At 35.6% G+C, this 1,153,433-nt stretch overlaps 1 protein-coding gene and 1 pseudogene across 5 annotated transcripts; both read left to right on the top strand.

Moving 5' to 3' along the window:
• Nucleotides 1-277,678: 277,678 nt before the first annotated feature.
• Nucleotides 277,679-910,757, top strand: GRIK2 (glutamate ionotropic receptor kainate type subunit 2). Of its 5 annotated transcripts, XM_036871505.1 has the most exons (18): nucleotides 277,684-278,131; nucleotides 283,284-283,690; nucleotides 524,986-525,153; nucleotides 528,911-529,168; nucleotides 575,232-575,413; nucleotides 582,423-582,476; nucleotides 585,353-585,526; nucleotides 678,805-678,948; nucleotides 681,933-682,040; nucleotides 699,558-699,671; nucleotides 736,338-736,544; nucleotides 773,440-773,663; nucleotides 804,078-804,196; nucleotides 807,859-808,076; nucleotides 876,245-876,470; nucleotides 895,263-895,513; nucleotides 904,976-905,062; nucleotides 909,046-909,112. In XM_036871505.1, exons 2-17 carry the CDS (start codon nucleotides 283,576-283,578, stop codon nucleotides 905,021-905,023), a joined length of 2,610 nt encoding a protein of 869 aa, XP_036727400.1. In that variant the 5' UTR covers nucleotides 277,684-278,131; nucleotides 283,284-283,575; the 3' UTR covers nucleotides 905,024-905,062; nucleotides 909,046-909,112. The 5 variants fall into 5 exon arrangements, with proteins under 5 accessions (XP_036727401.1, XP_036727400.1, XP_036727399.1 ...); XM_036871504.1 differs by lacking the exon at nucleotides 904,976-905,062 and having other exon boundaries at nucleotides 773,440-773,554; nucleotides 804,008-804,196; nucleotides 909,046-910,757; XM_036871501.1 differs by lacking the exon at nucleotides 904,976-905,062 and having other exon boundaries at nucleotides 277,685-278,131; nucleotides 909,046-910,757.
• A 118,952-nt stretch (nucleotides 910,758-1,029,709) lies between these two features.
• On the top strand, nucleotides 1,029,710-1,031,938 carry LOC118905335 (annotated as a pseudogene).
• Nucleotides 1,031,939-1,153,433: the final 121,495 nt, after the last annotated feature.

The following is a 1,153,433-nucleotide window of genomic DNA, read 5'->3' as shown; positions in this document are numbered from 1 at the left end:
CTTTCAAAACTCACTTTAATCATTTAAACTGCCTCCATGCAATCCTTCTGTGGCTTTTTACCCAGCCCAGTCCCTATTCATTCATGTGTTCTGTAAACATTTATTGAGAGCCCATGACCTACCAGAAAATGAATAAAGCCCTGGGAACTCAAAGATGAATTAGATACAGTTCTGCCCCCTCAGAGTCTAATGGTTGAATTAGACATGTAAGCAGATAATTACAAGACCATTTTTCCAAGATCATGAACAAGGGAACAGAGACGTAAAAGAAAGAATGTGGAGTAGTGAAATAAGAGATCAACTCTATCCGAAAAAGTACTCTAAAGAACTTGAAATGGATCTTGAAGGGTGAATAGGACTTTTCTAAGCACAAAGGGGTATGAAGTGCATGCCAGGCAGAGAAAACCAGACTCCTGTGTAAAATGTGGAGGAGTTGGACCTGCTTGAAGAACAGAGTTTAAGCTTAGCTAGAGGATGTGCCGTGAGACAGGGAAGAGTGGGAGATTGAGACTGAAAATGTAGGATGTGCCACTGTATGAGGTATGGGGGTTGAGGAGAGAGGATTATCCTCTAAGATTACCTTTATTACTCCATCATTTCATCTCCCAAAAATTTCCATTAAAACTACATCTCAGAAACTGTGGAGAAAGGAATACAATTAACATTAAAGAAATTAAAGACATTCCCTTAACTCTTCTATAGGTATCTGATAAATCTTAGAGTTTCAGAGAGTCAGTGGGTTAGAGGAGGGATCTTTGAGTAGGACTATTTCTCCATAAATCATACTATTCAGTCTACTTTTCTCAGATGCTTAAGTTATAAAATGGAGATAATAAAACACATCTCACCAGGCTATCGTAAGGATCAAATGGGAATATATGTGAAAGTCTTTAGTGACTGGCAAAGTGCTATCCAGTAATGGTATTTTATTTAAAGTGGCTCTGGATTTCAACCTTCTATTTCTTGCTATAAAACTTAATTTTTTCCTTTCTGTAACTGAGCCTTTTTCAGGGTTTTTTTTTTTTTTTTTTTTTCTTCCTGGAAAAGTTGTCATGGGTGCTCTGCAAACAGACTCTGAGACTGAGTATACTGGGAGAAAGCTGGTTTATGGGGAAACTCTCTGGAGATACCCCTGTAAGAAAGTGAGGAAGGCCCTATAGGCTTGCTCTCAGTTGAGGCAACAGGACAAACCCTGATCCCTGCATCAGGAGTCAATGGCTGGGAGCCACCTCTGGGTGAGGCAGTTCCCAGCCAAGGACATTCCAAGCAAGCAGGCAGCTATGCACCAACAGTGACGACCCCAGCATCCAGGGCATGGGTGCCTCTGATCTGAAGAGGGCATCTAGTCAGAGCACCATAGCACCCGCCTACTTTCTCTTCCTCCATCTGGTTCCAGTATGAAGTCTGAGCTGTGAGCTGCCCTTGCCTGTGAAAATATAGGGCTCCCAGCTGGAGGACGTTCGGGGTAGCCCTCACTGGAAAATCAGGGAGACTCTAATCTTGAGGGTCCTTTGTGTTATACATTCAGGGGTTCCCGGAGAGATTTTCAATGTCAAGTTGCCTGCTCACTACACACTTTTTATCTTTGTTTTATTTACCTGAGTCCCCCAATACTGGTTTCGATTGGGGAAAACTTTTTTTCCACATTTATGTGTCCTCATTGTCATGTATACCTAATGGTGACTTAAATTTATGTACTATTTTTTACATGAGAAAAGCAGCTTTTAAAGCAATAAGTGTAGCATAATGCAAAATTTTAAAAGATATATGTATATGAACATATATATTCACAGAAGAAAAGCTAGAAAGTTACACACTGAAAAACAGTAATAATTACTCCTGTATGGTAAAATTATTAGTAATTTGAAATTTTTAAAGTTTTAAATAAAGTTTGCATTTCTTATTTTATTTGACAAACTTTTTTATAATCATAAATAAGCACAAGAAAAGTTTTTGAAAAATGATATAGTACCTTAACAGTATACAAAATGTTTTCACATACATTATTACATGGAATACGTACATCTAACTTCTTACCATGTCAGATGATAGAAGGTCATATGGGATTATTTTACAGATGTGAAAACTGATTATTCATAAAAGTTCATATACACATTCACACCACTATTATGTTGTTAAAATCTGTCCTTTAACGTGGGTCTTATGAGTCCAAAGCCAGTGCCTTTACCAGAAGGACCATGTCCTTCTTCCCTCCAAGTATCATGCATCACAGTAATTACCATGCTTATTATTTTAACAATTAACTACATTTTAAAATAGATGTACAGTCTTCTTGGTTTGTTTCACAGGTAACATGACTGTCTTCTCCCTACTTAAAAATTTAAAGGAAAAAGACCTATGCTTACAACAGTCAGCAGAAAATTATTCAGGCAGGAATGTTCATTAAGTTCAACTGACTCTTTTTTCCAGTAACTTGCTCAGATTTAAGCCTTCAGGGAAGTATAAAGTTAAGCTTTTCCAAGAACTGTAAGGTATATTTCATACCTCACCTATTAGAATATTTTGAATATTACATCTTGCCCATAATGTAGCAATATTAAAGAACTTAAGAATCTCTATTTTTAACATTTTATGTATAAATTTTATATTGCTTCAATATGTCTTATACTTGTAATTTTATACTAAAATGATATTTTATATTAAAGTAGTTATGTACATTAGACTCTAGCAATATATGAGAAATTTGGTTAATCAACTTGGTTAGTTTTCCTTTAAGTTCTGTGCTTGAGGAAATATTTCTCAATTAAAACTAAGGTAGTTCATCCAGAACAATATAAAATAATAGGATTTCTATAAAATAATTTGAGGGCATAGTTTATAATATACTGAATGATTGTTTTACTAAGAGTTCAAGTATTGGTGATAACGTAGTAGCTCACTGAACACAAAAGAACTAGATCTTTCTTTATCTTTGAACATAGGTGGGCATGAACAATTCTCTGTGGTCATAAACAGAAAAATATCTATGTACTAAATATAATTAGGACCTTCAAGAGGAGACCATGAGTTCTCTGGGCATTTTGAGGCTTTTAGAGGAGAAGCTGGCCAAAGAGGTGTTAGCAGTGTTGTAGCAATAAGAGGTTTTGAGGTGATAGCAGAAAGTGAGCAGTCTTTAAGGAGACATAGCACTAAAATATGTGGAATGTCAGGGAAATAATTCCAGGTAAGGGAACAGTGTAACCAAAGACACAAATGTGAAATTGAACTCTGACTTCTTTGGTTGGCAAGGACACTGATCTCATAAGTGAAGGCAGTTCAAGGTGGGAAATAAGATTAGATAAATGAGATAAGACCAAATCAGAGAGAACTTGAACACCAAACAGAAGAGATAAGATTTAGAATGTGATGAAATATTAAAAAGTGCTTGAGCAGACAAGTGTTGTAATGATTGGTACCATCTATACCACATGATTGGTCCAGTAGTAAAACTAGCTAGGTTTCAAAAATTGAAATTAGAGGATTAGGATTATGCTGGTGGTGTCAAAAATTAAGAAGGGATGTGTATGAGATTACAAAAATTCAATAAAAAATTTTCACTGACCATATATAGGATATAAATATCCATTTATAATATACATTTAAATTTACTTCAAACCTCTTTTTAAACGTCTATAAAACACAAAGAATTTAGACCCAGAAGGACTGGAACTTTAGTGGTTGTATATTATAGAGATGAGGAAACTGAGTCTTTAGAGAAGAGATCTGGTTGGTCCAGGGCTATGCAGATGTAGTGGTAAGACCCTGGATTTGGTGTCAGCAGGCCTGAGTTCAACCTCGAGCTTTAATTCTCACTGTCTTTGTGACCTCGGGCAAGTCTTTTAATCTCTAAGAAGTTAGATTTTGTCTTCTGAAACAAGCCTATGTGAGACCTCACATGCCTAATGTGAAAATTAAGCTGCTTTGCTGAAGTTCTACACAGCTATAACGTATGAACTAGAATTCATAGGATGAACAGGCAGGTTGAGCTAAAATTCCGGTTTCCAGCCATTTTGGACAGTGCATAAATCCTTTTTGTCTGCATTGCCTTTTGCTCATGAATGCTCAGTTTGTTCTCTGAAATCTGACACATGACTATGACATATTCTTCAAGGGGAAGAGATCTAATAAAAACCATCCCTCTAGGTCCAGCATTCTGACAGGCCTCAATCACAATTTTTGGAAATCTTTTCAGAAGTTCAAATATCTATTTGGGTCTGAGATAAAAGTTTTGATGCTCTCTCTATGTCTCACTCTTCCAAATCTGACCTATTATCATGTAAAGTTTACTTGGAGATTTTATATTTTATTGCACCAAAATTAAAACTTCCTTATAATTTCAATGGCCCTAAAAATTTCCTTTTTCTATTCTCTCCAGAATAGCAAATATATACTAAATAGAAAGGAGCTAAGAGATAGGAAACTTTGTGGCTTTGAAAATGCATGTTTATTGTCCTAAAGTAATATATTCCAGGTGGGAAATAATGGTGACGATCATGTGCATCTGGTTTGATCAGAGAAGTGACTGCTGCCTGGGCTGGAGATACCAAAATGTCACCAACAAGAAATAAAATTGGTCCCATAGCCTAAGAGAAAGCTGAGGAGGCAGGTGACTCCAGGTATGGGTCTTATAAAGATGCTGAGGAAAGGAGTAATGCAGGCCATTCTGCTTGATATCTTGTATGACATAGGTTAGTGCTCTTACATCCTTTTGGCTAAAGTTACATGCTTTATAACAGGCACTTTCAGTAGCCACATTTTTATCGTATCCCCTGTTACTTCTAGATATTTTATCTTTTGGCGCTTATTGAAAATAGGATCTTTACTTTATACTTTTTGACTGGTTATTTTTTTATAGTAAAAAAATAATTTTTTTCTTATTTACTTTGTAACTAATCTCACTTAATTCTCTTATTAATTACAAAGTTTTAAAATTGATTTTTCAGAAGATTTTTAAGTAATCATATTGTCCTGTATTCTAATATACATAACTCATTATTTCATTTTTTTTTCTTATAAAGGGACATTTCTTATTTCATTCATGGAAGTTTGCAAAAATAAAAAAGATGATTATGGTGGTACTTGTAGGCATGCTACTTTTGTTCCTGTCTTCAGTGAGAATGTTACCACTGTTTCACACTTGTAGGATATTGGCTATTAGTTGATCACATATCTTTTTAAATAGCCTTTAATTCTATCAAATAACATTCTAGCAGCTGTTAAGATGATGATATAATTTTTCTTCTTTGACCTATAAGTATTTCATTAATTACGTCAAAATAATTCTGTTAATATAATTATATTAATAGGTTCTCTTATGTTGAACCATCCTTACTTTACTGAACTTGGACAGACTTGAACGCCATTACTAGAACACCATTCTCTTCTCGCTTGCTTCCTACTTTTTTTTCCTCTCCCTCTCAGTTTCTTTTGCTCATTTCTTCTCTCTAATCTCTTAATGTTCAAGTGCTACAAATAAATCTTTCATTTATTGCTTTCTACCCTTGAAATTATTGAGTCTCATAGCTTTAAATACTAGCTATATGCTGAAGACTTATAAATTTATATCTCTGGTTTAGACTCTTTCTCAAGCTCCAAACGGGTTTATCCAGCTGCCTACTTGATGTCTCCTCTTGGATGTCTAAATTCCTCTTACATACAATATGTTCAGAACATTTTTTGATCTTGCTCCTTCAAACTTCCCCAACTTACAGCCTTCCAATTGCACTTGATAGCGGCTTCATCTTTCCAAGTATTGAGGATAAAAACCATGGAGTCACTGTCACCTGCTCTCTCTCCAATACATCAGCAATTCCTGATGGCTGTATTTTCAAAATATATCCAGACTCTAACTGCTTCTTACCACCTTCCCAGGTACCACACTGGTCTAAGCTACCCACTTGCCTGGAATATACAATAATCTCCTGTTTTCCCTGATCCCGTCCTTTCCCACTATCGTCTACTTTCAATACAACAGCCAGAGTGATTCTTTTACAACATAGATCATCTATGTTATTGCTCTGCTCAAATCCCCCAAGTCTCCCCATTTTACTCAGGGTAAAAGCTAAAGCCTTTATAAGGCAGCCCTATAGGATCTGGCCCTGTTACTTCTCTGACCCCAGTCTCCTACTCCTCCCATACCTTGCTCTCCTCCAACCCCACTGGCCTCTGTTGTTCTTTGAACCTGCCAGACATAATCTGGCCTTTAGGGCCTTTGCTCTGGCTGTATCCATTACCTAGAATGCTATTCCTAACAGTATCCACGAGACTAACTCCCAGGGGTTCTTCCTGTTTTTGTTCGAATGCTATCAACTCATTGGAGGTCTATTCCTGACCTTATTTAAAATTGCAGCTCACCTCCTGTTCTCATCACCCCGATCCCCTTACCCTACTCTAATTTTTCTTTCCCTGTCTCACTTGTCACTAACTTACTGTGTAATTTAATGATGCCAGTTTAGTCCCCTGCTATAAAGTAATTTCCATGAGGCAGAGATCTTTGTTTTAAACGATGAGATATCCCAAGTACTGAGAATTATGATTTGTGCTATAGATACTTAATAAGCATATGTTGAATGGATTAATGGATGCATTGAATCCCATCTAATTATGTCAGATACTTCCTTTGATTCATTACAGGATATGATTTTCTAAAATTTTGCTTAGGATTTTTGCATTTATGTTAGTGAGATTGTTATTTTAATATTCTTTTGGGGGTGATATATTACTCTGGCTCTAGTATCAGGATTTTGATAGCTTTTTAAAAACAATCAACAAGTTTTCAAGATTTTTCTACACTGGAGGAGTTAAAATAGCATAGAGAATGATCTGTGTTTTGAAGAAAGAATTCTTTTTTTTTTAAACATCTTTATTGGAGTGTAATTGCTTTACAATGGTGTGTTAGTTTCTGCTTTATAACAAAGTGAATCAGCTACACATATACATATGTCCCCATATCTCCTCCCTCCCGCATCTCCCTCCCTCCCACCCTCCCCATCCCACCCCTCTAGGTGGTCACAAAGCACTGAGCTGATCTCCCTGTGCTATGCGGCTGCTTCCCACTAGCTATCTATTTTACATTTGGTAGTGTATATATGTCAGTGCTACTCTCTCACTTTGTCCCAGCTTACCCTTCCCCCTCCCCATATCCTCAAGTCCATTCTCTAGTAGGTCTTCATCTTTATTCCTGTCTTGCCCCTAGGTTCTTCATGACCATTTTTTTTTTTTTAGATTCCATATATATGTGTTAGCATATGGTATTTGTTTTTCTCTTTCTGACTTACTTTACTCTGTATGACAGTCTCTAGGTCCATCCACCTCAGTACAAATAACTCAGTTTCGTTCCTTTTTATGACTGAGTAATATTCCATTGTATATATGTGCCACATCTTCTTTATCTATTCATCTGTTGATGGACACTTTGGTTGCTTCCATGTCCTGGCTGTTGTAAATAGAGCTGCAATGAACATTTTGGTACATGACTCTTTTTGAATTATGGTTTTCTCAGGATATATGCCCAGTAGTGGGATTGCTGGGTCATATGGTCATTCCTTAAAAAACTGAAGAAAGAATTCTGCCATAAAACTGAGCTTGGCTTCTCTTTGGGCAGCTTGTTCAATTTCTTTCATCTTTCTTCCCTAGAAAATTCTTTCATCAATAATTCTAATTTCAATATTAGCATAGTATTTGCTCATAATTTAAAAATCCCTGTTTCTGAAGTTAAATCTCCCTTCTCATTCCTCATGTCATATATTTGTATTATTGTTTTTGATAAACTCATAGCTTATTTCCCCAGGTGCTCATTGGGTTTCCAAAGTATAAAGAAGGTTGGTTATACTCCTGGTTTCTTTTGAATATAATTCATTTCAATGTCTGAATGTACCATTTTCCCAACTGAAAGTGTTGCAACAACCAAAAAGTAAGTTTGATGTGTAAAATGTTTTATATCATAAATGAAAAATAAAAGCTTGTATTAATTTTTAGCATTGGGAGGGACTCTAGAAATTATCTTGGCCAATGACCTAAGCCTCATTTTTTTGTGTGTATGTGAGGAAACCAAGGCTCTGAGTAACTGATTTGCCCAATAGCACACCTATTTGTTGCAGTTAACGTAAAAAAGAGGATATTTTCATTTGTTTGTAAAAGTCATAATTGTTTTTTAAATGTTTTTTTAAATTAAGCATTCATCAAAATGTTATATAGATAAAATGATGAAGATGTGAAATGTAGCATTTTAACAGATGGTTCTTCTTGACATAGTGTTTTAGAAAAGTAACATGATGACATTCTGCATTTGCTAGAGCAGACAGACATTTTGCAAATGTTAAGGCAGCTTATATTTAAAAAGACTGAAGAACTGGGCCTGGGAATTCTGACCTCAGCCAAAGCTTCCTAGTTTAACTCCTCAAATCAGTGTTCTTCGTCACTGCTGGGGACATTTGACAATGTCTGCAGACATTTTTGGTTGGTACAGCTGGGTGAAGGGAGGTGGTGGTTGCTATTGGCAACCTAGTGTGTAGAGTCCAGGGGTGCTGCTAAACATGCTACAGTGCACTGGACAGTCCCCCACAACAAAGAATTATCTGCCCCCAATTATCAGTAATGCCAAGGTTGAGAAAACCTGACTATGAGGATGACTCTGACATTGATTGTGCCAGTCCTGTATTTATAGGTGCTTGTAATCACTTCAAAATGAAGTGATTACATTGCATTTTTTAATGCAGACATATCCCCAAGGTGTGTTCTATGAAACATAGGTCCTATCAGATATTCCCATGAGAAAATGGTCAATTATGCTTGGGAAACAATGCATATTATATTGCCCTCTTAAAGTTCCACAGCGAAAACCAGCGTATTAAAGGCTCTGATATGTCCTGCAGTGAAAATCCCCTTAACTTTGCTTAACTCAGAATATTCTACCTTTATTATACCATGCAATGTTTTGACATAGACTCTATAAACATTCCTGAGAAGAGGTTTCAAGAAATGCAATCACTATGCTTTCCAGTTCTCAGAGTTCTTTCTCATTTGATCTCATTGGAGTCTTATCAATCATTCTATAAGATATAATTCAAAAATAACCTCAGCATTTCCCCCCAAATAATCTTCCTATCCTAACTTATTCTTCCTCCTTCATTTCCTAAAGCAGGAAAGATTTTATGTCAATCGAGATGAATTTATTATTTTTCTTACTACAAAATAGACTATTCTTTTAGAAAATATATAAAATGCAAAGAAGTAAAACAAAAAACTTCCTATAACTCCTCCATCGTTAACATGTCCTTATATTTTCAGTTGTTTTCTTGTCAATATATTTAAAAATAAAATAACAATGTAAATGCTTTTTATAAACTTACAATATCTTTAACATTCTAGCATTTTCATTTAATACTATTATTACTATATCATGATAACAACAGAAAATGAATATTCAAGTATCAATTGGATATTTCATTACATGGAATGTGCTGCTTTATTTAAGGAGTCCTCTATTAATGGGAAACTATTTTCTTTTTTTGGCTAATTTTCAGAATACTCTAATGAACAGCTTTATATATACGTATCTTTTCACATATTCTTAATTGTTTCTTTAGGAAAGTTGCTAGAGGTAGAATTATTGTATCAATAGCTAGAGAAAGGAATAAGGTCAAGAGTGTGGTGATAGTGGTGATGGATGTATATTTTAAGGCTTTAGTGGTGAAAAGCTGCCTTTTAGAAAGGCTGTACAACTTTTTTTTTTTTTTGTACAACTTTAACGTTCCCAATAATAGTTTATAAGAGTGACATCGGGTCTTTTATTTTGTTTTGGTAAGAAAACTTAATAAGAGATCTATCCTCTTAGTAGGCTTTTAAGTGCATAATACATGATTATATTCTATTCTTCTATTGCTTGGATTTGTTTCTTTGTTTTCATTCCCCTGCTGTTAGGCTCCCATTTTGGCTTCCTGGTTATCATACTGTTTTGCTCACCTCCATGTCTTTGCTCCTGTGGGCTCAGTTTAAATTCTTGTTTCTCTAAAAAGCCTTCTTATGCCAATTAGCACCAGATTCCATATTTCAAAGCTTGACATGGCCTAATGTTTTGTTTAATTGCATCACATTGTACATGCATGTCTTAGGTATTTGACCAGCTTATTAGCACTAGCAGAGCCCAGATCCAAATACTCAGTATGTCTCAGCAGACAGAGCCTTTGTTCTTGAGCTGCACACAGTTTATAGAGAAAACAGAGAAAAGGCAGACTATGAAAAGCACTATGACAACAGTAAATAGGGTACTATAGGAATACAGACTGGGATTTGATGCCAGGGAAGGCTTCCTGGAGGAGAGGTCCTCAAAGGGGGTTTTGAAGGATGAATAGGAGTTCTGAGTAATGTGAAGACATAGGAAAGTCTGTGTGTTGTGAGCATATATGTACATTTATATGTGTATAGCATGTCGGGGAAAGATGAGAAAGAGTATGAAATGTACATAGAGGAGTAGCAAGAAATGAACTGAAGAGATTAGGAGAAAGAAGAAAAAGCCTGAAGGGCTGTACGGGTGCTGCTAAGACATTTGGGCTTCATCCTGATGATACTTGGAGTGTGGAGGGTGGACTGACTGAGGCAAGGATGCTGGGAAGCCATGTTTATAGTTCTCTGCAAGCCCACAGTACCAAGTGAGGGACTGGTCCCAAACCTCTGTGTGTGTGTGTCTTTCTGATTTGTTAAGATTCCTGGACTTGTCATTTAATTTTCTTGGTCCCTAGCATCTTAATTAATTAGATGATTATGTTCACAATTATAATACAGGACTTAAAATAATGGGAATGGGAATGGAGCATATTGTTTTGTGAAAATTGTCTGAAGTGATAGGGAAGTTATAGTTTTCCCCTCCTGTTTGTCCTGAGTACATTTAAGATGCATGTGTGTCCTGCTACTTCTACCTCAAGCTCATTTAATGAGGTTGTGATATGTAGGGCTGCTTTATTGAATCATTTGAGTTGCCTTTGAAGACTTTTTACTTGATTATGCACAGGAGAGAGATAAATAGAGTTAGATAGACAAGAAAGACCTCTCTCAGAGAAATCATATTTTTGTCAGGAAATGAAAATCATTTTTATTCTACTGAGAAAAAAGGAAGTTTTGTTTATGATATGATTTAACATTTAGAAATTTAATTATAGTTTTTAATACAAAGCTTTGGATTCTGAAAACATCATAGGAATAACAGTAGACACCACTGAATTATCTTTCTTGCATAGGGATTTCTATTCAATTTAAGAACTCATTGTTGGGCTTCCCTGGTGGCCCAGTGGATAAGAATCTGCCTGCCAGTGCAGGGGACACGGGTTGGATACCTGGTCCGGGAAGATCCCACATGCCTCGGAGCAACTAAGCCCATGTGCCACAACTAATGGGCCTGCGCTCTAGAGCCCGCAAGCCACAACTACTGAGCCTGCATGCCACAACTACTGAAGCCCACGTGCCTAGAGCCCGTGCTGTGCAATAAGAGAAGCCACCACAATGAGAAGCCTGCGCACCACAACGAAGAGTAGCCCCCGCTCGCCGCACCTAGAGAAAGCCCACACGCAGCAGTGAAGACCCAACACAGCCAAAAATAAACAAAATAAAAATTAAAGTAAAAAAAACCTCATTGTTTAACAATGAGGCTTAAAATCACATTTATTTGCTACCTTACTCATGTTTCAGCCAAATAAAAGACTCTGCTATTTTATAGTGGTAGCTTGTTTTTTGTGCAGAGTTTAGATGCTGATAGTAATTTTTCACACTTTGCCGGCTACCTTTACCTAGTTAGAATAATTTACTACACTGACAAAGAATGCTCAGTAACTGGAATCTCTCAGGAGAAAAAAATTCTTTAAATTCAAATTGCTGTATTATAATTATAAGCAAATTGTATTAGCTTTCTTCAAAGAACTTTATTAAAAGCCTTAAGCAGCCTTGTCATCCCCATGAGGTGTTTGCTTCTCACTTTATGGGTGGAGAAACTGAAGGTAAATGATTGCTCAGTCAAAGGAAATGGTTATGTGCGACCTGGTATTGAGAAGAGGTATTATTTCTTAGAAAGGCTTCTAGGGCTTGACTCAGACCATTGGTCCAGACCTACCCCACCTTTCTGCAGAAAATTGCCGTTGGCCCAGATGTACTATAGGGGCAATCAGGTGAGTTTCAAAGGATCTCTTCCTTGATCAATCTCAAGACTCTTTCAAGCACTTGATATCCCGATAAAATCTAAATGATAGGTCACCCAGTGTGTTTGGGAAAGAGATTGTGAAGCATTTCCCATTTGTCATATAAATATTTAAGGAGACACAGATGTCATCTCAAGGTTAGTTATAGGTACTTGTATACTTATAAACCAGGGATTGGTATCTGATGTATCATTTAAGACACTCAACGATTTACGTTCTCCTAAAGAACTAAGGAACCACTAAGGTTGTTCATTGGCAGAAATATGCTTTCTGCCTATAAATAGGCACATTAATATACTGTTAAACTTTAATAGAAGATATTTTCTGTTTTATCAATTTATTTTGGATTTTGTAGCAGTTTATTTACGTTGTATTCTTTCCCACCCCTCAAGGACTCATGCAGAAAACTGTTTCTTTTTTTCTGAATATTTTGGAAATGTTGTATATGGAGAAAAATGAACCATTTAACACTTCAGTTGCATTAATAATCATTACCAGCAGAGTCTAACCTGGCAACTCTGACAGTAACAGTCTACAGCAAGAATCTATGTCTCGGATGAAATATGCAAGTCTACCCCTCATACCCCTTAATGATCCTTGCATGACTAATACACAGTGACATTTAAGGAGCACTCATCTAAAACTGCTCATATTCATTTTGCAAATATTCATCTGTGGCATATTCATCAGCAAGAAATGAAGCTGAAAAATCATTAACCCCTTCTTCATCGGTGTTATAAGATTTGGCTTTCTGATCACATTCTGCTAACATGACCAATGCAATACTATAGAGTAGATTAAGGTGTTTAAAACATAATCACGGACATTATTAGAGATACAGCCTGTAAAATGATGAGAAGCTTTAGGGAGGCCTATAAAATAGGGATCCCAGAGTATAAACCAGTACAATGGGAAGTAGCCTGAAGAGGACATGTAGGAAAATGATTAGAATAATAAAGTGATGTAGGTACTGAGATGAAAGGAGTCTATTCAGCTGATTGGGTTGCTCTGTGATACAGTTTATCACAAAATGATTGAAAATGTCTAATGTTTGTATAAGTTAGTATGTCAGCCCTGGGCCTCAGTCATGAGAGTCTTCAACTTGTCTTAAGATAGCATATTTGGTAAGATTTTGTGAGTGACGTTGTTCCATTTGACTTCATTATAAAATTTCCAAGTGTGTGTATTAAGCAGAGTTTGTCATATCTTTTCCTTTTTTTTTTTTTAATAATGAATAAGTATTTATTTAACAAGTTATAACAGTTTTACCACTCTTGGGATCCTCAGAAGTCCAAAGCTCTTGCATCAACTCCTTAAACTGGTGTCCCCTGCTCATATCTTTTGTCCATTATTTTTTCTGATTGCCTGTCTTTCCTTTATTTTTTTAAATAGATCTTTATTGGAGTATAATTGCTTTACAATACTGTGTTAGTTTCTGTTATACACCAAAGTGAATCAACCATATGCATACATATGTCCCCATATCCCCTCCCTCCCATCCTCCCTATCCTGCCCCTCTAGGTCATCGCAAAGCACTGAGCTGATCTCCGTTCATCTGTTGATAGATATCTGGGTTGGTTCCGTGTCCTGGCTATTGTAAATAGTGCTGCAATGAACATTGTGGTACATGTATCTTTTTGAATTATGGTTTTCTCAGGGTATATGCCCAGTAGTGGGATTGCTGGGTCATATGGCAGTTCTATTTTTAGTTGTTTTTTTTTTTAAAGATTTTATTTATTTATTTATTTATTTATTTATTTATTTATTTATGGCTGTGTTGGGTCTTCGTTTCTGTGTGAGGGCTTTCTCTAGTTGCGGCAAGTGGAGGCCACTCTTCATCGCGGTGCGTGGGCCTCTCACTATTGTGGCCTCTCTTGTTGCGGAGCACAGGCTCCAGACGCGCAGGCTCAGCAATTGTGGCTCACAGGCCTAGTCGCTCCGCAGCATGTGGGATCTTCCCAGACCAGGGCTCGAACCCGTGTCCCCTGCATTGGCAGGCAGATTCTTAACCACTGTGCCACCAGGGAAGCCCTATTTTTAGTTTTTTAAGTAACTTCCATACTGTTTTCCATAGTGGCTGTATCAATTTACATTCCCACCAGCAGTGCAGGAGGGTTCCCTTTTCACCACACCCTTTCCAGCATTTATTGTTTGTAGATTTTTTGATAATGGCCATTCTGACTGGTGTGAGGTGATACCTCATTGTAGTTTTGATTTGCATTTCTCTAATAATTAGTGATGTTGAGCATCTTTTCATGTGCCTCTTGGCCATCCGTATGTCTTCCTTGGTGAAATGTCTATTTAGGTCTTCTGCCCATTTATTAATTGGATTTTCTTTTTGATATTGAGCTCCATGAGCTGTTTGTATATTTTCTAGATTAATCCTTTGTCCGTTTATTCCTTTGCAAATATTTTCTCCCATTCTGAGGGTTGTCTTTTCGTCTTGTTTATGGTTTCCTTTGCTGTGCAAAAGCTTTGAAGTTTCATTAGGTCCCATTTGTTTATTTTTGTTTTTATTTCCATTACTCTAGGAGGTGGATCAAAAAAGATCTTGCTGTGATTTATGTCAAAGAGTGTTCTGCCTATGTTTTCCTCTAAGAGTTTTATAGTGCCTGGTCTTACATTTAGGTCTCGAATCCATTTTGAGTTTATTTTTGTGTATGATGTTAGGGAGTGTTCTAATTTCATTCTTTTACATGTAGCTGTCCAGTTTTCCCAGCACCACTTATTGAAGAGACTGTCTTTTCTCCATTGTATATCCTTGCCTCCTTTGTCATAGATTAGTTGACCATAGGTGCATGGGTTTATCTCTGGGCTTTCTATCTTGTTCCATTAATCTATACTTCTATTTTTGTGCCAATACCATATTGTCTTGATTACTGTAGCTTTGTAGTATAGTCTGAAGTCAGAGAGTCTGATTCCTTCAGCTCTGCTTTCTTCCCTCAAGACTGCTATGGCTATTCGGGGTCTTTTGTGTCTCCATTCAAATTTTAAGATTTCTTGTTCTAGTTCTGTAAAAAATGCCATTGGTAATTTGATAGGGATTGCATTGAATCTGTAGATTGCTTTGAGTAGTATAGTCATTTTCACAATATTGATTCTTCCAATCCAAGAACATGGTATATCTCTCTATCTGTTGGTATCATCTTTAATTTCTTTCATCAGTGTCTTATAGTTTTCTGCATACAGGTCTTTTGTGTCCCCAGGTAGGTTTATTCCTAGGTATTTTATTCTTTTTGTTGCAATGGTAAATGGGAGTGTTTCCATAATTTCTCATTCAGATTTTTCATCATTAGTATATACGAATGCAAGAGATTTCTGTGCATTAATTTTGTATCCTGCAACTTTACCAAATTCATTGATTAGCTTTAGTAGTTTTCTGATAGCATCTTTAGGATTCTCTATGTATAGTATCATGTCATCTGCAAACAGTGACAGTTTTACTTCTTCTTTTCCAATTTGTATTCCTTTTATTTCTTTTTCTTCTCTGATTGCCGTGGCTAGGACTTCCAAAACTATGTTGAATAATAGTGGTGAGAGTGGACATCCTTGTCTCGTTCCTGATCTTAGAGGAAATGCTTTCAGTTTTTCACCATTGAGAATGATGTTTGCTGTGGGTTTGTCATATATGGCCTTTATTATGTTGAGGTAGGTTCCCTCTATGCCCACTTTCTGGAGAGTTTTTATCATAAATGGGTGTTGAATTTTGTCAAAAGCTTTTTCTGCATCTATTGAGATGATCATATGGTTTTTATTCTTCAATTTGTTAATATGGTGTATCACATTGATTGATTTGTGTATATTGAAGAATCCTTACATCCCTGGGATAAATCCCACTTGATCATGGTGTATGATCCTTTTAATGTGTTGTTGGATTCTGTTTGCTAGTATTTTGTTGAGGATTTTTGCATCTATATTCATCAGTGATATTGGTCTGTAATTTTCTTTTTTTGTGACATCTTTGTCTGGTTTTGATATCAGGGTGATGGTGGCCTCATAGAATGAGTTTGGGAGTGTTCCTTCCTCCACAACTTTTTGTAAGAGTTTGAGAAGGATGGGTGTTAGCTCTTCTGTAAATGTTTGATAGAATTCACCTGTGAAGCCATCTGGTCCTGGACTTTTGTTCGTTGGAAGATTTTTAATCACAGTTTCAATTTCATTACTTGTGATTGGTCTGTTCATATTTTCTATTTCTTCCTGGTTCAGTCTTGGAAGGTTATACCTTTCTAAGAATTTGTCGATTTCTTCCAGGTTGTCCATTTTGTTGGCATAGAGGTCCTTGTAGTAGTCTCTTAGGATGCTTTGTATTTCTGTGGTGTCTGTTGTATCTTCTACTTTTTCATTTCTAAATTTATTGATTTGAGTCCTGTCCCTCTTTTTCTTGATGAGTCTGGCTAATGGCTTATCAATTTTGTTTATCTTCTCAAAGAACCAGCTTTTAGTTTTATTGATCTTTGCTATTGTTTTCTTTGTTTCTATTTCATTTATTTCTGCTCTGATGTTTATGATTTCTTTCCTTCTGCTAACTTTGCGTTTTGTTTGTTCTTCTTTCTCTAGTTCCTTTAGGTGTAAGGTTAGATTGTTTCTTGAAGTAGGCTTGTATAGCTATAAACTTCCCTCTTAGAACTGCTTTTGCTGCATCCCATAGGTTTTGGATCATCATGTTTTCATTGTCATTTGTCTCTAGGTATTTTCTGATTTCCTCTTTGATTTCTTCAGTGATCTTTTGGTTATTTAGTAACATATTGTTTAGCCTCCATGTGTTTGGGTTTTTTACGTTTTTTTCCCTGTAATTCATTTCTAATCTCATAGCGTTGTGGTCAGAAAAGATGCTTCATATGATTTCAATTTTCTTAAACTTACTGAGGCTTGATTTGTGACCCAAGATGTGATCTATCCTGGAGAATGTTCCGTGCGCACTTGAGAAGAAAGTATAACCTGCTGTTTTTGGATGGAATGTCTTATAAATATCAATTAAATCTATCTGTTCTATTGTGTCATTTAAAGCTTCTGTTTCCTTATTTATTTTCATTTTGGATGATCTGTCCATTGGTGTAAGTGAGGTGTTAAAGTCCCCCACTATTATTGTGTTACTGTCTATTTCCTCTTTTATAGGTGTTAGCACTTGCCTTATGTATTGAGGTGATCCTATGTTGGGTGCATATATATTTATAATTGTTATATCTTCTCCATGGCTTCATCTCTTGATCATTATGGAGTGTCCTTCCTTGTCTTTGGTAACATTCTTTATTTTAAAGTCTATTTTATATGATATGAGTATTGCTACTCCAGCTTTCTTTTGATTTCCATTTGCATGGAGTATCTTCTCCATCCCCTCACTTTCAATCTGTACGTGTCCCTAGGTCTGAAGTGGGTCTCTTGTAGACAGCATATATATGGGTCGTGTTTTTGTATCCATTCAGTGAGCCTGTGTCTTTTGGTTGGAGCATTTCATCCATTCACGTTTAAGGTAATTATCAATATGTGTGTTCCTATGACCATTTTCTCAATTGTTTTGGGTTTGTTTTTGTAGGTCCTTTTCTTCTCTTGTGTGTCCCACTTAGAGAAGTTCCTTTAGCATTTTGTTGTAGAGCTGGTTTGGGGGTGCTGAATTCTCTTAGCTTTTGCTTGTCTGTAAATGTTTTAATATCTCCGTCGAATCTGAATGAGATCCTTGCTCTGTAGAATAATCTTGGTTGTAGGTTCTTCCCTTTCATCACTTTAAATATATCATGCCACTCCCTTCTGGCTTGTAGAGTTTCTGCTGAGAAATCAGCTGTTAACCTTATGGGAGTTCCCTTGTATGTTATTTGTCATTTTTCCTTTGCTGCTTTCAATAATTTTTCTTTGTCTTTAATTTTTGCCAATTTGAATACTCTGTGTCTTGGCGTGTTTCTCCTTGGGTTTATCCTGTATGGGACACTCTGTGCTTCCTGGACTTGGGTGGCTATTTCCCTTCCTATATTAGGGAAGTTTTCGACTATAATCTCTTCAAATATTTTCTCAGATCCTTTTTCTCTCTCTTCTCCTTCTGGGACCCCTATAATGTGAATGTTGTTGTGTTTAATGTTGTCCCAGAGGTCTCTTAGGCTGTCTTCATTTCTCTTCATTATTTTTTCTTTATTCTGTTCCACAGCAGTGAATTCCACCATTTTGTCTTTCAGGTCTCTTATCTGTTCTTCTGCCTCAGTTATTCTGCTATTGATTCCTTCTAGTGTAGTTTTCACTTCAGTTATTGTATTGTTCATCTCTGTTTGTTCTTTAATTCTTCTAGGTCTTTGTTAAACATTTCTTGCATCTTCTCGATCTTTGCCTCCATTCTTTTTCCGAGGTCCTGGATCATCTTCACTATCATTATTCTGAATTCTTTTTCTGGAAGGTTGCCTATCTCCACTTCATTTAGTGGTTTTTCTGGGGTTTTATCTTGTTATTTCATCTGGTTCATAGCCCTCTGCCTTTTCATCTTGTCTATCTTTCTGTGAGTATGGTTTTTGTTCCACAGGCTTCAGGATTGTAGTTCTACTTGCTTCTGATATCTGCCCTCTGTTTAGCACTTTATATAATTTAGATAATGTTATCTACACTACATATACCGTGGGATTTTATTCCATTAATTTACTTAATCCTTGCCTCATTCCAAGTGAGATTTTGAACTGTCTTTTTACTAATGTACTCTGCTAGTGCTGGAGGGTCTCCTGCAGAGCCGGGAGGTGGCCGTGGCTCACCGCGGGGACAAGGACACTGGGAACAGAAGTTCTGGGAAGTACTCCTTGGTGAGAACCCCCCCGGAGTCTGCCATTAGCCCCACTGAAGAGCCTCTGCTTTTAAATGTAATTAAGTCCCATTTGTTTATTTTTGTTTTTATTTCCGTTACTCTAGGAGGTTGGTCAAAAAAGATCTTGCTGTGGTTTATGTGAAAGAGTGTTTTTCCTATGTTTTCCTGTAAGAGTTTTATAGTGTCTGGTCTTACATTTAGGTCTTTTATCCATTTGTAGTTTATTTTTGTGTATGGTTTAGGTGGTGTTCTAATTTCATTCTTTTACAGGTAGCTGTCCAGTTTTCCCAACACAACTTATTGAAGAGGCTATCTTTTCTCCATTGTATCTTCTTGCCTCCTTTATTGTAAATTAGGTGACCATATGTGCATGGGTTTATCGCTGGGCATTCTATCCTGCACCATTGATCTATTTTTCTGTTTTTGTGCCAGTACCATACTGTCTTGATTACTGTAGCTTTGTGGTATAGTTTGAAGTCGGGGAGCCTGATTCCTCCAACTCCATTTTTCTTTCTCAAGATTGCTTTGGCTATTCAGGGTCTTTTGTGTTTCCATGCGCATTGTAAAATTTTTTGTTCTAATTCTCTGAGGAATGCCATTGGTAGTTTGATAGGGATTGCACTGAATCTATAGATTGCTTTAGGTAGTATAGTCATTTTCACAATATTGATTCTTCCAATCCAAGAACATGATATATTCCTCCATCTGTTTATGTCATCTTTGATTTCTTTCATCAGTGTTGTATAGTTTTCTTTTATAGTTTTCTGAGTACAAGTCTTTAGGCTCCTTAGGCAGGTTTGTTCCTCGGTATTTTTTTCTTTTTGTTGTGATGGTAAATAGGATTGTTTCCTTAATTTCTCTTTCTGATTTTTTGTTGTTGGTGTATAGGAATGCCATAGATTTCTGTGCATTAATTTTGTATCCTGCAACCTTACCAAATTCATTGATTAGTTCTAGTAGTTTTCTGGTGGCATCTTTAGGATTTTCTATGTATAGCATCATGTCGTCTTCAAACAGAGACAGCTTTACGTCTTATTTTCCAATTTGTGTTCCTTTTATTTCTTCTTCTTCTCTGATTGCCATGGCTAGGACTTCCAAAACTATGTTGAATAAGAGTGGTGAGAGTGGAAATCCTTGTCTTGTTCCTGATCTTAGTGAAAATGCTTTCAGTTTTTCCACCATTGAGTATGATGCTTGCTGTGGGTTTGTCATATACGGGCTTTATTATGTTGAGGTAGGTTCCCTCTATGCCCCTTTTCTGGAGAGTTTTTATCATAAATGGGTGTTGAATTTTGTCAAAAGCTTTTTCTGCATCTATTGAGATGATCATATGGTTTTTATTCCTTAATTTTATTCCTTATGGGTTTTATTCATATGGTGAATATTCCTTAACATATTCCTTAATATGTTAATGTGGTGTATCACATTGATTGATTTGCATATATTGAAGAATCCTTGCATTCCTGGGATAAATCCCACTTGATCATGGTGTGTGTTTTAATGTGTTGTTGGATTCTGTTTGCTAGTATTTTGTACAGGAATTTTACATCTAAGTTCATCAGTGATATTGGTCTATAATTTTCTTTTTTTGTGATATCTTTTTCTGGTTTACGTATCAGGGTGATGGTGGCTTCGTAGAATGAATTTCGGAGTGTTTCTCCCTCAGCAATTTTTTGGAAGAGTTTGAGAAGGATGGGTGTTAACTCTTCTCTAAATTTTTGATAGAATTCACCTATGAAGCCATCTTGTCCTGAACTTTTGTTTTTGGAAATTTTTAATTACGGTTTCAATTTCATTACTTGTGATAGATCTGTTTATATTTTCTAATTCTTCCTGGTTCAGTCTTGGAACATTTTCCGTTTCCAAGAATTTGTCCATTACTTTGTGGTTGTCCATTTTATTGGCATAGAGTTGTTTGTAGTAGTCTCTTATAATCCTTTGTATTTCTGCAGTGTCAGTTGTGGTTTCTCCTTTTTCAGTTCTAATTTTATTCATTTGCATCCTCTCCCTTTTTTTTCTTGATGAGTCTGGCTAAGGGTTTATCAATTTTGTTTATCTTCTCAAAGAACCAGATTTTAGTTTTATTGGTCTTTGCTATTGTTTCCTTCATTTCTTTTTCATTTATTTCTGCTCTGATCTTTATGATTTCTTTCCTCTACTCACTTTGGGTTTTCTTTGTTCTTCTTCCTGTAGTTGTTTTAAGTGTAGGGTTAGATTGTTTATTTGAGATTTTTCTTGTTTCTTGAGGTGAGGTTGAATTGCTATAAACTTCCCTTTTAGAACTGCTTTTGCTGCATCCCATAGGTTTTGGGTCATTGCGTTTTCGTTGTCATTTGTTTCTGTGTTTTTTAAAATTTCTTCTTTGATTTCTTCAGTGATCTCTTTGTTATTTAGTATTGCACTGTTTAGCCTCCAGGTATTTGTGGGTTTTTTTACAGTTTTTTTCTTGTAATTGATTTTCAATTTCATAGTGTTGTGGTCAGAAATGATGCTTGATACGATTTCAGTTTTCTTAAATTTTCTGAGGCTTGATTTGTGACCCAAGATGTGATCTAACCTGGAGAAAGTTCTGTATGCACTTGAGAAGAAAGTGTATTCTGCCACTTTTGGGTGGAATGTTCCATAAATATCAATTAAATCTATCTTGTCTATTGTGTCACTTAAAGCTTTTGTTTCCTTATTTATTTTCTGTTTGGATGATCTATCCATTGGTGTAAATGGGGTGTTAAAGTCCCCCACTATTATTGTTTACTGTCGATTACCCCTTTTATGGCTCTTAGCATTTTCCTTATGTATTGAGGTGCTCCTATGTTGGGTGCATAAACATTTATAATTGTTATATCTTCTTCTTGGATTGATCCTTTGATCATTATGTAGTGTCTCTCCTTATCTCTTGTAACAGTCTTTATTTTAAAGTCTATTTTATCTGATACAAGTATTGCTAATCCAGCTTTCTTTTGATTTCCATTTGCATGGAATATCTTCTCCATCCCCTCACTTTCAGTCTGTATGTGTCCCTAGGTATGAAGTGGGTCTCTTTTAGACAGCATATATGTGGGTCTTGTTTTTGTATCCATTCAGCCAGTCTGTGTCTTTTGGTTGGAGCATTTAATCCATTTACATTCAAGGTTATTATTGGTATGTATGTTCCTATTACCATTTTGTTAATTGTTTTGGGTTTGTTATTGTAGGTCTTTTCTTTCTCTTACATTTCCTGCCTAGAGAAGTTTCTTTAGCATTTGTTGTAAAGCTAGTTTGGTGGTGCTGAATTCTCTTAGCTTTTGCTTGTCTGAAAAATTTTTGATTTCTCCGTTGAATCTGAATGAGATCCTTGCTGCATAGAGTAATCTTGGCTGTAGGTTTTTCCCTTTCATCACTTTAAGTATATCCTGCCACTCCCTTCTGACCTGCACAGTTTCTGCTGAAAAATCAGCTGATAATCTTATGGGGATTCCTTTTTATGTTATTTTTTGTTTTTCCCTTGCTGCTTTTGATATTTTTTCTTTGAATTTAATTTTTGTTAGTTTGATTTTTATGTATCTTTGTGTGTTTTTCCTAGGGTTTATCCTGTATGGGACTCTTTGTGCTTCCTGGACTTGGGTGGCTATTTCCTTTCCCATGTTAAGGAATTTTTCCACTATAATCTCTTCAAATATTTTCTCAGACCCCTTCCTTTTCTCTTCTTCTTCTGGGACCCTTATAATTCGAATGTTGGTGCATTTAGTGTTGTCCCAGAGTTCTCTGAGATTGTCTTCAATTCTTTTCATTCTTTTTTCTTTATTCTGCTCCTCGGCAGTTATTTCTACCCTTTTGTCTTCCAGCTCTCTTTTTTGTTCTTCTGCCTCAGTTGTTCTGTTATTGATTCTTCTAGTGTATTTTTCATTTCAGTTATTGTGTTGTTCATCTCTGCTTGTTTGTTCTTTTGTTCTTCTAGATCTTTGTTAAACATTTATTGTGTTTTCTCACTCCGTGCCTCCATTCTATTGCCGAGATTCTGGATCATCTTTACTATCATTACTCTGAATTCTTTTTCAGGTAGATTGCCAATTTCCTCTTCATTTATTTGGTCTTGTAGGTTTTTCCTTGCTCCTTCATCTGTGACATATTTTTTGCTGTCTCATTTTTTTTTTTTTTTTGAGTGGGGTTGTGTTCCTGTCTTACTGGTTGTTTGGCCTGAGGCTTCCTACACTGGAGTTTGTAGGCTCTTGGGTAGAGCTGGGTCTTGGTGCTGAGATGAGGACCTCCGTGAGGACTCACTCTGATGAATAATCCCTGGAGTCTGAGGTTCTCTGTTAGTCCAGTGGTTTGGACTCAGAGCTCCCACTGCAGGAGCTTCAGCCCGACCCCCGGCTCATGAACCAAGATCCTGCCACATGGGGTGGCAAAAAAAAAAAAAAAAACAATAACAAAGTAAAAAATAAAACTAGAGTAGGAAACTAACAGATATGTTAGAACGAATATAAAAAAAGAAATATAGATGAATCAACAACCAGAAAGTACAACAGTACCACAGTAGTGAAAAAGAGGAGGAGGGAAAAGAAGAAAATAAAAAAAGTGGGGGAGAATCCTTGGCTGTGGAGGGTGGGGTCTAAGCAAGGGCAAGGTTTGGGTGGTGGGTGGGGCCTATGCTCAGGACCCACAGGGCTGGAAAAGGCCCTGGGGGCTGTGGGGGGTGGGGCTTAGGCTCAAGGAACAGAAGGGGCCCAGGCGTGCCCCCCACCCCTGTCTCAGAGGGCAGGGACCTCCCCTGGGAGCCTAGCAGGCTTCCTGGGCTTGAGTGGGTGGGGCAAATGCCCTCATCTCCTCTCCTGCTCCTCTGGTCTGGAGGGCCCCTCCCGCCTGCCTCTCCTTTTCTCCCCTGGCCTCCTTCCTATGCTCACAGGACCAATGTGGCAGGGGGTGGGCGGGGGGCCCTTGGAGGGCAGGGGACTGGCCTAGGAGCTCAACAGCCTCCCTGGGCCTGAGTGGGCAGGGCAGATACCCTCCACTCCACTCCTCTCCTGCTCCTCCCTGAGGGCCCCTCCCGCCTGCCTCTCCTGGTCTCCCCGGCCTCAGGGGTGCCGATCCTGTCTGGCGTCCACTTCTCCTCCCCTCTCAGTCCCCCCACATCTTACCGGCTCACTTGTGGGTCCTCCTGTCTCCTTGGGCATCAGGGCCCCCCACCAGTGGCTGGCAGGTGCCCTAGACATTGTCTTTTCCTCTCATATCTTTCTTTCTCTCCCATGCATGTGATCTCATTTTATATATGTAATATTTTTATCTACCTACCTGATTCTGTTTTTAACTTCCCATCCTGAACTCCAGGGCTGCAGAGAGAAGAGTAGGGAAGTAGGTACTCAATAAGGTACCTTGGTTGTCTTCACCTCTAGGTGAAGGAATTTCCAGCATTTCTGTCAGGTGTGACCAGCCTCCTTTTGATGGGAAGGAAGCTCATTACTTTTCAAAACATCCCACTGACTTTTTTTTGTCAATTAATTGTTGCAACATTTTCCTACATATTAGTTTAATTCTGTAATTTCTAGTTCCTGGTTCTTAGTGGATTTAGAGACCTATTCAAACACTCTTTCGTGTCAAGTTTCCACTCAGTGTACATCTCAATTTTTGAATTGTAGTATAGTTTTAGCATGTTTACCTCCTACACTTGTCCTTGATTTTCTTAATTCCAGTGATTTGCCCTGTGCCTGGGAAGGTTTAGGAAATCAACAAGTATTTGCTAAGCAGATCAGTGAATATCCTTTCTTTGTTTGATCCTGATTGTTTCTACTGGTAGCCTCTCACCTCCAGGTGGGTGTGGATTGAACTCAGCTACTGCATGTACCTGTGACCTGCCCAAACTGTACTCTGGACTGGAAACATTTCCGCAGTCTGGTTTCCAGTGGCTTGCTCTGTTGCATTTAGAGTGTGGTAGAATCTGCAGAGGAAGCTTAAATGCCAGCTCGCCAGCAATACCACCTTTTAGCCCCAGCTTTGGGGGCTGTTTGAGTTTGATGTTCTACACACACATATTCATGACCGTTTGCCATGATAAAGAAAGATGATGGAATGTTGAAGGGTGTTTTCATTCTTCACCATATATTTTTGGGTTTATGTGTGTGTTTTAAAATTATGGATCTTCAAACATCCATTCTTGTATTCTCTTTTAAGAGACACTCTATTTGTTAATCACTAGGCCCATACCAAAGCATATGAAATAGTGGTTTGTATTCTTACTACTTTTTTGCAGACATTGAGACAGTAAATAACAATGTGTCCTTCTTGTAGAATGTCATACTTAGAAGATGTTATGATCAGCAGTTGCGCTCAAAGAAGCAAGAGTCACGACAGACTAGAGGACAGGGCACATAACAAAGACAAGCTGAGTTACTAAAAATCTCTGTATACCCCGTTTTTATGATTAAAACAAAACAAAGACAGGTGGATGAGAATAAGTGAAAGCAAGAGAGAATCAGCACATGTGCTGCATGAGAAAATGTAGAAGATTTAGTTGAAATCTTAAGTAAAGTTTTGCAGTTGAGGAGAGAAGACGTGGGAACAGATTTAAAAGGAAATTAAAGTGCAATTGTTAAAATCAAGAATTTAGTGCCATGAATAGAGATGGAGAGATGCAGCTGGGAGGGGGGAAAAAGAGTGAGGAGGAAGTAAAATTAGTCACAGATGTGAGTACTTAGGGAATTCAATACTTGTTGATTTGCTGTTTGGAATGATGATAGATCCATAGGTTGAGCAATCAGTGTTAGGGTTCAGAGTTATGGAGGAAAGAAGGAGATAGGGAGAAAGCTCGCTCTGGATCAGTGGTTCTCAATCTTGGCTGCACATTGGGATAACATGGGGAGTTATGAAAAGTACTGATGGTGTGTGGCTAGTGAGCTGAGTTTCAAAAGCTCTCCTGCTGATTCTACTGTGTGGCCAAGATTGAAAACCACTGCTCTAGATTTAGAGAATGCTAAGATAATATCTTAGGAAAACAGATGAAGAATATTAGTTAGAATTTAGCACCTTGTCAGGACCCAGAAGGTACTTGAGAGAGGAAAGTGAGAACGTGCAGTGAAGGAAATAGAAGACTAGAATTAGAAGCCACTTAGACTTGGACCATAGCATTTTTACAAAGAAAAGATAAGAAGAAAAAAGAGTGAAAATTAAGGGAAGTAGAATGTGGAGCTGAAAGCAGAATCATCATTGAAACTTAGGTAAGGTTCATTTAATTATTCATTTAACAACTATTTACTGGTACCTACTATACATACCCCAGGCACTGAGCTTGCTATTATAGATACAGCAGTAAATAATAAAGTCAGAGTTGCTGATTTCATCCAGCTAAAATTTTAGTGAAGGAAAGCGGGGGTGGTGGTGCAGATTGGGGAAGCCCTCTCCAGGAGAAGAATCTGGGCCTATCAAAGAACATTCTCCAGCCCCAGGTGGGATTTCACAATTACCATGGAATATTGACTATTTTGTCTCTTATTCCCATTCTTTTGCTCTTTGTATGGGAGTGTTTATTGCAGTTATCCTGTTTGTTCCACTATTGTGTTCAGGGAATGTATAGGGAAGATAGTTCATTTTTAAATTTTTTTGTGTTGTAGAGCCTATTATACATCACCAGGAGATGCTGAACATTGAGCTTGATACCACAGCCAGATGCAATGTTGGGTAGCTTCCGTAGCATGGCAGGTAGATACGGGGCCTGTGGGAAGGATGATGAATGGAATATTTGAATACTAGAGGGGCAGCCTCTAGTAGTCATGAGTGCCAAATGACAAATATTTCTAGTTCTTCTCCTTTCTTGGTCACTCACATTTCATGATTGATTGTTGCTACAGCATTGCCTAACTTACCTTGACTAATTCTGGAGGCTTTTCCAGAGACCTCGTGAGAGATAATGGTGGCCATGAATAGGGTAATGGCAGAAAAAAGTGGAGGAAGTGCTCTAACTCAAAGGTATACCCCGAGGATGAAAGCATACAAGCACAGCTGTTAATACTTGGATGTGGGGAGGGAAGGAAAGGAAGAATCAAGAATGATGGGTTGTGTAACATTGCTGTTTATTGAGATCAGGAAGAATGAAGGAGGGAGGATGTTGAGAGGATAAATGTTTAGCTTTGGACATGTTAAGACTGAGATGTATGTGAAATATCCAAGTAAAGATATTAAATGGCAGCTGGATATGTGAGCCTGGGGTTCACAGTAAAGATTCATGCTGGAGACGTAAGTTTCTAGGAGATACACACATGAATATTATTTTCAGTCAGAATGCATAAGATCCCATAAAGTGAGAAGGAAAGTTGGGCCAAGACTAAGCATGGAGAATCGCCAACACTTATAGATTTCATCTGGGGGAGAAGGAGCCTCAAAAGGAGACTGACAAGGAGTGACCAGGGAAGTAGAAGAAAATGCAGAGAGTGTAGGGCCTTTGCTCAGCGGAAGGATGGAGGTATCAACTCTGATGAATGCTCCTGAGAGCTTTGGGAAAGAGAAGTGTTCACCAGGATGGTGGGGGCAGAAACCAGACTGAAGTGGGTTGAAGAGCGAATGGGAGGTGAGAAAGTGGAGGCAGCACACGTAATGCTTCTTTTGAGGAATTTAGCTATGAAGGAGGTAGCAGAATATTTTGGGACTGAGAGAGTGTTGGTTTTTTTTTTGTTTTTTTTTTTAGATCCACGATACTGCAACATATTTGTATAAAGATAGAACTGCTTTCATACAGAGGGGAATTGCTAACGTAGAACAGGGAGGAATTGACTAAAGCAGTGACGTCCACCAGTGAGAAGGTGAGACAGAAGGTGGGAACCTGATCACACAAGGAGGGACCAGGCTTTGATAGGAGGAGGGAAGAAGGAAAAATGGGTGCAGAAGCTGAGAAGATGAAGCAGATCATTGACTTTCTTATTTTCAAGGAGTCATGAGGTGAGGCCTCTATACTAAGGAAGAAGTATGTATAAAATAGTTCATGGTGAGTTAGAAGTAATACTACTGCAGAGAAACATAGGAGGATTGTCAGGCATTAGTGGGCATACACCTAAGGTTTGTGGTCATGAATTTAAAGTGAAACTGGTCAGCTGGGTTGAGTAATTTTTCTTCAGGAATGTTCAGCTGCTTAACCTTAAGCATAGATAAGCCATCTTATCCATCATTTTAATGGAGGGAGAAAGGAGTAAGGGAATTGAGAGCATTTGCAAGGCAGGGAATAAAATATTGGACCTTGAGTATATGGGCTGGATAGGAGGACAGTGAATCCAAGGGGGGACTGATGGAAGGTGAAGTCAGTGGTGACACTGAAAATGATGGTAAGTGTGCGGTCCAGGGAAGACTGTGAGCCAGGAGTTAAATTCGTCAACAAATGATTGAGCAGGGCTTTGGCAGATGCTTGCAACCAGTGTGGGGATAGAGTGATATATCCCGTTAGCAGGAGCTCAAAGGAACAGGGATTTTTGTAAGAGGGAGGAAGAGATCGGTGAGGCGAAGCAAGAGTGGCCGGGTGGGAATGCAGGGTGAGATAAACAAACAAAAGAGCTTTTGCTCAAAAGGGGTTCAGAGCAGGTGGTCTCCAAACAGAGCTCTTTAACAAGAGGTGAAGGAGTGTTCCAAGAAGAGGCTGGGGATGAGGGGGCTTGCTGATTCCAGGGACCACAGTGGGAGGGTTTGGGATGAGGAGGGGGAAACAGGTGGGAGACTGGATCAGCTTAGGGACTTTGTGGTATCGGAAAGTGCATAACAATGTAGAATTGGGGAGAGAATTCAGTGACAATGTCTTGTGAGTAGATTCTTTTTCTATAGTCATCTATTGTATCTGCATTCTGGTTTCACGTTTGCTCTCGACATTATTTTTCTGACACTAATTTGCCATCTGTTTCTGTTACGTCCTCCCGTTTGCTACAGGAAGAGCGGGAGTTTGCTGTGATATATTGGCATTTCTTCCCCACACTAGATGTCACTGTTGCTTGCCTCCTAATTTCAGCCCTTCCATAGCTTATTCAATGTGACGGTCAGGGTGGCAGTGATCACTCCGGGGCCACCCTGTACCTTACCCATACAAACACACACACAAGATTTAATGAGACTCTCTGGTGCTTATAAAACTGCTGAGGTGTTAAATAGCTTAGGGTTAAACAGAGCTTCTTCTGTATGTATTCTACGAGGCTTATTATTGAGTTTTTTTTCTGAATTTAGGAATTAAAAGACTAAGCGAGAAATCAGACTGGAATTCTTTACAGAAAACACATCTACTTCCTCCTGTGAAAATATGGCATTTTACACTTAAATTCAAACTTGGTTAATGAGTTTCCTCCTCACCCTCTGTTGTGGGGAGCTGGAAGCCTGCCGTAAAATTGCCCTCAGGTACCTCTGATACCTTGATGTGTGGTAAGGAAATGTCCTGACCTGAACTTGGGTGTGGTGTTACCACATGAGGGTGTCTGTTTATGGTCTGGTCTGAGGGACAGCACTGGATGGTAGTTCCTTCATCCAGAAAGGAGCACAGAAGACCCTGTTGGCAATGGAAAGTCCAGGCTGTTATCTGGGAAACTGGCAGGGGCTATAAACACTTGTAAGCCTCTTTTATTAGCTGAACCAGAAGTTGCTGGCAGCTGTGGAGCCATTTTCTTTCTTTCTTCCTGGCAGAATCCTATTTAAGAAATGAGAGGAAAGAGGAGTGAGGGGTAGATGGGAGAGACCATTATTTTGGGGGATTTCAAAAGCAGACCAAACATTCATTCCTTCATTCAGCCAGTCAGGGAGCCAATATTTACTGCCTAACTTCCATGTGTCAAATATGGCTTAAGGCACTGGGGACACACTACAAAGCTGACTTGGTTCCTGCTTGCATGGAGCTTAATTCCATTGGTACCTGGGAGAGAGAGAAGTAAGCATGCCAGATTGTTTCAGAAAACAGCTTTGCAGAAAATAAAGCAGAGTGATGGGACTGAGAGTCCTTGGGTGGCTGTGACAGCTAAGCTGAGACCTGACTGATAGGATATAACTAGGAAATGATCTGGGGGGAAGAAGGTGTTTGTGCTGCAGGAAAGCTGGCCCCGAGGTCCCATGTCGGGAAGTCCGTGGCTTGTTCAGGGAAGGGAATGGAGGCTGGATGGGCCAGCACGCAGTGGGCAAGGGCAGAGGGTTTCAGATGAGGACAGAGAGGTGGAGGTTGAAGTACAGACTACGGGTCAGCTTGTGGGGACATATCTGGGATTTAGATTTGATTCTAAGTGTAGAGGTGGATGACTGAATGTTTGGTGAGGAGCTGTGAGCTGATGCAGTAAAGGTCGTTCAGGAGGTTGACTAGAGACCTGTTGGGGGCTGAGTAGGGAGGGGGGCATCAGTTCGGAGGCAGAAGGGCAGCTGCCGGAGGACATGGCAGTGGGTCAGGCCAGGGTGGTGAGGGTAAAGATTTGGCGTCAGTCCTTTAGCAATGGGCAGCTTTGGACCACCGACCCTACTTTCAAGTCGGTAACTTGAGGATTCAGGATGCTTTTTTCATCAGTCGATTCTAGGTCTGAGGTGAGGAATAGGGGGAGGAGTGAGAAGGGCAGCTATGGAGGAGGAAACAGAGGAGGAACTTGTCTGGAAGAAACCAGGGAGAATTCAGTGGTGTTTCTCCAATAGCTTCTCTCCTGTCTAAATCATTAGGGTGTTTCATCCTAGAGCGAACTTCCTGATATTGTTCTCGAGAGAGGTGAGGTTTTGTGTTTTGTTTTTCCTTTCGTTCAACGTGACAGAGGCCAGAAAATGACAATGCTGGCAGCACCACACCCACCGGCAGACTCCAGGTGCTGTAGCCTAGGGAGAGGATTGGGTCTTTTGATGAAATCCCTGAGACACCAGCGGGGAGAGAGCTAGTTGGAGCTGTGTTAACCTTCCCAACATAAATTCCTACAAAGCTACGTGTGGGGATATAAGAGAGGCTGGTGGTGGTGGTGGTGGTGTTTCTTCCGGGGTGGGGCACCCACACACATAAGTGGGGACACATGTCTCATCGGATAATGGACTTGCTGGCATATAGGCCTCCGTCATTTATAAACTCTTATGTGTTAGTGCTGTGCTCCCAGATTCTGGGATTAATTCTCATGTTAGCCCTGTGAACTCAATGGTATCAGTACACACATTGTATAGAGGAGGAAGATGTGATGTAGAATGGTTAAAATCACACGGCTAGTAAGTGGCAAATTGGAATTGGAACCCAGATCCCTGGTCTTAGTAATTATACTATGCTGCCTCCCAAAGTCTTCTGCTGGTTACATATTTCTAAAGTGACATTTTTATTGATACAGAGTTGGACATTGTAAATTTTTCTGTTTATTCTTTATAAAGAAAGCTTTTTAGGAGCTAAAAGTATGTTTCTATTATTTTTAGTAACCAATCCTTTGTTATACTTATTATATGATATATAGTAACATGACCACAATATTAATCTTGAATAATTCCGACTAATCTATCTCTGAAATGATATTTTAAATGGGTGATACTTAGAATTATGTGGCTTTTTATTGTACAAATAGTCACATGAAAGACTGGGTATATTCTCCTCAAGTGTTCTTTTTATACATAGAACAAAACTTATTGGAGCACCGCTGACAACACTTAACAATAAGTAAACCGTCCGTGCATCAGTTAGGGTTCTTTGTTGCAAGCATCGGAAGCTGCTTCTCTTTAACTTCAGCGGAGAGAGATTTGCTGGCAGGGTATCAGGAAGCTCACTTGTTTGCTGAGAAGCCTAGAGACCCTGTAAACTGGCAGGGATGCAGGCAGTTTCAAGCAGGAGGAATCACAGCCAAGGTCATCTTGCAGAAATAGCCTGGTAAGGACATCCCCCACTGAACTCTGCTGCTACCACACCTCCCCTGGTCACCACCCTAGACGCTGGATGCTGCTGCTGGCACTGGGAGACGCCTCTTGGAATGAATTGTAACCTGTCGCTGCTTCTTTCTTTCACTTGCTCACAATTCAAAGTGACAGGCAGGATCATCACATTGGCCAAGGCTGGGTCACCTGTCCTACCTGTCTATTGCAGAGAGAGGTAGCATTTGATCTATTAGGATTTTCAGAGAGAGATGAAGCTTTGCCTTTCATGGAAAGGAAAAGGAAAGGAAACCCCTTTCCCCTTTCAGGTAGGAAGGGGTTTCAGATGCTGGACAGTTACAGGAATGGCACATGTCTATTAAACTATAAAAGTAACATAGTTTTAGGCATTAAGGGCTCCCATAGAATTTTTCAGGTCTCTTGAAAAGGCAACGTAGTTCTGAAAAGAAACTACTTTCCTATATAGTATAGACTTCAATTATCTCAAAATAGCGACTGATCTGGGAGGGGTCACTTGCATACAGATGATCTTGCCAGCCATTTGGTTTTGTGTTGAGAATTCCAGTATGACATTCGGCAGTTATTGGAACAAAGACTGAGTCTGCGTCTTCCTTCCATTTATTTCATTTATCTCTGATAGGCTTTGTGGAACAGTTGTCTCTAATCAAAGACATCAGAAAGCCTTTTACACGTTCCTTCTGGAGATGTCTAATTTTCAGTGTTATTGGAGTAATCAGTTGGCATTTTTTTTTTAATTGAGCTCATTCAAAAGCAACTCCTCCCCACAAAGGAACGTTATGTTTTTGAATTTTATTATTTTGCTCAGAGATTAAGCATTTGTATCACCATAATCTGAAACGTACCCTGCCAACCTATTAGTACCACAATAAAATTGATGTGGCAAAGTTTTAATTCATACAGTAATTTTTGTGTTTACCCCCCTAGCTTTAAAAGCAAAGAGACCAGAGGACATGCAAAAGGCCACATGAAATCTTCAATGTAGCACGTTTACTGTCATTATGCTGCATTTTTATCCTCATGTGATAGAAGCTAGTCAAATTGGATCTGTTAAAAATGAATTAAATGGTATTATTAAAAATATAGACAAAATAAAATTAACATTGCTAAATGTTATGGAAAGTGCAACTGTCAGCACAAGGCATCATAGGATTAAAAAACAAAACAAACAAACAAACAACTACTTAAAGCAACCAAGCATTAGTCTTGTCCTAACAGGGATACTCAGTATAATCTAGACACAGTGAGACTGAATTCACAAATCATTTATGCCCCACTCGATTGCAGAATACATGAAACTTAGGCGATAGTAAGAAAAATGGATTCATACTATACAAGATCCCACAGTCCTCTTTCTTTCAACTCATACATACAAGCCTAAATTCATTTTTGTAGTTTCTAAGTATGCTGTACCAGAGAATGCAAAGAGTCGACCTCAAATAGACCTTCTTTGAAAAAGGATCAAAGTATAGTACAAATTAGAGAAGAAAAATCCTGTATACAGGATTACTGTATACAAAGAGTAAAATATTCAAGCCAAGAAATTCTTACCTATGGATATTTCAGAAAAAAAAAATGTTTTCATTGGAAAGAAAGTAAAAGAGAGTTTAAAATAAAGATTTTACTCTTTCTGCACACACGAATTAGTTATTGGTTCTTGGCATTATATTAGCTCTCCTATTTTATTTCTCAAATGCCAGTCACTGTGCTAAGCATTTTGTATACCTTACCCAATTTGATCTCTCAATAGCCCCATGAGGTAAGTATCATTAGCTCCATTTTATAGTTAAGAAAACTGAGGCTTTAAGAAGCTAAACTCCTTTGAGAATAAGCAACTTAGCATTTGGACCCTGCCTCGGCTTCAGTGTTTACGCTCTTTAACCCCATGTGCTCTACTGCCCTTGAGTATTCTCCTTCCTTTAATGCTCATGGACTACTCAAAGCCATGCTAAGTCTTACTCTATGCTACTTGAGGGCAGGAATAACATTCTAAATTTTCAGACACCCTGCTCACCTAAGACAGTGCTTGAGAGGCTCTCAGAAAAGAGTTTAAATGATAAAGTTATTGATTTTTCCAGCCTTGCAATAAACTCCCAGTAATAATCATTAGAATCTTGAAGTTCAGACTTTCATGATATTAGAATTGGAGCTCAGTGTTGAACTTAGCCCATATAGGCAACCTCAGCAAGGAGAGGGTTCAGGTTTTGGTGGGCTCTTAAAATCATGACTATGGAAAAAGTCCTGATGAGGTCATACTTGAGATCTTTCCTTGTAGGAAAAAAAAAGAGTGTTCCATCAGAGGTGCTGTATTGCTTTCTAAAATGTTAAACAAAAAACATTGGATCCGATGGGGATCCACACATAACCAAAATTCCATGTCATTGAGAGGTGTCAGTAGAATGGGGCAAAAGAAGTGATGCGTACTTTCCTATATTTTCCTAATATGCTTCACCCTTGACCTAGATGCGGTTAGTCTTTCTTCTCTAGTTTGGATCCCATACTTCCACTTCAATATTGGAATGAGTTCCTTCATTTCTTTTAACTTGTGTAAAACTTTAAATACTCAGAATTGATAAAGAAAAGCCCACACGCCCACCATCCAGCTCTCTGACTTGTTTGTTTAAAAAAATCCCTGCAAAAATCAGTTTACAGAAAAACATTATTAATTAATTCTTCTACTACAAAATATTCTTCATGAGAACAGGATATTTTTATAGGGATGTTATAAGTCTCTCATGAAATCTGAGAAACAAACACATAGAACAAATAGATTATATTTGATATATTTAATTATGTACCTAGGCGATTAGGGAGGCCTGAGGTTGTTTCAGGGACTCTTTTACTGTGTTATACTGTCTTTCCGACACCATGGGATTGTTTGAGGGCATTCTGTTATGTCATATTACATTATTAAATTAAATGTTTGAAAGTGTTTTGAGGAGATGAGGTAACCTTGCCAAGAAAGAAAGGGAAGGAGTATATAAAAGCTCAGCACTTAGAGCAGATATCTGTATTCAAAGATGAATGTGAACAATCATATTCACTGTCTTCCTGTTTCAAATACTTTACCTGGTATGAGGTATCGGCATTACATATCAGTGCCATCAGTTGAAGTTTAATTTTAGTGGAGATAAAGCTTGCTTGAGGAAAATTTTCTTGTTTATATTAAGATTGTTAGGTTTATTCTTTTACTGTATCAGCAGATTAAATATTGTCTCTCATGTTGCAGGACTACTTTTGCTGATAATTAGAGGAAGGGGAATGTATATGTCATTTTACAAGGGATCACCTTGGTGCCACTTTTCAAAAAATATGTAACATGTATTATGCACGCATGTGCTACAGCACAGGAATATAATGATGAAAGCAACTTTATCACTGCCCTAGAGTACTGCATGAAATGAGGCTGTCAGAAAATTTCAGTTTAATAGGGAGTTTGTTGATGATATACCCAAGGTACTGTCAGAATGGTGAGGTGGGACCTGTGTCCATCCTGAGGATTAAGAAAATCTTCCTGTACATATGAAATTTGAGGGATCATAAGGGCAAAGTTTCTTATAAACAAAGATGATTATTATGAAAACATGGCATTTTACCTCATTCTGTGTAAATAAGGATGGATATTTTATTTGTTGTACTTACCCATTCTTTGTTCACATTTCCAATAACACACAATACCCAGGGAAAATAGAGTTAGCCTCTTGGCAACAGAAACACAAACTACTAGTGACTCCTAGTTATGTTCAATTCTCAGGACTAGCACAAATATCTCTGTGTTTTAGGGTATAAGGCAGGGATAGGAAAAGAGAGAAGTTTTTTATTTTTATTGTTTTCCCCAAACTGACTTTGAAAATACTTATCAAAGAGGGAAGCCAGCAGAATGTGGGGTACAGGAGGGACACTGGGCAAAACATTTCTGACATTTCTGCCCATCACCATTCAGTTTTTGTTTTTTTAGTTCAATCACTATAGGGCTTCCAGAGTATTTCTTAGAATCTCAGCTTCCTCTTAATGCATTATTTTCTGTACTATTCTTATCTCATCTGAGGGAACTTAAAACTTTAAATCCATCAATCTGTGTCTGAAAGTTGCTGAAATGTGCTTGTTAAATGGCCTAATTCTAGCAAGAAAAATAAATCCAGGTAACCCTGTATGTGCTCCCCTTTTCTACTTCCATTATGTTCGACTGTAGTCTTTTGTCAATGGTCACATGTTTTAAAATCCATTCCTCTCACCAGCCTTTTAAAATGTCTTTCTTTCTCCCTTTCTTTCTCTCCCCCTTTCCTCCCTTCCTCCCTCCCCCCGCTTCCTTCCTTCCTCCCTTCCTTCCTCCCTTCCTTCCTCCCTTCCTCCCTTCCTTTCTTTCTTTCTTCACTTTTTATACACTTACTGTGTGTCAGATATTGTACAAGGTTTTAAGGATTTGATGGTAAATAAGCAGATGTGGTCCCCACCACATTAGACTTCCATTTTGGTGGGGCAGATACTCAATTTAACAGGTAATGACAATGTGAGGTAAAGAGTGTGATAGTAGATACATATCAGAAGAACATGGTCTAGTATGGAAATAGAGACTGATGGGAAAAGTCACAGAAGAGTTCCCCAAAAGAAGGGTGTATTAAATTCGGACATGAAAGGTAAATAAGATGTTTAGACATTAGTCAGGAAATTTTCCAACCTTTAATCAGTTAGTGGATTTGAGCACCGATCTTCATGGACTGCTCACATTACAATAAAAGAGGCAAGCAGACATTATATATCTCTTTTTTTTTTAATTAATTAATTAATTTATTTATTTATTTGTGGCTGTGTTGGGTCTTCGTTTCTGTGCAAGGGCTTTCTCTAGTTGCGGTGAGCGGGGGCCACTCTTCATCGCGGTGCGCGGGCCTCTCACTATCGCGGCCTCTCTTGTTGCGGAGCACAAGCTCCAGACGTGCAGGCTCAGTAGTTGTGGCTCATGGGCCTAGTTGCTCCGTGGCATGTGGGATCTTCCCAGACCAGGGCTCGAACCCATGTCCCCTGCATTGGCAGGCAGATTCTCAACCACTGCGCCACCAGGGAGGCCCATATATATCTCCTGATTGAAGAGTACAACACAACCTATGATGTAGTCTTGGGGAAAAAAAAAAAAAAACGTAGTTCGGATTAAGTCTCTAAATCCAATTATCAAGTTATAGCAAATATGGAAGCCAGAGGAACATGTTAAATGACACAACAAAGATGCAATCAGAATTATCCAGGATATGGGGCACTCTACAGGGCATCCAATCCATTTTCTTCAATTAATAAACTGCAGAGGATGGAAGAGGAATCTGAGATTAAAGGAGGCTTCAGAGCTATATCAATTAACCACAATGTAGTAACTTATGTGGCTCTTGAGTCACATAAAGAAATTACAAGTATAAATAATTTTATGTATATGGAATGTATGAGGCAGTTGGATGTTTGAACTCTCCTGGATAGTTGAAGGTTTTAATTAATTTTTTAAAATATGAAAATAGTAATGTAGTTATGGTAAAAAAAGTCCTTACAATTTAGAGATACATATTGAAGATTTCACAGATTTTACGAATGCAATGACATGATGTCAAAATAATGTAGGAAAGCATAAGTGGATAGAAGTATGGATGGAACAAGATTGGCATGAGTTAATATTTGAGGCTGAGAGATAGGAAATAGGGCTTTATTAAACTACTTTGTCTACTTTTGTGTATTTTTTACAATTTCCCATAAAAGTTGAATAAAAAGATAAAAGGCTAAATAAAAAATAAAAACTCCAAGGTTTAAAAATTAGCCATGTGAAGAGGGAAGTATTTCTGGTAGAGAAGACAATATGCGTAGATGTCCATCTAGAAGTAGGGGAGAATGCCATCTTCAAGGGATTGAAATAAATTCCATATGGATAGAGAGAGGAAGAACACAAGGGGCAAAGCTAGAGGTGTCAGTTTGCAAAGGAAATCTTGAAAGCCACATTAAAAATTTGGACTTTATCCTTAGGGCAATAATAAGGCATTGAAAGATCCTAAGCAGGAGTAACCTGATTACTAGGAAACGGTACAGCCTTGAAAATGAGTTTGAAGAAGCCAAGAGAGATACTCTGAGACTAGTTAGCAGAGGGTTGCAGTAGTGCAGGAAGGTGAGAGGGAGGGCAGATGGCGTTGAGAGATATTAGGGAAGTAAACAGGACGGATGTGGGAGAAAAGGGACATCTGACGATTTCCTAGGTTTCAGGCTCGGACGGATGGGTGGATAGAGGGGACTTACTGAAATCAGGAACATCAGATGAAGAGTGAACCTGGAGGAAAATACGATGAGCTCTCTGGAAAGACTAAGTTTGAGGTACCTGTAGGTCTGTTACTGAATTAGATGCAAGGCCCCCCTCTTGGGGTTCTAGCTGAACCGAAGCCCCCCAGCTCAGCCAGGGAGTTCTTTCCTGCTCAGGTTTGCACTGCCATTAACAAAACTGAGTTTGGTGCGAGCAAGACAGACTTTTATTCAATGGCCAGAGAATGGAGAAGGGGAACTCATGCTCTAAAGTCACCTTCCCCCTGAAGGGAGGGGAGTAAGGGAACTTAAGGGTTAGGAGGCAGACAGGTCAGCCAGCTCTAGGGAAGGGGTGGAGATTCCCCAGGCAGCAGAGGGGCCGCTGGGGCATGCGCAGTCTTCCACGCTCCTTTGCACAAGGTGCAAATTGTGCCTAACAGCACAAGCACCCGCTTTGGGCAGAGATCTTTTTTTTTTTTCTCTAGAAAGGGGCTCATTTACTTTTTTTTTTTTTTTTTTTGAAGTACAAAAGTAAACATTTACTTAAAACCAGAAAAGAAAGCACAAAGTTACACAATTTAAGAAGATGACAGAGGGCTTCCCTGGTGGTGCAGTGGTTGAGAATCTGCCTGCCAATGCAGGGGACATGGGTTAGATCCCTGGTCCGGGAAGATCCCACATGCCGCAGAGCAACTAAGCCCGTGCACCACAAATACTGAGCCTGTGCTCTAGAGCCCGTGAGCCACAACTACTGAGCATGCATGTGACAGCTACTGAAGGCCGCGCACTTAGAGCCCATTCTCCACAATGAAAGAAGCGACCGCAATGAGAAGCCTGCGCACTGCAACGAAGAGTAGCCCCCGCTTGCCACAACTAGAGAAAGCCCATGTGCAGCAACGAAGACCCAACACAGCCAAAAATAAATAAATAAAATAAATAAATTTAAAAAAAAGAGGATGACAGAAACCATAAACCTCACAAAATTAAGAAAGAGAAATATATCTCATTAAGCACAAACTAAATGTATCACCACCTCAAATTTCCTTTATTTTTTTTACTTAGATCTTCCATACACTTGTGTATTTGCTACTGAAAATTGAAATAGCGTATTAAAAATTTTATTATAATTCAAACTTTTGAAAACCAGAGAATGTAGTCAATATGTCCTGTTATAATTATGCTCTGCCAAACTACCCAGTGTTTTCTTTATATTCCTTCCGCACAAGTCAATTTGCTTCAAATTCTTTACTTTTTTCTTTAGATTCTTTTCCCATATAGGCCATTACAGAGTACTGAGTAGAGTTCCCTGTGCTATACAACAGGTTCTTATTAGGTATCTATTTTATATATAGTCGTGTGTATATGTCAATCCCAATCTCCCAGTTTATCCCTTCGGGGCTCATTCGCCTTTTTTATTTAAACATCTTTATTGGAGTATAATTGCTTTACATTGCTGTGTTACTTGCTGCTGTACAACAAAGTGAATCAGCTATACGTATACATATATCCCCATATCCCATCCCTCTTGCGTCTCCCTCCCATCCTCCCTATCCCACCCCTTTAGGTGGTCACAAAGCACCGAGCTGATCTCCCTGTGCTATGCGGCTGCTTCCCACTAGCTATCTATTTTACATTTGGTCGTGTATATATGTCAGTGCCACTTGCTCACTTCGTCCCAGCTTACCCTTCCCCCTCCCCGTGTCCTCGATTCCATTCTCTACGTCTGTGTCTTTATTCCTGTCCTGCCCCTAGGTTATTCAGAACCTTTTTTTTTTTTTTAGATTTCATATATATGTGTTAGCATATGGTATTTGTTTTTCTCTTTCTGACTTACTTCACTCTGTATGACAGACTCTAGGTCCATCCACCTAACTACAGATAACTCAATTTCATTTCTTTTTATGGCTGAGTAATATTCCATTGTATATATGTGCCACATCTTCTTTATCCACTCATCTGGCGATGGACACTTAGGTTGCTTCCATGTCCTGGCTATTGTAAATAGAGCTACAGTGAACATTGTGCTACATGACTCTTTTTGAATTATGGTTTTCTCAGGGTATATGCCCACTAGTGGGATTGCTGGGTTATATGGTAGTTCTATTTTTAGTTATTTAAGGAACCTCCATACTGTTCTTCATAGTGGCTGTATCAAGTTACATTCCCACCAACAGTGCAAGAGGGTTCCCTTTTCTCCACACCTTCTCCAGCATTTATCGTTTGTAGATTTTTTGATGATGGCCATTCTGACCAGTGTGAGGTGATACCTCATTGTGGTTTTGGTTTGCATTTCTCTAATGATTAGTGATGTTGAGCATCCTTTCATGTGTTTGCTGGCAACCTTCTTTGGAGAAATGTCTATTTAGGTTTTCTGCCTATTTTTGGATTGGATTGTTTGTTTTTTTGATATTGAGCTGCATTAGCTGCTTGTATATTTTTGAGATTAATCCTTTGTCAGTTGCTTCGTTTGCAAATATTTTCTCCCATTCTGAGGTTGTCTTTTCATCTTGTTTATGTTTCCTTTGCTGTGCAAAAGCTTTTAAGTTTCATTAGTTCCCATTTATTTATTTTTGTTTTTATTTCCATTTCTCTAGGAGGTGGGTCAAAAGGGATCTTGCTGTGATTTATGTCATAGAGTGTTCTCCGTATGTTTTCCTCTAAGAGTTTTATAGTGTCTGGCCTTACATTTAGGTCTTTAGTCCATTTTGAGTTTATTTTTGAGTATGATGTTTGGGAGTGTTCTAATTTCATTCTTTTACATGTAGCTGTCCAGTTTTCCAGGGACCACTTATTGAAGAGGCTGTCTTTTCTCCATTGTATATTCATACCTCCTTTATCAAAGATAAGGTGACCATATGTGTGTGGGTTAATCTCTGAGCTTTCTATCCTGTTAAATTGATCTATATTTCTGTTTTTGTGCTAGTACCATACTGTCTCGATTACTGTAGCTTTATAGTATAGTCTGAGGTCCGGCAGCCTGACTTCTCCAGCTCCGCTTTTCTTTCTCAAGATTGCTTTGGCTATTCGGGGTCTTTTCTGTTTCCATACAAATTGTGAAATTTTTTGTTCTATGTCTGTGAAAAATGCCATTTGTAGTTTGTTAGGGATTGCATTGAATCTGTAGATTGCTTTAAGTAGTAGAGTCATTTTCACAATGTTGATTCTTCCAATCCAAGAACATGGTATCTCTCTCCATCTATTTGTATCATCTTTCATTTCTTTCATCAGTGTCTTATAGTTTTCTGCATACAGGTCTTTTGTCTCCTTAGGCAGGTTTATTCCTAGGTATTTTATTCTTTCTGTTGCAATGGTAAATGAGAGTGTTTCCTTAATTTCTTTTTCAGATTTTTCATCATTAGTGTATAGGAATGCAAGAGATTTCTGTGCATTAATTTTGTATTCTGCTACTTTACCAAATTCATTGATTAGCTCTAGTAGTTTCCTGGTAGCATCTTTAGGATTCTGTATATATAGTATCATGTCATCTGCAAACAGTGACAGCTTTACTTCTTCTTTTCCAATTTGGATTCCTTTTATTTCTTTCTCATCTCTGATTGCTGTGGCTAAAACTTCCAAAACTATGTTGAATAATAGTGGTGAGAGTGGGCAACCTTGTCTTGTTTCTGATCTTAGTGGAAATGGTTTCACTTTTACACCATTGAGAACAATGTTGGCTGTGGGTTTGTCATATATGGCCTTTATTATGTTGAATTAAGTTCCCTCTGTTCCTACTTTCTGGAGAGTTTTTATCATGAATGAGTGTTGAATTTTGTTGAAAGCTTTTTCTGCATCTATTGAGATTATCATGTGTTTTGTTTTATTTATTTATTTATTTATTTATTTATTTATTTATGGCTGTGTTGGGTCTTCGTTTCTGTGTGAGGGCTTTCTCTAGTTGCGGCAAGTGGGGGCCACTCTTCATCGCGGTGCGCGGGTCTGTCACTATCGCGGCCTTTCTTGTTGCGGAGCACAGACTCCAGACGCGCAGGCTCAGCAATTGTGGCTCACGGGCCTAGTCACTCCGCGGCATGTGGGATCTTCCCAGACCAGGGCTCGAACCCGTGTCCCCTGCATTGGCAGGCAGACTCTCAACCACTGCGCCACCAGGGAAGCCCTATCATGTGGTTTTATCGTTCAATTTGTTAATATGGTGAATCACATTGATTGATTTGCATATACTGAAGAATCCTTGCATTCCTGGGATAAACCCCACTTGATCATGGCGTATGATCATTTTAATGTGCTATTGGATTCTGTTTGCTAGTATTTTGTTGAGGATTTTTGCAACTATGTTTATCAGTGACAGTGGCCTATAGTTTTCTTTTTTTGTGACATCTTTGTCTGGTTTTGGTATCAGGGTGATGGCGGCCTCGTAGAATGAGTTTGGGTGTCTTTCTCCCTCTGCTATATTTTGGAAGAGTTTGAGAAGGATAGGTGTTAGCTTTTCTCTAAACGTATGATAGAATTTGCCTGTGAATCCATCTGGTCCTGGGCTTTTGTTTGTTGGAAGATTATTAATCACAGTTGCAATTTCAGTGCTTTTGATTGGTCTGTTTACATTTTCTTTTTCTTCCTGGTTCAGTCTCAGAAGGTTGTGCTTTTCTAAGAATTTGTCCATTTCTTCCAGGTTGTCCATTGTATTGGCATAGAGTTGCTTGTAGTAATCTCTCATGATTCTTTGTATTTTTGAAGTGTCAGTTGTTACTTCTTCTTTTTCATTTCTAATTCTATTGATTTGAGCCTCCTCCCATTTTTTCTTGATGAGTCTGGCTAATGGTTTATCAATTTTGTTTATCTTCTCAAAGAACCAGCTTTTAATTTTATTTATTTATCATTTCCTTCATTTCTTTTTCATTTATTTCTGATTTAATCTTTATGATTTCTTTCCTTCTGCTAACTGTGGGTTTTTTTTGTTGTTGTTCTTCTTCTTTCTCTAATTGCTTTAGCTGTAAGTTTAGGTTGTTTATTTGAGATTTTTTTTGTTTCTTGAAGTAGGATTGTATTGCTGTAAACTTCCCTCTTAGAACTGCTTTTGCTGCATCCCATAGGTTTTGTACCATCATATTTTCATTGTCATTTGTTTCTAGGTATCTTTTTATTTCCTCTTTGATTTCTTCAGTGATTTCTTGGTTATTTAGTAGCATATTGTTTAGCCTCCATGTGTTTGTATTTTTTACAGTTTTTTTCCTGTAATTGATATCTAGTCTCAAAGTGTTGTGGTTGGAAAAGATACTTGATACGATTTCAATTTTCTTAAATTTACCTAGGCTAGATTTGTGACCCAAGATATGATCTATCCTGGAAAATGTCCATGAGCACTTCAGAAGAAAGTGTATTCTGTTGTTTTTGGATGGAATATCCTATAAATATCAATTAAGTCCATCTTGTTTAATGTGTTATTTAAAGCTTGTGTTCCCTTATTTATTTTCACTTTGGTTGATCTGTCCATTGGTGAAAGTGGGATGTTAAAGTCCCCCACTATTATTGTGTTACTGTCGATTTCCCCTTTTATGGCTCTTAGCATTTTCCTTATGTATTGAGGTGCTCCTATGTTGGGTGCATAAATATTTACCATTGTCATATCTTCTTCTTGGATGGATCCCTTGATCATTATGTAGTGTCCTTCTTTGTCTCTTGTAATGGTCTTTATTTCAAAGTCTGTTTTGTCTGATAAGAGAATTGCTACTCCAGCTTTCTTTTGATTTCCATTTGCATGTAATATGTTTACCCCTCCCCTCACTTTCAGTCTGTATGTGTCCCTAGGTCTGAAGTGGGTTTCTTGTAGACAGCATATATACGGGTCTTGCTTTTGTATCCATTGAGCCAGTCTGTGTCTTTTGGTTGAAGCATTTAATACATTTACATTGAAGGTAATTATCGATATGGATGTTCCTATTACTATTTTCTTAATTGTTTTGAGTTTATTTTTGTAGGTCTTTTCCTTCTCTTGTGTTTCCTGCCTAGAGAAGTTCGTTTAGCATTTGTTGTAAAGCTGGTTTGGTGGTGCTGAATTCTCTTAGCTTTTGCTTGTCTGTAAAGGTTTTAATTTCTCTGTCAAATCTGAATGAGATCCTTGCTGGGTAGAGTAATCTTGGTTGTAGGCTTTTCCCTTTCATCACTTTAAATATGTCCTGCCACTCCCTTCTGGCTTGCAGAGTTTTTGCTGAAAGATCAGCTGTTAATCTTATGGGGATTGCCTTGTATATTATTTGTTGCTTTTCCCTTGCTGCTTTTAATATTTTTTCTTTGTATTTAATTTTGGTAGTTTGATTAATATGTGTTTTGGCATGTTTCTCCTTGGATTTATCCTGTATGGGACTCTCTGCGCTTCCTGGACTTAATTGACTATTTCCTTTCCCATATTAGGGAAGTTTTCAACTATAATCTTTTAAAATATTTTCTCAGTCCCTTTCTTTTTCTGTTCTTCTTCTGGGACCACTATAATTCGAATGTTGCTGCGTTTAATGTTGTCCCAGAGGTCTCTGAGACTGTCCTCAATTCCTTTCATACTTTTCTCTTTATTCTGCTCTGCGGTAGTTATTTCCACTATTTTATCTCTCAGGTCACTTATCTGTTCTTCTGCCTCAGTTATTCTGCTATTGATTCCTCGTAGAGAATTTTAAATTTCATTTATTGTGGTATTTATCATTGTTTATTTGCTCTTTAGTTCTTCTAGGTCCTTGTTAAATGTTTCTTGTATTTTCTCCATTCTATTTTCGAGAGTTATGGATCATCTTTACTATCATTACTCTGAATTCTTTTTCAGGTAGACTGTGTATTTCCTCTTCATTTGTTTGGTCTGGTGGGTTCTTACCTTGCTCCTTTATCTGCTGTGTATTTCTGTGTCTTCTCATTTTGCTTAAATTACTGTGTTTGGAGTCTCCTTTTTGCAGGCTACAGGTTCGTTGTTCCTGTTGTTTTTGGTGTCTGCCCTCGGTTAGTGAGGCTGGTTCAGTGGGTTGTGTAGGCTTCCTGGTGGAAGGGACTGGTGGCTGTGTTCTGGTGGTGAGGCTGGATCTTGTCTTTCTGGTGGGCAGGACCATGTCAGATGGTGTGTTTTGGGGTGTCTGTGAACTGAGTATGGGCAGGCTCTCTGCTAATGGGTGGGGTTGTGTTCCTGTCTTGCTAGTTGTTTGGCATGGGGTGTCCAGCAGTGTAGCTTGCTGGTCGTTGAGTGGAGCTGGGTCTTAACGTTGAGATGGGATCTCTGGGAGAGCTCTCACTGATTGATATTACCTGGGGCCAGGAGGTCTCTGGTGGACCAATGTCCTGAACTCAGCTCTCCCACCTCAGAGGCTCAGGCCTGACACCTAGCCGGAGTACCACCACCCTGTCAGCCACACGGCTCAGAAGAAAAGGGAGAAAAAAATGAAAGAAAGAAAAATAAAATAAAATAAGATAAAATAAAATAAAATAATAATGTTAAAATAATTTTTTTTTATATTATTAAAATAAAAAAATTAAAAAGTAATAAAAAAAAGAAGAGGGCAATCAAACCAGTACATATCTACCAATGAGAACAAGTGCTAAAAAGTAAACCTAGATAACCATGTAAATCAGAAACTAGTCAGTCTCATACAGCAAACCCCAAGTCTACAGTTGCTCCCAAAGTCCACCGCCTCAATTTTGGGATGATTTGTTGTCTATTCAGGTATTCCACAGATGCAGGGTTACATCAAGTTGATTGTGGAGATTTAATCTGCTGCTCCTGAGCCTGCTGGGAGAGATTTCCCTTTCTCTTCTTTGTTCACACAGCTCCTGGGGTTCAGCTTTGGTTCTGGCCCCACCTCTGCGTGTAGGTCGCCTTCTGGTGTCTGTTCTTCGCCCAGACAGGAGGAGGTTAAAGGAGCGGCTGATAAGGGGGCTCTGGCTCACTCAGTCTGGGGGGATGGAGGGGTACGGAATGCAGGGCAAGCCTGCGGCAGCAGAAGCCAGCATGACATTGCAACAGCCTGAGGCGCACTGTGTGTTCTCCCGGGGAAGCTGTCCTTGGATCACAGGACCCTGGCAATGGCGGGCTGTACAGGCTCCCGGAAGGGGAGGTATGGATAGTGACCTGTGCTTGCACTGAGGATTCTTGGTGGCTGCAACACCAGCAACATTAGCATTTCATGCCCGTCTCCGGTGTTTGTGCTGATAGCCACGGCTCGGGGTGGAGATCTTAGCATGGTAATGAAGCAAAGATAGCTCTCAGATACATCCAGGTTTCACCTGTGCAGGCTCTTTCCTGTGGTCAAGTTGGAGCTGGTTCCAGGGAGGTTGACCACTGTACATCTCTCAAAGTACAGCTGCAAAGCATCTCTGCCAAACACCAGCTTCTTTTGAAACAAAAACAGAAAAATCAGGACAGGTGTCCTTTAGCTCTCAGGGTTTGGTGTGGAAATAGACCTAAATCAAGGCAAGGAAAGGGGAGACTTTTAGCCTGCTTCCCCCACTATTGTGGATCTACCCAGTTCAGTCTGGTTTTGCTGAGGGCCTTTGTGGCGTCCTGTTGATAAAACACAACTACTGTAGCCTGTTATGGTTAAAAACCGTTTCTGTGCTGGGAAAATCATCAGATCTGGGGACCTGGGACCTGGGCTGCAAAGCATGGGTGACAAGTCATTTTAGAGTAGTTGTGTATGGGTTCCAAACTCAGGAGAGAGGTCTGGGTTAGGGGTAGAGATTTGGGAATTATCAGTGACAAGTTTGAGATTAAATCATCCAAGGAGAATATGTATAATAAAAAAAAGAAAACAGAGAAAAGAACCTTAGGAATGCCAGTATTTTGTGAATGAGTAAAGGAAAAGGAGCCTATAAAAGTAGAAAGAAAGGTCTTAAAATTAGGAGGAAGATCAGGCCAATGTGATACATGGAGACCAAGGACTAGGAGTGTTTCAAGGTAGAATGTGCTTAGGGGAATGGAATTCCTGAGAGGGCTAAGTAAGGTATGACCTGAAAGTTGTCAATTGTGTTTAAGAAAGTTCCCTTTTATTCTCACTTTGTAAGTAGGCGTTAAAAAAGCCATTAGTGGGTATTAAATTATCTAATGCTTTTTTCTGCCTGTATTGACACAACAACAAAAACAACAATATTAGTAATAACTAATGCTTATATAAAGCTTGCTATGTGCCAGGCATTGTATATTAGTGCTCTGTATATTAACGCATTGTATCAGAGTCCTGGTGGGAAGCACATTGTGGGTAGTTGAAAACACTTTAATGAAGGGACTGTTTTTGATGGTCTTGTTAAGATTAAAGGGAACAAACAGTAGATGGTGAAACACTCTGGGGCTAACAAAGTGGGAAGCTGTTACCCCCTCTAAGCCTTAAAGTGCAGGAAAAACAGTGGTTACTAGAACCTAGTGAGGAAAACCACTAAACAGGACTGATGTTCTTAGGTTTAGGGATGCAGCTATTATGAAATTGTGGCCTGGAGTGGAGGAGGCACATGATTACTACCGTTTTCTTTTCCTCTGAGCAACCAGTCTCCTGCTGGTGCTTGAAACCCACAGAGAGCAAGAATGCCTGGTAGTTGTAGTCCGTACAGGCCAGCCTGCTGAGACACAGATCAGGGTGAGGAAGACAGGAGGATAGATCTGAAGGACCAAATGTAAAATATCTAGCATACCCATTTGATCTTCACAGCAATCCTGACTAAGTGCTATTGTTTTTACTAGTTTGTAGATGAGGAAACAGACACTGAGGCACAGAGAGGTTAAGTCGCTTGCTCAAAGTCACACAGACCGTAAGTACTGAAGCCAGTTGCATGCTTACCTCATTAATTGTTATACTTTCTTCTTTACTAATATATGTTTAAGGTTGCAAATACTATTTCAGATGCATTCTACCCAATTGAATATACAGTATTTCCACTATTTTCAGCTGAAAATATTTATTTATTTTTCTTATGACTTCTTTTTCGTCCCCTTGATTATTTAGAAGGACATGTCAATTTTCAAATGCGAATATTTATTTTTTGTTACTGAGTTCTTTTAAATTTGTTTGGAATGGAAAATGTAATGGTTATAATCCCAGCCCTTTGAAATTTATTGAGACTAGCACTATAAACACTTTTTTGGTGAATTTTGTCATTGTTCTCTGTGAGCTTGAAAGTAATATGTATTCTGCAATTGCTGAATCTAGTTATTTATATATGTTTATGTATATAAAGCTTGTCAATTACATAAATTGAAATTTTCAGTATCTTTACTAGACTTACTTAGACTTGTCTGCTTAGATTAATTTTTTCTGTAATTCTCTAATTCTCTTGATTTTTGCTATTTATATTTAAAGACAATGCCACTATTTATCAGGATTTTTATATATTTTAAATATTTAAAATTTTATAATTATATATTTTAATACATTTAATATATTTTCTGGATTTTTATGTATTTCTGAATCTTTTACTGTTAAGTAGTGACTTTTTTATCTTTAATAACTATTTTTTGCCTTAAAATCTATTTTGTCTCATACTGAGAGTGACACCACTTTCTTTTGGTTAGTGTTTGATTTGTATATCTTTTTCCATCATTTTTCTTTCAGTGTGTCTGAATTCTGTAAGTTTTTTTTGTATCTTAGATGTATCTTTTGTAAAGAGAGTTTAAAAAGAAATCCATGATAGGAATCCAAGGAATTAGTCATAATATTTGTCTTAAGTGGAACATTTTTTTTCATTTATATTTATTGTAATTATTAAAGTATTTGAATTTATTTCTACAACCATATTTTGTGCTTTTTGATTACCATGCTTCTTCTGTACTTCTTTTTTCTGTTCTTGCCTTCTCTTGGATTAGTTGATTATTTTTAGATGATAGCTACAGTATCTATTCAATACAATATTAATCTTTATTCATTACAGATTCAAATACATTAAATTAATTAAAGATTCAAACACTAAAGACCTTTTAGAGCCCATTGAAACCAAGTTTTATTCTGTTCAAGATTCAGAGCCAGGTAATAAATCTTTGTATGATTTATCAATTTCACTGATTACTGGAATGCTGCAGTATTTTCCCCAATATTCTATTCTTTATTACATTCCAAGCCTTATAATACCATATGCAGTTACTGCCAATCTTGGGTCTCTTTGGGCTAAACTGGCCTTTTTAGAAGGAGTCCTCACTCTGACAAGAGGTGCCATTTCCAGATATGTGGATTCAGCATAGCTGACTGGAACAGGCAGCCCAGCAGGAGCAGCAGCAAACCGTAAAATCCACAATTTTAAAGTGTCAGGATAAGTATTTCATGGACGCATCCTGTTACTCTAAAATCAGATCAACTGGGAACATACTCTCCAGCCAAATTTTGACAGGTGCAGCTACTGCCACGGCTCTGCTGTTCTTTCTCTAATCTGCCCATCTGCTCCCAGGATTCCTCTGTTTCTCTTAGAAATATTCCCTCTTCTGCTTTCTTTAGCCTCAAATTCTGCACTTTGTTGTTTAAGACAAGGGCCACACAAACAAGTCAAAACAGACAGGAACAGAGCTATTATTATGTAATTAGAGCAGTAAAGGCAGCCAGTCTGAATAACTCCATCTTGCAAACTGGTTTTCTTGTCTGTATTAGTCTAATTTACCCAATATTCTCTGAATTTGGGGGGATTTTGCTGCCTGTACATAAGCAAATAAGATAACTAATTAAGCTGTTAGTAATGGATAAAAATGTTTAAATGAATTCATTCATCTAGAAGTTTTCATGAGCATCATTTAAGTACTAAACACTATTTTTCCTTCATAGTAGTTAACAAAAACACGTATTTTGTGCTCTCCAGAGTTTATTAAAAGCAGTATTTATTAGAGACATCTTTATAATTATTAACCTTTGGCATGAATTATTGGGTTAAATTTTTAGTAAGAATCAGAAGAAAAAATTGTCACATGGCTGGTTATGATGTGTCCCTTGTAGGCTGTACTAGAGATAGCTTATAGGCTGCACAAAAACAGGGGATGGGCTAAATCTGGCCCATAGGCCAGAATTTGCTAAACTTTGCCTTAGAACAATCATAGAAAAGATTTATTATCCTCATTTTTCAGAAGGAATGGACCAAGAGAACTTAAGTCAAAGTAGCAGAGCTTTAAATATATTTCTAGAACTTTTTCTCTTATTTCACAAAAGCCTATGTGACTCTCCCTTTCTCGGTTGTACAGGTTTCTAGGAGGGACGGGGACAAAAACCACAATGTTGTGTGGAAAACTAGGGGAGGTGGGGACTCCTAAGATAAATGACATCTATATATCATTAAAATCCTGTGTCTGTAAAAGCCTATCCTCTCTGGAGTTGGGGACTCATGTGGCTAGTACCTCCCTACCTTCCTGAAAGCAGTTCTAGCTAGGCTGATTCCATCCTAATCTCAAGAGTAACAACGAAATGGTTTGAGTGTCTCCCACACCCTTTTCTGTTGTTAGTCAAACACCTTTGGGTTCTTAGATTCTTCACATTCTTTCTAATATCCTGGGAAACCCCTACTCAAGGAGAAATATCATTATACTAAATTGTTAATGAGTGAGGAGTCTAGAGATGTTCCCCTTCCCAAGGATTTGCATTTTTTTCTCTTTTTAAATAATTAATTAATTAATTAATTAATTAATTAATTAATTAATTAATTAGGCTGCGTTGGGTCTTTGTTGCAGCACCCTGGCTTTCTCTAGTTGCAGCGAGTGGGGGCTACTCTTCGTTGCGGTGCGCGGGCTTCTTTTTTTTTTTTTAACATCTTTATTGAAGTATAATTGCCTTACAATGGTGTGTTAGCTTCTGCTTTATAACAAAGTGAATCAGTTATACATATACAATATGTTCCCATTTCTCTTCCCTCTTGCATCTCCCTCCCTCCCACCCTCCCCATCCCACCCCTCTAGGTGGTCACAAAGCACCAAGCTGATCTCCCTGTGCTATGCGGCTGCTTCCCACTAGCTATCTATTTTACATTTGGTAGTGTATATATGTCCATGACACTCTCTTACCCTGTCACATCTCACCCCACCCCCTCCCCATATCCTCAAGTCCATTCTCTAGTAGGTCTGTGTCTTTATTCCCGTCTTGCCACTAGGTTCTTCATGGCCTTTTTTTTTTTTTCCTTAGATTCCGTATATATGTGTTAGCATACTGTATTTGTTTTTCTCTTTCTGACTTACTTCACTCTGTATGACAGACTCTAACTCCATCCACCTCATTACAAATACCTCCATTTCATTTCTTTTTATGGCTGAGTAATATTCCATTGTATATATGTGCCACATCTTCTTTATCCATTCATCTGTCGATGGACATTTAGGTTGCTTCCATGTCCTGGCTATTGTAAATAGAGCTGCAATGAACATTTTGGTACATGACTCTTTTTGACCTATGGTTTTCTCAGGGTATATGCCCAGTAGTGGGATTGCTGGGTCGTATGGTAGTTCTATTTGTAGTTTTTTAAGGAACCTCCATACTGTTCTCCATAGTGGCTGTATCAATTTCCATTCCCACCAACAGTGCAAGAGTGTTCCCTTTTCTCCACACCCTCTCCAGCATTTATTGTTTCTAGATTTTTTGATGATGGCCATTCTGACCGGTGTGAGATGATATCTCATTGTAGTTTTGATTTGCATTTCTCTAATGATTAATGATGTTGAGCATTCTTTCATGTGTCTGTAGGCCATCTGTATATCTTCTTTGGAGAAATGTCTATTTAGGTCTTCTGCCCATTTTTGGATTGGGTTGTTTGTTTTTTTGATATTGAGCTGCATGAGCTGCTTGTAAATTTTGGAGATTAATCCTTTGTCAGTTGCTTCATTTGCAAATATTTTCTCCCAGTCTGAGGGTTGTCTTTTCATCTTGTTTATGGTTTCCTTTGCTGTGCAAAAGCTTTTAAGTTTCATTAGTTCCCATTTATTTATTTTTGTTTTTATTTCCGTTTCTGTAGGAGGTGGGTCAGAAAGGATCTTGCTGTGATTTATGTCACAGAGTCTTCTTGTATGTCTTCCTCTAAGTGTTTTATAGTGTCTGGCCTTATATTTAGGTCTTTAATCCATTTCGAGTTTATTTTTGTATACGGTGTTAGGGAACGTTCTAATTTCATTCTTTTACATGTAGCTGTCCAGTTTTCCCAGCACCACTTATTGAAGAGGCTGTCTTTTCTCCATTGTATATTCTTGCCTCCTTTATCAAAGATACGGTGATCATATGTGCATGGGTTTATCTCTGGGCTTTCTATACTGTTCTATTAATCTATATTTCTGTTTTTGTGCCGGTACCATACTATCTTGATTACTGTAGCTTTGTAGTATAGTCTGAAGTCAGGGAGCCTGATTCCTCCAGCTCCATTTTTCTTTCTCAAGATTGCTTTGACTGTTCGGGATCTTTTGTGTTTCCATACAAATTGTGAAATTTTTTGTTCTATTTCTGTGAAAAACACCATTTGTAGTTTGATTGGGATTGCACTGAATCTGTAGATTGCTTTGGGTAGTATAGTCATTTTCACAATGTTGATTTTTCCAATCCAAGAACATGGTATCGCTCTCCATATGTTTGTATCATCTTTCATTTCTTTCATCAGTGTCTTATAGTTTTCTGCATACAGGTCTTTTGTCTCCTTAGGTAGGTTTATTCCTAGGTATTTTATTCTTTTTGTTGCAGTGGTAAATGGGAGTGTTTCCTTAATTTCTCTTTCAGATTTTTCATTGTTATTGTATAGGAATGCAAGTGATTTGTGTGCATTAATTTTGTATCCTGCTACTTTACCAAATTCATTGATTACCTCAAGTAGTTTTCTAGTAGCATCTTTAGGAATTCTATGTATAGTATCATGTCATCTGCAAACAGCTTTACTTCTTCTTTTCTGATATCGATTCCATTTATTTCTTTTTCTTCTCTGATTGCTGTGGCTAAAACTTCCAAAATTATGTTGAATAATAGTGGTGAGAGTGGGCAACCTTGTCTTGTTCCTGATCTTAGAGGAAATGGTTTCAGTTTTTCACCATTGAGAACGATGTTGGCTGTGGGTTTGTCATATATGGCCTTTATTATGTTGAGGTAAGTTCCCTCTATGCCTACTTTCTGGAGGGTTTTTATGATAAATGGATGTTCAATTTTGTTGAAAGCTTTTTCTGCATCTATTGAGATTATCATATGGTTTTTCTCCTTCGATCTGTTAATATGGTTTATCATATTGATTGATTTGCATATATTGAACAATCCTTGCATTCCTAAACGCCACTTGATCATGGTGTATGATCCTTTTAATGTGCTGCTGGATTCTGTTTGCTAGTATTTTGTTGAGGATTTTTGCATCTGTGTTCATCAGTGACATTGGCCTGTAGTTTTCTTTTTTTGTGACATCTTTGTCTGGTTTTGATGTCAGGGTGATGGTGGCCTTGTAGAATGAACTGAGGAGTGTTCCTCCCTCTGCTATATTTTGGAAGAGTTTGAGAAGGATAGGGGTTAGCTCTTCTCTAAATGTTTGATAAAATTCGCCTCTGAATCCATCTGGTCCTAGGCTTTTGTTTGTTGGAAGATTTTTAATCACAGTCTCAATTTCAGTGCTTGTGATTGGTCTGTTCATATTTTCTATTTCTTCCTGGTTCAGTGTCGGAAGGTTGTGTTTTTCCAAGAATTTGTCCATTTCTTCCAGGTTATCCATTTTATTGGCATAGAATTGCTTGTAGTAATCTCTCATGATCCTATGTATTTCTGCAGTGTCAGTTGTTACTTCTCCTTTTTCATTTCTAATTCTGTTGATTTGAATCTTCTCCTTTTTTTCTTGATGAGTCTGGCTAATGGGTTATCAATTTTGTTTATCTTCTCAAAGAACCAGGTTTTAGTTTTATTGATCTTTGCTATTGTTTCCTTCATTTCTTTTTCATTTGTTTCCAATCTGATCTTTATGATTTCTTTACACCTGCTAACTTTGGGGGTTTTTTGTTCTTCTTTCTGTAATTGCTTTAGGTGTAAGTTTAGGTTGTTTATTTGAGATGTTTCTTGAGGTGAGATTGTATTGCTCTAAACTTCCCTCTTAGAACTGCTTTTGCTGCATCCCATAGGTTTTGGTTTGTCGTGTTTTCATTGTCATTTGTTTCTAGGTACTTTTTGATTTCCTCTTTGATTTCTTCAGTGACCTCTTGGTTATTTAGTAGTGTATTGTTTAACCTCCATTTATTTGTATTTTTTACAGATTTTTTCCTATGATTGATATCTAATCTCATACCGTTGTGGTTGGAAAAGATACTTGATACTATTTCAGTTTTCTTAAATTTACCAAGGCTTAATTTGTGACCCAAGATATTATCTATCCTGGAGAATGTTCCATGAGCACTTGAGAAGAAAGTGTATTCTGCCGTTTTTGGATGGAATGTCCTATAAATATCGATTAAGTCCATCTAGTTTAATGTCATTTAAAGCTTGTGTTTCCTTATTTTCATTTTGGATGATCTGTCCTTTGGTGAAAGTGGGGTGTTAAAGTCCCCTACTATGATTGTATTACTGTCGATTTCCCCTTTTATGGGTGTTAGCATTTGCCTTATGTATTGTGGTGCTCAATGATTTGCATTTGCATGGAATATCTATTGCCATTCCCTCACTTTCAGTCTGTATGTGTCCCTAGGTCTGAAGTGGGTCTCTTATAGACAGCATATATACGGGTCTTGTTTTTGTATCCATTCAGCCAGTCTATGTCTTTTGGTGGGAGCCTTTAATCCATTTACATTGAAGGTAATTATCGATATGTATGTTCCTATTACCATTTTCTTAATTGTTTTGGGTTTGTTATTGTAGGCCTTTTCCTTCTCTTGTGTTTCCTGCCTAGAGAAGTTCCTTTAACATTTGTTGTAAAGCTGGTTTGGTGGTGCTGAATTCTCTTAGCTTTTGCTTGTCTGTAAAGGTTTTAATATCTCCATCGAATCTGAATGAGATCCTTGCTGTGTAGAGTAATCTTGGTTGTAGGTTTTTCCGTTTCATCTCTTTAAATATGTCCTGCCACTCCCTTCTGGCTTGCAGAGTTTTTGCTGAAAGATCAGCTGTTAACCTTCCCTTGTATGTTATTTGTTGTTTTTCCCTTGCTGCTTTTAATATTTTTTCTTTGTATTTAATTTTTGATAGTTTGATTAATATGTGTCTTGGTGTGTTTCTCCTTGGTTTTATCCTGTATGGGATTCTCTGCACTTCCTGGACTTGATTATCTATTTTCTTTCCCATATCAGGGAAATTTTCAACCATAATCTCTTCAAATATTTTCTCAGTCCCTTTCTTTTTCTCTTCTTCTTCTGGGACCCCTATAATTCAAATGTTGGTTTGTTTAATGTTGTCCCAGAGGTCTCTGAGACTGTCCTCAATTCCTTTTCATTCTTGTTTCTTTATTCTGCTCTGCGGTAGTTATTTCCACTATTTTATCTTCCAGGTCACTTATCCATTCTTCTGCCTCAGTTATTCTGCTATTGTTTCCTTCTAGAGAATTTTTAATTTCATTTATTGTGGTGTTCATCATTGTTTGTTTGCTCTTTACTTCTCAGTCCTTGTTAAACATTTCTTGTATTTTCTCCATTCTGTTTCCAAGATTTTGGATCATTTTTACTGTCATTACTCTGAATTCTTTTCCAGGTAGACTGCCTATATCCTCTTCATTGTTTGGTATTGTGGGTTTTGACCTTGTTCCTTCATCTGCTGTGTGCTTCTGTGTCTTCTCATTTTGCTTAACTTACTGTGTTTGGGGTCTCCTTTTCACAGGCTGCAGGTTTGTAGTTCCCGATGTTTTTGGTGTTTGCCTCCAGTGGGTAAGGTTGTTTCAGTGAGTTGTGTAGGCTTCCTGGTGGAGGGGACTGGTGCCTGTGTTCTGGTGGATGAGGCTGGATCTTGTCTTTCTGGTGGGCAGGACCGCAGCCGGTGGTGTGTTGTGGGGTGTCTGTGACCTTATTATGATTTTAGGCAGCCTCTCTGCTAATGGGTGGGGTTGTATTCCTGTCTTGCTAGTTGTTTGGCATAGGTTGTCCAGCACTGTAGCTTGCTGGTGGTTGAGTGGAGCTGGGTCTTAGCGTTGAGTTGGAGATCTCTGGGAGAGCTTTTGCTGTTTGATATTACATGAAGCTGGGAGGTCTCTGTTGGACCGATGTCCTGAATTCGGCTTTCCCCACTCAGAGGCACAGGACTGACTCCTGGCTGGAGCACGAAGAACATGTCAGCCTCGTGGCTCAGAAGAAAAGGGAGAAAAAAAGAAAGAAAGAAAGAAAAAAATAAAATAAGGTTATTAAAATAAAAAATAAAAAAAATACTAGGAAAAAATTATAAAGTAATAAAAAAAAAGAAAAAAAGAAAGGACAGACAGAAACCTAGGACAAATGGTAAAAACAAAGCTATATAGACAAAATCACACAAAGAAGCATACACATACACACTCACAAAAAGAAAAAGGAAAAAAAATTATATATCTATATATAAGAAAAACAAAGGAAGAGAGTAACCAAATCAATAAACAAATCTATCAATGATGATATACTCTAGACACTAAACTAAGATACACATAAGACCAGAAACAAATTAGATGCAGAAAGCAAACCCCAAGTCTACAGTTGCTCCCAAAGTCTGCTCCCTCAATTTTGGGATTATTCATTGTCTATTCAGATATTCCAGAGATGCTGGGTACATCAAATTCATTGTGGAGATTTAATCCACTGCTCCTGAAGCTGCTGGAAGAGATTTCCCTTTCTCTTCTTTGTTTGCACAGCTCCTGGGGTTCAGCTTTGGATTTGGCCCTGCCTCTGCATGTAGGTCACCTGAGGGCATCTGTTCCCCACCCAGACAGGATGGGGTTAAAGGAGCAGCTGATTAGGGGGCTCTGACTCACTCAATCTTGAAGGAGAGAGGGGTACGGAATGTGGGGTGAGCCTGCGGCGGCAGAGGGCAGCGTGATGTTGCAGCAGCCTGAGGTGCACCGTGTGTTCTTCCAGGGAGGTTGTCCCTGGATCACTGGACCCTGGCATTGGCGGGCTGCACAGGCTCCCGGGAGGGGCGGTGTGGAGAGTGACCTGTGCTTGCACACAGGCTTCTTGTTGTCTGCAGCAGCAGCCTTAACATTTCATGCCCGTCTCTGGTGTCTGCGCTGATAGCCGCGGCTTGCGCCCATCTCTGGAGCTCGTTTAGGCGGTGCTCTAAATCCCCTCTCCTCGTGCACCCCGAAACAATGGTCTTTCGCCTCTGAGGCAGCTGCAGACTTTTTCCCGGACTCCCTCCCGGCTAGCTATGGCGCACTAGCCCCCTTCAGGCTGTGTTCACGTAGCCAGCCCCAGTCCTCTCCCTGGATCTGACTTCCGAAGCCCAAGCCTCACCTCCCAGCCCCCATCCGCCCCAGCCTGTGAACAGACAAGCCTCTCGGGCTGGTGAATGCTGGTCGGCACCAGTCTTCTGTGCGGGAATCTCTCCACTTTGCACTCTGCACCCCTGTTGCTGCGCTCTCCTCCGTGGCTCCAAAGCTTCCCCCCGCCACCCCCTATCTCCGCCAGTGAGGGGCCTTCCTAGTGTGTGGAAACTTTTCCTCCTTTACAGCTCCCTCCCAGAGGTGCAGGTCCCGTCCCTATTCTTTTGTCTCTGTTTTTTCTTTTTTCTTTTGCCCTACCCAGGTATGTGGGGAGTTTCTTGTATTTTGGGAAGTCTGAGGTCTTCTGCCAGCATTCAGTAGGTGTTCTGTAGGAGTTGTTCCACATGGAGATGTATTTCTGATGTATTTGTGGGGAGCAAGGTGATCTCCACGTCTTACTCCTCTGCCATCTTGAAGGTCTCCCTTGGAATCTCTTATTGTTTTATCACTAGAAGAAGGAGGTAGGGCCTAAATACTTGTATATATAAATGTTTCAATGAAATAATAGTTTGTATTTTAGTATGCATCATATTTGCTAGGTAGTATTATACCACAGTGCAATAAACTTGTATTTGTGAAGTATTCATAAACTCAATAAAAATACAGCCAAAAGACAGCAGTATCAATGATTCCCACATTGTAGAGAAATATGACCCGGACATTTTATAAGATTTTATTTTTCAGTGTCAAGAACAGAGGTCACGGATGAAAGTATGCTGACAGGAGACAGTGTGTATGTGTGTTTGTGTGTGCTTACACATGTGTAGAAAAATGGCAGTGTATCAGTTGTCTACTGTTCGTAACAGACTACCCCCAAAATCTAGTGGATTAAAGTAACAATCACTTATATACTAATGATTCTTTAATTTTGGCTAGGTTCAGCTAGCGTTTCTTCTGCTGATCTTGCTTGGAGTCACTCCTGTATCTGTGGTCATCAGGGGGTTCAGTTGTGGCTGGAGGGTCCATAGTACATCCCTTGCATGTCTGGGGCTCTTGCCTCAGGTTGCTTGGTTCTCCTCCATGTAGTTTCTCCAGCAGGATAGTTTGGTGGGAGTATTCCAAAAGAACATGTGCCAGTGTTCTAGTACTTATTAAGTCTCTGCCTCTGTTGTATTTGCTGTGTTTTACTGGCCAAAGCAAGGCATATGGCCATACTGAGAGTCAGTGTGGGAGCAGACTACACAAAGATGTGGCCACCAGGAGGGGTGATTCATTGGGGGTTTTATGGTAGTGATAAGATCTCCCTCCAAAATGTTATGTTGAAAAGTTGATGATTCTTACTATTGCAGAACAAATGATCTATAATGTATGTTTCACAACTTTATAAAATATATAGATGATATATGTAGATGATTTCAAGTATTACTCTGTTTAATGTTCTGTGCTATGGCATTCTAAACAATTAAAATTGTTTTCCTAAGATGTCATGACCTTGCAAGAGGGTAGAGGACATGTAGTGGAGCTGCATTACAGTTTGATAGTGTACTATGAATGCTCTACAGTGCTTGGGAGAATTTTGGTCAAAAACATGAGCCTTAATTGCCAACTCTGCCATTTGCTGAATATCAGACAAACTCTAAACCTCTCTGTCTGAATTTCGTTAGCTATAGTAGTTGATAGTAAGAGTTTGAAGGACATTTACATACTTCTCCCAGTGACTGGCACATATTAAACCGTGAAAAATATATCTATTATTATTATTTAATAGTAGTAGAGAAAATTTTCACTGTGTATTCTTCCCAGATTCTTCAATGACTCATCATCCAACTTCTTTACTAATTTAGAAATAATGAAATTATTGTTATATATGTTCCATGTCGGTGCCACCACCACAAAAGACAATAAGCAGTTTATTTCCAGTTGGCTTCCTTTCCAACTGGATCTGCTGGCTTGCACAAACCTCATCTCCTAAGATTTCTCTCCTGAAATGAACTTGGGGATCATAAAAATTTTGTAGATATTTGTGTACCCCTATCTCTTACCATCCTGCCTTTTATAAAGCCCAAGATGACAGAGTAGTGGAAATCTGAGAATTTGGATTCAGGGAGAGCTGTGTGGAAATCCCACTACTGTCACTTACAGCTATATGACTCAAGTTTCAGTTTTTCATCTGTAAAATGGGAATAGTAATATAGCATTAGCAGGGTTGTAAGAATTCGAAAAGATAATATTTTTAAAATGGCCAGTACAGAACTGGGCTAAATAAATGGTTGCCTTTGCAATTAATTTAAATGTGCTTTTGCAGGATTATGTAGATTCATTATCTAGTCACAGTCTAAAAAATGAGCCTTATGACACCTTGGTGTATAAGAATATTTCGGCTGCCAAAGCTATCACTGTAAGTTTTAATCAAAGATTCCAGATAACTGTGATTACTTTGCATTTCTGTGTCAAGATTGCCTCAGGACATATCCAAGAACAAATAGCCTACTGTCGGGTAGAAATATGGAAACAGACTTCGGAACGCTCGCATGCAGCTAGCTCACCATGACTGTTTCTCAGACACTTCAAAACTACTCCAAAAAACATAAAAGACAGAAGGAGATACCAGGGAATATTTATGGAAAATAATCAAGAGAAGATAAATTAGCTTTAGAAGTGTTCTATAATAATTTTCAACTGATATGCCTTTTCAAATGAATGTAATAGTTTTAGAATTTTGAGGAAAACTGTACAAAGCAAAACAAATATCTCAGCAAATTAAACAAAACCCCATTTCTTCCCCTGTCCTAAAGACTTGACCTGATTATGTTCAGCCTATTTTAAAGTGACATAAACTCTTTATAGCCTTCAGGTTACTATTTAATAAACTGTACATCTTCACTGCAATTAATAGAATCCTAGAAGACTGACAGCATTAAAGATTTTTCTAAAAGCATCAGGATTGTGGAGGGCCATGGTATAGTGGGGGTGAAAGATATAATATCTACCTTACCAACCAACTTCAGGTTTCCTGGTTCCCTTTGGTCCAAAGTGACTGACCTGGGAGCTGGAGAATGCAGCCTGTGGAGGTCAGCACCTCTTAGATACAGAGCTGAGCAAAGGAAGAGCTCAGAAGGAATCTGAGGGCAAATAGGTGAGCCAAAAACTGGCACAGGAAGCCCAATCCAGAGGGGCTTATATTCTACCACAAGAAGAAATATGATCAACGGTAAACATATTAAGTAAATTATTACATATCATGTTAGAAGATGATGAGTGCCAACAGGGAGAAAAAAAAAGAGAGCAAGCCAAGAGGGATTGAAATTGCCAGATGGGAAGAAGAGATTAGGTTGCAGAGTTAGACAGGAGTTCAGGGCATGTTTCATTGAGAAGGTGAGCAAAGACTGGAAAGAGGTGAGGAAGTCAACCACATAGTCATCCGGGGATGGAGTGTTCCAGGTCAAAGAAGCAGTAGGGATGGAGTGTTCCAGGTCGAAGAAGCAGTAAGTGCAAAAAAGCCCTAAGGTGGAGTGTGTTGGGCAAGGTCAGGGACAAGCAGGGAGGCCAGTGTGGCTGAAGCAGTGAGTGAGGGGGAGGATGGTAGAAGAAAGGTTCAGAGGGCCAACTGGAGCTGTGTCACATAGAGGTTTACAGGCCATTATGAGGATTTTTGGATGGATCTACTCTGTGTGAAATGGAGAGCCTTGGCAAGGTTTTGAAGAAAGGGACATTGCATGACTTAGGTTTTTACAAGATCCGTCTGGCTGCTGAACCAGGAATAGTCTATAGGATGGAGGTGGAGGAGGCAAGGGTAGCAGCCCAGAAACCTGTTAGGAGGCTTTTTCAATAATCCTGGTGGGAGATGATGGTGGCTCAGTCCACAGTGGGAACAGTGTTGGAACCTGAGATGGTCAGAAGTGTTTTACCCTGAGTATCTTTTGAATGTAGAGCTAACAGGATTTCCTAATGGAAGCTAACAAGGACTTTTTGGCATGTTTATTTTTGTCTAGTCCACCAGTGATTCCAAGTTTCTAATGATCAGATGAGCAATCAGTTAAAATCCTTCCCAGCTGCTCAAGGCAGCACACTGAATCATGCACTGATGCATTTGACCTTCCAGGCACGCTGGGACTGAGGCAGAAGGGGCAAGGAGGGGTGGGATTTGAACATGGACTCCTCTTGTAAGGAGCTAAGGAGGAACAGCCTCACAGACAGTGAGGGGCTGGTAGCTGACAAGGGAGGCTCATGGAGGTGAGAATGAAAGGTTGGGGTTCAGGATGCTTTGTGTCCCCTGAAGCCTTTTATTTACCCCTATCCCTGTTTATAGGGTCTTACTCTTTTCTTCATCAATACTGTAACTTTTACCTAAAAGGAACCTGAAGAGGCTCTAAACTTCAGTGGACATAATTCAACAAGTTACTCACCCAAACCTTAAGTGAGGTTTCTGGCCACCTTAGCCCTGAAGTTTCGAGACTTAAGAAATTCTTTATTCTCTTCAGAGGCAGTCTCTAGTTATCAGTTTGTTTCTTAAGCCAAATATTTAGTTAGGTATAAAACTTGTCATTCTCTTTAATCTGTTCAGTGCCACTGGGAGAGGTGTCACCAGCAGGTCTTGACGTTCACAATTCTTTCTCGCCATGTGGCCTTCCATATCTTGCCCTCACTGCTGCAGCCTCCTCCAGGGGACACTTTTTTGTTTGTCAAGTTTTCTAGTTACAAGCAACAAAACCAAATCTGACTATTTTAGCTGCAGACGAATTTATTGGAAGATAGCTCATAGGATTGATGGAAACACTGACGGATTAAGCTTAGGAATGGCAATCAGTAAGGCACTTGCAACAGGCAGTGCAGCCGAGGTCATGCCCCAGAGTAGCCTCTTTGGGTCCTGCTGGAGGCTTCCAGCCTCTGCTTGCTGACTGGAGCTGGCCTAGCTCTGATCTGAGATTCCACATTAGATTTCAGTCACTGAGCATGTGCATCACACCTGCAAGGTTTCCATTCCCCAGTGGAAACACCAGTTGGCTGACCTTAGATTATATACCTTCCCTTTGTCCGAGGGCGAGGAGAGGAAGTTCCTGGGAATCAGAATGGGAGACTTCACTCACAAGGTACAATGAGGGATTTTCCTCCAGAAGAAAGTATTTGGATGCTGAGTAGCAAAACATAACAATGAAATGAAATAATGCAACTGGAAACATTTAAAAGAAAATACATTTGCATAGAAAAGTGTAATGACTGCATATGCCTTGCATTTGCACTAACGGACTCACACCATGCTCTATCCTGATACTTTTCTATTTACAATGTTATTACTGTTGACTTGGAAATTTTCTCCTTTCTTAAAAATAAACTTTTAAGAGTTCTTCACTGTTTATCGTCTCTTCCCCTCTTCTTGCTCAACTTTTATTTCTTCCAGTGCATAAGCATCCCTTTTTTTCTTTTCCTTTCTTTTTTTGCTTCTTTTCTTTTTGAATTTATATTCTGGTTCTCCCTACTTATTTTATCAAAAATATCTTGCATATATCTTGTTTTCCTTTCTTATCCTATTACAAGAAATGCACTAATTAGCACCTAAGGGAAGTCATGTAGTTCTGTTTATTTTCAATCCTCCTTCACCATTAACTCCCTCTCCATCCCCTGACCTTGACCATTATCTCTTTCAGTGTTTTCTACCATTTCCCAGGTATCCAGGGGTTCCATGTATTCCAAAGAGATAGCAATCGACCTCAGAAAGGCAGTGCAGTACAGGGGCTAAGGGTGTGTCCTCTGGAATCAAACTGCTGGTATCAGTTGTATCATATAATAGTAATGATACCTACTTTATTGGGTTGTTAAGAAGTTTAAATGAGTTATTACTTGTTATGTATCTAGAACAGTGCCTGTAACACAGCAAGCACAGTGTGGGTGTGAAGCTACTATTATTATTACTGTTTTCTGTATCAAAGTGTACCTGTTCCTTGTCCCGTTATTCCAAAGCCCTCTTCTCTGATTTCTAAAATATTAAGATGATGCCATTATCATAATGTGGTCATGGATTTAAATGGTTTACAGTGTGATCTCAGTCAAGGCAACATATCTCTATTTTGACAGGAGGCTTATAGAACTATGAATGTCTTAACCAAAAGAGGTGTTAATGTTTTTTTTGGCATGCCAGTGAAGGTGCCCACTAAGGAAATGGGCCTTTAAGCCTTTTGATAGTCTTTGTAAGTAACACAGTAATGTTTAGTTTCCTTTATAATTAGATCTTTTAAACTGTCAGGTATCTCTCCAAACCCAGACTGCAACATTTTATTTTGAAAATTTTCAAACACACAACTAAGTTGAATGAATTTTACAGTGAATGCCTCTATTTCTACTGTAGATTCCTGGAATCTACATTGCCATTTTTTCCCCCTATTTTGTGCATCATTAGATTTAGTTGTAGTAGGGAAGCAACATAGAAAGTGTAAAGAATATGAGCTTTACATTCAGAGGCCTGTATTTAAATCCCTTTTCTTGGCTTAGAGCTATATTCCTATGGTTGATTTCTTAAACTCTTTGAGTTTAGTTTCTTTAGCTATAAAATGTGAACACTAATACTTACTTTAAAGTGTTGCTGTGAAAATCAAATGACATAGCTTAGGTGCATAATAAGCACTAAATAAACGTTAATTCTTTTACTTTTTTGTATTTTTTACATTGTTTATTTATTGTAGTCATTTAAAAAATAATTACACTCCAGTTCATTGGCCTTTCTTTAGTGTTTTCCATCTTTCAAATCCGTGAAAGAAATTGGACAACTGATTTAAACAAACATGTTGGAAACTAGCTATTGTGGTAACTTATTATGGGTTAATCCTTTTTGATTATATACTTTCATGACCTTTGGGTATTCTGTTTAGCTTTTTGGGGCCTTCTCTGTCATCTCAAGTGAGATTTTATTATTTAAACCTCTCTATTTTATTTTCTTGGCATGCAATTGGCATTTATTTCTTTGCTTCAATATTTGAAACACATTGCCTCTGTTAATTTTTATTTTTGGTATATCCCTTATCTTTATGACCTTTTCCAAATATTTTAATTTTGCTTAAATTTTTTTCCTCATTTCTGTATGTGTCATCTGGGCTTATCAGTACCTGTATGCTTATTTTTTCTCCAATTCCCACTGCTCATTTTTGCCCCATCCATTCTTCTTTGCACTATTTCTTGATCTTATTCATGAATTCTGCAATCAGGAAGCACTTAAGTTATTTTCTGCCTAGCTCCTTTTTCTATTTGGAAAGAGGCAGGCATTTCTTCCATCAATCAAGCTGCTCCTCATGCATTTTTATATGTTATTCTTATTGGTTTTGTAGCATTGTGGTACTATTCCTTTTCCAGCTCCTTCCAAGTTTTCAAGCCACATTATTGAAAGATGTTTTTATCAGTGAATGTGATTCAATTTTTCATTTGTTATTATACAGTTTTTATATGCTCCTGCATTTATCCTATCTAGTCTTTACCTTACCTGATCTACTGAATTCTCATTTTTCTTTACACAGAACATTTCAGAAACAAACAATTGAACTCAAAAATCATTTGAATTCATTATTAGTAGGTTATTATTTTCAATTTAACTTTTAATAATAAATTCCTTTAAAAGGTGGCTTACTGTTTGATAAATTCTAATGGCTATGGTAGTTTATATTTCCATTTCTCATTTATATTTCACAAATATTTTAATTGTACTGGTGATAGATATTTGGCCTGTAGTTGTCAACCAAATAAGTATAGTTAACATTCCAATTATTTGGCACCCTTAACTATAAGAGACAGCTATGAGTCCAAAAGTAAATAATACAACCCCAAATTTGAGAAATGCAAAAAATATCCCAGAAGATGTAAAGATGAAAAGGTACTATGTTCAGCAAAGCCCTCTAACCCCAGTGCTCTGTTCTTTCCTGACTCTTCACTTTGAAAACCTGGTGGGATTTCTGAAGGTAAATCCCACCATGGTTGGGAGCCCTCCTTCTAAGACTGTGATTCTGCGAAGTTTCTTACTTTCATGCTAATCCACACTCAACTTCCAGTAATTAGTCAAAATTACCCTTAAGTGCTCCAACTTTTTTGTGGCTTCTACTCTTAGGTTAAAAGATCTTGCTGTGATTCTCTGGATTCACTTCTCTCTCCAGGTTTCAGGTGTGGCAGTTTGCCCTGCAACCTCAGTTCTCTGTTGGGTCCAAGAAAATTCATTGATTTTCAGTTGTTCAGTATTTTTCTTGTTGTGAGGATGGGAGTGATGACTTCCAAGCTCTTTGCATGTTGGAGCTGAAACCGGACATCCAGGATTGTTTTTCAACAAATGGTGCTGGAACAATTAGACATCTATATGAAACAAAAAAGGATCTTGATTCATACCTTGCTTGCTTCCATTTAAAAAATTAACTGAAAATGTATCATAGACCTCAATGTAAAACCTAAAACTATAAAACTTCTAGAAATAAACATGGGAGAAAATCTTTGTGATTTCAGGTCAAGCAGTTTTCTTAGAAGTGACACCAAAAGCATGACCCATAAAAGAAAAATTTGATAAATTTGATTTCGTCAAGATTAGAAACTTCTGTTCTCCATAAGGCACAGTTAAGAAAAATCAAAAGACAAGTCAGCAAATGAGTAAAAATATTTCAAATACATACACCTTTTATAAAGAACTGGTATCCAGAATATAGAAAGAACTCTCACAATGCAATCACAAAAAATTGAAAAAAAAAAAAAACTGATTTAAAAGTGAGTAAAAGATTTGAATATACACTTTACCAAGAAGGCAGGTGGATGGCAAATAAGCATTTGTAAGAAAATTCAAATTAAACCAACGAGATACCACTACACACTTGTTAGAATGCTTAAAATACAAAAACAAAACTGCTAGTACCAAGTACTAGCAAGGATGTGGAGCACCTGGAACTCTTATGTATTGCTGATGGGAATAGAAAATAGTATAGCTACTGTGGAAAACAGTTCACCAGTTTCTTATGAAGTTAAACATATGCTTACCATAAGGTCTGGCATTACCACTCTTAGGTAATTTATTTAGGAGAAATAAAAAAAAAATTGTACACTAGTGTGTATAGCAGCTTTATTTGTAATAGCTCCTAAACTGGTAATAACCAAAATGTCTAGCACCTGATAAATGGATATATCAACTGTGGTGCATCCATAAAATAGAATACTACTCAGCCATGAAATGAAATGGACTACTGATACATGCAATGACATGGATGAATCTCAAAAATATTAATGTGTTGGGTGAAAGAAGCCAGTTTCAAATGGTTATATACTGAATTATTCCATTTGTATGGCATTCTGGAAAAAGCAAAAGAATGGGAAAGATAATAGATCAGTAGTTGTCAGATAATGGGAGTAGAAGGAGTGTCTTAGTTTTGGGGGCTGCCATAACAAAAATGCCATAGACTAGGTTGCTTAAAAATAATAGAAATTTATTTTTCATAATTCTAGAGGCTGGGAAGTTCAAGATCAAGGTGCTGGCAGTGTCTGGTGAGGACCCATTTCCTGGTTTATAAATGGCAATCTTTTTTCTGCATTCTCACATGGTGGTAGTGGCTGGGGAGTTCTCTGGGTTCTCTTTCATAAGGGCACTAATTCCATTAATGAAAAATATACCCTCAGTACCTAAGACCTCCCAAATACCCCACCTCCTAATCCCATCATATTGGGTATTACATTTCAACATGAATTTTGGGAGGATAAAAACATTCAATCTATAGCAGGAAGGACTTAACTACAAAGAGACACAAGGGAGTTTTACGGAGTGATGGACCTGTTTCGTTTGTTGGTTTGGTGAGGTTTACACAATTCTATGCAGTTATCAGAACTCACAGAACTGCTTATAGAACTGAATACTAAAAAGTATGAATTTTGTTATAATTGTAAATTGTGCATCAGTAAATATGACTGAAAAAAAGGAGTCAATAAACAATCTATAAAATTAAAGGCAAGAGTTGCAAAAAAATTTAGTATAAAATACACATCATATCCTACTTTTCATCTTCATTTTCTAAGTATTGTCCTTAGGGCCAAACATTTGATATATGTAATTCATGCGGCTTTTTTCCTCCCTTTTGTAATGCCACCAACCTTCATATTTGAAGAGATAATATTTACTAAAGGACTGTTCATACAGTAGCATATAAAGCTCTTTGTATATTAATAAGATTTCCAGTAAATATGTTTTAATGGATATCATCTGCTATAGTCTACTCTATGGGAACAATAATGATGGCTCCACATGGTTCTCAAGGTTTATAATTTCAAATTAACCGTGAAATTAGACATGCTTTATTCTGTATGTCCACTGTCTATCACTTTGAGAATACACATCCATTTATTTTGCTTCTACTGTTTTATTCATGAGGCATAATTTTAGTGGTTCACATGTGGAATCTTTTAATCACAATTGTTATACAGGGATATGGAAAGGCACTGTGGAAGCTGATTGGGCTTTTTATTTTGTTCTTCAACTCTAAAAGTTGGCGATCCAATGCTGAATCTTTCTCAAGGAAAAAAAAAGTACATGTGCCTATAGAATAGTTAAGGATTAAAGCAACTTGGATTTTCCTTTTTCTATGATTTTAGGGTATTTCAAGACTTGTACAAAGCTGTATCTCCCGTAATACTCTAATCCAGCAATTCAGTTTCATTTTAAGTGATTTGGTCTTTGAACAATTCTTCATCCATAGGTTTCGATTTAAAGTGGAGACTAATTATCCTTATAATGAACTTAACCAGTTCTCATGACCTTCCTACCATGGGAGTGAGACTGGCAGTAAACAACCTATAGGAATTACTTAATCTAATAGAGTATTTACAGCCCTGTTGCATTAGTTTCTAATACCACAAATTGAGTGTTATAAATAAAAGAAATTTATTGTCTCACAGTTCTGGAGGTTAGAAATCCAAGATAAAGGTGTTGGCAAGGTCACACTCCCCTCTGAAGGCTCCAAGGAAGGATCCAGGAGAGGTACCAGACCTGTCTCCTAGCTTCTGGTAGTAGCCATGGTTTGGGGCAGCAAAACTCTAATCATCACATGGTGTTCTCCCTGTGTGCATGTCTGTATGCAGATTTCCTCTTTTTATAAGTATACTAGTCATGCTGGATTAGGGACCCACCCTAATGCAGTATGATCTCATCTTATCTAGTTATGTCTCCAATGGCCCTATTTCCAAATAAGGGCACATTCTAAGGAACTGGGGGTTGGGACCTCAGCATATGAATTCTGTGGGGGAGACACAATTCAACCTATACACTTGTATTCATACTCGATGTCGGAGACAGACGTTTTAGTGAAGGCTGGCCAGCTCTTCTGACATAGGATTTCCATAGCATGGCTGCAGACTATTGTAAAAACTAAGGAAAGAACATTAGAAGTAGACGACTCCACTGATTTGATCTGATGTCACTTGAGTTGAGCTGATTTTTCATTGAAGTATAGTTAACATGCAATATTATGTTAGTTTCAGGTGTACCACCTAGTGATTAGACATGTAAATATATTATGAAATGATCACCATGATAAATCTAGTAACCATATGTCACTATACAAAATTATTACAGTATTATTGACTATATTTCCTATGCTGTGTATTACATCGCCACGACTTCCTTGTTTTATAACTGGAAGTTTGTATCTCTCAATCCCCTTCACCAGTTTCACCTAACTCCCCATCCATCTCCCCTTTGTTTATTCTTTGTATCTGTGAGTCTGTTTCTGTTTTGTTTGTTTGTTCATTTGTTTTGTTTTTTAGATTCTACGTGTAAGAGAGATCATATGCTATTTGTCTTTCTCTGTTTTATTTCACTTAGCATAATACCCTCTAGGTTCATCCCTGTTGTCACAAATGGCAAGATTTCATTCTTTTTTATGGCTCTTCATTTTTTCTCTCTTTCTATCTCACATCTTTATCCATTCGTCTATCGATGGACACAGTTTGCTTCCATATTGTGGCGATTTTAAATAATGCTGTAGTGAACATAGGAGTTCATATATCTTTTCAAATGAGTGTTTTTGTTTTCTTTGGGCAAATGCTTAGAAGACCACTTCATTGATTTTAGTGTTAAGAGGAGGCCTTCAAACTTTTTTTGTCATATCTGCTTAACAAATAAGAAACTCTGATTTTGTCATTAGTGATATTGTATTCCTATTTCTGTTTCTCTTTGAATTAAGCTGTTCTTGAAGCAATTACAGAGACAGATCAGATCTTTATGACAGAAGATTAGTAGCTAATGCTTGTGTTTCAATTTTTCCTTTGTTCCAATAAAATGATGAAAAAGATTAACTTATACCTTTAGAAGATTATTCTGTACTATAACAGTTTGCTTTGTCCAAAATTCATTCCATGAAGTTATTATTATTAGCTTCTGGTCATTAAATCTTTTCTCCTCTCTTGTTTTCACAGCATGTTGTAGCTTTGGTCCTTGACTACAAAGGTTTGATAAGAAAATGTATAGGAAAGGAAATGTAGGAAAGCTCACACGCTAGATATAAAATGTCAACTAAGCTTCTACTGCCCCTGCTTTGGTTGGCATTTTTCAGTCAGTGTGCTGGGTGTTATTTCACTGCTTTTATTTTACTTTATTTATTCTCTCTTATTTGTCTACTAAAATTTAATAGACATTTTCTCTTTTTAAAATTCTCTTTTCATAGACTATTTAGAAACGCTCCTGTTGCTCTAGTCATTTTATTTTACTCAGAATAATTAGTTAAAAAATATTTCCTCCATGTTCCCACTGTGTACATTGATACTATCTATCTGCGCATATTTTCTTTCTTTTGCTCCTTTCAGACTTTTTGAACTTTTAAGGTGAAACTGAACTCTACTTTTGGTGACAATGTAACTATAATGACAGGAATGATTACTTTCTCTGTTAGATCAAAACTGAGGGCTTAGGTAAGTTATTTTAAGACTAGGCACAAATAGGATCCTTCACTGTTTTAGGTCTGGTCCTCAGGCAGCCAGAAAGTCACTAAAGATCATTCAACTGATACAGAATTCTCTCTGGGGAGTCATTGCTCCTGACATTCATTCAGGTCCTTCAGGATGTCCACCCTGCAAAGGGAAGCTGAGTAGTGCTTCTGTGTAAAACTGGTCCCCTTGAGGATTCTGTTTTTAAACAAAGGCCAGAACAGGTCTTTAGTTTCCTAGAGGACAAGAACCATGCAATTTTTAATTTGATGTGGCACCTAGCCCACTGTACTGTGAGCATTCTCTAAGGACCAGATCAAACAATTAACCACTGCTTCTTGAATTCACACTCTTCTGGATCATTTGACTCCTCATTCACATAGACTCAGTAGAAATGGACTGTGAGGTTCTTTATTTAAGATCCTCACTCGCTTCTGTGTCTTGGTTTAAAGAAAAACAGAAACCACTAAGGGTTAATGAAGACTTCCTCTAGTCATGAAGAAGAATCCCCCCCCTCCCTACTCTTGACAGGATGTCAAAGAGGCGCATGGAAAAGTAGAACAGGTTTCAAATCCTGCTCTTGAGAACACAGTGGCTCCATGGAGATGCTTCAGGATGGTGAAATAGCAAAGTACTCTCCACCTAACAGTTAAAATTTTAATTGCCCAAGGAATTTTTCATTTTGTATAATGATATATATTATATCAAATATATTAAATGACACATATTATAAATATTTATCATGTATCATTTTAGAATAGAATGATATATCTAAATGATATTCTATTCTATTCTATCATAATAGAATTCTGTTTCAATACTATTTAAAAAATTAAGTGCTAAGAATGTTTATATCATATATGTGCCTTAATATTTTGGTTATTATAACAAAAAGTAATAGAGGTGAGGAAAAAAAGAGCCTTCTCCTAGACTTTTTTTTAAAAAGGAAAGAGTTGAACTCTATTCCTTCCCAACCAGATTGTGAGCTCCCTGAAGCATTTCTTTGTAATTTTTGTTACTTTTTTTTTTCTTTAGTATTTGCTAATTCCCCATGGCTAGCACGTTGTAGGCACTCCACAAATTTGTATTCGATGAGTAACTGAATGAATTGGTGAATGTGCCAATAAACAGAAAAGCTAACCATCTTAGCTCTAAGATCCTCTAATACTCTGTTTTGTTATGCTCAACCCGCCACCGACAACCTGACTTTGGACAAGATGGCTAACGTGAAAATGAAAGAGCTGTACTAGAGTTGGGCTGAGTGCAGCTTTCTCCTGTCTTGTTGGAAATTTGGAAGTGCTATTCTCACTCTGCCCTGATTCTGAGCAGCAATGAACTAGTATACATGGGGTAGCAAATAGGCCAGCAAATATTACCCTTTCATCTTGAGCCATAAAAGTTGGCATTTTTTTGATTTTTGACATTTAAGTCAGTCTTCGTGACAGCAGTCTCCCCCTGGCTTCCTACATGACATGTGGGACAAAATCCAATCCAATCCCATATGATTCCTTACTGCATGCAAATGCAATAATAGAATTGGTGAGGAAATTCCTCTGTTTTTTACTATACATAGATACAAAACTACAAATAGAGAGATAAAGAATGACACAATTATATAACTGCCAAAGAGGTATGTGTTGTATCAAGAACCAGAACCGGCATATTTTTCATAATTTTTGGCTAGTAGCTCATATGTATATCAAAATATGCATGTAACATATGATAATATCATGAAAAGTTTAACCTTCCATTTCAATTAACAGTTATTTATTTAACAGAGCACTATGTATACATCAAATATAAAAAAGGGGTCAAGATGCAGGCTTTGTCTTTAAGAAACCCCGTAATTCAATAGTGGAGCTAAGATAGAACACAAATAATTATAATTAAGAACAAATAAGGAAAGTACAAATAATTCATGTGGAATTGAAGAGCAGAAACTAGTTCATGTACTTGAAATTCCTGAAAAGGATGACATTTAGGATGGACATGAAGGGATAAGATTTGGTGGGGAGCAAAGGGATTGGAGAAAGAAGAGCATGAGCAGATCTGTGCCAGTGGGGAAGTGGTCTATGTTTTGAAATAGTGAATATTTGAATATTCACGATTTTGGAGTAGTTGAATGCATCTGGATATAAGGTATACTTGGAGAAGTGGTAGGAAATGAAGTTAGAAAGACAGGGTGGCCTTATTGCAGAAGGACCTAAATATTAAGTGAAATACCCAGACTTCATTTAATTGGAAATGTGGAGCCACTGAAAGGGTTTGAGGAAAAGAAGAGTAGGTTTGATGCTATGGTACAAGAAATATGGTCTGGCAGATAGGAGGGGAGAGAGAGATAAGAGGGGAGAAGCTGAGTTGTGCATTATTGCAATACTCTAGCTCCTGGATTATTGAGAGGGTTTGGAGAGTTAGTAAGAATGTAAGAAGTGTTACATGGAGTCCAGTTAGGAAACCAATGGCACATTCAATTTGGGTCATTGGAGGAGAGTTTAATAAAAGTACTATTTTCAAAGGTGTGATAGGTTGGCTTGGGGGAAACCGTAAGGGATAGATAATGCAGTTCTTTGGGACTCGTTAGAGCAGGGACCATCACCATTGCTGGGTCTGAAGTGGTGTGGGACAGAAGCGTTATCAGAACCCAGGAAAGAATTGTGCGGAGCAGAAAGCCTGTAGTAGAAAGAGGCAGCTGGTCCAGAGCAACTTCAGGGTAAATATCCTGAGCTTCTTCTCTCCACTTCCACTTTCTTGTGAGGTCTCCCCCACTGACCAAGCACAACTTGAAGCCAGAGGTCAAGAGGGCTGTTAAGGTCTTCCATTTGGGTCAGCCTCCAGGGCACACAGCAGGACGGACAGTGATCTGGAGGGCAGAGGAAAGCTATCCTGAGTAGCTAGAGATGAATGCAGGGCACTTTAGCTGAGATGCCAAGCAGAGAGTTGAAGATGCAGATTTGGAGCAGCACAGTGGGAATGTTGGGCTCAGGGGGAAGAGGTTTGAACTGCTGAAGTTATGAGAGTGGATGAGATCACGGGGAAGGAGAATATCCAGGAAGAAGGAATAAACTCACAGGATAGAACTTTCAGGGAAAGCTATATTTAGAAGCTGAGAATGAAGAGGAGACAACTAAGAAGGTAGGAGGAGTGGAAGGAAACAAAACCAGGTGCAAAGAATGATGGAGATCAAGGAAAGAGCAGGCATCAGGGAAGAGAAAGAGCAGAAAGGAAGCCTGAGGCAGAAAACTTTTTTTTTTTTTAATATCTTTATTGGAGTATAATTGCTTTACAATGGTGTGTTAGTTTCTGCTTTATAACAAAGTGAATCAGTTATACATATACATATGTTCCCATATCTCTTCCCTCTTGCGTCTCCCTCCCACCCTCCCTATCCCACCCCTCTAGCTGGTCACAAAGCACCTAGCTGATCTCCCTGTGCTATGCAGCTGCTTCCCACTAGCTATCTGTTTTACACTACCAAACAGAAAACGTTTTAAAGAAAGGTCGTGCAGAGACACTGTCACCGGCTCTTTGCCAATTTAGGGTAAACAGTTGGCTTTATCCATGCTGATGAGATCTCCCATTATGGTTGTGTTTTGGATTTGGGGAGATAGGAAAGAGAATAACAATGACGGTGGTTACAGTGAAGGAGTTGAAGCCAAAAATGAATAATCATATCCTCACTTCTCCATTTCATTCTGTTTTCTTCGTAGTCCTCCCGCTTCTCCTCTTCCTTCTCTTCTCCCTCTTTTGCATGTCTTGAGCATCTATAATATACCAGACACTTCACCCACTCAGAGCATTCCCATTTCAAAGCAGTGGAGTCTGGTAGATATCCGCATCACCCATGAAAGAAAGTTTCAAAGAGCTCATGAATCTCTTGCCCATGATCATGCATTTAGTAATGATTAGACTCATTTTCAAAACCACAACCCTCAGACTCCAAAGCTGTGTACTCTTTTCAGAGTACCAATCACTGTGTTTGACACGTAGGAGTTATTCATCAGCTGGTTGAAGAAAGGATGAATGAAGTGTGGCATAGAATACTGCATAAGAGAGACAGGCAACCTGGGTTCTGGTGCTAGCTATGCTGTTAAATACAGTGTAACTTCTCTGTTAAAAAAAAAAACAAACTTGCTTTTAACTGTTCTGAAAATACTCATGTCATGAAAACACTTTCCTTAGAGAAAGCTGCTATATAAATATTAGATGAATTATGACTATTTTCTATAATGCGAATATTAGAGTCAGATTAAATATCTTCTCTGTAAGGGCCTTAGAGTAAAATATCTTTTTTTTTTTTTTTTTTAAGTTTTTGGCCACACCCCACGGCATGTGGGATCTTAGTTTCCCAACCAGGTATTGAACCCACGCCTCCTGCATTGGAAGGCAGAGTCTTAACCACTGGACTGCCGGGGAAGTCCCAGAATAAAATATCTTTATCACGTCATTGTTGCTGATTTTGCCCCAAGGAAATGGATGACATAATTCTAGATGCTTTGTCATGTGCCATGTTCATTTTTCAGTTTACAGTATATAAATTGAGATATTGCCAATTACTCACAATGTGATCATAGTAAATTGTTGTGAAATCAGTGGCATCTAAGAGTTCAGGCCAAAAGATAAGGCCGGATCCTGTGCAAATAAGGAATGATGGGAGCCCTCTGACCAAGGCCCTTCCTCAGAGGAAAAATGAAAGCACCCACTGTTCTTCCTCTTTGCTGAAAAATCAGAACTGAGCAATCTGGTCTGCTCTTGAAATGTTTGCCTTAAATAGGAAGTGTCCATATTTTTTTTAGCATCCCCGCCAACACAAGTAACACTTAGCCTTCCATTCATGAACTTTTGCCATATTGTCAAGAGAACACGTCTGTCTACCATGTAACATTTAGTAATGATTTTGTGACTTTTTTTGTATCAAATGCATTGAAATGAAAGAAATTATTGGATAAATAACTTGATCATCTTTTAAAACTTGCAATTCAGCCAGTACATAAATTTTCTCATTCTTTTTCTCCATTACTGTTTCTCTTTAGCAATCCCTTCAGTTCTATGTAGTTCTACATAGTGCTGTCCTTAGACTACTTGGGACATATTGTAGATAACGAACATCCACTTGCACTTGTGAAGTAGAAAAGTGACACATTTTTATTATCCTCACAGCACAATCAGAAAATAACACCCAGAAATGTTAATTAATTTATTTAACATTGAGATAAATGTGGAATTAGGGGGGGACAAAGAATGACCCAGTATCCAAGTAGCAAGTCCAGTGCTCTAGAATTCACCAATTCGTCTGACTATGTTCAGAGCACTCTACTCTTTCATTACAGAAATAGAATATTCTCCACACCCACTTCTGGACATACCAATCCATGGGTTAAAACTGATGTGGCTGTGGAGTTGAAAGGTCTGAGGTTTTCTAGATCTCTAATCTTATTTTTGTGTTCATTTACAGATACATTCACAGTTAGATTTTTAATTTCCTACTGTTTCTTCTATTGCAGATCTCATACTAACTTCAAAAAAAGCTTCTTCAGGGGAAGAATGAAGTCATTCTTACATATTGCTAAAAATGAAAAACTCGGTATTACTTTAGAACTTTTCATCTATGATGAATTTTGAGGGAAGTGTTAGGAGTCAAGTGAGAGCAAATTTTTCAAGCAAATAACGTTCATATATGATTGAAGAATGAAAATGCAAAGAAAGTCCGAATGATTATGACAAATTTAATGCAGAATTAAAATTTCAAGGAAAGAAGAAAATGATGTCTTCTTTGAAGTAGTAGGCCCTAAATTCATTTCATGACAAAGGAATGCATTAATTCGATCAAAGATGTTAATGTAAAAGGTTTTAGAATATAAAAATTGAAGTTATTTTCTCCTGACCTCATAGTCTTCTCAGTTATCTACATGGATAACTTTTGTAAGCAACCAGATTATTTATTCAGCAAAAATAATTTTTAAAGGGTTTGTGTTGGCATATTTTGTTTTTAGTGAGAATCTACAATTATTTAATGTAGTACCCAGCACAGGCATGGTGGAACTGGATAGCTGGGATCCAGACAAAAGGAGAATCAAATCCTGAAAATGGAAAAATTAACTGTAAGGTGAGCATAGTGATATCACTGTTATTTCTGGGTAAGTCAATATTAATATATCAAGCTCATAATCATACACATGAATTAAAAAGTGGATGATTTCTCTCAACTATCATGCATCATTTGGAAATAATGACAATTATCTGTTTGTTTGAAGCTGTTAATCGATATATTAAGAAACAATTAAGTGCCTTCTATGCCCAGTCAATGCGTTAGGCACTGAGATTCAATTCATACTACTAGCCCTCGTGCGCTAGCAATCTGTGGATCTTTGTGGAAAAGATTCAGTACAGTGTAAGTTTTGACTGAAAAGAGAGTTGAATTGCAAAAGAAACAGGGAATAAAAACTTAGAGATATTTGGAATTTTACCTGAAAAGTTCTTACTTTTCTTTTTGGAATAATTTGGAGATAATTACATTTGATTTGGCGTTGGAAGAATCTACCCTCTACACATGCTTCTTCTGTGTGGTTTCTTCAATAGCAACGCTTGCCTCTTCTACCTCAGGATCAAGGGGAGGGATGAGAGTGAACACACTGCGAAAGCATTTTCCGCCTAGACTGTTAGCATTCCATTCTAGAGCCAGTGAGCAGACCTAAAGCACATCTGTTATTGCTGAGGTTTATATTTGTGGATGGGGTTAAGAAGGTGAGAGAAGAAAAAATATCACTGAGGTTTGGAACTCTAAGAGTCTTAAAATTCTTCTAATTTGATTTCTAATTTTACAGCAAAGGGCAACATGTTTCTGGTCAGAGTTAATTAAATGGAGGTGGAACCAGAGTGTTGGTCTCAGGAATGGGAATTCAGTGTCTGTTCTGGGACCACACTTCTCTTCACAATGATTGGCAGAGGCAGTGTTGAGGGAAGAGAAGCTTTAAATAGGTAGGGTCATGGAGCCCAGAGCTGCTTTTATCCTTCCATGGGATTTATTTTTTCTTTCTGCATCTTCATCTCTGAAAGACAAAGTCCTTTTTAAAACTTCTAAATTAAAAAGAAAATTTAAATTGAGATATAATTGGCATACAACATTAGCTTCATGTGTACAACATGGTAATTGGATATTTGTATGTATTGCAAAATGATTACCATTCATCACCATGTATAATTGCAATTTTTTTTCTTGTGATGGGAACTTTTAAGATTTACTCTGTAACGAACTTTCAGATACATAATACAGTATTATTAACTCTAGTCACCATGCTGTACATTACATCCCCATGACTTATTTATCTTATAACTGCAAGTTGGTACCCTTTGACCCTCTTCACCCATTTCGCCCAGCCTCCAACCCCCACTGCCAGCAACTACCAATCTGTTCTGTGTATCTATGAACTTGACTTTTTTGTTTGTTTGTTTGTTTAGATTCCACATATAAATGAGATCATATGGTATTTGTCTTTCTGTGTCTGACTTATTTCTCTTAGCATAACGCCCTCAGGTTTTGTCCGTGTTGTCGCAAATAGTAAGATTCCCTTCTTTTCCTATGACTGAATAATATTCCATTATATTTAATCACATCTTCTTTCTGCATTCATCCATCAATGGACAGTTAGATTGCTTACATATCCTGGTTATTTTAAATAATGCTGCAGTGAACATGGGGGGTGCATATATCTTTTCGAGTCACTGTTCTCATTTTCTTTGGATAAATACTCAGAAGTGGAATTACTGTATCACCTGATAGTTCTATTTTTAGTTTTTCAAGGAACCTCCATACTGTTCTCCATAGTGGCTGCACCAATTCACATTCCTACCAGCAGTGCACAAGTGTTCCCTTTTCTTCACATGCTCACCAACACTTTATTTCTTGTCTTTTTGATAACAGCCATTCTAACAGGTGTGAGATGATACATCACTGTGCTTTTAATTTGCATTTCCCTGGTGACTAGTTATGATGAGCCTCTTTTCATGTACCTGTTGGCCCTCTGTATGTCTTCTTTGGAAAAATGTTTATTCAGATCCTCGCCCATTTTTTATTGGATTGTTTGGGTTTTTTTACTAATGAGTTTTATACTCTTATATACTTTGGATATTAATCGCATATCAGATATATGATTTGCAAATGTTTTCTTTCATTCAGTAGGTGGCCTTTTCATTTTGTTTATGGTTTCCAACTGTGCAAAGCATTCTTTTGAAGTGTAGTAGAACAGACACTGCCCTGGCAGGAGCGACAGTCATAGATTAGTTACTAGTTACTTATAGAACCTCAGGCTAATTTCTTTGGGCTTCAGTTTGCCAAATCTGTAAAATAAGAGCTTGAATCAGAATATTTCTAACATCCTATTTCACTTAAAAGTGCCATATTGGGTTCTATTTTCATCTGGAGTCAGTGATATTGGGCATATTAAAAACATCATTGTCTCATGCCTAAAAATGAAACAACAACACAGTCTGGGAGGGCCTTGATTAGATTCAGGAGGTCTCCTGGTCTTGGTAAAGAAGAATGTTGTTTAAACATGTGAAGAAAGTTAACAGATGCTGCTAGCCTAGGATTCTGAGCATTTACGTACGTAACTGCTCCTGAGAAAAGTAAAAAATATCCTTTCATTAAGCTTCCTGGGATAGCATGAATGTCTAAGTTACTTTCTTAGAATAAAGCTTCCACAGATAACAAAAATTTCTCTGTTTTTTGTTGACACTGAACCATTCTCTGACAGTATTACCTGTCTGCATGTTTTATCTCCTCTATCAGAAGTGTAAACTCCTGAAAGCCAAGATAGAATCAAACACAAATTTGTATTCTCTACATCGAATGCATTCTCTACTGCCTTCCATATAATATGTGCTCAATAAATGCTATTGAATGAATGATGGTAGGATAAGTGAATAGGTGTTGAGATATAGCTTGAAGGAAGAACTGTGTAAGGTAATAAGGACAACCACAAATTGATATGCATTGGCTCAGTCTGTCTACTGCTAAGATCAGCATTTTAAATCAGATTTTGGAAATTTGGAAAAGGTGAGGGGCTTCCCTGGTGGCGCAGTGGTTGAGAGTCTGCCTGCCAATGCGGGGGACACGGGTTCGAGCCCTGGTCTGGGAGGATCCCACATGCCGCGGAGCAGCTGGGCCCGTGAGCCACAACTACTGAGCCTGAGCGTCTGGAGCCTGTGCTCAGCAACAAGAGAGGCCGCGATAGTGAGAGGCCCGCGCACCGCGATGAAGAGTGGCCCCCACTCGCCGCAACTGGAGAAAGCCCTCACACAGAAACGAAGACCCAACACAGCCAAAAATAAAAATAATAAATAAATAATAAATTAAAAAATTAAAAAAAAAAAAAAAGAAAAACTAAGAATTTCAATTGCCATCAGGAGCCCCTGAATGGAATTAACAAGAAACAGATAAAAACTATAGATTATAATTATATTCTATTAAAAGGATCTCTAGCAGACATTTCCTGAAGTTACCATCAAAAGGGAAGGAAATGGCTAAAAGTGTAATTTTCTCCTGTATCATTTTTTGCCACTTTAGTGATTAGAAGAAATTAAGCAAGTAAACAAAGAAAATTAGCTACTGGGTCAATGAAAACCAACTTCTTTCCTCAAAGGAGTGGTAATGTAGATAGATTTTCTCCCTTTCTAATTATGAAATAATCTTTACTGAGCATCTTACTAGAATAATTCACATACTTGCACAAGTCAAAAATTCACTGAATATTTGTGTAGCACAAGGCAGTGATTGGGTGTTCCAGTCCCGTCTCCAAAGAGTTTGCAGTCTAGAGCTTGCACATGATAAATAGCTCTAACGAATGGTAGAAAATGACAGTTTTGATTCAAGAGGTACAGGAAAGGAAGGATGGGAATTCAGAAGCAAGAGAGATTATTTCTAGTTGGAAGAAATCAAAAAGACCTTCTTGGAGGAATTAGAGTTTTGCTAAATTCAGAAAATCACAAAGATTTGAGTATGTGGAGATGGTAGAGGCATTAGTAAAATATTCTAGGTGTAGGAAACAGTGTGAAAAAAAAAGGATCCCATGTGTGGCAAAAAAGTTACAGAATGTGTCAGATCACACACAGTTCATTTTAACTAGAACACAGGGCATGTGAAGATTAGTGGGGAAATAAGATTCGAAAGTTTGGCTGGAGGCCAAAAGGAATTTGGATTTATTCTGTGGGCAACAGAAAACTACTCAAGATTCTTGAGCTGGGAATGAAATGATCAGGGCTATGCTTCTGGAAGATTAATCTGGCAGTGAATTGTAATACGTGCTAAAGGGGGAAGAGACTGGGAGGCGGGAAGTCTAGTTAAGGAGTATTGCAGTAGCCTATGAAAGTGATAATGCAGGTCTGATTTTGCAGAGGCAGTAGGAATGGAAAGAAGTGGATGAATAAATTATGCTGTGCTTTCATTCAATTAATATGAACTGGATACCCTGGACTCTGCTAGGTTCTGAAATAATCCTGGTGAGCAAAAGAGGAATGGTCTTTGCCTTCATAAGGTATATGATATAGTAGTGGGCAAAAAACTATTCAAATAATTGCATAATTATGTAATTGCAGACACAGGGCTGTGAAGGGAATAAACTTGGTGCTAGAAGAGCATGGAGTAGGAGATCTGACCCAAGCTTGTGACGCAGGGAAAGGTTCCCTGAGGAAGTAATGTTAGATATGAAATCAGAATGGGTAAGAATGACATGTAAAAGATGGGGAGGGGGATGGAAGAGTATTCTAGGCAGAAGGACCAGCTTATTCAAAAGCTCGAGGTAAAAGAGAAACTGGTGTTACATTCAGTCAACTGCGCGGAGACACATGAAGTTGAAGCAGAGGAATAGAGAGAGAGCAGTATGAAAGGAGAGCGAGGCCACGAAATGAGGCCAGATCATTCAAGGTCTCAGAGGTCAGATTAAGCCTTTGTGCTTTAGCCCAAAAACAAAGGATTTAAAAACAGCAGAGAGACATTTGGTTATAACTTAAGGTGAATACTCTGACAGATACATGGAGAATGATCTTGTGCTGGGCAAAATGGACCTGGGGAAACCGATTAAGAGGCTATGACACTAGTCTGGGTGTGAGGTGATAGTTTGAGCCAAGTTGGTTTCAGGGGAGAAGAGAGAAGTAAATTATGTAAGACGGATTAATAAACCGTGTGTGAGGTTAGAGAAAGGGAGTTATTTTTGTTGTCGTTGTTGGTTTATGAAGCCATTCAAACCATTGGGGGAAAACTGTGACTTTGGATTTGAGAAAACAACTTAAACATCCCTTGAGATATCTAAGTGGAGAAATCTAGTAGGCAGCTGGTTATTCAGGCCTAGAGCTGGAAGTAATTTGGGAATCATCGGATGGATTATGACATGAGTTAGGGGAAATCCCCAAGGAGATCAATAGATACATCCTCTACAGGGAGAGGCGCTAAGCCTGGCTCTTGAAAATATCCACATTTAGTGGCTAGCGTGGGGAGAGGGAGCCAGTGAGTTAAGACAGAGAAGGCAGGGCCAGAGATTTTTGAAGGAAAATTAAGTGAGGGGTGTCGTGGAAGCCAAGGAAAGAGAATGTTTCTAAAAGGGAGTAACCCACCGTGACAAGCACTGTTTAGTGTCAGGTAAAAGGAGCCCTGAAAATATCCAGTGAATTTAGTTACTCAGATACCATTGCTGACCTTGGAGGGAGGCTCTTCAGGGGTGTGATTGGGCCACAACAGAGCACAATCAGATTACAGAGGTTTGAGGAAAAAGGAAATTGGGCAGTGAATATAGAAAATCCTTGGGAGAAGTTTGAGTGTGAAGGAGATGAGGTAGGCTGAGAGTTAGAAAGAGAAGTAGAATGGAGAGATTTTTTTTAAAAAATAGTTACTTCCTTTAGAAAATAATTTGTGTCATTTTGTGAAAAATGTTAAATATTTGATACTGTCTAAACATAAAATAAAAAAGTAAAATTTTGTAAAAGCCAACTAAGAAAATAGTCTATTCACGAGAGGTAATTTAGTTAGTATAATTGAAGGTTAAATTTTACGCAGGACTCCCTGGAAGCCTAGGCAAATAGGGAAAGACTGTCTGACATATATACTTCATTATCTGATAGCGATAATAAAAACAGCTAATATTAATGAGTGATTTCAATCACACGTGTAGTATCTCATTTAGTCCTCATTAAAGCCCATGAAGTAGTTACTACTATAACATTAATTTTCCACATGCAGACACCTGAGCTAAAGAGGGTACATCTAAACTTCTTCATTCAGAGAAGAAGACATTCCTTTTGGTACTAAACTAAGAAGAATTGGTCACATGGGGTCTCCTGTAGGGGGCAGTGAACAACTTGCTGGAACATGTCTATATGCTTTAAGCAGTTATAGTAGCCATTAATTTTTTGACACTAATGAATGTCGAGGTGGATTGGAACCTTTAACACCTACTTCCTGGTTCATGCCTGCTGCATGTAATAATAACAGCTGCAACTCCCCTTTGTCCCGCTAAGGAAATTTGTCCAGGTTCTGCTTCCTGCTCTCAATCTTTAAAGCCCTCACTTATCTGCCTTGTAGGATTTTCATTCTTGTTTCCTATAAATACTTCCCCCCTGCTGAGCTTCTTAGAATTGTTTACTTTCTGAGATAGTCAGAATGAGGCTTTGTTGTTGTTGTAGTTTTCTTTTGAATTACAATAATAATATCTGTTTATTATATAAAATTTGGAGAATTCAGAAAATTATAAAGAAGAATGCAAGGATCACTTGTAATCCCTCTACCCCTGCGTAACCATTGGTAGCATTAAACATCCTTACTGTTTTTGTTCTTTGGATTTACATATATTTAGCAAATATCATTTGATTTAGGCTCTGTGCTAGATACTTTGTACCAATATTTATACAGGTGAAATAATACTATAACGTTTTGTAAAATGCCTTTTTTACTTAAATATTTTGAATAATTTCCCATGGCATTGAATATTTCTCTTAGAAATAGCTTAATCGTATTTCATCAAAAGGATGAATAAGGATTGTATATAAACTTCTATATAAACTAGAAGTTTATATTGTATATAAACTTCTGTGCATAAATTGATTGTTTCCCCTAGGAAAATTTCTAGAAGGTAAATTGCTGTGTGAAAAGAAATTTTAAAATTTAATCTGCTTATTTGGGAAAAATTGGCTTTTCTCCAGGGTACTGTGTCTTATTTTTTTTTTTTTTTCTTAAAACCATTTTGTTGAGGTATGGTTGACATAGAAAACGTTGTACATATTTAATGTTTAATACTTGATGAGTTCGGAGATAAATATACACCCATGAAACTATCACTATCAAGGCCATAAACTTATCCATCACTTCTAAAAATTAGCTCCTGCCCCTGTTATTTATTTTAAAAATATTTTTTTCTTTTGTGGTAAGATCACCTAGCATAATATTTACCTTCTTAGCAAAATTTTAAGTATACAATACAATATTGTTAACTATAGGCCATATGTTGTCCAGAGCTTATTCATTATGTGTTACTGAAACTTTGTAGGGGGTATCATGTCTTAGATTAAATGTGAATGTATATAGTAAATAATATAGTGCTTGTACTTAGTAGTTGCTCAATAAATGATGACTATTATCATTCAAGATAAGCCAACCGCAATTTGACACTGAGCTTCATTTATAGGGAATATTAGTATGAAATTGGAATTGTTTTTAAATTAACCATTTTACTATCTAATTTTCTTACACAATGTCTATGTTTCTTCATGGTTTTCCCTTATAATAATGATGATGATGATGGAAAACACTTTTTAGGGTTTTGAAATGTAGCAAGTACTGAATGAAGCATTTTATGTGCAACATGTCACTAATCTTTACATGCACAGGCACTGTTATTATACCCATTTCACAGATAAGGAAGTTGAAACTGGAAGGGGTTATGTGATATGCCCAAAGTTACATAGATTGCAAGTGGCAGAGCCAGGCTTCAAAGCAGACACTCTAATGCCAGAGTCTGCACATTTCACCACTGCTCTATGAGAGAGACGGCAAATAATGTGAATGTATTACCAGAACCTGGGATTCTCTTTCTTGTTACTAAAAACCTAATGCTGACCTCAGAGTTAGGCAGTAGCAGTTTATCTGTCGCATGTCAGGCAATAATTTTTCTGTATGTTTTCTTCTCTCTCTTTTTTTTTTTTTTTTTGGTCATTTTTTTAAATCATTTAAGGTTTCTCAGAATTTGCAATTGTATTTTAATAGGAGCTAGCATTTTAATTCAAACTTGTCTAAGTCTAAAGATGGCATTTTCAACCTTAGAAAGCTGGTGGGGTCAGGAAATTTGTGGGGCGAGGAAGCCTTTCTGAAAGGACACAAGGTAGACAGCCACACCCAGTGCCTACTCAGAACGCCAGCCCTTAACCTTGGTTTCTTAATTTCTCTCTCTCTTCTTCCCTCCTTCCCTCCTTCCCTGACTTCTTTCCTCAGCTATTTCTTGAGAGCAATTTAGGGAAAGTGTCTTTAGGAAAGCAATAAAAATGAATGCACCAATGCTTTTGGAAGCAAGCAAAGTGATTGAGAAGTGATGTTTATGTTCATTACTTTCCTTTTTTTCAAACTTATGGCTTTTGGCTTCAGAACCTTTGGTCCACAGGTAGAGCATTACGCTAGACTGGTTCAAATGAGGAATAATGGAGACAGACAACAACAGTGGGAGGGCAGGGGTGAAGCAGCTATAGATATTCGGAACCTTCACTGTGTCTTTGTTTTAACCATCTGTGTGGCTCAGTGTCAACGATCCTTAATGGAAGGATCTCTTTGAACTAAAGGAAAATGTTTAAGAAAATGATGGATGTACAAGATTTTCTCCCTCCCATCGGCTGTGAAACTGATAAAGCTTTTGCCTTGATTGTTCTTTCAAGGAGAGAAAAGTATTTGTAAAAGTGGAAGTTATTCAAAGACATCACCTTTTTGATTTTCTCATTTCCTTCTCCAGGTGGGGGGAGGATAATTTTGTGAGGCTGGGAGACATGCTAATAAATACATAATAGTTGGAATATATATGCAGTGGCCCTGATAATGTCTAGAAACAGCCAAGGACCATTCAAACCATGTTTTGACTTCTACCTTAACCAACCTCCCAACCAAGTGGACCAGCCAAGGAACTTCACTGGACAGAGGGGGCAAGTTGACAGTTTTTAAATGTTATCAGTAAAAGTTTTCTACTAAAACTTTTAGACAAATTACTCAGTTACTCTACAGTTATTAGCTTAGGCTCAGCAATATCATAAATGTCACGATTTAAGACCACTCCAGAGTTTACCTGGTATACCTTAAAGATTCACGGGTCCTTGCCTATATTTTGAGACCATGGATCTTACCAACTGAGCTAAATTGCTCAGACATGTCACTGATTTTTAGTGAAGGAAGGTAGTTGTTAAAGAGATTGAGAATTAAATTCTTGCTTCTGTTTTTTCCAAGGCTGCTCTGTTCTACTTTCAGCTCCCTTTTTACATTAGTTTATACAGTATAATAGGAAGAACTGAGGTATAAGTAAGACTTGATTCCTTCCTTCAGCTCCATAACAGATGGACCAGAAGGAAAGAAAGTTCTTTCAGTTTCAACTCTATAGTGTCTATAGTCCCATTTTGAAAACTGGGTTCACTTTTGAACAATTTAAATCAAAAGAAGGAGAGAAGTGATAGGCATCTCTGAAACGTGGATAGAAAAATTTGCTTTTTTGGCCTGTACAAGTGATCTGCCAGTTTAGTTTCCAGGCAACTTCTAAAGTCCGCCTCCTCCACACACGTTCCCCTCCCAAACCTCTAATTCTAGCTGCACTACAGAAGCACTCCAGCCTTTATCTCACTATCCCGGTGGTGTTGGGACTGATGGTTACACAAAATTGTGAGGTCAAATATGAAACTGAGATTAAAGAAATCTTTTCAATTCTCTGATACGGCTTTGTTGAGTGAAACTTGAAAAATTTGTGAGGAATTCTGAAGATGGATGGGGGAAGCAAAGCTTCTAGAACAAAGTATTTGTATGCCAAAAAAAAAAAAAAAAAAAACCACCAACAGTGCAAACAAAAAAGAATGCAAAATGGTATAGTGGCACAGATCTTCCAAGTTCATTTGGGCTGTTTGGGCCTCTTCTGATGTTTACACAGAATCTTGACCCTTGAATGCGTCCATGCATGTCCTGGTCTGGACACATGGAAACATGTTTCTAAATTCTTGACAAGCAAAGGCAGGGGAAGGGAGCCATCTGGCGTGGGAGGTGCATGCTGGTTAACTCTATCCGAAGCAGGTGGCTGAGCTGCAGGAGGTTTCCAGGCTGAGAAGTAGAGAAAGGGCAGACTTCCTTGGTAGGATGGACACTGAGACATCAAAGTAAGAGAAAGGCACCTACAGACCTCGGAGAAAGAAGTTCAGAAGGAGACACTGCTCCTTTTGCTCTATTTTCGCATTGGCTAGCATTCAATTCCATTCCGCAAGCATTTACTGAGTGCCACCACATATAAGACACTGTGCCTTTTGGGAAATAAATAAGAACTGTCATGGAAGAGAAGGAAGAGAACAATTGTTTAGGGAAGAAACAATTCTACTGGGCATGATGCCTCATAACTCCCTAAGTGCCTGTGAGACCGTAACAGGCACTGAGCAGAATCATTCTGAAGCAGGATTCCTTCTCCTTCAGGAGGTAGCAGTGTAAATACGCAATTCAAATAAAACTAAAGCCTGGGTTTGTTTTAGAAAGAGATATTCATTTATCTTAAAAACATATGTATTCTTTCAGGTGTGAATTCTGTGTCTCTCACATATACAGTTCTCCTTCTCAAATACAATTTATTTTAACCATTTAAAAATTTGTTACTCTAAGTTTCTGAAAGGTTGGAACAAAGTGAAAGATGGGTATTGAAAGGGTTACAGTAATAAGCACAGAACAAATATAAAAAATTATATATACACTACCAAATGTAAATAGCTAGCTAGTGGGAAGCAGCCGCATAGCACAGGGAGATCAGCTCAGTGCTTTGGGACCCCTTAGAGGGGTGGGATAGGGAGGGTGGGAGGGAGACGCAAGGGGGAGGGGATATGGGAATATATGTATACGTATCGCTGATTCACTTTGTTATACAGCAGAAACTAACACACCATTGTAAGGCACTTACACTCCAATAAAGATGTTAAAAAAAACCAGAACAAATATAAAAAATTAGAAATTTATATATTATTTTATATATTTATATTTTAATAAAATGAATAATAAGCATATTTATATTAGAATAAATATAATGTTTATAATAAAATTATAATTGAAATGATCAATCCCTTCATTGAATAAATTAAAAAGTCAAAGTTCAGAGAAATTGGATGACTTGCCCTAGGTCATACAACCCATTAGAGGTAAAATTGGGAAAGAAATCAATTCACTTTTTAATCTAGAAGTTATAAAAATGATAATACATTACTTCTTGAATGTGAGAAAACGAAGTACATTTTACTGGAACATGTAGATGAGCTTCATCTCTCACCTTCTTTTCTTTAGTATTGTCTGGGAAACTCACTAAGGCTCAACCAATTCCTTTCTTGCCTTGCGTTGTTGCCCTTCTGCAATGTATGTGCTTCTAGTAAATTAAGCTTTATTTTTGGAAATATGTGCAGCTTTTAGTCAAGAGTCATTTGATGAAGCTTTAGCATTTTTTTCTTTATTCTTTCACGTTCTACTAACAGATTAAACTTTTTGATTATTTTCTAAATTAGCTGTCTATTCACAGTTAAGCTTTCTGGAATTGCATTTTGACGGAGGTTGGATCTTTGCACAACATTCTGCCAAAATTTAGCATGATGCCTTAGCCTCAAATCACTAAATTCCTCGGCTACCCCATACAGTGAGTTGTATTGTCATGGGAAGTGCCGCTTCAAAGAAAATCAGAAAGAACCAGAGCATTCTTGAGTATTTTTCCCGGTTATGTGGCATAACTTCCTCTGTTTAAATCTAGAAGTCTGTAGTGTAGAATCTTCAAAAAAATTTACTTTGGTAATTTGTGTGTGGTGAGCTGGGGGGAAATATTAGAAGGAATATTTTTGATATAGTGGAAAGAATGTTAACTCTTGGTTTTGAGGATGAGTATAAAATATGTATTTTTTCTTGTAATAGAGTTTTTAGCAGGAAAAAAATGACAGAAAAGCTAAGGAGATGGAATCAATGTTTCAGGACAGATTTAATTAGTTATAACAGAAAAGATCTGTTCTTATTTGTATTTTATTTATAACTTGTTCTTAAAAAGACACATTACATGAACAATACTTTCTGGTGATGCATTGGGTAACTGTAATGAAATCATGACACTATTCTCCTGATATGCTATAAATAGTCAGTAGGGCCCTGGTGAAATAACGTAGTTTATTTCTGCTGCTTAACCCTTCATGCGCTTCTGCTCTGTACATTGTACCTTTGATTTGAGTCTACCAACCACAGGTTAGAATTCTTTATACATAGGTGCTTTGATACTAGACTTAAGGTTTTGCAAACAATTCTTTAAAATATCCTTTATGCCCCTTTAATAGCTAACATTTATTGAATGCCTGTTGTATTCAAGGGACCATGCTAAGGACCTTAAAGAATAATAACACTTATAATCCTCCCAACAACCTTGAAGACTGCTACTTTTATCTCCGTTTTACAGATAAGAAACCTAACACTCACAGAGATGAAGTTAATTGCCAAGGTCACCCAAACAGTAAGTGGGACAATTGAGACCTGAGTCTGGTTCTGTCACATTCAGAGGGTATGTTGTCCATCACTGTGCTCTGGTGCCTCAATGCAGATTCAGATGGTTCTGCTCCTTCACTAGTAAATAGAGAGCTAGCATGCTCTTTGAGATTGGTCTCTGTCGTCAATGGGCCCATAAAAATGAGTGTTGAGTAGTGAAATGAAGAAAAGATAAAATCCACCTAGGCAATAGAAAAGACCTTGAGATCATCTAGTGACTTGCTAAAAGGCCAGCAACGTTAGCACCACCTGGAGGCTTGTTAGAAATGTGGACTCTCTGCCTCCCTACCCACCCAGCCTCTCAATTAGGATCTAACGTTGGCTTTCACATACTTGGACCAAAGAACTTTATAGACTCTGAAAGAGGGTCTGTCAGGGCTGTAGAGAGCCTGAAGTGTTCATTCTGCCCTCTTCAATCAGAGAAGCTCAGGTCTGACTTTTTTCCCCTTTCTGTCAAGCTTCTGTCAAATCTGAGACTCCATTATTTCATTTGAACAATAAATTTTGCTGCTTTAAAAAAAAGGTTAAAAGTCATCGATCTATATGTGACCGTGAAGTTTATACACGAGGAAACTGAAGTTCAATTAATGACTTGCCCCAAACAAATTATTGGCAGATCCAGGACTGGAACCCAGAACCCAGAACCCAGCTGTCCTGCCTTTTGACTAAATGTGTTTGAGCAGTATGTTATACAGGGATGGGGAATGGTTTTAGAATCAAAAGATCAAGGTTCTACTCATGGCTCTGTCTACAGTCAGCAGGATGATCTGGAGTAAACAATGTGATTTCTCTATGACTTAGTTTCTGTGGCTGTAAAAAGGAGAGTATGGTATTTATAATCTTTACGTTCCTTTCAGGCCTTTATATTTGATGTAAATATTGTCACCCAATTCCTTAAAATGTCTTATGTTTAAAAAAGTTTAAAAATAATATGAAAATAATGCGATGGTAAAAAGAAATCAAGTAGTACACAAGGGTCTAAAGAAAAATTAAGAGTCTCCTTTCTCCCCTGTTCCCACCACTGGTCTGTGTCACACAAGCAAGCATTAATGGTTTCTGTTTTTCACTTCTTCCAGTGATTACCACTTAAACAATATACTTGTGGCTTGATTTCTAGTTTCACTACCAGAAAATATTGACTCCCTTTATAAAAGATGGAGAATCTATTACATTAATGTCTTATTTTTAGTTTTTCCAGTGGTTACCTTTATGGCTTTAAATAGCATACTCTTCATGTATTCATTTACCTACTTTAGAACATACCTTTTAATATTTTCCATCTCTCCTGTTAAGAACTTTATAATGACTATTAATAACTATACTTTGTAAGTTGATTCTAAAAATTAAAACAAATTAATTTATGGCAATATTATGGTATAAATATTGTTTATACAGGTAGCAGACAGACCCTAGGATGGCCATCATGTTTATGCCCTGTGGCTTTATTCCACACTGTAGACATTTAGCATTTTTAAACTTTTTATTATGGAAATTTTCAAAGATACACAAAAGTAGAGAATATTGTTTAATGAACTCTCATGTACCTACCACCAGCCTCAATAATTTCCATCATTTTGCCAATCTTATTTCAACTGTTATCTACTCTTTTTTTTTTTTTTTGCTCAAGTATTTGAAAACAAATCCCATGTCATTTCACTTAACATGAATCTCTAACCGAAAAAAAAATATTTTAATATAAGAGCCACCTCATTATAATACCTAATTAATTACCATTCCTTAATATCATTTAATACCCAGTACATATTCAAATTTGCTTAATTATCTCAAAAATATCTTTTTAGAGTTATTTTGTTGGAATCAGGAGCAAAATAAGATCCACCTATTGCATTTGGTTATTATGTCTCTTTGTAAGTTTTATTCTGTGAAAGTGACCCTAACATTTTAAATCTCACTAATTTGTACTGGAGAACATCCCATGTTCTGTATTTGTCTAGTTGATTATTTGGTGTATCATTTAACTGGTTCTTCTGTTTATATGTTTCCTATAAACTGATTGTCAGATTGAGGAGCTTTATTAGTTAGAGGTTCTACTTTTTTGCAAGAATATTTTATAGGTAGAGGTGAATATTTCCTAATGTATCACCTCCATATCAGCAAGCACATAATGTCCAATCATCCCATCACTAGTATCCCACCGTATTTGGAAAGGCTTCATTGAAGAGGTTGAATTTGAATAGAGTCTTGAAAGACTAAGATAATTAGTTTCTAATGCTCTAAATCACCACTCTCTCTAAAGAGAATGGTGATTTCCAGTTGGAGGGAAGAGCTAGCACAGAGGCATAGAATCATCACACATGGGCATGATGTGAAAACTAGCAAGTCTTGTTTTTATTTTTATCTCAGATTTAGAACTGATAATGCCCTTCAATTTTAAGATTGAATTTTAAACTCAATTTCATTCACCATTACTTTTAGGGTAATTACTTTTGAGACTGGGACATTCTATACTCTTGCTAAACATAGGTTTTTCTACTTAAGTCACTCTTAACAATCAAATTTTGTCTTTTCTGCCTTAATGGAGAAGGTTTACTATTTTTATCTTGAGAGATATTTTCTGGCCTGTGGTATGGAGGTCAACTCTGAAAAGAGACCTTCTAGTTTAATATTATGGTCTGATCATGTAGTGGCACATAAATAAAGCTCTTAGCAATGGAATTTGCTAAATATTGCTGAATTAAATCTCAGGCTTTCCGTTATGAAGTAATTGCCTCTAGGGCTCAAGAAGATATTTTATTGAATGTAGAACACTGTAGAATTCATCAGGTACATCCTGAGATGATGTTATATCTATTTTATTGAATTAGTGAAATTGACACTTGGTTAACAGGAAACAATAGGACCTATAGGAAATCTAATTACTGGCAGTGATAGGAGAGGCTGTCATTCAATGGATGCTTAGAGTTTAGTCCTATTGATCACTTACACTTTGGAAGACTGAGGACTGAGGGTAGGAGGTCAGTCCATTTTATGGAGAGGAGGTAAGTAGTTTCCTGTGAGAAGGGTTTCTTCCCTGGAATATCTCCTCTTAATTTTGTTGCTGATGACTGAGATTTGACCATTAGTAAACAATTGTCCATCACTAGAATGAAGCTACTCTAATAAGCTTTTCCATAATAAGCTTTACCAGCATTAGCAACTTAGTATGTATTAGTTTTAGTGGGAGAGTCTGTCCTTGAGAGGATAAGTAGATGTCAATAGAATACTGAGACACAGATGGTCAAAATGGAGCAAAAGGGAACTTCCAGGGGAGATGAGGCTCAAGAGTAGAATCTGACCAAAGGAGTTGTGCTGTGAGGTCATTGCTTGGGTTGAAGTGAGGTCTGCTAATCCTTGAACAACAGTAAATCAGGATGGGTGTGGTCACAGGTGGGTGTGTTTATTTTTGTGGCTACAATATTTAGTTGACAAAGCTGATAAAAGGTGAGCGTTGAAAGGATGAGCTTCATATTATCTATTTGACTGATTATTTGTCATGCTGAGAAAGTCTATAGTTAAACATAATTTATTAGTGCATATAATAACGCATGATTTGTATGGTACATTCCATTGTAGATCAAAATATTGTACAAATTCTTTCTGCAATTTGGGGACAAACCTGATGAAAACTACCCCCTGGGGTGGTATATGGGTCCGAGAGTTCTAGTTTGGGTAGAAACAAAAGTGCTTTGTTTATGGGATCATTTGCCAAAATGGAGAGATGGAGCCATAACAAGAAAATAGCCGAGGTCAGAAAACTAGGATTGACAGGATTGTGTGTCAGACCAAGGTGTCAGCTAGTTCGTGAGAGTCACCCAAGGAGGACGTGGGTCTGGATGCCCCCGTATGTGCTGAGTGGCCTGTGCTCCTGGGACAGGCACACTTGCTATAAGGAGACATCATGGGGAGTGTCCAGTAGTATAAGCAGTGCTTTTTCATGTTAGTATTCAGGAGAATCACACACTGGTATGTTAAATAATAAGCAATGTGAATGTCACCTAGAAAAAACAAATTCACAATGTCATTTAAACACTCAGTTTAAAGTGTAGCTGTGCTTTAAGTAATGACTTACCCTGTGCTCTGTTTTGAATTGGTGTTTGGGGACATAAAACCTCCCAGACAAATAGCCATGGAATACATTTGGCGGTTGATGAGGAGGAGTTATATCTACAGATTGGGATTTGAGCCAATATTTTTCTTAATTATAAACATAAAATGTGACTAGAATATATTCTCAAGCCATTCCACAATCAAATGGGTGCCATGAATTTGTGAGCTTCACGAGTAAGTAAGGTAAATGTGATTCTGAATATGCACGTCTTTGATATAGAAGTAAAACTGAGCTGCCCGTAGAGCAAATAGGCAAAGAAGATGAGACCATGGTTGAGATATGGATGCTCTAGCCTCTAATAGCACCATTTAAGAAGATACTGTAATAGTTCAAGAAGGAATTTTAGGTTTCAGCAGTGATTAAAATATAAAAAAAATATGAAATACCTTCAACCTCTTTGCACAAAATGGCTTCTGTTTAGGAATCTCATAAAACTTGAATGGTGGAGACAGTAGCTAAAAGATAAGGGGTTTCTCAGGCTGTATGTTTCTCTGCTCCTTTGTGTGTGGTAGTCACTGACAGATAATATCTTCCATGGGCTAACTTCCTGTGTGTCTGTATCCTGCTTGGTTGTGCTTCCCTCTTCCTAAAGAGCTGCATGGTCATTTATTCATTCAGTAAACATCTATCGCCCACCTTCTCTGTGTCACATACTGTGTGCTGGCCGGGGATAAAGATATGAAGAAGACACAGACCTTGTTCTCCAGGAGCTCACACTCTAGGAGGCTAGTTTATAGTACATTTCTTAGAAGGGCCACTGCTTGATGTTGCCTATTTCAGATAAAAATAGAAAATAAGCTATTCCTTCTCTCTCTTTTTCTCTCCTATCTCCCTGTGATGCCAACCTTCAATCAGCAATAGTTATATGTTTCCAAGCTTCTATCACAGGCTATTTCTATTTTTATGCTGGCCAAGGCAACCACCCTACTCGGTTCATCCCTTCTCTCTTCCTTTTCCCTCCTAATCATTAGCTCCTAAAGGTAAAGTTTTCTTTACTGAAGCGAGTAGACCACTGATTTCAAAGTTGCTTCTTTCTTCCTACCCTTTCAAACACATTTTTTAATATAATGAATACATTTTAGTTAAAAAGCATGATTTTCTAAGTGCTTTTTTTTTATCATCCCTATTCACCAGTTGTATAGATCAGGGGTACCTAATTTTCTGAAAAAGATATGTGAGATGTGTAAGCTGTGATTCAAGCAAAGGAGTCACCATCACATTTAGAAGAGTTTTATAAATTTCTCCTATGGCCGCCTCATTTAAATGAAGGCTGCATTGGCAGAAGGGAAATTCATGTTCTCAGGGATTTGGTGACTTTCTCAAAGGCAAGTGTGTCAGAAACTGAAAAGGAAGCATACGCCATAATCCACACAACTTTCCACAGAGGAAAACAAGATGGATGTGTAGCTACTTCCCTGAAACGGTAGACATCTGCTCACTCAGTCTTAGGTCTATTATTTGTTGTTGGTAAGACATCACCACCCCTGTGCTGAGATTTCAATTGATATTCTCTGAGTGGTGTTACGTTGGAACCTGCTTAATGAAAGCTTTAAGGTTCTTTAGCTTTCACTGTATCTCAGGGAAAACAACTTTAAAATATCCAATAGAAAATTTATTTTTAAAGGAGAGGGAGCCTAATATTTTCCTTCTTTGAGAGCCTGTACTGTTGTGAATTCTTCATTTACTCTGTTTGGTTGTAATGACCTATGACAAGCTGCCACTGTTTGAATGCCCTGTCCTCAAGTTGGACTATCTACAGTAACCCCCTTTAGGACCTAGTACAGCCTCTCTGGATCCTTTGAACATTTTATTTATGAAAATGTAATTCATCTCCAGTGTATCACTATTGTTGAGCTTAATTAGTACATATATATGAAAGCTTCAATTGAATCAACTGATTCAATGGAAACAAACAAAACCTCCTTACTTCCTGTAAGTTAGGTATGCATAATCTGATATCCTTTCAGTCTTCCCTGCTAATGCAGTAATTCTCTTCTTTTGATGGTGTGACCTTTTCTTTACTCAGTAATCTAGAGGTGATGGAACAGTATTTTAAGAACTATCACTTCTTTTTATATTGTATCCTCCAAAAAATGTGTGTCTTACACGTCCACTTTAGATAGAGAAGGAATTGGTAAAATATTAATCCTTCTATTCTTATATATACTCATGCTCTGCAATTTTAAGAACATTCCTCCCTTTTAAAACTTTGACTTAATTGAGAAAAAGATTTTAAATCTGTACTATAAAAGCTTTGTTGAAGTGTGGAAATATTTCAAGCTTAAACAATATACTTTCAAATTAAAGCTTATGAAAAGCTTGGTGGAGTAAAATAACTAGAAGAAAAAGACTTTCAAGTATACTTAGACAGTTTTAGTGGAATGCATATCTGAGAATTATAAAAGAACCCAGACTAGTAGAGCAACATTAACATTTTTTATTTTATTGCAGGTACAAATTAGGACCACTCATGTATGGAAATACAGTCCTTAGGTGGTGAAACAGCACACACATGTGTTTCAATTTGTGGAGTACCTTTCCTGGAGGAGTGACTCAAAATATTTAGTCTTAGCTAGGGATCTCCAGAAAATAGAGCCTGAGGCAAAACTTTTTGTGGTGGTATCTTATTGGGAAGTGTAATCCCAGGTGTCAGTAATGAGGGGAAATGCAAGGAGAGGCAGGGGAGGAGAATCAGTCCATGTGAGGTGGTTCATTACCAAGCTTGCATGACTTGATGAAAAACCACAGCTACTTGTGGATGAGGTGAGCTGTGGAGCCCACTGCACTTCAGAACAGTCTCACAGAGGGAGGAAGGGAGAAGGATCTGTCAGCATCTTCTCATCGTCCTCTCCTATACTTCCGTGTTTTGCCGCTTGAAAGATGGATCCTACATCCCATGGCATGGCACTTCATCTGAGTATGGGAGAGTGGGAGGAGCCAAAATCTTGGGTTGGGCTTGGGGCCTGGAGCTGTGGCAGCTCCTGCCCCAGTGGGTGTAATAGAGGCTGACATAGCCCAGCCCAGCACAGGGCGGGTGGTGGTGGCGGAACCAGCCATATGACCTTGGACACTTTTTTTTTCTGCAAATCTTTTTTGGCTTCAGAGTCCTTACCTAAAATGAGGGGTACAAATCTTATGAGCTGTCACTAAAATCATATTATGTTGGCAAGGCATGCCCTCTTTAGGCTCATTACTGCCTTCAGGCCCGTTTCTGCAAATTGAAGGAACTGATACAAGGCGGAGAAGGCACTTGGTGGTGAGTGCAGACTGGGGCGTACAGGCAGAAAGTTGGAAACATATTAAAGCAGATACAGATAAAATTTAAAAAACAATTTTTTTGGAATGAATGAATTAAAATTCATGGAATGAATATGATTAAAATAAACACTGCTACATGAAGCTGATAAATATGGACATATACAAGGAACAAGAGTTGAAAGCAACAAGAAACTAGGCTCAATGCAAGGTCTTTTCAATACCACTCATTCTCACTGTCTTTCAGTTAGGTGCTAGAGGCATTAATTCTGAAACTACTTCTCTTATGAGCTGAAGTGTTCGGGGGTCATCTGCAGCGGGCACCTCTGCCATTGTTTGGCAGCTGAGTGCGTTGGCCTAGAATCCCTGCAGCCTTTCTCCCTGAACTGCCGCCTCATTATGAAGGAAGCTGTCACTTCAACCCTCAGGTTCTGTTCTTTGAAACAGCCCCTGATGGGACATCATAGGTTTGGCCCATTGCTCATTACATATTGAGGGGAGTCTTCAAACTACCTTTTAGCTTCTCATTATCATTTAGTATTTCCTACTTCCAAGTGAAGTCAGGCTAGAAAGATGGAGAAAAATTATGCAGGGACTCTCTCATCTCTTGCTATTGCTGAAACTCCTTGGATTCATCTTCCAAGGAAGGAGAGTCACAGGAATGATAAAATAACTGGGCTAAAGTTGTTATAGACATTCTTTCCTCACTTTGATTTCACTGTTTAGGCTTCTAGGTTTTCTAGATTCTTAGTGAAATAGATACTTTAGCATTAAACCAGACTATTGCTTCTTCTAAACTCTGAATTTGTTTGATTTTTAGTATTTTATACCCATTCTTACAACTCTCAGCTCCTTTGGTTTCTTTCCAGTGATCCACTGAATTTTTTTTTTAAAGCAAGCATATTTTTAAAGTTTGTTCTGCTTCCCTGATTGTTCCTTTTTCGTTAAAGCTTGTTTTTGGCTTACAGGTACAAATTCCTCTGAGGATAATAATTATATATATATACATACATATATATATTTATAAAATTATATATATATAATTATATATATAATTATAAAAAAATATATATATAATTATATATAAATAATTATATAATATATGTATCTTATTTTACTGAAATGTCCCTCTTTCTAACAGGGCCTTTGATTCTTTTTGGATCCTGTGATGTGTTGCCCAGATCCCCCTCAAGGAAGAGCTTATTACCCTAATTGTGAGAGTGTTGTCAGCAGGCAGCCTTTCAGCTGTCAGGCCCTGTGATGTTCAACTTTTAAATTATAGTGAGTTTAATTTCACTGATCTGTACTTATGGTAAATAATGGATCCTAAAACCTCCTAAGTTATAAAATCACCTCCTTTGTGATTTTATAATTTTGTTTGCAGTGGATTTCCAGAATGCTAGTACGGCTATGTCTACTACTACCAGCTAACATTTATTAGTCACTTAGTTGCTAGAAGCTGTTCAGAGAACTTCATATGCTTCAACTAATTTAATCTACACAATCACTCTACCAGGTAGGTGTTATCAGCAACTCCAGTTTTGTGGATGAGGATACTAGGGCTTAGATAGATTGCAAAATCTGCTCAAAATCACAGGGTCATACATAGTGAGGCTGGGAATCCATCCTAGGACATCTGACTCTGAGCACATATTTTTAGCCATTTCACATTCTGCCTCTTGATACTTAAAGACAGAATTATTTTCCAATGAAAAGTGTTGTTTTGTTTTTTTTTTTGTGGGAGGAAGGTTGTGTACTATTTTGTTTTATCTATGATTGTGATTTGTTTCATTAATATGAAAAATAAGAACTAATTAAACTAGACATAGAAAACATAGCTACATAATTATGGGAATACCCAGACAATCTGCTATATTCACAAGAGATAAGTGCTAGAAATAATGTATTTAAAATTTTACTTTTATCTGTATATAGCTGTGAAGTTACTCTGTGTGTGTGTGTGTGTGTGTGTGTGTGTGTGTGTATGTGTGTTTTAAAGACTAGAAGTACCAAATTTTTACTATCTATGGCTGGCTTAAAGAAAAAAAAAAAGCTATATATATGGAATCAGTCTTGTTAAAACAAACAAAAATAACACTGTAAGCAATTTTAAGTACTTTATATTTTTAAAGTGCTAGATTCAAATCTGAAACTGATATAACATTTTTATTAAAAATGTCTTGATGCTTTGTTTTTCATGGTCAAGTGGATGACTGAATTTTCAAGATTTATTTTCTTGTGAGATTCTTGCTATTTAAGGAAAACATTTTTTTTTAATTTAAAGAATGTTTGCAATAGAAGAGATTCTGATTGCTTTGTCCCTCTGTGTCCTTTTCTAAACATAATTTTGAATAGCAGATGGTTAGATTCAGACAACATAGGATTTAGTCCATTTCTTTGTCATTACTCATAGCTTGAAATTTAGAAAACTTGAATTCAGGGAAGGAAGGAAGATAATCAGTTTATAGTAAATTTGATCTCACATTTCCCCCTCCATGTGAATAGGATTAACCATATCTTTATAGTGTTGAGATGCATTTTACATCTATTCTAGGCATATGAAATGTTTTGGATCAGGTTGTTGGCCTGCCCTCAAATTATCACGTACTTTCCAAGCTGCTTTGACTTCAGAGGAGCTCAAGGAGCTCTCGTTTTTGAAAATGGAAATGAGGCAATGGTTTAAAATATTTAAAATTTCTTCTGGTTCTGTCAGTCAATAATACTTATTTCAAAACCACTCTCGTCAAAGAGATTTTCTTGGTAGCATAAAGTATTAAAGGGGGAAAGTAGAACTGTTACTTTCATTTAATGTTGCTGTGATGTATACATGTATGGAGATCTGCTATTATCCAACATTTTCAGAATGGATTAGAGACAAAGTCAACATCATCTTTTATGACATCTATAAAATCTCACCTCTTCTCTGAATCCTTTTTCCAGTTAAGAAACAGAAGTGATACATTCATTCTGTTTTTAAATTGAGATATGACATATAACATTGTATAAGTTTAGAGTGTACAAAGTATTGATTTGATACATTTATACATTGCAATCTGATTACCACCAAAGCATTAGCTAACACCTCTATCACATCACATAGTTTTCATTTCTTTTTGGGTGGGGAGAACAATTAAGAACTATGCTCTTAGCAGTGTGAAGGATACAGTACAGTTGGCTGTAATCACTACACTGTGCATTAGATATCCAGAACTAATTTGTTAGTTGTAAGTTTGTACCCTTAAACAAGATCTCCCCAATCCCCTTTTCTCCCAGCCCCTGGTAATCACCATTCTATCTCTGTTTCTATAAGTTCAGCTTTTTTAGATTCCACATGTAAGTAATATCATACAGCATTTGTCTTTCTTTGTCTGGATTATCTCACTTAGCATAATGCCCTCAAGGCCCATCCATATTGTTGCAAGTGGCAGGATTTCCTTCTTTCTCGTGGCTGAATAATATTCCATATTTCCTTCTTTCTCGTGGCATAGAGAGAAGTTGAGCTGTGATGGAGGCCTAATGAGAGCCTCAGCCAATGATAAGGGGAGCTCTGGACTGGAGTGGCCCTTCAGAGTTGTCCCAGGTTAGGCCAGGTCAAGCCCTCATGAGATGTGGGAAATCCTGGGAAGGGACGTGGCCTTGTGGAATGGGGCTCTCTACAACTGATGTGGCTGACAGCAGAAGACTCTCACAGTTAGGGTAACAAGCTCTTCCTGTATGGGCATGTGTGCAGCACACCACAGTATCCACCATCAAGACTCAAAAACTCTGTTAGAAAGGGAGACATTTCAGTTAAATAAGAAATACATATAAAAAAATCTAATTATTAACCTCAGAAGAATTGTGCCCATAAATCAAGAATAAACCTTAATGAAAAAGAAATAGAGAAAAAGAAAGAACTTAAAATTATGTTTCCTTAAATAAACACCATTCAGTGGATGACTGAGAAATAAAATAGACTTGTGTGAGTACCAAGCTTGTTATTTGGAAGATAAAGTTGAGAACACAGAGCTAGGCAATAAAAAGTTTAAAAAAATGAGGAAAACTAAAATACATGTATGAATATTTTAAGAGATGCAATATTCTTCTAATGTGAAGTTGAAAAATAGGAAATAAAGGGGTAATTCCCTGGCAGTGGTTAGGATTCTGCGCTTCACTGCAGGGGGCATGGGTTCGATCCCTGGTTGGGGAACTAGGATCCTGCATGCCATGAGGTGCAGCCAAAAAAAAAAAAAGAAAGTCGAGAGAGGCGAGGATACTAATGAGCCATTAAATAGAAAAAGCAAAATGCCAACGCAGGTCTGAAGAAATAGTCTTTAAATGGAAAGGGTCTGCCAAATGCCAAGTGTGTTTAATAAAAAGAAAAATAAAAACGGAACAAAACCCCCAAACCACACCTAGATACAATTTGGTGAAATTTAAGACCCATAGGACAAAGAAAATTCTAAAGCCTTTTGGAGAGAAAAAGCGAAAAAACAGGTCACTTCAAAGGGATGAGAACTACGCTGGCATCAATGGATATCAGAAGATCATGGAACAATTTCTTCAAATTTTTGAGGGTTTTAATCCCAGAATTTTATATCCAGCTAAGTTATCAGAAAAATAAAAAAATTGGACACAATAGTACTTGGAACATTTACTGTTCATACACTCTATGTGTAAAATATCATTCTCAGGGAGTAAGTATTTCAGTAAAATGACCAGAACAATAAAATGAATAAAGAAAGATGGAACAGGATACAATAAGTAAAGGTAGGTGATTATATCTAAGAAAAGTGATGAAATTCAGGAAAAAATTAAAAGAGAATTCAGAAGAACTAGATGCATGGTTGCTTTTCTTTTAAGGGGAAGAGAATTATAATTATTTCACTTTAGGCCCAGTCTCACTACTTACTATTATCATAAATAGTGGGAAGGTAATGAATAATGCCTCACAATGGTGAATCAAGAATTTGAGGCTTCAGTGTACTGTTTAAACGTAAAAGAGAAACCATTAGAAGAACTACATATAATAACATAGTGAAACAAAGTGAAGAGGTGGCAGGAGTGATAAAATATAGTATAAATTTATCTTTAATAAGAAGTATCAACAGATACTATTTATATTTATAAACTATGAAAAAAGGAGTTCAATTATATTATTTAGAGTTGTAATGGCAGTCCCCCCAAAAACCAAAAAACAGACAATATAAAGTGGTTACCATTGAGACCTAGAAGTCAAGGAGAAGTGTAAGGGAGATGTTACTTATTTTATATTCTTTTGTGTGGTTATTATTTTTTCTATCATATGCAGAAATTATATACATTATATAAAAGCTAGTCTAAAAACAAATATATGGATAGTGATTTAGCTAAATAGATTGTAGTATTTATATATATTTGAATAGTATACAACAATTGGTTTACAAATATATATGAAGGCAGTAACAAAACAACTGCAGGTCTAAAACCCACAGTGTAAAACATTATATTAAGTGGATTTAATGTAAAGATGTGGACACTGACAAAGGTAGATTTTCAAAATACTTATGTTTATTACAGAATTATTTAACACAACAAAAATATTATTCAACATAAAATTATCTAATTTATATAAATTTAACCTCTTTTCCCAAAAAGGGGGAGGCAGTATGGGCAGAAGGCCACAGTTCCTTTCTTATGTCAGTTTCCCTGGAAATCAGACTCTGGAACAGAGATTTACATGCAAGTGATGTATTGGGAGTGCTTTTGGGAAAAACACCTGTGAGGGAGAGAGGGAATATGTACTGGGCAGGGGGAGAAGCTGAATTACCATGCAGTTGCAACGCTCAGTGGACCCCATGGGGGTCTCTGGGGCTGGTATGGACTCTCAGAGTTGTCCTGACTTGAGGCAAGGATATTGGGCTTTTGTACCCCACACTGCTCAGTCATTGGATATAGGTTGCCTCTGGGGAGGGCATAAGCTTGGGTGAGGCGACTCTCTTTGGTTGAGGGCAATGCTTACTTATAGTGGGACTCAGCTGTGAACCGTTGTTGGTGAACACTCCTGGAAGCTGGAGGAATAAGTGCGTCAGTCCTAAATGGGGGATCTGGATGGGATACCAAAGTGTCCCCTCCAGTACCCCAACCTCTATGTGGTTTCTGTGCTGGTCCCTCAGTCCCCTTGTAGTGTCTCTCCTAGGTGGCTGCCTAGATTATCACTGTAAGATCCTGCTCTAGGATGTCTGGTCCGAGCAGGGTCCAGACCTATGTCTAGTCTCAACTTCCAGTCTCAGGAGACTGGAAGGGCAACACGTAGTCCTACAAGTGTAATGAGTGGTGAATTCTCAGGGTTTTATGCTTAACAAACCCTAATATGTTGGGTCTAGATGTGAATAGTGAACATTAGACTCTGCTACAATCTACAAATTATGACCACAAAGATACTGATGTCCAACATATATCTGAAGTTTCAATAAATTTTTTCATGAAATGGGAGAGTGGAAAGAAAGTGGTGATTATAGTAGACATGGTGAGAATCAGATCCTTCATAAACATTTTGAATTTTTATTTTATAGCTTTTCTACTGAATTCAGTATAAGATGGAGAAAAGATGTCAATAAATGTTTGCATTTCTCTTGCAAGTAATTAATAAGAACCGTGATTTATTGTGTGTAGAATATTCTATTGCATACATGCATAATAATTAAAGACCATTAGGTCGGGAAGGACTTGCACAGATCACTGGGTGCTACCTTCTTATTGCAGACCTCTTTTCTTAAGCCAGTGATCCAGAGAGAGGGCCATATGACTCACTCACTGTCACAGAGTGACCTACTGTTTGAGGCAGGAATTAAAGTTATGAAAGCTGCCATCACAGCTGGTCCAAATTTGTGTTTAAGTCTTAATATTTATATCAGATCTCTATGTGATTTAAGGAAAGTCACTTGCTCTTCCGGATCTCAATTGCTTATAAAATTAAAGTTGTATGAATTAGATAATCATCAGTTATCTAATTATGAATTTGGTTGGTCCAAGGAGTGATCCTTTCCTTCATGTATAGTATGTGATACCATATTTCAGCAGTTCTAAGACTCCTATTTTTTCACAATTAACATCTTTGAAATGAAGATGTGGCATACAGTTGACAGTGTATCATAGTTTAATGTCCATTATCAGTTTTTCAAATGGTATATAAAATAATTATGTGCCATATACTTTATAGTGCCTTACTATGAATGAAATGAAATACAATATAATAGAAGCAGCCATTCAGAGTCACGCAAAATTAGTAGCAAAGTATTGGCTTATGTGTGGTGATACCTGAATTCCCGATCTTTTGCCAGGTTGTCCTGTATTGTTTAGCTTCTTTAGACCTTAATTTCTTGAAAATTAAGCACTTTGGCACTTTATCTCTAATGTTCCTTCTATTACAAACATTCTGTCATTTTAGAGGATGATGATGATGATGACATTTGACACTATGACTGAAGAAAGGAATGATACACCAGGAAGTTGACACATACAAAACCAGCAAACCATTATTACCTGATTCTATTTTTGAATCTACTCTATTTCAGAAATGATAGGAGATATGTTTTGTTAAAGGCCTATATATTCATGTTTGGTTAAAGGCCTATATACTCATGCTACCAAAGAGGAATGATTTCAACATGTACCATGACTCATGGATGGCATTCCAAAAAAGTGTGGTTACCTAAGTTTAGTAAAAATAAAATGTCACTGAATGCTATTTTACATCCTGTAAAGTTAAGTGCATACATCAGATCAATTATATATTGAATATTATGAAAGACTAGTTTAAATTTCAAACCTCTCTTCTTAAATGTATTTTTAGCTTTCATTATTCCATGCTTTCAAATCCTGTGTGTTAATGTAATTTTGGTTAGATTCTTGATTACTCTTTAGAACTATATCTGGGTTTAGGATTTAAAAACAATAACTTTAATATTCCCAAGGAAACTGCTGAAAGATGCGGTGTATATATAGGATTGGGACGATCTTTTTTCCTTCGTCTACCACTTGTCATCAATCTTGTGTGAGCAGTAAGTGAGAATGGAAGCTGTCATCCAGCCCTCAGTGTTTGTTTCAGAGCGTTCAGGCAAGCACATTTCCATTCACTTTTCTTAAGCACTGAGCTTCTTTCTGTCCTTTCTTGATAACCAGAACTTGACTTTATCTGCACCTGTCACTCCAGCCAGTACACAGATTTGCTCACTACGCTTGTCTTCCATATCATTTAAAAGACTTATCTATGATTGCGGCTTGCTTTCAGAAATACTTTCTTCTGGTCATAGCTCTATATCTTCTCATGCATAAAAATATGTAGACGTGAAGGCCCTATGGCAACAGAAAGAGTTCCTATAAAATGCTGAGGATACAGTCTAGTGTTAATGCACCAACTCAAGGTAATAGAGGTAAAGCTAAAATTTCAAGACTACCTTTATGCCCTTGAACCCAGGAACTGAGAAGAGTCTATGTAATGCATGTGCAGCAATAATTTGTACAGATTATGAAAAATGTGCCTTCTGAGTTTTTCATCCTAATGATAAATGTGATCCAATAAAACCATTAAAATGACTTAAATGCAGCTGAATGTCATTTGTTGCTTGCCATAGTATTCTAAGAAAAAATAGTCATTATGAGCTCTTAAAAAGGTCTTAATTGCTTTATAATCTATGACAGCTCTAGGTAACTGGCAATAGTCATTTAGCTTTTGTGGAAATTATGAACTATGAAGGTCTAAATGTCACGTCTGTATGAGGGTATAAAAAGTGTTTTTTAATTTTTTCTCCTTTTTTAAAAAAATTATGTTTTTATAATTATCTAGAAAAATCCAAAGATGTCAGAAGTTGAAACAGCCTAATGACTTGTTTCAGCCAGTATGGTGTCTTGTTCTATGACCTAATTTAGGACATTTTAGGTCAGTTATCATTGACCAAATAGATGGAAGTGGTCTTGGCTCTGTTATCTTCTGGGTCAAAAATAGTTTTTATTAAGGAGAAAAGACCCCAGTCTACAAATGTGCCACTTGTAATTAAAATTTTTATATATTCAAGTTGCAGAATATAGTATTTCATAGGTTAGAAAGAGAACAGTAATATAAAATCATGGAAAATATTATGCAGAACAAGTAAATAGAACATCATATCATTAGATGTGTATAATTCAACTCTATAGTGAATAAAAAAGCAGGTTGATTTTCTTTATCATTCATCTGTGCACTGATTCAGCAAATATTTATTGAATTTCTATTATGCTTAAGATGTTAGAATGTATCTTTTGGATGTTTGTAGTAATAATCATTTAGTTTTTGTTTTTTAACTGGGTTACCATTTATAAAATTATACACGGCACCTGGTATTTTCCTAAGAAGTTTCCCCTCAGATGAATAGGGGTAGAGCAGACTAAGGTTTTATCTGAGTCTCGTTATTTCAGTGAGTGATGAGCAGCAAGCAGCTGACAGAAGGAAGGCACCTGTCTTTAAGCGACTCTCAGTGAGGACAAGACCAGAGGAGAAATGTGATACTTAACTCAGATTAGGAGAGAAGACACCACAGCAGTTTTTCAAATAGAGTTGGGTCAAAAGAAAGTAGCTGACACTGTAAGGACATATATGGCCCTGGAGCCTTGAATTATTATATATTTCAAAGTAAGCTTTTATCTTAGATTTATAGATCTGTTGATCTTAGGTCTCCAACACTGTTAATTTTGTCAAGCAAATAAAATTGTAGTCACCATTATGTTTAGAGGTTTTGCAGTTATAAATCTTGCTCCAAACTGCAAATAAATCCAAATAAGAACATCAGGAGTGTGTGTGTTGGGGTTCAGAGGAGACCACACGTTCCATGTATGCTATCAGAAAAAAAAAAAGAACTGTTGCTGTCATCAACTTAAAACTGACTCTTTATATTATGAAATATAAGTCATGTTCTAATATACAGGCTGGTAAAAAGCATATTTCTCCAAGAGAAAAATAAAAACAAAGGAACCACAAGTGCTTTGGCATCCCTCAACTGATGATAGGCTTTAGTCGTGACAGTCGAACCCAGCAGTTATCAGTCCTGCTTATTTGCTCATGTCGACGCTTGCCATTTGCTCTGCATTTCTTGGTACTCACATTTCTTCCTTTCCTTCAGTTATATAATATTTTATCATGGACTACTGAGTTCTATGTCTTGGAAGGTATTATTTCAAGTATTTGAAATTGATGTCATTAATGCCTGGACCATGGTCTGACATGTTGTAAGCATTCAGACGTTTGTTGACTCAGTGGATCAAGTCATGTTTGTTGATTCAATTCTCTTTCTTTCTCTCTAGCAAACTCCCAGGGACCCTGCCTGCCTCTCCTAAAGCCTCATACCATTAATTCTCCCTTTTCCCTCTCAATTTCTGCTCCATCACTATATCCCCCTCCCCCTTCTACTTCAGAATTCTCTGCAGAGATAGTCCAGCAAGTCATCAATGTTCCACAGATGGGTAACATTGATTTAGGCTCCATACAATTGCACATGTATGCTACCCTGCCCTTTGTTTTATTCAGCGTAGGGCTCTACCGTTTTTCACTTCAAGTAGTTGTGCAAACTGTTGTTTCAATAATGAATTTCATTTTGTCTATTTTCAAGAAAAACTTTTTTTTTCTTGATTATTGAGGTTACAGGCAAATGAAATATTACCTGAGTTTGGATTCTTGGATTAAATACAAGCTTTGTTAAATTCAAATGTAATTATTGAAATTTACTTTTTGCCCTAATACTAAGATCGAGGATACATATGAAAACTATTTAAATATTTCACTTAACTTCTTGGTTTGCTATGCATATTTTTTAAAATAAATTTTATTCATTTATTTGTTTGTTTGTTTATTTATTTTAAAAACACCACCAATTTATTTTTTCCCCTGCTTCTGTGGGTTGGCTGGGAAATTCCTCAGCTGGTTTATCTGCCCTTCCTTTTTTTTTTTAACATCTTTTTTGGAGTATAATTGCTTCAAAATGTTGTGTTAGTTTCGCTGTATAACAAAGTGATTCAACTATATGTATAAATATATCCCCATATCCCTTCCCTCTTGCATCTTCCTCCCACCTTCCCTATCCCACCCCTCTAGGTGGTCACAAAGCACCGAACTGATCTCCCTTTGCTATGCAGCTGCTTCCCACTAGCTATCTGTTTTACATTTGTTAGTGTATATATGTCAGTGCTACTCTCTCGCTTCATCTCAGCTTACCCTTCCCCCTCCCCGTGTCCTCAAGTCCATTCTCTACTTCTGCATCTTTATTCCTGTCCTGCCCCTAGGTTCATCAGAACCATTTTTTTTTTCTTTTAGATTCCATATATACATGTTAACATACGGTATTTGTTTTTCTCTTTCTGACTTAACTTCACTCTGTATGACAGACTCTAGGTCCATCCACCTCACTACAAATAACTCAGTTTCATTTCCTTTTATGGCTCAGTAATATTCAATAGTATATATGTGCCACATCTTCTTTATCCATTCGTCTGGTCGATGGACACCTAGGTTGCTTCCATGTCCTGGCTCTTGTAAATAGTGCTGCAGTGAACATTGTGGTACATGACTCTTTTTGAACTATGGTTTTCTCAGGGTATATGCCCACTAGTGGGATTGCTGGGTTGTATGGTAATTCTATTTTTAGTTTTTTAAGGAACCTCAGTACTGTTCTCCATAGTGGCTATATCAATTTACATTCCCACCAACAGTACAAGAGGGTTCCCTTTTCTTCACACCCTCTCCAGCATTTATTGTTTGTAGATTTTTTGATGATGGCCATTCTGACCAGTGTGAGGTGATACCTCATTGTGGTTTTGATTTGCATTTCTCTAATGATTAGTGATGTTGAGAATCCTTTGATGTGTTTGTTGGCAATCTGTATATCTTCTTTGGAGGAATGTCTATTAAGGTCTTCCCATTTTTGGATTGAGTTGTGTTTTTTTTTATATTGAGCTGCATGAGGTGCTTGTATATTTTGGAAATTAATCCTTTGTCACTTTCTTCATTTGCAAAATTTTTCTCCGATTCTAAGGCTTGTCTTTTGTCTTGTTTATGGTTTCCTTTGCTGTGCAAAAGATTTTAAGTTTCATTAGATCCCATTTGTTTATTTTTGTTTTTATTTCCATTTCTCTAGGAGGTGGGTCAAAAAGGATCTTGCTGAGATTGATGTCATAGAGCATTCTGCCTATGTCTTCCTCTGAGAGTTTTATAGGGTCTGGCCTTACGTTTAGGTCTTTAATCCTCTTGGAGTTTGTTTTTGTATACGGTGTTAGGGAGCGTTCTAATTTCATTCTTTCACATGTAGCTGTCAGTTTTCCCAGCACCACTTATTGAAGAGGCTGTCTTTTCTCCATTGTATATTCTTGCCTCCTTTATCAAAAATAAGGTGACCATATGTGTGTGGGTTAATCTCTGGTCTTTCTATCCTGTTCCATTGATCTATATTTCTATTTTTGTGCCAGTACCATACTGTCTTGATTACTGTAGCTTTGTAGTATAGTCGGAAGTCAGAGAACCTGATTCCTCCAGCTCCATTTTTCTTTCTCAAGATTGCTTTGGCTATTTGGGGTCTTTTGCGTTTCCATACAAATTGTGAAATTTTTTGTTCTACTTCTGTGAAAAATGCCATTGGTAGTTTGATAGGGATTGCATTAAATCTGTAGATTGCTTTGGGTAGTATAGTCATTTTCACAATGTTGATTCTTCCAATCCAAGAACATGGTGTCTCTCTCCGTTTGTATCATCTTTCATTTCTTTCATCACTGTCTTATAATTTTCTACATACAGGTCTTTTGTCTCCTTAGGTAGGTTTATTCCTAGGTATTTCATTCTTTTTGTTGCAATGGTAAATGGGAAAGTTTCCTTAATTTCTCTTTCACATTTTTCATCATTAGTGTATAGGAATGCAAGAGATTTCTGTGCATTAATTTTGCATCCTGCTACTTTACCAAAATCATTGATTAGCTCTAGTAGTTTTCTGGTAGCATCTTTAGGATTCTCTATGTACAGCATCATGTCATCTGCAAGCAGTGACAGCTTTACTTCTTTTCCGATTTGGATGCCTTTTATTTCTTTTTCTTCTCTGATTGCTGTGGCTAAAACTTCCAAAACTATGTTGAATAATAGTGGTGAGAGTGGGCAACCTTGTCTTGTTCCTGATCTTAGTGGAAATGGTTTCAGTTTTTCACCATTGAGAAGGATGCTGGCTGTGGGTTTGTCATATATGGCCTTTATTATGTTGAGGTAGGTTGCCTCTATGCCCACTTTCTGCAGAGTTTTTATTATAAATGGGTGTTGAATTTTCTTGAAAGCTTTTTCTGCATATATTGAGATTATCATATGGTTTTTATCCTTCAATTTCTTAATATGGTGTATCACATTGATCGATGTACATGTGTTGAAGAATCCTTGCATTCCTGGGATAATCCCACTTGATCATGGTGTGTGATCCTTTTTAATGTGCTGTTGGATTCTGTTTGCTAGTATTTTGTTGAGGATTTTTGCAACTATGTTCATCAGTGATATTGGCCTTTAGTTTTCTTTCTTTGTGAAATCTTTGTCTGGTTTTGGTATCAGGGTGATGGTGGCCTCGTAGAATGAGTTTGAGAGTGTTCCTCCCTCTGCAATATTTTGGAAGAATTTGAGAAGGATTGGGGTTAGCTCTTCTCTAAATGTTTGATAGAATTCACCTGTGAAGGCATCTGGTCCTGGGCTTTTGTTTGTTGGAAGATTTTTAATCACAGTCTCAATTTCAGTGCTTGTGATTGGTCTGTTTACATTTTCTATTTCTTCCTGGTTCAGTCTCAGAAGGTTGTTCTTTTCTAAGAATGTATCCATTTCTTCCAGGTTGTCTACTTTATTGGTGTATACTTGCTTGTAGTAATCTCTCATGATCCTTTGTATTTCTGCAGTGTCAGTTGTTACTTCTCCTTTTTCATTTCTAATTCTATTGATTTGAGTCTTCTCCCTTTTTTTCTTGATGAATCTGGCTAATGGTTTATCAATTTTCTTTATCTTCTCAAAAAACCAGCTTTTATCTTTATTGATCTTTGCTATCATTTCCTTCATTTCTTTTTCATTTATTTCTGGTCTGATCTTTATGATTTCTTTCCTTCTGCTAACTATGGGGTTTTTTTTTGTTGCTGTTGTTCTTCTTTCTCTAATTGCTTTAGGTGTAAGGTTAGGTTGTTTTTTTGAGATTTTTCTTGTTTCTTGAGGTAGGATTGTATTGCTATAGACTTCCCTCTTAAAAGTATTTTTGTTTCATCCCATAGGTTTTGGGTCATCGTGTTTTCATTGTCATTTGTTTCTAGGTACTTTTTTATTTCCTCTTTGATTTCTTCAGTGATCTCGTGGTTATTTAGTAGCATGTTGTTTATCCTCCATGTGTTTGTATTTTTACAGTTTTTTTCCTTTAATTGATATCTAGTGTCATAGCATTTTGGTCGGAAAAGATACTTGATATGTTTTCAGTTTTCTTAAATTTACCAAGGCTTGATTTGTGACCCAAGATGTGATCTATCCTGGAGAATGTTCCATGAATACTTGAGAGGACAGTGTACTCTGTTGTTTTTGGATGGAATGTCCTATAAATATCAATTAAGTCCATCTTGTTTAATGTGTCATTTAAAGCTTGTGTTTCCTTATTTATTTTCATTTTGAATGATCTGTTCTTTGGTGTAAGTGGTGTGTTAAAGTCCCCTACTATTATGGTGTTACTGTCGATTTCCCCTTTTATAGCTCTTAGCATTTGCCTTATGTAGTGAGGTGTTCTATGTTGGGTGCATAAATATTTACAATTGTTATATTTTCTTCTTGGATTGATCCCTTGATCATTATGTAGTGTCCTTCTTTGTCTCTCATAACAGTCTTTATTTTAAAGTCTGTTTTGTCTGATATCAGAATTGCTACTCCAGCTTTCTTTTGATTTGCATTTGCATGGAATATCTTTTTCCATCCCCTCACTTTCAGTCTGTATGTGTCCCTAGGTCTGAAGTGGGTGTCTTGTAGACAGCATATATATGGGTCTTGTTTTTGTATCCATTCAGTCAGTCCATGTCTTTTGGTTGGAGCATTTAATCCATTTACATTTAAGGTAATTATCGATACGTATGTTCCTATTACCATTTTCTTAATTGTTTTGGGTTTGTTTTTGTAGGTCTTTTCCTTCTCTTGTGTTTGCTGCCTAGAGAAGTTTGTTTAGCATTTGTTGTAAAGCTGGTTTGGTGGTGCTGAATTCTCTTAGCTTTTGCTTGTCTGTAAAGATTTTAATTTCTCTGTCAAATCTGAATGAGATCCTTGCTGGATAGAGTAATTTTGTTTGTAGGTTTTTCCCTTTCATCACTTTAAATATGTCCTGCCACTCCCTTCTGGCTTGCAGAGTTTCTGCTGAAAGATCAGCTTACATGGGGATTCCCTTGTATGTTATTTGTTGCTTTTCCCTTGCTGCTTTTAATATTTTTTCTTTCTATTTAATTTTTCATAGTTTGATTAATATGTGTCTTGGTTTGTTTCTCCTTGGATTTATCCTGTATGGGACTCACTGCGCTTCCTGGACTTGATTATCTATTTCCTTTCCCATATTAGGGAAATTTTCAACCATAATCTCTTCAAATATTTTCTCAGTCCCTTTCTTTTTCTGTTCTTCTTTTGGAACCCCTATAATTCAAATGTTGGTGCCTTTTATGTTGTCCAGAAGTCTCTGAGACTGTCCTCAATTCTTTTCATTCCTTTTTCTTTACTCTGCTCTGTGGGAGTTATTCCACTATTTTATCTTCCTGGTCACTTATCCGTTCTTCTGCCTCAGTTATTCTGTTATTGATTCCTTCTAGAGAACTTTAAATTTCATTTATTGTGTTGTTCATCATTGTTTGTTTGCTCTTTAGTTCTTCTAGGTCCTTGTTAAACGTTTCTTGTATTTTCTCCATTCTATTTCCAAGATTTTGGATCATCTCTACTATCATTACTCTGAATTCTTTTTCAGGTAGACTACCTATTTCCTCTTCATTTGTTTGGTCTGGTGGGTTTTTACCTTGCTCCTTCATTAGCTGATATATTTCTGTCTTCTCATTTTGTTTAACTTACTGTGTTTGGGGTCTCCTTTTCGCAGGCTGCAGGTTCGTAGTTCCTGTTGTTTTTGGTGTCTGCCCCCATTGGGTGAGGTTGGTTCAGTGGCTTGTGTAGGTTTCCTGGTGGAGGGTACTGGTACCTGTGTTCTGGTGGATGAGGCTGGATCTTGTCTTTCTGGTGGGCAGGGTCACGTCCAGTGGTGTGTTTTGGGGTGTCTGTGAACTTAGTGTGATTTTAGGGAGCCTCTCTGCTAATGGTTGGGGTTGTGTTCCTTTCTTGCTAGTTGTTTGGCATGGGGTGCCTAGCACTGGAGCTTGCTGGCTGTTGGGTGGAGCTGAGTCTAAGCAGTGAGACAGAGATCTCTGGGAGAGCTCTTGCCAATTGATATTATGTGGGGCCAGGCAGTCTGTGGTGGTCCAATGTCCTGATCTCGGCTCTCCCATCTCAGAGGCTCAGGCCTGACACCAGGCTGGAGCACCAAAACCCTGTCAGCCACACGGCTCAGAAGAAAAGGGTGGAGAAAAGAAAGAAAAAAATAAATAAGTGAAAAAATAAAAATTTTAAAAATTATTAAAATAAAAAAATAAAAATTTTTAAAAAAGGGAGCAACCAAACCAATAAACAAATCCACCAATGATAACAAGCGCTAAAAACTGTACTAAGATAAACATAAAAATCAGAAACTAGTCAGTCGCATACAGCAAACCCCAAGTCTACAGTTGCTCCCAAAGTCCACCACCTCAATTTTGGGATGATTCGTTGTCTATTCAGGTATTCCACAGATGTAGAGTACCTCAAGTTGATTGTGGAGATTTAATCCACTGCTCCTGAGGCTGCACGGAGAAATTTCCCTTTCTCTTCTTTGTTTCCACAGGTTCTGGTGTTCAGCTTTGGTTTTGACCCCATGTCTGCATATAGGTCACCCTCAGGCATCTGTTCCCACCCAGACTGGACAGGGTTAAAGCGGCGGATGATTCGGGGGCTCTTGTTCATTCAGGCTTCGGGGAGGGAGGGGTATGGTAGTTACAACTGGAATGCGGGAAGAGCCTGTGGCAGCCGAGGCTGGCGTGACATTGCAGTAGCCTGAGGCATGCTGTGTTTTCCCAGGGAAGTTGTCCCTGGATCAAAGGACCCTAGCAGTAGTGGCGGACTGCACAGGCTCTCGGGAGCGGAGATGTGGCTAGTGACCTGTGCTTGCACACAGGCTTCTTGGTGGCAGTAGCAGCAGCAGCCTTAGCGTTTCATGCCCGTCTCTGGGGTCCGAGCTGATAACCGCGGCTCATGCCTGTCTCTGGAGCTCGTTTAGGCAGTGCTCTGAATCCCCTCTCCTCGCACACCCTGAAACAGTGGTCTCTTGTCTCTTAGGCAGGTCCAGAATTTTGCCCCGACTCCCTCCCAGCTAGCTGTGGTGCACTAGCCCCCTTTAGGCTGTGTTCACGCAGCCAACCCCAGTCCTCTCCCTGGGATCTGACCGAAGCCTGAGCCTCAGCTCCCAGACCCCACCCACCCCAGTGGGTGAGCAGACAAGGCTTTCAGGCTGGTGAGTGCTGGTCGGCACCGATCGGGAATCTCTCTGCTTTGCCCTCTGCTTCCCTGTTGCTGTGCTCTCCTCCGTGGCTCTGAAGCTTCCCGCCCGTCACACCCTGTCTCCACCAGTGAAGGGGCTTCCTAGTGTATGGAAACTTTTCCTCCTTCACAGCTCCCTCTCAGAGGTGCAGGTCCTGTCCCTATTCTTTTGTCTCTGTTTTTTCTTTTGCCCTACCCAGGTACGTGGGGATCTTCTTGCCTTTTGGGAAGTCTGAGGTCTTCTGCCAGCGTTCAGTAGGTATTCTGCAGGAGTTGTTCCACATGTAGATGTATTTTTGATGTATTTGTGGGGAGGAAGGTGATCTCCATGTCTTACTCCTCTGCCATCTTGTAGGTCCCTTCTATTTATGTATTTATTTATTTTTTTGGCTGTGTTGGGTGTTTGTTGCTGCACATGGGCTTTCTCTAGTTGTGGCGAGCGGGGTCTACTCTTCGTTGTGGCACGCAGGCTTCTCATTGCCGTGGCTTCTCTTATTGTGGAGCACAGGCTCTAGGCGTGCGGGCTTCAGTAGTTGTGGCACGTGGGCTCAGTAGTTGTGGCTCACAGGTCTAGAGCGCAGGCTTAGTAGTTGTGGCACATGGGCTTAGTCGCTCTGCGGCATGTGGGATCTTCCCAGACCGGGGCTCGAACCCGTGTCCCCTGTTTTGGCAGGCAGATTCTTAAGTACTGCGCCACCAGGGAAGTCCCATGCTATGCGTATTATCTAACGTAATAGTAGAAAAAATAAGACTTCTACTCCTATGCATGTTTCACTTCTGTATTAATAAGATATCTTATTTTTACATGTTCTGCCAGAGCAAAAACAAAAATACAAATAAGAACATTTTCATAGAGCCAGTATTCTAAGCATAGAATTCATTATGATATCACCAGACCTTTCTCTGGACTCTTCATAACTCATGAGTGGGAGAGCTAAGAATCTCAAAGAGAGTTACTTTTTGCTAGTTTATTTAGGAAAAACATGCTATTGGGTAATTTAAAAATACATAACAATTCATTTAAAAATATGGAATACATACAAGGTAGGATCCAAGTGCCTCATAATACAAGACATGTTACAAAGTGGCCTACATGCTAGAAAAACATACATGAAGTAAACAAGGACAAAGAATGAAGAGAAGAAGGCTCATAAGTTTCTTACTTTTCTCCCCCACCCCCGACCCTGCCCTCATCTGCCAGCAGGCAGGGTGTATCCTAAGAAAGAAAGCTGTGAAACATGAGCTCCACAGCTGCCTACACGGCCATCAGTTAGAGATTCATTTGTTTAAGGAGTACGATACTTCTGGAAAATTACTACCTGGAAGATTTACTTTTTCCAGTTTGTAAACCAAAGGTCCCCACTTCAAGCTTTGCAGAACCCAGATAGAGTATGATTAAAGCTTTAAGCTAAATGAAGTAACTGGGGAGGAATTCCTGACATTAACATTGTCAAGAATCTGTCTTAATTTTGGGCTTTAGCTCTTGCTTGCATGTTCCTCAACTCAACAGGTAGAATTTGATGATGTGAGATCCCAAGTTTTAGTTTATTCCTTTTCATAAAACAGAAGCTCTTTTAATCCCCCCCAAATTATAGACGATTAACTTAATGAACATTCTGTCCGACATGTGTGCCACTCTTTGGCTTATAAATTACAAGCCTGAATTTATAGGTCAATATTCCATGCCAGACACAAAGAGGTGGTAGTGGTGGGTTGTAAATTCCTATGATATTTCAGTTCTGTATGAGTGAGATAGCTATATTCCTGCCCTCGAAGCTTTCAGTCTAGCAGGAATATTACATATTAAATATATCTTTATATCAGTGTTTAATTACAACCATGATATAAAGATTATGGACCCATTTACTGACCAGTTATTCTATCTAAACTGTTTAAAGCTACTTGCACTGATCACTTCAGAGAGATGAGATGGACTTATACCAAGGTTTATGTATACTTGTAAGGGATTTCATTCGTCTGTTCACCACTTTTAACATGGCAGTACTCATCGTACATTTCAGAAGTATGAACTCACTAATGCTCTACATCTGTCAGAACTCTGGTTGAGAGAAACTGTATTTAAGAGGGATTGAGTTAAAAAATATTCTCTTTATCCCCCTTTAGATACTCTGTCCTAGATGAAATCAATACAATAGGTTGCTGCCTGTGTGGGCTGCATTTTATTTCTCACCTTCCCCTGTGGAGTTTGTATTGATTTGCACTTCGACACAATGCCATTAACTTATGTTGAAGGATGTTGCAGTAAACAGCCTGATGAAATGCATTGCTATGCATACTGTAAGGGTGTTGTCTATTTCTTTTATACCTTGTTCTGTAGGAAAGCCTAGGGAGATTTTCCTTCAGGGTTTACAGACAAGTATTTGTGCTTCTTCTTAGCAACTAGGTTGTCTTTATTTCATTATCTATGTGAATTAAACAACTACAACTACTTTCTGTCTTCTCATTTGATGCTAGAAATTTAAAGTTTATGGCTTATGTCCAGCAAATATATAGTATTTCAAGGCATGCATTAAAACAAACACTGCTCTCCTTTTGTTTGTTTTTTCCTTACTTTGTTTCTCCCATCTAAAATTTACCTTATCTTGCTGTTTGATACATATCTTAGTAAGCCATCTTAAACTATTTACATAAGAAAGAGGGGTATAAAAAATAAATCTGATGAATAGCTAAGCAATCGGCTTAGTAGCGTTTATTGTAAAATAATTCCATTCTACACTAATCCATGATGTCTACTTTATCATATATTTAATACTTTACATATACTAAGCTCTGTTCTGGGGAGTTCATTTTGTTTTGTTCATTCGCAATACCATATTGACTCAGAAATTCTACTGCTTGAAATTCATCCTAGGAAAAAAGGATAAGCACAAAGATTTAACTATAAAAATATCCATTGTGTCATTTTTTATAATAGTAAAAATTGAGAAACAACCTAAATATCTAGATATAAAGGGTAAACTGAGCAAACTGAAGTGTAGTACTGTAATGGAATACTTGCAAGCAAGATAACATTATAGTTTATTTATTGACATGTTCACAATTTATTAAATGGAATAAAGCAAAGAGTATGTACATATGATCATATTTATGTAAATATGTATTTAACTGAAATACTCTCCTTAACTGTTTAGGGAGCCAATAATGGTTTTTCAATAAATAGTTCCCAACATTTACTACATGACCATGGAGCACCTTCCTACAAAGACTAGTAAAATGTTTTTCTCACTTTGGGCTCCTTCCTCATTGATATTTCCAAGAATACCTAGGGCTGTTTTCTCAAGTCGAAAGGACCCATCCTACTTTTCCTAGCCATGTTGCAAGAGCTAGAATTGAGAAGCTCTTCCTTGAGGGTGAAGGACTGTACAATAGCACTGAATGCTGGTTGCTTTACTAGGTTTCCAACAAGGCAGATGTTGCCTGTGTGATTTGTCAGCATGAAATGATATGGTTAGGGTCAAGCCTGCTCTTTCACTGCCCCCTCTTCTGGCTCACATTCCTGCCCAGCCCAATGATCCTTGGGGTGTGAGGGAGAAAAATTCTTTGTTCAGTGTTCTTTTCTTCAGCCAGAAATACCAACAGGAAGGTTGGCTGTGCTCACAAACTCATGATTCTTTTAACGTTCACTCATAACCCTGTTTCCAAGGCAAGTATACGGTAGCTGGGTCCAGAGAGTTTTACAAGTTGTCACAAACCAACCCTAGAATCAGCTCAGCACTCTTGTCCAGGTCTTAGTTCCTGTCTCTCAGGAAAAATCGTATTTCTTCAAGTGGAAACCACCACTATCTTACCCACGCACATACTTAGAAAAAGATGTGGAGTGGTATATATCAAAATGACATTGTATGATTTCAATCTTAACTTTGCTTATCTATGTATTTTAATTTTTCTACACAATCATACATTACTAAATAAAATCTCCCAGTACATCTAAATCCATTTGCTTCTTAAAATTTAAAAATCTTTTTATTGTAGAAACTTTCAAATATACACAAAAATTGAGAACATAGTACTGTATAAGGAACTGCAATGTATTCATCACCTGGAGACAAAAATCATCATTTATTTTCATCATTTTTTATCACTACTACCCCCAACATTTTATTTTGCTGAGACATTTTAAAAGCAAATTCAAGATATCATGTCATTTTACCTATAAGTACTTTCATATTCATTTGTAACCACAAAGCCATTTTTAACATACTCATTCTGTCATTATCATGCCTTATTGTAATTCCTTAATGTCATCTGATACCCAGTCTATATTCAAATTTTCTTGTTTCTTGAAGATGAATCCTTACAGTTGGTTTATTCAAATCAGGAATCAACTGTGTTTCACATATTGTATTCGTATTTTATGTCTCTTAAGTTCCTTTCATGCTGTAATAGTCTCCTCCCCCACTCTTTTTATTTGCCATTGATTTGTTAGAAACTAGATCATTTGTCGTTTAGTATGTCCGACATTTTGGAATTTGGTTGATTGCTTCCTTCTTGACTTGTTTAGCTTAAAAAAATTTTTTTTACTCCATGTATTTCCAATAAACTGGTGGTTAGAATATAAATGTTCACTTACATTTAGGTTCTTTTTAAGGCAAAAATAATTCATAGTCAGTAATTCATTGTTACTGCATTTTATTATGAGACGATACTGTCTAACTGTTGGTAATGCTAAGACTGATCATTGGGTTTGTTTTACCTCTTTATGCATATATTTAGGTTTTATCACAGTAGTTCGTGCACATGATTTAAATATAAAATTGCAGAAAGGCTTATATGGCTCTACCCTCCCTGACTTCTGCTCTATCCTCCACTATTCCCAGTTCCAAATTTCCATTTTTAATTCGTCTGGCCCTCCAAATAATATGCTTTTACTTTTCTTTCTTGATTTATCAACTTTAGACATAATCTATTCTAGCAGGAGTTCAATAGACAAGACCTTAACTCATTCATACCACCTCTCCATCTTATGCCTCCTCTCTTCCTAATATAGTTATATTATTATTTTCAGTTCATCTGTTTTTTTACATTTGTTACTATAAAAAATTCAGTTTCACTCAGTTTTTTTTTTCTCTATCAATTTTAGACAGAATTACTAACTCTCTGCATTTAAAGATGAAGCTACTACCTTACCTATTCTTTCCTCTATCTCTCCTTTACTCAAGGTTCCTTCCTCTTGCACCTTCCTCTTCTGATAGGGAGAAATGACATTTTTCTTGGAATCAGTTAAAATTTGCTTTAGAAAGAAAGCTCTGTGTTCCCAGTCAGTTGTAAAATATCACTATTAAGGCTGTGGAACAGGGTAAAGATGGCAGAGGGAGAGCTGTCCCAGGCATCCTCTTGGACTGAAGTGTCCCCTCAGAGGAATGGCCAACATCAAGTCTTGGCCTCATTCTCAGCCTAAAGTTCTTTCTTAAGGGATGAAAGAATCTTGTGTTGCACTTAGACTTGGCAGAAGAGTGGGGAACTTGGTCACAGTTACATTTAGTTATTTATTTATTCATTAATTCATTCAAACATTGCTGTGGATTCAGCAGCAGTCCATTCAGGAATTTGCTGCTAGTTAGCTATTCTGGGGGCTTGCTTAAAGTTTAATGGAAAAAATAATAGTAACTGATAAAAAAGAAGAATGGAAAGAAATGTCCATTTCACCTTACAGAAGTAGAGAATATCTTCCTAACTGTACTGAAATTCATGATGCCATGAAACTTAAATGTATTTCACTCCTTAAATGTATGAAGAATCTATAACAATATATAGAATGTAACACATGATAGTTAAAATCTTTAGCAATTAAAATTATCCTCTCCCATAAGTAAAAGATAAATAACAACAAGAAAATAAATGAGTACAGAAGATCAGATTAGAAGTTACATGATAGAAGAAATGCAACAGTCCTAAAAATCTAAAATTCAGATATTTGTAGATACATGAAAAAATAATTTTTTTTTTAGATTGGAATGGGATTTATTGGTACATATATGAATATTTTTAAATGTAATTTCTTATATTTTAAAGGAGACCAAATTACTCAGTTTTCTCTTTGGGCCATTTTATTAGGAATTCAACTTGACAAAGACTTGAAGACATTTGCTTTAAATCCATTGCTTTCCTGGCTCCTGTCCTTTACAACCTCAGAGTCTTAAACCTTCAAGGTATAGTTTTCAGAAACTATTAAATCCTTTTATCTTCTAATATTTAACAATTCCCTCTTCTTTCACTCACAAAGCATCCCCAAACTCAGCAAGCATAAAGTAACAACAGTGGGACAGCTAATCTCTGCTTCATGGTGTCAGGGCCTCAGCTGAAAGACTGGAAGGATGGGGTTTGAAATCATCAGAAGACATCTTCATTCACATCTGGCAGTTGATGGTGTAGCATGGCTGGGACCTCAACTGGGCTGTGGGCTGGCATTTACGTGTGGGCTTTCCATATGGTTTTTTATGTGGGGTCAGTTTGGGCTTCCACACAGGGATGGCAGCTGGATTCTAAGAGCAAGTACTTTAAGAGGACCAGGTAGAAGCTATATCACATTTTATGACCTAACCTCAGAGGTCATATAGTGTCTCTTCTGCTGTAATTACAAGGGGAGGAACTACTGACCCTACCTCTTTTTTTTTTGTTTTTGTTGTTTTTTTTTAATTAAAAAAATTTTTAATTAATTTTTATTGGAGTATAGTTGCTTTACAACATCGTGTTAGCTTCTACTGCACAGAAAAAGGAATCAGCCATACATATACATTTATCCCCTCCTTTTTGGATTTCCCTCCCATTTAGGACACCACAGTGCATTAAGTCTATAGAGTTCTGTGTGCTATACAGTATGTTCCCTTCAGTTTTCTATTTTATACATAGTATCAATAGTGAATATGTGTCAATCCCAATCTCCCAATTCTTCCCACCCCACCCTTTTCTCCCTTGGTATCCGTACATTTGTTCTCTATGTCTGTGTCTCTATTTCTGCTTTGCAAGTAAGGTCATCTATACCATTTTTCTAGATTCTACATATATGTGTTAATATATGATATTTGTTTTTCTCTTTCTGACTTACTTCACTCTGTATGCCACTCTCTAGGTCCATCCACACCTCTACAAATGACCCAGTTTTGTTCCTTTTTATGGCTGAGTAATATTCCATTGTATATATGTACCACATCTTCTTTATCCATTCCTCTGTTGATGGACATTGAAGTTGCTTCCATGTCCTAGTGCTGCTATGAACATTGGGGTGCATGTGTCTTTGAATTATGGTTTTCTTGTGTGTATGCCCAGTAAAAATGATGTTTTTAAACCATCACAAAATTGAATTATAGGAAAGATTAAAATCTGCCTAGAAATATGAGAAAATGGCATTCTTTTGTAATGCTAATTAGATCAGCAAATAATCATTGTAATAAAAATGCACCTAAATACGACCTAGCAACCTTACCTTGGGAAAGCTGGCAAGTAGAAATAATTTATTGGTATACCTGTATTTTTATATAAGAATATATATTTTGCTTCCCTATGTGTTGGATAAAAGAAACCTCAAATAATAACAATATTAGCAAGAAGAATGTCCATTAAAAAGGAAAAGATAATCAAGAAGAGGAAAGTACATTTCTGAATGCTGTCATTCCACACAGAATGTTCTCATTTAGAGCTTCCCCTCCTCAGTGAATTACTACACATTTCCTGAACTAATAGTGTTGGAGGAGGTCATCGAGAGGATATGACTGCCAGTTCACTGGTGAGCTGGACCCAGACAATACGAGGCTCCTCACCCTTTTCCTTGGAATGTAACTTCTGCCCCCCTTTCCCACAGTGGGAGCCATTTTCAGGGACGTAGCCTTGAGATAGCAATGTGATGTTGAGACCATCTGGACTGAATACATGACTGAATCCCATTAAGGGCTCTGTATAAACTTTTTTAGATTCCTAAGGGCTGGTGCGGAGATGAACTCACCTTGTGGCTGCCCAAGAGAAGCCTCCTAAGTAAGTTCCCTTGCTTATTAAACCCGCCACCTACCAATCTGGTGTGCTCTGCCTCTTTCCTTGGTCTCTCCTTGCCCTTGGTATTTTGGGGGCCGGTTTCAGATTTCAGTAGGAAAAATCCCAAGTTTGCACACCAAAAAATGGTAATAATTAAACTGTGTTCTCATTTGTCTTGTAGGTTTACATTGATATTTTCTCTGGAAGCTCAGAAAAAAAAAGAGATAGTTAAGCACATTCCACAGCAGAAACTGAAGAGTGACTATTCCTTAGATGATATTAAATATGTTGGTGCAGGCAACTGAAAATGCTATTTTGGCTTGGAATGTGAGTACGTTAGGAGTGTGTTGAATTTTGTTGGTCATCACAACCTGGCTGTGCTTGGGAAAAGATACCCATTTCAGTTAGAACTGGCCTGATTGTATCTGGCTAAGAAATATACATATATATTATAAAGAATATATTCCTTAGAAATGTACGTATATAAACATATATATACATATGTTATATATATGTTTATATACATATACTTTGTAGCCAAACATGTATATATATGTGTATTCCTTATATTCATTTATATATATGTATAGTCCATGGCCAAATGCAATCAGGCTTATGTATGTATTTTTTTCTGGCTAGTACGTAAGAGTGACCATTGCATTGTCAGCATTTTAATTGCCTTCTATTTTTCCCTTCCTTTATCTCAATGTTCTTTAATGTTTACCATGGTAGACATTTTATTAGTTTATACACATATTAAAAAAAATTAAGTTCTGACTTCCTCTAACTCCCATTTCCCAACTTACCCTTCTCAACTTTCCTATACAGAGTAACCATGAAAGATTCAAGAATACTGAGATAAAGTCTGGAGGGAAAAGCAAGGCCTGATGTGGTTACAATATTGAGAGTGAATCAGCACAGCAGTGTTTGAATTCTAACGAGGAAAGTCTCGGCTAATGCTCATCTATTTGCCAATATACAGAATGGAATTGTAAAAAAATGTTCCTTTCTCTATTATGGTCGATTGCATTTATCAAATCACCAATTTGTGGGTAGACTGTGATTAAAATAGCTGTTCTTTCGATTTTTAGCATTTATCACAATTTGCAAGAATATACTTATATATCTTTTCACAGGTGTAAAACTCTCTTGCTGAACAGTGAAGTCCATGAAGGCAGGGTCTAAGTCTGTTTTGTTCATCCATGAATCTATAACACATGGCATATAAGGGTGTTTTGTAAATATTGACTATTGAATGAATAAACAAATGAGAGGAAATACTACTAGTAATTGTAGGTGAAGATTAGTGTCTGTCACCAGCTTCTTTTTTTTTTTTTTTTTTAGAAATTTCATGTAATGTCTGAAACATTTATATTAACATATTTCCATACAAATAACCCAATGAAAGTTTAGTATTAGTTGTTTTGTTTGTTTTTTTATACTGCAGGTTCTTATTAGGCATCAGTTTTATACACATCAGTGTATACATGTCAATCCCAATTGCCCAATTCAGCACACCACCATCCCCACCTCACCGCAGTTTTCCCCCCTTGGTGTCCATATGACCATTCTCTACATTTGTGTCTCAACTTCTGCCCTGCAAACTGGCTCATCTGTACCATTTTTCTAGGTTCCGCATACATGCATTAATATATGATATTTGTTTTTCTCTTTCTGACTTACTTCACTCTGTATGACAGTCTCTAGATCCATCCATGTCTCAACAAATGACTCAATTTCGTTCCTTTTTATGGCTGAGTAATATTCCATTGTATATATGTACCACAATCTTCTTTATCCATTCGTCTGTTGATGGGCATTTAGGTTGCTTCCATGACCTGGCTATTGTAAATAGTGCTGCAATGAACATTCGGGTGCATGTGTCTTTTTGAATTACGGTTTTCTCTGGGTATATGCCCAGTAGTGGGATTGCTGGGTCATATGGTAATTCTATTTTAGTTTTTTAAGGAACCTCCATACTGTTCTCCATAGTGGCTGTATCAATTTACATTCCCACCAACAGTGCAAGAGGGTTCCCTTTTCTCCACACCCTCTCCAGCATTTGTTGTTTGTAGATTTTCTGATGATGCCCATTCTAACAGGAGTGAGGTGATACCTCATTGTAGTTTTGATTTGCATTTCTCTAATAATTAGTGATGTTGAGCATCTTTTCATGTGCTTCGTGGCCATCTGTATGTCTTCTTTGGAGAAATGTCTATTTAGGTCTTCTGCCCATTTTTGGATTGGGGTGTTTGTTTCTTTGATATTGAGCTGAATGAGCTGTTTATATATTTTGGAGATTAATCCTTTGTCCGTTGATTCATTTGCAAATATTTTCTCCCATTCTGAGGGTTGTCTTTTCGTCTTGTTTATGGTTTCCTTTGCTGTGCAAAAGCTTTGAAGTTTCATTAGGTCCCATTTGTTTATTTTTGTTTTTATTTCCATTACTCTAGGAGGTGGATCAAAAAAGATCTTGCTGTGATTTATGTCAAAGAGTGTTCTTCCTATGTTTTCCTCTAAGAGTTTTATAGTGTCCAGTCTTATATTTAGGTCTCTAATCCATTTTGAGTTTATTTTTGTGTATGGTGTTAGGGAGTATTCTAATTTCATTCTTTTACATGTAGCTGTCCAGTTTTCCCAGCACCACTTATTGAAGAGACTGTCTTTTCTCCATTGTATATCTTTGCCTCCTTTGTCATAGATTAGTTGACCATAGGTGCGTGGGTTAATCTCTGGGCTTTCTATCTTGTTCCATTGATCTATGTTTCTGTTTTTGTGCCAGTACCATACTGTCTTGATTACTGTAGCTTTGTAGTATAGTCTGAAGTCAGGGAGTCTGATTCCTCCAGCTCCATTTTTTTGCCTCAAGACTGCTTTGGCTATTCGGGGTCTTTTGTGTCTCCATACAAATTTTAAGATGATTTGTTCTAGCTCTGTAAAAAATGCCATTGGTAATTTGATAGGGATTGCATTGAATCTGTAGATTGCTTTGGGTAGTATACTCATTTTCACAATGTTGATTCTTCCAATCCAAGAACATGGTATATCTCTCCATCTGTTGGTATCATCTTTAATTTCTTTCATCAGTGTCTTATAGTTTTCTGCATACAGGTCTTTCGTCTCCCTAGGTAGGTTTATTCCTAGGTATTTTATTCTTTTTGTTGCAATGGTAAATGGGAGTGTTTCCATAATTTCTCTTTCAGATTTGTCATCATTAGTGTATAGGAATGCAAGAGATTTCTGTGCATTAATTTTGTATCCTGCAACTTTACCATATTCATTAATCAGCTCTAGCAGTTTTCTGGTGGCAGTTTTAGGATTCTCTATGTATAGTATCATGTCATCCGCAAACAGTGACAGTTTTACTTCTTCTTTTCCAATTTGTATTCCTTTTATTTCTTTTTCTTCTCTGATTGCCGTGGCTAGGACTTCCAGAACTATGTTGAATAATAGTGGTGAGAGTGGACATCCTTGTCTCGTTCCTGATCTTAGAGGAAATGCTTTCAGTTTTTCACCATTGAGAATGATGTTTGCTGTGGGTTTGTCATATATGGCCTTTATTATGTTGAGGTAGGTTCCCTCTATGCCCACTTTCTGGAGAGTTTTTATCAGAAATGGGTGTTGAATTTTGTCAAAAGCTTTTTCTGCATCTATTGAGATGATCATATGGTTTTTATTCTTCAATTTGTTAATATGGTGTATCACATTGATTGATTTGCGTATATTGAAGAATCCTTGCATCCCTGGGATAAATCCCACTTGATCGTGGTGTATGATCCTTTTAATGTGTTGCTGGATTCTGTTTGCTAGTATTTTGTTGAGGATTTTTGCATCTATATTCATCAGTGATATTGGTCTGTAATTTTCTTTTTTTGTAGTGTCTTTGTCTGGTTTTGGTATCAGGGTGATGGTGGCCTCATAGAATGAGTTTGGGAGTGTTCCTTCCTCTGCAACTTTTTGGAAGAGTTTGAGAAGGATGGGTGTTAGCTCTTCTCTAAATGTTTGATAGAATTCACCTGTGAAGCCATCTGGTCCTGGACTTTTGTTTGTTGGAAGATTTTTAATCACAGTTTCAATTTCATTACTTGTGATTGGTCTGTTCATATTTTCTGTTTCTTCCTGATTCAGTCTGGGAAGGTTATACCTTTCTAAGAATTTGTCCATTTCTTCCAGGTTGTCCATTTTATTGGCATAAAGTTGCTTGTAGTAGTCTCTTAGGATGCTTTGTATTTCTGCGGTGTCTGTTGTAACTTCTCCTTTTTCATTTCTGATTTTATTGATTTGAGTCCTCTCCCTCTTTTTCTTGATGAGTCTGGCTAATGGCTTATCAATTTTGTTTATCTTCTCAAAGAACCAACTTTTAGTTTTATTGATCTTTGCTATTGTTTTCTTTGTTTCTATTTCATTTATTTCTGCTCTGATCTTTATGATTTCTTTCCTTCTGCTAACTTTGGGTTTTGTTTGTTCTTCTTTCTCTAGTTTCTTTAGGTGTAAGGTTAGATTGTTTACTTGAGATTTTTCTTGTTTCTTTAGGTAGGCTTGTATAGCTATAAACTTCCCTCTTAGAACCGCTTTTGCTGCATCCCATAGGTTTTGGGTCGTCGTGTTTTCATTGTCATTTGTCTCTAGGTATTTTTTGATTTCCTCTTTGATTTCTTCAGTGATCTCTTGGTTATTTAGTAACGTATTGTTTAGCCTCCATGTGTTTGTCCTTTTTACGTTTTTTTCCCTGTAATTCATTTCTAATCTCATAGCGTTGTGGTCAGAAAAGATGCTTGATATGATTTCAATTTTCTTAAATTTACTGAGGCTTGATTTGTGACCCAAGATGTGATCTATCCTGGAGAATGTTCCGTGCGCACTTGAGAAGAACGTGTAATCTGCTGTTTTTGGATGGAATGTCCTATATATATCAATTAAATCTATCTGGTCTATTGTGTCATTTAAAGCTTCTGTTTCCTTATTTATTTTCATTTTGGATGATCTGTCCATTGGTGTAAGTGAGGTGTTAAAGTCCCCCACTATTATTGTGTTACTGTCGATTTCCTCTTTTATAGCTGTTAGCAGTTGCCTTATGTATTGAGGTGCTCCTATGTTGGGTGCATATATATTTATAATTGTTATATCTTCTTCTTGGATTGATCCCTGGATCATTATGTAGTGTCCTTCCTTGTCTCTTGTAACATTCTTTATTTTAAAGTCTATTTTATCTGATATGAGTATAGCTACTCCAGCTTTCTTTTGATTTCCATTTGCATGGAATATCTTTTTCCATCCCCTCACTTTCAGTCTATATGTGTCCCTAGGTCTAAAGTGGGTCTCTTGTAGACAGCATATATATGGGTCTTGTTTTTGTATCCATTCAGCCAGTCTATGTCCTTTGGTTGGGGCATTTAATCCATTCACGTTTAAGGTAATTATCGATATGTATGTTCCTATGACCATTTTCTTAATTGTTGTGGGTTTGTTTTTGTAGGTCCTTTTCTTCTCTTGTGTTTCCCACTTAGAGAAGTTCCTTTAGCATTTGTTGTAGAGCTGGTTTGGTGGTGCTGAATTCTCTTAGCTTTTGCTTGTCTGCAAAGCTTTTGATTTCTCCATCAAATCTAAATGAGATCCTTGCCGGGTAGAGTAATCTTGGTTGTAGGTTCTTCCCTTTCATCACTTTAAGTATATCATGCCACTCCCTTCTGGCTTGCAGAGTTTCTGCTGAGAAATCAGCTGTTAACCTTATGGGAGTTCCCTTGTATGTTATTTGTCGTTTTTCCCTTGCTGCTTTCAATAATTTTTCTTTGTCTTTAATTTTTGCCACTTTGATTACTATGTGTCTCGGCGTGTTTCTCCTTGGGTTTATTCTGTATGGGACTCTCTGCGCTTCCTGGACTTGGGTGGCTATTTCCTTTCCCATGTTAGGGAAGTTTTCGACTATAATCTCTTCAAATATTTTCTCTGGTCCTTTCTCTCTCTCTTCTCCTTCTGGGACCCCTATAATGCGAATGTTGTTGCGTTTAATGTTGTCCCAGAGGTCTCTTAGGCTGTCTTCATTTCTTTTCATTCTTTTTTCTTTAGTCTGTTCTGCAGCAGTGAATTCCACCATTCTGTCTTCCAGGTCACTTATCCGTTCTTCTGCCTCAGTTATTCTGCTATTGATTCCTTCTAGTGTAGTTTTCATTTCAGTTATTGTATTGGTGATCTCTGTTTGTTTGTTCTTTAATTCTTCTAGGTCTTTGTTAATCATTTCTTGCATCTTCTCAATCTTTGCCTCCATTCTTATTCCGAGGTCCTGGATCATCTTCACTATCATTATTCTGAATTCTTTTTCTGGAAGGTTGCCTATCTCCACTTCATTTAGTTGTTTTTCTGGGGTTTTTTCTTGTTCCTTCATTTGGTACGTAGCCCTCTGCCTTTTCATCTTCTCTATCTTTCTGTAACTGTGGTTTTTGGTCCGTCACCAGCTTCTTAAATTGAATTCTCAACTTATTCTTCCTGCTTTGATTGCAGAGAAACAGACTGGTAGTTATCAGAGATCAATGCCCTGCTAAACTTTCTGATAGCTTACTAGTAGGAAGAACTAGTAGTGGGTTCTTGTAGCTTAAAGAGAAGTAGAGAAAGGGAAGTAAAAGAAATCTGGGGCAGGTAATTGAAATTGCTTTAAACAAAAAACTATTATATACAAAAGATTATGTTAAAAATAGGAAGTTTTTCTGTTTTTAATATGTCTAGGAAATAGTAAAGCAACTATATGATTTCAAAAAATTGTAAAAGTATGGTGTTGATTATACCAAAGATGTGAAGTTTAATAGTAATAATTATTTTAATGTTTCTCAAGACATGATTGCAAGATATGAATGTACCATAGGGCTTGAGAATCAATATTGAGCACACATTTACTTAAAAGTTAAATTTATCATTTAAAAAATGGAAGTAATGACCTTGAGCATAGTATGATTTTTGCTGGTTTTAAGATACCATAAAGCCTCATTAATTCAGATTCTATTTAATTTGGAATTTGTGATCATTTGCCAAGGCTGACATTTCCATTTGTGTTATCTTGAAGAGAATTTTAACTGACTAGGTGAATAGCTTAAAGAAGATGGTGGTGTTTAATCTTTATGAAAGAGACAACATAATTTTAGAAGACTCTAGAACATTGTTTATATGCAAATGCATGCTATTATTTATGAATTGATTTGTGTCTATTTATTAAAGCAAGCCTAGAATAATTTGTTTTTACAAATACAGCTTTAGTTACTCTAGCATACATATAATAATTCCAGCTAATTATTAAAGACAGTAAACTGAAGCTGCTTATTATTCATTTACCTATTAAACAAGTATTTATTGGGCGTAATCATGTGCAAGGCCATTTGAAGGGTGCAGAGACAGACATAATCCCTCCTCTTGTGGAGTTTATGGTCTAGTGCTATGTTTTTAAAACTTGTTTGATTGAATAGCTCTAATAGAAAAATATTTGAGAAGGAACAATTAACATATGTATATTTATTTATAAATTGCATGCATGTACTATTTCACTAATATACTAAGTGCATAAAATAACTCAAGAATAAATTTTGATGGGATGAGATTAAAAGAAACATAAATATCAGTTTTAATAATAGAACCTCAGGTGCATCGCTTGTGTCACCTGCTACCCATGTGGGAAATTCTGCCTAGTAGGTGAGATAGACATTGAATCAATAGAAAGAAAAATGTTTGTATACTTATAACGAATTCTGCGAAGAAAAATATAATGTTATGGGAAGAGAAAAAAAGGGAGATCTAAGTTACACAGGGAGATCGGAAAGACTATTCTGAGGAAGTGGCATTTGAGCAGAGGTCTGAATTAATCAGGTCAAGTACAGTGGGCAAAGCATTCCAGGATGAGAGTAACACAAGCTCAGATTTCTTGTAGTAGGAAAGAGTTTAGTGCATTTGAGGAGCTGAAAGAAGCCAGTTCAGCTGGAGTGCAAGGACTGAGAGGGTCTGTGGCAAATAAATGAGGTTAAAGATACTGGAGGACCTATAATAAGAAATTCGGATATTTTTCTCAGTTCACGGACAAAATTTTGAAGGGTTTTAGGCAGGGGATTGTCATAATCTGATTTACGTTTTAGAAATAGATGTTGGGGTGATTTCTTCTTGAGAAACTGAGTGGTTGGTGCCACATTTATTGAGATGGTGAAGAGTGGGGGAGGAATGTCCTCGGGGAGTATAGTTCTACTTTGCACATGAGATGTTATATTCATTAGACTAATGCTGGCTGTCATAACAGCTAAACCCCAAATTTCACTGGCTTAGAAACATAGAAGGTTGGTTTCCTGGTGGCTTTTGTCTGTCCTGTGATTCAAGAATTCAGGCTTTTCTTTTCCACTTAGAGGAGAACCTTTAACATTTCTTTTTGGGTAGGTTTAGTATTGATGAACTCTTTTAGATCTTCCTTGTCTGAGAAGTTCTTTATCTCTTCAGTTTTAAATAATAATCTTGCTGGGTGGTATACCCCAAGTTCTTTTCCTTTAAGCACTTTAAATTTATTAAAGTGCTTCAAGTTTCTGACCTGCAAAGTTTCTGCAGAAAAAATCAGCTGATAGCCTTATGGAGGGTTCCCTTGTATGTGACTCTTTGTTTTTCTCTTGCTGCCTTTAGAATTCTCTATCTTTAACTTTTGCTACTTTAATTATGACATGTCTTGGTATGGGTATGTTTGGGTTCCTCTTGCTTGGGACCCTCTGTGCTTCTTATACTTAGATATCTGTTTCTTTCTTCTGATTCAGAAAGTTTTCAGACATAACTTTCATCAAATACATTTTCTACCCCTTTCTCTTTGTCTTCTCCTTCTGGGACCCCTATAATGCAGAGGTTCCTTAAACTGTTATTATTTTTTTAATTTGTTTTTCTTTTTGCTGTTCTGATTCAGTGATTTCCATCATTCTGTCTTCCAGATCACTTATGCATTCTTCTGTATCATCTAGTCTGCTGTTAATTCCTTCTAGTGTGTTTTTCGTTTCAGTCATTTTATTCATCAGCTCTGACTGGTTCTTTTGTATATTTTCTAGTTCCTTGTTACAATTCTCACTGTGTTCATCTCTTCTTTCCCCTAATTCGGTTAGCACTCTTATTACTAATACTTTGAACTCTTATCTGGCAAGTTATTTATTTCTGTTTCATTAGTTTTTTTTCAGGAGTTTTCTTTTGTTCTTTCAGTTGAAACAAATTCCTCTGTCTTCTTATTTTGCTTAACTTTCTCTGTCTTTATGAAATCAGTTACCTATTTCAGTCTTGAAGGGATGTCCTTGTATGGGAGTGTCCCTAAACAGTCTGCGTGTGCCCAATGTCTTTGGTGGCAGAGCCGGATCTGTTGTGAGCATGAGTCACATCTTTCCCCAGAGTGTGCTGTCAGCTATCACCTTGGTAGGAGGTGGGGCTGGAGATGGAGGAGCTAGAACCAGAGCAAGTTGTGACCCAGGGCTTCTCCTCTGCTCAGTGGTCAACACTACCCTATTGGGGGTGGAGTCGGGTCCCAGGTTGCTGGAACAGAAGCCCTGAGGGTCGGGTCCAACTTGGCTCTGTTCCCTCTAAGTGTGTGCTCTTCCCCCTCCCAGCTCCAGAACCCTCACCCCAGAGGGGAGCAGTGCTGGAGCAAGAAGGCCTGCTGCAGTGGGGCTTGGTGTTAGTCTGGGAGTAAGCTGTGCTGGTTTTGGCTGCAGTCAGAGTCCAGGTCTGCTTCTGATGGACTGCCTCTACCATCACCAGTAAGGACTGCCCTACTTCCACCCCCATTCACATGCTATTTCTGGGCTGGACTGGCTCCCATCCTTCTCAGTTGAGCATTCCCCTCACCCATGGCAGCCCTAGTGTAGAGCTGCGTTGTAGAACAAGGGGCGGGGGGCAGAGTGAGCACGTGACTCAGGCTGGGGTGTGCACCAGAGCAGGAATGGGAAACTGGCCGAAGTCCCATGCAGTTTCAGTCTGTTCTGTACACCTTGTTTCAGGAGTAAGCAAGCATCTGTGTGCTCTTCGGGAGTGGAGCCTAGGTTTCTTACAGCCCTCTTGCTGGTCTCACTTGTTTTCTAACCAGCCTAAGGGGACTTGTCTTCCCTGTGTTGGACCCCAAGGCTGGGGTGCTCAGTATGTGGCTCAAACTGCTCATTCCCCAGGGAGGATCTCCACCTGTGTATTCTCCCCTTTCCTCTAAGTCCCCTCCCAGGGGCACAGGTCCTGACCTGATCTCTCCTCTTCCCTACTTACCCAATTCCGTGTGGATCTTTCAACAGTCTTGGTTGTACAAGAGTCTTTCTACCAGTCTCTGGTTAGTTTTCAGTGAGAATTGCTCCACATGTAGATGTATTTTTCATGTGTTCGTGGAGAGAGGTAAGTTCTGTGCCCTCCTACACCATCATCTTGGTCTGAATCCTAGTTTATATGTTTTTGAATTCATATTTGTTATCACAATTTGTCAAAGTGAACATACTTTTCTATATACTATGAAATATAGTTTTTAACTATTATATTAACCATCTTTTAAAGGTTTATGTTTTAAAAAGTACCCTAGTGGGAGAGACCTTCAAGATGGCAGAGGAGTAAGGCATGGAGATAACCTTCCTCCCCACAAATACATCAGAAATACATCTACATCATACAGAGTGAAGTAAGTCAGAAAGAGAAAAACAAATACAGTATGCTAACACATATATATGGAATCTAAGGGGAAAAAAAAAAAAAAAGGTCATGAAGAACCTAGTGGCAAGAGGGAATAAAGACACAGACCTACTAGAGAATGGACTTGAGGATATGGGGAGGGGGAAGGGTAAGCTGTGACAAAGTGAGAGAGTGGCATGGGCATATATACACTACCAAACGTAAAAATAGATAGCTAGTGGGAAGCAACCGCATAGCACAGGGAGATCAGCTCGGTGCTTTGTGACCACCTAGAGGGGTGGGATAGGGAGCTTGGGAGGGAGGGAGATGCAAGAGGGAAGAGATATGGGGACATATGTATATGTATAACTGATTCACTTTGTTATAAAGCAGAAACTAACACACCATTGTGGAGCAATTATACTCCAATAAAGATGTTAAAAAAAAAAAAAAAAAAAAGAAATACATCTACATGTGGAACAACTCCTACAGAACACCTACCAAATGCCTGCAGAAGACCTCAGACTTCCCAAAAGCCATGTGGCTGACAGGGTCTTGGTGCTCCGGCCGGGTGTCAGGCCTGTGCCTCTGAGGTGGGAGAGCCAAGTTCAGGACACTGGTCCACCAGAGACCTCCCAGCTCCACATAATATCAAACGGCGAAAGCTCTCCCAGAAATCTTCATCTCAATGCTAAGACCCAGCTCCACTCAACCACCAGCAAACTACAGTGCTGGACACCCCATGCCAAACAACTAGCAAGACAGGAACACAATGGCACCCATTAGCAGAGAGGCTGCCTAAAATCATACTAAGTTCACAGACACCCCAAAACACACCACTGGACATGGCCCTGCCCACCAGAAAGACCAGATCCAGCCTCATCCACCAGAAAACAGGCACCTGTCCCCTCCACCAGGAAGCCTACACAACCCACTGAACCAACCTTAGCCACTGGAGGCAGAAACCAAAAACAACAGGAACTACGAACATGCAGCCTGTGAAAAGGAGACCCCAAACACAGTAAGTTAATCAAAATGAGAACACAGAGAAACACACAGCAGTTGAAGGAACAAGGTAAAAACCCACCAGACCAAACAAATGAAGAGGAAATAGGCAGTCTACCTGAAAAAGAATTCAGAGTAATGATAGTAAAGATGATCCAAAATCTTGGAAATAGAGTGGAGAAAATACAAGAAACATTTAACAAGGACCTAGAAGAACTAAAGAGCAAACAAACAATGATGAACAACACAATAAATGATATTAAAAATTCTCTAGAAGGAATCAATAACAGAATAACTGAGGCAGAAGAACGGGTAAGTGACCTGGAAGATAAAATAGTGGAAATAACTCCTGCAGAGCAGAATAAAGAAACAAGAATGAAAAGAATTGAGGACAGTCTCAGAGACCTCTGGGACAACATTAAAGGCACCAACATTCGAATTATAGGGGTCCCAAAAGAAGAAGAGGAAAAGAAAGGGTCTGAGAAAATATTTGAAGAGATTATAGTTGAAAACTTCCCTAATATGGGAAAGGAAATAGTCAGTCAAGTCCAGGAAGTGCAGAGAGTCCCATACAGGATAAATCCAAGGAGAAACATGCCAAGACACATATTAATCAAACTATGAAAAATTAAATAGAAAGAAAAAACATTAAAAGCAGCAAGGGAAAAACAACAAATAACATACAAGGGAATCCCCATAAGGTTAACAGCTGATCTTTCAGCAGAAACTCTGCAAGCCAGGAGAGAGTGGCAGGACATATTTAAAGTGATGAAAGGGAAAAAGCTACAACCAAGATTACTCTACCCAGCAAGGATCTCATTCAGATTTGACAGAGAAATGAAAACCTTTACAGACAAGCGAAAGCTAAGAGAATTCAGCACCACCAAACCAGCTTTACAACAAATGCTAAAGGAACTTCTCTAGGCAGGAACACAACAGAAGGAAAAGACCTAAAATAACAAACCCAAAACAATTAAGGAAATGGTAATAGGAACATACTTATCGATAATTACCTTAAATGTAAATGGATTAAATGCTCCAACCAAAAGAGATAGCAAAGATCAATAAAACTAAAAGCTGGTTCTCTGAGAAGGTAAACAAAATTGATAAACCATTAGCCAGACTCATAAGAAAAAAAGGGAGAAGACACAAATCAGTAGAATTAGAAATGAAAAAGGGGAAGTAACAACTGACACTGCAGAAATACAAAGGATCATGAGAGATTACTACAAGCAACTATATGCCAATAAAATGGACAACCTGGAACAAATGGACACATACTTAGAAAAGAACAACCTTCTGAGACTGAACCAGGAAGAAATAGAAAATATGAACAGACCAATCATAAGCACTGCAGTTGAGACTGTGATTAAGAATCTTCCAACAAACAGAAGCCCAGGACCAGATGGCTTCACAGGTGAATTCTATCAAACATTTAGAGAAGAGCTAACCCCAATCCTTCTCAAATTCTTCCAAAATATAGCAGAGGGAGGAACACTCCCAAACTCATTCTACGAGGCCACCATCACCCTGATACCAAAACCAGACAAAGATGTCACAAAGAAAGAAAACTACAGGCCAATATCACTGATGAACATAGATGCAAAAATCCTCAACAAAATACTAGCAAACAGAATCCAACATCATGTTAAAAGGATCATACAGCATGATGAAGTGGGGTTTATCCCAGGAATGCAAGGATTTTTCAATACGCAAGTCAATCAATGTGATAAACCATATTAACACATTGAAGGAGAAAAACCATACGGTCATCTCAATAGATGCAGAAAAAGCTTTTGACAAAATTCAACATCCGTTTATGATAAAAACCCTCCAGAAAGTAGGCGTAGAGGGAACTTACCTCAACATAATATAGGCCATATATGACAAACCCACAGCCAACTCGTTCTCAATGGTGAAAACTGAAACCATTTCTTCTAAGATCAGGAACAAGACAAGGTTACCCACTCTCACTACTGTTATTCAACATAATTTTGGAAGTTTTAGCCACAGCAATCAGAGAAGAAAAAGAAATAAAAGGAATCCGAATCAGAAAAAAGGAAGTAAAGCTGTCACTGTTTGCAGATGACATGATACTATACATAGAGAATCCTAAAGACGCTACCAGAAAACTACTTGAGCTAATCAATGAATTTGGTGAAGTAGCAGGATACAAAATTAATGCACAGAAATCTCTTGCATTCCTATACACTAATGATGAAAACTCTGAAAGAGAAATTAAGGAAACACTCTCATTTACCATTGCAACAAAAAGAATAAAATACCTAGGAATAAACCTACCTAAGGAGACAAAAGACCTGTATGCAGAAAACTATAAGACACTGATGAAAGAAATGAAAGATGATACAAACAGATGAAGAGAGATACCATGTTCTTGGATTGGAAGAATCAACATTGTGAAAATGACTATACTACCCAAAGCAATCTACAGATTCAATGCAATCCCGATCAAACTACAAATGGCGTTTTTCACAGAAGTAGAAAAAAAGATTTCACAATTTGTATGGAAACACAAAAGACCCCAAATAGCCAAAGCAATCTTGAGAAAGAAAAACGGAGCTGGAGCAATCAGGCTCCCTGACTTCAGACTATACTACAAAGCTACAGTTATCAAGACACTATGGTACTGGCACAAAAACAGAAATATAGATCAATGGAACAGGAGAGAAAGCCCAGAGATAAACCCACACATATATGGTCACCTTATTTTTTATAAAGGAGGCAAGAATATACAGTGGAGAAAAAACAGCCTCTTCAATAAGTGGTGCTGGGAAAACTGGACAGCTAAATGTAAAAGAATGAAAGTAGAACACTCCCTAACACCATACACAAAAATAATCTCCAAGTGAATTAAAGACCTAAATATAAGGCCAGACACTATAAAACTCTTAGAGGAAAACATAGGCAGAATACTCTATGACATAAATCACAGCAAGATCCTTTTTGACCCACCTCCTAGAGAAATGGAAGTAAAAACAAACATAAACAAATGGGACCTAATGAAACTTAAAATCTTTTGCACAGCAAAGGAAACCATAAACAAGATGAAAAGACAACCCTCAGAATGGGAGAAAATATTTGCAAATGAAGCAACTGACAAAGGACTAATCTCCAAAATTTACAAGCAGCTCAGTATCAAAAAAACAAACAACCCAATCGAAAAATGGGCAGAAGACCTAAATAGACATTTCTCCAAAGAAGATATACAGATTGCCAACAAACACATGAAAGGATGGTCAACATCACTAATCATTAGAGAAATGCAAATCAAACCCACAGTGAGGTATCATCTCACACCAGTTAGAATGGGCATCATCAAAAATAAATAAATAATAAATGCTGGAGAGGGTGTGGAGAAAAAGGAACCCTCTTGCACTGTTGGTGGGAATGTAAATTGATACAGCCACTATGGAGAACAGTATGAGGTTCCTTAAAAAACTAAAAATAGAATTACAATACAACCCAGCAATCCCACTCCTGGGCATATACCCTGAGAAAACCATAATTCAAAAAGAGTCATGTACCACAATGTTCATTGCAGCACTATTTACAATAGCCAGGACATGGAAGCAACCTAAGTGTCCATCGACAGATGAATGGATAAAGAAGATGTGGCACATATATACAATAGAATACTACTCAGCCATAAAAAGAAATGAATTGAGTTATTTGTAGTGAGGTGGATGGACCGAGAGTCTGTCATACAGAGTCAGAAAGAGAAAAATAAATACCATATGCTAACACATATATATGAATCTAAAAAAAAAAAAAAGGATATGAAGAACCTAAGGGCAGGACAGAAATAAAGACGCAGAAGTAGAGAATGGACTTGAAGATACTGGGAGGGGGAAGGGTAAGCTGGGACGAAGTGAGAGAGTGGCATGGACTTATATATACTACTAAATGTAAAATAGATAGCTAGTGTGAAGCAGCTGCATAGCACAGGGAGATCAGCTCGGTGCTTTGTGACCCCCTAGAGGGATGGGATAGGGAGGGTGGGAGGGAGACGAAAGAGGGAGGGGATATGGGGATATATGTATACGTATTGCTGATTCACTCTGTTATACAGCAGAAACGAACACACCAGTGTAAAACAATTATACACCAATAAAAATGTTTAAAAAAAAAAAGTACCTTAGCATTCATTGTAGAGCATAGGCATTAAATTTTAGATTTCATTTTAAAATTAATGAAATTTAAAATTTTAATATTGCAATAATCACCTTGACTTTAGTTATCAATTTCTACCCAAGTTTATGGGATTGTTTTGGGTGCTGAAAAATAAACACAAAGGAAATGTAATCCATAGAGGCATAAGAGATGAATAAAAGTAAATAGATCTTTAATTAAACCATCAATTTAATTGAATTTGGTAGAATACCAATACTTTAATTTGTTAAAATATAGATCATACTGAGATAAATTTAGAGCAGAGGTTAGTAAACTCCAGCCTGTGGGTCAAATTCAGTCTGACACCTGTTTGTACAATTCACAAGCTAAGAATAATTTTTACCTTTAAAAATAGCTCAAAAAATTTATAAGAAGAATACTTTTGACATAAAAATTTTATGAAACTCCAATTTCAGTCTTAATAAATAAAGGTTTATTGGAACACAGGTGCTTCATTCAGTTATGTACACTCCGTGGCTGCTTTTATGCTACGTTGACAGTTAATAGTTGTGACAGAGACAGGCAAAGCCTAAAATATTTACTATCTAGCTCTTCAAAGAAAAAAAATTGCCAACCCTTGATTCAGAGTACAGAAGGGAAGACAGTTGCTATTTAAGATGATCTTTGTAATACACTGAAAACAGAAAAAACACAGAGAAAAGCATTCAATAAATATTAGTTCCTTTCCCATCCTTTTCTCCATTCTTTTTCATGTCTTTTTGTATAGTCATTTGAGGAGAATTCAGAATATTCAGAGCACGTTCTTACTGTTGAACTCAGATACATTTACTTATTAGGTTTACTTATTAAGATAGTTTTATATATTTGAATTTGCATTAGAACCACATTTTTTTGTTAAACATCTTAAGTATACATTAATTGAAGTATTCTAAGACAGTTGTTGTAAATTTATAAAATGATTGTCGTAAGCATTTAATAGCAGTATTACATAAAGGTGACATCTTTAGTTCACAGAATTTCCTTTGCATTAAAATTTTCTATCTTTGAAAAGCCAGGTGTTTGAAGCAAATAGGGAAAATCAACTTTGTCTTGAATCTGTTTAATATTTCGAATTGTGGTATGGTGATCAGGTTAGTTGAATATCTTGTCAGTAATGCAAATTAAGTCTAAATAAAATTGCTAAACAAGAAAGCATAATAGAATAAATATATGAAATAATAGTCTTCCAGTTACTGTAAAGCAGAGACTCTGTCTTTTAACTCTTTTGTATTCTCTTTTGAACAGAACAAAACTGTTTCAGTTTGTATAATGTAACTGGCAGTCAGTTTGAAATTTTTAAGTTGAATTGAGCATCCGTTTTTGACAAAATGTTTGATCTAGTTTTCCATTTTGGCACAATTTATTCCAATTTTTACATATTTAAATTTCATAGAAAATTATGTTACTATCAACTGTAAGACCAGGGGCTTGGAATTCTGATTCTCATCATTACCTTGTAATTAAAAATAATTCCTGTCCTGGCAATCATGTAACTTTTTTCTCTTCTTAAACATTTCATTTTTTCCTTTTTGCATATATCCTGGTTTTTGGGAATTGAACTCATCATTAGATACCTTGAGATGCACATTTCTTTTAAGGTAGTTTGAAAGATAATATCTAAAATATCATCCAAGTGTGAAGGTGTAAAGGAAACAAACTTCTCTGCGTTAGTGCACTGTAATGGAAAAAATAAACTCCTCTCCCCCCAGTATTGCCAAAAATATTATTTCCTCTAGAACACCAGTTTTAAATACTGCATGGGAATACCTCTATGCTGATAGAAGACAAGCGTAACTCATCAAGAAATTAAGAATAAAACTTATTGCATATATAAAATATATATATTATAAATATATACATATGTGCATATGAATATATATATACATATATACATATGTACCAGCTTTTATGCCACAGGTGGTAAGATACATAAAGTCAATCTGCTTTACAATATTATATAAATTTTTCCTGAGTGTGGGGATGAGAATATGGTATAGCTGTCTCTAAGGATGATGAGAAGGAAAACATTTCTTTGTTTGCAGAAAGAGTACTACTAGAGGGGATGTGGTCAAGAGACAGACCTTTAATCATGTCTTGGGTCCTCCATGTGAACAAAAGAGAACATTAATCTTGAATATTGGTATAGTTGTAAGTCCTGATTTGTCCAGCCTGAAGCCTTGAGACAGGCATTTGTTGTCATTAATGAATTTTTTCTTTTCATGTTTGCCCTTTGTGAAAAGATGTAAGGGATCTCATCATGTCTTTTTACCGAGTGTGACTTTGACCATTATTTTTCTTATTACTTTGAGGTTTGAGACAGATCTAACTAGATTTCTCAGATGCAGCTAAGATTTTGTGCTAAGTCGTTTGTTACTGGCACTGGGTGAGAAGAGATACTAGATATTCCTTAGTTATGAGAGAATAACTGAACAGCCTCAGGAATGTGCAGATTTTACAGTGGTCTCATAAAAGTTAATGTTGATATTTATTTATAACAATATATATATATTTTAGTTAAGGCAATTACAATTAACCATAATAACAAATGACAAAAGAAAGACAAAGAAAATTTCTGCAAATGGAAACTGTCTCTCTTTAAAAATAGCAGTATTTTTCAAAGATTGAACTGATTACCGAATCTGACAGTTGGCACTCTCATTCTTCTTAGAGAACTTCTTCTGTCTCCCTGAGATTATTCTCACTCATGAACGTTCATATTTGGACCAACTAGGTCAGATCTGTTCTTTCTCTTAAAAATAACTTCTTGGTACAAAAATGCTCTCTCTGCACCATTAAACTTTCTTTCTTATTCTTTATAGTCTCAGCCTAGTACCTTTTCTTTCCTAGTCAACTTTTCTTTCTACAAGACTGGCTCTTGCATTTCACAATATAGCCTCATGTTCCTAAGGCCATGCCATCATTTTTCCCTATAAAGTCCGCAAAAATTAATACAGCTTAACAGAAACTGGATTTTCACAAAAATGAATATGTACTTACTGAGTATAAAATAGTTTTAGTTGATCCTCATAGAAAGAAAATACCATTGATATATTTAAAGCAATTTAATAAGTTTTGAAATAATATTTTAAAATCTACTTTAATGATTACTCTTATTAATTTTTGAAATCAAGGGTATCATTCAGTGATCATATTTTCTAAGATAAACCAGTAAACGACCTTCTCCTCCATCAACTGCCCAAATATTTAATTACAGACTTTATTTTAAAAAATTAGGGCTTCCCTGGTGGTGCAGTGGTTGAGAATCTGCCTGCCAATGCAGGGGACACGGGTTCGAGCCCTGGTCTGGGAAGATCCCACATGCCACGGAGCAACTGGGCGCATGAGCCACAATTACTGAGCCTGCGCGTCTGGAGCCTGTGCCCCGCAACGGGAGGGGCCGCGATAGCGAGAGGCCCGTGCACCGCGATGAAGAGTGGCCCGCGCTTGCCGCAACTAGAGAAAGCCCTCGCACGAAACAAAGACCCAACACAGCTAAATAAATAAATAAATAAATAAAGTAGCTATTAATTAAAAAAAAAAAAAAAGTGGTAACTCTTGGGAAGAAACAGAGAAAGATCGCTTTAAAAAAAGTATTCTTAGTTTCTTTTTTATGTTTTATTAAGAGCAACAATCCTTTTGAAAATGGAAATCTTTATTTTCTGTTTTTCATTTGTAAGTTAAGATGGCTTTTCTTTTTAGTTGCCTCATTTTTATATCTTAGATTTAAAGTCACATATTAACCACAGGTGGCTAAGTATGAGATATAATCTAAAAGAAAACTCCAGGTTCTCATTTTCTGGAGGCTGGAGTATGATATTTATTTCTTTTGTAGCTTCTATCAAAAAACTGAATATTTATAGCTTACATTTCTATACTACTTCAAAAGCAAGTTCCCATAGAAATCCTTTGAGATATATTATTATTTGGTCCAATTTATAGATGAGGAGACAGATTCAGGCACTTTGCAGATAATGTCAGTGCCCCACCCATATCCCTTTGGCATTTCTCATTTCTGTGCATGCCAGATTGCTTTCAAATTGACAATAAATGTGACCTTTTGCCTTTCCAGCAACCGCAATCAGAGGGGCCCACAAAGTGTCTGATTTATCATAATGGAATTCCACATGGCATTCCTTGGATCAAGGGAAGCACTCACAGGGTTAGAGGTTCAACAATGAACATATGACCTAGGGACCCATTCTGCCATTATATGCATCACCCAGAAACTGCTGGCCTGATGGAATGCTGTGTAATTTAGTTCTTAAAGGCATGGTTATGAAGCCAGCTGGGGATGAAGCTTTGAGGAGGTGAGGTGCTGCTTTCAAGAGGTATTATATACTTGAATTACTTGCCATCTTATGGCTCTGTGTCCCTGATGATAGAAAAGGAACCAAGGGATGGAAGTCAGAGTGGCTCATCTTAACATCAGTTTGATTGGGGGAATTTATGATTCCTCCTTCCACAACTTTAAACTCTGCTGGATTAGAGGTCTTGGGTCCCAGAATGGGAAGTAAGTCTTTTGCCAACAGACATGATAAGTGTTCCATTAAATCTTAGCTAGGACTATCATCTAGTAATTTCATGCTTCTCATAGTAGTAGACAAGCAGGCAAAGAAAGATGTTACCATACTGGCAGGATAACTGACCCTGATTATCAAGAGGAGATAGAGTTGCTGGTACCTAATGGGGAAAGGAAAGAGCCTGTCTGGAGCCCAGGGGATTCAGTGAGGTGCCTCTTGGTGCTTCCATGCCTGATAACTTTGAATGTGCACTGCAGCAGCCGCTTCTGACAAGGGTACAAGAACCAGGACCCAGACCCCTCAGGGATGAGAGGCTCGGGTACCTTAACAGGCAAGCAACCGAGAGAAGCTGAAGCGCTGGTTGAGGAGGAAGAAAAAGCTAGCATGAGTGATAAAGAAAGGACATAGTGCATATCAATTACGGTCTCATAATCAGCTGAAGCAGTGAGGACTGTAGCTTATTCCACTAACATTCCTAAGGTAATTTTACAAAAGAAATTGTGAACTGGTGACAGGATGGAATGACCTTCATGAGGTATGAGTGAATCTGAGTGGTGCAAGGGGAGGAATGTAGCAAGACACTACAAGTGTCCTACTCATAGCCCCTTTTCAGTTATTGTGTTATTCATCTCTGTTTGTTTGTTCTTTAATTCTTCTAGGTCTTTGTTAAACATTTCTTGCATCTTCTCGATCTTTGCCTCCATTCTTTTTCCGAGATCCTGGATCATCTTCACTATCATTATCCTGAATTCTTTTTCTGGAAGGTTGCCTATCTCCACTTCATTTAGTTGTTTTTCTGGGGTTTTATCTTGTTCCTTCATCTGGTACATAGCCCTCTGCCTTTTCATCTTGTCTATCTTTCTGTGAATGTGGTTTCTTTTCAACAGGCTGCAGGATTGCAGTTCTTCTTGCTTGTGCTGTCTGCCCTCTGGTGGATGAGGCTATCTAAGAGGCTTGATGGGAGGGACTACTCATAGCCCCTTGATATTTACTATTTCCATGTACCCTGTAAAATCTTCCAACTGATAGGATTTGTGACTCTTTGAGTGCTTATTCTGATCAACAGATCCTTCTCTGTCTGTTCTAAGGGCAGACTAGAATTAATACCTCCTCCCCTCACAAAAAAACTCCTCAACCAATGTCTGATAGAAATTGCTATTTGAATATCCCGTCTCCTTCATCCTGGAGGGGGATAACTTCTAGGGTATCTCCTATACAGTCTCTCAGAGTTCCTAGCAGGATTAAGTTCCAGTTGCTCACAATGGGGCATAATACATCTGTTACTGACTTCTTGCCTTTTTCTGTCTCACTTCGCTACTCAATAACTCATGTTTCTTGGAGTCATCGTCCATGTCATGTCAGCTAATTGTACTTAAATATTTATATTAGGGTCTGCTTCTGGAGAACCCAAACAAAGACAGCAAGTGACTTGTTAAGTGTCATTCAGCCAGTGATAGTGCAGAGTTCACTTCTAGGTCTTCTAACTCTTAGACTAATGTTCTTTTCACTACTGTATTCCAGAAGTGTTCTGTATACACTAGATCTATATATTGCTTAATTCTAGACCTTTATGTAGAAAGGGTACATTAAATACATCATAGAGGTAGGAGTATAGTCAGAAAATATCTCTGTAAGCTTTTCTGTACAGGAGATAGTCAAGTAATATGGATTTGAACTTTGTAGAAAGAAAATATAATAAGCTACTCACCATATTCATAGTTTTTCTCACTCCTGTGCCCACTTTAAATGAGGGAGAATTCTATTCTTCACGGATGGGTCAGTTCATGGGCTCTCCTTTGTTGTATAGAGTTTGGCTGATGTGCTGATTCTTGTGAGAGAAGCAGATTCACTATACCTCTTTCCTCTGTGCTTTGGAATGTTCGATAAGTGGAGATCTTGGGTTTCTGGGGAAGACATGGTGGATGAAGTGATGGCATGAGTATGAAGGAAGGAAATGGGAAAGTAGTGTCTAGACCAAGGGAGCTACATTCATGAGCTAAAGAAGGAGTGATTTTTAGCCATTAACATAAGAGAGAAAATATGGAAAGAGAGAAAATATGGGTTGAGTTTTTGTGAGGATCTCTGCCTATGTGGAAAGTATTGAGAGTGGCAGTGATGGCTAGAAAGGATTTTAAAGATCTTTTACTGTGCCTTTTGGGCTCTCTTAAGGGATGAATGCAGATTTGAAATAATTTTTATTTACTTTTGTTTGTTTGACTATGTTTCTTTGATTGTGACACCCTGCCAGACTAGATCACAGCAGACCCCTATAATTTCCAGGTTAGAAGTAATTACAAATACTAGAACAAATACAGTTCAAATAGCTTTCCTATCAAATTTAGTTTGTGGACCCTCTTTTACCTGTATGAGAAGCTTGTATTTCTGATGAGGCAGCATGACTGTCTCTGGGATGAGGGGTAAAGGAAGAGCAAAGAGTGAGGAAAGCAAACCACGTTAAATTTACAGGAAATATTAGGAGTAAAGGGCCCAGGACTCCTAAAACAATTTTCACTGCTTCCAATTTTCAATCTGCAGCTAAAAGCTCAGGTGGTTCAGGTGTTGGAGGAGTCAGGGGAAAGCAACAGGTGAGCATTTGTTCAGGCTACTGTGGTCCTTGTGGAAGAGGAAAGCCACAGTGGGTGCCCACCAGGTGATGCTTGCCTGTGACGAGCTCTCAGCGGTGGTCCTCAGCTCAAGCCAAGCCCGTGTCAGTGTCTAGGTGCCCTGCAAATGGGGACTTTCAAAGAGAGGAGTGATAGTGAGAAGATGAGTTAGTGTGGAAAAGAGAAACAAAAGAAGGGAGAGGAAAAGGAAAGCAAACTCACCTTGTTGGCTTAGATGTTTTTTTAAAATAAGGGCTAGTTTGGGGAGGAGCTTGAGAGTAAGCTTGAAAGATGTTGTTCAGGCTCTAAGAGGATGCTGCTGGTGGTACCTTCGAGGGAAGAATCACAGTGAAGGCTTGCCACAGGGGGCTGAGAAGAGTTGTTTAACCAGGGAACGCTGATTAGAAACTCAGTTGGATTGAACACAAGAGACATGTTTGAGATAATTAAAATCCTTGTTAATAGTGAATTTTCTGTAAGCTTCATATTGGTGGGGAAAATAAATGGATCAGACTTTGGAGGATACATGAGGGAAGAGAGGCCAGGACTTCAGAATGATTTTAGTGATTCCTCTGAATAAACCAAGAATAATGAAGATCACTCAATAAAGTAAAGATCAGAAAAGGTGTGGCTAAGAGACACTGTGACTTTGATAGAGGTAAAAATATAGAAGCTATAACAAGTGGAAATATAGAATAGGAAAGAAATAGAATTGAAAAATACAGTCAGAATGGCAGTAGGGCAAGAGAGAAATTCAAAGGATGTCTTGAGTCAACTAACACACATGTATTTCACAAAATTACAGTGAGGACATACTATAGAGTAGGGTAGCATTGGAATTCTGATTGGCAGAGAAAGATTTAAAGGAATAGCTGAGGGGAATAAAGTCATCTGGGAGGTGGAGGACAAGAGAAAAATTATTGTTTGGTAGAAGCTAGAAAAATAAAGATGACAATGAGAGAAACCAAAGTTAAGATTTTAGTTCTCTTAAAATATTTGAAAGACCAGAGCAGAGACTCTGTCTTTGCAGGGAAAGCCAACCACTGAGGTAAATATAAACAGAGGATTCACAGAGGATGGCCATCTTTCCGTCATTACCTCATTGCCTCATCTGTCCTATGCTAGGCTTCAGAAAGGTGGCATAGAGCTAAGCAAACAAGCAAATAAAAAAATTAGCAACTCCCTGCTCCCCAAAGTGAAGAAACTAATAGGAGAATTAGAAGGTAACTCGAATTGCAAGAGATATTTCCTAGATCCCACAATAAAAACTGAGTCAATATTAAATTATACATTTATGTGCCAGTAATTTATTACTTTAGAGCATGAAGGAATTACATAGCAGTGTCCCAAATGACTTTTTTTGGGCTGTATGAGAGGTGGGGATGTGGGGATACAAGAGGAATAAATGAGAATTATTTTAAGTTCTAACTTCACACATGAAGATATATTTTCTACCAAATCTCATTTATTGCTACAGCATATTGAAAACACGATGATTTTGAGCCTTCAGAAAAAGTTGCAGATTTAACATATTCAGATTAGAAAGACAGAACTGTTGCATTTTAGAGTCATTTTGGATTAACACATTCAAAGCATAGATTTATTTCTAATTTAATTTTTAAACTATTACCATTATGCTTTCCTACTAGTCAATACTTAGAGACCTTCCAAAAAAGGAATATCATATCCATTTGGTCCATGTGTTCTTTGTACTTGTAATCGCATTTCTTCTTTACTCCAGTTCTTCTTCTAATGGAGTAAGTGTACATCGTATGCCTCTCCTATCCATTAAAATTCCTTCTTGAAAAGACAGAGCTGAAGATTGGGGAAACTCCTTGCCATGTAAATATATCAGCATTATGATTTAATCCCCCTTCACTCCAAGTTCTCTGCACAGGTAACATGAAAGCATGATGATGGCTTAACTGGGCATTGTGGCATCTGAGGCAAAGAAAAACGGATATTTTGAGATATATTTCATAGTTGGAAATAATAGGCAGGACTTAACTAGATTAAATTGGGGGAGGGGAGGAAAGAGGAGTCAAGGGTAAGGCTATGTGTTTAGCTTGAATAACAGGAAAGGTGATGGTGCCATTTACTGAGATGGGAAGGATTGGAAGAACTGAGGGGGTTATATTAAGAGATTGATTTAGAACATGTCAAGTAGATGCCTATTGGATATCTAGGTAGAAATACAAGATATATAAGAGAGGAGCTTGGTGATAGAGTTAAGATTTTGGAAGTCAATTGAAAAGCAGCAATTCTATTTAGGGAGCTGGAGGAGATTACAGATGGAGAAACTAAATTCAGAAAGATTAAGATCCAACCTCTCAGGACTGAGCCCCAAGGTTCTCCAATATTTAGCTGTTGGAAAAGAGGATGATCCAGCAAAGGAGATAGAGGGTAGAATAAAAGGAAAGCCAAGATTGTGTGGCAACATGGAAGTGGAGGGGAAAATATTTTAAGAGAAAGTGAGTGCTCCGTGAATGCTGTTAAGAGGCCAAGGCAGAGAAGACCAGAGAGATGGGCTTGGATTTGACCAGATGATGGTTTCTTGGTTACCATAGAAAGAAAAGTTCTGATTCAATCGTGAAGGAAGACAGAGTGATTGAAGAATGAATGGAAGTTGAGGAAATGAAGGGGAGAGCAGATTTTTGAGAAGTTTTGCTGTGAAGGGGGATCAGAGGTGGAGTGTCAGCTACAGGAGGATTTAGGACTGAGGGAGAAGGTTTCCTTTTTAAGGAGAGTATATCCTAGAACATGTCAAGGGCAGACGGGAATGGCATGGTTGAGATGGAATCAGTAATGCAGGAGAGAAAGAGGCGACCATGGAGTAAAAGCCTCCGAGAAGGTGAATGGAAGCAGGATCTGGAGCACAAGTGGAGGGTGGGCAAGTCATGGCTTCCACTATAACGGAGGAGAAGGCAAAGAATAAGGGTAAGGATGCAGTTAGAGTCATTGATTTTGTGGTGAGAAGACAAAGGAGTTCCTGTTGGGGCAAAGAAGAAGGAATCTGCATGTGACAAAATCTGGAAGAGGTTCCAAGCAGGGCCAAGGCAAATGTTATCACCTTGACTACACTGGCCAAGTGAGGTGCCAGTTCCTCAGGGAAGAGGGGGTGTTCTGGAACTGACGTTTACACCTTAGAATAAACTTTACGTAGTTTCCTTATGGAGAGTTGATTTAGTCATTGCCAACAAATCCTTTTATTATTGCCAGAAAATCTTTAAATAAAGAACTCTTCTAAGTGTTATTAAAAATAGATCCAGGGATCTGAAGGACCCCATCTTTCCACTGGAGTCACATTTCTGGTGCCTGGTGTGGAGGACAAAGGAAGTTGACTTGCCTTAAGGAGCTGAGTTACATTTTATATGTGAAATAATATTAAAATAATGAGAAGGAGGAGAAGGAGAACAGCTTAAGACCTACTATGTACTGGCGCTGTGTGGAACACTATATATACATCGTTATCCTATTTAATTCTCATAACAGATATTATGGGATATTACTTTCTTTTCACATTTGAGGAAACTATGGCTTAGAGAGAGAAGTGTATAGCTAGGGTTTGAACTTAGACCAGTATGATTCCAGAAGCAGCAAAATGTGTGTGTGTGTGTGTGTATGTGTGTGTATGTGCACATGTGTTCACAAACTGAGCAGCTTCACAAATGTTGCCAGGTTTGAGACTTACAGAGCAGAATGTTTACAGCTTTTACAGTCTGATTTCTCTAGAGTTCAGACCCAAAACAGGAAGAAGTAGACAACAAATAAAGTAGGAGTTCAAGTAAAAAGGAACCAAAAAAGTAATATATTGCAGAATTTAGAACTGGAAACTGGGAGAAAAAGTTTGATTCTATTTTTGTCCAAGAAATAGATCGACTGCAACAGGGAAATAGATAGATAGGTATAGATATAGCCTATAGACATAGATATAGTTACTGATTCTTAGAACTACAGAATTTCCAGCACTAGCATAACTTCACAGAGTGTCCCAATCAGCTTTCTCATTTACAGTGAGGAAAGTGAGGCCCACAGAGGGGCAGTGCTTTGCCTAGAGTCAAAGAGAGAGTTAATATGCCAGGATTAACCCCAGATCTCTTGCCTCTCCAATGCCTTCCCATTGTATCATGGGGCCTCTTGTATGCATAGATGGAAAAAAGTGAGAGTGTAAATTAAAACATAAATAGTTAAAAGAAAGAATATAGTTAAGAGATGGTGAAAAGGCAAAAAAAAAAACCCCAAAGACAAACAAGAGAGTAGGTGCAACTTACATATACTAAAACATATTCAAGCAAAGACTTGAATAGATGAGTGTAACAAAGAAGAGGGGAAGAATTGAAAGTATTTTGTAAAATAAGTTCAGAGATCACTAAGAAAACAGAATTAGGGAAAGAATGCCACATAGCACATGGAAGTCCAAGAAGTGATGAAGAAACAAAAGCTTTTGCAGAAAAGTTACAGATGTTATGGTGGGTCAGAGATGTGGTGCTGAATTCTAGATGTTTGAAAATGTTCTCATCCAACTCAGACAGAAGTCTTCAATGATGTATGGAAAATGTCAGATGACTACAATATTAAAATAAGGGGGTACTAATGTTAGTGAAAAAAGAGACTGGCAAGAGAGAGGACCTTGATGTTGGTAAATGTAGTTTTTGAGTTGTCTTTTTTTTTTTTTTTTCCTAGTAATCCTGCTGCAAATGTTCTCATGAATAGTTTATTGGATGACACATGCAGCACAGTGGTATACGATAAATCAGAAGGAAATGATCAGTCAACTTGAAATTGCAAAATATGCTATTTGAGGAAGGTAGGGAGAATACTTTCCATTAGAGAGACTGTGTTTTTCTCCTTAGGACCGTGCTGAGATACGTGAGGACACTACATTCAAATGAACCTAGGTTTCCCACTCTCAGTAGAGGTGGGAAAAGATCAAATGACAGGTGGAGTGAGGCAAAGTATCTTTATTTTGTGGGTAGCCCTATGTTCCTCCTCATAAGGAGACGTGTCAAATTTATACCAAGGTAAGACTACAATTGGAGGCTTCAGAATGAAAAAGAGTTATATGGGCTTTACTTGTCAGATGATACTGTCTGGGCGAGAACACATGGCAAATTGTAGCAATGGGGATAGCATTAAAGATGAAAATTCGCAGAGGAGTACACAACAAATCTTTAAAAAGTACTTTCACTGTTCTTTGTAAGCCTTACAAACTTATGATTCTCTGTAACAGCATAGGTTTTGTAGTTGTAATATGGTGCGATAAAACATTGAACTATTGGTTTATGGCATGTATAATCAGGTTTTTTTAATTTGGAAAAAACTTGAAAAGTACACCATTAATGGCAAGACACTTTATAATATGCAAAATATTTCTAGTAAAATGTGCTAATTAAAAAAATCATAAAACTTGATTGATAAGCTTGAAGCTAGACGTGGTACGTTCAAAGATTAAGTTTCTAAGCAAAGTAAATAAAACAAGGAAAATAAAAACATAAATAGGGTATACTTATTTTTTATATCATGGGTTATGTTAAGAGAGTTGTTGAAAGGTGTTATTTTAATTTTGTTGCATTTTCTATCATTTCAATAACAATTCTTTTGTTAGAGAATCAATGCTTGTGTTTTGTTCTGTTAAAGTACAGTCTAATTAAAATTGTCATTCCTACATTCCAAGAACATTTAAATTTTAATCCTGGAATTGTATAGGGACTCATAATTTTAATACTCTAGTTCCTAGGTAACCATGTTTCCCTCATATTGCTATCCTGGTTAAAATACACACACACACACACACACACACACACACACACACTCACACACACACACGCACCTCTCTTGGATTTTAATTATGAATCCTAGGATATTCCAAGAGGAATATTTTTAAAATATCATCCGTAGTGCCATATTCTAGAACACTTTTTATTCTTTGCTTTTAATTAAATTCTCACAAGATAAATGGATTGCTAGGGATACTCGGCACTTATTCTTACTTCCTTTTATACTATTCCCTGTTTTGTAAGCCCAGAATTCTGGGAACTAAATTCCCCAGAATCTCTTGCTGGTATGACTCCAGTTTTCGTCAGTGAGAGGCATTTGATGAAATTTGAAAGTTGTAAGGAAAGTAGAGAATATTGTTCTTTTTCTGGTAGTGATAAATAAATGTGTTGGCTTCAGCACAAGTGACTTTTGAAAAAACCTTTTAATTGGAGTAGAACATGTACCCTGTAAAGTGCATTAATACTAAATTTATAGCTTGATGAATATTTATGTATGTATTTATCTATGTAATCAACACCCTGTTAAAGACACAGAATATTTTCAGCACCCAAGAATACTCCTTCCTGTTACATGTCAATCAATCTCACCCTCCAACCACAGAGGTAACCACTCTTCTGACTTCTAACACCTTAGATCATCTCTGCTTATTTTTGAAATTCATATAAATTGATGCACACAGTATGTGCTCTCCCCACCCTCAGATTTATTGAAATATAATTGACAAACAGAATTATAATATATTTAAAGTGTATAATGTGATGATTTGATATATGCATACATTGTCATACATCACCTCACATATTTACCTTTTTTTTTTTTTTTTGGTGAAAACACTTAAATTCTACTTTCTTAGGAAATTTAAATTATACAATACGGTATTATCAACTGTAGTCACCATGTTATACATTAGATCCTCAGACCTTATTCATTTCATAGCTAAAAGTTTGTAACCTTTTACCAACCTCTCCCAATTATCCCACCCTGCCAGCCCCTGACAACCACTTTTCTACTCTGTTTCTGTGAGTTCAATTTTTTTTTTTTATAGCTACTTTATTTATTTATTTATTATTTATTTTTGGCTGTGTTGGGTCTTCGGTTCGTGCGAGGGCTTTCTCTAGTTGGGGCAAGCGGGGGCCACTCTTCATCACGGTGCGCGGGCCTCTCACTATCGCGGCCCCTCCCGTTGCGGGGCACAGGCTCCAGACGCGCAGGCTCAGTAGTTGTGGCTCACGGGCCCAGCTGCTCCGTGGCATGTGGGATCTTCCCAGACCAGGGCTCGAACCCGTGTCCCCTGCATTAACAGGCAGATTCTCAACCACTGCGCCACCAGGGAAGCCCAATTTTTTTTTTTTTTTTTTTTAGATTGTACATGTTAGGGAAATCATGTACTATTTTTCTTTTTCTTTCTCTGACTTATTTTACTTAGCATAATTCCCTCCATGTTCATCCATGTTGTTGTAAATGGCAGGATTTCCTTCTTTTTTAAGACTAAGTGATAGTCCATAGTGTGTGTGTGTGTGTGTGTATCACATTTTCTTTATCCATCCATCCGTCAACAGACACTTAGGTTGTTTACATACCTAATGTTTGGCTATTGTGAATAGTGCTGCAATGAACATGGGAGTACAGATATCTCTTCAAGATCCTGGTTTCATTTCCTTTGGATAAATACCCAGAACTGGGATTGCTGGATCATATGGTAGTTCTGTTTTAAATTTCTTGAGGAACTTTCTATACTGTTTTCTATAATGGCTATACCAGTTTACATTTCCACTAACAGTATACAAGAATTCCCTTTTCTCTACATCCTCACCAGCACTTGTTATTTCTTATCTTTTTGATAATAGACATTCTAAGAGGTGTGAGGTGATAGCTCATTGTGGTTTAGATTTGCATTTCCCCAATGGTTTGTGACATTGAGCACTCTTCATGTACCTGTTGGCCATTTGTATGTCTTTGAAAAAATGTCTGTTCAGCTTCTTTTACTCATTTTTAGATTGGGTTATTTATTTTTTGGCTAATGAGTCATATAAGTTCTTTGGAGATTTCGACATTAATCCCTTATCAGATATGAGGTTTGCAAATATTTTCTCCCAGTCTATAAGTTACCTTTAGGTAAACATGACCAGTGGAACTGGTTTTTAGCAGTTTCTGACCCTAGCACTAGATTTCCTAAAATCTAGTTGTACACTTGAGATATAGAAGGAAACTTCTCTGAGCTTTATTTTTCTTCCTTCCAACATATTTGTAAGTATAGAATTCTCTTTATTCAATCTCATTCTGCTTGAAATACCTAAAATGATTTCTGTTTGGTAACAGAAATAGTTCCAGGATATAGATATAAATATATAGATATAAACTGTCAAAGATATAAATCTGGGATTATTTATCTCACCTAGAGATTCCAGATAAAATACACAGTGCCCAGTTAAATTTGAATTTCAGATAAACAACAAATAATATTTTAGTATAAGCACGTCCAATGCAATCTTTGTATTTTTATTTGCTAAACCCTAATAGACCTATTTAGGATAAAAGCAGTGATGATTTATCATCAGTAGATACTGCTAGCTTATGGGATGCAGAGGAAATGCAGTCACTTTATTTCTACCTGGTGGTTCCTGGGAGTGAAGCATATATGAAGGCAAGGCCTTGGGAGACCAGGTAGGGTTTTAGTGGTTATGTCAAATCTCAATTTTTAATGTAATTGGTATAATTTTGAACGATTAAGAATTCACCCCAGAGGATAAGATAAAAAAGACACTTTATATCAGTTAAAACTTCCTTTGTTTCTATTGACAGTAAATCCAACCTAAAACAACTTCCTCAGAGATTAAGTTTATTCACACACTGAACTACAAAGTGCTGGGGCAGATCTCACCTTAGGCCCAGCTAGATCCACTGTGCTACACAGACCTGATAATTTCCGGTCTCTACTTGTCTTTTGTTTGTTTAGTTTTGTTTAATTTTAAAACAGTTTATTAATATAAAATTGACATACCATAAAATGCACATATCAAAAATGTACAATCTGATATATTTTGACTCATGCAAATACCCAGTAAATATATCTATCATCCCCCAAAGTTTCCTTTTGCTCCTTTGTAATCCTGCCCCTCCCCTTCTATTCCCAGACAACTCCTTTCCTGCTTTCTGTCACTATAGATTAGTTTTCACTGAAAAGGAATTGGACAGTGTGTATTGTCTAGTTCCTTTTACTCAGCATGATTATTTTGAAATTCATCCATACTGTTGTGTGTATCAATTCTTTTTTATTGCTGTAAGTAATCTAATGTATGGATACACCATAGTTTGTTTATCCATTTACTTACTGATGGACACTTGGGCGTTACCAGTTTTGGACTATTGCAAAAAAAAAATGCTACTATGAGCGTTCATGCACAAGCTTTTGTATGGACATGTGCTTTCATTTCTCTTAGGTAAATGCTTATTAGTGAAATAGCTGGATCATGGGATAGGTATCCTTTTAACTTCTTAATAAACTGCCAAGTTGTTTTCCAAAGTGGTTGTACCAATCTACATTTTCACCAGCAGTGTACTTATCATACTTGGTGTGGTGTTTCTAGTTTTAGTCACTCTAATAGATATGCAGTAGCATCTCATTTTCATTTGAGTTTTTATTTTCATAATGCTTAATGATGATCATATTTTCATATACTTACCTGCCATTGATATATTTTCTTTGGTAAAAATCTCTGTTCAAATTTTTGACCCATTTTTTTAAAAAATTGGGTTGTCTGCTTTCTTATTATTGGGTTTTGAGAGGTCTTTATATATTATAGATAAAAGTCCTTTATCAGATATAGGTTTTTAAATATTTTCTCTTGGTCTGTGATTTGTTTTTACATTCTCATTTCAGTGTCTCTCAAGGAACAGAAGTTTTTAATTTTGAGGCAGTCAAGTTTAACAATTTTTCTTTTCTGGATCATGCTTTTGTTGTTGTATCTAAGAAGTCTCTGCCTAATCTAAGAAAAATACTCTCTTATGTTTTATTCTAGAGTTTTATGGTTTAATGTATTACAGTGAGGCCTATGATCCATTTTTTTTTTGACCCATTGATCCTAAAACACCAATTTTAGGCCATCAAATAGATTATTTATTTATTTATTTAAAAAAATTTTGGCCATACCCCATGGCATATGGGACCTTAGTTCCCTGACCAGGGATGGAACCTGTGCCCCCTGCATTGGAAAGCAGAGTCTTAACCACTGGACCACCAGGGAAGTCCCCTATGATCCATTTTAAGCTAACTTATGTATACAGTGCAAGGTATAGATCAAAGTTCAATTTTTTTTCATATGGATATCGAATTGTTCCAGCACCATTTGTAGAAATCATTATAATTGTTTAATGACTTGTCTTTAAATGTTTATCCAGAATTAGCTGTTTATATATGTGTGGGTCTATTATAGCATTCTTTTCTGTTCTATTCATCTATTTCTCTATCTATACACTGAATCACACTGCCTTGGTTATTACAGCTTTAAAGTCAGTCTTGAAATTAGGTAGTATTAGTTCTCCAACTTTTCATTATCAAAGTTGTTTTGCTTATTATAAGTCCTTGTGTATTTCTATGTGATTTTAAAATTAGGTTGTCGATTTCTAAAGCAAAGCATACAAGGATTTAAATTGGGATGGCATCAAATCTACATGTCAATTTGCAGAAAATTGCTGTCTTAGCAATACTGGGTTTTATGATTCATCAACACAGTTTGTCATTCTATTTATTTTGGTGATCTTTGACTTCTCATAGCAGTGTGTTTTAGTTTTCAGCGTGTAAACCATGCACATCTTTTGTTAGATTCATCCCTAATTATTTCACATTTTTGATTCTACAGTATTGCTTTCCAATTTTAAAGTTTTTTCCAAAATGTGTCTCTTTAGTTAAACTATTAAAATAGCTATGTTTATTATTTTGAGTAAAATGTATGCTCCAGAAAGAAGCTCATAGATTTTCTGAGGGAAGAAACAGTAACTTTCTTGTATCTTCCAATTTCAATTTTTGATTGTTCACTGCTAGTGTACAATATATTTTTCATATCTATTTTGTATCTTCCAACCTAATAAACTCACTTATTAGTTCTTTTTTTTTTTCTAGACTCTATAGAATTTTTTTACATGGATGATAATGTCATCTGTGAATAAAGGTAGTTTTACTTCTTTTTTTCAAATACAAATACCATTTCTTTCTTTTTCTTGAGAGAGCAGATATTAAGGAGAAAGCATTTAGTTTTTCACCAGTAAGTATGATGCTACATGTAGGATTATTTGTAGACACTCTTTATCAATATTGAGGAAGTTCCCTTCTATTCCTAGTTTATTGAAGGATTTTAAAAAATGTTGAATGGCGGTTGAATTTTGTTAAATGATTTTTCTGTGTTAATAGGAATGATGATTATGTGATTTTTTTCTTTTAGTTTTCTATTATAATGGATTATATTTACTGATTTTCAGTTGTTAAACAAACTTTGCATTCTGGTTTACACGCCACTTGATTAAAATGTATTATCCCTTTTTTTATGTTATTGAGTTTTGTTTGCTAAAATTTTGTTAATAATTTTGCATCTATATTCAGGAGAGGTATTGGTCTCTAGTTGTAATTTTGTGTAATGCTTTGTTTTGCTTTTAGGTCAATGTTGGCTTTATAGAATGAATTGGAAAGTATTCCCTTTGGTTTTCTGAAAACAATCACCAGTGAGGTCACTTGAAATTGGAATTTTCTTTGTAAGAATGTTTTTAACTACAAATTCAATTTTTCTAATAGATTTAGGGATATTCAGGTCCTATTACAGGGCTATGGTAGTTTGTGCCTTTCAAAGAATTGGTCCAATTTTATCAAAATTGTCAAATTTATTAACATAAAATTATTTATAATGTCCCCTTATTATCCTCTTAATATCATAGAATATGTAGTGATGCACATCTCTCATTATTAATATTGGTAACTTGTGGCCTTTTTAATTGATCGTTATGGCTAGGGACTTGATTAAATGTATTGATCTTCTTAAAGAACTAGCTCTTTGTTTTATTGGTTTTTCTCTATTATTTTTCTATTTTTCATTTCATTGATTTTTTTTTGCTTTAATCTTTATTATATCTTTTCTTCTGCTTACTTTAGGTTGAGCTTACTCTGCTTTCTTAGTTTTATAAGACAGACCTGAGATTTATTTGAACCTTTTCACCTATTCTAATAAAGGCACCTTGTTCTGTAAATTTCTTAACCTAGTACTGCTTTATCTTCATCCCACAAATTTTATATATTTTCATTTTCATTCACTTCAACTATTTATAATTTTCCTTTTGATTTCTTCTTGACCCATGGTTACTTGGATGCATTATTTACTTTTTAAAAATTGGTGGTATTTTACAGAGATACTTTTGTTATTGATTTCTAATTTATTTCCATAGTGATGCTCTTTTTAGAGAAGTTTAATTGTGATGTGACTTTCTGTAGTTTTCTTTGTCTCTTATGTACTTGGACTTTGTAGATATTCTGGATGTGTGGGTTTATACATTTAATAAATTTTGGGAATTTTTTATCCAGTATTTTCTCAGCGAATTTTCTGCCCTTTCTCCTCTCTCTTTACCTTTGGACAATTGAATTATACAGATATTAGGTCACTTGAAATTGTAGCACAGGTCACTAATTCTCTCTTCATTTGTTTTTCAGTCTTTTTATCATTATTTTTTTCATTTTGGATAGTTTGCATTGCTATTTCTTCTAATTTTTCTTTGCAAAATTTAGTCTGCTGTTACTCTCATCCAGTGCATTTTTTCATGTCATATGTTGTAGTTTTTACCTCTAGAATTTAATTTGTAATTTTTTAAAATTAATTAATTAATTTATTTATTTTGGCTGTGTTGGGTCTTCGTTTCTGTGCGAGGGCTTTTTCTAGTTGCGGCAAGCGGGGGCCACTCTTCATCGCGGTGCGCAGGCCTCTCACTATCGCGGCCTCTCTTGTTGGGAGCACAGGCTCCAGACGCGCAGGCTCAATAGTTGTGGCTTACGGGCCTAGTTGCTCCGCGACATGTGGGATCTTCCCAGACCAGGGCTCGAACCCGTGTCCCCTGCATTGGCAGGCAGATTCTCAACCACTGCGCCACCAGGGAAACCCTAATTTGTAATTTTTATGTCTTCTATGTCTCTATTTGAAAAGCTAAATCTCTCTGTAGCTTCTTATCATACGGAATAGAGGTTTTTTTTAATTAATTAATTTATTTTTCGGCTGTGTTGGGTCTTGGTTGCTGCACGTGAGCTTTCTGTAGTTGCGGCAAGTGGGGGCATCACGGTGCACGGGCTTCTTATTGCAGTGGCTTCTCTTGTTGTGGAGCATGGGCTCTAGGTGCATGGGGTCTAGAGCACAGGCTCAGTAGTTGCTGCGCACAGGCTTACTTGCTCCGTGGCTTGTGGGATCTTTCCAGACCAGGGATCGAACCTGTGTCCCCTGCATTGGAGGGTGGATTATTAACCACTGCACCACCAAGAAAGTCCCTGGAATAGAGTTTTAATAACTCTGTTAATGTTCTTGTCTGTTAATTCTAACATCCATGTCAGTTATGGGTTGATTTTGGTAGATTTTGTTTTCTTGTTTTTTCCCATACTTTTGCATATCTAGTAAGTTTTTATTGCATGCCAGACCTTGTAATGTTATCTATACTGAATATTTTTGTATTATTATAAATATTCTTGAGCTTTGTTTGAGAATGTAGTTAAGTTACTTGAGAACAGTTTGATTTTTTTGGTTTGCTTTTAAGATTTGTTATGTGAGGTCAAACATTGCTCTAATGAGGCAATACCCTTCAAGTAACTCTACCAAATATCCCCTGAATTACGAAGTATTCCAACTTGACTTGTGGGAACATTCATTTTTTCTGGCCCTGTCTGAGGTACTTTATTGTTTTCAGATGATTCGTTCTCTAGACTCAGGTAATTAGCGTGCATGATCTGATCAGTACTTAGCATGCATGATCTGATCAGTACTTCGAATAGTTGAGGGAAACCCTTTTCAGAACTCTGGGGTTCTTTTTCTTTGTAGCTCTCTCATATCTGATACTCTGTCTTGAGAACTCTATCTGCTCTGGTCTCCATGAACTCTCAGCTCTGTCTCTTCCGTTATCAACTCTTCCAGGCTCTGCCTGTGTTCCCCTTCCTAGATCACAGCCTGGAAATGTTGTCAAGACAGTGGTTTGGAGCAATAGTAAGGCTTAATTACTTCCTTTGTTTCCTGTCTTTTAGGCATCACTGTCTTTCATTGCCTGCTACCTGTTTTTAATGGTTTCAATTTTTTCACATTCAGTATCTATATTTTCATGTTGGCCATAATTGGAATTCCTGGTCAGTTCTATGATTGCTCTTTAACAAAATATAGATTTAATCCATTTAAGGAGGTTTGGGGTTTCTGATATCAGAGCCTGAATACTTAATCTTTAAGTGGATATATTAAAGAATCATCTATTAATGTTTTAACAGCTGGTCATTTAGAACATGCTAGGTGATGAGTTTGTGTCACAAATCAATATAGTCTTTTTAAGGTTATGTGGTAAGTTTCTGAGTAGCTGCTACTCAGCTCAGTTGACACTGTGGTGAGATAAGGTGAATAAGGAAAGTTTGTAAAAATATCTTGAAAAATAAAATCACGTTATGTAGCCATCTAAAATAAACCAGAAAAAAATGCTAATTGTTTTAGCAACTATCATTCTAAGTCATTATTTTTGTAAATTTAGTCAGAAAGAGTCCTATAATTAAAAACTCTTTTATAGCTTTGAAAAGAGTTTTAGGTAGTTTTAAAATTTAAGTAGAGGCAAATCAACACCATCCATTAAGATGAGAAATAAATAATAAAATCATATAGATTGCATTGATGTAGTCCATAGGATGAAAAGGATTATTCAATTTAAGTTGATGAGCTACTATATCATTTTCTTCAAAGAACTAACATTTTAGAAAAATAATAGAGGACAAATGGAAAGCTTAAGCGTATCTGAAATGATGCACTGATGCATGCAAAAAAAAAGTAATTCAAATTTTATATAATTATACTGGCAGTTAGGGGTGGTTTGTGAGGAGGAGTAGGCCAGGCGTAAATTAAATGCATCCAGAGAGGTGACTCCAGCTAGCACTTCCTAGTTAGGCATTGCATTATTCTGAAGGGTAGGCAGATATACCTTTACTTATGTCACAGAATTTTGATTTAAAGAACTCTTAGTTCACGACTTTTGAAAGTTTTTAAATGAATTTTATACTTTAAACAGCTGCAGTTAGGAGACAGAAAGGATTCTAATATAAGCTGCTTGATTCCTTGTTACTCATTCATGATAAAAAAAAAGTGAAAGATATATTGAATAACATTTTTTAATTATGTTTTAATGGTGATCCTACTTTTAAAGAAACTCTAGAAAATGTAGAAAAGATCATTGAAAAATAAATAATATATGCTTTGATGACAATGCTGTTATCTTACTTAGGATATGTTTACCTACTCATAAATCATTTAGAAATACAAATAAAGGGGGAAGAAATGTGTACTTTCACCTCATTTGCTCTGTTGACAAGAGGCAGTGTGAAATCCACTCGTCAACAAGGGATAGGTCACCTTATTTAAATTAATTTAAGGCGAGATAAATTTTTGAAATCTTTACTAACAATGGCAATACATTTGCATATTCCTGGTCTTTAGTATAAAATAAATCATGAAAGTCTTTATTTTACAGAATTGTAAAAATATATCTTGAAAAGTTAAATAATTGAAAAAGTGACGTAAAAGTTTACTATAGACTAATGATGAAGGCAAGGCTTCTTATTATTTTCAGTATTTTCTTAGTATTTTCTCTGTACTGGGAATATTTTATTAATAAAAGGGTATTTTGTTTATGATCTTGAACAGAGAGCATTTATTATATTGAACCAGATAATTAATTTATCTCAGTTGAATTATTATGAAACTATAACTGTTAACAAAATGACTCAGAAGCAAAACAAACCAAAAAAGGAAAACAAAAAGACCTACAACTTTTTAATTGAATGACTAAAGAAAGTTTTCTCTACTGACTTTCTCATAATTCTCATAATAAGCATATAACAGGTGCAATTTTTGGTTTGGTTTTGTTTTGTTCTATTTTTCTCCTCTTAGCCATCCCATCTGCCCTGATTACCTCCTGGGGAGGCATTTCTACCTGACTCTCAGCCCATGCAGTGTGGCGCTGTTGAGTGCACCCTGGTCCTAGGATTGACAGGGATTCAATCCCTGTTCTAAACACAACACAGCATCTCCCAAGCCACAATGATTGCTTCGGGATTGTTACCTGATTAATGCCAAGCCACTCAAGTTCAATCAGGACCATATTGGGTATCCTTACTTCCGTGACAGGGAATGGATTTAAGGCTATGAAAAGACCCATTCAAAATTATTAGAGGAAATAGTACCTAATGCTCACTACAGGACTAGGAATAGACCTACAAGCCAGACTAGAAAATCTTAGAATTCACAGAGAAGTGGATAGAGTACACAGAAGTCTTGACTCAATAGAGGGAAATAATTAGCTTTAAAGTAAATATGACTCTAGCTCTTCCTTACAAATCTTAAAAAGCAAGACCTGAAAGAATCAAACTGTTGCCCAGCAACTTAACTGCATCAAGGAAAAACCTTAATAATATTTTTATGAATACAAAAATATCCTGTACCCAACAAGGTATGATATCCAATTACAAATTACCAGGCATGCAAAGAAGCAGGAAAACACAACCCATAATGAGAAAAAATTAACAATAGAAACTGATTCAGAAATGACACAGATGTTAGAATTAGCAGACAAGGACACCGAACAATTATAACTGTAGACCTTATCTTCAAAAATTTAAGTAGAAACATGAAGATATTTTTTAAAAGACCCAAATTAAATTTCTGGAGATGAAAACTACAGTGTCTGAGATGAAAAATACACTGTATATGTTTAAAACACTGAGAAAAAAATACACAGATTAGACACTAAAGAAGATAAGATGAATGAATTTGAAGACTTCACAATAGAAACTATACAAAATGAAACCAAGGAAAAGATCGGAAACAGTGAAAGGTTATCAGTGAGCTATGGCATCTACATAAAAGTAACTAAAAAGTCACACAAATGTAACTAGTCAAAAAGGAGCATGTTCATCAAGGTTACAGAATATGCAACTGATATACAAACATCAATTGTGTTTCTATATACTAGCAACAAAGTTGAAATTGGAAAACAATATAATAGCATCAAAATACAAAATACTTAGAGATAAATCTAATAAGAGTTGTACAGTCTGTACACTGAAAACTAAAGGCACTGATGAGAGAAATTAAAGACCTAAAAAATGTAGAGATATAGTGTGTTGATGGGTCAGAAGACACAATATTGTTAAGATGCCAGTTCTCCACAAATTGGTGTATAGATCCAATGCAGTCCCAGTCAAAATACCAGCAAGTTCTTTTAAATGACAAGCTAATTCTAAAATTCATATGGAATTACAAAGGACCTAGAATAAGCAAAACAAGTTTGACAGAAAAAGTCAAAGTTAAAGGGCTAACACTAATTTCAAGCCTGTTGTAAAGCCACAGTTATCAAGATGATGTGGCATTTGAATAAAGATAGACAACTAGATTAATGGAAGAGAAGAGAGAGCTGAAAAATAGACCCACACATGTTGGACAATTTATATTTAACAAAGATGCAATGGAGAAAGAAATGGTGCTAGAATAACTGAGTATCCATTTGCAAAGAAAAAAGCACCTTGGATCCACATGTTATACCATATATAAAAATGAACTTACAATTGATCATATTCTTAAATTTAAAATGTAAATATATAAAACTTCTAGAATAAAGTATAGTAGAAAATCGTAATCTTGGGTTTGGCAAAGATTTTTTAAACAGGGCACAAAAATCATGAACTATAAAAGAAAGTTACTAAGTTGGACTCTAAATTAAAATGTTTTACTCTTCAAAAGACACTGTTATGAACATGAAGTCAAGCCCTTTCATGAGAAACTATTTGCCAAACACATATCTGACAAAGGACTTGTATCCTAGAATATGTACCTAAATCTTTCAACTCAGTAATGAGACAAACCACCCAATTAAAATGAAAAAATTTGAACAGGGCCAACAATTTGAACAGAAACATCACCAAAGAAGATTTACAGATAGCAAATAAGCACATGAAAAGGTACTCCATATTATTCATAATTAGGGAAATGCAAATTAAAACCACAGTGAGATGAAACTGTTTACTAGAATGGTTACTGTAAAAAAAGATCAACAATATCAAGTGTTAGAGAGAATGAGAAGAAATGGGAGTCCTCATATATTGCTTGTGAAAATGTAAAGTGGTACATCCAATTTATAAAACAGTTGGGAAGGTTCTTTAAAAGTTTAATATACACCTACCTTATGATCTAGCTATTTCACTCCTAGCTATTTATCCAAGAAAAATGAAAGCATATGTCAGTTAAGTTTTTGTATCTTTATTCATTTATCCTGACAGGAAGCACAAAGTTGCTGGGTCAGAGAACAAAGCAATTATTTATTCACAGAGCATCTTAGTGCCATTTCTTCATGCCTCAATAATCCACGACTGACACAGTGAGGGCCTAATGGTCCTGTGCGTGGGTAGGGATTTTCACCACGGGAGAGGAATTCCAAAATTATGAATTTTATATAGAGCAGCTGGCAAATATGTCCCTTTTTCCCTTCCAGAGAGAGAGAGAGAGAGCAAGGTTTGAATGTAAGCAAAGCCTCTCTGGGGAGGGGAGAGAAAGTCTCTAGGGTCATTATCCTCTGAAATGTAAATAAATAATGTCTTTAGGGAGAGATAAGACTTCACATCTCTCTGGTTGTCTCTGTCCTTAAGGATACTAGTCAGTTATATCTTAACACAAATGCCAGTGTTCTTTGCTCAGAAAGCTCTGACCCATACAGAAAAGTGGAAATGTCCATTGAACATTGTTTCCCAACAATGTCCGTATACAACTTGTAGATGAATGCTCATAGCCCCAAACTGGACACAGTACAAGTGTCCAGCAACAGATCAATGAGCAAACAATTGTGGTACACCCACACAATGGAATACCACTCAATAATAAAAAAGCTATGAACTGTTGAAATATACAACCACATGGATGAATCTCAAAAAAAAAATTGTGCTGAATAAAAAACGCCAGACCAAAAAAAAAATCATACTGGATGATTTCATTTATATATAAGTCTAGAAAATGCAAATTAATTTATAGTAATGAAAAGCAGATCAGTGGAGGCATGGGGAGACAGACTGGGATGGGTAGGAGGGAAGGATTATAAAAGGATATGAGGTGGGGCTTCCCTGGTGGCACAGTGGTTGAGAATCTGCCTGCCAATGCAGGGGACACGGGTTCGAGCCCTGGTCTGGGAGGATCCCACATGCCGTGGAGCAACTAGGCCCGTGAGCCACAACTACTGAGCCTGCGTGTCTGGAGCCTGTGCTCCGCAACAAGAGAGGCCGCGATAATGAGAGGCCCGCGCACCGCGATGAAGAGTGGCCCCAATTGCCGCAACTAGAGAAAGCCCTCACACAGAAACGAAGACCCAACACAGCCATAAATAAATAAACAAACAAACAAACAAACAAACCCAAAGTTAAAAAAAAAAGGATACGAGGTAACTTTTGTGTGTATATATTCATTATTTTGATTGTAGTGATGGTTTCATGGGTTTATCCATGTGTCAAAACCTATCAAACCATACACTTTAAATATGTGCAGTTTATTTTATTACTGTGATACAGCTGCTTGAAAAAATTAGAAAATTAGAAAAATCAGCCCCTCTAGGAATTATTTCTTTGAATTTCTGGTCTATGATTATATAGGGAGAGAAAAAAACAGAAATAGTTTCTCCTACTGTCAGGGAGATTATAAAGGCCACAGTGGTCAAGTGCCTCAGGATCACACTTAACCTGGGGGCTGTAGCTAGACTTAGGTGATCTCAGTCTGGGGACTGATGGAACCAGAGGAAATTCTTCAATCCATGTGTGAGGCTGCTCCAGTGCTAAAATAACATCTATGGTGTGTGATAAAGCTATGGAAAAGCGGCTATATTGGTAGATTTATGAGACGACAACTGATTTTCAAAATGCAGTGGATAGCATTGTTGTGAGGCTGAAATGCCGAAAGCCAAAGAAATTTATGGTCATATTACTCAGGGTCAGGAAAATATTAAATCCTTCTTGGCTAGTTCTGGCTGGCTCACACCTTTCAAAAGGTGATATGGTGTGAAAAATGTTAAACCTGAAGGTGAGGCAAGTTCTGCAGATCAAGATGCTGCCAAAGAATTCAAAAATACCTGTGAAGTGTTACACAGAGAAAGGGTTATGTGGAAGAACAGGTTTTCAGTACAGATGAGACTGGCTTGTTTAACAAGTACATTGGAAAATGAACCTGTATAATGGCAAGGGGTGTTTTGGTTGATGAAGATTTTGTGGCCAGAGGCTCATAGGAGCCTAACCTTGTATTTCTCCCTGGAGCAATAGTTCAGCGTTGGTAGCAACCTTATAGAACATAACTACTGCAAATAGCGAGAATCAGCTGTATGTATTTAATCACCTTTGTGATTTTGTCTCCTACCAAATGGAATTTCTTCGCTATTTTATGTCAGTGAGTAATCCTTTTTATAACTATTAGATATTTATTTCCCTAAACAAACTTTTGTACAACTCTGGTCTGTTCCATGTGTGAACAATCAGAAATAATGGACACTTTCAGACTCTATGCATGAAAAATTAAAATATGTAGACTATAGGTAAAGATTTAAAAATTTCCTCTCTATGGCCACATCACAATCCAACTGGAAAATTTTCTAGTAAACGCATGAGCCTGGCTTGGGTAGGGGGCTGGTCTTTGTAGATGTTTTATTATTTTTAGAGGCATAGAACTCTATCATATACCTAGGGGTGGAAGAACCACAACACTTAACACTACTGTTAGAGGCTTCCTGCATTAGAGTAAGAGTTACATGTGTAGGATGTGAAGGACATGATTTAGCAGAACTTATAATAAGGTGATTAGGTTTACTATACTTTTATTTAAAGACTTTATGAGTAAATGAGTGTTATTATTCTTGAGGTAAATTGTTATGGTTGTTTCACTTCCTTTTCTTATATTTAACACGAATTTTCTATAATCTTGTCTCGTACAGCCATTATGTAAACAATCTATATCATAGAAAGACACAGAGGTTATTAAACAGGTAAATAAGATCACATGGTATATTAAGATGGTGAGAAACTCCATTTCAATTTTTCAAACTTAGTATTAACCATCTGCCAAGATATAGCTGCAGAACTAGCCATATGTTTAAATCATTTCTCTTATTCAGTGTACACAGTTTAAAAAAAGTCTTTAGCTGCTATTCTCCAAAAACACTGTGGAATGAATCTCAAGATATTTTCTTATTAGCACAGGACAATTATTTTGAAGGAGTTTAGTTACAGTGATTAATAAGGAAATAACTCCCTGTATTACATTGAATACTTTTCAAGTGATGGCTTTATATCTGCTTTTAGCTTTTAATTATTCAACAAATTTAGTAAAATTAGAAACTTTACATATATAATGTATGTAAAACTGAAGCATACTATTTTCTTTTTCTAAAAGTTTCTTCTAATTATATATTTGGCAAGTACAGGGTTTTTCATATTGAACTTGGTAAAGACTGTTAAATTGACTGTTTGTACTTTATATGGAAACTTTTATTAGTCTATTGCCAAGAGCATAATGTTTGATTTATTGGCTTCTAGTTTTGCTAACTTCTGATATAATTATCATTTATAACTACGAAGAAAAATAATTAAATTTTTTTCATTTGAGCACACCCCCGTTCATAGCAGCATTATTCACAATAGCCAGAAGGTGGAAGCAACCCAAGTGTCCATCAACAGAGGAATGGATAAACAAAATGTGGCATGTTCATACAATAGAATACTATTCAGCCTTAAAAAGGAAGGACTTTCTGACACATATTGCAACATGGATGAACCTTGAGGACATTATGCTAAGTGAAACAGGCAGTCCCCAAAAGACAAATACTGTCTGGTTCCATGTATATGAGGTGTCTAGAATAGTCAAACTCATAGAAACAAAGTAGAATGGTGGTTATCAGGGGCTGGGGAGAGGGAAAAATGGGGAATTGTTTAATGGGTATAGAGTTTCAGTTTTGCAAGATGAAAAAGTTCTAAAGATTAGAGACTGAAACTACACATGTGGCAGTAGTAGATGTTATAGTATAGGGAAACAAGGACAGGACGTTGATCTGATTTCCTCATAAACTTGCTGAAAACTTCTGGTTGATCAGTCGTTGAACCTCAGTTTCTTCAGGTGTTTAAGGAGTAGTTTGGACTGGACAATTCTATTTTTTTTTTTTTTTTAAATATTCCAGTGTTTACTTCTGTTTTGATCTTTTTTTTTTTAATTAATTATTTATTTATTTATTTTTGGCTGTGTTGGGTCTTCGTTTCTGTGCGAGGGCTTTCTCTAGTTGCGGCGAGCGGGGGCCACTCTTCATCGCGGTGCGCGGGCCTGTCACTATCGCGGCCTCTCTTGTTGCGGAGCACGGGCTCCACACGCGCAGGCTCAGTAGTTGTGGCTCACGGGCCCAGTTGCTCCGCGGCATGTGGGATCTTCCCAGACCAGGGCTCGAACCGGTGTCCCCTGCATTGGCAGGCAGATTCTCAACCACTGCGCCACCAGGGAAGCCCTGGACTGGACAATTCTTGAGGCACCTTCTGCCTTTAACATTCTGTGATTTTGATCCGCTGCCCATGCATAGCACAGGAGAAACACGGCTCAGTAGCAGTTCATTTGAAAAAGTGACATGACTTCCGAAAATGCAAATATAAACTTAGATTAATTAATAAAAGCATAGCCCATTAGCAAATGGAGACCTGTTAAGAAGAGAGGGATCTGAGTGGAGAAGGGCCTTGGGTTCCATGGTGGATGTAAATGAATTGAAGTAAGGAACTGGATGAGAGAAGACTAAAGAGGCATGATGACTCTCAATAAATATTTTAAATGCTAGCCCTTGGAGGAAGGACTCATTATCATCTTTGAGTACCACTGGGCAGAGCTAAAAGCCAGGAATTAAGTTCCAGAGAGGCAAGTGCTAGGAAGTATCTAAGATTAAAGAGGCGAAAGCATAGGGAATATAGCCAATAATATTGCAGTAACTTTGTATGGTGACAGATGTAACTAGACTTATTGTTGTGATCATTTTGTAATGTATGAAAATATCAAATCACTATGTTGTACACCTGAAACTAATATAATATTGTAAGTCAATTATACTTTAATTAAACAAAAAACTAAATAGGTAAAGGCTGGATAATATGCGTGACGGAGTTCCACATGCAGATTCTATGACTTACATTTGTCTGGAGAATGTCCCTGCAGTAAGTTCCCTGGCTACCTCCTTCTAGATCTTTCCTTCTGGTTTCACTAAGCTCTTCCTCTTTCTTACTGTTTCTCTTGTTTCAGAGTAAGCTTGCTGTCTATCCTTAGATTTTTTTTAAAAATTTAAAATTAAGGTATAATATATACACAGTGAAATGCACAGATCTTTTTTTTTTTAATTTTTATTTATGTATTTATTTTTGGCTGCGTTGGGTCTTTGTTGCTGCATGTGGGCTTTCTCTAGCTGTGGTGAGCGGGGGCTACTCTTCGTTGCAGGGTGCGGGCTGCTCATTCCGGTGGCTTCTCTTGTTGCGGAGCACGGGCTCTAGGCATGCAGGCTTCAGTAGTTGTGGCATGCGGGCTCAGTAGTTGTGGCTTGCAGGCTCTAGAGCAGAGACTCAGTAGTTGTGGTGCATGGGCTTAGTTGCTCCGCGGCATGTGGGATCTTCCCCGACCAGGGCTCAAACCCATGTCCCCTGCATTGGCAGGCAGATTCTCAACCACTGCGCCACCAGGGAAGCCCTGAAATGCACAGATCTTAAACATATAGTTTGATGAATTTTGAAAGATATTTAACCTCCATTTAACCCACACCCTACTCAAAATATAAAACATTTTTAACACTTCAGGAAATTCCCTTGGATTGCCTTTCATTCAATCCTTTCCCCAAGAGATAAATACTGTTCTGACTTTTATCCATGGATTATTTTCTATTCTTAATATAAAGGGAATTACATGATATGCACTCTTTTCTGCCTGACTTCATTTACACAGTGTAGTTTTTTAGGGATCCATATTGTATAAATAGTTTGTTCTTTTTATTGCTGAGTAATATTCCATTTTATGGCTATAGTACATTTAGTTTATCCATTCTCCTAACAGTGAGTATTTGGGCTGTTTTCCACTTTTTGGCCATTTAAAGTAAAACTGTTATGAACATTTTTTAAACGAGTCTCTGTATGGACTTATGTTTTCATGTCTCCTCAGTAAATATCAAGGCATGGAATTACTGGGTCATAGTATAGGTGCATGTTTAACTTTATAAGAAACTGCCTAAGAGTTTTCCAAAGTTGTAGTATTTTACAATTCCACCAGCAATGTAGGACAGTTCCAGTTGCTCCACATCCTTACTAAAATTTTGTGCTGTTAGTATTTTCAATTTTATCTATTTTAGTAGGTGTGAAATGGTATTTCATTGTGATATACCGTTAGCTTTCACTAAATGAAACTATGTTTTTTGTGAATTTTGAAAATTCTCAGGCAGAGTTTTGACCTCTGCTAACTACAATTGCATTATGTTTTGTAAGACCTTGATGGGCTGCAATTACCAGTAAGTTTGACACATAGCAAGAACAGAGAGCACAATTTAATCATAGGAGGGGGTTTGGAGAGAGCCAGGATAAATACAATGGTTTTTGTTTCAATGGATCTGTAAAGCCTGTGATATTCATTGCAGTATCGTGAGGTGTGTCAGTTTCTGTATATGTGTGTCTGTGTATGTCTTTGTGTGTGTGTTTGTGACTTTTACTAGAGAGTGAGCCATGAAAGTCTAAAAGTGACCCATGATCTTCAGGAAAAAATAGTTAAGTAGGTAATTGATGCTTGGGAATATTGTTTCCAATTTTTTCTACATATACTTTTAATGTTGGATGAGCAATTTATTAATATTTGTAAGAAGTTAAATAACTATAATTTATATTTGTTGTATGTTTCATCTTCTTCTCTTCTCATTTCTCTAGCTCCCTGCGGAACTAAGTAAAAACACTGACCCTGCTCAGCATCACATAATGTGCTACAAAGCTTGAGCTTTGCTCAGCTGCTTTAATGTGTTAGAACATAGGGCCTTGCTTTAAGGGGAGTTTCATCAACTTTTAGAAAGCTTACTGTTCATGTTTGTCTAATCCCAGAAGAGTTGAACGGTCTCAGAATTTTCACTCTCCATGAAGAAATAAAAGATGGAAAAGACCCATTTGGCAGCCTGGTCCTGTGCCAATGAAGGATCTCAATAGCCCTGGAGATAATTTTCACTTTAACTTTGCAATATTAAATTACTAAACTTGAACTGCTTGCCTTAGGAGACCATTTTAGAGAACAAATAACTGCTTGGGCTTATCCCAGTTCTATATTTAAATTATAATATAAAGCGTTACTAAAAGCTAGATCAATCCTGATCAACGTCAGTAGATTATCTTAGATTGTCTTTGCCAACTATGTGTTACTGATCCTCTTACTCTTCAAATTTTCATTTCAAAAACAGTGAACGTCATCCCTCTCTGTAAGAGGAATCCACAAGTATTTACAGTAAAAGAAAAGCTTCTTAACCTTTTAAATTTGGGTTTGAGAGTCTTCCTTGAGTTGCCTGTAAATTGGTGGCAAAATCTGTACTTGAGCGCAAAACAGGCCACAACAGTCTTGATTTTATTGCAGTAAATCAGCAGGAACCTAGCGTTGCTATCTACAGTGGATACAACATTCTCTGTATTGCCACCTAAACTTTGATCTTTTCTTCTTGGAACTGGTTTGGTGTGAGACACAAGGATTGCAGAGCCACTTTAGTTCTTATTTTATATAATTAGCATTGACCACCATCTTCTTTTTTTGGCCACTACCTTTCTGAAATCTCCTGCTTACCGTCATGTCTGCAGTCACGTGACCAAAATGGTTTGCTGTAGATCTGAGAACAAAATCCCAGATTTATATAGGCTCTCAGATTTGTGTGGATGTGAATCTTACTGTGTCACTTTTCCTTGTGCATTACAAGATTTATATTATTGCCTTTTCTTTGTCTTGCTTTCTCTTAGATTCTCAGCAGTCTAGTTTCTGGTCCATTAAAATCACATCCTTATTACCAATTCCAAGTGTATAATCTCATTACTTATCCTTCTGGAGTTCATCATTGCCTTTGCTTCTTTTTCCTCCTTGAAATCACACCTCAGGATCCAGAGGAATAGTTTTTTCCTCCATTCTTGTTCTTTTATTTTAGATGGATCTTTTGACCTTTGTCTAAGGGTTTTTTGCTTTAACTTATCCCAGTTACCATCATTCTCTGGGAGATTGTTTTCTTAAGACTGCTACCAATTGCTCTATATTTCCCTCTTTTTATTGGGGTAATTTGTGTTGGAAGAAAGCATGTAATTATAAAAGGTGTGTCTTAGGTATGACTGGTGAACCTGGCACACAGCCTTGTAAAGTTAGAAATCCAATCTCATCTGTACTCCAAAGTGATAAGATGCTGGCATGTTCAATCATGCAAACAGACCTCACAAAAGATCAGTATAAAAACAAGAATGTAGCTTATTAATTTAAAATGAGAAATATAGCTAATAGAAAAATCAGGTATTTCTCTTGGCATGACTTGCCCCCGTCTCTCTATAGACCAGCTACTTGGGATTAGTGATGGTATAATTAGAGTGAGGGGTATTAGTTAAATGGACTTGATGTGTAATAGCAACCATCTTTAGGAGCTTATGGTGTCCAGCTATATAACAGAAATACTCCATCCGGGTCAGGTCTATGATTGTGCCTGCCTGGAAAGGTATCTTCTCTCCTTTAAGTGTTTGTATTACCATTGTGGATGTTTACCTCTGTGACAATCTTTTTTTGTGCTCTTATAGCTGCACAATCTTTTTTTTTGAATGACGTTTTCTTAGCTCAGTTATATCAATAATGTTGATTAGGTTATGGTCAGTTCTTGCTGGCCAAAGACCATGTCTTTATATCTACTGTATTTGCTTTCTTAGTTTAATTATTGGAGGAAAATCCCAACTGCCCTTATTTTCCTCTGTGTTCTTTCATGACTTTGATAACCATCCATTTGATTACATACGGATTTGTATTTTTTAAAATGCAGGTCGTGCGATATCCAGAGTATTATTTTGATATTTTCTCTGAAAATAATATGGCAAAACAATATGCGTGCTTCTAATTCCTCTCCTATCTACTTCTAAGCACCTGGCAAATATCCTTTCCTATTATATTCTAACATATTTCTTTCTGGAGGCATATGTATACTCTGTACATTGGGTAAAATAATGTACGTAAGGAAAACTGTAGGTTGAAACAGGAATTTGAAGCTTCAGCATTTGTAGTAATTTATGAGGCATGGCAGGCCCTGTATTAGAAGCAGAAGTGAGCATGTTATCGTATTTGTCTCGGGATTCAAAGCATCTTAGACGAGGCAGATATACAGCTGTGCTATAGGGAGGGCAGGGGCTTCTGAGAAGTCATATTTGAGCTCTGCAAAAAGCGAGTAGGATTTTCCTGGTCAGGCTGAAGGAGCACACTGCTCATGTGTTTGGGGAAGTTGAGTTTGGCTGTAAGTGGAATACAGAGTAAGAGGTGAAGGTGATGAGGGCAGAGAGATCAACAGGTGATTCTGAAGATCTTCTCTATGCTGATGAGGGATCTTGACCTCTTCCTATAGGCAAATTGAAACAATTGCAAATACAGAGCTAGAACTTGAGAGAGAGACAGAGCTGGAGACATGGATTTGGGAGAGATCATAGATCACTGAAGCTGACTCCAATCAGAGACAGCCAGTAGATAAAGAAGAGAAATTAAGAGGTTCAGGAGGGCAAGAATCCATCCCTTCGTGTGGTCATGGATTCTTGTTTGGGAATGAATTGAGAGACCAAAGGATATCTCATGGATATTAGGGAATATCTATGCAAAGCAGATTTTCTGGAAATCCCTGAAAGTGTCCTATTGAAAGGTGATTCTTCCAGGCAAGTGAGAACAACCAATAAAGGGTCTCTCCACCTCCCATCCCACAACCCCTGGGTCGTGTTTGGACTACAGCCTTGCAAACATAAGTCAAGTGTAATGACTTTAGTTGTAAAAATTGTCACAATAGTTATTCATTTATCATACCCTGAAGCCTCTGACACTCATTTCTTTTTATGATTTCTAAACTTTGTCATTTATTTTTGAATTCCATGCCTTGTGTTTCTTAATCTCTTTAGTCAAGTAATAAACTTTCTTGTCCATCAACTTTATGTCTTCTAACTCCTTTGCTTCTTTCTTTTGACACCACGTTGAAAATGATCCTCACCCTTTACAGTTTTCACATGTCCATCTGTTGCTCTTTGCAACAGAGTCCTTTCCTGGTTTCAGAGCACTCTTTCAGTGTCCTTCTGTACATCTTTATATATGCTCTGTCCTTTCCCTTGCCTCCATTCAAGTAACCATCCCCTCCTTTTTCTTACTTCATCTAGTAAAGCCTTGTCTAATATTTTTCCCCACTATCCCTTTTCTTAAATAATTTACTGGTCTCTGTTACTCTCTTGTTAAGTTTAAAGCTTGCTTTGAAAGAAGGCCTTCCTTAATTTATCTCATAGCACACCTTCATCAACCTTAGATACTACTTCTGAGAAAGGAACTGTCATGTTTGGACAGTTGTCCATTTTGGGATGTACGCTTCTTGAAGGAATGGACTGTTCTTTCATACTCGTATATCTTTCTCATATTTTTGAATTTTTAAAATCTGTCATCTATCATGAATAGAATTCTAATTGAAAAAGATTTGAAACCAATGTTTCTAGAATTTATAGGTCCTGGTACTACACCATGTGTGCACATATATTTATCATGTGGATAGGGTTCATAATTTTAGCTAATTCTTAAAGGTCTCCAGGATGAAAATAAACATGCTTACTTAAGACTATAAGGGTAAATCCAAAAATGGGCAGAAGACCTAAATAGACATTTCTCCAAAGAAGGTATACAGATTGCCAACAGACACATGAAAGAATGCTCAACATCATTAATCATTAGAGAAATGCAAATCAAAACTACAATGAGATATCATCTCACACTGGTCAGAATGGCCATCATCAAAAAATCTAGAAACACTAAATGCTGGAGAGGGTGTGGAGAAAAGGGAACACTCTCGCACTGTTGGTGGGAATGTAAATTGATACAGCCACTATGGAGAACAGTATGGAGGTTCCTTAAAAAACTAAAAATAGAACTACCATACGACCCAGCAATCCCACTACTGGGCATATACCCTGAGAAAACCATAATTCAAAAAGAGTCATGTACCACAATGTTCATTGCAGCTCTATTTACAATAGCCAGGACATGGAAGCAACCTAAGTGTCCATCATTGGATGAATGGATAAAGAAGATGTGGCACATATATACAATGGAATATTACTCAGCCATAAAAACAAATGAAATGGAGGTATTTGTAGTGAGATGGATGGAGTTAGAGTCTGTCATACAGAGTGAAGTAAGTCAGAAAGAGAAAAACAAATACAGTATGCTAACACATATATATGGATTCTAAGGGGGAAAAAAAAAAAAAGGTCATGAAGAACCTAGTGGCAAGACGGGAATAAAGACACAGACCTACTAGAGAATGGACTTGAGGATATGGGGCGGGGGAGGGGTAAGATGTGACAGGGTGAGAGAGTGGCATGGACATATATACACTACCAAATGTAAAATAGATAGCTAGTGGGAAGCAGCCGCATAGCACAGGGAGATCAGCTCGGTGCTTTGTGACCACCTAGAGGGGTGGGATAGGGAGGGTGGGAGGGAGGGAGACGCAAGAGGGAAGAGATATGGGAACATATGTATATGTATAACTGATTCACTTTGTTATAAAGCAGAAACTAACACACCATTGTAAAGCAATTATACTCCAATAAAGCTGTTTAAAAAAAAAAAAAAAAGACTATAAGGGTAAAGATCTTACCTTCAACTTTTGCAAGGAATAAGTTCAATTAGATTTTTATATGAACTTAAAATAGTTGTGTAGGGCTTCCCTGGTGGCGCAGTGGTTGAGAATCTGCCTGCCAATGCAGGGGACACGGGTTCGAGTCCTGGTCTGGGAAGATCCCACATGCCGCAGAGCAACTAGGCCCGTGAGCCACAATTACTGAGCCTGCGCGTCTGGAGCCTGTGCTCCGCAACAAGAGAGGCCGCGATAGTGAGAGGCCTGCGCACCGCGATGAAGAGTGGCCCCCACTTGCCGCAACTAGAGAAAGCCCTCGCGCAGAAACGAAGACCCAACACAGCCAAAAATAAATAAATAAATAAATAATTTAAAAAAATAGTTGAGTATAATTGATCTCACTACTTTTCTTTTTTACCCTGTCTGGTTGGTATTAATATTACATTTTATTAACTTACAGATCATTTTCAACAAGATTTTATATTTATGTACTGTCTTCCCACAAAATTATCTATTTTATAATGATTCTGAATGTAGCTTTACTTCAATTTGTTCTTTGAAAAAAACTTATTTTTTTCAAAGAACAAAATCAGAAACAGGAAAACGGGAGCTTCTGGCAGCCTAGCAGCAAAGTGTGTAATTTTCTAGCCATTCAGCTGCCACCTGCCCTGCCACCAGAGATTCAGTCTAATTATACTCGCTGATCTGAGCCAGCCACTGAAAGAGACATGATGTATGTGAAAGGGGAGGTTCTTTGAAGAGTTAAAGCAATCTTTCTTTAAAAGCTTGCTCTGTTTTTGCCTTGATGTGTGCTTTAACTGCTTCTTCCTGACCACAGTGTAAACCCAGATTCCATACAAGTAGGTGACAGAGCGGAAGCTGAAGGTACTAACATTAATCACAAGGAAGTTTAATTTTTCTAGCCTTCAGTTCCACCAAGTGACAGGGTGATTTTTACTTTTCTCTTCTAGAATCCTAATGTGCTGAATGATATTTAGGGTTCACACTCTCCTCAAAGTATCCAGATGTCAATCTGACAAATGACTGTGTTTTCTATAAGATGCCAGGGATTGATTGGATCGTGGACACATCTGGCTTGTTTTCTTTTTTCCAGCAAAGGGGAAGGTTTGGTAAGTTCTCACCTGCCCCGGGGTCAAGGTTCTGGTTGACCCTTTGGAATCAAGTAGTGATTCTCCATTTCTAAATGTGTCAAAGGCTCCCATGGCGATCAACTTATCTGACATTGATATAGATACTGCATGTTTATCTTAGTGGCTTTTCACTCAGTATTTTAATTCGTATAACTAGAATATAGGGGGAGTGATGTTACATGTATTTAGATTAAATGCATATTTGTTGGGTAATCACTTATGACTTTTGAAGCTCTATTTTATTCAGAATCTAAGTAAATTTAATTTATAATAGTGCCTCTTAAGATGCGTAGAATAGGCCTTTTTAGTAAAACCATAGTATAGACAAGTTCATATCTTAGTTTAATGTCCAAGTTTCTTTTGGGACAAGTGATGGTGTTATTGCTTTATAAAATAATGCTAACTTTGTCATCCTTTGGATTAAGTTTTAAAGCTTCCTTATTTTAGGAAAATTTGATTTACTAGCTAAGTGTCTAATTTTCCTGGAACTTTTAAGTTTAAGGCTCAAATTGTTCCAGTCTAGAGACTTCAGTCAAAACTCACTACTGCTCCTTGTTTCTGCCTCTTTTCATTTTGCTGACTTTAATGTATCATCTTTTTCCTCAAAGTATTTCTCACCTCCTCCCTATGCACTATTTTCCTAAATTACTTTGACTGTATAAATATGACTTGTTATACTTCTTATAAGAGTATTTTAATAGTAAAATCAGTGGATGTGGTAGGCAGTGCTGGATGGTGTATTAGTTTTCTAATGCTGTGTAACAAATTACCACAAACTTAGTGGCTTTGACACAATACCCATTTATTAGCTCAGAATTCCATAGGTTAGACGTCCAGCTCAGCATGGCTGTGCTCAGGGTCTCACAGGCTGAAATCAAGACATCAGCTGAACTGAGTTCTTGCCTGGAGGGGCTGGGGGAAAATATCTTCCTCCAAGCTCATTCTTCTTGGCAGAATTCAGTTCCTTGAGGTGATAGTCAGAGGTCCCCATGTCCCTGCCTGCTGTCAGCTGGGGGCACTCTAAGCTCCTGAGGTTGCTACCTTCCTTGCCTTGTGACCTTCCCCATCACCCAGCCAGGAAAGGTGCCTTGAGCTCTCCTTGGCTTCTTGGCATATTTAAGGGCCATGTGATTAGCTTAAAACCACCCAGATAATCTCCCTTTGTTAAAGACAACTGATTCAGGTCCTTAATTACATCTGCAAAAATCCCTTCATTGCAGTACTTATATTAGAGTTTGATTGTGTAACTGAGAGAAGGTGTGTGTACAACAGAGGTTGAGAATTTGGAGGGACATCTTAGAATTCTGCCTGCCACAGATGGCTAACCTATCTGTCACTCCTAATTCCTTTTTCCCATACCATATGCATTATAGAAGCTGGAAAGCCACTGGTTTTCCAGGCTCCCTTTCAGGTAGGATAACTATTTTACCTGGCCAATGAACCATTAAGAGGGAATTCACTGGAAAGCAGCTAGAAACCTTTGCTTTCCTGATAAAATAAACAGGTATTCCCAGAGCTTTTCCTTCCTGTATGGAATATAGGAATGATTCTTTGAGCTGCATTGGCCACATGGTGACCATGAGGTGACAAACATGTATAACAAGCTATCTGGGTACAAGTATGCACATGTTTCTCTTGACCATCAATTAATGATGTTCTTGTTTGATAAAACAATGCTAAGGTGGTGGAGAAAAAATATCAACAGTCCTTGAGGGCATTGTTGAGCTACTGTGTCAGGCTTAGATCTTTACACTTCCAGACTTCTTAATTTTGAGCGACAATTAATTCTGTTTACTGACAAAGCTGCTATTATTTGTGCTCAAAACACTCCTAACGATAAAAGGCAACAGGGTAAATTAATATTTATGAGTAGTTACTAAGTACCAGCCGTGGTGCTAGATGTTTTATACATTATTTCACTAATATTCACAGCAATTCTGTTAGAAAGGAATTCGTATTATCCTTGTCCAGAGTTCTACTGTCACAGAGATAGCATGTGCTGGAGTACAATTTCAAGACAAATCTGCCCGGCTCCAAGTGCCCATATTTATTTCACTAAATCATGCTGCATCTCTTAAAGGTTTAGTTCTATTCCTGACGGCTTCTTAATCCTGTTCCTTCTTAATGCTTCATCATAATAATTTTGGTATTTTGCATGCTTATAGGTACATGACAGTAGTATAAGTATTTAGAAACTCTATGCTATGGACTGAATTGTGTCCCCCTCAAATGCATATATCGAAGCCCTAACCCCCAATGTGATGGCATTTGGAGGTGAGACCTTTGGGAGATAATTAGGTTTAGATGAGGTTATGAGGGTAGGGTCCTCATGATGGGATTAGTATCCTTATAAGAAGAGACACCAGAGTCCCCACCCGCTCCCGCCATGTGAGGACACCAGGAGAAGGTGACTGTCTGCGAGCCAGAATGCAAACTCTCACTCACACCGCACCACGCTGGCGCACTGATCTCAACTTCCAGCCTCCATAACTGTGAGAAAGGCATTTCTATTGTTTAACTCACCCAGTCTATGGTATTTTGTTATGGCAGCCTGAGCAGACTAAGACGGGTGATAACCTGCCAGGTCCCACTTCTCCTGAATCAACATCCCCAAAGCCCACCCTCGACTTTGGATGTAGTAGATGTTGACTGTACTCTTCAATCCTTGCAAACTATCAGGCCTTTTTATCTTTGCTCCATAACCAGATGAATTTAAACCTTTCACTAGGGGCAGAAGACATTGCTGAAGGCAAGAAAAAGTATTTAGATTATCTATCTTTCCAGAAAATTTATGTCTGCCTGGGGACTATTTTTTCAAGTTAGTCCCAGTGGGCTAGAGGTCTCTAGCCACTGTGGGCATTTTAAATGGGTGTAACTCACTTCTGTAAGTTGATCTCTGCCCCTTAGACCACTCTATTATTCATGTTTCTTCTAAAGGAAAATCTCTGGGGTCATGAAACTTCAATCTAAATCTTGAACTCATCATAGCTCTGTCATCCTTGCAATATATCCTCAGAAGACACCAAGCAATGTGTATATACATTACCACTAGCTAGAGCATTGAACTCCAACCCCTATCTTATCTTTTACTCCAGTGAAGCTGGTCTAAATCACAAGTGAGCCTCAAGAACATTTTTACCTTCATTCTATAATGGGCCAGACTAAAAGCAGAAAAAGGCTTTCTCCTTCCACTAGATACGTATATGGTTTTGCCCTTAGTTTCCACTCAAAAAACAGGGAGAGAAAATTGGGAAAGAAGAAAAGGGGAACTTCATCTCACATTGGTGGAAGTGCCCCATTTGTGTCTCCTGCCTTTAACACCACTCTGGTCCCATAAGGCTTCCTTATTAAAAGGTATTATTATTCCACCCTCCTCCTTAACTTCCTCAACTCGTCTTAAATGGGAGTGAATGGGGAGAGCTCTGTGGAGAAAAATGGAAACAGGTCCCTCCAAAAGAGTGGTTCTATTCAAGTTCAATGTATAATTCCACTTACTAAAAGCTGTACCTGCATAGAATCTGGCCTCATGGTCTCCTTAGAACTACATTTTGTTCATCTTTTCAAGAGGAGAAGTTCAGACGTAGAAGTGAGGAGTAAAGAAAAATTTGAGCTCCCACTTCTGCAGTGATTTTCAAAGTCTTTAGCCACATACACTTTATTCTAATAAAGCCTTACCTGGAATCCCATTTTTACAACTCTAATAAATTCAGAGATTCTCTGGTTGAACAAAGGAGTAGGAGGTAGCCTAGGTAGTGGAGCACTGTTGGAAATAACTGACTTAGAGGTTAGAAGATGTGACCAATATCTCCTGGTCCAGGCCCATACTCCTAACATGTAGGTAGAAAATAGGTCATGGGGATGGAGAGAAGACTGGGCCTGAACTTTGGCAAGTCCACAGCTATCTTTTGTCTTATTCACTTTGATAGAATTGGCGTGTACCATGTATAGGCAGAGGCTAAGTCCTGTTGAACTGGTGCATGAAACCTTTTTCCGCTGCATAAAATGTCTTCATTCAAGAGGTTTATGGTTTCTAGACAGCACTCCTGACCTGCTCCAGTCAACGCAGGAGAAAAAAGATAGGTGCAAGATACTCCAATTAGGCTCCAGCATCTCCTTCGTCTGTCCCCTTACACATACTATAAGGAGAACCAAACTCAAGTCATTTTTTAAGAATCAGAATTTCAGAAAGCCTGACTGTGAGTTTCTTAGGGTCACAGAGCTTTCCTGGTGCCCAGGGCAGAGGATGGAGAGACCAGTGTTATCTGCTCAGTCCACTTCCAGGTTTCTTTTACAACCTCTGATGATCTGTTGATTTTCTTGCTATCAGGTCTGTTTCTGCACATGAGTAATTGGGGGCAGAGGCTGACCCTGCTGTTGTATAGGAGTAATTGATGACAGTAAATTTATCCCTTTGTGTTGCTCAGGTATAGAGAGTTCTTTATTTCACACTACATCATAAATTACCCACCTACAGCCAGGTTCTGAAATTGTCTTTCCCAACTTCAGTTAAAGTTCACAGAGTTTGATGTGTGGATTTAGTATAGGATTAATTCCAGAGCCATCACCTTAGACCTTCTTACACATGGGTATTTCATGTATGGCATTTCCTATTAAGATAGAATCTGATTAGAACATAGATGTTTCTCCAGAGAAACATTGGAGAAGCAATGTTTGGTTGCAGAAGCAATCCTCAAATACATGTCTCAATTACCACTAAGCCCCCTCCTTACAAAGCCCTATTGATGTGGACTGTTTTTGCTTTGTTCTTTTGATTATTATTTATTTAACTTTGATTTTCATGCCACTTTATATTTAACCAGTCATATGTAAAAATATTACATTAAAGGAACCATGTGAAAATGTACCAAAAATAAAAGGACAAGCCCACATTTAGAGTTGTGAATTAGAAGAAAGAATACATAGATTGGAACTAGTAGACACTTGAAACAAAACCCTATCCCATGGTTCCCTCTTCCAAGGCCAGGATTCATAATTCCTAGGAACCTAGCCTAGTTTTGACCACCCTCAGCTCAGTTTTCCAGTGTTGCCCTTACCACTGCTGCTATTGACACTAGGTATAATCCCTGTCTCTGCTTAGATAATTGGTGTCCCAGTTATTTCTTTGCTCGTCATTCTGTTGTTTTTGTGGATACGCTGAAAAGAAGAAACAGTTTAGTCCCAAATCTATAATCACAAACATGCTTGTCTCATGTAGAATTTAGGTATTTAAATGTCTGTGTATATGCCAGGTATAGGAACCAAAATGAAAAATTAGAATCTTGGAAGTTACCTGAGAAATGTTCCTTTCAATTTGAAATGCTCTGACTCTGATGGGAATGTTGAAGTCCTCAAAACAGAAAATAAATTCACTAGTAAGTTGGAATTTCCAATTTATGTGTGGACAATCTAATTTTATGTACTAAAGAGGTTATAAATTTCTTTAGAATGTTCTGTGACATTCAGTAGTCAGTGACAGAGAGCAGTAGACATGAGTAATGGGCAAGGAAAGCATGATTGCCAGGAAGTAACCAAAATAGACAGTAAAGGAAATGGCCATGTTGCAAGGACTTAGGGGCTCGTAGGGAGAGATCTGCGGAACCCTCGTGGGTCAGCAAGGTCTTTACGACCCCGGATGGAAAGGGAGAGTTGAAATAAGATTTATTCTAGATTTCAAGTCCTCTGTGGCATGAGGGAAAGAAGGAGTGAGAAGGAAGCCAAAAGAAAAACTATGAGGTAATTACATACATACCTTAGTGGAATAATTGCTAGAAATGCAAAGGGGTTGCCTGTGTGTAGCAAGGTGATGCAGCATTGGGCTTACACTTTAAATAAAACATCTCTGGATACTATCTCTGTGCCCTTTATTTTCCAAAAGTCCTTCAACAAGTAGCTTAGCCATTGTAACTATCAGTTTCTTTACCTGTAAAACAGAGGTAAAAATGGTACCTATCTAATAGGGTTATTTAAAGATTAAGTGTTAATGAATATAAAGTGCTTGACAGTATCTGGCCCATGTAAATGTTCTATATATGTGAATTGATATTTATTAATAATTATTATTCTAATTCTAATTATTCTAATTCAGTCCCACATCAAACTTTGGGATCAATCCTATAACAAGGGCTGCCGGGACCCTCTGTCAATAGTCTCAAGTTCAGCATCAGTCTTACTGCAGGTTCTGCTTGAATTACTTTGTCCATTCATGCATTTATTCATTCAACAGATGTTTATTGACTCTCTGCTCTTGAGGGAATTCTATTCTAGTAGAGAATATTATGATAAACAAGAAATATATTAACAGGCCAGATAATTTTGGAGAATGATAAGGACTATGAAGAAAAATCAAGTGAAGGAACCAAAGGTGGGTGGAGTTGCGGAGACTGCTGGGAAGTATGGTCAGGGAAGGCGTTTCTCAGCAGACGGCATTTGAACAGAGACCTGCATGAGGAGATGGAGACACCACGGGAAGATATTTTAGGAAAAAATTCCAAGTAGAGGAAATGGTAGAAATAAAAGCAGAGAGATGAGAAAGACTTTGGTATATTTGAGTTTCAGAGCTTCAGAATCAATACCGGAGTACCTAGACCACAGGGAACAAGGATGCTTCTGGGATGAGAAGGGGCTGGTGAGGCTGGGAGGGCAGATCACCAAGGCCCTGAAAGCTGGGCTGAGGGGTTTGGATGGTTTTATCCAACTGCCTAATTAAGTTGCTGCTTGATCATCTCAAAAGCCACTCAAACTGGGTATTATCTTTAGACAAGCGTTTAACAATATTTTTGGAGGGTGAAAACTGGAATACCAGTGTTGTTTTAATATATGGCCTCCATTATTTTAGTGCTTTCAATAACCTACCATATAAGAAGGTAGCAAATTTAGGAACATTAAGTTTTTCAGGATCCCTGTTGATCTCTCCTAAGGGGCCCAATGCCTCAGCCACCTTCCTCTGAACCATCAACACCTTTCTCCTGGGCCATAGGAGCTGTCTGCCACTGCCTCTGTTGATTTATCAGATATACAGAAGATCATCTGGGGTTTTCACTCAAGCTACAGGCATAGACCTGAGTTAACTCCTAATGCCAGAAGGATTTCTGTTGTTAACAATATACTTGCATTCAGTTTCAGACTTTCCACTGACCTCCCCAAAGTGAATTTAACCTATATATTCTGATCCCAAGGATCCAAAACCAAAAAAAAATTATCCTGAAGGAACACTTACGTGCTCTAGTAAAGATGTATAATGATGAAAAAAAACATTATTCTGTAGACCAGAAGAGCCCAAATGTGAACCTAAAATGAGGTCAGTCACTGCATTCACTTTGTATCCAGAGGCCTGGTGACCCGTCCTTTAGAAGTCCTATTCACTGAGATGCAGGATCCACTCTTGGGCCTTCCTAAGGTCCAGTAGTACTTTCTCATCAAAATTTATGAATCCAGCTTCAAGTTATTCTCATTAGACATCCAGGATTAGACTTACCCCTTAAATCTGAGAAGCCTGCCTCTAAGCCAAAGACATCATTCCTTCTCATTCAACACAGATTTACTTGGTACGTACTATGTGCTGTCATACACAGATGTGTTAGATGTTCAAGTAATAGCACTTAACGTTATAGCCCAGACCTGGTCGTGTCCGTGGTAAAGTAAGTGCGGAAGTTCCAAAGATCCGGAGAGTTGACAGCGCTGTGAGTGCACAGAGCAGCATGTTAACACAGACAGTGTGTCTATGCTGGGAGCTGGGTGAGGAGTAGAATTTAGCCACACGTGAGGCGTTGTATTGGGAAGGAGCTGAAATTGAGGGCAGGTTGTATAATTCTGTGGTGATGACAACATAAATCTCTCTGTTTATTATTTGAGGAATTACATTATTTTTAAAAGAAAATTATTTAGATAAAACAATTTACGAAGTGATTGAGAGGCAACTTCTTTGTCTCCTGTAAAGCTACCCTCAAGATCTCAAAAGGCTTATGGTAGATTGTATTCCTGGCCCCAAATGTTCATTACTCCCTGTATCCGTGGCTTTTGCTGTGTGACACTGCCGTCCCTCCCGCTAAAGGTAGAGTGAACTCTCACCTTGACTTTCTGCTTACCCTGTGACTTACTTGACCCAATGAGCTGTTAGCAGATATGCAAGCGAAAGCTTGAAATGGACTCGCATGACTGAGTTTGCCTTCTTGCACTTTTGCTATCCCCATGAGAAGAACCTCCCCTGGGTAGATGCTGCCTATTCAGCATGGTCCCAGAATGAACATACACAGAGCTGCCCTGATCCAACCTGTAATGAGAAAATAAGCCTAGACCCATGGAAAACTTGAAGCGGAGCTGACCAGTTTAGCCAGAGCAGATGAGTAAGCCCCTAGCCGAACCACAAATACTTGAGTAAGAGTAAAGATTGCTGTTTTAAGCCAATGAATTTTGAGCATCATGTGGTAATAACTGACTAATGCAGAGCACGACTACTAAAAAGCTCGCACCAGTGATAGCCCTGCATTTCTGTGTTAGGATTCCTGACTTACTCTTTTTTCTGTCTGGAACTACATTTGCTGGTTTGTATCCTGGTTTCCCAATACTTGTGGCTGAACACACCCTATCCCCAGTAAAAATAGCTTCTTTACCTTTTATGATTGTCCTTTGCCTGGACGACAGCATGACTGCATAGGCCCCTAGGTCATTGATTAATCCTGTGCCCTCATGCTATTCACATGTCCTCTTTATGACCTCTCCTACCTATGGATTTGGACTGACCTTCAACTTCCATCTCTGTTTAATTTTTCCTAGAGGAAATGATTTGATATCTTTCTCTCAAGTTATGCATTAGAGGTTGTGCTCGTATACTTATAAAAAGAAGCAGTTAGGACCCAGATATATACAGAGGGAAAACCATGTGAACACAGGGAGAAGACAGTCATCTAAAAGCCCAGGAGAGAGACCTTAGAAGAAATCAACCCTGCTAATATCTTGATCTCTGACTTCTAGCCTCTAGAACTGTGAGAATATAAATTTTTGTTGTTTAAACTACCCAGTCTGTGGTACTTTGTTATGGCAGCTCTAGCAAACCAATACACTGAAAAAGGTGATAAACTAGGATGAGGGCATTTTTTGAAAAAGTACTCAAAGCACTATGAAAACACAGAGGAGGTATTTTTAGGAGTTGGGGGAAAGAAGGAAGAAGAGAAATCTATAGAAATGGTAATATTTTGAATTTTAAATGATGAATAAGATGGTATTAAGTAGCAAATATTTCAGGTAGAGTGAAAAACATGCAAATACAGGAAGATATGATGAATCATGGAATATTTAGGTAAATGCAAATTGTTTGGTAAAGCTGGAAATGTAAGGAGATAAGCAAAAATAACTACCACAGACATCTTATGCAGATAGTTCATACTTAAAGAGAGCATGCACTCTTTCCCTAGAACATATAAATTATCTACCATATAAAATAATTTTTGTAACAAAGAGTGATTTCTTCACCTTCTATTTCAATTGGACCCCTAGTGTCAAATTGGGTGAACTTTAAAATAGCTTGGCAGCTTGATTCCAATATCTAGCTGCAAAGCTTTTGGAGGAAGATTGATATTCCTGAATTTCTATCAATGTATTCTTACCACCACATAATCATTGTACCAAATGTTCTTCCGTTTTATAGGCTATCTAACTAGTTCCCAAAGATAAAGCTCTGAATTAGTTACAGAGGTTGTAAAATCAGAAAACTTGGGTACTATTTACCATCAAACTGAGCCGGAGTAATTTTTTTTTTTTTTTTTTTTTTTTTAGAAGGGCTGGGAACCATGATTGTTTGGGGTTGTACTGATGCGGGTGAAAAGAGTGGCTGAAGCATTGAGCCTGTAGAAGAAGGAAGATGAATGAATTTCTGTTATTGGGCTTCTCTCCAAGTTGGCAAATACAAAATCAAACAGCTATGTGCCAGATGTGCACGGCTGCTGTTGGGCCATCTGCAGCTTACTTTTGTGCCATATGCCACTTTTACATTTGGTTGACTAGGGTATCAGAGGCAAAATTCACAATGCAATTGTTTTTGCATTATTCTTGTAAATTTAATCAGAAAAAAAAAAAAAAAGAACTGATATCCAGCTAGGCTAGGGAGTGAGCATAGCATAGTTGGTACAGAGATAAGTACTGCTAGGATTGCTTCAGGGTCTTAACTCAAAAGCCAGAAGCACCCTTTGACTACACTTTGAGAAAACAAATGACAAAGAGGTGCTGTGATCCTGACTCTTTGGTGACCTTGTTAACTCTGAGTCCTCTTTAAGGCCATTTTTTACTTTTTCTTTTTTTTCCTCTAATTTGTTCCACTTTACATTTTCCCTTGTCTATGGATAGCAACCCTACTACATACACCAAATAAAAACCTAGCCAGTTATTTCCTCTTTATTGAAAATGGGCTGTAGTTGTGGTTTTATATTTCTGAGTTGTTGTCCTACCTGGCACAGTAGTACAACATTAGCAAAAAAAAGATTGCTTTGCAATTTGAATTCCATAGGTAATATAACAATACCACTGACAGGGTATAAGCAAGGAAAATGGATTATGATATGCTTATATTTCATACCCAGAAAATAATTTCTTGTTTTTTTCCCAGGCTTTTACAAGACTGTCAGCCATTCGTGACCATATATTAATATGTTTACTTTTTGCCAGCTTGGAATCTAGTTGAGACTGAACTCCAGTCAACACTTTTCTGAATCAAAGCCTACAGTCTTAATTAAGCTAACAAATGACTACACTTCTTAACTGAAGTGGTCATGACACTCCACTATTTCCAACAGCTGGTATTCTTATTTCAGATATAGCATGTATATACACTGTGACAGTATATAAACCAACAGCATGCCTAAAATCAAGGAGGCCTGTTCTTTTTTAAAATTTTGTGAATATTGTATTATTATGTTGAAGTATGCATGGAAAAAGTAAACCTCGGAGGCCCCAAAGATATATGAATAGCTGACATAAGGGAAAGAAAGTCAGAGGAAGTAGCATGGAAACTATACTAAATCTATATTGTTTAATTAGAGCTAATTTAATGTTTTAGCTCTATTTTAGGGATTTTTTTTTTTTCTCTACGTGTTTTTTGTTGTTTTTTTTTTTTATTTTTGGCTGTGTTGGGTCTTCGTTTCTGTGTGAGGGCTTTCTCTAGTTGTGGCAAGCGGGGGCCACTCTTCATCGCGGTGCATGGGCCTCTCACTGTCGCGGCCTCTCTTGTTGCGGAGCACAGGCTCCAGACGCGCAGGCTCAGTAGTTGTGGCTCACGGGCCTAGTTGCTCCGCGGCATGTGGGATCTTCCCAGACCAGGGCTCGAACCCGTGTCCCCTGCATTGGCAGGCAGGTTCTCAGCCACTGCGCCACCGGGGAAGCCCCCTCTATGTGTTTTAATAAGTGTTCTTGGTGACCAAACTGATTACAGTTTGTAATGTTTAGCATATTCATATCACTCTAAATTGCCACTGATGTTAGATTATGTTTTAAACTTTAAAATGATCATGAAGAGACACTTTCAGATGTTTTGGCATTTGAACTTTGGGTTGAGAGCTATTCTGTGATATCCTGATGGACTGGTTCTGTTAGAAAAATTGCAGGCTTTTATAGACCATGAGCCTAAACTAGGATGGTGATGGGTTTCTTTGTGAGCGACTAAGTTCACATTCCTCATCTGAAAAATTAGCAGGCTGGAGCAATTTATACCTAAGGTCCAATTCAGCTCTTAGAGTGTGTGATTATCACTTGTAATATTTGGTTTTCCATCCCATGGCTATCTTCACTAACATGGAAAATTGAGGACAGATTATACATAAAGGTCAGCAGCATCCATGGAGAATTGAGAGGAATATGAGGGAACATTACTGAGGCTTGAATATATTCCAGGAAGTGGGCTAGATGCTCTTCACATATTGTCTCTATAATCCCCTCAGCATACATATTAGAGTTCATTATTAGATTAAACCACATGAAATTGCCCTCTTTATAGATCAAAAACTGTTGAATGTCAGCAATTCCATATGGACCATCCTAAATGTTATTCTCTCTATTTTACAGATCAAAACACTGAGGCCTAGAGAAGATAAATAACTTGCCCAGCTGCACAGCTAGTAAGTGGCCAACCTGGAATTTAAACCCAATCCACATTTTAAAATATTATATAAAACATTGCTTCTAAAAGCTAGATAAATGTAGTTTATTATCAGCTATTTCTATTTGCACGTAAATAATACCCTAAAACCTTTTCAACTTGTATTTTTAATGGGTTAAATGTGCCCCACCACATAATTTTTCTTGCTAGAAAGCCCCCTACTTTTTCTATTCTAATATGCTGTATTAACTTTTGACAAGGAACTGTGGAAATACAGCTACTGTATCTCAAATGCCCACAGTTAGCACATTAATAAGGTAGAGTTTAACTTTGTATATAAGGTGGCAAAATAAGTACCAATTCTTTCAATTTGTTTGTTTTAGTCTTAAGCTTAAATTTGGCCTATGGTCCTTTATTAGAGATTTTGTGTTTGTATGTGAGGGAGGGTATCATTCTGTTTTTGGAAACATGCATTTTTTTCCTTATGACTAGTTTCCTGTATTTTTTTTTTTTTAATTTTAGAAAGAACACTTAAGATCTACCCTCTTAACAAACTTTTAAGTACATAGTACAGTGTTGTTAACCACAGGCGCAGTGTTTTATAGCAGATCTCTAGAACCGATTCATCCCGTATAATCGAAACTTTATACCCATTGAACAGCAATTCTCTAGTTTCTTACACATGTTTTTTGTTGTTGTTTGTGCATATTTAGTGTGACTTATCTATGATTAGCAGATGTTGGGTTCAGTGTCACGGGGTGGGCAAAGCAGGCAGACTCTATATGGCTAAAAATATGCTCATTGGGGCTGTATTTAAAGCCAATGCATGTGTCAGAATTTGAGTTTGGCAGGCTTTCGCATAACAGTCCTAGCCTGCTGTGAGGAAGTAAACAACAAAGAAGCCAATGTACACAGGCCATCTTTGGCCCATTTATATAACAGTGTGTTACCCAGGTATGTAGCTGTAGGGAAAGAAAGCATGGCACAGCAGCCACTGATGAAATAGCAGTTGTTCTTCAGTGATCACTGTGCTGCCAGCACACAAAGGAAAAAGGACACCTCTCAGAAGTCAGGGACTGTCCTTTTAGTCGTAGTTTCTTTTCTGTTCTCTTGTGATCCTATGAGATGTGGTCGGTGCCCTTATTTATTCAGCACCAGGTATGTGCCATGCATAGTGCTGTGGACTTGCATATCCAGAACTGTTCTTGGTACATAACAGGTGCTCAGCAAATATTTTTTGAATAAATAAATTATCCTTAATATTCACAACAATATTAGAAGGTAGTTATTGTCATACTTGTTTCACACATTAGGGGCCCACCTTCCTAAGGCAATTTGAGATACAGCAGCTGTATTTCTACAGTTCTTTGTCAAAAGTTAATATATAGCATATTAGAATAGAAAAAGCAGAGGCTTTCTAGCAAGAAAAATTGCCTGGTGGGGCACATTTATCCCATTAGAAAGATAATTTGAAAAGGCTTTTAGGGTCTTATTTACATGCAGATAGAAATAGGTAACAACAAAGTATGTTTATCTAGTTTATAAAAGCAGTGCTTTATATAGTGTTTAAAGTGTGGACTGGTTTAAATTCTAGGTCGGATAAGTTCAGTGCCTCTCTGCTGTGGACAGGAGAGCACTGACACAGAAAGCATGTGGTAGGAAGATGATGTCCCCCTTAAGCTGATGGCAAAAAAGAGGACTGAAGCCTCACATACACAGTCAGCTATGCTCCAAACATAGCTTCGGGTCTCTGTCCTCACTTCCTCTCATATTCAAGCAGGCAACACTGTGTTGGGGGAAAAGTCAAACTACATTTTGGAGTCAGACCTGAATTTAAATCTTGATTTGTCACACGGTATAAATAACCTATTGTGTCTTCAGTATGAGAACCTGTAAAATGGGACCAATAATACACATCTCACAGTGTAGTTTTGAGAATAAAATTTAAAAATGTCACTAGAGCATCTAGCAGATGATCCGGCTCGTAGTTAAATGCTCAACAAATGTTAGTTTCCATCCCTACTTTTTGAGGCTACGTTTTCTACGTCAAGGCTTCCCCTGATGTTCATTTTACTATGATTTTGCCAGTATAGAAATATTCAGAGTGGAGGTAGTTGAATAAAGTGGTTTGCTTCTCCCTAGCCTCCTGTTCTTTTCCCAGGCATAGTCCTAGAAATGGGTTTAACTTTAACATTTCCTCAGAAGCCATAATGTCCAGCAATAAGATGAATTAGGATGCTTGGCTATTCTTCTCATTGAAAAACACAATAGAAGCTGGGAAAAAAAAAAAAAAAAAACTGGCATGGAAGAAGAGAGGTCCATGCACATGTAGGGACCTAGAAAGTCCCACTCTTTCTTCATGTGACATAAGCAGGTTGTTTTGGGGGTGAGTGAGAAGCTTGGCACAAGTTGAGGTGCTTCCTCCCAATGGAAATATGCTGCCTTTGAGAAGGTGTCACCAGGTAGAGTTCATGGCTCCAGAAGAATATACACCAGACATCTTTATCCTCTGTTAGAAAGTACTTGTAATACGATTCATATTAATATTTATTTATTCATTTGGAGAAATGTTTTGCTCTTTGTTTTTATATTTCTGGATGCTACATTTATTTTTTTTCTCTTTGAAAATTCTAATGACCATCTGCAGCACTGAGAACTAGAGAAGTTATTATGACAGCTATATTTCAGATTCAGTGAAGATTACTGGTAAAGTGCATGCATTCGCTTTTAAAAATTTGGGGCAGATTCTAACACCTATATACTAGCTTTTAAAACAAAATGTGTCCCTCTTAAATGCTGGACGTTTCTCAAACAAAGGCAAGAATATGAAATCTGTTCAGCATGTTTCTTTGAGAATATTTTTCAGGAAATAAAACCTTAACTTCACTTGATTAACTTTGGTTGGAACAAAACCATGTTTTTTTCTCCAGTAGTTAGCTCTCTTCACTGTTGTACAGCCACTAACACCAATGACCAACTCATTCGTCTGGAAACTTTTTTCTTCCCTGATCTGAGTTCTCTATCCTAGTATGACTGTTTTTCTATTCTCTAATTCTTTTTCCCCTGTTTTCTTTGTTCCTTTTTCCTCCTCCAAAAGTGTATCTTCGTGTCTTTAATCCTATTCTCTCCTTTCTATATTCTCTGTTGCTTAGTGAGCTCACATATTCACATGACTTCAATACCTTATCCCTAAGTACATGATTTTCAAATATCACTCTCAAATAACAACCACGCTTTCTATTTCTAGTCCACATTTCCAATTCTTTGACAGCACCCCAGAAGTTCCAGTGGCACCCTAATGAAATCATTCCCATTTTTTGATACTGGCATTAAGAAATAAAACCAAAAATCTTAGCTCCATGTTTGAGTCCTTCTTTTCCCACTCTACTTTTAGTAATTCAGTTATATTCTGCCAAAACTTTTAATCTCTTCTTCCTTTTCATTACAATCATTATATAATATTTCATCAATTCTGACATCTGTATTTGTTCAAGTGTTAACATCTCTGAAACTAGAATGTGTCCTACAACTAATGGTGTATTAGGACTTTTGTAGTTTAATTAGCAGTGCTTTCTGTTATTTCAGAATAGTACATAAAATAATGATGTATCTTATAACCGACTTGATGTCCCACTTTTTGTAAACTCCTATTCACCACTCTCTTGAATTTTGGTAATTGTTTTCTCAAACTCCAATTATTCTTTTCATCACCAGAATATTCTTCTTAAAGTTTAATTCTGATCAATCGCTCTCTGGGTCAAGAACTTTTATTTATCCCCATTAGTAATTATACTATCCACATTCTGTATTTTGGCAATCAAGACCCTCTTGATGTCTTATCTCCCACATCTCTCCTAATAATTTGCCATTCCATATACAAACTGGAGTAGTTGTCAAGTATACGCTGTAATTTCTTACCTCTGTTCCTTTGCTGAAGGCAGTGTTATGCTTCAAATGGTGCATTCTTCCTCCCATCTGTTGATAGCCTACCTGTGAATAAAAGAAGTTTAAATGTCACTAACTCCATGAAGCCTTACTGATTTGCCCAAACACTGTGGTTTCTCCCTCACATGATACTATTATTCCTATCTAATAAAGGAGGAAGTTAAGAAATTAATAAGAGCCGAAGTCCAGAATCTATTTCCTTTTAGAATCTGCTCTACAAAATCTCACCGCAAACCAAGCACCTCATATAAAATCCATCACTCACATACAGTCTCACCACCAATATAAAAAAATCAGCTTTCACTTTTCAAAATAGCAATTTCATTGATGTATAATTTATGTGAAAAAAGATCCATTATAAGTGCAGCATTCCATGAGTTTTGACATAGCCATCACCACAATCAAGATGTAGAAAATTTCCATCATCTCAAAAGGTTTCCTTATGCCCCTTTCCTGTCAGTCCTCACCTCCCACCCTGGCCCCTAGCAACCACTATAATTTCTGTCACTATACACTGAATTTCCTGTGTTCAGACTTTCATATAAATGGAATCATATAGTATTCTTTTATATCTGGCTTTTTTGCTCAGGATACTGCTTTTGGGGATTCAGTTCTGTTGTTGCATATATCAGTAGCTTGTTTCTTTTTCTTGCTGAGTCCATTGTAGGGATATACCACAATATGCTTACCCATTCACCTATTGATGGACATTTAGTTTATTCCCATATTTTGGCTATTACAAATAAAGCTGCATAAATATTCTTGAACAAGATTTTTTATGAACATGTGTTTAATTTCTCTTGGGTAAATATCTAGAGATGGAATTTTTGTGTTTTATGGCATGTTTAATTTTATGAGAAACTTCTCAATCTTTTCTAAAGTAGTGTATCATTGTGCATTCCCAGTAACTCTATATGAGTTCCTCTTCAACACTTGATAGCACCATTCTTTTGAATTTTGGCCGTCCTGGTGGATATGTACTGGATTTCATTATAGCTTTATTTTTCATTTCCTTGATGATTAATGATGTTGAGCATCTTTACTGTGCTTATTGGCTATTTATTTACCGTCTATCAGGTTGTTTTCTTATCAAGTTGTAAAGACAACACTTATTGGGCTGGCCAACAAAGTTCCTTCAGTTTTTAAGTAAAAATAAAAAACACAGTTTTTCATTTTCACCAAGAAATTTATTGAACAATGCATTCACCGTTTTGTTTCAGTACCTTCTGCCATTTTTCAGGCAACTTCATAATTCCATCTTCCCAAAACTTTTTATCTTTTTGAGCGAAGAACTGTTCCAGATGTCTTCCAGGGAATTGAAATTTTTTCCATTAAGAGAATTTTGTAAAGACCTAAATAAATGGAAATCTGAAGGTGCAACGTCTGGTGAATTTGGCGGATGAATCAGAACTTCCCAGCCAAGCTGTAACAGTTTTTGCCTGGTCATCAAAGAAACATAAGGTATTGAGTTATCTTCATGGAAGATTATGCATTTTCTGTTGACTAATTCTGGACGCTTTTTGTCGAGTGCCGCTTTCAGTTGGTCTACTTGGTAGCAGTACTTGTTGGAATTAATCGTTTGGTTTTCTGGAAGGAGCTCATAATAGAGGACTCCCTTCCAATCTCACCATATACGCAACATCACCTTCTTTGGATGAAGACCAGCCTTTGGTGTGGTTGGTGGTGGTTCATTTCACTAGCCCCACGATCTATTCTGTTCCACATTATTGTACAGTATCCACTTTTCATCACTGTCACAATTTGTTTAAAAAATGGAACGTTTTCGTTACCTTTAAGTTAGAGAATCACATGCGGAAGTATGGTCAAGAAGGTTTTTTTCGCTTAACTTATGTGGAACCCGAATATCAAAGCAATTAACATAACCAAGCTGGTGCAAATGATTTTCAGCACTTGATTTGGATATTTTGAGTATGTCGGCTATCTCCCGCGTGGTATAATGTTGATTGTTCTCAATTAATGTCTCGATTTGATCGCTGTCAACTTCAACTGGTCTACCTGACCGTGGAGCATCGTCCAGCAAAAAATCTCCAGCATGAAACTTCGCAAACCACTTTTGACACGTTGGTTCAGTCACAGCACCTTCTCCATACACTGCACAAATCTTTTTTTGTGTTTCAGTTGCATTTTTACCTTTCTTGAAATAATAAAGCATAATATGCCAAAAATGTGGCTTTTTTTCTTCCATCTTCAATATTAAAATGGCTACACAAAAATTCACCAATTTTGATTTTTTTTTAAATGCACAATGATATGACAGCTGTCACAATACAGTCTAACAAAATTGTTTCAAATGAAGTTAAAGACAACTAAGGGCTACTAGAGCCATCGTATGGAAAAAGCCGAACGAACTTTTTGGCCACCGCAATATTGTCTTTACTCACCGCTGAGAATATTTCTGATACCACATGTGTGGATTTTCCCCCACACTGACCAATTCTCTGACACCTGCTTAGTAGCCTAACATTTCAACTCAATTCTGACACTAATCAGAGTTAGTGAATACCCCACAGTTTAAGGGCTCAATCTCACAAGACTGCTCCCCACTTCAGATGCCAATCACAAGCAGTGGGTCCCAGGTTACCTGCATCTTCTGTCTGGCTTGGCTACAAATCAGAGGTTCCCATGATCATCTTCTTAGGTTTGATAATTTGCTAGAGTGGCTCATAGAACCCAGGTAAAGAGTTTACTTACTATTGCCAATTTATTACAAAGGATACAAATGAACAGCCAGATGAAGAGATACATAGGACGATGTCTGGATGGGTCCTGAATGCAGGAGCTTCTGTCTTTGTGGAGTTGGGGTGTGCCACCCTCCTGGCACATGGGTGTGTTCACCAACTCTGTACTTTTGGGATTTTTAATGCAGGCTTCATCATATAGGCATGATCAATAATTAACTCAATTTCCAACCCCTCTCCCGTCTCCAGAGAAAGGGGTGCAGAGATGAAAGTTCCAAGCTTCTAATCATGGCTTGGTCTTTCTAAAGCCCCCATCCAGGAGCCCACCAAGAGTCACCTCATTAGAACAAAAGTTGTCTCTATAACCTAGAAATTTCAAGGGATTTAGAAGCTCTGTGTCAGAAAACTGGGATCAAAAATCAAATATTAGCAGGAACAGGAGGCAGAGACCAATATATAATATATATTTCTTATTATTTCACAAGTTGTAAGAGTTACTAATATATGAGTACAAGTCTTTGGTCATATATATATAATATATATATTTAATAATGTCTTTTGAAAAGCAAAAGTTGTAAATTTCTATATGATCCAGTTATCAGTTTTTCTTTTGTGACCTAAGAAATATTTTCCCATCCCAAGAGAACAAAGATTTTTTTCTTCTAGAATTTTTTAAAACATAGTTTTTTACATTTATAGCTATTTTAGTTAATTTTCATGTGTGTTGTGAGGTAAGATTGAGGTTTATATTTTTCTATATGGTAATCCAGTTTTCCATTACTATTTGTTAAAAAGTATCCATTCCCCTATTAGATTACCTTGACCCCTTTATTCCAAATGATTTGGTGTTACATTAATGAATCTATTTCTGTACTCTCTTCTGTTATTCTGTATGTTTGTTCTTATGCCAATACCACACTGTCTTAATTACTCTACTTTTAAAATAAGCCCTCAACTTTGGACTTATAGTCCCCTAACCTCTCTGTGTGTAGACCTGCCACTCTCCAGTCCATTCCCTTCTTGATTACCAGAGTTAACTTTGAACAGGATGTTCGTCTGGCTTTTGTAGATCCCTTCTTTACAGTGTAGTTTTAGAATCAGCTTGTCAATCTCTACAAGAAAGCTTTCTGAAGTTCTAATTGAGATTATGTTGAATATATAGACTGAGTAGAAATACGAGTAGAAATTACATCTTAACAATATTATGCCTTTCTGATCCATGAATATGGCATAGCTTTACATCAATTTAGATCATTTGTTTTTGTCAATAATGGTTTACAGTTTATAGTGTACAGATCTGGCATGTATTTTGATTAAATTTACCCCTAATTATTTCATGTTTAAATATAATGAAAATAGTAATAATTAAAATTTCAAGTTCTAGTTTTTCATTGTCAGCATATACAACTGCAATTGATTTTTTATAGTCCCCTTGTATCCTGTGGACTTGCTAATTTGCTTATGAATTATAATGTTGGTAGTTTTTAGTAGATCCTTAGGATTTTCAATGTACATAATCTGGATTATGTTGTCTTAGAGTAAGAATGGTTTTTTTTACATATTTTTACCTTTCTCCATGCCTTTTGTTCCTTTTCTTTTTTTTTTATTTTTGCCTTATTGCACTGGCTATAATCTCCTTTGCAATGTGGAATAAAAGTGGTATGAGCAAGCATTCCCTTCTTGTTTTAAATATTAGGGAAAAAATTTAATTTTTAATCATTGAAGATGTAGCTGAAGGCTTTTTGTGGACATCATTTATTAGATTAAAGAAGCTCATTTCTATTACTAATTTATAAGTGGATGTCAAATTTTGTTAAATGCTTTTTTTTTTTTTTTTAACATCTATTGAGATAATCGTGCGGTTTTTCTCCTTTGTTAATATGTTGAATTACATTGGCTGATTTTCAAATCTTGAACTAACCTTGCATTCCTGGGGGAAAATGTAGTTGGTCATGGTGTAGTAACCTTTTTAGAGATTGTTGGATTTGTCTTGATAATGTTTTGCTGAGGGCTTTTATGTCTATATTCATAAGAGATTCTTGTAATATCTGTGTCTTACCTTGGTATCAAGGCAGACCTAGCTTTATAAAATAAATTGGCAAGTGTTTCCATATCTTCTATTTCCTGAAAGAGTTTATGTAGTTTTTGTATTATTTCTTTCTTTAATGATTGATAGAATTCATATTAAAGCCATTGGGCCTGGGATTTTCTTTATTGTACCTGTAAATTGAAATGCTTTAATAGGTATATGGCTACTCAGAATTTCTGTTTTTTCTTGGATCACTTTGGATAATTTTTTGTCTTTCAAGTAGTTTGTCTGCTTGATTAAGTTGGCAAATCTATTGGCATAAATATAGTCCTAATATCTGTTTATTATTCTTTTATTATTTCTAGGACCTGTTGTGATGGCCCCCCTTCCATATCCAGTAGAGGTAACCTTGTTCTCTCTGTCTCTTCCTCTCTCTCTCTTAGATGTCTCTCAGTATGTCTCATATACCTAGAGTTCCTCAATTTTATTGTTTTTTAAAAAACAGCTTTCGATTTTATGATTTTCCCATTTATTCATTCCTTTTATTTTACTGAATACAAGATTCAAATTATAAAAATACAATGTGATGCAGACAGGATTTCATTGGTAGCAGGAGATTTAAATTTATTTCTCAGAAAAGTGTCAATTAAAAAGATGAAAAATAAGTAGAGGCATAGAAGAACCAAATAACAATAATTTATGTCTAATTGAGTATAAATAAATAAATATCAAACTCTTCAAAGAAACAGAGCATATAGCTTCTTTTAAAGCCTCCTAGTATATTAAAAATATGTATTATGCATGTCAAAAACTAAATACCTTTCTAAAAGTAGAAAGAATAAAGGCAACATTTTCTGTTCAATAAAACTAGAAAATAGGGGCTTCTCTGGTGCCGCAGTGGCTAAGAATCCGCCCGCCAATGCAGGGGACATGGGTTTGAGCCCTGGCCCAGGAAGATCCCACATGCCTCGGAGCAACTAAGCCCGTGCACCACAACTACTGAGCCTGTGAGCCACAACTACTGAAGCCCATGCACCTAGAGCCCGTGCTCTGCAACAAAAGAAGCCACCGCAATGAGAAGCCCACGCACCGCAACGAAGAGTAGCCCATGCTCACCACTACTGGAGAAAGCCCGGGTGTAGCAATGAAGACCCAACACAGCCAATAAAGAAATAAAGAAATAATAAATTCTTTAAAAAAATAAAAATCCTATCACTGGAAAATTTAAAACTCATTTAGAAAACCCTTGTGATTGAAGGAACTCCCAATCAAAAATTCAGAATATCTAGAAAATTATTCAATATAATAATTATATCATTATCTAATAGAACCATTTGTATCCAGCTAAAATAGTACGTAGAGAAAATACATACACTTAAGAACCATATAATCAAAAGATTAAGGATAAAAATAAAGCATCCAACTCAAGAAGTTATAAAAACAAGAGGGCTTCCCTGGTGGCGCAGTGGTTGAGAATCTGCCTGCCAATTCGGGGGACACGGGTTCGAGCCCTGGTCTGGGAAGATCCCACATGCCGTGGAGCAACTAGGCCCGTGAGCCACAATTGCTGAGCCTGCGCGTCTGGAGCCTGTGCTCCGCAACAAGAGAGGCCGCGATAGTGAGAGGCCCGCGCACAGCGATGAGGAGTGGCCCCCACTTGCCGCAACTGGAGAAAGCCCTCGCACAGAAACGAAGACCCAACACAGCCATAAATAAATAAATAAATAAATAAATAAATAAATAAATAAATAAATAATTACCAAAAAAAAAAGAAGGAATGCTATCTTTAAAAAAAAAAAAAAACAAGAAAAAATTGGTTAAATGAGAACAGAAGAAAGGAATTGACAATGAAAAAAGACAGAAGACTTAAAATCAGAAAACAAAAAGTGCCATAGCTAAACAAAAACTCAAGAGCTGTTTTAGTAAAAGCGGCAATATCAATAGCATTAATAAGAAGACAATAAAATAATTATTATCAATAACTTATCCAAATACTACGTGAGAATAGAGAAATATCCAGGACTTTGGTGGAAATTAGAGTCATAAGAGACTATAATGAGTCAGAGACTCTATTTGAAAACATAAATGGAGGAAAATATAAATATAATTTATAAGTATAAATTATTGAAAATGAATTTAGAAAGATAGAAATTCTAAACAAACCAATTACCATAGTAGAAAGAGAGAAAGTTATTAAAGAACATCATGACAAAATGCACCAGGGCAAGATAAAACAGAGGTGAATTCTATTGGATCATTAAATAAAGATAATTTTAAATGCTACAAACTCTTCCTCAGCCTAAAGGAAGAGTTGTAATTGAAGGTTCAGTCACAAAGCAAGTTTACTCTTGTCTGCTACCGTCCTCTGAAATTTGCTTAATAAGCCTGCTTTTTCTTTTCTAATCTCTGTCCATGGAGCAGTCCCATGACTTTTCTGGTCACACTGAAATAATAAAATATTGCATTAATTTAGCAATTAGAATGCCCATGCTTAAGTAAAATGGATACTCTGATTTTCTTGTATTCCTCTCTCCTCAAGGAAGAGATAACTGCTGATAGACACTTGTAAGCAATGAGGAGGAGGAGGCTGGTGTCTTTCTACTGTAGCTAGTTGTAGGCTACTAATTTTTTGCAAGTTCTTCTGAGTGTTCTGTCTTACCACGCATTTAGGTAGTTACTATCTCTCACTTTTGGGCCTTGACCAAAGTTTCTATTGTTATATTGTGACATAGGAATGATTCAATAAAATTCACTAAATGAATAATTCCAGTGAAAGAAATTATATGATTATTTATAAAGATAATAAAAATGCAGTTGAAAAAAATCAATATTTATTTAATTTTTTAAAATAAAGTAGGATTGGATAGATGATTTCTTAACTTGATAAAATAAATCTATCTCAGCTTCCAAACCAGTGAAATAATTAACATGTCCATTAGTGTAGTGGTAACCACTCTTACCACTATTATTTAACTTAGTCTGAAGGTTTCAAGCTCAACAATTAGACAAGAGAAAGAAATGAGAGATATAAAACTGGAAAGCAAAAGATAAAATAATTCCTTTTCTCAATAGATGATATATCATACCTGAAAAATCCAAAGAATCAAAATAATTTCCAAACAGTAAGAAAACCAGTAATATCGCTGAGGGCTGTTTTTGTATAAAAATAATAACCAAAATTAATAAGATTTTTATGTAGTTACATAAACACCAATTTGAAAATATAATTGAGAAAAAGATTCAGTTACAGAAAAAACATAATATTTAGTAACAAACTTATAAGAAATATGAAAGACATATATAAAGAAAGCTCTAATATATTAATAAGATACCAAAATTATAACTGAAAAAAGAAAAGGCATTTTCTATTCTTGAGTGGGAAGACATAAAATCATAAGAGTATTGTTTTCTCTAACTTAATCTGAAAATTTACTTAATTTCAATAAAATAGTAATAATTATCTTTTTAGAACGCATAATATGATTCTGAACTTTATGTGAAAAAAAGAGTAGTAATGGATTGGCTATGTTACACATAATGGAATAGTATAAATACCACAGAATTTAAAACAGTTGGCAAGGCAAATACATAAGTAAGACTAAATAGAGTCCAGAAAAAGATACAATTTATTAATAAATGATTTTAGCATATGATCAAAATCACATTTTATTCTGATGGTGAACAGATGAATTATTCAACAAATTAGGCTGGAGCACCTAAGTGGATAACTAAAACAAATTCAAAGATTTAAATATAAAAAGTGAAAGCAGAAATATACTGGAAGAAACATGAAAGACTTTTAAAAAAATCTTGGAAAGAGACAGTTTGTTAGAGATAATATAAAACATTTAAGCTATAAAAGAAAGGATATATAACTTTGCATAAAATAAAAGAAATATGAGAAGATTAAATGAATAAAAATAAATGCAATTGGCAAAGGATGGATTTTCTGAGTACATATAGTTTTCCTAAAAAATAAATTTCAGAAAAAGTAAATGTGAGACAAGACCATGAAGAAACAGTATATAGAAGGGGAAATGCGAATTACTCTTAAACATATAAAAAGGGCCTAAATTTCACACACAATAAAAGAAAAGAAAATTGAAACTATAAGGAGAAAATGTTCATGTGTAAGATTGGCAAAGATTTTTGAAAAAAATGATACAGTGTAGGTGAGCGTGCAGGGAAATGAGCACTTACAGTTATTGGTAGAAATGTAAATTGTGACAATTCTGTGGAGGGCAATTTGTAATATCTATCAAAATGAAAAAAATACACATATGCTTTCACCACCGATATTGCCTCTAGAAATTCATCCTCAAGCTATACTCACATGGGTCAAAATAATCTATGCCTAAGGATATTAACTTCAGTGATCTTTATAGCTGCAAAAGGGTGGATGTAAGCTAATTTTCTGATAATAAGGTACTACTTATTTTAATTATGGTATATCCATGTAGCCATTAAAAAGGATGAGGAAGTTTTATGTATATTGATATAGAATGAGCTCTAGGATAAATTACTATTATATGATCATGTAATATTATTATGACATATTAGCAACCTATTGAACCATGCACATAATGCCACATTATTCATGGTGAATGGGAGATGACTTTTTTCTGTATGCCCTTTTGTACCTTTTGAATTTTGTAGCATTTGAATATTCAATGCTCACAATGACTGTTTAAGACCATAATACCCATTCTACAGATAAGGCAACTGAGGCTCGGAAAGGCTAATTAATGTGCCCAATATCATAGGATTAGTAACCCGTTTGCCACCTGGAAACCAGGTCTGTCTAACTTCAAAGCCAATCATAACCAAGGTTTGGCCAAGTTCAACTGAGCATCACATTTAACTAAGTTTAAATAGTTGTTAACCATTTCTCCACCTCAGTGAGCTATATAGCACAGCTTCTTCTTTTTAAATACCAACTTTGATATAAATTAGCTAACTTTATTACTATAGTTTGTGATTTTATGTACATGAAATCTTGTTCTCCTGAAAGATCCAATTAAGATTACATGAAAGTTTACAACAGTCCTGTTGTGTAGATGGTTCAATATTCCGACAACAAACTAGATAAACATTTTGCCAATCACTAATTAAAAAGCTGGCTCTAAGTACAATAATCTGGAGTCAGTTTGCATTCACATTTCTATTAAAGGCTAATGAATGCACAGCTAAACTAATTTAGTCAAATTGTTTCTTCATTGTGTTCAAAGTTAAAACTAACAATTCAGCTTTAGCCCTGAGTCTTTTAAATTATTTTTTCCTCCCCTATTGAGTAAAAGTCTAATTAAAAGCTTTTAGTCTTTCACATTGTGCAGGCTGCTAAGTGATATTGTTTAGTCTGCAGGGATTCAATTATTACTTGGCTTAAAAATACACATTTCCACAAGGATTTGTTTAACCCACTTTGCCTGGAAGGTTTTGTCCTCTAAAATTTAATCTGATAACAAGATTATTAAATTGTGAAACAAAAGAAAAATTATCTTTGGTGTGAGATTTTATTTGTATTTGGTGTGTAATTTTAACTCAGCTCTTAAGATTTACTGACTATTTGCTGTAAGGTTCAAGTCAGGTGGAGTGGAGGTATAAAAAGTATCCAAAATACTGTGTAGTAGGTGTGAGTTTAACTCTGCATATTCACGAACAGGACTAGTTATATAATTTGCAGGGCCTAGTACATGAAATGAAAATGTGGGGTCCCTTGATCAAAAACCAGAAATTTCAATATGGCAACAACAGAGCTCTAAACCAAGCACAAGGCCTTTCTGACCATGGGTCCTTGTGCGTGCCCGTGAAGCCAGCCCTGTTCTCAAGTGCAGAGTGTAGAAATCTCACATTATGTTATTATTACTTTTAAGATGAAAATGATTCCCCCAATCCCATTCTACTAGATGACAGACAAGCCCACATTCTCGAGCACCCCAGCTTAAAGGTCAGAGGCCTCATAGACACTGAAGGCTCCTGGTCTCTAGTCTGCACTGGTTGCCACTGAAATGTTTCTGGTCCAAGCCCACTGTTCTGTTTCTGTTGCCGAAGATACCTGACTGGCCTGGGAACTTGGTGCCTAGCATTCAACCTTTCTAGCTACACCAAATTTGTAATCCAAATCAATACATTTGAGAGTGAACGGGGGCCCTACTGACTTAACAGACCTATAAGGGGCCTGTCCAGGCGAACGGTACTGTGTAGTCACCCTCATACCGCCATTTACTCCTGAAGTCCAGCCACGTCTCCAGGCACCAGGAGGGACAGGGTTGGGACTTCCACCCTTAGATGAACCTGTATACCTCCAGCTTCTCCATGGGCTGGGGGAAACTCTCCTCTCTGCCACCTGATGTGTAAAACCCAGCATACAGAGGACAATCAAGTCAAATTAATCTGAACTGCCTATTATTTTCTTCCATTCTCCTAATAAAGTAGTCAGAGATAGTTTCTCACTTGGGTCTTTCTAGCTATTTAACTTCCCAGCAGGACAGTTGGGCTGTAGGTAGCCAGAAATTTTAAATACGGTAAAACCAACCAACCAGCCAACCAACCAAACAAACAAAAACCCCTAGTATTATTGAAGAATGGAAGTTTTAATTTCTTAATAACAAATGTATAAACTTAAAAACAAACTAAAAATGTGAAAATATTTTTGTAGAAAATGTTTCTTAAAAACCTAACCATTTCCCTGTTTTCTAAAAGCATGTATACTGTATATAATAGATTTGTCCTTTGGTTGGGTCATTATATGAATTAGAATAGAGCTGTTAGAAACATATGCTTTGGAGCTTGACCATCTGGATAGGAATCCTAGCTTAGCTGTAAGACCTTGGACGAGTTACTTAAATTCTCTGTGTCTCAGTTTCGTCATCTGTAAAATGGGGATACTAACAGTTCCCATGTCATAGTACTATGGTGAGCATTACCTCATAATGTATATATAAGGTAGTTTGAACAGCACAAGTCAATAAATATGAATAGCTAGAATTAATGTATTATACTTGATAAAATAACTCAGAGGCATTTGTGCCTCCAATAAATGATCCCATCCTGCAGTCGTAAGTCTGCTTTAAAATAAAAATAATGTGTCAGTGTTTCAAATATCAGACACCAGTTATTACTATCCTTAAAAAATGTGTACATCATAGCAGCATGTTGCTTCTTTGCTGCATAACTCTTCTAGTTGTTTTCTAATCAGGTGTGCCCGATTTTCTTAGAGTTGTGCCCAAAGTAATAATAGGTAAGTTCAGAGTAAAACTGAGGGGCTATCCTAAGAGTAGAGTAGATAAATTTTATTAGGTGGCCTTTTCAGACCTTGATTTGAGTTGATTAAAATGTTTTGCTTTTTTGCTTCTCTCCAGATGCTTGATCATACTCTCAATAATTGAGATGGTTAATTAATGGGCCACTAGTTAAGTAAGCATTATAATATCTCACAGTTTTGTTATGAAGATGAAATAATATATTGTATATGAAAATTTTTTGTAGACACCATAGTGATACATACATTCAGGGTTTTATTATTGCTGATTTACATGCTAATATTATTAGATGTAGAACTCAAGGAAATATTAAACTTATATGTAATATTCAATGCAATCACTATCAAAATTCCAATGGCATTTTTTTCACGGAAATAGAGAAAAATCCTAAGTTTTATATAGACCCTCAAAAGACCCTGCATAGCCAATGCAGTCTTAAGAAAGAAGAGCAAAGCTGGAGGCATCACACGTCCTGATTTCAAACTATATTACAAAGATGTAGTAATCAAAACAGTAATGGTATTGGCACAAAAATAGACATACAGATCAATTGAACAGAATAGAGAGCCCAGAAATAAACCCATCAGAATAAGCTCAGTTAATTTTTGACAAAGGAGCCAAGAATATACAATGAGGAAAGGATGGTCTCTTCAAAAAATAGTGTTGGGAAAAGTGGACAGTGACACACAGAAGAATGAAACTGGACCACTCATGCACCATGCACAAATTAACTCAAAATGGATTAAAGACTCAAAATAAGACCTGAAACCGTAAAATGTCTAAAAGAAAGCATAGGAAGTAAGTAACTTGACACCCATCCTGGCAATGATTTTCTGCATTTGACACAAAAAGCAAAGACAACAAACAAAAATAACTTCAACTTCTTTCCCTTTACTCATTCCATTTCCCTAGTATCCTTGATCTGGGCTTTCTTTTTCTTAAACTCTTCAATTTTTCTCAAAAATCCAAATTGTATGAAGAAAGCCAGAATTTTTTAAGTTATAATGTGCATACAGTTTACAATCTTATTCAACCACAGGTTACATTAGCATAATGGATCTATGAAGACCTTGTCACCCTTTTACACTCAGATAGTTGCAGAAAACTCACTTCCCCAGCCTGAGAGAAGCCCCTCTCCGCTGGAGTTGGCAGGTCCTCAGACAACAACTTATACAACCTTGATTTCAACATCAAGTCTTAATCACTCATGTTTCTCATTTAAAGCTTGTAATGATAGTAATTAGGTAAATGACTTTATTGTGTTTCCCACTCATTGCCAATGTTGCCATAACCAACTTTTCCCAGAAAAAGAGAAACAGAGAATCCTGCAATTTACCCTTAAGGGAATTTTTACACAACCTTAATTTCAGTTTCAGTGAGATGAAACATTCAGATGGAAACCTTTAGGGAGTAGTTAATGGCCGAAATGAATTCCCCTTATTACCCCCACTAAGTTGTCAACTTGCTAGCATAAGACTATCTCAATAACAGTTAAATTAAAAGTGTAATTTAATGAGATGTCAGTACAGAAGAACAAACTGGTGAAACTTTCTATTTAAACTCAATTTTCAATAGTCTGTTAAGTTCTTAAGTCTTCGGAGAGCTATCATTTTGCTGAAAAAAGATCATATTCATGATTGTCTAGTTTTCATTTGTATCACTTCAGTCCCTTAAAAAGAATTTTGTCTTAAACAGTCACTTTCTGTTTTCACAGAAAGCCTAGCTTTCTCTGGATTTTTCATAATTGCCTTTTCAAAGTGCATCCCACCCCCACAGGAAGTCATGACACTATTCTGAGATACTTTAAAGTCCATAGTAATGATGTCAGAGGGAAGGACTTCATGAATACAAGAATATTTTTCCAGAGAGGCACTCCCCAACTATCTTCTCTCTCTCTTTCTCTTATTAGTTTGAAATCTGGAAGGATCTAGAAAAGTTCTGTCAGCTCACCGAGGGGCCAATGAAACTAATAAAGTTGTTTAAAGCTCTGGTCCCAGCCAGAGGCAGAGCTGAAACTAGAATTTAGACCTCTACCACTCTTTTTGTTACCAGGTCCAGGCTCGCCGTGTGACAGGCCAATAAATAGAGAGATGAGGTGTTGGGGCAATCAATAAACAGCAACTTTATTCGGAAAGCCAGCAGACTGAAAAGATGGTGGACTAGTGTCCCAAAGAACCACCTTACCTGAGTTAGAATTCAAGCTTCTCTTATACTAAAAGGGAGAGAGGTGTGGCAGGTTGCTGCAAACTTCTTGGTGCTGGAATCCTTTGTTCTTGCATCTGTCGGTGTAGGTCTGATCATAATGGTCCTGTAAATCTGCAACAGAACAATTGTTATTTTCTGTTCTGCAACTTTTTATCTTTATATGAATGGAAAAGTGTTGTATCTTTAAAGGTCAGAGCCTTGAGAATGGGCTATCATGTATATTTCAAGCTCTAGGCAACATTCTTTTACAGAGGTGCAAAGCCAGCATGACTAAGCACAGGCAACAGAGCACAAAGGTTAGAGCACAAAGCTAAGGGAATAGATCCAATATGGAGTCAGGTTTGTTCTTTTCTGTTACATTTTTATTAAACCACCTGTAAGATAACCATGAATTTTTGCTTTTCTCATTGTTCTTTCTCTATGCTTTTGTTCTTTTCTTCTTGAATCAAGACTGATAATTTCTTATTTCATTTACATTTATATTGCTTTATTCTCTTCATGTTTTTCTCTTTCAAGACTTTTTGGATCTTCCATTTCAAAATATCTGTTGAATGAATGAATGAATTGAATGAATTAATACCCAAGAGCAGGATAGCAGTGGTAGTGCAGTGTCTAGGAGTATGTATATAATCCTCTCTTCACTGGTATCTTCTTGCATGGTGCTCAGTTTTACATTATGAGAGGGGTATAAACTCTGAGTGTTTCTTAGCATTTCTTTTATTAAACTAAAAGCTTTTTTCAAGTCGGGCAAAATCAAAATTTGCTCCTGTAACAAATTACCATAAAATTAGTGGCTTAAAACAAATTTATTATCTCATGGTGTGTAAGCCAGATGTCTGAGTGGGTTCAGCTTAGTCCTCTACTCTGGGTCTCACAAAGCTGAAATCAAGGTGTCAGCAGCCTGAGCTCTTATCCAGAGGCTCTGGGAGAGAATCTGCTTTCAGACTTCTTCAAGTTGTTGGCAGAATTCATGTCCGTGCAACACTGGGACTGAGGTCCCCATTTCCTTGCTGAATTTCAGCTGGAGCTTCCCTTACCCCCTTAAGGCTGCCTGCATTCCTTGTCACTCTATCTTCGAGCCAGCGTGTTGAGTCCTTGTCATACTTTGAATCTCTCTGACTTTGCTGCTGCATCTCTTCTGCCTCAGCCACAGAAAATTTTGTCTTTAAGGGCTCATGTGATTAGATTGAGGCCAGCGAGATAATACAGGATAATCTACCTATTTTAAATTCTGTAACCTTAATTATATCTAAATCCTTTTTACCATACAAGGTAACATTTCCCCATGTTCCAGGGATCAGGATGTGGACATCTTTGGGGGACATTCTGCCTACCACCACAGCCCCCAAATCTGAATCCTCATAAGGAATACTCATCAATCACTTTTAATTCCCATGTCATTGGGAATAATTAGCAAACCTCTGAAAGCATGGAATTTAAAAAAATATTTTCAATAATCTAGAATATTTATTGAAAACAGTATAAATGTGTTTTTAAAATTTGCATATGTTAAGCTTCACTCTTTGTGTGTAAAGTTCTATTGGTTTTGATAAATGCATAATGTCAAATATCCACCATTATGGTATCATGCAGAATACAAGCTTCACCTTTGTGCTTCACCTATTTATCCCTGCCCCCATCCCCCTGAACCACTAGTAACCACTAATCTTTTTACTATCTCTGTAGTTTTGCCTTTTCCAAAATGACATATAGTTGGAATCATATAGTTTGTAGACTTTTCACTTAGCAATATGCACTCAAGTTTTCTCCTCATCTTTTAATTGCTTGATAGTTCATTTCTTTTTATTGCTGAATAATATTCCATTGTATAACTGTACCATAGTTTGTTTATACATTTACCTATTTAAAGACATCTTGGTTGCTTCCAGGTTTTGGTGATTATGAATACAGATGCTATAAACATTCATGTACAGGTTTTTTTTTGTAAACGTAAGTTTTCAACTCATAGTGTAAATACCTAGGAGCATGATTGCTGGATTGTATGATAAGACTATGTTTAACTTTGTAAGAAACTGCCAAGCTGTCCTCCAAAGTGGTTGTACCAGTTTGTATTCCCACCAGCAGTAAATGGGAGTTTCTGTTTCTCCATGTCCTTACTAGGATTTGGTATTGTCAATTTTTGATCTTATCCATTCTAATAGATGTGTAGCGATATCTCGTTGTTTTAATTTGCATTTCCCTGATGACAAATGATGTTGGTCACCTTTTCATATGTTTATTTTCATCTGAATATCTTCTATGTTGAGGTGTCTATTCAAACCTTTTAGCATTTTCAATTAGGTTGTTTGTTTTCTTATCGCTGAGTTTTAAGAGTTCTTTGTATATTTTGAGTAGAAGTCCTTTATCAGATAATGTGTTTTGCAAATATTTTCCCCTAGTTTGTGGCTTGTCTTTTCATTCTCTTAACAATGTCTTTTGCAGAGCAGAAGCTTTTAATTTTAATAATGTCTGACATCAATTTTTCTTTCAATGGATCCTACTTTTGGCACTGTATCTGCAAACTTATCACTGAACCCAAGGTCACCTAGATTTCTCCTATGTTTTTCTCTAGATGTTTTATAGTTTTAACTTGGCACTTAGGACTATGATCTATTTTCAGTTAATTTATGTGAAAGGTGTAAGGGCTATGTCTAGTATCTTTTTTGTATATAGGTATCCAGTTGTTCCAGCACCATTTATTGAAAAGACTATCCTTTCTCCATTGAATTTCCTTTGCTCCTTTGTCAGAGATTAGTTGGCTATAATTGTGTGGGTCTGTTCCTGGAATCTCTATTCTGTTCCACTTTTCAAGATGTCTTTTTTTTTTTTCCCACCAATACACCAATACCACACTGTCTCAAATATTGTAGCTTTATAGTATGTTTTGAAGTCCAGTAATGTCAATTCTCCAACTGTGTTCTTCTTTAGATTTGTATTGCCTATTCTGTGTTTCTTGCCTTTCCATATAAACTTTATAATCACTTTAGCAATCTTGACAAAATCACTTACTGGGATTTTGACTAGATTGCATTAAATCTATGGATCAAGTTGGAAAGAATGTCATCTTAACAGTACTAAGTCTTATAACCCATACACACAGAATATATCTCCATTTATTCAAACCATCTTCAGTTTCATCAGTGTTTTGTAGTTTTGTGCATATAGACCCTGTACATTTTTTTTTTAATTTATACATACATAGTTAATCTTTCTGATGCTAATGCAAATGATATTCTTTTAAATTTCAGATTTCAATTATTCATTACTGGTATAAATGAAAGCAGTTGACATTTATGCATTTACCTTGTATTCTGTGACCTTACTAGAATTACTTTTTTTTTTTTTTAAAAGAACTGTTTATAAACACTGTACTCTAGTTGTTAAATGTATTCTTTTTTTTTTAAAATTAATTTATTTATTTATTTTTGGCTGTGTTGGGTCTTCGTTTCTGTGCGAGGGCTTTCTCTAGTTGTGGCGAGCGGGGACCACTCTTCATCGCGGTGCGTGGGCCTCTCACTGTCGCGGCCTCTCTTGATGCAGAGCGCAAGCTCCAGACGCGCGGGCTCAGTAATTGTGGCTCACGGGCCCAGTTGCTCTGCGGCATGTGGGATCTTCCCAGACCAGGGCTCGAACCCGTGTTCCCTACATTGGCAGGCAGATTCTCAACCACTGCGCTACCAGGGAAGCCCCTAGAATTACTTATTAATTTCAGGATATTTTTATTGATTCTTTAGAATTTTGTACATAGACAGTCATGTCATTTGTGAACAAAGATAGTTTTATTTTTTCTCAATCCTTATACCTTTTATTTCTTTTTCTTATCTTATTTCACTGTCTAAGACTTCTAATATGATAGCAAATAAGAGTGGTGTGAGGGATTTCTTTGTTTTTTTCCCTAATCTTGGAGTAAAACCATCCAGTTTCTCACAATTGAGTATGATGTTAGCTTTAGTTTTTGGTTTTGGTTTTTGTTTTTATTTTTTAGATGTTCTCTATCAAGTTGAAGAAATTTCCCTCCATTCTTAGCTTGCTCATAAAATCATAAATAGGTGTTGGATTTTGTCAAATGCTTTTTCTACATCAATTGGTATACCATGCAATTTTTCCTCTTTAGCCTGTTGATATGGTAGATAACACTAGTTGATTTTTAAATGTTGAGCCAGCCTTGCAAATCTGGAATAAATCCCACTTGGTTGTGGTTGTAATTCTCTTTATACTTTATAGGATTAGATTTGCTATCATATCATTGAGGATTTTTGTATCTTTGTTCATAAGAGATATTTGGCTATACTTATCCTTTCATGTAATGTTTTTGGTTTTGGTTTTGCAATAATACATTTTCATTGTAGCAAAATATGCATATCATAATATTTATCACATTTATCAAATATGCATATCATAATATTTATCACATTTATCACATTATCACATAATATTTATCACATGTACATGTCATTGGAATTAAATACATTCATAATGTTGTGTGACCATCACCACTATCTATAAAAATTTTCACCATCCCCAACAAAATCCCTGTACATACTGAACAATAGCCCTCCCCTATCCTCCTCTCCCCAGCACCTGGCAACCTCTATTCTACTTTCTGTCTCTATAAATTTGCCTGTTATAGGTACCTTATCTATGTACTCTGTCATTTTACATACAATATTTGTTCTGTTTCTGGCTAATTTTTCTATGCATAATGTTTTCAAAGTCCATCCATGTTATAGCATATATCAAAATTTCCTTTTTTATGGACAAATAATATTTCATTATTCAGTAGTTCATTGCATATTATATGTGTGTATATATATATATATATATATACATTTTGTTTATTCATTATATGTTGATATACACTTGAGTTGTTTGCACATTTTGACTACTGTGAATAATGCTACTATGAATATTGGTGTACAAATATTTGTTTAAGACCCCAATTTCAATTCTTTTAGATATCTATCTAGGTGTAGAATTACTAAGTCATATGGTAGTTCTATATTTAACTTTTTTCAAAAAACCACTGTTTTGGATAGAAAGCCCATAAATAAACCCATGTACCTATGGTCAATTAATCTATGACAAAGGAGTCAAGACTATATAATGGAGGAAAGAGAGTCTCTTCAATAAATTGTACTGGGAAAACTGGACAGCTACATGTAAAAGAATGAAATTAGAACATTCTATAACACCATACATAAAAATAAACTCAAAATGGATTAAAGACTTAAATGTAAGACCAGATACTATAAAACTTTTAGAAGAAAACATAGGCAGAACACTATTTGACATAAATCGCAGCAATATCTTTTCCAAGCCATCTCCTAGAGTAATGAAAATAAAAACAAAAATAAACAAATGAGGCCTAATTAAACTCAAAAGCTTTTGCACAACAAAGGAAACCATAAATGAAATGAAAAGATAACGCACAGAAAATATTTGCAAACGATGTGACAGATGAGGGATAAGTCTCCAAAATTTACAAACAGCTCATGCAGCTCAATATCAAAAAAACCCAAAAAACAATCAACCCAATCCAAAAATGGGCAGAAGACCTAAATAGACATTTCTCCAAAGAAGACATACAGATGGCCAAGGGGCACATGAAAGGATGCTCAACATAGCTAATTATTAGAGAAATGCAAATCAAAACTACCATGAGGTATCATTTCACACCAGTGAGAATGGCCATCATCAAAAAGTCTCCAAAAAATAAATGCTGGAGAGGGTGTGGAGAAAAGAGAACCCTCCTACACTGTTGGTGGGAATGTAAATTGGTACAGCTACTATGGAGAACAGTATGGAAGCTCCTTAAGAAACTAAAAATAGAGCTACCAAATGATCCAACCATCCGTCTCCTGGGCATATATCTGGAGAGAAACATGGTTCAAATGCACCCCAGTGTTCATTGCAGTGCTGTTTACAGTAGCCAAGACAAGGAAGCCACCTAAATGTCCATCAACAGATGAATGGATAAAGAAGATGTGGTACATATATACAATGGAATACTACTCAGCCATTAAAAAGAATGAAATAATGCTATTTGCAGCAACATGGATGGACCTGGAGATTATCATACTAAGTGAAGTAAGTCAGACAGAGAAAGACAAATATCATATAATATCGCTTATATGCAGAATCTAAAAAAAAAATAATACAAATGAACTTATTTAAAAAAGAGAAATGTACTCACAGGCTTAGAGAATGAAGTTATGGTTACCAGGCAGGAAAGATTAGGGGGAGGGATAGACTGGGAGTTTGGGATTGACATGTACACATTGCTGTATTTAAAATAGATAACCAACAAGGACCTACTGTATAGCACAGGGAACGCTGCTCAATATTCTGTAATAGCCTAAATGGGAAAAGAATTTGACAAAGAATAGATACATGTATATGTATGACTGAATCAGTTGCCTGTACACCTGAAACTAACACAACATTGTTAATCAACTATACTCCAATATAAAATAGAAATTTAAAAAAATTTCCAAAGTAAAATAAAAATTTAAAAATTAAAAAAACAGTGTTTTTGACAGAGGCTGGACAGTTTTACATTCCCACCAGCAATGCACAAGGGTTCCAGTTTTTCCACATTCTCACCAACACTTGTTATTTCATGTTTGTTCAATTATAGCTATCCTAGTAGATGTGAAATTGTATCTCATTGTACTTTTGGTTTGTATTTCCCTAATAACTAATGATGTTATCTTTTCATGTGCTTATTGGCCATTTGTATATCTTCTTGGGAGAAATGTCTATTCAAATCCTTTGCCCATTTTTTTTTAATTTTTAAATTTAATTTTATTTATTTTTTTATACACCAGGTTCTTATCAGTCATCAATTTTATACACATCAGTGTATACATGTCAATCCCAGTCGCCCAATTCATCACACCACCACCCCCACCACCCCGCCACTTTCCCCCCTTGGTGTCCATACGTTTGTTCTCTACATCTGTGTCTCAATTTCTGCCCTGCAAACCGGTTCATCTGTACCATTTTTCTAGGTTCCACATATATGTGTTAATGTATGATATTGTTTTTTCTCTTTCTTACTTCACTCTGTATGACAGTCTCTAGATCCATCCACGTCTCAACAAATGACTCAATTTCATTCCTTTTTATGGCTGAGTAATAGTCCATTGTATATATGTACCACATCTTCTTTATCCATTCATCTGTTGATGGGCATTTAGGTTGCTTCCATGACCTGGCTATTGTAAATAGTGCTGCAATGAACATTGGGGTGCATGTATCTTTTTGAATTATAATTTTCTCAGGGTATATGCCCAGTAGTGGGATTGTTGGGTCATATGGTAGTTCTATTTTTAGTTTTTTAAGGAACCTCCATACTGTTCTCCATAGTGGCTGTATCTATTTACATTTCCGCCAAGAGTGCAAGAGGGTTCCCTTTTCTCCACACCCTCTCCAGCATTTGTTGTTTGTAAATTTTCTGATGATGCCCATTCTAACTGGTGTGAGGTGATACCTCATTGTAGTTTTGATTTGCATTTCTCTAATAATTAGTGATGTTGAGCAGCTTTTCATGGTCTTCTTGGCCATCTGTATATCTTCTTTGGAGAAACGTCTATTTAGGTCTTCTGCCCATTTTTGGATTGGGGTGTTTGTTTTTTTACTACTGAGCTGCATGAGATGTTTATATATTTTGGAGATTAATCCTTTGTCCGTTGATTCGTTTGCAAATATTTTCTCCCATTCTGAGGGTTGTCTTTTCGTCTTGTTTATGGTTTCCTTTGCTGTGCAAAAGCTTTGAAGTTTCATTAGGTCCCATTTGTTTATTTTTGTTTTTATTTCCATTACTCTAGGAGGTGAATCAAAAAAGATCTTGCTGTAATTTATGTCAAAGTGTGTTCTTCCTATGTTTTCCTCTAAGAGTTTTATAGTATCTGGTCTTACATTTAGGTCTCTAATCCATTTTGAGTTTATTTTTGTGTATGGTGTTAGGGAGTGTTCTAATGTCATTCTTTTACATGTAGCTGTCCAGTTTTCCCAGCACCACTTATTGAAGAGACTGTCTTTTCTCCATTATATATCCTTGCGTCCTTTGTCATAGATTAGTTGACCATAGGTGCGTGGGTTTACCTCTGGGCTTTCTATCTTGTTCCATTGATCTATGTTTCTGTTTTTGGGCCAGTACCATATTGTCTTGATTACTGTAGCTTTATAGTAGTCTGAAGTCAGGGAGTCTGATTCCTCCTGCTCCGTTTTTTTCCCTCAAGACTGCTTTGGCTATTCAGGGTCTTTTGTGTCTCCATACAAATTTTAAGATTTTTTGTTCTAGTTCCGTAAAAAATGCCATTGGCAATTTGATAGGCATTGCATTGAATGTGTAGATTGCTTTGGGTAGTATAGTCATTTTCACAATATTGATTCTTCCAATCCAAGAACATGGTATATCTCTCCATCTGTGGGTATCGTCTTTAATTTCTTTCATCAGTGTCTTATAGTTTTCTGCATACAGGTCTTTTGTCTCCCTAGGTAGGTTTATTCCTAGGTATTTTATTCTTTTTGTTGCATTGGTAAATGGGAGTGTTTCCTAAATTTCTCTTTCAGATTTTTACTCATTAGTGTATAGGAATGCAAGAGATTTCTGTGCATTAATTTTGTATCCTGCAACTTTACCACATTCATTGATTAGCTCTAGTAGCTTTCTGGTGGCATCTTTAGGATTCTCTATGTATATTATCATGTCATCTGAAAACAGTGACAGTTTAACTTCTTTTCCAATTTGTATTCCTTTTATTTCTTTTTCTTCTCTGATTGCTGTGGCTAGGACTTCCAAAACTATGTTGAATAATAGTGGTGAGAGTGGACATCCTTGTCTTGTTCCTGATCTTAGAGGAAATGCTTTCCGTTTTTCACCATTGAGAATGATTTTGCTGTGGGTTTGTCGTATTTGGCCTTTATTATTTTGAGTTAGGTTCCCTCTATGCCCACTTTATGGGGAGTTTTTATCATAAATGGGTGTTGAATTTTGTCAAAAGCTTTTTCTGCATCTATTGAGATGATCATATGGTTTTTATTCTTCAATTTGTTAATGTGGTGTATCACGTTGATTGATTTGCATATACTGAAGAATCCTTGCATCCCTGGGATAAATCCCACTTGATCATGGTGTATGATCCTTTTAATGTGTTGTTGGATTCTGTTTGCTAGTATTTTGTTGAGGATTTTTGCGTCTATATTCATCAGTGATATTGGTCTGTAATTTTCTTTGTTTGTGATATCTTTGTCTGGTTTTGGTATCAGGGTGATGGTGGCCTCATAGAATGAGTTTGGGATTGTTCCTTCCTCTGCAGTTTTTTGGAAGAGTTTGAGAAGGATGGGTGTTAGCTCTTCTGTAAATGTTTGATAGAGTTCACCTGTGAAGCCCTCTAGTCCTGGACTTTTGCTTATTGGAAGATCTTTAATCACAGTCTCAATTTCAGTGTTTGTGATTGGTCTGTTCATATTTTCTATTTCTTCCTGGTTCAGTGTTGGAAGGTTATACCTTTCTAAGAATGTGTCCATTTCTTCCAGGTTGTCCATTTTATTGGCATAGAGTTGCTTGTAGTAGTCTCTTAGGATGCTTTGTATTTCTGTGGTGTCTGTTGTAACTTCTCCTTTTTCATTTCTAATTTTATTATTTGAGTCCTTTCCCTCTTTTTCTTGATGAGTCTGGCTTTATCAATTTTGTTTATCTTCTCAAAGAACCAGCTTTTAGTTTTATTGATCTTTGCTATTGTTTTCTTTGTTTCTATTTAATTTATTTCTGCTCTGATCTTTATGATTTCTTTCCTTCCGCTAACTTTGGGTTTTGTTTGTTCTTCTTTCTTTGGTTCCTTTAGGTGTAAGGTTCGGTTGTTTATTTGAGATTTTTCTTGTTTCTTGAGGTAGGATTGTATAGCTATAAACTTCTCTCTTGGAACTGCTTTTGCTACATCCCATAGGTTTTGGATCATCGTGTTTTCATTGTCATTTGTCTTTAGGTATTTTTTGTTTTCCTCTTTGATTTCTTCAGTAATCTCTTGGTTATTTAGTAACATATTGTTTAGCCTCCATGTGTTTGTGTTTTTTGTTTTTTTTCCCTGTAATTCATTTCTAATCTCATAGCGTTGTGGTCAGAAAAGATGCTTGATATGATTTCAATTTTCTTAATTTTACTGAGGCTTGATTTGTGGCCCAAGATGTGATCTATCCTGGAGAATATTCCGTGCACACTTGAGAAGAAAGTGTAATCTGCCTTTTTTGGACGGAATGTCCTATAAATATCAATTAAATCTATCTGGTCTATTGTGTCATTTGAAGCTTCTGTTTCCTTATTTATTTTCATTTTGGGTGATCTGTCCATTGGTGTAAGTGAGGTGTTAAAGTTCCCCACTATTATTGTGTTACTGTTGATTTCCTCTTTTATAGCTGTTAGCACTTGCCTTATGTATTGAGGTGCTCCTATGTTGGGTGCATATATATTTATAATTGTGATATCTTCTTCTTGGATTGATCCCTTGATCATTATGTAGTGTCCTTCCTTGTCTCTTGTAACGTTCTTTATTTTAATGTCTATTTTATCTGATATGAGTATTGCTACTCCAGCTTTCTTTTGATTTCCATTTGCATGGAATATCTTTTTCCATCCCCTCACTTTCAGTCTGAATATGTCCCTAGGTCTGAAATGGGTGTCTTGTAGACAGCATATATATGGGTCTTGTTTTTGTATCCATTCAGCAAGTCTCTGTCTTTTGGTTGGAGCATTTAATCCATTCACGTTTAAGGTAATTATCGATATGTGTGTTCCTATGACCATTTTCTTAATTGTTTTGGGTTTGTTTTTGTAGGTCCTTTTCTTCTCTTGTGTTTCCCACTTAGAGAAATTCCTTTAGCATTTGTTGTAGAGCTGGTTGGGTGGTGCTGAATTCTCTTAGTTTTTGCTTGTCTGTAAAGCTTTTGATTTCTCCATCGAATCTGAATGAGATCCTTGCCAGGTAGAGTAATCTTGGTTGTAGGTTCTTCCCTTTCATCACTTTAAGTATATCATGCCACTCCATTCTGGCTTGTAGAGTTTCTGCTGAGAAATCAGCTGTTAACCTTATGGGAGTTCCCTTGTATGTTATTTGTCTTTTTTTCCCTTGCTGCTTTTAATAATTTTTCTTTGTCTTTAATTTTTGCCAATTTGATTACTATGTGTCTCAGCGTGTTTCTCCTTGGGTTTATCCTGTATGGGACTCTCTATGCTTCCTGGACTTGGGTGGCTATTTCCTTTCCCATGTTAGGGAAATTTTCGACTATAATCTCTTCAAATATTTTCTCGGGTCCTTTCTCTCTCTCTTCTCCTTCTGGGACCCCTATAATGCGAATGTTATTGCATTTAATGTTGTCCCAGAGGTCTCTTAGGTTGTCTTCATTTCTTTTCATTCTTTTTTCTGTTCTGCAGCAGTGAATTCCACCATTCTGTCTTCCAGGTCACTTATCCGTTCTTCTGCCTCAGTTATTCTGCTATTGATTCCTTCTAGTGTAGTTTTCATTTTAGTCATTGTATTGTTCATCTCTGTTTGTTTGTTCTTTAATTCTTCTAGGTCTTTGTGAAATATTTCTTGCATCTTCTTGATCTTTGCCTCCATTCTTTTTCCGAGGTCCTGGATCATCTTCACTATCATTATTCTGAATTCTTTTTCTGGAAGGTTGCCTATCTCCACTTCATTTAGTTGTTTTTCTGGGGTTTTATCTTGTTCCTTCATCTGGTACATAGTCCTCTGCCTTTTCATTTTGTCTGTCTTTCTGTGAATGTGGTTTTTGTTCCACAGGCTGCAGGATTGTAGTTCTTCTTGCTTGTGCTGTCTGCTCTCTGGTGGATGAGGCTCTCTAAGAGGCTTATGTAAGTTTCCTGATGGGAGGGACTGGTGGTGGATAGATCTGACTGTTGCTCTGGTGGGCAGAGCTCAGTAAATCTTTAATCCACTTGTCTGCTGGTGGGTGGGGCTGGGTTCCCTGCCTGTTGGTTTTTTGGCCTGAGGCAACCCAATACTGGAGCCTACCTGGGCTCTTTGTTGGGGCTAATGGTGGACTCTGGCAGGGCTCACGCCAAGGAGTACTTCCCAGAACTTCTGCTGCCAGTGTCCTTGTCCCTACGGTGAGCCACAGCTACCCCCTGCCTCTGCAGGAGACCCCCCAACACTAGCAAGTATTTCTGGTTCAGTCTCCCCTGTGGTCACTGTTCCTTCCCCTGGGTCCCGATGCACACACTACTTTGTGTGTGTCCTCCAAGAGTGGAGTCTCTGCTTCCCCCAGTTCTGTCAAAGTCCTGCAATCAAATCCCAGTATCCTTCAAAGTCTGATTCTCTAGGAATTCCTCCTCCTGTTGCCGGACCCCCAGGTTGGGAAGCCTGACGTGGGGCTCAGAACCTTCACTCCAGCAGCTGGACTTCTGTGGTATAAGTGTTCTCCAGTCTGTGAGTCACCCACCCAGCAGTTGCGGGATTTGATTTTACTGTGATTGCGCCCCTCCTACCATCTCATTGTGGCTTCTCCTTTGTCTTTGGATGTGGGGTATCTTTTTTGGTGAGTTCCAGTGTCTTCCTGTTGATTATTGTCCAGCAGCTAGTAGTGATTCTGGTGTTCTCGCAAGATGGTTTGAGAGCACGTCCTTCGACTCCACCATCTTGGTTCCAATCCCCTTTACCCATTTTTAAATTGAGTTCTTTGTTCTTTTGTTGTTGAGTTTTAGGAGTTGTTTACATTCCAGATATCAATGTCTTATCAGATACAATTTACAATTTACACAGTTTTATTTGTATGTATTTTTTACAAATATGACTTACAAATATTTTCTCCCATTCAGTAAGTTGTCTTTCACTTTCCTGGTAGTACCCTTTGACATATAAAAATTCTTAATTTTGAACAGATTCAGTTTATCTGTATTTTCTGTTGCATGCCTGTGCTTTTGGTGTTATATTCTTAAAGTCATTGGCAAATACAACATCATGAAGATTTTCTCCAATGTTATAAGAATTTTATAGTTTTAGCTCTTAAGTACAGGTCTTTGATGCAGTTTGAGTTAATTCTTGTAAATGGTGTAAATTAAGGGTCCGATTTCCTTCTTTTGCATGCAGATATCAAGTTATCCCAGAACCATTTTTTGAAAAGATTGTCCTTTCCTCATTGAATGCTCTTGGTACCCTTGTCAAAATCAGTTAACCATATATATAAGGGTTTCTTTCTGGGCTCCCTGTTCAATTCTATATTGGTCTATATGTCTGTCCTCATGCCAGTACCATACTCTCTTGATTGTAATTAAGGCTCAAAATTGAGAAATGTGAGTCTTCTGACTTTATTCTTTATCCTTGTCTTGTTCTGATTTTAGGGGAATGCTTTTCAGTCTTTTACCACTGAGTATTATGTAAACTGTGGGTTTTTCATAAATACACTTTATCATGTTGAGAAGTCTTCCTTCTATTTGTAGATTTCTGAAAGTTTTTATTGTGAAAAGATGTTGGATTTTGTCATATGTCTTCTCTGTATCAAATGAGATGATTATGTGTTTTTCCCCACTTCATTCTATCAATGTGTAGTATTACATAGATTGACTTTCGTGTGTTAAAACACCTTTTTATTTCTGGGTTAAGTCCCACTTGGTCATGGTGAATAATTCTTTTAATATGCTATTGGATTTGATTTACTAATGTTTTGTTGAGGAGATTCGTATTTATATTTTTAAGAGATATTGGTCTGAAATTTTCTTGTAATGCCTATCTGATTTTGTATCGGAGTAGTGCTAACTAGCTTCGTGGAATGAATTAGGAAGTTTTCCCTTCCTTTTCAAATTTGGAAGAGTTTTAGAAGGATTTATGATAATTCTTCTTTAAACATTTAATAGAATTTATTGGTCAAACTCTCTGGTCCAGAACTTTTATTTTTTGGGTAGATTTTGATTGCTGATTCAATCTCTTTACTTGTTATAAAGATGTTGAAATTTTTCATTTCTCCTTCAGTCAGTTTAGGTAATTTTGTGTTTCAAGGAATTTTTCATTTTCTTCTAGGTTATCTAACTGGTTGATGTACAGTTATTCATAGTATTATCCTATAATCCTTTTTATCTCTGTAAGGTTGGTAGTAATATCCCCACTTTTATTTCTGATTTCAGTTATTTGTATCTTCTCTCTTTTGTTCTCTGTTAGTCTACCTAAAAGTTTGTCAATTTTATTGATAAACTTTTGGTTTCATTGATTTTTCTTTATTATTTTCCTATTTTCTATTTCATTTATCTCTGCTCTTATCTTTAGTATGTCCTTCCTTTTACTAGTTTTGCATTTAGTTTGCTAATTTTTTTTCTAGTTCCTTAAGGTGTAAAGTTAGGTTATATATTTGAGATGTTTCTTCTTTTTTAATGTAAGCATTTACAGCTGTAAATTTCCCTCTGAGTACTGCTTTTTCTGAATCACATAAGTTTTGGTATATTGTGTTTTTCGGTTTCATTTGCTTCTTAGTATTTTCTAACTTTCCTTTTTTTTCCCTTTTTCTCTTTGGCCCTTTGGTTGTTTAAGAGTGCATTGTTTGAGTCTTCATTTTTGTGAATTTTCCTGTTTTCCTTCAGTTATTGATTTCTAACTTCATTCCATTTGTGGTCCAAAAAGATACTTTATCTGACTTAAATCTTTTTAAATTTATTAAGACTTGTTTTGTGGCCTAGCCTATGTTCTATCCTGGAGAGTGTGCCATGTGCACTTGAGAAGAATGTATATTCTGCTGTATTTGGGTGGAGTCTTCTGTATGTGTCTGCTAGACCTAGTTGTTTTTGGTTGGTTTGTTTGTTTTTTCTGTTGTTCATGTCCTCTATTTCTTTACTTCTGCCTGACTGATCTATTCATTATTGAAGGTGTGTTTGCATAAATATTTTTCTTAAAAGCTTTCCAGGTGATTCTTATGTGTAACCAGGTTTTAGAACAGCAAAAGCATATAAATGATTTGAAAGTGTAGTTAGGGGCAAATCCTTCTTATGAAGCAGTAATTGTTGAGTGTTTTATGTCATTTGCTTTTGCCCAGAATATGGTGTTTTCTTGCTTAGATTTAGGAGTTAGTGATTGATGTATTTATACAGAAGTACAATCCATTAGGATCAATTTTTTAGTGGGTAATATCTTACTAGTATCTATTAAATAGGCAATTGGATTAAATGATGTATTTTTTCTTAGAGAAATAGATTCATGAGTACAAAGACAATGATTGTATATTCATTACTAGAGTCAGGCAATTGGAGCTGGAAGCTTCTGTGATATATTAAAACTGCTTCAGCATAAGGAGAATGTAGTTTTGCTTGTTGGTCTTCTAAAGAGATAGTATTGTTTAGCTTGTTTATCATCCCTTTATGGTCTCTTACATTTGGACTTGTTCCTCTTATTTTCTACTAAGCCTGACTCTCAGGCCATTGGCTCCACTGTATAAATTAATATTAATATTTTCCATATTTTATAACCTTATGATGTCATGAGAAAGTATGATATTCAAAATCTATAAGATTCATGTTAAATCCTCTTTCTGTACCTTACCTGCCATGCAAACTTGGTAAGTCACTTAGCTCTCAGTTTACATCTTAGAAACCTAAAATTTTCTTCATGTTAAAAATGAAAGAGTAGGTGATTTAGCTGTCAAAGACTAAGTTCTTACTTCCAAAGATGAAACTAAAGATATGTGTGTTAATATATAGATTAATTAATGGATTGTTTTCCCAAAAAGACAATTTAAATTTATTGTTAGATCTCATTAGCCCAGGAGAGATCTCTAAAATTGATATGAAATATCTACAACTGGTTTCATGGGCTGTCTGACTCATGAAAGAAACCTTTGCATTCTAAACATATATAACTATCTCTCTGAATTCGATTTCTAACTCTTCCTTTCATGGCTTAATTTCCCAATCAATAGGGAATGTTTAATTGTGTTTATAAATATTCAATGCAGCTTATTAAAACTGCAATACGTATTGAAAAAGGTGAAAACACTGCAAATTTTCAATCTAGGAAATATGACAAACAAGGTAAAAAAAGTTCATGTATAAGTGAGGAAATGTAATAAAATGTCAATATTCAATTTTTCTCCATTGTTTAGCTCTTTTTTAAAAATTTATTATTTTTATAAATTTATTTAATTTATTTATTTTTGGCTGCTTTGGGTCTTCATTGCTGCACACGGGCTTTTTCTAGTTGCAATGAGCAGGGGCTACTCTTCCTTGCGGTGTGCAGGCTTCTCCTTGTGGTGGCTTTTCTTGTTGCGGAGCACTGGCTCTAGGCGCGTGGGCTTCAGTAGTTGTGGCTTGTGGGCTCTAGAGCTCAGGCTCAGTAGTTGTGGCACAAGGGTTTAGTTGTTCCGTGGCATGTGGGATCTTCCCGAACCAGGGCCTCGAACCGTGTCCCCTGCACTGGCAGGCAGATTCTTAACCACTGTACCAGCATGGAAGCCCCATTGTTCAGCTCTTAATTTTAGAAAATATTTAATAAAATTTTTATTTACTTTTATAATTTACAAATCAGTCACCTAAAAGATGAAGTAGTTTATTTTTTTCTTAAGTAAACACTAGTTTGAAAAATTAAAAGGATAACTTTTTAGTTAATTTTACATTCTATTTGTGTGTCTTAAGTCTGGGATTTTTTTTTTTTTTAATGTAATGAACAATCAGCTATGGTCAGACATATTTAAATATAACTGAGGGCTAGAAGAGAGTATATTCTGGAGTGGGAACAGAATGTACATTTCATGGTGGACCCTGGGCCCTAGGGGTTCAAGGGAGAGGGACATGAGTGGTATTCAGTGAAAGGTTGGAACAGATCTAATTATTGACAAGAATTAGAAAATAACTATCACAGTAAAGCCTGAGGACAAAGAATAATAGTCCAAAATGAATCTGTGCTGGGACAAAGAGCCAGAGGTATAGGCAGGATTAGGGATAGTTTCTGAAGTTAGAATGCAATGAATGTAGTAGGATTGAAAACGTTGATAGACCTATCAAATCATAGGAAATGTTGATAATCCAAGATTACAAAGATTTACACCTAAGTTTTCTAAGAGTTTTATACTTCAGGCTCTTACCTTTAGATATCTGATCTATTTTGAGGGTTTTTGTTTCTTTGTTTTGTTTTTTTGAGAGAGTTGATTTTTAATATTTTCTTTAAAAAATATAAAGGAAATTTATTAACTCTTTAGGTCAATAAAACTCAGGGAAAGGAGGCTATTTTAAGTTAACTTTTGTATATGGTATGGGGTAGGGGGTCAAAAGTCCTTTTTTAATATGTTTAATATCCAGTTATCCCACCACCATTTGTTGAAAAGACCATTATTTCCCTATTGAATGGTAATGGCAGTTGTCAAAAATCAATTGACCATAACAACGAAAGATCAGAAAAAGAAATTAAGAAAACAATCCCATTTACTATCACATCAAAAAGCATACAGTACCTAGGGAAAAACCTATGTAAGGAGGCAAAAGACCTGTATTCCAAAAACTATAAGATGCTGATGAAAGAAACTGAAGACAACACAAACAGTTGGAAAGATACACCATGTTCTTGGATTGGAAGAATCAATATTGTTAAAATGACTATACTACCCAAGGTAATCTGTAGATTCAGTGCAATCCCTATCAAATTACAAATGGCATTTTTCACAGAACTAGAACAAAAAATTGTAAAATTTGTATAGAAACACAGAAGAACCCAAATGGCCAAAGCAATCTTGAGAAAGAAAAATGGAGCTGGAGGAATCAGGCTCCCTGCCTTCAGACTATACTACCAAGCTACAGTAATCAAAACAGTATAGTACTGGCACAAAAACAGACATATAGATCAACGGAACAGGATAGAAGGCCCAGAAATAAACCTATGCACTTAAGGTCAATTAATCTGTGATAAAGGAGGCAAGAATATTCAATGGAGAAAAGACAGCCTCTTCAGTAAGTGGTGCTGGGAAAACTGGACAGCCACACGTAAAAGAATGAAAGAATGAAACATTCTCTAATACCATATACAAAAATAAACTCAAAATACATTAAAGTTGATAGCTTTTTTCCTTATCTTATCTACTTTATTTATTTATTTAACATCTTTATTGAAGTATAATTGCTTTACATTGTTGTGTTAGTTGCTGCTATATAACAAAGTGAATCAGCTATACGTATACATGTATCCCCATATCCCCTCCCTCTTGTGTCTGCCTCCCACCCTCCCTATCCCACCCCTCTAGATGGTCACAAAGCACCGAGCTGGGATGAAGTTGATAGATTTTTAATGACTGATTGAATGGTTAGTTTTACTCATGTTTCTCGTTCATTTTGATTCATTTTTGTTAAGTTATTTTTTCAGAAAACTGTTTATTTTGTTCAGAGTTTCACATTTATTAGCATAAAGTCATTAATAGTATTCTTTTATTTTTAATTTTTTTACTTTCTCTATAGTTATGACTTTTATCATTGTTAATATTGTTTTTTCTTGATAAATCTTATGTCAACTTCTTTAGACTTTTCAAAAAACATATTTTAGATTCATTGATTCTTTCTATTTTATCTTTATTTTCTATTTTATAATGTTTAGCATCATATTTATTTTATTCTTTACATATGGTTTGAATTTAGTCTACTGTTGTTTTTCTAACTTCATAATTACAACACTTAACTCAGTAATTTTTATTCTACCTTTTTTTCTCTAAGCAGTTAAGACAATAAGTCATCCTTTAAGGAATGTTCTGCCTGCATACCATAGTTTTGCTATGGTGTAAGTCTATTATCATTCTTTTCCAAGAATTGTCTAATTTCCATTACAATTTTTATTTTTTTGCTCATAAACTATTTAAGTGTTGCTACTTTTTTATTTCCAGTATCTTTCTCCACCGGGTACTTGCTATTCACTTATTCCTTCAAGTTTATTCCTCTTGGACAGTTTCTCCTCCCTACAGAGTTAGATGTCCTAACTCTTCTGCCCCCATCAGTCTCCCAATCATCTTTGTGGTTTTTCCAGTTTAAACAGTTTTGCACAGGTGTAAAGACTTGTGTTCATGTACAAACACTTTCCTATCTTCTGCTCTGCCTCAGTGCTTGACTTTCCCTCCTCACTCTCTATTTGGTTGCTATTTTCTAACTTTTCTGCCCTTATTCTGCATATTTTCCTGTGGGCTACTTTAAATCCCAGCCCCACTCTTCTTTCTTATATACATAGGAACAGTCCTAGGATTTCTTTCCAATGGATAAGAAGTTGGCTTGCAGAGGTCAACTATTACCAACTTTCCAGGAATTTTCCACTTCTGTGGATTTCTCTTCTAGCACCTCGCCCCACCTTAACTCTGGCCTCATAGTGTTATTTATTCCATCCTGTGGAGTGAGAAGCAGTGGTGGCTCTCTTTACTTTTTCTTTGTCTTAGCTGAATACTGAACACTGATCCCAGTTCTCTTGACCCCTTTTCCCATCTTCAAAGTATGTATTTAAGGGCAACTGAGGTATATTTTTGTCAAGTACTAAAAAAGTCATGTACTAGATTCATTGTGTCTTCTGTTCACAGGTACGTTTCCCTGTCATTTTTAACAGAATTCAGTGATATCTCTCTATTTGAGTCATCTTAGAAAAAATAAAAGGCTAGTATCTTAATTCCTTCATTCCAGCAAGCTCAAGTCATCCTGTTGCAAAAAAGGCTTTTAAAGTTTCACTCCTGATTAGATACCATATGCTGAGAAATAACTCTCTCAGAGTAAGGTCTTCCTTTAGTTAAATACCAATTTATTGGGTTTTCCTCCAGAATTCCTCACCAACAGAGGAGGTATTGATCTGTCACCTGCCATATGTTTATGGTTACCCAAGCCACTGCCTTGGCAAGAGAGCTGAGGCCAATTCTGAGTTATAATTCCTTCAGGGCTGTATTCTCCCCCAAATTCTACTGACCCCTCACCCCCAGAGAATATTTTTAATGGCCTGTAAGCAAAGCAGCTGAAAAGCGCACCTGCATATTTTTTGTTGAGATCTAGCGTGAGATAAAGCAGTGAAATTTATAGTCAGCTGGTATGGTCACCCACTATTGCCACTTGATATATAGAATTTGGCTCAGGTATGTAAATTGTGAGTAGATTATGGCCATCCACATGCATGTTCCTTGTTAGTGATGACTACTTTTAACACCAGAGGTCCTAATTTGTATGCAGAACACAGGCTTTCATTTTCAGTCAGATGGGCTCACAAAAGATTTTGGCCTTTAGTCCTATTTTTTGTCTTGGTATAGCTCAATCTCTAAACTCTCAAAGCTAGGACCTGGGTGTATAAGGAAATTGTAGAGTATGGTCAGCAGAAGCTACAGCAAGGCTCACACTGGGTTATATACCAGGTCCTGACAGTCTGTTCTCAGTGTCTACCCAGAGCTCTAAGAAAATGTGGAAACCTGGAGGTGAATTGGGCTGGGAATCAAATCACATCGTTGGTTTCTCTTGATTTTCTTGACTTTCCCCAACTGTTCATTAATAAAATAGAATTAAATAATTGAGCAGTTTAATAGTCTGGAAACAGTTTTTCACAAAACTATAGTAAGGTCTAAGCCCCAATAATTTTTATTTCTTTATAATTGGTAGAGCATTGCCAACTGGTATTAGCTGGTAACTGTCCTGCATGGGGGCTCACTCTGAGCTTGAACACTCTGTGCCCAAAGTATTTGAGAAAAGTTGGGAAGAAATGAGAACTGGTAATTCCAAAACTGTCCTCCCCACACTGCTCAGTAGCTTAAGAAGTGGTTTACTCATGTTTCTTCCAAGTCCTGTAGAAAATAGTTACTTCATCTAATTAAAGTAATGCTTCTGGATAATTGGTATCCCTAATTACCTTTTGTGTTAATCAACAAAAAGTGGCAGTTGACCCTGAAATACCTAGGACTTAAGTTTCAAATTTATAGAATCCCACGGAGCATAGGACAGAAGTTCTTTGTTATCATAAACCATGGGTATTTTTCTAAAGATTTTGGAGTGGAAGGAAGAGAGAGAGAAATGCCTTTGAAGAAAATGGGTAGGGAGAAAGATTGTGTGTGTGTGTGTGTGTGTGTGTGAGAGAGAGAGAGAGAGGTGTTGGATTCCAGGAGACTGGAGGAAAGGACAAAAGCAGGAAAGTCTCAAGATTAGGTGATTCTCACTCCCTAAGAGTGGCCCACAGAGGGGGCAAAAGCCTCAGAAGCCTGCATAGTGTTTTCTGAGTCCTCTGGACCCTACGCCCAGGGACTCACTGCTTCAACAAACATTCCTGTGCTCCACACATGGCTCATGAGAAGCAAAGCTGCCAGTTCTGAATGGCCTGCACGCCCTGGGACAAAGGGTTTCAGTGATGAGCCCAGAGTAGTCACTGAAGAGGGCTATGGGGAGCCCTGATGTTATGTAGGTTCCTGGAAGCTCTGCATATCTCGGGGGGTTGTGGGTGCAAGAGAAGAATAGAGAGATTCATCAAAATGTAGTTGATTTAAAGAAAAAAAGAGAAATGCCTCAGCTTTTGCTTACTTGAGATTTTCATCAAGATTCATATTTGCTAAAGAATGGTAAAATTTATACTAGGAATGATCACAGAAACTGCTTACACTGGTGCCTTTATAAATTAGGCCAATTCCTGAAATTTATGGGTATTCCTCAACTTCCTGGTGTTTTAGTTAGCTCTGAACATCATTGATGACATAAATAAGTCTTTCTTTTGTCAGTTACATTCAAGTTTCATTAAAATATCTCCATCTTCAACCACCATTTTGGGGATCAAGTTGGCAATATTTATTAAATTTGGAAATGAAAATGAACAAACCATACTCGTGAACCAATAATTCTGCTCTAAGCCTATACTTCAGAGAAACACTTGAATGTATGCAGAGGAGACAGATACAAGTATGCTCGTTGCAACACTGTTTCCCCACCAGAAAGCTGGGGAAATATTTAATGTCCATTAATAGCAGAATGAATACATAAATTGTGGTATATTTATAAAATGACATCCATAGCAATTCAAATGAATGAATTAGATCCATACGCACCAATATGGACAGATCTCAAAAGTATAATACTGAGTGGAAAAGGCAAGTTACATAGTGTTACCATTTATTTAAACTTTTAGAATGCATAATACAATACTAACATTGCTTATGGATTATTGAGCATATAAGAAGTATTAAAAATGAAAAACTCAGGTGAATCTATATATATATATAGATATATATATGGGGACTACACTGTATCAGAAATGCTTTGTTAAATTTTTAAAAAATGTGGCAAATAACACAAAATGTCAACATTTGTTATTTATTTATTATTTCTGGATGGTACATTAGTGTTTGTTACAATATTTTTTGCCCTTTATTTTAGAAGTTTATATAATTTAAAAAATTATCCCCCCTTCCCCCTAACCTACAGCAAGTCAATACAATCTAATATCCTGTATTAGATATTTTATTGAGCATTTTCTATTTTAAAGTCTCGTTTGCTAAACATGCACGTAGACAACTAACACAAGCTGCAGTCACCTAATGCTTTAGCAGAAAGGACAGGCTCTATGCTCTGTGTGTAGAGGGAGGGGAGGGCCAAAGTCAGGATAGGTGGAATTTCACTGAGCATTTGGAAAGGCTGCTCAGAGGTGGGGCCATTTGTGTTGGGCTTTATTGAAATCCCATTCATTCTTCAGGTGGAGCATTCTAGGGAACAGAGATATGAAAACTGCACAGTGCCCTCAGAGAACAATAAGACATCTGGCATCCCTTGAGAGAAGAATTCTCACAGAAATGGCTGGGAAATGAGGCTGAAAGCATGGCTGGAATCAGGTCTTGAGAGAGCCATCACTCTAGGGGGTTTACACACTATTGTAAAAGTATTGGGAAGCCACAGAGTTTCTTAAGGAGGTGAATGATGTGATTTAGCCTATATTTGGGAGAAATAACTGAAAAAGTTATTAAAATAAAATACAACTTGAGAGTGACAGACCAGTCAGAAGGACAAGGTTAGAGATGAAGGACTATGTCTACCCTACAGGGTAGTTCCAACCTACAAGGACTGTAGGTTAGAGATGAGAAGGGCCGAACCAGGGGGGCATTTGTAAAATGATCACAAGGGAACAAGGCCAAAGGGAGACCTGTGGGTGGATCATCTAAGGCTTGGAGCTGAGGGAGAGGAGCCAGCAAAAGCAACTGTGTACAAGCCACTGGAGGGGTGAGAAGGAATGAAGAAACGAGCTTGATATCAGTGGAGGAGAGGATTTCTAGGAGAGGAGTTAATGTCAACTGTTCCATGACTTTCAGATAGATGAGGTTTCAGCTGATGATCTCCCAGAGATCAGCTCCAGTCCAGTGATGAGAGAGGAAGGCAGGCTACAGACTATGACAGAGTGAGACATTGCTCATCACAGACGTATAATGGTAAAGAGAAGGAGAAACTCGGAGTAGTGGCTTTAGAAGAAAGAAAATTGATTCATAATTGTATCTGGTTTATTTTCAGATCCATTACATAATATCTGCCTTTCAGATATATAACATACAGAGCACCAGAATTATAATAAGATGGGTTATTTGGGAGCTTTTAATAAAGGGAGGCATAGCAGAGTCCTGACTCTTAGCAAAGGCAAAAGACTTACAAAATATCTCGTTGTGAATTATGCTATTCATTTCATTTATCATTTGTATGCAATACTGAACTGAAAGAAGCTTTCATAAGCAATTCTATAAGAGTGAAGTTCAGGGGTTTATAGAAAAAAAAAAAACAGAGTTTTTAGACAAGAGTATCATTTTTTTATTCCTTGCTGAATGAGGTTTCCACAGCTTGAGGAAAGGGAGTCATGTTTTGGTTAACTCTTTTGGGAAGACAAAAAGGGGTGTTAATGAGAATTCTTTGCATCTCTAAAAACTTTATAACATGTAATACTAATAAAGAGAAGGCAGGCAGTCCAGGGAAAGCACTGAGTAAATTGCAGGTTGTGGAGGGGTGCTTGGGGAGTTTTGAGATGGCCCGAAATAGAACTGTTTCTCAAACTTTCTAGGCAGCCCAGGTGCCACCCAATCCAGGACTAGGTTTTCTCTGTGCACAGCTGGCTGTGGGTGGAACAGGTGTACCCGCTCAAACTGTGAATTGAAAACCAGTTTCTTTGAGATTGCCTTAGTTAGAAAGTATTCCCTTCCTCGATTCACCCACCAGTCAGGCGCAGGCACTGGATGTTTTCCGTGTCTGGAACCACTGAGGACAGTGAAGGTCCTCTCCATTCCTTTCCACCTGATCCAGCCCCATAGTTACAATATTTTGCACTTCATTAAACATGTTCGTTTCACCCTGGCAGCGGGAATTCTATCTCTGTTTTACAGAGGGATGACACAGGCTCAAAGGGGTTGCATGAAATTATCCTGACTGTCAAGAGGTGACAGGGAAGCTCAGCCCATAGGGGAGATTTTGCCCTTTATTCTTTCAATTTGGGAGAGTGTCAGTGGGACTTATTTACTCCTTCATATACCTCCCCTTTTAGTCCTTCTACCCAGGAAAGAAGAACTTGATATTCTGGTCAATGTTTGGTGTGCTCCTTGGTCCTTATACGAATGGTAAGGTCTCTGTGGTCCAGGGGCAGAAACAAGCGGTCCACTTTCCTCTTTGACACCTGGGTTCTTAGGAGGTGGGTCTCTTCTCACTTTGTCTCTTGTCATACATACATCTGGGCAAGTGGGGCAGGCCAGTCATTCCCATCCCCCTACTGCAAAGGCTGTGTGAGGTGGTTAAAGGTGAGTTCTGGAGCTTATAACACCCTGGGTTCAAATCCCAAACCTGCCCTTATTCTTCTACAGTTTCTCTACTCATGGTTGTGTAGAAAAATCCAGAAAAGAGCCACCACACAGCACAGTGGTCTTCATAGTGGCTCTGCTCCCTGGAGTGTGCAAGGACATTCATCAGAGCAGAGAAAAAAGTAATTAGAGCTTCTCTTTACTACTTTTCAAATAAAAAGTATAACTTTTCTAATAATCCGTATATGAGTTCACACTGGATCCCACACCCTTGACATCTCAGCCAGTAACCCAGGCCCTTGAGGCATCCTGAAGGAAAAATGGAAGTTTCTCAACATGGAGGTGTTGACAGGGCTGCCCTCACTCATTTGATTTTACTATATCGTGACAAAAGTGTAGTTTATTTGCCATATATTGCCACCAAGGTGATTATTTTCATAAAAGCAAGACCTGAAAATATTATAATTTTTAAATACTTTGCAGTGAGAGGTGGAATGACTTTGAAAATCTGTTCCACACAGAGGTTTGCCATTTATCTTGTGGCAAAATATTTAAAACAGTTGTTGAAGTGTAGAAGTTCTACATTTTTATTTTATGAAAAGATAAATATTTTAAATTTGCTAAATATTTTTGTGAGGGAAATGGCTCTCAACAGTATGCTGTCTAGTTGATATAAAAAAAAAATCCCGGGCTTCCCTGGTGGCGCAGTGGTTGAGAATCTGCCTGCCAATGCAGAGGACACGGGTTCGAGCCCTGGTCTGGGAAGATCCCACGTGCTGCGGAGCAGCTGGGCCCGTGAGCCACAATTGCTGAGCCTGCACGTCTGGAGCCTGTGCTCCGCAACAAGAGAGGCCGCGATAGTGAGAGGCCCGCGCACCGCGATGAAGAGTGGCCCCCGATTGCCACAACTAGAGGAAGCCCTCGCACAGAAACGAAGACCCAACACAGCTATAAAGAAAGAAAGAAAGAAAGAAAGAAAGAAAGAAAGAAAGAAAGAAAGAAAGAAAGAAAGAAAGGAAGAAAGAAATCCCACCAAATCTGTCCCTTTCGAAGGTAAAGATGACATTTAAACAATAAGTGAGAAAGTAAATGCTACTTAAAAAAGATCTCACTACAGTGAGAGTCCTTCAGAAATGAATATTTGCAGATATTTCCACCGCTGTGTGATTTTATTGCTGAAAATAATGTGTCACCTATAAAAACTCTTGTATTTACAAAGTCTATGTACTTACAAAACGGGGAAACTGAATTCCCTAACCTGTTTTAAAAATCTTCCAAATGAAGTTATTCAGTGAATTTTGAACTGCTTTGTTTTTTAAAAGATAAGGAAAGGGGCTTCCCTGGTGGCGCAGTGGTTGAGAATCTGCCTGCCAATTCAGGGAACACGGGTTCGAGCCCTGGTCTGGGAAGATCCCACATGCCGCGGAGCAACTAGGCCCGTGAGCCATAATTACTGAGCCTGCGCGTCTGGAGCCTGTGCTCCGCAACAAGATAGGCCGCAATAGTGAGAGGCCCGCGCACCGCGATGAAGAGTGGCCCCCACTTGCCGCAACTAGAGAAAGCCCTTGCACAGAAACGAAGACCCAACACAGCCATAAATAAATAAATAAACAAATACTTAAAAAAAAAAAAGATAAGGAAAAATGCCTTCCAATTTGTGTGTAAGAACATCTGATTAAATCAGGGAAGATGGACATTTTGCTCTGAATTTTGGCAAAAAATTTTTATATACTTGGTAGATGGCAATGAGTTTTGTGATTTTGTCAACACAGCTAGTGATACACTTCTGTTTCAAACTATATATTTTTGAGCTATCTTTTCAACTCTGATAGCAAATAAAATCAAGGATTCAGGTAAACTGGACTTAAAAAACCAGACCTTCAAATAAATGAATCACAAAGTTTAAGCCAATTAAAAAAATGATCAAACGTCTTTTGCCACACTTATTATAAGGAGCAAAATATGTTTGTTCCATTAATTAAAAAGAATATTTATAATTATTTTTTATTTAATCTTTATGTCATCCTTTTAAATTTGTTCTGTATTAAGAAGATGTAGATCTACACATATTCAGAGTACATGCTCAGAACCGCTTTACCATTGGGCATACCTAACCAGAAACTTGCTCTGTTCTCCTAAGAAAAGATGCAGTCAGGCTCTGGTGGTGGGAGGGATGCATTCCTGGAAGTGGGAACTCAAATCAGATCCTCTCTCTACAGGGTTACTATAGTGCAGCTCTGCTGAGTCTTGTTCCCGGAAGCTCACATTAGTAATCACTCTTCTCTTCAGATCCCCAACATCCTGATGCACCTCCAACCATACTTTCTTCCAGCTACTGTTGGTGCATTTGTTGGTGTGTCCTCCCCAGTTGCAATAATTACATGGTGCCCTTAGTAAGTGAGGCTTCCTCCAATCCCTGAATGCATGTTGATTTTCGCTACCTGTTTCTTTGACCTTTCTCTTGAAGATTCCTCAAGCTGTTCTAAAACTTGCATCACAAGTTCTAGTTTGATAATCCTCCCTTGTGTCTACACAGCATTTCCAGCACTGTTGCTGACACACAGGTTAACTGCCTTATTCAATCACAATTGCTTGCCAGAAAAACCAAAACGAAAGACAGGAACAGGGATAACAGCAGAGAAATAATGTCGGTCGTAGAACTCACTCAATTTGGGTTAAGCTGTAGAAAACTCACTGGAAGACCTGTAGCTCAAGAGAGCACAGAACAACCTGTTACTCTAATTCTTGATAACTATAAAAACTCTCTTTATTAACATGAATTCAAAACTAGAAAAGTCAGTGGAACTGGTTCAGCCTGCCACTGAATTGCACTCTTCATACAGAATCCTTTGATGAAGCTCTATTTCCTGTCCACTCAGAACAGGGGACAAACCTTCCCATAATCAGTAGGAAAACTCTGGATGTAGACATCTCAGTTAAACTGTAGGTTTCTCTAGGGTGTAGATCATAACTCAGATCACAGTTTTTTTTTTTTTAATCCATCCCCTACATTCACAGTTCAAGGCCAGATGGACAGTAGAGCTTCAAGAGATACTTGCTAAACTGTGGATTGAAGTTGACTGGTGAAATGGAGCAATGAAGCTTGTAATGCAAAATTGCAAATATTGACTGCCAAATAATTTAATGTTATTTTTGGTTCTGAATATGACTGTATCTGACACTTCTGTAATATATACATTTCAAGAGCACATATTAAATTATTCTGTGAAAACATAATTCAGAGGGAGTTGAAAAACAACAACTTCAGTTTCTTACCCCAGTGCTTTTAAGTCTTTAACCTCTCTCTTTCCCTCTCAGTGCTGAGGTTGGATTTCTAAAGTTGATGTACTTTGAGCAAAACTCTCCAAATTCTGCCTCAGTTTCCTGATTTCTCTGGGAGGAAAGTCATTTAAGTCTGTTCCTCCTCTTTGCTCCCCATTGCTCCCACTCTCCTTTCCAGTAAAGCTGAGCTACTTGGAGGGCTACTGAAAGAATGCTTTTCTTCCCTCCAGGCTCCTGCTGAAAAGCATAAACAAGTACATAAACACTGAAAAAGTCAACAGTGGTTATTAAATAGAGACTCCAAAGTTTTAATGTTGCAGCTCCCCTGAGAATTTAGTTAAGAAAAGACCTGATAAATAGAAGCTCTGGACCAACATTTTTTTCTTGGCTGCCCCTGGTTACCTTTTGGATTCAAGCAGTAGGTTGAGAGGATTGATTCATAGAAATCCAAATAACTAAACTGACTAACTCTTGTAGAAGTTCCCAAGGCCCTAGTGCATTTTCTTATACTAATGTAAACCCAACTTAAAAATATGTATACAGCTTGGTGCTCTTTATTGCTTATTCTCCCATTTTAAAAAGTGGGAAGGGCTTCCCTGGTGGCGCAGTGGTTGAGAATCTGCCTGCCAATGCAGGGAACACGGGTTCGAGCCCTGGTCTGGGAAGATCCCGCATGCCGCGGAGCAGCTGGGCCCGTGAGCCACAATTACTGAGCCTGCGCGTCTGGAGCCTGTGCTCCACAACAAGAAAGGCCGCGATAATGAGAGGCCCACGCACTGCGATGAAGAGTGGCCCCCGCTTGCCGCAACTAGAGAAAGCCCACGCACAGAAACGAAGACCCAACACAGCCAAAAATAAATAAATAAATAAATTAATTAATAAAATAACCTTAAAAAAAAAAAAGTGGGAAGCTTGTCTTCCCTCCCAGCTCTGTCTTTCCCCCGTAAAGCACCAGATTGAAGGAATGATAGAGATAGCACCTGGCTCCTTTATTACATTCCCTTTATTGTGAAATATTAATGTTTCTCAAATATTATTTATGTTAAAGAGTATTATTTTCTCGACCAGTTTTTCCCAATTATTTTCCATTTCTATAGCTAATCTTGGATTTCATTTAAAGAGAGGTGAGAAATTGGCATAGTTTTAGTTAGTATTCTAAACATGTCAATGCAAGTGAGGTTCAGAGGACCAAAGCATTTATTATGCTTCTTGGGTGGGGAGTTGGTGCTAACGGATTTCAGGTGCTTACGGGAAGAAGGCTACTTCAGGCGTGCACACACAGGCCAGGCACTGTGAGTCAGTGATGCCAAAATGCACTGCAAAGATTTGATAACATTTTCATTAAAAGCAACAGAAAGAAAGCATGAAAAATATGATATACGGAGTAAGCCTCTTTTTTTTTTTTTCTCTTCATAAAAGGCTACCAAACTTGGAATATGTTCATGGTGCAGACTCCAGTCAACTTGACATAAATTACGAGACAACATTAGTTAGGTTCATTTTAACTCTCATCTGAAAATATATTTCTCGTCCTTTATTTTGGCTTCTCTCTATCTCCCGTTTCTCTCTCTGTGAAGTACCATGTTTTCTATGGTTTCTTTGCAAAAACTGATCTGAACATTCTACTAGAAGAACATAAAGTGAGAGTTCATAATAATAAATTTTTTTAAAATTAGTACTCAATTTAAGAGAGTTCAGGGATAATTTCTGAGGAAAGCAAAATCTTTGGAAATTAGGAGAAGAATTTTTGTTTGGCTTAATTAAGATAGGTGTGTTTATGGTTCATTCACGTAGTGGTAAAAAGAGTGACATTAGTTAGTCTTCGTTTGTTCCGTGTGTGTGCGCGCGTGCGTTATGAGGCATTACTCTGCCAACCATCCTAAATCTTTAGCTTATTTGGTCCTCCATAGTCTAAGGGCTACACCATAGGTGTGTGCTCATTTAGATGTGTTTATCTAATTAGCAATAGGAACTTCCAGATAGATTTTTTCAGTCCTTGAGTATTGAATATTACATTTGTTTGTCTGCTTTACTCAAAATGCATACAATATCTAGTAGCAACATATTGAGGTTTTTTCAAAGCTACAATTATATATCTCTAGTGAAGCAAGGATCAGAAGACCTTCTTCACACAAGTCTCAACAAACTGCTGCCCTTATACCAATTGCTCTCTTTCTTGCACTTGCAGAATCACAGCTGGGTCTCCTTATGAAAAGAGAGCACGTAATAATTGCACTAAATATGCATTAAATTACTTTGCAAAATGATAGCGGCATCCATTAGAAATCCTGTGTTTGAGGAGTTTAATCAGCTATTTAAATTTTCATCAGAATGCAAGTCAACATGCTAGTTCTTGGCCAAAGGCATTCTATTTACCACATAAATATTTTTTGATTAAGAAAAGCACAGGCCCCTACACTTTTCTATGGTTTCAGAGGCACACGAGCATATCTCAGGAGCAATCAATAAAACCATGAAATTTTTAAAAATCAAACTTGAATTTTGATACGTTGTTTAGTTGGCAACTACATTTCCTATGAATAATATGCCACTTCACAGTGATTTAATATTAATATTCCTCAGGAAATCAGGTTTAGGAGAGTGGAATTAGAGGACGTAGAAAAATGCTAGTAATTGTATATTAGAATAACAAAGCTAATAAATGTGAAGCAACCTATTTACTGATTATATCATGAGGTTTTATCTTAGTTTCTTCTGTGTTAAATCTGTGTCCACCAGAGCACTTATAGCAAAATGAAAAGGACTGGAGTATTGGAGGTTATAGTATTATATTTTCTCATTTCTTTTCACACCTACCTGATCTGAGGTACATTCAGGGTATGGATCTGTATTGATTATCTTCAGAAAACAGAAAAGGTACATTTTCCATCTGCTGGGCTCCAGGGAAGGTACCAAGGGGAAGGTGACTTCTTGTCCCTGTCACAGCAAGAGCTTCATCTATGGAGCCCTGGGTATCACACAAGCGCTGGGAGGAGGAACGAGAGGCAGGGAGGGTGGGAGGGATAGAAAGGAACTGAAATCACCCTGAACTTGGCTAGGATTGGCTGGTTCCTAGATAGCTGAATAAAATTTTTTACACTTTTCCCTAAAATAATTTATTATTCTGAGGTGAGAGGCAGAAATGGTGATTCTTTATAGAAAATATAAATGGGACTTCCCAGTGAAAAAAGAGAAAAAGCACCATATTTGGATATTATGGTTTTGCTCTTTGAATGGGAGTTTGTAATATAGGGGATGTTTAAATTCTCAGTTATGATTACACTTCTAATATCTAGCAATTACTCTGACAGGTATAAAATGACAAGGCTAAAAAAGGCAGCAGAAAATCATTTAGGTGAATCTTTCCTTTTGTAAGAGATAGTTTAAACTGTAAATGTGCATCCTCATAAAAGTCATGTGATATTCTGTCTATTTTATTGTATCCACCAGAATTTAAGTCCAATGATGAAAGGGATTTTTCTATTTTGTCACCTTCCTTATTCCTATAACGTAGGATGGTGTCTGGAACATCATAGACACACAATGTTTATTGAATGAGAGGATGAATGAATGAATGAATATATGTGAGCTTAGGAGACTAATGGAATGAAATGAGGGCAAGTGGCATTTTAAACCAGGAAGCAGCGTGCATTTGCAGGGGCTTCCCCTGAGTAGAGCAAAGCTGCTGAGTTCAATTAGTAGGGCCACTGTTGCTAAGTGAGAGATTTGAGTGAAGACGATAGTACTTATTCAGTTTATGTACCGTTATGTGATACTCTCTCTTCTTTGAAGATGTCACTACCAAGAAGAATGCATATCTATATAATTGAAAGGGGTTTTAAAAAAGTATTGGCAGCCAGCATATATTTCCATTATTCCTGCATAAAGTCTTGCCCTTGTTTTCTACATGAAAATCTTTACAGGGATTGGCTAGCAAACTGCCTTTAACACCATGTCACTCAGAGCCTTGGCTCCAAAAGTTTGTGATGTTAGTCAACTCACCATTGCTGACCAGGGCATGTGACCCCAGGCAAATGATTTTGCTTCACTGGGCCTCAAATTCTTCATCTAAGGAGGGCAAGTTAGGGTGTTCTGGGAGAGCCCCAAGGTTCCTTCCAGCATAATAGCCTGTGAATTTACATTCTAAAATCTACCTTGACTGCTGCTTGCAGCCTACATTATACAACTATGTAACACTTCAGTACATTTTACAAGTGTGTCTCCTGTTCCCCTTTGCCCTTAGTAACTTACCATTGTCACACATCTGCCCCTTCCCAGTTGGGGAAATGAGGTGAGTGAAGCTTCCATGTCCACAAGCGGTACTCCGGGCACACATACGTCAGTCACTGAGGCCAACTGGTGAGACAACTTAACTATGGGGCTGGTGACTCTGTCTTTTCATTTAGTATCAATAGGACTCATAAGTAAGTCATGACAGTACTCAAGAAGTTGCAAATAAGGTATCTCTAAGTTCATATCTCGAAGCTACATGGAACACAGATTACTCCTTTTCCTGCTGTGTGTGTGTGTGTGTGTGTGTGCATGTGCGTGTGTGCTTGTTGAATGAATGTGAGTATATGAGGTGCCACCAGCACCAAAGAAAAGAAGATATGGTCCTGAGATAGAAAACCATCAATTCTTTCAGACACTCTTACAAGCAAAATGAGAGCAAGGTTTTTCAGAACCACAATAGTACCAATTAGTTCACAAAGCATCTCACTAGTTGGATGGGAAAAGATTAACTCAGAAATCTAGTCTGTTCTCTGGGGCAATGAAAAGTTTTGTCTATTCACAGTATCTTTAATCCTGCTCTCCGCTTCTATATACTTCAGGATAATGGCTCTGCTACCAAAATCTTTCCTGATTTTGAGCCTCATTTCCTTTTTCTTCTTTCCATTCATTTCATCTTAATCATACACTTTTAAAGCCTCTTAAAATTTTCCCTTTTCAATGTGTTTAATCACTTTTTCTATGTGTTTGAAAGATGATTATAAAAATTCTACTCATTTAAATAATTTTAAGTTAATCATACTGCACCCTTTCTCTCTCTCCTCCTCCCTCTCTCATAATATTGAGAACTGTGAGATTCTCTTGGCAATGACTTAAAGTTTATCTGGTTAATCTGAACAGCTGTGTTTCTGATATTTGGAAGCTCACTGGAGCAATATCCAGTTTTCAAGGTAAATACATTTACCCCTTTCCCTCAAAGTTGTTGAACATTTTGAATTTCCAAAGGCAATGTATTTGCCAATTCTCCCCATCCTGTCTTATAAACTCACCATCATCTGCAAACTATTATCAATACCCAGTGTGCCAGCCTCCTGGGAAATAAAGGGCAAAGAGATTTAAAACATTGTCTCGGACTTCAGAGGAAAGGGAGTTCATAAACATGAATATATTTTAAAAACTATACACTGGTAGCATATTCTAAATGTTGAATAAATGAGGGAAATAATAATTACTACAGGAGTTCAGAAGTCAAGGCTAGGGCAGGTGGAAAGCTCCATAGGGAAGGAGGGCAATGGTCTTTTAGGCTTCAACCTCATAGCTTGAGACCCAGTTGTTGCAAAAGGGATCCATGTACCACTGAAGGATCCACAGATGAACTTCAGAAATGACAGGGGTCTTCTGAAATTGCATGGCAATTTTTATTTCTATGTCCTTATTTTTTGGTGGGGAGTCAACTCTTCAGTGGGCTAAGGAAAACTTTTCTCCGGTTTATGGCTGAGGCTCCCAACTCCCAGTGTAGGATGACTCCTGCCCGAGGCCTTAGGCCACTCGGGTTCTTAGGGTATTTGCCTCCACTCTGGCCTCAGTACCCCACCTGTTATCTGAGTTCCTGTTTTGTGAATCTGGAAGTAAATTCTTATGCCTCAAGTCCCCAATAATAAAGCTTCCACAGGGCTTCTGTGGATGAGTCCCTCCCTACCTGCCACCCCATCCCTGCCCTAGACCTCCAGGAGAGTGAATTTCCTGTTGTTAAACCACCTTCCCAGAGCTGGTTTTCCAATATCTGTTCCCAGATTTTCAAATGCTGGCTACTTGTCTTCCCGCTCTTTTGCTGTCGCCAAACACCCGGCTTGAATGGATGTCTTGAATTTCAGGTAAGGTCTAGAACCTTTGACTAGTCATATTTTGGTCCTATCTGTTCTTTCCCCTTGATTAACTCATCTCCAAATTTCATATCTTCCTTTGGACCCACGATCTCACATTCTAAGTTACTAATGTCCTCAATCCCTGCCATTGTTGTCCAACCTTTCAGGACTCAGCACTGTCTAACCCTAGACAGGAATTATATGTAATCTTGAGGGTTTTTGTTTTGTTTTTGTTTTGTTTTGTTCAAAACTTGAACAAAGTCTTAAAATTAATATAAGACCTAATGCAAATTGAGGTGGGTAATAGGGGGTTATTGAGAAATGGAAAACATACTAGTAAGAGGTAGGGGAAGTAATTTAAGGAAAATTAGAGAGGTAATCCTAGAGCAAGTTTAGGGAGGTCGAAGCAGTTATGTGAAATAATAAATGTCCGTTTTATATAGTGGTTTTGATTGGAATAAAGAGTTGATACTTTTGTTTATAATATCCTCTGAAATGAGCTTCTAGAATTTAAAAAATTGGCAAAATCTTTTGGAGATCCTTAGGAATATTGTTTCCTCAGAGTCAATATTTAAAGCTTTTATTGAGTTTCTATTTGTAGGCGATTCAAAATTAGGTATAACTTTTATGCAAGTACAATCCTCGTAATGCTTAGCATAGAATTGATTCTTGCACTGTTTTCACCATCATGTTATAATGTTTTGGAAGCACCATGTAGAGATTGAATGCCAAGATTCCAAACTAAATCTTGTTTCTTGAAGTAATACACATTGCTAATAACCTGTAATTGTCATACCGGTAATTTTCTACAATGCCGTAAAGCATTATCACAAAGAACCCATTTTATTTGGCAGTTTTATATTTCTAAATGTATTTTATTATTTAAAATATGAATATTTCAATTTCAAACTACTGTGCCATGTGATGTTCTCCTTTTATAAAATAATTATTAACAGCACAAGCCCTAACTTTTAAGTTAGGGTGGGTTTAGCTTGTAATTTTTAAAGCACTTTTATGACTAGAAGCCATTTTTCAGTGATAATTAAAATTATATTAAGTGAATCGTATAAAATGTAACACCATAAACTGTTATGGTGGTGCTAATCTGATAAATCTCAAAAGCAATGAATGTCATTAACACTTTAAACACATGGAAAACAATCATAAAGGAAGATGCAGAAGCAAACATAATGGTAGTCCTTAAAGTTTGAAATGATTAGCAGTAATGTTGATTTATAAGTTGAGTATTTTCTTAGATTCTTGCAAGGGGATTAGAGGTTTCAAATTATGTTGCCTTTTCTTATTAGAAGAGGAAGAATACCAAAATCATTTCATTAAAATATTTGCCTTTGAAGAAAAATGAAGCTATGAATTGATAAACTGAGCATTTACCTGCAAGTAGAGAAGGGAAGAAAAATTGTGAGGGAAACACAGTAGGTCTTCAAAAAATGCATTTTTAAATTTTGTGAGCCTCCAACTCATGCTTCAGACTTTCTCTAAGCTTCCCTAGGAATTCCATTACAGGTCTAGCTTGGATAGTATACCCCAAGGAACCCATGAAGTGTGAGGGCAACACTGAAGTCCTCAATTCTCCTCTGAGGCCCCAATTCTCCTTTGAAGAGGAAGAATTAAGCCACCAAGGTTAGTGTAGCAGCATAGCTCAGAACCACATAAGGGTATCCTAAAACAGTCCGTTTCTCCCTAGGGTCAGTAACAAGGTTCAGCCTCAAAGGAGATCATATCTTTAACATGTTCATGTTCATCAGATTGTGTCTGAGAAAGCCTTGGATATGCAGGCTACAGGGCTTTCTACACAAAATAATAATTTTTCTTCTAAAATCAAAATGTGAGATCATTTTTATGCCCTCACCCTCTCAAACGTAACATTAAAAAGGAATCAGCTGGGCTTCCCTGGTGGCGCAGTGGTTGAGAGTCTGCCTGCCAATGCAGGGGACACGGGTTCGAGCCCTGGTCTGGGAAGATCCCACATGCCGCGGAGCAACTAGGCCCGTGAGCCACAACTACTGAGCCTGCGCGTCTGGAGCCTGTGCTCCGCAACAAGAGAGGCCGCGACAGTGAGAGGCCCGCGCACCGCGATGAAGAGTGGCCCCCGCTCGCTGCAGCTAGAGAAAGCCCTCGCACAGAAACAAAGACCCAACACAGCCATAAATAAATAAATAAATAAATAAATTTTTTAAAAAAGTGCCTCCTCAAATGGAGTTCAGTTTTAGGAGATGTGGATGTTGAAGCAATTTTGTGGCAGAAAATTGGGTGAGACTTGGGAGAGAAAAGGAGCCCCAGGGGAGGTGCAGGGGAGAAATCATGAGGGGAGGATAGTTCTGTTGCTTCTCCTCAATATCACAGTATCGTGCCCCAGGTTCTGAATAAGAAGAAAAAAATGGTAACCCTTAGAAACGTACTAGAATTATCCACAGATTTATGAAAGATACATCATCATTCTGGGACAGTCTGCTTGAGTTGTCATTTTAAAAAAACAAAAACATAGACTGGGTGGCTTAAGCAACAGAACTTTATTTCTCACAGTTTTGGAGGCTGGGAAGTCCAATATCAAGGTGCTGGTTTGATTCCTGGTGAAGGCTTTCTTCCTGGCTTGTAGATGGCCATCTTCTTGCTGTGTCCTCACGTGACAAGTGGAGAGAGATTGAGAGAGAAAGAATCTCAACTTGGGGGGACACAATTCATTCGGTAGCGGACGGTAATTTTTCCTTTTTTTTCTTTTTTTCCTTTTTGTTCATATATTTATTTCTTGGTTAAAGCAGAAGTTAAAAACAGAGATTGATTAGTCCATCACTTGTGGAAGCACCTAACACCACACTGTAGGAAGTGAATTTTTTTCATCTCTCTAACATAGAGATAGATAAAACAATGGTAGCCAGCCCTGCATGGTAGAGGGTTTTGCAGTGTTGCCTTAAGACAGGTATAGGAAGATGAGGCAAATAGCCTTAAGCCTTCTCTGTTAGGTAGGAAGCAGGTAAAATATGCTGTGATTGGTTAGGTTCATGGGTGAAGCTAATCCTGAATAACTTTGTCTCCTGGTCTTTTGGCATGTTCCAGGGGAGGGTTTAGGCCTTGATAAGATCTACTCCTCTGTAATACATTGAAAAACTTACAAGACTGCCCACAATTTTGTTGTTGCTGTTTTTTTCCCCTTCATCTCAATATGTCCAGTATACAAATTCTTTTGGTTTTCTTGGATTTCTGGAAGCAGAGCTCAACAATGTAGGTCATAAGAGCAGAAAGACATTGAACTTTTTATGAGGGTCCAGGCTCCTCTTCAGTATACTTTATAAGCTGCTACAAAACAAAGACAATTATAAGTTTCTCAATAAGACAGTGGGACAGAATATCCTGAAATAACTCCAGCAAGGAAGGTAAAGAAAATGGAAATTAATTGTAGAGTGTTAGTTATTATTCATTGAAAGATATACAGTGTGTTCTTGCCATTCTGTTTAATCCACTATATTAATTTTGGTTAATGTAAAAATATTTATAGGACTTTCACAGGTCCCCTCATGTCATCAATTTCCTAAACCCATTTCCACATAGTCTTAAATTCCTCAGTAGTAAATTTTTTCACGCAGAGTATTTCAAGAACACAGTGGGAGTTGGGGAAAGACTACTGTTTTATTCCTGGAGTGTTGCTTTTAAAGTTAGAAGAGGTCCATACTCTGACTTCCTTTCCTGATAATGGGGAAGTATTTGAAGTAATCTACCCAACCTCTTTCATATCATCCACTCTTATTTCCAAAGGGTGGATAGTCACATATGGATTTGGGGAAGAGGTTTCTTTGGATCACGGTATTGACTGATTTTTCAGGAACATGGCATTCAGTCAGTTGAACTAATGCCCCATACAACACCATCCACTTGAGTCAGCATAGATCAGATGATGATATTAAAAACTATGTTCTTCAGTATTACCTGATGTTTTCTTTTGGAGGAGTGACACAGCTCGTTGGGTCTGGTCTTTTCCACATAATACACTACACAGTAGCAGTTTAGAAAAATAGAATACACACTCCATGCTACTTCCTTATTCATAATTGTCAAGAACTATGTAGGAGGAGTAAATGGCTTTGTGCCTTCATGTTCTTTCTTAATTCCATCCACCAACCACTCTTACACCCATCCAGATGTGACGAGGAGTTGCTAATTGAATGGGTAAATTCTTAAACCATAGCCCTAATGAGCAGGGGCAAAATATATAAAAAGTTGTTTAACTCAGCTTTATTTACCCTTGCCGAATTCAGCTTTGGATAGGAAATAATAAGCCCAGTTTTGCCTTGAGGTATAATCTGACCATTAACAATAATAAATAAGGAGCACTTCAACTCAGGTACCAGAGAAGCAACAAGCTACCATTCTTTTTGAGAATGTAGAGCAAAAAGCAGTAATCTTATTGGCATCGGCCCAACTTGGAAAGAGATGGTACTTTGATTTTCATTTTCTTTTATTTCTTTGCATTTAAATTCATGTGTTAGCCTAAAATTCTAAGTGTGACTATGAAGTAGAGCTCCTTGCCAACTCTTGCAGGAAATTTACCCCGAGCAAGAAATAAGCTTCTATGGTTTTTAACCACTGAGAGTTAGGATTTCTAGTTATCATGCTGTAATATACTTCTATCCTGACTAATACAGCCTTCTGTGCTGTATATATACCTCTCCTCGCTATTCAGTTTTCCCTTCACACTGCCCTGTATGTCTCTTAGTTTTATCTTCAGTTATGGGATTAGTCATACTCTCAAAGTCTTTCCCTTTAACTATTAGCAGACGATTTGAGGACTGATTTCCAGTCATCTGGATTTCACTCAGGAATGAGGAGAGTTGTGTCTCTCAGCACTGTCGCAAGGTGACCTAGTTTAGTGCCTTTAGTTTTAACATAAAAGCCAGGTCTTGGTCTCTTTGTATTCAAGCTGAGAGAGCAGGAAGGCACTAGTAAGTGCTTCCTCAACCCTTTATTCTCAACACTGAATTCACATTAGACTTGCCTGGCAAGCTTAAAAAAAATAGCAATGCCCAGCCCTCACCCAAGACCAATTCATGGGGTAGGAGGGGTGGGCAGGCATGGGAATTTAAAAGGCTGGTGCTTCTAAGTGCAGCTAGAGCTGAGAACCCTCTTTTGGGAAGAAAAGGAAGGCATTTATTATCCTGTAAACTGTCAAGGAAAAACCCCTCTAGTTTTTCTATTCTGAGAAACACTGCCTAGACTTTATAATTAATGAATAACATATCTTATATTGTGGTATTCTGGCAGGTGAAAATGACCCATGCCATTTGAACATCACTTTTATAATATTATTTATTATATTATTTACTTACTTGTTTTCTTGGTTAACATCTATTTCCCAGACCAGACTGTAAGTTCTGTGAAATCAAGGACTTCTCTATCCTATTTCCTTTGTAGAAAATATTGTCTTGTTTCTCCAGAGCTGGGAGCAGTGATCAGCACATAGTTGGTACTCAATAAATACCTGTTGAATAACTGAAGTATCACTGGAAACAAAAGTAAGAGTGGGGCTTCCCTGGTGGCGCAGTGGTTGAGAGTCTGCCTGCCAGTGCAGGGGACACAGGTTCGAGCCCTGGTTTGGGAAGATCCCACATACCGCGGAGCAACTGGGCCTGTAAGCCACAATTACTGAACCTGCGCATCTGGAGCCTGTGCTCCGCAACAAGAGAGGCCGCGATAGTGAGAGGCCCGCGCACCGCGATGAAGCGTGGCCCCCACTTGCCGCAACTAGAGAAAGCCCTCGCACAGAAACGAAGACCCAACACAGCTATAAATATAAATTAATTAATTAATTAATTTTTTTAAAAAAAGTAAGAGTGAATAGCAATTGTGAGGAAAACTTTATGGAAATATGACCAAGGGTTATATAATAAAACAATACATAGTAAAACATAAATACTATAATAAAAAAAGGTGGTCAAAAAACATGAACAGATAATTTACAGAAGAAATACAAAACTTAACTATGAGAAGACAAAGTTTAATCTCACTGTAAGCAAACACATTCAAATTAACATATTAGTTTTACACAGTTTTTATCTATCAAATTGACAAAGATTACGTAAAGGTAATATTCAATGCTGAATAGGGTGCAGTTTGATAAGGGCCCTCACACCCCAAATTAGGACAGCCCTTTGGGAAAGCAATTGGGAGCTATGTATAGAGAGCCCTGAGGATGATAAGTTCTGTTGACCAAGAAATCTCATTCATAGAATATATCCTGAGGAAATAAACAGCAATAATTTAGTCCAATATTTGTATACAAGAGCATTTATCCTAGCGTTTTTCAAATAGTAGATTGGAAACAGTCTGTTTCTTAAATAGGGGCATTTAACTATATCACAATATATCCTCATATGAAAGACTGTAATAAAATCGTTGAAAATATTAATGATGATAGGAGAAAAGGCTCCCATTATATTAAGGGAAATGGTTATAATAAAATGCCAGGCATCTTGCTTTTAAATATGTAAATTTGTAAAGCGTTGCTGGGTGGTTAGTTTGATTTGTAATTATTTTTTATAGTTTGTTGCTTTGTATTTTCAAAACTGTGTATCTGATTATACCTTGTATAACCTGACCATTAACAATAACAGTTTATGTAAAGTACGTTCCATACGTGAATCACTACTCTAAGCACTTTCCTTGTAAACCTATGAAGTAAGTATGATTATTTTCCCCATTTACAAGTGGGGACATGTAGGCAAGAAGTGATTAGGCAATTTGCCCAAGGTCACCCAACTCATAAGCTTAAGAGCTCATACTCCTACACTATTAGAAAAGTCAACATAGGAAATAGTTTTTGGTTCTGAGGAAGTATGTGTTAGATACCACACTGGACAGAGCCCACCCAAAGTCTGGAAAAATTAGAGTTCTGTGGCAGTAGAGGGCTTTTAAGATCAAGTCTGATCTTCTGCTTTTTTGATGAATAAAAATTTACATTTGCTTTCTCTAAAAAGCATTTTGTATATTATCCTGCTTCAAAAGAGAAGCCTGGAGAGCTGATGTGATCAGTGACCCTGTCAGGGCAAGGAGACTCAATTCATTCCTTCTGACCACTTTCCCCTGCCACTGCTAACCACCGGCCATCAGCTTCCCTGACAACCTGTTATGGCTGAGGCTGCTTCTTCTATCCCAGGGAAGACACCTTGGGAAATAGCCTATGCATTCTTCAATGAAGCCTAAACCAAGAGCACTGGTGTGACTCCCTAACTCTGACTGCTCAGAACAAGAATACGGAAGAGCAACCTCAGTTCATGGAGTGTATGTTTCTGCTGGAGGTGAGAGATCTCCCCTTTGCTAGCATGCCCAGGGGAAGGCAGAGGACTCTGCTGTTATCTCTTTTATCTATCCACATTTCTTCTGTGAGGAGCATCAGAGAAAACTTTGGTAGAAGAGAAGGGGGCTGGGGAGAATTAAATCATACTTCTCAGGGGCGGGGGAATGGGCAGACTAGAGTTGCTCATCACTCTGTATCACTCTGCTCATACAGAGATTGTATGAAGTGTCATGTAGCATTTTTACATCTGGTCTTCCAGAGATTGTCACTCAAGGATTTTGCCAAGCAGCAGGGTAGATGTCCAAATCCACTCTTAAACCATCACCTCAGTCCTGCCCTTTGTCCTAACTCTCAGTGCAAATAAATGACTGTATAAGTCTAAACTTAAAATGTGATGGTGCTAAGATTTGCTGGCTTTAGGTATTTATGAAATTTCTATTTAGGTATCATTTTGTTCTTCCTTCCTTAAACAAAATTGTTTTTGATATTTTAATTTAAAAACATATCACAAGGAGATTCTCCCAAGGTGGTGGTGAGATTTTCTTCATAGTAGCTTCAGTTAATAAAGCATTTTAGGATAATGAAGGGTGAAAATCACAGTATAAATGTAAAAATTCTTATATTAATGAAGCATAACATATTACTGGACCCTTCATGGAATTTTCCATTGCCAAATCAAGGCTTGCTATTCTGCACCTGAGCACCACAATCCCTAGAGTTCCATGGCATGTTGGCATGTTTTAATAATAAGAGAAATGTCCCATTTTGTTTTATAAAACCTATTTTCCCTTTCTGATGGTCTTTTTTTTCTTACTAGCTTTTAGTATGGCCTCAAAGATTCATACTTTCAAATATAAATTCCCTTAAGACATATCTTTTTCAGTCATGTGGGTTGAAGCAGGGTAGGGGGTTGCTATTATCTGAGAAATAGATTAGTATGTCTTGCCAGAAAATCATCATTGGAAGATGTGTAATGAGATATTTCATGGGTTTATGATCCAAACCATGACATCTACAGCACAGACTTCATGATATTTTGAGACTATATATATATATATATATATATACACACACACATACATGCATATACATCATATAGGCAATCCTTGTCTTTTCTGATCTCAGTCGTGGGCTGACATGTTGAGCAATATATATTGGAGACCCTGTTAGGAAAGGCGATGATTCCCTACTGCCTTCATTTATCCTTCTCTCAGAATTAATTTCTCCCTACTGTGTTCTCTCAGCAGACTTTGTGTGTGGCCCTCTGTCTTCTTTTTTTTGGTAATTGCCTAGAACTTTCTTATTCATAAAATCATTTCCATACCTGACACATTGTTGGGGCTCAGATGGATTGGGTGAATGAATTTGATTGCATTGATCGGATCAATCCATTAAAGCCAAGTTGTTATTTCAGTTTATTTTATGAATGAAAAGTAGTGATTTTGGCTTATTCTATGATTTTTATCAGTTCAGGGAAAAAGTATTTGAATAAATTTTAAATATTAAATTCAGATTTACTATTAAGTGTAAATGTACCTATTAAAAATTTTAAAAGAATCTCAGACCACAAATGTAAAAACTAAAGATTTAAGAAATAAAAGCAGTAAAAACACCCCACATTTTTGACAAAGAGCCATAAAGCAGGAGGTTATAGTAAAAAAAAGAAACAAAGAAAAACTGAAAACATTAAAAAAAAAAAACCCAGACATAAAACCAAACCTCTCTCCTCCTGCACAATTCATTTCTTTTTTTTTTTTAAATTTTTAAAAATAATTTCTGTTTGGCTCACAATTCAATTCTTAGATCAAAGAAAATATCAAAACATAAAGAAAATATCAAAACAAAACAATTGTAGAATTTCTAGGAAATAAAGATACTACATTATAAATCATAAGCTCTAGGATATGGCTAAGAATGTATTCAGAGGAAAATACCAAGCATTAAACATTTAACTTACTAAACACAAAACAATAAAAATGAATCCCTTAAATGTCAAACTCAAAAAATTAGGAAAATAAAAATATACTCAAAGAATACAGAGAAAAATAATTGTTAAAATAAAAATATCAATTAACAAATTAGAAAAAAAGGAAAGCAGTGGCATGGATAAATCAAAGAGCTGTCTTCATGAAAAAATCCTGCTGAAAAAGCTAAGCTACTAGATACCTCAACGAAGGAAAAAAAAGGGAAAGCAAAGCATAAATAGGAATGAAAAAAAGCAATATTCTATTAACTGAGGGGAAATACTTCAAATGTTAAGAGATTTCTTTGCACCTTTCCATATTAATGAATTAGGGAAAAGTCCTGGATAAAATAGGTGTTTTTTAAAAATATAAATGATCAAAATTGATCTGAAAAGAAAAGACAATTAAATGAGCAAGTAAGAATGAGATCAATTGGGAGATTTTAAAAAATCTATACCGATTCCTAGCTATCAACAAATAAACCAGCAAAGCAAAGGAAATCAGTAAAAAATTCTTCAGATGCAGAGTGGCTCAGGAGGCCCTACATGACATGAGTCCTCCCATTTCCTGATCCTCTTACTCTAGCTGACACCTCTCCCACCACACTGGCTTCCTTGCTGCTGCTTTGTCTTTCTGAAACACTCTCACCCTGAAATATCTGTACAATTTATACAAAACAAAGATGCATTTCATATCACGGGATTAAAATGAATTATTTAATAAATGATAATAGAATAATTATCCTTTTGGGAGGTCGGGTTAATAGTCCCTATCTCACTCCTTATGCTAAATACATTTCATGTGGATAAAAACTTAAATGTAAAAATTTAAACCATAAAAGAAATAAAAGAAAACATAGGTGCAGAATTGATATTGTTTGTACATACTAGTATAGGCATACCAGTTACATGGAATATATAGCATTATCTCTTATCTATCTATCATCCATCTATCTCTACCATTTTAGTGCATAAATCTAAACTCAAGTTGGGATAGTGCTAAATATTTTGAGGCTACTCTCCCACCTATTTATGTTGTATATATTTGTATATAAGGAAGATCTTCCTAAGCATGGCTATATATATATATATCTCACGACCAAACTAGAAAATAAACAACTTAAATAATCCACAAAGAAATAAACCACATTAACTACCCAGTAACTTTAACAATAATTAAAATGCAAATTAAAATTAGATATTTATCACCTAAAATATTTTCAAGTATTAAAAATATTAATACTTAATGTTGGCAAATGTGAAGTGAAATATGTTCTCGTTCATACTGGTGAAAGAGTCAATTGATACCATCTTTTTCTAGAGAAATTTGGCTATTATATATACCCTTTGACCCAGAAATTCCATTTCTAGAAAACTCATCTTACAGAAACACACAAGAAAGATCTAAATGCAGGAGTGTTCACTTGTGGGACTTCCCTGGTGGCGCAGTGGTTAAGAATCCGCCTGCCAATGCAGGGGACACGGGTTCGAGCCCTGGTCCGGGAAGATCCCACATGCTGCAGAGCAACTAAGCCCGTGCACCACAGCTACTGAGCCCACATTCCACAACTACTGAGCCAGTGAGCCACAACTAGCCCACGTGCCTGGAGCCCGTGCTCTGCAACAAGAGAAGCCACTGCAATGAGAAGCTCGTGCACCGCAACAAGGAGTAACCTCCACTCGCCGCAACTGGAGAAAGCCCGCGTGCAGCAACGAAGATGCAAAACCATAAATAAATAAATTAATTAATTAAAAATATATATATATTAAAAAAAAAGAGTGTTCACTTGTAAGAAGGGGAAAAAAAGGGAAAACTTACATATCAGTCTGGTATTAAATAAATATTGATATTTTATAGTATTGTTATAAAATAGTAGGTGCTGTTTTACAAAATGAGATTTATCCACTTGTAATGACATGGGAAGGTTTACAAGATATGTTGTCAGGCCAAAAAGGACACAATATAGTACATAATATAGTGTGTACACAATATATTTGGTATGATTACATTTTTGTAAAAATATACATACATGGCTGTCTGTCTGAACACACAACACACACATTTTAGTATATGCGGAGTAAAAGAAATTAGGAAGCATGTTCATTACCTGTTAATAGTTATAAATTTTGAGGCTTGGGTATTTTCAATTTCTATCTCACATATTTCGTTAACGTTTGCATTTTTTAACAAGGAGAATGAATTTTCTTAAAGCACCAAACAGAGTTTTAAGAAGATTAAAAGGAAGCAGTAAGTGTAAAGACATTCCTGAAACTTATTTTAGGTGTCATCTAACAGTGATCCAGGACTACAAGTCAGGCTAAAGAATATATACAGTATCTCTAAACATAGTTTCTGGGAAATAAAAAATGATGGATTATTTCTGGGTAATAGATCACAAAATGTGCAATGTGATCTCTCTTATATGAGTTCTGAAATATATTGTCTCAAAGGAGATGAACTCCAAGCAGTGTTTTACTTATTAACTTCTGTCAGTGGATATGCTAAAAAAAAAAAGTGACTCTTTCTAATCTTTGTGATTTTCTTTATTTTATCTTTTGAAATATTTTATTTCTACTAATGTTTGAGAAATGTTCTCAAAGTAAATTGAGCATGAGGAGTTAAAAAAAGGATTTAGTAATACGTCTTTTTGAAATGCTAATCCTTGGAACATTTTTAAAATTTCCAGCTCACATCAGTCTCCTGGTTACGCTGAATAAATTGGAACATTTGCACTTAGCCAGTTAACTTCCTTGAGGAGGAAGCTTAGCAAGGAGCTTTTTTCTTTAAGTATACCCAAGTGACTTCATGCATTCTAAAAGATCCTGCAATTCAACGTGATTAAAAGCAACATCGTATACTAAAATCTTATTTCTGAAAATAACAGCATGCAATTACTGGAGAAAATACTAACTTTGAGACCAAGACAAGTCTGGACCATATGAAAAAAGTCAAATTGCAGAACTTCTCTCCTGCATGCCTTTGTCTTCCAGAGAAAAGAATAACAGACTCTCTCCAGGAGTAGAGCTGGGAATACAATATATTTATTCAACATTCAACAAAGACTTTAGTACCCATCATGTGCTCAACAGTATTCTAGATGCTAGAGATATAATAGTGAGCAAAACAGACAAAAATACCCTCTTGGAGTTTACACTCTTGGAAATAAAACCACACCAATACCAATTCCTAAAATCTAAGTTAATTTTAGACAAGTGGGCAGGGGCTAAGTTTGTCTTGTTTTGCTTAGAAATATTCTCCTATTAAAGGTACAGATTAATAAACCTGGAGTTGAGTGAACTTTGAACTACTCTGAAATTAGTTTCTTAAATGTTTTAGAAATAAAACATTAATAATTTATGAACTTAAGTATAATATACAAGAAATGAACTTAATGACTAAAAGTAGACTCAATATGGGGTTAATTGATATTTTAGTTTTGTTGAATATATTTGAAAATAATTATAAAATTCATGCCTTTAAAATACCCTATATTATTAGCGTATTATACATATAATATTATATATATCTAATAAATATTAGAACTGCTACTCCTCAAATTTTATTGAAGTATTGAGTTTTTAAATTAAGTTTGGAATTTGGAATTCAAAGGTGTTTTGAATAAAGGAATATTTATTTTCTAACATGTCCTTTTTGGTCAATATTCTTCAAATTACTTTATGTAAATATAACTAAATTTCTCAGGCTTTTATGCAGGGGTGGTTAGGGTTTTTTTTTTTTTGTAATCAGATTAACACAAGTTAATAGAATACTAAGCTAATAAAGAATAAAATCTATTCTGCTGAACTTTAGAACAAAACAGTTTAATTGGGACATTTTCTTACCGTTTATTTAACAGCCTCAATTAGACTTAACTCTTTCTAAAATAGATTCATGTCTTTAAGACACTGAACAATCTAGATGTTTTTCTTTCTTTTCCTTTTTTTTTCCACCAGACGAATTGCTAATGATTATTTGTTGATGGTTGTCTGTAAGTTCAAAGTACTTGACATATATAGACTGGGAAGCATTAAATATTTTAGCTGCACATTTAAGACTTCAAATCATACTACATTTAAATCTGTTTATACTAAATGCATTCTGAATTTCCTAATGTGCACCAAGAGAAAAAGCTTGCTAAAAATGAATCTGCTTTCCAGGTTTTACAAAAATTGTTTAATCATTCACCTTCAACTATCTCTACAAAATTTGCCTTTCACTTTTGGAGAAAATGTTTATTTGCATGTCTAAAGATTGTTTTTTTCTTTGCTAGGTGAGGGTGCAATTCAAACCACCATTGCAGTCTGTGACTCTGTCAATTTTTTTTTTTCCCTTCAGGATCTTTGTTCAAGATGAATCACACAGTTCTTATTGGCAACGCCAATTTTGTTGATTTGTCCTAGTTGTTTTCCAGTGGTGTACTGGTTTGCTGCACTTTAAAAGGGGGCTGGGCTTATTTAGAGGATTTGTCTATCCTATGTCAAAAGAGCAGATAAGTGAGCAGCATTAAACACTGCTTTGATGCCAGAATGGTTTCAAGTCAAGTGTATCTTGTTTTATGATGTGATATATGTATATATTATCTGCATCATCACCCATAAAGGGTAACAGAGCATAGAGGAGGTGTTTCAGGATCAAGCGAAGAGTAGAATGTGATTTTTTCACCCCCAAAGAATATGTGGAACAAGGTTTATCACTGCAGGTAAGTGAACTGTGTGAGAAATAGATGAGATATTTCATGTATCTGACAAGCGGTTTGTCTGCAGATAGCCTAACAGAATTAAAATCACCTGTAAGGAAAAGCAAGGCACATTCTATTGAATTATAAGTAGTGTTTTTGAATATATATGTATTTTATATATATATATATATATGTATATAAAGGTACTGTAAGTATGCTGATTATTAGCTGGTGATAAAAATCTACTTCTGCCATTAAATCACAAACTCTAACACTTTGATCTTGTTATGGACTGTATGTTTGTTCCCCCAAAATTCATATGTCAAAGCGCTAACCCCCAATGTAATGCTGTTAGGAGGTGGGGCCCTTGGGAGGTAATTAGGTTTAGATGAGGTCACGAGGGTGGGGAGTCCTCATGATGTGATTAGTGCCCTTATAAGAAGAGACCCAGAGTGCACTCTCTCTCAACCTCTCTCCCTCCCTGTCCCTGTCCCTCTGTCTACAGCAAGAAGGCACCAGTCTGCAAGAAGACAGTTTTCTTTTCCATCTGCTACTTTGGGCATGTAGATACAAGCTTACTGGAAACTACTTTGTTCAGTATCAAAATTACCTCTTCATCACATACATATTTATTGATTATTATGACGCTATTGCTTTGGAACCTTTTCTTACTAATATGGCATAGAAATAGGATGTTTATGATAGCAAATGTGCTAACTAGTTGCACTTTAAGAGTTTTTTGTGGAATTTTTTTTTTTTTGTCCTTTAGGTAATTTTTCTATGGTGGAAAATTTTCACTGGCTGTTAACTTATCACTATTAATACTTTTAAACAATTATTATGGCTTACATTGTGCAGAAAAATAATATTCTGCTCCAATATTATAGTGCAGTTTGAAAATCATTGTACTGTCTTTCTTCAGTGTTTTCTTTCTTTGGTGTTTTAATAGATCATGGTCTTAAATTTTAATTGTGAGGCAGCATGATATGTTCTGAACAGCAGTAGACTCGAAGAGGTGGTCTCCAACCTTAGCACTACTACCACCTACTGTGTGACCTTAGATAAGACACTCTCCCTCTCTGGAACCCAGTTTCTGCATAAAGACTTGGACTCTCATCTCCGACACTTTGCTATATCAAAGCCTATGTGAGGTGTTTTGAGATTAATTTGTTTCTAATGGTACATAAAGTGCCAAATTTGCCAAGGATTGACATTTTTTTTTAATCAAATACAATACAAAGAGAAAGTCTTGTTCATTTCAAACCCTCATTTTTTTTTTTAAAGTATTGTTTATTTATTTATTTATGGCTGTGTTGGGTCTTCGTTTCTGTGCAAGGGCTTTCTCTAGTTGTGGCAAGCGGGGGCCACTCTTCATCGCAGTGCGCGGGCCTCTCACTATCGCGGCCTCTCTTGTTGCGGAGCACAGGCTCCAGACGCGCAGGCTCAGTAATTGTGGCTCATGGGCCCAGCTGCTCCGCGGCACGTGGGATCCTCCCAGACCAGGGCTCGAACTCGTGTCCCCTGCATTGGCAGGCAGACTCTCAACCACTGCGCCACCAGGGAAGCCCCGGATTGACATTTTATTTTAGGGTAGCTATCCCTAGAATAATATCATTCACAATAATTTTCATTCCTGTATGCTAATTTTGAGTAGGAGGGAAAAAGGATAGATGTGTAGCTTATGTGCCAGGAATAAACTTGGGAATATTTGTGAGAATTATCTTATTTGTGGATTCAGAAAAAGAGGTTGAGAACTTCAGGGCCTAATTCAGGTGGTCACCAAAGCTCTCTACACCATAACATTCCATGATCCCATTATTCCACTAGAGATGTTCCACAGTCTTCACTCAGGAACCAAATGGATACAAATATTCTTGGGTTACTTTATCTACCACTGAGAGTTATCACTTTATTTCATTTTATTAATTCAAAAGCAATTTAAGTATTACATGTTTGGAATAATTTGTTCTATTTACAACAGCAATATCTCCACTTATTTGTAACCACAATTTTAAGCAAGCACAAATTCAAATCTCAAAATTAAATATATATATATATATATATATATATATATATATATATTCTAAGTGTGAACAGTGATAAAAATTGCTGAAAAGAGTCACAGATACAAAGATAAAAAGGCAATAGGAAATGCAATGTAATTATGTATCAAACTGAAGAAAGGAACACTCTTACTGGATGTTAAATGTAATGACTTAAGTCTTAGCAAGGCTAAAGAAGACAGAGACAGAGAAAAATAGGGACAGCAGAAAAAGATGATACTGGAAGTACCTTTGGGTATTAAAATGGTAGTGGGACAACTTGCTGACATGTGATCAGTGGTGAGAGTGTCCCCAGATAACAATGAGGAGAGACAGAGAAATACCCATTCAAACACTACAATATTCTGAGGACACTTAGTGTAAGGGCAAGTTAGGTTCTGCATGACTCAGTAACCCTCTAGGGATTCTTAGTGCCAATTTAAGACTAAAGCTCACCAGTTAGAACAGCACAGCATTCTGGAATTATACAGTGTTGGGGAAAGCAATCTTTCATACTTCAAAGAGCAGAAAATAGCAATATATTGCTGCATAGTTCAGTTTGTCAGTTGTTCATAAATTTTTGATTCATCAAGAAAATTTAAAAATATTTTGAGAAACTTCTATTTTATAAAGTAGAGAGCTAAGTATATTTTTAAAAGCCTTTATTGACAAAAAGAACACTTTTTGTGGAGTCTGAAGATTCTGATATTGTGTCTTCCACTTACAAGATAAGTTTCTTTGAAAGTCATTTAACTTCTTTGAGCTTTCATTTTTTTCTCTCTGTTCAGTGAAAATACTTGTTTTACAAACCTTGCAGAGTGAAGGAGGAGAGGGTTCAAATCTAATTGAATAATGCATGCTCTTTGAGTAACTGAAATGTATAAAGTATATTTGTAAGATTATGTTATTAAAAAATTTTAAGGTTTGAAACTATAGTTTAAAAGATGGGCAATCCTCCCTTTTTCCAAAGTTTCTCATGCCTGGTAAATAAAGCATGACTGCAGAATAAATCAGTTACTATTGATTTCAGGGACCAGAATTCTTCAGAGGAAAAAGGAACCAAGTAAGTAAACAACAGTGGGATGACTTTATTTACATATTGGGAATGGAATTTGACTTGTGTTGTGATTAGTTAAACTTGATGAAATTTCTGTTTTATACATATCACAAGGTAGCTTTGAAGTGAATGCAATTATTCAGCCTCCTAAAAGCATACAGAAGTCTAATTGATGCTCTGTGATATTAGCTTTAAGCACGATTTTATAAAAGATCAAATTTGCATTTAATGGGAACTTAACACTGACACATACTTGTCAAAAATATGAAGGACTTAGCATTTTCGTACATACAGTTTCTGTTTAACAGAAGCGCTCCTAAGTGGGAGCCCAGGAGACCGTCAGCCAGGTTTGGCAACACTTGGCTCCGTAAGGTGGCTCTGTCAGTTTCAACACACTGTGATTCTATCTCCAGTAACATAAAAACATAGCTATTGCACATCTTTATGTGTACCTTTTTTACCTAACCCAAAGGGTTGGAGTTTCATAAATACGGTGAATTTCTTATCAGCTTTGTCAGTGCTAAGCAGTGGGCTGGGGTAAGATAATAAATCTCTGAATAAATTGGTTATTGTAGATGAACAGCATGATACATGAGGAAATAGTGACTATTCATGTTTTCTTGCGGAATGAGATTTGTATCAAAATAAAGAACTTCTACACCAAAGTCATGTTCGTTTAAAAAATGAAAGGGTATTATGCTTTTGTGATTGGAGGCAGAATGGGGTGAATTTGGGTCATATCTTGCAGGCTTTCCAAACTAGAAAATTTTTGACGGAACGGCAGACCAGAAGATTTGCAAATTCATTTGGAAAGGGATGGGGACAATGAAGAGTTATTTCTTTCCAGTTTTTCATTATAGGATTTGCTGCAAAGCAGAAATAGGGAAAAGCGGGGTAGAAAACTTCTGTATTTGGATACTTTCCACTATAGTTTTAAAAATATATTCTTTGCTACTGAAAGACAGCTTTCACTGTTTTACTGATGGGAACGAAGCCTTTTTCAAAAGGTAGAACAGCAGGTGAATGGCATTAGGGCATGTGATTTCATGAAATTTGCTGCCGGCCTTACTAGTTTGCAAGGTGGTGATGGAAATGGAGTAGAACCTGTCTGCTTGCACGGGGAGCTCTTCCGCCTACTTCACCGACAGGAGATTCATTTGAGTTAGTAAATTCTAATTTGGGGAAGGACGTTTGGGCTCACTGTTCATTCATCGTTTCCCGTAAACTGCCTTAGGATCTGTTTCAGTGATTGGAGATTTTGATGGGAGCCCAGTGGATAGAACAGAAAAAGGGGTAAAGGAGACTGTGCCTCTGGAGACACGTGGCTCAGACATGTGTTCCCAGATCTTGTCTCCATTTTAAAAACTCTATGTCTACTGTATATGATAGGCTTTTACTTGGTTTCTCGATTATAAAAACCTAGGGTAAAGCCCTATGATTTCTCAGCTATAGTTGCCAAATTTTCCTACTTTGGTAAAACACTCCTGCTAGGTAGTGATAGCCTGGTCCAGAGTGTCACGAGATAGTGACTCTGATTAGGTGATGTCAGCAGACTTTGAAGCCATTGGAATGCTCAGGAGACCAGCTTCTCGAGCTCTTTTAGATTGGAAGGTGAGCTAATTTTCAAATAGTGGTGGGGATAATAGTTATGGTTCAAAGGAATGAAGAAGGTGGAAAGGGGTGAGTTATGTGCTGGGGTAACTGTAACAAGAAAGCATCACGGGGGTGGAATCTGCAAGCCCGTGTCCCTGGCTTTCAGTTGGCAAAGTCCTCTGTAGAGTTAGTGTACAGTGACTTGTCGTCGGGATATTTGGTGTTTCCTCGGGCCGGGATGGCTGTGGAGCTGAAGTGGAGCAGAGCCTGGGCCAGATGTGGGGCTCATCCCTGAAAGGGGGCAAGGAAGGAGGTTGTGGGGAGAACCTGAGAAAGCTTCCGAGATAAGCACAATGGCAACTCAAATCCACATCAGGCTGGCCGGCCTGGTAGTCTTGTGCCCAATGAGACAGGAATGAAGTGAGAACTTGGAGTTTATGTCAACCAAAACACAAAAGATCTACATTTTAAATTATTCTCCTATGTCTAAGCTTTTGCATTTTTATTTGTCATGCTTTCTTCCATTTTTCCTCAGAAAATTTATTTAGAAAAGCTGAAACTCTGCTGTCAAAGTAGTCGCATGGAAGGAACGTACTCCACACTTTTCAATCTAGCAACATAGGAGAATGAAACTGAAAGAGGACCTGGGACAGAGCCCATGGTGGTCTAATACACCCAGAAGTTTCTTTGAAGTCCCACGTCCTATCTTAAAATCCTTATAAAATTGGCATTATGTTATATAAAATAGCCATGCATGCTTATTTTAATATAAAATAATGTGTCAAATTGCTTACTAGTTATAATTAAACATAGCACCACATACTTCTGGCTAAATGGGCTATAGTTCTAGAAGTATGGGGTAAAATTCCATCTCTCATCCTTGCTGGTCTTGTGACCTTAGTCAAGTTAGTTACCGGCTCTGAATCTATGTCCTGAATAAAAAAGTCAGAGTAAGGACTTCTCTGAAGTTTGCTCTAAGTATTAAATGAGAGAATGTGTGTAGCACTTAGTAGGCCCTCGATACATGGCCCTAGTACAAGTAGTCATTCTAATGAACTGTAGCACTGGGGAGGACTGGTTGCCTCTAGAACAGGATATCTTGGGAAGACAGAATGCAAGCTGATGCAGGGCTGGGGGAACGTGGCAGCCATTTCACTGTGGGGACACTTTAGTAACATGAGATCCCCAGATTAGGCTAACCCTAGGGGTCAAGATCATTTCTAACTTCTGCCTTTGCCCCTGAATGTTATTTTTCCCACTCTTCCTTCTCTGCTAGGGTGTCCTCAGATTTCCTTCTTTTAATGCCTATGGGAATGTCGAGATTCGCCTCTAATTGAAATTGAAATAGAACTTTTTAGCTTCTATTATTGTTCTTCGCATCCTCAGCATCACATCCAAAAGGAATTTTCAGAGCTTCATTTTCTTACTGCAACTAGCAGAAGCAGAGGGAGTGATCTTATTACTTTGTACATACAGGTTGCTTCACGGAGGCAGGACCGTGAGCCCACACCTCCACGCTCAGCCCCTGACCATAGAGCCAGGAAGGGCTGGGGAAACCTTTATCACTGACCCTTCACTAAGCTTCCGTGTGCAATTGCCTGGGTCACGTCACCAGATTCTGATCATCGTTCCTCGAGGGAAGAGCAAAAAAACCCCCACTAGGGCAACTTGTGAATGTAGACTGACGATGAGGCTGAGTTACTCTGGAAGTAAGAGTCAGAATAAGTGGGAAATGGCTATGATGAGTGTGGAATTATTCAGCAAATACAAGAATAGAAAAGCCGGAGGGCAACTCTTCTTTGAAGTGATTCTAATGACAGGGTTTTAAAAACAAATAAAGCATCATATGTATCCATATTTCCTCTATTTTCCTTTGCATTGTCACCTAACAGAGAAGGGCCGAGGGGACTTGTGGGTACACTCACCACCTTAGTTACTTTTATATTCTTAAAGATTTTTCACATCTTTTATACTGAAGAATAGGTATTCATTCAGAGTAACATAGTACCTGTTCCCAAAGCAAGTTGGATTGTAGATATCTAAATACGTTTTCTTGCCTTCAGCAGTGATTGAAGAGTTTGGTCAAGATCTGCCACATACGAATTTAATTTAATTTATTCATTTATGAAATGTTAGGTTGATTTATAAGAGCTGCTCTGGGCTTTTAACACAGTTTGTTTACAATAAGGAAGGAGTTACCTAACTCTGAACATACTGTACTTGGCAATTAGAAGTTGCCATGGTAGGAGAAAACCACAGCCCACCTGCCACAGCAACACAAAACCAGCCAGAAACAGTAGGGGAAATGTAGGGACGAAGGTGGGGTTTGTTTTTATTATAAAAGAAAAAAAAAACAAAACTCCTCAGGAATCTTAACAAAGGAAGGGAATATTTCACACTCAGAGAATAGACACCAGGATACAAAATTACAAGTGTTTTGACTCCATTCCTGTTCCCATTTCCTCCAAGAGCAGAGATGGGAAGGAGACAGCTGAAGCAAACAGGCAATTCTGTAAAACAAAGACTTAGAAACCCTACAAATATGATTAAAATCGAAACTTGTTTTGCTTTAAATAAAACTTTTTTTTAATCTATCAAAAGGCCTGCTTTAGTGACATGCTAGTCCCACCAGAAAATAACCCCAATAACATGCTCAAGTTGACCAGCCAACTCATATTTCCAAACCCCTGTGTGTACATGTGTGTCTTTTAAACCAAAGCTCTGGGGCTCAGGTGACTGCTACTGCTAGCGCGGGCTTCCACCTGTGTGGGCAGGGCACAGAGAAGCCCTGAAGCGGTAGTGAGGGAATAACAGCCCCAAACAGCCAACTTGTCAAGCACCGCCTCTCCCAGCCCCTCCCCACACTCAAAAGGAGATCCTTATTTCTAACCAGTTCTCTCATCTCAAATTTGGCTCCCCGTGACCAGAATGTTTTTTTCTCCCTGAGGAAAAACACACATTTATTTGCACACCCATATATATAATTTTTTTGTTTTTACATTTAAATATAAAAACACTACTTTGCTTTGTGTTATAAATGGGGGGCCAAACAACAAGAACTTTTTCTTTTAAGGTAGAGCTATCCATCCATTTATGCTGAGCTTGTCAGGGCATTTAGCCCCAGGCAACGGAAGCACCACACCAGGAGATCTAGGGCGTTTCCCTACCTAATTTCCCACCCTTCTACACTTTCAATAGAAAGTCCGTTATAACCTTATAAGTAATGGAACTTCCCTCCAAGAAGGGAAATCCTAACCTAACCACGGAATTGAACCCCCTAAACCCAACTCAGCCACCACTCAGTCCTCCCCCTCCCTTCACAAAAACTATGCTCTCTGTCTGGATAGCGATGCGTATTGGACAAACACACCTGATTAAATGGAAGCAGTGGTTGTTTCCCCACCTCCTGCCCCATGTAGATTAGTCTTCAGGAACATTCATTCAGCAGAAGTGGGACCTGAAAGATATCACCTGTTTTTTGTTTTGTTTTTTTTTTTAATTTATTTATTTATTTTTGGCTGTGTTGGGTCTTCGTTTCTGTTCGAGGGCTTTCTCCAGTTGCGGCAAGTGGGGGCCACTCTTCATCGCGGTGCGCGGGCCTCTCACTATCGCGGCCTCTCTTGTTGCGGAGCACAGGCTCCAGACGCGCAGGCTCAATAATTGTGGCTCACGGTCCTAGTTGCTCCGTGGCATGTGGGATCTTCCCAAACCAGGGCTCGAACCCGTGCCCCCTGCATTGGCAGGCGGATTCTCAACCACTGCACCACCAGGGAAGCCCCATATCACCTGTTTTTGTTGGCTAAGGCTGCCATAACAAAATACCATAGACTGGGTGACTTTAACGAAGATTTATTTTCTCACTATTTTGGATGCTGGAAATCTGAGATCACTGTGCTAGTATGGTTGGGTTCTGGTGAAAGCTCTCTTCCTGGCTTTCAAATGGCCACCTTCTCACTGTGTTCTCACATGAGAGAGAGAGAGAGAGAGAGGGAGATAGTTTTTATCTATTAACCCAATACTCCTAATTAGTCTCTCCTCCCTTCCCTCTCCCCTTTGGTAACCACAAGTTTGTATTCTATATCTCTGAGTCTGTTTTTATTTTACATATACGTTCATTTGTATTAGTTTTTAGATTGTACATATAAGTGATATCATACAGAATTTGTCTTTCTCTGTTTGATTTATTTCACTAAGCATAATATTTTCTAGGTCCATCCATGTTGCTGCAAATGGCAGAATTTCATTCTCTTTTATGGCTTAGTAGTATTCCATTGTATATATACATATATATATAAATATATAAATATATAAAAAAAAAAATATATATATATATATATACAACATATTTTTTTATCCATTCATCTGTTGATGGGCACTTAGGTTGCTTCTGTGTCCTGGCTATTGTGAATTGTGCTGCTATGAACGTTGGGATGCATGTATCTTTTCTAATTAGTGGTTTTGTTTTCTCTAGATATATACCCAGGAGTGGAATTGCCAGATCATGTGGTAATTCTATTTTTAGTTTTTTGAAGAACTTCCATACCATTTTCCATAGTGGCTGCACCAATTTACATACCCATCAACAGTGTACAAGGGTTCCCTTTTCTCTACAGCCTTGCCAACATATGTAGACTTTTCAATTATGGCCATTATGACAGATGTGAGGTAATATCTCATTGTTGATTCGATTTGCATTTCTCTAATAGTTAGTGATGTTCAACATCTTTTCATGTGCCTGGTAGCCATCTGTATGTCTTCTTTGGAAAAATGTCTGTTCAGGTCTTCTGCCCATTATTTGATTAAGTTGTTTGTTTTTTTTCAGTATGGACTTGTATGAGCTGTTTACATATTTTGGATGTTAACCCCTGGTCAATCATATTTTTTGCAAATATTTTCTCCCAAACCATAGGTTGTCTTTTCATCTTGTTGATGTTTTCCTTTGCTGTGCAAAAGGTTTTAAGTTTAATTAGGTCCCATTTGTTTATTTTTGCTTTTATTTCTTTTGCCTTAGGAGACAGATCAAAAAAAAAAATATTGCTACAATTTGTGTCAAAGAATGTTGTGCCTATGTTTTCTTTCTTTCTTTCTTTCTTTCTTTCTTTCTTTCTTTCTTCCTTCCTTCCTTCCTTCCTTCCTTCCTTCCTTCCTTCCTTCCTTCCTTCCTTCCTTCCTTCCTTCCTTTCTTTCTTTCTTTCTTTCTTTCTTTCTTTCTTTCTTTCTTTCTTTCTTTCTTTCTTTCTTTCTTTCTTTATATTTATTTTTGGCTGTGTTAGGTCCTTGTTGCTGTGCGAGGGCTTTCTCCAGTTGCGGCAAGCGGGGACCACTCTTCATCGCGGTGCGCGGGCCTCTCACTATCGCGGCCTCTCTTGTTGCGGAGCACAGGCTCCAGACGCACAGGCTCAGTATTTGTGGCTCACGGGCCTAGTTGCTCCGCATGCCTATGTTCTTTTCTAGGAGTTTTATGGTTTCAGTTCTTAATACATTTAGATCTTTAATCCATTTGATAAACAAAACAGCTTTATTGAAATATTCACATATCATAAAGCTCACCCTTTTAAGGCATACAATTCAGTGTTTTTTTCAGTATATTCACAAAATTGTGCCTCAATCACCGCTATCTAATCCTAGAACATTTACATCACCCCCAAAAGAAACCCAGTACCGATTAGCAGTCACTCCCCATCTTCCTTCCCCCAGTCCCTGGCAACCACTAATTCCCTTTCAGTCTCTATGGATTTGCCTATTCTGGACATTTCATACAAAGGGTCAATAAACATGTGACCTTTTGTGACTGGCTTCTTTCACTTAGCATAGCGTTCTCATGGTTCCTCTGTGCTGTAGTATGTATCAGAAGTTCATTCCTTTCTATGTCTGAATAATATTTTAATGTGTAGCTCTACCACATTTCTTTATCCATTCATCAGTTGATGAACATTTGGGTTGTTTCTGCTTTTTGGCTATTATGAATAAGACTGCTATGAACACTTCTGTACAAGTTTTTGTGTGAAGACGTTTTTAATTCTCTTGTGATATATATTTAGGAGTAAAATTTTTGGGTCATATGGTATCTCTGGATTTAATCTTTGAGGAATTCTCAAACTGTTTCTTAAAGCAGCTGCATGATTTTACATTTACAACAGTAATATACGAAGGCTCCAGTTTTTCCACATCCTCAGCAACACATATAGTATCTGACTTTTTGATTTTAGCCATCATGGTAGGTGTGAACTGGTATCTCATTGCGGTTTTGGTTTACATTTCCCAAATGACTAATGTTTAGCATCTTTTCATGCTTACTGGCTATTTGTATATTTTCTTTGGACAAATGTCTCTTCAAATCATTTGCCCATTTTTAATTGTGTTATTTGTCATTTTGTTGTTGTGTTGTAAGGTTTTTTTTTTTTTAATGTCTTGGATATAAGTCCCTTATCAAATATATGGCTTACACATGTTTTCTCCCATTCTCTGAGTGGTCTTTTCACTTTCTCAATGGTGTCTTTTTTTATTTTTTCCTTCCAGTTTTATTGCGATATAATCGACAGAGAGCTCTGTATAAGTTTAAGGTATACAGCACGATGAGTTGACTTATATACCTCATGAAATGATGACCACAATAAGTTTAGTGAACCTCCATCATCTCATATAGATGCATAATTAAAGAAATAGAAAAAAAGACTTTTTCCTTGTGATGAGAACCCTTAGGATTTACTCTCTTAACAGCTGTCATATAGAACATACAGCCGTGTTCATTCTATTTATCACGTTGTACATGACATCCCTAGTGCTTACTTATCTTATAACTGGGATTTTGTCCCTTTTGACCACCTTCATCCAGTTCCCTCTCCCTTTACCCCCTACCTCACAAATCCAGTCTCTTTTTCTGTGAGTTTGTTTGTTTGTTTCTGAAGTATAATTGACCTACAACACTCCGTTAGTTCCTGGTACACAGCACAGTGATTTTTTTATATACGTTTCAAAAAAATCACCACTCCTCCACGTCTTTTCATAGATAGTTCATTTCTTTTTTGTGCTAAAGAGGGTACCATCTTTAATTTTCTGGATTCCTACCCTTGACTTCAAGTCTCTCTGTGCCTAGATATAGCCCCAAGTGTTCTCTCTTTAAGTGTGTGTCTCCATCTCTTCTGCTGAGATCTTTTTTTTTTTTTTAAACATCTTTATTGGAGTATAATTGCTTTACAATGGTGTGTTAGTTTCTGCTTTATAGCAAAGTGAATCACCTATACATATACATATCCCCATATCTCTTCCCTCTTGCATCTCACTCTCCCCCTCCCTATCCCACCCCTCTAGGTGGTCACAAAGCATCGAGCTGGAGCTGATCTCCCTGTGCTATGCGGCTGCTTCCCACTAGCTATCTCTTTTACATTTGGTAGTGTATATATGTCCATGCCACTCTCTCACTTTGTCCCAGCTTACCCTTCCCCCCACCCCGTGCCCTCAAGTCCATTCTCTACATCTGCATCTTTACTGAGATCTTGATCCTCAGAACTTGAGTTCTGTCAGCTCTCCTCCTTTTACTCATTCATCTTTCATTTTTTAAATTAATTTTTATTGGAGACTAGTTGCTTTACAATGTTGTATTAGTTTCTGCTGTACAGCAAAGTGAATCAGCTATACGTGTACATATATCTACTCTTTTTTAGATTTCCTTCCCATTTAGGTCACCACAGATCATTGAGTAGGGTTCCCTGTGCTAAATAGTAGGTTCTCATTAGTTATCTGTTTTATACATAGTAGTGTATATATGTCAATCCCAGTCTCCCAATTCATCCCATCCCTCCCTTCCCCCCTTGGTAACCATAAGTTTGTTCTCTACATCTGTGACTCTATTTCTGCTTTGCCAATAAGTTCATCTGTACCATTTTCATCTCTCATCTTAGATCCATGTTTCTTTCTGCTGCATAACTTGGTATCTCATTGACAACTGTCCTTGTGTAAGTCCCTGGCTTCTGCTAAACCCACAAGTTTGCTTGGCCTTCCCTTGTGTGAAGTCTTATCCTTGCCAGGGCCCTGGTATGGCAGTTGACAGGCAGGGAACAGTAGTAATGCTATAGGAATGTTTATGCATTTGCTCTTGGCAAAACTCAAGCCTTTTCTAAGCAACAAACTGGAATCTTGGTCCTGGGGAGAGAAATCTACAATGGCCATGTGACTCCAATAAAAAACTCACACACAGACACATAGACACATACCAAAAACACTAATATAATAGTTAAGATAAGTTATTAAAATATTTTTTCTTATTTTCATTTCAAAATGGGATTAATATTAGAAATTTTTGAAACTTATCAACACTGCTGTTCTTTATAAAGCAAATGATTTGCATGCAAAATGTATTACTTTCCCTTCTCCCTCTCCCCATCCCATCCTGGAAGTTAAATAGGTAGAAAATCCAAACACAGTGAAGAAGAATGTTGGTAGCTTCATGGGTGCTTGTATTGTAGCAAGTTAGGGATATTTCTGAGGGCCAAGGCTTGACTCAATATCACTAATATGATCCAGGCCTATTTGGTTCAGTTCTTTTATTACCATCTATAACTGCATTTTTTTTCTCACAGAGAAATAAAATGGTATGATGCAGAAAGAACTCCGTTAAAAGCATTGGAACATTAACCTTTCTTGGTTTCTCTGTACTGATATAAATGACATAATTGCATATTGTGTTTGAATCCACGTGGGAAGTCTGAAGGGATGTTGTGAGAATTCATCTGCAGGTTGTTCAAGCTCTATGAGAATATGAAAAAGGCACTATATTGGGAAAACTCTGCAACAATAACTAAATGCATTGTTGTTTTACTCTAACAGATGCAAATATGATGGAGGGGGAGCTGGTTTTCTCAAGCCAGCCTTGAGAAAACACAGTGATGGGTCAGGCAGATGAGATGGCTGTAACCATTGGTATCTAAAGCATCCTCTTTGCACACTCTTTGATGAGAGTGGAGACAATGCCAGGATTTTATGAATGTATGTCATAATTACATTCAACTATACTCACAATGACCTGTTCTTGACCCGTATCAGAACAATTTGGTAGTTGTCTCTTTTCCAATGGACTCATTTTGTTTCTCTTTAAGTGTATGGCCAAATTCATTGTTACAGAACTACAGATGATTTAATTTAACATGAAATGAATAAAAAATGGAGGTACTCCCACCTTGATTGCTGTCAGCATTTTAATAGTGGAAGAAGTATCTTTTTATGCCTAGTATGAACAAGATCTGAGGGACAAAAGGCTTAGAATGCAGGGCTGAGGAAGCATCATGCTGTCTGTCCCCAGGGAGAAAAGAAATCTGTCCTCATTTTGAAATAGCTTTTGACTATGGCTCAGAAACACTCAATGGGCAGCTTTAGAAATTGTAGTACCTTCTTCGACAGAGAGAAAAATTACTGTATGTCTGTGTACTCTTAAGGGAGATAGAGAAGGTTAAGGAGTAAATGCAGAAATTATTATGTAATTGTAACAAGTTCCCACACTATGAAGTATTCTTGTTCCTTAAATTAGGAAACACTATGCATTCTTCTGTAAATATAACTTTAAATTTTTCTGGGAAACTTCAGATTTCAATTATTTTGTTTTATATTCAGATCATGTGTTCCAATTCTACATTAAGGGATATATAGATGTATATAAATTAATCAACATGTTAAATATACAAGAGGACTTTCATCACAGTCTTAGAATTTTTTTCTTCAGTCTTTAAAAATAACTCTATCCAAAATGGTAGTTCTCATTTTGCAGTAGAAGTGAGCTGGGGGCACACATCTCCTGTTTTCTATCAATTACATCTTTCTTTCCCACACTCGAAGGTCTAATCTTAGATTTCCCTCACCTTTCTATTGCAGGCAATAGAAAGTGTCAAGCTTAAAATCAGTTTTGAACTTGAAGAGTTTACATAGGGTCAACGGAGTTGAAAGTTAGGATTCCTTTCTGTTTAAAGGGTATGTCAACCAGGAAAAAAAAAATCAACAATTGTTTTTTGTTTTCTGTATGAAGCAGTCTAAGAAAACTGACATATAAACAAGACATTTCAACAATATGCTGAGATAAAGCCCTGAAAATTAGTTTACTTTCAAAATGTTGAGAGTTGTCCTTCTGGAATAAAACCACATTTATAGAAAATAGGGAAACACTATTTTGAAGATCGACTGATAGTACTGATGTGAAACCAAGCATGTTATCAAAGTATACACTCAGCCAGGGGAAGGCCTCCTATCGACCTAATACGTTTCATTTAAAAAATGGTGTTTGTTTGTTATTAAAGCCATTCCTAGGGAGTAGAGTGAAAAGAGTCTGAACTTTAGAAGTAAGCAGAACTATGCTCAGCAATCACGGCTAGACTGAGGATCTGAAGACCCCTCAACGTCAGTCTCCATACCTCCCTTGAAGGATTGTTTTTGGAAGATTTAGTGAGATAAATATGCAAAACACCTAATAGACTGTCTCCATGTAATTTATTCAACAAAGATCTGTTCCTTTTTCAATCCTAAAAGGAGTATAAGGACCAAGAAAAAAGTAACACTATAATTTCACAATCAGATTTTATAGGAGAAAGTTGAATATGGATCACCTGCCAGAGCCTTAAACAGTGACAAATGAGTAATCTTGGGAAAGAGGAGAAATAATCAGAATATAAAGGATGTTCCAATAATTTTGTCTTAGCGACAGCAAAGGGGCCAATGTACTGCTGGTGTATGCACTAAAAGCCGTAGCCCTTCTAGGTACAATCAGATGGAATTGCTATCTTCTGGAATTGTCCAATCACTAGCAAAACAGAGGCTTACTTATAAAACTTAGCCATCTGCAGTGATCATGCCTTGTATCTAATTATCAAACTCTATCTCTGAAAAAAAAAGCAGTTGTAAAGTTTGGGGAAATAATTTTGTAATATTTTAACTAGTAATTATGCATGGACACAAAAATATGTGATATATACTATATAATGTGGTGCTTTACATGTTAGAAAGTACAAAACCTTTGTAATTAAATTAGTTACATTTTGCATAATACTTGTGGGATAATAAGACATCATCAGTAAATGTTAACTTGATTACATGTACAGAGACTCTCTTTGCAAAGAAGGCCACATTCACTGGTTCTAGGTAGACATGAATTTTGGGGAGACACTATTCAACTCAGTATATCTCAGTTCTATGATTTTCTCTAGAAATGTTTATTAGTTGGGTCCAAATATTGAGTGAGTTTTGATCAGGGCGATATTTATAAAAAATTATTAGGGTACCACTTCCTGTACACATTAACTTTAGCCAAGGATTATTAAATTAGTTTTTTTAGTGATTTTTGCTAAATGAACAAAATTTGTCTCTTTTTATAGAATTATTTGTCTTCAAGTTAGATTGTGAGTTTTGCATGTTTCTGATGACTTGGAATGAAAGATCAAAGCAAAGAACTATATATTTTTTGCAGCTCAGCTTTTAATTTCAGAAATGTTTCATCATCTGGATAATGGTAAAACTCTGGAGGGCTGGGTACTACTCCCATTCCACCAGTGACTATAATGTGATCCTGGGTCTGTCAAGAAACTATCACTTTTTAAACATTTCAGCACCTCATAGATTTCAAAATAAATTCCTGCTCCAGAGTTTACAAATGAGAAAACAGAAGCATACAGGAATTAACTGAATTACCAAAGACATTATAATTAAGTAGAGGTTCAGTTGGTGGAACTCGTAGTGCAGTGTTGTTTTTGCTATGCATACAATTGTTCTAAACCTTTTGCTCCTTATTTATAAAGTGAGGAGAATATAACCCATGACTCTCTTTAGTGGTTGTTATAAGTGGTTGTTATAAGTGGTTGTTATAAGTTATAAGTATGAGGAGAAATAAATAAAAAATATTTGCAAATCCCAGATTCTCCTCTCTTTTGGCTTAGACCGTTTTCAATTATTCTGGCTACTGACATTTGGATCTTGATTCCTAAGTCCCTTATTATAGTGAAATAAATAAAGTGAAGTGCATATAAACATGAAACCTATGTCTTACTTTAAAATTAGTAAATATTGGAAAATATTATAGAACTTACTACATTTCTTGTGTTTTATCCCCCCAAATAGCAATTTCTAATGATCAGATATCATCAGAGGTGTTTCCCTATCACGACTTTGTTTCTTCTATTTTCCTAATTATATATGTACCTAGTATTGTAGAAATAACTCTAAAGTTAGCGATTTGTCAGCCTAGAAGAGCAAACAGAATATCAGGGACAGTGTGTTTGAGCACATTTCCAGTTTGTAAACAAGTCTTGGTTGGATAGCTCTGTTTGTGAAGAGGAAATGTGGTCAACAGACCCTTAGTCCCTGCAGTGCACAGAGAAGGCTAAATCCGCTTCTGATTCTTACATGATCAACTGCATAAAATATTGATGTAGCTAAGTGATGCATTGCTGTTCATCTCTTTGTACTCAAATTTCACGTGTGTTTACAAAGGGACACTGTGGAAGCAGATCGAAACATTACATATTAAAAGTTTGTGGGGACAAGAGATTGCAAAATAAAAGTTTATTTTCCAATTCGCACACTTTCCCTTTGTGTACAGAGCCTGGGCCTATATTTTCATGCTAGCCTACTGACTGGTCATTTTCTTTTCATTTTAAGCTTAATTTACAGAATTAAAAACCATAATTGAATTCTATCACCTCTGCTGCGTGCTCTCCAACAGTGCACGTCCAAACAAGCCCATGGCAGCCCTAATCCAGCAGCCCGTGTGATCCTTTGGTCCGAAGGTATGTGAAAGGTAGGAGGTCAGCAGTATCCATATCCTTAATGAATGTCAGCCCTTGAAGCTGGGCTCACCTGCAATAAGAGATTCAAAACTACTAATTAGCATCACTACATTAAAGTAGAGGAGGAAAAACCTATTGGCACCCTGGTCAGTCCCTCTATAACAGCTTTCTGCAGCATGGATAACCTCTCCAGGCAGGGTCCATTAAGGAAACAGTCTTAATTCTGTATCTGACAACTGCTTTTATGATATACTGAATCAATCAGAATGTTTCAGTGCTGAATGAAAATTAAATATAGAGCCCTATTCAACATTCTGAACCAGTTTACAAAGTTTGCTTGAATCCTATGACATATTCAGGTGAACTCTATCCTATCATTGGAACAACCCATGAACACAATGTTCTTGGAGGGTGCTGGACAGCTATACAGTCCGAAAGTTAGTATAATAGTTGGCAGGTATAGATTCTCATATAGAAGGAACAACTAGGAAGGTATTATGTATTATTGTTACGGAAGAGTGGTTATTACCAGAAGTGTTTTTATCTTTAGTTCTCACTTATTGCAAGAATTACGCTCTTGGCAAAGGATATCCTTTAGTTTCTGTTGAGAACACCCTTAAGGGATCAGATCAAGTTCTGGGGGTTTCCTTGGACTCCAACAAAGGCTCTCTAATGGAAGCGCCCTCTGCTTGCTTTTAAGCTGGCTTCCCCTCTGAGAGGCCACTGCTTCTGATTTCTGGCTCCAGACAAATCCTTTTCTCAAGGGGTTTCTGAGGGAGCAAATCTGCTCAACCCGAGTTGCTCCATATTCTCCTGCCCTCCATATTCCCAGCCTGAACTGTTGGGCTTTATCCCTCACAGTTAATAACAACATCTGAAACCCTCAGGATAAGAGACAAGGAGCTGGGGCACATACTGCTTTATTCCGCCTGCCTCCTTTGATGTGCCAGCAAGAACAATAAACTACAAAGTTTTGAATCCCAGTTTTGCCTTCACTAGCTGTGTGTCCATAAGCGAGTTACATACCTCTCTATGTTTTAGTTTTATCGTCCTTAAAATAGTAATTATACATTTGAGAAGACTATTCAAAGAGTCATATGTGATATTTTATATGAAAGTGTTCTAGAATAGAGTAGGACTTATATAAATAACAGTTTTCTTCCCCTGAAACCTTGCATTAAGCTTCCAAGAAAGAGTAGAGACTAAGGGTAGGTGGGGAATGGTCCTGAGGATATGTCTTTGGCAGTTCCTTCATGATCTGACAAGTTAGATCCTGTGCTTTGAGGAAACATGTCCCTGTGTGCCTTATCTCACCCAGAGTGGGAACCCCTCTCTACGTGTCTATACACCTAAAGATCTTCATTGCCTTTGTATGGTTTCTTCCCTCCTTTGTGCAGGTGGGACGGGGAGCCTAATAAATATTTTCTAGTACAACGCCTCTCTAAAAGATGCCACTTGTGTGCAATACACTCCTACTTTTATATCAGTGCTTTCTACAAAAGGAGGAGCAGGAATATCATGGTCTTGCTAATAGGAGTTACCATGTGTCTTTAGAAATATCTTACAAAGTATTGGACTTCCCTGATGGCGCAGTGGTTAAGAATCCTCCTGCCAATGCAGGGGACACGGGTTCGAGCCCTGGTCCAGGAAGATCCCACATGTCGCAGAGCAACTAAGCCCGTGCACCACAACTACTGAGCTGGCACTCTAGAGCCCGCGAGCCGCAACCACTGAAGCCTGCGCGCCTAGAGCTCCTCAACAAGAGAAGCTACCGCAATGAGAAGCCCGTGCACCACAACAAAGAGTAGCCCCCGCTTGTCACAACTAGAGGAAGCCCGTGCACAGCAACGAAGACCCAACGCAGCCAAAAATAAATAAATAAATAAATAAATAAATAAAAAGAAATATCTTACAAAGTATATTGCCTACATTTTTCCTCGTTGTTTTTTTCCCTAAAACACAATAGGCATTTAACAAATACTTGCTAAAAAATAAATAAATTAGCTAAGGGTTGAAGAAGGACTTGGACATTTAGAGATTGGTGAGGGAAAGGGGCTATAGTAGTGAGGAGGAGGAGGAGGCGAGACAGTACGAGGTAACCTCAAGAATCTAAAACTTATATTAGTAGGAAGGGTGAGGGAGAATCTTTGGAACGCTCATACATTTGTAAGTCATTCAAGTAGAATACTTGAGAAGTACTATGGTTTTGGTATTATTTCAGGAGTTCAGGCAAAAGTGAAATGACTGAGTAAGTTTTGATGCTGAGAAAGTTGGAATGCATTAAATGTGGAAGATGCTAAATGAAAACAGGTTTACACATGAAACAGTGAACTGATTTTATAAAAGCAAATGATTTAGTCATTTCAGGTGACCTGGAGGTCTCATGGACTTGTTGAGTCTGGATACGGTCTTATCCAGGATAAAGAGGATCAGTCGTATGTCCTAGGTGCCCGGTGAGATGGAGAAAGTGCACTGGAGGAGGTACTTAGATCTTTCTGCCACCCCTTCCTCCCTGGGGGATGGAGGGACATCTCCTCTAGGAAAAATAGCAGGCAAAAGCCTTGAGGGTTCTGAGGTCCAGCAATCATGACCTTCTCTGACCCACACTTCCACAGGCAGAAGTAAAAACAGGGTCCAAGAACGACCCCGCCCAGCCACCCCACACATAATAGAACCCGGCACCACCGTATGCCTTGAAGACCCTTAGGCTTAACCCCAACTTGCCTTTTCTCCCTATTTATCGTAGTCCTCACAAGAAGCCTGGGGTCTTCCAGGTCATCCTGTATCACTTCTCATCTCCAGATTGCTATGTACATCTCCAAATCCAAAACCTTTCCACTGTTCCCCTTGGAGCTTTTAGTCTGGACACCAGGTATCCAGTCCTGGAACTGTCCTTAACCCACAGTGGGACTCTGAGTAAATTTTTTTGTTTAGATTTCATCATCTGTAAAATGATATTGTTGGACTAGGTTGGTGGTTCTTAGCCTGGGGTTGAGGGACTCATCAGCCCACAGTGAGCTTCAGGTGCTACATGCATCTCCTATTTTTGTGTGCAAAATTTTCAGGCGGTGTGCATATGTGTACGTTTTTTTTTTTTCCTCATAGACATATCTGTGACCCTGAAATGGAGAAGTCCTTGAAGTTACTTATAGTCCTAACTTCATATGATTCTAAGTTTTGAAAGTGGATGGCAGGATACACGCTGATGTTGGTCTGCACGGCTAGAATGCAGTCTCAGTTCTGCCACAACCTGAGTAAGTCACTCCTCTTTTCTCACTTTGGTTTATATCGCTTGTAAAATGAAGGCATTGGACCAGGTTATCCACAATAGTATTTTCCGATTGAAGGAATACAGGTAATTCAAACAAACCAGACCAACAGTAAGAAACAAAACCTGGTAGTAAGGAAGCTTGGGAATTCACACTGGTCCCTGCTGGGTCCTTAGGAGTCAGAATCCCAGACATGCTAATGTTCTAAGAGCACTCTGAGAGGGAAGATGGAGAGGTGGTTCCTGCATACGATTCTAGAGGAGGGACTCAGTGACCTTCTCAAATATGGGAGATCAGGTCTTAAGGATGACTGGGAATGGAGAAGAAAAAGATTCACCGCCTCCTCCAAAGAGACTTGGGATCTGACTCCTCGTAAATCCTGAAATAAATTATGGAAAAGATCTTACAGTGTTGGAGAATTTTTTTTGAAGGTTTAAATGGGTGTGTATAGACTAAAGCTCCCTTGTTAGTCTGCTTTTCTCATTAGGGTCCAGATAACATTTTATTTAGAAAATGAATTTGTCAACAACATGCATAATTTTGATTTGTTCCACTTTCCTCCCAGCTCTCTCCTCCTGCACCTCATGCTCTTGCTAGCGCCCATTATTTCTCTCTTTATAAGTGTGTCTTGTTTGCTCTGGGAAAGAAATTCACGACTAGGTTGGAAAAGAAGTTTATGACGAGGTTCTAAGAACACACACATAGCACTTCGAGGAAGTTGTCTGAAGCGTCTCCTTCCCCAGATACAATGTGGTCGTGGGGACAACAGGGTGGAAGGTGGGAGATGGAGCCAGTAATCCCTTCATTCTTTCATTCAGCACCTACTACATGCCAAACTCTATGCTGATCACAAAGTCAAATGAGACACACTCTCAGAGTCACACCAAAACAAAGCTGGATGCCTTCACCCAGGGATTTGCACTGGAATCTACTCTGTGTCCAGTGTTTTGCTCCTCCCTCCCTGGAAGTGGGGAGGCCAGTTGTATGATGACAAGGAAAGTGTCTTTGGCCAGTAGACAAGTTGTCTTCATTACTCCTCTGGGGGAATGGGATTGAATGGGGTGTTTTTCTGGGCCTGGCCCAAACTTGGCTGTGCCTGGAGGGCCCATTAGGCTGCAGGTCACAGCAGCTGGATCCCAGGCGCCCAGAGCCGGTCACGCGTCTGGGCTGCCCGCTCCACGAGGTACAATGGAGTCATTGACTATTTATTTACTCCGTACAATAAGGCCGCTGTTGACTTAATTACGGGAGCCTCCCTGCCACCCCAGGGATCTTTAAATGACTAGCGGACTCTACACTGCCACTAACTCTTCTCTCCTTAACCTCTTTAAAACCCGAGTCTCCCCTACCTGGTCCGGCGCAATAGGCATGTAGGGAGCAAGAGAGCCAGAAGTTGGTGACCCAGAGGGTAGACTGGTGGTTTTGCTTGAGAGCCGGGTAGGGTTTGTCAGGACTGAGTTTCTGCGAGTTTCAGGGCTGGGCTGAGTCAGGCGCTAGCCCCAGGGAGTGGAGGGCGGCAATACTGCGTCAGGCGCGGAGGAGGGCTTAACTCTACCAGGCCTGCAGGGAAGAAGCAACAAAAGGACAAACGCTTGTCTCCAGCCCAGACGACCAGTCCCTGGGGAAGCTGAGTGTCTCTACTTCCGCGGCCTTGGGAATTAGAAACTACAGTGTCCCCAGGGATGAGGGCAGCTCGAGGACTCAGGAGAGCCACGGGATCTCACCTGGCCCCTTCCTTACACAGCCCGGTTGAAAATTGTTTCCCGGCCGAGCGCGCCCGGCCTGTTCCCGCTCAGCCTCACTTAAACCTCCCAGCGAATCGCTGCTCGCCAACTTCCTCTGGGGGCAACTTGCAAAGTCTCTGCTCTAGATAATAGTGTAGGGCCGAGGATAAAATAGCAACGGTATTGAATAGATGTTGACTTTTCCGACCCAGAGGAGCGGAGATCGGGGATTGTTTGCAGAAGCTAATCGTTTCTACTGAGAAGCACGGGGAGCCGGGTGTGCTCGCCTCCGGCGGCCCCTCCCTGGAAGCCGGGTTGCGGCAAGACTAGGGAACTTAGGCGCCCTTCCCCAACTCGGGCCTATTTAAGAAGTCTTCTAGACTATAGAATGTAGACCAGCGGCCGCCAGGCCTGGAATGCCCCCCAGGCTTCTTTCTCCAACCTTTGAGTCTGCGACCAACCTGTTAGGTGCCCACCAGATCTCAAACCCAACTCCTTTCTGCAATTCATTTGGGAGGTCAGGGACCTGGGAAGAAAGGAGGCGTCGGCCATTAAGGCGCCAGGCTGGCACAGAGACTGTCCGCCGACCCTCCCGCCCCCAGCCCCCTACACTCGGGAGTGTCCCTTTCTGTTTTTAGAAACGAAGGCAGGGAGAGGGGCGCCGTGACTTCAGACGTCTCAGGGGGTACAGGCAGCAAGGGGGAAGCGCATTGGTAGGGTGCACTTGAGGTAGAGGTGGGGGTGAGGCGCAGGTCAAGTTCTTTCCCGTAGACTTCAAAGGGAAATGGCAGTAGTTGGACTAAAAGGGCCACTTTGGAGACTACCAGCTGCTCCTCAAATCCTGGCAGCTGAGAAGTTTCGTTGCCATGGTTTCGGAGAGGTATGAAAGCCACCACTCAGAACCAAACGCGCTCGGGCTACTTATACGTGTTGCCAACCACCCAGGGCCAGGCAAATTCCTTGGCGATTTGCATCACTCCCTAACCAAGCATCACATTCCCAGCCTCCCCATCTCAGAGTAGGCAGGGCTGTACGCTGGGGATGAAGTCCAGGCCGGGGAGTTCATAACGTGCAGGTCTGTGTGGGCGCCCAGAATTTTCGCACTTTCGCTCCTGCGGTCCAGGGGCGAGCGCTGCGCCCTGGTGGCCGCGGCGTCCCAGAGCGTGCCCGGACCGCGGGGAAAAGAGCGCGGCGCCTTTAAAGCAAGAGGCGAGGAACCCCCGCCAGGAGGCGTGTCTGTCTCCGCCGCCGCCTCAGCCGCCGCCGCCGCCGCCGCTGCCGCCGCCGCCGCTGCTTCACGGTCTCCGTCTCAGCTGCCGCCGTCACTTGCGCTCGGCGCCCGCGGCTGCGCTGCTCCGTCCGGGAGCCGGAGACTTCCAGCTCGACCTCCTCCGGCTGCTCCTCCCCGAGGACCACCCCTCCCCCTCTCCGCCCACCTCACCCCCTGCGAAAGGTAAGGGCTCCCCTCGGGTGGGCTCCGCTCCGGGCTGCCTCCTGAGGTGTCTGTTCCCACGAGGACAGGAGGGACCCGGTGTGGGCGAGGGGCATTTTCCGCCTGGAGAGGGAGAAGGCGAACAGCGGCGCGGCGGAGCCGGTGCGCTCGGGGCACCCGCTGGACCAGTTCACTGCGAGCGGCTTTGTCCCGCTCGCTTCAGCCAATTCCCCTGCAGGCGCTCGCGTTCTCCCCATAAAATAATTTAATAAGGGGACGGGTCAGGAAGTAGCCTCAGCTACTGGGACTCACGCGAGGCTAAGAGAGACATATGGCAAGAAGCTGTGTGTCTGCCTGCGGGTCTGACAAACTCCCCAGCCTTGCTTCCATCCTCCCATTCTTCCATTAACCATGCTCCCTAGTTCCATGCTGAGGAAGTACAGACATTCATTTTATCCGGTGCCAGTGTTGAGAGCGTCTGAAAAAACTCGGAGGGCGTCCCATTAGGGCGAGGGGAGAAGTGTCACCAGGGTGGATCACAAACGTCAAGAACTTTTAATGACTCTCATCCTCCGGTATTTTTACCTTCAAGGAGTTCTTTACTAAACAAGGGGACCTAGCTGAGCCTTCTTAGAAAATGATTTCCCGTTTAGGGACTAAGGGATGTTAGACAACTTACTACTACTGCTATCCTTTTGGTAACGCACAGATTACCTTCTATCATTTCTTCATCTTCATGCTGTAAGTATTATGTCATCAGAAATTACCTTATGGATTAATGATTATTTTAACTTCACGAGATGATTGATTCATTTGAATCTTAGTTTGTAGTTTAGTTGCTGGAAGATAGGCACTGAAATTTCAATCTTGATTTGTCTAAGTTCATTACCTTGTAACTTTTAATAGAAACCATTCCTGTAATCACCAAGGCAGCTTCCAATGGCCCTAGGAACTTATTAATTAAACAAACAAAACGAAACACACTGAGGAAGGTGTTAGAGAAATAAGTGATGCTAGAAGTCTTACCTGTTTGTTTTCTTCTATTCAAACCCATTTAAGATTGCACAGCTCTGAAATTAAAAAAAAATAAAAATAAAAAAAGATTCCAGGTCATGTAAATCTATTCTGATTCAATTTCTTAATTAAGATACACTTCTTTTCGCATCTAAGAATTAATTAAAACTCTAAATGTCATTAATCATCAGTGCAGCAGAATGTTGGTGGAACAGCTGAAATGTGTTCAGAATCACAAGGGATTGCATAGCATAGCATTCATAGTTAGGAAGGGTGAAGTGCAAATACGCAACAGTGTGGTTTTAACTGATATGAGCTCTGACATTATTCTCTGGCACCTCTAATGCCATGGATGAACAGGCTGTTTATTTTAGCTTAGCTGCAATACAACAGGCCACATGTGTGGAAGAATAGGTCAGGTGTTACTATAAGATGAGATTTCTCAAATGTCACACAACAGCAGGACTTCAGTGACAAGTCAAGTGGAATTCTTAAAAAGAATTCCATGTGAAAAACTTAAATATAGATATAACATGGAAGAACCTTTGAAATTCAAGTTGTCCTGGGATATGTAATTGCTGTTTCTTGCAAAAGGTATAGGCATTGTCTATTGAAACATTGTGCTGTAAGGATTATTACACATTTGTACATGCCCCAGCAGGTGGCAGCTAACTAGAATAAGATTCATTTTCACTGGGAGGATAGAAAACTAAAATTGCTTCTCAAGTAATGGTGCCCAAGAATAAGAGGTCATTAGTGTCAGTAAATATAAAAATAGAGTGCAAGATGAAGCTAATGGCTTTTTGCTGTTGTTGTTGGAACAAGCTCTGCATGAACATGAAATGCATTTTGTTCTTTGCTAATTTATCATAGGCTTGATATCTCTTCATGTCAGCCTTCTATGTGGTTTTATTGTTGGTTTTTTTTTGAGGCTTACTTATAGACAAAGCTCCTGTGTGTGCATGCATATGTGTGTGCATTTGCAGTTTGTCATCTCTGCTTTGACCTTGGAACCTACAGAGCTTTGGCTTCTAGAAATAAAGGTTGCCATATGGTTAAAATGAGAAAAAAAGCAAATGAAACCATGGAATAAGGTGTGTAAATCTCATTATTGCTAAATATATACGATTGTCTGACATCAAACAGTGGGTTTGTTTGTTTTTTCCTTTGAGAAAGGAGCAAATGACAAATTTAAAAATGAGTTAAATCTGGTCAGTGAATACTATATAATGACTCTATCAATCCTTCGTATTGCCCCAGAACTATGATGTATGGTACCAGTATTGTGGAGAAACTTGTAATAACTTCACAATTGCCTTACTATAAGGCATCTTCTACACCACCAAATCATTTTGTTCAAGTATTGGGGAGGTAGTTTTAGGGTTTTTGTTGTTGTTTTTGCCCTGGGAGTAAGTGAAGTTTAATGAGAAAGAATGAGAATTAATCTGATAACCCTTGTAACAGATGGAAATCTGGAGGTGGAGAATTCTAAAGCAATAACTAATTGTACACTTTAGAAATGTCTTTAGCCAGTGAACATTGACAGCATTATTCAGTATTCTGAATTTTGGTGGTCTTTCAGGCAATTTTCTGTACTGAGAAACAAGAAGTTTAGTGCTCATAAGGGAACTCACAGTTAATGTAAATGGCTTTTGTAGTAGTATGCCCTGGAAAGGGATGGCTATTAGCACATCCTGGGTATGCTAAGCAATCCAAGTTAAGTCACACTGAAATATACACACAACACAGTTGACAAAATAGTCCTTCTGACAATGTGAACAATGCAATAATTCAAACTCCCAGGGTCTGTACAGCAGAAATATGCACATTGTCACTTCAAATGGCACATTACCCATTCAATGTACTACTTTCAAGGTACTGCTCCAGAATAAATTGACGTCTGGAGCGCTGTCCGCGGTACTGAAGAAAGGTCGTCTCCTGTCTTGCAGAAGTTCAGTTGGACAGGTGGAGTTGCTGTCTGTGGTGTTGAAGCCTTTTGGATTAGCTGATGGATGTAAATGAGCCTAATTTAGCATATGTGCAAAATTGGTTCTTTGGGGACCAATTAATAGTAAGAAAAATTTGTGATAGACTTTTTACTGCTTAATTTACTGTGTAAGAACTTCATGAAATTAGAAGCTTGATCTTTCACTTTTCAACTAGACACTCAATAAATAATCCCACAAAAACTAAATAGTTTAGAATGCTAGTTTTAAGTAGAAAAGCTACAACTGTAATGTCAGATGCCATTATGTTAACAGAATACATGAACAAGGAGTTATGGTACATTTTGTTTTCTCAAGTTCCGTTAAATGCCAACCAGACTTCAAAACTGCAGTATTTTGATTAGTCACAACAGAGCATGCTATTTTCTGGTAGTAGATATCAATTATATTGACAGATGAAAAAATAAGAATATTTATTGTTGCCCTGGCAGTCATTATTATCTCTGCAAGGATCAAAAAGGAAAGGAACAAATAGAATGGAATAAATGAGACAGCAAATACAAGACAGGACATGTTGGGCTGTACATGCTTTACAAGAGGTATTTTAAACATGGACTGAAGGAGTCGCTAGATACCCTTGGTTTTAGCACAAGGTGTTCCTTTTAAAGTGCTCAAATAGTCAGATTATTTGATTGAATTGCCTGCTACATTGCAGAACTAGCCATTCATGATGCTTATTTTTGACACTGCAGTTATGCCTCCATCTTAAAGAAAAAAATCAATGCCCACTTGATGCCTTTGCAAAATGTAGGTTTATTTTCAAATCAGCATTTTATAATATCTTAAGAAAAAATAGATTTAAAATAGATTTTAAAAATTTTGCTATCTGGAAGTAATAGTACTCATATCGCTCCTTACTTAAAATTTAGATATTCTTTAAATATGATATGATCTTATAATTTTTTCATAAGGGTTAACCTATGCCCTGCTAGTTGGTTATGAAAAAGATTAATTTTAAGATACACGTCCAGCAATTTGCGTTTTGTGCTTCCTGATCACTTAAAAATATTAATATATAGTATTATATTTATCACTATCCATCTTAGTTTCACTTACTAATGTAAAATATTAGGACTGGGTATTTTAATCTATATGCATGGAGGACAGCATATTACCTGTTTCAATAATAAAATATATTTTTATGTTAAAAGAGAATATATTTCTGTACTTTTTTTCTTGAATAAATTGCTACTTGTGAAACCAAGACAGTCACTGTCTGGGGACTCTGAATATTCTGATCAGAAGACTAGAAAATAATAAGGTATTTTTAGACAAAACTGTGCCACTCAATGTTGCTCAAGCTATGATTCCATATTTTACCCCTTCAAGAAACAGATATTCAGAAAACCAAAGTGAGAAGAAATTTGGGCATAAATTATTGAAGCCTTTGGAGTTTGCTGCACCCATTCAAATAGCATTGTCTTTTAATATATGCACAATTACTTTAGATAAGGTAAAAATGGGTGGGAAATATGATTCCCTCCTTTTAATTCAACATTTTCCCCCCTAAAAGGCCACTTGCAGAAATCTGTTTTTATTGCTGGGTAGTAATCAAGGAATATCCCACTTAAGTTTTTAAAGACTATCTTCACCTCTCCAATTGCACTTCAATCTATATTAATTCCTGGGCAGAATTTTAAAAAGTATAAAAGACCTCTTTCAGCCTAAAAAACAGTTACATTTGCAGTAAATTCCTCCGTGTTAGACCACTTCCTTTTTTACAACTCCTAGGCAAAGTGACTTTGTCTTAGCTTGTCATTTATTAAAATTCATCAGTTGATGTAGGAAGTCCGCTTGCATACATCAGTCACTACCTTAGTAAAGACTCTTACTGGAAATAAAAGCACTTTTTTTCCCACGCAAATAAATCCGACTTCTTCCTTGCAGCTCAAGGTGGGCGACCAGATCGGTTGCATAATAGATGTTGGGAAGCTCACTGGCAGGAAGCCTTAAGAGGCAAGCAGCTATCTCAATTTTTCTCACTTAATCTTGGCTTCACGTCAGAAGCTGTGCAGCAGTGCAGTAGAATAGGGCCTGGCAAAACCTTTGAGAGCAAAGCGCCTTTTGTGCTGGAACTGTGGCTCGCTACCGACGCTTCGGCGGTTTCCAAGGCTGGGCTTCCTATTGATTTTCCTCCTCCTTTGCTTCCCCAGGCTCGCGCGGCCGGACGTTGGGAGTGTGCGTGCTGGATTTCTCCCGGATGCTTCCCGACTAACATGGATGTCCCACCATCCCTTGCAGTGGAAGGTTGCTCCTTGGCGCAGTGAGGGAAGAACATGCAGCGATTGCTAATGGGTTTGGGAAGCGGAGACTCCTTCCTCTCTCTGTGACCATGCCGTGATCGTGTCTGCGGCCACCACTCGACGCATCCTCATTCCTACCCGAACCGGGAGCCTAACGCTAGATCGGGGAAGTGGGTGCCGCGCGTGTGGACACAGAAACACCATGAAGATTATTTCCCCGATTCTAAGTAATCCAGTCTTCAGGCGCACCATTAAACTCCTGCTCTGCTTACTGTGGATTGGATATTCTCAAGGAACCACGCATGTATTAAGATTTGGTAAGATTCCCCATCCCTGTCCATCGCCTGGTATCCGGCTCAGAGGCAGCCGGATGTAAACAGGCGTGTTCGCTCCTCTAGGCGGGTGGGCTCGGTGCATTTGGACCTGTTCACTGCTCCGTCGCTTCCCAGGGTTTGAAAGGACCCACTGTGCTTTTCATTTCTTTTCTCCCCACCCCACCCCTTTACTGGAAAAAAAAAAAAATCAGCCGCGGGAGGATGAAGTGAGTGTCAGTGTGTGGTCGTGGCGGCTGCGTTACGTCCCCATGGTAGCCAGTCTCAGAGACGGTAATGACGCTGGGGGTACGGCCACCGCCGCCGCTCCCTCCTGTCGCCCCGGGAGCCTCCCGGGCTCGGCCCGCTGCTCCTTCCCCAAGAACGTGCGCGCTGGGGCTACACGCCTCTCAGATGGCCCCGCTGATGAGTTAATATCTGGTAACTCTTCGGCAAGTTGGCGTCTGTCCGCTTCCGCCTGGGACCTGGGCAGGTCCGCAAGTGAAAGGCGCTAACCGTTTTGATTTGTCATCAGAGAGCCTTTTCGGTTCATTCTACCGGTTTTTTCAATCCCTGGTCCCCTTATGGGTACGCGGAGCTTTTAAAGATATTGTTGTAAGGTTGAAGGGTCTGCTTAACAAGGGGAGGCTGCTGTTGGAGAGAAATAGCGTCGTGAGGGAGAGTTTTTGTTTGTTTTAAACTTGTGAGCCCTCCTCTCACAGGTTTCTCACTGCGCGTCCTGGACTAATAATACATGATGACCAGTGGTGACTGGGGCGGAGGGAGTCTGTGTATGGGAGTCTGAGTCTGCGTCTTTATTTCACTTGTAGCATGATAAAAAAGCCGAGGTGGCAGTTCTATATGAGGGGAACCCATTGCTTTCCTAAGGAATCAGGTTTCCTTGGGGCTCGAAGGAAAAGCTAAACGTGAGACTCCGGTGGAAACGCTGGTCAGATTTGCTTGGAGGAAATGAAGCGTGGGCAAAGCTCAGCCGCTTTCGATGGCCAATGGAGTTTCAGTAGGAGAACTAGTCAGGGAAAGTTCCCTTAAGTAGATAAGAGCCAGAGAGGAGAAAGCCAGCAGGGTAAACGCTCCCACTGTGGGCGCCTCCTTTGACAGTTCGAGTGGATTTAGACCAAAGAGTGCAGGAAACCGTATAATCCTGAGTATATGTCTTTGAGATAAAAGCAGATACATTAAGTCACTCAGTCAAATTTAAATCGAAGAGTGATTGCCTGCACTTCCTATTATGTCAGCAGTATCTTCTCTCTTGCCTTTTTCCCATATGCTTTTTCTATAATAAAATTCATCTTCTCTCAGGCTTTGTGGAACCAGGGTAGGAATGCTTTCACATACTGAAAAAGGGAACCCTACCTTCCCTCCCCCACCAACACATAGACACACCTGGAGTCCAGAAGACTGGTAAGGACAAGAAAAGACAATGAGTTATAACTGGATTCCTGCTGTAGTAGTTTTCCTGCTTTCTTCATGCCTTTAGATGGTACTTAAGCACGTTGCTCTTAGCAACAAGCATCCACAGGAATGCTTGTTTCTTTGAGATTAAACAGGTCCCTGTATCGCTGGAAATGTGTGTGTGTGTTCAGCTGTTCTGCTTCAAGCATGGTAAGTGCTACAGTTTGGTAGTTTTGCCCAATATTTTGAGTAGTACAACCTACTTATTTGGAATACTGAGGTGTCTTCTGAAGTGTGTTTGTGAATTAGTGTGTCTTAATGTGTTTGAGGACTGGGTGGGGAAAAAAAAGAAGTCTGGGAGCCGGAAGACTGCCACCAATACTCTAAAGATTTAATTATTGCTGCTCTGGTCTTGCAGCATAATATGTGCTGAATCATTAGATTGTTACATTCGCTGATCATTTCATATCTTCATATTAAAAATCTTGGCGACTGTAGCAGAGTGTGTAGCAGCTTTCCAAAAGAGCTGACACACACACAAAAATACATTTTCCTAGACCACTGCTTACTAAGAATGTCTGTAAGAAATAGGGGAGTAGGCAGACACCTTCCCACCTGTGCCTTGCTACCTTAAACCAGCAGCCCAGTTTCTAGATAACTTGTTATTTTCTCCATTAACTTCAAACATCTTCCACGTGGAGATTCATTTTCTCTGATTTCTGACCTGAGCTGTGGTGAAGGACTGTATACATGATCATCTTTGGAACATTTACCTATTGGGGATGTTTTGATGCAATGGCAGGAGTTTTATTTTCTTCTGGGAAGAACATGTTTTGAGTGGGGTGGAGATGGGTTGCGCGCGTATGAGCCACTCTTGAGAAAGGTTATTTTCAACTTCAGCTGAAAAGGCGAACCAGTGCCTCCTCCCTGGCCCAGTGCCTTGGACGGGAAGGGGTTGGAATCGTTGGTGCAGCAGCCGCCCCTGGGGTGCGGGCGAGACCCGCCGCCTCTACTGAGGAGGTGGCGTCCAGCCCCTTCCCCCCCGACCCCGGTGTGGTTGGCCTCTGCCAGCCGCCGGGCGCCTCTGCGGCGGCGCTATGGCAACCGCGGGGCCCCGCGCGGCGGCCGCCCCATCCGCAAGCCCTCTTCCCGTAGGTGGTGGCAAACCACCTTCACGGGCTCTCTGCTGGCCTTCCCCCCGCTCCCGCTAGGGCTGTGACTTGACTCTGCGTCCTCCTACCGACGAGTGTGGATCGGGGAGCAGCCTAGGGTGCTGACACTTGCCGAGTCCCTCGCCACCCCCGCCCATCTTCCGAGTGCTCAATCTTTTTCTCCCTTTCTCCTCTCTCTCTCTCTCTCTCACACACACACACACACACGCGCGCGCGCGCGCGCGCGGACAAATGCACTCTAGAGAAGCAAGTCCAACACTCTGGCACAATGACTCCTCTCTGGCCTCCAGGAAAACTTCCTGCAGTCGCATCCGCGAGCGCCGGTGCCCTGGCGCCCCCTCCCACCCTGCCTGGCCTCGGGGCTGCCCACTAGGGCCTGCTACTCCGAAGCCGCTCTGCAAACACCTCCTAGAGAAAGTCTTCCCGAGCGCCGACCCCAGGGAGCTTTCCCGAAGCTTGCAGGCAGCCTGGGGAGATGGGGGAGCGACCTGAGGGTCAGCCAAGGGTCAGCTCCTCGCCCGCGGGCGGGCGGCGCCGCGCCGTGGGTGGGTCGTGGCAGTTTCCCCGCCTTTGATCTTGGCTTGGCCCAGCTTGGCTTCTCCAGGGCGACCACCCAGCGGGCGCGTTGTCGGGGGACACGGTGGATCTTGGACACTTAGAGGGTCAGTTTCCCCGCTCCAGGTCAGGTCAGAAGTCCTGGGGCCGGCATTTTCAGGCGCGGAGCCTGCGACGCCCCCCGCGGGGCCTCTCGCGTGCGCTCCCGCCCGGCAGCCTGCGGCGCCGCGCAATGCAAATGAGGCACCTTTGTTTCCCCGCAGCTGCGGCCCGGCCCTGCTAGCGGCTGGACGGGCGAAGGCGCGAGCCCCAGTTCCAAGGTCTCCCAGCACCACAGTGGCTCCGAGGTACTTGAACGTTTCTTTTGCTACTTTAGCCACCCTTCTCTTCTCGCTCGACCTCTGCTCCTGGGAAAGCGTGGGAAGGGGTAGAAGCCAGCTCCGGGCGGGGCTCCACGCAGGGCTAGCAGTCCGTCTCGGAGTTTGGGGGTTGGGCGGCTTTGGCATCTTCTTTAAGAAATCACTTCCCAAGCCACCACTTGTTTACAATCTTCGAGGTCGGGTTTTCCAAATTCCTTATCTGGAATGGCAGTTAGAATGCCAAGAGCGAAGACAGGAACCCAAACTTTCTCCCAAACTCGTGGGCAGCCTCTCCAAGACAGTCCTTTCAGAGGAGCTGAGATCGTGGTAGGCCACTCATTCCCTTCAGATGTTTCGACCTAGCTTTTCTCTTCGGCGTTCCAGTAGGACGGCTTTTCTAAAAGGCTTCCCAGGCGAGGTCTACCCCCAGACGCGCTCGGACCTCCTTGGCACTGTGCGCTGGCCCCATGGCACAGCGCTTAGCCACCTCCCTGCGCACAAGCCAAAGGTGAAGGCAGCCAGCTCAGGGACAGCCCAGATTATAAAACCCACAGAGTGAGAGGGGACGCAAAGTGTGCCTATGGAAATCCCCCTATTTGTTGGCTATCCCATGTGCTCCCAGATAGAATCATTAGTAGCAGATGTGCTACAATACCGAGGAGTGTGAATGAATTGGCTGGGCTTAGAAGCCGCCACTCTCTACAAGATCTTTGGAAGAGATTTTTCTTCCTTTAGGAGGTGAGGTGGGCGGGAGGGGGGGTGGGGAGTGGCGTTACAGCTGGAAGCTGGAAAACTGGCTCTTGGGAGGTGGGGATGCGGGAGTAATAGCGGCTACTGTCTGAAACAGATAAAGCCCGAACACCTGCTCAGCAGAGCTCTGGAAAGCAGGGGAGGGAAATCTTTCCAAGAATCGCCAACACAACGGCCACGCTAAAAAAAAAAAAAAAAAAAAAGAAACGTAAAGAAAAAGAATCTGATCTGTTTTTTCACGTAAGTTCTCACTTATTCTTAAAGCTTCAAAGAATAACTCTGATGTGATCCATCAACGGAGGCACACTCGTTTCAGAAAATGACTTAAAAATGATCTTTTCGTCCTCTAGAAATAGCACCTCTTCTCCACCAAGACACATGGGACTCAACATGTTTTCTGGCTTTGTGAGGTTGTCTTTAAGAAGTGAACAAGGGTTTATATGTCAGTAGACATTTCTTCAGATAGACACCTTTTGCTTTTTAGCTTAATTCAAGTGATCACTGCAGTGTGTTCAGTCCTGAATTCTCAAATGACACTGTTTCAACATTTACTCAGCCCTGGAAAGTTAATGTGAATTGCTCCCACACAAAGGAGGAACATAACATAGACCAAACACAGGATGTATCATTGGTTATCAGAGCCTTTTCAAGTCTATTCACCATTAAATAAAGGGTTGCCTATGATAATGATGACATAATCTTTGATTTTCTTTTAATTATCTAAATTTCTGATAAATGTCTTGCTCTTTTGTGGTAGAAATTCAAGTGAGAGGGATTTATTTTCTCTTTCTGTTCTTAGGATTTTACTGTGTTATTGTAGCTCCAATTCCATTGATTCCCTGGAAATTGTTGATGTCCATTTTTACACATCAGAGTAGAAAGTAGTTCAGTGTCTTTCAACTGTAATAGCCTTAAGGCTTTAATCTACTGCATCCGTAATACCTGGGGTTTGCAGGAGATCCTAAAATTTTCCTCTGTAGGATGGTCTAAAGTATTGAAATGGAATTGTTGATTGTTTTGCATTTGGGTGGTGAAGCTTTATCTTCCGTGGACTTTCAATTTGTAATCCAGTTATCAAGGTACTAGAAGTGCTTCCAATGAATGTTAAACCCTAAATCTTAGCATGAAAGGTAAGGTCAAAAGCCCCTGAAAGAGAAGGAAGTAGGCGCACATCATCATTATTGATTGGTCTAGATTAAACACTGAAGAGGAAGATTTCAATCTGATAACGTCATAGGGCTTCCTGTTTTTCTTTGCTGCTTCTGCTGACAATTTTGTAAGGTAATTAAATTGGCTGATTGAAGTCACGGTGGTCATGCCGCGATAAAGAGCATTTGGATTTAATGGAATTTAAAACAACAGAGCACTGAACACAACTCTTACCGAACAAGAATTTTAATGGCCCATTCCGGGTGCTGACTAAATAGAACGCCCTTAACAGGTTTAATCGAAAGGGCAAGGCAGATTAGCACTATATAGTCTTTATGGTTGAAGATTGGGGAATTAAAATTATCCCTTTAAAAGACTCATTAATGCATTATCAAGATTTAATGTAGGTTAAATAAGCTTTCTTTAGACCTTCACCATATACTGTGAACCTAGGTTGAGGACCAAGTTTCAAAAAGGAAATATTTTTAAGAGCTCACTTCATAAATGGGATTATATATGTTTCTTATTTCAAAAACAATAGACATGTAAAATTTTTTGAGAGGATCCAGGGTATTGAGGGTAAATGTTGATGATGAATCGTTTCTTTTCAATAACTGAAAAGAACAAATTTTACTTTTCTTTAAAAGTTTTGTTTTTGGCAATTTTTTCATATAAGCAATGCTTATCTGTACTAGAGAAACCGCAAAAATAATTTCAAAAAATGTTCTTCTACAGTTTCAGTAGAGTCATAGGTATCTGACTTAGGTTTTATGTTGTCTTTTTAATCCCGCCCTTGTTTTTCCTTAATGAAACTTATCCATTCAGGTTACCATACTTTAGTGCATTCAGGTTCCTTCTGCCCCTGGAAAAAGGGCAATTCTTCGCTTCTCATTGAGAACACATTTAGTGTTCTCATTTTCACATGGTGAAAGTCAAGCTTCAGTCTCTTACGAGATTGTTCCTTCCAACTGCTTCTTGCCTTGTGAAATTGTCCTCTCAAAGTTGTCTGTTCCTTTGATTATTCTTAAAAAAAACCCAAACCCAAGTTTTTATATAAAAATCTCCCCAATTTTGATTGTACATAATTTAAAAAATTGTTTAAAAAAATTCCAAGTTGACCAAATCGAAAGCACTCAGCTGGTTAGGAGGTAGCCTCAAAGTCACCAGTTTTCACCCTCCTGCCCACCCCACGTCCCCACTCCTCATTGATCCCTGAACAAGTAGGCTTATTTGTCTCTTGCCTCACACCATTAGGGCCAAACATTTTATACTGTTGTATTTTCAAAGTGACAATTAGCTTATCGGATAAAACTAATATGGTAAAACTGAATAGGAGGTTAGAGAAGACCCTTAAGATCTTTCTGCAGAATTTTTTATTTTCCATTTTATTTTTATATTTCAGCTTTGAGGCTCTTTTTCATTTACCACAGCATTCAAATATAGCATTTTCCTATTGATTGACTTGAATCCTTCATTTCCTTAATTAAAAACTAAACATTCTTTTAATAGAGACAGGTCACTGGACAGCAGGGCTATGTGTAAAGATCTGAAAGGGTCTGGGGACGTTGTGGTTTTCAGATGTTTTTCCCACGGACACATGTAATTCTATCAGTCTTTCTTTTTGGTTTAGCATTTGCCCTCTTCCGGGGCCTTGGTTTAAGACAAGTATATTCTGAAAGGGAGAGCACATAGTCCCTAGACTGTAAAGTTAGGATAAGTTTATTAGATCAATCGATTCTGTCTGTGATAGAGATGCTCAGATACAAAAGAGAATTCCAGGTACTAAGGGAGTGCTGAGTGATTAACACTGATGTGAAGGGGAGGCTGAAAAAAGAGGGAAGCCAAATGCTGTTTGATACACAGTCTTTTCTAGCTCTACTGCCAGACATTTCAATGCGTTGTAAATTGATCTTTTTGCTTGTATTAGTCCAAGTCTTTGAGCATATGTGATGATTTGAAATCAGATGTCAATGATATTCTTACATTGACATATCTCCTCCCAATCAAAAGGATCTTTAAATGCTTTTCACACCCTTTTAAATCAACAAGGTACTTTTCCATCATTGAAGGAAAGCAAGTGTTTGAAAGGTGTTGCCTCTAATTCCCACTTCTGTCTCCAGCTCTGCCTCACTCTGAGTCCTTGACCTATCACAATGGGAATATTGCTCAGCTAAAATGATCAAATAAGCAATGCAAATATCAAAGAAATGTTCTGCTTCGTTATCATCGTAGGCATTTGGTTTATTTTATGTTGTCTTTTTAATCCCGCTCATCTTTTTACCAACGAAAGCCTCCGTATTGTTTATTATACCTTTTAGTGCATTCAGGCCCCTCCTTGCCCAGAAGAAATGAAATGAAAACTCTTTCAAGATGAAGGAAAACTATCAAATCACGTAATATGTGAGCCAAAGGGGCCTTGAGAGATCAAGTCTGGTATCCTAGGTTTAGATATGAGTTGCCAAGAGCAGTTAAATCTCTTTTTCTGGTCACAGCTAGTTAGTGTCAGATTTTAGACCAAAACATGAATATCCTGACTGCTGGTCGAGTGATGTTTTTCAGTGAATTATGCTATTTTTCCAGGGTAGCCTCTGATTCTCTGTGCTTTGCATCAATTTTAGGAAGAGTCACTGGTTCTGGTAGCTTCCCCTAGACATTTGCCTCCTTTGTTTCTTCCACCTTTTCTTTCATAGAACATTATTCCATAGGTTATCCCTTTTCTTTGTTTCCTTTGTCTGTAGCTCCTTCCGTCTCCCTCTCCCATGCCTGCCAGCGTATTCTTCTCCCTGTGTCCAAAACTTTGACCACATCCATTTATTCAGCAAATAGTAATTGAATACATATTGTGTGCCAGGCAAATACAGTTCTAAGACCCAGATTCTGACCTCAAGGAGTTTGTAATCCAATTGAAGAGAAAAGACGTATACATATTAAAGTACAAATTGAGTGGTGCAGAAAATATATACAATGTTGTTTAAAGGAGATTATTGTGGGTTTGCATTTTTATAGGCGAGATTAGACTCCAGCTAGGACCTGTAAAAAAATAAAATAAAATGTGTGATAGGGAAGAAGACAGGGAAATATATCATTGGCAGAAGACTCAGAACCAGAAAAGGAATTTAGGCAGAAGTTAAGAAGGTGAGCTTTGGGATAGGGAATGGACCGGCCCTATCAGAGGATAGTTAAGGCCTTGCTTTTTCAGAGCTTTAATATTTAGGTTATAGGGTTTCTTCTCCTGTTTGTCCCCCCCTAGAAAGCAATTGAAAGTGAAAGGATGGGCTTGACTTGGGCTGCAACAAGCAGTCAAGTGGTTTCTCAGTCTGCTGCTTACATTCTATGAAGAATAAGTGGATCTCTTTTCTCTGTGTTATTGAAATGGAAGCAAAGGACCCACCCTTGTCCTTGGTCATTGAAACCTTTAAGAAGTTCTTGGTCTGGAATCACGGATACTTCTTTTTTTCAGATTTTTAAAAACACTTTTTTTTTTTAGAGAAGTTTTAGATTCACAGCAAAATTTGAGCAGAATGTATAGAGACTTCCCATAGACCCCTGCACCTAAACAGACAGCAGCCTCCCCGACTATCAAGTGGTATATTTGTTACAATTGGTAAACCTACATTGACACATCAGTATCACTCAAAGTCCATAGTTTACACTGGGATCCACTCTGGGTGTACATTCCATGGGTTTTGCAAATGGATGATGGCATGTATGTACCATACAGAGTATCATACAGAGTTTCACTGTCCTAAAAATCCTTTGTGCTCTACTTCCCCCTCCTTATCTCCCCGCCCCCCCCACCCCCGCCACCCCACAACCACAGATCTTTCCACTCTCTCCACAGTTTTGCCTTTTCCAGAATGTTATATAGGTGGAATCATACAGTGTATAGTCTTTATAAGTCGGCTTCTTTAGCTTAGTAATAGGTATTTAAGGTTTCTCTGTGTTCCTCCATGACTTCATGGCTCATTTCTTTTTACCACTAAGTAATATGGAATCACGGATACTTCTTAAGTGAAATTCTTAAATGAAATAAAAGAATATCTTTTTAACACATGGCCAGATCAAATGATTAAGCAAGGAAAAGTTTTCAGTTAATCTAAAGGAGAATGCATTGGAAGACTATTTAAAAGTACCCTTAGCTTCCTTAAGGGATTATAGTATATTGCTCCTAAGGCATCCTCAATGTTTTTTGTCTAATTCCAAGAGAGTTCCATTACCTGAAACTATATATATATATATATATATATATATATATATATATACACATATATATGTATGTATATATATATATAATTGTATCATTTTATATAATATATAATACAATTATTTCAAATCAGAATTTAAAATTAAATTAAAATTAAAAACAATTTTAGTAGAATGAATTCATTGTAGTGATATTTTCTAATTCTGCGTGAACTCAGGACCCCAGACCTGTATGAGCTAGGAATTTTACTCTTGACTTTGTCATCTAGTGGCTGTAAATTAGGAAAAATAATTAAATCTCATTAGGTCTTGATGTCTATTTCTGTATACTAGGTATTACTTGTTATCTAATTTCCAAGGATAATGTTGGAATTAATAGGAAAATGCATAGAACTCTGGACTTATTGGTAGAAAAGGACTTTGGGGATTGAAGGTGTAGTTGTTCATCTACTGTGTATGTGTAGAGCAAGGTCAAATTTGTTATCACTTGTGTATATTTCATTCAACTTCTTAAAATGTGCATAAACATTTGCAATAGTCTGTCTTTTCTAAACTGTTCTTGAATAGACTTCCTTGGATTGCACCTGAAGCGATTATGAACATGTTGAAAAGGATTATTGACTAATAGAACAAACTTTCTTCTGAGTTGGTAGTTTGACAGAAGAGCAAGTCCATAGTTTCCTTTTCTTCTCTGTATATCAGGAATTTAATTGGCATTATCAAATATCCACAATATAAGTAAGAAACATATCACAACTAAAAGCCAAAATAATAAGCAAAGAAATCATGCTAAGTTTGGTGGTTTAAGATTTTTCACTTTTTCACAATGGCATAGTCTTTCTAATTTATGCTTAAAAACATTTTCTGAAAAGCTGTGCCTGATTTTATATATACTTAATTCTTCATCCATCTGCCTGTTATGAACTTTTAGCTATTATTTAAGTCTCACAAACACTCAGATTTACTACAGTTGTTTGGGATAGAAAAGGGGGACTTTTCTCTGGTGACGTTGGCATCTTCATCAAGGAGCTGTCCTAGGCAGTCTTTCCGGGACTTACTCTTTAAGGCTCGACAGACTCTGGTGTCACTCATACAGCACTCACCTCACCATTCTTCCTTAAGGCCCCTCTGAATTACTTTTGGCTCTTTTTTTGTAAGCTCTAACCCAGTGTTGGGGAAGCAGCATAGAGGTGAGTAGAGAGAGATGAAGAACCCCCTCAACCCCACACCAGTGGTGCCACATTAGAGCATCCAGCAGACCATTTGAAAAGTGTATTCAACTTATAATACATTTTTATATTTGGAAAAATTTTTTAAAGTTCTTAAAACTTCGGAATATGAAGTTTATTGGGAAAATTTCCTGGATGTTGAGGATAATGAGATTTTGGAGCACTGATTTCTAACTTTCAGGAATTGGATGAAGGAGAGGCAGTCTCAAATTTTTATGATAATCCAAAGGATGAATGGCCTAAATGCAGGTTGAAAAATACTCCCCTGTCTTAAGTCTGGTTTGGGGTTTCTGGAAGCAGTTCTGCATCATAGCAGAACTGATGTTGGAGTATGTGAAGTTGCCATTGAGTTCCTGCTTCCAGTGGGTGAAGGACAGGGCAGTATTCCATTCTGTCATCTTTCCCTGAGGATTCTGGGTTGATCCCTCAAGAAGCCTTCCTGGAGATTGGGGGTGATGTTTCAATGACTCATCGTCAGCTTGTTCTCTAAGATGCATTTCTCTTCCTTTTACTGTTCCATACATCAACTATCCTTTTAAAAATCTAGATTGTTTTGTCTCCTCCAAAACGTCTATTTTCGATAGGGATTCTGTAGAATAAATTCAAGCATTGGCAAGAAAGTTTGATCAGACCAATGGTTCCCAAACCTTGTTTCACATCAGAATGGAAAGAGCTTTAAATAATTTAAATTCCTGATTCCCAAACCTGGAGATTCTGTGGTTTAAAATGTTTCATTTTTCACAACTGCATAGTTCCACAACTGCATAGTTGTAGTGCCTTCACTTTTTTAGAAAACTCTTAAGAAATGCACTTAAAAGAAACAAAACAAAACTCCCAGGCAGGTTGAAAATCAATCACTGAGCTAGTTAATCCTAAGGAGTTTTTGACCTTAAAATTATAATTCCTCTGCGTGGGTGCATCAACTTTCTGGACTGGCAATTGATAATCATGGCTAGGCTGTGTAAAACAATGAGTAAATTTTGTAGATAAGGGTTGTGGCTTGGATATTTTATCATCCCTCTCAGAACACACACAGTGTTGGGCTCTCAGCATACCACTGATGTGCTTACTGATCCTTTACAACCTAAGCATTTAGAATATTTACACTCATATAACCGACCCCACCGCCCAAGGGAATCTTAAGCAGGTGTTGTTTTACAAATAATGTCAAAGATGATGAATAGTTGTGGGACCTTTCCCTCTCAACCTCCTACTAGAGTCGCCCCTAACAGATCATCTTAAAATGTTGTTTTCCCAAAATCTATCAAAAAAAAAAAAAAAAAACCAGCAGACATCTGCTCTAGTTAAGAAGACCCCAACTCAGTTGCCTTGAATACGTGTGAATGGCCCAGAATCTGGGCTGAAAATAGAGTCCAGCCTAGGTGTTCATTAGAAACCCCTTGGACTAAACCGTGTCCACCCCTCCCCCAGCCCATTGCTGTGACTATACTATCTGGGTCATTGTTAGGTCATGGTGCCAAGGGTTGAAATCTGAACACTACTTTTGGAATGAAACCAGAATGCTCGTATATTTGTTTCAGGTGGACATTGTCAATAATTATATACGCTGCTTTAGTACTAAAACTGATAATATCTTTATCTGTCCAAATTATTGGTAACTAAGAGTTTTCCATATTTATTGCCAATTAGGTAAAACATCAGTTAATTAAGTATATTCCTATAATTTAACTTGCCATCTGGGAGACTTTATACAAAATTATGTATAGGAGACACCTTATTGATGGTTCCATTAACAGTGGCACAATTATAGATTGGTTAGAGATTCCTTTTTTTTTTTTTTTAATTTTATTTATTTTATTTTTGGCTGCGTTGGGTCTTTGTTGCTGCACATGGGCTTTCTCTAGTTGCGGCGAGCAGGGGCCAATCTTCATTGTGGTGCACGGGCGTCTCATTGCGGTGGCTTCTCTTGTTGAGCACGGGCTCTAGGCACACAGGCTTCAGTAGTTGTGGCTCGCAGGCTCTAGAGTGCAGGCTCAGTAGTTGTGGCGCACGGGCTTCCTTGCTCCGCGGCATGTGGGATCTTCCCGGACCAGGGCTCGAACCCATGTCCTCTGCTTTAGTAGGTGGATTCTTAACCACTGCGCCACCAGGGAAGTCCTAGAGATTCTAAAGTATTGAAATCATCATAATTACATGCTAATGATAATTTTAAGATAAATATTGAAGAAGCTCATTGAGTTAACTTTACTATTCCTCAGAATTTTTCTTATTGGGACTCAACTATGTTTACTAATATGTGTTTAAATATTGTTAGTTATTTTAATGAAAATAGTTCAAAGGGGATTTAATGATTGAGAGCATGGAAATATGTACTTTCAAAAAATTGTATCTGGTGGTGTGCAGTTCTCTGGAAGACATATTATGAAAAATCCTTTTTTATGGCATGAATTTCACAGTAAGCTTTTTTTTTAATTGTTATCTGAATTTTATTTAAGTATAATTGATTTACAGTGTTGTGTTAGTTTCAGGTGTACAGCAAAGTGATTCAGTTATACGTTTGTATATGTATCTATTCTTTTTCAGATTATTTTCTATTATAGGTTATTATAAGATATTGAATACTGTTCCCTGTGCTATACAGTAGGTCCTTGTTGTTTATCTATTTTATATATATTAGTGTGTATTTGTTAAACCTAAACTTCTAATTTATTCCTCCCCTGATTCCTCTTTGGTAACCATAAGTTTGTTTTCTATGTCTGTGTATCTATTTCTGTTTTGTAAATAAATATCATATGATATTACTTACATGTGGAATCTAAAAAAAATGATATAAATGAAATTATTTATAAAACAGAGATAGACTCACAGTAGGTTTTAATCCTGTATATTCATCCAGTGATAAGTTAGAATTATTATGCCTTTAACCTTCCCATTTGTTTAGGATAAATTTAAATATATGCATAGGATATGAAAAAATGTACACAGTAGATAATGTTATTAACACATTTACATTTATTCAAGGATACTCATTTATTGGCTTTAGGTCGGAGTCTCTGACTTTACTAAACTTGACAGCCACAAGGCAGTGGTAATGGAAGTGAATTGCTCAAAGTTCTTTGAATTTTATACATCTTTTATTGCCTAGCAGGTGGCCAGACTACATCAGCATTTTTAATATAAACAAGGATAGACTCTTAGCTAAGATTTCAAAGTAGCATATTTTCTAAGTGAACTGTGGAGAGAATTTTAATGCTCAAATTTGTTTATTGTTCTCCTGTGCTGCATATGTTATAAGGGAACTAAATGAATATAAAAAGATCACTACGTATTAATAAGGAAAAGCCGTATTTAGTATAAGTAATCTCTCTCCCTCTCTCTTTTGGTGCTATTCTTCAAGAAAGGGAGATAAAACTAAATTTGTTTACCAGAAAATAAAGTAATGCTTTATACTGTGGTTGTAGGGAGGATGCCAAAAGCCTCCTATCAACTCTTTCAATTTTGCTTCCATTTTTGATTTAAATTTCCATTTAATTCAACAAATATTTATTCAGCACTGGTATCTGATCCAGTTCTTTGATTATTGACATAATACAATAATTGTAAAGCAAGACATAACTAAAATTTCAGTAAATATGAAAATTTCCCCAAAATATGGTTATTATAAAATACATTATATAGAGGTTCCTAATGATACTGTTTTTTTTTCTGATAGGCAGTAAGATGTATATTTTTCAGTTCTATACTATAGGCTCTGTTTCAATATTTTATTTCAATACGTTGATAGAATTGAAGAATCCACCATATTGAAATTCACTTTTAGTTTGATATAACTTATCAAAATATATATATACTTGGAGATGATTTTTCTCTAATATCTAGAGTTTGTACTTTAATATATACCTTGTAATATGTTGCTTCTTTGTAATATATACCTTAGTATTTAGGTCTATTTGTACAAGCAACCAATAATCCAGTGTGTTATTTGTTCATTCATTTAACAAATGTTTAACTGCTTACCTTATGCCAGACACTGTATTGGGCTCTAGGACACTAAAGAAGTTGAAAGTAAAAAGAACTGGTCTCTGCATCCAGGATCTCATAATCTACAGGTATAGGTAACCACAGAAAAGAAAATTGCAAAACAGTGTGACAAGTGCACACAGTAGTAACATGTAAATAATTATTCTAACATGAAGAGAGGCATCTAGCCGCATCTGCATGGAAAGGTTTCTAAAGCCTGCTGTTTGCATCTTTCTCTGAGACTTGTGATCTACTGAGGCCTTTACTCAGACATTCCATTCTTTTTTTTTTTTTTTTTAATTTTATTTATTTATTTTTGTTTGCATCGGGTCTTAGTTGTGGCATGCGGGATCTTTCGTTGTGGCGTGTGTGCTTCTCTCTAGTTGTGGCGTGCGAGCTTAGTTGCCCTGCGGCATGTGGGATCTTAGTTCCCCGACCAGGGATGGAACCAGTGTCCCCTGCATTGGAAGGCAGATTCCCAGCCACTGGACCACCAGGGAAGTCCCGACATTCCATTCTTGTTATTAGATTAGTTATTAGAATGGCTGTGCTGTCTGTGTTCCTTCTCTCCACGGCTCTAACTCCAGAAGTCTTCAGCTGGGCTGGGCCTGTTGTCTCAAATCATAGTGATGCCGTTAATATATTTCACATACACACACACATATATTTATATACAAATATTCATGAACACTTGCACACATGTGTGTGTACATAAATGTGTATGTGTGTATGTGTGTATATATATATAGAGAGAGAGAGAGAGCGCGCGAGAGAAAGAGAGAGAGAACTAGTCTAAATTATTTTAAGTATTTAAGTACCGTATTAGTTAGGATGTAGATTCAGTAACATATCACAAAAACATCACCCCACCTTCCAGAAAAACAAAACAAAACAAGATAGATGTGTACTTCTGTCTCACATACAAGTCAGGGATGGTGTGGTGGATCTGTAGCCTTCTGGGGTCCATGCCGCTTCCAGCTCTCTCTTCTGGCGTCTATATCTGGCATCTGATGTGGACTTTCTCATGGTCTAAAGTGGAGCTCTAGGGATCTCATGCACCTTCCCAACAGCAGGATGGACACCTCCTGGATGTTGCACACACCGTTTTACTTCATATCCTATTGACAGGAACTTAGGCACATGGCTACGCCTGGGCAAACAGGAGGCTGGGAATTGAAGCCCTATTACAGGAAATGTGCCCAGTTGAAAATCTCAGGGTCTATTTCTGTAGAAGGCATAGAGAATGAATATTGAAGGACCACTGGTAGTCTCTGCCACAGGCATCCAATTAAACATTTTAGAAAGGAGCTCAGCTCTTTAGAGTTTTTAACTTTATGTGTGTGTGTGGTTATGAAGTAATGCACTGTAGTACTGATACATTTGGGAAAATATGGAAAAGTGTAAAAGTGAAAATAAAACCTCTTATAATTGTGCCATTTAACTAAAACCACTGTTATCATTTTGTTTGTATTTGCTAGCCTTTTAAAATTAAAACAAAATATTTTGATTGATTATAAAAGTAATATAGTAGGGACTTCCCTGGTGGCGCAGTGGTTAAGAATCTGCCTGACAGTCCAGGGGACACGAGTTTGATCCCTGGTCCGGGAAGATCCCGCATGCCGCAGAGCAACTAAGCCCATGCGCCACAACTACTAAGCCTGTGCTCTAGAGCCCGTGAGCCACAACTACTGAAGCCCACACGCCTAGAGCCCGTGCTCGGCAACAAGAGAAGCCACCGCAATGAGAAGCACGTGCACCACAACGAAGAGTTGCCCCCGCTCGCCGCAACTACAGAAAGCCAGCGCGCAGCAAGGAAGACCAAACGCAGCCAAAAATAAACAAATAAATTTAAAAAAAAGTAATACGGTTATTGTAGAAAATGGAAAATATATAAAAAATTATTTAAAAATCACCCATTGTTTCACCATAAATGTCATTTTGAGATTTATCCTTGACTCGTACTATACATGTTTTGTTAATTTATTTTCACTTAACACTTTATTGTGAACATTTTTCTGTTTTCAAGTATTTTTGTGTAACGGTTTTCTTTTTTTTAAAAATTAATTAATTAATTAATTAATTTATGACTGTGTTGGGTCTTCGTTTCTGTGCAAGGGCTTTCTCTAGTTGCGGCAAGTGGGGACCACTCTTCATCGCGGTGCGCGGGCCTCTCACTATCGCGGCCTCTCTTGTTGCGGAGCACAGGCTCCAGACGTGCAGGCTCAGCAATTGTGGCTCACGGGCCTAGTTGCTCCGCGGCATGTGGGATCTTCCCAGACCAGGGCTCGAACCCGTGTCCCCTGCATTGGCAGGCAGATTCTCAACCACTGCGCCACCAGGGAAGCCCTGTGTAACGGTTTTTTAAGTGTCTTAACTTTCCACTATATAGATGTTTGTTAATTATCAACCAGTTCTTCTATTATAAGGTCATGAGCTTGGGTTTTGGATTCACATATATCTGAATTTGAACCTGGCTCTGCTGCTTTTGAGCTATATGATTGGAACATGCTGCTGAATCTTCCTAAGTTTTAGTTTCCTTACTTATAAAATGGGGATGATAATATTATTCACCTTATAAAGTTATTCTTGGGATTAAAAGAGATAACATATAGTGCTTAGTGAAGGGCCTGGCATATAAGAACCTAAATGTTAATATAATCAATCAATTGGTCAATCATTTAATTAGTTTTGCAACACAAAGTATTGATTTCTGTAATTGGTTCAGGCTCATTTAGATCAGATGCGTCTACATATTATGTTATTCTCAGAAGGATGATTGGACACCCTCCACACCCCAGAAGTCCTATGTGGTTTTTTTCAGGCCAGTGGGGTGCCCTTCAGGAACATGAGGGGCCAGACGATCAACCAGGACCCAATAGGCCTTTAGGCAGGTGACAAATAGTGGGGTATTTCTCTACAATGGCAGGCCTGACCCCCCCCTGCCTACTTCTGAAGATGAGGATGGCTCTTCAGCGCTGGTGATGAGGTTGGGCAGGGGAGGAACTGCTGCAGTTTCATAGCAGTCCTCTCTTTGCTTTCTGATTTGCTAAGCAAATTCCAGGTGTTTTACTTGCTAATCACATTATCATCCCTGATGCTTAGTTATTTTCTGTAGGGAAATAGAGTTGTTTGGGGCTTCCAGGAAATTAAATTGAACTTCAAAGCCACTTCCACATAACAACATTTTGAAATGGGTAATTCCTCAGGGTTTGTTGCTAGGTTTACCCAATTTTTTCTTTAAAGGGCATATTTTTCAATAGTAGATTTATTTTTTTCTATGTATTTAAGATCATATTTTTAAAAACTGGATATGTTAAGGCTTCATAAATTCCTAGTAAAATGGTATAAAAACGTGTGGCTGGAGGCTTTGAGATAGACTAATGCTGTGATCTACAGAGTGGGAAATTGGAGGTGATTCTCCTGGGATCTATATTTGAGAGGAGCCTACATCACTGGAAGGAGATCCCAATTGGCCTGCTCAGAGAGAAGGAAGTGGGTTCAATGTTAGTACAGCAAAAATCTGAGAATAACTTATCTGTGTACGAAGGTAAATTTCCACGTGGCTGGTGGGCACTCTCCCCCATCCTCTAATACAGTCTGTGTAACCTCAGCACAAATGTTTGCAGTCCCATTTTAAGAAGACAGAGATTCTAGAGATTCGAAGTCTTGCCTCTCTGTGCCTTCCTAAGTATTCCTTCCCTAGTAACCCTGATGTGCTCTTTTTAATCTTTTAGGTTGCCCTTACATTCAATATTTTCTGATCCGCCTGCACACGGATATAGCCATGGTGGAATCTTAAATCTTGATCACTCTACCTCCCCCTAAAAGGATGGAGGTGCAGAATTCTCATTTGAAAATTGCCATGCGTCAGCCTTTGAGAGTTTACAAGTTATGCGCACCACAGCCCACTGCTAATAACCTACTATTGCCAGGAGCCCAATTCCAGACTGAGCTGGAAAAGACATGGACAATGTGGTCAGAAAGATCTGGATTCCAGGGCCAATTCCACACCTTACAAAGCTGTGCGACCTGAGGCAAATGACTCAACCTTTGAGCCTCATTTTTCTTATTTAAAAAATAAGGATAATAACACCTCACTTCTATGGTTGTTGTGGGGCTTAAATGAGATAAAGTCCTTGCATTTAGGGAGCATCCAAAAACGTCCCTTCCCTTTCTGTCATCCTGATAATCTGAGTGTGGACGAACTGTTGAACAATAGGTTAGCTGTCTATCCTACAAGAGCCTGTCTGTCAAACGCAGAGTCCTCTGTGTTTATTGACTACTAGCTTCGGCTTCTGTGCAGCTGAGATACAAATTCAGCCCTAGGCTTTTATCCACAGATCTGAGAGGAGGAAGGCAGGCGCCTGTAATTACAGCAGCAGTGATGGGTTGCATTTGAATTGCATAGTGTGTTAAGGCTTTTCTCAGCTGCTTGGCTTGGGTATTGCTATAGTGATTCTGGGAGTAACAGACAGTATTTCAGCAAGTATTTGTCTCTCTATTATCCATCCTAACATCATCCTAGAATCTCCACAGACACGCAAGAGCTCTTTTGTTGCTCTCTGGCAGCAGATAAAAGAGCCTATTTTTATGAAGTGGTCCATGCAGAGTTTAACAACCCTTTTGTGGACTGGTACCAGACTACATATGGAGGGGTGGGGTGAAAATACTTTTTCCACTGAAGTTTGTAAAATTTTGTATTCAAGTTTCCATGAATCAAAATACTACCCTACAAAAGTCTGAGACTAAGTGTTGCAAATGCTTGTCTCTTGTGCTTCATTTCTTTTCTTGTTGTTTCATTTCACACTGCTTGGCCAAAAAGGCAGCTGTCCATGTGGTCTTTCCAAGGCAGCATGATGGGGTGGTTGAGGCTTTCTGTGAGGGTGCTGGTTGGGCAGGTGAGGAAAGGTTGGAGAGGAGACGCCTTTGTTCCCTCTGCTAATCCCCTCTCATCAATCACCGTTTGTTCCTCTTTTCTTAAATTATTATAATGGAAATGTCAATGTCCTCAACATCAATTGAATGAGAAATAGCTACTCTAAACAGCATCTGCAAAATGACAGCCATGAGATCTAGAAGAGAACGAGCCCCCAAACCCAGGTTATTATCCATTTCCTCTCATTTATTTGAGAGCTCCAGTAGCAGGGTCACCCTGACATGCCAAGGAGATTTCAAATCTTTACTGGAAAGTCTTGAATGTGCTATTTTTAATGTGGTCATGTCTACATGATTTCCCTAGCCTTTAAGAGCAGAGATGTCTGAGTTAGCTGCACCCAAGATAGGAAAGAAGAAAGCCTCTCATACAACTTACATTGTTTTCCCTCTTGCTTACCTTTCTCTGACTCATTCCTTCCCTGTGACAGCTCCAATGCCTTGTCTTTTTTCATCTTCCTCAGCCTAGGCAGCAAGCTGGTTTTACTCACTTCTTTTACTAGGTTCTATCATGTGATCTATTCTTCACAGGGGTGTAGGATCTTTTCCCATCACCCTCCCACCTTTGCAGGACCCACTTCCATTTCCTTTTACTCATAATCATCCTATTTTCAGTGTATCTCTTTCACTCTTTGTGTAACTAGTGGCTTTGTTAAATTACCAAAATCTCATACGGGCCTGTGCAATGGGGCTGGGTGGTGGTGGAGGTATTTGGGCTCACTGGTAATATTGAAGGATGGCTGAGGTCCTGAGATAATTAGAGATTGTACAGCTACAATGACCACATTTTAGAAACTCTAAATCAACACACAGGTATGACACGTACAGGTGGACTTATAGGGACAGTGGGATAGTGTGGTTGAAACTTGGACTGTCTTATTGCATGTTGCACAAGTATACTTGTTTAATGGTTTGCATTTTGTATGCATTTGCATACACAATATTTATTTAATTCCTATAATAAGCCTAAAAAGTAGGTGCTCTTAATCTCCTTTCACAGATGAGGAAACAGGCTGAGAAAAGTTAAATAACTTTTCCCAAATGTTCCAGATATTGAGGAGTTTGAAGCTGGGTTAGACTCTGATAGTAAGTCTTCTGATCCTTTCATTTCAATAAATTTTGGTAGAATTTAGTTGAATTTTGCTGCTCTATGATTGCGATGTGGGATTCTCCAAGCCCACTGTTGAACCTAGAGCAGGCATTGCATGCCATAACAAGAATATTTTCCTCAGCATGAAGAACCATTGCTCTTCTGAAATAACCCTCAAGCAGCCTTTCCCAATTCTGGATTACTTCTTACAGAGAGAAAATGCATAGAAGAACATGAGTTATTCTAATTTCTAGAGTGTGGCCCAATGTTAAGATGATAATAATAATAATGGTGAAATTAATAATGATGATGGTTACTCTTTATTGAATATCTGCCACAGGCCAGATACAATGCAGGTATTTTTCATATGTTATCTCATTCAATCCTCACTGCAAGTCCATCACCCCCCATTTTAGAGACAAGAAAACTGAGGTTCTAAGAAGATAAGTGAGTTATCTGGGGCATTACACCTAGTGTCAGAGTGAGAATTTAAATGCAGGTCTCTCTGGCTCCAGAGCCCATGCTCTCTAACCTGCCGTATGCGTTTATGCTGGCTTCTGGAATAAGCTCAAGAAAGAATATAAATGCCTACATTATATTTATCTATCTATTCATATCTACTAACTCATAAACATGCTAAACTAAATCATGTGAAATTGTTAATATTTGGCCATTTTTGGACCAACAAAAATGATAATTTCATAGGTTTAATGCAGTGTTTCTGAAAATGTGGTCTCTGGACCACCAGCAGCATTACCACCTGGGAACTTATTAGAAATGCAAATTCTCAGATCCCACCCCAGATCTATTGCATCAGAAACTGAGGATGAGGCTTAGCAACCTGTGGTTTAACAAGACCTCCAGTGGTTTTCAAATTTACCCAGGCAAATTTGAAAACCACTGGTTAACCTAATATATTTATTGAGTGGTTACTTTGTGTCAGGTGCTGTGTTTTAGCCACTGGGTTTACAGCATGAACAGAAATGGACATTGTTCCTGCCCTTAAAGAGTTTATACCTTACTGGAAAGGACAGAGTTTTCACAAATATTGAGTTATTCTTTTTAGTGATATTTATATTTTTATTAGATTTTCTAAATCTCTGCCAAAAGACAGGAGTCTTCAGAGGAAAAATTAGAATGGAAAAAGGGTTATCTTCCCATCACAGGGGTGGGTAAGACCAAGCGAAACAAACACAGATCCAGGGACGAGTGTGTGGGAATGGGGCGGGTGGGGGGGGGCAGTGCTCAGTGCTCAGTGCCATCGAATCCAGACATCTTGGGCCCCTTCTCTGCCCCTCCCCTCACCCTGCCTCTAGGGGTGGCTCTCTTGCATTTTGAGACCTTACTGGCAGTGGGAGGAGCGCAAAAATCCACTTTTCAGCATGAGACAACTAGGAATGTTCAAGGTAGGACTTGGTCAGCCTTCAGCCAGCTGGTTCATCCAGCTACTGATCTGCTGCTACCTCTTGCTCTGAGGAGTGTCATTCTGTGGGCAGATGGCAAGGTGTGCTTTTTTCCAGAACTGTGTCGTTTCAGTGAGCTGTGCAGCATGACATAAAGGATGGCTCTGCCCTTAGCAGCCTAGAGGTGGGTCTATCAAATAGTCACCCAGAGGGAAGAGGAGGAGGCAGGGTCAGTGGGTAGGAAGAGCAGTGACTGGGACCTTCCCATTGTTCGGGGGGTGGGAGGGGGAGCTCCTTAATCTGTGTTCATTAACTCTTTGTCTCTCAAAGGGAGACATTCCCAATAGTCTTCCATTTACCAAAGCATGAGTCCTGAGAGTTTAAAGAACATTACCTTGCTTAGTACTATTTGAAGTTATTATCATCCTGGGTTCATTTTCTTAATTCTTTACTAGCCAACTTTTAATAAATAGCAGTTAAGTACAAGTAATGCAGCTTGAATAAATCCCTGCTCTTTTTGAAAGCATCCTTAGGCCATTTGTGCCACCAGGTTCCCAAAGAAAAGGGAGTAAATATTAGCTGAATGTTCTTTAAAAAAAAAACAAACAGAATTTTAAAGCAATTTCAAATAAATGAGCATTGACTCTCACTTGGATTCCCTTCATTCCATTGGTAATAACTTAGAAAATAAATTAACAGAAAATTTAATGATGGGATTAGAACCTGAAGGTATGCAGGGAGAGGGAGGATGCTTTGTGACAATTTATGTTTTAAGTACCAATGGCACTTTTTATGACATTAAAAAAGTTGCTCCTATTATTAATACTTAATTTGAATTAAATTCCCAAACGTAATTCCAGCCTTGTTATAGAAGAAATAATTCACATACACAAATAACAACAGTTGTGTGCTTAGAAAGGCAGGCTGAATACAAATCCTGCATTAGGAATGGCAGTCGCATCTCTGAGAATATCAGAAGAGTGCTCAGATAATCAGCACAGGTTCTTACCCAATTGATTAAATTATATTTTCTCTGCTTTTACTGGGGAGGGGGGTGGATTCTAAAGATTATGAAATCAGTGCAAGCTGCTCTTGAATTGTATTTTTTGCTTGAAATCAGGATCCAGTTTCTTCTTATCACCTGAAAGACAAATCATATTTTTCTCCTGGAGTCGTCAGAAATTCCCAGAGTATGTTCAAGTATTACATGAATAATTCATTTTACTCACTACACATTACAGCACTTAACAAGGGCTGTGGCCAGAATCCCCTCCTCAGGGAAGCTAATTTGGAGCATCATTATGGCTCTGATTTCTCAATGTTTAGCACTTTTATGTCCTACCTGATGAAGTCTTCCTTTCTTTTTCAGTCCTTTTAGGGAAACAATTCAAGTTTAAAATTTCATCGAGTACATTCTTGGAAGGAAATAATCCCAGCCTTTCATATTTACTCCACCCCTACTCCTTAGTAAAAAGCCAAAAGAAAAAGAAAAAAAAAAAAAAAAAAAGACGCTTTTGAATATAAACTCAATATAGTGCCCACAAATATTTCTTTACCATTAAAAATCAAATGACATGATTTTAATGTCATGTGTGTATTCCTCCCTGAATTTTTCAACATTAGAACATGACCAGGAAAACCAATTGTGTGACTATATGTGGACACCTCTTAGAACTCAGTATAGAGTCTTTTTTATATTTTCCTTGAATTTTTTTCTTATGGCTCTTATGGGAATTCATATGAACTTTCATGTTGCCATAATACCTCAGTGCTCTCTTGGTTTTAATTTATTACCACATGGGATGTGTCCTACCAGAGAGCAGATGGGCTTGTATACTATTACACGTGCTAAATATAAGAAGTTTGAAGGCAGTGCTGACTACCCAGTTGACTCCACCGATGAACTTCAGTCTTCATGCCTTACTCTCTTTCTCTCAGTCCACAGCCCCACAAGACAAACCCTTGGCCAAATTGAACACTTAGATACTTCAGGTGGGAACTAGGGAAATCCCCAATGACTCTATATGGAACACAACTGAGTATCTTTTCCAGACTGATTTAGTTTTGAATATCTAGAGGAAATCCCATTTTACTCACATGGGTTGGCTAGATAAGCTTGTTCTTAGGTATACTTTTAAAAAGCCCTATGGGGTATCCCTAAAAAAGAAGAAAAAAATGAGCTTCTTCATTTTTAAGGGCACTTGGCCAATATGCGTATGAAAAGATGTTCAAGTTTACTAGCAGTCAGGGAAAGGCAAATTGAAAATAAGCAGTATATCACTTCACACTCGTTGGCCTGGCAGAAAAAGAATAGAGCTTTTGCATATATTGCTGGCTAGGATGTGGGGGAAAGGGTACTTTCATACATACATTGCTGGTGGAAATCTGAAGCATTATAGCCTTTTTGGAAAGCAACCTGGCAGTATCTATTAAAATTAAATATATACACACAAGCAATATACTCGTAAGAACCTATCCCACATGAATAAATACACTATGTGTAAAGACATAAGTAAGTGGTTCTTTATTTCAGTGTTGTTGTGGCAAAGAAAGGAAATACAGTAAAGTTCTATTAAGAGAATCATTGAGATTGGTTCAAGATGGTGGAATAGAAGGACCTGCGCTCACTCCCTCTTGTGAGAGCACTGGAATCACAGCTAACTGCTGAACAGTCATCAACAGGAAGACACTGGAACTCACCAAAAAAGATACCCTACATCCAAAGACAAAGGAGAAGCTACAATGAGACAGTGGGGAGGGGCGCAATCACAATAAAATCAAATTCCATAACCGCTGGGTGAGTGACTCACAAACTGGAGAACACTTATACCACAGAAGTCCACCCACTGGAGTGAAGGTTCTGAGCCCCACGTCAGGCTTCCCAACCTGGGGGTCCGGCAATAGGAGGAGGAATTCCCGGAGAATCAGACTTCGAAGGCTAGCGGGATTTGATTGCAGGACTTTGACAGGCCTGGGGGAAACAGAGACTCCACTCTTGGAGGGCACACACAAAGTAGTGTGTGCATCAGGACACAGGGGGAAGGAGCAGTGACCCCATAGGAGACTGAACCAGACCTACCTGCTAGTGTTGGACGGTCTCCTGCAGAGGTGGGGGGGGGGTGTCTGTGGCTCACCACGGGGACAAGGACACTGGCAGCAGAGGTTCTGGGAAGCGTTCCTTGGCATGAGCCCTCCTGGAATCCACCATTAGCCCACCAAATTCCTGGGTAACCTCCAGTGCTGGTTTGCCTCAGCCCAAACAACCAACAGGGAGGGAACTCAGCCTCACCTATCAGCAGACAAGCGGATTAAAGTTTTACTGAGTTCTGCGCAGCAGAGCAACACCCAGCTCTACCCACCACCGGTCCCTCCCTTCAGGAAGCTTGCACAAGCCTCTTAGATAGTCTCATCCACCAGAGGGCAGCCAGCAAGAGCGAGAATAATTGCTACAATCCTGCAGCCTGTGCAACGAAGACCACATTCACAAAAAGATAGACAAAATGAAAAGGCAGAGGACTATGTACCAGATGAAGGAACAAGATAAAACCCCAGAAAAACAACTAAATGAAGTGGAGATAGGCAACCTTCCAGAAAAAGAATTCAGAATAATGATAGTGAAGATGATCCAGGACCTCAGAAAAAGAATGGAGGCAAAGATCGAGAAGATGCAAGAAATGTTTCACAAAGACCTAGAAGAATTAAAGAACAAACAAACGGAGATGAACAATACAATAATTGAAATGAAAACTACACTAGAAGGAATCAATAGCAGAATAACTGAGGCAGAAGAACGGATAAGTGGCCTGGAAGACAGAATGGTGGAATTCACTGCCGTGGAACAGAATAAAGAAAAAAGGATGAAAAGAAATGAAGACAGCTTAAGAGACCTCTGGGACAACATTAAACACACCAACATTCACATTATAGGGGCTCCAGAAGGAGAAGACAGCAAGAAAGGACCCGAGAAAATATTTGAAGAGATTATAGTTGAAAACTTCCCTAACATGGGAAAGGAAATAGCCACCCAAGTCCAGGAAGTGCAGAGAGTCCCAGGCAGGATAAACCCAAGGAGAAACATGCCAAGACAAATAGTAATCAAACTAACAAAAATTAAAGACAAAGAAAAATTATTAAAAGCAACAAGGGAAAAATGACAAATAACATACAAGGGACCTCCCATAAGGTTAACAGCTGATTTCTCAGTAGAAACTCTACAAGCCAAAAGGGAGTGGCACGATATATTTAAAGTGATGAAAGGGAAGAACCTACAACCAAGATTACTCTACCTGGCAAGGATCTCATTCAGATTTGATGGAGAAATCAAAAGCTTTACAGACAAGCAAAAGCTAAGAGAATTCAGCACCACCAAACCAGCTCTACAACAAATGCTAAAGGAACTTCTCTAGGTGGGAAACACAAGAGAAGAAAATGACCTACAGAAACAAACCCAAAACAATTAAGAAAATGGTAATAGGAACATACATATTGATAATTACCTTAAATGTGAATGGATTAAATGCTCCAACCAAAAGACACAGGCTTCCTGAATGGATACAAAAACAAGACCCATATATATGCTGTCTACAAGACACCCACTTCAGACCTAGGGACACATACAGACTGAAAGTGAGGGGATGGAAAAAGATATTCCATGCAAATGGAAATCAAAAGAAAGCTGGAGTAGCAAAACTCATATCAGATAAAATAGACTTTAAAATAAAGAATGTTACAAGAGGCAAGGAAGGACACTACATAATGATCAAGGGATCAATCCAAGAAGAAGATATAACAATTATAAATATATATGCACCCAACGTAGGAGCACCTCAATATGTAAGGCAAATGCTAACAGCTATAAAAGAGGAAATCGACAGTAACACAATAATAGTGGGGGACTTTAACACCTCACTTACACCAGTGGACAGATCATTGAGACAGAAAATTAATAAGGAAACAGAAGCTTTAAATGACACAATAGACCAGATAGATTTAATTGATATTTATAAGACATTCCATCCAAAAACAGCAGATCACACTTTTTTCTCAAGTGCACATGGAACATTCTCCAGGATAGATCACATCTTGGGTCACAAATCAAGCCTCAGTAAATTTAAGAAAATTGAAATCATATCGAGCATCTTTTCCAACCACAACGCTATAAGATTAGAAATAAATTACAGGGAAAAAAATGTAAAAAACACAAACACATGGAGGCTAAACAATACACTACTAAATAACCAAGAGATCACTGAAGAAATCAAAGAGGAAATCAAAAAATACCTAGAGACAAATGATAATGAAAACACGATGATCCAAAACCTATTAGATGCAGCAAAAGCAGTTCTAAGAGGGAAGTTTATAGCAATACAATCCTACCTCAAGAAACAATCTAACCTTACACCTAAAGGAACTAGAGAAAGAAGAACAAACAAAACCCAAAGTTAGTAGAAGGAAAGAAATCATAAAGATCAGAGCAGAAATAAATGAAATAGAGACAAAGAAAACTGGTTCTTTGAGAAGATAAACAAAATTGATAAACCTTTAGCCAGACTCATCAAGAAAAAAAGAAAGAGGACTCAAATCAATAAAATTACAAATGAAAAAGGAGAAGTAACAATGGACACTGCAGAAATACAAAGCATCATAAGAGACAAGCAACTCTATGCCAATAAAATGGACAACATGGAAGAAATGGACAAATTCTTGGAAAAGTACAACCTTCAAAGATTGAACCAGGAAGAATTAGAAAATATAAACAGACCAATCACAGGTAATTAAATTGAAACTGTGATTAAAAATCTTCCAACAAACAAAAGTCCAGGATCAGATGGCTTCACAGGTGAATTCTATCAAACATTTAGAGAAGAGTTAACACCTGTCCTTCTCAAACTCTTCCAAAAAATTGCACATGGAGGAACACTCCCAAACTCATTCTACGAGGCCACCATCACACTGATACCAAAACCAGACAAAGATATCACAAACAAAGAAAATTACAGACCAGTGTCACTGATGAACATAGACGCAAAAATCCTCAACAAAATACTAGCACACAGAATCCAACAACACATTAAAAGGATCATACACCATGATCAAGTGGGATTTATCCCAGGGATGCAAGGATTCTTCAATATACGCAAATCAATCAGTGTGATACACCAGATTAACAAATTGAAGAATAAAAACCATATGATCATCTCAATAGATGCAGAAAAAGCTTTTGACAAAATTCAACACCCATTTATGATAAAAACTCCCCATAAAGTGAGCATAGAGGGAACCTACCTCAACATAATAAAGGCAAAATACGATAAACGCACAGCAAACCTCATTCTCAATGGAGAAAAACTGAAAGCATTTCCTCTAAGATCAGGAACAAGACAAGGATGTCCACTCTCGCCACTATTATTCAACATAGTTTTGGAAGTCCTAACCACAGCAATCAGAGAAGAGAAAGAAATAAAAGGAATACAGATTGGCAAAGAAGAAGTAAAATTGTCACTGTTTGCAGATGACATGATACTATACATCGAGAATCCTAAAGATGCCACCAGAAAACTACTAGAGCTAATCAATGAACTTGGTAAAGCTGCAGGATACAAAATTAATGCACAGAAATCTCTTGCATTCCTATACACTAACAGTGAAAGATCAGAAAGAGAAATTAAGGAAACAATACCATTCACCATTGCAACAAAAAGAATAAAATACCTAGGAATAAACCTACCTAAGGAGGTAAAAGACCTGTACTCAGAAAACTCTAAGGCACTGATGAAAGAAATCAAAGATGACACAAACAGATATATCATGTTCTTGGACTGGAGAAACAATATTGTGAAAATGGCTATATTACCCAAAGCAATCTACAGATTCAATGCAATCCCTATCAAATTACCAGTGGCATTTTTTTACAGAACTAGAACAAAAAATCTTAACATTTGTATGGAGACACAAAAGACCCCAAATAGCCAAAGCAATCTTGAGGGAAAAAAACGGAGCTGGAGGAATCAGACTCTCTGACTTCAGACTATACTACAAAGCTACAGTAATGAAGACAATATGGTACTGGCACAAAAAGAGAAATATAGATCAGTGGAACAGGATTGAAAGCCCAGAGATAAACCTGTGCTCCTGTGGTCAACTAATCTATGACAAAGGAGGCAAGGATATACAATGGAGAAAAGGCAGTCTCTTCAGTAAGTGGTGCTGGGAATACTGGACAGCTGCATGTAAAAGATGAAATTAGAATACTGCCTAACAACATACACAAAAATAAACTCAAAATGGATTAGAGACCTAAATGTAAGGCCAGACACTATCAAACTCTTAGAGGAAAACATAGGCAGAACACTCTTTGACATAAATCACAGCAAGATCTTTTTGACCCACCTCCTAGAGTAAGGGAAATAAAAACAAAAATAAACAAATGGGACCTCATGAAACTTAATTTTGCACCGCAAAGGAAACTATAAACAAGAGAAAAAGACAACCCTGAGAATGGGAGAAAATATTTGCCACCGAATCAACGGACAAAGGATTAACCTCCAAAATATATAAACAGCTCATGCAGCTCAATACCAAAAAAACAAGCAACCCAATCCAAAAATGGGCAGAAGACCTAAATAGACATTTCTCCAAAGAAGACATGCAGATGGCCAAGAGTCACATGAAAAGATGCTCTACATCACTAATTATTAGAGAAATGCAAATCAAAACTACAATGAGGTATCACCTCACACCAGTTAGAATGGGCATCATCCCAAGATCTACAAACAACAAATGCTGGAGAGGGTATGGAGAAAAGGGAACCCTCTTGCACTGTTGGTGGGAATGTAAATAGATACAGCCACTATGGAGAACAGTATGGAGGTTCCTTAAAGAACTAAAAATAGAACTACCATATGACCCAGCAATCCCACTACTGGGCATATACCCTGAGAAAATCGTAATTCAAAACGCTACATGCACCCCAATGTTCATTGCAGCACTATTTACAATAGCCAGGTCATGGAAGCAACCTAAGTGCCCATCAACAGATGAATGGATAAAGAAGATGTGGTACATATATACAATGGAATATTACTCAGCCATAGAACGGAACAAAATTGGGTCATTTGTAGAGATGTGGATGGACCTAGAGACTGCCATACAGTGTGAAGTAAGTCAGAAAGAAAAAAACAAATATCGTATATTAACGCATATATGTGGAATCTAGAAAAATTGTACAGATGAACCAGTTTGCAAGGCAAAAACAGAGACACAGATGTAGAGAACAAATGTATGGACACCAAGGGGAGAAAGCCGGGTGGGGGTGGTGGTGGTGTGATGAATTGGGAGATTGGGATTGACATATATACACTAATGTGTATAAAGTAGATAACTAGTAAGAACCTGCTTTATAAAAAAATAAATAAAATTTTAAAAAAAAGAATCATTGAATAAATTATATATTCATGCCATGTAACATTTTATCTATACTAAGAAGAGTAAATTGGGACTATACCAGATGACTTAGAGGGTTTTCCAAAGATATTATTGAATGAGAAAACAATAAGTATAGTATATATACATAATATTTTCCTCCTTTTTTTTGTAAAGCTGACAAAAATCCATGTGTAAATATATGTGCACATGTTATATCTGTGTGTGTGTTCTGAATGAGTCTATGTGTGTATGTGTGCCCATGCATTTTTAGGTATAGCTCTGTATGAAATTATATGCATGCAGAGAAGGACTGTTGATTTGTTAACACAAATGCCTGGAGGAGAAAAGGCATGGATATATGTGGGAAATATGGATGTGAATGGGAAGACCAAAGGGAGGAATCAGACAGAAAAGGAAAAGGGGGGAAAAACGGAGGAAGCAACATGAGGATACTTATGTATCTATGTAAAGTTATGTGTCATTACATATGTAGTGAAAAAATAAAAATGGAGAAATGAAAATATTTCCAGTTACCACCTAGTATGGAAGTATCTCAATATTTTAACAACTTCCATATTCAAACTGAGGCATATGGACAGAATGTCAGCCCTGGCCAGGTGTCTACCTCTTGACTCTGCTTCCTCTTGTTCATTGAGCTTTTGTTGAAATTCCTGCGTATTCAGGAAGACCTAGATGACATGCCACCTTCACTCTTATTGCTCTACCTTTCTGAAATCCCATTGCCCTCCTAAATAGCTCTATTTTGGAAGTTACACATTTGTCTGCCTTTTTTATGGTTATTTTGTACATGAACACATATAATTATGTATGATTTTCTAAGTAGCTTGAAAACCTGCTTGAAGGTAGAGACCATAAGCTTTTCATCTCTGATTCCATACCCTGGTGCTCTTATCCTAGTAGGCAGCCTGACAATATTTGCTGAATGAATAACTTTGAACCAGCACTATTCAATTTTTTTTTTTTTTCTGGAAAAGAATGTAAATATCTAAGCTTTCTAGTACTTTTGCACATTGATTGCAAATAAATGACCGGGTTTGTGTTATGGTAGTATTTTCTATCTGTGAATTCTGTGAGGAAATACAAATTTGAAATATTTTGTAAAATTAAATGATTCATTTAAGTGAATTGATCAGTCTGTTAGTGGGTTATTTGTCTTTAGTCTGTCAGTCAGTCAATTTGTCTATCATTCATTTATTCATTCATTCAGTGAATGCCAACAGTTCGTAACTAAAAGATATTGGCAGTCTTTAAATTGTTGTAAAATTTCTGGGGTAATCTAATGGGTCACAGAGGCAAAATATAGTATTTTTTACCCTTAGGGTTATCTACTTAAGAAGTGGTTTTGGAGACACCTTTTGCTCAATACATTCTGCTATGATCCATTTTTCTTTAATTAGCTCATTAGGAATTAATACTTCTGTTGGAAGTAATAGTCTGCATTTGATCATCCATAAACAAAAATGTCAGTGATTTTCTTTCATGTGAACCCAACCAACACACAATGATAATTTCTGAACATGAATCACTGATGTTAAAAAAAAAAAAAAAAAGGGTTCTCTTGAGCCTGATTACCTTGTTGTTAACTCTGTTGGCTAGTTATGCCCTGAGAATTCTTTAGTACAGCTTTCACTTGTTAACATGCAGCGTTTTAATGTTTCCCTGCATTGCGAAGTGAGGAAAATGCATTTCACTGATGGTAGCTATTTTTACAGCATTAAATGAGAAGAGCAAAACTGAGAATGCCTTTTGTCAGTCAGTTGTCAACACAAAAGAAAAAGCTTAAAGCTTGGGTCACTACAAAAAATTAACATTTGGAAAATAATTTTTTAAATCTTGGTAGGATGAGAGTATCACTTTTTACTATTTCTTGATTTTTAAAAGCCTATGGTGGCTTTGAAAAAATACAAGAAGGTATATTGAAATTGAAAGAGCTTCCTTGTAGTTACATAAGGAAATTATTAACATGATCAAGCAATTTGAAAACTTCCACTTTTATAAAAAACGAAGCAGGAATGAAAATCCATGGGTTAGTTTTTTTACGAAAAGCAAATATAATGAGAATCCATAAAACCATAGAGTTTAAAAACAGAGTGTAATGTTGAAACCATTACATCCAATACCATCATTTCCTCCCATAAGGAATGTGAGTGTTAGTCACCGACCAGTGTTAGTCTGCATTTGACTATGTCTCCCAGCTCTTCCACTGCATCACAAACTCATTCTCTCAAATTTACTTTACGATTCTTCTTTCTCCTCTCAAATTCTTCGGTTTCTTATTAGAGTTTGCTACATTGAAATTCTAAGATAAAGCCTTATGAAAAATCAAATGACTTATTTACCAAAAATTAAACATATATATATTTGCACCTCACCCCACATCTAAAATACTAATTTTGTGTGTGTGTTGTCATTTCACTGTAAGTTCTCTTGGGAGCAGTAAAAGTCTTGGTGATCTTGTTGTCCCCAACAGCATCCAGTGGGAGTGACACATGTGAACAGGATCAGATCTTTTTTAGTCAAAATGCTTTAAAAATAGTTATATGCCTGTTATTTCTAATACAAGAACCTTGCTTTTGTAAGTGGCATGTTAAGAAGACAGCAGTACTGCAGATGAAAGAGAGAATTCACATAGGACCAGGAAAAATTATACCCTTGTCACTCCAAAATATTTCATTAACACTTAACTAAAGAGAGACGTAGTGCCCACCCTAACTATGTATGCGCTGTCCTTCTTACCTTGTATTTTGAGCAGGGCAGTTCACAGCTGCGAGTCAGAATGGTGGCATAAGGACCTTAGAGCTCTGATAATAGACCAAGAATTACGTTGGCAGAGAAATGAAGAGCATTTACTACTGAGAGTCTAAAAAGAAAGTGCTAAGTAGATAATTAACATCTTTCCTCTCAGTGGCAACCTGGAAAAATTCTTGGTCAGGAGCCATAAAAAGGTCTCAGGTCTATAAGAAGGGAGAAAATGGGCTTCCCTGGTGGCGCAGTGGTTGAGAATCTGCCTGCTAATTCAGGGGACACGGGTTCGAGCCCTGGTCTGGGAAGATCCCACATGCCGCGGAGCAACTAGGCCCGTGAGCCACAATTGCTGAGCCTGCGCGTCTGGAGCCTGTGCTCCGCAACAAGAGAGGCCACGATAGTGAGAGGCCCGTGCACCGCGATGAAGAGGGGCCCCCGCTTGCCGCAACTAGAGAAAGCCCTCGCACAGAAACGAAGACCCAACACAGCCAAAAATAAATAAATAAAGAAATTAAAAAAAAAAAAAAAAAAGAAGGGAGAAAAAGATAACAGACTTCCTCAAGGAAAGGAGGGTTGTATCTTATGTGTGTGTACTTGGAGTGTTTGTGTATGTGTGGAGGAGAGTGTTTGACCTAAACAAACTTAACTTGTGTTATTATTTACCAGAGTCGAAGTTGCCTGTAACATCAGTTTGGCCATTTGAAAAATGAGAATACATGTCATTGCTTTGTTACTGGGCCTGCCATGGATACATTATAATTATTGATTGAATATTCTTTGTAAAGAGGAGAGATTTCCAACACTCAATTAGGTTAAGGGGCATAAGGTTTCCTGCACATGACAGCACTGCCTGTTTAGTGTATCCCATGCACATTGTCTTCAGATGTGGACAGTTGGTACTAGGAGTCCTGTAAACGTGCCATATTCATATTCCCAACAAAATATAACGCCTTATTAAAAAGCAGGATCTCCAGGGACTTCCCTGGTGGCACAGTGCTTAAGAATCCGCCTGCCAATGCAGGGGACATGGGTTCCAGCCCTGGTCCGGGAAGATCCCACATGCCGTGCAGCAACTAAGCCCATGTGCCGCAACTACTGAGCCTGCACTCTAGAGCCCACGAGTCACAACTACTGAGCACGTGTGTCAGAACTACTGAAGCCCATGTGCCTAGAACCCATGCTCCGAAACAAGAGGAGCCACTGCAGTGAGAAGCCCGGGCACCGCAACGAATAGTGGCCCCTGCTGACCGAAACTAGAGATATCCTGCGCTCAGCAGAGAAGACCCAATGCAGCCAAAAATAAATAAATCAGTTAATTAAAATAAAAAAAGCAGGATCTTCATTCACTTCTACTTTCCACATACAGGAAGCTAACAATCCATTGTGAGCAATTGTTAAAGAAATTAAAACTCTTCTGCACAATTAAGAATCTTGTGTCTATGTAATTTTTGTTTTTCTCATTAGATCTTGTCCTGCTTCTCTCCAGACACCCCATGTGCTCTCATATTTCTCCCCACTTCCTCAGAGCCTCCTTCTGGGGCTTCCTACCCGTGATTGAATCAGGCCTATCTTCCAGCATTTTATTATATTTTAGATTTTTCTCTTCTGCTTCCCCTAAGAAGAGTTGCTTTATGAAGCATTCATTCAGCTAATATTTACCAGGATCCTGCTCTATTCCTGGCTCTGTCCTAGGTGCTTACTAGAAAAATAAGTTCCTCATTCTCATGGAGTTTATATTCTACTGTCCTAATCTCTTGGATCTTTCTTTAATTATTCTGATAAACTAATTTGTACTGTGGTATCAGTTTCAGACATTGGACTAAGTGATATTTCCTACCCAGATAACACTCAACAACAATCCACTCTGTAAACATTTATTCAACACCTAATATGGTGTAGGAATACAAAGATGAAAAAGGTTCGGTTCCATATTCTGGTCTTCTAGGAGAGGAGTTTGGTACCTATGTATTGAGGGTGACATTTAAAAATAATTGTGCACTTTTGCCTTTTTGGGAACAAATTCATCCTGGTCTATCAAAACATCCATCTGCTTGGGGTGATAGGAGGGTGCGATGATGAGAATTTGTTAAGAAAAACCATGAAAATATTCAGTTTCTGTCACTCAAGAGTAGCATGAGAGAGTGCAGTAATAATTATACAAACTGGGCTGTTTTCTTGAGAAGAGATCTAAATATCTTTTTCTTCCCATTTGGCAAATCAACAAAAGGAGGGTAGAACCTTCTCCACTATTAAGTCTTTATAGAGCCAGAGAAGAAGAATATGTGAAACAGAGAAAGAAAAAAAGACACCCCCTTTCCAGCCTCTATGATTTTAAGGAGGTGGAAGAGGAGGAGAGAGAAACCTGGACGGCACAATGAGCCAGAGGTTGAGGTTTGAGGCACAGACACTGAGTTGAGAGCTGAGGGTCTTTCCTGGCAGGACAAGGTGACCTGAGAGAGGCTGGGGAGGGCTTTGGGGCTGGCGGAATCCCAAGTGATCTTTTCTGTAAATTGGAGACAATAATAACTACCCTGGGGGCTGTTGTATGGGTCACATGAAAAAGGTATGTGAGGTGTCCAGTAAAGTACCTGGCATCTAGAAAAACTTGGGAAGTACACGTTGTTTCCATTTCTTTCCGGTTTGCCTTCTGGCAAGATTGAATAATCAATCTAACTTCTCGAGGTTTGAAAAGACTAGAAGAATACAGACTGTCCTGGTTTGCTGTTTTTCTGGCCGTGTGACCCTGAGCAATTTGCTTACCCTCTTTAGCTTCCATTTCCTCATCTATAAAATGAGGATAATGTTAACAACTACTTTGTAGGATGGTTATGTGGATTAAAAGAGACAACGTATAAAATGGGCTTAGCCCAGTGACTTGCATGTGGTGAGGGTGCAATAAATGTTTATTACGCCTGAGAATAGAGATTTATACTTTTGTTTCTTCTATGTTTCTATGTGTCTAAAACTTAGCTTCAATTTTTTCTTCATCAAAAGTTACCTATCTCAGGTACTTTTTTTTTCTTATTGTTTTAACTCTGTTTTCTGTGTGCTGAAGAACAAGATATACAGCTTTCTATTTAGAATTCCACAACAGAGCAGGTGGTCCACGGGGATGAGAACTTTTTCACTCAGAATCTAGAGGTGAGCGGTGTGATTAAAAGAGAAAGCTCTACATTCATTTATCCTCTATTGCCTATGTTTGCAGTCACCTAATTAATGATCACCAGTTGCCTATGCAAATTACTCCCAGGAGTAGTTTAAGGAACACTTTATGAGTCTTGCAGGCCAGGAATAGATCTTAAAATAGTGACTAGAGATTAGAAGTCCCTCTTTACTATGTTAGAAGAAACAGCGCGTGACCAGTCACAGCAACATGGTGGCCCTACATTTTACTGTGGCCCACTGATCCAGGGGTATATATGTGCTTTATAGATCACCCTTCAATATGGAATAACAGTTGGCTGTGGGGTTTTTTAGACAATGGCAAGCAAACAGTACAAAGTGGGGCTTCCATGCTTGCTTCCTATTCCTGTGGGTGAGATGGCCCACTGGCTGCAGAATTCTAGAGGCTTCAGCAAAAGCTCCAACTAGAGGTCAGGAAGAGAGGATGCAGTAGAATACATGTCCTGGGATCATTTGTGAGGGAATGCCTATAATCAAGCCTAAGGGGAGACATGGCCCTGGTCACCTCCCTAGAAATGGATTCTCAGAAAAGTTTTCTTCTTCTCAGGCAAACTCAGAATACTAGAATATCAGAGCTTGAAGGGATTTTGAATATCAGCAGACATCTAGTTCAAACTTTAAAGTACCTTGTAGGTGGCTGATTCTGTGAACAGAAGAGCTAACATGTAGACTTTTTTTTTTCACTAATTTGATCTTTTTTTTTTTTATGAGAAGAGACAAGAAAAAGCTGAGTCATTTATATATTTTTCTTTCTGAGAAGTTTGTGAATCTTGGGTAAAATTTTATAGCTCTATTGAATTTAACTTAATGGTTTGAACATCACCTTCTGGACATGGAGATTTAAAATGTATTCTTTTCCTACCACTTTTTGAAATGAGATAAAGCCTTTCATAGGTGAAGGGGGATTTTCCTAACCTCTCTGTGATTATCTAATATATCACATACTTGATCCCTTGTGGAGGGCTGCCCTTTTTTCTCGAGGGTCTGTCAGACATGTCAGTGAAGGCACCATGGCAAATGGGGTACATCTTTCCCCAGCTGGTCACCATGATCACTGAAGGGAAAACAAAAACCACAGGGCAGAGACAATATCTTGCTTATCTCTATGCAACTACGCTGTGAGGACCCTGCGTACTTGGCAAATCTATTTTAGCTCCTGAGGAGAGATCTGAGGAGAAAAGAAAATTCTGTCCATAGAGATCTAGGTTGTTCAAACTGAGCTTGCATTTTCAAATAAAAAAATAGATCACATAGTCCCAGCTCCCAGAGTTAAAATTGTTTCTTCTTTTTTATCAGTGCCATTTTTTTTCTTTTTCTTTTTTTTTTTTTTTTTTGCTGTATAACAGTTTCTAGATCAGATTGTTGAGTGCTTTCATCCAGAAGCATGAAAGTACTTTTCTATTCTTTTTCTCTTTTAATATACCGTGACTCAGCAGCGGTAATGCTGTCTTGTGCTTAAGTCCCCAGTAGCTGTTGTGAGCCATGGGACCACTCAGCTTTGTCTGATGCTGGCACTTCCTGCTGTTCAGAGCAGGGATCATTTCCTTCAGGACTCAGTCTCCACCTATCCTGCTTGAACTGTGCCAAGAATTAGACAATTTCCAATTAACTACTTTATGAAGACACACAAGTGATTTTTAGTGATTTTTATTTATTTTTTGCAACAGAAGAGGGTTTAAAACCGATACCTTAAAGCAGGATGTAGCTATGGCCTGGCCACTCCTACCCCAACTAAGCCACTCTCCTAGTTTTCTCCTTGTGTTCTGGAAACCATTTCTCTCCCACTGTGCTGGGACACCTCTAGGCCTCTCTTTTTACCTTCTCCTTTTTCCACTGCCTCTATACCAATGGCTCAAACAATTTCCTTTACATGCATGATTTCTAAATCTGTCTCTAGTCCTGTCCTCTTTTCATGGCATCAAAATTTCCTCTGGCACATCGAGTCGTGTGCCCAAACAGCATTCATTTTCTTTTTCCCAGAATCCGTGTCCTTTATTAATGCCACTGACATTCACCAGTTACTTGGACTCAGAATATTGGATTTGTCTTTGATTTTTTCCTATCCCTACTCTCAAGGCTAAACATTTTCCAAGCCTTGAAGACTCTTCATTCTCAGGGTTTCCTGGATCTGGTTTATTCTTACATCCATAGTTAGATACTCATCATTTTTGCTCACATGGATGATTAGAGTGGGCTCCCAATTTGTCTATTGCCATTCTTATTTTATTTCATATAGAGATATTAAAATGTGCACTTGATTTTTTTAAAAATTAGGATCTATTGTTTATCCTTTTCAAAATTCAACTTAAGGGTCGCTATAAGTGTGATCTTGCCTAGTTCATTTCAAATAAGATTTGTTAATAGATTCTACCCAGAATTCTTCAGGAGTAAAACTTTTGAACAAGTTGATGTATTTATATAATACTTAAACATTTATATGGCTACATTTTGCTAATTATGTATTAGTTTTTATGAGATAAATTTTTTCAAGCTGTGTTTTTGAAGGCTCTTGTATGTTATATTCCTACAGTATGTTTTTTGAGTATCTTAGAATATTCTACAAAACAGAAAGCTTGACTGAAATGATGATGGCTTTTTTCCTGTACTGAACTCTTAATGACATTGATACTTTTTTTTTTTTTTCCAGCTGCAAGGCTATGTACGGAGACATTTAGCATTTGCCTTGTGAGAAAAATGTTCTGTGGCAAAGATTGAATAGAGGGGGGGTTTGTGGTGAATAATTAGGTTTTTTCCATATTTAGATCCTATGATTTATGTCACCCTTGCTCTTACTGGAGCAAGATTTTTATGTGGGAGCAAGTACTAGTCTGGATAAAGAATATGTAATTTGGGGAATTGGTATCTTCTGCAAATTTTCAGATTCTTCTTGGTTCACCATGTATAATCTTTTCCTAGAACTAAATAACCCAATTTAAGATCTTGTAGTTTTTCTTGTTCCTTAATAATTAGGGGCTTTTGGTGGGGTAAAAATCAATAATAATTTAAAGTAAAACAGTCCCAGATGATTTAAAATTATATTGTAAATTTCTTCTAAATTAAGATTAGAAATGGACTATCTTGTAGTTTTAAAGTAGAGATTTTTCATATAGTTTATAATTGTGTAATATAGTACATGTAATTGTATAAATACTTTCAGATTTAACTACCTGTATGGACATATATATTGTATTTTGTAAACAAAATGAAAAAAAAACAAAACTCAGTGTCCTTACTGTAGCCAATAGTTAGCAAAGAAATCCCCTAAACTTACCAAGGACTGAAGGAGAGACATACAACTCCTGTCACTTGATGCTATCAATAGTAAGGAGTCAACAGACCACATTACTGGCTTATTTCCATTCTCAGAAAAATCTTCAGTTTGTTTCCATTCCCACATAAGGAAAGGCATTCGCAAAAATGTCCATTCGCCTTCCTTCATGAGGCCTATTTACTTAACGGAAATCTTAGCAAATATGTTCTTTTGCCTTTTATTGATAATGCTCTAGCTACATAATAGAACTATAATGTGGTGAGCATCTAATGTACTTCACAACTGCCAAAAACAGTGCCAATTAGAACAAAAAGGACTGTTCCATTTCCATTTATTTCAAAGCCCCCTTTTATATGCCTTGTTGCTATACAGTAAATATTGTGATTAAAAATTTCTTACTCCATTTCTCTGTTATTTCTGTTAGTATGCCTTTAGGAAATTGTAATTTAATAGGACATTTCTTAGGAACAAGAGAGTGCTATAAATAAATGGGTATGTGTTCTTAACATATGAGAGAATGGGGAAAGCACAGGACAGTGATTTCTTTACAGTACATACAGTAGAACACTAATCATTTTCCCAAAGTGGCCATACTGTCCGCCTTGCCATCTGAGTAGCTTTGGCCAACTAATATAATCTCTCTGAGCCTCAAATTCTTACCTGTAAAATAGGGAGAGATAATTTATAGGAATACTGTAGTGAGTAGAATAAACAATAGAAGTAAAGAAGCTAGCAAGATGCCTGAAACTTCCCCCTTTATCTCCTTTCCAGCTCACCTCCACACTCCATCCTTCTTCCCTAAATAACTTATGTTTTCAATGTGAGAGACAAAAACATACTGAAAAGGAAATACAATACAAAGCAGTGGGCAGAGAACATACAATGTAGTGGGGAAAAAGCTCGTCATGAAACCCCATAAACTCTAGTAGTTCTTTCTGATTTTGCCACAAACAGCTGTAAGACCTTGGTTTGATCACTAAGTCTTTCCATGTCTCCATTTATGCATCAGATGAAGGTTTACCTGGGTATTCTTTGATTAAGTGCCAAATTTGTTATAGAGGCAGTAAGGTTTATTGTAATTCTAATAAAGTTAGTGGTCCTCGCGGATTGAAGTAAGTGATTAGCAAGTTATCATGGAAGAAGGGGGATGTGAAGTGAGCTTTAGAGGTTGATTACAGTTTGGTTAGTTCAAGGGAAGGCACTCATTTGTTGTTGTTTTGATCTTAGCCAACTGAAAGGTTTTGATTTTTCACGGAATGACATAATTGATCAGAACAATTTGTTCTGAAGTGACACTGGCCGTTAATTTAATTGCTTTAGTCCTTCAGATGAGTTTTATTTGAGAGATTTAAAATTACAAAGGCTAATGTATCCTGTGAATAGGTACGTTATTGCACTTACAAATAAATGTTTGTGAGGAACTCCTGAATGGAACATAGATCTTTCCATTACAGGGTCCTCTGGAAAAACCAAAATAATGCAGCCCGCATTGTGAGATCACCATCAACAAACATGTGATCAACATCTTTTTTTGTCCCTGGCACACTCTTACAATGAGTCCATATTTGTAATTTATAGATGTATGACATCATTACTTTCCAGTAAATATAAAGTAACATTTAGAGGTGACATGTCATGTGTTATTAGTGTTTTTCTCAGTAAACTGATAGAATAAATTAGGCTTTACAACAAAGTCACAAATAAGGGGACTTTGGGAGTTGTCACCATACAGATAGAAATTGAATCCCTGGGAATAGATTCGATGGCCTAAAGAGGACACATCTATGTTTACAAGGCGGTATACACTTCAGTAGCTCTATTGATTTTTGTGATAACAATAACAATGACTATTGAGGTTGTTGATAAGCGTACACAATTAATGAGGTTTAGCATATTTTAAGTCATCCTGGTTTCATTTACCTTGAGTCTGAATTTTATCTCAGAACTTCTAAGCCTGGGATGTAAAATAGGCCATTTATATGTTAAACAATTGCTTAGTTGCTTTCAGCATACAGTGGAGCTTGGTAACCACTTCGCCAGTTGCAGTGAGCATGTTTACTTCCTGAAAGTGGGTCCCATTGGGTTCACATATGTTTATATCATATGGATTATTCCTACTGTTCATTGTTCCATGGAACCCATCTCAGAGATAAGCTTACTTATATTTGTCTGTAGTTCGGCCACCAATCCCTTGCCTAGTTAATTTTGTTCTAGAAAACAGGGATGGTTTCACTGGACACCCATAGATCAAAGTAACAACTTCATGCAGAAAGAACATCTTGAGACTTCTAGCCTTGGAAGGAAGCCATAGTTCTGGCAGCCGCTTAATTCTTCATAGGCTCCATTATACATATATGTCATTTAATCCTCACAACAACCCTATAAGAAAATTATCCCCAATCTCAAATTTTAGATCAAGAAACTAAATTTTAAAGCGAGATTACTTAAATTCATGCAAATAGGCATTTGAATCCAGGATTTTCTGATTTCCAAACACATGGGCTTTTTCCATTATACTCTACTACTCTAATAAATATTTCTCTTCTTTTCAACTTCCTTTGTTAAAGTCATCATTATACAGGTGAATATGTATATTGAACATTTATTTAAAAATGGAAATGCAATGTACAGTACTTGAAATAACAAAAACAAGAAACAATCTCTGAGATGTAGGTATTATAGGTCGTTATCTGTTATGAGATTATGTTAAGAGGAACATTTAGTTTAAAATTTTGAGTTAAATGGGTATACCTAGTTACCTTGACTTAAATACAATTTGTAAAGAAAAGCAACGTTCTGCCTTAGATAGAGTCCTGAGTAAAGAAGATACTTGAAAAGATTCCTGAGAGGGAATATTCATTTTGTTCATGACAATTAGTGAGACTCTGGGATTAAAAACTACAATTATGGCAATAACGGTGTTATTGAAAAATAAACATTTCAATGAGATTATGAAAACGCTAGGGAATGAACAAATGTTAGTAGATGCCAGTGGAAAAAATAACTTCCAAGAAATACATATATATAAAATCTCCCATACACAGCTGCAGAAAAAATATCAAATAAAGATGACCTTTTCATGGAAAAGTCCTTGAAAAAGACTTTACTAAAACAACAGGAAATAATCAAGGTGAAATTAGATACAGAGAAATTCAACAGAATTAGGTACAAAGCACAGCATGGACCAAATCTTATTTGACAGGGGCCAATTGATGTCAACAAAAACTGGAGGGAAATACTAGATTTTATGAAGAACTGAACAAAGTTGCAATTTAGCTCAGTGCATTAAATTAATCAGTAATTAAAATAATCCTGCTGAGGCACTTGACTCTCTATTTCTTTACCCAGTGGTTTGGAGCCACAAGAGCCCTAGGACAAATGCTTGCAAAGTCAGTCTGGTTAATCAGCCAATTCTAAGACCAGTCAACTTTGAAGGAAAATCATTTGAGGAAGATTATTATGCCCAGTTGGAAGTAACTGGACTGAAGAACTGGAAGCCGTATATCTTTCTGCCTGTGTAATAAAACCTGAACCCATGCAGGCTGTCCAACGACTATATTTCCTAGCTCTTTTCAGTTTAAGAAATTAAAATTCATGATCAGGTTCCAACTGGGGGCCCCTCTCTACCGTAGGACATATTGACACATTTACCCATATTTGTGTTTGAAGGCCTAGAGCAGCTCAAAGCCCTTTTCATAGATTTACAATGTATTACTTCCTCCTGTTGTCTGCCCTGGAAACTCCACCCCGGCCCCCGCTCCCAAATCTGCAAGGAACTTTAAAACCCAGGCCTCATCAGACTCAGACCTAAAGACTCACCCGCTTTGCCAGGTTCCACAAGAAATGCTGTGGTTTGGTGTGGTTTGGTTTCTTTGTTTGGTTTTGTTTTCAATTTTTTGGAAGATTCACAGCGGGGAGAATGTTAGACTGTAGGACTTGTAGCTCTCTTCCATTTTGCAGACCTTAATACCTTTAGATGTTCTCTAAGCTCAACCCTTTCCAAAAACCAGTATCCCCACATATCACTTCTCACTGAGTGATACTTTCTGTGTAGTCTAGTGTCTGTCTCCTGCCTCTAGTGGATTCCTGCTTTAGAGGGGATTGGCCCTGCCCAACCAGTCTGCACCTCCTGGAAGTCTGGTCAATCAGATTCCATTTCAGTACCATAAGATTAGGAAAAAATAAAGCGGTCACAGTTTCCTGTATTTCTAGAAGGTCTCCAGGTTATTTTTCTAGTGAGAGAACGGGATCTTTTTTGGTTCGTTTGTCAATTAGTTTGTTTCTGTTCCGTTTTAACACTGGAAATGCCTGTGCCACCCAGAACGTGGTGTTACCCACTTAAGGAGGTGACCTACCCTCCTGCAACAGTGGATGGCCAATAATTCTGCCTGGATTGGCTTTAAAGCCTGGGAAAAGCTTAATGAAGTAAGAAGTCTCTGTGGCCTCATTTTGTTGCTGAAACTACGGAGTACAAGAAAACGACTTGGGAAACTTCTTGTCGTGAAAGGATGTCAATACTTGTGTTTTAGGAGATGCAAGAAAAGAATGAGCAGAGCAGAGTTTTTCTAATTCTTGGGAGAGGGGTAACTTCAAGGGATAAGAGTGGGTGAGGATAATTTTAAAGAGGGAAGAAACTTTGGCTGAGATTCCAAGGTCTGCTAGATGGCAGGAAAGGATATAGCATGGAGCCTGGCTTTAGCCACAGATATGTCCTGAAGCTTGATAGTTGTTTGACATGCTGCCAGATTTCTTGAAAGACATACCAGAAACTTATGTTTTCTATATGCTACCATTGGGTTTAGAAGGAAGTGTAAGACAAAAAGAGTGATGAGAGGACAGATTAATGGAGAACCCTTTGAACCTAAACCTGGGGTTGGCAAACTTTTTCTGTAAAGGGCCAGATAGTAAATATTTTCAACTTTTTAGGACATAAGGTTTTTGTAGCAACTACTCAACTCTACCTTTGTACCATGAAAGCAGCCAATACATAAATGAATAGGCACAGCCGAGTTTCAATAAAACTATTTGCAAAAGCAAGTAGTGGACAGATTTGGCCTGAGAGTGATAGTTTTCACCCCCTGTGTAGACTGTTTGCCCGGATTTCTGTGATTAAGTATATTTACCATGCCTGGTGTTAGCAAGTCATGAGTGAACTAGCAAAGAAACGACACATGAGATTTTTCCAGTTTTACTGTTTTTCTTATAATGTTTATAAAAGAATTAGACATGAATGCTTTCGATTCTACTACTACCTCTCTTTGCATTATACTATTTCATTTTCGTCACTCTTCAGTGTAATGGAATGCATCACAGAGTGTTCAGTTTGAGATTGGCTATTCCCATTTATAAATATCTAAAATAGGAAAGGGGTCTTCAATAAAAGGTACAGATGTACGTACTTAAGGAACAAGGGGAGCCAATAACATCCTATGTGGAGTTTAAAAAGTGAGTAACAGCAGTATTGCTTTTTTTTCCCAAGAATCAAACAGCTTACTTAAGAGAAAATAAAAGGAGGAAAATGTGTCTAAAAATTTTGGAGAACAACTATCTCAAAAACTAAGTTGAATTCCCATTTACATAGAGGAATACTATCATATAGAAAAGCACTAAAAATATCCAGTGATTGATGGAAAAAGCAAAATATATTAAATATCAAAACAAATTATGTGGTTGTATTGTGATTATTCCTCAAAACAAATGAGTGGATACATGTTCCTGAGTTTTAATCATAGAATTTAATTTTGTTCAGCCTTATCTCCTGAGGCAACAATAAGCTAAAATGGGCAAGTAAATTTTGGATGCAAGGAAAGTTTTTTGAAAATCACTTTAAAAATGGTTATTGTTTATTATATACCAATGAAAATTATTTCTGAAACTTTTAATAGGATGAATCTTTTGAATATGTGCGTATACTTGGAAAACTCCAAACTAAAGCCAGGTAATAGTTTTCTCTCTTTCTTGATTACTTACTCTAAAAATATGATTACTACCTGAAGCCATTTGTACTACAGTGTAATTTTCAGTATCTCAGTTTGAAAATGTTTTCATTTTTAAATTACTTTATTTGCATCTCAAGGGAGAACATATCCTATATTCTGAGATAAGGTCTAGATGGAAGTTTTACTTGTTTTTATTCATTTAGAAATATTGTAGGTTTCTATTAAGTAATATATGCAATTTAGTCAAAATATTTCATCTCTAATGAAACCCTGGCAATTTGACCATATGATTTAAAAAATACTACAGGGTATTTATAAAATGTATTAAGGTTTCTTTTTTATTTATTTATTTATTTATTTATTTATTTATTTTTGGCTGTGTTGGGTCTTCGTTTCTGTGCGAGGGCTTTCTCCAGTTGCGGCAAGCGGGGGCCACTCTTCATCGCGGTGCGCGGGCCTCTCACTATCGCGGCCTCTCTTGTTGCGGAGCACAGGCTCCAGATGCGCAGGCTCAGTAGTTGTGGCTCACGGGCCTAGTTGCTCCACGGCATGTGGGATCTTCCCAGACCAGGGCTCGAACCCGCGTCCCCTGCATTGGCAGGCAGATTCTCAACCACTGCGCCACCAGGGAAGCCCTAAGGTTTCTGAATTACAAAAGAAAACATTGTTTTATATTAGCTTCTGATGACTTTTGGTGGTAAAGGTGGTAATGATCCAAATTTACGAAATCCCTTCAATTTACATGTGAAGTTTATCTTAATTGCATTTTGTTATTGGAACCACAAAATTTGCTCACTAAATAAGAATTTCCAATTTGGAAATTGCAGTCCTTCTTTCTTGTTGAAAATCTGTACATTTTCAGATTTTAAAAAAAGGTACAAACTTGACCCACATGTTTGATGGTACTAAAGTCTTCATTAACTACTTTCAGTCTACTCACCACTCCCTGTGTTATTGCTGAACCATAAGCATTGCCCCTTGTGGATGAAGCTTCTCTGTTTTACTTCCATATCCTCTTGTCTTCTCACTCTGCAATCAGCCCTCAGGATCCCTTCACCCCATCTGCTATTTATCAGTTGCCTCGACTTTTCTACCTGCGTGTCTCATTCGGTTGGGAACAAACTAATCCTCAGACTTGAACTTCTCAGACATTTCTTCCTTCTCCTTTTTAAATTGCCCCAAATGTGACAACATCCCTGGGATTCCTTCCAGTGCAGCCTACTTCTCCATCAGTTCCCTAAAAATCTGAGAACTGAGAAGCAGGCTCAGCATAATCCTTGATCTCTACTGTTTTGCTCTCCTCTTCCTCGGTAACGTAAGGATTTGGTTTAGTCTTCCTCAATGGCTTTCCCTTGCCATTTTCCTTGGAGATGGTACTCACGTTGATGACCCTTGACTAACCTGGTATTTCATTGTTTTCACCTCCTAAAACCTAGTAGCATTTGTCTCTATTCCGTTTCAGCCGGTTTGAACTGCCTTTCATTGTGATTACGTTTTCTATCATTGCTTGAAAGTATCATTTTTAAGATCTCTAACTTGGAACATACTTTCTGTGAACACTACATCTTATCCCATCCTCTTTTCCATTCTCCATTCCCCCTTGTGCCCCCATAATGAACTTCTTATTTATCTCCTCCCCCAAGTCCTTCTGTCCTTCTCATATGCCCTCTACATCTTATTCATTCTGGTTCATCTGCTTAAATGTTCAGCTTGTACTCCAGGGACAGCCATTTCAAAAGGGCACTTGCTTCCACTTTAGAATCCATTGTTTCTTTGATCTTTTACCAATTTTCTTTCATCTTTCCATAGCCCTAGTTATTCTCCTGTGTCTGTTTCCTCTTTTGTAATGGGCCAAAAAATTTAGTTGATGTGGGCTGTGGAACCAAATGAGTGCTGACTGACTAACTCTACAACAGATTCTTGCAATTTTATGGCAGTTGGGTCATAGCCACTTTTCCCATCTCTAGCTGAATCATTCACTAATGTAGCTGTGATAAACCTCTCCAGGGTTCAGGGCTTGCAGGATTTTTCCTGTCATGGCGCACATAGAAACTATCGCTATGTAATTTTTTGCCTCTGAATGAGGCCGAAATATTTTCCTTCTTTAAATTACTGGACATTGTAAAGACTTACTGAGATAATATGTATAAACTGTTTTACATTTGTAAGATCTTAGTATTATTGTCATTCCATGGTCACATCTCATGCTTTACCACCTCATCTGTGTCATTTATCCTCATCTCTGGCTGTAATCTCCTTCTCCAAATTTCAAGACTTAAACACTAGTCTCTTCTTTGTGACCTCTTCCCACTTAGCACTCAGCTTGTTTCTGTTGGCTTTGCTGAGTAAATCTTTCTCTCTGATGATCTGGCCTACAAGATTCTATCGTGTTGGTATCCTTTGTAGTAGTTAACCCAGTGATCTGTATCTAGTTAGGCAGAATGCATTTTTGCTGAACCAAATTCAAATGAATGATAAACTTTGCCAATTTAGAAGCATGCTCTTCATAGCACAAGGTTGTGGGTTTATGAGCTATTCATGGGACTTTTGAAATTTTCATCCTTTTTATCTATACAGTTCATTATTATACTTCATTACAAAGAATAAAATCCTTTTTACATAGAGTAAAATCATACAGTGTTATTATAAACAGATATAAAGTGGCATCGATGCCTATCATCTTCATTGGTATTATCTTTTTTTTTTTAATGGATATTTACGTCACTCTTTTTTTTTTATGGATATTTCCGTCACTTTTTTTTTTTTGAGAAAGTCTTTTTTATTTATTTATTTATTTATTTATTTATTTGTGGCTGTGTTGGGTCTTCGTTTCTGTGCGAGGGCTTTCTCTAGTTGTGGCAAGTGGGGGCCACTCTTCATCGCGGTGCGCGGGCCTCTCACTATCGCGGCCTCTCTTGTTGCGGAGCACAGGCTCCAGATGCGCAGGCTCAGTAATTGTGGCTCACGGGCCCAGCTGCTCCGCGGCATGTGGGATCTTCCCAGACCAGGGCTCGAACCCGTGTCCCCTGCATTGGCAGGCAGATTCCCAACCACTGCACCACCAGGGACCCTTATCTTTCTTTTGTACACTAAGAATCTTATGGTTTTAGTAGCATAAGATGGTCTGTCTTGTAAAGGAGCTTAATCACATCAGGTAATCAAGCTTTTGGTAGCAAGACATATTTCTGAATAAACACTGGGAGAGGAAAACAGGGATAGATCACTTTTATCATTACCTCTTTGGAAGAATAACTTCATTTAAACTAACCGTATATTTTCAAAATTGTCCTTAAAAGTCCTGAACCTTGAAGGACAACTGGATTAAATGTCAAAACAATTTTAAAAACAATCTACACATATGACTGTATTAGTAGTTTTGTAGGGGAATTTTTGGAAATGCCACCTATGCCTTACTAGAATCACTTCAGTCACCTTGTCTCTTTGCTCTTAACTATGACACATTGAACACGGAAAAGACTTTATATGTATGCCACAGTGGTTCTCTACTTTTATTCTTTCCTCAACACAACTGAGTGATCTAACACATTTCCTGCAATAAGAGTAGCTTCCTTACTGATGTTTTTTTTTTTTTTTTTAATTTATTTATTTACTTTTGGGTCTTCGTTGCTGAAGAGTAGCTTCTTGAAGCAGTGATTTCTCATTGCTGTAGGAGAGGGCCAAAGGAGAATCAGAATCTTAGAGACCTGGAGGGAAATTCTTTGAAAAAGCCCTCTGGGTTTATAAATATGTTCTCCAAGGAAGTTGTGCCCCTTACACAAATTTCCAATGGAAGACTATAAGTTATAAATTTGATCTCTTCCTAGTTAAATATATTTGAACCAATCTGACCCAGTAATTCTTGGAGAGTCCAATTTTTTGCTCTTTAGATAACATCTGTTTCAAAACAGAGGTTTACCAAGAGCTCTGTATTTACTTTCTTGATATTCTTGGAACAATGGGTCTCTCAGGAGTTTTGATTAGTAATAGTTTAAATAGATAATTTGGGATCTGTAGTCATATATCTTACTTGTTTAGGTTCATTATTGGGTACCTAACGTATTCGGATCTTTTTTTAACATATGTAGTAAGTAAGTTTTACAGATTTCTAGAAATCTATCGATTGCATGTCAAAATTAGAAGAAACTTGCCTGCTATGTAGTTCAGTTCTGATATCTTCTCTATAATACCTTTCACAGATAGATTTTCATTTAAGTCCATCTTGTACACATCTATGGGTGGGACATTACTTATTTTAGAGCCCATTCTTTATTGGCAATTCATATTGTTAGAAAATCCTTCCCTAAATCCTCAAATTGACATTTGGCCAAATAAGACTAATCCCAATAGCATGTGAACAGCTGTTTAAATATAATTTCTCTTTAATTACTTAAGATTTTTTAATTAAACCATTTGATAGAATAGTTCCCAGACCTCTTGTCATCCTCTCTTTTTCCTTTGAATATTTTGTCAATGTCCCAATTAAAAAATGTGTTCTTAGAAGTGAACCCAATAGTCTGGCACAAAGTATAGTGTGACCATGATGTGAGCATGACTTTATATACTATACTTCAGGCTTGAATTATTTTAGGAAGCCAGATCAAGCATTGGCTCATTGAATTTGAGGTCAACTAGAGGCATGGCTTAGATTTAGCCTACCAGATATGGAATATGCTGTGGTTATTTTGTTTTACATAGGTCGTCCTCAAATTCCTTAACAAGAGTTTGGACATTGATCTCTTTATTTCCAAAATTTGTATTTTATATTTTATGATAAGTTATTTATCAGATATATTTTTGATCTTAACTATTAAATTTTCCATATATCTCAGCACCAAAATAAATTGATAACTATATTTTGCACGAACATCTAAGACTCAGAGCTGAAGCACTATTTAGTGATTTATGAGAAAGGAGCTAAATATCAACCACATTTAGTTAATCAAAACTGCATGAACCAATCCTTTTCCCAAAAGTGTACTAAGCCAGAAGTTAGTAGGCAGTAATCTTGGGGGAATAAGTTCATTTTCTGGGCCTCAGTTTCTTTATCTCTGTAATCACATGGCTGGGCACAAAATTTATACATTAAAGAAACACTTCCAAAACATATTTACTTTATTAAGCCTGAGTTTTCTGGTTTATGAGCCATTTGAAGTGTGTGAAGGGAAGGGGAAGAAGCAGGTTCTACAGACAGCTACAGAAAGATTGGCAGGAAGTCACAGAAATAGCCTGAGAAAAGGGAGCAGACATAATTCGCCCCCTTCCCCAAAACATACAATTGTGCACTCATTTAAAAAACAGACATAAGACTCAATAGCTTGGGCTTCAGCTAGCAGTGGAAGGCTAGAAAGCTGTTTATAATCTGAGGAGACCCTGAGGCCATCCCTGTCTTATAGTATGGTCCACCCTCTCAGGTTCCTCCTGAGTGCTCCAAATAAGCAGAAAAGGTGAGCTAGGGTCAATAGGTTACCAAGATGCAATGCACAGTGGAAACTACACTGTGAAAATATTTCCATCCAAATGCTTACATTTTATTTATTATTTTAAAGTTGCATTTTCTAAGAATTGAAGTTTACTTAAGCTTCTTAAAGCTTTGGACGTCTTAAATATATAGCTTTCTTATTTATGGAGATAATCAACCCTGATTATTTTTCTCTCTTTCCCTCTGTCTCTCTAACATATACACACACCCCAAAGGCAAAAGCAAGAAACCAACAAAAAAACTGGATTTGAAATTGTTTGATTTTCACTTATACTTAATTCCCCAAATAGCTGACAAATGGGTACATATTTGCTTACATAAAGAATACCAAAAATTTTAACCAATTTTCCATTACTTATTTATGTTAGACTGAACCATGTGTAATTACTAATATTTGGCCATTTTTGACATATAAAAAGGCATTTCATAAGGTTCAAATGAAATAGAGAAATGAGTGATTTTTAGGACAACTGATAAAATTATATATTAGATTATGTTTCTTATAGTCAAGGAGAAAAAAATCAAAGTACTAGTGATTTATCCAGTGAATACTTAGTGAGCACCTACTGTGTGCCATATACTATTCTAGTTATTGAGACTACAATAGAAAACAGCTCAGATATGTTTTGATCCCCTGCTCTCATAGAATTTACTTTCTAGTGGTAAAAACAAAATAATTGAAATGTAATATAATGTCAAATTTGGATAAGTAACTGCATATCATATACATGACATTGACAATCAGGGTTCAACTGACTGAACCTGGAAGATATATCTCCTAGACTAGGGTAGTTTGCTGACACATTAATATTTTTTTTACTGTAGTAGAAATAAATATTATTCTTGATATGCAAAGAATCAAAATTATTTGCTGAGAAAGATAACATTTTTATATTAATGATGTTAATCATAATTCATACAACATCAGCAGTTAGAGAAATTATATATATAAAATGCCAATTTAAATGATTCAATTGGAAATTAACACATGAACTGCAGTGTTTTTTATTCTTTTGTAGAATTGACAGGGCTAATGGTGGAGTGGGGAGAAAACTGAGTCTAAAGAAATTGTGGGTTCTTGTTCTGAGATTATTCAACCAGAGTGGCCACTTCAACTGCAATGTCTCAAAGTCCTCATCAGAAAAATGGTAGTTTGACTAAATGATTTAAAGTCCTTTCCAGTTCTAAAATATACAGTCCTTACTCAGGTACGTGATATAAGAGAGAAAAAGACTGAAACAGTAGGTCAGTTTATATAAATAAAAGATTATGAATATTGTCTGTTTTCATTATTAACTTCTCAATTATTATTTGTGGTTCATGCGTTAATATAGTAACAGCCTCATAATTCCCATATGAGAGAAGTAATTAATTAAAAAAAAAGTCTTTGTAAAGTTCTTGGCAAAAAAATACCTAAGATTTGACAACAATAATAGCAATGATAATAGCAATAAATGTATTGAAATATTTGTATCTTAATAGAATATTTTAATACAAATTTACTTATTTGAATTACCTAAATGGCTTTCTTATAATAACTTTTTAAAAATAAAAGTAAACATTAAAATTTGTCTAGGAAATAAAAGAAATAAGTATTCTATCATCCATGCTCACATAGTTTTGGCAATTAAACATTTGATTTATGCTAAATCAACATAACTGAACATAAAATCAAAACCGATCTTAGTTTTAGAAAAAAATTAATATGTAAGAAAAGTTGCATCATTCATTTGGTGAGAAAAAGGGAAGCTTGCTTATTAAATAATTGTTCATGGGACATTTGAATGCCTGGTAAAAGATAAGCAAGCAGAGAAAATATTTGAAAGAAATATATCAAATATCATTATGTGTAGTGTTCTTGTAAGTTTATAAAGAAAATCTTTAAATAGTAATTAGAAAAATTGACAAAGGACATGAAGAATGTGAATTCCCATACCAAGAAATACAAATTCTCTTAATAAGAAACAAAAATGACATTGATTTACTATAATATTTTAAATCTCATTAGTAAGCAAATAAATGCCAATAACAAAAACAAAATATAGTTATTTAACTAACAAAGTGGTAATGAGTGTATTCCTTGTTTGTAAGAGTATAAAATGATGTTTACCTTTTGTTTAATGTTACTCTATATTTTTTAATGTTTTTTATAATTGAAATCAACACAAAACATAATTTAGTTCTAGGCATCCTGGAAGCCAGGGCAATATGAAACACTTAGCAGTAATATAATAATCTGATAAATGAAGACATCTTTTTTTGTATATACGTATGTGTATAAAGGGTGTTTATAAGAAATAGTAACAACAGGATGGACAATAGCCTTAACAATGGCTTTATTGGGAACACTTTTGGTAATTTCTAGATTTTTCCCTTTAATAATTCAAGGACTTAATATTAAAAAGCAATGTGGTTGGGATTTTGTGAGAGCAATATTAATTATCTGACAATATCAATTTTTGGTGGCTGGCCCGGCCCTTTGACATGCCAACTATCTCAGCAGCACTTTTGACAAAGATGAGATAATTATCAGTTTAGGGGTAGATCTTCTGGTGAGTGCGTGGAATATAGATATTCTGATATTGAAGGAAGATCAATTTGCTTGGGTTTTAGATTTGAGGGGGTTTTAATTGTGTTATGATTATGAAAAGTTTGACATATTCTGTCTAGTCCTATATTATGAATTTGTATTCAGCCATACACAGATGTATTTCCTAACAAAATGGTGAAAATTTACTTAACAATTTTGAAATTATGTACTGAATGTGTGTTTGTGTGTATGTATATGATCTATATATAATATATTCAAAATTTCTTAATTTTACTTCAATGCTTATGCCAAAAAAAGGTTTATTACATATGCAAATATTTTGTCAACATATCTCACATTTGAATATTTTGAGGTCCTTCGGTAGCTGAATTTCTGTTGTTTTACTTGGATGTTTGGCACACCAACAATGCCAAAGTGAGGACATTTAAGAAATTATGCTATTGATTAACAATCATTATAACTTAGATTTAGGATAAATTGTTTTAATCAATATTTTTAGAATGAATCAAAATATCTAATAAAATTTCTGCAAATACAATTAATCATGAAAATAACAGCTTTTTTAGTTGAATTATTTAAACTGAGAGGCTTTTAAAGTATTTTTGTTTGAAAATTTATATTGTTTAGTGTCAGTGGTGGAACAATGTATATATTGTATTCGTTAATCAAATAATTCTTTCCAGATATTTCAGTTGCCTTTTTTAAATATTTCAAAATTTAAAAAAGAACTATCTGATAGGAAGATTGTGAACATGATTTTCTTGAAGCACAGGGGCTAATAATACAAAGATAAAACTTTGGAAAAAAGTTGAAAAATGGGAACATTTTCCAATTTGGAAAAATGATGAGGAAAATTATGATTATCATGACTTTCACTCTTTGTTTTTGTTTTTTTTTTTAGATTTTATTTATTATTTATTTATTTTTGGCTGCGTTGGATCTTAGTTGTGGCACGCAGGGTCTTCCGTTGAGGCGCGTGGGCTCTTCATTGTGGTGTGCGGGCTTCTCTCTAGTTGTGGCGTGTGGGTTTTCTCTTCTCTAGTTGTGGTGCGCAGCCTCCAGGGTGCGTGGGCTCTGTAGTTTGCAGCACGCAGGCTCTCTACTTGAGGTACGTGAGCTCAGTAGTTGTGGTGTGCGGGCTTAGTTGCCCCGTGGCATGTGGGATCTTAGTTCCCTGACCAGGGGTTGAACCCACATCCCCTGCATTGTAGTAAGGCAGACTCTTTACCACTGGACCACCAGGAAAGTCCCAACTTTCACTCTTTGTTCTTTATAAATTGCTCTGGTAAATTTGCTGTTCAGTACATTGACTAATAGGCTGCAAAATATTACTGAGTCTATTGAAAGCCATTCTGGAACTCAGGTAAGGTATGTAATGACTTGGAGAGTATATAGTTCATGGCCTTCTAATGCAGAAAATAAGAGAAATCTGGGAAATCACAAGTCGTTCAGATGGCATGAAATTTTGCAGCTCTAGTAGCAACAGATTTAGAGAGTGAATATAAAAAAAAGACAAGAGGCATTATGGAGTCTTTGTTTAAATGAATTCACAGTAAGTTTGGGAATTAACCTTATTAAGATATGGTAATATGTTATTGTAACATTTCTTCTTTGTTGCTGTTATTAACTCCATGAAGTTTAAAAAGTGGCAGATTGAAAGCCAATGAATATGCCAGAGATCTGTGGGTCTCAAGACCACATCAAGGATGTGATTCTGGGTCAGTGTAATTTCAGGAACAGCTTCAGAGCTTCTGATCCAGACTGTAGCTGGCTTAAGATGTGATGTCTACAAGAGAAAACACTATTTTGCTAGTAAGTAAATGGCGTCTATGTGTGTGGCAGTAACTACTCAGGCTTTTCATTGTTGCCTACATAATTTAGGTCAACCCTTTTATTATGCTATTTACTGTACTTTATATATGGTGTTGTTAAAAATACAAGAAAAAAAAAGAAATGAAATGAAAGAAAAAAGAAAAATGTAAAATAATGAAGAAAGGGAGCAAGGGAAAAAGTGAGGGAAGAAGAGAGGGAGGATGAAATGGAATAGAGTAGAGAACAGAGAAAAGGCTAGTAAGAGATTTATCTTTGTGTATAGCTCTACCACTTATTACTGGTGTGATGTTTGGTGAAACATTCAACATCACTGGGCTGCAGTGTCCTCAGTGTAAAAAGAGAGGATATACTACTTGATAATCTTTAAAGTGGCTTTCAGACCTTTTGGTTTTGATACCATGACAATGTCTGTCTCCTTTCCCACTCCATTTTTTTGTGTGTTCTATACTTCAGACAGATTTCACTACTTCTTACCAGTCTCTAAATCATTCTAAACCATCTCCCTTTGTAGATTAATCATTGCACATTTTTTTCACACCCCTTGTCCTACAGAAATTCTACTTAACCTTCATTGTTGATCTCAATCGTCATTCCCATTGCTTCCTTGATTCCTGATGCAGGAAAATTCTCCTCTGTCTGCATTACTATAGTACTTCCTGGTTTATAGTTCTCTCATAGCTCTTAATATATTTTAATCATCCATTATTATTTGTGTAGTAATATATCTGAAGGCAGGGGTCAAATGAGTTTCACTCCTATATCTTTGATAGCTACTAGTAGCTCTTGATTATATTAGGCAGTCAATAAATTAGTTGAATGGAATTGAATTAATTATGGCATTTCTTTTGAGATATTTGTTTCGGTTGTCTTATGGAAGTTAGCCATACCAAAGCTCCCTTTCTTGAAGATAGCATGGAGTGGCAGGAAAAAAGTACAGAATAAAATCTGGATTTGCACTCCATGTTTGAACTTAATTATTGTGTGACCCTGGATAAATTATTGATTTTTCTGAGACCACATTATTCAACTCTGATGATGAGTGCTACCTACCTCAGGATTTTTTTTTAAAAAGAAAGGTGAGGGACTTCCCTGGTGGTGCCGTGGTTAAGAATCTGCCTGCCAATGCTGGGGACACAGGTTCAAGCCCTGGTCCCGGAAGATCCCACATGCCTCGGAGCAACTAAGCCCGTGTGCCACAACTACTGAGCCCGCGTGCCACAACTACTGAAGACCTCGTGCCTAGACCCCATGCTCTGCAACAAGAGAAGCCACAGCAATGAGAAGCCTGCGCACCACAACAAAGAGTAGCCCCCGCTCGCCACAACTAGAGAAAGCCCGTGCGCAGCACCGAAGACCCAACGCAGCCAAAAATAAATAAATTAATTAATTAATTTTTAAAAAAAGAAAAGAAAGGTGAAATAATATATTTAATGTGACTGGCCAGAGGATGTACCCTCCAAACGTCAGTTTTCTTTTTATTGCTCTTTTAGTAAATATTAGAAATTTTATTTTGCACTGCTTATTTTGTTTTATGTTAGTTTAACCTTCCTATGGAGGCACTCTTGATATCCAACTTACCTATTAAAGTATAACAAGTATTCACTAATATTCAAACTAATATCCAATACTTTATCTCAATAGTCTTCTATGAATTATAGCTTGAAATAATATTTTTATTAATTTTAAATCATTATGTATATAGAAATAAATACCCTCCTATTAATCAATTCATAAAATATGGAGGACATGTTTCTTGTGAAAGTGACACAAAGGATAAAATGGTATTTTGAAAAATATACATAGAAACAGAGCATATGGATATGCAAGTGTAGCATACAGATTTCCATATGTTAAAACACTTTCTTCAAGAAACATGGCTATAGTATTGATAATCAGTGTGGTATGATGCCCTGATTTAATTAAAGATTAGAGGCATTCATTTAGCAGTAGTAAAAAGCCTTACTAATGTTTTAAGTATGACTTACTCTTTAAGTAGTGGTTCTTAAGCCTGGCCAAATATTAGAACCACCTGGGGAACTTTCAAAAACTTCTAATGCCTGAGGGCTCACCCAAAGGCATTGTTATTTAATTGATTTGGGATTGCAGTGCAAACCCGAGTTTTGGGGTTTTTTTTTTTTTAAGTTCTCCAATGTGTGGTCGGGGTTGAGAACTATTGCTCTCAAAGTATCAAATAAGACATTGCTTTTAAGTTCCTCCAAAACAGCTTTACTCTATGATTTTTTTTCTTAAAAAGGTGGCATAGTATGAAAGATATGTTTGCTCAACACCTAAGTTGAGTCACCTAAGCATCAAAAATTGAAGTGCCTTCAAGCAGAAACTAAATAATGCAAACTGTTTTTTTATTGGAAAGCAAGTTAGGATTCCATTTCAATGTGCTTCTTTATTGCTTTCCTATTTCTGAAAAACAGTATTACAGTCCCATTGTAAACCAAAATGGGCTGAAGAAGGGTGGTGAAACATTAAGAATACTGTCTGAGTGTGGTTGGTAGAAATATCTCACCACTTAATAGTCCCAGCTTCAACAAAGGATCACACTTCAAATCATATGATTAACGGTAATAAAAGAAAATGACAGTTTTATTTTTGCAGTAAGTTTGCATTTTTTGATTACTATAAAATTGCGGTTTTCTCTAACATAACAGTGCTAAAAAAACTTTCTGTTTAGGGTATTGCTTGTGAAATGATGTACCGACTTTCTACATATTAAAGTTTTCAAAATGGATTTCCCTCTCTACATTTCAGTGACCTCCAATAGATAACGTTATTATTCAACCGTGACCTCCTATTAAGATCAGAATAAAAAATAGCGGCTTTAGACTTTTTTATCCTTTTTGTTTGTTTGTTTTTGGTCCCTTCTCAGTAACTCCTTTTTTGTATTCATCTCAATTTAAAAAGATTGAGATTTATCCATCCCTGGCAATTTCCAGCTAGAAGAAACAAATTAAGAAAAAAATTAATTGACTTTATTTGCTTTAATGCTGCCAACCCATATTATCTGCTTTCTTAAATGAGTTTGGAATTGCCAGCTTTGAGGGTATTACACTGCATTTTCGGTTGCTGCCAGCGTATCCTGAGCAAATATATTTAAATCAAAGCTAAGCTTCTTAAATATTCATGTTATGCTCTTATTATGGTTTAGAGAAATGTGAAATTAATATTTGCAAACCTGTTACATGGCCAAAAAAATGTATTTGAACTGTCAGAAATGTGCTTTAAATTGATAATGTTAACTTCATTTAATAAGGAAAGGTTTCCACAGTCTTATTAGTGATGACGCATTCAAAATGTCTAATTTGTTTGTGATTTTCCAGTCACTAGAGCAATACAAATGTAATCTTTTTCATCAGAAATACATATTGGGAATGCTCCCCAGAAGGTTATGTTATTAAATGTGTAGACCCTTCCAGTGCATGTGCTCTATGTCTATACTTTGATTTTATAAGCACCCCTTTAGCACATATATGTTAAATTTTATTGCATTAAATTCCCTTCTTGCTTCATTGACATGTTCCTTCAAAAATATACAATTTAGAAATTTTCTATAAAACATCAACTTACTTCCCAGTAACAGGCTTTGAGGAGTCCCAACTGTTTGAACAAAGCATAAGACATCAAAAGGGAAATTATCAAGAAATTCTAAACACCAAATAATCGTTACTTGAAACAATAAAGGAAGCAAAGTAGGAGAAGCTGAACTCACCTTTGTATGAGCGGCAAAACTGAGTTATTCCTACTGCAGACAGACACAAGCAGGTGTATTTCATTCCTGTCTCCTCCCGCTTCCCCTTCTCCTCCTTCATCTTCTTAGATTGGTAGCATTACCAACTGCAGATTTAAAGGATCTGATTTTATATAAAACAGGTTTGTTCCTTTGACTTGCCTTCAAGACAAAGAAACACTACAGAGTTTTAAAAATTCCAGAATACTGAAAGCTATTTGTTTATAATCATGGATTTTATTGACAGTGGAATAATCTATGATATATGGGATGGAACATGTTTAAAGCATTCTGTGAGATCCTAATACAAATTCATGAGATACCAGTGAGGATTGCCAGTGTCCAACCTGTAGCCCTCACATGAGTATGGCCAAGCATGCCAGCTCTTCCCAGCAGGGGAGACCGGGAAAGCTAGTGCAGCTGTCCCAGACAAGCCACTGGTGCTGTATTATGCCTTCTGTTTAAATGTTCACATTTCAACATAGGAGACTAAACGGTTACGGCTGTGGGCCCAGCCATGAAACTGCTTAGTAATGTGCCCTATACTGAGCTCTTTTTAGAATTTCGAAAACTAAACCCTTGGAGGGTGCAATTCAACCATTAGCTTTTACTGAATTCCACTCTGTATGTTGTAGTGCTAGAAAAGTTCCAGTACATTTCTCTGTGGAGGAACCACTGGTATTTATATTTGCTTCCCTGAGCTCTACTGGGCAGAGCTTGAGAGGATTATAAGAGCATCAGTTTTAATGCTCCGCAAAGAGGATGAATTTAAATTTTTTAAAATTGAGGTATAGTTGACGTACAAATATTATATAAGTTTTCAGGTGTACAACATAGTGATTCACAATTTTTAAAGGTTATATTCCATTTATAATTATTATAAAATATTGGCTATATTCCGTGTTGCACTATATATCTTTGTAGCTTATTTATTTTATACATAATAGTTTGTACCTCTTAATCCCCTACCCTTAAGTTGGCCCTCCCCCTTCCCTTTTCCTACTGACAATCACTAGTTTGTTCTCTGTGTCTGTGAGTCTTTTCTGTTATATTCACTAGTTAGTTTTATTTTGTAGATTTCACAAATAAGTGCTATCATACAGTATTTGTCTTTCTCTGTCTGACTTATTAACCCTCCAAGTCCATCCATGTTGTTGGAAATGGCAAAATCTCATTCTTTTTTATGGCTAAGTAGTATTCCACTGTATGTATGCATGTGTGTGTGTGTGTGTGTGTGTGTGTATATTTACACACACATATATACCACATCTTCTTTATCCATTCATCTGTTGAGGGACACTTAGGTTGCTTCCATATCTTGACAATTGTAAATAATGCTGCTATGAACATTGGTGTGCACGTATATTTTTGAATTAGTGTTTTTGTTTTTTTCGGATAAATACTTGGGAGTGGAATTTGCTGGGTTTTATGGTAGTTTTATTTTTAGTTTTTTGAGAAACCTCCATACTATGTCTCAAAAAAACAGTGGCTGCACCAATTTACATTCCCTCCAACAGTGTACGAGTGTTCCCTTTTTTCACATCCTCACCAACATTTGTTATTTGTGGTCTTTTTGATGACAGCTAAGGAGGAATTTAGTATTATTGGTATAAATTTGGTGGGGTCTGAACATTTTTAGACATTGATTATGAACATTTGTATAATTCTTCATTTGATAAGAGCTACATTTCTTTGACATTCAGTGTTAGCTCTACCTTAGGATTCAAAATCAGATCAACAATGCCCAATCATCAGAACTATTTTCAACCTTTTAAATTAAAAAGTATGTTTTCAAGGTATGAACTCATACCCCATTTGTGAAATAGAGTGAACAATTTCTCTGTTCTTAAAATAATATGGTGACATTGCTAACTAAGTCAGAATGAAAGTACTCTGTACTAAATGGATAGTGTTTTATGTAAAACATAATAATCAGTTTAAGGTAACCTAAAGGAAATTTTGGTTTTAATAATATACTAATAATTTAGTATACTTTTCTAATTAAACATTTTCATTATAGAAACGGTATCACAGAAAGTTTGGAAAATAGAAACAAGAAAAAAAATCCTCACTTATAGCTTTACCCCCTAACATAATTATTAGCAATTTAGTTTATTTTCTTCTAATTCTTTCATGCATTTATTTTTTCATAAACAATTTTGTATTTGGCTTTTTCACATAAGATTAAATTATATACATTTTCCCATGTTACTACAAGATCTTTAAAGCCATTAGGGTTTTGTTTTTGTTTTTATTTCTTAGGTTAAAAATATTGTAGTTATCTTTAATTTATGGTCAGTTCCATATGATTAGAAGTCCAGGATTCACTCCAAGATTAAGATTTAGCTCTAACTGTGGAACCTCTTTTTCTTCATAAAAAAAAGAATGAGGAAGGTATCTGGGCAGAAGCTAACAGAAAGCTAATAAATGAAGGGGGAGAAGCCCAAGATACACCAGTCTATCAGTGAGCAGGTACCAGTGATAACTGGCATTGATATTTTAATATTAAAAATTATTTCTGCAAATTGAAGTTACTGAATTCACTGGATGCTCAAGGATGTCTGAGTAATTAAATGGCTTGTTTTATGCTTAGTTATACTCTCTTAGACTTTCCATAGACTCAAACTGTGGAGATTCTTTTCTTACAAACACTTCAAGTTATGCTGAGGATCCTGGAATTTCTTCAGACATACCTGAGCATTCACTAACTTTTATATGCAATAAATGTATTATTTTTAATAATGTTGTTTCTTTAATGTTTATTTTTTTCATATAATTCTGAATTTTAATTGCTGTTTGAAATAATTTCATAAGACTATTTTATTAATGTCTTCCATACTTTATTTAGGGATGATAGGCATAGAGCTATTATTTTGGGGAGTTGTGTATGGGCTGCAAGGGATTGGTGAGGTTGTAGCAGGCTTGGGTAAGGAAAGGGAGCAGAGACTTTTTCTGGCAAAGTGGGTTCATTGCTTGTTTTTGCTCTCTGTGTTTTATATGTCTAAAAAGAAGAAAAAGCAAAAGGTAGATAATGTGTCTGGAAAGGCTGGTTGTATTGGTTCCAATGATTTTAGCAATATGTTGTATTTTATACGCTGAGCCCCCTTTTTCCAAACAATATTCCATAATTCAAGATGTGCTTCTGGCATGACTGGAATGGGATGAGGGCAAAATTCTCAGGAGATTGGGGTTGAGAGTGGGAAGTCATTTTTTTAAAACTTCTTTTTTTTTTTAAACTTATTTTCTAATTGCCTCAATTCTCTGCTGAATTGTTCCTGTCTCCCTGCTTCTAGCACGCCATGGGCCAGTCTACATTATTATAACAGTGTTATAGGTACCATGTCATAAAATAATTAGACCTAGGTTAAATTTATACTTCCCAAGTTAATTTCAATAGAATATGGACATTTTGTGGAATGCTTATAAATTGAGATTGAGGGCTCAATAATTTTTCTGAATTCTTGTTTAGTGGTCCATCTACCTGGATAATACAGGTAGATAATGGTTTGATTTGAACATCTTCATATAAACATGTTAAGCCCACATTAATCTTGTGGTCCCATGTAAATATATTAAGGGTTTAGAAGGAAAGAAAATAATGCTCTTTATGACTTGATAGGATAATTTGTTTTATGTCTGTGTGTGATCTGCTTATACTATAGTACTTTGGGTGGTGGATGTGATTCATCAGAATCAGAATTACAGCTCCATAAGCACAGGGTCTGCTCGATATATAATTGAATTAAAAAGCTGGTAGTTTGTCCTGAGAAGTGAAGACTTTAGAGAAGTGAAACTCTAAAGCTAGGGTACAAGAAAACTGGAAGTTAAATGTTGATTTTTCTAGGAACCAGATGTCAGATTTTAGGGAGATCATGTAACACTTTTGGGTTTCTGTAAATTGAGTTTGACTAGACTGTCTTGAAAGTCCATTCTGGATCTGAAATGATCTTTAAATGTAAGCTTGCCCTAGTACCTGAAATTTCAACTACTGCAGTAATTTCTATGGTTTAAGGTACTATCTCCACGAAGCTTTTATTAACATGTAATATATTATTGTGAAAGTAATCCATTATCCCAGTAAGACCTACTAACACATTAGCTCAGTTTATCAGATGAGCTGCCATTCATCGGAGATGTCCCAAAGGGGTATTGGTGTGGGGCCTGACACAGAACAGGCCCTTAAGAAACACTCCCATTATTTGAAAGAGGAGATAATTTGGCATGTTTGATTCATGAACTTGATCTGGAATACAAGATAATTCTATAATAGAGCAGGTCTTGGGGGCTCTAGATACCTTTAGCTTGTTGGGCAATGGCAGGAATAGTGGCGTATTTTTAAAAAGGAAAAGAGGGTTGCTGAAAGGTGCATGCACGTTTGAGGAAACACTAAAGGAAAACTTCATTAGCATCATAACGTTTGTTTGTATATAGCCTGAATTGATAGGAAAGGATATTACGAATGCCTAGGATCAGAGCTGCTTTAGTAGAATCCAGAATTAGATACTGAAATATTTTCAATTTGAGATAGAATGTTGTTCTTGGAAAAATTTATGGTCAAACTTGCTTAGGCTGAATGTTATTTGTCCAGGACGCTACTCAGTGGCGGGACTGTGTGGGGAGGGGAGGTATGGGATCCTTTAGTTAGAGCTGTTCAGAAAATCAAATTCCAAAAAGCAGAGTGGTTAAGTTAAGTCAAATAACCAGTAATTATCTGAAATAAACATTGCCTGTATCTACCGTGCCTAGAACAGTATTTGGTACATAATAATTGCTCAAAATTTTTGTTGAGAGATTGCAAATAATAATTCAACTTCAAATGTGTATTTGGTATGTGCATGTGTGCATCTGTGTGTGAATACAACCTTAATTCGGAAAAAAAAAATAGAGGTTAAAGAAGAATGTAAGCTACTTACTATAGTTCTTATTTCATAAATCTTGGGTTCTTGCATTATTAATACTTTTTATTTTCAGTTATGTATACTTTTATATCTAAATCTTAAAAGTTTTTCATTTTTTCAGGTTTTTAAATCAGACAAGAAAAAATATGAGTTTCATAGATAAAATATAACAAAACAAACAAAATGCTAGAGAACAAATTCAGAGTTTAGATGATTATTTCTTGATTATTTGGGGGATACCCAAAGCATAGTGAAGTTAATCACATCATTGAAGCAAGCTATGATAAAAATGTGGCATTTGATTTAGCTGAATTGTTGGACTAACTGCCAAACAATTCTAAAGGGAACACTCTGGTGTTTGTGTATGTATGTATGCTTAGGAGAAGCTAAGTACGTGAGTGAGTAAAATGACATGCTTATTAAGCTGCATATATGTAACTGCCAGTAATTAAGCCATTGTATAGCTTATGAGCAAATTCTGAGTGTATATCTGTTTTTTTCCTTGTGTACATAATTTTAATATCAGCATCAATATTATAAGCTAGGTAATTGTAACAGGGGTATGGGAAACTTGGTGAGGCATAAGCATATGTTAATCAATTTGTATCTCTTGAAGTCACTTATTGATCACAAACAAATTCTTGATATCTTTAATGCATATTTAATGGAGAAATTGCTTTTAGAAATTCTGGCAGGATGGTAATATAACTTAACAGTATGGCACTTAACACCCCTGATATTTTTTATATATAAATATAATATTTATATGTTTATATTATATAAATCTGTGTATAATCTCTGTATAATCTTTATTAGCTAAGATAGTCTACCCATATTTTACTCTTACAGGATATTTAAATTTTTTCACAGCCAATCCTGTCTTTTTTTTTTTTTCCACATCTTTATTGGAGTATAAATGCTTCACAATGTTGTGTTAGTTTCTGCTGTACAACAAGCTGAATCAGCTATATGTATACATATATCCCCATATCCTCTCCCTTTTGAGCCTCCCTCCCACCCTCCCTATCCCACACCTCTAGGTGGTCACAAAGCACCGAGCTGATCCCCTGTGCTATGCAGCAGCTTCCCACTAGTCATCCATTTTACATTTGGTAGTGTATATACGTCAGTGCTACTCTCCCACTTCATCCCAGCTTCCCCTTCTCCCACTGTGCCCTCAAGTCCGTTCTCTACATCTGCATCTTTATTCCTGCCCTGCAACTAGGTTCATCAGTACCGCTTTTTAAAATTCCACATATATGCGTTAGCATACGATATTTGTTTTTCTCTTTCTGACTTACTTCACTCTGTATGACACATTCTCGGTCCATCCACCTCACTACAAATAACTCAGTTTCGTTCCTTTTTATGGCTGAGTAATATTCCATTGTATATATGTGCCACATCTTCTTTATCCATTCATCTGTTGATGGACATTTAGGTTGCTTCCACATCCTGGCTATTGTAAATAGTGCTGTAATGAACATTGTGGTACATGACTCTTTTTGAATTATGGTTTTCTCTGGGTATATGCCCAGTAGTGGGATTGCTGGGTCATACAGTAGTTCTACTTTTAGTTTTCTAAGGAACCTCCATACTGTTCTCCATAGTGGCTGTATCAATTTACATTCCCACCAACAGTGCAGGAGGGTTCCCTTTTCTCCACACCCTCTCCAGCATTTATTGTTTGTAGATTTTTTGATGATGGCCATTCTGACCGGTGTGAGGTAATACCTCATTGTGGTCTTGATTTGCATTTCTCTAATGATTAGTGATGTTGAGCATCTTTTCACGCATTTGTTGGACATCTGTATGTCTTCTTTGGAGAAATGTCTATTTAGGTCTTCCACCCATTTTTGGATTGGGTTGTTTGTTTTTGTGATATTGAGCTGCATGAGCTGCTTGTATATTTTGGAGATTAATCCTTTGTCAGTTGCTTTGTTTGCAAATATTTCCTCCCATTCTGAGGGTTGTCTTTTGGTCTTGTTTATGGTTTCCTTTGCTGTGCAAAAGCTTTTAAGTTTCATTAGGTCCTATTTGTTTATTTTTGTTTATATTTCCCTTACTCTAGGAGGTGGGTCAAAAAATATCTTGCTGTGATTTATGTCATAGAGTGTCCTGCCTATGTTTTCCTCGAAGAGTTTGATAGTGTCTGGCCTTACATTTAGGTCTTTAATCCATTTTGAGTTTATTTTTGTGCATGGTGTTAGGGAGTGATCTAATTTCATTCTTTTACATGTAGCTGTCCAGTTTTCCCAGCACCACTTATTGAAGAGGCTGTCTTTTCTCCATTGTATATTCTGCCTCCTTTGTCAAAGATAAGGTGACCATATGTGCATGGGTTTATCTCTGGGCTTTCTATCTTGTTCCATTGACCTATATTTCTGTTTTTGTGCCAGTACCATACTGTCTTGATTACTGTAGCTTTGTAGTATAGTCTGAAGTCAGGGAGCCTGAGTCTTTTTTTTTTTTTTTAATACTTTATTTATTTGATTCTTGATTACTGTAGCTTTGTCGTATATTCTGAAGTCAGGGAGCCTGATTCCTCCAGCTCCATTTTTCTTTCTCAAGATTGCTTTGGCTCTTCGGGATCCTTTGTGTTTCCATACAAATTGTAAAATTTCTTGTTCTAGTTCTGTGAAAAATGCCATTGGTAATTTGACAAGGATTACATTGAACCCGTAGATCGCTTTGGGTAGTATAGTCATTTTCACAATAGTGATTCTTCCAATCCAGGAGCATGGTATATCTCTCCATCTATTTATGTTATCTTTGATTTCTTTCATCAGTATTTTATAGTTTTCTGGGTACAGGTCTTTTGCCTCCTTAGGTAGGTTTATTCCTAGGTATTTTACTTTTTTTTGTTGTGATGGTAAATGGGATTGTTTCCTTAATTTCTCTTTCTGATCTTTTGTTGTTAGTGTATAGGAATGCAAGAGATTTCTGGGCATTAATTTTGTATCCTGAAACTTTACCAAATTCACTGATTACCTCTAATAGTTTTCTGGTGGCATCTTTAGGATTTTCGACGTATAGTATCATGTCATGGGCAAGCAGTGATAGTTTTACTTCTTTTCCAATTTGTATTCCTTTTGTTACTTTTTCTTCTCTGATTGGTGTGGCTTCCAATCCTATGTTGAATAATAGTGGTGAGAGTGGACATCCTTGTCTTGTTCCTGATCTTAGAGGAAATGCTTTCCGTTCTTCACCGTTGAGAATGATGTTTGCTGTGGGTTTGTCATATATGGCTTTTATTATGTTGAGGTAGGTTCCCTCTATGCCCACTTTCTGGAGAGTTTTTATCATAAATGGGTGTTGAATTTTGTCAAAAGCTTTTTCTGTATCTATTGAGATGATCATATGGTTTTTATTCTTCAATTTGTTAATATGGTGTATCACATTGATTGTTTGGCATATATTGAAGAATTCTTGCATCCCTGCCCTGGGATAAATCCCACTTGATCATGGTGTATGATCCTTTTAATGTGTTGTTGGATTCTGTTTGCTAGTATTTTGTTGAGGATTTTTGCGTCTATGTTCATCAGTGATATTGGTCTGTAATTTTCTTTGTTTGTGATATCTTTGTCTGGTTTTGATATCAGGGTGATGGTGGCCTCGTAGAACAAGTTTGGGAGTGTTCTTCCCTCTGCAGTTTTTGGAAGAGTTTGAGAAAGATAGGTGTTAACTCTTCTCTAAATGTTTGATAGAATTCACCTGTGAAGCCATCTGGTCCTGGACTTTTGTTTGTTGGAAGATTTTTAATTACAGTTTCGATTTCATTACCCGTGATTGGTCTGTTTATATCTTCTAATTCTTCCTGGTTCAGTCTTGGAAGTTTGTACTTTTCCAAGAATTTGTCCATTTCTTCCAGGTTGTCCATTTTATTGGCATATAGGTGCTTGTAGTAGTCTCTTATGATGTTTTGTATTTCTGCAGTGTCAGTTGTAATCTCTCTTTCTTCATTTCTAATTTTATTGATTTGAGTCCTCTCCCTTTTTTTCCTGATGAGTCTGGCTAAAGGTTTATCAATTTTGTTTATCTTCTCAAAGAACCAGCTTTTAGTTGTATTGATCTTTGCTATTGTTTTATTTGTTTCTATTTCACTTATTTCTGCTCTTATCTTTATGATTTCTTTCTTTCTACTTATTTTGGGTTTTCTTTGTTCTTCTTTTTCTATTTGCTTTAGGTATAAGGTTAGATTATTATTTGAAATTTTTCTTGTTTCTTGAAGTGAGCTTGAATTCCTATGAACTTCTCTCTTAGAAATGCTTTTGCTACATCCCATAGGTTTTGGATTGTCGTGTTTTCATTGTCATTTGTTTCTAGGTAATTTTTGATATCCTCTTTGATTTCTTCAGGGATCTCTTGGTTGTTTAGCAGCACACTGTTTAGCCTCCATGTATTTTTGTTTTATACTTTTCTTTTCCTGTAGTTTATTTCTAATCTCATAACATTGTCATCAGAAAAGATGCTTGATATGGTTTCAATTTTTAAAAATTTTCCAAGGTTAATTTGTGACCCAAATGTGATCTATTCTGGAGAACATTCCGTGTGCACTTGAGAAGAAAGTATTCTTCCGCTTTTGCGTGGAATGTCCTAAAAATATCAATTAAGTCTGTCTGGTCTATTGTGTCATTTAAAGCTCATGTTTCCTTATTTATTTTCTGTCTGGATGATTTGTCTATTGGTGTAAATGGGTGTTAAAGTCCCCTACTATTATTGTGTTACTGTCGATTTCTCCTTTTATGGCTGTTAGTATTTGCCTTATGTATTGAGGTGCTCCTATGTTGGGTGCATAAATATTTATAATTGTTATATCTTCTTCTTGGATTGATTCCTGATCATTATGTAGTGTCCTTCCTTATCTCTTGTAACAGTCTTTATTTTAAAGTCTCTTTATCTGATGTGGGTTTTGCATCTCCAGCTTTCTTGTGATTTCCATTTGCATGGAATATCTTTTTCCATCCCCTCACTTTCTTTTTTTAAAAAAATTTAATTATTTATTTATTTAATTTTGGCTGCACTGGGTCTTTGTTGATGCGTGCAGGCTTTCTCTAGCTGGAGCGAGTGGGGGCTACTCTTCGTTGTGGTGTGTGGGCTTCTCATTGTGGTGTCTTGTTGCAGAGCACAGGCTCTAGGCACGTGGGTTTCAGTAGTTGTTGCACACAGGCTCAGTAGTTGTGGTGCACGGGTCTAGTTGCTCCGTGGCATGTGGGATCTTCCAGGACATCCCCTCACTTTCAATCTGTATGTGTCCCTAGGTCTGAAGTGGGTTTCTTGTAGATAGCATATATAAGGGTCTTGTTTTTGTATCCATTCAGCCAGTCTGTGTCTTTTGGTTGGAGCTTTTAATCCATTTACATTCAAGGTGATTATCAATATGTATGTTCCTATTACCATTTTCTTAATTGACTTAGATTTGTTTTTGTGGGTCTTTTTCGTCTCTTGTTTCCTGCTTAGAGAAGTTCCTTCAGCATTTGTTGTAAAGCTGGTTTGGTGGTGCTGAATTCTCATAGCTTTTGCTTGTCTGTAAAGCTTTTGATTTCTCCATTGAATCTGAATGAGATCCTTGCTGGGTAGAGTAATATTGCTTGTAGGTTTCCCCCTTTCATTACTTTAAATATGTCCTGCCACTCCCTTCTGGTTTGCAGAGTTTCTGCTGAAAGATCAGCTGTTAACCTTATGGGGATGCCCTTGTATATTATTTGTTGCTTTTCCCTTGCTACTTTTAACATTTTTTCTTTGTATTTAATTTTTGATAGTTTGATTAATTAATAAGTGTCTTGGCGTGTTTCTCTTTGGGTTTTTCCTGTATGGGACTCTCTGCGCTTCCTGGACTTGATTAACCATTTCCTTTCCCATGTTAGGGAAGTTTTTGACTATAATCTCTTCAAATATTTTCTCAGGCCCTTTCTTTTTCTCTTCTTCTTCTGGGACCCCAATAATTCGAATGTTGGTGTGTTTAATGTTGTCCCAGAGGTCTCTGAGACTGTCCTCAATTCTTTTCATTCGTTTTTCTTTATTCTGCTCCCTTTCAGTTATTTCTAACATTTTATCTTCCAGGTCACTTATCTGTTCTTCTGCCTCAGTTATTCTGCTATTGATTCCTTCTAGAGTATTTTTAATTGCAGTTATTGTGTTGTGCATCACTGTTTGTTTGCTCTTTAGTTCTTCTAGATCCTTGTTAAATGTTTCTTGTATTTTCTCCATTCTGTTTCTGAGATTTTGGGTCATATTTACTATCATTACTCTGAATTCTTTTTCAGGTAGGTTGACTATTTCATCTTCATTTATTTGGTCTTGTAGGTTTTTACCTTGCTCCCTTGTCTGTAACATATTTTTTTGTCATTTCAGTTTTTTTTCTTTTTTTGATGGTGGGACTGTATTCCTGTCTTGCTGGTTGTTTGGCCTGAGGCATCCAGCACTGGATTTTGCAGGCAGTTGGATAGAGCCGGGTCTTGGGCTGAGATGAGGACCCCCGGGAGGCCTCACTCCGATTAATATTCCCAGGGGTCTGAGGTTCTCTGTTAGTCCAGCGGTTTGGACTCAGAGCCCCCACCACAGGAGCTCGGGCCCAACCTCCGGCCTGGGAACCAAGATCCCACAAGCCACGTGGCACAGCAAAAAAAAAAAAAAAAAAGAAAAAAAGGAGTAGTACAATAACAAAGAATAAAAAACAAAATAAAATTAGAAAGATAAAAAATATATTAGGAAAAATAAAAATATAAATGAATCAACAAAAACGAATCAACAAGGTAAAACAGAACCCCAATCTAAAAGAGGAAAAAAAAAAGCCTTGGCTTATGGGGGTGGAGTTTAGGTGGGGGGTGGAACTTAGGCAGGGGCGGGGTTTAGGGTAGGGCGAGACCTAGGCGGGTGGAGGGGTGACGTTTGAGCGTGGGGTGGGGGCCTAGGCTCAGGACCCACACAGCGGAAAAGGCGCTGGGGTCGGGGTCTAGGCAGTGACGTTCAAGCGTGGGGCGGGGCCTCTGCTTAGGACCTTCATGGAAGGGGAGAGGCAGCAGGTGGAAAGGAGGGCCTCTGGAGTGTGGGGTCCGGAGCTTGGAGGTGGGGCCCTGAGTGAGGATGTGTGGGTGGAGTTTAGGCCCAGCACTTTGGAGGGGGTCTCCGAGTATAGAGGTGGGGCCCTGGGTGGGGTTGTAGGCACGGGGCTTGGGTTCTGCACGGCAGGAGGGAGGCTCGGAGGGCAGAGGATTAGGCCCGGGAGCCCAACAGGCTCCCAGGTGCCTACGTGGACAGGGAAAACACTGGCCCCGTTCCCTTACTTCGCACCCCTCCCCCACTGTCTCCCCCAGGGTCTCCCCCACCTGGTTGGACCCCTAACTGTGGGTGGGTCCCACTGGGTGTAGGAACTCCTCCCCACCCCCAGCAGCCCCTCAGGGGTGCCAGTCCCGGAGGTCTGGCCTTTACTTTTGCTCCCTTCCCTTCCTCCGACTCCCTCAGGACCCGCGTGGCTGGAGGGGGCCTCGGTGGGCAGAGGGTCAGGCCTAGGATCTCAGCAGGTTCCTGGGGGTCCAAGTGGGCAGGGGAAACTTGGCCACACTCCCTTTTGATCCTCTGCCCTCCCAGTGGTCCCCCAATTTCCCGCTTCGGGCGTGGAATCCCTTCCCCTCCCCCAGTCGCCCCTCAGGGACGCCAGTCCCATCCCACCTCCACTTCTCCTCCCCCTTCAGTCTCCCCATGTCCCATATCCTACCTGGTCGCTGGGGCTTCCTCCCATCCGTAGGTGTCCATGGTCCCCCACCAGTGCCTGGTAGGTGCCCTAGTTGTGCTGCCAATCCTATCTTAATTAACATTTTGCCTTTCAACTTCTAGAAATAAATGTCCATCTTGGTCTCTGAACATAGCCAAGTTTTAGTTGGTTACTTGCTAAATGCTCCAGTGGGTTCTTTCGTCCCTTTTATCGAATTAGGGATTTCAACTACATTAATATTTAAGGTTTTAGTGCTTCACAAAAGGTTATTCCTTTGCATGTTTTTTTCCATACAACGAAGTTGACCTGGAATTAGAAAATTATAATTTCCTTTGCTTGGTTAAACAGCAACTCCTGAGATGTCACAGAATCCTGTGGCAACTATTCTGAATGAAAGCAAAGGTGAAGAGCATCCAATGTGAGAGCAGAATGCTTTACAGTAAGTTTAAAATCATTAAACCTTTGTATAATACCTTTATTTAAATGATGAAAATATAGTTAGACTTCGAAATTATTTTATTTTGAAAGGCAAAATGCAAAAGCACTTAAACCATCATTTTAAAGAGTCTTTTGTGAAAAATAAGTATTCCATAAAAACACACTGTGTATGTTTTTAAAACATTAAAATATAGATTTGTGTTACTTAAATACACAGGAATATTATTGAAATGATCAGATTAAATTATTTTATTTTTGTTCTATATTCTATAATTTTTTTCCTTTCTGGGAGGAGATATAATTTTCTTAAAGAAACTTTCCAGAAAATTCTTAACATTAACACTATATATTGTTCATATTGTTATTATGCAACTGACTTATCCCATCACAACATGTGAAAAGCTGTGAACCAACCTCTTTTTAGCCAGGTTTGTTAGATACTTCCTTGATAGGACTATTCATTCATTTAATTCAGTGTTCCTGATATTTTTCACATTTTAATACACATAGAAAATGATCAGATTACCTATGGCTGAGTGGGGTAGACAGAAGGATGAGGATGCTGGTAGGTGAAGGTTGCTGGCCCAGGACTTGGGCCACCTTTGCCTCCCTCGGGGCATCCCCCAACCTGTGCACAGTTGAGCGGCTGTGATGTAGGTGACGCTCTCTGAGTGCTGATGGGCCTGGATTCTAGGCAGCGCGGACAGAGAGCCCCATCAGGGCCAGGACCTTCTCTGTATTCTGTGCCTACCACACAGGTGTTCACTTGGTAAAACCTGGCCCGCTTCTGCTCTGTAACTGGGCTGAGCCTTTAAGCAAAAAGTGGGGGGCCTTTGCCAGTTCCCAGTGAGAACGCCTCGTGAAGAGCTAGAGTATGGTTGACATTGGTTTAAAATATTAAACTGGATCATTTTTGCGATTACGAACCCCAGTTTTCACAAAGTACAAAAATACGAAAGTACAACGTGTCAAAATTGTCATTTTTTTCAAAGTTGGAGGCCTAATAATAGGAAAAACAAAACCTTCCTTGTCTGCTGGCTTCTGCTTCTGTGCTATTCTCGGGTAGGGGCTAAGGCACCCGCGCTACACCTTCTTTGCAGGAATGGATTTTTTCTTCACCAGAAGCGCAACTGTCAGCACACATGTAATGAAAACTATCCATGCATGATTTCTAGCCCAATTTGGCAGACTCCAAGGGTCCTTTGAAAGGCAGCTGACATTTCTGATGATTACCTAAATTGAACCTTTTAATGTTGTCATTTTAAAGCATGTGAGACTCAGTCCAAAGAGGAAAAAGAGTAATAGCTGTTACTTACTTACTTGTAATGTCATATATATTACATTATATATTATAATTTCTGTTGATGTGGAAGAAACCATTTAGTCTTCCATTTAGAAGGCACAAATACCTTTGCTGTGCAGCTTAAGAAAATCCATTATGATATGCTTGTATCGAAATAACTTTCCCGATCTTTGTCAGTAGTATATTCACATTATAGTTCTATTCACAAAGAGACTAAACACTTTTTTAGAAGGCATAGCTTATTTGGACTTTAATAGTGATCATTATTCCTACAGGTGGATCTTAACTATGCAAAAAATAAACTTTATAGGAAATTTCAGATTAATAGTTTTTCAACTATATTGGACCATTTCTGGTGGCCAATGAGCAAGTCCCAAAATACAGAGGCTCCCTGCAGGGTGTCCTCAATGCCTGCCTCATTTTCTCACACTTTAAGGGGTGTTCTGCTTTGAAGCATGGAGATTGCATACTGCTTGCTCTTACCCTCACCTGCCATCCTCCACGTTCTGCCCCTACTATTTCTCCTGCCACTTCCTTCTCTCCCAGTTTTCTAGATGTGCCGTGACAATTTCGAAACCATAGTTAAAATATCGCCTCCTCTTTGAAGCCTTGCCTAGCTTCTCTCCAGCTTTATATCCCCAAAGCAGAGTGTCACTGTGCTCTCCCTGGGGCCTTTTAGGTCTGTTTATACATGGACACATGTTCAAAGGAGAAGAGACATTCTTCCAGAGTAACCATTTTATAGGCCTAAGAGCCAGTATAGAACATTCTGATAGAACTAATGTAGAGAATAGGTGTTATTCCTCAACTTGAAGTTTGTTTCTTCTTGAGTAGAAGAATAGATCCTAAAATAAACTTATTATATTAGTAATGTAACACCAGTTTAAAATCTAATTTGTAGCAACAAGCATTCCTAACACTGACAGGAACTGTTGCAAATAAACTAGAATAGTCCTTTGCAGTTTGGATTACTTTTTTGATGTAGTAAGAATGATACAGTGCATCAACGCTTTGGCCCAGTTCATCTAGAGAGAGAGGTATTTACAACCCCATCCTGGAGAAATTAGCATTTAATCTTTGAACAGCAGCGGGTTATCTCCATGTAGAGAATCTTTGATTGTCACTATGCAATTCCTTCATTTTCTCTGAAGGACACCTGGAAGAATTAAATATGGGTTCTCCAAGATCAGATTTAGTGTCCTTAGGAGCCTGAGGGAAAAGCACAAGGATATTCCCGACAAGTCAGGTTTTTTTTTTTTTTTTTAACTTTGATGAGAAGTCATCTGTCTTTTTTATTTTGGTGTTACAACAAATTGACACCTTGTAATGAAGTTTATGTCGGTAATCATTTTATGATGAGAGTTAGAGGTGACATATAACTTATTTTTAACAGTAGTACTTTTAGTACTGGTGTGTGTGTGCCCACTGTGTGTGGATTACTGTAGACATATAACAGGATGATATGACATAGAAATATAACAGGATAACACAATGTGGAGATGAAGTGATAGCTCTTTTAATATACTTTAAAGCAGAAGAGTTAGCTCATTTCCCAGTTCATAAATCCTGGAGATGAAGGCATGTGGACACATACATATTGTCTCTGGGTGCTTATATCGGTTTTCTGTTGCTGACATAACACATTATCTTACAATTCTGTAGGTCAGAAGTCCACTATGGGTCTCACCAAAAATTAAGGTGTCAACAGGGCCGAATTTCTTTTCAAGGCTCTAGGGGAGAATCCTTTTCCTGCTTATCCCAGTTGTTGTCACCTTTCTGTTCCTTGGGGTTGTAGGAATGATATCCTGCGTACTTGCTGGCTATCAGCTGATAGCTGTTCCCAGGTTCTAGGTGCCACCACATTCCTTGTCTCATAGCCTCCTTCCTCCATCTTCAAAGCCAATAATGGCTGATCAAGTCTTCATATTGTGTTTTTCTGACACAGCCATGAGAAGTTCTCAACTTTTAAGGATCTGTGTCATTAGACTGGGCCCACCAGGAGGATCATGATAATCTTCCACATCACCTGGTCCACACTCTTAATCACATCTACAAAGTTCCTTTTGCCATGAAACATAACATATTCACAGGTTCAAGGGTTAAAGACACAGACATCTTTGGGAGGCTCTTTTTCTAACTATCACAATGCTGAAGAAAATGATCTTAATAGTTGTCAGTTGCCAAAAACCTTTTAGCATTAGAATACCAGTTTGGGTTAAGTTGGGCTAAAGAAAAGGACTGAGTAAAAACTTAGTTTTGTAAGTACTAAAGCCCAAGTCTTTTGAACTTCTAATACTTTTTCTACAGAACCAACATATTAGAGTGTTATATTCCCTGACATTTTAGCTATTCTCAAGATGTGTGAGGCTGAAAATTGCTTCCCAAGTCTGTGTGGTTTTGAATCTCAGTTCTGACTTACTAGCTGTGTGATCATGGGAAATCATGTAACCTTTCTGTGCCTAACTTCACTTAGATAAAATAGAGATACTAATAGTATCTATTTTGGGATGTTTAACGTTAATATGTTAATATATTATTCAGCTAGAATTATTAGTACCTAGCACTGTATAGGAGTTATGTATAATTACCGTAGAACCATATATTGCTACCAAGTAACCCTAAAGCCCTTTATTTAATGTTTTTTTTTTTTTTCCTAATATAACAGTATCTGAAACTGGATCCAAATAGTTTTTTTTTTTTTTTTAATTGATGGCTGGTTGGAGAAAATCATGAGAAATTGTTGTTTTAAAGTTGACAGCATATTTTCTGTTTCTCAGGAGAAGGTTGAATTCACCTAAAAGGGCAGAATGTCCCTTTGTTTTTTGAAAAAAAATGTCACTTGGCTTTTTCTTTTGGCAAAAGTAACGTCAAAATGCTGTTCTAAAATACAGATCTTCAAGATATTGAGCAACAAAATTTCTTTGCTTTACAGTATAATTTTTCTTTTTTTAAATTGTAGGTACAGGTACAGGTGCATATTAGAAATTATCTTTCCTGTTAGGAAATAAAAAAAGGTTGTCTCTTCTGGGACTCTGGGTGACTAGAAAGCCAGAATTTGGGAAAAGAAAGCCATGGTGAAGGGCTTGTGGCTGGGATGGGGGTAGGACAGGCATGGGGAATGGAGAGCCAGTTTGTGCGTCATCGTGGCAGGCTGGGACTAAGGAGATGGCTGGAGTCTTAGCCTGTAGACCTTGAGGACCTTCATATCTATAGTCCAATTTTAATCTTTGTTTATGATTTGAAATTTCCCAAAGACTCATTTTACACCCTGGTCTGCTTTTTATCTGTGCTTTGGGGAGTTAAAGTCAGGCCCACCCATGCCAGTGTTTTTAAGGAATTTGTTAAGAGCAAGTTAGCTGGTATAGCCCAAGTGCAGGCAGAATGGAGAAATGAGAGGTTGTGTGCTGAAGAGCAGGGCAGGGGATTGGACTGGGCTTCTGCCCAAGGGGACAGTTAACATTCAGCCTTGATTGCATATATCCCACTGGGATTCCCACAGCTATGGGGGGCATGGTTAGTGAAAGGTGGGGATGGGCTGGGAGGACTGCTAAGTGGGTCTTACAGGGAAGAAGACTTCTAGCAACTTGGAACACCTGTGTTACCTAGGGAAAGGAGTCTCTTATATAAGCAAGAGTTTATAATGTTGAAGGTTATTGTGTTAAAAAAGCAAAGACCTTCCTTTTTCGTGATCCATTAAAACACCATAGATTAGCAGTTAGGCATTTTAAATATTGCAGACATTTATCTTTTTGGTAAACTGTCTATCGAAATGTTCTGTCTGAAATTTGAATGAAGTACAGCATTATGACAAATCATCATTTCAGATACTATTAAAATAATCTAGTAACTTAAATCAGGACATTTTAAAGGCAGTGTTTTAAAGACAAAGTCTCCACAGTCTGTAAGAAACCACATAAAATGTATGAATTAAAAACAAAAAAGAAACCATAATCTATTCCTGAATATCTTTGGGTAGCATTTGTTGATCATGATATTACTTGCTAAGTGCCTTCTTATGATTGTGATGGTTACTACTATTTTTTTAAAGAAATTTGTGATGAAAAAAGTCATTTGGTTTTCCTAATTAAGAGTTATAGAGTGTCTTGATGCCAGACATAATGTTTGGAATGGGATTGAAATTGGAAGAATATAAATTGTGTTTCATGTTCTACATTGCTTGTCTGTACATCAAATGAGAAAACTCAGTTTCCACTGGGAATATGCTACCTGGTCTTTTGGAGTAGTTCTTAAAATCAATTTTGAGAGAATGGTTTAAAATGCCATATCCCTTTCTCAGAGAACCACTTCACATACACATGAGATAAGAAGGTTCTTTTCTTGCAGGCACCTCCAGGAATGTGCCTCCATTCAAGAACAACTCCAGGGTCCTAACCTCCACCATATGGAGAGAGTCAGGTCATGGGCACAAGGCAAAGAGACTCCAACATATCTAGAGAACAGTATTTCCTAAGGCTGGTTCTGAGGAGCACTAGTCCCACTGACTATGGTTGTGTTAATCCAAAAAAGGGTTCACCTGGAATACTGGATTAGATTATGTTATAGACTTTTCCTTGCTGTAAGAATTCTCAGTTCCTTCAAAGCATTAATGTGTAGAGCACATCTCTCAGAGAAGGTAAGATATAAGGTATACAAGGTTTCACAAAAGTACTTGATTATATCACCCCCTCTTTTTTGTGGGGGTATTTATATTTTATTACTGGGAACCCACTTAGGTGGGGTGTCTGTGGATAGGATTAGCAAAGGAGTGCACATGGAACAGAGCATCAGCACAGGTTTGGAAGCTGGCCAGGAAGACAACGGGCAGAAAGCAGACTAGCAGGAAGATGAGGTACCCTACACAAGATCAGGTCAGCCTAAAGAGAAGGTCAATGTCCTTAGTAATGATAGGGTTCAGTAAGTGATGTACAGTAAAGGGGATGGATGCATAAAGCAGGGTGAAGAAAACTTGATTAATGAAGCAACTTACTACTCCAGATTTCAGACATTTTTTTGTGTTTTTTCTTGGGCAGGAGATAATCTCAGTGGAACAGATATAAACCTTGCCTATAGTTAAAGGCAATTGCATTGAACTGTGTTAAAATTTTTACCACACTTTTTTATGAAAAGACTTTTTGGTGGATTCTTCAAGGTAGAACAACATATGCCTTTTAAGGGGCTTACACCTGGCAGAGTTGGAGTACATAGGGTATAGATCAATAGTTCTTTGTAAGCCAATCTTGATAACAGGACTCCTAAATTCTTTCTCCACTGTTTCATTACCTGCAGCAGTTTAATTGTCCTGAAATGCAAAATGGCCAAGGAGGTGATATCTGAAAGCAACGGATCTTGGCTTTCCTTGGGGAACTTATTATAAAAGCATATTCTCAGACTCCAGATTTAGAGAGTCTGACCTAGTAGGTCTGCAGTAGGATCCAGGGCTCTCCATTTTTGATGAGCTACCTGTATGATTCTGAGGTAGGAGGCCCAGGGACCACTCAGACCACCACCGAGGAAACTGTCCTGAAACCTTTGTGATAATAAAAATATCCCTCCTCTATCTGAGGAATATCAAGCAGGATACTTGGGTTATTTAGATCGAAGAAATTCAGATATATTAAGATTGCAGTCAGGTCAAGTATTTAGCAGCATTTCACAGAAAGAAAATTATCCTCAATTTGGAGAATAAAATTAGATTAATTAAAGTCTTATGGAGATTGAGTGCTGTTTTGACTAGAGGGAGCGATGTCTAAAAGCATGAGGTAAGATCATCTTCCCAAGTGAGCTCAAAAACAAGAACAGCAAGAACAACTATAAATCAAAGACAGGTTTTATTTAATTCTTGGCCTCTAGTCAATGTTTTTGTCATTGACACTTTAGGCTGTTATGGTTCACACTTATTCGGTTGTTTCCAAAATATTTGCTTCTGTCATTGCCAGTGTTCTTAATTTGTCAAATTATGTCTTTCTGGGCCATGGTTTCATCACCTTGAAAACTCTTCAAACTTCATCTATCCATTGAAATTAAACTGACCTATTATTGAATTTATTCTGTTTACCTCAGAGAAGCACAGTTGTACTTTATAAATGTATAAGATTTAATACAGTATTCATTAATATGCTTCTATTTTATTAATTTAATTTTGCATAAAAAGGAAAACAACTAGTATGAAAGTTGTGCTGTATTTTTATAACTTGCTTAATATCAGCACGCTATTATTGTTAGTAGCATTTCAACGAGTTGAACAGCGCTAAAAATGACCAAAACTCACTAGGGAGTTCCTTGCGTGCTGCAGCTTGTAGCGTCCAGTTACTTCACAATTAGTAGTCAGTTGCTGTATAAATAAAACCATTTAGAGTTAGTGGAAACATCTTTGTTGGTTATTTTGAAATATTAGTATTTTAAAAATAAAATCTGCCTCATTGCCTCAACTAGTCATGATACATATTATCATCTTTCATTCGTCCATTTTCCAAAAGATAAATAACTCATTATGTCAACCTTTATGGAGAGCAAAGGAGGCATCAACTATTTCAGGCAACTGCAAAAGCTCTGGTGTACTCTGAAAGAGTGAATGTGCTTTCAGGATGTTTAGAAGAAAACCCTTGCAGATGATGAAGGTAGAAATCTAGAAATGTTCTCTGTTGGCTACTTGCTGTTGACTGTGGAATTGGAAACATTTACTTCTTGACCGATTAGAATTTAAAGGATGGATGAAATTTAAAGGTGTTCATCTATTGCTTTCAAATAACTTATAAAAATAATTTCCTTTCTTTTGAGATCTGATTGAAGCACCTGCCAATATACATACATACTAGTTGTGTCAGATGATGCAAGAAAATGAAATGTCTGTTCATTCATTTCTGATTTGGCAAGTTGCATATCACAAGATGTATTTTATACCCTTTTCCAGCAATAGAAATATGCTTTTATTGTATAATTTAAAGCCATCTTTTATTGTAAAATTTTAAACAAATTGGAAATGTGTTAAAATTGAATTGTTTCTGGACCAGAGAAAACACTATGAATGGGGAATACATATAAATAATTGAAAAGTGTATAAGAGAAGAAGCCAAGAATTCATTTGCATTTTTGAATAAAGCCAGACTTTCATTTAATTATACAGTAGTGGGCTTTAAACATATATCTTTAGTCAAGTCTGTAAAACTGCCAGATGCTAAAGTAACATAGATAGGCCAATTATAGATTGTGTTTTATTAACATAATCAAAGATTTTATAAAAGATAAAAAGCTTTCAAGGTTTGGATCAGAGACAAGGTTTTCAGTGCCTCTGTATAGCCTGGTAAAAATGCACAATGATTCAAATGTCGAGTAGGGCAAGCTAGAGTCTTTCATCCGTATTTTTACTAGTTGACAAAATCAGGGCTCCAGCTCCTATTACCTAATATTGCCCTTACCCGGTGTAGTGGAAAAAAAGAGGGGGAAAAATTCCTGGTAGGACACCGCTAGGGAAAGATTTTTACCCTGAATGATAACATTTTAAAAATGTCTATCTACTCTATTCCTGCCTTTTTGTATCATTCAAGTTCAGCAACATAGTAAGATATAAATGTATAAACCTCATGCTATACATTAGTTTACATACTGAATATACATATGGCACCTCCTATAGTGAAAAGTAATCTAGATTCTTATTTCATATATGGGCCCCCAGTAAGTGCTGCTCCCATAATCCTTTCTCATCTTTTTCCCTAGATTCCTTCCATTAGTTCAGTTTCAATTTCTATTCCTCTACTAAAGCTTAACTTTATATGGAGACATTCAGTTTTAAAATTTCTGTTTATATTGGAGGACTAGATCAAATGCAACTCTAAGTTCTAATTCCAGATCACTTTTTATAGTCTTTTTTTACTCCATACCTTTATATAGTATGCTTTACTTGGACCAAAAATTTCAGTTACTATCCATGTGAACTACAATGGAAATTCTAGGCAGATCTCTATTTAGTAATAAAAAAAATGTTGAAAATGTTCTAGACAAAAAACTTCTAAATGGTGGGTGGATGGCTACCTCCTGTGGTTTTTAGTTTGCTTTGGAAACAGGTATGAAGCCCCTTTCCTTTTTGAAACAGGTACTAGGATGTATTCCTCTGTACAACTGCCCTTACTGGTTCCTGATGTAATGTAACAGGAAATGGAGAAGGTAGAGACCTTTTGCAGGTAGAATCAAGGAGATCTCCTTGAACCATAATAATCCAACAAGCGGCAGAATTAGATAATATGCTCTTCCAAATTCCATTAAGAGAAGAAACCTTCATATGTTATAAGGTGCCGTATCATAATAACCCCATCTTTTCTCACTTGCTACTTCCCTCTACCTCTCCCCCCAGCACAAATCATTTGCATTCGTTTTGTTGAACAACAGTGAATGCAGACCCATGGGGTGAGTGAGGAGTGAGTATCCAGAGGACTGCTCCAGTTACATTGCTGCCATTGGAAAGCAATAATTGGAAATATTTAAATAAAGTTTGGATAGTCCTGTTTCAGAAATGTTGAAAGGAAGATCTTACATGAGTGAGAAGTTTACTATATGTTCTTTGGTCATCCACCAACTAGAATATTCTGTGGTTGTAATCCCATACCAGAGAAAATAAGAAGGTTAAGTCAAGACTACTGGAACTTATGATTTCAGATTTGTTGATCACTGTCCTACACTATTTTAACACATGGGATACTATTTATCATTTTTATAAGATTGAAACAATGTGCAAATGAAAAAAAGGGAGAATTGTTACTGGAATGCAAGACAGGGCAACTATCTTCCTCACACTCCTTAATGCAAGACTCAACCCAGTCAAAGGAAATTATTTAAAATAGATATCATTTCTTTTTCTTTTCTTTCTAGAAGATGTAAATTCACGAGGCCCATTTAGGTTAATAGACTGTCCAAATAGAATTTCTGTTATTACCGATAAAGAACTGACTTGATTGATAAGTACAAAAACAGTGAGGTTACACATTTGTAAAGGCAGGTTCATTTAACTCTCTGACTTCAGTAGACGGTGGGATATGAAACCGAAAATGGTCTTGTTTTAACCATTCAGTATTGAGTGTTCCCTTTCCGTCCTTTAATGATACCTTGAATAGATTCCATGACTTTCCAGTCACTTTAATTCTTTAGAGTCAGTCCACTGTAATGCTCACTTCCACTTCATCCTGTACCATCTTCCCGCTGCACACTTGAGAAGGGGTGCGTGGTGTCTTGGAGTAGCACAGGTTCTGAGGGTATAGTTTGCTTCTAGACACTTCCTCTCTTCAAGGCCTGGCTCCTCCAGGATGTGGAGGATTGAGAGGCAAAACGATGAACACTCTCCTTTTCTGTCACTGCGGTCCTAGTTCTTTCCATTGATGGTCAGTGATTCTGGGCTAAATCTACCTGATGCTCATGCCCTCTGTGTGGCTGATACACATACACGTTCTTCAGGGGCTCCGTGGGGCCCTCCCACTGGACAGGCCCTTGGCGAGGGAGGCTTGACTTCTTCCAGTCTCCCACATTAGATCTGCCTCAGACAGTTGAGCAGCTTGCTTCTAGGGTGTCCTTACTGGTGGATCGCTCTCTTGGGTAGAGTATCAGCAAAATGACTTGAATGTGGCTCTTTTCTCCTGACCTGAGGGACACTCCTACATCCCTTCAGGGCAGCGGGTGGAGTGTGAGATGCTTTACCTGCCATAGCCCCTCTCTCTTCGCTCTGCCATCTCTTTGCATGTCTCTTTTCTTTGCTCAGTTACGTATGGGGACAATCAGGAAGTTTGTTGTCCAAGCAGATTTCTAAGTGAGGAGCAAAATGCCAGTCTTTCTTCTTGGAGGAGGCTTCTATTTTTAGGTGTCATTCTCTTTAAAACAGCCCTCACACATACACAAGCACTTGCTTTGGAAGGAGAATTCTCTTTTTTCTCATGCTGATTATGAAAATCTCCTCTTTCTTCCTAAGTGCTCTTATGGATCCTGGGGATGGGGGAAGGGTAGGGGAATGGTCTCTTTTGGAAAGGTGGGCTCAAGACCTGCAGGAGGGTCATTATCTTCAGACTCAGTGAGTCTTTGTCCTCAGTCTGTGAGCTTAGTCACAGATTTCTGAGAAACAGGAGATTCCCTATTCACTACACTTCTGCACATTGACACTAGACTGTACAAGGAAAATAGGAAGAAAGCAACCTAACAAATTCTTAGCTAACTTTTTTTTATAGGACAATAGCCAATATTCAACATGTTTTGTCTATCAGATATTTTACACATGTGAACACATTTAGTGGCCTGCATGATCTACAGCACAACCATGACGTTATCAACACCAGTATACTTTTGGGAAGAAATTATTAATTTGACTACAGTAACTCAAATATAAATGCTACCTTTTGATGTATTCTTTTTATATCATTATGCAAAGTGATAGCTATGGCTGTGTCTGTCCCATATTTTTTACTTTCTTCTATTAATGTACAACCAGCATGCTGTGTTTGCAGGTGCATTGGAAAGAGGCCTGGACTTGACATCAGAAAACCAGAGTTCAAATCTAGCCTCTTCTGGGTAACTGCATTGCTGTGTGACTTTGGGCAACTCCCTTACCTTCTTTGGACTTTAATATTTAGTATCCTTATGTAGAACACTTTGTTAGATTACTTAATATCTCATTTTATGCGTAGTACTAATCATAATTATTTAGAAAACACTATTAAGTTAATGTGCTTGCTCAGTGTTTGCCTAGTGTCACATGATTTTACTGATAATTTCATAATGATTTGGTGTCTGTAACTTTGACACAATCCTGTTAAAATAGACCTTTAGATGTTTTCAGCTAAATTACTGCCATACAACAACTTAGATACAGAGTGTTAAACATATCTTACGGCTGAACACCCATCATAAAAATGACTTTAAACATTATAAAGAGTTGTTTACATGAAAATGAGATGCTTTGATTTTTGTTTAGGATCTATCTCTTTTTTAAATTAAATTTGGCATTGAGGTTTCAGTCTTGCAGTTATTATTTGAGAAGTGTGATATATTTCTTTAAAATATTTAGTTTCCTAATTCATTAACTGGGTGGTTTAAAGATCATTAGACCTTTAAGCTTGCTAATGTAACTCAAGCATAAGCATATCTGCAGGTTTTTTTGTTTTTTTTTTTTTAATTGAAGTCTAGTTGACTTACACAATATTAGTTTCAGGTGTACAACATAGTGATTCTATATTTTTATAGATTATACTCCATATAAAGTTATTATAAAACATTGGCTATATTCCCTGTGCTGTACATAAACATCTTTGTAACCTCTTTATTTTGTACCTAGTAGTTTTTACCTCTTAATCCCCTTCACCTTTTGGCCCTCCCCCAATCCCTGTCCCCTCTGGTAACCACTAGTTTGTTATCTGTATCTGTGAGTCTTTTTCTAGTTTTGTTATATTTGTTCATTTGTTTTATTTAGGTTTGTATTAATTTGAAAGAAAGTCTTTCCACTTAGTATGCTTCTCTTTCATTAATAATGCAAGTTTAGTTTATTACGTATTTATATGAGTAGAAAAGAGGCCAATATTTTAAGCATATAAGATGAGCTGTATGTCCCATATAAGTTATGGTCTCTATACAAATTTTTTCTTCAATAAAGGATGTTTTCCTGTTGTCATACCACATTTGAAATATAGTTTTTCTCTCAAGATACTTAGATGCTGGATTTATAGTGTTAAGCATATTTATTGTTATTTATCCTAGATTTAGTCACAGCATTTGTTTGCCATAGAGCAATGTGTCTTCATCAGTTATCTTTTTTTTTTAATGGTATGTTTGTGATTGACGGTATCTGGATTTTTCATTAAGGCTCTTCTTTAGGAATAGCTTTCCTTTTGGGAATTGCAGCACCAAAAGATTGCCCTTTCAAAGACATTCTTTCCTTTGTGCCTTATTTTTTGTTTAAATTTGTTTTCGCTATAGAGATATAATACTGTTTAGAAACAGTGATACTGAAGATTACCTTTTGTTCTGGTATTTTTCAAAATATCCAGAGTTATTTATTTTGACTTTAATATTCAGTATAGAGTCCTAAGAGACACATCATAGATTTTCCATACTGAATACATGCATTTAAAATGAATGCATCCATAACATGTTTACAGAAATACAAAGGTACTGTTTTTTTTGTTTTGTTTTGTTTTTTTCTTTTAAAATCAGGAAAGCCTCCCATGGCTTGACAGATAAAATGTACAGCCTAAAGACTATTCAAAATTCATGAAGTTTGTGCAGACCAAATTTTATTTTAAGTGTATGAATAAGAAACAATTTCCATTTTAGGTTCTTTTTGAGCAGGCACAATACATAATTACAATTAGCTGATTGGCAGCTATTCCTTCTAGTGATCTAAAATCATTATGCAGTTTGTTGCACTGTCCGCTTTCAAAGTTCTTTGATTGCTAATTTTAAAGAATGACATTCATTTCAGGATGAGAAATGTTACATATTCAGAATTGGAAAGCAACGAATCGTATTCATTTTTAATTTTTTAGTTTAATAGAAACTTCAGAATAGATGTGAGGAGGGAAGAAAAAGAGATTTAATAACTAAAATTGAAACTGTCTCTAATTGATCATGTCTTGTGTTTATTCAGCCCATTTTAAGGAAGTTCTCTCATTTCTGCATGATTTTTTACAATACATTTTTTTCTTTTATTTCTGAGACTTCAGCCCTACAGTAAAAAAGTGCTTTTTTTTTTTGAGTTTCAGGCAGACAAAAATAACAGTAATTAAAAAAAAACTCCTTGTGTTTAATTCAGAATCTGATATACTACATCGGAAAGGTGGATTAAATAATTTATTTCGGCTTTGAGGTTTCATTCGCTCACTGCTTCTTTTAGAATTTTAGGAATTTTAAGGCTTCTAGTACAAGTGGCACCCCAGTTTTTCTCTGTCTTCCTATTTCCCTACACACGACATGGATTTGGTAAACAATTAGAATGCTTCTTTGTTATTGAACAACATAGATAGCAGTTATGGAAAACATTTAGTTGGACTTAAATTACAGTGCTAATCGTTGGTCTGCTACAGTGCTTTAGTTGGTCTGGCACTATTTATTAGAAAACAATTTTCTTTCAGCAAACAAAGCAGGAATTAGAACTGAACTAAAAATTTTCAATGACTAGCTCTGATAGACTACTTCACGCCTTTGAGACAGCTTGTATTTTTGTTTCAGAACCAAATAACAACTAAATCAATTGGTTCTATTACTAGTTATGGGTTATTGCCCATCTTTCCAACCTACTGGATGCCCTTAGGTTCGTAACACATTTTATTTGTCTGCTTTGTCATAAAGTAAAGCACTTATATTCATAGCTTTGAGGAATAGATGTGGTGATAGATCACTAAATGGGAAGCACAAAAAAGGCGTAGCAGATGTTGCTTTTCTCATGTTGTCTTGTTTTACATATCAGAAATTAAACTCGTATAAAATTTTGTAGGAATATTGGGCCATGCATACTCCTACTGTTAGATAGCTGAAACAAAACAAAACAACCAAACAAACCTTGCTGCCCAGTTCTTTTTAACTTATCAGCTGCATGGCTAATAGTCTAGTTCTTTTAATGCCTCCTCTCCCGGACATAGTCCTACTAGTGAATCCTGGATGGGGTGTTTGCAGAGAAGGTAGTTGCAGAGTGGGTTGGGGTGAGGGGGTATGAAAAAGAAGCAAAACTCTATTTGCTGGGCCAATGCGACCCCCAAAAGAGCTGTGATTATTTGGGATTGAATCCAGTGTTACTACTGGACTGTTCATTTAAAATAATCTAATTGACTGAATACATAATAAAAAAATCTTGAGATTAAGACCTTTAAAATTTATTTACAATTAGAAAGGAAATGTTCTAATCACTTGGAAATGAAGCTTTCAAAATGCAAGGGCTTTGTTTATTAAGCCATGCAGAGTATTAAATGGGATGCTTGTTTGAGGAGGGCCACAATAGCCAGAATATGGGGAAAACCTTTAGCACATATTTCTTACGTAGTGTCAGTCTTATTTATTTTTAATATAATAAATGTCCTAAAGATTTATCTGGTCAATTAAAATATTTGACTTATTATGAGAACTTCAGACTTGAATATTGTGCTTTGCATTTTGCTGTGGATTTTTCTAATAATATACTATGAAGGCCTTATGGCTTTAAAAATCTTATTTCTATGATAATCATATTCTAAGACCCTTACCCTCTATTTCATATTCCTGCTAAGCTTTTACATGTATCACTGTTAATCTAAGTCAGTGAAATAAATTCAGATTCCACAGGAGCAAGATAGAAGAGTGGCATGTTTTCTTCATTTTGTGCTTTCATTCCCCAAATTGCACTGTGCAAGTTGGATATTAGGTAACTTTTATAGGTAATGCAATTATTTGATTATGTATGATAGATACCGTTTAAAAGAAAGCTCACATAATACTGTGTATCACAATATCTACAGTTATAAATTTTGGGGAAATCTACAATGTAAATCTTGATAACAGTGATTTCTTTCCTACTCTTGCAGCTGACAGATTTCTCTTCTTCCCATAGTCCTATGCAAGCAAACACTTCAGTGCTTCATTACATGGATCATTTGTGCTTCCTAGATAACCAGAAGATGTTAACACTTGTGTTGATCAATTATAGACTTCCCATGAGGCCTTAGAAAAAGAATTCTTGAAAGACATTCTTATCTGCTTTGCCTGACTCTCTCTGTTGACTGATAACACATCTAAAGGCTAATATGTGTTAGAAGCTGACACGCATTTAGGGAAGGTGTATTGTGCCCTAGGGAGCTGATGTTTTCCTTCACTGACTAGAATTTTATCATCCTCTTGTGTCTAGTGAATTTAGAAAAGTCAACTTGGTGGGCAAACACATAACTGAATTTGTTTTTTTTTTTAACATCACAAATATTGTATTTGTTTGAGTCCATCAAAATGATATGTTAAAATTGCTTGTGAAATGTGTTAGAGAGAATGTAGTTAAAAGGAATTATTTTGGCTAAGACAAAAAAAGTTGTATACTCTAAACTTTAGTCACTTTAAAAGTTGGATTACATTTAAGAAATTTATAAATTATAAACAGCTATTTTATCACTTTAGTGTCTTTGTCTTTGATGAGAACTTTTGTTTCTGTTTTTGGTTTGTTTTGCCTTGTTTCTGTTAGATTTTGTGTTGCACTTTTTGAAGAGTTCAGGGCATGCTACAATTCTTCTGTCTTTCTATAAGCAAAAGGAAGGAAAGAGTTGCATAAAGTATTCAGTAATCTTCTATTGATGTATGGCACTATTCGGTAGATATGAAATGTTTTACTGACAAAATTTATACAGCCTTGGAATTTAAATCTAAAAACGGCAATGTTTCTGTGGATGAGTGGAATGTAAGAGGAAGACATATGAGAATGAAACTCATTAATACTTATACAAATTGACCAAAATTTTTAAATCTGTGCAGATTAAGAGTAGAAGAGTAGTTGAATCTTAGAGGAGCATATAAAGGGTAGATACTTTTAGATGTAGAGTGAAACACATAGAAAGGAGTTATGAAACTACTATATGTGATCAACCTAATCTGGGAAATTTTGTGGAAGGACAAAATAGATACAAGCATGTCATAAAATGAAATATTTCAATTTTCTTTGTTTTAAGACATTGAAAAATATTAAGAAGGTTTTGCCATCTTTTTCTTTCATTCAGCAAATATACAACTAACCCCAGGAATACCTAAAGATTAATTTAGAACGTAACTGCAGTGGATTCAGCTATTATGTGTTCCCTAGTGCAGTCAGATTGAAGTATTAGAGAATAAGTAGCTATCTATATAATTATATTATCTTCATCCATCTTCCATTTGAAATATTCTGCCGTTACAGAATGATTTGTTTCTCTCCCCACCAATCTTTTGTTATTTTTACTTTTATTTTCATTCATTTTGGGTGTGATAAGAAGTAGAGAAATGCAAATATTCTCAGAAGAGGTAGTCAGCTCTTTAAGGAGGGTTAACTGCTCGGAACGTTTCCACTGGACAACTACCTGAGAACAAGTTGGTAGATGGCATATTGTAGTAATTAAGGGAAAAGGCTCTGGAGTCCACTAAGACTTGATTTGCATCCTAATTGTATAATCTTAGTTTTTAAATCTTTAATGTGAATGATTATAGTAGCTACCTTGTAGGACTGTTGGGAGGATTGCCAGAGATAAGACATAAAAAGAGTCTGGCACATGGAAAGAGTTCACTAAATCTTACTTACATGGTAATTATACTTTGGTAGAGGAAAGAAGAGGTGAAATTTTAGAGTGGTGGTTCTTAAAATACTCCTTGAGTTTCTCATGAGAATATTTAATGTTTTAACGTTTATTTTGATGATCTATAAAAATAATCATCTGTCTTACCTGGTTAAGCACTGAGATGACCAGATGTTAAGCATATAGTATCTCATTCACACTATTTTCAAACCAAGTGATGTCAAGCCAAGGCTCTATGAATAAGTTTTACAATGGTTCCAGGAAGACAGAGTGGTGAGATCTTAGATCTTCACCCAAGGTGTAGTAGTGTAGTCAACCTAGAAGAAACTATACCATATTCAAATATCAAGCAATTTATCATAGCACAGCAGCAAACTGTGATTAATTCAAATTTACTAATTGTAGAGGTTTTACAAATTTTTTTGTAAAAAATTTTAACTCCCTATGGACCAAAAGTATACTAAGATTCTATCTAGTTTATATTTGTGTATGTTTAAGTAACCTTGTAAAATAAGTTAAGACTAGGAGTCTGTGAAAATATATGTTCTTTAAAGGAAGCGCATACAGTTTTTAAGTTCGAGACACACCTTGAGAGCTTGGAACACACACTTGGGGAGGCAGTCTATGGTGGTATGTATGCCCAGAGCAGTGATTAATATCAGTCATCCCTGGACTCTGGGTTATTAAAAAAGGGGAGAGTAGGTGGGTATTAGGGAAAGAAGTGGCAAGAGCATTGTAAGGATGATGAGGGGTACTGAAAGGTGACTGTTTCCTATTTCAGAATCCACCCACAGCTGGCCCTTCTTCAGAGCTTAGCCCACCAAACAATTCATCAGATTATGTTTCTCATCCATTATGATCTCCCTTCCTCTGTAGCTGTTCTTTGACTGGGTGGCTAATGATGAAACATGGTACTCAGGGCAGGATTCAAGCATGTTGGCTACTTCTCAGTCCATTCTATTGGCAGGATGTGGACCTCAACCATATGGTGAGGCAGGGCATTTACCCTCATTCTAGAGGTTTATTCATATTGGCCTGCTGCAAGAAATTAGCACTGTTCACACTTGTTTAGTCTTAATAAAAATCTTTTTAGCTGAAGCACAGGGATAAGGTCACCGTCTGCCACATAGAAATGCCAATATTAAATGAGCAACAGGGGAAAGGTGTCTTTCATTCTTAGGGACTTTTAGAAAGAACTTTAAATAGATTAAGCACAAATTGATTCCCCTCTTTACCAGTTTGGACCATAATTTACATTTTATATTGTCAATTGCATTATAATAGCTGTAAAATCTATCAGTGTTTTCATGGTTGCCGTTTCTAAAAATAGCACTACAGGTAGCTTTAAAAAATATGAATGTCTTTAAAATCAAATATCTACCGTCTGTGCCAGACACTGCTTGAAACTTAAGCTGAGATGGCTGAGTGAGCATCTTTGATTTTTTTTTAATCATAGGGTTTGGGTAGATTATGGACTATGAACTATCCTTACTAAAAAGAACATTTTAAATGGGGCTGTATAACATGGATGGGATTTTATGATTAACAAATTCATTGAAAATTAGGAAAAGTTAATGAAAGCAGTCTTTTAACCCAAACTTTTACGAGTGGGTTTTTTTTGAGTCCTTAAAAATTATTAGCTGCTCAAAAATCTGATTCTATCACCAGAATTTAATTGTGAGAAGATAGCTAAAATATTTAAATGACACTTTTTTTTATATCTTTGTATCCTGTGTATTATAGTGAATGTTTACTTTTATTTGTTCAGTATGTTCTATAAACAAAGTGCGATTAATGATGACTGGATGAATAATTAAAAATGGTTTTAAATAAAATGTTGAGTTTTTTAAAAAAAATTACATTATATGCAAAGGAATGAACTTTTTTCTTTCTTTTTAAATTTGTGTTTTTATAATATCTGCTTTAAAAGGTAGTGTTCAAAATTGGAGGCTGGGTCCAATATTAATGAGTGTAACCCATTTTGCCTCATTCCACCAGCTTTACCTTGTTTGGTCATATTTAGCCTTTTGTATGTTACTTGAAGCATATACCCTCAATTTGCAAACATATATGGGCATTTTTATTGAAATAGATTATACTGTCCATAGCTACAAAATCAGCAGACTTTTTCAGTTTAAGAAAAAAATGAGATACGACAGAGCATGTGAATAACAAACAAACAAACAAACAATCAAACAAAAAGAATGTGTAATCATGAATAAGAAAGTTGATAGTAACTTCTACTCATTTTACTTTGGTTTTAAAAAATTTGATCTTACACCCTTACACAAATTATAGAGAGAATGTCTAGACAGATCCAAGCTCTCATTCCTATTGTTATGGTCACTAATCTCATTTCTTTGACCTTATTTTTTCTGTAACCTTTACCTCTTAGCAGTCTGTACCACTTATTCTAATTTTATTAGCAATGATCATGAGGATATCTACTTCAAAGGTGCTGTAAGCGGTATTTGTTGGACGGTTATATCATTTAAGTATTCCCTTTTCAGTGATGGAGAATTTTTTCTTTGTATTTTAAAATTGATATGACTTTGGCATAGTTGAAAAATTAGCCAGGTAAGTCATTTATCATCATGGCTATTTACCATATGTGTGTACAGAGGTCTGCATTCAGATTAGAAGACAAAAAGTTTGGGTTCTACAAAACAATGATTTTATTTTAAAAATTAGTTGAAAAAAATAATGCTAGTATTTTTGAGTTTTCTAAAAGCTTTTACTGATAAAATTATTATTATTTCTAATTTCAACATATGGTATCTTTGGCTAACTTTGACTCTTTTCTTGCCTGTTAGAACAATAACTAAGTTATTAATATTAATATGTAAGTTCCCTATTTAATGAAATAGGTTATGAAATTGATTTGTACACACCAAATGTCAAATATCAGCACTTAAATGTCTTTTTAATCTTTACCTTTAGGCACTGAAAAATGTTTCACTTTGTGAATGAAACTCAAACATTTTTCATTTCGAATGTTTTTTGATCTTTGGGTTATTCTTTGTGGGCAGTACCTTTAATTGCATATCCTAAAGTTTTTATTTCAAAATATTGCAATTTTGAGAGGCAAAGTCATACAGCATTCAATAAGGAGAAAGGTGGGACTTGCCAAATCTCTTATAAAGCCACACAGGTATCATCAGAGAATCCTTCCAGACCATGCCCCAGGCAGGTCCAATCCCCTCCACATGGTTTCTGCAGATTTATAAAGGTGTGTGGTGGGTGCGGAAAAGGTTGTATGCTCAAGGTCATCCCATAGAAGGATTTCTGCTCATTCTAGGAAGGTTCTGTTCTACAAAGCACCAACCCACAGGGGAAACAAGCCTCTTCATCAGTGTCCACAAAACATTCATTTAAACCAGTTATTCCCAATAGCATTAAACTTAGATGATTTGAGGACAGCAAGACAAGGAGCGTCTATATCACATCAATACAAATGACTTTACGTTGGAACCTTGCTATTAGTGTATCTCTCAGGAATTTTATTTGGCCCAAACTTCATAGCATTCCACTGGGCTCCCCTTTCCTCTTCCCTCTTGTCATCCTATCTAATGTCCTCTTTCTCTTTTGCCAGGAGGAAAACAAATCTCATTTTCATACTATAAAGGAAATCTCATTTTCCTACACTTTACAAAGCCCCATTATTGCTTTGTTTGCTTTGGCTTTCACCTCTGCAAAAGTATTGTTTTCTATAGCTTGATAAGGCATTTTTCCAGACAAAGAAAGTTTCATCTCTATTGGAAATTCTTGTGCCAACTGTTAAGGTAGCCCCTTATTTATTTATTTTTTACTTTGTTACTAAGAGATGGTTTAAAAAAACTGGGATTTGTGCTAAGTGCTCTGTCCAGTGGTCCCTACTTTTGCTTCTCACTCAGTCATGTTGTTATTCTTTAAAATATTAACCTTTTAAAAAGTAGAAGTGTTCTGTAATTACAGATAATGATAATAACATATGGAATCAATTTCTTTGAGTTACAAGTGGCCAAGATTAACCTAAAAAGTGTTTCTGAAACATTTTACCACATAGAAGTACTTGGTTTGGGGGTTTAATAGGTGAATGAGTACAGATATATGTCTTTGATTATCATGTACACCAGTGAAGCCAAAGTACTAATATTTTTATTCCCCTCAGTAAGTTAAACTTTCTTTCTTAGATTCCCTCATGTAACAAACATTATTGAGCACTCTTTGTACTATTATCAGGCCTGTGCATGGCACTGGAAAAATAAAATGAGTCCTGTTGTCCCTTCTCAATGGATTTCCCAACTTTATCAACAGGAGAGACAGGGATGGCCAGTGATAATTCTCTGATTGAAATATGCTGCCCTGAATAAAATGGGGGTTCAAAAGATGGAGCTCTTAACTGTCTGGGCACTCCAGGTTCCCCAAAGCAGGTGATGTCAGCTGGATATTAAAGGATGTGTTATTGTAAATGGGACAAATGGAAAGACATTTTCATGCAGCGAAATCACTGTGAGCAAAGGTCTGAGGGTAGGACACAGCCCCGCAGCATCAGGGCCTATCAGGTCATTCAGTTTGCTTAAAGAGGAAAGTATGTATGAGGCCAGAGCAGAGGATCAGGTTACAGAGACAGGAGGGAATGAGATCAGGAAAGGCTTTATGATTTAAACTAAGGACCGTGAATGACAGCACAAAACTTATGGAGAATCTTGGAAGGGTTTTGAGCAAAGGAATGGCATCAGATTTGTATTTTAGGAAGATCACTCTGGAAGCAATGGACTCGTTGAGATATGTGTGTGGTGTGGGAGTGGCATTAGTGGGAGGTTAGGTAGGTAGAGATCATTAGAGTAATCTAGATGAAAAATAAGAAGGCTGCACTAAAGTAGTTGGAGTGGGAATGGAGAAGAAGTAGTGAATGGGGTGGTTGATTCAATATGAATTAGGGACCAAGTGGAAAGCGATAAATGATGGGAAAGCAGGACTTTAAAATTACTCCTTCATTACCTACGACTTGTATAAAGCTGTTTTTAATGTTCATGAGAGGATGTTTTTGTTGTTTTGACAAATTGTACAATCTAAACCAAGAATTTTGTATTTGGTAGTTTTAATAAGCAATTATTTGCATCCAATGTGTAATTTTATATATATTAGCAGTGTGATATAAAGAGGAAAACTAGGTTTACAAATGTGTCACAGTAGTTCTTATATTATTCTTTCTTTATTACGTATTTTTCAAAAGCAGTCGTCATGATTTTTAAATTTCAATTTATTTTTTTCATAGATCTTAAAATGTTGCAGAGTTCACAGTAGGCATTCAATTTTTTTTTTAACATCTTTGTTGGAGTATAATTGCTTTACATTGCTGTGTTACTTGCTGCTGTATAACAAAGTGAATCAGCTATACATATACATATATCCCCATATCCCCTCCCTCTTGCATTTCCCTCCCACCCTCCCTATCCCACCCCTCTAGGTGGTCACAAAGCACCGAGCTGATCTCTCTGTGCTATGTGGCTGCTTCCCACTAGCTATCTATTTTGCATTTGGTAGTGTGTATATGTCCATGCCACTCTCTCACTTTGTCCCAGCTTACCCTTCCCCCTCCCTCTGTCCTCAAGTCCATTCTCTAGTAGGTCTGCATCTTTATTCCTGTCCTGTCCCTAGGTTCTTCATAACCACTTTTTTTTTTTTTTTTTAGATTCCATATATATGTGTTAGCATTCGGTATTTGTTTTTCTCTTTCTGACTTACTTCACTCTGTATGACAGACTCTAGGTCCATCCACCTCACTACAAATAACACAATTTCGTTTCTCTTTATGGCTGAGTAATATTCCATTGTATATATGTGACTTACAGGTAGGAACAATATCATGTAACTTACCCATAGTAGCCCCTCTGTTGTTTTGTATCATTCATTTGTTCACTCACAAATATTTATTAATACTATATGCTAATTATATTATATGGTGCTCTATGGTGCTCTAGGGAATACAGCACTAAATTTTAAAAAAGACAAAAATCTTTGCTTTTGTGGAGCTCATCTTCTGGTAGGAAATTAGGGAGATTTTTTTTTTTCAGAATTATATAGGAAAAGACACATTAACACTGAATAAATGTTATCATTTTATTTCATTAGTCAGTAGGCAAAACGCTATTCATTAAGAGGAAAGTCTGGTTTGTATCTTTTAATTACCAAGGAATGTGCAACCACTCTCTAAACTCCCTAAAATTAAAAAATAGCAGCTCTAATCCTTTTGATTTTTGACTAAAATGGATGTCAACTATAAAGGTATACGTTTTCATCTTTTCTCTTCTTTCTATTTAGACTGTATTTGAAAGCTGAATATAAGGAAGCTCAAAATAGATGAGTCTTAAAATATTTTAGGCATCATTAGTGCTTCTAGTAATATTTTTATAATATCTTGTATTCTTCTTATAAATAATCATCCAGCCCTGTATTTAGCCAAAGTATTCTGACTTAACTGTTATTGACAAATGTAAAACATGCTTATGAAAAGCTTAAGAGTCTTCTCCAATAGTAGAAGTATAACTTCTACAGTCTATGGCCCACAGAATTAATGTAATCTCTTGACAGGCCATGTGGGTAGAGCATGTGAAAGAGGTCATGGATTGTGATGTTTAGAAAGCTTTGGATTTCATTCTATGGGAAAATATCTTTATCAATAGAAGAAAACAGTGCCTATTATTATAATATGCACACTTGTTAAAGGTTTTTACACAAGTGGTAGAGGTGAATTTGGCATGAGGTTAATCTGAGATATTGCTGAGAGAATTATTATTTTATCTTTAAGTGCTTGTTCCAGTTAATATATTTATTGATGGATGGATGTCTTATTAGTTTCGGGGGAACCTGAATTCTAATTTTGTTTTTACCATATGTGACTTAGAAGCCCCCCTTTCCTCTCTGGGCTTGTATTTCCTCATCCAAAATAAAATGATCAGACCAAATGATGTCTAAATTCTTTGAAGTAGGTTCTTACATTCACACTTAAACAAACTTTTTTTTGGTAACCCTTCTGCTTAATTTTCAAAATGATTTTCTCAATATTGCATTCCTGATAATAGGTGGGTTTACCTTTTCTCTTCCACAAGGGATGGATTTATATGTATAAAAAATATGTAAATATAATTATTGAATTTTCCTTTATAATGCTGAGAGTTAGGAGAAAAACTAACTGGCAGGCTATAGGAAAGAGAAGCTAACTAGTATTTCAAGAGGTGATTACTTTTTAGAAAACTAAAATCAATTCTGCTTAACACAAATTTGTCTAAAATGATGATAATGTTGAATATCTATATTCTAATTAGGATTCTAAGACTGTTACTGTTTTGAACAGTATGACCACTAGATATACTTTCAAACATAAACCTACTTATAGAATATTCCCACTTAGCTGTGGTTCCGAGTATTTGCAAAATGTCATAAATACTCAGAGAAGAGTGTGCCCTATTTACATAAGGAGGTGATACACGATTAACTTTTATTTCAGGAGTAAAAATTCCTTTGACAGTTAGCCCAGACACACACTATTTTCCATTAAGTGACTGTCTAGAGAACCATGAAAAGTGGACATGGGACACTTTATGTTCCATGGGAATTCTCCAAGAAGAGCCAAGGAAGTACCTGGAGGTCAGTTTATTATTCTGCGGTGGAAACATATTCATTTGAAACACAGGTGAAGTTCAATTGGCATTTTTATTTCCCCAATACTGATTTATTTATTTTTTCCTTGAGAATATATATTTTTAATATGGTGGTGTATTGACGCGCTTCTATAGAAGCTGAATTTGTGAAATCACCATCTTGCCTATTATGGTAACATAGTGTTTGATTGTCTTGGTAAACTTACTAAGTTATTCTCTTTTCTAATTAAATTGTTGAGGTCCAAGAAATCTTCTCAGGGGCTATTCAAATGACTGGCTACGTTTCTCCAGGCATGTGGCACTCTTCCATTGAATTCTCATTTTCTTAGTATGTGGTATGATTTTAGAAGACTCCAGATAAACCCAACTACCCATCAGTACTTCTCTGACGGTGTTATGGACTATGAAATCCCATCATTAGGAATTTTGTTCTCTAAATGAAGGTGCTACTGGAAATATATCTTGTCAGTTTGGAAAATATAGTATTTTTTCCTCTGAAAGAGAAAGATCCAGATTCAGTGTTATAATATAGTTATTAGGGAAAGAAAAATGTTAAAATGGTGGTGATATTCTTAAATGACTATAGCTGTTATCTGAATATAAATATGATTTAATCTGATTGATAGTATGCTCAGCAACATGCTAGTGCCATGAAGAGGTATGGAGCCACAATAGCAGCATGGTCTTTATTTACAAGGAAATTTTGCTCTGCATGGAAGGATAAAACATGGATGTTTACACAGATAACTAACAAAGTAAGCATTAAATAGTAATGTGTTTAGAACTCACCACATGCTATGAGCTGTGCTAAACATCTTTCATGGGTCATCTCATTAAGTAACCAAGAGTCCTGTGAAGTGGAACTACTGACAACTCCAGTTTGCAGATGAGAAAACAGAGACATAGAAAGCTTAAGGAACATCTCCAAAGTCATGGAGCCCACACATATCGGTGAGAGTAAAACTCCAGGAGGTCTGACTACAATCTGTGCTCTTAACCTCCCCATGAACCTGAACCCATGAAGGAGTATGGTGCAGACAAGAATTGTTATAGAAGTTCAGAGGAAGCAGCGATGGTTAAGGAAGGCATCGCAGAGGAAAGAGAATTCAGCTGTGCTCAGAAATGTGTCTTATATTAGTCAGCCTGGGCTGCCATAACAAAATACCATTTATTGAGTGACTTAAACAACAGGCATTTATTTCTCACAGTTCTGGAGTCTGGGAAGGCCAAGATCAAGGTGCTGGCAGGTTTGGTCCCTGGTGAAAGCCCTCTTCCTAGCTTGTAGACAGCTACCTTTTCACAGGGAAGGGGAGAGACAGACAGCGCAGGGCTCTTCCTCTTCTTATGAGGGCAACAATCTCATCATGGGGGTCTACCCTTATAAGCTCATCTAAATCCTAGTTACCTTCCAAGGCCCCATCTAATATATCCAAAGAGCATCATATTGGGGATTAGGGCTTCAACATATGAATTTTAGCATTCAGTTTGTCTTGAATAGAGGCATTACTGTAAGATAAAGGTTGATAAAGGAGAATCATGGTCACATTGATTTTAACAGTTTATTTATAAGGCCACTAGGTGTCCTTCTCTTTACGGATATTTGGCCTGCCTCCAGTGTAACTTTTTCACCAAGGAAAATAGTAAAACTACAGCACAGCAGCCTTAGGAAAGTGATGGCAATGACAAAAACAACAAAAATAAGAACATCCTTATCTTAATATAGGCACTGTGCTAAGTGCTTCGCATAAAACGTTTTTTGAACCTTCATTTCCATTTCTAGTAATAGGATGAACTGGCTGATGGAAAAAAATATCAGCCACGTATTCATACACCCCAAACACACATCTTAAAAAGCAAAAGCAAAAACTTGATCTTGTGAAAAAATAAGAGAAATCTTCAGAGATCAGAAGGAGTGAGAAAGTTGGCATCCAGAGAGGTCTGCCACTTCTTGGTGACCCTCTAACTTCAATTAGCCACATATGTGAAGGTCAGGGGGACAGAACTTGGGCTCTAGCAAGGTGGAGTTGGATGGGAAATGTCCCCCCAAACCTGTGGCCCCTAAGTGGCTACTTTCTCACTAAGTTTAGGGAAAAAAGGCAAAAAAAAAAAAAACCCCTGTCTGTCCAAATAGAGAAGTATGTCTGTTTGTCATTCTAAACCTTGTTTCTAGATGAGGGAAGAAAGAAAAGTTTCACACTCATTTGGGGCTGGGATTTACACTGCCGTCTGGGTGGCCTGAAAATCATCAATTCAAAAATATAGCTAAGCAGAGCGCAGACAGCAGAAGCAAGAAGAACTACAGTCCTGCAGCCTGTGGAACAAAAACCACATTCACAGAAAGATAGACAAGATGAAAAGGCAGAGGGCTATGTACCAGATGAAGGAACAAGATAAAAACCCCAGAAAAACAACTAAATGAAGTGGAGATAGGCAACCTTCCAGAAAAAGAATTCAGAATAATGATAGTGAAGATGATCCAGGACCTCAGAAAAAGAATGGAGGCAAAGATCGAGAGGATGCAAGAAATGTTTCACAAAGACCTAGAAGAATTAAAGAACAAACAAACGGAGATGAACAATACAATAATTGAAATGAAAACTACACTAGAAGGAATCAGTAGCAGAATAACTGAGGCAGAAGAATGGATAAGTGGCCTGGAAGACAGAATGGTGGAATTCACTGCCGTGGAACAGAATAAAGAAAAAAGAATGAAAAGAAATGAAGACAGCTTAAGAGACCTCTGGGACAACATTAAACACACCAACATTCACATTATAGGGGCTCCAGAAGGAGAAGACAGCAAGAAAGGACCCGAGAAAATATTTGAAGAGATTATAGTTGAAAACTTCCCTAACATGGGAAAGGAAATAGCCACCCAAGTCCAGGAAGCGCAGAGAGTCCCAGGCAGGATAAACCCAAGGAGAAACATGCCAAGACAAATAGTAATCAAACTAACAAAAATTAAAGACAAAGAAAAATTATTAAAAGCAACAAGGGAAAAATGACAAATAACATACAAGGGAACTCCCATAAGGTTAACAGCTGATTTCTCAGTAGAAACTCTACAAGCCAGAAGGGAGTGACATGATATACTTAAAGTGATGAAAGGGAAGAACCTACAACCAGGATTACTCTACCTGGCAAGGATCTCATTCAGATTCGATGCAGAAATCAAAAGCTTTACAGACAAGCAAAACCTAAGAGAATTCAGCACCACCAAACCAGCTCTACAACAAATGCTAAAGGAACTTCTCTAAGTGGGAAACACAAGAGAAGAAAAGGACCTACAAAAACAAACCCAAAACAATTAAGAAAATGGTCATAGGAACATACATATCGATAATTACCTTAAACGTGAATGGATTAAATGCTCCAACCAAAAGATACAGGCTTGCTGAATGGATACAAAAACAAGACCCATATAAATGCTGTCTACAAGAGACCCACTTCAGACCTAGGGACACATACAGACTGAAAGTGAGGGGATGGAAAAAGATATTCCATGCAAATGGAAATCAAAAGAAAGCTGGAGTAGCTATACTCATATCAGATAAAATAGACTTTAAAATAAAGACTGTTACAAGAGACAAGGAAGGACACTACATAATGATCAAGGGATCAATCCAAGAAGAAGATGTAACAATTCTAAATATATATGCACCCAACATAGGAGCACCTCAATACATAAGGCAAGTGCTAACAGCTATAAAAGAGGAAATTGACAGTAACGCAATAATAGTGGGGGACTTTAACACCTCACTTACACCGATGGACAGATCATCCAAAATGAAAATAAATAAGGAAACAGAAGCTTTAAATGACACAATAGAACAGATAGATTTAATTGATATTTATAGGACATTCCACCCAAAAACAGCAGAGTACACTTTCTTCTCAAGTGTGCATGGAACATTCTCCAGGATAGATCACATCTTGGGTCACAAATCAAGCCTCAGTAAGTTTAAGAAAATTGAAATCATATCAAGCATCTTTTCTGACCACAACGCTATGAGATTAGAAATGAATTACAGGGAAAAAAATGTAAAAAACACAAACACATGGAGGCTAAACAATACGTTACTAAATAACCAAGAGATCACTGAAGAAATCAAAGAGGAAATCAAAAAATACCTAGAGACAAATGACAGTGAAAACATGACGATCCAAAACCTATGGGATGCAGTAAAAGCAGTTCTAAGAGGGAAGTTTATAGCTATACAAGCCTACCTTAAGAAACAAGAAAAATCTCAAATAAACAATCTAACCTTACACCTAAAAGAACTAGAGAAAGAAGAACAAACAAAACCCAAAGTTAGCAGAAGGAAAGAAATCATAAAGATGAGAGCAGAAATAAATGAAATAGAAACAAAGAAAACAATAGCAAAGATTAATAAAACTAAAAGCTGGTTCTTTGAGAAGATAAAGAAAATTGATAAACCATTAGCCAGACTCATCAAGAAAAAGAGGGAGAGGACTCAAATCAATAAAATTAGAAATGAGGGCTTCCCTGGTGGCACAGTGGTTGAGAATCTGCCTGCTAATGCAGGGGACACGGGTTCGAGCCCTGGTCTGGGAAGATCCCACATGCCGCGGAGCAACTAGGCCCGTGAGCCACAACTACTGAGCCTGCGCGTCTGGAGCGTGTGCTCCCAAGAGAGGCCGCGATAGTGAGAGGCTCACGCACCGCGATGAAGAGTGGCCCCCACTTGCCACAACTAGAGAAAGCCCTCGCACAGAAACGAAGACCCAACACAGCCAAAAATAAATAAATAAATAAATTAATTAAAAAAAACAAAACAAAACACTTTAAAAAAAATAAAATTAGAAATGAAAAAGGAGAAGTTACAACAGACACCGCAGAAATACAAAGCATACTAAGCGACTACTACAAGCAACTCTATGCCAATAAACTGGACAGCCTTGAAGAAATGGACAAATTCTTAGAAAGGTATAACCTTTCAAGACTGAACCAGGAAGAAACAGAAAATATGAACAGACCAATCACAAGTAATGAAATTGAAACTGTGATTAAAAATCTTCCAACAAACAAAAGTCCAGGACCAGATGGCTTCACAGGTGAATTCTATCAAACATTTAGAGAAGAGCTAACACCCATCCTTCTCAAACTCTTCCAACAAATTACAGAGGAAAGAACACTCCCAAACTCATTCTATGAGACCACCATCACCCTGATACCAAAACCAGACAAAGATACTACAAAAAAAGAAAAATTAAAGACCAATATCACTTTTGAATATAGATGCAAAAATCCTCAACAAAATACTAGCACACAGAATCCAACAACACATTAAAAGGATCATACACCATGATCACGTGGGATTTATCCCAGGGATGCAAGGATTCTTCAATATATGCAAATCAATCAGTGTGATACACCATATTAACAAATTGAAGAATAAAAACCATATGATCATCTCAATAGATGCAGAAAAAGCTTTTGACAAAATTCAACACCCATTTATGATAAAACCTCTCCAGAAAGTGGGCATAGAGGGAACCTACCTCAACATAATAAAGGCCATATACAACAAACCCACAGCAAACGTCATTCTCAATGGTGAAAAACTGAAAGCATTTCCTCCAAGATCAGGAACAAGACAAGGATGTCCACTCTCACCACTGTTTTTCAACATGGTTTTGGAAGTCCTAGCCACGTCAATCAGAGAAGAAAAAGAAATGAAAGGAATACAAATTGTAAAAGAAGAAGTTAAACTGTCACTGTTTGCAGATGACATGATACTATACATAGAGAATCCTAAAAATGCCACCAGAAGACTGCTAGAGCTAATCAATGAATTTGGTAAAGTTGCAGGATACAAAATTAATGCATGGAAATCTCTTTAATTCCTATACACTAACAACGAAAGATCAGAAAGAGAAATTATGGAAACACTCCCATTTACCATTGCAACAACAACAACAAAATACCTAGGAATAAACCTACATAGGGAGACAAAAGATCTGTATGCAGAAAACTATAAGACACTGATGAAAGAAATTAAAGATGATACCAACAGATGGAGAGATATACCATGTTCTTGGATTGGAAGAATAAATACTGTGATAATGACTATACTACTCAAAGCAATCTGCAGATTCAATGCAATCCCTATCAAATTGCCAATGGCATTTTTTGCGGAACTAGAACAAAAAATCTTAAAATTTGTATGGAGACACGAAAGACCCCGAATAGCCAAAGCAGTCTTGAGGGAAAAAAACGGAGCTGGAGGAAGCAGACTCCCTGACTTCAGACTATACTACAAAGCTACAGTAATCAAGACAATATGGTACTGGCACAAAAACAGAAACATAGATCAATGGAACAAGATAGAAAGCCCAGAGGTAAACCCATGCACCTATGGTCAACTAATCTATGACAAAGGAGGCAAGGATATACAATGGAGAAAAGACAGTCTCTTCAATAAGTGGTGCTGGGAAAACTGGACAGCTACATGTAAAGGAATGAAATTAGAACACTCCTTAACACCATACACAAAAATAACTAAAATGGATTCGAGACCTAAATGTAAGACCGGACACTATAAAACTCTTAGAGGAAAACATAGGGAGAACACTCTTTGACATAAATCACAGCAAGATCTTTTTTGATCCACCTCCTAGAGTAATGGAAATAAAAACAAAAATAAACAGATGGGACCTAATGAAACTTCAAATCTTTTGCACAGCAAAGGAAACCATAAACCAGACAAAAAGACAACCCTCAGAATGGGAGAAAATATTTGCAAACAAATCAACGGACAAAGGATTAATCTCCAAAATATATAAACAGCTCATGCAGCTCAATATTGAGGAAATAAACAACCCAATCCAAAAATGGGCAGAAGACCTAAATAGACGTTTCTCCAAAGAATACATACAGATGGCCAAGAAGCACATGAAAAGCTCCTCAATATCACTAATTATTAGAGAAATGCAAATCAAAACTACAATGAGGTATCACCTCACACCAGTTAGAATGGGCATCATCAGATAATCTACAAACAACAAATGCTGGAGAGGGTGTGGAGAAAAGGGAACCCTCTTGCACTGTTGGTGGGAATGTAAATTGACACAGCCACTATGGAGATCAGTATGGAGGTTCCTTAAAAAACTAAAAATAGAATTACCATATGATCCAGCAATCCCACTACTGTGCATATACCCAGAGAAAACCATAATTCTAAAAGACACATGCACCCCAATGTTCATTGCAGCACTATTTACAATAGTCAGGTCCTGGAAGCAACCTAAATGCTCATCGACAGATGAATGGATAAAGAAGAAGTGGTACATATATACAATGGAATATTACTCAGCCATAAAAAGGAAAGAAATTGAGTCATCTGTCGAGACGTGGATGGATCTAGAGACTGTCATACAGAGTGAAGTAAGTCAGAAAGAGAAAAACAAATATTGTATATTAACGCATGTGTGTGGAACCTAGAAAAATGGTACAGATGAGCCGGTTTGCAGCGCAGAAGTTGAGACACAGATGTAGAGAACAAACGTATGGACACCAAGGGGGGAAAACCGCGGAGGGGTTGGGATGGTCATGTGCTGAATTGGGAGATTGGGATTGACATGTATACACTGATGTGTATAAAATTGATGACCAGAAAGAACCTGCTGTATAAAAAAAATATATATATATATATATATATATATATATATATATATATATATATAGCTAAGTTGTCCTGGGTTGGTCCCCAGGCACATGGCAGAAGCAGACACAAACCTGCTCTGGAGGAATGTAGCTTAATTTTTAAAATGATTACAAAATGTGTTAATTATGAAAAAATTCAAACTTACAAATATTGAAAGAGTAGTACAATGAATACTCATATATCCACCACTTAGATTCAACAGTTGTCAGCATTTTGCCAAATTTGGTTTATATCTGTTTTTTTTCCTCTCTGTTTCTAGTTTTCCATTTTCTGTCTCATTGTTGAAACATTTGAATGTAAGTTGCAGATATTATAATGCCTTACCCATTACAAACATTTTACATTTACATTATAAACATTTTAGCATACATCCCCCCAAAACACTTACTTAATACCACACTACTATCTTCATCACTTCTAGGATAATAATAGTTCCTTAATATTATCTCATGCCTAGTGTATATTTGAATTTCCATGAATGATGCTAAATCGTCTTTATCATTGTTCTTTTCCTAGGGTTCTATCATAGTTCACACACATATTATACACATATATTGTATATATATAATATATGCATGGGTTAATTGAAAGTAAGTTCTAAATGCATATTAGGTAAAGTTTAAACTTCTTTTGGAAAAAAATTATTTCTATTATGTATTTCATATTACATTTCTTTAGGAGGTACAAGAAGTTAAGATACTGCTCTTAGTGAGGCTAAGGTTGATCTCTTGGTTAAGGTGGTGATTACCAGATCTCCTTGTAAATGTACTTATTTTTTTTTCTTTGCCATTAGCAAATTATCCTTAGGGTGATACTTTGCTCCAGGTTGAATACCTTGATTACAAATGACTTTTCACCTATTAGTGTCAGCATTCTAACATGATACTAGCTGAATCAATTACTTTCTTTTTTTTTTTTAATTAATTTTGTAAGTGAAATAGGGAGCATTTTCTTTTTTCAAATTTTATTTATTTATTTATTTTATTTATGGCTGTGTTGGGTCTTCGTTTCTGTGCGAGGGCTTTCTCTAGTTGTGGCAAGCAGGGGCCACTCTTCATCGCGGTGCGCGGGCCTCTCACTACCGTGGCCTCTCTTGTTGCGGAGCACAGGCTCCAGACGCGCAGGCTCAGTAATTGCGGCTCACGGGCCCAGTTGCTCCGCGGCATGTGGGATCTTCCCAGACCAGGGCTCGAACCCGTGTGCCCTGCATTGGCAGGCAGATTCTCAACCACTGCGCCACCAGGGAAGCCGTGACTCAATTACTTTGAGAGTTGATATTCTCTAGCTGATATTTAACATTTATTCACTGATGTTCTTCTGTAATGCTGACTTTTCCTTTATCAACTGGGAATGAACTACCATTCCTGCTAAAATGTAATGATTTTTTTTTCTCTTCAATTGCCGATTCTTAGAGAAATGTATTGCCATAACCATCACCTCCAATAAGGACAAATAAATAAATCTCTCCTCCTCCCTTTTTTTTTTTCTCTCTGGAGCATCACTATGGACTTATTTTTAAAAATTTATTCCATGAGCTATAATAAATTACAGTTATTGTTCGTTTGAAGGCCACATTGTCCTAAGCTTTCTCTTCTGTCTTGTTGACATGACCTCATTTGTTTTTGAGAGTTTCCTCTCTGTATAGCACAAGATGTCCTAGGCTATACTTGCACTTTCCCTGCAGACCTGGAATTAGGCATTTCTCCAGGAAGCCCAGAGTAATGTCCTTTAAAGACAGACAATTCTTTTCGATAACTTTACCAGTAACATGGACTCACAATAGAAAAAAAATGACAAAATATATGATGAGATAAGTATAACTGGAGACAGCAGAGAAAATGAATTCTAGAATCAGACTTTCAAATAATATGAATATTATGAATATCATATTCAGAGAAACAAATATGTTTACTATATTAATAGAAATAAAAGAGGGGATTGATGGTTTAGCAAAGGAACAAGAAAAATAAGACTATCAAAAATAACCTGATAGGGGCTTCCCTGGTGGTGCAGTGGTTGAGAATCTGCCTGCCAATGCAGGGGACACGGGTTCGAGCCCTGGTCTGGGAAGATCCCACATGCCGCGGAGCGACTAGGCCCGTGAGCCACAATTCCTGAGCCTGCGTGTCTGGAGCCTGTGCTCCGCAACAAGAGAGGCCGCGATAGTGAGAGGCCTGCGCACCGTGATGAAGAGTGGCCCCCACTTGCCGGAACTAGAGAAAGCCCTCGCACAGAAACAAAGACCCAACACAGCCATAAAAAAAAACAAAACAAAAAAAAAAAAACCAATAACCTGACAGATTTGAAAAAGAATTAAATAGAACTTCTTGGAATAAAAACATATGTATTTGTATTTAGAAGTACAATAGATAGTTTCAATAGTAGATTAGACACAGGTAAGAGAATTAGTGAACTAAATTATCTGCAGAATTATGCAGAATACAGTACAGGTGTTAAAGAAGGAGAAAAGTTTCAGATATAGAAGATTGAGTAAAAAGGCATAATATACATTTCATCAGGCTGCTTGAAGATGAGATTAGAGAAAATAGAAGAAAGGCAATAGTCAAAGACATAATGGGTAAGAAGTTTCTGGAAATATTCAAGACATGAATCTTTACATTCAGGAAATCCAAAAAAAGAGAAGTTCATACCTAGACACATTGTAGTGAAACTTCACAATACCAAGGACAAACAGAAAAATCTTAGGAGCAACCGGACAGAAAATACAGATTATCTACAAAGGAACAAAATTCAACTGACAGCTAACTTCTGAATAGAAACAACGGAAACCAGAAGTTAGTGAAATGATATCATCGGTTTCTAAGAGACAGTAACTCTCAACATAGAATCATATACCTTGTAACATTACTTTTCAAAACCATGGGCAAAACAAAAATATTCTCAGGCCACAAAAACTGAGAAATATCTACTGACCTATATTTAATCATCACCAAATGAAATTTTAATGAATATAATTTAGGAAAAAGGAAAAAGAACCTAGAAGTGAGGTCAGGGATGCAGAAAGGAATTATCAGAGAAAATGATCAACATATGTGTAAATGTAAACAATCATGGGTTGCATAAAATAGTAATGAAGTCTAATTTGTAAAGCTATAAACAAGGACTAAAATACTAGGCAAAAGTAGCATATAGATCTGAGGAATAGTGACTGAAATTAAAGCATCTATTATCTTTGTATTCTTTTGATTAAAATTACATTATGTTGATTATTATGCTGTAATTTCTAAGGTAATCATGAAAATAATAGAAACAAGTATACAGGGAAAAATGGACAGAGTGGATCTACAGGGACAGCAGACATCCCGCTAAGGAGCTTGAGGAGATTTCAGTCCTTGCCTGTGCAAGAACATATTCTTTAAAAGTATGTATATTAGAAGCTCTGAGGTTTAGAAACTTTATCTTATGCCTTATAAATATATATATATACCTTATAAATATATATATACACATACATAAAAAATAAAATTATCTGTAATTTCTTTATTTAGAGATTGTCAATATTCTGATTTACCCTCTTCAGGCCTTTTGCTATTTTATCTATTATATAACTTACAATATATAAACATATTAATCTATTTTTATATGCTATATGTTATATAATCTATTATGTAGATATCTACCACCTACACATCTACCTACCTACATACCTTTTATCTAAATTCCCATTGATTGTATAATTCAGCCTTTAAGATGCAGTTAATATTGGATTGGTTTCCGTGCCTTATGCAAAGTTCATTGACTTCTCCAAGGTGTTTGAATCTTAGACACATATGCATCTCTGATGATTTTCTTATGACAAATATCTTAATATGGAATTATTTAATAAAAGTTTAGGAATGTTTTTAAGGCTTCTGTTTCACATTGCCAGTTTACTATGAATGTTGTAACAGTTCATATCTCAAACAGAGTATATGGGAATATACATTTCACTTACGAACACTGGGTGCTGTTATACAAAAACATATTTTTTTTCACATCATATTTTTCTTTTTTTAAATAATTAATTAATTAATTTTTAATTTTGGCCGTGTTAGGTCTTCGTTTCTGTGCGAGGGCTTTCTGTAGTTGGCGGCAAGCGGGGGCTACTCTTTATCGCGGTGCGCGGGCCTCTCACTATCGCGACCCCTCTTGTTGTGGAGCACAGGCTCCAGACGCGCAGGCTCTGTAGTTGTGGTTCATGGGCCTAGTTGCTCCGTGGCATGTGGGATCTTCCCAGACCAGAGCTCGAACCCGTGTCCCCTGCATTGGCAGGCAGATTCTCAACCACTGCGCCACCAGGGAAGCCCCATATCATATTTTTCTAAGTAAATATTTTTACTGATTTATTTTCTCTCCTAAATTATATACTGACTTAGAGGGAAAACAGGCTGAGAAAGGAAAAAATGTTTGTTGGTATTTTGTATATCTGGACTTTTCTAAGGGGAAAAATAAAATAATTAAATGTCTGCATAGCCAAAAATATTCAACCTGAAAATAAAGCCTTTTTTTGGAGCAGTGTTGTGACAGTGCCTATGATTTACTTTGGAAGTGTGCCCATAACTCCCATTAGTAGTAATGAAAGTTAATGACATGCCTTATGGGATCAGACAATGGTCTTTAATATTTGTAGCTACTTGCTGGGGTAGAAGCTATTCTGTATTGTCAGTGGGTGACAGTTTGTAATTACAAATTGCACAAACACTATACACGGTATGTATTTTGCCAACAAGGATTCACTTGGCATCTAAAAAAATGCTTCTTTTCAGTGCCTAAGAAAAACAAAATCTGTGCCTTTTAAAGTAACACAGTTTGGAGAATAACTAAACACATTAAATATAATTTATCAGTTTTATATTTAATGAAGAAGTGTGTGTTTTCAGATTTTTTTTTTTAAGTTTTAAGTAATCACTTACTAACATTATTCCCCAAATAATGAGTTAGAGTGCACTTTCAATTTTAAAAAAAGTCTGTACTTATCCTGAGCTTGAAGGTCACTTACATTTTGGGCCAATATATGTATATATAGTTCCCTCAGTTTAGCTAATAACATAAGGATTTAAAGAGAGTTTGCTCAAATAAACCTTTGAAATAACTTCAATCTTGGCTTAGGAAATAACTTTGTTACTTGATGGCCCCTGGTTTTATGTTTGGTAAAAGGGATTAAGTAGGGTAAAATGTTTTTAAAGTAAAAAACACAATTTTCAAGAGGCTAGATGGATCTAATTCACTCTCTTCTGCCCTTCTCACTCACTGATTCAGCCACTCCTGGCTTCTCAAACATACCAAATTCCTTTTCACTTCAAGGCTTTCATATGTGCTGCTTTCTTCTTAGTGTGTTTTCTTTTATTCACTCTCCTTTTTATTCTCCAATAATTTACTTGTTTGAGTGAGCCAGTTTAAGAAAGCTACCCCTCCTGTTCTTTCTCCTCATACCCCTCTTTTTCTTCTTCCTTCATAGACGTTACCACAACTTGGGATTCTGTATTCATCTTTCCATTTGCTTATTCAGTCTGTGCCTCCTGCATTAGACGATAAGCTCCACAGTGTCAGAAATCATGTCTAACTTTTTAACTGTTTTCAATGCTTGCCATAGTGCCAGCCACCTAGCAAATGCTCAATAAATACTTTGTTGACTTAATGTAAAATGAATGATCAAACGAATGAATCAGAAATATGTCAATTTGGGGGGTTGATTCTATTCACTTTTTATTGAGCTTTGTTGAAATATGACGTTTTACACCTTTGGGTTTCACATTTTAAAATGGGGTAATAACATTTTTGTTCCACCAGATGGGAGTATGAAGTTGAAAAGAATGCTGAACCTATTATTGCTTATTCTTTTTTACGTACCTAATATCATAAAATTTCATACTTAGTAGTAAAGATTTATTCTTTATCTAAAAGTTCCATATGTTCACATTCATACCATATTTAAAGTTAACTTCATATTCTCCATTTTAAAAACGTTATAAAATTTTACTTTAAAATTAGAAATAGAAATTTATGGCTAAAATGTTCTAAGTTACACTAATTGAATGTTCCAATTTAAATGTTAAATGTTAGTTATTTTTATAAGCTCATTTTTATTAATAAACACTGTTAAAACACTGTAAAGATGGGATGTGTTTACAAAAGACTTTGATATGTGATGATAAGGTTTGCTTTAGAAAAAGTTGGTAGTATTTGAAATAGCAATACTATTTTCTTTCACTTACCAAATGCAAACATCTTGCTCAATTTAAAGTAAAATATTCCATTTTCTTTAGTAAACTTTACGCTTTTTATTGATATGTTAGTACGTTTTATAGCTGTCATAATATAAAGGCTCTATTTGTTTTAGAACATTCAATTAATTTTGTAGCAAATAAAGCTTAGGATTGTATTGGTTTATAAAAGTGGCAATGATATTTAAGTACATTTTAACATACTTTGATTTCGTGATTCCTTTAAGTTTCCTCCTTTATTTTTATGTTTTCCTCTTTTATTTCTTTCTGGAGAAAATTGGTGAATTTCACATAAATGTATTGTTTATTTGCAATATTTGATAATTCTTATATATGCCACTAAAATCTGTTGTTTTCAAATTGGACTATTTTCTTGATGCTTACACGTTTACAGCCATAGTATAAGGCATATACTCTATATTAAGATCCATTAGGGTGGGAACTGTGTTGCAAAGACTAAGACAGTGCTTGGCACTTACTTTGTGCTCAGCGAATATTTATTTCCTTCCTTAATTAATTGATGAAGGGACAAAGTGAACTGATATTTCCTTTAAGTAGCAGGGAAGGATCAGATTGAGTATTCTAGGTTTTCATGAACCCTGTGAAGTGAAATAATTTTAACTAGGAACTAATCTATAATATGTAATGGTAGATTCTGGATTAAAGACCTTAAAGAAATTCTATCCTCTATCAAACTGTCAATATTGATTATATGCATAGAAAGAGTTGTGGTTTTTTTCAAGAAAGCCAATTATCATTGCATATTGAATTTTAAAAAATCGAATAAGTCCAGGGATTCTAAATTCTCAACTAAGTGTAGGTCTGTCACTATAATGATAAATTGGAATTTATGATTCAAAGATATATGGGATTTACATAGGGATAATTTTTTTTCTTAATCTTTATTTGTATTGCTTAGATTTGGAGTGATCTGAGTTTTCTAGGCAACTTCATTGTTTTTATATAGAACTAAATTTGTTGGAACAGACAACTGACTAACTTTTAGGTTAAGGCAACTTTGCAAAAACTACTTTTGGTGAATGGTTTTCAACCTGATCATGATGAATTTTAAGATATTGATGGATTTTCCTCTGCATAATTCTGAATGAATTTAAATGGATAAACTAGATGTTAGAAAAAATACAAATTTTTTTTTCATAATAATATTCTTATCCTACATGATTGATGGGAAGAAAGTAAATACAAAAACACATCTCTGAAACACTAAAATATATTTTTGAAAACCGTTGTCCCTCAAAGACTTTTATTCATATTTCTTGGCATTCATGTTATTGGTTATTTATGTTATTGATTCATTCTGCATATTTTAGTAATGTAGTACAGTTTTTAGTATCCAAAACCAGGGTTTGGGTCCTGATTCAACTCTGTGACTGAGTCAGTTTGAATATGTTTGTAAATTGAGTACAACAGTATCTACTTTCAGGGTTTTAATGTAGAATGAAACAAGGTATGTCATGTTTAGATCACTGCCTGGTGAGGTACTTGCTTGATAAATGCTAGTTATTGCTATCAATACTTTACAAGCTCTGACAACTTTTCTAGCTTGTTCTTTTATCAAAGAAATGGAGATTGTTGTATATCTTGAGATAAGTATGAAGTTGAGTTGCCTTTTCAATATTAATAACAGGAATGTTTTCTTAGCTTAAGGACCAATTCTCTTGACACTCATATAAGTACAGATTTAAAGGTAAACAAAACTTCCAGAAAAGATTCAGAATCATAAAAAGCATCTTGAATAAAAGAAGGGTCTGGGAAAAATCTCAAGCACTTCAATCTGTATTTCAGCATTAATATGTGATTCTATGTAAATATATTTGGAAGTGGATTTTTAAAAAAAAATTCCATTAAATAGGGAGGACTACTTTTCTAGACATCTGTTTTTAAATAATTTTCAAAACTGACTAGGGAACCTGAGAATTGAAGGCAGTTTCATTTTTTTATAGACATGCCATTAATTAAAACTTCAGAGATCAGTTAATATTATACATATAAGGTTTGAAATCATTATAGTAAGCAATGATTTTTATCAAATTACTTATACCAGTTATCTTGCTTGTAATTTTAGATTGCATGTTTACTGCACAGATACTTCAGTGGCAACATATGTCACATTTGTCTACTCAATGATCACACTTCATTGTGTCTAGACATATTCTGATGGGCTTTACATTCAAATTGACAAGTGAGGCATTTACCAGTCAGTATGTCCTATAGGTTCTATATCTGGCTTACTCAACTGTACTTTTTTAAAAGCAGCAACGTCTGTAGAAAGAACTAGATTAACCTCATTTGAAACCTGGCTCTAATGCTTACTAGCAGTGTGACCTTGGGAAAGTTCCTTAGCATCTCTGAATTTTAGTTTCCTCATCTATAATATTGTGATAATAATTAATACAACAATGATCTTGTTGCAAAAATTAATGAAATTGATATAGGAAAATAGTCACTCTCATACACTATTGGCGACAATATTCATTATTAGAACATATCTGTAGGGCAATTTGACATTACCTATTAAACATTAAAAGGTACAGTCCCTTTGACCCAGTAATACCATTTCTTGGAATATATTCTACAGAAATGCATTGGTACAAATAGACTTAGGTACAAGGATGTTTATTAGAACGTTATTTATAATCTAACTTTGGAAATACTTAAATATCCATTATTAGGGAAAAGTTAAATGAATCATGATAGAGTCATGCACCAAAGAAGGTACTGAGATGAAAAGAACTCTGGAATACAAAAAATAAAAAATATATCACAGGTTGTGAAAAGTATAATATTATTTTTGTAAAAATATGTGTATAAAAATAATATATAATTATATATCTATATTAATTAATGCAATATGTTATTCCTTCATACTATTATAATTACTTTGACGATCACTAAAATGATGTTTATACAATTATTAATAGTGGTTCCTTTCACGAGGAGAGTGCTAGGATATCTGAGTGTTGGAGGCTGCTGAATACATTCATATGTAATGTGTGTATTGAAACACTAAAGATAAAACAGGTAATTACAAAAAGACTTTTTTTTAAATGATGTAATTCCTTCTTTTTACTATTTTAAATCCCCTTGCCATCATTCTAGTTCAGGATTTTCATTATTTCACTAGAGATTCTTACTCAAAGTGGGACAGACAGAATACTCTATAGCGTGTAAATAAGTTCTGTGTAGGACTTGAAGTCTTTTTCAAGCTATGTTTGCCATCTCCCTCCCTTTCAGCTGGGGATGGCTGCTCTAGTGAGGCATAACTCACAGGTGGGGCTTGTGTGCTGTAGGTGATACTACTCACAGATAGGGGGTAAAGATGGCTAAGAAAACTAAAACCCAACGTCCAAGCGGAAGGCGTAGGAAAAAGCCCATAAAGAAGAAGGAGTACACAAAGGATAGGGAAAAGTCTGGAGATGGTAGCATTATTGGAATCTGGGAAAGACCAAATTTTAAGAACGAAAGGAGTGGTCAACCATGTCAAAATCTGTAGGGAAGTCAGATCCATTAGGTACTGAAATGTTTCAAGTATAGAGTGATAATTGTCAACTCTGGTGAGAAAAATTTCAGTGGAGGTTGGGGTGTCGGGGGAAAGTTAGGATCCAGTCCAAAGTAAATTGATGAGTAGGAGGTGAGAACACAGGTATTAGAGACTACTCTTTTTCAAGACATCTGGCTGTGAATGGGAGGGAGGAGGGAGGAATAAAAGGGAAGAGGCTCTTTGATGTACTCAATTTTACCAATTTTTGAAGGGTAATATAAGTAATCATTTTTGGTAGACATTCCAACTTCAAATGATTAACTGGAAATCAAATCAGTTCTATTGCTTAGGTATGTATTTTGTAACTAGCTTTTCTTGGAAGGTGACCAAAGAAGTTATATTGTTCTAATTTTGACATTTTTCTTGACACTTTGCTGAGATTTTTGATGGTCAAAGGGAGCGTTTAGTAACTTATAAATTTCCCAGTTTAAATTTATTGCATTCATGTTTCATGATGTAAGTTTTGGAGTGTTCCTCTCCTCTCTTTCCATGACTTAAACAAAACTCCCTATGTGCTTTGACACTCTCCTCAGTGTTTAATTCGTAAAATTTTGGCTTTGCTTATGGCTTGCTTTCTGTCAAACTCTATGCCTTTTCCCATCCCAGAGTACTAGGCTAGAAGTAGAAGCAGGCAAGATGGTACAGCAGGAGGATGTGGGAGGAGGAAGGAAGGAGAAGATAGGCTTACCTAGAAATGCTGTGTGGAGAATATCTGGAAGCCATGAAGAAAGCAACGTGTAACATCATGGTTTAACCCAGACTTCCATAAATTTTTAAAAAATTGAGAACCAGATATGTCTAAATACTATTCTCTGTATTTTATAGATGAACAAACTAGGGATGTGTGTATATAAATATATATATATATATTTATATATGTATGTAAATATATATATATTTACTATATACATATATATATATAGTAAAATGGGTAATACATTCTAGATTTCTTATTTATCTTTGGTCCCACTCAAGTTATTGCATTGATCCATGGAACAACCCAGATATTGCATAGTATTTTATACACTTCCCTGAGACATAGATAAAATACATTTAAAATGTTGTGCTTAGCAAAGGGATCATTTGTTTTGCATAAATATTTCACTCAGTTATAAGGATATGAATCATGTACCAGGTGAATGAATTACATTTCGATGTTTTTGTGTATGTGTGTGATTTAAGACATAACTGTAGAAAATCTGGAAAGACATGACTGTAGAAAAGTAAGAAAAATCCATTATACCATAACTGAGATTTTATCACTATAAAAATTTTTAGTAATTTTTTCTTTCAGACTCTTTTTTTTTTCATTTGAAATGCCTTTAAACTAAAAGGATATTTTCTTTTTGTGTTGGTCATACACAGGACAAGAACAACGATATTAATTATACTAGTTTGGTATTTGTACCCTGGGCCAGTAGTTGAAAGTCTGGATTTAGCAATTGAATCTTTAGTTAAACAGATATTATATAAAATCCTCTGTTTTGTTGTATGTTGCTTTCACTGTAAATTATTTTAAATCCTTAGTGGAGTTTAGGAGGTTATGCCTGAAAAAATAAGATAAAATCGTATTCTAGCAAGCAGTTGCCTATTAGTTTCATAGCCCAGGATACCCCTTGTGTAAACTGTATATTTCCCACATACCCTCAGAAATTTGCATGAAAAAAATGTGTCCCATGCAATCATGGTGAGTTGCAGAGAGGAACGAGAAATGATTAGTTTTTGCAATTCAAATGTCATACTTGTTAAGTCAGTATTTTTTGAAATAGGTACACTAGGTGGAGATATATATATATATATATTTGTTGTTGTTGTTCTTGTTTGTTTGTTTTAGGGAACAACCTCATTTGATAAAGTGCAGCTCTAAATACTATGTTTATTTAGTCTCTGGTGGATTTGATGTCTTAGATTGCTGAGGATTGCATTGTTTTTATTACCCATATTCTGTTAGCATACATTTTCATGTTTTATTATCTTTACGAGTTTTCCATTCTGCTTTCATGTCTTCTAGTACCTGGCACATTTTATGGCAAGAGAAGTTCATTTGTTGCTGCCTTTGAAAATGTTGCTTAAACTGATGTCCTTTTCCAATGATTTATGGAGGTTTTTCTACATTAATCAGCTGGCTATAGTCTGGTACTTCCTTATAGAAAAGTGAAGAGTGTTTTCATACCTTGGCTCAGCCTGCTGACCCTCTCTCTCCTTCAACACTTCCATTCTCTGTGACTTCTGAAGTTATTAGCATTAACAGTAAACTGAAAATGTGATTGGCCTTATTGTACCAGACATGGAAAACCGAAATAATAACAATACCATTCATATTACATAGACATTTCCTTACTGAATCCATGTGAGTTCCCTCAGTTTGTTGATCTAACTTCACAAAGTCCCAAGTGGATTAGTAGCTAATGTAAATACTAATTTAAAGTGAGAAGAAGTAGGGGAGGGAAGGATAGTCAACTTTCACTTCTTTCTAAGATAAGACCCTAAAGAAGATTAGACTTATACGGACTCTTGTACAGACAACTACTTGAAAAACTTAAAAAACAGAAGACTTTATTTTTTGTCTGAAAAGTAGAGCAAAAGGAGTGGCAATCTCTAATCACTCTCTTGATAAAAGTTTTTTTTAAAAAAAAACCTAAAATATATTAAAAATGAAATTTAAAAAGTCACCTAAAGGTTTTAAATTAGGGTAGAATATGTTATTAGGAATAGCTTAACAAATTGCCAATTAATAATCAAAATACAAACCTTTTTTGAGTACTCACTATGTGCCAGGTATTCTTATAGTGCTTTGTGTAAATTAATTTAATGCTCATTTTTGTTCAAGGAAACATGTATTTATACTACAATTATTCTCATTCTTCAGGTGAGGAGGATAATGTGTACTGGGATTCATTACCTTCTCGCTAGTCAGTCACACAGCCATGAAGTGGCAAAGCTGGGGTCCAAGCCTGGGCAGCTGGTCCCAGGGCCCACAGGCTGAATTCCCCCCTGGGCTGCTCTTTAGTTAGGAACATTCTTTCTGGGAATTAGGACTTGCTTCAGAGAGTGGGATTTTTTTTTTTTTTTTTCCCAATTGAAAGAAGTTGGCCTAAATGTTTTCTTTTTTAAAAAAATCATATTTTCATATGAAAATTCGAAATCCATATTCTTCTCATTGCCTTAGTCCTTCAGTGTAACATAGAAGTATAGAGAATATGTACTGTATGTCTGAATGATTCCAAACATATTTATTTAAAGTGGTGTTAACAAGAGTTCAAATATAAATATTTCTAAATATGTGATTTTAGGACTGAAATTTTCAACTTTCACTTTTGTATTTAGCTTTATGTATACTAGATGAATATATACTTTAGAAAGATTCAGAGTTCCATGAAAATGCAATTAAAACCATAATTTACAGATGTCTTCATTTTCATTTTTTGATTGGATAGACTAGTGATTGATAAACCTCAATAGAGCTTTTCTTTCTAATTTTGAAAGCAGCTACGATATTCTTAGCTCCTGATATATTTTGAATGACTAATAGTTTCATACATTCTAAGATCTCAAAGTGTACACCTATGTGTATATTTTGTAAGAGCTGTGAATGGGGTAAAGATATGAGGAATATTTTTCAGAAATGAATCTGATATGAAGTACATTTTAGGTTTTTGTACCAAATAAACCGTTTTACTAATTCAAGATTTACCTAAATAAGGTTGGAATGATTAATCAATGAAAATCCTCTGTCCTTGGTATCATTAAAATGATATTCACTTGAATTATTCAGACTACTCTATGTGGAAAGTAGGACAGACAACCATGCAACTTTCCACAAACCTTGGAAGCAGTTAGGACCACTGTATTCCCACGAACTCTTTTGTATATCTAATTAAACATGACTGTTAGGGTCAGATGTTTTATTTTTTATGGGCTTTGAGAATTTGATTTGACTATTTCGGAATCTTGAAATCATACACTGACTCCTGAAAACTCATTCAGAAAGTCACATTCTTTACATGTATAATTACTTAGTTTGGAAAATATGTTCTTTAAAACCACACATAATAGGTGCTTTAATTAGCGCACTTTGTTTTAATACATTGTGCTGCTCCAAGGAGCAGAAGATGCTCTTGATTAATTGGTTTTAGAGATATAACTTATAGCCTTAGAGACGTATCTATCTGTTGCTTGTGTGCTTAAACAGACCAATGATATTATTCTATTCATATATTAGAAATATTTCCTACTAAAAGTTTCATCAGAATTTTCTTATCAGGGTTAACACCAAGTTTCTTTTGAAATGTCAAAGATTCAGAACTTAGGTTTAAAAAAATATTTTAAAGCTAAAAAAGATGAAGATGTATATTTACACAATGGAATATTATTCACTGGACATAAATATGAATGGATTGCAGCCAAAATAAAGATGAATAATAGAATTATTGGACATTATATGGAATGAAAAATACAAGTTGTAGAGGACTTAGTCCCATTTTTACAATGCTCAAATAACATCAAAACTAAGCTATGTATTATTTAGTAATACACAAATAGGTGGTGAAATGATATTCAAAAAGGAGGCAAGAAAAATGATAAATACAAAAATCAGGACAATGCCCCCAGTGGGAAGGCAGAGTTGGGTTTGGGGGGAAGGTAATAACATCCTAGGGTTTAACTTAATGGTGGGACCACAAAAGTTAGTGTTATAATCATGGTTTGTAACTTACGTAAACATATATTATTTTGGAACCATCAAATACTACATAATAGAAAAACCTAGAAGACAGTAGTTAATTTTCTGCCTGTTCAACATTGTATTTGCCTTTGAAGAAACTAGTGAAGTGGGAAATTTAGGCAATTAAGTAGTTGTTATGTCAGTATGAGATCAAATCATAGGCTTACTGAAATTTTTTTTTTTCAGGTAGGGCATCTTGTCTTAAACCTTCATAGTTTGTTCCACTTTTTAATCTTCATTTCAAAGGGAAGATCACTTCTGAACAATTTAAAGCACATAAGAGAAAACTAAATTTAACAAATATTTATTGAGTTCTCACATTACCTGTCAGATGACATTGGATACTGCTGAAGTTCCAGAGTAAGTAAGATGCATTTCTGCTCTTCAGGACCTTGAAGTTCAGTAGGGACATGAGACTGGGTGCATCTGACTATAATTCCAATTAGTAAAAATTCTGAGAACACAACGTGTTAGGTAAATTTAAATAAAGGGAGTCCTTGAGAATACTTCATCTCTTAAGAAAATGTGAATAAAGCAAAGCTTTATATCAGAGCTTGTGTAGAAAAACATGAGAATTTAATTTTGTCTACTCTTTTTGCTTTATTTCATAACCTTATATATTCTTCATCCTTAGGAATTTCTTTTTTTAAGTTATTAAAGAGTTAAAAAGGTTATTAAAACTTAATAAGTTTTGAGTTAGTAAAGGCAGCTGTCTCGTTTCCATGAAATACTGAGATATAGCTATTCCAAAGGTATGTTTATATCAGAGACTGTTGGCCTGGATGGCATTATAATTTATTTTTATTTAATAAGTCCTTTCCCTTATTATAAGGGAAATAGAGGAAAAAAGGAAATTTACTAAGTCCAGGAATCAGTTTGGTATGCTGAAAATAGCATCAAGATTTAGAGAGACATTGTTTGAATTCCATCTTTGACATTTTCTGTCTATGTGACTTAAGGTAAATTATTTAACTTCCCCAAGCCTCAATTTCTTCACCAGCAAAATGGAGTTGATAATACCTCCCGGTCAGAGCTGTGAGGATTAAATTTTATGATGTATACAAAGCACCTAACCAACCTGACCACACTGGCTGTTATTTGTTTATAACCACTGTAATGCCGGATAAGATTAAGGCCCTTTAAAGATAAGGCCTTCAGTGTATGCAAATTGGATTTTTTAAAACACTGAACCATTAATTCCCTAGTTCTGGAACACTGTATGCCCTGAGTGACTGAATTCATAAATGAATTAACCATTAAAGTTGAAAGTCAAGGATGTTTGAAGACTACTTTCTAATTTAGCTACCAGCAAATATCTTTTTAAACAAAAATGTGCAGTTATCTTTCGCCCTGAACTGAAAGCTTAGGAAGAAGTTATGGAGAAGCTCAGACTACCTTGTCTCTCCAGCCTGGGATGGAATGGGGCACAGAAGGTAAATGATCCCAGTAGAGGGTGAAGAATCTGGGAGACTTTCCATCTGCTTCTGAATTAGATATTAACCTTGGCTTCGTTATTTAGTTTGAAGTCCTGCCTGTAAATTCCGAAACATCAAGGGTATTTATAATCAAACAGAAAGCAACACATTCATTCCAAATGATATTTGAATTATTTGCAATTTGGCATTTTCTGCTTTTGCTTTGCCCTCTTAGAATGAATCATTGGAGTTGACCGTAGAAATGTCACTACTGTGTGCACAGCACAGTGCAAAAAATGTAGTTTATATTTCAATCTCTTTCTCCTGTCTATTCTGTTCAACCAACTTTCCAAAAAAGAACCATTCATGAAGTATTTTAAATTTGCAATGCTTTGCTACTTGTTTAGAAATACTTGCGAATTTCTTCCAAATCTGTATTTATATAATTATAATTAACCAGCTAAATTTTCTCTCATAGTATTTTTATTAATTTAGAAATATACATTTAATTCCTATTAAATAAATGACTATCTCAGTTTTTAAAGAGGTATAGGTAAACTTATTTCAATGATATTTAAATGTCTTTTTGTTTATACCTTTTTAAATAAAATCAGTACCCATGACCTAGTAATTAGAAGCATATAAGGCAATTCTGAGTCTTTGTAAGCAAAGGTTTGGAAGGTTTTGATTCTATCAAACATCTCTACAAGCCGTTTGGCTCTTTTGAGGTGGGAGAGGGATGGTGAGAGGAAACGATATTTAAAATAAATTTAGCTTTCAAAAACTTTTTTTTCACAAGTTAAATAATAGTTTATAATTCTAATTACACATTAGTTTGTGACAATGGTTTGCTTCTTTAACAGCAAAATATTTCAGAGGTACTCAGGCAGACCTGAGAATTTTAATCCTAGGTTATTTGGAAAGTAAACATATAAATATTTTAAAGGAACATTGATGATAGACAAACTTTGATTTCTGTTAAAGAAAGTGATTCTGCAATTATCTGGAACTTAGCCAAATGTGCAACAGATATATCTCCTGAGGAGTGGCTTAAATCTTTGCTTTTTGAACCTGCTTTCTAGGAGCAAGGAAGACTCAGCCCACCACTAAGTGGTAGAACATACAAGTTTGGAGTTATTTTTCTGTTTTCTGCCATACCTTAGCTGAATTTTAGAAATTGTATTACATTTCATCTCATTGTAAAGGAAACATGATTAGCTGTGGAACTGCTGTATTGACGTACGTGATTCCTTTGGGTTTCAAAGATTGCATCTTTAATCCTATGATATCTTCTGTAGATTACCTATCTTGGCCTGGAGAAAATGGCATTTAGATGTCACCAAGCAATTCATAATCTATGGACTTGTACACATGTATAGAAAAAAATGTATGTTGAAAATGAACTTTCAACATATTTATCAAGCCATTGGTTGCAGTAATATAACACATGATAATATTATTTCATACATGAAGAAACTTGGTACATATATCTAGGCCTCTTGTAGTTAAAAGGCAGGAATATTTAATTCAACTCTAGATTCCAAATAAAATCATGATAGTAAAGTTACTTGGGAATACAATTAATATTAGTTTCATAAGCTACTAACTTACTACTCAGAGTGTGTTCCATGAACCAGCAGCATTGCTATTTCCTTGCAGGTTGTTAGAAATTCAGCTTCTCCGGTTCCAACCCAGACTTACTGAATCAGAACCTGCATTTTAACAAGGTCCCCAGCTAATTCATGTGTACAAAGAAGTTTGAGAAGCACTGGTTTTATAGAAACTTAGTAGTCTTGTGGCACAAAATTGTTACCAAAGAAATGTGAAGATTGTGTAAATGTTGAAAGTATAATTAATATCCACATTAAAATATCTATATTTATAAGTTGTATTGTTTAAAACTGGACAATTACTTAAGATGGGCTATGCACAAGCTTTTTAAACTGATAGAGTGTGCAATAAAAGAAAGTATTAGTTAATTCAAGGTTGAATACTGGTAAAATTTGAAAAGACAGACTGTAAACTATATGAAAATCAATAATAATTGATTTAATAGTCATTCAGTAATAATTCCAGATATGAAAACTAAAACTGTATAGCATGGTACCTATTTGTATTGTCTATTTTAGCTAAAATTGAAAGGTAAAACTATATCTAACCTACTGATGAAGTAATGCGAAAAGAAATGGAAATTGCTTGTTGCAGCAATTGAAATTATGTCTCATTTCATCTAATTACATATTTAGGGAAATGAGAATAATGGATTAGCTGTATATGGAACAAGCAGCAATTGTGCATATAAATAAAAAATGAACATGGCTAACACTCATGACATGTTAGCCTTTCTGTGCTTTATACAACCCCTGGCATGACAGAGAGCTTTTTCTCAGGTTTAACAGAAATAGTCCTGTCGAGGATTCTGCCCTGGAAGGAGAAAAGGAGGCATATTGTGAAAGGCTGCACCAGGGTGGGTGTGATGGTGCTATTCTCAGGCTTCAGGTGGTGGGAATGTAGCTGCAGCAGTTCCAGTCCCATCATCCTCTCAAGCTGCCTTTGTTCCCAGCAAAAGTGTCCCTGTGTCCTATTGGCTCACAATCTTTTGGTTTGGTTAGGAAAGGTCATGGTCTGAGAGATGGGGAGGAGTAGATCTTTAAACAACCACAATAAAATAGGGCTTTGGTCACCGAAAAAGGTATAAGGCATTCCAGGCAGGCAATGAACACAAAATATCCAGTAGAGTAGGACTCATAAAAATAAAATTATTGATTAAAAGATGAGATATCCTGCTTTTTATAATGCAAATCATGTGGTGACCTCATCAAATCAGCTAATATACTAAGTGGAAACATTACAGGAAACTTGTAGGAATTTTTATAAACATCCAGTTACCTGGGCTTTAGAAAAGTTGCTCTGGCACCAGAGTAACTTATGGGGCTGAGAATACTGATTATGATTACCTTGCAACAATGGGAGTACTTTAAGAATTTATATATCATCAAAAGCCCTCTATACAAGTAAGATATCATTAGAGTTTAAATTGTAGTGAGTCTCATACATCTGTGCAATATAATGGGGACAGTACTAGATAAAGATTTATTACATGACCTGGCTTCTTGACCTTTAACTAGCAAGTTACTTAGTTTCTGCTCCCTTATTTGTTAAGTAAAACTTTGGGGAAGATCTTTAAGATCCCTTCCAATTCTGTAAAACTTATGATAAAATTGTTTGAAGCAGCACAAATAAAGTTAATATCAAGTACAGTAAAATTCCCTTTATATAGAGAAATATAAATGCAATCATTATTTAATGTTTATTTAAAATGTAGATGTATAGCATAGCTCAATGTATTAAGCATTTTTGACTCCCAAGAAGTTTACAAAATATATACACTTTCTAATAATTGAAACTTATCATTAGAAAGACATAAATCTAAAAAAAACCCAGATTATTATCTCAAGTTTTCTCTGCTAGGAAATTAGCAAAATGCAATTAGAAAATGGCGGTACTCATTTCTAAGACTATTTTTCCTAATAGTTATGTGGTGAAATAACTTTGAGATATTTTAAAGTAATCTTACTTATGATTGGCATATACACTGGTTTAAAATGATTAGTTTAAAAATGTACTGAATTTTTAATGAAACCACCTCTGATCAAATATTGGATTAGTAGCATAATTCTTGACATTTTGGGCAAAAATAGAACAGAGAAGTGTAAACACTAATTATTGGTTGAATAGTAAAGTGGAACTGGGTAACTACCCAAGGAAAGCAGTCTATAAAAAGTCAGGCCCTAAAAGTGTCATTTGCTAAAGCCATGGTTCCTAAAATTATTTTTGTTGAATACATTTATTTGTAAAAAATACACATATACATATATGCATACATAAAATATCTTTAGGATATAATTCTATTTATTAATGAGTAATATATACATGTCCTATATTATGTACATTATAAAATATGCGAGGTAGAAATTTAAAAGGATAATGATGAAATAACTGATATTTTAAAAAGAATTTATTACTTTCATTCATGATATACACATTTTTTGTTATGACTAAAATATAGAAATGGAATAATGCTAACATTTTTGTGAAGCAGTGCAGTAGAATATGAATCATTATTTTTAGAAAATTAACTTTGAAGTGCAGGGATTGAAAGTCTAGTTCTAAAGTTTGGTTTATTGGTTTTAATGGCTATCATAACTGAAAAATGATTCCTCATAAAGATATATAGATCCAAATGAAGAAAGAAAATTGTTGGCCAAAAATTATACCAAGGTTTTTTTTATTGAAATCCAGTTGATGAATTTCTATCTCAATTGAAGTCAATAAGTTGTTCTTATAAACTAATTACAAGGTGTTAGATTTATATATTCTTAACAACCTGGTTTAAAATCCTGTGAAACATTTCATACAATGAAGATATTTCTAAACACCTACTTTTACTACGTTCTCTTCATAGTAATAACTTTTTCAATAAACAACTGTTTTTTCATTTGGCCATAATATAATCAGCAAACATCTGCCTGGCACAGATGACATTTATGGTCACCCCCATCTCAAAACAAAGTATTATAAATATTCACTGTGTTTTAAAAGTCTTGTTTTCAAATAATTAATTGCTTTGACAACATCCTGTCACACTTGGAAAACTTCTGGCTTCAAATTCCTTGTCATAATATTTTGCCTGTGATTAATGTAAACAATGACTTTATGTGTGCTGCTATTGCTGTATCCTAGCTTTGCTTTTTTTTTTTTTTTTTGGAATTCTAGTCAGACTTACACCCTGTCATTTGTTAAACAGTCTTTCCATAGAATATTATTTTTCAAGGAGCTCATCTAATGTTAAGATTATAAATTCTCTAATGCAACTTTCTTTTAGTGGTTAATAATAGAAAGTAGAACATGTATTTTATTGAAACAATCTATCTAATACCCCAATCTGAGACATGTTAGAGACACTTATGTTTGAGTCTGCTGTGTAGCAATCCTACCACTTAAAAAGGAATGAAAGTGGTGACAATGGAATAGAGGTCTTTTTCAGTGGAACAAGATCACGATGGTAAATTATACCTCTAACAAGGATACACAGTATAGAAACGTGTAAAGCAATGATCACATTGCTTTTTCAGTGGTTTTTTTTTTTTTTTTTTTTTTGAGAATAAAGTAAGACAGCTCTTTTGGGTAGATTCACAGAAACATGGAAATTTTGAAATGACATATATAATTTTTGAAGACATCTTGAAATTTTAGTTCCTGAAAAAGATGAAACAGGAAATGTTTTCTTAATAGTACACTGATCCCTTATAGTTTAAGTAACCTGAAAGGAGGCTGTCTATATTTTATATGCTGTTCATTTACATGCATATAGCTATAATTAAATATAGACTTTCTTAGATTCAGTTAGAAATTTGGCTGCCTTCCCAGCAAAAGGCAAGTATATGAAACTGAATTTCCTCATCTGTTTAAACAAGTTGGCCTTCTCAACCCTTAAAATATGTATGTATATATTTCAATGATAGCACATCTTTTTACTATATTTGATAAATTCACACTCAGAAAAACAATCTGTGTTTTGACTCTGGTAATTAATAATATGTAGTCTTGTGTTCCAAGCTAGACTTCTTTTATGCAACAAATGGGCCAAATTCTCAGGTCACTATATAAGCAATGGTCAATTGCTTCTTTTTCTGGAGTACATATTCTGTCCCCTGCCCTTTCTTATTTTTTTAAAAAATTAATTAATTAACTTATTTATTTTTGGCAGCGTTGCGTCTTCATTGCTGCACGCGGGCTTTCTCTAGTTTCGGCGAGCGGGGGCTACTCTTCGTTGCGGTGCGCGGGCTTCTCATTGCGGTGGCTTCTCTTGTTGTGGAGCACGGCTCAAGGCACGTGGGCTTCAGTAGTTGTGGCTCACGGGCTCAGTAGTTGTGGCTCGTGAGCTCTAGAGCGCAGGCTCAGTAGTTGTGGCACACGGGCTTAGTTGCTCCGCAGCATGTGGGATCTTCCTGGACCAGGAATCGAACCCGTGTTCCCTGAATTGGCAGGCAAATTCTTAACCACTGCACCACCAGGGAAATCCCATGCCCTTTCTTACTGAATAAGTTGTTAAGGTACTTACTTTCATCATTTTTACTTTTCATTTAACAAATCTGAATATTTTACAGGACATGTTATAATAGTAATGCGAGGCTTTGTGGAGGATATGAAACTATGGAGAAGAGCCAGCATGTTGTAGAGAAAGGAGAGCAGGTTTAAAACCAGACTCTAAGTTGAAACCTGAATTTCTCACTTGGTAGCTGTGAAACTTTAGGAAAGTTGCTTACCTTGTTTAAGTCTCAGTTTGCACATCTAAGAAGGGAAGTTAGGTGTTAAAAGAACTAAATTATAGGATATGAAAAGGGGTCCTCACAGGAGATAATCAAGAAATTGTGTGTGTATCTTACTGTTATAAATTCAATGAAAATTTGAGCCAATTTTTTTTCTCTTACTAAAATATTAAATATGGTATTTATCTTCCTTTACCTTTAAGTCCAAGCATTCCAGAAAAGGTTTCCAACTGTAGATATATTGTACTTTAAAACAGGCAGCATGATGTGCTTTAGTCAAGAAACAGTCAAGTGGGCAAATACAGTTTGACTTTTAAACCTCTGCTTTAATTACTGAAAATGTGTTGCTTTCTAAGCAGATGTCGAGTCATATTTATTAGCTTCTTCTGAAGTATTGTATGTTACTGGCTGTGATTTTACTCAGTGCCTTTTTGTTTCTCAAGCGATATTTGGCTACTTAATAAAGAATCTCATTAACAGGCTAAAGATACCTTAAAAGATATGTGTAGCAGAGAGCAAGTTTCGGTTCCAGTAGTCATAGCGCATGTTAACTATTTTTTCTTGCACAGTTCTCACAGTTAGGAATTGACTCCTTGTGTCTGTTATCTCCAATACAATTATGTGATTATTTTAAACTGCAACCTTTTCAACCTAAAGCTAATCTTTAGCCATAAAAAAATAAATGTTTATTTCTTACAAAAAGAGCCATTATGAATGTTTTTTAGACCCCAAGTGTTTTGAGTTATTAAGATTGCAAGATAAAGTGTTTATTGGAGTGTGTCTTGTTGTTAAGATAAACATGTTGGCAATAAAGTTTTCAAAAAGTACTATAGCAAGTGTTCGTTTAATTGTAGTTAGAGAAAACCGTCACTGTTAATGTATTGCAGCATTTAATGACACTTCTGAGTGTGATAAAAGCAAAAAGCACTTTCATTAGCTAAAAAGATGGAAGTGGGTTTGGGTCCTACTTACTATTTAGGAGCATTACTTTCTCATGTACTCTGAACTTTTAGCATGTATAATTTTGTTTTTGTTAAATATGTTGTCAGCTAACCAGCAAAGATTTATTGCACACCTTTTCTGCAGTGTATGTTATGGTAGTTATGCAGAGCACAAAGACTGTAAGACAAGGTAAGTAGCTTCCCATCACGTTGGAGAGGTAATAAATTCTCTGCATGAAACAGATAGCAATAGTGGCTGATATATGAGTAAGTGATGAACAGCATTTCCCAAAGAATTCTATGAAATGCTATTTCCTTGAAATGCTTTGAGGAAAATATTCTATTGCCAAACGTGTTTGGGAAATGTGACCCAATATATATCTCTTTTAGAGATTTACAGTACACTCTAGCATATTAAAGAGTCTGAGAAGGCCTGCAATAAAGAAGCCAGCAAAAATTATTTGGATAAGCAATTTTCCAAGCTTATTTGACCATGTCCCGGGTATCTCCTATAGGAGCCTACTTTAGAAAATGCTCCTTGATTTAGAGTCTAATTAATCCAACAGAGCATCCCCTTAAAGCATGGGAAAGCTTACTTTCTATGATGAAATGCTGATGTAAAAACAGTCATATTAAAAAATACATTATTGAGGGCAGTGGAAATTGTTACAACTTTTTGGGAGGTAAGTTTGGCAAAACATGCAAAAATATAAAATATAAATGCCCTTTGGCCTTAGGAATCATACTTCTAGACATTTACCTATGTTTGAAAGCTTTTAATGGCTAAGCCTTACTTCTGAACTAAGGATAATCTCATCAGCATGCCATTCAATATCCTCCACAACATTTCCCAGCACACCTTGGGATATACCAGCATACACAAGATGTGCTGCCGAGATGAAAAGTAGAGACAGATTTATGGAGGCTGGAAAGGTTGGAAGAAGTTTCATGGAGCAGGTGGGACTTAAATCAGCCTCAGTGGATGGGCAATATTTTAATAGAAGAGACATCATTCTACAGTTGATACTCAAGATTCCAAGTCCAAAATGAGCAGTTGGCACATTGTGAAGTTAATTAAAGACTTTTTTGGGGCATGGGGATGGGTGCTAATGGCACTATTATATGCAGCATTTGAAGAACTTTATTACATTTTACTTAGTCCACAAAACCATTACATGCAATGAGTGTTATTATTTTCCTTTTTTATGTACATAAAGAGACTGAGATTTCATATAATCTTCCTTGGGTTACACTGCTAATGAATGTTAGAGATTCATAACCCCATCTCTTAGCCTGCATTTTGGCCACTTCCTTGTATTGGTATAGAAAGGTAATCTAATTAAGCCCCAGAATACAAAGTACCTTCTCTATCTCATTCTTAAGGGAAAGTATGATTTCTTTTCTGTCATACTACTACCCACATTCTTTGACTGAGTTATCGATGGGATATAAAATAATAGAAAGCATTATGAATCACCCCTATTGCTTGAGTTACGATTGTAGATATGCATAAAAAAGTATCAAACTGTGTAAATTTTGAACTTCTTTTGGTTCACAGTGGAACCAGTCAAGTTGCTTATCTGAGCCTTTATTTGACTCTCTCTTAAGGAATTTTATAAATTTCTATTTCTGTAGGGTACATCTGGAACAGTTTTGATGACTTGCCTGTGTTTTTCTTTTAGTACAATCAGCTAGAATTGAAATTGAAGTTTGGTTTATGACACAGGCTAATCTATGTATTCTCTACCGCAGAATATGTGAGAAAGATATCTATCTGAAAACAATGACCGGAATATATAAATTGCCTCAAAAATCACAGGGAGCCTATGAGGATTCCAAAGTTTTTCTGACTTTTTCTTTTTAGTCCAGTGTTATTAATAAACTGTTAATAATGAGGATCATGTTTAGAAAACTAAAATAATATTTGAAGTTATTATTTTCTACATTATTATAAATGGAAGAAAAATATTTTTCATCCCATAGAATTCTAAATAAGTATCAATATTTTTCATGCTTTTTCTTAATTTTCATAATTTATGAAAATTTTCATAATTTATTATCCAAGGGATTTTTTCTCTAACATTAAACACTTTCTTTAGTGTTTGTATATTGTTTCATACATCAAACTAATACATGAGTTGTTTGATAGAGCTCATAAGCACCAGAAGTAATAGGTACAGAGGATGGAGTAGCAATTAATAAACAGCTATTATATGTTTAATATTATAGGTATTGAATAACCAAATAAGGACAGGAAGAAAAAGGTACTTAGGGAAGAGAATACAATCAAAACACTGGTTATTTTATGCTTCTGAGGTTCTCAGATCTCACTGGATGTAGTAAAAATGCCAGGGACTTCATTTTTCTGGTGTCCAATTTCATTTGGCATTTTGTTTACAACTCCTTTCTGAGAAAATGTATTTGATAGTAAGCAATCTAAATAAGAATTTTTAAAATGCAAGCAGGGACTTCCTGGTGGTCCAGTGGTTAAGGCTGGGTGCTTCCAATGCAGGGGGCATGGGTTCGATCCCTGGTCAGGGAACTAAGATCCCATATGCCATGTGGCCTGGGCAAAAAAATTAAAAATAAAAAAAAAATTTAAAAAAAGAATGAAAAAAAATTGCAAACAACCAAGTGATCACATAGACTAAGAGTAAAACACAACCTCCCAGCTAGTCTCAATGTACATACTGTGCAATGAGAAATGACATTTTTACAGTACCACTAGCAGAGCAGTGTCTTGAGGTCTTAAAAAAACCCTCAATTTTGTTTACGATTGTTTTCATGGAAAATATATTCAATTATATTAAAAGTTTTCATAACTACTAATTTATATATTCATGACGTACCATGCATTGCTATACCATGTTTTGCAACAAAGAAATTCAATCTCTAGAAAAGAAATTTTTTTTTCCATAGTTAAAAATAAAGTTTATTAAATAAAAGAAGCAAAATTGCAATATTTGACCATGCTAGTTTTTTATTACTCAGATAATTATACATAACGGTTTTTCAGAAAAATAAGATTTCTAGAATAGAAGATTTACACCCAATTCCTATAATTAGTTTCTCTAAAGAAATGAAAGCATAAAAATTACTATTTCAAAGATAAATGTTCAATTTCTAGTAACTAGAGTTGCCACATCTATTCTGGCTGAGAAAAGGAAACTATTGTATAGACTAAACTTCATCTAGTTTTAGTAGACTTTGTTTTTTAATAGCAGGTCAGTTTACTGGGATTTATTAAAAATAAAATTATCAAGACAAATCATTAATTTTATTAGCAAATGAACACTTATAAGATTTTTTTCCTGTGTGTTTTCAAAAGCATTATTTTATGGAACCATTAAAAGCATCTTCATGCAAACTTCTGTGGGTTTTTTTGGTTGTTTATTGTTTCTGTTCTCAAATCTTTTACTGCATTAATTGGCAGAACAAAACTATTTTCCATAATGATTGAAGTTTTTAATCTTCAATTTTTCAAGTTGAAGTTTGATTAAGTTAAATAATTGGTTAAAAATTAGCAATGTATTGATTAGAAATTGAGTAGACTTGTTTTAAGATAAGATTAAGTGAAATAAAATAACAAGGTACTTTTAATTTAAAGCAGTTAAACAGTGGATAAATGTCTAGTTTTCTTAATACTAAATTAGAGTTATTCTGAAATAAGTTGTGATGTGAGGTAAAGTAACTACTCCCTCTTTTTTTCTGGATTATGCATTTTGGAGAGATGATAGGAAATAACCAAATAAAAGGAGCTCAACTTTATTTTAATCCACATATAAAAAAAGAAAGTTTGACATTTAAAGTAAGACAGAGTATTTTTTATATTTAATGAGATTTCAGTGATCATGTTGGGCATTTGTTTTTATGAGTATTCTGAAGGTATTATGGAGAAAGTGTCTCCTTAGAAGTTCTATCACTGTAGATTAGATATGTACCTCACATGTCCTTAGAAGCTATCAGAATTTTAGGGCTAAAAAGACCAGTTTGAACAAACTCCCTAGAAACTAATTACTTAGGGTCTTTTGCAGCAATTTAAACCATGAAGTTAATTTTACTCAGTTTCTTAAAAGCAACTGTCATCTTTGATGCCAGGGCTTTGTCCCAGCTCATTTTTCTGCTTGACAGACCAGATCCTCTCCCCTTTCCTGCCCCTTTCATTTACCTAGTTACTGTTCATCCTTTAGGTAGATTTGTATTAGTCTGGATCAGCTAGATTATGATGCATTAAAAAAGAAAGACCAAATCTCAGTGGCTTAGCATAACAAACATTTATTTCTCACTCACAAAAGCCTGTTGTCGATGGAGGTGGCTGTCATGGGCTGTCATGTCCTTCATGTGATCTCTTTGTCTTCCAGTTGCTTCCATCCTGTTGTACCTCCATCTTAACACATGATTCTGCAATAGGAAGACTACAGGGAAAGAAAGCATGAAAAATTAGGCAATGCCTTTTAAGTACTTCTTTCTGGAAGTGTTAATTTGCCCACATATCCAGGAAGGAGAATGCTGGTAGACATTAGTAATATCTACCAGACACAGCTTAAATAAAACATTTGTGTATCTTTTCTTGACCACTGCCCTCTCCCCTGATCTTCTCCAGAAGCTCTCTTAACATTTTGTTTTTTATTTTTCATAGTCATTATCATAATGAATTGTTTCATTGTCTGTCTTTTCCCATCTAGACTGTAAGCTCTGTGACTTCTGGAACTACATCTATTTTTGCTAACAGTTTTATTCACAATAACTGGCATATGATAAGCAGCTACATATATATGTTGTTGAATAAATGAACTAATGGTTTTCCATGACCTGCAGTCTTCCAGTTAGAGTGCTAAGTGATTAAGTTGGATCTGTGTTAATTTCTTTTGACTCTCCCATGGTTTCATGTATGATGGTGTGTACATAGTATGCAATCAGCTAATTATTTCTTAATGGATGAATCAAGTATTTATTTAGTAAATATTATGTTCCTAACACTATTCGAAGAAATCTAAGGAAAGGATATTTCAGTGCAAGTAGGAGGAAACGGTTGCTCTTGGCAGCCAGATAATTTTTCTTTAAGGTATTTCTTCCCTACCCAATTAACAAAACACTTTTTGTAGATCTACTATGATAAGACTATACTAGGAGCTTGCTGGAAGGAAATGGGAGAAGGGGATTCAAAGATGAATGAGGCAAGATCTCTGTCCTGAAAGAGTTGACCACTGATTGGGGATAAGATATAAATACAGTCAGGACTGTTGCAAAAAGCAGTATAGCTTAAGGGATAAGAGATAAGACTATGATTCATAGATCAACTCTCAACAACATCTTCAAGTTAGAGTTATCAGGGAGGGTTTTATGGAGGAAGTAGCATTAAATCTGAGCCTTAAATGCTTGGGCATGTTGAGGAGGGTGGAAGGCCATGCCAACAAAGGAGAAAATACAGAGGCCCTCTATTATATACTCATTGATTAAATTGTCGTGATAAACATGGGTGATGCCCATCAATATTCTATTCTTTTCTTCTTGCTGTAAAAACAGAAGACAATGTTTCTTAATTCTTTTAATGTTAGGTGGAGCCACAGGCTAATTCCAGAGCTTTGGTAATAATTCCCCTTTTACTTTTTAAATGTCTGATAGCTTTAAAGGACCAATTCCTGAACTTCAGAGAAGAGCAAGCTGTTGAAATCATTCATACATTTTAATTCTCTGGTTTTAATTTCCTTATGCTTTAGGATGAGTCAGGCTTCCCTGTTTTCCTATACCCACTTGATACAAAATGTGTATTGTGAATTTCAAACATGACGTGGGTGAGCAACTTTATGAAAATAATGTGCGTGTGTAATTACACGCTGTCAATTCTGTTATATGAGGGAGGATTATCAAGTTCACATGTTAATCAGGTACATAGTTTCCCATTTTCTTTTCCTGAGTATTAGTGCTGTTTTAAGGACTATATTATGTGGTGAATAAAAAGAGAGGAAAGCAAATACCACTAGTGCGGTAGAAACTGTGACATAGTGAAGGGTATAATAAGGTACAACGAGAGGCATTGAGATCGTGGAACTTAGTGTGCATGAGCCAGAAGATGAAGCTGGGATGATGGCTAGAAAAGCAGCAGGGTAGAAGTGATTCTCTAGATGTATGCACAGACCAACTATTCTATCTTGGACCTTCTCTGCCCAGTCTCTGCACATGGCTCACTTCCTGTTATCCCCCACAATTACCCTTGATTTTAGTTCAGAAAAGAGAGCTTTTCTCACTGTGATTTTTATTCTTAGTAGGGTAATGATTTGCTTCAGTTTTCACTTTTATAACATAATTCATGATTTAATAACTTTATATACTTTTAAAAACTGATACTTATTGACAGGGTTTTTTTTTTTTTTTTAAACATCTTTATTGAAGTATAATTGCCTTACAATGGTGTGTTAGCTTCTGCTTTATAACAAAGTGAATCAGTTATACATATACAATATGTTCCCATTTCTCTTCCCTCTTGCATCTCCCTCCCTCCCACCCTCCCCATCCCACCCCTCTAGGTGGTCACAAAGCACCGAGCTGATCTTCCGGTGCTATTATTGACAGGGTTTTTAAAAAAATTGAAAATTAAGTGGTAGCATGGTTATAATTTCTAATAATCACGGTAGATATATAAAACTGTACACAATTGCTTATTGTTAAATGTTAGACCAAAAAGAAAATAAGCATAAGTCAGTGTGTTTCAACTGATTTGCTGAGACACTTGTTGGATAATCCAAAGACATGAAGGTAGCTGCTCTATTACATTCTCTCACCTTACATATAGAGGATTAAATAATGGCTGATATATTAATTAGTACTGATTTTCTAATTCCAGATGTGTAGCTGGAGAAAGTAATTTTCTTCTACAGATCTTTCTCAACTTACGATGGGGTTTTGTCCAAATAAACGCATCGTTAAGTTGAAAGTATCGTGATTTGAAATGCATTTAATACACTTAACCTACCCAACATCATAGCTTAGCCACACCTACCTTAAAAGTATGTTATTAACCTACAGTTGGGCAGAATCATCTAACACAAAACCTATTTTATAAAAAAATGTTGAATATCCTATGTAATTTATTGAATACTGTACCTAACATGAAAAGCAGAATGATTGTGTGGGTATAGAATGTAAGTGGATCGGTTGTGTACCCTCATGATTGCATGGCTGACCGGGAGCTGTGGTTCCCTGCTACTGCCCAGCATCACGAGAGAGCATCATACTGTATGTCACTAGCCCGAGAAAAGATCAAAATTCAAAACTTTAAGTATGGTTCCGTCTGATTGTGAATTGCCTTGGCAACATTGTGAAATTGAAAAATCAATAAGTTGAACCAACATAAATTGAGAACTGTCTGTGGGTGGGTGGGCTTCATACAGGGGACGAAGACTCAGCACTTAATGCTGCCTACAGCCTCTCATGGCACCCAGAAAGGACGATCCCTGAGCAGAGAGGTAGGTAAGGGTTACAATTTCTCATCCCGACACACAGAGTTTAGCACAAGTTAATGGCTTAGAGGGAGTAAATGCAGTGACCCTCCTCAGGCCATGGGCTCTGTAGAAAGCTGTGTCCTTTCCTGGGGTTCAGAGAAGGCAGCTTCTCTTAGCAAGTTCCAGTGGGTACACACCAGTGTCACAGATCTGACCTGTGTCCCATCGCCTCAGGCTATCCCAAAGTAAAGGCTTTCAGGTTCTCTTTCTATTGGGTTCACGAAAGTGTGGCCTCTACTCTTTTAGAGTGGACAGATCAAAGACATCGGGTATCCAGCACATCAAGGATGGCACGGCGGCCTAAGTGTGTCCCCTACCCCCTAACCCCAAGCAAAAAACGATCTGCTCAGCCGTTTAGAAAAGTTAACTATAAACCAGTCACACACTTAGACACAGAGTACTGCAATCCAAATCAAAACTGCTGTATTATGATCAAACTCAATCAACTAATTTTAGATTAGAGGCCTGTAGACAATAAACGAAAGGAAGTCTCCTTACAAAATGGTATCTGCTTAAGAATCCTCTAAAGCTCAGCAAAAGAGAATGGTTTCAGGGACCTTTTATCAAGGCAGATATATTATGGTGACAATAGCGTCGGAACTAAAATTTGGAATGAAAATTGACTAAAAAGTTCATTTTCAACTAAAAAGTCAACTTTCAGTTACCAGAAGGGGTGTTTTCTCAGAACACGTCAACCACTTTTTGATTTTGTGATTTTGATGAAGGCCAGTCTTGCCTGTTAGTTTGCATCGCTTTGTGGATAATGTCAAGCTGTGCACAGAGGTATTCCTGGTGCTCTTCAGATCTCATTAGGAACAGATGCCAGCAGTGGCCACATCTATGAGTTCATTTAAGGACGTGATGGCTCATATTTTAAAGGCACAGTCCAGATGCACAGTTCAGTAACATTCTGTAGAAAATAATAGGCAAAGAGGTGCTCTTTCCTTACCCACCCACTCTCTTCCAAGGAAAATTTAGCAAGTGGCGACTGGTGGGTAATTATGTGTTTAAACCTTCCCTCTAGAACAAAACTGTATATTAGAGTCCTTTAAGTAGTTAATTCTTCCAAAGAGCAGTTTTTTTTTTTAAATTTATTTATTTATTTACGGCTGTGTTGGGTCTTCGTTTCTGTGCAAGGGCTTTCTCTAGTTGTGGCAAGTGGGGGCCACTCTTCATCGCGGTGCGCGGGCCTCTCACTATCGCGGCCTCTCTTGTTGCGGAGCACAGGCTCCAGACGCGCAGGCTCAGTAATTGTGGCTCACGGGCCTAGCTGCTCCGTGGCATGTGGGATCTTCCCAGACCAGGGCTCGAACCCGTGTCCCCTGCATTGGCAGGCAGACTCTCAACCACTGCGCCACCAGGGAAGCCCCCAAAGAGCAGTTTTAATTGACAGTGTCTTCCAACAAAGCGTGGAGAGGTGGCGTGGAGTTGGTAGGTATGTGGGCTATGGCATCAGACTGCCGATTTGGTTTCCCAGCTCTTCCACTCAGTGTGATGGGTCACTCTGCACAATTTCCTGAACCTACCTTTACCTCAGTTTCTTCAGCTGTAAAATGTGAATAATCATAGAGTTCTTGCAATGAAGATTAAATGAGCTAACGCATATAGAGTGCTTAGGAAGGTGCCTGGCACTCAGGTCGCACCTAGTAAATATTAACTATGATACTATTACCTAATTATATTTGAAACCTATGGGGCCATAGATGTTGGAATTAAGAATATTTTAGACTTTAGAAGTTACCTATACCTGTATTATGGAATACCCACTTTAGGTTCTGGGACAGCAGCTTTTAATCAAACACTTTGATGTGTCTGCAGCAGAATCTGTACAATATTCGTATGACATGGGATGAATAAAAATTGTAAAGAGCCTCAGGTCAGTTCAAGTTTGGTTTTGCTATGAAACAAGTTACCAAGAAAACTTTTTTTTTTTGTTAGAGATTTTTTTAGATTTTTAAATTTCAGATAAGGAATTGTGGATCTCTATTATATTTTCTTATGTCCCTAAGCGAAAACAGACCCAACAACAGGATGGCAAGCATCCTTGAAAAGACAGGAGCAGACCCATTTTCTGTGGTACTTAAGGTACTGCTGATTCAGGCCTCACTGTGGGGTAAGGCTGGCTTATATGAGGGCCCTAATATTCAGTTTGGCCTGAACAGATATCACACATGGAATGAAAATGTGTGATATTTTCCACTAAAATCTCTCTGCTTGATTTTCAAAAAACATGTTCTTACAATCTGGTCTTGCTTCACTACTTCAGAGATTTTCCTCTATAAAAGACAGGGCTGCTTCCAGCTGGATCTCATGTCCACAGAAGCATCTGGTTTTGCTCAACCCATTTTCTTCCAGAAAGCTACAGGGCTCTACTGATGCCCAGAAGCAGGGGCTCACCCCCAAGGTTCCATGCCTACATCCAGGTCCCACATTGTTCCGTCTCACTTGCTATAGGCAAAGGTAATGCCTACGTATGGTCGTGTGGACATTGAGGTTTACTTGAAAATTTGATTTGAAGTTCTAGATAAGAAAATGTCAAACATCTACCTAATGCTGGTATGTCCAGAAACCATAACTCATTTTGTTTCTTTCCTCCATTATGTACATTTACTATATGATGGTGTTACTAATTCATGGCATTCTTTTGGTTATGAAATTTAAGGTAAGATAAGGAAAGGGCTTTATATAGTACTCAACTAGCACTGAGAACAGTTAATTTGCTAAACATGAGGTTGGGTGATGCTATGGCTTAGTCTATGAATATCTTCTCTTAAGGGCAAAATCTATGCCTTTCATTTGGTCTGATTAATGGTCCAGATGGAGTGTTAAGCTGGATTTCTTTCTCATCAGCAAAAAGCTGGAGTGCCTAGGGGCCCCATACTTATAGACATTGAACTTGCATTATCATTCATTTATCTTTTTTCTCTATAAATTTCAAAATTATCTTGGGGTTCACTGATGATGGCAAAACTCAAAATACAGTTCACACAATTCAATTTATGTGTCTCCTTCTGTTTTTTAGCTTCTTGCAAAAGAACACCATCAGCGAATTAACTTTGTAGAATTTCACTTGACATTTAGAAAAATGATGTCTAAATGAAGGTATTTCCATCCAATAATTCCATTATAGTCTCCAAGACTCACCACTCATTAATTGATTTTCTAATTGCTTTATGAGAAATTGTTATTTGATAGGTTTTTCTCGTTTTTCTTTCTAAAGTCATTGACAGTCGCTAATTTGCTTACTAGATAATTTAAGTTACATAATTTATCTGAGCATTTACAAATAATTTCAACATGCTGAATTCTGAATTGCCCTTGTGATATAGTGTTCTCTGTTGATCTATTTTTGATATTCATTAATTCAACCATTTATTCAACAAACAAGTTTTGAATGTTTATGATGAGCAAGGCATTGATCCAAGTACTGTGAAATCTATAAAAAGAGTTGTTGTCCTAAAGGAGCTTATATTCTATTAGGGGTAGAAGACTAAGATAATTAGAATTCAAGGTCGAAAGTGATAAATGCAGAGGACTGGGCAAAGGCCTGTGGGAATTCAGAAGGATGGAGATCATTTCTGGGTGGGGATTTTAAAAATGGTTTAATGGAGGAAATTGCATTATGTGGCATATCAAAGGATAAATACAATTCATTTTTCATTAAAAATCAATTAAAATATTACCTTTTTTTGTCCATCAAGAGAAGACTGACTAAGAAATAATGATACACTTCTAAAATTAGACTGATGTTAAAAATAATCAACGACCAGTACAATGTGTACACTGACAGTTCAGAATAGATGTCTGACTTTTTAGAATGGACAGCTGCCATCCTATGTGCAATACTGGCTGAATATGAACCTTATCTACAATGGAATATATAATAATTAAAATAATGGTGCAAATTTACATTTCTTAACATGGAAAGATGCCTGCAACATGTTGTTGCATAAAATAGGCAAGTCAAACAGTAACATGTATAGTGTGAACTATTGGTATAAAATTATATACATATGTTGATATCTGGAGAATTGTCTGAAAAGATGTTCAACAAAAGTTGACTAGCATTTCAAATGACTTTTACCTACTCTTTGTATTTTTCTATTTTCTTTGAATCATTTACAGTGACTATGAGTCAATTTTACAAAAGAAATCAAGTAATTTAAAAACCATTATGTCAAAAGTCATTACGAACACTATTTTAACCATTAGTGATAAATTAGTGAAGAACATGGCAATTAGAAGGAAATTATGGCTATGTTTGTATATTCATGAATCCAACTTGGTGGGAGCAGAGAAAGGATGAAAAGATGGTGAAGAAAAGAGGTGACATCAAGTCAGAAAACTAATTGTTGGAAAATCCTGGAAAGCCTTAAAAATACAAATTTGACTTTATGTGATTGGCACATGTAGAGAGGGGAAATTGTGATTTTTGAGCTGAGTAATGAACACTAAAACTTCTTCATTTAGAAGTTGTTCTGAAAACAATCTTTAGAAGGGATTTTTGGGGACCGAGACTGGAATTAGGAGGAATACTTAAGAGGTTAATGCAGCAACCTACAAGGGAGGCAAGGAGGACATGGGATTTGACAGGGGCAGTAGAGATGCAAGAGAAACATAGGTACTAGAATTTTTTTGGAGAGAGGATGAACAGAACTTACACAATGTCAAGGTCAGGAAAGCAAAGGAGAAGGAGTCACTGACTAAGACTGGTGGTGTTAGTCTAAAGAGAGAGTATTTTAAAAACTACAGGTTTATGAGAAAAGTTCAGAGAAATTAGAGAATGTTAGATCTGGAAGTCACCCTTTATTTCTTCTCTCTAATTGGATGTAGGAAAATGAAAGGGAGGTTAAGTGACTCTCAGCAAAAGTTTTACAGTTAAAGGTTGAGTTGAGATACATTGAGTTTGAAGTGCCATAGGATATTGAATTGGGATATATGATAAACCCATTAGAAATATGTTTTGAGAGCTCCATCAAGCACCATCTTTCCCTTTAGTAAAAATTAATGACTCCTCTGTGGTCCCATAGAATTATGCATAGGTATAACGTTTACTAAATTATATTTTATTTATTCATATTATTGGTTTCTATTGATATGTATATCTTGGGAAGGAAGGGATCATGCCTTATTCATTTTAAAAGTATGTATACAGAGCTTGATCCAGTGCCAGTACTGTAGGCACTCAAAACTGTTTAGCTGAATAAATAAGAAAGGTAGCAAGGAACATATAGACTTAAGAGTCTTCCTAGAAGTTGTAATAGAACCTATGGGGTGAAAGTCCTCAAGAGAGACCATATAATTATAGAAGAGCTCCCTTTGGTTGAGCTCACCCACCCACATGGGTATAGGTATACTACTTATTTACTGGAGACTTCCAAATATATATTTATAGCTCTCATCTCTTTCCTGCACTAGAGATAAGCCAAACTGCATTCTGAATAATCCCCTTAAATCAAGAATTCCAACACTGAATGAATCATACCTCTCCCTATTCAGTCTGTTTCTCCTTCCTAAGTCTTGTTTTGGTTGATTGCACTACAATGCAATATATCAGAAATCTGGGAGTTGGGATTTCCTCATGCCCGCAAAACTAATTCTTCTTCTATTAAATGTACTTCCTGAACATCTCATAACTGTATACTTCCCTCTGCCCTCACATTCTCCTGCTGCTTCTCATTGATTCCAGTTCTCATAATTGATCAACTGGAACACTGCAATAACCCACCAACTTGTCTTCCTCACCTCCAGTTTTACCTGTGTCCTAAGCCCCCACGATTAGAGAACAGAATTATCTTTATAAAACACAAATATAATTTTATTTATTTCTTTAAAAATGCAGCAATGGTTCTAAATTGCTCAGATTACACATCACACACCTCTGTGTGGCAGGGTGTCTGCTATGTTTTGGTCTATCTCTCTAATTTCATTACTAACTTTTACTCACCTCTCCAACTGTACTAACCTAGTCACAGCTCAAACACTCCATGCAATTTTGTACCTTGTTAATTCCTCTCTTTGGAATGCCCTCTCTCCTACTCTGCAGAATTTCTGTTCCTCTTTAAGAGCAAGCTCAATTACCATCTCATCTGAGTAAGCGTTCTCTGACCTCTCCTGATAGAATTGACCATAGTCTTATGCCCTGAATGTACCTTATGCCATGAGTAGTTTCTCTCATACATTATTGCATTTACATGCCTATAAAAGAGGAGTTTCTACTGTGAATTCCAGGAGAGTAGAGACTATCTTAGTCATCTTTTAGTCAGGCACCAGGTGCAGTGCCTGGCAGATATTGAACATCTAATAAATATTTATCAACTTCTGCATAGGAGGATGCTGATGACCGAGAAGAGATTATTTTTTAATTAGGTTCTTATTTGTGACCTTAATATAATACTTTTAGGAGAAAGGTAAGGATAGGGACAGATTTCAGAAGTTTAAGGAATTATAGAGTGAAGAATCAGATTCAGTGAATGTAGTTTAAAAAATAATAGGATGGAATCTCAAAGGCATATCAGAGTCCCAAGTCCCAAGAGATTTTGGATGGGAAGATATAAAAGAGAGTATGGGCTGTTGGAAAGAAACCAATGCAATGAGTTTTTAGAATATAGTTCTATATGAGGAAGAATATGGTTCTATATGAGGAAGAAAGGATGAAGGTGAAGAGGGAGAGGACTTTGTCTTTTTTTTTTTTTTTTTTTTCCATGCCTCAGGACATGCAGGAATGCAGGATCTTAGTTCCCCATACCAGGGATGGAATCCATGCCCCCTGCAGTGAAAGTGTGGAGTCATAACCACTGGACCGCCGTGGAAGTCCCGGACTTTGTCTTATATCTTTGTATGTTTAATGTTTTTCACATTAGATTATTCAATGTATTTACATAGAATTGTAAGAAAGAAATAAGGGTGAATATGAGGAAAACAAGGAAGCATGGAAAAGACATAAGGAAGAGATGTTAAGAGTGGATAAGTTGAATAAATTAATATTTAAGACAAAATGAACAATTAGGTCCAGCTTATCTCAAACCTTTCCATGAAATTGTCCACATAGGTCTTTCCTCATCCTTGTCTTTTAGCCCACTTACCATCTATAACCACATTGGGAAACTAATTTATTAATTTGAGGCCAGATTACAGAAGGCTTTAAGTGCCATGGTAGGCACTTCAGCTTTGGTCTGTAATGCAAGGTGGAGCTCTGCCTATTCCCTGAGTGTCCTTTTGGAAGTGGTACTTGAGTTGGATTAAGTTTACCTGGCTACAAGAGGTGAGAAAATCTCCAAGAGGAACAATTAAGAAGCTAATACAAGTATCTAAGCAGAAATTACAGTGTAGGGACTAATTTATCGGTAAGAACAAAAAGAAGCATTGATGTGAAGTTTATCAGAGGAAAAATAGAAATGAAGATTAGTTAGCTTGGAGGCTAGACAGGAGCCATAAGTCAAGTCTGGGAAAAGGAGAGAATGGTACCTTTTGTACCTTGTTATACCCCCTCTTTTGAATGTCCCTTATTCTACTCTGAAGGGTAGCATAGTGCATATGAAAGGATTTTTAGTCTCAAAACTGTTCAGAGAAGGGAAGCCTGTTTGAAGATTTTAAATGGTCTTCTTAAATAGCTGAGATGCCATGCGATGCTATCACACCTTGCCTTCGGACAGTGCTGTTAGGCCATTCATGCGTTCATATAGGGACTGTAGAGACAATGTGAATTGTGCTCTGGTTTTGAGTGTGAGTGCCTAGCTATAGGAGTTCAGTGATTTTACTACACGACAGCTGTTGAACCACTTATTTTCATCATGAAGGAAAATAAACATCTGCCCTCATATTTAATCACAATCCATGACTCTTCAGTTGTTTCTGTCATTGGAACTTATTGATCATAGTTTAATAGCATTTCTGTATTTATTTTGCATTTGTCCTTTCTTAGTTAGGAAGTTCTGATTTTTAATATCATAGATCCTCGTTCTTTTCATACCTTCTTAACTCACTGACATTAAGAGAAAAGAATTTACAGATTCAAGAGCAATCCTCATGAAAACACTGCATGCAGATCAAGAAAATACATTTTTCCTGATTATCTAAAAAAACTGATGGTGGTTAGCTAATCAGAAGCAGAAGCTGTGATATAAATCAAGGTTTAACTTTTTTTTTCAAATATAATTTACACAATTTAACAGTATTTCTAGTCTTTGGAAAATAATCTGCATTGAAAGGCAGGTCCTCACAACTTTGTGTCTCCTGCTATTAATGTAAGATTTGTTTGATATTGGTTGATTAAACACTGATGTTCTAGGACACTACTGAATGCTTTCAATTTCTGCTTTAATACAGAACTCTTCAGGCAGTTTGTGGTATTCACATATTTGAGAAAGGAATCACTTTTAAGATATGCTGTTTCTAGATATACTGTTTCGTTTTCTTACCCACAAAATATTAACTCTACATGCCGTTACTAAGATGAGTGGTTTTGAAGTCGGCTCAGATGATCTAAACCATATGTAAAAGGCATCTGTATTTTATTCTGGTTTTACTTTTAAGTAAGATGCCCACCCAATACAATCTGTGGAAATCCTTGTGAACATTGACACAGATGGATGACTATATACAAAATTCCACTTAATGGTTTTAGTTATAAGAGCTATTCTTAATAACATTTGAGGGAGACAGCCTCTCTGTTTATAATTCCTTTGAAGCATATTATCCTACAAACCCTGAAAAATGGTAACTTAATTCTTTGAGCTACTAAGTCATTCTAAAAGCTCTGAAAACAAAACAAAACTTGCCAATTAAAGCATTACCGACAAAATTTTAGTAATTCTCTCTCAGGAAGAATAAAAGATCGCCATCTGATTTTTTTTTTTCAAGGCTTTTGATTTTTCTTTCCTTTTTTCCCCTTACTCTAAACCAGCAGATTTATAAGGCATGTACTTGAACAGCAAAACCATTTGCCATTTGGTAGAATTGGCTGACATTTCATTTTTTCTGGGCAGATTGCAGATTAGTTTGACATTATTTTCCTGGGTTCTGAGCTATATCATTAGCATATTGCTTATGACTAAAAGCAAAGTAGTTTCATTTTGTGGCATAATAGCCCACTTTTTCTACAAGTACCAAAAATTATGATTTCTCTGAAAATAACTAGGTATTGCTCCAGTGTTATAAAAGAAAAAAAAAAACAAACAAACCAGAATTCTATAAATGTAACAGAATGTATCACTAAAATGGTGTGTCAGAGGAGAACGAAAACCTCCATAAAAGCATGATGTGTTTACTGTTGATATCGCTAAATCTTGGCTAGAAATGAGAAACATTCATGAAATATTGGGCTTAAACTGAGATTACATCAGTATGGTAGCAATATCATACTTGTCAACTAACGGAATATAACTGCCTTGTTGTACTACATGAAAATGAAAATTCACTTTTTGATCTAAGGCATAATTCTTTTCCTGTTCGTGTTGGATAGCTTTTTGTTTTTAATGTAAAGAAAATAAGAGCCAGGCAACTGTACCACAAGATGGCTTTGTTTGGGGAACCAAGGGAATAACAAACTGCTGATCATTTTTTAATTAAAGTAGAGATCAAATAATTACCAATGCTCTTATTTCAGTTTTCAGTATATTTGCTCACATTCCATCTTTCCTCCACTGAATTAGCTCTAATATATAAAATAAATAGGGCCACATTGTATAATTGTTGGGTTCTTTTCTACGTAAAAAGCAATTGTAGTATTATAGTGGCACATGACATGGATGAGCTACATTGAACAATTGACTTCCTATGATTTTTTCCCTTTTTTTCATAATGCATTTTTTCATAATGCTGACATATTTTATGAAGACAGAATATCTCGTTGCTGTAAAATGCTGCTTTTACTGACAGTAAGCACCTAAGTGAAGTATTGTGCAAATGTTTTGGTCATACACACTTTAGTATTTAAGCAAAACATCAAACCAATTAGTAAGCCATGCTTCAGCGATAAAGTATATAGTCTGCTAGCAGGTTTTAATACATTTTTTTGCCCTAGTTACGTTCATGGATTTAATTCTTCCTAGTTGCATGGCAGTGGATAGAAAGTCTTGAGGGACAAACTATAATTTCATGGTCATCTAAGATAATTGTTATACTAATTGACTATTCCATTTCCCATTTGTTTCATTGACATTTTGAAAGGGTGAAAGAGATTGTTTTTCATGAACTGGTTTTTAACCTCCCCCCACTATTTTTGGTACTGAGGGGTGTTCAGGAATGATGTACATTGCTTCAACATACTATATTCGTGTTGTGCATCAAAGGTGACCTGGTTTTTGCAATATCTTAGATAAAATGCTATTATTCCAGGAAAAAAATGTATTCAATTTTCAGGAATGATTTTAGGCATATCAGGCACATCTCCTTTTCGTTCTAGCATGCCCATCTTCTTCTAATTCACTCTATATGTTAGGTTTTATCTAAGGGAACTCTGTGCATTCAATTTTCTCCAGGTACAGAATGCAGCAGGGTTGGAGTGGGATAAGAAACACACAAACGAATAAGAAAAAACCTTAGAAAAGACATTTATAGAAATTACATTCCTTTGATTCTAATCATCTTTTTTATTATTAGGTTTATTCTGATTTATATTATGCTTTAAGACATAACATGATTTTACTCTGGCTTCAGAATTGCCTTTAATGTTTTTGGATAGATATTTATCAACCTCTTTGGGCTATAATCAGATTATTATTATTATGAATATCAAAATTTTCCTTCCCTGAAAAGTTGTTCATACACATGCATCTAGAGTCTTCCAATGGGTAAGAATTCTTAATTAAAAAGCCAAATTTATTCTAGTTTTAATCAATGTCACATTGCTACAATCTAAATGAGCTTAACGTTATCGAATTTTATCTTCCTAATGGGGAGTAAAAAGATAAAAATTCTAAATATATGGCTTTTGAAATGAGTGGTATGCTGTTGGTTTGTTGTGGAAGTGGATCAAAATACATGGAGGCATGCTAGCTCTTTTAGGTCCCTAGAGTTTTATTTGGTGTATTATTCTGATAGAACTTGAAACCATATCCAAGTAGGCCATGGAAGTCAAAGTACTACTGAAACTGATCCACTTATTCCCATGGAGCACTTTTGGCTCTCCATGTTTGACCGCTTGCTACTTGTAATTCAGATTAAATATGCACCATTCTTTTCAACAAGAACTAAAAAGGAATTTATATTTTATTTCCATTTTGAGGAGAAATAAACAGAGATAATTTTATTTTGCTTAATGAATATTGGTTCCAGCCAGAGTGAGCCCATTGCTATTTCCTCAAAAGCCAGCAGATAAAAACTCATCAGCATTCTAATGAATTGTTTTTATGTCACAAAATGAGAGTGGTTGTGTTTTTTGGTGGTTTTGGTTTTGTTTTTTGTTTCTGTTTTTTTAAGCACATCAGGGAGACAGTATTTCAGGGAGTGACAGAGGCAGAAAGCAATGCCTTTTTAGTCATTTCTTTATCTGTGTTCCAGTATTTGTGGCCAGATGGCCCTCTGTGCCACAGAGAGAGGGTGAACATCTTGGCAAGGTAGAATGTCTTGAGAGGATATCAAATTGTCCTATAAATGTATTAAAAAAAATTTACTAGTTCTCTAGTTTGCTACTTAATTGAAGAAACGTGCCTAGGGTCATTCACTGACCTCCACAAATCATCAGTGATGCAGCTGGAGAGGGAACCGAAGACTCGTGTTTTCAAGCACACTGTATTACATATGCCACTGCCATTGAACAAAACATTTCATCAGTGCTAGAGGGAATACCTTACTGTGAGCAGTCATTTTAAGCACATGCCTGTCACACTAAGATTTTCCTAAAACCATCTGCATAGTATTGTTTGCTTAAAATTTTCTGGAATATAATAGAGATGAAATTTCAGTTTTACACTGACTGCAATGGAAACGACAATAAAGGGAACTACTTATTACCATAGAAACAAGAAAGTATGCACAATGTCAACAACATTTGAAACGAACAAGACTCTTGATAACAGCACATTATAACCTAGCATCCTTTGCTTACAGAATAATTTTGGTTTTATGATTTTACTAAAATGCATACTGGTGGCTTATATTTGCAGAACTAGGATTCTCTCAAGAAGCTGTGATGCTCAACTAGGTTATTCAGAATATATTCTATATTCAGAACATAGAATCAAGTAATCTAAACTTAGTGATGGCAACTGGACTCCAAGGTGTACAGATAGATTGGAGAGTAAAAATTACACTGATCTGTGTTTTTATTGTGACATTGTATATTATTTGACAATGCTAGAGACTATGTTATCTCCCTAGCCTAATTTTTCATATAATTAAAATTATCATTTTAAGCATTTGTAATATTTTAAAGTTTTCACCACTCATAATAGAAAATGTTGTGATAGGTAATATATTCTTACTTGACTTTTTATACATAATACATTAAGCACATTTAACATTTTGCTTAGTCTGGGCTAGTAATTAAGGCTATCGATTATAGTATTTCGCTGTGACCCATAGATACCTTCGGTACATTTTGTTTAATAGCCCTGCTTGTGTTTACTCTAAATAACTCTAATCTGCCATAGTGCATCCTTCCTATCAACTGTAACTTCACTGCTGCCCGTGGTCCTTCTTCATATTCTTCATTTACTTACTATTTCCTATCTATGTGAATCCGTTAGAAATGTCTGCAGAACAAAAACAAATAGGCTCTGAGTAAACGTATAAGACTTTTCCTATGATTAAAATGTGGGTGCCTTGATGAATGTTTTATAAAATTTATTTCTGCTGCCCAAACATCTCTTTTATCAACTTCTAATTCCAGGCAAATTTCACATGATTGAGACTGCTGGATGGCTAACTTAATATTAAGTAGAGTTATTATATTTTGAAAGTATTAGATACAATATTGTACAAATGAAAAATTTGACATATAGAAAAAAAGAGAGAGTTTCAGGGTTCATCTAGCAAGTCAATTAAATAATATTGAGTCATTCAACAAATAATCATTACTTAGAGACAGAGATTGAACTGTCACTCCATACTATTGGTTAGATAATGATTAACACAGACTCTTGAAATTAAAAATGAGAGTTTTTGAAGGGCAATTCACTTGTGTTCTAGAAAGTAAATCTAACATTTTACTTTTATTTACTTTTTTGCAGAGATATACCATACCAAATTGTAATACCAGCCTTATAGCAGAAATATGTAAATGTTTGGTGAAATAGGCTCTATAAAGAAAATACATCCCTCATGGGCACATATTGTAAATACAACTTACTGTAAATTTTACTCCAAATTCCAGAACATGAATGAAACTATTATGAAAAAAGGAAGATAGGAAATAATCTGATTACTTGAAGGCTTTTATATAAAAAATTTTAAATAACTGAAGCAGGAAATTGAAATTTTGTAGTAACTACAATTTATCATCTCAGATTAATTACCATAGGGTTTAAGTTTAATTTGGGGGTCTTGGCAACAAAGTCATTTGCTTATTAGAAGGGGTATTAATAAGTTACAATCTCCATTTCTTTGTTTAGGTTTTTAGTGGGCATCCTCTTATTATTATTATTATTATTTTTTTGCTAATATGAGATCTCCCAAATAAAATAAGGATTTATCTCACACTTTGCCTTCTAGATGGATGAGTCATAAAGAGACCTGCTTTTCAATGTCCTAAGTCATGTCTGCACATGAAAGATAGTAATTTCTTAGCTGTAGGTTTTTTCTCACATCTTAAAACAGCAGAAATTCTTAGAGCTTTGAATTTTCAAAAAGTGACAGCAACTTTATTTAGAAAATAGTAGTTAATTCCCATGCCTCAGTTTCCTTGCAGTAAAATGACAGAATTTTAGCTTACATGATCTCTAAAGCTCCTGCCAACTCTAAGATGTATTGAATCATATTAAAGATTGGAGGATGAGTGTGCATCCATTGATATTTGGCCTTTGGATCTGGTCTACCTGCCAAGAAATATTTATTTTCTTGGCAGCTTGTCATGAAAGGTGAGAGATTCTTGGCATTTTTTCACCTGATCTTTTAATATTCATTCAAGCGTGGCTATTTGTCTGTGGTCAAAGTTGTGGTCTGCAAAGATGTACATCCTTTTTAAACTCCATTTTCTAGGATTTTGAGTCTGTTCTGACAATTTGTATTGGAACATGTAAGAAGACCAGGTGATAGTGCAAGTGGCAAATTAAGTTCGGAGCTTTGCAGGAAACGGCAGAGTATAATGTTCGTTGAAAAATTATGATGAAAATTTATGAGAAGGCAAATTTTAGTTAAATGCCAGGCCTTTCTGATGACAGGAATCATCTAAAAAGGAAACTAACTGCCATGTGTAGTGTGAGTTCCCTATCAATGGGTGTATTCAAAGAGCAACTGTATGGTTATATGATGGAGATTCTCAAAACCAGTGAGTGGGAGACTAGATGACCTTGTCTTAAAGTTCTTAATTTTAACTTAAAATTAAATTTAAGTTTCTGTGAGTCCAAAATAAAATATAATTATACTGATCTGGGAATTTTGCTTGAGTAAGGATTCCATGAAGAATTAGACTCAGAACATCTGTCTTTCTCAGCTAATGCACTGGGTAAGTTGTCCTGATACTCTACAGTGATACATTAGAGTCATTAATAAGCCAGGTTTTCGACACAGATCTGACTAGCATAAGCAGGAAAAAGAGATTCTTTGGAAGGATATCTTTAGTTTGCAGAATTGAATAAGCAATTTAAATCAAGCCTTGAGCAAAGATGGAAACCATAGTAGCCCTGCATCTCCACAGCAGAATTTGTGGACTAAGAGTTGATGACTCAGTTTCAAAACTCTTCTATTCCTGTGTCTATGCTCGGTATTCAAATTTCCAAACAAAACTGATGGACCTAAATTAAGTAATAACACTCTTGTGGTCAATGGAGGGAGTGGGAAAGGAGATTGGTAGGTGAGGAGACCCTGGGTACTGTGACTGCTAGCCCCACCAGAACTAAGGTCTAGTAAGAATATTGATTAAAGTGATATTTTGAGACAGGGATGGGTTAGGAGTTGCTCAAAGGAGGGGATAAGATCTTACTAAAAGAATTTCTTCTTTCTGTGTCTTCCCAGTGGCATCTAAGCTTCTTGAAGTCAAGGATTATGTCTTGCTCACTGTTAAATCCCCAGCCTCTACTCCCAGTCGTTAGAGCATAGGATTTTGTGTAGTAAATATTTGTTAAACAAATGAATGAATAAATAACTAAATGAATTTAAGTGATGTAGTTTAGTGCTGGTCCACTCTCAGTAGATGAAAAGAATACAGTTTAGCAAACTATTGCCCCAGAGACCCTCAGAGGCTATTATCATACATGTTGACCACTAGATAGTGAAGGAAGTTCAAGCTTCATTTGTTTTCTTCCCTTTTGCCTTTTATTTCTTCTCCCCCCTCCCTCCCTCCCTCCCTCCCTCCATCCATCCCTTCCTTCCTTCCTTTTTTCTTTCCTACCTTCCTCCCTCCCTTCCCTTTTTTCTTGCTTTCTTCTATGTCTTCATTATATATTTACAGATCATAAAGACAGTGATTTGTCTTTATTAACAAAATATAATTATACACAAGGATATCTGAAAGATAGCTATTCTGTTGGTATTCTCTTAATAGTTGAACACAGCAGATGGACTGTAAGAGTCGTTGCCAAAAAGTCTTGGATTCTAAGGTGTTTTTAGTGTTTCCTGTGTTTCTAAGGAAACTGTAATAATCAAGTCTCTCATCTGATTTTTTTTAAGCTTTGATGAAATCCAGTTCAAAAGTAGACCTAATCATAGTTTATAATGAGCTTTGGGAGATTTTTCTTGTAAATTTGAAGGAAAAAAAGACAGAATCATAAGAGAATTTCAAATGCTATTAACAAGGCTGGAGTTGTTGTTGAAATCAGAAAATAACTGTCTTAAAAATAAATTGCATATTTATCATGTTCATTATATCCATGTTTGAATAACTATTGCTGGCAACTCAGAGTTCTTTGCATTTTACAGGCACATAAATGCTTCCATATCAGTAACAAACATACCTAAAGAATGGTCACCGTAGCAAGAAGATTCTGTTTGATGCACAGAATCTAGAAGAAGCAGTAGCATCGTCCTTTAAAACACATTTCTTTCTGTCAGCAAATGTACATGAAAGATAATAGCTTATACTATTTCAAGTACTATGCATAAATTCAAAGTGTTTACAAGTCAGCAATTTTTAGACCCTACTTACCCATAGCTGTTTGTGATCATGAGGCATTTGAAGCTTCTTTAATAGTTATATTGTTACGTAATAACTGTAGGAGTATAAATTACCTTAAAGCTCAAACAGAAAATTAACTAAACTATGAAACATTAACATCTTCACATAAAATGAAAATCCAGTGATATCAAGAATGCTACATTAATAACTATGCTCCTGGGGCTTCCCTGGTGGCGCAGTGGTTGAGAATCTACCTGCCAATGCAGGGGACACGGGTTCAAGCCCTGGTCTGGGAAGATCCCACATGCCGTGGAGCAACTAGGCCCGTGAGCCACAACTACTGAGCCTGCGCGTCTGGAGCCTGTGCTCCGCAACAAGAGAGACCACAATAGTGAGAGGCCCGCGCACCACGATGAAGAGTGGCCCCCGCTCGCTGCAACTAGAGAAAGCCCTTGCACAGAAACGAAGACCCAACACAGCCAAAAATAAGTAAATAAATTAATTAATTAAAAAAAAAAGCATTAACCTGACATTTATTTATTAAAAAAAATAATAATAACTATGCTCCTGTTTTACTTTTAGAATATCATCAGTGGCTATTTGATTCACAGGCTGTCATATGTTTAGGTGACTACTGATTTATTCCAAACCCATTGTTATCAGGAAGGGTAAGAAAATATAAATAATCATTGGGATGATATCTTCCATTAATGAAGAACTACCTATGTGTTAAGCCACACAAGAAAAAAAAATATATTTTATGGAGAATTAGATTGTCTTCTGACTATGCTTATGGAATATATGCTTAGGAATAGGTAAGCTCAAAGCCATTTGAAAAACAGGCAGGCAAAAAAAAAAAAAAAGACAAACTCCAAAACTGATAGATTTTCCGCTCAACTGGAATAGATCAATTTTGTATAGCTCATGGAAGAACATCCAATGCAGGCAAAAATCAACATGACTCCATCAGGAACACTTCTTGGTGGATTAATCTAATTTCCTTCTGTGCCAGAGTGACAGACTTAGTAGATCCATCTGAAGTCAAAGTCTCAGTATAACTTGATATAGTGAGGCTTTTCTTCTGTTCTGAACTATTCCCAGTTAACAGCCTGGAAAACCTAAACTTTTCTACCAATACGCAAAAGCTTGGCAATAGTTTTGGCCATACTAATAAACCCTAGTTTTGACATATCAAATAAACCCTATCAGAATGATCACCTAATATGTCTATACATGATCTCAATAACACCACCACCAAAACAATAAAGAATAACTGACATTTATTCAGCCCTTATTATGTGCCAGGTGTTATTCTATGGTATTTGTATATATTAACCCATTTATTCTGTTCAAGAAGCAGCATCAGGTACTGTTTAAAGGCAGGGACTCCAGGGTCTGGGTTCAAACTCTAGTTATACCACTTAGCTGTGTGGCCTTGGGCAAATTATTCAACCTGTCTGTGCCTAGGATTCCTCGTGTGTAATTGGTGATTAAATAATCTTTAGTCCTTAGAGTTGCTGTAAGGATTAGACGAGTTATTGTTCATAAAATGACTAAACAGTAGCTGGTCCTCAGCCATGCTACAAGCATTGTTAGTTAAATAAAAATGTAACCCAAACAATAAATTGTCAACTACAGAATAATGCTTAGTAAGGAGTTGGCCAAAATACTGCTTTTTGTGATGAGTTCCAAACAGTGCCCAATGATAGAAAATGATTGAGTAAGCGGAGTATATCATAGCAGAAGAAGTGCTGTGATTTCAGTGGGACATTGGTTGAGCATATGTCCAGAACACAGGGCTGTAATTACTTAAAATAAACAGACACTAGGTTGTGTTGATGGAAAAGTGTCAAAAGAGCCTTGACACTGGGTTTAGTGCTTTCACCTCTTTTCAATGTATTATAAGCAATTTAGTTTTCTCTCCCTCCCCTTCTTCTTCCTTTCTTCCCTTTTCCTTTTATTTTTAAAAATAATTTGGAAGAAAAGGAGATTACCTGGGAAACACAATAGCAATGTCTTTATTATTGAAACCTATGCTGGAGAAAATCAATAGAGTTTGGATTAACAGATTATCTGTATAGTATATTTTGTATTCTAAGCAGAAATATAAAGCTTTCCTGTCACATGTCATCATTTATGACAAAGCAGGATGGGCTCTGCTTTTTGACTCACTGAACTTCCATGATAATTCTGTTCCATTGAACGGGGCCTTCATTGTACCCTGGGGAATGAAAACTGGGCTTTGGTCCTGCCTTGGAAGTAAGATGCATGTAACTCAATTTGTTGCACCCTATAAGACCTGTATTATTGTTTTGGATCCTGTATAAATCACCACCAAAGTGCTTCTCTCTATTGTGTCTCCTCTCAGTTATTATTTTATTTTGTATTCCATACCTGTGATATACCTCTCTCTTCTTATGCTATATGGAATTTTTTTTTTCCAAATCAACTAGACTTTTTTGAGTGCCTCCTCTATCCCATGCTCTGTGCTCTTACACATTTCAAATAATTTAATCCTTAAACTGGCTCTTTGATAGAGTTATCATTCTGCTTGTTGTTCAGTTGGGGAAACAGGTTTAGAAAAGTTACCTTGCTCAAGGCTCTCCAAGGTAGGTGTGAGCTGAAGTTCAAGCCCTGGCCTTCTCACTGTACAATCTGCACATTTCTTCCAAACCTTCTGTTGAGTTGTGCTCAAGGGATAAATATGCAAAAGTGCCTCCAAATATAGAGGGTCTGTCTGTTCTTTGTTAAATAATAAAATCCACCCTAGCGTGGATCCCATGTTTCCTATTTTTCTAGGTAATTTGTTCAAAGCTAAACAAACATTTATTTCTTCATCTTTGCCATTCTTTCCTTCTTTCCACCTGAAGTTTCTCCTCTCTTGAACCTTTTAAGACACCTTTTCAGATTGTTTCTTTTTCTTTTTTCTTTCCTTTTTTTTTTTTTTTTTGCTAGTATCCACTCTTGACTCATCTTTATTTTTTTTTATTGATTAATTTTTATTGGAGTATAGTTGCTTTACAATGTTGTGTTAGCTTCTACTGCACAGCAAAATGAATCAGCCATACATATACAGATATCCCCTCCCTTGTGGATTTCCCCCCCATTTAGGGCACCACAGTGCATTAAGTAGAGTTCCCTGTGCTATACAGTATGTTCCCAAGGGTTGTCTATTTTTTGCAGAGTATCAATAGTGTATATGTATCAATCCCAATCTTCAGATTGTTTCTTAATTTCAGATTATAATTTCTGTATTTTCTCTGGGAATATTTAGTTATGTCACTGGGGAGATACTCACAGAGAATTGGCCTTTTTCCTGACAAAACAGATTAGCGCTACTCTGATCTTCTACCTCCCAGGTGTGCAGAAGACTCCAATGCATCATCGCACAAAACAAAGCCAAGCAGCACTTCCTGCTGCTTGGCATCTAAGGGCCTCTAAAGGCCTATAGGCCATGTACATATTTTCAGTTTGAGTAGCCTAAAGTGGCTTATTTTAAGTGCAGATTTCTTGGAAGTTTACTGTTTTCTCTTATAAATTTTGTCTACATTTTGCATTTTACTTTGTAATACAGAGGTTTTTGTTGAAATATAAAAATAATGTGTTTCTCAAGTCTTCAAGGAAACGTGTCTAACCATATTTGTGTACCATGTTTATCCTGCGGATATATGCATCCCAGCACAAGGCTGAATGCTCTGGGGGTAGAAGTACCCACTTAGAAACACAGACTTTAAAGAGAGCTATGTTTCATCTTGGAACCTGCACAACTAAATTATGGAAGCCTTTCTGAGAACACATGACACTGTACAGTTACAAAACGTATGTGTGCATCTTTATGTTTCATGGACACTTGGCTTGATTTCGGAGCATATGAAAAAAATGACCATGAGTTTGTTACATAAGCATAGTGCCAATATGTATAATATTCTTTCATAAAAGCAACTTTGTACTTGGCTAAGATTATAATTTTGAGTTAATTAGAGATACTAGAACCATAATTATATCACTCAATTCTTAAGCAGGAAACCTTGAAGTCTTTCTCAAAGACTTCCTAAAGATTTATTTAGATTTTATAATTAGTGTTCCTTTTTATCATTAGTCTGATTATATATCTAAATTTTTTGATGCCTTTACCTCTTCTTTCCCATTTCCATGAGATCAGAATTCTTATTTATCTGTACTGCCGTTTAGTTCTCAATATTTTTTTCTGAACAGATCTCTCCAGCTTTCTCATTCCCCTGCATCTGATGCCCCATCCATCTCTCTCATGCTGCTGAATCAAGCAAAGCCTCTCCCCTATTTGTTTAAATGTATTGCACATACTTTTCATGGTTATTCAGTTTTGGATTGCAGGCTCTCAAAGGGCATGGATTACTTCCATTCACTTATGCTCTGTACAAGAGTGATATCACACTGTGAAGATAATAATCATGAGAAAAATCTTTGATGGACTAAGCATCTTACTATCAAAACAAGAATATAAAAGACTGCAATTTCCTGAAATATGATTTCAGAAAAGGCATGATAACTATTTCTGTCTTAGAATTTGTTTACTTTAAATATCACATAATAATCACCTCTAATGATAAACATGATACTCTTAGAAATATTGAAGTTTTATGTTGGCATTTTATTTGGGAATTTTTTCATATCTCCACCCATAATTTGTCTTAGCTTTTCTGTTAAGTGTTAAAGTTCTCAAAAGATCTTCTTCTTCATCTACTGAGAGACATTGTAGTACAGCAGTTAAGTGCAAAGACTGGAGACAAACTGAAGGTATAAAATCCTGATTTCACCATTTATTAACTATGAGACCCTGAGCAAATTATTTAATCTTTCTGTGCCCTACTTTTCAGAGGATGATAAAGCACAGGATTGTTGTGTGGATTATAAGTGTTGTGTGGATTATAAGTGATATATGTTGAAGAATTTAGAACAGTGCCTGACTCATTGCAAATGCTTCGTGCATATTAATTAATATTGTTCTGTGATATTATTTTGTTATCTCCTGAACTGAACTTGATAATTCTACAGTGTGCCTTTCATACCTTGTGGCTTTTCTGTTTTTCTTTAACTCTCATCAATTTTTGCGTCTTTAGCTCATGTCTTACTTATGAAATAAACACCTGACATCTATAATATGGTATTTCCCATTTCCTCCCATAACATGTGAAATTAGTGAAAGCAGAGGAAGAGCTGAATATTCCAATTTTCCCCTCCAAATTGCACTTATTGGTCTGTGGCATGCATTGCCTGTTAGCAATTTCTTTCATCATCATCATCATCATCATCACCATCTCTTGAGCATGATCATCGTAACTAACATTTATTGAATGCTTAAGACCTGCCAGGAGCTAGTCTAAGCGCTTTATATTTATTGAATTATTTAATCTTCACTAGAGTCACATGAAGTAGGTAATATTATCCTCAGTTACAGATACAGACATGTTGTAGGAGTGTCGTTACTCCTCTTGCTTCCTTCTTACCTTTGCATTGCCTCAGAGAAACATTATAGCTGAAACACCCGCTTGTAGGTGATCCACCATCCCTTCCCTACTTTGAACCCTTGGAAGATGACAAATGACCATTGAGTGGATGATATGTTTATCATTCCTCTTATGACAATTTTGAGGATTAATTTAGGGGACATTAAATGTCCAACGTTTGAACACATGGATCAGCCTGATTGCTTTTGGCAGGTACTAAATTAGAGGGAGAAACATATACAAAATAAATTGTGACATACAATGAAAATGAGTTGCTGTGTGGGGTTTCATGTAATGCCTCCTGGATTGATCAAATGGAGGAGGCCTAGAAATGATGAATTGAAAAAAAAAAAAAAGGCCTCTAGTATTGCTCTGTGGTAGGGGGGGACAAACTGGTGGGGTGGGAGGAGAAGGCTTGGCACTTCATAGAAACAGATGCTTGAACTGATTTTGCAGGTGGTTTTATGCTAGTTCATGGTGGGCTCTTTGGCAGATCTTTCCCTTGGCTCCTTTAGTTCAATCCAGGCTGGAGGTGACACTGTGTATCTCTGCTGGCAATATGTGTACACTGACCTTGCCAATATTTTTCCAGTTCACATTAAAAAATATTTTTATTTACTTTTTATCTGATTTTAATGCAGTAAGCTTTTTTTTTCTTTCAATTTAAATGTTTAGAGAGCCACTTTATGGATGAAACTGCCTTGATTGCTATCATGAATCTTCCATTAAAATGCTAGGGTGAGAATAGGTTCTTAGATACCTGCTCTTGTTGGCTGAGTTTAAAATCCTGGATGCAATATTTTAGACTACAGTAATAAAAGCTAACACTTGCTGAGTGGTCACTGAGTGTCAGTGTTTCAGGCGCTTTACTTAGTTTGTAGGTTTTAATTCTCACAGCAATCCAATGAGGGAGGAACTATAGTTATCCCCACTTTACTCATGGAGAAAAGAAAATATGGAGGGGTTAAATAACTTATCTGAGGCTACTCAAGAGGTGGCTGAGTAAGATTTGTACCCAGGGCTCTGTCTTCAGAACCCATGCTCTTGACCATGACGACACCTCCTTTTGGATAGTCATCTCCAGGCAAGGTGCTTCATTGCACAGACTATTTTCTGTAGCTGTCAAGCTCAAAACAAGCCAGAAACTCTTTTTCAGAGACATACAAAATTATAACTTGAACTTGTTCTTCTGTGTTCTCTGCTTTTTACCAGCTTGAGAATAGGAGACCTAAGTTTTTATTTTAATTAGTAACATTGAAATACGTTAAATAGAATCTGTGGCGGCAGCTGTGTATTCTCACTTTAACTTGAAAACTACATTCATTGATATCTTTTTAGTCTTTGGAAAGAAATCTATTGTCCATTATAGCTGCTACTGCTCTGAACCCTTTTGATAACTGTCCGTGCAAGTGTCTCTTCTGTCTTCTTGGGGAAAATAACAATGGCATACTGTACTTCACAGGTGCAAAAATGAAATGATTTGCTCCATCATTAAGTTTGCTTAATTTACAGCTTTTTATGTTTAATTATGTCTGTTGTTCATAGATTGGATATTGAGGATCCGACAAAGATGGTATTTGAATCAGCTTTGTAATGTCATTGAGTAGGTCTTACACTGCAGGATACTTACGTCTTTTCTCCAATTGTGACAGTTTGGATATCCTCAGGGGTTCCGAGCTGTCTTCAATTATGCCAGCTGTCTGAATATGGAATGTAAAACTACTGTTACAGTGGGGAATTAAATATTATTTGGCCCAATTTTACCTTTCTAGTCAAAAGTAAATAGCACGTGGCTGCATATGCAGCGAAAGTAGACACATGCGGTGCGTGCAAATGTGCTGTGGGTACAATTTCCCTTTCAAAGCATTTATGGTTTGGAGAGAACACCCATCTGCCACTAGTAAGTCAAGTAACCTTGGGTACGTTCCTTTACCTCTCTGGGATTTTATTTCCTTACCTCTAAAAGGAAGGGGTTATTCTAAATCTTTTGGAAACCATTTGGGATTGAATCATGAATGTTTCATGATCTTGGGAATTTTATTATTCTCACCTCTGTACTGTTTCTGCTCCAACTACCTGGGGAAGTCTCAGGTCAGCACCCAACTATGCTCACCCGTGACTCTGCAGTTTCCTCGAGAATAAACAACAGTAGCCAAATCACTGTGATCTCAAATTTCCCCCTACCCTGTTATCCTTTGAGATGCATGTTTCCTGGGAGCTTGTCCAGAAAACGTTTAGAATTAAATTTATCAGAATATAAGAATTTTCTTTTGAGACTGGTGCACAGTAAACTTCCAGCTGATCGTTAAATGTGTGGTTCCCATTTGGAAGAGCTTCACATAGCAGCTATAAATGGGTGGTTTAGGTGGGATTCCTGGCTGTGGAGAATGGGGCGGTTGGGTGGTGGCCACTTTTTTGAGCCCATAAAGACTGTTCTAGTTCATCTTTGAATGCCACCTTAAGTTACGCATGACTTATTATACTATTCCTTTTTACCACTAATCCACAGTCATGGCAGACCTAGGGATTAGGGTCAGGGGGACAGAATTTTAGGGGAGTAAGAAGACAATGTGGGACATTCATAATCTAGAAGCTTAAATTGTTTTCAGTTAGTCACTGGGTACAGTTATATCTGGATCTGGCTGAGTCCCAATTATGTTCATTCATTCGTTTGATAAACAAGAATTTGTCATGCACCCAGCATGTGATGGCATTCTTCTAGGTCCTGGGAACACAAATGTGAACAAGACAGAAAAAAACTTTTGACCTCGTAAGACTTATATCAGGAAGAGTTCAACAATTCGATGTGAGTTGACTTTCAGACCAAGTATCATTGTTATGCCTACTTATGTAATTCTTCTCTTCACTTCGCTTCTTTTTGGTTGTTAGAATGCTCTCTTGTCACAAAAGCCAAACAGATAGTCCCAGTGTAATAGACAAAATGTGATTATGTGGTGGTCTCTCACTTTCTGAAATTGTGGCAAGGATTATGAGCTGCGAAGATTGATGTAAAGCTTGAGCATCAAACACAGAGCTGACTTTAGGTAATTAGTGAATCATAAATGAAAACTTTTGGGTGAATTTTAGTTTGGACTATCATCAGGTCGGTCATGCTGGGGAGTACTTGGGAGGGAGGGAGGTGTGTGGAGTTTTCTCTCAGTGCCGTGGCTGGAGGGGAGGAGAGAAGAACTATCTACTTGTGTTTTAGAAAAGAGAAGACCTTGGAAATGGGAATAAATTCATAGGTGAACTGCACAAATTGTATATTTCTCTCATTTGGCAGTTGAAGAAATTTGAGCTGGAATATCTCAAATGAATGATCAGAATTATACAGAAAGTTAATCAGCAGTTGTGGTGTTGAAGGTTTGAGGCAGTGGGATTTAGCATCCTGAACTTTCTAGTTTTGAGAGGATAGTCCTGAGCTTTCACCCAGAGGACGTCTGTTCTTTGCTTTTTCTTAATTCTCTGGAAATATATTATGGGTCTCGTGCAACATTGCCTTCTGCATATGCCCTGGCTGGTTTATGTATGGGTGGGAAACCTCAGTGTGTGCATTTAGCTTTGTTGGCCTTTGGGATGCTTCACTGTACAAGATGCAGCACTAATCAGATGCCCTGCCCAGCACAGATGTGTCTCACCTGCTGTCTGTACACCTGAGAATTGGAAAGGTGATGTGCTCAGCATTCTATTATAAGCTTATTTCTCTAGGAACTTCAAAATCCTCTAATGAAAAAGCCTCTCCTGCTACCTGAGGCTTCCTTTTACTCTTTCATTGGTGTTCCAACACGATCGATAGGAAATACTCTCAAAACACTCTATCTGAAGTTCAAACTACTGGACTCTGAGAAGTCTGGGCAGTCCTGCACAGCAGCATACTCTTTAACTTCCACTTGTAATCATATTGGAAATGTACATGATCAAATTACTTACTCCTCAGTGCCATCCTTGTGAATATTTCCTCCTCATCCATTCAACAGTCAAGGGCAGTTCTCTGTCAGGCACAGAGAGGAAATACAGAATGTCTTCAAGGAGCTCCTATTTTTGGAAAGGAGACAGAAAAAGAAAATAACTGATGTACAATATTATAAACACTGTAATAGAGTTATACACAGAGTACCATAGGTATTATATGACACAACAATAGATGTTTATAATGATTGTCCTTTGTCATTAGGAAGTGGTTAAATGTTTCCAAAATTCTCAATTAAAAGGTTGGGATTTATCAAATTTATCATAGAAAGGCTTAATTCAACATGTGTTAATTAAAGTGATATATATCAGTTGTGGAATTTGTCATTATTTTGAATATTTGATATTCTAGAAATTTCTGATGAGTGAAGAATTATTTTGTTTGTACCCGCTATAACCTCAGCATTTACAACATTTCCTGGCACATAGTACAAGCTAAATAAATATTTAATGAACGCATGAATTATCCTTAAAAGAAAAAATACCACCATCAGAATTTGATTACAGAGTCATAGCGGAAATTACCACAGAGAGTTTAAACTCAGGGGCTTAGTCTGCACAAAGAACCAACAAGGCCAACATCAGAGTTGTTTTTTTTTCTTGTATGAGCAAGTTAAATTTGCGTTATGGAAGGCAGCAGGGCAAAGATATTTGGGAATCGAGTTAAAACAGTTAGGTTCTGCAGCCATAGATCCAACTTTAGAGAATTGGAAGGAGCCACAGGAGTCTAAAAGTCAAAGTAATAAGGACAAAGGCAAAAACAGGAAACCGCCAGAAAGTGCCTTAAACCTTGTCAGGAGTTGTCTTAAATCTCAGTGCCCAGCTCATGCCTGCCCCTCCACGCCACCTTCCAAAGAAACTGCCTGCTGACGGGCACGGCGCCTCAATGGACTCTTATGGTTTGGGCCATTTTCTTGTCCAGACCTGGTTAGATCTGGATGGGCTCCTGACCCACAGACAGCTAACCCATTCTTCTACGCCTGACCTGGCATCAGAATTTAAGGTGTGTGTATCTATAGTGCAGAGACGAAAACTGTTAGTGGGAGGAGCTGAATCAGGAAAGCCACGGCTGAAGGTATGAGGGAGCAGAAGTCACAAGGAAAAGAATGAAGAGTTATGCAGGGTGAGCTGAGACCCCATGTGAAGGCAGGACCAGACAACCCTGGAGAGACACAGAGGGACAGGGCTACTGAATCTCCTGAAGGCTTTTTATTCCCAGTACCCATGTCCTTAGAACTGCACCTCTCCACCTCCACGCAGACTCACACATACAAGATTTTTATTGCTGTTGCTGTTGTTAAAGGTAACTAAAGTAGAATTTTGTTCTTTCCAACCCATTCAAAAAGCCAATTAAAATATTCACAAATGCTAATTTTTTGTTGTTGGGATGTTAGGTGGAATTAATCAAGAGAATTGTGTGGGCAGAGCATTTCCATCGCTGTGTTTGGATGAAAGCAGCTCAGATCTCTTCTCTTAACTGCCCCTATGTCTACCCCTGTCTGGGTTAGTTGGCCTCTCAGAGTTGCCTGTCAAACTCTATATATCACTATCATGACAATCAATATAGCTTTGACATTCTCTCTTAATCGGACTCTACGTCTGTATTCTCCACTAGATAGTAGGCTCATAAGTGTAAGGTTCTGAATTATTTATTGTTCCTCTTTTAGTGCCCACTCTAGTGCCACAAAATGCCCAAACTGAATACATTCTTGACACATGATTACTGAAAAAAAATCTGTGCTTGGATATAGAAAGGATACCCTCTGTTATTAAATATACTGACTTAAATATTGAATATTTTCCCAAATAAACCATATTTATATGTAATCACTCAAAGTGAAAGGATATTATATGGTAGCACTATGATGTGACTGAGTGATCTAATAAATGTATAGAAAAGACAAGAAGAGAATACAACCAGTTGCAGTTGAATTTAATTCCCACGTTCATTCCTGACCATCTTCTTTTTTTTTTTTTAAACATCTTTATTGAAGTATAATTGCCTTACAATGGTGTGTTAGCTTCTGCTTTATAACAAAGTGAATCAGTTATACATATACAATATGTTCCCATATCTCTTCCCTCTTGCATCTCCCTCCCTCCCACCCTCCCCATCCCACCCCTCTAGGTGGTCACAAAGCACAGAGCTGATCTCCCTGTGCTATGCGGCTGCTTCCCACTAGCTATCTATTTTACATTTGGTAGTGTATATATGTCCATGACACTCTCTTACCCTGTCACATCTCACCCCACCCCCTCCCCATATCCTCAAGTCCATTCTCTAGTAGGTCTGTGTCTTTATTCCCGTCTTGCCACTAGGTTCTTCATGGCCTTTTTTTTTTTTTTTTTTTTTCCTTAGATTCCATATATATGTGTTAGCATACTGTATTTGTTTTTCTCTTTCTGACTTACTTCACTCTGTATGACAGAGTCTAACTCCATCCACCTCATTACAAATACCTCCATTTCATTTCTTTTTATGGCTGAGTAATATTCCATTGTATATATGTGCCACATCTTCTTTATCCATTCATCTGTCGATGGACATTTAGGTTGCTTCCATGTCCTGGCTACTGTAAATAGAGCTGCAATGAACATTTTGGTACATGACTCTTTTTGAACTGTGGTTTTCTCAGGGTATATGCCCAGTAGTGGGATTGCTGGGTCGTATGGTAGTTCTATTTGTAGTTTTTTAAGGAACCTCCATACTGTTCTCCATAGTGGCTGTATCAATTTACATTCCCACCAACAGTGCAAGAGTGTTCCCTTTCCTCCACACCCTCTCCAGCATTTATTGTTTCTAGATTTTTTGATGATGGCCATTCTGACCGGTGTGAGATGATATCTCATTGTAGTTTTGATTTGCATTTCTCTAATGATTAATGATGTTGAGCATTCTTTCATGTGTCTGTTGGCAATCTGTATACCTTCTTTGGAGAAATGTCTATTTAGGTCTTCTGCCCATTTTTGGATTGGGTTGTTCGTTTTTTTGTTATTGAGCTGCATGAGCTGCTTGTAAATCTTGGAGATTAATCCTTTGTCAGTTGCTTCATTTGCAAATATTTTCTCCCATTCTGAGGGTTATCTTTTGGTCTTGTTTATGGTTTCCTTTGCTGTGCAAAAGCTTTTAAGTTTCATTAGGTCCCATTTGTTTATTTGTGTTCTTATTTCCATTTCTCTGGGAGCTGGGTCAAAAAGAATCTTGCTGTGATGTATGTCATAGAGTGTTCTGCCTATGTTTTCCTCTAAGAGTTTGATAGTGTCTGGCCTTACACTTAGGTCTTTAATCCATTTTGAGTTTATTTTTGTGCATGGTGTCAGGGAGTGTTCTAATTTCATACTTTTACATGTATCTGTCCAATTTTCCCAGCACCACTTATTGAAGAGGCTGTCTTTTCTCCACTGTATATGCTTGCCTCCTTTATCAAAGATAAGGTGACCATATGTGTGTGGGTTTATCTCTGGGCTTTCTATCCTGTTCCATTGATCTATATTTCTGTTTTTGTGCCAGTACCAAACTGTCTTGATTACTGTAGCTTTGTAATATAGTCTGAAGTCAGGGAGCCTGATTCCCCCAGCTCCATTTTTCGTTCTCAAGATTGCTTTGGCTATTCGGGGTCTTTTGTGTTTCCATACAAATTGTGAAATTTTTTGTTCTAGTTCTGTGAAAAATGCCAGTGGTAGTTTGATAGGGATTGCATTGAATCTGTAGATTGCTTTGGGTAGTAGAGTCATTTTCACAATGTTGATTCTTCCAATCCAGGAACATGGTATATCTCTCCATCTATTTGTATCATCTTTAATTTCTTTCATCAGTGTCTTATAATTTTCTGCATACAGGTCTTTTGTCTCCTTAGGTAGGTTTATTCCTAGATATTTTATTCTTTTTGTTGCAATGGTAAATGGGAGTGTTTTCTTAATTTCACTTTCAGATTTTTTGTCATTAGTGTATAGAAATGCAAGAGATTTCTGTGCATTAATTTTGTATCCTGCTACTTTACCAAATTCATTGATTAGCTCTAGGAGTTTTCTGGTAGCATCTTTAGGATTCTCTATGTATAGTATCATGTCATCTGCAAACAGTGACAGCTTTACTTCTTCTTTTCCGATTTGGATTCCTTTTATTTCTTTGTCTTCTCTGATTGCTGTGGCTAACACTTCCAAAACTATGTTGAATAATAGTGGTGAGAGTGGGCAACCTTGTCTTGTTCCTGATCTTAGTGGAAATGGTTTCAGTTTTTCACCATTGAGGACAATGTTGGCTGTGGGTTTGTCATATATGGCCTTTATTATGTTGAGGAAAGTTCCCTCTATGCCTACTTTCTGCAGGGCTTTTATCATAAATCTGACCATCTTCTTATACTGATAGTTGAAACATTACTGAGAAAAATGTCAGTACTGAATACTGAAAGTATGCGGTTCAGATGTCTTTTACCATTCATTAATTGATACTTGGATTTTACTGTTTCTGTTGTGGTAACCCCTTTAACTTTTATGCTAGTGACTCAAAACAAAAGCCCTCTTAGTCTTCAGAGTAAATGAGCTTTTCACACAGTGACTGTGCTCTGCCGAGGTGTGCTGTGCTGTAAATAGAGCTAGTTTCCAGCCCCCTCTGTTGTAATTACAGGGTCCTAAGGAATTAATGGAGCAGATCATCTTATGGTAAACAGCGTTCATATGATGGCTCTCTTGATCTTCAGAAAACAGCTGGCTCTTCTTTTTAATAGTAGTTTAAAAGTAGTTCTTGGCTCTTCTTTTAATGTCAAGTTTGACATTTGCATTATGAGACATGTAGATATTTTAAAGTACCTTCTATATCTAGAAGGATTTGGACTTCAAGGTTAGTCAAGAGAAAGGCACATCCATAACTGCACATTTTCATCTAAAATTTTATGTAATTTTCTTTCTGTTGGGTACATTCTTTCTCTTACTAAGAACATTTAATTTAATTCAGCATTATAATATTTTGTAAAACTTTCAGTATGAATTGCTTCAGTAATTGTTGCTTTTTCAATTACTTTTTCATGCATGTGGAAACAAACATTATTAAATACTTGGTTATTTTGGCTGCATTATTTGATTTAATTTTTCACTCAACTATTTCCATTGAGGTAAATATAAATATAAACAGTGATAACGAATGGAGAATTTTGAGGAAAATGTCTTTCATATGGGTAATAAATACCTGATTAACCATTGGAACACTACATATTAATATAAGAAAGAAAACCAAAATAAATTAATTAGTAATGAAGGAGGAGGAAAATAGGAACAATGCTATGAATGGAATATTAAACACTGAAGTTTTCAGTAATTGATTACAAAATTTCATGTTAGCATTTCATCAGAAGGCACTTGAACGAGTACATTTTTATTTTTAATGACATGTATATTGCAGATGTATCTCCAAATTGCAAATGTCTATATCTTTCCATAAATGTTAATCATAAGGACATGACACTTTTGAAAGTTATGCAAAAGTCTGTTTTCTCTAAAACATTTTAATGATAAAAGTTTAATCTCTTCATTTAGTTTTCCTACTTTCATTAGCAGATTTAGCTAATATAATAGATTTCTTTATAAAGTTGATTTGTCCAGAAATACTATGATCACACTGTGTGATATATTGGTAATTTAACAAATTAACAACTCTTCCTTCACATCTATTATTTGATTAAAAATTTTTTTTCAATTAAAAAGGAAATATGTCAGAAGGAAAATGGTTGAACTGAAGGAAACCATCACTGATAACAATAGTTGCCATTGATTGAGAGCTTATTCTGTGTCAGGTGCCTTTTTAAATGGTTTATGTGCAGCTAGTTGTTTTATCTTCACTACAAACCTGTGAGATTGGTGCTGTTATCCCCATTGCACAAAAGAGGTAACAGGTGTGGACAGTTTAAACCTCTTGCCAAGATCACTTAGCTAGTAAATGGTGGATTGAGTATTTAAACAGAGCTATTTAATGTCAAACCTCAGCCTCTTATCCACTGTACTATGTTTTCGGAACCTGCTTCATGGTGATATTTTGAGGGTGATAAATGATGTGATGAATTTGTGGTACTTTACAGTGGATTAGAATAAGAAAAATTTAAGTATCATTAGGGTTTGAAAAAAATTGTAGAATTCTCTAAATTGTTTTTGACTTCATATAAGCATTTGTGTTTTTAAAGTGTTTTAGTCTCTTTATATTTAAACCACATTTTTATAAAGAAGATAGTCTTAAATACTTGAAAAATTGGCTTTGGAGTTAATGCAGTCTAATGTAGGAAACATGTTTATAATATAACAAAACATGAACTGCTAATTATTTTTTCTAGAGTCCTACTGACCTGAAATTTCTTGACATATTTTTAGACCACCAAGTACCATGAAAATTCAAGGGGATTCTCCTGACTCCAAGGCAGAGTAAGATCCTGAAGTATTGTCTATTGCAGAGTCAAAGTTAAGAGTCATCTAATTTTGGTACTAAGGGCAATGTAAGAAAAATATACCTGTCATAATTACCAAAACAGCCCATGATTTGTATAACTCCCTATTAACTGAGGTGTTTTGTTAACCAGACTCCTACTTATTACGTAAATTAGAGATGTTAAGGTTTATTAATTAGTTACTTAACAACTATGGGACTTTCAAATATTTAGCGTCAGTTCAAATAAAGTGGGTTTTTCTGTTTGTTACTAAATTATATAGTCATGCTGCTTTCCTTTATTCAACATCCAGTTTTTCATATTTCATTCTTAACTCCTACACTCATGGAAGGTGGCAGAATAATCACTACCTAATCACAGAAGCCACTCAACAAGAAAAGAGATCTCTCAATTTTTCTCACCTACAACAGAAAATTTCTCTGGGGACACTTCCTTTCCTTTACCTTCTAATCTCGGAAGAGGAATGGTTCCCATTTGCTTTCAGCTACTTGTGCCCTTGGTATTTCTCTCTCTTCATCCTTCTCTACATCACACAATTACTCCTATTATTTGATTTCTTAGAGATCTACTTTCAGCTTAAAAATGTACTCAAGATTTCCTTTTCCTTAAATTCCTTCCCTCAACACTGCTTCCCCCTCAAGTTACTCTCCCATCTCTTAACTGCCCTTTAGTAGCAAATTGTAGATAAACTGATCTGCAGTTTTTTCTATCTAGTTACCACCCACTCCTTCCTTAATCCTTTATTATCCGGCTTCTACCCACAGCACTGCAGTGAAGTCATTCTTACAAAGGTCATCACTTCCCTCTAAATAGCCAAATACAACTTCCTATTCTCTGTGCTCATTCTACCTAACTGCTCAGAAGTCTGTAGCATTACTATCCACTAAGTCTTCTGTATTCAGTAAGTGTTCTTTAGGTGCCCGTTATGTGCAAAGCCTTGGCTTTAGAAGATGAATAAGGCCCACCGTATGCCCACCTGGAGTTCCCATTTAAATGAGGGAGACAGATGCAAAAACAATGACCATACAGGGAGATGAGTGCTCTAACGCAATTGTCTGCTGAGTAAGACATTGTGGGGCAAAGAATGGGGAAATTTCCCAGAGTAAGTGGTATTTGAAAGGATTAATGGGTGGGAATTCCAGGCTGTTTAAATAGTACAAGGCAGCACTGAGCTGGGAACAAGCATAGCATGTTTTGGAAATAGTGAGTGTGGTTCAAACTTACAATGCCTGGGGATGGAAATGGGGGTGGGTGTGATGGGAAGTTGGAAACAGTTCAGGGACAGAGTGTACAGATTCAAAACTGTTTCCCATTGCCTCTGTTCTATGCTTTGATTCTTGTTTTCCTTGGTTGACTCCCATTTTTTCAGATTACTCCTCAAAAGTTACTTTTCCGTGATATGGCATCATTTTACGTCTTGACCCAGGTGATGTTATCTACTTCATGTCTTCAACCATCATATTAGGTGCATGCAGTTTACTAGCATCTATAGACCTCTGTCCCTGACTTCTCTTCTGAACTATAGATGTAAATGTTCATCTTCCGCTGTATGTCAATTCACCTCATATCAAATACGGTCAATATCAAAGTATATTTAATCTTTAAACTCTTTGTTCTTTCTGTATTCTTTATCTAATTCAGTGATTGTCACCTTCCTTTTTGGTTACCAAGAGAAGGATTGTATTCATTTTTCCTTCCTCCCTCTGGATAACTGATTAGATGTTTAATTGGTCATGCTACTAAAATACTTGCTGTGTCTAATCCTTTATTTTCATCCTCACCTAGTTTATGTCGTCATTATTTTTACCTAAACTATTTTCTCAGTATTTTAATGGTTATTTCACTACCTGGAGCCTCTTATATAAAGCTATATAAAATATGGTTTAAATCAATTAACTTATTTTCCTTCTAAAATCTTTCGTATTACTCCATTTTGTACAAAATAGAACACAACTTTGACATTCCAGTCCAGAGGCTCTTTATGATCTAGTTACGACCTATCTTTTTGGCCTTGAAATCCCTTGCATGACTACCCTACTCTATATTCCATCAATGAACATGACTCTTTCATTCTGTTAAGGATTCACTCAATATTTAGTATGTCCATCTCCTTGCCTCACTTGCTCTTCATAAAATGAACCCCCATTTTCCTTTAAGGCCCAGTGTTTTTAGGACCTCCTCTGTGTACCTTATTGCATAGCTCAGATTGGAACCAACTGGTCTTTGGTGTTTCCTTAGCATGGTTTGGACCTCTGATATGCCCATGTATTCTACCTTCTTTCAAAGTAGTTAATTTAGCTATTTCTCTAGTGAGATTTAAATTTCTCAAGCATATATTTTATATATTTTTGGCTATATTTGGGGTATTAGAATGATACTTAGTAGATGTACTACTTGAACATTGTAATGTGAATTCAAATACAACGTCCTCTTCAAGTTTTATCTCAGTTATTTGGAGATTAAGATTGAATGTGATATATTTATTTGACTGTAAGTATTTCAAGGACAAGGACTTATTTACAGCTATATTTGCAATCAACTACTCCCAAGAATGTTGGGCACATAATACTGTTCAAATATTTATTGTTTAATACCTACATCCTTAACTGCCTTGTAATTTCAATAACAATGAGGGAGATACAGCTTCTTTGTAAACCATGCATATTTATGATTCCTTTGAATCTCCTTCTCTCTTTCCACCAAATAAGCAATCTGATTTAGCTGACTCTACTATAGGCTCTCAAAAAACTAGACTTTTTTTTATCACCACACTCATTTCATAATTTGTACTTGTGTTTACCTATGTACTTCAAAGTCTCCTTCATTAGACTAAGAAGTCACTAAAGTCAGTAGTTTTTTACTAAAGTATACACACACACACACACACACGCACACACACACATATATATATATGAACAATGAGAGATATTGTGATTTATATCACTATGAGATTCTGAACTTTTGTTGCTCAAGTTTAGAAGTTTAAAAATACCTATAATGCATGGCCTTTTTGCTGAGTAATCACTCCACCCAATTTTTCTTATATTTCATAGAAGAGAAATGGATTTATGTGAACAACAGAGTCCTGGTTTACTGCCACATTTGAAAACTTTTATTAAATTTTGAGGGTCTCATTCTCATTTAATAAAAACCAGAAACACAGGGTATGTGGCTTTCAGTAATAAACTTAATTGTCATTTAAATGTCATTATTTTTTCTTGAATTTAGTACTTCCTTTTTGATTTGCTTATAAACCTAATTTAATTGCCACTGTATTTTGAAGTAGAAAAAAGTATTAAATTATCTGGATGAGATATTTATTGGTTACCAAATATGCATATGTGTCTTCACATTTGTCATTTCTTTGGCGTAGGGCGGGGCCATGTGAATTGTCTAGCTAATAGGCTGTGAGAGTGACCTTTGTCCCTTTGAGGACAGAGCATTTAAAAACTGTTGTGAGAGTCCTGAATTCTATTTTTCTCCTGCTACAGTGATCATGGAAGCTTCCTCTTAAGATTGTGGAAGCACAAAATGGACCCATCCAAATCCCTGAATCGTTGCTTGGATTGATGCTGCCTTATAGAGCTGCTGGACCAGCAGCAGACTTAGTGAGCCCCAGGGATTTTGTTTTAAGCCACAGATATTTTGAAGTTTATTACTAGGGCTCAACATAGCCGACCCTGATTAATACGTGAGCTATGGAAGTAATATGATACTCTGCAGGAGTGTCCTGGGCTGAGTGGGGAATAGATATAGAGAAGCAAGTATGATTTATAACAAAGGTTAGTGCTGAAAGGACTACATTAGTTACCAGGTTCAAAACACCATATGAGAAAGCAAGAGAGGGAGCAAGAGACTAAGAGTCAGGGAGGTGAGGGATAGTCTAAGAAAAGGAGTGCAAAGTAAGAGTGAGAGAAACAGGGGATTTCTCTGGCGGTCCAGTGGTTAAGACTCTGAGCTTCCAATGCAGGGGGTGCATTGGGCGCCGGTTCAATCCCTTGTCAGGGAACTAAGGTCCCACATGCTGTGGTGTGGCCATAAAAAGAAAAAAGAAAAAAAAAAAAAGAGAGAGAGAAAGGGGGAGAGAAACGGGCAAAGGCTGTGAACAAAACAAGAATTCTGGAAGGATTTTTCAACTTGATGCTGCTTCATAGCAAAGGAATAGGTCAGTTTACCTGATGCACTATTAGAAAAGATGGTTAAGAATTGTTACTTTAGAGTTACGGTCCTCACAGCCCAATATTTAGGACAGTTTGTGGGATAGCAGGACTCACCCCCAACAGGTGAGTGTCAAGAGACTGGGATATATTCCTCCAATATTCTACATGTATTTTATTAGTCCACTGTGGATTTTATCGTCACGATATTTCTTACTTATAATTTTATACTACATGTTGGGGAGTTGGATTTTACAAATTAAACAATTTATGGGCAAATTAGTACTTACTTTTCTTAATGTCCATTTCTTGTCCATGTCTTAATGTCTTAAAGACATTTCTAAAATGTCTTTTAGGCTTTCAGGGTCACTAAAAAAATTCCATCTGACTGTAGCTATCAATTATTCAGCCTTAAAAACTAAAGGTCACATGTTATTATTTCTAATGCAAGAGTAATATTTCCATGATCTTAACAATATTAGTTCCATCTTATAACTTGGTTTATCATTTGGAAACACATTGTAGATAATTAGAAACTGGATATTACAAAAAAATAGGGGGAATTGAACAACCAGATAAACTCTTAAAACTGAACACAGTGATTATTGACAAATGATTTAGGAGACATTATTTAATTCTAATATAAATGATTCAGACATCTCTAAATTCTGTAAGAAAACTTGATGCCCTTTGCAGCAGTAAAATTATCTATTTTCTCAAAACAACGAAAAAAAATAGTAAGTCTTAAATGGAAAAAATACCCCATGAAATCTAACTATTTGTAAAAGTTCATTTTATGTCATGTGGTTATTACTAACAGTCTAAAACTTGCCATTTCTATTCATTTCTTATCATCAGTGTGTTAGCAATTTGCAGATAGGATTTTTGTGATAAGAAAACAGACAGAATGGTTATTTGGATGTTGTTCAGCAATATTTTTTAAAAGAAAGAACTGTATTAAGGATGCATTATTTTATTCTTTTTATAAAAATGGTAAGAATATTTGCAAAAATATCTACTACCGTTAGTGTTCTGAAGCATGTAGACTTGGAGAATAATAATGCCTATTCTATAGGGAATTGGAAATAAATGTAGACTTTAGTTATATATACCTTTACTTATCATTCATTGAGGACTTAAGCTGTGGGCCAGGCACTGGACTAAGTGAGGAAAGAACAGAGATAGCAGCCACGGACGCTGGAAGCAGATTGTTCATACACAACTTCAATAAAGTCTGGGTATTCTTTTGCCAAAGAATGCAAGAAGTTCTAAGGAGGCTGTGGGTTGGGTATGTGAGATAACTAGGTCCAGGATGAAGATCAAGGAAAGCTCATTTGAAAGATGCAACACCTCAGCTGGTCTAAAGGGTGACTAGTTTGTGATGGGATTAAAAGGATTCCAGTCCAAAGGAAATCATGAGGAAAGAATGGCACTTTAGAGGAACTTTAAGTGGTTAGGATGGCTGGAATTTAGGATGCAAGCAAAGCGATAGGAGGCAAGAATGAGTATATAAACAAGAGGCAGACAGAGATGTGGACCCTTATACTTTCTGCTAAATAATTAAGCTCTTATTTTGAAAGCCACAGAGAGGCATTAAATGCTGTAAAACAGGGAAATGTCACAGTCAAATCAATGTTTTAGAACATTCACTTGGGCAGCAGTAAGAAGAATATAAAAATAATCTGTAAGTAGATTTAGACAGACCAGTTGGGAAGCCAATATTGTTGTACAGATGAATAATAAAGAACACATAGACTATCAGAGCAATCATGGAAATGCAAAATAAAGGAAGTGTATAAGAATATATGGATGGAAAAATCTCTTGAACTTGGGGACAGGAAGTGAGATCAGTGAAGGTGAGGGAGAGGGAGGAATTGGACTTGGATATTTGGGACTTGTGTGGGGGTCATGGTGATGTTTTACAGGAAATTATTTAGAAAAAAAATATTTTGAGCAAAGGTAAGAGTTCAGTTTGGGGGTCATGTAGCTTTCAACATGCCTGTGTGACACCAAGTGGAGGTGTTCAGTGAGCAGTTGGATATTAACAATCAGAAAGTGTTTTGAGTTATTTGAGGTGGAGAAAAAGATTTGAGTCATCATGGTAAAGGGATAGTCAATTCAATGGTTTAAATCAGTTACAATACAGAAAGAGGTCAATAAACCTGTTCTTGAATCGTCTGATTGGATTCAAATCCCAAATTCCTCAGTTACTGTGTGACCTCAGAAAGTCAATTAAGCTTTTAATATCTTAAGTTTTTTCATCAGTAAAATGGATATGATATAATAAAAACTTGTGAAAATTTGAGATAATATTTATTATCTCAAGAGTATAGTAGTATAAAATACCCCAAAAGTATTAGCTGTATTCCTAAGGAGAGTGTGCAGGGGAGGAGAGCTGGAGCTGTAACCCTAGGAATATCATCATTTAAAGAGCAAGCAGAGAAACAGTATGCCAAAAAGACTGACTGAAAAAGAAAGACCAGAAATTGGGGAAAACAGAAGATAAGTATGTCACCAGGCACAAAGTAGAAGATAATTTCAAGAATAAGAAGATGATCAGGAGTGCTAAAGGATGTGGAGAATTCAGTATTATAAGCTCATAGTGTATCTACCGTAGTTGACAACTAAAGGTCATGGGTGACTTTTTGGAAATAAAATAATTTTATTGGAAGGTAGAGAGTAGAAACCAGAGTAAGATATGTTGGAGTGTGGGTTAGAAGTGAAAGAGTAAAGATGAGTGTCAAGTATTGCCTAATTCATTTCTTCAACATACATTTGTTGTAAACTTAAAATGTGCAAAGCATTGTGTTGGGATACAGCAGTGAGCATGACCTAGTCCCTGAAGTCACGGAGCTTTCAGTCCTGCAGGAATGAAAGTTATTAAATAATTGCTTGCCTATTTAATTTCAATTACAATTTTCTTTTATTAAAGTATAGTTGATTTACAATATTGTGTTAGTTTTTACAATTTTAATGTTATAAAGGAGAATTACCTGGTGCCGTTAGAGTTGGTACTTGGGGACCTGGTCTAGTCTTAGGGGTTAGGAATGCCTTCCTTGAAGAAAACTTTTAGGGCTGAGCACGAAAAGAAAAGTAGGAATTAACTATTTAAGGAAGCAAGGGGAGAGAATGTCATGCAGAAAGGATAGCATGTGTGATAGCTCTGAGAGAGGGAGCATGATACATTTGCAGAGCCAGAAGTAAGCCAGAGAGATGAAACAATGAGAGTAAGGAAGGAGCGGTGGAAATCAGGAATGCGGTAGGTCAGATTATACAGAATGTGATCGACACAATGCCAAGAATTCTGTTCTCTATCCTAAGCTCAATGAGGCACTGCTGAAGGGTTTAAACAACAGAGTGACATGATCACACTGAATTTTGAAATGATCATCCTGGCTACATTTTGTAGAAAATATTGAAGGGAGGAAGAATAGATGTGAGGAAACCAATTAAGAGGTAATTGAAGTGTTCCAGGTGAGAAATGTTGGTAGACTGTTACCTGGTAGTGGTGGAAGAACTGGGGAGAAGTTGAAGGATTCAAGGTATATTTTAGGAGACAAAATCCACAGGATTTGGTCATTTGCTGAATAAGAACGATTGGCGGAAACGGGTACCAACGAGACTCCTAGATTTCTCACTAGCACCGTCAGTTGAGGGTTGAAAGTGGGCGGACTTTTGGAATAAGATGGTGAATTCAGTTTTTGACATTTAGAATTTGAGATGCTTGGGTGTTATGCACACAGTGTTAGACAGTTTGATATGCTGGTTTGGTAACTCTACAATTCCCAAGCTACAAGTGTTGATTAGATTGCCTTTTCAGGGGCGGGGGAGGGGGCACGCCATGCAGCTTGTGGGATCTTAGTTCCCCGGCCAGGGATTGAACCCAGGCCCTGGGCACTGAGAGCGTGGAGTCCTAACCACTGAACTGCCAGGGAATTCCCCTAGATTGCCTTTGTGTAAAGGACAGATGAGGGCCCTAAAACTAAGCCTCGAAAACCTGTGGCATTTGGTTATTTTTGACGAGGATGTTACAGTTAGTGAGATTTTGCCATAGAGGATAGAGGCATAAGGTGAATGTGATGTTATGGAAACCACTGAAGGAGTGGGTTTCCTGAAGGAATATACAGTCAACACTATCATGTGCTGCTGCTGTGTACAGTCAAGAAAAATGAGAACTGAAGACTATCCATGACTTTAGGAGCCTGGTGATCATTAGGACCTTAGTGAAGATGATTTTGGTCTTTGCTATTAGAAAATTAGAAATTAGAGTGGAATGTATGTGGGAGTATTGTTAGAAGAAATCTGTCTGTGAAAGGAAGGAGAGCAGTATTCAGTGGTAGTTACATAAGGATGAACGATAAAGAAAGTAAATTATTTAAAGATACGTTGTTTGTGCATATATTGTTTTCTTGTTTTAATTAGCTTAACTGTTTTTGAACTAAGTTACATTAGCAGGGGTTAACCTTACCTTGAAGTTAGTAGATAACATCCCTACTAGCCTGGCAGAAGTGCAAAAAGTATTAGCATAGCTTTGTGCCTGTTCATATTCTAATTCCAGCTCAGTGTACGTCTATGGAAAGGGGGACAGTCTGTTTTATTCTCTCATGTTCCTTACAGACAGCTTTCAGAAGTATCCACAAACTACAGTTATTTAGATCTGCCATAATTCCCTAAAAAACATTTGAGGGAGCTATGATTCTGATTTTTATTTGGTGTTTAGTGATGATGATAACTCTGGCATAATGGAAAGAACATCAAACAGTTCAAGTACTTAGCAGCTGTTTGGTTTGGGGCAAGTTTCTTCTCTGAGCCCATTTTCTCATCTGTTAAATGGGAATTGACATATCTGTCTTTTGGGTTTTTTGATGATTAAATGAAACAACATAGGTAGAATGTCGAGTGCCATACACTCAATAATGTTTTCCATCTTGATGATGCCTTTTTTTGTAGCATATGATAATTTCCTTTTCATTTATTTGAATCCAAATATCGGTCTCTGGTCTCTGTGCTTTTCTTTTTATTCTGTGTAATGATGATTTTAAAATAAAACTAGTAGAAACAAAAAAGAGGCAGTGAAGCTTTATGGACTACCACAGTTGTAATGGGCTACATCCTCTCATAGCAAATTCACCAAGAATGTATTTAATAGGGCAGCTGCTTCCTCCAGGTCTCTGAGGCTTGTGTTGATTTTCATCCTTGCCTCTCCCTCCCCCTAATAATACCATATCCCTAATTTCCATCTGCTTATATGCAATATGTAATTGTTAAACACTATAAACTAGAAGAATGGAAATTTAGGCAAAGGACAGGGTAGTGCACCAGTAGGCAGGATATCTATCATTAACTGTATTTTTGGTTCTATTAAGTATCTTAAAATATCAATAGCAAATTATTGCTGATTTTAAAAAAGCTTAAAACACATGTTCTGAGAGAGAAAAATGTAATTTGGTTTTGATTGACAAGATAATTTTATTTATAATGAAGGGAAGAGCATATTTCCAACAAACATCTTGATAATTCTATTTAGGTTTGTTGAAACACTGAGTTGTCCTTATATTGTAATATGTAGAGCATTAGTTTTAACAATTTAACTTCAGTTGAATGTTTTCCAATGTTGTACTCAGGTACTTACATTTTCAGAAAAATCAGTGGTTTTTGAAAATGTTTTTCTCTCACCCAATTCCCCCCCCATACAAGTTTTGCATTTTAAAAACTAAGAAAGCCTGAACATCTAAATTTCTAAAGTTAAAAGAGGCTTTATAAATCATAAATGTAACAAATATAAAGGCATTCAATAATTTTTTTAAAATCTCAAAATTAGAATTTAAAATATAATATGGACTATCTTGTATTTGTATGATTTTTTAAAAGTTTAGAATACCTTTTTACTTACATTATCTAAACACCCTTCTTTCCCATCAATCCTATGTGGCTGACTTGGACAGCTATTATTCTTGACTTTATGATTTTAGCACATTTTAGCCTTTAGCACGTTTCCTTTTATCAGAAGCCGAAAAGCATAAGCTTTAACAAGGAAAAAGTAAAATTAACAATACAAAAAATACAATGCAGGAGATATAATATTCAATATTTCTATTTTAATATACTATTTATGAATATACCATAAACAACTTCATTTTTTGCTCAGCCTATATATCCTGGATCCCCTCCAGCTTGAATACAAAATAAGACACATTTATTTCATATATCCAAATGATTAAAGCTGAGCCCCTCATTGGGCTAATTTCTAGAAATTGTATCCCCTCGAGTTGCCCTGAGCTCTTTCTGAGAGATTTCTAGTGTTCTGCCTTATGCGGGCTCAATGCAGGTACTTCAGTATCTTTCTTACCTATTACAACAATGCTTCTCCACTAGGAGTGACCCCCCCAGAGAATGCTCTTCTGTTTTGCATAGCTCTCCTTCATTGGTGACCTCTGATAGAAGCTCAGCACCAGGATGGAATGGGCGTGGCTGTCTTCTTGGCCACTTTGGAAAGTTGGCATGAGGCTTTCCCACTTCTTCACAACAAAACTAAAACTATATAAAATCACAGACTTTGGTAAGATTGGGGCAGAGCCTCTAGGATAACATGAGGTGGAATACTGGAATGTAACATGAACTGGAACTGGAGTGGTTTTTCTTAAAAGCCTAATGCCCCAAAGTGGGTTTCAGGTTCCCTCACTGTGCGTTTTTGTCTAGCTTCTAGCTGGCCGCCCCACTGGCAGGAGTCAGTTTTCCTCTTAATCTAAATATTTTTCAGACATCTGCTTGCCTTGGAGATTTGACCAAACTGTCACCCCATTTATTTTCAGCCACTGGAAAGAGATTAGGCAGCCCTCTTGACCCATCTAACCCCTATCACCTTGCTCCCCTGGATTACCTTCTTCCTCTGATGGTTACTTTCAGGACAGTTTCCCAGCCCACATCTCTTTTAGTATGCGATCTGGTACCTTGGTTCTAACAGATAAATCCTGGTTCAAAATACTTCCCAAACTCTTGATTGTTCAGTCTTAAGTGATACATGTATGGGACAAAGGCGTTCTGATCCATGTTGTACTTTAACCAATACTGTTGATTCCATTTACTTTGTAGCAGGAGGGAAGTATCAGGATTGTACTTTCCCTCCTACAATTTTCTCGTTTCCATGCCCAGTATCCTTCTGCTTTATGTTCTCTCAGTAATATTTCAGGCAGGAAACTACCTCAATCTAGGTTTTTAAGATTTAGGGGGAATCTAGCTAACATAATTTATAGAGTCTGGATTATTCTGAAGGGTACATCAATTACATTACTAAACAGAATGCTTTCCATCTCAGTCTGGAGTATCTGCACTTGATTTACCTCACCATATTCAGGGCTCCCCAAAAGGATATATATGAATATCTGAATAAAAAGTAGGGCCTTCTAGCATGGTCCCTCTGACAACAAAGGATTAATTGGTTCCCAATATAAATCTACCAATCTTCATCCTAGAAGGCAGAAAGTACTAGTAATTCTTATACAAATGTCCCATTTTTTTGTTAGGTTCAGACTTTACCAGTCAGCATAATATATTTCTTTTATAATTCTCTAATTTTTCTACTTTGAAGAGTTTCTATATGGATATATTTCTGAAAAAAATTATGCTTTTTATGTATATGTTCTTTGGAATATTCAATTCACTTGAGTGTCACATATGACAATGGAGATGTACATTTAATCATGCACCTCCTTCTACAGTGAGCAAATCATTTAATAAAGAAGATTATATTGAAGGCATAAAGTGTGATGAAAGGAATTTTATGCCAATAAGTAAAATAAATATATTTTACTTTCTTTTAGGGATTAGATTTTGTTGTTGTTGTAGGATTATAATTGCTTTACAATGTTGTGTTTCTGCTGTACAATGAAGTGAATCAGCTATATGTATACCTATATCCCCTCCCTATTGGACCTCCCTCCCACCACGCCGCATCCCTCCCATCTAGATTATCACAGAGCACCGAGCTGAGCTTCCTGTGCTTTATAGCATGTTCCCACTAGTTATCTGTTTTACGCATGGTAGTGTATATATATCAGTCCTAATCTCCCTGTTCGTCCCACCCTCTCCTTCCCCCACCCACCCCCCTGTGTCCACATGTCCATTCTCTACGTCTGTGTCTCTGTTCCTGCCCTGCAAATAGGTTCATCTGTACCATTTTTCTAGATTCCACATATCAGTTCCTGTGTCAAAAATCAAAACACTAATGTCCTGTCACCTTAAAACAAGCCAATTTTTGTAACTGTTTATAATACATATCATAATCATTCAGTGTATATTCTGAAATCTTAAATTTCATCTGAGGGCCGAATGATTACTAAATTAAACTTCAAATATATTAAAATAAATATCTTCTAAGGGAATAATATTACATGCTATTTGGAATTACAGCAAATACTGCAAACACCTCTCATATGTTCCTTACAACCACTTGCTTGTTTTCACACAATAACATCTACCTCTATGCTACTTTCCCCTCACCGGGTATACCATTTGCCTTACACATTTAAATGACTTTTCCCCCCAGACACTTAAAAAATAAATCATGCCTTCTGTAAGTTTTTTTTAGTATCACATAATTTTTTATGTAAAGAAATTAGAGGGACTTCTCTGGTAGCGCAGTGGTTAAGAATCCGTCTGCCAATGCAGGGGACACGGGTTCGATCCCTGGTCCAGGAAGAGCCCACATGCCGCGGAGCAACTAAGCCCCGTGCGCCACAACTACTGAGCCTGCACTTTAGAACCCACAAGCCACAGCTACTGAAGCCCGCGCGCCTAGAGCCCGTGCTCCGCAACAAGAGAAGCCACCGCAATGAGAAGCCCGCGCACTGCAACGAAGAGTAGCCCCCGCTCGCTGCAACTAGAGAAAGCCAGAGTGCAGCAATGCAGACCCAACACAGCCAAAAATAAAATAAATAAATTTAAAAAAGAAAGAAATTAGAAACTGAATTTTTAATATAAGTCAAACTAAAAAACAAATAAAACCTTTACTAAGGTATCTTTCTTTCCATAGTAAACTCATCCAACCTAAAAATGAAAGGGTTTCAATTATCTTTGGCATAACCAAAAGACCTTTTCTTACTTTTCTCCTCTGCTCTTATTTGCCACTTCAAAATCAGTCTTTTACTTATCAATAAGAATAAATAGCACAGATTTTTTTTTTTTTTTTTTTTTTTCCAAATCTGTGAACATGTTGTATGTGTGTGTCTTACATAATAATTTCCTTGGGAGACTCTTTTTAAGAAAAAATTCTAGCTCTATGATATTTGGTATATTGTCCATTTGAAGGGCAGAAATTGTTTTACCCAGGAACATGTATTTCATTGTACTTTCTGAGTGAGCATGGTGCCCTGTTCTCTGTAGTAGGGACCCTAAATATTTGTTGATGGTAATAGTGATGGAATCTCTTTACTTTACAAATTCTTTGTACCTAGATTCTTGTTCATTCACGTTCTTTCTAACTTATTTCAAACTTCTGCCTTCTCTCTCTTGGCATACTTTAATAAACTTCTAAATTATTTTCTGTCTCAAAAAACATTGTTTTCAATCCATACTACAAAATAAATGACAGATTAATATTCGTAAATACAACTGTTTCATCTCACTACCTTTCTCAGAAGACTTCAGGGGCTTGTTACTGTTTTCTGAATTTATATCTAATCTCAACACTGGTATTATTTTTTATTGCTTAATCATTTTCTGTTTTCCCCTTACAACACATATTTTCTTCATCAATCTCACATTTGGGCCAATGGAATAACCTCCTGTTTCATGATCTTACTCTCCAGAATCATCCTAAATCCAGCTCTAATGCTGCCATCTTTAGGGAGTGTCCCTGAATTTTCTAAGTAGGATGCAGACCTGCTTAGACTTCTTACACTTCCAACCATCTTCCCTACAGAACTGTAAATAGATCTGTTTTGTTGCTTTTATCACAACTTAGAAACATAGTAGATGTTTGAGTTACCTACCTACTTGGAAATCAAAATCTTATTCAATAGAGTTACAATTCTACTTTCTAGAAAGGTACCCAGAGATATTCTGCGGAACAGCATGGTAGGTTCTATTCATAACATCAACTTGTTGAACTTCACCATCCTAAATCCATTATTCACTCATCAATTAGGTATTTATTCTAGTCCTTTCTGAATTTGTTTATACAATTATCATTTTGTTCTTTATTTTTCAAAAAGATTCTTCCTAACAGAATGCAGTTAATTGCAGTTATAATATACACAATGAATAGAAGAAAACTAATCTGACATTTTAAAATAAAACTATTATTTGCAGATGCAGAAAACAAAGGCAAATATTTAGTTGACAAAACTTTATCTCTTACAGGTATAAACTTTTATGCTTCTCTTAAAATTGTAAAGAATCTGGGACAAATTTTATAGAATATACATCCTCTATCTTAGTAAACTAAAAAAGAAGTACTTTTCTGCCTAAATATCATTTTCTTGTCAAATTAATAAAACTATACATATATGTTAATCTTTTCTTTTTCAGACTATTTTATATCATTTTTTTCTTTTGATTTTTCAGCTCTCTGTACTGTATTGTGAGACATGTTTCTATTCAACATCCTACATTGAGTTTGGCAGAAACACTAATGCCAAGGTTATCCAAATCCTTTATGGCCCTCTGGGCACTAAACATGCTTCAAACCCTCACTGCCATTTCTATTAAATTTAATTATTCAATTGCAAAAGTTGTGAAGAGTCTGATGGCTGGAAATGCAGATTAAATCAAATCTCAGATTTGTTTTTAAAAATCTAACTTTTCACTGAAAAATTGTTGGCTTGAGCTTTCTCCTTTCGTGCATGCTGTGAAACACAATATATGAGGATGAGAAAGGGGTTAGGGATTGCTGTTAGCCCTAAAGATCATAATATTTCTTTTGTCTCTTGAAGTCTGTTAGCTTTTTCTTTCATCTACCCTCCTATCCATCCATCCATCCATCCATCCATTCATCCATTCATTCTTTTGTTCATCTCCTTAGAAAACATTTACATCTCTTCACCTCTGACACAGAGAAAGAAGTAGACCCAAGGAAAATCCAGATTATTTTTCTCCCTCCTTATACTGTAGAGCATGGTAATACATGTGGAAATAGTTTCTTTGAAGAAGGACTTTCTCATAAGTATGAGAAACCAGAAGTAGTATATTCCTCTAAAATGAGTGTGGCTAATTTCCCTTCTCTATATATTAGAGGGGAAAAATAGCTCATCAGATTGTAAATTAAGAAAAATAAATGGTATTAAATATCTTTGAGTTACTATGAATTCCAGAGGTACCTAACTTATAGTCTCTGTTTCTTAAACATTTGATGCATAATGATATTTCTATGCTGTTTATAGACACCATGCTCAATAAAAAGCTTTAAAAAAATATAATTGCTAAAGTATGTTTCTGTGGTGCATGGCCCACTATTATGTGTACTTCTTAGTTTATGTTTTACTTACATGCAGGGCTAGGTTTAAACCAAATGTGTACGGTTATGTTTGTTATTGACCAACTTCTCCTGCCCTTTTTCTTGTCACTAGGTCGTCTGGCCTATATCCCATTCCTACATAGATATTACTTTTAACTATTTACTAAGAAATACTGATTGTAGCAGTAAATCCTGGTTTGAGCCCAGACTGTTTATATGACGGCTCCTTCTGTTTATGTACTTTACTAAACCATCCTCTAGGACAGAGGCTCCACCTGTTATTTTTATTACACGGAAATCTTAGCATTGCATATATTTGTAAGGAGATGCTTAATAAAGGTAATTTGAAGGTATAAATGATGCTACTAAGAATTTTAATTTTGGGGACTCTTACAGTGCAATGCAAATACCAACCATAAAATTTTTTTTTACAACCTTGTGACCATTTCTGTCATTCTTAGAAATGGTTAAAATTTGCCTTCAAGACATTTTTATTTAGGAGATTGCTTTCAATTATTTAATATTACTTTAAAAGATTTGTTTGTTTGTTTATTACTCTGATAGCAAGCCCACACATTCACATATGAAAGTCTATAGAAAACATTGTAGCACGAAACTGCATTATTCTATAGCAATGAAAGTCCTCATATATCAACTATGTTCCTTCTCAAAATGAAAATCAATTTTCCTGGAATTCTGTCTTTCAACAGACTCTTACAGGGCTGGAGTAGGAGATAATTAAAAAGACAAGGACCCTCCATGGAAAAGGCTTTGCTTTGAGAGCCCTGATATTCACATCTCTTCCTAGCTATAAGTATATACCAATGAAGAAGAAGCTTCTCTAGTTTGAAAAGAACACACATTCTATACAATATCCATAGCTTTTTTATTTCTGAGCCTTTTGTAATAGATCTAGCTTACATGAAATTTAGTTTCTCAAATAGTTTTAATTTTTCCCTAAAAAAATCTGCTTTTTGGCATTGTTGGAAATTATTAAGAAAAAATATTTAAATCATATAAATTGTATAAGAGAAAAATAAAACTAAATAAAATGCTTAAAACCTCATAATAAGGTGATTTTTATAAAAAGTTACACACAAGTTAATGTTATAAATAAAGCTTTTCAAATAATTAAGTAGATATTAAACTTTATGATTCAAATGGAATTACATTCCAAAGTTTATATCATGGATGCTACCTTGAAATATATACAGCAAGTAATATCCTTAGTAAATTCCTAAAATATAAATGGTGTAGAACTGAGTGGCTTAACATTATTGCTGAATTCGTTTAAATGTATTTAGTGTGTTTACAGATGATATAGTGACATATATCCACAATGATCTAATCTTTATATATACATTCTTACTATATCCCATATCTGTTACCCAAATAATAAGTAGAATAGTCCAGTGAATTCTTCATATTCTTGTGTATGCTGACATTTGTATCCAAAGAGTCATCAAATATTTATGCATTTAAACAAAAGCACTAACTGCTTATCGTAAAAAAGTGTTAGAATAAATCTTTAACCAACTATATCCTTTCAGAAGGAATAATTCTAGAAAGATGAGTAAATTCCTAGATAACTAAAGATTAACCCCTTAAGCCTAGCTATACTTATTTTAAATACCATTGCTGGAAATCTTTCTGAATTACTTTCTTTTTTGCCTTCTTAAATAGTACACTGAGCTTGAGGCAAACATTTCTTCTTGATTCAGAATAATCTTCATGAACTTTGTTTATTGTGAAGTGCTAAAACTTCAGCTACAAGTAGTGATGGAGTGGAAGATGTAGCCAAATGGATACAATGCCTGAAACTTGCAGAAACAGCTTAATTATGTTCTTCCTCAGTCACTGAATATAGTGTAGTGGTTCAGAACATAGTCCTTCGAAACACATAGGCTTGAGTTTGAATCTGAGACCTTCCACTTTCACAATCTGTTGTGGTTTGGGAAAGGTTATTTCACATCTGCAAAATTTAGTTTTCTGAATGGTGAACTTCGGGTAATAATATCAACCTCTTAAAGTAGGCATATGGAATAAATGAGATGATTTGTATAAATCACTTAAACTCACTGACTGGTATGTAATAAATATTCAACAAATTGTGATGATGTTCTACACACAGCAATGTGAGAATTAGGGAAGGACAAGTCAGGATAAACAAAGGTGGAAAGTTACACTTAGATGTTTCGAAGTCTGTTATTGTCGTCTCCATAACTGGTTTTCTTATTTTCTGCTGTCACTCACTGTCTTACTTTCAAAGTCCTTAATCCATTTTGAGTTGATTCTTGTTTGTGGTGTAAAATGGGGGTCCAGTTTCATTCTTTTGCATGTGTATCTAGTTTTCCCAGCACCATTTTTGAAGAGGCTCTCCGTTTCCCATTGTATATTCTTAGCTCCTTTGTTACATAAATTAATTGACCAAATATGCATGGGTTCATTTTTGGGCTCTCTATTCTGTTCCATTAATCTATATGTCTGTTTTTATGCCAATATCATACTTTTTTGATTAGTAAAGCTTTGTAATATAGTTAGAAATCAAGAGGCTGAAATGGCTCCAGCTTTGTTCTTCTTTCCGATGATTGCTTTGGCTGTTCCGGGTCTTTTATGGTTCCATACAAATTTTAGGACTGTTTTTTCTATTTCTATGAAAAATGCCATTGGAATTTTAATAGGGATGCATTGAATTTGTCAAATGCTTTAGGTAATATGAACATTTCAACAATATTATTTCTTCCAATTCATGAGCATAGAATATCTTTCCATTTTATTTGTGTCTTCTTCAATTTTTTTTATGAATGTCTTATAGTTTTCAACGTACAGGTCTTTCACCTCTTAGATTAATTTCTAGGTATTTTATTCTTTTTGATGCAATTGTAAACAGGATTGTTTCTTAATTTCTTCCTCATAGTTTGTTAGTATATAGAAATGCAGCTGATTTTTGTATATTGATCTTGTATCCTGAAGCTTTCCTGTGTTTGTTTATTAGTCCTATCAGTTTTTTGGTGGCATCTTTAGGATTTTCTACATATAGCATCATGGCATCTGCAAACAATAACAGTTTTACTTCTTCCTTTCCAGTTTGGATTCCTTTTTCTTAATTTCTTTCTTTTTGTCTGGTTTCTGTGGCTAGGGATTCCAATACTATGTTGAATAAAAGTGGCAAGAGTGAGCATCCTTGTCTTGCTCCTGTTCTTAGAGGAAATGCTTTCAGCTTTTCACTGTTGAGTATGATGTTAGCTATGGGTTTGCATATATGGCCTTTATTATTTGATGTATATTCCCTCTATACCCAGTTTGTTGAGGGTTTTTATCATGAAAAATGTTGAATTTTGTCAAGTGCTTTTTCTGTATCTATTGAGATAATTATATTATTTTTATCTTTAATTTTGTTAATGTGGTGTGTCACAGTGATTTGTGTATGTTGAACTATCCTTGCATCCCTGGAATAAATCCCACTTGATCGTATTGTATGATCCTTTTAATGCACTGTTGAACTAGTTTGCGTATATTTTGTTGAGGATTTTTGCATCTATGTTCACCAGGAATGTTGACCTGTAATTTTTTTTTTCTGGTAGTGTTCTTATCTGGTTTTGGCATCAGGGTATTGCTGGCCTTGTAAAATCAGTTTGGAAGTTTTCCCACTCTTGTATATTTTGGAAGAGTTTGAAGATTGGTATTCGTTCTTCTTGAAATGTTTGGTAGAATTCACCAGTAAAGCCATCTCATTCTGGACTTTTCTTTGTTGGGAGGTTTGATTACTGATTTAATCTCCTTACTAGTAATTGGTGTGTTCAGGTTTTGTATTTCCTCATGATTCAGGCTTGATAGATTGTATATTTCTAGGAATTTATCAATTACTCCAGGTTGTCCAATTTGTTGGCATATAATTGTTTATAGTAGTCTCTTATGATCCTTTGTATTTGTGTGGTATCAATTGTAATGTCTCTTTATTCATTTTTTTTTTTTAATTTGAGTCCTCTCTCTTTTTTTCTTGGTTAGTATAGCAAATGCTTTGTCTGTGGTAGTTTTACTTTTCTTATTTTTAACTCCAAAAATATATATTTCTTCCCCTGCCCCATACCAGCACTCTCCCCTCCACCATAATTATTTCTCAGTTTGAAATCAATCTGATATCCTTAGTTTTATTGTAGCAAATATTTTACTTTAAGTGTTTATAATATAACATGGTATGAACACTTTAAACATTTATATTAAACTAAAGCTGAATTCATTTTATAATTAAAAGGATGGAAACAAATAGTAGAACAGGAGATGCCATCACAATGAGGCCAAGGTTAGTTGTTTTATTTTTTGCTTAGAGATTAAAATCTATTGTAGATGTGTGTTCCCTTTAGAGGCACTCAAGCATAAATGGAGGTTGAGATTCACTACAATGCAATTCAAAATTTATTGTAAGATGTTGCCTGTCCCAAAACATAGGTATTATTTTCTACTATAGCAACTTTGTCCTTTTAGTTGGCCTCAGTTTCTTGTTTTAGAATCATTTTAAATTGGATAATTAGTGTGTGGTGGTGGTATTGTTCTGGTGATGGTGATGGAAGTCTTGTCTACTAAAGGACTGTGACATGAAGAGTGTAGGAAGACCTCAAAATTTGTTCTAATCCTCTTTTATAGAATATTTTTACATTATAAAGTTCATCCTGATAAGTTTAGGGCTGGTGAGATTTCTGGTCATAGATAGTCCAGAAGCAGATCCCCACCCTGAGCAGCCAGGAAGCAGCATGTTGATGGGGACAAAGACAGTCCAAGGAAACAAAGCTAACTATTGAAAGAAGCCACAATTCTGAAGATGTATATTCCTCTTTAATAATCGTGCTGAGAATCAGCGCTCATACTCACTTTGTTCAGTGATCCATTTCTTTTCCTTCTAGAGTATTTCTATCATCTTAACTCACATGTGAGCAAATTACAGACTTAGTCTTATTTATTTCTAAATCTCTGGGGTTTAGCACAGTGCCTGGCACATTGTGCCATAATGTTTGATAACCTTGTGATAGATCTGTTTTTGCCAAATGTGACTTCTGCATGTTGTATACTCATCTTTTTGAGGGGTGTTCATGTATTATAGACCACTTTAAACCTTTTGTGGGACAGGGCAAAATTTCAAATAACATTGCAATACAGATAAGCAGTCAGCACTTACCAAATTTAAATTGAGAATTAGGAAACAGCAAAAGCTAAGGAGTGTGCCACGCGCATCCTGGTAGAGTTTAAAAGGTGATTCTAGAGGAAATGTCCTTTAAATTATAAAAATATTTTGCCAAAATATTAAACTCTAACTGGACTCTGGTTAGTTTCTCCATTTAAGAAAGATCATGTAACTTACAAGCAGTTCCCATCATGTTGTGTTTGTTTCTCTGCAATGCACTCAAATGTTTAGTTTATACTGTGAAAAGGAGTTTAGGTCTTGATTACTCTTGTTATTGAGATTATGTATAGAAGTATATCACAGAACATGAAATGAATGGGAACATTATTTTTGAGGATAAATAATAGGTGTTATACAAACCATTTATTAAAAAATAAAGGGGTAATAAAAAGTAACTGCAGATTTAGTAGCAGCAAAGATGAGTTTCAAATCCAGTTGAAGCAACTGTGGTATGAATAAGCTGTTAAAATATATGTATATTTCCGATGAGTTCTAATGTAAGAGTGTTACCTCTTTATTTTGTTAAAAGGAAAAGAAAACATGTAAGTAAAGAGTTCCATACTCCATTTTTGGACAGTAAAGTTATGCCGTGGCAGAACTGGAAAGCAGGCAAGGTGTACTTTAAGCATTTCACTGGTCATTATTAAATCTTCATTACCATATCTTAGGACTGCCTAGTACCATGCATGTGCAGGGCTTACTTTTTTAAAAACAGTAGAAAGCAGACTGCTAGTGTAATGTGTTGTAAAATCTGATTTACTGATGTTTCAATGGGCAAAAATGTGAATCTAGAATGCCAAGTTTAAGACTAAATTTAAAATTTTTAATCTAAGATGTACAATATCAGATAATCATATTAAATAGTATCATTTTTCAAAACAGCTATTAAATTAGCTAACATGAGGATTTCAGATATGTAATTTAGGATAATATTTATCTTTAATAAAAAGTTCCTGTATTCATTTCTTGAAAATGCTGTTCTTATTTATGTGGTGGGCGAAATTAGATTAAAATAAATTCCTCTATAATATTGTGAAGAGCTGAATTTTCAAATGCAAATATCTTGCACCTGGTATTATTTAATATTATCATACAATGTATTCATATTTCAGAATAATTTTATTACTTCTCATATGCAATATATGTTATTTATTTTTATTATTTTCAAAGATAAGAGATAGAGCACAATGAAATTGTCCTTAAGCCTCAACCAATTAAGTTCCCCATTATAAATAGATGTTAACAATGCAATAGCATTGTACTAGGTAAACTTACGTTAATTCAGTATATATATGTAATACTTTTCTAAATATTTTGCTGGCAGACCAGGCTTTTAATTAAACACAGGTGAAAATATTAGACATTAATATCTGAAAAAAAGTTTCAATTAAATAAAATCAAATAAAAATGAATGTGTACAATAGCACAAAGTGGAAATGATCATACTGTAAGTCCATAAGCTTTATTTTATTATTTTTTTAACATCTTTATTGGAGTATAATTGCTTTACAATGGTGTGTTAGTTTCTACTGTATAACAAAGTGAATCACCTATATGTATACATATATCCCCATATCCCCTCCCTCTTGCGTCTCCCTCCCACCCTACCTATCCCACCCCTCTAGGTGGTCACAAAGCACTGAGCTGATCTCCCTGTGCTATGTGGCTGCTTCCCACTAGCTATCTGTTTTACATTTGGTAGTGTATATATGTCCATGCCACTCTCTCACTTTGTCCCAGCTTACCCTTCCCCCTCCCCGTGTCCCTAAGTCCACTCTCTACGTTTGCGTCTTTATTCCTGTCCTGCCCCTAGGTTCTTCAAAACCATTTTTTCTTTTTTTAGATTCCATATATATGTGTTAGCATATGGTATTTGTTTTTCTCTTTCTGACTTACTTCACTCTCTATGACAGACTCTAGGTTCATACCCCTCACTACACATAATTTCATTTCTTTTTATGGCTGAGTAATATTCCATTGTATATATATGTGCCACATCTTCTTTATCCATTCGTCTGTTGATGGACACTTAGGTTGCTTCCATGTTCTGACTATTGTAAATACAGCTGCAATGAACATTGTGGTACATGACTCTTTTTAAATTATGGTTTTCTCAGGGTATATGCCCAGTAGTGAGATTGCTGAGTCGTATGGTAGTTCTATTTTTAGTTTTTTAAGGAACCTCCATACTGTTCTCCATAGTAGCTGTATCAATTTACATTCCTACTAATAGTGGAGGAGGGTTCCCTTTTCTCCACACCCTCTCCAGCATTTATTGTTTGTAGATTTTTTGATGATGGCCAATCTGACTGGTGTGAGGTGATACCTCATTGTAGTTTTGATTTGCATTTTTCTAATGATCCGTGATGTTGAGTATCCTTTGATGTGTTTCTTGGCAATCTGTATATCTTCTTTGGAGAAATGTCTATTTAGGTCTTCCACCCATTTTTCGATTGGGTTGTTTGTTTTTATGATATTGAGCTGCATGAGATGCTTATATATTTTGGAGATTAATCCTTTGTCAGTTGCTTCATTTACAAATATTTTCTCCCATTCTAAGGGTTGTCTTTTCATTTTGTTTATGTTTTCCTTTGCTGTGCAAAACCTTTTAAGTTTCATTACGTCCCATTTGTTTATTTTTGTTTTTATTTCCCTTTCTCTAGGAGGTGGGTCAAAATGGATCTTGCTGTGATTTAGGTCAAAGCATGTTCTGCCTATGTTTTCCTCTAAGAGTTTTACAGTGTCTGGCATTACATTTAGGTCTTTAAACCATTTTGAGTTTATTTTTGTGTATGGTGTTAGGAAGTGTTCTAATTTCATTCTTTTACATGTCGCTGTCCAGTTTTCCCAGCACCACTTATTGAAGAGGCTGTCTTTTCTCCATTGTATATTCTTGCCTCCTTTGTCAAAGATAAGGTGACCATATGTGCATGGGTTTATCTCTGGGCTTTCTATCCTGTTACATTGATCTATATTTCTGTTTTTGTGCCAGTACCATACTGTCTTGATTACTGTAGCTTCGTAGTATAGTATGAAGTCTGGGATCCTGATTCCTCCAGCTCCATTTTTCTTTCTCAAGATTGCTTTGGCTATTCAGGGTCTTCTGTGTTTCCATACAAATTGTGAAATTTTTTGTTTTAGTTCTGTGAAAAATGCCATTGGTAGTTTGATCGGGATTGCATTGAATCTGTAGATTGCTTTGGGTAGTATAGTAATTTTGACAATGTTGATTCTTCAAATCCAAGAACATGGTATATCTCTCCATCTGTTTCTATCATCTTTAATTTCTTTCATCAGTGTCTTATAGTTTTCTGCATACAAGTCTCTTGTCTCCATAGGTAGGTTTATTCCTAGCTGTTTTATTCTTTTTGTTGCAATGGTAAATGGGAGTGTTTCCTTAATTTCTCTTTCATATTTTTCATCATTAGTGTATAGGAATGCAAGAGATTTCTGTGCATTAATTTTGTATCCTGCTACTTTACCAAATTCATTGATTAGCTCGAGTAGTTTTCTGGTAGCATCTTTAGGATTTTCTATGTATAGTATCATGTCATCTGCAAACAGTGAATGCTTTATTTCATCTTTTCTGATTTGGATTCCTTTTATTTCTTTTTCTTTTCTTTTATTTCTTTTTCTTCTCTGATTGCTGTGGCTAAAACTTCCAAAACTATATTGAATAATAATGGTGAGAGTGGACACCTGTCTTGTCTTGTCCCTGATCTTAGAGGAAATGGTTTGTCTTGTTCCTGATCTTAGAGGAAATGGTTTCAGTTTTTCACCATTGAGAACGATGTTGGCTGTGGGTTTGTCATATATGGCCTGTATTATGTTGAGGTAGGTTCCCTCTATGCCTACTTTCCGGAGGGTTTTTATCATAAATGGGTGCTGAATTTTGTCGAAAGCTTTTTCTGCATCTATTGAGATGATCATATGGTTTTTCTCCTTCAATTTGTTAATATGGTGAATCACATTGATTGATTTGCATATATTGAAGAATCCTTGCTTTCCTGGGATAAACCCCACTTGATCATGGTGTATGATCCTTTTAATGTGCTATTGGATTCTGTTTGCTAGTATTTTGTTGAGGATTTTTGCATCGGTGTTCATCAGTGATATTGGACTGTAGTTTTCTTTCTTTCTGACATCTTGGTCTGGTTTTGGTATCAGGGTGATGGTGGCCTCGTAGAATGAGTTTGGGAGTGTTCCTCCCTCTACTATATTTTGGAAGAGTTTAAGAAGGATAGGTGTTAGCTCTTCCCTAAATGTTTGATAGAGTTCGTCTGTAAAGCCATCTGGTCCTGGGCTTTTGTTTGTTGGAATATTTTTAATCACAGTGTCAATTTCAGTGCTTGTGATTGGTCTGTTTATGATCATATGATCATAAACAGACCAATCGCTCATGATCCTTTGTATTTCTGCAGTGTCAGTTGTTACTTCTTCTTTTTCCTTTCTAATTCTATTGATTTGAGTCTTCTCACTTTTTTTCTTCATGAGTATGGCTAATGGTTTATCAATTTTGTTTATCTTCTCAAAGAACTAGCTTTTAGTTTTATTGATATTTGCTATTGTTTCCTTCATTTCTTTTTCATTTATTTCTGATCTGATCTTTATGATTTGTTTCCTTCTGTTAATTTTGTGGGTTTTTTTGTTCTTCTTTCTCTAATTGCTTTAGATGTAAGGTTAGGTTGTTTATTTGAGATGTTTCTTGAGGTAAGATTGTATTGCTATAAACTTCTCTCTTAGAACTGCTTTTAGTGCATCCCATAGGTTTTGGGTCATCGTGTTTTCATTGTCATTTGTTTCTAGGTATTTTTTGATTTCCTCTTTGATTTCTTCAGGGATCTCTTTGTTATTAAGTAGTGTATTGTTTAGCCTCCATGTGTTTGTGTTTTTACAGACTTTTTCCTGAAATTGATATCTAGTCTCATAGCATTGTGGTCGGAAAAGATACTTGATATGATTTCAATTTTCTTAAATTTACCAAGGCTTGATATGTAACCCAAGATATGATCTATCCTGGAGAATGTTCCATGAGCACTTGAGAAGAAAGTGTATTCTCTTGTTTTTGGATGGAATGTCCTATAAATATCATTTAAGTCCACCTTGTTTAATGTATCATTCAAAGCTTGTGTTTCCTTATTTATTTTCATTTTGGATGATCTGTCCATTGGTGAAAGTGGCATGTTAAAGTCCCCTACTATGATTGTGTTACTGTCGATTTCCCATTTTATGGCTGTTAGCATTTGCCTTATGTACTGAGGTGCTCCTATGTTGTGTGCATAAATATTTACAATTGTTAGATCTTCTTCTTGGATTGATCCCTTGATCATTATGTAGTGTCCTTCTTTGTCTCTTGTAATAGTCTTTGTTTTAAAGTCTATCTTGTCTGATACGAGAATTGCTACTTCAACTTTCTTTTGTTTCCATTTGCAGGGAATATCTTTTTCCATCCCCTCACTTTCAGTCTGTATGTGTCCCTAGGTCTGAAGTGGGTATCTTGTAGACAGCATATATACAGGTCTTGTTTTTGTACCCATTCAGCCAGTCTGTGTCTTTTGGTTGGAGCATTTAAGACATTTACACTTAAGGTAATTATTGATATGTATGTTCCTATTACCATTTTGTTAATTGTTTTTGGTTTGTTATTGTAGGTCTTTTCCTTCTCTTGTGTTTCCTGCCTAGAGAAGTTCCTTTAGCATTTGTTGTAAAGCTGGTTTGGTGGTGCTGAATTCTCTTAGCTTTTGCTTGTCTGGTAAGGTTTTAATTTCTCCATCGAATCTGAATGAGATCCTTGCTGGGTAGGGTAATCTTGGTTGTCGGTTTCTCCCTTTCATCACTTTAAATATGTCCTGCCACTCCCTTCTGGCTTGTAGAGTTTCTGCTGAAAGATCAGCTGTTAACCTTATGGGGATTCCCTTGTATGTTATTTGTTGTTTTTCCCTTTCTGCTTTTAATATTTTTCTTTGTATTTAATTTTTGATAGTTTGATTAATATGTGTCTTGGCATGTTTCTCCTCGTATTTATCCTGTATGGGACTCACTGCGCTTCCTGGACTTGATTGACTATTACCTTTCCCATATTAGGGAAGTTTTCAACTATAATCTCTTCAAATATTTTCTCAGTCTCTTTCTTTTTCTCTTCTTCTTCTGGGACCCGTATAATTCGAATGTTGGTGCCTTTAGTGTTGTCCCAGAAGTCTCTAAGACTGTCCTCAATTCTTTTCATTCTTTTTTCTTTATTCTGCTCTGTGGCAGTTATTTCCACTGTTTTATCTTCCGGGTTACGTATCCGTTATTCTGCCTCAGTTATTTTGCTATTGATTCCTTCTAGAGAATTTTTAATTTCTTTTATTGTGTTGTTCATCATTGTTTGTTTGCTCTTTCGTTCTTCTTGGTCCTTGTTCAACGTTTCTTGTGTTTTCTCCATTCTATTTCTAAGATTTTGGATCCTCTTTACTCTCATTACTCTGAATTCTTTTTCAGGTAGACTGCCTATTTCCTCTTCATTTGTTTGGTCTGGTGGGTTTTTACCTTGCTCCTTCCTCTGCTGTGTGTTTCTCTGTCTTCTCATTTTGCCTAACTTACTGTGTTTGGGGTCTCCTTTTCGCAGGCTTCAGGTTCGTAGTTCCCGTTGTTTTTGGTGTCTGCCCCCAGTGGCTAAGGTTGGTTCGGTGGGTTGTGTAGGCTTCCTGGTGGAGGGGACTAGTTCCTGTGTTCTGGTGGATGAGGCTGGATCTTGTCTTTCTGGTGGGCAGGACCACGTCCGGGAGTGTGTTTTGTGGTGCCTGTAACCTTATTATGATTGTAGGCAGCCTCTCTGCTAATGGGTGGGGTTGTGTTCCTGTCTTGCTAGTTGTTTGGTATAGGGTGTCCAGCTCTGTGGCTTTCTGGTCATTGAGTGGAGCTGGGTCTTAGCATTGAAATGGAGATCTCTGGGAGATCTTTTGCCATTTGATATTATGTGGATCCGGGAGGTCTCTGTTGGACCAATATCCTGAGCTCGGCTCTCCCACCTCAGAGGCATAGGCCTGACATCTGGCTGGAGCTGTGTGTCAGCCACACAGCTCAGAAGAAAAGGGATAAAAAAAGAAAGGAAGAAAGAAAAAATTAAATAAAATAATGTAAAGTTATTAAAATAAAAAAATATTAAAAATTAAAAAATTAAAAAGTAATAAAAAAAGAAAAAAAGAGAATGACAGAAAGAACAGAGCAACCAAACGAAAAAACAAATCCACTAGTGATAGCAAGCACTAAAAACTATACTAAAACAAACAAACAAACAAAAAACAAAAACAGACAGACAGAACCCTTGGATAAATGGTAAAAGCAAAGCTATACAGACAAAAACCACACAAAGAAGCATATACATACACACTCACAAAAAGAAAAAAAAGGAAAAATATCTATATATCTATATATATATATATTTAGAAAAAGGAAGAGAGCAACCAAATCAATAAACAAATCTACCAGTGATAATAAACTCTAAATACTAAACTAAGGTAAACATAAAACCAGAAACAAATTAGATGCAGAAAGCAAACCCCAGACCTACAGTTGCTCCCAAAGTCCACCACTGCAATTTTGGGATGATTCATTGTCTATTCAGGTATTCCAGAGATTCAGGGTACATCAAATTGATTGTGGACATTTAATCTGCTGCTCCTGAGGCTGCTGGGAGAGATTTCCCTTTCTCTTCTTTGTTCGCACAGCTCCTGGGGTTCAGCTTTGGATTTGGCCCTGCCTCTGCGTGTAGGTTGCCTGAGGGCATCTCTTCTTCACTCAGACAGGACAGGGTTAAAGGAGCAGCTGATTAGGCGGCTCTGGCTCACTCAGGCTGGGGGTAGGGAGGGGTACAGAATGCGGGGTGAGCCTGCGGCGGCAGAGGCCAGCATGACGTTGCAACAGCTTGAGGCGTGCCGTGTGTTCTCCCGGGGAAGTTGTCCCTGGATCGCAGGACCTTGGCAGTGGCGGGCTGCACAGGTTCCCGGGAGGGGAGGTCTGGATAGTGACCTGTGCTCGCACACAGGCTTCTTGGTGGCTGCAGCAGCAGCCTTAGCATCTCATGCCCGTCTCTGGTGTCCGCGCTGATAGCCATGGCTCGCGCCCGTCTGTAGAGCTCGTTTAGACAGTGCTCTGAATCCCCTCTCCTCGTGCACCCCAAAGCAATGGTCTTTTGCCTCTTAGGCAGTTCCAGACTCTTTCCTGGACTCCCTCCCGGCTAGCTGTGGTGCACTAGCCCCCTTCAGGCTGTGTTCACGCAGCCAACCCCAGTCCTCTCCCTGGGATCTGACCTCCGAAGCCAGTGCCTCAGCTCCCAGCCCCCACCAGCCCTAGCAGGTGAGTAGACGAGCCTCTCAGGCTGGTGAGTGCTGATTGGCACCGATCCTCTGTGCAGGAATCTCTCTGCTTTGCCCTCTGCACCCCTGTTGCTGTGCTCTTCTCTGTGGCTCCGAAGCTTCCCCCCCGCCACCCCCTGTCTCCGCCAGTGAAGGGGCTTCCTAGTGTGTGGAAACTTCCTCCTTCACAGCTCCCTCCCACTGGTGCAGGTCCCGTCCCTATTGTTTTGTCTCCGTTTTGTTTCTTCTTTTTTCTTTTCCCCTACCCAGGTACGTGGGGAGTTTCTTGCCTTTTGGGAAGTCTGAGGTCTTCTGCCAGCGTTCAGTAGGTGTTCTGTAGGAGTTGTTCCACATGTAGATGTATTTCTGATGTATTTGTGGGGAGGAAGGTGATCTCCACGTCTTACTTCTCCGCCATCTTGAAGGTCTCCCCATAAGCTTTATATTATTTCCGTTCAGGAGTTTTGGGAGCATTTGAGATGTCACCATTCCATATTAGTAAATATGTCTTTTATTTTGCTGGTAATCTGAGATTAAACATACAAGTATGTGACTTTTTATTTATTTATTTATTTATTGCATATTGGGTGTTTTATTTTTAGTTGAATCATGATTTCATGTAGAAAATATAAACAGTATTCTGTTGCTTAATTCCATTAATCAAACATATTTCTGAGGCTCTCTCAAAGATATAGTAATTTTGTTTTTGTTTTTATTTAAACCATTAAGCTCTAGCTTTATAATTCTCACACAGTAAGACAGGAGATTAATTATGGGCATTTGCTGCTGGTCACATTTTGCATTATATTGTCTTAAATTAACATCTGTATCCTAGTCTGCGTTTCCTCTCATTATCATTTCCATTTCATTTCCTCACCTGGCATTAAAGGTTCCTTTGCTGTGTAACCTATGTGAGAATTTCTATGTTTCCACCCCCTCTACTTTCAATCTAGAGATTTGTCTGGAATGGCTAACTAATAAGCAGTTGTCATTCTGCTAAACAACCAGAGTATTTGAATGTAAAATTTGTGCCTTTAATAGGACAAATTATGGTATAATAAACATGGATAGTTTGTTGAGTATATCAAATTTCCACACATGCTCTCCAAGGGGCTCAGTTTCCTCTGATGAGGAATAAAAAACATCTCTCTAAGCACTTGCAATGTCAGTAGGCATTGGCAGAGGTTACAAGGGAGTCACTAATTCTAGGGAGTACTTCAAACCATGCTTCTTGCTCTAACTTTTGTGAGCCTGAAGGACCTTGTAATCTGTAGGAAATCTTCAGTCCCTGCTATAATCATGATGACATTTGTAATCTTTATGCAGTGATAATTAAGACATCTAAACCTGATATTCCACTAGGATCAGTATGAGTTATAAAATTAATCGCCATTTTTGCCCAGGGGAATTATTTATCTGGGGTAAGTATGCTTCACGTCTAGTGTTTGTGTGTAGGAATTTGACATGCTAATCAAGATTTTTATATTGATATACAGGGTGATACACATTGGGTAAAAATCTGTCACATAATGCATAGAAATGGATTTTTATATTGACTTCCAATGCTAAATTAATCTCTTTTGCTATTTTCCTACCAGGACATAAAAAAAATATATGAAGTGTATAGAAAACATATATGAAGTGTTAAGAAAAATAACATTTATATATTACTTTCCTGTACAACTGAGGAGAATTGCTGCATAATACAGGATAAGTGAACTTAAAAGTTTTGACTACTTGTCTGTCTTTTTATTTTATTTTATTTTATTTTATTTTTTGCCTGCGTTGGGTCTTCGTTGCTGCGCGTGGGCTTTCTCTAGTTGTGGCGAGCGGGGGCTACTCTTTGTTGTAGTGCGTGGGCTTCTCATTGTGGTGGTTTCTCTTGTTGCGAAGCATGGGCTCTAGGCACGTGGGCTTCAGTAGTTGCGGCACATGGGCTCAGTAGTTGCAGCACGCGAGCCCTAGAGCACACGAGTTTCGGTAGTCGTGGTACATGGGCTCAGTAACTGAAGTGTGTGGGCTTAGTAGCTGTGGTGCACAGGCTCTAGGGTGTGTGGGCTTCAGTAGTTGTGGCTCGCGGGCTCTAGAGTGCAGGCTCAGTAGTTGTGGCGCACGGGCTTAGTGGCTCCATGGCATGCGGGATCTTCCCAGACCAGGGATTGAACCCATGTCCCCTGCATTGACAGGCAGATTCTTAACCACTGCGCCACCAGGGAAGTCCTACTTGTCTTTTAAGTGTATGCTTTTATCTAAGAGTTTTGTTGGACAGGTACTAGAGAGTCACAAACAAGAGCCATTTCAGAAAAAAACAGTCCCTCTGATACATAAATAAAGCTACCTTCTATAAATATATTATGAACACATCCTGTTTTTATATCTGGCAATATAATCATCTTGTTTTTAGGAGCAAATGATGAGAATTTCAACCTTGTTTAAGAAAGGTCTTTACAATGGTGTTTGGGATTAGAATATAGACATTTTAAAGGTGTCATTAAAAATCAAGTAATAGGCTGTTGATTACATCTCGTTTGCTTTCTTTGACAGCTGGGTTCCAGTTGGTTACATATGGGTAAAAAAAAAAAAAAAAATCAACATCAGGCTAAATGTAACTTTGCATCTGACTCAGGGAGTTCTTAAACGAAACTATTAAATTGGCTGTTTTGTACTATGAAGAGAGAACTTTAATTAAATTTATGTATTTAGTTTCATAGGTCAGCAATATGCATTTAAAAATCTCTATACATGATAGTAAATAACATGATGGCATTCCCTGTGTGCTTTTAAATGGCACAGCATTTTTTGTGAAAACAATCTCCAAATCATAAATATTAATCAAAAAATATTCAAAGTAATCCACATATTCACAGAAACCATAATTTTCCTATTAAATAAGAAAATAATCCACAAGTGAACCTCAAATAAGAATGTAGTATTGTAACTTGATGAGCCTTTAACTAAATCTAGATTTTAAGGTTTTAAACCACAAAATAAAACCAAACATTATATAAAAACATTCAATAAAACAGGAGCTTTGACTATTTAGAGTACGTATGTCTGTCTTGAATCGTATTGTGAATTATATAAAAACATAGGTCAATACAACTGATCAGAAGAATGTATGAATTATTAAACTTGTTTCTCTCAGTATGGTAAAGCAGTTAATAAAGTATTAATTAGATCTCTCACTGTGTCTTAGGAAGAGATAAGTCAATGCAATATATAATCCCTTGCTTGTAATGAAGCAGCTTTGAGAGAAGACCACAGGAAGGCTACCATTAATGTGATGAATGGACCAAAAGCTCCTGCTTGTGTGTGGGGAGGTTGGAGGTGGTTCTAAAGGTAGACTTATAAAAGGTCTGAGTCTTGATTACGAGCTTGGTTTGCTGCAGCTGACAACTCATTCATGTAGTGTGGGTGAATGACACTTCCAAATCCAACTCTTCACCTCAGGTGCTCCCTAAAAAAAGACTGGGGCCCTGAGTCTTGATCTAGGAGGACGCACCAATACACCAATAGCTACTGGCTGTATTCTTTATCCATTTCACTAGGCCGGGGATACACTGGTTCATTTTTCCACAACATTAAATAGTCTCCTCCCCGCCCCTCGTTTTTTGTTTTTGTTTTTGTTTTTTTGGCTTATATAAAGGTATGCCTAATTTAGAAGAAACAAGCTGAAGGACTTGGGCGAACTGAAATATGCCCCTTGTGTATTAACTGAAGACATCCTAGGAACCATCCTGCAGCACCAAGTTAAATCTGAACTCTACCTATGCATTTTCTACATTATTGACTAAAATGAGAAGATCAGAATAGTTTTGGCACTGAACTATTTCATTTTGTTTGAGTCTCTCTGCTTTATTACAGAACACAACAAGCCAGAAAGCAACCAGCCTGGATTGGTTTGTGTTCTGGTGCCAGAAGAGTTAATCAGAGTCCAGCATATGGGGCATTTGAACAAGGAAACGGGTGTTAAGTATCTGTGTTTGGACTGCTTCAGAAGCATGTGGGTTTTGCTTGGTAATCTTAGAGGTACCGGGATCGGAGAGAACAGCTGTGGCCACTCTAACTGTAAGTGGCCTAAATTACCCCCTTGGCCGTCCCACCTTCCCCACGTGAAAATTCCTCTTTGGCTTCATGGATATTTTTCCAAACTGCCAAAGAGTTATTTGACGAAGACTTATTTCTAGATTTAGGAATGAAATTGTTGCTGATGTACTGCAGTCAAATTCAGTGAATACTTATTGAATATCTACTATGTATCAGGCAACATATGGATAATATTCATTGAGATGCAAAATAAAATAGTGGGTAAGAGCAATTCTGAAGCCAGATCACACAGGTTTGAATAACTGCCGTTTTACAGTGTAGAAAATACAGTTAGACTGCAGGCATCTAACTCCTATGTGCTTCGTTTCCCTTATCTGTAAAATGGGAATCTTAATAGAAGTTAGTACGATGCAGCATAGTATTAAATGAACGAAGTAACCCTATGTTTCAGAAAGGCCCAGAATTCTCAGTCCTTAGAATTCTTCACTTCTTTTTTTCTACACTCTTTTCTCAGGTGATCTTGTCTAACCCTTGTGACTTTAAATACTGTCTATAATCTGATGACTCCCAAATTCATATCTCAATGTCTGGACCTCTCCTCTGAAATGTAGATTCTTACACCCAACTTTCTATATGACATTTCAAACTGAAGTCCTCATTTTATCCCTGACAACCTATTATTTTGTCACCTTCCCTGATGCAACAAATGGCGACTCCATCCTCCCAGTTGCACAGGCCCCAAAATTTGGAAGTAATTTTAAATCTTCTTTTTCCTTTACACCCCACATGCGATCTACCAGCCAAATTTGTCAGCTATACCTTCAAATATATCCAGAATCTGACCTCTTCTCACCATCTCTACCACTACCTTCCTGGACCAAGTCCCCATCATCTCTCACCTTATCACAGGAGCCTCCAACTTGTCCCCCTGCATCTATTCTTGCCCCCACTGAGTTTCCTCTGAACACAGCAAAATCATTCTTCTAAAGTATAAGTAAAATCATAGCTCTCCTCTGCTGGGAAAAACCAAAACCCTTACAACCACCTCTAAGGCCCTACCTGAGCTCCACTCCCGACCCTGACTTCTCTGCTTTCAGGTCCGACTACTCTCTCCTTCCCTCTTTCAGCCTCCATGACCTCCTTGCTCTTTCTTGGACATGCCAGACATGCTCCTGCCTGTGGGTATTTGCATGTTGCTGTTTCCTCTCTCCTAGGGCTCCTCCTTCAGACAGCTGCATAGCTCGCTCCTGGAGCTCCCCTTCCAGGTCTTGCACCAATGTCACCTTCTCAATAAGCACTTCCCTGATCACTCTGTTAAAATTACCACCCAGCTGCTAGCACTCTGAATTTTTCTTCCCTGCTTTTCTCCATAACAATCACCACCCTGTCTCATATTACATATTTAACTTGTGCACTTATTTTCTCCTCCAGTAGAATGCAATTTCCAAGAGAGTAGGGATCTTTGACTTTTTTGTTCACTGCTGTATCCTCAGAGCTGACAGTAGTGCCCAGTACATATTAAGCATATTTGTTGAATGGTCGAATTAATTTATTCTGTGAGAATTTTCTGAGCAGTAAACATACAGTATTGGATTAGGTGCTGCTTAGAATAAAGAGAAGATAAAAACACACCATACCTTCAAGAAAGTTAAAATCTAAGTTAGGAAATAAAGCATACAAATATTTGCAGTATGAAACAATACAGTGGCATAAAAATTAGAATTAAAATGCTAAGGGGAGTAAGGGGGGCTCTTTAAAGTAACTGACCTTTAAGAATGGACCCTTAATATGTAATAGGATTTCAGCCAGGAGAGATGAGATGGGAATTAGAGGATTGCTAAAACGGAAGGACTAACATGAACAAATCTATATAGCAATGGAAAAGGTAGGTTATAAACAGAGAATAGTATGCATTTCAGCTTGAGAAGCGTGTGGAATATACACATAAAGGGAGTGGGAGATGTCAGTTATGTATAGTGGACACATCCTCACATACAGTTCCTGACAAATGGAAGCTTCTGTGTTCCTGTTCCTTGAGCTGGGGAAACCACATGGTTTCTGACCCCTTGTTCTGACCTCTCTTTTGTCCAGAGCCAATAAAATCAATAGTGGGCAGATGCCTGTGAATAGCCTGATGTGGAAAGCCCCATTCTCTCAAACAGCAGAGATCACTCCAGTGAATCAGGTTTTGTCTCTTGAGAACTTCTACTATGAAGTGTGAAGACAATCAGATGAGAGCAATGGGAACATCACAGAAATGACATGAGGCAGAGAGAGGCCAAGAAGATTCGTAAGCAGAAGTTAATGGTTATTTACAATTATAAAAAAGCCCTGATGAAGCAAATGTTTAGTGAAAGTTTGAGAAGAAGCTGACTAATATGAGAAAATAATACACAGAATAAAGGGTAGCCTTGCTGGTAGAAAGAGAATTAGTCAAAAACACACTGAGAGGAGCCAGGACTTGGGAAATACCTAGGCTATTAATGGCGGTGCACAAGTCAAAAAGATGGGAACATTCCTGCTCTTACTGTTATTGGAGCAACAAGATGAGAGCTACGTGGATCCTGAATGGTTTAACATTTCTTTTCTTTTGCAAATCAAAATGGCAATGAGATATTACCTCATACCTGTCAGAAATGGCTATTATCAAAAAGTCTATAAATAACCGATGTTGGTGAAGAGGTGGAGAAAAAGGAACCCTAGTACACTGTTGGTGGGAATGTAAATTGGTACAGTCACTATGGAAAACACTATGGAGGTTCCTGAAAAAACTAAAAATAGAACTGTCATATGATCCAGCAGATCCACTCCTGGGTATATATCTGGAAAAATGAGAACACTAATTCAAAAAGATACATGCACCCCAATGTTCATAGAAGCATTATTTACAATAGCCAAGATATGGAAGCAACCTAAGTGTCCATCAACAGATGAATGGATAAAGAAGATGTGGTATATATACACACAATGGAATATCACTCAGCCATAAAAAGAATGAAATTCTGCCATTGACAATGATGTGGATGGACCTAGAGGGTATTATGCTTAGTGAAATAAGTCAGACAGAAAAAGACAAATACTTTATGTTATTACTTATATGTGGAATCTAAAAAGTAAAACGGATGAATAAAATTTCTTTTCTTGGATTCCTTTGAGAGTCTTTTCTGCCTCATTACCATCATAGCTGCATCATGTCCCATTATTTACAATGAACTTGCATTGCTGATACTTGCAAGTCAAAGGTCCTTACACAAATGATTTATCCTCTAGTCATTAGCTTCTTCTTCTGAACTATGATGTACCAAATGAAGTGGACTTGCTAGACGTCTTTCAAGGATCTCTATAGCAATGAAAATAATCTATGATTTTTTTCTGTTGGATATTTACTTGTGTGTTTTCCATGTAGAATAGTATTATCATAAAGTAGACCATTGTTCTATTTGGACAGCTGGGGACAGAAAAAACTAGTTTTGTGAAAACTTATGCTACTGGCTTTTTTTCTCCTTTCATTTGGTGCTTTTGTTTGAAGTTGTATGTCTTGTCCATGAAAGATGCTACCATCCTAGAAAGATGAGAATTTAATTGCTCTCATCAAACATGCTTCCTAATAAATTGCTTACTCTGGCATAGAAAATTAGAAGTAGTTTCAATATGAGCAAAAGTCTTTTTAACATGGCAGATTTTATATAATATAGATGTATATAACTAGATTTCTTTATAGCATACATCATCTGTCATTGAATATTGGCATGATGGCTGCAGTTGATGTTGTTATAGACATAAATACAATGATAAATGGATCTTGTTTTGCTTGTAGTATTTTCTAAATTTTCTCTTAAAGAAAAAATATAAAGTAATATTTTGACATAAATTTATATTTATAAGGTAGAGGAATATTTTAATTCTACTTCATTTGTAATACTTAATTTTGCTTTCTTGGACCTAGTGATGCAAAGCAGGTCACTTAAATGCAATATGAAAGTAAATTGAACTTCCTCCTGTCAGTTGTTTTTCCCATCTACTCAAATGATTTTCTGCATTAGTAGAATTTGTTTATTTTTTCTCTGGAGGAAGGCTTTTCTGCAAGGCAACCCATACTTCTCAAGTTTTCAAATAAAAATGGTCTAGTTTAATGTAATTTCACAGAACTTATTTTTTTTCATAAGGACACTAATGAAGTCTGCTGCTTTTCTTGACATCAGGAAATCTTTTCTTAGCATCAGGAGACAGTAGCAAAACTAACATTTAAAAAATGCCATAATAAATCTAAATATAGGGAAGTGCTGGAGGAACAAAATCTAGAAAAACAAAGTCAAAGAGACGAATCATTTCTCTTTGTCAAGTGAATCAGCATCAAAGTTATTACTAGCTACATCTATGCTGCACTGTTATTTAAATTTTTATAATATTTTTAAAGAACATAGCAGAAAAATTTCAAGGTCAGCATAATCATTTAAAGTTTTAGCAATGTTAACTAGAAGATACAAAGAGAAAGAGAAGGAACTGACATTATAGATCATATAACAAGGCATTCACAACTGTTTAATGCAATAATAATTTATAAACGCATGCATATGTCAGAAGTTGCAAAAATGCAAGACTTTGGGACTTGACTTTTAGTTACATGCTGAAATTACAATAGATGGGGATCTTACTACATGAAAAAGGATTATGATTAGTAAACTGATTTTTTCATTTTCCTAAGCTCTGAATAAGGATATTTTTCATTTGAAAAGTGAAGTAGAGGAATCCCCCAGCATAAGTACTTCCTTCTCATCTACGTCACTAATTTAACAAGTTTATAAGTACATCCTGATAATCCTCAGTCATGATTATAATCTAAAAAATTGAGATTTTTCAAAATTAATCAACTTTAATAAATTAGTAAGTTCTCTGAATTTCAGAAATTTGCTTCATACCTGCCATTGCATTTTCAAAATAATTTGTTGATTCTGGGGCTCTGTATTTATTTAAACTCCAAAGCATTTTTTATAAAATTAATTTTAAAATGTCAACATTGTATATATATATATATATATTTATATACGTATGTGAATGTGTATATGTATGTTGAATGTCTAAGAATGTGAGTCTGCTGGTCCATTATGATAAAATGAATTCACATATTTATATATTCAATCATTTAATCATTCAATAAATAGTGTCTACAGTGTCCCAGGCACTGTGCTACCACATAATGATGAATAAGGTATGTATCCTAATCTCATGCAACTCAAGAGAGTGGGCACAATTCAAATAAAGAAACAAACAGTGCAATGAGGTAAATATTATATAGGATAGTCATAGGATAGTCTCCACTTGCAGTAAGAACGTATGCGGTGTTGGGGACCTAGTGAATTGAGTGCTCCAAGCAGAGAGTGTAAATGGCCAGATCCACCTGGCGGACCAAGCTAACATAAAGTTTTGCAAACAAAAACTGATACATAACTTTCAAACAGAAAAAAGTCTTTTTTTTTTCTTTTCTTATCTTTTTTTAATAAAATCAAGGGAAAAAGGACACAAAGCAGTAACAACACGAGTTGCTGTAGTAATGCAGTGAGGGTTTTAGGGTTGGGGCTTAAGACATTAGCACTGAAGCTAGGCCCTTATAGCCAGGTATTTGAGTTTTAATTCCCACTCAGGAATAGGGAGTGATAGGTCAGGACAGGGCATGAATTGAAAACTGAGATTCCTGCATAAAATCAGGAAGGGCTAAATCTTCCATAGAAAGGAACTAAAATCTCTGCCTATGAGATCACAGAAAAAAGTAAAAGGCATAACTGCCCAGGGCTCTGAATGGAAAACAAAACAAATCAAATGAAAAAAGCATGTTTTTATAAGAAATCAAAACTCAAAGCTTGTTTCATGCTGGATATGATATACAAATTTCAGTCTCTTCATGGTGCAGGGATTTCGACGTGGACATTGTACCATAAAAATTGATCTTAACACGATGAAATCCTTTGGACATCTGGTAGAATCAAATGTGAATGCAAAACTACTCTGAAGGAATACTTGCAACCCAGCTGTACACAGAGTCCCACGGAGAAAAAAACTCACTCATGATGAGCCCTAAGTCTCTCCTCACCACCATTATGAAAGTCACCCACAGTGAGTAGGGAAATCATAACACATCGTAGAGCCAGCACCCCTGAGAACTTGAGATAATAGGACAATCTGAAAAAGACCGTAAAATGTAAATATAAGCTAAATGATGACAAAAATCTTTTTGTCTGTTTTATTTACCATTGTATCCTCAGTGTTGAGGATAATTCTAGAATTTGTTGAATGGATTATTATATTTAAAACAAAGAGATCCAAAGGGAAATAGAGTTGCTAACAATAATAATAATTTAAAAAAAGAAGATAAGACAAAAAAATAAACAGGCAAAGCTGAAAAAAACTAAGTATCACTTCTAGAAATGAAAATTATAGATGTTAAAATTTAAAAACATAAAGAATGGGCTGTAGGGCAAATTAGACCAAACTATGCTCAAGAAAAAATATCTGGGGGACTTCCCTGGTGGTGCAGCAGTTAAGAATCTGCCTGCTAATGCAGGGGACATGGGTTCGATCCCTGGTCCGGGAAGAGCCCACATGCTGTGGAACAACTAAGCCTGTGTGCCACAACTACTGAGCCCACATGCTGCAACTACTGAAGTCCGTGCACGTAGAGCCCATGCTCCGCAGCAAGAGAAGCCACCACATGAGAAGCCCGTGCACCACATCGAAGAGTAGCCCCCACTCACTGCAACTAGAAAAAGCCCATGCGCAGAATGAAGACCCAACACAGCCAAAAAAAAGAAAAAAGATCTGGGGATAATTCCCCAAGTGGGGCACAAGTGAAAAAGAGATAGAAAATATGGGAGAATAATTAAGAGACATGGAGAATAAAATGATAGAATCTCTCTATCTCTCTATCTATCTATCTATCATCTGTCTGTCTGAAGTAGGATTTCCAGAAGGAGCTGATAGAATGGGGAAGAGAGATTTAAGGAGCTAATATCTGAGGGATTTTGAGTTAATGAAACATATGAATCCCCAGATTGAAATTCACAGTGAGTTCTGAGGAGATTATATAAAAATAAACCCATTTATAGACATTTTGAACAAATGAATTAGAATTGGTTGGACAACAGAGATTTTAAAAGCAACATTAGAGGCTAGAAAACAAGAGAATGGCATCTTCAAAGTGCCAAGAATAAATAATCATCAGACTAGAATTCTAATTCAGAATTGCTAAATCCGTGATGAACATTGAGGCTAAAATAGACATTTTCAGGTAAACAAAGACTGCAGAGGTTTCTAGGCAAAGACACTGATCTACTAAAGAGTGTACTTCAGAAAGAAGAAATTGAAACCAGGTAGAAAAAATGTGAGACATCATAAGCAAAGGTGAGCAAAGAATTGCTAAGCATATAGGCAAATATAAATAATTGATGGCTTTAAAAATAACTTTGGGGCAGCTAACAGAAAGATATAAATAAAATACAAGATAGGAATAAGAGTATTGTCAGCGGGAAGAGTGTACACAGGCATTCTCAAGTTTTTGCGTAAGGGAAGAGAGTAGAAATTTCCTTAAGCTACTATTTTGTTAGGGTAAAATATGCATACAACTTAAAATATAAGGGTAATTAGAATATAAACAGGTACAACTTTGAAGCTAGTTGATGAACAGTGGGTGAATTTAAAAATTGACCAGGCCATTGATAAGAAAAAGAAGTATAAAAAAGTATAAATTAAAAGCAAAAAGCAATCTAAGCAGAGAATGCTGTGTATGTAAAAGCCTGAAAGTCACACTGGGAGCTGTAAATAGTTCCAAGTGGCTGGAGAGAAGGCAGTTTGAGGTATGCAGGGCGAAAAGAATTAGGGTGTAAGGTAAGATGGGGTTAGAAAGGTGTTCAGGAGTCATAAAGATCATCATATTCCATTTCAAAAGCCACAAAAGTTTTTTTTAACATCAGTGAAGCCTCCAGTTTGTGTACATTGAAAGATCAATCCTGCCATGTGCAACAACATGGATGGACCTTGAGGGTATTTTGCTAAGAGAGAAAAGGCAGAGAGAGAAAGACAAACACTGTATGATATCACTTATATGTGGAATCTGAAAAAGCTGAACTCATAGAAACAGAGAGTAAAATGGTGGTTACCAGGGGCTATGGGGTGGGAATTGGGGAGATGTTGGTTCAAGGATACAAACTTGCAACTAATAGCTTAAATAAGTTAACCGAGATCTAATGCACAGCATGATGATTCAAGCCAACTGTATTATATACTTCAGAGTTGCCAAGAAACTACATCTGAAATGTTCTCACCACAAAAAAGGAAATTATGATTACCTGACATGATAAAGGTGTTGGTTTTGTTTTTTTTTATTATTATCCCCTAGCCCCCAGGGCTTTTTTTTTTTTTTTTTTTTGTCTGTGTTTTGGGTCTTCGTTTCTGTGCAAGGGCTTTCTCCCGTTGCGGCGAGCGGGGGCCACTCTTCATCGCGGTGCGCGGGCCTCTCACTGTCGCGGCCTCTCCCATTGCGGAGCACAGGCTCCAGACGCGCAGGCTCAGTAGTTGTGGCTCACGGGCCCAGTTGCTCCGCGGCATGTGGGATCCTCCCAGACCAGGGCTCGAACCCGTGTCCCCTGCATTGGCAGGCAGACTCTCAACCACTGCACCACCAGGGAAGCCCCTGGTTTTTTTATAAAGGTGTAAAGCTTCAGTTGTAATCATATTGCAATATAAAAATGTATCAAATCAACAACATTATACACCTTAAACTTATACAATGTTATATGTCAATTATATTTCAAATAAAAAAAAGGATCATTCTTGCTGCAGTGAAAAATCCATGGGAAAGATGGACCGGAGGCAGGAGCACCAATTAGCCTAGTGAAACAAAAATGACATGATGTAAGGTGGGAACAAAGGCAGTGACAGATTAGAGAGACAAAGTTGAAGAGCTGATGTAATTCAGACAGTGAAATGGGTGGTGAAGGGGGAGGAGAAATAAAAGATGAAACCAAAGTTTTTGGCTTGAATATTGAAGTGAAGGAGGCTGAGATTCCCTAAGACACTGAAGAGGTAATTAGGATTAGTTTTAATGATTGCTAAATTGTCAGAAACTTGTGAGGCCATGCTGGGAATATTTACACTGCAGACATTGGCACGAAGCACATTCAGGGTTGGTTTTTATTTTTGAGAGCTAGTTTACCAGTATCTGACTGAGATTTGGATGCTGGTGCTGGGAGTACTGATGGCACATCCGAATAATGGTGTTTGGTAGATAATAGATTAAATGTGTCTGGAGCTCAGGAGAAAGGTATTTTGGAGATAGAGATTTGGGATTCAGGCCTTTTGGGTAATTGAGTTATTTATTGACTAACTGAATTTGTTTACATACTTGAAGAGAATAGTCATAATAACCTGGACCATGATAACTTTTTAATATTTTTAGTGCTTCAGAAATGTCGACTGATTTTTGCTTCGCTTTGAAGCATATATTATTTATAGAACTAAATGTATTTACCTGTTTATATAATGTATTCAGGATGCATTTGGGCATAATTCTTCATTTTTAAAACATAGCGTATTTGAAAAAAACTCTGGTTCATTTTTCCTCAGTTTGTGCTTCTGTTTCTTATTATGTCATTTAACAAAGTTAATTCTGTGATAGACTACACCAGTTATTCGCTTATTATCTATCAGCTCTAAATCCACCTTCCCCACTCCCCTGTTTTGCAGTACTGGAGCTGGACCCTACAAACATTTCTCCTTTGTCAGGTGACTCAGTGTTAGGTTTTGTCAATAGAGGACACTGGAGGGTAATGTAAGTTACAGCAGAGGATAGGGGTTCTCTTTCTATTATTTTTTAAATTGAAGTATAGTTAATTAACAGTATTGTGTTAGTTTCAGGTGTACAGCAAAGTGATTCAGTTATATATATGCTTTTTTTAAAATTCTTTTACATTATAGGTTATTAAAGATATTAAATATAGTTCCCTGTGCTATACAGTAAATCCTTGTTGTTTATCTATTTTATATATGGTAGTGTGTATTTGTTAATCCCATACTCCTAGTTAATCCCTCCCCCCTTCTCCTTTGGTAACCATAAGTTTGTTTTCTATGTCTGTGAGTCTGTTTCTGTTTTGTAAATATGTTCATTTGTATTATTTTTTAGATTCCACATACAAATGATATCATATGATATTTGTCTTTCTCTTTCTGACTTACTTCACTTAGTATGGTAATCTTTAGGTCCGTCCATGTTGCTGCAAATGGCATTATTATTTTTTCTTTTTTTATGGCTGAGTAATACTCTATTTTAGATAGATAGATAGATAGATAGATAGATAGATAGATAGATATCACATCTTCTTTATCCATTCATCTGTTGATGGACACTTAGGCTGCTTCCATGTCTTGGCCATTGTAAATAGTGCTGCTGTGAACATTGGGGTGCATGTATCTTTTCAAGTTAGAGTTTTTGTCTTTTCCAGATATACGCCCGAGAGTGAGATTGCTGGATCATATGGTGACTCTATTTTCAGTTTTTTAAGGGACCTCCTTATTGTTTTTCATAGTGGCTGCACCAATTTACATTTCTCCCAACAGTGTAGGAGGGTTCCCTTTTCTCCACACCCTCTCCAGCATTTATTGTTTGTAGATTTTTTGATGATGGCCATTCTGACTGGTGTGAGGTGCTACCTCACTGTAGTTTTGATTTGCCTACCTCTAATAATTAGTGATGTTGAGTATCTTTTCATGTGCCTGGTGACCATCTGTATGTCTTTTTTAGGGAAACATCTATTTCTATCCTTTCTTTCTATTTTTAATGACTCTTCTTCTTAGCATGCATGTGGGGATAGGCATGTGGGAACCCCATGGTGCCGGCCTCTCAATGAGTTTCTCCACTCAACTTTCAGAGAATTTCTCCAGCACCCCAGTGGCTGTGGGCTGACTCTAGTCCATGCCATCCAGCAGGTAGCTTCTTGTGTACCAGCTCCGGCCCACAGTGCTCCAGTGAACTCTGATGTCAACCCAGAGGGTGGCTTCCGGTGAGCTAGCTGTGAGCCAGAATACCCCAGACAGCCCTGTCATACCTTTCCTGACAAAGTCTGAATATCAGTCTTGTGGCCAGGGGATGGGAGAGCTTACAATTTGGCCCCTTCTTTAGGTTTTCTCCCTTATCCCTAGAAGTCAAACTTTCTCCCTAAATTTACTATTTCTGTAGTTTTTAGAAAATTGGTTTTCTAAGGAGTTGTGCTTTGGGGGAGGGACTCTTCAGCAGAGGCAGTTCCTGGCAAGACAGACAACCTTTCTAGCAACCAAGGGAATAAATCCTTTAGCCTTGAAAAGGAATCTAGGAGGCACAGGGCAGAATTGGTAATAACTTATATTTTTTGCTTTTCATAGACAAAAATTGTATCATCTCTCTTTAGCAGGAATGACCATGCTTTGCAGAATTGTCCATCAATAAATTTGTAGGTTTGAAGCAAAATCATGCATGATCCTGGGAGTGTGGGTGTGAAGAGAAGATTAAAACGTGGTGTCAGTTTTTAATGATAATTAGTGTCTGACTGAGAGACCAATAAAAATGTTTAAAAAGGAAACAATATAAATGAAAAGAAAATATAAGTAACAGTTTGATTCAACAGCAGAACAGATGCCACAAGGAATTACATTACATGATTAATTGCCAAATGAGCCACATTAAATCTCTGCTGGAACAAATAAAAATAAATTACCAAATTAATGATATGGACGATTATTGCTACAGGAGTTTAGTTGGAGTGGAGAGTTATGGAAACTGAGCAGTTGGAGGTAAGGTTGAAATGCTTCTAAATAAGGAATTTAAACTATTTCTTCCAGGACCCTAGAACTGTTTGAAGGTGTTGACAGAAGGATTGTGAAGACCTTAGTAAGAACTTGGGCTGGCAGTGGTGCAATAGGTTAAGTAGGAGGAGACTCGGGGCAAGTAGACCAATCATAGGCAATTTTCAAAGTCTAGATATGAGCTGACAGAGGTGAGATGGAAATGGAAGCTGCTTCCTTTATAAAAACTTCCTAATTCTCTGTTCCTTGTTGATTTTTCCCTCTCATATGCTCCAGGCCTCACTGCTTAACACATTTTGGTCTTTGATAATTTGCTCTCATGTACTCAGTGTAACAATAATAATTAGGATTTGTGTAGTTATTCATATTTTACAGAGTGCTTTCACTGCTCATCTGACTCTTCCAAGTATGCCATAAACTGGGCAGGACAGGAATTTTTATCACCATTTTTAGATATGAAAAGTAAAGTCCAGTTGCTTAATGTTATTACTCCCTTCTTATAACATTATAAACTTCTTCAAGCTACAAAGCTCATTTCTATCCTAGAATAATGCCTTGAATATGAAAAGCAGTCAACAAATTTTACTGGGATGAGTGGGAGCTCATACTTGAGGCACTATGATCTCATAAAATTAGGTGTTACAGATTATGATGCCAATAGATGACTCCAAGTAATATTAAAGTTGACTTTTTCACTTTTTACTTCAGAATGAGCAAGGTAATTTTTGAATAGATGACAGCTTCATATGTTACTATAGGTGTAATATCACATTTGGGAGACCTTTTTCTCATGCTATTGGAAAACATTACAGAATTTACAGATAGAATGTTCTATAAGTATTTCTCTAAAATGAATACACTGCACTGCCCCAAAGATAAATGTATCTATATTTGGATATACTTCCATTACATGAACCAAATCTCAGGAGAGAAAAAGATATATGTGAGAGTAAAATTATGAAGCATTGGGTGTTGGATAATACATTAACTAGCTCACAATTTCTGATAATCACAGTAGGTGATTTTCTTAATTTAGTAAGTCATTACTTTATTAAAGATACCTTGAAAAGAAAACAATTGCATGACAATTTAGTAATATAATAGAAGAACCAGGAAAATGTGGAAATAAGCACTGGAATGAGCTTTGATATTCCAGCTTTACCAGTAATTTATTTCATCAGCATGGGAAAGTTGAAGGGTGTTGGAGTAGAAGATCTCTGAATTTTCTTTCAGATATTAAATACATTTTTTCAATTGTTATTATTTAATGTGTAGCTGATACTAGGGATACAATAGAGAATAAGAAAGATGTTTGTCCTCCTGGATCTTATATACTGGTATTGTGTATTTGACTGATTTGTTGTATCACAAGTTGAAGTAGACAGAGCTTGTGCTGCAATAAAAGCATTGCTTATTTCAAAAAAAAAAAGCAGAACCATAAAAATTGGCCTGAGGCTGGGAAATATAGCATATGTTTGAGGTAAAGTTAGCCATGTATTTTACTTGGGTACTGGTAAAATTTTTAGATTATCTCAGAAACCAAGTGAGAAAAGAGTTTCAATAAAGATATAACAAAATCTATTACCAAAGAGATCTTAAGGAGGAAGAAAACAGAAAACTGATTATCAGTTAGTCCTTGGTGGCTTCTGAGTAAAATTCAATGGAGTAGCAAGGCAAAACCAGATTGAAGGAATTTACAGTACAAGTGGGTGGTAATAAAGTACAGGCAGTGGCATATGGGTTATGTTTAAAGAAATATTTGTAGTTTAAAAACACGGGTAAAGGTAAATAGGGTGGTGAGTTACAGAATGGCAGTAATATTTTTATGTTGTTTTAAAGGGAGAATAGAAAATATTAGTAGACAAGTAAGCATATGAGAGTGGATTTGGGCAAGGTAATGAAGTCTGGAAGCTAAGTCAGGGCAAAATTGGGTGGTTAAACTTGAGGAACATAGGTAAAAGAAAGAGGAAGGTGAAGATACAGAGAAACTTAAAGTTGAATATCCATAGACTTTTCAAAATCCTGAGAAGTTTGAAATGGTTACTTTAGAGAACATGACGGGGAGTCAAAAACATGGAAACAAAAGGGAAAAAAGGAAGGAAGGTCAAGAGAATGAGAAGATAAGCCACAGACAGAAAGAAAATATTTGCAAAAGACATATCTGATAGAGAACTGTTATCCAAAATATACAAAGAACTCTTAAAACTTAACAGTGAGAAAACAACCAGATTTTAAAAGGGCCCCAAGACCTTAATGGACACCTCACCAAAGAAAATGTACAGACAGCAAGGATGAAAAAACCTTCCACATAATTTGTCATTAGGGAAATGCAAATTAAAACAACAGTACAGTACCATAACACACCTATTAGAATGGCCAAAATTCAGAACACCGACAACACCAAATGCTGATGAGGATGTGGAGCAACAGGAACTCTCCTTCATTGCTGGTGGGAATGCAAAATGGAACAACCATTTTGGAAGACAGTTTAGCGGTTTCTTACAAAACTATACATAGTCTTATCACATGATCCAGCAATCACATTCCTTGGTATTTACCCAAATAAATTGAGAACTTATATCTGCACAAAAGCCTGCACACAGATACTTATAGCAGCTTTATTCATAATTGTCGAAACTTGGAAGCAATGAAGATGTCCTTTAGTAGGGGAATAGATAAACTGTGGTACATCTGGATAATAAAATATTATTCAGGGCTAAAAAAAATAAAGAGCTATCAAGCCATGAAAAGACATGGAGGAAACTTAAATGTCTATTACCAAATGGTGGGAGCCGGTCTGAAAAGGCGACATACTGTATCATTCCAACTATATGACATTCTGGAAAGGGCAAACTATGACTGTAAAAAGATTACTGGTTGCCAGGGGTTGTGGGGAGCGGTGGGGTAGGGGGGATAAATAAGTGGAATGTAGAGGATGTTTAGGGCAGCAAAAATATTCTGTATGATGCTACAATGATGGGTCCGCGTCATTATAAATTTGTCCAAACCTATATAAGGTACAACACCAAAAGTTAATTCTAATGTAAACTATGGATTCTGAAATATTGTGATGTGTCAACGTAGGCTCATTAATAGTAAAAAAAATATACCACTCTGGTGAGGGATGTTGATAACGGGGTGGGGGATATGCATGTGGGGGGACGGGGGGTATGTGGAAATACCTGTACCTTCCTTTCAATTTTGCTATGAACCTAAAACTGCTCTAAAAATAGCCTTTAAATATAGGGAAAAAATAATAATGATAGGCACTCAATAAATGAATGTTGTCTAATAGGCAGGAGGTTTGGAGGGTGATGGTGTGTTTGGGGGACTTTTTCTATAAAGATCCAGACTTTAGAATTTGAAATTTGGAATTTGAAAGCCATAAACTCCATTGTAACAATTCCACTTTGCTTTGTAGCGTAGAAGCAGCCTTAGACAATACATAAGCCAAAAGGTGGTGTTGTGTTCCAGTAAAACTTTATTTACAAAAACAGGTGGCAGGGCAGATTTGGCCTAAGGGCCATAGTTTGCTGACTCCTGATCCAGATGTTGCCAAAGTCTATTTGTTTACAGATAAACCAAACTAGCATGGCTTTATGACTTTCCTGAATGTAAGAACAGGGATTTCCTGAATGTAAGAACAGGAATACACATACACATGTATGTACGTATGTATGTAAATATTTATATGTGTATGTGCATGTGTATTTTCATACACATATACACGTACCAGAAGTCATCTGGAATCTCTAACTTGTTGAATTTGAATAAGATTGGCCTGTTATGGAGCCAGTTTTTGTGGGCCTTATATTCTTTTGGTTATCTCTGCTTCTGATTTTCTGTCTACCAATTTTTTTCTGCTGTGTTTTGCATTCCGTTCTTTACCTCTGCCCCGGGGTCAGCCTAACTGTGATTCACAACTTCTTTTCCCCACGCTTGAGCTCCAAATCCATGAATACAAAAGCATTGTGCGGAACACTACTTTTCTTTCACCAGAGGTCTGTGAATCTCTTGGAGTCCTTGCATGGTGATTCACATAGCAAACAATTTCCAACTTTAAACTGATTTCAGACATTCATATTCCTACAAGGCCTTTTGGTCCTCATGTCACAAAGAGATTCTCCGATCAGCGATCAATTGGCCCAGACGGAATTGCTTTTTTTTTTTTTAAGTTTTTTGTTTGTTTGTTTGTTTGTTTTAGTAATCTTTTATTTACTTATTTATTTTTATATTTATTCTTGGCTGTGTTGGGTCTTCGTTTCTGTGCGAGGGCTTTCTCCAGTTGCGGTGAGCGGGGGCCACTCTTCATGGCGGTGCGCGGGCCTCTCACTATCGCGGCCTCTCTTGTTGCGGAGCACAGGCTCCAGACGCGCAGGCTCAGTAGTTGTGGCTCACGGGCCTAGTTGCTCCGCGGCATGTGGGATCTTCCCAGACCAGGGCCCGAACCCGTGTCCCCTGCATTAGCAGGCAGATTCTCAACCACTGCGCCACCTAGGGAAGCCCCGGAATTGCTTTTAAACTGATTTTTTTTTTCCTTTCTGTCTGTGTCTTTTCTGTTCACTCTCAGGCAAAATAAATGAAAGAACAAATAATTGTGTCACAGAGAGATATCCAGATATATTTTTCATTATTTCATTTCTACCAACAACCATCTCCTAGAAATTCATCTTTTTATCTGAGAGGCTTAATTTGTTATAAGCAGTACCAGGTTTTATTTTTTTAAACTAGGTTGTGGATTGCTAGACATCTGATTTATGTTACTCTGTGTGATTACCACAACTCTGTATGGTTGATATTGTCCTTTCCATTTAAAAAATGACAGGAAGAATTGAGGAGGGTCAAGGGATACAGTTGAAGAACAAAAGCATGTTCTTTAGGAGTGAGTGAGTGAGTGGGATTTAGGGTTCGGTGTCTCTAGGTTAAGATAAGAGATAATTAATACCACCCAATTCACCTTCTGCCATCTTCCCATAAAAGTTATCAAAAAAACCCTTAAATAGAAGCAATATTTTAACTGCAAGGGGAGATGGGAACAATGATTAAGGCTCTTCTAGATCCCAGGAGGACTTTTCCTTTAAGAAAAATGCAGGTGGTTTCTGAAATAGAATAACTAAAGTGGAGGACTCCTTTTTAAAATGTCTTTATGTAATTTTGAGAAAATCCCTACCTGAACTTCTGTGCTGATTTTAGTGTATGTAAAAAGGACAATGGTTAGATCACTATCACTCAAGATGGTTGGTAGTGAATACTGAATTAGAATGTAAGCCTATTGGAATGCTAAGCTTATGAGTACAGGGATTTTTTGTCTGTTTTGTACAGTGCTCTATTCCCTGGCACTAAGTAGTTCCTGAATACTTGTTTGTTGAATGAATTAATTTAGAACATTCTCAGTTTTAAAACAATTCTGAGGCAACAGTATCTGTTTTGATAGAAGAGTCAGAAACATTATAAGTTACCCACTAGTCTCAGAGCGAGTTTAGTTTCCTGCACCGTTCCCACACCTGCCCTGTCTGCTGTTCCACTGGCATCACCCTTACATCCACATCATAGCAAATATTTTCTGTATCTTTAATATAAGATTTATTAAAGAGATAGTATTTAAGTATAACAAAGATGTCGTCAGGGCCGCTTGGTCCTTTCCAATAACTTCAGGATTCTTTGGCAGGGGTGGGGATGGCATTTTACCCAGTCACCTCTGGCTATAGTTGCTTCCTCTGAATTCTCCCATCTTTGTCAGGTCTTGCAGCTGTTACTGCATTCCTATAAATGTGAGACAAAGTCTCTCTTCCTTGATTACCCCCAAATACCATCCACACAAAGGAAGTATGACAAAATTTACTGAGTGGTTGTATGGGTAGATCACATGTAGTAAATTTGAATTGAATATTACAACTTCCTATTTTTAAAAGTTATTCGGACAATGTTCTCTTTCTGTCCTCCTGCATTTTCACCTATTCTCTCCTGTTTGTATCATATCAACTTGGCTTGTACTTGGCTTCCTAATTGCTCCAAGCCCCCTTTTTACAACTCTTCTTCCTAGTTCCCTTATCCTTGTCTCCAACCTTGATTTATTACTTCTTAAGCAGAACAGTTTGTCTTTCCTTTGTCTTGGCTCATCCTGGTGGTGACATAGTTGGGTGCTTAAGGGTATGAGCTCCGGACTGAGACCTCACTGGTGCTGGTTCTCCTCCACTTTGTATTAGCTAGCTATGTGACCCTGGGAAATCGTCTTAACATTTCTGTGCCCTGGTTTAATTTCTTCTATGGTTTTTGCAAGCTTGTAATGAACTGATAAATGTAAAGCACTTAGAAAAGTATGGGATAATAGAAAGCTTTCATTCAATGTTAGCTATTATTATCTTGCTTCAAGGTCTCTCTCCTTCAAAGGAAAAAGGAAAGAAAAGAAAAAGTACCTTGTCAATGTGTTTTACTAAACAGAGACAAATATACCTAACACAAGGAATTCAGTAGTCAACATTAATGTAAAATTATTTCCTCCCTGCTAAAGAAAACTAATCGTACTTCTTTGCTCTGAAACCAGAAGCCATTATACCCTCATTTTGGTCAGCTGGTTTTTTCTCTCTCCTGTGGAAAGTGATCATCATATTTTTATTTCTTTATGGGTGAGTTCACCTTTTTTTAGATACTCTATGAAAAAATTTTGAAGCTTGTTAAACTCCTCACTTTTGTTGTATATATGCAGCTTATAGGATTTTAGTGAAAACTGAATAGAATAAGAATTCGTCTTAACAGTTTTTCTAACAATGGCTTAAGACACCAGTTAATACCTCGTAAACAAATTATTTCATTCTTTCTCTCATTGAAAAAATTTGAATTATACTGATTCTCAGAGGGGGAGAATCAATGAATGATAGGTTTCTTTTTTTTTAAGAGATGGAGGGTAACTTAGAGATAATACAGTAGTGTATCTCTCTACATTTTAACATTTTCCATGAAGATTTTGAGCCCATTAGTTAGATGATTTGTGGAAGGTTTTGTGTCTCAGTGACAGGATTGGAACAAAGCAACTCTGAATGCTACTGTTCCTGTACTCTTCCTTGTTGATGTTATGTAACTGTAGAAGAAAATGGAAAACCAGTAGTATTTACAGTCAGTATACAGTCAGTATACACAGTCAGTACAGAAAGTACAGAAAGAACAATCCTGCTTTCATATGTCTCCCGAGGTGAATGTTCAACAGTAATGTGAATTTATCACTTATTTGAATTGTTAAGTGATTCACACCACATTGGTTGAATCCCTACTCAAAGGAAATTATCTTCCAGAATAAGATTGCCGTCTTTGTTATTCCTATACAAAATGCTCAACCTACTTCTTGTTGAATACCTTCTACTATTGTTTTCATTTACATAATAGGTGTCTAAAGCATTATTTCAATGTATTAACTTCCTTTGGGCTAACACAAGTCAAATCAATAACACAATCTCCAATCTCAAAGACCTTATCATTTCACTGAAAAATAATGGATGTGAAATAGACCTAAGAGTGCAAATAATCAGCATATACCTCGTCATTGTCAATTGAATAGAGCAGAATTTCACAAATTCCAGTGTGTTCACATCAAACCAAAGTAGATAGAGTAGTTGATTTAACTGGCTTAATCATCGCTACCTTAGAAGCAAGTGGATATTTTGTTACAGATCTGAGAAAAGAGGTTAGAAGCATGAGCTTGTGGATAAGACAGGTTCTTGTAGATCATTGTGGGAGAGAAACATAGCATAGGCACAATTTTGGAAAGCAGAATTTTTGGTTGGGATACTGAAGTTCACATGATGGGAAAGAAGAGTTGTTTAATTTTGGGGGTGGAATGAGAATGAGGCTGGAATTATTTGTAGAGAAACTTAAAGACCATGCTCAGCAAAATCTGAATATAATTTTATAATTTAATGTGCTTTGCTTTTACTCTCTTTTGGCAAGACCTTCCTTCATAAACTGAAAATAACTCATGAATGAATTATAACCAGTATCTCTTCATGTTTTAGAAGCTCCATGAATTTATAATGAATTCTATTCTTTGTTTTCTCTATTTGAGTTATGAAAGGGTCAGAAGAACAATTTATAGGTTAAATGATATTAGAGAACTGTGCATTGTATGACATATTTCATTAAAGCAGAGGCTATGAGCTGGGGCTTTAACAACCAGGAATTTCACACATCTGACCAACAATCTTGTTCATAATTACTTTTATAATTACCAAGAATAAGAAAAAAGAACTGTGTGCGTGCATTTTTAAAAATTTTACAATTGTAGTTTCTATTCAGAGTGGATTTTAGTTGTGAGGGGATACTATGTCATATAAAATATAAACATAAGGTATAATAATTACTTCTATAATGCTTATGTAAAGTATAAAAATTTGTCTATAACTAAGTGTTCTGAAAATATATAATAGCAACATACTAAAATTGGACTTGAAATCCTTTTAAGGATGTATCTTTGTTAGTAGAAAAGGTTAGTTACAAATTATCCCAAGAAAATTAAAAACCAGATTGAAGCCCTTGCTTCTCATTAAAAGGTTAATAGCTACCATTTGAAAACTTGCCTTAGAATCTCTCTATTCATAAAATTAAAATATAAATGTTTTGAAGTGAAAACTTAATGTAATATGTAATGTGTAATTGTAATATTACACCAGATGCATGTGGATAATGCAGTAGTATCCAATGGATATTACTGGTAACTGACAATAAATCAATTAAAATTTTTCAGACATCTTCCACTTGCTTTTCTAGAGCCATGAAGTTTCTTGGGAGCCTAGTTTAATATACATAAAATTATGGCAGAAATAAAAAACAAGGCAAGACAATGTATAATTAAGTGATATATGGCACAGTTTTAAGTTTTGTTAAGGTTTAGCAGAAGTAAACATTGCCTTTAAGAAGAATAGACATTTTCCAAATTTTGTAGCACTCATTTTATTCATTTTAGTCAGTGGCAAAAGGGAAGTTTCAGACCCAAGGATGATAAACTATGCTATTTGAAGGGCTGTTAGAAGGCAAGAAGATTGCTTAATTATCCACATAATGATAGTTTAAAAAGCGAATAATTTATTTAAATATGTAATGACCTATTTGATGAGGAACATTTTTTTCCTGCTCTTCTCAAGATATGATATTGTAGTTTCCTTATGGTAATATGTAACATTTAAAAAATAATATTGAATAGCTTCCTTTTCTGGGTATAATTAAGCATACTACGTCCTCAAAACAGTGGGTGGCTTGACCTTGATATTTAAAGTAGGCCTACAAATTTGAAGAAATAAAAAGAACAATACATGTAGTGAAAGGGGAAGGGTTCACCGTTGTTATAGATTTTTGGAATCTTATATAATTACTGGATGAAATAATCCCATTGATTTATACCTTTCCCTTTTGGCTGTATACCATTCTATGAGACATAAAGCGTCACCATTTACATTTTTGAATGAATTCCTATCTTGCATTCTCTCTAAACAAAATGCATATGTTGTGGCTGAAATACAATGGAAAGGTCTGATGTTTGCAAACAGAAGACCTGGGTTTGAGTCCTCACTGTATCACCTTTATGCTGTGTGATCTTGAACAAGTCAATTTCTCTGAGCAAAACTAATTTTTCATCTGAAAAATGGAACAGTATTAATACTTTCTTCACCCATAGTGAATCTATGCTTGCTTATGAAAACACTGTACCCATTATCAAGTGCTGTGGAGTCATTAGTTTTTGTATTATTTTCCCTTCCCTTTCCTTCCTCTCTCCCTCCCTCTGTGCCTCCATTCCTTCTCTCTTTCTTTCATTTTCATTCCAACAGCTATCCATATTGGGGAAGATTCTAGAAGCAAAAAAACAAAGCTTACATAGTGTTCTTTAAATTGCTAAAAAGTTGGGTAAAAGATTAAAAAATCTTTTAACTCGGTTTTTCACTTTTTATGCAGATATTTAGGTGTCCTCTAAGTACAAGATGACTAGGTACCTTCCATGATTACCTTGGTATAAGCTGAAATCAGAGTTATTTCTTCCTAACCTTTTCTTCCAAGCTTGAACAAAAGCCATGGAAAATGATTTTGTACAGTAGCTCCTTAGCATAATAATTTCATAAGGTAGAAATATAACAATTGGATTATTTCAAATACATAACCTCTTTCTAGAAAGTACAGCTCACTTCCTATTCTTGGATAAGATAATAATTTTCTAGTGGATGTGGCATGAATAGGAAAGGCAGCAGGCTGGCAGAAATCCACAGTTATGATTTCTGCTGTTCAGTATAAGGTCAATGGTTAATTAAGTCACCACCAGTGGAGATTTGATCATGGATGAGGTCTTTAACTTTACCTGTATTACTGGGCTCTCACTGGATGACTCAGCTAAGTCATTATATTAACTTTGCTTCCTCCAGACAGGTACATGATTCAGACTGGACTGACAGGGGATTTAGGTGGTGATGCTGTAATATTACTTTCTCGATACCATTACCCATTCAGAAAATGCACATTCACCTCAGAACCAGGACTTAATTTTGAAAGTTTGTTTGTCATGCAAATTAATGACATGTTGTCATGGATAATTTAGGTTGACAAGGATCTTATGGGTACCTTTATTCACTGTTTCATTACATGATTCACTCATTCATTGCCACGAATAGTCACTGAATATCTCCCTTGTGCTAAGCACTGTGCTGGGCACTGGAATTAAGTAGATGAAAAGAACAGCTTCAGCCTTGGCATCACTCAGGTCCTTCAAGGTCCTCAGTTCACAACCAGGTAAACTGAGGCCAAGAACATTTAATTGACTTGCTTAAGGTTTAGAGTTAGTTAATGGCTGAGCCAGAACTAGAATCTCAGGCTCTGAACCACTACCCTGCTTGGAAGTTACCATAACTTTGATGCTTTTTAATTTTTCCTGTCACTTCACATAAGCATGATGTAGTATGATTAAGCCTCATATATTTAACAGCAGATAAATAATAAAATTTAAACAGTAGACACTAGAGAAAACTAAGGTTCATTTAGATGCAGGCAGTGTAAATTAACAGCCCAAGAAAATCTGTCCCTGCTTTAGAGAAAGACTATCTTTGTACCATTTTCTTAGTATCTTCATTCTGTGAATCTGTCCATAAATAACCTTCTCCCTCTTTCCTCTGAAGTGTACTTCATTGTCACATTTTCTGTATCACAAACAGGTATGTGAGAAGAAAAACAAATGGCACTTCTACTCAGATTAGGACTATGGGATATTTGTTGTCCTCTGACAAAAGCTAAATACATATTCACAGGATCCTAAAAAGTGTAGTGGAAATTCCATCTCTGCCTCTAGGCTGCTTCAACTAGGTCACACCAGGCAGTTAGGGATATATACTGATTCTTTTACGTCTATTGGGAGGAATCCATTTTTGGATGTTGGGCTGGGAAACAGTTTAAGTTGTGGCTTATGTATATTTATAGTGCTTGCATTTACTCTCTTGCTGTTCCCCTGTGTGAATTGTTGTACTGGTTCATTTTGACAGTATTGGATGAGGCACAATGTTTTAACCTCTTTTCTCTTGTAATTATATAAACATGTACACTGTACATGGTGACCTGGGAATGCTGATCAGAACATCTGTTATGATAAACAGAACAGTGAATGAGAGTTGATTTTTGACTTGTAAAGTACTAAAAGTCACTCTTCTGATCTGTGGCTTTATGCAAATGAGAATGTTTGAAAATGTTGCTGAAACCTGTCATCCTTTAACTTACCAGAAATAGAAAGAGAATTTGCTTTTTCTTGTTCTTACATGGGTGCTGCCCAGCTAGAGAGGTATTTGTCTTTCTTGGAATCAATTAAGTTAACCTTTATAGCAATTTGTGTAGTAATTTAAGCATTCTAGAGCCTGCAGGAAAGTGCCAGCTTAAAGTAACCAATAATGTCAGGATAAGCTCAAGACGTTCTTGGCAAAGGTCCTTCAGTGTATAATCAGCATCAGTTCCATATGTCCTTGGTCATCTGGGGCTAAGGAGCCAAGAGCCATGGGGTAAAATTTGATAAAATGAATATTACTTTCATTATCCTTCTCCTAAAATGATTAGTTAAAGAAGACCGTGGATTCAGTGGCAGATAACGAGCTCACCTTACATGAGAGAGAACCTCTGCCCATTCTTCTGATTCCTTACAAACCCTCTTCACTACATCGTGATAGCAAATCTCAGGAGAAGTATGTAACCTTTCCCATTATCATCTTGGCTACAAGTAGAGGACATTTTAAAATATGATTTTTAAGTTACTTTTCCTGTATTTGTTTTGCATTGATTTTTAAATATCTTTTAATTTATTTTTTTCCATTTAGCTTACAGTTGTCCTCTAATTTAAAAAGCAACAATTTTGATTTTGAATTGCTTAGTACTTTTGAGGCTTGGGAGAAAATTTCAACTGAGTTACTTACTACTCAAACACATATTGGAAAGTGCTGTTCTGGGGGATATAGAGGATGCAACATTGTCCCTGCCTGATTGGAATCGCTTTTCTAAAAGCAGGTCATTTTCTAGCTCAACTTTCAAGGTCATTGTTCTGTAGAGATAAAATGGTTCATTTCTATAGTGATGGGCTAAGTTTGCTGAATCTATATTTGGATAATTTCCTGTGATTGAAAATGTTCTCCCTTTAGCTTGGGTTCTTTCCAATCCTAAGAATCTAAAATCGTATAATCTTCCATCCTAAATTACCCCATCCTCAAAAATTGTTTCTGTCTACAAAGGTATCTCAGATATATAAAAATTCTTTTTATTTCAGGAAGTCCAGAAAATAGTCATTATCTATATTCCTATTATTCATAGATATTCTCTATTAATGTTTTGGTATATATCCTTTCAGACATATGTATTTTTTTATATGTATGTATCTGTAGATAAATATTTAGACATAACTAAAATGGCATAGCTAAGTTTTTTTGAGATATCTCTGTCGTTGTAAGAATTTTAATTTATTCTCTCATTTAATTTTCACAACAATCCTATGAAGTTAGTACTTGGTAATACCAATATAACATAGCAATTTTTTTCCAATGGGCTGAACTGGGCTGTGAACCCAAGAAGGCTGACTCTAGAGACCTTATTTTGAACCATTACATAATATTGCCTCTTAAAAACATGCCAATTTTTTACTTACTATTTCATTAGCAGTATATCCTGAATATTTTTCCATGTCAATAAATGTACGTCTACCCAAGGATGTTAATGATTGCACACTATTCCATTGGTGGTTTCCAACACTATATAGAACCACTCTGCAGATGATGTACATTTAGATTGTTTCTAGTTTATTTCCTTATTAAAAATGATACTGCTATGAACATCTTTGAACATGTATAATTTCTGGTATAATTTGTCTAACTCTTCAATATCTGTGCTATTTGCCTTTCTGCTGATACAATTTGCCCTGCAGAATTATCTGCTCAAAGACTATTCCTTGATTCTGCAGGTTAATAAAATTATATTAATGCAGGACATATCTATTGAGCACCTACTGTGTGACAGACACTCACCTAAGAGCTAGGCATTCAACTATAGCAAATGCTTGAGTTTACAGGCTCGTCTCACTAACTTATGAATTTTAGACACTTTTTTTTTTTTAAAGCTTTGCTTGATTGTAGATCCATAGTTCATTTCCAGGGTATGTTTAGGAGTAGTACCAATTTTCAGCAAAAATATGTTTCGCGTGTGTCTGTGTGTGTGTGTGTATGTTTTGACCCACTCTCCATTCTGAACACACAAAGCCTCATAATCTACAACTGGGTCATTTCATTTGACCTTAAGGTACACTTGTTTAGGCTGTATCTACATAGAGTCAGTGAAAACATTTTTGTCAGTGACATACTGCTTTGTTTGACAGTTATCAGGCCACTACATTTACTCCCCAACTTTGTCTCTGGATTAGCTAGCTAGTTAAATTTTCTTCAGATCCTGCTTTTGTATGAGTCTTTGTGGGTGTATATCAGTTTTGCATGCATACTCACATATGTGTACATTGTTTCTATATTAGATCTCTACTGGCTTAGTCACATTATCTGCAATTAAAATTTCCACACTGCTTTCTTGAGTTAGATTTTTGGAAAAAGAAACTTAGTAACTTTAACACTGTATTTACGTATTTACAATTTCCCTGATATACAATTGTTTACAGTATTTTCTTTCCATATCTGCTTTGAATTTTTTCAGTTTTTAAATTTCTCAGGAAATAATATCCATTATTGAATACTGAACCTAGTTCTGAAGTTATAATTTTTATATAAATTCCAATTAGCCTTAGAGATATAGTCTTCTATTTCACAGACTGTCCTAATTATAAAAATAATTCATGAGACTGTAATTTATAAAGGGCTTTAGCAAATAAGTGAGGTTTTCTGGATTGTGTGAAGAGAATCACCAAGGAAAGGACACAGTCTGATCCAGATGATTCTCATAGTTGCCTGGGAAAAGGAAAATAAATAATGGCTATGTGGTCAATTTCTATAATATTTCTTTTATATTATATTTGTATAAAAATATGATTTTAATTTCCTTCAATTTATTTTGTGTTAATAATGCAATTCTCTCATATTCTCTCCCCACATTAGTGGTTTATTCTTCAAACATTTATTAAACACACACTGAATGCCTAGCACTGAGTTAAGTCCAATGGGTCAAAGATGAGTAAGTTCCATACATGAGGAACCATGTACGGTAATAGAAGGTTATGCCACACGATGCAGTTGGAAGTACTAGAAAAGAGGAGTGAAAAAAGTATTGCAAATGAGAGGCTTGAAATCTATCTGAGGGAGTTTGTGGAGAGGTGGGCTTCACAACAGAGATGATGACGTTTTATTAATGGTAACATGAATCCTAAAAATTTTTAATAATCTCAAAAACTTTAGATCTGATTAATACTACAGATTTTAAAAAGGGAAACAAAATATTTTTAAGGATTTAAGGAACCTTTCCACAAAAGGTATAAATAAACAGTTCCTTTCTTTATTATTTTTTAATCCCCTCATTTAAAACAAAATAATAAACACACAAAATAACATACATATTAGTCAATAGTCCAGTTAATAGCATAAAGAAGCATAAAGAAGCATAAAGAAGATTTTTGTTAAGAAACTCTGCAAAATAAATATGTAAGGGAGAATGAAAGGACTTTCTTGACGTTATAGTCCAGATAAATAATGTAAATTATTTTGTATGTGATATCAAATTACCTATTTAGGTTGCTTCATGGATTACACGATTACTATTAAACTGATTGCTGATTTTTTGAAATATCAATTTGCTAGCCATCTTTTTTTATTACTGTTTTTAGATTAAGACTTAAGGAAGTTTATTTTAATACCTCTAATTTAGCCTCATAACACCTAAGTGCTCTTTGCAAACTCAAAATGTATTTGTATCTATATTTTCATTGACTGGATTCAGTAATATTTGGATGCAGGATTTCTCAAATCAATATTTTTTTTGCAAATGGAAGGGAGGCTGTGCCATACTTGCAAGAGACTGGCATTTAACCAGCTCCTAACTTCTGACAGAATCAGTGTTGCTTCTCAATTCACCGAGCAGTTCTTAAGCAATCTTAGAATCAGGAAAGTTTTCTGAATCTCTGATCTTCAAGATCATTTCACCCAGCCCCTTCATTTTGCAGAGGAGAAAACGTTGGTCTGGATAGTGAAGAGGCTTGGTCGTTCAATCACTTTTGCCTTTTCTTTTAGCTGACCTATTTCTTAAAAATCAATATAATTAAGTGTGTGCTCTTGGCCCTCAAATAGTTGGTGTTATTTATACTCTTTATATGGTGATTATTCACGTAGCTGCCTTCCCTGTTATCTCAGTTTGATCTGGTCTATTTATAGCTCGATATTATTCAAGCATCTGCCTTCCCAATCAGTACGCATTCCTTCTAGGTCCTAAATTGCTAACATTTAAGTATCCATTCCCCAATTTTCCTCTCAGTATATAATACATCTACTTTAAAATTAATATTATTTGAATGTGTAACTCCATGGTCCTCCCTGTGATTTTAAGGGTCCATTTGCAGAAGGAAAAAAAAAATCAACATCTATTTTCCATTCACTAGCAAAAAATATGTTGGAAACAGTAGAAGGTTTGTAAAGTTAAAAGCTTATTTATTTTTAAAATAAGAAAGCACATTTCCATGCCTGAGCGTAACCAATCTTTGTCCAATGGAACTGTGATGTTATTTCCTGCAATTTGATTTCACTTTTTATGAGCCATCTAACTCATATTCTTTATTCTAGACTATCAGCAGCTTCCTTTTTCCAAATGCTCACTACAAGTTTGAGTTGAATTGAATATAACAGATGTAAAAGTGGTATGCAAGAGTAGCTTTCATAGCTTCTATAGTTAAAGAACTGCAGAGTGCTAAAACTGCAAAAAATTACAGGACATTCCACAGACAAAATTTTCATTGGTCACATGTTTGTATAGTTTTTAGTTTACTTGAAATATTGACAAGGGTGCTAATTTGTATGCTTGGATGAGACTACACCAGTAACATCACAATTCAGGATGTTATTGTCACTAGAAAAATGTCTCAAAATGCTGGAGCCAGTCCTTTAATTAAATTAGAAATACCCATTGCTTCATGACTCAAGGAAGTCAAAAACAAGTGAGGGGTGTTTCTCAATGTGAAGTAGAGATGGATCACTTCTCCTCCTCTTGGAAAATTCATACATTATACCATATGCTTTCCACGCAATCCTTTTTTGGGAGCTGTGACCTACTTATTCATTTTTCCATGGCATGTCAGTCATTCAAGTCCATGTGTGCATGTTCTTTTCTACTTGCATCACTTACGTGATGGCATCTACCAGGATGGCATCTACCAACTTCACACAAAATAAATTTCAGAGTGTAGTGGTCATACTTCATATGAATGTAAAACTCTAAGAATCTGTTTTAGGAAATTGAAAGTGTTTACCATCCAGAAAAAGGAGAGCTGCCGTGAAAACTACCAGAAGTTGAGGGTAAAGAGTGGCGGTCTTACCCAGCAGGAAGCAGTACAGCATAGTGATTAAAAGCTGGAGCCTCGATCGAAGTCTCCTGTGTCTGAATCCAGCATCCATCACTTCCTGACTGTGTAACTGACCTTAGGCAAAATTCTCAGGGTGCTGGATGTGCTCCAAGGTCTTGTTAAAGTACTGGACCTGCTCCAAGGTCTTGCTAAAATAGAGGACATTAGACCCAGTAAAGTAAGTTATTTAGCCTAAAAATTAAAATACCTTGTGAGACAATGGAACATAAAGGAGGTAAGCAATTATGTTATATTTTAATTCTGAATAGCAGAGATGCATTCAGAATTAAAATATAATATAACAGTGGGAAATACATTGAAGACAGAAAGTGTGATTCAACATTTCTTGATGTCGTTCTGTTTATGTTTGTAAAATATTTATCACAATGCCTGATATAAAGTATGCTCTTAATGAATGTTGACTGTTAGAAGCTTTCATCCTTCAGAGTAAGCATGGGTTTGAACATGTTTCATACTGATTTAACTTTCTTTTTTAATTTAAGTATAGTTGATTTACAATATTATATTAGTTTCAGGTGTACAAAATAGTGATTGAACATTTTTATAGATTATATTCCATTTAGGGTTATTACTAAATAATGTCTATATATCCTTGTGCTCTACAATATATCCTTGTTGCTTATCTATTTAACATGGTAGTTTGTGTCTCTTAATCCCATATCCCAGTCTTGTTCCTCCCCCCTTCCCTCTCCCCACTGGTAACCACTAGTTTGTTCTCTATACCTGTGAGTCTGTTCCTGTTTCATTATATACATTCATTTGTTTTATGTTTTTAGATACCACATATAATTGAGAACATAGAGTATTTGTCTTTCTCTGTCTGAATTACTTCACTAAGCATAATACTCTCTAGATTCATCCATGTTGTCACAAATGGAAGAATTTTATTCTTTTTTTATGATCGGGTAATATTCCTATATATATATATATATCTCACACCTTCTTTATTCATTCATCTATTGATGGACATTTAGGTTGCTTCCATATCTTGCCTGTTGTAAATAATGCTGCTATGAACATTAGGCTGATTGTGCCTTTTAAAATTAGTATTTTTGTTTTCTTCAGTGAAATACCTAGGAGTGGAATTACTGGATCATATGGTAGTTTTATTTTTAGTTTTTTGAAGAACCTCCATACTGTTTTCCATAGTGCCTACACCAATTTAAAATACCACCAACAGTGTACGAGGGTTTCCTTTTCTCCACATCCTCACCAACATTTGTTATTTGTGTTCTTTTTGATGATAGCCATTCTGGCAGGTGTGAGGTGATATCTCATTGTGGTTTTGATTTGCATTTCCCTTATGATTAACAATGTTGAGTATCTTTTCATGTGCCTGTTGGCCATCTGTGTCTCTTTTCTGGAAAAATGACTGTTGAGACCTCCTGCCCATTTTTAATTGGGTTCTTTTTTTTTTATATTAAGTTGTATGAGCTGTTTATATATTTTGAGTGTTAACCCCTTATTGGTCATATCATTTGTAAATATTTTCTCCCATTCAGTAGGTTGTCTTTTTGTTTTGTTGATGGTTTCCTTTGCTGTGCAAAACTTTTACGTTTTTTAGGTCCCCCCTTCTTTTTTTTAATTTTTGCCTTTATTTCTTTTGCCTTAGGAAAGACAGATCCCAAAAAATATTGCTACGATTTATGTCAAAGTGTCTCTATGTTCTCTTCTAGGAGTTTTATGGTTTTACGTCTTACATTTAGGTCTTTAATCAATTTTGAGTTTATTTTTGTATATTGTGTGAGGAAATGTTCTAATCTCATTCTTTTACATATAGCTGCTCAGTTTTCCCAGCACCACTTATTGAAGAGACTATCTTTTCTCTGTTGTATATTCTTTCTTCTTTTGTTGTAGATTAATTGACCATAAGTGCATGGGTTTATTTCCGGGCTCTCTATTCTGTTCCATTGATCTATATGTCTGTTTTTGTGCTACTGACGTACTGTTTTGATTACTGTCGCTTTGTAGTTTAGTCTGAAGTCAGAGAGTGTGATACCTCCAGCTTTGTTTTTTTTCTCAAGCTTGATTTGGCAATTTGGGGGTCTTTGTGGTTCCATATAAATTTTGGGATTATTTGTTCTAGTTCTGTGAAAAATGTCAAGGGTAATGCAATCCCTATCAAAATGTCCCTATTTTGATAGGGATTGCATTAAATCTGTAGATTGCTCTGAGTAGTATGGGCATTTTAACAATATGAATCTTTCCAATCCAAGAGCATGGGATATCTTTCCTTTCTTTGTATCATTTTCAAATTCCTTCATCAATGTTTTATAGTTTTCAGAGTATACATTTTTTTATCTCCTGGGTTAAGTTTATTCTTATGTATTTTATTCTTTTTGATGTGATTGTAAATGAGATTGCTTCCTTAATTTCTCTTTCTGATAGTTCATTATTAGTGTGTAGAAAGACAACAGATTTCTGTATATTAATATTGTATCATTCAATTTTACTGAATTCATTTATTAATTCTAATAGCTTTTTGGTGGAGACTTTAGGGTTTTCTATATATAGTATCATGTCATCTGCAAATAGTGACTGATTTAACTTTCTTAAACTTCAGTTGCTGGAGTATGCATTATAGTGTTTGAAAGTGATCTGGAACTGAGGGAATGTAAATCAGAGATTACAAATTAGTCAAGTTAGAGTTAGGGCCAGTAAGGAATGTCTCCCCAGAATAGGGGACTATGCCAAAGACTCACAATGCATTAGGAGAGAAAGAAGGTTGCAAAAATGTGTTAATGTGTATGTATATGTGTGTAGGTATGCATATGTGTACGTTCGTGTGTTTGTGTGTGTGTGTGTTCACATGTGTGTATGTGTAGGTAGCAACTAGGTTTCTGGGCAGAGGAACAGCATTTGGAAAGAATGGAGGCATTTGACCTTGGTTCACTCAGAGAAAGGTAGGTAGTTTTATTTGGCTGTAACACTGAGGAAGTGGGAGTAGTAAGAAAAGAGCCTAGAGAGGAAGGCAGAAGATAGATTATGAAGAACTTGGTAATTAACATTAAGCTTAAAAATTAGGCAGTTACTGAAAGGTTTTAGAAAATAAATAACAAGATTAAAGTTGTATTTTAGAAATATTACTCTGGTTGCAGTGTGGAGAAACTATTGAAAAAAGCCAGAGTTGGTGGAGGGTTCTGTAGAAGATCCAGTGGAGAGGCAGGATTACAGTGTGGAAGGCAAAGTGCCTCTGACTTAGTCAAGTAAAGCCTGTGAAAAGTGTACAGTGATGTTTCTGTAGAAGTGATGGAGAACTGTGAACTTTTAGCTAAAATAATTAAGAAGATCATTAGCTAGTTTAACAATAGGGAAAGCTTCCAGTAGAGGTATCCATGGGATTATGACCTGAGTCTTTGTCTTTAACTCTCTATTGCTCCACATTTTTACCACTGACTTGGACTGAATATGACCTAAAGGCAAAGGGAAAATAAACACATTTCATATATCTCCGTAGTATTAATAACTTGCCTTGGTACACTAGAAACTGAATAAATTAATATTAATAAAGAGTTGATAGAATCAAAATCCAAATAGTATTAATTAGAAAATTAAACCAACTATAAATAGATGATATTAATCAGGGACACATGAAAATAAAAAAAAAATAGTACATCACAAACTGTTTTAATGCAAGCTTAAGATGAATCAGCAGTATGATATTGTATTCTTAAAAAAAAACCACACTCTTTATACAATGTATACTACATTAACTTAGGGAGCTGGCAGTCCTATTATAATTTGCTTTGCTTGAACCCACTTGGAATATGATTAAGAAATGGACTCACATTGACCTGTGATACACTGGAGTATGTTCAGAGAAAAAAATAACTAGAGAAATGAATGGATCAGAATAGTCATGTGTCAAACAAAAGATTTAAAAGTTTTAACCTGGATAAAAGGAAGTATAGTAGGAACTTGGTATCTGTTTTCAAATTCTGGAAGATGATCACGTGAAAACTCGGCTTAAATTTATTCTAATCAGAGCAAATGGTTAGAAGCTTCAGGGAGCAAATGATGGATTAATAGATGGAAGAACTTTGTGCTAGAACTCTTCCAGAGAAGAAGGAAGTTTTAGATAGCAGCAGGTTTGCCATTCCTAAGAGACCCATATGTATCAGTAGTATTAGAAGCAATCTGAATATCCAAAGGATGGGTAGATGAGATAATTAATTGATTGTGTCATTCTTAGACTCCTGTATCCTTTACATTTACAATAATAATACAATTTTAGTATTAATACATAGTGAGTATTTTTATAAATATTTGCAGATTGATTTAATGGTCTTTTTGAGACATCTGTTAAAAACATGCAGCAATAACAAAATGATAAGTATAGGAGTTTTATTTTATCCTGTCCTTTTTCTTTTTCCCCCAAACTTTATTATGAAATTATTAAATATACAGAAAAATTCAAATGAAATGAATATTCCTATACTCACCACTTTGATTAAACAGTTGTTAACGTTTTTCCATCTTTGTTTCTGTGATGCCTTACACCTAAGCACTTCATCATGGATCTCCTAAGAACAAGGATATTTTCTTACATAAAAGATATCATTATTTTTCCTAAGGAGAAAAAAGAAACAAATAATTCCCTAATGTCATTTAATATCCAGGGCATTTTTTAAATGACCATTGATATTAATAAAGAAACATGATGATTTTATCTTTTTTTTTTGTTCCTGTTTTTGTTGTTCATCCGTGGCTGTGGCTTGGGCATTTCACACCATGCCAGGCTCTGAATTTTGCTCAAAGTTGCCTGTAATCCTGTAGAGGCTGTATCCCTGGACAAAGACCACCCTCAGTGGTGAGATGCCATTTGTGCTGGGGTCAGAGGGGCTCTCTAAAGGGATATATGAATGAACCTGAATGTTATGGGCCTGGTTGTGCCACGATCATATACTTCTAAATTTTGGCCTGTCATGGAAGTGTTCTTTGGAAAGTGTTTCTGAGAAAGGAAGCCTGTGTGGGTGGTAGATTTCCTCTACCCCCTCTGCAGGTTGTGCTAATTTGTGTGTGAAATTAACCACTGGGGACATTTCTTCTAACAACATTTTAAGCTCTTAAATGAGATGGTCTGGCTAGTAGGGACGAATTTATTAGCACCCAGGGAAAGCATTGGAGCATCTGTCTTCTGTCTTCCATCTCGTATTTCCCCCAGGTAGTGGCTGTGTGTGACAGCAAAAATTCTACCACGGTAACATGAGGGGTCTAGGCTTTTCCTAGGGAAGCACGTTCATCTGCTGCAGTGCTCACTAGTGGTCTAGTGGGTGTATTCTGATGAGTTTAGTCAGCAGAGCATTTTAAAAAGTTGAACTTCCCTTTTGATGGGGTGAGTGCTCTTCAGTCCTCACCAGCTCTTACTGAATCTCCAGTGTAGGCACTTAACTTTGCAGCTCTGGACCAAAGAGTACTGGGGCTCAGAGGGAAGGCTGTTCCAGTGGTTGCCTTTGGCTCTGGGATGTTATTGTGTCTTTTAAACTTTGGGGGCTTAGGGGTTGGTGCTGTGATGATATAGACGCTGGTCATTCTCTCTGGAACTTTGGAAAGGTGAGATCTGGGGCATGCAGGACAGGATCCTTCTACCTTTGATGTGATGCCGCTTCCAGTGGAAGATTCCTCAAGCTGCAGCTACTCAGGAACTGATCCAGCCAGCACCCAAGGAAGACTCTTAAGGACCAATCTTATTAAAGTTGTTGAACAGCAAGCTGGGTTTCTATTCATCTGACCAGCCTCTTCTTGGACTTGCAACTCCTTGACTTAGATGAGGCCAACATTATTTTACCAAAAGTTCTGGAGGCTGGGAAGTCCAAGATCAAGGTCTGAAGCATTTAGTTTCTGGCAAGGTTGTTTTCCTGGCTTGCAGACGGCTGCCTTCCCTCTGTGTCCTCACATAGTGGAGAGAGAGAAAGAAAGAGATGATTTTATCCTTTGGATAAGGATTTGTAGAAAATTAAAATGAGGCGGACATCTTTTGCATTTGTTTAGATAGAAAATAAGGTTATTATAACAGTTGATTGAAAGAAACAGCATATCTTCTGAGAGGATAACAGATGATGTATCATTCACAACATCGATTCCTTTATTGAACTGAATGTCTGTAAGACACTGATTGTACCTACTTTATGATAGGACCTGTTTGAACAGTCTTAGAAGTTAGACGTGAGATTGGTTGGCACATCCATCACAGGTTTATGAGTCATACAATCCTCAGTAGTAGTTAAAATGGACTTAAAAGATAAAAAAATATGGATAGGCTTTAGCAGTTGACTAATATAAATCTTTTATTTCAAGTCTTGGGTAATGCTGTTCTTTTGTGAATCAGAGCCTGTGATAGGGAAAGTTGCAGTGCTGTGAGTTCTGTGTAAATGAGGGATTCCTTGCCATTTGGGATTCTGTATCTGCTAAACAAAGTGGGGCAACTCTGCTTATGGAAAAGAAGACTATTCTATTCTGTTTCTCTCTTTTTTCTCTAACAAGCCTCTTATAGAATGATGAAAACTATTAACTTTTACTATAAGCTTGGAGAAAGAATTGCAGGCTTATCGCTTGATACAGAGGTTATGTGAGATGCGATGGCCTTTCCTAAATTAAAACAAACAATGAGACAAAACAATTAAACCAAACAAAAATAAAATTGTGAGAATGATTATCTTATATGATTTTTTTTTTAATTTCAGAAAACCAAAGGTAAGTATAAGAAAGCAGTGAAATTTTGCTTGTATCCAATAGGAACTAGGGAATGTGATGATAATGAGAAAGTGGTCTCTAGTTTCTTGAAAATGTGAAACTGTGTGAATCTTGGTACAAGTCTCTGGAAACACTTAATTATAGATTACTAAGATGCTGCTTTAGGATCATATAGTTCTTCTATGTTCTTTATTACCCTGAAATGTATTTTATCCACCAAACATGTTTTTGTGAACTCCTTAGGGTAGCAATTCTGTCTTCATGTACCACATGCTTATGAAATGCTACATACAATTCTGACACTTCATAATAAAAAGAATAAGTCTAGAAGCAAACACCTTGTATAGGAGGTACATAGCACAAAATAAATATTATTTCTCAAGGTAAGAGAATAAGCCCTGTTCAAAATCATGTGAACAACTACCCTTTTGCAGGTCTAAGAACGGATGGAAAAAATGCTTCGCCTTTCAATTTTTTATTAGGAAGTTTTAAAACCAAAGATATACTTTTAGAATAAAAATAGCTGATTTCTTCCTCAGAGAATCAAATGCATAAACTTTTATTTTCTACTTCATAAAGAAAAGAACTGAAATATGTACTTTCTCAGTTCTCTGCTCATCTTCACATCAACAGATTACAGAGAATTGCCTCATGGCTTGAGTAAGTAAGGTGTCCTCCTATCCAAGGCTTAGCCTACTTCCCATGCTTTGGATTTGATCCTCTTTGGCTCTTGAGGAGTTATAACTCATGAGTTATCCCCTCTCTTTTCTGTCTTTTAACTTTCTCTTTCTGTTGGTTCTTTCCCCCATCATATAAATATGTTGTCTTTCTCATTAGAAAAGAAACAAATGAATAAACATCCTGAAATTTCATACTATCTCTGGTTACTCTCCTGTTTTCTGCTATCCCTTAATATTCTAGCTTCATTTTAAAACATATTTTATTCATTTTTTTTTAAAGTTGTAAGGTTAACACAGGTTCATTGTTAACTATTTAAAACAGACACAAGAAAATTAATCAAATGCCTATCATCTAAAATGAACCACACGTAATACTTTGTTAAGCATAAGTGCAAATTGTAACTTCTTGTAAAGCATGTTTTGTCATCAGATACCCTCTATAGAATAAAAATGGCTACATGCAGAGTATTTTATTAATTAAATGTACCATAGTTATGTAAATAATCCCCTCCCATTGGATATTTAGAGTATTTCTAATCACATTGTTCCTATGAACAAAGTGAGCACCCTTGTAGCTAAATCGCCCACAGTTTTCTTAAGGTTATATCCTATTAAGTAGAATTAGCAGATTCAAGTGTATGATATTTGTAAAGCTTGATAGATTAACAAAAAGTTTTCAAGAAAGTTTGTATCAATTTATTTTCCTTTTCAACTGTACTTTTTCTCATACCTCCATAATTTTGATCTGTAAAAATTCCATCTCATTGTTTTAATCTTTCTTTTTTCTATATTTGCACATTTTCATGTCTTCATTGATTATTTGCATGTAATATTTATTATCTATTCATTTTCTTTGCCACTTTTTCCATTGGAGTGATTATATTTCTTGTTAATATTATTTTATATTGAAAATACCAACCTTTTTTTCTAATATATTATGTTTGTATTTAGTTAACATACTTTCACATATTTTCTTCATATTCCTTTAATCATTTTAATGAGTTTGATTATGAATTTTTTCAAATATTCAAATTACATTCAGCAGTATTGCCCTTATTTTTACTGCTTCTGTTATCAAACTTAGAAAAGCCTTAGCACTTTTATGCAATTGCCTTTTAATGTAAAATTTTATTAAAGGATGATCTATATAAACCAAAATACACAAACCATAGTGTAAAGCCTTAATAATATATATCCAAGCAACTAGGATAAGAAACAGAATACCACCAGCTCCCAGAAGCCCATCATTCACCCTCCCTGCACCTACACCCAACACCATTTTTGGAACTTTTTAAAAAATGAAATCATACAGCAATATTCCCTTGTGTCTGACTCCTTTCAGCATTTCGTTTGTAAGATTCATCTCTTACTGTTGAATGTAGTTGTTCACTGATGCATTTATTCCATGCTGCTATGAATATTCTTGTATATGTTTTCTGATGAATATGTATACACATTTTTCTTGGGTATATATCCTGGAGTGAAATTTTGGGTCACAGGGTTGGTGTATTTTCAATTTTAGAAGACTCTGACACATAATTTTCAAAGTAGGTTGTTATTTTGAAGAGAGGTGAAGGATAAGAAAGTTTTAACCTGCTATCATCATGTGTTGACCATTTCTGTATCCTTATTTTGTATTTATACCACATTCAAATTAAAATTTGAACTAAGGAAAGTAGATATAGTTTTTCCATTTTATTTTACCATGAAGAAATAACTTCAGATTTGCATTTCTAAAATTGATTCTGTATTCCTAATTAAGGTTAAGAAGTACTTTCCAATTACTCAATTATTTTTCTGTTCCATATATAAGATCTTACAATTCTGATTACATATTATTATTAAAGTCATCATATCTCACATTTTAGGAATTTCTGTGTATTTTGCCTGAATGAAATTTTGAAGAAAACTACTAATTTGTAGTGGAATAGGCAAGGGCTTTGGAGTCAGGCATGAACAGATTCTAATGTTGGCTCTATCACTTGATAAGCTGCATGATCTTTGGCCAAAGTATTGTTTCCTGTAAAATTTTACTACTTGGGGTTGCTTTGAAGATTTAGTGAAACCTTAAACTCTGATGGAATGTTTGCTCTATGGCAGCCACTGATTCTAAGTGACTTGTTATGAGATAACATTTGCCCTTTACAACAACTCTATGCAGTAGCCTCCATTATCATCCCTTTTTTAGAGATGAAGAAACTCAGACTGAGGATTGAAGCAACTGTGCTAATTCACCTGGGTTACAAGTGGCAGAGCCAGAATGGGAACCCAGTTTGGCTTCAGAGTCCATGCTCGTACCACTGTTCTCCTCCACATATATGACATCTAATTTTGTTCTTGACACCCATTAGGCATGTAAATACTTAATATCCTTCTGCTTAGCGTAAGTCACCAAAGATTTTAAACACATTTGGAGTACAGTTTCACACAGTTGATTGTTCTGTAACTACACCATCAAATTAGTTGAAAAAGTAAGAGAAATATTTCTAACTAATACCGTGTAAAATGACAAATTTCCAATGCTTCCTGAATATAAATTTTTCCAATCACTGTGGTATCTTCTGAGTCCTAATTCTTCACATTTAGGGGAATTATTACTATACCATGACTTCTTACTAATTTAGAATAGGTAGTTTGCTGATAGTATAGTCACCTGACATTCATGTGTCAAAAGATTTTTGATGAGGTATGGATTGCAAGCTGTGGAAATGCCCTATTCAAGGGAGTTTAATATGTGAATGACGGTGCTGAGAGCACATGGTGTGAAATTTGAAAGGGAGAAAAATAAATGTTCTTTAATTTTAATGTTCTGGTTTCCTAAGGACAGAGGTTGGAGGGTGTCAGCTATCAGGTGCTCCCTTTTTCATTCCATTCACCAAAGCAACAATAAGGAAGAGATTCTGTTGGAGACAAAGGTCCCAGTTAGGTCACTTATAACTGAAAAGAGAGAGATGATGTCAAGGCTGGGACACGAATGAGGGAACTGGACTGAGGCACAGCTGGTGGAAGGTGACAAATGGAAAGGACGTGTCTTTAAATTATAGTCTACATTGTATGGCCAAAATTATATGCTGCAGTGTTATTCACTGACTAAGGGATTTGCACTGTTTGGGAGTTATCTTTCAAAAATGTCAAGTGGTTTTTGAAAAAGGATTTAGAGTAAAACAAATAGAGAAATGCTACTTCGTCCTTTATTCTTGCAAGTAAGATGCTGGAATTTGCAAGTGAATAAGTATTTTGGGCTTTTAACATGGTAAGTGCCATAAAAATTATGCTAAAGAATTCTGATTTCTGAATTAATAGAGACAAATTTAATCCAGTTTTCCCAGTGCTAACTTTATAGCTTTATATCAATATAGAGGATTGATTATTTTCTAACTGTGTGCAAAATTTTGAGGGTTAATGTTCAGTACTTAAGGCAAGATCTATGTATACCTAGGCCCTAAAATAAGCAATTACTAAATAAAAAGGCAAAATCATATTCAAATCATGGTAAATTTTGGTAGCAATATCAAAGAAATTTTGCCAGTGTGGATTTATCTTAAAGGGCACATCCCAAATATTCAAATTCATAGAAAATGTAAGCACAAACTCCATGCACTTAGACAAATCACTCAAACACACACACACACATAAGTGCACAAATACATACATAAAAGTACAGAAACCTTCCCAGATTTTCTCTATCTTGTAAGAACTGTGTGATTATTTTTTTTCTTTGCCAGGTGGTATTTTTGAATATGTGGAATCTGGCCCAATGGGAGCTGAGGAGCTTGCATTCAGATTTGCTGTGAACACAATCAACAGAAACAGAACCTTGTTGCCCAATACCACCCTAACCTATGACACCCAGAAGATAAACCTCTATGACAGTTTTGAAGCATCCAAGAAAGGTAATTGATAGATATTTAACAGTATGTTTTCTGGAATTCAAATTTTCAGCTATTCTTAAGAGATTTCTTAATCCCAAAAGTAATTAATAAGTCATTAGGAATATTTTCATGCAAATGTTTCTTTTCAAACTGCACATAAATTTTATCAGGGAAGGTAAAGTGATATGATTACCTACTGAAAAAATAATTGCTTATAACATGAAATGCAATGAAGTTTGGGATAGTGAAATTTTTTTTTCCCCATTAATCCTTTTGTTTTGCTACTAAACTATTCCTATTTTAAGAACTTTCTAAAATAAAACAATACCATCTGTGGATTTTACGAAGTTTTACAATCAATTTTTACATTTTTATTTGCATTATGTGTCAATTCCACTCTATTACTGTGGTCTCAATTTTCTGACTACCTTGAAAGTTCTGTGGTTCCAAGTGACTTCAGAAAGTCAGTCTAACCTTAATTGGAAAAATTTGAACAACCTTTCATTTGTGTATAGTCTATGCCCATTTTTTAACCACTTGATGTTTCTTTTTGTGACTGAAAATAAATGACTAATGATATGAAAACCGGATTATATGAAGAAATAATAAAAATACCTTATGAATTTTATTTATTTTATTATTTTGTAAAACTATGTTTTAAATATAAGAATAGAAATATAATTTTCTGGAATATGAATTTAATGCATATATGAAGGAAGGTAATAGAGAAACTATTATTGAGGCATTATTTTAACCAAACAGTTTCAGTAATAAATATATTTTGAGAGATGTTTTTATAGGCTTACTTTGTCTAAGTAGGTGATCTTTTCTTTTGCATATTTAGCATTCATGTAGCAGAAATTAAATTTCATAAAGTAGATTTTCTCAAAGGAGTGGACTTAGAAAGCATTTGTTCTAAATTGATATTTTTTAAAACAATGTTTGCTTTTCTGTAATGCTAATATTGTTTTATTGGCTACCTTACATTCATAAAAATGTACATAATTATTTATAATTCTAACTTGGTACAGATTTCTTCTAAACTCATTAATATTAATGGCAGTTAATAAGGTACAATATTTCTTGAGATGAAAGTATCCTTCTTTTCCCCCAGCTTACTTGTGTTTATCAAAACCTATGTTCTGCTTGCCCTTTGAATTCATATCTTTATGAATAAAAATAAGTTTCCACATTTCAGAACCATGTCAGGGTGATGAAAGGTTTTGAACGCTGAAAAAAAGGGTAAAGGTTATTGTGAAGTACTACATTTGTCATCATAATTGCAAAATAAGTCATTAACTGCAAGACAAGTGCATTCGAATATTGACATAGTTCATGATTATTTCCATTAGGAAGAAGAAGCTCTGTCTCAAATGAAATAATTTAGACCAAAGAATATGGAATATGAGTACAGTATAAATAAAATATTAATAGATTTCTTAATGGTGACTTCAAAGTAGCAACATAAAAAAAAAAGTGGACTAGATTGTTCTAGCAACAAACAGCTTACTATCTTGGGAATATCTTAGCAAAATTATGAGGTGGTAAACTCATTTCGTTTTCAAAATATTAAAAAGGATTTACAAATTTTGTCACCCATTAAAAATCCATTGTGAATCCAGTTCCTTAAGTGACTTTGGCCTGAAGCTGAAAAAGCTCAAATAAGTGTATGAATAAATTTCTTTGTTAGTCGTTTAAAAGGGTGGATGTTGTGGTTTGGAACTTGTCTTGTGAAGCTCTTGCTTGTCGACCTGTTGCTGGTTGGAGGGCACAGCAATATATAAAAAGATAATATAAAGGGGAAATCTAACATAGTTTTTGAATCTTATGGGGCCTCAATAAATATATATATAATACTGATATTTATGACTAATTACAAAATAACAAATAATAAATTTGGGCATTCTTAAAATTTTTTTAAATTAATTTTTCCAAGGCAAAAATATAAGTTAAATGTTTAAATGTAAACATTTTCACTGATATATGATCTTATACTTTTAGTAGATAATACTGTTTTGCTCCATAAATAAACTTTGATGCATTAGAGCTTGAATTATTATTTGAATCATACATTGCTTTTAAATGACTCCTCTGATACCTGAAAACTCTATTTCTTATTTGAAACACACTTCAAAAAGTTCTATGTAAACTAATATAGTGGTTTTTAACTTTCTTGATTTGTGACTTGTCAAAAATCTGGAGAAGGAAGATCTTTTATTTTCAATGTATGTGAATTAAAATCTGTGTGAGTGAAAAACTTTAGGCTCTAACCTTTCTACTGATTTAGAATTCCAATCATTATTTTAAAAGTAAGAATCTATATATTCAAAAATTATTTATTTATATCATATTGAATTTTTGAAGAAAGTGTAAACTTTTTTTTTCCAACTAAAATTTATTTATTAAATATCTCTATGCTTAAGAATCCATCCATCACATTGTATTTTATGTGGCAAAATCTCTGAAGGAAAATATCAGAAAAATTTACACAGTAGAATCACAAACTATTTTTGAGGGATTAAATCTGAACACCTAATTGATCCCTAAATCCCAATAACATTTCTCCTTAGTCATACTTAAATATTTGCAGGGATATACAAACCATTGCCTCTTGGAGCAGACTTCCACTTTTGAACATTTCTTACTTCCCTTAAATTGTATCAAAATTTGTGAGAAACTTCTAAACATTTGCCCTAATTCTTCCTTTTCCAGTCAAATGAAACAAACTTTAGCCTCTTTCACAGGCCAGATCGTCAATTATTTAAAGATGAGTTTCATGTTTCCAATAACTATTGACTTTCTAGACCCAAACTTACCAGTTGCTTTAGTGTATACCTTATAGAATTTCAAGTCCCGTCACAGTCTTTCTATTCCCATCTGAATACCTTCTGATTTAATTATGTCTCTCTTAATTACTGTAATTATTATTGATGTGAGTAAACTTTTCTACAAGTAAATATTGGACTGGTCAAAAAGTTCGTTCGGGGTTTTTCCATACGATGTTATGGAAAAACCCAAACGAACTTTTTGGCCAACCCAATATAAACTTAAAAAAAGTAATTCAGTACAATATGGAAGACTTATAGTATCCAAAAGCCACATAAATAAAGACGATTAAATACTTATCTATTTAATTACATACTTTGATGTTCTTCCTACTCAATGAGATTAATCCCTATGAAATCACCCTCTATGACTCATGTCAGGTTTTGTATAGGTGTTTGTATGCACCGCTTGACCTATATCATCAGATATTTGCAGATACTTAGCTATGTGTAGCCATAGCTTTTTGGATGGGCAGTGGAAGATAAATGGCTTCTGATTAAGAATTTGAAATTGTAGAGAATGACCAGTGAATTTGGGAAAGAACACTATTCCCCGATATGAAGTATTCTTCCAAAAAGAACCCTCTCCCCTTAAATCCTAGAATATTCCCCCTCTTTCTCCTTCCTCCTCTCCTCCCTTGGGACGAGACATTATTTGTAGAATTATTTGAACATTGAGAATTATTATTTGACATTATTTGTAGAATTATTACATTGACATTATTTGTAGAATTATTTGAACATCGAGCTGTAGGTGTCTAGGTGAATTTCCCTTGTAACAAACTGAAAATGTTTGGAGTTAGACAAAACGTAAAATCAGCTAGATGCAGATGTTATATTAAAGACAAATCTTCCTTCAAGATGATGCCTTTGGGTTTACAATAATAATGTGGTAATATTGGCACACTGGCATCTCTCCTCTCATTATTGACAGACTTCTGTCTCCTCTTCAGCCTGTGATCAGCTGTCTCTTGGGGTGGCTGCCATCTTCGGGCCTTCACACAGCTCTTCAGCAAATGCAGTGCAGTCGATCTGCAATGCTCTGGGGGTTCCCCACATCCAGACCCGCTGGAAGCACCAGGTGTCAGACAACAAAGATTCCTTCTATGTCAGTCTCTACCCAGACTTCTCTTCACTCAGCCGTGCCATTTTGGACTTGGTGCAGTTCTTCAAGTGGAAAACTGTCACAGTTGTCTATGATGACAGCACTGGTAAGAAAAATCAGTAACCTTTGGGGCTATGCTTTAAATATAGGTAATTTTCTGAAACTTATTCGAGATTCTTACTGTATTCTTTTTGTTTGTTTTTGTTCTTTTCTTGTTTTTTTTTTTTTTAATTAAGGGAAGGAAAACATTTGAAATGAAACATTAACACTAATTTCATACGTCCAAACAAAGAACAAAATCATACACTTTTTTTTTCTATATTTGTAAAATAAGCACTTTTGTTCTAGGAAGGATGTTACTGTGAACCATAGTATTGGATGAAGAATAGAGATAGTATGAAATATAATATTGAAATATTCATTCAAAGAATTTTTCTACTAATTTCAGGTTAGTTTCCCAAAGTAAAGCCTCATAACTGGCTGTCACTGAAGCTTATCAAGAAATCCAGGAAAAAAAAAAAAAGAAATCAGACTTTGGCCTTAACATTTTCTATAGCTGTTTATGTGCAAAGAATGTGTGTGAAAAGTAATAACCTTTATATCTGGATAGCACGTTAAAGTACCTATTGAAATACTCTGAGTTTTTGGAACTGTTTATATGTAGATATAGCTTAGGGACTTGGAAAATAGTATTTACTAAGTTGTATTTATTTCCGTGTCTTTAAATGAATATTTGCTGGCTAGAGGTGGTCTGTGCTTTCTTGTTTTAATGCATGTTATTATTTTTATATATGAATGGTTATTTTGAGGTATCAGATAAAAACAAGTCTCAGAGAAATATAAGAAGGTAAACAGTAAAAATAAAGTATTAATTCCTTGGAAGTTATATTGGTAAAGGAACTGCATACTATTTTGATTATTACCTAGTGATAAGGAATTTCACATTAAGATGTTTATCACTGGTCTAAATAGTGCTCTTTAAGTTAGAATTTTAAAATATTTTATTCTAGAACATTTCACTATACCTTTATGTTTACATCAAAATTGAAATTTATTTGAATTTAAATTCTCCCCAAATACACCAGGAGCTCACTTTGTTTATAAATGCAGTATTTAGAACTATGTGCAGAAATTAGTCCCTTTGCCAATAAAATTGACCATTTGCAAATTGACAGATAGGAACTCTCCCAAGAGAACAGAGAACAGGAAGTTACAGGGTTGGAAAAATAATGTAAATAGTTTGAAAAATTTTAAAAATTGGGATAAGAAAGAGTAAGTCTAAATACACATTAATAGTATAATTTTGCATATTTGATTTAAAAAAGTGAAATGTTTATTAAAATTTTTAACTTTAGAAATACAGCAATAATAGTCTTTAAAAATAACCTAAGTACCTTTGATGTGTTTTTAAGCTTAAATTAGACCTATTAAATTTATTGCATTGTTATATTCCAAATCATTACTTTTCTATCATTGGTAAAGTTCTGTATGTCAAATTATGAATGGCAGGTTCTGTGTGAGTGGTTTTTCTGAGGGTGTGTAACATCATACTCCAGGGCATGCTCAGTTACAAAATGGTCCACTTATGTTTATGGATGGTCATATATAGAAATATACAAATATGAACACACATGCATTGTGAATCCATAGTTTATTTACTTCTCCTTTCTCTTCTGATATAATTCAGGTGAATTCTGAGTAAATATCACATATCCTCATATGTATATGCACATAGACACTGTATATATACACACATATATGTTATACATATATATGTATGTTATACATGTGATATTATATATTTATTTCTTATTATCTTAAAACTCCTCATAGTAGAAAGAAATTTGGCAAATGTTCAAAATGTTTATGATATACCACATTTCCTCATTATTCTGTTTCTATGTATATGTATTTGACATTTTTACTTCACATATGTTGTTCTTGAGTGACTGAATAAAGAGATAATGGGATTTGTGATCAAGGTCACATCATAGTTTGGTGAAGTAATGTTTCATATGTAGTTGATCTTTTGCTTTGAATAATATTCTAAATATTTATATCATTGAGATAAATTTAAATAGAGAAATAAATATAGTCAGTTAATTAGATGTATATACTTTTAATGGAGACTTGACCCAAGATTACATTTATTAAAATAGTTTAAGCTAATATTTAAAAGAAACGTTACCACTACAATCACTTGAAGGGGACATCAATACTTGGATATTCCAAAAGTCTTTGATTATTTAAATATGAATGCTAACCGAGAATCATTACAGAATTATTCATAAAGTATGCCTTAAAAATCCTCTGAGGGGAAAAAAGCATGTTAATGCTCCATTTTATGCAATATTTAATTCAACAAACATTGATTAAGCCCCTGCTACATTCCAGGGACAGTACCAGGTGTGAGTATATGCCAGTAAAAGAAACAAACTCCTGGTCTCTCTTGAGCTTCTAGTTTCTATTTAGGGATATGTGGTTGTTCATGTTTTTAATATTATTTGTAATGAAATAATTGCATTTGTAACCGGCCTTTTAATTTTACACACTTTTAGAACTTTGCTATTCTTGATTTTTTAGGGGATAGAACTGACTCTAAGATAGATAGAAGATTGTCTTTGAAATGAATTCATAAATATATAGAAGTAGGCTTTTTTTTTTGTCTTTTTGGATATGTTTAAAAGTCTCAAGGTGGAATTTTAATAACAGAACTTAACAGAGAGAATTTGTAAACTTCCCAGGTGAACAAGATGACTATTTGATCATGTGGGAGAAAATCTGATAACAGCTTGAACTGTGAACTGATATAGGAGAAAAATCTACCCCATACCCAATGACATAAACATTAATAACTTCATTATGAACTTGTGTATCTGCTGTTTACTGCAGGATGCAGGATGCATTTTATATATGTTTCTTTTTTCCTTTCCAGATTTATTATGTACGCTATTCCTCCCACTTATATTCATTTCTATTTTGTTGTGTTGTCCAGTTTGATACATGATAATTATACTTTCATCCAGTCTTTGTTCCCACCCCCAAAACAGATGGGATGGTAGATGAAATATAGTGCTGGAGTAGGAGAAATTCTTAGAACGATGTTAACAGGAGCTGTTTATTTTTTATGATAATTAGCATTTGTTGTTGTCATGGATGAATGCTTTTAAATGCCCTGAAAGTCTGTTATACCTCTGAATGATGTCCAAAATGATGGAAAAGAATTGGCTTCAGAAACAAAACTGTGTTTCTGTCAGTCATTTTGGAACATATGATTCATTTTAAACATAAACTAAAAATAAGTTGGATAGCTGTCAGCTTGTAAGCAATTCCAGGATAAGTTGTGAATATTTGCTTTAAAATTCCTGTGTTTCATCTTTGTTTATAGATCAGCAGTCCATTAACAAAGAACTCTGGACTGGTAAACAGAAGCCTGGGAGTCTAGTCCCAGTTTTGCTACTAAATTACTGGTACAACTTTGGAAAAGAGAAGAAGGGAATTGAAATGACTACAGAAAGCAGCTATGGTGCACTAGGCATTGAGGTAGTTGCTATCATATAAACTATTACACTTAATCTTCAAAACAATTATATAAAAACAAAACAATTCTAGGGAAACAGGGTAACACTTCACTATCCTTGCTTCCTCCAGTAACTGGCTTTTCTGCCCAGCAGCAGCCCAAGGCAGAAACTTGAACATCTTCCTTGATTCCTACCTTTCTTCAGTCCCACAATCAAGCTCTAATGGTTGTTAATTCTACATCTCTATGAACTCTCAAATCTGTTCATTTCTTTCATGCTTTCTAACTAATTCTTAAGTCAAAATCTTTCACCTGGATTATTACTAGCAGCCTCGTAACAGTCTGCCTACTAGTCCGGTCTCCACACTGCAGTTCAAGTAATTTTTAAAAATGCAATTCTGATGCATTGTCCTATTAATAGTTTAATAGGATAAAGTTAAAACTTTTTTTAAGGATGAAGTTGCTCTAAGGATAAAGTTAAAGGATAAAGTTAAGGCTAAAGTTAAAACTTGCTCTAAGGGTAAAGTTAAAACTTGCTCTAAGGATAAAGTTAAAACTTTTTTGAAAGGCTTATAAGACCTGACTTCATCTAATCCCTGTACCTCTCCAATGATATTTGAGTCTAAATCCCTCACTTACGCCTTTCAAATTGAGCCATTAAATTTCTTTCAGGTTCCGAAAATACTGTCCAGTCCGCCTGTTTCTCTCATTCTGGCCCCAACTCCTCCTCCCCACTAAGCACCCACACACATGCACATGTGTATTTGCACACACACACACACATTCATACCATCTGGCTTAGATGTCACAAAGAAAGACTGTCCTGACCCCCAGCTCCCAAGCCTGGAAGAGGTCTCCCTCAACATATCCCCATAGCACTGCAGTACTCCCATGACCATCCCCTATGAGAACATTCATCACATTATGAATGACTTTTCTTGGCTGACTTTTCCACTCAATCAAATACACATCTGAATAGGATGGACCGTAAGGCTGCCCACCATTCTATCGCTAGCACCTAGGTATTACCTGGCTCATGGAAATACCTAAATAAATATTGAAGGAATGAATGCATAAAAAGGTATTATTATATCCAGTGTTTAGACAAAGAAGCTCCAATGCATTAAGTAATCTGTCCGAGGTCATTTTAGGTTAGGTAGCTCTTTAGTACTCACCATTGAGTAAATAGATTCAACAATAATCATTTCAAAAATTGTATAAGAAATCTGGAGTGAATTGTGCTTATATGTTAAGAGCAATTAAAATATATTTACTCATTTACTTATTTGAACAATCGTTATCAAGCATCTTCTGTATACCAGGTGCTATGTTCAGCACAAGGGACAGTATTACAGGTAAAACTTTGTCTCCATGTGCTCAGAGTTGAGTGAGGGGGAGACACAACATGTGAGCAGGATACTATTATAGTGTAACAAGTGCAGAGAGAGACAAGAAAAAAATATTGTGGCAGCTTAGGAGATGAATATAGACATGAAAAGAATTTAGGGGAGGGGAAGGTTTTAAAGCTGCCTGGTAAAGGCAGAGGAGAGTTTTGGAGAGGATGACATTATCATTAAGTTATCATAAAGGACAAGTAGAAATGCTTCAACCAGAGAAGGGGCAAAAGGGTGTAACACGTGTAAATGTGAGGATACCTGAGAATCTGGTTTGTCAGGCAACGACAGGCACTTCATTACGACTGATCATCAGAAACACGGAAACAGGAAGGATGAGGGAGAATGTATAAAAGGCCAACGTAGGAGAAATAAAAAAGAGCTTTTTACTAGCTCCTTTGCTATGGAATCTGCATGTTACAGCAGTACCAGTCACGTTTGCATGATGTGAACCTGCTTTCCAAACCACCGTTGAGTGCCTCAGAGATGGACATACACCCATTCAGTTCCTTTCCTAGGAAATCAGAAAAGAGCATAGAGAGAGGGATATCCACTGACTGGACCATGGGTTGAAATCCTGGCTCTGTTATGTAATTTTCAGCAGGTTACTTGACTTTAAAAACTTGAGTTGACACATTTGTAAATTGAAGATAATGTATACATCAGGGGATTGTTGTCATGATTAGTGAGATATACAGAGTGCCTCATGGTGCCCACATGGTAGGAGCTTAAAACTCTCAATAATAGAAATGCCATGTGCTATGTGCCATTTATTCCTTACTATACTCTAAGAAAAAGGAATCGTTATTGGTCCCACTTTTTAAAATATGAGACTATGTAGATGCAGAGAGTTGAGATAATTTACCCAAGCTTTCATAGCAAGTAAATGGAAGGTCTGGGTTTTGACCCAAGGCAGTAAACTGCAGAACCCACTTTGTTAAATACTGTGATATAATGGTAGTTATTGTGTTTTGATTTGGTTCATTTTGTTGTCATTATTTTACTTTAAGAACAGGAATGACACAATCATAACGATTTTGGTAAAGGTTCTCTGACACCAGTGTGGAGAATGCATTGAGGCTATTGAGATATGGTAGGGAATAGGACAAGACCAGAAGCAAGAGAATTTCTGAATTAGTCAAGTTGAAAACAAGATAATAGTCTCAGTTAAAGAGGTTTTGATAGAATGATTTTGAAGCAGAGAATTGTAGGAAGATTTAGGAGATACAAATTGTAGGACTTAGTAAGTAAATAAGTGGAGAAGTGATGGAGACAGAGACAATAAGGATGACCTCTATGTTTCTGGTCTGGGCTACTCATCAATGGCACATTTACTAAAAAGGAAAACAAGAAAAAGAAATGTGGGAAAGGGTATAATAAATCTGGTTCTTAACACATTAATCTTGAAGCACCTCAGAATCATCCAGTGGTGCTGGAGGTGGAAATCCATCTTGAAAAGCAGGAATTTAGTATGGGCATATAATGCTCCCACTGGCATTTTGCTCTGCTCTCCATTTGGACTCCTTTGTGATATGAGGAAATGAAGACAATTGACAAAAAACTAGGTCATGGTAGGTCAAGAAAATTCAGAGTTATGCTAGTGAGTAGGCAGTTGTGGAGATGAATATAGACATGATAAGAATTTAGAGGAGAGAATGTAATTTTTTTTTAATTAATGAAGGAAAATCAGTATTTTTTTTTAGATATTAATATTTAACAAACTTAGCTTTGATTAATTTCCATGGTATGAAAAAGAAAAAAAGGCCAGGGCCTTTATCCTAAGCAAAAGCAGAAATGATTTCTTTACTAACTTTATTAACTTGAATGAATTCTATTTATAGACTATGTTCTATTTACATCTGTGTGTGCTTTTGGAGTTAGTTTAATAAAATGTAAAGTCAATTAAGAGTAAAAAATTATTTTATTTTATTTTGCACCTATATTTAAATAGGATAAATAAAATAAAATAATTCAATAGAAGTTGATGACAAAAAATATATTTCTAGAAGATACTTTTGAATAATATAACAATTTTTGTGTTATAAAACATATAACCAAATAATTTTAATTTTATTTCAAGGAGTGGGGTAATTTGGATCTAAGATGATTATATGTTATATGTTCTAAGTGCAAAGCTTCAAGTTCTCTAATTCCAAGTGGAAATACAATTAGCAATTATGAGTTAAACCTAATTATTAGGATATAGTTGATTACATAGCTTAGTGTATTAGTGTTTCCACCATGTTGGTTTTGCATGAACATAGGTTCTTTATTTCCATTTAAGCAAGCCTCAAAATTATTTGTAATATTATTAATTAAACTTTGATTACACGATAGTATTTTTAAACATATTCATAGAACTAATTATTTCTCTAAGTTTTAAAATCTTTAAAATATTGCCAACCCTAAAAGACAAAAATAAAATTTTTAATCCACAACAATCATACAATTCATATTTCTGCAGATAGTGAAATAAATACATATGTAGGTCTAAAGAAATAGAAGAAGCAGGACTTGTACCAGACTTCAATGATCAGTAGTATTTGCCTTTATTGGGAAAGAAAAAAATCATAAAGTGAGACTAATTCCCTGGTGATGACCAAACACTTCCAGTTTTCTATATTTAAATCTGGAACATATTGGTGTGAGCATTCTGGTAACTACTTTTCCCTTAGCCTTTTCCTGGTCTTGTCTGTCTCCTTCTCTATGCAGTGTAGGGGAACGATAGTACTTAAATTATCTCTCTGATGCTCTTGACAATTTTGACTACTCCCTTCCTCAGTGAAAGACTAAAACTCTCCTTGTTTGGCCTCTGTGCCATCATTCTCTCCTTGTCGTGTCCTTCTTTTCAGCCATTTATTCCCCTTCTCATATTCTTAAACTCTCTTTTTCTTTCTCTGTTCCTTAAAAGCTGATGTTGTTCAGGTTTTATTCCCAGGCTTCTTGTTTTTTACTTGTTTACCTCACTCTCCCTAAAGCCTTCCATCTGACTCATGCCTTTCTCTGCCTGTACGCTGTAGACTCACTGCTGGACATCTTCAGTTGCTTCTAGCAAGTGACAGACTCAGAGATTCAGCCACCCATTGATCGTCTTAATGTGGATGTCCCACAGGCACATCTAACCCAGCGTAACAAAAGCCAAACTCATCACCTTTATTCCAAAACTTGCTTTTTCTCCTAGGTTTCCCTCTTTATCCAGTTGCCCAGCCAGATTCCTAGTGGTCATTCTAGATTCTTGTCTTTCTCTCTTCCCTCATTTCCAACTGATCACTTAAGACTTCTCAGTTTTTATCTCACATTTCTCAAATTTACCTCTGTCCTCCATCCCTACCATCTGTTTTAGTTAACATCTTTATCGTAAACCACCTAGACCATGTTCTGCCCTCTACCCTATTTAAGTTCATGTCTCTGATGCAGACAAAATGGTGTTTTTAGAAATGACAGTGTGGTGATGTCATGCCCAGGCTTAAAGCTGTTTGGTGGTTCCTCAGTTCTTGGAAGAATGAGTTCTAGTTCTTCAGCATGACACATGCAGCCTTCATCATTGGTACTCTTGTGCCCCTTTGATTTTATTTCCCTGGTATTTCCTCTCTCAATATTTACGCTACAGCTTTCCTTGAATAATTGTAGTTCTCCCTTACCAATCATGCTCTGCTATCTCGTCTCTTTGCTGTGCACAATTTGTTCTCTCAGCTTGTTATGCCCTTCTCATTCGGTGATCTATTCACCACCTTCAGGTGTACCTTAAAATATTCTTACAAAGTAAACTTGTGAAGTAACCTTCCCTGACTTCTACCTGTATGAGTTGGTATTTCTATTCTTTGTATGATGCAAGAGTTTAGTTGATAAAATAGTTCATCATCAATTTTATAGTACAATTTTCAGCATGCTCACATACCCATTTAGCAGAGGTGATGATTTCCTGAACCTAAGAGCTCTAAATATTTTATAATTAATTCATCCATTTATTTGCTTCTTCCTTTGTTTTTTTAATAACATTTCTTTATTTAGTTCACAAGTAATTATCAAACATTTACTATGTGTCATCGCTGTTTTAGGTACTGGAAGTACAAGAGTGAACAAAACAGACAAAAATTCTTTGCCTTGTGGAGTTTGCATTCTAGTGTAGAGTGATAAACAATAACAAAATAAATATGTATATATATAGCAGCAAATGTGATAAGTGTTATGGAGAGAAATAAAGAAAGGGAGGCATATAAGGAGTACAAGGAGGGAGTACTGCAATATTAAGTTGGATTGTTATTAGAAGAGACCTTATTTAGAAGGCGAAATTTGAGCTAGGACTTGAATGAGCTGAGGAAATATGTCGTGGGAGTTCTGAAGGAAGAGTATTTCAGATAAAAAGCAAGAAGGTAAAAGATAACCAAGGGAGAAAGAGATAAAGAATTCTAAGTAAGGCAGTTTTTTGGTTTGTTTTAGTTTGGAGAAGGATTTTTTGAGAAACTGAAAATTGAAGGAGATTTTTGTGACATCTGTCATTTTTTATATGTGTATATGTGTTTATGTATATATGTACATATATGGTTATACATGTATATGTTCCATTATTTCTTTGCAATAGTAATGCCATTTCTTTAAAAATAACTCAGTGTACAGACTTTTCCACATAGAGGCTCATTTTTATATGAATTACTTAGTAGTGATTATGGTCCATAGCATTCACCCATAAAATAGTGATAGGATTCATTTTTAATTGAGATAAGACTTCAGGGAAAGAAGAAAAGAAATAAATCTAACATATATTCATTTCTGCAAGATGTAATAGATCATTTATTGGATACTTGACTAAAAATAAATTGGTTCAGTATCAGAAACACTTTTTTAAAAATTGAGATCCTGAATGGATTAAAACCTAGGTTAGATACTCATTATACATCAGGTGAGCACGACTGCCTTCTAAAACAGTTTTCTGTGTCCTACTGAACATTGTATAAATGTTTATCTTGCTTTAATATAAGGTATGTAAACTATATTTGGGGACAGAGTCCTCTAGACTCAAACATTTAGAGAAAGCAAGAAAGAGTTAACACCCAAATTCTAGACAGGCTAATTGTACATCATTATTTCAGAATTATTCCAATTTGGAGGTGGTACAGTGTCCACTCTTCATATTTCAGTGATTCAAAAAGAAGCTCAGGAAATGAATTTTTTTGCATAAATACATTAAACATGTATTAAATCTATCCTGTCATAAATAGAGCCTTGGCTAGTAAAAGCTAATGACGATACAAAGCCTAATATACACCTCTCCTTGCCTTCTTATAATAACCAAAGACATTATTTTACTTGTCATAAATATTTGCATTTCTGTAAATTCAATCATCTTCCATTTGATAAAACAAAGTTAATTATATAACAGATATTAAAATTAAAATCCAAAGCACTGGTTCTTAAATTTAATTGATATCAGATAGTGGGATATCCTGGGCTACTGTTAAAACTAGAGATTTCTAGGCCAACTCCTATTACTCAGTAACTCTGGGTTTATACTCAGGGACTTGCAGTTGGAAAAGGAAACATAGCTAATTGTGATAGGCATTACTAATGTTTACCAGTATGTGGTTGTCTCTACTTCTAGACCTCAGGAGATTGAAGGTCCGTAATCCTCGAATTTAGGTGTGACCACGTGGACTGCTTTAGTTGGTGAAATGTGAGCAGTAGTGTTGCTCGTTTCTGGGTGGAAGCATTTAATTGCCCATCACTTTATTCTCCAGCTTACTCATTCCTTGCCATACCAATTGTGCTATAAGTTTGAAGTATCCCAAAATGCTGAGCCAAAATATCAAAGAGAGCTGCCTTGGGAATTATTTAGATCTACAGCAGACCTTGCTTTTATGTGACATAAACTCTTGTTCTGCTAAATTGCTGTGATTTGGGAGATGATTTTTCCTATAATAGCATAACCTAGTCTAGTAGTTCTCAAACTTTAGTGTGCATTAAAATCATTAGGTAAATGTGTTAAAACACTGCCTGCTGGCTTTACTCCCAGTGTCTGATTTAGTACGTGTAGGATGTGGCCTGAGAGTTTTTTTCTAATAAGTTAGCAAGGGATCATGATGCTACTGATCTAGTGACAACACTTTGAGAAACATTGATACATTTAATTTTTTTTTTAACATCTTTATTGGAGTATAATTGCTTTACAATGGTGTGTTAGTTTCTGCTTTATAACAAAGTGAATCAGCTATACATATACATATATCCCCATATCCCCTCCCTCTTGCGTTTCCCTCCCACCCTCCCTATCCCAGCCCTCTAGGTGGTCACAAAGCACCGAGCTGATCTCCCTGTGCTATGTGGCTGCTTCCCACTAGCTATCTATTTCACATTTCGTAGTGTATATATGTACATGCCACTCTCTCACTTCGTCCCAGCTTCCCCTTCCCCCTCCCCATGTCCTCAAGTCCATTCTCTACCTATGCGTCTTTATTCCTGTCCTGCCCCTAGGTTCTTCAGAACCTTTTTTTTTTTTTTAAGATTCCATATATATGTGTTAGCATCCAGTATTTGTTTTTCTCTTTCTGACTGACTTCACTCTGTATGACAGACTCTAGGTCCATCTACCTCACTACAAATAACTCAATTTTTTTCTTTTTATGGCTGAGTAATATTCCCCTGTATATATGTGTCACATATTCTTTATCCATTCATCTGTCGATAGACCCTTAGGTTGCTTCCATGTCCTGGCTATTGTAAATAGAGCTGCAATGAACATTGTGGTTCATCTGTCTTTTTGAATTATGGTTTTCTCAGGGTATATGCCCAGTAGTGGGATTGCTGGGTCCTATGGTAGTTCTATTTTTAGTCTTTTAAGGAACCTACATACAGTTCTCCATAGTGGCTGTATCAATTTACATTCCCACCAACAGTGCAAGAGGGTTCCCTTTTCTCCACACCCTCTCCAGCATTTATTGTTTGTAGATTTTTTGATGATGGCCATTCTGACTGGTGTGAGGTGATACCTCATTGTAGTTTTGATTTGCATTTCTCTAATGATTAGTGATGTTGAGCATCCTTTGATGTGTTTGTTGGCAATCTGTATATCTTCTTTGGAGAAATGTCTATTTAGGTCTTCTGCCCATTTTTGGATTGGGTTGTTTGTTTTTTTGATACTGAGCTGCATGAGATGCTTGTAAATTTTCGAGATTAATCCTTTGTCAGTTGCTTCATTTGCAAATATTTTCTCCCATTCTGAGGGTTGTCTTTTCATCTTGTTTATGGTTTCCTTTGCTGTGCAAAAGCTTTTAAGTTTCATGAGGTCCCATTTGTTTATTTTTGTTTTTATTTCCCTTTCTCTAGGAGGTGGGTCAAAAAGGATCTTGCTGTGATTTAGGTCAAAGCATGTTCTGCCTATGTTTTCCTCTAAGAGTTTTATAGTGTCTGGCATTACATTTAGGTCTTTAAACCATTTTGAGTTTATTTTTGTGTATGGTGTTAGGGAGTGTTCTAATTTCATTCTTTTACATGTAGCTGTCCAGTTTTCCCAGCACCACTTATTGAAGAGACTGTCTTTTCTCCATTGTATTCTTGCCTCCTTTATCAAAAATAAGGTGACCATATGTGTGTGGTTTTATCTCTGGGCTTTCTATCCTGTTCCATTGATCTATATTTCTGTTTTTATGCCAGTACCATACTGTCTTGATTACTGTAGCTTTGTAGTATAGTCTGAAGTCAGGGAGCCTGATTCCTCCAGCTCCATTTTTCTTTCTCAAGATTGCTTTGGCTATTTGGGGTCCTTTGTGTTTCCATACAAATTGTGAAATTTTTTGTTCTAGTTCTGTGAAAAATGCCAGTGGTAGTTTGATAAGGATTGCATTGAATCTGTAGTTTGCTTTGGGTAGTATCATCACTTTCACAATGTTAATTCTTCCAATCCAAGAACATGGTATATCCCTCCATCTGTTTGTATCATCTTTAATTTCTTTCATCAGTGTCTTATAGTTTTCTGCATACAGGTCTTTTGTCTCCTTAGGTAGGTTTATTCCTAAGTATTTTATTCTTTTTGTTGCAATGCTAAATGGGAGTGTTTCCTTAATTTCTCTTTCAGAGTTTTCATCATTAGTGTACAGGAATGCAAGAGATTTCTGTGCATTAATTTTGTATCCTGCTACTTTACCAAATTCATTGATTACCTCTAGTAGTTTTCTGGTAGAATCTTTAGGATTTTCTATGTATAATATCATGTCATCTGCAAACAGTGACAGCTTTACTTCTTCTTTTCTGATTTGGATTCCTTTTATTTCTTTTTCTTCTCTGATTGCTGTGGCTAAAACTTCCCAGACTATGTTGAATAATAGTGATGAGAGTGGACAACCTTGTCTTGTTCCTGATCTTAGAGGAAATGGTTTCAGTTTTTTACCATTCAGAATGATGTTGGCTGTGGGTTTGTCATATATGGCCTTTATTATGTTGAGGTAAGTTCCCTCTATGCCTACTTTCTGGAGGGTTTTTATCATAAATGGGTGTTGAATTTTGTCGAAAGTTTTTCTGCCTCTATTGAGATGATCATATGGTTTTTCTCCTTCAATTTGTTAATATGGTTTATTGATTGATTGTACATTGATTGGTATGGTACATTGATTGATTTGTGTATATTGAAGAATCCTTGCATTCCTGGGATAAACCCCACTTGATCATGGTATATGATCCTTTTAATGTGCTGATGGATTCTGTTTGCTGGTATTTTGTTGAGGAGTTTTGCATCTATGTTCATCAGTGATATTGGCCTGTAGTTTTCTTTCTTTGTGACATCTTTGTCTGGTTTTGGTATCAGGGTGATGGTGGCCTCGTAGGATGAGTTTGGGAGTGTTCCTCCCTCTGCTATATTTTGGAAGAGTTTAAGAAGGATAGGTGTAAGCTCTTCTCTAAATGTTTCATAGAATTCTCCTGTAAAGCCATCTGCCCTCTGCACCCCTGTTGTTGCGCTCTCCTCCATGGCTCTGAAGCATCCCCCCTGCCACTCCCTGTCTCCATCAGTGAAGGGGCTTCATAGTGTGTGGAAACCTTTCCTCCTTCACAGCTCCCTCCCAGAGGTTCAGGTCCCATCCCTATTCTTTTGTCTCTGTTTTTTCTTTTTTCTTTTGCCCTACCCAGGTATGTGGAGAGTTTCTTGCCTTTTGGGAAGTCTGAGAGCTTCTGCCAGTGTTCAGTAAGTGTTCTGTAGGAGTTGTTCCACATATAGATGTATTTCTGATGTACCTGTGGGGAGGAAGGTGATCTCCACGTCTTACTCCTCCGCCATATTGAAGGTCTCTCCTGATCCATCTAATTTTGACTAACTTTAAGAACCACTGATCCATCTAGTCTTGAATAATATGCAAATTATCATATTTTGAAAAGTAATTGATAGTCAGATTTGTCAGTATAATAAAGGCATAATTTTATAGATGAAAACATTTTAAAATTTTAAATAAAACTGGAATGGATTGTAGTGATTAAATACTGATAAAATTATGTATCACTTATTAAAAATATATATTCATTGTGTGAACTTCCACATTGAGTAGTTTTAATTCAGCTAAATATTTTTGTCCTTAGAGTATTTTAAACAGCTTTGAATTAGTTGTAATACATAGGAAGAACACTGTAACAGAAATATAATAAAAATTGTCAAGTATAAATTAATATGATTTAGAATAATCTAGCACTGATATAATGTTTTATAATATCTCAGCAAATTTACAAATAGTTTTACTTTTTAATTGAACTTAAAAGAATTTTGCAAAAAGTGATAATTGCATGTCTGATGAGTTTGATTTGTCAATTAATCGTTTTAAAAAATCTCCCGTTCCATTTTCACAATGAACTTTTATGCTGTTATCCAATTGAAATAATTGGGTTGACATTAAAGAAGGAAAATTAAGTCAGCCCTTGAAAGCTTAACACTAACTTGTTAATTACCCTATTAATTACACAATGAGAAATGACAAGCTGTAATTCCCTTTTCTGAAGTGTGGCTGAAGGTCAGAGAGCTTTTATTGGCATATTGCGAGACCAAAGGAAATGATACAAATTTTTTCTTTTAAATACCATCAGCTGTCATTGGAAACTCAGCCAAGGAACTAGATTAATGTTTTAAGCATAATCTTTAATATTCAGTTTTCATCTATTCTTAAAGGAAAGCGTACCTATTATATATTAAGAAGTAACTTGGTGTTCAATAGCAGAAAAACAAACAATTGATTAAAAAATGGTCAGAAGACCTGAATAGAAGACATACAAATGGCCAACAGTTACATGAAAATATGCTCAACATCACTAATCATCAGGGAAATTAAAATCACAATCACAGTAAGATAACACCTCACATCTGTTGACAATAAATAATAAGTGTTGGTAAGGATGTGGAGAAGAGAGAACCCTTGTGCACTGTTGGTGGAAATATAAATTGGTGCAGCCCCTATAAAAAACATTATGGCAGTTCCTCAAAAAAGTGAAAATAAAACTACTGTATGATACAGCAACCCTACTTCTGGGTATCTAATCAAAAAAATGAAATTAGGATCTCAAAGAGATATCTGCACTCCTACGTTTATTGCAGCATTATTCACAGTAGCCAAGATATGTAAACAACCTAAGTGTTTGTCTATGGGTAAATGGATAAAAATATGTATATGTATATGCATGTGTGTGTGTGTGTATACATATATATATATATGTATGTATATATATATATGTATACACACACACACATACATTCCATGAATATTATTCAGGGATGAGAAAGAAGAAAATTCTGACATTTGCAACAACATGGTTGGACCTTGAGGGTATTATAATAAGTAAAATAAGTCAGACAGAGAACGACAGATACTATATGATCTCATTTATATGTGAAATCTAAAAAAGCCAAACTCAGAGAAAGAGTAGAGTAGTAGTCACCAGGGGTTGGGGTGTGGGGAAACTGGGGAGATATTAGTGAAAGGGTGCAAACTTCTAGTTATAAGATGAATATGTTCTGGGGATCTAATGTACAGTATGGTGACTATAGTTAACAATACTGTATTATATTCTTGAAAGTTGCTAAAAGAGTTAGATCTTAAGTGTTTTCACCTCCTACCCCCCAAAAAAGAAGAAATGGTAATTTTGTGAGGTAATGGAGGTATTAAGTAACCCTATTATGGTAATCATTTTACAATATGTACATGTATCAAATCATCATGCTGTACACCTTAAACTTACACAAATTTACGTGCCAATTATATGTCAATAAAGCTGAGGGGGAAAAAAAAAGTAACATGGCAAAGATATTTGCATTTATATGTTAAAAGAAGCTGAATCTCAAGGACTTTCAAACACTGCCCAGGTCTTAGGTTTTACACTTTTGACAAAGGGTTCCTTATGCCTTTACCCTACTGCAAAGATCAAAGAGTATTCACAGAGGCTACTGGTAAACCAGAGATACACAGAATGGTTTTCTCTGCCTGTTAAACCAATAATTCTTGAAAGTCAATTGTTTTTTGTTATAATGGAGTAAATCTAAATTACGCTGGGCAAATTTTACACACATAGTGTGTAGGAATGGATAAACACATAGTGACCTAATGTGATATTGTTTACATAATTGTATATATATTATTTCCTCAGTACTATTTATTGTTGTATAATTTATTGTCACTATTTCGGAGATTAGGATGGGCTCTGAAAGACTGTAGAACTGACAGCATTATTTGTAACTCTGTTGGTCATGAGTTTAGAGTAGAGATAGACTTAAACATGCGTGCAGTGTTTAGTTGTAGTTGTCTTAAACCACATATAGAGCACCATAATATTGTATTCAGATTTTTAAATTTTTTAATTGTGATAAAATACACATAACATAAAATTTACCATCTTAACTATTTTTAATTGTACAGTTCAATAGTATTAAGTATATTCACATTGCTCTAAACCAATCTCCAAAACTTTTTCATCTTGCAAAACTGAAACTCTATACCAATTAAACAACAATACCCCACGTCCCCTCCCCACCAGCCCCTGGCAACCACCATTCTGTTTTCTGTTTCTATGAATTTGACTACACTGGATACCTCATATAAGTAGAATCATACAGTATTTATTTTTTTGTGACTGGCTTATTTCACTAAGCATAATATCTTCAAGGTTTATTCATGTTCAGCATGTGTCAGAATGTCCTTCCCTTTTTAAGGCTGAATAATACTCTATATTCCATTGTATGTAATTACCATATTTTGTTTATCCGTTCCTCTGTCAATAGACACTTCAGTTACTTCTATTTTTTGGCTATTGTGAATAATGCTTCTATGAACATGGGTGTACAAATATCTCTTCAAAACCCTATTCTTATTCTTAATTCTTTTGGATGTATATACAGAAGTGGAATTGCTGGATCATATGGTTATTCTATGTTTAATTTTTTGAGGAAATACCCTACTGTTTTCCATAAAAAATACAGCATTTTACATTCCTACCAACAGTGAACAAGGGTTCCAATTTCTCTAAATCCTCACCAACACATTACTTTCTTTCTTTTCTTTTCTTTTTTTTTTTTTTTTTTGGTAGTAGCCATCCTGGTAGGTGTGAGCTAATATAGCATTGTGGTTTTGATTTACATTTCCCTAGTGATTAATCATGTTGAACATTTTTTCATATGCTTTTTGGTTTTTTGTATATTTCATTTGGAGAAATGTCTATTTAAGTCTGTTGCCCATTTTCATATCAGGTGGTTTGAAATTTTGTTATTGAGTTATAGGAGTTCTTTATGTATTCTGGAGATTGCCCCCCTTATTGGATATATGATTTATAAATATCTTCTCTCATCCCGTAGATTGACTTTTCACTCTGTTTATTGTGTCCTTCAATACACAGAAGTTTTTAATTTTGTAGTCTTATCTATTTTTACTTTTGTTTTCTGTGCCCTTGGTGTCATATACAGGAAATCATTGCCAAATCAATGTTATGAGCCTTTTTCCCTATGTTTTTCTAATTTTACATCTTAAACTTAGGTCTTTAATCCATTCTGAGTTAGTTTTTGTATAATGTATAAGGTGAGGATCCAACTTTCTTCTTTCGCACGTGGATATCCAGTTCTCTTAACACTGATTGTTGAAAAGACAGTCCTTTCCCCATTGAATGGTCTTGGTATCCTTGTTGCAAATCATTTGACTATATATGTGAGGGTTTATTTCTAGCCTTTCTATTCTATTTCATGTATCTGTCTTTATGCTAGTACCGTACTGTTTTGATTAATGTAGGTTTGTGATACATTTTGAAATCAGGAAGTGTGAGACCTCTAAATTTGTTCTTTTTTTTCAAGATTGTTTGGCCATTTGTGATCTCTTGATATTCCAAATGAATATTAGGATGGATTTTTCTAGTTGTAGAAAAAAATGTCATTGGTATTTTGGTAGGGATTGCCTTAAATCTGTAGATTGCTCTGGATGATGTACTCAGCTTTTCTAAATACAGGGAAATTTGAGTTATATTAAAATATACTTTATACATTATACCACATTTATTTTTAAATTTATTAGCCTAGTTGATAGACAGTCAACTAACAGACCCTTTATGGATTTCAGATTTCAAAGCAGTACATGTGGTGCTTCAGCTAAGTTTCACCATTCTTCTTTAATTTTGGCTAACTTCTTCATCAGTTCTCAGTGTTAGCTGGAGAGAAGTCATTTCTCATTACTCCTATAACATCATACTTAATTTGAAGATATATTTGAAGGTGATTATTATTTTTAAAATCACTTTTTCTTCATAAACTTATTTTATAATGATGATGCATACTGATTAAATAAACTAATTTATTATCAAGCCCTTTATTGGCCAAAGAAGAACCAAACATGAGTAAGATGTTTCCTATTCTCCAAGTACTTAAAACCTGGTATTACAAATAAATGATAATACAGTATGCTAAATGCTAAAAGAGTCACATAAAAAGTGTTATGACAAAAGAAAAAAAAAAGTGTTATGACAAAACAAAAAGGGAGATTAGCTTGTTAGAGATAATATAGCTGACATTTAAACTCAACATATGCTAAGGTTAAGTAGGATAGGAAATTCAAAGGAACAGAGCTGTGAAACAGTGTGGTGAATTTGTAGCATGGTGACGTGTCTACTGTGATTGAAACACAGGGTGTGTCAGTGAGGGGTGTCCAAGAATAAGAACAAGTAGGTGAGAAGAGATCATGAAGTATCGGTCATGCCCTGAAATCAGAGCATATAAGCATTTTAGAAGTAACCCTGTGGAGAGAGCTGACCCTGGAGCTTGAGATGACTGAGTATCACTGGACAGGTTGGAGGCATAAGTAAGTTCCCAGGGGGGACACTAGGAATAATCTTGGTTTTGGCATCATAAGGTTGGTTAACAGGAATCTATAAACTTTCCAGGAAAATTAATATAATTAATTTTTAATTAAGTAGATTTTTAAAAATTATGTAACATATTTTAGAACATTAAAAAGTTATTAATTAAGTTTTATAGTTATTAGTGCTAGTCACCAAATATACCTGGCTCTGCTTTAGGCGCAGATCAGAATTGCATTTTCTCACACTCTTTGAAGCTAAGCAAAGTCATGTGGTTTTCTTTCACCAATGAAATGTGAGCAAAGGTACCAAATCACTTCCTTGTGGATGGTTTAAAAGCCAGTGATCAATTTGTCACATTTTCTTCCCCATGCCATGATAATGTGAGGACAAGTGTCCAGACAGAGGTCCTGGAGCAACTACAATGTAGAGAACCACCATACCAATCCATGTTAGACAAGTTGTAGGAGAAACAATTAAACTTGCATGTTGTTAAGACACTGAGATTTGAGCGCTGTTTTTAATCACAATATAACAGCCTATCCTGACTGCTAGAAAAAGTAAGACATATTGTCTGTAAAAAGACTTGACAACAAAGAGCAGAGGGAAAAAAAGACTTAAAATCCACTACAATCTTACCAAAAAGAGGTAAGGGCCATGAAGTGTTTTGATATTTACCTCTTAAACTATATTTGTTATTATGTAGAAGTTTAATTCATCATGTCAATTATGAGCTTAATTGTGACAGATGTTCACTCTGCTAAAGTTGTACACTACTGCTCTCCCTTTTAGGAGGTTAGCTCTTCTGTCAGTTACTGTTGGGTTATGATCCAGCTTATAATCATAAGGCTATAGGTTTTTGTCCCCAAATGCGTCAACTGGCTATCATCAATTTCTCCCTTAAATGGAAAACATGATACATAACTGGGTTGTTTTGAATTCACGTGAGACAGTATATGTAAAATGTGTCACACGGTAAGCTAAACAATGAATGCTAGAGGGGCTGTTTTGTTTTTCTGAAGGTTTGCTTATCAAGATTTTTAAATATCTAATAACCTTAAGATATAAACCATTTTTGTTCAAATAAACTGGAGCATGGGAGCAATAATATAAAAATTCCCCATCTACCCTAAGCAAGTAAATGTTATGTTGTGCTTTAAAAAAAATATGAACTCATTTGACTTGTTGAACATTTTCTTTATAGAACTTATTTTATAAGTTGATGATATTTTTTACTGCACAATTAGCTAATAAACATCCTGAACTTCATTGCTCTTGATTAGTCCTTATTGTCCCTCTAATAATTTTGATGTCAATACAGTATTTTTATTTTTTATTTACTTATTTTTTTAAGAGTTTTTTTTAAAGATTTATTTATTATTATTACGTTTTTGGCTGCGTCGGGTCTTAGTTGCCACACGCAGGATCTTCATTGAGGCACGCAGGATCTTCATTGAGGCATGCAGGATCTTTCCTTGTGGCTCTCAGGCTCTTGGTTGTGGTACGCCGGCTTCTCTCTAGTTGTGGCATGCGGGTTTTCTCTCTCTAGTTGTGGCCCTCAGGCTCCAGGGTACATGGGCTCTGTACTTTGTGGCACTCAGGCTCTAGTTGAGGCGCGTGAGCTCATAGTTGTGGCATGCGCATGTGGGCTTAGTTGCCCTGTGGCATGTGGGATCTTAGTTCCCTGACCAGGGATCGAACCCACGTCCCCTGCATTGGACGGCAGATTCTTTACCACTGGACCACCAGGGAAGTCCCAAGACAGTATTTTAAAATTGCATTAACATATACTTACTTTGAACATGAGTAACACTTCTGCTCTTCACCGTCTCGTCTAACACTAGGGTCAAGTATAAAAAATTCAACTTTGTTATGGAAGCCTTATTACATATAAATGATATATGCAAATTCTTTTTTGTGATCAAACCTATCACAACTTAGTGCTTGCAACAGTATTCTATTTCTGCCACTTCTTTTTAAATTGCATTAGAGAAAAAATAATGTGGGATTTCCTACTCTTCTCATAGACTTTTAGTTTTTTGTTTCTCTCCTCAATAAGTCTTTCCAGGGAATTTGTCTTCTTTAGCCCTGTGTCCTCACCTGGAACAGGACCTGGTAGATGCTTATATGTATATTTGTTGAGTGAACAAATGAGTAAATTCTATACAGTTATAGGGTCCAAGAATCTATGTTCTGATACAACTACATGTCCCACCTGGATTTCAAAGGAAAAGTTTATGTTATTTTCTTGGTAATTTAGTTATAATTCTGCATGTCTAGTTCAGAAAATGCAAGATTTGTCTAAATCTAGTCAATTCTTATTTCCTGGCCTTATGAAAAAGTAAAAAGTAAACATAATCACGAAAAGTCATGAGGAAACCTTCGTGGGTGATGGAAATATTTACATTGATGGTAGCAATGATTTCATGATTCAAAACTAATCAAATTTTATATTTAAATATATGTACTTTAGTTCAGTTATACCAGAAAAAATTGAAAACAGAAAACAAAACAAGTAAGAATAATGTATCAAATTGCTTTCTGTTATAACTGCAACGTTTCTGTAGGTATTCTGTCCCTACATTTAAAGATTTGCGAAAGATATCACTACAGAAAATTGAGGATGACTTGAGATTCTTTGTCAGCAAAATACATTACACTTCTTGCCAGATAGAGAAATTAAAAGTGCTACATTTCTATTTCTGCCAATGTCACCTTAAAATTCCCAGTCTTCAATCAGGAATATATGGAACGGAGAGAACAGAGACATTTGGAGAGGAAATTATCCCATTACTATTAATACAGAGAAGAGGCGAGAAACATATGATGTGTAAGAGATAAATATCAACACTAATCATCATGATAACATTGCTATTGAGAACTTGCTGCATGACAGCACACATTCCTCGTTTTCTACTTTCACAACTCTCTTTTATTGTTCCCATGTATACAAATGTGGGATCTGAGTTGTAAAGACATTAAGAAACTTTCCAAGGTAAAATACTGCTAAATGTCAGAATCAGGATATGAATCCCAGATGTTGAATCCAGCACTCCTGTTCTTCATTAAATTTCTCTACCTTCTCAGAACAGACACAAGTAAGGAAAAACCAAAGAACCACAAGTGAGGGGTGACAACAAAAGAAACAAACTTCTCTATGTACTGGCGGGTGAGGAGGGACTTAGCATCTGAAGCTAAATGAGAGTCCAGGGTCCACAGTTATCTCTGCATATCTCTGCACGGCTATGCTCTGATATAGACAGTTGACTCCGGGTGAGGAAGTGCTAAGGCCTGCAGAAAGCACTAAACAGAAGTAATAATATGAAATGATCTTTGTAACTTCTGCACTATATACATTTTTGAGGACCCAAAGTTTTCACCAAGGCTATAGAAGGGCACATTAAGCCATGGTTTTGTTTTATGAGACCAAGAAACTACAGCCAGACAAACAAAAATAAGAGATAAGCAGAAATGAGTAAATGGTATATAGTATCTCCGTTTTACAGCAGGTAAAGATTAGATCTGAACCAGCAGACTGTCACTATAAAAAGGATGCATAATGCTCCTCTAACAACTCACTCAGTCATTTGCTTTTTTTTAACGTAAGATGAATAGCCTCTGCCATATTGTAAAAGGGCAGGCAAAGTAAAGTTAGATAATGGAAAATCTACCTAAATGCCTGGAATACACATCTTATGCATGAGTACATAAGGCATTCAGCATGAGAAGCAGAAGGCAGAATTACACATTATTGTGATGTGCTAAGTGCCAGTCTCAAATATCCATTGCTTAGGCCAGAGTTTCTTGTCCTTGGTACTTTTGACATCGGGACCAGATAATTCTTTGTTGTAGGGAGTGGTCCTGTATGTGGTAGGATGTTTAGAAACATCCCTGGCCTCTACCCACTAGATGTCATTAGCAGTCCCAGCCCCCCGTTGTGATAATCAAAAATGTCTCTAGGCATTGCCAAATGTGCCCTGGAGGCAACATCACCCCTGATGAAGACCCACTGGTTTCTCCTAATATATTCCCCTGCATTGTTTTTTGTTAAATACATTGCAGACTTGCAATAAAGATAGGCTGCAACTTTAGGTATGTTATGGCTTAGAAGTCTATAGCTTAGAAGTTAATATACATAGCTCAGGATAATTAGAATTGGGCTAATGGTGTCTCTGTTCATTGGTCACATAAACATTTGTTAATCACCAACTAAATGCCTGTCATTGTTTCAGGTTCTGGAGGTATAAAAATAAAGGACATATTTGAGATTTGAATTAGACCAAGGATTACATAAACCATTCATCCGGAGTTTCCAAGGTCTACTCTTGTTTTCTCTTAGAGGATCAGAAATCACAAATTGTGAGCCTTATTACCTCACATCTATGTAGAGATATTTTCACTGAATTATCATATTTTCCCTGGGAAGTGGATATGAGAATTGCCTTTAAAACTATTTTTTAGTGTTTTTTCTTTTAAAGTTATGAGCCAAGATACTATATACCATGCTATTCAGTGTTCTTAATGCAGAGACTTACATGACAAACTAAGGCTTGGGTTCAATGCTATAAAGATTGTTTATCAACCTGTGATTCTATGTATTTACTGTTTGAGATAATAATAATTATACTTTAAAAATTATTTTTATTTTTAGAGAATGGTAAGAGGGACTAAACATTCTGAGTAACTGCTGGAACCATTCTCTTTCCAGAAGTTCCTTTCTAACTACTTCCCCCCTTTCACTTCCCTCCAAGAAAGTAGTTCAGGTCCAGGAATATAAACAAATAAATAAGTAAAATAATAGTGCCAGAAACTGTGCTACATATTTTGTTTCTGTCATCTAATTTAATCCTTGCAGAAAACATAGGGAAATCACAGGGATCAAAAAAGACGTAAATAAGTTATGTAACTTGCCCAACGTCACACATTAATTAATATCCATGTCTGGATGAATCTAAAGTTCATGCTTTTGCCATTCTACCACTTGGCCTCTGGGCCACAGTAGGTTGAGGTAATATTAAAAATGTTTAGCAACCAATTTCCTCATAGGCAGTAACCAACAGCTGGTGCAACTTGGAGATGTTTACTCGCTGATGATCAGCCCTGACTTTCATAGATGACCACAGTCCACATACAAGTACAAGCCACATTCAAGCTTCTACCTGTATTCTCATCAACTATTAGAACTGAGTCTCCTTCCTAAACCACCCTGGACATCCTCCCCATAATGAACTTGGAGAGTTTAAGATTTATAGCAAACAAGCGAATGATTTTGTAAAATGTTCAAGGCAGGGGTCACCCTGCTTCAGGGTAGGGTCAAGGAAATCAGACCAGGTGTCAGCCAAGAGTCAAGGGATAAAACCCAGAGTACAATCCCTGTATCACCGATGGCTGACACCAACTGGCTGAGAAAGGGAAGAAAAGGAGGTTATATAAGTGAGAAGGAAGACGGTATAGAAGGCTGGAGATAGCCAGTCAAGGGGGTCCTCAGTACCAAGTCTGAGCAGAGACCATGCCTTAGGGCTGCAGATGAGAGCAGTAAAGTCCAGAAGAATCCTTTTGCCATCCCTCAATCTTCCAGAAGGAAGTCTCATGCAGTTAAAATTGCAACAGGGCTTCCTAAGAGATCCAAACAAACCGTTTCCTTTGACCAAAGCAACCTGAAAGCAGGTTGGGCCCCATTTTTAGATGAATTCAGATACTTAAATTCTCCTTAACCTTCCAGGGCAGACAGAATTTTTCAGATCACAACTGAAGAGCAAAGGTTTAAAATACTAATAATCCCAAGAGGAGAAACATACTAGAAACCAGGTAGTAAGGATGTCAGTCTAAATGACCAGAAACATGTCTTCCTCTGTTTAGCTAGAAGGAGAAGAAAAAGCCTGCAGTCCATTTGGTTCCTGAAGCACTAGAGGGGACACCAGTGAGAGGGAAAGGACAGGAGGAGAGTCTTGGGGCACAGATAAATTTTATCCGCTTCTCTTTCAGTTTAGCCTTCAACTGCCCCTGAAAAAAATACTCAATGGACAAAGAGAAGCTGTACCAAAAATTGCTTCATCTCCTAAGTGGCTGCACTTAGGGACAGCTGATGCAGGGGTGGGATGCATTAACAGAATGTCAGCTCCAGCCCAAAGACAAAGTGACAGTTAGGAAGCCGGGGGTTTCTTTGAAGAGACCCCAGCCTGCATCTCACAGCACCCGCTGCCCCTCTTTGCTCCATTAGAAATAATCGCTCCTAAGTGGCCCATCATCAGTGTCAGCATGATTTTTTCACATTTACTAAAAGCTTTTCCCTTGGCCCACTTATATTTTTTCTTCTGTTTCTTAGTAACTGTTTAATTCCCTCCCCTCTTTATTTTGCAGTGAACTGACTTGAAAAAATCTGATTTGAAGTGGGGCTTACAGACTGATTTCTTCTTTCCTTCTTCTGTACACCCACCCCTAGCACCTAGTAACAGCCACTGCATATGCATTAACCAAAAGGCCCATTAGTGGGACATAGTTTTGTACTTTTGTAGACAAAGAAGAAAGAGACCTTCAGTTGGAATGAACTCTTTTTGTATTTCTTTTTGGCAACAAATAGCTTCCTTTTAAATTCAGAAATGCAGTGGCATTGAGGCCCTAAATTGCTCTCATCTAAAATGTTTTACTCCCATCTTCACTTTCCGAGATTATGATCAGTTTTCTTGCAGGGTGAATTATTCAAATTGAGCCCAGTCTTCCGAATCCTTAGAAAAGACAATGTCTTAGCACTTTGGGCCTATTCTACTCACTTATCACTTGGCACATTCTGCCTGGTACTGGCAGACATTCTTTTTTCGAACATATAATTTATTTCCCCAAACGGACTGCAGGCTCCTCAAGAATAAAGATCACATCATTCATTCATTCATTCAACAAATGTTTTTGAACATCCACCAAGTGCTAGACATGCTCTAGTCACCTGAGATACATCCAAGAAATAATCAGACAAAAATCCCTGCCTCCATGGAGTTTATATTCTAGTGGAAGAAGACAGAGAATAAGTAACTAGTGTCATAAATATGTAAATTATAGAGTAAGATAGAAGGTGATAAGTGCAACACAGCGGGGGGGGGGGGGGGAACCGTGTAAGAGGAATCTGAAAGTAGAAAAGAAGACTACAGTTTTAAAATAGTGTGGTCAAAGTAGATGGGAGAGTAAGCCATGCAAATACATAGGAGAGGAGCGTTACAGGCTAAAGACATATTCTAAGGTGGAACCGGAAGAATGGCATTGCCGTCAACTAACTCTGGGAAGACTGTGAATGGGACAGCATGTACCACTGTGGATAAGTCAAGTTCCAGGTGTTTGTTAACAGCCAGAGATGTGGTGGAGTAGACAGTTGGATAAAGGAGTCTGGAGACCCAGTAGGGTCTGGACTGGAATATTCATTCGAGAGTAGTGTTAAAGCCATCAGACCGGGTGAGATCACTAAAAAGAGACTGAGCGATGAAAAACGATGGTCTGTAGGACAAGAGGAAGTCCAAGGGCATCGGGGTATCCTGGAAGTCAGTGAAGATATCCTATCAAGGGAGCAGGAAGTGATATTGCTGATATTAAGTGAAATGAAGGCTGAGACTTGACCATGGAATTCAGCAACCTGGAGATCCTTGGTAACCTTGACAGGGATAGATTCAGTGGAGTGGTGGGGACAAAAGCCTGATTAGAGGGAGTTTACATGAGAGTGGAAGGTGAGGAATCAGAGGCTGTGAATATAGATAGCTCTTTCTAGGAGCTTTCTTACAAAAGAAAGCAGAGGGATGAGGTGATACCTGGTGGAGAAATTAGTGTCAAGAGAATATTTATTTAAAGTTAAATAACAGCCTGCTTGTATTCTAAGGAGAATAAGCTAGCAGAGAAGAAAGATGTGATGATGCAGAATTGAGAGGAGAATTGTGGCCAATTGTAACGATATGAGGGAAGTGTGATTTTTTCCTAGCAGGGAGCATGGCAGTCTCCCCAAAGGAGAGACCTGATTCGTGATTGCTTTGATAAGCCCACTTGGCAGCTGGACCTCCAGGCCTTCTCTGTCAGCTGGTTCTGATGATTGAGCACCTAAAGATAGAGTTTATGTCTGCTCTGGGAAAGAGGGAGAGAAATGGACAAAGCATGAAGGGAAGAGCCAGAAATGCTTCAGAAGAGACTGTGTGTCACGTGACCAAGAAGAGAGTTGAGGGGATTTTTGGAGTGTGGTGTGCCTGTGATATAAACCTCTCCCCTGTCTTTCCTACTGACTTTTCAGTGGAATCTGCATGTGTAGGTTTTCTTTTGGAAACTATAAAAATGTGCTGAAAGTTGCCTCAAGTTTGTAAACAGATTTAAAGAGTGAAAACAGAGCCTACCTGTGGAAAGACACCACATCCAGATTACATAGCTGATTCCTCCTGCCAGACCTCTATCATCATTGCTTGCCCCAGCTCTCATTTATTTTATACCAAATTACCCACTGAGAACATTATACCTGCCTCATTCTTCTAAGTCTGGCCTGACAACATATACCCCAGACTCCTAACTTACATACCTGGTTCTGACTTTTCTGAGCTGTCATCCTAGCCTAGCTAGGGGCGTAGCCTCTGCTTACCTTTTCCCCTCATCTCCCACCGCCATATTTCTTCCTTGTTCACTGAAGACAAACCGAACTATTTGAAGTTCCCCAAACTCACCATGCTGTTACCAGTGGCTTTGTACATTGTTTCTTCTGTCTGAAATATTTTTCATCTTCTCCAAGAGTGACGCCCCCTCTTTGCCTATTTAACTCGTGACTTTAAAATTTCATCTAAAACATCCTTCTGTTCTATGCACCTAGGATAGGGTCTGTTATGTGGTAGCTACTTAATAAATACTTATCATAAATCAAATAAATATATTGAAATTTGTGAATACCAAGCCAAGTAGCTTAACATAAGCCCTGACCTCATACAAGTTGGGTATAAAGTTCATCTGCTGCTCTAAAACCAAGGTCATTGCATCTTATAGAGACTCTCTAGTACCCACAACCATACCAAGTTACAGCTGGGATCCTGATGTTTGTTTGTTTTGTTATGTTTTACTTTTCCCCCCAGTCCTCTATTGGAATTAAAGACTGATTGCTTCTGAGTTACAACTAATTTGACTGGGGTTCTAACCTCCAGCTTAATTCCTTCTGCTACTCTCTACTCCCCTCCCACTGAAAGAGTCATTCCACATGTTAGGTAGCTGGCCTGAGACCCCTAGAGCCTGAATGGCTGGTAGACCAAGATTGCACAGCATCTGCTGTTGTTCCACTCTCCTCACTCCGGTTCCTTACTGAACCCTGTGACATATTCAGAACCAACACCAGCCCACATTAAAACAAACTTCATGATTTAGATCTAAGCTTCAAGTTGAGAGAAAGAGCTATGCTTTTACTGCATTGCCTCAGCCATGCTATTTCCAGCTGCCACTCTGCTCCTCTTCCACACGCCCACGGTGTCACTACAGCTCACGGATGAGGCCTGGTTGCAGATCCGCACAGGCCTCGGTGCCATGTGTCTGACATTGGCTCTGCCATGGTTTCCATCTTCTGAACCTCTACACACCCAACCCACTCCTCTATTTACCTCTTCTCTGAAATCTTTCCCAGTTTCCTGTCTTCACCTTGCGTGCATTACTCTCAGCTCTTCCTTGTGTTAACATCATGTATTTTGTTGCAGTTTTAAATTTTATCAAGAAATTGGAACTGCACATGACACATGTATGGGGATTGAATGTCCTGGTGTTACTAACTTTGACCTTTGAATACTATGAACACTGTGGCTAAGAAACTTTGAATGACAGATTAGTGATTCTCATTCTAATTCTAATAAAAAGGTAACAGTTTTCAGGGTGCCTCTGACTTCAAGGTACTTATTTAATACCCCTTTCTTTTCTTATGTCGCAAGTTCATAGGTTTCCTTCAATAGTCCCAGAAGGTCCAAACACATACATACAGTAAAACTGCTAAGAGTGTTTTAGATTTGAGTACGTGAACTGCAGAGTCTGTGTTCTGCCCAGGAAGTCTGATACATGAATTTCTGGTAGAGTAGGAATTTTTTGTAGAAACTTATTCCACCTATCATGTAAATGGCTAAGCATTCTTCTTAATATTCTTCTTATTCTTCTTAAGGCAAATCATTATATACTTTGACAGGTTTGGCAAAAAGAAACAGAACAGCCCAACCTAATTGAGCTCATTTTGCCATCTATTCTTAAGAACAGTTGCTCACAAGAAAAATATAGCTGTGCTGTGCAAATTCCAGCTCTGTCACTTATTAGATTTAAGCCATTTTCAGCTGGCTCAAATCCCTGTGCCTCCTTTTCCTGTAAAAAGAGGAAAAAATACCTCTCAGAATTTTTGTGAAGAATTAGTAAAAACACTAATTTTGTACATAACAAGTGATTATAAATATTATCAAATAGCATTATCAAAAATCCTCTGAGTTGCAAAATAATGAAAACAGGTAATGAACAGTTTATTTTTTACTTTGTTTTTTATGTTTAGGATGAGTCTCAATGGGCCATAGAGACACAAGTAAAGGAGCAACCAATAGAGATGTCAAGATAGCATCATACTGATAGGGAACAGGGGCAAAAAACAATCCAAGTGTGGGTTTGGTGTATGTGGGGTACTGACTAGATCCTGTGTTCAGGAGTTCCACGTGGACTGACAGTCTAGGACTACTGTTTATTAACAGTTATGAGAGAGGCTATGCAACGCATGAGCTTATTATTTGAGAAAGATTTAGTAGAGAACGACTTCTCCTTCATCTTATCAAGACTGAACAATTCTTAGATGATCTATGGGAAAGTGGGAAGGATTTGAAAAGCAATAGAAATAGCAAGTGACCATCAGAGGCCAAAAAAATATGCAAGATAATAAAAATGAAAGAAAATATAAAGTTTAAACTCTAAAAATATTTTGGAATAGAAATTTAAAAATAGATTTATGCTTAAATACAATGGCAGATTTTATGTTTGCATAACAAATAGATGGCAAATAGAAGAGTTTTGCTTCCCAAACTCATTATGGACGAATAAAATTCAACATGCAGAACACCTCTATATGTACCATTGTCACTGTTAAAAGTAGGAGTAAAGTACTTTGGAAACACCTGGAAATTGTCACCCTTTGAGAATTAAAACTGTGAAATCAAAACATAATGAATGAGAATGAAAAGTTGCAAAGCTACCTTAGAAGTCAGAATGCCTCCCTGGTAAGCAAGATTTGATTATATCCTGTCTGAAGATACCTGACATATCCGAAGAAAGAATATATCCATCAGAAAGAGGATAAGTGAGATATTTGAGTTCTTTAGGCAAAAACAGGAAAACACACGTGACACATCTAAAAAATGTTAATGGAAAATAGATTCTTAGTTGATTTACTACCAACAAGATCTGCCTTACTGCACTCTGGATGCAAAGTTTGAATACTGGCTTTGGAGAAAGATTTCCAGGATTTGAATCTGGCTTTGAGACTTACTAGACATGAGACTTTGAACATAATAACCCCCATATCAGTGTCTTCGTCTCATCTGCAAACTGGGGCTGACAATATTACCTCTTTGCAGAGTTCTTACAAATAAAACACAAACACAAATCCGTGCTATCTATGATTATTACATCATTGAGCCAATCCCCTTTGTTCTGATCCCAAACTAATATTAAGTAAACTTCAGATTGCTCTTTGGTTTCTCATGTAATTTGAGAATGCTGGGGCCATGCAATTCAAGTTTTACCATGCCTGTGACAGATACATTTCTCATAGATTAATAGATTTGATTTCTAGTGTTATGTGTCACTCTCACGATCTTGATTAACGTGAGTCCATTATGTTAGCAATGTGGCATGTGTTTCAGAGCAACCTAAAGGTCTTTTGAGCTAAAGTCAAAATTTAAAAATTCAACACATGTTGCCTCAGTTAAGGATGTAATTAAATTCAGTGACAATTCTTCTTTATAAGAAATTCTGGGCTTCCCTGGTGGCACAGTGATTGAGAATCTGCCTGCCAATGCAGGGGACACGGGTTCGAGCCCTGGTCTGGGAAGATCCCACATGCCGCGGAGCGACTAGGCCCGTGAGCCACAATTACTGAGCCTGCACGTCTGGAGTCTGTGACCCGCAACAAGAGAGGCCGCGATAGTGAGAGGCCCGGGCACCGCGGTGAGGAGTGGCCCCCGCTTGCCACAACTGGAGAAAGCCCTCGCATAGAGACAAAGACCCAACACAGCCAAGAACATAATTTAAAAAAAAATAATAAATAAATAAATAAATAAATAAGTCAGGAGCTCTAAAAAAAAACCAAAAACATTGACTTGTATCTATGGAATGAAACTTCTAACATTAAAAATGATGAAATATATATAAAAAAAAAAAAGAAATTCTGTCTCCAGAGAAATAGATAATAGAGAATGTGTACAGATACATGGTAGGACATTAGCAAAATCAAGGAAAAGGGGAGAGTGTAGAGAGAATGTCTCCTGCTGTTCTCTCATTTATTCTGATAGAGCCTAAAACACAAGACAACTTCCTTTCCACTAACACCCTTGACTATTTCAATGTCCTCTAGTATATCACCCACAAATTCATCCTTGGGTACATAATCAAAGTGATCTTTTAACAGCAAAATTTGTTCATGTCATTTGCCTTAATTTATTCAGTGATGCCATAGTGGGCAGGGGAGGCACACCTAACTTCCCAAGCCCCCCAGCTTCCTCACCCTTAGGGGTGGAGCCAAGGCTAATGTTCATACCTTAGGGTTAAGTCAGTGCCCCTGGCTACAGTTGATTAGATCAAGGGTTAACACAGCTGGGCCAATTAGATCCTCTCTCCAGGAATTTTGAGTTGGGACCAAGAGAGATTAGTTGGTCCCTGCCAGCTGCTGAATGTATAACAGACAAACTCAGGGTGAATTTGAAGCATGGCCATGTCTCCTGTGTGAACTGTGAAGAAGAGAAAACTGGTCTCATTAGAAAGATCAGAATGAAGCAGACACGTAAAAAAGAACGGAAGTGAGAGATGACGATATCTTAATAACCTTGCTCCTACTTGTTTCTGTTTCTAAGGAATGACTGAATTCCCACATTGGGGTTTCATGAAACTACCTGAATTTTTCTAATAATTCTTCGTTTCTGCTTAAGCCAGCCTGAATTTTTTTTTTTTAGTACTTGAAACTATGAAGTTTCTTCACTTAGAAAGTGCATTCTAATATGGTGCCCTTCATAACTGGTTCTTGCCTATTACTGGTCCAGCTTCACCTCCCACTTTGTTACAGCTTATACTCAATTTTCCAGCAGTACCCACCAAATAACTCACATGATTTTTGAACTTTCCATACTCTCATATCATCAGGTTTTCTACCTGCAGTTTCCTCTTCCTACAAGTACATCCATCCTTTTCCACCTGCCAAATGGTTACCCCTCCTTAGACATTCTATCCCGACCACTTCCATTGTACTTTAGAGACTCTCACATTATTATACATAATTCATTGTAGAAAAATGATTTGCATGTCTATCGCCCCACTATCCTATAATCTCATAGATGGCAAGCATCTACTGTTTATGGTTTGGTATTTCACTTCTGCATTCCCAATTCAGATTATATAATATGTGCTGTCATGTGTTCCTGATTTATTCACATCTTTCAGCCTTTCATAAGATAAAATGTATGTTCCATGAACACAATTGCTGAAGGCATTGGTGGTTAATGGTATTCTTTTCTGGAGCAAAAAGATAAAGTAAAACCTGAGCTCCTGAGGAGTCACATTCTACTTGGCATTCTCACCAGTACACAGTAGTTTTGGTAATTATTGTTAGTCATGGGCCCACCACAGAAAGTTTCTTAGGCTGTTTCATCAATGTCAACTTTAAATCATATTTGATGTATATGGATAAAACCAGTAATAGCAGCATCCTGGGACAGAGCCAAAATAAGAGCTGTGAAGGATCATTTGCTGCTTCATAACTGCACTGACCTGGACACAAGTGGGAATTAAAAAACAACAGGCTACCTAATCAGCCACCTGATTAGGTCTGGAGAGCTGAAGTTGGGTTATCACAAGCTGAGAGGGCAGGTAGAGTGACAGAAGGATGGGTGTACATCTGAGCAGGATCATCTTGAGACAAAGGAACCTGCAATGTGACCATCAGAAATGAACAATGAGGTGTGCCAGTTCCTCTGGGGGTGGGTCAGTAACATTGTCAGGACAGCAGGCAATGAAGTATCTTTGATGAAGGATGAAGAATGCTGTGACGTAAGAGGAGAACTGCACAGAACTCCTGGTTTGCCTAGGACATTCCTGGGTAATGCTTGTTTTCCTGGACTAAATACTATGGACTTACCTCTACCCCCTTAGACTCTTTTTTTTTTTTAATTTTATATTGGAGTATAGTTGATTAACAATGTTGTATTAGTTTCAGGTATACAGCAAAGTGATTCAGTTATACATGTACATGCATCTATTCTTTTTCAAATTCTTTTCCCATTTAGATTATTACAGAATATTGAGCAGATTACCCTGTGCCTTTAAAAGGGCCCCAGTTTGATAAAAAAGATCATACAGTGACTAATTATAAGCGACCACTGAATCAAAATATCACCAAACTGTGGTCACAAACCAAAGTACAGTCATCCTTTTTAGAGAGTTTCTAAAGCATTGCTGTGATGTGTTTTTGGGTTGCCTTTGTTTGTGTGTTTACCCAGAATCCCTTTGAGGAAATCTTCTTAGTCTTTGGCTCAGGCAAGCCTGGCTTTCTTCCCCCATAACCCCCAAATTCATCTAACTTCATCCCTCCTACTCCCACCAAATAACCCCAACCTGGGCTGGACAGAGTCCCTCGTAGGACTTTGACAGAACTTTTGAGGCAGATTTCTTTATGAGTGTGAGATTATGTTGGTCATCTGTGCCATCAAGTGAGGAAATGTCAAGAGGTAATGAAGGCAACATAGAGGAAGAGAAAACTGAGCAACAAACAAAGAATTTCTGCCTCCAACCAGGCCCGGAGTTTATTTTCAGTTATGGGAAGCAGTGAACTCCATTTCTGCTCAGCGTAGTATGAATTAGATCTGCACATACTACCGGAAGAGTTCTAAGAAATACAACTGTCTTCTCATTAAACTGTCCAGCTTTTTACCTGCCCTATCTCATTACACCAGGCATAGGCCCACATTCAGTAGCCATATGAATAGGACAAAAAAAATTAAATGATAGGATGGATCTAGGGCTGGGTTAGCCTAGGACAAAGCCATTTATCGTGACTCTGGTACCACTAGTGATCACAGCACTTGTTACCTTGGCTGGAAATCAGTTGCTAATGTGCTTATTCTTTCATGAATCAGATGTAAGCAAATTTTAATAGCAGTAAGCAAAGAATGAAAATGCAACATTAATTCTATTGGCTCTCATAAACTGGACCATTCTGAATAGAAAATTGACTTCAGCACATATTGAACCTAGACCCTAAGTCTTTAGAGACCAAAGGGTTTTGACATGATCAAAAGCACTGTCAAAGCTTTGACATGATCAAAAGCACTGTTTGCTTTTTAATAACGGCATAATTGCTTTTTCTCATAGCAGTGAAAAAAGAAACAGGGAAAACATATTTTGCTATCAACTAGAAGAGTAATAGGCTGGCAGCCCCTGCTTTCCAGGGGTCAGAGATATACTACAGGTAACACAGCTCAGTTGAGTCCATTTTCTGCGGCAGGCCATTCCCAGGTAGGAGCCCTGTGGAGTGGGGTGGAGCTTGTTTCGCGGCTTGGATCCAGCCTCAAGCACATGGTAGGAGTTCTGGCATTCTCTGTCTACTTTTTCCCCATTACCCCTGTTGCATCCCCCGTTTTTTTTTTTTTTAATCTCTTTAAATCCTCTGGAAGCTGTGTCAGCTCATGGAATTTATTATTATTTTTTTTAACAGTGACAGTTTATTTACAAAAGATAGCCTTGGCAAAATACAAGGCACATATGTTTTCCCTCAACTGTTGATAACAGAATTAAAGACAGGCACGCAGTCTCATTTTTCCTCATTTTCCAAACTGATGAGAAGAAGGAACACAGTAGAATCCAGCATTGCCAGGGAGCACAAAGAAGAAATACCAGTCACAAATAGTCGGACCTCTTAACATTGTGAAAGAAAGCATTCAGTGAGATACCCCCAAATTAATCTTACCCATATTGTTTACAAGAAGAAAATATGATAATAGCATTTGCCAACATCCAAGTTGCCCAGCAAAGCACAATGTCAAGGAAGTAAAGTGGACATTATATGTTGCCAGTGCTCTCAAGATTCCACATGGGCCTGCTTTTCTTTTTTTTTTTTAACATCTTTATTGGAGTATAATTGCTTTACAATGGTGTGTTAGTTTCTGCTTTATAACAAAGTGAATTAGCTATACATCTATATATATATATCCCCATATCCCCTCCCTCTTGCGTCTCCCTCCCACCCTCCGTATCCCACCCCTCTAGGTGGTCACAAAGCACCGAGCTGATCTCCCTGTGCTATGCGGCTGCTTCCCACTAGCTATCTATTTTACATTTGGTAGTACGTATAAGTCCATGCCACTCTCTCACTTTGTCCCAGCTTACCCTTCCCCCTCCCCGTGTCCTCGAGTCCATTCTCTACGTCTGTGTCTTTATTCCTGTCCTGCCCCTAAGTTCTTCAGAACCTTTTTTTTTTTTTTAGATTCCCTATATATGTGTTAGCATATGGTATTTGTTTTTCTCTTTCTGACTTACTTCACTCTGTATGACAGACTCTATGTCCATCCACCTCACTACAAATAACTCAATTTCATTTCTTTTTATGGCTGAATAATATTCCATTGTATATATGTGCCACACCCTGAGAAAACCATAATTCAAAAAGAGTCATGTACCACGATGTTCATTGCAGCTTTATTTGCAATAGCCAGGACATGGAAGCAACCTAAGTGTCCATGACAGATGAATGGATAAAGCTCATGGGGTTTAAAAACAATGGATGCCAACCTCTGTCCTCACCTTTCAGCAATCAAAAGCAGCAATCAGGCAATTAGCACTCAGAATACACAACCCAATATTTGGAAGACAAAGTCCTTATCTCCCATCCTGGCTCCAGCAAGTTGCACCAGGAACATGGCTCTAAGGCTGCTTGTCACAAGAATGGAGGTTGGGGGATTGTAGTGCATCCCCCGTTTTGAACTTGAGACTTCTGGTTATGGCTCTGAGACCCTACCTAGGAGGACTGCACATCTAGATGGACTGGTTGTCTGGAAGTACAGTGTTTCCCTCAACTTGGCCTAGAGAATCACAAGCCACTGATAATGTGTCTCATGCTTTAGAGTTCTTTATGTATTGAGTGAAGCCTAAGGACTTCAGATTTCAATGGCCACTGAGTGTATTTCCTCTTAACTGCCCTCATAGTATCCAGGCCTGTACTAACTAAAACTGTTCTGTATGTTCCTGGCTTCTTCATTCCCACCTTTCCATCTTAAAAGATCCAGAGCACTGACTCACCAGACCTTTGAAATAAACACCATAGGCTATGAATTGCTACTGGCTACACCTGGATATAAAAATATGTAAGGGCAGTGCTACTTAGGAAGCTTTTACAATCCATTTGAGAGATCATAATAGCTCAATCCAGTGTATTAAAAGTAGTAAGAGTTGACAGCTTTTTGTGTACATTTGAAGGTAGATTTGATAAGATTTTCTAATAAATTGGATGTGAGGTATGCTAGAAAGAAAGGATTAAAGATGACATCAAGGTTTTTGACCTAACTGGAATGATAAAGAGTTGCCCTTATCATAGGTGGGGACAATTGAAGGAGGAACACCTTTGGAGACTGAGGAGATGAAGAGCCAATTTTGGAATGCTTTGTAGTATTTGCTGTACATCAAGGTAGAGATGTTACTTTATTCAGGAGTCCCCATGATCACTCTCAGGTTTGATAATTCACTAGGACAACTCACAGAATGACCAAAAGCTGTTATACTCACTGTTACAATTTATGACAACAATTTATGACAAGGATACAGAATAAGATCAGCCAAGAGAAGAGGCACACAGGTCCACACTCAGGTTCCAGTCGTCTTCTCCCAACAACTGGATTTGTAGGCAGTACTAACTTTTCCAGGCAACAATGAGTGACAATAGGCATGGAGTATCACCAACCAAGAAAACTCACTGGAGCCTTGGTGTCCAGAGTTGTAATTGGGTCTTGGTCACATAGACACGGTTGACCACTTGCTTGGCTGACCTGTAGGTCGCTATCCTCTCCAGAGGTTTAGCTGATATCTCATGACCCAAAGCCCCTACCATAAATTACGTTGTTAAATATTCTGTGTGGCCCAAGGCCTCCAGATAAACAAAGTTCTCTTATTGGGGCTTAGAGATTACCTCCCAGGAGCTAAGCGCACAGGCCAGACCTCTCTGTGGGTAAGGTTAATTCTTTGCTATGCAACTGTCAAATAGGAAAGTTAATTTAAGAGTCTAGAGTTCAGGGAAGGGGTCGGCAAGAGATATAAATTTGGAAGTCATCAGCGTAAAGATGGAGTGTTAATTAGGTTCCTAGCAGGAAGCAGACTTCCCTTAGATACTTGAAATGAAGAGATTTTGATAGAGACCACTCACAAAATTACAGGCAGGGTTCAGGGAGCAAATAGGGCCTGTTGAGGCACACATGTCACAGCAATCTCTGAGTTCCAAGATAGTGGTTACCAGAAACTGGTAAGAAGTGTTAAAATGTTCCAAGCACAGTACTAAGTGATTTCTGTGCATTAGCTCATTTGATTTTTCCTATATGGTTTATAATTACTATTATCACATTTTTACAGATGAGAAAACTCAAGTTTAAAATATTTAAATATCTTTGTGTATAGTCATTTAGTAGAACGTTAATGATGTGGGATTCATGTCTGCCCGATGCAGACTGCCATGTCACAATATGGTTCAGAAATTTGGCATCATGATGCAACATACAAGATTAACCTAAGAAAGGGTTTCATATATGTTTGAAAGGGTTTCAACCTTTGTCCATGACTTATCTGCTAAAGGTTATTCAGGGATTGCCAGTTAGTGATTTCCCACTTAGTCCTTCCTGGGAAGCTTCTGCTTTGTTAGATCAGTGTCGTGAGCCTTTGTGGTATGGGCTTTACAAATGGGAGCCAAGCAGAAAAAACAAAAGCATCATGGCCGGATTCTCCTCGGAGGAGAAGTCAGGGCAGAGATAAAGTAGATTTCCCAGGGAAATAGAAGTAGAGGAATAGTGTGTGTATGCATGTGTGCCTGAGTGTACACACACACAAATACACTTGCACATGTATTATGTGTCAAAGTAAGTTTTCAGGATTTGGAGGTGTTTTAGAAGAGAAAGAATATAGAATTTTAATGAGTTGCTTCAGACAATAAATTTATACAATTTTTAAATGTTTTCATGGGACTGCAAGTGTCAGAATTACTGTTTGGATTCTACTTATTTGAATGCATCATGATTCAGGGTTGAACCATATGGATCCTGGCTTCAACAGAGAGCATGGTGCCTAAAATGTGTTGTCTACACTGTATTATTTTCCATTCTGAAGCATAGAAAGGCTTTGCCATCAATAAAACAATATCGTGGATAGGATTTGATGACACTAGTACATAAGGAGGAGATTTTAATAGAGGGACGACCAATACGTGGTGTTACCATGCCTGCCTACCCCACCACCCAGGTTCCATCCCTTATTGACCCATGTCCCTGATCACAGAACTGGTCTCAAGAATGTTCTCAACACAGTGCTCCAGGAAGCCGCCAATAATCAGTTGACCCTGGCATGTGAATTGAAACTCATTTGCCACTTGGTTTCTAATGTGTCAAGCTGAAGTGTTTTTACATATTTCCAGTTTTGAATGTATTAGGCTCTGTCATTCTTGAAATATATAACAAATTTCAAAAAGAGAGAAGGAAATTGCTCTCTGTAAGGTTAGTGTTAGGATTTTAGGATTTTTCCAGGAAACCAGCCCTCTAATTTTACTTTACATAGCTTTCTCTCCCTTTTCCAAGAAGATGAAAACCACATTGGAAGTTTCCTCTCCTCTTTTCTTCTTCTCCCTTTTTTTTTTTCTGGACCCCACTTTTCTTTATTTTCTATCTTCCCTGTACTGTTGAACAAATTCACCTTGCCCCCAAGGAGAGGAGGGCTGACAAAAATTTGGAGACAGAATTTTTTTCAATGTCTATCTACCTCTCCTGTCAAAGCCATTTATGATTTTCTTATTATGATTAGCTCCCTTCTCTATATTTACAGCATTACTGTACATTACAAGGTCCATAACTGGTATACATATTCTATTTAGTTTTCTTTAAAACACTCTGTAGCACAAATAAAACATTCAATAAAAATAACTCCTTGAAATGTTATACTTGGCCTTTCAATGAATTGTCTTTTCTCAACTGAAAAAAAAAAATAAAAAACTGACGATGATTGAATGTAGATGAGTCATTTTTAGGCAATGCATTTTGGGTAAGGGGAGTCTGGCCTGCACAAAGACCACATTATCTGAAATGATAAATAGGCCTGATTAGTAAGCCAGGTGGCAAAGCTCTAGTTTGTGTGGCTGCTGAAATAGATACCTGGGTATGGGAGCAAACTTGGGACTCCCTTCCTGGGGCTGGGGGAGAGTGGGCCTGTGGAGAGGTAGTGTGATTGATCCTTTTAGAAGCAAGTGCCAGCAGGAGTGTGCATAAATGTTCCTTCTGGATTCTCCTTAAAAGCTAAATTGATGGCAACTTCTGACAAGAGCATCTTGGACCTCTGTCACCTGGAAGCTTAAGATAAACCTTGATTTTAAGTACTGTAAAATAACTGGAAGCAGAAAAAGCTTTAAGAAATGTACTATCAGTGATAGAATTAGAGGGAATAGAATGTAACTCATCTACCAGAGTAAAGGGGTAATTGCAATGTGGTGCTCTTCTTTATTAGAAGATTTTCAGGAACCCATCTGCTTGGATTGTTTCTTTTTTATTATCATTACATCAACTAATTACATTAGGGAAAAGGGGATATTTTAATTAAAAGACTGTTTTAAGGTGTTATAATTCTACTCTTTCATTAAATAACTTAACCAGGTGCCAAATTTGTTAAAGAAAACTATATTTCTGAAAATGGTTGTTTGGAAATTATTTGTGTTAACCATATTTTCAACAAAATAGATTTTGCCCTTTTATTTTATCTAATAGATGGGTCCTTTTATTTCTCCATTTTGACCAAAGAACCATAGGATAGGACCACATATATACTATCCCAATTATTTTGAAAGGCTTACTTTTTTCCTAAAAAGGGGACAAACTGTTTCATGTTACAAAACATGCATATTTACTTGTATATGATGGAGGGATTAGGGTAATCCTTTCTGAAACTGGCATTTTTGGACTGTGATACATTGCAGAGGAACGCTGGGGTAGGTAGGAAGATCGATCGCCATCCACAGCGGAAAATACATAACCAGTATTGTAATTAAAAGACATTCCTGCTGTTCAAGCCCTTTTTCCTGTGGATAAAAATCTCACCCACATATGTTAAATTACAGGGGTGTCATCAAATAACTCAGGTAGGTGAGTAAACGTCCACTCTTTGGATGTCTTGAATGCATCTCCCATTTTGTCAGCCCTCCTCTTATTCTTTCAAGGTGTTCTGAATAACAGAATTCAGACAGGGGTTTGTATGTAAGTGTCAGACAGTGGGTAGGGCAAAGGATCTAGAATGGAAATATGGATAAAAGAGAAACAATAGCACTGGACAGAGCAATGAGGGCTTAGGAACCAAGAGAGGACTCCAAGCACCTGTGCAGGAGATGATGGAAAGCCAGAATTTAAAAACCATGATTCTACTTTCAGTATTCAAACACCTCTCTAGATTTCTTCTCTCTGATTGAAATGCTGAACGATTCTGATTCCAAAAACTGAATGTGAAAAGCATTATAGAAACAACTTTGGTATTAAAAAATGTAAAAGTCAAACTGTATGTCATGCAGTTAAAGACTGAATAAATACTATTATTCCAATCATTATATTTGTACATGAAATGATGTCTTGTGCATAGTAGATATGCAGTAAATATATGTTGAATGAATGAATGAATGAATAAAGACAACATTTCTCTCGAATTCTCAAGTAAGAGATGGCAGTTCCTACTAGCAACAGCTATTCGTAAAAAATTTTTAGCCCTTCAATATTATTCCTCAGGGAAGCTGGCAAACTGAAATCTGTTACATTAATGCCAGCAGGGATGTATATGTGTGAAGAGAATAAGTAAACATTTATTGTACCTGATAGCTCAGTGGACTATCCACATGAATTCTTAAGACACTTGAAAATGCTTGGCAATATTTATACTTAGGGTGAACTCTACAAATGCTGTTTGTGGATTTTATACTTCTGAAAATTTCTATTTTCGAGTCAGTTGAGCTTTTTCAATTCAGAACTGTTGGGCTAATCCATAACTATATAGCTACTTTTTCTTTGGTAATGATTTAATCTCAACATTTTGATTAAAATTTTGTTGTTGTTAGGTGTTCAGTCTATATGAGTATCAAAATAACTTCCAAGAACAGATTGAGTAACCAGCACATTTAAAAAAATAACTATATTCTTTCCTTCTTAGCCCAAATAACAACAATGAAAATTGCTGCTTTTTGAGAATCTAATATACGCCAGTTCCTTTTTTGGTGTTTTATATATTAATTCATAGATGGTTTTACCCTATTATAGAGAAGAGGAAAACAAAACAGATCTAAGAGAGGTACAATGTCTTGCATAAAGATCCATATATCATAGATTTTTGAACTGAGATTCACATTCAACACTCAGGCTATTGCTACTCTGATAGACTAAATCCCCCAAATTTACATTTGACTCGCTCAAAATCTTGTAAGGTAAGTAAGCCAAGGGTAGCTGTCTTTTGTTTATTCATCCAAGGTTGGTGTTAGATCAGTCTGCATTTATATAAATAATTTAATGAGAATAAGAGAAACTTAGAACTAGGAAAAATTTAGAGATAATCCAATTTAGTAATTCTTAGGCATTTTGGTTTTGGTACCACTTTACACTCTTAATAATCACTGAGGATCTCTAAAAGCATTTATAATATGCTTATAAACATTTACCATATTAGTAATAAAATTATAACATTTAAAAATATTTATTAATTCATTTAATAATTGAAAAATACCTATATTTTCCAAAACAAAAAAAGTAATAAGAAGAGTGGCTTTGTTTTGCATTCTCATAAGTCTCTTTAATATTTGGTTTAATAGGAGGTAGTTGCATTTTTATATCTACTTCCTCGTTCAATCTGCCGTGATATCATCCATGTCTTGTAACCCCTAGAACACCCCACTGCACACGTGTGACTGAATGAAAGTAAAAAAGCCAAATAACCTCTTATTATTATTATGAAAATAATTGGACCTCAGGGACCCTCCTGAGGGGGTTGTGGACCACACTTTGAGAACTGCTGATCTAGATAAGACTCCTCCCGTGACCTCACACTCTGGAAGCACTCTCTCCTCACAGATGCCCAAGCCAAAAATCTGAGAAGCCTCCCTGACTCAGCCCTTCTCCCTCACCAACCACTTATCATCTTTTCTCAAAAATCTCTAGTCCCTCCACTTCTTTCTCTCCCTACTGTCTTGACCTGAACACACACCTTACCCTTTCCCAACCTGCATTATTACAACTGTTTTCCAACTCTTCCTCTCATTTTAGTTCTTCTCATCTGTCCTCTATAGTGAAAATCTGAGTGATTCTTTTGAAATGCAGATTCCAAGTGAGCATTTTCTACCACCCTTAAGTTAAGGCCTTAACTCTAATGTAAAATACAAGGGCATCCTAAGTATCCCTGCCCTCTTCTCAAATTACACTTGTCAGCACTTCTTCCTTGCTTCTTAAGATTCTTTGCCCATGCTCTCTCACCTCCATGCCAGTATAAAAGCTGTTTTTTCTTCCATCCATTCCTTCCATTCTTTCTCTTTTTATTTAGGTATTAACTTAGACGTCACCTCCTTTGAGATAATTTCCCTGAACACTCCCATTCTGAGTTAGGTGATCCTGCTATATGCTTCCTCAACCATCTGTACTTTCCCTATAAAAATAGTATTGCCATTTTTCATTTATAATTGCTTGCTTAATAGCATTTGTCCCCCTGTGTATTTTTAGCATGGTATGGGCAGGAAATTTGTCTATTTATATATTTCATTGTCTCCTCAATGTCTAGAACAGTGCTTGACCTACAGTAAAAATTTAATAAACATTTGATGCATGAGTAAATGAATGTCTTTTTTTCTCTCTCTTATTCCTACAGTCAGTTGTATTTACAGTTTTTTAACTCACTCTTCCTAATGAAGTTGGAAATCATTCTTTGAATTAACTGTTTTATTGTCTTATGCTACTAGTTAATATAAAATAGTTATTATCCTACAATATAGCTATCAAAGGGTAGCTCTCATAAGACACTTATCTGAAACCAGACCTATCTTTGGAAATTGGCCACACTCTTTGAATCTCTCACCTGGAAAGATTGTTAAAAATGTACATGCGTGAGTCCTAGTGCCTGAAGATTCTTATTTGATTGTTTAGATTGTACCCAAGCTTCACAGGTTACTGTCATACCTTCCAAAGTTCGGGAGCCTCTGCCTTACAGCAATTATATTCAGGTTTATTTATAAAAAGTAGTTAAACAATGTTACTACCCTTTAAGAATTTATTCTAATTTAGTTACAGAGTACTCCCATATTTAAAGAAATGTATAGCCTTTTATAGATGTTTTAGAGGATTTTATAAGCCCAATGTTAAATGCTGCTACAATTAAGCAGGTGTTATAAATTCAAATATTTGTTTTCATCTTTGTACAGTTCATTGTTAACATCTGTACTCATTATATGCATAATTCCCTAGACTGAATTGTATCATGTTTAATGGGTATATTTGATATCAATTAATTATGTAATATTTATTTTACTAATAGTATTATACTGTGTGATTTATGCAAATATTATTTGTAGGATTTTATATATCAAAATTTTAAAATAACTTACAATGAAGTAAACTTTATGGGGCAATGTTTTATTTAATGAATTAATTTAATTTTTTATAATTTTATTTATTATTATCTTTTTGGCTGCATTGGGTCTTCGTTACTGCGCATGGGCTTTCTCTAGTTGTGGCGAGCGGGGGCTACTCTTCGTTGTGGTGTACAAGTTTCTGCTTGCCATGGCTTCTCTTGTTATGGAGCATGGGCTCTAGGCACGCGGGCTTCAGTAGTTGTGGCTCACAGGCTCAGTAGCTGTGGTGCATGGGCTTAATTGCTCCAAGGCATGTGGGATCTTTCCAGACCAGGGATCGAACCCGTGTCCCCTGCATTGGCAGGCGGATTCTTAATGACTGTGCCACCAGGGAAGTCCGGTGGGACGATATTTTAAAAGCAAAAGATACTAGGTATATTTATGAATTTACATATTTTTTATCTTGCATGTCTCAAGGATAAAAATACTGAAAATTAGTCGTTAATTTTATTAACTATGTTGCAACATATTAAAGTGTATATAGCATTACATGTCTAAGAGGATCTATTATTTATTTAAAAACTGAATGAAAAAAATTCCTAGAATTAGATTTTATTCTTTAGATCTCATATGTTATTTTAATACACAGTAGATTTTTAATCATAGTAAGATACTTTTAATTCCTGTTTCCAAATAAAGTTATATATATATAATAAAGAGAGTATGTGTGTATACATATATATATATAGAGAGAGAGAGAGAGAGAGAGAGAGAGTTCCAGATAGTTATTTACAAATATTTTCCTTTATTATTGTTTGTCATAGTAATATTTATGAAGGTAGTTTTTCAGGAAAGATAGAAGTAGAGTTTTAGAAATATAAAGATGAGATGGAAAAAGGGGTAAATAAGAAGGAAGAGGGGAGAAGGGGAAAGGAAATTGCTTAATTTTGTCCAAGCTAATAGAATTGTATGATCCTTCTTTTCTTATCATACTCTTATATATTGGATCTTTTATATCAGTTTTTAAGGGGTTTCCTTACTTAGAAAGTTTCTATAAAGGAATAAATTCATTGCTATGTCTCTGTTATTTAAAAATGCATAGCAGTTCTATGACCTATTGAAAATGGACCTATTAATTTGATATATTTTTGAAACATATAATCAGGAGCTACTTTTCTAGGAAAATGTTTGCTTTGTTAGTAATTTCTGTAGTTATATTTATTTCTGAAGAAATACAGAATGATACCAAAAAAAACAATACAAAGGAAAGTTTTATTTCTTAAAGTAATTTAATTACACTTCTGGCTATTTAGTCTTTTTATTAAGAAAAGTATATCACTCTTACATTTACACCAAATTACTAGACCATTACTTGTGAACAAAAATAAGAAATAATAATCAAAGTTTATAATAATAGAGAATAATTACATAAATTATGTCCACTAAAACTTAATTGGACAAACTAGAACAGTAATCACTAACTTACAATGACCTATAAGACATTGTCACGAAACAACTATTGATGTAAAATACAAAAAAACCCCTCTATGTATATATGTGCAAATGCATAGGAAGTATATGGAGGATAATATTTCAAGCCATCAACAGTGACAACCCACTGGGAGTAGAATTAGGATAGAGAGGGAAACTATTTTATTTTATATTCTTTTATCTATTTAAATTATTTACATTAACTTACAGTCATGTATGTCTTTCATACTTTGAGAAATACCCTAAGAATTTGAGAAGTGATTTTAACAAAAATAACTGGGGATTGGGAGTTCTGAAGTAAGCATTTCAATGGTCACGTCATGATGTACACATGTACATGGTCAAGGAAATCAGACACTGTGGTATGTTTTGTGATTCTATGAACTACTCTGTTTTTTCTGTAACATTCTATTTTTTTTCTTTTTCATTAAAGGTCTCATTCGCTTGCAGGAGCTCATCAAAGCTCCATCAAGATACAATCTTCGACTTAAGATCCGTCAACTACCTGCTGATACAAAGGATGCAAAACCTTTACTAAAAGAAATGAAAAGAGGCAAGGAGTTCCATGTCATCTTTGACTGTAGCCATGAAATGGCAGCAGGCATTTTGAAACAGGTAATCTTTAAATTATTTAAGTTCTTAATTTCTTTATTAAATTTGAGTTTGAAATTTTTTTTTTTACATCTTTATTGGAGTATAAGTGCTTTACAATGTTGTGTTAGTTTCTGCTGTATAACAAAGTGAATCAGCTATATGTATACATATATCTCCATGTCCCCTCCCTCTTGCGCCTCCCTCCCACCCTCCCTATCCCACCCCTCTAGGTGGTCACAAAGCACTGAGCTGATCTCCCTGTGCTATGCAGCTGCTTCCCACTAGCTATCTATTTTACATTTGGTAGTACATATAAGTCCATGCCACTCTCTCACTTTGTCCCAGCTTACCCTTCCCCCTCCCTGTGTCCTCAAGTCCATTCTCTACGTCAGCGTCTTTATTCCTGTCCTGCCCCTAGGTTCTTCAGAACCTTTTTTTTTTTTTTAGATTCCATATATATGTGTTAGCATAGGTATTTGTTTTTCTCCTTCTGATTTACTTCACTCTGTATGACAGACTCTAGGTCCATCCACCTCACTACAAATAACTCAATTTTGTTTCTTTTTATGGCTGAGTAATATTCCATTGTATATATGTGCCACATCTTCTTTATCCATTCACCTGTTGATGGACTGTTAGGTTACTTCCATGTCCTGGCTATTGTAAATGGTGCTGCAGTGAACATTGTGGTACATGTATCTTCTTAAATTATGGTTTTCTCAGGGTATATGCTCAGTAGTGGGATTGCTGGGTCATATGGTAGTTCTATTTTTAGTTTTTTAAGGAACCTCCATACTGTTCTCCATAGTGGCTGTGTCAGTTTACATTCCCACCAACAGTGCAAGAGGGTTCCCTTTTATCCACCCTCTCCAGCATTTATTGTTTGTAGATTTTTTTATGATGGCTCTTCTCACCGGTGTGAGGTGATACCTCATTGTAGTTTTGATTTGCATTTCTCTAATGATTAGTGATGTTGAGTATCCTTTCATGTGTTTGTTGGCAATCTGTATATCTTCTTTGGAGAAATGTCTATTTAGGTCTTCCACCCATTTTTGGATTGGGTTGTTTGTTTTTTTGATATTAAGCTGCATGAGCTACTTGTATATTTTGGAGATTAATCCTTTGTCAGTTGCTTCATTTGCAAATATGTTCTCCCATTCTGAGGGTTGTCTTTTTGTCTTGTTTATTTATTTATTTAGTTTTTGACCGCACTGTGTGGCATGTCCGAATCTTAGTTCCCCACCAACCAGGGATCAAACCCTTGCCCCCTGCAGTGGAAGCGAGGAGTCTTAACCACTGGACCGCCAGAGAAGTCCCCTGGTTTTTTGTTTTTTAAATCCAAGTGTTATTGTTACACAGTCGGTTTAAAAAAAAAAAGTCAGAGAAGTCACCTTGATGTGATTTTCTGATAAAAAGTCTAAGTACTTTAATTAATTGTCTTAAAAGAAAAGTAATATAAATATTGATGATCTTTAAAGCACATTGAAGTTCCGAGGTTACTTTCAAATGGCTAAAATGCCGTTTGTTAATGTGAATGTTGATCAATGCAGTAGATATTTCTGTTTTGTGCTGAAATGAGGGAATGAACTTCAAATCAACAATTAAGCAGCTCAACCATTAAAATCAACTAGTAAGAAAAAGAGAAAAAGAAAATTGTTCTTTACCTGGCATGTACGCTGAGATGCCTTACACACTTGATCTTATTTAATCATCACCATAACCAAATGAAGTAGGGACTAGCTCCACTTTACAGACAGAGAACTGAGTCTCAGAAAGATTAAGTAGCTTGATCAATGTCCATCATTGATCAAGGAAATAGCAGAGGAATTTATATTTCTCCTAGTGATGTTAAGAAGTATTCATTCCAGAATAAAGCATTGCCTACCTAAAAAGATAATTCTAAATCAATCAAATGAAACAATTCATCACAATAAAACCTCTTACTATTACTTCAGCACTATTCAGGCCTAACAGCACACTGGAAAACAATTATTATTAGCTCATATCATATATATGAGGGGATTGATGTAAGGGGTTAAATAGCTAATACAAGGCTGTACTATGTAGTAGAGCCTGAATTTGAACACAAGTCTTTGGACTTTGTTTTTTAAGCTCTTCTATACACACTGGCTGACTGCAGATTAGCCACCTGTCTTGAAACCTCTCAAATGTAGGATAAAATATCTCTACTAGAGTGTTATGCAGATTCAGATGTCAAATTATATGTCATAAAATATAACTACCAACAGTAAATGTCTGTTATAACATGGTTAGTTTATTAAGCAGATGTTTATCCAGTCTTCCAATATGGATGTTGGTTTCACTACAGTAAAATATTTAATTGGATTTGGAAAATCGCTCTAGTGTTATATTTGAGTAATAAAGAATATAAGGGTGGTTGTTGTTGTTTGGTTGGGTTTTTTTGGGAACAAAATGATGCGATAAAGTAAGCACTGGAATCTAGAGTAGGGATTTGTTTTTCGTTTAATACCAAACAATTCTTGGTCACATTTAGAATACACAGACTTGGAAAGGATACCTTTCCTTTATGCCTGGAGTGAGTATGACTGTACCATTTGTCAGTGACAAATAACAGGCTTTTGGTAGGCTTTCTCTAGGCTTCCAACAAGTATGTAGGTGATCAGTTGTCTTGTCTCTAGAGTAACTAACTCTGACTTATTTTGCTGTTTGAAAGGTGAGAGTATCCATCACCTTTAATAATAGAATTTCCATTCTGTCTTCTAGTTGATATATCCATTATTTCATACTTGTTTTCTGATGTGTAACCTGCTATTCGCAAAATGAAAACAGAATTAAAGTAATATCTAAAATATATACAACAGTAAAATTATATAATTTTAACAAGATTAGTAGGTGAAAAATCAGAACGGAGGGGAAATGAGAATATGAAAGTTAAGCTGAAGTCAGAGTAACACTATTACACAGAATGCATGCTTTTTGATCCTGTAACACTGGCAGACCGCGTATGGTGGGAGTTTTTTAAAACTTGCCTTGTCCCAGAGAGCATTTATCTCATATTTGGATCTTAGCTACTCTAGAAACCAACTCAAAAAGAAAGTAAATAGCTTCTTTTTTGTAACTGCAGCAGTACGTTTAATAGGGCTCCATTTTATGATTTATGAAATTTTTTGAGATTCCTCAATGTTGGCTAATGATGACACTCCAAAGAAATGGTACAAGAGTTGCAGATAAGGCACAAATGGGCTTTCAGCTTGTCTGGCTTAATGCAAGAACAGATATTAGGAGTATCAAGAAAAAGAGATGTTTGTTTGTTTTATTTAAACTGACTGAGCTCTTACTAAATAGTGAGCAACCATGAATTTGAAGTTTTCCTGCCTGAGAGCTTTAAAAGTGAGTGAAGCCTGGGCTTGGCTAGATTTCCTCTGAGGCAAATTAAGGGCACTCATTGGCATACATGTCTTAATAGCAAAAGATTCCACCTCTACTCAGATTTGTCAAATCCCTGGCAGGGCCAGGATGTTGTGGAGTAATAAAGTCTCACAAAGACATTCTATCACAGAAAAAAATAACAACCAAGAACTTTAAAGTCCGTATCAGAGAGTGAGAAATCAAATTTTTTAGCCTGAAAAAATGTAAAAGCAGATACAAAGAAACTGCTACAGCAGCAAGAAGTAAAATAAAATAAAATGTTAAGAAATATGTATAAAGTCTACTCCTCCAATTGTTAACCTTAAGCAATGTAACGTCCAGATATAACCTGAAGGATAAACTGGTTGCAAATTATATGCCTGGATAACTGCATGTGTTAATTTGTCATATGGCATTGTTAACACTACATCAGTTAAATGTTGGGAAATTCTAACAATATTTTGATTTTGGAAAAATTAATCTGTGTTATTTCTTTCCAGGAGGGGTGACATGGCACAAGCAATTTTCTTTTGTGGCCACTCTTATTTATACACAAGAAGATAATAATTTCGTTCTTTTTAATGTGGTTTGAAGTGTGCACACAGTTCATTCAAAAGTAGTAGTAGCAAGACATAAATGCTATAATTAAAAGAAGGTCCAGAACAAGTTCTTTTTTAATTCCCACTGGAAATTATTAACTCACCTTTCAAGAGAGTATCCCTGTTGTTCACTTTTGTTCATGTTAGAGTACAGGTACTCCATCAAAAATAACTAAACTTTTCTACTTAGATCTAAGTTCATAGTCCATACTGACTCTTGTTTTCAGAATCAAAGACTGAAGGGAGGTCAGTGAAATGCTCACACAGTCCTCAGTTATCCCTTAAAGGTTTCTTCTCAACGTGATGAAGAAGAAACCTGTAGCTGGGGCAGAACACCATTTCCTTAACCACCTCCCACCCTCGCCTCCAAAACACAATTTCCAGGATTAGGCTGAGATTCCCAGGTTTTCGAATTATCAAGGAGGAAACAGCCCAAATTTTAGAATGTATAGATCCTAAATGGATCTATATCTTTGGGAATATAAAATATGCCACTTTATAAAAGGCATAGATTATGCTCTATATCCAAGCTCCAAGAGTTAGAGACCTGGAGTTTATTTTCACTCACTGTCTCAATTCATTGGCTAATTTATTCATTCTTATTATGTCTTAGTTTCTTCACCTGTAAAATAAGTATAATAATAGGACCTACGTCATAGGATTTTTAATGAGGCCTAAATTGATTAAGATGTGCAGTGTGCTTAGAATAGTACCCAGCACTTTTTAGACATTATGTAAGTGTTATTTATAGTTATACATCTGAATCGCTGTTTCTTTCATTTATCCCTGTCTATATTTCTATGCCTGTTGAGTTGGTAAAGTAAAAAATACCGACAGGGGTAATGCTGAGCTCTCACTGAGTAGTTCTGAAGTTGGGAAACCTTTAACACATATCCATCAGGAACAATGAATACCTTCTACAAAGATAATCTTGTAAATTTTTATTTAATAAGAGAAATTTTCTCTTATTTTGCTTAAATGTAAATTTATCAGAGAGTTATTGGCTCATATAATTTTTATCCATTCAGGAAATATTATTTGGTTCCTAAAAGTTGTGCATCCAATTCAGTTGTGTGGTGGGGGGGGTGTTCCCCACACCACAAGCAGTGCTCGGACGCCAGCTCATTGTCCTACAACCCAATTCAGTTCTGACAGCATCTATCCAGAGGTAGCATCCAATTCCGCGGGTTAAGGGCTTAGTCCTACAAGACTGTTTCCCCACCTCCCGCACTTCGGACATGAACCACAAGTCCAGGTTATCACTTGTGCTTCTGACCCACCGGCTATAGATTGGAGGTTCCTATGACCCCCTCCTTAGGTTCGATTAATTTGCTAGAGCAGCTCACAGAACTCAGAGAAACATTTTACGTACTAGATTCCTGGTTCATTATGAAAGGATGTAACTCAGTAACAGACAGATGGAAGAGATGCATAGGGCAAGATACAGGGAAAGGGCAAGGAGCTTCCACGACCCTCTGAGTATGCCACTCTCCTCGCATCTCCACATGTTCACCAACCGGGAAGCTCTCCAGATCCTCTCCTTTTGGGTTTTTCTGGTGGCTTCAGTTCATAGGCATGATTGATTAAATCATTGGCCATGACGATTGAACTCAGTCTCCAGCCCCTCTTCCTTCCCAGGAGGTCGCGGGGTAGAACTGAAAGTTTCAGCCTTCCAATCATGAGATTGCTTTCCCCTGGCAACCAGCACCCACCCTCCCATCTTAGGGGATTTTCCAAAGTCACCTCATTTGACATAAACTCAGTTGTGGTTGAAAGGGGTTTGCTAAGAATAACAAGACACCCATTTCACCTTTATGGCTCTGAAGCAATTTCAGGAAGTGAAGAAAAGAAACCAAATATTATAACAAAGATGTTCCCATTGCTTTTATTCTTTGGGAAATTCTAAGAGTTTCTGGAGTTTTGTGCCAGAAATGGGATGAAGACCAAATACATATTTCTTATTATAAATTACAATATCACAGTTCCTAAGTTCCTTTCCTCTGCTCAGTTCTTTGATGCTACCTTTCATTAATAAATGTTTCTCCCTTTTAAAAAAATACATTTTATATATCCCAAACTTTTTCACAAACATCTATCTTTTCTTACTGAACAGCTAATGCTGTGGAAATACAAATCTTATTGTAGCTAATTGGTTAATACCTACCTATGGGTATGGAATACAAAGGATGTAGCTGGGGCAGCTACTTAGTAAACCAATTTGAGTAGTTAGTAGTTTGTGGAAGAATATTAGATGCACCTGAGAATACTTGTTTCCTACTAAGAGCTCTTCATTCAGCTCAAAAATGCATCATTTTTCAATTATCATCACCAGCTACTGTTCACTGATAAACAGTTATTTCTAAAGGATTCTGTATTTTCAGAGAGGAAATTGACACTTCTTATGACTGGAAGTTCTAATCCAAAAGTCCTTGTTTTAAGACTGATAGTCTAAAATTGATGAGGACTGTAGAAGTGTGAAATAAAACATAGTAAATTTCAATTGTTCATTAATAAAAAATAAACTTTCCTTTATCTGTACAGTGATGATTTACATTTGCTTCATTAATACTAAGAAAACATCTCTAAAATGCTAAAAATAATTCCTGTTGGTATTGTACTTTGGAGCACTGTTATTCTAGTTGAGTAATACTTTTCAACAAAATAAAATGGTGTTCCTTATTATAGTATTTGTAGTGAAGACGTTACAAATATAATGAACTAAGATGTGCTAATTTGAGGTTTTGTTTCAAATTTAATGCCTCTTTTAAGATGTAAAGCATAAGCCTTACAATTGCAAACATTCAAATAATAGCTTTTCTATCAAGAGAACTGGTTCAGAAATTCCTTCGTAACCACTAATCTTCTTTAACTATGGAAAAAAGATTTAGTTTGACCCAATTTTAATGTAACCTGAATCTTATAGGCTGATTCTTCATTACATCCTGCTATTTTCATCTCACTTGTCTTATTGACATAATGTATTTCATCTAATGTGTACCTTCAATATTAATATTTTAATATTTTTATTTTTTACTTCTTAGGCATTAGCTATGGGAATGATGACAGAATACTATCATTATATCTTTACCACACTGGTAAGTAATTTATTAAAACATAAAGATAATGCTCTAAATTTTCTTATAATGAATTTCAGGATGAAAAATGCGTTTTTGAGTGGGAAGGAGTAATATAATACTGGAACTTTTAAAGTTATGATTTATTTTATTTTGATAAAACCCAAGAGGAATTATCATCATAGAGAACTAATGATTCTTGGTGGGAACCTGATGATTTTGAAATAATATCATTTCAGATATTAATTCAAAATAATGTCTTATTTTTATGTTGCTTAGAGGACTTTCAGAACATAATGGATTTTAAAATTAGTTTGCTGAGAAATCAATGTTTTAGAAAAGCACAAATTCTTATGTTGTTAGCTCCATTGACTTAACCGAAATCAGGTTTATTGAAGCTGCTCCTTTAGTAGATTAAATTTTCTATTCTGTTTTTGCATATGTTAAGTTGGATTTTTTTAAGTAAATATGATTTAATTTGCAATTAGCAAATTGAATGTTACCTTTATCTTTTCTCTTTACATACCCACAACAGTTTTTTCTCAATATGCATGGAAATCTGACATTCTTTTTTTTTTTTTTATCAAACCTACTTACCCTTAGCTCTGTTTCTTTACCAATATATTATCCTAGTTTTCCTTCCACTGTGAAACAGCTATCTGTCTCTGTCACTATTTCCTGCCCATCCCCCCAATATGAGAGTATCTCCAAGTTTGGGCATGTATCTTATTTTCTTTTTTCCTCTTCAATTATTTTCTTCAGAACTGGTATGTGCTTAGAGCTTCAATTATGACCTTTGTTCAAATGAGATCTAAATGTCTATCTGTAATATTCCTGAATTGTTGTATATCGCTGCGTTGCAGAACGTTTCTAATCGTTGTGGCGTTAAGATAATTTCAAGTTATTTAAACCTTAATGTATTGTCCTCTGAAGTGACTCATCTTCTGACTCCTCCTTCAAAACTTCCACTGTCTCTAACTCCTGTATCCCCAACAAAATGGTACTGATTTTTTCTCCATAGTGTCTGTAGTATGCATCTTCTCCTTTCCTACAATGACCAGTCTAACCAATGCTCTCTCTTTGTTAACTCAAAAGTTTTCCAATTGATCTCCTTGCTTTTAGGAGTCTTGAAGTTACCAGATTAAATTACTAAAATTTAGTAATTGGTCTAAATTACTAAATTTTAAATCTAAATTGATCACAATAGCTTCTTGTAAAAACAACTCTTCTTCAATGAAGGTGCTTCACACAGTAGGTTGTATTTTACTGGTAAATACTAAGGCTAACTCTGCTGTATATCTGTATCACTTCCCACCAGGCAACGTTTTTGCAGCCTGTGAGAAACTTAGTGATGGGCTGGTGGAGAGTGAGTAGAAACCTTCACTCGTCAGCAAATTATATTTCAGTGCTGTTGAAACTCAGTTCTACCATAATCATAAGATTTTAGGGAAATCGAAAGCATCTCTTAATAAGGAAAAAAATGGAAAAAAAAAAACTAGTTTAGTATATGTAGGACTCATCTAGCCTATAACTGAAGGTCCTTTTCAGTTTGATTCTAACCTAACTTTCCTATTTTCTTTTGCCGCTGTTCTCCCTCATGAATTCTCTTATAGCCAAACTGATTTAGGTCAGTCTCCTGAGTAGACTTTATATTTTCTAATTTTTGTGTCTCTACTGACATTTTGGTCTCCTTTTGTCTTTTGCCTATCAAAAGCATGGCCATTCTTTAATGGCAGCTCAGATCCCATCTGCTCTGTGAAGTTGTTCTTTACCATAAAAATTGAAAATCATTTGTCTTCCTTCTGACTCTTTGCACTTATCACTTGCACTCTTTTGCCCCTTAGCATATATTGCACAACATTTTATATATATATATATATGTGTGTGTGTGTGTATGTAAATATATATATAGCCAGAGAGAGAGAGAAAGAGATAATCTCCTTGCCTAGATTGCAAATGTTGAAAACTAAAAACCTAAAAGTTCCTTATATTTTTCACAGCACAGAATAGAGCTCAGGCCAATGTCAGCTTCTCTTCACTGAATTTTGCTTCTATAATCTAGTCTGTACAGCTGTATGAGCAAGCTGTGCCCAGGACCAATGGCATTGATCTTGCCTTGGCCCTCAATAGTTCTCAATGTTGTCTGTAAGATCTAAGGAATAGCTAATGCCAACTCAATGGGGGCAAAAGTCCCACAGGCTGCATGTTCTCATAGTGACATCCGACTGCCCTGACAGCTTTGGCCTCCTATCTCCTGGGCAAATCCAGAGCACTCACTGTATATAGAATAGAAAGGGCAACCAAAATCTGAAGTGTTCCTTATGGGGGAGTTGCTAGATAGGGTATAAGACAAAAGAACTACAAGAGTTCTTGTAACCAATAAGCCCAGTTTTGTTAACTTTTTTCCTCAGCTTTTATATAATTTTCATTAGTTAGAAGCTATATTTCATGGTCTGTTTCTTAAAATAAAAAGAAAAAAGACAAAGCGAAATAACACAAACATGACAATAGCCAGTCAAGGAAGCAAGACATGGGAAAACACCTATAATCAGTTAAATATAAAAGAGTAATGCATAAAATTTTAGGGCAAGCTATCCCTAACATAGAGAAGAAAGCTTATGCAAACCTTAAAGGTAGGTTGTAGAAAAGCCTGTTGTTCCACTAGTGGGACTGGAATAATATATATATGTACTTGTTTATGTAGAGTGTATATATATTTGCATTGGCAAAACATGAGGATAGTGTATTTGAATCTTGGTGATTTGTGATGTTTAAACATCACTTGAGACACAGTGGTGTTAAGTAACCTAAGGCAAGCAGGAATACCTGATTATTTCAATTATACTTGCCTATGAATATTCTCTCTTGATACTAACACAAAGAAATTTGTCTTTTAGGACCTCTTCGCTCTTGATGTAGAGCCCTACCGATACAGTGGCGTTAACATGACAGGGTTCAGAATATTAAACACAGAAAATACACAAGTCTCCTCCATCATTGAAAAATGGTCTATGGAACGGTTGCAGGCACCTCCGAAACCTGATTCAGGTTTGCTGGATGGATTTATGACGGTATGAATACCCACTTAAAGATCAGTTTGTGTGTTTCTAAGTAATATTGCATAAATTATTGAGTCCTCTGGATCCAAACTTTGGTTTAGTTGTTAATATTAAAGGCATGATATCAGAAGTACTATTGCCAATAATTCTATTAACAATTTTCTAAATCAATTTTATGTGGCAAATTTAACTTTTATCCAAGTATCTCAAAAAGCATTACAACTATTGTCAGAATACTACAATGTAGGGGATTTCTCTAAAATTAATTAGTGCTATATATAGGATAAATTAAATATTGGAAAGAAGACATTAACCTGCAAGTTATCCTTCGGATCTTAACTACCAGTATATGATTACTCTTCATCATGTTGGCTTCTGATATCTGATGTCATATAAATGACTTACATCACACTAAAATTTCCCTTGAGTTTACTCTTTAAGGTTCAGAATTCACCAATAATCACACTTGTTATTTTCAAGTCTTGGTTTTAAACCTAGAAACTAGACTAATGCTTAAACTGTAAAAGAAGGGTACATTTTATGTAACTTTAGTTGTTTATACCAGTTCTGCCAATGAAAATCTAATGCAATGTACATACATAATTTAACATTTTCTAATAGCTATGTTAAAAAACATACACCAAAAGGTAAATTTCAATATTATTAATTTATTTTATTTAACCCATTGTATCAAAAATGCCATTATTTAAATAATCACTATAAAAATTATGACTGAAATATATTACATTCATTTTTTCTGTTAAGTCTTTGAAAGTTGGTGTGCATTTGACACTTCACGTATTCGTTTAGACTAGTCACATTTCAAGTTCTCAGTAGCCAAATGTAGCTACTGGCCACCTTATAGGACCAGGTAAGTTTATACTGTACTATTTAACAAATTATAAATGTCTGATATATTCTCATTCAATCTATTTTCTATAGACAAAGTTACTGCTATAATTTAGTAAATAGCTCAGCACTTTGGCAATATTTACATTTCCTAGGTCATTAAAAAGTGTCATTCTAAATGGAAACTTTATAAGCAGACACATCCTCTATCCTGATGTGTGGAAAAGCTTTTTCTATTATGATTGTAATGTTTCCATTAATTGCTTCAATGGGGCTTCAAAGTATGTTTTTAATGTTGTAGCAAAATAAAGGAAATTTTTGTGTTTTTCTTCCCTTAAAAGAAGATTTAGTAATACAAATTGAGTGTCTTCATAGAGACTGTGAAGAAATCATAGTTACCCTCTAGGCACCAACCTTCTAATGGAAAGGAAAAAAAAAAAAAAAGACATTTATTTTCTTTTAGTGAGAAAAATAACCTACTAGAATTTGAAAATATCTTATATCCACATTATTGTTTTAAGGAAATAGTATGAGGGGAATTTTACTCCTGTGCATAAAAAGAGATGGTTGACTAGTTCTAGTATTTTAGTTTTACCTTAAGATATATTTGAGAAACTTTATTGGGAGGAAAATACATAAATAACTTAAAAATGAAGTTTTTTTTTTCTGAAGTACATCCAGATTAAAAATAAAATACAACCAAGAATAAATTACAAATATTATATTTCATTCCCAGTTTGAAGATGGTGAATCAAACTTTTGGAACCTAATAGACAATGTTATTTTTAAAAATTAAAACATATACTTCCTTTTAAGTTGTTATTTTAATCATGTATATATTTTTTCCATATATGCTTTCTAACTCTCTTTACCCTTCCTTAATTTCAAGATAGATATTGTTATTTGTTATTCAGAACCATTACTGAATGGTTTTAGGAAAAGTAAATTAATAGGTATCATGGCAATCTTAATATTTTCATACTCTAAGACTTCCACTCATACGTCAAAGGATTAGTGTGCCCTTTTATATATCAGAATCACAAAAATTATCCAGCCTTACTTGGGTACTCTGTGTATTTCTGTATGATTCCTGTATGACTCTACATGTCATCCCTTGAAACTTCTAGTAAGTTAAGTAGACTATTGAAAGAGATAAATACAAAGGAAGATATATTAATTTCATATCTAAGAAGGTAGGGACTCTTGGGAAGAATTAACCTTCATAAAATGGATCAAAAAAGACAAAAATCAGTTATATTTCTGTATACTAGGAAAGAATAATCTGCAATTTATTAAAATTTATAATTTTTATAAATAAATAAAATTCATTTTCTAAAGTAATAACAAAACAAACCCAGCTATGTGTCTACACTAATGCTAAATGCTTTGCATGCATCATTCCATTTAATCCTCAGAACAGCTCCCTGAGTTGGTACCATTATTATTCCCATTTTACAGATAGAAATATAAGACCTCAAGTGGTTAACTAACATTCCAATGTCACACAGTAAATGTCAGAATTTTAAATTGAACCTGAGTCTTTCTGTTATCCAGATTTGAACTCTTAGTCGTTATTTTTACCTTCCCCCATTAGCCACATAATTACTCCCAGTCCCAGTATTTACAGTTATGGAGCACACAGGCCACTAGACAAGATGAGGACCTCAAAGTCAACCAAGTGTTTGGACTCTCTTCTTGGCTTTCCTAAACATATTCTTCTCAATAGAAGGTATATGCACACTAAAAAGAAAAAAAAAAAAAGACAGGGTGTTAGGATGAATGCAGGTTTAGGTTTTTTCTTTCTAACCAAGAGTCCAGTCCTCAATCCTGCCCTTCTTCTGAACTGACAAGTGATTTAGTGGGAGTGGATAAGTGATAGAACAAAAATGCACTGATGAGAAAATGATTAGCCTATTTATTGAAAATTCTGGGCATTGTGTATAGACCATAGATTTTGAAATCTTCAGAAGAATTTTTAATGCCAACACTCTTCTCTTTGTTATAGTCATGAAATGCTTTTCAAATAGATCTTAAATAAGAAAAAAAAAAGAGTATAAGGGATAATTGCCTCTTTATTGATATATCTTTGAGTTACTGCAAAATATAAAAACCACCAGAAGACTTACATGAGAACATTTTTAAAATGAATGACTTCATTTTTAAAATGAAGATAAATTTCCTTGTATGAGCACTTTTTGAATAGTTCTTATCTAAAAATGTGTGCCAGCTATTTATTATATTTATAAATAGAGCATGGAACACAAAATATTTTAGAAGTAGACATAAAGTTTGCCATTCAAATAAAGATTTCTTTTAAAATGGATGCAGATTGATGACTTTTTTACAATTTTCCAAAGGAAAACTGATAATATCTTTTAAAATATTTCATTAGATAACATTATATAATGATATAAAAGATTATATATATTTTATTATATAAATTAATTATTAATTATAAAATAGTGCATGATTATTATAAAATAAAACCAGTATGAGATCTGTTTAAAAATGTTGGTATATTTATGCCTTGTATGAGTATTCTTCTTCTTTTCCACTTAAGATTATATTGTAAGCATTTTCCCAGTTATTAAATGTTTAGAAAAAGAAATTAATAAGCTATTTCTGCCATGAATGGAGCAAGGAAGTTAAGAGGATTCTAGTTAGAAAAGCAAAGAATTATAGCCTGGCATTGTAGAGTTGGCAACATTCCCTTTAGTCAATTCATGAGATCTCAGTGTTTATATATCCCTTGTTCTTTTTTCTCCGTATGGTCCCATTAAGAAGTGGGATTATCAGCAAAGTCCCTAGTACTTGGAGCAAGACCTATTATCAGTATCATAGTCATTTGTCACTATGTAAGATCACAGTGCTTAGATTTTCACATTATTTCTTTATGTTTAAGCTATAAAAAGAAACAATGAAGTGGATTCATAAGAATTTTCCTGGTTGAGTTAGCACCTAGGCTAAGTGTTTATCTGCTAAATGACTACTGAATACAAGACCATTTCTGCCATAGTTGTAGTTCCTTCTTATATGGTCTGGGAACATCATATTAAAGATATTAATGCTAGTAGCTCAGTAAAATTCTTAAATCTTCATTTGGTATAAACCCAACCAGGGAACCAAGTCACACAATACATCCAAACCTGATCTCACTAAGAAGGAAAGAAGAAAGGAAGTCTGACCCTCTTCCTTCACACATAAGGGTTTTGTTTTTAACTCATATCACCTTTCTCCCACTTTGCCCCATGCCCACACACTGCCATCCAGGTAGTGCTCTAAATGCCTTCTTAGACATGAGCCCTTATTATAAAACCCTTTCCCTACTGTGCATTCTTTATTAATTATTCACATATTTCCATGCCCCTGGGAGTGGGGAAGCCCCCTTCAGTGAACATTATCACTGTCCTTTACCGCGTGATCAGAAGGGATTTCTCCCCATCCTCTGACCAGACATCTACTTTCCCCAGGCACCGTTAACTATAGGGTGGGAATTCACTTTTTTGAATCCATCAGCGTTTGACAATGGTTACATTTATTATTGACTTATTGAGTTTGCAACAATCTCAATTCAAGGGAATGAAATCAAGTAGAAACACCTCAAGGTAAATTTTAAGTTCAGCTATATCCTGCAACTCCTTCCCAGTGCTCCCATTATGTCATGGATCTTAATGCTAATGGACCTGTAATCCATTTGGTATTTTACCAATACCATTTTTTCTTATGTTGTTATATAATACCACATATATTCCTTGACAATGTAAATTTGCAACACAAATCAATAATGACTGTTGGTTGGCTCTTTCATCCGAATTACTTTAGGGAGATTACCATTTTTGGAAATTTAAACTCTTCAAGACTTACTGCTCTCTCCATTTCCTTTCTCCTCTCTTCATATCCATCCAACAATCATCAAACACTGTCAAATCTACTGTATCAATATCTTGCTTAACTACATTCTTCTTTCCACCCCCAGAGCTATGCCTTGGTTAAGGATCCCATGGTCTCTCCCCTGGCTGTTGCAACAGTCTCCTCACTGAATTCCCACTCCTAACATCTCTCCTACACTTACCTTTTTCCTACCATGAGCTTACCAAAACATACTGATGACACCTTGTCATTGGCTAGGTGAAATTTTAGCTCATTTGTCAAGCCTGCAAGGCCTTCCATGATCTGGCTCCTGTTACTTCTCCAGCCTCATATTTGCCTGCTTCCTGCTCTTTCAAGCCACGCATCTCACCATCTCACCCTGGCTGAGTCAGCAGTGCTGATGCACCTCCTCATTTCAGCGCAGGATGTTCCCATTGTCTGAACCACTTACCCCTGTTTGAATGTCTGGCATATTCCTACTCGTGCTATGATTTTCAGGACTTATGTACCTTTCCCATGAATTTGCTGAGTCCTCCAGACATTTTACACGTGTGCACCTTTTATTTATGCACTTTATATATAGCTCCATGTTAAAATTTAACTCTGGGACTTTTGTTTGTCTTCACACCCCTTTCTCAACAGATTGTAAGCTCTTTTGAGGCAAGAACCAGGTTTTGTCATTCTTGAAGGCCCTGGACCTAGTTCAGTGCCTGATGCAAACAAAGTAGGGGCTCATCATGATGGAGTGACTGCCTGATTGAATAAATGTGTGTGTTAATTTATTTTAATCATGCTGCATCTGTGTTCTAATCACTAGGCCTTCTCATTTTCCCAAATATATTCTGGGGAGCTTTTTTTATTTACCTACTTGTATTTTATTATCAAGATATCTAATCACTTAGAAAATACAATTAGGCTAGTCTCAATTCTTTGTTAGAAAAATACCTTAAAAGACAAAAACTTAGAAATGCTTTTGATTAAATAGTGAAAGTTTAGTGAGTTAGAGGAGTAGTTCCCATTCTTTTTTTACGAAAGAAGGGATAATGTTTATAAGGGAGGTGAGTCTTTAAGTGTTTAAGTTCCAGGGTCCTCCTAACAATTATTTATTTATAATAACAGACCATGGCCCATAAACTTTATAATTTCTTTCCTCATTTGATTAACTTAAATTAAAAGATAACATCTAGTATATACATTCCCAGCAGGGAGTTAGCTCATGTACTAAAGGGGCACAAGTGACCACTCTGCTACTGTACGAAGATTTACCTTTAGAAAAGTCAATGAAAATAGAACCATAGAGAAATAAAGTATGACCAGGCAAGGCTGTCATTTGCTGCTAGAACTACAAGTTTGCCTTAGCTGCTGTCTGCCTGTCTTAATTAGCTGGAGCCATTTTATTTGATTCAGTTGAAATGAGAATAAAAATAAGACTTTGCCAGACAATGGGTCAAACTAACTTGCCATTTTTTAATCAATAAAGACATTTTGAAGAAGGTGGTTTTATTTCATATGCCACTAAAACATCAAAAGTATAAAAAGTAACAAAATAATGAATTATCCTTTCTTTGATCAATTTTACTCATGAGTATGTTGTACACGTTACTCTGAATTTTATACCAGGCACTCAGGGTTTGGTAATGAAGTCAGTACCTCTGTTTCCTCACAGAAGTTAAGGAATTGACAAAATCAAGAAGACAGTGAATGTCTTACTGATCACACCTCACATCTTTGTCAGTACAAAAATCATATTCAAAATTTAATTTTTGATTTCATTTTAATTTGGTGTTTCTTTGATTGTTCTAGTTCCTAAGTCTTCCTTCAAATTCTTGTTAAAATTCCTTGTTTTCCATGCTATTTCGTGACAGCAAGGACAAATATGTATTTACCAGGGGCTTCACATAACTTCTTAGTATTCTGCTGAAAATGTATAACATTTCACAAAATTTATTCACATAATTGCTACTTTTATTCTTATCTTTACCACAGAAGAAATATTTTGGGGTCTGTATTATAATCAAATATGGCAGAAATATTTGCATATGATGTTTCAGGGTATATAATGAAGTCATAAGCACAACACTCATTACATTTGTATATGATTGATTTAATGAATAGTAAAAGGACATGGAGTATGTGGCATGAATAACAGGATGGCACTGTATTTCTTCACTTTACATACCTATTAATCTTCCTTGATGTACTAAGCTGCAAGTTGAATCTGAATATAAATAATTGAGATGACCTAACAACCTCCATCGTTTCATTAACTTGGAGCATTCCATCTAAATGCCTTTGGTCATTGGCAGATTAAGCAATCAGCATTTATCTAAAGCTGATAACAAGATGGAATTTCCATTTTAAGTAACTGTTTCTTACATGAAAGACGGCAATTGCATTGAAACATTTCCTTCATAATCGTGTTATTTTTTTAGGTCAATTTTAAAACTTTTCATTTGGAAAAAAAAGTAAGGTTGAATCAAAAGACTTTTTTTACCCCTTCTACCCTGAAAATCAAAATTTATCTTTAGAGCATTGATCTCAGATCATGTAATACAAACCTGTAAAGAATTAATACATTTCTGCTCACAATTTTCCTCAGCTTCTTATATATTTAATAGCTACATACTTACATATGTGTGTAACCAATCCAAGATGGTATGAGGAAGTCTAGGTAGATGAAAATTTGTGTTATTTAAGAAGGAGGGCCCCTCAAGTGACAGTCAATGACAAGGACACCTAGAGAAGGTGATGCCAATGCGCTGACAAGAAAGCAAAGTTCAACATTGCAGAGTCTAGGAATTAGCAACGTTCTGAGATTTAGGACTCCACATCTGTACTGAGCATCAAGATAGAATTGGTAAGAGTAAGTGATGAATGTAACCTTGAAAAAGCAAAATGTCAAGCAGGCAGTAGAGGTAAAGAGTCATCAAACTTGGGAAAGCAAATACAGTGCCCAATACAAAGGGAATACAAGGTGATTAAGAAAATAAACAATGGATTCTTTTACTGGAGCTGGCACTCAGGTTAGAATGGCGCTAACAGCAACTTTGACATAATGTTCAATGTCCTGGATTAGAGGAATGGATTGGAAAACAGTGGGAGATAAAGCTGGGATAAAATTTTTACATATCAATTAATAGATTATTATAAGTGTGCAATATTTACCATATAGGAATTCAGAATAAAGTCAGCATGAAATTGCTGGAATTATTATTGGTTGGAATTATTTAAAAACAGAAAGTAAGAGATGACATTGAGGCCTATAAATAACAAGAAAAAAATATTATTACTCAGATATATATTCCTAATAAACAACAGAAAAGTTCTGGTGAAAGAAGGTTAACATTTGCTATAAACAATAGTACTTTCTCTTCATTGGATCTATTTCTAAAATAGAAAGAAAGAGTGGATCTATTTACAAAATGTACAAAACATGTTTTCTGGCTATTTTGCTTTCAGAGTAAAATACTCAGAGCTAAGCTGCATTCTGTAATTGGGAATAGGATGCAGAATGAGAGGAAGTAGACTAGTCATAATTACTATCAAAACTATGTTTTCCTGTATTATTCCATTTTTATTCATAAGTTTAGGAACTTATCTTAGGCATTTTATTTTTTATTTCCATAATTTTGGAATTTATTTCCAACAAATGTTGAAATATAATACCAGATAAAAGATATCTTGGCCTTACTAAGTCCTTAAATAAAATAAATTTAAAAAATAATAAATAGTAATGTAAATTTTCATTTAAGTACTTATGTTTATATATTTTATATAAAAAGAAATAATATAAAACATATATTTATGATCTATATAAATTCCTATTACTTTAGCTGCTGTTGTGAGTAGTAGGCTATTTACTACAAAGACAGTGGTACTGGCTACAATACTAATAGTATAATTAGCATTTATAATATATGACCTCAGGTACTAAATATGTATAAGATTTTGACAGATTTTTATTATTAAACATAACTATAAAAATATTTATTTCTAAACACATAACACATTTAACTGTAGATTTTATTAATTTTGGACTCAATACTTCTGCCAAATTTTAACAAATTTTCCCTCTTCACTGCTGTGATTTGTAACAAACAAATTGCAACTTTCTTTTGTCATGCTAAATTTCAGAAGAATTTTATTTAAAAATTGAGAAAGCTGGAAAATATTGCAAGTAAATCAAGAACTTGATATATAATAAAATTTATATTATATATAATAAACAACAATTATAACTGATTTTTTCCATGTAAATATATACCACAGTAGATGTTCACTCTTTTTGTTTTTAAATTACCTACCTCTGTATCTTACCAATGCAGAAATTCTCTCACTTATTTGATGCAAAGTATTACCTGACCCTGTTCTTAGAAATAGGAGCGTACACATATATTAAGTGTGTATATTAAGGACCCTAGGATGTATAGGAGTCCTAGGAAGTTTGATCCAAGCAATGACTCTATATATAAACTCTGAATCTAGTTCCTATTGCACGTTACCATTTGTATTGACAATCTCTATTACAAAATAACCTAATTGTGAAATGTATTTAATGCTTACTATATCTTAGAGCTATTATTGCCTTGTAACAACATCATGGGGGCAGTTGTAATCCTCATTTTATAGATGCAGATACATAGAATAGGCAGATTATATATAAAGGAAGATCCCTGGACTATAGTCAGAAGTATATAAAAGAATCCTTAAGCATCCAAAGGTAAAAGTTAAGCGTGATTAATTCAAAACCAGCAAAAAGTGTTACATGTATTGCTTCTTCTTCGACTTTAATATATAGAGTTTTACACCAATTTTGGGTGAGGTGGTGAGTAGTTGGTCTACCAAACCCTTTTATTTCCTTCCCAGATTAAACCAATAAATAGGGAATACAAGCCAGCATCTGAATCCCATTTCCAATCCTTTCTAATGCTGTTTCTTTAAGCAGGTTATTTAATTAACCTCTTTGAGCCTCACTTGTCAAATAGAAATAATAAATTTTAGTGTGTTGTCCTACGGATCGAAAGGGATAATGAATTAACATATAAGAATATTGTAAACCTACCTGGCTTTTTATAATTATAAGCTATATTATTGCCTCCTCTTAAAATCTCAGTGCCTTATAAATGTAAAACAAATTTTGATACAGGGCTTATAGTTTAATTAATCCAAACATATTATTTCAGCATCTTTTGTCATCTCTTATATGCAGTAATACTGTAATAGATATGTAGTGTGTATGTGTGTTTGTGTGTGTGTGTGTGTGTGTGTGTGTTGGATGGTTAATTGATATAGAAACCTTGAAAAGCATTCACACAGAATCTACTTAGTACTAGAATCTAATAGTCTTCTTTAAAAATGAGCCCAATCTCAATAATTTGAAATGTTCTATTAGAATGATGTATCCCTATTTAACAGACTTTTTTTTCTTAACATCTTTATTGGAGTATATAATTGCTTTACAATGGTGTGTTAGTTTCTGCTTTATAACAGAGTGAATCAGTTATACATATACATATGTTCCCATATCTCTTCCCTCTTGCATCTCCCTCCCTCCCACCCTCCCTATCCCACCCCTCTAGGTGGTCACAAAGCACTGAGCTGATCTCCCTGTGCTATGTGGCTGCTTCCCACCAGCTATCTATTTTACATTTGGTAGTGTATATATGTCCATGCCACTCTCTCACTTTGTCCCAGCTTACCCTTCCCTCTCCATCTAGTTAGAAGTTTGTGAAATTGTATGTGCCATTTATTTTTTCTCAATGTTAGGTCACTTCTTCTTTAGGTTAAGAAGATGGCTTGTTGCGCACAGAATTATAGGATGGATTTTTACTTGAGTTTTTTTTTTTTATGCCACTTACAGAAGACTATAAAATCTATTCTATTTCCATCTTGGAACAAGAATTTTGGAATCAGAATCATCTGTCTATTGAAACCAAGGTCTGCTTATTACTTCTTTTATAAACTTCTAATTATTTAGCATCTTTGAGCCTCAATTACCTCATCTATTTAAAGGAAATAGTAATGCCTACATCATAGAGTCACTATGAAGATGAAATACATAACTTTTATACTGCTCAAAGACAGTGTCTGGCACATAGTAAATCCTCCAAAAATCGTATTTATTTACTTCAAGATAAATACCATTTCTGCACTTTAATGTAAGTGCTATTTCTGTTCAGGGTAAAAGTTCATCATTCTCAAAGAGTCATTTGATTTCCTGTTTGTACAAGTGTAACAATTGAATTAGGATGCAGCTATGTAAATACTACTTTTAAAAGAAATGTAAGAGTAGGTAGCTGCTTACTTTGATGCTCTGGATGAGATTAAGTGAATGAATGACACGAATCATCACTAGTTTTACTACCAAATTGTTGATGTTCATCTCATCACACTGGTACCTAAGTAATTGTGTTTACATTAGAAAGACAATTTTTTTAAAAAAGTGTAGCCTATACAGTTTTGTGATATAAAAGCCTAAGAAACAGTCTAGGATCTACTCTGATGCACTAATTTCCAAGATATGCTTGGCCAATACTCTTTAAATCAACATTAATAAATCAAAAGAATATTTCAGACAAAATGAAATGATGAGTTTTAGGGTGAATTTGCCTAAGGGATATTAGGAATTCTCTTGCTTTATTATGCAGAGAGGAAATATTATGTTGATCTTTCATTTGCCTTTCTAAAAGAATTCATAAATATTTTATTCATTAATCTTCAGAATACCCTGTGACCAAATTGAACCAGAAAGGAAAAGTAAGTTGTTAAACAGAACAAATGTTGAAATGTTATTTCAATGAAGGAAATCAATCCTTCATGAAAAATTCCTGTATATTGTTACTCATTAATACATTCTCCAAATAGTTCTTGCACACCTACTATATGCAATTTGTGTTACTATATCATGTGGATGATGAAAATATATATATACATATTATATATTACATGATGTCTGCACCTGAAGAATTATCAGTTAAGTAAGGAAAGTAAAACATAGCCTTAAATAATAAAAAAAAAATGCTGACCTATAATAAGGAATATATTTAGAAAATAGTGTGTTTGGATGGGAGTTTATCCACCTTTTGTTAAGGATGTAATTACAACTTCACATAAAATCACAGCTTGAGAATGGTTACGTGCCCAAGTTAACAGGAAAAACAGTTCCCTTTCTTTGTAGTTCCCTCACTGGACATTGTAAAAAATCCACCATCCTGTGATAAATGCAAGAAACTCAGAGATTTGATCAGGTTGATGAGGCCAAGTGATGGAGCCACAGGCCCCACTGTAGGATGCTCCACTCAGATGTGCCCTGATGAAGCTGGAGAATTCCATGGCTGCTACCCGGTTTGAAGCACTCCAGAAAGTAGTACCACAGTTCCGGAGCTGCTGTCATACTTAGGGTCCTGGTATTTCTGCTGAAAGCATGGCTGGCAAATGGTCATCTCCATCCACTCATGCCTCTATTGCCTCTGGTGTTAGGGGCCATTTTTGCCAATTGTCTCTCCACATCCTGTCTAATCACTCACCACTGGAACAAGGGCTCAAGTTCAACTTGGCCTAGATTCCCACTATTTCAGCTTTCAGCTTTTCAGTTATTTAACTCTTTAGTTTACACAATAAGCATGCACCTGGGAGCCTGCCCATATTGCCAGCATGACTGAGTTGACAGCCCCTGTGAGTAGTCACAGGCTGTTTGCAGACCCAGCCCCCCCCAGTGCTCCCAGGCCTTGTCGACTGGGGCCTCTCTCAGCTAGGAGGGTTTCCTCACATTTGATGGCGCTTGGACAGCCTCCGTCCCTCAGAGGTGTTCTGATTTGGGGTCTTGATTGTTTTTCTCTTAGGAGTTTCCTTGACTCTTTTGCATATGTACTTACTTCCTTCCCAGCAACTTTCAAGCCCCTGGTAATATTAAGGAATGGAGAAGAGAGTGGTCTCTGTAAAACCAAATGCACAGTTGCTATGGCTACCACAGAGAGGTGCAGAGTGGGCTTTCATCTACTTAAATACATTTTTTAAAAAGGTCACACAATGGGTCTACTCAGAACCAGAAAATCTACACCAAGAGAATTTGATGTTTCTATCTTTCAACTTGGAGCTAAATTAATAATAAAAATAATAATTATTATTATTATTTTAATTAGTATTATTTTTCCATCATGACCAAGTACTGGACGCACCTGCTACTTTGTTGTAAGAATTTGTAACAGTGGTGTGTTTGGGAAGTTTGGTGGAATTGGGAAGGGGGTTTTGGGGGAGGTAGTGCTTGAACTGGATCTTGAATGTGAAGTTGAACACAAATAGCATTTTGATAAGACTAGATGAGAGCAGGAAAGTCATGTTGGAGGAAGAGAATGGGAAGCCACTAAATGTTTTAGAATAGGGCTGTGCAATAAAAGTACTATTTACCATTTACCGTGTGTCCACTCTTTGCTAAACATTATGCGGTTTGTGGTAATTATATAAAGATGTGCTTGCCTCACACTGTCTCTAATTTCTTACCAAACTTATGCAAGATGAGCATTATTTCTCACTTTACAGATGATGGAACTGAGGTTCAAATATGTTTAGTGTGTTGTCCAAGGACATTCAGCTCAGATGGAGGCTGAGCTTTTTTTTTTTTTTTAATTAATTTATTTATTTTTGGCTGTGTTGGGTCTTCATTTCTGTGCGAGGGCTTTCTCTAGTTGTGGCGAGCGGGGGGGCCACTCTTCATCGCGGTGCGCGGGCCTCTCACTATCGTGGCCTCTCTTGTTGCGGAGCACAGGCTCCAGACACGCAGGCTCAGTAGTTGTGGCTCACGGGCCTAGTTGCTCCGCGGCATGTGGGATCTTCCCAGACCAGGGCTCAAACCCGTGTCCCCTACATTGGCAGGCAGATTCTCAACCACTGCGCCACCAGGGAAGCCCGAGTCTGAGCTTTAAGTCCAGGCCTTTCTAACTTGATAGCTCGTGCTCTTCCTGCTCCACCTTGTTCCCCCAAAGGCTCATCTGGTGGCGCTGTGCAGGTGCATTAGACTTACTGCAGTGCTGGGTGAGAAGCTGTAATTCAAGTTGGCAGTAATAATGACTGAAAAGTAGAGCAGAGAGGTCTCAAAGGAATGATTGAATAGGAAAGCCTTTTCGAGGCCGGAAAGAAGAATAAGGAGACAAGAGACGCTTTTCAGCTTTCTAACGTAGGTGACTGGGAGGACAGTAGTGCTTTTAATAAAAATGGGGCTGTCTGGAGGAGGAGGTGGTGGCTTGGAAAGGGGATGGCATTGCTTACAGACACGTAGAATTTAAGATGATGAAAGAAGGACCTGGCAAAAAGTTGTAAGCTGCTATACTGTTTCTCATCGCAGTAATGCCTGTTTCTTTTTCAGAAATAGGGGGAAACATCCTAGTTCTATGGGTATATGTTTGCAACCCTAAGAAAAGGATCTAGCCAACTTGTTTGGCCACCTCAACTAAGCAACCCTGGAAGTGAGAAAATTTAAGTCATATTGAATATCAATAAAGAATTACTGCATCTTTTAGTGCCTTTGTTTCTCAGTAGTCCTGCCAGAACAGCCTGAGGCTCTACAGCCAAGGTGTCTCGGCTCTTGGGAATGTGCCTTGGGAGAAGAGATGTTAATTTGAATTCTGGTCCTGGCTTTCAAGGCAAATATTACTCCTGTTAAATGTTGCCTTTAAAAATCAACTTTTCAGACTCTATTCTCAGCTTTTAAATATTTATTCCTCTCTCCAAGTCCTTTACTTTATCAAAGGGAAAAGGGAAATGAATAAGTGATAAATTAAAGACTGTGAAATACCTCTAAAATATGAACTTCTCTAGCCCCTAAGGCAGGTGCACATGAATTTAACTGACAAAAATCATGCCCAGTTTTCCAGATTTGAGAGCCTGCTAGACTAAAATTTAAGTAAATTTTAAGTAAATTTGAAACAATCAAAATCACAATAAGGTAAATACAGACGTTACTCATTTGTTCACTTTTAAAAGCATCATGAATATTTTGGATATTTAATATTATTTAAATTTTATTGAATAGATTATGCATACTGTAAAAAATTTGTAAACTTAAAAAATATATATGAATGAAAAGTAGAATATCCTGTTCATTAACACACCAAGCAAAGAGAATGGCAACCAGCATTTTAGGGATGGGAAGCTCTCTTAACTTACCTTCCCTTAACTGATTCATGAGAGTAACCAAAGCTCTCTATCTATTGGCTAAAATAAACTGATGTCCATAGCAGCCTGCAAACTCACCACTAGTAGGCTACCCTATCATGCTTCTGTATTTTGCTCCCATAATTGGGTATTATTCTTAAAAAAGGTCATTAGTGTTTCTTCCAAAACCAGTTTATGCTTGTTCTACTTATTAATGACATAATTCAATTAAATATTACCTCAAATAATAAAATACAAGGGCACTTTCAATTAAAAGAAACCAAAACTGGAAATCATGGATAATCCATCATATTTGGGGCTTATGCAAAACAGAAGAGGGATTCCAATCAAGAGACTGATGAAAAGGGTGTCAGCTCTACATCAGTATATTAGGGATAAATTTACAGTTAGATGTTTTACATTAAAATGAATTTTAAAATATATATTTAAGTATATATTTAATCAAGCATCTTAATTAACTGGCTAAATATTAGCTTTGCTTGCTTTGGAAAACAGGTCATCCCTGTACTTATTTCTTAATTTTTATACACACTTGCACATATTTTATTAGAAATAAGATCATACGGTATATGTTTGCATGATGTTTTCTTAAAGTTGAACTAATATTTATTTAAAATCTGCTGTGTGTGAGGCACTGTTATTGGCATAGGGATAGAGTGATAAACTAGATAAAGATGGAGTTTACCTTCTATTTGGCAAAGAGGAGAATAAATAAAACAAGTTAGGGGAAGGGGACAGAGAATGATGAGGGGTGGGGAGGGCTCTTTAGCTAGGGTGTTGGAAGGAGATGATGTGTGGGATAGGCCTAAATAATGAGAAACAGGGAGCCATGCAAAGATTTCTGAGAAGCACATCCTAGGCAGAAGGAAAAACAAGTGCAAACTCCTTGAGATGGAAACAGCCAAGTTGTATCTGAGGGAAAGAAAGGTGACCTATCAGTGTGATGGATGATTTAGAGAAAGAGGGGAAATGATAGAAGATTGGAGAAGTGGTCATGACACATAGCATTTAGGTCATTGAAGGGCATGGGAATTTGGATTTTGATCTAATTGCAGTGGAAGCCCTGGAGGACTTCAGTGAGGGGAAGGCTATAATGTGATTCAGGCACTGAGAAGATGCCTGTGGCTTCTGTGTGTCATTCAAGTGGGATGAGTTAGACAGCTGTTTTAGTAATGATGATGAAAAATGCTGATGACTTGGACTCAGGTTTTAGCCATGGAGCTAAAAGTGATGGAATTTGAGATATAATTTGGAGTGATGTGAACAGGACTCATTAATCGGTAAACTAAGGGAAGTGAGTAAGGTAAGGAGGAAGCAGCACCTGCTGTCAGTATCTTACCGATATCCCTCCGACTTTATGGTTCAGGGTACCCAGAAGACTTGTAGCTGCCAGTACCTGCTTCTCTGTGTCTAAGGACTTTTTCCAGAAGGAAGCTCTGCTCATATGTCTAGCAGGCTAGAAGTACTGGGTGGTTACTCCCCTCCCCTATAGCCCAAAGAAGCCCTTAACCAGTGAGAATGAATGTATAAATAGCCCAGCTCTCTCAGTCTTGGAGCGAGATAATTCTGAGATGTATCCTTTATATAATTTCTCAAAATGTACCTGTGAGATCGAGCTCCATTTACACGTATGGTAGCTGGCTTACTTACCACTTATTAGTTGCTTTCCCTTCCCTACATCACTTCTTCCCTTTCTTACTGGTGGTCTCTACAACCCCCAAGTAAGCATTTTCTGCTGAATCCTTGTCTCAGAGTCTGTGTCTGTGGGAACCCAGACTGAGGCAGAGGACTTCTAGGTTTTGAAAGTCTGAGGAAGTTGATGGAAATGGGGCCATATACTGAAAATGGAGAAGAAGAGTTAAAAAGCTGATTTGGGGGTGAAAAAATCAGAATACCCTTTGATGCACTGTATGAATTATTTATTAGATATTCAAGTGATATTTTTTTTGTTCAATATTGTATTTGTTGTACCTTAACAGTGTCAGACACATAATAGGCACTCAATCAATATTTGTTAAATGAAGGAAAGAATTACTTGGAGGAATAAATGATTTTGGAATGGCAGATGTTTTATGAAGTTAAAACTTAGGTGAAAGGTCAGGATTGTAGTACCGATTTATGAGTCAGCAGGACATAAATAATATATGAAGCCAAGGGACTGGATAAGATCATCTAGGAACATAATGTGGGCAGAGAGAAGAAGAGTGCCAAGGACTGACCTGAAAAGTAAGGAGCCAGCAAAGGTGATTGAAGAGAGGTGTGCAGTAAGGTAGAGGGAAAACAGAGAAGAACCTGATTTTGTGGAAGCCTGGAGAAGGAAACATTTGAGAATGACAATGGTCAGTTGTGTCAAATCATGCTACTAATACCATTCAAGTATGGCAAGGTTAGAGAGTTGGTCATTAGATGAAATACATATGTACTCATCTTTGCAAATGGGTAATGGACTTAACTGGTCACTAGTTACTGGGAAATTTTCTTTTAATGTCCATCTCTTTTTATAATAGAACAGTGTTACCTTAGAGGGAATAGAAAAATCTTTAGATTTTATAGAAAGATCTTTATAAAACAGAACTAGTAACAGTTAATGTAAGAATTGACTGTTTTTATATGCTACCAATGTAAGACAGCAATCATTTATGATTGCCAACAAATGACAAAGTTAAATGTAGTAAAAATATGTTGCATATCAATTAGTTTTACCATCTACTTTGATGCTCTTTAAATATTAAATATTGAATATACAGTTCTTTAAACTGCATTGTTTCTGTTTCTTTAATGAGCTATTTAAACTAAATTCTTTAAGAAGTACAGTAATAAATAGGAAATCAACAGGGTTAGGAAATATATAAGGAGACATGCAGAATTCTAATCTTCTTGCTGGTGTTGTATTCAATATTTTGCCTTCATCAAAATATACCCACAGGAACACAGCTGGACAGAATATCTTTCCGTGATCTTTAGTAACTCTGTAGTGCCCCATAAATGACTCAGCTATGATCAGTGAATGCGCTTCAGGCTTTGATTTTTGTTTTTAGTTCAAAGACGAACACCATGAAGACACCACGCAGAGAAAGTTGTCATGTGTTGTTTCAGATCTTCTTTAGTAAAAGCTGAATTTTCTTGTTTTTGTTCTACCAAATATCTTCTATGCATATGATAGTTAAAAAAATAATAAATCATTTTTGAATATATTAGAGACTATTAACCAGAATATGATAACATTAATGTAGGTGTCCCCACCCTCTAAAAATATAATACCACCCCAACACTTGTCTGTTAGCATATTTATCGTTCAAAAATTTTATTTTCTCATATTGTTGTATATTTGCAAACATATACCTATACTACATAGAACATTAGTTTTTAATTTTATAATTAAAATATATCAAATATTGTATCTGTTTTGGTCCTCTGTGACGCAAATGCCAAGATATGGTTAGATGTACAAGAGATTTATTGGTAGATATGCCAGTAAAGGATAAAGAGGGAGGAAGTTAGAATATTTAGAGAGTCTTCAGACCGAGATGCAGGTCTGAAACTTGAAAGGAGAGAGGGAAGTTAGGATTGGATAGGAAGAACTTCAGACTGCAACGCACAAACTCTTAGCTGTGCTGAAGGGGATTTCTTTAGCCAGAGCTTCCCTCTGGAGGAACTTTGCATCATGCAGGAAAAGCATGGTTCTATGAAGCATGCCAAGCTCAGCCTTTGGCTGTGAGCAGCCCAGCAGAAATATGTTTTAGTGAACACAGTGGTGCATACAAAGGCGCAGAAGCTGAGGGCTGTTATTCAGCTACATTCCCTGTAGCAGTTTGTCTTGAAGGAAGATTTGAGCAGGGGATCTCCACGGCCATTACACATACAGATATTGAGCCTTTTAGTGGAGTTATTGTCAAAGGGATGTAGATTTTCTTTCTTGGTTTCCTTAGTTTATAATGCTCATCCTAACCAACCATGAGCTATAAGTGTTATCAGGTGAGATACCAAGGACTGTGTAGCTCCATCATGGTCTTAGATTAAAAACAACAGTTAAATTAACAAATAAATCTAAAACATATGTCCTGATTATAGGACAGCGTAGGCTTATATGTGTTTGCAAATAAATAAACATGTTTTCATTTGACACATAATACTGTTAACAAACTAATTCAAAATTGTAAGAGGATTATTATATTTTAATGAGGAATGCCCAGCAGTGTTCAACAAAATAGGGAGGGAAACTTGTAAGTAAGCATGGAAAATAGTACAATCAGATTAGAAGGCATATAGATTTAATAATGAGTTAATTGAGAATAGCCATATGACTTACAAATGCATTAAATAAATTTAAAGAATTGTGATAGTATCGTCCCTCTGAAATTAAAACTCCACAGCACAAAGAAAGATAAATAGGCTCTCCTACTCAGCAAGCCCTGAAAGGTGCTCAACTTACTTTATCTTAATTAATAGGTCATAATTTAGTCTTTGATCAACAAAGTCTTTGATTCCCAAAAATTCACAAAGATTGCAGTATTCCTAGATAATTTATTACAGTTATTTTTAAATTAGTTATCATTGTGCAGTTATGTTTCTTAAAATTCAATAATAAGTTATAGTGAGTATTGATTATGTGTCAGGCATTGTCCTGTCCTGGGAACTGCCGATACACAAGGAAAGCAAATCAGATGTTATCCCTTCCCTTGTTGGTTAATTGAAGTTTCATTCATCCACCCCCTGGACAAATAGAATATATGTTTTTCTATTGTTCTTCTACACACTGGGGATACTGCAATAAGTAGACAAAACAGACAAAATAAATTAATGAAAACTAAATAAACATGTCCCCAAATAGAACTAACAATTGTGTAATATCCATTTGTAGATAGAATCTTTTATTCTGTATTTAACACTACTAAATTCTTTAATAGAGTTTATTGTAGATCCTACAACACAGAACCCAACTTGAGATATAGAATGTTTAAAAGTCAATTTATATCTCAATAAAAAAGTAAAAGACAATGGAATTTATTTGAAGAATTCTATTATTGAAAAATAAACTGAAATAAGCATAATCCAACATTTCTTACATTGCAATTGTATCTTTAAAATATATCTTAATCTTTTTCTGATACAGATTATTATTTTAAGAAATTAATATATAAATTGGATAGTACAAATCTTCAAAGATAGTTCCATTAACAGGTTGATACATATTCTTCAGTAATTTATAGTTGTAAACCCACCCACAAATATATTTTTAACATTAATTTCACTATACATGGTGTTCAGTAACTTTGGTTTTTCATTTAATATTTATGAATTCATTGTCCTTTTTTTTTTTTCTTTTACTTCCCTTATCTTTCTTAATTACTAGAGTCTAAATGTATAGGTATATAATTTACTGAAAATATTTAGGTTGTTTCCAGTTACTTAATAAACATTCCTATGGAAAATATAAATCTCCATAAACATTTTTATTACTTCCTTAGGATAAATTCTTAACAATGGTACACTTGATCAAATATGTGCATGTTTTAAATTTCGATGTGTATTTCCAGATAACTCTTCAAACCTCATATAATAGTTTTCCAGTTTTCCTCTGTTATGGATTGAATTATGTCTCCTAAAAGATATATTGAAGTCCTGACTCCTAGAACCTGTGAATGTGACCTTATTTGGAAATAGAGTCTTCGCAGATGTAATCAGGTTAAGATCAGGTCATTGAGGGTGGGCAGCTATCCTTCGATATGACTGAGGTCCTTGTAAGAAGAGGGAAATTTGAACATAAACACACATACACACAGAGGAGGACATCACATGAAGAAACTTCAGTTCTTTTAAGCCATCTCAGTTTGTAGTAATTTGTTAAGGCAGCCCTAGGAAACTCATACAACGTCTGACAATATTTGAGAGTGCATTCTTACCCATACTCTCTCCAGATTGAGCATTTTTACTATTTTATTCCTTTCGTCAGTTAGAAAAGTAAAATTAAAAAGATACCTAATAACTTTTGAATCTACATAAAGCTCATTATCTAGAAGGCAGAGAATTATTATATTATTTATATGTACTTATATGTATTTACACTTTTATTTATCTAGCTGTCTACCAATGAACCTACCTTTAACCCTTTACTTTGTTTTGTAAAAAGATTTAAGCAGCTGTTTTCCAATTAGTATAGAAAAAAATGCTATACATTTGAAGGAAGGGAAATTGTCATTAAATAAATAGGCTTGTGTATCCTCTCAGCTGAATAACTGGGCCTTGCAAGGTCTAGGTATGGCTAGAGCCTTAAGCTGATGGCTCTAATAGTGACTGGATTGCAGGGTTTAAACCTTATGTTTGTGATTTCTGGCTAGCCTCTTATCTCTTAGCTTCAGGTTTTGGCAAAGACCTAGGATGGCAAAGAGTCATCTGCTATTTCTGTGGGATAGAAAGCAGAGAATTCTTGCCATTAATGTTCAGCTTTGCTCTCATAAGGGTTTGTCTATGCAGCTGAAATATGCAGACTTGGTTCTGGAAGAGAAAAAGCTTCCTGACAGTGTCAATTCAAGGGTGTTCTGGGTTTACCCTTAGCCTCTGGGGATTACATTATGAGAGGCAAAAATTTCTACAAAACGTTCATCAATGCCACTGTCAGAGATAGTTGGTCATAGGCTGATTTGATCAGGATGACATTTATTATGTTTTAAGCATAAGAAGAGCCGGCTGTGGAGTCCTCATTTTGAAGTCTTTTCAAACAGGAAGTATTTAAAATGTCATCTCTTGGGATGAGGAGACAGTTGCAGAGTGTGAGACAGTAATGGTGAAATGGGAGAGCAGGGGATTTGCAATCAGAGACCTGGATTCTAGTCCTTGCTTTGCTACTTTTATGCGATGTGTCACTGGAAAGGTGACTTGAACCTCTGTTTTCTCATCAGTCAGATGGGCTTATAAAGTTCACCACAAAAGCTGACTGTGAGGGTCAAATGAGACCACGTTTATGTAAATGTTTTGGGAAAACCTACAGCTAAATATATGTAGCATTTTAGTTTGTGCTTTGACTAAACTAAAGAGTGATTAAACTTCGTGAGCTTTAATTGTTTCTTCTCTCTTTTATAAATCTTTGAGTCATACTTAATCTATAGATGAAAGAACAAAATAAAACTCTATAATAACTAAAATTTTGTTTGATTGGAGCTGACTTTAGGCAGAAGAGTATTATCATTGAGGATTGTTCATAGCCCTTCCTGTGGCTCATCCTGCCATCCTAGGATTCCTTACTTTCCATGTGGGTTCATTCTAAACCTGAGGTCTGTATATTCCACAGGAAACAAACTGATAACCAATATTCTTGAAAAACTATCCTTGCGGATTTGATAGTTGGAAAAACTGTTTCAAGAATAAATCTGCCTTAATCTACCTCTCATTAACCAGGGCTCTCTTTATATACTGCTCGAAAATTGGTAGGCATTTTGACAGTTGAGACGACACTTCAAAACAATTTTGTGACACTTTACCTTCTATTTCTAATGTTAAACCAGGAAGAAATGAAATGCTTCAGTGCCATCATAGATGTAGACTTCAAAGTGAAGGCTCAGCCTTATGAGAATGAGAGCTCTGGTTAGTTGTGAATGGGGAAGATAATTTAAAAGTTCCTGATTATATGCCACTTACTACTCTTAACAATTACCAAAACTCTGAATAGTGTAACTCTTTTAATGAAGATCATAGAGACTTCCAATATCTATTTCCCTACCTAGAAACCGGGATGAAACATTGGTAAACCATTAATTTATATATTTTAGGAGACCTACTGCTTTCATACTGGGCTATCCACATGTTTATTATAAAGAAACCTTTTATTTTTCTCCCTTTCTGTTATATAAGCAAGTTACCCACCTCTGGCATTTGGCTCAAAATATTTCAGGAGAATACTTCTCTTAGGAGATTATTTACTGTGGTAGAATATTGGAGTATTCCTGTTCCTTTACCTCCACATCTATATTTGGTGGATCCCTTCTGTCATCGAGGGCTCATCTTGAGTATCACACTTCCTCTGACATTCCCTGACCGTTTTCATTGCAGAAACACTCCCTTCTAATCACTGTAATGTCACCTGCTTTATTATCCTCACAGCTTTTATTTGTTTATGTGTTTACTGTTTGATGGCTCTCGTCTCAATATAAGATCTACAAAAGCAAGGATCTTGCCTGTCTTGGTTATCACTGTAGCCCCTGCCTCTAGAACAAACTTTATTTATTAAAGGAATAAATAAATAAATGAATGAACTTCAGTTTCATCATCTGAAAAACAGAGATAACATCTACTTCATAAGGTTCTTAAAATAAGTGTATGAACCCATGAATATCAACCTGTGCAAAGCATTTACCACAGTGCCTAGTAAGCAATCAATAAATACTGATTGTTGAGGGAAATGTAGACTTAGATATTTTAAAAACTTCTATCCAGAAGAGAAACATAGGAGCACCAGGGTGAGAACATTATTTTATTTTCTGTGGGAGAAGTGAGAGAAATTGAGATAAAAAAAGGTAAGTGTGATTTAAATGAGTTTATTTAGATTTATATCCAATTAGAATAATTGTTCTGAAGAACCATGTTTTACTTACGCTGTTTTTATCTTGCTTGTCTTTGGCACGTAGTTGGGGTTCTAGTAATCTTGAGGTTTCTAGTCAATGCATGGAACCTTGCTGGTGTGGCTGTGTAGACACCCTCAGATGGCCACCCACCCCTTATGAGTGTCACATTTTTAAGAATTCTCTGGAACAGTAGGAATCACTGGGGAAATGATAGGAATACACAAGGGAAACACACACCTTTTCTAAGTTGGCTTTTATGATTGCACCTATTTATCCCAGTTAACATTTGCTATTCTTTTTTTTTTTTTGCATTGGCAGCTTAATTGGCTGCTGAATTTTAGAAGATAAACTATGAGTGTTTATGACTAACATTAGAAAGATTTAAAACATTCTTCAAGATAAATTCAGTGTAATGATGGAATTCACTGACTGTATAGTAAATACGATGCCAAATATATTAAAAAATCCCACAAAAGAATATTTTAAAATCATCCTGAGCTTACATTTTGTCCATCTGTGTCCTAAATTTGGTTCCATAATTTGAGATAGAAAAAATTCATAATTTTAATATAAAATCTGGGCAGTAATATTCATGGTCATATGCTTATACATGTTCTCTCTAAATATGTGATAGTAATATTAACTTTTAATAAACTACATAGTGCAGTGATTTGCATTGAACAAGAGAATTGAATTTACATAGCTTTTTCCTTACTTATACGTTACTTCCTGGGAAGCCAGTGGCTTACATCCAAACCTTCCGAAGCAAGGCATCCAGATAAAATTTCTTTAATGCTGTGATGAGAATATGAATGTCAAAGTATACTATTGACTTACAAGTAAGATCAAAAGAGGAAGTGTGTTATGTTAGCTAAACCAGAATCAGTAGAAAATTTCCACTTAAGGTCTGAACTCAAAGTATCATAACTAAAAATGTATGGTGGCATTTCCATGTATTTTAGGCAGCAGCAATTGGCCAAAATATTACATGATGAAAGCTAGCAAGTAGGATTTCTTTCTCAAAAATACTAGACTGTGGCATTATACTTGACATTTAGTAAAGCACCTTGTAGTTGTTTCTATCAATATTTCTACAGCAATTTGATATTAAGATTGTATTTATTTTGCTTTCTAAATGGTGGAATATGAACTATAAATTATCCTCTAGATAGGTCAAATTAATCACTCCAAATGACTGAGTAAATTTTCAGCCAAGCTGAAATTAGAATTTTCAATCATGATTAGAAACATAATTGAAATTGAATGGAGTCAGTCATAGAAAAAATTATATTTAACTCCTCAACACAGTGAAGTTCTTTTGTTTAGGCCATAGGATTATAGTTCATTGCTATCATTTCGAACGTTTTTATTCTATGTGTGGTCCACCAACCAGGAGCCTCAGTATCAATGCAGAAAGATAGAATCTCAGGCCCCACCCCAGAGTTACTGAATCAGAATCTGCCTTCTAACAAGATCCCCAGTGATTTGTATGCCCATTAAGCTTGGAGAAGCACTGGTTCAGAATATCACTATATACTTTCTCATTTTTTTTTTCTTATAAGTAACAGACATGAGCTACTTGCCAGGTAGACTGCAGTAAAAATTTTAATTTTGTTATGAAATATCAAATATGCAGTAGGCTTTCTATGTCTGTCTGAGGGTGAGAGAGCCAGATTCCCAAGAGTGAGCTAGGTGATATATATTTCATTTTCTGCTAACTAGGTGTTGATATTGTGTGACTAGTAAAGATTTAAAACTATCTAAATGCTTTGTTCAGGTGATAAAGTGTTTTTGGACAGTAAGGTATCAGAGCTAAGTTTTTATTTTTATCACCATCGAGGGACACAGTATTCTCACATGCATCCAGTGTCACTAACTGACTAGATTCCTAGTCAAACCACACTGTTCAACAGCACATTGTTCACATCTTACCTATAGTTTCCAATTGATTTTAGGTGCAAGGCTGTTGTCTGTTTTAAAATTCACATAAAGGACACAGTAATTCAATTAATCTTATGATCAGAACTCTTTTTTCCTCAGATATTTTATATGCTTCCTCATAAAAAGTAGAGTTCTTCAAAAGGCTAGGCCAATCTCTATGCTAATATTGGGTTGAGTATATAAGAAAAACATAATTCTAAAATGTTTGGTAAAGATTAGAAAACAAAAACCCTCCAGTTTTCCATTTTACAATGGAAACTTGCTACAAAGAATAAAGAAAAGGGGAAGTATGGATACAGTCCTCTTTCTAAGTGTAGGAGGGAAGACTGTCAGAAAAAATATGGCTATGACTAAAGGCCCACTATCTTTTAGGTTGTGAGACTGTTCATTTTAAAAATAAAAATTACACCACTCTTCTACTTAGAGTAATGATGTCTGTCATCATTGCTGATTTGTATGCATGAAAAAACCTCTTGACCTTTTCTTTTTTAAGTATTGTAACTCATGTGAACGCTGTTTCCATAAGGACTTCTTAAGTGGAGTTGTTGCTTTCTTGATAACTCACAATACTAACTTCCTTCAGGTAATTGTGTTAGTGGAGACCCAAGTCAATGGGATATTTTGTGTACAAATATACAGTGTCATAATGTAAGTTCTTTTTAGTAAAAATGAATAGATGTTATTCAATAGATATGTTTATCAAAGGAAAAACTCAAAGTGGGCTTTATTATCTTCTAGAATGAGGCCTATTAAGCTATATAGATATTTGGTAAAAGGTGATGATAAATCAGTTTCTTTTCATTGAAGCTACTTGGACATTTCTATGCCAGCTACTTCTCAGTCTAAGTCTGCATGATGAGCAGCTATGTATTTCTTGCTAGCGTCTGTACTGGTGTTTAAACTATCTCTTTGGTAATCAGAACCTGTTAATTTTTTTTTTTTCAGTGACTGTGATTAGAAATAAGCAAACTTATGTCCACACTTGTGACAGAGATAGTTAAGCCCTCTAATCCTTGTCTTTTTAAATATCTATCTTGAAGCAAAGAGAACAACCTAGCTGTCCTTTGTCACCTTATTCTCTCTTCTCTAAAAAGTGAAAATGGGATAGGGTGAATTATATAGCACCCTAAGAACTCTTGACTTAAGGATTGCTTTCTTTCCTTTATATTAGATTAAGTTAAAATTAGAAATCTCTTTTTATTTAAACTGTCATCTGAAGTTTTTTGCTTTCAAAATAAGCTTCCTTCTTAGTGAAATAAATCCCCCCTTCTTTTCTTACATTGAAACACAAAGAAATGTCTAATGCATTTTAGAGTAGCATACACGTTTGTTATTTACAGAGGTCCTATGGAATAGTGGTAGGTTGCCAGGGCACTCCTTCTGAGCTGATAAAGCGCTTCAGCTCTGAGCATTTACAGAAGATGTTTCTCTTAACTGTTGGAAAGTTATTTTTTAATATGAGGAAAATCAAAAAGGTCATACCTCCAAAATTAAAATGTCAATCATGCCTCTAAAAATAACGAATTAAAAAATAAAATTTTAGAATAACTACTGGAAATACTTTCCACAAGACTTTTGTGACCTTTATTTGTTGAGTCATTAGTAACCAGGAATGAACATCATTTTTGATGCCTTGACTCCCATGCTTTTAATAAATTGTTGTACCTTACTCCACATCTCTCTCTCAGAAGAGTGTTTAACACTTTTGATTTTTAAAAATTGGCTCTAATATTTTAATTTAGAGAAATTCCTTCAATAACATTTGACATTAACTTTTAAAACATTTTCTCTTATCCATTGGGATTTTCTCCTTGGATACTCACTTTAGGGATGATCACACACAACTGCTCTTTTGTTTTTGATACAACATCTATTCTCAAGTTTAATTTTTACCATATACAATGTCTAATTTCACTTTTAACACTTCTCAGTTCCTTTCACTTTGTTACAAATCTTGTGTTTTGTTGCCATTTTGTTTCTTTTTATCTTTAGTGTGGTTCACCTCTCTGCTTAAAATTCTTCCAAATGATTATTGTCATTTTGAATTCCAACTCAGATGAATTGATTTTAAAATAACCTATGATATAAAGCAAATGAAGCATTATGATATTAAAACAAAGCATTATAGTAATTTGAAGTGTTTTCCAAGTTTAAATAACAATTATCCTGTAAAGAAATACATTAAGGTAAAAATGTATAAACCATGTGACTCAATATTAAGAGCATACTTTGAAAGGCTTCACTCTTGACTCTAATATTATTGTATTAAAATTTTTTAAATTCACTTAGAGGGTCAGGAAATGAATAATATAAAATAAATTCAGACAAAAATACCACAAATGTGGGCTTTGCTTGAAATGTTATAGGTGAAGTTTAGGAATTTTTATAAAGATTTTAAGTTTCCTCTTTATCTTCTGTTCAACTTAAGAAACATCACTGAAAATCTGACATTTGCTAGACTCTTTCGTGAGCACAGACCAAATGGAGATGAAGTAAGATCGCGTATATCCAGGTGCCATGGACCAGTGTGTAAATGGTCCTGTAAACAAATAACTGTCATTCAGGGTGCTAAGTGCTCATGGAAATAGAGCTCACGATAAGGAGGGGCCATCCAGAGAGCACAGTCTGGTCTGAAGGAAGCCCTCACAGAGCATGTGAGGCTGAGCTGAGACTTGGAGGATGAATTCACTGGCAGACAAGAGGAATGGCAAGACTGATGGGGAGTGTTTTAGTCAGAGACAGTGGCTTACCGGAAGTCATGGAGATATCAATACCTAACAGTACAGAATATTTAGGAAACTGCCAGTAGTTGACTCTGGTTTACATGGAGGAATTCAAGATTAAATCAACGTCTTTAATTCTACCAAGAATAAAATATAATCTAAAAACTGCCTGTCAATGCTTAAGATATGTGAGAGTTTGTTAGTGATTGTCATTAATCCTGTTATGAAGGAGAATTATTTCTAACTTAGCTGCCCAAGTAGCACACTTGCAGGTGGAGGGAGGAAGGTGGGAAAAGGCTGAAAATAAACTGTTGAAATTCAGTAATGAATGTGGAAGAACCACGGAAAGGGAATGCTGACACTTTGGTTGTAATTCCAGTTCTGTTCATAAACCTACTTTGTGTTCTTAATCTTGTCCCTATGATTCTTAAATATATAATAACCTTTGGCCTAAATAAGTTGTAGTTTATGTGAGTATATGTTTTAACAAAATTGTGTTATTCAAGATAAAAATTGATTGTCTTCGTTGGAAATCCTGAAAGAATTCTTGAAATCCAATTCTTGTAGCTCACAGCTCCCCCACCCCAGCCCCTTCACCTGCTCCTCTTCTCCATCCCCATTTTGCTAACTTTCTACTTTTTCTTTCCTGTGTCAACTCCTGAGCATCTATGGATAGAGCTAAGACTTCATGAATACAGTTTGAAAGTTACATGCCCAGATCATTTTTAACGTTCTTTTAGACAATATTTTTCAAACCTGAATGGTGTTTAATTAATAATTAATTAATAGGAGGGGGGGGGGAAAAGGAACAAGGTAAAGAGATCATTTGGGGGCAGTGGCAAAAAATATACCTGGGTTCAATTAGATGTTTCCCTTCATCAGAGGCAGGACCCAGTGAGGAGGAAAGATAGACTATATGGAAAGGGCAATAGCTGCGGAAGGTTATAGAAATTCTGATATTCTGATTGATTAGAAAAGTCATTAAAATACAATGAAATATGGAACTAAAATAGTAACCATAAGTACTTATTTATTAATTCCTTATTATTCTCCAGATACTTTAAATATTTTAATCTTTTGAAAATATCTAACCTCCTCTAGGGTAAATGCATTAATTCCTATTTGCAGAGAAAGTAATGTGAGTAAAAGGGGTTAAAAAATGGTTTCTTACTGACTCCACTGATACCCTATGGAGAGACAATGTTTTTGTACTGGCTCCTTATGCATATTAAACTTAATCCTCATATCCTATGAAACATTTAAAGTCGGCACAATGATTCCCATTTTATAGCTAAAAAATTGAGATTCCAAAAGGTTAAATTAATTGCTCAACATAAGGACATCTGGTTTCTTCTACAGTGCCCTTTCCTCTCTGTACTTCACGGGCTCCTTAATCTCTGCAGGAATCATCTTCCCCCTTCTGTCAGCCTTCAAAAGCTTGTTGATTGCTCTCTAATTATAAATACTTGGAGAAAAGCGTGTGAATTGATATGCAAATGACCTTTCCCCCTTAGCAAATTAGCACTCTACTTCCATCTAATTAAGCAGCTTTGTGGAGGAAATGGATTTTTGAAAGAAGAATGGAAAGTGTTTGGATTTGTTCTAGGGGTGTTTCTGGTTTAGCCAGCCTTGTGAATGAGGTATAGAAAAAGGAGTCGTTAGTGGGAGCAGACAGTGAAATCAGCAAAAAAGAGACAAGGAGGTTGGATAGCTGACAAACCTTCATGGGAAAGTAAACTGCCTTTCAGCTTTCATTCTTTCCCTAATGGTAACATATTTTTTAAGTAAAATAAAACTTTAATAATAAGAAAGTTCTGTTTCCTCTCATACTTCTGAGTGTTAACACTGACATATCATTCATTGGAAATGGATATATTCAAGCTTATATTACAAATTGTAAGCATTCAGAACTTACAGGATGTGCTTTTAATTAGGAAAAAATCGATTCCTTAAATGTATTACAAGGACTTCCTTTAGAAAAAAAAGTCACTTATTGCAACGAGAATTGTTAGAAGAGAAATTGAGGCATGTTAAATTTTTCAACAGTTTATTTGAGCAAAAATCAATTCGAATCGGGCAGCATCCAGTTTAGCAGATAGAAAGGAACTCTGAGGAGCTGTACAAAATGAAAGACTTTTCTAGGCAGAAGGGAGCAGGAATAAGGAAGTTATACTAGGCAGAATATCAGGTTGCTTATTGCAAGGTTACTTTCCCTTAGAGCAGGGGCCCCCAACCCCCAGGCAGAGGACGGTCACCGGTCTGCAGCCTGTTGGGAACGGGCCGCACAGCAGGATGTGAGCGGCGGGCAGCGAGCGAAGCTTCATCTACCGCTCCCCATCGCTTGTATTACCGCCTGAATCATCCCCCATTACTCGCGTTACCGCCTGAACCGTCCCCCTCCCCCGCCCCATCTGCGGAAAAATTGTCTTGCACGAAACCGGTCCTTGGTGCCAAGAAGGTTGGGAACCGCTGCCTTAGGGGATGGCAGGAATCTGTCAGGCAGATTACCTAACTAGTGCTGATCAGGCAATTCCTGATTCACTGGTTTAAGATTGCAAAACTGTGATTAAGTCTCAATTTGGTGAGATGGGGCTTAGCAAAAGTGACTCCATTTTGGGCCTGTTGTTTTGTTTTTAACAGAATTAATAAAACTCTGTTCTTATATATGGTTAGTGGGATTAGGAGCAAGGAATGTGTGTGTGCGTGTGTGTGTTTATGTACTTCCTTCCATGATGGTACCGAAGCATTTGCCTGAATGTTGTTCCCTTCAGTATTTGATACTAAAGAGGAATTCAGTACATATGTACTGAATGTGTAAATATATGAATAAATACTACCAATTCAAATTTATCACTGAAAATAAGGCAACTGATATTCACAATAATATATTAAATCCATAATAATTCTTGAAAATTGATTTATGGATTTAGCAAAATGCTGTATGTATTTGGGGAAAGGCTTTAGTCTTTGTTAAACTGTGCTACACAGGTTCATAAATAGCTGGTTCCTATAAATCATATAATGTTGTAGTGAATTATATTAGTCATTCTTCTTAATAATGGCTTATTAATGGCTTATTTACCCTCCTGCCCATATTGCTTTACCAGCAAAGCAATGTTTTATTGTTATCTTGTCTGGACCACTCAATTATTTTTGGATTTGCAGTGTTTGTTTTTATGTTTCATTAATTAAGATAAAATATAAATAACAACAAACTGATACTAATTGAGTACTTCAGCAAGGCTCAACTCTGCTATTGACAAATTCACTTATCTTATTCTAGGTGCCCTTTAAGAAAAACAAAAAGTAATCTTGTTTGCAATTTTCTAAGACATTATGACATATATCGGGAGGGAGAATATTTACACTATAAAACAGCTAGAAAACAATTCTCAGATGCATGATTACCATAGAAATTAGAAGAACTATTTTATAAGCATTTCTGTGGATAATAGTGACAAATATCACACATCAGAGAAAAGGTCAGACATACAAGTCTTAATTTAGATGTAAAGTAGCCTTTTTACTATTACCGAATACTGATATACTGAGAACAATTGAAAATATAGAAGTATTACAAATTATCTCCAAGGTACAAGATTTTTAGGAAGAAGGAGGAAAAATTATGAATTTCATAACCCAACCACAGCCATCCTTCCCTTATCTGGGCTGTGCCTCTCCCAGTGTATTGAGAAAAATCCTTCCTAGATCACACTGCCAGTAGAGGATTCTCCTGTTGTGTAACAGAAGAGGCCTTTGAGATTATCCAATTCACCATGTTAGTTTTTAGATGAAGATACTGAGGCCCAGAGAGGTAATTTGAGTTTGTCCTCTTGTAGTGCTTCTTAGAAGCGGAGATTTGGTACCAAGTCTGATACATAATCCTCAACCAAGAGAGGAATTTTAACCCTGACATGCTGTTTTCAAGCTCTGATTAAAGTCGTCACTTTATTATATAATTTGTCCAATAAGACAATACCTCTAAAGAAAATACAAATTGATGAGACTTTCTGTAATGATTAAGCATGCAAAATATAAACTTGATAATATATAAAACATATATTTATCTCAATATTTCCATCTTCTCTCCCTCAGCTCCATGATTTTCTCACTGTACTTCCCAAGAACTCTCTCTCTCTCTCTCTCTCTATATATATATATATATATACACATATATATATAATATTTTCATTTGAATATATTCTAAAGAAGCCATGTAAATGTATGTTCTGAAATGTGCAACATACTGCAAGGGCTTTCTTTTCATGACTACATAATTGTCCTAAGCATTTTTAATTTGTTGCATGGCAGATTTCCTGAATCAAATAGCAGCTGTTTTGGGAAAGTATTAAACACATTCTCTCTAGGCCCGTTGGTTGTTGTTTTCCTTTCATAGCCTCTCACCATTAACTATATAGCAGCCAGAGCAGAGGAGTTGTTAACAAAATATATTTTCACTGCTAGCCAAACATATACATGACCTACTGGTAATATTTGATTTTATATCATTTACTTATGCCTGTGTACGTCTTACACCAAAGGGACTAACACCCAACAGGAGAAAGAAATGGGGAGAAATTAACTAAGTAACTGTGAACCATCAAGTAGCCCAGATAAAATAATGAGCCTTCAATAGGCTGGAACAGAATAACATTAAGCCTTTGGAGTTCAGTGGGAAGTTAGATGCACTAATGGCAGTGCTGTGCTGGGAAAGCGTATATTTTAGTTGGAATTTTTGCGTGGAGGTGATAGCACATTATAATATGAATAGCTGTACTAAATGCATGGAGGTTTTCTGCCAGCATAGGAGGTGATTAAGACCCCCTCTACCAGATAACAGCTCACTGGAGGAATGTAATGGTGGTAAAGTAAAATCTGAAAAACAGATGATTTTCCCATTTACTAGTCCATTGACTCTCCTTCTAGAGCCACTGTGATTATGGCGCTGCTCTTTATTTTCATTTCACAAAGAAGCACAAGTTGTTATGATATTTTTGAGCTCATATGTGTCCAGAAAGAAAGAAGAAAAGAAAGAATGAAAGACTGTCTTGCATTAAAGATAAATGCAATTAATTCAATGATTTGTTTTAAGAAAGTTATTTTTGTTTTGTTTTTGTTCCTGTTGAATAATTATTGTAGCTCAAGATGATTTTCTTTTTTCTTCTCTACCCCTCCCCGCTGCCACCTGGGTCACTCATCCTCTGTGGAACTGTAGCAGGAAAGGGTACTGTATACTGAATGTGTTCCCAATGTCATTATGAGACAGGCCTAGCCTGACACCCTTAGAGAGTTGATGTTTGTCAACTCAAACTGCCATTTGTATATGAAATATACAAATTTTCATAGAAAATTTCATTTCTTTGTCAGTTTCATTGTCATTTTCCCATTGAAAACATTTTCCCATTAATTATTTTTCTCTTATCTTCTATATGTTCTATATTCACATAGTATATAGGTTGAATATACCTGAATATCTTATTTCATCATTTGTTTAAGCATAGCAGTTAATTTGTATCTTATTCAACAGATATTCTATTCAGCTAAGAGAATTTTGCTTAATTTAGATTTAAATTAAAATGTACAGTTGTAGCATCATCTATTAATAATTCCTGGTGTTTCTGCCCTAGGTCTTGAAAGTACCTTGGGCCATTGTATTGATATTTCTCCTGCCAAAACATGCTAGACTCTTTGTATTTATTTACTACTATCATTTTCCTCATAGCATATCTATTTTTATATACTTTTGAAAATAATAAGTAATAATTCGGTCATCTAAGCTTTGCTTAGATATGGAAAAATCAATCTTCAAATGGCCTTCTAGTAAAACAACTTTAAAAGAAGGAGAAAAAACATGTGTGTTGAACTCTGTTTGCACACAAGTAAAAAATAATTAAAATGCAAAACTTTTATCTTGCTTTGCTGCTAGATAAAATAGCGTCATATTAAGAATTATTTTCAGATTATATTACAAAATCTTTAAAGGCTGAATCTTAGCATTTGTATTTCTTATGTCAGAGATGAATTGGTTCCTTCACTTTAACAATACTACTCATGCCAAGACTTAGGAAGGTGATCAGTAAGCAATCTTGTAATTTCCCAGTGTACTGCAAAACTGAAAGGTTGGAATTAACCATTTGGGTAAGCCAGTTGTATCTAATATGTCCATTTATTTTTCAGGATGAGAAATTTTTAATAATGTTGCCCTTTCTTAAACCAGGATGTTACTTTCAATCTGTAGGTACTCAGGACAATTTAGTTTGCTGGTTGTTGCTTCACTTTTTGCTGTCCAAACATTTGAATGTCTCTTTTTTATTTTTTCATTTTAAAAGGTAGGTTTTACAGCAACAACTTCACAGAAATAAACTATTATTTTTGTTGCATGTTCTCTTCTCCTTTACCCAATAATTTATTCTACATTTCAGTTGTCCTTATCCTCTTCTTATAAATTATACCTCTTTGCACTGGCCTTTCCATTATTTGCATTTTATGCCTTTAACTTTTTTGTAACCCGCTATGGAATTGACATTTTTATATGCAACGTATATATTGGCTAATACAAAACATTCATTTTTCATCTATTTTACTAGCCTTAAAGAAAATCCAATATTACGTTGTATGCTTTTCAAGGAACTCAATACTTTCACTCACTATTTTCTTCAGATTTATTTTTTCACAAGAGTTAAATCTAGGTAATCTTGAAAAATATTATTTGAATCCATCTCTGCCTCAGTATATTCATTAACAGGAGGGGTCAGTAATGTTTTTTACTTTATTAAAAGTACTAGTAGTAAGGAATAAATATGTTGATGTTATAGTTGTTGGTGTTATTATTTACATCTACATGTTGGATATTTCTGAAAAATATAGTAATTAGTAGCGTTCCTCTTTTAAATAGAAGACATCTATGGTATGAGGAGATTAGTAACTACCACAAGATTTTACTGTTTATCTGTAATAGAAGTAGACTAGGACCTATATCTAATAGATCTTTCTATTATCTCGTCCATTTTAAAAATAACTTTTATTTCAACTTTAGAGTGTTATATTTGAAATGTGCTAATTCTGCCTGTTTTTTTCCATCTTCTTTTTACTTTCAGATCTAAGTACAAGCTATGCATTTGACTCTGTTTCACCTGGTTGTGTTTATATGCCTTTCACCATTTTTATTACTGATAATGTTGTTTGTATGAATAAAGTGAATAGACAGGATAACAATTCATACCTGTTGAATTTACATATGGTATTAATGAGTACAAGGCCAGTGATTCAAAGTTTGTTTTTAGTTCCATTTTATAGTACTTCACCTCCTCCTCAGCCAAGTAGCTCACCTGGACTATGTGCATGGTGGAATTGATGCCAACTGTAAAAGCCACTTTTGGAATTTATTGTTAGGCAAATTGAGGACCAAAGGAATGAAATGCTTCGAGACAAGATGATGGGGAGGAGGGAGGTTCCTAATTCCTGATTCAAGGAAATAAGTAGGATGGTGGCATCAGAGTCGGATACCAAGAAAGTATGGGGCCAAAGCCGACAGTAGAGAATAGATAAGATGTGAGAGCTAGCGATGTAAAATGGGATCAGTACAGAATAATTTGGGGAGGCAGTCATTTTTACTGCCAGCTCTTCTTTTAAGGGGCCAGGCCTTCTCACTCAGGGGTATATACACCTTGACCATTTTAAAAACATCATATCCAGAAACTGTATCCTGTTACCAAATACGTTATAGAAAGATGCACTTGGTCATGCCTGGCTATAGGTGAGACAGAAAGTGTGGGTGGGTAGTTTAAATTCATAGTCACTTTTAGAAAAAATAACTCAAATAAATGCACTATTTTGAGTGGGGTCAGTAGTGTCATCTTCAAATACAAAGGATAAGACAGCCAAGACTGATAAAGAAATGACTCATGTTCAACATTTATCTTTTTCTTTACAAGTCTATTGTTTCACAGAAACTAAATCTATGTAAACTGCAAAAGTAAAATTTTCATATACACACAAATAAGAGACAGTGTTTATCATTCTGTTCTAGACATAATAGAACTCAACTATGAGTCATATCGGCAAAATGACAAAATTTTCCACTGTAGCATCTAAGATAGAAAATTGTTTTAGAAATCTCAAAAATAAGAGTAGATTGCAAAATGCCCAGCAACATTTTCTGAGCAAGCCAGTTACCAGAAACTTGAAAATGTATTTATGTCAGGGATATCTAGCAACTGCCTGCCTCCATGGCTGTAGGTACTTGTACTACACTGTAATATCTATAGTTACAGGATCATAATCCTAGAGTTGAACAAAACCTTAGTGATCAATTGGTGTGACCACCTTCTTTTTACAGCTGAGGAAGCTAAACAGTACGCTAGTTAAGTGAATAATTAGTAAGTAAAATCCAGTGAAACGTGAGAAACTCAACAGCACTTCTATAACAAATAATAAATAGATATAAATTTAAAATATGACATTGCTGTTGAGCAATATAAGAGAGCTAAGTGGAGAAGTTAAATTTCTTCCTTCCTAACTGAATTTAATATCTTATGAAGAAAATATCCACAGAGAATTTTACTATATGTTATTATAAAGTCTTTCTCCTTTAACTCTTCTTGCTGTCTTTTTCTTATTTCATATCGTGCAGAGTTACTAAATGTGTCTATATAACCACTGATATATTTAAAATACTTTCTGATAGCACTGATTGTATTATCTCTCCTTTCTCAACATCATTCCTTTTCTGCTTTTACTACTTTGCCCAGTTGGCTGTATATGTGTGGGAAATGAGTTAATGTGTCATATTTTAAGTAAATCTTTGACTTAAAACACTAAAGACAAAACTCTGAATGTTAGAAAACTGGTTTGATTTGAGAGGAGATGGTTATAGTGAAATTAAAAGGAGAAAGCCAAGGGGAGGGGGAGGGATAAATTAGGAGTATAATATTAACAGATACACACCACTGTATATAAAATTAGATAACAACAAGGATTTATTATATAGCGCAAGGAACTATATTCAATATCTTGTAATAAACTATGGTGGAAAAGAATCTGAAGCTTTATATCTGAAACTAACACAATATTGTAAATCATCTATAGTTAAATAAAATTTTAAAAAGTAAAATGGAGAAAGCCAAATTGGTTAAAACAGGACAGAAGTGAATAAAGTAGTGAATGTTTACTTTAAAATTAATCCTATAAATTACCTTCAGCTTGGTGCTTTGCGATGACCTAGAGAGGTGGGATAAGGAGGGTGAGAGGGAGGCTGAAGAGGGAGGAGATATGGGGATATATGTATGCCTACGGATGATTCACTTTGTTGTACAACACAAACTAACACAGTATTGTGAAGCAATTATACTCCAATAAAGATCTATTTAAAAAAAAAATATATATATACAGCATTACAGGTACATATTTATGTGGTCAGAGCCAATGAGTGTAATTGGTAAAAACTACATATAATAGATATAAATGCTCACAAATATAAAAAATAAAAGACTTTCTGAATTACATTTCAAATACCTGTATCATTTATTTGTAATTTTCCAAGGACATGGTAATTATTGACTTAAAACAACTCACAATTTAGTCTTTGCTTTTTTAAAATAGAAATGAGTATGCTCTTACTTTCTGTTAAATTAGCATTTTTAATTCCAATAATTGTTTCAGGCTTAAATGCTTGGAAGAAACCTACAGCAATCACAAAGATCATTACCATATCTGTTGCAAAAACTCATTTAAAATATCTTGATCCTCTTGAGAAATGCCAGGTCTGAGCCAATGTCAACTCGGAGAAAATTGGAACGGCTTAAAAGCAATTCTAGAATCATTTAGTGCTTAATATGTTCTAGGGGTGGAAGAATCGATGCTATGTTTAATCAGTTTAAAGATGTCATTCAGTAGAGAAAAATGTCCTACCACTGGAAGATTACATTCCCACTGAAGTTGAGGATGGCATGGCCCCTTATAAAGAAAAGAAAAAGAACAAAAAATTGAAAGCATATGTACCCTTTAGATAGGTCAGTAGCTATTGTCCCATCTACGTTGTCTTTATAGTAACCCTCAATGAATTTGTAGTGTGGCCATATTTACCTTAGGTTGAGTAGTCATACATTCTGTTGTGTCCTGGACATTCCTGGTTGTTACAGTACAATAGTTAGTAATGCTCCCTACCATTCTCTAAAATGCCTCAGTTTGGATGATAAATTATGTGGTCACCCTTGTCGTAGGTATAGTCTTTATTCACCAGGCAGAATGGATTTATTGGGTACATAAAATGCATGGGTGCATTTGGCTAGGTGAGAAGGCATTAATGACGGATGTTCAAGACATAATTCCTGTATTTGGAAATTGATACCTAGTTGGCGAGAGAAGAAATACTTCAAATTGTTAAGACAATACCTAATGAAGTGACATTAAGTGATGTGGCCGATTAGTATAAGAGCTCAGAGAGTGGGAGATTTGTGGGCTGAAATGATAAGCAGTCACCCCTTTCTCTCTACTCTGACGTTTTCTTATCCTACAGATAATCTCATTGAGGAACTCCTGCGATTTGGGCATGCCTTTTCTGTCTTCATTTTCTTATTCTCTGTATATTAGTGTATCTGCTATGCTCCCATCTCTACCGGCATTAAACTCCATAAAAGTTTTTTCACCTTTACTTTGTAAATTCAATGTATCTGATGTCTACTTTGAGACAGTGACCCAGGCGTATGGCTTTTCACAGATAATAATCATTCATATATTAAATTGCTGCTCTTATACCCAAAATATGTGGTCCTTCAAAGTGAACTTCAGCAGTTATTGATTTATTTCCTTTTGTCTGACCTTTTCTCAGACTGGGATTTCCCAAAGGAAACACCATTAGGAAGAACATTTGAGACGTTGATTGGCCCACGTTTTGAAGGTTGTCTAGTTTTAGTTCTGTGGGATTCCATAAAATGTTAAATCACTATTGCAATTTCTGAAATATTTTATCTAAATCACCTCTACTGAATCTGAACTGACATTGACTTATAATAGAAGATATTTCTCAGAAAACTGAACTAGGAAGTGATACTTTATCTGAATTTGCCTTGTACATCTATGGGACAATAGACACACTGATTATTTTTACTTATTTCTGTTCAGAAGACTTTTTTGTAATATTCATGAGTAAATCATCTGAGAAAAGATATCTTTTTATGTTGCTGTACAGGTAGTATAATCATAAGAATGACTCAATGATTAATTTTGGCTTTAATGCATGTTTACCTTAGCTATATCATTATTTCTTAAATGTACAATTTTCATCTTCAGTATTTGTAAGGCCCCCAGGTCTCTGATCATAATTCAAGAGAACATCACTTTGCACTGGTCACTGACAGTCTAAAGACTGTTTTGATTTTTATATTTTTCAGCGTGATATATTGTGCTCACCTGATTATCCAACCCAAAAAGCAAAATTTATTCCAGACATTCTTAAAGTAAATGATATTTGCTTTTGGTTTTCATGTCAATTACAAGATGCTTACATAACCAGTTCTCACTGGGGTTTATTTGTAGCAATGCTTTTATGTGAATTTGATTAATAGAGCTAAATCTTAAAGTGAACCTGTCAATTTTAAATGCAGCCATTAGTTTTTCAGGATTTTTAAGACAACACTAAGATATGCCTTAGATAATTATTGTAATTTTCTCTTCGTAGGAGGATTTGAAGAATAATCCTTGTGTGTTGGATAACCTCTTATGCAAACAGTGTCCAGAGAAAAGATCTAATCCTCATTAAAAGTGGTTATGCTTGGTTAGCCTCTACATTTAATAGAAAATCAAGGCTTGCTAGTGCAAAGATAGTGTCTGTTGATTCAGAAGATTATAGCAGTGATTTTCTAGAAGCTAATGAAAGGTACTAAAATGAATCGATAATCTAACTGCTACATTTTTAAAATGCTTAGAGAAAACTTGAATGCATAATATCCTCGTGAATTGGTTATAGCTATGTCTTGATAATAAACTTGTGATTCAGATATGCATACAAACAGGAATCAAGTGTGACAGCAAGGAGCATAAACATTCATAATCATTTGCTTTGACAGGAACCATACCTACAACAGTTACGTTGATGACTGGAGTACCTACAAACGGAGCTAAGAATGTATATTGGTGGAAATTAGAACATATATCAAAAGTACCATATAGTCAGAAATTTCAAGTAATGATTGCATGCAACATACATATAGAGCCTATAAAATTATTTGAGTGCTATTTATTTTTAGCATTTTATGTGCAAAACTGTCTTCTCCTTGGTCAAATTGTATGTCTATTACATATTTTAAAAACTAAAAGAATATAGATGATACTAAACAGTGAGTTTGTTTTTTTGAAATGAAAACCTGTACTTGTTAATAATTTTATTTTTTATAATATTTCCACAACATAGGAACCAAGTCAGAAAAGGAGACAAATTAATTTTATATTTTGAATTTGTTATGTTTACTGGCCTGCCTGCCAGCTTACCTAGCCAGAAACTTACTATCTGCTTGAAAGAATCACAGATATTAATGTTTAACAATACTTACTTTAAACTGTGTTTTTCTTTTTGATTTTAGTATCTGACATTTTATATTTCTCAGATTAAATATTATCTTGTATAGGGTAAAATATAAACATTTTAATGAATTCATTCAGATGTATACAATTACTTAAATATGACAATAAGCTATATAACAAGTGAATACATGAATTCTCCCAAATATGCCTTATTTAACACTATGGGACAACTAATTCTGATTTACATGCTCTTTAAATTGATACACAGAAACAGGTAACCCTTTAAGGGAAAAAAACATAGAAAAATAGATATTATTTCATATTTCAAGTAATACTATCCCGAATAATGCACAGGTAGTAGAAAATAGTACAGGGTATTTGATACTTTAAAGAATAAAGCCCAGTACTGGCACGTCTGATATTCTTGGAGTACGTAAAAACCTTATCAAGAAAGTGAGTCTGTGAAGATTCCATGTGGGTGGCTTGGCCTGGCTCTCCTTTGCTTCTGGTCCAGCTTCCCACCTCTCAGCTGTCTTTGCTCACTAGACCAGTACACAATAGACACATCACTTGTTGCACACTCTCTTTCAACTCTGTTTATCTTTTAACGATTTGTCTGGCTGATTTTTACTTTTCTGGGGGAAAGTGAAGCTATTTGAAAGCTCGGTTTCAGAGCTGTTCCTTGTGACTGTACTATAATGAGGGCCCAGTCCATTTCTCATTGAGCTGTGCAGAGAATACAAAATACACACCACTAGAGAGGAGGTAAGAGTGTGAAGTGAGATACTAATAGAGAAAAGAGCCCTGTGGCTCCACCCCTAGAACTGAGGGCTTAGAAATACAAAGCAAAGTCATGGCCTGTAAATAATTGAGCGTTATCTATGTGCACATGAAGCGTGTGTGTACGTGCATGTGCATGTGTGTGTGTATGTGTGTTTTAGAGGTGAGAACTATATACAAACTAATATCTAAAGCAAAAATGATAAAATTACCCATGTGTAGACAGTTGTGAATAAATTGCCAAATGGTGCTTGCCCAAATGCAGCCAAATTAGTTTTAAAAATTATTTCAATAAATTATTTCATCAAGATCATAAAAACAGTATCTAATCTGAAAGCCAAACAAAGATATTTGAAATTATTTTGAGTAATTTATCACAGTCATGGCAGGTATAAGAATTAAATGATGTGAGTCAGATAACTGTCATCGATTAAGTAATAATAATAGATCAGACCATCTATAATAATAGATCAGTAATAATAATAGATCAGACATACTATGTGCTAGACACAAATGAACCTTATTTCATCAAATTGTGTAAACAACTCTACATTATAAATATTTGTATTTTTATTTGATACATGAGGAAACTGAGGCTTAGATAGGGAAACTACTTACCCAAATCATGCAATGAAATGGCACAGCAAAGATCTTCATCCACATCTCTGGCACCAGGCATTCTTTTAAAAAAGAAAATGAAATTAAGTTAACTAAGTTAATAGAGTGGTTGAGAGCATGCGCTTTAAAGAAAGTCAGACCTGGGTTTAAATTCTGACTACCATTGATGTGTAGTAGCTGTGTGGACTTGGATAAATTACTCAATCCACTTAGGTCTAGGTTCCCTCATTTATAACATGGGGCTAACAACACATCCAGTAATCACTCAATATTGTTAATGCTATTAAGATGGATGTGTTGCCTTAACTGACTCAGTTATCTATGACAAATACAACTCTGTTGATATTTATCCAAATATTTTAAGGGATGTTTTCCTTGTCTTCAATCAGTAACATCATAACATATCTGATCCCTGACTTGTGATCCTAAACAAATAGCTGAGGCTCATAAAATGTAAGGGTCCGTTACCCTTTCTTTCTTGGCAGGTTCCGCTGTTAAAATAGTTACTTCGTAACTATTGGGTAGTAATACTGCTAATGGAATATGGATACATTAAAAGCAACTCTTTTGTGACAGCCCTTTATTAACAGTTAGCAATTAAATATATTAAGAAGCCTTGTTTTGCACACTCTTTCAACCACAGAACGTTAAAGATGTATATGTTATCATTACAATTATTCTTTCTCTTCATTGTCCTGCTGAGGAATGCACTGTAATTCTGGCAGCCAGACTACAGAGTTGGCTTGCTTTCCTTGGATTGCAGATGTCTAATTGCAGGCAACCATTTCATTTAAAATGACTCATTAAAGTGGAAACCATTTAGCATCAGTAACATAGATCAGCATCCATGATTATACATTTAATTAAAGAAGTATGTTCTTCCCCAGTTTTCTAATTTTTCTATCTATCTACACATACATACATACACACATGTACACATACTCCCACAGAATTATACAAATCCTTTCTTAGATATTAGATATTAATTTTATTGTTTTGAAAGAGTTAAAATGGCTAATTGTTCCATGGAGTATGCATAGAGCATACTAATTATAAAATTATAGAACTTACGTTGTTATTTTATCCAAGTAGATTGGATAGTACACATATAGGAATCGATTTCCTGTTTTACAGACTTTTCTAGATGTATTATATTTCACCTTAATAAATGTCTTTATTCACTAACTATAATGTTATTTGTTGATTATCATTTCAAAGAATTGAAAAATGGAGATACACTATTTGTCAGATCCTGAGCTACTGATTTTACCAGTCACTGAAATAGGATTGTGAAAAGAGAAGAAAGCAATTCTGATCTTTCTCATACATAAAAGATCAATCATTGAAGCATAGTTTTGATGCGATTGTATGTTCTGTTTTTCGTATTGTAAAAATAGTTTTATCCAATGACATTTGTTTAGAAATAGAGTTTTGAAATATATAGTCATTTTACTTTTAATATAATACTTATGGTATTGAAAAAACCTTTGAAGAGGACCAGCATTATCTATATTATAATTCTACTGTCAGAAGTGATGAGCTATATGAACTGTGATTAGTTGACTATTGAATAAATATCTGCATAATTATTTGCAAGTTATTTGTAAATAACCTTAGGTTTTTTTAGATCCATAAATTTCAATAAGTGAAATGTCAGTTAGAGGCTATCCTAATAATAGCTAAGGATAAACTAGTCAGTCTTTTATTAGTTTCTTTTTCATTTCATTAAAAAGAACAACTTATTTGCTTCTGCAGAATCTTGATATGCTGATACACTGTATCACATGTAAATGTTAGGCAGTGAAGAAGTCTCTATTGAGAACTGATCTCTAAAGAGCAGAAGAAATCAACAGAGTCACATGGAAGTAAAATTCAACATGTTAAAACATATTTAACAAGTATGTAAGAATGAGATTGAGACATATATATATAAAATAATAATACATAATATAAAACCTGCTCCAACCCTATCTTCTCAGGCAGCCAGAGGTGGCCTCATGGGTTTAAGGTCATTTGGTCTTGATGGTAGTCTATTTACCTCCTCACCAGGTGTTTATGTTGCATTCTTTCTTTTCCCACAGGGACTACTAACATTAAAAAAAAAAAGTACTGAAAGGTATACTTTTTAACCACCCAAGAAAAAAAAAGTTATTATAAAATAGTTGTTATTAATGGGCAATTAATATGTGCAATTGTTGTGTTCCAGTTGCCTTTTGCCCCATTATTTTTTCCCTCCATTCTTAATATGAGTCTGAAGCAAGAAAAGAAACAAGTGAAAATGAGAAGTGAGAGGAGAAAAACAGGGAGAGAAAGAAAAAAATAAGAGGAGGAACAGCAAGAAAAAGGGAGAGAAAAACAGTCCACAGAGGGGAAAGAATTATGGAAGAAGAAGCAAAAAATGAGAGGATCAATCAAGACTTGAGAGAATAGGATGGGAAGTTAATATTAAAAAGAGTGAGGGAAAGAGGGGGGAAAAAGAGCTGTTTGAGTCTGAAGTGTTAGTAAACTATGCTCCTCACATACTGCAATTTATTTGAATGTTCCTCTTCAAAGTGTTATCATGTCTTATCACTTCTTTGAAATGCAAAGCAGATGATTGATTACTATTCATAGTTCTTCAGCATTTTTTACAAGCCAAATCTTCAAGTATTTCTATGCAGTTTTAGTCTGTGTAGCTAACAAGTCTTAGAAATTATCCCAGCAGTGAAGAGAGCATGACACATCTTAAGGAAGGAATGGATTTAAACTAAAAGTGAATTGTGATTCTCTTATAAATAGACAATTCCCACCCTAACCTGGTTGCCGAAATAACTGTTTTGCTTCCTTTACTTGTTTCTCATCCCTGCCCTCCATTACTGACTAGCTTTTCTGGTGAGTGCTAGAGAGGGGACTACCAGGAAAATCTCTTTGAATTTAAGGAAGGAGTGAGAAGAAAATGTATACAAAGTCTCTGCCCAAGTTAACCATACTCGGGAAAACAAGGTAGACACAATGATAACGACTCATGAGCAATTTCAAAGTCAATTGTAAATGCAAATTTTAAACACAGTGTAAATTTAGAATGAAAAACTGGGTAGACGACACATGACAGAAACATCCTCACTTAGGGTTTCTTTTAGGGAGTTTGGTAGAAAAGAACTTAAACTCACCTTTTATATAAGCCACAGAAGAGATAACAGTATTCAAATAAAAAGGTAAAAATCATGATTCTCACACAAATGTAAAAACGAACACCTGTTAAATATTTTATTTAACTTGCAAGGGAACCAGGCAGATATTAAAACCAGTTAAAAAGAGAATCCAAAGAACAGACACAATTGTAGGCCAGGAATATACAAACAGAGGCAAAACTGGTTTTCTACAAGGAAGTGGGGGGGAAGTCAAATGAATCCTCTACCAGACAACACAGAATTTGTACATCTGTTAGGTACCTATAACATGCAGAGTTAAACTATCTTCCAGAGACTTATTATAATCTTGACCTGCCAAGGTCAAGAGTGTGGTAAACAATACATCATTTTCCTTTGAATTACAGATGTTTTCTCTCAAATAGTAACATCAAGAACCTAGAGAACCATAATAATACTCATTGCATCATCTTCAAATGAGTAGTGAGCAGCATATCATGAACATTACAAAAGATAGAAACCTTGACTACACAAATTATTATATAACACATTTTTCAGTTCTTGGTGTTTGTACACACACGGAGACACACACAAATTTGTTTTCCTAGTGTGATCATTGCTTTATATTTTGGTTATTCCTTTTACATAGAACTTAACATTTCACATAGTCTAATCAATTGATCTAGTCCTCTGGGATGATATATTTTCTTTCTTTTATGGGTGAAACAAACTAACCTCCTGTTTGGATCTTAAAAAGAAATGTGTAAAGGTTTGATTAATGGTAGAATTAGAGGGTCTGTTTTGAAGTAGAGGAAATGGTATAATTTAATTAATTAGGCTCTACTTTTAGGAACTATCATTCTATTGAGATTGCATTAGATGATTATCATCTTGTTTTTTCACTTTTCAATAGATACTTGATTGTTTTTCAGTAAAATTTTAAAGATACTATAAAGTGTCTGGTTTTGTATCCATACAGCATCTACACATATGTATTTATTCTCTGGTTCAATTTCTTTTAACTTCAATTCAAATAATGCTCTATGGAATTTCTTCCAAGTCCAAAAAATTAAATATTATGGAGAACTGAAAATATTCATACTCTGCCTTTGTGTTTTCATTATCTTTATAATGGAATTCTGATTAGAATATAACATCTGTTTATCTGTTTTGGAAAGAAGCATGTCTAAATGCAAACATATCTCTTAAATGATTCTTTTAAAAAAGTCAAGCAAATCTGGACTTTCATGTCCCTCCTGAAAACTCTTCAGTTACCTCCCATACTGAGATCTACCAGGCTCTACTCCATCTGGCCTCCGCAGACCCTCCTTCTTCTATTCTCCACCTCCATCTTTGCTTTTGTCCTGTTTGTCTTCCAGCTGTTAAAGTCTCTTCTCTTACCTAATGTTGGCTCACATTCTTAGCTTAGCCAACTACTTCCTGAGGTCACATCATCTCTAACATCTCAATCTAGATCAATTTTCCTTATACAGTTGCCTTTTCCTTAACTTTTGACTTGACTTTTCCTCTTAGCCCTGATTGTAGCATCTAATTATATCCAAGTTAGATTACTTGATAATTGTTTACATTCTCCACTGGACTATAAACTCCATGAACATGGATACATTATCGGTTTCTCTCATCTTGTCTTCAGCACCTAACACAATGCAAGTCACATAGTAGGTGCTCAATAAATATTTAGTTAATAAATGAATGTAGCATTTTGTCATCAATTCCCTTTGTGAATGTGATTAGCAATTAAAATGTTAATAATTCCATGTCCAAAGTAATGGCTGCTACTATTCCATAAAAGTAAATTGTTCAAAGAGCTGTTTCATTACATTTCAGAATTGATTGAAATAACTACTGTTTACCAATTTTAAAACTTTTATTGACTTAGGCAAATATTTGTTTTTAACTGTGTTTCACCGTGAAGCTATATTCCTATAGAAATAACTAATTTCCAAAGTGTGTTTTCCATAAATCCTTATTTCTTTTATGCCTATGCCGCATGGGTGTCCTGTTCCCAATCAAGGCTCCAGGTGGAGGCCCTCTAGCCTGGTGACAATGAGGTTATGGTCCCACCATTTGGATCTAAAGAAGCAGCCCTGATGATCTCTGAATTGCACTTGGGAACATTCTTTCCTTTTCTTGAAGAATAGCACTCATTAGTAACCACATAACTCTATGGTCTAGTCCTGTAGAATCCATTCTGTCTTGTGTTCTCTGTCCCCTTTAGTTCAAACTGGCAGTGTCTTTGCTGGTATAATCTTTATAATCTATTCCTGGCTTCTGCTGAGATGGCTGGTAAAGTCCATCAGTCACACTCATGACCTCTTCATCAAACGGTTGTTCAGCCACACCTTTACGTGTTCTCTTCAGAACAAGCTGTCTCATTTTTTGCAATATGGGGAGACTGAGAATTTTCCCCATCTTCAAGGTCTGGTTCCTTTTTTAAACCATTTCTTCTTCAATTTATCTCTCCTTTTGCATTTTACGGCAAGCTATCAGGAGGAACTAAATTGCTGCTTCAAAACTTTGCTCAGAAATCATCTGAGCTAAGCCACGAGGCCCGCTGGGGCAAACCTTAGTACAGCCTCATACCCAGCTCCACCGACTGTAGGAGCAAACTTAGCTTCTCCCAGTCAGCCACACAGCCCTCGTCCAGGAAGAGCGTGGGGTGCCCCACAGCGCCACGGCAGCCCTGGGCCGCCTCCCCCGGGTAGTGGCTCCAGCTGCTCTCCCAGCTCCTGCAGCGCCGCCTCGCCAGGCCACACACGCCAGCCACGCCCACAACCCCAGCCTTAGGACCCAGGCCCCGCTCTGCTCCTCTGTCTCTTCGGGAGGCAGCTGAGGGATGGAGTGCTGCTGCGGGTGGGGCTACAGTGCCTCCAGCTGCCCGGGCTGTGGAGCCAATGCTGTGGAGCCCTGCGGCCAAGAGCAGGCTGGCCCAGCTGGGTAGAGACCCAGTGGCCTCAGGCTCCAGCTAACACACACACACACACACAAAGAAATCGCCTAATCTAAATATCCAATTTTATTGCTCACAAGTTCTGCCTTCCAAAAAAACACTAGAATACAGTTCAGCCAAGTTCTTTGCCACTTTATAACTTTAAAAAGATCACCTTCCTCATTTCCATCTAAGACCTCACCAGAACTGCCCTTTAATATCCGTATTTCTCGTATACATCTCAGAACCCTTCCAGCCTCTACTTATTACCCAGTTCCAAAGCTGCTTTCACATATTTAAGGATTTGATAGAGCAGCACCCTACTCTCGGTACCAAAATCTGTATTAGGGTTCTCCAGAGAAACAGAATCAAGATTCAACCAGAATTTGTCTATCTATCTAAAGAGAGAGAGAGATTTATTATAAGGAATTGGGTCATGTGTTATGAAGGACAAGATGTCCCAAGATCTGCAGTGGGCAGTCCAAAAGCCTGCAGACTCAAGCCCCCAAAGAGCTGAGCTTTCAGTTCAAGTCCAAAGGCAAGGAAAGACTGATGTCCCTCCCAGCTACTGTAGTCAGGAAGGCATTTCCTCTTACTCCTGTGAGGGTCACCCTTTTTGTTGTATTCAGGATTCTAACTGATTCGGTGAGGGCCACCCACATTAGGGAGGGCAATATGCTTTACTCAATCTACCCAATTCAAATGTTAATCCCATCTGCAAATACCCCTAAAAACACACCCGGTATAATGTTTGACAAACTATCTGGGCATTGTGTGGCCCAGTCAAGTATGACACATAAATTATGCATCACAGGGAGACAAGATGTAGAGATCCTGAGGGAAAAAGGGAAAAAAGGCTGGAGCAGATCCTACAGGGCCTTGAAGGACACAGTAAAGAATTTGGACTTTGTCCTAAGGATAATGGCAAATCCTTGGAGGATTTTAAAAAGGAGAGTAATCTGATTAAAAGAAAAAGATCAGGGGGTGGGGTGGGGTTCTTGTGAGGTAGAGAGCGAGGTAGTACTGTAGTTCCTAATTGTGGCTTGGTCTCAAGTTGTCTCCCTGGAGAAGGAGTGGAAAGTTCTGAAATATACTGAGAGATGATTGACGATGTGGAGTGTCAATAAGAGGGGGAAGTCAACAACAGTTGCCAAGTTTCCAGTTTTAGCAAATGTATTTACGGTGTGCCATTTGCCAAGACAGAGAAAATGAAGGAAGGAGGAAGTCTGGGGGAAGATGATGACTGTAGTTTTAGGTACCTGAAATTTGAGGGCCTGGTGACCACATCTGAGTGGTCCAGGTCTGATGTCCAGATGTGCAATCTGGGGTGATCGTACTCATTGTGAGTGGCCGAGAGTCCCTAGTGAGAGAATGTAGAGATAGAGAAGAATAGAGGATTTAATGAATGAATCCGAATCAGGCCTCTGTACCCCAGCATGAATTAAATCTAGGAGACAGAGTTTTGGATGAAGTAGAAAAGAATAGCTTTATTGCTTTGCCAGACAAAGGGGGCAACAGCGGGCTAATGCCCTCAAAACTGTGCGTCCCAACCTGAAGGGGGTTGTGAGGAGTCTTACAGTAATGCTTCAAAGAGGGTGTGATCAGCTCACGGATAGTCTTCTGATTGGTTGGTGGGGAGGTAAGTGGGAGTCAGCATCATCAACCTTCTGTTCCAACCATTCTGGGGTCTACGTGCTTGTGGGGAGCATACAGTTAGCTTCTCCCACCTGGTGGGGGTTTCAGTATCTGCAAAACAGCTCAAAGATATTATTATGTATATCCTTGAGGAGGAATCAGGACCCTGCCCCAAGGCTGCACTGTTGTTTCTTGACTGTTCCTCCCTTGTCTCTGCATCCCCTCCCTTCCCTGATTAGCAACTGTTTGAACTTGCCCTTTGGAACTCAGGGAAGGTCATGGAGGCTGAATGAAGACTATTTCCTGTAATCAAGAAATGGGGGACACAGAAAGGCTTTTGTGCCCAGGAGCCCCACAAGGCCCTGCTCGGTGTCATGAAAAGGTACCAGCATTTAATGGATAGAGGAGGGAGGCACCCTCAGTTGTCCTTTGTTCCTATTGTGTTCAATATATCAACATTTACACAATATCTCAGAAATATCAGGGTCTAGAAGAAAATAGTATCCTGGTGAAAAATGTGCAGAAACCATGACTCCATTTGATCTCTAGGTTTGGGTTATGTTTTAATAAGAGTTTCAACTTTTATTGCTTTTATGTTAATTTTTGCATCTGTTAGCAAAATGCCTTTGTAGGCTGTAGGTCTACTTTGGCTATAGATGTGAAGTGGGTGGTGTAACCATGGAAGAGGTTGAGCAAAAATCAATCTACTTCAGAATTTATTAAAATCAGGAAAAGTTTCCAATTTCAATAAGATATTTAGGATGAGAATAATTAAATGAGCTTTAGAGGTAAGTGAATTATTGATTACTCAGAAATATCAGGTCTAAGAAGATAGAGATTGAGATGTAGAACTTTTTTTTTCTTCTAGTCAAAAGAAACAGACAAGTCCTCTCCTGTGTAACTCAGAATTAAACAGTTGTGTGGAGGAATTAGAAACTTACTACAACGTTACAGACAAAATACAATAAAGTTATGTGAAGTAGATTCTTAAGAAGTTAACAGAGCAATTTCCTACTGTCTTTAGGATTTGTGCTTTGATGATGTAGTACAAATTTCAGTTTTGTATTTTTCCCCTGAGAATTGTTCTGAGTTTCCTACCTGCCCTATCTTCACGGCCTGTTGACCCCCTACCTTCTTTATCCTCTGAGACGCTGGCACCATTCACTCATTCATCTGTCCATTCATTCATGTGGTAAATATTTTATTAAGCAAAAGAGATAGTCTCTGTTCTCACAGGGTTACATTCTAGAGCAGGGTTTCTCGATGTTGACACTGTTGACAATTTAGGCTAGATAATTCTTTGTTGTTGGGGGCTGTCCTGTGCTATGTAAGATGTTTAGCAGCATACGTGGACTCTACCCAATAGATGCCCCTAGCACCTTCTAAAAATGTCTGGACAGTGCCAAGTGTCCCCTGGGTGGCAAAATCACCCTTGTAGAGAACCACTGTTCTAGACAGAAGAAATAGACAATAGAAAACAGAGCATAGTATCAGTGGTGATCTGTGCTGTGAAGTAAAAGTAACTGGCATTGTGGTAAGAGAGGTAGCAGGGGCAAGAGCTCTAAAGGTTTCTCGTCAAGGACAGTGGTCTAAATGGAGCACAGACACATGAAGGCCCGTTTCTCTTTTCACAGATGCTTATCATTCACTGAGAGCCTGTCTATGAAATTGCCAATTAAGGCAAGTGCCTGATATATTATTTATATGATAAAATTATTTCTGGTTCTTGACTATTTATAAAATTCCACAGTCACAGTAAGATGTTTTTTTGAATATATCAAATTCCTCAACTGAATAGAGCATTTATAACTTCAAACGCACTATTGCATGTGGTTGATTTCGCTGTCTTGTTTCTGCCACTGAGAAACAGGAAGATCAATAAGTCACAGGGGCCCTCAGTGTGTGGTTGGAAGGTATATTTATTTAAAACCATTCTGTTAATTTTTGTTTATTACATGATTTAATCTATCTTAAAGCAGGTCAGCCATTTTAATGGGTTTTGGAATTGTTGGCATCCTGAATGAGAGAGACTTTGACACTGTGATAAATGAAAGAGCACTGGACTGTGAGTATCACATGCAAATCCCAGTTCAGGTTCTGTTACTGACTGGCTGGGGGACCTTGGTCAAATCAATTTACCTCTGGGTGTCCTCCTTTAAAAGGGACTATTATACATATTGTAAAAATTGACTTCATAGTTTTCTATGAAGAACTGATATAGTAGGTATAAGAGCATGTTTTAAATGTTATGAATAAATATATATATATAAAATATATATCCTTAAATATTTTTTATGTATGTGTGTATATATATATATAAAACCAAGCTGAACTTGGGTCTGCTTACATGCCACATGGCAAAGCCAATCTGCTGACACCAGGTTGCGGTGAAGGAAAGTATAGTGTTTATTGCAGGGTGCCAAGGAAGGAGAATGGGCGGCTCTTGCTCAAAAGACCTGAAGTCCCCAGTGGCTTTCAGTGAAGGGTTTTTAAAGGCAACATTTGGGGTGAGGGTTGCAGGGTGCATGACTTTCTTCTGATTGGTTGGTGGTGAGGTAACAGGATAGTGATGTTTCAGCAATCTTAATCATCAACCTTCTGGTTCCAACCAATCTGGGGTCTACATCCTTGTGCTCAGCATGTAGTCACCATCCTCTGCCTGAGTGAGGGTCTTAGATCCTGCAGAACGACTCAAAGATATGTGTCAGATTGTTATGTATATCCCTTGAGGAGGAACTCAGATACTGTTTTATCACTGAATTATTGTTTCTTGACTGCATTTTCATTGTTTCTGCATTCCCTCACATCCCCACTTAGCAACTGCTTGCGTCTACTCTTTGGAACTCAAGGAAGGCCTAGGAGACTGAAACCTTTTTCTACAAACAAGAAACAGGGGACAAGGAGGGGCTTTTGTACCCAGGAGGGCCCTGCAGTGTCCTGCTCAGTTTCAATCTCCCCTTTTCTTTGCTACTTCTCAATCCTGAGGGGAACAGGAGTGGGACCAGAAAAGAAAGAAAGTTTTGGATAGAGAGGTTAATCATAAACTCAGCAGGGAAACCCAGTTTTAGGGGGACTCAGTTTCATATATATCTTTTTAAAAATCAGGTAAATGTATTAAAGACAATTTGTATTTCTCAGATACTACTGAAACCAAGGGAGAACAATCGTCACTATTGCTATTGCTCAGTGTTTCTTCTGATCAACATCTTTAACTTTTTCAGGCTCCTGCACTGCCCTGGTAAATTTACCTACAGTTTGCCGTATTTATCTTGTTCCATTGAAAACTTACCATAATTTTCTGTAAGTTGTGTCCTACCCAACAAACTACAATGAGACTCTTAAAGCTTATGTTCTAGAGCAGTGATTCTCTTTTTCATTACCAGTCCTCAACCCCCAGGGAGCCTTTGTAAACATTGTTTTGCTAATTGCTCACCCTATGAAATGTTAATGCAACACATTTGTTCTAGCTCAACAACCAATTTTGCCCTCTGGGGGTGATGTGGCAAAGTCCTCCCTTCCCCACCTCATTGAGAAGGTATGTTTTAGTGTCTCTATATTCCAAGTTGGAGTCTGCATTCCCAGCAGCTTTTTAGCAGATCCAGTCCAGTCCAAATCTGCTGTGGCTGTGCGGTATGAGACAGTGGCTCAAACTAGTAGGATCTCATGTTAAACCCCTGCTCTCCAGGCCGGTTTATCCTTCTCAAGTCACTTCATGTCTCTAAGCAGTTCTTTGGCTGGCAAATAGCATCGTATTTGCTGCTCCTGAGTTGTTGAGAGGATTAAGTGGGGTGACACCTAAAAGCACTTAGGACAGTGCCTGGCACACAGTAAATATAAATGTTCTTTATTACTGATATCTAATAACAACAGCCAAAAATAGAAAAGGAAAAGGGTAGGGGGCTAATGCTCTTAAGTCACACTGCTGTGTTTTACACTTGTGAAGTGGTTATTTTAATTCTATTTTTTAGGCTATGTTGAGAACTTAACCTTAGATCTTGTTTTTCTTTTATGTTGTTGGATTTGACCCCATGTTTTAGCCTGTCATCTGAAAATTTAATTGGCTTCTGTTGTTCTCATCCCAGATGAAAAAAAGAAATAAATAAACAAACTAGAACTTTGGAGAGGGCAAGGTCAGGGAAAGGCACAAGCACACAAGTATCCAACTAGAGATTTCCTCTAGGAGAGTCGTTCTCAACCTGGACTATATAAATTGGACTGAGAAGTGACCTCGGTGTTGGAATTTTTAAAAATTCACCAAGTGATCATAATGTGAAGCAGGGTCAAAAAACACTGTATATTCAAATAGTAAGGAATCCATTAATAAAATAGACCATCTTGCCCAGATTGCTCCTTCTCCTTACAAGGGTATTACTAGACTTTTCTTATAGCCCTGTTAAAATCCAAATATACCTTGTCTATAGATTTTATCTATTAGAAGGAAAACTTTTCCTTTACTGTCTTTAGGTTCAAAAGATTGGGATCTGCAAAGTAACTGACAATAGACAGTTTAATAGGAAAAAATACTCGTACATGCATATATACACGTGAGAGTATGAGTAAGTGATGTGTAACTTGATGAATGGCCAGAAGTAAAGGTTTATATACCATCCCAACAAAAAAGGGGAAGAGGTTTAGGGCTTCAGTGGGAAATAAGTGAGGGTTTTATTGGGCTTTTTTATGCTAGTGAATGGGCAGTCTTTCTCCATGGCAGCTGAATTCATAGGAAACTCCCTTGGAATGGGGTTAATGGCAGCTGTGTTTTCAGGAGACTTGGCTTTAGTCAGAGGAGGCAAATTCAAATAAAATTTCTTTCTGTATCTTCTGTACCGCAGATATTTTCACTTTCAAATAATCTTTATGTGCAAACTGTGATCCCTTCATCTGATAACTCTTAAAACCAGAGAAGTATAGAATGACCCATAACTGCATCAAAAAAGCAAATTATATTTTTATGGCGTATTTGAGTGCTTACTATGTCCCAGTTTTGTTCAGGTAAGCCAAACAATTTGTCCAAGGTTAACAGCTAATAAACAGCAGAGCCAGGATTAAACCCAGGTTTACCTGACTCCAAGGTCAACATTCTATTATACTATGTTATTCTTAATATGTCCCAGTGATTATTGCTTACTTTAGATTCTAATTGGGTTAATAAGCTACCGTAAAATTTTGCTTGGGGTGATTGTTAGAATATACCTTCTTCTATAACTGGAAATAGCAAATTTACGCTTCTTTATAGTTTTCAGCATCTTAGGGGGGCTTGAACATCTTTTTTGAAAAATTTCTCAGCACATTGGGGTGCAGTTCATTTGAGCACAGAAACTTGAATTTAGACAGCTAAGAGCTGTCTTCCTAATGACTCTCTGTGTTGGCCTTCAGAGGCCTCTTTCCATCATCTTTTTCATCTTTTCCCATCTAAACGTTGTTCTCTTTGCCAAAGAAATAAGGAATTAAAATTGGAGTTCCATGGTTTCCTATTCTTTCTCTGGTCCCTGACAACACTGTAGGGGAGGAAAATGTTTTCCTCGGCCCTTTTAGGGTCCCTGTCTGGTTCTGAAAATTAAACAGACAAAGATTATAGGAGAAGAGCATTCAAATTTATTTAATGTAAGTTTTACATGGCATGGGAGCCTTCGTACAGAAAGGAAGACCTAAAGAAATAAACCTGAGTATTTTTATGCTTGGTTTGATGAAGAGTGGGAAGTCGTGGAGGAATATGGTAGGTTAAGAAGTATGAGGTCATTGTAACAAACTGAGGGAGACTTAGCAAGGCCTGTTCGTTAGGAATCTTCTTGGCATCGCTTTGTTTTCAGAGATAAGGATGTTCTTTTCCTCCAGGTATAAGAAGGGCACCTCTCCTATGGAAGTGTTATGACCTGTTTCTGGGAAGAAGGGTGAGGTGGGGGGAGGAAGTCAGAGTAACCTTCCTGCTTCTGCCATTCACTCAGACTCATTTAGCTTAAAATATCCAATAGCACAGGGTGCCATATTTTGGGGTAGCATGTCCTGAATCCTATCAACATCAGCCTTTCCTTTAATATATGACACCAAGTGTCCTATGTGGTAGGTTCTATAATTTTCATATTTTTTTCCTTACTTAAAAAATAAATAAAAAGTAGAGCTACTTAAGGCAAATATTAGGGTAGACATAGTTGCTTTATCTAAGCCATAATTTAATTCTGAGCCTCCTTGTAGGCAAGGCAAAAAGCAAGCAAGATAATTTATGCAATTTCTGTAACTAAAGGAAACTATTTTATTAATTCATTTGAAAAGATAATTTCTTTCATGCTCTAAGAGAAATGTATTAAATTAATGCTTAGATAAGGAACATCAAACAACATGATTTTGAAAGACTACATACAACATTCTTTATAGAGTTTAGTTTTTTTCAACTTTTGATAAAAGCTGAGGATATACAATAATAACATGTCATCCAATGAAAGAATATCTACTGGTAGTGAAGAGTGTTATAAACAAGAACTAGATTTTGGAGATCTAAATTTTAGATTTGTAGAATTTAGGGAGTATATCAGAGTGAATAGCTGCCATATCACATAGAATCCCTCCCTACGTTTAGCAGCACCATGGCAAAGAGCTGAATACGATGGGCCTGCTATTCTACCTCTGATTACCAAGAGGGTCAGTGCTTAAAAAGCACCTGGCAAAGTTATGTACGTTAAAAAGTCTGATTGGTATTCTTACTCAGGTGGATAGAGGAATGTTTTAAGAATAGATGGGCAGTAGGAAATTATATTGTGAAATTTAGTTTTTTTTTTAACTAGTCTCAAGTTTGATGATACTACTTACAAAACTGAAAATAAGGAAAGAAAAATTTCTTAGTCATATTCTCTCCTTTCTGTCTCTTGTGTCTTTTTAAAACTTAGCTCTTCATGGTGCTTCCCATGCAGCCACATTTTTAGATGTTTATCAGTTTCCCTCCTCATTAGAATCATTTACCATTATATCATTTTAATTTCAATTTTCAAAAAATTTCTTTTCAGTCCTTTCTGATTGAGCTATTTCACCATATAAAAATCTTAGGTCTTTTTGTTTTCTGAAAGTTGTGAAATCTGGTTTGTTAAACCATGGACTAAATTTTAATTGTATCCCATAACTGTCACCTCCTAGCCACCTTTCCTGAAGATTATCCTGAACTTTAGGATGGCAAGTGGTATTCACAGAGTCCCATCATTCCAGCTTTCCCACCAGTTTCTTCTTATTGATCCAAAGTGACTATACTGCTTCCTCTGGCATCTGAGGCATTAAATTGCCATCCAGCCAGGCAAACAAAGAAATAACTTGCTTCAGCTGAATAACACTCCAAGGAGAGTTGAGCACTCTTTCTCCTCACTCTTTCTGATCATTTGTATAACTAATCGCTCTAGCATTTTTGGATATAAATGTGAAATAATCATCCATTTCAATCATCTAACCAAATAGTCTGTATCATCCTCATAAACGGTGCTACTTACAATCCAGTCTTATTGTAATGTCCTGCTGCCTTCAAATTTCTATCCAGGCAGATAAGATAAATTTTGTTTTTCCATCCTTCCTTCTAATAGAATAGTTTCTTCAGTTAAAGTATACACTTGCACTGCTGCATTCTAAAATTGAATCCCTCAATTTCCCTTGGCAAATACACATGTGCACAAGTGAATGGACATACACACACGTATCCATTTTATTTTAATACTCTGACCATTGATACATAGCTATCTGAGGACACAGATATTTTCTATAATCCAGTTATGTTCTCCTATGAACACCTTAGGAAACTCCCTAATATTTTTCCTTCTGTGCCATATCTAATATAATTTTTATAATCCTTGTTAATATTTTGATACCTTTCCTCTCCCCATACAGTTTACTTTAAAATACTCTGAATTAGATAGCAGTTCACTGGAGAAATAATATTCTTTCCTATGAAAATACATTCCATACTTCCAGACCCACCAATTTTAGCCTCTTAAATCTTGATTTTCCCATCATCTATTTAACCAGCATTTTTTCCTTTTCAAAATCACACATGAAATTGGAGGGAGAGTTTAAAACAACATGTGGGTCCCAGGGACCTTTTAGTTTCCTGCCTAGGATATCATAGCTTCTAGAAATTGTTTGCATATTTATCATGATGGCATCATTCATACCCACAAAACCAGCAGCCTGGGTGGTTGTCAGCAGGTGTGATAAGTCTTGGCAGTTTTTCCATTATGTCAGTTCACATGTTCCAGAAAGAATGCACTTTCTATTTGGCCATGTCAAGTCTACATAAAATTTATTCTTCCTCCTTGGTGAATGATAGGCTTTACCCATGGTCCTCATTCTTTCTTGAAAAATAGACCTTTACTTTCTCCTAAGTCATTAATATCTTGTTTCTTGGATCTTTTGGAATTTCTGTGCTTCATATCTGTAGATTCATATACATATGGCTCTCTTAAATTTATTGAGTTAATAATAATGTATTTCAAAAAATAATCTGAAGATTAATAGCACTATTTTTTAATAACAATATAGACATTAATGTTGATAGACACATCATTCACTATTTTTTGGGTTGTTTAAATTCTATCTGAATACTAATTAAATTCAGATGAGAATAGAAAGACTACCTCTATGGCTTTTTGGGGCCACAGGGCACTAAAGAGAGAAAACTGTAATACAGAATTTATCTTTGAATAATATTAAACAACAATTACTATCTTACTTTGTTCTGTGGCTGGCAAGCCATGTGCTGTGGAGGCCAGCAGCCAGAGTCTCTGCAGGAGGATTTCAAATTCTGCCAAGTCAGAAAGAGATACCAGTCAAAGGGACCTGGCATTGCAATTGCTAGAATTTCTCCTAAAAAATGTTCATATTTTAGGAAAAATAAGATGGTGTTACCACAGCACCTACCATGTAAAACTGGGGACAAGTCCTCATTGGGTTAACATAAGTTATAGGATGATGTGAAGATGGAAAGTGTAAATATACTGGCAAAAATAAGTAAATACTTTGGAGTTAGCTATTTCTTGTTCTAAAAGTTGTTAGAAATAAAATAGACTAAGAGGGCTCTCCTGGTGGCGCAGTGGTTGAGAATCTGCCTGCCAATGCAGGGGACACGGTTTCGAGCCCTGGTCTGGGAGGATCCCACATGCTGCGGAGCGGCTGGGCCCGTGAGCCACAATTACTGAGCCTGCGCGTCTGGAGCCTGTGCTCCGCAACAAGAGAGGCCGCGGTAGTGAGAGGCCCGCGCACTGCGATGAAGAGTGGACCCTGCTTGCCACAACTAGAGAAAGCCCTCGCACAGAAACGAAGACCCAACACAGCCATAAATAAATAAATAAAAATTTAAAAAAAAAATAGACTAAGATATATTATCTATTAGGGAAGTCATAGAATACAGTCATAATTAGGTTCTACCATTCCTTTGATCAATTTAGCACAAAGCAGATAATTAAATACAATTATTTAGTAGTGATAAAATTTGTATTCTGGGAGTTAATGATCCTTGTTCAATTAATGGACAAATTAATATTAGGAAATTCTGGTACAACTAAAGATTTAAGAAGGACGTTAAATATATTAATTAAACCATATGAAATTACCATTTTTATAAGTCAAAAATGGTTGGTATCTATAATTTAATATGATTCAAGCTAAATAGTTTTAATACATTATTTACATCATAAATATTTATGTAAATTTCTCCCTTTCACCAGAGTAAGGGAGAAATTTCACTTACTTTGAGTTCCTTTCACTCACTATGAGTTCCACTAGAGCAGGATTATTGATATATGTATCTCCAGGATTTATCACAGTACCTGATACCCAGTAGATACTAAAAAAATGTTGAATTGAAGGTATTAGTTGGATAAGAACCTGAGACTATTCTCCAGGATAATTGTCTCCAACATTTTTAAAAATATTTTTTAAATTACGATTATGTTCCAATTCATTACAATGTTATATATGTCATAAAACGTATACACATATATTGAAAATTTTAAAAGATGATTTTTTTTTTTTTTTTTGTCTAGGAAGAGGACAATAGCTTAGAAAAACTGACTCCAAAATTGGCTCCAAAAATGGCTCCAAAATTTTAGTCTAAAAATAATTGTTAAATTTGCAACAAGTGCTTAAAAAGAACCAGTGGCCTAATTTAAATCTGGCTTTTTTGTTTTTCTAGTTTTGTTTATTTTAAGGAAGCTGAGTGTATTTCTGTTAAACAGATTTCAAAGCTGAGACTGAGAAGTTAGATCCAGAGCCGGGCCTAAAAGCTGGTCTGAAACTGAAGCCTCACATGTGGCTTGTTTTTTTTTATAGCCACAGCAATGGCAACACAGATTATTGTTTATTGGACACTTGTATGTTCCAGCTTCTATGATAACTGTTTTACTAAAATTGCTTCATTTAACCCATAGTTTTCTGGTTGAGGTATTACATTTACCATTTTGCAGTTGAATATGTTTAGGCTAAGTTGGCTAGAGTCACACAGTAGGTAAGTGACAGGGCTGGGATTTGAACATAAGTTTCTTAGAACCCAAAGCCCATATTCCATAATCACAATAAATAATGCTTTCCTGCTCATAAGAGCCAGATTTTGTGATGTGTCCATGATGCTTTCTTTTTTAGCCCACTCAAAGAAGCTTAGATAAGTGGGTTTGAAAACCATTCAATCATATATTCATTGGGAATTGGATAGAAAATAAAAGTGTCAAACCTTTTAGCAGAATCCTTTCTCTTCTCAATGGCATAACTGGTATTTCTTCCATGGACATTGATTAATAGCACACAAAGTTGCGTGGCTATTGCACATATCTATAGCATCAGCTATAGTAACAAGATTCATCAATGTCTCAATGCTATGGCAAGAAAAAGCATTCAGGAAGAATGATGCAATTATTTCTCTATACGTCCAAGCTTCTTATTTTTGGAATGTTAGCAACTGAATGGTCCGAGGGGGAGAAGTTTTGTAACTGCATATAGTTTGGTCAAGACTTGTGGACATATGATTGGTAGAAGAATGGTAGACTTTGAATGCTCTCTTTCACACAAGCCCACTGAGTATTTCTTTCACTGCTTTTTCATTTATTTTTCATGCCTTTTCTAGACTTAACAGGACAAATGGTTCAAGACTATTTCTCCAAAGGATACTGTCATTAATTTTAAGTTAATTTCAAGTTCTCTCAACACTGTCAAATATTGTGATACAGTGAAAAAAAGAACTGGATTTGGAAGCAAATATTGGGATTCCCTTCTACCATGTACTATCTGTAAATATATAAAGTCACTTCTATTTTATAAACATCTTTTGTTCTTTTCTTTTTCATTTTTACTTTTTTTAAATGGTAAATATGTACAAAAGTAGAATAGTAACAGCAAACCTTTATGTACTCTACCTAGCTTCAAAAATTATCAGCTCACTATGCCATTTTATTTCATCTTTATCCCCTTCTACTTCTCATTCCCAGATACCACCTCATTTTATTCATAAATATTATATTACATATTACTAAAAATTAAGGACTCTTAAAAATATAGTCTAGATAACAGTATAGTACCTAAAATTAATAAATAATTCTTTTTTTAAAAAAATATTTATGTATTTGGCTGCTCCAGGTCTTAGTTGCAGCATGTGGATTTTTAGTTGCGGCATTGTGAGCTCTTAGTTGTGGCATGCGGGATTTAGTTCCCTTACCAGGGATCGAACCTTGGGCCCCTGCATTGGGAGCATGGAGTCTTAACCAGTGGACCACCAGGGAAGTTCAATAAATAATTCTTTAACATCATCTAATACACAATGTTTTAATTTCCAATTGCCTCATAAATTTTATATATTTTTTTCTTTACAGTTTGGTTTTTAGAATTGGGATCCAAATAAGATCCATTCATGATAATAGGCTGACATTATTTCACTGTTTGGATTTTGCTGATTCCATCCCCATGGTAATTTGTGACATGTTCATCTGTCCTCTGTATTTTCTGTAAATTGGTAGTGGATCTAAAGACTTAATTATATTTAGGTCGGATTGTTTGGGGACAAAACTACTTCATATTGTATTTTCCATCAGAAGGCACTTGATGTTTGGTTGCCTCTTATGATGTTAGGATGATCAATGCCCAGATCCATTAATTCAGAGGGACAAGATCAAGAGATTCTATTTCTCTCATTTCGTCCACATTTATTAGCTGGAATACATCTGAAAGAAAAACCGTCTTTATTTATTGTTTGGTTTCCCAGTCATACAATTTTATGTAGGAAAGGAAAAATAAATGCTTAATTATTTCCCTTTATTTATCAGTTTCCAAAATAATAAATTGCCTCATTATCATCGATAAACACTGGTCAATTAGCTTATTTTTTATATTATTATAAAGTATAATTAACTATATTTACTGTTTCAATCCATTTAAGTTATTCTTTTTGATTTTCAAGTTATTCTGTTTTGGCAGTTGTGAATACTTCAAGAGAGCCTCTAAATAATTTTGATTCAGACCTATTTTTCATCTATAACATCCTTTATTGAGCATTAACAAGCTTTTCTAGGTTTATCTTATATTATTTTGTCCCAACCCTAAAATCAGCAGTTTATCCAAGGAGTCTGGTTCCTTTTTTGTGGGAAATGGTGTATCAAGACTATAATATGGACATTGGTAGTACTCATTGCTATTGAGTTACTATTGTTTCTAGGTCTTTTCAGTAGACAGAGCTGGGAAATATTTACTTTATTTAAAATTATAAGATAAAACACACCATAAGTTTCTTTTGATGATTCAAATTTAGAACTGCAGGATTTTTGTTTTTATTTATTTTCTTGTATTTTATATCTTTATCTCCTTTCCCTGAAATTCTAGATTCTCTAAGAATCTAGTTTCTCAATGATACTAGAAATGATAGAATTACAATTTCACAACTACTCAGCCATAAAAAAAAAAAAAAGGTGAAATTTTGCCAGTTGCCATAACATGGATGGACCATGAAGGTATTATTCTAAGTGAAATAAGTCAGAAGGAGAAAGACAGATACTGTGTGACTTCACTCATTTGTGGAATATATATAAAAAACAACCCCCCCATAAACAAATAAACCAAACTAAACAGAAACATACATAGATGCAGAGAGCAGAGTAGTAGTTACTAGAGGGGAAAGGGGGGTGGGAGGAGGCCAAAATAGGTAAAGGGGGTCAACTTTATGGTGATGAATAGAAACTAAACTTTTGGTGGTAAGCAAGCTGTAGTGTAAACACAAAATGAAGTATAATAGTGTAAACATAAAACTTATATAATGTTATAAACCAATAAAAAAAGACTATCCCATAGCAAATCATGCATTTATCCTACATACACAAAGATTAATCTCAAAAACCAACAATAACACTAACACATGAAATGGTAATAAATATGGGAAATAATATTGTACATGTAAAAGTACTCCATAAATTTAAAGTTCTTTACAAAGTTAAATTGTTTTTCTGTATAATCATGAACATACTTTGGAAGTATTTCCATAAGTCTCCAAAGGGGAAAAATTTTTAGATATAAGATACAGACCGACACAGAACTTACATTAGCAGGTATACTTTTCATTATAAATCTGAAAAATTGTAAAATTGAACATTGCAAGTCAACATAGAAAATAACAAGACTATCATCATCACCCCACTTCCAAAACCCTTTGTTGTGATATTCATATGAACATGATAAGATTTCCAAAGATAGAAGACCCTTTAAGGGAAGAAAGCACTTTGTTCTTCTTTCCTAAGATCTAGAATTTAAATTCATAATACAACCTGATGTGTTCCTTATATAGAGTTACCGATGGTATAAAGTCTTTGTGGGGAAAATGTACTTGGTATATAATTATGAATACAATCCATGAAAGATAAATATTTATTTCCAGATATAATACTTTAGAACAGCGGTCCCCAACCTTTTTGGCACCAGAGACCGGTTTCGTGGAAGACAATTTTTCCATGGACCAGGGACAGGGCGAGGGGAGAATGGCTCAGGTGGTAAAGTGAGCGATGGGGAGCGGGAGATGAAGCTTTGCTCGCTTGCCTGCCACTCACCTCCTGCTGTGCGGCCCGTTTCCTAACAGGCCACGGACCGGTACCAGTCTGTGGCCCAGAGGTTGGGGACTCCTGCTTTAGAACACTCATTTTCTAAGACTTCACTTTTAAAAATTAAAAAAAATTTATCAAAGAAAGATTCTTTCAATTCTATAGTGCTTTACAATTTTCAGAATTTTCACAGTAGAAGACTTCATATAATCCCATAAAAACCTTTTTTCTCCCCCTAGTCCTATACTGTCCCTACCCCTTCCATCTTCCCACTGGTAACTACTAGTTTCATCTCTGTATCTGTGAGTGTTCTTCTTTTTTGTTTTATTCACTAGTTTGTTGTATGTTTTAAATTCCACATATAAATATTATATGGTATTTGTCTTTCTCTGTCTGACTTATTTCACTTAGTATAATTCCTTCCAAGTCCATCCATGATGTTGTAAACGGCAAAATTTCATTCTTTTTTATGGCTGAGTGTATTCCATTTTGTGTGTGTGTGTGTGTGTGTGTGTGTATATATATATATATATATATATATATATGCCACATCTTCTTTATCTGTTCAACTGTTGATGGGTACTTAGGTTGCTTCCATATCTTGGCAACTGTAAATAATACTACTATGAACATTGTGGTGCATGTATCTTTTCAAATTAGTGGGTTGTTTTTTTTTTTTGGATGTGTATGCAGGAGTGGAATTGCTGGGTCATATAGTAGTTCTATTTTTAATTTTTTGAGAAATCTTCATACTGTTTTCCACAGTGGTTGCACCAATTTACATTCCCACCAACAGTGTACTAGTGTTCCTGTTTCTCCACATCCTCACCATCATCTGTTATCTGTGTTCTTTTTGATGATAGCCATTCTGACCAGTGTTAGGTGATATCTCATTGTGGTTTTGCTTCCCATTTCCCTGATGATTAGCAGTGTTGAACATCTTTTCATGTGCTTGTTGGCCATCTGCATTTCCTCTTTGTAAAAATGTCTATTTAGTTCTTCTGCCCATTTTTCAGTCAGATTGTTTGTTTTTTTTGGTGTTGAGTTATATGAGCTGTTTATATATGTTGGATATTAACCCCTTTGGGCATATCATCTGGGTCATATCATTTGCAAATACCTTCTCCCATTCAGTAGGTTGTCTTTTCATTTTGTTGATGGTTTTCTTTGCTGCTCTATGTCTTTACTTTTTAAAGATTTACCGTTAATAATTACTAATCAATTAGGTTTTGTATTAATATGATAAAGAGAAAGAAACAGAAGGACCAGAACTCTACTGAAAAATTTATGGCTTGTATTTCTACTTCATGATAGCTGATAGTTTCCTGACTTATTAACAGGGTGTTGCTGGGATTTTCTACTGTGTAAAGTCATACAGAATATTGGTATTGTAGAATACTTTAAAGTAATAGTATAAATAAAATCAATTTAAAAATAGCCTTATGTTACCAGATGCCGTAATTTTGTTAATTAAAATTTAATTAATTTTTAAGGATGTTCTGTATATTACCTTTTAAGCTTTTAATTCAATATGTTTGCTTCCATTAATTGAAGCTATCAAATATTATTAGAAATTATGTGAATTGAATTATGGAATGAAAGATAATGATAAATTATTTTTCCTAAGTAAAAATAGAAGAAATATCCAATTAACAGTCGCAGGAGAAAAAAATCACATTTCGTCTCTATAAAGATTACTCCTTGTATAAGTATATGTGATCCTGATGATATAAAATTTTTGTTGGTAAAGTGACTAATTTATCTTCTTTCATTGTGCAGTTTTAGGATTATTGTCAGAATTTAGGATTATGTAAAAGTATTTATATAACCTAATTAGCCTATACAAAGTTTGAGCCATAACCTCACCCCAAAAACGTAGTTTAATTTGTGTCAAAGTAAATTTCTTTTGAAAAGCGAATAGCTGTCTAAATTATGTTTTGTGTATAATTGGTTGTCCCATCTCAAATTTGCTTAAGAATGCAAAGATACTGGGATGTAGGGGCCAGTACAGTGCATTAGGAGACAGGGTCTGGGTTCTACTTCAGATTCTCTGGCTCACTTTGCTGTCTGACCTGGGGCCTTTCAATTAGCTACTGAACATTTAATTTAGTGAGCACGTACCATACACCAGACCCATGATACCCCCGCATGATATAAAAGTAACTACAGGAGTCATAATCTTTCTCCTCGAGACATTTAAGGTCTCCTGAAGGAAACAAACAAATGCACGATTAGTCTCCTTATAGTGTGGCAAGCAGTGTGAAAAGGGAGGACAGGCTGCCAGGTGAGCACAGAGCAAAGGCTCCTGGTCCAAATCCTGAGCAGTCAAGGAGGTGAGGCCTCTGCTAACTAGGAATTGGACAATGGGGAACAAGGACGGATGATCCATGTAGTGGAAACTGCGAAGTGCAAAGGCTCAGGAGGAAGAAATGTGGGTCCTGTGAGGAAGTGAAGCGTCATTCAGTATGGCTGGATCATGGACATCACGGGGATAGGAATAGTGGGGCATGAAAAGGACCCAGATGAGAAGAGGCTAGAGCACGAAGGGCCTCATGAGCCACATAGAAGATATGGATTTGATCCAGACAGTAATGAGTCTCATCTGAAAAGTTTTAAAATTCACTCAGACTTAAGTCTGGAGAATGGATTTCAACAAATTGATACCAGAAGCAATGGAAGAGACAGGAAAACCTGTTATTTAAACTCACTGTCCCTCATGACAGGATTGGCATAAATCATCACTAAAATCACTCCTAGCACTAGATGAATCCAAAATTTCTCCTACCTAGTCTAGATGCTAGAGAGCTTTCAAGAAGATTTTTCCCATGGGGATATAATGAGAGGAAACTAGTTCTATCTTCCAGATAAACTCATGTGTCACCTACCCTAGCTGGTCATATAGATCAGAGATCGCACTACACGCTAATAAAAACCTGATTTGAAAGCGTTATCTACCAAGTGGGTAAGGTACGTTTTCAGTCATTTGGAGCACAGCAATATCAGAGGCAGCACTATCATAACATTAATAAAATATGCCAAAAGAGTAACTAAATATTGTGCAATATTCTATTCTCTTATAAGTATACCTGTATGCATACGTAAGCTATTGGAAAAACTGACATATACAGTGCAGTGAAGTAAGTCAGAAAGAGAAAAACAAATACCGTACGCTAACGCACATATATGGAATCTAAAAAAAAAAAAAAAAAAAAGGTACTGATGAACCTAGTTGCAGGGCAGGAATAAAGACATAGACATAGAGAATGGACTTGAGGACACGGGGTTGGAGGGGGAAGCTGGGGCGAAGTGAGAGTAGCATCGACATATATACACTACTGAATGTAAAATAGCTAGTGGGAAGCAGCAGCATAGCACAGGGAGATTAGCTCGGTGCTTTGTGACCACCTAGAGGGGTGGGATAGGGAGGGTGGGAGGGAGACGCAAGAGGGAGGGGATATGAGGATGTATGTATGCGTATGGCTGGTTCACTTTGGTGTGCAACAGAAACTAACACAGCATTGTGAAACAATTATACTCCAATAAAGATCTATTAAAAAAAAAAGAAACATGATTATAAGGGAATTGTATTGTTTCAATTAGTTGTTGAACACAAAGACTTGAACACCTGGGAGAAAATGTTTATAAGGAATGCTTTCTGTTAAGAGAGGGCATGTAGCACTTCACTGGGAAGGTTTTCTACTAGAGGACCGTTTATAGGGGATGTACAGCTCCCTCCCTCCAGGTTTTGTGTTCCTTAATAACATCTGAGGCCAATGTGGTGCCATTTCTAGTTAGTAGGCTGCTGCACAGTTCAGACAAGACTAGCGGAAGAGATAAGTTTCCCTGAGGGAGTAGTTAGAGAATTAATTAAACGGAGGCAGGCACTGGGATATTTAGAAAACAAATTAGAGTCAAGACCAAACACAGGCAAGAACAAAAATGAACAGTAAGAACCAGGGGAGAACCAAGTTTTCTGTGTGGCCTTCCTGCTGCTTTCCTAAAAGAAACATGGAGATAATTTTTCTTAGGAAAATAAGTTTCCTCTTCCCACAATAATGTATATTTATAAATGACTAGATATTAAGCATTTTATTCCAATACTTTTTAAAAGGTATATTCTTTGCTAAATGAATACCTCGTTCCAGCTGCAAATCTCAGAGGTCACTCTAAATGTCATTTGGAAAGTTGCTCCAGACTCTTAACAAAGGACAGGCATGAAAATAAATATTCAGCTCTCTTTGAAAACAGTTTCTTCAGATGGCCAACATTTGAATTTAAAAAGTCACCTTTTTTTTTTTTTTCTGTCCTGAAAAAAAGAAAAAAGGGCTCAATCAGCGTATTAGTTTAAAATACAGAGTTTACTTATCTGCCACTCACTATTCATGAATTTCTTGATTTCATGAAGTTTGGTCAACAAAGTGACATGAATTTTTTTGCTAATGCACTTACAAAGAATTTAATTCTCATAATTCTTAAATCAATTGGATGTTCTTAAAGGCAAGGACATTTTTTGTATCTATGCATTTAATTTTGAAGAGTGACCTCCTGAAATCTTGTAAATAATTACTTGCTAAAAACTCTAACAGCTGAGGTTCAAGTTCCAAAAAATACTGGTTTAAAAAGCTGATGGGACAGACTGTCAATCACAGTCAATAGATATTTATATAGTATCTAACTGTGTTGTGGGGAAATAAAAAATTCAAAAACTTTCAGTTCTTCCTGGAACATAAAATATAGTAAGTATGGAAAATCATGAACATGTTAAATTATTAAAATGTAAACATTAAATAAAAATCAGATGACTCTTCTGTTACATACAGTGATAATAATAATAATAATAACTAAGTTTTCTTTTTTTTAAATAAATTTATTTATTTATTTTTGGCTGTGTTGGGTCTTCGTTGCTGCGCGCGGTCTTTCTCTAGTTGTGGCGAGCTGGGGCTACTCTTCGTTGCGGTGCGTGGGCTTCTCATCGCGGTGGCTTCTCTTGTTGAGGAGCATGGGCTCTAGGCACGCGGGCTTCAGTAGCTGTGGCTCACGGGCTCTAGAGCGCAGGCTCAGTAGTTGTGGCACACAGGCTCAGTAGTTGTGGCTCACGGGCTCTAGAGCACAGGCTCAGTAGTTGTGGCGCACGGGCTTAGTTGCTCCGCGGCATGTGGGATCTTCCCGGACCAGGGCTGGAACCCATGTCTCCTGCATTGGCAGGCAGATTCTTAACCACTGCGCCACCAGGGAAGTCCGAATAGCTAAGTTTTCTTGAGTGTTTAGTCCAGTGAAGCCTTATTTCATTTAAATTTTTAAATTGGGATTCAATTTAATTTACTTTCCCAACATCTTGTTGAGGTAAACACAATTGTCTTTCCTATTTATTGGTTAGTACACTGAGGTTCAGAAGGGATAAACAACTTGCCTAAGGTCATGTAGCCCAAGATTCAAGCAATCAAGTCCGTCTCCCCTCCTGTCTCACAATCTGAGGTCCTAAGGACTCTCTTTTAAGTCCAGGCATGAGTTCTGGAGACCTTACATTAATAGAATTGAGATTCCCCGAGGTACAGTTTGGTAAGACTACTCTTGTGGTCTGCAGATAGGAAAGAACTCTTTCAAGCATTTTCTTTTTCAAATGCATCGCTTTTAAAAGTTTTATCCTTTATTCACTCCACTCTATAGTAGTATGTTTATAATTGGCATCTCAGTTATACATGCCAGCTTCATTCCTGGCATTAAGAGGCAAACCCATTGTGTGAGTATGAAAAAGTAATTAAACCCCAGTAGGTTTCCTAAAAAGTATACTACATAAATAATGTACAGTATTTTAATATATTACAGTGTATTTCAGTAGCTATCTTGTTTTAACTAAGTCAGAGCTCGTGATATGGGGATTATTATTCATTTGGTGTATTATCCTCTTTAAAATATAGTTTATGTCGTTCAAGGCATATGTGGATTATTAAGTGCACGTTGTTTATAGTTAAATGACTTGCTGATGTTCATGTATTGCTCCCTGTTGGAAAACACTCCAATGGTGAAAAAATCGCTGCTGTTTGTTTAATTGTGCCCTAGGGTAGAGATGGGAATGTGTCTAGGAGTGAGAGAACACCAGCTTTAATAAGCATACAATGCAATTTAACAGTTCATGAAACAGTAAAATTTAATCCTGGACTGAGAGATTTATTAAATTTCACTCAGCAAAATGGAGTATGGGATACAAGAGCAAATGAGAATTAAGTCAAATGATTTCAGGGGTAATGGATTTTATTACCTGATAAAGTAGGGGAATGATTCTTTTTTTCAAGCTATTTCTTCTTAATTCATTCTTTGGAAATAATTGGCTTACATAGGAAAGCTTTTTGCAAACAAAATAAATACGTTGGGAACAAATAAAAGCTTTTGTTAAACTTCATTTGTTTAATTTCAAAAGAGTAAAACTATCCCACTGAAATTGTACTGAGGTTGTGGCAGAAATATTTTAAACTGTAAGTTATTTTATATTCAAGTAGAATTGACCAAGTTTCTTTTTTTTAAATCCATTTACAGTGCTCTAAAACTAAATGATGCTTGACAACACTGCAGTTTCATATAGCTTCATTTTCACATATCAAGTAGCATATTAAAAAATTCTTAAGCATATTCTCTGCATCTATAATGATCAACTCTATTGAAGCTTTGCCATAAATGGACAATACATATTTTGGTTTTCCCAACTTTCATATTATTTGAAGAAGTATTAAAGTCTAAACATGCTATTAAAGAGTATAAGTTACAACTGTATGATTTCCTTAAATGTAAGACCTAAAATTGCTAGTTTTTGTTGTTGTTGCGTTGAAAACAAATTTATAATTAAATGGAGCCTTCCCAAAAGCTGGAAGTCTCTAGATTTGCATAACAAAAACAGCAGCTAATGACTGTATAGAGATTTAATAGTGTTTTTACACACATTGTATCATTTAAGCCCCTTTACACCCTGGTGCAGTAAGTAGGACAAGTATTATTGCTCCCAGTTTATAGCTGAGAAAAATGGGGTTTGGAGAGGTTACATTTACCGTGGGACACATGGCTGTTAAATGCAGAACAGATTCGCTCCTGGTCATTTGAGTTGAAGTTATAAAAACACCATTAGGGCCCTTTGCTGTATATTAAACAGCAGCACTTAATATCATTAGTTTTTGAGGATTTAAGTAATTTTATTTGTGTTACAATTTTCCTAGTAATTATTCAACATCTGTGAGCAATTTCTATAATATTCATTTCATTAGAATAAGGTTTCTCTTTTAGTTATCACTAGCTAGATAACTGCAGCACCTAATTTTTAAACAAAAACAAATATTTTTTAAAAATATTTTAAATTAACATCCTTGAGTGAGGATATTCCTGTGAAAAGTTTTTATAGGTTACCGAAATGCAAATTTAGTGATACTAAATTAAATGTGTGAGATTTTAGAATTAAAAATCCATGTAACAAGGTTAACACAAACAAAGCCTCTTGTGCTGTATATCATTTTATTTGGAGATATTCGCTTAGTGAATACAATTTTTGAGAAAGCTAACACTGTCAGCCAAAGTTAACTTTTTATCTCTTGACTTTGACAACCATGTGTTTTACATTATCTGTACAGTATCTGTCTCACATGAGATACTTACTACATGTTAAACAATGAGAATCAAATGTCAGCTGTTAGTTGATGGATGACATAGTCTCAGTGATGCTCTAGTAGTGAATCTGAATAAACTCTCCAAAGACAGTTAGATGCCCCCAAGAATTCGTATACTGACTGTCCTCTTTCTTTTCAAGTACACTTGCACGTGAAAATCACCGGGAAGGCCAGCATCACTGTATTCCCTGGCTACAAAGAGAAATAGTGTCAACTGTTGGGTGACCTTTTTGGTTTTGGCTTGTACTAATCACTTGTAAAGGGAAGCAGGAGCATTTATGTCTGTGTGACTCGTGATTTCAGCTCCCCTTCTTTTTGTTGTTGTTCAAGCAACTATTTAGGTGTAAACAAGTTCACTCAAGGAACTTAGGCAATGGATGAAAACACAACATTGTGTAATTGTGGCCCCTTCATGTCTTCAGAGAGTTCCTGATAGCACACGTGCTCTATCCCTCTTGGCTATGCTTATAGTTTACTTATCATTCTACAATATTCCTTTCCTGACTCTAAAATCAGCAAACTTATATCTTATAAAGTCATTCATTAGAATATGGCCTTTAAGAGCCTTTGCCTTTCCTCAAACTCATAGTAAAAACTTTTCTGGCCAGGATATTTCAGGGTTATATTTTTAACAAAACCAAATGCAAAGGTTTTACCTAATCACATCTTTTTACCATAATGTTCCCATTTCTTTTCTTAATTTGGTACCTCCTAATCTTCCTCAGAAGGAGAGGGGATGATTTAGGTTTATATATGCCTCTGAATCTGGGCATTCAGAGTGACAAGACCAGCATTTCTCTGATCTAGTTTGATAAATAACTTAGTCTAAAATGGTGTCATTAGGTACATGCCTTGACAGGGTTTGAGGTTTGTCCAGATTCAAGATGCTAATTACAGCTTTCTTGTCTAGTTAATATTCAGCTAAAAAGTAGATATGTCGTATGGGTGAGTTTCTGACACCCATGAGGTTAATCTAGAAGCAAACTAAAGTCACTATCAAAGAGTAATTTTTCAATACTTTTGTATTGAAAAGTATCCCAGGGCTGTCTACAAGAGGCTGCAGTGCCAGGACAAATCATGCTGGGCGTTCCTTGGAGACACTCATGTACAAATGAAATAATGTTTCAAAGAACATCAAGGCCATCCTCCGGAGAACAAATAATGACAAAAGAACAATGTAAAGATCGAGGGTCTTGGCAGAAAATCAAAAGGCTGTGCCCACTGCTTTGATTCCTTGACAATGTGGTAGGAACACAGGAGTCTCAGGATTTGTTTTTAACAACTGAGTGATTCCCTCAGCACCAAAGCTCTGCGCTGGTGTAATTGTCCTAATTCACTCAATCCTGAAAAAGACTCTGAATCAGAGGTTTCTAGAAATGGAATATTGGCCTTATTTAGTCACTGTATGTTATTTGGTCACTGTCAGTTATCTGACTAAACAACTCAAATTAACTGGCTATTTGGATACATTGTTAATGTTTATGTATCCCAGAAGATAAACATTTCATTTCCATTTTTTTCTTAATACAAGGAAGTTACCATCTTATAATCATGTTCAGTTTATTCAACCAGTCAAAATCATCTGTATTTTCTACTCAAATCAGTCCCCTTCTGATTGATTGAGGAGCCATATTCCTCTGCTACTATTAATTCTAAAGTACCACGGGATTCTTTTCTCTTGTTCACTCAAGGTTTAAGAAATTTGCCAGATGAAACGGCTTGTCTTTTATGAAAAATATCATATTATTGTTTAATTCATTTAAGCCTGATTGAAACTAAAAAATAAAGGTTGTTTCCAGGGCTGATTTCATGGACACGTGACTGGTACAGTCACACAGGACCCCGTGCTTAGAAGGGACCCATGCTTGCTGTGCTGTGCTGTTGCCATCTTGCAATTCTTAATATTTGAATAGGGGCCATGCATTTTTATTTCTCACTGGGCCCTGCAAATTATATAACTGGTTCTGATTGCTGCTAGTGCTTCTATGGACATTGTCATTTGCACAATTAAGAGCAAAAAACAACTTACGAATTTTGTCTGATTTGACAGGGGAAGAAATAGACATTTGCCTTTAAGGAAGGTCAACCCAAATTCAGAAAATTATCGAAAGTTTTTTTTTTTTTTTTTTTTCACACACACACACTGTATTTTATAGAAAGTTTTAATTCCTGTGCCTTTGCTTCCCTGACACCACTACCTCCTGGCTCTCTCTACTTGTGGTCTCCCTCTCATGCTCCTCTTCCTCTATCAGTCCTTATATGTCCGTGAACATCAGGGCTCTCTTCTCTCATTCTACCTTTTCTTCCGGGTGTCATTTGCTCCTGTGCTTTAATCCTTCTCCACAAACTGATGATTTCCCAATTTAAATCCCTGGCCCATACCTGTCACTTGAAACATAAAATCATATATCCAACCCAACTACCAGATACTCCTACTTGCAAGTTTCAGAGACAACTCAAAATTATCATCTTCCAGCCTGAGACCTCTTGTCTACTCATGGAGATACAGCAGTCAGTAACGTCCCTGTACCCATGGAGATTATGTTCTAACAGAAGGGAAGAGAATCACACTCTGTGCAGTCAAATAGTGATAAGTACTCTGAAGAAACATATGGCAAGGTAGGAGAATAAAGTGATTGTGAGGGCACATTTTTGATAGCATTTATCTACACTATTTTTATCTCAGCAAATATCATGACCATCTTTCCATTAGCGAAAATAATAAGAAACCTGAGAGTTCCTGTAACCTCTTTTCTGTTTGTCATCACTCCCTTCATTTCCCCAATAATCAATCAGTGATAGAGTCTACTTCTGTTTCCTGAATTCATTTATTTTTCTCTCTGCCTAGCACAGGGTAGCTGATTATGGAATGCATGTGTGCTATTCCTTTGTGTCTCTCTCTGATTTCCTTCTGAATCTAAATGATATTATGCCTGTGTTAATGTACTATTATGTAAATACAAATGCTGATAGCAATTGGGCACATCATTTGGGTCTTTAATAGTTGGCATATTTTCTAGGAAGAATAGTGGAATGAATGATTCAATTATTTCAGACTGTGTTTCAGTTTTAGAGAGTGCATTTACATCCTCTTTTGCAAAAGCTACCTGGGTTAGTCTTGAAGATAATCTGCCTAACCCAGAGGTAGAGACCTGATATACTGCCTAGAGAAGTCACATGAAAACAGAATCAAGATATTTTTTCCTTCAGGAAGTGTTTTCTTATGAAATCAGTCCTTCTCTCTTCCTCTCCATGAAGCAGAAATTAATCTTGTAACCCATTCTTCAGAGTCTCTAGAAATGCCAGACACTACTTTTAAATGAGGTTAATCTGGGTGCATAATGATTAAAATGACCTTTTATTTGGAAATTAGGAACATGCCAAATTTGGGTTTTCCTATACATCTATTGAAACCTGATTTCTCAAAATAAATTCTATGAGTCATTTATATGGAATCCTTTTTTGTGCATCACAAATAAAGGCTAAATTTCAAAATGTTATATATGAGTTTAATTCCATTAAAATTTAAATTAAATGATTAAAACGACGTTTTAAGCTACCTTTGTTTTGCAAGATGCATTGATTGGAATAAGGAGCCAATTATTAATTTAAAACATTTTTAATATGAAGAGATCACTTGTTTATTTTAAGAAAATGATAAAGACTGGCATCATTGAAACAACATTTTCCTGGTAAACTTTATGTACTTATTCCACTTATGCTTATAATGACTGCTCACTGATTTGGGACTTGCCTTTAGAGAAAACTGAGAAAATCAATCTTAATACTTAATAGACATTTTTAAGAGCAAAATAGCTATATTATTAATTATATATTTTTAATAATTACTCTTGAATATTTTTTTCTAAATCTTATGGTTAAATATTTGATATCATTGAGGATATCAAAATGATATCTTAAACAGTTCCTGAAATATTTAAAACCTTCCTCAAAGTCATGTTTGACATAAATGAGCACATTTTGGATTTCTGTAGAATTCAATTGGGAGAAAAAGATTGGCTATGTTTACCTCAGATTTTTTAAACAAAGTCGGCTATAAATAAATACATAAAACAACTATTCTTGTTTGGAAACATCTAGTCATGCCATGTAATTGTCAAACTGCATTTTAGGTAAATACAGCATGTCTCTATGACCAAATGACTTCTGGGAGTGTCATCTTCTGGAGCTGAGCTGCCTGCTAATCGCTCGGCTCAAGACAGAAAAAAAACATATTAGTGCTTTTTCCAAATGAGCCTCATTCTTAGGGAGCGCTGCAGTAATTTTATTTAATAGCTTGGGGCTTCATTTGCAGGAAGCAGACACCATGTTAATTAACAGAACAATGCTTGTAGAAAAGCTTTAAGATACTACTTGATTAATCATTTTTTCCTTTTGATGTCCATATTTAGAAAATAATTCTTTATGTCCTCTGATGCAGACAGTGGCCTGGGTGGTTGTTTGTATAGTAGTTGTCCAAAATGGGCCGCCTTTAGATTGACATGGCATCCAGGCGGCTCTTTTAATCTCACCTGACAGTCTTGGGGCCTGCCTCTTACTTCTGGTTGAGTTTACATATACAAAGATGAAAAATGTGTAGTTGAACTTCAGGGAAATTAGAAGTGTCTCATGTAAACAGTGAGTTATTATCTAGAATTCAGAAGAAAACATGCTTTTAAAAAAAATTTTTTTTATTGGGGTATAGTTGATTTAAAATGTGTTAGTTTCTGCTGTACAGCAAAGTGAATCAGTTATACATATACATATATGCACTCTTTTTAAAATTCTTTTCCCTGAGTACTGAGTAGAGTTCCCTGTGCTATACCGTATGTCCTTATTAGTTATCTATTTTATATATAGTAGTATGTGTATGTCAATCCCAATCTCCCAATTTATCCCTCCCCTCCTTTTCCCACCTGGTAAACATAAGTTTTGTTTTCTACATCTGTGACTCTATTTCTGTTTTGTAAATAAGTTCATTAAAGCATGCTACTTTTAATAAAAACATAGTAATTTGATTTTGGTCCATTAAATCATACCTCGGAGATCTTGCAGGTTCAGTTCCAGACTACTGTAATAAAGCAAGTCACAGGAATTTTTTGGTTTCCCAGTGCATATAAAAGTTATGTTTATACTATACTGTAGTCTATTAAGTGTCTAAAAAAACAATGTACAACCTTAATTAAAGTATACTTTATTGCTAAAAAATAGTAACCATCATCTGAGCCTTTAGCAAATTGAGTCATAATCTTTTTGCATATCACCATAACAAATAATAATAATAATGAAAACTTTTAAATATTGGGAGAATTATCAAAATGTGACACAAAGTGAACAAATGCCGTTGGAAAATGGCACCAATAGACTTGCTGGATACAGGGTTGCCACAAACCTTCAATGTATAAAAAACACAGTATCTGCAAGGTGCAATAAAGCGAAGTATACCTGAAATTCTGCTGTTTATAGGCACAACATATAATTCTTAAATATCAAGCATGAGTGAAATTGTGCCTTATTTATTTTTATTTTATGCCAGACAGTTATAACTTTAGCACTTTTTCTATCTATGAGAGTAATGTTCTCATAAAATATAAAAATGTAAAGAAGACCTGGTGCTAAACCATTCGTAGACGACCTGCTTCTGGGTCGGGGTTTCGTACGTAGCAGAGCAGCTCCCTCGCTGCGATCTATTGAAAGTCAGCCCTTGACACGAGGGTTTGAACGCTAAAAATTAGAAGCATTAAAAAAAAAAAAAAATGTAAAGAAGAAAGATAAACTTTTCTATAATCCAATTATGATTGGAAACATTTTGGATTTATTACAATTTCTCTCTCTATGTATTTATGAAGATAGATATAGATATATTTAAATTAACATGAGGGGCATAAGCTATATTTTGTTTATACCTAAACAATATACATCTTAAGAATATTCATAATTGAAATTTATTCAGTAGTTAAAAATACTGAGGTAGACCTATTAATGCTAACGTGGAAGGGTATATTCTTGGGTTTTTTTAAAGCAAATTTAATATATTCCATTTTTGACTAAAACAATAAAAATAAATACAATATCTGTGTGTATGTGTATTTATAGATCGATGCTCTTGAGAATAATTATATCAGAAAGGTTGGAGCACAGATGGAGGACTCTCAAATATTTTACTGAATGTAAGGCTGTACTGCTATAATGTGTTATAAGAGGAATATATTATTTTGTAGTATGGATGTATAAATTTTAACATTCATATTTACATGTCAGTACATATAACGCTAGACAATAACTTTAACATTCAGTTTGATAAATATTACAAATTTCTTAACCTTATGAGGAACATATAGGCTGCTATATTTTTAAAAATATAAACCATGTTGTAATGCATGTATTTGTATATAAATCTATGTGCTCTTGTCTTTTTGTTTCTATGGAGTAAATTCCCAAAGTGAAATGATAGTGTCCCAGTTTGTGCTTGACACCGATTTCCAGATTGTTTTCCGGAATAGTATTACCAGTTTTTTCTAGCACCTAACCATAGGTGCTAGTACGTCATTATGCATGTATGTCTCATGAGGAAATTGTGATTTCTCTTACTTAGAAATTTTACTGATTCTCTCTCACCTCTGGATTGGAAAAAATAACTTCATGTCATCAAGAAATGACCGCTGTCTTTTCAATGATGAAAAGCTTTGGATGAAAGCTGTCTTTTCAGTGACCTTTGTTTCATAGGGCACACTGCATTAGCTTAAGAAGAGTGGAGCTAGTCTCTAAAATAGATGATTAACTTGTATTGTTTAGGCACTGCTATAAATAGCCACAGTTGATGTTATCATAAAGTATCATGGCTTCAGAAAAAGCAGAATCTCTCAGGTGTGCCCCTTACTGGGTGATTTAAGCCTCAGCTCCTCAGAATCTTTTACATGTATCATTAGATTTTTAAAGAAAATTATGTTAAATAATATCTGTAAAGTGCCTACCACAGTGCCATATGGTAGGAGTTATAGAAATTAATCTTTAACCAAATAACTTCTTTGTGAAGTATTTACTTTCTTTCTAATTAAAAGAAAAGGCAAAATATTATTCATGGGATATAGTTAAAAACTGACATAATATGCTAGTGTTATAGCAGATATGCATATTACTCTGTTTTTTCAAATCTGTAGTAAACTTCACAGTTTTAAATTTTGGTCAAGGATAGTCCTTGTGATTCAACTAATTTCAAAGGATAATGAAATAAAAGTAAACTTTATACTTCTGTTTTGCATGATAGATATGTGTAACACCTTTGTACTGGTTTCCTTGAGAATAAAAGTAGGTACAAATACCTAAGTATAAAAATAAAAAATCTGTCAAATTCTGTTCTGCATTTAACATAGAATGATATTTATGTTTGCAGTAATTTTTCCTTCAAAATGTAAGTACATGTGGGTATTCATTAGGTAGCTTGTATTTATGAGGTGAGACAGGAAAGAGAAGGCACTGAAGGATATACAGTTGTGGAAGAGATGAATGAAGGGGCTCAGGATCAGGAATGCAAAGGAGCAGACGAAATATTATCTGATGCCATGAGCTCTGGAAACACAGGAATCTACTCAGTAGTTAACAGCCATGCGCTGAGGCTCCTTGGACATACTCAGATGCCATCAGTGAGTTCTGAGTCAATGCGTGCTTTATAGGACTCCTATAAATGAGCTATGAGCTAAGCTCAAGGATAAAGTTAAATTCTGAATGTCTTGTAATTTGAATTTTTTTCCTTAACAATTTATCAAATTTCTGTTTCAACTAACAAGGAAGAATATTTTAAGCTATTCTATCTTTAGAATATTTAATTTATTCTATTTTTACTGCTTCATCACTTCTTAAATTTCTTTTTGTTTCTTCTGATGATCTTTTTTTTATGCTTTTTAAGACATTTCTACCATCCTCTTGCTGCTAATTTCTCTGTGGAAATGTTGTTCCTTCTGGTTTTCCTCTGAGTCTCTGCCATATATCTCCCTCCGGCCTTGCTTTGGCTGCAACTATTCAGTTGTAAAATCCATCAGGTGAAGATTATCAAACTGTTTTCTCTTCTGAGTAAAGTGGTATCACCCTCACCTCCTGTGGCTCTTTGTCTACTTTGAATTAACTTCCTGAATGACATAAGATTCAGCACATACACACACACAGATATTGTAATGAAAGTCTTTTATGTCTTGGTTTGTGATTTATAATTTGTTTCATCAAGTATAAAACTCGAAAGTGGAAATGTTAAGAGTTAACTGATACAGCTTAATCGGTCATTTCCAATTTTGATGTCAGTCTATTAACCTACTGATTAAAAGGGCATTGCAGAGGGTTAGTTTGCATTTGTTTTTGGAGTCCTCTATGCTTTCTTTCTTAATGTTCTCAGCAGTGTACCATTAAAGTTTTTTGCTTCAGTTCACATTCTGATTGTCCCTGAATCTGTATAATTCACAGTAGGAAGGGTAGTGTTGATTCAGACAAATTTTTGATCTGTGTATTTTGGCAGGCAGAGTGTATACATCTTAGAGTTGCCGCATTTTGTACTTTTATAAGTGTAACCAATTCACAGTACTATAGAGATGTCTTAGTAGCTACCCCCAAATTCCCTACTATATTGAACATTTTTCTACAAAGAATAAAGAATGAATGATTAGAAGACAATAATTAGGGCTTCCCTGGTGGCGCAGTGGTTGAGAATCTGCCTGCTAATGCAGGGGACACGGGTTCGAGCCCTGGTCTGGGAAGATCCCACATGCCGCGGAGCGGCTGGGCCCGTGAGCCACAACTACTGAGCATGCGCGTCTGGAGCCTGTGCCCCGCAACGGGAGGGTCCGCGATGGTGAGAGGCCCGCGCACCGCGATGAAGAGCGGTCCCCGCACCGCGATGAACAGTGGTCCCCACTTGCCGCAACTAGAGAAAGCCCTCGCACGAACCGAAGACCCAACACAGCCATAAATAAATAAATAAATAAAAATTTAAAAAAAAAAAAAAAAAAAGAAGACAATAATTATACATTTGGTGAATGTATTTAATCTGATTATTATATTTTCTAGTATTTTCATGCATATAATTACATACGGTCTGCTTTTACATATATCTTCCTGTTTTCTAAAGTATTGATATATTCTAATTCTGTGAGTAGATATAAGTAGTAATCTCATTTTGGCTTGAGGAAACCAAAGCCTAAACCTGCATTATTCAAGATTTTTTCAATTCCAGTTGTCTAAAATTCCCTTAAAATTAGTTAATAGCAAAAAGAAAGCACAACGGTTCCCTAGCTTGTAAAGTACATGATCTGTCTTCAGATACATTTGGATCCAACTGGATCCAGGTCATAAAGTCACAAACAGGTTCCTCTCCGTCCCTCACCTCCTTTTTCATTTGTATTGGCTCCTTTCTCAGACAGAGGTACAGAGGTGCCATCAAGGTTTATATCCGCTGATACGGAACTTCCTGAGAAGGAATGTGCTTCTTTCCCAATGGCTCCCTCGAAAGGCCTGGATTTAACTGATAAGCCAAGCTTGTGTCACTTGGCCATGCCTGAAGCAGTGGTTGTTATCAGGCCTATAACACCTGGAGCTAGGAGATTGGGTCAGGGAATAGATGGGAGGGAAAAGGGTTCTGCTCTAATAGGAAGAGATGGCTGAGGAGACAAAACAATAGCGTCCCATCAAAGATGTTACAGGATTTAATCAGATCATATTCTTGGTCTTCTGAATTCCATGTTCTACTCTTTTAGTGTCCCATTTAGATGCGTTATAAGATGAAATGGCATATAAAGACTCACCTTTAGGAGAATCCTTTAATATCTATTCATTAAAGAACAAGCCTATTCTGTCTTAAAGGAGATGCTAGGAATCTCAGGATACAAATAAAGTATAATCTTTAAAAAAAACAGTGAGAATTCTGGTTTGACCTTTTCCCTCGACCCCACTATTCTTTCCAACTTTTGTTTTCCTAGCTTTTTTCCACTCCTTTTGCCTTTTGAAGATATAGGTGCTAATAGGAAAATCTTTCAAACAATACCTACTTTCTAACATATCAATAGATAGGCACTACTCCAGACAAAATTAGATACCTCCCCATTACCCAGCTTGTGGCATTACATTAAGAATGTTGATTTACTTGTTTGTCTAAATCATTTTTGACTTCCCAGTCTTATTGCCCAAACTCATAATTGTCTTTGATGTCAATAACACAATAATATTTATAAACGTTGAATGAGTGAATCAAACTGTAAAGCACTTAGAGACAAATGAAAAAAAAAGATAATTGTGAAAGCATATGTTCATATGGGAAAAGGGATATTCAAGAGACCCAAGAGTCGGCAAGCAAAGGCATTTCCTCATGGCAATAAAACAATAATTAGTTAAATCAATCTATTTTCAAAGTAGGAAATAACCAGGTTAATTAAAGTAGTGAAGGGACCGGGGATCTTCAAGTTAAGATCTAAGGTACAAATGTGAATATGCAAATCAATTCTTATTTTTTTCCTCAAAGACCACTTCCTCATCTAAATTGATATTACTGGTGCTAACATACTTGAGATTCTCTGTTACTCCACTCTATAATTATGACATATTTAAAGAGCTTTATAGCCCTCATTTTTCTAAATTTATCTAATTTGATCCTTACAATGTGAGGTGCATTATTATTCTACTTATTTTAAAGATGAGAAAAATGAAGCTAAGAAAGATAACATGACTTACAGTAGATAACATGACTAATAAATTACAAAGCTAAAGCTCTAAGTCCCATTAGATTTCTGTGAAACTTTTACTTTTTCACATTTCTATGAGAAGTTACTATTACAGTTTCGTATATAGAGCACAATATAAAAAGCTAAACACACAATAAGTGCATAAAAAGTTGTTAAGGACACATATTAATATGATTTGTTTGCATATCTATTGTTTTATTTGTCCAGAAATATCTATATCAATTTCTACATTATTCTTCAAATCATGCTTAAAATAGATCTTTAATATAATTTAATTTTTGGTTTGGGTAAATAATATATGAAGTATCGGGTTTTCAATTTTTATAGGCATTTGGAATTCATATTTACATGAACCCAGATTTCTGGTGTGTTTTTGGTTTGCATATTCCTAGATTTCAAATTAGAAAGAATCAGTCTGTTAACAACATAAAAAAATCAATTTTAATTCATTACATTGAAAAAAAGTAAATATAATCTGTATTGATGAACATAAATTTTTAATGCAAGAAGCTAATTTGAGCTCCAAATATCAGGATAATTGGATGTATTGGACACCAGCTGGAAGTGCAGAGAATACTTCCCCTTGATATTGACTCTTCTCTAGATCAATAGCAGTTCCAAATGTAGTAAAAAGCAGACACAATTTAACAGGACCTAAATTATTAAGGCCAGTGCATTGTTGCTAGAGAGTTCATTAACAATCCCATCAATACAGTGTGGTTCATGCATGCTAGTAAGAGCTTCATGGAACATTTTAAAAGAGAATGAGATAACTCAATGGACTGATTTTAGTGGAAAAATTTAATTAGGTAAGAATAATTACATTAGTTAAATGAAACTTTTAATTGAAAACCTGTTGGCATTGTCTTAACTGCTTCACAGCTGTTCCTTAATCATTTATATTTAAAAAGTGAAGAGTTTCTCTACATGGTGTTTGAGAAACATCTAAACATCTTGGAATTTGTGTATAAATGTTTAAAGTAGTTTAGACGGTGGCAGTAAAAACAAATAGGATATAGGATTTTCTGCTTGGGAAATGGTGCATTTTAAAGATATATATAGGAAAGAAAGAAAATTATATAGAAAATATTCACGATGAATATATATAATTCTTGGAAAGAATGCAAAATATTCATCTCCTAAAACTTTCACAATTCTAACATAACACTCCATGGACTAAATTTCATATCTTATAAAGATCTAAAAGCTTGCAGAGAAATAATGCTGTTTTGTAAAATTATCTTGTTGACTGTTGTTAAAGAAAATGGCATCCAGCAAGAGTTCTTGCAAGACTGAAAGCCCAAAATTGTATAGTATAAACATAAAGAGCCAATGAAAACTCTTACTCTCAAAATGAACATTTAGACTGCCTGTTCAAAATAGGTGAAATTGCTGCCGCAATTTTTTTGGTAGCTTTTAGCTTAAGACAGAGAATATTGGTTTGAAGAGACATAGAAACTTATTCAAATTCACAGATTTACAGGAACACCAAACAAATAGATCCATTAATTACTCATTGCATGAATCCTGGCCCTGGCCATTTCTTTTCTGAATCCCAGCAACACTATCGTCTGATACTGTTTCCTTCGCTTAATCTTCAAAGCATTGCTTAATTTGAATTTTCTTCCTAACTCATCAATTTGACTGTGAGGCTGAACCCATTCTATTCTTTTCCCTTCCCCTTTCTTTATCTTTCCTTTAAGCTCTTCTTCCTTTTAGCTCTCATGGGTACTAAATACCATACAGGTAGGTACAAAATTCCATATTCCTTTCAAAGGAATTCCTTTAAAGGATTTTAAAGGTCTTTCGCCATGCAGTTTCTGGAATCTCCTTTTATTCAACTAATCTACAATACAGGAATCATGCTGATTAGTTAAAAACCATGAAATACAGGCATATTATTATCCTAACTCTGTAAGGGGGACAAAAGATGATAAAATCCTGGGATATTAGTAAATGACTTTGGATAAGAGAGAAAGGCTTTTAGTTTTTCTCTACAGAGTATCAGGAAGCCAGGGTGGGTTTTAATGTGTGTGAGAAGTTTAACAGTGAAGTTGAAACAACAAAGAAAATATAATACAGGTATTGGCAGATTTTATTGGACCAGGTAGGAATTGGGCAGATTCTGAATGCAGACAATGGCTGATGAAGAGTAAACTTTGATTTCCCTTATTTATAAATTTGTATGAAATGTTGGTACAAAGTTTATTGCAAAAGTGCCCAAAGCATAGAGCATTACGGAGAGGAGATGGATAAATTAGGATTTTGATTGTGTTACAAAGGCCAATATAAAATCAGAATGAAAGGTGATTTTCTAGGAATGCAAATGTCCACCTGGTTCTAGCCCCTCCTTTTACAGATGAAGAAACTGAAGACTAGAAAAAACTACAAGGCAGATTTGTCCAGGTTCACATTGCTGATAGGTTGTTATCTGTCCAACAGCAGTCCTTCGTCTAGTAACAAAATGCAAGATACTGTAATATTTTACCACTTATATTTAAATTCTAAACTTGTCAGATAACGTGTGTGTATTCCGTAACTTTTTTTTTTTTTTTGAGCACTGAATTGTGGCATTGTGTACACACCACATTTTACAGGGATCAAGTTGTTGTAGGATAATTTCCTTCCTGCTCCTTCTCCTTCCAGAATTTGATATGCTTTCTTGAACAGCACGAAGCCTGTTCCCTTATTTAGGCTAACAGTGGGTGCAGAAGGGTTGAAACATTATACTTTCTAAACTGGTCCCTTGTTTTGGATAATATCCATCTTGACAAGATTACCACTCTTCTGGTGATCATCGTCATCATCATCTAACACCTGCCTATGCACCACGAGCCAGGGATTGTGCAAACTGCTTTAATGTATTATCTCATGCAGTCTGTGTAGTCCACGCAGCTGCTGGTAAAGAACTCCGTTTCAGAGTAGTACAAAGAGCCGGCAACACAGTAAGCATAATGGCAGCTGCAGTGTAACTGGGAGAATTGTCTCTGACAATTGGCTGCCGACTGGGTCTGAGGGCATTTCTTCTTCAATCCCTCAGTTTCGTTAGCAGCCACTGTGCACCTGCTCCGTGCCGGGCGGAGTGCTGGCTGCAGTGTGCCAGCTGAATGAGCAAACCCCAGCCTGCCTTCCATGTGTGACCCTCACCCTTGCTCAGAGTGGTGGATGATCCTCTGTCCCATTTAGGCTTGTGCTGATTGTGCGAGGGAGCTCCAGAGGTCAGAATCCAGCCCTTTCCCCACCAACCTTAATATTCATGTCTTCTAATCGAAGAATCAATATTAATTGTTTTTCTCTTGGAACCATCTGGTTTATAAAAGTGGTTTTTCCAACAAGGAAAAGATATGGCAGATCATCATTTTTCATTTTCAATTATAAAATGAAGAAACAAGGCAAATGGGGATTTAAATTTTTTTTATTATTTGTTTTAGATAAAAGATCTAGTCAATGGGCTGATTCATTTTGTTGTGCAGTAGAGACTAACACAACATTGTAAAGCAACCATACTCCAATAAAAATTAATTTAAAAAAAGATCAAGTCAATGGAAGAGCCAGGATTCATAAACTTAAACTCCATGTATTAGACCATGCTGCTCTTTGTGCTATGCACTATACTTCAGATGGGAGTACAGAAATGAGCAAAATCTGAGACGTAGGAGTTCCAGAATGGATCTGCCACCTGCCAGCTAGCATTCAGATCTCAAAGGAGACCTGCCTGCACTTACTTAATGGAAAGATAAATGTGTTCACGGAACTGTTACTATAAATTCATTTAGAAACATGACAGAGGCTGCACTCACATTCTTCCCAGGTCTGAGCTACTGGCAGATTTGGTTCACTGTACCTCTGGGAGGGAATACATTCTAGCTAGATGGCAAAGTGTGATTGTTATTCAGAGCTTCCTAATACCTATTTCTTTTACAGTTTAAATGAACTTATTGTTTGAATTCATCAATTTATTGAAAAATGCTTTTATACACTTACTATGGGCAAGTCAATATATGGGATACTGTGCATGGTATTACAAAGATAGGTATGGTTATTATCCAAAAGATGCTTGTATCAAGAAAGGAAGATAAAAAATGAGAAAGCATAAATAGTTTTATTAAAAGTAGAATGTTCAAGGAGGAAAGAAGATACAGATCAGTGATGCTTAGTTTGTGAAGATTCTAGATACTTATAGAATAAAATGAAATCTATGAACCATCTTCCCAGAAAAATGCATGATCAGTTTTTTTTTTAATAGCTGTGTTGGAGTAAAATTGATGTATTATACTTCCCATATTTAACTTGTACAATTTGATAGGTTTTGACCTAAGTATACACCCATATAACCATCACTATAATCAAGATATGATCATATATCACATCACTCTTAAGTTTAGTTACATTTAAATGTAAATTATTAAATACAATATTGGGTGTGTTTGGAGCCCAGGTCAAAAGCCCAAATATGCAAAAAGTGCTTCAGCAGAATGACATTGTCATAAATGTAACTCTGCTGGCATAATAGAGAAGATAAATGGGAAAAGGCTGGGTTCCAAGTTCTCCCAGGCAAAACTCAATGGGGTACCGGAAAGCCATGTTACCTGGGGAACGGAATATTCCAAAAGACTGCCTCGCCATTGGGAAGAAAGATAAATACCTTTGATTTTTTTTTTTTTAATCCTCTATTTTTTTTAAAATTTATTCTTTTTTTTTTTTTTTTGGCTGCATTGGGTCTTCGTTGCTGCACGCGGGCTTTCTCTAGTTGCGGCGAGCGGGGGCTACTCTTCGTTGTGGTGCACAGGCTCGTCATTGTGGTGACTTCTCGTTGCGGAGCACGGGCTCTAGGTGCGCGGGCTTCAGTAGTTGTGGCTCGCGGGCTCAGTAGTTGTGGCTTGTGGGCTCTAGAGCGCAGGCTCAGTAGTTGTGGCACATGGGCTTAGGTGCTCTGCAGCACGTAGGATCTTACCGGACCAGGGATCTAACCCTTGTACCCTGCGTTGGCAGGCGGATTCTTAACCACTGCACCACCAAGGAAGTCCTACCTTTGATAGCTTTTTGCAAAGAGAAGTCTTTAGAGTATCAAAGGGGTTTTATGTAGCAATGTTCTCTTCTATGATCATATGTAGTTCAAAATTGTTCATTTCTAACTGTTTCGTCCTTCATGCGAATAAAGGCTATGTTTTAATTTTTTATGACTCCTAGAACATCTATCCCAGAACTTTACAAAAAAGATGTTTAATGATGATGATTATAGTGATCAGAAACTGAAATAACATGTGCACTCCATATGGACATGCTTGGTAATTTACTGCTTAGTACCAGAATCTTCTGTAAATGAAATCTAAGTACATAGAAATATTTTAACTAGTCACAATATCCATTATTATTCCTGTTTTTATATATTTGGAAATGTTTCAATCATACATCCCAAATCAGAAACATTTAGCAATGGTAAATTTTATCATCTGAAACTTTTGAGAGCATCTAATCTCCCTGATTCTTCAATTATTTAAAAATATGCAGTGGACTTTTTCAGAGCATAAAAGAAATGTAAGCATACTTATATTTCAGTGTTCTTTCAATACTTTAAAGTCTCATCAGACTTGAGGTTACTTGAGGTAGATGAAATAGCACTGGGTGACTAAACCAATTTCTGTGGCAATAGCTCAACCACAGAAATTAGCAGTCATCACTATTCCACCTGCATCCATGTTGCACACTCCATGACTAAAAGTAATTAAACTAGATATGAGATAAACCCAGCAATAAGTTAGGGAGATGGTTAATGTATATTTAAAATGTATGAGAAGGCACTTCTTGTGATCTTTTCAAACCATCCGTTTAAAAAGATTATTGTTTTACTGAAATGTGTAGGACTGTATTGCACAGTTTTAAAGGTTTGCAAAACAAGTTTTTGGCTGACAGACATTCTTTGTAGGTTAACTAACTTATTTTGGAAAGAAAAATAAAGTTCAACTCCAGTCTAGTCTGAGATGGGCTCTCAAGGGGGCTCGTATTGCTATTGATAGATGCTTGACCTAGTAGTGAAACACGGAGAGCTGCACTTGACTCTGTCTGTACCTACCTAGACTACGCTTCCTTCTGGTCTGTATTCCCAGGGTGAACACATATTCTAGCTTTCCAATAAGTGTGATCTATTTATATATTGAGTAATTATACTGGAAAGAGAGAAAATAGGATGGATTGTTTTGTCTTCCTTGCTGATTTATTTTTTCTCTCTGCCTAGATTTTGTCTTTGTAGTTTAGGATCTGAATGACTACAACTTTATCTAACCCCCTCCTATGGATTTTAATAATCAAATTGTACACATACTCCATTTTAATTTAGTTGGTTAAAATACAGTTAGGCTTACCTCTGAAGTTTTTTTAGAGGTAGCTATTATGTACAAGGAAAAAAATTTGACTTGGAAGACAAATGAACTTTTATTTAAATCTCAGCTCAGAGATATACTGTCTATGGGACATAATTGTCTGGTATTCAGCAGAACCTCCAAAAATATGAGATCTGCTGCCATCAGTTTCCCCTCCATTGCCTGTCATAGTTTCAGTGGGAATATGGTTTAGGGGAGATAGTTCGTTATGGTAGTTAGGATGGTGGTTCTAAGGATTAGACCTTGTCTGAATCGTGTTTTTAAGGCTTGTTTCTGAGTCTTATTTCTGCCAGAGTCTTATTATGATAGTTTGGATGGTAGTTCTAAGAGCTAAGCTTTGCCTGAGTCTTGTTTTCTAAGTCTTGTCTCTCAAGGTGATGAGACCTTGAGAAGATTACTTCAACCTTGCTAAGCCTCAGTTTTCTCCTCTCTAAATGATAAGAGTAATATCACCTGAAACATAGGGTCTTTGTGAAATGCATATAGAGAAATGGACACAGTGTGGCGTAGAGTAAGCATGCAATGTAACTTGACAGTAATGATAATATAAAAACGATGACAAAGTAATTAACCTGTGTGTCTCCTCTACTTTTCTCCTCTTCTGTTCGACTCCTCCCTTCTTTCCTCATATTTTTCCATTGAGAGAAGAGTCAAGGCAAAGGACTATAGAGTCAAAATGAGAGGGTAGAGGACTTAGCAAGAGCAGCTCAATCAAACTCTACAATTTAGAGTTGGGAGTAAAGATGCCCCTTAAGCCTGATCTTGAAAGATACTCTAGTACCTTTGCCTTTTGTAAACCTAATGAGCAGCAACTGTACAGAATAAATCTACTTCTTTCATGACCTTGTTCCTGGTTAATGTTACTAACTTTCTGACTAACCTATTATAGACTTAATCTCATACATCAATGTATTTCTTTTTTTGTGAATTTATATTTACCAGTTCTCCACAATCTATACTTTCCCTTACTTCGTAGTACATTTTCATTATGTAAATATTTACTGCTTATTAAGAAATTATATAGATTAATGTATTCAAGTACTTATTGATATTTCTTATATTTTATAACTTTAAAATAATTTAAACTGTTTTGCTTTATTAAATATAGAGCACTGAGCAAGAAACTAGAGAAAAGTATGTAAATTATGGATAGATTTTCTAGAGTCAAATCCAGCTCCACCTCTATATGCTATGATTTTTAGACCAGTTACTTAACTGTTCTCTGCTTCAGTTTCCTATTTTATACAGACCCAGTGAATTTCCAACTGCATGATGGTTATGAGAATTAAAGGAAATGATTTAAGGAAAGTGCCTCACACATAGTAAATACTGAACAAAAGGAAATGATAGGAAAGTGCCTCACACATAATAAATACTGAACAAATGTTAACTAGTAGTATTACTAAATTAAGGAAAAATTTCAAGCTTATACATTCTCGTGAAAATAAGAAAACCACTTTGATAAGCTGGAGTTTTCTCAAAACTTTCCAAAGTTGAAAGAATTTACATATGTACAGTTTTGCAAAGAATACAGTAAAGGGAAGTCTGACAGGATATCAAGTTTAAATGGAAAACAACTCCATATTATCACATAAAACAACTAGTCTAAAAGTAGGACAAAAAAAGCACCCTAAGCAGATGAAAGTATCAGAGAGAGTAGTTTCAGAAGTTCTATTTATTGCTTTATAATAAATTAACATTTTTAAACTGGAAATTCAAGAAGAAATTTGATCAACAACTTTTTAATTATAATTTTTTTCTCTAGTATTTATCTTATAGTTTAATAAATATTGTCTTCCTTTTATAATTATATTTAAAATCACAGATCTTAAATAGTTTTATTATCATCTAGTATATCCTGTGATCCAGAAGCTAAAACTATGTACCAAACATAATTTTCAAATTTTTAATTAAGCAAAATTCTTTCCTAGCATTGTCATTTTAGATAATGTTACTATTCTAGGATTTTCATATAAGTCAGTAAGTCCTGGCAGGATAGTAGTAATATCATAGTTTGTGTTCTTTTAGTTATTTTGTGACAGTAGATCAAAATTTTCATCTTGGGAATAATTGCAATGGTATTTAGTAAACTTCCATCTTAAAAAAATGCAAAAAGTAAAGAAAAAGGAAAAAATATAAATTCTACTCACTACTATCTCCCAAGAGTAATTATTAGTATCATTTTAGTGTATTTTCTTCCCTTCAATTTTTTTTGGTTGTTATTCACATAACATGCAGTATGATGTTTAAGAATACTTGCTGTGAGCAGTGAGGCTGTTTGAATCTGGACCTCTCCGCTTCGTACCTGTGTGACTTTGTTTAGTTACTTAACTTCTCTCAACCTTGGTTTTGTCATTTGTAAAGTGGGAACAATATCAGTGTTTTTATTAAACCATTATTGTGAGAATTAAATAAGTTGAATAGTACATATTAAGTACTCATAAAGATGTATATAATGGTTTATGCTAGAAATACAGTTCTGTATAAGCTATTTTTGCAGTTAGCATTTTACCACTTGCAATTTCTCATCTGAATGATTATTTTTCAAAACATGATTTTTAATGTTTATGTGAAATATCATTGTGGTTTTATTATGTTTCGTTATTTTGAACATTCAGTAGATTTCCACTCTTTTTTATTTTTTTAAATAAATAATGTATGTAGCTTTTGTTCTTATCTTTGATTTTTCTCAGGGCAAATTCCAGAAAGAGAAATTACTAGGTGAAAAAGAACATGGATATTTCAAAAACTCCCTTGTGGTGCAATCTGCAAAATTGCCCCTTATCTTCCCTTTAGTGGTATCTGAAAGTGTTCATATCTCTATACATTTGTTGACAGTGATTTTTTAAAAATTCATTTTATTTTAAAATCAAATGTGTCTTTCATATCTTGGTAACTTTTTTTTATAACCATCCATGTGGTATATGAAATATGTCCTCTGAGTGTTAACTCAGGCCAAAGACAAATATCAGTCTAATCCTCAGGCTCGTGCTATGTGCCTGTATCAACTCCACTACTCTAATTTTCACTGTGCTGCCATCAGAGTGTGTGAAAGTAGTCAGCTGGTATTTACCAAATGAAGGTTATGAATCTGAGCTCTATTCCCCAAAGATTTATGAACTATAAAATGGTATTATTATTATGTTCTGTCACTGCATTGTGCTGTTTAGCTGCCTTCCATTTTATGTGGTTAAGTTCCTGAGGATACATTTGCATGAAAGCTACTGTGTGTACTCATTTTGTATTGTATTGTGGCAAACGCTATTAATCTACAGGGTTCCTATTCATTTTGGAATTCATTTCACAGCTCACTAATTGTGTGAATGAGAAGAGGAAATATATGCTTTTATTCCAAACCATGCCAAGCAGATGGCCCAAAGTTCCTTGCTGCCCGCATTGTCAGTGGCTCTCTTCTGTAGGTAGTGAGCCTGGCATCGGTCCGTCAAACACAATGTGAGGGTCCATTTAACACAGCACTTGACAGTCACTGAGCCTCTGGTTTGTTATGACTTATAAACATTTTATTTTTTATCATCCACCTCTAAAGTGGTCAGTCATTTGAGCAGGTGCAAACACAGTAGAATTCATATTCGTCTTACTTGAGAAGCCAAAATGAATTTTTATTCATATGGAAATTTGGGGAAAAGAAGACAGTACAGGGGATTAAGCTTAGTTTCTTGAAAAGGATTAACACGTATTGAGATTCAACACTCTAGCATCATTTCTGAGACTGAACCTTTTGAAAAGCTGAATTGCAGAAAAAATTAGGGTTTATATCTTTAAACTTTTTAAGGGAATCTCTTCAAATTTCTTTTTTCTTCGTATGCAAGGAAATTATTTACTTATTTACTTTTATATACAATATGTAATTTATGTAACCATTCAAAATGTTCACATTGGCATTCCTTGTGTGTGTGCGTGTGTGTGCGTGTGTGTGCGTGTGCGTGCGCGCGCACGCGCACGCACGCAGTAGAACAGAGTAAGATAGAGACAGAGGGTGTGACAAAAAATGAAATAATGCATGTCTGCACACATTTCCTACTTAAGCAGAGATACTAGGATGATATGAAATTGGGTTATCACTTCAGAAAAGGGAGGGTAAGTCAGATGTTCTAATGGAGCCCATGAAGTAGTTTGATCACAATATCTTATTTAAGAGAACCACAGCATGTGGAGATACTGTTTTCTCCCTTACATGAAGAAAAACTGGGTATTTGTTTCTCTCACCCCTTCTTTCTCTCCACTTCTAAACCACCTATCATGGGTCTCCCATGTTGTATTGATGCCACATTTCCTTTTCTCTCGGCTTTCAGACAGATGCTGCTCTCATGTATGGTGCTGTGCACGTGGTGTCTGTGGGCGTCCAGCAGTTTCCCCAGATGACAGTCAGCTCCTTCCAAACCACCCATCATGGGTCTCCCATGTTGTATTGATGCCACATTTCCTTTCTTCTCGGCTTTCAGACGGATGCTGCTCTCATGTATGGTGCTGTGCACGTGGTGTCTGTGGGCGTCCAGCAGTTTCCCCAGATGACAGTCAGCTCCTTCCAAACCACCCATCATGGGTCTCCCATGTTGTATTGATGCCACATTTCCTTTCTTCTCGGCTTTCAGACGGATGCTGCTCTCATGTATGGTGCTGTGCACGTGGTGTCTGTGGGCGTCCAGCAGTTTCCCCAGATGACAGTCAGCTCCTTCCAAACCACCCATCATGGGTCTCCCATGTTGTATTGATGCCACATTTCCTTTCTTCTCGGCTTTCAGACGGATGCTGCTCTCATGTATGATGCTGTGCATGTGGTGTCTGTGGGCGTCCAGCAGTTTCCCCAGATGACAGTCAGCTCCTTACAGTGCAATCGACACAAACCCTGGCGCTTTGGGACCCGCTTCATGAGCCTAATTAAAGAGGTGAGTCAGGAGAAGCACATCTGTCCTGTCTCGCGTGTCCTCAAACTGAATGAATTGAGATTATTGCACTTTTCCTAACAGGTGACCTTTTACTTTTATCTCTTAAATTAAACTTTCTACCTCTCCCCATACAAGCAAAATTAACATTTTTACTAAATAATATGGAAGGGAAAAATTACATGATAAATAAATGGATTTCCTACAAAATATCTGTGATTGTGTGAACAGATGAAAATCAGTGACCTATGATTTAAGATATTGTTAGTTTTCACCTTTCTGAATCTTTATATATGTTACTTTTCATTTATGTGGAAACATAGATGTTTGAAGAATGTTTATATCATAGGCCACATGATATGCAAAGAATTTTTAACATGAATGCCCTTTGCACTACACTAAATTACACCCAATTTGTAAGTTTTCAAGAATTGTTTTTTAGAGTTATGGTTCCTAAGTATAACGTCTAGTTATTTTAATTGTATTAGAGTTAACATAAAACAAAATATATGGATTCATGAAAGTGCAAAATTTACTTCATGTTGCATAATACAACCATTTTTATGGCCATGTATCATTTCTAATTATGTCTGTTATAGTTTTAGACCAAGCATGCCCATAATGAGAAAAAAAAAAAAATGAAAACTCTTAAAGATCACACACAAACATACACACTCACTTCATACACACATATTCTTCCCATTCTTCCTCTCATGAAGGAAATTCCTTTGTCAGCTAAGGATACTTTTTCTTTGATTACAACCGGAGTTTTTTTAATTAAAAAAAATTTTTTTTATTAAGTATAGTTTATTTAGGAGTTTTTATATGAAAGTTTAACTATGAAAATTTAATCTTTGCTATGAAAAGTCACAGCTGTTATTACCATATAAAATTTTTCTTTAATGGCTTAAAAGAAATCATCAGCTCATCATATAATAAATTACTCATCATGAAAATAAAAGTGCAAATAGAATCATAATTAAGAATCATCAGGTCCTTGACAAAGAATGTCCATGAATTTTCCTTGTCTGATTGTTATTGAACTCTCAGATAGGTGAAATGATGCTCCTAGAACAGTATGCAGTTCTTTTGTTACTCCACATTCTATATTTACTTCTGGGGTAAAAAACTAAGCATCACAGGGCTGCAAACAGCACCCTGGTTTGGCTAGTTGAAGAAGAGCTTTTTCTGAATGCAGCACTGAACAACTGAGAAGTGTCAAACAACCCTGTAAGAAGCTGTTGTATGAAACTCGCTATTGTTCTTATTTTAAGGTGTTACTGAGGATCTTGTCCACTAAATCAGGGGTCCACAACCCCCGGGCTATGGACCAGTACCGGTCCACGGCCTGTTAGGAAGCAGGCCACACAGCAGGAGGTGAGCAGAGGGTGAGCGAGCAAAGCTTCATCTGCCGCTCCCCATCGCTCCCCATCGCTCGCATTACCGCCTGAACCATTCTCCGCCCCCATCCATGGAAAAATTGTCTTCCATGAAACCAGTCCCTGGTGCTAAAAAGGTTGGAGACCGCTGCACTAAATCACACAAGGTCACTCTTATGAGGACCGAAAAGAGACGTTTCTGTCAGGTCTCAGTACCAGGAAAAGCTGCGTTTCTCCTGGGCAATTGGTGTGTCTTAAATTATGGATCCTGTATGTTACAGTTCATCATATTTTCTTCTTTGCTTTGGTTTCTGGAAAGTTCAGAATTGAATTTGTGATTGGATTTATTAGTTGCACAGTTTCACCTGATGTACATTTCCCTGTGCTGCCTTTAACCCAGATTTGTTTTACTGTTCTGCACTTTTGCTTCTGTACTTCTTGATCCCATTGCTTATTTTTATACTAAATATGGATTTTTGTTAACTGCCTGCAATTATTTTCTTTGGACAAAGTTGAGTTAATAAAATTTTTTTCTTCCTTACTGGAGACCTGTTAACACAGTAAACTCGGTGATGACCTGTTGCAATATGCATAGAGATATATATTATACTTTTTTTTTCTATTTTATTTGTAATTTATTAGCCTAAATCTATTTTAGAATCCCTACACATAAGTATCCAAGAAGCACATGGAGCCTAAGAAATGTAGTAATAATGATATCCATCTGTAATCCTCATTGAAATGTTACCCTTTATCTACTGGGCTTTATTACTTCTTTTGAGTCTCAGTATATATTCTTTCAAACATAGTTGTGAGTATATGTTACATTATTTTAAATTTTCATATGTAACTATTTTCCCAAGCTACTTGCAAATGACAGATAATATAAAACATGTAATTGGGGCTATATAACCAGCAGAATGGGAAATCTTTTTATATTAAAAAAAAAAACTCATTATTTGCTCACCTTTGAGGGATGAACCCATTGTGTAGCTAGATTATTATATTCCCATCCCCATCTACCTGGAGAGAGCCTTCTACAGGAAGTATAGTTTGATGTGAAGTAATTTTGATACATTTCTCCCAGCCTCACACAAAGAAAAATAAAGTAATAAGTTAATTATTCTAAGTGGAAAATGTATAATTGAAGCAGTATAGCATAATTTTTCCTAGATTCAGTTTCCTTCATTGTAATAAAATGTTTACTTTATATTAGTTTGGTGTTAGGAGTGGTATTTTATAATAGTAGTTCTGTTTGTAATCTCCAGCAAGATAGTCACTATCTCATAAATATTATAAGTGACCAAACTCTTCTCACTTTGCTAAAAGAGGTTTGCTATTTAAAACATAAGCCACAAATTTCTCGTAAAGGAAAGTTATACCTGGAAAATGCATTATTTAAAATGAAAAATTTACAATAAATTTTTACTGAGACTAGGATATCATATTTAGAAAAAACATCCTTCAAAGTTCAGAAGAGAATAAAAATGTATAGCAATGTAAATTTATGAGAAGTAACAAAAGATAAAACATTTTGTACAAAATTGTTTTATCTTCTCATCCTTTACTAATTTATGATTTTTGTTTGTTTGTTTGTTTTTCCCATAGGCACATTGGGAAGGCCTCACAGGCAGAATAACTTTCAACAAAACCAATGGCTTACGAACAGATTTTGATTTGGATGTGATCAGCCTCAAAGAAGAAGGTCTGGAAAAGGTACTTGAGACATTCAGTTTATTTACTTTAATTATTAAATAAACATATCCTAGTGAAGAAATAAAGAAATATTTCCTGTTGTAGACACATTTCATTGACATTTAACTTTATTGAGTAACTCTAAAAAAATACATCTTCAATTCATTATATATATTGAATATAATAATTGACTATTAGGACTCAAGGATAAAGGATATCTTAAGGCAATTTAAATGTTTTTATTTTCTCATCAGGTTTTTCTGATTCTCTGCATACAATGTATATAATATTAATTTAAAATAATATATATTAATATATTAATATAATCTTAATTAGCTGTAAGAGTTGATATAATGATTAGAAAATGTTTGATGTAATATGAGTCTTTGTATATGCAGCTTATAATCACAGGCCTTCATAGACTTTCCTACTTAGAGCAGACCATACAGAAGGATTAAATACTGAAACATGTTTCCGCTGCTGGATCATATTCAAGAGAAATGTCTGAATTAATGTACATGAGTAAATTAGGTATGAACACAAATGCCACACATTACACTGGGTCTATCTTTCTTGATTCCATTTATAGGTATTGAGGTAAAGTACAAGAAAGGCTCATACATAGAATTTGGGGGTGTGTGCTTACTTTAAGAACATTTTAGTGTAAGTTTGTAATACATGCATTTAGCTGTTTTCTGATGGATTCATTGAAAGTTACAGGTTAAAAAGATATTTTGATAAGAACTTGAGAAAAAATTCTGTTTGAGATAACATCGCTTTAAAGATAGTGAGTTATGTTTCAGCTAACAATTAAACATGGAGCATCATTCATAGATGGAAACTGAAGAAGGAAATTGAATCAAAATAAGGGGTATTTTAGCCTGAGAGAAAATAGTATATATGAATGTTGATTCAAATGATGCAGGAGAGAGAAAACACATATTTTTGATATCCCCAGGACAAGAAGTATATCATGGCCAACTGATGACTGAAGTTAACAGGGGTATTACCTCTTCTCATTGAGAGTTTCAGGTTGTACCCTTTGTCAAGACCATGCAAAATTAGGAATCTTTTATAATAAACTGGAACTAAAATATTTGTGAGGCTGTCACTTCCTAATTACCTTGCTTCCGAGATAACAACATTAATCTATACCCTAAACTGGAATTGATACTGGTGGAGTTTAGTCAGCTCATATGGGCTTATCTCAGTGTTTACTGGGGATGTTATTATCTTATTTTTGGAAGTACCCAAGTCACTAGGATGAGCTTCGACCACTGCTTGTATTTCAACATATCAACATAAAAATGGTGATGCTCTTCATGTTACCATAGGCCCAGTCCCTTGGACTCAAAGAAAATATTAGAGAAGGTTTTCCTAGGCTCTAGTGTGAATTATATAAAGATCCTGAATATAATGGTTACCAAGTATATGTGAGGATCTACCATATCGATAAGCAAGGTATCACAATGTGAGTTATAAATGTTGACCTGACATTCATCAATATTTTGTGTTCAGACAGAATTAGGCTCAAATCCTTGTTCTGCCATTTACTATTTATAGACAAGTTTCTTAATCCTTCTAAAGCACAGCATCTTCAGCTGCATCCTGGGGTGGTAGCAATATCTGCCTCATTAAGGCTCCTAAGTTTTGTTGATTTTACTTTTATTTTTTCCTAAAAAAGTATAGTTACCAATCCATAGATGAAAAAACAGAGTTCCTACCTTGATAGAGTTCACACTTCGGAAGATTCAATAGATGGTGATTCAGGAGGCTTAAATTACTATTCTAGTTCTATCACAACAAGTGTGTGAACTTCCTCCTTCCATCCAACTTCTCTGGGCCAAATTCCCCATCTGAAAAAAAGTAGAGTGCAAAGGACTTCCCTCTTGGACAGGCTGAAGTGAAAATATCATGGTCTCTAAAAGAACCTGGAAATACGTTAATAGAGGTCGAGGCTAGGAATTTTAACTATCCTCAATTCTATCTTCTCATGCTACTGCCTTTTCCTAGTTTTGTCTTGGTCATCTTTGACTAGCACACTTTATTTATTCATTTAATTCTCTAACAAATATGCAGTGAACTTCTATTTTGTGCCCCTATGAAGGTTTTGCTCTAGTGAAGAAAACCTGCCAATTATAAATTGATTCATAAAATTATATCGGGTTGGCCAAAAGATTCGTTCAGTTTTTTCCATAAAATGGCTCTAGTAGCACTTAGTTGTATTTAACTTCATTCGAAATAATTTTTTTAGATTGTATGTGACAGCTGTCATATCAGCGTGCATTTAAAAAAAGACATCAAAATTGGTGAATTTTTGTGTAGCCATTTTAATATTGAAGATAGAAGAAAAACAGCAACATTTTCAGCATATTATGCTCTATTATTTCAAGAAAGGTAAAAACCCAACTGAAATGCAAAAAAGAAGATTGTGCAGTGTATGGAGAAGGTGCTGTGACTGATTGAACATGTCAAAAGCGGTTTGCAGAGCTTCGTGCTAAAGATTTCTCGCTGGACGATACTCCATGGTCTGGTGGACCAGTTGAAGTTGATAGCAATCAAATCAAGACATTAACTGAGAACAATCAATGTTATACCACGCGGGAGATAGCCGACATACTCAAAATATCCAAATCAAGCGTTGAAGAGCATTTACACTAGTTTGGTTATGTGAATCGCTTTGATGTTTGGTTCCACATAAGTTAAGCAGAAAATACCTTCTTGACCGTATTTCTGCATGCAATTCTCTACTTAAACGTAATGAAAACGTTCCATTTTTAAAACAATGGATGGGCAGTGGCAAGTGGATACTGTACAATAATGTGGAATGGAAGAGATTGTGGGGCAAGTGAAATGAACCACCACCAACCATGCCAAAGGCCGGTCTTCATCCAAAGAAGGTGAGGTTGTGTATATGGTGGGATTGGAAGGGAGTCCTTTATTATGAGCTCCTTCCAGAAAACCAAACAACTAATTCCAACAAGTACTGCTCCCAATTAGACCAACTGAAAGCAGCACTCGACGAAGAGTGTCCAGAATTAGTCAACAGAAAACTCATAATCTTCCATCAGGATAATGCACGACTGCATGTTTCTTTGATGATCAGGCAAAAACTGTTACAGCTTGGCTGGGAAGTTGTGATTCATCTGCCATATTCAGCAGACATTGCACCTTCGGAGTTCCATTTATTTAGGACTTTACAAAATTCTCTTAATAGAAAAAATTTCAATTCCCTGGAAGACTGTAAAAGGCGCCTGGAACAGTTCTTTTCTCAAAAAGATAAAAAGTTTTGGGAACATGGAATTATGAAGTTGCCTGGAAAATGGCAGAAGGTAGTGGAAGAAAAGGGTGAATACATTGTTGAATAAAGTTCTTGGTGCAAATGAAAAATGTGTCTTTTATTTTTACTTAAAAAACCAAAGACACTTTTTGGCCAACCCAGTAATATAGGATTGGGCAGTGAAATGTGCTAAAAAGAAAGATCTCTTGCTTGTATGTCATTAAGATGATATATTTTGAATCGTTTTCTGAAATGTGAATCTTAGGATTGAAACAGTTAGTAGGAGTAAAATCCATACTTCTGATGTTTGTAACTGTGGAGCAGATAAACCAGGAAGGAACAGGTATATTTCTGACAAACAGAGAAGTAGGACATATTCAGGGAACTGAGCTCGGAGTTAAAATGCTGCTCTGGACATAGTTTTCCACTTAGATAGGGTTCATAGATCAAAGTGAATTCTTTCTCCTTTATCTCCATGGAGATCTTGGTTAGAACCCAGCCCAGTTAGCCATGGTCTAAGAAGGGTCACCAGTATTGCACACACAACCAACCACATCTGGTTTGTTTGTTTGTTTGTTTAACTGGAGCAAGGAATAACGAATTTATCCAAAAAGCCGACAGTCTGAGAAGATGGTGGACTTGTGTCCCAAAGAACCATCTTACCTGAGTTATAATTCAGGCTTCTTTTATACTAAAAGGGGAGGGAGTAAAGTCAAACATTTCCTGGTTCCCGTCAGCCTCCAGAGGGGATGTGTTAATTTCTTCCTTCCTGCAGTCATTCACAGGTGGCAGGTCTAAGAAGGGTCACCAATACCGCATACACAACCAGCCACACCTGTCCAAACAAGCTCTTGGGCCATGGCAGTGCCTTCTCTAAAGCAGAAGAAGGAGAGTAAGGGGATAAAACAGTAGGCAACTTTGTCTACCTCAGGCAATAATAGGACAATTTTTTTCTTTAAGATCCTGGTATTGAAACTACTAACAATAGGAAAAGGAAATCAGAATAAGTGATTTTCCCAGCTTGAATTCTTCTGGTCAGTTCAAAGACCGTATTGTATATTCCACTTTCAAAATATGTTTAGAATCCATCCATTTCTCCCTAAATCCATTGCTACAATCATGGCCAGGGGAACCTACCCCGGACACATACACTGGAGCCCCAACAAGCCTCTCTGTTCTACTCCTCCTTATAATCCATTCTCCAAATCATAGCAGCCAATGGATGTCTTCAAAAGCAAAATGATCCATGTCATTTCTCTATTTAACTCATCCCTTTATTTCCATTGTATTTTGATTAAGATCCAAACATGATTTACAATGAATTCCCTACCTCTCCCACTCAACTCTCACCATCTTCTCAGGTGTTTTCTATGCTCCAGCTATACTGGCTGTTTCTCATTTCCTCACAGGGTCAAGACTTTCTATTACTTTGGCAGTAGAGTTTTCCCGGTCTGGAATACCCATTCCTATCACCTTTGCCTGGCTAACTTCTTACTAATCCTGGGGGTTGCAGCTTACATTTACTTCCTTAGATAGGTATCCCCTAAACCTAATTAAATTTAAGTTTCTCATAGTGTCCTCTACTTTTTCTTCCTGACACTGCCTATAATTGTGTATTTACATACTTTTTTTTTTTTTTTTAAGGCTGCGTCCCTAGCCAGAATACACATCCTATTAGGTGCAGAAAAATGTGTCTCCTTTCTCACTATTTACATATTCAAGGCATAGCAAAGTGTCTGGCACAAAGTACATCCTCAGGAAATGTTTACTGACTGTTGAACAAATGAAGGATCTCTATGAGAATCATAAGAGATACTTCACATAGAATACTTACTCAAGTGTCTGGTGCAAAGTTATTTTCCAATAGCGGAGCTTTTTTTCCCCCACTTTTTCCAGCTTTGCTCCATACTTACAAAGTGGGAAGAGAAATCCAATAGTCAGACAATCAGTGGGCTGGGGTAGTGGGTCAAGGCTTCAGGGGGTGAAGGATCTTATAGCACAGGAGAAAGCAGCACTGAAGTCTGAGCTTATAAGGATGCACCAATGGCACCTCTGGTCTTCTACATAGTGCAGTTGAATACTTTCTGACACTTTATTACATCAATGAGTAAAAATAATTATTCTATTTATAAATTTTCCTTTTTTTTCTTGTAAGTTTATGTGTGGAAGTAAACAAAGACCACTTGGATGAGAACAAACAGAAGTTGTTATTCAGAGCTTGCTATAGCAAGGGAGCAACTTATATTTGTCAGAGATTCAAGGGCAAGCAAGAGAGTGGAAAAGCTTTATTTGGGAAAGCCTCAGGTGTGCTCTGATTGGAGATTGTTGGCATGAGGAAACTGGAGGTGGGCTAACAAGAAGCAAGGTATCTTGGGTGATTGGTTTGGTGAGTTTCTCTGGTTGCTCCTGAGTTGGAAGAGAGGGGAAAAAAAAAAGGAAGCTGCAAGTTATTGAACAAATCTTGACCATTCTGGGCAGATTGCTGCAGAGGTTGTGGTTTGGCTTCCCAGGATGCTTGCTTCAGAGGATCTGGTTAAAGTTCTATTGTCATACATGGTCTGACTGTTATCTATTTGTGTATTCAGTCTGTCAGTGGAACTTGGAAGAAGAAGGAGAAATAGCAAAAAGAAAAATGGCCAAGAAAAATGGACATAATTGACATGAGGAAATAAAAAGTGTCTTCATAACTGACAATAAAATTAATATTTTTAGTTTTTTTTAATACAATATGTAACTGGGATATGATTTACCATTGGAAATGGCTTAACTTACTTACCTAGTCTTCTGAGGCTTAGCTATGTTTTAGGAAAGACCAGCTTCAGATGGAACAAAAGCATGACTAATGGCAAAAGATATTAAGAAATATTCAGAAGGTTCTTAGAATATTACTTCAAAAAGATTCTGTTTAGAGCAAAAACAGTTGGAAGGGTTTTACACAAAATAGGTTTGAACTGAGTTGATGACACTTCATGATAATGGTGCATTTCCATTGCAAGCTGAGCTATCTAAAGGCCATTAAAAAAAAAAAAAACTTAGACTTTAAAAAGAATTCCTTCTAAGAAACTATAATACAATAATAAAATTTCTTAATCCTACCACATTATTGAATTTTATTATTGAATGTCCATTGTGAGAACTATGTACATCATGTGCTTTCCAAGAAAAAAAAAATCAATCTCTTGCTATTATACTTTATTGATTGTTCAAATGGATTTTTATTATACTAGAGAATATTTTCTTCTAAATAGAAATGTTAAACTAAAATCATACTTGTGTACCTCTCTTGCCCTTTCTGTAGCATCAGAATTTGTTATCTGTTCTGGTTATTTTGCTGATAGTCTCTTAAAATGTGATATTTATATTAAAATAGAACTTGGAGAATAGAATGTTCTGTCTCCTCAGTGGAAAGGCCTAATAAATCCTTATTGAAATTGGCTTTTATGTTAATATTATATTAATTTAGAAAAAAACATAGAGATCAAACTAATACATTTATCTGGCCAGAAATGGTGCTAAGGGTCCTGGAATTGTATAGGCCTATGAACAATCATGCCATGTGTTTGCCTCAGTGTGCTTTTATAATAAAATCAGCTTCTAACTTGTGCATCTTTAGGGAAAATCTTGGAAAAGAAAACTGGATATAAAAAGCCATCTTATGTAATATATGTTTGCCAATTTCTACAAAATTAAGTATTTATATAAATAATATAAATCAAAATAATCCATATTTGCAAACCTTTAAAAAGTTTAAATTTGTTATATTTTACTTTCAAGTGAAGCTTCATTTCAACTTTTAAAATCTGTGTTTTCTGAATATTCACTGCTTGCATTTTTACCCACCAGTAGAGAAACTGCTATCAGCAATCCATAGGCTTCCCGCTGAAAACTCAAATATTTTGATAATATATGGAGAGAGTGAGAATTAACAGTGAAACCATGCCTGCCTGAGTTTACAGGCATATATGTTCCAGGAACAGAACATGTTTCAAAGTGCTTTTTGAAGATTTTTTTTTTTTTGTAGAATATATATTTTTTAAAAAAAGAATGGTAATTTCTGTAGAAAATTTTACTATTGCACTTTCACTTGCCAGTAAAATCCTATAGTCATTAGCTCCCTATGACAAATGTGTCTGAATGGAATTTACAGTCTTCCAAATTTATCTAAATCTGAAAATCCACACTAGATAAGTGAGACTTTTTTTTTTTTTTTTTGATCTGTAGAAACCTAATGCATAGCAGTTTTTATTTTTCTCTCTTTGATGGCATTTGATACATATATCTTGGTCCCCATGGCAACAATGACCCCCAACTTTCCTAGGAACTGAGATTTCTTTTGCCTCCCTGTAGGAAAGCAATGCTAATGGTGATGTTGACCAGTAATCTTTAAGCCAGTGGGAAATGTGTTGTTTGCTTCTTAAAAAGCAAAACTGGATCCCAGGCAGGACCCAAACTTAGTGTCTTTTTTTGGAGATGTTAACCATTTAATTTGTCCAACTCTTATAAAGAATCATTACATGCCCTATTTCACAACTGTACTGACATTTTTTTGCTTTGTGTCAGTATATTTATAGTTATTATTTTGCTTGATAACTTTTAACCTTCAGGTTGGTAAAATATTTAAGAAAATTCTGTATGATGTTTATGTTTAAAAATCAATAGGATTGCCTTACTTGAGGGCACACACTTTCTTATTTTGGTCCATGAGAGAATATCAAATATTGATTTTTTTCTTTCAATTACTGAATTTGAATTAAACATGTGTACTAAATGTAATTGTAATACATTGGTTTTATTTCAAAGAAATCAGTGAACTACATTTTTATCCTTGCAAAAACTGGCCCTTAATTTAATATTGTCATGTCGTTATATTTGAGAACAGTTAACTCATTGATTCAAATTTTATTTTAAAAATCAGAACTACCACCTGTCTCTTAACTCTTTATGTTTAGGGTTGACTTTGCCCTAAACAAAAATAAAAATCTTAGAGGTGAAAAATCTATGTTTAGATTAGTCATCCCTTTCTGTAAGATCATTTATATTATTGATTTATTGCTTTCACATTAATGCTGTAGTTCTCAAATGGTGAAATTCCAGACCCCATGTTAACTGGTTAATAGACAGTTTTAGAAAAGTTGTTAACTGAGGGTTTCTTTGCGCTGTACTCATAGGCCAAATCACTTCTGTATGAAAAAGACTCAGTTCCCAGGTAATTGTTCTTTACTCTGATTTCTTCCTGTCAGGGAGCACATAGGCATTTCTAGGAAATGTTTCATGTTTATTGTTGAGAGATCAGATGACAATTCTTTCTGAAGTGATCTCCTGTTAATACTTAACCCAATGGACGTACAATACTATTCATTGTTATTAGACAGTAATGTAAGTAACTATCTGTACTTTCCATTTAAAAATTTAACACAGGAAGGGGTGAAGTAAATGAGGTCAAAAAGTCTCTAATTTACCTGCAACACTTAGTAAGAAAACTACTATGTTGAAAAAACTCTGTCCTCACTATTCATGTTCCATATAGACTTGAGAAACCTGAGTTTGCAAATTATCCAGAAAGAATGGTTACACTAGTTAACCGAGAAACGTGCAGTTCACCAAAGTATATTCAGTCAATTGGAGAGAATATTTATCTTCCAAATGTAAATTAGCATTTAATACCAGCACCTTCCTTATGCTTTTTACTTCTCAATACCCTCAAACAGTACTATCAGGAATGCCTTTTCTTCTCAAAGAAATAGTAAATACAATGCAAGGCAAACTGTGTGGGTCATGTGGTTGTAGGCAGCTAATTATTGGGAAGAATTTTTTTTATTGAGGTATAGTTGATGTACAATATTATATAAGTTACAGGTGTACAGTATAGTGATTCACAGTTTTTAAAGGTTATACTCCATTTTTAGTTATTATAAAATATTGGCTATATTCCCTGTGTTGTACAATATATCGTTGTAGCTTATTTTATACATAATGTTTTGTACCTCTTAATCTCCTACCCCTATATTGCCCCTCTCTGCTTCCCTCTCCCCACTGGCAACCACTCATTTGTTCTCTATGAGTCTGTTTCTTTTTTGTTATATTCAGTGGTTTGTAATATTTTTTTAGATTCCACATGTGATGTCATACATTATTTGTCTTTCTCTGTCTGACTTATTTCACTTAGCGTAATATCCTCCAAATCCGTACATGTTGCTGCAAATGGCAAAATTTCACTCTTTTTTATGGCTGAGTAGTATTCCTTTATATATACACCATATCTTCTTTATCCGTTCATCTGTTGGTGGACACTTAGGTTGCTTTCATATCTTGGCAATTGTAAATAATGCTTCTATGAACATCAGGGTGCATGTATCTTTTCAAAAGAGTGGTTTTGTTTTTTTTGTTTTTGAATATGTACCCAGGAGTTGAATTGCTGGCCCATATGGTAGTTCTATTTTTAGCTTTTTGAGAACCTTCCATACTGTTTTCCAAAGTGGCTGTACCAATTTACACCAATAGTTCCCTTGGTGTACAAGGGTTCCCTTTTCTCCACATTCTCACCATCATTTGTTATTTGTGTTCTTTTTGATGATAGCAATTCTGACAGGTGTGAAGTGATATCTCATTGTGGTTTTGATTTGCATTTCCCTGATGATTAGTGATGTTGAACATCTTTTCATGTGCCTGTTGGCCATCTGCATTTCCTCTTTGGAAAAATATATATTCAGTTCTTCTGCCCATTTTTTGATGGAGTTGTTTAGTTTTTTTGCTGTTGAGTTGTATGAGCTATTTATATATGTTGAATATATGATATGACCTTTATCGGTCATATCATTTGAAAATATTTTCTCCCATTTAGTAGGTTGTCTTTTTGTTTTGTTGATCGTTTTGTTTCCTTTGCTGTGCAAAAGATTTTAAGTTTAGGTCCCATTTGTTTATTTTTGCTTTTTCTCCTTTGTTTTAGGAGAGGGATCCCAAAAATATTGCTATGATTTATGTCAAAGAGTGTTCTGCCTATGTTTTCCTCTAGGAGTTTTATGGTTTCTGGTCTTACATTTAGGTCTTGAATCCATTTTGAGTTTATTTTTGTATGGGGTGTTAGATGGAGACTCTACATTATGCTAACACTGTTTTATAATGTACAGTGTGGTTTCTCATGATCACCACACAGGCCTTCTTTGGAAAAGTGCCACTTATGTTCTTTGTTCAAGACAGATGAATTTGTCTAAAATTAAGTCAAAACAGTGTATAATCAGAGAATTCGTTTTCCTTTTTACATTGCTCTATAATGAAAAACTGTATTGCTTTTTTTTTTCATTCTCCAACATCCATGGTTATATTGTTAGTAAATGTCAATAAGACAGTGTAAATAGAATTTTGATAGATCCTATTGTGCCAGCTGGTTTTTAGTGGGGAAATTATTTCTTAACTTTAAATGAGATTGACTTTATATATAACTAATATTTTATACTTAGCTGGGAATGTTTATTTTGTTCCTACCTGAGAAAGTTTTTGGTATACTTGTCAAACAAATTATTATTGCAAATTCCACAGAGCATAAAAAATATGTCTCACTGATTCTGCTTACAAGAAGCAGTGCTAACTTACATGTTTAGAAGAAATTATAAAATGCTAATTACAGTTGAGACAAGCAATTATGTAGCTCAGGAGAGGAAATAAAAACATTCTTTGGACATAAAGGAGTAATATGAGATACAGAACAAAGGAAATTTATACTGAGAAAACTGTCAGAAACAAAGATAAATAAGGCATCAACTAATTAATGAGATACTCAGATAAATAATTTTAAAATCATTCAGAAAACAAATGTTTTTTCTACATTAAAAAATAAAACAAAGCAACCAAAGAGAAAACATATTTTACCAAATGAAATTATTTGAAGAATTTTTTAAAAAATCCTGAGAAGTATAAAATGTAAAGCATAAAATATTTACATAAAATTCTTACAAATATTTATATTAACATATATAAAATGCAGCTTAGGAAAAATTCAAATAAGTAGCAAAGATATGTGACCTATTACTCCCAAACTTAAATATGATATTAAGGTAGAACTTGAACAGAACATGAGGAACAAAACATGAAAAACAAAATATGTAAATATGAAAGAATAGACACATAGTATACATTCAATATTTGCTGAGTGAATGAATGAATGAATGAATAGGTGTGGAAAGTTAACAACCTAAAAAACCCTGAAAGTCTTCATTATGTAGTAATTCACTCATTTATTCCATTCAGTCATTTATTCAATAAATATTCATTGGGTATTTATTATCTAAATTTCAAAGTTGTGACATCCTCCTTGAAGGCACTTAAAGTTTAACACAAGAAGATATGATACATAAAAATGAAATATAATTTTAATTCAAAGTAAAACATAAATGGAATTTCTGAGACAAAGAGGATAACATTTATTCCTTCATTCAACCATTATGTTAAGAACCCTCACACAGAAAACCCCTAGTATGTCCTGTATTCAAAGGCCTTAGGATAAAAGGATGAGTAAACCAGTCTCTAGCCTCAGGGGATTTAAGTTTTAACTAGAGAATGATAAAAAAAGAATTACAATTAAAATGTAATGGGATACTTCTGTGTTGGGGGCATACATAAGTTGTTCTGTACATTGCTACACAGAAGAGGGAACTGCTTTTCCCAACATTTCTATCAGTGATGAAGATACATATGTGAGGTAGTGAAAGAGGGAAAACATACATTTAAAGAGTACAACATGTATAGAAAACATGACCACATGAATAGTTTAGGAAAATTGTAAATGCAGTAAAATTCACCTTCAGAAAATGGAGAAACGCCTTATATTTCTGGCAAACATAATGAAAAAAGAATTACAGTCTCTATCTCTATGTCTCTCTCTCTCCTGATTGAGATTTAAAACTTCCAAATAGAGAATACTAGAAGCTTTCAATAAAAAAAATTTACCAAAAAAGAAACAAATATTGGACTGCCCTCAGTCTCTTTAGTAACATTAAATAATAGAAAACATGACTAAAACAGAGCTCTTGAAGGAAGAAGGCTATGACACAATATGTCTTTATTTAGTCAAGTTTTCTTTGTACAGGAACATGACAAAAATATTTTCAAATCTACAGATAGAAGCATGTCACATAGTTATCCTTTACAAATAAATTGTCTTCTATAAGAACAATGATAAATGAAAGCAAACACTCAACGAAGAGGAAACTGACTAGAAATCCTAGTAAACAGTAAAAGTAGTTAAAGCATACAGAGAGAAGTTTTTGAATAATAGTTTTAAAGATTATATTAAAAATTACATTTGTTTTCCTTGGAAGAGAGATGATCTATAATATATCAAGCAAAAGAAAATGAGAGGCAGTGTCCACAACCCCAGATTAAATTAACTAAAACTATGGATCAGTATGTGTAGTAGCAGAATGAAGCAAAGTAGTGAATTTTCATAGAATAGATGTCATTTTAATTTTTATGATTCAATATTGATTTTATGATGTGATTGTAAAAGTTTAAACAAAAGTTGACAATACCCCTTTAGTAGACTGAAAACTTTGTTATCTCACAAATTACCACAGGAAAAACTGTCTACCAAAAAATCCAGAGGTAGAAAATAAATAGTGAAAACCAGATAATATGAAAGGAACAAGGTTAAAAATAAGATCCAGGGAGGAAAAAGATAGGACATTAAAAACATTCATGATGAGCTGCTTATAAAGAAACCCATAAAATGTGAAGTATGTTGAAAGTATAATTATAGATAATTATTTATCAGCAAATGCAAATATACAAATAAGGTAAGCATGATTAATACTAGGTCCTGGAAATTTAGGTGAAAAGAATTACTTAGAATAAAAAGTTATTTTTATGTGATAAAACATACTATCTAGAAATAAAGGCAACAGTCATAAACTATTATAGTATCATTCAATTATGTAAGTCAAACTATTAAAAGTAGAAGATGAATTGTTAGGAAGTTGTATTATACCATGAACTGTCAGGAGGATGGTAACAAACACAATAGTTTTGGAAAGTTATATGACAACATGTACTAATAATCCTAATAATTCATATTATTTGGGCTCAGTAATTCCAATTCTAGGAATTTGTTTTTAAAATAATAAATTACATGGGCAAGTATTTGTAAATAACTGTGTTTACTAAAGCGTTGTTTTTAACATTGATAGTTAAATTGTGATATGTTTATATGATGTTCATATTATACAATCATTCAAATTATGAATTTGATTAATTTTAATGCCAGAAGAAAATGCTCAAAATAGTGTAGAAATAGGATATATTTAATAATTTATATAATACTTGTAGCACACTTATAAACACCTTACATTGACTTCTTTTTCGTTTAATCCTCACAATAGCTCTGTGAGGTAGATAATGTTATTCCCCCATTTATAGATGAGGAAATTGAGGCACAGAGAAGTAATGTGCCCCAGTCCCCTGGTGGTAAGTGGTGGAGATGTAATGGGATTCAGGTAGTCTGACACCCCCTTCAGAGTCTGGGCCATTAACTACAAGGCTATGATGGAAATTATGCAAGGAACATACATGTAAAGATAAAAGACTTGAAGGAAATACACTAAGCTTTATTAGCTATGATTGACAGGGGTATGTGTATAGGTTCAAAGTTTAAGTTGATGTTCTCTTTTATATTTTTTGTGTGTTTTATAATTTGACAACAATAAATATGCGTTCTTTTTATGAAGAAGAGCAAATTTATTTTCAGAACCATTCAGAATATAAAATAAGAAAAATGAATAATACCATAATTTTCTATAGTTCTTTGTGGTTTTTGAACTACTTTCAAATTACTTATCTAATTTGATGCTTATAATTAAAGTGCCCTTATGATTTAGTATCCAAACCATGACATTTTTAATTGTACAAGAGGGTTGCTATTAATATTTACACCAAGAAGATAACCGTAAACTTGAAGTATCCAAGTCAGCCAAGATATAGACTCACTCTATTTAAAATACCTCTTTGAGGTCAAGAGTACTTTATTAAATTTTGGAACTGAGAAAAAAAAATGACTTGATTAAATCATATAATGAAAAAAATCATGGTTCTGAACATAGATTAAAAGAAAAAAGATTGTCTTGACTTAATCAATGGCTCTTGTGATTAAAACAAAACAAAACAATAAACCCCACTGATGAAAAGTTCTTCAATCAATAGAAAATTTTGAATTATACAGTCCTAATAGATTTAAAATCTGGGAATCATACAAAATTTTATTTGATTTAAAATGTTATGCCATTGAAATTTCTGAAACTTCGTAATATTCTGCTCAGAAACCTGAGATTTATAAGAAGGGTTACCTAATATTTGTGATTATAGGTAATTGTGGATTCATGAGCCAGAACCCTTTCATCCAAATAGTACTAGAAAAGCAACTGACAGAGGATGAAACTAGATAAGTATGTTTAGAAGAATGGACATCCAGCTAAATTATTTTTTATAAAAGTAATCTTGGAGGATGATGTAAGTGAAATGGGCAATATTTTGTATTAGTGATTTGATTAGAAAGTTGAAAAACTTACTGGTCAAGCTTGAGGGTATCATTTGGCAGGTGACAGTGGGCAAATGATGTCTGCCAGTGCTTTGGCTGGTAGAATTACATGTCTGAAAGAAATCTAACTATTTAACCAATAGTGAAAAAAAGGGAAATAAAATCCAAGGGACAAATGTGTAATAGGTATTAATTATAGATCAGGGGCAGAAAAATGGCAGTGACTGCAAAATACAATCTGCAGATGTCTTGTTTAGCCAACAGAGTAGTTTTTTTTTTTTTTTTTTAATGATTTTGAATTTGAAACAATTTAAGCAGGTCAGCAGGCATTTTAGGTTTGACATCCCCTCTGTCCTCCACCCAGGTCCCCAGCAGGGCCTCTGCTAACTGTAGTGATGCCTTGCTGGGAACTTGAAAAAAGTACCTGCTCTGGGAACATGCAGCCCAAGGCACACAGCAGAGCGGGTTGGGACTGTGGCCCCTCTTGCTATTCTGCCTTGAGATTTTTGTGAGATTTAAAAACTTCACTCCCTAGCCTGGAAATTCTTACTACTGGCTTATACCCTTTCACGTCACACATTGATGCTACCTGTCCGGCCCTTGAAAACCTTCCATTATTGACCCTAAACTATAATTAGTCTCTGTCTATATGACTTCATGGTAGTCACAGTCTAAAGTAATTTAAAAGATCAGTAGGTAATTTACTTTGGAAAGAATGCTGAATCAAGATTTTTTTTCTTTTTTTTCCCTTACTGTATTATTTGACTTTTTTTCTTAACTGACACAAACATTAGGAATATATATAGTTTTTAACGGTAAGAGGAAAATTAAGTAAATATGAGAAAATACGGCAAGAGGTTTTTTTTAAACATCACTAAAAACATTTATATTGAATTCCTAGCATAGTCAAATAAGTTCTTGAAGAAAAACACTGAGATTTACTTTTATGTACAACTATTAGAATGACATATCTATTCTTATGAAGAATAGAAGTTATTAACATTTCTACTTTTGTGCTTCTCCAATTAAACGGAGATAGATATCTTAAAAAGTTACTAAGAAAGCTACGCAAATGAAGAGATCAAAAAGAGTATGTATGATAAAATATAAAGAAAATAAAAAGATCATAACATTTAATTTGGATTTATGCTGATGAGACCCTTGTTAGCATATTTAGGTAGACCAGAGTAAGTATTACCTGCTAAATCAATGTCACATTAAAGATAATTTACAAACAGTTCCCAACTTATGATTTTTCAACTTTATGATGGTGATGGTGCAAAAATGATAGATATTCAGTAGAGATTGTATTTTGAATTTTGAATTCTGATCTTTTTTTCTGAGCAAGTGATATGTAGTACGATAATTTCTGAGCCACAACTCCCAGTCAGCCACTCCATCACCAGGGTAAACAACTAATACACTTACAAGCATCCTGTTGTACATATAACCAGCTTGTTTTTCATTATAGTTCAGTATAGTATTCTATAAGTTACATGAGATATTCAACATTTTATTATAAAATAGGCTTTGTGCTAGATGATTTTGACTACAACTGTAGACTAATGTAAGTGTTCTGAGCACGTTTAAAGTAGGCTGGGCTAATCTATGCTGTTTGGTAGGTTGGTGTACTAAATGCATTTCTGATTTAACAATGTTTTCAACTTATGATGGGTTCATCCATAAGTTGAGGAAGATCTGTATGTACAAAACTTTATTTTAAAAAGAAATTGATAATTTATAGCTTCATTTGAGGAAAACAAGTTGGGTAATTGGCTAGGGGCATACATAAGACAGATTTCACTACTGATGACTCCCAAGTTTGAGAGGGTGAGGAAAAGTAATGCTGAGTAAGAAATACTGACTCTGTGTCTCCTTTTGCTTCTGCTTTCCTTTAGTGGTCACCATTGTTACATGACATGCAATGGTGCAGGTGCATGTATGCAAACCACCCAATCTATGTATTTAGTGGCATCTTATGCTTATATGTATCTCCAGAGGTAGCTCTATGTCATCATATAGACTGTGTTCAGTGAGTATAAAATGTCTGAACACAGAGAGTATATGGCCTAATCTATCAGAGGGTATTAGTTAAATTAAAATACATATTGAATAGAATACAAGTAGAAGTATTAGAATGGGTTATCCAGATGAGATTATGCTGTAATCTCCTTTCCTTGGAGTATTTTATAAGCTGCAAAAGTATATTTTTAAAAGCTCTGCAGGTAATTTGGGGTATGATTTTGCCCTACTGGGGGTTTTGTGAATACGAATTAATGCCTCTTTTAAGCCTGCTTTTACCTATTAATTTACCCTGGATCCCCAGGTTTTACTCTGTCTTTTAGCTTTGTCCATATAATATGGCATGTTATCATTGTAATGAGAGGATAAGATAGATCCATTACTGTCAAAAATATGTGCTATTAATGAGTTTCCAGCCAGCTATCAAGGTATCATCAGCAGTAGTTTATCTTGGTGAATGAAAGTCTGAATGGAAAATTAAGCTCCCACATTGACTGTAGAAGTGCAATGGATCATTTTGTTCTTTAATGTCACACTTCACTGGACACACTTCACAAAGCAGTGAATCATGCTTAAAACAAGCAGCCTTTACTTCAACAACAGCAGATAACGCAGCAGATGTGAATAATAAGTGTTAGCAGTCTTAACTTTCTCTGCAGTGCTCTCTCCCAGGTGCCTGATGGACGATTTACAAAGTACATATGCTATTTTATAGATTGGAACTTGGGATCCAGCCAGTGGCCTGAATATGACAGAAAGTCAAAAGGGAAAGCCAGCCAACATCACAGATTCCTTATCCAATCGTTCTTTGATCGTTACCACCATTTTGGTAAGTGTTTTTCCATTCTTTTTAGATAAATGTAGGTAAACATGGAAATGGATAGAAAAGGACATTATAATTGGAGTAGTAATGAACAGAATGTAATATATTTTACAGTTATTTAGCAATTACTGTATAACAGATAAGTCAATGTTAATTTAGTCACAGTTTTATTTGGTTAGCTTTTAATGATATAAACTATATTAATGTTTGGGCTGCTTATGTTGATTAATAATACCACTTCGTATATTACTGGAAATCTTTATGTTTCTACAAAATTAGTTGCTATTGAAAAATTATCAATGTTAAGATTTGAAAAGTACACAGACATGCAGCTGTATAAATATACTTATGTGAGGAGCTGCATGTGAACTTTGTTTCTGCTTTCATCTCCTGGAAATATATTTCAGAGGGCATACCATTTATTTGTCAGGACTATTTCTATTATAATTATATTTTAACCTTGATTTCAATTTAATTGTTTTCATCCTGGCGAATTCACTTTTACTTTACTCATCTCCCTAATGAAATCAAATGACAAGTGCTGTTTTAGGCCAGAAATATTTTCATCACCAACAGAATTAAATTAATACTGATAAGCTGGATATTTTTACCCCTCTTATAATTATATATTTTAATTGGATCACACAGTAATGTTTACGTATGCCTACTGTGCCATTTGCAAATGGGAATCTTAATTTTAGGACAAGCAAGGGGCTGGCGATTTAGTGAGTACTTTTACCTACAGAATAAATTTATCAATACTGGTTCTTATGATTCCCCAGGTAATCAATAGGAATGTAAGATTATTGTCCAGAACAAACCTCCACACAATTTTAGCATTTATATAATTTCTAAATTTGATTTATGGTGGCAAATCAAGCCAGGAAGAATTCATAATCTTGTCCTTGTAGTAACAACAAAGGATGTCAGATCTCTAGGCATGTCAAAGCAAAACGGCTAGTGTTAAAGACTCTTGATAATGAAGCAAAACTCGTCATCAGGAAATGACAGTGATGGAAGTTCATAAGGAGTTTTAATTACTCCCTTGCTAAGAACCTCAGTAAATACTTGCTCCATCATATCCAAACTTCGCTGGTTCCTTTAACTGAATTTTATATCTCCTTCTCTTTTCAAAGATAACTCTCAGACCCACCAATCCACCAGCCCTGGTCCTCAGATGGAATGTCCTCACAGGGCACTAATATTTCCTTTTTCTGCCAGTATATCCTGGATCTCATAACCTGCTGCTGGGACAATTACAGTAACTATGTAACTATCCCTCCTGCTGACAACCTTCTCCCTTTGCAATGCACTTCACTCTCCACTGTGAAGATCTAACTCTGTCATTTCCTGCTTCTCTACTTACAAGTCTTTAGTGAATCCATATTGACCATTAAAAAGGCCCCCAAGTTTTGACCCTGACATTCAAAGCTTTCTACAGTCTTGTCTTCTCCCACGTTTCTATTGTCATTTCCTATTACTCCCTTCAGGAATCCTGCATTTTAACTGAACTGGGGTAATCAGTTAGCCTATTACTATGATTGTGTTAGCCCCGTTCCCTTTGTTTGCAATATGTTTCTCTCCATTTCTTGAAATATAGAACTTGTCAGTAGTTTATATTATTTAGAATTAATACTATATTATTCTTACGTTATTTCATGTGTGCAATATTTCTCCAAACATCACCGACCATTCCTTGGAGAATTAGGATCTGACTAAGCCTCCTGTTTTTACACCACATGTGCCTCTACAATGCTCACAGAGTAAAGAGTGCTGGGCAAGGGACACCTGTCATCTTCAGCAACCAGCCCCCATACTCCTTTCTGTGTTCTTCCTGATCCAGCCAAACTCTCAAATGCATCACTTATTTTATGGCTCCAAATCTTTGCTCACTTCTTTATGATCCCCTGTGAAAAAGTTTTCATCCTTCCAGACCCATCTCAGATGACATGCTCTCTGTGAAACTCTTTGATCTTTCCATTTAGTTGTGAATGTTTGGGGCAGGCAGAGGAGTGTACACTTCATGTATCATAATACTCTATCATAGCACTTACCATGCATTTTTTTTATTTTAGAAATTTTGTATATATCTGGGTCTCTATTTGGCATGGATCTGTACAAGGCCAATAATCAAATTTTACACTTTTTAGATCTCTTAGTGTCAGAGAAGAGTGACTTGGGCATAGGAGGGGCTCAATAAATATTTGTCAAATTAAATAAAATAAACGATATTTAATTAAGCAGAAAATTAGGGGGATAAGCAACTTTTAAATGGCTGTATTTAAATATTTTTCAAGTGTGCAGGTTATTGCAAACTTCTTGTCCAGACAAAGCAGGTGATTAAGACTACCCATACAATTTCTCAGTATTGTTTAATTACTCAGAGTTATTTTATAAAAAGTATCCAAATACTTTTCTCAATAATAAACAACTTTATATCTATTCAAAAACAAGTGGTATTTAATCTTACCTTCATATCAGAGCCAGGCATAAAGCTTTTAAAAAGTTATTGCTACCTTTAACTGTAGGACATATTCATTTTTTTAAGTTCCACAGGTAATTCTGACCTATAATGATGACTGAGAACTACTCCTCAGATCACTGCTCCATATAACCAAGATGTAAGATCAACTCTGGAACATACTCTAAGTTTACATTTTAATAAATAGGTTACTTATATTTTAGACTATGTCACTGTATTAGTTTCAAAGAGATTGTGATTTTTGTTAAAAAGAAAGGTACGTTATTTGTTTTTATATCACTTAGTTGAAAAACTTCTTTTTCTGAATACTCTGATCACAGAGTATCCACAATCAGGAAAAGATTTGAAGAGATTATTTACATTATTTATATAAGCCAGCTTGATATAATTTATTGATACTTAATTTATATTTTATAAGGAAGTATGATCATTTGATTTATTGTATGATTATTTTGTCCTTTTCTCTCTTGGAAAATCTCAGAGGAGATTCTGGCTATGTTGTGAATAGTGATATTTCCACAGAGAGAAGTTCACTTAATGCTTCTTGTTTGACATTTTTATTATGTGTCTTAAAAAAAGCCAGTGAGGTTTTCTAGAATTTGGCATTATCAGTGTGCTTATCATAATCAGCTCCATTTCTTTTGAATTTTATTTATTTATTTTTTTATTCATTCTTTTTGTATTTAACAAATATATACTTAGTGATGATGATATACCAGGCTTTGTGATAACCACTATATTTGATGGAGAAAATAGACACTGTCTCTGCCCTTATGGAGCTTAGAAAATAGTAGGATTCATAAGGAGAACTACACACACACACACACACACACACACACACACACACACACACGTACCACACACCACACCTTGTGATTGAGATATAAGAGAAAGATAAATTGTGTGATGCCTTTTACAGAATGATCCAGAGTTACACCAGGGACCAGGAGTGGAAGGATGGGCCAGGTTAGGTCTCACTGCAGAAGGATAGAGAGTTGAAGTTTGAGAAGAAATTATCAAGGCAAAGAGAGGGGAAAGGAATATTCTCAGCAGAGAGAACAGCATATGCAAGGGCCCTAAAGCAGGAAAGATCTTGAAAAATTTGCAAAATTGAAAGAAGACCATGATAACTGAGGCTGGTGCTTTTATCTGCTTCTCAGTTTCATTAAATAAGGTTATATGAATATGGTTCATTAAAAAAAAATACACATTTTTGGTATGTCTGCTCTCTGCTAGACATTGTTCAAAGCACTACTCATAGATTTACTCATTTAATTGTCATAATAACCTTTTGAGGTAGATCCCATTATCCATACTCTTTTACAGGTGGGAAAGCTGGTATTCAGATTGCCTAAGTAACCTGCTCATGGTCACAGAGCTAGAAAGTAGAGAAATGGGCTTTTAACCAATCTGTGTGTCCAACTTGAGCAACCAATACTGTAAAATGAAGTCTCTAGTGGCCCAGGATGGAAAAGTCTAACAACTATAGTTTATGACCAGAATAGCATCTTGATTGAGAATTGTTCACCTAAAGCAGTGCTTCTCATCCAGAAATCCCACATATGCTAGAGCACTGTGATGACGTTACAGATGTGTCCCTAGACATCTAGACGTTTCCTCAGGGGCCAAGATTTAGGCTACTCTTGCTTGAATGCCTCGGGCCTCCTGTTTCTCCCCTCTCCTAATTTAGCACTCAGTTTTCTTACAGCTTCTTTAAACCATAATCTCAGATTTTTCTGGGCAATCAAAAGAGTAATGGGGCTTATCTCACTTTTTCTCTTTAGAATTGAGATTAAGCATCTTGTTTACTAATGATTTTTGCTCCTCTTCAACAATATAACCTACGCCCAATACACTGTATGGGCGTAGTATATATCAGTAGTCATATCATGGAATGAGTTCATTTTAGAAAGCTCTAAACAATTTTTTAAATATTTATTTTTTTGGTTTTGACTTAAATGATGTCATACAATTTGGAAATTATGTAACCTCACCTGCAGGTCTAGACCTAAAACTCCAGCCTATTCATGCCCTCTCTTTCATATTCCTCATATTACCACTCTGGCTTTTGAATTTCAGATTCAGTGGTTAAAATTCCCTTGCTTCTTGTGTTTATCATTATTATTGGAATTACAGATATCAACCTTAGAACCGTGTTTTCATATATGATGATTTCGTTTATTGCATAACAATTGTTAAAATATAAATTCCTAATCACCAAAAATAATAACAAAAATACTCTTTCTGAATGAGACATAGAGAGCTTTTGAGAACAATGTGTGCTCTATTTTCAGTTTATTAGCCTTATCCTGTTGTCCTTACTACTATGGATACACTAGCTAGGAGCAGTATCAGGTGGCTGAATATTTATTTAAGTTCACAGAAGGAATGCCTGTTTTCCCTCTGTGTTCTTGGTTTTCAATAGATTTTTTCAGGCCTGTCTAAATACGTTGAGTGCTCCCCACTATGCGGCTCCTGTATAATAATTGATTTTTGTCCATCAAAAGATTCCTAGCACTAAATGCCACTGTACATGTTCTTTCCCTTAACGACTAGTAGCACTTTAGCATGCAAATGACTATAAATGTGGTGACTTTTTCAGAAAAGTCACTTACTCTTAAGGAGGTTCTTTCTTCCCGGTTGCTCAATGAATTGAACAAATGTGCTTGCATCTGCAACTTAGTCTTATTTTTTATTTTCTTAACACTTCCTGGAAGGTTGTGTATTTCAGTACTGAGTTTACTTGCTTAGGCTTGTTAGGCTTTATTGTTGCAGCCCACAGATAGAGGAGGCTTATCTGGGAGCAAACTCCCAAGGACAGTGGAAGGAATTACAGTACAAAAGAGAGAAGTGACCGAATTGTCCCCTAAATGGTTCTGCAACTTCTTCCATAATATCAACAAAAGCAGATTTCTAGGCCTTCAAATCTGTCCCTGCAATAGGGTTTTCCCTCTGATTCTTCTCGTTCCATTGTCACAGAGTGACTGTCAAGCACATAGTTTTTTTGTTTTTGTTTTTTTTTTTTAATTTATTTCTGGCTGTGTTGGGTCTTCGTTTCTGTGCGAGGGCTTTCTCTAGTTGCGGCAAGCGGGGGCCACTCTTCATCGCGGTGCGCGGGCCTCTCACTATCGCGGCCTCTCCTGTTGCGGAGCACAGGCTCCAGACGCGCAGGCTCAGTAATTGTGGCTCACGGGCCCAGTTGCTCCGCGGCATGCGGGATCTTCCCAGACCAGGGCTCGAACCCGTGTAAGCACATAGTTCTTAGAGAGTTACTAGCATTCGGGCTTGGAAACCCAAATAATGCAGCTTCACAAAGAAAAAAGGTTTTTCATTCTTATCGAGATCTATACAATTTCTAAGCAATTTTAAACATGTGTTGTGGAGCTAGTAATATCAAAATAATTTAAGGAAGATACAGTAGGTATACATGTATAAGTAGTACATGTATAAGTACTACTTATACATGTTAATGTGAGATGAGTGCCTCATTCAAACTCAGGCTGCTTGTACCCCATCCCTGCAACCAGCTTATTCAAAGGCAACCAAACCTTTTCTCACCATATTTTTTCCTCCTGTTTCAGGGATCATGCTTGCCCTGCATTTCTCCTTTTCATTCTTGCTCTAATAGCTTGATGTATTTTATTTCAAATAAATTCTCATATTCTCCTAGACCTCCAGATTAGCCAGATCAACATAAAACTATTGGTGGTGGTATCATAGAGAAAGAAAGCTGTTTGTTTTAATGTGAAATTAGGCATAATTTTTTAAACCTTAGGGTCCCAATCTTTAGAGGCTCTGTAAGTGACCAGAACCTCATTTTTTACCACATAATCACACACACACACACACACACACACACACACCTGCTTCCTTCCTCCTTCTTTATTAAATCTAATTTTAAAATGCTACCATAATAAAGACACTTAAGTATTTTCATTTTGTTGTTATATTCTTTTTCACTGCCAACACTATTGTCAACACCATAATTTTTGGAAGATTATTTTATTATTAGCAATATATTTTAAGTTCTAGAAGAATGATTGGAGAAATATGAATTTTTGGTTCAGCTTAACCACAGCAAACTACATGGAAATGAGATAATTTTGCTTTAGCTTTCTCATTTTCAAAGATGTAATCACAATAGTACCGTGTAAAATTGTATAATCTAAATTTTAACTATGCCCTTGATCTGAGACTCAGATGTAAATTTGCAGCTGCTCATAGGACATATATCTACCTGCATGTTGAGGATCAAACTCAGCATGATTCAAACCTCCTTCTACAACTCCGACCTTAAAATATCTGTTTTTCCTATATTTCTAAGCTCTGTTTATGGTTCCAGTGCTTTTCTATTCACTCAAGCCAGAGTGGATACCCCAGTCTCTTTAAATTTCATATTCATAATTCAGATACCAAAAAGAAAGAAAGGATGGATTATTCTAAGAGAGTTCAACAAAGAAGTGAGTCAAGTAACATTTTGAACAAGGGAGGTATGGTTTGTTCTTGGGTACTACTGAATGGAGGCTTTACAGAGTCTGATTTAAGAGACATTGTACCCAGAGGCAAGAGGAAAGAGATGACAACATTGAAACAATCGTGTATGAGATTTCTTGGGAATGGATTACACGTGGGGCAAAAACAATTGAGAAAGGTGGACGAGGACTTCAAGGTTAAAAGCCTAAGAGGCAGGGCATTAGCGTTGCCACAGAGCATGATAAAGATGTTGGGAGGGGGGATAATGAGTTCTGTTTAGGCATATCTGAATGGAGATGTTGGCAATAATTTTGTGTAGTCAAATCTTGATTATCCATGTAAGGGGATAATAAATTAGATTCAGAAATGAAATGCAGTTTGGAGATTAGCTAATAGGTGCAGTCTCCCTCCCCATCAAACCTTTTACTGGAAAAGCAGTGAAATGACACATTTGATTGATTGGAGTTTCAGCTTTTATTTTTTTCCCTCTTTCTTCTTTCACTTGGAAATTAAGCTAATGAAATATTTAATGGCCAAAATACAAATACCAGAAGAAAGACAGTAACAACCAATATCTCCAATCTAAACTGATAATTCAGTCAAGTGGAGGAATTAAATAGCATACCAGTTTTTACTAAAATATGAATGATAATCACTAAGCCAAACTGTCCTTTAAACCCTTATTGCTCTGACATCAGTATCTTTCCTGAAATGTTGGTGAACAAGCACAACTAGCAGAATTCTATCCTTTTTTCTTTTTTTTAATTTTTTTTATTTTATTTTATGGCTGTGTTGGGTCTTCGTTTCTGTGCGAGGGCTTTCTCCAGTTGTGGCAAGCGGGGGCCACTCTTCATCGCGATGCGCGGGCCTCTCACTATCGCGGCCTCTCTTGTTGCGGAGCACAGGCTCCAGACGCGCAGGCTCAGCAATTGTGGCTCACGGGCCCAGTCGCTCCACGGCATGTGGGATCCTCCCAGACCAGGGCTCGAACCCGCGTCCCCTGCATTGGCAGGCAGATTCTCAACCACTGCGCCACCTGGGAAGCCCTATCCTTTTTTTCTTGAAAGCTAATTTCAACCTATTACGCAGTCATTATTTCTATAGGATTCACTACAATTTCGGGTGATTAAATACTACATTTCAGGGAGAAAGACATTCTTCTCAGCTTACCAAATCCCAGCAGATTTTCTATAGGTATAGAGTGAAAACAAAAACTCTTCTTAGAATGATAATTAGGGCCAATAAAGACAGATTTTTTTGTACATTATGTACATTCTCTGAAGTTATTCTTCTGAAAGGAGGTAAACACAGTTTGCAGCAGCTAAGTAGTATATTTAAGGTATGTACGTGTATGTGATTATGTGAGAATCAGGCATTAAAAAGGATGCCTTTGCTTAGTAGACTTGCAAAACAAAATAAAAGAAAGTAATTTTTGTAGATTTCCTCAGAATGCCCTTGAATTTTGAAAAAAGCTAAAAGTATCAATAAATAATAAACATAGTTTATTACAAATTATTAAGGTAAAATATTCTACCTTAATAGGCATGCTCTGTACACCTGGTACACTATTTTGTTGTTTCTTTAAAACATAAGCCACAGATTATTATAGTTATTCATTTTCTATCCAGACTGTTCATGTGAAAGTGCTTTTTTAATGTCTTGAGATGTCAAAATGAGGTTTGTTTTCTGGGCAAGAGAACAATATATGAGCTCACATGGAGACTCTTGTCAGTACTTTTTGATCCTAACAAACCAGTCATCTTTAGTATTGCCTCTTGTTGAAAACATTAAGTTGTTCTGATGGTAGCTGCTAGGTTTTTCACTTTGCCCTCCTGGTATTCTCACTTCCAATTGTGATAACCTGTAGCGCACCATAGGCTTCTGACTTGAATGTTAATTAGGGATGGCAGAGTTCAGACTCCAAGAGCCATGGTGATTAGAAGGAAATTTAAAGACCAGGGCTCAGACAGTGGAAAGATTTCACAGCTCTACAGCAGTAAAAGCATAACAGTTGGAATGGCAGAGGCTGAAAAAAGAAATGAATAATACTGTCCTGTCTATAGAGTAATAACATTCAACTGTGTTATTATTATTTATGCTTATCTCTTGCTTATTGTTCTTATTGGTCGTTTCTTGACAAATTCATGTTCCAAATGAATGGAACATTTTTGTTGGCCTGTGCAGTTAGGTTTCTATGTATTTTTCCAACTACATTTAGGGTAATCTGAATCATTAAAATGTAATGAAATAGTAGTAGTTAAGTTTATTGTTAACTAATTCCCTTAAATATATGATCCCTTTCCACTTTTAAGATCAAAGCTTACTACATACATTTATGACATTTCCTTAATTGAGCTAAGAAAAAAATAACAAGATTATTTTAGAATGACTAAGATGTAGTTTACACCAGTGGTGATATTATTAAAAGTGAAATTGTCTACAGGTCTTGGGTAATATAAGAAGTTATAAAACCAAGTAGTCAATAAACTTTACAAATGTTAATGATACTGGATTCTCATTAAATCTCATCAGGTTTAAAAATAGCATTTTAAATTAATACACGCACCTTAAAATGAATCATTTATGTATAATGTAGCAATCTTCTGAATTTATTTTGAAAGAATTTATAAAACATAATCAACTAAATTAGCACTTAAATACAAATTTTGTATAAAACTGATAGATATAAAATTCTTTTCTTTTTTAATCATCTTCCAATTATGAGATTCACAATTTCTTTCCTACTTATTAACCAAAAGTTGGCTAATTAAGATTTAAGCTCTAAAATGGAAATAAAGGGCTTCCCTGGTGGCGCAGTGGTTGAGAATCTGCCTGCCAATGCAGGGGACACGGGTTCGGGCCCTGGTCTGGGAAGATCCCACATGCCACGGAGCAACTGGGCCTGTGAGCCACAATTACTGAGCCTGCGTGTCTGGAGCCTGTGCTCCACAACAAGAGAGGCCGCGATAGTGAGAGGCCCGCGCACCACGATTAAGAGTGGCCCCCGCTTGCCACAGCTAGAGGAAGCCCTTGCACAGAAACAAAGACCCAACACAGCCATAAATAAATAAATAAATAAATAAAATTTAAAATGGAAATAAAAACAAAAATAAACAAATGGGACCTAATGAAACTTAAAACCTTTTGCACAGCAAAGGAAACCATAAACAAGATGAAAAGACAACCCTCAGAATGGGAGAAAATATTTGCAAATGAAGCAACTGATAAAGGATTAATCTCCAAAATATACAAGCAGCTCATGCAGCTCAATATCAAAAAAACAAACAACCCAATCCAAAAATGGGCAGAAGACCTAAATAGACATTTCTCCAAAGAAGATATACAGATTGCCACCACACACAGGAAAGGATGCTCAACATCACTAATCATTAGAGAAATGCAAATCAAAACTACAATGAGGTATCACCTCACACCAGTCAGAATGGCCATCATCAAAAAATCTACAGACAGTAAATGCTGGAGAAGGTGTGGAGAAAAGGGAACCCTCTTGCACTGTTAGTGGGGATGGAAATTGATACAGCCACTATGGAGAACAGTATGGAGGTTCCTTAAAAAACTAAAAATAGAACTACCATACTACCCAGCAATCCCACTACTGGTCATATACCCTGAGAAAACCATAATTCAAAACCGTAATTCAAAAAGCATCATGTACCACAATGTTCTGCAGCTCTATTTACAATAGCCAGGACATGGAAGCAACCTAAGTGTCCATCGACAGATGAATGGATAAAGAAAATGTGGCACATATATACAATGGAATATTAGTCATAAAAAGAAATGAAACGAAACTGAGTTATTTGTAGTGAGGTGGATGGACCTAGAGACTGTCATACAGAGTGAATTAAGTCAGAAAGAGAAAAACAAATACTGTATGCTAACACATATATATGTAATCTAAAAAAAAAAATGTTTCTGATGAACCTAGGGGCAGGACAGGAATAAAGACGCAGATGTAGAGAACGGACTTGAGGACACAGGGAGGAGGAGGGGTAAGCTGGGACGAAGTGAGAGAGTGACATGGACATATATACACTACCAAATGTAAAATAGATAGCTAGTTGGAAGCAGCCGCATAGCACAGGGAGATCAGCTCGGTTCTTTGTGACCACCTAGAGGGGTGGGATAGGGAGGGTGGGAGGGAGACGCAAGAGGGAAGGGATATGGGGATGTATGTATATATATAGCTGATTCATTTTGTTATAAAGCAGAAACTAACACACCATTGTAAAGCAATTATACTCCAATAAAGATGTTAAAAAAGAAGAATTAAAACGAAAAACAAAAAGAATTAAGCTCTAAAAATCTCTGTTATTTCTCACCAACATAATAAATGTTTCCATGAAATTTTCTTAAATAATATATAAACAATAATATATATTTTTGAAGCAATTTAGGATAAACATAAGAACAACCAACCATTTTCAGAGGGAAAAAATGCAAACTGTTTAAAAGTTAGGACATGAGAATATTGGTTCATTCTGCTTGGAGGTGTTTGACCAAGGCTTGACTCCTCAGTTGGCAGATGGTCTGGAGCCCCTATACCAGCTGTGAAGCAGGCAACGAGGGCTGAACTGTTGTTACTTTAGAAAAGCTACTTATGATGTTCCCAAGTCAGATCTAAAGAAAAACAGAAGCTGAAGGAACAAAACATAAAAGTCCCCTTCGTTAAGAGCCTCATTTTCTGTTTAAACTTGCACTCTATTTTTCATCTTTAATCTACTCTTTCAGTACTGGTGCTCATTTTAATTTATTCTGATATTGGTTGTACAGTGCTAACAATTAGAATTGTCTGCAAATCTGTAATCAAAGTATTCACTAGATGTCCATAATGGGAGTTATTCTCATTAATACTGTAAAAGATACGCTCCTTCTTAACTTTCCAATAAAATTCTCATTGAAGATTCAGGAAAAAAACAATGCAAAAACAATGAAAACAGTGATAGTATAAGCTAAAGTTCAAAGGAGACCATATACCATAATTTCAGTAGAATATCTGTCAAATAGAGCTTCTGAGGACAGATTGCTGATTATCTTTTAAAACAACATTAGTGGGCGCGACTTATGAGTTCAGACAAAGTGATTTTATGTTTTTTATAATATAAATATAGGAAAATAATTTATTTTTGAATGTTTCCCTTGAGTCACTTTATAGAAATGTTCCTATATGTAAGAGATTTATAAGTAATTGTCTTTGGTAGTTTAGATATTTAATCATGCTTCTTATGCAGAGCTATAATTTCATCTCTACCTTTACTAATTTTAATTGCTTTTATCTGTTTTATTTTCATTTGTATTTGGTGAGAACTTCACTCTCTGAGCCTGTTTTCCTTGTTTTGATAGTATTTTCTTTATTAAGTACAATAATAGATGTCTTCTCAAGAAGACTTTTTTTAAAAAAAAATATTTATTTATTTGGTTGTGCTGGGTCTTATTTATTTATTTATTTATTTTTTATGTTTATTTTTTGGCTGTGTTGGGTCTTCGTTTCTGTGCGAGGGCTTTCTCTAGTTGCAGCAAGCAGGGGCCACTCTTCATCGCGGTGCGCGGGCCTCTTCACTATCGCGGCCTCTCTTGTTGCGGAGCACAGGCTCCAGATGCGCAGGCTCAGTAGTTGTGGCTCACGGACCTAGTTGCTCCGCGGCATGTGGGATCTTCCCAGACCAGGGCTCGAACCCGTGTCCCCTGCATTGGCAGGCAGATTCTCAACCACTGCGCCACCAGGGAAGCCCTCAAGAAGACTTTTTATTCCTAGTTTTCCAATTAATTATTTTTCAAGATTGGGCACTAATTATTATTGAGTACGTTGGTCATCTATGGAGATTATTATTAATTTTTCCAGTTGTATTTATTTTTCTGATGAATATGTTAATCAATTTCTGAATATTAAAAATAGTTGCATTCCAGAGATAAACTATTATTGATTATGGTTGAAAAATATTTCAGTGGACTGCTATGCTTTGTTTGTTTGCTCTATTGTTTTTAGGTACATTTGATAGTGACTGCTCCTTAATTTCAGTATTTCACCATTTTGTTAGCTTTTTATGTCAGTGTTATGCTAAGTTCATTTAAAAAGGAGGGAACTGGTTCCACAGCATTTGCTATGCTCTAAAGCAGTCTATGTATCATGAGGTTATTTGTTTTATATTAGGGCAAAAATAAAAACTCCACAGTATTTAGATTTTTTTCTAGGAAGATTTATTTAATAACTGATACAATTTCTTTTATGGTTACTGACCTATTCTTTTTTTTTTTTTAATTTATTTATTTAATTAATTTATTTTTGGCTAAGTTGGGTCTTCGTTGCTGCACGCGGGCTTTCTCTAGCTGCGGCGAGCAGGGGCTACTCTTTGTTGCGGTGCACGGGCTTCTTATTGCGGTGGCTTCTCTTGTTGCGGAGCATGGGCTCTAGGCACGGGGGCTTCAATAGTTGCAGCACACAGGCTCAGTAGTTGTGGCACATGGGCTCAGTGGTTGTGGCTTGCGGGCTCTAGAGCGCAGGCTCAGTAGTTGTGGCGCACGGGCTTAGTTGCTCCGTGGCATGTGGGATCTTCCTGGACCAGGGCTCGAACCTGTGTTCCCTGCATTGGCAGGCGGATTCTTAACCACTGTGCCACCAGGGAAGCCCTGACCTATTCATTTTATTACTTCTTTTTGAGTCAATTTTAAATGGTGCATTGATGCATAAGAAGGTATTTTCTTCTTTCCTATTTTCTACTTCACCTCTTTTTCTTCTATTTCCTTATTATTTTTCTCCTGCTTTCCTTGTGTTTTGAATTATCCGTCTTCCAGCTTCTTTTTACTTAAGCGCTCTATTTATTTTGTTTTAAATAATTTAATGATAAATTTATATAAGGCTGAGTTTTTCTCTGAAAAGTGCTTTGAAGGTACTTTTAAAATAAAAAATACGTAGTGCAGCTTAATGGTTAGCAGAGTGCTTTGGAGTTATGCAGAACCTTTATCTCTCAAATGACATCAAGCTTTGAAATTCAGATAACAGTGGACTGTTTTGGGAGGGCTGTGGCTTTCCATCTGGATGGTCTAATAAATACTTACATCTATGTATCTATTCTCTGTGTTGCATAATTTCTGAAAGGAATCCTACAGCCCGTAGTCCAGGTGACATCATCCTGGCTGCTAGCATTCTCAATGAAGAAGGAAAAACAGGCTGGAGAACTTAATTTTGACTGATACAAACTGTAATTTAGTTCTCTAGATTTTAGCATGGTGAATCCAGGGTCACGTCGATTCAATTTCTCCTTAAGTTTTCTGCCAGGGTCAGGGCAAGGGAGGTGGGTAGTTTACCAGAAATGTGTTGAAGAATCTATCTAGTTTTGTGGTTGGTACAGAGTATGGACCTCTGAGCAAGAAATTCTGATGGGGAAAAGAACAAAGCATTTTTTCAGCTGCCTTTAGGAGACCAAGGCTTTTTGGTTTCCTGTGGCCTTACATTTAGTGTCAGTTCTTTCAAAAAGATAGTGAAGTTTCCTTATCAATTGCCTTATAACTGTATATTTTCAGGAATTAAAAAAAAAAAAAAGAAAAGGTCATGAATCCCAGCCAGATGAGTAGGTCAACTTGACCACCCTACTCTGCCAACAGCAACATACTATTGCAGTGGTGGGACAGTGGTGCCACCTACATCTAAACAAGAAAATAGACTGAATTTTGGATCTGCAGTTTTCCATTCTAAGAGCCCATTCTTCTTTTTTAAACAGCGGTCATCACCAACAGCCAGTCCTCTCTTTTCAGTCTGCTTATACAACTTATTTCTTAAGAGCTGTCCATAACATGTTTTATCTCTCAAGTAGAACGAAGCCCTTTTTGATGACGTGTTCATGCTCTTGCCCCAGTGTTTTTACACATTGCCTACAACCTACCAATTATCTTCCACACATGATTTTCTGTACCTATCTGAATTCCATGCCCACAAGTTTTAGCAAGACTTTATTACTCTTACTTTTTACTATTGGGAATTTTTATATTTGCCCAGTGCTTCAGAACTACTTTGGTAAGGAATTAGGAGAGGGGATGTCAGTGCCCACTTTTCACAAAATCTTGAGCTCTGTTTGCTTTAGGAGTAGGAATCTATTAGGTGAAGAAGGAATACCAGATATTTCAGGCTGTGGGAAAAGGCACAGACATGTGAAAGTGCTTAGAGTATATGAATAACTACCTGTAAGTAGTCCACTACAGATGGAGCACAGACAATGTGGGAGAGAAGTAGTGTTTGAGGGTGAGCAGGCAGGCAACAGCAGAGAAGAAAGCCTTTGTAGGCCTCCTGAAGGAATTTAGGCTGTCTGCTATTCGTAATGGGGCAATTTTGAAGGATTTTAAGTACGTGAACCATATAATCAAATTGAGATTTTAAAAAATCCTTCTTAGTATCGCAGATAGAATTGCATGTAGTTTACAAGCTAGGATTGGGTGAGACCAGCCAAGAGAATATTGCAAGAGTAAGAGCTGATAAGTTCCAAACTGTGGCATTATCCAAAGGGTTGGGGGAAGGAAATACAACTTCCAAGATATCTAGGGTGGAGGAAGGGGGATATATAGTAACAGTTTACAAATTGGAGTTTAAGAAGAGGTCAGAGATTAGGACACTTTTATTTTCTGGTAAATGTGGCTGGAAACAGAATTGATATGAAAAAGCAAATTGGGTTAATACAAGTTGAATTTAATTTTGAACATATTACATTTAGTTTTTCTATGGTATATTGATCTGGTTGGCAGTTAGACATGTAGTTCCATACCTGAAGATAATGGTCTGGCTGGAGATCATATTAGGAGTTATCAAAATAGATGGTGGTTGGCATCATGAATATTGGTGATATTGTTCACTTAGAGAACACGTGTGTTTTCAGTGAATCAATACTGCTGAACATTTCTTTCCTTTCCTGATGCTCCTGTTGATTCTGTCCTAAAACCTGCTGTATTCTGTTTGGCTTGATAAGTAATTATAAATTCAGGGCTTCCCAGGAATATAAAGAGTCTGGGAAAAAATGTACTATTCTTTGAGTCTGGAAAGTTGTGGGTGTCAGATGACAATCATGAGACCTGCAAGACCAGTAAGTCCTGAATTATGGCAGGTACTTACAGCCTAACTTGCCTTTCAGATCAATATCTGATTCTCAGGTCCTGATCTCTGTGTTTTAAACCACACTTGATTACTTGACATGGATTCCTAATTGCTTCTCTTTATTTGAGATTTAAATGGTACTCATAATGACAGATTATATCCTGACTCCAATTAACCCTACCACAGCGACTCAAAAAAGAAAAGTACAGACGTCTTTCCATGGCAGAAAGCATGTGCATGTTTTATTTTCCTGGCATCACTAAAGTGACTGTTTTTTTGCCTAGAAATCCAGAATAACAGATGATTCCCCTGGTTCTTACCCATTTATCAGTCAATGTATTTTATTAGGTCCACTACTCAAAAGGCATTTATGCCATTAATTAGACACCTAAAGAGTAATGAGTACTATTAACTTGAATCCTATAAATTTTATGTTCTGAGCTCTCTTAGCTTTAGTTCTATTTAGTAATTAATTAAAAGAAATAACATGAATTTGTTTTCACCACCGTGTTTGAATAAACCCATATTGGTCAAACAAACCAAGAGAATGTTGTTTTTTTTTTTTTTAACCAATTCATTTAAGAACTAATAGAAGAGAAATGCCTTTGTCACATAGCTGTTTGGAAAGCATTTCATATTATATGGAGAATTTTTTATACTGCATTCAAATGTAATTAGAGCCAAAGCCATAATATTTTTTTCATGTTTGTCATAGCCTTGTGCTCTTAAAAAGAAAATCTAAATTTATGTTTCTTCTTTTGAACTTTTAAATTTGCAGTTGTTTGGCAAATGTGATACTCTCTGACCTTAGAACAAAACAGTACTTTTATAATACAGCCTGCAATTTCTATGCTCTGTAGCAATAGCATACTGTGTTTATTATATGATTACATCAGAATGTCCGAGTGTACTCCACAATTCTGATATGTGTGTAATGCAGGCACACCCTACAATGACTCTGGTTAATAGATTTTAGGAAATACTGAATCTGCCTTCCAATGCAGGGGACACAGGTTCAATCCCTGGTCAGGGAACTAAGATCCCACATGCCGCAGGGCAACTAAGCCCACGCGCCTCAACTAGAGAGCCCGTGTGCCACAAACTACAGAGCCCATGCACTCTGGAGCCTGTGCACCACAACTAGAGAGAGAAAACCCCGGAGCCACAACTAGAGAGAAGCCCGTGTGCCACAACGAAGGTCCCACGTGCCACAACTAAGACCCACTGTAGCCAAGAATAAAATTAAAAGAAAAAAAAAGGAAACACTGAGTTAAGCCAAATCCACTAGGTTTCTTTATCACCAAGTCTTTCATAAGTTCATATGTATTATGGATACCTCAAAGGGATGCAATTATGTAGAATTTCCAAATATTTTAAATTGCGGAATGTTTTCTTGAAAATGACACTTGTGGGATAATTTTCCAGAAGAATACACTATGTACAAATACACTATACTTAGGTTAAATCATAACAACTTTTAGGTCCTCATTGATATTTATGACGGAATTTACTTACATATGCAAATCCTTAAACTGCCTGCCCCACTAACCCTCAGCAGAGGAGCAGAGAGATTCTACAGTTAGTTGACACTTGGTAACTGAATTCAATACCTAACTGAGAAAGGGCTTTTCTGCAGGTTGAAGGGACAAATGGAAGTGAGAAAATCTAGGTTCAAATCTTGAGTCTGCCACTTGGTAGATGATTTACCTTGGGCAAATTACCTTACTTTATAATGATGATAATAATAATGTCCAACTTAGAAGTTTGTATTAGAGATAAAAATTTAGAAAATATAAGCATAGTTCCTGGCACAAAATTATCAATAAGTGATCATTTTAATGGGTATAAAGTAATTTAAAAATTAATAAGTAATGAATGGTGCTTATGTTTAATATTTTCCCCTAAGGCTTTCTAACATGTTTATGAACATCTTCCTGTTAGAAACCATCATTCCTCTTCAGGCCATGTGCCGCTTCATTTCTCTTGCCTTGAACAACTCTTACTTCTCCCCATTTATCTAATTTATATTCATTCTACAATCCATTTTTCTGATGCCCTTTTCTCTAGGATGATTTATCTGACTATTTTGGGACATTTTTTACTTTCCTTTAACTGGCACCTAATGGTCTTTTTTCTATACAATTTATTTCTTAGGCACTTACGTGAAAACTTGTATTATTAGTTTACATTTTCCCGTACAAGTTCTGTATTTCAAGTAGATTAAAAGATGCTTAGGAGAAGCACCTTAGTCCTAAAGCAGGGTATTTTCTTTTAAATGATGGATACTCAATAAACATTTGTTGATTTTATTGGTTACAAAAGACGGCCACTGAAAGTTATACTCACCATTCATTGTGTAAAAAAGAACTTTCAGTAGATACGTGACGCTAACTACTGATCATTGATGGATAATTCTCATTGCACGTGTTTTACATGCATATTCAGGAACATTGAAGAGGCTGCCAGTATTTGATCAACTTTTGGGTGTGATGAGGGTAGAAGCCAGTTAGTATCACTTCTTTATTCTAATTCAGTTTTCTATCAGCGTATTTCAGCTGTTTTTGGAGAAACATAAGTAGAGTTAGTGGATGGCTAATGTTGAGTCCTCCTTTCTAAGACCAAAGTCTCCAAACTCTAATTGTTTTACTAAATTACAAGAAACAGAATCCTAATGATTGAAAATTCCACCTTGCAATCATTTGACAAATCATATCTTCCTCCTTTTGGTTTGCTTTTCTCTCTTCCAAACATGCATTCAAATTCATCCAGTGTCTAAATAGTAAAAAATTACCTAAAGGGAGACTATTGTATTGGGTTGGCCAGAAAGTTCGTTCGGATTTTTCCATGCCATCTTATGGAAAAACCAGAACAACTTTTGGGCCAACCCAATAGAAAGACAAATCCTCAACCTCATTTCCTGAATCAAAATTGGTTTTAGGTAGATGCTTAAAAATAATCTTAGGAAAAAGAATGCCATTCTAAGCAGGATGTCAACTCAAGCACTTATGATCAACAGTGATTATATTAGATAGTATTTCAGAATTTTATAGGAATACAGTCTGCTTCCTAACTTAGGTCCTCATGATATTATCTCCCCCTATTTTTCTTGCTCCACACTCTCTTTTCACTTAAAACATATAGCGCTGTTTATTCTTTTCAGCATCCACATGAATAATTTTCTCTCTTCAAAATATTTCTATCTAGACCACTTTAAGGCAGTAGTTTTCATTGCTGACTGCATATAGGACCAGCTACATCATTTCCATCCCCAGTGCAAAGGAAAAATGAGGATCTCCTTTAAAAAAATTATTTAGAACTTCAAAAGGTCACCAGCAGAGGTTAAACCTAACACAGGTCTCCAGAGTGTTGGGTTCTGTGCAACTACACAGGTCACACACCCGTAAAACTGACCCAACTGTACAATACAATCACCTAGAAAGTTTTTTAAAAGTAATAATGCCAGGGTAGCATCCTAGATAAACTGCATCAGAATCTCTGGGGGTGAAGCACAGGCATCAGTATTATACTTTTAATTGTAAAATATTTAATTTAATTTTAAAGTGCAACCAGGGCTGAGAACTGAATTCAAATGCTATTTCCCTGTGACTTTGCATTGTACTTACCTGTTTATTTGTCTGTCTCTGTCACTAGACTGTAATGTTCCTTAAGAGTAGGTACCATGTTTTATTAGTCTTCTTATCTTCATGACACAGAACAATGCCTGGAACATTATGGACATCTATTAAGTGGTTGTTGAATGGATGAATAAATGAATGAATAGATAGATATTAATATGACCTGTTTATTCATTTTGTAGATAATAATCAAGGAGAAAAGAAAATAAAAGCAGACTTACTGGATGATAATTTAAAAGTGAAAAGAGAAAGCATGCTCTTAGAAGAGAATGGGATAAAGTAAAAAAAGGGATTTGAGAAATTCTATCTAAACATTTGCCATTTTTTAACTGCGTTGTTTATCTTTTTACTAAGTTATAAAAAATTTTTTATTGAAATATAGTTGATGTGCAATATTATGTTAGTTTCAGGTGTACTACCTAATTTGTATACATTATGATCACCAGGATAACTCTAGTAACCATCTATCCCCATTCCAAGTTGTTACCATACTGTTGATCATATTCCCTATGCAGTATATTACATCACCATTGCTTATTTATTTTATAACTGGAGGTTTGTACTTCTTAATTCCCTTCACCTATATTGTACCCTCCAGCCCCCTCTCCTCTGGCAACCACCGTTTGTTCTCTGTATCAGTGAGTCTGTTTTCATTTTGTTTTGTTTGTTTATTAGTTTTGTTCACATATAAGTGAGATCATATGGTATTTGTCTTTCTCTCTCTGACTTATTTCACTTAGCAAAGTACACTTTAGATCCATCCATGTAGCAAATGGCAAGATTTCAGGGGTTTTTTTGTTTATGGCTGAGTAATATTCCTATATATATATACCAAATATTTATCTAGTCATCTGTTGATGGACATTTTTATTGCTTCCATATCTAGGCTATTATAAGTAATGCTACAATAAACATTGGTGTACCTATATCTTTTTAAATTAGTGGTTTTTTTCTCTGTGGATAAATACCCAGAGTGGAGTTGCTGGATCATATGGCAGTTCAATTTTTAGCTTTTTGAGGAACCTCTATACTGATTTCCATAGGGGGGGGCACCAATTTACAATCCCACCAAAAGTGCATGGGCGATCTCTTTTCCACACATTCTTGCCAAAACTTGTTATTTGTTGTCTTTTAGATGATAGCCATTCTGACAAGTGTGAAGTGATATGTCATTGTGGTTTTGACTTGCATTTCCCTGATGATTAGTGATGTTGAACATCTTTTCACGTTTCTGTTGGCCATCTGTATGTCCTCCTTGGAAAAATGTTTATTCAGGTCCTCTGCCATTTTTTAATTGTGTTGTTTGGTTTGGTTTTTTTTTTTTTTTTTTTGAGGTTGAGTTATATGAGTATTTTGCATATGTTGAATATTAATCCCTTATCAGATATATCATTTGCAGATATCTTCTTGCATTAAGTAGGCTGCTTTTTCATTTTGTTGATGATTTGCTTTGCTGTGCAAAAGCTTTTTAGTTGGATATAGTCCTATTTGTTTATTTTTGCTTTTGTTTTCCTTGTCTGAGGAGACATATCCAAAAAAGTATTGCTAAGACAGATGTCAAAGAATGTACTGCCTATGTTTTCCTCTAGGAATTTTATGGTCTCAGATCTTACACTTACATATTTAATTCATTTTTACTTTATTTTTGTATATAATGTAAGAAAGTAGTCCAATTTGATTCTTCTGCATGTAACCACCCAGTTTTCCCAACATTGTTTACTAAAGAGGCTGTCTTTTCCGCATTGTATATTCTTGCCTCCTTTGTCATAGATTAATTGATCATATGAGTGTGGGCTCATTTCTGAGCTATCTATTCTGTTCTGTTGATCTATGCATCTGTTTTTGTGCCAGATCATACTGTCCATTTGACTGCTATAACTTGGTAGTATGATTTGAAATCAGGGACCATGACACTTCCAGCTTTTTTCTTCTTCCTCAAGATTGGTTTGTCTGTTTGGGATCTTTTGTGTTTCCATACAATATTAGACTTATTTGTTCTAGTTCTGTGAAAAATGCCTTTGGTATTATGATAAGGATTGCACTGAATCTATAGATTGCCTTGGGGAGTACAGTCATTTTAACAATATTAATTATTCCAATCCATGAGCATAGTATACCTTCCCATTAGTTTGTGCTAGCTTCAATTTCTTCAATCAGTTTCTTATAGTTTTTTGAGTACAAGTCTTTTACCTCCTTGGTTAGATTTATCCCTAGGTATTTTATTCTTTGTTATGCAATTGTAAATGGGATTGTTTTCTTAATTTCTCTTTATAATAGTTTATTCTTATTTATGTTTATTCTTATATATGTTTGCATATTGATTTTGTATCCTGCATATTTACTGAATTTGTTTATGTGTTCTAACAGTTTTTTTGGTGGTGTCTCTAGGATTTTCTATGTAGAGTGTCATGTCATCTGCAAAAAGTGAGAATTTTACTTATTCCTTTTCAATTTGGAAGGATGTTGAATTTTGTCAAAAGCTTTTTCTACATCTGTTGAGATGATTATATAATTTTTATTGATTTGTTAATGTGGTGTATCACATTGATTGATCTGTGGATATTGAACCATCCTTGCATCCCTGTGATAATCTCACTTGATCATGAGATCTTTTAATGTATTGTTGAATTTGGTTTGCTAATATTTCACATCTATGTATACCAGTGATATTGGCCTGTAATTTTCAGTTTTGCGGTGTCTTTATCTGGTTTTGGTATAAGAGTGATGCTGACCTCATAGAATGAGTTAAGAAGCATTCCTTCCTCTTCAGTTTTTGAGAATAGTTTGAAAAGGATGGGTGTTAGCTCTTCTTTAAATGTTTTGTAGAATTTATCTCTGAGATTGTCTGGTCCTGGACTTTGTCTGTTTTTTACTGATTCAGTTTTATCACTGGTAATCAATCAATCTGTTCATATTTTCTGTTCTTTCTGATTCATTCAAATCCCCATTTCCTCATTGATTTTCTGTTTAGTTGTTTTAACCATTGTTGAAATTGGGGCATCGAAGTTTCCGACCATTAATATAGAATCATCTATTTCTTCCTTCAGTTTTGTCAGTTTTTACTTCATATATTTTGGGGTCCTGTTTTTAGATGCTTATATGATTATAATTGATATATTATCTTTATGGATTGACCCTTTTATGAATATTCTATGTTCTTTCTTTCATGTAACAGTTTTTTACTTAGACTCCATTTTGTTTTATATTAGTATGGTCACTCTTTTGGTGACTGTTTGCATGGAATATATTTCTCATTCTTTCACTTCCAACCTATTTGTGTCTTTGGATCTATACTGAGTCTTTTGTGGAGAGCATATAGTTGGATCCTGTATTTTTTTTAAAATCCATTGACTTTTAATTAGAGAATTTGATCCATCTACATTTAATGATAAGGAAGGACTTACTTCTGCCATTTTGCTATTTGTTTTCTGTATGTGTTATATGTTATTTATTCCTCTGTTCCTCCATTGGTACCTTATTTTGCATTTTAAATTGATTTTTGTAGTGTACTATTTTGATACCCTTCTGTTTTCTTTAACTGTATACCTTTTACTTAATTTCTTAGTGGTTATTATGGGACTTATGCTTAACATCCTAATTTATGGCCATATAGTTTGAATTAACACCAATTTAATTTCAATTGTATGCAAAATCTTTACTTCTGTATAGCTCTGCCCCTCTACATTGTTATTGTCACAACTGCATCTTTATATGCATACCTATTAACATACATTTATCATTATTGTTTCATGCATTTGTCTTTTAAGTAATATATGAAAAAAGAGGAATTACAAATCAGAAATGAAAATAATGTGGGTTTTTATATTTACCTGTGTAGCAATATCTTCCTGTGTTCTTAATTTTTCCCTATGACTTCAATTTACTGTCTGGTGTCCTTTCATTGCAACCTAAATGATGCCCTTTCACATTTCTTTTATGGCAGGTCTACTGGCAACAAACTCCCTTAGCTTTTGTTTATCTGAAAATGTCTTAATTTCACCTTCATTTTTGAAGGATGGTTTTGCCAGATGTAGAATTCTTGGTGGATAATGTTTTCTTTTAACACTTTAAATACCCACTGCATTCTGGTTTTCATGATTTCTGATGAGAATTGGCATTTTATTGAACATTTCTGTATATGACAAACCACTTCTCTCTTGCTGCTTTAAAGATTTTCTCTTTATCTTTGTCTTTCAACAGTTTGATTATAATGTGTCTTCCTCTGGACCACTTTTAGTTTATTCTTCTTGGAATTCAGTGAGTTTCTTATGGGATATTTTTTATTAAATTTGAGAACTTGGCCATTATTTCTTCAAATATACTTTCTGCCCCTTTTTCTCTTTCCTGTCCTCCTGGGAGGACCATAGTGCATTTTTTTAGTCCACTTGATGGTGTTTCATCATCCTTTAGGCTCTGTTCATTTTTCCTCATTTATTTTTTTTCTGCTCTTCAGACTGAATAATTTCAATTGACTGATCTTCAGTCAAAAATAATTGACTGATTGTTTCTTCTGCCTGCTCAAATCTACTATTAAACCCTACTGGTGAATTTTTCTTTTCTGTTACTGTAATTTTCGCTATATAACTTTTATTTGGTTTCTTTTTAATAATTTCTATTTCTTTATTGATGTTCTCTATTTGGTGAGATTTTTTCTGATGGTGTCTTTCGGTTCTCTGTATATAGTTTTATCACTTTGATCATATTTAGAACAGTTGATTTAAGTTTTTTCTAGTAGGTCTGATGTCTGATTTCTGTCAGGGACAGTTCTTGTAAATGGGCTGTACATTCTTGTTTCTTTCCATACCTCATAATTTTTTATTGAAAAATGGACATTTTGAATATTATAATGTAGCCACCCTATAAGTCAGATTCTACCCCCAACCCAAGATTTGTTGTTATTGTCTATTGTGGTTGTTGTTTGTTTGCTTAGTGACCTTGCTGAAATAATTTTGTAAAGTCTGTATTCTTTGTTATGTGGAGCCACTGAAGTGTGAGGTTTTTAGATTAGTGGTCTTCTATTGATTTTATTAAGATTTCCTTAAGCTCCTGGAACAAAATAACAAAAAACAAACCTCTCTCCATCTTTATAGTTTGTTTGTATATTGAGACACTCCCTCACTGTTTAGCCAGGCAGTTTACAATTCTTCCCTTCTTCCCTTTCTGCTTGCATAAAGACTGAAGTCCAGCCAGAGGTAAATGCTTAGAGTCTTCTCAGGTCTTTTCTGAGCATACATCCAGCCATAGAAACCTATGTGGCTTTCTAGATTTCCTTGAATATGTGCTGGGGATTTTCATAACCCTAATTGTCCCAAGTATCTCTTTTCCAAGCCTCTTCTATCCCTTCTATCCCAGGCATTTTAGTTTGTTTATCTCTTGCCCCTGCTCTTTTCTCTTGCTCAGGAAGTAGTGGCTAACATATTTGCCTTTAAATGCTTATGAAAAAACCACCCATGAAGGAACTTCAGCCCTGGGGAAGCTCCTATGTAGGCAAAACAAAGGCAAATCCTTGAGCTGATCCTTCACGGAATCATCACACAGGTGAAAACACAGAACTATGTTCTTTGAGAATAGACACATAATGAGCCCTATGGTATGCACAACCTGCATCAGGAATGCAGGCTGCCATCTTCAAGGCTACTGCAGAGTTGGAGAGTGGAGGGTAGTAGTAACTGGGTAAATTGATATGCCACAGACCTCTCTTACCAAAATTCGGTAGTTTTTCTTTTCATAAAGCATTCCCTTGGTTGTTGTGAGTTTTTTATTAGATTCCAGAGTTCCTAAAAAATTGATTTCTAAAAACTCTGACAGTATTTGCCAGCTTATTCATTGCTTCTACAGCTGCTTTTTCTCTACCATGGTAGAGTTGAGTGGTTGCAAATGTATTGCCCACAAAGCCAAAAATATTTACTATTTGATTTTTAAGAGCCATTTTGCTGACCTCTGTTCTGGAAATCTGTATACAAAATTTGCATAAAGATATTTGATTAGTGAATGCATGAATGGATACATTGGTGGATGAATGGATGGATGAACAATAAAAATATTTTACATTTATATTTTAACATGAGGTTATTACATGTAGATATCTACATGCATCTTGTTAAACATCATATAACAACTTGCAATATACTCTCTTAGAAAAGCATAGTAATTTATTGATCATCATTGGAGTTGCTGTTTTTACTTATTTGTCACTATTCCATACAAGAATGGTGGTAGCCAATTAAAATCAAAACATGCCAATTGAAAACATATATTAGTACTGAGAAAACATTCTTATTGTTATCATAAGCTGTTTTTTTTTTTTCTTTTCAAGTTCACATCATTCATTGTGCTCTTAATCTATCCAGGAGCATTGCTTGTTTGAGCAGTGGGATAAGTCATAATCAGATAGTTATAGTGAGTTGGTTACTAATTTGTTAAAGAAATATCCATCTTCTTGGTATTGCTGTGTATGATAATGTCCTTTTATCCTTAATCTCCCTTTTGAAAGCATGATTCTTCACTTTGCCTTCTCTTGAGCTTCCCAGGGCAAGACGTTGAGATCTTTATTTTTTTTTTTCTCTCATATTAAGGTATAACTCTATAGTTTTAAAGAGCTGGCTCATCTCCCTCAAAGGAACTTCAGCAGCATCCTTGCCCCTGCCCTTCATGCTGCCCATTCATTAGCCTTCTACTTCTAATCAACTTTGTAGCACCTACCTGATCTCCACACTCTGTAAACTAGTTGCTCTGTTATTATTTATTATGCTTTCACTATGAAGGCAGTGATAGGATACAAAGAGTAGGTACATAAGGCTCAGAAGGTAGAAAGAAATAAATGATTCCCTGGGAAAATATAAACTGCTCAGTTTTAAGTTTTAATCTCCATAACTTTAATATGATGTCATTATTGTAACCATGTGTCTTTTTCATTTGGCCCATATGAATGCTATTAAAAAAGGTAATTTTTGTCAACCCTGTCTTCATTAAGGAAAAGTTAAGAGTCATTAACAATATAAATATAAATTCATAAGATATAAATACTTTATAGTTAAGGATATTATTACCCATAAACAACTGGAGTTTCAGCTGGTTGCCACAAACAAATTTTAAAAGATTTCTGGTCATAAGGGTAAATTCCAAACCAGACTGGGTCTAACTGAATATCCCTTTCTGTTTTCCCACATAAATGATTTGAGGGCCACTGTTTCATAGGTCCTGATATTCACCAGAATGTTCTAAAACAAGACAGAGTCATGTTTCTCAAAAATGTACCCTCTAGTGATATTTTCCCTCTGGTAATTAATGAAGCAAAGTAGCCATGTAAATAATACAGGATTATATAAAATAGATAAAAACCTTAAATTCATCACTAGATTGGAAGCTCCACAAGGGCTGGGATTTTTAGGTATTGTTTTGTTTTGTTCTTCATTGTTGTATACCTGGAGCCTAAAAAAGTGCTCGTACATAATAAGATTTTGATATATGTTTGAATAAATAAATAAATTAGTTATTAGTCCTATTGTAATAGTAAGGGATATTTTATACATATCATAGAAAATTAATTTGCATCTTAATATCCCTAATCTTCTGAAATCACGAGTAAGACAATGATAGTTCAAGGGTTAACACACGAAAAAGACAATTTAGGTAAGGGCTTTAGATAAAGGCTGAGGGACATATAAATTATACACTTAAAAGTATAAAGTTTTATTATATTTAAATAAAATATTTTGATCCCCTTAACCTTAAAACATATTTTACTTTTTCAGAGCTTCATTTTGGGTTTCTTCTGTGCCTAATCCCAATCTAATGCAGATAAAAATATATGAGTTATTGTGTTCCTTAAAACTGGGGTTGACAGTAGAAATGCTGACAAATCCTTATTACAGATGCCAGTGGAATGAAGTGCCTTTACCTCTAGCAAATGCTGATGTGGAGATTTAAGACTATGTGAGAAATCAGTAAAGTTGCCCAGGAGAGTTTTATCACATTATTCATTGAACTCAGTATGTGGCACAGTAATTGCTTCTGGTACCACTTTTCTTTTCTTGCACGAGGTTATTATTTATCCTTGTGCTGTGTAAAACAGAGAAAGAAGGTCTAAAGGAGAGTCATAACTCGATGTAAACTATCTTGTGACACAGTGTAGCTGGAGATAGGGATCACAGCTGGAGAAGTGTGTCTTACTTCTCAGAATTAAATATGGGAAGAATGATATTAAACATTGTAGAGATCCGTAAATACTAAAAAGGTGCACTCAGATAACATATTTTTTTCCTAGTGATATGAAACCCTGTTTAAAATATACATCTAAATAGGCTTTTTAATCTCACAAGGACCAACAAATTTATTTGCCTATGGCAGAAGTTTCCTTATTAGCCAATAGGTGAAGGAAATCAAAGTAATAGGTATGATGGTTACTACAAAAAGCTGGATTAGTGAGATTTAAATAGTGTAATAATTTTTGGAATTTTTGCTTTTGTATCTTGTGCACATATATCCTTCACATTCCTTATACACTTTTAGGTAATCACTGACGTTAATCATATTTTTCTCCAGTGTTCCAGTGAGTTTGAATGAAAAGTGTATCATAAACATTTTGGAACAAAAATTTTAAGTAGAGAGACAATGATGACTTAACAGTGCAAATGGGGGAGAAACATTTTTTAGACACTCATATGTTGTTACCTAAATCTGTTGAGCTTAAAATATGCTATTTTTACAAATTCTTTTCTTTTCCTATTTATTTATTTATTTGGTCGCACTGTGGGGCATGCGAGATCTTAGTTCCCCGACCAGGTATCAAAACTGTGCCCCCTGCAGTGGAAGCACAGAATCCTAACCACTGGACCACCAGGGAATTCCCTTTTTTTTTTTTTTTTACCAATTCTTGAAGTACTTTTATGTTAAAAACTTTTGCTCTTACTTGGAAAAGAGATAATTTATCATGTAGAAAATGAATATTTTGGATTATGTATTTACTTCTATTCTACAGTGTTGTTTTGATTGCATTGTTCAATTAGTAAATGTATTACCATTTTGCATGCAGTGTATTACTGGCTAATCCCAGTTGATTGAAAAAATAATAAAGCCATACAATGCATGTTAAGTTATCTAATGAGCTCTGTGTATTTGTATGGAGTTTGGAAACTATTACTAGGAACCATTTAATGTGGGAAGTATAGTATAAAAGTAAGTGATCCAGTAGTCTAACCACCTAGGTTGTATGCTGGCTGTTGACCTTAAGCAAAATACTTAGCACCCCTGCCCTCAGTTTCTTCATCTGTAAAATAGAAATAATAATATCACTGAACTCACATGCTTGTAATGAGGAATAAATTAGTCCAAGGAAAGCACTCAGAGCAGGGCTGGGCAGTAAGTAGATGCTTGGAAAATGTTAGATAGTGCTATTACTTAGTGTATGGAACTTGAAAAATGGTCGACCTTTGTGACTTCTAAGTAAAAATAAAATACACATCCATTTACTTATAAATCAAACTGGCTGAAACCAAAGTATGAAGTTGATAGAATTAATTATTGTAACAAAATTCTTCTTTTGATCCCCATTCCACCAGCCAGAAATTCTCTAGCTGTACCCTCCTCTTCAGGGGAGCACAATATGTTCTTTTCAAGTCCCTAACCCCCTGCCCGTGGGTGAGGAACCTGAGGATTTGTTACCACCATCCCCAAACCCCATAGGGGAACCTAGCTGTCTTATACATTTTTCTTTCAAGTTCCCTTGGCTTCCCCAGTTGACCATAGCAGTCCATTTCCATTCAGTTCTTTACAGCAGTCATTTTATTTGCAAGCCTGCTATGTACCTGGTGATGTTTGGTGCTTTTGATGCAAATTTAAGGACCTATCTTGCCATATAAATGGCTTGAGTCTAGTTCAGAAGATATGCATGTAAACCAGCACTCTCTACTCAATATGATAAATATTATGGTAAAAGTATTCAAAAGTTTTTGTGGGACAGTCAGAAAAAGAGACACCTGCATATGCCTGAATTGTGAATACCCAGCACAAGAAAGCTGTTTAGCTGCAGGTTTCCTCCTCTTCCAGGGTAACAAGGTCATTTAAATTGTGACCCATGGAAATGTGTTATCTAACTTAAAAGATTAGAAGTCCAGGAAGAGTAGAGAGAAAAATGAGTATAATATCCCCAAGGGTGGAAGAGGACTACATCTGTCACATTTGTAGTACTCTGTGTATCCCTGGGGAATACATTTTATATGTGATCATATATTACATAAAAATTAGACAGGATTTTTACTGTCCTTTTTACCTTATGGTAAGCCCAAATACCTAACTTTGAATTTAGTTACAGATTAATTTCTGATTCCTATGTGCTTTACCTAATTTCATTTTAAAATGCAGCATATATGGATTTTCCACAAATTATCTTATGGTATAGAAAGTGATGCAAGATTGTGGGAAAAGTATGTATCTTGGAATTTAGAAAACCTGAGTTCAAATCTCTTCTTGGCCTCTTCTTAGGAGTTCTTTATCTCTTCTTAGCTGTGTGACCTGCGAAAATTATTTAACCTCTTTGAAAAATGACAACTGTAAAATATTCCTAATAAAACTCAATTGAATCATATGAAAAGATGCTCAACATCATCTTTCCTTAGAGAACTGTGAATTAAGGAAACTACGAAAAATCACTACATACCTATTAGAATGAACAAAATCCAGAAAACTGACAACATCAAATGCTGATGAGGATATGGAACAACAGGAACTCTCATTCATTGCTGGTGGGAATGCCAAGTGGTACAGCCACTTCGGCAGTTTCTTACAAAACTAAATGGACTCTTATATGATCCAACAATTGAATGCATTGGTATTTATCCAAATGAGTTGAAACATATCCATACAAAAACCTGCACATGGATGTTTATAGCAGCTTTATTCATAATTGACAAAACTTGGGAACAACCAAGTTGTCTTTCAGTAGGTGAATGGATAAGTAAACTCTGCTATATTCAGACAATGGGATATTATTCAGCACTGAAAAGAAATGAGCTATCAAGCCATAAAAAGGCATGGCGGAAACATAAATGTATATCACTAGGTGAAAGAAGCCCATCTGAAAAGGCTACGTGCTATGTGAATCCAACTATGTGACATTCTGGAAAAGAGAAAACTCTAGACACAATAAAAAAGTTTAGTGGTTGCCAAGGATTAGAGGGGAGGGAGGGATGAATAGGTAAAGCACAGAGGATGTTTAGGGCAGTGAAACTATTCTGTATGATACTTAACAGTGGTGAGCTACATGTCATTATATATTTGATAAATCCCATAGAAAGTACCACCCTAAGGTAAACTATGGACTTTGAATGATAGTGATGTGTCATTGTAGATTCATCAAAAATAACCAATGTATCACTCTGGTGGGGGAAGTTGAAAATGGGGGAGGCTAGGCATGTGTGGCGGCAGGCAGTATATGGGAACACTCTGAACTTTGCACTCAACTTTGCTGTAAACCTAAAACTGCTATAGAAATAAAGTCTATTAAAAATCCATTGAAAATTATTGTATCTAAAATAATGAAATGATAATTAAAAAGTTATCTGCCAGGTACCTTTTGTTTAATTCTCCAAACAACTTTAAAAGCATTGTTAAATCAACTTAGAGATGAGATAATTGAGTCAGAAAATTAACCAATTTATCATTTATTTAATTAATATTTTCTTTGTCCCTACTATGTGCCAAGCATTGTGTTAGGCATTGGAGATACTATAATGAATCAATGTGGCTGTTATATTCCAGGGAAGCAGGACAATCAAAAAGGATGTAAGCCAACAAATAAAAAATTGAAGATAAATTAATTATTATGAGAAAATAAAGTGTTGAGGTAGAGAATAACAGGATTCTCTTTACATAAGGAACCCAGGAAAGTTTTCACATTTCATTTGAGCCTTAAAGGAAGCAAGGAAGCTCACCAATGTTTAAGGGCATTATAGACAGATAGAACAATATGTTAAAAGGCTCTGAGGCAGAAAATAGCAAGATATTTGAAGAACTGAAAGAAAACAGGATATTGAGAACTTAAAGAGAAGATGAGGTCGGGGAGGGAAAGGTAGAGTATAAACCTTTATGATGAATATTTTATTTATTTACCACACGTTTCTTGAGCATCAACTAATTGCCAGTCATTTAGTTAGGCACTGAAATATATTAATGAACATAATCTCTAATGTCTCCACACTCAAGTGTTTATATTCCAGTAGGGGAAGAAAGAAACACACATACCCCAATAAATAAATACACATATACATACGTGCATACACACGTGCATACATGCATGCATAAATACTTCAGATTGGGCTGTGAGGAAAATAAAGCAAGGTAAAACAATAGAGAGTAACTTAGAAGGGAGAGGTAGTTTATATATAGCGTGTTTTTTCTGAAGTGGTGATATTTGAGCAGAGACCTGAATGATGAGAATGAAACAGCCATGTGAAGATCTTAGGAAAGATCCTCCCCGTCAGAAAAGGAGAGAAAAGAAGGCGATGCAAAGACCTCGGGTCAGGAATGAGCTTGGCAAGTTTGAGGACAAGACCAACGTTCCTGGACATGATGAGAGAGTGGAATGAGAAGCTAAGGTTAGGGACGAAAGTGGGCAGGGCCTTGAAGACCAGCGTAAGCAGTTTTGCTTTTATTCTAGTGTCAATGAAAAGGCACTGATAGGCTTTAAGCAGGTACATGATAAAATCACATTTACTTTTCACAAGATCTCTGTGACTTTCTATGGAGAGTGGACTGTGGGGACATATAAATGGAAAAGAGAGGTAGGAGGCTACTATAGGAATCCAGATGAAAAATAAAGATTGCATGAACCACAGTGGTAGCAAGGACGGTAGGAAGAAATTGATGAGTTCAAAATACGTTTTGACAGAATAACTTGTACGATTTCCAAAGGTTAGAACAGAGAGTGAGAGTGATTCCCTAGCTTTTGAGTTGATCACTTTTGTGAGTGCTGGAACCATTTATCAAGATGAAAACACATGATGGAACAACAGGTTTCAGGGGTCACGAGAAGGAATTTGAATGTTATTCTAAATGCATTGGCAGTCTAGGGATGGTTTGAAGTGGTGGCGGTGATATAATTCAATGTATACTTTAAGAAGATCATTTTTGTTGCTCTGTAGTGAATGAGCAAAAGGAAAGGGAAGCAAGGATGATGCTTCAGTGACTGGCTTGAGTAACTGGAAACTTTCCATTTTCCGAAAGCAGAGAGAACTGAAAAGGTGTACAAGTTTTGGGGAAAAGAAGAATTCAATTTGGGAATTAAGGGATGTGAGATATCTATGAATGACTAAGTGGTGCTGACAAGTGCTGCTGGAGATGTGTGCCCAAGACTTACTTGGAGAGGTCTGGGTCAGATATATAAATTTTGGAGTCATCAGCATTAAGATGTTATTGAATTTGATGTGTATGGGTAAGATCATTTAGGGATGCAGTTTAAGAAAAGAAGGGGAGAGGGGTACAGGAGGGATCCATGAGGATAGAAACCATGACCTCGCTGTCTTCCCTCCCTTTGATCTCCTTCTGGGGCTTCCCATTAGTCAAAACCAATCAAAAGTCATAGGGTACAGCAGTCTATTAATGTGATTTGCACAGGTCACCCTCCTGGGAGAGTGAAGAAGAGTGAAGAATGAATCTGGAGGGACAAAAAGAAAGATACATAGCACATCCCCATCACCTTTCACTTGCTCCAAGACCTAATTAACTGAGTCATCTTCTCTCCCCTTAATAATCAATCTGTCTCCTTATATAGAATTAATTTCAAAGTGTATGTAGTTGTTCCAATAACCTGCTTCTCAGGACCCTTTGTTGTTGTTTCTTTTCTACCTTATTCTAAATGTAGAGGCATCCTGTGTTGGGACCCTGACTGATAAAAGAATCAGGACGTAAGTGTAGAGATTGGTCCAATAAGCAGGGGGCCAATTCCTCCATAGCAGTAGACAAAGGAAAGAGAAAATGAGCACAGAAAAATGGCTCTGGTGGGTTTTGTGGTCTGAAGGTAAAGGTATCACATGTGATTGCTTTTAATTTCTTGCTGAGGTAATTAACTGAGTATTAGAGTGGGAAGCTGTAAGTATAAAGAAAAATGGATAAAATGTTCATCTCATAGAGTTGGAAATGGATACTACCATAAAATGTTTAAGGATATTAATTTTAGGTGTAAACAGTTAGCAGTGTTCTACTCTTCAGGAGTAGGCACGGGAAAGACAAAAAGTTGTTTACGTAAGGCATGGTTTTGTAAAGCCGAATACCCAAGCACAAGACGGGCAAAGGGCATGAGAATGCATGTAGTATAGAAATTATACTAGTGGACCAAGGGATGTAGGGCTGACAATAAAGTGAGGAAGGGGTTGATGGATAGTGGGAAAATGTGGAGGTCACTGTGTTAGAGGTCTTTATGGAACTGAAGAATTGTAGGCATGGGTGTGATTGAACTATGAGTTGGATTAATGGGCTGTTAGAAATCCTAATTCAGAGGTATATCATTTCCTGAGAAATGCAGAGTGCAGTTTTGATCATGGGAGAGGGAGGCTAAATGAGAGAAGGATTTGGCAATGAGGAGGTAAAAGGATTGAGTGTGGCCATGTTGATCCAAATGGATTTTGAATACAATAGAGAAGGTTGATAAGATTTGGAAGAGAGAAAAATTGTCATCCAGTTGCTAAAAATTTGAAAAGTAAAGGCTTCTCTTCCCACTTATCCCACAGAGCTTAGTAAATCTTCTGATTCAAATTTCATTGGATAACAGCAATTGTAAAGAGAGAGCCTGGTGTAGGAGGGTGGCATGAACCTCAGAGAAGCAAAGATTATCTCAGGAGGCAGGGGAAGAAATGGTCTGGGGCCACAATGAGGGGCAAGGGAAGGCACCAAATGTGCTTCTGTCCCTGAGGGGTGTGGGGGTGACACTGAAGAGAGTCTCTGGGACAGAGGATATAGTTCAGTAAGGCAGGAATGAAAGGGACATTGCAAAAATTGCGTGAAGATGTGGAACAAGCTGCTGATCTTTGAGCAGGACTTCCTTCCCACAGTGGAACATCAGGAGAGCAGGAAACTGATCAAGCTAGAGTGTGCATGAAACAGTAGGGTCAGGCCAGGTCAAAGGATATGGGAAGAAAGATGGAATTAGCCTTGTTTCTGAGATGAGTATGGGCGAGCTGACACATTGCTGTTTGTCCAAAACTTCTTTAGGTATTATGGCCCTCATGAGATGACTGTTGTTCTCCCGGGGTTGGGAAGAGGGTGATTGCATTGCTAGATGGACTGGCACGGCAGCCTCCTAAGCTTTTTCACTTTGCAGTGTCTTTCTCTAAGAGAGAAGCTTCCAGAGGCTTTGCCCATTATCAAATAGTATGTAGTAGAGCCAATTGCACCCTGGTTTAGTTACAGGACAATCTGTCACACCATGCTCCACCCACTCCCAATAAAATATGCTAATACATGGATTCTCTTAGCCCTTAGTAAAACATATAATCTTTTTTTTTTTTTAAAGAGAAGGAACAAGTTCTCTGCTGTCTTTCTCTCTCTTTTTTTTTAAAATTAATTAATTAATTTATTTTTATTTTTGGCTGTGTTGGGTCTTCGTTTCTGTGCGAGGGCTTTCTCTAGTTGCGGCAAGCGGGGGCCACTCTTCATCGAGGTGCACGGGCCTCTCACTATCGCGGCCTCTCTTGTTGCGGAGCACAGGCTCCAGACGCGCAGGCTCAGCAATTGTGGCTCACGGGCCCAGTTGCTCTGCGGCATGTGGGATCTTCCTGGACCAGGGCTCGAACCCGTGTCCCCTGCATTGGCAGGCAGATTCTCAACCACTGCGCCACCAGGGAAGCCCCCTTAAACATATAATCTTTAATAGGGCCTGCTTTGCAGAGCCTTACAAGATTTGGCTCACCACTTGCTCTTCATTCTGACCTTGTTCAACTAATTCCCTCACATACTGGATGTGACTTCAATCACATTCATGACTGTTGTCCTCGTCCCTAAACACTCTAGTATCATATTGATCTCAGGCTTTTTACTGCTGTGTCCTTGTCCTGAGATGCTCTTCTTTCAGATTTTCAAATGGCTAGACTCCTTCTCATCTTTTAGGTTCTAGTGCATGTTTCATCTCCTCAGAAAAGGTTTCCAGACATATTACTCAATTCTGTCTTATCTTCTCTTATCTTGCCAAGTACCTTGATGTCATTCAATATCTTATTGCCCTAGTTTATGTTTTTATACAATTTATCAGCATCAGAAGTAATGTGTTCTGGTCGTTTAGGCATTTATTATTGTTTTCTTCCCCTATATCATGAACTTCATTTCTCAGGGATTTCTCATTTATGTAGAGGAGGGCTGGCTTATAGTAGGCTCCAAAAAATCTTGTTGGATGAATGCATAAACACTTGATAAACGTTAGTTTCTTCTTCTATATTCTAAAGTAAGCTACTACTTTTTCTCTTATAATTATAGTAGTAGTAATTTTCATGGTTCTTAGAACAAAATGTGATAATGTATATAAAAGTCCCTAATTCAGTTCTTAGCACATGATAGGCAATTAGGTAATGACTTTTTTTCATTCTTTTATCAATAAATCTCAGTGAAACAGCACACCAGAAATTAATTATATGTTATAATTCAAATTGGGGTATTGTAATCATAGTGAAATTATGTCTTAGTATTATACATTGTATAGTATATATCTCATTATGTATTATTTATTATATGTGATATAAGATGTGGTATAAGATATACATCATTTTTATTATATAGTTGTGGCAAAGTTATATTTAAATATTCTCTTGTGAGACACAAGTATTCTCAAAGTAATCTGCCTTCGTAGTGTTTCAAACTATATTAATTACAGTTAGAAGAAAATAAAATTGACTGTTCTAAATTACTGTGAAATTTTCTATCTTGTAAGAAACTTATAATTGTGATAGTAAGTTTCATGATTAACTGACACTTCCTACCTTCATGTTCGCTGTTTCCAGGAAGAACCCTATGTCCTGTTTAAGAAGTCTGACAAACCTCTTTATGGAAATGATCGATTTGAGGGCTATTGCATTGACCTCCTCAGAGAGTTATCTACAATCCTTGGCTTTACATATGAAATTAGACTTGTGGAGGATGGGAAATATGGAGCCCAGGATGATGCCAATGGACAATGGAATGGAATGGTCCGTGAGCTAATTGATCATGTAAGTCCCTTTTCTCATTATTTATTAACTTTGGAAGATTTCTCATAGATTTACTTTTTTTATTTTTGATGGTCAGGGGTTAATAATGTCAAAGAACAGTAATGTATTTTAAGTAGTTATTTTTTTCAATAATGTTATTAAAAGTATATATTATTTTTGTCAAACATAAAGGATATAAGGGATGTATATAGTTCTATTAGAGACAGATGTCTGTCTTAAATTAACTAGTAGTTAGTGATTTAATATCTTGAAGTATTTGGTCCTAATTTGTAAAATGGAATGTGGTTTCTTTTTTTTTTTCTTTAACATCTTTATTGGAGTATAATTTAATTGCTTTACAATGTTGTGTTAGTTTCTGCTGTACAACAAAATGAATCAGCTATATGTATACATATATCCCCATATCCCATCCCTCTTGCATCTCCCTCTCATCCTCCCTATCCCACCCCTCTAAGTGGTCACAAAGCACTGAGCTGATATCTCTGTGCTATGCGGCTGCTTCCCACTAGCTATCTATTTTACATTTGGTAGTGTATATATGTCAGTGCTACTCTCTCACTTCCTCCCAGCTTACCCTTCTCCCTCCCCGTGTTCTCAAGTCCATTCTCTACGCTAGCGTCTTTATTCCTGTCCTGCCCCTGTGTTTGTCAGAACCATTTTTTTTTTTTTTAGATTCCATATATATGTGTTAGCATATGGTATTTCTTTTTCTCTTTCTGACTTACTTCACTCTGTATGACAGATTCTAGGTCCATCCACCTACTACAAATAACTCAATTTCGTTTCTTTTTATGGCTGAGTAATATTCCATTGTATATATGTGCCACATTTTCTTTATCCATTCATCTGTCGATGGACACTTAGGTGGCTTCCACATCCTGGCTATTGTAAATAGTGCTGCAATGAATATTGTGGTACATGACTCTTTTTGAATTATGGTTTTCTCAGGGTATATGCCCAGTAGTGGGATTGCTGGGTAGTATGGTAGTTCTATTCTTAGTTTTTTAAGGAACCTCCATACTGTTCTCCATAGTGGCTATATCAGTTTACATTCCCCCCAACGGTGCAAGAGGGTTCCTTTTCTCCACATCCTCTCCAGCATTTATTGTCTGTAGATTTTTTGATGATGGCCATTCTGACTGGTGTGAGGTGATATCTCATTGTAGTATTGATTTGTATTTCTCTAATGATTAGTGTTGTTGAACATCCTTTCATGTGTGTGATGACAATCTGTATATCTTCTTTGGAAAAATGTCTATTAAGGTCTTCTGCCCATTTTTGGATTGGGTTGTTTGTTTTTTTGATAGTGAGCTGCATGAGCTGCTTATATATTTTAGAGATTAATTCTTTGTCACTTGCTTTGTTTGCAAATATTTTCTCCCATTCTGAGGTTGTCTTTTCATCTTATTTATGGTTTCCTTTGCTGTGCAAAAGCTTTTAAGTTTCATTAGGCCCCATTTGTTTATTTTTGTTTTTATTTCCATTTCTCTAGGAGGTGGGTCAAAAAGGATCTTGCTGTGATTTATGTCACAGAGTGTTCTGCCTATGTTTTCGTCTAAGAGTTTTATAGTGTCTGGCCTTACATTTAGGTCTCTAATCCATTTTGAGTTTATTTTTGCTTATGGTGTTAGGCAGTGTTCTAATTTCATTCTTTTACATGTAGCTGTCTAGTTTTCCCAGCACCACTTTTTGAAGAGGTCTTTTGTCCATTGTATATTCCTGCCTCTTTATCAAAGATAAGGTGACCATATGTGCGTGTGTTTACCTCTGGGTTTTCTATACTGTTCCATTGATCTATATTTCTGTTTTTGTGCCGTAAGCATACTGTCATCATTACTGTAGCTTTGTAGTATAGTCTGAAGTCACGGAGCCTGATTCCTCCAGCTCTGTTTTTCTTTCTCAAGATTGCTTTGGCTACTTGGGGTCCTTTGTGTTTTTATACAAATTGTGAAATTTTTTGTTCTAGTTCTGTGAAAAATGCCATTAGTAGTTTCATAGGGAGTGCATTGAGTCTGTAGATTGCTTTGGGTAGTATAGTCATTTTTCACAATGTTGATTCTTCCAATCCAAGAACATGGTATATCTCTCCATCTGTTTGTATCATCTTTAATTTCTTTCATCAGTGTCTTATAATTTTCTGCATACAGGTCTTTTATCTCCTTAGGTAGGTTTATTTCTAGGTATTTTATTGTTTTTGTTGCAGTGGTAAATGGGAGTGTTCCCTTAATTTCTCTTTCATATTTGTCATCATTAGTGTATAGGAATGCAAGAGATTTCTGTGCATTTATTTTGTATTCTGCTACTTCACCAAATTCATTGTATAGCTCTATTAGTTTTCTGGTAGCGTCTTTAGGATTCTCTATGTATAGTATCATGTCATATGCAAACAGTGACTTTTACTTCTTCTTTTCCAATTTGTATTCCTTTTATTTCTTTTTCTTCTCTGATTGCCGAGGCTAGGACTTCCAAAACTATGTTGAATAATAGCAGTGAGAGTGGACATCCTTGTCTTTTTCCTGATCTTAGAGGAAATGCTTTCAGTTTTTCACCATTGAGAATGATGTTTGCTGTGGGTTTGTCATATATGGCCTTTATTATGTTGAGGTGGGTTCCCTCTATGCCCACTTTCTGGAGAGTTTTTATCATAAATGGGTGTTGAATTTTGTCAAAAGATTTTTCTGCATCTATTGAGATGATCATATGGTTTTTATTCTTCAATTTGTTAATATGGTGTATCACACTGATTGATTTGCATATATTGAAGAATCCTTACCCTGAGGTAAATCCCACTTGATCATGGTGTATGATCCTTTTAATGTATTGTTGGATTTTGTTTGCTAGTATTTTGTTGAGGATTTTTGCATCTATGTTCATCAGTGATATTGGTGTGTAATTTTCTTTTTTTGTAGTATTTTTGTCTGGTTTTGGTATCAGGGTGATGGTGGCCTCATAGAATGAGTTTGGGAGTGTTCCTTCCTCTGCAATTTTTTGGAAGAGTTTGAGAAGGATGGGTGTTAGCTCTTCTCTAAATGTTTGATAGAATTCACCTGTGAAGCCATCTGGTCCTGGACTTTTGTTTGTTGGAAGATTTTTAATCACAGTTTCAATGTCATTACCTGTGATTGGTCTGTTCATATTTTCTGTTTCTTCCTGGTTCAGTCTTGGAAGGTTATACCTTTCTAAGAATTTGTCCATTTCTTCCAGGTTGTCCATTTTATTGGCAGAGAGTTGCTTGTAGTTGTCTCTTAGGTTGCTTTGTATTTCTGCGGTGTCTGTTGTAACTTCTCCTTTTTCATTTCTAATTTTATTGATTTGAGTCCTCTCCCTCTTTTTCTTGATGAGTCTGACTAATGGTTTATCAATTTTGTTTATCTTCTCAAAGAACCAGCTTTTAGTTTTATTGATCTTTGCTATTGTTTTCTTTGTTTCTGTTTCCTTTATTTCTGCTCTGATCTTTATGATTTCTTTCTTTCTGCTAACTTTGGATGGGTTTTGTTTGTTCTTCTTTCTCTAGTTCCTTTAGCTGTAAGGTTAGATTGTTTATTTGAGATTTTTCTTGTTTCTTGAGGTAGGCTTGTATAGCTATAAAATGCCCTCTTAGAACTGCTTTTGCTGTATCCCATAGGTTTTGGATCGTGGTGTTTTCACTGTCATTTGTCTCTAGGTATTTTTTTATTTCTCTTTGATTTCTTCAGTGATCTCTTGGTTATTTAGTAATGTAGCGTTTAACCTCCATGTGTTTGTGTTTTTAATGTTTTTTCCCCTGTAATTCATTTCTAATCTCATAGCGTTGTCGTCAGAAAAGATGCTTGATATGATTTCAGTTTTCTTAAATTTACTGAGGCTTGACTTTTGACCCAGGATGTGATCTTCTTAAATAATTCTGAAAGCTTCCCACTTCTCTCCATCTCCACGGTTACATGGATTAAGTTCCCAATATGAGAATCTTCCCCTTTTAATCTGTTATCTAACTATATCATTCAACTAAAGTCTTGTTTCAGGAAGAGAAATCTGATCATGCCCCTCTTTTGCATAAAATCTTTCAGTAGTCTTCATTGTCCTAAGGATGTAGGACCAACTGTATAATATATTTACAAGCCCTTCTACATTTGGTTGTTGTTTCTCTCCTATGGAAATCTTTCTGACCCTTCAAATAGACTCTCAGACCTTCTCCACCCTGCTTTCTGTGTTGGGAGGTTCTCCTACATAGAATAAAGCAACAGGGCTTCCCAGTCAGTGGTCCAAGGGAGAGAGGAGAGTAAGGTTAGAATACTTATTTTCCTCTTCATTCCCTGAGATGTCGTCTTGAGCTGGCTTGTGCCCCCACACTGAATGTCACAGTTTCTCATAATGCTGCCTGCTCTACACAAATGTCTCTCCTCTCAGTTCCAGTTTACACCCTACATGGCTTTGTTTAATTCTGATCTTAGGGGTGGTTACTGCTTAGCTGCTAATAGCCTCGGGTTCCTGCACCATCCCTTAAAATTTCCATTCACCAATGGTCCTCAAAGTATATTCCATAGACCTGCAGAATCAGTATCACTTTCAAACTTGTTAGAAATGCAAATTTTCAGGTCCTACTCTAGACCTACCAGGTCCGAAACTCTGCAGTGAAACCTGGCAATCTCTATTTTAACAAGCCTTACTGGTGAGATTCTGATATTCCCTGAAGTTTGAGAATCATAAGTCCTTTTGTGAGTAAACCCTGCTCAGGTATCTTCATTTGAGTGTGCACCTATTTTCTGTTGAGACCCTGACTGGCGAAGCTTTTTATATTTTCACTTATCCTGCTCTCTCCAGCCACATCCAGGTGGGCTTTATTCAGTCTTGTTCTCCTCTGCCTCCAGTCTAGTTTTCTGTCCCCAGCACTCTCAACTCCAGTCCAGCTCACCTCATCTAAATTGCTTTTGCTTAGTTTCAGAAACACTTCCCCAGTGAGGCTTCCCCATTCCACCCCAGGAAGCCCACCTGCTATGAGTTTCCACATTGTTCTTATTACATAACACCATCACACTTTATTTTAATTACCAGCTTAATATCTAGTCTATTTGCTTGCATGTAAGTTGTATAATAGTTATACTATCAAGCAAGGCTATTTCAGTTGCAAGTGTAAGAAATGCGGCTAAATATAGCTTACACAAACATATATTTTTTTAAAAGCCCCACATTACAAAAAACATCCAACAGTGATTTTCACTTCAAGTACATTGTATCCAGGGTCTTAAAGTAGACCATTGTATGCATTGGCCTCTCTTTCACTGCCTTGTTATCTCTTGGCTTTGCTCTCTTTATAGATTTTATTCTTAAACACTTTCTTTCCATATGGTGACAAAGGAGACTCAAGTTGGCACTAGGTCAGTGGCTCTCAACTAGGGGCAGTTTTTAATCCAGGAGACATTTGGCGATGTTGGGAGATGTTTTTATTGTCACAACTTAAGGAGGTAGGAGAGATGTTGCTACTGCCATCAAGGGGTAGAGGCTACAGATGCTAGTCTGTAAATAATGCACAAGATAGCCCCTCACGACAAAAAATTACTTGCCCCAAATATCAATAGTGTTGAAGTTGAGAAACTCTAATCTAGGTTTGTCTGTTTCTTAGAGTCCTCCTTCTGAAAGAGATAGTGGTCTCCTTTTGCCAAAGTGTCAGCAAAATCTATTGCAGGGTGTTGGGGTGAGGTGGGAGGGGTGTCAGTTGGGCCAGCTTTGGACCATGTGCCCATCTGGGAACTAATCCATAAGGCTGGGGTAGAGGAGGTGGTTATTGGAATGGCCACACTTGGATCATATGTCCACATCTGGAACTGTGGGACAGAATCGGCCACATCTGAATTATGGTACTTATAATTTTTATGTGAACTTGGGGGCAGAGGCAAGCAATATTTATTTTAAACCAGCTATGTGCCAATCCATTTTCTAGATGTTCTAGGTTTTACTTGGTTAAGTAGAAGGGGAGTAACCATCAAGAGGCTGAATTTATTCAGGTGTTGTGATGGGGAAATATAATTAAAAATACGATCTTCTTCCAATCCAGAAAACTTCTCCACAAAGCTAGAAGAAAAAGAAAATTTTATTATTGAATAAGCGTTACACAAGAATGTGATGTACACTATAGGCAATTTGCTAAGAGATTGCAAAGACAGAAAGAAATATCACCCTTGTTATGTAGCCAAGCAGACACAACGCATTACATACGTGTTCTCAAGATAAGCAATAACTAGTCCTCAAGAAATCTTGAAAATACTATTTATCACACATAGTTCATATTAAATTTATTTGGTAATTGAGGTGACCATCTGTGTTAGATAATTGGCTTTATACAGTAGAAAAATAAGCTTCTCATATCTTTATGACAGCAGGTAGATTTTAGGCACTTGCCCACCAAAGTTAGCTCCTACCCTCCCACAGAAATTTGGAGTTAGGGTGCACTCTTCCTTAGTGATTCCTTTTCAAGGACATACTTCCCAGGTCCTTGAGAAAGGCATCCCCTGGTGAGAAACCTGGCAAGAGGCTTAACTAACTTTTAAAGATTTATATACATTCCAAAAAGAGAGAGATAGAAAGGACTTACAATTATAAGTCTTCTTAAGTAAATGTTCTAAGAAAAGGGGAGGGGTCTCTGATTATTTTCAATAGAGAGAATTGAGTCTCTTATGTTTAATTTGTATTTGTCCTTACAGTTGCAAGTCTAATTATTTTAGTAATAACTGTTTTTACCACCTTCTTCTCTCTCCTTCCTTCTTGAGAGGACCCTCAATGTATAGGGTTTGACAAGATCTCTCAAATTCATTTTAATCTAACCAGGGACAGTTCTTGGTGGTACAATATGAAGATAGCACCTCAGAAAGTTATTAGGAGAAAGTGGCTCCCTGAGGCATTGTTAGTCCTTGGAAAATGACAAGGCTTTCCCCTAAAAGCACCTTCCTCCCCATCATTTCCACAACAGGGCTGCATAACATGTGTACTAGTAAGTACTTGGTGAGACAGTTGTGTGTTCAAGTCCTAATTCTTTTACTACGTAGTTTTATGCCTTGGGCACATTGCTTTAAACTCTTTAAGCCTTAGTCTTCTCAAAAATAAAATAGAGATAATGTCATATTAATAATTAGGAATTATATACATATATATATATATATATATACACATATGTTTCCTAATGCAGTGTCTGACAAATAATAGATAACCAACAAATGGAGACATAATAAGTTTGAACTAATAAGTTCAAAGTTTTTGTCTTCTTACTTATCCTATATTTCTACTATAGTGTTTATGAGTATTCTTGTTGAAGACTAAAAAGTATAATATTTAGACAGTATTACAATGATAAAGATGTAGGGATTATAGTTGCTATTGATAATTAATTTTATATTGAATTATAGTAAAATCAGTGTTAAGTTTTAATGTAAAATTTATTAGTTGGAACCTTCAATGTTCAAATATCTCAGTGTTTTCCTACCTAAATGATCATGTCTTGTGAATGATAGCTTTATATTAGAATTAATTAAACATAGGGAAGAATTAATAGGAGATCGAATTCACTGTTAGATTGGCAATAGGTAGGATAAAGGGGGAAAATGATGTTTAACAAAGCAGGGGCACTTAATTTTTTTGAAAATTACTATTGAAGATTATTATTATTTTTTTTAATGTTTATTTATTTATTTTCTTATTAGTCATCCATTTTATACACATCAGTGTATACATGTCAATCCCAATCTCCCAATTGAATATTATTTTTAAATCAAATAAATCATTACTGGAAAAGTCAAAATGTTTTTAGATCTTCTTATATTTATTTTATGACTTGGTATTGTGTCAGATTTGAGTTATATGTATGACTGAATGTTAAGAGATTTATTTTCCTTGCTTGAATCCTTTAAACCAGAACTTTTGAAATATACATATACCACAATGTTCATTGCAGCACTATTTACAATAGCCAGGACGTGGAAGCAACCTAAGTGTCCATCGACAGATGAATGGATAAAGAAGATGTGGCACATATATACAATGGATATTGCTCAGCCATAAAAAGAAACGAAACTGAGTTATTTTTAGTGAGGTGGATGGACCTAGAGTCTGTCATACAGAGTGAAGTACGTCATAAAGAGAAAAACAAATACCGTATGCTAACACATATATATGGAATCTAAAAAAAAAAAAAGGTTCTGATGAACCTAAGGGCAGGACAGGAATAAAGACACAGATGTAGAGAATGGACGTGAGGACACAGGGACACGGGGAAGGGGAAGGGGAAGCTGGGATGAAGTGAGAGAGTAGCATTGACATATATACACTACCAAATGTGAAATAGATAGCTAGTGGGAAGCAGCTGCATGGCACAGGGAGATCAGCTCTGTGCTTTGCAACCACCTAGAGGAGTGGATAGGGAGGGTGGGAGGGAGACACAAGAGGGAGGAGACATGGGGATATACGTATGCATATAGCTGATTCACTTTGTTATACAGCAGAAACTAACACAACACTGTAAAGCAATTATACTCCAGTAAAGATGTTTTAAAAAAAATTCCCCGGAAGCTCATTATTTGGTATGTTTCATGAAATATTAATAGCATGTCCTACTACAGAGAAAATAAAGGAGCAATCTATGCAGTTTTTCATTAATATAGATGACTACTCTTTTTAGTATTTTAACTCTAAGTGGTCTTTTCATCAGGCTAACCATCATTTGAGATTTATGATGATTGGTGACCTGGATCGTTCTATTTGAAATTTGTTGGGCAGATATAAAAGCTGACAATTTTTGTGAGCCATCAAACTGATTAAAATCTTTATCAGGACACTATTTTACTGTATCAGTTCACTGCATCCACAGTCTTCTGTATTGAGGTATATACGTGGTAGCGTTCATTTGCTTCAAATATACTGAAAATAACTAGGAGACACAAATAACAGGATTGCAGAAAGTGTTCAGCATTCAAGAATATTTATTGAAAGAGTGACACAAATGGTCCACAGTGTGACACAACAAATGTGAAACTCAAGCATCTTGCTCCTTAGAGAATATGTGACATATTTTCCAAATGCTTTTCTTCTTATGTTGTCTTCCAGGGGCCGCAATGAAAGTGTCTATTCATGCTCCAAGGAAAGAAATAAAGAGTGACATATTTTCCTCAGAAAATTAAAAACATCATAACTTTTTGTATAATATTTTATGAAATATTTGATCGAGTTTTTCACTCTTAAAAGCAAGCTTAGCTATTAAACCTGACATAGAAGTGATGAGTACACAGAAACTTGCTAATGCAACCATTGTATTAAGTTGGACATACATTTACTTGTAGCTTTGGGCTATGTATTCCTTATGGCTAATAACTCATTTGTGGGCTCATGAGACAACTGTTTTTTGTTATTCATAAATCCAACTAGAGTTATTCATAAGCATGAGGGGAAACACCTAAGCTGCAATAAGCTAGCAGCACATATTATTATGGGACTCCTTGAAGGAGACAAGGGCTGTTGCATTACTTTCCAATCTTTGGTGATGTTTGCCTTGGCAGTGGAAAACCAGGAAGATTTATGCTTATAAACATCCATACATAAGTTAATAAAGCAGGATGTCAAGTCTCTTTTTGTGCAGGCTAAAAATAGACCTCAGATCTGTCCCTACCTTCCAGTTTTACACCCACCAACCTAGTTCAGACACTTGCCACCTCATTATGTATTTATTTTGTACCTCCTGCCTCTTCTTTAGGAATCCACCTACACATTATAGGCATGTTCTTCTTTAATAACTAGTGACTTCTCAAAGCTGTCCCACTCAAAGTATTGCAGAGATACCAATAGATTGTACTATAAACTTTCCAGTACGCATGTTGACCTTTCGTTTATTTCTCACTGTCCCCTGACACCTAGTGGTTCATGCAGTCCTTAAGCTCTTTCACCTTGTCACCTGTTTTAAAGTACACCTCCAGGGTTCCATGTTGGGACTCTGCTTACCTAGGCTTTTCCTGATCATTTCACACTTCTAAAGAGCCCACTTTTATGAACACCTGTAGAACTCCTACTTCTGGTGCTTGATCACAGACACTCCTTGCTACTTGAAATCCTTTGTCCTTTCATCTTTCACACAGAATAAGCCCCAGCTGGAGGCAAATTTCCGAATGCCTTTAAGCCAGTGATCTGCAGGGGGCTTCTCTGATCTAGTGTCATAATGCTGATAAAATCTGTGAGGGAATACTGTGTACTCATACTCCTCAGATCTATAGTTAGTTCTTAACTGCAAATTTGGGAATTTGGGGTGCTATCCATCTATCTATCTACCTACCTCCCTATGCTGTGTAGCCTTGGTAAAGCTATTTATTCTGTTTTAAGGTCAGTTTTATCGCATGTACCGGGGGAATAATGATACTCACTCATAGAATGATGGTGTGGATTGAATGTTAATATCTGAGAGTGGAGCAGCCCTGTAGCGATTTTTAACTTATTCAGATACATCAGTGGGACAGCAGAGATGGGGGATGGATGGAGGGAGACACAGGGAAGGGGAGAAGGATAAAAACAGGGAGAAAGAACAAATGAAATGTTGTCGGACAGTGATGCTGAACCCACCGTAGGTCTCATGACTTACTGTGTGAAAGCTCCTGGCACAGATGTATACTCTCACGTGCACAGATATAGACTTTATAAAAAAGAAGTAACCTAACTTCTAGGCAAAAATGGCTAATTAATCTGGCATGCCACTATAGGAATTGAATTCAGTTCTATGACTGGAATGTTTAATGAGTCTTCAAATCATATTTGAGAAGCTGACTCTGAGGACATGAATGTATTACACAGGTGTGTTACCTGTCAAATAGGAAATATTATTATTATTACTATTAATATATCCGAAGGGATACCAAATGTTTTCTTTCATGTTGCTTTATCTTGGCTATTAAACACCAGAAGTTAGTTTGATAAGGTTGAACCATGATTGTATTTAAAATGGATAATTGACAATATGTATGCTATGGTATTATCGGAGGGCACTTTTTTTTTTTTTTTTTATTTATGGCTGTGTTGGGTCTTCGTTTCTGTGCGAGGGCTTTCTCTAGTTGTGGCGAGTGGGGGCCACTCTTCATCGTGGTGCGCGGGCCTCTCACTATCGCGGCCTCTCTTGTTGCGGAGCACAGGCTCCAGACGTGCAGGCTCAGTAGCTGTGGCTCACGGGCCCAGCTGCTCCGCGGCATGTGGGATCTTCCCAGACCAGGGCTCGAACCCGTGTCCCCTGCATTGGCAGGCAGACTCTCAACCACTGCGCCACCAGGGAAGCCCCAAAGGGCGTTTTTTTATCATTACCACTAAAAAACAAGAGATTTTTAAAGCCATATTCTCAGTCTTTTTACATCATTAGAATTGTTTAGATCAGACTATGAGAAGTGTTTGTTTGTTTGTTGCTTAGCTCTTTAAGAGATGCCAAAGAACTTTACAACTTCTTTGGGCTTAGAAAGACTTCTCTTTTAATATTATTAACCGTTTGTGGTTGGTAAGAGAGTGGATTGGTCAATAAAAGCTTTTTTTTTTCTTTTTAATAAAGCTCTTTTTTATAACTTCAAGTGCTGTTGAAATTTTAAAAGCAAACAAACAAAAACTTGATCATTTGACAGATCAAGAAAAGAATGAGAAAATTTCTGTTTTAGTTTATAAAACAACTATGGCAAAGTGGGAAGTCTGTTAAGACCTAATTCCCCCTTATTTTACATAATTTTTAAGAAGACCAGTGATGCTATGGTTTTCCAGCTGCCTGAATGCTTCCCAGCATGCTGCCTCAGCAATGCAATTGGTGTTTAACACTATCAAGCCTTTTGTGATTCATGAATGAGCCTTGGAGGACCTCACTGTAATTTGCCTTGCCTTCTAATTGCTCTTTTATTACATACTAGGGAGGAAATCAAACATTTGTTTTTCAAGGAACAGTCTCCAGGTATTATCACAAAAATGAAAAGGCTAAATCAAAAAAACAGTTTCTAACTAAATAGGAATTGACTTGTACTGTAGCTTTGAATTTTGATATGATGTTGTCTCAACTCTGCATTCTAGTGGAAGCATTCTAGTATTTCAGTTAAAAAAATTGAATAGGGTTAATATTATTATCACTATTATTATTTTTTTTAATTTTGGGAAAAATCACTAAAACATAGAAGTACAAATTTATTTATAATTTCCTATGACCCAGCAGTGGCAACTGTTAACATGTTTGTTAACTTTGCTTCAAGTTTCTCTCTTTTAATACAAAAGTTATAAAACATTACAGATAATGTTGAAGTCCCTTACTCACCGTAAAATTTCTCAATTTAGTAATTTCCAAATCAATTGCAAAAGATAAAATTACATTTCCCTCATCCCTCCCCACATGTAACCACTCTTAAGTTTGATGTTCTCCTGGTCCATTTTGTATAAATTTCTTAAAGTATTTGGTAGTATTTTTATTTAACCAGTCTCTACTGAGATTCAGATTATTTCCAGTGTTATGCTATGAAAACAAATGTTGTCAGAAAGAGCCATGTCTTGTCTTGTTGTCTTGTCTCCTGAAGCACCTGTGTCGAGAGCTTCTCTAAGAGATGTACTGGGAAAGGAATTGCTAGTCAGAGTATACAGATATTTTCAGTTTCATTAGATATTGAAAATATTGTTCTACAAATTGTTTTACCAACTTACATTCTCGTCAGTAGTTTGTAAGAGTTCTGCTTCTCTGCAAAATCGCTAACATGAGATTCTCACTATTTGAATTTGGTCAGTCTAAAGACACATGGAATCCCATTGCTTTAATTTATATTCCCTGATTACTAGCCTCTTCCCGCTCCCTCCATATTTATTAACTTTTTAGTTTCTCTTTCCTGAAAATCCCATTTACTTCCTTTGCCTTTCCTTATTGATACATAGTAATTTGTTATATTTTCTGAATACTAATAATGCAAATATTTTTCCTGGTTAAGATCATGTCATTTAATTTGTTTAAAGCATGTGTATATGCACATGTCTGTGTTTGTGTGAGTTTTGGTATGGAGTTTTAAAGTTTGAGTTTGTTAATTTACTTATTTTTTTCTTCATAGTTGTGATGTTTTCACTTCTTTGTTGGGGAAATTCTTCCTTAACTGGAACTCATTAAGATATTCTATTATTTAAGAGTCTTAACGTTTTTGTTTTTCAAATTTAATTCTTTCACCCACATGCAATTTGTTCATTAAGTCCACACAGGTTGGACTTCACTTAAGTAAAAGTCTGAATTCCTTCCACTCTCTTCATGAAGATAGACAACCAAATAGTCCAGGCCAGACATATTTGTTAACAATTTTCTTTTCTTTGAAAAAAAAGGAACTTAGAAAGCAATTGATTTTTACTTTCAGTGAGAAATCTTGTGACTGTTAACTTAGACCTTAGAGCTAGGTATTAGGAAGAGCACATGACACGTTAAAAAGGGCTAATGTAGTTCTCTATAGTTGAAATATTTTTCTCAATGATTTAAACAGCAAGTTGTTGAAAGTGGAAATGTACTGTCAAATAGTTCAGAGAAAAAACTATTGAGAAAGTTACTCCAGAAACAGGAGACCGCAGACCAGTATAATTCTGATTTATACTATATAATAGATTGTGATTCACTAGAAATTATCCCATAGTGGGTACTTAGCAACCGCTTGTTGAATGTCTCTTCTGGGAGAGACACTGTTAACTACAGCATTAACAATACCTTTTAAATATAATGGTTTTATTTGATTTTTTCTATGTACTTTCACAGTAACATTGACGTCATGTTTAGAAATATTTAAGTGTATTTTAAACATAAATTTTTTTTTAAACTTTGAAATTTTGATATTTTCTCAAGATTTTCAAAATAACTTATTTCCCTAATAATGATCTCTTGGTATGCTATTTAGTTGTAATATTATAGCAAAAACTGTCATTAAGCATTATTTTATTTTGTAATTATATAATAAATTATTGAATAAATATCCTCCATGGATACTACTGAGTTCTTCAAACGTGATTCTTGAACTTAAAATACTTAAAATATTGGCAAAATAAATGCTTTGGACATAAATATTGTCAGAAAAAAATAGCACAAGACATAATTTGAAGCTTAAGAGGAAGTAAAATGCTAAATTGGAATTATAGAGACTCCTTTAGATGTATAGAAACTCCTATACATCCTATACATAATTTTGCCTCTGACAAAACAATATACAACTAATCAGTCTCACAATGCAGGACACTGAAACTTTTCTTTGACATAGTCAGGAAAGGCTTCTTAAAAAAAGAAAGCTTTTAAAAAGCTTCTTAAATGAACACAGGGAAACAGATTAGAATGGAGAAGGCTTGAAGTTGAGAATTTGATGATGACTCAAACAAATAAAGTACTATATAAAAATGAAAGTAGAAAAATAAATTAAGGGCAAGGGTATTCTGGGAGAAAATTGCCCGCAGGAGCAGACCAAAAATCTAGAATTATTTGAGTTCAATAATAAGAAGTTTGTATTTGAGTCAGAGAGTGAACTTACAGTGACACTGTTAAAGCAGGGGGCTGGAAAATCTGTTTATCTGTGGTATATGGCATTATTTAATAATAAACACTGATTTGCATCTACCATTATCAGAAAAGCAGAATAAATGTAACTGAAATCAGATATAAACAAGTGTGGCTTTTAAAAAAAATTTTATTTTATATTGGAGTATAGTTGATTAACAATGTTGAGTTAGTTTCAGGTGTACAGCAAAGTGATTCAGTTATACATGTACATGTATCTATTCTTTTTCAAATTCTTTTCCCATTTAGGTTATTATAGAGTATTGAGCAGAGTTCCCTGTGCTATATAGTAGGTCCTTGTTGGTTCTCTATTTTAAATAAATGTGGCTTCTTTTTTTTTTTAATTATTTATTTATTTATTTTGGCTGTGTTGGGTCTTCGTTTCTGTGCGAGGGCTTTCTCTAGTTGCGGTGAGCGGGGGCCATTCTTCATTGCAGTGCGCGGGCCTCTCACTATCGTGGCCTCTCCTGTTGCAGAGCACAGGCTCCAGATGCACAGGCTCAGTAGTTGTGGCTCACGGGCCTAGTTGCTCCGCGGCATGTGGGATCTTCCCAGACCAGGGCTCGAACCCGTGTCCCCTGCATTGGCAGGCAGATTCTCAACCACTGCGCCACCAGGGAAGCCCAAATGTGGCTTCTTTTTAAGGTGACATTTTCTTTAGAACATAAAACAAATCTAAACAATAACAAAACAAAGTCCTAAACAAAAGCTAAAAAAATTCAAAAGTACAACCATAGCATGAATTTTCTTAATAGAATAAATATTGTTTCTTTGTTAACTATGCCTGGATTTTCCTTTCTCATGAGTTATGTGGAATTGCTTTGCAAAGTAAATTTGAATAATGGAAATAATATAATTGCCAAAAAATGATATTCTTCATGATATCCCTAAATGCAAGTATAATTCAATACTACTAACTCAGCATTTTTCTGTCTGTCATAATTTTAGCCACTAAAGATATATAGATAAATATGAATCCTAGGTGAGCTAGGCACATAAATAATTTTTATATACTTCAGGTAATGCAATAATAGAGATATTCCCAAGATATTTTGGGAAAACTGAGGGATATATATCTAATCCTGTCTGGGAGGAAAAGGATCAAGGAAGTCTTTAAGCTTAAATTGTAAGGAAATGACAGATGCTTTTTCCAATACACTGTATTTAATGCTGCAGTTAATTTAATTTTAGCGTGTAGTTCTACCTGAAGGATATTATTTTATATACCATCACACATGACTAAAATACTGAACTACAACTTGGTCAGGTTCATTTAAATGTATTGAGAAACAATTCAATTTAAGATAAACTCTGATCTGATTCAGAAAATTTTTGAAGACAGGATTAACAAAAGGAAAAAAGATTTCTGTATCTCTTTGTCTGATAGGTTTGTTTTTATTAATTAAGAACAATCTATTGAGAATGAATTTATTTCTTAGCATGTAATTACATTAACATTAACCAATGTTGTTTTATGCTAAAATCATGTGTCTGCACCCATAGAATTTCCTAGTCACTTCTAATTACATTTAAGGTTTTCTGGTTCCTCGAGGACATTAAGTTTGCTAAAGATAAAGCCGTTGAAGGGAAAAATTTATTTCTCACAGATTTAATTATGATGATATTTCTGATCAAATTTTTTAAAATATTATCCAAATTGGATTATTGGAAAATCAGAGATACTGTCTATGGGATATATTCAAGTACAAATATATTTGCTTGTTTATGTGACAGTATTTAGTTTAGTATTAGACAATATAAAACTATATTTTATGTCCTTGTATTTTCTTCTCTTTGGAAATGATTAACTTTGATACCTTATGATACACTATACTCTTTTCTTTCACCTTAGATTAATTTTTTAGCAACATTTAGATTCCAAATATTCTCTCTGATGTCACTTTGTTTTTCAATAGATACATCTTCAGGCTTCTCTCTCAGTTTACAATATAAGCTCTGAGAGAAACTATATCTCTAGGACTTAGCACAGTGCCTAATACACAATAGATCTTAATGAGTGTTTGTTAAATAAATCCACCCTATTTTCCATAGCTGTCAGTTTGGCCAATGCCACTTACAAAGCTACTTACAAATAGGAGTACGTCTCAAATGAATTTCCCCAACCGTCACACTCTGGCGGTCGACTTCCATGCTTTGTCTCCTCCCTGTAGGTGTCAGTGCCTTCACTGAAGCAGGAATGATTTCACGTTTGTCTTGATACCTTCCATAACAGTCACCGCAGGGCCTCACACAGCCTGGAGACGGTTAATAAATATCTGTAGAATAAACGAGTGGGTAATAGTTGTCCACCTCACCTCTACCCCTTTACACACTACGGGAGTACAGTAACCTTCACCTCACACCTGTGATTCTACTCCAAGCCATAGCTGTGCTATCATCACAGATTCCTTCTGAAAAAAATAAATTTGGGTAAGATTATTGAACTTAAGAGAAATTAGAATTTTAAAATGGAGAAATTAGTCATAGCTACAGAATAATAGATAAAGGCATTCTGAAATAATATCCCAAATGTAGGCACATAGGAAAGTCATCTTCAAATGTTTCTCAAACAATTACTGGCAGATATATCAGATAATACATGATGTAATAATAGGAGGGCATGAGTTAGGGAAAACACTTAGGATAAGACACTTAGAGTAGGTAGCTGTGTACTTACACCCCCCCAAAATAATAGGTACACAAAGGTTAAAATTGTCACAGTTGTATTTGTATAAATTAAATTAAACCTGATTAGCTAAGACACTATCAAAAGATAGCTTGGGGCTTCCCTGGTGGCGCAGTGGTTGGGAGTCTGCCTGCTAATGCAGGGGACACGGGTTCGAGCCCTGGTCTGGGAAGATCCCACATGCCGCGGAGCGGCTGGGCCTGTGGGCCACAACTACTGAGCCTGCGCGTCTGGAGCCTGTGCTCCGCAACAAGAGAGGCCGCGATAGTGAGAGGCCCGCGCACCGCGATGAGGAGTGGCCACCGCTTGCCACAACTAGGGAAAGCCCTCGCACAGAGACGAAGACCCAACACAGCCAAAAATAAATTAATTAATAAATTAATTTTAAAAAAAAAGATAGCTTGTCCTCAGGGAAGGAGCAGAATAGGAATATTGTGTGCACTGTAAGCAAAGGGTCATCAATATAAAAGTAACAATTTTAGCATCAGCTTGTTAGGAAAACAAGTCATCCTGGTCATCTGAGAGTTTATCTTTTTTTTTTTTTTTAAAGCTAATTATATAAAGGTTTTTTTTAATTTTTTTAAATTTTATTTTATTTATTATTTATTTATCTGTTCATGGCTGTGTTGGGTCTTCGTCTCTGTGCGAGGGCTTTCTCTAGTTGCGGCGAGTGGGGGCCACTCTTCATCGCGGTGCGCGGGCCTCTCTTGTTGCAGAGCGCAGGCTCAGCAGTTGTGGCTCACGGGCCCAGCCGCTCCGCGGCATGTGGGATCTTCCCAGACCAGGGCTCGAACCCGCGTCCCCTGCATTGGCAGGCAGATTCTCAACCACTGCGCCACCAGGGAAGCCCAGTTTATCTTTTAAATACTATAATATCATCTTTTTGGATGGAAACATTTCTAGAATGCATTACATATATTTCACTCTTTGAAACTGTAGTTCAGTGAACATAATCCAAACTCCAGTTGAAAACTTTATAACTGTCAATGCTTTCATGATAATATTATACTTTACATTGCAATCACCCAGGAATATGAAATTCATGGCTACCAATTTTTTTCCTATGGTTAGTGCTTGAAATGCTGCAAACATTTGCTCAGTAACCATACATTTTGACTCTTATCACTTTCATAGGTTCAAATGGGTACTTGATTGATTCACCCGGTCCCCATTTCCCATCCCCTCCAAAGGTACTTACCTCACATTCTATCTCAACTTATCTTCTTCAGCTTATTTCCTGTTATCTTTTATTTATTCCAAACTTCCTGACATACATTTTACCTGCTTTCCTACGTAAACCATTACACAGACTAGGTAAATTTTATGTCGATTTTCAACCAGCATTTAAATAATTTGAAAAGCAGTATTTTTAAAGATATGTTGATAACAAGCTGAATTCTGAGCTGTGCATCATGAACTGAGGATAGGATTAAGTTAAACATGTCTAAAACTGACAAGACTGCTCAGCAGAGCCACCCATACAAACCAGTGATTCCACAGTGGAGATCTCTTCATTCTGGGTCTGGTCCTTAGTTATGCAAGTCCCCAATGCTTATTACACAGTTATTCAGGAGTTATTGAGCTAACTAAACACACAGAATTGATTTTGAAAACAGAATATTAATTTTTATGGGAGTATAACAGGAATCAGTGCTTTTTGGTATTCTTACTCCTATTACATAGGTGCAAATAAAAACCAGTTTAGAAACCAGACAACCTAGAAATCAAAGGACAAAGCCTAGGTAATCAGACCTCTTGTCCTGTACTATGATGATATTTCTTCCTAAGTACCCATACAGGGCATTAAGAACCAGAGCATCCATTCTTGGGGATAAAAACCCACATCTACTATTTTTTCTCTCATTTTGCTAAGAGGACTATCACAAACATTTTATTTCAAGGATGTTACAGTACAGTTAAGTGAGCTATCGTTTTTTAAAGAAACAACTGTTTTTCTTGATTAGATTGCTAAGAGATTAGTGACGGTGATAATCTCTCTTAAGACAGTTTCATTTTTATCATCTAAATTTGTTCCCTTTTTCTTATTTCTTGACTTCTTTTGGATTGAATGGATTTTCTTTAGTCTCATTCCTTTTTTCCTCTATTAGTTTAAACTTATAAGCTTTATTTTTATTTATTATTTTAGTGGCTATTTTAGCAAACATACTTAACAAGCTATCAATATCAAAACAATGCAAGGGCCTTAGAAAACTTAAACTGTGGGATGAGCTTTATTCTAGTTGACCCACTGAATATGAGTGTGCTAGAGTATGTTGGTTTTATACAAAAGTCTCCAGTCTGATCTTTCATTTTGCATTTTGCATGAGATTCAGGCCTTATCTCTGATTTTGAGTTCTTACTGATCAAACCTTAAGCGCTAGCCTATGAGGTGAGGATTTGCCCAATGTCCTCCGGGCAAATGTCAGCTCAAAATCTTTGGCTTCATATTTTCTTCATTTTAGTTGTTCTGAATTAAAAGTATTCTTCCAGTCATTTAATCCTCTGGAAATGTGTCTGGTGGGACATTCCTACAAATACCTAGTCCCTTCCATTGTATATTGGATTTTGGTATTGTCGATTTCATTTTTTTGGGAAATGACATTTTCCTGACCCCAATCCCCAAATGGGAGAACATCAAAATTAAAAATTTAATATTTAATTTATTAAGCAAAAACATGGGAATTATAAAACAGACAGCAATGTGATTAATATCTTTGAGAATAAATATATTAAACAAGAAGCTGGAAGTACACTTATTTCATTTATTCATTTAAGGACTGCTTCGTTCACTGCTCTGTGCTAGTCACTATCAGTGACACAGAGATGACTTAGACTTGGACTCCTCCCTCTAGAATATGTAATGCAGTACAGAAACTAGATATGAATATGTAATTATCGTAAGAGATTGATTAAAGAATCAAGTATCATAATATATACATGAGGGATGGAGAGTAAATCCAGAGCAAGGAGAGAATATGTAAGATTGGAAGCATGTGAATCGTGTTGTGGGGAGGTGGCATTGTGAATGGGCCTTGTAGGATCTAACGTGATCAGGGTTGTGAATCAGAAAAATGTGTTCAGGCAATCTGTTTTTGTATAAACACCAGTCAAGATCGTAAAAGAAGGCAATGTATACAAATCTGTATAAATGATTTCTAATCACTTTCTCTTAAAATGTTATACACTGGTCAACAAAATCCATCAGTCAACAATTATGATGAATCAAGTGCAGGAATATGCACATGCATGTGTGCACACACACACATAAATATTTTGTTTGATTTTCCTTGCTTAAAAAAGCTAATTAATGTTTTAAAATAGAATATAATGATCCCTCACCTTGGGATCAACATTACAAATAAAACTGTAGTCAGAAGTCAGTATTTAGAAGTCAAAATTTAAAAAAAAATGTTTAGGCAAATCAGTTAATTATGTAAATAGTAATATTAGGTTGAAACATAAAATTGTCATTTTTATAGCTTAAAATGAAATACCACAAGTTTCATATGATCCAACCTATACATTTTCTCTACTCATCATACCATTAAAAGGTTTGCAGAGCCTTTTCTTACCTTCAGATTTAAATATATAACCTTAAAGATTAATCTAAGAGCAACACTAGATCCTTTTCTTTAGAAGACGTTTGTGGCAAAAATTCCTTTCTGATATTTCACAAGCTTTCTGAAGACTCCAGATCTAATGAGAACTGATAACTGTTCTAAATGATTAAAATGTGGTTTCCTACAAAAACAAATACAAAGAAACAAACAAACTTCATTCCTGAAGCGCTGTTCAAGGCCCACATCATCTGACAGTGCCAGAGGTCTGTTGCCATTGGTTAAACCTTGGCAAATTTCAAAGAGAGCTCATCAATGCACAGTGAGAATTAATGTGCACCACTCGTGATCCTGCTGAGACCCTTTGTTAAAACAGTCAATTTCTATGCTGTTTGTAAGGTTGTACAGTTGTAATCCCTGGATAACTGCCAGGAATAGCCATAGTAACAAAACAACCAATGTCCTTCTGTTTTCAAATCAATCTTTCATGGTGTAAAGAATTTTTTGAATTATGATGAATCTTGTTGCCAGCCAGTATTTTTAGGTCATTCTAAGACCCGAAGTAAATGATGTTGCTTTTGTGTATGTGCTAACGTAGATAGATTCATTCCCATGCATCTCTTTACATAAATTATTTATGTTATAGTTTGTCATAATAAGCAAGGTTGAATTTTCTAATTAAAACAGAATATGTAATATGCATACAAATAATACTAGTGCTCTGATATGTTCTCATATTGTCTCTATATAAATCATGATGTATTGTTAAGTGTTTTTTAAGACAAGTACACTTGAGCTTCACAATTTTTTTAAAGTAATTGGTGTAATATTATAAGTACACACCCACATACACATGCATGTTTATATATATTTTTATATGGATGCGGTATATATGTCTATTAATGTATACAAGCAGTATACATGTATGTATGTGTATATTAAGAACAGTTTTAAAGGAATAAAAATATCTGAGTAAAAAATAGGTATTGTGTGAATGAATTAGATTCAGTGAGTTGTCAAGGACAATTCCTCATGTTTAAATATCAATATGAACTTGGATAATTTAGTGGAGATTTGATCATGGCTTCATTTGCTATCCTCAGTGAAATCTCTCCTTCAATTCATTATTCCTTAATACATTTTCATTCTATGTTGAAAGATAATCAGTCCATCAAATATATTTTTGGTATTAAAAAAACTTTAAAATTATAACCAGTAGAATAACTTTGCAGTCAGCCAGATTTCCAAATCCCCCTCCATTCATTATCAGAAGGGTGATTTTGGGCAACTTGCCTAAGTCCCTGAGCCTCACTTTTTTTTTTTTAACCTAAAAAAGAGTCCTGACAAATGCATATACTTTATGCTAAAGATTAAATGACATGAAACATATGAAATGATTAGAATAATGGCAGGTGTATTATAAGCTTTCAATAAGTGCTAGCTGTCATTTGTAGTTTTTTTTTTTTTTTTGGAAGAAATAATAGCAATTATCTGAAATGAATGAAAACATAAACCCAGGCATCTCACTGCCTCTTCCATTCACCCTATTTCCCATTGAAATTATCAATAGAGTAAACAAATAAGGAAAAGTCTGCATCCCCTCCAGAATCTAGGGATGGGACCATCCAAATGTCAAGTTTCTGCCTACTTAGCCTAATACACATGTGACAAGAGAGAAGGAAGAAGAGAGGGTTGACACCTGGTCCCACTATCCTAAAATAATCAGTGTGTGTCAGAATTTAGTGGAAAGCCATGAAAAACTGCAATTTGTATCCTCAGTAATGTATTTTTTAAACATGAAAAGATTCTTTAAACAAAATGTACCTCACAAGTTTATTATCAGACATTGTAAAAATTCTAAGACTATCTGGTCTATGATTATTTCTGCATTTTTATTTCTAGAGCGTGCTGGGCTATGTTGACTTTGTTCTGACCTACGTTACCACTTTTTCCCTTTCTTACAAGCCATACTCTCTGGATCGCTATCCCTCCATCATTAATAATCTTCCCTCATTTCCATTCTCTTCCTTGATTATTTCCTGTCGTGTTTGGCCTCTCTGCTGCTGAAATTGCTCTCTCCTTAGCCATGTCAATGACGGCTACTCTGTCTCACCCACTTATCTCGAGAGGCTCGGTCAGATCCAAGAGACTGACTGGATTAGACAGCACAAGCTAAACTCGAATGTGGTTGTAGTTTATACCTACAGAAATTGTTTCTCACTCCCTCTGAATATAGATTAAAGGCCGGCTGAGGGCTCTGCTCCGTGTTTTCTCACTAGAACCCAAACTGATGGAGCCACTGCTATGTGGCTGATCATCACATCAGGGAAAGAATGGGAACATGGTGAGTTGGACACTGTCTCCTAAAAGCTTCTTCTTAGAAATGAAAGCACACTGCTTCTGCTTATATGCCATTGACCAAAGTAAATCATATGGCTGTGTTCAACTTCGTGGGAGGGAAGGAGGATAGTCTACCGTGTGCACAGAAAAAGACAAATTGAAATATAATGGAATAGCCCCAATGCTGTGCTCCCCATTGCTGTTCCCAGTTCATGAATTCTCTAAGCTCCAGAAAAGCCATGCTTCTCTGAGGCACCTGTCTCTGGATATACCATTCCTTCTCTTTTTTAAGTTATCCTCTGCTCACTTCTTAATCACAGTTACTCATCCACTGTTGACTTCAACAACTGGATCATAGCCTTTCACTTTAAGATGGTTGATTTTATGATTCTAGATAAATTCAGTGTCCTTACAGAAGACCCATCCATCACCATGGACCCTAAGCTTCTTGAGTTGTTCATTCCCAGGAGCCTTTTAGCCACATAAGTCTTATATATGCCTATAATTGCGTCATAATCATTATTGTGACGCAAAGTACACTAACTCTTAGATCAATAACTCAGCAATTCAACTCCTTCCCTTCTTACTTACGAATGTATTTGACCACACTACACTTGTTTTTGACCCTCTCAAACCTATGAGTTAATTAATCATCTATTTGTTTTCCATTTATTAATTCTCTCCTCTCCTCAAATTTCTCCATATCCAGCTTAGTTTCTGTGGCTTATTGTTAGAGACATTCCCTTCTAGTACCAAATTTATTTTTCCTCTGTCGTTTCGTAACAAAACTTGACCCTGTATTTATGCCATTATCTTCTTCGCTGTGTCTGACTTAGAACAATAAACGTAGCTGGAGAAAATCAACCCATTGTGAAAAATGCAACCACTATAAACTGATAGTAATCTCAAATGAGCTGTCAACACTGTCACAACTGCTACAAACTCTTTCTAGTCACCACACTCTCTTACATTCTGCAACACTGCTTTTAAAGTTTCTTTCTACTTCTCAAGTCTACCAGTCCCTCTCCAACTCACAGCAGAAAACCTGGTGTCCTGCTTCTAAGAGAAATAGATACCACGAGATAAGAATGTCCTACCTCAACCCTCACCATCAAATTTACAATCATGGCTTCATTAGCACTTGTTCTCTCCTCTTCTAAGTTTGATGGAATAATTGGTCCTACTTAAGGATGGACTTTTCATCTTTTCCATTCTAGCTTGTCTATCCAGAAATTTTTAGACCCATGTTTCTTTCTTTCTCTACTTTAGACATCTAGGCCTTTCTCTTCTGATCTATTTATATTTTTAAAAGACCATCATTTCTCATTTAAAAAAAATCTCTTTCAGCTGTCACCCAACGTTTCAATTTCCCCTCTGAGGTGAACTTCCTTGTCGTCTTTAAATTTCCTTCTTTAATTGGTGGCCCTAGCTATCTCACATCTCACCCATAATTGGTTTTGATCTAACATGTCATCAAAAATTACTCTTATTAATGTCTCCAAGTTGCTAAATCCAGTAGATATTTGTCAGGCTTTATCTTATTTGATCTGTAAGAAGCTGTTTGCTCAACTTACTACTCGGAAGAATCCTTTTCCACTGGTTTCCATAAAATTTCCCTCATTTTCCTGTTGCCTCTCTTAGGTTACTCTTTGCCGTCTTTACCGCTTTGAACCATCTTTTAATTGCTGCTAGAAAGAGTGCATATTATAATAGACTTAGGGGAAAAAATCCTGTTGCTTTATTTCTTGTCACGATGATGTAAAACCATCAAACTTTGACAGAGTCCTCTTTGATTAATTCCCATAACCAAAATCCATGCAAAATAAGCAGAGTAAGCCCAACTAAAGCTATCAGCCTCAGGGCCCCTGATCCATAAGTAGGGCTTATTGGTCAGAATTATCCATGGATTGAAAGTGCTTTATGTGAAATCTAAGTCTGAAGGCAGGCTTACTGCTTGAAACCAGGGCTTTGGGTGTGGCTTCCTTACTTGTGAAAGCACCACGAAAATTCTGGTGCCCTGAGGCTTTGGCTTATTTGAAAGTTGTGGTCCTAGGTAAACAGAAAGGCACAGATTCAGTCAGATAACTAAGAACTCTGTCAAGTTACCTAATTATTTTGGAACTAGATACAAAATACCACCAGTATCACCAGGGGATGTGAACCTCAAATCACCCTTATGAAACATTGCTATGGATTGGAAGATGAGAGAGGTGTCACAGAGTGAAAGAAATAATAGAACCACTAGAAAGGAATCTGTAAGGATATATGAGAGAGTGAGAGAGGGAATGAAATAGATAAAAATAACAAAAAATGCAAGTTCATATTGAAAAACCACAATTGAACATGAATTTTATCCTTCTGAAATACATTTTGTAGAACTATCTGTCAAAATTTTTAAAATAAAAACTAAAGGTAAAATATCTTTTAAAATTCCATACAATACAAAAATAAATTGTATAGTAAAAATTATATACGAAAATATGAAAAATAAAAAAATAATGAAAGTTTAACTAGTATTAAAAAGTATCATTAAAAAAACTCGGTAGGCAAGGTACGCTGAACACAAAAAGAGAGTGAGTTAAAAATAATGATTAATTTAATCTGCACATAGCACAGAAAAATGAGAAAATATAATTTGTGAAAGAAGAGATAAGAGACATGGAGGATAAGGTGAGAAGCTCCATCATATATCTAGTAGGTGTTCCAGAAGAAGACAATGGAAAGAATTGCAAGGAAGCAGTATTTGAAAAGATAATAGCTGAGGGTTTGCTGGAATTTTGGTAAAATATTTACCACTAAATCAAAAATGTACTCTGAGTAAGAAATAGGATAGCTTTAAAAAAAAAATAAATTTACCTCACTGTGAACAATACAGAGAGAAAAAACATTGAAAGACAAGCCACAGACTGATTTCCAATGCTTGTAACTGACAAAGGAATTTAAGTGTTCAGACTATAAGAACTTCTGCAAATAGGCAATGAGAATGGGATAGGGACAGAGACATGGGTTTCTAGAAGATCAAGGCCAAGGGGTCCATGAGCTGGGTTTGATAATATGGGAACAATTCCTGGGATCTAGGAGCTAATGCTCTTATCCAAATGGTGGGCAAGAAGAAAGAGTAAGGAACTCTATCTTGCTGTTAATGAATGTTTACAGCCTAAGCAGCAGGAGGTAGTATTGAAGTATACTGTCCAAATGGTGAATTGATCAGGTAGAAGAAGGTATATTATCATGAAAATAATGCAAAAACCCCGATAGTTCCAGCCGAAAGACAATATGGCTATGGCTGCTTAATTAAGGGGTCTCCATTGGTGAAATAGATAATTTCAGACTGAGGATCTTGCCATCTAATATAGAGCACTAGACATGGAAACTTTAAGTGACTAGCAAACAACCACCACACTGCTCAAAACTCAAAATCAGTGAGTCTTGCTTACTGGTGTGGAGGTGCTCTCTGCCTCCACTCTCCTGGATCCTTCTCACCATCTCTATTCCAATCCCAGCTTATTCAAGGACAAGAATTATTAGAGATTGGGTCAAAGTCTTCCTGTTTCCAAGAGGGACTAAAGACCAAAAACACCTGTCCATGTATATTGGAGAACTTTGGTGAGGTAAGAAAACTTATATAGCTTTGTTGGATACAGGTGACCAAGGCACCATCCTACCCAGTCTCATTGGTGTCGTGGGTCATCCACATTCTGCTAATCAGTTTCAGTCAGGATCCACAATGGAGAAAGGAATCTAACACAACATTGTGTTAAGGGTCCTTTGGGCTAATTCAGCGTACTGTATTTGTTGCTTCTACCTCTGTATGTAATAAAAGGAACTCATCTATAATATATCTTTTCTTAAGGCCCAGAGGGAATCTTCCCAATCATAAAAATTTACATATAGGAAAGTCCTAGTACCTTTCAATCCCATGATCCTAGTGACCCTTTTGAGCTATAAGTCTCTGTGGCTGATGCTTTTGCCTGTTAATGTCCTGTACCTGAAGTTTTCCCTCAGAGTTCTGGATTCATCACCTTCTAGACACGGCCACCATCTACACCGTTTTAAAAAGCTGCTATTAGTCTGCAGTTAGACCATTGTTGAAACTGAATGCCTGATCCACAGAAATCTTGTAACTCCATGGCCTGATAGTCCTATTTTGAGGTAGGCCAACTTAGACTTTAATAACTAATGTATGGGAAGACCATAAAACTTTCACTTATCAAGTGGAAATAGTATATATTCTAGAACTCAGCCAGCCAGGCAGCAGTGACATCTTGGCTTTACATGAAACAAGGTAACTTTTGGGGGAAATTTTATCCTCTACTTCACAGCTTAAAGTAGCTGCTGGCTAACCAGGGCCCTAGATTCATAGAGGTTCTTCTAAATGCCTAGACTTGGTTCACTGACAAGTTGAAACATAGTGTTGTCCTCTGGGGTCCTGTGGCTCTCCAGTATCAGTGTTAGCCATACAGAACCCAAACTGGACTTGATCTTTCTTATTAGTGGGCAGAAGTCAAGGCTATTCTTCTAACTCGTGCTATGACTCCAGCTATTGCCAGTGCCCTAGGTTTTAGTCTGCTCTTTGGAAAGCTAGATTCTGGTAGATTAAATATACCCCTATGTGTGGCTTCCAACAATGGAAACAAATTCCGGCTGCTGATTGGAAAGTTTTGGTCACTAATGAATTCAGAATCTATGCTTATTAACTGCTATATTGGTCTTTCTCGCTCATAGTTTAAGTCTCAAAGCATTCCATGAATTTTCTCCTAACAACTCCATTGATCTTTTCCTCATACAATTCATTATGTTTTTACCATTCCTCTGGATATTTCTTGCTTCAAGGAATCTTATATAAGCTCTGGGAGGGATCCTGTTTAAATATCTTTCATCCCCACTCTGCCTAGTCTACCGGTAAATACTGATTGATAGATCCTGTTATATTGTTTCACACATGAGAAAATAGAAGCTTATTTTACTCTACTATGAGATATATTTATGTGAACTTTTAAACCAGTGAAGAAATAGTAATTACCTTCTGAAGTCATGGGCATTTAATACTTTTATAATTTAGTCTTCGTTCCAAGTTTTTGTTTATACAGATACAGAAAGATAATCAAATTGATTATTGTTCCCTCTTAATTCTGGAAAAACTACATGGACATATAAAAAAGATAAGAATCTGTAGCTTTTTTAAAATTTATTTATTTATTTATTTATTTTTGGCTGTGTTGGGTCTTCGTTTCTGTGCGAGGGCCTTCTCTAGTTGCGGCAAGCGGGGGCCACTCTTCATCGTGGTGCGCGGGCCTCTCACTATCGCGGCCTCTCTTGTTGCGGAGCACAGGCTCCAGATGCGCAGGCTCAGTAGTTGTGGCTCACGGGCTCAGTTGCTCCGCGGCATGTGGGATCTTCCCAGACTAGGGCTCGAACCCGTGTGCCCTGCATTGGCAGGCAGATTCTTAACCACTGCGCCACCAGGGAAGCCCGAATCCGTAGCTTTGAAATACACTAGCACTTTCTTCAATGTGTTATTTAATATTCGGTATCAGAGGCTCCATCTGAATTGTTCAGGTTAAAATACTTATGAAAGGGGAGCTTATTTTCCATTATCCTCAAAATACAAAATATATTGACTGCTTTTCAGAAATTAAAGTTAAAATAAAACACTCCTTTAACTATTTACTAATTTCATATTTTTAAAATAATTTATTATCAAAAAAGAGCTGGAGACTTCCCCGGTGGCGCAGTGGTTAAGAATCCGCCTTCCAATGCAGGGGATACGGGTTCGAGCCCTGGTCCGGGAAGATCCTACATGCCGCGGAGCAACTAAGCCCATGTGCCACAACTACGGAGCCTGCGCTCTAGAGCCTGTGAGCCACAACTACTGAGCCCACATGCCACAACTACTAAAACCCGCGCGCCTAGAGCCCGTGCTCTGCAACAAGAGAAGCCACCGCAATGAGAAGCCCGCGCACCACAAGGAAGAGTAGCCCTTGCTCGCCGCAACTAGAGAAAACCCGCGTGCAGCAATGAAGACCCAACACAGCCAAAAATAAATACATACATACATACATAAATAAATAAATTTATATTAAAAAAAGAGCTGTATTTTTACTGAAGTTAATCTGTAAGTTTAGGTCAAATAAAAATTTTTATATGTATCTCAGTCTTTACATTCTTAAATAAAATGACCACAAAAATTATCTGGATTTAGCTTACTGCTCATAGTTTTGTTTCATTTGATTAGTGAAGGTCTTCAAGGTAGAATACATGTATATTTAAATGACATGTGTTGTTCTTTCCTACTGGAATAAAAATATATTTTCAGTGAATAAAAATTATAAAATTGAGAAATAATATAATAAACAACCATAATTCTACTAACTAGGAACAAACATTATTAACATTTTGCTCAATTTATTTCCACTCTTGATTCTATACTTTTTAACCATGATGTTATAGAACTTTTCAAACATGTGCAAATAGGAAAGTAAAGTTATATTTCATGTACCCATCACCAAGCCTCATGGATTATAAACTCATGGCCAATTTCATTTTATCTCTACTCCCACAAACTTGCTTGCCACCTGCATTATTTTGAAGCAAATCCTAGACTTCATATCATGTCATTTATAATACATATATTTCAGTATTTATCACTAAAAGAGAGGAACTAAAATTTTTTAAATGGCCACACTCTCATTATCACATAGAAAAAATATGATCCCTTAATGACATCAAGTACCCAACCATCAGTACTTATTTACATTTTTCTGGTTGTCTTCTAGTATTTATTTACTTATTTAGTACTTGTTTACTTGTTTAAATTGAGATCAGTAACAATGAATTGTGTGAATGTCTTATAGGCTCAAGAAATAACCTGATATTTTAAATAGCATGTTGAATTGTTTCTAGTTTTCTGTTTTGAAACTTGCATATAAGTTTGTGTCAAAGAAGTGATTCAACATCTCTCATTTCTCAAGTACTTGCTTGATGAATACATAATAACATTTTGAGTAATATTGTAGGATTTTTTTCCTTGTGTTGTTTTTAATGTATGTTTAAATATAACCATAGGAACTGTAGAAAGTAATAGAATATCATTCCTATTTAGGTGATTGTCTTTAGCAGAATAAAATATTTTCACTTAATCTATAATTTTAAAAGACATTAATTATTTTAAAATTAGGAAATCTGTAATACCAAAAATCCAGAAAGAAAATGTCAGAAACACCATCATTCAATGCTTTGCTCACGAATAACAGGTATACAAAATGCCACTTTGAAGTATTAATATTCATGATTTCCAATTGTTTTTAATAGAAATTTAGTTTTCCTGAAATTATCAATGTGAAAAAAAACCCTCAATCTCTATGAACCTATTTTTTTTCTGAAGTAGCTAAACTAACTCAATTAATACATTAAAAAATAAATAAATCTCATAGAAATATTGCAGTGAGAGAAGAGATATTGTAACAATTTTAGTACAGGAATATTATTATTTATAAAGCATCCATTGAGAGCTTACAATTAAATCAGATCCGGATGGGAATGAAACAAAACAAAACAAAATATAAACAAACACCCCCCGCCACACACACACACACAAATCAAAGTTTTGGAGCTGTGGCTCTTCTGAAGAATTATCAGTTGAGAAGTTTATTTTTTATTCTGTCATTAGTGGCAAGGTTGGTAGATTTAGTCAATATCATTTGAAATTATCAGCAGGCTTACTTAAGCATTAATAAAATGACAGCTGCTGAAGCAGCAGCTGAATCTACTACTGTTTGTGTTTAATGCTTTCTTAATTGTCCCTATCCAGGTCCTACAAGTGTGAAAGAATTCTCCTTATTTAATTAATAACTCAACTGACTATGTTACTTTGCCTTGTGTACTAGGTGTTTACTACTTGGTTTGGTGAAAAGCAACTATAAGGCATATTTTTCAAATATAAGCTTATGTTTTATGTGTGTTCTATGTGTGCTGGAAGTCAGTAGAAGATTCTGAGCAAGAAGTGATAATCTGGTATGTGCCTAAAAAGACCTCTCTGGTCTTTGGATGAAAAACAGACACTAACTGGGCAAGAATGAAAGCAGGGGATCAATTAAGAGGTCACTGCAAGAGTCCAGGCAGTATGACTGGGAGGATAGTGGTGGAGCGGGTACGCCATGTGTACAGAAGGTGAACTGTGTTTCCCTGAAAGTGCCCAGAGGTAAAGCATTTGTTCACATCATACATCGTGAAGAATTTGGGAAAGAGTGCTGTCACTTATAAGTGATATTAAAATTAATATACATAATTAACTAGCTTAAATTTCTTTACTAAATCAATTAAAATATTCCAATTTATTCATATGCACTTACTACTTTTTAATTATTTTACCTATTTACTAAGCATTTCACAACATTATGGAAAAGAAAACAATGTTTAGAACTGGCTTTCCGTTGTTAAATTGCAAGATCTTTCAGAAGTATGCATAAGATGTTTCACTGACCAGATCACATATTATAACATAATATGTTCTTTGATTCTTAGGACTTCATTACGAAGGTTTTCTCAACATGATCAAATTTGCGGTCGTTGTGCCATTCACGAAGATATGCTTTGTTATCTAATTTTTGTATTAGGGAATTAGAACTTAGACCAATAAATTTTACCATTCTTCTCTAATCTTTAATGAGACTTTAATCAAAGGGCCGCTATTAGCTATATAATTCCATAAAGAGAATTATTCTGTTCTCCCTAGATGGTTAGTTCACTAGAAATTATATTAGTGTACAAATAAATCTCATTTCTAGAGCAAGATCAGAAAAAAGTTTAATTTTAAAATTCTCTGAGTGATTTCCTTTTAATTTTCTTTGAACATTTTAGTAAGTTAAATTGAAACTGTTATTCAGCAAACATTTACTAAGCGATTCCTTGGTGTCAAATTTTGTCCAATACCCTACAGATGTTAGATTGATTATGATCATAGGGCTAAATAAGACAATTTGGAAGAGTTTCACATAGAATAATAGAATAGTAAATTAATGCTTATTAAATTAATAAGATAGCTGCTGCCTAGGCATCTTTGTGAAATTTCCAGGGAGGAATACTTTACCATTTTCTCAGTTCAGTGATATGTGCTTTGATCGAAGAGAATGCCTTCAGGCTTCAAAGTGCTTATACTCTCATAATACAGTTGAAACAATGTGTGCATTCAAATCTCTCATATCATATTAGGTGACTTACATGTGAAAAACTCAGAAAAAACACAACATAAAGTATTGTTACATGTTAAATTATATGGTGAAGTTTATAAGTGCATAAAAAATTTACTTAGGAGAAATTAATGTGTACAGAATGTTCAGGGAAGGCTACATTGGAGAAAAAGAATCGGAGATGTGTCTTACAGATTTATAAGATGTGTCTTACAGATGTGTCTTATAGTAGAGAAAAGGGGAGATCATTTGGGGGCAGGGGAATATGATGCATTTGAATGATTGTACAGAAAAATGGTGGGAAATGAATATGGTTAAGTCATCTTTGGGATCATACTTTCCTTAAACTCTCATGATTCTGGTTTTTTCATCTGTAAAAAAGGAAATCACAGTACAAATTTGAGCTGTTGTGAGAATTAATGGAAATATTATAGGCAAAGAATACAACACAGTCTTGGCCCACAGTAGACCCATTTGATGCTAGCTACTGCTAAGATATTCTTTTTTTCCTGCTACTATCACCCTCCCAATTCAGACTTCTGTCATCTCAGACTCTTTCTTCTAGATGTAATGCAAGTATAATTGTTTGGAATGGTCTCCTCTGAACCAGTCCTGTGATAGAAGTGAGCTCTCCCTTTTCTTTGTATCAATACTATTCATGTGATACATAACAATTTACTTATTTTTCTTTCGATGAAATCGTTTCTTTTTTTTTTAATTTTTATTTATTCATTTATTTATATATTCATTCATTTATGGCTGTGTTGGGTCTTCGTTTCTGTGCGAGGGCTTTCTCTAGTTGCGGCAAGCGGGGGCCACTCTTCATCGCGGTGCGCGGGCCTCTCACTATCGCGGCCTCTCTTGTTGCGGAGCACAGGCTCCAGACGCGCAGGCTCAGCAATTGTGGCTCACGGGCCTAGTCGCCCCGCGGCATGTGGGATCCTCCCAGACCAGGGCTCGAACCCGTGTCCCCTGCATTGGCAGGCAGACTCTCAACCACTGTGCCACCAGGGAAGCCCGAAATCGTTTCTTTTTAAAATCAATTCTGACTACTGGCTCTTTCTAATGCAGGAATACTTTATTCTTTAAAATAAAAAAATCAGTGACTAAATCTATTTTCAAAGAATAGATTTAAAAGTTCTGGGATTATTCCATTTTGCCATCAAGGTCTTTTCTCCCAATGCTCTGTCTTTAATAACATGATGTTTGATGGGAAAATACCACATCTCTCACTATAAACCTCTTTGATATAATAACATCTTGATTAGATTCCAAAATAGTTATATTATTAATGGATTTGTAATGAAGATAAATCTTATTCACAGATAATGCTATAATGTATAAATAAGTGCTCATCTTTATTGCTGCAAGATAGTCCTGATATCTCATTTTGTAAATGGATTTTTAAAATGTACTTGGTGTGCAATTAGATACTGCTTATTTTTGACAATTGATATTTGATAAATTTTGTGTGTTTTACTGTTAATAGTTAACAACCTAGTTCTAATTAATTAATCAATCAACATATAACACATTGAATTCTACTAACGAGGATGTGGTTAAAACAACCTGCTCTTATTTAAAAATAATTAATAGGTTTTTAAGAGCAGTTTTAGGTTTATAATAAAATTGTGCAGAAAATAGAGTTTCTATATATCTTCTTCCATTCTACCCCCTTTCCCTACGATTTCTCTTATTATTAACAGATTCCATTAGTGTAGTACATTTGTTGCAATTGATGAACATTTATTGATACATTATTATTAGCTAAAGGCCATAGTTTTCATTAGGGTTCATTCTTTGTGTTTTCCAGTTTTATGGATTTTGATAAATGCGTAGTGTCATGTATCCATCATTACAGTGTCATGCAAGATAGTTTCACTGCCTTAAAAATGTTCTGTGCTCCTACCTATTCATCACTTTCCCCCACCCCTGAACACTGGGAAACCACTGATCTTTTTACTGTCTTTATAGTTTTGCCTTTTCCAGAATGCCATATATATGAAATTATATAGTACGTAGTCTTTTTATACACATCGTTCACTTAGCAATTTGCATTTATGGTTCTTCTATGGCTTTCTATGGCTTGATAGCTCAGTTCTTTATGTTGCTGAATATTATTCCTTTATACAGATTCACGTCTGTACATTTTTTTAATTAAATGGTTAAAAGTGTGGGTTTATATCTTTTGTTTCAAATGACTAATTTCTTTTATAATTGAAAGCATACTATATAATTTTTTTGTTTTTTTCCCTTTAATAATTAGAATATAACTTTTTTAGGCAATGCTAAGTAAATTTTGAAATTTGATATATGTCTAGTCAATCCTATTAATATATGCCTGTAGAACAACATTTTTGGAATAATATAGTAGTTTTGTTTTAATATATGTTACTTGAATTGTTTCCTCACTTTTGCTGATATATATTATGAATTTAAAAGTACTTTACCAGTTTAAAGCATACTCACTGACACGTTTTATATGTGGTGAAATTTTGCTTTCCATGTGCCTAGGAGGAGGGTGGGTTACAAAGTTAAGTGGCACATGATAAACTATGCTGAATTCAACCACCAAAACAGGAGCAAACCACCACTCTATTTTTTCCTTTTTTTTTTTTTTTTTCCTGGAATCCTTGTTTCTTATATTATCACTTTCCTTTCCTAACAAACTTGTTTACTTTTTCAAATCATCTCTCCTTTGTTGAAAATGTTCTATTTGCATGAACTCTGCACCTGACCATCTAAATTCTGAGACTATAATCTATCAATTCCTGCCCTTGGTTCTATATATTTCCCTTTCCATCTCTGCATTCATTCTACATGAATGAATGAATGAATGAATGATGTCTCCATGATTCCATTTCTGGTTTCTGAGATGCATGACATGGTTAGTTCTAGGTATAGATTTCAAAAGCTTAGGTTTATGTCCTTGGTTCCAATGCTCAATTAGTTCTATGACAATGAACAAGTTTTTAACTTCTGTGGTTTCAGTTTCCTTATCTAAAAATGGGAATAACAGTAGTATTGCATAAGAATTAAATGTAACAATTCAAGTAACCTTCTTAGCACAATGCCTGTTGCATAGCAAATGCTCAAGTAGCATGAACAATTATTATTGTTAAATTGCCATTCCTTGACTTATGAATGTGAAATATGATTGTACTCTTGCCAGGACTCTGAAGATTTGTTTTTCCTTGCTGGTTGTTAGGAAATATCTTTCTCTCTCCATTGCTACTCTCAAAGATATTCTATCCAAGCATCTCCCACCACCACCCACCCGCAACACACAAATGCATACAAACGCATACTCAGAATAATATTGTCAACAAACTTAGCCTCTCAGAGAAGGTTCTTCCTTAAGTCCTCCAACAATCCCTGAGACAAGGAAACAGTAGAGGACCAATTTCATTCTTTTTTTTTTTTAATAAATTTATTTATTTTATTTATTTATTTTTGGCTGCGTTGGGTCTTCTTTGCTGTGCATGGGCTTCTCATTGCGGTGGCTTCTCTTGTTGCGGAGTGCGGGATCTAGGTGCGTGGGCTTCAGTAGTTGTGGCACACGGGCTCAGTAGTGTGGCGCACGGGCTTAGTTGCTCCACGGCATGTGGCATCTTCCTGGATCAGGGCTCAAACCCGTGTCCACTGCATCGGCAGGTGGATTCTTAACCACTGTGCCACCAGGGAAGCCCAAGGACCAATTTCATTCTGTTGTACATCTTTCTGTAGTTCTTTAACATGAGCATTTCCGTATATTCTCTGAAAGCTCCATATGTTTATAAAAATAAAAGAAATACAGAAATACAGATTCCCATCATGGGTTGGAATAGATGCCTTTGTTACTTCAAAATATTGTAATGATTTATTTCAATATGTTAGAGCTTAAGTTCATCCCTGATAGATGGTTAAAACATGGTGAGTGAAAAGCATTAGTAATTTAACATCTTTAAGCTACCTGGAAAATTAGCAACTTTGTGACAATTGAAAAACTCATTTCCTAATGCGATTTAGGCAAGGCTGCAAGGATTTTCTTTAAATAATATAAAACAAATTAGAGAGATAGTAACAAAAATCAGGGGCAGTAAACAAAATCACATTAAAAGAGGATTTTCACAATGTTAACTATTTAAAGAATAAAACATTTTAACTGTGCTCTATAGTTTTAAAACCAGAAAAATAAATGTTTCTCGATTATCAGCTAAATAATTTGAGGTAGTTATTATTATTTCCAATTTGACCAAAGTATTTATAAAATCATAATTGATAGTGTTTTTAAAGTTTAAATTAAAAGTATTATGAGCAGGTTTAGTAGCATAATAATCCAGGTACTAAATGTACAATGGTTTCTTCAGTGTTTTTCATCCTATACAGTTTTTTCTTTCTATATCTACTTGCAATAACTGCTGATTTGTTAATCTAGAAACTCATAGAAATGAGTAGCAGAGTAAATCAGATGCTTCACTTCAGAGTTAAGAATGCTTTAAGTGTTAACATGACTGTTGCTGAGACAATTCTTGAGTGTAAGGTCTTTGTTTTGTTTAATATGGTTACTACTTTGTTGTGACTTAGAACACTTTTTTTTCCTTTTTTGTGTTTCTCTCTACAGAAAGCTGACCTTGCAGTTGCTCCACTGGCTATTACCTACGTTCGAGAGAAGGTCATCGACTTTTCCAAGCCCTTTATGACACTTGGAATAAGTATTTTGTACCGCAAGCCCAATGGTACAAACCCAGGCGTCTTCTCCTTCCTGAATCCTCTCTCCCCTGATATCTGGATGTATATTCTGCTGGCTTACTTGGGTGTCAGTTGTGTGCTCTTTGTCATAGCCAGGTAACATGCTCACTTTTGTGATTTTTTTGGCAATTGTTACCTCCTTTTTCTAACTAATAATTGTCAAAAGTCACAATCAATGTTACTTTTCTTTTTATTTCCCATGGGGTGCTGGAGAATAATGAACTTTTAAGAGTCATATAACTTATTAAAATGTACTCTGATGCCTTTTTGGGCAGAAAGCATGCTGGCTGTGTCAGTAAGCTATAAGTGTGGTAGAGTTTACTCTTCTGAATAAGAAGCTAGAAACAGTTCAATTCACAGTGATATAAAAATTGTTTCCTCATTTTGAAAATTTATCTTGAACCAGGTAGCAAAACACTATGTTTTACTTATTTGAATTAATAAAACAGTTATAAGAAAAACCAAAGTGGTAACATTTAAAAGGAGGCTTTTAAAAACAAATAAACAAAGGCTAATTAAAAATAAGCATTTTAAGTATAAAAAGACTACCATGATTTTCTACCTAAAATTTGTCATTTTTTTTTCACAGAATATATCACCACAAAAAATTGCCTTATTTTTTTTGACATGTAGGGTATATTTCAATCATAGCATCAGAAACTCAAATGCCTAAGTGAAAAAATAACACATTTTTATAATGGCTTTTAAAATCTATGATATAGCTCAATATATGTTGCTTTTGCTACTTTATTGTTACTCTGGAAGTGGAAATTTGTAATCATTTTTCATTTATGCTTACCTCACTACCAAATTTTCAACAGATAGATTATTTTGATATGCTTTAGCTTATTTTTACCTTAATTAAAGAGATTAAAACTGTCCCTGGGCTCAGAGCTCTACTGTTACTTGAATGACTTTGGAAGTCACATACTCATTATAGTCTTTGAATTTTTATATTCTATCAGATATCAGAAAGCTCTAAATCCAAGATGAATTAGAATGCTACATATAATTTTTTCATGTTGATAATAATACTTGTAATGTATAAATATAAATATTTTTGCCTTAAATTCAAAATTAAGTATTAAATATGTGGGTTCTTTTTTCAATTAATTTATGTGGGGTCTTCTGATCAGTTATCACTAAGGATATTTGTCCTTCCTTGAACTTTTTTTTGATGAAGTCATATTTTTTTTCCAAGCAGTGAAAAACGCTTAGTTTATTCAATTAAAAAATAAATAAAATCAATTTTAGAAGTAGCATAATATTTTTGATATATTTTTATATGTTTACATTTTATAGTTATACACATAGATATTTCTGATACATTTACACATAAATGTTATACAGATTTATAATTTTCCACCTAATAGGTTCAATATTAACACATGAGTCCTTCAGAAAATTATCAATTGTATTTGACTGAAAATTTGTATTGGAACCATATATGCATATAGCATTTGTAGCAATATGGTAGATTGAGTTAAAATTTTTATTTGAAGTTTAGAGTTTTTCCCCCCAAATGAGAATTTGGAGTATGAAGTTCATAAACTTTTAGCTCCAGTTTTTTCCATAGCTTGTACAAATAAAACAGCCTTCTCATTTTTGAGCATCTTTGGACCAATTGCATCTTTTTTTGTAGTGACTAACACAAGCCATCCTGTTTTATATACGTGCAGAGAAGTGAGTTCACAGATTACAGCTTAAATAATTCAATGACTAGAGAACTCTACAGCCTGCCCACAGAACAAAAAGAAAAAAATAAATATTCCGAAGTATAGAAAAAACAATTCTTGATGTCTGCAGGTACACCTGTTCCCTCTTAATCAAATTAACTAAAGTTCTCAGGAAGGATATAAATAAAGCCTAGAGGAACATGTCCTGAGACAGTTGTGAGGCAATTGTGTGGCCATCAATCAAGCTGAATTAAGTTCTAATAACAGTTTCCAGGGGATCCTAAGCAGAGACTATTGTGTTACCTCAAATTCAAATTAGAAATTTTAGCTATTTCTAATTTTCTGAGCCTAAATCTTCTAAAATTAGATTCAAAAGCAGGTACTGAAACATCTGAATTTTTTTCCAGCTTAAAAGAATATTAGCAAATAGAGACGTGATATGGTATGCATTTATCTAACTTTGAAAAATTTCTAAAACTCTCACTTTATATCAAATAATATAATATATGTAGAATTATGATAACCTGTATTAATTTTACTCGAAAGAAATTCATCCATGTCTTTCTATCTGAGAACATAACATTAACTGGTGTGCCATTTTTTAGGATCTTTGAATTTTAGAATATTACTGTTGAATTTTGTCAGTGATTAAATGAATGGATTTGAAAATGATTCTACTTCAGCATCTTATTCAACGATGTGAAATGAAGTTTAATATCTTCATTTATGGGCAAATTAACAAATATTCTATTAAATAATAAATAATATAGGATATCCTATATTAAGTAATAAATAATATTACATATTCTTGGTAAAGTAATATGTAATATAAAAATCAATTCTTTACAGATTATCTCAGAATATTTTCTTCAATTCTCAACATTATTATAATCTTGTATAAATATTATCAAATTAAAAAACACACTAAAACTCAGATTAAAAGAAAGTTTCTTGAGTAGAGTCCATTTAAATTCTAAACTGAACCTCCAAAACCAAATGATTTTGTAGAAGCAAAATCCACTCTGACCTGGTATTGAACTCTGGCTACCGTGAAAGAAGTTCATGATGTGCAAATGACAGGAAAATGTCTAAATTTCAATTGTAGAACTTAATTACCTTTCTAACCAAAATGACATCGTGATTATTTGTTATCAATTCAAAATAAATGTAGCATTTTTATTTTATCTATGAAAAAAGATTATGTCTTATGCCATATAGAGATCACAGATGAACATATTAACATCATTATTGATGTCAAAATAAGTATGGCATTTCCTTTATGTATATTCTTTGTCCTATTGATTACAAAGAAAAGAAACAAATTACATTAAAAAATTCTCAGATATCTGTTTTATTTTCACTGAAATTCAGAAAACAAAGTTCTAAAATAATACCACTTCAACAACAAAATTTATTATCAGATATTATGCTATATTGAATTCTAAGAAGTTATGTAATATCTACTTAGAATTAAAATAAATTTTATCTCAAAATTAAAATATAGTAAATGATTTAAATATCATTACAATTTTTAATTGGCATTACTTTACTTTTGTTTCAGTCACCAGCTAATATTGTCCCAATTATTATTGTTACAATTAATCTTCTATGTCTTTTTAGCTACCAAGACACACCTTCAATTTGTTTTCTGTTTCTACTTTAATTATTCCATCAATCATTCACTCAATTAGTCAAATATTTCTTGAACCTGTAGTGAACACTGGATAATTAGGATTCCATGAAGTATTATGCATTAATTTATATCCCTCATCTATTCATTAATTTATTCAACATGTATCTACTGATTACCTATAATGTTCTGAGAATTGTACCAGATGCTTAAATCCAAGAACAAACATGGCTTGATACATTTTTTCATTAATAAACTCATAACCAATGTGTTTATCTGACAATAAATATGTACTGGCCTTGAATGAAAGTCATGAAAATGTTTTATAGTTATCCAATGTTTTTTAATGAATTACAAGTATTTTAAATATATTTATCTAAAAATGACTTGTAACATATATTTCACTGAAGAGAAATATACAACTATAAAGGAAATAAGACATTAGGCAGATTCTTAGTTATCATTAGAATACTAGATTTGAGGCTTATTGAATATCTGCTGTATCATAGTATTAACAATATTAAATTTATGATAAATTTGTAAGTGATAATTATTAATATATTATATGTTTTTAAAATTAAATTTAAAAGTAAATAATGATTGTTACCATTTTAATATTTCCCCTCACCTTCATTTTATAAGCAAAAAGATTATCTAAGAAATACTTGAAAATGCTCTAAATTTATTTTAGCAAGTGTTAAGAAAAAAATACATTGTCTTATTTGTCTTGGTATGGTTTTATAATCCATGATCTCTTGCAAACAGTTGCATTGTTGTTTATAGCATAATGACATAATCAGCATGCTTATCTGAATTAGCTGAGAACTCTTATTTAAGAGTAAAGATGAACCTGAGGTACTGCATTCTAGATATAGAATGGCCTTATCCTAGGTATTCTAAGAATAGCTCTTGGCTGACAGAGGATTAGGAAGAAATCTTGTCCATGATGGGCTTGTGCTTAATCATATATACCCCTAAATCTTTTTCCCTCTCTTTGTATTCTTTTCTTCCTTTGATCTAGGTATATTAGTATAGGGATGGCAATTAGTCATATAAAAAGCTTATTTAGGGAACCCACCCTTTACACTAATGAGAGATATTTTTCACCTTGCTTCAAATATTTCCTTTGTTAAAAAAAATAGATAATATTGATATAATAGACCCTATTTATAAAATAAGTCAATTTAAATTACTATAATATTAGAGAATTTAAAATTTTCTTTTAGCCATAGGTGTCACCAAGACAACCAGAGCTGTTCTGAAATTTAGCATGTAAATTTTGGTCTAAGGTCCTTAGTAGTTTGATATACAAAGATGAATAACTGAAGGTCAAACTTAAAAGAAAGGAATAATGGTATACACATTTCCCTCCAACAGGATTGATGTAACCTTAATAATTATTCACTAAACATATAAGAACTTTGCATATTTTATTTTGAGATTGGCATTTAAAAATTAAATACAAATAAACTCTGGAGAAGAAAAATAATACTATACCAAATTTGGTAGTAATAAATTATTACAGAAATTTCTTAGATTACTTAAATGAACAAATGATTATGCCTAATATAGGAGAAAGAGTAAAAGAAGACAAGCAATATTGACCAACCTGGCTTTCTTAGCAAGAATAGCAAATCAAGGATACTCAATGTGTTATATACATAAGATTAGTTTTTCTAGGTTAAAAAGAATATAGGAATTTCTTGTATGATTTTGCATTGAATTACTTTGCCTGGTTTTTAAGATATTAGAATATCATCTATTATATTATTGGATTAGGTTGCAGGGGAGCAAGGGACAGTCTCCCTAGAATCTGCTCAAGGGTTTATTATTACAGTGACTGCCAGGCCCACCTTGACATACATTTTGGTTCTAACATGGTCTGCGGTCACAAGATGACAAGGATATTGCCTTACTGAGAGTCCTTATACTTGCAAAAATATTCTGTATTTCTCTTGGAGCTCAGAGGTAAAGATCTAAACATAGTGTTTTTGATGGTTTAACCGAGTTCAGAAAACCATGTCGAAAGTGCTTGCATTAACAGCTTTGATCTCGGCTCCTGACTAGTGTGCAATAGCTTTTATATTCCTGTCACATGATGGGTGACATTTAATGTATGGTGAAGGGCAACAATGAGTTATTATGCACTTGGAAATGGATTACTCTTTTGGTGGGATGTTCAATGTTAAACTAATCTGCTGTCAAAAAGACTGTTGTCACATTGAAATGAAATGCCAATTTTGTTACATGCCTTTGCCACCAGCTTTCCCACCTCTTACTAGAAAAGCATTCAGTTTTACCTCTCCATAACATAATTTTAGATGTATTTTACTTTTTTGTTTTATTTTTTTTAACTCTAGTATATTGCAGGGAATCCTATCTATTATTCCTCTTCCCATTTAGAAGTTTTCCTAGAATTTAATGGAAATTTGGTTTGAAATAGTACTCGTCTGCTAGTATGCCTTTCACACCTACGAAAGTGATTATTATAATTGATTATACTAAGAAATTCCTCAATTATGGACCTAAAAGTCAACATTGAATAAAACTAAATGCACTTTCAAATTACGTTTCCATAGGAGTTGAGGCTACTTCTATATTAACAGATTTTTTTTTTACAATTGCTATTTGGTAAACCCATTATAAAATAATTTACCTCTTTATTTTTAATGGTTCCAATAATATTCATGGTTGAAAGTATAGATGGAGTCAGTAACCCAGAAAAAATTCTTAGTTATTGTAATTGGTAGAACCAAACCAATTGAAACTAAGTTGAGTCAGTGACTTATTTTCAACTATGGTGAATATGGTATCTAGACAATTGAGACAGTAGAAATTTTGACTGAAATTATCAGTATAGGGGAAAGAAGATAATCTCAGTCATCATAATAGAAAATAAACATATTCTGCTTCTCAATTTTATAATTATGCTAGACATTTACGAGAATAAAAGATATGATAAAAACTGAGTAACACAAAGACAATTTAAAGTTAAAGTGATTTTTTGGTAATCTTCTGTAATCAAATGCTTCTTGACATTTTATTTTAAAGATAATTATGCTTTAGTATCTTTTAAAAGTCTCTACATCTCTTTCCAAATTATTTTTCCACATAAAAATGTTTTTGATTATTAGGACAAATTTAAGTATAAATGTAAGAACAGAAGTTTGATAGCCCATTTTTATATTTTGTATCCTACGGATAAATTATTTGCCTCTGTGCCTTTACTTGCTTCCATCACTGAATTGAATTCAAAGACTCCTAGAAGCAAGATAGCTTCCTCTGTCCAGTCATTGCAAGTGTGTCCATTCCATAAATATCTTGGCCAATGAGCTTCTGAGAACTATGATCACCCTATGATGATTTGTTTCAATTTAGAAGTTCCACAATGCCTAGCTCAGTAAATCACAGAAACTAATTTTAATAAATTACAGTATATAGAGTCACATTAAGAAACTTGAGAATGCTAAAAACTTGAAGTTGAATTTTATTAAATTATTATTTGTTACCAAAAAATGGCACACCTCTGTTCTTAATGAATCCTTTATGGAACATGTAGTTATATTTTACACACACACACACACACACTCATACATGCACACTTCCTGATGAGAAGCAGTACATTGTAAGAAATTTTTTTCTTTGTTCAGATTTGGAAAAGGAGTGTGGTGGCTCTTTGGCAGTTATTATCATGTCTCTTGTACATTTCTCATTAGCTAATTCAGATTGAAAAGCTAATAGGACAAGAACAATACTATGAATGGCTTGTTTCTCTTTTTATTTTTTCTTTGCTTACTTTTCCTTTTTTTTTTTTTTTTTGACGATTAGAAAGAAATTCTTTGAGGTGACTCTTAAAAAAAAACCAACAAGATAAAAAGAACCCAGAATTTCACCAAGTGATGCACTTACTCTTCAATATTTTGCAATTTCTCGGTAGCTACTTCTCCCATATCTGCAGAGGACTGTGAATTGTTTGTAAGAAACTATCTTCCCAGCTTGTTTTGTCTGTGTTAATTATCAAAACAAAATTGCACTTCTCTCTTTCCAATTGTCCCCTTGGACTTTTGGGGGTTTTCTCAGCCACTTAAGAAAGGTCTTCACAATCTGAAACTATCCCAGGAAAGTCAGTGTCTTTTAAAAATAATTTAACAATGTTCTTTATAAAATATTTTAATCTACAGTGTCTAGTCAAGAGAGGTCAAAGCTTTTACATACACCTTGAAACAGTGGGAGAGTGGGAGTCTGTGCAGGAAGCCAGTGAAACAAAGATAATGAGTAAAGAAAGAAATATTTTCTAGGAGTCTGTTTCTTTCTTTCTATATATGTTTGTACAATGATTGAGAGTACTATGCTCAAAAAGATAGTTGTCTTAAGAAATATAGAGGAAATAGATCATTTTTTTTCCTTTAATCATAAGCATGGTGCCTAAATTAGTAACATTTTTACTTGGATAAATCTGTCCCTTTGCTGTAAGTTCTTTAGTGTAAGAGTTCTTTCCGATTGATGTTTTCCTATGTAGTCTTGCAGTGGGCTGGTGGGTCATGTGAAGGAAGTAATTGAGAGAGAAAAGGAAGAAAACTAATATATACTGCATGTCAACAATAGCCAGGTTAATTTGAAAACCATGAAGAGATTAATTTATTAGCTTTTTTTCAGTAACTATTTTTATGGTTTAAGGAATGAATAGGTATACATCACCCCTGCTCCCATACCTCTCACAAATGAGATTAGAGATGTTTACCCTTTGTTTAATGCTATTATTGTTACACTTTTAAAATTCTAATTTATTTTAGGGAGGAAGTTTGTTCTTAAGAAAAGAAAACAGATTTATAAGAAAACAGAAAACAGACTTAGAAAAGGAACTTCTATCATTTGGTTTTTTTGACTATCACATTAAATTCATCTTCCACCTTTTCCTTCTAAGATTTCAGAAAAAAAAAGACATTGGCTACTTTTTAAAAATATTTAAAAGAATGCTATAGTTAATATTTGCACTACGTGTAAGTGGTATATTGCTTTATAATAACAGGTGATTGCTTAAAAGTATCACCCTAATTAGCTACGCTTAAGAAGTGTGTCTTTCTCTTTAGAACCGCAAATAAGAAAGCTTAAAAAATATTTCCATTCACTTGGGCATCTAAGCAGGAGACACAAGCCATACATGTGCAGATTTACCTTATAAACTTACTCTCTAGAAATGCTAACTTTCTTCCCCTGAAAATTACTAGCTGTATATAGTAAAAGAATTGAACCACATTGTGAGATTTTCTGGAAACTAAAGATGCTATTGATATTGTTTTGATTTTTTAAAATAACTTATGGATGTGGGAGAAATACCAATATTAAATGAAAATGTATGGATGTAATTTTTAGTGGTAATTTATGACTTTATTTCTTCATGCTATGTAACATAATGCACTCTATCCAAATAATTAATGAGTAGGAGATATAGTGTCATCAACCAGTGTAACTTCATTCATTACAGCATGTCACAACACCTTAATTGCTATAATTTTTTACATTCCATTACATAATTACATCATTCAAGTTAAATTGTTTTCATATCAATCCTGTTGGGTATATATATGTACATATTTTTTAGGACAAAATATCATTGCTCTCTAAATAGCAATAGAAATTTCAATATGATATTTGGATGGAAAGAGCTTGAAAGCATCTATTTTATATATAAATAGGATTAGTAAAACAAATGACAATACAAAGTATTCTGTTGGTTTTCAACACCTATAGTTTTAAATATTTTTACTTAACCATGCATACTAAGGGACACCGTAAAAATGTGATGTTATCTCTGTTAGAAATATGTTGATTTTATACCTAGTTTTGAAATTTTGTTTGGAAGCCCAGAAACTAACCTGACAACTTTTATGACCAAAAAAAAACCTTATTAATACACATCTGCATTTTAAAACTATGGTAATTCTTTCTATTTTATCTAACGTACCTTGAATTGAAACAGAATTTTAGTTTCAATACTTTATAACAAATATAAAAGGTCATTACCACTCCCCTTCCACCCCCGGCCTGGATATAACTTAGTTTCCTGCTATTCTTTACAAGAGATGTTTAACCCTAAATTAATTATTTTAAAACATTACCCATGGTCACGTGCCCTGTCTGACTACTCCTGAGATGACAAAATGAGGTGAATGACTTTAGACTAGATTTCCCCATTAAATTAATGGACTTGATATTTGAAGCAAAGGTGAAATTGTAGGTTTTGAATGTTACTGGCATGATAAAATTTATAAACAGAATAGGGCTACAACTGTCATCTAAGTTGGTTCAGAATATGCACCTGAATATTATTTTAACATAATAAAATTAGGTAAGTGTTTCCCTGCTTCCCTTACTATTATTGGTACTGAAAATGGGGGTGCTGGGAGGTGTGTTAAATATAAGTTTAGCAATTCACTAGACTGACTGAAGATATGTTTTGGAAACTGATATTACTAAGGTGATTTTACCAAAAAAAAATTGAAAATAGTGAAAATTTTGCTTGTGGAAGGAGATGCAAAAACAAGTTACATTCAGAGAAACATATGTTGATTTCAAAAATTTCATATTACTACTTCAATTTTCAATTAGGGCTTCAAAATTTTTTATTAGGAAGATATTTTTATAATATAATTTATAATATGCTTTTATATTTTATAAACATTATTTTATAATGTTTTAAGTCTTCCTTTTGCCAAAAATTTAAAATATTTATGTTGATATTTCTTAATTCAGATATTTGAGCTGCAAACAAAAATAGTGAATGCTTTCCAAACATACTTCACTTGTTTTAGATACTAAACTGCATATATGGTGCATACACTTAATTTTAAAATATTTTATTGATATAGTTGGTACAATAGAGTATAATTTCAAAAGATATTTACCTGAAGAAAAGAAAGCCCACAAGTCATTAACCCTTGTGAAACTTTATTAAAATAAAAAATTCAATGAGGAAAAAAAGCCTTATGAGCCTTGCATGTTTATGGTAGTTTATTTGCTATTTTTGTATAATCCAGATATTTGCATATTAGCTAAATCAATTTAAATGTCCAAATGATGCTTAGAAAATCAAATGCTACCTTTCCAATGCTAGCTTCAAGTTCTTGTTAGTTCTTGTTGATAACCTCATTTACTGACGGTGTGTCCATTTTTTAAAAAAGCATAGTCTGTTTCATTTTCCAGTATTAGAAACCACATGACCACCTGACTGATCTGAGAACAGTCTTCCTTGAGCCTTTTAATACTGGACTTACTGCTTTTAAAATCCTTAGCAAGTGTGTTGCAAGCTAAACACTTGCTCCTGATCTGTAAGTCTAAGAGAGAATTCTTTCAAATGTAAATTATGCTCATATTGATTTAAAAATAACTACTTTTTAATATTTGTTACTTCACATGCAAACAAATAGCTATATTGGTAAGAAATTATTGATAGGACATACTGTCTGATGCAATGTTGATATGTTGGACATTTTCCTTTTTATTCTCAATTTAAAACCACTCTTAATTTAATTTGATTGGACAATTGAGTGTTTTTTAAAAAATGGTATTAGCAACTATTTAATGAGACTGCAGAAAAGCCATTGTATAGTATAAAAAATAGATTCCAGCTTTAAGTGTAGAAATGTATATTTTTTATTTTACATTTGTAAAATTAAGTCTGGATTTTATGGCAACCAAAATAATGCCTTTCCTTCAGAAATCTTAAAATAACCCAGAGAAGATTATAATAAGGACTTTTTTATTCCATTCAATAAAAACAATCTGAGCTAGTTTAAAACTTAAATAAATTGTAGTATACCATTAAGACTTAATTTTATTTAAAAAAATATTTCTTAAGAGTAGGTCACAAGAATTTGAAATCAGCCTATTGTTGAAGTTAATTTCCTACATCAAATATAAATTTTAACGGGAATCAGTAGGAAGTCCTACCTTTTGAAGACATTGTTTCTAGTTAACCATTTGTAGCTGATAGTGGTATTTAGTTTTTCTCAAGATTCTATTTTTAAATAAAAATTGATCACCATTTCACAATTTAAATTTGTCATGAATAAATTACAAATCACTGGAACTGATCATTGTTACCATCTCATTAAGCCCTCCCAATCCATTTAGATCTACTAAATAATATGTTCAATAGCATATTATTGTAGCATTCATGTACAGATAATCCTTGTGCTTCACTCTATGTAAATCTGGTGACTTTCTGGTATTAAAGCTACCAATTAAACAGTACCACGGTTAATTAATGGGCAATGTAAGGCATAGAATTTTAACATGAATGATGTGTATTGTTCAGTGGTGTGATAGTAATTGTTTGATAACTGACTATGACAATGAGAGAGGCTTTGATTTGTGGTAATTGCCAATTTTCATGGTATTAAATACTACCACTATGACTAATATCAAGCTACCAATGGAGTCTCACTGAGCATGGAGTTGGGACATAGGTGTAAATTTGGTTCTCACAAGCCATTATGAGTTGGCTCCAGCATACTGCTAGTATATACCATGTTCAAATGATGGGAAAAGTATAGGTCATAAAAGTGAATAGCAGGTTGTCCAGGTGGAATGTGCTTATACAGATATGCAAGGTGCATCAGAAAGATATATGGACGATAGCATCAAGGTTATAAAGCTGTAAAAGCAAAAGTTAAGGGTTGGGTTTTTATTAATACAATTAGAACCTTTGCAGTAATTCTAAACTTAAAGTCAATACCAATTTATCCTTCCACTGATGAAAATAATTTGATATCTAAACAATGTGCATAATTTCTTGAAGTCAACTGCATATTAAAATAACTAAAAAGAGAAAATACACTGAGGAAAACATTAGCTATATGACAATCTCATGGAATGTTATTGTGAATGCTGATGTTTTCTGAATTATTGTGATTTTATCATCATATAAGGAAACTTTAACTCTTTACATGGAGAATGTTTAATCATGAAATGGTCTTCCTTGCTTATAATTTTTAATCAAAAATTCTAAAAGAATAAATTTTCTAAGATTATTCAGTAACAATATTATAAACATCAATAATGTCCTCTGAAAGTTTAGTAATAGGTTCAACCTATGTTAATAGGAATAGTTTCACATGTGGTTAATAGGAAATCTGATGAAACAGTTATGAAAATAAATAGGGGGATTATTGTTCTAATGGAGCCTTAAGCAGGGCAAGATTGAAACAGCTGCTGAAGGTGGTATCAAGGAACTTGGTACCTTCTATCTCTGTGCTACACTATTTTTAGACTGAAGCTTTTATCCTCATGATTGCAAGATGGCCACGGCAACATCAGGCATCATATTTGTGTCCCAGGCAGGAAGACAGTAGGAAAAAAAAGGCAAAAGACAAAAGACATTGCCCTTTAATTCAGAAAGGAAATGATTCCTCTGTCTCCATTTTATTGGCTAGAATTATTTTAGTTGGATATTCCTGCCTGCAAAAGAACCTGCATATGTGAATTTCTTTTATCTGGGTATACTGCCACCTCGGTTCTTTTGTAAGTAAGAAAGATGTTATTGGGTATGTAATTAATTGACTGTGTCTGCCACAAGGATTATTAAATTGCGAAGCATCATTTGGTCACACATGAAATTCTCTCAAATTTCTTATTTCAAGTTTCAAATTCTGAAGTTTTCTTTCTCTTTCTCATCTGTTATCAGGGTGTTTGCCTCTAAGCAGCCTGACTACTTCCCTCCTGTTTTATTATTTTAAACTGGCATTTTCTTTAAAACAAGTTAACGAAGCTTGTTTTAAAATGTATGAAAAGTAAGTGTAAATATTTCACATTTTAGAGGTCTGTATTTTCTTTCTGGTCCTGGCCTATATTCTTGAGACAAGAATTTACAAAATTAGCTTTGTGTAAGAAGCATGAATTGTTACCCTAATATCTTAAATGATGCTATAAAAATATAAATTTTCAATCCTGTAGAAAGTAACTCTGGTTTATTCTTGATATGGAATATTATACCACATCAATGCTTTCCCCAACTTTTCTAAAGCAATGAAGAAGTTGGAGCTTAATAAAAATGTGTAGGCTTCATACACACTATATAAATGAATTATACCATATTATAAGATATAATACAAAATATTAGATGCTAAGCTGCTTCTAGAAGGAAAAAAATGAACCCAAGCGAGTACTATGATCAAATAAGGTCAGGACAACTATGTACCAGATCCTCTTAGAGATTCACTATTAATAAATTAAAGGCTCTGAAAAGACTTGCAATAAAAAAAAATCAGATTATGTTAGCTTAACTCAGCAGTTTCCAAACATTTTTGGCCATGGACATTTTTATTCTTTTAATCTTACCTTGTCTCTTATTACATGTTCTCCATTAATAGCAGTCAATTAATTTGCTGAATCAAAGGTGCAAAGCATTGCTTTAGTGTGTAAGTTCATTTAAATTTTTTGTTTTTATCATACACATTCTATATAGATTAATGAAATAACCTATACCAGACTGAGCATTCATGCTTCTGAATCCTCAAGGAATTATTATCAGCACTCATTTTGCTGATATGAAAAGATAAGTTTCCATCACATCTATTAAATGGCAGTTTATGACAATATTACTTGTATTAATTAATATTTAAAGTTTTAAAAATTATGTTTATAATTGCTTCCATTTTTCATATACTGCTTTTTAAAAGTAAAATAATGAATGTGAAAATCTTAAGTTTTATTATGTAATTTAAAAAAAATTCCTTCCATTTAAAAATCTGGTGTTGGGACAACTCATTATTACTTATTTGTGAACTTTGTTAGAAAATCAAGTTTTGCTATTAAATTATCAGAAAGACACTCATTGAATATTTTGGAAAACACTTCCCTACATGCATTAAAAGTTAAAAAATAGATAATTGGAAAAAAACTTATTTTGGAATAATGATAAATTTAGCAAACAAACTCTGTTTTTTTATTCTGGGAAGTTATGATTTGAGTGCAAACATGTGGCTTGAATAAATTCCAGTTTTATTAATATTACTTTATGTGTTAAAGGAGGAAGTGTTTTACCAAATAGTTGATAATTTATTTTGGATTTATTACAAGGATGAAATTAATTAGCTGTTTGTATATAAATGATCAGCTCTCTCTAGGTAGATGAATTATGTAGATTTTAATTTGCGACATAAGTTTGAAGCTACATCTTTTTATGAGGGCATAATCTTTTCAGAATTTTATTTGTCTAGCTTATGACCCACACTCTATAAACAGGGCTGAATGGTCACTGTATTTTAAATCTGATTTACATATTAGACAACATCAAATGATAATTATTAATGTTCTATTTCTATATGGAATACAAGTACCATAAGTGCAAAAAGCCAGAAAATAAGTAGTGAATTCAGCTGACATGTGAGCCTAGAGTGTCTAAAACTCAGCTATAGTGATATTAAAATGGCCTGCCTAGGGGCAACGAGCAATCTTTATCTACATGCTTCTAGTTTGCTCATCTTATGCAGGTTGGACAGGTAGCAATTTTGAATGGCTCATCTTAAAATGAATGCAATTATAAAGGATTATATGATCCATCCTGCAAGACATTTACTCATTTAATCTTTTTTTGCAGTCTTCTAGCTCCTCTTACACACTCTCATTTATAGTTAATGGAAAATATTAGGTCTCAGCCTATTTCAAATAAAATATGCTGTTAGATAAAAGCTTCATAAATGGCAGCTACACTTTCTCAGATTTAGACCAAGTATTGTTCATTTGTTTTTTAGAATCAATGAAAATATATTGTTTATTTACTTTATGATCATAAGATGGTGTGTATCCTAATATTAAGTCTATGGTCATAGTTTATAACAAGATTGAAATTATGTAAATTCAGATTAGGTTCTAAATAATAATACACCCTGATTTTTTGTTGTTGTTCAATGATCTTTTCATTGTCTGAAAGTTATTTCCACCTTGATCTATCAAACCTCTCTGTCTCTTTCTACATCCATCAATTTATCAATAAGTATTAGCCATATAAATCACAATATGAATAATATATTTCCTTATGTATTTCCCATTCATAATTTCTAATATATATTTATTTGAGATTACCTGCCAGTGACTATACTTAAACTATTTCAGAAATAAAAAGGTAGAACTTTTATTTTTCAAGTTTGATTAAATGAAAAACCATATACTAAGATGATTTCAGAGTGAATGGAGAATTTTTGGTTGCTGAGGGAGGAAGATAGTTTTTTTTTAAACAAGTTCACTTGGGATTTAGAAAAAAAAGGTATTTACTGCTGGAAGAAGTTGGAACAGTCTATTTGACGAAACAGATAGTCGAGCTTGAGATACAAAATATTTTGAGAAATTAAAGAACTGATAGCTCAGATAAATGAACAGACACAGATGGACTACTTGGCCTTCTTTCATGAGCATATTTCCTATTTTATTGGCTTAGAATAAGTAAATATATTTAAATGAATAAAAATGCAGAAGAAAAATGCATCTTTTGGAAATATATAAAATATGTTTTACTCATATACATACATATATGCATGCATATGCATATATATATTCACTATCACTGACCAGAAGTTAAAAACAATTCTTAATTGCATGATAAAACAACTCTTAATTATATAAATACAATATAAGAAGCAGTGACAGAAAAAATACTGGTTAAAATAGAAATAGAATTTTGAGAACACATAGCTAATATCAATCCAATATAAAGTTTATAAAGTATATAAGCTCTGATATAATAATTATTTTTAAAACATATGTATCCTACAAAACTCATTTATTGTATGCAGTTGTGGAATTTGAGCATTAAACAGAATTATTTAAAATTTAATATTTTGCAAAGAATAAAGAAACAGTTATCAGTGGTATATTTTTCTATATCAAAAAACAAAAGAAAGATGTGATTATAATGTAATACATAAGTATCTTGTATATGTTAGTCTAAAGTCACTCTTTGCACTCAAAACCATTATAAATAAGTTGAAATATTGTGAATAAATGGTAATTTCAGGACTCTTGACCAGTATAATTCTTATGGCATTTTTAAAATCCAAGTGATTAGTAAATTTCTTTGGTGGAGACAACAGTACATTTAGAAAATATTGTAAGTTTTGCTTAAACTTATTAACTGTATTCTGAAATTTTGTATCTAACATAGAAGGAACTAATATAAATGAAAATAATTTCATAGGTTAAAGTCATAGAGAATTCATAACTTGATTTAAATTTTAGTAAATGGTTACTAATCTACTATTAATGTTTACTACTTCTGTCTACTACTCTACTTTTGTGCCATAAAACTGCAGGTCTTTGAATCATCTACTTTTCTGTATTTTATGTTAATCTGAATAAATGTTAGAGAACTTTTAAAAGCAACTTTACAATTTCCCTATAAATTTATCTGTCATGGTTTTCAGTTTAATTGGTTGATTGACTAAAACAGAAATTCTGGGATCATTTATGGACCTTTTAAAATATAAAATGTTCTTTAAATACGTGCTTTCTTAGTTAAAGGTAACTAGTACTCTATTTTGCCTTCCTGACCCCAGGTTTTTATTCTAGCATATAGTTGGAGAAGTTAAAGCTGCTTCCTTTGCCCACAGAATAAGTCAAATATCACATACAGGATAGGTGGTAACAGAGTAAAGGCTGGCTTTACATAAAATTCATCTTATTATATAGGGTTGTATTTTCTATAACATTTCTAACAACAAACATTGCATTGATAAAGATGCAAAGATAATAAAATATAGTAGAACTAAAAGAAATATTTAAGTACAAAAATAGACATAGGTAGTTATTTTCTGATGGTACAGTTGAAAGAAAATGATTTTAGGGAACAAGGCTGGACAATCTTAGTTTCAAATTTAAGAAAATGTTTAAGGCGTGGTTTTGACCAAACGAAAAGCATGTCTGTAATCTGAATTTGTCCTTCCTGTTTACAACTGGTGCAGATTCTAAGAAATCATTAAAATAACTGCATGGTCATACTTTGAATAGATTACAAAAATATTAATAGTAGAAACCCATATGTGATCTTCCAAATCAGTTTAGCTTACTATAATTTCCAAAACAGAAAGCAAGCTTTGTTGAATAAGTAGGTTGAGTGATGGGGTGGGCTACAGGTAAATTTTTAAACACTGGTACAAAGCTATTTATTAATGATGAGGTTCATGTTATGTTATGTGTGTGAAAATAATTAGAAATATGATCCACCTTCTAAATATGTGTCAAATTTATAAAATACCTGTGTCCAAACAATAGAATATCATCATATTTAGAGCTTGTTCCAATGTTAATAAAATAATCTAAGGCAATAATTCTTTTCTGACATTAAGTAAATATGCCAAATGCTATTTTACTTCTTGATATTCAAACTATATAACAAGTTATATCATTAGTGTTTTAAGTTTTCTAAGCCACCATGTACATACAAATCCATTAAGTGTATCCCTATTTTTTGTAGCATTCGGGTAATCTCACAGTGGCTGTGAATCAATGTTGCTATGTACTCCTAGTCCTAAATTCTTAACTATCTTTGTTTTAAAATAAGGAATTTTTTATTCATATTTATGAAAAGGAATTTTAATTGAATCAAAGGCAATCTGTTTTACAGTGAAAGTAAAAGCTCTAAACATATTAGTGATTCATGCATTAGAGCATAAAATAATTTAACCAGGTGCAAAATCCAAGCTAATCTAATGTTTACTTTGTTTTGGCCTTAAGTGAAAACATAACAAACAAAATTTATTCTTCCTGCCTTAAAGTGTTAAGAGATAGATAGAAGTTAAACAGATAAAGATGGAGTGTCATCAACTAGAATCGAGTCAAGCAGTTTGTAATTTTGTGAGGTTTTTTTGGTGATAAATATGTAGCATGTATTTTTAAGTAAGGCACATAGCTCTAATCATATTGTATATTTGAGCATGTTGTATATTGAAATCATATGACTTTCAGATGTATTCCTTTTGTTCATTTTGTAAAAATTACAGTAACTACCCAGGCTTGCCTTTTAAATAATAGATTTTACCATTTATCTTGAAATTAAAACAAATAAGATGGAGTAGTAGGCTAAAGAATGCTGTAGACATTCTAGCAAAATGATTGGATGACCGTAACTAAAGAGAGTCATAGTAAAATACTACAGACACACAACACACACACAGACACACAGACACACACACACACAGAAACTATGTGGCTAATGATTGTTTTGCCCTTTAGAGGATTTACTTCACGTGTAAGTGTAGTGGTCCCTTACAGAGAAGCAGCCAATCACTGTATTTGTGTTTTTGCTTTCTTGTCGCTACCATTTCAATGTGAAGGCTGTTTTGTCTTCTGACAGGGATATAGTAAGCAAGGAAGACATGAGCTGGAAAGGAGAGGATAAGCTATATCTGGAAAAATCAGAGCCAGCCTGGGGGCACTGAACATACAAGGAAGATAGGAAGGTAGAAGGAATAATTAATGCCAATCAGGAGGCTGGAGCTACAGCAAAGTGCTTTAACTAAAACCTCCCCATTCCTACCAACGTGGGCCCTTCCACAGCCCCAAAACCATTTGTCTCTTTACATGTTGGTCAAGTGTTTAGGCCTAATTAATTATTATATTTCATCAGTAGAGTCTCTATCTGTGTTTATTTGATTAAAAACCTTTCATTATTGTAGTTCTGTTTATTTCATAAATATATATCTCCATATCTATTGATATCTGCAGATAGTTCTGTATCTATCCATATATCCACTAAGTAAACAAAGGAAAATGACTATACTTTGGTCACAATAAAAATTTTTGCAAGCTAAACCAGTTTTCTAGTCCTCTAAAATACAATAGGAAGTAGTAAATGACAAATCGGCATTAAATTATGCTCTGAGAATGACAGTTTTCAAAGTTCTTACCAAGGGCAAATTTATACAGCTATGTTTTTAAATCATAATTTAAATATGCCTGTTGAAAGAGATGTGCTTTAATTACATTATTTTATAAAGTTTTACAAGGATTTACGTACATATTTAAAACCTGTCCTATTTATCTTGTTTGAATAATTACTCATATAAATATGGTGCAAATAGGTAGTCAGTAAGGTAATGGACATATTTTTGAAAGAATAATGAAATTCTGGATTATTAATATTGAAAGAAGCTATAGTGATGACCAGGGGCAGCCTCCTCACTCTACAGATTAAGAAACTGAGGATGAAAGATAAGAGACAGAGATGGTCACAGATAAGAAAGCTAATAGTAATGGAAAACATTTCTTGAGAATTATTTCTTAATCTCTCTATTTGTTCAACAGTATCTGTACACATATATTATGTATATGAAATATATTTAAAATTTAAAGCCTTCATGGATTTGTCCATATTTGATGGGCAAAATATTTGTGAATAATAAAATTGAAATGATAAAATTAGATGCAAAGTGACAAGTTAATTTTTAAGATTTTCTTAAACTTTGTTTAAATAATCTGTAGCATACTTCTAGAATTGCAGAGGATGATGTTGAATAATGACTTCTGATTCTCTGAGAAGTTAATATACATAAAGTTATGCACCCTGTTGCAGTATCTTATAAATATTTCAGTTACTAGTTTAATGTAGTGTGAAGTAGAGAAGCACCTGCTGTATTGAGTGAGGGAAACACCTATAAATATACATAAAATTTTCTTTAAAGTTTTAAAGAGTTTGGGGAAAAAAATGTATCTCTTCCTGTAAATGTAATAAAAGTGATCTGGGTAGCTTTAGTGTATCTGCTGCTGACTTAGAATGTATTATTTTAGGAAATATTGAATTAAAGATTAACCTAGACATCCTTTAAACTTAAAGGTGATCATTATTTGCAACCGATTTGTTTGTTTAAACATTTTAATTTTTAAATATTTTTAGATAATTAAATTTTTTACATTGACCTTCTATTTCATCTTGAATCTAACCCAATGGAAGTCCTTATTCTTCAGAATCTGACATTTAAAGTGGTGATAATTACACATCATAAGTAACACTGAACAAAGTGCTAAAGGATTACATATATACATGCATGCACACACACACACACTCAATAAAATGATACTATTATTGAACACTTATTCTATTTCCAGTATCGTTCTAATGCTTTAGGAGATACAAAATTAAAATGACATGCTCCCTTCTTTTAAAGAGCATATTATCCAGATAAGTGAATTAGACTTTAAAAGATGAGGGAAACTATATTAAGTAGAGGAAAATGGAGACAGCATTTCAGGTGGAGGAGATTAAAATAAATATGGTGTATCTTCTCCTGTGAAAGGGCTTATTGTCGAATAAGTAAATTATGCTTTAAAATATAAGTAGGATACTAATTACTGGACTGTAATGGAATATTTCAGCTGTAAGGAAAAGCATTAACAAAAATGTGGAGATGTTAATACGAATGCCATGTATGAGATATTTATTGGTTTATTTGAATAGATTTTTGTTGGGGTTTAGCAGGAAACATGGTGAGATGACTCAGCTTTCTAAAGCTTTGAAAATTGAGCAGAAAAAGTTGGAGTTGATTGGAAAGCAATATTGATTTCTTGTAGGTTTTTGATGAAAGAATTAACAGTATTAAAGTCCAGGAAGATTTGCCTGGTAGTCATATGTAGGATGGACAAGAGAGATAGTGTTGGGAGAATCAAAAGACAGGAAGACTTGTTGGATTAGAGGTAAAAAAAAGCCTAAACTAAAATTATAGTAATAAGGGGACTGCAAAATGGGAATGAAAGGGCAAATTCAAGAATTATTTTGAAGAAAAATACAATAAACCTTGGTGATATACTGAATACAGACACTGAAGGAAAGACAGGTGACTTCAAGAATTCTCATCTCAATCTTTGGAAAATGCCTAGATTATTTGCAAAATTGGTTGACTATAGACATTGGGTTGGTCTGGTATGGGGAGGATGACCAATTTGATTTTAGTTGTGCTGAGTTTGAGGTATGGCTATACATCCAGGTGGAACTCTCTCGTAGGCAGCTGGAAATACAGGATGGAGAGCTGATGAGCTTTAAGTGAGATTCAGATACATAGATGTTCAAGTTAGTTCAAAGTCAGCAAAGGACTATACCGATAAAAGAGCACAGGGCTAGTTTTACAGTTATACAGATAATAACGACTGCACAGAGGATCATAAGTGTATGAATGACAGGTAATTCTTAATCCTTGAGCTATATGTAATTGAACTAAATATACTTATGTTCAATTGTGTTTATTTTTTTAAAAATCATCTTTCTGAATTGCACACTCATATTATTTCCTAGTTTATGTAATAATGATTTGCAAATGTTTTGTTCCTTTCATTTCTTTCTTAACCATAGTTTAACTCCATCCAATTTCAAAACCTCGCCACATCGTTTTACATTATGAAACCTTTTACATCTGAGCATAGAAAGCACAATACAGCCCTAACTAATATCCTGCTCATTAATGATTTGGAAGGTAACTAAAATTAATTACAGCTATGGAAGTCTTTTCCTTAGAAACCAATTCTTGAAGTACTTAATGTATGCTCAATTAAAAAAACATTTTTTGCAAAAATGTTCCTATAAAAGGGTTTCATCTTCAAGGAATTCATGGAAAAGACTCTGACAAGTACACTTTTCTGGTAACTGACTATACTGCTGAACTGAATGAATAAGCATTTTCAGAACTCTAATAGAAACTGATGAATTCATAAAAATGCTAACAAAAGATCAAGATAAAAAAAATTAATTACATGGGACTGAGTGAACTGATGAGGATGATTACAATTTTTGTGACTTTCTGTTTGAATTAAAAAAAAAAAATCCCACAAGGACTCAGAGGCAAAAAATATACAAATCAATTTTCACTGCAAAGTAAAGGAGCTGTTAACAGTGGAGGATTACTGGACTGAGCGTCAATATTATGACATAGTATGAGTGTGTTTCGTGTTTGGTAATTGCAATCATTGTTGCTTTTGTTGTGGTCATCCATTTACAATGCTTGGTGTCAGCAAAGATACTGTGATGGTTCACAGAAATTGCTGAGGCTCTTGCTTTTAGCATTTCTTCATGGATTCAAAGAGATAACTTTTCCTGACAGTGTTAGAGAAGCAATATTATATTCCATGTGCAAAATAGTTAGAATTCAGGTGGTGATGGCAAAATACAGAGCAAAGATAATATTGTAAAAATAGTTTAAACTTCAGGTGAATTTGAACATCCCTTAAGGATTTCATATCTATGCATATATTATTGAATTTTAACATTTATAATATTTGTATTATCAGGCTTGGTATGGTGGTTAGATTTAAAAACTGACACTCATTCTGCAATATTTCTGAATAGAAATCAGATGGTAGTTAATGCATTTGTTAATCAAAATGTGATCTTTTGCTGAAAAATTTGGGAATATTTTTTGTATTCCAGTTACATCAAGGCATTAACCAAATCTTACTTTTTGAATGCTCTCAATGTGCAAGAATTGACTTTACAGAGTACAAGATATAAGTATGCTAAAAAGTGATGAAACAAAGTCTTTTTCTGTCCCTAGTGAAAGTCAAGCAATTCCTCATTGACTTGAGAGTATAGAAACTACAAATAATATTCTTCTGTCACAGGGAACTGAATTAGAACATAGGAATTCCCTTTTCCTTTTTTTATGGGGTATGATAACAATTGAACACTGCAAAATGAGATAGAAGGGACTTGCTTGCACTCCTTGCTCTAGCCTTCTGTGTGATCTTGGGCAGATCCCTGATCTATCTAAATCTCAGCTTTTAATAGTAATAATATTGTTCTTATCTCTGGTCATTTGTTGCAGTTCAAAATGAGATAACATAGCTACATTTGTTTTTATAATTGGCAAGTATGATGCAAAGGATATTATTGTTACTAATTCTATATTTCATTTCGAATAGTTTTTATTTAATTTGTCTTATCTGGGGTAACTCAGTTGGTTCTTTGGTGCCTTGTTTTAAACTCTTCTTTTAGTAGAAGGCAACTCTGCTTTTCAGAGACTTCAGAAGTTCCCACATTTTGTCTGCTCCCACCAGAGATGTCTTCAAAACAGCATAATTTCAAAAGAATATGCAGGCTTCATCCCTTTCTTTCCCGAATTTTAATCTGCTTTCTGCACAAGTATGAGAGCTCTTATAGCTAACTCTCCTTAGGGCATTCCTGAATTAAACTAATAGTACCTTCATCTCCTAGAAATAGAGTGACCCTTGTAACTCTCAGTCCATTTAGATCCAATTTCTAGAAGTATATTCTCATTTCTGGCTATTTGCTTTTGTGCTGGGGATAGTTATAACATCCACTTCCATGTTCTGCTTCTCAAGTAAGTGCCAAACACACCGGTGGCTCCGTGATAACCCGTATTATCACTAACCTAGCCGGATCACCTGTTCTGACCAAGTATGTCATTTAAACGTATCATTAAATTATATCCTTTAAGTGTAGTGAACAGTTGAACATGGCTGAAGTGGATGGTGATTCTTGGAAAAATCCGGAATTGTGGCTGAAAACATGGCTTATAGTTATTCTGTGAAGGGATTTAATGTATATGGATTTTTTTTTAATGTAGCACTTACCTGCTTCTCATTTCTCCCCTAAACTATCCAGTCAGCATCACCTGTCACTTGATTACTTAAAAAAAAAAAAAGAACAAATTTGGATTATGTAACCTTTCTTATTTGGAAGGACAATTTTAAGTTCTCTAAATATAGAATAGAATTGTATAATATTTTATTCAATAAAATGTATAAACCCTTGGATCAATATTTAAAATAATGTATTTTCCCCACAAATAAAAAAATATATTGAAAATTTGAATATCAAATTTTAGATTTTTAAATTACTTTGGCACTTAAATTGAAAAGTAGTAATAGATCATTTGTTATTACATCCTCAGTTTAATTATATACCCATGAAAGGAAAAACAAAACCATAGTCAATATGTAAACAGTATATAGTGCTAAAAAGCTTTGTATTTTTCATGCTGAAATGTTTGTTTATACTTGATTTTGGAAATGGTTATATCTACTTTGTTTAAGACAAATTCCGTTAGAAAGCTGTTCAATTTCCCTATTACAACCAATTAAACCCCATATCTAAAATGAGGTGAAGAATTGCTGTGTCAACTAAATAATTAAGCAGAGTAAAGAAGAGCAGAAAATTCATAGTATCACAGTTACTACGGCTAAATTTTCAAACAAGATTTTTTTTGAATTTATGACGCCAATGAAAGCTGAGGATTATTATGATATAATAATGATGATGAAGATATCAACTTAGATTGAATTTAAATTCCTTTCCTTTGTAGGAAGGTCACTGCAGCTTAAGGAAGCAGCAAGAAAATAGTGTTCAAATGTGTGAAAGTATATAGCTCTTTGGCTCAAAATAATATGTAATAATATAAAAATCAGATGTAGTTTGCCTCTGCTATGAGAAAATGTTCAAATAAATGTTAAATTTTGCATAATACAGTAAAAAGTATTTCCTCAATGGGCAGATTTTTTCATATATTACCTAGATTATTTTCCTGATATAAGTCTCTAGAGTAAGAAATCTTTAGATTATGTGCTTTTAGCTAACATTTGTATAGCGCTGCATAGTTTGCAAAATGCTTTGCATATATTATCTCTCATGCTTAGTTTTTTTCTTCTTCTTCTTTAGAAATAAACCTTCAGCTCAGAGATTTAGCAACATGTCACCAAGTACAAAATATACATGTGGCTGTAACTCAAGTTTTATAATCCTCATACCTGTAGTCATTCTGTTAACGTAATTTTTAGGCACTAAAGTCAGACAAATATATTAATAATGATAATTATAAAGATAAAAAGCCTATCTAAAGGGCATCATAAAATTTTGAGAATACAAAATTAGTACATGAAATGCCAATAGTGGAGCATAAGGCAATAGGTAATATATAGAGATTTGAAAAAAGTAAGCTTTGGGAGGAAAGTAAGCACTATGGAATTTCAGAAAGGAGAATAAACGTGAAGCGGGTGAACCAACGGAAAGGAAGAGGATTTTTCACTTAGTAGGAATAGCATAAACACAGACAGAGTGAGACAATTGGCCAGTCTACAGAATAGTTTGAATAAGGTTAAAAACATTGAGTCATATTATATAGAACGTTGAAATTCAGAGGCATAGAATGTTGTTAAACCTGATTCAGTAGCTAATAGAATTGATCGGTTCTAGAGAAGGCGAGTTCATGGTACAAAACTTAATGTGAAGATAATTTGCAAAACAAAATAGAGAAAACGGGAAGCAAGTAAAAATTGAGTTCTAAAATCCACAATTCAGAACTGAAATGAAAGTGCGTGGATGGGATAAAACAAAGAGGCATTATAAAAAAAAAGTTGATATGGCTTAAGCATATCACATTTGTTTGTATTTAAGGAAGGAGATTAAAAGAAGATTTAAGCCTCAAGAACTCAGAGAAGTGCTATATCATTTTAGAATGGAAAAAATTGTTAAAGAGAGCTAGTATGGAAGAAGTTGTTGGGTTTAGTTTTAATAATTTTATGCATGAGGTAATGGTGAGCTGCCTCAGTAGGAATATACAAAGATGAATGGAAATACTTTGAGTGAAAATATGGCTATAAATTAAGAGGGTTTTCTAATTATCAGCACAGGAGTTAAAGCCATGAGTGTGTTAGGTCATTAAAGAGGGAGGAAAGATCTGAGAGCCAAGATTTAGCCAAAAGGGATCTCCTGTTAGTGGGGCAGAGAGCAAATAATCAGGAGCACATATCACAGAAGTTAAAAGAGAAGATATCAAAGGGCTGGTGTTCAGTAAGAATTTTAGTAGAAGCTGCAAAATGATTAAGTGATAGTCTTAAGGAAAAAAGACAATGGATTCAAAAAAGACTTTTACAGAGATGGAAGCTTAGGGTTAAGGAGGTATTAGGTGTAGAGAAATAGGAGGATTATCATTTTAGATGTTTGGCCAGAAATTGAAAAAGAGCGAGAGGATAGGCAAAAAGAGCATCAGAATAACTCAAATATGCGTTAGATGCCCACTAGGTTTAAAACCTCATGCTAGAAAATTTGTAGGAGACACATGATAAATCAGAAACTGTATTTGCATGTACACATTTACAATTGATAGAAGAGGGAAGATAGGTGCATTAATTTATAATGAGGAAGCCGGGCTATCATAGGTATGACCTGAAGCTCTTAGTGCTATAGACATGTAAAAAAGAGAGGGACACCTGAGTCATTCAAGTACTGACTGATTAAGGCTCTCTAACAAAGACAGGTAAAAATACAGTGCCTTGAATCAGAAAGCATTTATTCCTCTTAACTCCATAGTCTATAGGAGTGCAGTCCAAGGATGGTGGGGCACCTCTGTCATCCTCAACATGGGGCTTCTAATAGTCTGTAGTCATCACCATTTCCTAAAAGATGGAGAAGGAAAAGAGAGTACAGGGCAAATATCCTTAAAGAGAATTCTCAGAAGTTATACACATCACTTCTGTTCATATTGCAGAGGTTCAAATTTAGTTGCATTCAAGGGAAGAAGGAAAGTATAGTTTTATTAGCTGGGCAGCAATGTTCCTAGTAAAACTCAGGCAAGATAATGAATACTGAGGGCTAGTCACTGGTCTCTACCTTAGATATTTACTCCAAGAAAAGATCAGGAAAACTACAACTAGATGATAGTATTGGAATTCAGTTGGAATTGAAGGGTGGGTGTAGAATTTGAATAGTGGAGAGGAGTAGAGAGTAGAGAATTACAGGTTAAAGGACAAGATGAGCAAAGAAATGCATAAGAATCAATATAGGATTTGGGGGGAAAGTGGCCAGAGCCTGGTGAGTAGGAGAAAAAGCAGTGGAACATAATCCTGGAATGGTATTTTGGAGCACAACGCAGAGGATCTCAAATTCCATGCTTAAAAGTTTGTAGGTAGCCTGTAGACATGATTGAAGATTTGTTTTTAATAGAGTTGTATCATTTTGGAAATTAGTCTACATGAAAATTAACTGGGAAGCAGTACTTGGAGCTTATAAATTTGGAATAAAAAGGGGAAAGACCAGCTGGGAGACTACTGCTACAGGATATGGCAACCTGAACTGGCATTAATGCCAATGGAAATAAACAGGGAAGGAGGAGGGGAGGAACTGAAAGAGTCTTTCTGTAGGTAGACTGATATAAATTGACAACTGTTTGGACGTCAGTGTTGTGGAGAAAAGGAATGTAAAAGAACTGAAGTTGACTCTAAAGTATTCAGGATAAGTGAACCAAGGACTAGGGGCAGGACCTTTGCAGTTGTTGTTAGGGAATGCCAGCGGGTGATGCTATTGACAGAAATGGAGAAGACAATAAAAGGGCAGCATTAGGAAGAAAGATTATGAGTTCATATTGGACATATTAATATCAAAAAGTCTACTGTCAGGCCATTGGAAATTCACTTAAGGTCTAGAGAGTGATTAGGGTGAAATATATAGATTTGAAATGACTGAAATTTTTTTTTATGGGCAGAAAAAACATGGAGGCCAATAGAATTTTTAAATGTGGTAAATCTGAAGAATTGGAAGGAAGGGATAGATACTGAAGCAAGATCTGTTGGAAATAGAAAGGATAGAGTTAATATAGCAGTTAATCTTAGAGGGGAGAGGTCATTCCATTTAGAAAAAAACCAGAGAATGAAACTAGAATCAGAGCTGTGTTGACTTAAACGTGAGGGAGATAAAGCAGACAAAGGGCAAAGCAGTACAAAGCCAGTGCAGTATGTGTGTGGGGTGAGTGCAGGATGGCGGTAACTCACTTTACCACGATTAGGAGGATGTTAATGAATCAAATGGAGAGAGAAGAAAAGTTTTCTGAGTGTCACCATGAAGAGCAAATTCAAGTTAAATAACATGTTTGTTGGCTAGTTCTGCCTCTTTTGGGTACACTGGAAATCTTCTCTAAGGAAAAAGCAGACAAAGTGGAGAATGTGAAAGGTGTACATAATTTGAATTTCAGTATTAGTTTGCCATGCATTTTTTCCTTTTGTTCAATTAAGTTATACAGGACTCCCTCACTGCAGTAGATATTAGTCTCTTGAAAGCAGTGCCAGTGTTTCCAGATTCTTCCTCCTTATTTCCCTCCATTTTCCCGTTCCTTCCTTCCTTCCTTCCTCCCTTCCTTCCTTTTTTCCTTCATTCCTTCCTGCCTTTCCTACCTTCCCAGAATTAAAAAAATATATGTATATTTTTATATGTACATGTATAAATACATACATATATGGAAAAGGAGGGCAGAATCCTGCATATTTATACTTCCACCTCCCCAACCCCTATCACTACATCTCCCTCCCCTCATTTCATGGAATCCCTTGAAGCACCTGTATAAAACTCAAAGGCTCATGGAATTCTATGTGAAAACGAGTGATCTTGATCAGCCAAATTATACCTTCTCAATATCTGTAGTTATGTTTCTAGGATTTATGATGTACAAACACTAATTCCAGCTCTTACAGACCAGCTTTGTGTTTATAGCTGATATACTCTCAAGAGTGGGAAAAGAACAGTTTAATTATCAAGGAATCAAAATAAGAGTCTGAATATGTAACTATAGGCAAAGTCACATTTTAAAATATTTATTGTTTAAAAACAGAGTTTATATAACTTGTCCAAGGGCATGGAGCTGCATGGTCCAGCTGCAGAGCCTGTGATCTGACCACTAGATCACATTGCTTCTGATGATCAATGAATTGTTTAGATAGTTAATTGAAAATGGTAATATTTTTAAAGACAGTCTTGGGTAAAGATTGATGACCAACATTCTAATACTTCGAAATACTTTTTAAAATGTATATAACTATTTGCATTAGGGTAAAAGTAATAAGGGATTTAAATAAAAATGAAATGCTAAAACCAAAGCTAGTTCTACTTCAGTCAGACATAACAAATCATATCAGAATGTTTAATTACTATCCAATCAACCTTTCTGTTCAGTGTGTCAGTTTAACTTAGAGAACCAAACAAAACATTCCTTTGTTTGTCAAGGGTAGGGTATTAAAACAAGGGTGTTCTAAAAATTGCAGTAGAAAGATGAAAATGGTTTGTTTGATCTTCAGAATTTTAATATGTCAGAAAGATTATTGTGAAGAAAATTGGGCTTTCTGAAGTGACAGATACATTATTCAAATAACTTTGATTGAATGCAAGATTTTTTAATGCTTTCATAAAGGGCACACACACTAATTTGGTTTATAAAAGAGTGGCTTTAAAATTTGAGATATTAGGGAAAATATTTTGTTAGTTTAGTAATTAGACTAAACATTTTTAATTATGGCAGTGATATTTTTTGATAGTACCATTAACTGAAACATATATCTGGATTATAATTAGAATAAATTAATTTGTGTGTACACTTGACAATTTAAAAAGTCCTCAGTTTGAATTATTTGAGAGATGTTATTAATATTTCTAAAACCATCTATAACTGGCCTCAAAAATTAGATTGGTTTTCTTTGTCTTAAAACAGTGATTCAAATTAATTGTAGGTTTGAAACCAAATAATAAGTGGAAACCAATCAGTCTCAATATGCATTCCTGCTTCTAACACTGCTTTGATAGCCTGCATATCGCCATTCCCTCTGAAACCTATAATGATGTCAGAAGCATGTTATCAGAATGCAGTTCATTCTGATTCGGTTTTCTATTTAGATATGAGTTTGTTACACATAAAGAAATAAATCCATCGTACTGTTTTCTTAGAGGTATAATTATTCACTGATCATTTAATCTCTGTCACTTTGGCAGTTGCTGTTATATCACAAAAAATTCTTGGGGTGATTTTGTATCATTTCTTCTGTCTTTAACAATTTTTCCACAGTTTTAAAAATGTTTATTTCATACCTAAGTTTGTTTTCTTTTTTAATGATTTTCTAGTCTTTAAAACAAATTTTTTTAATCCTGCATGTGAAAAGCCTATATCTTAAAAAATGTTCTTGGTTTACTGATATACAGATTTTCCTCTCATAAGTCATATATGGTAAAGAAATGCTGTTTATCATCTTAGCATGGTAATTAGCTGATAAGGACAGGGATCATTAAAACCTACAACTTGCTGTCATGCATATGAAATTGTACTATAAAAATGCTTATTTCTGGTTTCTACTTAATCTTACCTGTCTTTCTGTTTCTTTTGCAGCAAAAATGTTGGATAGAATGTCTTCTCACTGCCATTTAAACATATTCTTTTCTTCTGTCAATTACCACAGGTTTAGTCCCTATGAGTGGTATAACCCACACCCTTGCAACCCTGACTCAGACGTGGTGGAAAACAATTTTACCTTGCTAAATAGTTTCTGGTTTGGAGTTGGAGCTCTCATGCAGCAAGGTATACGATTCAGCCTGCTATTTCCCTTGGGCACCATGTCCCACTCTTTGCTGGGTGTGACAGTTCTTGCTGGCACAAGTCGCTTGCATGGGTGCCTCTCTGCATGTAACCATAATCCAGCTTCTCCATCTACCTAATGCATTTAGGCGTTCTCAAATCCCATCCAAGAGAGATTCTGAGAAAATAATTAGCTTTTGCAATTGCACATACAGTATACTCATCTAACTTTTTCTTAACCCACAGTAGATACATTATCTCATAGATAACCAAGCTAACCTGATCCATTAGCTAGAAGCTGCATTTAAAGTACTATTAAGATTGCATCTCCTTGAGACAAGAATACAGTGTACTGCTCCTGTTTCCTGTCTCATTTTGATGTAAAAAATTCCCTTTCATATCAATTCTTGATGACTAGATGCCTTTGTATTGCATGATTAGTAAATCTACTGCATATTAATTTGCAAAAATAAAATATTTAACCATTTAGAGTTACCTTTTCAAGTAAAATATTAGCTGCATCTGATAGTATATAAGAATGTAAAGTATTGCATGCTCAGAAGTGCATGCAAAAATACTCTTTCACAATTATTTAAAATTTATAATATGAACGGTAAAAGTAAAAACTACATTTCTCAGAAAATGACATAATACATGCAATATGTCTTAATGGTATATATATAACTATGAATTCATTATTTTACTCTCAGTTCTCCCAAGCTGAATTTATTTTTGTTTTTGCTGCTGCGATTTCTTTTATTAATCTTTTAATATTTATATAAATTAATGTCAGACCTACTACTCAATATAAAAGATTTCATTAGCCAAGACCGAAGACTATTTTATGCATTTAAAAATGTAATATTTTTAAGTTTTAAAATTTAGTAAATAAAACAAAATGCCCAAAATTTGAACAACTGACCATGACCGGATTAAGGAAAAAAACCATATTTCTTTGTAAGAGTTACCACACCTATCATAAAGGTTTACCTTAAATTTTAGAAGTGTATTTATTATCCACTTTGAAGAAATTCATTTGGTAATTGCATTACAGATCTGAAGAAGAGAAAATTTATTGTTAAGTTATAAAATGTTGTTTATAAAAAAGGTACTTTGCTTTTGCATGTTTAATATTATGCATAAATCCATTAATTCATTACTGTTTCATTTATAAACTACTTCCTAAAGTGAAAATAAATAATTTCATGTTAAAAGGAAAAAAATTAATTTAACAAATACATTTTGCAAGCAATCCTACTGAGTTGAGATAATTTTTCCTTTTAAAAATATAAGTATCCATATATATAGCTTTATAGGTATTTAAACCTAAAACTTGAAAATTCAGAGAACTCTTACATGAACTAATCTAATTTTGTGGCATCTCTTTCTAAATAAAATGAATAATCAGTAGTTGTATTTGCCCTTTCCTACACTTTGGGTCCAGTGTTGTTTTGGGTTTTTTTTCTTAGATTTATTTACAGTTGGAAGATAATATTGGAGTTCTTTTAAAATTTTAGAAGTGAATAAAAATCTATCCTATGAGACAAGCATCTTTTATAAGTAGCACTGGGTTATGCCATTCCCCCAGGCAAATTGCTAGTCACCGGCTAATAATTAACCTTAATAGCCTGGAACAAATTATTCTCATAATAAAGATCTGACCATAATAAAGATTTTTAAGTGATTTTTCCTACCACTTTGGAAAATAAAATATTCTTTTTTACTTATATTTTATAAAATATTTGGAGACTTTTGAATATGTATACTGGTGAGATGAACTTGATATCTATACAATCTAGCAATTAGAAATAAGACTATATCTGATATCTCTGAAAATGATGACAAGTAATCCGAACAATGAAAAATTCAAATATACATTTGCTTTGCCACATAACTACTTCACTGCTGGTGGATACATGAAAGAGGAACCCATACTATTCTGGCTGATGCCCAGCTCCCCAGGAATTAGTGGGATATAGTGCTGGACATGACGTTACCTTGAGTACATGACAGTCAGCCCCTAACCAGGCTCTGATTCACAAGCCTAGGAGGTACTCGTTTAAGTCCTTGGGTAAGATATGAACTTGTGGTAATTGGGCCATTTTTGTCGAATGTCTCCACTGTGTTTTTTTCCTTCCCAGTCTTGTTTGACTTTATTGGTGTTGTTGTTAAAAAAAAAAAAAAAAGTAGACTGGGCAGCCATAGCTGCTGATCATCTTGGGAATATTGAATATTTTAGTGTTTTGGTGTCCGAGTGTGTGTCTGACAGGGCCTAGGAGCAACTACGTCAGAAAGGTACTTTTCTGTTTTTTTTCCTTACAGAGTGGTAGGCAGAGTCTGGAGCTGGAGTTGGCTGTCATGTCCAAGTCTGTCTGCTTTTTAAAATGTTTGTTTGTTTGTTTGTTTGAAATTGGTAGGGTGAGATGAACTGCAGTATAAGATGGGCTGTTTTGATAGAGCCAAGTCATGATACCACTTCTTTTCAATGTTAACATGAATAATTTGTTGTATTTTTCATTCCTTCTAAAGATACAGTTACCTTACTGCATCCGTTATTATATTAAAAAATATGTTAAGCAAAACAAAATGGAGTCCATCTTTGCTTCATTCCATTTTACTCAAACCCTATTAAAATTAATTAATTTGTAGCCAATGCTTTCTTGACTGTAGGTTCAAAATGATTAAAAGTGGATAGTAATATATATATCCATAAATTTAGTATACTTTTTTTATAAAAAAAGTTACACATGCTGATATGTGTTTGTTTCAATATTAAGACTGCAAATAATGTGGTAAAACCAAAGGACTCAATTTAAAAATTGTTAGAATTTTATTTTTTAACCTAAATTAATTAAAATTAATAATACTCAAAAGCAAGATATAAGTATCAGATCTCATTCTCTTATTAATACCATGAGCAGGCAACTCCAGCCATGTTTTGTAATATAATTATGAAATTTTTATATGTGTGTAAAAATAAATTTATCGCAACTTCACTATTTATTCTTATTCTGATTTCCCTCATTGAGGCTAACTATAGTGATAGGAGACATTTGTTTATGCATAAGAAAATAATTTACTACCTATTTTAAAATAAAAACTGGATTAAAACCCCAGAGCTCAAGAAATGTGGATAATTAAAATTATTTTCCTACAACATTACTTTTTTAAATGGCAGTATAGACAAGATTTTTGGGCTTCATGCACATGAAAAATGAAACTTTACATAAATAAAGCTTGTTAAGAAATGGATTGGAATGTACATTAAGTCATTTCTTCGAAAACCCACATAATTAACAAGATATGAAAATCTATAAAAGTGGTTTATAAACTAGAGTGAGAGAGAGAGAGATTTCTCCCTTCTAATGCTATTTTTATAAAGGTTACCCAGTCATTAATATGTAATTCTTATTTTGCACTGTCTCAGGTAGAATTTGAGTCTCCTGTCACTATACTTAAACTCAGATGTCCTAAGAGACTACGTATTATCTGAAATTAGCCTCTGCCCTCTCAATGGTTGTTCCTTGCTTACTACAGAGATATGTAAATCTGTGATTTAAGCTTTTATTACACAGTGATTCCATTCTGCCACTATGACCAAAAGTACCTGACTGCTGATCAAATTCTCTGTATTCGTTTCACCTTTTCCCCCCAATCTCTGTTAGGTTCTGAGCTCATGCCCAAAGCGCTCTCCACCAGGATAGTGGGAGGCATTTGGTGGTTTTTCACACTTATCATCATTTCTTCGTATACTGCTAACTTAGCAGCCTTTCTGACAGTGGAGCGCATGGAATCCCCTATTGACTCTGCTGATGATTTAGCTAAACAAACCAAGATAGAGTATGGAACGGTAGAGGATGGTGCAACCATGACTTTTTTCAAGGTAAGTCCTACTGGTTATCCAAAATTTATGTATTAAGATGATAGAATGCTAACAAACCTTTTTCTATTAATGAATTTAAGAGTGTAGCGACATTGTTATTTGTGCAGAACAATCAATAGCATATTCCTCAGGTGGTGGAGAGGTATACAACTAAATATATGACCATCAAGGCAAAACATTTTTATACTTGCAAATGGCAAGTAGTTGTTGCTTTATAAGTATTCCATTTTTGTTTGGAGGAGAATCTGTAAAAAAGTAAAATTATTTTTCCCCAACAATGTTTTATCTTTGAATGTAAATACATAAATAAATATATTTACTGAAAATTGAATAGTAGAGTCAGACTCTACAAGGCATGGGTATTCCAGAAGAATAGAATGATTACATGTAAGAATGTTTTCCATACAGACATTTCTTTCTGTTATGATGAGACAAGGTCAACTTGTTCAGAGCCTATAGAAAAAGAAGGAAAATAAGGACTGGTAGAAGCAAGCAGAAACAGTTCCTATTCTCTGGACATTCATCCATCTAATATTCTGGAAGGCACAGAATCTCAAAATGGGCTACCCCATTGAACTTGCAATGGTTTGCAGTGGGTCAGCCTGTGGAACATTTAACTGGAAGGTGTGCTTGCACCAAGTTCCAAGCATATAGAGTATCTTGCTCTCCTCTTTATTATTCAGATCTTCTCCTTGCTTCTGCTGATCTCACTGGGCCAGAGTAGACCCAACGAGGAGATTCCATTTTAGGGAGTCCGTATCACTTCATAATTTCTTTTCTATTTTACTAAGTATTTTTATGTTGTTTGTAGTTTGGGCAAATTTTTAAGCCTTGGTATTTTCCTTCACTGTTCACACGAATGCAATTGGCAGTTCAAGTGGGTAGTAGAAGTGGTAGATGTTTTTTCTTTTAAAAAATAACTGACTCAAGTTATAAAACAAATTCTTTCAACATTCAGTAAGTGCCTACTGAGTACCAGAAATTGTACTACACGTTGGGTATGCTAGAGCAAATAACGTCTAATTCTCACTTTTAAGAAGGTTATAGTTTAGTTGGAGACAGGGAAGACTAGATCAAGGATCATATAACTGGGTTTTACTTAACTTTGCCAAATAATTATGCAACTTTCTTTGTAAAAATTCTTACAAATTAAATCGGCTTCTTTTAGGGTTCTGGAGGACACTAAATACCCAAAGAATGAGATAGATTGATTGTTTTAGTCAAATCTATGTAATTCTTAAAATTTCATTACTTTCAAAGAGAATATTTTTTATGCCTAGGTTAAAGATTGGATGCATATTTTTTATTCAATTGGAAAATTATTATCATTTAATCAAATTTATTGAATAATCAAATATGAGCAAAGCGTTATGATCAGTATGGTGCTATTTGTCTATATTAATTGCAATTGATCAATTTTCCCCAATTGAATATTTAATATTAATTGATTGTTTTTCTTATAAAACACTTTTTTTTTAATAAAAAAGAAACCAGCTGTTGAAAATTCTAAGTGTACATCATCGGTGTCTTTAACTTTGCTGGGAGTGAATATGTAATGCATTTAAATTATTACAATATTCAAGGGAATTTTGAAGTTGACTTTGTACAATAATACAAATAAAATACTAATGCAAGTGATTTGATACCAGAAGTAATTATTTCTGTTTCACAAATACTTCAGAGTTTAAATTTTATTTTTATTTTCTAGAAGGCTCCAATATCTTAAGTTTCAAAGTTCTTATATATTATGAGCAAGGTATACCTCTGGAAAATCAATGTTTAAAATTTTTCTCCTTTTCCCCATCTTTAAGCTTATTTTCTCCCTTCTTTGTCTTTCTTGTCTTTCCAACTTCTGTTTTGCTAATTTTGTTTTTTGTTTAGTTCAGTTGCTCTCTTGCAGTGTCATTTTGCCTAACTTCACTTTTCTTTGCTGTTCACTTTTCTTCTTACTCTCATCTCTTGTTTTTCTTTCTCTCACACACGGGTGCCTCTAGCACCCAGAGAAAAGTGACATGAAACAACTTTCTGTTTCCAACAGCACAGACTTTCTTTCTGTAAAATTGAAGCCTTTGGGAATGTACAATTGTCACAATAAAAACCACACAGTGATAATCACTAAGTTGACAATTATGTTGATAACTTTATCACATGCTGAATTCTTACTGTTGAAATTTGAAAAAACATTAGAATTTAAAAGGATACAGTAAATGTTGATTTTTCTTTAGTTATTGTAGTGTAGCCCTAACTGATACTAATTTCAACCTCATATTTTGGCTTGTTAAACTATCTACTTATACCAGCCATTGGTATGAAATTTAAAAAAAAAATTCCCTAGCAATCTGTAATTGAAGCAATTGCATGGTCATTTTGAAATTCTGCAGTGAATCCAAGACTATTGTGTATAGTCGATTTACATCTGATACCATTCTTTTATTTCTTAATTAACAGCAATGCATACAAACACTCTAGGAAGCACCCTTAAGGCATTGATTTCTAAAGGAATTTCCATCCTGTTTTTACTAATTGAACAAGACTCTGCTGTTAACTCATTATTCTGAAACAGCTCAGTTCCAGAAAATTATTTTAAAGAATGTTAAAGTTGTGTTACTACAAGCAAAAGCTGGCTCAAGATACCTGGCTTTAAAGGGGGTGAGTCTTCAGTATTGCAAAACACAGAGTTACACCACCATTCTACAACATTGAATAATTCCTCTTCCAAAGAACATACTTGACTTAGTTCATTGACCTTACATGTATATTGTCTTCAAGAAGAGTTCATTCTTCTTTTCTTCTATATCCATTACACTCCACACAAATTCTCTCCAGGGATAAATGTAAAGCCATGACTGGCAAAATAACTCAAAATCGAACAGATGGTGCTTCTTCAGTGTTATCCCATGTAAAACAATAGAAAGCTATATGACATCACCAATATGTTCTTAATTATATTTAGATAATAAAATTGCTGAGGGCCCAAGGATTTTATTGAAAAACAATAAAGTAGGGATAAAACATTCTGAGAATCTGGGAACTTGGTGTAGCAGAACTGAAGTCTCACCCCAGGGCTGAACACTCTACAGAATGTCACCCAGCAACAGCACATTCTTTCTCCTTGAAGTATAACTTCAGCTATAGCTATATAAAAACTATATAACTCAGCTATAGCCTGTAGGTGTTATGGTCTCTTTTGAGAATCTCTATATTTTCAAAGTAAGTCATATGTTTTACAAAATGATGCTGAAATCACCTTGTTTCTGTGCAACTTATGACTCAGGTTTTTCAATTTCCACAAATTCTCTCTGTGGATTTGGTCTACCTGAAATCTCTGGCTTTGCCACATAGGCTAATATAGTCTGTCTTCCCAAAAGGTATCAAAGGAAATGCATATCCTCTTTCATGGTTATTAAAAAAGATTTCTGCCACATGTTAAAATGACATTTAAATGGTATCAGATACCTAATGTGAATCACTTAATACTTCTGAACACATAGTCTACAATTTAGAATAGTTGCTGAGAGGGAAAGAAACTATGGAATCAGAGAAACCTGAGCTTAATTTCAGACTCCACCACCTATTGGCTGTATTTAGATGAGACACTGCCCCTTGTCAACCTCTGACTCCTCATCTCTAAATTAGAATGACTAACAGAACCATTCTCACAATTTTTTTTTAATGTTAAATGAAAACTCTACATGATATGCTAAGCGCCTAATAAAAGCTTGATAAACATTATAAATTACCGATACTAGAATACATGGCTAATTTTAAAAATTCAGAACTTAGAATGATTTTAAACATAGTCAAGTAAATTATGTTTCTATGACCCACAACTAGATAATTTTAAAATAGATTTTAAAAGATCACACCATGTTTATCTTATTTAAATTGCTTCATTCTTCTCATTATTGTTGTCACAAAGAAGGAATAATTTGATAAGTGAAATTTTTTAAAAATCTGAGGGGGCAGTTCTCAGAAGCTATTTTCTAGGCTATGTATTGTGAAATAGTATACTGAGATGCAATTAACAATTCTTTTGGGAATTTATGCCAAATCACAGGTAAAGGGAACTTTAAAAAGTACTTAATATGAAAAAATGTTCTTTCTTAATTTTAATTTTTTTTTGTAACCTAATAAGTAGGATGTCTTATTTCAGCCAATTTCATCATGCATCGTATGCTCTCAGTTATAGGATATGGATGTTCAGTTTTAAGAATAAATTTTTATTCAATAAATATTTACTTATCTCATATGTGGAAGGGATTGTGTTAAATCTTAGACAAATATTGTGCATCTCCCAGCACCTCCCAACACTTGTCTACCTCCTATATATCCTTCTATTTCCTTTACTGCCATCCTGGTTCAGAACAGTGTCACCTCTGTCCAGGGTTTTGCAACATTTCTCTTTCCCAATTTTTTTCCCTGTTGTTCTCTACACTCTACAAGGTGACTTAACACCCTCCAAAATCACCCCCCTTCTTTGCTTTAGGATAAGAACCTAGCTCCTTATCAGGTTTACAAGGCACATCGTGGTCTGGCTTCTTTTTATTTTTTAGCCAGCTGCTCTCACACTCTAAACTCCAGCCAAACTGGTTAGTCCATGTCATATGATGACTACATGATACACCTCCTTCTGTTATGCTTTTCTGCCCTTATCTACCAACCTAATTGGTTATATTTTCTTTATTCCTTGGATCCAAATTCAATTAATCCAGGCAAATTTTCTTGATCCTTTCCTCTACCCAAATCGACCCAGTCTGGGTAAGGTACTCCTTTTTTAAATTCTCTGAGCACTTATACCTCAGTTATTAAATTATCACCCCAAACTGTATTCCATTGGTTCTTCTGTTTCCATACTACACTGCACAGCATGGGTACATGAATTGAATCTGTATCATTTACACTTGGATCTCCAGTTCCCAGCACAGACTTTGCATGTGTTTTGGGCTCTATTAGTTAACAGTTGCCACAATAATGTTGCTTAACAAATGACCAAAAACTCTTAGTGGCATGTAACATAAACCTTCATTGAGCTTGTAAGTCAGCTGTCCTACTCCTAGAAATTTGGAGGCCCAGAGGCTTTTCTATTAATACCTTTGGAACAGACTCTATTTCTGCTAAGCTTTTTTGGCCTTTAAATATATCCAGTTGAGTCCATTTATAATCTAAAAACCACACCCACAGTTCATATTAAAATGTGCCTCTCTCTAGACTTAATCATTGCTACTTTGGGCTAGAAACTTTTTAATCCAGAGGAGAAAATCTACAAGGCATTTCCTTAACTTTTTCAGAGGTTTTAACAAAGCACCTCAAGGCAACATGCTTAATTTGATTTTTAATTAAGGCCTGGAGCCATGTTGAAACAATTTTGAGAACTTTTACTGGCTTGAGACACTGAAGATCGCAAACAATTTTATTACCCAACCATACAAATTCTAGCTCCTCCATATCACCTCTAAATTCTGTTTGCAAACTGCCCAGTTCTTTATAAAATTATTTCCTCCTCCTCCTCTTTGTTGTTCTTCTTATTGTTAATAGTGTATCTCTTTCTTGTACTACCTTATCCTATGTAGCTAAATTTACCAACTGGTACTTTGAATATTATGTCAATTTGTCTGAATATTTCTTTGTCCAAGTCCAGAAGATTATTAGTATGCTTTCTATCTTCTAAGTTACTATAAAACACACTTTAAAAATATTATTTCCCCCTAAGTTTACAGATTCCCATTTTCCCAACCTCCTCTAATGATTTCATTGTCATCTGTTATCAGTGTTACATAGTTAGGTTTCCTTTAAGGTGGCAACTCACTTTTTTAAAAATCAAATTCTGTACGGTTATCTATTGGCACAATGAATATCGCATTCATTGATGGAACATCTATGCCAGAGGTTTTAGGTAGAATGTGTGTTTACTTTCAAAATTTCTCTGCTCTGTAGAGAGCTAAAAAGTTTTCTTCAAAATACATAACCCTCTATGGAATTTCCGTTTTAACCTTGGGTTAAAAAGTCAATTTATTCAGAAGTGTATGAAGTTTACAGTGTTAGGAATGCAAGCAAGTGGATTAATCCATGGGGGGGGGGTAGTTTTATTTCTTGTTATTTAGCAACAGAGAGGGTTTTATTTTGTTTTGTTTTGTTTTTGTTTATGCATAGTTTCCCTCTTTAGAAGAACTCAGTACATTCTAAATGCCAGCTCATTAATCTTCACAGCAACCCCTAAGGAAGGTAGGAAGCAATTATCATTATGCTCATTTAACAGATGAGGAAACTGGGCCGTGGAGAGGTTAAGTGACTTATTAATTATGAAAGCAATAGCCAAGGGACTCATAGTATCAACAATAAAAGTAATAGCCAAAGACATCATGGCATATCCATCATTACTCAGAAGAGCTAAGTGCATTAGACATTTTGGCTCACCTACATGACCTCAACTGCTTGATCATATTAAGGTTCTAAAACATTTGCCTTAAGCCATTGGGGCAGATACAACTATAACACGTTCTTTATAGTCTGCTACTTATTCTGAGCTTATCAGTTCAATGGTCTTCTAAAATTAAATTATGCTGGGGTGACAGTATAGGTTTTTAAGCCTGAATTGCTGGTATGGCATGCCTGTAATGATTTTTTGAAAGCTTGAGTGAATTTTGCTTCTTAAATGCCAAAAGAACGTAAGTAATTTTTGAGTCAAGGGATAGAATGTAAAAAGTTGGCAGTTTATTGCATGCACTTAATAAATGGATTTAGAAACATACCATTCATTAGATATTTCTTAATTTCTGCAAAACATAATTTCTGTTATTTTTATTTAGAGCACTGGTGATAATTCAATTATAATATATTTACTATAAAGAGATTTATACATTAGAAAAGTAAAATATCAACATGGCATCTGTAGTTACTTTTCAGATTGAAAAGTGTTTTCTGAAATAAATGTTTATTTCCTCTTCTTATATTGATGGTAGAATACTTGGGAATTTCCATTTTGCGTATTCAGGAAATTGACCTACAATAGTTTTTGAAGATGGGAAAGATATTTAAAGTTAGTTTTGAATTTATTTTATTTATTTTTATTGCGATATAATCAACAGACAGCATTTTGTAACTTTAAGATGTACAGTGTTTTGATTTGAGAAATTTATATATTGCAATATGATTACCAGTCTAGCATTAGCCAATGCCTCCATGACATTAAAATTATCATTTCTTTTTGTGGTTAGAACAATTAAGATCTTGCTTCTTAGCAACCTGGAAGTTTATAACACAGTATTGTTGACTATAATCACTATTCTGCACATTAGATCTGCAGGACTTATTCTTTAAAAGACTTTTATATTTTATATAACAAATTCCTCGTTAAGTATGGTCATTGCAAAGAAAAGGTTCAATAATTATTTGCACATGGATAGAAATCAAGTATGTCTTTCATTGTGTACCAGATTTACTACTTTATATATTCTAATCATTTTCCACCATTATCCAGAAGGGATTCTTTGACAATATAATAATTAGAAAATTCACTATGGTACTTTAGTAAGTACAGGGATTATTTCTTAAATACTTGCTCATGTAAGAGTTGCCCTGTTTATTTAGGTATTACTAACCAGCCACATAGCTTTGTTTTTAGGTAATTTTATTTACCTGGAGTCAGTTTATGCTTAGTAATGACAACCCCCTTTTCTCCTCAATAAGTTAGAGAAAAAGGGTCTCAAATGCCAGCTTTATGTCTCACATGGGGGATATTGTCCCTGTGCCTAGAAGGTAATTTAAAACTCAAATATTAACATAAGCATAGATATATTAACATCTAAGTTTTGTGATTAAAATTTTTGGTTTGTTGATAGAAAAACAAATCCCTATGCATTCATCATAAATTCTAGACCAGAACCCAGTAACACTAGTCATACTGACTACTTTATCAGAATCCCCAGTTAAAGCACTACTTTAACTCATGGGGCTAGTTTTTTATCTACCGAAGTCCTAGGAAATATGGCAACCAGTAGAACTAGATAGCATGTACATCATATGGAAATACGGTCTTGTCTGTGATGGACAGTATACCACTCTGATGAATAAGAGAATATTCTTGATTTTCATATCAGTTTTCCTTTCTCAAGGGATGGAGTCATTATTTTGTCCTCTTTGGATAGATCATCCACTAAGTTTCAAACATCTTTAAAATATCCATTTGTTTAAATCAGTAGTCTCAACCTGTCTGCACATTAGAACATTAGAAGCACTTGGGGAGCTTTTAAAGAATACCGAGCCCCACACCCCTCTTCAAGTCAAGTAATTAAAACTCTCTTGAGGTAGGATCCTGGGCATCTGAGTTTTTTGTAACCTCCTCTGGTGATTATAATGTGCAGAGAGAGTTAATTTAATTTGAAATTTAAATAACCCCTTCTTTATTGGCAATAATAGTTAATAACTGATTGCATCTACTTCCATTTCTTTCACATTAGGGTGAGCATTCTTCTCTTCTGAAACCCAGACCCCAGAAAATATTAGAGGCAAGAAATGATAACTCTGCTGACCACATTCTTACTTCTTTTGAATTATTTACCTGAATTACATTTAAAGCCTTTTTCAACAGATTTGCTGAGAATAAATAATCTAATTACGTCTTCACTTTTGATAACATTCCTGGAGGCCCCCAATAGGAATGCATAAGAATTGTCTTGTAGCAGTATGAAGAAGGTTAGAGCTTTCTCTGAGAAGTATGGTGGGGTAAATCCTGATTTTTGCTTGTGTCTCTAAAAAGTTGAGAAAATATATGTTCTATGGGACTTGAGCAGTGAATATATTCACCTTTCCTTTATAAACTTTTATTGCAGTTTCTTCTATCATGGGGGGGGGCGTGGAGGGGAAATTAAAGAAGAGACCCATAAAGGGGCATATTAGAGTATTGGAAGGGTTGTACATGTGACTTTTGTGTTTTCCTAAGGGGGAGGAGATTAAGAAGAGGTGAAGTACTTCACACTATAGGTATATATTAAGTTGGGTTCTGAGAAGTAGTTTGAGATTTGGGCTCAGGTAGTTTTCTTGCCTGAGCTTATTGTTCGATCCTGTAATATTTGGTGAACTACTGTCACTCCTTTCCTTGTTGTAGAAAAAAGAATGTACCTATATTAATGGATGGGGGTAACTTATTACATAATTCTAATTAAAGTCTTCCTTTGTGGCACTTGATAATTCTTCAATATCCCCCTGCAGATCTAAACTGAAACAACATGTTCCTCAAACATGACATTCTGCTCTATCTTGGGGGATGGGAAAACAAGATGTATTTAGGCTTCCAGGCCAAAATCTGTTCTAGTAACTTGCTTGCAAGTTACTAACCTGGGTAATAACTCTATGGTTATTTAGAATAAATAGAGACTTCATTTTGAATTTTTTGTTTACTTCGTGTTTTCAAGTTTGTGGATAATTTACTTTTTAAATTTTTCTACATACTTAAATGAGTGAAACAAAAGCTTTATGTGATTGAACACCAGTGTATCTGAGCAATCAGTTTAGATTAATGATTAATTTTATTACTGAAATTTTCATCTCTTCACGTTGCTGTGTTCTTCCTCAGACACTTTTTCTAGAAATCTAAAAAAAAATCTCACCAAAGATTTTTGAGCCATATCATTTCTCTAACTCTCCCAAATTATTTTTTTTTTCTATTAATAGTGTCAAGATATTGGCGTGGGTAATGGATTACTGTTAACATTAGGTTAAATGATAATATTTTGTTTAATATTATAAACTGGTATTTTTGAAGTGTTTTTGTATTCTTTTCAGTGCCTCTTATGGCTTTGATATTAATTAGTCAAATTTGAAATATTTCAACCACTTCTTTATGATGCATTTAATTTATTGGCAGAGTAAGGGGGTGATTTTTACCCAAAGAGGTTGTCTCCCTCCCCCATCCTCAACTAACACACAATTTATTGTATGTGAGGCCTGATCCTATGTTTATTACAGGGATTTGCATAAGGCCTACAGAAAACCAACACCATTTTACTATGTTCCCATTGCAAGAAATAAAATGGTGCCTTTGAGGAAAGCTGCTTCATCAGACACTAGTTTAGCATGCCAAGTTACAGCTATCAATGGTGAAACAGCAGATGTGAAGGCTAGCTGGCATCAGAGCATATGAGTCAAAGACTTTCCTATGGGAAAGAAAGTGCTCCATTACACTTTATCTATACTAAGAACATTGGTTCTATCAAGCTGTCTGAAAATTAGAATATGATGGGTTTTAGTACCCTAGCTCTGCCAGAGTGAATTCAATAGTTAAAAAGTAAGCAATAACACCATTCTGGGAATTATAAGTGATTAGAGCTTCAATGTATTTAAACTTGGAAGGAGTAGCAACTTTTATCTTAGCTTCTCTGAAATATCACAGGGACAAAAGTTTAATCCCTCTCTAATTGTTACATTTTCAGTATGTACCAATGAAGCTTTGGGGAACTTGAAAGGAAGAAGTCATGTGTTTGACTGAAGTGTAAAGTCTGAGAAAAGATGTTTTAATTCCCTTGGAAAGCAAGTGTGTGAGGCTGCTGTTATTCCAGGATACACTGTGGTTCTTTCTCTCCTTTGCCCTCCTTCCTCCGCTCTGTGCAGGGACCACTCTTGCTGTTTGTCAAGTCAGGATGGCAACTCAAACACTGTGTCGCACCTCATCAATCTTAGGAGAGAGGGCCCCACAGGGAGGGAGAAAACTCGAAAGTCAGTTAATGAAGTGATGTTGAGCTGTCATGTCAAATGCTGGATAATGGGTAATATCGTCACTGTAAGAGTTCATAGCCACTGGTTAGGCAAAACTTCGAAGGAAATTCAAGAAGTGCATATTTTTGGGTACATAAAAATAGGCTGAGATAAATATTATCAAAAAACTGGCATGTTTTATTTCTTAAAAAATAATTAAAATGAAAAATTCATTTCTTTTACATAAATAGCTGAATAAAAGCATGATTTGGTGTTTCTAAATCAAATATACAAACAAAAAATCCAGACTCTGTTTTGTAAATTTTTTGAGATTATATTTACTGGCATTGTGGCTAAGAGCTATTAAGCATGCTTACTGTTTTTGTGGTCGTTTTTTGGGGGTGGGGCATCTAACTTTAGAATATCAAAAAAGACATATTATTCTTATTCCTCTAGATTGTCCATTAATTACAGAGTGAAAACACTGAAACTTCTACTAAATCCAGAATGTCCTTGGCAGTTAATGTTCTTGATTTTGCATGCACTGTGATGTCTCTTTGGAGGGAAGCTATTCTTTCTTTGCAAATGGAATTTACACTAATTAGCATCTTTGGTCAGCTGAAGTTTCTTTTGTTCATTTGTCTTCTTATTTCTTTCCAGAAGTCCAAATAGCAGTAATATCACTTTGTTCTTTGATATTAAGAGCTGATTTAAGACATCACATGGTAGTTTAGTTGGTCCTTTCATTTCATCATAAAGCAAAATGAAGTTTACTATTACTTACTGCTGCTGCCATCTTTGATACTTGATAGATTTTTATTTAAAGACAACACAGAACTGTTATTCCCCTTTGGAAGCAAACAAAATATAAGATCATGAGCCCTTCTGACACTCAATGATTTGATACTCAATCATCATGCATATTCACAAGTAGTAAACAATTTATAACTCATTCCTAGTTTTTTATATCCTTCCTCCTAACCCCACACAGATTGGGAAAAGAACAAAATAAACTTTAGAGTTCGTTAATAGGTGTTGATAACTGCAAGCTGACTATAACAGATTCCTAAAACTATTGCTTTTAAAATATGACTAGATTAAACATTACTGCTAAATGTGTTAAAGGGATCAGATTCTAAAGTAACTCAAATTTTTTTTTTTTTTGCTGTAATATTAGTGACCCTGGCAGTGTCTACGATTGTTTAAATGTCTAATGCATACTGGTGAGCACTTTCATTGACCTCCAGTATTCAGAGAAATTCTTCAATAGTAATAAATAAAGAACATTTCGGATGAGTGAATGTGTGTGTATGTGCAAACGTGCTTGAATGAGTGTGTTTTGTAAGAAAAAGACATGCCATCTTAATTGGAGTTAAATTATGGATGATTACATAATTTATTTTTCTTATACCCAGTTTCCATATGAAATCTGTTTTAGTAGAAGAATAGTACAGTGTTGGCAATAAATTGTACTTTTATCTTTCCCGACAGCATTTGAATAATGCTTTTGATTGTTATTAGCCTATTGTATACACCATAGCATTAGTGGAGTACAGTGAAATATTTGATTATCTCTAAAAGTAGGTGTTTCATTTATTAAATATTGTAATTACAGCTAATTAGAAGCTGCACCATCAATTAGTTTGGTTTGTAGGTCCCTTGACTGTTTTCAGAACACTATGAGTTTAAGCTTCACTTTAATTTATTACAAAAACAATTAAATAAAGACCAAAGAACCAGAAAGAAGCATTAATAATGGATATAAAGAATTGTTGAGTCACTGCAATGCATTTTAACATAATGATTAAGTGCATAGCCTAGATTGTGGCATGAAATCCTATATCTGTCTCTCACTAGGGATTAATTTAACCTCTCCAGGCTTCTGTGTTCTTACAGGTAAGAAAGTATAGGTAAACTGGGGATATAAGTTTGTGTCGTATAGATCGTTTACATAAGACACTAAACATGTGATAAACTCCCAGTACGTACTTACTGCGATTCTTATTGTAAGGCTTAATAGTTGAATTGTTAAACTCTGTAGCAGATGAAACCATTTCCCCCAATATAAATGCTTGTGTTCCTGGAAATACATCCAGTTTACCTATGGTTAATGTTCAGATCTGACACTCAGTTGCATTTTTGTTTAATTAATAATTTGATCTTGATTGTAGATTACTTTAAAATAATTATTTAAAGATAATATTCTGGATTACACTCTTATACAGCTGAAAAAGTAAAATGCATCATGAATCCAGTTCCGTCCATACCTTATACATAGTTTTTTAATTAACGGTCTTTTTTTAATTGTTTAATTAATGGTCTTTTTTTATTAACGTGTGAGATTTGCTTTGACAAACAATTCGTGTTCAGAATTAATGCTTAAATAGAAGAAAAACTCCCATTTTTAATTGTTCTTCCTCTCCATGAATATTAACCATTGTAATTCTAAGCAAATTTCTTTTTTTCTTATAAAAATAATGCATATGACTCATGAGAATTTTAGGAAAAGAAGGGGAAAATGTCCTAAGTCCAACCTCCAAAGACAGTTCTTGGTATCTTGTCACAATAACCTCCAGCATTTTTTCTATAGATATATAATATTTTGATCTCATTGGTTTTCCTCGTATTTCAATTTTAAAGACTTTTAGCCCTAATACAGCTACACAGATTCTTCTGTTTTCACTGAGCACAAGTAATGATGCTCTTTTCAGGAATATACTTTAAAGATTCAGTAGAATAGCTTATAAGAATGTTCTTATGATACTTTCAGAAATAATTTTTTCTTGAGACAGAGTTTAAAACAAATAGCCTTTTGCTAATTTCCAAACCCATTCCATTTAGTCATTGCAAAATTTCGAAGTATGTTCATATATAAACTCATATATACAGCAGAGAAATCACTTGTAACTTAAATACCTAAGCGATTGGGATATTCATTTTTAATGTTCACTTGATTAAAATATCAGAAATTCAATGCTTTCAAATATTAAATTTAATAAATATTTTAAAACAAACCTTAAATTAACATCAGTAGAGAGATGATATTAAAAGTTATCTGTTTAGACTTCCTAATATAATCTTGTCTTCAAATAAAAGAGGGAAAAAAATCATGTAATAGAAATATATAGAAATAGTCATTACCCTTTTTCGGTTAAACTATATTAATAAACATTTAGAGGAATGATCATAGAAACATTTTTCTTTGTCTATTAGCTGCACTTTATCCAGCCTTCACATTTCTATGAATGAGAAAGATCACTTGCATGTCTGTGCTCCTCTCACAAAGAGTTAACATTGAATGCATTTGGGTTGGACTTCAGTTTCCCAGTTATACTAGGCTGCTCAGGGTATACTAGCAGCAGGGAACCCCAGCCTGACTCCAACGAATAAACAGAACTTACCTGGGTGAATTAGGAATCCATTTTATCAAAAGGGAAGGAGGTGACGACATAGATGGCCATGACTAAGATATGAACATAGTTAAAACAACCATATTTAAGTCTACCTGGAATACTATAACCCTTAGGAAGATGTTTCATAAAGGACCTCATAAGGAGCAAATTTGATGGTGACAGTTATTATGATGATGTTGAAGGTGTTGATATCTATGACATAGATCTCCTTGGAATCCAGGGAAAGCACTAGAGCTATTTATGTCTGTGAGAAAAAAAAAAAAAAAAAGAAGTGAATTAAAAAAAAAAACAACAAAATTCCTTCTCAAGAAGCCAAATAAACTAGCATTAAGAAGAGGGTAATCTTCCAAAGTCAGAAAGAATTTATCTGCATTTGAAGGTGCCTAAGAACTAATATTGTGCAAACAGAAATCTTGAGATCACTATATGTAGCCTTTGCCTTAGTGAAGCAGCTAGCGAGTAAGCATCAAGCCTACCAGGCTTCATTTTCAGAGCTGCTCTTTGGGGTCGAACCATTGCAAGTTGTTGCTTCCACTTTTTTCTACACTGATGCTGTAATGTATATAATTCTTAGAGTAAAACTCTTATGGCTAGAAGAACAAAATGGTATTTTGAAAGTAAAAATGGTAGCTAAAGATTTCTTATATGTACTTTTTTGCATTGTCAGTAGATATACAATAGCTACCTTATCCATCCTAACTCAGCCTTATTCAGAGTTTTGCTTCTTTCCAAATCTCAGGGCTAGTGTATTGTCAGTGCTATTCCTTGAAAGTAAGTATACAATGATTTGCTATTAGTCGTCATTAGAGAAATGAGCATTTTACCTTTGCTCCTTTCTTTGAATTTGGGAACACTTTTGACAGCATCAGTAGTTTGCTACAAAACTCTTCAAAGGAATTTTGCTACCTCAGGCTAAGGAATAGGACTGGATTTTTGTTTTGTTATGGCTTTTAATAAAATATGCAGGGCTATTGAAACCTGAAATGTGGCTAGTGCAACTAAGGAATAAAATTTTAAATTTTATTAAATTTTAATTAATTTAATTAAAAAATTGAAACTGAGGCCATAGAAGACATTTTCCCATTAAATACAACATTATATTTTTTTAAAACTTTACATCATGTATGATGTTGTACTGTAGAGCATGTGATGTAGCACTTGTGTCATTTTTAGTATTACACATAAACACAGCAGTAATATAGTCAGTGGCAATGGAGTGATTCAGTTCAAATGATTTCTTCTGTGTACTGATGTAACACTATAATGCAGTTGTTTGAATATTTTATGCAGATGGCATGTTACAATGACTTATGTAATCCATCTGGTATTCAAATTGAAATATATACTATTATTTTAAACAAAAAATAATGATTTTTTTTTTAGTTTAAAGAATACATATGGATAGATTTTCAAAGTTAAAATGAAGGTATACTATTGAAGCAGATATGAGTAGAAATGAAGATGCTAGTACTACTTATAAAGTAAAGAACAAAAGTCTAGATGAAGATAGGATACCAATTTCACCATAAATGGCATTTACAGCTTGCTAAGGCAGAGCAAAGTGGAAAAAGCTGCTTGTTTGTTGTATAAAAGATTTTTAAGAATAATAAAATGTTCATTATCAAACAGCATTCTCAGAAAATACATAATGAATTTGATAAGCAGTTTCCTCTTAACAGTAACAAGATAATCAATGAAATTAGTTGCCTGAAATCAGAGTCAAATGTTCAAAAAAATTTTTAATGATTTTTAGCAGGAGCTGAGCTTTTATACCTTTGGACTGCTATTAAACAACTTGGATTCTTGAACAGGGAAAAATATTTTTTAGATGGGAAGATGGTAAAAGGTATTATTATTTCAATTATGGAAATGTTAGAAAATTATGAACAAAAGATTAAAAGAAATATTTTACAATAAACCACACTCATCCCCCACCCACTCCCCCTTAATCCTTGGCAACCACTAAGCTTTTCTCCATTTCTATAATTTTGTTACTTCAAGAATGTTATATAAATAGACTCATCTAGTATGTAACCTTTGGGATTTGCTTTTCTCACTTAGCGTAGTTCGCTGGAGCTTCATCCAGGTTATTGTGTATACCAATAATTTGCTCCTCTTTATTGCTGAGTAATTTTCCATGGTGTGGTTGTACCACAGTTTGTTTAACCATTCACTGATTAAAGTCCATCTGGGCTGTTTCCAGGTTTTGGCTATTATGAGCAAAGCTTCTGTGAGCATCTGTGTACAGGCATTGTGTGAACATAAGCTTTCTTTTCTGTGGAATCAGTGCCCAAGAGTGCAATTGCTGAGTTGTGCTGTAGATGCCAAGTTTAGTTTAGTTTTTTTTTTAATAAAAGCTGTATTAAAATATAATGTATATACCATACAATTCACCTATTTAACGTGTACCATTCAATAGTTTTTAGTATATTCATGGAGTTGCACAGTCATCACCACAATCAATTTAAAATATTTTCTGCATCCCAGAAAGAAACCTTATATTCATTAACAGTCACTCCCATCTACTGCAGTCCTCCCCACACACTCCTCCCACTGGCCAACCCTAGTCAGCCACTAACTTACTTTCTTTATAGATTTTTCTATTCTGAACATTTTCTATAAGTGGAATCATACAACACATGGTCTTTAACTGGCTCCTTTTACTTAGCATAATGTTTTCAATATTCATCTATTTTGTAGTATGTTGAAACTTCATTCCACTTTATTCCTTTATGCTTTCATTACAGAATAACACTCCTTTGCTTAGATATATCACATTTTATCCATTCATCAGAGGATGGATATTTGGATTATTTACACTTTTGGGATATGATAAATATGGTTGCTATGAATATTCATGTTCAAGTTTTTGAGTGGACATATGTTTTTATATTTCTTGGGTATATGCCTAGAAGTAGAATTGCTGGGTCATATGTTAATTCTGTGTTTAACTGAGGAATTCCTAGACAGATTTCCAAATGGCTGCACAGTTTTACGTTACCACCAACACTGTATAGAGGATTCCAGTGTCTTCACACCTTCATGGACATGTTATTATCTTTTTGATTATAGCCATTCTTTTGAGAATGAAGTGGTGTCTCAGTGTGGTTCTGATTTGCATTTCCCTGATGGCTAATGACATTGAGCATCTCTTATGTGCTCACTGGCCATTTATATATCTTTGGAGAAATGTCTGTTCAGATCCTTTGTTCATTTTAATATTGGGTTATTTTTCTTCTTACTGTTGAGTTTTAAGAGTTCTTTACATTTTCTAGATACAAATCCCTCATCAGAAATATGATTTGCAAATATTTTTTTTCTCATCTTTGGGTTGTCTTTTTACTTTCTCGATTGTGTTCATTGCACAAAGTTTTAAATTTTGATGAAATCTAATTTATATATTTTTTCTTTGCCTTCTTGTGATTTGGGTATTATATTTAGGAAGACTTTTTCTAACTTAATGTCCTAAAGATTTATTACTACAGTTAGCTCACCATATCCCCAGGTTCTACATCCTTGGATATGGAGAACTGACTGTACTACACCATTTCATGTAAGGGTCTTGAGCATCTACAGATTTTTGATATCTGCAGGGGGTTCCTGGAACCAACTCCCAAAGGACACCAAGGAATAACTGTATATTTTCTTCTGAGGGTTTAATAATTTTAGCTCTTACATTTAGGTTTATGAGTCATTTTGAATGAATTATTGTATATGATGTGAGGAACACATATACAATAAGTTTATTGTATACAATAGGTGAGAAACACCTTCACTCCTTTGCATATTGATATCCAGGTGTCTTAGCATCATTTGTTGGAAAGTTTATTCTTTCCCCATTGAATTGTTTTGCCACTCTTGTGAAAAACCAAATGACCATAAATGTAAGACTTTATTTCTGGAATCTCAATTCTATTCCATTGGTCTATGTCCTTATCTAAATACCACACAGTCTTGAATACTGTAGTAAGTTTTGAAATTAGAAAGTGTGAATCCATCAACTTTTTCCTTTTTCAAGATTATTTTGACTCTTCTAGGCCATATGAATTTTAGGATAACTGGTCAATTTCCACAAAAAGCCAGCTGGGGTATTAATAGGGATTGAGTTGAATTTGTATATCTATTTAAGAAGTACTGTTATCTTAATAATATTGTCTTTTGGTCAATGAACATGGGATGCCTTTCCATTTATTTAGGTCTTCTGTAATTTTTTTCAACAGTGTTTTGTGATGTTGTTATACAAATCTTATGCTTCTTTTAAAAATGTATTTCTCCCTATATTATTCTTTTTAATGGTATTAGAAATAGACTAGGTTTTATAATTCTATTTTCTTAATTTTTCATTGCTAGAATATAGAAATATAATTGGTTTTTGTATATTTATCTTATATACTGCAACTTGCGTAAACTCATTTATTAGTTATAAGAGTGTTTTAGCAGACCTCTTTGGATTTTCTATATGTAAGATCTTGTCATCAACAGAGAGATATAGTTTTAATTTTTTCTTTTCTTTCTGGATGCCTTTTATTTCTTTTATTTATTTATTTATTTATTTATTTGCTTTATTGCCATGGGAGTACATGAAATTTCAGTATAATGTTAAATAGAAGTGGCAAGAGCATATCTTTTTGTTTTGTTCCTTATCTTAGGGGGAAAGCATTCAGTCTTTCACTACTATGATATTAGGTGTGGCTTCTTTATAGGTGTCCTAAATCAGGATGAAGACATTCTAATGCTTTAATTTTATGTGTCAATTGGACTAGGACACTGAGTGCCCAGATATCTGGTGAAATATTATTCTGGGTGTGTCTGTGAGGATGTTTCTGGAAGAGATTAGCATTTGAATTGGGGCACTGAGTGAAGCAAATTGCCCTCCCCATGTGGGTGGACATAATCCAATCTGTTCGGGGCCCAAAGAGAACACAAGACAGAGGAAAGTTGGATACTCTCTCTGCCTGACTACTTGAACTGAGACATTGGTCTTCTCCTGGCCTCAAATTGAGATTTACACCATCAGCTCCCCAGGTTCTCAGACTTTCAGACTCAGACTGAATTACAACACTGGCTGTCCTGCATCTTTAGCTTGCAAATGGCAGGTCATGGTACTTCTCAGCCTCCATAATAGTGTGTGCCAATTCTCTCTCTATATATATACACACATATGTATGGGTACACATATATTATATATATGTAATATATAATATATATCCTACTGGTTTTCTTTTTCTGGAGAACACTGACTAAAACACATTCCCTTCTCTCCCTAATATTTTGAAAGTTTTTATTATAAAGTGGTGTTGGATTTGTCAAATGCATTTTCCAAGTCTAGTGAGATGCTCATGTGTTTTTTTCTTTTATTCTATGGATAAGGTGTACTACCTTAATTGGTTTTAGCATTTTAAAACGACTGTGTACTCCTGGAATAAATGAGAGAGAGAGTGGAGGAATTAGGAACAAGATCATAAAGAAGTGATGCCCAAATAGATTTTGACAGAATGGAATAGGGATTTGACAAGGCTGAAGGAAATTCGTGGAGGAAGATAAGCCCATTAATAAATCTATTCTATTTTATTTACTTTTTTTTATCCCCTTACAAGATATTTTGAGGACCTGGATATTGTGGTTATCTGGTTATCCAGAGCATGTCATGGAACCAATGGCACATTTAGGTGCTCAAGAAATTGGAAATGCATAAATGAGTCAATGGACAAGAGAATGGGATAGATGATTTATAACTAATATTCAAATGAGTCAGGTGAGTAAGTGAAATAGTAAAATCATTGAAAAGCTTAATTCAGTACCTAGTCTTTTTTTTTGGCTGCGTTGGGTCTTCGTTGCTGCACATGGGCTTTCTCTAGTTAAGATGAGCCGGGGCTACTCTTTGTTGCGGTGCGTGAGCTTCTCATTGCGGTGGCGATGGCTTCTCTTGTTGCAGAGCATGGGCTCTAGGTGTGCAGGCTTCAGTAGTTGCAGCACGTGGGCTCAGTAGTTGCGGTGCACAGGCTTCAGTAGTTGCGGTGCACGGGCTTCAGTAGTTATGGCCCATGGGCTTAGTTGCTCTGCCGCATGTGGGATCTTCCCGGACCAGGCATTGAACCCGTGTCCCTTGCATTGGCAGGTGGATCCTTAACCACTGTGCAGGGAAGTAGCAGTACCTAGTCTTCTGAATAAATCTTTTGCTCCATGGGTTGATTTGCATATTTATAAAAAATACATTACAGTACTGGGTCAATATTCTAATAGAATATTATACTTCTTTTATTCTTTGCCCACTTATATAACAAGGGATGTGACAACTTCTGCTGGTATGAGTTCCACTGTGTATATTAGATATTTTTTGAGGAAGGAATGTGAGGTTGTGGATTGAGGAAGGAGACTTCTAGATGTAGAGAAAATCACACTGTTATTATTAAAATATGTATTGTCTTGACAGAAAGTAATGTTATAATTAACATATATACAAGATATACAAGATAAACTATAGGATAAATCAAGAAAGTTAAATAATTCTACCTTTTTTTAAAAAATGAAAATGTGCACAATCTTCATGGGAACATGACATTTAAGCTTAGTCCTAACAGATGGGCAAGATTTGGAAATTTGGAGATGAGGGGGATGCTGTTCCCAGAATGGGATAAGAAGAGGCAAATAGGGTATATACAGTCAAGAGTGATTGTTTGCTTTGATAAGGATTGAGTTTGGGAGGAATAGTGAGAATTACAGATAGGTGGCTTTAGGAAAAAGGAGTGATTTTCAAGCTTCTTAAAGCTGTGAAACCTTTTCTTTAAGAGGTGTCTATATATAAAACTCCTAAAAGCAGAGCAGTTTGGGTTGCAGCAGGGGAGAAGGACTAGCACTTGACAGGCGCATCTCCTCCCCACTTGCTCTCAGCTGTGGTCAAAGATGATGCTAGAATCAAGTTCTCAGCCCAGGTATCCCTTAAAATCACTAGGGCAGCTTTTTAAAACAGTATGAATGCTCAGAACAATTGAAACAAAATCTCTAAGAGTAAAGCCAAAACAGTTTTTTATTTGTTCATTTTTTAATCTGCCAGTGATTCTGAAGAATGTACAAAGATTGAAAGCCATTGTCATAGGGTATAATGAAGCACTGTTGAAAAGTGACTCTTTTATGTCATCAGTCTTTAAATCTGGGTAAGTTTATACCTGGGGGTACATAGACACTTTCTCAAATATTGGGGGTGCGAAAGAAAAATTTTTAAGTTAAAAACGTGATTCTTATGAGAATATAAATGAACATGTATCAAAGATTTTATTGTTAAGACTCGTTCAAAAGAGAATTTGAAGCAATTGAGAGTACAAACATGAATTTGCTAATAGATGTAATATTTCTTATAGTTTAATAAAATACAGTGTGTGGAGTTACCTATTCTATAGGTTGTAAATCAATTTTATCTCTAACATATACAATTGATTTCCATTGCTATGGACAAGAATTGTTTGCATCACTATCAGTTTTCTACAAAATAACACCTACCCCTACAGGGTTGTTAATAATTAGTGTAAAGTCTTGGTGTGTGTGTCGTTTGAAAAATGCCATTGGAATTTTGATAGAGATTTGCATTGTATCTGTAGCTCTGTAGCATGGACATTTTAACAACACTGATTCTTCCAATCCATGAGCATGAATATTTTCCCAATTATTTGTATATTCTTCAATTTCTTTCATTAATGTCTTGTAGTTTTCAATATACAGGTCTTTGCCCATTGATTAATTTATTCTTAGGTATTGTTGATGAAATTATAAATGGAATTATTTTCTTTATTTTTCTTTCTGATAGTTCATTATTAGTGTACAGAAACACAACAGACTTTTGTGTATTCATTTCGTACCCTGCAACTTTACTGACGTTTATTTGTTCTGTCAGTTTTTTTTATGGAGTCTTTAGGGTTTTCTACTTATAATATCATGTTATCTTCAAATAGTGACAGTTTTACTTCTTCCTTTTCAATTTAAATGCCTTTTATTTCTTGTTCTTACCTAATCTCCCTGATTAGGACTTCCAGTACTATGACCCTTTTAATGGTTGGAATCAGTTTGCTAATATTTTGTTGAAGATGTTTACATCTTCATTCATCAGGAATATTGGACTGTAGTTTCCCTTTCTTGTAGTGTTCTTGTCTGGTTTTGATATCAGGGTAATGCTAGCCTCATAAAATGAGTTTAGAAGAGTTCCCTCCTCTTCCATTTTTTGGAAGAGATTGAGGAGGATTAGTGTATCCAATCTTCTCTTGAGCAAGAGAAGAAGAAAGAAACAGATAGGAACTACAAAAGCAGCCAGTAAGCAATTAACAAAATGGCAATAAGTACATACCTATTAATAATTACTTAAAATGTCTCTTGGAGGCAAAAGAAAGCTGGAGTGGCTACATTTATATCAGAGAAAATAGTGCTTAGTTACTATTATATGTATTCAATGTTTCACTATTTTATCTTAGAAATAAATTATTTATTTATTCAATAATTATCTATTAACTAACTCAGTTTAATATTAATCTAAGGTTTAAGTTACCTAAATATCTTGGAAATTTTGTTTGACACACTACAGAACACAGTTATTATTTATATAAAAAGTTTGAGAGAATCATGATTCAATTTATTTTAAAAATTATATCTTTTCATAATATTAAAATTTATATAGGAGTAAATTTAGTTTATTTGATTAGTAAACCAGTATAATAACAATAAATTCAGATTAAATATATTTTTCATGAGAAATCAAACCTCAGTCTTATAAAAATGAGATATGCCCTTGTGTATTATACCACATTGATAATTTATATAAAGTCATATAACCTTTTTTTCTTTGAATAATAATTATTTAAAAAGTCTGATTTGGATTTTTATTGAAAAAGGCCTTTGAAAAGCATCTTTTAGAGATTATCACAATTCATGCATTAGAAATTCTGTTTATTGTTTTCTGAGTATTTGGAAACACTCAGTTTATATAAACACTAATTTCTGTAAACTCATCAGAACAGTGCTTTTTTAATTTTAAGAGATGCTATTATATATTAATACCCTCTGAAGGTAGAAGTCAAGAGCTTCCTTAACAGGAGACACAGCAAGGAGTAATACTGAAATAGTGTTTAAAAACTACTGTAGAGAATATGGTCACTTCAATGACATAAAGAATCATTTCCAAAAAGATAATGTAAGTTTTGCCCTCTAATAGAATTATTTCTTTTCTTTGTCTATAGGATATATTTGGTTTTAGTGCATAATATTTAATCCAGCATATAGCCTTTGCAGATGAAAGTTTAATAAGAGTGTCTCATGTAAGCCCAAGTGAAATATAAATTGAAGTAATGGTAAACAGCAAAAAAAGGGGTTTGGCCAGCAAACGCTTGGTTTGAGAATGGAAAGAGAGAGATTTTGAGTTATAATAGTACCTCTTTGTTTATAATCCCTTTCTTAGGGCATAATAAAAGTTTCCTCAGACAAAAAATCACCTGGAAGTTTATTAAAAAGTTAAAAATCTGGGCCTTTCCCCCAGTTTACTGAATCAGAAACTCTGTCATTGGATTGAGAAGCTTCCATTTTTAGCAAACACTCCAAGTGATGTTTATGAATGATAAATTTTGAAACCAGAACTCTTTAATAGGTGACACCTACTTTTAAATACACTTATGCTTATAGTTGCAAATATGCATAACAGAGTAAATGTTCAATCTCAGTAAAAAACAAAAAATCTAACAACATAGGGATCTTTTTGCAATGAAAGATATATATTCAGAAAGGCTCCTACTATCTGGAAAAACTTCTTTGTTGACTTTTCTTCAGAAATTTAGAATCACTAAGATTTTTCAAAATCTTTGTACAACTCAAGATATGTCCTATTTTTATCTCATCTTGTACATGTTTTCCAATTATAAGATTATTTGCATTAAATAATACTTTTAAAGGATCAAGAATGTGATATATAAGAATACTGGCATATATAAAATCATTCCCAAGTGTGTTCTAAATCATCAATATTACTCAAAGCAAATCTTTAGACCATCATTCCTTAGGACACTGTGTGAACCAAAAGCTTTATGGTGGTCAAGTAAGTGTGAGAAATGCTGTGTTGTGTAGCACATCTCAGTGCAGTGAGTCACAGTACATGTTGACATATCAAAGGCTTTGAGAAGTCTTGAAGTGCTGCAATGCAATCTGTTCCAATACTGTTTAACTTAACTAAGGTATTTGGTCACTAGTAATATATTAGAGGATGAGGAAATATACTTTTAGATGCACTAAATTATGTGAATCATAGTGTTTTTTAATTAACAATCAAGATACTATATTAAATTATACTAACTCAAATTCTGAAAGTTATTTTTAGTAATTGATTCTTTACTATGTAACTGATTACTTGTGTCTAGGGAAATTCAGCAGACTTGCCTTTTTGTAAAGGATTTTACATAATAAATGCATTTTCTAAAATATAAGTGATACCAAGGAGTATTACAAAGAATTAAAATGAGACATGCAAAATTCCTTACACTTTTTTTATTTCAATAAATGTTTTTTGAGCATATACTATATGTGCTAGAAAATGTGCTAGATTCTAGGGATACTGATTAATAAGAGAGCTATATCCTGCCCTCCTGGAGTCTGTAATTCTGTAGAGAAGACAAATACTGAGGACCTAATTAAATATATGTTGAATGCTAAATAAAAGGTAGAAGGTCCTATAGAAACTGCATCAGTCAGCGTTCCCCAGAGAATGAATGATGATGAATCAGAGGAGTTTAGGCTCCTCTTAAAAAAAGAGTGGTTCATTACCAAATGTAAAATATATAGCTAGTGGGAAGCAGCCGCATAGCACAGGGATATCAGCTAGATGCTTTGTGACCACCTAGAGGGGTGGGATAGGGAGGGTAGGAGGGAGAGGCAAGAGGGAGGAGATGTGGGGATATATCTATATGTATAGCTGATTCACTTTGTTATAAAGCAGAAACTAACACACCATTGTAAAGCAATTATACTCCAATAAACATGTAAAAAAAAAAAAGAGTGGTTCAAAAATGGTCTGTGGAATCTGAATTTGAAATGGAGGTAAGTGACAAGAAAATGACAATTAGAGACACAGCAGCAGTTCACACTGAACTGTCTACCCAAGACTGATGAAGCAGGCTTGAAATTTAAATACTTAATGTGCAAAAATAACCATGATTTTCTATAGTTAACCTAATTTTGATCTGAGTTTGAGTTTCCTATGATAGTGGGATATGCAAGAAATTTGGGAGGATGAAGAGAAAACCAACCAAAAGACAACTACTGATTAAGCTTGCCAAGTTTACTCTGTTCCAGGTTAAAACCATGACTTTAGTGTATATATTAAACTCTTCCTGGGTCCCTAGTCAAGCAGCTTTTTATAAATCATGCCCCTAGGCAATAGAATTCCACCTTAATCTATCATGCCAAACAGTAAGTCAGGCTCCATTTTTCCACCTTGCCTGGAACACATGTGTTCCATATACAGCATAAGCTGAATTCTCAGCCATCTCTGCCTGATTCCTGATGCAGATTCAAGCAGTCTGGTGACATTATTCCATCAACCTTTCTACTTTGTTTTGTTTTAATTTGTTTCAAGTTTATTAATATATTTATTTTATTTTTTCTTAGCATCACAGACTTAAGATTTTCTTTTTTTATAATACCATCTTTACCAGAAAATCCTGATATATTTCTTAACTTGTGAATTAATCTAAGAAAAGTACTCACTATACAACAGATTCACTAAGTTTAACATCTTAGATACCTGAGAAAGACTAGTCCAGACACTCATACAGAAGGTTAGAAGGTCATACGGTGCATTGTCTATGTCATCAACATCATTCAGCTCAAAAATCGTCAACTGAGCATCTTTAATGCTCAAAGTCTACTAGACACGAATAACTAATTTAAAGAGGTAAATGATCCTTGACTTAAAAGATTTTACCATTTAGTAGAGGTGTCAGCCCTATAGATTACCATACTATGAGGAAAAAATTGTTGCTATAATGATAATACACTCAGAGTTCTTTAGGAATTCAAAGAAATGGTGGTTCATTCTAACATGGAAAGTCAGGAAAGGAGGGATATGGGAGTAAATTTACAGAGGAGTTATCATTTGAACAACGCCTTGAAGAAAAATTTCAAAGAAAGAGCAATGGAAAAGAAAATACTTTCTTCTTCCTCTGAGATGAAATGGACAGAGAAGAAAAGTGGAGGTTAAAAAGTATTTTGAAATGAAAATGAGAAAATAGAATTCACTTAGATGGCCTTAATTTTCTTAGGTGAGCAGATGAAAAACAGAGTTGTATGGTTAATGAGACTGAGGTAGGGATCAAAGGTAGGAGGATAGCTGGGTGGTTGCTTAGGTGATGGATAGATGGAAGGAAAGAAATATAGAAAATATGAAAGCAAACATTTATTGAATTCTTAGTCTCTGCCAGGCAGTGTGTTTTCACATCCACTATGTCAAGCCAAATTGAAAGGACAAAATAAGCTGGGAATCTTTGAATTTTTGGTGGTTATGAATATTCATTTATATTAATTTGTCATCAAAGTTCAACAAAGAGAATTTGTGGGTGGTCTTTTTAATCCTTAGCCTTGGCTATTCATATAACTTGGGCCTAGTCTCTTCCTCTTAGCAGAAAAATAACTTTCATGTCATTCATCTGTGTCTTTCTCTAATGACTCTGTTTTCTGAATGGTTTCTTCAGAAATAATTTTTTTTTTTTTGTAAAAATGAAATGTGTGGAGTTAAGCTTCAACACCATGAAGTTTGCATTTATGGTCACTCTACCATACATACATGATCATTAAATTGTTCAGTTTTAGTCTGGGTGGTGGACTGAATAATCATCCATTTAATCTAAATGTGAAGGAAGATAAGCTAAAGGATGGCTTCTCTTCAGCCTCATCTAAATTGTAGGTGTAATTTAAGGCAGGAAGGAGGAAAGTCCTGGGTAGTGAAGCTTAAGAAAATGAAAAGGGCAGGAATGAAAATGCAAAAGCCATGGCCGTTTTCTCATCATTCACTGCTATCGTCACCCCTTGTGTTGTGTACAGGAATCCAGAATTTCAGTGTAGTGCCACTACAGGGAAAAAATGTGCCTAGATTAGACAAAAATTGAAGACTGCATACAGTGAAATGCTCCAAAAGATCCAGATGGCACCATTTGCACATACCTTCAAGATGTTGATGACCTTATAAAATGAATGGCATCTCAGTAGTGGCATGGAAGAACCTAGAGACAGCATGAGAACCAGACCACTAACACCAGGTCTATAAAGATAAATCTGCTTCCTTCTTCACTCAGATGCTGGATTTGGAAAAAAGAAGGGAGAGGGAAGTTCCCTTGAAAGGAGAGAAACACCTCTAAAAGAGTCCAAATATCCAGTTTTCCTAGGATAGTCCTGATTTTCACCTGTTTAAGTCAATTTAGTCCTTTAAATTATTTTAGCACCCACTCTTCATTCTCAAAACTGTTCCATTTGGGCAATAAATGGCCATCCTCAAACAGAAAGCTTGAACTTTTAACTGGTTTAATATATACACTAAAGTCATGGTTTTAACCTGGAACAGAGTAAACTTGGCAAGCTTAATCAGTAGTTGTCTTTTGGTTAGTTTTCTCTTCATCCTCCCAAATTTCTTGCATATCCTACTATCATAGGAAACTCAAACTCAGATCAAAATTAGGTTAACTATAGAAAATCATGGTTATTTTTGCACATGAAGTATTTAAATTTCAAGCCTGCTGCATCAGTCTTGGGTAGACAGTTCAGTGTGAACTGCTGCTGTGTCTCTAATTGTCATTTTCTTGTCATCATCTTTTAGAACATCCACAAAAAATCTTTAGTGCAACTGTAAACCTAGGGTTTCTCTCTATTGATTAACACACTTTTGCACTAATAAGTGTCCTGTCAAAATATTATTGGATTTCCAATATTATACAACACATTGGCTTAAATTATTGCTATCTTGTATGTTAATGTAATTGTTCAGTTAATGATCAAAATATTTTGCTTGGTGAGAAATTTACTTGAAATCACTCTTTCATTTCATATGAAGTAGAGCCAAAACAAATTAAAAACTTTTCTCACCTGAAAGTGCCCTACAGTTTCCTATCAATCGCAGAGAGAATATGTTGTGTTTGAATAATACTGTCTTAGGAACATTTAGTGATTATTTACCTACAATTCCTTAAACTAGGTCTGTTGATTTTTTTAAACCTTAGGTTTCAAATTCTTGAAATCCTATCCTGGTTTTATTTTTGGAACATCAGCTTGAAAATAACCATAATTTTTGAGAATTTGGAAAGCATGTTTGCCATACTGCTGTCCATAACATGGACACCTTATATCATTTATTCGGAACAAAATAAAAGCAAATTAAATATTTTCACAGACAGAACAAAGCTGATCTTTTAAAAAAAATCTTATGTTCTACGTGTGGTACAGCTACATGAGGTAACCTTTCATAAATTAGATTTAATATTCAAATATCAAATGGGTAAAATTACCAAAAAGTCTCAAATATTTGTTTAAAGTTATTAATTCGATAGGTGTTTATGTAATGGGGAAAGAACAGAACTGGGAACACAGAGCTTTGGCTCATGTTCAATTTTAAATGATAATCTGTTAACTTTAAACTGGAGAGTTTACCATCCCCAGTAGAAAAGTCATTTGGAAATGTATGGAATGAGATTTACTTTTTGGCTGCATCCTAACACAGAAGATAAGGGATGCTAAACTCCCCATTCTTGTGTGTGGGATAGTACCTGGCCAAAAAAGAATTATCCTCCACAAAATGTATCCTCCACAAAATGTATCCTCAACAAAATGTAGCTTTTCCTTTGACTGGAACATTGGAACCCAGATTCATTTATTTTCTTTGGGCTTCAGTGAATCTTCAAGGATACTTCCAGTTTTGAAATACTATTCAGCAGTTATTTAGAAAGAATTAAACTGAAACAATTACCCTAGTAGAATCACAGATATATTTGTGGTTTGTACATATGAATACACATCAAACACATGTGCACACATACAGATTTTCACTTTTAACAGCATCTTCTCTGAATGAGATTTGATCAAAGCCTGCTCTATTTTGGAATCAATTCAAGGAGAATTAGTTATGGAAGCAAAAAAGGGTCTTTTCATAAGATTATTTTCCAGAAGATGATCCATAAATCAGACCCCAATAATGAAATTAAACTACATTTTTAGAGCAGTGGTTTTAAAGCATCTGTTTTTTTCCTTTAAAGAAACAACATACTTTTTTCAAATAAAGTAACACACATAGTTCTCCAATGTAGAAAATGTATGAAAGTTGAGCTCTTCATTGTCCCATGGTTGCCACCTTCTCCACACTCTGTCTTCCTCTTCAGAAACACTAGAGAAGTCGCTATTAAATCCAAGGACTCCATAGAATATTATGGAAACTGTATTGCTGTGAATTGGAGATCACCGGACTCAGTGACTAGTCAGATAATAAGCAAATGAAGTCAATTGTGCCACTCCTGGACAATTCAGCAGTGTAGGTATGAAGTGAATTTGAGATTCCATATCATCCGGTATTTTGTTCTTGAGGACGGCTTTTTTGCTGTATTCCAGATTAGACATTGTTACATTGTTAGAAGTACCTTTGTTCATTCATTATAATGCAACATTTATCTTAAAAGCCACCATGCTCCTTAATATTTCAGGTCCAGTAACATGATAAAGTCCTAACTCTTCCAGCTGTCTAGAGAAGTAGTTACACATCTCTCTCAGTTGCGTTCTGGCTTTTTGATCATCTCTGAACAGAGAGTATGAAGTCTTCCATGGTTTTTGGAGATTGATTGCCTTCTGATATATTTATGCATGTTTTGGATCTTATTCTGAAAACACGTATATTAGCTACGTTCAATGAAGCAGATGTGGTCAATAAATAAGGCTCATCTCCATTAGCCAAACAAACACCAGGACTATAAATATGCATAATATTCTTATCCCTTAATAAAAGAAGCCAAAAGGTAATCATTGGACGGCAAAAAATGTGAATGTGAAGTGAAAGCCCGGGATGGCCTTGAAAGAAAGTTATTAGGATCATGCAGAGAGCATCCATTGTAATAGAAGAGTGTGGAAGAGAGGGGGAAAAAAAGAAAATGGTAATGAAATAGAATGGAAAATGAAAGGAAAGACAATGCTAAGGTGCACATATGTTTGGAACTTAATTTATATCAAAGTGTGTGGTATATGTAATATTTTTGCCCACATTATATAATTATATCATATACTTTCTGTCCAAAAAGTGAAAAGATGTGATATAAAACCTATTGTACATTTTATACTCATGCTGTTGAGAAAAACGTGTCTCTCTTACAAAGTTCATGCCACATGCATTTTATACTATGAGGAACTACATTTGAATATGAATTTATGCACTTTTATCTCAATGTCTGGATTTCAATCTCTTGCAAATTAGCAATTAAAGCAAAGGGCTACTGCCCTACTTTTTTTTTTTTTTTTTTTTTTAAACGTGATGATCCATTTATTTATTTATTTATGGCTGTGTTGGGTCTTCATTTCTGTGCGAGGGCTTTCCCTAGTTATGGCAAGTGGGGGCCACTCTTCATCGCAGTGCGCCGGCCTCTCACTATCGCGGCCTCTCACTATCGCAGCCTCTCGTGTTGCGGAGCACAGGCTCCAGACGCGCAGGCTCGGTAATTGTGGCTCACGGGCCTAGTTGCTCCGTGGCATGTGGGATCTTCCCAGACCAGGGCTCGAACCCGTGTCCCCTGCATTGGCAGGCAGACTCTCAACCACTGCGCCACCAGGGAAGCCCCCAAATTAGCAATTAAATTGAACTAAATGCACTTTTGATAGGATTTAAATGCCATTTGATTCTTTTTCAGAGCAGTCATAAATATGATCTTTTTATTTTAGTGGGCTACAATTATGAATTCAAAAAATGAAAGCTTATTTTTTTATTTCATCAAGTGACAAAGGAATACAGAACTCAGAATTTATAATGATGGAGATGTATCCTTAAATTATTCTTTTAATTTTACGTTCATTATATTTTAGTGTCTGTGTGACACTTCTCAAAATGAGAAGAGTGACTTAACAACTGGTGAATGTGTTGGTGTGGTTTGACTGGATACTTTACCTGAACTAACCACACATTCGTCAGTTTTCGTATTTTCTGCATCGTTTGAACTTGACAGCTCTCTTTTGTCATCACACTAGCCTTGATAGTCATAAGGAGATAAAAGTGTTTTAAGTGTCATGATGAAAGATTTGGAGGTTTATTTGCTTTATCTCTTAGGCATGCTTGAACATATATGCCTGCATTTTCTATCTTGTTTGGATGCATTAGTACTTCACTTCCCTGCATGACATGGTGAAGTTTGGAAGCGTATTACTTCTAGACCTGATTACGATATTGCACCAGACCATTAGCAGAGAATCATTCTATTATAATTCATGCTTGAAACAGTGCCAACACTCATTGGTTGAATAAGTGAATCCATAAAAAAAAAATCTATTACATATATGAAAAAAAAGGTAAAAGTCATATTCAGTTTAAGAACTGTAGTCTGCATATCACTGCATGGGAGTTATATTGTTACTTACGTGATACTAATTTTTGGGAACACTTTATATAAGACATTGGTGAAGACATAGATGGCTACATTCAGAGTGGTTGCATTTTAGGTTGGCTCTTTAGAACCATAGCAAATGAAATTCTAATGGTAAGCAAACAAAATAAAAACAGATAGGTGGTAATCCTTTATTAATTCCATAAATAATCACATAATTTTGCTTTAGTAATTTCTATCACATTGAAATTTTAAGCCTAATGCAGATGGATCTTTGACCATTTTTAATAGTAAGTTTACCTTGTGTATAAATGTAATGAAAATGTAATTGCTTGTTAAATTCCTATTAGGTGTATGATACTCAGTATAAGACATATGGGATTAATTAAATACGTGCTATATCGTATTAATGAATTTGTGTTAAATACCATTCGCTTCCTGTATTATAATTAATTAGATGTATATTAATTATTAACATAATAAAATGTATAAGTAATTATGTATACAGTTGTATTTAATTACATGAATATATTTATATTGATCAAATTATAGATTTACATTTTAAAATCTTCATTTTTCTAAATTCCAATCAGTATAGATTTACAAAGTATATAATCTTGCCCATATATAGTCAACATAAATACTTTTTCTGTAATTTCTTTTTTCTGTTTTCTACAGGCTTAATCTCTCATTTGATTTGCATTCATTTCTGTGAAATGGTAGCATTAATTCCCTTTTCTTTTTGGACTTATAATTCTCTGTAACCGTATTTATAAATGTAAGTCCATAACCAGTTACCTTGGAAACTATTTAAAGAACATATTCTCTTTTCTATCTGTTTTATCAGATCATAAAACTGCCTTCTTTCTCCTTCATCTACTGCTTCAAGTAACTCAGTGCTGTGGGAACTGATAAGCTCAGGGTTTATGCCAGTGTTAGGTCTATGTGTGTATGTGTACATGTGTGTGTTTATATTTTGTAGATGATTTATAAAACTTAATCATAATGACCTTGTATATTGCTTCACACCATCAATAATGAGGGGCTAACTAACCGTGTGACTAAAAACTGAATTTTGAGATAATTTCTCTTATTAGTATTCTAACATCTGAATCTGTAGTATGTAGTATTTCACCAGTGAGATATATACAGTATTATAATAGTTTGTATTAGACAATATGTTTGGAGTTATTTTTAACTCTAATCTGCACTATGAGAGATTGCAGATTGAAACTGCAGATTGCCAAAGAGATCGCAAAACAGTGTAATGACAAAGAATATAGGTACTGGGGTTCCACTGTCTAAATTTGAATTGAGCTACTTAATGCTCTGTAACTGGGGCATAATAAAAGTACCCACTTCATAGGGTTATAATGAGTTAATTCTTGTAAGCACCTAGAATATATAGCTAATGCATGTTATAGATCTAACCAATTGACTTGAAAAGAATGGATCTTAAACTTTAATTAAAATCTATGCTAATACATTGCTGATGATCTGAATAGAAATTTAATTTACATCTATAAATCTGTAATCTGGGAGTTAAATGTCAATAAAATCAGATATTGAACTGCATAAATGCCATGCATTTTTTCAGCCTCAATTTTTAAGTAAAAGTATGTTGAATTTGTATATTTTTATAAAAGAACCTTGAGGAGCTTGTTAATTATTTTTGGATGTCCTTGCAGACAGTCCCCCTCTGTTGCACACCTCAAACTTTTTGTACATGAATACTTCACAGTGATTTTGATGTTTTCAGATTCTTACTTTATCAAAGACATTTATTAATTAGGTAAGTCTTTGAATGTGTTATCTACATTATGGATTGAGACATGCATGCTGAATAGAACATTATATTTTTAACTCATCATATCACTTAGGACATTTTTATTTGATATCACTTCTAGTCAATGCATTTGGGAGAAGAAAGCAAATGAATTGTGAGTTGGAAAAATTAGTTAGCTAATAAATTTGGGATTAGCAATGGTTTTGTCCAAATAAGAAAATTCAATTATCTTAAGTAAGTAATTTTTTATTTCATAAGAACTCGCAAGCCTTTTTTTCTCACTTATCCTACCTGGAAAAAATTATTTCATCTGAACCTCAGTTTCCTCAATACATCATGGGGCTCAGAAATTCTACCTTGCAAGGTTCTTTATACCTGGCAGTTCATAAAACACACTTAACAGAGTGTTAAGGGTTAAGCTCCTCACTGATACACAATAAATTTTAGTGTCCTTATTTCCTTAGTGGAAACCATGATTTTTTTAAAAGTACTTTTGCTATCTTGGATATTTTCATAGTATTAGATTCTAGAAGCAGACATTTACTAAAAATATGATTGCAACAGACAGAGGCTTTAATACAATATTAGATTATGCTTCATGACTCCCCTTAAGCCATTAGAGGAAATGTGAGATTGATTCAAAGAAATAAGGCATCTTCCAGGAACAGTCTCCTAAATATATAGATATTTGTTCTACTCTCTATTTGTTCTATGCAACAGGAAACTATTACCTTTCATTTCAGTACGGATAATACATTAAGTAATTGCAATATTTTTAGTTGTACGGGGTCACCAACATATGAATTGCCTCTTATTTGTAGGAATGATTTATTTCTGCCACACTGATAATATGGTCAGCTATTATCTAGTGAGTATTCACTATATACTGGATATATATGATGACAGGCACATTTCATGATTTATTTCATATAATTATTACAACCAGGCTATGATCTGGGCACTCCTATTATCCACATATAAAAGTAAGGAAATGAAAGTTTATAGAATTTAAGGACTTGATGAAAATACAGATATAAACTGCCAGAGTGAAGATTTGAACTCAGGCCTTACTTCACAGCCGCCAGTTCAAACTATTATATGCTATATTTGTTCCTTTCTCTAACTCAAATTTCCACTTAATATTTCATGTTCTCTGAAAATAATCAATGAGTTTGATCATTGTAACTAACGACAAGTGATTCTAAACACACTCTGAAGTCTGAATATCTCTGAGAGAGGAAATGGAAGATTAGCACATGCAGAGTCAGAACATGATATGAAAATGTAAACATGTCATTTCAGATGGCTTTATGAACAGACATTCCTTCAAAACTCTTACTCTAATTTGAGTAAATAACAGTCAAAGAGGATTTTTAAGTCTACTACAATTTTTCAATGGTGTCTTAGCATCTTATTTGGGAAACAATTTTCTTTTCTTCAGGCCCAAGCTAAGTAAGTGAATATTGAAAAATGACAGGTAGACATAAACAAATAATAAATTAATGGGGTCATTGTGGGGACACATGTTTCATTGTGATTAATTTCTTAATTCTTTTCTAGATCTACCTTAGGGAATAAATTGTAAAATGGAAAGTTTTAAAATACTGTGTCCCTTCATTTTAATGGTAAATGTGCATACTAAATGCCCTATGTTGAGTAAATAGTAAATCAAATAAAAAAGAAGTAAGTCTATGTAGGTACAATAAAATGTTTCATTGAAAGATCCTACAGGTGTAAGATGCATATGCTAAAGTGTAAACCACCATTCCACAAACTGCTCTTGTTGATGCATGCTGGAATAATATTGTCAAATATAACAATTTTTGACTGCATTCTTCCCTTCTGTGGAGTCCCACCTTAGCCACTGGTGATGAGTCTCAATAGTCAATGGTTATTGATTGTTATTAATTTTCTCTTTCCTGAGTGTTTCCCATGTGCCAGGCACCATGCAAAATACTTTACACGTAACATATCTTCTTTAGTTCTGCATTCCCATTTCGTAGAGGAGGGAACTGAAGCTTGGAGTTTAGTAACTTGCCCAATGACAAGCAAGTAATGTGAAGCTGGGGTATTTGACTCCAAAGCCCCAAGTCTTATTTACTGTGGTTCCCTACAGCTTGCTACTCATTGCTATTTTGTTTTATAAAGGATAAAAATATTGAAAAAAATATGAAACACTTCATGACAGTGTTAGAGGACTTTGATATGTAGCTGCTTGTGACCCAAGTTTCTATATTAGCAAAGTAAAATACAGTACTTAAAGGGATAATATATTTATTTCATGGACCAAAGGAAAATTCAAGGAGATTCAGAAAATTATAGCAAATGTCCCCCTAGTTATTTGTGGTGCTCTATTCAATGTCAAGTCAATTCTCTGTGAAATAGAAACCTAAAAAATGTTTTCATATTCATAATGATACTTTGGCACCTGGATTAGTGATAATAAAAATAAATTCTGTATGTCTGATTCTGTCATTATTGCTGGAAGTAATAGAAAAGGCTCTGTAAACATGGTTTATAACTGACCTTAAAACCGCTGTGTTCTTCTCATGCTTCTTTAATAATTATATCAATATGCACTTAGGGAATAAGCAATACCAAGTTATATCATGTATGAGAGAGTCAGATTAGTTTAGCTAATCAATATTGTAGTCTAATTTCTGGGAATATTTATGCACATGATACACACCAAGTATATAATGAAGAAAAAGAGGATACATATATATAAACATATAATTTTACATTTATTAATAGAAATTATACTGCTTTTGAATTTGTAGAAATGGTAGAATTTTTTTTTTTTTGCAGTGAAGTCATTTAGAGTTGGATTACTATATAGAAGATTGATACATTATTTGCAATAATGGAAAATTTCTCATTTTTGTGCACATGTCCTTGTAATCAATAGTGTTAATTTTTATGTTAATTAGGAAATAGATACATAGGAGCAGATCAGCTGGTTTCAGAAATCAGCCATAAACAGCTTTTCCACAGAGATTCATGATGTTGTTCCCAAGGAAAGACACAGTTACATGACCTCGGATTAGTCTCTTCCTTATTATTTGAGTTTTTTGAATAAATAGATTGCTCTGTGTTCTCAACGTAAAAGGATGATACATTCTAATATTGCTGGAGCATTTGAAATGGCATAGATAAAAGCCTATTTAGGGGGGCATAAGATCACCATAAGCCTCTGGTCAATTTCCAAAGAATTCATACATATCAGAAAGGACTCAAAGAAAAATAGCAAAAAAGGAAAGATAATGAGCCCATCAAGCAAATGCTTAATGCAGTTCCACTTTGGCATTAATCATACTCTATGTGGGTGAGGGTCAAAAGCAGCTTTGCCTTTGGTAAAGGCAAGAAGAAAAACCAAGCTAGTGATTTCAGACAGATTGAAATTTTAAAAGTGAGACATAAAGGTCACAAAATCAGATTCAGTTTGCGGAAGCACAGTGGGCAAGTTTTAATGACTTCTCAGCAGAGCTTTTTAAGAGAAGTACTCCAGTTTGAACTATCCAGGCAAACTAAACTTTATCAACAGGAAAAGAGATGGAATATTCTAAAGATTAAATGAAATTTTAAAAGTTGCTTTTATTGAGGGAATTTTACTACTTTGGATGATTAAAATATCTTCTTTATAAAAAGGATTTAAAATGTGTGCAAGTTTTATGTAGCACACATAATTTAGATATCACTTTATATTACAGATGCTCAATATGTATATATGTGTGCATATGTAATTTTAAAGATATAAGATACTTTCTGTAACTAAATATAGGTACTTTTCATATTTATAAGGCTTTAAAAATATTTCTGTAAATTGAATCCTCAGAGCTCACTAAATTCCTTTTTGACAAATGCTGAGTGAGAGAGAAGCAATTAAGTACTTTCCCTAACCCCATCGACTCCATCAAACAATTCACACTCTACATTTAAAAACAAGGAGGACAAGGGAAAAGAGGAGGAAGAGGAAGGAAACAGAAACAGGAACACAGAGTTTTGTTGTATATAATACAAATAGTTATTTGTGAATTCTCTTGCTGAGGTGTTTTCTATTTTTCTCAGGACTTCTTTTCAAATATATTTACTATTGTTTAATCCAGCTGTTTATTTAAAGCTTATTTGTAAGGTATCTTTCAAGGAGTAGAGAGGGCTCCAGGATTATAAAATATATATGGTCTGTGCTTCACAGGCTTTATAATTAAAGATAGCTTTAATAAGTAGCCATAAATTTGGGCAGTTTTTGGTATCTAGAATAAAATATTACCTATGCAAATAGCTACTTGAGGGTTAATACCATAGTTCTGTGCTGAAATAACTTTCACAATTCCTGGTTCTTTTCCTTTAGAAATGCAAACATATTTGTCTATCTATAGATAGACAGTTTTCCTTGAAAATAAATGTAATTGAATATATTGATACTGGCATGTGCTTGAATCATATTAGCTATAATATATATATATATATATATATTTTTTTATTTATTTATTTATTGTTTTATTCTACTAAGCTGATATTCCATTCTCTACATTCACAGTGTCACTAATTAGTTCACTTAAGCATCCTGGATTATTGTGGCCTCTATTGGGCTTTCTGCCCATAGTCATTCCTAACCTCTCACTGATCTCAGGTACAACATCCACTTTTTGAGCTTCCCACATGATAGGACCTTTAGTAACATTTCTAGCCTCAATTATTTGCTTTTGCATTTTTAATGCATAATGTTTTACATAGTAGTGTTTATTAGATGAAATAACTCATAAAGAATGAAAAGATGTCTTACTCTACTTCATGCATATCTGCAGTTTTCAAAAAATAATAATGATTCATTTTCTATTGTCCCAGGATTATGCAAAATTATGGTAAAAATGAACTAATGTTTTAAATACTTTTTGGTTTTTTAGGAAGATAGAAAGGACTCAATATGTATTAAATCTTCATAGTACTTTTGAAAATAAGACACAGCAGGAAAAAATATTCTAAGTTATATAGGGGAAATTTTATGTTAAAGATATTTGCCCAAGATTTCTCCCCTAGTAGATGAAGAACTAGTAATGGAATCCAGGACTCCTGACCATGAATCCTTCATCTTTTTCCATTACAACTAGAATGAACATATGCCCCAATTTTTCCAGGAAAGTTTCACCTAATAACTGGTTTCCTAAATTGATCATTAATTGTGCCTTCTTTCACTCTCAATAGTGTCAATAAATTATAAGGTTACCATAACTATAGCTCACAGTGAGAAATAAAAAAATCGGAAATAGACTGTACCAAAGTTATTTTGATGTCAATGTTGATCAGATAATATTAGCTTATGACTGTTAATGATATAAAAATCTTTTCTTTTAAATGACTTACAGGGTACAGAACCTGTCATATAAATATTTATAACTACTTTGACATAGATTATTATTGGTTTATCTATTAATTGAAAACTACTGAATTGTCTATGGCAAGCTCTGAATGTTGTCTAAACAATTTTAAGATGTTACAATATGTGAAAATGGATCCATGATAGATCCAAACTAGTCAAGTTTGACATACCAGCCAGCAGATAAAATGAGGAATTTGAGTCACTTGCTTTGTAACAACTGAGTCAGACTGAGTGAAATAAGAGAGTTTCTTTCTGATTAAACAGAATAGAATTCCGACTAGAAGGACACAAGTCAAAATGGGCGTGAGTCTGTGTCGCCTGTATAAATTAATAATTGACTACTAAACTAATATTTTTCAAATTTTCTTTGATCTAATAACTTTAAAACTGGTGGTGTGAAAACTGGGTGTATTTTGACAGATGCTTATTTTCTTTTGTAGTTCACATATTTCTCTTCAGAAATGAACTCTTGACAATAATCTTGGCTTTTTTGTCCAATTTCAAAGAGCTATTTTGTTTAGAAAGGTTTAATTATTGTTACTATTCTACAGAAAATACTAGACTGCTTTAATGCTGCTCAATATCCTTTCAAAATAAGTCATTTAGAAATCTATTTCCAAATGTGAAAAGATTTGACAAAGGTTGAGGTTTGTTCAAATTTATCAAGCCCAGAGTATGCGTATAATATATATGTGAGATGTGAAAGGAGTATGTGTGTGTGTTTGTGTGTGTGTGTGTGTGGTGTGTGTGTAAAGGACACACAACCCTTCCAAAGGACTTAGAGAAAATTGCTTCTGAAAATCCTATAATGGAAAGCACAGGACAAGAATAAAGAATCTATGGACCTGTCTATTCACGAAATCATTTAAATAAGTTTGTTTTAAAACAAGACACTAGCATAACTATTATTTTATTATCCCAATTATTTTGGCTTAAAATTTATACATGTATTTAGATAAGTTTATAGTATGTTAAAACTGGAGATATTTCAAGAAGAATATAAGAACTATAGGGTCCATGTAACATTGCTGAGTTTGACCAGGGTGAAAATCTATAGTAAGCTATTTGAGCAAATTTTTTTCAGCTTTGTTTCCTACAACTATTATTGGAAATTCTGCCATATAATACCATAATACTCCTTGATTAACTGAGTTCTTAAGTTGTTCTAAATTTCTCACTGTGCTGAAGTCCATTTCTAAAACCTAGTATAATAGAGTCAATGAGAAGTTTGGCAAAAATTATTTTACTAGTTTGATCTTATTCTCTGATCTTTATTACATTAGATTTTCTATCAGAAGAGGCCACTATAGTTTGAGGGAAAATGCTTGACAACAGAGTGGGTAAGGCAGGATATTTCAAATGGTGAAAAATAATCTTTTACAACTATTACAATCAGGTTTATTTCTTTTCTATTGTATTTGATAAGCATGGTCCAGTTATTCACTGTTTTATATATAGCCAAAAAATGTCAAGAAATTGTTTCCACTAAAATCTTTCACCAGGAAGATCTTCATATGCAGGATACGCACAAAGCTGTTTTCATTTGCTTTAGGTGTTCACTTGACAGTGTTATTTTTCAAAATTTCCAATATAAAATGGAGCCTCACCAGTGACAAGAAAGAGGTTTTTATTGCTGAAGATTAGGCATTGTAATTTGCATCTGCTTATGTTCTCATCAGAATGCCCTTGCTTCAGAAAGCAGATACAGAGGGATAGACTTCTTTAGCTGGCCTTAGTTTTGTTTAGTTGCTTGGATATGCTCCCCCCACAGATCTGTGCCCCTTACACTTACTCACCAAGGCTTGCTCATGGATTTGTTGCATTGAATCACTACTTAGAAACCCAGTTTCCTCCACCACTGGCCTATTTTGATGAGAGTTGCCAATGGTAGAATTTCCCAATCTTTCAAATACCTTGAATTATTTTAAGCCCTGGGTTTAACTCCACTAAAATCATTACTTTCAGATATATTTGTCTGTTCATATTTGAACTTTAAAAAATAACTAAGCAGAGTCAGCTGTGCTTTCCTTTTCATACTATTTTACAGAAATGTTTGTAACTTGCTAAAATTATTAGTTCCATTCTTTTATCTGTAGAAAAAGCAAGAATCTAGAGGAAAACTATACTAAACAATTAGTAAGAAATAATCCAGTTTGGTTTTGTTTCTCTTATTTAGAAGCATAAGTTGGATTGATCTCATTCCTCAGTTATACAATTATTAGTCTATGCAAGACCCCTACTTTATTTTAATGTTTTAAAAATATTCTTTTAATTATATTTTGTTATCCTCTCAGTTCCATTGAGCCCCAAGCCCCACTTCCTTTCTATTCTTCTCATAACAAGCCACTCTAATGTATATAATGTATATCTTTAACTATGGGTATATCCTTTAAGGATATATGGTGGTATTTAATATGTAACTTTTGATTTTTTAATATATGTTTTTAATTTTATATTTTAAATTTATATCTATTACTTTGTTATTTTCACTCAGCATGATTATTGTTAATTGTTTCTAATTTCTATAAAATGTTATAGTATGTATCCATCACATATTATTTATCCATCTGCTAGTCATAGAATCTACATTGTCTACAACTTTCTGCTATCACAAACTATTCTTCAATAATCACCTTCACACATTGTTCATTCCTTCCTGACTGATTTGTAGTACCAGTTACATCATGTATCAAAGTGTCTGTCTCTCTATCTGTCTCTATCTATCTATCTATCTATCTATCTCTTCTATCATTTATATATCATCTATATGGATCTATCTCTGAAGTCTTAATTGTATTCCATTGATCTTTTGGTCTATTTCTCCCAACTTAAATTCACTAATATGTATCAGTTGCATATGTTAATATTTGATAAGGTGAATAATTCCTTTTTTCCCTTCTTTTAAAAAATTAACCTTCGTTGAAGTTTATTATGAAATATATACCTTGAAATAAGACTGCCAAAGAACTAAAAAAAAAAAAATCTGCTTTATTTTAGCTTTATGGAGCTAAGATTGACATACAACAAACTGCATGTGTTTAAAATGTAAATTTGGTATTTTGACATATGACTACAGCCATGAGTCGTTACCACAATCAAGATAGTGAATTTGTTTATCTCCCCCAAAAATGTCCTTGTACCTTTTGGCAACCTGCTCTCCCCACCTCTCCTCAACATCATCCCTAACTCCAGGCAACCATTGATCCACTTTCTTTCAATACAGATTAGTTTGCATTTTCTAGAAGTATATATAAATGTGATTGAGATTATGTACCCTTTTTAGTCTTTCTTTTTTTAATTCTGCATAATTATTTTGAGAATCATCCATGATGGGTTTTTTTAATCCCATGACTTGTCTTTTTATCCACTTGTAAGTAGGGCTCAAATAGAAGAAGTGCTTAATTTTAGTGAAGTCTGATTTATCTTTTTTTTTTCTTCAATATATTTGTTTTTGGTATACTTTAAATTTTTGCCAAATTTATGGTTACTAATTTTTCCTATTATGTTTTCTTCTAGAAGTTTTATAGGGTTAGGTTTAAAATTAGATCTCTGATTCATTTTGAGTTCATTTTTGTACATGGTGTAATGTACAGACCAAAGTTTTTTTTTCTTTTTGCACATTCAATTATTTCATGACCATTTATTGAAAAAAAACCTGACCCTTTTTTTCACTGAATTTCCTTGGTATCTAGCCTAAAAATCAGTTAACCATATAAGTTGAATCTTTTTCTGTACTCTCCACCCTGTTCCATCTGTTTGTCTATGCCAGTGCTGCACTCTCTTGATCACTGTAGGTTTATAATAAGTTCAAGTCAAATAGTATAAATCCTCCAACTTTGTTCTTTTTCAAAACTATTTTGACTATTATAGGTCCTTATAGTTCTACATGAATGTCAGAAATTCTACAAAAATACCTAATACAAATTTTCTTGGGATTGCAAGTGAATCTATAGGTCCTTTCTTTAGGGGAGGGGGATGAAGAATTGATGTCTTAAAAATTTGAGACTTTTGATAAATACAGTGTATTTCTCCATAAATTAATGTTTTATTTAATTTCTCTCAGCAGTCTTTTTTAGTTTCACTGTCTAGGTTTTACATAAATTTTGTCAAACTTATCCCTAAGTATTTGTAATTTTAATACTATTGTAAATGGTACTTTAAAAAATTTATATTTGCATTGTTAACATATAGAAACCCAGTTATTTTATAGTGTTCCTGTATCCTGAGACCTTTGCTAAACTCACTTATTAGTTCCAGTATAACTTTCCCAGACTCCATAGAATTTTCTGCATAGATAATCATGTAGTCTGTGAAAAAGAGCCTTACTTCCTTTCCAATCCAGATGTGTATAATATATCGTTATTGTTTTTTCCTTAGTGCATTGGCTGGAATCTCCACTAAAATGTTGACTAGGAGTAGTGAGAGCTGGTATCTTTTTCCTATTTGTGAACTTAAGGGAAACATTCGGCCTTCCATTAAGTGAGATATTAGCTTCAGGGCTTTGTTAAAGCCTTTTATCAGGTTGAGGAATTTCTCTTCTTTCCTAGTTTACTAAAATTTTCTTTTTCAAATTAGAAATGGAAGTTGGATTTTCCCAAGTAATTTTTTTGCATCTTTTTGAGATGATTATATGTGTATATGGTTAATGCTATTTTTTTTTCCTAATGTAAAGGCAACCGTCCATTCTTGGGCTAAACCCTGCTTGCTCTTTATGTTTTATCCTTTTTGTACATTGTTGGATTACATTTGCTAAAATTTCTTGAAGAACTTTAGCATGTATGTTCATGAGGGATACTGGTCTACAGCTTTCTTCTCGTATCTTTTCTGGGTTTTGGTATCACTGTAACGATGACCTCATAGAGTAAGTTAGGAGTATTACATCTTCAATTTTCTGGAAGAGTATATTTAGAATTGGTATTAGTGTTATCTTAAATGTATGGTAGAACTTACTAGTGAAGTCACTTAGGCATACAGTTTGCTTTGTGGGAAAGTTTTTAATGACAGATTTTATTTTTTCATAGATACAGATTTACTCAAGTTGTCTATTTTATTTTTAGTGAGCTTTGGTAGTTTGTGCCTTTCAAGAAATCTGTCCATTTCATCTATGTTGAACTTACTGGTATAAAGTTCAAAATATTGCATAATTATTATTTCTTTTTATATCTGTAAAATCTTTAGTGGTGTCAATTCTCTCATTCCTGATGCTGCTAATTTTTTTCATCTTTCTTTTGTTCCTGATCAGTCTGGCTTCAAGCTTATAAATTTTATTGGCTTTTAGAAAGAGCTGCATTTTAATCTCATTGATTTTCTCTATTGTGCTTCTGTATTATTTCCTTTCTCTGCTTACTGTTGGTTTCATTGACTCTTCTTTTTCTAGTTCTTAGGGTGGAAATTGAAGTAATTGATTTGAATCTTTTTTTTTCTTTTCTGATATATGTATGTGTATTGCTACTGCTTTATCTCTAACCAATAAATTTTGATACATTTTATTTTCATTCTAATTTAGATTAAAATACTTCTAAATTTCTCCACTGAATTCTTCTTTCTTCAAGTATGTTAGCAAAGGATGTTCTTGTACACCAAAAACTGTTTTGTCATTGCATTTATCTGCTAATTTGCTGGGTAAAAATTTTTAGATTCTAATTTTTTTCTGTCAACTATTTAGCATTATTACTCCTTTGGCTTTTCATATCTAATGTTGCTGTTGTGAAGACCCATAAAATAGTTGTTTCTTTAGATTGATTTGATTTCCTTTTTGGAGGTTTTTAAAACTTTCTACACAGTGTAACTAGAAGTAGATTTTTAAAATTTTATCCTCCTTAGCATTCTAAAAGCTCTATTAATCTGACTTACTGTATTGTCTTACTAACTAGGAATTAAAATTTTTTTTTTGTTTCCCTTATTTCCTGCCCCCCTTTTTTTAGTTCAGCCAACTGTTCTAAATGAGTTCTAATCATGGAAGCATTCTTTAGTTGTAGCTATAGATTTATTTTATTCATTATTTCAATATCATATTTTATTACCTAGTATCTCCACTTTTCTTTTTTATATTTGCATTTTATTTGGTCAATATTCCTTTGCTTTTGACATATCATCAATTATTTATTTAATTATATTTATAACCTTATTTTGCTTTCTTTAATGTATCTGTTCCATTAATTCTCTTTATTTTGCTCTCTCTTGTTCAGTGTGTTATCTTTTATAGCGTTTTATATTCCCTTTTTATCAGTTATTTTTTCTGTAAGTTTATATTCTTCTGGAAGCATTATCTGCCTCAAGTTGTAATAAGAAACTGAGGGGAGGAGAGAAAGGCTAGTCTCTGGCTCATACCCTTTGTGGAGTCTTTAGGAGGTTAGGGAGAGGTGAGGTATGCCCCTGGACAAGTCTACTGCCTTTGCAATCTGATCTTAATTGTTCATCGACCTCTCCCTGCCACAGTGGACCATCCCTTCTGAGACTCTTCCTATATCTACCTTGAAGGCCTGCTTATTTTTAAGATCCACATTTCAAAGTTGTAACTTCTAATTCCATATAATGAATGAGAAGATGATCAGAAGCAACTCAATTCCCAGGGATGAAAGCATGGTCTGTACCTGTTGCACATCTTCATTCCACGGCCCTCTGGTGCCACTTTTTTTTCTCCATCTCACACTACAAGGGCTCAGCTATTGTTATTTCTCCTATTTAGAATCATTATAGAGTGGGTTATAATACGTCCAATATGAAGGAGGGAAAGGGATTTATGTATAAAGGTCTCCCACCCTGTGTTGATTAACACTACCATCCCCTTTTCTCAGATGCAAGTTTTTCCCTCCACAACAGAACTCAATTATTTTTGTGTCTCCAGGGGTTTATCATAATGTTAATATTAGTTTATGGCATCAATAATCTCTTTTTAACTTATGTGGGGAAGTGCACATTTTCAACAGCTTGTGTTTATCCACTTTCTTGTCAAGAACTAGTAAGTTCTCATGTCCTTTTTCTACACATTTTATTACTTATGAATTTTGATAATTAGGCTTGTATTGACTGAGATAGAAACATTTTATATATATATATAAATTAACTATATATATATATCTAATGGCGTATAATTTACTCTAGGATATGACTATATATATATATATATATATATATATACACACATAATGCACATATGTAATCTTATACATATCCCCTGTATATAATTATGTGAAAGAAGTTCATTAGAGTGCTGATCTTGAAATAAAAGATTAGTATACAATCTATAAATTGTAATATGTCTGTTTTTGCTATATATTTAGGATGGCATCATTTATAAATTCATCATATAATTTTATTGCTATTATAAAATTTAAACAAGGAAATGCCAGAAGCCAATCATTGAGCTCCAGATCTATGTATACGTATATATCAGAGCCAGGAATAACAATAGAGGGTTTACTCAGTCCTATGCATAATTTAAAGGCGTAAATCTCTTTATTGACCCAAACTTTTCAGATAAATAAGCTTTATCATTGATATATTAGACATTTCCCTGGTACATTAATTTTTCCACTGGACCATTATTTAGAATGCTAAAGCATAACACTTTGCCCAGTAAACTATCTTTAACTAAAGCTTCGGATACAGTAAATTAAAATCTCTTACACCTTACCCAATTTTATTAGTTTGCTAGGGCTACCAGCATGAAATATCACAGAGTGGGTGGCTTAAACAACAGAAATTAATTTTCTCATGGTTCTGGAGGCTGAAGTTCAAGATCAAGATGCTAGTAGAGCTGGTTTCTTCTGAAGTCTTTCTTCTTGGCTACCTTCTCTTTGTGTGTTCACTTGGTGTTCCCTCGGCACCTGTGCACCCTTGGTGTCTCTTCCTGTGTCCAGATTTCCTCTTCTTATAAGGACACCAGTCAGATTAGATTAGGGCCCACTTTGATGCCTCATTTAAATTCATCACCTATCTAAAGACACCTATCCCCAATAGAGTCACAATTTGAGGTACTGTGGGTTAGGATTTCAACATATCAATTTTGACAGGACACAGTTCAGCCCATAACCAAGATTTCTGCTGAGTAAATATTTTGTGTAATATTAATGTAGAGAAAAAATAGAATTGTGTCATAAGGAATAAAACAAATCTTCAAAAAATTATTTATGTTGGAGATTGAATTACTGAGCAAGTCCAGGAAAATAGAGGACTCTATCTTGTATTATTTTTTGGTAGAATTAATTAGGAAATTTTGGTAGAAAGACTATTTGATTTGGGAACAGATAACAAGGCATCTAAACTCAGAATCATTTCTCATTAAACTAATGACCTTTCCTAAGTCCCTTGACTCCTCTAAGTCTCAGTGATTCTTTTCCATAATATGTTTAATAGAACAATGTTTGGGAAGATCAATTGAGTTATGTATGTGCAAGTTCTACTATAACTGTAAATAATTATATATTATCACTTGATAGTACATCATTATTATCACTATCATTATTAAAATTATCTTCATGTTCATGCAACACATTTTTGATAAAAATAATAAATATATATTTCTTATGTCATTTTAAATGAAAATAATTAGTATTAATTTTGGAAAAATTTATAGGAGTCTTTTCAATAATTTGAAAATACTATAGTATCTAAATTCTGTGGAAATCAATGAATATTTGCTGAGTCCTTATTATATATAAAATGCTACCTTGGGTGCTGTTCATGATACAAATGTGAACAAAACTTACTTCCGGCTTTTAAGACAGTTGGTCCTAGTAAAACCTACATGACGATTTGAATATAGAAGTTTCCTTAAAGGTAACACTCCATGAAGTGTGGTTACAGCCTATGAGGGCGTTTGTAGAAATTCATGATCTTAACTGTTTGGGGCAGAGTGGAGTGTTCAAAAATTATATTTAAAAAAGGTAATTGAAAAGGAGAGAGATTGGAGGAAAACAGATCAATTTAAGAATTCATAGTATGAGTTTGAATGAGAAGTAAAAAGGTCCTGAAATAAAATAACATTTGAGGAATAGATAAGGGAATGGTAAATGACTCCATTTAGAAATGGAGTTCATAGTCTATTAGAATATTCTTTCTTGCCACCTTCACTTTGTGGCTTTATTTATCTACTTTCCATCATCAAAATCTGTATTCTTTTGACCCTCCTATTAGAATCTAAGCTACATGAGGAAGAACTTGTACCACATATTTATTTTGTTTTTCTCACAGAAAATAGTGTGAGAGAATTTACATAAATCATTCTTATTATACTTTAAACACTGAATTGTATTAAAATATATGGAATGCACAATTTTGATTCTAGGTGATAGTGAGGGAAGAAAGTAGAGTGAGATAATACCATGCACATGAACATAAGTTGGGAAAATAAAATTTTCTTGGGGAGGAAGTTTCATTCACTCTGAGCTGATTCAAGTTTAATAGGCTGGAATCACAAGTGAACGGCAACGTTAAATAATTAGACATGTTTTGTTGCTTACCCAGAGAGCCTTTGATGAGAAAAGCATGCCATTAATATATTATTATTCATATTCTTAAAGTTTTCACCAAAGGTGAAGTTGGGAAGAAAAAGCAATGGCAGAACTTTAGAGAAATCAAATGTTAGAAGGCAGAAAAAAGAAAAAAGAAAGAAAAGAACACCTTAAAGTGGATTAGAAAGGTGGAGCCATGAAAGTATAATTTTATATAATGCAAGAGAGAAGAGAGTGAATGTCAAGGAGACTGGGTAAAGAAAGTGAGAAAGCCATTAGTCTGTTCAATGTGCAAATAGGAAGAAGTTATTTGAAAGACAGAGACGGGAAAGACAATGAAGAGAGAGCATAGTTTTTGGAATGAAGACTTGGAGAAGAAGAAGAGCACATGATCATGCAACAGCATAGAGGTGTAAATACAGGGGGGCATAGTTCTGATAATATACAAGGTAGGCATGAGGAATTTGAGGGAACTGACATGAACGGCTTCAGCAAAATTGGAGGCAAGGTCATCTGATGCAGAAAATAAGTAAGGATGGGTTTTGGTGACTGAGAAAAGTAGAACTGTTTTCTATGGACATAATCAGCAAGAGGTAGACAAAGATGATAACCAACAAAAAAAGACTCATGTGAGATCTGTTTGTGGTGATCTATCATTAATAATAAACTCTGGGAGTTTGGAGGGTTGAATTCTAGAAGTAGTGCTGCCTCTAAAACATAAAATACATAGGATATATAAATGTTAGATGACTTATCTAAGGTTTTACTTTTGGCTTTTCCAACTATAAAATGTTTTCTAAAGGTACGTCTCTTTTCTAAAAATGATTTTGTGTTTTCTAATGAATCCAAGGTTAACTCCTAGTGAATTGTAGTGAATCTTATTGAAAGTGAGTACTTCAGGATTTTGAAAAAGAACAAATTACTGTAAAACCACGTAGAGCTAGAACCATCTTATCATATCATAACTTTTGAGAAAAGTTTTTAGAACAATGCATTATTATGAGATACTGTGTTATACATAATATTTTATATATATTAAGTAACATATACATGCATGTGTGTATATACACATATATACATAGTTATAATAAAATATATCAGAAGAACTAATTCCCTACTATTGTAAGTTACAGAAGAGTACTTAGATCAAATTGTTCAAATTCAACGTCACTGAGGATTATTTGTTTAAATTAATTGAAATAAATTAGTCAAACTGGTTATTTTGAAAAAATGTATATCTAAGTATGTATTAATTAGTTTTTGTTTTGGATATTTCATGGTCATGTAGATGTGTCTTCTATGTTCTCTGAACACAAAAAATGAAAAAGAATTAACAGATCCAGCTAATGAAACACTTTTTAAATTATGTAGTTCAGTACCATGGACTTACTTTTACTCACCCCATTTTGAACAGTGCCCCACTATATCCTCATTGTAATGGCTAATTCTGGCAGGGCTTTTATATAAATTCTAAGAGTATTTGACCTTCACTTGCAGTTGTTTAAATATGAGAGATGTGTGCATCTCCAGAAATGGTAGTTGTATAATTCTATACTATTGCTGTTCCTAGTTTACTAACGCTTAGGTCAATGTGATATTATTAAAGATAAGGGTACACGTCACTCTCTTTGGAATGCCTTCAACAGACACTGTGGAGAAATTTCTCTTTTCCCCAAGTGGCAGCAGTAAAGGGAAGTTATAGACTGACCAAACCTTTGAATGGAAGGTAATGAGTTCCAGATTAATTACTACCTAAAAGATCATATACATAAAAATTCGTTGATATCTTAAGTACCTTTACTGCATTAATGACTGCCCTTTTGCCTACACCAATCCCCTGTCCTTGGCTTTACTTCTCTGAACTTTTTCTGTATAACTGTCTGCTGTCTGTTGTATATGGGCTTCACAGACACATTCAGGAACACTGTGTATTATTTTAGGCAGAAAATTGTATCCTTGTATGTCAAATGCCTAGTTAAATAGGTACATGCAATCTCCTGAGGTAAAATTACTACAAATAGGAGACTTTGGAAATCATGAAAAGTTAGACCAAGGCATATGCCTGTATATTAGCTTACTTAACTTGAGTGCAATAAATAACTACAGCTTTACGACAACTTAAGCAACATTTTAAAAAATGGTAATGTTGCTAGGAAAGATTTTAAAGAAAACTTAATTTTAATTAATTATTTTACTAACAATGCGCCTTGTTTTCTAAAAGTAACTAAGCAACACTTTAAAATATTCTGTGAGTCATTCTAATATCATTTCCTTTTGTTTGAAATAAATGTTCAAACATTGTGGGGTTTTCTTCCTATAGAAGGATTTTAAGAAATAGTCTGATATGGTGTTTCCAGTTGGCTATAATGCCTCAGCTCTTTAAAACAAATAAAATTTGCCTTGGCTTCTTTTAAATAGATATTTTGTTAGTAGCATTTGCTCGGGCAAATTTGTTGGTTATGCTAGCAGTTCTGCTTAGTTTTATGAAGTCAAAAAGATGTCATCAGCAAAATTTAGGACTGGAGTCAGTCAAACTGCCATCTCAAAACTTGTCTTTACCAGCTGGTTTGATGCTGTCTTGACATAATACCTTTTTGATGGATGTTGTAACAAGAAACTTGCCATCAGCAAAGGCAGCACTCCTCAACATCTGCAACTTCATTAGAATCAACAACAGGGTTCTGGTGAAGTAGCTGTGACACCTATGTCAGCAAGTGCTGAATTTGTGCTAACTGGAGAGTAAACTACCTTTTCTCATGGCAACTGCCCCCTTGAACAAAGATTAACATTCTTACTCAGATCCCTGCATTTCATCCTGAGGTTTCAAACACCTGTGCCACCTTGAAAACGGATGGAGTTACTTCTCATCTGTAGGCATTTATTCTTTAGCTTTCCTAACTGTGTGAAGGGCACTAGTTTTCCATGTCAGCCGATGCAGGGGACTTGGATTAACGTCTCCAAGTTGTCACCGTCTCAACCAGTTTGGGAATATGAGCTACATTCCGCACATACTCCCACCTAAACCAAGGCAAAAAGAGTGTTGAGAATCATAAGCAGAACACAACTGTCTCTTAAATTATCCTTAGAATGTTCATGCTTAATCTCTTTCATGATCTTTTTATATCCCCTTGTGGATCAATCATCTAATTGCTTCTAGATATACTATGAAATGCCCTCACAGTTGTCTATTTCACACTTTGTGCTTTAAGTCCATTTTTTCTTGGTGCCTCAACTGAAATATCCAATTTAACATCATGTTACCCATACAGATGTTAAAGAGATTTTAGGCAGATCTAGTTTTTATGTAAATATTTTTCTGCTAGATAAATAAAAATATTTACAATAAAGAAAAAACATCTTTAACTTAAGAGGACTACATTAGGTACAAATACTGTAGATTGTATACAGGAAATGAATAACATTTCACAAAGGAAACACCTCAAGAAACTAAATTTGATACTGTGATTTGCTAAAAAAAATTCTTAGAGCTTTCCTTTTGGAATTGTTTTCAGAACACACTTAGACACAGCACAAGAAAACCAGCTCTTTTACTTTATAGCTATCCTTGCTTTCAGAACACTAACAGCAAAATGAGTGTATGGCTTACACTTACATTGTTTTACTCCAAATACTTTGGCTTATTTTCAAAAAGAAAACTTACCCTAATAGGTTATAAAATTGTTAATGAGAGTATTTGAAAAGATATAGTATAACATCTTAAGGCAATTCTAAAAAAATAGTTAAAAAAATGCAAGCAAGTTTAAAATAAAGTGACTATGTTGAAGGTGCAACAGTTATTTAGATGTGTTGATTAGATCATGTTCATATAACAAGAAGTTATTGTTTCGTTTTCTCTTTATAGAGAACTATGTGCTTTCTGGACATGGTCACAGTCACATGGGAAGTAAAAAATAGAACAAATTCATTCTAGTGAAAAGACTAACGCTTTTTATGAAAAACATTTTTTGTTTGTTTTCTAAGGCAAGATAGAAAATATGACTGGTAAAGACAGATGGCTAAACAGAAAAAATTCAAATAATATTGCACTGTATTTTCTAATATTGTTAGTGTTGTTACTAATTTCCCAGCTATTAAGTATCAGAGTAGAGAAGTGCTTTGTTTTCATAAAATTCTCAAATGCAAAAGTGAGTACCAAATTATCATTACATATCAATACTGAAGGTAAACTAGTCCTTCAGTTTTACTTTCCCTGTTAGTGATTAGATGGTTAAAATTATACTCCCCACAGGGTGAATAGTCATATAAATATATTACAAATAAAAAGTCCATCTATGTTATGTTTACTGAACTTTAGTTTCTCTTCAGATCATTTTTATACTGTATTATTTATAATGCAATTTTACCTAATGCTATTCATTAGCCTTCAGTTAGTTAGAAATTTGCTAATTTATATTTTTAATAGAGTTTTAATGCCTATTAATGAGAGTGAAGGCAATGACCTAAAGTTTTACTGTTTTGTCTTTTTAGAGGTTTATTGGTATTCTTAATCACATTCCTAAGTTAGGTTTAATATTTTTATTTTGCACCATATTTTCCATTGATGTTTCTTTTATTTAACTAAATTCATCCATATCTAATTTCATGCAGTTTTAGTCACAGCTGAACTCCCATGCCTGTGCATTAAGAAGGCTGAATTATGGTTGTAATTTTTTAAAGTGGCCTTGAAACTTCAATTACATCCAAAATTAATTCAAAATTTTAAAAAGTTAATTTTGTGAATATGAGTCAGTTTGTTTTAAATACTAGCCTATACCTTTCTTTATTTGTTTCAACCACAGTATGGCCAGGCTGGTGACAACACATTTAGGGACAAAAGCTCTCTGCATATAAATGTGTCAGAAAATTTTCTTGTTTTTTTTTGAGTATAGTTAGATATTTATCCAAGCAATCCATATTGTTTTTTAAGTTCATTGGCATTGTCAAGAACAATTCTCCTCTCTAGTTTTTAAAATTAACTTTCTTTTTATTTTCCTTTTAAATGGGTCTTTTTGGTATAATTTGAAAAATCACTTACATACACTTAACTAAGTAACATTTCAAAACATGATAAAGAGCTTTATGTACTTTGTTAAATGAATTTGAGGGAAGATAGGTTTTCAGTTAAGTAGCTTTTCCTCATTCAAAAATTTGACAAAATTGGCTGACTAAATAGGAACACACACATACATGTACCCACATTTATTTTTGTAACTACACTTTGGAAGCCTCGCTAATTTGGAGTTTTTGTTTGCTTGTTTTTAATATTACTATACCTTATACTTCGGTCATTCACTCTAAAAATGTGGGCATTCCTTCTGGAAAAGAAGTTGAAAGTTCCATGGATTCCATAGATTACCTGTGATCAAATAAAGTTCAAGGTTGGCCCTATTTGGGAGACAACATAGGTCACTGGTATAGAAAGCTTGGCTGGGTTTACTCTTCTTGAGTGATTGTGTCTGTGGAGAAAGAAAGGACTGGCATGGAATGGAGCCTATTGAACAAAATTAAAGCTTAAGCTTTTGCAAGCAAGAATAAAATGGAATCAGACCTGTAGCTACCTAGGTATAGAACTCTAACTCAGAGACGGGGAGTTATTAAAAAAAAAAGTAGGTGGATAGCAAATTAAAAATTTGGACAAAAAAAGAAGCAAAATTAATTGCCAATATTATTGAGACAGTACATAAAAGACAACCCAAAAATCTATGCTTTCCTAAATTGTAATGATTATTGGATGCTAGGAAGTGAATACTAATTAGAGACAGCCACATGTGACCTATTTCCACTCTAAGGTACAGATAGAAGATTCTAGCAGAGATCTTTGTATCAAAACAAAGATGAAGGCTTGACAAAAGCAATTTTAGTTAAATACAAAAGTGTTATGGGTAGAATACACGCAAGTTGTTTCCACCACTGCCTTTGATGGACAACAGTGTAAAATAATAAACCATGTAATTGTTGGCAATCCTGCCTGGAAGAGACCCCATGCTGGTAAATGCTGGATACTTACTCATGTTCCATGTAAGCTGGCCTGGAACTGGATCGATTTTAGGCTCTAGCTGCTTAAAATATTCTTCTTGCACTCCCCAGTGGATTTAAGCCTACTCAGAGGATATAGTGGGAGTTGAACAGGTTGCCAACATATCTCACACACACTCACTGACAAGCCCAAACTATTCTTACCATCCTCTTAAATTTAAGGTTAAATTTAGCTTTATTTAGGTATCACTTAACACATACTTAAAAATATCATTTTTGGAGTTAACTTCAAAGGATGGTTCTTGAAAACTATTCAACTCAATTGTACTATGCATATAATTCTGTCTTTTTTCCTTCTTCTTTTGGTATTTCTACTGGATTTTGTTGTGTTCTTTTTTTCATTACATATATTATTCTTCTGCATAAGTAGTTTGGGTGTTTCCTTTTAAATTTATGATTGTTTAACCTGTTAGCCAGAATCTATTGTCTTGCATCTATTTTGCTTCATCTTACAGTACTTATTTTGGAAAGTATATTTTGGCTTATCTCTAAATCACTGCCTTAAATAATACCAACAATTAATTACAGAAAAGCAATTTCAGCAAAACTGTGCCTACCGTTAAAACTCACAGAAACTTGCTTTAGTATATAAGTTGTGAGTCTGCCTTAAACCTTGGGATAGATGTTTAATTACCCTAATCACACTTTTCTCATTTTTGTGATGGTTATCACAAAACCTATCTCACAGGGATATGAGTATGTAATTAACATTGTGTTCTTAAAATGCTTAGCATAGCATTTGCACATAATAAGTTCTAAGCTAAGAGTAGTTTTAAGAAAAAGAGTTGAGAATATATATAGCAATATCAATCTGAGTCTTCATTTAATGGATTCTAACGTTAGTGATAATTAGCCTATTATTTAAACTTACCTGCATGAAGATTAGATTTAATAAATCTTTATGATCGATCTGAATATTTCCTTCAGCTATTCTATAATAACTTTATGTGTAGTTAATACTTTAGAATTAATAAACATGTATTCTTGAATTTTTCCTTAGGATGCTTCTTCAGTGATATTATATTTTTGATAATAACCTGGTGTTTCATAACTAACTGCCTATCACTTCATTAGTGCACTGTATTCATTCTTTCAAATATTTATTGGGTGCCTTTCTTTCAGTACCTGTACTAAGTGTAGAGATACACTAGACACCATGACCCAAAAAAGTCCTGAGGAATATGGAAATTAACCAAATGACAATTAAATAGAATATATACTTAAAAACTGCAAAGGATGGCTACAGTGTACTATGAGAACATAGAATTAGTCTAGGAAGCTATTGGGAGCATGCCAACTGAATCTGCCCTATCAAAAAGTGTTCATCAGAAGCCGCATTAGCATTTTTTTATTATGTCATTGGGTATAATTGGGTTACATGGCTATCTTGTTATGAACAGGAGGATAGGAAATATATATTCTGTTAGAAAGAGGTTAGAAAATAATGAGAGAATGGGTAGTCAACTAGCTTTGCCTGTTAGAACTTTGTAGCCTGTGTTATTACTATCTTTTCATCTTGGGAGTAACAGGGAGCCTTGTAAGAGAGTTAATAAACCGTGGGTTGTCATGACCAAGTTTGTGATTTAGAAAGATCATTCTGGCTCAGTGTAGAGAAGAAACTGGAAGGGGTAGCAGTGGATGTGAAGAGAGTGGTTAGGAGAGTGTGTCAGAAATGCAGGAATGGTTAAGGGCATTGCATGTTGAAGGGTGGTCTGGTGACCTGAGGACAAAAAATAAAAAAATCTACTTATATTTAAAAATATGGAGGTCATTGGTATATTTAGTCAGATTTATTTCAATAAAAGGATGTGACTGGAAAACAGACTGGAGTGGATAGAGGATTGGGTAGAAAATAAAGAAATGGAATAATGAAGACAACTCTTTGATGAATTCTGCTGTAAAAGGGAGGAAAGAGAAAGTATGGTAACTAGAGGTGGAAGGAATGTCAACTAGATGAAGGGAAGTTAAGATCTAAAAGATTTGAGAATGCCAAAATGTTATCAAAGAGGAGTAATAAGAGAGAAATCAGTGTGTTAATATTCCTGAAAAAGACAAAAGGATGTGGTAGAATACAAACCACAAAATAAAGGATTCCCTTTGGAAGAAAGGGTAACAGAACAGAAAGAGAGAGGAGAGATTATGATTTAAGAAGATTTTTGCTGTGAGAAGGGCTTTGGCTTGGTCTTTGAGTCAGCTCCCATATACGGTTTAATTTTTCTCTGTGAAGCAATGATCAACCTCCAACAGTGAATGAATCCACAGGTTTTTAGTTTTGGGGAAGGAGAGGAAGTTGAAATAGGAATTGTAGAGAAGAAATTGAGAGAAGTATTATACTTTCTGGGCAGTGATGAGCATCTACTTTGCTTTGCTCTTCATAATGATAGTATGAGATTCTCCAGCAATTCTGTGCTGCCTTGATACAGACTTAGAGGAAGTGAAGAGTTGGGTTTACTCAGGTTTTTGTTAGATTAGGTGGGCCAAAGAAAAGAGAGAGAGGTTAATGAGTTCAGGATATTAGCAACAATAATTTTTAAATTATGGACCGTGGAACCTCACCTGAACAAAGTGGAATATAAAGAAGTAGAGGAAGCAAATGAATTGGAAGGTAGGTCATTAACAGGCATGAGAAACCAATGAGATTGGAAACTACAACCAGTAAAGAAATGAAATAAGAAAACTAGGAAAGAAAGAGGTTATAATCACAGAGTAGGATATTTGAATAATTGATTTTGAAGCAAAGATATTTCAGGTGTTGATATATACAACCATGGTTTCGGGTGAATGAGGTGCTAGTAAGAAAATGATTGGAAATGATGGTCAAATAACTGAGAAATCACTCAGGACTTTGGGTGAAGGAGAAGAAGGGGTATATTGGAGCTGGCTTATATTGACTTGCAGGAGTTATATTTTTAAGAATTTCCTAGTTTTGTTGGTATCAAGTCCATAGTTTCAAATGGTGAGAGTGGGAATATTTAAACCATAAAAACCAGGAAACGCTACAAATCTGGCTTTTCCACTTTTCCAGAGAGCCAAACTGAACTGTTTTTTAATACATAAATTTATTTACTTATTTATTTTTATTTCTGGCTGTGTTGGGTCTTCGTCGCTGCGTGTGGGCTTTCTCTAGTTTCCGTGAATGGGGGCTACTCTTTGTTGTGGTGCGTGGGCTTCTCATTGCAGTGGCTTCTCTTGTTGCAGAGCACAGGCTCTAGGTGCGCGGGCTTCAGTAGTTGTGGCTCGCGGGCTCTAGGGCTCCGCGGCATGTAGGATCTTCCCAGACCAGGGATCTAACCCGTGTCCCCTGCATTGGCAGGCGGATTCTTAACCACTGCACCACCAGAGAAGTCCAGAGAGCCAAATTGTTAAACATTTACTAGTTCATCACTGATAGAAACCAACATTTGGGCACTACAGTTTTTTAAGAATGATGACATAACCAGAAAATGAATAGGAGACTGTAGTAAGAGGAATCAGGTAGTAAGTTTGTATGGCATGAGTCTTAACAGAACAAAGGTTTATACCTTGATTTGTTTTCCAAAAGGGGTGGGACAGTGATGATCTAAAAGTGGGAAAAGAACAAAGAGGACACTAATTTACTTCCCATCCCTGAGATATGTAGAATGTGAAATACATTCTAGTATTTTTCATTTACACATTAAAGCTACACTTTAACATTGAAATAGTGTTGAAAATTATTTATTCAGTACAGTGATGTGGATTTCTTTACGCTTTGCTTCAAAACTAGGCCAGTGGTATTCTTTTCCTTATTAAATTAAGCCATGAACAGAATATGAAAAAAGTAAACGTGCCTATTCTTCTAAATATGTAAAATTATATAGACTATATCTGGTGGATGATACCATAGAATTTGTATGGTTTAACCCATTTATTCTGCAGATGAGCAAACTGAGTTCTAGAGATATGAAATTACTCATGAAATATCACTTAGCTTGGTAACACCAGAGCTGAGACTAATATTGCTGTCTTCTAAATTCTAGCACAAGAGAAATAATTCTGTTGTACACATTTATTCATTTACTTATTTTTTTAGCTCATTTATTCAATAAATAGCTACTGGTACGCACTGTACACTAGGCACTATTCTAAGTAGAGGTGCTATAATGATGAACAAAACAGGGCAAAAATCTCCATCTTCATGCAGTTTATCTCACAGCAAAGGGAGATAGGAACTGAACAGATATATAAATAAAAATAGGAAATATGTAATATACTACATAGTTGTTAAGTGCTATGGATAACAATAAAGCAGGAGGCATATCTGTGTTACATTGGAAGTGGAATTATAAATAGAGTAAATAGTGGTAGTCCCTTTGGAAAGGCGATGTTTGACCAAAGATCAGAAGGAGGAAAAGGTGTGAGGCATACAGATATGCAAGGGAAGTACAGTCGAGCTAGAGAAAATGGCAAGTTCAAGCGCCTAGGTCAGATGTGGCTCTTCTACTTAAGACGTGCCTCAGGGACTTCCCTGGTAGTCCAGTGGTTAGGACTCAGTGCTTTCACTGCCATGCGCCCAGGTTGGATCCCTTGTCGGGGAACTAAGATCCCATAAGCCGCATGGTGTGGCCAGAAAAAAATGTACCTCAGGTTAGTGATTTATATAATCATTGATGCAATTACCTTATACATATTAAATTCATGGTTATCGTGATTAAGTATGCATGTTCAGCCAATGGATGGCGAAGTGGTTAAAACTGTTTCTCTCTCCTCCGTAGGCCAACTAAGGTCATTTATTTACTATTTAGAAACAAAGTATCCATTTTGTGTATATTTTGATGTATATAAGGTTACAGCAATGCAAACATTATGTATCTAAACATCATTCTTAAAATATTTTGATGAGGTTTGCATCATCTCCCAGAAGAGTTTAGAAATCCTGGAAAGGGTACTGGCTGAAAGTGAGAACAATGATTCTTTTAAGAGTTTCAAATGTTGAGGATTTTTTTCCCCCACGCCTATTTATAGTTCAGAGTTTCAATTAGAAAGGAGTGAGAGACCCAGCAAAACTGTAATTGATTTGAATCCTAAAGGAAAAGGAATTATTTCCTCTGACTTCCTGTCATACATCCCTTCATCAATTTAGGTTACACCTCATCTGTCCCTTGTCAAGGCATTTATCACACCATTTCGTAATTCTTAGTTTACTTTTCCTGTATTTATGGGACATTAAGCTTTGCTAAGACAGGGGCCATGCTTTGTTTTGGTCTAACCTCTACATGCATAGTGCCTGGCATGGTCCTTTACACCAAGCTGGTGCTCAATAAATATGAAAGAACAAGTGAGTGAATGGGTAAGCAGGTGAATGTTTCCATGTTCCTATAAATTATAAATTATTCTAAAGGTAAAGGCAGAGATATAAGAATATAGTAGTTATATGCTGCAGTCCTAGTAGAGAGTTACTATGTTTCTCCACTGATGGATCACATAAAATTTGCAATAAGAATAAAATCCTGATATCTTTAGAGAGCTTTATAGCTTGTTGAAGTGACTTTATATGAATTTTCTCATTTATTCCTCATAACATTTCTTTGAAATTGTTAGGGAAGCATTTTGTTAGATATGGCCAAGAAATTGTGGTTCAAGGTCCTCCATTGACCCAGTGAAGTCAAGTTTCCTAATTTTATTTAAATTTGACCAAATGATAGTAAACTATATTGCTGATTACTATTATTTATAAGAAAAGAAAATATTTGACCAGGAAATTTCAAGATATCTCATTTAAAGAATAAAATGCAATGACCAGAAGAATCATCAGTAGGGATTCTGAATAGTGCAGAATGAACTATCAAATCCTGGCTCAACTGCCTCAAAAGGATAACTGCCTTTAGCTGCACCAAATCACTTTAAACTTGCTGCCCATCCTATTATGCTCAGTCATAATTCTCTCTCTTATTCCTCTGTTAGCTCTCCGTAACGATGAGAAGAGCAATTCTCTTTCATTGTCTTTCTCTTCAAATATCCTGTTTTAAGAGATTGCAGATGCTTCAAGATAAAACTGCCAGAATTATTCCAAGGACTGACAGGTTTGCTAACAACCAAATGCTTTCAGATCACTGCACTAGCCTCAGATCCACCTTTGATATGAACCACATATGGCTTCAGTCCTGTTTTCCTGAATTAACTCTAATTTCCTAGTGACCAAGGTCAGATGAGTCCAGATAGGGCTCAGCTGTTCTTACCTAGCACATATGTTCCACTGTTGTTGGTAATTTATTTACTGTAATAAAAAATTAAAATGCAAATCTCAGCCAAATTCTCCTTTACCAAGGTCTCCCTTGGTATGGGCTTTTTCAAAGCACATATTAGGAATGATTACATGTGACTTTTTCATAACAGAATAATAAATGTTATTATAGCACTTATAACCAAATATTTAAGTTAATATTAGAAACCAAATTGGTAATGTGGAATTTATTGAAAAGGAATGATTTGAGTAAGTACCAATGACACCAAATTTACTTTGGTAATTATGAAAAATCATCAGAAATTACTGCCTCTTCTTTTAGTAATTTCACCACTTTCATCCATACACCAGAGTTCAACTAATTCTGCCACACATTGTGGTTTAGGTGAGAAAATATTTTTTCATGAATGTTTATTTTTTAAATAAAAATAAATGGGTTCTTAACATAAATAAAGTCTTTTTAAAAGTTACTTCAAGATGTTTTAGGTGTTGCACTACTTGATAAACTTTTTAAAAAATCTGAGTTGTAGTCAATGCTTCAAATATTATGTAAAAAAAAATATTACAAAATAGTACTGGAGTTTCTTTGTACTGTTGATGCTTTGTGGTTATGATAGTTCAAACAAGATTAATATTAAAGATTTTTCCCTCTTATTCAAGAAAATAAGCTTTCCTCTAGAACACACTTAAAAAGTTAATTTTAAATTAACTTCCAGAGGTCTAGCAAATATTTTCTTATCATTTTTAGGGTATCTGACAGGTTTATAAAAATAGGTCCAATGAACACAAGATGGTTTCTAAATTTTAATTTGTATTTGACAGCAATCAAAGTGAGTGGGGAGAATTCATTTGAGTACTAAAGAATTTAAATCAAAGATTTTTTTTTTAAATGGCTTTTTGAATTTGTAAAATATGTTGCTTACAATAAAAGATCTGCTCCAATGGTACAAGAGTAACCCTTACTTTATTGGCTTTCATAGCATTTTAGATGGGATAGAAACAAAATTTCAAAGCACTATCCTTGTATCAATATCTTACCTGTTCTAAAAATCTCTCTCTAAAATGCTCAGGAAAAATGTTACCTTAAACCCATTAGATATTGGAGATCTTCAAAGAGCCAGGTAATTTCAGGTTGCAAACTTTATTTTGAGTTCTATCAGAAACTAAAGCTATGTATCCTTAAATTTGGAATCATTAGCTATATGTTTAAAATATTTTAAGTATACTGAATGCTCTTTGTAAAGCACACAATTGTTTGGCATCTGTGAATTTTTAAAAAGTGTTGTATTTCTTATTCTTTGTAAGTTTATTCTTGACAAGAATTTTTTCTTTTATCCTTCTGTTGATGTTTCATAGCCCATGAAAACTGCTATTATAAAAATACAGTGCCTTATGAACTAGTTTTATTGGTTTTGTGCTGATGTAGCAAAAACCAAATCAACTTACAAGCCTCAGCATTTTGATAAAATAAACACTGCTAAACATTGACATCCTAAATCTGTCTGATGTAACACAGAAGGAAAAGTGTCTTTAATATGGGACACACACAAAAGAAAGAAATTTATTCCAGTATTTAGAGCGGCGGGGTGGGTTGTGTGAGAAAATAAGACGATTTTATTTCAAACATTTTAAATATGCTTTTCCTTTACAGTGCTTTGATTTTAATATTCACTTCAAACAATATCTCTGAGACTTGATTTAATTTATTTGCGTGACTTTATATTACTATGTACAGCCTAACTGTAATGATAATACTTAGGAATGTTTTTCATTTTTGCCAAAGAAATTATTGTCTTGTTATGGAATTAAAATTCTTCTTTAAAACCATGATGTCATAAATCCTATCAGCATTTTACTCTTTACAAAGTCTACCTTCACTGCTAACAGTTTTTTCTTATCAAGTAGCCTTAGTTTTCTCATTTGTGAAGTAAAGGAGTGAAACAAGATATTCTTTTTTTTTTCACTAATTCAATATTTTTTTTAACTTGGCTACACTCTATCTGAATAGTTTCTCTTCTATGCCCTAATTTGCCATTATCTCAATTCTTCCCGTACAGAAAATTATATTTTTGGATGCTTAGTTTATTACCTGACTTTCATTTTTCTTATTTCTCTTAAATAATACATTCTTCTGCTATGTCTTTCCTAATGAATTTGGCAACAGTGATGCTCAGGGCCAAGCTGTGTCCCAATTCCTGAGTCTTTTCTGGTGTTCTAGGTAGGTCCTCACTTCTCCGTATCCCTGTGGCTAGAGGACCTTCAAAGACTGTGCACGTTTAGCTCAGCAGCTCAGTCTCCATCCACAATTTTATCATGTCCCTTGGCAATGATCAGTAGCTACTTCACCGAATGAAACTAACCTTAGTCTAACAGGAGATTCAGCAGAACATACTATACAGGTCGTTCTTTCAACATGCCGCACCTTCCACCTATGATCTTTAGTTCACATTGCAACTCGGTATATCCTTACTTCTAAATAAGTTTACATAAACTTTCACACTCAGCATACAAATATTTGATTATTAATTTTAAATACCTGCTTACTGACCTTAAATGAGTTCTTATTCCTAAACTTTAACTTATACAGCTTCTACCTATGGATTTTAACCTTAGAGATCCTACAGTCTATTTTACCTTGAAAATGTTCAACAATTTTCTATTTTATTAGAAATAAAACTAGCTGAGGCTTCTTATTTCCTCCTTACACATTAGATCTTAGAGTATCATCTCAGTATAATTCCACATGTATTTACTATAAATATTCTGAAATTAGAGGTCAAGCCAATTGCAGTGTTTTAAATTCTCTTTTATTCTACATTTCACTTGAGGTTTCCATTTTTGATATCAGATTTTTAATATGTGTTTGTTCTCTGAATGTATTTTCTTTCAACAGAGTCCATTTAAATTTTTTTCTTTGCATTTGTGCAGCATCTTTTACCTCTCTGAGGACATTTATGCCATTTTATTTGTTTTGGTGTTTATAATTTAGGTTAGAGACTCACTGCAAGCTCTGGGTGCTTAGTTAAGGGTGAAAAACTATGAGCTTCACTTTAGGGTGATATAGTGGGTTGTTTTGTTGGAAATCCATGATATGTGCCTTTAGATGCAGTTGATATAGTACAATAATTAAGACTATGAACTTGGTAGCTAATCTGCCCATGTTTGATTCCTGGTTTTGCTAGGAAGAGGCCACATGGATTTAAGCATATTATTAAGCACTCTGTGTTTTGGTTTTCTAATTTTAGAATGGGGACAAAAATACTACCACCTAATAGGAATCTTGTAAAACTTAAAAAATTTTAATATGTATAAATAATTTAGAATAATGTTTGGTACATGCTATTATATGTACTAACTGCTATTATTACTATTATTATTGTTACTAATATTATTATTATCTCTTTAGAGCAGTTCAGTTTTGCTTAAAAAAATCTTCTTGGAGGAATTCAAAGAACCAAAACAGACAGAATGCTGACTGGTCTCAACATTGGCTGTAGACTCCAACCTCTTCCTTCTGGTTTCAGTATGGGCCCCCGTAGCTCAACTTCCTCCAGTGTACTCTTGTTTACTTCCCAGAGAATAAAACCTCTAGTCCTTTGCTTGGGTGGGATGGAGCAGTCACCAAGCTGCTCAGAGATAGTTGTTTTTAAGACATTTTTTCAATAAATTCTACTTTTGTTAGACGTTTGATCATTCTGGCTTTGAGAAGGATGTAGAGATGCCAATCACAGAAACTTTTACAGGGGAGAAGGGGGTCCTAAATGTTGGTTAGCTCAGTTACAATTCATCTATCTGCTTTCCAGCTTCTAAAATTTTGTTTTTGTTGCACCCTATCCATTTCTCTTTTGCCTTGTGGTTTCATGCCATAGGAGAGAACATGTGTTCAAAGATGATATTCAACCTTCCATCTTTGCCAGAATACTCGGTGTTTTTTAAGAAAAATAAAACACAAGCACTTGGGAGTAGTATGCTCTCTTTTTAAAAAATAATTGGAGTTACAAAAATGTCTTACTACTGCATAGTGTGTTTACATGTAGTGTCTTATATGATCCTCACAAAAACCCTGTAAGTTTAGCAAAGATATTTGACTATTATGTAAACTGGAATTAAGAGATTAACTGGCTTGCATAAGGACATATCTTCCATTAATAAGAGATGTAGAATTAGTGATCATTACTTCTGGCTCAGGCCTACATTATTCAGAACTTATCTATATATTAGTTAAGTATAGATAATCAAGTATTTATGAGTGGCCAGATTTATAGAGAAAAAAGCCTCGTAATCTTCATATTCAGCCTAAGAGTTTGTTCAGATACTTTCTTCAAATATTTTATAAGCCATCTTAGCTGCTTTAAATTTAAGGGTTTCAGTAAAATTCATGTTGTTCAGACCTTGTGTTTTTAAACCAGTGATGCACTATACCATCTTCACTACTGAAAATGATAAAAGTAATAAAATTACCAGGCAATGCTATACATTAGTTTTCTATTTCAACTTTCTATAGAAGTTGTTTAAGAGTTGAATGGCATTACATACCGCACACATACACACATGCAGGCTACAAAGGTAGTAATGGCTTTTAATCTTACTTCCCATATCTTTTCTACACAGCGTTGTGTTTCACAGCCATAATTGAGAGATAACTGTGCTCAGATGGAAATTGTGGTTAAAGAATGACAGCAAAACAAGCAAGCAAGCCATACAGAATGTGTGTGAGCAGCAAGTAGTCAATATTTCTGAATTGAAATATTTCTTATTTGGGTTTTTATTTTTATTATGAGAAACAAAACAATTTGGGTAACTTTTCTATCTAAACCTATTATGCCATATAGGAACAATAGAAATACTTATATTTTCTGCAGACAGGAAAGATGAGTGAACCTGTACAAAAATCATAGACAATAGATTACAGAAAATCAGAAGTATATCAATAAGAGATACTTAAGTAATAATGGAAGGTAGGAAATGATTAACTAATAAGGACCTACTGTATAGCACAGGGAACTCTACTCAATATTCTGTAATGGTCTATATGGGAAAAGAATCTACAAAGGAGTGGATATATGTATATGTGTAACTGATTCACTTTGCTGTACACCTGAAACTAACACAACATTGTAAATCTACCATACTCCAATAAAAATTTTTTTAAAAAGATAGGAAATGATTAGTTTCAAAATGAATATAAATAGTACCTTCTAGGAAATTCTCATAGAAATAAAAATCAGTGCAGTAAAGTGTTCCAAGAATTTTATATAAAAATATATTTTGTAAAATCCTTATTTTGTCAGTGGAAGGTCAGTATTGTAGATTAGACACTTCAAATGTAAAATAATACTAAATTTCACATTAATGTAAAATTAAACTATACATTTGTAAAGAATATATTAGAAATATATCTTAGTTTGTTGGGTGTGGGTTCTGTTAAAAAAGATTGATGTGTTTACTTCATTAACCACAGCAAAATATTAATAATGGATACATTCATGTACTGTTAAAAATGTAATTCTCTTCTTTTAAATTGTGTTGCATAATGTTTAAACTAAAATTTTCTACTTTTAATATTAAAAAAGAGAAAGACGTAATTATACTATTTAAATGATTAGTGCCATTGTAAACATTATATTCTCCCTTTGTTTCAGACAAAATTACTAGTCCTCAAGTTTTTATTTAAATTAACTCTTCAGTGATGGAACATGTTATCATGCATTGAAAATCATGTAACTAAAGCAATAAAATGTATTCATTGCTAATATTCCTATGACTAAAATAAAGCAGAGAATTTAGGAGATTTATGACCAATACAAGTAAGAATAACTTTTTATACACTTTTTATCTCTGCTTGATTTTTGGCTTCAATGAGTACACCCATGTTATGATATTACACTATCACTCTCCATTAAAGATGTTACATTTTAAATTGTCAAGTAATGAGCATGAAGTTTTGATTACATAAATTTTTAGTATTACATTTTTGGATTGTGTTTATTATCAGTCACAGATTCACTAAATCAAAAACTGTATCCAAGTTTATTTTTTACATAAAATCTCTTTAATCTGCAGGTGAGCTCTGACTTTGATTCTATTTTGTATTTTGGCCTCACTTAATCCAAAACATTAGGAGAAAAATTCTTTACCTTTGAAAGGAAATGAACTTGTTCTAGCTATCCTATTATGTTACTAATTTGGATAGCCAGATGCATCTTTGCAAAATCTCACTATTGGTCTTAATTATTCCAGTAAGAATCTCCTCATAGCCTTAATTATTCCTTTCATTTCCCTTTTCTACTCCTAACATTTGATTATTTTACTTGAAAACAACTGACATGCCTCCATAGCTGCCCAAATTTGTAATCATATCAATCTTATTCTGGGGGTTCTAGCTGCCTTCTTTCCCATTTTGAGCCACTGACCTTTTAGCATGTTTTAGTGTTCACTGGAGAGCAAAGGTTTACACATCTGCCCTTTCTTAGCTCTAAAGCTACTTGTTTTTATAAAGCACTTATTGAACCTGTAGGTATTTTTCCCCCCCAAATTAAGGTTTTTCTTCGCATTTTATCATTGAAATAGTGCCAGAATTTTTCTAAATATTACTGTGTACCTACCTTTTAGTGGAAGGAGTAATATCACATTTATGTCCTGGCACATTTAGGACTAAATGCACACTTAAGCTGCAAAAGATTGCATATCTATTTATTTGAAAATAGTTTTGAGTTTTCATGACAGAGCAACCAGTATGGTGAATGTCCTTCTTGTGTTTATAGTTGCAGTATTATTTTTTGTGATTGTATAAGAATTAAACTAAGGTAAAGGTTTCACAGACGAGCTTTCCATAAGCAGATGCTAACCTTTTTCCTGTTTATGTTTTACCAGTGCCTTCTGAACAAAACCCATTTCTTTCCTTTAGCAATAGATCGCACTGAAGCCCTACTGAGAATTTCCGGTTGGATGTAAAAGCTCTTCTATTTTCTTGGTCCAGGAATCGTTAGTTAGTAAGACCTGAATGATTGATTTCCTGTTGTCCTGAGCAGGTTAAAAGAAGTTCTGTGGTGTCCAGATTGTGTCTTAGCAGAAATGTAGTCATTCTTATTTGTAATATCCTTATTTGTAACAAATTCCTCTCATCTCTTCAACCTATATCTGTATGTATCCTTGGGGGATAATGTAACATCTGTCTTATGAATTCGGGGGAAAAAAAAAAAAAACCTCTTAGTGTCCAGTGTCTGCATCTTCCAAATTTGATGTTAGAGTAATGTTGAAGGATAAAATTGTACACACGAGATATTCATGTGAGATACAAACACAAAAAACAGTCCTTATTAATCTTGTTTATTTTCTCTTTTTTATTGCCTCCTATGATTTACTAGTTGTGAACTTTTGAACATCAGGACATTTTTTATACATTTGTTAAATAAATCTGCTCTATACCTGGAAATACGATGAGGAATTGCTATGAGAAATGTTTTTATACAGATTTTGATTTTTTTGTGGCTTAGTATCAGTGTTATTACTAATACAGTTGTAAGGTACGATGAGCAAACTAAGTATGGTCAATTTCATCTAAATATTGTAGGATCATGTGGAAACTAAGAAATGTCTTTCTTATCTATTTTGTTTTTCCCCAGAAATCAAAAATCTCCACATATGACAAAATGTGGGCCTTTATGAGTAGCAGGAGGCAGTCCGTGCTCGTCAAAAGTAATGAAGAAGGAATCCAGAGAGTCCTCACCTCCGATTATGCTTTCCTAATGGAGTCAACAACCATTGAGTTTGTCACTCAGAGGAACTGTAACCTGACACAGATTGGCGGCCTCATAGACTCCAAAGGTTATGGCGTCGGCACCCCCATGGGTAGGCTTCATGTCAGCCACTTGTTCTTTGTTCATTAATCTTAGTTGCTGTGAAAAGGGAAGGAAAACAGTGCCTCCATATGCCGTTAGGAATCTTGCTTCAAACACATGTATCTTGCCATGTTCTGAGACTGTATAAAGTCAGGAAGATATTTGGACATCTGCTTCTAAAGGAGTAAGTAACAAAAGGAAAATTGATTTCTACCAAATGGTCAGTAGACATTTTTACTGTATCAGTGTTGAAAACATCCACAACACCTCCCCCGCAAAGGACCTTCTCAATCTTACACTTAAAAAAAGTTTCTATGAATAAAGGTTTTGCAACATTATTTTTTCAGATTGGTGGCTTATGAATATAGTATTTGACTTAGTTAACTAAAAGAATGAGCCACAAATGGTTACTGTGAATAATTATTTTATTTACAAGAGGTATATGTTTATTTAAGAGGAATAGCAGACTATTTACCAGTAACATACCTAGAATATTTTACACTAGGATTGATTAGTTTTAACATTCTCTTTCTTCTATATGACAAAATTCTTTTCAATAATAATCATGGAATGAAATAATAATAATTGCCACAAAAGACAATGAAAATTTTCATTTATTGAGCTTCATATGTATGTATAATGTATATGAACATGTATATACATTTATATGATTAATAAATGTATAAATACATACTACAGTATATATGTACATGTCATGGGCATAAAAATGGCTCCCCCAAAATGTCCATGGCCTAATCCTGAGAACATATGAATTTATTACCTTTTATGACAAAAGGGACTTTGCAGATGTGATTAAGTTAAGGATCTTAAAATGGGGAGATTATCCTGGATTAACCAGGTGGGTCCAGTGTAATCGAAAAGGTCCTTAAAAGAAGGAAGCACAAGTGTCACAATTAAGAAGATATCGCAACAGAAGTAGTAAGAGAAAGAATGTGCTAGTCCACCTGGGCTGCCGTAACAAAACACCAGAGATTGGGTGCTGTAAAAACAACAGAAATTGATTTCTCACAGTTTTGGAAGCTGGAAGTCCAAGATCAAGGTACCAACAGATTTGGTGTCTGATGAGAAGCTGCTTCTTGGTTAATAGACCGGGAAGGAACAAGGAATCTATCTTGAGTCCCTTAAATAAGGAGCACTAATCTCATTCATGAGGGCTCCACCCTCTTGACCCAATCATACCCCAGGGACCCCACCTCCAAATACCATTATACTGGGGATTAGGTTTCAATATATAAATCCTGGGGTGGGGGGACACCATGGCAGGGAAGGGGAGGAAGAGAGAGAGAGAGAGATTGATTTGAAAATGTTACTTGGTGAACTGAAGATGGAGGAAAGGACCACAGCCTAGCAATACAGAGGACCTTTAGAAGTTAGTTTAGGAGGCAAGGAAACAAATTCTTTCCTGGAGGCCACGGAAGGAATGCAGCCCTGCAGATACCTCACTTTTAGGACTTCTGACCTATAGAACTATGGGATAATGAATTTGTGTTATTTTAAGCCACTCAATTTGTGGTAATTTGTTATAGCAGAAACAGGAAACATACTGTATGCAAAGAAAAAAAATAACAGATTAACATGTTTTTATTACATCAATTTTTTTTTTTTTAAAGAAAGGGGAAAGCACTTACAGCTACTCACTGGCTATACAGTAATGAATAATGACACTATAATTTTTTTGAGCCTTAACTTCTGCAAATTTTTAATGACTTTGTCAAAACAGATCTTCATGTATTTGTGTTTAATAAATGGTATAGTCATATTTGTCCATGTATCCTCATTCATAATTTTATTACTTTTAATTTTGAAAAGTTTCTTTCAAATGAGCTAACATGTATACCATAGTTAGAAAGTTGGGCACAGATTCATAAAAATCCCATTTCATGATAAATTCCAGAAATTGCAATAGTGTCCATGTCTTTGTTTCTTTGGGATCATTTCTAACAACTTTCAAATGTCTAGGAAGTCCAAAAATTTTCCACCATAATGACTTCAAAAACTTCAAGATTAAATTCTTTCATATTAGGTAAAGTTTACTCAAATTCATTATAGCTCAAAATAGTTCGAACTGGCTTTGAGAGAATTTTGAGACATTCGCTCCTGTAACATTACGTATTCCTGCAATTATATAGTAGACTCAAAATAATGATAGCACAGTCACTGTGAAAGCAAAGCAAAACAAAACAAGAACCTTAAGTTCTTGCTCCAAAAATTTGCAAGTGTAGCTGAGCTCACATATCTTGGGGGAGTGAGCTGTATGAGAATTCTCCAAATTAGTTTCCAAGTGGAGTACAATGTTTATTAAAGAATAAGAAATAAATAGATGCTAATTCAAAACTCAATAAGAGTTGGGCTGTTAAAACTCAATAGTAATTGTTTAGAACCTGGATGAACAAAAGATATTTTCAAGAGAGGAATATTTTACTTTTGACATGTTTTGACTTGCCAGTGCCGGGTGACAGTTGTTGCTATTATTGTTTTAAAATTCTCTACACAAAATGAACCCCCTTTATTGTTTGCACCAGGGAAAGGCCATCCAAAGCTTTGCCATTATTATGCCAATGTATATATTAATTCAGAAGTTTTCTAATTAATTCTTATATATAAAAATGTTTGAGTTCTCATAATTATAGCTTAAGAAGCACTTCTTTTCAAAATGCTTTAAATTATACTTATATTCACAGTAAGGATTGAGTTTATTGCCACAGTTTTGTGTTGATGGAGTGTTCAAATCCTGGCATGCTCCATAGTTAGATCCCATATGGCTGTTTGCCTCACTAAGAATTACCTAAAGAACTCAACAACTTCATGAGTTGATGTACCATTTATTTGGAATTTGTGATGAGTAACTTCGATAACTTTTCAAGCGTACTTGTACTCATTTATGAAAAGTTATATGAACAAATTTATGTTTTAGAAAAGAGGCTGATAATATGCTGTAAGGTATCATCATGTAGTATTTTGCACACTGATATTCTAGATTTAGCCTTGTCACTTAATATGATCTTAGACAAGTGACATGAAATTTATAGCTTCTAAATTTCTTTCTTTTTTTTTTAATTAGTAAAATTACAGGGTGAGACTAGGAACACCTAAGGTCTATTTAATGCTAAACTTATAGTAATGTTTCAGGTAATATACTTGACAGAGTCCCAGAGTTTGATTTAAAGTGGGCTAGAAACTACGTGGAGAAATATGATTAGTTGATGTTTTCAAACAAATTTTAAAAATCAAACACCTTCTTAAACACTTATGAGAGGAATGGAAGCAGTGATTTGATAGCTTCCCATTGCCTCACAGTTTCATTTGGAAAGAGCTGAAGAAAATAAATGCATTTTTCAGTGTTGTTTCTGGAAGGAGTGAGATTTCTGTGTATCCTTACCCTCCTCTTTTGCTTTACATTGAGTGGAAAGAGGGCAGAGATTTTTGTCTGTTTGTTGTTGTAAGCCCACACAACAATAGTGCCTGCACTCTGTGGACCCTCAATTATTTGTTCAACAAATGAACTCTACATATGAAAATACGATGGTGCAGCAAGATTTATAAATAGAGAAAACAAATAACTTTTGGAGCTAAAGATCGGCATGGTATCTTACATTACTCAATGCGATGACCTCATTAAACAAACCAGAGTGACTGAGGGTAGTGAGAATTGGATAAGATTTGGGGAGGATGTTTGAGGACTTTAGAGTATAGCACAGATATTCTTCATTAATATTAGTTACATAATAGCACTCATAATTTCAAAATTTCTAGAATAAAGAAATTTGACATACTTAATATACAACCTTAACTTGATGGGGTTTTTTGGTTTGTTTGCTTGTTTGTGTTGTAAATACAATGTACCAGTGTACCAGGAATGTCTCTTATCATATTGTTTTGCTTTGAGGAAATGCTTGTTACAAATAAATCAAAATAGTATATTATATAATTCTCAAAAAATCCCTGAGATATTTCAGATGTGAAAGCTATTTAAAAAAAGAAAGATAACAGTTAAATCAGTTCTAGGGAAGCTGTTACAGTTTCTTGGAACCATACAAATAGCAATTTTTGTTTTCTCCCTACCCCTGACACTGTTTACTGAAAGATATTGACTTATAAGGAAAATATAAAACAATTCAAAATATTAATGAATGTATAAACTATATAACTTTTTAAATGTAACTTTTTAAATGAAGGAAAATACTGAGCACAGCATTTGGAATTTCTGTTTCTTCTCATTTTAAGCTTATCTTATATATGAGAGAACAAAACAAATTAAACTATAAGCCTTAGGGTGTAGATTTTTTTTTTTCCTATCTGTTCAACTCAGCTGATCAGATCAACTTTTGCCTTCTGAAGAAAGCGTAGTTATTGCAGAAAATAGTCATTGATACAGGCAAGGTCACTTGCATGAGAAACTTAAGAAATCAAGTTGAATTATATATCTAAGTGGAATCATTTCTTCATAGTGTGTAGTTAGCTTGGAATGATAGTGTAATAAATTAGTGTTTTCATTAAAATGAATTTTTAAAAATTAGGTAATGGCACATGATAAATTTCTTTTATAGGACTTTCTTGGACTTTTAATGTAAAATTATCAGTACATATTAATAAAAATTCAAAGCATCTAATAATACTTTGACATAGCAAAATTATAGACTAGGAAGAATATTTTACCATATTCTTCTTTATTTTCATTGCCAAATAATATTGAATTTAAATTTATTAAAATGTCTCGTTACTAAAAGTTGCTTAATGCATTTAACATACATTTTGTTTTTAGCCTAATTCTGAATGAGATAAATTTGAACATAATAATTTAAATTTAAAGGGATGAATATTCAAATCACTCACCTGTAGGTATTGCAATATAATTTTTGTTTCTTTTGTTCAGATAGTTTTCTTCTGTTTGACTTGATAATATTAAGTTCTTAACTTTAGTAAATTATATTTTATTCACTCATAACATAGTATAAAATTAAAATGATTTTGAGACTCCAATACATTATGAGTAAGTCTTAACTCATATAACTTCATCAAAGAAGTATAATCTAGAGAGAGGCATTTCACACTTTACCCCCTCAAATATGTCTGAGAAAAAAACTTCAGGCAGTAATTTATGATTTACTATGTCATAGCTCTGCCAAAAATATGGCTTTCATGAATTATTACTTAGTCATTAATAAATGCAATGACGTGCAACTCTAGTATTTGAATGAGATTCTGACTTACCATAAATTTTCAACCACCATCATAACCTGCACTTCTCAACTAGTTAATTAGCATTTGCCTTTTATATCATCTTTTTCAAGCATATTGACAATTTTTTGGTAATATGTCATTTTTACTTAGTTTTAAAATTTTGTTTAATTATAAGCCAAAAAATAAAAATAAAAAATAATGCATTTAGGTGTGAAAAAGAAAAGGTTATTTGAGTCTTTTTCCCAACAAGAGTTAAGGAGATGAATCTATTCAAAGCAGAGCAATATAGGCTCAGGTTCTGGAAATTTAGATCAGTTCCAGAAATTACCCAGGATTTTGAGTTTATACCTGCAGGAGCCATAAACTGATATGAAAATTCTGTCTTTATTAATACTGCAAATGTGATCAAGGAGAGGAACTCCCTTTGCTTTGCTTTTATTGTTGCTCAGAGTTTTAGATATTGTCATAGAGGTGTATGTGGTTAAGTGCAGGAGGGTAAAAAGAAATACTATGTCTCTTTTGGAGTGAATATTCAGAAATATTTCAAAAATTATATATATTTTTCTTTTTTCCCCCAGAAGTCCATGCGTCCTTTTAACCTGCTAGGCCTCCTCCTGTGTGATTCATCTAGGGGCCTGCCATCACCATTCATCACTCTGAGTGTGATGATTACTGCCCAAACTGTTGTGAAATCACTGAATGACTCAGATATAAGCTATTTAATTAGGGAAGCTCTGTTTACACAAAAATACCTTAGTGGAGCAATCAACAATGATGTGAAGGTAAATGCTAAATAAGCATAAGCTGGTTTAATTAAGCTTGCGGTGACATTAAATCCCTTTCATAGTTTTCCTGACTGCAGCAATGTTATTTTAATGTGATATTTACTGTATGGTAGATTTTTGAAATTGTAGGTGTTCTTACTCATAATACGTTAATTGAACTTCCTTTTCATTCATTAGAATTTTTAAAAAACAACAACTGGATGGGGTAAAGCAAAAAAAGCAAATCACAGCAGTTTTCATGAAGGAATATTTAAAATGTGTGAGCAAATGTAGTCTTGCCTTTTAATTCACCATAGGTGATAATCTATTTTAGCCAAACAGGGAGCGTTTCTACTTAATGGCATTTTCAGCTGCCTTGCCTCCCTTCTGACCACCCATACTAAAAGCCTTCTTGGCTTCTGTCTTTGGAATGTTGAGTGCACAGGGCGCTTTGAGGACTAGGCAGACTCAGCAGTCCATGAGCTGGTAGGAAAACAGCAATCTAGAAAAAAATCCATTAGGCCCAGTTGGTGTTATTTTGCTTTGCTGTGTTCAATTTGGTAGAAATATTGTAAAGTGTCTGAAGGGTCCCATTAAAACTATTTCTGTTTTTAACAATGAGCTAGTGGCACACTTCATTCAGTTATTGGTGCCTCCCAACTTTAATAACATATGGGGAGCACGAGTCAGCTGAAAAGGGGATGGAGGAAATTCTGCTCATGTCTGTGCCTATCATCCAAGATGCTAAAATTTTCTATAATCTTATGTATCCTTATCTTACTTCTGAGATTAAATCAGTAGTAGGTTTCAAACAGTCCATGAATAATTATATCTGTGAACAAAGTCCAAATTAAATTACTTATATCATAGTCAGAGAACTACTGAAATATGTGTAATACATGAAGAATGTAATAGGCAATGTAGAGGTGAAGTAAAGATGAATGTAAAGAGTATATTTATAAATCCCTTATAATACTAAGGTTAAATTTAATGACAATTTTATCAGACACAAAATTGGTATATACATTTTTCTTGTATTATATTTACTTATGTAATTATAAATAAGATGCATTCTTGCTTCATAATTGGATTTTAATGTTACCTTTATAAACTATTTTACAACATATTTTATATTAATGAATACAAAATAGCTGTAGCCCTATTAGTAATTCTTAAGTAAGTTTTATCTCATTATAATGCCCTTACACATAATCAGCCTAAAGTAAAAAATATTACAATAGGTTGTATCATGGACTCTTTATGGTAGAAGGATACCACACTGACATATGAACAATGTGAAATTTCATTCTTCACTTCTATTTTCTAATGTTAAATGCATGAGATCTCACTGCTTCTTCATTTCTTGTTATTTGATGAAGTGAGAGATGTAGAATTGGTACTAAGGGAGACATGTTGTTTATTTAAGGCAGATGTTGGTGTTTATAAAAATAGAAATCAGTATGAAATGCATGTTTTTTCCCTGTTTCGCTCACCATCCATTTCTAGAATTCCCAATTCATCATATAATAAGTACTGTAATATTCATCATTATAGATGCATAATATTGCCGGCCTTCAGTTCTTCAGCTTTACAGAAATGAATGAATACATTTGTCTTCATTAGTTGAACATAATGCACAAAAATTGATGCAAATTATTCATCTTTCTGCAGGTCAAACCTTCCATTAAAATGCATTTTATTTTTTTCATTGCATAAGCAGCATAATTTTAATGCTGGTGAAGTAATTTTGCAAGTCTAAATCGAGATCTAATAATTTTCAGAGCCTGAATTAAACAAACAAAAAAAGCACCAAATTACCCCTGTAGAAGCTGTATTTTCCTGGCATATTTGTTAAAGTCTAGGTTTCATGTCACCGAAAACAGACGAGTCTCAGTAAGCTATGCCTGCTACACAGACATCATCAACAGACTCTGTAGGCTAGAATCTAGGAAGCTTCCACAGGGAATTTGATGAATTGTGAGCACCAGTGCGAGCAGCCTTCATGAATATTGTAAATGCTGATGAAATGGTACCTAAACAATGAATAAATAGATAATTCTCATGAAAACAGAGTGAGTTCCGATAGACTTTATATGCAAACATTAGAACATTAATTCATTTTGTTTGTGTCTTGTGGTGATTACTCCAAGGCCATGGGTTCAAATTCCATTATAGATTAGTTAGCCAGATTGTGCCAGACTGTCATCCTTTGGTTAGCAAGACTAAGTAAGATCAATGAATCACTTGTATTGGGGAAAAAATAGTCAAAACATAGTGGTGAAATGTATAAGCACTAAATTCTGAAGATGAATGCCTTGCATTTGCTGGCCCTCATGTGAAAGGCATATTCTTATCATGCTGTGTAGAATATGTGGCCTTTGTAGACAGATGACTTATGTACAAATCTTAATTCCACTTGAGTGTCCTAGGTGTCCTAAGTGAAGTTACTATGCCTCCCAGAGACTCAGCATTCTTATTGGTAAATGGGTAGAATCATGTCTACATAATTAGATTGCAGTAAGGCTTAAACATCAAATTTATAGTATTGGATCAGAACATATGCACCACAAATAATTCTGAAGGACTGTTCTGAAGAAATGTTTTATAATAAGTAAAATGATATATTTGTGGTTTTAAAGTCATTTGCATCTTACCCTTTTTCTCTCTATTCTTTATATTTTTAGTAATACTGAATGTATTGTAGGTAAGATGTATTGTTAATATGATCCATTCTTAACTAATTAGAAATCATTTCCTATGGAACCCAACCAGGATTTTATCATCAGCCAATCAGTATATTGTATTTAAATAACCATGATCTGGTTACTTAGAAAGTTATCGGTATCTATTTTATAGAGATGAGACAATTTCTATTGTTGGGCATTATCTAAATAAAGTTTTTCCTTCTCTGAACATTTCCTGAGTGTTTAGTAAACAGAGTCCAAGACGTATTCAGAGAAGATTATCATCTCTGAAGACATGTATGTTTCCTTTTAATTTTGTCAATCTATAAGAAATTTTATCACTCTTCAACCTGCTTGGATCTGTAAAATAATGAACATAAAATATAAATATGCATCATCCCCTTTCTTCAGGAGATAGACTTGGAAAAACAACTTTAACATCAAATAGAGAAAATAGAATATTGAACACAAACAAGTAGTCTGTTATTTAATGTAGGGTCTCAGAGTGGTAGAATTCACTGAGGACCAAAGTTCAGTTAGGCCAAATTGAATAAGGGACTTGAGCTCTACCTTAAAGGATGGGTACTTTACTCTCCTGAAAAAGTTATTCTCTCTCCCAATTTTGGGATTCTTGAAGATTAAGTAGGTTGAAGATTTTATTTAAAATGGTCCAACTTTTATAATTCATTCATTAAAGTTTAATATTGGACTTGGGAAAAGACACGATAGTAAAGTATTCCTCACATTTCCACTCTTATTGCTCTTCAAAAGATTATTATGCAGATGAAAAATTGTAAGAAAAGCAGCGTTTCTAGAATGAAACTATTTCTATTTTCATATTTTGTGTCAGCGTTACATGATTTAATACCCAGAGAAGAAATGTGACTACAAATCTACTTCACCAGCCACTTTTAACTAATATGTATGAAATACGTCAGAACCAGTGAAAATAGTTTACTTTTTCATCATGTGCTGATAACATTTGCCCTTCTTATCCTTTTTCACATAAGTCAAAGAATATTCAGAATATGAATAAAAGGCAAATGGCTAAAATACATACTCTATAATTTGAATTTTTTATTGATACATTTTGTGTACCTCATATAACCATCTCCTTTTGTGATCTTAGATACTTAAATTTTCTCCTGAGGACTCTACAAATATTCCTTTAAGTAGAATGCATTCAAATTACTTTTCTATAGAGGTCATAACACTTTGAATTTTAACGTCTACAACAAAGAAAAAAAAACCACAACCTCTATCCAATTTAAGCCAGTTATAGATTTTGAATATAAGTACTTAAAATTTCTTTAAAAATTACTATATATTAAATGTCCTTGGTGGTACATACACTTGATATCTATATACCTTTGCTCCCTAAATCCATATAGTCTCTACCTCATAGTTTTTTATCTCTCTTCTCTTATTTCTACATTAACAGTGTCATTTATATTTGGCTCCATTCCACCGTGACCCTGATATCTTGAACTTAGTTCTATCCTCTATATCTAGAAGAAATGAACGAAGTGGGTTTGGGATGCTCTTACTATCATTTTCCTTTCTCATATATACCTTTCTAAACCAATAATGCAAATAGAAAGAAAAATAGAGGAAAAGCAGGTGAAAGGCAGCCAAAGAGAAAGAAGAGCTGTTGTCCCTACTCTTCTTTTCAATGTAATGAAGCCTTTTTTGTGAACCTGATCAGCAGACTAAGATAGTTCCATCTGTCACGTGGTTCTACAATATGGTGTTCTTTATTATAATGATCCTCAAACTTGTAAAGGTTATTCAACATATGTGTTTTGTGTTGCAGTGAAAACTCTAGGAGGGCAGGGCTCATATTACATTGTTCATCCCTATATGCCTAGAATCTAGCACCTGTGTATGTATATCTAATAATTAATAGTAAAAAAAGATACATACATGGTCCTTGCCCTTGGGACACTCATATCATTATCTAGTAGGAAAAGATATATAGCAAAACATTGGAATATGATGCACCAAATGTTGTACTAGAGTATCTGCAATGTGCTATGGCACCAAAGAAGAGGGATCCTGTGTATCTCTGCGGTAGCTAAAGAAAAGTGTGCAAAGATCAGGAAAGATGAGAAGTTTATCTGGATGTGAGGACATTCAACCAGAAAATTGGAGGAAGTATGGAAACAGGATTCTCCAGGCAATGGGAAATATAACTTCATAGTTTGTATTGCTGGCATGTTAGGTGTGAGGAGAAGGGGATAAAGTCTGAGAAACTTGTGATAGGTTGAAGAAAGGGATTGTATGACATATTTAGGAATTAAGGTTGTATTCTATAGCTTTAGAGCACCATTAAAAAAAATTTAAGCAGGAAAATGATGTTCATAAATTTCCAGTGTGGAAAGATTACTAGGTATCACGGAAGACTGATCACTTTTAGCTCTCATTTACCATTCTGTGATTAAATGTTATGGGTTGATAATTTGTTTTCAGGATGAGATTAATCTCCTTTAATTTTTATGATTATCACTCATGGATTCCTTATTCTCCTATCATATTGAGATTTTTCGATAGAATACCTTCAAAAGAAAATACAAAGAGTGATGACAGTAACTTCACACCAGTTTAGCTTTTATCTAACAGGAAATCTGAAATGGACCCCATGAAGTGTTTAGTTGCTACATATATTAAATGCTTCATTTGAAATAAATGCATTATAATTATTAGATATAGATTAGATAAAGATATATAGTTTGGGTTCATAAGAAATGACTGAAGATAAAATTGCAGGCATGTATGACCAACTGTTAAGTAATTAATATTTTATTTATGCATGTATTCATTCCAGAAATATTGTCTTCACTGTGTGCCAGGTGTTATACTAACAAAGGAAATACAACCCTGTCCTTATGAAATTTACAGCCTGTTAGGGTAAATGAGCATTAAACAAATAGTCACAGAAATTATTTTTCAGTTACAAACTGAGATAAGTTCTATAGAGGAAAATAACAATGATGCTTGGTATTGTATAACAGCATTGTTGACTGAATACGGCATAAAACTGGAAAATAGCAATTTAAAATGGAATCTGAAACGTAAATATAAAATTTGACTTAGCACTTCTTAAAAACAAATATGGGAGAGACAGTGTCCTAAGAGATAATAAAACCCATCTTTCACTGAGAAAAAGGCTCTAAGAAAATGGGGTCTGGTTCCAATTTTATTGGAAGATTTTATCATGGAAATAATGGTAAAAAGAGATAAAGCTCTAAAAGTACTCAAAATACGTTGTGCATTTAGGGCACCCAGCACTCATCTCAGCATAGGAAGCAGGGAACCATTTCATAAAATATAACATTGCCAGCAGCACTGTAATTTAAGAAAGAAAGTTGATGGTTCCAGCAGATAGCCTCAGATCTTTTGTGCTCGCAGGTCTTTTACTTATTAAGGCACTGACCGAGGCCACTGACAGTTGATATAAATGCAAAGATGGCATAAAAATTTATAAACTTATTTGTCACCCTAACTTATTCTAGATGGTTAACACTAAAAGTGTGAAACAAGTCTGTTTATGAACTCTATTTGTTCCACTGAATTTAATAAGAACCTGAGAAGGTGTCCAATATCAGAAGTTCTGCCTTAACATATTTTGACTATATCATAATGGATATATTATAATGAATTATAATGGATTATTATAATTATATTATAATGGTTTCATTCAAAAAGCATTTGTTTAATGTTTACTGTGTGATAGGCACTGTGCTAGATGCTGGATGAAATAAGATGAATTAATGGATGGTTGATTACCTATAACTGACAGGTAGCCTGATTTTTAAGTCATTATTTAAAGGGCTTCAAGTATTTCGGTATATGTCTTAGAAACATTTATCAGATTAAACACTTTCAAAGAAGAGGAATAATTAAGGAATTATTGAAGCTTTTTGAGGCAAATCATTGATATAATATACACTTAGTGATTATAGTATAGTCACATACCCACAAGATGTGTAAGTTACTATTCTTCAGAAAGTGCACAGTATCTTGGAGAAATGACAAGCTAGAGGAAACTTAAAATTATGAGTAGTCTACTTCATAAAAATATCTTCCCAGACCCAAAGAAAACAAACACCAGGATGTTACCTAATTCTCTGTCATACACAGCACATAATATCATCATGATGAGCTAAATAACTATGAAATATAAAACAAAGGAAAGTAAAGTTCTTTAGGAAGTGGGCAGTAGGGATTTGTCATTATAAGTAACGGAAATACTTAGCCAGCCCCTTAGAATTTTAACAAAATATTCAAAGGATTTGGGTGCTATTAGGAAAAACAAAGGCTGTGTATTTTTCCCCAAAATTGGTTTCATCAGTTTTGATATACAAATATGTTTAAATAACTCTTGTAACTTTTGTCCCCCAAAAGTATTTTGTAAAGAGACTTAAAAGAAGACACATCTTAAAGTAAGTATTGTGATCCGAATTCTTATGAGCTGATGCTCATGAAGCATATGGAGCTAATAGATGAAAAAGAACATACAAAAAATATGCTACTTGATCAGTAGTGCTGTGATAATGTGTAAATTCAAAGCTAGGCAGGGACAAGCAGAAGATCTAACAAGAAACAACTTGTTTTTGACAGAGAGAGCTGATGTAGTAAGAGTAGTAATTATTGTTATCTAAGGCAGTGTTTTTCAAGTTGAGGTTAAAATAAAATAATTGACGGGGACATTAACAGATATGAAGGAAAAAATTCTTCCACTAAAAATAAATTTAATCATTTAAAATATTTTTTTAACTTTTTCCTTTGATGGAGAGATGGAAACCTTTTATTTTGTTAACGTATAATGTGAATTTACAAAAGATATATTTGTTATGGAGTATTCTTCAAGCTTATCTGACCAATGAATTCTTTAAAAGTGAAACACAGAAGTACATTTCCCAAAAAGAGAAGTGTGTGGGGAAAATCCAGTTTAGGAAATATTGGTATAATGAGTTTCAGAAAGAGATATTTATAGAAAGCAAGAGTGATTTTTTTCTGACCTTTGTAATTGATTAAAGCATGCAGAAGCTTGATTTGAAAGTAAGGAAACTTTTGGCAGTATGGATGGGATATCTCCAGTATGTGTATGGATAATGTGATTTTAGAATATTTCACTAAAGCATGGTAAGTATTAGACTTGTTGTGCAACCTTTAAAGAAAAGCTATTTATCAGTCACTGAGCCTCCTCAAGAATTAAATGTAATGCTAACTCCATTTCCTTTATCCTTTCTATATTATCTAGATGTACTGAATAGGATAAGGAAAATGTTTGGTACATACTTAAATTGGTGTGTTTGTAAAGAGCATGAAAAGGACAATCAAATGAGCAAATGAATAAACTATGTGTAGTAGATTTAGACTTTAGAACCAAGTATGTATAACAATGTGTGTATTCCATTCTATAAGTAAGAAACATCAAATGACAGAAAGGAAGGGAAGAAGGGAGGGGAGGTGGGAGAGGAGGGAGGGAAAAGAAGGAAAGGAAACAAAAAGAGAATGTATGAAAAAAAGGAAGGAAAGGTAACAAGGAAGGTAGGGAAGAGGAAGGAGGGAAGAAAGTAAGGAAGAGAGGAGCGAATCAATTCAATTTAATAAACCCAGCAAGTTGGCTCTGAACTACTTGGTGAGATTTGTATTAATCGTTTATAACAAATCACAGTTTATTTCCCTAAGGAGCTTTTAGTCAATTTGTTGGGAGGAATGTTAATGAAATTATAATTTTTTTGTAAAATTCTTTGATCTATGTAAAATTCTTTGATTTATGTAAAATTTAACATTTAGGGACATTTGGAGACTAATTTTTTTATCGAGGAAATTCTGAATAGGTGCATTTGTAGGTTTTATTTATGCCCACACATATACTGCTGCTGTATATCACTCGAAACTTCCTTTATGTCTCCTTCAACTGTTCTTCTGAGCCCCACGTCTTATGCATCTGATACATCAAGGGACTTCACTATGTAGTAATCATATGTCTTTCTTTCGTCCCTGTTTTCTCCCTCCCTCCCTCCCTCTCTCTCTCTTTCTTTCTTCCTTCCTTCCTCCCTTCCTTTCTCTCTCTCTCCCTCTTTCTCTCTTTCATGTAAGGGAGAACCTTTTTTATCTGGTAAATGGGATCTTTCTGCAACTTGAAAAAAAGACCGTTTTTAAAACATAATCGTTCCTTACCGTTAGTATGGAGCATGTGTTTAAACAACCAAAGAAAGTCCCATTGTGAGCAAGAATACAAATGAAACAAAACCCAGAGATTGCATAGTGAAAATCAAAGAGCTAAATTCAGTTTTAAGAGGTGTTTGCCTTATCCTGCATGATGTTTTTTAAAAGTAATTTATTTGAGAAAATTTTAATGTAGAAAATTTTAGACAAAATATTTCCTGGGATATAATTAAAGTTAAAATGTCTGGTAACCCTGTGTTGAAATTCTCACAGATTTTTGATAAAACTGGAACTGAAAATTATCTTTTCACATTGGATGTTGTAATTTTTCAGATACTTTTGTCTAGCTTGTTTCTTCACCCATTTATGGTTACCTATTTGTCCCCTTAAGCATTTGAGGATTGACTTTTAGGTGCAACAGTATATGTTATAATAGACATGTTTACAATTTCCTCAGTCGTTTTCTAATCAAAGTTAGGGTCCTCTTGCAAAAATACTCATCTTCCTTGGAGGCAACCTTATGGTGCGTTAACCCCAGCTTTTCCCAGGTGCCACTCAATGCCCTCATAGTTCTTGGCTTGCCAGCATATGGTTTGAAGCTGGGTTCATACTTGGGCAAAAGTTAGACTCTATCTATCTAACTAATGTCTGTTCACTTCATTAGAGCTAAGTGCATGGCTATTCATGTCACAGAGAAGATAAAAGATACTTTTATTCTTTGATCTCAATATGTCCTTGAGATTTTTCAAATAGTTAAAGTTTCAAACCACTTTTGACTTTAACTAGTACCTGCTAGGAATGCGTCCCAAGGACCATCAAATGATGTACCAAACAAGTAATCATTCATTATTGAATTATTGTTTTTTAAAATGAATCAATGACAGAATGACAAATAAAGCATGGCAATGATTTAGTGTCATTGATTATATTATCTATATTATTTCACCCTGTTAAAAACCTCAAAATGAGGTGTATTAATTTTGTAGCTTTGATTCAAACCAAATTCTATTTACATATTATTATGTTTACACTGGAAAATAAGTGTGAGGAGGTTTGCTAGCAATAGGACATTTTCATATTTACAATAAGTGCTGGAAATAGGAAGCTCAACCAGCAAGAAATCAAGATGTTTCCATCATTTGTTGAACAGTGGGTTGCTTTTGTTTGTCTGTGCCTTATTTTGAGGATGAAGTAGAGAATATGGTGTCTGAAGATATTGAATAAACATCCTAAAGCAATTCGGTGGGTTTGGTGAGTTGGCAATAAATAATATTCTTTTAATTTTGCTCAGGATGAGAAATGACCTGGCTCAAAATATTGCTTAGGTAGATCAAGAAATTTTCATATTTCAAAGTCTACTTTTCATGTCACTTTCCCCCCAACATTTGCTTATAATTATACTTCCAGGCCACGTTTTTATATTTGTCACCTGTGGTCATTTTCATAAGTACTATCAGTATAAAATTTGTTTCAGATACTATGTTTCTAATTGAAGGATATATTTGATAAACTACAGATCTTCTTAAAATGATTTTTTTTTCCTCAATCAAATGTTTATTTTGCAGGGAATATACATGGTTAATCAGAACGGTAATTCAGAGTAAATGTGACTTTGAAGCTGCTGCTAGGCTAGTTGTAGTGATTTAATGAAAACTGGATAGTCAAACAAGATGACCTTTATTTATGGTTTTTAAATACATATCAGAGGAGACCAAAAACACCCCACTGTCACTCTTATATTTTGTCAAGACTGCCTCAATCAGATATAATGCTCCTCATAATATGAAACATTGGTTGAGAGCAGTTTGAAAATTAAGATAGATGATAGATATAGAGAGATGATAGATGGATAGAAAGGAAGAAGGGATGAAAGAATGAAAGAAAGGAAAGAAGGAAGGAAGGAAGCAAAAGAAAGAGAAAGAAAGAAAGAAAGAAAGAAAGAAAGAAAAAGAAAGAAAGAAAGAAAGAAAGAAAGAAAAGAAAAGAAAGGGGAATAGATAGATATCCTGTATTCCAAAGGGTTTACAATCTACTTAGGAAAGTAGATCACATCTTGAAAGGTAAATAATAGTAATACTAGGTGACCTAGCCTGAGTGTCCAGTGAGTGACCAAGGTAGAAAGTAATATGGGCTAGGCTAATCCATTGAAATCTGAAGTGGCTAAGGGGCGGAATTTAAACTGAACATTTTCATCAGAGTAGTATTTGGAAGAGAATATAGGAAGGAAACTGAGAAGCAGAAATTCCCCTGCTATAATTAGGAGTTGTTGCACAATAAAAATAAAATATTTAAGTTCTAATTATAGGAATGGATAATGCCCCTTTAAGAAAAGCTGTGAAGGGCTTCCCTGGTGGCGCAGTGGTTGAGAATCTGCCTGCCAATGCAGGGGACACGGGTTCGAGCCCTGGTCTGGGAAGATCCCACATGCCGTGGAGCAACTAGGCCCGTGAGCCACAATTACTGAGCCTGCGCGTCTGGAGCCTGTGCTCCGCAACGAGAGAGGCCACGACAGTGAAAGGCCCGCGCACTGCGATGAAGAGTGGCCCCCGCTTGCCGCAACTAGAGAAAGCCCTCGCACAGAAATGAAGACCCACCCAACACAGCCATAAATAAATAAATAAATACTTAAAAAAAAAAAGAAAAGCTGTGAAAAAATGTATAGAAGCCATATAAACATTACTTCTGCATAGACTGAAGATTATGTTAAAGAAACAGCTCTTCACCTGGATTTGGTAGATCTTCAGTCCTCCAACTTTTTCCATAAGCTACTAACTTTTTTTGATTTTTCTTTGTATTTCTGCTTTTTAGTTTGCCTACTCTTGCTAAAAGAGCAATACTGAATTAGTCCTGTTATATTAATGAAGTAAAAAGAAGATATATAGTGCTGTCCCTTATGAAGCAGAATAGTTTCCTCATAAGATTTTTAATTGCTGTTAGCAAAAATATATCTTTAGGTGCAAATGTAGTTATATTTAAATCAAAACAAAATCACAGACAACATAGAATATGAGCTGAAATTAGTGTTTTTCTACAAGCGGAAAAACACTTATGGATGAATCTGTGCAGAAAAATGGAATGTGCAGTATAGTGTTTTAGGAAGGAAGGTTAAACTTTAGAAACAGGCTATTTTCTGGGTGGGAAAAAGCAATAAGACCAATCCCTTGGGACAGATGTTGAAAGATGCATATAGTTCAGTATTATTCCATGCTTCTGGGCAACCAATTAGAAAAGTTATTACTTATCATGTAATAGCTAATACAGATGAATATCTACCCCCATCAGCATAAATACTATAAATTTCACTTACATTGTTGCCTCCACTGAAAAGAATCTTTCCAAAGTGTAAAACGGTAAATAAACAACCAAAAAATCTTACAATGCGTTGCCATGATGGTTTTTGAATGACCCAAGTTTGTACAAACCTGTTACTTCTCTTATTTGTATCAAATAACAAATATGAGTGATTATTTATCTGCAAGTATTAGCCACCCCTGAATAGAGCTTGTTAATCATGATCACTTTAAATTATTGCACTTAATCATGGGAAACACCATTTTTTGCACAACTTTCCTAAAAATCGAGGTTACTGTTTTATCAATGCTCTGTTTTCAGTGTTGAATGATTACTAGACATTAACTAAATATCCTTGCCCTCTATCCATTTCCTTTTGTAGATTTCTACTTACCGTTTTATTATTTTTCCAATGGTGTGAGTTGAGCCTGCCTTTAAGAGAGAGAGATTTTCCTCTTTCAAAACAAAATGTATCTTTTACCCTTCAAAATCAGAAAGGCCACCTGCCCTATTTATTTCGTTAAACTTCTATTTTCTGCCATTTTCCAGTTGTTTTTTGCTACTGAAAATAAATACTGGCATACTTTGGAGCATTTGGAAAGAGCTCTGTTCTCTCATCATGTAACCTTTAATTATGAAATTTTGGGTTCCTGGAAAGCATTAACGAACCCTCTCTTTTCTTAGGTTCTCCATATAGAGACAAAATCACCATAGCAATTCTTCAGCTGCAAGAGGAAGGCAAGCTGCACATGATGAAGGAGAAGTGGTGGAGGGGCAATGGGTGTCCAGAGGAGGAGAGCAAAGAGGCCAGTGCCCTGGGGGTTCAAAATATTGGTGGCATCTTCATTGTTCTTGCAGCCGGCTTGGTGCTCTCAGTTTTTGTGGCAGTGGGAGAGTTTTTGTACAAATCCAAAAAAAACGCTCAATTGGAAAAGGTAAATGTCACTTTTTTACAACTTAAAACACTCTTTGTTATAATAAAACGAACTTTTTAATCTTTCCAACCAAGGGAAATACTTAGAACTGTGTTAATGGTCTTCTGCCACTCATTATATAACAAAGGTTCATAGAACTCAGGATCACCTTCGTAATTTTTAATTAAAATGTAATATTTTAAATTGAAGCCAACTTCAGGGCCAGTAACTATTTTTCGTCTTACTGAAGTCTGAAAATGGAGAAATTTTGCTGCTCGAAGTTCACTGTGGTTAGTTTATTAAGGGAATATAATTAATGAAGGAAGCAAAACTGAGAAACTGTGATATAAAGAAGAAATTTCTCTGCAGATAAAAAGTTCTTTAAGATACGATACTCATTAACAGTTTCAAGTTAGAGAGTAAATGAAATTTTTATTTGAAGATTTTTGGTCCAATAATTTTTAATTTGGAAAAATCTGTATGTGCATTGTGGAAATTTTAATTAATTTTCTACATTAATGAATATGTGAGAATATTGTGGTTTCTTCTTTGCCACTTAATGTTATTCTTAATGCATCCTGTATTGCCTTGCACCTGAGTCTTTAGAAGAATATATATAAATCTCAAAAATATTGAGACTATTGCAATTTTTCTTAGTATTTTAATATATTTAGTCTTTTGTATAAATGACTTTATATTCTATTCTTAAAAAAGGTTGTGAACCTGCTTCAGATTATATATTTCTAGTGCTATAATTCCTTTAGGTCTATCAATACAAAGATGAATATTTATAGATAAATCTTTCAGATGATACATGATACTTTTTAATATAACTTTATGACTCTGGACGTAAAATGCTGCTTCAGCATTTTTAAGCCTTCTGGAACTTTACTTAGTCTTTTAGAATTTAATCATCTTTTGTTTTTAATTAAAAACGTTTTTTAGAACTTAAATTTTAGACCCTGCATCAGAGTGAGATTATATTCTGTGAAATAATTGAAAGGTTTATGAACTTTTATTGGTAAATATAAAGAGTAGAAATATGATATATTCCTTCATCTTTAATAATTTATGGTATAATTAATTATCCTTTCTGAAATCAAGGATACAACATTCCTACATTTTTACTTGACTACAGGACTTAATTCCTAGAAATAATGTTTTTTATAAATGACTATTTTGATAGCCCCATTCTGTCTATAAGTAAAATAACCAATTCAAAGGTTTGAAAAATTTGGACAGTTATATGATTTATTTTCCCACAATATTCAGGATGGCTATATCTGCTGACTTGCTAAATCAAATATCTTTTGCACTGGTGCGACTGAAAATTAAGTCTAAGTACACTTTTTATGTTATGACCCTTATTACAATGTCAAAATGAGTTTTGGAATCAAATCCAAAGAACTAATCAGAGATGAAAATTATTAACTCTTCAATTTTTATTTTTACTATAATTTATCAATAAGTGTGATATTTGGTAAGTTAATGCTTAAAATGAGTCCAAAAATAATAGAAGAAATTTAGGTTGTCTAGTTAGAACCTCAAATCATCCATATGTAGTGGTTTTCTTTCACTTACAGCTCAGTATTGAAATAAAACACATACATTAATCTCTTGACAACATTATGCAGTCTGTCGCCCTTTTCTCTCTGTATCCTGTTCATATGATTTACCTGGGCCATGTCTCTATGCACAATTATTTTATAAGCATTCTGGTTTTTTTTAAAGGACGGGAATTTACTTTTGAAAAATCACCTTTACTTTTATTATAAATAACTAGTTTAGCTGAATTTTTCACACATCGACCAGCTCTCAATTTCTATGGACTTCTATGACCTTCTAAAACATTAGAAAAAGGAAGTCAATGTACCTTTTGGTGCTGAAACAGATAAACTGTTATATTGGAAAGAAACAACTGTGTTGATATGACATGAGCATTCTTAGTCACATTCGCCGATGTTGTCACACTGTCTCCACAAAGTTTCCATAATGAAATTCAGATTCTCTAGCTAAGCAGAGGAGGCACTTCAGGATCTGTCTCTGTCCACCACTGTAGTTTTATCTTCTGCTTCTCCCCAGTTTGCACCTGTACTCTAACCACAATAAATTACTTCCAATTTTCCAAGGTCAGCCAGCTTTTTAAAATCCTCTTCCCATTTGACCTGAGCAAACTTTGTCCATTTTTCTACCTGGCAAACTCCCACTAGTCATTTTAGATTAGGCATTCAAGACTAGGCATCAACTTGCCAAGAAAGCTTTACCTAATCAATAGGTATGATGAATCTGGATACGGGGCACGCTATTTCCACAAGGTGGTGTTAGGTTTTTATTTTCTATTCCAATGAAAAAAATATGACCTGACCTGTATATCTCATTTTTGTTAGACTTAGCTGATTTCAGAAACTATCATCATTCCAAAAACATTTGCTCCCCCTTTGAGAAAGTTGGGAATGTGTCTTGTCCATTTCAAACAACATCCATCCTTTTCTCTGGAAGCATTTGCACATCTCCATTCTCCCTTAGCACACTCTTTTATTCATATTTGTTGATTTCCTTTTTAAATTTAATTTCTTTTTAATTATTTTTATTTTTTAAAAAATTTTATTGGAGTATAGTTGATTTACAATGTTCTATTAGTTTCAGGTGTACGGCAAAGTGAATCAGTTATACATATACATATGTCCACTCTTTTTTTAGATCTTTTCCCATATAGGCCATTACAGAGTATTGAGTAGAGTTCCCTGTGCTATACAGTAGGTCCTTATTAGTTATCCATTTTATATATAGTAGTGTGTATATGTCAATCCCAGTCTCCCAATTTATCCCTCCCCCTCCTTACCCCTGGTAACCATAAGTTTGTTTTCTACATCAGTAACTCTATTTCTGTTTTGTAGATAAGTTCATTTGTGTGTGGGTGACTCTCTCCCTATTAGACTCTTACTTCCTTTAAGAAAGTAATTTTGACTTGTATCGCCAAGGTCTCAGACAGTGTCTGTTGGCATAAGATCTTTCTTTCCTCCTTTCTTCCTTTCACCATCGTCCCCTCCCTCCCTCTTTCTTTCCCTCCTTCCTTCTTTCTTTCGTTCTTTCCTTCCTTCCTTCTTTCTTCTTCCATCCTTCCTTTTCTTTCTTTCTTCCTTCCTTCCTTCCTTTCTTTCTTCTTTCTTTCTTCCTTCCTTCCTTCCTTCCTTTCTTTCTTTCTCCCTTTCTTTCTCCCTTTCTTTCTTTCTTTTTTTCTTTCTTTCTTTCTTTCTTTCTTTCTTTCTTTCTTTCTTTCTTTCTTCTTTCTTTCTTTCTTTCCCTTCCTCCCTTCCTTCCTTTTCTCTCTTTTTCTCTCTCTCTCTCTCTATTAAATAATGAAGTTGATTCCAGTAACCTATTTAGAAAAGTCAGAACTATGTTTATAAAGTAAATAATAATGGGTTTATTAGAAATGATCCATCTTATTTATTGTGATAAATTAGGTTCTTGGGCTCAATTCTCTTACATTTTTCCTGAGAAAAAGATTTTATTTTGTTGGGCTATACGGCTTGTTTAATACCTTACTTAATTTATTAAAATTAGCTGTAAAATATTCCTAGATTTTATTATAAGATCTGCATGAAAACATACAGAAATTCACAGCTTATAATTGTGTCTTTAACTGAAATTTTTTAGATTTTAAAAACAAAGTAAACATTTCTAAAATTATTCATTTACTCAACAATTATTTATTGAGAACCAAACATGAAATGAATTGTATTTACGCGTTGGAGGTAAGCAGGATTTATTATTCACGATTCCAGCCCCAAAATACTTTATCATCTCTTTTCCCTTCTCTTTCTCCATTTTCTTTTTTCTTTCTTTAATTTATAATATTCTAGTATTTTGTAAAAGAGCAAATTAAATTTTCTATCTTTATCTGAATAGGCAGGCAGATAAAATATACACACAGTCTAGTTGAAAATGAGGTTTTTGTTTAAAATTTATGAATAACTAATATATTACCATGTCAAGTCTTACCTCCAATGATGATGATGATGATAAAATTAGTGATAATTATTATTATTATTTAAAGATGAAAATAAAATGTCTCTTATAGCATATATTTTGTAAGATATTAATGGAACAAATAGGTTTTAATGACTATAATGTTGTTATATTTCCAAGTTTTTTGATAACTAAGAATAGTATAAGAATGTAATATTTTTAAATGAGGGTAGGTTAAAACTGAAAACAGAAGATAATGCTGAAATACGTAGACCTTATAAAAATCCCAAAATTGTAAATTGCATTACTTTCCAATAACCACAAGATGGTGTATTACAATTTTTAAAATACTTAATGGTTTTAATTTTGATGCAAATATTAATGCATCAAGGATATATTGCTTTTCATTTATTCAGACTTGTAAACTAAATAGGTATTTATTTTTTGATAGTTTTCACAGTATAACCTGACCATTTGGAAAGATACTCAAAATGCTTTTCTTTTCTGAATGTATCTGAAAAAGTATCCAACAAACATGTGCATTTTCTAATTGATTTTCTTTTTGCCTTAACTTTTCCCTGATTTTAAAAATATTACTACTTAAGGTTTATTCAGTAAGCAATCCAAGAAACTGCTGTACATTTTAGGCAATTAGAACATTTCAGGTTACATGGATTTGTTTGAAAGGTCCTGTGTTCACCTTCTAAATCTTACTTATAACTGAAAAAAAGCTGCTTAATATATAGAATTTTATTTTCTCTGGAAATATATCATCTTTATGATTATACATTGGTTTTGTAAGCATGAGTTATAAATGATTGTAATAATTTTAATTTTTATAAAAATATTTTATGACATAATTATGGTTTATTAATTTTTTTGGAATTATTCATCATTTCTTACATATTTGAATATGTCTTCTTTTAAAAGGTATAAATAATTCTGCCCTCTTGATTTCCAGCAAAAGTAGCAATATAATTTACATAGTTGGATCTTTTGTTTTTATCTGATATGTATATAGAAATACTTTCTTTTCCATGTAATTGAAAATGGATTTGCCTGTACAAATTGTTTCTTATTGAACATCAGGTTGAACATGAATCTTTGAGTTTCTTGATATGAAAAACTTAATGACAAAATATTCCCTTTCTTATTACTTAAGTATAAACAAAATGTAGTAAATATGTCTGAGAAATAAAACTATAAAAATTATTGCTCAGATATTGAATTTCTAAGCTATGTGTCCTGTCTTGGATACATATTTTTTGTTCTGACTTCCCTCTAAGATGATTGAAGTACATTTTAAGAACTACTTAGTATGGCTGTTTTTCAGGATATAGTCCATTGTAGTCTACATAGTTGTTTGTATTATAGAACACTGGTAAATCTTATCGAAGATAATCTCTAAATAATACAATAATTTCCCATCACTGAAAACTAAAAAAAAAATTTGAGGACATATAGAATATTCTTCAGTGTATAGTTGAATAACAAATGTAAAAGGCAGTTGTAACTCACAGTAGAGGAACAAATAAATGAAACAATGCAATCTGAAGAATAAGAAGAAAATCAGAGTGGCTTAGTTTAAACCTGCAAGACTTACTTCACCCTGTATGACAGACTCTAGGCCCATCCACCTCACTACAAATAACTCAATTTCGTTTCTTTTTATGGCTGAGTAATATTCCACTGTATATATGTGCCACATCTTCTTTATCCATTCATTTGTCGATGGACACTTATATATGGACTCTAAAAAAAAAAAAAAAGGTTCTGATGAATGTAGGAGCAGGACAGGAATAAAGACGCAGACGTAGAGAATGGACTTGAGGACATGGGGAGGGGGAAGGGTAAGCTGGGACGAAGTGAGAGAGTGATATGGACACATATACACTACCAAATGTAATATAAATAGCTAGTGGGAAGCAGCCACATAGCACAGGGAGATCAGCTCGGTGCTTTGTGACCACCTAGAGGGGTGGGATAGGGAGGGTGGGAGGGAGACACAAGAGGGAGGAGATATGGGGATATATATATATATATATATATATATATATATATGTATGTATAGCTGATTCACTTTGTTGTAAAGCAGAAACTAACACACCATTGTAAAGCAATTATACTCCAATAAAGGTGTTAAAAAAAAAAACAAACCTGCAAGACTAGAGATTCTGGGTGAAAGGTTATTCACAAGGAAAACCCTTTTCAAAGCTGGCTGAATCTGTATTTCCTGGAACCAGAAGAATGAAAAGAAGTTGTTCACAGATCCTTATGCAGAAATTGCTTCCAGAATGCTGAAGAATTAGTTCTAACAGGAGTAATGCTTTGTAAAAGAAATCATTTATTGGATAAGATATAGGAATGCAAACATTGTCATAAATCATCAGTAAAGATTTTATTCCAATATTTACATTTTCCAAATAATGCCTATTTACAAACCACAGTATATTTGTGCTTTTCATATATGGGATTTTAATTTAATATATGGAATTTTAATTTAATGTATGGAATTTTAACTGCATTTAGCTGTTCAGAAGTTAAAGTTCTGAGTACATTTTTAATATAATAAAATTTAGCTATGAAGCATGCCAATATTTAGAAGTTAAAAGTTGCAAATAAACTTTGGAAAAATAGTGCATTTTGTATTGTTTTTATGTTACTGCCTTTCTCTGAGAGCAGAGTATCTCTCAACTTCCACTAATAACCTACATAGGGACTAACTGGATGGGTCTTAAAAATGATTTTACATATAAATATAAAATCATACTTCAAAATGAGATGCTACTCTTCATTTTACTCACTAAGTAGTTGCAAATCAGCAAAAGGATTTTGAAGTCATTCATTTATGATAACTCATCCTCTTTTTATGCCCATAAATAATGTTTTAAAATAAGATTGTAGCTGATTTTCATAACTGGCTTTAGAATTTTTAAAGTGTAATATCTCATTTGAGTACGAAGTTACTCTGAGAACTATGCAAAGATTATTATTGTGCAGATGAGGATAAGTATCTCAAGGGTCAAGTGTGTTTCCCAAGGTCAAAGATGCCTAGACTAACTCTATTTACACTATATCACACTACACAAAGTGGAGGTAGAATATTTAACTATTTTTCTTGACAGTTTTTCTCTCTGATGTTGTGTTGACAAAATGTGTGAAGTAGGAGTTTGAATTAGATAAGCAGATTATGGGCTTTGATCATGAGCCCTGTATAGTCATTTCACTTTCCTGGACATTAAGCATGAGTTTTGAAATAAAAGACTTGGGATCATTCTTCAAGTATGTTCAACCTTGGATAAAATTACTTAACTTTTTCTAGAAATCTTTTAAAGTAAATAAATGAATGGGTTACAAATACACCATAAATGAAAATGTTTTTGAAATTAATATAGTTTATATACATAGTTTTTTGCATGTGTCTGGCATATAATAAGCAGTTGTTGTTATAATATAATTATTATTTTTATTTATAAAGCTGTTACATTTTAACTGCTGTACCTTAAAGGAAAGAGAGCTCTCCTGGAATTAAGCATTAGTTATTTGGATGTTATATACTTTTTGTTGAAAAATTGTTATTATTATGACTGCTAGCAAGAATATGATGATTAACACTGCTTTTTCTTAAAATTGATTTCACAGCTGTATCAACTAAAGTGGTGTTGAAGCTTGTCAGACCTTATATATTGATATTTCTGGCTCAAGTAGGAAAAGTGTGAAAATGTGTAATGATGCCCCGTTTTTCTCTGTCTCATTGTATTTGCAAAATGCAATATAACGATATTCAGTAACTGTTTCTGTAAGAGTTAAGGTTTCTGAGAATATTTTAATCTTTGGTTATGTTTATCATTGTAAAATAATCCAGGCTAAAGAGTAGGATGCTTTGTCATTTTATCTATTGAGAAAAAATAATTTAGCCCCATAATTTTTTTCTGTCTGATTTATTATTTAGTGTTCAAAAAATTACCATTTATTAAGAGCAGAGTCCAGGTAGAAGGCTCAGCTGAAATTCAAATCACTGTTAATGAGGCAGGCTAATATAATAACACACTTACCAGAATGGAAGTCAAGAGAATAGTGTTCCTCTTTCAGCTCGGTTACCAGTTATATGCATACCTGTCTGACTGCACAGCTTATCTAAATAATATAATTTTTTTAAAAGAGAGCTGCTCTAAAACTGAATGTCAAGATCAAAGTTGCTATATAAATATATTTTTGACGAGTGTCTTAACTAGTCATTTTTCATCTCTCATTGCTTCACTGTTACATTCATATAGCCTTAGGTAAATTCATACTTCTGATGTATAGCATTAGCTATTTGATATTTTTAAAAGACTGCCAATTAAAGAGTACAAATCAAAAGGAACGGACCATGTTAAATGACATTTATCTTCCTCATTCAATGCACCAACATTTATATAAAATATTGCATATTACATTCAATAAACATTTTATTTCCTTTTAGTTATTATTTAGTTAATTTAATTATTATCTAATGTGGAATAATTTTCTGCAGGGATTAATTACAGTGACTGTTTGGACTTGTCTCTACTACATGTGATCTGGAATTCTTGGTCAAATGGCCTACAGCATCAGAAATTAATTAGAAAATGTCTGAGAATGAACGAGGTATCCGTAATCAGTTAAATAATTTAAATGACAAACAAAACAAAACAGTTTGGTTGATATACGCTAGTACATATTAGGACATTGCACCACAAAATCTGTTAGAAGCAGCTTAAAGATGTTTTAATAGGGCTTCAAATAGAAACTGTATGCAAAAATGGTTGGAAATTATTCTGAATGAATATTGGAATATCATTTAGTTAATTTTATACCATCAAAGAATAGGACAGCAAGATGTATAAAATAGTTTCCTCCTTAAAAAATATATACTAAATAGAGGCCTGATAGTAGCATGTAATATTTATGATTATTTCTCTTTCAATTGATAACTGACTATATATTCAACATGAAAGTGATGAGCTTCAAAGTTAAAAAAATTAAACTGGTTATTTTTCATCAGTGGCTGTTTTTTTAAAAAAAGACATTGCTAAATATAAAGGTTTTAACTTAAAAATGAAATTTAAATATATCAGTGTTCAATGTGGAGCATGTTTACAACTAGATTTCTAATATTAAAAAATTTTATGTACTTCTCAAAGTGCTGTCACATCATGTTATCATATAAACATATCTATAAATTAGAAAGTTAAGCTATTAAGAATAAATTATTCTATTACACCAAGAATGATATTCTTGAGAACATTTATCTGCAGACTATTTATGTGTTGTCTTATACTTAAAATTAAAAAAGAAAATAGCTTGTTTAAAAGGCAATGTATATATAGCCAAATTCATATTTTTAAGGTTTCCTGACCTTCATTGTTTCAATTAGAGATGTGTAAATACAGGTTGCCTCATTAAACATAGTGAATTTTCTAATGAGTTTAATAATTTAAATGCAATTATACATGCTAACAGCTCAAAGATTTAAATTTTCATTTTCAGGAATCTTCTATTTGGTTAGTGCCACCCTACCATCCAGACACTGTTTAGTAAACTTTTGAAACTTACTAAAAGAGGTTTTTAATCATGGTTAGTATCTTTGCACCTTTCTTTTTTCTTTTTGTAGTCTGTTATATTGTGCAGAAACATTTTTGTTGTTGTTTTCACCCTAAGAAACTTTATTTAATGACACAATTCGTGTGTTTCTATCTCTAAGAAGTAATTTGAAAAGCATGGTAGTTTTCTTTCTCTCCCTCCCTCCCTTCCTTCCTTCCTCTCTCTCTTTCATTCTTTCTTCTTCCCCTTCTCCCTCCTCCTCATCTCTTTTCTTCTTCATTATAACCCAGGAAATTTCCTGTCAAGCGCATTTGGGTTTTTTAAAACCTTATTTCATAGTTCAGTAAAAAAGATGTTTTTAAAATTCTGATCATGATATGAAGTAAGAAAGATAATTTGTCTCTATCAAATGACAACAAGTTAGAACTTTAAAAATCAGAAGTAGTAATTTTTTGGCAACATACAACACAGGGAAACAACTATATTTCACAATCATCTCTACAGTTTCAACTTAAGATTCTTACATAGATCAAGATATGGAATTTACATTCTAAAGCTTTAAAAAGAGAAAAGAATATGTATTTGCCCTAATGCCACAAGTGAACTGTACTTTATGGTATCATTAAATTTTTAAAATTTGTCTTGTTGATTCCAAACTCTTGCTCAAATCTAAAGGTTTTCATAGTTTTGTGAAGGATTAGAAATATTATACAAGTGAGAAAAAAACCTATTGTCTTATGGTGACTTTATTAGAACCTAAGATAAAACTATTTTTTAGGTAAACTTACATTGATAGATCAAAAAAGAACTGGCAAAATTCAGCTTATTTAGAGAAAAAATTAACAAAAGTGATAAATGACATTATATAATCAAGGCTACTGATTTCTTAAAGGTTTCTTGATTAAAATTTTCACTTTCTAATGGCTTTGTAAAATAGAGAAAGCTTAAAATAGTAATGGTGGGGTTACATGTTTATAATTTTCAGAGTTTCTAAATTTGTAAATATAATTTACTTAAGATAACTTTAAATTATAAAAGATAAAAGTATTGTGATCTTTGGGGCAGGGATTTTACCTATGTTTTATGTTAATCAGCATTATAAAATTTATATTACATAAAATTGCTTAAAAGAGTTTAAATGTCTTTATTTGTAGTCTGAAGTTAAGTATAGGATATTAATACAGTTTACTTTTTAACTTACTGGAAATAAAATTGAGTCATTTCATAGCTGAATGGGTATGTATATTTATAAGATTTTTTTTTCTAAGAAAATCAGTTGTTTAGATCACTGTCTTACTATGGACAAAACAATATTTCTATTCTATCACATTTTTAAATTAGTATAATCAAAACGTCTAAAAATTCAGCTTGCCAAAGACAGTGTTATAAATTATTTAACATTTAGAAAATTTATTTGTTTTAAATGAAGGCTTATTTCAAACAATTCAGCATTAGCCACATCCTATACCATTTTAAAGTGTCGATGGCATCAAGTTCTGACCTTGTTACATTATCTAATCAATTCTTCTGTTAAATGTTTCAACAGAGAACCAAGACTAAGTTACCTCAAGACTATGTATTCCTCCCTCTTTTGGAGTCAGATTTTTCCATTTCTACAGTGTTGTCATCATCACCATCTTCATCATCATTATCATCATGTTCTTAATAAGTACATCTAATAGTAGGTATTAAGCAACAAGAAACACTGTGTCCCTATACTGGCTGTCAGGTGTCATATAGATCCTTTAATAGAAATAGAATTCATGAATTTCAGAACTGTATTATTTAACACATAAATAACACATAGAAATAACTCCATAGTTAATGGGGAATTCATGTGTAGCACATAATCATCTCCCATTACAAGTACTAATAAATTAATATTTTTACTAATTTAATGTTATTAAACAAAGTTTTATCTGATTAATTAGATCACTTGTACACAACGCATTTTACTAAGGTTCTGAAAAAAATCTTTTTTAAGCTTTTTTTAAGCAATTGAATTAGAAACATTGTTAAAAAATAATTAAAATGTTAGGGTCATGTATGGCTATTGTAAATTCAGTCAACATTTAAAGAATATGTGTGTACAAGTCAGTGCCATGAGCACTTAATCTCTGCTCTTTACAATTCAGTGAGAGGGATGCATACACCTAGAGGCCAGACAGAGAAACATGATAATGAGTGAAAAATACTGAATTGAGTGAAAATAATGAGTCTGGTCAATTGGAAAGTGATTCCTGAATAAGTTAAAATTTGAGTCATGTCCGGAGGTAAGGGATAAAGCTGGATTGATGTGAAAGATGAAGGAACTCTGCTGGGTAACAGAGCAAGGAGAAGCAAAGTAGAAAAAACTTGGAGGTCCAAAGAGAAGGGTGTATGTAGAGAAAAAAGGAAAAGGTTGGGGGGAGAGATGAGGTAGAGCTGACTCAGAGAGGTCATGATGGAAAAAAGAGGAGAATTGGATTTCACCTGTTTCTTGGACAAAAAAATACTATTAATAACCGGTGTTTAAAACAGTAGATTATCTGATAATTGCGAGTTTTTTGAGAATGGCCTATTCGTAGAGTTGGGAAGATCACTAAGGAAACTGTTCAGGAATCCATAACAGAAAAATGAGAATGTAGCCAGGAATGTACAAGAAGTTACTAGGGCAGGGTCAAAAATCACAAAATTTGGTATCAGAATATCTTGCTGGAGGTGTAGGTGTGAGCTGCAGAAAGTGACTTATCCTTTCTCTGAATCCGTTTTCTCTGTTGTACAGATGCCCAACTTAATTCAGTATTAGTTTGTGTCACAGAGGTGATGTATACAAAGTATTTTTTTAAAATATAAGGCACGTATATGGTATTAAATATTTTTATCCTGTATTATTTTGGAATTAGCCTAAGCTGATACACAACAAAGAAGCAATACCCAAAGCAAAAAAAATAAGTCTTCACATGTGTATTTAATTAGGTTTATTTCATTATGTTTTCATATCACTTTTTGGAATTTTGTAAAATTTTTGTACTTGTCCACATTTTTAGTTGTTGTCCACATTTTTAGTTCTTGCACAGAAAGAGCCTAAGTCTTAGACCATCTGAATGTCAACAACAATGTGAAAATGGTTCATGGTTATATGTACCTAACACACGTATCTCAATTAGCTGGGGAGGGAGACTAACAAATTTTTGTTTCACGTTTTGACTCTGTAGTAGGAATTTGAGGAGTGTGTAATAATGAGCCCCAGATATACAGAATTTCTGGCAAATCTATTGCCAATAAAACAGGAATTAAAAAATAAATTACGTATAGGGTCATTTTTTTCTCCATGGAATAAATTATTTATCAGCTCTCAGTTATCAAGCTGATGGTGACAAAGAAGTTAATATGTGTGCATGGATTTTTAATGTGATACAATGTCATTTCATGATTAGCTCATATGTGTTTGTAATCATCATCGATAGTTTTATAGGCAGAATCACAGAACGATACAATGAATAGCAGAAATTATTTTCCATATTTTATGTCTAAATGTGTGAGTACTATTTTTGTTCTGTTATGAAATGCACGATGAAGAATCCATGTTTAAAGAAAATTTTCATATCTCATGTTGTGATCTAAAAACCAGTTCATTTTTTTCTAATTTCTTAAAATAGCAAAAAAGGATTTCTGGTAACCGATTTGTGTATATGTGCTTATATTTAAATTTTAAGGTCGATTTATATCTTATAATGTTAATTTTATATCTGAAAATCTTATTCAACATATATGTAATGTATGCATTCCTAGTTGGCAGCTCACTTCACTATCTGGTGGAGATTTTCTTTAAACTTGCCCACTTTGATAAAATATTTTAATTATCATGATTTGTATGTTAAAATTGTAATAATTTGTTATAATTTTCATAATGGAGTTTTTCAAAACTTCAAGGCTGCTATGTTGACAAGTCTTTGAGAATGATTTTAATATTGTTTCAGGACCGTTGCCATTGATCTGTTTTGTAATATTTCGTTTTCTGTGTTATTCTGTAGAGGTCCTTCTGTAGTGCCATGGTAGAGGAATTGAGGATGTCCCTGAAGTGCCAGCGTCGGTTAAAACACAAGCCACAGGCCCCAGTTATCGTGAAAACAGAAGAAGTTATCAACATGCACACATTTAATGACAGAAGGTTGCCAGGTAAAGAAACCATGGCATAAAGCTGGGAGGCCAAACACCCAAGCACAAACTGTCGTCTGTTTTTCCAAACAATTTAGCGAGAATGTTTCCTGTGGAAATATGCAACCTGTGCAAAATAAAATGAGTTACCTCATGCCGCTGTGTCTATGAACTAGAGACTCTGTGATCTAAGCAGTTGCAATGATCAGACTTGAGTTACAGGCATCATGGAGAACCAAGTTACACGGGGTTAAACTGTTTATCATGGGTTCCTCCCTTCTTCTGAGTGAACGTTACATACGCATTTGTGGCTGGTTTCAAATGCAGTTCAGTAAGAAATTACAGGTTCCTTTTGAGGCCCAACTGTGGCCAGGAGATGGAGCATAATTGCCCCAAGGGTAACAAGGTAAAAAAATCATTAAGAATAAAAATACTTGGAATCAGCAAAAACTGTAGTGTTGCAAGAAACAATACAGTCTTCTGAACATCCAGATAAGAGGGTAGTGATGTTACTAGCCCCCAACTACTCAGTATAATGATCATCTGAATTGACAATACGTGTTTATAAGATGTGATAAAAATGTAATGCAAAACAAATCTGACTTTCATGGCAAGTGGAATATGAAGCAGATCTTCATCAGTGTTTTTCTTTCTTTTTCTTTCTTTTTGTTTTTTCGACAGTCTGTGTCACTGATTGAGATAGAAATGTCAATTACCAAGGAAATAATGTTTTCTCTTATATTCACCATGGCAGGAGATTTAACATGTAACTCTATCAAATCCCTACCTATTCCCCAGACACCCTTTCCCCACTCCCACACCAAGAAAAAAAGCAACAGTTGGTTCAGAGATTCTGAATCACAAAGGATGATGTTTTGCAATCTTTGTCTTAAGTTGTAAAAGAGGGCTGAGTGTTGATAGTTCTGTGGAAGACTGAAACTTTCATTCTAACATTCAGATATGTTAATCCAAACCCTCCTTCCTGCTATAAATGAACTTGATGGAGCCTGGGCAGATCTCAGTGAAAGGATAAAGGGGACTGGTCATCTAAAGAAAAGTACGTGTGGTGAACTTTGACGTGGACTGCATTTATCAATACAGTCACAATGTTAAATGAACAAAATTCTTGAGCAGTTTTTTTCAAAAAAATGTTCAGGTTTATTTGTGGAAATGCAAGATTTCTATGAAAATAGTTTTTGTATGGAAATTTTTGTAATACTTTTTATCAACAAAATAAGAACATGCGTTCCTGTCAGGGGTGTGATGTCAAGCATGAATGGTAGTGCGTGTGCACCACCAACGTTTGGTGAAAACTATTTTTATCAAGAAAAAAAGGAATCATAGAAGAGAAATATTTTCAAGTTAGATAATATAAAAGCTAGGTGCACTACCACCACTGCTTACCATGCCACACCCCTGGTTTCCACGAGGCTGATAACATACTGTAACGAACAATTGTGTGTAAAATGGTAAAAGACACAGAACTCTTGACAACATTGTGATAACAGTTGAGTGCACACAGTTTGCTGTTTGAATCCAATGCACAAAATTTTAAAAAATCATTAAAATTATGTCCATTTTACTTTCATCTTTGACTTTCATTTTTCTCTTGTATGGGTAAAGGAATACACAATATGCTCCTTGCATGAAGGGAAGTATACTTCCTGAATCCTTCCAGGTCATCAAGGATGGCCACTTCCCAACTACCTGGAGAAAAGAAGAAAAAAGCTCAGGCCATGAGCTATTCAGATGTAAGAAAAGCTGGACTGGGATATAAAATGTAATCTTCAGGCTTAGGGCAGTTCAAATGAGAAAACTAGCAGTTCTAGAGGCTATAGTCATGATCTTACCTCTTCTGTGAGTGGATATTGACTATGTCAATAGGGTTGTGTAAGACTGTATAGTGATTGCTGATATTATATTTGAAGTTCAACTGATGTCCAATTTAAGAATTCATTGTGCATTGATAATATAATTCAATGAAGGGAGAGGAAAAGATAGGCTCAATATCAACAATAAGTTAAAAAAAAAACACAAAAAACTTCATTCTGTCCCAAAATTTAACTTTAGGGAGTTATATAATTCACTGCTACAAATCTCAGCATTGTTTTTTTTTTTTTTTTTTGTGGTAAATAACCTCAAATAACATAGCTTATAAAAATGTTTAGATTTTGGTCAATATTAAGCTTTTACTCAATCAGATTCTAATCAGATTTTAAAGCACTTCTAAATTCAGTTCTTCATTATATTAAACAACCTTAATAATAGGCAGAAAATGACAACTTTAATTATTTTTAAATAGTCAGGAAATAACTATTTAGATCTTTGGTATGATTTGATAGTAATTTTATTTAAGTATTAAGTTAACAAATTTCAAAAAGTATTTAAAAACCTGCTGTATTTTAACTCCAAAGGTAGTTTAGAACATATAAATGATGTGTAATATTTATCCATTTCCTAAAAGGTTCCTGCGTTATTGCCAAAACAGATACTGCCCTACTCATTGGGTGCTTATGCACATATGAAGTACTATTCTTAATTTTAATAAAATCTTGATTACTTTCAAAATAATTTCAACCAGTAAAAGAATGTCTCCTCTCTCTGGAAAGGCAATATATTGGAGTAAGATTATTCTCCAGTATCTAACACTCAAATTATAAAAAGAAGAGGAAGAGAATGCCTATTCTAGTCGACAATGTAACCTGATGAGTCCAGGTAATCAGTGGAGACACATATACCACAAATAAATAACTCTAGCCAGTATGGAACACTGAGGGGGTATATTTACACATGCCACAATTAAATAACCCTAACCAGATGAAAGCATCAAGGACTTATATTCATTGTATTTCACAGCTAAGTAACCCTAACAACTATGAGAATACCAAGGAGATATATCCACACATTTACAAGAATAACCCTAACCATTATGGGAGCACCAAGGGGATAGATTCTATTTTACAAATATGTAAAATGGATAAGGATATTTTATTAATTAAAATCTTTCAAATATTTTGCAATTCAGTTACATATTTTTAAGAATAAGTTCCTTGTTATTACTGAATGAGTATATGTACTAAACTAATGATTTTAAAGTATTTTAGCACAATGCTTTTTAATGTTTGTTTATTATGAAATTTGCGTATAGCAAATTGTATACAATGCATATGTACAAGAGAATCATGGCATCTGGCTGTAGTGTGCACCAAGAATTGTTTGTCACTGGGAGTGGGCTGTTCTATATATTCTGAAACTAGGCTTACTGTCACTCACCTCCAACTCTGAGGTGTAAATTTAAGCAGAATACTTTAATAGAGAGAAGAGAGTGCCCAGCTGTTTCAGGAAACAGAGCAGGAAAAAAATAATATGGGCCAGGCTCACCTAGGAATTTTGTCCTCAGTTTAAAAGATGGTAAATGGCAGTGAGAATTTGGTCATGACCGTCCGGAGTGTATCTGTAATTTGAGTCCTAGCGCTCAGTTTGAGTCCATGAGAGTGGCCCTTTGTGTCTGCAGCACAATCATTATTGTGAGATTCTTGCCGTTTGAGGATCCCCTTAGTCTCTCTACCATGTAGGCTCCCCTGTTGCCTTTAACAGATGTTCTCCCTTTTCTAGGTTTATCTCTAATTTTGGTGACTTCTAAAGAAGGATTACCCAAGAGGTCAACTTTTTGAGATATTTCATGTGTAAAAATGCTTTTATTCTACTCTCATAAATAATTATTAGTTTTGCTGGGTGTAGAATTCTAAATTGAAACTAATTTTCTTAGATAAATTTGAAAGCATTTTTTTCATTGTTTTCTTACTTCTAATTCACGCTGTACAAACGTGAAGCCATTCAGATCTCCAATTCTTGGTATGTGAATTTTTTTTTTTTTTTTTAATTCTCTCTTAGGTTTGTTTGATCTTCTGCTTGTCCCCAGCATCCTGAGATACTGGAGCTACCAAACTGCTGAGTCTACATTTATTACCTTTGCTTTCCTATTTCTCATTTCTGTCATCTTTATATTCCAAATATTGTATTGAGTTTTTCATTCCTGCCAAATTATTTTAATTTCTATGAGTTCTTGTTTTATGAATGTAATAATTTCTCTTGTATCTCTGAAGACATTAATAGTAATCTTAGGACATTTCTTTCTCCCTGAAAAGACCTCAGTTTTCTCCCAGTTGTATTTTCCTATGTGCTTGTTTGGATTTCTATCTTCCATATTAGAGGTTTTCTTCAGATACTTGTTAATTCTGAGCAACCTGTTAATGACTAAGAAAAGGGGACTAAAATCTGATTTGGAAGCTCTATGTGCACAGCATGGTAGGGGAGAATATTTACCTAATTAGAGCTTTACCATAGATTAGTCTAGAGGGACTATTTGTTGATGAATCCTTCAAAATGTCCCTATCTTTGAATCTTTCCTTTGATTCCCCAGAAGAGTATCTTTTAATTTTCTGCCTGGAGATTAAGGCCCTGACTGCCAATGTTCTGCTAATCATAGGTTAAGAGCTCTTGAGATCTCTGCATTCTGCATTCAGAATGACTAAGGTCACTTAATCACCCTGTTTTAAATTTAGCAGTCAGGCTTTCAACTGGACCTGGCATCTTCTAGTCTGGAGTCCTTCATTTTTTCTCTTTTGAGAATAATTCCTTATCACTTTGATGAGGGGTGAAGAACAGCCTCAGAGGGGTGAGAAGAGGGAGGAGAATACAGGAATCCACTGTTTTCAAACTGCATTCAATAGGTCCTCCTTGTTGTATTCTTTCTCCTACACTATTGGTTATTAAGGCATATTGCACAGCTGGGTCTTGTGCCTTGGAAGATTCTGTGATATAATTTGATTGGTTTTCAGCTTTTCACACTTCCTTGTTGTGTTCTTTCTCCTGCACTATTGGTTATTAAGGCATATTGCACAGCTGGGTCCTGTGCCTTGGAGGATTATGTGATATAATCTGATTGGTTCTCGGCTTTTCACACTGACCACTTGGAATTCTATTTTTTCCAGTCTGCTTGGTTAACTATCATTTGTTCATATGATTTCTCCTTCCAAAAATTTTGTTGAAATTTTCACCTCTCTTGTTCTTATTCTTGGAGTTTTATACATTTAAAACAACAACAACAAAAAAAAACACCTCTCTACTATAATTTTTATGGTTGAGTAGGGAGCAAAATTTGATGCATGCATTCAATCCTTTACTCTTATCCGGAACAAGAACCCTGTCTTTAAAGAAAATATTATGCAGAAATCCAGGATAGGAAGCAAATAAAAATTAGAACTACTCTGGTTCAAATAGAGTGGAGATAGAACAGACTTTGCTTTTATAATTGTAAAGAATGTAATATTGTCAATGACTTCTTCTTACCAAATATTTTTTCTAACTCAATATGTAAAGGGGATACTATCACAATAAAAATGAATTTCACAAAATGGAGCCCAAGAATATTTTTGAGGTGGGGAAGATTTCAGTGCCTGTCAAAGAATGCTAAATTTGGCATCCAACGTAATTTATACCCTAAGGGCTTAGGTCTAATTCAAAACATTCCAACTTCATTTTGTAAAGCTCAAGAAGTATGTGTTATAATGTAGATAAGGAACACTTTCTTAGTGAACCACGTTGAACTGTAAGATTTTAAGAATCCTCTTTAATGTACTGCCTTACACTGTACCTTGCCTTCACATTTATTATGAGTGTAATTAAAAAAAAATTAAACAAATATATCCCTGCCTCTTTACAAAGAAGAGTAGCTGTTTTCTTACATTTCAACTAGAGATTTCTATAATATTATACCATCAAAAATATAACACTCTCAATTACCAGCCCAGTTAACCTTAAGGTCAATATGTAGAGTTTAATATCTAATCCAATATCATTGGATTAGATATATACACTGAAAAATTAAAATCATAAATCCCCCTCACCTTGGGCAAAATTCATGTTAAAAGGGAAAATAAAAGACACACTACACACATGCTCCTTCTATAATATTTTATATTATTTTTTAACATGTATCTTGTATCTCAGCTCCTAACCTAAGGTTTTCATATAGTTTAGGATAAATGCCATAGCTCCAGCCACTATAATCACATTTCCACCAGGAGGAAGAACAAAAAGAAATTAAAAGGGTCTTGCTCCTTCCTTGTAAGGACACATACCACATGTTGCACATTATGTTGGTCAGAAATAATGATATGACCACACTTAGCTCTAAGGTAGAATAGGAAATGTAGACTTTAATTTGGGCAGCCATATGCCCCCTAAAAATCAGGGGCTCTATTACTAAAAAATGTATGAAAAATTTTGGAGAACAAATTGCAATCTCTGCCCTCCTGGTATTTCTGGTCTCTCACCCCAACCCACTAAACCCTACCTTGTTCTGTTCACTCCCTATTTTGTTCATTTACCACCTGTTTGCCATCTACCACTACCATTTTCTTTTTATCAGATTTTCTCATATCTTACTGTTTTTCTTTACATTTCTTATATTTTTCCCCAATGGAAACCTGGATTTTCCCTTATGACAATATTTGTCTTGAAATTCAACAAAAGAGGAAGCAGTTGGCAATTTCTTTGCAGAATACCTTTCATTTAGTTATAGACAAAGACCTGTCTTATATAACCATTCCTTTGATTCCCAAGATATTCTTCCTCATTCTTTAAAAAACCCAGACACCTTGATTAGAATTGGCCTGTTACTCTGTGCCCCACCATCAAGAATAAGCATGCACCCATTTGTTTATATTTAAAAATCAGTGAACCTACATTATAAACTAAGTTTTGTGTTAGATCCTGGGTGTGCAATATGATCAAGAAGAGACATGGTACTTGTTGTGATAATTTAAAGTCTAGAAGAGGAGGCTGAATTTAATCAAATGTGCTAAATGCATAAATACAAACTGAAAAGTGCTGTCACGAAGAAGTGCTCCTTTCTTTCAGATTCGGATGAATGATGAGACTTCACCCACTTAATCTCAAGTAGTGCAGTTTAATAGCTGAAAATGTGAAAAATTGGATTATATTTAAAAGGATGCACAGAGAACCACTTACTGGTGTAATGAAACATATTATTGTTTCGTGTGTTCCTCCCAGGACTACGTAACGTCTATTGGCTTCAAACTGTGGCACAGGGTAGGATTCTCCCAGGCATGGAGAACATAAACTGAGATGTCAACTCTGCTGTTAGAGCATTACTGCCATCCTATTACTCAGGGTGGTGATTTCCCATTATATGCAAAATATGATACCATAACTTTCCCTAAGTTTTTCTCTGACCTAAACTATTGCCATTTGTGTTGATTCTTTTTTCCTTTGTCCTCACCTAGGTACAAGAAAATATTCCATCAGTGCTCCTTTTTTTTCTTTTTGTTTAAAAGTTTCTTGCTTTCCTTTCATGGTAGAAGTGAACAGTTACCTCACAATTGACTTTAGAACACTGAGAACATTCTTGTTGAAATGGGGTGAAATAGACAAATCTCAAATATTTAGCTCTTGTCCAAAAGTTTACCAAAAATTGCACTTGACTCTCTTTCACACAGGTGATGGGAAGGAAAGGTATGGTGTTTTATGAGAGCCTATAATAAAAGAACCTTACTTAGACTAGAAAATTGAGGTAGACTTACCAGAGGAAGTGATGATTGCACTGAGATATAAAGGATGAGAAGCAGATACTCAGTAAAAAGTTTCACAAGCCTGTGACAAAGTACCTGTAAGAGTCGTGTGATATGAGGGAGCATGGCATGTTCTTGAGGAACTGATAGGCAGCCAGTGTTGATGGAGCACAAAGAAGGCATGGGGATATGTAATAGAGATGCATTTAAAATATAGCTCAGAGCCAGACTTTGGCAAGGTAATACAAGTGACCTTAATGATTTGCTCTTTATCCAAAGAGCAATGAAAACCAATTAAATCTCTTAAGCAGAAGCAAGATTGTTGGATAAGATCTGCATTTTGTAAAGAACACTCAGGCTTCAATTTGGAGCATGGTTTAAATAGGTAACAGAGTGGTTATAGGAGATTAGTGAAGAGGTCATATCAGTAAGTAGTCTGGGTAAGATACTATGTTAGTTTAGATTAAACCCAATTAGTAGCAGTGAAGATCAACAGAGACACGTTCAAAATATTTAGTAGGCAAAAATTCACATAGTTTCATGAGGAATTCAATAATCAGTATAAAGATTGCTAACAATTTTTGTGCCATAATGTATAATGAGTACTTTATATGAATTACCTCCTCCGATTCTCTGAGTAACCCTATGGGCTAGGGCTAATACATTTTACAGACAAGGAAACCACTGACAGGAGAACAGAAATCAATTTTTAAAGTATTGCAGTCGTCAAACTCAGGCAGAATGACTCCAATGTTCTTAGGCACTATTCAGTCAATACACAGTGGAAGTGTAAATTTCCTGGGGGACAGATGGATAGAAAGAGAGAGAACAAGTGTAACACTGCAGAATGTCTTCTGAAACTTCCTTTTTAAACTGAAATTTATATTACTAAGATTTGTTTTTCTCCTGAGCGCTCTTGTTCATCATTTTTTACTGTATAATATTTATTGACTGCACCTACTATAATTTATTTATTTGTTGTCCAGATAGTGGGTATTAGAATTTTTTTTTTCTTTTTAAGCTGTACATCATGCTAGTATGTATATTTTTGTATATGTCTCCTGGCACTACTGTGTTAAAATTCTTCTTGGTTATACATACTCTGAGCCTCAGGGTATGTCAATGTTCTGCTCTACAACACTGCCAAAGCCACTGTACCAATCAGCATCTTCATCATTAATATGTAAGAGAAACTGATAATCCATTCCCTCTCAAACTCTTGGATTTTGTCAGATTTTTAAAAAAAAATGTTTGCTTATCAAACGTGTCAAATGTCATTGTGGTCTTGATTTGCATTTCCCTCTTGACTAGTACAATTTTTATCTTCCCTTATGTGTATTATTAGCTAGATGTGTTTCACATTCCTTGAAATGTCTACTCAGGTCTTTTACCAAGGTTTCTATTGAATTATTTTTCTTAATGATTTCTAGAAGTCTATATACTAGTGACATTATCTAATCTGTTACTTGATATTATTTTCTGCAAACGTCTCTTCCCCATGTGTTACCTATGTATTTTTCACTTCCCTTAAAGGCTGTTTGATAAACAGAGGTTGCTAATCTTAATGTTGCCAAAGTTATCATTCTATTACTTTTTTGTTAGCACTTTTGGTACCCTGTATAAGAAATGTTTCCTTTAGTGATAACAGTGGTATTCATCTATGTGTTTTTCTAAAAATTTCAAAGTTTTACTTTATAATTTTAGTTAAATTCAAATGTGTACATTATTTCCCCCCATCTGTATAACTATTTTCCCCCACAATTTGTTAAATGGTATCTTCTCTCAGTGATCTCCTATGCCACATCTGGAACATATTAAGTTTTCCTATATGCATGGGTCTGTTTCTGGGTTTTATATTTAATAATTTCTTATTCTTTGTCTTCAGAAGTATCTTGTTATATCACCTAAATTTCAAAATCAACCATTCAAGTTACACACACACACACACACACACAAACTGTTGGAATTTTAATCATAATGAGTCAAATCTTTGTATCAATTTGGAAAGAATTTCTTACTCATAGACACGTATTTGTCTTCTTTAATGTCCTTTACTATTTTTTGCTTATAGTTCTCACATATTTATTTTATTTATTCCTAGGTAATTTATAGTTTTTGTAGCTATTGTAAATGTTGTCTATTTAAAAATGCTGTTTTTATACTGTATGTTACTTGTACATAGAAATGCATATATATGTATACATGTATACATATATATATCTTATATTCAATATATCTTATATTCAATCACCTTGCTAAATTCTCCCTTTATTTCTATATATTTAATTCTAGGTTGTTTTGGATTTTCTATGTAAACAGTCACATGATATGCAAATAATGAATGTCTTCCTCTTTTGTTTTTAAGTTTTTTCTTGTCTTATGGAGCTATGACCTCTAATACAATGTTGAATATAATAGGTAGCAGTAGACATCTTTGTTTATTCCTGACTTTAAAGGAAATGTTTCCAACCTATTTGGCATTACTCATTTTGCCTCAGTCTTTCCAAATTGCTGCTTAAATAATCTCCACCTAAAAATTTCCCTTTCCCCTCAGCACTCGTCTAGATCTCCACTTACATTTCAAAGACTGTTGATCTTCAAGTTACAAAGATATAGTACACGAACTATAGCCTGTCCCTGGGACAGACTTTGTGGAGGAGGTACAAAAGTAAACAAGTAAATGCCCTCAGATATTTTGGATTCTTTATACATGGCACACAGAGGCCGGATCCTTATTACATTTTGCTGTTCCAGTGCAAGTACTTTCTACCTAGTTTTTCCATTGCCAGTATTTTTCCACTCCTCACACCCCCAATAGAGTTTTTTTGTTGTGGTATATTTTTTTACAAAATAGACCTAATAAATCATTTGTTTGCTGAAAAGAGCAAAATAGTCTTTGATTGTTTTCTCTGTTACCTACAATATAAATAGTAGCTTTTTGACATGCCATTTAGAGACATTTTGAATTCATATAAACTGATTCTAAACTGTCTTTTAGCTTCATTTTCCTTGCTGCACCCAAAAATTCTATATTCCAAACATACCCAATAACTGATTAATAATTTTGCTGTAAATTTTCTCATTTTCTACACTTGCTGTACCTGAAAGTTTCTTATCTCATTCCCTCCCTACAAAAGTTTCTACTTATTTTTCATCGTCTAACTAGCGAGTAGAAATGTATCTAAGATCTCTTTTTGAAGTCTTCTAGGACTTAGCATAGTGTCTTTCACATAGTAGGTGTTCAATGATTTGTGATATATAAATTTTTCTTTCAGAAACAATTTTAATTTATATTTTATAGCCTGAAAAAATTTAAGCAAATTAGTTTTTTTTTTTTTTTTTTATGTCCGTGTTGGGTCTTTGTTTCTGTGCGAGGGCTTTCTCTAGTTGTGGCAAGCGGGGACCACTCTTCATCGCGGTGCGCGGGCCTCTCACTATCGCGGCCTCTCTTGTGCGGAGCACAGGCTCCAGACGCGCAGGCTCAGTAATTGTGGCTCACGGGCCCAGTTGCTCCGCGGCATGTGGGATCTTCCCAGACCAGGGCTCGAACCCGTGTCCCCTGCATTGGCAGGCAGATTCTCAACCACTGCGCCACCAGGGAAGCCCAAATTAGTTTTAAGGTTAGCTAAATTTCCGTAAAAGAAGTCTAAAAATAGAATTAAAAAAATTCTTGTGATCATAGTGGCAACGGACACAGAACTAATATACATAATTCATTTATGATAGTTTCAAGTGCATAATGATATGTTTTAGGGATTAGCTTCTACATTGCCATGCTTGTGGTGTTGTTAATTAATTATTCAATCCTTTCTGAAGTAAATCCTATTTGTCACATGTGTCAGTAATATTTCTGTTAAGGATAGTTGAGAGTCTGTAGATCATGATTTATGATTGAATTCCTTCTAAAGAAAATAACTTGAAGCTTGTTAATTCCACAAACGTTTCCTCAAAAACTCTTGTAAGCCAGATATTATACCATTAACTAAAGATTCAACAGTTAACAAGGAGACTGGATTTTTCTGAAAGAGCTTATGGTATAATGGGTAGGCAAACATTGCACAAATAATTACACAGATCAATACCTTGTTACACATTAAACCAATTACCCAGTATAGTGAGTACAGAACATAAAGATTGTCTCTGAGTAAATTAAATTTTAGGTTAAACTGTGAAAATTGGAATTGAATAAGGAAAGAGAGAGAAGCTGAAAGTTCTAGGGAAGGATCACTCAAGAAAGAGCATGTGTCACAACATTGTAAATCAACTATACTTCAATATAAAATAAAAAATTTAAAAATAAATCAATTAAAAAACAAAAAAATAAAATTAATTAGTTTAAAAAAAAGGAATAGCATGTGTGAAAACACTGAGGCAGGGAAAATAAAAGACTAGTGTAACCAAAGCACAGTGAGCAAGGAAAAGAATGACATGAGAGTGAGACTGGCATTTAACCATAGACTGCCTTATTAGAGGCTTTGACGCTCATATAAAGAATTTTATATGTTTAGTACAGTCAGAAATACTAAAAGTCTTTGACTAGAGAAGTTATGTGTTCAAATTTGAGTTTTTCAAAGACAATTTTGACAACTGTGTTTCCAGGAAGAGCACCCAAATAACCCTTAGGGGTGTGCATGAGCCTGTCACCTTAAAGCAAAATGTTGAAAATGCATGGATCCACATACACAAAGACTTACTTTGCTGATTTTCCCAGTAAGACAGGAAGAAAAAAATTCTTATGCCTATTAGTAGAACAAATCCTTCTTGATTATTCAATAGGCAGCTGGGAGGCAATGTCCTGTTCTCTTTCACATAATTTGTTTTGGTGTCTGTGGAAAAATTTCAAGGCTTAGACTTCCAGTAAATATTTGTTGAAAAAAAAGTGAACAGTGCATCTCAAGAAATAACAAGGCACTAATAAATAGTCAAAAATCTATTGGCAAAGAATGGAGGGTGGCAGAGAAGACTGTTCTGGTGATCTGATTATACTGAAATGTTAGGAGAGTCAAGTTGAAAATTAAAGAAATAATAATTAATAGTATCAAGAAAATATAATATGAAAATGTCATTAATATTCTAAGCTAGTAACAGGATCAGACAGAAAGATGGGAGAAGGCATGGGTTACCAGTGAGTCTTTTATTTAGCTTTTAATATTGCACTATGGACTGAAAGGGAAATCAAGAAATCATCTAGAGACTCTGCCTTTCTTTTTGTCTTTCTCAACGTATTCTTCATGGATATTTACTACAACCCATTGCTTATATTACTAACTAGATTTCAGTGACTCTCACATTTATATCAAGCCTAGAATAATTCTCTGATTGCCAGACACCTCTGTGTAACCAACTGGGCATCTATAGATTTCCCCCAAATCTCCTCTCTCTGTATTTCACATCCTGATTAGAGTCACTGCTAAGCATTCTACAAGATGCTGAAAAACCTAAATCAAATATATTACAATAAACAGGTCAAAATCCTTTGTGAAAAGTGCTCTTTCACAGGATTTTCTGACCTTGTGTAGAATGCACCTAATCCAGATGGAAGACCAGGAAAGATGGACGGGGAAAGCCTCCTCAGGAGTTTGTGCATAAGCTGCCTGGTGGAACCTATGTGGCAAAGTATGGTGTGGTGTGAGGAGCATTGCCAGTAGAGGGATAAGTTTAAAGATGGAAAAGAGGAACAAGAGTACACCTCATTCAGAAAACTGTGAAAGCTTAAATAGGGTCCAAAGGTTACCTTTCAGGTTGTGAATACATCAAGGGGAGGAAGGAAAGACCCTAAAGGAATGCCATCCTCTGTGGCAGGATGAGAATTGGTTTGAGGAGGAACCTAGATTTGGAGTCTTAAAAAAAAAAAAAAAAACAATGAAAAGAAATTGATGGTTGTAATCCCTGTAAGGATGACAACATTTGAACAACTTTGAGAGAAATTAAGGAATTAGAGTCAAAAGATATAATTGCTTGTGGAGAAAAGGTAAGGGAGGAATCAAAGATGACTCCCAGGTTTCTGGCTTGACAACAGCATGGAGAATTGTGTCTTACAATAGGATAAGAGAACACAGGATGGAACGGATTTGCGAGAGTTATTTTTCACACTTCATTCTCCATTACCCCTATACTCAATAATATTGACCTCCTGAGTATCTTTTCATTCAAGAAGTGATTATTTAGTGATTTAAATATACGTGAACATATTAAGAGTTAGCCCCAGTCTCTAAGGAACTTGTAGACAACTGTCTTCTTGACTATTTTTGAATTTATCTTCTTTCCATTACCTCTACTATTGCCTTATTTCAGACTTGGTACATTAACTTATTTTCTTGTCCCCAGTTTCATCTTGCCTTAAATAACTCTCAAAATTTCTGACAGAATCACCTTTTTGAAAGCTAGAACTATTTCCATTATAGCACTAATGGCGTATCTCCACTTTTCGGCAATGAGATTCTTATAGCAACTGTCTGTATCTCTGTGTTCTTTGTATTTTGACCTTCTTCCATAGCGTCCAACAAATGTTTCTTATACTCAACATTTTCTGAATGAGTGAGTGAATGAATGAATCCATGAATGACTAACAGAAATACACTCATATCTGCTGGAATTTTAGAGACACCAGTGAGAAAAAACAACTGTGTGTTTCCACAAGACCTTGATGTTTTCATCGCAGTCCAAAATCTAGTCACAAGTTTTGAAAGTCTGGACTTTTATTTCATCTGAATTAGAGTTGTTGATCTCCATAGAATTGTCTTTTTAGAAGCTGTATCTTTAAACCTGGGTGACATATCCTTGCAAATGCAAGTTGTTATACTATCCTACAAATGTTTGAGACCATCATTTGGAGCAGCATCGCCCAATAGAGCTCTCTGTAATGATCGAAATGCCCTAGATCTGCACTATGCAGTACAGTAGCTGCTAGCCACATGTGGTTATTGAGCACTGAAATCTGCAATTGATAAAATTGAATTTTATGTAATTTTAATTATGTTAAACTTATGTGTAAATAGTAACAGGTGGCTAGTGGTGACTTTGCTGCACAGTGCAACTTTAGAATAAGAAAGGAAATTTTTATTTTAGCTTTTTAAAACATTTTTATTAGAGTAAAGTTGATTTAAAATGTTGTGTTACTAGAGGGGTGGGAGAGGGAAGGTGGGAGGGAGACGCAAGAAGGAGGAGTTATGGGGATGTATGTATATGTATAGATGATTCACTTTGTTATACAGCAGAAACTAACACACCATTGTAAAGCAATTATACTCCAATAAAGATGTTAATAAAATGTTGTGCTAGTTTCTGCTCTATAGCAAAGTGAATCAGTTATACATATACATATATCCACTTTTTTTAAGGTTCTTTTCCCATATAGGCTATTACAGAATATTGACAATAGTTCCTTGTGCTATACAGTAGGTCCTCATTAGTTAAAATTTTTCTCCCAAGTTATTTATTGAATCTTATTTGACCTTAGTATAAAATTATATATTTTTTCACTTTAGGTTTTGCTTAGGCATCTGATTTGCCTGGCTTTGATTGTCTTCTTTTATCAGATCTAATAAAACTAAATTGGATCTCTTTCACTGCCTCTGCCAATGTCAGCTGCAGAGAACTTCTGGTATTAGAACTATCATTGTCTAGGCTGGGGCTCTGTACCTGGCTCTCCACTCTAGCATACCACCTCCAGCGGCCATGCTTTTCCTAGATGTGGATGCTTATTGTGCTGATTGGCATTACCCCAAAATGACAATATACTTATGTTTTAACCTGAATGAAAAATTATAAGTGTAACTGAAATGTATCTTGGTTTGTCAGGTACTGTCTACCCTTTGAGAAAACCTACACGGGAAGCTGACTATTTTTTTCAGAAGTGATACAGGACTTGCTGGTGATACAAAACTCAGATTATAGGTAGTGAGCTTTGTGACTTTGAGCAGCTTAGAGCATCAAGTTATTTTTTCTTGAAACATCATCAGGGATCCTCACCCTGTGTGCCTGCCTGAGAAGGGAAAGATTTCTCCTACTAGTGGACGGCACATCATCTCCTGGGTGAGGGCTGGAGGCACACAGATTATAACTTTGGGAATTTCCATTTCCTATGCTTCACGTTGACTAGATTCCTTTCTCTTACACTTCTTTTCTCCTTTGAGGTAAAACAATTTTCACATCTTTTTATTAGTTCCAGTCTAGTTTCCATGCCAGAAGGTGTCTTTATTTATAAGTTCCAAGTTCTTAAGCTTTTCTATGGCTTTTGTCATGCTTACCTACACAGCATTTCTCGATTGTTTCAACTTAATTGAGTGATTAAATCAGGGAGCAGCCATTAGATTTAGTTCACCTGATCTGACAAGTAAACTTAAATGATTTAACAAATAATTTAAAAGAAGTATAAGCAGAAAATTAAGCCTCATCTGTCGGGAACGTCTCTTAACCCTCTTCATATTTACCATTCCCATTTGTAGATGCCAAATCAAATGCAATAATGTGACCAATACTTTGAGTTCTATCAAAATGGTCCAAATTCTCTATGAGCCATAAATATGCATTTGAGAATAATTAACATCGATCTGGTAAGTAATTGGTGAAGAATATTATTATTATGCATCTCAAAAATAAGTGACCCTGTAGTAGATTATAAGAAAAAAATGAGTTTTGTACTTAATAAACACAGTTATAAGGTTCTAGCCCTAGAAATCCATTGCAATGAATTTCTAAAATTCAATATTTCTGAGTAAACAAATTATGAAAATAAAATGAATAAAATATATGGATGTCAATGTATTGAAACTGGGTTTGAGCAGAGATTTATTTGTAAATATGTATGAATTTGTAAATATGAATGAACACATATAAACCCCAGAGCTTATATGATAACTCCATAAATCATTTTGAATTCTACATTTCTAAAGAACTCAATGACTGAAATTTATATTTCATTTAAATATTTCATTTGATGAGTATGAGAAAAATTCTCTAATATTTGGTTAAAGAACAAATAAATATTGCCTTTATCTTGAGCTTCAGTATATTAGCAGTTGAACATGGCTGTGGTTGAGAATAATTTTAATAGTTGGCCTCAACAAGAAATATTATTTAAATCAATTGGCATGCCTTATATTTTTTAAGTACTCCAAATTAGTCCAATAAGGGGGTCTAAGAACTTCGCTTTGACACTCAATGAATTTTAGTCAGTACATAAAATCATTTCTTTGTTATCCTTTGAAAGGCAACATAATGGGCATCAGATTCGAATAATTATGAGTTTGGATCCAACTTCGTTGTATAAATTTGTGCAAGTTATTTAACCTCAGTTTTCTCATCTGAAATTTATAAAGTTAGGTAGATTAAAAGTATTTGTTTTACTTACCTAGCACAATGCTCTCAGATCTTTTGAGGGGGGTAAGGAGATAGTTTTACCTTTATTTCTCAGCTTTCTCCTTTAAGAGAAAAATTCAAAGCATATTATCTCAAAAGAATACTATGAAAAAAATCAGACCGATAAAAAAGTTTTAACCTCATTTTCAAAATAACACTTTAAAACATGATGACTATCTAAATCCATGATATAACTGGAGTTGGAGGAAGAAAATTACAATTAGATCAGAAAAATTTGTACATAAGCTCTCTTCTATAGAGCTGAGAAAAAAAGTATTCAGGGGGGAACATTATACATGGCAATACTCTCAGGTGTTAACCAATAAAGAAATTGAGAGCCATTACTCTAAAATGAATTCTCCATAAACACTTATTAAAATTCAATTCTTGGTGTTTCTCAGTAGTGCTTCAGTAGTTTGGCTGCTTCATAGGAAATGCATGCAATAAAAAGTTTTACATTAATATCACAATATGATAAAATTTTAATTATTATTTTCTCATAAACTTTTTCAAGTATTTAACAACAAAAGTTTTAAAGTTTGGATATTTGCTATAGAGCTGTATTCTGGAAAGGGTTTACAGTCTATTTTGACTTATGTGATTTAGTGTAATTTCAGACTGTTTTAAATGCATAATATTGGTGATTGTTATGCTGCATTTTAATTTCCTTCCACAGAAATGGGTAAATGACCCAAAATTAGTTTAATGAAATATAAATATGGTGATAAGCATAGTCATAAAACATTACAATGTAGAACGACATCATAATTGTAAATAAAATGAACAGGAAAAATATAGAATGAAAATCTGTATGTGCAGGTAAAAGTGAATCTCCAAGTAGAAGACTCTGTTCAGGCAATTAGAAAAAAAAAAAAAAAAGAATAATTACACTGATGAATATCTGAGAATTAGATTTCATGGGACTGAGAATTTTTAATTTCCTATAACTAGTGTATTGCCCATTACAAAATATTTTGTAAAGTATAATGAAGCCATCAAATATTTTATGTTAATTTTCAGGTATGACAGAGCAAGATAGCAGGTAAGCCAAACTGTATAGTTTTTCATGACAAAATCCAAAATAATCCTTTTTTTTGAATATGGATTATGAGTAATTTTTCCTTTTAAAGGCAGAAAGAACACTATAATTAAAGAGCATTACTTAGTCTTGTATTGCTTACAGAAAAAACATTAAAAAATGTCTTTAATATTCACATTGTACTATTACAAAGACATTAATGAGATCAATTGCCTAATCAATGACAAATTTATCAGAAAATAAAACAGAATGACCTATTGATAAAATTCTAATATTAGATTTTACAGTTGCCATGTATCAGCAATATCAAATATATAAAAGCAACTGTTACCTTGTTCACATGCCACAAAATATTTTGCCTTATAATTTCTTTAAATCACTTATATATTTATTAAGAATTAACTATTAGCATATTTGTAATTCATATGTAATGAAAAATGCTTTATGACTTTTTGCTTTATTTAATACTGAAAATTCATACAAGAGAATAGATTTTTTTTTTTACTAGATAGAGATGATTTTGTAAGCCATAGTGAATGTACGCAAAGGTGCCAAGGGATCAGTTATGACGGGACATTAGTAAGAATGCATTACTATGTAGAAAAAGTTGTTTTTCAATATTGGCACCAAGAAATTAGGTGATGGTCAAAAACACCCTCCCTATTCTGATTCTAGAAGATAAACTTCAGATTTCGTTCGAGTGGAGATCTATTTCTAAGTAATTTTTTAGGCTCTTGCGATACAGTTGTGACTTGGAACTGCACGTGGCTACTAGAGGTCAGGGATTTTTCAAGGGATATGTCTGGTAATACCAACGTGGCCAACTCTTTCATTTAAGAACAAAGTTTATCATAATATATAAAAGCAAATCCCAAGGATTTATTTTAATAAGTGACCCAACATAAATATAAAGGCCAATGGAAAGTAAAAGATAAAAATGAAGTACATAGTGTACATATACTATATATAATATATATGTACTGTATATACATATATATAATATAAAAAATTGATAAGGCTATGCTATCAGAGAATAGAATTCAAAACAGGAGTACTACTAAAGAAAAAGATAAATATTTCACAATGATAAAAGGATGAATATACTAAGAAGATATAATAATATTAAGTGTGTATACACTAAATAGCAGAGCAAAAAATTCTTAGAACTAAGGGGAAAAATGGATAAATTCAGTCCATAATCACAGTTGAAAATAAACTAACTTAAAAAAAATCATTGTTAAAATCTTTATTTTAATGCCCCCTTCTGGTAACTGATAGAACAAATAGACAAGTCAGTAAAGACATAGAAAATTTGAACACTGTTGATCCATTTGACCTATTATTGAACACTACATGCAAGAGTTTGCAAAATTCACATTCTTTTAAATGTGCATACGGAACACTCACTAAAATAGATCATATGCTAGGTCTTAAAAAAAACTTGATAAAATGAAAAGGTTTGTAATCTCTAATCACAAGTGTATTAAATTAGAAATCAAGAGGATAAATTAAAAATAAATGACAAAATATCTAGAAAATATGAAAATAATTAGAAATTAAGCAACACGTAAATAATCCATAAATTAAAGAAGGAAGCACAAAAGAAATAGGATGTATTTTATAGTGAAAGGAAATGAAAACAAAACGTCAAAGTTTGTGGGACAAAGCTACAAATGTCTTTATATGGAAGGTTACAACTTTAATTGCCTATATTAGAAAAGAAAAACATTAAAACTTATGATCTGTTTACATTAAGAGGCAAGAGAAAAAGAGCAAATAACATGCAAAACAAATTTAAAAACTAGAGATAACACTGGAATCAATGACATGAAAAAAGAACAATCTTTAGGAAAATATTTAAAAGCCAAGAGTTGGTTCTTCGAAAAAACTAAAAAAAAAAAAAAAAAAAAAAAAAAAAAAAAAGGATTACTGATATCATGATTGAAATATATCACTACAATTTTTATAGAATGAAGATAATACAGGAATGTTATGAACTATTTTATGTCAAAATTGGAGAACATTTAAGATGTAATATAAAAACTACAGCAATCTAGAGAATGTGGTATTGGTATAAGGAAAAACAAATGGATCAATTAGACAGAACCGAGAGCCCTGAAGTAGATCTAAAGTTGATTTTTGACCAATTTGCTGAATTAATTTGATGGGTGGAAATAATTTCTTTTAAAAAAATTATGTTGAAAAGACATATTATAAATTGATCAACCCTTAACTCACTCCATACACAGCAATTAATTTTAGATTTATCACAAACCCAAGCATTAAATCTAAAACTATAAAGGTTCTAAGATATTATACAAGATTATATTTGAGAGAACAAACATAATACTAATTAAATGTAAAAGAAAATATGAATTAATTCTGCTTTATCAAAATTAACATTTTCTGCTTATTAAAAGACACTACTGAAAAATGAGGAGGCCAACCTCAGATAATGAGTAAAATATGCAAAATAATTATATCTCATTCAAGTTCCTATATGCAGAATATATAAAAGACTTCAAAAATCAATAACAAAAAGTAGCTAAAGAAAAAATAAGTAAATGTATTAAATACATACTTCATAAATAAAAATATAAAAATGACAAATAAACAGATGAAAACTGTCCAATTTCCTCCAGAAACTAAAAATTTATTACATCACACTCACAAGAATGGCTACAATTAAAAAAAAATAAAATCCTGACAAAACCAATTTATAGTGAAGTGTTGGAGCAACTGACATTCAAACTTTGTTGGTAGAACTGTAAGAGAGAATTACCAATTTAGTAAAGTGTTTGGAAATTTCTTAAACACTTAAACATACATTACCCTATGATCCAGTAATTTTACACATTAGTATAAGAGAAATGAAAGTATAAAACATATGTTCAAATAAACACTTGGGTAAGAATGTTTGTAACAGCTTTATTCAGAATAGTCCAAAACTAGAAAGAACCCAAATATCTATCAATAAGAGGATGGATAAATAAGGTGTTGTATACTTATATAATGCAATGTTTCAAAGCAATGAAAAAAAACGTGTTGACGTGCAAAAACATGGTTGAATATCAAAAGCATAAAAAAAGAAACAAGACACAAAACAGTATATACTGTATGCTTCTTATTTATTTAAAATTCAATAGCAATCAAAAGTAATTTATAGTAGATGAAGATGGAGAGCAATGGATAATCTCATTTATTGCTGGTGGGTTACAAAATAGTAGAGTTACTGTGGAAGAGAGTTCAATAGTTTCTTGCAAAGATATAGTTTTACCATATGATCCAGCAATCACACTCCTAGGTATTTACCCTACTGATTTCAAAACTTATGTCCACACAAAAATCTGAATGAAAATATTTATAACAGCTTTGTTTATAATCACCCAAAACTAGAAGCAGCCAAGGTGTCCTTCAATAGGTGAATGTATAGACGATCTATGATACATTCATACAATGGAATACTATTAATAATAAAAAGGAATGAGCTATCCAGTCACATGAAAACATGAAAGTATCTTAAATGCATATTGCTACGTGAAAGAAGCCAGTCTTAAAAGCTACACCTTGTATAGTATCGTATAATACGTATATTTGTATGGAATTTTGGAAAAGACAAAAATTTAGAGATAATAAACAGATCAGTGATTGCTGGGGACTTGGCAATGGGAAGAATTGAATACACACAGAGGATTCTTTAGGGTGGTGAAACTAATCTGTATGATATAAGGTATATGCATCATGACCATGTATTTGTCAAAACTCATAGAACTTTACAGTACAAAGAGTGGATCCTAATGTATACAGATTTTAAAACAAATTATTTAGTAGGTCAGGGATCCCAAGATGGGATACAGACTGTGACAAAAGAATCTAATTCTGCTACATATGTATGAAATAATTTCACTGGGGCTTGGTAAAAAGGTGCTCATTAATGTAACTTTGGAAATGATTGGATTCTATAAGATTAAGGAAAAGGGAATTATACAAAAACATAGTATTCTAGTTGGTGAAGTTGTGAATTTTACCTTTCGTTGGCAGTACCATTGGGGTACTAGTTAACAATTCTGAAACCACTGTAGATGTAAGTAAGTAAATAAGTAAGTAAGTGGGTGTTGGATGGCGTGAATCAGATTGATCATTGTTGGAGTGGAGGTTACAGAGAAGCAAAGGGCTAGAATGATCTATGTGGCAATGGCTTAGAATTGGAGACATCAGTATCATCAGCTTAATATGTGTAAAGAAGGATCAATCAAGACACATTTATGGATATGTATATTATTTACACAGGTTAGTATACACATATTTATGGATATGTATATTATTTACACAGGTTAGTATACACACAGGTTAGTTGGCCAGGATCTGACAACTGAGAGATTTAGAAAATATGGCACTCCAATAATAATGAACGATTATTATTAGAGATGAGAGATTAGATCTAGAGATTATTATTATTAGAGATTAGAGATTAGATCTTGGTTTTAATGTCATTATCCAATAAAATGAACCAGGGAACGTTGGGGAAATGGCTGATTCTAGGACTGGATCGGAGAATATACAAGATAAAACCGGAGCATGTTGTAGTGCCAGAAAATAAAGGCTTGTGGAAATGACGACAAATATAAAACAGAACAACAGTAACAAAAGAAAAAAAAAAAGGCAATGATGGAAGTATGTCAAAAGGACACAAAAGCAAGCTAAAAGAGCTCCCAATGGCAAAGCTGGAACAAATTGAACAACAAAGTAATTAAAATACTATTGGATTATAATGCAAAGTATAAAATAAATATCCAAGAGTCAACACTGAATAAATGTATGATTAAATAAGTAAATAAATAATTATGGAAAACAGACAAAATCCCACACAGAATAATTCTAAATAATTTATGTAAACAGTTCCTTCTCATGGAGTGATTAATTGGAAGGAGTCATGAAGAAATTTTATGCCATAATATAAATGTTCTATATTTTGATTTAGGTTGACTTACACGGGTATATATATTTGTCTAAATTCATTAAATTCTATATCTAGATCTACATATTACACTTCTGTTTCCAGAAAAATTGAAGTAATAGGGACCAGATTTTTCCTCCCACCTTAAAGAAATAGACAAAATATATGAAATAATGACACTCAAGATCTTCAAAAGCAGGTAACATGACAGTGAAACCTGAGTGGTGTGAAATAGATAAAGTGAATTGTATTATTCCCCTAGCTTATTGCCTAGAGAAGGTTTAAAGGTTGTGGTCCAGGGAGTGGCAACTGAGTAGAGCCCAGCGGTCTCCCAGAGTTGAGGAGATGGAGCTGAGTGCTTGGAGATGCCAAGGCAGGTAGAATTCACAGGACAGAGTCCTAGAAATTAGATAAGCATGCACAGAAAGAAATCTAGAGATGTATAAAGCGTACTCTTCGATTATTCAGCTGAGTACTAATCAACAAATGTGTATGAGGAAACTAACCAAAGGGTAGAGAAAGAATCACCCAAGAGAATTAGAAGAAATAATAGATAAAGTTCACACAGGGCAGCTGTTTCCAACAGTTGAGACAGAAAAATCATAATTCAGATGCTTGGTTAGAGCTGTTTTCAGTAACTATAACCTGTGAGACATATCTGACCTGGGGCCTATTTTGATACAAACTTTCAGCTAAATTGATTTTAGATTTTAAACAAACAAACAACATACACACATACACAAATAAAGAAGAATATGAGACAGATACCATGTGTGGCCCACAAAACATGTACAACTTTAGATAAATATTTCTGTGTGTAATTTGTTTACAGAAAAGGTGTTGTTCAGTAGTGGGGGAAAATTAATCCTAGACTGTTGTTCAACTTGCTAATTTTTTTTACAAAAACCTTATAGCTAATACCATACTTAATTGTGAAAGAGGGAATGTTTTCTCCCTAAGATCAGGAACAGAACCAGGATGTCTGTTCCTCCCACTTTTATACTACATTGTTCTGGAGATAATGGATATGTTCATATTTTGTTTTGTGTTGATGTTTCACAAGTGTTCACATATGTCAAAACTTGTCAAATCACTCCCTTTAATCCTGTGCAGTTTATTGTATGTCAATTACACCTCAAGAAAGCTGTCAGAATCTATGTATTACACAGCATCTAAGTTATATCACAATAAAAATATTATTCGAAAAAAATAATATGAGTGATACGTATCTCAGGGAATTTTGAGATTTTTACTCAGTGCCTTATTCAAAGAAGTGAAGAGATAACATATGTCCTGGAAAAGAGGAGAATGTCACCCAGGATTCTAGGTCCCAAAATTCCCCTATTTGCTGTAGACTGAATGTTTGTGTCCCTCCCCAAATTCATATGTTAAAACCTAATCCCCCGTGTAATGGTATTTGAAGGTAAGGCCTTTGGGAGCGGATTAGATCAGGTCGGTGGAGCCCTCATGAGAAGGGATGGTGCCCTTATAACAGAATTCTTTTGGCCCTTCCACTATGTGAAGTTATAGCCTGTAGCTAGAAGATGCCCATCTCTGAACCAGGAAACGAGTCTTCACCAAACACTGAATCTGCCAGCATCTTGATCACGGACTTCCCAGCATTCAGAACTGTGAGAAATAAATTTCTGTTGTTGGTAAACCATCTAGTCTAGGGAGTTCTGTTATAACAGCCTGAATGGACTAAGATACCACTGAACCAGAGTGGTCTTTCTTTCTAAATAACAATTTATACATTCCAGCTCCTCAGTTTAAAACTTTTCACTGACTCCACATGAAAAACTGGTTAAAAATTACCCATTGGTCCATGCATTGCCTTTAACTCTGTGTCTTTATCTCTCACTAGCATCGAAATTCCATCTTCTGAACCATCCCACTCTTTTTCTCCATCCATGGCAAGCCGAGCTCCCTGCCATCTGAACCTATCTCAGAATATGCTATACAATATCTTGCTCCAGTTTCTTTAAAATGCTTTTTCTCTACCTGGAAAATTCTTCCTCATTGTTCATGTTTCATCTTTTATACTTCCTCCAAAGGTCCTTCCTGGACCCTTTAGACTAAATTAGGTTCCTTTGCTATGTTTGCTATATAGAATGAATAATCAGATTTATACTCAAGGAAGATAGCTTTGTACCAAGTGCATTAGATAGATTTGAAGGAGGAAATACCATAGGATACTGGAAAGAAACAAATAATAATGGACAAAAGGAAGAATTCATTTCTGCCCTCACTCACTTGATTATGGGCTAGAAATTACACATAAGTTTTAATAACATTGAGTATTTCTCTTAAAGGATTGTCCTACCAGCTCAGATAACTCATATGATGATTAAGCTGAGTTTGAGCCTGACTCTGAATCCCACAGTCTGATAACTTCCAAAGTTAGCCCTTTAACTTCCATTAATAACTGAGTTTAAAGCTTAGAATCACTCTAGAGCTATATTTTGACACCCTTGAAAATGAGCTCATGCGGCACTTTTTTTACTGCTCACCACATCCATATTCATCTCAAAGACCTGGAGGTAAGAAATCAGGGGTTCAGAGCAAGGGGAATCATGACAAAGACTGAAATAATTAGATTTCAACTTTATTTTAGAGTAAATAAAAGTGAAGTTGAAAGAACACAGATTAGAAAAAAGATTTATGTATTTACTCATTTAATTTAGAAGGATGTAATGGAGAAATGAATGTTAGAGAAGGGAAAAAAACATGTTGAGACATGTAAAATTTAAAAATTGTTTTTGTATTTTTTACTCATTAAAATAGATACAGCTGTTATAGAGTATTAAAGAATGCAACATTTAAAAAGAGACAGCAGTTTTCTCAAGTATTTGTCTTCATGAAGATTACCTAGGAAATTTATTAAGCTGAAAATTTCTGACATTTTACTTCAGATTTTTGGATCAATTGATATTATGTGTGTCAGGAATCTGCATTAAAAAGAAGGGACCACCTCAGATGATGTGTATAGAGGTGATCCTAAGCCACATTTTTATAAGCATCAAAGTTGAGAAAATCAATCATTTTGATTGATTGACTGATCAAATGTAATCCTATTAACATTTTAACATACTTTAGTACATATTTTTCCAGGCTTTTTTGCCTGCATATATTTGGATATTTTGTTTTAAATCTTGGTATATAGTAGAACATTCAAACATGTGTTGTGAGAAAGATTGAGTTGATTTTTCCATAGACCTGGTGGTTAAGAGCAGATAGTGGCACCTGGGTCTAATCTTGGTCTGACTTTAGTCAAATTATTTAACATGTCTAATTTTACTCGCCTATATAATGATAAATAAAACATGACATTTTTTCATAATAGTTAATTCATACAATATATATAAAGTACTCAACAGTGAATAGTTAATGCACAGTATACTAGTTATGCTTGTTGTCTTAGTAAAGAGATCCTGATTTTTTCATATGAGAAAAAAATGCATACTTTAGGTGACAGATTTCAAGCTACTTGATTTAAAAAAAAAACCAACACTAGTACGTTAGCATTACTCTTTACATGTAAGATGCTATTTGCAGTCAATGTCCAACTTCCAATTGTATGAACAAAATTATATTTTGTTTTTAAACTAGTGATACTCACTTTGAAATCATCATCCAGGACCAGAATGTAAAGGTCATGTAATTCTTTTCAAAAAATATTGTAGTATATAAACTCTCAATCTAATTGATTGAAATATCTCTCTTCACAAAGTGTAAAAAATACTTAGAGTATTTTTTACACAACAAATGTAAATTGTCTAGTAAATATTAAAATTCTATTAAATGTTAGTGCACTTAATGTGATTAAAAAGAGAATTTATTGACAAAATATTATCACCCCAGAAGTTATCTGTAAATGCTACATTAAGGTTGCTGATGGAATCTGAGCACAAACAAATGATATTCAGAGTAAATATAAGTAGAATCATATAGAACTGCCAGTATTTGGGAATCAATTTCAATGTAAATATATTGGCTTATCAATTACAACCATAAGTATAAGAAGTAGAGTCAATACAAGATGTCTTTCCTATGAGAACGATGATGATACATTCCCAAATGCACTTAAAAGATGGAGATTTCTTTTAAGTAATTGAAAAAGAAATGAAGAGCTATACTAAATGCATGGTTTCACAGCAGTTTGAAAATACAAACTTCATGAGGGAAAAGGAAGAAAATTGCTTTTATATCAGAGAGGCCTTGGGGAAATCAGTGGGTCGTGTTTTTGTGTGCGTGTGTGTAAAATGCAGAGCAGCCGAGTGCTGGCTTGGGAGAATGTGTGTTCAGGCAGACATTGTAGCCATTTTTGTAAAGGGCTAAGGCTCACCTAACAGAAAAAATAAATCACAAAGTGTGCTCTTGAATAAATTTCTATTTTCTAGGTTAATTCTCTCTTTAGTTGTGGTCTATTTCTTAATCTGAGGTGTTACTGTGAAAATAAACCTGACCTCTCTAGTGGGAAATACAAATGGCTTTCAATTACTGAACTGTCTGTAATAGAGACAAAACCCTCTGCTTAAACAATTAACTTTGGGAAAGTAGAAACCATTCATGATATTTCTAAATTGTTCCTCTCTGCTATGGATTGTCTTATGACCATAAAAACACAATGTGACTTTCAAATCAACATCAATTATGAAAAGTAGTTTTCTGTAGGTACAAAAATTTAATATAGAGTCAGTAAGTTATGTTGTAAGGAGAAGAAAATAAAGTAACTATGAAAGTAATGGAAGAGTATACGTTTTAATATATATGCACAAGTGATTGTGTTATCCACCAGGTTCTTGGACAATTTAATCAATAAATATTAATGAGAGACCAGACAAGACTATATTGGGACTCACGCTGCATCACAGGAGAGTGAAAACAAGTAACAGCTTCCCTTGCTCAATCCCTGAGGGGAGGCCAGCTGGTTGCTTAATATGAACCCAAATCCTGAAAAGCCTGAGTTGCCTCTTGGTTGGAGGTGGTAATGTACTAATTGCTGTCTTTCTATCTATGGCAGGGGTTCCTGCCCCTGGGGTCAAAACAAATCCTAAACATGAACCCACTGCTGTGAGATCTGAGTCCTGGTTGGGGAGACTTTATATCCCCTTTCTTCCAGAAAATTTAGGATCTTAACAGTAGTTTGATTTGAATCTTGCTTTGTCTCACTACTTATCAATAAATCATCAACATATTGTAGCAGAGTTCCCTTTTCAAGACTCAGCTCCCTTGCTAAGGCATTTCCAAAAAGAGGGGGGCTGTCCCCAAAACCCTATGGAAACACTGTCCAAATATATTGTGTAGCCTCCAGGGTGTCAGGGTCCCTCCTTGGCACTTGGGCAAGGAGGGTGTATGGGTTTGACACCAGTGGGTGAAAAGGGATGCCTGCCTCATTTACTGCTCCTAAGTCTTGCATAAACCAATATTTCCTGTTAGGCTTTGAATGGGGAGAATTGGGCTATTACAAGGGGATTGGCAGGGCCTAATGAGTCTGTGTTTTAGAAATTTCGTAAGCAGTGGATCCCAAATTTGGATGCCCCTCGGGGCTTCAGGTATTAAAAGATATTGTCTCTTCCCCGAGTATTTTTCCCCAGGCCTTAATCTTATTTCTATTGGGGGTACACATTTTGTCCTTCCTGGCACTGAGGTATCCCAAACTATAGGATCCACCTGTTCTCTGTTTTCTTGGGTGATGTCCTGGGGAATATTTTGATGACCAGCAGTCGGGTCATCTGGGGCTACTAATAGATACATTCTCTGTTTCAAAGCTCTACCTTCTTGGACTTTACCCTGTCCTAAGAATATACTAGGTCCTAATGTATTTAGCAAATCTCTTCTGAGGAGAGGGACAGGGTATTCTGGCATATATGACAAGGAGTGAGTAATAATAATGGACCTAATTCCTGTGGAGAAAAGGGAACCCTCCTACACTGTTGGAGGGAATGTAAATTGGTGCAGCCACTATGGAAAACAGTATGGAAGTTCCTTAAAAAAACTAAAAATAGAGTTATCATATGATCCAGCGACCTTACTCCTGGGCATAAATCTGGGGAAAACTCTAATTCGCAAAGATACATGCACCTCAATGTTCACAGAAGCACTATTTACAATAGCCAAGACACAGAAGCTACCTAAGTATCCATCAACAGATGAATGGATAAAGAAGATGTGATATATATACACAATGGAATATTACTCAGTCATAAAAAAGAATGAAATAATGCCATTTGCAGCAACAGAGATGGACCCAAAGATTATCATACTAGGCGAAGTAAGTCAGACAAAGACAAATACCATATGTTATATGATACAAATGAACTTGTTTACAAAACAGAAACAGACTCCCAGACATATAAAACAAATTTATGGTTACCAAAGGGGAAACGGGGTGGGAGAGGGATAAATTAGGAGTTTGCGATTAGCAGATATACACTACTATATAAAAAATAAAAAACAAGGTCCTACTGTATAGCACAGGGAACTATATTCAATATTCTATAATAAACCATAAAGGAAAAGAATATGAGGAAGATATACACATATATATATATATATATATCTGAGTCACTTTGCTGTACACCAGAAACTAAAACAACATTGTGAATCAACTATACTTCAATAAAAATAATAATATCAATAATAATAATAATAATGGAGCCAACCCTGCAGGTAAGAGAAGGTTTAAATCACCTTACCTTTGGCTGTCTGTCAACTCCCTTCACAGTAGTCATGGTTGGTGAGGGGCCCAGCCAGCCAAGTCAGGTGGTTCCAGTGTCCACAAGAAATTCAGTTCTCCTACCTGCTATGTCGAGGGTGACCCGAGGCTCTGCCAGAGTGATGAGGATGGGTTGGGTAGGGTCTGAAGCCAGGCAGACACCGGGGCTCCATCGGTCTGTGAGTCCAAATCTCTTATCCTAGAGATTCAAGAGGAACTGGGGCCAGTCGGGGTTGTCCTTTGGTTATTCCACAGGAGGGCGCTCTGGACATCCCCCCTCTTCCAGTGACCCTCCTTCTGCAAAAAGCACACTGGTTTTGGCCCAGGCCACTTCTAGGCTGTGTGCTTGGTCTTCTCAGCTCTCTAGGGTTGCCTGAAGGTGGCCACTGAATCAGAGCAGTCAAAAGCTGCATTTTTTTTCTTTATTAGAACAAAGAATATCCTATCCTATTCTATCCTTATTGGCCTCATCTGTTAAGGTTTTGTTATTGGTAGACTTTGAAGGCCTCCTCTACCAAGGTTGACAATGGTGTTTGGGGCCCCACCTCAAGCTTTTGTAATTTCCTCCTGATATCAGGAGTGAACTGGGTGATAAAATGCATGGCCATAGCGACCTCCCTTCTGAAGACTCAGGGTCTGTACTTGTGTCCTTCCTGAATGCCACTGTCACCAGGCTCAGGAAGACTGTAGGGTTTTCATCTTCCTCCTGTGTAACTTCTTGGACCTTAGCATAATTTACAGGTTTCACCTTTTCATTCCTTCTGATTGACAAGTGATGTGTCATCATAGCCTGGCCTACGTGATCGTCAGAGTCCCAGTGTGGGATTGCACCACCACCAGCTTGATAAATTTGGTGGTGTGGATTTGCGGCCAATAGGCAATCTGTGTGTCCCCTGGCCTTTCTCGGTATAAGCTCTGTTTCATCCAGGGTGCAACAGTGGGCCAGAATAACTATGATGTCCTGCCAGGTCAGGGAGAATGTTAACCCCAGCCTGATGAATTCATCCCTATGCTTATCAGGGTTCTCTGAGAACCTGCCAAACCCCTTCTTACAGATTCCTAGGTCCCCCATCGTGCTCTCTAGTAACCCCTCCTTTCCCTTCAGCTGCTTCCCGGAGGGGGTAAAGGCCTTGTGGGGCAAAAGTGAGGGCTAACTTGAACCTGATCGGAACCCTCACTGGGGAAAGCACTGGGGGCTTCGATTTGGTGGTTTCTGATTTGACAGGGAAAGGTGGGGGTCTGGGGGCTGAAGAAAATGGTGAAGGGGAAGAAACGAGGGCCGGAGAATGGGTTCAGTGTACGGATGGCGAGTCAGAGGTTGAATAGGGGTCTGTGAGAAGGTCTGGCTCCAAATCTTTCAGGGACAACACAGGAATAGAGGTTACACACACATGACAGGAATCCCTCACACCAAAGTCTTGATAAAGTTTTATAAAATCCTGCATATACAGGACCTGTCCTCATTTTGGGGACTGCTTACAAAATAGGTCCAGTTGTAAAATGATGTTAAAGTTAAGGGATCCATTCTGTGGCCACTTCTCCTGGTCATCCGAGGCATACTGGGGCCAGGCTGGGATGCAAAAGAAAATCAGCTTATTCCTTTTTAAGTCGTCTAATGTAAAGTGTCTCCAGTTGTTAAGAATGCAACCCAGAGGAGAGTCTTTGGGGATTCCCTGGGTGTTTCCCATGTTTACAAATGAATCTGGAAGCTAACAGCTAGAGGTTCTGGGGGTGGATGGAGTTGAGGCCTAGGGTAATAACAAAAGGGATCACAGAATTCCCTCCCCAGAGTTAGTGACAGAGTCTCCAGGATGAAAGGGCAGGGAGTGTAGGGGTGAGGACCAAGGGAGAGGTAAAGGGAGGAGGGACAGAAAAAGAGTAAGAGACAAAGAAAGAGATTGCTGTTTCAACCCGCCCCCTGTGAGTGTCTTTTCGGGCATCAGTCTGCACGTTTCCAGAAAGAGCCAGTGAAGGAGAAGCACCATGTCCATGCCCATCATGGCGATCAAGCCCAGAAATCAGCCATCTGTATGTCTTCTGTGGGACCCTAACCCACAGGTTATTATAGAAATCTGCCTCTTCAGCCCACTCCCCAGGAGACTTCTCTTGGTGGCAGGAAAATAAAGATGAGAATATTTTAAGGATCAGACTTCCAGCCACTATAGGATATGAGGGATGAACCTCTATCACTCCCAGAAATCTCCCATCAGGGAGAGCCCGCTGGACCAAGATCTGCAGAGTACGAGGCCAGCTTCTCCCAGGCCTGTTTGCCACTCATCAAGGTGAGCAGGTGCCGGCCAGAGAGAGCATGGTATCCCAAGCTGAGAGGAATGATGTTGTAGCTGCCTGACTTCCACCCTCTCGGAAGGATAGGAGAGAAGTAGGAGAGGACAGAGAGAGGAGAAGTAGAGCGATATCAGGAGAGGGAAAGGGACAAAGGGGAAAGGGAAAGTGGTGAGGGAAAAAGGACAAAGGGTGAGGGGAAGCATTGCCTGAATGAGGGTATTGATGCCTGAATGAGGGTATTGATGCCCTCAGGGGTCAGAAAGGCAGACTTACCAAACGTGGTGATGCTGAAACAAGAGGTTCAGGAGGCTGCTGTTCACACATTGGGAAGCTGCATTCAGTGGTCCTAAGGGTGCAACTGTTACTGACATTGTGAGTGAAGCTCTTGTCGATATTTTTGGCTTCATCGGTCCCTAGTTTGATGTGTTGGTGCAGAAGATCCTTCAGAGACCCAGTCAGGTTTTCAATAGTCTCCACAGTTTCTGTAGTGCACTCATCTTGTTCCTCACTGGGAGAAAGTTAATAAAGACCTCCAAAAAAAATTCCATTTTCCTGTGCCCACAGGCCTTTTCCATCCATGTGGCAATTTTGTGCCTCCAGTCAAGAGACAGAGACTATTTCTCCACCTTTTTAAATCTAGGCTGGTCTTGCGAACAACCTTGATCAATAGACTGTGGTAAAGGTGTTGTTGCAGATTTTACTCTTGCTTTCTTGAAATCCTGACATCACCATGCTGTGAGGAAGTTCAGGTTAGCCTACTGCAAAATGAGAAGTGTTGTGGAAGAGAATTAAGATACCCAGTCAACAGCATTTACCCATTTTCAGGCAGGTGAGTGAGAACATCTTGGACCCTTCCACCCCAATAGAGCTGTCAGAGGAGTGCAGGTGCATGAGTAATTCCGGGTCAATCCAGCAGAACTGTCCAGAGTGATAAGCTACAGTACTGTGAAAAATAACAACATATTGTTGTTTGCTATTATATTTTTTGAATGCAGCAATGGCTAACTGAACAATTCCATAACAGTCTTTCTGGCTCTGTGCTCTGCCACTGTCCACAATCCACACTCCAGCCAGTGTCATCATGACACATGGAGGAACTTCTGGATCCATTCCATGAAGCATTCCATGAAGGGACATAAGAACACTAACTCATGTAATCCACTTGTCTGCATAATGAAAGATGGTGGGGGGACAGACTTGTACTTGTTAATTTATTCCTGGACCTTTGTGATTTAGATGGTCTTTTTTGTGGGGGGAGTGGCGTGCTGCGTGGCTTGTGGGATCTTAGTTCCCTGACCAGGGATCGAAACCAGGCCCTTGGCAGTGAAAGCGCAGAGTCCTAACCACTAGACCACAAGGGAATTCCCTAGATAGTCTTATAGAGGGTCCTTTGATGTCTATTGGGTAAATGTTCAGTCTTTCATATCTCTTCTCCGTCACCTCCTCTTCCCCAAGATGTCAATGAAAAGAAGGTATGATGCTGCCGGGGCAGGGATTTATACCTGCCTTCTGCCCTCTGTATTCTCTCAGATCTTTGTATCTTAAGATGGTATTCACTGTAGAGCCTGGAGCTGGCAAATTTGTGGTTGTTCTCTTGGTTTGGTAAGGCCCACTAGTCCTTTCTTGATCACTTGGTACCACCTTATCTGTTGTAGGTAATGTAGACATTTCTGATTGATGTTGATCCTGAGTCTGATTTGAGAAACACCTTGTCTCTACCAGAGGTAAATCTTATTCTACGAGCTATTTTCTTACAATATCATGAAGCTTCTGCGAAATGCTGAGTCTCTTCTTTACCTTATGGGAACCACAGGAGATGTAGGATTGGTAACTTTTAGGCTCTATCTCTCTCTCTCAAACCATGGTATATTATCATTTTGCCAGAATGTGACTGTTGCATATTGATTCTGAGCAACTCTGTACTCATCTCTCCCCAAATATTTAATGTGGGGAACAGATATTAAATACCCCTTGTTTCTCTGTTTCTAACACCAACTCCATATCTGGAAGTTTACCCCAGATGAGACAGTGCAGGTACAGGTATCTAGCCACTCACTTTTCTTCTTGCTTTGCTTTTTATTCTCTGTCACACAGACCCAGGATTTTTCTTTTATTTACCTTTTCTGTCAGTCAGTGACTTTGCCTACATTTAATAGCCCTTTCTTGCATGTTATTTGTGCCTCTCATTTTCTAGGTCCATGACATTGGAATGGATGCCAGGGAACTTGATCTATATGTAAGGAAAGTGGACATATTTTGAAAATTTCACCATTATATCCATATTTAACTTTTTTCAAATTTTGAGAATAAAATTCTCCACATTAATAAAACTCTAAATGGGAGTGTATTCCCTGTAGCCAAGCCCCATGGGAATGCTGTAAAAACTAAAAAGGCAATTTGTTTGTGTATCATGAGAAATATAGTTGTTACCTTCACTGGACTTCATAGATCAGATAGGGAATGAATCTAAAATGTTAAAAAAGCAAAACACAAAAACACTTGCTACTGCATCCTCAAATGCAAATTTCAGACTCCTTAATACTTTTTTTGTCCTCCACTGCCTGTAATATATGAACTCTCATTCCCTCTGATCAACTTGTTTTCATTAATTTTATTCTTAACTCCACCTAAATGTCACCTTCTTCAGGAAACCTGCCTTGACTTTCTTCACTCTCTATTCCCAGCTCCCATGGTTTGATGCTCCCATAGCATCCTGTGTGTGACTACCATCACATTTATCACACCAAACAATAATTCTTTTACCTTCCTCTCCCTCTCTCCCTCTCTCATGCTCTCTCTCAACATGGCTGTGAGATGTCTGAGAGCATGATCCATCTTAGTATCCCCACTGTCATCACATTTCTTGACACATGGTAGATGCTAAATAAAAGTTGAATAAGAGAATGAGTGTGTACAGCTCTACAAGAAAAGTCAAAAGATAATCCAGAAGGCTGCCTCATAAATGCAATATTAGAGCACAGGAAGAAAGCTGTAGACTCCAAAAGTTTAATATTCATGTTGTGATTGTTGTATACATTCATCTTCATAATAAAGTGAGGAGCTTTTGGTGCTTAAAATGCTATGGAAATGTCCTGATCCAAGACATCACCACACTTGGGTCATGCTTGCACAAGCAGAATCTGTGACAATTATTTTTCTAGGCTTCTATTACTCACTGACTCTTCTCTGATTGAAATAGTGTTTCTTTAGATATGCTATTACTTTCTAATGACTTTTATTCTGGCTATAAGATGTACCTGCCTGTCTCTGAATTGATCCATTCTATTAATTCTGTACTTTAACTCCCTGACGGTAATCTTCTTGCCCTCGTTTTTGAGTTCTTTTATTTATCATCTAAACCAGGACACTTTTGAGAGTAAGTGGATGTGCTATTAATAATTATGACAGAACAATAGACATGAACCTATTTATGGTTTATGGACCGCTTGGTAAACTGAGAAGTCACCTTACTGATTTCCAGCTCATGGAGGACATTCACAGTGGTACCAATTGAATCCCTGCCCAACATCCTAGCCTGAGAGCAGTGTTACATATTTATTTTCTTACTGTAAAAGACACAGGGGGCTCAAGAGTTGATGGTGACACATAAAAACAAAATTTAGTTAAGCAATTTTAGAAGGCAGAAAACAATAAATAGACAAATAAAATGAAATAAGCAACCATAATATTAAGTACTTAGATTCTGTATGTCTCTGAGACAATTGGCATCATATCATAAATAAATACACAAAATATGAACTCTTTTTGAACTTATCTGGATGTCTTCCATGAAGTTATAAATTCTATTGATAATAGGGAGAGTGCCGATCTATTTCTACTTGATTTTCCAAGATCAATGATGCTGTCTAGTTTGTTTGCCCTATGTCTTTCTGACTTGAGTCAATTCAAAATGTCTGCTGTCATAACAGATTTTTTTCCCTTTCTTCTTCATGAAGTTCAAACTAATCAGTGTCTAAATATCCTCTAATTCACTTCTGCCTGCACCATTACTCTTTTACTTTCCTACACTTTGGGAATGAAAAACAAATATACCCCCCTACAAACATGCACACAGGCACATACACACAAATACATATATACACTCTCTTTCTAAAACTCTTATTCTATATAACTAGACACATCTTTCTTCACTGTATTATATTAAAATAAAGAAAATCACCTTCTCCAAGTAATTAAACTTTGAGAGTGAAAATACTAAATCAAACCAGAGAAAAATTATGTGAAATATATTCAATTCATTGAAATCTAAGAATTAAGACAAAGAAACAGATCAAAGGGAAAGAAAAATGATCCAAATAAATATGGTAAATTGTTGGAAAAGCAGGCATTATGTCTGTATTTTTTAGCTAGTGGACAAACATTCAGTATAACAGCGATGCTTAATTCTACATACTTGATTTTCCATTAAGGATATGAAAGAAGAAAGGAAGAAAAGAAGAAAGAAGGGAGGAGAGTGTGGGGGAGAAAGAAGAGAGAAAGTATAGATAGGGAGGAGGAGGTGGAGATGGGAGGAGAAGAGAGGAGAGACCCAGGTCTTGTCCAGCCACCTGTGACCTATGAGAGGAAATTTGCCTCATCTCCTAAGCCTAGGAGCTGTCTGAGGTCCATCATACCTGCTGGGGGGGATCCCAAGAAGCTCCAGTACCCAAGCTGCCCCTACAGGGCTAAGGAAACTCTGACTTTTCCCACCACTTCTGGACTTACATGAAGTGCCACATTCTGCATCTGAAGTCTCCAGCAGCTGACTGTAGGGTCCAGGTAACACCTCTTGGAAGCACGGGAGAGTAAAGGCTCCATGGCGAAAGCTTTGGGCAACAAGAAGCAGATGATGAGAAAGACAGAGTAAACGCCTTTCCCTTCTCCCTGCCCCCAGGTGTTCAAGGTGCAGTGTTTCCACGCATCCCACATGACTGAGCGGTCAGCAATGTTTCCAAGAGACCCAGGGCCCACCCAGTAGCTCATCACTTTGCATTTGCTTTTCCTCCCACAAATTTCCTCTCATTATTGTCTTTCTTGCCTAGGAGTCCACCTCCCAGTGAAACCTTAGCATATAGGCTTTGCCTCAGGCTCTGTTTTCTACCCGAATTAGAAAACAGAATCTGTATTCTTTCATACTGCTGGAAATGGAAGTTTCACTCATATAGATTTTTATAAATTTCAGTGAGTTTCTGGTATTCAATCATATTATTGTTTGGTCATTTTTATTCTAAATTTTTATGAAGTCCATCTCTTCCTTTAATACCAGCCATCATCCTGTCTGTCTTGGAATATAGTATTAAGTTTCTCCTTACCAACTTCTAGTCTAGTTGTTGGATTCATCCTCTATGCAACTGTCAGAGCGATCTTTCTAACCCTAAATCTGAATATGCTTTTCTTTTACTTTAAAAACCTTAAATAGCTCCCTTTTGATGACAAGAAAAAGTCTTAGCTTCAAGGTAAGCACACTGTGCTCTGGGATCTATTTCTAATTCTCTGTAACTTTGTATCCTTGCTCGTGTTGACCCCTCTGTCTAGGACACCTCACTGGCCCTCGCTTTACTCTGGTTAAATCCTATTCTTCCTTTAAGGCAATAGTTTTTTGTTTCTTGTTTTTTTTTTTAATTGGGGTATAGTTGTTTTACAATGTTGTGTTAGTTTCTACTGTACAGCGAAGTGGAGTTCCCTGTGCTATACAGCAGGTTCTTATTAGTTATCTATTTTATACATTTTAGTGTATATATGTCAATAGTTCTTGACATGCTGGGAGTCAGAGACCTTTTGCTATTCAGGTAAAAGCTATAGGATCACTCTTTCAAGAAAAATGTATACACATATTTTGCACCACATTTAAAAAGAGTGTGGACCTTCATCTTTCCCCCAAATGTACTCTTGTACAGAAGGTCATCTCTTCTTTTTACCCCTAGATTGAGGTGTCACCTTCCTGATCTCTTGACATTACTGCCTCTGACACTAAGATCATCCAGATTTTGCTTACCTGGCTTCTGATTCCCCAGTGTCTGTCATGTAAGAAGCAAATAATATTTATTTGTTCAATGAATAAAATAAATGAACTTATTTGGTCCTCCACTGGGTCTCTGAGACCTACAGGACACAGTTGATGCAATTCATACTATATACACAGTAAAAATTATTTTCCAAATGGAAGGAGGATCTTAGAATGGCTAAGTGACTTGATTCCATGACGGAACTAGAACTCAAACCACTTTCTCCTGATTAAAAGTTCGAGTACGCATTCCTACATTTTGAAAACAGCTATAACTTCTTTTTTTGACTATTTTTGCCTCGACACTTTCAGGTTACTAAGAGACCCTATTTTATCCTGAACATATATCAAGACTATTCTGTAATCTGACCTTCAGAAAATCTTTATCGAAAAGTTATTTCTAATATGAAAGTTACATAAGTGAGAGTCTAACCCAGATGCAGCTTGGCTTAATAAACCGTGGGACTATCTATTCAGGCAAACATTTCAAGTGACTCTATAGAACTACACTTTTCCATGTGGGAGTGAAGACCACAGCTTTGTTTTTGTTTTTGTAATTGACATCACAGTTTACATTAGGCTTGAGAATCTGTTATCTAGGCTGACTGGCTTTGAATATGTTTTCCCCAAACTAATATACTGCTAATGAGATTCTCCCTGAAAACATTTCAGGGTCTTTCATTGAGGGTTTTGATGAAGAAATTAATTATTATTTTATTTGAAATATGAAAATCGTTTTTGCTTTATATCATATAATTAAGCTTTTAAAATTTTTTTCTTTACTTTTATTATAGCTTTTTACAACTCTGTTAAAAGCAAAGACTTTATGATATGAACAATTAACTTTTTTTTTCCCAATAACAGATCGTCAAAAGTTTAATGTTTTCAGCTTATTTCTCATAGAATTGCCTGAAAATATATTCATAATAATCACAAGCCACTGCATCATTGTTCAATGACAAAATATATTACCCCCAAATGATTGCTTTGGGGTGGGTCAAGCAAGCGTTTATTTTTTTGTCAGGATTTAATAATTTCACAGAACTAAAAATCTGCTGTCATTCTGTATACAAGCAAAGGCAAAATCATTAGGATTGACAACATAGACCAAAGCAGAAACAGATTAAACTGTATTTATCACACTAATACCATTATATCAAAAATATAAAAAATAAACCAAGAGAGAGAGACAGATTTTTCCATATTCCTACCACTAATAAACTAAAATCCCTGGACATTATATAAAAAATAAACATAAGAGGAGAAGGCAGACTGGCTTGGGACCTTGGGATCCCTGGAGCTGAAGATCTAGCAACCTAGCATCTTTGATAGGCACTGACCAAAGTAAGTCTAAACAGAAGCCTGCTCTCTCTAGCCAAAGGACCAGGAAAGGTTCAGCTTAACAAAACAAAACTTTGAGACAATTATCTGTGTACTCCAGGAAGACACAACAGGAAAAACTGTGGCTACACTGTGCCATCAAAGGCTGAGTGGAGAGTTAGATTTCCATTTTTGCAAGGCTGCCATGAGGTCTCCCAACACAAATGTCAGGGAGTGTCAGAGAGGCCAAAGAGGGAGCTGGAACTTTCATCCCTGCCAGCTGATAATGAAGCCACCATCTCCTCATGTCAGTGGAGACTCTATGGGAAGCCTGGGTTTCTACTTCCACCTGGCAGTTACAAGATGTCACCTCCCCTTCTCCACTGGGGTGGTGTCAGAGGAGTAGCGAAGAGTCAGGGCTTTTATCATTGCCCACTCGTAATGAGGACCCCTTCACCACACCACAGTGTCCATGGAGACCATGTGAAGAGCTGGAACCCTCGTCCCATTCTAGCAGTTACGAGGAGGGTCACCCCCCACCCCCCACTGCAGGGTGTCAGAAGATGTTAATTGGAGAACCTGCGCTTATACCTCTACTTAACATTTCAGTCAAGTATGAACACTCCTCATAGTTGGGTAGCTCACCCTTCACTCATTCACATAACACATTTACTGAGTGGCTCCCATGTGCAAATATGTTCTCACATGGGAAATACAGTGGAGAACAAATGGTCTCTGTCTCCTTGAAGACTTTTGAGAAGGTCTCCTTCTCCTCCTGGCATGGTGTCAGAGAAAGCCAGTTAAAACAAAGGTTTAAATAAGACAGACTCTTATAATATGAAATTGTCCAAGTTTTAAATGAAAATCATCTCATATCAAGAATCAGGGATGGGACTTCCCTGGTGGTCCAGTGGTAAAGAATCTGCCTTCCAATGCAGAGGACGAGGGTTCGATCCCTGGTCGGGGAATTAAGATCCCATATGCCACGGGGCAACTAAGTCCGCACGCCACAACTACTGAGCCCAGGGCCTCAACGAGAGAGCCTGAGTGCCACAAAAAACTACAGAGCCCCCAAGCTCTGGAGCCTGCGTGCCACAACTAGAGAGAGCAAACCTGCACACCACAACAAGAGAGAAGCCTGCACTGCAATGAAAGACCTGCATGCTTCAATGAAGATCCCACATGTCACAACTAACACCTGCCGCAGCCAAAAAGATAAAGAAAATTAATTAATTAATTAATTAATTTTTTAAAAAAAGAATCAGGGAGACTGGATGAAAAAAAGACAGTCAGGAGATGCCAACACTGAGATGAGCAATGTTAGAATTATCTGAAAAGATAAATAAATAAAGCAGCCATGATAACAATGTTTTAACAGCAATTAATAACATGCTTGACACAAATGAAAAATAGAAAGCCCGAGCAAAGAAACAGGAAATCTCAGCAAAGAAACAACATATAGAGGAGAACCAAATTTTACAACTAAAAACAAACAAACAAACAAAAACTCCCGAACTACCAACTGAATGAAAGCTCAGTGAATGGGCTCAACAGTGGAATGGAGAGTACAGAGGAAAGAATTGGTAAACTAGAAGACAAAATAATAGAAATTGCATAGTCTGAATAACAGAATGAATTATGTTTTAATGTTTAGCCCTAACATTAGTCCTTTAAGTGGCAGAAAAGCAATAACAAAAAAATCAAGTATTCTTTCCAAAATTAGTTTTATCACTGTGTCTAAAAGATACAACTAAATATATTGAATTTTAAATATTCAGCTAGTTATGCTGGCATTAATTTTTTACTGTCTTAGTTTATTTCTAACACTTTCCTAAACAAAGCAAAAATTGAGAATAAAGAATAATATCTAGATTCTGAGAAAGTTTCACTGTACAGTTTCACTGTAATCCCAGAGAAATTCTTTTTCTGCCCTTTAATACAAACTAGAAACATTTCAATTATACTTCTCTTAAATCCTTAAAATGATAAAGTGGACTCAGGGATCTCTTGGGTTACCTTTTTTGCCCCCAAACCACATGTATATTTTAAAATAACATGTTGACATTTCTGTAAAATTGTGTATAAACTCTGGTGCCATAATCCTAAATTTACAGACATAAAACTAAATGTTAAAATTCCTTGAACCATGACTGTATCATTTTGTATTAGCTATTAAACCATTCTCAACACACCATAATCACAACAAATTCTAATTCTTTAGCTTTTATTAGAGTCTCTAAGGCAATTTTCTCTGTCAGTTTTCAAATCGTTTCATAGCATGGCCTTGAGAATAAAATCAGAATGTGACTGGTAAATTGAGAATGCCTGTCTGTAATGTGACAATCTGTACATCTCAGTTCTTCATCCAGAGATAAATAGACTCAAAAATACACAGGACAATGTGGAATGATAACACATAAAAGCACCTTATGAGAAGAGGTAGATTCTTTTTAATTACAGAAAAGCCTTTTAATTGCCATCTTCCCTCTCAGTGTCTCAGTTTGTTCCTCAAAAATCTTCAAGAAGGCAGAGACTCTGTCCTCCACTGTATCTCCCATGTGATCTGGCACACGTCAGCCACTCAGTAAACGTGTTATGTGAATGTGTGACAAGTAAGCTACCTTAATTTTAAGAGTATTCCAATAATAAAATTAAAAGGAATAAAACATTTAAAAGCACAGTGTAAACTATGCAGTACTAGTCTACTAGCTGACCTACTTACTTCTTGTTCCTGCTTCTAGATCTAAACCATACTTTCTTGCTCCTCTCCCCAAAAACGTACCTTTTGGTTTGTTTGTTTTTAAGACTATTTTTTGAGCAGTTTTAGATTTACAACACAATTGAGAGGCAAGTACAAAGATTTCTCATATAGCCCCTGTCCCCTCACATGCATAGACTCTTCCATTATTAATATCACTCACCAAAAAGTACATTTTTACCAAGGATGAACCTACATTGACACATCATAATCACCCAAAGCCCATAGTTTACCTTAGGGTTCACTCTTAGTGTGTATACTCTATGGGTGTGCGTAAAAGTATAATGACATATCCATCATAATCATTACAATATCTTGCAGTGTTTTCACTGCCCTAAAAGTCCTCTGTGCTCTGCCTAGTCATCTCTTCCCATCTCCACCCCCCAGCAACCACTGATCTTTTTACTGTCTCCACAATTTTGCCTTTCCCAGAATGTCATGTGGCTGGAATCATACAGTAGGTAGTCTTTTCAGATTGGCTACTTTCACTTAGAAATAAGAATGTAAGGTTTGTTGTTCAGCACTGAGATTCTAATCTCCTTGTCCAGACCTGCCACCTGCTAACTCTCTTTTTTCAGTCTTCTACATCCATGGGATTATCATATTCATTCCACAGAGATTTTAGCTCCTGACTGTGATGGTTACTTTTATGTGTCAACTTGGCTAGACTCTGGTGCCCAGTGTTTGGCCAAACATTAGCTACTGTGAAGTTTGTTTGTTTTTAGATGTGATTAACATTAAATAATAAGTAGACCTTGGGCTTCCCTGGTGGCGCAGTGGTTGAGAATCTGCCTGCCAATGCAGGGCACACGGGTTCGAGCCCTGGTCTGGGAAGATCCCACATGCCGCGGAGCAACTAGGCCCATGAGCCACAACTACTGAGCCTGTGCATCTGGAGCCTGTGCTCCGCAACAAGAGAGGCCGCGATAGTGAGAGGCCCGCGCACCGCGATGAAGAGTGGCCCCCACTTGCCACAACTAGAGAAAGCCCTCGCACAGAAACGAAGACCCAACACAGCCATAAAGTAAAAAAAAAAAAAAAGACTTTCTATTTCACTGTCTTTAAAAAAACAAACAAAAAAACCTTACCTCTTGAGCATAAAATAAGAGCACCTGCCTTTGAAAAAAAATAAAAAAAAGTAGACCTTAAGTAAAGCATATCACCCTCTATGATGTGTATGGGCCTCATCACATCAGTTTGCGAAGAGAAAAGACTGACGTTTCCCAAAGAAGAGGGAATTCTGCCTGAAGACTAAAATACAAACCCTGCCTGAGTTTCCAGCCTGCTGGTCAGCCCTGCAGATTTAGACTTGCCAGCCCTCACAGTCTTGCAAGCCAACTCCTTAAAATCTCTCTCTCCCGTATTCATTCTCTCTCTCTCTCCCCTTTAGTATACTAACTTCTACACTTATGGAGCAAATAGTAATATTGATACAGAGCAAACATTAACAATTGATTCCTACTGAGAATATACATGTCATTGAGTTACAATGGGGACTGCGTTCTCTGAAACATGATTCATTGTATTTATTGTCTGGGTTCAGAACAGAAGCTAAGGCAGAGCAGAATAATGTAAAGTGGAATATTTAAGTAGTGGGACAGGAAAACATCGAAATGGCCTGCGAGTATTATCATATAAACATTTATTAACTTAGTTGAAGATATTGCCTGCTTCTTAAAAACCTTGCTGATAATTTTCTTTGAAAGCCAAGTGGAACGATAAGCATAGGCAGAGGAAATCCATGAAGGTAGAAAATCCCTGGATTCTAGATTAAGGTATTTTCCTCACATTTTATGGATTCTATATACTATATATAAGCTCCCTTTTTAAAGTACACTTTACATTCCTTCTGGTAGTAAAGATAGTCTTCAAGCTGAAAATCAATGTATACTATGAGCTGAGGGTGTATTTCCTTCATTTGCTTTAATGAAATATTTATTTTTCTGCATATCTCGATGTACGGAACACAATGATTCATATTTAATAAAAGCACAGAACAAAAGTAGATCAATTATAAATCTATCAAACTTGGGTTATTAACAGTACTCTAGCAGACATGCCTGTGGGTAAAAAAAAATTATATTACACATTTCTACCTGGTACAATGTACAATTCGTATAGGTTTATTGCCCAAAAAACAAACTCCTTTTCCAAAGAGTAGGTAAAACTTTACTGATTTCTGGATGGCAATTTTGTATCATATTTTCTCATTTTAAAAGATAAATAGATGCTTCTTGTGGTAGGCTAAATAGTTGTCTCCCCAAATTGTCCATGTTCTAAAATCAGAATACATTACCTTATGTGGTAAAAGGGGATACACCTATGTGATTAGGTTAAGGGTTTTGATATGAGGAGATTTTCCTGGATTTTTGGGTGTGTCCAATGTAGTCAGAAAGATCCTTATAAAAGGAAGGCGACAGGTCACAGAAAGGAGAAGGTGATATGACCAAAGAAGCAGATATTGGAGTGATGTGACCATAAGCCAACAGCTTTAAGAAACTGGACAAGAAACAGATTCTCCCCTGAAGCATCTAGAACAATGCCAACTTCTTGTATTCTGCCCTGTAATACCCCTTTTGAATATTAGGCCTCCAGAACTGATAAAAAGAAAAACACTTTTATTGTTTTAATTCACTACATTTGCAGTAATTCATTACAGCAGCAATAGAAAATTAACACACTTCTTTTCTGAAAAACGTGATCAACATTTATATATATATAAATGGTTTAAGTAATTTAAGGTGAAAATCTATAAGTGCAGTTATTTTCTAAATATATACTGAACTATATATTATATATTATATATATAGGCTGAAATATATATGATGAAAATATTTGTAATCTCTTTTGGCACATTATGAGTAGGAAAAACTTAAAATGTTATTAAGGTCTACTTCCTTATGATAGAAGTATTCCGTAAAACAAAAGATTATTTTTGAGATGGAGCATAGTTTTATTTAAAATCCACTGTACACAATTTATTTTTAATGGACTTCATAAGCATATTCATTGAAATATACAACTATTTTGATTTATCATCTCATAGATTAGAATTATCTACATATAATCAATCTTAGTAAATTAAGTCAATAGTTTGTTTAAAAACATTTCTATTTTGTCTCGATCTTTTTCATTTTTTTAAACTGTGAGCATGTCTGAATTGGGGAAGAGGTGAAACAGAATGACTGTAATAAGAAATAATGATATAAAGATAGTGAATTTTCTAGATATAAAATATGGCAATTATCATATATTAGCAAACATATTAAAACTTGAAAGAAACTAATTTACACTGAATAAAAACAATATTTACTGTTATATATGGGAAAAATTTTACTGATATTGAATTTTAACATCACTGAAATTATATAACAGTTCTTTCTACTAAGGTTGATTATTCATTTTATCATTTGAATAATAGCTTCCAGTTAATATGTATTTTTAAAAGAATAAATTATGAGCCTTTGTCTATTGGTAATTGCCATAATGAACAGCTATAAATTTAATAATACCAACAGTTGAAAACATTTTATTATTTCAAGTGTATTAACATAGATCCTACTGAGAAAACCAAAAAATTGCCTTTACGAATTATACTTTTGGAGAAACAAAGAGGAAAATGTTTGAGCAATCTGTGGAGAATCCTGTCTGAATCTACAAGGTAATTAAATTAAAAGCGAGTGTTTTAAGAAAGGAGGAAGGCATGAGTCTGTTCAGGGCAGAAGAAACGATAAATGACCAAGAAATATATTTTAAAAATAGTAACAACCTTACTAGTAATGAAAGAAATACAAAATTTTAAATATTTTAAGATCTAATGTGTTGCTTATCAAACTGGGAAGTGATTTTTAACATGATGGTGAGCAGATTTATTATAATCTGATGGAGAGTGACACATTTCCATTGTGACAGTGGTGGAGGGAGCTTCAAACTTTACAGACTATCTAAGGATGAACTGGACACTTTGTGCCTCCAGTTCCTAGCAGATATTTACTTTGAACAGGCAACAACACTGCCCTGTTAATGGAGCAAGGAAAATCTGGGAAAGTTTCCTGAAAGATAGGTTCCAACATCTTCTTTTAGCCAGATATAACCATATTCAGTTTCTATGAAGACTGTGAACAATTTGATGGTGGTCCTCTCAACTACTGCAAGAAATTATTTGTAAATATGATGCCTGAGGAGGATCATGACAAGCAGTTTCGTTCTGTATCATAACTAAAGGATCAACACAGAAAGGAGTTAAGAACCTGACACAGTGTTTGTAACGAAAAAAAGGTAATGGAGAGTGCGATACTTTCAATAATAATCATAAAAATCTCATTGGCGGTAACTTGAGGTGTGTGAAAATTATTTGTTTTCCACTAACATGAAACATAGACCATGTCTTTCAAGTAGCTGGATTTCATATACCTCCTGCCATGCTGTGTACACCACAAGTCCTTTGAAGTGCTCACTTTTCTCCATGCAGCAGTAAGTCATTAGTGTTTGTGAGAGAGAAAGATGAAAAATTGGCAGGGGAGGAAGCATTAGGAAGTACATTTTTTATGTATTAAAATATTGAACCAGAAAATCTAAATTTCATGACATTTTATTTTATTTTATTTTTTTCGGTGTGAATACGTTTGTATTTTTTTTTTTGTTTTTGAACATCTCTATTGGAGTATAATTGCTTTACAATGGTGTGTTAGTTTCTGCTTTATAACAAAGGGAATCAGCTATACATATACATATATCCCCATATCTCCTCCCTCTTGCGTCTCCCTCCCACCCTCCCTATTCCACCCCTCTAGGTGGTCACAAAGCACCGAGCTGATCTCCCTGTGCTATGCAGCTGCTTCCCACTAGCTATCTATTTTACACTTGGTAGTGTATATATGTCCATGCCATTCTCTCACTTCGTCCCAGCTTACCCTTCCCCCTCCCCGTGTCCTCAAGTCCATTCTCTACTTATGCATCTTTATTCCTGTCCTGCCCCTAGATTCTTCAGAACCATTTTGTTTTTTGGATTCCATATCTATGTGTTAGCATACGGTATTTGTTTTTCTCTTTCTGACTTACTTCACTCTGTATGACAGTCTCTAGGTCCATCCACCTCGCTACAAATAATTCAATTTTGTTTCTTTTTATGGCTGAGTAATATTCCATTGTATATATGTGCCACATCTTCTTTATCCATTCATCTGTCGACGGACACTTAGGTTGCTTCCATGTCCTGGCTATTGTAAATAGAGCCACAATGAACATTGCGGTACAGGACTCTTTTTGAATTATGGTTTTCTCAGTGTATATGCCCAGCAGTGGGATTGCTGGGTCATATGGTGGTTCTATTTTCAGTTTTTTAAGGAACCTCCACACTGCTCTCCATAGTGCCTGTATCAATTTACATTCCCACCAACAGTGCAAGAAGGTTCCCTTTTCTCCACACCCTCTCCAGCATTTTTTGTTTGTAGACTTTTTGATGATGGCCATTCTGACCGGTGTGAGGTGATACCTCATTGTGGTTTGGATTTGCATTTCTCTAATGATTAGTGATGTTGAGCATCCTTTCATGTGTTTGTTGGCAATCTGTATATCTTCTTTGGAGAAATGTCTATTTAGGTTTTCTGCCCATTTTTGGATTGGGTTGTTTGTTTTTTTGATATTGAGCTGCATGAGCTGCTTGTAAATTTTGGAGATTAATCCTTTGTCAGTTGCTTCATTTGCAAGTATTTTCTCGCATTCAGAGGGTTGTCTTTTCGTCTTGTTTATATTTTCCTTTGCTCTGCAAAAGCTTTTTAGTTTCATTAGGTCTCATTTGTTTATTTTTGGTTTAATTTCCATTTCTTTAGGAGGTGGGTCAAAAAGGATCTTGCTGTGATTTATGTCATAGAGTGTTCTGCCTATGTTTTCCTCTAAGAGTTTTATAGTGTCTTGCCTTACATTTAGGTCTCTAATCCATTCTGAGTTTATTTTTGTGTATGGTGTTAGGCAGTGTTCTAATTTCATTCTTTTACATGTAGCTGTCCAGTTTTCCCATCACCACTTATTGAAGAGGCTGTCTTTTCTCCATTGTATATTCTTGCCTCCTTTATCAAAAATAAGGTGACCATAGGTGCGTGGGTTTTACTCTGGGCTTTCTATCCTGTTCCATTGATCTATATTTTTGTTTTTGTGCCAGTACCATACTGTCTTGATTACTATAGCTTTGTAGTACAGTCTGAAGTCCAGGAGCCTGATTCCTCCAGCTCCATTTTTCTTTCTCAGGATTGCTTTGGCTATTCGGGTCTTCTCTGTTTCCATACAAATTGTGAAACTTTGTGTTCTAGTTCTGTGAAAAATGCCATTGGTAGTTTGATAGGGATTGCATTGAATCTGTAGATTGCTTTGGGTAGTATAGTCATTTTCACGATGTTGATTCTTCCAATCCAAGAACATGGCATATCGCTCCATCTGTTTGTATCATCTTTAATTTCTTTCATTGGTTTCTTATAGTTTTCTGCATAAGGTCTTTTGTCTCCTTAGGTAGGTTTATTCCTAGGTATTTTATTCTTTTTGTTGCAAGTGTAAATGGGAGTGTTTCCTTAATTTCTCCTTCAGATTTTTCATCATTAGTGTATAGGAATTCAAGAGATTTCTGTGCATTAATTTTGTAGCCTACTACTTTACCAAATCCATTTATTATCTCGAGTAGTTTTCTAGTAGCATCTTTGGGATTTTCTATATATAGTATCATGTCATCTGCAAACAGTGATAGCTTTACTTCTTTTTTCCGATTTGGATTCCTTTTATTTCCCTTTCTTCTCTGATTACTGTGGCTAAAACTTCCCAAACTATGTTGAATAATAGTGGTGACACTAGACAACCTTGTCTTCTTCCTGATCTTAGAGGAAATGGTTTCAGTTTTTCACCATTGAGAACGATGTTGGCTGTGGGTTTGTCTTATATGGTCTTTTTTATGTTGATGTTATTTCCCCTATGCCTACTTTCTGGAGGTTTTTTTTCATAAATGGGTGTTGAATTTTGTCGAAATCTTTTTCTGCATCTATTGAGATGATCATATGGTTTTTCTCCTTCAGTTTGTTAATATGGTTTATCACATTGATTGATTTGCATATACTGAAGAATCCTTGCATTCCTGAGATAAACCCCACTTGATCGTAGTGTATGATCCTTTTAATGTGCTGTTGGATTCTGTTTGCTAGTATTTTGTTGAGGATTTTTGCATCTATGTTCATCAGTGATATTGGCCTGTAGTTTTCTTTCTTTGTGACATCTTGGTCTGGTTTTGCTATCAGGGTGATGGTGGCCTTGTAGAATGATTTGGGAGTGTTCCTCCCTCTGCTGTATTTTGGAACAGTTTGAAAAGAATAGGTGTTAGCTCTTCTCTAAATGTTTGATAGAATTCACCTGTGAAGCCATCTGGTCCTGGGCTTTTGTTTGTTGGAAGATTTTAAACCACAGTTTCAATTTCAGTGCTTGTGATTGGTCTGTTTATATTTTCTCTTTCATCCTGGTTCAGTCTAAGAAGGTTGTGCTTTCCTAAGAATTTGTCCATTTCTTCCAGCTTGTCCATTTTATTGGCATATAGTTGCTTGTAGTAATCTCTCATGATCCTTTGTATTTCTGCAGTGTCAGTTGTTACTTCTCCTTTTTCATTTCTAATTCTGTTTATCTGAGTCTTTTCCCTTTTTTCTTGATGAGTCTGGCTAATGGTTTATCAATTTTGTTTTTCTTCTCAAAGAATCAGCTTTTAGTCTTATTGATTTTTGCTATTGTGTCCTTCATTTCTTTTTCATTTTTTTCTGATCTGATTTTTATGATTTCTTTCCTTCTGGTAACTTTGGGGTTTTTTGTTCTTCTTTCTCTAATTGCTTCAGGTGTAAGGTTAGGTTGTTTATTTGAGATTTTTTTCTTGTTTCTTGAGGTAGGATTGTATTGCTATAAACTTCCTTCTTAGAACTGCTTTTGCTGCATCCCATAGGTTTTGGGTAGTCGTGTTCTCATTGTCATTTGTTTCAAGGTATTTTTTGCTTTCCTCTTTGATTTCTTCAGTGATCTCTTCGTTATTTAGTAGTGCATTGTTTAGCCTCTATGCGTTTGTATTTTTTACAGTTTTTTTTCCTGTAATTGATCTCCAGTCTTATAGTGTTGTGGTCAAAAAAGATAGTTGATATGATTTCAATTTTCTTAAATTTCCCAAGGCTTGATTTCTGACCCAAGATATGATCTATCCTGGAGAATGTTCCATGAGCACTTGAGAAGAAAGTATATTCTGTTGTTTTTGGATGGAATGTCCTACAAATATCAATTAAGTCCATCTTGTTTAATGTGTCATTTAAAGGTTGTGTTTCCTTATTTATTTTCATTTTGAAAGATCTGTCCATTGGTGAAAGTGGGGTGTTAAAAGTCCCCTACTATGATTGTGTTACTGTTGATTCCCCCTTTTATGGCTGTTAGCATTTGCCTTATGTATTGAGGTGCTCCTATGCTGGATGCATAAATATTTACAATTGTCATATCTTCTTCTTGGATTGATCCCTTGATCATTATGTAGTGTCATTCTTTGTCTCTTGTAATAGTCTTTATTTTAAAGTCTATTTTGTCTGATATGAGAACTGCTGCTCCAGCTTTCTTTTGATTTCAATTTGCATGGAATATCTTTTTCCATCCCCTCACTTTCAGTCTGTATGTGTCCCTAGGTGTGAAGTGGGTCTCTTACAGACTACATATATACAGGTCCTATTTTTATATCCATTCAGCCAGTCTATGTCTTTTGGTTGGAGCATTTAAGCCATTTACATTTAAGGTAATTATTGATATGTATGTTCCTATTACCATTTTCTTAATGTTTTGGGTTTGTTTTTGCGGGTCTTTTCCTTTCTCTTCTGTGTCCTGCCTAGAGAAGTTCCTTTAACATTTGCTGTAGAGCTGGTTTGGTGGTGCTGAATTCTCTTAGCTTTTGCTTGTCTGTAAAGGTTTTAATTTCTCCTTCAAATCTGAATGAGATCCTTGCTGGGTAGAGTAATCTTGGTTGTTGGTTTTTCCCTTTCATCACTTTAAATATGTCCTGCCACTCCCTTCTGGCTTAGAGAGTTTCTGCTGAAAGATCAGCTGTTAACCTTATGGGGATTCCTTTGTATGTTATTTGTTGCTTTTCCTTTGCTGCGTTTAATATTTTTTCTTTGTTTTTAATTTTTGATAGTTTGATTAATATGTGTCTTGGCATATTTCTCCTTGGATTTATCATGTATGGGACTCTCTGCACTTCCTGGACTTGATTGACTATTTTCTTTCCCATATTATGGACGTTTTCAACTATAATCTCTTCAAATATTTTCTCAGTCACTTTCTTTTTCTCCTCTTCTTCTTTGACCCCTATAATTCGAATGTTGGTGCATTTAATGTTGCCCCAGAGGTCTCTAAGACTGTTCTCAATTCTTTTCATTCTTTTTTCTTTATTCTGCTCTGCTGTAGTTATTTTCACTATTTTATCTTCCAGGTCACTTATCCGTTCTTCTGCCTCAGTTATTCTGCTATTGATTCCTTCTAGAGAATTTTTAATTTCATCTACTGTGTTGTTCATCATTGTTTGTTTGTTCTTTAGTTCTTCTAGAGCCTTGTTAAACATTTCTTTTATTTTCTCCATTCTATTTCCAAGATTTTGGATCATCTTTACTACCATAACTCTGAATTCTTTTTCAGGTATACTGCCTATTTCCTCTTCATTTGTTTGGTCTGGTGGGTTTTTACCTTGCTGCTTCATCTGGTGTGTGTTTCTCTGTCTTCTCATTTTGCTTAACTTACTGTGTTTGGGGTCTCCTTTTCGCAGGCAGCAGGTTTGTAGTTCCTGTTGTTTTTGGTGTCTGCTCCCAGTGGCTAAGGTTGGTTCAGTGGGTTTTGTGGGCTTCCTGGTGGAGGGGACTGGTACCTGTGTTCTGGTGGATGAGGCTGGATCTTGTCTTGCTCGTGAGCAGGAACATGTCAGGTGGTTTGTTTTGTGGTGTCTGACCTTATTATGATCTTAGGGAGCCTCTTTGTTAATGGGTGCGGTTGTTTTCCTGTCTTGCTACTTGTTTGGCATAGGGTGTCCAGCACTGTAGCTTGCTGGTTGTTGAGTGGAGCTGTGTCTTAGCATTGAGATGGAGATCTCTGGGAGAGCTTTTGCTGTTTGATATTATGTGGAGCCAGGAGGACTCTGGTGAACCAATGTCCTGAACTTGGGTCTCCCACTTCAGAGGCACAGGCCTGACACATGGCCAGAGCACGACGACCCTGTCCACCACATGGCTCAGAAGACAAGTGAGAAAAAAAGAAAGAAAGAAGGAAAATAAAATAAAATAAAATAAAAAATAAAAATAATTATTAAAAATTAAAAAAAGAAGGAAGGAAAGAAGAGAGCAACCAAACCAGAGTACAAATCCACCAATAATAACAAGTGCTAAAAACTATACTAAAAAAAAACAAACAAACAATCAAAAAAACCCAAAATAATGGACAGACAGACCCCTAGGACAAATGGTAAAAGCAAAGCTATACAGACAAATCACACAAAGAAGCATACACATACACACTCACAAAAAGAGAAAGAGGAAAAAAAATCTATATATAAAAATAAAGGAAGAGAGCAACGAAATCAACAAACAAATCTACCAATGATAACAAACTCTAAATACTAAACTAAGATAAACATAAAACTATAAACAAATTAGATGCAGAAAGAAAACCCCAAGTCTACAGTTCCAAAGTCCACCACCTCAATATTTAGATGATTCTTTGTCTAGTCAGGTATTCCAGAAATTCAGGGTACATCAAGTTGATTGTGGAGATTTAATCTGCTGCTCCTGAGGCTGCTGGGAGTGATTTCCCTTTCTCTTCTTTGTTCGCACAGCTCCTGGGGTTCAGCTTTGGATTTGGTCCTGCCTCTGCGTGTAGGATGCCTGAGGGTGTCTGTTCCCCGCCCAGACAGTACGGGGTTAAAGTAGCAGCTGATTAGGGAGCTCTGGCTCACTCAGGCTGGCGGGGGGGAGGGAGGGGTACAGAATGAGGCGCAAGCTTGCAGCGGCCCAGTGTGACATTGCAGCAGCCTGAGGCATGCTGTGTGATCTCCCAGGGAAGTTGTCCCTGGATCATGGTACGCTGGCAGTGGTGGGCTGCACAGCCTCCTGGGAGAGGAGGTGTGGATAGTGACCTGTGCTTGTACACAGGTTTCTTGATGGCTGCAGCAGCAGCCTTAGAGTTTCTTGCCCATCTCTGGTGTCCGTGCTGATAGCCATGCCTCGTGCCCGTCTCTGGAGCCCGTTTAGGTGATGCTCTGAATCCCCTCTCCTTGCACACCCCGAAACAATGGTCTCTTGCCTCTTAGGCAGGTCTGGACTTTTTCCCGGACTCCCTCCCATCTAGCTGTGGTGCACTAGCCCCCTTCAGGCTGTGTTCACGCAGCCAACCCCAGTCCTCTCCCTGGGATCTGATCTCCGAAGTCCGAGCCTCAGCTCCCAGCCCCCACCCACCCTGCAGGGGAGCAGACAAGCCTTTCAGGCTGGTGAGTGCTGGTCAGCACTGCTCCTCTCTGTGGGAATCTCTTAGCTTTGCCCTCTGTACCCCTATTGCTGTGCTCTCCTCTGTGGCTCTGAAGCTTCTCCCCCCTGACCCCATCTCCACCAGTGAAGGGGCTTCCTAGTGTGTGGAAACTTTTCCTCCTTCACAGCTCCCTCCCAGAGGTGCAGGTCCCATCCCTGTTCTTTTGTCTCTGTTTTTTCTTTTTTTCTTTTGCCCTACCCAGGTACGTGGGGAGTTTCTTGCCTTTTGGGAAGTCTGAGGTCTTTTGCCAGCGTTCAGTAGGTGTTCTGTAGGAGTTGTTCCACATGTAGATGTATTTCTGATGTATTTGTGGGGAGGAAGGTGATCTCCACATCTTACTCCTCCGCCATCTTGAAGGTCTCCTCCCATGACATATTTTACACTCTTAAGATATAGAGTGTTAGAAAAACACCATTCATTTCAGTAGTCTTATTTGAAAGCTACAAACTTTTTCTTTTCAGTTTAAGAATTTTGCATGTGCTTTCATTATCTGCAGAATCTGTCTACATGTGTAAGTAGAATTTAGGGGATTCAGACATTGCATATAAATGAAATGTTTGTGGAAACAACAATCTCTGAAAAAATTTCTAAAAGACTTATGCCAATTGAATGGCCATGTTGTATTTAATAATACTAGCACTACTTGAATCAGAACAAACCATAAAACCTGGCACTCAAGGAAACTATAGAAGCCCAGGTTCTTTCTTTGTACAAACCATTTCTCACAATCTTACCCTTTAAGATCACCAGCATATGTTGTCTTTCTTCTTTGGGTTTAATATTGCATTGATGTTCTCTTGCTGTATAACAAATTATCACAAACTTAGCAATTAACACACAAATATACTATCTCTCAGTTTCTCTGGGTCTCTTGTCTAGGTATGGGTTCACTGGGCCTTTGCTTAGTGTCTCTCTCACGAGGCTGAAATCAAGCTGTTCGTTGTATATCTTTTCTTTCTGAAGCTCTGATCCTCTTTCAAGCTCACATGGATGTTGGCAGAATTCATTTCCTTGAAGCCATAGGCCAGATAGATATTCCTGTTCTTTTGCTGGCTGTCAGTTTTTAAGCCTTTGCCATGTGGTTGCCTCCAATCTTCTGACTTCAAGAAGGGCCCACCTGATTACAACAGGCCCACCCAGATAATCTCCATTTTGATTAACTCAAAATCAATTGGTTAGTAGCCTACTTATGAGATTAATATTACATGTTCTTCCAGGACTCAAGGGGTGGGGATTTTGCAAGATGTGCACATCAGGGGGTGTGAATCCTGGGCTATCTGCCTACCACAGATATGTAAGTGCATGTTTCTTACTTGGCCTCAATATGTCATTACTACTTGAAATTCCACTTTGATGTGAATGATGATCCATTTGCTGTGCTTTATAGGAGGTGTTAATCAAACATTAATTTTGCCAATAAAACATAAAATTGGCTCTTTATAAAACTGCTGCCTCAAACTTTAGGGAATGATCTGAAATTTTATATTTTGATTAACTCTTGGTATGGTGTTTAAGTTTCCTTTCTAACATTTTTCAGTGTAGAATAAAACTCTCCATAAGATCCACTGGTGTGAATAAGGGGAAAAAATGAGATTTTGATTCCTGTATTGTTAATAATAACTTGATTAAAACCTTACTTTATGATAAGTCCTGTACACGATGCCAAGATTTCTGCCATTTAATCCTCATCTCAGTCTTTTGAAGTCAATATCATTATCTTAAATTACAGATGAAGAAGGAGAAGCTCAGAGAAGATGACACCTCTGAGAAGTGTCTAAGCTGGGTCTATATTCTTCCCTGTCTGCATCACATCCCTGATGATAAATTCATTCAGACAGAAACTGCTGTTCTAAAGCAGAAGTTACCCATGGAACCACACAGTCTTTGATCCTTTCATGGTATATTAGAGCAACTCTGAAATGGTTACTTTTAAAGTGTCTTCTGTGGAATGATGAAATTCTGGAAATGTGTTATAAGGGCTACCTGAGAGATAAAGGAAAGACTAAATGACATTATCTCTTCAGATACATTGTGGCATTTGGGACAAGGGGAGGTTATTTTACTAAATTATGGTAGAAAATCAGCCTTATTGTTCAGCATCCTATTGTTTAAATAAATAAATAAGAAAAAATATATATAGAAAGAAAATAAATATTTTTCTCTCCTCTCCATGTATATTTACATTATATACAGATATATTTCTTCCTCTCTCTCTCTCTCTATATATATAGAGAAAGATATATATATATATCCTATATATATATATATCCTCAATATTTCAATCATTTAGGAGTAAGTTGGAGATATTATTATGCCCCTTTACCTCTGAAATGCAATATATTCTAAGGCAGAGCTAACATTTAAATAAGTATTCTTTTTCCTAATTAGGTAAAAATTAATTTTTGAACATTTGTTCTCTGGCTCTTTTTTGGCTGCTGTGACCAAACAGAGTAAACACACTTCTTCCACAGACAATGCTCTTAATTTTTTAAAATCACTTAATAACATTTAAAAATCCTTCCTTAGGTCTTGTTACTGTTTCTTACACAGCTCAGGGTAAGGATACTGATCATTTTCTACACCTGTGATAGATTGTTGTTATTCCTCAATGTGTTATCATCCTTGAATTTTTACCACCAGGTACTGATCAACATGTTCTGTTTTTGTCCAATGGAATTTTCACATCCCTTCTCCTGGACACTGTGTTGTACTTATGTTGCTGCCTGTCTAGAGTATGCACACAGTTGATTGTAAGTACTACTAATAAATTATTTTCCAAAGTGTCTGCACAGTATCCACTTGTACTATCAGTATATTGGTTCACCCTGCTCTACAACTGCAGCAACACATTTAAAATTTTTCAAATCTGTTAACTGTGAATTATTTTCTCATTGTACTTTTATTACGCAGCATTTCCTGATGTTGAGCATCATTCCTTATATTTATTGTTCATTTGTGTTTTCTTTTGCGTAAAATTTCTTTTTATATAGTTCCTTAAGTTTTCTATTAGAATGCTTCTTTTTATCTTACTGATTTGCAAATTTTGTATATTTTCTCTACACTAATAGTTTTCTGTTACATCTGTTGAAATATTGTCTCCTGGTTGAGGACTTGTCTTTTCACTTTCTTTATAGTATCTTAAGACAACAGAATTTTATAATTTTGTGATTTAATTTATCACTTTCCCCATGATAGTTTGCTTATCTTATTTATAAAATGAAACAAAATAAAACAAAAAGTTTTCCTTTCCTCAGAGTCATAAGTATATTTCCTATATTGTTTTGAAGAATTTTAAACATTTGCATTTCACATTTCAGCTCGAAATCTATCTGGAATTTTAAGTACTTGTTAGATAAGTTAAAATTTTTTTGTTTGTTTGTTTTATTAGGAAAACACCTTTATTAGGAAAGATTTATAGCACTGCTTTTAATACCTTTCTTCACTACTGATCATAAATACTGCCTCGTTTTATATGTGTAATCCACATATGTGACTCTATCTCCGACGTCTACTTATTCCTCTTGATCCATGTGACCATCCAATATGCCAATAGGAAGCTACCACTGGCTCCCAACATCCAAACTTCTAGCAACAGAGACCAGTGCTTAGTCCTCAATATGACACTATTTGTTGAGGAAGCCAACTAGAAACAAACCAGCTATTGCTTAAATACCATCTGTCTATCCAATATTTCTGTCTCATGCTTTTTTCCATAGGTAACAGACCTGCATCACAATTTGAAATCTCCTCCTAACCATTTCTTCTCCCAAGCTCTTTATATTTCACAAGTGTTTTCTCAAATAAATCTCTTGCCCATCTAATCTAGTCTTTCTGTCAGATGTCATGAACTGAAACATATGTTCCTTCTGAGAGCATCAGCTTAAATTTCTTCCAAATATCTGAAATCATTACCATTGGATAATTATTTTAGACCAAATTCTCAGCTCGTGTTTTTTTGAACCATAAATTTTGGTTCACATAAATTTTGGTTAATGAAAATATAATTTCATTTTTTAATTATTTCCCTCTCATCTAAGAGACAATAGCCAAAGAGCTAAGTTTCCATACCACCTCCCTTTGGAACAATATATTGTCTTTTTTTTTTTTTTTTAAGATTTGCAATTTTTAAATTTATTTATTTATTTTATTTATTTTATTTGAGTATAGTTGATTTACAATGTTGTGTTAGGTTTAGGTGTGCAGCAAAGTGAATCAGTTTTACATATACATATATCCACTGTTTTTTAGATTCTTTACCCTTCCTCAGAGGATGTGCATATAGGCAGTCCCAGTTCTATGCAGAAGTCTCCACTCTGACTTCCTCACCTTGTGCAGCCACTGGTTTCTATCCTCTCAATTAACCCATTAAAAAGTTCTGCATCAAATTTTGCTTCTCGTCAATACAGAATATCATGACTATATTTATCCTCTCACAAGAAAAAAAAATGGACAAAATATATAAAACATCAAGTTTAAGAGAGTGAACATCAAGCAGTGAACAATAATGAGCCCTGATTTATTGCTGGACATTAGGAATCAAAACCAATGATCTCTACCATTGTCCCAGCATACTGCGTTGAGAGAGTTTCAAGGTACTAGGGGAGGGAGGGAGAAACCAAACAGAGCCCGGAAGACTCTTTGAGCTAAGGAGATGGAGTTGAGAATTTGGGGACAGCCAAGGTATCTTCAGCTTACAGGAGAAAATACTGGACAAGACAAAGATGCACAGAGATATAACTCCAGAGATATATAGAGAGTTCCCCTTGAGCATTCCGTTGAGTATTGATCAGTATATATGTATGAGAACATCTGATACTGAGCAAAACTCTTCAAAAGTTTAGATGTAGCAGTCACTGTTGCATGTGAAGGGCCAGGAATAGTGCCTGCTCCCTTCAGACAGACTGGAAAAAGTCACAATTCATGGAAGACTGTGGAGAGTAAGGAGGATCTTGACTCTGTAGTGGGAAATAAATACCCTTAGACTGAGCAGCCATTTAGAAATCTTAAAAAGACTTGAAAAGATCAAATGGCTTCCAAATAACTTAACTGCATCACAGGGAAAATCTCAAGAATATAGAAATACAGAAATATCCAACACCTGAAAGAGTAAAATCGTAATGACTGGCGCTAAACAAACATTAACAGGGCATGCAAAAATTAGGAAAATTTGACACATAATGGGAGAAAAATCAATCATTCAAAACTATTAACTCTAATATCTTTCAGTTTTGATTGACTTTTCTCCTCGTTATGTGTCATATTTTCCTGTAACCAGTATATATATATATATACATATATAATTTTAAAACTCTGAAAATCAATAATAAGAAATCAATCTAATAAAAATGGGTCAAAGTTCTGACTTGACACTTCACCAAAAATACTACTACAGACACTTCATCAAAGGAGATATAAAGATGGCAAATATGCAAATGGAAAGATGCTCAACACCATTATTAGAAAAGTCCAAATGAAAACCACAAAGAAATAGCACTATAAAACTATTAATCTGACTAAAAATTAAAAGACTAACCGTAAAAGTGTTGACAAAGTTGTGGAGAAAATGGAACTTGCATCACTTCTCCTGGGAATGTAAACGTTGCAACCACTTTAGAAAACAGTTCTGCAGTTTCCTAAAAAGTTAAATATACCCCTACAACATGATCTAACCATTCTGTTTGTTAGGTATTTACTTAAAAGAAATGAAAGCATATTTCTATACATAATTTTGTACATGAATGTACATTGCAGCTTTATTTGCAAGAGCCCCAAACTGTAAACAACCCAAGTGTATATTGGCTGGTAAATGGATGAACAAACTGTAGGATATTCCTACAATAGGATAATATTTAGCATAAAAAAAAGAATGTACTATGCATAATTCAACATGGATGAATCTCAAAATAATTACTCTGAATGAAAGATATCAGACCAAAAAAGGATACATATTATATGTTTTAAGATGGATAAAATTCCAGAAAGTGCAAACTAATCTATAGTGACAGAAAGCAAATCAGTTGTCCCCTGGGAAGGGAGGTAAAGGAGGGAATATAAAAAGTTCACAGGGAAATATTTGAGGAGATAGACAAATTCATTATCTTGAATGTGGTAAGTTTTCTGTGAATTTATATTGTATATTTGTCAAAAGTCATAAAATCATATACTCTAAATAGGTGCAGTTTATTGAATGTCAGTTATATATCAGTAAGGTTGTTTAAAACCCAGTTTAAAAAAAAAAAACTGGATCTGGCTTCTGAGAAAATTAATTTCTTGCTTTACAGTCTTTGAATTAAAAATATGTTTAACAATATTTAGCCATTACTTTAGTTGCTTTTTAGTGATAAGAATTTTCAGGATTTGTAGTCTCATAAACAGCCAGAAATGGAATCCACTTCTGAGATTCTTTTCTACACAATCTCAGCCATGAGCTGTTGAAGAAATACTGCTTTCTAAAACCAGAATATAAGAATACAATCGTACCTGTGAAATCTCCCTAGTTTTGTTCCATAACAAAAATGTGCTGATGTAATTTTGAAATCCTTGTTTACTCTTTTTCTTTTTTTTAAAATCACAACTTATTAATTAACCTTTCCATTCTTTTGGAAGCTACATCTATACTCAATGTTCCCCCTTTAACTGTTTCCTATTCATTAGAATTATACTAACCAAGACAGAGATATGGAGAAAAATCTTTGTAATTCCATCCAATGTTACCTTTAGTTGAAACTGAATCATCAGAATATTTGTTCAGCCTAATTCCGATCTGTCTAATACACTCTTGCCATATTCTTTATAGAAATTTACTTATCCTTATCTTGCTATACTAATTTATTAATTCTTTAAAAAGAACGGATATTCAATACTACTTTAAAAGCTTCTAGGGTGCCTTCCAGTTCCTCCATTTAATAACAAATTCTAGAATTTTGGAAATTTCAGAAGCTAAGACTAAGCCATTTTTCAAAATTCATGGATGCTTTCTTCCTCTACTAAACCCATATGTGTTTTCTTCAAAGATTATCGATCATGTTTCTATTATCATCTTAGCTCTTTGCCTAGAACAAAATTAACCAAGCTCATCATATGTACCCTACGAGGTTAACTCAGGGTTCCAAGTCTGAATTTTATGATTTTCGAGTAATACTTAATGGCAGTTACTTCTAATTTTTAAAAACACCGTTCTATCTTAATACCAAACTTTTAATCCCCACTGTATATTGAATATGGTATGAGATTTTCAATTTAAAATTAATGATTGTATCTCCCAAGTTTGGTTAGATAAGTATTTTATTTTAAATTTACTTTATAGAAAGTGTCAGACTTACATACATGACGATTTCTTTTTATGCTAATGGATAGTTTGATGTGAAAATCTGCTATATAAATTTTTTACTTGCTATATACTGACAAGAATTTTCATTTTAAATGATTTAGAGGGGGTGACAGTTTATTTTATGTGTCTACTTGATTGGTCCATGGGGGGCCCAGATAGTTGGCCAAAATATTCTGGGCATTTCTGCAAGGGTGTTTTTGGATGGGATTAACATTCTAATTGGTAGAATAAAGCAGATTACACACTAGCTTTTCCTGCCTGACAGCCTTCAAACTGGAACAACAGTTCTCCCTAGGTCTTTAGCCTGTCAGCCCACTCTGCAGATTGGATGTGCCAAGCCTCCATAATTGTGTGAGCCAATTCCTTATTTTATATATATGTATATATACACACATATATAATAAGGCTATACATGTTATGAATGTATAAAGTGTACAATATATAAATAAATATAATATATAATTTATTATATAAATATATATTATAATACAGAATATGTATAGCCTTATTATATATTATATATATTTATATATATATAACTCCTTTATATATATATATATGGTCTCCTATTGGTTCTGTTTCTTTGGAGAACCCTGACTAATACATAGGGATATTACCAAAATACAGACACAGGTGCAGAAAATACTGCAAGCTCTTCATAACTTGGGATCATACATTTTATCATGTATCTAATTCAAATTTCCTGAGTAGAATCTTTCTGTTTGGAACGGATTTTGTCCAGGCTTTCCTCTCTATTATATCTTTTCTCTCTAGTTTGAGGATGTTGACATTAATTATTTTGAAACTTTTATTCATACTTAGACTCACATTCCATGAGTGTAAGTCATGGAATTTGAGTTATAGCATTTTCACTTTTCCTGTCTAAGGAAATTTATTGAATAAAACAAACCATTTAGAAAATAACATACAGCATATTTTGTAGTTTTGTAAAAACTATTTTAATGTTCAGCCCCAAGCAGAGATGGTATCTGTGTTTAATAACTGCTACTTCAAAGATATGCAGAAACACATTTGCATACGCTACGACTGGAAGAATTTATGTGTTTAGTTCATGGATATTAAAATTAATTGTAAAATGCCACTAAGGGAATTTGTCTTTTGATGTTCTCTGTAGGGGAAAATTTACGTTTTGAGATTAAACATTAAAAAATGAAAAAACTGAAAGAATCTATGTTTTCATCCTGTGATTCGTGGGAAGGGCATAGATACATCTCACCACATTATTAATTGAGTGTTTTCAAGGATCTGTGTTTAGAATACGCCAGAGGAACACATTCTCAGTACTTTATGAAGAGCTCAATTTCTCTTCTTAATAAATAATGCTATGCTGGCTGCCTTTTGCTCTAAAAGAAATTATACCAGGTATGTGAATATTATGGAGATATTTACTGGTCATTCATCATTTAAAGGTTAGAAAAGGCTTTTAATTAGTAAATACATAATAAGAAACTTAAGGGAGTTGCCTAGCAAATTTCGTCTCAGATACAAGGACTTTTTTTCCATATTAATAAGAGTGAAAATCAGAGGCACAGTTGACCTCCTGCCCTAGAATCATCTCATCCTTTTTTGTAATTAAGTTTCCAAGTAATTTCATGGCCCTTAAGTAACACAATCCTCTGGGTTCTTAGTTCATGTCTAATTTTCTCCATTCAGTATTTCTGAAGAATTCTTCAGTCTCAGTGGACATGCCTTGCTAATCCCCCCACAAAGTACTACCACATCACTGGCCTCTTGAAGTGCTGCCGACTCACGCATAGTGCTAAAGTAGCCTCATTTGAAGTGTGCTGAGGGGACAAAGAGAGCCACTTTATTGCCCAGTGTTTGCCATAATAAAAAGGAACACAGATAACAGAATATTTGGAATGGTGTTTATGAGAAGTAAAATCATCTAGTTGAGAATTAGAAAGCACAGTCAGCTTTTGGGCTAAATTTAAGTGCACACCTGCTTTATCCTTAACAGCCAGATACAGAGCTTAGTGGTTCCTATGAGTTCACCAGGAAGGCATAAACATTCTCAGGGAAAGGAGAAAATGAGAAGGTTTGTAGAAAACAAGAAGAAGGTAGGGAGGGAAAAATAAAGGAATAAGAGATAGGTGTACAAATGAAAATGGTAGTGTGACAGCCTTGCAGTGGATATTCTGGTAGAAATGTCTGGCCCTTGTGTTACCAATCAAATTAAATAACTTACTCATGCCAATAAGAATAAAAATAACCTCAGTTTTGCAGAGCTCTTAATTGAGTCCTCTGATAAGATAATAGGTTATATTAAATTTTATCAGAAAGAGGGCAGTAAAAAATTGATGAGGATTGCCTCTGACAGTTTGTAAACTGTATCAAAGGCCTTCTATACTTATCTTGCTGGTAGGTATTAGGGATAGGAAATTAGTTTCCTAATCCAATAATGTATCCTTCTACTTTAGGATTTCCATATACATCAAAGATATACCCTAACATGAAATATATGAAATAAAGTATGCCTGGGGAACACCAATTTATATGTCACATCTTCAGACCAGGCCCTCCCCTCCTCTCCCACTGAAGGCCTTCTCTGGTCAATTTTTCTGGGAAGTGGGATGGATTCCTGGGAATATAAGATCTCCTCAATCTCCTTTTTTGAAAACTAAAGTTCATTTACTCATGGAAGAGGAATCAGGCCCTAGAATGGGAGTACTTACTATGAAGGAGAACAGGAAATGGAAGAGAGCTCACTGTGTATGAATTCAGAAAGATAAATGGTAGTTAAAACATTGGACTAAGCCAGCTTGATGAGTAAACCCTTTATTTACTGAGGAAACAGAAGACAATGAATTCATGAATATGCATTAGCTTTAACTGCACTCTTAAGATATGACTTCATGACTGTTGGACTAATAAGATGTTCAATTTTTACTTACTTGAGGAGAGCCTAGTAAAGATGTGGGCAAATGGGCCTAGATCCATTCCAAGACTTTGTTTTCATGTGGAGAGGAGACTCGATTCCTTCTCCTTGTGATCAGAGGAAAAAATGTGAGAAAAAAATCATAAATGCCTCCAGTATCTTGTACCTTATGGTGAACCCTGTGAGGGGTCACACGGAGGAAAGAAGTGTCTTGTTTATACAAGTCAAGTCATCAGAGGGGTGAATATTAGCCAGGGATCATCATCGAGTTCTGACTTACAACTTTGTCCATTTCATAAGTCATTTATTAAATATTTCATACAATGGTGCCTACAGTAGTGTTAAGTGCTGAAATGAAAGAGAGCTCCTTATTCCTGTGAAGGTTACACTTCATTGGGGAAGATGAAGTATCCTAATATAATCCTCTTGGTATCTCATCAAAGTTTGGTAGGTACCAATATAAGACAATCTACAAGTAGGCAACCATTGATAAAAAAGAAGTCAGTACATATTGCAAAACCTTTTATTATTCTTCTATGGTATTCTCTTTGAGTCCAAATGGGATAAATCTCAGACAGGCTCCTGGAGGAATCCTTATCTCCATGATCTTTCCTTTCATCTCTTTTCTTTCTTGCTCCCCATCTCCACCATCATATTTAATTAGCTTTCACAATGAAGCATCTAGAAGGCAAAGTTCTTCTTGCTAACATTGAATGTTTTCCATAGCAAAACTTCAATGTCTTATTAAAGTAGTGAATCTTGTTTTATTTACTTTATCTTACTGGAGTCAAAAGAGATGAAGAGAAGGAAGAAGAGAGAAAATTCCATTTTCTCACATAAATAACTAAATAAAGACTTTGAAAAAGGAAGTAAATATGATAGTAAAGTACATAGATATCTGATGCCTAAAGGATATAAATGAGAGAAAGATGGATGTGGGGCAAAATTAATTGAAGAGATCTGATGTGAATGTTTTCATTATAAGTTTTATTTTAGAAAAGGTAATATTTGTGTCGCTAGAAAGGAAAAAATTGAGGCAAAGGGAAAGAAGGATAAAAATGAAGGCCAGGAATGGCAGTTGGAGAGAAGCAAGTTATATAGAAAAGATTAGAAATTCTGGATGACTGGATTGAAGGGCCAAATGGAGAAAAAATAAGAAATTGACCTTTATTAGACAAAGTGATATGACTTTATAAAATGTTTTATATGCAATTTGTAATCAATGAAGGTAATGGAGTTTTAGCTGGGTACACAACTACCTAGCTGAAGACTGCCAGTTTTTATTTCCTTTGTAACAATATGGGGTCTTACATTTTTCCCAGTGAAAATTGAGTGGAATTAATACGGGTAGTTTTCAGGTAACCTGCTATGACAGGATTTTTTGTTATGTCACCTTGCCTAAGCTACAGTTCTGAAATATTTAATCGAACACTAATCTATATGTTGCTGTGAAATGACTTCTCAGATATAAATAAACTCCCTAATCAGTTGACTTTGAGTAAATGAGATTATCCTGGATAATTTGCATTTGCATGGGCCTGACAATCAGTTGGAAGACCCTAAAGAAGAGCTAAGACTCCCAGATTTTCTGTGTGTGTGTGTGTGTGTGTGTGTGTGTGTGTGTGAGAGAGAGAGAGAGAGAGATAGAGAGAGAGAGAGGGAGAGGGAGAGAGAGAGAGTCAAGATAGTTTTTCAGATCTCTGAGGCATTCCTATAAGTAAGTATTGTAACCAATTGGGATTGGGTTAAAGAAGGACCCAGGCACTAGAGCCTAGCCCCCTGTATTATTCTGTATTGTATGAAGCATATAACCTACTGGGATGCCTGTTGCCTATGGATTATCTGTGATTGGACCACCAAGACTGTCTGTTGAAGCCTCAAGTAGAAACAGTGACATGTTAAGAAGTGGAATGCCAATGTGTAGTTGTGGTACAGCAAAAATTCCCTTAGATAGACCCTTGAGCGTTAATGCAGCACTTTCAGCCTAAGGTGGTATAAAAGACAGCGAGTCCTCAGTTTGGGGCTGCTCTGCCTAGAGGGTTTCTTACCCCTTATTGCATGTATTTAGAACTTTGAGCTCACATCCACAAGGAACTGGAAGGAATTGATAGTCATTTTCTTTTACATATCCTTTTATAACCTCTTGTATATTCTGTGCTGGTTTAGAAACAAACAAGTGAGCAACAATACAAAACAACAAAAGCAATCAGCAAAACCTAAGTTATTATTTTTATCAATGGCAGCCTGTGGAGCTTGTCCTGGCTCATTCTGCTGAACTGTAAGCCTCCAGCAGAAGAGGAAGGGTGGATTTTGTTTTAGTCATTGTCATATCACAGGTCTTGGTTCAGTGTCTGTCACATTGTATGTTATATTAAGTATTTATTAAATAATTTGTGGTTTAATATGGCTGTACTCCTCTCCTTTCCAATAGCTTACTGCCAATTTCCATAAGAAGCCCTATTGGCATATCAAATTTAATATTTCCAAAATTTGACTTATTATCAAACCTCTGAGCCTTCTTTATGATTTGTTATCCCATTAAATGGCAACTCAGGACCCAATAGCTCAAACTAAAAACACAGGAGTCTTCTTTCCCTGCTCAGCCGCCTCCTTCATTTAGTCTCTAAATCTATCAACTGAGTTTCCCTATCTATCTATCTATCTATCTATCTATCTATCTATCTATCTATCTATCTATCTATCTATCTATCTATCTACCATCTATCTCTCATCTATTATCTGTCATCCATCTGACAAAATTTCATCTAGTTCACTATAGAATTCATACTGGGTATATTAATAGTCTCTTGGCAGGAAAGTTAATAAGCATCAGAATTGCTATCTTCCTAGGGAGTGTATAGTGTTTTGCACTATAAATCATTGGCACTTCATTCTACTTCTCTTGCTTTGAGAGAGAGAGAGAGAGAGAGAGAGAGAGAAGAAAATGGCATCCCAAACCCTTGCATAATGGGCTATCCTTTATAAGTAACCTTAGTTAAGTTTGCATCTAACTAGCAACACTTGTTACTGCTTCTTCCAAATTCCCATTAAAATTTTATAAAAACATGAACAAAGTTTTAAAACTAAGGATGCAGCTCCAAAACTAGATCTGAGATTCAACCTATTAATAATATTTAGGAAATATTTCTACTGATGCCAAGTACGATGCATCTGATTTCAAAATCAACAAACAACCAAAAAAAATTCCATCAGATAAACATACAACAGTGGCGAAAGTGACATTCCTGTCTCCTGAAAGTCTAGAAGAAGTGGATCCACTTCTTCCTCATGTATGGTCTTTGGTTCAAAAAAATAGGAGGAATGAATATTAAAAAATGGATACTATTCCTATAGTGTGTATACTGTATTTTGAGTGACCCATAGTGCTTTGTCCTCACACCGCCATTGTTACCTTCATGGGTACCTCTAAATAACCACCTGAAAATGCTAAATAACAAAATGATCTGAACAAGACATAGAACAGTAGATGGAGGGTTGGGTGTGATGGCCAAGTCACTTCTCTGAAGGTATGGGATCCACAGTTATTATGCTATAGGTTAGGGTAGAGGCCATTGTACACTTGAGACTATCCTTTTTCTTGTCCTTTCTCTGATTAGCATTTCAGAGAGCCAAGGTAGAGGGCTAAAAATAGTAGTCAACACTTTTGTAATATTTCCTATGTGACAAGTGTTATTCTAAGCACTTTATGCATCTTAACTCAGTTAACTCTCAGAACAACCAATAAAGTAGGGATTATTATTATTATTTTTTTAATTTTTAAATAAGGAGATCGAGTCATGAAAAGTTCAAGTAACTTGTTCAAGTTCAAAGAGCTAGTAAATGAGCTCAAGCTCTGGTTTCAAAATCCACACTGTTAACATCTACATTATACTAATAGGATAATCTTGATCCAAGAACGCTCACTAGACACTAGAGATCAAGCTGGAAATTATGCATTTAAACGTGCTTATTAAGCTGTGTCTATGAAGGAGATCAGATCAAGACTCAACTGAATGAGAACTCAGACCAAGTGAAGTACACATACCTCTTTTGTTAATAAGCAAAGCAACCAGCAAACTATACCGAGCACCCAATAATGGAAATATAATCTTGAAGATTTACAGTAAGGATCATATAGCCCTCTGAAAGTTATTTACTAAATGCTCAGAGAATTATTCAGAAATCTATTAGCATCCTCAATAACACATAGAAAATCTACCTTGAGAGAAAAACAAATACCATGAAGAGGATATACACTGAGATGAAAAAATACCACTTAAATATAATGTGTGATATGGATGACTGAAAAGAAACGAAATATATCACAATGGAAGATAAATATCAAGGCACTATAAAGATGAGTAAACAATATAGAAAATTGAATGAGTAGTTTAGAGGTGTAATTTATTTCCTACAGATTGCTTAAGAGTGAATGAAAATAATCAGTGACAAGCTGGTACATATGGAGAAAACAAATATCTGAAACAGAAAATTTGGGATGAAAGCCATAATCAGAAACATGATTGAAGAAAACTGCAGTGAAACAGCCTCAGAGTATGGAAACCAAAAGGACTCACTGTAGTTCACACAAAAACTTTTAAAGATACCTTTCCAAGATATGTCCCAATGCAGAAAATTTGCTAAATGAATAAAAGCATAAAAACAACTACGAAACTACCACCCAGTGAAAACTGATACTAATATTATATATATATTAGAAATGCATACATTTTATTATTCTCCATTTATTGTCATATAGCCTAGCTTCTTCACTTGAATTATTTAAAATATTTTCCTATTTACTAAATATACACTTACCAAAATAATTTCTAAGGTATCAGGGCATTAATTAGTCAATGAATCCTCAAATTTTCTTTAATATTAGCAAGGGTATAATAGACATTCTTGTAGCTACATTCTAGCATATAGCCATTAGTGTATCCTAAGAATAAGTTGAAATTGATGATTTATATAGTGTGCACATTCTTAGGAATTTTGACCTTAATTCTGAACATATTTAAAATGGATCAACTGGTTAACAAAAAGATTGTGTTAGCATCCAGTTTTCATGTGAAATATAAATATATATACATAACGGACGTCAAAATATAGTTTATGTTGTTATTTTGTTGCTTAGGACAAGTAGTTTCAGAATACAGGTTAAGGCTAAGTGTTTATATTCATCTTAATATTATAAATTCTGTAATAATAGGTATAATCAATTCCTATGTACTTCACTATAGTACTGGACTTGATAAAATGTTTTTGTACTCCTGTTGTCAGACCATAAACACTCCATATATATTTCTCATAAATCACTTAATCAAATGCAATCATGTATTACTGTGCATTATGCATTCAGGAAATTTTCTCATACATTTGTATAAATCCTGAAAGCATTAATATATCTGTTATATAGTTGCTGTCTAGGAGGTGCTATTGGTGTAAATACTACTTGTATATTTTAAAGGGACCTGGAAGTACATATTCATCTATATGTCAGGTTTCCACAATAGAATATTTAGCAAGTAGGGCAAAAGACGATTTCGATATTTTGAAATATATATTTTTTCTTATAACCTTATATTAGGTTGTAAAAAAATATCAGAGCGCATATCCTCTGTCACCCCAGAAAGCAGAAGTTATGATCAAGCATATAAAAAAATGTAAGGAGAAATATGTTGGCTCATGGTAAAAAATATCTCTTTCATTGTCTCTGCTACAATTGAACTTATGTGCCTCTCCATCTCTGGCTTCATCCAACATTTTCTCAAACTCCTCCAAAATTAATATCCCTGAACTTCACTCTGATTATGTCATTTTTGTGCTCAAAAATTTTAATAGCTCCTCAATAACCACCACACATCGTGGACGGGTGATCCAGCTTCTCTGTAATCTGACAGCAGCCGATGTTTCCTACCTATCCCCTCTCACTCATCTTTCTTGAAATTGAAACACTTTTACTGTTTGTGATCTAAGATTTCTTTCTGTCAGCTTTTGTCGATTTTATTCTCTCACTGTGAATTTTTACCCCACCTCTAATTCTACTAATCATCCTTTCCCTTTAAGATTGGCAGAATATCATAGTGCGGAAGTGTTGGTTTGAAACAGACTTTGGTTAAGGTTCCAGATCCACCACTGACAAGCTGTGTGGCTTTGAGATAGCATCTCACATTCCAAGCTTTGATCTCCTCATGAGTAATATTTAGAGGATGACAGTCTCTACTTCCCTGAGCATTTTACCATATCACTTTTCCAGGGACAGTATCTGGCACAGAGATATGGCTCAGGAAATGTTAGCTCTTGTTACTTTACCTAAAGCCTTAATGGAACACATCAGTTTTAATTTGTATTATGCTTTTGTGCATACAAGCCTTGCTTTTGTCCTCTTGTAGACTATGAACAACTGATGTCACCAATTGTGATTTATTATTTTCTTAATTGTCTTAATGCTTAGCATATCACCTGGCTCATAGTAAACCAAAATTAAATACCAGTTAAATAAAATAATCACTGAAGCTATTAGAGTTGACTGATAAAGGAAAGTTTGCCTCACAGAGTTTTCAGCTACTGAAAGTGTTCAAGGAGAGGTTAGCTGATCCACGCAGTGGAGTAATGCAGAAGGTTAAAAACGTACAAGGAAGATAGTACAAGATGAACTCTCAGACAGAGTCTAATTTTAAGACTCTTAGAAAAATAAAGAGGATGACACTATAGTTTAAAAAATAGACCAGAAAATAATTATTGAATGGCTTTAGATCATCACAGTTTATTATGAGTGCACTGTGGTAATCTGGGTGAGGTGAGTGGGTTAGAGGGAAGTAGGAGTCATGGATTTTGCATTATTTTATCTAGGAATTTTATTAAGAAAACATCATTTTCAAACATGATATTTGCTTAATAATGCCTGCTAAAAAGCTGCTGTCCGGTGGTAATCGGAAACAACTGAGAATCCTGAAATTTAGTTTTGTAATGAGCTAACTGTGTGCCTTTGCCAATATCCCTTAAACTCTCAGGATCTGTTTTCTCATCTGTGAAACTTCTGCTTGAACCAGATAATCTTAGACTCTAAAGTGTAAAGAAGCAGTGAGAAAACTCCCAGCTCTCTAATATACAGAATGTTAAGTAGACCAAAAATTGTATTCCTTAAGAATAGTAGACATTTAGAAGCACATAAATATTCAGCAAAAGATGTGGCCAAATTCCTGACAAGCAAACTCTGGTGTGTTTTCTCATCAACCTAAATTAAACTGCAATTGTACCCCAAACAGCCTTATATGTCTGTGGGCTCCTGCCAATATGCAGTTGGATCTCTCTTCTGCAGCTGTCTGTGATGCTCCAAAGAGACAAGTGAATACTGTTGTCAAATAAAAAGTGGAGAAAATGGCATCATTAAAGCAGAATGAATAAATTACATTGGCCCTATAAGAGCATCTTTAACAAATGAACATAGACAACAGTTAAAGTATACACTTTTGATTTTGCAGGAATACAGCATCAAAGATTTTAAAAAGTGGACATTTTAATTTAATAATACATAATTTTATTTTAGTTCTATACATTAACTTTGCCATCATTAGGCAGTTTTTATTAAATAAAACACTTTGAAAATTGAGTTTAATAAAAAGAGTCCTGAATGTGAAGTTGGAATATCTGGAATTTTAGTTCTCCTATTAAGGGTCTGTGTTATACAACTTTATTGGCTCTTGATATCTTCATGTGTATGTAAATTAAGACTAGATTACATCCAAGGTCTTTCTAAAACTCTATGATTCTTTGATTCTGTAAGTGTTCCATTTAGTATTGTATATATATGCCAAAAATATTTTTTGTGTTGCATTCATTATAAAAATGTGTATATTATTATTTTCATATATTGTAAATTAGTTGAGGTTAAGTTAAGATTATTAATAAAAACAGCTTGGTGCACACAGAGAAGTTAAATGGTTCTGGGAAATGGAATTAGAAACTGAAGCAGGTGAAAGATTTGAATGTTCACTGCAGGTGTCAGACAGGAGCAACGCAGATATTATTTACTTCAGTGCTGGAGTCATGGGAAAAAATTAAGCACTTTTATGTTTGTCACAAGTGTATTTGAACTGTGAACTCACCTCAGATATTTAAGTTAAGATATGGCAACAGCAGCCATTGTTAATAGCAAGAATATGGGAACTGGCAGCAACAAATTAGCAGGTAGGTAGGCACCAGTACAAAGAAGCACATAATTGGCACTGAACATTTAAATGAACAGGCACATGAAGTGAGCCTTTCAAAAAAGCTGTTAGGTTGTCACAACTTAGACGACTTCTGAAGGTTATGTTCAGAGAAATGACAAAGGGTCAGGGTGGCAGGTGGTCAGAGTGGGCAGCAGAAGTAGTTTGTTTTTTACTTGGAATGATGCATAAACAGGCAGCAAAGTTGCAACCTGAGCCTGTGGTGCAGGTGCTAATTATTCTTTCAGTGGCACGAATGGAGTCCAAGAAAGGAGCCTGACTTATAGCCTATTTTCAACAGTACTGACCAAACTGAAGTAACTCCAGATGCCCAATGCAATGGGGACAACTGGAGGGGCTCAATAATAAATAGCTGCGATAAATTTTTAGATGAAAATTGTTGCACCTCTGTCCTATTACTCTTTTTGCTAAGTAAGGATTATTCTGAGTTATAGAATGTGGATTTGTGCTGACATTGACTTTAAAACTTGTACTGAATTTCAGTATCGCTTGGCCAAATTTATTTGTCTTCTTCTCATCCACACCCCACCCATATATCTCACAGTCAGCCTAGATCACATAATGATCAACACCTCTTATCATAAAATGAATCTTCTAAGAATGAAATCTTTACAATTTGCACCATTCTTCTAAGCAAACAAACATTAAAAACAAAACCAAAATGTGTTTTAGAATTCTCTTCCCTACTTGGCTCACTTGTTGAATCCGTACTTATAATTCAAGCATTGACATCAACACCACGTGCTCCTTGAAGTCAGAACAAGTCTTTTTCCCCAACCCTACACCCCAAATTAAACACATTTACATTATGCTGAAATTTTTGTTTGTTAGTCTTTTTCATGAGACCCCGAAATCCTGACAGTAAGAAACTTATCTCAATTGTTAAGTGTTGACTGAATAGGCGGCTACATTAATGACTGGATTAATGGATGGATGATGTGCTTACAGTACTATCTTGACGACCAAAGATAGCAGGTCCAGGCTGTGGGTTGAAAATGGTCAGCATTGCAGTGAATGGTAAAATCAGTAGCTTTTGAAGCCAGGCAAAGGATAACACCAGAATTCTCAACTCTTGGTATGATTAGAATCATGTGAGAACTTTTTATAAAATACTAATATCAGTGTCTCACTCTAGTAAGCGTCTACCAGTTCAGTAGTTCTCAAAAGCGTTCCCCAGACCAGAAAGATCAGCATTACATGACAATTTGTTAGAAATGCAGATACTTGAGTTCTACTACAGACCTACTAAATCAGAAACTCTGGGGATGAATCCCAGAAACTTATGTTCTATCAGGCTCTCCAGATGAATCTGATTCATGATAAAATTTAAGAACAGTTGTGAGATTCCCATTCAGTTTACCTGAAGTGTAGGCATTCATATTTTCTCTACAGCTCGTCAGTTGATTCTAACGTGCAGCCAGAGCTGTGAACCATGGGAATAGCAGAAGAGAATAGGAAGAAATATATGCATATATGAAGTCAAATTCACAAGGAACTAGAGCAGAATGAATAAAAACAGAACGAAAAGAAGGTGTGAAAAATTGTTAGCTATTTAATTAGCTAAGTTTTTGTTTGTTTCTTATTCTGACAAGAGAAGCACATTACAGAGAGAAATGTTTTCTATACACACTTACTAGGAGTGATTTGATTATTCTACAAAATTTCATGTCAATTCTGGATGCCATGTTATTCAGCTTTATGAAAGAATCAAACCATAAGACTATTTCCTTCAAGAATCATCATCAATACATGCATAGGTATAACTGTGAATCGAACTCAATCTTATTTAATTCTTGAACAATCCTTTGAGGGATAAGCACTATTACACTGATTTTTTACAGGTAGGTAAGTGGAAACTCAGGTACTTTAACTAACTTGCCCAGAGTCGTATAACAAGGGCATGACACAGCTGGGACTGGAACTCAGGTCCCTTTCACCACACAGCCTTGTTTCTCACAAGCAAGACACTTGGGATATTAACATTGTTATGTATGAATCATAAAAGTATATTCTTAATGCTGTAATTAAAGCTCAGTGTGGGAATTTTGCTCTACATGGTTTATAATTAAGTTTACCTATTTCTTTACTTGTTCTGAGTCATAAACAAGAGAAGAAAGGAAATAATGTACCTTAATGCCTCTTAGTGGTCGAGCACTTAACATGCACTGATATATTTATCTTTTAAAAATCCTCGGTTGTAAGTATTATAATAACTATTGGCTGAAAGTGATAAGAATGGTAACTAAGTCTACATATCTAGGCAGCACTGGACGCAAAATCCAAACCCAGATCTGCCTGATCACAAAGTGTTTTGACCACATTCATTCTCACTACACTGGCACTTTCCTCCCTCAAACATCAGGGAAGAAAAGAATCATGATTGAGTAATTCCTGAATTATCCTGAGACTGAAAGAAATGACAAAGAGTGAGATGAAAAAAAGGTAAGTTGGAAGTAAAAATAGCATGAAACTATGAAGAAATGTGAATGTCAATTTAATGGCACAAATTTAAACATTTTAAAAATGGCAGGTTTTTCAAAAAGTGAAGGGAATCGAAGCAAATTTAATGCAAATGAAAATAGAAGTGGAAAATTGAATACAGTGCTGTGGACACTGAGAATGAATATTATGACCTAGAAAGTCACCGATGAATTAATGAAAGAAGCAGTCATGAAAGAAAAGTGAGGATGTATCACACAGAGGGCAGAGACTGTGCATCTTAAGTGGAAGCAAAGAAGAAAATGCAGGGCATGGTCGAGAAGCAAGTTCTAGGTGTGCTTGGAAATGAAGGTTTGGGGGATGATGAGAGGATCAGCAATAAAAATGGAAAGGGTGATAAGGTCCAAATATTTCAAGGTGTGCAATATCCGCTGAAATTTGTTCTGTACTATTAGGTGCTGTTGTGCAAAGGAGTGACTTGAAGGCAGGAGTAAGGAGAAGTGTGGATCTTCAGGCACTGTGGAGGGCAGGGCCTGGATCTGAGTGAGAGGTAATGAATGCTTACGTGGATAGTGGGTACCACAAAGGGGAAACTGATCAACATTTTTTGAGAAAATAGAGTTAATGTTTTTGTTGTTGTTTCTTTCCTGTTTCGTTCTGTCATGTTTTGTTTTGGCACCATGTATGGGACAATAAGAAAAGGACCAAAGATACAATCTTGAGAAGTACGCTAAAAGCAGGTAACAGAAGGAAGCCACCATCAAGGATACAGAAGGCATTCTATGACTGATGGATGAAGCAGAAGAGTAATCCTGGTTGGGTTATCACTTTCCCAAATTTAGTGTCTTCAGTTAAAACAATTAAGTTTTTTTTACCATATCTCTATACCATCTATGCTTTTATTAACAATATTTTTATTGGTTATCTCTGTTTTTACATACTTTAAAATGAACTTTATATCATTACTATGTATAGGATGTCCTTATTTTTCTAACTTAAATTAAAATAGATGTGTAACTGGGTTGTCACAAGGATGGTAGTGATTAAGAAAAAGAGTCCAAGATCCCCAGGCAAATGTTTCTATTTCAAATGTTCTGATTTCCCTTGTATGTGGGAAAGAACACACAGCAGTGCCCCGCTGAAAGGACAGTCTCCCTGGCCTTCAGGTCCCACTGCTTTGAGGTCACCTGATTAGGGTGAGAATCTCATCAAGCCAGCAGGAAGTCTCCTTGTCACTCTCACAGCTGGGATTCTACCCTCCCAACTGCTTATCCTCCAACTGCATTGCAGACTCTGCTTTCCATCTCTCGGCCTGCCCCTTGGACAAGTCAGTGGTTACAACACCAGGGATGCTGGAAGGTTTTCCCTTAAAAGGGAACTACCCACATTTACCATTCCCCTAGGCTTCCCCGACAGGCTTTGGGGCTGGCTGACTCTCTTCTTGAAATAACAAAAATTGTCCTGTGTATCACAAAGCCACACATCAATCAAAACAAGACCTAGGGCTTCCCTAGTGGCGCAGTGGTTGAGAATCTGCCTGCCAATGCAGGGGACATGGGTTCGAGCCCTGGTCTGGGAGGATCCCACATGCCGCAGAGCAACTAGGCCCGTGAGCCACAACTGCTGAGCCTGCGCGTCTGGAGCCTGTGCTCCGCAACAAGAGAGGCCGCGATAGTGAGAGGCCCGTGCACCGCGATGAAGAGTGGCCCCCGCTTGCCGCAACTAGAGAAAGCCCTTGCATAGAAACGAAGACCCAACACAGCCAAAAATAAATAATTAAATAATTAAATAATTAAACAACAACAACAACAACAACAACAACAAAACAAGACCTAAAATGATAAAGCACCTAAACTCAGAGGAAAAGAAATGCTAGGCTTTTAAAGGAGAACTACATTGTGGGCAAAGCACTGCTTTAGTTAAAGCAGGTTCAGTGTTAAGAACTTCATATTTTAAGGGAACATGTAGACTAAGTTTATAATCTTGGGTTAAGTAGCTTTAACAAATCTTGTAGTATCCTGTTGATCACTTATAAAGAAACTATTTCCCCTAGTTATTTTAAACAAAAGGCTTGCCTTAAATTAAGAAGTTTAAATAAAATCTTCAGTTTTTGGTGTAGGTATTGATTGTTTTTACAATTATGAGTATTTGTAATTGACATCCATACTGACATCCATACTGGAAGACAGACACACTTAGATAACAATCTCCTCTCAATAACGCAAGACCTTACTAACTACTGGGTAGCATTGACTGGAATTGAAGGCCTTGTACACGAGACAAAAGAAAAACTTCACTGTCTCACTAGAGAGGGTTTTAGGGGATTGGTGAACGTCCTCAAACTGTATGGAAATTATTAGGCACATTTAGCACATTTTTTTCTGAAATTAGGGTATATAACTTTCATCAGAAGTACAAATTGACCTGTGAGTAACATACACATGTGGGAAGGGAGGGGAGAGAGAGAGAGAAACTGCTCAACCCACTGCTTTTGGATTACTTTCTGCAGTTGTAACTCATCTGAACGTGATGAATGGCAGGATTTGTTGGTCTCTGAAGTCAGATTTTTTTTTTTAATTTTTATTTATTTATTTATGGCTGTGTTGGGTCTTCGTTTCTGTGCGAGAGCTTTCTCTAGTTGCAGCAAGTGGGGGCCACTCTTCATCGCGGTGCACGGGCCTCTCACCGCGGTCTCTCTTGGTGCGGAGCACAGGCTCCAGACGCGCGGGCTCAGTAATTGTGGCTCACGGGCCTAGTTGCTGCGCGGCATGTGGGATCTTCCCAGACCAGGGCTCGAACCCGTGTGCCCTGCATTGGCAGGCAGATTGTCAAGCACTGCACCACCAGGGAAGCCCTGAAGTCAGATTTTGAATTGACATAGTTATGCAGTGCCTCGTCATACAGTAGGTTAATTTAGTTTTTATTCTATTTTCTATAGTTTTAGAAAAGCATGTATTTCCATTATGGAACTAAATTCACAACTTTGCCTGGGTAGTATATCCTAGGACAGCCCTGTGAATATTGTATTTTAGTTGATGTTGTCATGCCCATCCTGGTTCTCTATAGTTAATGAAGTAAAATGAAATACTTATTTTTCTGTATTATTCACTCCTTTTCAGTCTTCTCAAGGGCACTCTAAAAGTCTTAAGAATTGGTGTTAGAATACTGGTATTAGATCATTAGAACATGGTCCTCGAAGAGTCTCAACAGGTCATGAATATTATCAAGTGTCCTTGAGTCAGTCATCACATACAAATGAATTTGAGATAAATGTGCCACTACTTCCCCAAGTAGTGTAGGTAATCAAGAATTGATTGCAACATTAGGAGAAGAGAGATCTAGTTTTTTGTAGGACAGCTGCAAATCGTTTTTATTTTAATGTTTCTTTCCCTGGAGAATTCTGCTCAGGCCTTTTCTATCATTTTCTTAATATATATAATGATTTAGTTCACCACCTCTAGAGCAATTTGACCTTTGCCACCTCCACCTGCCATTTTTATCTGCCCCAAACTCAAGCAAGAAACAGGAGAAGATGCACTATAGAAAAAGGCAGTGAACTGTGAATTTCTCCTATTATCTGATGGAGACCTCGCTTGGAGTGAAACTGACCTGCTTTTTTTCCATTAAAAACTCTATTATAATGTCCCTTAAAGAATTTTCAAAGCATCTAGTTGATAGCAGTTATGAGTTTGCTATAATGTAAAGTAGGATAACTAATATTACGTTGATTTTTTATTACTTCTGACATTTCTAAAACATGCAATATTTGACTTTTAAGAGTTTACTATAAAATATCAAATTTATATGAACCAAGATATTATTTTTTATGCAATTACATCCTCCTACATTGAAACTCATGGGAAATAATAGTTTTTTAAAAGTTTATTAATATGGACCTTTGTTATAGCCATCAAATTTATTTATATGCACTTGGTTTCTTCCTTTTCTATCTATCCCACAAATGACTGCCACATTAAACATTACAAAGCCACTTAGATTCTGACCCTACTGCTCACAGACCTTCAGATTCTTTACACTATCAAAGTAAAGTGAAAATTAAGAATAATTTACAAGGCTTTCAGGATCTGACCCTGTTGTGACTTGTAACCCCTTTTCTGATTACTCTACTCATTGTTTCTATACCTTATACTCTGGCCCATACCCTTTACTGTTTCTCCTAAATGCCAGGGCACATCTGTTAATTCCATCTCAGTTGCTCTCTCGCTCATAATCAAGTTGTAGATTTCACTTTTTCTTCTGACCACAAGTGACTTCTTCCTTTGAATTTTATATCTGTCAATTATTTGCATTTATTATGCCTCCTTATAAATTAGATATGAATATGCTTGCCATGGCTCCCTGTCTATACTCTGTAATCTTTGAGGTCAGAGCTGTATCCATTTTACTTTATTATCAATAGAACCTATCAGAATACTTTGAATATTATAGGTACCAAAGCAACATGTATTCAAAGAAAGATTGAGTGTAATGTGTTACTTACACTGGTGAATGATGACAATATCATGAATTTATTCATTAATTCAACAATTTTATGAGGTTCCCACTATGTCGTAGGAATTGTTTTCTGTGTTATTTGGAACCTTGCCCTGAGGCAGATTTTATCTAGAAACCTTGACTTTCTCACATATCTCTCTGCTTTCCAGGACCTTTCCTATGATCACTGCCATCTTTTGGTATGCTTCTAATTAAACCAGATAAATTTCCCAACCTGAAACTTGAAAACATTGCTGTTGTGGAAAATGACTTCCTACAGAAAATGATTTCCTACAGAAATCCCTCCATGCATGTTACTCTCTACCACCTCAGAGTGAACATTGCTGACCACTGGTAGAGTCTGGATGGTATTCGAACTCTCTATGTCTTCCTCTTGAACTGATGGTCTGATACGGTGGAGAGACTAATACCCCTCTATCAGCTTCTCTGATTTCCATCTTGTGGCAATCAGAACTTAATCTGCTCTTTCTTACAGGAAACTTAAGCATGGCATGCTATTTATTTATGTCATCCACTGTAATTTTCTGAAAATACTATTTCAGGCAATATCTATGCCTTTAGAATTTTAATTTAGTGAGAATTAGGAATCATAGCCTCATGGTATAGGTAAAACCTGATTTAACATAACCTTTATTTCAAAGCATGGTCCTGCAGGTTTATTTGTTTTAGAAAACAAATACTTGAGCAGACACTGTATTTGCTAACACTTAACAGAAAGCCTGGTGTATGGTATGTTCTCAATACATATTTACTGAATCAATGAAATGTGGTGCTTTTGTGCATTAAACAATGCAAACAAAGAACACCTGAAAGTAGGGCTCTTTTGTGTGTGTGTGTGTAAGTGTGTGTGTGTGTGCGTGTGTGTTTTCTTTAGCTGTAAGACTGTACAGACTCTGGCTCCTCTGTGGTTCTGGCTTCCACTTTCATTGGAATATCTGTGTCTATTCCTGGCTCTATGTGTGCGTAACCTATCTGGGCTTTTCTTATCTTCAAAATGAAGGGAATTGATTTAAATAATCTCTAAATTCTCTTCTAGCTCTAAAATCTGAGGTTCTACAGATTAGGTTTCCTTATCTTACTTTATTCTTTTGTCATTGTTGTTATTCTTGGATGTATTTTGCATTTCTTCTTTCCACAGGACGCTAAGGCACTATTTACAAATACATACATAGTAGAAGACATAGACACTGATTAAAAAATATTCTGCTATATAACCATAATGATGCATGAATAAGGTAGTATTTTTAGGACTTCTTATTTCAAAGTTTGCTTTGGAAGCAGGTCATTAACATATTGCTCTTAACAGCTAGCTTCTTGTAGGAGAAAGGCAGAGGCTGATGATAAAATGGTCTCATTAAAGTGAGATTTGGCTTTTCCCTGAATGTCAAGTGTACAGATTCAGGCTTAGAGTAAATCTGGGCCCTTTGACAGTTGCAGTATGTATGGCTTTGCTCATCCCTCTGGACTTTTTTCTTCTCTACTCTGCACTGTTATTTATTTCCTCACAGCTTTGCACAGCCTAATTATGAACTCCTCAAAGATATGAATCACGTCCATACTTTAATTAAAGCTTTCAGTAAATTCAGGATGCTTCTATAGAATAGCTATCATTCAAAACTGATGTAAACTATATGAACTAATGTTAAACTTTTTAATCCTTAAAACTTTGCTATTAGCAATTTTATTTGAAGGAGTTCTATTTGCTGGTAACCAAAATCCAGAAATCTTGGGAAATCTTGCAGTTGGATTTGGACTCTATTGTTTTGGCTCTGTTTCTTAGTAATAGGCCTGGAGACTCAGTATTACATTATCATTTGCCTCCTGGCAAGGATTCACAGCAATGGTATTGGGTCACAAGACTCAGAATCTCCCCACGCCATTTCCCAGAATGTCTTTCTTGATCATGGTAATCTCACACAATCTCATATACCTGAAGGTAGGCAAAAAGAGTTTCTTTTTACAAAACTAACTTGTATTGTGAGTTCTTAATTATTCTCAGGTGGGCCATACCAAAGAGAATAAGATTTCACTAAGAACAACTCTTTACCAAAGTATAAGTTCCTTCTGAGGTGAAAGATTTTTGTCAGTTTACTTGGGTAATATTTCCCTAGTTCTAGAGCAGAGCTCACACATATCAGACACTTGATATATATGAACTGGTAACCTGATATCTTTCTACTAATCACTTTAAATCTCCCATTCCTGTGGTTCTCTAGCATGTGCCTCAGAGAAAATAAGCAATATCAAAAAGACTGGTATCTGTCAACCCACTGTGAAGGAATCTTTACTAGGATCCACCATGCAGCCAGCTACATTTTGAGATGTATTATAGTTGAAACACTATTTTTTTTTTTTTTTGTATTTGGGGTTGCATTACAAAAAATAACCAAATAATAGCACCACTTAAATTAGCTTAAGAATAATGAACTTATAAATAATTATTCTAAGCTGTCCAGTTGAAGTTGAGGATGGAATCTGAGCTAGACTTCAGAGAAAAGTAGAATCCAGTACTTGAACAATGTCAAGACTCTTTCCACCTCTTTTCTATCTTCCTTGTGCATCTTCCTTCTTATCTCTCTCCTTCTGTAGACTCTACTCTCTTCAAATTTTGGTTCACAAGAGTTTTCATGGTCAAGAACCGTTCCAGAATCTTTATCTTACAGCTTCAGCCATTTGAGAGTTTCTCCTATCTGCCTAGGCTTAATCAGGGGCATGCCACTGAAATTCTCAAAGTACACTTTGCAAAAAGTTAAAAGTACAGTTTTCGTAGAAATATAGAATAAGCATGTGTCAAAAAGTATTAAACTTCTTTATGAGAAACCTTGTTTTTAAAAATTTAAGAAAAACCAAAGTGTTTCTATTCAAAGTCTTTCTTTCTTTTCTATTTCGAAAGATAGAAAGCTGGAATAGGATTTCTAAATCACATACAAAACAGGTTGATGTCCCACTGGACAATAAAAAATAAATAAAACTTTGAGGGGGGGGGGAATCTTTAGCATGCTTGTATCTCTATTTGCATCTCAACATTCATTTGCATTGCTATTTGACATGAAGCATTTACTATACTATCAATTTTAAACAAATCAATAGCTACCTTTACAGAGTTCTTAAATCCTCCATCAATAGTAAATAAAATAAAATAAAATAAAATAAAATGTATATAACACTAGAAATTTACAGAATTCTTGGCTAGTCCTGTCAGACAATGCTCTAGTGTGACATTGAATGGACTTGCGGTCATCTTTTACTTATTTCCAAGTTATGGATATTTTAAAATAATGCCATAAAGATTCTTTACTCACATTGTGAAGATTAAATGAGAATACGTACAGAAAATGCTTAATGCAGTGCTTGGAACAAATTAACTCACCGTAGAGTTTATTTATTTTAAATATTATATTTATTAATGTTATTTTACAAAAATACAATCCCCTTTGAGTTTATGAGATGTTACTTCAGATAATTTTTATATTAATATATATAAAATATATTTAAGTAGTATATACTTAAATATACTTACATAAAATATATATAAGTAGTATATTTGTTCCTTCTTTCTTTCCTTCATTCTTTGATTCCATCTTTGCTTCCTCCCTCCCTCCCTCCTTCACTCCTTCCCATCTTCCCTTTGTCAAAAATCCAGAAACAGTAAATGTTAAAACCAGATCATTAAAATAGTATTTGGCAAGAGTTTATTGAACATAGAAGAACAGCTCATAAACTGGGAGTCTTCAAATCCAAAAATGATACAAAGCTTAGAGGTATGATATTACAGGATGACTTTTAAAGTGAAAATAAGGAAGTTTTTAACCTTTACAATGATAGGTTATTACAATGGTGGTTCCAGACATTACGGGATTCATTAAAAGTGACTATCTTATACCACTTTAGAAAGATGACTTAAGTTTCTTTTATGATTATCATCAGAAGCACTTATAAGAAATAACTGAAGTTAAGTTTTGCTTGTTCACAATATAAGCTAGATTTACTTTTGCTTACATGGCTTAAATGGTTTTGTCTGTTTGGGGATTTTCAAGCCTGGTCTCCATTTTATTTTAACACCTCCTTCCCTTCTTCCCCCTCCCTCTCTCTCTTCTTCCCTTCTCTCTTTCTCTCTCATTCTTTCTTTCTCTCTCTTAAATTCTGGCATGCACCTGATTAGCCAAGCTATTTGTCTCCACAGAATTAAATCAAAACAAACAGTCCACTTCATCCCTCCGTCTTTTGTTCCTGCTATTCCTGCCTTGCCTTACTCTGCTGCAGACATATTGGCTTTGGGATATTAGCGATTTCCCACTGGGTCTTATCTCCTCTAGGAAATCTCAGTTTACAGTTTTTTCCAAGGCAAATTCCCTAACCTCCTTCAAATCTTTTATTCCCAAATCATCTTCTCAGTAAGATCTACTCTGATTTAAAATGGAACTTCCCCAACTCCATTTCTCCTTTCTCTTTTGCCTTGATCTGTTTTTTTTCCATAGTATTTAACCCTTCACAGATATCATGTTATTTAATTTTATATTATTTTTATTTTTTCATATCTGTCTCTATCCCCTCCCATCAAAAGATTCACTAGAATATAAGCTTCGTGAATACAGAGATTTTTGCCTGTTTTGTTTACTATTATATTCCAAGTGTCTGGAAAAATTCCTGGCACAGTAGAGGTTCTAGATAAAGATAGATATTTGTTGTAGACTTATGGAAAAAATAAATGTCACAACAGGGAAAATAAACAACAAAACTTCAACTCCGCTCTCAGAAGGTGATCCTAGTGGACTCTATATAAGGAAAAGTCTTCCAGTGAGAATAAACTGCTAAGGAAGGCAAGCTAACAAATGGAAACTTGTGAGATTCACTATTCCTATTTTGGAGGTTATTAAATATTATATTTTTGAGGCAGTGGTCAAGGCACTATGCATCTCTTTCCTTGGATAATTTTTTAACTGTGGTTTTTCTGGATTTCTTCCACAATTGTTGTATCAGGTATTTTGAAAATGGTTAAATTTATTAATTAGACCAGAAATTGTCAAACTATAATCTGTGAGCCAAATCCTACCCACTGCCTGTTTTTCTGCCATCTGTGAGCTAAGAATGATTTTTACATTTTCATAGTTGAAAAATATTAAAAAATAATATTTCACAGCATGTGACTATCATATAAATTCAGTTCAGTGCCCATAAATAAAGTTTTATTGGAACATAATCACACTCATTCATTTCTGTGGTGTCTATGACTGTTTCTTGTGATAAAATAAAATTCATGAGTCCATATGATATAATAAATAACAAAATAAATTAATAAATAGAGGAGAATAGATAAAAATCCCCTACAGAAGAATTTCAAATATTGGTGACAGAAAGAAAGCAGCAAATGGAAGAGTAGTAGGCATGGATGTAGAAATTAGTGGACAAAAGTTTAAGCAGAAATAGGGTATTTGTATAGTCTCAAGATATCTCCTACAAAATATTTGGTAATTAAAAAGGGAAAACAGCAACTTGACAAAACCCAAGCAAACACCACTTTTGCCAAGTGGTCAAGTGAAAGGATAACATCACCAGTAATAAGATACAGATATCATGTACCCCTGATATGATGCACTAGGAAAGGCATACGATCTCTGAGATATCTTTCGCAATAATGCATAACCTCAGTCTAATCAAAATAAAACATCAGACAAACCAAACTAAGGGACATTCTATAAACTGACCAGTACTCTTCGGAAGTATAAAGTTTTTTTAAAGAAAAGTCTGAGGCGCTCTCCTATGTTAGAGAAGACTAAGGAGACATAACAACTGAATGCAACGTGATACCTGGACTGGATCCTGGGACAGAAAAGGACAATATTAAAAAAAAAAAAAAAAAATGAAACTCACATAAATTATGTATTTCGGTTAATATTGAATAGCATTGTAACAATGTTAACTTCTTAGTTTTGATAAATATTCTGTGGTTAAGTTGTTAGCATAAAGGGAAGCTAGTGGAAATGTATATAGAAACTCTGTATACTATCTTTACCAACTCTTCCGTGAATTGAAAATTATCTAATCATAGAAAGTTTGTTTTAATGCTCCATATCACTCTTTTCCCTTTTGTCCAAGAGGGCCCTAACAGTACTGAGGAGGGTGACAGTTGCACCATAGTTCCTTACTGAGCAAGCAGAGAATGGAAAAACCAGCCCAGATAACACTTAAGCTGCTTCTTAAGCTTCCTGACACTTTCTATTCCCTTCAGGAACAGACATAGCCAGAGAGAAAAATGAGCAGAGGGAGAAAGTCAGAGTGGCTTATCTTCTTTTCATGCTCAGAAGGAAGAAGAAAGGCAGCTCTTAGAAACCAGAGAGAAAAGCTGAATGTGATGTATTATTCCCAAACTGTCTCTATTTCTTTTTATTTTTTTTACTTTCTTTTAAAATATCTTTATTGGAGTATAATTGCTTTACAATGTTGTGTTAGTTTCTGTTGCACAACAAAGTGAATCTGCTATAAGTATACAAATATCCCCATATCCTCTCCTTCTTGAGCCACCCTCCCACCTTCCCTATCCCACCCCTCTAGGTGGTCACAAAGCATGGAGCAGATCTCCCTGTGCTATGCAGCTGCTTCCCACTAGCCATCCATTTGACATGTGGTAGTGTATATATGTCAGTGCTACTCTCTCACTTCATCAGAGCTTCCCCCTCCCCTGCTGTGTCCTCAAGTCCATTCTCTAGGTCTGTGTCTTTATCCCTGCCCTGCCACTAGGTTCATCAGTACCATTTTTTAAGATTCCATATATATGTGTTAGCATACGGTATTTGTTTTTCTCTTTCTGACTTACTTCACTCTGTATGACAGACTCTAGGTCCATCCACCTCATTACAAATAACTCAGTTTTGTTCCTTTTTATGGCTGAGTAATATTCCATTGTATATATGGGCCACATCTTCTTTATCCATTCATCTGTTGATGGACATTTAGGTTGCTTCCATGTCCTGGCAATTGTAAATAGTGCTGCAGTGAACATTGTGGTACATGTATCTTTTTGAATTACGGTTTTCTCAGGGTATATGCCCAGTAGTGGGATTGCTGGGTTGTATGGTAGTTCTATTTTTAGTTTTTTAAGGAACGTCCATACTGTTCTCCATAGTGGCTGTATCAATTTACATTCCCACCAACAGTGCAAGAGGGTTCCTTTTTCTCCACACCCTCTCCAGCATTTATTGTTTGTAGATGTTTTGTTGATGGCCATTCTGACCGGTGTGAGGTGATACCTCATTGTAGTTTTAATTTGCATTTCTCTAATGATTAGTAATGTTGGACATCTTTTCATGTGTTTGTTGGCAATCTGTATATCTTCTTTGGACATACAGATTGTTTCTTTTTAAATAATAATTATTTTATTGTGGGAGGAATATTCTTCAAATAACAAAATCTAGGCATTGTACTAAATAGCAATTCAAACAAGCTTAGCATATTTATCATTTTACTCTTGTTCCTCATAGATGTTTAAATAGAATAAAAGCAAATGGCAATCTGATTCCCTCATTTACATGGAGAAGATGGGAATAACATTGCCTGGAATATCAATTAATGAAAGTTAGGTTTCCAAAGAGCAGAGATGATATTATTTTTAAATCATCTTATTAGAACACAGGGGGAAATGTTTTTGATTTACATGTATATTTCAGACCACAAATTATCAATAGTTCTTTGACTTCATTATTGTCATCTAAAACCAGACAGAAGGGGAGTGGATATGTAGGAAAACAATGTGAGTATTTGCATTCTGACTTATGACTATCATCAGCAAGTAGTTTAAGCAAAGTAAAATCCACTAAGTAGCAAAGTAATTAATCACAAACCTCTACCTAAATCACTGACAATTTCTTGTCATCTGAGGTGAGTGACCCTTTTCCCTCTAAGTCCCACAATAAGGATAACAAATTCTGAAACTTATAAGGGCAAGCAGATAAAATAATTGAGTGAATTAGGCAGTGGTAAGCACTGTGGCAAACAGAAGAGCCCTTATCTCAGCATAAAACGGCAGCCACTAATAGGTGAGAGCTAACTGTTGCCTTACAGGAAGGTAAGCACAATGTTTTCAGATTTTTTTTTTTCAAGAGAAAACAAAACCCCAAAATTTTATATGAAATCTCTTCAGCCTGTGACTCCTTTTCCACAGGAGTGTTAGTGCTAGTAGGCATATATAGTCTTTGTTTCTTGTCCAACAGAAGAATAGGCAGCAGGGACACTGAAATCCTAGGGGAGTAAGAGGATGGGGATTCGTCCTTAGAAGAAGACTATACACTTGTTAGAATTTGGTTTTTAAATCTTTGTTCAAAGAAGAATGGGTAACGAAAGCTTAAGAAAGGTTTTATTTGCTGTAGAACACCTTAAGGATATTGATACACTAAAGTGCATGTAAATCTCCAAGAGGAGATTATCACATTCAATTTTTTCCTAAACCTTTCAAAGTATGAAGAGATATTTTATGGCTTTGAGAATACTAAAATGTCATGTATCTAAATTCATCTGCATTTATATATATTACATATATTTATGAAGTTTTGTTTTCTGGGTATTTATGTACATTTGAGCACACATGCATTTTCTTGGCCTTCTCATGTTTCAGAATTGCCATCTAAGTTTGGTAAAGTGTGACCAGCAGATTGTTTTACCCCAGGCAAATGTGACTAGTAATCTTGAGTTGGGGTAAAGCAGATGTTTGCAGGGCTTTTGCTCATATTTCTGATTTTGGTACTTCAGCCTGTTCTTTATGCTATGATTATACTGCAGTACTCTATAATCATGCCTCATCAATTCATGCTGGTTCAATGTATCCTTAGCGTGTTTCTTTTGTGAACCTCCCTTGTCATTGCCCTACTACAGCTGGGTATGTTAGCCTGCTGAGATTCAAGTCTCTGCATAAGTCCTTCTGAGAGCAATCGCCATCTCAGTGTATTTAGATAAGTATATGTATGTATATGTACTTCTGATTCTTTTGTTTGAGACAAAACTTTTATGTTATTGATAGTCAAAATTTGACATACGTTACAAGTAAAAATCTCACTGAGATGCAATGAAAGCCTTTAACTGGTAATCTGGATATCTTGACTTTAGTTTTTGTGTTGCCATTTGTTAATTATAATAAATTCACAAGGCCAAACATAGATACCCTCTGTTTCTTTATCTGTGAAAAGAGAAAATCATACAAAATGTTCTGTGATCACAAAGGTTGTGATATTCAAAGGCAGTGGTTTTCAGTTAAGAAAGCATTAAAATCACTTGTGGGGCTTGTTGAAACACAAATTGCTGGGACCCAACACCAAAGATTTGAGTTAGCAATTCAGGAGTGAGGATCATGAATTCACATTTTTCACAAGTACTCAGGTAATGATGATGGTTTTCCAGAACACAATTTTTGTAGCACTACTCTATGAAACATCAGGCATCAGCATGATGTTATGTTCAACTCTTCACAATACACTAGCTGAGTAATATTTCCTGATTCTATATGACTTTACTAATTTTAGAAGACTGCATGGGTTGGGAACATAAGGCACAACAGTATAATAGGAAGAATAAGGACTTTGAAGTCACTTATACTTGAGATTGAATCTCATTTATCTCTGTAAACATTTTGAACCTCAATTTCTTCATTTCTAAAATAAGAGGACTAACATTTGTTTCATAAAGATACTATAAGTGTTAAATATGTGTAAATATGTGCATTACATTTAGATTTTATTTCCTCCTTCCTTCACCACCTTCTTCTTAATTCCTTGTTCTCATTTTACTACAAAGATCACTTGTCCACAATTCAGGTAGCTAACACAATAAGAAAATTTAGTTATTTCAATATTTAATAGAAGCCTATTTGTCTAGGCATGTACAAGGGATAGGGAGACTAGCTGATAAGAAAATATAATGACAGTGATTAATACACACCACCTGTTCTCAGAAAGTTTCATTCTAATAGATATCGTAGAAGCACTAAGGAAGGGTACCGAGCCCAACTTCACAATTTGAGGGGGCGTGAGATGGCAGTGTCACAGAATGCATCTTAGAGAGGATTCTGCCTTTACTTATATCTTTAAAATGAGTTTGAGCAGTGAGCTAAGAAAGGTTTTTCAGAAAGGTCTATGAAATATAATAGAGGCATAGGCATGAACTATCTGTCTTTGGAACTTAAGTATATGTAATATGTGTATGTGTATGTGTATATATATATATTTGTATATAGCTTGTTAAGCATGTATATTTTGATTTTCTATCAATGTAGCGAACAAACTAACAGCAATCATTTACTTGTTCATGATTATACAATTAGGGTAGATTTTGGCAGGGCTGGATCATCTGCTACACAAGCATCGCTCATGTGACTGGCAGTTGGAGCTGGTCACTGGCTGGGATCTCAGCTGGAGCTCTTAGCTAGGAGTTGGGATTCTCCTCCATGTGGACTTCTCCACGGGGCTGTCTGGTCTATCTCAAAACTGGATTCCAAGAATGAGTGTTACTGACAAGGGTGAAAGCAGAAGCAAAGCTCTTTAAGCCTGCCTTTTGGATTTGAATCTTAGCCACTTCTGTAAATACATTGTGCCTCAATTTCCTCATCTTTTGAATGGGACTAGTAAGCTTACATCATAGACATGATGCAAGGGGTAATATATGTAAACTAGTTAATTGCATTTAGGTATTAGGTAAACAGCATGACTTCTGCCATATTCTAATGGAGAAATGCAGTCATGAGGGTATGGTGATGGTTACGGTGACTGGACCCTACCTCTCAATGGGAAGAGTACAAAGATTTTACGGCCACCTCTCATTACCACAGTGAGACAAAGAGTAGCAGGGCTAAAGAAGGTGACAGATATCAGAATATGGAGAACTTCATAAACAATGCTAAGTGCTTAACTTTCATCTTGAAGCTAAAAGAAAGTCATTTTAAACAGTGGAGAGACGTGCACCTATTTGGTTTGTAATTAGATTATTTTGACAACATCGTGGGCATGGGTTTGAGAAGGGTACAACTGGAGTAAAGGAAACCAGTTTGAAGCTGCTGCAAGTTTTTAGATGCCTGGGCATAAAAATCAATCTGGGAGAACAGTTGTAGCAAAGAAAGTGACAGAATGGAGATAGAGATTTATAAATTGGAGATAGAGGCTGGAGACGAAGGGGTTTGTTTTTGGAGAACTCTAGGGAAGGCAGCCTGAATATGCCTGGTGGTGAGGGAGGAGGGCGAGCTGTGGGAAGATGATGTATCTAATTTTGGGTTTAAAGGTGAATGAGAGATTTCAGAGAGAGTGGTACTATTTTGAGTTCAAACTTGTTGAATTCCTGCTTTGTAGGCAGATGGTTCAGAAAGAAAATATAGCCACACAAAATAGTCTACTATTTGTGGCATGTTAAAAGAGACTTTTTTTTTTTTTTAGAGAAGACCATAAATTATTGAATTAAATTTCTAAAGGAGAACAGCTAAAATACACCTATGTATTAGAATTAAGAGAGAATATAGTACTTTCTCTATTTGTTTAAATGTTAATTGCTAATTAGAAATGCATGAATTTACATTAACCTATTCCTAGGAAATGAGTCTATATTCTTGCAGTGACTTCTATTTTAAAGGTTCTGTGGAGGTTGGTACATTGGCTGGGTTTATTTGCCCTTCATTGATTTGTACATCTTACACAAAAGAGATACCAAGATTCTTGCCTCTGCTGTTTTTCACAGTATCCATGAGTAGTTTGCTGCTTCTTCAACAATAGACTCAAAAGGATTGCTATTGACTCCCTTATCTCCTCAATCCATCCTCAGCCACTCCCCTTTAGAGTAGTGATTTTTTTTTTAAGGAAAAACTCATGTAAATCTGTCACGTGTCAAAATAGGTTGATACCTGCTGTCTTTTAAATGTCTTAACTAAGAATAAAATATTTACACTATAGAATTGCTCTCTCCCATATCCTATTTTATACTGCAAGTATTCCAGCAAAAACCCAGCTGTTTTTACCCTACAATAATTTATATGTCCTATCAATATGTTTCATGCACATACTAATGAGTTAAATTGTATCCATAAGAACTTCTGTGAAATCTAAGACCCTTCTGCTTTGCCTTCCTCTGGCTCCATTTGCCATTCTTATTTAATCCCACTCAGGGGAAGTAAACTCATTAGCCTGTTTTGAATACAATTCTTCTAATTTGTATAACCAAAATGCTATTTTTATTGTATTAATTTTATTTTTTTCAAGCTTTATTTAGATAAATTGACATATCACATTGTGTAAGTTTAAGGTATACTACGCAGTGATTTGATAGACATATATACTGCGAAATGATTGCCACAGTGAGGGTAGTTAACAAATCTATCACCTCACGTAATTACTTTTTTCTATGTGTGGTAAGAACTTTTAATATCTACTATCCTAATAATTTTCAAGTACAAAATACAGTATTGTTAACTATAGTCACACTGCCTTACATTGCATCCCCAGGACTTATTCATCTTATAACTGGAAGTTGGTACTCTTTGGCCACCTTCAACCTTTGCCCTTGGCAATAAGAATTTACTCTCTGTTTCTATGAGTTAGGGTTTTTTAGATTCCAGGTATAATTGAGGTCATATAATTTTTGTCTTTCTCAGTCGGATTTATTTCAGTTTGTATAATGCCCTCAAAGTTCATCCATGTTGTTGCAAATGGTAGGATTTTCTTTTTTTTATGGCTAAATAATACATATTTGCAGTTTTCATTCTTTCACCATTGACTATGATGTTAGCTGTGGGCTTTTCATAGATGGATTTTATTATGTTGAGGTAGTTTTCTTCTGTTCCTAGTTTGTTAAGTGTTTTTATCATGAAAAGTTCTTGAATCTTGTCAAATCTTTTTTTCTTCATCAGTTGAGATAATTATGTGGTTTTTGTCCATTCTATTATGTGCTATATTACACTGATTGATTTTCATTTTTACTTCATATGTTGAGCCGTGCTCACATTCCAGGAATAAACCTCATTTTGTCATGTAGTATAATTCTTTTAACGTGCTGCTGAATTCAGTTTGCCAGTGTTCTGTTGAGATTTTTACATAAATATCCATTAGGAATATTGGTTTGTAGTTTTCTTGTATTGTCTTTGTCTGGCTTTGGTATCTGAGTAATGATGTCCTTATAAAATGAGGACTTGTTTCTTTCTCTTCAATTTTTGGGAAGAGTTTCAAGAGTACTCGTGCTAATTTTTCAAATGTTTGGTTAATTTTTATAGTGAAGCCATCTGATCCTGGGCTTTTATTTTTGGAGGCAGGGGTGGCTTTTGATTTTGATTGAAACTACTTACTAGATACTGGTTTGTTGAGATTTTCTATTTCTTCGTAATTCAGTCTTGGTAAGTGGGTGTTTCTAGGAATTTATGCACTTCTTTTAGGATATCAAATTTTTTGGTGTCCAATTGTTGATAATATTATCTTATAATTCATTTTCCTTCTGTGTCATCGGTTGTAATGTTTTAATATATTGTGTACCCATTAAGATAGATTTATAGTTTAAAAAAATATTTTTGTCACTTAAATTCTAGGCACCAAAGTTACGGTAACACAGGTTACTACGTCAGTCCATGTATTACCTTTACTGTAAAACTTTATATTTCCATTTGGCTTCATGTTGCTGTCTAACATCCTTTTGTTTCATCTTAAAGGGGTTCCCTTTAGTGTTTCATGTGGAGTTAGCCTGTGGCAATAAACTGTCTAACTTTTTGTTTATCTAGGAAAATTTTCATTTCTTGTTCGTTTTTGAAGGACATTTTTTCTGGATATAGTATAATATTCTTTGTTGACAATTTTATTCTTTCAGCATCTAAGTGTGTTATCCCAATCTGTTCTGGCCTATAAAATTTATTCTGAGAAATCTGCTGATAAGCTTATGGAAGTTTTTCTTTTATGTGATGAGTTACTTTTTTCTTGCTGCTTTCACGATTCTTTGTGACTTTTGGTCATTTTATTATAATGAATGTGTATCACTGTGGTCCTATTTGGATTTATCCCAAATGGAGTCTTTGAGCTTCTTGAAATTATATGTCTATTTCTTTCATCAGATTTTGGAAGTTTTCAGCCATTATTTTTTATTTATTTATTTTTTAACATCTTTATTGGAGTATAATTGCTCTACAATGGTGTGTTAGTTTCTGCTTTATAACAAAGTGAATCAGCCACTAGCCATTATTTTTTCAGAGAAGTTTTCTATCCCTTTTTGTCTCTTCTCCTTCTGGGATTTCCATAATGTGTATTTTTGTCCACTTGATGGTATCTTATAAGTCTCTTAGATTTTCTTCTTATTTCTTAATTCTATTTTCTTTTTCCTCTTCTGATTTAATGACTTCAGATGACTTTTGTTCAAGTGTGATCATTCTTTATTCTGCCTGAACAAGTCTGCTATTGAAACCCTCCAGTGAATTTTTTAGTTTTTTTCAACTCCAGAATTTCTGTTTGATTCTTTTTATAGTTTCTTTTTGTTGGTATTCTCATTTTGTTCATGCATTGTTTTCCTGGTTTCAATTATTTGTTTATCTGTAGTCTCTTGAAGTTTGTTAAATATTCGTATGACAGTTACTATTAAATTATTTGTTAGGTAGCTCATAGATCTGTATTTTTTTAGGTTTGGTTTCCATAATTTTATTTTTTTCCCTTGATTGGGCCATATTTTACTATTTCTTTATATGCCTTTTAATCTTTTTCTGGGATATGGGCATTTGAAGAAGACAACCTCCTCTGTAGTCTTTGCATACTTGCTTTATGAAGGGAAAAACCTTTGCCAGTCAGCCTGGCTAAAGGTTTTAGGACCTCTCAAATCTTTTCTGATCTCTTGTTCCCCTTGGAATCTGTCTGTGGAACTGCAGCTCTTACATGCAGTGGTGCTTGCCTATTTTTAGTGGCTTCCAAATTCTGCCACTATTCCCTAAGTGCTCCAAAACAGGCAAGATAAACGCCATTCCATCAGGCAGGCTCCCAACAAGCTAGAATGTTGGATGCACTCTTGTTTCCATCCAGTGGGAGAGCCCAAGTATGGTAGGTTTCCTCTGGTTGCATGCATTATACTGTGTAGGTGGACAGACACAAATGGGTATTTAAAACTCCATGAATTTTCAAACCTGTTTTGCTGGAATTCCTTCTTGATTTTACATATACCTAAGTGCTATAGCTTGTCAACTACTCTCTAGGGTTCTGGTCTTATATACTGTTACTTCAATGTCTTTGTGGGGGAATGAAGGTCTGTAGCATTCTATTCTGCCATCTTTCTGACATCTCTCTTCTATCAACATCTTTCGATTTCCTGGACTGCAGCCATAATTTCTTCTATTGCATATTTTCTTTCTTGGCTTATTTTCTAGTGTTGGAGTAACCCTGAATTTACTTTTGCGGAATGGATATAGGGTGGAGTGTGGAGTATATGTGTGGAAGAGTGATGAGATTGACTATTCAGCTATAGATTTTCAAATAATATTCAGATTTCATTTCTCTCCTTACTGCTACCTGCCTTTTTGTATTCCCAGACGTCCTGGGCATTCTTTAGCTTTCTAGGGATTAGAAAGTCAAATTTTCTGAAAGCTCTCCATCAGTAACTGCTTTTTCATTCACTCTTCATCTTCCAAAATGTTAATAAAATTATGTGCAATGATGTTCACATATTGTTCATTTTTTCTGGTGAATTTTCTTATATATTTTGCTTTATTAATCTTATTTTAATGGGGTCTTGGGAAGGAGATCCCATTGACTGCTACTCACTCAATCTACCAACTTGAACTAGTTCTCATTTTTTCTTTGTGGACTTTTTATATGAATTGTTCAGTTCATCAAATATTTATTAAGCAAGGTTAGCTTGCTTCATGCTTGATAATATGAGATCAAAGATATTTTCAAATATGAGAATATGAGTTCAAAGATTATGTTAGAAAACATGAGTTCAAAGTTATTTGAGAACTTTGTAGTCTAGTCCAAAAAAAAAAAAAAAAATGCATGAACAGGTACTTGCCATTCAATATAGTACTAATATTAAGTGTAATTTTGAGTACTTCCTATGTGTTAAGCATTGAAAGGTATATTATGTTAAGCCTCAGAATAATGATAGCTAGCCACATACTTTTTAGAATACATACAGGAAGACCTATAAATATTTTGTAATCAGTTTCAAGAGATTCATTGAACTCATGAAGCTAATCTATGGGCCTGGATAGATCCCAGATTAAATGTCATTAACATAAATATTTTCCATTCATTTGTTTACTAGAAAATTCTTATTGAGTACCTAAAACAAGCCAGGCATTATTCCAATATGGGGGAGATATAGCAGTCAATGAAACAGACAAAAGTATCTGCTTTGTTGAAGTTTATAATCTAGAGTATATAGTATGGTATATCAGGGTATGATGGGTGCTATGGAGGAAAATAAATAAGGAAAGGAGTTTGGTGCATGATCGGGGGAGCCAGTTTTAAATAAATAGCCAGAGAAGACAAGACTGAGAAAATGACATGAGCAAAGGCTTGAATGAGACAGGGAGCCAGCCTCCTGGCAACTGGTGCAGAACATAGCAGGTGATGGAGCAGCAATGACATAACCCTGAGAAAAGAGAATGCCTGGCATGTTTGAGAATCAGCAAGGTTCCTTAAAAAACTAAAAATAGAACTACCATACGACCCAGCAATCCCACTACTGGGCATATACCCTGAGAAAACCATAATTCAAAAAGAGTCATGTACCACAATGTTCATTGCAGCTCTATTTACAATAGCCAGGACATGGAAGCAACCTAAGTGTCCATCATCGGATGAATGGATAAAGAAGATGTGGCACATATATATAATGGAATATTACTCAGCCATAAAAAGAAATGAAATGGAGGTATTTGTAGTGAGATGGATGGAGTTAGAGTCTGTCATACAGAGTGAAGTAAGTCAGAAAGAGAAAAACAAATACCGTATGCTAACACATATATATGTAATCTAAAAAAAAAAAAAAAAAGGTCATGAAGAACCTAAGGGCAAGACAGGAATAAAGACGCAGACCTATTAGAAAATGGGCTTGAGGATATGGGGAGGGGGAAGGGTAAGCTGGGACAAAGTGAGAGAGTGGCATGGACATATATACACTACCAAATGTAAAATAGATAGCTAGTGGGAAGCAGCCGCATAGCACAGGGAGATCAGCTTGGTGCTTTGTGATCACCTAGAGGGGTGGGATAGAGAGGGTGGGAGGGAGGGAGACGCAAGAGGGAAGAGATATGGGGATATATGTATATGTATAACTGAATCACTTTGTTATAAAGCAGAAACTTACACACCATTGTAAAGCAATTATACTCCAATAAGGATGTTAAAAAAAAAAAAGAAAAGAAAGAGAAAAAATAAAAAAATTAAAAAATAAATAAATGTACTATGTCTTTTATGTCATTCGGACACCCTTGCCTCTGGATCTTCTATCTCTACATCTTTCTGATTTTTCTCCAGTGAAAGAATACAGTGAGATTGTTATTTTTTGAGCCTTGCTTCAGGCACATGCACACAAGAGAGTTGTGTGAAATTTCTTCCCAGAGATCTAAGGGAAAGATACACTAGAAAGCAGGCTATTGTCACAGGATGTTGTGAAACCAGCTTGTTCTCTTTCTCTTCCTGACCCTGGAATGTGTGTAATGACAGCAATGTCTGTAGTTTGAGTCGTAAGATGAGACATCAGGATGACTCTCATATTTACTTTGGCACCTTTTCTGGAAGCTCTGCTTATTCTTTATTCTCTTGACATGTTTACTGCTTGTTATATATCATTGTATATTTTAATGTTTCTTCTGTGCCCTAGAGATTTTAGGAGTCACATCCCAAGTTCTATCACTTTGTTATTGTACTAAAAATGCCTACCGTTTTACTGATATCTTTGTAGGTGAAACTGAAATTATGACAAATAATTCCCATACCAAATGTTGTGCACTCGGCCTTCACACTGTTTTAATGAAATTGAACAATTTCTAATAATTAAAAACAGGGAGATTTCATATGAAAAATGAAGGAGCTGCAAGCACCCAAAGCAACAATGACCCAAAGCTCAGTGGCCACTGTCCGTCTTGAGAAAGCATATGCTGTCCTGTTCACTGTTACTCCTGCCCTTTCACTCCTTTATGCTACTTCCTGGTGGAGCCAGGTATTTGAGTTTATGACCATTAATGTGATGCATTTAGTCATTTCAGTACAGAGAACATTTTGCTTAATTAGGTTTGTTAAATTGCTTAATGGTCTTTGAGAACTACATAAAGATACTCAGTACCCACAGGGCAAAGATAAGTAAATTCATAAATCTAGGTGTATTCTCAGAAAACACATAGCTGTGAAATCCACATAGCACTTAAGATAGTCCATATACATCTCAGAGTCAATTTAGTGTATGTAGGTTCCCAAAGCTAAAGTTGCTTCCAGCAACCAGGTTGTGTAGCTGCTGTGACAGCATCATTCTCATTATATCAATCTATTATGGTTAATCATTCTAAGACTACCTTTATGCAGAAAGAGTTAAAGTGCTTTGAATTGGTGTAGCTAGGAAATAGTGAAAAGAGACTGGTAAGAAAAGGTTACCTAATCAATAAAGGAATTGAAATATTGTCTTTATCAGATGCATTTCTCCACTTGCAAGACTATCTGTACTATTTAGATTAATAATAAGCTCTTTGAATCTACAATAATTGCATTTATATTAAACATTAACATTCTCATTTTTAATTCCTAATATTGACCTCAACTTTAACTATGTTCCCAAACTAAGATTTTTATTGTTATCCAGTTTTTATTTACATTTAACTTCGAAAGTTTACTGAGATGGAGACCTTGGGTTTATGTTTTATGAAACAGCAGCTACATTTTAGGTTTGACATTAGTAATACATAAAAGAAAAGAATTTTGTAACTAGAAGCTGCATAGTAGGCTTCATGATAGGCAACTAATCAGTTATTATTTTGTAAACCGTGTGACCTAAAAATGTGCTAATAAATGTAATCCATACTTTATAAACTTAATTAAAATGTGTCTTGTGCATACATACATGTGCATGTACATACACACACACATACAAAAAGTTTCATGTTGTTAGGTGCAAAAAAAGATGATTGGAATTACATGTAGCTTATTTTGAAGACTGTTGATATCTATAGAATATTTAATTTTCCAAAGCAGAACCATGAAATTTCTGATGTTTATTTAAGAATTCTTTTATTGGGCTTCCCTGGTGGCGCAGTGGTTAAGAATCCGCCTGCCAATGCAGGGGACACGGGTTCGAGCCCTGGTCCAGGAAGATCCCACATGCCGCGGAGCAACTAGGCCCGTGAGCCACAAGTACTGAGCCTGCACGTCTGGAGCCTGTGCTCCGCAACAAGAGAGGCCGCGACAGTGAGAGGCCCGCGCACTGCGAGGAAGAGTGGCCCCCACTTGCCACAACTGGAGAAAGCCCTCGCACAGAAACGAAGACCCAACACAGCCATAAATTAATTAATTAATTAATTAAATTAAAAAAAAAAAAGAATTCTTTTATTAACCCTAGTACAATTTTATTGTTTTCATTTTATTGGTTCTAATGTTTCTTTATAAATGTATATATAGGAATTGTAATGCTATTGTATATAATCCAAAATTTCCTATGAGTATTTTAAAACTATGGTGTTTATGCTGAGAGCTGTAGCTATTAGTTGTTTAAAATCTATTTTAAAACTCAACTCTTAAGCTGGTTCCTTGGTTTTACAATTGATATTGTGTTTTTTTTTTTTAAGAGACACTGTTGAAATTTGTACAGAATAATAATTTTATTTTCTTCTTTTCAACATTTACACTGATTGCTACTTTTTCTCCTCCATTTGCACTAACTATTTTAGTAGTTAATACTATTTTAAATAGTAGTAATGGTACAAAATTTTTGTCTTATTCCTATGCTACTTTAAAATCATTTGTAGTCTTATTCAACATAAAGTGTTTTTTTAAATCACTACACATGGTGAATTTTATTAAATTCATTTTTATGTCCATGAAGATAATTTTTGTCTCTTGTTGGACCTTTGACTAATAAAAGTTTTACATTCTATTTTTAGATTTTGTAATAGTAAGCTATTGTAGTACTGTTACCATGATCTCTTGCTGATATAATATTGTTTCATTTTTGTATCTAATTGCCTTTTAATTAAAACATCAATATTCACAAGTAACATTGCTCTAAATCAGTCTTTTCTAAACAATTTTTAGTCTTTGAAATTTGTTCAGATGAAATACTATAGGGAAATCCACCTTGTAAAAGAGATGAACTTGGAAATGTTATGGATGAAGGAGATTTGTGAGAAGGAAGAGGCTCCTTCCTTTTCTCTTTTTATTCACTGACTAGGGTCTGAAGAGCCATTTGTCCTTCTTCCATCTGGGTGTTTATGTTTACTAAATATTATTTGACTTCTTTATTGTTCTAATCATTGAATTAATTGGTTAACTTTAAGTATGTATTCCTTCTAATTCAAAGATGAAAGTATTTTTAACTGAGCAGTTTTTAATATAGCTTTGGATTCATACCAGAAATTTTGACATGCCATTATTTCTTGTAAATACACAATTACAATTTTGTGGTGTGGGGGGGAGTTGGTCAGAAATATTATTTAAAAGAGTTAAAATATTTTCAGGTGGTTGGGTTTTTTCTCTTGATACCTTTAATAATAATTTTAATGTTAACACACTCTAATTACAAAAAACAACCTATGCATTTTCTGCTATCTGAAATGGTTGAGTTTAATAGCCTAAAACAGATATTATTTTTGTAAATTGCTTAAGGATATTTACAAAGCAGTTATTCTCTCTGGAAGGATTTAGAATTTGATACAAAAACAAATATTTATCTGAATAATTCAGAATCAGTGACTTATTATTTATTTAGATATTAACTTATTTATCCAGAGGGAGGAAGTGTGATAAAATCTCGTACCACAGAATTTATGTGCATTTCTGTTATATTTCTAAGTTATTATTTGTTAGCTGTTCACTGTCATTCTGTCAATTCTTTACTTAGCTTGTGAAAGTTTATGGCATTATATTATAGATTATACCCTCTATAAAAATCAAACAGTGGTACCTTTTAATGAGTTTTACCTTTAATTTTTTTTTCTTGTGGCAGTAGTGGAGATACCCAAATGTCCTTTAGTTGCATTTCTCTAGTATGTATTTTCTATTATTTTATATTTAATCTTTAGCATCCAATTTGTTCTAAGTGGGTAATAATAATATGTGGATCTGCTTCAGCTAATTTGTGAGGCCTTGTCTTTCAACGTTGATTTTATTCCTTTTATATATTTTATAAAAACTGACTTTTTAAATCTCATTTGTTATCACATAAGTTGCATGTCTGTTTTTACATATAGTTTACATTTACTCTGCATGCTTTAAGTTTCTCATCCTATTTTTAAGTATACTAGTAATAGTACCTAATAAACAGATAATTTATCCTATATATTTTAATAGTGTTACAACAAAAAGGTATCCTGAGTCTCTATGGTATAAATTAAGACATTAAGCATCCTATTTCTTTTTTTTCTTGCTCATATCCTATTTTCTATTTTTATTAGCATAATATGGGATTTCAGACTCATTATTAACTGTTTTCATGTTCTTATTGTTGAATTCCTTAGTTTGCAAGAGTTATTTATTAAATTTTCAACTTGTTTAAAAACTATTTATAGTTTAGTGTCAATGGTTTTAAAAAAATCTCTCCACCCTTCTTGATAAGCCATGAGTCCCAGTTTTATCTCATTTGACTCAGATCTGTATCAACTGGATCATAATCATAGGTAAACACATAATCAGAGTTAAGGTTGGTTATATACTTTTTGAATCTTTATTAGATCATTTTTTGAAACATAAATATCTATACCAATTAGTTTTATTTCACATAAATCACTTCAAAACTGAGTGGTTTAAAACAACAACAATTTATTTAGTGCATGATTCTGCTGGGCATTTCTTTGGTTATGAGTCAAGCTCAGTTGATTTAGGCTGATTCCGCTCAGCTGGTTAGTCTTAGGTGGCCTTAGCCACATGACTTGCAGTTGGTTGGCTGTAGGCTGTGGCCAAGTGGGTGACTAGGACCACTTGTCTCTCCTATGCATCTGGCTAGCCCATACTTCTTACAGGGCAGCTAGGTTTCAAGAGAGGATAAACCCTAAAGCGCAATTACTTTTTAAGAGCTTGAACCTTGTTTGCTGATGTCCCATTGGAAAGAAAAGAGAGTCAGACTGAGAGAGCTCTCAAAATTCTCTAACCAGGGGAGGGATACAGGGATAGGAATAATTTTTGGCAATTTTTTGCAATTATTCTACACAAAAGATTACAGACTATGTTTACTTCCTTTTATTTTACAGTATTTTTATAGAGTAAAATATGTTTATCCTTTCTTCCTTCCTCTGTTCCTACTTTATTTTTTCAATTTCTTCTTATTTTCTCTTGAATTTATATATATATATGTATACCTCATGTTGGATATATTAGTAATTAGTGATGGTGTATTCTTGTTGAAATTTCCTCACTGTTTACCTAGTTGCTGTTTTAGTACTCTCCTCAGACGTTAAGCTGGACGGCTTGTAGGCATAAATTTACATTTCCTATACAGCAATTTAACAGAATGACTCTAACGGCAAGGGAACCAGAGCTCTGGGCAGTTCCAGCAGAGGATTTTCATTTCTGCATAGTTTATTCTCTGTGTTAATGAAGTGGCTGCCCTAGGAACAAGGTTTCTGCATTTAGCTTTATGACTGACCTGGCTTCCTTGCCAGCTACCTTTGTGTCTGTTTCCTAGTGAAGCCCAACCTCCTTTTTGGTGCATCAGGAAAAACCTGAACCACTTTGTCAGTCACTGCATAAGCCTGATTCTTCCCTATTCAGCTGATTTTGAATGCTTTTGATACTCTGCCAGTAGAATAATTCCAATTGTTGTATGCTCTGTCTGGCCTGTGGTCTACTCATGCCTCCAGGCATATGTGCTGTAAATTAGGAAAAGTTAGTGTGATCCTGCCAGGATATCGTATGCTTCCCTGGATGACACACTGCTTTCATAGAAAATGCAGTTACACATTGATTCTCTATGTTTGTCTCCACTCTAGCCCTATCTGTAGCATGACAGTAAATATTGCAATACCTCCTTGGATCGGGTTCTCTTGTTTTATATTTTCTCCTCAGGTGATCTCATCTGTATCCATGGCTTTATCATCTGTAGTCAAATCAATCATAAATTATTATATCCATTCAATACTCTTCCTATAAGCGAAGACCTGACAACTCGACATTTACTCTGCATGTTTTAAAACTATCACTGTCTGACTGTTTAGAACTATATTTGTTATTTCCCCTTCAATCTATAGCCCTTTTCCCATATTTATGTAAAAGGGAATGGATAATGCAAGGAACCAGCTTTCTCCTTTTGCATTTCATTTTTACTTCACAAACAGAAACCGAGAAGTCAAGTACATCCTTGACACTCGCCTCTCCTCTTTGATGCTTCATATGTAACCCATCACAATATGCTGTTGATCTTTATGTTCTAAATATTTAATAAAAATTTCTCCAGTTTTCTTCCTGTCCTTAAATCTAATGCAAATCATTTCTCTCCCCTTTGATATTTCAATACTTCCCTAGCTGCTTTACTTGAACTTGAACACTATGTTTAGTCTCCCTCCGTTTGTATGTGCTCCCCTTCAGTTTATTCTCAACACTTCAGCCACAATGATCCTAGTATTATAAATGGAAGCCAGTTCATGTCAGTCCTCTGCTTAAAATTCTTCAATGCTCCGTAAATCATTCTGAGTAAAACAGATATAACATCACCAACTAGGGGGATGTAGATGGTTGGCCCCTAATTATTTCTCTGAACATGTCTCCTATTGCTCCTCTCTTGTTTCCTGTGCTCCAACCGCACCATCCTCTTTCTGTTCCTTGAACACACCAGCCATGCTCAAAGCTTTAATGCACTCTTCCCTCCTGCCTGGAATACTCTCCCTGGAATACTCACAGGACCTCTTCCCTGGCCATCTCCAGGCTTTATGCATCCATTTCTTTTCAGTTAGGACTTCACTAGCCACTCTCTAAAACTACAAATCCCCCAACCCCATAATTCCTTTCCTCCTTCCCCATTTTAGTTTTCTCTTTAGCTTTTTCTGACATATTTTACTGAGAAGGCCAAGTGTTTTTCTGCTTTGTTCACTGTTATGTCACCCAGAACTGTTCCTGGAACATAGACATGGCTCAAGGAATATTTCTTTGAGTTCACTTTAATAGAAGGAAAGAATAATAGAGTGTAAATGAACAAATGGTAAAATATAAATTCTTAACGTGGACCTAAATAGATGTGGTTTTAAATTCCAGGCCCATCACTTTGAGACTGTAGGTAAGTGATGACCTAAGCTTCAGTTTCCTTAGGAAAACAATTATAATATCTTTTAATAGGAACATTGTGATGACTAAGTGATGCTATCCTATAATATCCTTACCATAGCTCCTAGGATTTAGCAAGTGCTCAAAACTGTTGGCAATTTTAATTTACCTGTGGACTTAATGTGAATATGGTTAGACTGATTTGGGGGTCTATTACCATGTGTTTTGTTAAGGTTACTAAACTGAGAAATGTAATCAGTTTCTAAAATACATTGGCTTTTGAAAATTGTACAATACCAAACAATTTCTCTCAATTTCTGAAATATATGATTTTTTCTATGAATATATTTTTAAATAACATCTCATGTTTTATTGAAGCTTTTAGCCTATAAAATATCAGAATGATATGTGTTCTTCCATATAATCCTGTCAAGTTTTCTTGAGGTCAACCTTTACCTTTCTCTGAGCTTATTTTAATAGAATCTCATCATATAAACTTCAAGTCCTCTTGCACAGAATATTATGTTTCTTTAGTTTACCAAAAATAAAAGTTTTAGAATTATTTTAAAAAATTTTATTTATTTATTTATTTATTTATGGCTGTGCTGGGTCTTAGTTTCTGTGCGAGGGCTTTCTCTAGTTGCGGCAAGTGGGGGCCACTCTTCATTGCCGCGCGCGGGCCTCTCATTATCGCGGCCTCTCTTGTTGCGGAGCACAGGCTCCAGACGCGCAGGCTCAGTAGTTGTGGCTCACGGGCCTAGTTGCTCCGCGGCATGTGGGATCTTCCCAGACCAGGGCTCGAACCCGTGTCCCTTGCATTGGCAGGCGGATTCTCAACCACTGCGCCAGCAGGGAAGCCCTAGAACTTTGTTTTTAAATTGCTCTCTTTGTTACAGTCTAATGAAGATTAAAATGCATTTTTTAAAAAAGTTACAATTTCTTCATACATATTTAACTTATAAACTTAAAAATTATATGTATAGATAAAGATAAGGGTTAAGAAAGGAAAATTTAAAGAGCATTTGTTTCAATATAAGTAGTGATTATATAATTTGTATTATTTAAATTCTAGAATGAGGCAAATATATCTTTTTCAACACCAGTAAAAATGTCATTTGTGCAGATATATTCTCTTATCTGCATAAAGAACATTATAAAACAAATATATAATTTTCCTTATGTGCAAAACTGTACTAGTCTACTTTTATTGTCATAACCACAACAAATGTGCGAAATTCATGAAATATATCACTCTTAACGAGCAGACATTACTTAGTTAATTTTTTTCTATTCTCAATCTTTTTTTTTTTAAATAAATTTATTTATTTTATTTATTTATTTTTGGCTGCTTTGGGGCTTGTTGCTCCATGCGGGCTCTCTCTAGTTGTGGCGAGCAGGGGCTACTCGTCATTGCAGTGCACAGGCTTCTCACTGCGGTGGCTTCTCTTGTTGTGGAGCATGGGCTCTAGGCACACGGGCTTCAGTAGTTGTGGCATGCAGGCTCAGTAGTTGGGGCTCGCGGGCTCTAGGGCTCAGGCTCAGTAGTTGTGGTGCATGGGCTTAGTTGCTCCATGGTATGTGGGATCTTTCTGGACCAGGGCTTGAACCCGTGTCCCCTGCATTGGCAGGTGGATTCTTAACCACTGCACCACCAGGGAAGCCCCTCTATTCTCAATCTTAAACATGAATATTAAAACCAATTTGTTCTGAATAATGACCATTAATATAAAGAAAAATAAATAAACGTACAATGACAGACATTAAAATAAAATTTTAGAATTTTCTAGAATATAATAGCTTGTATTTGATCTTTAAAATAACATCTCAACAATGGGTTATGGTTTTCTTTCTTGGCTTTGGGCTGCACACAGGAGTGACCTATTTTCTCTTGCACCATCAATTAAGTTTTGAGGATGTCTGCTTTGATATCTTTTTCTTTGTGTCTTTTTTTTTCATAAACCAGAATTTTTAGTATCTTTTTATAGTTTTGGCATCTTTCAAGTAATCATCTTCCATTTTCTTTGATTTTTTCTTTACAAAAGGAAACAAAAGAGGAAAATAGTTTCTGCTCCCTTTTTATATATACTATTTTCTGAGTTGGCATTCTCTTTTTCAGTTAGAACCTGTTACAACTAGTTCAATTCAAGATCTTCAGCATCTTGGTTCTGGGGCAAGAATGAAGAATGGGGAATACAAAAGCTAGAACATGGAATGATTCCCAGGTAGAAAAAAAACATATAAATAAAGGCACAGCTGTCAGAAATTTTGGACACCTTAGGGTATTCTTCACTGACCTGCATTACGTGTACTGGAGAGAACAAAGATTAGCATGGAATTATAGGTTAGAACCATACTGTGAAGAGCCCTGTATAGGTTAGAGTTTATAGCAAACAAAAACAGAAATAGTTTCCAGATGCAAGGGTAGGAAAAAGTATGCATAGGTTGGTAAATCTTTGAAAGGGATCAACATGACACTGCAAACATAGATGTGTAAATTCTCGGTGTATGAAGGCAAAAGCAGCAGAGGAATGCATAGACCATGACTCAGATTTTACTTACAGAAAAAAATATCAACACACTAAGTTTTCTAGCATATCTATATTCCAATACAGATAGAATAATATATTACTATGACTGGTTAATTGAGTTGTAGGAAAAATTGATTAGAATTCAATTAGTAACAACCCCAAAGTCTCATTGGCTGATGATGAAAAAAATTAATGTTTTCTTACCCATGAATTGGTGAGCAGCAGGGGTGGTGATTAGGTTCAGGTGTCCTCCAAGTGTCTTTGTTCTCCTTAGACCAATGACTTCCCAGCACAAGCATTCTCAGAGCAGATGGCAGAATCACTACAGGGGCAAGTGGGAAAAGGTGATGCCTATTAAACGTTCATCTTGGTACTAGCACTTCGTCTCTTCTCCCCACATTCCATTGGCTAAAGCAAATCGTGTGGATACACCCAACAGCAATGGGGTGGGATTATATTCTCAGTTAATGGAGGTAACTAATGATGGGGAAGAAAGGAATAACTGTAAGGAAATAACATAAACTTTCAGCCTGTTGGAGGGACAATTTGTTTGTGGTGAAACAATATTCGGTGTTATCAACTTTACAAGTTAATATTTCCATAAAAGCCAAAACCTAAGTACAGTTATTAAGCCCCACCCAGAAAACATGTGTATCCTAATTTTCTATCTTTCTAGTTTCTTCCACAGAAAACTTCAAGTGTGATTTGACTAAGGTATGTCTCCTTTTAGTCTGGTATAAAAATTTAGATTTAAGAAACAAACTTCTAGCTATTAAATTTCCAGAATTATTATTACTTTTTAAATCATGAGGACATCTAAAATAGATTAGGTACGTGGTCATGTATTCCACTTGCTTGTATGTCAACCCTAATGGTGTCCCTTATATCAATGGTTTCCAAACAGTGGTGAGTAAACAAAAAGGAGTTTCAAAATATCTTTATAAATATTTTAAGTGTTCATTATGGCCATGTTTAATATATGTATGCCTCATCACTTCATTTTCAAGTGATTTATTAAAACTTCAAAAAAATTGGCATTCCAGAGAAATACGTCCTCAAAAATAAAAGAACCATTGTTCTTGGCACATTTTTATACTTAAATATATGTTAGAACTATACTTAACAAGCAACTTATCAGGTATTGTGGTTTCTATCCAAACATATGTTGCTTTTTTCAGCACAGACATCTTACATTATGAATGCAATTTTTGTTCTCTTTTAGATAATTCTCCTCTAAAACCTTTAACAACATATTTATTTTATTAATAATAATATAACCTTTAATAATATATTTTCAAAGCTAAGCAAATTATAAATAAAAGAAGCCTACTTGAATTTCCCAAATGCAAATTATAATGTAATTGGCTACATGGATCATCAGGCCATTCCATCACAAAAATGTCCTGTGATATTAAACAATAGACTGGAAAATTTCTCAGAGTCAACTTAAAGTTAAATATTATATCTCTGTGGTCTTCTAATATCAAAAGAAAGTTGAAAAAAAGTAGAGTACATATCTACAACATAAGTCAACGTGTTCATCTTCACAGTAATCTTTATAATCATTTTGAACACAGTATAAAAATATTAAAGAAAATTTTACAGTCTTCTGCTAATTTTTAAAAGGTAAGCGCTGTGTTTTATTATGGCTGAATACATAAAGAATTCTCTCTCTCAACACATACACAATATTTAAAAGTTAAAAGTTACTATATAGAAGCATTTCACATATAGGTAAATAGTTATATGAATAAAACTACTAGGGAGAGGAGAGAAGATGGCGGAAGAGTAAGACGCGGAGATCACCTTCCTTCCCACAGATACAGTAGAAATACATCTACACGTGGAACTGCTCCTGCAGAACACCCACTGAACGCTGGCAGAAGACGTCAGACCTCCCAAAAGGCAAGAAACTCCCCCCGTACTTGGATAGGGCAAAACAAAAAAGAAATAACAGAGACAAAAGAATAGGGACGGCACCTGCACCAGTGGGAGGGAGCTGTGAAGGAGGAAAGATTTCCACGCACTAGGAAGCCCCTTCGCGGGCAGAGACTGCGGGTGGCAGAGGGGGGAAGCTTCGGAGCCACGGAGGAGAGCGCAGCCACAGGGGTGTGGAGGGCAAAGCGGAGAGATTCCCGCACTTCCCGCACGGAGGCTCGGCGCCGAACAGCACTCACCAGCCCGAGAGGCTTGTCTGCTCAGCCACCGGGGCGGGCGGGGCTGGGAGCTGAGGCTTGGTCTTCGGTCGGATCGCAGGGAGAGGACTGGGGTTGGCGGTGTGAACACAGCCTGAAGGGGTTAGTGCACCACAGCTAGCCGGGAGGGAGTCCGGGAGAAAGTCTGCAGCTGCTGAAGAGGCAAGAGACTTTTTCTTCCCTGTTTCCTGGTGCGCGAGGAGAGGGGATTCAGAGCGCCGCCTAAACGAACTTCAGAGACGGGCGCGAGCCGCGGCTAACAGCGCGGATCCCACAGCAACAGGGGCGCAGAGGGGAAAACGGAGAGATTCCCGCACAGAGGCTCGGCGCTGAGCAGCGCTCACCAGCCCGAGAGGCTTGTCTGCTCCCCCGCCGGGGCGGGCGGGGCTGGGAGCGGAAGCTCGGGCTTCGGTCGGATCGCAGGGAGAGGACTGGGGTTGGCGGTGTGAACACAGCCTGAAGGGGTTACCGCACCACAGCTAGCCGGGAGAGAGTCCGGGAAAAAGTCTGCAGCTGCCGAAGAGGCAAGAGACTTTTTCTTGCCTCTTTGTTTCGCGGCGCACAAGGAGAGGGGATTCAGAGCGCCGCCTAAACGAACTCCAGAGACTGGCGCGAGCCGCGGCTATCAGCGCGGACCCCAGAGACGGGCGTGAGACACTGGGGCTGCTGCTGCCGCCTCCAAAAAGCCTGTGTGCGAGCACGGGTCACTCTCCGCGCCGCCCCTCCCGGGAGCCCGTGCAGCCCGCCACTGCCAGCGTCCCGTGATCCAGGGACAACTTCCCCGGGAGAACGCACTGCGCAACTCAGGCTGGTGCAACGTCACGCCGGCCTCTGACGCCGCAGGCTCGCCCCGCCTCCTCCGTACCCCTCCCTCCCTGCGGCCTGGGTGAGCCAGAGCCCCCGAAGCAGCTGCTCCTTTAGCCCCGTCCTGTCTGGGCGGGGAACAGACGCCCTCAGGCGACCTACACGCAGAGGCGGGTCCAAATCCAAAGCTGATCCCCAGGAGCTGTGCGAACAGAGACGAGGAGGGGAAATCTCTCCCAGCAGCCTCAGAAGCAGCGGATTAAAACTCCACAAACAACTTGATGTGCCTGCATCTGTTGAATACCTGAATAGACAACGAATCATCCCAAATTCAGGAGGTGGACTTTGGGAGCAGGATATATTAATTTTTCCCCTTTTCCTTTTTTTTTGTGAGTGTATATGTATATGCTTCTGGGGGAGATTTTGTCTGTATAGCTTTGCTTTATAATAGCTTTATTTTACTTCACTATATTATAGGCCTCTTTCTTTCTTTCTTTCTTTCTTCTTTCTATTTTTTCTCCCTTTTACTCTGAGCCGTGTGGACGAAAGGCTCTTGGTGCTTCAGCCAGGCATCAGGGCCGTACCTCGGAGGTGGGAGAGCCAACTTCAGGACACTGGTCCACAAGAGACCTCCCAGCTCCACGTAATACCAAACGGCAAAAATCTCTCAGAGATCTCCATCTCAACATCAAGACCCAGCATCACTCAGTGACCAGCAAGCTACAGTGCTGAACACCCTATGCCAAACAACTAGCAAGACAGGAACACAGCCCCATCCATTAGCAGAGAGGCTGCCTAAAATCATAATAAGGCCACAGACACCCCAAAATACACCACCAGACGTGGACGTGCCCACCAGAAAGACAAGATCCAGCCTCATCCACCAGAGCTCAGGCACTAGTTCCCTCCACCAGGAAGCCTACACAACCCACTGAACCAACCTTAGCCACTGGGGACAGATACCAAAAACAACGGGAACTACGAACCTGCAACCTGTGATAAGGAGACCCCAAACACAGTAAGATAAGCAAAATGAGACAACAGAAAAACACACAGCAGATGAAGGAGCAGGGTCAAAACACACTAGACTTAACAAATGAAGAGGAAATAGGTAGTCTACCTGAAAAAGAATTCAGAATAATGATAGTAAGGATGATCCAAAATCTTGGAAATAGAATAGACAAAAATGCAACAAACATTTAACAAGGATGTAGAAGAACTAAAGAGGAACCAAGCAATGATGAAAAACACAAGAAATGAAATTAAAAATACTCTAGATGGGATCAATAGCAGAATAACTGAGGCAGAAGAAAGGATAAGTGACCTGGAAGATAAAATGGTGGAAATAACTACTGCAGAGCAGGATAAAGAAAAAAGAATGAAAAGAACTGAGGACAGTCTCAGAGACCTCTGGGACAACATTAAACGCACCAACATTCGAATTATAGGGGTCCCAGAAGAAGAAGAGAAAAAGAAAGGGACTGAGAAAATATTTGAAGAGATTATAGTTGAAAACTTCCCTAATATGGGAAAGGAAATAGTTAATCAAGTCCTGGAAGCACAGAGAGTCCCATACAGGATAAACCCAAGGAGAAACACACCAAGACACATATTAATCAAACTGTCAAAAATTAAATATAAGGAAAACATATTAAAGGCAGCAAGGGAAAAAAAACAAATAACACACAAGGGAATCCCCATAAGGTTAACATCTGATCTTTCAGCAGAAACTCTGCAAGCCAGAAGGGAGTGGCAGGATATACTTAAAGTGATGAAGGAGAAAAACCTACAACCAAGATTACTCTACCCAGCAAGGATCTCATTCAGATGTAATGGAGAAATTAAAACCTTTACAGACAAGCAAAAGCTGAGAGAGTTCAGCACCACCAAACCAGCTTTACAACAAATGCTAAAGGAACTTCTCTAGGCAAGAAACACAAGAGAAGGAAAACACCTACAATAAGAAACCCAAAACATTTAAGAAAATGGGAATAGGAACATACATATCGATAATTACCTTCAATGTAAATGGATTAAATGCTCCCACCAAAAGACACAGGCTGGCTGAATGGATACAAAAACAAGACCCATATATATGCTGTCTACAAGAGACCCACTTCAGACCTAGAGACACATACAGACTGAAAGTGAGGGGATGGAAAAAGATATTCCATGCAAATGGACATCAAAAGAAAGCTGGAGTAGCAATTCTCATATCAGACAAAATAGACTTTAAAATAAAGACTATTACAAGAGACAAAGAAGGACACTATATAATGATCAAGGGATCGATCCAAGAGGAAGGTATAACAATTGTAAATATTTATGCACCCAACATAGGAGCACCTCAATACATAAGGCAAATACTAACAGCCATAAAAGGGGAAATCGACAGCAACACAATCATAGTAGGGGACTTTAACACCCCACTTTCACCAATGGACAGATCATCCAAAATGAAAATAAATAAGGAAACACAAGCTTTAAATGATACATTAAACAAGATGGACTTAATTGATATTTATAGGACATTCCACCCAAAAACAACAGAATACACATTTTTCTCAAGTGCTCATGGAACATTCTCCAGGATAGATCATATCTTGGGTCACAAATCAAGCCTTGGTAAATTTAAGAAAATTGAAATCGTATCAAGTATCTTTTCCGACCACAACGCTATGAGACTAGATATCAATTACAGGAAAAGATCTGTAAAAAATACAAACACATGGAGGCTACACAATACACTACTTAATAACGAAGTGATCACTGAAGAAATCAAAGGGGAAATCAAAAAATACCTAGAAACAAATGACAATGGAGATACGACGACCCAAAACCTATGGGACGCAGCAAAAGCAGTGCTAAGAGGGAAGTTTATAGCAATACAAGCCTACCTCAAGAAACAGGAAACATCTCGAATAAACAACCTAACCTTGCAGCTAAAGCAATTAGAGAAAGAAGAACAAAAAAACCCCAAAGCTAGCAGAAGGAAAGAAATTATAAAGATCAGGTCAGAAATAAATGAAAAAGAAATGAAGGAAACAATAGCAAAAATCAATGAAACTAAAAGCTGGTTCTTTGAGAAGATAAACAAAATTGATAAACCATTAGCCATACTCATCAAGAGAAAAAGGGAGAAGACTCAAATCAATAGAATTAGAAATGAAAAAGGAGAAATAACCACTGACACTGCAGAAATACAAAAGATAATGAGAGATTACTACAAGCAACTCTATTCCAATAAAATGGACAACCTGGAAGAAATGGACAGATTCTTGGAAATGCACAAACTGCCGAGACTGAACCAGGAAGAAATAGAAAATATGAACAGACCAATCACAAGCACTGAAATTGAAACTGTGATTAAAAACCTTCCAACAAACAAAAGCCCAGGACCAGATGGCTTCACAGGTGAATTCTATCAAACATTTAGAGAACAGCTAACACCTATCCTTCTCAAACTCTTCCAAAATATTGCAGAGGGAGGAACACTCCCAAACTCATTCTACGAGGCCACCATCACCCTGATACCAAAACCAGACAAAGATGTCACAAAGAAAGAAAACTACAGGCCAATATCACTGATGAACATAGATGCAAAAATCCTCAACAAAATACTAGCAAACAGAATCCAACAACACATTAAAAGGATCATACACCACGATCAAGTGAGATTTATCCCAGGGATGCAAGGATTCTTCAATATACGCAAATCAATCAATGTGATACACCATATTAACAAATTGAAGAATAAAAACCATATGATCATCTCAATAGATGCAGAGAAAGCTTTGACAAAATTCAACACCCATTTATGATAAAAGCCCTGCAGAAAGTAGGCAGTAGAGGGAACTTCCTCAACATAATAAAGGCCATATATGACAAACCCACAGCAAACATCATTCTCAATGGTGAAAAACTGAAAGCATTTCCTCTAAGATCAGGAACGAGACAAGGATGTCCACTCTCACCACTATTATTCAACATAGTTCTGGAAGTCCTAGCCACAGCAATCAGAGAAGAAAAAGAAATAAAAGGAATCCAAATTGGAAAAGAAGTAAAGCTGTCACTATTTGCAGATGACATGATACTATACATAGAGAATCCTAAAGATGCTACCAGAAAACTCCTAGAGCTAATCAATGAATTTGGTAAAGTAGCAGGATACAAAATTAATGCACAGAAATCTCTTGCATTTCTATACACTAATGACGAAAAATCTGAAAGTGAAATTAAGAAAACACTCCCGTTTACCATTGCAACAAAAAGAATAAAATATCTAGGAATAAACCTACCTAAGGAGACAAAAGACCTGTATGCAGAAAATTATAAGACACTGATGAAAGAAATTAAAGATGATACAAATAGATGGAGAGATATACAATGTTCCTGGATTGGAAGAATCAACATTGTGAAAATGACTCTACTACCCAAAGCAATCTACAGATTCAATGCAATCCCTATCAAACTACCACTGGCATTTTTCACAGAACTAGAACAAAAAATTTCACAATTTGTATGGAAACACAAAAGACCCCGAATAGCCAAAGCAATCTTGAGAACGAAAAATGGAGCTGGGGGAATCAGGCTCCCTGACTTCAGACTATATTACAAAGCTTCAGTAATCAAGACAGTTTGGTACTGGCACAAAAACAGAAATATAGATCAATGGAACAGGATAGAAAGCCCAGAGATAAACCCACACACATATGGTCACCTTATCTTTGATAAAGGAGGCAAGCATATACAGTGGAGAAAAGACAGCCTCTTCAATAAGTGGTGCTGGGAAAATTGGACAGGTACATGTAAAAGTATGAAATTAGAACACTCCCTGACACCATGCACAAAAATAAACTCAAAATGGATTAAAGACCTAAGTGTAAGGGCAGACACTATCAAACTCTTAGAGGAAAACATAGGCAGAACACTCTATGACATACATCACAGCAAGATTCTTTTTGACCCAGCTCCCAGAGAAATGGAAATAAGAACACAAATAAACAAATGGGACCTAATGAAACTTAAAGCTTTTGCACAGCAAGGGAAACCATAAACAAGACCAAAAGACAACCATCAGAATGGGAGAAAATATTTGCAAATGAAGCAACTGACAAAGGATTAATCTCCAAGATTTACAAGCAGCTCATGCAGCTCAATAACAAAAAACGAACAACCCAATCCAAAAATGGGCAGAAGACCTAAATAGACATTTCTCCAAAGAAGATATACAGATGGCCTACAGACACATGAAAGAATGCTCAACATCATTAATCATTAGAGAAATGCAAATCAAAACTACAATGAGATATCATCTCACACCGGTCAGAATGGCCATCATCAAAAAATCTAGAAACAATAAATGCTGGAGAGGGTGTGGAGGAAATGGAACACTCTTGCACTGTTGGTGGGAATGTAAATTGATACAGTCACTATGGAGAACAGTATGGAGGTTCCTTAAAAAACTACAAATAGAACTACCATACGACCCAGCAATCCCACTACTGGGCATATACCCTGAGAAAACCATAGGTCAAAAAGAGTCATGTACCAAAATGTTCATTGCAGCTCTATTTACAATAGCCAGGACATGGAAGCAACCTAAATGTCCATCAACAGATGAATGGATAAAGAAGATGTGGCACATATATACAATGGAATATTACTCAGCCAGAAAAAGAAATGAAATGGAGGTATTTGTAATGAGGTGGATGGAGTTAGAGTCTGTCATACAGAGTGAAGTAAGTCAGAAAGAGAAAAACAAATACAGTATGCTAACACATATATACGGAATCTAAGGAAAAAAAAAAAAAGCCATGAAGAACCTAGTGGCAAGACGGGAATAAAGACACAGACCTACTAGAGAATGGACTTGAGGATATGGAGAGGGGGTGGGGTGAGATGTGACAGGGTAAGAGAGTGTCATGGACATATATACACTACCAAATGTAAAATAGATAGCTAGTGGGAAGCAGCCGCATAGCACAGGGAGATCAGCTCGGTGCTTTGTGACCACCTAGAGGGGTGGGATGGGGAGGGTGGGAGGGAGGGAGATGCAAGAGGGAAGAGAAATGGGAACCTATTGTATATGTATAACTGATTCACTTTGTTATAAAGCAGAAGCTAACACACCATTGTAAGGCAATTATACTTCAATAAAGATGTTTAAAAAACAAAACAAAACAAAAAAACAACAAAAAAACACTACTAAACAAATAAGTACTATTATACAAATAAAAATACCCTCTAAATATTACTTTATACTATATATAATAAATATAATTTTATAGAAAATATTTATTGTATTATAACTATATATTATTTTATACATCATATATCATATATTATTAGAATATAATTAGATTATAATATAATAAATAAATATATTATACATATTATAAAATGTAAATACAATACATTTATTATAAAAGTACACTATAAATATTATTAAAGGGGCAGTAAAATGGTCTATTATTTGAGAGTAGCATATCTAGAACATATCTAAATACAAATGAAAATAATGAATAGTTAATATTAAGATAAAGAAGATCACAATTTTTTGTTGTAGATAAATTCTGCAATCTTGACATTCTAATGGTTACTCCTAAATCGGTGAAGTCAAAATCAACTCTGAATATTTACAAGGTTTCACAATAATACATTAGCTCAACTAAGGAAAATGCAAATTTTCACATTGACACCAAAATTAGTGACTATAAGGAGCTTATTGTCTACTGTTTCTCATCTGGGTTTCCCTGGAAATCACCCCAAAGCAAAAAAGTGAACAAATACAAAATAATGGTGAAAAAATGGTATTTAAGACATTTTCCTCCCCAAAATTTGCATGATAAATTCTTTCTAAAAACGTTTACTCATTCTTCAATTACCACATAATGTGAGGAGTTCCACTGCAATGAGAATATAGATATTTTAACACATTTAATAAAGACAAAAGTAAAATAGGTTGATATTAATCATCATTATGCATAAAATTACTTATTTTCATTTATACTTATGAAAAACTCATACACTAGTGGGAATATTTTCTATTAATTTACCTCAAATTTTATTTGAAACATCTGATTCTAGTAACTCACATTACGCATTTTATTTATTGGTGCTCTGACTTTCAATGGTTAGTTTGAGAAGGTGAGTAATTTTTTAAAATTCATTTTTAATGACATTTGGGTTGATGAACCTTTTTAGTGTTTTTGTTTCTACAAAGCAGCAGACAAGTTATGAAAAAAAAGTGATTTTTTTAGGAAATTTATACAGATTTGTTTAAAAAGTTAACAAATATGATGATAGTAACATTTATTTTTTAGTAAATTAAACCTACTGGTTTCAAGTTGACTGATTGTGGCTAACATTTTGCTATTTAATAAAAGACAGTAGGAGTCAATTAAACAGTCATGTTAGGTATATTTATTTTTTATTACAGAGTATATATTTTTACTACTGTTATTATTTATGTAACATGGTTTTGAAAGCTTGAAAACAAGATTATTTTTTCTGCCAGCTTTATTTATTTTTATCTGCTACTCAAGAAGGATTTATATATTTTTCATTAGAGCTAAAAAACAAAGTTTGATAGTGCTGAAACTTGTTAAATTTATCTTGTGTATTCTGAAATGATGTGATTAAAAACTTTTTAGAGGTTTAAATTAGAATATAGGAAAGCTAAATTGAATCTCTAAATTGAAGTTTTCTGTTTCAAAAATCAGAGATGTTTCTGCATTAAAAAATCTAATTTGACAAATATTTACCATGCTTCTCCTAAATACCAGATTCTTGAGGAGTTCACAGTGAAGGGAAGGATATTTTGTACCTTACCGTATTTGCAATTGGTTGCTTAATGTTAGAAGTTTACCACCAATATATCCAGTGATTCACTGCTGCTTGTTGGTACCTGAAATTCCTACTAATAAGTCCCTTATATGGGCTTATCCAATGTCCAAGTTAAGTAGGTGACCAGGGAAAGTTAATGATTTGCTGTTAATTAGAACTAAATTAGTTCAATGCATGCTAAGAAGAAACGAGTTGAGGAGCTGCTTGCAATCAATTTTGCTCTTATTCCTGAGGTGGAGGGGGGCAAATTCAAGGAGGAAAGAAGGCAGGTAGGTGATCCTGGTCTAATCTCCTTATGAACATAGTAATAACTGACCTTTTGGCAAACAAATTAATGCAAAAGAGTCTTTCTATAGCACAAAAGATATGCTATATAATATCTTTAAAAGATATGCTATATATATATAAATATAGATTTATATTCTATAAATATACTGAATGTCAGATGTCCATGATCTAAGATTACTTAAGACAAACACACTTGGAATCTATGGGTGAATTAAGCATGGCTCTATGGAAAATGTCACATAAGCTGTATAACTATCTGAATAGAAAATGGAGGTATTTTGTAACTGAATCTGGTCCTGACTGTGAGGAGACTGTACACTTTCCTAACTTGAGACCTCAACTTTTACTTGGGCAAGAGGGTGCATCTGTTGTAGGTAGAAAGGCACACTAAAAATTCCTATACCTCACCCTTGATCACTCATGACACTTAAAAGCCTATTTACTTGAAATTATTAATAAAGGCTAAAACTGAATAAGATCTCTGATTTTTGTGAGTCTGATTTGACAATCTGATCCTTCATGTTAACTCATGCTTAGCAAGTGTTTTGTGGGATTGGCATGAAATTTATTTCCTAATGATGAAGTGTACACAGAAAGAGACTTGCTTCCTTGTCCATTTCTAACTAAGTGAAGAAGATACTGTTTTTTAAGAAAAATCTATAAAACGTTTTTGACTTTTTGTTTTAAGTTTTATGCTCTCTTCAGATCTCTTTAGAAAGTTTCCAACTAAGATAACATTTGGAAAGCATAGAGATGTCTATGATTTAGGTAATAAAATCAATTGGTTTGTTTGTTTTCAGTTAACTAAAATGTACCATGAGATATTTGGTTAAAAATTCATTATGAATTTATATGCTCATTCCAAAATTAATCAGACAGATGTGAGTTTTCTCTAGGAAGCTTTGCTCTTGTTTGTTTTCTTGTGCTTATTTATTTTATTTATTTTTGGCTGCATTGGTCTTAGTTGTGGCATGCGGAATCTTCGTTGAGGCATGCAAGATCTTTCGTTGGGGTGCGCGGGCTTCTGTCTCATTGTGGTGTGCGGGGTTTTTTTTCTCTCTCTAGTTGTGGCGCACAGGCTTCAGGGCATGTGGGCTCTATAGTTTAAGGCACGTGGGCTCTAGTTGAGGCGCCTGGGGTCAGTAGTTGTGGTGCACGGGCTTAGTTGCCCTGTGGCGTGTGGGATCTTAGTTCCCCCGCCAGGGATCGAACCCGCGTCCCCTGCATTGGAAGGTGGATTCTTTACCACTGGACCACCAGGGAAGTTCCTCTTGTGCTTATTTTAATTTCAGTCTAAATGCAGTATCTCTGTTGTTGAAAATGTGCACTCTTAGCACACTTGGTGCACGTATTCCCTGCGTTCAAGGGCCCCTCAGGAATACTGGGCAGCTGCCTTCCGTCTGGGCTTTCCTCCCACCTGATGTACTTTCACTGCATATCTATTTATATAATTATTGCCATTTGAAAAAGGACAATTTCCATTTATTCTATTTGCTTGGATCTCATACCTACATTCCAAAATGAGAAATCTAAATGTCTAATATATTTGTAAATTGTTATCAATAATCTAAAAATATGCAGTGTGGTGGAGAAGAAAGATAACTCTTTATGAAAAATAAAATATGTGGTATAGAGTACAAGATATGACACTCACTTAAGATATAATTGCAAGCTACAAATTTCAGGGAGATGTTTTCCTGGATAAATGAGAGGATAAAAATCATATTTTAAATCAATCATTGTTATTAAAGCTACCTACTTCTGAAGAAGATGCAATATATAACTAGATAAATGATACAAGTGACAGGAATTACAGGTACTGGTTTAAAACAATGGGTCAGTATTGTGACCAAGAGAGGCCATTTATTCAGTATACTCAGATGGTCTGTCAACTAACCATGAAAATTTAACCAGATAGTTTTTCAAGCTCAAGTTTCCAATGCCATTTTAAAAATAATGAGTGGACAATTTAAGGAAATGTTACTGGTAAAGTTTTTATTTCTCTCAGTTACCAAATGCATTTTGACTTTGTAATCAGTACTCTGAGAGATTGCTTTTCTTTTTTCCTTTGAGATGAGCCAGATGTGGCATTATTTTCATTTGAAATGTAGCTTTGAACTTATTATCTAAATATTTTGGTTATTTCTGTCACAGTGGACTTTGAGTGGTGTTTTCATTGCCGATTTCCATTCTCACAAATTTTTCAAATGTCTATTCTAGTTTGGACATGTTGCTAAGAAATAGGGATAAAAAGATGAATGCTGCCTGCCCTTGAAAAACATATTTTGCTCCAGGAGGCAAATCATGCAAACAAATAATTAAAATTATATTTTTATATTCTTCTCTAGAATACATAGAAAATACAAAACTGTTTACAAATTAACAGCAATTACCCTCCATCTATTTCTGTCAGGGAAATAAGGTAAAGCATAAAGGGAAAGTGACAACTGACTTGGGTTCTAAGGATAGTGTTTACTGAGCAAAGATAAAGGATATTTTGGACGGAAGAGAAAGTTTGTGTAGCCTTGGAGGGAAGCTAGAATGCTGGGTTGTGAGTTTACCTGTAGAAAAGTATTTTGAAAAATGAGCAAAAACAACCGTGAATATAATATCAAGTGAAAAGGTCAAATAGATGTCAGAGAACAAACACACACATCAGGGTTGAGTTGATGGAACAATTTTGGGGGTAAACTATGAGTCTGGGTCAATGGCAGAAGTGTGGATCCCCTGTAACCACTTACTTTTTGGGTTAGAGCCTAGAAATAGAGCAGGAACAGTTGTCCTCTGGCAGAAGGACCAAACCCTTAGACTGTGGGGTTATTTAGATTGCGTGATTAAGAAATCATCATCCCTTCCCTGGCCTGATTAGGGTCGGGATTGAACAGCACTCCAGTGCGCAGGCGCGTGGCTCCAGTCCCGATCTCCCAGCTCAGCACACATAGTTGGAGGAACTATGTATGCTGAGCATATATGCTCAGTGTGGGCAACCGTCATGGCGTAATCTGGAGGCAAGGTTCCAAGCCTTGTCTTGCATCTGCATAACATGTCAGGCCACTTTCATGATCCTCCATCTCAGCCTCATCCAGGCTTGGCTCCCTCAGAACAATGGTTGGCTTCCGTGGACATTTGTAGGAGCCCAACCTGCAGAGAATCCACTTTGGACAAGTTAACCCTTAGTTCCTACATATCCCAAGTGTGTAGAACACATCGTGGCATAAGAGAACCTCTGAATACTTTCATTAGTATTTCCTAATTATACCCAGGTGTAGTTGTGGCGTAGCTAGCATTTAAAATCAGGCCTGCTAGAACGCAGCGGCGAGGGCCCTGGCACCATGTTGGGGCCGACCGGATGGCGGAGAGGCGCTTGAAGCGGCGGGAGCGGGTCGGACCTGGGCTGGTAGGAGCCCCGCGCCTCCCGCCTCAGCGGATCATGACCCGGGCTGCGGCTGCGGAGGTTGCGGTGGCGGGGCCGGCGCTAGAGGTGATGCTGTTTCCGGTGACCAGCCCGGGATCACAACAGATCCCGCCGCTGCCCAAGCACTATGGAATCCCCTCCCCCATCAGCTTAGCACCCCCCAGGGAGACTGACTGCGTACTCACCCAGAAATTAATTGAAACCCTTTGGGGTTTTTGAAGAGGAAGAGTAACTGTAGCGCAGGATTTTAATTTTGGAGAAATTAACTAATCTGGTAAAGGAATGGATACGAGAAATCAGTGAAAGCAAGAGTCTTCCACAAGCTGTAATTGAAAATGTTCGGGGCTTCCCTGGTGGCGCAGTGGTTAAGAATCTGCCTGCCAATGCAGGGGACACGGGTTCGAGCCCTGGTCTGGGAAGATCCCACATGCCGCGGAGCGACTAAGCCCGTGAGCCGCAACTACAGAGCCTGCGCGTCTGGAGTCTGTGCTCCTCAACGGGAGAGGCCCGCGCACCGCGATGAAAAGTAGCCCCCGCTCGCTGCAACTGGAGAAAGCCCTCGCACAGAAACGAAGACCCAACATAGCCAAAAATAAAAAATATAAATAAATAAATAAATTTTAAAAATGCTTGGGAAAAAAAAAAAGGAAATGTTGGAGGGAAAATCTTTACATTCCGCTCTTATAGATTAAGGGTGCACACGAAAGGTGCAGATGTCGACACGTTGTGCGTGGCACCAAGATGTTGATCGAAGCGACTTTTTCACTTCCTTCTATGATAAATTGAAACTACATGAAGAAGTAAGGTTTTAAGGGCTGTTGAGGAGGCATTTGTACCAGTTATCAAACTGTGTTTTAGTGGGATAGAGATTGCTATTTTGTTTGCAAGATTAGCACTGCAGACTATTCCGGAAGATTTGGACCTAAGAGATGACAGTCTGCTTAAAAATTTAGATATTAGATGCATAAGAAGTCTTAATGGTTGCTGGCTAACTGATGAGATTTTACATCTGGTACCAAACATTGACAACTTCAGATTAACTCTGAGAGCCATCAAGTTGTGGGCCAAATGCCACAATATCTATTACAATATATTAGGTTTCCTAGGAGGTGTTTCCTGGGCGATGCTAGGAGCAAGAACTTGCCAGCTTTATCCAAATGCAATAGCATCAACTCTTGTATGTAAATTTTTCTTGATGTTTTCTGAATGGGAATGGCCAAATCCAGTGCTACTGAAAGAGCTTGAAAAACGGAATCTTAATTTGCCTGTCTGGGACCCGAGAGTAAACCCCAGCGATAGGTACCATCTCATGCCTATAATTACACCAGCGTACCCACAGAAGAACTCCACTTACCACGTGTCTGTTTCAACAAGGATGGTCATGATTGAGGAGTGTAAGCAAGGGCTTGCTACCACACATGAGATTTTGCTGAGTAAGGCAAAGTGGTCCAAAGTTTTTGAAGCTCCCAGCTTCTTTCAAAAGTACAAGCATTATATTGTACTTCTAGCAAGTGCACCAACAGAAAAACAACATCTAAAATGGGCAGGCTTGGTGGAATCAAAAATCCGAATCCTGGTTGGAAGCTTGGAGAAGAATGAATTTATTACAGTGGCACATGTGAATCCTCAGTCGTTTCCAGCACCCAAGGAAAATCCTGACAAGGAAGAATTTTGTACAATGTGGGTGATTGGGTTAGTGTTAAAAAAGCCAGAAAACTCTGAAGTTCTCAGTATTGATCTCACCTATGATATCCAGTCTTTCACAGATACAGTTTATAGGCAAGCAATAAATAGTAAGATGTTTGAGATGGATATGAAAACTGCTGCAATGCATTTAAGAAGAAAGGAACTTCATCAACTACTACCTAATCATGTGCTTCAGAAAAAGAAAACACACTTGACGGAAGGTGTCAGATTAATAGCTTTGGATGATGGCAGCCTCTACTTGTCTGTAGACAGTGAAGACAGCACGTCTGTGTCTTCACTTCCTGGCTCTATGAAGACTGACCCAGTGACTGGCAGAGCTCAGGGTAGAAGCAGTCCTGCCCCAGCTGTGACGGCAGCATCTGTGACCAGCGTACAGGTTCCCGAAGTTTCCTTGCAACAAGCAAATCCCAGTGACGGCCCAGGGGCGCGTCCAGCAAAAGCATCCCTCAGACTGCCCCACAACCAACTACTTCTCCACCATCGAAGCCCATGGTCACCAGAGTTGTTTCCTCATCATATCTGGTCAACCATCCACCCAGGCCTTCAGGGAGCACAGCAGTAAACATAGCTAATCCTATCACAGGAGTCTAGAGGACATTGTTGCGTTACAAAGAAGAAAGGACCAAGGAAACCAGAACAGAAGACGAACTTGTCTCATCAAGAGACAACTGTGACTCAGTTGGAAACTAATCAGACAGCAGCTTCTCTGTTGGCCTCACGGGGACCATCCAGTGCAGACCTTCTCAGTACCCCTGCTCTCCCTGCAAATCTTATTTCTATTATCAAGAACTCAATGAAACAGATTGAACTGAGAAAAACAACCTCAAGCGTCCATAAACAGTATCTGCTAACTCAGCCTGCTGTCTTCAAATGCTAAAGGAGGAGGATGAAGGGTACCAAACTAGATATGGTTCAAAATAGAATTGTTAGGCTTATTTGATGACTTCCTTTATTGGGCTAATCTTGATCAGAAGTCCAGGTTAGTATGTGAAGCTAGAAGTACTGTTATTAATGTGTCAGATTATTTATGTGTCAGCCACAGTTACGCTAACTATTTCAAAGGACTCCTGCCCTTTAAGAGGAAAAAAACCCTCCAGCTATACTTGTACCCATGACTGACATCGGGACTGGATTGATGTTTGATGCATTGTTGGGGAAAGTTTGCAATACAAACTGGTATCAGGAAAAAAATAAAAAATAAAATCAGGCCTGCTAGACTTTTCAGCACACATCTTTAAATACTATGCCATGATGACCTTAGCATCAGTCACTACATATTCATTCATGCTGAGCTTTATCACTAGTCACTACAGGAAGAACAAAGATAAATAAGGTAATGTCTTTTTTCTGCTGTTTTCTTACGCAGTAGGACTAAATGTACCAAGAAGCAGAAGAAAGGGATTACTTATCCTTTCTGTTGCAGTAAATAAATGGAAGAATCACATACAACACATTTTATAAATATGTGTTGACTAAAGATAATATTCAAAATCAAAAATTATAAAATATGCTGAACATATCTTTGAAATAAAATATGTTTATTATAACTACCACAGTTGCTGAAAATTGTGTCTGCCTTTCTATTCATTCTTCTGGTTACAAAACTTACACACATTAACACACCGTGTTAATTAGCCTATGATTGTGGGCATAGGACTAAGTCAGGTGATCAAAGGTCTTCCCCAGCATATTTCTAAGCATGGATGATAGAAGACAATCTTTTTCTAATGCTCTTAGACTATAAACCTAGGGTTCTAGGAAAGTGTTTCCACAACCATTCAGAGTATCTTTATCATGCTTGGAGAATTAAGTGATATGACAGGGAAGTAAAGACAAAAGGGAGATAGAAACAGAGTAGAGAAACCTTGGTTCCAGTAGTGACATTGGGTCAGTTTCCTACATGCTCTTTTAAAGTATGCTAATCAACGATCCTCATAGTGTAGTTGAGGGATTTTCCCCACTTGTAACTCTATTCTTGACCAGTACAAATATATTTTTTGGAATTTCTGGGCTAAAACTTGAAGGAAAAAAAAGAATGAAGACTAAATGCAGTGGGCATGAAGTGATTATTGAACAAAATGTCAGAAGTTGTACCTAGGGGGATTATCTGACAGAGTTCATGCAGTTGGGAGACATTTTCGGTTCAGAACCACCCTGGGAGTTATTTCCCCAAATAATTCCCAAAGCATTACAACTAGTCTATTAATGCAATGGAGGAGACGAGAGTGCACAGGATAGACTCCATTTCTGGACACAGGATATTCAAAGCATGCTGGAGGCTGTGGGTGCTTTTACAACATATGTGACTGAAAACAGAGATAGCTAAAATAGTGGAAATACATTTTACATAAACTTTGAACTAAGCTTACAATTTTCTCTTTCTTTGTTATTAAAGGGAATATTGCCAAGTGAAGTGGAGTAGACCAAGATTATCATAAAACAAAAATTATAAGTGAATCAGAACCTCTGACTAAAATAGTGGAGTAAAGATGAATGTGGAATTTAGGCTTTTACTCAAGTTTCTGGACTTGGTGACTGGTTACATTCTGAGCACACCAGCCAAGATAAGAAATGGATAGAAAGAACATATTTTGTTGTGAAAGTGATTGGTTCCATTTGTGGTATTTTGAGCTAATTTTGATTACTAATAAAATGCATTCAATTGGATACACTTGTATGTGTTAATCCAAAGCTGGACAAAGAATCACGACTAAGCTTTATGATTATTGGAGCATATAGTGTAAAAGAAATAACTTAAGTCCTACCAAGCCTTAGAGGAGCATGGAAATCCAGGGAAGACATAGGTCTCTACTTTAGGAAAACACAATATGCTGAGACTTCTGTATACATTTTAGATGATTAAATTCTCATCATTTTTAAATATTCTTGATTTTCTACTATTGTCTATAATTTGTATCTTAATGTGTTCTAAAATACAACAAACTCAAACATAATGCTTCATCTATAAAAACCACTACTTAGCTGGGCTAACCACTCTAAATTTCTAAAATGCTTTGTACTTATTAGTTGAAATCTGTCTACCTGGTTCATGTATCAATCTTTGAATATATCTGAAAAAAATTGAAACACTATAAAGGCAAATAAATTAAAAAGACTGAACCCTCAAAAAATGAGAATTTGGTAAATTTTGATTCCATTTTAACTTTAATATATACATATGCATATAGCTACAAATAGGCAGATAGATAATCCATATTTATTCAGTATGTAGATATATACTATGTATCTATAATACATCTATGTACACAAACACTAGACAGAACTAATACATACTGTAATCCTGTTACTAATATTAAATCTTAGACCAAGATATTAAAAAGACAGCACAGTTAGGAAGCTACTGGAATTCTTTCTGTTCTGAGTAATTCTATATCCCAGTCTGGTTTTGTTATTGTTCGTTGTCTTGACACTCCTATTCTCACCCCAGATGACACTGGCTGTTATCATCTCTCTTCTGGTTTATTGCAGTCGCTTCTACTCTCCTCCCTAACTCCAGTCTTTCTTTGGCTTAGAAATTTTCTCCACTTAACTGAGGAAGAAATTGCCTAAAACATAAATCTGACCATGTAGTTATAAAATCTAACTCATTAACAATGTTCCATTCCCTCAGAGAGGGAAAAGAGTGAACATTTGGTAAGTAACTGCCATGTGGGAGAAATACAGAGGAGTCTTGCAGGGATTGACTGAACTTCATTGCCTCATTTCTCTGAAGCTGTTATGGAAGAACAAATATAAACAACAGGCAAGTATGGAAACAGAAACACCTGTAAATAAAATATATTTTGTGTGTGTTTATAAACCAGATGTTCAGAATGCTTCATTAAAAAAAAATGTATTTGAAGATGACTCAGTTGGTGTTAAAATCACAGGAACTCTGGTAAATTGTATGAATCTATCTCAGGATAATCTTTCCATTTTTTTGCTCTGTCTTAAATCTCTTCTCTTTCCTAAGGACTTTACACTGTAGATTATTTCTTCTCCCTCTTGTATATTTATCTCCCTTCCCTTTCAACAGGATAACTCTTCTTCAAGTTAAATTCATTTTGCTCTTTCTAAAATTTTTAAAAATAAAATAGATGATAGATGATAGATAGATAGATAGATAGATAGATAGATCTCCCACTTGACCTTTCATGGTCTTGAAGCTACTGCAATCTCTCTCCTTCCTTTCAAAACCAGGAATCCATAATGTTATGTTCATTCTCCGATCTCCCATTAGTTCTTTAAGCCACTCCTCTCTAGCTTATACCATAACATGCTTCTGGAAATGGGAAGTCTCACTAAACCCAGTGGATATTTTGACTGCCTCATCTTACTTAGCTTCTCAGAAGCACTCAGACCTGTCCACAACTCCCTATATTTTGAAGTTTTCTCTTCTTGGATTTATGATGCAAACTTTTCCTGGCCTTCATAACTATTTTACTTCTATTGAATGATGACATTCTGCAAGTCTCAGCCTAGCCTGTGACTCTTCATCTAATATTTTTATGTACATCTCTCTATAGACAAATCACAAATTTAAGTTTAATCTAGATCAGTCCAGCTCCACAGAATGTTCCACTATCATAGGATTGTTTTATATCTGTACAGACCAAAACAGTAGTCACTAGCTACATGTGGCTATTGAGCACTTGAAATGTGGTGAGACTGATTTTTTTCATTTTATTTAAATAGCTAGAGGCTACTGATTGGATGTATTTTGTCTTACCTCTTGGAATCACTGAAAACTACCTATTACTAAAGAAACAAGACTGAATTTTCCTTCTATCTGCATTTCTTCCATATTCTGCCACTTGTCTAGTTACGTAAATTGAAAATCCAAGTCATCATGGGCATTGACCTCTTGTATTTCCCTATAGATATTCCTTTCTAAATATCTCTCAGTCCACTTCCTCCATATTTACCACCCAGTAGCCACCCAGTCTAAACCACCGCTATTTCTGCGTGTTTTGGCAGCAACAGCTTCTCTTACTCTTCTCTAAATCCTTCTCTAGACAGCCACTTTAGTCTTGATGAAATCAAATCTACTTGTACGCATTTGCTCTGTCCTCATCCCTACCTACCCAATTTGAAACTTTCTGAAAGTTATATTTGCTATAATGTGAGGAAAGAACACCTTAAAATGGCCTGTGGAGCCCTACGTTTCCTGACCATCTCTACCCCACTGGTGTCTTTGCTAATCATGCTTTCCCTTGCTCAATGTCTAGGCGATGCTAAATATACAATTATTTTCAATATCTGTATACCCTTTGCTAGCTTATAGAGCACGTTTGTAAAACTTATCAAGTTTAATGCCCACATTCTCCCAAATGTCTCCTATTATAGCCACACAGTTTTGTTTTGTAGTTTTGTTTTGTTTTCAGCTCCTTGAACATACCATACTGCCTTCAGTCACAGGGTCCTGGCACTTATTTTCCTCTTTTTCATTGCATCCATCCTATGTAGCAAATTCCTTCTAATCTACCTTCATTTTTTCATCAATTTTTCAAGAATCTAATGAAGTTTAAGTTTTGGAGACTCTCACTTGCATGGGCTACTTCTAAGATGCCCTGTGCCTGATTTGAATTATTTTCCTTAAAGTGGGACTGCAAATTGTATAAGATTTGGGTCATAATAAACCTGGATCCAACAATGGCCACAATATACAATAACTTTACTTCTAAACTTTTTTAAAAAGCCTGATGATTGCTCATTTGCATGAATTCTGTTAATGAATTGGGAGGGGTTTCAGTAACCTAGTCTTTAAATTTACAAGTTTCTGCAGAACTCTTTTTGTGTAGCAGGTTAGATGAAGAAACTGGATTTTGAAGTTAAGATATTGGACAAATTGGGTGAAATGGATGAATGTGGTCAAAAAGTATAAACTTCCAGTTATAAGATAAATAAGTCCTGGGGATGTAATACACATCCTCCTGACTATAGTTAACAATATTATATTGTATATTTCAAAGATGCTGAGAGAGCATGTCTTAAAAGTTCTCATCACAAGAATAAAAATTATAACTGTTTGTAGTGATGGATGTTAACTAAACTTATTGTGGTAATCGTTTTGCAATACATACATTTATCAAATAATTATCTTGTACACCTAAAACTAATACAATATTATATGTCAATTACATCTCAACTTAAAAAAAAAGAAGTGTTCCCAAGGCGATCAACTAGTGATTCCCTAACAAGAATCCTCTTCTCCTGCCTGGTAGATGGCTCTTTCATGTTTTATACCAAAGAAGAGGGGAAATTCTGAAAGTATTAGTACTCTATTATTTTGTTACAAAATGCTATTACTAAAATATTTCTGTTGCTAAAGCTTTATTTTTTATGAAATAATTTCTGAAACAAAAATGTAATAAATGTAATATGCATTTGATTTATGATAAAATGTAACAGTGTGTATATTTCCAGAGTAACATGCATATATATATATATATATATATATATATATATATATATATATTTGAAATAAGTAAAAAAGAGAAAATCTGCCCACTAATGATCATTGAGTGATACAACAATTTTACTCAAAATATGGGTTCAAATATTAAAAGAAAGATCAAATATATTTCTTCTATCTTGTTTTAAAAAATCTGAAAAGTAGCTTGCAAATTCAAAGCAATAAAATTTGGTATCCTTTAATCCATTAGATTACATATCCGTGACAATATGTACAATGTTTCAATTAACTTTTTCTTTCAGTGTAAAAGTTGAGCATCCTTTCTTACATTTTGGGAAAAGTCTCACATATATCTTAAAATGTATGTTGTCTAATGAATATAAGGGACAATTTTAAAGAACTGATTATCAAGGAGCAATAACATGGATTGATTTATCTATTTTGAGAGTACAAGGCAGAACATGAGAGCCATAGGTTAACAATTTATTTAAATCCTTATGTATCTGTGAAATGTGTAAAAGTGCACAACATAATTCTCTACTGGCAGAGTTCTTTGAAGACGTAAATTTAACACGCAAAAATGAGATAAAAACTCTCCAAAGATTGCAAGTTTATTCAGGAAAAAAAAAAGCCTTCAATTTTTGTTTTGTTAAAAAATATGGCAACACTCCTTAAAGCTTACTTATCTGATAGCTACAATTTTCTGCACTACTTCAATGAGAGGATTAAGCAAAAAGTGGGAAAAGAATTAAAATATGCTAAAAGAAACTATGGAATGCATTTTAAAACTTTTCTTAACAAACTTCATCCTTCAACGTATTTTCATTTCGCTTTATATGATAAATTTATAAAAGATTGTTCTACAAACGTAAAATAGCTAGTGGGAAGCAACCGCACAGCACAGGGAGATCAGCTCTGTGCTTTGTGACCACCTAGAGGGGTGGGATAGGGAGGGCGGAAGGGAGGAAGATGCAAGAGGGAAGAGATATGGGACCATATGTATATGTATAACTGATTCACTTTGTTACAAAGCAGAAACTAACACACCATTGTAAAGCAATTATACTCCAATAAAGATGTTAAAAAAAAAAAAAGATTGTTCTAGTTGAAAGCATCATCCTATGTAAAAGTTGAACAATTATCAGTTGCCTATAATGAAATCTAAATGGTAACATATCAAATTAATAAAGGAAATGAACATTTCAGGGAAAAATATAAAATGAGACATGATACATCATCTTTTATGGGCTCATCTATATATTTACTCATGAAATACAATTCAAGTTTTCACTCACAACCATTTCCTAAAATTAAAATTTACTGAGCAGTATTCAATTGACCGAGATTGCTTAATATTATTGAACCCATGCATTTTGTTCCTTACGAATCAGTGCAAGAATCAGCTTGTTTGGTGCTAAGGAAACTACTGACTCTTGTAGTAGTGGAGAGAGAGACGCAATGTAAAATATTGTTCATGGAATGTTCATCTGGAATAATCCCCTCATTAACTAGATGATGAACCCTAAGCACAAAAGTGTTAAGTAACTTGCCCTGAGGGCCAGTGTCGTCTAGGTGCTACTCCAGGCGTCTACTAGAATACATATCACCAATGGGACAGACAGTTCTAGGGCTCTTTTAGGTAATATAGAGAGTTATTGAGTTGACTACCAGTATCTATCAAGATAAGATTAACAATTTTGTATATTTAACTCCTAGACATCAAAATAATAGCTCAGGATGAACCTCTGTTTTAGTAGAGAGGACTGATGATTTATCATGATATAAGTTTCTCTGTATATTTGGTAACTAACACAGTGCCAGGTACACTGATGCTTACTATTTGTTGAGTTAGATTGAATATATCTCCCAGAATTCTAAAATGTGAATGTCTATTTTAATGTGGTTATAAATAACGTTTTAAAATTAAACCTACATTTATTAACATTGCATTAAGGAGGATTTAAACAATTAGCATATTCAATGAGTCTTCTTATAAAACAGTGGAGATTTGCTTAAGAAAGCTAAGAATCCTTAAATCTCTATAATTACGTATTTCAGAATTTAAAATTATATTCCATTTAAGCATTTCAAAGAACACAATAAGCAATGATGCTTTGCAAAGTATACACCTTTAAATAAGTCAAATTACAAGAAATAAAACAAGATCATAGATAATATTAGGAACAAATTGGAAAGACAGATATGAATATTGTAGTCATTGTTTTTCATGTAATCTTGGCACTGAGGATGTACAAATGCTTTTTCCCCCTTAGTTAAAAAGGAAAAACTAAGATGGGGGATTTCCCTAAGGTCAGTATGTGAGAGAGGATCATATTGGATTTATTTGTAAAAAGTAGAAAAGATACATTCTATACCTGTTCAGTTTTTCAAATTGTCTTAAGTTACGGAATTTTTTTCCCTTTGGAAGGAAAAATAGGTTTTATTTGGCAAAAAAAAAAAAAAAAGTTTTTTGTAAAAATCACTCAAATGTCAAGAAAATGATGAGAAGGAAATTGCTTAGAAAACCACAAAAAGAAAGCATCGACATAAAACCTGAATAAGTTTTAAAAATGTCATAAAACTTTAAATTAATGCATATGTGGAGGTTCTACTAAGTTTTATCTTACTCTTTATATTCACAAAAATTAATTTTTGAGTCAGGTCTTGGTCAATGTTTCATTATTAACTTTATTATTTGCCTTCAGGATATTTGTGTAGTTGTTTTATCATTCAGTTTTTACTAATATATACATTTGTACCTTATTAAATGAAATATTTGAAATTTGATTTGCTGAATTTGAGACAATATGGATAATAAACCTTGTTAGAACTTTCATTTGGCACACTTCTCTGGCTTATTTTTAGGTTCAAATGAAGCAAAATATGTTAATAACATTTGTGAAATATAATAGAAAACTTTTTGAGAAATTTGTTTTATTATGTTAAGCCTGAATATGTAAATTTTAAATTTAAATTGCACAGTGGTCATTGCATCAGTGGTCATTATGTCTAAATTGTTTTTAAAGAATATATAATATTAAATAAAAATTTTTCATGATATTACTTTATTTTTTCCAAAAGATTAGTAAACTAACAGGGATTTTTTGTGAAAATATTAGAATTTTAAATATTTTTAATTTTTTTCAAAAGATAAGATACAGGTAAGATACAATAAGAGACAAAAGATAAGAATACAAATAAGTTCAACATTAAATGACCTTCCTAATAAGGTTTCCTATTCTTAATTTCCCCAATCTATTATTCTAGGTCTTTCTTGTTTGCCTATATTTTCTTTCTTTCTTTCTTTTCTTTTTTTTTTTTTTCACTTTCTTCTTCTTCTTTGATTAAAATTGAGACATTATCTGTCCAGGTACAAGTTTCTAGAGATGGCAAATCCAAACATGTATTTTTTAACCAATATTCTGACTCCTCTGAGCATATCAGGCAGCGAATAGGTATTCTTGATGTCAGCTAAGCACCCGTAACACATTTGATTTGAAAACTTTTATTTGTATGAATTTCACTAAAGTCAATTTTAATGTAAACAACTGGTAAATAGAGTGCAGCTTATAAGACACTGCCAGTGTTTGTAGAATCTTATTTTAACTTGATACGTCAAAACAAGAAGAGGTAGTCTAAGCATTTTAAGAACAACATAAGGTACTAAACTACCAGAAACCCAATCTATGGCTTTGAGTAAATATTTTTTTTAATGCATAAGCCAGGACCCAAAACTGCAAAGTAGAAGGACTTATAGGTATCTGCCCTGTGAGCCAGGAGATCAGCAACATATTGTATGGACTGCAATAATGCCTATAGCTCTGTGCTGATCACTGGGGAAACTGTCTACTGCTTTACTTCCACCTTCTAAATCTGGCACAAATCTCTCTTGTGACCAAACCTATCCCAGAAACATACAGGAAATGGAAAACTAGGGAATATGTTTGCAACTTAGCTTCAATTTATCATAAAACAATTTAGAGTGCCTTGCAAAACCCCACTATTCTATATTACTATACCATTATGATTCTGTGCTTACAAAATTATACTGGCAAAGAAATATTCTCTCAAGTTCTGCATATGAACGTATTCTTATGCTACAGACACAGTATGAACACATGCTCAGCCCATTTAAAATCATCGCAGGAATGAAACAATGTTTTTCATTTAGTCTTGGAGGACAAGTATCATTGACACAGATAGAAAATCAAACAATATCTTTCTATTTCATTAATTAAAGGCTTTATTTGCTTTAATACTAATTTTAAATTATCTGCAATTTTAAATAATATAAGGCTACAGGCTCTTTAAACTTTAAGGCTCTTAAGTTCAGCAAGAGAACTTTGCTAAGAAAGTTTGCTTGCCAAACAATTTTTCACCAGTTCTCACTGCTATCTAAATGTAGTTCTTGTTTCAGTGTTTGACCTAAATGTATTTTCTTTAAACAGAAAAAACCTAAAGAACAAGGCCTCAGGGACATGGTACTACCTGAGTCATTCATTCTGAGCTGAAGAAAACATAAATACATTCTTTCCAAGGCAGTGGGGTTTTGTGAGGCATTGTAAATTGTTTTGTGATAGATGAACCCTAGGAAAACGCATCAACTCTGTTAAAACAATCAAGGAAACAATATTCGAGTAAAGAAATACACCCCAGGGTATGCAGGGACATTATGTTATGAAGCTAGGGGTGTTGACCCTTCTATCTATGGCACAACTGAAACCACAGTTAAAATACTGTATATGGTGCCAAAGAACATGAAAGATGCCAAACCCTTACAACCAGGGAAATGTCAAAATAGGAGAGGTGATCAGATGGCCAGAATACTGCTGCAAGGAAGGATGATAGAGATTGATTTAAAATATAAATGAGTACATCAAAATCTCACAATTCGGGGAAAAAATACACTTTCGTATAGTGCTTGAAAATGATCCATTTTTGTCATACATTTGGTGTGTTAGGGAGAAGAAAACATTTATCACTAACCCCAGATTTCTCTTTCTGGATTCGTAGGTTATAACATTCATTTTATCTGATGGAAATAGAAGGAGAAGTAACATTTTCCTCTACATTTTTCCTATGTTGTCTCTTTGAAGCCAACAGCAGCTTTTGCTGTGAGATTGGATTATATTTTATGAATTTTTCACCTAAGTACACTCATATAATATACTAATTAACTAACAATAAGAGAAAGGAGGAAAGGAGGATGGTAGAGATGCTATATATATATATATATATATATATATATATATATATACACACACACACACACACATATATATAGTACCCCATATATATGGAATAATATATACAATGCAATATAACTTTTAAAATTATATGTTATATTTTAATAATATAATTATATATAACATAAATATATGATATAGTAACATGAACAGATAAATGTATACATTTCTAAATATATATATTTATATAAATTTATAAATATATTATATAATACATATATAATGTAGAAAATGTATATTTTCTCTCTTCTTCAACTATCCCCCTTGACATCTCTTTCTCTATTTTTACCTAGCTCAGCTTGGGATGGCGAAGGAAGAAAAACAAAATATGCAGGGTCCTTGTGACCCTATTTCTGCCTATGGATTGATAGAGTTATGGTAAAGGAAAGCCAACTGATACATTCCAGAATGATTTTTCAGGTGTCATTTTGCTCTGACTTGGTTTTAGCATAAGTGTAACTAAACAGAAATGACTCTGTGTGTTAGAAAGAATATCGATAAGCATCCTTGAGTAGGAAAGAAATTTACCTTTTATTTTTTAACTGTGCTGAGCGATGTTATGTAATAGAAAGTAATGAAAACAACTTCTCCTTAGAAAAGTACTAATAATATGATGTGGTCATAATAATAGTAAATAGTATAGTTTGGCTTAATACCCCAGAAATAAACATTATTTCATGTAAAATTTTAACATGAGAGTAAGAGAATAATTATTGACCAAGTGAGTCAGTAATTTGAGCAGGAAATAGATATCTAGGTCATCAGCCCAAAACATATACACGTACGTAAGCACACACAAAATACCAGGTAGAATAGAGTTAAAATTAGAATATCTGTGTGTGAATTTAGAAATTTTTTTGTATAAAAGCAGAATCAATCTCAAAGTAAAATATTGACAGATTCATCACTATAAAACTATGAAAGTTTCTGTTGAAACAAAAGCCACAGAACAACAACAAGCTTATAATTAAAAAAGCTAAACAAATTTAAGTGAAAAAATTTGCTACAAGTACAAAAATGGATTGATATTTTTAATCTGCAAATTAAAAATATCAGTCGATAAAGACACTGATATAGGCTGAACTGGAAAAAAATAGCAAAGAGCAAGAAGAGAACATTTATACTTGAAAAAACACAAAAGACTTCTAAATATTTTCTTAATGTTCAGCTTCAGAAAAAAAATAACTAAAAAACCTTTATTGGCCTAGAAAATTAATAATTTTTGGAAACATTTTAATATTGTAATATTCAATTCCAGTTAATATTGTTAGAAAGAGACAGTCTCAAGTGATATTGGTAAAAGTTATATTGTTACAATCTTCCTGAAAATTTTGCAATCTGTTAATTTATTTCATTTGGTGTAACAATAATTTTATACTATTGAACTTGGCAATTTTATTTCTAATAATTCTCCAAATCCATTATTGAAATTAATTTGAATTGCCAAAAATGTCAAGATCACTACATTAATAAAATGAAGAATAAAAACCATATGACCCTCTCAATAGATGCAGAAAAAGTGTTTAACAAAAAAAAATTAAACATCTTTTTCATGATAAAATCTCTCAACAAATTCAATACAGAAAAGGAAGACTGCAATATAATAAAGGCTATATATGACAAACACACAGAGTTAACATCATACTCAATGGTGAAAAGCTGAAAGCTTTTTCTCGAAAACCAAGAACAAGGCAAGGATGCCAACTCTTACTACTCCTATTCACCATAGTACCTGAGTCTTAACCAGAGAAGTCAGGAAGAAAAAGAGATTAAAGTCATCCAAATCAGAAAGGAAAAGTAATATTGTCTCTGTTTATGAATGATATGAACTTATATATAGAAAACCTTAAATATGTCACCAAAAAATGTTTAGAACTAATTAACGAATTCAGTAAAGTTGCAAAATACTAAATCAATATATAAAAATCGGTTGTTTTAGTGTATCAACAATGAACTATCTGTAAAAGAAATAAAGAAAACTATCCCATGCACAATAGCATCAAAGACAATAATATACTTAGGAATAAATTTAACTTAGGAGGTGAAATTATCTGTACAGTGAAAAATATAAGGCATTGATGAAAGAAATTGAAAAAGACACAAATAAATGCAAAGATATCCCATGATCATGAATCAGAAGAAAAAATACTGTTAAAATGTCTGTAATTCCCAAAGCCATCTATAGATTCAATGCAATTTCTATCAAAATCCTAATGGCATTTTTCACAGGAATAGAAAAAATAATCCTAAAATTTGTATGGACCCTGAATAGCCAGAGAAAAATTAAGAAGAACAGAGCTGGAGGCATCACACCTCCTGATTCCAAATTATATTACAAAACCATCATTATTAAAACTGTATAGTTTTGGTATTAAAAACAGACACATAGACCAATGGAATAGAATAGGGGGCCTAGAAATAAACAGATTTATCTATGGTCAACTAATATTTGACAAGGGAATCAAGAACACTCAATGGAGAAAGGATAGTCTCCTTAATATATAATATTGGGAAAACTGGACAGCTACATGCAAAAGAATGCAAATTGGACCTCTGTTTTACACCATTCATAAAAACTAACTTGAAATGTATTAAACACTTAAATGTAAGGCCCCAAACTATAAAACTTCTAAAATAAAACGTAGGGAAAAAGTTCCTTGACATTTGTCTTAGCAATGATGTTTGGATCTGATATCAAAAGTGCAGGCAACAAAAGCAAAAATAACCAAGTGAAACTATATCAAACTAAAGAGCTTCTGCATAGCAAAAGAAACAACCAACAGAATGAAGACAACCTATAGAATGTAAGAAAATATTTGCAAACCATATATGAGAGGTTAATGTGCAAAATATATAAAGAACTCATATAACTCAATAGCAACAACACAATCTGATTAAAAAATGGGCAAAGTACCTGAATACACATTTTTCCAAAAAAGACATACAAATGGCCAATAGGTACATGAAAAGTTGCCCAACATCACTAATCATCAGAAAAATTGAAGTTAAAAGCACAAGATATCACCTCACACTGTTAGAATGGCTAGTATCAAAAAGACAAGACAAAAAAAAAAAAAAAGACAAGACATAACAACTTTCGTTGACAATGTGGAGGAAAGGGAACCTTAGTGCACTGTTGGTGAAACTGTAAATTGATACAATCATTGTAGAAAACAGTATGGAGGTTGCTCACAAAATTTAAAATAGAACTACTATATGCTCCAGCCATCCCACTTCTAGGTATATATCTGAAGGAAACAAAAATCACTCTCTCAAAAATACCTGCACCACCCTGTTCAATGCAGCATTATTCATAACAGTTGAGACATGTTATCAATCTGTCTACCAGCAGATGAATGGATAAAGAAAATATGAGATATGTATACACAAACACACACACAATGGAGTATCATTTGGCTATAAAAAAAGAAGGAAATCCTGCTATTTGTGAGAACATGGATGGACCTTTAGAACATTATGCTAAGTAAAGTAAGTCTGACAGAGAAAGACAAATACGATGAAAACAAAAAGTCAAACTTATAGAAATAGAAAGTAGAATGATGGTGGCTAAGGATGGGGGAAATGGAGAGACACTGGTCAGAGTTCACAAAAAAATAAAAGTGTCAGGAAATATTTTCTAAGATCTGGCAATCGGCAAAAGAGATTACTGCATGTTTTTTAGTAGGCATAACGTTCAGAGGGAGCTGATAATATAATGATATTTATTAAGATGTACACCTTAGGAATTATTAGTATATAAGGGTGTGCACCTTTGACTGTCCTTCTAATGACTAGTCTATTGTACCACTTTGTAAGTGTACAAGTATTCTTGAATAATGGTTGTCATACCAATTATTTTTGTCCACAGCAATGCAAATAGAAATCATCCACACTAGAGAAAATTGACTTCCTGTCTTTAGAGACATAATCCCAAGCATTATATTTTATTGCCTCATAGAATGCTAACCAAAGTTGCATTTATTAACATGTTAAGTTCGGCATTCCTGATTGCTTTTATCTACTTCTGGTGTTCAAATTTTCCTTTATAGTGGTTTTAATATCTTACTGGTTTCCTCATCAATCAGCAAGCTTAATAAAATATTTGGCATGTATTTTATATTTCCAAAATAATCATATTTTTAACATTTTGTAAATGATATATTAACAAACATTTTATACTCTACAATATATATTGCAGTTTTATTTACAATAGATTAAAAAAAATAAGGCAAATGTCTAACAGTAGTAGAAAGGATAAAGGTAAAGTCTTGAGATGAAGCAACATACTTCTTAAGAATTTGCAATAACTTTGAAACATTCTTATGTCATCATGTTTAGTAATTAAAAGAAGAATATGACATTGAATATGTGAAATGAGGGAGTCTGGCAAGAAACATACCAAAGCTAATAGAGTTTTCCTCTTGTTGGTGAATAATTTTTCTTTTCTATATATTCTAGTTAAACACTTTCTATTGTAAGCATTTACTAACCTTATTATTAAAAAAATACTGTTTATTAGAAATACATTATTGGAAGCATAAAATATCATACAATTTGTGCTAAACAAAGGTTAAATAATATTTAAGCAAGCAATAGTGGGATCTCTGTCAGAGAAATTAGATGTTACATTTACATGAGAATATTCTAACTACGCATATTTTCTGAATGTACTAATCTACATTATAGTGTGATTAAGAGATGCTTTCCATAAAGATCTCACTCATAATTCTAATAAATACATGCACTACTACATTATGGTTTTTAAACCCACAATAATATTTTAATGGACGTTAATGACAATGTGTTGCCTCATTCTAGGGATTTGGCAATTTACAAGAAGTTTACTCTAGAAGATACCTGAATCCAAAACCTCAATCTTTTGTTAAAAGAGTAGTTTTATTCATTCAAATGAATAAACACATGAACACATGATGAGAAGCAGTGGTGGGAGAAAATTCTCTGCAGCTAAGTTAACAGCTATTTTCATAAAAGATTAAACCCAGGTAAGAGCAAAAGCTATATCCAAACTTGAGCTTAACCTCTGAGTGAAACTGAGCTTGGTATTCTCTCTGTTAAACAAGACATCATTGACTCTCTTTAAGACTTTCAGAGTCTCCTGGATAGTTTCATACTCCATCACTTAGATCATAAATTGTACGAGGGCACTGGCCTTTCTATCTTGTTCACATATACCTTCCCAGTGTACAGGGTCTGGCATATACAAGAAACTCAATATATACTTTGCCTAAGTAAGTGATCAAAATATTTGACAGCAAATTTAAAGAAATTATATCTGTAATTCATAATATTTAATTGTGAATATCAACGGATTTTAGGAAGAAGTCACAAAGACTATTAAGATAAAGAAGGACTATCCCTCAACTATAAATTTAGGCCAAGAAAATCTAGACTTATTTAGTTATGTCAAACATGAATCAGAAGAAAATATATGGAATGGGAGAATCTTCAAAACATTTACATATTTACAGAGCGGAAAAAGGGAATAAAACGGTAAATAACATGGCATGCTAAAGAAAGAAAGAATCATTTCTAGAAGGGATATATTCAGTAAAGAGAATATTTCTTCCCTTTGATAAATTCTTCTAACTCTCAGCAAAATGGAAAGATGATGAAATAAGAAATACAAACTCAAATGAAAGTAAAATTGATTAGAATGATAAAGCAAAAATATATCACTGAAAAATCAATTTGACTTCAAAAAAACCACTATGTAAAATTAATAGATAAAACCAAAAATGACATGGTAGAAAACTGAATCAGTTAATTGGAAAAAATCTCCAAGTTATGACAAGAAATGCAGAACAAAGAAACAATTAGAGAAGATAGTTTTTGAAGTCAGACAACAGAGATTGATCAGAGAGGTTGTTAGTGTTTTATAAATAGAGGGTTGATTAAATATACACTGACAATCTTTAAAGTATAATAGAAGAAATTTTTCAAATATAAAGAAATAACAGAATCTACAAATTAATCTGCCATCTTGCTACAGGTAAATTTTATCTAATTTAATCAACACTATCTAGATTTAGTCTATTGAAAAAAATTTAAAAACCTCAAAAAAGAAATATCATGTATATAAAAGATAATGTATTAGATAGTCTTATATTCTATGCATACAGGTTCAATGCAGAAAAAAGTTTACAGAAGATCTGAATGAGGTAACATTAAACCCAAGATTTTTTCCAATCAGTCAAGATTTCTTTCAGATAGAAATGCAACACAGACTTTTAAAAACAGACAAGGTTTCAGGGCACAGCTATTCATTCACATTTCTCCTCTCATCCTTTTCTCTCTGTACTTCTAATTTCAAATAAAATGATTGGTTTTTCTTGTCTGGGGAGTTGGTATAGGTAGGGAATTAGAGACTTTCTGCCCTTGTGTTATTTCCATAGCATTTTGATCTATATTACAAATCCTCTGCAGTCCACTATAAATTAAGGGTTTTGCGACAGGAAATCCAGGTGTTTTTGTTTTTTCTTTTAGCATTTATATTCTGATCATCCCTTCCCTGAGGTAAAGAACACTGAGTGATTTATCTGATTTTATGGGTGGTGGGGTAGGGAAAATAATTGGACAAAACAGCAACAGGTAGACAATTGTTGATCTCAAACAACTAAAGGCACAATTCCTTACTAATAAATATTTGCATCCTTATGTATCCAGTCACGGTCCACTCAGTAGGCAAAATCACACCAGTAGTTTGAACAAAGAAAATTCAATATAGATGTTTTAAACAGTAAAAGGGAATTAACTACTAAGAAGGATAAAAATAAATCTATAAGAAACAAGAGTAGCAGATGTCAAAGCACAGTTACTACTTCTAGGGCTGAGATAGAGTACCCAAGGAAGGAAAAGACTTGTGAGAGTCACCACACTCCTCCCCAAACCTGAAGGAGGCCAGTAGAAACCTGCCCTCTAGGGTGCTGCTAAGACTTGGGAATCATCACACTGGAGTATTGTCAAGATTCACTGGGAAGCCACTGGGGTTCCAGAGTCCATTGATAGTATTAAAAAGCAGGGCAAACAGGGTGTATTTGAAACTGAGATCCAGTTTCTTGATAATTGGCACATCTATTGAAATATTTATTATATCCAGACTTTCTTTTCTAAGAAATTACAACCTGGGAATCTATCCTGCAGTCAAATGCTCTACCCCTGAGCTATAATCCCTGCTGGATTACCCTAAATTGTGTTCACCGTAACCAAAACTCAAACCTAAAAACAGCACAAGACTGCATGAATATTTTTTCAAAGATCACTAGACATTGAGTTGATAAGCCAAGACTCAGTGAAAGTTTTTCCTTTTGAAATAGAGTAACTAAGGAGGGGATGCCCACTCTCACCACTTCTATTTAACACAGCATTGGTAATCCTAGCCACAGCAATCAGAAAAGAAAAAGAAATAAGAGGCATCCAAATTGGAAGTGAAGAAGTGAAACGGTCACTATTGTAGATGACATAATACCATATACAGAAAACCCTGAAGTTTCCACGAAAAACTATTAGAACTAATAAATGAATTCATAATTTACAGGATACAAAATTAATACAGAGAAATCTGTTGCTCTTCTCTACACTAATAATGAACAATCAAAAAGAAAAGGTAAGAAAACAATTGCATTTAAAATTGCATCAAAAAGAATAAAATACCTAGGAATAATCTTAACCAAGGAGGTAAAAGACCTATACTCTGAAAACTATAAAACACAGATGAAAGAAATAGATGATACAATGAAATGGAAAGATACCCTGTGTTCATGGATTGGAAGAATTAATATTGTTAAAATTTCCATACTACCCAAAGCAAGCTACAGATTAATGCAATCCCTATCAAAATATCCATGACATTTTTCACAGAACTAGAACAAGTAACCCTAAAATTTATATGGAACCACAAATGACACCAAATAGCCAAAGCAATCTTGAGGAAAAAAGAACAAAGCCAGAGATATTATGCACCCTGACTTCAGACTATACTGCAAAGCTACAGTAATCAAAGTGGTAGAGTACTTGCACAAAATCAGACACACAGATCAATGGAACAGAATAGAGAGACCAGAAATAACCTATGTACATATGGTCAATTAATCTATGACAAAAGAAGCAAAAAATATAATACAGAAAACATAGTTTCTTCAATAAGTGGTGCTGGGAAAACTGGATAGCTACCTGTAAAAGAATGAAATTAGAACATTTCCTAACACCATATATAAAAATAAACTCAAAATGGATTGAAGACCTAAATGTAAGATGGAAACCATAAAACTCCCAGAAGAGAACATAGGCAGAACACTCTTTGACATAAATTGTAAGCAATATTTTTTTGGATCTGTCTCCTAAAGCAAAGGAAATAAAACAAAAATAAACAAATGGGTCCTTATTAAACTCAAAAGCTTTTGCACAGCAAAGGAAACCATCAACAAACAAAAAGAAAACCTACAGAATGGGAGAAAATATTTGCAAATGACATGACTGATAAGGGGTTAATATCCAAAATATATAAACAGCTCATACAAGTCAATATAGAAAAAAAAAAACTGATTAAAACATGGGCAAGAGACTTGAATAGACATTTTCCAAAGAAGACATATAGATGGCCAGCAGGCTCATGAAAACATGCTCAACACTGCTAATCATCAGAGAAATGCAAATCACAGTGAGATATCACCTCACACATGACAGAATGGCTATCGTCAAAAGGAACACAAATAACAAATGTTGGGGAGGATCTGGAGAAAAGGAAACTCTAGAACACCGTTGGTGGGAATGTAAATTGGTGCAGCCACTGCACCAGCATGGAGGTTCCTCAAAAAATTAAAAATAGAGCTACAATTCTTTCCAGCAATTCCACCCCTGAGTATTTATCCAAAGGAAACAAAAACACTAATTCCAAAAGATACATGTACCCCAATGTTCATAGTAGCATTATTTACAACAGCTAAGCCACAGAAGCAACCTAAGTGTCCATGAACAGATGAATGGATAAAGAAGATGTGGTATATATGAACAATGAGATATTACTCAGCCATAAAAAAGAATGAAATTCTGCCATTCGCAACAACGTAGATGGACCCAGAGGGTATTATGCTAAGTGAAATAAGTCAGACAGAAAAAGACAAATGCTGTATGTTATCACTTACATGTGGAATCTAAAAAATAAAGGAATGAATATAACAAAACAGAAACAGATTCACAGATATAGAGAACAAACCAGTGGTTACCAGAAGGGAGAGGGAAGGGGGAAGATAGGGGTAGAGGATTAAGAGGTACAAGCTGCTATTCATAAAATAGATAAGGATATATTGTACAGCACAGGGAATATAGCCAATATTTTATAATAACTTTAAATAGAGTGTAATCTATAAAAATATTGAATCACTATGTTTTACGCTGAAACTAACATAATATTGTAAACTAACTATACCTTAATAATAAAATAAAATAAAATAAAATAAAATGTGAGGATAACTACTTATTCCCCACTCTCCCACTAATGAGGAAGTAACTTCTCATAAAGCCTAGTTTCTTCATTCTCATGCAAGTCTTCCTTCTACTCCTTCTCTTTTTCCTTTTTCCTTTTGATATTCCTAAGAGTCTCCTAACTTTTGCATTTTTCACAAAGTATGAAACTTTGTCTTTACCCTTCTTTGACTCCTAGTAAATTAGGATTACCAATCCTCAGCTTTATTTCGGTGACTCTTGCTACCTTCTACTGTATTCCATTGGTGTAGGGATAAAGGTTACAATATGTTCTCATATAGGCCAAGATTATTTATTGGGATCACTTTAACTGGCCTTCCCTCTTCTCTTCCCACACTTTGTAAATAGCAAATCTTCTGAACATTTCTGAGGTTATGCCAGAATGCTTGAACATCTGGGGTATCTGCAGCACAATCTTCTCTTCCTCTGGAGCTTCTGGACCCTGTGTGAAACTCATAGACTGGAAAGGATTTGGAGTTTAGTGGTTATATATAATGGTTCAAAATAGACTATTTCTTCATGATGTTCAATGATCACCATACAAGTCACATCTCAAGATTAGTGTTAAATGACCAGGACTCCGTCTTGTGTACCACAGTCTCCAGAAACTAGAACAGTGCTTGAAATATTTAGTGCTTGTTATTATACATTGAATAAGTAAATAATACTTATATTTTCCCATTTCTTCCATCTTCTTCTGCCACCTACTTTTCTAATCTTTTTCAAATTAGCTTCAAATACTGATGCCTGTAAAATTTAAGTGCTCTTTATCTCTTCATGAAATGCCACAAACTAAAATAGAAAATAATCTCATTTACCATAAGTCATTAAATTTTTCATATTCTGTTATCCAGTTAACTCTGGCCTTTTTCTAAATTGGTGTTTATGTATTTTTCATTTTTCTTTTCTTACATTACAGAGTAGCAGTGATAAGCCTGGGAATTGAGGTTTTGCACTTAGCCTTTAAAGGCCATTGATAACTCTTGATCCATTTTATTTTTTGCTTTCTGTATTTACTATTTGATTATATGTCCAGGGATTTCTGAGGTTTTTGCTGTTGTTGTTTTGTTTTGTTTTTTTTTTTTAATGAAGATCTTTGTCTCCCAATATGTATGGTATCATTTACATAAACCTCTGTTTTATCTTATTCTTGGCATAGATTATCCAACAATATGCATGCTCTATAGTTAGCTTGGATTTGAATTTATGCAAAGCTACTTATTATTTTAAGACCTTGGGAAAAATAGCTAACTTAATTTCTGGTGAAATGTGAGCTGAGGATAAGCCCCTTCCTCAAAGAGTTCTTTTCATAATGCATATTCCTGCCATATATTAACAGTCATTATTTCTTTAAAAGGCTGACAGTCTCATCATTTAAGAACATGTATTTAAATTCAGTTCATACACTTCTCTTATAAAGTATATAACGTGAAGTTTATAATTGGCTCTCCTGAGAACTATTTCACTGAGTTTTTCATTTTTTGTTTTTTCTATTTTTTTCTCTCTGGAAATAAAAATAAAAATTCCCAGCCTACACTGATCAACATTTAAACAAATAAACAAAAAACAACTGAATGTCACTGAGGAGGTTTTAAGGAAAGCTCATAATTACATATAATTAGGGAGCTGCTTTGATTAAACTTCTCATACAATCAGTGGCAATGAAAATTTGTTAATAAACAACTTGATTAATTCAGATACAATGCTCAATGACAAATGAGAGTAAATAATTGCATTATTTTGCATTTCTCCTTACAAATTTGGGATACATTGGATGAAGGGGTACCATGAAGTCAAATAACAGATGGGAAACCTAGGTACATTGATTCTAGTCAATATTCTCCAAATGAGGGGCCAGAAAATTACTTTAGATGCAGCTTCAAAAAAGCTAATTTCAACTACTGATGTCTAACTTATATACTCTTCCTGAATGAAAAGTCATTAGCTTAATCACTTACCAGGCACTAAATTGCTGTAAGACGACAAGTCAAATATGATACAGGGATCAGACAGTGAGTCTTTGTTAATGGTCATCCAAAATGCAAGTTCTTGATGTTTGACCATCATATTGGTTTGGTTCATTGGCTTGTTATAGCACTAGGATTTTTTTTTTTTTTAATTTCCCAATATCTGCTTTGCAATAATCAAAACATAATAGACCATAAGAAAAAACAAACAAACAAAAAGACTTCTGATTATGGATGCAACAATGTTAAGAAAATAAATTAAACAGTCATATACTAAAAGTTTTAACACCTTGAACTAGTTTTGTTTGAATAATGCAAAAATGATTCACTGTGAAAAAAAATCTATGAGTATAATATACAATGTCAATAATTTAAGAAAGTCCATTTTTATTTTATAATTAATAACTGCCAAATGACATTGAAATTTAGCAGCAAGTCTAAATTTAAATAGAAATTTGAATACAAAAAAATACAGGTAATTAATAAAGTTATGGAGAATTAATCCCACTTTCCAAAAGAAGAATCCTGACATATAACATATCAAATAAAATCTATATAAAGTTGGTTTATATTCTCTCAGGTTGAATATTTATTTGGAACATGGAATTCAGCCTTAAAAATATATATTTCACTAGAAAATATCTTTATATATTCTTTGGCATTGACTGAAAGGAAATTTTTATTTTTGATTTCAGATCACTATTAGTGATGTTTTGAAAGAGGGGACTTTGAAGGTATCTTAATCTGGTTTTATGCAAACACTGCAATTCTTGTTCAGTTTTATTGTACAGTTAGTTTTTGAGTACATGAATATTAATTTACCAGGTTCCTTAAGAACTATACTGAAGAAATCACTGAGCCACATCCCTTTAGAACTTGAGCATAGGCCCTTCTCTGCCTACATGAAAAACTGTAACTTTGTCCATTAATGCAAAATTAGAAATCCATTTTTCCAATTGTGTCTTAGGTTTCCAGCCATTTCTCTTTTTTCTCCTTGTAAGACCAAGTAGAGCTATAGAAAACCAATCATTTAAGATGATTCTGACAGAAGAGTTATAGAATGAGAGCAAAGAGAATTGCAAAGTAATATGGATAAAACTTGATAAAACCAAGCATTCTTAAAATGAAAGTAACTGATGGAGTTAGAACATTTTTATATTAAGTCGTTACTTAAGTGAAGCATGAAAAGTGTTAGTTATATGAAGTTTGAAATCATAGACTGACTATAGAACTCTGTATAATTTATATCTTATATATAAGTTTAATACATATACTACAACTCTATACATATACACTATATTTATACATATACTGTCATATAATGACATATATATTTCCATATATATTCATCCATATATATATATATATATATATATATATATATATACAGACAAACAATACTTCCATATATATTCATCCCAGCCTTCCCCAAGATATATTCCGTGACATAATAGCTTGCATGTATTCAGAATCTGGGCCATTCTTTGTGACATAGGTAAATATTATCATGCTGCACTTTACTTACAAGATAATTGGGACTTGAATATGTTAAATATTGCCTAAAATTATACCTACAAAGTAATAAAGCTGTAGTTTGAACTTGGATGTGTGCACACCAAAGTCTATGAACACAATTCCACTGATCTCTCGCATATTGATAGAAGTTTAGATGAAAGGTATCCATGGTAAAATTAGTCTGGGACACAGGCAGAGTTAAACATTAGACATGTTGCTTTATTGCTGAAATGTTCAAAGCCTTTTATATGCTAATGCACATTGTGAATTAATGTACTTTATATAAGAAGGATCTAATATGACAACCTGCTCAAACTTATCGACCAAAGAATCCTTTTCCTTCTTCCAAAATATTTTTAGTACTAGGATTTCAAGAAATTCATTTGTGAGCTGCTATCATAAGACATATAAAACTGTGAATACTGGAGTGCATTTATTCCAGAGCAACAAATAAAACAATTATGAAACATTTTTAAACAATACTATTTGATATGATGTATGTGCATAGACAAGTTGGGTAGCTCTGGGAAAAAATAGGACAAAAGGAAAATCAATCTTCATCATTTTCCCTTGCTCCTGATCTTGCGACCACTTATATCTCCATTGATTCTTATATATGGTGCTTTTGGGGAAAACCTGCTATATTTCAGATCAGAGCTTTTCAAAGGTTATTGTATATAAGAATCACCTCAGAGGAAGTTAAAATGCAGATCCTGATTCGGAAAGACTGGAGTAGAGCACAAGATTCTGCATGTCTAGTGAGTGCCTAGGGTATGCTAATTCTCCTGTTTGAACCACACTTTTAATAGCAAGAAGCTAAGGCAGCATCCTCTCCCCATAAGTGTATTTTGAAAAGATTTTCAGAGTAATCAAAGTCTGTCCCTACGAAGCTTTGATCCGATGTAGTTGTTCCACTGGAAAAAAGCAATCTAAAATATTTCATAATTTGATGAAAGTGTAGGATACTAATTGCTTTTGTTCTTTCTCTGAATATTTGTATTTAACAAGATAATAAACATATTTCAAGAAGAGATTCTCTAACTGGAAACTTTTTTTCTGTTTTGATACGAATTATACTGTGTTTATGCTTGTGTAAAATAGTAATTTTGAGACATATTAAAGGGAGAGAATCATATAAGAATAAATGAGTTCATTAGGATAGGCCTTACTCAATGTAAATGGCATTTTTGAAATAAAAGGAAATTTGGACACAGACAGACAAACACAGAGGGAAGACCAGAGGAAGTGGTCATCTTCAAGTCAAGGAAAGATGCCTCAGAAGAAATCAGACTCGCTGACACTTTGATCTTGGACTTCCAGTTTCCAGAACTGTGAGAAAATAAGTTTCTGCTGTTTAAGATACTCAATCTGTGATATTTTGTTATGGCAGCCCTAAGAAACTAATACAAATGCAGTTTATCCAGAATTTGTGAGTATATATTTATTAAGGCTTAATTGTGTCAAAGGGTTGCAAGATTGTACCTAGTAGATATAACCTATTTCTCATTATATGGAATGTGGCACAGATATGAAGGCTCAGATATGAAATTAAAAGTAAGATTAGTTTGAAAAATTGAGTTAAGTATTTTTTTGAAAATGTGTATGCGTGTGTAAAATATTACACTTCAAATTTTCACTATCAGGTTAGCACAAAGTTTAAACATTTCCTATTTAATTTCTTCACCTGTGAAATGAGGGTAATGATAACCAGCTAACACATTTTTGTTGGGAGATACAGACTAACTGTAAAATACCTAGCGTAGTATCTAGAAAAACTAAGTAATAAGATAGAGCTATTAAAATTCCTCCCCCCAACAAACTGTTCTGCTTTTGTTTCTAATTAAACTCTAGCTAGTAAAATAGACCCAGTTGTTTTTAGAATGTCCTCTTGCCAGAAGACCTGTAGACATTAAGCCAGTTTCTCTGCCATTGCTTCCTGTAAACCTGCTATGTATGCTTCCATTCCCCCATCATTTTGCCAACATGGCATTAGTAACTATGAGACTTAAAAATCACCCTTGAGGGATGGGACTAAGTATAGGGAAATTAAAATAAGAATGCAGATTTAAAGAATGCAGCCACACAGCACAGGGAGATCAGCTCAGTGCTTTGTGACCACCTAGAGGGGTGGGATAAAAAGGGTGGGAGGGAGATGCAAGAGGGAGGAGATATGGGGATATATGTATATGTATAGCTGATTCACTTTGTTATAAAGCAGAAACTAACACACCATTGTAAAGCAATTATACTCCAATAACGATGTTAAAAAAAAAAAAAAAGAATAGCTGGTATGCTCTTATCAGTCCCCTTCTATCCAATAAATATGAAATAATATTGGTAGTAATAGGGCAGCTGTAGGTCAGTTTAATTTGTCCATTTGTATTGGTTAACTGGATGGGAAAATAGCCACATCATCGTAAAAGAAAAGTGAGTAATATTATTTATTCTAATGTATCACAAAAAGAAAAATTAATGAAAAGGAATAATAAAAATATATCTCCTCTGTAAAATAAGTTTAAGGAAACTCCTTGGACTGATTCCCTATATTAATACATAAAAATGCACATTCCCCAGTATGTTTTTGAATTTTTAAATGATGTTTTCCTGATTTACATGGAAGTGATATAACTCTAGTGTGATTTTACTATCATGAGCGTCACTATAATTTATTAGTTCCCCAAATTCTTATCCTACTGAATTTTGATTAAAATGATGTTGCTCTTTTAAACTGCATTGTGAATTATTGTAAGCAGGCTCCATCACTTTGTAAAATCACAAATGTATTCCTAAATCTTCTTCTCTACAGCATTTATTTGCAGATGAACATTTGTGATAAAAAGGAATAAACCATTATTCCTTCACTGGAACAGTTTTAAATGTTAGAATTAGTGAGCTGAGATCATTTAACCTAGATAGTCTTACTTGCAATATAATATTATATAATTGTGAAAATATTGATGTGATAACACATGGAACTGCCTTAGATGGATGTTTGGGTGGCATAGCTGGCAATTTTGACTGAGACCTCATTTAGAATCTTTAATTATGGTTTAACTGTAAATTTAAAAGTCATTTTTAAATGGTTAGTCTTATATATTCAAATGCTCTTATAATACATTCTAAAAATTCAAATTCATTCTTGATTGAAGTCACAACATAAAGTTTAAATGTTATCTCATGGACACTCATTTTCTCCTCCATAACTAGTTGTGAGTCTCCATTTCAATTCTAAGGCTTTTTCCTTTTTACTGTAATATATCTTGAAAGATTTAAATCACATATTCAAAAAATAATTGTCATTTTAAATTGAACTCAGAGCAGAACAAACCAATTACTGTAGTTGCATTAGTGTAAAGCATTTTACTCTTCTAGCAGTCGTAGAAGTGTGCATACTTCCTCTATCACAATTATTAACTCATTATTACTGCATTTGTATTCACCTCCTGAAGTAGACTAAAAAGCTTCCAGGGGAATGAATATCCTTGAAGTCCATATTGGATTTTAATGGTCTTATTTGACCCAACTTAAAATATGAGAAATCTATAGTTAAACTAATTTATATTCATCCACAAATCTTTGGTCGTATGATATTCCACTTGCCCATAACCTCACCAATGCATGGTAGTATCAATTCTAGCAGGTGTGTAATAATATTTCCTTCTGGTTTTAATATATATTTCTCAGATGGCTAATGGTTTTTAGCAACTGTATGTGTTTATTGGCCATTTGTGTGTCTTCTTATGAAGTGGTTTGTTCAAATCTTTTGTCCATTTTTATTGGATCATTTGCCTTATTATTATTGGATTGCAAACTTTCTTTACATATTATGGAGACAGCTGTTACATTGGTACCACAAGCCATAAGAGAGGCTACAAAAGCAATTAGCTGGTTTTTTATAGCCTCTATAGTGGAAGAAAGGCAAGGTTTAGAAAGCTGGTTATAGCACTTGCATTAGCTTGTAACCAGTGTTTTCCATGGCTAGCAATCCATATTTATGACAGCTGAAAAAATTCTTATAATATGACATGCAACCATACATGTGGTTATGAGGGCATGTGTGTACAAACATGCATTTATAGTTATTATATGTAGTATGTAGCATTGGGTGAGGAACTGAAAAGAATAGTACCCTGTTTACTTTCTGATTAAAAGCAAAATGTGCAAAAAAATCAAACAAGAGAATAACAATTATTTTTTTTTTACAGTTAAATCCCAATTGCTCTGTGATCCCTATACATGATCATAAGTCCTGGATTTTCTAGGCTAGTTTTAATACTTCATTTTCTTTTCTTTTTTTTTTTAATTGAGGTATAGTTGATTTACAATGTTTCAGGTGCACAACAGTGATTCAATTATGTGCATATCTATATATTCTTTTTCAGATTCTTTTCCATTATAAGTTATTACAAGATATTAAATACATTTCCCTGTGCTACACAGTAGGTCCTTGTTGTTTATCTATTTTATATACAGTAGTGTGTATCTGTTAATCCTAAATTCTAAGTTTTATTATGATCCCTAAAATGAGGAAAATGTCACATTGTTCTCATTTATTATTATTTGCTATATACTGAGGTAGAGATAAGTGGTGCTAGGTACAGAGCACAGACTTAAACATCTACTTAAGGAGGAATGTGACACTGTTTAATTCCAAATGCTAAGTGTCATATAAAATCACAAACCATAAGATTTACAGTCATTCATAGTAAGAGAGACACCATCGTAAATGTGGTAAAGGAGGCGTAGCTTTAAATAAAAATCAGAACATACAAAAGAAAAAAAATAAAGCAGAGTTTTTTATGTAAAATGATGAGTACAAGCAAAGGGAACACTGACCACTGAAAAATTTTTAAAAATATATACCATATTTCTCTCAATTTGTCATTGTATGTACCAAAATTATTCACATGCTTTTTAGTATCTACTATCTAGCTATATGAAAAAATGTTTAAGGAAAATTACAGAGCACTTAGCATTTGGAACTATGCAATGTCACCATGTTAGTCAGCAGTCTCCAGAGAAACAGAGCCAATAGTGTATATACAGAGAGATGTAGAGAGAGATTTATTATAAGGAATTAGCTCAAACAATACGGAGACTGAGAAGTCCTAAGATCTGTAGTCAGGAAGCTGGGAACCCAGGAGGGCTGATAGTGTTAATTCCAGTCAGCCAGAAGGCCTGAGAACTAGGAGAACCAATTGTGTATGTTGCTTGCCAGGCTCGAGATCCAACAAGAGTCACTGTTTGAGTCTGAGTCCAAAGGCAGTAAAAAAAACCAAAGAAACAAAACAAAAACAGATGTTCCAGCTCAAGGCAGTTAGGCAGGAGGAGTTCCTTCTTACTTAGCCTTTTTTGTTGTACCTAGGTCTTGAATAGATTGCATGAGGCCCATCCACCTTCGGGAGAACAAGCTGCTTTACTCAGTCTGCCTGTCCAGAAACACCCCACAGACACACCCAGAATAATGTGTGACCAAATGTCTGGGCATCCCTTGACCTAGTCAGATGGACACATAAATTTAATCATCAAAGTCACATTCTTTCTTAAGTAGATGGTACATCTCTATGCCCACCCCCCATGTGGATGGATATATCTCATGTTATCTCATGTTCAGTGTACAGAAAATTCACTGAATGTATATAATGTAATATTTTCCTCATTAAGGACACTTAAAACATGATTGAATTTGATTATATTAGTTGTCTCTTTGACTTTCTTGCTTAAAGAGACATGAGACTCTGCTTTATCTTTAACTCTCCATATACGTGCTACGTATATGCTTTGTTATATATTTTGATCCATCTGCTTGAATTTAAAATATCTTGAGGTCAGAGAATATGTCCCAAAATGTGTTTGTATTTTTCTCAATTGCTCAACGAGTTCTGGGCACACTGGTGTCACTAAGTCATTCTCTCAAAATGGTTAATTTGGGTGGTAAGTAAATGTGAAGCAGCAGAGGTGCCAACTAATGTGACTTCCGTATGCTTGGCTACTGATGACTCACAGAGGTTTTTCTGTGTCATCAATATTGTTAGATACTGGACTTCCCATTTGGTATTCAAGAATCCAGTGTTATGTTAACTACCGTCTTCTCTCCCTTTAAGTAATTTCCTGGATTCTTCATTTGTGATGTAGTCCTAATCCCTTGTTCTCTTTCTGGTTCCTATTAAAGAAAAATCAATGATCGTCAGACTTCTAAATATCTCCCTGGCTTCCATCCACATGGCCACTGACCACTGTAGACTCAGTCTTTCTATGATTCTTTCTAGATTATTGTGGTTGGAATAGCTCACTGTTCTAACTTAACTCATGCCATAGTTCAGATTGGCTGTGCTTGTCTGTGTATAAAATAAAACAATTTGTCAATTCAGATTAAGAAGGCAAATATAGTAATTAATACAATATAAAAATGAGAGGGGTAGAAATATCTCAATCAAAGAATTCATGCTGATGTGTCTAGAGCCATGGTGTGGTTTGAGGCCTGGAAAAGACAAGGGGCTTCTTAGAGCAAATAAGAGAGCACAGCACTAGGAAAAGAGCAGAGGCAAGTAGCGGCCACCACCACTTCTCCACTGAGCAAGGACTATCATTCATCTTAGTTTTGATCTCTTTGGAGATGCCATTAGTGTTTTGTTTTAAATTTTGCTCTGTTATAAATAGTAATGTTTTACCTAAAAAAGAAGTATGATGAAAGTGACATCTACCTTTCTACATTTCTGTCTATATTGATACTACATCTAATCTGTCTCAAGGTACTGGGTTATTTTATCTCTTAAATAAATGTCGTTATTTTTTTCCCACTGTGCTTATTTACTATTTGTTATCTTTCAGTAGAGTATACTGCCTATTTTCATTTTATTATGTATAATAATGCCTGTCATATCTTAAGATATTTTCTGTTGCATTGATATCATTCAAAATATCAACACTGGGAAAATATCTATATCTATATCTATATCTATCTATCTATCTATATAGCTACTGGGAATGCAATGTTAAATAAAATGTGGTTCCTTTTGACTAAATTTATTTGACAGGATTTATTTTCTCATATCAAAAGTGATAGAATAATTTTAACCATTTGCCATACAATAATTAAGTTTCTGTAATAATAGTTTGTTACATTATAAGGCATGCAGATCTATAGGGTAATTAATAGCAAAGGCCATTTAGTACACATTATCTATCCTTTTGAGTGTCCAATGCCTGTTAATTCTTTTTTTGTTATAGTTGTGTGAGTGTGTTTGTTTCTTTCTGTGATGAAACAGAAAGGCAGAAACGGCCATCAGTCCAAAACTATAGGAATACAAAGACTTGCGGGGTCAGAACTTTTTTACACACACACACACACACACACACACACGCACACACACACGCACACACACAGTTAGAATCTGATTGGCAAGACGATTCAAGCATTAGAAAAATTAAATGGCATTCAAAGTGACCAATTAATAAATATTCAATGAAATCTTTACTAACTACTTCAAACATAAAATTGAATAAGACACAATCTCTAAATTTAGAGTTCACATCCTAGGAAAAGATTAAGTCCCATGTAAAGATAAGCTATGTGAATACCCTTTCATGGCAGTACAAAGTAACTCCGATACTTGGGAGAGATGAAATGACTGGTCTTCACAAAGCATATAGTGACATAGGACCTAGCTCTTGATAGATGTTTGGGCATTTGTGAAATGAAGAAAAAGATAAAGAGTATTCTATGTAGAAGGATGAATGAACATAAAGCACAGGTATGTGAAAGACTCTACTATTCCACTTTTGGCAAAGTAGCTGGAAAAGTAAGGAGAGATAACTTGAGATGGATTTTATACTCCTTGAAGAGTACAGCTGACCCTTAGTATCCGCAGACGATTGGTTCCAGGACTCTTCCATACCAAAATCCGTGGATGCTGTAGTCCCTTGTGTAAAATGGCATAGTATTTGCATATAACCTATGCACATCCTCCCATATACTTTGACTCATCTCTAGATTATTTATAATACCTGATACAATGTAAATGCTACATAAATAATTCCCAGAGTGGGGCAAATTCAAGTTTGCTTTTTGGGACTTTCTGGAATTTTTTTTGGAATATTTTTGATCAACAGTTGAATCTACATATGTGAAACCCTCGGATACGCAGGGTGACTGAAGTTTTAACTTTATTTGTCTTTGGTTTTCTGTGAGAGAGTGAGATATGCAGCTCTACCTTTATGCTAGGTGACTCTAGCATCAGGGTAAAGCAATCTTGTAACAGTCCGGGCAAGAAAAGGGACTGGAATATGTTGTACAAAAAGGATGTATAAGAAGATGGGTAAAATGTTTAATATAGATTTGAGATAATCTGTGACAGCCTGGATGAAAGAGAAAAACGACAGATAAGTAGACGAATTTCAATACCTACTTATTGAAATACCTATTTATTGAATGAGTAGGATTTCAATAAATTTAGAGAACAGGGAGGACTTTCTAAGAAAAGAGAAAGGCTATGGACAAAAAAAGATGGCATTGGCAAGCTGACTTATTTGGCTCAAGCAGAGGGTAGGGTGCAAAGAAACAGAAAATTGAAGAGAGGGTTTTAGGTCCAGAGTTCAGACAAACAAAAGTATCAGATATGGAAGCAGAAAAATTATATGCTGAAAGTGTCATTCTGGGAAGATGTGTCGATGGCTCTGTAAAGAATAGTATTTGGGGATGTGGAAGCCAGCCTTCTGCAAAATGATTGGCGTCGAGAAGCAAGGGTAGAATTTGATGAGAAACCAACAGTTCATTCACAAAGAAATTCACCAATCACTCCATTTAGAATCAGGGCTATTTCAAAAAATTTTTCACACATATGAGCACTGGGAACGATAAAACCAATACTGTGCTGGTAAATAACTAACAGTCATTTCTCTAGGGGAAAACAGGAAAAAAATGAAAAAAATGATATACTGCATTTGCCAAATACATGGTGTAAATACTCAGACCATGGCTGATTACGGTGTAAATATACCATGGCCGATTTCAAACTACCAATGTGCTCACAAAATTCTTTCTTTCTTCCTTTCTCTTCTTTTCTCTTTCTAACTTTCTTTCCTCCCTCTCCTCTCCTCTCCTCCCTCCCTCCCTTCTTTTTAAGTTGAAGTATACTTGATTTACAATACTGTGTTAATTTCAGGCGGACAACAAAGCTCACAAAAATTCTTGTACATTAACAATTGATTCTCAGATCCGATAGTAAGCTCCGAAAGCACTTCATTGCTAAATCTGATAACTTACAGTAATAAGGCTACCAAGAAACATACAGATTATCTAAATTTCCTCAAACATTTCTATTTTAAAAGGAACAGAGGGGCTTCCCTGGTGGCGCAGTGGTTGAGAATCTGCCTGCCAATGCAGGGGACACGGGTTCGAGCCCTGGTCTGGGAAGATCCCACATGCCGCGGAGCAACTAGGCCCGTGAGCCACAACTACTGAGCCTGCGCGTCTGGAGCCTGTGCTCCGCAACAAGAGAGGCCGCGATACTGAGAGGTCCCCACTTGCCGCAAATAGAGAAAGCCCTTGCACAGAAACGAAGACCCAACACAGCCAAAAATAAATAAATTTAAAAAAAAAAAAAAAAAAAAAGGAACAGAGAAGAAATATGGTTAATGGTTTCATAATCTGAGGATGACTTTCAGATATTGGTTAAACCTAGAAGTGTTCTTTGTTGACAGTGTAATGTGTGTTTTCTGGAGTTCCTAAACTTTGGAAAACAACTACTGTGGCATTACAAAAGCTATGTTTCTTGTCATTTTATAATCCCTCCAATAAACTAGTCTCCTTCCATACAAATTAAGTAGGTCCATTTTCGTTGTTGAAACTCTTTTTCTCTATATGAATGAATTTAGCAATCTAAAGTGCTTAGTTTTGTGGCCCATGGCAGACCTAATCATCTGGGAAATGAAAATCCTATTATATATCCTTATAATTCTTGTTTTATAGAGGCACAAGAACATATAACTCAATACAACATCTGTTCCAAAATATGCAATTTTAAAATTTTGAAGTAATTCAAAGAAGTTAGAAAAGTGAATTCTGTGGAACTAACCACCTAATTCTGAAAATTCTAGTTCTAAATTAATGTAATTAAATGTTTTGAATTTTATATTTCAAAAATCTAAACTTCTATTATAGGTTCTTCTGGGTTTTTTTTTTTTTTTTTTTTTTAAATTAAGTCACTTTGCCAAATGCACTGAGCTAAAACTCCCTTTAGCTGAATTTTCTTATATCCACTATAGATGAATTTAGCAGTTAATTAGTCTTACTTTTAAATGTCTTTTCTATGCAAATAAATCATTTAAATATTAAATTTATGTTTTAATCTCTTGTACTTAGGTGAGTATACATAAGCGTTATTTGATTCATCATAGATCAGTTAATAAAACTTTAAAAATATATAATATACTCAAACTATGGAGATTAAAATATAGATACCTGGTTTAATATGCAATTTAATTAAAGCATATGAACTATTTGTTTAACACTTCTGCTAATTATATCTGAGGACTTTTTCTCTTTGTAAATTATCACATTTTTTAACACCATGAGATCTAGTCTAGTAAACATAAAACCTTTTATTACTTCGCAAATGCACAGCAGGATATGTAGTCTGAAAACTAACATTAGATAAAAATAATCTTTGCCTAATTTTACCAAGTATGCTAACTTTCAAAAGCTGGTTAGAGGTTTTATATCACTTAATATGAACTTGGGTCTTGCCTAGATGTAGAGTTAACTAACATTTTGTCATTTTCAAAAAGATTTATTGGACTCTTGCAATTAGATACCTACAAGGAGCATAAAAGAATAATTCAATACTTAAAAATGATAGTGCTGTGTGGGTATGCACTCTCTCGTGTGTGTGTGTGTGTGCGCATGTTGTATTTTGTTTTATTTTATTAGATTTGGACTGGTTTGGTGTAATTTTTACACAAATGCATTGGTATAGGTTTGGAACAAAGAGTTTAACTGTGAAGGAAAACCTTGCTTATTGAAATGATCCTTCTCTTTGACTACAACTGTTGGTTGTTTCCAGTTCAGATTGAAAATTCAACTCCTAAAATACAATAGCTTTCACTAGGAGCACCAAGTGTACCCAGAATTTTAAAGGGCAACAACATAGCATTCATAGTTATTGTAGACTGAAAGTCTTGTGATTCCCAGGCATAGATGCTGATGTACCAAGATCACTGTGACTTTAGTCATACTGAGCTCACACAGACCATCTCAAATGAAAGATGCCATCAACCCTCCAGCTTTTAGCTTGCTAGTGATGTCCTCAGGAAGACACAGCTAGCTTTCATTATCTGGAACAATTGTATTTCATCAATACTTATTTCTCTGTATTCAATAAATATTCTTGATAATGAGGAACAGGTGCTTGTTCTTATAAATCATACCCCCTGGCACATTCTCATTTATGTGGCTCTGCACATGCTCTTAGAGAATTCTTAAGTTACTCTTTCAGGAAGGATCTGATGGATGTTCAAATCTTCACACACCTCTAGAGTTAGAGGAAAATCTAGAAAGTATCTGTTAACTCTTCCTTACTACTTGGGCTCCAGCACAAACCAACATAAGAGTGTGACCTGTTGACAGGAGTATTTTCTTATCAAAAAATGAAATACTGAGGCTTCTGGGAGAAAACAAAAAGGGCAAAACAAACAAGGGATAAATTATATTTTGTGAAATAAAAAATATTAAAATCAAATAAAATTAGTAATAAGTATGTAGTTTTAAGAAATATAACATCACCACAGTTTTCAATCATCAGAGAATGGGAAGTCAGAGCATTTTTGAGATTATTTCAGAGGTCAATATTAAATTTCATTGTCTTACTTTGAAATTACTTGGGTAACAGAGTTCTTATTTTAAATTAACTTTTAAATGATATTTTAGGCTTCAAAGACCATATTGATTTGGAGGTTGAGGGATTATAAAATAACCAGGATGCTGAACATTTATAACAAAATAAAATACATCTATGCTCTGACATACATGAAAACATTTATTCACTACTCAAATTATATTGCTTTAATATATTATTATACAAAATAATCTATTATATTGTAGTACTTTTTGTACTAAAATGACCAAAGATATATATAAAAATGTAATCTTTATCTCCAGAAATGTAAATGGTAAGATATTTCTCATTATGGATTATGAGGTTTTTTATAACTTGCATATTTATAGGAGCAGCTAATTGGAAATTCATACGAAGTCTGTTCAGAAAATTATAAGGTCTAGACAAGAGAGTATGTGTTTATATTTTCACGATAATATTCTATATTACTAAATAAAATAAGTGGCAAATTATCCTGAAATAGCAAAAAGAGTCCATCTGGTTGCCATAATCCCAGTCATTTTTCCAGCATCAGCAGGAACAATTAAGAGTGAGGATGAGAAATTGGGCTAGCAGAGAAAATTCACCTGAGGTTCTATTTATGGTATAACTGTGCTCCTTGGCCATCCTAGGTCTTCTCCCCACAGTAGAGCTCATCTGAGGTTTACCATCTGACAAAGTCTGGTTGTCCCTTATGTAAAAGAAAAAAAAAAGTAGGTAATTTTATATAGAAATAGCTCTACTGTAGCTGTGACTGTCTCAGAACAAGGCTCAGCTTCTCTGGCATTTGAAAACTTTAGGACATGTTCAGGACCACTTACTGTAACCTGAATACTGTAATTACACAAATCTCAACCAGACTTTGTACTGAAAAGAGAGACCAACTGAGAGGGAGAACTGTTCATCCAACAGCAGAGGAAAACCCACTATCTTCCTCAGGACTTTATTTATAACCTTGATGATATTATTAGAATCCATTGATATATTACACATGTGTATAACTATATATGTCACTAGCATGACAGAGAAAGATAAAGATAAAACAAAAACTACCCTAGAGGAAAAAAAGAGAGAATTTAAAAGGGAGCTTTAATCAAATTCTAATTAATATACTCAGTGTCATATAAAGGCTTGCTCTAGTACCCTAAGTTTTGAAGCAATTCGTTTTGTAACATTAGTAATGGTAACATTCATCATAAGATAATAAACTATTATGTAATCTTTGATTTTCATCACATACATATAGGATTATTTTGATAATCCCCAAATAAACAAACATTAAAGTCATAGAGCAAAAAAACTAATATGAATATACTTAATCATCTATGTTACAAGCCATCAACTCTAAGTCAAACCATGAACATTCCAAAATTTTAAATGGATTTTCTTTCCTTAAGGAAAGGATTATGACTAAGGGTTATGACTATTTCAAAATTATAGACAATTTAAATTTTCTTTTCACATTGATTGAATCATAATCTCTGTAATTGTTTCCTTCCAATTCTATCTATTTTATTCTTATTACACAAACAATGTAGAAATATCATCCTGGTTTTACCAGAAACATTTTGTTCAATTCACTTTCTTTTTTTAGTTGTTCTTCCTGTATTCTTCTGAGTTCTTGATTTAATTTGAGATAAATGCTTTGTGGGTTTGTTAATCATCTCCCACAACATATTTGTTAATATATACATACAGACTCATATGTGTGTATAAAATATGTATGTATGATTAAACATATATAAAAAATTGTATATGTATAAATTTACATATATAAAAAATTTGTATATATCTATTAATACCATAGCTGTGGACTTCCCTGGTGGGTCTCTTATTTTCACAATGGTTGTGTGGAGTTTGGATTGAGGGGGATAGATTGAAAGGGATGCATTTGACAGGTAACTAGGAGAATATCAATTCCCGCCATTAGGAACTAAAATGATATGCTGAAGAATAAAACTTTCCCAATTCAGATAAATAAAAGACTTACTGTAGAATCTGGCTTTAGGAATTTAAAACAGTATTCTTTCCACAATTTTGATATATTTTTATTTTTATCATTATAAGCTCAACATACTTTTCCTACAATTCTGTATATTTTATATATATTTTACCTCTTTTCCATATACCCTTCTCATCTGGTCCAAGAATTTGAGTATATCCTTTTAGCAAATGTTCTTCCCCATATCAATCCAGACTCCTCTATAAAACAAACTAGTAAAGAGCTAACCACAACATAACGTGATTAGTTCTAAATAAATGTCTGTGCATAGTACCATGGGATATTTCTTAATGGGCAAGTTTTATAATCAAAGAATCAGAAAATGAATGATCCTTATCCCCTGACCTGCTTTCAATAAGTTTTTCACTCATAGACTCTATGAATGGACATTTTAAAGAAAAAATTTGTTTGTTCATTTAGTTGAAAGAAGTATATGTATAACCATTCACATTCAGTCCTACTGTATGATTACTTAGGTAAATTAAGATGTTTGGAATTCCTTCCTATATGTAAATATTTATTGCATTTGAAGAGGTTATTTACAAATGAAATACTGTAAACAAGAAAATCTGGTGGTGCACGGTGCATATTGACAAGGAATTTTTAAAACCATATTTAATTTTTCAGAAGCTATAGTTTTAAAAGTCAATTCCCATTTTGCTTATATCAAGCTTTGCCACGTTAATGAATTGTTTATTTGCCTACTTTGTTTTTTGTGTGGGTTGCCTTACCATTTTTTTCATTTTCTAGTTCACTGAATTCTAAATAAGTTTTATGAATGTGGAAAATTCTGATGGTGTTCTGTGGATTACTGGTTCATTGTCTCCCCCCCATTAATTATATTTAATCTCTCTTGATTTTTTTAATATTCCCCAGATGAAAGACATCTTATATGCAGATTGTGATGATAATCTATAATCTTCTTAAGCATTTTACTTTTTCAGTTCATAAAGTATAAAATCACTTGCATTCTATTTTTAAAGATGAAATGCTTATCTCCACAGATTTTGAATATAAAATCATATATGCAGTCAGAAATAGGTGAATAAATAGAAGTCCATGCCTCAAGAGAAACTGAAATACTGCTCCTTTGGAGTTGACAGGTAGGTATGGCTATCTCTATTAAATAGCAACTAAATTGCCTTTCCTAGGAAGAGACATTTTTAGGATGGATTCAAACTTCTAACGAAGTACAAGCTTCTTAAAATACCGCAGCAATTCTTATAGGAATGTGTATAGTCAGTCTAAAATCACACTGACATGACTGGGGACCAATAAGCCAAACACTAATGCTGTATCTCAATTCAGGAGCTGGTGAGGGAGAGAGGGGTCAACTGGCTTTAGTTTTCAATCTTCTCATTAGCTCTGTAATGGATATTAAATTGTAAAGCAATTCTGATAAATGCATGTAATGGCACAATTTATATTTGCCTTTACTATTTCTTTTCCAGAGCCTCATTTTCACCCTCTCCATCTTCTATATCCCATTCCCCCATAGTCTGAGTAGGGATTTTCTGCCACCTTCCCTCATGTATCATCTCTCAACTATAACCAAAGTTCTCAAGTACTTTTCCTGCCCTTGAGAGTGTTAATTTATAAGTACTGTGTAGTAAAAAGGCCATGGTCTCCACATTCAAACTGCAAGTCTTTACTTCTAGCTATGTGAGTGTAGACAATTCATCTGATCTTTTGGAGCCTCAGTCTCCCCATCTGTACAGTGTGCAATCCCTTTGCAGTGACAACACATTAATGAGACGAAAAGCAAAAGAGAAGGAACTTGGCACAAAGTATTTGATATTAAGATATTTTAAGAACTAAGCCTAAATTACTTATGGATAATTTGTTTCCTGAGACTCATACTTTGATTATCTGGCTAAGAATAGAATATTATGTTTTGAGTGATTTGCCCTTGACCCACTTCAAAATTGGAAGTGCACATCTCTCTTAATTTTTTGGGTAATAGCCAAAGTAGTGACAAGAAGAAGGCATGGGAGACCCTAGGGGGTTTATGCCTATATTTTATGTTTTTGCTGGAGAATTGGTATCCCAATTAGAATTTCTAAATGTTGACTATGATGAAGTTGCAAATTTATCCACATTGTACTCAGATAAGCAAATTTAGCTTCTTTTTTTTTTTTTTTTTTTTTAAACTTTGGGTTTATTTATTTATTTATTTATGGCTGTGTTGGGTCTTCGTTTCCGTGCGAGGGCCCTCTCTAGTTGCGGCAAGCGGGGGCCACTCTTCATCGCGGTGCGTGGGCCTCTCACCATCGCGGCCTCTCCCGTTGCGGAGCACAGGCTCCAGACGCGCAGGCTCAGCAATTGTGGCTCATGGGCCTAGTCGCTCCGTGGCATGTGGGATCCTCCCAGACCAGGGCTCGAACCCGTGTCCCCTGCATTGGCAGGCAGACCCTCAACCACTGCGCCACCAGGGAAGCCCAAATTTAGCTTCTTTAACTCTTCCCGTAATTGATCTGATCCTTCTCCCTGTACCCTCTTCCCTCGACTTACAGAGAAGTGTGGTGTTAAACACACTCACACTCACATGCATGCACACTCCCCCCACACAAACATATGTACACATGCATGCCCTGAAAGTGCAGTATAACCCTATTTGATACGCTCAGAATGGCCAAATAGTTTTACCATCAGTTTATGCAATCTATTTGTTCTTGATAATTCAACATTTCAGATTCAAATCACACCTCCAGATTCTTCCCAAGACAGTATCAGTAAACGGAAGTTTGCATAATCATGTTTTGGGAAATATATGCTGGTTACTGTTCCCAGAGAAGAGATCGGGCAGAACCTGTTCCTGGGCCCAGTGCAGGTCAAGTTGATGGCTGCTGTGATCTCTTATCTGGTTTTTCAGAGGTCACTTAACCTCACCTTAGCTATGCCATGCCACCACTGCAATTCCCCTGAGGTCTGACCCCAGCTGTCTGCTCTGGAGGTTTCAGCTACAAAGTACTTTCTCTTCCACTTCCCTGAAATCCCCAGTAAACTTGCTAAACAGAACCATCAGATTCATGTGACACAAGTGCTGAAGAGACCCTCAGGCCTTCCTTCTGCCTCAACAGGTCTCAAAGCTCATTTTATTCTCATGGCGGTTACAATGTGAAAGACACAGTCTACAAGTCTAGAAGTCTTCCCACAACAGCACAAACAGAAAAGAAACAACTCCTCTGCGCTGGGCTGTCTCTTCAACCTGTTTATCACTCCTCAGGGACCCTGGGATTGTAGTTTAGCAAAAAATGAGTGGAGGTCACAGCATACCCTCTCTCTGCCTTCCTGAAAATCCCTACCCTTCGTCCCACAATCCCACTGAGTGGCAGGAGTCAGCTTTCTCCCTTCCCCTTTTGACGATCCACAGGAGCAGAAAAGATGTGCTTTCTCTTTTCCCTGTTTCCTGGTTAAGACACACATATGTCCTGTCTTTTGATTTTCTAAAATAACATTTATTCACGCTGTCACTCTCATGCCTACCAGAACGGAAACTGGATTACTAAATAGGAAGCATGAATCTGAAGGAATCTCAGAAATTAAAAAATCATTACATAACTTTTATTAATGGATTAACTATTACCTATCATCCCTTATTATATAAAAAAATATAGTAAATACTGCAGGAATTGAACCTGATTACAAAAGTAAATTTGCGTTTCATTGTTTGTGATAAATGAAGACACTTCATATTTTTGTGGCTGGGAGTAAGACTTGTATAAGATGTTGTTGTGTATGTGAATATATTATATATATATATATATTCTTTCTTTTCTTTATTCGTTATCTTTTAGTCTTCTTCCTTTCAATCTTGTATCTTGGAAAAAGGAGGTTATGTAATTTTTTTGCCTGTATGTTTGTATTTTATTTCATTTGTAGAGAAACTCTGGCACTGGATATAACATTGAAATAGTTTTACATGGTTGTTTTAGCTCTTCACAGCTTGTTATCACAGTGACCTACACTGGACAAATAGGTTTCCTCACCTGTTGTCCAGAAGCCTTTCAATCCTTATTTGAATTAACAAATTATCTCTTAAAAACAAAAAGCCTATGACTTCATCCTCAAAAAAAAAAAGTACTGCAAATGTGAAAATGTTTTAGTTATTTATTTTGCTATGGATGCTGTATGATTAAATTCTTTAGCGTTGTTAAATTTTGTCACTTCCGAGAAAAAATTAAAAAGACCTAAATGAAAGTGAGTTGGGCTCTTAGAAGTGGGCACAGATATACTGCCGGCAAACTAGTGCCAGTGAACAGGAAAGGAGAAAATGATCTTCTTTTTACACCATTTAAAAGCTATTTTTTAATGGCCAGTGAGAATGACAGCTCTTTGTACCTGATAAAATTATCTGATTAAGAATCCAGCTGCGCCTGAAAATTGTCACTTTAGTCGAGGCTGAATGCATGAGACATGTCTTATCCCCTGCTTGCACTTCATGGTTTACAATTTTATTGTTTCTTCACTTGAAATACAATCTGCCATACAGCTATTAGAGCATTACTTTTCCCAGTGCTATAATTAAGGTCTTCTCAGCACTTCTACTGTAACCCCTATTTTTCAAGGATTTTAAATGGTACTATGAAAAATTTTAAATTGGCATTTAATGTTTAAAGGGTAACTGTATATTTTTTTTCCAATTAAATTATAAAAGTAACTGGGTAATTTGGAGTGATGAAATCATTGAAAAAAAGGAGATATTTTCATGATTTTTTAAGCTACATTTTGAAGATGTGGTATATTTTAAAATGTAGCAGCACACGTATATTATAAAGGAAATTCTATGGAAGATTCAGATGTAGTAAATACAAAATTAACATGTAAATGCACAAGTCTGGTGTTCAGTTGTAGTCGACACTGTCGGTGCTGTTCCTCCCCATCCCTTTAGCCAGTGATGCTCTCATACTCTGAGTTGCTACTTCTTCCTGGAGAATAGCTCTCAACAGGCCGAGAACAGCTCTGTCTGTCTTACTGGGGAATACTAGCCTCTTCACCAAAGGAGTTAAAAAATCTGGCCCCCTGGCATTAAATGGGACAAATTTGATTTATTTTATTTTTGCTAGGTTTAGGGTTTGGACATTTTGGTCTTCTGTTTACATAGAAAAATGATGGGGATGGAGATTATGAGTTTATGTCCTGATATATACACAGCTTGAGGGTATTAAACTAGGGGATTGTGGGCAATTTCACACAAAAGACTAGGAAAGGGAAGTCCCTCAGGGGAGGAAAGAAAGTCAGACATAAAGCTGATGACTTTGGAAATTGATAAGGATTTTCTATGAACCCCCTTTTTATATTTAGAATTAACAATTTGAATGCCTCACCCCTTGTGGTAAGTTTTGTGGTTAAGTAATCAGAGGAGGTGGGAAAAAGAAATAGGAAAATCACTGTGGCACCAGACCCAAGTTAATCCCCTGCCAAGATAACATCCTTTTTTACCTTTGTTCCCATAACCTTCCCTGTTTCCTACACTCCTCTTCTCCTGAGAGTACTCCCTCAATCAATTCCTTTCTCAAAAACATTCTCTCTGTTTTTTAGGGAACCCAATCTAAGGCATTAGTACTCTTCCCTTTGTCTTTTAATGGAAATTCATTAAAAAGCTCAGAGCCAATGTTGCAGAATGAAAGGATGCTTTCAATTTAAGATTTTTCCTTAAATATATAAATATTTCAAGCCAAATATTTGCACAGCTTCTATCTTTTCGTCAACAGCTAGAGTGCTTTTTTTTGCCAATAAATATTTTTATGAGGCAAGAAAGTAAAATGTTACCTGTATGCTTCTTTTGAAGAGTTTGCCAAATTCAAGTGTTGAAAAATCATAGCCTTATCCAATGTATCCTATTTCACTGTAGAATATATGTTTATCCAGTTAAGTATAGGAATTCCATTAAAGATTCTTCCCAAATGTTAAGATACTCCAGAGTGCAAATAGGCACCTTCTGTCTTCATTTCCTACACCTATTTCATGTCCTCTGAAGGTATCGTTCCACGTGCCCCTAGTGACTCCATCACAGTCTGGTGAATTGTGGAACTCATGCAGTTCAAGTCACTGTTCACTCTGGTTCAACTCACTGCTACACCAAATGGCAACCAATGTTTCACTTAGCACCAAGAACAGGAAGTGAGTCCTCACTGGTCACATTTTCTTTCATTTTTATTAGTGAAGACCTTGCTTGCTGCTCTTGAAAGAGAGATGTTGGTTACACTGAGTCACAAGTGTAGGGGAAAGAGATAAGTCTGTCTCGGATTTTACCACATGTGAATGTGAAGGCTCTTCACCGCACCTGGGTTGCACATATTACTAGGTAAGACAATGTCAGAACTGGAAGTACCAAGTACCAAACCCATTCTGGCTTATGTTAATAAAATTTTTTTTTTGGACCCACTGCACAAGTTGTGGGATCTTAGTTCCCTGACCAGGGATCGAAACTGGGCCCTCGGCAGTGAAAGCACGGAGTTCTAACCACTGGATTGCCAGGGAATTCCCTTTAATAACATTATTAATAATAATATTTTGATAAGAAAATAAATAATCTGGGCCAATTTAAAGCTCGATGGAACCCAATATCCGATCCATATAAGTGTGATATATTTAATAAAATATGACTTGCACCTCTGCTTTCAGTCCAATTCTACTCCTATGAATTATCCATGCTGCTGCAGATGGGATATTTATAAAATCCAAATATGATCATACCACTCCTTGTAAAAAAATTCCTTCTATTCTCCAATATGCCTCAGAATAAAGAACCAAACCCTTCCTTCTGCGTTCCCTCTCAAGCTCAACCTGGCCTCTACCTTTACTTCCCCAAACATACCCGTTCCTTATGATGTTGTTACATCTTCCTGAATTGCAATTCATTTTTCTCCCGTTCATACATTACTCACCAATATTCTACTATCCTTCATAACTCAACTCAATTGTCACCTCCTCCAGGACACCTTGACCTCTCCACTCCAGCAAGAATTGGTGTTTCTTCCTATGCCCCCATACAGCACTGTGCTTACCTCCATTATGGTAGTTATGAAAAGGTATTAAACTGATGGCTTAATTGTCTTTCTCTAAGCAAACAGACTACAATATCCAGATGCAAAGGTTTAGCTCCTTGGAAAGTACCTAATACCATACTCCCTAAATATTTGACATAAACTATTGAATAAATAAAATCTGAATGTACAAAAATGGATAGAACATGGTTACTTTTTCTAAGGAGCTGGCCATCTAGCGTGAACAGATTGCTTTTCAACTTATTAGTCTATGTGCAACAATTATAAATAGATTATATCCACATAAGAATTTTTTTTTTAGATTTTAATCCAGAACCTACCCGATTTTTCTGGTTTTTTTTTTTGGATGAAGAGAGGAAAGGTTTAAAGAGTGTATTTGCAACAATGTTTCTTAGCCTTTTTTGGCTGAAGTTTACATGTTGAAGTGCCAATATGTGGATCAGGTAACATCCCATTCACCCTGCCCAGAACTTCCATCTGTTCTGAGCAGACAAAGCCTTCTTAACTGTCAGTGTGCTTGAAACACTTAAATGGGCATCTAGTCAAATGTCTTCACTTAACAGTTGGTTTTACATGCAAATAGACAGACTGTAGAGGGACAATAAAAGCCAAATTTTAGTGAAGGACAACGGGAAACATGAAGGAAGATGATTGCATGTCATGTAGGAAGCTGGCCTAATGAGGTTGTGGTGGACACAGTATGAGATTGAGCACAAACTCTCCTTCTTTGAAGTTCAGAACTCTTTCCTTATGCTTCTACCATTGCCTATCAGTGACTCTAAGCCAAGGAATTTTATCAAAATTACAGTGGTAGTGGTGGCAATGGTGAGATGAATTTTTCAAACAATGCATACACCTTTGTGAAATAAAATTCATATTTTATGGCAAGACAAGACAAATTTAAACATAAAAAATTTCTTCTCTGCCCTTTGGCCTCTTCTCTCCCTTCTATTGTGCATTATGTATCTGCATTATGCATCGACGACCAGTCCTACCCACTGGCGGAAATACCTGCTCAACCATAAAGAGTAACATTCTCCTATCACCATCAAGACAACTCCTTAAAAGACAATATTCCTTCTTGACCTCGTAAGGGTCACGATGACCTACCACTTTGTACTTACAGACCTGGATTGTGCAAACTGTCAATAATACATCATTTAACGTACAGTCCTCTGTCTCAAAAAACCCATATAACTGTACTTTAACTTCTAGTGAGTGGAGCTGTTCTCAGAGGTCTCTCAGAGGCTGTTCCCAGTTTATAATCCTCAACTTTATGCAAATAAAAATTTCCATTTCTTTCTTACATTGACTGATTAATTTTTTGTGGACACTCTGGAGATACAGATACATTTTATAGGTCATTTTCCTCTTACCCATCAATTTCTCCCAGTCCAATCACCCCCACCCAACACACACAGAAACTCAAACACTGCCACCAAAATCATTAAATAGTGATTCAGTGATAAGGATAGGGATATGTCACATTCCTCAGATGCAAAGCTGTAGAAAAAAGGTGGAGTTCCACTAGCCTATGTGTCCTAAGAAAGAGGAGAGAGTGTGGTAGTAAAATAATGTAAAAAACAACAAAAAAGAAAGAAAACAACTTCTAATTTCTTGAGCTACTCTGCAGACACAACCATCTAAAATTAATGGACAGTAAAAAGGTAAGGCGTTTTTTGTTTCTTTTCAAGTGTCTGCACCTGGACCCTGGGAGGCTGACAACATGGTTAAATTGCAAGACTAAAAGATCAGGAGTGGGCCAGCCCACTTCTTTACAAGGCCAGGGAATCTGCAGATTTAAAGCAAAGAACACCGAAGAGTGTGAGAAGATCTGCAAAACTGCAGAAGGCAAATGCAAGTACTTTAATCCATTGTTCTGCCTCATCCTCATTTCTAAAGAGCCACAAGGCAAGGTAGGGAAAGGATTAAGGTTTTTAAATTGTTAGGAAGTCTGTAAGTCTATTGGATTTAGGGACAGGCTACTAAGGCAACTCCTACAGGAACCACAGATTGATGAGATGTAGGGGACATTTTGTATATATCCCGATAAACTTGTAATTGCATTCAGCACTGATTGAGTACCTAATCTGTGCTTTGTCACATGCCAGTTATGATATAAGAATTACTAGTTCATGAAACTATTGCTTTATCCTTTTTTCTTTTCTGGATCTAGAGATTGTTATTGAAAAATATCTGTACTATGAATGTGACAAACAGTTATTTATTATTACTGTGTGGTAAATTCCATAAAAATAACCCAACAAGCTATGCATATAGAAATAGAATAGGGAAGATTTCCCAAATCCCTAACATACGGTATTGGCAAAAGTTACAAAAAAGTTCTTTTAATTTTTCTCTTTCATTCTTGTAGCTTGCCATCAGTCGAATGGTGATGCAAGTAACTGAAACAAGTAAAATGACGTATATCCAGCATGGGTAGAAGTAGAAACTAGAGATATCTAATTTACTTAGGTAAGAGTTAGCGTACTTAATTGTGTTTTTTAATACATAAATACAGCACTCATTCTTTAGGTAATGTCTCCCAAGTTGCTTAAATCTTTTTTTAAACAACTGATGAAAGATGTTCAAGTAAGCACTAAAAGAAACAAGTCTCATTTGGAGTTGAGACTGCAATATTAACCACAGCTCTCACTTTCAACTCATCTCTTTTATTGCTTGCATTTGTATTTTTTTTAATCCTTTCTATTACCTACGATAAATCTCAGTCCATTCTCTTTTTATGACCATTGCTTTTGCTTATATGCACCTACCAGTTGGAATAAAGATATTACATAACTTATTATTACACATTTGCTGCTGATTCTGAGTTTTAAAGGCTCTCGCAGCTATTAAATTTTCTCAGAACAAAGGGTCTCTCCAGCCTTTTGAATTTATATTTTAAACTGCTGGCATCTGCTCTCAGCTTTTAACACTACCCAGCTCTACACTTCGGTATCTACAGTCAGCTTCTTCTCACTTGTGGGTTTCAACCATCATAAAAGGCAAGCATACCCTTTTGTTGTTGTTGTGTTTTTCCATATAATATAAGATAAAGTTGTAATTCTTCCAGAGTGCTAGCCTGTTCACTTGGAGTTCCGTGTTTTTATTTTGGTTTAGAAAAACAATGAAATCATTAAGCCGTTTGAATTAAAGCATGCCTTTAGACAGTTAAAGCATATTACTTTATCATGATTCTCATGTAAAGTACATAGCTAGCTAAACTTGCATCAGGTAGGAAATGCACCTGTGCCATCTAGGAAATTTTACTTGTTTAATTGTCGATTTCAAAAGCTCTATATCATACAGTAACATTTTGACCCATAAGTCTAATTTTGTACATCAAAGCTCTCTTTCCATCTTGTAAAGTTTTCAAGTATGTATTTATCGTCAAATTCTTTGAATTTCCATTAGTTCATTGAGAATAGGCCACATTAATTTCTTTAATAACCTAAGTATCCCTTGCCATGACTATGTGGTTCATAATACTATTATCTTCTAATACCATTTACACAGCTCATGACTAATCTTTAATTTAAAGTAATTAACTGCAATGTGGGTGAGTAAAGATTTCAAGAAAGACTCCTTTGTTGTTTGGTTATGAGAAAAAATATGAAGCCAAAAAAAAGTTATACCAAAGAAGTTATGCCAAAGTGACTTCTATATTTCATTTCATTATCACATTTTTAAGAACCACCATGCTCATTAATGACGTTAACTTTCATAAGCTTCTTTCATTTTCAAATCAATTGCTTGCCAACATAATTACTTTTTATAATCAAATAAAAACATTTACACATACATTAAGAATCACCTATGTCTTATACATTTTAAATGTGTTAATGTCTAAGGGAGAATTAAAAATATCCTTATAGGAAACAAAGATTTTAAGAGTACTGAAATGTATCAAGATAAAAAGAATATCCTATATTGTCACAAATAGTATTTCCCCCCCCCAAAATGGTCACAAATTCCCAATCCCACATATTCTTTCACAATTTGACCTGTCACATTCCTGTCAAGAGGTAGGGACTGTATTTACTTCCCTTGAACTTAGGTGGGCTTGTGACACACTTGTAACCTATAATTTATGAGGGAATTGATATTGTGTGACTTCTAAGGCTAGGTCATAAAAGGCAATACAGTTTCTACTTTGTTTGCCTGCTTGGGTCCCAGACCTGCTTGTAAGAAGCCTGACACCACCATGCCTGAGAGGCAGCATATAGGTGCACTGGTCAACAGCTCCAGCTGAGCCCTCAGCTTATAAATATATAACTTGCTGGTCATGCAAGGGAGCCATCTTGGTCATTCAGCCCAGTGGAGCCTTCAGAAGACTAAAGCCCTAGCTGACATGTGGCTACAAACACAAGAGGAACTCCAAGTCAGAAGTGCCAAGCTCAGTCCTTCCTGACTCCCTGACCCACAAAATTATGAGCAAAATAAATGATGACTTTAATCCTTCCTGTTGTTGGTAGAGTTTAATTCTACCAGTTTTGAGATAACTTGGCTTTCTCACCTATACTTTGTACATATCCTTTGACACATACAGAGAAAGAGAGAAATACACTTTTATATTTATGGATACACATACAACTAGTTAGAGAAATAGAAGGCATATATACACCTACAAGAAAGAACATTTTCTAATTTCCATCCTTTATTTTGTTGTTATGGGAATATTGAAATTTAAACTAAAGGACCACTTGTGGGAGGTAGTTTGGCTACATAATGCAAATTTAATACATGGCAGGTACCAGTCCTACTCCTCCTGGACTGTTGACAAAGGGAAGACATACGCTTTCTTCACCTCTCTCATACTGACTCGATCACGCGCCACCACGTTGTACCCACTCAAATGCCTGCCTGCTCTGAAGACCACAGAGTGATGTTCAGAACTGGTCAGGGGCCCCTGTGATGCAACACTCACAACTGGAGACAGATAGTGGTAAAATGACAACCATTGGTAAAAAGAAAATTACATTAAAAAAAAGACAAACCAAATCAAAAAAAAAGTAAACACACACACACACACACACACACACACACACACACACACACAACTACTGTTTACTTTGAGTCATGTTATGTTCCATCCACTCTGCTGAGCTCAATTTGTCTTCCAAACATGAATATGAGGAAACTGAGGCATAGAAAGTTAAGTAAACCATCAAAAATTACACAGCTACTAATTGACAGAATTTGTGAAACAAAGAACCAAACAACCTCACTTCAAAATCCAAGTCCTTAACCACTATGATACATTGCCTCTAGAAAATGACATCTGAAATATAAAAGAGTGATCTATCCAGTAATGTGTTTTTTAATGTTAAGAAACTACTTGACTTAAGAGGTCTCTCACTCCCAGTTTTAGCAAATATAAAATTAAATATGTATACATATCACTGGAGCTAATGCATATACTGTAAACTGTAAAGGATTTACAGAAATAGTTGTAGTTGTACTATCATTATTGAGGTTGGCACCATGGGAATGTTTCTGAATAGCTGTATTGCTATTCCTCAGCAGTGGAATAATGCAATTTGACAACGGAAAAAATGATGAATGCCTTCTCATTTGTTTCAGCCTCAATTTAAAAAGTAATATTTATTTATGTTGCACAAACATGGAATTCAGACCATCAGTCTATAAAATAAAGGCTAGAGTTTACAGGTGTATTGGAGTGTTTAATTTAATTATATCTCTTACTTTTAAGTGTATTTCTTTTAAGCAAGTATCAGGAGGGAAGCCATATAAATTATTTCCTTTGTGGACTCATCCTCAAAAAAGATATAGAAATACAAATCCTTTTGTAATTCTACTTGGCAGAATAAACTAAGACCTCAGAACAAATAGAAGCCTTCTTAAGCCTTTTGTTTGTCTCCTGAGCTGAGGTATAAGCAGTGAGCAAGCTCTATGTGCTAGAAAAGCAGTACATAGCAGCCGGTGCTTCATGCCTTGTCTAATACATATGGATGTAGCAGCTTTTCCTGAAGGGAGTAGTTCTGCCATTGGTATAAGAGAGGGAATAAGTTGTCTAATTCTAAGCTAAGGCCAGGAAGGTCAGTGAGAAGAGCATATTTTACTTCACTTTAGGACTAGCTTGAATGGTAGCAACTGTGGCTGGAAGCTTAGGCTTCAATCCAAGCATGAAAAGAAAAATATAAAAAAATAAATAACTAAAAGTGAAACAGCAAAAACTAGGGAGAAATCAATAGACTAAATGAGATAGTGTTTGTTTTTCATTTAGTTTTGTATATTAAAGAAATTGATTTGTCATCCAAACTATAAAATCTATGAGAGCTAATTAAATACAAAACCTTCCATTACCTAAATTTTCTCTCAACAAAGGATGATATTAAAATGTCAGTAACAATAACAATCTAAGAAGCCAACAGAAGTGGAATCAATGACTCACATATTAGAGTGGATCATATCAGAGTAGTTTAGATGGTCAGAATTTCTTCTATTATTGAGGGATTTTATCTCATATCTATTATACATTATTTTAAAAACAACTCAGGAGGAAAAACACTGCCAAAAATTTATTTCAAGAAATTGGTGCTTAGCATAAAATTTCTATATTAGTTAAAAGGAGTTTTAAAATAAAAAATGGTAAACGTCTTTGAGTAACAGTCTCCATAGTTTTGTCAAAATGTATGTATTAGTTTGTATCATAATGTATAATAGTAAATTTGATGTAGATATCTCTAATTTTTAGAGCACTGTATTAGACCCTTGGGAAAATTTTATTCTTCAATATATATTACGAAATCAATGTTACGTATTTGACACAATAGCTATTTATAATGATTTTTAATTAAGTGGTTTTTTAAATTCAATTCAATGCTTAAATAATAGCATACTAAAATGTTTAAGAATAAATATTCAGATGTACATATTACAATGTGCTTATTATTTTTAATATATAAGGTATGATAGCAGACTAAATCTCAGGAGTTCAGTTGCATACAAAAAGACATTAGAGTTTAGAAAGTGTAATAAATAATTGAATAAAAAACTAGACTATGATAGAATATCAATTGTGTAATTATTATGGCAAAACATATAGGGGATCACCAAAACCAAAACAAACCAAACAAAACAATGGATTATTCCTGGGAAGTTAAATGAAGCTTCTCAGAAAGAGTGCTATTTAAATTAAGTCTTGAGGAATAAATAGCTTAACCAGACCTGTGTGTGAGTAAGATAACTCTGACAGCAATGTGAAGAATGACAGAGACCTAGAGAAGTGAGAGACAGGAATCTTTGTTTTCAACATTTTAAAATAAATTTGAATTTATTAATAATTATAAAACTTATTTTTAAACATTTAAATTAATAAAATTTCATTGAACATGTACATGTACATCAGCTAGATTCAGTTTTTAACTTATTACCACATTTGCTGTATGTACATAAAGCAACAATTCAGCATGCATCTACAAAAATTAGAAGTATTTTCTAATTAAACAATACCATTGAGAAAAAAGAAAAGAAAAACACACAAAAACTTGAAATTCCCTAGAACACTTAACATTCAATCCATATTGAAATTTCATAATTGTCTCAAAAATGCCTTCTTCAGCTTTTTTCAGTGTGCACACATTGTATACTGACATCTCTTTAGCCTCCTTTAATATTGAAACAGATCACCCTCTTACATTTTCCTCATGGTATTTACGTTAAGAGACAAGGGCTGTTGTCTTGTAGAATGTCACATAGTCTGGAGTTGTCTGACTGTGTCCTTGAGGTATTATTAAACTGATCTTCACCTCTTGTATTTCCAAAAATAAAAAAGAAGGCAGGTTTAAAGAACTGATTATATTCACGTGAAATTTTATTTGGTGTAGACTCTTCGCAAGTGACACGACATTAGGAAACTCATAAAGTCAGGTGGCCCCTCCATTAGCAATACTATACTATTACTTGTTTGAGGTGGTGCTATGGTTTATTTTCACTTCTCTGTAATATTATTTTGTTTTTATCTTTTCTCTTTTCGAAGGAGAGCTTTACTGCCATAACTATGCTATTGTGAGCATACAGCATATATGTATGTATATGTTCACCTAGGATATAAATCTAAAAGGGGATCTCTAAGTCATAAATTCTGTTCATGTTTCATATTAAAAATAATGAAAGGTTATTTTCCAAGGTAGTTGTACCAGTTTACATTCTTATGTTATACTCTCATCCCTTTAATCTTCATTCATATTTACTATTGTCAGATTTTGTCAATTGCTTAATATTAAATAAGACGCCTTTCTAATTTTATATTTCACTGACACTATAGATAAAGAAGTAGATTAAAATAGAGCACAAAGAATTTTGGGGATGACGGCTATGTTAATTATCTTAATTATGGTGAATATATCGAATTATATGCTTTACACCTGTATATATAGTATGTCAGTTATACCTCAATAAAACATAAAAGTCTTTTGCATTCATAAAGTAAGCCATTTTTTCACAATGTACTATTTAATATGGTTTCTTATTTTTGCTTTGTTTTATTTTAGTGTATTTACCTCTATATTCATTCATAAATGAGATTGATTTCTATTTTGTTTTTACCCCTTGTCCGAAAACATAACCAAGACCACAACTTGTCTGCAGGTAGTTTATTTGGGACAAGTGTAAAAACATGAGAGAGCAAAGAACATGAGAAAGAGAAAGCCAAAAACAAATACAGATGGAATCACTAAGCTGGTTGGTTACCACAGTGTGCAACTGTGGCCCTGTCTTGCTGAGGACTTGCTAAATCAGTTATGAGAATTATCTATTTATTTATTTTCTTAGTTGTATTTTTCCTGATATGAACATGTTTATTATTATTTGCAAAAGAACAATTTCCCCATGATTTGTGAAATAGAATATATATATCTAAAATCTGTACCCAGACCATGAAAAAAGAGGTGGAGGGAGAGAAAAGCAGGGAACAAAAGAGCAGGTGAGGCATGAAGTAAGAACTTGACAGACAAGACTGCTTGCAGCATGTAAAGGATTGGTCCATTGCACATAAAGCTGAAATCAGAGGTAGACCGAGGGGATGTGGCATGGAGCACGAGTAATACTGTGGTTGTAAAATAGGACTACATCTTCTGCTCTCCTCCCAGTAAGAGGTGAGTTCTATATACTAGTTACTTAAACTTTCAGCCTTTGCTTTGTTCTTGGAGCCCTCAGCCACTATATTAAAAGTTCAAACATTTAGTGGTCACCGTGCTGTGAGGAAGCTCAAGTTACACAGAGAGGCCACAGGTAGGTAAATATTCCTAGCTGATCCTAATCTATAAGTCATCTCAGCCTAGATGAGATGCGAATGAGTATCAGGATAATTCTTGCCTTCTGTTGCACTCATCACCTGCAGGTATTTTAAGAGAATGCTTCATAGAAATAGCTGATGCTTTCCAGATGGGCCAGATGTTTCTAAGCTGGGACACCATATACTGCTACCAGAGGAGTGCAAATAGAGATAGGAAATAGAGATAACTATCCAGATGTGCCCTATCAGAATGCCTGCCCCACACAATGAAATGGTTGTTGTTTTATGCCACTTACTTCGGGATAATTTTTATGCCAAAAACTGAAATAAATAATACCTGTTATAGCCATTAAATTTACTTCCTTGTATAGTTCTTATTTGTAGGTAGTAATTAGGTCATATAATGAGTTAGAAGAGTGTTTCTCCTTTTATTTTCTCTGTTAGAGTTTCAGGCTTGAACTCTCTGTTATTAACTCACTTAATTTATTCAAGAGAGAGATTTACATTTGGTCTAAATCATCTTGTCATTTATCTATATTTTTTCCTGCCTATTGTTTCAGTTACATTTTCCTGTATTATGAAATTTCATCTTTCAAGTTCTTAATCTTCTGAGATTCAAGAAAAAAGAACAAAAGACTCATAATAACAGTCAGCATCCTTTTGCTTTTTGAAGTGTTTTACGCACGTCTTGAACATTTCTAATCATAGGGGACATTTTTTGAGACTTGGCTTTCTTTAGCTTTTTTTTTTTTTTCTTCCCTTTGGACAGACATTCAGTACTGACTCAATTATGTGTAGCATATTTATGAACTAACATCCTTGCTTATATAATTTCCCATCAAGTAACCCCTAGCTATTGGCTTCTTTTGAAATATGTTTTGGTTTTACATTTTAAGTGGCAGCAAATTTTAAATATGCATATCAAAACTATTGCTTTTTAAAAATTACCCAGGCTTCAGCCTATTCTTACAGATCAGAAATGTTAATGAAGAGAAATAACTTTTTTGCTAGGTGTTTCCATATGTATTGTTTCATTTCATTTACACAACCACACTTCTTGCTATTTGTTATTATAATCACTTTGGAGATGAAGATCATGAATTTCATAAGGATTACGTTATTGCCTTTGGTCAATATGGCTAATAAGTTGCACACTTGAAATTTGAACCTAAAATCTCTGATTCCCATGACATATATAAAACACTTAGCCCAGTTCCTGCTGTATACAAAGCAGTCAAGAAATGTTAACTATTATTTATAATGTTTTTATTCAAGACAATAATGATTATGCATATTTTAGATAGTGGCAGCATTTCTAATTTTTCTAGAAGTCATCTGACAAGATATGGGTTACACAGTCAAATGGTATTTCCATGTTAATTTACTTTTTTAGAAATTTCAACCAATTTAGAGTCTCACAGGCAATATAGATACGTGTGTCTTTTATACTTTATACTTTTTACATTGTATGATTTAATGTTTTATGAAATGAGTAGATGTATTACAAGTTTATTTTAGTTAAAACCAAAACTTTATATCAGAAATGCTCTACATTTTCATTTTATTGATGTGCAACATCCAGAGTCTAACTTCTTTTTTTGTTTTGTTTCAGACTGTGTAGAGGGAAAGAAAATTTGAAGATTTTGTTATCACTGAGACGTTGATTATTCTCACTGATCGCACTTAAAATTTTTTTTTTTCTATCTGGAGAACATGTTTCTTCTTTTTATGTATAATTACACATAAATCTGTTTTAAAACTTTCATTATTGCTTTCATTCAGAAATAAGGATCTTCTTATATTTAAGTTTATAACTGTAAATCACGTTTATTTTCCTAGTTATGAGAAGCTGTTTTGTTATGATTTTAACATTAGCAGGAAAACTTAGCAAGCCAGTATACAAGGATAAATTAAGTGCTTACACTAATGAGAGGAAATATAGTTTGGAGTAATCTATCATTTTTTGTTTATGTGGAAGAGAACAAGCAAGGAATGTTAGGATAGAAAAAAAACCAAAATTATTTGGATAAGTAAACAGAACATTGGGAATGTCTGAAAAAGGACAGAAGAGAGACATTGCCTTTAACCCAACTCTCTCAGATACTTGCAGAGAGGAGTAAAATCCTCTAAGGGGCAAAGTCTATTATTCTGGGCATTGATTAACAGCAAAGGGAGCAACAGACTGCATCAAAAAGAGGAGAAATAGGACAAGATTGTGGTGTTGAGGAGAATCTTCCAAAGGGACATTTAAAATAAACTTATGATCCAACTGTTAGCTCTTTCACTCAACGCTGAAGTTAGCCTTTGAAAAGTATGAGAGTTTCACTTACATATTATATTTCAGTTCTATCATCTTTAAAAATAGTATCTTAAGCTAAATTTTATTTTCCTATCTCATATGCCCTATCAAAGCTCTTAATTGTATTGGGAATATTTACACTATACAACCCTGGTTTCCATTATTTTTCTCTTATTCTCTGAGTGTTTTTTTTAACAGTTGTGTCCTTCATGAGATGACCTTCCAGTGTCTCCTGAAAATTAATTTTATGAAAAGACTATAGATATTTCAGATGTATTTATCCAGTAATTATATACATAATGAATTCTGTTAAAAATATGTGATATATTTCTTCTTTTTTCCAATTTATTTTGTGTCTCTTTGATACAGAATATAGTCTTGATGAGGACCAGGAACTGTGTTGTTTAACACTGTATCATCAGTATCACGAAAAAGCATCTGACACATGATAGCATTCCTAATAAATATTTGAGAACTTAATAGCATATACAATTTTACAAACTAAATGTTCATTTATTTTAACACAAGTGACTTTTTAATCTTATGCAAAACTTAGTATTCTTAATAACTGTATACCACTGCATTATGCGGATTTATCTCACACACGCACATACACACACACTAAATACAAAGAGAAATTTATCAGTATATCAATGAATGATACATAAGTTTTTATATGATTTGTTTTTTTCTACTTTACTCCAGCTTTACTTATATCTTAATTTTATGTTCCAGGAAAAACAACTGCCTGGATTTTTTCACATTCAGATTTATGTTTTAATGCTGCTATACATGTTAGGTCCTCTGCCTGGAATGATTTTCTTTTCTGCCATTGTTAGGGCGATTAAATATTAAATATTGAAATGTTTAAGAACAATTGTTTTAAATACAAATTGATTTGGCTGGAACAAGTATGGCCCCACTAAATATCTCATAAACAGTCCTTTCTAGTTAGTAGACATTTAGGCTTTCCTTTCCCCTATACAAGAAATCCCTTCAAGCTCCTAAAGGGGATGGGAGGAGACAAAAGTGGCAAAAATTACTCTTGCAGTATGCTAAGATTTTTCTCTTCAGAAGCCCAGGCCAGTCTTCCCCTCAGACTAACCCCTCTAGTGGACAAGCACAGAGCAGCAAGAAACTACCTCCATGTCTGCAACCTCCCTGTGATCCACCATTCTTACAGTAGGAGGTATGAGTCACCCTGTTTGTGTTTATATTTATATTTCTTTTTAGCATTGGAAAACAACACATATACATTTATCTGAAGCTTCTGAAGGTTCAATTTTTCCCAGTGTGAGTCAAGGGAACAAACATTTTTAGTGAAATGAGAGTCAGTCTGGAAATACAAATCTATCTCCAACTCAAAAAACAAATACAAAATTTGTATTCAGAATTGAGCAAAATCATAAAGAGAAAAAAAAAAAGCAGGGCACAGACTAGGGTCACTACGGTCAAATCATTTTGTGAGCAGATAATAAAAGAAAACTTATTTTTGTCTTAATGTTTTACACATATGAAAAAGATGGATTAGATTACATCACAGAGTGTTCCATGTTGAAAATACTTCACTGTGACACCTGGGTAATTCCTATCCATCTTTTAAGACATAACCCCTGACTAGGTTGAACTAGGTGATACTAGGTTAAAAGAAAGGCCCTAGTGCATTCACTTTAGTATTCACATGTCTACTATATCATAGATACTAAGTTTAAAAAATGTAAAAATTGTTAGTACTTTATATTTCTAGTATGTAAAAATGCAGGCTATGTGTCTAATATCAGTTGAAGATCCAGAGAGTAGAATCACCATTGGAAAGAATACTTTCCCTCATCCTTGACAAGGTCTCATGAATGGCGATGTCTTGGAGAAACAGGACCTTCTTCTAAGGTAGTGTTTCTCAACTTGTGGGGCCTAGACCAGCCACATCAATAGCACAAAGAACTTGGTAGAAATGTAAATTCTCAGGGTTCCCACAGAACTACTGAAATAGAAGCCTCAGGGTAGGCCAAATCTGTATTTTAACATGGCCTCCAAGCGATCTGACTCTCACTAGAGTTTGAGAAATAGTGTTCTGGGGCAGTGACTCATTGTGTAGAAATATTGAAGCCAATTGTGATGTTTTTGAAAATTGTGTATGTGCCCCATCTTCTCTGAAGAGGAAATTCTCATATGCTCCCCTGTAGGTTTTATAGGCCACAATAACAACTAATAATAATGTCCTGCCCTGTCACAGCATGGGTTTCTCTGATAACTGACATCATATATGTCTATCACATATAGTTCTTCTCTGATCAATAATACAACTTGTGCATTTTATTCACATCTTTACACTCCAATACAGTTGGCCTTTAGTAGACAAACATAATGTAAAGAACATTCTATAAAATGAAACAATATTCAAATAAGTTTAAAATCAAGATTTGATCTAAATATAAATATTTTTATAATATACCTGATAGCAGGTCTAATTTTTAAAAGACTGAAGAATATAGTTTGTATGTATGCACAAAGAAAATAAAAATAATATTGAAATCAGTCATTACTTGATATAATACATTGTTTCATCTACTTTACATAGTTGTCTGAAAGGCATTAAAAACTACTTTCCTCAAAGACACAAATTTCCTACTTAGCCTTTAAATAGTGGTTTCACCATGAAGAAGCTTTTCTGTTGATGGTGATATGATAATATATTTATATTTCAAAATGTGTGCTTAAAGTGAAAAAGAATATCCAGGTGATTTATTGTATCACAAAATTGTAAATGTCATCTATTATGTTTAAGTGATGAGTTTGCCAATATGTATTAATTTCTATACTTTTACCTTATTAACAAGGATTTTTAAGTAACCTGGAAATGTAGATAAGACAGAGGTCAGGGACAAATTTAATTTATTGGCAGCATTCCAGATGAAGCAACAACACGTATATCTTCATATTGTTTTACCAACTATATAAAAACTAACATGTAAAATATTGCTGTTGCTGACTAATATTTTCTTGTTCAAAAAGAAGTAAGTTTGCTTCACAATTTTAGATGTTTTTATCTTTTAACATATTTTGACAAACTATATTACTATCATTTGAATTAATAATGGTATTGCTTTTAATTTTTGTAGATTGAAAGCAGGCAGTAGAGACAGAAGTTACAGAGACATTACTGTATTAGAATCAGCATCTACTCTAGGTTAATCTGGGATGTTTACACATATTTCATTTTATTCTTCTTTTTTCTCTATATGTTTTCAACATTCAATCCCTATATGAAATTAATTTTGAGGCAATGTCTGTGTATAAAATTCATTAATACATTTTTTTATTCCTCTAAAGGTTTGTTTACTTTTAAATAAAATCTATATTCTTTACAATCTTTCTAAAAATACATACTAGAAAGTATTGAAGTCATATTTAATACCACATGAATTTCTTTTAAGCCTGAAAATGCACTTTTACTTTTTCACACAAAAGACAGAAAATTTAATAAGGAAGAGTGTCAATGCCATAGTAAACCATAATATTTTAGTCTAAAGAGTATGCATTCTTTATTTATCTCACCTACGATCAAGGTTGTATCACAGTAAAATTTTAATTAGACCCACAATAATTTGCCTGTTTTTAAATAAACGTAAAGATCAAATTCCTCATATGAAAACAATTGTTAACTTGCACATCATCTCCCTTGTTAATTATATTTTGCTTCACATTTTGAATGAAATTTTCCAAACTTGCATTATTTTAACTACAAATTAATAATAAAGCTCATGGCAAGATGGTTAGTACTCCTAAAACAATGGAATTTAGTTAATATGCTTCTTGTCTTTGGGTGAATTCAACATAAACTAATACTTAGAGGGTCCTGACTATTTTATAATTTCACATTTAATGCCCAATTTGATCCACTTATGATATTTTCAATAGACAAACTAGATATGTAAATATACATCAGGCAGCCTATTAAAATATTACTGTATGTACTTCTAGGCTTTTACAATTTAAAATGCTTTCCTGTTTGTATCTTCTGTGCTTAAAGTAGTGATTTATGCAGAAGGCATATAATTACGTTTTCTTTATCTGAAAACTATGTATCATATCTAAGGAAGTTGTTTTTTAGAATTTAAGTATACTGACTAAGTTAACATGGCTAAAATTTGCAAAGTTCAGAGGCAAACACATTTCACTCCAAATGTATGGCTCATTTCCTATAGGGCATTATGTCTCTGTGCCTCCACTTAGCACTTTTACTGGTCGCTAGAAAGAGTTCAAGTCCTAATAAAGGCCAGGAGAAGGAGTTCCTAAAAGTTAAAGCACAGAAAAAAAAGAGACAAGTTTGGGGACAATAGTAGCATACAACATTTAGGCAGTTTTAGATGGATATATTCAAGATAGGTCACTCCCAAAGAAATATTCTTAAAATGACAGAAATATACCACTACTGCTAAGGTGAAAAATCATTTGGTTTTCAATTTTAGAACATTTGGATGAGGAAAGAAAACAGACTTATCGAATTACTATTGCTTCATACTCAACTTTTCAAGATGCCCAAGAAAATAAGAGTTAGTGAAACTGATATTGACATGTCTATTATAAAGCAACGGACAAATATTGTGGCTGACATGAAAAGGCTTGATACTAAAACTACGGAATGTATTTTTCCATTGTATACTTTTGAGGTGAGTCAGAATGTAAAACAAGGTTTTGGAGATTTTTAATACTTTGAAGCAGCATGAATCTAGGGTTAAATTGGTGGAAGAGATTAAAATTGTGTTGACATATTTTTAACTGAATATACTTCCTATGATCCTATGGTTCAAAAAGTTATTGATGAGCAGCTGCTTACATGAAGATCAACAATCTGATGGAAGTTAATACAAGGAAGTTTACATGGCGAAAAGAATAGGCAACACATATGTGGATCAATTTCTTTAAAAAAGGCAAATGACCCTAAACCACCTTATAATATAACCTCAAGCATAGATCTCAAGATATACTCAAAGGATTGCTTTTGAATTCATGATCCTGAATAATGTATTACCAGTCTATAACCTTGGATCATCATTTCTAACATTTAAACAGCTCTGAAAATGCTACTCATCTTTCAATGGAGAAATATGATGTGGTGGATTACACAGTGCCAACGTTCACTGGGACTTTTCACATACACGTTTTATATACAGTAAGTTCATCAGAGCTCAATTCTGTTTGCTTTATATAATAATAGTAGTAACAGTAATAATACAATTATTATTCTTCATGTGCTGTTTGCTTTGCAACTCCAGCCACATATATTCTCATATATGGGAATTATCTTCTCCCTTTCCCCTTCCTTTTTCTCTCACACTCTCCCCCGACCGTTTTTTTTTTTTGGCTTTGAGGTGCTAAAAGATCTGAACTGCTATTTTCCTTTGAGCTTTCTCTAGTGTGAAATATTTTTAAATATGTTATAAATGTATAATATTTTTTAAAAATTGTGTATATATTTTAAATTCAATAAATCATTAAACAGAAGTTTGAGATTAATTATGCTTCTATCATCTTGCATTTGTATCTTGATTTCCCATTTAAAAAGTGAATTCATATAACTCATCTCATTCTATCTTTGCACAGTCTAGTTAGTTTGATTAGTTTTTCCATTTTGCTTATACACATTCTGTACTAGGAGCATAGATTGCCTTATTTATTGCCCTCATCAGGAATATTAGTTCCTCTGAGGCATAAGTGGATGCCTAGTGAGTATATCTAGTAACTCAGAAGACAAATAGGCTGTAAGCACAGAACAACTGTGTTTCATTCCCAAAGTACCTGTTAGAGCAAAACAATCATTAAGTGTTGCTCATGAAAAAAAGGCATTTCATTTCATAGTCATTTTCATCTCTGAACATACTCAATAATTAAAATGGTGAAATGTAATAACAAGAGAAAAATAATCTATTTAACTTCAAAATTAAGGACCATAAATCAAAAAAATTCTGCTTTGCATACAGAATTTTTAAAAGTGACATTTTAATTTTCCACATAAGTCATTTCTAATTAAATGGTGTCATCATAATAAAAAAAAGGCTATTAAAGATTAACTTTGAAAGCCTGATATTGCCATAAATACTAAGAATATTTGCATTTGTTCTTAGACTGTAATAATGTGACACTAAACTATAATAAGGCTCCTTGTAAAAGTTTTATTTGTCAATATGTTTTGAGTGTCTACTATGTGCAAATCACAGTATTAAAAGCTTTAGGATCTCAGAAAAACACAAATCCTCAAGGAGCTTAATTACTTTTTGGTAAAAGAAATGATAAAAAAGAGGGACAAAGAAAAATTCTGAGAAGTAAATACTTGCCAAATGTGTGGTAAATACTATACCCATCAAAAGCAACTTATTATGAATTGTGTAGGATGACATAGAACACAAATTTGGAAATCTTGGGCATATAGAGATGCATACACAAAACAGAAGAGTCTTAGAAGGCACAGATTTTAGAGACTGAGCCAATAAAACGACGCTGGAGGAGAAAATTGATCAGAAGCAGTAAGAGCTAAAAGGGACAGTTGATCAACAATTTCAAATACTCTGGAGACACAAGTAAAATAGGAGCACAGAAGTGCCTTCTCAGCAAAGGAATGCCATGGTCTTTGGTGATTTTAATTTCAGTTATTGTAGCTTCAAGTTCTAAAATACATATTTGATTCTTCTTTTATAGTTTCCAGTCCTCTGGTGAAATTTTTAACATTGTTCTTTGTTCTTTTGATCATATTAACCATACTTATTCTAAAGTCTGCATAATGATGACTGCATTATCTAGATTACTTATGCATCTGTTCTTATTGTCTGTTGTTCTTCATAGTCTTTTCTGTTTTTACATCTTTATTGGAGTATAATTGCTTTACAATATTGTGTTAGTTTCTGCTGTATAACAAAGTGAATCAGCTATACATATACATATATCCCATATCCCCTCCCTCTTGCGTCTCCCTCCCACCCTCCCTATCCCACTCCTCTAGGGGGTCACCAAGCACAGAGCTGATCTCCCTGTGCTATGCAGCTGCTTCCCACTAGCTATCTATTTTACATTTGGTAGTATATATAAGTCCATGCCATTCTCTCACTTCGTCCCAGTTTACCCTTCCCCCTCCCCATGTCCTCAAGTCCATTCTCTTTGTCTGCATGTTTATTCCTGTCCTGCCCCTAGGTTCTCCAGAACCATTTTTTTTTTTTTTTAGATTCCATATATATGTGTTAGCATATGGTATTTGTTTTTCTCTTTCTGACTTACTTCACTCTGTATGACAGACTCTAGGTCCATCCACCTCACTACAAATAACTCAATTTCGTTCCTTTTTATGGCTGAGTAATATTCCATTGTACATATGTGCCACTTCTTCTATATCCATCCATCTGACGATAGTGCTAAGGGGACACTTAGGTTGCTTCCATGTCCTGGCTATTGTAGATAGTGCTGCGATGAATATTGTGGTATATGACTCTATTTGAATTATGGTTTTCTCAAGGTATGTGCCCAGTAGTGGGATTGCTGGGTCGTATGGTGGTTCTATTTTTAGCTTTTTAAGGAACCTTTATACTGTTCTCCATAGTGGCTGTATCAATTTACGTTCCCACCAACAGTGCAAGAGGGTTCCCTTTTCTCCACACCCTCTCCAGCATTTATTGTTTGTAGACCTTTTGATGATGGCCATTCTGACCAGTGTGAGGTGATACCTCGCTGTAGTTTTGATTTGCCCTTCTCTAATGATTAGTGATGTTGAGCATCCTTTCCTGTGTTTGTTGGCAATCTGTATATCTTCTTTGGAGAAATGTCTATTTAGGTCTTCTGCCCATTTTTGGATTGGGTTATTTGTTTTTTTGATATTGAGCTGCATGGGCCGCTTGTAAATTTTGGAAATTAATCCTTTGTCAGTTGCTTCATTTGTAAATATTTTCCCCCATTCTGAGGGTTGTCTTTTCGACTTGTTTATGGTTTCCTTTGCTGTGCAAAAGCTTTTAAGTTTCATTAGGTCCCATTTGTTTATTTTTGTTTTTATTTCCATTTCTCTAGGAGGTGGGTCAAAAAGGATCTTGCTGTGATTTATGTCATAGAGTGTTCTGCCTATGTTTTCCTCTAAGAGTTTTATAGTATCTTGCCTTACATTTAGGTCTTTAATCCATTTTGAGTTTATTTTTGTGTATGGTGTTAGGGAGTGTTCTAATTTCATTCTTTTATATGTAGCTGTCCAGTTTTCCCAGCACTACTTACTGAAGATGCTGTCTTTTCTCCATTGTATATTCCTGCCTCTTTATCAAAGATAAGGTGACCATATGAGCATGGGTTTATATCTGGGTTTCCTATCCTGTTCCATTGATCTATATGTCTGTTTTTGTGCCAGTACCATACTGTCTTGATTACTATAGCTTTGTAGTATAGTCTGAAGTCCAGGAGCCTGATTCCTCCAGCTCCATTTTTCTTTCTCAAGATTGCTCTGGCTATTCAGGGTCTTTTGTGTTTCCATAAAAATTGTGAATTTTTTTGTTCCAGTTCTGTGAAAAATGTCACTGGTAGTTTGATTGGGATTGCACTGAATCTGTAGATTGCTTTGGGTAGTATAGTCACTTTCACAATGTTGATTCTTCCAATCCAAGAACATGGTATATCCCTCCATTTGTTTGTATCATCTTTAATTTCTTTCATCAGTGTCTTATAGTTTTCTGCAGACAGGTCTTTTGTCTCCTTAGGTAGGTTTATTCCTAGGTATTTTATTCTTTTTGTTGCAGTGGTAAATGTGAGTGTTTCCTTAATTTCTCCTTCAGATTTTTCATCATTAGTGTATAGGAATGCAAGAGATTTTTGTGCATTAATTTTGTATCCTGGTACTTTACCAAATTCATTGATTAGCTCTAGTAGTTTTCTGGTAGCATCTTTAGGATTCTCTATGTATAGTACCATGTCCTCTGCAAACAGTGACAGTTCTACTTCTTCTTTTCCAATTTGGATTCCTTTTATTTCCTTTTCTTCTCTGATTGCTGTGGCTAAAACTTCCAAAACCATGTTGAATAACAGCAGCAAGAGTGGGCAACCTTGCCTTGTTCCTGATCTTCGTGGAAATAGTTTCAGTTTTTCACCATTGAGAACGATGTTGGCTGTGGGTTTGTCATTTATGGCCTTTATTATGTTGAGGTAAGTTCCCTCTATGCCTACTTTCTGGAGGGTTTTTATCATAAATCGGTGTTGAATTTTGTCAAAAGCTTTTTCTGCCTCTCTTGAGATGATCATATGGTTTTTATCCTTCAATTTGTTAATATGGTGTATCACATTGATTGATTTGCATATCTTGAAGAATCCTTGCATTCCTGGGATACACCCCACTTAATCATGGTGTATGATCCTTTTAATGTGCTGTTGGATTCTGTTCACTAGTATGTTGTTGAGGATTTTTGCACCTATGTTCATCAGTGATATTGGCCTCTAGTTTTCTTTCTTTGTGACATCTTTGTCTGCTTTTGGTATCAGGGTGATGGTGGCCTTGTAGAATGAACTGAGGAGTGTTCCTCCCTCTGCTATACTTTGGAAGAGTTTGAGAAGGATATGTGTTAGCTCTTCTCTAAATGTTTGATAGAATTTGCCAGTGAAGCCATCTGGTTCTGGGATTTTGTTTGTTGGAAGATTTTTAATCACAGTTTCAATTTCAGTGCTTGTGATTGGTCTGTTTATATTTTTTCTTTCTTCCTGGTTCAGTCTCAGAAGTTGTGCTTTTCTAAGAATTTGTCCATTTCTTCCAGGTTGTCCATTTTATTGACATATAGTTGCTTGTAGTAATCTCTCATGATCCTTTGTATTTCTGCAGTGTCAGTTGTTACTTCTCCTTTTCCATTTCTAATTCTGTTGATTTGTGCCTTTTCCCTTTGTTTCTTTATGAGTCTGGCTAATGGTTTATCAATTTTGTTTATCTTCTCAAAGAACCAGCTTTTAGTTTTATTGATCTTTGCTATTGTGTCCTTCATTTCTTTTTTCATTTTTTTCTGATCTGATTTTTGTGATTTCTTTCCTTCTGCTAACTTTGGTGTTTTTTTGTTCTTCTTTCTCTAATTACTGCAGGTGTAAGGTTATGTTGTTTCTTTGAGATTTTTCTTGTTTCTTGAGGTAGGATTGTATTGCTATAAACTTCCCTCTTAGAACTGCTTTTGCTGCATCCCATAGGTTTTGGGTTGTTGTGTTTTCATTGTCATTTTTTTCTATGTATTTTTTGATTTCCTCTTTGATTTCTTCAGTGATCTCTTGGTTATTTAGTAGTGTATTGTTTAGCCTCCATATGTTTATACTTTTTACAGATTTTTTCCTGTAATTGATATCTAGTCTCATAGCATTGTGGTCAGAAAAGATACTTGATACGATTTCAATTTTCTTAAATCTACCAAGGCTTGATTTCTGACCCAAGATATGATCTATCCTGGAGAATGTTCCATGAGCACTTGAGAAGAAAGTATATTCTGTTATTTTTGGATGTAATGTTCTATAAATATCAATTAATTCCAACTTGCTTATGTATGTATGATACATATGTATCATATGATATGTATGATACATATGTAAGTTCCTATATACATATGTATGTTCCTTGATATGTATGTTCCTATTACCATTTTCTTAATGTTTTGGGTTTGTTTTTGTGGTTTTTTTCCTTTCTCTTGTGTTTCCCGCTTAGAGAAGTTCCTTTAGCATTTGTTGTAGAGCTGGTTTGGTGGTGCTGTATTCTCTTAGCTTTTGCTTGTCTGTAAAGGTTTTAATTTCTCTGTCAAATCTGAATGAGATCCTTGCTGGGTAAAGTAATCTTGGCTGTAGGTTTTTCCCTTTCATCACTTAAGTGTGTCCTGCCACTACCTTCTGGCTTGCAGAGTTTCTGCTGAAAGACCAGCTGTTAACGTTATGGGGCTTCCATTGTATGTTATTTGTTGCTTTTCCCTACTGCTTTTAATATTTTTTCTTTGTATTTAATTTTTGATAGTTTGATTAATATGTGTCTTGGCGTGTTTCTCCTTGGATGTCCTGTATGGGACTCTCCGTGCTTCCTGGACTTGATTGACTATTTCCTTTCCCATATTAGGGAAGTTTTCAACTATAATCTCTTCAAATATTTTCTCAGTCCTTTCTTTTCCTCTTCTTCTGGGACCCCTATAATTCGAATGTTCATGCATTTAATGTTGTCCCAGAGGTCTCTGAGACTGTTCTTAATTCTTTTCATTCTTTTTTCTTTATTCTGCTCCTTAGTAATTATTTCCACTATTTTATCTTCCAGTTCTTCCTGTTCTTCTGCCTCAGTTATTCTGCTATTAATTCCTTCTAGAGAATTTTTAATTTCATTTATTGTGTTGTTCATCATTGTTTGTTTGCTCTTTAGTTCTTCTAGGTCCTTGTTAAACGTTTCTTGTATTTTCTCCATTCTATTTCCAAGATTTTGGATGATCTTTACTACCATAACTCTGAATTCTTTTTCAGGTAGGCTGCCTATTTCCTCTTCATTTGTTTGGTCTGGTGGGTTTTTACTTTGCTCCTTCATCTGCTGAGTATTTCTCTGTCTTCTCTTTTTGCTTAACTTACTGTGTTTGGGGTCTCCTTTTCGCAGGCTGCAGGTTTGTAGTTCCCATTGTTTTTGGCGTCTTCCCCCAGTGGCTAAGGTTGGTTCAGGGGGTTGTGTAGGCTTCCTGGTGGAGGGGACTGGTGCCTGTGTTCTGGTGGATGAAGCTGAATCTTTTGTTTCTGGTGGCAGGTCCAGTGGTATGTTTTGGGGAGTCTGTTACCTTATGATTTTAGGCAGCTTCTCTGCTAATGGGTGGGGTTGTGTTCCTGTCTTGCTAGTTGTTTGGCATGTGGTGTCCAGCACTTGAGTTGCTGGTCATTGAGTGGAGCTGGGTCTTAGCATTTAAACAGAGATCTCTGGGCTAGTTCTCACTGATTGATATTACATGGGGCCTGGTGGTCTCTGATGGTCCAGTGTCCTGAACTCGGCTCTCCCACTTGAGATGCTCAGGCCTGATACCCAGACGGAGCACCAAGACCCTGTCACCAACATGGCGCTCAGGCCTCTCAATCGTCACCACCTCCACCTTAGCCTCTGAAGCTGAAAATCATGCGTGGGGACCCCACACTGTGCCTCTGCCCCCCGCAGTATTGCGGCCTTGGCCGCGCATGCACATGCACGTTCGGGCATTCCCATAGTCTTTTGTCAGACAGTTTTCATTCACTGCATCTTGAGTTATCTTTGTTATTGGTCTTTTAAACATTTTAATTTTGAAATAATTTTAGATATACAGAAGAATTGCAAAGACAGTATAGAGAGATCCTATATACTCCTCACTCATCTTCTCCAAATGTCAACATCTTATGACAAACAGTCCATTTATCAAAAGTAAGAGATAAACATTGGTACAAGACTGTTAACTAAACTAACACACTGCATTCAGAATTCCCAAGTCTTTCCACTGATGTCCCATTTCTGTCCCAGGATACAATCTAGAATACCATGTTGAGCTTAATCATGATATCTCCTTAGTTTCCTCTAATCTGTGGTAGTTTCTCAGGCTTACCTTGTTTTTGTTGACTTTGATGATTTTGAACTTTAGTGGTCAAATTTTGTAGAATGTCTCTCATTTGAGTTTTCCTAAAGTTTTCTTATGATTACACTAGATTATAATTTTTGTAGAAGAATAACACAAACATGATGTGCCCTTCTCATCATGTCATATCAGAGGGTACATGTCACCATGACTTATCACTAGTGATGTTAACATTGATCATTAAATTAACATGATATCTTCCAGGTTTCTCCTCTATAAAGTTACTATTTTTCAATTTCCATAATTTATCTGTTAGAGCAATTCACTAAGTCCAGCCAGCTTTCAAAGAAAATGTATTTAATGCCTACCCCTAGGAGGAGAGATATTAATGATTTTGTGAATATATGTTAAAATGATCACATCAATTTATATATTTTTGAAAAGATTTTATGAAAGTATGCAAATATCTTGTTCCTCCTTAACATTTGGCTTGCTAATTTAATATTCACGAATGGATCTTACCTGCAGTACTCATTACTGTGGAGTACTAATGGTGATTTTCTATGACCACCTGCCTTCTATAATTTTTATTGGAATTCTTCTATAATAAAGACTTCCTTTTTCTCTAATTTCTTTATTTTTTCAACCATGTCTCTATTTTATTTTGGTTTCAAAGATGTGTGGGTGTTTATTTTATTCTTTGAGTTATAAGAAACATTATTTATTTTGTTGCTCTAATTGTTCCAGCTTTGACCATTAGGAGCTCTTTTGAGGTTGGCTCCTTTGTCCTTTGACATGACACTAATCCTTTTTTATTTATTTATCTTTTTGAAGAATTCTTTACCTTATGGCACTACAAGAGGCTCCGTGCTCATCGTATGTTTTCCTTTTCCTAGCACAAGAATCAGTCATTTTGTCAAGGAATCCTAGTTCTTTTTATTGGAGAATAACTTTTAGAAATGAAGATCTGAGAACTAGATGTGTTCATTACAATTATGTTGTCACTGGTTATTTGCAGACCCTCTCAAGAGAAACAGCTAGAATATGTGTGTGTGTGTGTATATATATATATATATATATATATATATATATATATACACACACACACATATATATGTATATATATATTACAAATTTATATATTTATATATGTCTCTCTATGTGTATCACATTGAAATTTTTAAAAACTATTTAAATAAAAAAGAGTTTTTCTATTTTTTTAAGGATTTTCTATATTAACGAAAGTCACTGTTCTGTAGTCTTCTTCTAGTGCCTTAATCTGCTTCTGATATTAGGGTAATCTTTCCTCCTCTATTTTGTAGAGAAGATTATGTAAAATTTATGTTATATATTTTTTGAATATTTAGCAGAGTTTGCCAGTGTATTTGTCTGGGCCTGGGGTTATCTTTTTTGAATTTTTTGATTTTTTAGTTAAAAATTAAATTTCTTTAATAGGTATAGGACTAATCAGGTTATTTACTTCTTCTTTGGCGAGTTTTGGTAGTTTGCACTTATCAAGGAATTGGCTCATTGTCAGCTAAACTGTCAAATTACAAGCATAGATTTGTTAGCAGCATTTCCTATCATCCTTTGAATATCTTTGAGATCAGTAATGATTTAACCTCTTCCATTCTTGACATTGGTATTTTTGTCTTTTATTCATTTTTCTTGGTTAGTCTGCCTAGAAATGGTCAATTTCATTATTCTTTTTAAATAATTAAATTTTGTCTTTATTGACTTTCTGTATTGTTTTCATTTTCATTGATTTCTATGCTGTTATTTCCTTTCCTCACTTGCTTTTATTTTCTCTTTTTCTCAGATTTGTCTTATTTTCTAATATGTGTATTTTAATACTATAAATTTCATTTAAATTACTGCTTTAGCTGCATCTCACAAACTTGATATTATATTTTTACTTATATTCAGGTAAAGTATTTTTATTTTTCCTTAAGTCTTCCCCCTTGATGCATGGGCTACTTAGATGTGTATTGTTTAATTTCCCATTACTTGGCAATTTTCTATGTACTTTTCTGTTACTGTTTTATGGTCTAAATTATGCCCTGAGAACAAGCTTTGTATAATATATATTCTTTTAAGTGAGTTTAGGTTTATTTTATAGCTTAGAGTATGTTTTATCTTGGTGCATATGGTTCCGTGAGCACATGAAAAGAAAATGCATTCTGCTATTGTCAGTTGGAGTATTCTCTGGTTACTTTTGTTTCAATGTTCAGACTTTTGACATGAAAAATTGCTTATATAATTTGATGTCTAAGAATAATATTATATTACTCCAGAGGAGAATTATATTTGCTTCTGGCAGACATTTAAGGGAAGTTAATTATGAATCACTGAACCTACACCTGGACCAAAGAGCCCTTAACCTGAGGTCTACAGATGGAACTGACAGGATACTTGAACATGGATGGGAAAAATTCCATTTGTATTTTCACTAATCTCCAACAAAATTTTACCACTCTCTTCCATTATGATTGTTATCAACAAATTACAGTAGTATTAGCAGTACTTAATTTCTCTGTCACCCATAAAAAATAAGATATCTTAATATCATATATGTTGCAGATATCTGAACATAATATTTACATTAATCACTACTTAAAAATGCACTAATAAAGGAGCATGTATCTATGCATTCCCTTTCTTTGGGGAAAAACAGCCTCCAAACCAATCTCTTAATTTCTGACCTGCTTGTTCCCCACAACAATCCATTCTCTAAACTATTGCTATCTATATATCTATACTATATATGTAGATATATAGGTATACTACAGATATACTATTTATAGTTATATACTAACATAATATCTATACTACTATATAGATGTATGTTTGTTGAATAAGTGAATGAATGGCAATCAGAAATTCAAAAAGACTTTCCCATAAGCAGTAGTTGATTTTGAGCAGAGGTGGAAACTTATAAAAAGTAACCAAGGGCTTCCCTGGTGGCGCAGTGGTTGAGAATCTGCCTGCTAATGCAGGGGACACGAGTTCGAGCCCTGGTCTGGGAAGATCCCACATGCCGCGGAGCAGCTGGGCCCGTGAGCCACAATTACTGAGCCTGCGTGTCTGGAGCCTGTGCTCCACAACAAGAGAGGCCGCGATAGTGAGAGGCCCGCGCACAGCGATGAAGAGTGGCTCCCACTTGCCACAACTAGAGAAAGCCCTCGCACAGAAACGAAGACCCAACATAGCCATAAATTAAAAATAAATAAAAAAAAAAAAAAAAAAAAAAAGTAACCAATATGTAAATATATAGAGAACAAAGTTGTGGTTAAGTAATGGTTACCAGTTGGGGGAGGGAAGCCAGGGAGGGGTGAGACAGAGGTATATGGGATTAAGAGACGCAAACGACTATGTATAAAATAAATAAGCAACAAGTATATACTGTATAGCACATGGAAATAGAGCTATTATTTTTTATTAACTTTAAATGGAATATAATCTACAAAAATATTGGATCACTATGTTGTACACCTGAAATTAATATAGTATTGTAAATTAACTACTTCAGTTATAAAAGGTGGTTTTAAATGTTTTTTAAATTATTGCTAATATTTACTTAATGTTACTTTCTATGTTGCATTTGAGCAAGTTTTAGAGTCTCAGGAAGGATTCTGAAATCGATTAAACATCCACTATATCATCTATTCTTTTATTACAATCTTTACTAAGCAATTCTTATCATCAACCACTGACAATAACAATACAAATGACAATTTTGGGTGATGACAGTAAGGAGTTTGTGAAGTGAAGAGCTTGTCAAATGAGTTTGTCTATTTCAACCATCTAATTTTAACAATTTAGTATGTGGTATTTAGATGGTCACCAAATCCAAATAAAGAAGTATTATTCTAACTACAGTCAGCTGATGCATCTTACTTTCATCTGAGACTGTAAAATATCAAATAGTAAAGTTATTTCTATGTTCTTGAGGCAGGCTGAATTACATTATTTTATCTAGATACATGCACACATATATTTTGGAGGTGGTTGAATTTCTACAAAATGAGATACATACATGAGTCTCCTTTGAAATTTATATTATTGAGATGTTGCTATGTAGAAATATGGTATTTGAGCTGGTTTATTTAACAATCTCAAAATGACAGATAACCTATAACTGATGACAACTGTAGTCTCAGTGGCTTTAAAAACAAATATTTCTTTTCTCTCATTATATGTAGCTTACAAATTTTCAGTTCTTCTGTTCTGTGTGTCTTCAGTAAGATTAACACTATTAGAACATGCTGGCTTTGGAGCAGATGGAAAAGTTCAAGTAAGCTGCTGAAACATGTAATGATTCTTAAAGGTTCTTTTCAGAACTGTTGTATGTCACTTCTACTCAAATCTCCTTACCCCAAACAAATTCACATTGTTAACCCTGATAACAGGAATAGGAAGTATACTCTTCCCACAGGAAAGTCCTGCAAGTTACATAGCAATGGCATTGAACAGGATGTGTAATCTTTACAGAGAGAGTGCAAATATTAGAAAATAAGAATACAGCCAGCACAGTTGTCTCTCTTGGTTCCAAATATATTCTTTTCTCCCATCAGCAACAAAAGTGTATATAATTATAAAGAATGCCTCGCAGATCTTCCACTCAGCTAATGTTACATTCTGAGGTATTTTGCTAGACTCAGAGATACAGAGAATATTTTATTTGTAAATAGGTTTTGATATCATCTAGTCAATTTCACTTATTTTATAGATTAAGAGTCAGAGGCACAGAGAATCCAACTTATTTCCTTAATGTCCTAAAGTTAGTGAATAGTTTGACTAGAACATACATCCCTTGTTTCCTACTTTATTATTATTTTTTTTGTATTAAACTAAGTTATAGTGGGACTAGAAAGATATGTAAGGTAAGAATTCTGCCTTCAGAGCATTTTCTAATCTATAAAGAGCAAATTATTTTCTCTTCTCTACAAAATCACACATATATATATATGAATAGACTTTGCACAGAAGAGAAAAATGTCTAACATCCCAAACGAAAATTAGAAACAACATCTATGGGAGCCCTTGGCAGAGACATTGGCTTTAGGTATTTGGCTAATTAAGTCAAGTGCATAAGCTTGACTCAAAAAGATCTCAAAAGAAATGGTTAAACAGCTGTACTTCAGTCTTCCCTCTAACATCAAGAATGCCTGAGAATCTGATTCTCCTTAATATTCCTTACTCATGGATAGGAATATATCAAATACAAATTAAATGACAATACTACTGAGGTTGTTGTGTAGCCATCTGGTTGTTGAAATTGATTATTTAAAACCTAAAATTGATGAGTAGTCATAAATTGATGGGATGTTGCTAAACTAAAGGGTAGGGGCTAGTGATGTCATTGTGAGGGGGTCATGTGACCACCAAAGTAAAAGATCTAAAGGGATGCAAGAGGTGATAATTCCCTAAACAGAGGAGTTTCTTATCCACTTGGCTGCATCTATCCTGATCTGGGTGCCAAGTAAGAGTACGAAGTTCACTATTCTGCTGTGTATATGCTATTGGCTGCCTTCTATGTTTTATTAAAGCTAAATAAACTTGCTTTATTGTGTTGCAGGAGTGTGTTCATCTATTCAAGCCCAAGACTACTGGTGCCGGCAGAGAATAGTGGACATTTCAGCATATATGTCTTTTAATCTCAAAGGTGTTTGTAGTAAATTTTAGACAAAATATATATTGAAAAATGCTCCCTTATCTCTAACTCTATTGTCTTTTATTATATACTATAAATTCTAAAATTAATTAAAACTACACATACAATAAAAATAAAGTCCCCAAACTACAAGCATTTGTTTCAATGCCAATCTGATACACTAATATGGAATTTTATAACATACTTTCAAAGATGAAAATAACTTCTGTGGTACACTTACATTGGAGTTTTATATTGGGGCTTTTTCTGGAATAAAAATATATACTGTTTATAGAAGCATTCATGTGTAAAATATAGTTCAGGAAATATTCTATAAACTTAAACAAGAATATAACTTTCCATTTTAAAATGACTAGTTACAATTTTTCTACTTTGTGGAATGGTTAAAAGGGCCAAGCGTTTTAAAAGACTACGGAAAACAGCATATTAATTCTTGATTTATTTGCACCAATTTTTTCTCTTTCCATCAGTATGAGTCATAAAAAATAAAAAGTAACATGTAAGTAGTTGTATAGCTCTTACTGTATCTCTTCAGGAGTCTAACTGACAGTGGTGCTAGCATCCTAGTAGTTGCCTGAGGCTCTGTCAGAGATTAGTCTGTTGAAGGATAAACTATCTTTAATACATTGCTCTTTCATAATCTCTTAGATTTCTATGATATTACATTATAGTGCAACTCCTACTTCAAAGATCTCAGAGTGCTTCATAGATTTTATATATTTTATCCTCAAACTCCCTCCGAGGTCAAATTGATAAAGAATTATTTCCCTTTTTTTTAGCAATGGGATTACTCTAAACACGTAGCAACCACAATGAAGTGTTCAGCGCAAATAACACGCAACCTGCAGTCACAATTATGTGGAAGAATATGCAAAGTAAAATAATCATAACTGGATTTTTAGTTATGATGAATCTTCCACTTACATTACATAATCATAATTATTAACATAATTGATGAGAAAACTTTACAAAACCTTCATTATTCAGATATATGCATCTTTTAAAACTAATCTTTTTTAGTATTTAACATTTCTTTTTTAATTGAAGTATAGTTGGTTTACAGTTTTGTGTTAGTTTCAGGTGTATGGCAAAGTGATTCAGTTTTTCAGATTCTTTTACATTATAGGTTATTACAAGATATTGAATATAGTTCCCTGTGCTATATAGTAGATCCTTGTTGTTTACCTATTTTATATATAGTAGTATGTATCTGTTAATCCCAACCTCCTAATTTATCCTTTCCTCCAACCTTTCCCCTTTGGTAACCATAAGTTTGTTCTATGTCTGTGAGTCTACTTCTGTTTTGTAAATACATTCACTTGTATCATTTTTTTAGATCCCACATATAAGTAATATCATATGATTTTTGTCTTTCTCTGTTTGACTTACTTCGCTTAGTATGATAATCTCTAGGTCCACCCATGTTGCTGCAAATGGCATTATTTCATTCATTTTTATGGCTGAGTAATACTCCAATGTGTGTATATATATATACCACATCTTCTTTATCCATTCATCTGTCGATGGACATTTAGTTTGCTTTCATGTCTTGGCTATTGTAAATAGTGCTGCTATGAACACTGAGGTGCGTGTATCTTTTTGAATTAGAGTTTTCATCTTTTCCAGATATATGCCCAGGATTGGGATTGCTGGATCATATGGTAACTCTATTTTTAGTTTTTTAAGTAATCTCCATACTATTCTCCATAGTGGCTGCACCAATTTACACTCCCACCAACAGTGTAGGAGGGTTCAGTTTTTCCACACCCCCCTCCAGTATTTGTAGCCTTTTTGATCATAGGCATTCTCATCGGTGTGAGGTGATACCTCATTGTAGTTTTGACTCTCATTTCTCTAATAATTAGCAATGTTGAGCATCTTTTCATGTGCCTGTTGGCCATCTGTATGTCTTCTTTGGGAAAGGTATATTTAGGTCTTCTGCCCATTTTTTGTTGGGTTGTTTGTTTGATATTGGGCTGTAAAAACTGTTTGGATATTTTGGATAGAAAGCCCAGAAATAAACCCACACACTTATGGTCAATTAATCTATGACAAAGGTGGCAAGAATATACAATAGAGAAAAGACAGTCTCTTCAATAAGTGGTGCTGGGAAAACTGGACAACTACATGTAAAAGAATAAAATAACATTCTCTAACACCATACACAAAAATAAACTCAAAATGGATTAAAGACCTAAATGGAAGACCGGTACTGTAAAACTCCTAGAGGAAAACATAGGCAGTACACTCTTTGACATAAATCACAGCAACATTTTTTTGGATCTATCTCCTAGAGTGATGGAAACAAAAATAAACAAATGGGACCTAATTAAACTTAAAAGCTTTTGCACAACAAAGGAAACCGTAAGCAAAATGAAAAGACAACCCACGGAATGAGAGAAAATATTTACAAACAATGCGACCAACAAGGGCTTAATTTCTGAACATAAATTTCATATGCACTGGGAAACCAAAATATTCAAGTAACTCGCTTTATTTTTGATATTTGCTTTACTACAATAGTTTGGAACCAAATCGGCAACATCTCCAAGGTATGCCTGTGCAGGTAAAATGATTCAATGGTGTTTGAAGTCAGAATAAGGTTTTGTTTGGGTCCTAGGGGCCAGGATTGGCTAGGAAAAGGCACTAAGGAACTATCCTGGGTAAATATGTACCCATGTGTACATATTTAAATGTGCATATGTAAATATTCATTGAGTTGTATACTGAAATTAATACATTTAACTCAGTTTATTGCATGCTTGTTATATTTCATAGAATGTTTTAAAAAGAATACATCACAAGAACATCATGTTCATTAAATTAGATTGTATGTGTAACTAACTTTAATACTCCTGTTTCTCACTCCTTTGTATTTTACAAACAAGGACACTAAATCTCAGGTTAAGTAGTCAAGAAGGCATGAAATGAAAGATCTTAGAATTAAGATAATGACAATGAGACTAGAAGTAAAAGAAGATTTGACAGAACATAGTGACTGGTTATGTGGTCAGAATAAAAAAAATTACCCACACAATGTTTTATGTAGATAATGGAGACAAAAGTGATATTAATCAAAAGCAGGATAAACATACAGAAGTGGGAAGCTGGAGAATTTATAAATTTCTGTTAAGGCTTGTAGCATTTGTAGTGGTAATAGACTATTCAATGAGATGTCAAGTGCACAACAGAAACTAAAGGCTGTGAGACAGTAGTCATGTCATAACTAAAGTGGCTACTTTGGAAGTTAACTGCATATTTGACTATGTGGATGTCATATATTTTACCTTAAATATTTAAATTTTGAAATTTTTAAAAAGTTCAGGTAAACCTAGAAAAGGTGAAATACTAGATTTATCTTGAACTTTTTAGGAAAGGTTTGATAGAGGAAGTGAGAGTCTTAAAACATTAGATATAAAAATACATTTGAAAACAGCTTGATAACTAGGTTTAATTTTTATAATTATTATATATTAATTTCTACAAAATGCATTTAAAATATAAATTTGGCTTACACATTATCTCTTCTTTAATATCTGTTTTTGGTGAATGTATTAGTTTCCTACTGCTGTTTGTAACAAGTTATCATAAACTTAGCTACACAAATTTATTATCTTTATTATTCTATAGGTCAGAAATCTTAATGGGTCTGTCTCACTGAACTAAAATCAAGGTGTCAGCTGCATTCCTTTCTGGAAGATCTAGGGGAGAATCCAGTTCTTTTTCTTTTCCAGGTTTTAGAGGGTGCCCGCATTCCTTTGGTTCCTGATCCCTTTTCAGTTTCAGAGTCAGCAAAATCTGGTGGAGTCTTTCTGACAAAGCATCACTCAAACACGGAAACTTCTGCCTCCCTGTTTCACATTGAAGACCCTTCTAATCACATTGGACCCACTGTGATAATCTCTCCATGTTAAGGTCAGTTGATTAGCACCCTTAATTCCAACTGCTACTTTAATCTTCCTTTGCCATGCAAGGTAACATATTCACAGATTCCAGGGATTAGGATGTGGACATCATTTAGGGGCCAATAATCTGTCTACCATTCTGCGTACATGAGGTTCCTCCTTGAAATTTTAGTCTAGAATATCAAAGACGTAGCGTGTCATAATTCATACACAAAATTTGATTTCACGTTGTCAACTCTAGGTGCTGTCTGTGGCTTAGGTAATCTGTTGGTCATGCTTGTGGAAGACAAACTGCACTATAAAATTTTAATATGTACCACTCTGACTTTTTAACATGAAAATATTTAAACAAATTGAGTAAAAGAATAAAAGATCTTAATATATCTAGCTAGAAATGGTAATTTTGACCTTTATATTTCTTCTTCTGTGTTTACCACTTGTTCATTTAGATTTATCTCTATTTTTCCAATCTCCCTTGTTTCCATAAAACAGTTCACAAATATTGCTAATCATAAAAAAGATGCTATGGGTGTCATAAGAATATAATAATTATGTCAAAGGCCTTAGATTTCTTTATAAAGACCAAAATATATTTGTTTATATAAAACTGTATTAATAATGTTTTTAATACTAGATAATTTCATTCAGGTGTCTTTAAGAAAAATATATGTTTCCTGAAGTTCCCTTAAAAGTATTCATTTCTTGAAAACCAGACACTTGCCACTCTGAGCTTTATTTCCAATTTTAGTTAATTGTTACTCAGTTCCAACTTGAAATTGATGAGAGCTTCTCAATAAAAAGCAGTATTGAAGATAAGACAGAAGACAGTTAAATGGGAGAATTCTAAAGTATAGAAAACTCCATAACAAAGAAATACTTTGTCTACATAATTACCCTGGAACTATTATTACCTGAAGAAGTGCTAAATAACATTAGCGTAGGCAACAGTGAATAGTAGCATGTGGACTTACCTCACAGAACCGGGTACGGTTATATTTGAAAATGATAAGTAAATTCTCCAACTTGCTGAGTAACACCTCAGTTTCTGGGGATAATAATTTCATAATTATACATAATTTTTAGCCAGTGTATACTGGTGAGTATATATATGTATGTTAAAGTTGAGGGAACAATTGTGTCAAAAACACTGTAATTATAGTGGGAAAAATTTCACTGCTTGATTTCTTTTTTTTAATATGGTTCTTTCCTTTTAAGGTGTAAATAAATAACTCAAGGAAATGAAATAAAACCTTAAGTTTTCTACTTTTCAAGTTTTAATATGTCCTATTATTTTAATATTTACCTATTAACTTACTATCAGCACATGATTTGCAATGTCTTTCTTCTTGTTAGTTTACATGTTTTACTTGGGAGTGGATAAAATGGATTTTCCTACACAGCAGAAGACAAAGAATCTGTTTAGGGATACCTGCATATCTCTTCTGCTCTTTTCCCTCCTCTTTCCCATGCCCAGAGAAGAATATGTGCCCTTGCTGGCCCAAGTGTAGAGGGTTTGAAGGAAGAACTACTATAATATTTGACAGTTCAAATCTCCCTTAATGATATAGATTGTCATCACAGTAGGAAGTAAAACAGTAAACAATGAGGAAATATGTAAACTCAGATTAGAGGTTAGCAATTCAAAACCTTAAGAAGATATTTTGTATGTTACATGGAGCACTAAAGATGGCATAATATAGGTAGAATGTAATATTGTTATGGTCATATGATCATCCTAGCTGATGCAACAGGACACCAAAATAAATGAAAAGAATAAAGAATCTGGTTTATTCATAGAGAATATGACTGTGCCTTTAGAAAATCTGAACTAATTAACAAACTAAATAAATAAACAACCAGGGAATTTAACAAGGCTGCAAAATACCAGGTTATTACACAAAACATATTATTCCTGAATACTAGTAATAAAAATATTGGCAAATGAAATGTCAAACATACCTTTAGCAATACCCTAAACATGAAATATTTAGGGTTAAATTTAATAAAATATGTGTGAGATTTGTACACTGAAATCTATATAGTATTCCTGAATTATGTGTTTAAGAGTCTAGATAATTACAGAAAAAGAGATACCACATTCATGAATTAGAAGACTCTGTAATTTTAAGATGCCAGTTCTCCCCAAATGAATCTACAGATTCCACATAACACCAATAAAAATTCCAACAGGTTTCTCTCTCTTTTTTTATTTTTTTAAGAAATTGATCATCTTACTCTAAAATTCATATAGAAAGGCAAAGAATCAAGAATGAGCCAAAAACTATTTTTTACAAAGTAACATATTTTGAGGATTCATAATGCTTTATTTGAAGACATGCTATAGAAAGATCCAGCTATCAAGGCAGTGTGGTATTGACATAAGGGGAATCATGTATATGTACGGAATAGATCAGAACATATAGAAATGTGAGAGTGGACTTCTCTAGCTGATTCTGCATCTTAAGAGAAACCATTTAGTCTTTCACCATTAAGCATGTTGGTAGGTTTTATATAGTAATCTTTAATGAGATTAAAGTTCGCTTATATTCCTAGTTTGTTAAAATTTTATTATGAATGAGTATTAAATTAGTCAAAAAATTTTTATCTATTTATATGGGCATCTAATTTTTCTCTTTTATTTTTTTAATATGGTGAATTACATTTTTTTTTTTTTAAAGTTAACCCAAACTTGCTTTCCTTAAATAAACCCACTTGGTTGTGACATACTGTCCATTTACATATGGTTGCATTTGATTTGTTAATATTTTGCTTTTGATTTTTTTGTTGAGGTTTATGAAAGTTACTGTTCCATAGCTTTCTTTTCTTGTGAACTTTTGTCTGGTCAGAGTGATACTGGCCTCATAATATGAGATGGGAAGTGATCCACCTTTCTCTAATTTCTGACAGAGTTGTGTAGATAATTTTACACATCTATTTTTTCTTATATATTTTTCTTAAATACATTTATTTTTGATGAAATTTTTATCAGGGAATCCATCTGTGCCTGAAATTTCCTCTGTGGAAAGTTTTTAAATTATAAATTTATTTTATTTAATAGATATAAGACGACTCAGATTTCTATCCCTTACTTTTGTTTGGTAGTATGTACATATCAAGTAATTTATTTCATCTTTGCCAGAGGTCAAAATTTTTTTTTCTCTAAATGTCCAGATATAAATATTTTAGGCTTTGTGGGCCAAGACTCAACATCAAGGTAATTAAGTAGATATTTCCATACAAGAGAGAAATTTTAAATATGATAACACATTATAATTTTTTGTAATATACATCTACTATACTTTGTAACACAAGTTGACCAACAAGAAGAATTAAAGTCTTTCCTGGGGGATTACATTTCACTTAATTGGAGTGAAACACTGTAGAGTTATAACTGTTTTATAGCAATTTGTAGTGTGCAGAAGAGCAGTGATGATGAGAGCATATCTCTTAAAGTATTTCACTCTTATGGCTCTTTCAATTCCTTATTTTAATATTTTATTCTCCCTACCTTTCATCAAACAGTAATAATGTTCCCAAGGGATCACATATCTGATAATTTTTTTCAGAGAAGACCTTTCTGTGATCTACCATTGTTTATTCATCATCACAGTTCCCCCAATTTTTATTGTTTTTGCATTTTAATGGTGAAACCATCCTGTTATACTAGCCTCTGCTGAGTTCTTCATGCACTCATTCATGAGCTCCTCTGAGGAAATGAGCTATGATTTGAAGGAAGAGTAGGAATCAAGATGAAAGTAGCATATGCAGCTGAATATTTCAGGATGATTGAAAAATATTTGCACAGTTCCTGAGAAAATACTTATCTTGGTACCTTGGTTAAAAGTGAAAGAATGTTAACATGATTGAAACATAGGGGCTAAGGGTGGGCATCAGCAAGATACAGACAATATCACCCAGGGAAATAGTATAGAGTCAAGAAAGGAAAAATATAATGTTATACAGAGAAACAAGTACTGAGGGTGTAGTAAGAGAAAAAGAATCTTATTTAAAAAATTAAGAAGTAGCTGGAGAAATGGCCTGAAATGCAGGGTTTTGTAACTGGAGAAAATTGAAGTGAAAATATCAAGGCAATTAAAACTATCAAAAACTAGAATGTAGTCTGATGACAAAATATAAAAGTACCAATTAACACCAATTGCATTAACCATAAGTAGGGAAGTATTTCAATGAGAAAGTGGTTGGTTAAGGAAAGGAAGAAAGAGAGTGAAGTATCTGAGGACTTCATTAGGAGTGTGGAAGTAGAAAAGTCAAGGAAAGGTCATTTCTGAAGGGGAGCAGAGAGATAGGCTGGCACTTACAGTATGGTACAGGGTGGAGGAAGAATCTGTTTTTTCACAAAATTTGCAAGAAAGTTTGTGTTTAAATGTAGACCAGTAAAAGTGAGAGGTTGAAAAATGAGAGCTTTGGCATAATTTGTCAGATTTTTGGAGTGAAGTGGAGGCTGACATAGACGGTAGCCTTGATCTCAAGCACAAGTGGAGGGAAGTACATTTCATCTATTAGATATGAAATAAAGATGGGTGGACAGGTGGATGGAAGGATGGCAATAAGTTTCCAAAAGAGTACAGAGGAATGAATGATGATGTGCTTGATAGAGGCTATCTTCTCTGTCAGGAAGGGGCCGTCTATCCAGAGTGAGTAGAAAAGTAGTGGATAAAGGGATTTGGGTAAGTGAACACGTTTTGAAAAAGCCTTGAAGGATAATGGGTAATGGACTTATTGGAAAAACAGAACGATTGTCTGGTAGCTCTAAAGGGCCGTGAAGATGGGAGACTAGGAATTTTGGGTGCTAATAATACATTATATATTCAATGATATTTTTTCTCTGGTCAAGTTCAGCTTGGTAAAGGGGTGAAAATGGCATATATTTTGGTTACTCTGGACTTGCAATTTTATATATTGCAGTTGTGGGTATAGACAGGGCCTTGGTTGTGGAGAATAGCCTATATAGGAAAAGAAGAATATACGACAGGGTTTATAGACTGAGAGAAAGGAGAGGAGTTAGAACCTGGATGTTTGAAAAGATTAAAGAACAACTACAGAGTGAACAATTGGTAAGAATTAAATGAACAGTATTATTATCAGATATTAATTTTGATTTTAAGATTTACAAAGAAAAGATTCACTCAAAAATATTTATTGAACAACTCCTGTATAAGAGAAATTGTCCTTAGCATTGTGGAAATGAAGGTGGGACAAGTTTTACCCTCTTACGAAGCTGAGATTCTAGCCAAGTGGATAACATCAAAATAAAAGAATAATGTGGTCTGATAGTCTGCATTGCAGAGGTGACTGAGGGTAGAAGAAAACACTTCCAAACTCCCTCAGCCAGGGCAGTTGTTTAACAATGCAACACAGATAGCGTCAGGCATTTCGGTGTGTGCTCTCCAATTGGGAGAGTCAATCATCAGCTTACAACACAGGAAGGTATTTCTATGCTGAACAGGATGAGAATTAATCCCTACCTTCACCACAGCATAGGCCAGACCCGGGATCCTGACCCTGGCTCAGAACTAAGATCAGAAAGCTGCAGGGTCACAAAGATACACAGAAAAGCCATTCTAAAGCTAACTGGTAATCAGTAGACAGCTATTTCAAAGAAAGTGTTAGAAGCAGTCAATCTGCTTTCAATTTGATTGATTGAAACTCTAATTTTAGTGAATACTGAGGATGTCTATTAACAAAGACTGATAATATGGGTCTTATACATGGGAGGGATATCCTAATATAAAATTGCATGTGATAAAAATCATCAAAGAAAGGACATAAGACAAAGAACAAAACTTAGAAAAGATGTGAATATGATCAGAATAAAGACATTTTCATTTGGTACACCATATTTAGGATTTTTGATAATTCCTTATTGAGAAGATAATTATAAATTATTATTAGAATGCAAAGGTTTTGGATTTGTTTGTGCTTATATTATGAATATTTTAATGTGTTTATAGTCTAAGTTCACTGTATGTGTTAGTCATTCTCAACCACACTTTTTATTGACTTCATAGCATCTCTACATCTTCTCGATATTGTGATTTAATAAGTATCTAAAATTGTCGACCTACATGGCTTTTAGTGTCTATAATGGGCATATCAGTAACTCTGTGAACTGTGTAACAAATTATTTCAAAACTTAGTGACAGGAAATAACCTTTCATTTTGCTGGTGTCTAGTGGCAAATGTCGAGAGAAAGAGCCAGTTCAAGCATGAGAGCCATTTCACCTTTATGACTTAGACTAGGAAGTATTATAATACAGCATCATTTTTATATATTCCTTGAGGCATAGAATTCTGCACCAGTTCGAAGGGAAAACAGATTTTGACACATTTCTGGAACATCATATAAAATTGCAATATTCCTGTGGCTGTTTTTGAAAAAGGTAATCTGTCCCAGTGGGTAATATTAAGCAGTATTCCGTAAAGTTGTTTTAAAAGAGGTTAATTTTTGAGAATTCCCTGGCAGTCCAGTGGTTAGGACTCTGTGCTTTCACTGCCGAGGACCCAGGTTCAATTCTTGGTCAGGGAACTAAGATCCCAGTGTGGCCAAAAAATAAAAATAAAAAAACAAACAAAAAAAAGGTTAATTTTTTTAGGTTTTGTCACTGTTTACTTGTGCTTTGTAGAAGCACAGTGTGGAAATGCATTTATTCTGTCTATAATGGCACTGAATAATGCTTTATAGAGTAATAGTTGAGTGGTCTCTTTAAGGGCAACCTGGAATTTATCAGGTAAAGTATAATGAATTCATTCTATCACCTGTACATATGGGAGAGAGTAATGGCCTGTTCAGAGAAGGGTCACTGTCTAGAGTAAAGAAAGAGGAGGTTGGAAAGGTCACATATTAGTCCATCCAAGCAGTATTTAAAAGAATAATCATGCATCATCAGTGATAAAACTAAGTTCAAAATGGATTAAAAACTTAAATTTAAGACCTGAAACCATAAAACTTCTAGAAGAAAACATAGGCAGTATGCTCTTTGACATTGATCTTAGCAATATTTTTTGGCTATATCTCCTCAGGGAAAGGACACAAAAGAAGAAATAAACAAATGGAACTACATTGAACTAAAAAGCATTTGCACAGCAAAAGAAACTATCAACAAAACAAAAAGGCAACCTACTAAGTGGAAGAAGATATTTGTAAATAAGATATCCAACAAGGATTTAATATCCAAAATATACAAAGAACTCATACAGCTCAACATCAAAAACAAACAAAAAAATTAAGAATGACTAGAGGACCTGAAAAGACATTTTGTCCAAAGAATCCATACACATGGCCAACAGGCACATGAAAAGATGCTCAATATCACTAATCATCAGGAAAATGCTCCCTGATTTCAAACTATACTACAAAGCTACAGTAATCAAAACAGTATTGTGGTACAGAAAAATAGACACATAGAGCATTGGAACAGAATATAGAGTCAAGAAATAAAGCTACACTTAGAAGGTCAGTTAATCTAGGACAAAGCAGGCAAGAATATACAATGAGGAAAAGACGGCTTCTTCAATAAATGTTATTGGGGAAACTGGACAATTACAAACAAAAGAATCAAACTGACTACTTTCTCATGCTTTATAATTATTTTTAAATAGATTATTTATATTTAGTTTATTTTTCTTTTTGCTTTCTTTCTCAACTCCTATCTTTTGCTTATCTGGCATGATAGACATTTAATTACAATTCATACTTGAAAAGGAATGATAGTCTACGGACTTGTGATAATTCCTGAAGGCTGTGGCAAATGTGATAAATATTTTTAATAAAATTTAACTATTTGTCTGAATACAGTAAACCTTTTGGTGTGCCTTCAATTAAATATCCAGGATACAGTTTTTTGAAAAGACTAGAAGAGAGTACTAAACATTGGACTGTATCCACAGACTGTGCACCCTAGTTTAAAAACCTATGTTCTAGCTCCTATTTTGATCCTGATATGTGATCTCTGGCAGAGACCTCATTCTTAGATTTAGGTTATCCCACCTCTAAAGTGAGTAGCCTATTGCTACTTCTGCATCATGTGTTACCAAAAATTATAATGGATGTTAAATGAAATGACTTCGGAAAATGATTGATTAAACAAAGTTAAATATCTTTATTTTTTAGCCTTTAAGATTCTAATATAATTATGATTCTAAAGTTAAAGGATACTATGTGGTATTTCCCAAATTATTTGACTATATAATAACATAAAAGTGTTTTCAAGAACACTGATTTTTTATACACTTAAGGAGAAAATCTATACTGTTTTATAATTCCAACAATAATTTTATTAGGAAAGAGTTCGGGTTAAAAACAATTTAAATAAAATTTAAACAAATATTTTTTTCTGTGATCTTTGGGAGTGATCTAAGTTTAAACTTTTTCCTGATATTATTATATTTATGTGATATATTTTAAATAATTGAGAAAAAATATACCATTTCAAAATAAAGTAAAACTCACTCTTAAATGTAAGGCTAGACACTATAAAACTCTTAGAGGAAAGCATAGGCAGAACACTCTATGACATAAATCACAGCAAGATCCTTTTTGACCCACCTCCTTGAGTAATGGAAATAAAAACAAAAATAAACAAATGGGACCTAATGAAACTTAAAAGCTTTTGCACAGCAAAGGAAACCATAAACAAGATGGAAAAAACAACCCTCAGAATGGGAGAAAATATTTGCAAACAAAGCAACTGACAAAGGATTAGCCTCCAAAATATACAAGCAGCTCATGCAGCTCAATATCAAAAAAACAAACAACCCAATCCCAAAATGAGCAGAAGACCTAAATAGACATTTCTCCAAAGAAGATATACAGATTGCCAACAAACACATGAAAGAATGTTCAAAATCACTAATCATTAGAGAAATGCAAATCAAAACTACAATGAGGTATCACCTCACGCCGGTCAGAAGGGCCATCATCAAAAAATCTAGAAACAATAAATGCTGGAGAGGGTGTGGAGAAAAGGGAACCCTCCTGCACTGTTGGTAGGAATGTAAATTGATATAGCCACTATGGAGAACAGTATGGAGGTTTCTTCAAAAAATAAAAATAGAACTACCATATGACCCAGCAATCCCACTACTGGGCATATACCCTGAGAAAACCATAATTCAAAAGGACACATGCGGGGCTTCCCTGGTGGCGCAGTGGTTGAGAATCTGCCTGCCAATGCAGGGGACACGGGTTTGAGCCCTGGTCTGGGAAGATCCCACATGCCACGGAGCAACTGGGCCCGTGAGCCACAATTACTGAGCCTGCGCGTCTGGAGCCTGTGCTCCGCAACAAGAGAGGCCCCGATGGCGAGAGGCCCACGCACCGCGATGAAGAGTGGTCCCCACTTGCCACAACTAGAGAAAGCCCTCGCACAGAAATGAAGACCCAACACAGCCATAAATAAATAAATAAATAAATAAATAAATAAAAGAATGTGAATTTCTAAAAAAAAAGGACACATGCACCCCAATGTTCACTGCAGCACTATTTACAATAGCCAGGACATGGAAACAACCTAAATGTCCAACAATAGATGAATGGATAAAGAAGATGTAGTACATATATACAATGGAATATTACTCAGCCATAAAAAGGAACAAAATTGGGTCATTTGTAGAGATGTGGATGGACCTAGAGTCTGTCATACAGACTGAAGTAAGCCAGAAAGAGAAAAAAAATATCATATATTAACGCATATATGTGGAATCTAGAAAAATGGTACAGATGAACCTATTTATAGGTCAGGAATAGAGATATAGACATAAAGAACGGACATGTGGACACATGGAAAGGGGAGGGTGGGACAAATTGGGAGATTAGGTTTGACATAAATACACTACCATGTGTAAAATAGATAGCTAGTGGGAACCTGCTGTATAGAACAGGGAGTTCAGATCAGTGCTCTGTGATGACCTAGATGGGTGGGATGGGGAGGGTGGGTGGGAGGGAGGTCCAAGTGGGAGGAGATATAGGTATACATAGAGCTGATTCACTTCATTGTACAGCAGAAACTAACACACCACTGTAAAGCAATTTTACTCCAAAAACAAAAAAATCACTAATCATTAGAGAAATGCAAATCAAAACCACAATGAGGTATCACCTCACACTGGTCAGAATGGCCATCATCAAAAAATCTACAAACAATAAATGCTAGAGAGGGAGGAGATATGGGGATATATGTATATGTATAGCTGATTCACTTTGTTATAAAGCAGAAACTAACACACCATTGTAAAGCAATTATACTCCAATAAAGATGTTTAAATAAATAAATAAATAAATAAATAAATAAATAAATGCTGGAGAGGGTGTGGAGAAAAGGGAACCCTCCTGTGCTGTTTGTAGGAATGTAAATTGATACAGCCACTATGGAGAACAGTATGGAGGTTCCTTAAAAAACTAAAAGTAGAACTACCATATGTACCAGCAATCCCACTACTGGGCATAAGCCCTGAGAAAACCATAATTCAAAAAGAGTTATGTACCACAATGTTCATCGCTGCACTATTTACAATATCCAAGACATGGAAGCAACCTAAGTGTCCATCGACAGATGAATGGATAAAGATGTGGTACATATCTACAATGGAATATCAGGCATAAAAAGGAACAAAACTGAGTTATTTGTAGTGAGGTGGATGGACCTAGAGTCTGTTATACAGAGTGAAGTAAGTCAGAAAGAGAAAAACAAATACCCTATGCTAGTGTATATATATGGAATCTAAAAAAATGGTACTGATGAACCTAGTGGCAGGGCAGGAATAAAGACACAGACGTAAAGAACGGACTTGAGGACACAGGGTGGGAAGGGTAAGCTGGGACGAAGTGAGAGAGTAGCATTGATATATATACACTACCAAATGTAAAATAGATAGCTTGTGGGCATCTGCTGCATAGCACAGGGAGATCAGCTCGGTGCTTTGTGACAACCTAGAGGGGTGGGATAGGGAGGGTGGGAGGGAGACGCCAGAAGGAGGGGATATGGGGATATATGTATACATATAGCTGATTCACTCTGTTGTACAGCAGAAACTAACACAACATTGTAAAGCAATTATACTCCAATAAAGATGTAAAAAAAGAAATTTACAAAACACAGAAAAATATGGTTAACATTTTTCTCTACTCCAATATATTTTATATTTATATCCATTCTTTTAGAGAAGAGAGGTCCCATTGTAAACACATTTTATATCATGCTTTTTGTAAATATAATATCAATGGTATTTTTGTTTTTATAAAAAACATTATGTTAATTGTAGTATCTTATATTACAATTATTTAATAAACTATTATACCAATTTTTAAACTTATTTTATTAAGAGGAAAAATGAGATCTATGGCAAACACTGAGTATTATTTAGGCAAGTATTAAAGTTTGTTATGCAGAGCTTAGAAGTGATCTAAGGAGTCTCTGCAAGTGATGGGAACTGGGGAGAGCTGAAGAGGTGAAGGCCTCTGATGCTGTCACCAGGTCATAGTAGAGCCCATCTATTTTATGCTGGGTTTCATATGACATTTTATTTGAATGAAGGATTCTAGAAAATAATTAGAAAAAAATCAGTGATCTACATATGTTGGTTCACAATCAAAATTAACCATAATTTTATTATTTTACTGCTATTTAAAATCTTTTCTTTCATTATGTCATAATTATATATTGATATAAATTATTTAGTTATACCCCTTATTTTTATATATAACAAATTTTAACTTCTATTTTTTAAGCCTACTATGTGAACAAAAGCCTATTTTAATTATGCTGCTTTGTGAAACAGTACTTTTCAAGTAAAATATGATAAATATGTTTAAATATAATCATTGTAAAAGAACATTGGGTTGATCTTAACAAAGTCAACTGAAGTAAGAACTAAAGTCAAATTCTTAGCACATAATAAAACTTAAGCTAAATAATCAGAGGAAACAGAAAGGGGTCAGCTTGTTCACTCCCATTATTGCTGTCATTAGAACACTGATTCTAAAAAACAAGTAGAAAAATAATATCACCAAAGGCTTCAGACAAGGAGCTGCCTTTGTTTTCCAACCCTCTCTCTCAGATCCTAGAGCAGAGAATCGAACAAAGGGGCAAGGATGGAATGTGAGACAGTTCTCCACTACTCTGCTACACTCTTTTGGAGCCACTGCCCTATATTGTCTTGCAGGTAGGGAGAAGCTTTGTAACTGGACATAAAAGCAACTGAAGTGCTCTGAACTAGACTGATGTCAATAAGTGAACTTGCTTCTCACTAGGAAACGAAGTTCACTTAACACAGCTGATAGCAATTATTAGAGAAAATGCAAAAACAATAGCAAAACAAATAACCCCAAACCAAAAATCTCATGCAAGTTGTAGCTCAATGATCTGAAATTCCTCCATCACACCAGGTTTTACTGGAAACAAATTAATGAATTTCAATTGCAGCTGGAGTAAAATCCAAACCTGGGCCATGGGCCACAGAGCCATAGATCATCCAGTTCCTATTTATTTTTCCAAACTCATCTTGGGCTCCATCCTGCTCAATCTTTCTCCTTCTACATTTTAAAATTTGTTTTTGTAAATTTTTGTTTTTATTTCCAAAGTTACAAAAAAGTTGCAAGAATAGTACAACAAGTTTCAATATACCCTTTCCCTGATTCACACATTGCTTTCATTTTGCACCATTTGGTTTTCATTCTCTCTGTGGCTCTTTCTCTTTTCCTTCTGCACATGTGCACATGCACACTTTCAGGTGGTATTATTTTCTGAACCACTATATAGTATGCTGTAGACATTAGGCACAGCTGACAACACCCTACCCAAGCCATTCTAGGATAGAGACCTCTAAAATAACTTATTTTAAACAACCCAGATAAAGAAAAAATCAATGCCCTACACCTCTCCCTTTTTATTCCCTAGCTCTTTGACTACACACTGAGGCTCATGCTTCTCAGTTCATGTAAGAAAGATCTTACAAAATCAAGGTGCTAGAGGGAAGACAGGCAGTTTAAACCCCAGATAGCTTCATATTATGGTTCTGTTTCACTTACTTATTTTGATTGATTGACTGATCTGAAGTGGGAAACAAAAATGTAGGAATTAGAAACCCTGGCTAATAAAATAGAATTGACAGGATCTAATGATGGTTTAGTGTGACTGGAACTTTTGTTAGTAAATCTTGTTTAAGAAAAATTCAGCTTAAAGTATTATTTAGTCAGATAATTTGAATAGTCCAAAAGAAATCAAGATAGGCCAGTGAGCCAAGGCCGGATTATCTTACGATGCAGCACCGCTTGAACATTACTCATGAGCATATTTCTTTGAAAAAGTTGTCAGTAAAACTGTCTTCTCTTCATTGCTGCACTTCAGATCATCAGTGTTTTTAGCAGCTGTGGAACAATAAAGTCCTTAAGGGACTGGGAGTCCCTAGAAAACAGACAGTGTCTTTATCCCAAAATGACTTATGTCCTTTTGATGTGTTAGGCTTCATATGGAGCTCTCATGTGGGAAATGAGAAAACAGGATCCATTTTCGGGGTAGATCTTTGGTGAGCAGAATGCCAAATTATTTAAAAATTTTTTCAACTGGCATGTCTGCAGTCACTTGGAAGATAAGGTACATCTCTACAACCCTTGATTGTCTTCCAGATTCTGCAGCACAATTATATAATCCTCACCCAATTTTAGCCAAAATGCCACTCAAAAATTCCAGAAATAAATCAGTAATATATTACTCTTTTTACAATATATCACTGGAGCAGAAAGGAAGGGAGAAAATATGAGACAGAGAAAGGGAAAGACTAAAACCTACTTATTACTCATACAGAACATACAGACTCTAATGAGAATGAAGCTGATCAACTACTTGGACTGATCAACCTTAGATAATATGTCAGAGTATTGTTGGGAATGGGCTTAGGGAAAATAATATGAGACACTGAATGAGACAGAGGCTTTTATTATAAAGACAGTGAAGAACTAGGAAAATATATAGTGTACTCAAAGCCAAAGTAATGATAAATTCCATGGAGGAGAGGTTGACAGATTTCCTAAACAATTATAAAGGAAAAAAAAAGAAAGGAATTAGAAGAGATAAAATGGAGACATTTGAAATAAACCATTTTTTTTCAAAACTACTAGCTGTGAGAAAAGAAAAATATACCAGTAGTAATGAGATTAGCTACAGTCCTTCCTTTCTTTCCTCCCTCCTCTTGCCCTCCTCTCTCCTTCTCTCCACCTCCTCCTCCCCCCTCCCTCCCCCTCCTTCTTCTCCCTTCCCACCCCCTCCCCATCCTCCTCCTCATCCTCTTCTTCTTCTTCACCCTGCCTCTCTCTCACTCTCTCCTTCTTTCAAATTCTGGTGCATTATGAAGGCTAGTGGCTCAGGAAAAGGAGAGATTAAACAGATTTAAAGAGAGAGAAAACCCCAGCAGCACTCAAAGACACAGATGTTTTTGCTACCTTAAGGTTAGCTGATTTCTTCTCATTTTGTTATTTCTAAAGAAAAGGATTAAGGAATAATCAACAGAGACAGTACATGAGCACTTCTGCTGGCCTCACATATAGCTAATGCTATGGTCCCAAAACTGACCTATGGTTGTTATAATATTTTAAGAGATCAATAACGTATCATTGTAACCCATTTCAACATCATACTGATTTTAAATATGTATGACTATTGATTTTCTGCAATAGCTTATGACAGTATATGTTACTTTTTTTGAAGACAACATTGTCACAGTTCCACACAAATTAATATTTCCATACCAGCAAATTTATTTTATAGGGACATGAGTCTTTTAGGCTAATAAGACTAATGAAAATAACATAGGACGTGAATTAAGGAACTAGGACAGAAGCCATTTGTCAAGACATAAAAAAAGCAAATCCATACTTTGCCCCTCCAAAACCACATTTTTAAAAGTTTGGAGACTAAAGTTTTAAAAATTTGGTTTTAAATGAATATTTTAAAATATGTTATTTTTGATATATACTTAGATATGAGCAAATTTCCCCTATGAAATGTAAACCCCTTTGACTTTATTGTATCCACATGGAGTTGAAAAATGATCAGTTTTTATCCTTTCTCTTCTCTGTATTTTAAATTATATAATTCAGATATTATATGCCATGCCAACTTTCTTTCTCTTGGTTTAGGATCCTTCATAACTCTACTGTAATAATGGAGCACCAGAACCTAGGATTTCTGTTCTGAATGGACTGTACTCTTACACACACATAAATGAATAAGTAAAATGGCTGAATGAATTCCAGGTTGATTTTTCATTTAATCTTCTGTGTGCTTTAGCCATAAAATACAGCTCATTTAAAGGCCTCTTGGTTGTTTCGCTTCATTTATTTGGCATAATAGCGATAAATGTTCTACTTCGTGTGTTTCACAATTGTGAAACAGCTCCCGGTTTGACAATGAGACTGGAGGGGTTTATAATATAAAAGTAGCTTATTGTGCCCCTGGAACATGTACTAAAGGGGTCTTTAATATATCACGATTTGATATCAGACTACCATTACCTACCAGCTGGAGATATTTTATAAGCTCATAGTAGAGACTTTTAGTATAATATATGTAATTTGATTTCACATCATAACTCTTAGTAATTTCCCCAGAGGTGTTAGCTCTTAATTAATTTATGGTTGGATATATTTATGAAAAATGTTATGAAATAATAGCAATAACGCATTCTTTGGGATTATATGCCATAATATGAATAGAACATCTAATGGTGCTTGGTATACATTTAGGCTCCACCTTTCTCACGCTCTTCATGTATTATAATGATCAAATCTTTATGCATTTCATTTTTACTTATAGTAATCATAGAAATTAATGGATCAGTTGATTAATGTCCCAATTTATGAGAACACTTAAAACATATATTATAGGAAAAAGTATTTTAAAATGGTAGATACTACAAATGAGTTAGTATTTCCTAGTGACTACTATAAGGATATATTTACTTCATTAGCTCTATATCTCTATAAAAATATTACATTTTTTAGTTTTGGCCACTAAATACCCATTTGGGGGGGGGAGGGAAGGATTGGGAGTTTGAGATTAGCAGGCACAAACTATTATATATAGGATGGATAAACAACAAGGTCCTACTGGATAGCACAGGGAACTATACTTAGTATCCTGTGATAAACCACAATGGAAAAGAATGTGAAAAAGAATATATATATATAACTGAATCACTCTGCTGTACAGCAGAAATTAACACATTGTAAATAAACTATACTTCAATAAATTGTTTTTAAATGACAAAAAATTACCCACCTGTAGTTGAGGTGGATCCCAGACTTAGATAATATTTTTTAGAATTGAGATATAATTGACATGTAACATTATATTAGTTTCAGCTGTACAACACAGTGATTCAATATGTGTAAATATTGTGAAACAATAACCACAATTAGTGGTCAGTCTAGTTAACAGCTATCATAGTTACATAACACATAGTTACAATTGTTTGTCTTGTAATGAGAACAGTAGGATCTACTCTGTTAGCAATTTTCAGGTATAAAATAGGGTATTATTAACTATAGTCACCATGCTGTACGTTACATCACCAGGATTTATTTATTTTAAAACTGGAAGCTTGTACTTTTTGACCACTTTTACCCATTTTGCCCACCCCCCATCCTCCACCTCTGGCATCCTCCACCAATCTGTTCTCTGTATCTATGAGTTCAGTGATAACTTTTAAAAATTAGTTGAGAATATTTAAAATTTTTAAAAACATTTAAAAATATTTTATTAATAGCTTAACTTTTAATCACCCTTGATATTCCTTCTTACATTGGTTATAGTAACTAATTTACTGGTTTATAACAAACACACCGAATGACCTTTCATCTTCATTAATTAGGGCCTTATATAAGTCCTACTTACCCGAATCCCTGCTCTGATTCTCTTCCTGACATCCTTGTGACTCTTGCCCTGTATAACCTTTCAGAGCCTGGAGCTTTCTACTTGACCTCAGGCTCTGTAACTCCTTGTCGTCAAACATACAAGTCCTCACTTTTACCTCCGAACCACAGTGTCTTATACATATTACAAAGATTAAAAGTGACCAAGGAATTTTATCACTATTCTTCCTTCAATCTGGGCTTCTTCTCTGACCATTAACTAGAATTTTCTCTAATTATCTTTTGTACTCTTATAGGTATAAATGGTCAATGATCATACAGACTTTCTTAATTTATTCCATTCTAATGAAAACAAGGATAAGGATATGGCATCTGATGTTGTACTGGAGAGGTTACATTACTGAAATTTTCATAAATAATCATTTCTGTGTAATGTACCAACTTTAAAATCATCAGTTATTAAGTAAATCCTTTAAATATATATTATACATTGTTTTCTTGTAAAGAAAAAATCAAATAATTTGAATAAAGTAACTCTGTTTAAGAAATGAGAGTTATCATTAGGAAAATTATACTTTAGGAAAATAGATGATGAAGAAGCATTCTGGAAACTGGAAAAATGGCAATCGGGGCAAAATATTTAATAAAACTGTTACTTGAGAAAATTTGGAAGTCTGAAATTTTCCCTTCTGAACCTGTGGCTATAGCAAAAGAGTTCAGAAAACCAAATATAAGTAATATTTTTATTGTTGGCTATATTTGGAGAGGTGTTAGAGGAATAAAAGTAAGTCAAGGAAAGAATTGTTAGGTTTGAAAGAAGAAATGAAATGAAATAGAAAATTTGGAGCAATCTAGGGCTTTTCAAAGTCATAAAAGCCAATTGACTTGAGACCCCTAAGTCCACCCCCACCAAAGGAAAAAAAAAATTAAGAAAATCTTCGAGAGATAAACATCCAGTAAAATTTTAAGCAAGTAAATTTGAATCAGGGCTAATATCAGACTAAAAGTGTGATATCTGTTAAATCTTTTAGGTGAATAAAATATTTCAGAGCAAAGGCCTGATCAAGCCTTTCCCAAGGAATCACAACGGCTTTAAGGTAGTCTGGTTTAAATTGAGAAAGAATAAAACTACAGGGAAAAAAAATCGAAAAAATATAACATATTCACAAACTAAAATGTGAAAACAACGGTGAGTGTGGTTCCTGGAAAACTGGAGATGCCAGGAATCAAACAGATACAAACTGTACAATGTTTGTGTGAGAGTTGTACCTCCAAGAAACCACAAGCTAGTTATGGCTGTGACTGTTTGAGACTTAGAACTGTGGACATCCAATCTCCTTCAGGAAGAAGCATCTTAAAAATATGCAAACCATTCAAGAAGTATACGTACCCAAGGTACACTTCATCCTGAGTTTTAGAAAGTTAATAGAAAAAGAAGGTCTCCCAAGAGAAATCATGGAATAACATGAACAAAGCAGTGCAGAAGACAAAAGTTGGGTAGAATCAAGGAGCATTCTTCTTCCACAGGATTGCGGCATTCATAGTATTTTCCTAGTAGGAGGATTTCAGAATTGCCCTATTTCCCATAAATGAGAGTGATTGTTGTGGCTATTCTGTCCCTGTCTACTATCTTCTTGTGAGTATGAAGGAATAGGTAGCAGCATTGTTCATAGGTCGCTGTATAAAGAAAACACATCCAGATCCGATATAGAAATTATCACAACATAAAATCTTCTCTTACTACAGTTGAAGTCTTTATCATGTGACAGCATCCTTTTTTGTTTAGAACACAATAGTACATAGTTCCATCAATTGGAAAGACGTTACTGCACCCTAAGTCCCATATTCCTTTCTTCCTTCCCAATCTTACCAAAAATTTGCTACAAATATTTTTGCATGTGAAACAGAGAAACAATTAAAGAGAGACACAATTAAAAGAGAGAAACAATATATGAAAATGTGGTTAACATCACTAATCATCAGGGAAATATATATCACAATTTCTTTATCTATTTATCCTTTGATGGTCATTTATTTTGGTTGTTTCCATGTCTTGGCTATTGTAAGTAATGCTGCAATGAACATGGGGGATGCAGATATCTTTTTGAGATAGTGATTTCATTTCCTTCAGATAAATACCCAGAAGTGGGATTATTGGATCATCTGGTAGTTCTATTTTTAATTTTTCAGGAATCTCCATACTGTTTTCCATAATGATGATATTGATTTACATTCCCATCAAGAGTGCACAAGGATTCCCCTTCCTCCACACCCTCGCTTACACCTGTTAATCTCTTCTCTTTTTGATAATAACCATTCTAACAGGTGTGAGGTGAAATCTCATTACGGTTTTTGTTTTGCATTTCTCTGATTATTAGTGAAGTTATATGTCAATTATATCTCAGTAAAGCTGGAAAAATTAAACCAAATCACATGGATGAGTTGGTAAATCCACAATTGTAAGTAAAACATTTAATATGCCTCTATCAAGATATAGGGAGCTAAAAACAAATCATGAAAGGTATAGTCAACTTAAATAACATATTAACATGTTTTTGCGGGTCAAGATGGTAGAGTACAAGACCCTGAACTCACCTCCTCCCAGGGACACACCAAAATTACAATTACTTACAGAGCAACTATTTAACAGAACAATCCTAAGATTAGTAGAACAGATTTTCTGTAACCAAAAATATAAAGGAGTCACAGTGAGACAGGTAAGAGGGGCAGAGACATGGTATAGTTGAACCCACACCCTGAATTGGCAACCCACAGAAAGAACATCACAACTGCAGAGGTCCTCCCCAAGGAAAGAGGGTTCTGAGTCCCACATTGGGCTCCCCAGCCTGGGGGTCCTGCGTTGGGAAGATGAGCCCCCAGAACTTCCATCTTTGAAAACCAGTGAGGCTTACATTTAGGAGAGCTGGTGGGTTATAGGAAAGAGACTCCACTCTTAAAGGGTGCCACACGTTCCGAGACCCAGGGTAGAGGTAATAGTTTGAAAGGAGTGTAGGTGAAGCCCACTTGCTGACCTTGGAGAGCCTCATGGAGAGGCAGGAGGCAACTAGGACTTCCCCTGGAGATGGATTCACTGGCGGCAGCCATTTTGAGGAGCTCAATCCACCTTGATGACATGGGTGCTGGTAAGTGCTATTTTGGAATCCTCCTTCCAGCCTACTGATGCCAAGGGGTTGCCCCACCCACCATCTGGACCACAGCAGGTGCATGCCTCCAGGTCACGCTGCCGGCCATGCAGGGAGCCTGTCCCATGTACCAGCAGGCTCAGAGCAGCCAAACACCACCAGGCCACACAGCCAACTTTGGAGGAAGACTAGCCCACCCTTCAGCAGGCCCGTAGCCACCATAAGAGTTAGGATTCTGTAGCCAACCAGGGATGAGTCACACCTACTAACATGCCCACAACAGAAGGGTGCATGCAGTGCACATGGGGGGCACCTCTAGAGCACATAGTTCTAGTGACCAGAGGCGAGTATGCTGCTGGGTTCCGTAGTATGTCTTCTATGCAAGGTCACTTCTCCAAGATCAGGTGACATAACCCACCTACCTCATACATACAAATAAGCACAGAGAATTAAGCAAAATGAGGAGACAGAGGAATATGCTTCAAACAAGGAAACAAAGTGCAAACCCAGAAGGAGAACTAAATAAATTAGAGATACTCAATCTATCCATTAGTTAAAAGTAATGATGATAAAGTGCTCAATGAACTTGGAATAAGAATAGATGAACACAGTGAGAATTTTAACAAAGAGTTAGAAAACATAAGAACCAAACAGAGCTGAAGAATACAATAACTGAAATAAAAAATACACTAGAAGATATCAACAGTAGATTACATGATATAGAGGAACATATCAGTGACCTAGAAGACAGAGTAGTAAAAATCACCCAAACTGAATAGAAAAAAGAAAAAAAGAATTTTTAAAAAGTGAGGATAGTTTTAGAAACCTCTGGGACAAAATCAAGTGTACTAACATTTGCATTATAGAAGTCATAGGAAAAGAAGAGAGAGAGAGAGAGAAAGGGGCAGATACATTATTGGAAGAAATAATAGCTCCATCCAGGTCTAGGATGCACAGAGAGTCAAACAAAATACATATTCCCAGCTGCAGAACTGGTATTGCTTATCTCAGCAAAAGAGATTGTTTGCATGGAAAGATTAATAGCACTGATTAGCTTTCTAATATTTTGCACTTTTGGAAATGTTTTTTATGTGATTATATTTAAAATTTTAGTAAAAACTGAAATAAAACCATATTGACCAGTTGCCTAAAAAAAAAAAAAAAGAATCCCAAGAGGTTCACAGAAAGATACATTATAATTTAAGTGGCAAACATTAAAGATAAAGAGAGAATCTTAAAAGCAACAAAGAAAAAGCAACAAGAAAACTCCCAGATGACTCTTCAGCAGAAACTTTACAGGCTAGAAGTGAGTGGCACTATATATTTAAAGTGATGAAAGGAAAAAACCTACAACCAGCCTTTCCATATAAATTTTGAATCCGTATATCAATATCTACAAAATAGCCAGCTGGGATTTTGATTTGGGATAATTCCCCTTTAAAAACTACATTCCTTTTGTTAGAATCTTGCTGACTTCTTCATATATGAAGAAATATGAGGGTGAGTCCTTTATTTCCCCTTTAAGTTTTTCTCTTATTCTGGATCAACTGTTAGCAGTTTCTATAAAGGTCCAGGTATTAGGGATATAAGTCTCAAAATAGACTTTATGGGCCTCCTACACTTACCTAGAATGTGGGCCACAATAAAGTAAGTAGTTAGCAGTTAGGTCCCAATTCATGCCCCCTTTCTTTGAAGGTCAGAATAAGAAATTACACCTTTTGAAATGAAAGGGAACTTCTGGAGACATATGATTTAGAGTAAGCAGAAATTTTTTTCCTTCAATTTGTTTTAATAAGAACAGGCTATCTATATTTCTTTGAATATTCCAATACAGAACAAATTCTATTTATGCTTGTCATATTCATGAGACAAACTAAGAAGAAATAATATAAGAAAGAGCAAGTTGAGAATACTAAAACTAGGACTGTATAAAAAGTTTTGAAATATCAAGTAACATGAAGATGTTTCCACTTCTAACATTAAAATATGCATTTTGATTTGTTGTCATGGAGTACATGGTTTTAAGTTGTAACAGCAAAGTAAAGTTAAAATAGATTACTTTTGTTAATCTGAATGCATTTTGATACAATAAATGGCAAAACTAAACAGCTGTCACTCATCTTAGAGAAGCAACATTAATTACCTCCTTAAAAATATTTGTAATTCAAGACAACACACTTGAAAAACAGTAACTTCCTAATTAGGATCATGGATTTAGTTAAGGAAAAAAATCTTGGGCTTCCCTGGTGGTGCAGTGGTTGAGAATCTGCCTGCCAATGCAGGGGACACGGGTTCGAGCCCTGGTCTGGGAAGATTCCACATGCCGCGGAGCAACTAGGCCCGTGAGCCACAATTACTGAGCCTGCGCGTCTGGAGCCTGTGCTCCGCAACAAGAGAGGCCGCGATAGTGAGAGGCCCGCGCACCGCGATGAAGAGTGGCCCCCACTTGCCGCAACCAGAGAAAGCCCTCGCACAGAAATGAAGACCCAACACAGCCATAAATAAATAAATAAATAAAATAAAAATAAAATAAAATAAAAATTAAAAAAAAATCTTAAGTATTAGAATCTCAAATTTATAGATACTAAATATTTCAGTTGTGGCTATTTAATATCTGAGCAATGTAGTCAATCTTTAATGAAAAAAAAGCTTGCTAATTACAATGATCAAAACTTAGATTTATTATCTTTATTTGTAAATTTTTATCTTTATCTTTATTTATAAATTTATTTACCCCCAAATTATCTTGAAGCTGTTTCTTCTCCCGTATCTTTTTACCATGTTGTCTTTTTATTGCTTAGTTTTATTTCTATTTCCTAGTAGTGGTATAAAACTCTTTTAATGAAAGAGTTTGCTAAAATTTCATGTTGATATTTCCAGTGAATATCAGTTGAAGTAGTTTAGAGGAAAATAGTAACAATTCAACTTACATTTATTATCATCATTAAAATATTTGACATTTTGCACATGTAAATTATGTTAGCATCAAGTTAAATATTTTAACCCAGGTCACTTTAATAATATCCTTAGGCTCCTCCCTAATATTTGGAAAATATTTTAGTTTTCTGCCATTTGTGATCTATTCTCCAAAGCGAAAGTTGAAGTTCTATATTAAATTCAGTTTTTGTAAATCTATTTTATGCAGGCATATTTGAAAATGCTGCAATGCAATTGGAAGCAAATATTATATTGGAATGTTTACAGGCTTCACATGTAAAATATCCTTGGAAAATCATTCAGAAACTGCTAAATGATAATGACTTTGCTATGAAAGTGACTATAAAATTAGCCATAGCAGAGGTTATAGACCATTTGGCAACCAACCTAAAAGGAAAGAAAGGTCAAGTATTAAACTGCATCAGGCTAGGAAATCTCACCACAAAACATTTTCAAGGATATGAAGTATTAAAATAGACTCCTACTGTGGCAATGACTGAATCTTCCACTACATATTCACAGTAAAAGCCCAATTTAAATGCTAGGAAATAAATTGTTCCCCCCCAACCAAATTAGGTTGAAACCATAACCCTCCAATGTGATTGTATTTGAAGATGTTTTTTTAAAAGTGGTAATTAAGGTTAAATGAAGTCATATGAGTGAAGCTCTAATCTGATAGGTAGTCTTATAGCAGGAAGAAGGAAGATCTCTCTCCCTTTGTCTCTACCCATGCAGAAAGAAGTCATGTGAATACAGTGCAAGATGGTAGCCACGTACAAACCAAGAGAAGAGGCCTCAGATGAAACCTATTTGCAGCATTTTGATCTTGGTTTTCCCAGCCTCTAGAGCTGTGAGAAATAGATTTGTTATTTAAAGCCACTAGTCTATGGCAATTGGTTATGGCAGCCTGAGCAGACCAAAAGAATAAATTACACTAAAACTGAGTTTTAACAATTAAACATATTAGTATGTAATAAGAAAAAAACACTTGATTTCTAATTTCAATAAATGTGCTCAGAATTTTTCCGCTACCCATTCTAGAAAATTAAATATTGCTTAATATGTAACATGTACTGTGTAAAGTGCCTCAAACAATTTTTTCTGTTTTTATTGAAAACATGTTATACTATATCTAACAGTCTGGATCCGTAGATCTGGAAGGAAAATGAGAAAGCTTCTTTCCCTTCAGCAATGAAAACGGCAACAGGATGAAGGAGCAAGACATAAAGAAGATTGCTGGAGTTTTAGAAAAAAACTGAGAGGCATTCCTTCTGAAATTCAGATTGTGTGGTTCTGAGCTGAATGATACTATGAAAGCAACAAGTAGACTGAAAAAAGAACGGCTTATATAAAAGTGCCAGGTATATCTGACTCCAGGATTAAGGACTTTTTTTTTTTTTTTTTCTGGCCTTCTTCTCTTAGGGTGACAACTCTGCTTTACTATTAAGGCACTGATCTCCTCAGCTTGCCTCTCCTGGGTTGGAACTCCCACCCTAAGAGTCAGATAGGCTGAGGGCCATCAAAGCGCAGTGTCCTTGGCCTGCCGTGCCTAGGATAGAGCTTCCACCTTACAAGTGGAGGATGAGTGGAGGGTAGGAGGCTCACATGTCTCAGATGTACATTCTTAAAATAATGCTTCTGCAACATGGGGTTGAGAGTGATGAGACATGCTGGTCACCTGCCCCTCCCACAAGAACCATCTCCCTAGACTGGAAGTTGCTGTGGGACGGAAGCCCCATATTCTTGGCTATATCTGCCTGTGTAAAGCCTCTATCACACTGAGATGGGGACACTTCAAATCAAAGAAGGAGCATGCAAGATAGAATCAAGGCAGGAAAAAGTAGAGTATGTTTTCACAAATGAGAAAGAACCACTATGTCTGAAGCTATGGTGGCAGAGCAAAATGAGCTCAAATATTCAGGTGTGGTAGGCAGGTCAGGTGGGTCAGAGACGTGTAGGTCCTATAAAAATGTTTGAACAAAGGTGTCAATGACTAATTAAAACTTTGCCTTTCTACCCAGGAATTTTTTAGTATTAATAAAATTCAACTACATAAATGAATAGTACAGTAATGGGAGAACTCTGGGTTGCTAACAGCAGGTGGTAAAAGAAGGGCCTTTGACCATACTAAAACAGAATCAAAGGAAATTTTCTCATTCCATGAAAATGTTGGCTAATTTTTTTTTTTTTTTTCATATTTACCAGTCCTGAGGATAGGAGAAAGAACCCCAGAAAGGCATGAAGTTAAATTTTAAATCAGCTGATCCAAATGGGGATTTGGATTCAGTATATATTTTATAGAGTGGAAACTATGTGGATTTCTATGGTTTACCATGTTTGGTCTCAGCAAGGTGATGACTGAGCTACATACCCACCACTTCCCTGGAAACCCTACTTCATGCTGCTATACAGATAACATTAATTCTTTGTATTTGCTTGTTAATTAAATTTCTTATTTATTTTCTAATATGATATTCATTCAATAAACATGTATTTGGGGCTCACCCCTAGTGCATATGTTATATCAGATGAAAAGATCCGTCTGATATTTAGAGTTACAACTATATAAAAAGGAATTTATAAATAACATATTTAGAAAATTTCATAAAGATCCAATTTGATGAGCATTGCCTTGCACAATTATGTGTTTGAAAACAATAAATACATTCTAACATATTCAGGGAAAGAAAATGAGAGAAAATGAGTTAAGTTGTGATACTCTGTGTGAACAAAATGGACGTGTCTCCATATTTGCATTTTTACCATGTCCTTTTCACCTCAATATCATTTTGAGATAAATTAGGCATGCTACACATGTGCAAGTGTTAAGAATTATAATAAAGGTGGTATAGGACAGCTAGTTCCCTTTGTAACTATGAGGTGGTGAATGTGGACCTTCAGTTGTTATGGCAACCTTCAATTAATGAAAGTATCATCAAAGTCATCTCTCTACAATATTTAATAAGCTATTTCCATTAAACATGATTGAATGTTCCTTTCTGAATTCAATGACATAGCTGACGTTAAAAGCCATATTTTTAAAGAACAAAAATAACTATATCCTCAATTGTTTAACCGAGAAAAGTCTTTCAAAATCTTCTCTTAAAATTAATTTTTTGTAAAGACAGCTGCAACTATGTTGCTAATAAAATATTAATAGCTTCTACATAGTTAGTCCTTCATGTAGATTTACGGATCATTACGGATTTTCCATTAAGCTAGTGTGGTCAGATTTGATGATGATGATGGTGGTAATGATGATGACTGACAGAAAATTCTGCTAATATTAGTAGCATTAACTGATAAAATACTAACAGATAATTTTATTTCTATCAAAATAACCTTCTCCAAACTCTCTCACAAGCTCATTAACATAAACAATAAGCTGAAAATCCAAAGGTTATTATATCAATGGATGTAGTGTTGAGATATGACTTGAATTTATAATGACTAATACTTATAGAATGACTTTTCATATATTATCTTAGTCCTCAACACACGTAAGGTAGATTTCATTATTCCCATTTAATAGATTGGGAAAATGAGACACCAAGAGCCAAAATTAAAGTAATATTTTACAGCTCACACAATGAGTATGTGAGGAAGCAAGTGTTTGTGCCAAGTCTGTCCAATGCCAAAATCTGTCCTCTGTCCATCAGGTCATGCTTTCTCCTGAGAATCATTTTGAGGTTATGACCTAAAAATAATATCATAACATGTATGAGTCTATAAACTACTACCACAAAATTCCAGTGTCCTTATTTCACTACCTGCTAAATGATAAAAATGAATATCTGAGTTTATTAGCTGTAAGCTAATAATGCTTAAGGTTTAATACTCAAGTCTTAAAATCTCCTTGGAGCACAACCCAGGATGATGTAAAGAGTAACTGGAGCATGATTAGAAAAGGAAATATTCTGATTCAGTGATCAACAATGTGAACCTTGGGAAGGAAGCTAAAAGCTACAACCTGGAATAATAGGATTGTTTAGTAACATAGATGTAAATAAAGTCTAAGAGGAAAGTGTCTTTAAAAAGTGACTTTTTAATTTTTTCCTTATATGTACAAAATATTAACCCAAAATAAAAGTGAGATTGTCTTTTCTTGTTGACATAACCAGGAAGGCTGAATCAGTTTTAATCTACAGCACTGTAGGCATTGGAACATTGAATACATGTTTGTCCTTTTTGTGCCAGCAATTATAAATGCATTTGGAATGGAGTCCTGGGCTGAAGCCCTAGCTTTTCCAAACTGGTTAAATTCCTTAAATAATGGTAATATTAAAAATGATATCAGCGTGTGTTGATCACCTATGATGTGCTAGATGTGCTAGCTAAATATACTTTACATGCATTTTCAGATCACAAAAAATGTACCACAGGAAATTAACCACTTCACCTTTAGGTCCCCTATTGAAATGGAAGGATAATGTCTACCTTCCATATTATGGAGGCAGTATATATATGATTAAGAGTATAGCCACTTGGTCAGATAATCTAGTATTTGAATTCCAGCTTTTCCACCTTATACCTCTGTGATCTTGGACAAAGCACTATTAGCCTTATATTTTGGGAAACAAAATAAATTTTATTTATTTTGTATATTGGGAAACAATAAAATAGTTGCTTCACAATACTACAAAGCTACAGTATTCAAAAGAGCATGGTACTGGCATTAAAAACAGACATATGGATCATTGGAACAGAATAGAGAGCCCAGAAATAAACCCACATACCTATGGTCAATTAATCTTCTACAAAGGAGATAAGAATATACAATGGAGAAAAGACAGTCTCTTCAGCAAGTGGTGTTGGGAAAGTTGGACAGCCACATGTAAATCAATGAAATTAGAACACACCCTCACACCATACACAACAATAAACTGAAAATGGCTTAAAGACTTAAATATAAGACATGACACCATAAAACTCTTAGAAGAGAACATAGGCAAAACATTCTCTGACATAAATTGTACCAATGTTTTCTTAGGTCAGTCTCCCAAGGCAATAGAAATAAAAGCAAAAATAAACAAATGGAACCTAATCAAACTTACAAACTTCTATACAGCAAAGGAAACCATAAACAAAACAAAAAAACCTACAAACTGGGAGAAAAAATTTGCAAATGATATGACTGACAAAAGCTTAATTTCTGAAATATACAAACAGCTCATACAACTCAATAACAAAACAGCAAACAACCCAATCGAAAAATGGGCAGAAGACATAAATAGACATTTCTCCCAAGAACACATACAGATGGCCAATGGGCACATGAAAAGATGTTCAACACCACTAATTATTAGAGAAGTGCGAATCAAAACTGCAATGAGGAATCACCTCACACTGGTCAGAATGGCCATCATTAAAAGTTGACAAATAACAAATGCAAAGAGGGTGTGGTAAACAGGGAATCCATCTACACTGCTGGTGGGAACATAAATTGGTGCAGCCACTATGGAAAATAGTATGGAGGTTCCTCAAAAAACTAAAAATAGAGTTTCCATATGATCCTGCAATCCCACTCTTGGGCATATATCTGGAGAAAACTATAATTCAAAAAGATACATGCACCCCAATGTTCATTGCAGCACTATTTACAATAGCCAAGACATGGAAACAACCTAAATGTCCATCAACAGATGAATGGATAAAGAAGATGTGGCACATATATACAATGGAATACTACTCAGCCATAAAAAAGAATGAAATAATGCCATTTGCAGTAACATGGGTGAACCTAGAGATTATCATACTAAGTGAAGTAAGTCAGAAAGAGAAAGACAAATACCATATGACTTATATGTGCAATCTAAAATATGACACAAATGAACTTTTCTATGAAACAGAAACAGACTGACAGAAATAGAGAATGGACTTGTGGTTGCCAAGTTGGTGGGTGTTGGGAGTTAGGGATTAGCAGATGCAAACTATTACATATAGAACTGATAAACAACAAGGTGCTACTGTATAGCACAGGGAACTATATTCAGTATCCTCTGCTGAACCATAATGCAAAAGAATATGAAAAAGAATGTATATAGGGCTTCCCTGGTGGCGCAGTGGTTGGGAATATGCCTGCCAATGCAGGGGACACGGGTTCGGGCCCTGGTCTGGGAAGATCCCACATGCCGCAGAGCAACTGGGCCCGTGGGCCACAGCTACTGAGCCTGCGTGTCTGGAGCTTGTGCTCCACAACAAGAGAGCCCGCGACAGTGAGAGGCCCGCGCACTGCGATGAAGAGTGGCCCCCGCTCGCCACAACTAGAGGAAGCCCGCGCACAGCAGCGAAGACCCAACACAGCCAAAAATAAATAAATAAATAAATAAAAATTAAAAAAAAAAAAAAAAAGAATGTATATGTATGTATAAATGACTCACTTTGCTATACCATAGAAATTAATACAACATTGTAAATGAACTATACTACAATAAAATAATTTAATAAAACAAAAACAAAAAACAAATCACAGCTTCTGGAGTTTTACTGAGGATTAGATATAGCCGAATAAGATTTAAAAAATAATTGCTTCATAGGATTGTTTAGAAGATTAAATGCATCTGACCATCTTAACATGGTGCCTGGCATATAGTCAATGCTCGAAAAATATTAGTCATTATTATTCATAATAACGTTATTGACATGTGAAGGTCGTCAGGCACAGAGGAGGTACTTGCCAGACAGTAAATACCTTCATTCTTTCAGTGTGCCTTACTGCTATAGACCATATACCAATTAATTAACCTGAACAGGTAAAGGCACTGAAGAGATCACAACAGAGTAGCCTAAAATTAAGTTCAATTTCATAATCATTTATTGAATGATTTTTGTTTTGTTTTGTTTTATAATGATTTTTGTTTTGTTTTGTTTTATAATGACTACCACCACAATAAAAATGTCCAAATTTAGTGAGTGAATTTGGAGTAAGAGTATATAGGACAATAAGTATTGGGTTGAATCATATGAAATTGTTGATGTTTCTCTTTTAACTCCTCCTCTTTTAAAGAGTAATATTTATTGAGTTTTCTATGTATATTAAATTATCAACCCCCCCCAATGATTACTTGATATAGAAACGACTATTATCCTTATTATAGAATGAAGAAACTAAGCGAAAAAGAGGTTAAGAAAATTACCCAAAGGTTATCATAGAAAATTCAGATTAATTAAATCTTAATTTTTATTAAAATAACACCAAGTTTTTAAAAAAACAGAAAACAAACTAAATAAAATAACCAAAATGATTAATTATAAGTTTATATTAGGTGTCAAATATATTTAAAAAAAGAATTGTATTTTATTATTCTTTTTCATTTTGAATATTTTAGTGAATTCATTTTTCATAATTCTACAGAAGTAACCATACTTTATTTGGAACTCACACTGTTTACCTGAAAACTGTTTTTAAATAATTACTTTTAAGTAGCTAACTTTGAGTGGCTATTCAGTGTGAGGATTATTTTAAATGCTTCTCATCAATAAATTAATTTTTTTATCACAACACTCCTGTATGATAGATACTAATTAACCTCTATTTTACAGATGAACACTTTGAGGCAAAAAAGAGGTTCAATGACCTGCCCAAGGACACTTGACAAAATGTGGCAGAGTCTAGATTTGAACTTATACGTCTGATTCCAGAGAAATCTCTCTTAATCATTATGCTGAACAAATGAGACCAGCACCTACATATAAGTGAAGAATAGTATGATAAGAAGGGAAATCTGTTATATTGGAAGAAGGTAATATATTTTAGGTTTACTTAATAAAAATGGAATACGTCAAATAAGGGAATTTGTTGGAGTTTTTTTTAAAGAAACTGTCAAGTTATGGAGAAAGAGACTGTGCAATTTGAAAATCACATATCCATGATAGAGATTTAAGCCAAGAAGAAAAATGGAATCAACCAAATGGCACATCAAGTGCATTGCATACAACTCCCTTTTGAACCATTTATGTGACTCTTTTTTCTTATTTACAATATTTTATTGCAAAAATCCACATGCAAATGAGTTAAACAGTAATTAGAGGTAGAAAGCCACATGATCTAGATAGATTCTCCTATGAAAGATTAGAAGAGGAGTTTGATTGGAAAGAGTGTGTTATTGTTCCTGCACAAAGAATGTGATGTGAATAAGTTCAATTTGACTTGTAACTAAATGAGATTGTGCTGAGTATAGGAGCTCTGGAACTTCTTCGGTTCCAATGACTTATGATATCTCCAGAGCTGAATATTCTTGGCAATGTAAATAAACCAGCTGCTCATGAATCCAAGTTGCCTCATCTATTCTGCCTAGTTGTTACTACTGCATAGAAACTGTTCCTAAAGTGGAGAATGGTAGAGATAATTGTATTGAGGGATTTGGGGAATCAGCTTAGGTTGCAAGTGATTTTAGCAGCTCGATGTCTTGTTTTTCCACGCTCTTTTTGTTCAACAATGAAGGTCAAGTCCACGTGACTAAAACATGATTACAGTTGCTAATTGTTCAGTGTGGAACAAAAGGCTTGCTTCTCTTCAAGCAGAAGAAGAATTTCTTGTCAGAAAATGGTCTTGGGGACAGGAGGAAATCAACTGCTAATTACCACTTTGTTGTCTTGCAAGGTTCAGAGCACTGATGAACTTTGTTTGGTACTCCTATCTACATCAAATCTTAGCAGGCCCTGCATATTAGCACCACCCAGAACAGCTCTTTCGAATATCATATCCTGCTCCTGATATTTCTCATGATCACTTCTCTGTGGCCCAGTAAGGGCAAATGATGGCAATTGGGTCAGACTCCTCTTCAGTCTGGGGCTCCCAGAGATTCTAAAGTATCACATCAGTCGACTTAGCCCTTAAGAACTTGCTAAATTTTAGTTATTTTCTTCTTACAAACTTTTATGGTAATTACTTCTTCCTCCCATGATTTTCCCAGTGAAACAGTTTGCATGTCTCTTTTCTGCAAGGAGCTTGTCATCGTTTGGAATTCAGTTCACCTAGTCAACTTGTGACTTCAGTCTCTCATGGGCTTAAAAAATTATGATTTTGAAGGGTTTCCCACTTTTTAAGGATAGGAATGATCTTCACTTGTGGCATTTTTAACCTTACGCAAAAGCAAAACTACCTGATTTCTTACGGAAGTTAATTAACATACATGAACTGAGGAACTCCTAAAACCTAACAAGTCACACTACATCTTAAGCAGTTAAGTCCAAGAGTTTTAATCAAGAATTATTATATTAAATAGAGGGCAACCTAATGTTTTAATCAGAGAAAACCTCAGGGAATCAGATTTTAGACGGATTTTTAAACTTTTAGCTGACAGTATGTTAAATTTCATTATCCTAATGTGTAAAGATGGCAGTATGTCCATATATACTTAGTTAAAATTTAAGTGAGATTTGTTGAATGATAACTATCTCTAAGGATTGTAATAGAAACTATATGCTTTATTTTTTTTAATATAAATATATTGTTTATGTAAGCTGTTATAGCACTTCTAGAGGTATAAAAACTGAAGCAATAAGAATTTAAATAACACCCCAAATCAAATAGTTGTTAAGTTAATATTCAAACTCATATATTTTGATTCTACAGAGGTTCATAACACTCTGCTCTATTACAACTGGCAGGTCGATTTGATTATATATATAATATATATACACAATTATATAATATATATACCCTATATGTATAATTATACATACAATATATCAATACATACCCTATATATCCAATTATATATATATCCAATATATATCACACATACAGTCCAGTATATCACACATATATATTGCATACCCATATAATAATATGTATGATATAGATCCATAAAGAAATCTGGAAAGATTAATGTAAATTTTTAACAATATAAACTTCTGTCTTTGTTAAACTTTATAATAGCTATTATTTGTCCCTATACAACTATCTCTTTTTTAAAAAAATCACAACATCTTATCATTCAAACTCTCCCAATCTCTTAGTTCTGTTACTTCCATTCTCCATATTCATCATGATCTTCACTTTTTTTTTCATTTTGTTTGTTTCCTTCTGACTCCCTAGTGTACCTAGCTTCAATGAATGGTCTCTTAAGCATGGGATCCACCTCAGCTCACATTAATGACTCTTTTTCCAGCCCTTTGCTTCTCTTGTCTTATCGATGAGGAAAAGATTTAAGGAAGAAACAAAAGGGAAGGGGGCGAGGAAAAGACAAATATAAAGACAAGAAAGCAACGGTAGATCAGCTTTTTAAATACTTCTATGTTTATGAGGAAAATTTTCACTTTTTCTAGTGGTAACTTTTTACTCTGCAAGAAATGTAGATCACTCAGTTAAGAAGTCAGGAAGAGAATGGTTATCATAAGGATTTATGTGGAACAATAATAAAAACAATCTCAGGATAATCAACAAGAACTTTTGGTCCCAGAGAATATGAGACCAAAGGTCATTCTAGAATCTGAAGTAATTCTGAACCTCAGTAATTAGAATCTACCAATCTTCATTCAAGCAATACTGCTTTTAATGTGATTCAGCTATTCTCATAATATCTATCTCTATCTTGGTCTTTCTGCTTATCCTTCTAACATGTGACTTTACCCTTCTCTAATGTGTATTTTTTTTTCTGTGATGTAATTTATTCAAATGTTTTCTTAATTGTTATCTCAGCTAATGTGATTCTTCAGGGTCTCACAAGTCTCTCCTTTTCAAGTTCAGCTTTTGCTGCTACTATTATATATATCCCATTCTTTTGGCATTTTCTGAGAATCTGATTAGCCCAGTTCATTGTTATCTAGCAGTTATCATCACATATCACTGATCAGATTCTTCCCATAGATATCTGCTTTTATGAAAATGAACTGTCCTTTCTGACAGAAGTTCTCTTCACACATCATGGCTCCCCATATGTATGAATTTGCTAGGGCTGCTGTAACAAAGTACCACACACTGGGTGGCTTAAAAGAACAGAGATTTACTGTTTCACAGTTCTGGAGACTAGAAGTCCAAAATCAAGTTATCTTCAGGGCCATGCTCTCTGAAAACTATGGGGAAATTATTCATTGCCTCCCCCTAGGTGCTGGTGGATGACTGTCAATCTTTGGGATTTCTGGCAGCAGCTCCATAATTCCAGTCAGCCTCCATCTCCATATAGCATTCTTTCTATGTGCCTCTCTCTCCACATGGCTGTCCTCTTATAAGGACACAAGATATATTGGATTAAGAGGCTACTCTACTCCAGTATTACCTCATTTTAATTTAACTAATTTCGTCTTCAACAACCCTATTTCCAAATAAGATCACATTCTTAGGCATTGTGGTTTAGGACTGCAACATATCTTTTTAGAGGGGTGACACAATTCAACCCATAACACCAAAGGAGGTACACATTAAGGCTTCCAGTGGAAGGAACCATGGCATCTGTAGTAACAACAAGTGAATCGTGTTTATAGTTCATTGTTTAAAACATAAGGAGATACTTGCTATGAGTTATTGCAATAAAACCTAACTTCCCAGAAGCAGAAGTTTTAATTTACACTACTATTTATCTTGGTGAACTTTAAAAAAATCATTCAAGATTTTTACAGTTGTTTAATAATGTTGGACCTCTAATTTTGTTTTTAAGTGCATCCTGTTGATGGACATTGAGCTATCTTCTTTATATACATAATTTTACTTATTCATCAGAATGACCTATACCTACATAATGTTACTTTTCTTGTTTTCATATATTTACTTATTAATAATTGGTCAAACATTACAATGCTGATAAACAGTGGGAGCAAGATCTATATCATGTTTCTGATTCTATTGCTCATAATTTTTTCTTTTGCCTGATGAATTCTTACTAATCTTTTAAAGCCTAAATTAATGTTTGTATCTTGTTTGAAGCTAGACTCAACTATAATAGCCAGAGTCCATTGCTCTGAGAAGCAGTATATATTAATGCTATGAAAATTGTTTTTAATGTCAGATAAATTGGTGTTCTAGTTTCATATTCATCACTTAATAATTTTGCAATATTAGGCAAATTACATAATCTTTCTGAGCCTGGATTTCCTAGTTTATAAAATAGGAATAAAATCTCATAGAATTCAACAGAGACTTGCAAGTTCTAATCAAAGTGCCTGTAATAGAACAAATACTCAATATATATTAGCTGTTGTTATTATTGTTATTATTATTCCCTGTCCACCCATTATGAATTACACATAACTTATTGATGCTATTGTAATGATTATTTACTTGATTTTCATACCCAAAGATTATCCATAATAGAAAATTAATAAGTGCTTGTTTAATTCACTCAATGACTGTTCAAAATACACAAAATTGCTTACTAAGACCAAGAGATGAGAACAAGTTCAGTGTTAAACGATCTGGAAAATAATCAGTAAGTTGAGCCCAGTATAATGGAAGTTAATTTTAATGGTTGTTAATGTACATCACTCAGATTTAAATTCTATCATGAATCATGGCCATCTCAAAATATTATTGCAAATTTTGCAGTAGCTTTAAGTATCTTCCTACAAAACTCTGAACATAAATTAATGACTAAAAAATAAACATTTGTTATAATCCAGATTCTTTATCAATAGGTATTCTATTATATGAATTAAAAATGTCTTACTGTCAATTTATGTAGATTGTATTTTTTTCACTTTTAGATGGAAATTAAAGGATTGCATACCAATTTCAATATACATGGTACAAAGACGGGTGCGTCCCATCAATGGCATTATTGCATAATACTGAGGTTAATGTGAGCAGAGTCTGGGAAATTTTGCCCGGCCTCATGGAATGGTAGCATAGGAACAATGTTTCCATGACAACACTCTAACCACTCTTTCAAGATGTACTTGTAGATATTCATATTTTGTGATGAGAAAATATAATAACATTTTTACCTTGAAAAGTTATCTAAAAATTGTCAGTCTTATCATTATCCATTGTAACTATTATCATCTGAAATTTTAAAAAGATACATCGCATTTAAAAAATCTTCCTTAAAATAAATACACTAATAATAAATATGCAGACACTCCTACAGGAATTGTGCTTAATATGGGTTCATTTTTGCTGCCAATACTAGATAGATTGCATATAATTCTAGTTATTCATGATAGCTAGCAATAAATGTTATTATTCTAGAACCTAAATTACGGTTTGAAAGCTATAGTCCAATTATTGGAGAGCTGTTTGTTTTTTCAAGTTACAATTCAAATGTTATATTTGTTAATATATTGACAACTCATCCAATTTTAGCTGATTGGATATTCTGTTTAAGAACTTAGATTAGAATCTAAATTATTTTCCTTTTGGTTGCATTCTTCTCAAGAACCTTATAGTGTTCACTACTTTCCTGTGTGATAACATTATATGAACATTTATTTTGTAAGTGCTAGAATTAAATGATAGTCTCTGAAGCATAGTTCAAAACTGATCATAACTTACAGAATTAATGCTCCACTTGACCTTCTACAAATATTTTATTTGGGAACACTCATATTGGAGAGAGTGTCCCTTATTTTGAAAAGAGGAAGTCAGGTATTTTTCATCCAATTTAATTGTTCTTCTTAATCAGGGAAACCTCAGTGATGTAATAAATTGATATCATTTCAAGATGTTACAATTTCATCATGTATTTCTTAATATTTTAAATGCTAACCTCTTTCCAACTCAGGGGAAAATGATTTGCCTAAGGAGAAATACTCATAAATTTTGGTATATTTGAGATGGTCAATACCACTCATGTAAAAGACGTCCTAACCACAGTGAAAGTAGTAATTTCAAATTTTTATGAAAAACATTAATTTTATACCTGTGAGGACAGATTACCTGATTGCTTTTCTCTGTAAAGCAATCACTCATTAATGTTGCGACTAATCAAATATCTCTGAAAATGTATTATTGGAAATGTTACTAATTGTCCTACAAAAATATCTTTAGTAATATTTTAAAATTACTAAGTAAATTATGTACACCTGTAAAAACGCTAAACACATATGTAGATCTAATCCTATACCTTTGATTGTAAGACTTCTGTAATAAATGACAATATGCCATTCTCGATAATGCCAGGAAGTTTTATTTGCTATCCCATTGAGTGAATGCATGCATGATATTTTGGTCTAAGAAGTGTGATGGCATTAACAAATAACCATAACATTGATGTATATCATCTATTCAATGAGCAACTGTATATACCATGTAATTCATTCTAGTAGCTAAGTTTTTTTCATTTTAATGGAATTGTTATTTATCTATCATTTTCTAATTGGTTTTTCTGGCATAATATACTTTTTTTTAAATCTTTTTTTATGTTTTTATTTTTTGATTTTTTTAACATCTTTATTGGAGTATAGTTGCTTTACAATGGTGTGTTAGTTTCTGCTTTATAACAAAGTGAATCAGCTATACGTATACATATATCCCCATATCTCCTCCCTCTTGCGTCTCCCTCCCACCCTCCCTATCCCACCCCTCTAGGTGGTCACAAAGCACTGAGGTGATCTCCCTGTGCTATGTAGCTGCTTCCCACTAGCTATCTATTTTACATTTGGTAGTGTATATATGTCCATGCTGCTCTCTCACTTCGTCCCAGCTTACCCTTTCCCCTCCCCGTGTCCTCAAATCCATTCTCTACATCTGTGCCTTTATTCCTGTTCTGCCTCTAGGTTCTTCAGAACCATTTTTTTGTTTTTGTTTTTAGATTCCATATATATGTGTTAAGATGAATGGATAAAGAAGATGTGGCACACATATACAATGGAATATTACTCAGCCATAAAAAGAAATGAAATAATATACTTTTTAAAACAATACTAAAAGTCCATGGGGACATTAAGATATAATAGATGTACATATAATATATACATATACACATATGCATATACATATGTATCAGTATTTGAGCACAGATAAAATGTGAAACCCAGACAGAGATGTTTATCACGGTGTGGTAGAAATGGATAAGGAGTAGTAGAAATATTTCAAAGTTTTATTTGGTCATTAACAAAACAGAAAGACCGAGATGAGGGAGGGAGGGAGAGAGGGAAGAAAGAAGAGAGGGAGGGAAGAATAAAAAAAGCAGTATAGCAAATTAATATATAGTGATAAAGAATATTGTCTCTTAGGTCAGACTGTCTTCTAATTCTAATTTTATTACTGTGACTTGGGCAGGTTATTTAATGCCTCTAAATTTCAGTTAACTCTAAACGGGCAGAATGATCATACCCATATATTTGTTATGCTGCAATGATTAAATGAGCAAAAATATAAGATCATTTCAGAGTATTGTGCAGATAGTATTAAAAATAATATCATTATTTCTTATATTTTCATTGTACACTACATTTACTATTGTATACATGAAACTTACACATTATACAAATTAATTAACCATGGATCTATGATGGAAAATATCTTTAAACAAAATGATATATCATCATATATGATTAATCAACGAGCAGATTTTTAGAGTGTTGCAAAGTAAATGTGAAAAATTTCAGACACAAAACTATCAGGATGTCAGTTACCAGAGATGGCAGAGTCATTGATATTTGGCATGGCTTTATTAATTACATCCTAACATAGTAGAATTTACAGTTCATATTCTTTGCTTTTTTGCTCAAATATATCAATATGATTTGAAACAGTACTTTATGTTATGTTTGGATAAAAATAACATATATAGAAATGGACTTGATTTTGCATCTAAGTTTCTGACTGAACAGTATTTAAATAAAAGACACAGTATAGCTCAGGAATTCCAATTTGTGTCTCATTAATACCCTGTAATATTGTGATCACATGTGTTTAAGAACTGTGGGTCTGATCCATAGTGATTTTCAATTAACAAGATATTTAAAAGGTTTGATTTTTAGGCATAAGAACATGGGTTGCTTTTTGAATTGGTGGATAGGTGAGACAGCATAATGCTACCAGATATGAAACCAGATGCCCACTTTTCCTCAACAAGCATTTATTATTTAAAGAACTTTGTTTAAAGTATAATGTTAAAAAAAGAGAGCAGAGAGCTTGAAATGGTTGTTATTGTAGTGGGAACTACCTTAGGCAGCAGCTGAATTACTGACTCTGAATTTTGACTACCCTCTACTTGATAGAAAAAGAAGCAAACTGCAATTTTCCAAATGACCCACCTAAGTGGAGATCCTACCTTCTCAATTTAGCTGGGAGTAATGGCTGAATATAGAAGAATAAGAAATTATATTATTTTCCTAGGGTTTCCATAACAAAATACCACATACAACATGGCTAAAACAATAGAAGTGTGTTGTCCTACAGTTCTGGAGGCTAGAAGGCCAAAATCGAGGTGCTGGCAGAGCTGGTTCCTTCTGAGGACTATCATGTCCATCCCATGCCTTTCCCTTGGCTCTGGTATTTTCAGGTGTTCCTTGGCTTGTATACGACATACTCCCTGTACCTTTATATCATCTTCCCTCTATGCTGATCTCTTTCTCTTCACATAGCATTCTTTTTAGGAGGACACCAGTGATACTGGGTCAGGGACCCAATTTACTCCAAAATAGTCTCATCTTAATTATTTCCAAGGTACTGGTAGTTAGGGCTTCAACATATAAATTTGGGGGGGGGGTGCAATTCAACCCGTAACAGAAATCTAGTATGATTTTAGGTAATAGTCTAGTTTAGTTTTGTTTCGAGTAATGTTCTCTAATCAAGTGTTACCATTAATAAAGCTGGTATTTTCATCCCTATTTACCTCCTATGACTACTTCACAATTATATCAGAACCTGTAGAGGTGGAGGGGAAGTAATTAGTATTCTCAGCACCAATAATAAATAAGCTCATGCGGATCTGAATATCTGCAGTTATTAGAGTTCAATAAGCATTACTTTGGACTTGAAATATCTGATACTTCAAATATTGTATGTAGTTCATAGAGTCTTCACATCAGATGAGATTGTTAGAAAAAGACTATTTAGAAATTTGGTAATTGGGACTATTTTCAAATAGACATTCTATTTATTCAAATGTATTTTTTCAGTAAGCATCATTATTTTTCCCAGTAGGAGAAATTTGTCTCTTGGCACTTCCTTTGTGTTCAGTAAAGTTGATTTCCAAATACCAGAAGAGTTGTGGTTGGTTTGTTTTCTGTGCAGTAATCACCTTTTCAATGACAAACACTTTAGCCACTATTTTCTAATTGTATTAAACGTTTACCACTTCCTTTAAAACGTACTGCACTAGCCTAGTAGCCTTCCTACCAAAATGAGAAATAAAAGATTCTTCTTATTGCACTTTTAGTAGTGCACTGTTAAATATCACATTTGAAATGTGATGCTTTGAAATAGATATATTTTAAAATGGAAACATTTGTCTCCAACTTGTTGTTTTCTTTTATCAGAAATATATGTTATAATTTTAAAATATTTTTTCAATGTTTATTATAATTTTCATATTGTCTTAAATTATTTGCTAACTTAACACTGTGTATTATAATAATATACTCATGACACAGTCTTTCCTTAATTCTAAGATGTACATTTTAGCATTTTTAAGTTTCAACTATTAGGATGTATCTTTGAATTGATATAGCCTTTAATAGGGTACCTTATTTTCTTTTTCCTTGCTTTCATAACCAATAATATTATTAAATCAGCCCTGTATCTCACAATGGTTTAACTGAATCAAGGGAAATGTTATAAACTCATTCTTACATTCTTTGCTTGAAAGTGATGAATTTATCATATCAATATTCTAGCACTTCAAAAATTATATAAGCATGGTGACCATATATTTCATTTTGTACAGGGAGCCTGAATTTTATGTCTGTTATCATAATCATTAACAGCACATAATTTTACTCTTAAAATATCACAGTTTGGAAGAGAAGTTATATGTTTACCATACACATAAGTAAGATTAACCTATAGTTTTTATTCAATATTATCTCTGTCAGGTTACATTATAAACTTGGGAGCAGAGTCTGGGAAATTTTGCCACAGCCTCATGGAATGATAGCATGTCACATCTTTCCTCAGGGCGTGCTGGCAGCTATCACCTTGATAGGAGGTGGGGCTGGAGATGGAGGGTCAGAGCCAGGTGTGAGGCTGGGCCTCCCCTCTGCTTAGTGGCTGCCACTGCTATATTGGGGGCAGAGGTGGGTATCAAGTGGCTGGAGCAGAAGCCCTTGAGGGTTGGGCAGAGCTGGTTCCCTTTAAGTGTGTGCTCTTCCCTCTCCCAGCACTGACACGGAGGAGCAGTGCTGGAACAAGAGGGGCCCATGTGAGCTCTTGGATGTGGTGGGGCCTGGGCCGTAGTGGTCTGGCCACCATCAGATGCGTGGGGTGCTTCTGAGGCTGTGCCTGTGTAAGTGTCAGTAATGGCTGCCCCTACCCTGTTCAGAAGTCACTTTAGGCCTGAATCCCTTCTGTATCTCACAGCTGAGCTCTTCTCTCAGTCATGGCAGCCCTCACTCCAGTGTGGAGCTGTGAGGAGTATGTATTCTCCCTCTTCCTCTGAGTTCCCTCCCAGGGGCACAGGTCCTGACCTGATGGTTTCTCTTTCCTTCCTACCTAATTCTGTGTGGATCTTTCCTATAGCCTTCATTGTACAGGAACCTTTCCGCCAGTTTCCGGGTAGTTTTCAATGAGAATTGTTCCACATGTAGATGTATTTTTGATGTGTTCATGAGGGAAAGTGAGTTCATGTCCTCCTACTCCACCATCTTGATCGGTCTCCCCACGTTTCTCAAATATGAAACTTCCTACTGTTTATACAATATAGACTGAATTGGAAAATCATTACTTCTTCTGTGAAAGATGCTTAAGATAGTTACCATAAACATTACAATAAATTTAAAATAATCTTGTAAAATTGGTACTTAAAATACAATTTTGAAAATATTTTAGAATATAATCTTCTGTTAAAAAACCTGGGACAAGTGGATCATTTTCTGAAAACACACTAAAGCTGTACTATGTCAGAGTAATGTATTTGGGTATATCTCCAAATTTATAGACCGACTTACCAAAGAAAATATCAAATAAATCTCTTCCTCACAATTCACATGATCTAAAACAACAAACATATAAATGTAGATTCACACACACACACACAAAAAAACAAAAACAAAATAGAAAAAAATGCCCCCTGCCTAGTTTTTCTCAAGAGAGAAAAAACAATTATATTAAATGGATAGATTTTTGTACAGACTAAAAATTTTTATGAGGTAAGAAACATGTCAAAATCTCATTAGAGATGGTGGCAAGTAAAGAAGGGTGGGAGAATAAAAAGCATAGCATTAACCAACAGGCTTATTTCAGGACTCAGAAACTGTGATCATGTAACAGAGAAGAACAAAATCTGACTCCATGCTGGATCTGTTTCTTTTACTTTGACTGTTGCTTTCCATTGCTTTTGTTCTGGCTATAGCTATAGGCATACATAATGGCTTGCCTCAGGGAACCCTGCCCTCTGCCTGAATGTTAAACTAAAGTGCCTTTGTTCAGCTCACAGGGAAACACCCTGACCTTGCCCACCTGTGAATGGCTGCAGAAAAGAAGAAATTAACACATTCTCTACCTGAGGCTGGTCAAAAAAAGGAGATACTTTGCAAGACTTATGGCCTTTTTACTTTACTTCCTCATCTCCTCCCCTTCTCTGTTCTATAAAAGAAACTAGTATCCAGACCCTGATAAGATGGTACTCTAGGACACTAGTCTGCCATCTTCTCAGACACCAGGTTTTCCCAATGAAGTCGCTATTCTTTGCCTCAATATCTCACCTCCCGATTTAATGGCCAGTTGTGCGGTGAGCAGAGGAGGCTTGGACTTGGTAACAGTCAGGCATGCATCTACAGGGGAAGAAAAATAATCTTCCCTCTACCCTTCTAGACTCTTGGCTGAGACCACCCTGTAATAAAAGTCAGATTAACAGGAGAAAACCAGAAGTTTT

This window comes from Balaenoptera musculus, chromosome 12, assembly GCF_009873245.2.
Source record: "Balaenoptera musculus isolate JJ_BM4_2016_0621 chromosome 12, mBalMus1.pri.v3, whole genome shotgun sequence".
In the NCBI taxonomy this organism is placed as follows: domain Eukaryota; kingdom Metazoa; phylum Chordata; class Mammalia; order Artiodactyla; family Balaenopteridae; genus Balaenoptera; species Balaenoptera musculus.
This window is presented reverse-complemented; position numbering and strand designations above follow the sequence as displayed.

Coding starts and splice junctions, on each gene's coding strand:
- GRIK2 (XM_036871501.1), top strand. CDS start 283,576: ATGAAGATTATTTCCCCGATTCTAAGTAATCCAGTCTTCAGGCGCACC. Junction 736,545..773,439: donor TCCGTGAGCTAATTGATCAT/GTAAGTCCCTTT, acceptor TTCTCTCTACAG/AAAGCTGACCTTGCAGTTGC. Junction 808,077..876,244: donor CAACCATGACTTTTTTCAAG/GTAAGTCCTACT, acceptor GTTTTTCCCCAG/AAATCAAAAATCTCCACATA.